The sequence below is a fragment of the Anas acuta genome, chromosome 2, assembly GCF_963932015.1.
Source record: "Anas acuta chromosome 2, bAnaAcu1.1, whole genome shotgun sequence".
NCBI classification, from domain to species: domain Eukaryota; kingdom Metazoa; phylum Chordata; class Aves; order Anseriformes; family Anatidae; genus Anas; species Anas acuta.
In genome coordinates, this window is record NC_088980.1 from 93876442 (window position 1) to 94801466 (window position 925025).

Sequence of the window (925025 nt, forward strand, 5' to 3'; positions counted from 1 at the left end):
TTCTCTACCTACATTAGTTCTCCTTGAATCTAAAATTTGAATGTTATTTTCATCCTGTTTAAGTCAGTAGGTAGTATAGAAATGTTTTACTCACATTTAGAGGAAATCTGACCAAACTAAGCAGTCCATGCAAGTTGTTTTTTTTCTTTCTTTCTTTTTTCTTTTTCTTTTTTTTTTTTTTTTTTTTCTTATTTTTTTTTTCCCCTGAAGAGATTATGGTTTAGAAGTATACCCTAGATTCATATTGCATACTTAGGCATCCAATAGTGTGTGAGGGGCAGGGAGAGAAAACAGGATGAGAAAACTCATGCATCAAGATAAAGACAGGGAGATTGCTTACCAATTACTGTTGCAGGCAACACAGACTCGACTTGGGGAAAATTCATTAACTGCTCCATTGTGGGCTTTTCCCACGGGCTGCAGTGCTTCAGGAAAAAACCTCTGCTGCAGCATGGGCTCTGCACAGGCTGCAGCTCTGCCAGACAGCTCGCATGGCTTGGCATGGGGAGATCTGCCCTGGCATCCTGGAGCACCTCCTCTTCTTTGTCTTCCCCCTGACCTCAGCATTCCCTCAGCTGTTTCTTACTCCTGTTATTCCCCTCCTTTCTGTCCCCCTGACTATGCAGCACTTTGCCCTTCCTTAAATGTGCTTTCCTGAGGCACCACCATCTTGTCTGCAGGGCCCAGCTATCGCCTGCAGTGGGGTTGCTGGGGCCATCAGGGCAGCCCCTCACTACCAGTGCTCAGGCATCCACATCCAGTACAGCCAAAAAGTTATGAACCAGAGAGTAATTTCAAGGCCAGAAGGAACTAGTAGAAGGCTTAGCCTAACACAAAGTTTTACATTTTACTCAGATAGGCCCTGCACTGTCTAAAAGCTTACATTCATCTGCAAGGTATTTTCCAAATGGTAGCCATTTGGTGTTTGAAGACTATAAGTGAGAATACACTGCTCATCAGCTTAGTTTGTTTCACCATTTCAAAAGTGTGCCTTAATTTTCATGTGAACTTGCCTGCCTTCAGTTGTGTTTCTTGTTTTCATTAATGAGGAGACAGTATGCAGCACTCCCATACTAGCCTTGGCAGCTCCATATAGACACTGTTTTGGTGCCCTGAAGTTCTTACAACATTCGCTCCACAACATCTCAATAATATTGACATATATCTCAATAAATCTCTGACAGAATAACACTGGTCACTGTTTTCTCATCTGTCGCCAATTTTACTAATTTTTCACTAGATTTATCAGGTAGAATAAAGCGTTCTAGGTGCAGGTCTGTCACCTGCATGTTTCTGCCATACAATTCCGTACCAAGGACTTGTCTGATGAACACTCAGAAGTCGGAAATCAAAGGAAAAATCAAAATTCAGCTGTAGGATATTGACACCTATATAGGTGGTTTCAGGCACAGCACTGAAAATATAAGTGCTGCACCAAGCACAGCAGAGGAATAGCTCACATACACAGAGGAATGACTTGCTTACACAGAGCAATACATTGGGAAGTGTGATGGCAGACCGGTGCAAATGCAAATGGACAAGCTATAAGGGCCGAACATTAAGAAAGCAGATGTTATACTTTAAAGATGAAGAATGTTAGGTCACCACAGAAAGCAAGGCAGGCATCTGATGTAAAGCACGCTTGAACAAATTAAATTGGGGCTTTCAGAAGTATTTGCTGACAGGGTAGAATTGGTCCAATGTCCAGTACTTCAGAAATTTCAGCTTACATTTTTTATTTTTGTGTCATCACATCCATTCTTTTCTTTTGCTTATGAATGACTATGCTTGTTGATTCCTCAATGCGGTATCTGTTTTTTTTTTTTCTACTTTCACTAAAGTATTATTTTGTTGGTTCTCAGGTCTCAGGAGACACTTCTCAGGAGTGGTGTCTCCCACTCCTGTTTAGCAGTACTGTGTATGCCCTCCTGAACTCAACCAGGGAAAAAGGAAAGGAAATAGCTTCATATTAGAGGAGGATGCACTTAGTTGAAGGATTCCTTCTAACTAATAATACAGAAGGCAATAATCAGGATGATTTACTAGCAATTTTTAATTTTCTTTACATTGCGAGTCCATAGTGGTACATCAAAGTACTCTAAAATCAGAAGTGAATGTCATTGCTGAGAAACTGAGGCACAGAAGGCTTAAGTGACTCACACCAACTTACACAGCAGAATAATTATGAAACCAGTTCAGGAATGGTTTTCTAGTGCATTTAGATCAGAACCTGGCTAGCAGGTTCACACATTGCTGTACAACCATTGTGTTGCATAGAGTTGTGTAGATTAGAGATGAAGATTCCTGTTTTTTAGGAATTTAGACCTCAAGTTCTATCTAAAATGTTAGATATACAGCTGTATGTTTCTGGTGTAGTTCATATAGTAGTTAGCTGTGATGCTGAGAACTTTATTATATTACTAAATCACAATATCTCAATTATGTTTTGTTATTATACTGAAATATTATAGTATTCTTCAGTCCCAAGTGACAAGAAGAGACACAAAAAAAATGCTCCACTGTACACAGCATAAAAATTAATTGGCCTCCAGATATAGAACTGTATCTGGAGAAAAGTGGAATTGTACTATAGATAATTAGGTCAGACTTGAGGGGCTCCTAAACCTGCTTTTGACCCTTAATATTTTTAACTCATGGACGCAGTTACAGTCAAACTGTTATACTCCAGAGGGACCATAGATTTAAAGGTCTTTGCTCATCATACCGTTTGGGATTTTCTCTCTGATAATAAACAAGAGAGACCAAAATCTATAGGACTGAGGAGTTAAATTTTGTATATAAGCATTGCAACTGATCCTAATAAGATTGTTTCACAGCTCAGAAGAGATGCTAATATTAATACATTTTAATGCATTAATCGTAATAGTATATGCAATGCCTTGGAACTTTGACAAACACTAACACATTTGTATTTCCAGATTTAATTAACTTGTGGAATAAATATATTTATCAAATCCTAAACACCTCATTTCACCCCTCTGCTCAACCCACTCACCAATGCAAGCTCATTCAAAGAAATCTAACAAGTAGAATTCAGTAAACAGCAGCTGCTGTTCTGTCTGCCTTTTTTAATGAGAAAGTATAATAAGACTTTAATTGCATTCCATGACTATCTAAAATCTAACACACAGCCAACCTACTTCCATGAGCAATGAGTATGTCTGTATTAGTGTTTTGTTCAGCTGAGGAATATACCTCTGAAGCAAAAAATCCACCTAAGTTGCTGTGTTTTTGTTTATACTATGTAGCGTCTTGGAAAGTCTACTTGGATTAAATTAAACTGAAAGATGCTTCCCGAGAGCACACCTAAATGCCCATCAGGTGAAATCAGGCATTCAGACCACAAGACTACACTAGAACTAGCCAAAAGTAAACCTCTCAAAGTACGTATAGTATGGACGTTGGATCATTTAGCCCTACCAGACTAATCCTATTAGGCTAGACTAATTTAATGGCCAATATAGACATAGCCTGTGAAGGTGTGCCTATAGATCCAGATTCTTATGACAGTTCATATTGTCATGCCTATGCTTTAAACTGCATCGATTTTTAAGGCTACAGTTGTAGATTGTAGAGTACAACAACAGGACAGTCCAGGCAGATAGAGCCCAGTAAGGCGTAGATCTGTACATAAGTAACATACTTCCCAGATGGGATGTAAGCCCAGATTGGTTTTATTTTATTTATTTTATATTGTACTTTAAATCCAGTTTCTGAAGCTATGTCCACAAGCTGCCCGTTGTTCAAACAGAATGTGCTGTGTCACTCGGATGCAAGGTATGCAGTCTGTCCCTCTGTAAAGACTGGGCAAGACAAATCTCCTTCACTGAGTAAGGAGGGGAACGCGAAGAGCCCTGGTCTCCCACATCAGATAAAAGCACAATGCTGAATAGCTGAGCAATCACAGTCTGAACTGGCTTGAATTAATTAACCCTGCTGCCGCTCTGAATGCAGCTGTTTACCTAACGTGCATTTGGTATTGTAGTGAATAAAGCTCAAAGCTTTGAGCTCCAGGGATAAATCATGTAAATCCTATTTTTCACACACACACATAAACACATACAAGCACACCCATTTCATTTGTAAAGCTTTCTCAGACCATACTCACTTTCCTGTCCACAAGTCCAGTACCAAAGCTGCTAGTTCAGTTTCCATCCCTCTAAATCTAGTGGATGGTGAACTAGAGGAATTGTGTCCCTCTTTGATGCCTGTTTTTCATTGTTTCCAAATTTGTCATGTGAATGCAGCATCTCCTAACTCTTCCACATTCATAACACCTCTTTTCAAATACTTTTAGCCAAGATTACTTTTTTTTTTTTTTTTAAGACACTGAAGTGAGTCTGGATCTAAACAACCAGAGATGCCCCTGCTTTTTGAAACTCCTTAAGAGCTTAATAGCTCTTCTACTGTTTTTTTGGAGCTGTTGATGGGAGAAGTGTGGAGCATGTTACCCCTTAAATGACAGAGAAAAATTCCTGAACCTCCTGAAGGATGTAGCCACGTTGCCAAGAAAAACACCAGAGAAGAAAAGAGTCTACCAAGTGTTACACTAAATAGGCAAAAGAATCTTTTTTTTTTTTTCCTGTGGAGTGAGCAGTCCTGACAACTTAATTTTCAGAAGATATTTGTGGTATGTGAACTAATGCAAAATATGCACCATTCCCTGGTTTAGTGTGTTAGCAAGAACTACCCAAATAGCTGGGTTTTGCATGGGTCCTGCATACCCAGAGTTTCTGTGGCTGGAAGACTTCAAAATCTCTAAACTGATAAAAATAGAATTGGTGGGTTAGTCTTTGTCAAATATATTATTCAAAGAGTAATGCTGTTGTTCATCAGTACCATTATTCAACAAATAGCTTTTAGCAGCATTTGACCAATTCCATAGTTGGCTGAATATTATTCACTGAATAAGTAAATTCATGTATAATGTCAATATTTGTTGAATAATTTGCCTGAGGATTTTTTTTCAAGAATTTGGCAAGCTCCATTTTATACCAATAGAATCTAAGACATCACCTAATTAAAAATAATTAGATGTCTGTTTACAAAAATTGGCCTTTTTTATTGGTAAATTGTACGCGCTTTATGGCATTTTATTATCTCTCCATTCCCAGATAAAGTTTAGATAACCCAGACAGGAAAGAAGACTCAGACATTTCCAAGAGTTTTCAACTCATATTTTCACTGTTTACACAAGCCAAGACACACAGAGTATACATTAAAAGATGCTGTGTATATATCTATATCTGTGTAAGATTTCTTTCAAACTGTGTGACTTACATTTCAGGCACATTTCTGTATTATTGGCATAATACAGAAAATATTAAGAAAATTATTTTTAATGGGTTATTAGCAGTAAACCCATTTTTACATAACAGTTTTTTTGTTTGTTTGTTTTGTTTTGTTTGTTTGTTATAAATATGTTTTGTACAGTATGTACACAAACGTGCAAGTATAAATGTGTACTCTTGTTCATACTCATTGAAAGATGACATTTAGATTTCTATCTAGTTAATTTCCATTGAAATTATTATGATAATTGCAATCTCCATATTCCACAGCCAATAGATAGGTATTAATAAATGGAGTAGTGATGCATTAATATTATTCAGAAACTTGTCCCTCTTTTTCGTCACCAGTATTTGAGTATGAAACCAGTTTTTAATCATGTGGTTCTTTCATCTCTGTCAGCGGTGATCAAAACATCAGCCTGGCTCTCTATCACCTAACAAAGAAATTATGCAAAGCACGAGGCTAGTATTTCATTAAAATCTGGTTAGTCTTAGGGGAAAACTAGATACACACAGGTGAGATCCATTAAATTAATAGATAAAATGATTCACCCCTTAAAGAATGGTGAGAAGGCAGCAGAGGGAAGCTGTTCACAAGATTAGCCTGTTGGAAGGATTTTCAGTACATGGGATTATCTGTAATGAGATTAACCACTGGGAGATCAAATTCTGAATGGATGCTTCAGGGAGACAAAATACCCACTAAAACAAAAGAGAAGTGGGAGGTAAAAGGTACAGGATTTAAGGTACGGGTCCTAAAAGTCCTGTTGGTTGGGCAGCAATAACAGGAGGAAGACTGGTTGGCTAACCAGCCAAGACAAGTGGAGAGAGATTAAAGAAACACATCAGTAAGGGTCTAAAGACAGTGTGAGGAAAAGGGTTTCTAGAGGATGGAGCAAAGTGGAAATGTGGTGGAAGGAGATCATCAGTGTGCTGCTGAGAATTCCTATGCAAACAGAAAAAAAAATGATGCTGCAAACAATCACAATATGCATTGCATTTCATGTACCATTATGGAGATCAGCTCACATAGGATTTTAATTACAGGCCTAGAATAGCCCATGCATTAAAAACTATGAGACATTGTACAAAGAACAGTAATGTTCATTCTTAAAACCAGGCAGAAAGTTTGTAAAGAGGTACATTTGGCAAAGTGTTAGTGCTTCTAGTCAGTAAACAAATTTCTGAAGTTCTTTTCAGTGGTGCAATATTTAGATAAAACAAGAGATTTTGGGGGAGGGAGTTATCGGCATATCATAAAAACATATGGAAATGTCTCAACACTAAATCTAAACTAAGGTCAATATGAATGTCTAAATTTTCCAGAAGTTTCAGTCCAATCCAGCATCTTGCCATTTCCAATTAACATCAGGTGCCACTTCTGGGTAAGGTTAAATTGTTGAGGCATAGCCTAGAGAAGAGGTAGACATTGTACCTCTGCCCAGAAATGCAGCTCTGGCTTTGCCACTCAAATCTAGGCATTATGCATATATTTTCCTGTTCTTGACAAAGAACTTCCTGCCAAAGACTCCTCACCTGGCAATTGCACCACACAATGAGAAGCAATAGAATGGGCTCTAAACCATATGTAACTTAAAGGGATTAAAAAAAACACACCATACACACAGAGAAGTGTCTGATAAGAGACTCCAAATAGAAAGGTAACTATTTTTCCTTGAAAAGTTTGTTTCAATGAATATTTTAGGGGAATGACATTTAGTTTAACATGATTTTGATAAATCTCTATCTGTATGTGTGTGTGTTGTATGCACATACTTATTTTCTTTGACTTCAGACATACAATTCAGTATTGTAGGTTTAAATTTTAAATGATACCTACTTAATGCAGTTCCATGCAAATAGGCTCTGTAAATCAATTCATAAAATTTTTGTCATGTACAAGTGAAATACATTTTAAATTGAAACAGTCTACAGAATCCATGTTTATCATGTTTCTGTATTCTTAGCAAGACTGTTTACTCAAGGAAATATTATTCCTACAGTTGTATTAGAGTGAACACAAATTCCACAGGTTTTAAGTAATTAAGATACTCAGGATTTGAAGATTGAAATGTTGTTTCCTCACACAACACTTCTGTAGCCGTATGCATGCTCTACTAAGCATCTCACTACAGAATTCCTCACAAACACTCTACACCCAGTCTCTTTCATTACTGAGCCTTCAAGAATCCTTGACGTTTTTGTTCAAAAACTGACTGGATCAGGTAACGGTAGTTTTGTTTTCCAAATCAAAAGTGAAGTCAGATATTTGAGAGCAATTGTATATCATTAGAGGGAGACAATTTACATTTTTCCTGACTTACCTTTTAACACACTCTGAAAAATACATAATTAGTATTCAGGCACTGGATGTGAATCCATCATCCCCATTTCTCTGTCCTCAGAGAACTTAAGAATTTCAGTCTCATCTGACATTCAATATCTAACTTTTAATAGCTAGGAAAAATTCAAGAATTATTCAAACACAAAGATAATCTTAGGGTTATATACCTCGATACTGTACTTTCTTTAAAGTTGGGAAAAATAAATATTTACAGTAACTAGCAAACTGCTATAAAATATAATTGAGAATTTTTGTTGTTTTCTGTGTGATCAAATGATAGCTAACCTCTAGTACACTTTGGTGCATTATGCAGTATATGAATTTAGTAATTAGCTAGAATTACTAGAATTACTGCTGTGTTGCAGTGGAGAGAGAAAATGATTTAATGGGTAAAGTCTCATGAATCAACTCTGTGATTTGTATTTCATGCATCTAGTTCACTGTGCTGTTAGATCAGTGCATTTTTTTTTATTTTTAATTTTTGAGGTTACCTTAAGGTTCCTTTATGCTGCTTAAGGATTCTTTAAGCTCAGTGCTGAAAGCATCTTTAGTCAACTCTGACACTGTTCTCCGAACGTTTGATTGATCAATTCAGTCTTTCTCTTATTCACAGAATAGAAGAAATAGAAGAAAAGCCTTAAAAATAACACATTGCTTGCTTTACAGAGATGAGAAATTAAAGGAATAGGGGACATAGAGTAATTGTATGCACTTTCTATCCTTATAGAAGCTGTGACATTGTGCAGATAGGGACAAGTAACTCATGCCCTGACTCATGCCCAACCCTGCGAGCATGTATGGGTAAATTTATAACATGCCTACTGGTAAAGACTGAATAGGGAATTTAAGCCCGGCTCATAGAGTTACTGCTTCCTGCCCCGTCAGAAAACACGTCCATATGTGCAGGTGAGAGCAAGTATAAAAGGGCAAGGATGAAACAAGAACAGCAGGAACATCATGAACATTCTGGTCAAACTGGAAAGTGTCTCCACTATTAGACAGATGCTGAATAAGTTTTTTTCAGACCACAGCTTTGTACCAAGGTATCCAAGCTTTTTTTTTTAATTTATTTATTTTATCTTTTTCCCCTCTGATATTTGCTTAAGTACAGGAAACACAAGATCAGGGCAGGTGTTTTGCAAAACTAGCCAGAGAATCCGCATATCACTTCTGAACAGCACTATTATTACTCTTTGTCTTTAAAAGAGGTGAATTATATCTTTTGGTTAATGGATCAATGACTGAATAAATAGTCACTAACAGTGGCTTATTTTACCACTAACTAGTATCATTAATGCTCTCTCCTTTCTAAAAGGCAGTCTTAACCTACTGCCATCCCTCACTGGAAAGTCATTCCTGACTAAGCTCCCAGTGATTCTGTGTGTCAGGTCAGCTCCGCAAAGCAGCGTAAGGAAGGCAGGTTGAATAACCGAAAAGCTGCCTGGCTGTAACATTTCATAGCCCTGTTCATTAACTTAGTACTGCACACATCTGCAGTACATATCTTCCTACACATCTTAGTACATACCTGCAATCTGCTTCATTATTTCCTTTTCAAATTGACGTGACTGGAATCCATCTCAAGTCCAAACAGAATACAATGTTGCTTTCAACAGCAAGATGCTAGGTTGTCTTATTTTTTTACAGATTCTGCTTAAGAAAATCTTTACTATAACAGGATTTGAAAAAAAAAAAATTATTTACAGGGATATATAGTTAATTTAATACTTAATAGCCATCACAAAGAACCATATTACCACATAACATAACTTATTAGCTTATATGGTATACTTCTGATGAACAGAGAATGAATTACAATGAAAGGTTAAGCTGAAGTAAAAAGTAGCTATACATCTTCTATTATTTGTGCTTCTTTTTTAATATCTATTTTTCATTTTGGAGTTTCTCATTCCCTTAGGTGCAACATGAACTTAAAACCAACCTAGATTCTTCACAGGACTTTTAGAGTATATGATGGATCAATAATTTGTTGGTTTGTTTATGAAATATGCCAACTTACTGGGACAGAGTCATTTTTAAGAGGAAAGAAAGATCAATATATATGTGCATAGATTTATGGGTGTTTTTGTTACAATCAAAATAAGTCTTTCTGTTTAAAGAACCCTAAAAAGGCAAGCTCAGCGTGCTTCTTTTTCTTTTTTTTTTATTTTTTCTTCTTTTTTCATTGTTGCACTGATTTGAGCAGGCCACTTTAATTCCAAATGCTAAGAAATGCTACGTGTGAACCTTTATTCTGTTAAAGTCTTTTTGGAGCTTAAGAAGAGTTCTAAAACCTCAAGCAACAAAGATTTCTTAAAACTTTATGATCACTATGACTTGTCCACTTCTTTAGAGATGTCAAATGTTTACCTAAAATTATGAACCTTGTCCAGTATTGCACTTTTTCTTCCACCAAATCATATGGATAGAAGGTTTTTAGGAGAAAAAACAGTACTAGGTTTACTAGACAAGAGGAATGGAGGTGCTTAGACCCTTTAATAACCTCTAGTCCCCAGCCACATCCCACACACAGGACCACAGCTTTTTCACAGCTCTTGCACCAGCAGTGCAGGTGTGATGGGCAGACAGACTGAGCTTCGTAAGAAGATTAAGGTTTCTTACCCTGCAGCTACAGGATACAGTACCCAGTCCATACAGTACAGTCTCCATAGGAGTGGGGAACTTCCCTGTCTACATCAGCCTTGTGTTAGCTTTCAGTACTCTCAGTGCCATGCTAACCTTTAAATTTTAAATATTAAATTCACCTGTCCCCTTCCCTTTCTGCTGCCAAATCTGAAGACATTGAAGTCCCTTAGGGTTTCAGTGATGTTCTCTAAGTTTCTGTTGCCAGCCATGAGCAGAGCTACCCACCTCCTGATGGCACACAGCACCCTGCAGACATTCTGCACACTTCAGCTAAAATTTCAAGCTAGGTGCATCTCTGCCTATCTCACCCCTATGGTTCACTTTTGTTATTATCTTATTCCCAGAATCCATGCAAAACATAACAGTTAGAGACTGATAATGCTGTATACACAATATCTAACTTCTACTAGTAGATACAGAGTTTCCCTGGCATAGAGGTAAGAAGTCAATCTTCTTCCTGGGCAGGCCAGGTGTTTGACTCCACCTCTCATGGGACTATTCTGCAGAATAATCCTAGGAAGAGGGATTGTATCTCCTTCATAAAGCTGCTAAGCAAACCTTTTATGTATGTAGTCAAGGGACTAGAACCCGTTTCTCCTAGGTAGACTACTGTTAAGATGATCCTACAAGTGATGTGAGTTTTGGTATCTGTCTGTCATGAACATATCCAAAATCCTTGAAAGGCACCCTGGCCACTTAGCAGCTGTGATCTTACGTTTACAAATAGGTGAGATGCATGCCCATTATGAATGAGGCACATTTAACCTTTTTGTATGTTGCTTCTAGAGGGGATGGATTTAAAAAAAAAAAAAAAAAAAAAAGTAAAGCTCAATGCAAATCCCACTGCAGTCAGTTTTTCACAGAATCCTAGTCACTGTTCTCTCACCAAACACAACAGATTTGAGATTCAGACCTATCATGTGATTGTGCCTTCTCTTTCATTGCTGCTGTTATGGTTGCATATTCAAGTTACTGAAAAAAAAAAATAGAACAAACTGGCCATTGCCCCTCTTAGCAAATCTGTTCTGCTCATGAGCTCATGACAGTAAAGGTCTGTCCTTCATAACTGTAATCACAGACACAAAAATTTCTTCTTTCACATTACACATGCAAAGCTTGGAGATGAATTATTACATGCGTATTATATATTATTACATACATATATAAAAATATAAACACGATATACATTAGAAAAAATATTTTATTTAATGAATAGATAACTACTAAGTGATACCTTTTTTGTTGAAAATGTCATTAAAGAATTGAATTCAAAACAGATTTTTAGGAAAAAAGTATAAATTGTATATTTTCAGTCCTTCATGGAGGTTATTTTTTTGCATACTTTGTCCCTAATTACAGGGTAATTACACAAATTTTGCTTAGAGAACAAGACACCACAAAATTGGTTTTTACTGCTGGAGGAACCAAGCTAGTTTATTGATCTTCCAATTCGCTGTGTGATTTCAGATATCTCCCTTAAAATACACTTAGAACACTTGGGGGTTGTGTGTAGGAAGAGGATAACAATGCAAACCCCCTACTAAACACAGATAATTCAACACTGCCAAATTCTGCTCTCCTACCCACTGAACACATTGGCTTAAACATTTTCTTTCTCACTTTTCTTCTCCCTGCTATACTAGCCAGAGGTATCATTAAATTAACAAAAAGGAAAAAAAAAATCAGAAAAAAGCAAGATCATTGTGAAGAAATTCAAATGAGCTCCATACAATAACATAAAATAAAATAAAATAAAATAAAATAAAATAAAATAAAATAAAATAAAATAAAATAAAATAAAAATAGCTAATAATAATACAAATAAAATTTTAAAGATACTTTTAAAAAGTAATAAAGATATTTTAAAGATATATTATATTATATTATATTATATTGTAAAATGAAGAAAAAAGACAGTTATTTCTTTTTTTTTTAATTATTATTTTATTTTTTCTTTTTTTCCCTTCACTGTACTTGTCCAAATCCAAATGTAATTCCTTCCTGGGCTTCTTCTACCACTGCTGATTATATTTCCTAGTTTTAAAATGAATTCATTGCAACTTAAGTAGATTACATATCACAGATAAATATCCTGGATGTGAGTGACTACACAAGTGGTGGCCCACTTCAATGAATAAATTATAAATATTTAATTTGCTCTATCAAAACATACTACATTATGTTAAATGTTACTAATTAATATTTCTTTTGTGAATTATGTCTCAGCTGTTGTAACTACACGTAGTAACTAAGTAAAATATGAGGCTGTACAGCAGACCTTTTACAAGACTTGAAATAATACTCTCTTAATAGTTAATAATTAATATTCCATTCTCTTATGCTTTACAGTTTAATTTACAAGTTTACTCAGAGTTAAAAAGCTCTATATCACCCCAGAAAGTATACATCCAAGAAGCTGTGCTAAATTTTGTGCTTATTTATCCCCTAAGTCTTTAGATTAATCCTGTTTGTTGAATTTGAGCTGATTAAGAAGGTACACAGTCAAAGATAAGTATGTTAGACCTCAATAATGCACAGTTAATTGATGAGTCTACTTAAAACTACTAAGCTGTTCACATTCACTGTATTCAAGGTATTATTTTCACAGTTATTTTACACACTACTCTCCAATAATCAAATGCAGGTATTGCACTATTCACCTTTTTCCTTGGTCTCCGTCATTTAGACAGAATACTTCAAAAATTTCATCTGTCCTCAAACAGCAATACTCTGCTTTTCCAGTTTTTTCTCCAACATGAACAAATAATTCCTAGTGATAATAATATGAATAATCTAATCTAATAAAACATTATAATGAGACACTGGTTTAGGAATTTTGCTACAACATAAAATGCCCAAAGTAACAAATAACTTTATTTGAACTTTCAAAATGAAAATTAGAAACTCCTTTGTAAAGAGGCTCATTTATAGATTTCATCAGGTTTTGCTGACCTGAGTAGGAGGTTTTGCTCAACTGAGTAGGAAACTGTTGTTTTTGCTATTTTTCAATTTGCTGGAAAAAGATGTTCCATGACTGAGCAGTTGTTGACTGCTGAATGCTAGAGTTCCTGAAACAATGTCTAGTTTTGTTAAAACCCTTGGAGATCAGATTACACCTTACCTTCAAAGTCTCAAAGGAATGAAATTCATTACGATTGTGATCCCATTCTTTGTGCATGTTGACAATGTCTTGAGAAAAAAAAAAAAAAAAAAAAAAAAAAAAACATAGTGATTGAAAAGACCACACAAAACAATTTCAAAATGCTTTAGGCACAAACTACGTGAGTGACAACTACAAATTTAAGTGCTGTAATTCTTTGATTAATATAAAGAAAGTGATTTAGATTATTTTGATAACAGCCTTTAGGGAAAAAATGACACTTAAAGGAATATAAAGATTTGAGGTTTGAATTACTTGCCTAAGATGTGTTTTCATAAATAACCTGTCACCTATATTTTGGAGGGAGAACAAAAAAAAAGCTGAGTTATTGGCTTTTTACAAAGTAAACTACCTACTGTATACTCCACAAGTGACACATATATTTTCTTATCCATATCCACAACTTTGAGAACTTGAAACCTATTACAGAGCCAAAGCATGGACATGGTAAGAAAGCAAATTCACAATTTACTTTTAGTTCACTAGAAAGAGCAAAACAGTGCTCTCTTCAAAATATGCTTCCAGAGACTTCTCTTTATAAACAGCAGTTTTGAAGACTGGCCACAAAATTTAATACTGTGTAATAACTTGGGGCCTTGTATCCTTACATGAAATAAAATTACCTGTTGTAAGTGTATTTGTAGCCAGATTATGCTCAAAGGTTCTACTTGTTTGTTATAAGGGAAAACAATGTCACTTAGTTGGTTAATAAAGAATTAGTCTAACTTTGTGTAGTGGGTTTACGTGGCAAGGTTTTGGTAGCAGGGGGCCATAGGGCTGGTTTCTGTGAGAAGGATGTAGAAGCTGCCCCATGTTTGGTAAGGGCCCCACTGCTGACCAGAGCCAAGCCAATAAGCAATGTTGTTTTGCGCCTCTGTGAGAGCATATTTAAGACAGGGAAAAAAAAACACTGCGCCACACAGCAGCTGGGAGAGTGAGAGGAGTGAGGAACAGCCTTGCAGGTGCCAAGGTCAGCAAAGAAGGAGGGGGAGAGGTGCTCCAGGCGCCGGAGCAGAAGTCCCCTGCGGCCTGTGGTGAGGACCATGGTGAAGCAGGATGTCCCCCTGCAGCCCATGGAGTACCAGGGTGGGGCAGGGTTCCACGCTGCAGCCTGTGGAGGAGACCATGGTGGAGCAGGTGGCCCTGCACCGACGGAGGCTGCCGCCTGTGGAAGACCCCTGCCGGAGCAGATTCCGGGCCGGACCTGTAGCCTGTGGAGAGGAGACCACGCAGGAGCAGGTGATCTGGCAGGAGCTGCTGCCTGTGGGGGAGCCAGGTTGGAGCAGTTTTCTCCTGAGGGATGGACCCCGTGGTATGGACCCATATCTGGAGCAGTTCTGGAAGAGCTGCTGCCTGTGGGAAGCCCACGCCGGAGCAGTTCAAGGACTGCATCCCGTGGGTGGGACCCCACAGCACAGGGGACGAGAGTGACCAAGAAGGAGTGGCAGAAGCGCTGTAGACCCCCATTCCCCTGTTCCCCTGTGCCACTTGGGGGGAGGAGGTGGAAGCAGGTGGAAGAGGGTGGATGGCGGGGGAAGGTGCTTTTGGTTTCTTTCCTTTATTTCTCACTTCTCTAGCTTGTTAGTAATAAGCAATAAATCTTACTATCTCCCTATGCCAAGTCTGTTTTGCCCATTACAATAATTACTGCGTGATCTTCTTGTCCTTATCTCAACCTTTGAGCCCTTTTCATCGTATTTTCTCCCCGTTCCTCTTTGAGGAGGGGGAGTAAGAGAGCAGCTGTGGTGGAGCTCGGCTGCCCACTCGAACGGAACCACCACACTTTGAAACATCCTGCTTTACCATCATTAATTTTTTCATAGAGACACCTGGTACTTATCAGTGCTTTTAAACAACACCCTGGCACATCCCAGGATATTTTCAGAAAGGAGAAGCCTGGAAACTCTGTAGATCTTCAACAATATCCAGCATGCCTTTCCCTTCTGTTCCTAAATTTCTGCAGGAAATTGGTATCTCCCGGCAGAAGAATTCTGCCACTTACCATAAAATATCTACTGCCTGATTTTGTGTAAAAAGCTAAAATTGAAAGATTCCAAAGAAGAGTATTACATCTCTTCTGTATCACTTGCTTCCTCTTCTGACAATCCAAAAGATCCCTGCTTAGACAAAGTTTCAGCTCTCAGCCCAATCAGTGCTGAGACCAAATACTTCACGCCGTGAGAGGAAGCAAGAGACAGCATTTGTTGTGGTTGTCATTCTCTCACTTCTGTAGATACTTTCACATCTCTTTTATCATTCAGCCTGTTATTCAAGAAAATAATTTGACCTTACCCAAACAAGAGATTTTTTAATACTCAGAATACACAAAATTCTTTATGGAGGACTGACTGTCAAATGCAGAATACTTGTATGTAATATGATTTTTAAAGAAAGGTAAAATTTTAACTACTTTTGTGAGCTTTCTTGGTGCAAATAAGTATAAATTAAGGAATCTTCAGACAGGCTTGACAAAGAGTAGTCAAAAGTGGCATCTATTTTGCACCTCAGAATCTTTGCTAATAGGAACTGTAGAGATAGAAATGTATAGCCTGACTCACTGCTGAGGGGCAAACTAGAAAAAGCTCACCTGGACCATGGAAACTGCAGGCCCTTTTCAGTAACTGTGAAAGATTATGGGGTCAAGCAGCAAGAGGAAGAAAAGTAGATTTACCTTTGTCAAGGCATTAAAAAAAAAATCTCTTCCTCCTCAGAAGAAGAAAAGGCACACATAGCAAGAGCATTCAGATAGAGCCCACATATAAAAAACACAAGACAAAAATTCAGTTAAGTCCCTAGTCAAGGTAACATACTACTTATAAGCTCAGATCATCATTACTATTCCTGATGAAACTTTAGGTGAAAGTATGACATACACCCTTATTCACATGGATTTTTCATACTTGGGATTGTCATATTTGAGATATTCTATAGGTTCACTGGCTATATCAGGTTAGAAGGGACCTCAAAAGGTCTCTAGTTCGACCTTCTGCTCAAAGCAGGGTCGGCTATAAGATCAGACCAGGTTGGTCAGGGCTTTTATCCTGTCTTGTCTTCAAAACGTCCAAGGACAGAGACTGCACAACCTGTCTGGGAAACCTGTTCCACTGCCTGACTGTGCTCATGCTGAAAAGTTTATTCTTTTCACCCAGTCAGACATTCTTTCAGCTTATGCCCACTGACACTTGCATCACCAAAGAGCCTGGTTCCATTTTCGTGATGGCCTCCACACAGATACTGTAAGGCTGCTGTAAGGTGCTCCTGAAGCCTTCTCGTCTCCAGACAGAAAAAGCCCCATCACTGAAGCATGTCTTCATAGGGCAAGTGCTCCTGCCCTCAGTCATCTTGGTGGTCCCCTGCTGAACTTACTCCAGTTTATCAAAGTCTTTCTTGTTTTGGGGACCCAAAGTTGGATATATTACTCTAGATGCAGTCTATAAGTGCTGAATTCATAGATGGGAATAATCATTTTCCTCTACCTACTGGCTATGTTCCTGTTAATATAACCCAGGACTTTCTTTGCTGCCAAGGCACACTGTTGGTTTATGCCTAGCTTGTTGGATGGATACCTGAGCATCCACCAGGATGTCCAAGACTTTCACAGAGCTGTTACCCTGCCACTCTGTCCCAAGCCTGTATAGTTGCACAGGGTTCTCACTTCCCAGGCGGAAGACTTCTGAATTCCACAAGATTCCACCCCATCCCTGGAGGTGTTCGAGGCCAGGCTGGATGGGGCCTTGGCCAACCTGATCTTGTGGGTGGCACCCCTGCCTATGGCAAGGGCTTAGAACTATGACTGTTTAAGGTCCCTTCCAACCCAAGCCATTCTGTGATTCTGTTCCTGTTGATCCATTCCTTCAGCCTGCCCGTGTGTTTCTGAATGGCAGTCCTGTCCTCAATCACAGTTGGTCACCATCACCCAGTTTGGTGCCACCTGAAAGCTGAAGCAAGCATTCCATTGCCTTATCCAAGTCATTGGCAAGCATGTTTAAAAGGACACCTGTGGTCAGGTAGCTACTGTTCTCTGAGACTCATCATCCCTGACCTCCATATAGTTTCAAAGAAGTCAAAGAATCACAGAATGGTTGAGGTTGGAAGGGGCCTCTGGAGGCCATCTGGTCCAACCCCCTGCTTAAACAAGGCCACCTAGAGCAGGCTGCCCAGGACCATGTCCAGGTGGCTTCTCCAAGGAGAAGTCTCCACAGCCTCTATGGGCAGCCTGTGCCAGTGCTCAGTCACCTGCACAGTAAAATCTTCACAAACCCATCCACACCTATAAAGGCTTTTAAAAACTGTGTAGATCAATGATTAAGGAAAGGTTTCACCCTCACAAGCTTTGAAAGTCAATGCTTTTTTTTTTTTTTTTTTTTTTTTTAATTAAAATGCAACCTAACAGGAAACCAATCCAGAGGACAGAGAGTAGTAGTGGCACAGCATAATGATTTGGAACTAGAACACATGGTTGCTGCTGCGTTTAAACATGTCAGAGCCAGAAGCAATTTATCTGACAGTATAAATGATAAGGAAGTACAGCAGTGTTACCCTGAAGTGATCAAGCATGCACCAAACTCCAGTGTCACTCATATTTCACACAGCTCCATCCAGGAGTGACCACTCAGTAAGAGGTCTTACTGTACACCTATTCTATAAACAATTGACATCACTGAATAGGAAGCAGGCATTAAAAATGTTACTGTCAATGCTTCACCAGAACCTGTAATGAAATAAAAATGCCATTGGCCAAATTGTTCCATTGAGTTCAGTGGAATTTGGATCTGATCATACTGTTTAAATATCACAAATACAGGGAGAATACCAAGTACTCTTCTCAAGGAAATTACTGTTTCAATCAGACAGAACACAGCACACTAAGAAAAAGATGGGATGCATATGTAATATGCATTATATATCCGAATATATATATATATATATACACACACATATATATGTCATTGTATTTACCTGGTCAGTGATTCATAGGTTTTGTTCCCTTTTGCTTGACTTGAGCACTCACACTTGCTTCAAATGCAACTCTGGAAGATCTGTGCTATAACTTGGAGACAGCTCATGCCTCATCTTTTCCAGGCTTCCTTAAATACTTACAAGATGATAAGATTTAAATTATTGCCCAAAGAGATTTTACTGACCCAATGACAGAGTAATATGGGTCATCACAGAATAATTTAGGTATGAAATCTCCGTGGGAGGCTGTCCAGTCAAACATATGGCTTAAGGCACACTTAACATCAAAGCTAAATTAGATTGCTTAGAGCCTCGTGCAATCACATTTTCAAGTTCTCTGAGGACGGGTATTTCACCACCTGTCTGGGAAACTGTTCTAGTACATTAATGTAGTAACAATAGTAGAAAAATAATGCAAGCAATGGGAGGTGTCTGACAGCCACTGGGACATCGAGTATTTCCTCTCCATCCAGCAGCAAGGTATGTAGGACCCCACATCCATGGGTCTGCTTAGACAGAGGGCTCCCAAGAAGTGGGGGACATACAAGAACACAAGGGCTCTTACAAGAGTACAGGGCCCTGCAACCACAAGCAGCTCCTAGTCACACCAGAACCTAAGAGGACGCTGTAGATGTGGCCTACCATACCCAGTCTGAAGCAACAGAGAAGTGTTAGTGATATCAAAGGACCAACCTAGTAAATTAGAAACTGGCTTACGTTAAAATTGCAGAAAACAAGAACAGGGTGGAGGAGAGCTGAAAGCTGTGGTCACCCGCACGTTTGCTGTGACTGTCCTGCGTAATACCGCACAATGTTGGAAAAATGGGTGAAATCACATTATTAGCTTGCCAGCAACATAAGAGAGCGTGTTGCTCTCAATAAGAGTACATTTAAATATGGTTCTGAACACAGGTTTAATGCCATTTATCAGGCTCTGATTTTCTGTTTTGGAGAAGAGTGATGATAGCTGATAGTAGCTGACTGTCTCTTAATAATGAAGCACTTCTTACTTTGTAAGCAACTCTATGACACTGATGCCTGCTTAGCTTTTTCCGTGTTCTTCCTTTTTCTGCTCTTCCTTCACTCCATAACCAACTTCCTTTCGCTTCTTTTTGAATGATTCATGTCTTTCTAAAATGCATTGCAAACCTGACAAGATGGGTGCTTCTATGACCAGCTCACTGTAGCTATGTCCTACGTTGTTTGCAATACGTCTAGTTAGATTGTCAACTCTGTGCAGGGCCTAGCAAAATAAGGATCAATACTTGGCTGACCCTTAACCGCGGCAATAAAACACATGATTAATTACAATGTCAGGACTTTAGTATTTTATTTAGTTGTTTATTTAATGTTCTAAGAGCACTAACAGAAACAAATTCATTGATGAAATCTGAAAAGTATAGAGGTTCCCATTACTCTGTTCTCTCCGTTCCACATGCTGTTTAAATCCACATTTACAAAGAGAAATAAACAGACATTCTGCCTCAAACTTTGCTGACTTTTTTTCACTGTATGAAAGATAAGCCACTGCTACTATACAGAGAGCTATAGTTTATTCAGCCTCCAATATCTGATATCCTTTACTTCCCAAAGTTACCTTTAGATCATTAAAGAATTTTATCAGCTAGAGTTAGACCTTTTGCACTCTGATACCCATCAAGAAGAGAAGGGAGCTTCCAGTGTCTGCACACTGATAAGAAAGTCCTGCAGAAAAAAATAAACAACCATCTTCTGTCTTATTTAACACTGTTTATTCCTTTTTTTTTTTTTAAACTATAGTCTTTCTCAGAGAGTGATTAACTAAGATAATCTCTTTTTAGGCAAAATAAGATCGTTATGCTGTTCCAACATCTTCCCCTCCTGTATTTATCTGGTTATATTTTATTGTGCTTCTCATAAGTATTTGTAGGCATGAGTACCTTTGTTACATCTTAATCAGGGCACATTTAATGTAAGAACTACCCATAATTTCAAAATAAAGAAAAATCTTTCATATATTTATATTTAAACAATTATATTTTTTTCTGTCTGAAAAGGTGGGGAGTGGACTGCAGGGGACTGATACCAGTTCCTATGAGGTAAAAGGATACAAAACCTGATAATTCTCTTTACTTCTATGAGCAGAGGGAACTCAAGTGAGCAGCTTTTGATTGAGGATGGACCTATGGATATCTTGGGTCTGAAATTGGGCACAGTCACTGCCACAGCAGGCAACTGCTATCACCAGACACAAATATACAATTTCTTGTGCAAGTGCTCCTATTAAAATCAGAAGTGTATGCAATGGCCACTATATTCAAGATTGAATATATGTGGTAAAAGCAGTTCCTTGAGAGTAACTGTGTTAGCTCCTTGTAATAATAATGCCAGAAAGGTTTTTGCATAGGGAAGGGAAAGAAGTAGCATTGACATATGCTTTTTACCCTCCATTGTTAAATGCACTTTCACTTATCTTCTTTATACCTTGATTTTCTTATGAGGAATTCATAAAAAGTCCAACAGTTCATAAATTGATGGAGAGCACTGTTTCGCATGAAAATTACCATGGCAAAGGGGTAATGTGGGCAGGGACTTAAGAAACGCATATATTTTATATGCACAGGGTGAGTGTGCATGGGGTGGAGGATGTAGAGGCAGGAGTCAGATCACCCCAATCATCATCTGCGGGAGATGCTTGTTTTTAGTGGCTGGCTTTACAGCAACTGAGATCTTCTGAAGTCAGCCTTTACTAATCAACTCACACCAAGCTCTGCAAATGCTTGGCACTACACTGTTTTGCTGTCCTTCCCTCTGCTTGGACAGGCTGACCTTGATGCAGTGAAAGAAGATGATGTTGACAAAAGAAAAACTATTCAGAGAACACTCACATTTGTACTCACCCTAATAGATTTATGCTCAATATTCTGGCTCACAGCTGAGGTGGCTGATTTTGACAGCACATCAAATTCAGAAAGGTCTCAGGCACTGAAAAGCCAGCACCTTCTTCCAGCAGGTTGTACTGATAATCTTGCAGTACATTTAGTATAAGGAAATCGGGACCTAAGCAGCATGGTGGTTTGGACAACTAACAAGTAGAAGACTGCTAAAGCTAAGGAACCAGAAGTTGAGTGTCTGAGAAAGGAAAGAAATTTTATCCAAACTGTTTAATTTTTTTTTTTCCTGTAAGAATTGTCACCTATAGCAATATCAGCTTAACTCAATGATTTTAAACTTTCAATTGTCAAACAAGTATAAGAATACTTATACCAAATGAGGGTGAATAATATCTCACATTTTTTATTTGACTATGTATTAAGCAGTAAAAAGAATCCTTTAAATACAACAAATATTTAGAAGATTTGTCAGCAAGAAACAAGGAGAAAATGAGCTAGTTTTTAAGTGTTGTGCAGAAAATTCGAAGGCATAACCTCTTTATAGTCAGTCTTACATAACCAATTATTTGGTGTAATGCTCCTGCAATAAGTTTAAGCAGATTCTTTTTTAAAACATGAAGCAGTCAGGCCAGTCACTCTAGCTTGTCTGCTATTGTGGCCTAGAGGCAGGTACTTGCATTACCCTCCAGCTGTGTCTTTCCTAAGATTCTGGGCACACTCTGGTCTCCAGAAAGTTTGCTTGAAGGCAGGGCCCAAGTCCAGCACACTCAGCAATCACTGTCTTATGCTACCAATATTTTATTTTTTAAGCATAAGGTAGAAGATTCCAGACAACAGTTCCAGCAGTTGGTCCAGAGATGGTAAAGTATGACCACTGTACCCCTAACACAAATTCCTGGTATCTACAGGATAGATGATACAGGATGGTGAGTCAATCTATGCTGCACTTCTGTAAGGGCCAACTCTGCCCAGTCCTGCCAAGCGGAAAAGGCAAGTATAAAATGATATTGGCTAGACAGCAGGTATCATTGCCTGGAAAGGTTTCCCTTTCTTATATTGTCAACATAAGCCTTAAATTCAGTGATAAATAAAGTGTGAAGGAGAGTCCTGGATATCAAGCCTGAGGAAAGGCAAGTTATAATGATTCCGTATTAGCCATTAAAAACCTCATTCAAGACACAAGATCCAGGATTTTGCAGCAGTGCACAGTGTTTCAGGCTTCATAAAGACACATACTCAAGGTTTTAATTAGCACTGTGACAGTTCCGAAACTGCTGTCAATCAATCTTTGGGAAAAAAAATTAAAAACCACACTTGTCAAGTTTGCATGCCCAGCGAGAGTTAAATTGAAATTAAAGTGAATTTTAAAAGATGGGAAATAATTAGGGCACCAAGAAAAAGAAGCCAGAGAAAAAGGAAACTGCAAGAGAAATATGTTACTAATTATGGTTTTTACTTTTTCTAATTAATCCTCACTCCAGTCCCAGCACACCTTTAATAAAATTAATGAATGATTATACAGGGAGTGTTCTACTGTTCAATATTTGGTTATGCAGATTGGCCACACCAAGTGCATACATAAAAGCTTGCCCACATGACCAAGAATGTGCCCATCGGAAATGCAGCAGAACGGTCTGCACTGTACAAATGGGATTCCCAAACTCCTATGTATGGTTTATTAGCATATTCACGCAGCTCAGTTTCAAGTGCAAAGGCAAAGTTGTGTATTCCCTAAAGCCTGCTCAAGAAGATTACAGAGGATGTTCGCATAGAACAAAAACGTATCAGCATCAAACACTTCCATTCTCCCATGCAAAAGCTGAAGTCTGTGAGGACTGGAAACATTAGCTCATGAAAGAGAATTGTGGGGGAAAAAAAAAAAAAGGACCTAAAACAAGTATGAGGCAGGCAAATGAAACAGATGAAACAGTAAGGTAACGGAGAGTGCACAAAGAAAAAGCAACAAGGGAGGGAACCAGAGGAAAACCTGACATTGTGTTCTACAGCCAGGTGAAGGGAATGCACCAGAAGCCCTCATGGGAGAAGACAGGCAGGAATTTATTTCACTAAAGCCAAAATGGTCAAGCATTGTCATATCTCCTGAGGCTGCCACATTCAGAGATATACATACCTGGGAAGCAGGGAATGTGCACACATACACGTAGAAACACGGACAAAACATACAAAATGTCCTGTATAAACATAGACAAGACATCCTTTATCTGCAAGGCTAGTACACAAATGCAGTGTCTTTTATACGTTTTCAAGCAACCAGCTGTTAAGGGTACATACCTGAAATGTCCCTATTGCTTTAAGGCAAAGATACTGATGTTATTGTCTGTGCAGAGCTTTATAAACAGAATGAAATTACGTATCAGTGAATAGTGTTATCTGTAACTGCTGCAGCTGCCCTAAAACATGGTTAATAATGTACATCTGACTCACTCTAAGCAAAAGTGGCATCCTTCTTGCAATGCTATGTGAACACGTACCTGAAGATTGGATGGCAAGTACAAGAGAAGCAAAATGCCACTCCCAGTCAGCTAGTGAAGGGGTTCAGTTCCCACCCATTAGACTACTTCAGAAGCCCTAGCTTTATCATTTATGTGAGCCTGTTCAAAAGTGATGGTGCATAACCCAAATGTCCTAAAAAAAAAAGTCAGACACAGTCTTCTTTGCACCCTTCATACTTAAAATCCTGTTGAGTACATGAAAATAAATCCAGGATGTCTCCATGGCTCACTATGTATCTTAATAATTCTGCAGCTTACCCATAAGATGAGTGGACAAGCCAAATTGCCTCCCACATCTTCTTTCATTCTTTTTTCTAAGCCATTTTTTTTTTATCCTTACTTTCTCTCTTATTTCCCATGGTAGAGATGCTACATCTTCAAGGGAGATCCTCAACCAAACAGCCTCCTGCAATGCTTCCAGTAAAACTGTATTTTATCTCACCTTTTAAACAATAAGGGTATTGTTGCTTTTAACATGCACCTAAGATATAAATAGCCAGTCTGAACTCCTTCTTCTTGAGAACCATTTTGAAACAAGGTCACTGCATTAAAATTGTATTTTACAAAAATGATAATTTATTTCCCCAAAAGGAGAATGTTATTGTAATATTTCTTGGCAGGGTGGTTCCACCTCCTTCAGAATGACTGCTGTTAAACATTTTTTGCAAGGGTATAATTAGATACATCACAACGTTATAGTCAGTTTCACAAACAGGTAATGTTAGAGCTACTAATATACCAACAGCTTTCCATGACCCCTATCTGCCTTTATGCGTGTACAGTTCTGCTGCTGACAAATATGCACTTTACCTGAAAATATACCGTAAACTGAAATTATATTAACTGCTTAACTTAGCCCTGTGTGTTAAGGCTGGATTTGCTGCAACTTGCAATATACAAACTGTTAAAAACATGTTTTGAAAATGTAACCTTTAGTGTCTACCATTTTAAGAGATATGTCACTCAAAGCAAGTCCAGACAAATATTGTGACACTTGAGTTCTTCATTAGAACAAATACTGATCCACACAGTTTTTCTTTTGTGTGTAGAGAGTAAAGCATCAGATAGCTTCAGAAAGTCAATTAAAGGGAGAGACGGTGCATCTTAATCACAGGGCTTTTCCTATCTATTTTTTCCAGTAGTTACTTAAAACCGCTAACTTGAAATCACAGTCACACGCTGTCTTCAGAAGTTCACTCAATCAAAGGGCCAAGCTCTGAGTAATCAAAGATCTTAAATCACTGGAGCTCCCAACATCAGCCACAGGAGGATTAAAAATCCAGTAGCCAGAACTCAATTCTTCGATCTAGCGAGCACCAGCGCATTATGAGAAGTCCCTAAAGCCCTAGATCACAGCCCAGCCTTTGCCTACTGTGGAGCTAAGTGGAAACCGTCTTTAATTCCTTAGGAGATCCTATCTTGCCAGATGAAAATAGATATTGGCCTCTGTGTGTAGGATGATTAGAAGAATGGAAGAGGATTAAACAAGATGCAAGGGGAAAGGCTCAGAGTGGCTCATTTACATGGTATTACCGCTGACAGATAGGTGTTAACAGAACAGAGCAACCTAAAGGCAAAACTGTATCTGAATTAAAGCTGTATTTATTTACCGAACTTATAAAGGGATTAAGTCCTGTTTATTTTACCACATCCAGCACTGTTTTATCTATTAAGCACTTTGATGCTTACTCAATCATTCTGTGTCACGCATTGCACAGCTGTTTGGGGATGTGTTTATCTTCATTTAAAACAGAAGCTTTTAAATGTTTCAGACATAAAATATAGATGCTAATGGCAAGTTAAACATGCACGGCTGTCTGCTTGTCTCCCAAAATAGAGACATTTTTAAAACAGACAATGGGAAAAGTAAAAAGCACATTCATAAGTACTTTGTAGATTGCTGACAGGAAGAACCAAGTACAGGACAGCATGTGTCACACACACGTGTGAACACAAAGGCAGTGTCACTAACATAGAGTCATTGCATTTCTATTCATTTCTAGTTATTTGGAAAGCTTTCATTAGGCGGGGAAATAATTTAGCAAAAATTCCAGCCAACCCAACTGACCAGTCTTTATGGCAATTCATAAGATTTCTCAAAAGGCAGCTTGATGTTTCATAAAGGAGCTCCCTTTTAGCTCTGGCTGGAGCCCTGCAACAGCTGCTCCCAAGTAACCCAGTTCTCGGGGAACAACAGAAACTTTTCCGCCTCTGCCAGCAACACCACAAAACCAGCCATTTGTAAGGTCCAGTGATGCTTGACTTCTCCTATACCCTTTACCCACCTCATTCACCATCCCAAGCTTGCATATGACCTCTGACAGTCTTCCCATTTCCCTCCTTCATCCAACCTTTGAAGTGCCTTCAAAGGTTGTGTTGAACCAACCCAGCCCCTCCTTATTATCCCCTGGGAACTGAAGAGCTACCTGTGTCACTCAACTTACCCTTCCCTGCCTGCACCCCAGCAGATGTTTTTTTGGTTTTTTTTTTTTTCCCTCTCTCCTTCTCTTCTTGCTCACTGCAGTAATATCCCCTCACAAAGGCAATGTTTGTGTCACAGCCCAAACTTAACCAACATGTTTTGCATGAAGTGCAGTAAGAATGGTGAGAAGAGAGTTGGGAGGGGATGAAGACCAAGGCATAGAAAATCTTTCAGTCTCATTTTTCTGTCCCATACAGAACTACCAGTGTTCTGTGCTATTACAGGTTTGCCTGCTTGTACTCCCTGCAAGAATATATTTACAAAGTCATTAGGAATCACTTGAATGCAGTCCCAGTCTTATTAATCCTGTCAGAGACACTGAGACTTTTGTCTTCTGATGCTCCACTTTCTGGTTTCAGCTAGGGCAGAACTGAAGTGGTAAGAGGCTGTGGGAATAGGCTTTTGTATGATTTGTTCTCTGCAGAGAAAAAAACAGCAGGTAGAAGAAAATGGAAAATAACTGCTGTCCTAAATAGTACAGAAAATAGTAACATGTTTCTACAGTCTGAGCACTCAGCTCCCTACAAACCCACAGCTAATATTACTTGTCGTTGTACCCTAGACACATTATGAGAGGCCCACTCCAGATGAAATAGAGGCAAAACTAGCTGCTTGGTAGGAACAGCTTTCATGTACTCCTTGGAAAGGCTGTGCTTTTTCTGTTAATAAAGTATTTCACTCCTTTTTTGCAGACTTATTACTCATAAGAAGCTAGCCATGCTGGCAAGTAGAAGTTTGTGCAAACACAGATGAAGCCAACTCCTATGTTCCAGAAATATTATCATCAAATGGGCAAGAAAACATGCACACATACTCCCTGACACAAACAAACAACAAATATGCACAGAAGACATAAGTAATAAATTTATTCCTGCCTTCAAAAAGCAGCTGGGAACGTTCATGTCACATTGGGCAAGTTGCCTCTTCTTTATATAAGGGTCTAGCAGCACACCTGTAGCCAGGTTCATATCTCCATGGTATGAATTAGGTCCTTCTTCCAGTCACCTGAACTCTCTTGACTTCCTTCTCTACCATCCCAAACACTTTCTGCAATAATGTTCTCGACCTCGCCTGCAACTGACGCATGACCTACTTACACTTGATTTTGAAAGATAGTGTGACCCCATCGTTGTTGAAGATTTTTTCTCAGTAGTGCAGTTCCTTGTATCCTCCTACAAGATCAGACTCCACCATTAATACTTTAGATGTGAATACTGGCCCTGTTACGTCAGGTACACTATTATGCACAAAGGAAACAAGATTGAAGTAAACAAGATTTCCAGGCATTAAATAATAATAAAAGAACCCAGAGACTTTAACTAGCCTTTTTATAGAGCTTCAATGCCTCTTAAAATAAATAGGTCAGTGTTGATAGAAAGACTGGGCTCTGATTTATCTTTCTATATTTTCAGAACACTTTCCGGCATGCAAGCAGAATACGAAGAAAAACCACAGGCCTAACTGTTCATGCTTCTCTAGCCTTAGTATTGATATTAATGCCAACAAAATTAGTAATTTGACAATTAGTTTTCCACTTACCTGAAAAGACATGAAAGGCAGAGAGAAAGTAGTTTAACTAGATTATAATGTGGCTGTGACAAGTCAGGTTCCTGTCATGTTATAGCCTTCCAACTTTAACATTTTCATGTCTGCTTGGCAGGTTATTAAAATAAATGAGGGTGTGTTGGACTGCTGTTGCACTTTTCTCTAATGGGAGTTCAGGAATTTGCAAGCCGCTACCGTAAATTGACCGATCGTGAAGTCTGAAAGAAGTTGGCTAAAGTGGACAATTAGGAGCATTTCTCCACAGCTGAGTGAAATATTCCTTGTTATTTTAATAATTCAGGCACAGGCTAATTTTCGGAGGCTGAGTTTGTCAAGATAATGTGCCTTGTGCTTGTCTGCTTGTCATTTTTAACTCAATCCCGCATGTTACAGGTGCAGTCTAGCTTACAAAACAGGCAAATCACTCACAGTGGTATTTGCATATGGAATATAGATATATTGTACTAAAGAAAAACAGTCCAAGAAGTCAACAGATAGCTGTGATTGGAATGCACATGACGGTAAAAACTTTTGATGCTACATAGCTGTTGTATCCCTCTTTATGCTGGTATAATTAAAGGCATTATTTGGCAGTATGAATACACAAATGTGTATAATGTGAACCATCATGCAGATTTCTTCAGTAAAGAGAGATGGTACGGCCACGGGATTCCCATGTGGCATGCAGATGTCCTGGGCAGACTCAGTTACTTTTTTCAACTTAAAACATCTTGATGTCAAACAGTGTGGAACATGCAGGACTCAACTGAGAGGGTGAAGTCTTCTTTATAAAAGATGAAGTGGGTTCTGCAGGCATTATTAAACCCAGCTTCTGAATGCAAAGACTGCACTATTGAGACGGGGTTTTGAAACCTTCCATTCTCTTTTCTTCTCTATGTCACTTACCAGTTGCTGCCTCTCTGAGAGGCAGTGGGAATGGCCTTCTCACCATGCATTTCTCTCTCATTTTCTCAGACTGGATTTCTAGCCTAACCCGAGCACATACAGAGGTGAAAGAGAAACTCTTTAACCTTCTGCAAGCTTCCCCAGAAGATTTAAGACTTAGGGATGAGCCAGAAAAATTATTTCCAAGACAAGACAATTGCAAAGTTGCAGCAGATGAAGCATTTCTAGGACACAGCATCTTGAAGGTCAGCTCAGACCTCTAAATTACTGTAATCTTCACACAGCAGCACCCTCGGGGAAGGCATTATGTACCTTCCCTGACATGCCTTGCTTAGCTCCATAACCCCAGCACACATTATGACAACCATCAGGGATGGACATACAGGGAAGAAACACTGTACTAATGAGATTGTAGTTAGGTGTTTACACAGAGGGCAAAGGTTCTAAATTATTGGTGAAAGCTGGACAATAGCTAACTCCTACTTTTCTCCACCATGATACATCCATATAGATACACACATACAAATGTATGTATGTATGTATATATGTATCTGCTTTTATATGTATGTATATGTCTGAATATATATTTGTTTATATAAACATATTCTTAAGGTGTAGGCAGACTCAATTCATTACTGGCATTTTATCAGCTCATATAGGTAAACAAATTTCTCCCTTGAGGCTGTGCAAAAGAGCTCTTTGCTAGAAGATAAAGCCACACACCATGTTGAACTCCCCTGTCAGAAGGGTCATGATGCCACCTGATCTCTAGTGTTGCCATCACCCCTGCATATTCAAGTAGCAATGGAGCAACGCCACCATCTCCCAGCATGAAACAAAACTGAAGGCAATTTTATTAAGTGGGTTGAGAGATGGTGGATACGGATCCCCAACGGCAACAAAAAAGAGCCCATTAAAATCTGCAGGACCATGAAAGGTCTCGTGGAGAGAGAGTGTACTTATGCTTAACATTGATGTGGCTTGAATGCTTAAAAGAATGCACTGTGAGAGCTCCTGTTCTCAGGCCATTCCTAGAGATATTCTAAAACACCGAGAACAACCTGAATCCCGATATTTGCATGCAAGCCAGGCTATCCATAAGTGAACATGAGCATTTATCATATATTATTCATTTCCAATTCCATTTTGAAAGTTTCAGTCATTCAGTCAGGAGGCAAACTCAGTCCTAGGCAGCCGAGGTGGTCACTCACTCAGCATGAAGAATGAACAGCACAGAGTGAACAGCTGAAGCAGCAAACAGTTCAACAAATCACTCGCAAAGACTATTCTTATAAAATTGCCAGTTTAAGAAAGCACATCTGTAAACAATCAACTTGCACTCACAACAATTTGCAAACAGAATTCATGGAATGAATTACATGTTAGAAATTAGTCTGAATGGCTCTGGTCTTCATACTTGAGAAACAAACGTCTTTATGGCAGAGCTAAGACACTGCCAAATAATGAAATAGTGGAGAGGAGAATTTGTGGCATATGCACTCTTCCCCTTTCCAATAATTTAACTTAGAAGCTTCAGAAAGGCTGTCATCGTTGCTGGATCTGGACTTGAGGGAGAAAAAGCTCAACATATGATCCAAAGACCATTCTTGAGGAACGTGCTATCTCTGCAAGGGAAACAATGAGCAGTTAAGGTAGCCGGGCCAAACGCTCTGGTCAAGTAGGGCACGAAGTACTCTAAGATCAACACTGGGTCAGATCAACACAAATGTCTGACCTCCAGCTTGAGAGGTGCCTTCAACAAGGAATAAACCAAAGCCAAAAAATCCACAATATAATGGACAATGAGATGGCAAGAAAAATGTCTACTATCTCATACCTACAAGTACCATCCTATGCTATATCTAGTTTTAAAAATTTAAACATTTCCCAGGAAAGGCAACAAAATGCACAGAAAACAAACAAACAAACAAACAAACAAACAAAAAATGTAAGCTGGACACTTCACTCTTCCCGCAAAGGAACAATATCTCAACATGTTACTGATGCCTATTTACTCATTTTTCCCCTAATCTGTAGCAGATTTCAGCAGGAAGCTACCCTCTGTTTTCTCCCCAACCCTTTGGCTCTCTCAGAAATGGGAAGAAGGCAATGGCTTTCCTGTTTATGTGTCTAACTTATACTGATGTAAATATGATACACTGTGTTGCTTTATATAATGCAGGACCAAGTAGCATGACATCACTTCTGATAGCACTGACTGCATGCCGTTTCAGGACCAAGTAAATATATAGGCAATTACCTCTGAGAATGATTGAAAGATCTTGTCTGCTTGTGGCTCAAAAGCCACACAAAACCTATAAAAAAATACAATCTTAAAGGCAGGCACTCAGATCCAACATGTGTCAACAATACAAATTAAACATGCTGCATATGGAATTTAAAATGTCAAGAACATTACACCTGACGTTTTAAAGTTGTAACAACAGAAAATGTGATTCACGTGTGGTCCTCAGAATACATTTTAGTGGCCAAGAGAAGTGCTATCATCAGCAAAGACTTGACACCAAAACTTAACCATAAATAACCCTGCAGTATTTAGAGGTTAAAGAACAGATCACGTTCACAAATGTTAGTATTTGCTTAATTGTTTATGTGCCTACCACTGAGCAAATCTGTGCTCACACCTTGTCTCTTCAGCACTTAACATTTAAAGATGTGCAGCCATTACTTTACAGAATGAAAGCACACTGGTGTGTGTGAGTGCAGATAGTCCTGGTATGGACACGCAGATGTAATATTTCAATGTAGATGCAGTAAAGGGCTTTTTATAAAATTAAAATTAACTTAAAATTAACTTAATCTTAAAAATACTTTAAAATATCTGCATGTAGAACTGATTTTGAGGCAGTATAGGTAAACTCTTATGCACTATACTCTCAGCCTGTTTAATATCTGCAGTTCTCTTTTGCATTAGCATATAATTATTAATGTCTACATTTTATCACAAAGATGTAGATGCAGAATCCTCAATTTTCCCGTAGAACAACAGAGCAACTACATTTCTATTGTCATGTTCCCTCTTTTTTTTTTTTTTTTTAACAGCACAATTACTGAATAATTCTATTGTATGAGTCATTTATGCAGCTTCACCTGAGATGTAATAAAAAGAGACTGAAACTGGCTGAAAGCCTCTCCTGAATGGAAGAGGATAAAACACTTCTTTTTAACAGAAAAACTGTAGTTCCTTCACAGATTCACTTATGACTGTACACAGAGACATACATAAGTCCAACCACACTTAATTCTGTGCTGTTACACGTAATGAAGTCTGAAGTATTTCAGAGAGAATAAGCATCTGACATTTGCAGACAGCTTTTAATATAAACTGCATAGTATGACTTACCTTGTATGTTTGTAACGCGAATGTTAAGCATAATTAACAGATGGATTAAAGTAGCTATGTTCTTTCTAAACCCCCATTTAACTCCAACTTGCCAAGATACAAATATGGACAAAAAAAAAAAAAAAGCATGACAAAAGTTTAATGACTTTTCTAAGACATTAGCTATTATTAAAATAATAATATCAGACAATATCAGTGTATAATCATCAAATATATATGGTACTTGAAGCAGCTTCATGAAAAAAGGTAACAGCCCTCAGTGTTTGGGATTTTATCTACTTCAGTCCATTCACTGTAAAAATGGTTGTCTAGCACCTAATATGAAAGTGTAGAAATATGCTGAAATATGCTTTCATACATTTCACACACGCCCTCAAGGAGACTGCAGCTTGGTTCAAAGTTGTCAATCCACTGTCTGAACATGGCAAACATGTTTGGTTGTGTCATGATGTATATGTATCATGATATATGTAGATGACAGCATGCAGTTGCATTGCTGTACAATTATCTAACTACACAAGATATACATAAAACTGCATATAAACATTAAGAAGAACCCTCTTACAAATAACTCTTCTCTTACTGTCTTCTCCCCTTCAGGAAGCTCTTACAGAGAAACCTGCCCTTTACAGGAAAATTACGGTGATTAGTTCCAATAACTTGGACAGCTAAATAAATATTTACAGTTTGAGACCATACAGTAAAAACTCATTTGCATGGACCTAGGTGACCTCATATGGATTATCAATTTTTGCAATTAGTGTGTAAATAAATAAACAGGATTAAAAAAGTCAAGGATACTGAATCACACAGTGTACTTTGTTCATTTATTTTGACAAGCAAGGCTTTGTTTTAATTGTGAATAATAATGCTACCATCATCTTTTAGTTAAAGTATTATGGTATATTTGATAAAAAGGACATACTATGAAAATATATCTGCAAGGTTACAACTCTCTGCAAGGGAGATAAGTTGAAAAGCAAATATGATCCAACCATGTCTATATTTTCAAAGGAGTATTAACTTTTTTTTCTTTCATTTTAACACAAAAATTCATTATATGTTTTAGTTTCAATAAACCACAAAATGTGTTTCCAGTTCTCAGTTGCTGAGGCATTATTATTATTATTATTATTATTATTTTAATTTCATGCTTCCACATACGTTTTCCTTACTTTACTCTTTTTCTGGTGTTTTCAAGGGTACCAGATTAGTTGTGTAATCTCAGGCAAAGCAGATTCTCCATACCTTGGCTTAGCCACCTACAAAAACTATGTAAAATGCTGATTCTGCAGAATTAGTATGATTAATCAATGTTCATAGAAGCACATAGCTTCAGAATGATAGCAGGATGTATGTAGGAAGTCTCAACACTTACTCAGTTTCCTAAGTTTGAAGCCTCAACAGAGTAGTAAAAAACAGGTTAATTCCACTTTAAATGTTAAAACTATTAATGAGTCATGGTTTTCACATTTTAGAGACAGAACGTGCCATTATTTCTCTAAATTAGAGCTGCCATTTTGCTAATGCACCCCAGAATACACTGGAAGTGTATTAAGGTATAAATGCCATGCTCCTGAGACAGAAGGACTGCCAGAGATTTTCAGCAAGTTCTATTTTATGGTTCTCCGGTGTGTAAAAATGTTAATGCTTAAGAACAGGACTTTCCATATGTCATCAAACTGTCTTTAATGTCTCCCTGCTCTGAGCTGTATTCCCTATGACCAATTCTGCTATCAGACTGCTAGAGCAGCAGCCACTTAAATAACTGTTGAAGATTAATTATTGTCATTATTTCACAGGAGTTCCCAGCACGTATAAAATGGTAGATAAACTTTATGGCAAGACAGGGACTGTGCTGCCTTCCACACCCTCACCTTCCTCCTCCCTCCCCACCAAATCCACATGATGTGGAAAAATATTCAGAACTGTTCCTAGTTCATCACCTGTGAAAGTCAATGGACAATAGATCGGGCTGTAGTCTTGCTACTAGAGGTCATGCTTATAAGGGCTGGAGCACTGTACTGCTGCTTAGATATGATAGCAATTGTAGTGCAAATGCTTACTAAGTAAAACAGCATGTTTTACTCATCATTAGCATTGTTTTTATCTGTTAAAATATCTCTTTAAATAGATTTGTTGGTTAATAACATTTTATATTAATGTCTTGTGTTGATCATTAAAGAACAGATTGGAAACTGAAGTAGCTGTGCCTAATTAAGTAACTATTACTACTCCAGTAATGGGACATGCGAAGCATTTTATCTGCTTTCTTAGCAGATTGTTAATTTAAATGGCTGGCACAGTGATAAACCAGTTAGAGTTAATCAGCTGAACAAAACTGTGCAAAGACGATGTAAGGATCATTTTAATGCTAACTTGGAAGGATACTGCTGCTGTAAAATATAATAATTAATAATTAATAGAGTTGATGAGAAACTAATTTCTGAAAAACTGGACATAATTCTAAAGTTACTCATGGGTAAAAGTCCCTGAATTTCTTCAGCATAATGGCCCGAAAAAGTCTCACGTTCTAATGAGAAAAACAGACTTCTAGCAAGGGAAGCCAGTATTTCTCTGCCTCTATACCCACACTGAAAGCAACTGCAAGGGCCATGTACAAGGCTGCAGCCCTGAAGGACTATGTTTTCAACAGTAAAAAACACAAAAATGTACTTTGTGTGCTTTCAAAATCTCAATTAAAGTCTTCTTACCAGGTACCCAAGGTTTCAGTTGCCTATGGACCCTTAGTAAGAAACTGTGCTTTCAAATTATCAATGCTTAATTAGGTTGTTTGGTGGTGGTTTTTTTTGGTGGTCGTGGCAGTGTTCATTTTTGTTGTTGTTTACTTTGTGTGTACAGGATTTCAACTAATTTACTCAAATATTAAGAGAAATGTTGGGGTAGGATTTTCTGGGTGTGTGGGGTCAGGGTTGTTCCATAGCAATACAAAGTGAATACAGCTTAAAGGATGAGGACCTTGGCCCCACTGTTTTATTAATATTGACTTATTTGGGGTGTCATACCAGTTCCATGATTTGAAAAACTATGGACTTTCTACTGTTCAGATAAGGAAGGGCAGTGGAACGAAGACTCTTTTGTCTCAATAGTAACATTTGATTTTGTGAACTGAGGAGATGTCACTGAGCATTCAGGGGGTCGGATGCTCACTGTGATACACTCTTTGGGAACCTGTGCATATATGCCCAACACAAGTTATCAACCCAATGATCCTGCAGCTATTAGAGATGTCTCCAAATAGCACTTCTACACCAGAATGTAGAGGAATCAAATGGAAAAATATCTATTTCAACAAGCAACCCACTTCAGGCTGCACAACTCTTCTTGAGGCCTATTCACCTTGTGACCACTGTAGCTATGTCTTGTCCACAAATGTTGAACCTCAGTCAATGGAAAAATAATAACAAGAAATTCGGTCCCAAATTCTTGCCTCAAATTTGTCCAGTTTTAGACAGTAAATCTCACAAAGTTAGTGTATTGTAATCTGATTACTCAGACCTGTAGAGCACAAAGGATTACAACTGTAAACATGGTTTCCAGGTTAACAGATGAGGAACTCCAAGGGGAAAAAACATTACACAAACACTGAAATCAGTAGGACTAAACAGGAGTAATAGTCTGCTGAATTTTAATCGAGTTTAATAATGGTCTGGATTTTAGGAATAAATAAAATCGCCATGTCTGAACCACTTTCCCTTGAACTCCACGGAGATGTGCTGGAGTTACTCTGCAGGGCATCCCACTTCAAATCATCAACATACTTGGGACAGACAGTTAAAATTACCATAGGATTAAATCTATAATGCTAGAGTTAATTTATACAAAACAGACCGTGACTCACATATTAGCAGTTTTTATGTTCCGTAGATCTATACTGCAGAAGAGGATGAAAATATCTTTAATGAAATTATGACAATGACAAATATTCCATCTTTCCAGAATCTATAGGCAACAATGAAATAGAAGATTCTTTAGTATTGTATGTTTCATAAATTTCTGCTTAAAGAAATGCAGAAAGGAAGAAAGGCAGCTTATGTTTTTGCATAAATCTGCAAAGTGGAAGAAGCAGCACCTATGTTAAGGAACAGACAAATTAAATATATTTTTATATAGGTTTTTAAAGGATGACATATCAAAGACATTTGCATTGGGTCACTCAACCTGATAGAATGAGGACTGCAACATTTAAAATGCCTTCTCCAGAGTCTTTTCAAGGTCAGAAAAATGTTTAAAATAAACTAGGAAATGAGGAAAAATAGAGGAGCAGGTAAGCTAAATGTACTTATCTGCCTTGTCAGCCTTCTTTGAGCTAGCAAGCAGATCAGCCATGAACCAGCACATCCTCAGAATGCCACAGAGATGCAGATGTCTTTGAAATGTCTTCTTCTTAAACATCTGTCTGGGCAAACACATCAGGAGGGTTTCTTGTCTCACCAGCCCTTTGCCGGTCTGACATTGATGTAAAAATTGCCATTTCCATGAAAATGCCAGCCCTTATTCAGAAATGTATCCAACGTCCCTGTGAGCACAGAGAGCTCCATATTCATTATATACATATTGCTTGTGTCATGTAACTGGACTACTTTTTGGCTTTAAGTTGATATGCCTTTTTTTTTTTTTTACAGTATGTATGCTGACATACAGTAAATGTATGACTGTATTATTCCTCTTTCTCAGCTGGAAACCACACTTCATTTGGAATATTTTTTTTAAGATTATCAGCAAGAAAGCCAAATGCTGGGTGAATCATTATTAAACACAGTAGGCATGACTTTTCCTATGAGTCCTATGGCAGCTTTATTTTCATTCAGGGATCACTAAAATATCTTCATGTAACATTTCATAAGATTTTTTTTAAATCATTGTCCTTGACCTCTTAACAAAATAATAATCCTTTTATTCTTCTAATCTGCATAATTTCACAGCACTACTGATCCACAAAGTTCCATCCCCAACAGGGTAAGTCAGCTGCTGCAGAACAGAGATGCCAGACAGAGATCAGTGAGAGACTGCACGTTCCCCTGACCCTCCAGCTTACTGTACAGGGATACAGACATGGAGAATCAGATGGATCCAAACATGGCAAGGGATGAAAAGAACAATGAGAAGGGATTCTATAGATACACTGGCCAGAAAAGAAAGGACAAGGAGAGTGTACTCCCTCTGATAGACAAGGAGGAAGAATTGGTAATGACAGACATGGAGAAGGCTGAGGCACTCAACTACTTCGTTGCCTTGGTCTTCACTGGCAGTCAGGCTTCCCATGTGTCTTGTGCTCCTGAACCTCTAGGTAGGGGCTGGAGGAGCAAAGTCCCACCCATTGAAAGTGAAAAGCAGATTTGAGACCACCTGATAAATCTAAACAGGTACAAGTCTGTGGGGCCTGATGACATGCATCCCAGGGTCCTGAGGGTCCCGAGGCTGATGAAGTTGCTAAGTTTCTCTCCGTCATAGCAGAAAACTCCTGGCAGTCAGGTGAAGGCCCTGGTGACTGGAAAAAGGTAAATATCACTCCCTTTTTTAAAAGGGATAGAAAGGAGGACCCAGGGAACTACAGACTGGTTAGCCTCACCTCTGTGCCTGGCAAGATCATGGAACAGATCCTCCTGGAAGCAATGTCAAGGTATGTGCAAAACAAGGAAGTGATCTGAGACAGGCATCATGGCTTCACCAAGAGTAAATCGTGCATGACCAATCGGGTGGCTTTCTATGATTTAGTGACTGCATCAATAGACCAGGGAAGATGGGCCAATGCCATCTACCTGAACCTCTGTAAGGCCTTCGACACACGTGGGACTGAGTGAACCCTTAGCAAATTTGCAGATGACACTAGGCTTAGTGGTGCAGTCAATACAACAGAAGGCAAGGATTTCATCCAAAGGATCCTGCACAAACTGCAGAAGATGGTACATATGAACCCCATGAGGTTCAACAAGTCTAAGTGCAAGGTGCTGCACCTGGGTGGGGGCAATCCCAGACATGAGTACAGACTGGAAGAACTCATTAAGAGCAGCCCTGCAGAGGACTTGGGGGTTCTGACGGATGAAAAGCTTGACATGAGCCAGCTGAAGTGCCAAAAACTGACATGCCAGAGAAGATTCTTACTGAATAATGCCTGACACTGCATGGGATAGGTCACTCTAAATAAAATGAAGTGTTTACTTCACAAAATAAAGTGAATAATTTTAATCTGTAAATTTAAAACTCCTTTGGTCCTGCATTAATGTTTCTTTTCCACTTATTCCACAAGCTACAGAAGGAACACAAGAATCTGATGTTTTGACCCCACCGGTCTTATTCAACCCATACAAAAATGTAGCTATTCTTGATGTTGAAATATTTTCTGGCACCACTGCCTTCTCGCTGTCAAGCACCAAATGTTGCCCCATGAAGTACCTGACAGCACAAAATGCTGCTCATCCAGACATGAAAACCATACATGAAGGCAGCCTTCAAACAAGTGCTGAGCACTCCAAATCTTCTTTCAGATCCAGCTGCTATAAACATCTGTCTATAAGTACCAAGCTAAAGTTTATTTGTGCTTTGTCAGCAAGCAGACTTTGTTCCAGACTTCCTCAATGCCTGTATTATTAGTCCATGCATGCTGAATTATTAGAGGATAAGCAGGAAGCAAAGCTGCTCTGGTTGCTTACAGCAGGGAAGATAGGGAGAAGCTGAAGAAAATCAGAACATTCAACAGCTGTACATATAGATGGTTTCTACTCTAAAAAAGTCAAAACAAAAGGATGAGGAAATATTAATTCCCCTCTCCAGGAATCTCCTCTTCAATTATCCTAATGGAAGCATGGTCTACCTCTTCATAATAACATCACTCATTCCCAGAACTTAAATAAAATTAATTCTTAATAAATATCAAACCTGCAAACAGAAAAACATGAGAAGTATAAATGACATGTATTCAAGTCTATACAGACTGGCAGAAGTCTTTCTGCAATCAAGCCTTATTCAAGAAATTTAGCAACATTCAGCACTTCCACAGAGAGAGCATCTCAACTGGAGAGCAGCCGCACAGAAAGGCACCTGGGGATTCTGGTCGATATCAAGTTGAACACTAGCCAGCAGTGTGCCCTGGCAGCCCAAAGGGCCAGGTTTAGTCCTGGGGTGCATCAGGCACAGCACCACAGCTGGTCATGGGAAGGGATTGTCCTGCTCTGCTCTGTGCTGGTGAGGCCTCACCTGATGGAGTTCAAGAAGTGTTTGGACAAGGCTCTCAGACACATGGTCTGATTTTAGAGTGGTCCTGTGTGAAGCCAGGAGTTGGACTCAGTGATCCTTGTGTGTCCCTTCCAACTCAGGATATTCTGTGATCCTTCCTTGCTGCCTCAGCTTCAGTATGGCCAATGTCCCTCCTCTACCACAGGAACTGGTCTAGCATCAGTACCTTACACATGCCACCTCACAGGCAAGACACCTGCTTCCCTAGTGAATAATTTGTACCCTACAACATTTAGAAAACTATCAGGGTGATCTTTAAACTATTCATTTTTGATAACTTGGAAAGATTGATGGAGTAGGAAAAGGGAAACAGACTACCTAAAAGCAAGGAAAATAAAGGAAATTAGAGAAAATGCTAAGGAGAACAATGGTGACAGGTTTAGGCAACATGGTCTGTGATGACAAGTAGAAGGAACTGTGTTTGCTCAGCCTTGGCAAAAACGCTGAGGAGAATCTCCAAAAATAGTTTAAGATTTGTAGGAAAACATGAGATGATCAATATTCTCTCATATTCAGTGTGAGGGACACAAAAAATAACCAGCTTCAATGATAGCAGAAGACACTTTAGGAGAGCTCTCAGGCAAACCTTTAAGAACTGTTTCAGTCTGGATGAGGTTGCCTGGGGGGCTACAGAATGTCTCAAACATTTTGAAGAAAATATTACACAGTGAGGGATGGACCAGGCGTATTTATCTTATCGCGATGAACAGAAAAGAACTAGCTGGCCTTTTGAAGTCATTCCCAAGCCCACACTGCTATGAAAATTACCTGCTTTGTAAAGAACTTAAGGAATGCTCTCAGAACCCTGAGTATAGACTGCAAGGTGGGGCAAAGGTTTTCCTCAGCACAGAGGCCAGGCTCCATGGTGCTTGGCTCAGGTTTCAAGAAGGTCCAAGGCAAACAACAGGGAGCAGCAAGGGCTGGTTGCTCCATGAAGGAAGGGGAGCAGGGAACTGAAATACAACTGTCAATCAAAAGGGGAACAAACCCCAACAAGACCTCTCACAGCCCTTTCGTACACTTCTTTCACAGCAGTTGGTCTCAAGACCAGGCAGACGCTCCATTGGCTAGAGGGAAGGGGGTACACTCAGAGACCTGACAAAAACTTAAGAAATGACATAGAAACCAGTGCTGTATTCATTTACCTTTCCTTATTAGGTACCTCCTAATATTTTTGTGTTGTTTATATGTATTATCTCCAAATTTCTACTCTGGTGTCACTTAACATTTTAGTTGCCTCTTCAGGGGTGCAAATATAGTTCAAAGGTAAAACAACTGATCCACCTCAATAATACAAAATCCTGGCACACATATGGATAATACTAATATACCGAAAACTTGTCCGCTTGGAATGAATACACCAAATGGGTAAAAAATTATAGCAAAGGAGTATGAATGTTTGGATTGCTGACAGTAATTGGAATGATTTAAAATTTTAACAATATTTTAGTCAGGTTTTATTAAATAGCTCAATTTCAAATATACTCTGTAATTGCAGTATCTTTATAAAAATGGAGAGATGAGGATTGCAGGTATTCTTACTGACATAATGAATAGAAGTGGTTGAGATTATGCTGTCTGTTGAGTAAAAATCATAATGTAAATATGATAAAAAAATTACTGATAGTAGAAATGTACTATCTTTTTCCTGTTTTTTTAAAGAAAAAAAAAAAAACTTCATTTATTTCAAGGCTACCCATTACAGGAGCAGCACACCTAGCTTCTATCCAAAGATCAGCTATAACCCTTTATAGCAGATTTTCACCTGACCTTCTAATCTAAAGCTTGTGCTTGCTACTTTACAGTCAGCTTTTCTGCAAGCCAACTTGTCAAACACATGGGTCACATTTTCCAAATGCCAGTGATAATCTAAAGTACGATCACCCAGGATGCCTTATCTTTGGGAAAGCAAGAGGTGGGGTCATTCTCTTCTGTTAAGAAAACAGAAATAAGTGTTCGACATGACAAGCCTCAGATCTCTGAGACTTGGCTTGCCATGCAAAGTTTCACTTATCAGAACCCACAACTCCCCATCAGCTTGGATTCCACACACTCTTTTTGAAGAAGAAATCTACTTGCCAGTTTGAACTGCCTCTGGGCTTCCCAAGGAACCTCCTCTAGAAGAAGGAGCTCTTCTCTAGTTCTGTCATGTTCCTGCAGCAAAATACTTTGCCAAAGTCTCAACAGAAGGGTCTTTGCCAGGCTGATGGTAGGACTGGTGAGAAAAACAAATAGCAACCACAGTACCAAGTGTTGTTTTAGCTATGAAGGAAGCTCCAATGCTGCAGAAACCAAGGGCCAAAGATCCATAACAGGTTCGTATTTTCAAGATGGCATAATCCTTTTCACCTTTATATGTGTGAAAAGTTCTCCACAGTGTTTAGTTCACATGCTGGAAATTTAATGTATTAATCTGTTAGATAATACTGTGATTTTTAGAGCTTACCTAGGCATGAGATTGACAAGATGCTGCTTCTGTGTTTATATTCTTTCTGTCCAACACTCATCTTTACCTAAACTAGCACATACTTGAGGAATTATCCTGCCTATAATAACTGCTATCAAATCTTTCAATGCATAAATGTATATATGAAACTGATTCCTTTTAATATACTACCACAGAATATATAATTTAATGAATTAATTCGGGTTAATTGATGCTTAAAGTGTCAGAACTTGGTAAATTACACTGACTTGGGATATTGTAAGAATGTGTCAAAAATTTAACCTAGAGTTTGGTGATAGATTATGAGGCATTGTGTTTATCATTCACTTTAAGATTTCTCCCCCTTCTTGTTTACCAGAGCTCTGAATGATGTTGGATACTTTGGCATATTTCTATTACAAGGCCCTTGCATTATTAACCACATCTCAAGAGCAATAAGTGACAAAAAAAAAAAAAAAAGGCTTAGAGTTGTCTTTCAGCTCTTGGATTTTCTTATTACAGGTTTGTGGGGCATCAACATTTGGAAATCAAAAAAGTAAATTGAACAAATGTCCTGCTAAAGATGTCCTGCTAAAGGACAAATAGAGAACTTTCCTTTTGGATATGAAATGTGATCGCATTTGATATTATATTTTAAGTAATTCTTATCCTTTTCTTAATCACATGCTTTTCTAAACAAAAACCTCAAACTTCCTAATTTTTCATGTTGAAATCATTCCTAGTACATCCTGGACTCCAATCCTTCCCTTCTTCTTCACTGGAGACCCTTATTTTCTTTAAAACTTACTGATTTTTTTCCTCTGGTTCTTTTCACTTTAAAAAGACATGCAAGATACTTTTGTTTCATGAAAGTTACAAGCAGGTAAGAATTTAACAATTAGCAGCATGTTTTTCTTACTAGTAGTGCCAGTTATATGCTGTTTAAGCCTATTATCTAATTGCATGCTAGTGCTGGCTTCAGAGATGGCATGACATTAAGTCAGACTTGCGCTGCATTCCCCAGCAGTGGAATATTCAATTATTTGTTCTGACTCATGTAATTCCCTGTATTCCAAGCTTGTTAATGTCATTACAGGGCTGAAATAAAGTGATTACTCTAAATGAGTATTTATCCAATAGGCAATGCAATTCCTGCCCCCTCCAGCTGACAACAGATGATTGCAAGTGTTCTTCTCCACTCCCTCCCCTGCACCTCCCCCTCCCCTGTCAAGGAGGAAACCATAACATGGTGGTGCTCTGTGAAATACTGTCAGATGGCGTAAAATATATATAATAAAATAAAAGGAAGCGCAACCTTCCCCGGTAGAGTTAAAGCTAATGACCACTGCTTCCACTCCCAGTCAGTGATGACAGGTTGAACTAACTGATAATGGCATGCCTGCTGTTGAGCTGGCCACTTATGTTATTTCTCCTGACATGGTTCTGGGGAAGGCCTAATTTTTTTGACATTTGACCATGCAAATTTGAGTCCTGATACATTATTCTGCATTTACATCCTCCCAGTGTTGCTGTTTAAAATGTGCTACAAGCTCCTTGAGCTCAGCTAATAAAGGCCACAGAATGAAAGAAAGTTAAATATGAATGTAAGAGGAGACCTAAATGAAGGGCTAGCTTGTACATCTCACAGATGACCTTCTGGAAATGAGCAAGTGGAAAATCCTTTTTAAAGCAAATGGTAAGAAGTGTAACATTGATTTCCTTTTCTTCAATTTTTTTAAAGATTCTAAAATATTCACAAAAAGGAAAACATTAAGTTTTACACAGACATCTCTTCAGTCAGCAATTCAGCCGAGTGTATTTTAAGCCCAGGTTCCATTAATGACTCTTAGTAATACACCTTTCCCAAAGAGCCAGAAATTCAGAGTGCTTCATTAAATATAAGGAAAAAATATGGCTTGCTCTCTTTCTTTCTCTCTCTCTCTTTTTTTTTTACTTGCTCTTAAATTTTTCACATTGTTGAAGTCCAAATGTATTACCTGTGAGCAAACTCAACTTTTTTCCATCTCTTAAAATTAATTTGTATGAATTTACTTCTTATGAATGGCACTAGTTTGACAGCTCTGAGAAAAGCACATCTCTGTTTAGCTACAGAGCAGATGTAGGCTGGACCGTGGTTTTAAGGCTTTTACATCAAATCTGAATGGTGCACACACAGGGAGAGGTCAGCCTTCCACTGGCCTTCTACATGGTCTGGAGTCACAAAAACTATGATAAAAGTTTAATTCCCAGGTGTTTCTCTGTTGTCTTCTCTCTTACTGACTATGTTTATTGCAGTGAACCTCTCAGTGCATAAGCCAATATCCACTGAACACAATAGAAATATTTCTGGCTTACGTGCTCTGCTTCACTCTCACATAAAACCTCCAATAATGAGCTGGCTGCAAGAGGATTACGCTGCATGCAGCCTCCAGTGTCTGGCGTGCAGTTAGCACCCAGAAGGTATCACGCTTCTCCTAGTCGCTCACCCTGCAAAATAATACATTTTATAAAGAGCATAAATGAGCACCACTAAGCACAAAGAAAGCAGCAATCTGCCATGAACAAGAAAACTTTGATCGCTGTGCAATCTGGACCTCCAAGTAAACCATCCACTCTAGAGCTACTGTATCCTTTTCTTTAACAATACTTTCCTTGCAATTTACTGTGATTTCATCTGCCAACAACCAAAAACTCTGAAATGCAAAATGAAAGACACAGTCTGTGTGATATTGGTGTGTTTTACCTAAAAAACTTGAAGGTGTTGATGATGCACTGTATCTCATTATTACTATGTCATATTGTTTATCACCTTGGGATATTATGCTATGGACAAAGCAAAATAACATCGAAAGTCTGATTACTACTTTTATTATTATTGTTTCTATTATCTTCTGGCATCAAGACCCGATGTTCAAATTTCTTTTTTGATGCATACGTTAAATGTGTAACAAGTCTAGCACAGACTGACCAACAGTGGGGAAAAGATAAATGATCTTATCATTGCTCGCTAGCCCTGTAAATACGAAGTTACTTCCTGCAGTTTTCAAGTGTTTCTTTTGCAAGTACAACACTGGTGTCACCTTCATTAGTCATCTCGTGGTTACACCGAGGACAAGGAACACAAATGATTTCCTCACTCACTCTGAATAGATGGTCTCTCCCGAAGACTCAGTCAATTTGCAGACATATCTGGTTGTTGACCCTTGATCTCTCTCCTCCCCTTCTCTCCTGATCAACAGGGAATAGCTCTATGAGAAGAAGCCGTTTGTTCTGTCCTTTCCCCAAGACTAAAGAAGAGCCACTCAACATCTTCTTCCCACCTCTGTGGCTTATGCAGGCAACTGGGTATCATCCTTCCCTGCCTTGCAGAGGAGCAAGTGCCGAGTAGGCAGTTACCTCAAAACATATTGAACAGAGGAATACAGCAGTCCGAACAACAGTCTGCATATTCTCATTTTACCAGAGTATTCCTACATCTCCTATGATACTTGCTGTTCATAAAATATTACCTCAAGATACCTGGAATAACCCAGTTTCTCCTTTCCTTCATTTTTTAAGAAATCTAATTAAAAGTAAGTAAAGCCATAGTGCTGCACTGAACAGATTTTGCTTATCATTTAACAGAAACAAACTGGAGTATGCTTTCACTGTGCTAGATAGAGTTGTGAGTGAAAATCAAAGGAGAATGGAGACTATAGCAGTCTTTCTTTTACTAAAGTAAATGCTAATGACACTTGAACAGCCAATTTAATCAAAAATCAATTAGATTGCTATCAGAAAGCCTCCACCTGAGCAAATACCAGGATCTCTAGTTGGTCAGAAAGTGGTTGTAACAGCACCAGCACCTTAAAAAATCCTGTATATTTTTCTTTTGTATAACTGTCTAAAATATGTACACAACCTGCTAAAGCACGAATCATCTTGAAAATCCCCCCATCCGAAGCGCTGTTTCATCCCTTTGCAGCTGAGGCTGCAGGAGAAGCCATGTGAAACAGCTGGCTATGCAATATCCCCCTACCAATTACCGCAGTTAAACTATAGAGGATGCAATCTAAGGCACATACTCCAAATCAAATAGCATTGTCCTCTGAAACACTTTAATTCCTCCCGGACTGATACCTGAGATCCAATTTGAACATCTATATTGGATAGCCATGTTGCAATTTTTAAAATGACACTGTAGGCAAAAGAATTCCCAAATTTGCTTTCTTTTGAAAATTCAACAGACACCTGCAACATTTGCTTCACTAAAAGGAAATCACATTTTGGAACTGTATTTTCCTGGGAGAAAAAGTCATGAACACCCTGGTATTCATCACCAGTCTGTTTTAGTAATCCGGTAACACAATAACCATGAATCCAGCAATACCAGAAAATAAAATAAAAAATAAAATATATGAGGCAGTGACCAGCTTTTCAGAAAACTGTGATGCAGGGAGATTTTAAACACTGCAGTGTGTTTGTCTGTGAGGAAGGGAAAAAAAAAAAAAAAAAAAAAAAAAGATCCAAAAGCACAGTGGCATAGGTGGAAACTCAAAAGGGAAAAAGGATACAGGCTAAATCTATAAGCACCTTGAAGACCACGATTTCTCCCTTTTTATTACTGGAAAAAAATCCACTGACTGCAAATGTTTCTCTGCAGTTATTTAGTTCAAAAGGTTGATGTCCAGCAATGTACCCTCAAGGGTTTCTAGACTTCTCCAAATTGTCTCCATTTCACTTCCAACGTTTCTCACCTAAGTACTCCCAGGGGAAAAGAAGAATTATAATAAATGTTATGAGATGACCACAGGATGCAATCCTATTAACCCCTTAGTAAAGAGTAAAAACATATGAGTTGCTATTCTGGTTGAAATATGTAAGGTCCCTACTCAACATCCGTTTTTTACAGATCTCCTGTACCAACAAAGCAAGAGCTAGAACTTGCACACACACTACAGATCTGCAGAGACAGTCGTGGTGGACAGCAGGCTGACCACAAGCCAGCACTGTGCCCTTGTGGCCAAGAAGGCCGACGGTATCCTAGGCTGCATTCGGAAGAGTGCTGCCAGCAGGTCAAGGGAGGTGATCCTCCCCCTCTACTCAGCCCTGGTGAGGCCACACCTGGAGTATTGTGTCCAGTTCTGGGCTCCCCGGTACAAGAGGGATATGGAACTACTGGAGTGAGTCCAGAGGAGGGCTACTAAGATGATTAGAGGACTAGAGCACCTGTCGTATGAGGACAGGCTGAGAGAGCTGGGCCTGTTTAGCCTGGAAAAGAGGAGACTGAAGGGAGACCTCATCAATGTATATAAATATCTGAGGGGAGGGTGTCGAATCTCTTTTCAGGGCACAAACTGAAGCACAAGAGGTTCTGGCTGAATATGAGAGGGCAATTCTTTACCGTGAGGGTGACAGAGCACTGGAACAGGCTGGCCAGAGAGGTTGTGGAGTCTCCTTCTCTGGAGATACTCAAACCTGCCTGGATGTCATCCTGCGCAGTGTGCTCTAGGTCATCCTGCTCTGCAGGGGGGTTGGTGAGATGATCTTCAGAGGTCCCTGCCAACCTTGGCCATTCTGGGATTCTGTGATACAGTCCTAATCTAATTTGTGTATCACGTCACAGCACTGCGCAAATTGCAAGTTTTTGAATCATCTGAATCATGTGGATTCAATTTACCCTGTATCTACAGCAAAGTAAATATTAACATTTCTCTAAACAAAAAACAAATTTTGTAGCAATACTGAGTAACAACTACTTCCTACATGATTTATCACCTTCTTTTTTCACGTGAAAGTGACTTTATAATGAATAAAACTAACATTATTATTATTAAAGTATTAAGTGTATGTATCTATACCACTGCCCTCTGCAGAATAGAATTATAACTCTTGAAATACTCTTTTTCAAGCCAGGGTGTTTTAAAAATATGTGCAATAGACTTAGAAGCTTTCAGCTGCTATGTATGTACTCACAGAATCACAGAATGGTTTGGGTTGGAAGGGATGTTGAGACCATGCAGTCCCAACCCCCTGCCATGGGCAGGGACACCTCCCACCAGACCAGGTTGCCCGAAGCCCCATCCAGACTGGCCTTGAACACCTCCAAGGATGGGGCATCCACAGCTTCTCTTCTAAGAAGATATTTCTTCCTTCTATCTAAGCTAACCCTGCCCTTTTCCAGTTTAAAACCATTACCCTTTTCCTGTCGAGGCAAGCATACGTTTGATCCTTTCCCAAGTTAGGACCATGTTTTATGAAATCACATTACACCTAGGCAGATTTTCACATTGCAATGGAAAAGTATTTAGGGAGCAGCTGTATCTTCAAAAACCTGAATTACTGACCACTTATTACAACATCAGTAAAACTTCCAAACTGTGACCACTAATGATAAGTAGAATTTAAGGGCTATTACAAGGATTTAAAATAAACTCATAAAACTCACAGATAAGTAAGCAGTAAAGCTTAGCTCCCTACTTAACCTGGTTATCAACAGCAAAATCAGAATAACAAGTTCAGTTAATACCTAAGAAGAGAAATCTGCTCTATGCAGAAGAAGCAAGTAGATCCCTCCCAAAGACCTCTATTTCTCAAAATCCCATCTCTTTACAAGATTAATGCAGGATTAATATCAGGGCAGCTGTATTTTTGTCACTTTAGCTAACCACAAATATTCTGCTTCTACATGACATTACCTTAATGCTAGCTAAGTATAACTTGCCATGCTCTGGGGTTATTTGCTGTTGCAATTTTAGCTTGCGTTCATACTTTGTCCCAAGTATTAAAAAAAAAAAATATAACAACCTGTCTTAAATAACTTTTGCCAGTGCCTTGCTCTCCGTCTTGATCTTGTCTGTCCCTACTTGCAATTTCCACTACCTTTGCAGTTTCTGTTATTAATATATATAACCTCGATTAAGCAATAGAGTTAGGCCACGGGCTTTCTGCCCTATTAGGCCTTATGCTTTGTTAGACCGGTCTTTATGCTCAGTTTATAGAAGTGACCTGGATTTTTCCATCTTTCAGGGAATCTGTAAAGTAGCAGTTAGTTAATTTGGAGAGAAGAAACAGCAACATTTAATGCCGATATCTTAAACACGAGACATAAAAGATTGTTTCAAGCCCCATCTGAACCAGCAGAGAATAAAGTAACACAGAGAAGAAGGGCAGAAAAGAGAAAATGACCTGAAAGAGTGAGACTGCATGCCCGACAGGGAGGCTATAATGACCCAAACTGGAAAGGATGTGACAATACAAAAAAATATATATATTAATAAATGGTCAGAGGCTCCTGTTCAAAGTCCACTGACTGATGCTTCTAAAAGTGAAAATCAAAAGAGAAAGACCACAGGCTGTGAGTGTCTTGAAACACAGCCCTGTGCTGCAGAGCTATTGTGAAGGGAAATACTGTCCTGGGCTCTACATCAAAACCTCTGCTCAGTTCTCCCTACCCTCCTCCTCGGAAACCCAAGAAGGGCAGCCTTGGCAAGTCCAACAGTTGCTACCTGGATGAATTTTTATTTGCTACTGTTGCTTTCTCACTGCCAGCATGAAGCACAGACATACTACACATACAGTAGTATGGATTGAAAGGAATATGAAAGGAGGAAGGGAGGCAGACTTGAGTCAGAAGTGGAGGAGAAGGAGAAGGTTGAGCAGTGAAGAATGTGCTCCAAATGACTTCAGATAAACCAACAGTAGCCACAGTAAAGCATCACCAAGACTTCAGACAATCCTGAAGTACCTCTGCTGTAAAATGGCATCCTGATACAGTGGCAATGAAGAATATTGAACAAACCTAAAAGGTTAGTGATGTTGTTTCTATACAGGACTTAAGCTACTGGAGTCCCTAAGAGATTAAGCACAGCAGCCAGCAATATAATGCAGATTGTGCCACAGCCAAAGAATATTTCAGTGTTGTCAAGAAGCAAACGGGTCAAACACAGTCTGATCTCAGTTCAATGGATATCAGTGGCCATTTCTATCTTTCCTGAAAAGTGACTGTCCATCACTTCCTGTGTACTGATCTGTTAACCTCCCATGTAGCTGCCATTTATTTGCCTGAGTTTCCACAAAATGATCTCTTGTTCTACTTGAAACACTTCCCATAGGAAAAATGGTCATGGAGGTGTAAACAGGAACAGCTGCCACCGCAGGCAACAAACCAAAGTGACTTCCTATAAAGAAAAATAGAGGTGGGCTATCTATGAAAGAAAATGCAAAATTGTCATCCTCTTTCCCTCTGTTTCATGGAACTGCTTAAATATATGGTGGCTAAATCTCCTTTGCTTTGCCAAGCTCATAAAGTCTACAGAAATGTTATCTCACTCTTGACCCCACAGTTGAAAATGTGCAGCAAGCACAATGTGTGCAGTTTAGTCATAAAGAAACTGGCACAAATTAGTTGGTCCTTCTACAGAAACCAGTGCTATGCAGAGAGTGTCCTGAAAAAATAAATAAATAAAATTGTAGTTTTATTACCACGGTATAGCCCTCTGTCTAGGCCAATTTCCTCTTTGCAGAGCTAATTAGAGCAGAGCACATTAATCCAGACACTCTGCCTAGTTTGCCAGCTGCTCCACAGAGATGCAGAACATAGTTGTGTCCTCTCAGCCAGCCACAAGACAAACGCATGCATGTCTGTTGTGGAAAATTCATTGTTAATACTCATTCCATAGTTGGCAAGCTCTCATTTGTTTCCACTCTCATGGAGTGACTTCAAAAGATGATGAAAAGGTCCTTGCAAAACTAAGAATCTGGCTGCACATTTCAATACGACAAACACAAAGGTGGATGTATTAACAAGACCTTTTCATGGAGACAAAAGCAGAACAAGCACCAGGGAAGGGAAGCTGGCATCCAGTATACCCAGCAGATAGCAGTGACGCTAGGTGAGTGAGATCAGATACTCTGTCAGGGCATTCACATGAACTAGTAAAACAAATGTTACAGAATGCTAAATTCTAGCTTGTGAGTCCCAGCCTCTTTCTAGTACTACTGCAGTGTGAAAATGCACCATCGTGCTTAGGGAGAAAAAAAAAATCAAACTTCTGTTTCATAAAATAGCTTTGACAGAATTTGCTCAGAAATGTCCTCTGTAGTTGGTTACTCTTTTGGAAAACTATTGTATTTTTATATAGCAAAAGAAGTAGAACTCACTTTGGTTTCCATGTAACTCTCAACTCTCATTTGAGAGTTTTCGTTCTCTTAACATCAATATTGTTTCGTATTGTTTCAGAAGTCAAACTCTGACCATTTAATGATTTTGCTATAGTGGTCATATTTTAGAATTTACATTTAGAAGTGTGGAAAATTGGTTATACTAGGCAATAAAATTGTACAACAAAGTAAAATGTTAGGATATTTAATTGTACACTGAAATTTCACTTTGCTACATTTTAAAATCTTTGGATAGCATATGAAATTTGAAAGCATATTTTTATTAGTAATACTTCTCTCTTTGCAGATTTGCAGTGCTAGTTTTCTTATAGTTTTGTGAGGATTAGGCTGAAACAAGCTAAACTTTTTTTTTTTTTTTTTTTTTTCAGAAGAAGAAGAACTGAAATCTGGTCTGTATCCTCATTTTCAGCAATCTGGAGCTGCTATCAGAGCTTTGATCATATGAAGTCCTACAGATGGAAAAGTTCTACTTGAAAATTCCCCACATGTTTGGGGATGTCAATAAAGTTCTTTTAAAGTGTCAGGAGAGATTGCTCTGTTTGTAGTTTTGCTAATACTAATTACAGTGGTATCGTCTCCAGTCAGAAGAAGGTATAAAGAAAGAACTAAATGAACCCTTCTTTTTCCCCTAGACACTGCAGATGGTAAACTACACACCAGCACCTAGGCACATAAATGGATGTAGTCATGCACATGCATGCCACTCTGTTTCTTTGGGAGGAATACATTAAAGTATCTGCACTTCGGGATAATGAAGGAAACATGTAAATATAGCATTCTATTCTTTCAAGAAATGCTTTCAAAATGCACATACTCCACTCCCACTAAATTATGATAGAAGATGGGTCATAATAGCTGATGTAATAGGCAAGAAGGGAGAATGGAGCACAATTCCCTAAACTCGATAAAATAAGCAATTACTCTTGTTATCTGAATGGCTCTGTCAGTGGAGAAGTTGTCTGTGTCATAACAGAATCTAACAAAGCCTGTTGCCTTTAAGCATCAAAGGCTTTGGCCTTATTATCTTCCTAAGATGTGCATGTATAATAAGTTTTCCCAACAAATGGCGAAGAAGCGTCTCTGGCAAAATATAAAATGGTGATAAACTATGTCCAAATGATTAATTCACAGAAATTCTCCATCATACCGCAGCGACATGTGCCCGTCTCTTCTGTTATGCCCTTGGAGATTTTCATACTAAACGTATGTGCATATTTTTCATGGCCACTGATATTTGAATTGCAGCCTGCTCCCATGCAGAACATAAAACACTTCAAACTGCATAATGCTGACTAAATTATAAGTTCTCCAGTGGCCCGAGGTAGCAAGGGCCATAATAATGAGTGTGCTTAATTGGTTTGTGTAGATTTTTCCCCTTTAATTTTAATGCCCTGACTTGCTGCTGCCTTTTCTAAAGCTAGGAATTGTCTCATACAATCATAACAACAGAAACTGCATTATGCTTTGAAAAAATGTAGGATGCAAAGCAGAAGCTTCAGTCATCAAGCACGGTGATAGCCAATTCAGCCCTGTCGGTCACATGGAATAGGAAATGCTTTGGTGACTTTGTTCATATTTGTAATCATATTTGGGCTGTTTCATGTGTAAAGACAATTCAGATCACGTTTACTGAATACACCAAAAGGCTGTAATCCTTCCAACCACATTCATATTGCACATTCATACTGCACATGCAAAAAAAGAAAAAAAAAATGAAAGGAAAAATAAACAGCTGAAATTTCATTTGATTTAATGATAATGAAACCAGGTAAATGAAGCCTGCTAAAATACTGAGAACCTTACTCATGGCATTACAATAGGTCAAAGTGGACATCTGTAATGAACACTCAGTGATTTTGCAATGTTTTCAATGTTCTGGTATTGGTTATTTTTCTTGGTTTTACTCAAAAGACAAATGGACGAAAATGCTTACACTGCAGCAATATTCACTTCCATGGTAATTGGAAAAATATACACAAACTGTGCTAATATCCACGGATGTTTATAGTCAGGCAGATAAAAAGCGCCTGGGCACATTTTAACTGTTTCCATCAACTTCCACCACCTCTAAATGGAGACCACTTTTGGCCAGCACATTGAGAAGCACGGAGCTATTGACTTCACAGATCAGTGCAGAGGAAGACAGGCTCTTTGCAGAATCCTTTTCATGTGCCCCTCTTTTGTCCCACTGTGTTTTGGGAAGCTCATTTCTACATTCCCTGATCTACACGATTGAGACAGATGTTTAAAATCACTTCTCACAGGATTCAAACCAACCCCCATCTGCACCTAACCACTTCATCTGGCCTACAGCCTGAGGCCCTCTTTACAGAAGACTGTCAACTGATATAGCCCAAGTGCTCCTGTACTAATATGGCGGCTACACGAATCTTCAGGCACCAATTTGCAGGCCTCTTCTTCATTGTGAGAACAGACTGAAACTCTTTTCGTAAGCTTCTCTATATCTTGTAAGAGATAGCGTTGAAAGCCTTACTGAAGTCAAGGTAGACAATAGCCACTGCACTTCCCTCACCTCCCAGAGAAGTTATTTCATTGTAGAAAGTTATCAGGTTGGTCAAGCATGACTTCCCCTTGGTGAAACCATGCTGACTACACTTACGTACCTACCTGTCCTGCATGTTCCTGAAAATGGTTTCCAGAATTAGCTGTTCCATGTCCTTTTCAAGTATTGAGGTGAAGCTGACAGGTCTGTAATTCCATGCGTCCTCCTTCTTGCCTTTCTCAAAGACAAGAGTGACATTTGCTTTCCTTCAGTTCTGAGGCATTTCTCCCAGTTGTCGTGATATTTCAAAAATTATTGAGAGTGGCCTCACAGTGACATCAGCCAGCAATCTCAGCACTCATAGGTGCATCCCACCAGAGTCCATGGCCTTGGGTAGGTCCAGTTGAATTTAACCATTCTCTAACAAGATTCTCTTCCAGCAAGGATCTCTTCTTTCCTGCAGACATTCCCCCTTGTCTCTGGGCCCTCAGATTTCTGAAGGCAGGTCTTGCTTGTAAAGGCTGAGGAAAAGACAGCATTCAGTACGTCAGCCTTTTCCCTGTCCTGTGTCACCAGGGCCCCTGATCCAGTCAGCAGCAGGCACAGATTTTCCCCAGCCTTCCTTTTGCTACTTAAGTACTTCCAGAAGCCCTTTGTGTTGTCTTTGACATCCCTTGATAGATTCAAGTCCAGGTGGACTTTGGCTTTCCTAACAGCATCTTTGGCTGTTCAGAGAGTGTCTCTCTTCTTTATGTTTGAGTTTTACCAGAAGCATCTTGTTCATCCCTGCAACCCTCTTGGAATTTTTGCCTGACTTCCTGCTAGGTACAGTAGGCTGCCCTTGAGCTTGAAGAAGGTGATCCTTGAATATCAACCAGCTTTCCTGGGCCCATTTTCCCTCCAGGCCTTATTCCATGGTTCTCTGCCACCAGATCCCTGAAGAGACAAAGGCTGCTTTCCTGAAGCCCTGAACTATGACCTTGCTTTTTGCCTTGCTCTTTCCTCTCAGGATCCTGAATTCTACCATCTCATGGTCACTGTAGCCAAGGTTACTGTAGCATTCAACCCTCACAACTCCAACCAGGCCCTCCTTGTTTGTAATCATGAGGTCCAGCAGAGCACCCCTCCTCACTGGCTCCTCTATCATTTGGGTCAGGAAGTTGTCCTAAATCTTCTCCATGATCCTCCTGGATCGCTTATGCCCAATTATATTGTTCCTCCAGCAGACACTGGGGTGGCTGAAGTTCCCAAGGAGGACTGGGGCTTGCAAATGTTAGGCTACTTATATTTGGAAAAGGCCTCATCTACTTCTTCTTCCTTGTCAGGCACATTACAGCAGACACCTACTAAATGTCACCCATATTGGTCTGTTCTTTAATCCGCACCCATAAACTCTCAGTTGGCTCATCATCCAGCTCCAGGCAGAACTCCAAATACTTCAACTTTTCTCTCACCTAAGGGGTAACTCTACCACCTTGTCCTCCCTGCCTGTACTTCCTAAAGAGTTTGTATCCTATCTCAGCACTGCAGTGACATACACCATCCCACCACATCTCTGCAATCCCAATATCAGAGCCCTTCAACTGCACACAGACCTCTAATTCCTCATGGTTATTCCCCATTACTGTATGGACACTTTCAGAAAGGCACCCCAAGATGCTAATTGCTAATTTCCCTGTAAATGTCTGTGTTTTTTTTTTTTTGTTTATTTTTTTTTTCTGCATTGGTGCCTTGTAGGCACTTCCTTTTGTTATACTCAAAAGTATAAAGGTGACACTGAGGTGACACTGCCTAAGGCCCTGGCCCTGTTTTGTTGATTTTGTTTACTATCATTCTTACTATGGTTAATAATACATAAGCTCCTAAAAGCCCTGTAAACAGGAACGTGTTTGGTCCTGAGAAGTTTCTTTGGTCATGAGTACATTTGGCTACCCCTGACTGCATGTTTTGGTACCTTTAATGGTCTGAATGACTGAATTTCCACTCTTCAGAGACATCACTAGATGATCTATTTGGCATGGGCACCTTTTGCTTTGTATAACCTGTTCAATACATTACCTTTACTGACAAAATTAAATAGGTACTGTATTTTAACACATTAAAAGTCAAACAGACGTGTTGGTTCATCAATTCAAATTCTTGCTACAGATATTCTTAAAATGAAAAAAAAAAAAAAAAAAAAAAAACACTAAAATTATTCTATTCACATGTATGAAAACCCTTGAAAAAAAAAAAAAAAAAAAAAAGCAGACCATTTAGCTTCAAGCTTTCTCTTTGACTCTCTCTCTCTAGTGTAACTTGTCCTCTATTTTAAAGTGTTGAAACAGTCACTGTATAATATATCAGAATTCTCCTGCTCTGAAGTGCTCGAGGGTACTGAAGGCCTGCAATCATCTGCAGCACAGCAATCTTCTGGAAGTCAAAGGTGCTTCATTCAGTCCAAGTGGACAGCTAACCTTCAAAGTGGCTTTCTGAGGGAAGTGCCAATTTTGATTTGTATCCCTATTCAGAGAGCAGTGAGCTGAGAACTCATCTGTGGCTTCGGGCAGATTCTAATTTAAAACTAAAAATTATAATACTACAAATAAAAGAGAATAGACAAGTCCACTGATGGTATGGCATGCAGCCATCCCACATAACACTTCTCTGAGGCAGGCATTCCAGCTCTTAAAGCTGAATAAAGCGTTCTCTTTATCATACTGAACTTCACTTATCCCTAGAGGTTTTTCAGACAAGATTTAGAAACAAAGGTGGATTTTATAAAATCTCATTTAAAAAACAGTATGCAAAATAGCCAGATTTCATTATATTTTAATGAGCAGGTAAGCTTTGTTTAGACCTAGCTTTAGAAGTGGAATATTTATACCACCTTCTAAAGTAAAACAATACATCATGTATCTCTTGGGCATTCACGTGTGAATCTTGTCAAGATCTGTTGCAGAGTTTTCAAGTGTCATTTTTAGGATGAAAGATTCTAACAGAAGTACCTCACAAACAAACTTTCATGAGCTGATTGATGTCTGAGGTATCTTGCTGTGAGTAAGACACTGTAGTTTGTTCAAATTAGCTTACAAGATTTCTTATTTCAGCTCATTAAAAGCACAAATGCTGGATGCTAATGACTTATAGAAGTAAGGGGATACACAGAAATTACCTTGGAACACACCCCATGTTCCCTAGCCCTCTTAGGATTTAATATGTGATGAAAGGCTCAATTTTGAAAAGGCTAAATTACCAATAAAAACGGCTTCTCCCCAGTACTTCAAAAGGACATTTATGACATGCCTCTAAAGTTCTACTTGCAGTTTATGCTTTAATTAACTTCTGAGTGAAATACATACATGTTTTTCAATCCCACTCAAATACCCAAGTTTTGAGCACCTATCTCCACTTGCTCCTCTAGTAAACTGAGTCTAACCTCTTCTAAATCCAAACCTAGTGCTCAAAATTATGCTAAAAACAATCATAAAATATATATATATATATATATATATATATATATATATTTTTTTTTTTTTCCAAGCAAAATGCTGCACAAAATGATTACTCAAAAAACTTATCTGGCCCTGTTATAATAAGGCTTATAAGGCCCTGTTTGTGTGGCTGAGACTCATTGTTAAAGGATTTCCTTTCCCCATAAGAAAGAAATTTGGCTTTTCTACCAAAAGCAGCCCTAATGAAACACTTATCAAGAGCAGCAAATGACCTGATAACTTGGTAATGTGGCCACCCGTCACATAGGCAGTTGTCCTGACTGATGTGTTTCTGACTGATTTCTTACAGGCCACAGAAAAAGCATTAGTTTGTAGTAACTTTCAAATATAACTGATATGGGCTGAGTAGATCCAATGGCCCAGAGGCAGTAGTTGGTTTATACTGCAAAATTGTAGTCTCTCTATCTTAGAGCAACATCTCCCTGTAAGCTGAAATAAACTGTGGACATATGTACCCTTTCTTTAAATTACTCCTGGTCTGATGTCATTCATAGTATGATTTTAAGATTGCATAAATTAATATATATATTAATTAATATAATTAATATATATATATATAAATATTAATATATATATATATAGGGCTGTTAACCAAGTACTAGGCAGAAATATAAGCATAACCTAATTCTACTCATGACTTGAAGTAAATGTAAGCATTGTAAGAGTTGCTCTCTTGCTTCTGTATACCTACCACCCAAGTACCTGTGGCCTGGGTCTGTGAGGAGTTACTCAGTCAAAAGGAACCCACAAAAAGCCAGGTACTTAACACCTTATACATACCCAACTAGCTGGGCATCTCATTCTACTTGGATTTAGAGAACGCTTCCCACACATTAAAATTACCTAACAGCCCTCCAATTTTTATCTAAAAGATAGTTAAATTATTTCTCAACCTTTTGCCACCAGCTGAACAAATGTAGTAGCTATGATTCCTGTGGTTCAAGAGATATCATTGTCACTATCAGATTTTCCTATTAGCATAATTGAACAATTTCCAAAGCAGTTTGGCCCACCCTAAAGAGATGTTGGTGAGAGATAAAAAAGAATAATAACTAATTACCAAGGTAGTCTATTGTCAGAATTATATACAGCATTTGCTCTTTCTGTTGTTTAATTCAGTTTGGTGACTGCACCCTTCTGATGATGAAGACAAGTCAAAGAGCTTTAGTGATGAAAATGAGCACCTTCAATCCCCTTAATTTATAAAGTATTTAAATCTTTGTACTTCTGCAAGGGCTGTCACTTGTGTTATTTGTCCTTCTCTTTTTAATGGATAGTTGTAGTTCCCCTACGTTGATCTGAAATCTGACACATTCTTTTCTAATTAAGGACATCTAATGGGAAAGTTACACTTTCCCATGATGCCTGCTGCAATAAATCCTTCTAATTATTAATGTATCCAGGCAAGTGACATCTCATTATTTTGGGTGACTTCACAAAACCATTTGACAGGAAATAATGATGACTCAACCCCGAGCCTAAATTTGGAAGAATTTAAGCAGATCAGAGATTTTCACAACCATAAAAATTTTTGATTCATATGGCTTAAACTAATATATACCTAGCCTTAAGGGGGTCTGATGAGTTAAACTTCATCCCAGCAGCTGACTGCAAAACGGAACAATGTTGATGTGTTTTGAGGGCTGTGTGGGAATGGTGCTGTTTTACTTCCTTTGGGCTTTCTGTTTTATAATTTTACAGCAATTACATACTGCAATGACTGGAGTAGGGAATGCACAAGGTAGTACGCACAATTTGGTTCACCACTCATGCACCAGTGTGGGTGTTTCTTTCCTGCGTGTAAACAAGAAGTAAGCTTTGATTCCCATCAGTTTTATAATCTCTCAGTTGATCTATCTTCCCAAGGCCCTGCCAGTGTATGAGCCGACACACCGCAGTGGTATTATATGGAAAGACACAGACCAAAACACTGGGGTGCAGCATGAACATGAAGCACTAACGCGAGTTCATGCCCCCCAGTGCAGGTGGGGGGCCTCCTGCACTGCTCCCCGGGCTCCCCCAGCTCCGTGTCGGCAGCCCAGCTCCCCTCTCCCTTCATCTGAGAGCCGGGCAGAGCCCCGGCCCCGCCGGACAGCGCTGTGGGCCTCTCTCCCCCTCGCTGCGGCCCTTCTGAGGCGGCCACAGCCGCCTCCTCGGCTCCGCCATCGCCGGGTCGGCAGCTCCCCCTGGCGGCCGGCTGCCGCCATCGATAGGCGTCGGCCGGCGGCGAGGCCGGGCCCCGGGCCCCCGGGTTGAGGGAGGGGGTAATCTGGCTTCATCTTTGATCATTGCTATCTCGCAGCGAGGCTTTTGCGGAGGGAATGTTAATTTCTCTCGCCGTCAATAGCCATGAATAATTCAAGCGGCTGTCGCGGAGGCTGAGGTGCCCGCGATAAGGGGTATGGAAAGAGGCTCGAACTTTTTTTGCAGCGCGTGGAGCTGCTGGAGAGCTGCAGGGTGGGATTTTTCCTCACAAATAAACCACCAGGTTCTTCTTGTGGGGAGCTGGCAGAAGGGGAAAGGCAGTGGGGGGCACACTGCATAGCAGACAACTTCAATTACAGGTCTGTGGTATCTAGGCACCACAGGAGGTCTGCCGGCTCTAGTCCATAGTCATGGGACTCATAGTCAGCCACATGGTCAGTCCAGTCCATCCTGGGCTTTACCCAGTCGAGTCTTGAAATCCTGCAAGAGTTGAGACTGCACAGCCCCTTTGGATAGCTGCTGCACTGCCTTGACTGGTTTTCATGGTGAAAAAGCAACACCTGACATGCAGTCTGGTTTCAACCTGTGCCACTTGTCCCTCGTCCTCCTGCCGTGGATCAGGTTGGTCAGATAAACCCATGCTGACTGTTCCCAGACACCTTCTCCCAGCTTTCATCGTGAATCTTGGGAAGGAGCAGGATCCAAAGCACGGGGCATAGCAGCGTGCCTCTCTGGTCACCAACACACTTGCAAATGTTGTTTCAGAATTTCTACTTCCTCATTTCAACACCTCAAAAAGAATGAGCAGGTCAAAAAGTCATTTATCACTAACGACAATGTTAATTATTTCTGGAGCTTTCTCTTGTCACTGTTGGTCTCTGTCTTACCAGCTAAGGAAGTAATATTACCAAAAAAAATCCAAACTGATATCACACAATGTGTCTTGTCAAGACAGGAGCAAAACTCAGGATGTACTCCCTCCTGGTCACATATTCATTCCCAAATTCATCACACGACAACTATTGTCAAGAACATACTCTTCTATTCAGACCTGGTGAGACAAACAATCTCTTCTTCCATCCAGTGACCTCCATATGAGGCTTCGTTGCATTTTAAATAAACATATCTAATTTACAAACAAAAAAGCAACACAATGGTCAAGTGAATTATTCAGATTGCAACATGCACTTGGATCTGATAATAAGCACTTAACGGGGAACAGAAGCTCACCGGGGAATGTTAAAAAACCTAGGGTGACAGACTGAATAAAGCAGGTACATTAAATGAAAACAGCAGAGCTGGTAAAATGCTTTCTGTTGGAAATTATAAGTACAAAATCTTATTGGGATTGTTTTTATGGGAAATTTCTAAAGTTGTGTGTGTGTGTGTATGTTTGATTAAATATATATATATATAGTTGCAGAGCTTTCATTCATGTTTTAAAATTTTCTATACACTTTTTCATTTTAAAATGCAAAAAGTATGGGAGAGTTTCTTTTTCCCCTGTTTTTGTTTTCCTTCCTGAATCATCCTTGCTCCAACGAAGGAATCACTGGTGTGTATTTGTCACAAGTCTTCTTATAGGCATGAAACAGAGGGTTCAGGTTGTTTTTTTTATGTGTGTACCTGTGTGGAATACAGTTGAAGGAATCCAGCATAACATGGGAAACCATACACAGCGAGTAAAAAAGGCATTGGGATTTCTATCCCAACATCAGCTCTGGCTTTTGCATTTGTTTTTCTTTGGCTTTTTCTGCCTGTGAGGTAAAAGAAGCAAGTTGGAGCAGAAAAACAGAAATGCTTTTGTAAAATGGTGGTGCAACCCTTCCTATATTATACATTGTCTCCAGGAGTGAAAGAAGGTGTTAGCCACACTATGTTTATGTACAATTTTTCCAAATTAAAATATACACCCATAGATCATGGCCAATATATGACAAGAATTTTGCAAATCGCAACATAACAAACAGGCTAAATCAGTTTCTTGGTTTTGTTGCAATATTCAGCAGAGTTTTTTGTTTGGTTTTGGTTTGGTTTTGGTGTTTTTTGTTAGTTTTCTTTTGTTCCTTTCATATGAATTTTCCACATGCATTGCTCTTTATGGTAGCTGACAGAAAAGAAAGGCAATGTAAAACAAGCCAACTATTAACATTTGTAATACTTGTTTTATCAAGCTGCTGCTTATCAGATCAGAGAGTGGCAGGGCCTTCCAAGATGCTAAACAATGGCAGAGTGAATGCCAACAGGAAGATGAGCTCCAATAAATTAAATTATGTCTAAAGGAACACAACTTCTTCAGCTACTTGACTCAGAACATACCTACAGTCTCCTTGTTTACACATTGTGCTTACACAGAAGTGATGCAATCCAAAATAGTGACTTTCTAAATTATCTCAGCCCAGATTGTCACTCTTCTATGCACATAAATCCAGAGTGGCCTGAAGTTGATGGAGTTCCACCAGTAAAAATTAAGCCTATGCCTGGCTCTTGACTTCATCACTTATTTACTGGAAAGTACAACAGAACGTTTCGTTTTCGTTAGAACTTCTCAGCAAGCATTTTGGCAAAAGTATAAAATGATTATACAGTTTAAACAGCACTATCACAAAACACATTACATCCAGCAGCTGTCACAGGGGCACTGCCTAATCTGAAGTCCTCATTGTCTTCTAACTGTGAACAACAAGTTAGTAAGAATGCTAGAAGTCAATATCCTTGGTTGATTATCAAGGTTAAAGTCTCAGGATACTTCAGAAGGTGCATCTCTCCTGAGGGGGGGGAAATAAGGAAGAGCTTGTCTGCAAGTAGTTATTGCTGTGTGGAAAACAGCACCTGGAGAAATTGGCTTGCTTGAGAATTGGACGCAAGTCCACTGGCTGGCTGGCTGAATCATACTACTCGTCAGTCTGTTATCTGGATGAAACCTAGGAAAACACCTCTGGCTAAACGAACAAGAGACATTCAATTGTTTCAGGCTTTGCTATCTGTTTCTAAATCTAATAACTTGCTTCCTAACTCTGCATTAATTTGAGTTATTATTTTTCTTTATTGTACTCCTCAATGTGGTGAGTGTCAGGAGTAATAAAGGAAGTAATAGGGTATTGTGCTCCTCAGTATGTACTACATTTTTTCTCAAGTCAAGACCACAGAATATCCTTATGTGGTATTCCATGAGATGTATGATATAAAGGTGTCCATGGGACTTGGTGGGATGCACTCGCAAGTCCCAAGGGAGCTGGCTGGTGTCATTGCAAGACAACTCTCAATGATCTTTGAAAGGTCATAGAAATTGTGTGAGGTTCCTGAGGACTGGAAAAAGCCATCCCTATCTTCAAGAAAGTCAAGGAAAAGGATCCAGCCTCACCTTGATTATGGGGAACATGATAGAGAAAATAATCCTGGTAATCATTTTGAATCATTTTAAAACAAGGAGGTGCTCAGGAGTAGTCAGCAAGGATTTAAAAAGAGGAAGTCATGTCTGACCAACCTGACAACTTTCTATGGTAAAACATTTGGCTCAGTGGATGAGAAACATATTGGGTCTTATTTTCCTCAACTTTAGTAAGACTTTCATCACTACCTCCCACAACACCTTCAAAGACAAATTGATGAAGTATGGGCTGCATAAGTAGACAGTGAGGAGAAGTGAAAACAGTACAAATGACCGGGTTCAGAGGGTTGTGATCAGCTGCACTAAGTCCAGCTGGAGAACAGTCAAGAGTGATGTACCCAGAGGTCAGTATTCAGTTCAACATTGTTTAGTCTTTTCATTCATAACCCAGATGATGCCATTTGGAGAGACCTCAACAGGCTGGAGAACTGGGCAGAGAAATCCCATCAAGTTCAACACAGGGGAATGCAAAGTCATTGGAGGAATAACCCCGTGCACCTGTACAAGCTGCGTGCAGATGAATGGAAAACAGCTTTGCTGAAAAGGCCTTGGGGGTCATGGACACCAAGTTAAAATGAGCCAGCAATGTGCCCTTGTGGCAAAGAAGGTCAATACTGTCCTGGGCTGAGTTAGGAAGAGTGCCACCTGCAGGAGTGAGGTGATTATTCCCCACAGTTAGCACCATTGAGAGCACATCTGGAGTGGTATAGGCAGACAACAAGGACACGGACATCATGAAGCAATCAGTGTAGGGTTACTGAGATGATGAATGGATTGGAGCATCATAGGAAGGTTGAGGGAGATGTGACTGTTTAGCCTGGAGAAAAGAAGGATGAGGAGGGATCTTATCAATGTGTAAAAATAGTTAATGGGCGGGAGTAAAGATAACACAGACAGATTCCTCTCAGTGATGCTTAGTGACAGGACAAGAGGAAATGGGCACAAATTGAAGCACAAGAAATTAAGTGTAAGAAAAAAAAAAAAAAAAAAGAAAAAAGAAAAACTTTTGATTGGGATTGTGGCCAAACACACTGGAACATGTTTCCCAGAGAAGTTTTGGAGTCTCAATCTATTAAAACCTGACTGCATATGACCCCAGACAACCAGCTAGAGTGGGGCGGGTGGGGGGTGGCCAAGATGATCTCCAAAGGTCCCTTCCAGCCTCAGCAATTCTGTGAAATAAACCTGCGGCATTCGTAAGGACTACAGCTTGTGTGTGTGCGTGACACGCACACTAAGTTAGCAATTAAAATGCATGGTAGGAGATCAGCGATACAAAGTATGGAGAACATGTGTAGACTGGGGCTGTATTTTGTCATCTGTGGCTCGGACTGCTGGAAGGTCTGCAGCATGGACCTCTGCACGCAGCACTGACTTACCAGAGAATGATGCTGTCTGTTCCACTGTGAGCAAAGGAACAAGAGCAAGTCTGTGATAAAGAATGAGTGCTTTGGAGTCCTGAGATGATGAAGAAAGTGAGCCCCAGTCTGAATATGAAGTCTGACTATTCAAAAAAGGAGAGGCAGATCCTGGATCCCAATCAAAATACTACCTGTGTTTCTCTCTCGGCTGTTTTTCAGTCTGTTGCCCTTTTAATCCATCTTCCCCTTCTGCGGACAAGCTGGCAGCAGAGTTACTTGGAAAAAAACATATATGAAGAATTTACTTATGGAATTCATACATGAAGCTGTTGAAAAAAGCTGAAAGTAGGCCTGTGGTGATCAAATCCATTGCACTTTGGTATTGCATTACTGCAAAAGTGATTTTGTTTTGCAACTCAGCAAAATGGAAATCTCTGCTCCAGCTAATTGGAGGCCACCGATTCTGTGGCATTACAAATAGCTCAGGCTTACTAAAAACAAGAACTTGGAGCCATATATCAAGTATATGCATTAACACAGAGTTCTTTTAGACACTTAAGAAAGTGTCTTGAATGGGTCTGCTTTCCTACATTCACCTTTACCTGTTTAATCACCTTCAAGAACTGTGCCCCAGTTCACTCTGCTGACACGATACGGCACTCTCAAGACCAGACAAACCTCTTTGGAGTGTTGTACGCACGCTTTAAGGAGGACACTGCATTAACAGTTTATTTCAATAATACAAACTTCTGAAGGACTGGAAATTAAGTATTCCAAATGAGCTTTAAATAAAGCACAAGTTGTTTCAGATTTAATGGACAAAGCCTGTTCCCACTAAATGTACTGCCAGGAGGGCTTTGAAATAAAATAAGATAAAATCTAGAAGTGGCAAGTTTGGGGCTATTAGTGTCAGAGTCAGACAAGCCAAGCAATTCTAAACTCAAATGATTTTAGTATTAAAGATATCTGTTTGTGAGAACTTTTATGTTCCCCCTTCACTCTGGAAACCAAAGTTGTTCCCTTGAGAAGCTACCTGGCTTCTGAAGCATTTGCTGAAGCATGAACAATACTACAGATGACTGCTAAAATCATTTCCAAATAATGAAATACCTCTATTTAAAATTTGATCTTGATTAATGCTCGAAGCATAGAATAAAGAAAATGGAATTGCAAGAAGGCTATAAGAGCTTCCTGTAAAATAGCACTGCTCCTCTGTCAAGTAAGACATCCTAGGGTTATTAACTACAGGTTAATCAACTTCATAATTCTGGGCTAATCAGAGCAAGAACTTTTACCTCTAATGTTTAATTCTACAAATCTCAGAAGGTGTTATTATTCATTATCAGGTAAGCAGTCCAAACTTTGCTAGCAAAGATTTTCATTTAAACTAAAAAGGAGGACACCGAGAGAGCAAACAGCAAATGGGAAACAGCTTTTCACTTTGGACACTTCAGGACGGGTTAGTGAAATGACAGTCTTAGGCTCTGAATGGTCTCAGTCCGAGTGAGTGCCTGCAGTCAACAAACAGATTTTAATTAACCTTCATTTTGCATCATGTCTGGCACCCTGTACGCGTGCTTTGGATACCCTAGGGCATGCAAGTGCCTGCAGATGTCTGGACAACTGATTCAAGCTCCTGAGCTGGGCTGGTCAGATACTGGTGTCTGAGGTCCCAGTGGCTGTACTGACTAGACCTCTGCTGACTGCAATGGAGTTTATACAGCTACAAGTCACAGAAACAAAACTGTAGGTGTTGGTCTCAAACATAACTCCTTGTTCCTCCACTTACAATTGCATCTGACTCAGGCAGAAGGAAACAGACCGCCTTGTAAGAAATAAGTGCAGCACCAGATATGGAAAGTCCCCAAACTCTAAAAGCACACATTTTTGTTCCTGTATTAATAAAGCTAACTCTTTAGATACTGAGACTTCTGGATGGGATAGCATAAGAAAGGTTTTCTACCTGGTGGGTAGACATAAAGAACCTATACTTGTGCTCCAATCCCCTTTGATAGGCTTGTGTTTTTAAATCTTTATTGCTCATTTGAGTGTTTTTCCCCACATTCCCAAATTTATGCTGTTTATATCCTCAGTTCCAGGGAAACTAGATCCTAACTCTTCCCCATTTGTGCCTTATAGGGGCACACCTGGTGAATTCTGAATTATTTTCTGCACAGAGAGGATTCAGCTAGAGAAATAAACCTTGCCATATAGCCTTGAGATTACTGCAGCCTTCTGGGCAGTGGTATATTTTAACTCAATCCCCCTTAGAATGCAGAAAAAACATATCTTCCAACCTTTAAACTGCCATTCAGTATCCTTTGGAAAAGGGACCTCAACGAGCCACATTTTAAAAGAAAGAAGGAACTCCCCCACCTCAGTTTACTGCAGGTGAATATTTCTCCTTTTAAAGAATAGGGCCTGCAAGCTCTGAACGTGAATTGCTGAAGCCCTCTCACCTTCAGATTTCCTGTTAGCTGGCTTAAGGTAACTCTCCGCACAGTGTAGTTATTTCAAACACAGCTGTTTGAAATACTGACACTACTGTTCACATTGGAAATGGCATTGTTAATTTGCATTGGAAATTAATATTGTTAACATGACTGTTAACATTGGAAGTGGCAATAAAATGACCACCAAGGACCTCAGGGCAATAACAGCCCTAGATGGCTGTAACCAGCTGCTAACCATCTTTTTTTGCCTTGCCCCTCTGTAACCTCTTCTCCTCCTCAGAGTTGGGCTACCTGTGTTCAAGGTCAGCCCCAATGTAGCACAGCTGTGTAATTAGTCCTTAGGCATTTGGATTGAAGCAGCAGTAAAACATTTTGCAAAGAACCTCTTAGCAAGCCACAAAATCAATACTGAAGCTGGCACTTAGCAGGATGGGTAGCTCTTGTTGCACATGCAACCAAAAGGAAGCATTCTTGTTGCAGAATGTATCTATTCCTTACCTGTTTTCAAAGGCAGATTACCTTTTTGCACAATTATGGCTGACATACTTCACCAATGCAGTCCTCTTCTTATTCCTTATACCTTTATTCCTTACTATATTTTCCTTCAATAAAGTCTCCACAAATTTACAACATCGTACCTTTCACCCTACATTCCTCTAAACTCCTAACCGTAATAGACAGTTCCTACTTAAGAAAAATGCTTCCCTTCCTAGCTAATTCGATGGTTACTTTACACGCGTATTTTTAAAAAGGTTTAATTTCTGAAAGTTATTGTGACATTTTTAATGGGTTTATTTAACCCGAAGAAACAAAAAAGCCAAACCAACAGTTTTCAGTGGCTGCTACCTCGTACAGCTCAGCTGCTCTACTGGCTGCTGTTGGCACCTTGGAGCCTTTCCTCAGGTGGCTGAGTCAATCTCAGACTCAGCTGCCAAACCTGAGGCAAGCTGACAGATAGCAAGGGCATCACTCCTTTCACTGCCACTGCTGCCTCTATTTGTCACTATACCCACTTCTATCCCTATTTTTGCTGAACTCCGCCAAAACCAGTACAGTGAGAAGGAGAAAGGCGGAATTTTTAGATGCGTAGAGAATTATTTGAAATCACTCCCCTGCATTGGAGTTCCAAGATCTGGATTCTGCCTGCATTAAGTACCCCCTGACTCACAATGACTTTAAACAGTGGTCAAGTAATGGACTTGTGAGATTTCAAACAGACAAAAATAGTATCAGAGGTTTCTGGTTACTTATACTTTAATTGCTCAATTAAAAAAAAAAAAAAATATATATATATATATATATATATAAAGCAAAAATTACTGTACTAATCCTTTCAAACATAAAAGTTAAAAAAAACAACAACAACAACAACAAACAAACATATTTTGAAGATCTGCTAGTGTTACTATTCAGAAAACCCAGACAACATCAGTTAAATGGTTTTATTCTCAAAACAACGGATCAACAATATAAAATACTTTAATACTATTTATGTTTAAATATCAGTGACAGATTATGCAGTTCCTTAAATAAAGTGCTATTTTTACAAATAGGTATTTTGTGTTTACTTTTACTGCTGTTCTAACTTCTTAATATTGAGTAGATAAAGTGTATTTTAGTTACTGAAGAACGCAGCATTGCTTTTCCTTTAGACTCCTCCTCATGAAGCCATTGTATTTTCAACTTGGACTCTTTTGGCTATATTCAGCCAACAGAGGCATATTCAGCTATGTATTTCTCCATGTAGAAGCTCTCATTCATGGTGATTTTCATTCCTTCTTCCGTGCTCCCGTTCTTCTTGACTGTGCCCACATAGGCTTCCTATGGGTTCTTCAGCTATAGGCACTAAAAAGTAGGATGAAAACATGAATCTTATATGGCCATTCGTTCTTCCTGCTTTTCTTTGTTCTTCTCAAATCCAAACCAATGAAGCCTTGAACAATTCAACTTGTAAGCTGAACTGCAGAAGCAATCTTTTTATTACTTCCTTTGATGCTTTGTGGCATTGGAATTATAAACGATATTACTTCAGAAAGTTCTGTATAGGTGCAGTTAGGACTAACGTTTCAAATTTTCATTTCTATACTGGGATTGAATCAGCAAGATCCCAGACTTCACCGTAAGAACAAAATCCTTTTTTTTTTCCAGTAGCTACCTCTTAGTAGCAACAGCTTCTTGTGGTTTTATAGAGCAGCCAGGTGCTGTAAAAGAAAAAAAATAAGAATAAAATCTGATTACCTACAGCCAGCAAGACTCACAGCTTTACTCAAAGAAGACAGACTAATTCCACAATTACCACAAACAGGTTCATATTTCTTTATCTTGTTATATCAGACTCCAAAAACTTGACCCTGTAATTCACTTTACTCATCCTAAGCCCTTTCCTGTACGGAGAACATATGAAAAATCAAAACCAGGGTGAAAAGGTCATCTGCTGCCATTAACCTTTCCAGTATCTCTCTTTTCTCCGTGTGTACCTTTCCATTTGCAAGTCTATACTGGTTTTGCTCTTATGTCTTACTCTGCAATCTCTCTACTTCTCTCCTCTGGATAATTTCTATTTGATATTTATGACTCTGAATTCAGAAGTGGAAAGCAAATACATAAATCACTCCCCACTCTCTTCTACTTTTTTGTCACATCTTTGTAAATACCTATATATTTATCTGCAGATATGTATGTGTAAGTATGTATCAATATGCAACATAAAATATTAGGTAAAGTGAAACTGCAAGATCAGAATTACTGCAAAAAAATAACATTAATCACAGATTGAATGGCACCATATTCCTTTTTCATCATAGGCATAGTTTTTCTTCATCTAACCGGCATCTGCAGAACATTCAACTTATTCTTCCAGTACCTACATCCTCCCTTTGTTCAGTGCCACTACCCAACGTCAGGGTATTCCCTTTAATTCCTGCCTGCTATGAGAACAGCATTACATTTTTTTTTCCCCCTTGGAAACTACCAAAGTATCAAAAACTCCATGATGTTCACACTTGCAATTAGTTCATATCAGCAGAATTTCTTGAAGGTTACCAATTACTTTCCCCTAAAAAAGACACAAAGGCAACATTCTCTGTGCAAGTTCTGTTTTGCCTGTTCAGAATAGGGAGAACTGCAGTGCTCCAAATCCTTACAGCTTACGGGTCCAGTAGCCACTGCATTACTTACAGGTAGAGCAGTCATTTGTCTTATGCAGTTCAGGCAATGATTTAAATAAGGAGCTCTCACAGCCTGGACATGCAGCCTAACCTCGTATCATTGGCAGCAGCTAAGTCTCAATATCCTTCTGACAGAAAACAAATATATGTCAATGCCTATTGTTTTCTGCAAAGGAGAATCATCTCACTGCCAGCCCCAGGGGTGACACAGAACCTGACATACAAAGTAATCTCTCTTCCCACAGTGAACCTTACTATAATTGAAGTAGCTCAGCTGCCAAAACCCAACATACAGTTGACAACTTTTCTACTAGTTCTTGTGGCGACTATCATAGAGTTCAGAAGCAATGACCTCAGAAGGAGCTGCTCAACCAGAAGGTAGCTGAGGATACAACCAACTAGTAATTGAGTTTGAACTGCCAAAAAATATTAAGAAACTGCAGAATCTTCTCTAAACAAACCTGTTGTGTGAAATTAGTTACATGATCAAGCCTTTACTTCTGATGGTATTGCTTTTACTACTTCTGCTTATTGTTTGTTTTTTTTTTTTTTTTATTCTTCTAATGCTTTCTTAGAAGTGTAAATGTAAATAATTACTGCTCTTCTCTTTTCCATCCCAGAAATGTTCACATAGACATTTTTATTTTTCTGCTGCCTGACGTCTTGAAGCAGGTCTGATGAGCTCCTAACCCAGTGGCAGCAGTAGAGGTGCTGAGTCCAGGCTTTGGGAAGGGGGTGTTTTCTGGGGAACTGCAGCTAACTGGAAAAATGAAGCTGCTGATGTGGGAAGGGTGGGGAAGTTGTACAGAGTCATGAGTTTGGTGATGGTAGTCAGTCTGCAGACTTCCCAGAATTATAAGCTACATCCCTAGAAAGTGAGAAATTAAGTTTCTTTTCTCCTGCTTTTTCATTTCTGAGCCTTATGGGTACGTTCAAATCTCATTTCATTACCTTCTTTACATCCCTAAAGGCTGGAAACTTCATAAAGGCAAAGCTATACTTGCAGCCAATTCATTTTAGGTACTGAGCTTTTAAAATTACTCAACATATTGAGGAAATCACAGTAATAAGTATGAAACAGTGACACTGACACAGTTGGAAGAGCAGGATATTATTATCCTATGAGCTACATCTGGCTTTCTGAAAGGGAGAATCATCAGGTGGCTTTCTTGCTAATGGTGTTCATACACAAAATGCCCAGAAAGGCTCCTAGAAAGACTTCTTAAGAAACCGGTGGTTATGGACCATGCAAAAAGCATAAAAATTTCACATATTTTTCAAACACATCAGATAAGGCAGCCTGTTACAGATGCCATGATGCCATCCAATGATTAGAGTGTAATAAAAGCTAGGAAATTACGTTCACATCAGAAAAGGTAAATGTATACACAATGGAAAAGCTTGGGAAGGTTTCCATTTCAGAACCCTTCTTTATGTGGGACTCACTCCAAGGTATCTTAACCTGAAGTATTGGTTAAACAAAAGCACAAAGCAAGTATCAAATCTCTTAAGCCAAAGGTTCTAGAGGGACTCAGTGGTTAAGCAGCTGAACTGCTGAGTTCCAAATGCAGGTTCTTGTTTAAATTGCCAGGTAAATGAGAATTGATGCTCATCTTTCTAAGGGTTCCAGTGGATCCAGGGAAACCTCGACCACAGACATGACAGTAGTTAGAGGCAGATTAGTATGAACTATGACAAAGAATTGAAATAGTGAACATTTGAAATTTTGTGGAAAAGAATTGCCTCATCAACCTAATGGAATTCTTTGAAGGTACCAACAACCTCATAGACAAAAGAGATCCACTTGATGCATGGATTTTTATTTCACAAGGCCAAAGGTTGGTTCTTAAGACAATGAAGAAGCCACAGAGTAAAAACATATCTTGCATGGATAACTAACAGGTTAGAAAGTGCTGAGGAATTTTTGAAACAGCAAGGAGGCCATGACATGCTGCACCTGAGCAAGCCAAGCTACCAGGATGACTACAAGGAGTTGACATAACAATGTTCCCTTATCACCCAATCGAAGATTTAAAAATATTGTTGCCAGCAGCTGGCTTCCAGGACAAGATCTATGTGACTGCTAATCACAAGGGGGTTGTTTTCTTGCAGGTGTTTTGTCAGAGTGCTTTCAACCAATAATCTTGTGTAAGACACTATCCACCCCTGCTAGATTTGCTATAAAAGTCAGGCTATTCGGGTAATAAAGAGGGAGCATGATCTGACTGTATTGGTGTATGTCATGACTTCGGCTGTTCTTCCTGCAACAAGAAAGCAGAGGACAGAAGGTGGGAGTAAATAGTAATTTTCCATGGTGGAAAGATTCACCAGTAGCATTTCACAGAGATCTGCACGAGGACTCAGGATATTCGACATATGACTTGGAAAAAGGCAGGTAGACTCAAGCGACAAATTTTCTTAAGTTATCCATGTAAATAAAAACAAAGGCAAAAACAAAACTGGAAAAAGGACTTCATGAGACATCATTGACCAGACAATGTGGCAGACAAAACTTGATAAAAATGAACTAGCATGAAGCAAGGCATATTATATAAAATGATAATCTCTGAGCTCACACTCAGTAGATGATCTGGGTTGTAACAAACAGTTCCAATAAGGACCAATTCAGTCTTCTATTGTAGCCAAAAAAGGCCAAGTACTAGAAAAAAACAGGAAAGGGCAAGAGAACTGAAAGCCGAGAAGACAGCTGAAAAACAATGACTGTATCATGTGTAAATTAATGGCATGCCTACATCTTGAATGTTTTATGGTATCTTCAAGTCTGAAAGGATATAGTAGGAAATGAAATGAGGATAGAACAACTATAGCAAAGGGAATGCTTAAGCAGCCTATGAAAGTCTTCAATCTGAAAAAAAAAAAGAAATATATGACTGAAGAATAATGTCAGATATCTGAAAAACCATCAGTGGCATGGAGGCAGTGAAGAGGAAACAAGTTGTCTACTGTATCTTCTGATCTGGTAGGATGAACAAAAGACACGGCAAGTTCAAAACAAATGAAAGCAAGCAGCTCTCAACACAAATGTCAAATAAGACCAGATGAAATAGCCAAACACAGCTGTATGAATCTTGGATCTGATTCAGTACAGCTGCTCATATGTTCTAAAATATTACACATTTCTGGAAATCACTTCAAGTTCCAGAAATTGCATAAGGGTCCCGTTGCTACTTTTTACAATAAAAAGCAGCTTACCTGGTGCAGAAACTTCATTAATCTATATGCACTTTTCCTCTTCCTCCTTTGTTAGTGCTCCTGTTGCTGTCTCTCAGCCAAATCTACTTCATGAAGCTCTCACACACAAAAACCCACAAGATAGATCTCTGATGAGCCTCCTTGCAGCATCTTGTCAATTGGTCTGCAGGAGCAAGTGTTGCCTCAATTCATACAAAAGGATGTTCTAACCAGCTCTGGACCACCATTACTTTTTTTTAGCTGTCTTCAAGGCACCAACAAGTTGCTTGGAGACACTTTACATCTGTATGTTTCTTCAGCTCTTGAGTAATTCCAGTTCACTGCAGCATGTTACCAAACCCCAAATATCAGCTTCTGCTCACCCAGCAGTACCTACAGAAGAGGCTCTTCAAGTCTGGGATGTTATCAAGAAACATCCAGAAGTTCCCACACAAGGATGACTGCTCTGAGAATGGGAAGTAAGCTGCACTATGCATACAGTGACACCTGACAGTGGCGTTCAGCCAAGCAGACTACAGAGAAAAAGTAGCCTAACTACCCCAGCAATGCCCAGTTTTCACCAAGACAGCAGTGAGACCTACGGTTTGCACCTGCTTTCACAGATCTAGTGACATTCAGCTGATTGAGACTGGAACGACTGGGACTGACACTCATTATTTAGGCATACCAAAGCATACAATTGCTCAAATGTTATTTACCATAACCACTAAACGAGTGGAGCAATTGTGTGCATGGATGCAAACCTCAAAATAAGCAGCTGAAGGAAAGTAAGAAGTACCTAAGAAGGTAAATTTCTCAAGGCCATTCAATGGTTTTCTTGTTCCTCCCCAAACACAGATCCAGAAATGCTGGTAGGAATGATCTTCAGTAACAGATGTAGATCTATCTGCCTTTGACTCAGGTGGTTGCTAGGGCAGGTTTAAGGCTTTTATATCTAGGTGTGACTGTAGTAAATGTATTCACTCATTGCGGGTCAGGAACACCTTTCTATACATTTTGATAATAGATCTACATTTTGATTATGGATGCTGCATTTTAAAATGCAGTTTATTCTCCAACAGTGGCTAGCAATTAACATCGATGGTTGGAATAGATGTATTACTGTATTGTATTACTATATGTATTTCTATATTATACTATAGATATATTACTATAGGTAATCATATGAAAATATTACATATAAAAATAAATATATACACACACAAATACATAATTAAGATAGCCATTTAAGCCAGTATACTAAATTGCAAACCTCAATCATATTGAATCTACTTGATTATACCAAGGAAAACTGTCTTATATGAACAGTATGCAAAAACAAACTATGTATCATACAGAAACTCACCTCCCACTGCTGCCCTTCATCATATGCTATAGTTTGCTACACTTATATCCATTTTCTGTGTTCAGTAGTAATAAATGCAGAACAAATATCTTGTTCTCCTTTCAGATAATGCTGATGTGTGCATAAAATCTTTCAGATACTTCTTTACCTTGAAATCTTCTCTACAGTCTCAGCAAAGGAGATGGACATGCATCAATCATTAACCCAGATAGTGGTTCCCTAGCTCATTTGTCACATTCTGTCCTCTAGCAATTATTAATTAGAAGCGCTCATATATTGTTCAATTAATGCCAGGTGCTACTTACTTTGGGAATGACCAGGAGGTCGTGTGTTACTAACACTACTCTCAAAGGAAGAGTGGAAGTTGTGTATAGTTTCTTGTAAAATCTGTCTCTCTCGTCCCTGTGAAAATAAAATAAATTAAAATGAAGTATTTCTGTTTTACAAATTATTTTATCATGAGTTCATAAAAAGATATGAAAATATGCGTTTCTATGCCCAGAGAGTCACAGTGCACTACGAGGAAGAACAACAAATCCTTACCTCCCAGATATGTAGAAAGCCTTGTAGTCATCTTCCTGAAACTGCCAGACAGCAGTAGAAGCATTTTCAGGATATTCTCTATGCCTATAAAGCATGGAACATCACCCACCTCCTCAAGTTTTTTTTTTTTTGTTTTGTTTTTCAGTCTTATCACCTGCTGCTTTTAATTTTAACTTGGTGGAATTATCTTTATGTTTTGTTTATTTGAGTTTCCAGTATCATGGAGAGAAAATGAACCTTGAAACTTAAAAAGCAGCTGAGCAGTGTCAGCAGGTGTAATTGAAGAGATGCTCCAGTCCATAATCTCTCTCTGATGCAAATATTCCTTACTCTACACTATTCCTCAAATTAGTAACTGTGAATATAAAATTAAATGGCTTCAAAAATATAAGGAATCAGATAAGTGCTACTTATATAGTCACAAAAAAAAATCAAAAAGGAGACCTTTTTCATTATATTCTTTTTAGTGACACTGAAATCAACATTCACTAACTGTAACAGGACCGATGTTCGTGTTAGAGTTAGCTTCTCATATGATTGTCAATACTCTGCAAAAGAACTGTACAATTACTGAACTAGGAAAGAGTTAGTAAAAGAACAGGGAGTACCACAAAGTAATGTGCTTTCAACTAACCAAATACATTAAATGTTTTGTTTGGAAAACATTTGTTTAGCTTTTCTATCTAACATCTGCAACTGAATTTTCAAATATATGTTGAATTAACAACACAAACAAACCTTGAATTAGTTTACTAAGCACAGTACTTCAAAACGAACCTTTCCTGCATTCAGTTCAGAAATAGCTGCCAGAATTTGCTGCCTTGATCCATCAGTTTTAATACCCAGCTCTTTCAGATCGCCATCAGTAAGAGTAAGGAAAGCTTCCATATCCACCTGCATATGAAGAAGCAAAAAATAGTATTTATCTAAGCACCGATTCGTTATTGAAGGACAGTTTTGTTTTTTTTAGTAAGTTGTATAAACTCACTGGAAACACTGTGGAACAAAAATGTTTAATGAATTACCAGCACCAAATGGTACCCACTTTTCCACTGTGCTCTTAGGTTTTAAATCAGCTGTTAATAATTCAGCTAATTACGATAATACAATAACAGATTTTAAACATTCCTAGATTATATTGTTTTTAGAAAAGCACAGTCAATACAAAATATAGTCTCCAAAAAAAAAAATCCTCTCCTTACTGTAGCTGTTAGTTGGATAAGTCAACAGTTTTTCTCTCTACTTTTTAAAAGCATTTTTCAATTTTCAGAGTCTTATGTGTACTTTTCCAGTGTCTCCTGAGGAAAACTTAGGGTTTGTTCATATATGAGTTTATGCTATATCGAAACATCCATAAAGTTGTGATAAAAACAAACATCTGAAACTTCATATTGATACAAACTTCACACACAGAAGTGTTTCTACAAAATGATTTCTTCCCTAACACTCAGGGGAAGGATAATAAGCCCAGTGCATTGTGAAGCAGCTAAAGAATTTGTTATACGGTGCTGAATCCTGAACTCCACAGCAGTGGCAATCTATTACATGTCTATTCACTGCCCTCTGCCTTCAAACAACCAAACATACAGGTATTACTCATATCTGATAATGCCTTAAACACTGTAATGAATTATTTTTACTTATTTTCAGTAATGTGTCTTCTAATTCCATCCTTCAGGCAAGTCACTGTCATGGGTCTCATCTACAGTGATGCTTAGCTTTCCCAAAAATCTCCTGCTTATTCACAGCAGATAAGAGAAAGCAGCCATCTCAGTGACTCGCACCCTGCTGCTCTCCATCTGCAAGGAAGGTTCCCGCTGTGATTCCAGGAATGATACAGTGTGCCCTATAAAGTCTTTATGCCCATTGGATACAGACAGAAAGAGAGAAATCAGGATGTAAAAAAAAAAAAAAAAAAAAAAAAAAGGAGAAAAAATTGAAGCATCGATCTATAACAAAATTGTAAATTCGCTGTAAAGAACACTGATACTTGCAGTTTCCTGGAGAACTCCAGAAATACCACTTGATCCATGTTTCAAGGTCCTTCAGCCAAAAATTGTTGTACAACTTCAAAGTTGATAATTTGGATCACAATTCTAATGCAATGCGTATTGCACCATACTTTCCTAAAACGGTTTTTTTTTTTTTTTTAATTACCTCTTGTTCCTCAAAAATAGGTTGATATTTCTCAAGTGACAATTTTTTAAGGATGCCAGTCAGCTCATCTGCAAAAACAAAACAAGGGTCAGAAAAGATCAATTTTAGTGATCTCTGAAGAGATCACTAACTAACTGCTAAGGGCATATTATTAAATGATATATTTCACACAATGACACATGACAGCAAAAGTCCGATCACATTTACTCTGGATCAGAAGTAAAAATATTGTTGTGTTCTCACCTACTTCAATACACTGTAATTCTATCTAATTGTACCTTGCTAGGATAAAATTCTTTTTTTGCATCCTTTTTTCTTCTTCCTCATAAAAAGGATCTTAAATAAATGTACACATGAAACTTACGCATTTTCATGTCTAAAATGTAGGTGCTTGGCCCCAGATGGCTGACCCAGATCACACAGTCTATACAGAAAACTCCTCAAGCAGGCACTGAACTGAATTTCTGTATCATGATCCAGGAAGGCAAGATGTAATGCAAGCAACTACCCAGTCACTCATTCAAAACCCTGATATAACAAGGGTATATCCGAACCTCTCCGCCTCAAGTACCTGGCATCCAGTATTAAACACAGATAGCTTTAGTCCAGCTAAGATGAAGCTTGGGCAGAATTTAAGTTCCATAAGGTTACTTTCCCAGGATAACAGCACTGGATATTGGGTTTCCTTTCAAAGAGCACGGAAATTAGAAGTTGGAGAACCTGATAGCAATTCTTAACACACATTTAAGATGTCATTAGACAGTCAAAAGACAACTGCAGTTTTAGAACAACCTGCCATTAACTCTCTTAATTACACAGTACCTCTCTCACTTCAGGATCCTGTTTATTTTTATCACTTTGCTGTCACAATTGACTAACATTTTCCCCCTCACTCCTGACAGTATCACCAGTGATCAACTGAATGAGAGAATCAAAGTCAAAACGAAGAACGTGAATGAAAACATTACAGCACAAAACGATATTAAATATACTCTATATAAACTCACATTTATTGTAAAGATAATCACCATTCCACTCCCAATTTTGCTTTTGTTTATTTCACTTCTTTGACTTTTGACTGTCCTATTTCTTTCACCCCCAGTAGAAACATGAAAGAGAATTTCACTCTCTAAGCTTCACAAAAGACATCAGGTATCTTGAGATGAACACATTTTTCTGTTCAGCATTCTGGAAGCCTCCTTGTTCACACAGAAAAGCTCACAGAAAACTGAAGTGATAACTCCAGCTGAGTCTTATTTTTGCTAGAGTTTGGCTTTTTACCTCAAGGCCAATTTGTTTGGTATGCTTAACATGATTTGTAAGGGTCGACATGGTTTCAGGCTAAAAGCTTTAGCACCCTAACTGAGGTTAGTCCATGGGAAAAGATAGCCAGCTGTAAAAATGCAGTGAGAGAACTTCACACAGCTTGATGAAAAATACCATCTTAAAGAAACAAAATAAAAGTTAGATTAGAAGCCCTCGGATATATTATCAACTTTTTTTCTTCTTAGCTTGGCTACCCTTCTCACTTTTCAGCACACTGGTGTGCTTAAATTTTAGGCTGGAAGAAAATTCCAGGATCTTTAAAACCTAGAGACTTGCTGTCATAAATAATATCACAGAGTGGCCAGTCGCTTTCTTCTATTCTGGGAGCAACTGGAAGAAGCCTTCTAGTGAAACAACAATGGTGACCATCCACCACAACTTCTGGGCTGAGGCTGAAACCCTAATGGAGGGGCCACAACCTCCCCAGGCAGAAGCTTACACCCAAACAGACCTCAAGAGGAGCAGAAGAGCTGCCCTCAATTGCAGGGACCATTTAGTAGGTAAGGAACTGTCTTGAAGGTCGCACACAGAGAGTGGTGGCCAACTCTATGTCCAAATGGAGGCCGGTGACGAGTGGTGTCCCTCAGAGGGTCTGTCCTGGAACTGGTATTGTTTAATATCTTTATGAACAACAGATAGTGGGATCGAGTGCACCCTCAGCAGGTTTGCAGATGACACCAAGCTGTGTGATGCAGTCGATACAACAGAAGGCAGGGATGCCATCCAAAGGGACTTGCACAAACTTCAGAAGTCAGTCCACATGAACCTAATGAGGTTCAACAAGTCTATGCAAGGTGCTGCACCTGGGTTGGGGCAATCCCAGATGTAAGCACAGACTTGGAGAACTCACTGAGAGAAGCCCTCCAGAGAAGGACTTGGGGGTTCTGGAGGATGAAAAGCTCAACATGAGCCAGCTGTGAGTGCTTGCAGCCAAGAAGGCCAACTCTCGTAACCAGGGGATTGGAAATAGCTAATCTTTAAGGTCCCTTCCAACCCAAACAACTCTACAATTCTTGATAAACAAACTGTAATTCTAATACTTTTCACAAACTTAGACAACGTTTTCAACTGTAGGCCTTTCAGGATTTCTTTTTCTCTTTCCCTCTTCCTGTATTATACACTAAGTTTGAACAACCCCAGAATCCTCTCATTTATTTATTTATTTTTTTTATATATCCTGCACTGCATAATGTTTCACTTCCGCTTTTTCACAAAATCTTTGCTTTACTTAACCTATACCCATACTTACTCTCCCTACCTACGTCTTTATAAAGGTTCTGGGAGCTTTGCCACATTACTCCTTTTTAGCAACTATTAGTACTATTCTATAGGAGTAGGGTAAGATTACCTTTCTCCAAGTTTTCACAGCCTCCTTTTACTCTCACATGGTTTCTTCTTTCATGATTCTCTACATCACTGGTTCTCAGAATAGGGAAAAGCTGTTGATGGTCCACCAACTGATTGCCTAAAAAGAAACCATGCGCACTTCTGAACCACGCTGCCTACTGGTCCTTCACAGTGATAACCAGAGAAAATGAATTAGAAAATTAATTTAAATTTTCTTGAAATAAAAAGAAATTTAACATTGCATAACTTACTCTACTGATAACTGCTGGGCTTCTGACTTGTTGCTCCTAAATAAACTCACAGTAAGAAAAGCCCTTGAATTAAAGGACCACTCAAGTATGAAAGTCACAAGCACAGTGAACCCCAAACTACTTAGGCTCCTGACAACCTATACTTCTGCTACAGAGGAAACTCACTGTATCGCGGCACTAGCGGTGTAGTCATAAAGCCCTGCTTCTCAAGGGGAGAGTGTAACAGCTGATAGGTTGGAGAATTCCCCTTCCAATTCCCAAGAACCAGTTCTCTTCCCTTTATATATTTCTAAACTGACAACTCTTATGTTATCAAGCCATCATTATAAAATGGCACTAAAATGTGAAAGGATTTTCTCCAGCAGCCAGTACAATATGTTACAGCTAAGCCATGATAAGAGGACAGAAAATGGGTCAAATACCACCTCCTTTTAGTGTCAACTACAAGGAAGTACAGTGCCAGTACAAAGTTAAAATAAATGAAAATAAAAATCAATCCTGACACTTGCAAAAACAAGCAAAACCCACCAGAAATAGGAAAAGTGCCTCTTGCAGAAACTAGATAAAAGGTGCCCACATTTCTTATTTAAAAGATTCTGAGTCATGTTATTTTTCTCGCTTTTTTGAAATGTTTACAGGAGGAAAAAAAAAATGAAGTAATTGATATCCTGTTTCCAATATGGTAAGAGGGCTTTTTAAAATAAATGTAATTTAGATCTAAAATTTCAAATTAAAAGGCAGCAATCTCACTGGAAAAGTAGTGACTTAAAATGAAAGGTCAAAATAAGGCTACGTTTTGCAATTCAAAAAAAAAAAAAATAAAAAGCAATACAGCTTTTAAAAGCAGATACGTGTACCTATGAATTGTTATGAAACAAAATTGTATTTCTGTAACGATGTGCTTCACCGAATTCATTAAAAATATATTTTCACTTCAAATTTGGAGAACGTACATTTTCTACCCTTAGTAGAGTGGAAAATCAGGATTTAAGCCCTCTTAGTAGAGGGAGAGGGGAGAGAAAGGATGTGCTGTAAGAGTGGCCTACCTACATGCTCTATGCTAGCTTTGAGATGGTAAATATCTCCCTCTAAATGGAAGAGATCACAGCTTTTGGAAGATAAATAGACACAGCTACTGATGGAATGTCAATCCCAAATCAGAAAACACTGAAGTATTTTTTCCTAGAAAGAAAACAACTCTCACTCTCATGCTGATAAACAATAATCCAGTACAATTACAGCTTTAAACACTATGTGCTCTTGATAAATGTAATTACAGAGACCTACTCACCATCTTCTGTAATAGTACCACTGCTGGAACCGTTGCTCTTGGCCTGTCTGTGAGAAGAAGAGAGAGACGACTCCACGTTGTGAACCTTAGGAGACGGGGAGGGCGATGGGGAAGGCGTGAGAGTTGGTGATGTGCTTTTAGATGTAGATGAAGTCCCAGATGGAGGTCTTTTGTTCATCTCCAGTTTTTGCTATAGGTAATGATATAATCATTTCATGAATAAAAAAGTAGAAAAAAGGTGTTTACCTATATATGATGCTTCAATATTATTTATGAAGCTTCAATATTATTTATGATTCATATTATTTCTGCAGAGCACGTATTCACAACTAGAAGTATCTGCTTGATCTATATTGAAATAACTGGAGTAACATTGACGTATCCTAAGTCAGTCCCTAGAAGAGCTAGTCCCTCAAACTCATGAAGGCAAACACATGCATTAAGGCTGCAATTTAGGAATAAGAAAATTATTTTTCATAAAACAATTCCATATATAAGCATTACAACTACTCTGTATAAAAGCTGAAGTTATTTTGACTCAGGTCAACAGAACAGAGGTCTTTTTCGTTGAGAAATTTAATCAAACTCTCAATTAAAGCTTCTCAAAGTATATCAGATGATATTTTAAAGTAACACTTCATGTTAGATTAACAGAAATAAGTAGCAAGCATAAACCAAGTTTTAGGTGCACTTAAACACCTTGCTTCACTAGAATGAAAGTTTCCAATCAATATTTAAACTTGATATTACCCAACATCAGTTAAATGACTCCAAATTTATTAATATTTTACAGATACTTAATTAAATGTGGAGGCATGGAAATGGGAAAATTAGTGAATTATAAATGAGTTTAAAAAAAACACACACCAAACATATGTAGGTACATCAGTCTTTTCAAAGAATAGTTAATGTAACTCACATCCTAAATTCCTAGATCTACCTACCACTTCAAACATTTTGATGTTTGCACTATATGACCTAAAGAGAAGTCTATGTGATTTTCTCCTCGATTCTTGAATTCAGAGTTTAACTTAAAATACTTTTGTCAGTCAGGATGCTATAAGATAGACATAAGAAAAACACTGAGGTAGGTAACAAGGAAAGAAGGAGAGAGAGACTGTGATTCCTGGCTCTCTAAGTTTTGCTACTGTGCTGTGGCATAAAGGGAGCATTTCTAGTTAATCAAGGAGATGCAGATTAAAAAGATAAAACTAATTTAAGTTTGTAGCATTCTTCCATTACTCTGTCCTACACCACAATGCACTATGTCCTCAGTCCCTGCATTTGACTAGAAGCACAATACAGATTTGAGAGGTTTCTGCAGAACACTGAGCTCATTTTTATGTTTTGTCCCTTGATACATTCCCAAATTTCTCTGTAATCTATTATTTTACATTTGTGTTTTAAAATGTTCTTCCTTCTTTGGTGCATTGTCTGCGTTTATGTAAATTAAATCACTCTGTAAATTGTTACTCAGCCTTTTGCTTCTCTTGTTTAAGGCTTGTACAAACTATACCCTCATGAACAGCTTTTGCAAATGGAGCAGTGTAACATCACAGCACTTTTTAGATCAGTTATTTCCAAGTTTAGACAGCATGATCTTAACGGGAGGGCTCAAGCATTTCCACAATGGATATGGGTGCTAAATTTCCAGCACTTAAGCTGTTTATTATAACCAAAAAGTAGCTTGCTTAAGCTCTTGCAGCCAGTGTGGATCCCTGTGCAATTGCATACTGCCAACAGAGAACTCTTGTTCGTGTATCATGTCTGAGATTATTTTCTGGACATCTATACTGAGATCCACATTCACTACTTTTTTTTTTTTTTTTAAATCAATGGGTAGACTGAACTTCATCTAGACATCTCAGCAAAAAGCACTGAAAGAATTGTTGCCTTTCCAACACACAGGCATCAATTTTATTTTAAAAAAAATTTCAATAGTATGATGAACTGCCTTCCCAGAAGATGATTTATAGGGCATCACTGCTCTCTACTTCTCTATCCCCTATTATCTAATGTCTTCTACTGTGAGTGGGAATAGTAATTAAACTTTTTACTGGCAGCATTGCTGTAATAACAGGTCCTAAGATCTGCAGCTCAAAAGTTACAGGAACAGGTATTATCTCTTAATAGGCTAGCTAATATAATCAGGGGAAAAAAAAATGTAGTAACGTTTTTTGGGCATACCAACTTTCTGAAATTATTTCCAAGCTAAAATGAGCTGAGAGCAACTGCTGGGAGTTTAATTAGAAATATATTGGTCAGACCACCTCTGAAAGGAAAAGCACATGGTACCTGTTCAGTAGAGGAGACTTTAGGGAGCGAAAAGGATAATGAAGTAGCTTTGTCTACAGGAAGGAAAGAGACAGATCATTTATAACCTGGGGAGCAGTTATGTGGGTAGAAGGGAGAAAAGATTATGAGTCCATAGCTTCTGGGGTCCAGCAGAGTTGTAGCTCCCAATCTCATCTTTGAAAAGTGACTTGTAGTCTCTTTAGAATCAGGGCTGACAAATCAGAGACAAAGTGACTGTTCATGAAAACCATTCTGATGCCAGCAGTTGCACACTTTTCTTTTTCTGACCATTGTTTGCCAGAAATTTCACTTATTAAATCACTAAACTATTTTGTAACTTCATTTATCATTGAATTTAACTTATTAAATATATATTTTGTTTATTGTTGCCATATAAGACATCACAGAATGAGATAGCAAAGGTAGTAATTTTGTATTATGGCCATTTTTGTTTCTTGAGGCACAACTCTAAGAAAAATGTCACAAACAAATGCAAAGAACACAAAACAAAATAAAGGGTTGTTTAGAGATTCCATAACCAAAAAAAAAAAAAGAGAAATTTTGCTCTTGGTCATGTATACTACCATTTGCAGAATACCAGAATTTAGTACTAAAACCCTGAGTCGTGCTTTCTTCCTCTTGCTCTCTGAAATTTAAACTTGCCCCATGTTAATCAACAGACAGATTTCATGATAGTGAAATCCACATCTCCTGTAACGATGCTACTCTCTAATTTGTCTCTGTGAAGAGTAAAGATTTTTGATCTTTACCCTTTAAAGTTTTGCACTATACAGCTGTTAGCTTCAAAGTACACACACAAAAAAAAATAAACGGGCAGGTCATGAGGGCAAAGCCATTTCAGGAAATTCACAGGAAATTCAGCACAGATAACGTAGCCTGCATTCGTGAGCAAAACCTGGCTTTGGTTATGAGAACTGAATGCTCATACTGTTTGAAAATAACACCTCATGGATGAATACATGCATACTTTTGGGGTGGACAGATCCCAGTACACACAATCTCACGTTCTTCACTCAGGTTGTGCCTTTGGAGGGAAACTAGCTATACCATTTCAGAGGAAAGCTCAGGATTAAATAACATGTAAAAATGCTGGACTCAGTCAGGGCCATAGGAAGAAGTCATAAGAAACATAGTACACATTTACCCTAAGTATTACATTTATTGCTTTTAAAAGAGCGTGAAAATAATAATAAACCAAAATCATATTTTATTATGTCTGACCTTTCGAGAATTTGTAATGAGAAGGAAGGTTTGTAGAGCTGAAAAGTTTCCACTACTGTAGCAGCTTATTCATTCATTTTAGGCTGTGCAATGTCATGCAGTTGTATTTATGAATCACCAATGACTGAGGAATGGCCTATTAAAATAAATCAATTTAGAAGTAGAAAAAATTGCATTCATCTGTACCTTTACTACATGTCCATTGCCAACAGTTTGAGCACACTGCAAATCAGACTGGGTGGATGAAGGAGTTGGCTGGACTGGACTATTCTGTTGGCTGGGCTTCTGTTCAGGTAAGCCTGCTGCTTTTCTTCTCTGGGCTGCGATTTGAGACAAAACATTATCTGCACTGCCACCTAAGGAAAAAAGAATCCAAACACAGCGTCAAGGAGACCATCATCTTTAAAAGTCTGTTAATCCTCAATTTGCCTTTCTTCACCACTCATTTCCTCTTCAAAACAGACTGCACTAAATAAGAGAACATAAATACATGTAAGAACAGCAAGGCTCAGATCTGTTCAGCAACTGTCAGCAAATGAGACAAGATTCAACCAGGAGCCAGTCTTGCCTATACAAGCATGTACATAGTTGACTTTCATACTCTTGGATATATTTCATGAATTGCCTCACCGTATCTCTTTACAGAGACAATACAATGGCAGATACAATGTTTACCCCTTGTTTTTTAATTAAAAAATATTTTTAATTTAAACAAAAAAGCAAGCAACACACGTAAGCTCCATGAAATACACACAGCAATGAACACGTATATGCCTAATTCACCACTGGTGGACTCAGTAAAATCAACAAGGTTTCTCTGAGACAGGGGTTAATGTGTGAGATGTGAGGTTTTTGTTCCCTTACATATCCCTTACATACAAGGTTTTGTTCCCTTTGTATCCAAACTTCAGTCCTGTTCCAACAGTTCATAGAAGTTTTGATTATGCAGCAGTACAAGCCCTCAAAAGAGGTTTAATTTCTTCTACAATCATGAGAAATACCTTTTTTTTTTTTGCGTGAACCACACTCAAGTGACTTTTGTATTAAAAACAAGGGAAGCACCGTACCTGATCTGTTATGCAGTTCTCCTCCGTGCCTGTTAATTCCTGCAATGTTGTTGGATCCACCAGAAGAATGGGGAGAATGGTTGAAGTTGTTGGAATTTGAAGGAGATGCAGGTCTTCTTGCAAATGCTGGTAATTTGACTGGCCTTGTACCTTTGCTAACAGACATCTGAAAAATAAAAATAATTTTTATCTTTCTTACTTGAGCAAAACAACAAAAAAAAATTCAATGACTATTTACTGTAAGTTCAGAAACTTTCTCTGTAAAATAATCTTATCTTACATTTACAAATAAATTTATAAAAACATATATAATGTATTGAATATATGTAGTTATATAAATGCATGTAACATTGAATATATATCATGTCATTCATTGAAGATATAAAAAAGAAGATTAATTCTCCTTAACCTTTGGCCAACATAAAATGTGCGTACGTGCAATGCACCTGAGAAACAGTATAGGAAATATTATGAACAGTGGCAAAAAAAATCACGTGTAAAGCTTCTTTCATGCAGAATCCTTTTTTTGGTTTGTTCCTCCTATTTTACAGAACAGATTTACTACATTTCTCTCCTTTCTCCTACACATTCCCCTACATTCCCTACAGAGGGATCCATGGCTAGTTCTCCTCTACTTGCCCTGCTCCTCACGTGCTCCTCATGGGACCCAACTATCCACTTACAATCATCTTCCTACAATCATTTACTACAGCTATCCTTTCCAGATGATGAACCAAACTTTACCTTCCTGGGATCTATCAATTGCCTTCTCCACACGTCTACTAAAATGTCTTTATTGTCCCATTTCTATAACTGACAAGAAATACAATTCTGGACTAGTAATATAAACTCTTCTTCAACCTTCAATTTAAGAGTCGTAATTAAGGAAGCAAGACCTCTTTTTTCCTACTAACTATGAAAGCAAAGGTTGTCAAAGTTGTTTTGCTTCCTGAAAACAAGGTATTTTCCTTTTGTTTTGTGTTTTCACTACAAAAAAAGGAAAAAAAAAAAAAGTAAAATCAGGATCAGGCAAGCTCCTTCTATAAAAATTAGACTTTATTCAGACTTTTCCCCCTTTTACACTATTTGTACTGAGTCTGTACGTCTTCAAGCCAATGTGATCACCATTGCTACTGTTTTGTCATATACTAACCCTTTCAGCATATTATGCCATTGTATTTTCATATACAATATAGCTCACCAGTGTTTTTTCTCTTCCCTTCAGGTCCTAAAAATTGAGAATTTTCTATTCTTTTCTTCTCCCCCATGCTGTCTTCAAAAGCAGAGCAGTTTCTGCCACACTAGAATGACTGCACCTACCTTGGCAACTAAAATGTATAGGTGGAACCAGTTGTCACTTCAGCAGTTTGCAACAAATTCATTATGGCTAGACATTATTCTGGTTTACAGCAAACAAGTAGTTTTATTTTATAGAGACCTTTCATCCTATTTATGTTCCCTCCACAGAGACATATATTCTTCTTAGACAGGAGATCTTAAAAGGACAAGCCATTACTAGTGACAATGGGTTCAAAATAATGTCTAAACACAAAACCAGCATGACTCACCAGCCAGCATGCCCTGGACGTTATAATACATGGTATTTTTTCACATATTTCGTTTACTTACTACATCAGAGTTCCCACTGCTGTTAAAATCGTGCTTGATCACTCTCTGTGGCCAGGCAGTTCTCATCTGTTCAGCTTTGCCATCTTTGTTGATTCGTGTTCGGTCAGAATTCCAAAGCTCAAAACTCGAGGGTGGTAAGAAAGGGGGTATCACTGCTTTCAGTTTATCGCTGGGCAGCCTGGTAAATGGAGCACTACTTCTCAACTGAGAGAGGAAAAGAAAGAAAAGAAAAAAGAAAAGAAACTCTTCTTAGAAAGCTAATTGGGAGCTAATGATGTAGTTTCAAAATCAAATAAAAAGATGGAGACAGATGCATTTAAAAAAAAAATAAATGGAAATGAAATATAAAAGTAGTATTTGTGAAGATGTACAATACATAATAGCAGACACATCCAGTGTTCATACTGGCACCAGTGAACAAGCTCGTTCATTTGATGCAACGAACACAGTTCATTAAGTGACAGAAGCTGTTCCTTTCTTGTCATTTTAGCAGGAATGTTAACAAGTAGTTTCCAACGAAATAACAAACAGGATGCTTGGTAAGGTTGTCTACTCTGAATTCCTAGATAAGACACCTAGAAATAGTGAACAAATATTTGTTCCTGCTCTATGTGTATTCTCCAGAAAAAAGAAGAGAACAACAAAAATGACACTGGGTCCCTGGAGTTCTGTCAGTCAGTCATATCAATATTTGCTCAATCTTTGTAAAAGAACACATAAAAAAATCAACAGCCAAACTTACTGACATCTCCAGGGAGTAAATTGTGGGGGAACTTAACGCTCCAGTGTAACAAAAGTAGAAAGAGAATAACATAAGCACACATCCCAAACTAAGTATTTCATGGTTTCCTCCATGATTTCTCACTTTCACATTGCACTGTGCTCGATGTTTCCCTCATAGCATACTTCATTAGCTGTTCAATCTACTTTACTAATTCATTACTGTTCGTACAAAGGTATAGACTGCTCTTTAAAAAAAGTTCTTGAAAACTTTATGTGAAAAAAGTATCTAGCAAGGATCTCCCAAGAGCTGCCATACTGTACTATTTGAGGTACTTACTAGTCTACAGAACTACAGATGTACCACAGCTTGTCAGTTCCTGTTTAGTGACTACCAACAACTTATAGTTCTCTTTTTAATGGTTACTTGGACAGCAGGTTAAAAAACAAAAACTAACAAGAAACATGTAGCTGTATGATCTTATGAATTGGACTGAAGATCCCAAGAGCACTGCAACATACCATGGTTGTCAACAGTTCATCATTCTTCCCTCCTTTTGCAGTGTTTACACCTGAAAAAAACATAAATGAAATGTTATTGTCTACATGCCCCTGCTTCTTATTCTCAATGACAGCTTTTGTTTTCAAACATTCAACAGCTGTATCCCCTATGAGCACACACAAGCAAATTTTCCACTGAGACTTTCAGTTACCTAAATTAAAGTTAAGCTGATAATCTTATTTCACATCACAAACTGGAGGGGGTTTGCACAGAGAGCATAATTTCACCAGATGTGCTTTGCAACTTGTTTTTTTCTGATCTTTTGTCTCAGGTTTATTTTTTAACACAAACTGGTTGTCACTATAAAAATAAGTTCATCAAGAATACTAATGATTTTGATTGAGCTGTTTCTCCTGTCAAATTTAATGGTGCTTGCTACAGAACAGTAACACTGCTACATTAGCATTTTCCTGCTGAAATGATGTTGCAGGTGTTCAGTACAGATACATGATGTGATTTTTCAGCTCTATTAAATTAAGCAAACACTAAATCAATAAATTAGAATTGATATCATCTTGACTATCCCCATGAGAGTTCACTTCCCATCAGACAACTCTGGGTTTACCACTACCTTTGTTATTTGTGACCCAAGCTGTAGGAGCATCAGGGGTTCCGGAGGTGTCTGTATCACTCTGTGGTGCTTTTATGGTGGAATTTAATGAAGATTCAGGCCCATCAGGAAAAGGCCCAAACTGATTGGAAGAAAACCCATGGCGCAACGTCTGAGTCAGCTTCAGCTTGCGGAATCGATTGGACATCCTGCTCCACCAAGACTAGATTGAGAAGGAAAAAGTAAAATCAGTTCCAACTAAAAAAGGAAAAGAAAAGTACAATTAAGTAATATTTACTGCAGTGATGAAGGAATTTTACAGGGAAACTACAAAAGCAATGTTAAAACGGTTTGCAATCATCAACAGAATCCTTCCCCATGGATTGCATAGGTAAGATTCACCTTTCTCCTTATGTTTCATTTGGCAAAAAGCTTACAATATTTTTCTACTGTATCTAGAAAGTCAAGTTAGATAATAGCATTAGGACAATATGAGTGGGATTTTTTTTTTTTTTGCAGCTACATGGCAATTACTTAATCTTACAATAAGATTCCAACTTGTCCAACACTCTCTGACATCAATGAACTGGCATACATGTTTTCTTCTTTTTAGAGGCATTCACAAAAGTTTATCAGACCCACGCGAAAGCCTCTCCTTAAGATTTTAAAAACTGGTGGCAAACTAAAAGAGTTCTAATAGCATTCCTATCAGAATCAAGATTCGCAATACATATTGTGCTGCTGTACAGATAAAATTAAACCCTTTCAGACTGGAGAGACTATAGACTGACAGGCAAGAAAGACCAGCTGTGAAAACAACACAAGCCTAAGGACTACTGCACCTGCAGCTTCCACCCATATAGGTATTGTATATGCAGCGATTGTCTGAGCTTTGCTTAAGAATTTATGCAAACAGATTATAAATTTCTGTATTTTTGCAGGCAGATGATATAAGATGCTTCGAGTATTCAGGATGATTACATTTTTTCCTGTTACGTTTCTCCAGACTATACAAGACTTCTAAGTCAATATTAAGAAAACCCATGCAGGCAGTCCATTAAACATCATGTGGCTTGGAGGTTAATAAGTCAAGATTCTAAATATGTCCTGACTATTTCTTAGTAAAGCTACTTTGGTTTCTGGAACACTTTAAAAAAAATAAAAATAAAAATAAAAAGATATTTTAAAATGATGATATTTCATCAAGGCTGCTTTATAAGATACCCAACCCAGACCTATACTTTCCTTGTTTACTCTTTATTCTTAGCCATTCCTTCCCACCATATATATTCCCCTCTCTCCCTGACATTTAACATTTCTGAACTGCTTTCTGATTTATCTCTTCCTAACTGTCACAGAGCAGAACTAAGTAATATAAATTGCAAACTTACTCTCCATAATTCAATCCTTCCAGCAGATGATCATTAAAAAGATTTTAAATCTGCTCAGAGCATTACTAATGGACAGAGTCCTCAGACCTCTCTATCTCTTTGGAGTCATAACTAATAAAGATATACACTACTTTCATCAACAAAGAGCTGGTGGAAAAAGAGAGACAAATAGTTCCGAGAAAGCAGTAAAAACCACATAGTTCAGCATTTATTCACCTTCCAAAAGGAACTGAAAGGACAAAAATCCATCTAGTATTAATATGGAGAACAGTGATCTTACAAAAGAACTTGATTGTACAATGTCATTTGCTTGTTACGGGAACAAGCTAGCTTCACTGGGCAAAAAGATCAATTCTCAGTTCCCCTCATCTTTGCTACTCTTTATAGGCTTCTGATCTGCTAACATAGGCTCTTACCACGAAGTACCTAACATGGAGTAGGTGCAGCCACTACACTACCATACAAAGTCCTCTACTACTCTCTGGCACAGAAGGAAAGCTGGTAGAGAAGCTCATCTTATCTTCTTGTGATCAGAGTAGGGTCGTCTGAGCTGTGGAGCATCCAGCGTGTTGCTGCAGGAAGTTGCAGCCTATCCATACACCTTGCACATGAGAGACAGATAGAAGCTAGAACAAAGGGCTTTAAGCTAGACTGAAAAAGACAAATAAAAATGCATCCATGGTTAAAACAGCATCTGTCAAAAGGTTATGATCTAGCAACGATGGGAGAATGCAATAGTATCAGAAAACAGAAAAGAGGCGTTGCCACTTGAGAAATCTCTTATCTACTTTTAACAATATTAGAAAAGAAAGAATTGGGGAAGCACTGGAAATCTGTGTCTTAAAACAACTTTATAAGCAACTTTATCCTAAAAAAGAAACTGAATGTGATAATTTACACTGCTCTGCTGCTGACATTGAGGGCACTGTTTGCTGAAAAAGCACAGGCAACAAGGAAAGAGGAAATAAGATCTTTGCATACACTAAGGATGCAACTTTGTTTCCAAGTCCAGAAAATGGTGGGAAACAAAGTACTTCTTAGTTCCTAAGTGAACCTCTAAGTAAAAGGGGTAAAGGATGAGAAAACAGTCATCGACCACACAGAATCACAGAACGGTTTGGGTTGGAAGGGACCTTAAAGACCACCCAGTTCCAAGCCCCCTGCAATATGCAGGGATATCTCCCACCAGACCAGGCTGCCCAAAGCCCCATCCAGCCTGGCCTTGAACACTTCCATGGATGGGGCACCCACAGCTTCTTTGGGCAACCTGATCCAGTGCCTCCATCACCCTCTGAGTAGAGAATTTATTCCTAATATCTAAGCTAAACCTACCCTCTTTTAGTTCAAAGCCATTACTCCTTGTCCTATCCCTACACTCCCTGACACAGAGTCCCTCCCCAGCTTTCCTGTAGGCCCCCGTTAGGTACTGGAAGGCCGCTGTAAGGTCTCCCTGGAGCCTTGTGTTCTCCAGGCTGGACAACCCCAACTCCCTCAACCTGTCTTTGTAGGAGAGGTGCTCCAGCTCTACGATCATACTTGTGGCCATCATCTGGACTTGTTCTAATACTTCCACGTTTGTCTTGTGCTGGGGACCCAGAGTTGAATACAATAATCAAAGTTGGGGTCTCACGAGAGCAGAGTAAAGGGGGAGAGTCACCTCTCTCGACCTATTGGCCACACTTCTTTTGATGCGGCCCAGAATTTGTTTGGCTTTCTGGGTTTTAAGTGCACACATTGCTGGCTCATGTTGAACTTCTTGTCAACCAACACCCCAGGTCCTTCTCCTCAGGGCTGCTCTCAATCCATTCTCCACCCAGCCTATATTTCTGCTTGGGATTGCTCCTACCCAGGTACAGGACCTTGAGCTCAGCCTTGTTGAACCTCATGAGGTTTGCACAGCTCCACCTCACAAGCCTGTCCAGGTCCTTCTGGATGTCATCCCTTCCCTCCAGTGTGTTGACCACACCACACAGCTTGATGCCATCAGAAGACTTGCTGAGGGTGCACTCAATCCCACTGTCCACATCACTGACAAAGATGTTAAATAGTGCTGGTCCCACCTGGAACACCAGTCATCACTGATCTCCACCTAGACATTGAACTGTTGACCTTGACTTTTGGAGTGCGAGCATCCAGCCAATTCCTTACCCACTCAGTGGTCCATCTGTCAAATCCATGTCAAATGTCTTGAACAAGTTCAGGTAGATGTCATCAGTTGCTCTTCCCCTATCTACCAATGCTGTGATCCCACTGTAGGAAGCCAGCAGATTTGTCAGGCACAATCTGCCCTTAGTGATGTGCCTGGTTAACAAACTATTGAAATGAGCTTGCACAGATTAAAACAAAAAGAACTGATTACCTGGAGTAATTACAGACAACACAAACTCCGAACCAATATTATCTTCAAGGTAAGTGAAGAGGATGGAAGAAATTACAGAAGCAAAAGGCAAATACATTACCACACTTACCCCAAAGAAGAAAATCTGAAGATCTACTGACTAATCAGCTTAATTTAAAGTCACAGAATCAAAAAATCACTTAGGTTGGAGAAGACCTCCAAGATCATCAAGTCCAACCTAGCAAGGTTACTTTGCCGGATAACTGAGTCTATCACTAAACCATGTCCCTAAGCACATCACCTACATGTATTTTAAAGACTTCCAGGGATGGTGACTCAAGCACTTCCCTGGGCAGCCTGTTCCAATGCTTCACAACCCTTTCAGAGAAGAGATTTTTCCTAATATCCAACCTAAAGCTCCCCTGGAATAACCTGAGGCCATTTCTTCTTGTCCCATTATTTGTTGCTTGGGAGAAGAGACTGACCCCCACCTCTCTACAACCTCCTTTAAGAGATAGAGAGAGATAAGGTCTCCCGTGAGCCTCCTTATCTCCAGGCTAAATAACCCCACTTCTCTCAACCATTCCTCATAAGATTTGTTCTCTAACTTGAAAGGACATCACTGAAAAAACTTTGTATGTACTCACAGCTCATAAAAGACAGCTGGCATAGGTTTGTCGGGAATAAATCACACCAAATCAATCTCTCTGACAGACTAACTGGTGAAGTGGCAGAAAGGAGAAGAAGCTGGAACATAGCTTAACATTAATAAAGCTTTTATCAATATTCCATGTACCATTCTCTGAACAAATGACAAAATATGCTTCTAGTAAAATTAGGAGAGGAAAAGCATGATAACCAAAAGACACATTAACAGACAAATTACCAGCAATTTACTCCAAGATGAGTAGAGCATATTCAGCGGTGTGAAACGTGAGCTTGGAAATAGTCGTTAACAACATCAATGATGAAACAGAATTAATTTTGTACAGTCTGTGTAAGACATCTATCTGGACGGTTTTGTGAGCACCTTAGATACTCCAAATTACACTGATGAATTGACTTCAGGAGGTCATTACACTGATGAATTGACTTCAATTCACTGATGAATTGAATTTAGTGGGGGGGGGGGGGGGGGGGGGGCAAGGTCATATGTAAGCAGAAGAAATCAAGTGTATAAATACAGAAAAGGGAATAATAAGAAAAACAGCTGTACTGAAGAAAAAAGAAAATCAGAGTTCTAACATAGCACCAACTAAGCATATGTCCCCTAAGAATAGGTCAACAGTGTCTTACTACTGCAAGAAAATGGCAAATTTCACTGACCACCCCATGAGATACATGACTGTGAAAGTAGCTTTTGTACCCTGCCAAGTAATATTGAGACCTTAGTTAGAATCTCATTACTTGTTTTGGACACCTCACCTTAAGACTAATACAGACAAATTAGAAATAGTAAGAAGTTTAGAAAAAAGTCTGCAAACAAGGAAATGTGAATACATTTTATTATTATTATAGAAAATAAAAGATTTAAGAGAATTTCCATCTTTTCTATGTATGTATATAGTTCCTATAAAGGTGAAGGTGGACACTGATAACTGAAAAACAATTGACTTAACACGCAGCAAGAGAGATTTAGCTTATACCAAGGGAAAAAAAAATCTGACTGTAGGAACAGACAAGCAGTGGAACCAGCTGCAATATTAGACTATGGACCTTTTTCATCACAGTGAGAGAAGAGAGAACAGAAACTTTGTCAAGGATGTTCTTGGCATATTCATTCTGTCTCCTTACATAAAGACAGGTGGCTCATCAAGTTCCCTCTCATTCCTCCATTGCTGCGATTCCACGTTTTGCCATCTGCACTGACCTAGACAGAAAATTTATGTACTGTCTGAGTCACTATAAATAGCTCACCGAAACCTTCTGGGCAATTTGTTTTACAGTCTTGGCTCAGCACAGAGGAGTTGTCCACATGGAAGCACCACTTCTACAAAGCCAAGGACAAATCCCTCACTTGTGCATTCTCCTCACGCACTGGTCTAAAACAAGATGTGTTTGATGACCCCAGTCACTCTGAAAATATCATTTTTACTCTGTTTATTCTCAGTATGGAGAATAAGATATGTAACATACTCCTGATCAGACAGAATAGTTAATAAAGCACTAAGCCATTTTGGAAGAGAGGGTTGTATTTGCTTTATAGATCTGCACATATGCACACATACACAGAATTATATAGAATACTTCTGTTGAAAAAGTGCTTAAGACTTAACTTGCAAATGCTGTAATGTTTTGATGTTTTTCAACCAAATATTCCAACATTATATATGTCAAAATATTCAATGTCAGTACTCATATTTAAATCTTTATCAACAAATACTACAAAATTGTTTTTTTCTAATTTTACCTCAAAATCTTATATGACCCCAGGTCATATATGACCCCAGCCTTGGACCCCTATCAGTGCAAGAGTTGCAATCTGACTTGCAGTTGATCTGCTTTCTATAATGCCAAAGACTGTTCTGAAACCCCCAAACTAGGTAAGTGCATTCCTAAATAGGCCCACCTAAACCGATACTGAAGTTGTATCATATTGAATAATAATATGAATTTTTATTTTATTTTATTTTTTAACAATTTATCATTGTTAAAATTGCAAAATCAATTTGAGCTAAAGTAGAATTATAAGTGGTCTTTAAAATTTGTGTCAGAAATAGCCTGGAAATTAGCATGTGTGTTTCCAAGATTCCGATTTTAGCATAACATTTATGCTAACAATGTGAGATTACAGAATCAAGGAAATTCTGAGGTATAAGATCATCACTGAATTTTCACCTAAACAAATAAAATCAGCAACAACAACAAAATAAGCTAATACCTTTTTCCTTCTTTTTTTGAACACAGACAATGTAAGTCACAATGTCCTTGTTCAAATGGCACACACTCCTACTGTCTCCTACTGGATTACTGCCAATTTCTAGACAAGCATACAGTGTTCCAGTGACTCTCCAGAGGACACGTAAGTCTGAATTGCACCCTCTTCCATTTTTCATATTAAAACCCCTGCTAATTTTTCATATTAAAACCTTCTTAATTTTCAGTGCCAACCTCCATTCATGGTTGAAATGAAGTCCACCCTCTCTCGTAGAAGTCTACCACCTCATGATGAATCTAAACCCTCCCCTTTTATTCTTCTTACAGTATTATGATGAAGCCTTTCAAGTCTGGGCTGTCCCGCACATAGTCACAGTATTTTCAAGTACACTACCTGGACTTCAGTTTACTACCTACATCATGCTTTTCTTCTTCTAGTGTTCACTAAATACCACAGAAGAAAAATATAAAGAACTACAACTGGAAATTCTACATAGAGCAAATATATAAACAGGCAACTTCTTACTTTGTTAGGAGATCCCAAACACATCCACTCCAATTTCAAAGTAAAAAGATCTGCTATGAGTAAAGGAAAAGTCTACTAAAAGTGGAGTACATTTGGATGATTTAAAATTAAGATCATAATGGAAATTCATTTCCAAACTCATGAATATAATACATTCTACTATTTAATTATGGCCTCTATTTCTAGGCACTGAAATGTGCTTTGATGCTGACTCTTCTTTAGAAGTCTTCCCTTTGCCTTGTTACTTGAAGAGAAAGAAAGCTGAATATCATAACACCAGGAAACAACCAGGAATTCAGAAGGGGAAAAATCCCCACAACTAGTTACATATTAGATCCAAAGTACTTCTTAGCAATGACCTTCTCTGCTTCATTCAGTAAGAGCGACTGAATACGTTTACCTTTAAACCTCCTTTGTCATCTGGCAGTATTGGGACATTTAAGGATTGCCTACTTCTGGAACAAGGCAAAGATGATCTGTTGTTGAGTTTATTCTTGTCTTTGTCTACTTGCATGCATGCTGATGCGAGTAACCGTACAAGTTCTGTGTCTAAAAGAAAACAAATTAAGATACTTTTTAGTCTGTTTTGTTTTGCCAAATCATGACTGATATGCTGAAACACCTCTCAAACAAAGCAGGTGAATACACAAAACTTTGTTGCTTGGCCTTTGTTTCCCATCCCTTCTCCCCACACAGTGGGCTGCAGTCTTACCAATGACTCTCTAAACACATGTATCAGTATAAATAATCGTGCCATTCAATCATGTTTGACCAAACAAACTGCCTGCTCACACAGTTTGTAGAAGTTAAGAACAGTACTGGGATGCTCCCTTTTCTCACCTGACACGGAAGATAGCAGAGAAAAAGGAATATTCGTTCTTCAAGTGTAGGTTGCAGAAAAGAAGCTTGAAATTAAATCCCAAAAGAGAAAGGAGATGTTCAGCCTGGACAATGAAGGGACTGAAAAGACAGGGTAAGAAAAAATATAGAGTAAAAAAAAATAAGGAAGAAAAAAAAAAAAAAGGAAGAGGAAGAAAAAAAGAATAAGATGAGGACAGGAAAGCAAGAAATATTCTGTGAAACTGTATTATATACAGGATTTTTATACAGGAAAAGAAGGGCAGACAGAACCAACCTATATTCCCCTTGCTGAACAAGATGAACTATTCTGTCCTACAAGCAGCTAGTTACAAGAAAAACACATTCACCATTATTTATTTTCTAAAATTTTATACTATTAGTTACCGACTTTTGACAAAGCAAAGCTACGTGCTAGAGATCAAAAACAACACTGAGTAAATGAACATGAACATTCTTTCCATTAGCACTACTGTTTTTCAGCTTCAGAGAAAGCAATCTAGCTACCAGGCAAGTTTAATAATAACGTCCCAAATTAGGTAGGCTAAACAAACTACAACAAAATCTAAATGTGTTTCATCAAAGTCTCCTCAAAGCACACTGGCTTTTTCTAAAGCACTCCCATGACTACTAACATGAATGCCGAAGTGTGATTTAATCTCAGCCTTTACAGACCTAGTGGGAGCTCCAGCCAGTTCACTAGCCTTGTGCTGATTGCACTTTCTTCGTCCTGTCCCTTAACTGCTGCCAAGTGGAAACTTCAAGTTCCAGTTCCTAGCTCAGCACTAATGACAGTATCTAAGCCACCATAAGTAAGTGCTATTGAACTGGCTCTGATGACACAAACAATATTTTAGAACACCTTCAAAAACAAAGAGGACCGCAGAAAATCCATTAAATTAACCCATAGATGTATATATACATCTAAACAACTGATTAAAAAAAAAAAAAAAACATTTTCAGGCAGTATCCATTCTTGGTCTAGTCTAGCATAGACTGCAGTCAATACCTTGAAGCAAATTTAATGCAATTTCTACGTCAAAAGAGATGTGTATCTGGTTATGTTGCAATTACAAACATTTCCTCAGTGCTCTCTGAAATAACATACCTGGATCATTCAGGAGCATTATCAGGTCAAAAGCTGTGTATCCATTTTTCGCACGAAGATTGACGTCAGCTCCTTGATTTAACAAATACTTTACAACTTCTTTGTTTCTTTAAGGGAGACAAAAAATGCTTATGTTAAAGAGAGAGAGTACCTCAGTACTCCATTTCCATCCTTTTGTATCATTGCTCCTTAATTAACAATCATAGTTTTACCTCTGCAATAGTTAACTAAATCTAAAATGTGTCCACAATTTATTCAAGAGCTCCCATGATTCCTTTGTCAGTCACTGTTTACTCACTATAAATCACAATAATTGGCATGCAAATAGCCTAAAAAGAACATAATTTGAATAGTCAGATTCTTCATCTGACCCTTTGGAAATGATCACAGTATCTGTTGCCAGTTTCCCTTTGAAAGGCCATTACTGCCTAGGGCAAAAAGCAAGTGGGAATTCAAAGGTCACTCCAGAAGTCATCATACAACATCGCTAATACTTAAACATAGCTTCATATTCAGAAGAGATAAAAAAAATCCTTTTAATAAAACCCCAACTGACTGAAGATAATTTATGAACTCCAAACAGTAAATCACTTAATTAGAGACACAAATTTCCTTGAGGTATCTAAAATGCAAAAGCAAATCAGCAGTAAACGATAATACAAACACCTCCTAATAAAAGCTCATAAAAGCAAATTGCATAAAAGGAACTCATCATCCCATTCCCATTAACCCCACTCCTTTCTCATTTACCTGAATAAATCAGCAGGACTAGCCTTGCAAATTAAAAACAATACAAAATAAGCAATGACAACAAAGCTGTGGAAAATATTTTTAATATAAAATTCCTCTTACACTGAGACTAACCCTGTACAAAAACAAACTCTGACACATGTAAGCCATACTGAAGAACAATGTGCTTAAGTAGCAATAGTTGACTGCCAGCTCTAACTCTGAAGCTGACAAAAAGATCTCAAACAGATCTCAGAAGTAATGCTCTGAAGCAATCTTCAATCTGAATATACTCCAGATAAAGTCAACCTAAAATGAAGAATGAATGTTCTCTCTCTTCTAACAAAAACTCAGCTTTATCCCCACTGTATTTCCTCTGAACAAGTCCCATTACTTCCTCTTATCCTTAAAAATGTGTCCCAACCTTCTTTCCAGTCCTGTACCTTCAGGGCACACAGAGTGACTCAATCCTCTATTGCCCCTGGCTCACAAAGACCTCGCTTGCTCCTCCCTTCTAACCAGAGGCTGCCCCCACTACTGCTGCTCCTAAGAAGGGGTAAGCTGAGATTCTTTTGAGTATAAGGATTTCCAGTCCTTGTTATCACAGACAAGAGCAGCGTCTGAATACAGACAGGAGTGTCATGTATTTTGATATTGCCAACTTTATGACAGAGATTACATGTGAAATTCAATTTATAAAATAGCTTTTGACTACAAAAAAAAAAGTCATTTCTCCAGTGGACACACTCCGTAAAAGTTAAATGAAAACTTCTGAAGAGGGGAATTCTAAGAATGGTTTTAAGACTGGCAAACATGGCACACAGAAAGGTGATTACACTGAATTTCATAACTCTGCATAGGCTTACAGCCCTGATCTGGGGTGATGCTGTCTTACAAAAGGACTAAAAGACATCAAAGACTGGAAGTCAAAATCTGCACCAAAGCTCCTAGTGCCTGCCTGGCGCATGAAGATTCCAGCGCTTACAGAACAAGACTCGTGTTTCCATATATGCCACTCATTTTTAAAATCCAAACTTGTTTGGGTCTGTTCTGAAAAGCTGAGGGCATACTATGTGTTTTAGAAGATTAAGGCCAAAAGCCTCTACAATTCTTGTAAGAGCTGTTTCCAGAGTCAATATCAGAAAGATCTTTTCTATCTGGATGTAAGAAGAATGAAACCTCTTTTCTGTTAGACTCAATGAGCATACAACTTACCCATGGTATGTGGCCTGCATTAGTGCTGTCCAGCCATGAACATTATCCTGTTTGTCAATCTCAGCATTTTTCTCAACAAGGAGCTGGACAAGGGGCAGCTGCCCAGTTACAGACGCAATCATTAACGGAGATGCACCATCAACAGTGGTAATATTGACCTGGCTTAGGTCTTCATCAACTATTTCTTTAACCAGCTGAAAGTTGCCTGCAAAACAGGGATATAAAAAAAAATCTACATCAGGAACACAGAACTGCTTAGCCACTGAATTAATATGTACTTTGATTTGCTGACAGTGGTCTATGTTAAGTGGAATTAAAACAGAAGAAATAAGCTATGTACCATTTCAATGTATAGTTGAAATGTATAATGTATGTTTTATAGTTCCTTAAAACATTTTGCATATTAGACAATAAAGCAGTGTCAATAACAACAGACTTATAGGTCTGTCAGTACTACAGAACTGCAATTCTACAGCTTCAAACATTAAAGATAAGCATTTGTACTGATCTCTGTTTCTTCATTTCATCAACACATTTTCACTGGCTACAGGAAGCTGTGATATAAGCTGGAGGCACTGTTTTCCCTCATAGTTTTACATACCTGCACACTTATAGCACAATTCTATTACGAGAATACTTCTCTCAAATAACGACTAAGCCATAAAGGCTGTATAAACTGCAGTGTATCTCATGTGAAGACATGGGCAGGGAACTTTTCCATAAAATTGTCTGAAAATGAGGTACAAGGAAAAGCAACAATGCTGGGACACCGCTGAGATGACTGCTTTGTCATTCATCAGGACTAAAGATCCCTATTGCATTTTCTTGGACAGAAATCACAGAAAAGTCACAATTCTAGAACCAAGGAAGGTGGGCACAAAGGCACTCTGAAGGTGACAGAGGTCATTCTTGCCCCAAGAAGGTAGAAAAACGCCCTAGGTTATATCGACCCATAACTCCTCCTACAAAGGTTGTTCACTGTTACTGAAAACCACGACTGATACAATCCACAGCCTCCCAGGGAATTAGTCTATACCGGTGTTCAAACTTCTTATATTCAGAATGTTTTTCATTGTTGTTGTTGTTTTGTTTTTTAAATTCTACTTCTGATATTTAATTTCCAATGCAAAACCTCCCTACTCCTTCCTCAAGAGTAAGGCATCATTCCTGTCATCTTTTTTAAAAAGTAAACCTAACATTCAAGTTTCCAGATGAAAGAGGCTGGCAGTCACCGAGTTCTTGTCTAGACTACAAAAAAGCAGTGCAAAATATGCCACCAAACACATTTTAGCTAGGTTGCGTTTCTTTTTTCTTTTCCTAAATCTTACTAAAGGTAGGAACAAGCACTTTTTAAAAAAGTCTTGAGGTAGTCAAGGTCCATCAGGGTAATCCTAAGCAGAGGGCTTAAATTTGCCCAGCTCCCTTACTTTTTTGATGTCACATGGCAGACAAAAGCACGGAAGAAGGAAAAACGATGAGTATGTACCACTGCAGGAACAGCGGCAAAAAGAAGCAGACTGTCAACTGCCGTGCAAATGCAAAAATTCTCATGCTTAAAAAGAAAAATAAATAATAATAATAAAAAAACTTCAAATTGTAAACTGCTTTATGGCATGGACTACCTTCAACCCACTCACTGGTGTCAGCGTTTTCCTTGGAAAGACAGAATTCCAGATAAACACTGCAGGCACTTGAATAAATGCACTGAAACTAGCATCCACCCCCACTCATCATCTAATTTCTTGGAAGGGGAAAGAAAAGCACAGACCTCATTTTCCATGTCCCAATTTAGTAAAAGACACCAAGTGGCTTTTTAAACACAGAACTGCATCACAAACTGTGTTAAACAGAAACCCTGGAACATACAGAGACTCCAGAATTGACTTTGAACTCTGCCCTGGATACTTCTTAACCTAGCAAAGTCTTCTTAAACAATGCTGCCATCCACAGTTGTGTATTCTAGAGGGAAAAAAAAAAAGCAGCACACTGACCAATATTCATCTGACTCCCCAAAACTCCTTCCTATCCAGCTTTCATGTTTTTAAATCTCAAACTAAAAGTCACACAGGTATGAGAAGGATGGCTGAACTTCCTAAAACGTAGCTGACATGAGGCTTTCCAGAATAAGTTTTGTCAGCTTATGTGTGAAGAATTGACATGTATGGCTGAACTCCCACTACTGCTACCTATCATCTCTTTCTTCCTCACAATTATGTCTGCCTATTTCCAGTTCTGTTAGCCCCAAAAGCCATAAAGTTTCTGAGATGGTGACTTACAATGCTTAGTTAAAAAGCAACTGTTTAACTGCAGTACCAAACCCTGGATTAGATCTCGATGCTAGGGCCAGACTTGACCATATGAAAATACAACTCTGAATTTTCAATAGGAACGAATGCAGTAAGAATAAAACTTAGAAGATAACTGTTGATTTAAAGGTGTGTTGCTGAAATCCATTTGGACAGATGTTGAGAAACAGTGGCATTTTCCTTCACAAAATCATCCACGTACAAAAAAAAAAGACACAAAAATCCATCAAAAGGGTACTAACTCAGAGTTCTCCTTCAGGTTGCAGCTCCCCACTGAAAGCAAGAAGATAAATCTCATCAGAGCATTCATGATTATGTTACAGGTAGGAGCAGGTACATGGACAAAAAAGCTAGAATGAGAGGTAGTCGTGCTGAACCCTGGTGTTCGCTTATTCTACATACACACATCACAGTCCAGAGGGGTACAGCCACCTTTCCATGGATCAAATTTTCTTTGCCAGAGACACTGAAAGCACAGCTTTGTTACACAGCACAGTATTACTACAGCCACAAGGCTGTATTACCAGCAGCTCCTCGCTGCCTGGGATGTCTTGGCCCCAAGTAAGGGAAGGCTGACTGGGGAAAGACCCTCATGAGACTCTCATAGGTCTCATGGGACACCTCTCATGAGTTCATAGGATGTAAGATTTAACCTCACATGAGAATGACTTCTTTCCTTATTTGAAATGATATTAAATAGATCCATCAAGTCCTTTGCTTTGACTGTTTTCTTTTTTTTTTTTTTCTGTCCATGTAGCTAGGACCGCTGATGGTGGGCTATAGGTGCTATCGTACAGTTCAGAACATACTTACATGGCAAAACACCAACTATGAAAGCAGGAATCAGATAAAGTTCAAAGACTGAACCTCTCTAAGCTGTCAAAGAGATCGCCAACGGGGTAGAGTTTCTGATCTCTGACATTATCAGCAACCTCAGCAGAAAGCGAATAGTCTTGTTTCCCAAGCCAGTGCCATCAGATGGCAATACTCAGGCCAAACCCATAATTTCAGCACCTTTTCCTATGCTAGAAGATCCAGGAAAATAGGTAACCAGAAAGCAGTTAGCCATTCAGCAGGAGTGCAACCCGTCACTGCTTGGATCAAATTTACATCAACAGGATGGCACTGGCCACAAAACAGATTTATCAATTGTGTGCTCTTGAAAAGTCGCTCCTACTCATGAAAGAACGTGCAGGATTTGAGACAATTGTCCTTTTCCTGAAGCAACTTTAAACAGCAATGAAAATGTTCATACGGAGTAGAGACCAGTGTATTTTTGCCAGTTTTATTTTCATACTTCAAGATTACCAGGAAGGAAAAAAAAATCACGTTAAAGGTAGCATGGTCTTGGAAACTACTAAACCACACCATTGTGGCATGGAGGGCACGACAAGGAGCTCATAAAGACTTTTCCATATCGGAATGTAAAAAAAAATAAATACAGAAATAAATGTATCTTTAAAATGAAAAAGAAAGAAAAAAGTAGTTGCATGTTAAAACAGAACACAACTCAGTTTCCCATGTTAGCAAACAAGCGTACTCTGTAGTTGCAAGAACCAGACATGATGGAAAAATCCTGTCAGTACTTACCCAGTTTCAAAGCATGGAAGATGTCAGGTTGACTCTTTTCTGTATCTGAAAAACATAAATATTTCTGTTAAGAGTTATTTAAAAGGCAAAAAAAAAAAAGTCTAGTAAAATTTTATAGAAAAATATACAATATATAGAAAAATATATACATAAATATACTATAAAAGATGTTTGCACAGGCATTTATTAAGAATGAAGACAGCACAGAAGTTTATTCCCTTTGGGAACAACGACTCACCTGTATGGCTCTCTGTGCAGAGATAAGGCTACACACTGTAACATACCAGTACTGCCTCTGCCTTTCAACTTCCATTCTGTATCAGGAAATTTTATTTGGAAACATCTGCGTCCTGCCTGGAAGACTTAAATATCAATGAAAGAACCACACACAGTTCTGTGGTCTGGTGTAATTCTCCGTACAACAGCAAACACTCAAATAACACAGGACTATTTGGGAAAGGGATTCAAAAGGAGTTTTGTAAGATGCTCCCTTTTTACTTCCTCTTGAATACTGACAAGCTAATTTTTAAAGGTCACAAAAATAATAGTGATGATTCAAAGACACATTTTTTTTTGTGCATTAATAGAGATCCTTCATCTCCCAGATGGTCATCATCTTAAATAGAACTGTAATTATTACAACTGTAAGACTTTGAGTGAAGGATTTTTCATTCTACGTGCCTTCCCAGTGCTTTGAAACGGTTGGCACTATGTACAATGAGGAAAAAATAGTGACATATTTTGCACCTTCCACTCAAGCCAGAAAAATATACCCTCCTCTGTCTTCCAAAGCATTACTGCCACTACAGAGCCAATGGGGTGAGCAGATTTGTAGGAAAACAAGTGACATTGAGAGGTCTCATGGGTCTGATTCTGTCATTTTTTGGTAAAACAGAAAAGGTTCATGTTCATGGCTTGACTTCAAAGGAAGTCATTTAGAAATGCTGAACAAAAAACAGTTGCTGAAAAGCCCCCCAAAACATGAAAAACTCCTATTTTAAGACTAGGAACTAGAGCTGTGGGTCCTATGTTTTCTCCTAATTAAGATACTGCTCTTATATAAGGAACTACGTATGAACTCACTGTTGGAAAACAGATCTCAAAAGACTAATTGAGGAAAGGACGGGACTCTGCACTTGGCATGTGCAAAGCCTGGAGGAGACACTGCCTCAGGGAGCAGGAGACCACGAGGACGTGCCAGAAGACACAGGCAACACCCAGGCTGTCAGGGGCAGTTCTGATTTTGTTCCTGAAAACAGCCCATAGTACAGAGATGCTTTCATTTAGGATGCGACTCACCTTATCTATATAGGGTCACGGTTAATGGTCAGAAGACAATTTCCTCTTCTGCCACCTTCCACAGGAGAGAAAGGATCTGATTTTGTTTGTTTGTTTTCCCCAGGATATACTAATTCCAGTGCTAGAGGAGGCTAAAGCCATGGCCAAATAGTGATGCAGAAATTTATGCGGAATCTCAACATTTTTAACCTCCTCTCCATCCCAGTTAGTTACTACCTTACTGCTGATGGAAACTCGCCCTCAGCAGAGGTGGCAGGAACACTCACCTGCTTTAATGCAGGTCTGCTCCTCTAGTTTAAACAGACTTCTTCAGTACTTTACGTTGGACGATTATAGAAGACTTTCCAGCAGCATCAGGCCAACTCTGCATGCACAGAACTTACATGCAAATGCACAGGCAAGATATAAAGCACTGCACTAGCAAATCCCCCTAATGTCTGATTCTGCCTACTGTAAGCAACTGAGGTTTCTGTTAGAGGCTGATCATGAGCGAATGTCTTCAGTCAGACAGTTCTGCCTGGTAGCTTGGCTGCATGAAAGCCTTTGCTCCAACTTAACCTATGAGTCAATATTTGGGTGAGTTCAAACTTTCTCTAGGGCAGAAGGAAATGTCAGATTTCTGTTCTGAGTCTTAGAGTACAAGGGAAGCTTGACCTGCAGGAATAACACCCAATTTAAATAAAAATTAACAAGCTTTAAATAGGAGACTGGGATTGTGGGTATGGCTACGCTACAGTGTAACAGAAAAGTAATTAGCTATGATTTGCATAAGCCTCTTTGGGTATCACACGCGGCAGAGAGCTTAGAGCGGACTAACATACCCTGCAGGCTTTTTGCCACCATGGCTGAATGGGTGGTAGCACCTGGGAAAGCTTCGTTTTAGGGCCAGTCCTACCCTTACAGTTCATAGTGAAAACTCTTGAGCTGGAAAACCAGATGCCTGCCTCACTGCTTTTCCAAAGCCTCTAGTTAAATCTCACCCAGCATCAGTCTGCATCATGAAGCACAAAAACCTCGAAGAGTCCCCACTCAGCCACATACAGAATAAGGCCTCTGTCTCTGAAATGACTTCCTGATGTTCAGATGTCCAACACAATGTCCAGACCAAACTGCCTGAGTTCATGAACAGATTTAATACATTTCTGTAGTAAAGAAACAAATTTCTGGAGAAGAAAAAGGAAACAAAACCACAACAAAACTAGCATAAGCCAATCATAACATTATTCTATAGAACCTGACAGCAAGAAAAGCTAAGTTAATTTGGAAGGAAATTAGAGAGATATAACAATAAGTACAATTACCAAAAAAATCATTAGTATTTGAAATGAACAGGTGACGACAGATAGGCTTTAACCTTTATCTTCAATAAAAATGAAAATCCTACAAGCGTGCATACAGAAAGCTGTCAATGGAATACAAATTTTCTTCGTAATTCAAAAATAAAATAACTAGTAACAACACACAACATACTACTCTGTCCTTCTGGTTGATTATGTGGCACTGGACATATCATTTGAGGCTTGATAAAATTGTAGTCAAAGTTCACTCCCATCTTCCGAAACCTTTGGATCATCAGCACAAGGTACTATATCTCTACAAAAATCTGGATTTCTTACATCCTTAAAACTCTCCTGGCTAAAGCTACACAACCACACATTTATTAACTGCACAGTCATAGACTGTTTATCTCTTCCCTTATCTCATTCAATGCACATAATGCATGCATGACAGTGCAGAATTAAAACCACCATATAAGCAGCATTTCTGAAATTCATTTTACTTGAGATTTGCATCAAAATGGTGTACTTCTGATCTAATTTTGTACGTAAATTAGCATAGTGAGTGTGCACGCTTGTGCATATGTGAACATGCACATCGATGCTTGAGTGGAAAAGGCTGCTTATAAATTTTATGAAGTTCTGAAATTAAGTATTCCCCTCTCCTTCAAGGATCAGAAAAGTAGAGCACATGATAACTTATTATTCATCCACATTAATACTTCATTTTCTTATACTACACAGTCTACTATCAAAGGGCTCTGAGAAGGTTTCACACCCTCTGAGAGCTTAAGGCCAGAAGAAACCATCAGATTAACCTAATCTGGTTTTCTGCATATCACAGACGTTGTACATGGCACATAGCAAAGACAATCTGATGATAAGTTTTAGAAAATCATTCAACCTTGATTGCAACTGTCAGGGTTTCTACACCTCTTCTAAGTCATTCCAGGTCTAAACTTCACTGCAACGCATGCTGTCTTATTTCCCATTCAAATTCTTCTGACTTTGAACTTGCAGTTTTTTCCTTTGGCTGCTGTACAAAAAGACCCTCAAGTACTGGATGTCCTGTCCTTAATGTGGAAGCTTTATTAATCACTTCTCTTAACCACCTCATGAAACTAGGCAGATGGAACATTTTTAGTCTCTCACTACAAGGTAGGTTTTCAAGATTGTCTCTTTCAAAAGTTTTCTCCAAGTCTGTGATATCCTTTCTTTAATATCCTATTCTCTTCACTAGTGTCTCTTCTTCAGGCCCCTACCAAGTAGGCCTTTTTTAATTTTCTTCCTAAATGAGTGCCTATATCATGTGTTTTAAAGGTTAAAAAACCCAACACATTGAAAACATTAAAACATTTTTAAACATTTTAAACATTTTTTACTGCAGAACAGGAATTCTGATGTGTTAACTTAGAGGACATCTGCTGAAGCTGAGCATTCCTGCCTTATAACCAAGATAGGTATACCTGCTCCAACATTTTCAGCCTAGTTACAAATCTTAAAGAATGTGGTGTATATACAACGTAACACCTTCCGCTTCCAAATACACAATCAAAACTCCAAGAAGTCAATACAAAAAACTAATGCTCCATACCTGCCTGGGGTCTAATCGTTGTGAGAGATTCCAGGTAGTCCTTCATGTCTTTATGTTTGCAGCCAACAGAGATTTCAAAAGGTGTTTTATGTAGTACATTCAGGTGATCGGGATTGGCACCCTTCTCCATGAGCTGCTGTGCCAAGCTCACCTTTCCACTAACAGCTGCCAGCATTAAAGGACTCCAGCCCATAGTCTTCACAGTGTAATTGCAATCAGCTCCCCAGTCTAGTAACAGATGTACCACTGCCTCATGTCCATGTTGAGCAGCTGCCATTAGTGGAGTGATATCAGGGAGGTCGTCTCTGCTGTTGTTAAGCACATTTGTGCTAAAATGGTCGTAATTGTCTACAAAAGCTCCAGATTCCAGCAACAATTTCACCATGCTGACGTGGCCGCCTCTTGAGGCCATCGTGAGGACGTTGGCTCCCAACTTATTCTGTGCGTTGAGATCGGCACCATTTTCCAGCAAGATGTGAGCCACGCTTAGATGCCCAAACCTTGACAGGAAGAAAGAAGAAAGGGAAAAAAGAGAATTAACACCTTGGATGGCAGAGGCTTCTGACACTCTGAAAACAGTCATACTCCAAACACAGAAAAATTGTTACCAGTTCAGCGTTATTGACTAATAGAAAAGACTGAGATACTTACTATATGAGATGATGCCCACGTCACTGAACATGACCACGGTCACCTTACTAGAGGACTGTACCTTCCTAAATTGTTTCACATGCACCAGTGACCATATCCATATAAAAGGCATTTGCACCACCTCTTGCTTTGCAGTTGGGAAAAAAAAATCAACTTCCAAAACAGAAGCTGGCTTAATGAAGACAGGCAACTGTGATGTGCTCATGAAGCTCAAAAAAATATAGTGATTGGCCACTGCTGTCAAAAAGGAAGCTGAACTTATCTCAGCACCAGGGGGACCAGATGAGCTCTCCACATGCAGAATGCCTCAGGGAACCTGAACTCTGACACTGGTTTCACCAGCAGCACTGCTCTGACACAAGTTGACTAAGAGGCTCTGGTAATTTGTCGGTAAGCAAAAGACAATCATGCAAGCCACGTGTGGTGGTTTTACTCGGCTGGGCACCACCACAACAGCTCTCTCACTCCCCCTCCTGCGGGGGCTCTCCATGGGCCGCAGCCTCCTCCAGGCCACATCCACCTGCTCCACCGGGGGCTCCTCCACCCACGGGGGGGCTGCAGCGTGGAGATCTGCTCCATGGGGGACCCATGGGCTGCAGGGGGACAGCCTGCTCCACCGGGGGCCTCTCCCTGCACAGCCCGCAGGGGAACTGCTGCTGCCTCCTGCTGCACTCACCTGGGGGGCTGCAGGGCTGCTTCTCACTCCTCTCTCCCTGCTGCTGTGGTGTGGCAGTTTTTCCCCCTTTCTTAAATCTGCCTTCCCAGAGGCCCAACCAGTGTTTCTCACTGTCTTGGCTCTGGTCAGCAACAGGTCCCTTTTGGAGCTGGCTCTGATCTGACATGGGGCAGCTGCTGGGCTCTGCTCACAGAGGCCACCATTGCAGCCCCCCACTACCATACCTCATACCTACACCATACCTCCAACCAGCTTGTTCACAGTGAGAAAACAGAAACCCTTTACCCCTCCTCAGTTGAGGAGCAATCCCACACTTCAATAAACACTACATTTACAAGATGCGTACTTTTGCACCGCTTGTTGTAGCTGTCATAAGTTACTATATGCTTGTGCAGTATTTAACACAACCAAGCTTTGCTCCTGAAAGCTGCTTTTGCACTCTGAAACAGAACAAACGGTACTTGAGGAAATCCCCAAGAACACTACTAACCACTAACAGAGACACGAGACACAAACTCCCTAGCTTCTTTCCAGCAAACATGAAGTTACAGAAGAAAGTTTCCAGGGACTGTCAAGTTGTGAGGAGTCTGCCCTCGTAGCCTTCACTGTGCCACTTCAGTAGATCCTGCAATCTCTGCAGATGTGATTACTCTTATACATATACGCTATCTCACCAATTTCAACAGGACTAAACACAGCCAGAAAATTCAACACGTACGTAGTTTGAAACCTATGCTTGCACAGTCATACTTTCTTTTCAGTTATCCATTAAAAAAATAAAAAAAAGTTCTCCCACTTTAAGCTTTCTCTCCAGGCTTCAATATTTATCATACCTTGCAAATAGTAGCAAGTCATTTCTTTAAAACAATTAGAAGACCATGGTGATTTAGTTTATTGCTTTTAGAGAACGAGAGTAAGGTTTTCATTAAGGAAAACAAATCTAAGAATGTTTTTAGGGCTTTTTTTTTTTTTTTAACCTTTGTAAAATAACAGAACTGCTGAACCTTGTCTTCCTTGTTCTTACTGGAAAACCAGCTGTGTGACTCATTCTTTGGGAACTTACTGTGGGCTTTAATTGAAAAGAGAATGTTGACTTTCAAACAGACTTTTTTTTCTTCCAAGTATTTTAATGTGTTATGAAAGAAAAAGAAAAAATCTCCTCTCAATTAAGCACTGATTTAATCAAAGTAGAGCACTGCCCCCCAACCTTGCAAAGCGTGTAAACCCAGCGGGTATTTGTATACATCGAGATAAGCACAAACCCCAGCGTTAGCAATACTGGAACCATCCGCAGCTCTGCGGTGAGTGACACGAGAGTGGCACGATACTGAAAACAACCCAGCTCTGCCACTAATACACAAAATAATGACTCTGCACATCCTCCAGCGAGCCCTTTGGGAAAGCAAGGAAGAGGCGAGCAAAACGAATTGTTGATACTTCGTTCAATCCGTTTTAAACCGGAGGTGATTTTCCAATAGGTCGGGCTAAGAGAAGAAGGGCAGAGACCGGGCAGGGGTTTTGCACGGATCTTCCTATACAGAAGGGAGGATGAGCATGCAGCGTTTTGGGGTTCGGGTGAGCCCTCGGCGCTTTGGGGCACCCCTGGCAGTACCAAGGGGTGCCCAGCTCCAATACCTGGATGCCTGGGGTGGATGCCTGTACACACCAGCCCCCGACAGCCCCTCCTGCCCCCCGGGGAGGGCAGCAGGTGGGTGCCCGGCCCCTCGGGTGGGGGTGAAGCGTGCGCCCCTACCTGGCCGCCTGCATCAGCGGGCTCCAGCCGTAGTGGTTCCTGCTCTGCACCGAGGCCCCCTTCCGCAGCAGGAACCGCACCAGCTGCTCGTGGCCGCCCGCCGCGGCGAACTGCAGCCCGGTGTTGCCGGCCTCGTCGGTGCAATCCACGGGGACGGCGGCGGCGGCGGCTGCCGAGACCGGGACCGGGACCGCGACCGGCACCGGGGTGGCGACGACCCCTGCAGCCGCCGCCGCCTCCCCGCGGGGCTCCGCCGGCTCCTCGCTGCCGCAGGCGGAGGCGGCCGCCGGCTCGGCGCTGCCGCCGGGCAGCCCCAGCAGGCGCCGGGCGGTCTCGCAGTCGCCCTGCTCGCAGGCACGGAGGAAGAGCTGCACCTGGGGGGGGACCCCGCACTCCCCCATCGGCGGTGGCAGCGGAGGCGACGGCACCGAGCCCCGGCCGGCCCGGCCGCCCCCGGCCCTCGGCGGCCGTTGTGAAGGCGGCGGGGAGGAGGGGAGGAGGCCGGCGGGAGGAGGGCCTGCGCCGGCCCCTCACGGCGGCGGCGCTGCCGCCGGCCCCCGCGCCATCTTCGCGCTGCTGCCACACAAAGAGGCGGCCCCGGCCATCGCGGCTGCCCGCAGGGCGCTGGGGATGGCAGCGGCGCTTTCCTGCCTCCTCCTGCCCTCCCTCACAGGCTCCTTCGATACAGTTGGGCGATACAGAGCCCAGTCGTTGCCCGACAAATCTCTCCTTGCACCCCAGTAGCGCCCAGCAGCTGGTCTCTGAGCATAAAACTACGATTTTTGTTTCTAAGTCTCACTACCTTCAGCCTCCTAGGTGGCCTGCCACCCTTTCCAGCTTACATTGATTTACAACAGCTAAACTGAGAAAAAAAACAAAGCTCTTCCACCAGGTTGGTCTCTATTAAAGCTCATCACTCCAAGGGCAGAACACAGCACTTGTTATAATGGTGGAGGTTTGGGGAAGAGAGAATTAGGAGATGCGACGGGGCCAGGTGTCACTAAAATGAAGCCATCCACTGGTTTTAGTCAGGGGCACCCATACTTTCCATGTCACATGGCTTTCGTCCTCTGATCCACTGGTAAATCCAGATCACAGGACCATCACAGCAAAGGGCCTAACAAGCTGCACTTCAAGAAAGACTCCAGCAAAAAAGTACTGACTGTGTAAGGCCACTTATATCCATCCATTGAGAGAGTACTGCTCACAGCAGGGAAAAAATGACTTACACCTTTGCAAATTTATCCTCACAAAAACAATAGGACAAATTCCTGGACAGGGTAAATAGTGATGCTTTCTCCATTATAGAAATCACACGTTAAATACTGTAAAGCATGTAAACATTTAACATGGGTATTTTTGTTAAAAACAAACCCATAAACACAAAGATGTTTATGCTGCCCATCAGCAGAAGCAAGATACGTGGCTAGGCAAACTGCTGGTCTAGCCAATAAAACCACTCTCAACACTACAGAAGTGTGAGGAACTCACCGTGGCAAATAAAACTGGATGGTATAATTAATTTCATGCAAGATTTCAGAGCTTGAAAGAATGGAATGACAAGAGTGATTAATGCAATACATTATTCAGGATTCAAGAAAACTGGGTCATACTTACCATATCAAAGTGCATGCTTGGATACAGTCAAATTAGTGACAGGATCTCTCCAGTTTACTTTTTGAGATAAGCTGCTGAATGTGTTGATCATACAAGTTTATGTTATGTAGCTGATGATCAGGCTATCAAATTCTACTAATGGTTTGAAACTCCAGACAAACATATCACAAATATAATTAGAAACCTAGCAGCAAAAGATGCACCTCTTCTTTGAAGAAACTCATAAGCAACAGGAGATGTTTGTTGGGGTTTACAAAATGAAAGAGGAAATTCTTTATGCTAAATTCTGCTGTTGTTATCTGATGATCATTGCTATCTTCAGTCATTTCTTCTAGGCATTTATAGAGGTGTGATCACACAGTGATTTCTGTCGCTGATAGGAATCAGGTAATAATCAGATCTCTTCTGAAATGAATAAAGTGCTATCAAATATTCTTACGGTGATGCATTACCAAGTGCTCTGGGAAACGCACAATTTAGTTTCTTCAGCAATGAAAGAATGGCCTAAATCTTTTGAGCTGGTCATTGGAGTAGGAGAATGGAGAAGGCTTAGGATAGAAGAGAATATTGGAGAAAACAAAACCAAGGCTCTCAAGTACACATTGTGCATTGTTGGTTTGGAAGGCATCTGCGTCTGGTTTGTCCAGTCACTGAAAAACACATTGCTTTTCACATGGAATTCCTTCATGCCACCAATGTGCTCATTTGGATAAGTGCGTGTTGGATTGCAATGAGGACAAAAAGATGAGAAAAGTGCAAGGAAAAGAGCAGGCACACCAAGGAAGCAGAACAGATGAGTCAAGAACAGGCATGAGAGGCCAACACTTGTGAACCTTTTCCAACAGAAGTCCCCATTGTGAGTGATATCTAAACACCAGCAGGGAGATAAATGAGCCAATATAAGCTTTATTAAAGCTACTTAAAATACAATCTAACATAAAGGAAATAAACTTAGAGCCATTGTTCTGCAAGAGATGGAGCTCCTCATTTGCAAAACAAAACCCAGGAAGCCATTAGGGCATGTAATGCACCAGTGGAGCTAGTAAAATAACTATAATATGGCAAGCGTGCAGTGATGTAGAACTACAAATTGCCCAGATAACATGACAGAAAATGTGGTTGCTTTTACAGTAGTACTAGCGTATAATACAAATGGGCATGTCCTCACACCACGATACCTGAGCAAATTTCTACCTCATGTAACATTCAGGGTCACGCAATATGGAAGACTGCAGAATTAAAAAATTAAAAAAGACTGCATCATAAAAAATATCTCAGAAAGGACAAATGCAAATAGTCAATAAATCTGTTAAAAAAAAAAAAAAAAATCCAGATACTGCAGATAGCTGACTCAGTCATAATCTTCATTATGAGTCTGGGGATGATGGCACCTCAAATCCCCAAATATAATGGCTTTATTTTTATGGCAATTCAAGGAATAAAAGGCTTATTTTCTTCTGAAAGATCTTACTGATGTGAATCACAAGAAATTCATACTTCTGAGAAAAAGAAAACTGAAAGTTTTAGCATCTGTCTGGTGTGAAGATACTCATCTCTTACGAAAAAAGGTTGACCTATATTAGAAATGTCATCAGAGAAAAGAAGATACTTCTCCAGTATCATGAGACTCATATACGTTAACTTTGGTCCTTTCAGACACAGAAGCAGAAACAACCTTGAAAAAATGACTAAAAACAATGGTGTGGGATGGACGGTACAGTATGGGATGACTACGGCTAATTCCACCACTCAGTTTCTCCTTGAGTCCTTGGATCAGAATTTTAATCATGGCATATATATAACAGGTCTCCACTTTGTCTTCTATAACCAGCTACTGTAACTTTGTAATTACTTCACTTACACGTTTCTGAATATGCCACATTTTTCATCAAACTTTCAACAATTGTTTGGAATCCAGTTTTTCAATTTACTGTGCCCCACAAGAATTTATGAAAAATCCACTCATACAAATTTCAAAGAAAAATTCAAATGCAAAAGACCTCAAACAGTCCCTTCGATAGCATGTCCTGTCATACCATATTCTGTGCGCAGAACTGCAGTTTTGTTCCAGTAGTTTTTGATACTCAAGCTTACAAGCCAAGACTTCCTTTATGTATAGGATCTTTTCTAGCATCTACAATCAACACTTTCTATTTAAAAAAAGAAATTTATATATGAACAACGCATACCCATAGCAAACAATATACTGAATGATGCCTTTGGCATGCACATCCTTATTATCTGTAAGCTATCCTGGCTTGCACATGGTCGTTTGAACAAGGTATTTTAGATATGTTTGTGTGTATGTGTATGTATACATATATATGTCTACGTATATACATGTATGTACCTATGTACATACTGTGTTCTGCAAACCAGTACAGGTGAGGTCTTGTACAAGCAGCATCCACCAAATCAGTCTGTTTTTATTGGCTTGTCAGTATCAGAATTACACAGCATTCATTCTTCAGTCTGGTACGAGACGCCTGAAATAGCTGATGGTTTCTATCTCACTCATCAAGTCTGTGTTTTTAACTTCTTAGGCCTCCATTCCCGCTGTTCTTCCTCCTGTTTAAATTCCTGATATGATCTGCCTCTGCCTGCTCATTACACAGTCAGGCTCTTTCCTGACATAGAGGCTACCCTGTAAAATTGGGGTTCCCGCTGCAGCACAAAGGATCTCAGCACCCAGCCCAAATTTGCACAGACCTGAAGCTGGGAAAGTAGCCCTCATCCTATCCCATGTTTTGCCTGCACTATGAAATGCATGAAATAATGACACTTTCAAGACATAAATATTAATAAAAATATCCTTGGCACTAGTCAAAAAAATGGAATGAAATAACATCTAAGAAAAGACAGGCACACTTGTGCTGGCAAAGGAGAGAATAAGCTGCCAAGGTGGGAGTTGGGGGGAGCAGTTTCTTTGCAGGGCAATGCTGTGTTGTGCCCAGTTAAAGTGGCTGTGAACAATGACACATCACCGGCCCACAGCTCTTGCCAATGTATGTTTGATAACTCAACTTAATCTTCTTCTCCCTGAACAAATTTCCTATCTGTCTGCAATGTATCTGTACACCACACTACTCTTATAATTCCCCCCCCCCTTTTTTTTTTTGAGAACACCTCAACATTGGTTGTTACTAAAACTAGGAGTATTATTCTGAAGCATGATACATGGTACTTTCTTTTCCCCAGAAAGTATGAATTTAGGGAGCTATTTGAACTTTGAGTTTATTCAAAATGTAGTCTCTGTCTGCTCATACATCTCCAAACCCCACTCCCACTCTGTAATTTTGCTTTACTTTGACTAAAAGTACAGATCTAACAAATAAAAAAAAAAAAATCTTGTAAAAAGAAAACTTTGGATGAGGAAAGTTTTAAAGCATTGGCAAAACTTAATACCACTATTTTTTTCTGTACTGCATATCATCACTATAAAGGAAGAAGAATAACCACTAGTAGTAATGCACATGTAAAATAATTCAAATAATTCATCTTATCATAGTACTTTAAATTTTCATTGTCTGTAGACAAATTCCTTCAACAAGCTCATGTATTTTATATAAACCAAATATTGTCTGCTATTTAAATGAATATTCCAGTGAGCAATAGATACACTCTTACTTTCAGCTATTATATTTATTATAAATTCTTATGGACAACTACATGCCGTAGTTTTCTCTGACTACTTTTTGAAAGATTTAATCAATATTTTGTTTCTCCCTGTTTTGTGAAAAAATACTATTACACTTTTTAAAAATAAACTTTTCAAATGTATTATTCCACTGACCTTCTGTTTTGACAATTGAGGGTATATTAGATCTTCCTGATAAGCAATTATAGATTTTATATTACTTGTATGGTTACTCTACTTACTTATAACTGAAAACCCTGTAACTGAAAGTTACTGAAAGTAACTGAATTTACATCTCACTATTCTTACAAATCTTGAAAAAAAAAATCTCAAAACCAATTGTTTTGTTATTAAATCTGAAAAAGTCAATAGAATTTCTGAAAAGTAACTTTTCCATTAAAATGCTGTTACAAGCTTTGTGGATAGTAGGAAACTCATTTACCTTATTAATGCTCTGTTTTTTTTTTGTTTTGTTTTGTTTTGTTTTTTTTGTTTGTTTGTTTGTTTTTTTCTGGGGCTTATTTTTACACTCGGAGCAGAGGTTTTCCCTAAGTCTTTACACCTTGGGTATTTTAGCTCAGAAATTTCAGTCTCCCCATTTTAATTAAACTGTACAAACTCTAAAAAAGGCTACGAAAAAGTGTCTTTGACTTCACTTTTTTTTTTTTTTTGTATCTCATCCAGATTTATTTCTGAATGCAACTGATTTATTTTCAATCATTTTTTTTGCACTAGCACTGTCATTGTACTTTCTCTTGCTGAGTTTCCTCAGATTTATGTGCTTGGACATCATCCCTCAGGGAACTGCTTTTTATTAGCATTACTTCCAAACCTCACTGCAATGATGATCATGGAAAACCTTCCCAGCTACTTGGCTTAATGGTGTTATTACTACTGAGAGCCGACCACAAGGCAGGGCACACTTCTGATAGTGTCCTACCTGCTGTCACCTTTTCTACTGCTGTGAAAGGTAGGTTAACAGTTAGGTTAACACTAGGATTAGGTTAATGGTTGGACTTGATGATTTTAGAGGTCTTTTCCAACCTAAATGATTCTATGACTCCACGAAAGAAAGCTGATGCTCTCCTCCTACCTTTGTTTCAAGTCCTTCTTCCTATTCTGGTTATCTTCTTCAACAATCTTGTCTGACTGCATCCTGCTTACAGGATGCCTCTTGCAGTATTTTCACATCTTCGGTTTCCCATTTTTTCACCCCAAACTTGTTTTAGTGATGTAATCATATTCTTGTGCACCCTCTGTATTGTTCTAAAATGCAAAATTAACCCCTGCAGCAGAATACTCCTGTTTTCTTTCCCGCTGTCCTTAGTAAAATCTCAGCCCTGAATTTTGCTCTTTACGTGTTCTGAATTTCCCCCAATAATTCCTTTTGGGAAGAACGCTTCCTTCGATTCATTCCAATAAAGCCTTGTTTGGTTCCTCACGCGTAATATGTGTTACCATCTTCTAAGTAATTTACAGTCTCCTACAAAGGGAGAAACCAAGACTATTTGTTCCAAACAACCAAACCTATGCCCACAGCATGCACCAGAAATGTCACCTGCATCTTTAGAGTTTGCCCCTCCGCCATCCAGAAACTATGGAACCCTTGCTATAAACTCAATACCAAGGATGCCAGTTGGGCTTCCTTTATTCAGGAAGGCTGACAAGCAACAAGGCACTGCAATCAATCACGGGACATGCAGTTACTAGTGCCACCCAACTTTCTAGCTAGACACAGCTTCCTTTACATACAACGTACATTCTGATGTCCAGCATGTTGGTATTTAAAAGTTGGCTGCAAAGCATCTTTACATACACATACATTGTTACTATTAAGCTTAAGTATTATTGCAACATGTAAATATAATTTGAAACTAGATTTTATGTATATATAGTTGTCTATAATAGACAACTGTATTGCTGGATAAGAAATTATTAAATTATATCTATACGCACACACACTCATCTTCAAATCCACCTAAACTCCTTGATTTATTTATTATTTTTTTCCAGCATCAGGGTGACTTGTCATTATTCAGCAACCTTCTGTCCAGAGCAAGGCCTCCAGAGTAGTTGGCTGCCTCTGCATTTGTTGTTCCATGTACTATTTGTTAGCCTCAAAAATCAGAAATAGCTCATAACCGCATGCTATGACCCTGTCTGGTAGTGACCAGGCTTTTCCCTTTGCTTAGTGTCAGCAGTGTTTTCGTTCACTCCTCAGCAGTGCTGGTGAGGACACCTAACACTGCTGCATCCCTCTGGGCATGGCCAGAGTCCTCGGCTGGGTTGAGCTTGATAGGCCTCCAAAAGCAGAGGACAAACACCTCTTTGTGAAAGGCACAGTGCAAATAACACCTCAAAAACAGAGTTTCATCTGCCTGCTGCTCTTGAGAGATAAACTGCATCAAATAAACTGTACGCCTTATTTGTTTTCAACAGCAAAACCACAAATTTTCATGTGATCGCATGGCCTCAGGAGCTTAAGTTTAAACAAAGAGGGCTACATGCCATTAAGGGGTAAAATGAAAAAGCCGAATGGATGTTGAGTATTAAATAAATGTAAAGTTCGGATTAAGTGCCGTGGTTGCTTTTTTCCATAGGTCTGTCACCTCACGGGATGGGCTGCCCGCTATCTGGATAGCGAGTTCGGGACTTCACTTGTCTTCCGGATTTCTATCTATGAGGTCACGTTGGAAGACTTTGTTTTTCAACACAGAGCACCGCTTTCTCCAGTGAAAAGAAGAGCTTGTCGTTAACTCCCACAGCTTCTTGGCCCATTTTCCGTTCATTTTTGTCAAATCACGTGCTGCTCTGGAGGCAGCGGAGCTGACGAAGCCTGGTTTCCAACAGGCTTCTTTCCCTCCACCCCAAAGCTCTCCCTAGTCCCTCTAGGCACGAAATGTCACCCTCTAGTCACCCTCCTGGAAGCCTTGGGGCCAACCTGGTGATCCCCATGAGGTAAAGCTGCTCGCTGTGCCCATGGTAGCCCTGTGCCAGTCTAACTTTCCCTCAGCGGGGGCACCTACACGTGTCCACCACACAGCTTTGGGGTGACCACACACCTCAGCAAGGTTCACCCTACACCCGTGGCGCCTCGACCAAGCAGCACGGGGCCTATCCCCACCGCTCCCTCCCTACCCCTCACAGCCCCTGGAGCCAGCGGGGGCTCCGGGTGCGGGTCTCGGTGCCGGGCCGGGCTGGGCTGATCCGAGCCGTGCCCCGCGGGCTGTGCCGGCGGCGGGGCGGGCAGGAGGGAGGAGCCGCGGCAGAGGAGCCGGGCGGGTTTCCTGGCGAAGCCGAGAGGGGAGGGGGGGGGAAACAGGCGCCGGCTGCGCTGCGTGGCCGGTGCAGGTTGGCGAGAAGTTATTGCCGAGCTCCCCCGGGGCGAGGCGTGCCCGTGTCCGCCTCCGTGTCCGGGAGAGGCGGCTCCTCCCGCCGCAAGCCCGCTCGGCATGGCCGGCCGCCTCGGCCGCGGCGTGTGCCGGGGCAAGCGGGGCCGGGGGTCCCGCGGCGGGGGCGCGCTGCTGGCGCTGGGGCTGCTGGCCGCCCTGGGCTTCCTCGCCTGGCGCCGTGCTCCCCCCCAGCCCCGCCGCGGCGACCCCTCGCCCCCGCCGCCGCCCGCCGACGAAGCCTCGCTGCGGAAGCCCGTGTACGCCAAGCCCCGGCCGGAGCCGGGGGCGCTGGGCGAGCTGGGCCGGGCGGTGCGGCTGGAGCTGAGCCCGGCCGAGAAGAAGCGGCAGGAGGAGAGCATCCGGCGGCACCAGATCAACATCTACCTGAGCGACCGCATCTCGCTGCACCGCCGCCTGCCCGAGCGCTGGCACCCGCTGTGAGTACCCGGGGGGGCAGCGGCGGAGCCTCTCCGCCGCCCCTCGCACCTCGTGGCTCTTCCCTCCCCGCTAAACTGCTGTAAAACCGCAGCTTTCACTCGTGGGCTTGAAGCCGTCGATGCTTTTCCTTCTGCTCGGCGTAAAAAGGCGCCCGGTGCAGGTGCGTGTGTGACTCGGAGAAGCCAAGTCCCCCCGCTAGCCCCAGCAGCCCGGTGCCAGCCCCGGAGCTCAGTGCTTCTCCTGCTGCTGTCCCCTGGGCAGGTCACCGCAGCCAGCACGCTTTTTCCCAACCCCTCCCAGCCCTGCAAACATCGTACTTCCCAGAATTATGCCTTGCACAGCACTCCAGGCGCTGATGCCGTGCAGGATGGAGCTGGCTGTTTGATCACCAAGCAGGCTCAGATGCAGACTTAGCAGGATTCATGTGCTGCTGTGTCCTGTAGAAATGCCCCGAGATGCATAATGCTCTTCTGAACCGGTACTTTCCATGTTCCTCAATGGTCAGTTGTTGGGACAATTCACCAGAGATAATGGTATCAGCGCTTTAAAAATAAGAGTTAGATACTATTCAATGGTCCTAGTTGGCAGACAACGCTTTGGTGTGGTCGTGAAGCTGGTGCTGCACAGCAAGTTGGGCTATGTGGTCGGTTCTGGCCCGATGCAAATACTCTGCTCAGTGATTTAGAAGTCCTCTGTTCTTTGGTTTGGTGGTGCACCATCAGTGGGCACTCAGCTGGGGAGAAGAATGGTCTTAAACTATACATTGACCAGTTGTATGTGCCTTCAGCCGAAGAAGGCAAAGCCATGGTTGCTACCAGCCCCTCCAAGTCCTTTCCCCTTGGCTTCTTCCAGTTTATTTCATTGCAGCAGGCTTGTGTGGTTGCAAGGAGCTGTGGAAGGAGCAGGGCTTTGCCTCCACCGTACCTTCTCTTCATGTCAGCGTGTGCTGGCTGGTAGCTCACCCGATTCTAGCTACAAGTGCTCAGTCTAAGACACGAATCTTATGGTAGCTCTTAAAAAATCACAGTGCGAATGCAAGGCATTTTTATCATAAACGTAAGCCTGGTGGTAGGCTTGTTTTTCTTAGTTAGGTTTTTACCCTCCCTTTAGAAGCAGTCTTATGATTATAAGCTGGAAAGGACCACTTTAGTTGCCTTCCTACAGGAAAAATTTAAATCATTGTAACAAATTGCTTTGGACTCCTGCCATTTCTCTCAGACAGGATGTTGGAGGAAATGGAAGATCACAGTTGTTGAGCAGGGGACATTGTAAATAAAGGGGGGAGATTCCTGAAGTAAAAGCAGTGTAAGTAGACAGATAAATCGTGCTACAATAACGCATCCTTTTTGGTTTTAATACTTCAATGTTGAAATGACAAAATCTATCCAAACTAAAGGATTGCAAAGCATCAGTGACGTAATCTTGGAGATAATTGTCATCTGAAGATAGGGCTGTATTGCACTGCTTTAGTATCTGCTGGTACAGGGAAGTTCTTCATGCCTTTCTGCACAGTTAAATAAATTATGGCAGAAATGTCACAGAACGTGTATCCAACTCACACAGCAAATGTAAAAAAAAAAAATTCCCCAAAGACAATTTTGCAATAATGTTTCCCCTTTCTTAAGAGGGAAGACTGTGTAAGAGATCTAAGTCAAAAAAAAAAAAAAAAAAAAAGGTACTAAAAAAGGTATCAACAAGCCTGTACCAACCAAAAAATCATTATACTTCAGTGTACCATTAGAGGCTATATGGATATGTCAAGTCTAGGAAATATCTGGTTTACTTTTTTATTTTCAGGTTGGTAATGCTTGACCAGCCAGTTCAGTTCAGCATTTCATGATCTTTAATGCACATTGGGGCGTTGGAAGAGGCTGATGGCAGGAAATACGAAGTAATGGTAGACTTCATCTGTTCCTAAAAATGATGCAAAAGGTACATTTTTAGATGTGATCAATGACACTATTCTGGTACATAATGACGGGAAAGTGACAGATACACCACTTTTTTAGTGGTGCTCTGGAGGACAGGAAGAGAGCTGTGTACTGGTAGAGCTTGGACCTCTTCCAAGCTTGTTGTTTAGAAACTGCGGTAAGGAATAGAATTAGTTGCACGTAGATAGGTGTGGCCTACTGAGAAGGAGTTGGCCTGGCTTTTGTCAGGCATGACATGTCTCAAACCTATTGGAGTTCTTCGAAAAACAATAGAATTATGTGGATAAGAAGGCACAGTGTGTTGGCATTTTCTGAGCCTTTTGATGAGTTCCTTAAACAGGTGTGAAATAAGGTGGAAATTCCTTGATTATACATAACTGGATAAAAGCTGGGAAGCAGTCGCTTACTTTTTTTTTTGTAGTGAAGGAAGGTTGCTGGTAAAGTTCACAGAAATCTTGCAGGATCCAGTGCTGTTCAGCTTATGGGAAGGCTCCTGTAATGAAATGACTAATGTGCAGCCTTTCAGCCTGGAAGACAAGCTACTGAGGGGTGCCTCTTGCTGAGCCACTGAAGTGCTAGGTTGGTGCATGAAGTGGGTGAAACAAATTGAGCCACCTCCTTGCTCCAAGAATCTGTTTGCTGTAAAGTATAAGGAAGTCCAGGAAGAGAAGGATGACAGTCTGAGTTTAGCCCCCAAAATAATGTAGTGTTTTACTACAAATTCTGTACAGATGTTATGCACTGTATTACAAAGTTTGATCAACATTATATATTTTTCCTACTAATATTCTTGGAGATGTAAATGTGCAGAAGATCTTTGTTCCTTGTTGTTCTCACTGACCACCGTAACGTGTTATTCTGAGAACTGGTCGTGTTTCTCTAGATTTACAGATCTAGAGTATTTGACAACTTCTATAGTTTCCTTTAGACGGTTGCTGCTTCCTTTAACTGTCTTAACTTGAAGTCAGCCTCTGATAATACTATGTTTCCTCACACAGAAACTTTTTGGTCTTATTGGTGGCTAGAACTCTGTGCATATATGTATTATATACATAAAAAATCAAACCATAAAAATACTCTGTATAAAATATGGATAAGAATGAATGTTTTACCAGGAAATTTCCAAATGATACAGTTTGTGAAAGGCTGGGAGTGAGATATGTCACAGGATCACAAAGTAAGTGAGGTTGGATTAAATCTCGGGGGTTTCTGGTCCAGCATACTCAAAGCAGGGCAACTTCAGTGTAATTGCTGCAGGCTTTCCTTGACTGATCAAATTCAGAAAGTCTTGAAGGATGGGTACCCAGCAGCCTCTCCAGGTACCTCTTTCAGGGCCACTGTGAATTTTTTTCCCAATCGTCACATCATCTAGAAGTACCAGATTTTCTTCCCAAAATCTGTCCTTCGTTTCTTCCATTTATACACGTGTGAGCAAAAACAAGCAAGCGTACTGTCAACCACTGACTTTCTGAGGGCCCTGCTGGGGTTGATGCCCTGCAAGTGCTGCATGAGAGGCTCAGGTACGTGCATTTTGGGTGTTGGTGCTGCTCAGCATCCCCTCCCCAGCAGCACAGCCCCATCCTCTCCTGACGAGCTGGTCATAAGGTCTGCGGGACTGCACAGCCCCGGAGTCTCTTGGACAGTCTTGTACCATGTGTGAGAAAGACATCTCCAGTCTTTCTGCTTGGGGTCTTTTCAGCTAAGGACTGTGCCCAAGTGTTTTTCCTGATTTTAGGGGTTCTACCTCTTTTTTGGGGGTGTGTGTGGAGGGAAGGTATATTCTTCACAATAGGTGTGCGTTGCCCATTTATTCAGGGATGGTTTCCGTAACATCACACCAGCCTCCTTTTGTCTCTCTCTAGTTATAGGAGGAGCAAGGCAGGGAGAGGTGCTTTCGTGCTGACTCAGTATTTTTCACATACTCGGCATTTCATGCTGTCTTTTTCATGGTGAAAGCCTGAATCAGCCCTTTGGGCCTCATTTCACTCATGCTGGCAAGCAAACGGAGTTGCAAGTCTTTTCTGTTTTCTCTTACCTGGCAAGTGATGTCGGGTCACCACAGAACCCCCCCTCCAAACACTGAATCTGGTCTGCTTAATCATTAACAGCTGTAGAAAGTCTTAGAGGTTCGTTTTTTAATTCTAGATAATTTTCTGTGGTTTGGAGAGAGGGCTTGTTTAAATATATGTAGATATGTCTTTAAATGTATATGTGCTTAAATACACACAGAGCTTAGTTCCTCTATCGCCATCATTATTTATGCCTGCAGTATTATTTCTTTTGGGGGGTGTTGTCCTTGAGTTCAGAGCAGCAGACTTCTGCTAAGATTTTCCTGACTTTCAAAACTGCTTTTTCCACCTATTCCCGGATTTGAGTGCGAGTCACTTACCACTCCTCTTGGTCCTGTGTTGTGTTTTGTTTGCTGGATTAGAAATACCAAACTACGTAGTCTGCTCATCTGGCATTATCTCACTAGCAAATTCCCTGAGCAACCTTCGAGACTGGTTTTGCTCCACACTAAGAATGACAGCACCTCATTTCGATGGGCGGGTGGCTCCTGCCGGGAGTTTCACCTGCTGCCGTGCTGCAGGAAATGGCGCTGCAGCCGGGGGTTTCCTCTCCAGCACCATGGCTTCACCGTGAGCTCCTCATTTCTTTTTCAGATAGCAGGTAAAAAACAGTAGCGACTTCTGCCAAGGAGTCCACTTTCATCACAAGTGCTGTGCTTATCTGCAGAAGTTTGAACTTGACTGTGGGTTTATTGGCTATGCCCGTGCTTTACAGCTGAGCAGAGTCCAAACCAGACCACACTTCCCTCCTCAAGAGCAAACGTTTTGCGTAAAACACTTGCAGTTGTATACACTTTCAGTATCTTCACAACACTGTGGTTTAGGTTTTTAGTTCGCTTGTTTTTGTTTTTCTGAGCTTTTCTGGAAGGGATGATTGGTTATGAGCAACTACATTAATCATGATACCTTGTAGTCATTACTTTATTAGTTTGCAGGGTTGTTCACTTGTGTAAATAGGCTTTAGACCCACAAAAGGGAGTGTAACCGGGCATCCTCATTCCTTCCTCCTGCAGTTAAGTAGAGGAGTAATACATCTGCAGCATTATTTTCTTTTTTTAAATAAGCAGGCTTGCACTTTGTAGCAGTACAAATACAACAGTGCTTCCACATGCGCTTTGGTACTTTGGGATATCTTACTATTTTTGAGATGCTGCTTTCTAGCTTCCATAAAAAATGTGTTGCTTGTCTTTGTCACTATACTCCTGTTCAATGTTCACCCTCCAGCATCTTCAAGTAGAGCTCACAGTGTTGTTTTGTGGTCACTTTTCTTTATGTTTTTTTGAAGAGATCCTCAGCTTCCCCTGACCTCTAGATGACTGTTTGGTTTCAGTTGGTTTCATTTTAATGTGACATAGTTCCCAGATCAGTGACAGTAAAGCACAAAGTGCTTTTTTTTTTTTTTTTTTTTCCCCGAACAGTGCTTTCACTATACACAGGTGTCTCTAAGGACCAGGTGCATCTGCACCCTGCCATTACTGATGGTTGCAATAACTTTCAGTTACCTTATTACTTTACAAATTTTTTTTCTTGTCCTGAGTCAAATTACTCACTTGAAAGTAAATTTTTGAATGTAGGTGTAGGAAAGCATATAGCTTGGTACAAAATGTTAAGTGCCCCACTGATTTGAAAGAAGACTGCAAATGTGGGTAGCCATTTGAGCAAATGGCAACACTGCTTTAAATCTGCAAAATAACTTAAAAACAAACAAACATTGTTTCCCAATGGACATGTGCAGAAATGCTTTCCAGAAGCTGGGCTAGGTAGGAACACCTATAGTCTTTTTATAACATTACAGAATTAGGAGGATCTATAGATTTAAAAAAAAAAAAAAGTGAATATTAGGATATGGATTTATAGATTTATTTTTTTTTCTTAATACATTTTAAATCTGCTTTAAAGAGGTTTGTATTTTTCTTCAAAATTCTTCACTAATATTTACTTCTATATCAGAAGACTTTCTAGCTTTCTTCCTTGCATCTTATGGTGTTTTTATAGCAGCCCTTTATGACCTGAAGTCCCAAATCGGTGTTTGGAAGTCTTACCTTTTCAAGACCTTATTGCCACCAGTGAAATAAGACTTTAAAATAATTTGGAAAACTGCTCCATAATCTAGCTAGCCTCACTTTTCAAAGACTTGATCACATTACAGTCTCGTAGACAGTTCTGCCTTGGGGAGGGAGTCTTTCTATCATGATTTATTCCCCCAGATGCATGTTTAATAGCATGGATCCGGACTGTGGCTTCCTGCTGAGGCAGAGGGGAGTGAGTGGCAAAAGGTACAGCCGGTATCTCTCCAACTTGCCCTGCTGACGCCTTGGCCCTGATAACTTGGCCATCCTGGCAGTTAATCAGAAGCTTGCCACTAATCTGATTTGCTAAGCAGAGCAAGGCACACCTTCTGTAAACTTCAACGCCTTTTTCTGCAATATCTGAGCACCATGCAGCATGGAGGTGTGCAAAATCAGGCGCAGTCTTTGCATTCCTTGCTCAGATAAGGCGTTAAGGCTTTTAATTTTTAAGCAGAATTGATGCTTATTTCAAGGTACTCTCAGCTGAGAAAATATATAAGAATGAAAAGTTGGGTGGTGTTTGGAGGAGATAACTTTATTTATCATATCCTTTAACTGCATTGAGAATGTTGCACTTATATACCTTGGTTTGGGTTTTGATGCAATAGGGCTGTGTGGCTTTTGACTCAAACACTGGGCGTTGTGCATAGATTGTTTTCTCACAGTGAGGAGTGAGGAAGGCCTTTTCAAACACAAATTCATCCTGGAGCAGGTGGTACAGCTTTGGTAACTGCAGGTTGGCTCAGAAAGCAAGGCTGAAAACTGTGTCATGCTTCTGAGCTTGGGATGCACACAGCTGGCCAAAGGGAAGGCTGAGGGAAGGCACATCTTTGGGAGAGTGGGACAAGGAGGTGTTTTCTCTTGGCAGTCCCTCACATTGGTACCTCTGTGGTTTACAGGGTGGAGAAGGTGAAATTGGATTCAGATGGGTTCAAATTAGGAAGAGAAAAGGCACTTGTGTGTTAAACTGGTGTGCCACTGCCTGCCCTCACAAGCCTGGTCCCTGACCTACTGGGTCAAACCCAGCCCAAAGAAATGTCTAGCTCTGCTGGCTGGGTGACACTGTGACGATGCATATGTGGCATGTCACGTACCACGGTTTCATAAATCATGTTAAATCAGATATGGCAATGGCACGTATGGCACGTACTCTTTTGAACTTCATGAGAATCTTGAGCTTGCATATGGTTTTGGATGTTTATATTGAAAATTAAAAAAAAATAATCGCAGCAGTCTTGAACAGTTGTATTGTGGTAGGTTCCAGCTATTCTTAGCAATCTATTGATTTTCACTACAGACTTTTTTCATTAAAATGTTAAAGGCTGTTACTTCTAAAAGAGAAGTATATCTTTACAAAATACTAAATTATTTGTGAGCAGATTGTGTCCTTAACAGATCTCTGAAAACTCAGTTTCATATTTTTTGTTCTTAAAATACAAGTAGCTGGGCAGGTAGAACATAAAATTCGGGTATTAAAAATGTATTTTCTCCTGCCACGCTGCTGTTAGAGCTGTGGTGGAAGTCTTGCAGAGAAGTATGTCAGCAGCCATTCTTTATGAACTCATGGCAGTGTGCCCAGTCTACACACGTCCATGCTCTCTCTCCCGGCGTATAGATACACATCTCTGAGTGAAACAGCTCTTTAAAATGAAATAAATTGAGTGATTACGCTAATTGACACAAAAACTCCCCAAAACAGCCCATTTAATTTTGTTTAGGCATCTCCTGACTGATGTCTCCTTAGTTTCTAATAGATAACCTAATTGCAATGCTTGCTAACAACGTTTTGTAGTATAGTGGGTTCCAGAGTTAAATTATTACGCTTGTCAGCCTGGCAGCCTCAGTTAGAATGGAATTTGCAAAGGCAGTGTAAAGAAATAAAATGAAAACCCCACAAGACTGCTGTATGATGATGCGTTTTCATTTGATGAAGGTAAATGTTTGAGTAGATGCTGTATTGAAGGATCAAGAAAAGATGGTAGACAGTGAATGTGTTTTTAAGTTTGTGCTCACTGAAGGGAAGGCACGTACCAGGGTTATTCTCTCTCTCTGCTGCCTGTCTAGGAATTTAAAGATTCGTGGCTGAACACAAGAATTAAAGTTGAATTAGAATATAAGTTGGTAAACAAAAGCTTTGCTTTGTATAGTGCTTATCTGTGCAAATACAAACAAATAAAAACAAATCCCCGTCATAGAATTAGGCAACAAGTGGTGGAATTTGTTGGAATTCAGATTGCAGAGCTGCTGTGTTTATTTTCTGTGCTTAGAAATGTCACGTTTACAAGCAACTCATTTCCTTATGCCCACATGGTGCTTCTTTGAACTGCTTGGTAGTTATGATATTGAGGTTCAAGGTGGTGTATCAGTCAGTAGTAGGGGCCATGGGTAGCTTCCTCTCACATAACTTCAGCCACGGAAAGCAAAACATCTACTCTACCATTAAACCTCTGTTGCCAAAGGAGTGGTGGGGGCCTACGGAGGCTTGTTTGTCCATCCTGGATAAGTATTCCAGGAGTGTGAGGGATATCACCGTCTGGCTTTGTCTTTATGGACACACAGAGCCCAGACAACCAGCTCAAGGATGGCTCCTGACTTTTAGATGGCTGCCGTGAGGTGCAGGTAATGCTGTCTGACTGTAGGCCCTTGGCCTAGGCGAGGACAATGTTGGGTATCTGGGGGTGGCACTGAATTGTGCCTTAGGAGCGGAAAGCAACTTGACATATAGGCAGTATAAATACACATTCTCTATCTGCACAAACATATTTTTGGACTACTGTCACCGGTTTATATCCTCCCTGTCATTTTAATGACATACTGTAACTGATACGCGTTTGTTGTTCTCCGTAACCCAAAGTAGGAGTGAAGTGATTCTCCTAGAAAGTAGGGGCTTGGATACTTGAGTGACACATGGGGAATAGAAATGCATCTGGAAGTTTGCAAGGGTGGATGCAGAAGATGCGATGTGAAGATGGTTGTTGTAAGTAGACTCTGGGAAATAGAGACCACTAGCCTTGAAGTCAGGTTTCATATCTGTAGTGTTTTTTTCAAAGCTTGTTTTTCTTTAAGTGTTGATGTTTAGTGTCAATATGTATCCTCCTTAATTGTTAAGCAATGACACTTCTAAACATTGGTATTTCAGAAAAACATTCTTTTTCATGATTTTCTTGCATCGTTATTTTTCAAGGGTTTAAGTGCTTTAGGTTTGTGATCTCTACAATGGCATTATGTTATAAGACTGAGCAAAACTCTTTGAAATTTCCTTCAATATAGAAAGATAAAGGAAAATATGCTGCATTTTAGTGACAGTATTTGAGACAGGCAGCAGTTTAGCAGTAATTTAGGAATGGATATGTGTCTTGGAAATAACTTCTGAGGTAAACACGTAAACTTGCACAGAAGCTAAATGACTTTTATTTATTTATTTATTTTTTTATTAATAGTTTTCAAATTGTTAGTTGATACATGCATGCTAATTGTTCCCCCCGCTCCCCCCCTCTCCCCCCCCCCCCAAATAAATGCAATTCACTAAGAAACTGAGCTTTTGGTAGTGCTCTGGGTGTTTTGGTACGTTGGGAGACTGAGCTTTTCCTACTAGGTGGGAGCTGGCTGCAGGGGACAGCCAGCTCCCACCTAGTAGGAAAAGAGCAGCCCAAGGGAGCCAGCTCTCCTCCTTGCCATACCGATAATAGGTTACTGTGCTTGACAAGTTGATTTTTTTTTTTTTTCCTTCCCATTTCAGCCTCTTCCTTGACTTCATAAACCTAAGAAACATGGGCTCTGGTCTGTCCTGTAAGAGGCTTTTCTCTACAACCTTGGTAATGCTCGATGGAGGAGGCAGAAACACACGATGAATCAGGAGCAGTCTGGGGACTGCCATATTCTCTGCCAAATTATGTTTCCTGTCTCCAGCATGTAATTTTCAGGCAAATCCATTGAAGTCTTTAATCTATAATTAGGTTTATAAGCTTCTTTAAACCTTTTGGATTTCCTTTCCCTTTTTAAATAAGGGAATGCAACTTTATTATTCCATGAATCTTCTTGAGACATTTTCCAGAGAAAGCTTTCCTGGAGGTTTTCTCCTATTTATTTTCTCTTTCCTTAAGTTTTCTAAAATGGGTAGGTAACGATCCTGTTTCCATCAAGAAATGAACTGAAATTACCTGTTAGAAGTGATTGTGATATATAACAAGATTTTTTCCTGGCAGTAATGAACATAATTGCTTTTCAATAGGCTAAAGTAAATATGTATTTCTAAAATTGGATTCATATGGTTGGTTTTCTGTGGTGTTCTTAGAGAAAAAAGTTAATTAAAATGTTACTCCTTTTTCATGTGTTAATACATGAACATTTGGCAAAGTAAATTATTTCTGTCACCAGCCACTGGTGTGAGGTAGATCTTTGTATGCAGTGTCTTAGCAAAGATTACAGCCTGGAGGGATGAGTACTTTTGTACTTCACTGTGGAAGTGTGTGTGTGTGTGTGTGTCTACGTGTGAGTGGATACGTGTATACATATCATATAAAATGAATGGTGTTACATAGCATTCCTGTCATGTTTGAGAAGCACATGTCTCTCTTCCTACTCTGCCCAAGTATCATTTCTCCTCATTGCTTCCTCATTTTCAGGTATTTATTACAGAAGTACTCTACATACTTTTATTTTCTTTTCCACTTCTAAAAATTTTAATTTTAGAAGCGTTTTCTTAGATACAAACTTTGTTTCATTTGTTATACCACAGATATTACCAAATATTGCCTAGTCTTTAAACAAAACTGTAAGAAGTCTCTTTATTGCTAGCACAGCAGCACTGCATAGCAGTAAATGTAGTCTCAGTGTGCTTTAGGTAAGCAGTTTCCATGTCGTTGTCTGTGTGTTTTGAGGGGGGACCGCTGTATGTTGCTGCCATATTTGCTTCTGTTTCCTTTTTTTTTTTTTTCTGGTTCTGCTTTGGTTTACCCATTCAGCCCTAAGTTGTGTGGGTTTTAGAGGATTTCTGGTCTTGGTGGAGAGGTATCTTGCGTGCTGCAGTACCTTCTGGTCCTAAGCAATTTAAAGAACCTGAAGCGTATCCCTGTGCTTCCAACAAACCCTGGTGTCTTCCAGGCAGTGAGCAGGAAGCACAGAAAGCCTCTCAAATCTCAAAACCATTTATTTTGGTGGGGAGCAAACTTGCCAATACAGAGAGTGCTTGAAGAAATGGGGAAGAGCAGTGATAAGTACTGACATTATTTTAAAATTCTTTCAGACGAGGGAAATCTTTAATTTATACGTTTGGCTCATCTGGAAGTTTCTTGGCATCCTTATGTTCGTTTAGAGAAGTTCATATATATTTTTATAGGAAATACATTCTGGAGCTTAATTCAAAGGTTTGCAAACCTGCTGGCTCTCCATAGAGCCAAAACCATGCATTTTTAAAATTATGTGTTTTTGTGGATTTCACTATTATATCTTGGCAGCTCTGTGGTCTTCCCGAATTATGCTGTAGTGTACATACTTCTTAGTTCTGTTACTGCTTTTTTTTTCTCTTTATATATTGCTGTTTCTTCACAGTTATATTTTTACTGTCTAGCACTTGTTTTATTTTCCAAAATACAAGCGTACAGTAATTTATATTTTTTTTACCCCACTTCATTTTTTTTATTTCTCCTTTTTTTTTTTCTTTCTGTAATCTGTGAGGTGTATTTTAACCATTGCTTGCTCCTATACTTGTAGTAATTTTGTGCAAAGGCAGCTACTGTACATACACCAGGCCTCCTATTATTTTTCTGTTTAGATTTTTCTGGCACTGAAGAATTTTAATCATAATATTACTGTAGAAATAGGACTTCTGGAAGACCAGCTTTCTAAAAGTGTTTGCATGACTACTCCATATACACACGGTTCTTTTAAGATCCTTTAGATAGTCCTTTTTACAGTTGGTAAGTAGCATATGGACTCTTAATTTGAGAATATTTTTCTGAAAATTAACAAATCCTTTTGCACTTTGACTAAATGTAGTCCCCTTGCTTACAGATGCAAAGAGAAGAAGTACGACTACTATAGCCTGCCGAAAACATCAGTTGTGATAGCTTTCTATAATGAGGCTTGGTCAACACTTCTGCGAACTGTTCATAGTGTTCTTGAGACATCTCCAGATATACTGTTAGAAGAAGTTATCCTTGTGGATGATTACAGTGACAAAGGTAGGAAGAATAATTCTAAATAATGTTGGATTTTTGTTTGTTTGTTTGTTTGTTTTTTTGTTTTGTTTTGTCAGCCAGTCCATGGGAGGAAAATATCTGCTCTTTGGTAACACACCATGAAACTGTACAACATGGGAATCTAACTGGAAAACATTTTGTCTCTTGCATGGCAGTGAAAATCTCAAGTTCTGGATGAAATTTAGTTTTGAGTGGGGCAGCATGTTTGCTTTGCTATAGTGTGAGTGCGTGCATATATGTGTAACTGCAGTCTGGTCAGTGTGGTTAACCTTTGATAATTTGAGCATGTTTTGTGTGCTCCGAGGTTGTGATGGTGTCATTTATAGTAATAAGTAAAGAGATTGTCTGTTCGTATGTGAATTATAGGACACAAGACAATGCTGACATTTTCTATCACACGTGAATTGTGTTAAGAACAAAACTGCTACATGATAAAACCTTCACATTTGAGATACACGTAACAATTTGGAATTGAATAGCAGAGGCAAATATGAAGCATTCTGTTTCCTAAAAGTAACTGATTTTTGTCCATCTTTACCCTTTCCTTACATAGACAGGATAGCAGAATCAGAGCTCTAGCTCCAAGCATCATCAAAGTACTACTGTGAGTTATATGCTCCTGGAAAAAAAGGTATTCTGTAGCATGTCATAAATGAATAAATAAAGATTCTTTTCTTTCTGTTGTTACAGAGCATTTAAAGGAGCGTTTGGAAAACTACGTAGCTGGTTTACGCAAGGTGCGTCTGATCCGTGCAAACAAGAGAGAAGGGCTGGTTCGAGCCCGACTGCTGGGGGCTTCTATAGCCAAAGGGGACATCCTGACCTTCCTGGACTGCCACTGTGAGTGCCATGAGGGCTGGCTGGAACCACTTCTGGAAAGGTAGAGTTATGCTCTGTCCCGACTTTGTCCTGAGGCAGAAAGAAAAGAGTCAGTTTGGCACATTCCTGCGCTCTGCAGGGGAAAAATCACTCTTCATAGACCTTTTCCAAAGGTTACCACAGTCTGGTCCCCGAGGCAATGCAAGTATTTTTCTTCTGGCAGAGGAATAGAAAATAGAAGTCTGAAAGATGAGGAGGTAGACTATTTATTTATTTATTTTTCTTGAGAGCCAGGCTGCTCTTTTTCTTCAGAGAAGTGAAAACTTTTCAGGAGGAGAAGCCACCCCCAGCTGTGAAAACTACCTTAGGTAATGTGGTTATCAACCTGGGTGAGTAAGATGATCATCTCAAAAGATATGGACCCTGAGACATCCTCTTTTTCAGGACAGTATACCTCATTTGACATCATTAGAAGAGTACCTGAATCAGACCTCCTAGATACTGCATATAGAAAAACATCTCAATTTAAAACACCTTGAAAATAAATAAATCCTTTCTGCAAGATCAGTGGCTTGATTTGCATTCTGTAAAGGTCCTGTATCAGGTATTGCAGATGTCAGAGACGGGCTGTGCAAACTGGAGATAGATCTAAGAGGAACAAACGCCCCATTGTACCTTTGAGATTGTTTCTGGAGTAACTATTTTCTTCTTAGAAGTGTCTTTTTTTTCTAAATTTCATGCCAGGTATATTCCAGATAATTGTGGGTTAACTATAAACAGCGCAGATAATGTGAAGACAGAAAAAGGATTAAAAATAAAAGATTTAGTGTGAAGAAAGAGAGGGCAGACTTCACTTTTCTTAGCAAGCCACTAGATGGCAGTCTTGAGAAAGAGTTCAGGTAATTCCAATGTGTAAAAAATTGCCTTCTGTAAAAAGTTATCTCTGTATGTGTCTTGGAATTGGTGCCCTTTTTGCTCTAGATGCAGATATCCATCTCTAGGGGATTGTTTGTATGGCATTGGATCAAATGTGTGGAAGCAATGTGACAGTGTTAGCATTTTGCAGTGCAGCCACTGCTGTATTCGTAAACTGCTTGTGCATTGTACCAGCTGGTTAAATCTTAATTTACAGAAAAAGTGATGTTTTTTCACTGACCTGATAACTGCAGTCATGTGCCAAATATTTATTTTTTTTAAACTCCTCTTCAAGAGCAAAGGTTTTTTTCCATTGGATTGGGATTTTTTTCTCTCTGTGTTTGTAACCTTCTCATTGCTTTGTGCATAACCTTTATGCAAGTGAGGCGGGAGACAGCAATATTGTATAAGCCTTTTTGTGCACTCTGCCAAATAGAACTTCAGTGTAGGATTTTAGAGAAGAAAACAGCTGTGTTGTGTTTCCCCAGTGGCAACAAGAAGGGACCGTTTCATGTTTAAGGCAGTCTTTCTCTGCTCTGACAATACTTTTTTGGAGCCACTTCTGTTCTTTGCTGTATTTAACCACCACAAGGTGCTCTAATTCCAGAGAGTTGAGTGTAACAGAGCCAAAGCCCCTTGTTCAGCCTGTGGGTTTTAAGCCTCATAATCCCATGAGGAACTAACTCCCCTTGAAGGATAGATACATCAGATCTTGTATGGCCAGAGAGCATGTTCTTTTTTTTTTTTTCTTCTTCTCCCAAAGAAGAAAAACAGAACAACATGCAAATCAGAAGATGCAGGGCTAAACAAGTCCCGAAGTCAAACAAGCTACTTTTTCATTGAACTAACCAGAGATGTCTAAGACTAGCATGGAAAAGACTGCTATAGAGTGATTTAGGAGAAAAGCCTTAGCTTCGACTTGCATGCTTCAAGTTGATCTCTTGTAGTATTAGGACAGGCCTTTCAAGAAATTAAGGCAAAGGGTCCCACTGTCTTTTGTGAGGGCAAATACTTTTGGAAAGGAATCCAGAAAACCTTGCATGGCATTGAGACATGGGAGGAAGTTTATCTCCTTGCAGAAGTAGTCTTGCAAGGGATGTCCTCAGCTCTGATGTGTTCTTAGTACTGATAAGGATCTTAACTATCTTTGGATCACACTTGCTGATAGTGATGTTATCTGCAGGACTATCTTGTTTGTCCTTTTAACTTCCTGTGGTGGTATGGTTTCTTGAGGCCTCCTCTATAACCTAATTCCCACATGGAAACATCACATGTGGTTTGTTGTTTTAAGCTCATGGCATCTTTTTGAATTACTGTAGTAGTGTTTAGTGTAACCGTTAGAAGATGATCACATTTATAAGAACAACTGTGACTTTGAGGGTCATAGACCCTAGACACCTTATTTGTCCCTGGAGAATGATTATGGCCATGCTGAAAGATGACACAGTTTTGCCTCTGAGAAAACCCAGGAATCTCACTTAGATGCTCGTCTCTCTTAATATTTCAGAAGCAGCTACCTGTACAAAACAAAATAGATGTTTTTGTTGAGAATATGATGCTAGATATGACAGCTGAGCCAGATGCAGAACCTGTTATCTCAAGCCAGCTGGCATATCTCTCACTTCCACTGTCCAGGAAGAATGCTGCTTGCCAGATGCCTGCAGCTGAGTCCATCCTGGTGCATCCTCTTGATGCATCCTCAACAAAAAATTGGTGATTATTCTTGTAGCTGCTTTTCGCTTGTATTGCAGCATTAGTTGAAACAGGGCAAAATTTTGTGTTTGGTATTCACCATTGTTTTCTTTTCTTGACGGCTCTGTTTTTGAGAGAAGCTTCTAATAGAAGTCACCTTTCTCTTATTTTAAAAACATCTTAGGATTGCGGAAGAAGAATCGGCTGTCGTCTGCCCTGTTATTGATGTTATTGACTGGAATACATTTGAGTACTTGGGAAATGCTGGTGAGCCACAGATTGGTGGATTTGACTGGAGGCTGGTCTTCACTTGGCATACTATCCCTGAAAAAGAACAGAAACGAAGGAAGTCCAAGATCGATGTGATCAGGTTAATTTTTATGCATCCCGTTCTTAAATTGTGAATGTTGTAAGTGCTTTTGACTTCAGTTGAAAATGTCAGGTGCTGACAAAATATGTAATAAATGAGTGCTTACCACTTATAGTTACATTACATATTTTGTTTGGTTCCCTATTTTCTGGAATAGCTCCAGAAAAAGCACCATGCTGCTGGAAAAAATATTGCTTTAAAAACTGAAATTGCTGTGTAATCTTTTGGGTGGAATCCTTATTGCACAAATAGTCACTTCTTCAGACAAACTGCCACAGACACTTATCAGCGCAAGGAAATGTTGTAACTTTGTAATTAATTATGCAGGATGTCCTCTATGCAAAACAAAGAGATCCATTTGTAAAAAATGTATCATGGTCAACAGTGAAAAAGTGGAAAAAAAAAATATGAAGCAACAAGAGGGCAGAAATCATTCAGAAGACCATCTGTGCTGTAGCAATAGTGGTGGCTCCTTGGTCTGTTCTCAAAGGTGAACCCGTTTGCAAGTGCCTCGTTTGAGTTGAAATGGTGTAGTCTACCCACCACAGTTTCTGAGGGACTGACTCGTAGGAGTTCATGTCAGTGTCTTCATAGTGGCTTTTAATTCTGTTTGCAAGAGTTGCAATCTGTAGGTGTTACTGTACATACCTACTGTATTTTAGGAGAGGTAGGGTAAGTTTGCAAAGGATGCATCTGGAAGATGGGCACTATAAACAAAATCCTGAGAGCATGCTGCACTCCGCTTGGAAGTTGCTGTGTTTCAGCAGTGCATTGTGAGAAATGAAGCAGCTGTTCAGCACTTTTAACGTCACGATTTTGTTAGTCCTTGCTTTTATTTATAATCTGTCATCTTATAGCCTACAACAAATACAGAATGATTCATTCTTCCCCGTCTTTTCTAGGTCGCTTATCATGATAATAATACCCAGTACTTCACAAATATCAATGAATTTATCCTCAGATGAGAGGAAAAAAAGTTTGATTTTTTTTTTTTAATGGGAAAAGTGAGGCAGTAAATTAGCCCTTCTCAGCATATATTAGTTCACATACTCCAAAAAAAGTTTCAAAATAGAGTCAAAACTTTTAAAGCTGCTAGCTTAAATATGATGCTTTTCTTCTCCACAAGAAGGATTTGTTTTTGGAATGCCAAGGGGAAAATGATGAGGGATAAAGCTTCAAGGTAGTCTGAGGACCGAGCTCTGCAAGTGGTACGGTTATCTGGAGAAAGCAGCAGTGCTGAGAGGCTGATATCACTGACAGTTATGTTTGGAGAGACTAGATTTGGAGTGAGACAGAAGAGCTTGAATGTTTATGGAGATTTTTTTTCCCTTCCATCTCACCTCATCTCTTTCCATTCTTTGAAACAACATATGACAGTATAAAATTGTTGCTTCAAAAAGATGGCTGGTAAAATTAGTTTTGACATATTAAGAATAACTGATTGTTACACCTAGCATTCATTAATTTGTATATCAATAGCAATTTAGTAAAATTCATAAGTGTCAGCTGAATTTATTTCCAACCTGCATTATTTGGTTGGCACTTTAAAGAGGGTCATTTGCTTAGATTGTAAACAATTAGGAGCAAGATTGAACATGGTTAATTTTATATACACAAGCACACCCTACCCTACTGAAAGAACATCCCTTAACTGTGCTGTGGCTCAGGGCCTTGTACCCTTTTAGCGTTCCCTGTCAGTGTGGTTTCAATCTTGGCCCCTGATTTTTTGTCAAACATAGTAAACAAACAAAAAAATACAGGTGGGCAGGTCTTCTTGGAAAGGAAAAATCTCTCCAGAGGCTATATTTAATTCGTCTCTGTTGATGTCTGAGAGCTTTCCCACTTGATATTAATGGGATCAGGAATGTTGTTGTTAATTGTTAAAGCACAGATCTGTGTTTGCTTACCACTTCAGGAAAATACAGGCATATATTGCACTTAGAATTTCAGAACTGACTAAAATAGTTCTGCTTGTGTTCTGTTTTTTGAAGGTAAGAGGCTAGTCATTTATGGGCAGTTTCAAAGATGCTGTAAATGCAAAGATTTATCTTAACAATTTTTATCTTCTGTCATTTCATTGTTATTTTTATTTTAATACATTCTGGAGCTCATTTATGATATGGCTTTATTAGTAAAAAGTTAACTTCAAATGGCCTAACGGTATAGTACCTAACTGATTAATGGCTGACTGTCACTTTGTGTTCAGAAGACTGAGAAAATGGGAAGTAAAAATGTATTTATAATCCATTGCATTGGTTCTTTAATTCATATATATTTTTGCTTTTAATTCAATCCAGAGTTACTGTTCTCTTTTGTAGGTCTCCAACCATGGCAGGAGGACTGTTTTCTGTGAGCAAGAAGTATTTTGATTATCTTGGTTCATACGACACAGGAATGGAAGTTTGGGGAGGAGAAAACCTTGAGTTCTCATTTAGGGTAGGTGGTTCAATTGAATGTTGTGTTTTTCATAAGCATAAAAATACGTTTCTTGTTTCTTCACATCCTTTTATTCAAAGAGATGTTCTGAATGTCAGCATAAAATATAAGCAGCTGTATGATATTAGAATATGAAGTTTACATTCTGTGGCTTGAAGCAGATAGTTGGAAAGACACATTTGTAATTGACTCTGGAGTGCTCTGTTGATAGAGAGAACAGACAGCAGCTGATGGATGTTATCAGCAGGACAGGATGAGCTAGCCTGTGTTTCTTAAAGGGTTTATTCTGTTTCATGTCAGGAAAAGTTTATGTAAAGGTTACAAAAGGCAAGGGGAAAATCTCCAGGAACTGTAGAGAGGTGCCCCACCAGAGGGTGGACCTGGGCTCAGTCAGGAAGCAGACAGACAGATAGCTGTGCTGGAATGGAAAGGACTTAAGGGCAGAGGAAGGGAGAGATCTGAGCCAGACCAGGCTGGAGGAGTAAAGCGGTTGCGTCCTCCTCAGATTTGCTGTTATGTGTTACTGCTGCTGATTCCCACTGAGCACTGCCTGCTCCTGGTTTGTCCCACGTCACTCTTAGTTTGTGGAAGTAATACAGTGGTGCTTTAAAACGTTCCCCACAGTTTTATTTTTGACTTGCAGGGAGTTCACAATTTGCCATCCACACCTTCCCTTTTTGTTTTTTTCTGTTCCTCATTAGATATATTTCATGGTCATATTTGCATTTTGGTCAGTCGCTGGATTTCAGGGGGTGAGGATTGGTGGTTTGGTTTTGTTTTTACTAGGCGAGAGCAGCTTTCAGGGATAAGTAGTATTTTTATGGTAAAAAGCACTCTCACGAGGAAGGAAGCATCAGCAGAATACCTTGCTTTAGATGTCTGCCTGTTAATGGAAGAAGCATGCAGTCTTTGTGGCTGCTGTGCCTGTCTCCTGTACTGCAGAAATCCGAGCAAAGAGGGCACAAAAATTAGGGAAGAAAAGGGCTAAGGAGGACAATAAGCACTGACCCAGAAATGACATGGTTTCTTTCTGCAGGAGGAATTCTCAGTAGGGATCACTGTTTGATCTGAAGTCCTGACTGCCTCCTATTTCACATAGAGATAAGTTTCTCCAGCACTGAAGTCCAACATCACAGCTCACTCATCTCAGCAAATTCAGGGGGCCTCAGCCTGAGGCTCAGAGCAGCTTTCCCACCTCTCTGAGGTCTGGGAGCTTCTGAAGTAGGCATCTCCCAGCTGGCTCCAGTTCTCATGCAACCTGCATTGATGTGTGCATTACAGTAGTCTCTTCTTTCCACAGGAAGGCACTTCTGTTTGGGATAATCGCTCGGTCACGGGGTCGGGAGCTACAAAATAGCTCTTGATGAAATGGTTTTTGTGCCTCCTTTTGCAAGGCTCAGGGAGCCGCAAGCAGCAATGGGTTGGGTTCATACTTGTGGCCTCAAAGAATTGGTGGTGCTTGTCACTGAGAAGAAGCAGCCTTAGTTAGGGTAAGACAATTCATATGGTGTAGGAGGGGGCTCCATCACTCACAACCCAAGGCAGGTTAAGCTGGAAAGCAGCCTGCTTGTGGGTGCCAACCCCAGCTCTCTTTGGTGAGTGAAAATTTTTTTTCTTGCCTAGGAGGGATGAGGAAGGGGTGATGGTGATGAGGTAGTCATGCATTTCTGGGGAGAGATGCTTGCTCTCCTAGGGCAATGTATACGCCTGGTGGTGCATCTCTTCCTTGCTTAGCTATCACAGCATTGCAGTAGACAACTAAGGAGAGACTGGAGACTGTCAGCAGCCAGCTGCTTCGGAGAGAAAGACACTGTCTTCTGCAAACATGTAGCATCACAGTAGCAATCACATGAGGTGTGCGCATCTCTTGAGCAAGACCGACTCTTGCAGGCACTTGTTTGTGTCTGCTAATGCATGCACAACCAGACCAAGCACCAGTGAGGAGGAGAGGATGCTGGTGTTGAAAACAGTATGGTATACACTGCCTCTCAGCAGGAAGTTGCACCTCTCCCAAAGCAATGAGCTTGGAAGCAACAACCACAGTTGGCAGAACTGGGCGTTACAGGATCTGCTTCACGGTGGTGAAATGTCTGTTGGGATCCTGACCGTCACAGATTTGGTGACCCCAAAATGGTTTTCTTCTGACCAGAAGGAATCAGGGGTAGCACTGCCCCAGATGACAGTGCTTTTCTTCTCTGAGGTGGATTGTGGGGCTATGGGGCTTGCAGCCCAACACCAGCTCCTTGTAGAAAGCCTGGACGATGGCCCTGTGCCTGTAGTTCTTCACTCTCTGCTTTTCACACCTCAATTTTTAGGAAACTGAGGCTTGCAGACAGGACAAGGACAGGCCCAGCCCCTACCCTATATTAAAGGGAGTGCCCTGGTCTGTCTGCTGCCTTCAGTCCAAGCTATTGCCATTGATCTCTGCTGGGCTCTTGCAGGGGTCTCTTTTTATGTTGCTACTTCCCTGAAACATGGGTTTGACCCCATGTGATGCAAAAGTGTGACTGAGCCATGGCTTTGCCTCATTGACCCATGGAAAGGTTTTCTTCTCAAGGGCTGGTCCAACTCCCTGCAGGCTGCAGATGGACTGAGCGGCTGTCAAACTGGGGACAGACAGTTTGGCAGGGTGGACCGTGCCATGGCAGCTGCTCCAAGGGCCAGCAAATACGCCTGGGCACATTGATTACACCAGTGCAGATTGCCAGCAAGACCTAGGCATTTGGAGCCAAACCGCAGGCGACATGTTTCCTCTGTTTGATTTCAAGCCCCCCTGTGCATGCCTCCTGCAGTGAGGCTTTTTGTGGAAGGGAGCAGAGCACTAGGAAAATGTTCTTTGTGTGCTCTTCTTGCTGCTCACAGTGCTGAAGAAGGTCAAGAGGGATAAATCAGTGCTAATCCTCATCTGTGTGGTTTCTGGACTTAACAGACCTGAAAATGAGGAACAGGGATACTGAAACTCACTGTAAACTAATTCATTCTTCTTCTCATCTCTGAAGACACTACCCCCCTCCTAGGGACAAGAAGGGACTTGTTCTCAAGCCTTCTCTTTCTCTCACTTCGTTTATTCTAAGCTGAAGAAGTTCACCGTGGTTTTGAGAGGTGCAATAAGGACAAAGCTTTGCCTGAAAGCTTCTGACTAAGGGAGACTGAGGCTGTGTGCTGAATGCAGAATCGAGTCAATGCGCCTTGATTTGGGGTAGCATTAAGCTATTTGGCTAGATAAAACTTCACTTCATGGGCATAATGGACACTGAAGCTCCTCTTCCGAAGGGATGCAAAGCAATGCCCTCTCATCTCCTTTGCCAATTGAGCTGGTTGCAGATTATTTATTTATTTTTTACACTGCAGTGCCACTAGCATGGAAATTTTCTTCTGAGGAAGGCTGGTATGTCTGTGATCTGTCCTTTCACCCACTATCACAGCACAAAGGAAAAATGCGTGTATTCAAAAAGGCAAAATTACTTACTGCTAAATCCATTTTTTTTTATATATATAATTTCCTTGTCTGTTGGTCCTTCTGCAACTCCAATTGAATGGTCTCTTCTCTAATCTTTTTGTATTGTTTCACAGTGTGGAAATTTCTTCTGCAATAGCAGTAGCTTGCGTGGGCTAGGGGACAGGCTGCATCCCCCTGTCTTTGTTCAGGATGTACCATCTTTTTCTTTTTTTTTTTTTTTTTCTCTTTCTTTCTTTCTGGAGAGTCCTAAAATGCTACCACGGAGAATGTAGCTCATAGGGCAAACTACTTTCTTGACACCAATTTGGTTTTCTTATTTAGCATTTGTTGACCCAGCAATTGGGTCACTTCTCCAAAGAGCCTGGCAGGGACAGGGCTCCCAAGGTGAGAGCTGTACTGTTATTGTTATTCTTTCCTGATGCAAGCATTCATCCCTGTAAAGAAAAGAAAAGATGTTTATAGCCTGTGTACATCAAGATGAAAGTGAAAGTAAAACCAATGTCACCTTGTTTTCTTCTTGTGGTGCGGAAAAAAAAGGTATGCTTTTATAATCAGACCTGCTAGCTAGACAGACCTAGCAGAGAAACATATTTGCATGCACATGAGCAGGCAAACTATAAATGAAATCTAATGTGCCTCTCTATATTACAGGACGTGGAAATAGTTTCAGGGGAGAAGCTTCCACAGAGTCACTTATTTAGCTCTTAGTGATCAAATTTGGTGTCTCTGTTGAATTCCTTGATTTACTTTCAGCTCTCCATTTGTACCTGATTCTAAATAGAAGTCAAAATGTGCTTTCTTTTAAAGTAAATAAATAAATATTTTGAAGAATCAGCTGAAATATATCTCATTTTTATTCTGTAATAGCAAGACAAGAACTTTTAAACCCTTTTAATGAAGGAAGAAGAATTTAATGAGCACCGCTTAGCAACCTACAGTTATTTTCTGAGGGAAATCCAGAATTTTAATTACTGAAAATTCAGATGTTGTGGAATTCTCACTTTAGCAGCAATTTAATAAATAGTTGGGCTGCTTTACTCCGTTTAAATCAGACTTTATTATGGAAGAGTAGAAGAAAGTGTATTTTTTGTTTTTAAAACTCCACACTTTTGCTTCAGTAGGCTTTCTGGTCCATTGCTCACATGCTCTTGTTGAAAACAGACTGATCAAAACACAAATCATCAATGAAAAACACTTATATGGAAATTGATAGACTTTAATAAATTTAATGGACCTTAATATTTGCTGACAAAATTTTTGTCTGATAAATTTCAGTTTTAAAAACTATAATCTTAGATATAAAAATTATAATGTAAGATAGCTATGGTTTTGAAACAAAATCTCAATAAGGAAGGTCCTAAAGTGAAAGTGGTTGACTGGTTTTCTAGTGGCTTTTGAAACAGCAGTAACTTTTATTTGAAAAAAATGCAAGTTGTTTAAGAAATCAGTATGGAACCATAGGTTTGCTGTGTAACTCCTTTAATCATTTTTCTGTTCAAAAGAAAACCACACTGGTTCCCCATATGGGAAAAAGAACAGAGAAACCTCCTATGAAAGCCAAGAAATCAGTTTAAATCCAGTCAGTGAAGATTGCACAGTGCTCTGCACGGTTGTGCAATGAATTACCTATACTTTTACGAAAACCTTTAAGTTGTTTTAAAAGTAAACATATGTATTAGAGGGCTTAAATTTTGTCAGTAATCACAGTGTTGTGCCATGCATAGAAGTGTTTGTCAGTCTAACATCATTATCCAAAACCAAACCAGCGGAACTGAGACAACTGTCATTGATGTCTAAATTATGATATTTGACAGAAATCACAAGTAACTTACAAAAAATAAATTAGCCTTCTGAAGGCAACATCCATCTTCAGTGTGCTGGAGGCCTTCATCTGTAGTGACTTCTGGATCCCTAAAAATTCTGAGGGAGCTGGGGGAAGGCCTACCACCGATCTGTTGTCATTGTTAAGAACAGAGGTTTCATTGTCTGCCTCATAGTTTTCCCACCTGCTGTGTTTATTTCCATAACAGGTAATTAAATATGTATGCATCATACAAAAGGGTTGTCAGGCAGCAAACCTCTGTACCCCTTAAGCAACTCTTAGCCCAATTTCCTTCTCCTCCATTTACTTGGGAAACATGAGTTGCCACCTACACATGGTTGAATAAGCGAGGAGAATTAGCTCACTGGAGTGCTGGCTTGCAAAAAGCTTCTAAAGAAAGTCTGTGGGAGCCATTGGTGATAGCCTCAAGGTTGTCCAAGTGCAGCAACGTGTCTTCCCTTTCCTCCCACCTGACTAAATCTCAGGAACCATGTATCAGGCACCCTTTAGAAACTAGGAGCTTGCCACGTTGTGCTGATGCGCAGCGTTACGTGGCAGGCACCTGGCTGTGCTTTCCTTTCATTAGCTCAAGCTGGAGATCCAAAATGATAGTAGGGATGTGGCCATGGGGTTGGACTGCGAAGGTCTGTTAGAAACATTGGCCTCAGTTTTCAAGGACAAGGAGTATAATTAGGGAAATTTGTACGGAGTGCTGAGACTAGTGTCCCTGCTTGGCGCTTGGCTTCTACCTGCTCTGGTGTATGTCTCCTGGCCTGGTGAGCCAGAGCCCTGAGTTCTGCCAGTTCCCCATTAAGCCGCATGGACTTTCCTCAACCACAAGTAGAAATACTCATTTACTTAGACAGGGAAGGGCTTATTTCCTCAGATACTGGTTGGCCCACCATGGGTCAGTTACAGGATTTTTTTGTTGACTTCTTGTGTGTTGGGTCTCGGGTTCCTGTTCCAGTTTTCTTACTCAAAAGGTTAGTCACATTTTATGACTAGGCACCCACACCTCTATTCTGATATGGCGAATATACAAATGGGAGCACAAGTAATTGTATTCCACCATGACAAGCTTACAAGTTTTGACAAGTCAGCTTGCCAGTAGAATACAGGCAAAGAAAGGTTAAGATTCTGGTAGCTGTCATCAGTTTCTGAGGAGGCTATTTGTCTGATTAATTTGGACTAGAAATATGGCACTTTTGTTAATAATGCCTGTATAACTTGAATAGTAGACTGCATTTAGGCCTGTAGAAATATTGCAGACCCTTTCCTACTGTGCCTTTAGAGAAAATAAAACTAAGAAAAGGATAAAACCAGCAGTGTTACTCCCAGTGATCTGCTCTGAGTTCATGAGCAAGCAACTTAATCCACATTATTCACTAGATGAGACACAAAATAATTGCATACGTTGCTTATAATACTCTGTGATGTTCTTGAGGAAAGCATTGTCCATGCAAAGGTGTGTTGTCCCTCTATCCTTGTGCTTACAAAGACTCAAAATTAATGGTGCACAATGTATATTCTTCGTTCAGATATGGCAGTGTGGAGGAAGTCTTGAGATCCACCCATGCTCGCACGTAGGCCACGTTTTCCCCAGACAAGCTCCCTACTCACGGTCTAAGGCTTTGGCAAACAGCGTACGTGCAGCTGAAGTGTGGATGGATGAATATAAAGAGCTTTATTACCATCGAAACCCACACGCTCGCCTGGTGAGTTAAAGTCCATTGTTCTTGGAATTGGAGTTGAATTTTTTTTCAATGAAATAACTGATAATTTAACTAATGTTTAATGTGAAGGGCTTTTTAATATTTATTATTCTGAAACATTTCCCCAAACAGTGAATAAATGTATATAAAGTAAATCTTTAATTTCTTGGGAAAATTAGAAATTTGGTAAGTTGGGAAGGTGGCTAAACTTGTGACAATAATAGATGAATGAATAAATAAATGAAAGAATAAAGTTAAGCAGTTGATGCAAGAAAGGAGGAACTGTTTATCTTGAAATGTATGCTTCTGTGAAACAGGTGAGCTGGTGATCCAAGATTCTATTGATTTAAAAATATATATATATACATAAAATTGCAGAACAGAAACACAATGCAAGTCAACACAGTTCAATAGGCGGTAGATCTTTAAGAGAACAGCTTGGTAATAATATTTAGTAAGATCACCGGTCTTGCGTTAATGGTGAAACTTTGTGTTGATGTAAAACAAAATGGATTTTCCCAAGTTTAATTTACTGTTGCACAACATTCAATTTAAATAAACAAACAAACAAAAATAAAATAAAATCAATGTTGAAAACATTAAGTTGATGAAAATCAATTCTGGGAACTCTGATGAAAATAATTTTATTGGAATGTTTGTAATGTCTGTTCTGTTAGGTGTTTGTTTTTTTTTAAAGTTAATATTTTTATTTTCAGTGAAGAAGCAAATATGTTAATTGGTTAGCAAGATATTTCAGAAGATGAATAGTGTAAAATTTGAGTAGGTCAGAACAGTAAAGGAGTGTGCAAATTGGTAGCTCACTTATAAGAAGGGGCTTGTAGGCTGGAAGGCAGAAACAAGCTGTGCAGCACATGCTGCTGGACACCCACCTCTGATGACACCTGACCAGAACTGAGAGACGAGACAGCGGGTTTCTGATATGTGAGTGTCCCATATCCCAGCAGAAATGCCTGTGACACGAATATTCTTCAAATCACCATGTTTTTAAAAGAAGTGCTGGAGGAGACTGGGGGAAACTTTCTTTAGCTTCCACCTCATGTTCCTTCAGATTAAACTGGGCAATTAGGTTATTATAGTCCATGTATTAGTAATAATTGTTTCAACTTAACATCATAAACTGCATTTAGGTTTTATCCTTGGAGTCTGACATTGAGAGAAGTATGGTTTTTGTGTATCCAGAGACTTTGGAAGTTCACAGGCAACACTAGCCTGATTCTGCGTGTCATATGCAAAGAGGAAACAGCAATACATACTGGCAGTTTTTCTTGTTAAGTTCTGGGTGGCTGATGCCTGTCGTGACAGAACTTTAAAGGTTATTTGCGTGCTAGTAACATAAGCTTCGCATATTGGCTTGCTTGTAACATGGTGGCTGTAAGCTGAGACTCTTGCATTTTTTTTTCATGTATCAAAGCTGCCACCAATGCGTTGTGGTTTCCACAATATTCTGTGCACCATAGGCTTCAACAGCTGAATTCAGAACCTTTTACTTCATCTAGCGCAAGCATGCAGTTCCAAAGTATAATGGAAAAAATGATTGATGCTAAGGCCGTGGAATCTGGTTCTGTAAAGTTTTGCTTTAAGATTAATGTTCAGACCTTGGAACTAATATGTCATGCTGTTTGTTTATTCAAGCAGGCATCCATGCCTCTGTTTTACATCTGCTTTGTGTTTTCAGTGATATTTCCACAGTTTTGAGAAAAGCAAATATATTTTTGGTGTGATAAAAGAGTGTGTCAAGTGACCTGCAAGAGTCTGGAGACTGCAAACAGTAAATCATGCCTGAGTGTCTGAAGTCCCTAGTCAATATAAAGATAGATGTGGAAGATAGGCTTGAAAAGATGTGAACTGTGCTCCCATCTGTAGACAGGAGAAAGTCTACATTGAAGGTTTTTCTCTGAAGATTTAAGATTTTACACGCCCCCACCCAAAAAATACCCACGTGAATTTTGAAGGAATCCCTGGCAGATTTTACAAATCTCATCAGTTAAGTGGAAAAACATTTTTATCGGTAATTTACAAATGGATGATGGAATAATTTAAAATTCTCAAGATTCATTCACTGCTTTTGAGATTTTCAATTATCCAGCTAAAAGAAGTGTATTTTTCACTACACTTTCTCAGTTTCAGCAATCTGTATTCAGGGACTTCCTCACTTGCGGATATTCTGGAGTTTTCTCAGACTGACTGTCTTCTAGAATGTTTTAAAATTCTGTGTGCACCATTCCGGTTCCTTTTTTGTCAACATTTTACAAATGGAAGGATAATGAAATCAAGTGTAGCACCCAAACATGGGGATTTTTCCTGGTTAAAAGTCCTACTTATCACTTTAGCATACGGTTCCTAATAATGTATACAGATAATTTAAAAGGGAGCATCTGTTCTGTTTTTTTTTAATTATTATTTTTTTCTTTCAGGAACCATATGGAGACGTGACAGAGAGGAGACTCCTCCGAGAGAAGCTGAAATGTAAGGACTTCAAATGGTTCTTGGAGAACGTGTACCCAGAGCTTCATGTACCTGAGGACAGACCAGGCTTCTTCGGCATGGTATGTGGTGGCTGGGAACGGGCTTCCTCGCAATTCCCTGAGCTCTCCTGCTAATTCACTACAAAGGTATTTTTATGCCAGAAACAGTTCAGAAATTTGATAGAGTTTAGTTAGAATTGGTAGGCTTCAAAATGTGGTTTCTATCAGAATCTTTACATGAGGGGATACTATTTATAAAGGAGTTCTGTGAAAGAGTGGGAGAACTGGTAACATTGCCATGAACTACACCTTCAAAATGACATCTTGAGAGTGTTAAAGCAAGCAAAGGATGACGTTTTAATTTCTTGAAATGTTGCATAACACACACAAAAAAAAAAAAGAGTACTGAAGTATTTTGTTCAAGTTATCAATTTGAAAATAGACAGTGTGCCTTGACACATATATTTGTATGTTTTATCTGATTAAAATTGATGATTGATCATACAGAACTCGCTATATCAAAACCAGTGTGTTAATTTTTAATCTGGAGGTCACTTTTGACCAGCATTGGTTCGTAAGCAATTTTTGTTGGCTCAATATGAGAATTCTCTTATTTTTTAAGAGACAACAACTTTCTATGCTATTTTCAACTTACAAATAAATACAAATTATAGCATCATGTATATTATGTTACTGTAATCTCATTTGGAAGGGATAAAGACAGATAATGAAGCAAATACTGTTTCCTCTGAAAAATCAGCATATACCTGCTACATGTCATATCAGGAAGATGAGGCTGCACCTTTCTGCCTGGCAAAGATGTATAACATACCTCCCTGATTACACATGCCACATTGACTTTTAGGTACTTTTGTCGTATCTCAGTCACTCTGCAAATCTAGCTAAGCTGCATTCCAACACTGCTTCATCACATGCAGACAATATCACAGCGGCCCTGGCTTGCTGTTGTCTGCACTCCAGTTACTCAGTTTCTGCTGGGTCGTCTTTGGAGGAGGGAAAGAGACTGATCATTGTGTGCGTACGAAACAGATAGGAACCACATCTCCCTGCAGTCTTCTTTAATAGCTTTGTTACCTGTTGAATGAAAAAGATTCAAACAGGGAAACAGCACAGTTTCCCCCAGGGAGCTACATTTCCCTCTGGGTGAGCATCAGTCAGCAGCAATGTAGCAAAATCCATGAGGAGCCTCTAAAAGTGAAGCCACCCTGTTCCACTTGTCTCTGAGCTTGCACTAGAATTGGAAAAGCTATGTGATCACTGGTACGAAGGGTAGTATCCACTATTATCTAGCACCTCCCCTCTGCCTCCATCCTTCACCTGCCAAAAGAAAGCCTAGACTCATGGTGGTGATAGTGTTTCTCCCTTCTTGGGAAGGGAAGGGATTTGTGCAGTTCTTTCCATGATTAAATGTGTGTGTCATCCTCAAGAAAGGTGTCTAGGACAATACCTCGAAAAAATAATTCTTGTTCGGAGCTCCTGAAGGTATCAACAGGGTAATTTAGGTGTGCTCTATATATTTCTCTAAAAACAATTCGTAAATGCTGTCATCTAATTGTGAGCATAATGAGAATACACCGTTTTCTGGCAGGAAGAGTTTAAAATGTGATTAAAGTACAGTTATACTCTAAAAAAGTGACAGTACAAAAATGACACCTACTGATTCAACTGATTTGTAGATACTGAGTCCCATCTGCTAACTTCAATGAATCATTGATCGTGTTCTTTACTCCTGTGTTAGCTGTGTAGTGTTTTTTTGGTTCACAAAAATACGGTGTTAAAAGTTTTGGCTTTGTTAACATCTCTGCTTAGCGTGAGGTTATCTAATTGTTCAAAGAAATTGCCAAGGGAAACGGGGATTTCTCTCTTCCTTGAAAATCTTTACACTGAAATTGAAAATCCTTCTAAGATTACCCATAGGTCAGCCACAAAATAATGAAAGAAATGCAGGAATTGTTAAGTGGAACTCAGTGTCCTGCACTGGCAGCTAGACATTTGTGCTAACGTTTTTCTCTTGATACCTCGATAAATTTTTAAATTCTCTACCACGATTGGTTGTCTGATAATGTCTGCTGCCTACAACTTTATTCAAACATACAGATTTTTTTGAATATTTTTGCTTGAGTCATGATTACCTTCTTACAAACTACCTGAGGCCTAGAAATAGGGAAGGGTATCTCACTAATAAAATTACTGTGCTGCATACCAAAACCATTTAGCAACAGTAAACCTGGAATGTCACAATGCTGCTAGGTACTCTGAACAGAATCATACTTTGAGAAGGGGTACTATGAATATTACCTGTGTTCTTGTTTGTGATTTTTTTTTTTTTAATTTAAGTCAGATTTTCCTTTAAAGTTCCAGTGCTGGAACAGTGAAGTTCAAAACTTAAATTTTCCCCTTTTATATTATCTCAAACATTTGGAAAAAGTTTAAATTGCTGTACGAGATACCAACATTAGATAGAAAATACCATAAGGACAAATTCCATAAAAATATCTTAACAAAACTCCATTTGATCAAAACCTTTTCTCACATAGCATCTGTGCAGGAGCACCTTGTAAGTTCCTATTCACCATTTTCACTGAAGAGTAAGGAAAATTTGGAGAAGTCAATCTGGCTTCCCGTCTGAACTTCCACCACTGTTTAGCACAGTGGTAGGGTGAAACAAAGCACGCTAGAAACTTTGAGAGCTCTTGCTGAGAGTGCAGGGAGTTTCTTCCTGGGACACCTCAGCTGCCAGGTTATGGCCATAGTCATGGTCCATCTCCTTCCTTGGCTCAAGCCACCTGCCTTTTTAAAATATTTTTTAAGCCTTGGATAGATATACACATCCTTGGGCTCTGGAGTGCATGTGCAGCTCTGGAGCTCTGCATGGGCCAGAAATTAAACCTTTTGACTTTGATTCTGTTGGTGGTGGTTTGCTTTTGCAGGAGTGAAGTTGGTAGGCACCTAATGGGCTGAAATACCAAGACGTCAGTGTTTCTGGAAAGGCTCTCCTGTTTCTCTCTTTCTTTAGATTGGTTTGGCTATCCTTGAGTACGCAGCCATCAGCAAAGTCTGTGCTGTGCTTGTGCTTCAGTTGGTGTGGAGTCTTTAAAAGACTTGAACCCCACCTGTGCTCTTTGATGATTGTCCATCTAGGTAGCCCAGGCTAGGTCTGCTCACAAACACTAGCTTGCAGTGGCTGGTGCAGGCACCTCTAGGAAGGGCTCTGAGCCACCTTGGGTTTAATATCAGCACTGTGACACTGCTGCACTGTGCAGTTACGTGAAAATAGGGGGACTGGGCAGTGCTGTGACCTTTTGCTGTTAGTGGTGAGTGGAAGTGCACAGCTACAAAGCACGGAAATATTCAGGCTGACTGTGAAGCAACTAAGCCGATAGATATCTATTATAACTATCTAGTCCATGACTCTTCACCACCTATCCTTAAAGACATCCATGATCAACTGAGTCAACCGAGGGATCAAAAACTTGTTTTTTCATATCGATAGTTTACTTCAACATTCTCCCCAAGAGCATCTGATATTCAATGAATTTCCAAATGCTTAGTCATAATTCTCTTTTAATTCAGATCAGATATAACCTTTAAAAAAAATAGATCAGGAGGAAAGACAATGCCAGCCTTTAAAAGCAGGAAGAATTTTGTTCTGCTGAGAAATTAAAGAAATCATGTTATTAATAACATGGTATATGGACAGGCTTCCAGAAGAAGGGATCTGAGCTATGTAGCTCAAGATGTATAAGCAAAAAAATCTATTGCATGTCCAGTGTTGCAAGTTCTCAGAGGTATCAGAACAGCCTCCTGTGGGTTATACCTCTAAAACATCGTTACAATAAAATTTGTAGAATTTGCCACTTGAGATTGAATTGGTACCTAAGATATTACCACTGACTAGATCCTGAGATTCGATACCCATCATAGGCAAGTATGTGGGATTTTGTATGGTCCAGGGGCTTTTCCACCACTTTGTTGGCTGTGCAGTCTCTTAAAACTTGAGACAGACTTTTTAAAGGAAGCGGGAGAAATTCAAGTGTTTGATACTAATCTCAAGTGAACACAATACAGCTTGAGATGTGCTTGTATATTCTTGAGCTTCCTAGAGAGATCTCCACTTGCTGAGGTGAGCAGCTGAATTGCAGCAACAGTGTCATATCATCAATTCATTCAGACAATTTTAGTTATCAATGTCGTACACGCAGTTCAGGAGTTAACAGAAATCTGAGGATATTACTTTTTTTTTTTTTCTTTCCAAAAAGGTGATATGAAAATAGCATGCACTCAATAAAATCGTTCCCTGTGACTGCTGGAATTACCTTAGAGGTAAAAGTTTACGCTTGGTCAGTACCATGAAGTTGTTGGCTTGCTACAATTTCATGTCGTATTGTGTCACGGGATATTATCTGCCCATGCCAATAATGCATCAATACCAGTGCCACAGTGGAGGAATAAAGAGGATTCTCTTCTATTCCGTGGATGAAAAGGAAGGTTGGCTGTGCTCCACTGTCTGTGTTTATCAAATAGCATCCTGAAGTTTTAATGTAAAAAATCTGTTGTTGATTCAGTGCTTACAATCATATGAAATTGATTTTATCTTTTAAAATAATAATTAAAAAAAAGGCAAAGAATTATTTACAGATATTGCTATAGTTATATGCAAGTGTTCAGAAATTAGGAGAAAACAGACTAACTACATTTCTACAAGTAGTGAAAGGTAAAAGTCTGAGCTGATTATGTCAGTAGTTGCTGTTTATTATCTATCCCAGCCTCCAAACAGGACAGTAGCTAATTGGCATTGTAAAGTAGACATGCAGTGTTTCACCACTAGACAAAGGTGGGGAAAAGGCACAGCCAGTAATACAGCACGGGCAGAACTTTTTAAAACTGAACTCTGTGTTTTAATGGCAAGGTGATCAACATTTTTCTTGCTTCTGTTTCTCTAATGCAGCATTCAGCAAAAGAATTGAGGTAAGTCATGGAGAAAATTTTGTTCTTATTGCATGACTTGTTTACAGTGGATATTGAAACAAAGATAGCTTCAGCGATGAATGGATGATTACTATTTTGATAGAACTACTGTATGTAAAAAGAACTTAAACTGTCTATTCTCATTTAACAAGAGAAACACTATTTTAACAAATTCTCCTAGACTTTTTTCAGCCTAGGAACAGACTGCTAATTTTTCAGCATAAACGATGTTGAGATCAGATTTTCAAATATGATTACTTTCAAATCGTTGTCATCTCAGATCAGGTCATTTATCTATTTATCAGGTCATCTGCTATCCTCACACGTAAGGTCTAAAACATCTATTTGGTTTCCTGATAAAGTGTGGGTATGAAAGAACATCTACCAATCTGAGAAAACAAGCTAAAATAACCAGGTAGAAATGTGGACAGTGTATGTTTAGGAATATGTCTGCATATATCACAAGTATATATGCCTCAAAGAAGAAAATGAGAGAGCAAATGAGAGTAACATCATATGAGTACAGAATGAGTTTTAAACCATCTGAAGTGGAGCTTAAGCTAGTAGTCTTTTATACAGCTTTTTTTTTGTTTTTGTTTTGTTAGTTGGGCATCGTGTAACGTGCATGGGAGAGCATTCTTGTGCCCAAGCTGTGGCGGTGCATGGCATTTTAAAATAAGTTATTTAAATTAAAAGCCACAAAAAGCACATGCTAGAGCAAATGCCAGGGAATGACAGTGAAGGGCACACACTTGGAGTGATAGCAAAGGCTTCAGGTTGTCTGGAAAGGCACCAAGGACAAGTCCTTTGCTACGATCATCTTCCTCCTGGAGTCAGTAGACTGTCAAGCAAAGTCATACATTGCTAAAAATACTAACGAGAGACCCTCTGATCTTTCTTTCCTGTTTTTGGTTTTCTTTTATTTGGTAAATGTAGTTCTTGCCTAGTGTTACGAAGGTAAATAAAGTGCCTCCTTTTGACAGCTCAGAATTGAGGTGCAATAGTATATCGTATTCCCATCAAACCAAGCAGCGTTGCCCGTAGAAAGAATGGTGGAGGATTTATTTCACTTCTGGTGTACTCGGATGCTAAAAATAAGAACAAATTTTTATAATATGCAAAATTTGGACGTTCGATAAAACAACAAGTTTGATGAAAAATTGCACCAAGTGCATAGTGATATGTTCAGAAATGAATTAAAAGGCAAAGCCTGCAGTCTTACATTTATACATTAGCCGAATTTATACATTTACACGTTAGTAGGTTTGCCAAAAGAGGTGGAAGACTGGGGGAAGGACGTGCAGGGGAAAAGGAGGTAAAGATTGCTCAGTGCAGGAGAACTGGCTGTCCCTGCTCTATCCTCCTGCTACTTTCTCTCTCTCTCCTATAACACGGCAGCTTCGTGGGCAGTCGTGGAAATCCTTCCCATAGGCCTCCTTCTTCAGGGAGCGGGAGGAAGACGAAGAGCCTCTAGCTCATCTTCATAGGACCAAGCCACCATGGAGGGCCAATGCACCATGTTTTTTTCTCCCTGCCCCCAGTATGTTCGTTCCTCCCGGCTTGGGCTCACAGCCAAAGCACACTGAGTGCTGGGAGCTGGCTGCTTGTCAGCAGGAGTGGGTACAAAGCAGTAGAAGGAAGACATCAGGTAGTAATAAAAATCGATGCTGGGGAAGTAAAATATATGTAGAACACAAGCATTACATTTTCTTACGTCTGTGGTTTGTTCTGCGGTGTGCTTGGGTCTTCTGGGGTTTAGTTGGTTGGATTTAGTCTTTCGTAATTCCTTTGTGTCTTGCTTTTTCTCTGAAGTAAGAATGGAGGATATAATTATGGCTACCAGTGAAGAGAAGTGAAATTGCACCCTGCTGAAGTAACTTCTGAAATTTGCTCTGCTTGTTCTTTTTGTCTGTGATATAATTACACCCAGTAATGGGGGCATTCAGGTTGAACGTGTGTTTACAAAACTTTTGTTCTTTGTTTTTAATTTGGTTAATTAGCTAATACTAGGATTCTGTAATTGTTATGGCATCGTTCCACTTAATTTCAGTTACCTTTGGCTTCTGAATACTTAAATGCAAACCCTTGTTAATTAGCCTGATTTTTTTTTTTTAATGACGTAGCTTAATATTTTAAAATTTATGTAAAATGTATGTACTTATTTTGTCAGAGATCAACATTAGTAGTAAGGACCATCTAATATCATATCTAGTCTCTTCCAAAAGATAAACCTTACCTGTTTTCATGGTTTCTGGTCTTAAAATCTGACTGTCTGTTCAACCTCAAGAGGGTACTGGTGTACTTCCTAGAACAAATCAGTTTTACATCTCTTATTTGAAAAGCTGAGAAAAGTAGTCATCTTTTCATAAGCAAATTGAAGAAGTAGATCCTGGGTGATGGAAATTCAAGATGCAGCAGACTCTTCGTTCTGTATGTGTTGCAGGCTTGCTGGATTTCAACATAATTTGAAAGCAGGGAGTTGGGTTTCAACATAGCTTGATGGTAGGTGATTCCTGCCCACTTCATTTGACACGGTGTCATTCCTAAGGGAAGCCATCGTGGCTAGCTGGCTCAGTGCCCAAAGTCAAGACAGTCCCAACAGTTCTATTTTGCCTTAGTCAGAGAGAGGTGTTGCTACCGGATCCATTTGAACCAGCTCTGGGATATAAACCTTACAGTCTAGCAGTATGGGTGTGAAGTGACTGCAGTGTATTTTCCTTATCTTAACATATTCTTTTGTTTTGATTAGCTGAAGAATAAAGGAATGGTCAACTTCTGTTTTGATTACAACCCTTCAAATGAACATGAAGTAGCTGGACACAGGGTCATACTGTATCCATGTCATGGGATGGGACAAAATCAGGTAAGTTTCATTTTTTTTAATGTTCATTTTGGCTAATACTATGGTTTTAATGTGAAAAGTATGGTAAAAAGCATTGCAATAGGGACAAGAGAATATATTGCCACAGCGAGATGATCTTAGATCTAATTTTGATTCTCCCACTGGATGCTTTTAATTTCAATGTATCCTGAGGTCAGATATTCATAGTTCTAAAGATGTATCTCTCCAGACCAGGGAATTCATGAATACCTTAGTCATGCCTTTCTACAGAGCTCATTAGCAGGGGGTTAATAGCACAACAGTGCAGTTATCAGGCTTACAAGCCAGTGTTCATCTCCATCTGGTCTTGGACAGACTGGCACATCTGTGATGTTTTGCCTGTCCATGTCACCAAAGCCCTTAATAACATTGCAAACCTCATCTAATTCTGCCTGTGTCTGTCACTGGCCTTTTCTTCTTAATACTTGTCTAACAGCACAAGAAGTTTGGAACAGCATCTTCTCCTCTATTCTCATCTGCAGAAACATCCTCCTGGGCTAGGACAATACAATCCTTGAGAATATGGATCCGTTCTAATGCTTTTTTGCTTTCTTGCTTTTTAAGTAATGAAGCTGAAAATGCTTGATAGTATCTTCCTCCATGCACATGGAAACTCTGTGCAAGTGGTTAGATATGATAGCCATCAAGCCCTTCACATAATGCCACGATAAAAGTGCCATGGGGCACCAAATGCCAATCTACAATGGCTGTTTTACATGGCTTTGAGTAGCCACCTTCTAAAATTAGCATTTGGTGTTTGGCATGTGGTGTATAACATACTTGTTTTTTGGCTTCAGACTAAGATTAGACTATCTGGCGTGTTCCTAGTGGGGAGGGGTGGAGACATACGTACTTCAAACAAGACCCTACATAACTGTGTGATGGTTTCAGTGGCTTAACTGTGTTTTTATGAAATTAATCCAAACATTTGTTTCGGAAAGGAAAAACAGGTTTGGAAAAGGACCAGAGATCTGTGGAAATAAGCAGTTTATCAGCTGGTTTTCTGAGCTCAGTTTTAAAAAATGAAAAAGCTTGAGGACTGAACACAAGTCTGTATTGAGGAGGAAGCTTTTAATATAAATTGCTTTATAAGTTAGGAAATAAAAACAACAGTCTGAGCGCTCTGTTTCTAATCGTAACAGAAGTAGATTTGTTTCTGCCAACAAGTTTATTGCCTTAAGTGGTAGAAGTATTGCTTGGTATTATTTATTAGTTTGTGTACTTTATGTCTTAACTTGCTTAAAGTTTCTGTCCTGGATGTAAAGATGAAGAGAAAGGGAGGAAGTGAATTGTGCAATATAAAAGCCAAAGTGTATCAATACTGACAGATGTATGTCAAGTATGTTAAGCAACACCAACCCATTTCACTCTCTCGGCTCAGCTTCCTGCCCAAGCTGAGCATGTCTCCCTACACCTATACAGAAGATGAATTAATAACAAGATAAGATAGTTAAGTCAGTTCCTTATCACAAAGTTGATTACATTCATAGACTGAGAAGTGTCTCATTTATGGGATTACCTGCTCACACACAAAGCATTAGCAGATTTGTTTTTTCTTGTATTATGGGGTAAAAGGTGAAGGCAAAAAAGTGCAATCTATAAGAAGAGTTCTTATGAGGTGACATTTTTGTAGTTATACTTCGCTTATCAAGCACTAAAAAATCTACTGAGTCCACTGTGAAGATACCAAATCACTGGATTTTGATGCTCTCATGCCTCTCTGCTCACAGTGCGATGTGTGCAAGTACCTGTGCTGTGATACAGCAAGCACCAGACTGACAGCAGCATTGCTCTCTGTGCAATTACTGCTCCCTCTGCTGGCATCCAGGGAGTAGGAAGGAGGAGGAATGTAGAAGATACCTGGCTGCAATATAAACCAACAAAAGCAAAAATGAGATGACAGAAGAGAATTTCAAAGCCTGTTGAAGGAAGACTATACATAGAAAACGGGCAAAACAATATTAGTGAAATTGGGAAAAAGGTGTGGAAGGGCTGATGGAAGCCAGGTTAAGGTGGGGCATGGTAACAAAGGGCAGAAGAAATATGGGACAGAGGTAGGACAGAAGGTATGACGCAGGGTATGTGTGACAGGGAGAGAAGCAATTAGGAGCTCTGCACAGTTAAAGTGAAAGAAGCAGGATAACTGGAGATTGATTTGGTGGAAGAGGGTAGGGGGACTTGACTTGGAATCAGAGATAGCAGTTGGCAAATGGGGCCATGAGTAGGGTTGAAAGTAGTAGTGCTGTGACAAAAAGTGGGCAGCAGGAAGAACTGTGAGTTTGGGAAAAGAAAGGAAGCTAAACTAAGATGAGATGTGGCAACAGGTGAGATGGGAAATGGGAGTCAGGATTCCTGAAGTTGCACCTCCTTTTTCTGGCTTACAGAATGCTTCTCTCCTTCTCTTTCACCATGGCCTATAGACAGTTATTCTTAATAATGACAGGCTGTTCTCAGTCTTGTGAGTTCCTTAGCTCAGCTCAAATCTCCCACATGTACATCCACCACTTTAAGCTGATGGAACCGATGGTGATAAGGGCATCTCTAGTTTTATCAATGCTGAGGAAAGCAGCATGCTTCACCACAGAGTTTTGCAGGTATTTTCTAACAACAGGTAGCCTGTAACTTCTGTATTATCTTTGGAGGGGGATTTTCCATGCTGATCCTGAGCTCTTCCGCTTGCTCTCCTCCAGACTGCTCATGGCACTCCACTCTGTAGGGCTTTAGCAGCAAACCCTCACAAGCAAGTTACAACTCTGTCCCCTATGTCATGTGTCTCAGCTCCCATTTCTTGACATAGTGCTTTACCACTTTCCTTTCTACACTAGGTGGATCACAATCTTTCTCTAACTTCCTCGCTCTGTCTCTCCCCTCAAATATTCCTTCTACCAGTTAGTTCCCCACACCATGTCACGTTTTACACCTTGTCACATCTTTCCTTTTCCCACTTAGCTCCCATTTTTTTCTCCTCTGTTTTTTTCTTTCTCATCCCTTCCTTCACTTGCCATGTTTGTTCCACCATTCACCACTTTCTTCCCCAGACAGTGATCATCACAGCTGAGCATTCACACTATCTTGTGGTGTGCAGGGAGTGAACTTTATTTTCCAGCGTACAGCTGAGGAAAGCTATTCTCCAAAAACATTGTGGTAGAATTTAACGTGAGTGTTAACTTGGCCAGCCATATGTATCTTACACTCCAGCGCGCCCATCCTCTGGCATGATACGCTAGTGGCAGCTGGCTGTTTATGTAGGGGACAACTGCAAAAGCTGATTTCACTGAAAGCAGTTCTCCACTTAAGGTGACCTCTGAATATCTGTGTGCACTGTGGCGAGAGGAGAGAGCTCTGTGCTCTTGATTATTTATGAAGTCCAGTTCTTACTCTCATTTTATCTCTCAGTAAGTAAAACCACTCTCAGAAAACTGTCTGAGATCCTTGGTAATTTGTTGCTGTTTTGCCTTGAATCCAACTGAACAATGCCATGGCCTAAGGGATAGGGTTTCCTTTTGAATTGCTTTTTTTATAAGCAGTAAGAAAACTGGTGGTGGTTTAAAATTTGTATATTCTTTACAGCAAGAAGGTGAAGATATGATTGAGGTGATAGAAACTAAGTGCATATAGAAGAGAGGCAGAAAAAATACAATACTTTGGCTACTGAGAGCTTGCACCCCAGGCTATTGTGTGGTGAAAGTGTCTGCCCAGGTAGAGAAGAGTAAGGAGCTTTGAAATTCAAGACCAGAAAAGTCCATTGCATGGACTTTGCATACCTTCTTGGTATGGCTACAAAGCTGGACAGAGGGACGAACGTGTGCTGGCAGAAAGCCTTCCTGATGTGGTAAGAGGACTGGTAACTACTGAGCAGTGTCTGACAATACCCCTTGGCTAGTCCCATCTGAGGCAAACAGGGAGAGACAAACAAAGAGCTTAGTAAAGCCCCTGGGTTTCCGTGAAAGGGGGATCAGACATGGTAGGATCACTGCTGGTTCTTTCACCCCGACAGTACCTGTCAAAGTGCAAACATCTACCAGTGTACAGAAAAGCAGCAGGTAGCCAGAGGGCTGAGAGCTTGGTTTCAGAGTGCGATGTGGTAGCCACCATCCCTTGTACCAACATGCCCAGATGAAGCTGAGGCACATCCTGCAGATTTCCCAGTAGTGGCAGGCACATGGTAGAAGGCCTCATCAAGTAAGGCCTAAGGACAGGGTGTAACACTTTTAAACTAAAAAAGGGTAGGTTTAGGTTAGATACGAGTAAGAAATTCTTCACTATGAGGATGGTGAGGCACTGGAACAGGTTGCCCGGAAAGGTGGTGGATGCCCCAAAGTATCCAAGGCCAGGTTGGATGGGACTTTAAGCAGCCCGGCCTAGTGGGTGGCATCCTTGCCTGTGGTGGGGACGGTGGAACTGAATGTTTTTTTACGGTCCTTTCCAGCCCAAACCATTCTAAACCAGCTCTCTGAAGGAAAGAGATGCAGTAAGGCCACTAGTTACTGGGCCACAGATTAATTTGAAAATGTTGCTTTTCCCTTCATAGAACGTGCAGACCAAGGAAAGAGAATTAAAAAAGTCCTCTTCCTTTTGAGGAGGAAGAGATTTACCTGATGTGTTACTGGAGCTTGAAAAAGCCTGAAGCCAGAAGAATTTATTCCGTTTGAAGCAGTATAGGTAGGGTAAAGAACTGTATAATCATTAGGCAGGGAAACACATGTACTTGGTTGTTAATAATATAACCCCAATCCTTAATGTTACCCAGCAATTAACCATTTTATTAGCTTTTTTCTTCCAAAATCTGATGCAAGACCTTGAGATGTTACTCAGGAAAGATAGAATAGTAAGAATTGCTCTGCCCTAGTAGCTGCACCATCTACTCCTGGTATATCTGGTATGATCAGCAGCTTGCAGGCTTTCACTAATGTTCAATGCCATTTGCTCATTGTGGTGCCTGAAGAAGCAGGATCTTCATGTGCTAATCAGATACCAAGCTTGTGTAATAGTCCTTAAAGGATAGAGAGCAACCATGCTTGTTGGGGTAGAAAATAAAACATCAGGTCGATGTTATCACATTTGACTTCTGCGTTATGCCAGAAACGTGTCATCATTATCAAATGTTATAAAACAGTTTAGGTCATAGGAGTAGGTCCGAGCAATATTTTTCAAGGGGAAGTCAAAATCTCCTGGATGCAGTGCCAGGTGGTAGATTTCAAGCTTGAAGTTCCTTTTCAAAACACTTTTATTTGTGGCTTGCTATATACGAATGATGGTGAAAATGTTAGTGCAGGGGGATCTCTTCCATTACTACCCCCAAAACAGCCATGAAGCTCTGCAAGCAGTGGGCAGCATTTGCTTGTGTACAGCTGCAACTGCCATCTCAGGAGAGAAGTTCCTCCATAGGAGATTTCTTTAAATGGGTACCACCAGTTTAGTCTAAATCGGAGCTCTGGCACCTGGAACTGGATGTTTGCAGACTTGGTAATCATGTAATCATATTTACATGAAAAGTGTCTTTCCAGTTTCTCTTTCAAGGCTAGTTATCTTCTGGTTATTAAGGATGGTTCGGTGGTAAGTTCAAGTATATATGTTTCTAAATTGTTATAGCCCCCTTCACACCACTCTTTTTACAATCTCTTTCTCCAGGGGATAAGCAAAACAAAAGAGGATCCCTTCTCCCCCTCATCCTTTTATTGCTTTCCACTAATGTAGCTATACTATTGGAAACAAGCAATTTTCTGATGTGCATAAACCTCTTGTCTGCCCTACTGAGTATAATCTAAATCAGTTCTAAACACACATCCGTGCACTATAGTCATCTGAATTATTTACAAGCATGCTAAATACAAACAACTCTCATACTCTGCTATCCCCTTTAATGAAGTCCAAAATTTGGCAACTGTCCATGATAAATACAAAAATTTTAAGGAAGGTTTCAACCATAATTGCTGCAGAAGCCTGTGTTTTAGGGCACGTTCAGAACATCTCTGTAGAATATTGTACAATAAGCAAAGGCCATAAATTGTCTTTATTAAAGTTCTTCTCATGTTTAAAGGCATCTGTAGCTGATTTGCTCTGAATATCTTAAAATGTCATATAATAAAATGCTTATCACCATGCATCCTGAGTTCTTTGTAACCAGAAATGAACCTTGACCAAACTGCACTTGAACTGTCCAGTGAGCAGCTTCTTAATTAAAAGTAACATTATTTTTGTGACAGCTGAATTAAGAAGGTATAATGTCAGGGTATAAACTGGTTCCTGTCCTGCTTTTAAAGGTGGGTGAGAATGTGAAAGTAAAATATTACAATCAAAGTTTGCAAGTTATTAGTTAAAGTTGAAGTGTCTGTTTTCCAGTGCATTTATTCAGCATTTCATGTGTTTTAAGTGGTACCAGAGTAAATCAGTGCTGTGGTGAGATTGATTTTCTATAAAATAGTAAACAAAGAACAACAGTGAAGGCTCCTTGAATATTTTTGGCAGAATTTCTCTCCACAACAGCAACTTTAATATGTGAACTTAATTATAGTACCTTAATATGTTTTCCATATAAACACTTGCTTATATGAAATTACTGTTGTCCCCTGTTTCTTCTCTTGCATTTGTAGTTTTTTGAGTACACATCCCGTAATGAAATACGCTACAACACGCGACAGCCAGAAGCCTGTGCAGCAGTTGACACAGGGACTGACTATTTGACAATGAACTTGTGTAAAGAAAATACTTCTGACATTCCTGAAAACCAGAAGTTTGTTTTCAGAGAGGTAAGTGTGCCCATTTGGTTTTAGGTTTGTTTTCTGGGAGGAGGGAGTGGAAGAAAAATTGTTGATTTTGGGGGGGAGGGGATGGGATAAAAATGGTTGTTTGTTTTGTTGGTTTATTTGTTTTCTTTCTATTTTACTGCCTACAAATTATGCAGGCCACAAATACTCCTGTGTCTGGAGTGGGATTGTATTTAGATAGAATATTGTTCCTAGAGATTTATGACTGTCTTGGCTTTTAATATCTAAACTTAGAACAGGGTAGCAGCAGAATGCAGATAAAGAATATCTCAGTCATAAAAGAGCAGAAAGACGAGGAAAGAAAGCACCCTTTAACCCCAGAGGAATCAAGAAAGTTGAGACATCTCTTTGTCCTGTGCTTTCAGTACTTCCCAGTGCTTTCAGTGGACTTCTCGGTTCTTCCTCACATCCTGCTCGTACTGTCTTACCCTGAGAACCGAAGTGCTTCCGTACCCCTTCCCTAGCCAGTCTTGTGGATGGCCTAGTTTTGCTCTCCTTTCATTGACATCTCTTACTTTCCAGTATTTTCACCACCCCTTCTGCAAACAATCTGTCTTGACCCTCCTCGTGAGCACGAGAAGTCCCCTCTGTGCTTCTCAGAGCGATGTGATGCAAGTTGCATAACTTGATGACCCATCAAAAGCTACCTTCTGTCTGTACCATGAACACATCTTACTGGCTGTGGGGACTCAGCAAATCTATACTTCTCTTCTTCCACCTTAATGCCAGTTCCCAAAGAGGAGAAATACTGCAAAGTACGGAGTATATTAATAAACATAACGTGATATTAGAAAACCTCATGTTTAGTAGGTTTTAATCTCTGAATAGTTCCTGAATGCCTCAGAGAAAATAAATTGCATGAAAAATGGTGGCCTTGGACAGCTTCTGGGGCGTTATTATTTGGCTAAGGGAAAAGGTCACATAATATATCAAAATGGTATATTTACATAATGTATCTACATAACGCATCTAAATTCTACAGGCTTCACAGCTGACAAGTTCATGCCCAGATAATACCCCCGGTGATGGGTGGCAGAGTAAATTCTAAAGAAAAATGTGAAAACTACTGTCTGTCCACTGAATCTAGTCTATGCTGAAGCTCACAGTGATACTACTGAGTAAAACAAAATATTTAAAAGGCAGGCTTGAGAAATGATGTTTCATTTTTAATGTTGACTTCATAAAGTTTTTCAAGGTCATATGTGTTAATCCCTGAGATGACATATTTTGAATGAACTTAGTCATGTCAGGGAATGACTAAGAAAACACAATCTTGGAATACATCTGTTTCCACTGCATTCCTAGCCATTAACTTATAAAATAATTCCTTAAGTTTCAGATGCTAAATCCTCTTTCTTTCTCATGACCGCTTTCTTCTTCTGTGTGATTTGAATCTGCTGCTCTGCACTGATTCCTCTTCTTCTGGTACATTTGATCAGAATCACTGTTTCCCATGTTTCAAGGCAAGTAGAGGGACAGGTATCAGTACTGCATTTCTCTTGCTCTGTGTAGAGAAGTGTCAGGCACTAGCAAAGTTGTCCTTACAAAAGTAACAGAGACGGAGCATCATCAAAGATTTGAACAGCCTTCCCAGCTGCCTGGCCAGAATTAAGTTCTTCCTGGCACCAAGTCAAAAGCAAGTGAGGCAGATATAGATTAGTCCACTCAAAAATTTGAGTTAATCACAGATGGAAACAGGAAAGTCATTCAGCAGCTAAGCCTGTGAGCAAACCCGTGAGCAAGCACGCACCACTGGCTGTCAGAGGCTGTGGTGCAAGGTGCCGTTTGTGCAACATTCCTGATGCCTGAACAGCAGACTTTCAGAGGAGTCAGGCTTACACTCCTAAGCAGGCTGTTGGCATTTTTCTTTCAAAGCTGTCAGAGGCTTTGGGAATAGGTGTGGAGATGTCACCTGGGCCAAGAAAGGCCCTGGGAGCACGGCTGTTCTCCAAAGTTGGGTACGCCGCCTTCTTGCGACTCTCTTAGTTGACAGTGCACCCAGATTGGAGCAAGCTATAGGAACTGGAGATAAAAATGTTTTTGGAGAGCGCCATAATAGGAAGGCCTGAGGGCTCAAATAATGTTCTTTGGGGAACCTGACTGTTGGGGCCAATCAGACCTTACACCTAATGAGGCAGATGTGCTCCCCTCAAGCAAAGCAAGCTGACTGCACAGAGATTAGCGGGCAAGAGGTACGCTTAGAAATTTTTGCCTTTTCTACCAGAAATATATCCTCTAAAGAAAGGGCAGTTTTCTTTATGCCAAAAATATATCCAGCGTATACAATTAACTGACATTCAAATTTTACTTGCAAAGTATGCAGTAAGTTGGTGAATTTAGGTAATGCATGTATTTGGCTTTGGTTTTCTCTGCCTATATTCTGATGCAGTAACAAAAGGGAATGAAAGGGAGCTGAGCGAGCTTATCCTTTACAGACTTAAATGTCAAGACACAAATTAAGTTTAGAAGTGGGGCCTTTTGGTAAAGTTTTAGAGATTCTCAAGTTAGGCGTTTTGGATTCACTGCATAGCTCATGAGAAGGTATTGAGTGATATTTATTATGAGTGCTTTCTGTTACTTTTAAAATACAGTGGTGTGTTTGTAATTTTTAAGACCCAAAAAGCAAAAATTATTTCTCTCTTTTGCAGGATGGTACTTTGTTTCATGTACAAACCCAGAAGTGCTTACAAGCAGAGTCGAACTCTTACAATGGTAATCCAGCACCAGTATTACGACCGTGTACCGATTCAGAATACCAAAAATGGTTCTTCAAAGAAAGAAGTTGATCCAGATGTCATCTAGTATATAGCTGAATATGAAAATGTTCTCTTCCTAGTCAGCAGATAGTCAGCCTTTTGAAAATTACATAAGTGATATATTTTTGTATGAAAAGAAGTGTAATTAGTTTACAAGCATTGAATTTTGTTTTCTGGAGCATTAAAAGGCACTAAGCATCGAGAGCTACGTGAAGTAAGTACTGTGGCTGTATCATGCCACAGAATCTGCTCCTCTTCGGTTCCCTGTATTTGGCAGCTACATAACTGTTTTTGAAGTGTCTTAGATCCTTTTTCACAAGTGACAATATATTTTTTAATCTACTGTGTGAAAGGCAGTCAAAATAATTGCACTAATGTTATCTGCCAGTAACTAAAATGTTTATTTTTCTACTAAAGCATTCTGCAGTTGTGCCTTTTAACAGATGCTGGTTAATAATTCTCCTTGTCTTTTTAATACCAAGAGGGTAAATGTAGGCCAGATTCTGACCCTGAGTGTCTATAACAGACCCCTCACTGAAGACTGTGGGTTTGCACATGAAGGCTGAGAAGGTCTGCATGTTTTTGCACAAATAACAATCGAGAAGCATACAGATTGCACATGCTTGACAATACTATACGTTAAATGTTGAGACAATTTCAATTCCTCATGGCACTTGATTAGATTCTGATCATGCTTAAGTCTGATTTTGGAGGAAAATGGGGATTTTCTCATCTTTATTAATTAAGGCAACAACATTTAAAGGTGATGCTCTGTTTAGATATAAATGGATCTAGCTGTGCAGCTAGACTGCACAACTTACTTTAACATTATGTGGATTTTCAACCTGTAAGATCAGACCTAGCAATAATTCTTTTGACGTAAGAGGTTTGTTTCAAATTTAAAATTACAGAAAAAAAAAATCTAAGAAATTAATATTTTAATTAATTTGTAATTGTGTAAATGGCTTTTTAAAATGAATGGGTAAATAAAAAAAAATGCTTGACAAGTAATTGATAGGATATGCAGCTGCTATTAATTCAAAAAAAAGAGGTCTTTAGATATAACTTGCATTTTGTCTGGGAACTCCTTTTCTGATAACTTGTTTATGGTAACGCATACAGTCCTATTGAAAACACAGGGTTTAATTTGCACCAGTACAAGATGTTTTCAGCTGTGGTGTTGTAGGGTCTGCTTTACCCATTCAGACAAGGAGTAAGTATATCTATATATTTGGTCATTGACCATTATCATTAAAATGTTGATTAAAAGAGTTTCAGCTCATGAGGAAGGTGTCCTTATGTCAGCTGGAGGTATATTTTATGTATAGAAGCATGAAGATTACAACCTTTTTTCCCCCAGAAGTCTTGGCATCTGTTCTGGTTAGTTTTAGATTTCTTCCATTATTTGTCTTTGTTCTTGTTTTCTACATGAAATGTACAGACCTTTCTTTGAATTTTCATAAACTCATGTCATTTTGGCATATCTATTTATATGATTAGGGTGTGGGGGGAGGGTTTCTGCCTGTAGAGGATGCCTATGGAGGTTCTTCCAAGATCTGTCTAAAACCCTGTAGATGGAATGTTTTTTGAAGACCTTCAAAGATCTGTCTCTGTGGGTTGGACTGATGAAACTGATGTTAGAACTAATAAAATATTTTGTGACTCGATAGAGTGGCAACTGTCTTTATAACTCTTTTTTTTTTTTCATATGGTCAGTGGTTTTCTTTTAACCCTCTCTCTGATCTCTTAGGCTCTGATCCCTGCAGCACTTGGTAGAAGACAGCTTTATTTTATGCTCTCTCAAGTTCCCATTACTGAACTCATTAGTGCTTTTGTTCACCTGCTAGCAGCAACTGTGTTCAGTTTGTGGAGCCACAAATCAAAGCTGGGTGTCTGCATGAGAGAGCTGTTAGAACTCCTCCAACACAGCAAGGTTTTTCTGTTCATTTCTGTTTTGCCTTCGTGACTGTTGATTGCATTACATTAATAAGTTAATGAAAGCCCAGCAATTACACTTGTAGACAAAACTCTCATTGACCTTCAAGGTCAATGAGGTTTTCTTAGTTTTGAGACTTCCAGATTTTATCAGCAGGTGTTCATATGCAAATGAAATCTAGTAATTGGAAATTGTTTTCTGTACATCTTGCTACTCTGCATTTTTTTGGAGGGAAGTACTGATGTTCTGGGCTTCTAGTTGTATGCAACTGAGCTGTTTTCTCCTGCACCAGCAAACCTGCTAGCCTGGGTTAAATATTTGCTAGAAAAACATGCTTATGTTTAGTTCAGAAGCAGATACTGAACGTAGTAACATCACCAGCTTGCTCCATGTATGTTGTTGGCCCTTTAGTCCACCTACTGCTTTTCTCCTTGATACTTTCCTTCTTGTCAACTCAAAGGAATTGTATTAATGTCTGGCTTCAGGTTTGGAGGATGAAGGAATCGATCGAGTGTCTGATTCACAATGCTCGTTTTCAAACTTCCTCCTGCAGGAGGTTGGGGCCATCTGCTGAGGAACACACTGTAGACTTGGGGTTTCTCAGTAAAGAAGGCACTGGATGCCTCAGAGAACCAGAAAAATTGGAGGACTTAGTCACAAATTCGCACTCCATCTGGTTCTGGCCTCCTAAGGCTCTTTTTGAAAAAGAGAGATGAGGAGTTTCCACTTTGTCTAAAACATCAGGCAGTAGCTCCCCCATTTCTTAGTACTCATCTTTTATGTTTAAAGACATGCTTTTTTTTGTCTTTGCCACTAATGTTGTGAAGCACCCATTAAAGCAAAACATACAATTCAAGCTTATTGATAAACTTATATTAAAATAATGGGATACTGGCACTGCAAGCAAGGAAAGCTCAAGTGTTTTTCTTTCATTTTGTACTATCAAGTTGTTAAAAAAAAAATAAATAAATAATACAAAATAAAGATGAGCTAGTCAAGTTACGCCAAGAATGTATCATCCCAGCAGGCGGTTTCTGTATACAATTTGAAGATTGATACATAGAAATCTGTCTTCCAAATGGATTTTAATTCCTTCTTCATTGTCTAGCAGTAAATACAACCTCTCTGATGTCTACTGCCATTTTTTTGATATAAGGGATCAGCTTGATGTGTTCTCCCAGGTTTCTTCCCTTCTCTTTTTTTTCTGGTGTTCCCTGGACATCCCTAGAGATGGGTCATATTTGGTACAGCGGAGGCACAAAAGATTAAACCAGAAGTATTTCAGAAAACTGAACTGTGCAAAATACTATCCCAATATTCTGTTCTAGATGCACCTTGTGAGAGGAATATAAATATGCAAAGATTTTTTTTTAACTCTTAAAACAAAATACCTGGTGATACTAAATGCACTCTGCTACCCAATTCTTTATTATACGTTTTTGAACTCTTCAGGTAAGTATTTTTGCTGGTGTTTTGTTTGTTTGTTTTGAATTATGTATGTTTTTCTTTTATTCTTCCATAGTTCTTTCATTTAAGCATTGTGGGTCTTTGACATGGCCAAGACCTTACTGGATTTTTTCCTTCAAGAAAAGACAGGACATAAACCTTCTTTCTAAGAAATAAAATAAACCACTAAAACCTCTGTATGCACAGTATTGGCTGAACCTTTATGATGGAGGATTGTTGCAGCTTGCACAATCACTCTGGAACAGCAGTTGTCATTGTATGCACATAGGTCAACATGGATTGGAAGCAGTATTTCTTGCTAGCTCTGCTGAAACAAAGATTTAAGCTGTGTTCAATTTTTTGCTATATTTATAGGAAGTGATAAGATCTATTTGACGGAGAAATTCCTGTTGGTAACACTGATGGAATCGTGCTCCTGTTTCTTACGTCTGGAAACACCGGCAGATACACAGCGATACTGCTGGTAATTCAAAATCTGATGTTGTAATTTCATTTGGCTGTCTTGGCAGATTAATTTGAAGTTGAGCTTTGTTCTGATACCTTGACAGAATGACAGCAATCAAGATGTCTAGAGAGACGGTAGGGTTAGGATCTCTCAGCTGTCTGTGTACAGTTAAAACTGTAGGATTTTTTGGCAGTGTGTGAGAACACTATAGAAGCTCACGAGGAAGGCAAACTCATGACTGTGCTAGCAAGTTAGCAGATGTAGGTGGAGAAGTCCTTGGGAGGGAGAAGAGATCGACAGCAGAGCTCCCGTGGTTCTGCCAGGTTGCTAGTGCTTGGCTCCAACCACTGGAGTTTGAATTAGAGCATTGCAGTGTTCTTCCACTTCCCATTTACATAGGAAAACAATTGTGTATGTCCATGTGGTACTAAAATTGCTATGCCTAGATCGACAGTTTTCAGGCTATTTTTTTCGATCCATTACTCACTGACATTTATATAAAGAGGCAAAGCCTGGTTACACCAATCCTCGTCAGCGCTGGCAGGACTGACGTGGCTGTAGATGACAGACTTTTAAAGGCTTCCAGGATTTCCAAGGGGGCTGGAGACTAAACCAGGTCAGGACCTTCTCTGTGTTTTTTTCCTAACTCCACAAGCAAGAGGAAAGAAGATGCAAGACACGGGGAGTGAGTCAGTGGTCTGATGGGTGGTGTGACACGTTGCGTGCAGTGTTGGGCCGTCTCCTGGCATGGGAGAGGACTTGCAGCAGAGACAGTTTCTTGGTGGCAAGGGAAAAGCAGCCTTCTGGATTTCTTGGACTTACACATCCTCTGAAGGGATTTAACTTGCAGCTGAAAGGAAAGTGATCGAGGGAGTAATAGCAGTGCAGATATTTGGGCCTGAAATGCGTGAATTAGGTGCTGTGTGATGAGCAGATTTAGGGAATACATAAAGAACAAAAACTGTTAACTCTGTATACTCTGTGAGAAGGCTTGATAATAACTAGAAAAAAAGTGGAAATTATCTTTATCATGAAAGTATTTGAAAGAACTGTTGTTTACTGGCATGTAGTTGAAGGGTTCACATGACCAAAATGCTGTAGTGACTGGGTAACATGCCAAAGAAGAAAATTACATTTGTTTTTTAGGCAAAGAGAGATGGGTTTACAGTTCTTACAACCTGATATTTTAGCCAAAAAGGAATAAGCAGATACAGAGGGTGTCTGGTATAGACCACCAAATAAAAATAGAAAGCATTTTTGCATTGCATATAAACAACTTGTGCTGCTTTAGAGGATTCCATCCTAGGGGATGCACTTCACTGATTTTATTGTAGCAAAACATTCTGGGGATGTCTAGGGGAAAAAAATAGATAGCTGGGCAGGAGGATGTGTCTGACATAATTTTTAAAAATAGGTATGGTGCAATTCTCCTTTAGGCCTTTTAGTTAAAATGAGGTACTACCTGCTTGTCTGTTATGTATAAGCACAGGATAGTATGAAAGGACAAAATTCTGAGTGCTGATAGCAGGAAAGAAGAGGATTTACTAAAAGATAATTCTATATATCTAGCATATTTAAACTTATATGTGTATTATATGAAAAATGTTGATGGGATTGCAAATGCAGTCTCTGAAAGTGTCAAAAATGAAGTTCTTTGTTAAGCTAAACATAGCTTCAGTGCATCTACATTACAGTATTGTCTGTAATTACATGATCATAAACTATTTCTTGCATTGTTTCCTTTAAAAAAAAAAAAATACAAAAAATGTCTTTTCAATTCCTCGCTGAGTATACAGGCAGGATTTGAAGAGGCTTATTTTGCTTAATCCTCATTGTTCAATGTATGACTTTATTTACTTCCCTATATTAAGTCCCCTGCCTGAAAAATAAAGGTTATTTTCTCAGCTTTTTCAACATGAAACTTGAATGTTGCAGTGTCTTAGTGCTTCCTAAACATTTATTACTCTATCTTCACACCATGAAGTACGAGCTTCCCTGTTTTACTGTCAGAGAAGACAACAACAAACACATCAATGTCAGAAGTACCACCTTATTTGATGCTCTAACTTGATGCTTCTCTTTGGTTGATATAAATGACACCCAGCAATACCCAGACTTCTGCAGTTCAGGTGCAGGAGCTGGGACTCGTTTGACTGAAGGTGGTGGTGTACAAAACAGAAATGTGCATGCAGGTGAAGGTCACCCCAGGGTGGGGTAGGATCTCCTGACGAGTATCCAGAAAAGGGGAAGGCATCATCAGAGAGTGCCCCCAAAAGGGCTGCCTTGAGTTTCCCAGCAAACAAGGGTAAATTTTGGCTTCCTAGGCCTGCTTTTGGAGCTGGTTTTGTGCTCCACGGTAAGCAATAACTCACTGCATGGCAGCACTTCCCAGGTGTGTTTCTTTGACCTGCATCCGCAGCATCTGGCTTCCCTGTGGCCGCATGGGCACCACCAGTGGCTGGGCTCAGGCTTCCATGCTCTGCGCTGTTTGTGGCCTGTGGCTGGAGAGAAGCTAGGAGATGCATCCGATTCCCAAAATAACAAAGGGTTGCTGCTGTATCAATAACCAAGACAGACGTCGAGCAGCTGCTGCTAATATCCGAGGTATTAATTCTGTCGCACCATATAGCTTGGACTCGAGCTTTCTTACAAAAAGGCTGAGTTCCCTATAACTAGGAGATTGATTTTGAAATAAAACTCAGAAAGCTGATAGCGTTCCAGAGACAGTGCGAGCGCGCGTGTTAACAGAGTGCCAATATTGCAGAATGATAACCAAAGTGATCCAAGTAGCTGTAGCCCTTGTGGCCAAGAACTGGAGAAAATCACAGAATGATGTGGGATACAAGCAGTGAGGAATGGTTTTACGTGAAATGGGTTTTGATGAACAAACTCGGGACCTACAGTGGATACGGCTGAGAATGGCAAAATGTTGTTTAGCATATGAAATTCTGATTAAAAATAAAATTATGCAAAATCAATATGGCCTCTGCTCCTGTTGGGATCCTAGGAAGAGCTGTTGGTGTTGTGATAACCAGTTTTCTGGAAGGAGGCAGCTTACTGTAAGTTTGCAGGTGACAAATTGGGGGCAGGCCACATGCACAAATAACGAGTGCACATTTGGCTTTATCGCAAGGCCGGGTCAGCCACAGGGGAGCAAAAGAGTAGCTCATGCTTTTTGGCAGAAGTGATTCAAAACTGGGCTGTGGATTTCTCCACAGGGAGGCAGCCCCTGCGGACAGCTTGGCTCTCCTGCCTCTGGGGGCTGCTTCCCACAGGACTGAGGCTGCTACGGGTGGCCCAGGGCAGGCAGCTGTTCCTACATGGAGCAGAAAAGGCAGAGGTGCCTTGGAAATGCCTCCAAGGGCAATTCCTGAGGTGAAATTCAGTACAAAAGTGAGGTGCAGTTATTAAGCTTAGGTTATGGGTGTGAGGGACGATCAGTGATGCTATGTCTGCTTAATTTGATACAGGCACGACGAGAGCAGGTGCTTGGAACCTGGAATAAGGTTATTAACCAATCTGATGTGCGTGTTAATGACTGAAATAATGTATCAGGAGAGGTGGCAGACCTTTTAGTGCCGATGTCCTCTAGTCACTGTCATTGGGCAGCATCCTGAGGGAAAGGCCGCAAGGCTGGGCGTGTTATGGGGTTACAAGCACAGGCTTTAGGCCCACAGTCTTCTCAGCAGGCTGCAAACCAGAGCAGGGCCGGTGAGGGCTCTGGCAGGACACAGGCAGGGGTGGGCAGCGTGGGGGTGCCCCGCAGGCCTTGGTGACTTCATGGAGGGGCTCGTTGGGTGCAGGGGGCTCCTGACCCCCAGGCAGGGATGTGGCAGCCCTGTGTCCCCTCAGGAACCTCCTGTTTCTTCTGTGCATTGCTGGCAGCCGCAAGCTGCAGGTGCAGGAAAAACAGACACGGACAGAGCCAGGCTCTGGGAAACGGTGAATTCTGCGGGGAGAAGAAAAACAGTAATATAAAAATATAACAATAATAAAAAAAAATAAAAATCCGGGATTTTTTTTTTTTTTCAAAACGCCCAACTCCCCAGCGTGCTGCAGAGTTGCCATGGCCCAGGCTCTGTGTGTGTGTGTGTGTGTGTGCCAGCGGAGGTGCCAAGCCGGAGTGGGAGCGCGTTTGCGTGCCGGGGGGGCTGCGGCGGGGGGGAAACCGGGGCGGCCCCGGGGTCTGCGCCTTCACCCCGCACCCCCACGGGTGGGCAGCGGCCGCCGAGCCCCCTCCCCGCTCCCACTCGCGACCGAGGCCAGGTCCCCCCCCCGGGGCCGCTGTGCTCTGCCCCCGCACCCCGTTTTTCCCGGGTTTGGGGCGGGGGGGTCCGGCCCCGCATCCCGTCCCTCTGCCCCCCGGGAATGCGGCACTAAACCCCCCCCCCCGCCCCGGCTCGGCACCGCTCCCCTCCCTCCTCCTCCTCTGGCGTTTTGGAGGGGGGGGGCTTTTTCCCCTTCGGTGTTTTCTGCCGGAGCATCCTCATCCTATTTTTTTTTTTCTCCTTGGGGAGGAGGGAGGTGTGCAGTGAGGGCCCCCCTCCCCTGCGCCTGAGAGGTGCCGTTCCTCCTCCCGGAGCGGAGAAGAAGGCTTTTTTTTTGGAGGGGGGGGGGAGGATGAGGAAGAGCAGCCGGGAGGCAGAGGCAGGTCCCGCTCCCCTGCTGCTGCCGCCGGGGAGAGGAGGAAGAGGGCGGTGGGGAGTGCGTGTGTGCGTGTGTTTGGGGGGGTTATTTATTTATTTCTCGCTCCTGGTGGTTGCAGCTGGCAGACCTGGGAAGGAGTAGGCGCCATTGCCAGAAGGATTATTGCCAGGGGAGGGGGGGGGGGGTGGGGGGGTGAAGAGAGGAGACCCCGAGGCTCCCGGGGAAGCAGAGAGGCGTTTCTTTTCCTCCCGCCTCGGCTCCTGCCGCCGGGGGATGCGCCCGGGCTGAGAGGGGCTCGGCTCCCTCCCGACGCTCAGCCCTCCTCCTCATCCTCCTCCTCCTCCTTCTCCTCCTCCTCCTCCTCCCCCCCATCCAGCAGCATGCATCCCTCTCCGCGGAGACCGGCCGCTGCCACCTCCAACCCTGCCATGCTCCTGCTGCTCCTGTGCCTGGGCTGGGCTCCGCCGGGCTGGGGCTGGCCGCGGGGCAGCTCCCGGGGGGCTGCCGGGCTGCCCCCCAACGCCACCACGCCGATCTCCATCATGGGCTTGATGCCCCTCAGCCAGTCCGAGGAGGACCAGAAGAGCAAGATCGGCCGGGGGGTGCTGCCCGCCGTGCAGCTGGCCATGGATCAGATCCGCAACGAGTCCCTGCTCAACCCCTATTTCTTGGACCTGCGCCTCTACGACACGGAGGTAGGGACCGACGCCCAGGGCCGGGGCGCTGCGGGCGCAAGGGCAGCGCGGACACGGGGGGGCCGGGGCTGGGGGGAGAGGGATGCCCGGCCGGCCGGCGGGCCCTATCCTGAGAGGCTCCCCTGACACCCCCCCGAGGTGCCCGGACACCCGCCTGCCAGCCCCCCAGCAACAGATGCACGCCGGCCGCTTCCCTTGCCGGGTTTATTTTTTTAGGGGGGAAAACCGGGATGGAGTCGTTCCTGCAGCCCGGGCTGGAGGCAGGGCTCCTAAGGTGGGGGGGGATCCCCAATGCTCCGGGAGCCCCCCGGGGCCGGGTGGAGGAGCTCGGAGGAAAGAGTTAAATCTGCGGTGCCTCTGCCCGGCCCCGGAGCGCTGCCCCCGGCCCGGCCCGGCCCGGCTGGGCTAAACCCCGAGCTTTCTCTCCCCCCTTTCCCCGAGGATGCTCGGCGAAGTTGGGTCCCGGAGGCAGCCCCCCCCCAGGAGCCAGCCGCGATGGGTTCGGGTCACAACTTCGGGAGCCGTGCGCTGGCTGAGAGAGGCTCGGGCCCCTCCTGAAGATGGCACTCGCCTCGCGTGGATCGCCGCAGCTCCCTTTCCAGCACAACCCCCGGCAGAGCGAGGGGATGCTGAAAAAAAAAAAGAAAGAAAAAAACCCTAAACCCTCCCGGGTGACATTTAAGGCAGCCCCCGTCTCTTCTCCTCTCCGGCTCTGGGAAGCCGAGGGGAGCGCGGCTCTGTCGGGATGCGCTGCGCCGTGGCAGGGTCCCCGTCCCCCAAAACCTCAGGCAAATCGCTCGTTTTGGGGTGGCAGCGCTTGGTTTGTCGGGGTACAGCTTCAGGTACCTTGGGGCAGAGAGAGGCGCGGAGGGCAGCATCGCTGGAGATGTCGTTCAGGAGGAAGCGTGGTGCCACCGTGTTTCGTTGTGCCCAACGGGAATACAGGCAGGATCAGCCCCGAGGAGTCGTTTGTGTCCTTAAAAAATGAATCCCGGGGAACTCTGCAATCATAATGAAAAGAATTATGGGGGATTTTCTGAATGACATTACCTGTTTCATAAAGTGAGGCACTGGCTGGGGAAAAAAAAAAATCACAGTTCTCCTAATCCTGTTTTCATTACATTATTCTATTTAGCTCCATCCCTTGGATGGAATTGTTACAGAAATAACACATGCAGGGGAAGCAGATTCTTCCTCGGCAACATCTTCCCTCTTCATCCAGAAACGCTGTAATCAATAAGGTGCCGCGCTTTATTGCAGTCCAAACATTTTGAAGTTGTTAATACAGATTTGGGGTTCTGAAGAAGGTACTTGACACTAAAATATTCAGAAAAAGAAAGCATGCCCTATTTGTTCTGGAATGAGTATCAGTTTCTTAAAAAACTGCATTTTTTTTACTGTTTTGTACTCTAGGGACATAAAGAATCAGGATCATGTTGCCAGCTCGCTGGGTAGCCTTGAATGCTTTTAAAGCAATTAATAAATGGATGGTTATGGAATGCTAAGTCGGGTGAACATATATATTTGGAGAGCAGTTGGATCATTATTGCATGCTTAACAGTGACAAGTAAATAACTTAGCGTTCCTAAGGAGCGCTAGATTGACTGCACCAAAACGGAGCAGGCTAATGGCTGGAATAGCCATTAAATATGTAGTGGCAGTGCAAACTTTTTCACTCCGTTCAGACATTATCTTATTTCTTCTGGGCACTTACGGGAAGCAGAAGGGTAGAGCGCTCCTTGCACCCACTTGGTGCTCAGCCTCTTTCCTGAGGTTGCCAATAAATAGATCCGCCTGACGGGCCTGGATCCTTGTCCTTACATAATCACAGACCGGGGAGACGTTCTCCCTTTCAGGACTTTGCAGATGCTCGTGACATTGTCAGCTCTTGAAAAGAGAGTGTGATACCTTGAGCACCCGGGGTTTTTGAACGGCTGGAGAAAATAATTGTAATATGTCTGTAGTGCTTCGGAAATGTATGGCAGTGATTCAGAAACTCCCTCACAGAGTTCCAAAATCACCCACTGCTACGAACTGATGTTTGTGTGGCAGATTTGCATAATACTTTAATAAAAAGGGCATGAAAAATAATTGTAGAAATACTACGGAAATGAATGAATTGGATACTTTTTATTATCATTTATGTAGTTTTCTGGCAAAGTTGAAGTGAACGTTGTTTGCTTGATATCTCTGACTTGTGCAATGGAGCATAAGAATGCCCTTGCTTTCTGACCAACCATCTGAAGAATTGCAGTGGGCTTTCTAAGTTGGGCTGTTGTTTTCTCAGTACATGAACTCTCTGCCCTTTGAGCACACAAGCAGCAGCCTTGGTGTTTATCAACACGTTTAAGCTGAATTAAGCATATAGTTCCTTACAGTCCTTTATCTACCTCTCAACCAGTTGTGATTCTATGAATTGTACCTTTGACACAAAATCTAACCACGGGTCACAGAAAGTACATGCAAATGCAGAGGCTGCTGGCTTGAGTGCTGTTGTTGATCGTTAAATGTGTTTGGTGTGTGACCCTGATCCAGGTCAGTGAACCCCCTTTCGCTAGCCCATGGGCACATCTTTATTTGTTTGGACCTTCCTGCCTAGGTTCGGTGAATAAAATACAGCTCGGGTATAGGTGTTTGCAAAGGCCAGTCTATGTTAGTGACTTAAGGTAGTCCCGGAGTTCATTTCAATGAGATCAGGAGCAAACTCGAGATGAGACTCTTGGACATAGTGCCATAATTAGGTTATTTTAGAAACAAGAGTGATCATCTGTAAGGAGTCTTATCCAAAGCCCATTGAAAGTAAAGGCAATAATTCACTGATCCCAATGGCCTTTGGACCAGGTCCTAGAAATAAAGGGCACTTGGTAGTTTATGATGTTGGATCAATAACTGTGATATTTCTTCTTTTTTCCTGTCCCTGTGATTGTAACATCAGTTTGCTGAAAATGCAAATAAATCCATTGTAGAGCAGTGAAATAAGCTCTATACATGCTTGATGCAGTTCTCAACTTCATGTAAATCAGGAAAGATGATAATTACTTAAGCATCCTGGCACACATCTGTTGGAGGAAAAAAAGCACAATAACCCTAAAATAAGGAGCTAAGCAGTCTAATAGAGAACGTTATGAATTTCAACAGTATTTAATTTGCATCAGGCAAAAACTGACCATGCAGAAAGTAGAGGAAGAGGCATAGTGGAAGAAGACAAGGGCTTTAATGGAAGTTGGATATCTGCCCTTCCGCATCTGGACATCTTCCCTTGAATATGGAATATATTTCCTGACTTCTTTTAGGATTGATGCTGCAAATGTGTCACAGAGAGGCTGAATTTGTTTTGAATCTAAAGCTGTGAATGCAGGTTAGGAGTCTGTCATTTGTTTGGGAAGATCAAAGGGAGTCTTGACTAGCTGAAAAAAAAAATCTTCCAGAACTAAGTGGGGTATATTATCACAAAGAGAGAAGAAAACTCATGTTATGGTGGTGAGATTATTTCATTTTCTCTAATAACTGCAAATAACTTGTAGTAATCCTGATGTAATCTCATCTTTATATAATAATAACATACTCTAATACCTTTAAAGAGCAAGCTGGCATAGAAGGGTGGGCTCGGAAACATACACAGGACTCCACAAAATCTTATAAGGGAAATGTGTACTTCTTGACATTTAATACATATTTGCCTTCTTCTATTCTGTAATTAAATAGAAAGTGCCCTGCCTAATTTACCTGACAAGAAGTTACAATCTAGGTATGCTATAAATATGCTCTTTATTTTCCTCAATTTACTTAGAAAATCTCAGTGTTCTTCAGCAACCCCCCCCTTTAGGTTTAAGAAAGTTGTATGTCTATACACCGGTCTGGGTTACTCCTACCAGCTAATCTACATTAAAAAAGGCCTTTGGCATTCAAATAAAGGCATTTTTTTGCAGAAAGTCCAGTCATGACTGGTGATGGCAAGGTCTACTCATGTCTTGTTTCTGCAAACTAGAATCAGTAACATATGAAGGACAGTGAACATATTCTAGAAACAGCAGAGATGGTTTGTGTCAGTGGTGCAAAATAAGGGATCCTCCCAGGAGCATGGAAGAGAGGGAGCTGGTTCAGGGGTTGGTCCTCAGAGGCTGGTCAGGGGTTGTCCTCAGAGCAGGACAAGCATCTCCTGGCTGCCATCTGGCCAGCTCTGCCCCAAGAGAATGGAGCACGAACAGGTCCCCTGAGAGAAATGGGCATGGTGTGCTGGCTAGGCTCTCCGTCTCAGGGGGCACAGGTTGGAGACAGCCGCTGGATTTGTGCAGGGAAGCATGGTACATCAGAGCCAAGCCAGGATACTTGTTCCTGGATCATCAGATGAGCTTCTGCCTGGTTGAAGTAGAGGGGTAATTTCTTACCTTTAAATATCACCAAGTACTTAATGCTTTCTGATATATGCAAAGAGTTTAGACATTAAGCTGACGACACACTTGTGTTGTCAAAGGCATTTGTATATTATAAAATGAATGTATATTATAAAACAGACAGCACCCCCTCTGACTTCCATGCAATATGGCTCCACTTGAGGCATATAACCTCTTTTTGCCTTTGAGTTTTATAAACTTGGAGGGAATCATCTAAAAGTTAAGCGTTTATGTTAATTCTATGCTGGCTTTTCCACTGATGCTAAGATGTGGGTGGGGAGAGGAGAGAAATCATGTATTCACGGCACCCACTCCTCTGGGTGTGGATCTCAGACCTGCAGAATGTATATCCTCTAAATATCTCTGCAAAGAGATTAAAGCCAATGTATCATTTTTTCTGGCATATGTCTTGCAATTTCATCTATAACTTATCCTATGCACACTGCAAAACACACTGTTATGGGATCTTTTGCTTCAAATGCCAAACACACTCTGTCAGCATGGAAAAGTTATTTTTTAGTAAATCCAGGAAGGAGTTTCCTTTTACATTTGCAGAAAGAGGGGGAAGACCCTATCCTCTGAAATGGTTACCAGCTGAAGCAAATTACTCAGGTTTGTGGAAAAGATGGGGTGTAACATCTTGGCGATAACTGTGAAGAAAATATTTGTGGTAGGAAAAGGGAGAGGAAGGAGCTAGAAGACAGACATTTAATGGCATTCACATCAAAAGTTGTAGTGTAATATGTTTTAATTGAACACATGCAACTATTTGAGAAGACAACAAATAGCATCACATGTCAAGGCATCTCCAATCAGGCATCAGATCAGCAGCTCACATTATTGATGTAAGCACAGCGATGTATGCTTTTGTGTCCTGAGCCTTGTTCTTTGCTTTGAATTTAATTGCTTTATGGAAATTTTCATGGCATATAGCAGAACAGCAATACATTTGAGGAAACTGCAGAAGCTGGGAACCAAACAATTCTTTCATGACACTCAAGCGGAGGCCATTGCCACCACAGAGAGGAAGATTTTTTCTTAGGAAGGTTTGAGCCATTACATACAGAATTCTGGCTCAGGTGACAAATGGTGGAAGAGAGGAAAACAACTGTGATCCAGTGTGGCTCAGCTAACTTTTGGGAGCAGCTGGGGCAAGCGGAGAAGTACACTGAGGTCGGTCAGCACTGATGTGACTAAGTCCTGCGGAGATGTGTGTTGGTATCTGGCAGCCCCATACATTACCAGAGCTCCATTTCAAGCAGAGAAAGGTGCAGTACAGATACATCACTTTTTTTTTTTTTTTTTTTTTTAATTTGTTTTTGTGCTAGAGATCATGGAACTAAGCCTGAAGCCTTTGAGGAGCCAGTCACATTGTTGTCTGATTTGTGGGTCTACCCGAGCTAGAAATGATATTTTTAGTTCTTTCCTTGTCCCCCGGTTCTGGCATTTATATACCGGTAGCCTGACTCCTGAAGCAAGCTGGTTCAGCCACAATATCACTCTGACTTAAACAAAGTGCCCCTAAGAATAGCTGAAATATATCTCCAGTCACACGGTGTTTCCCCTTGCCATGCTGCTTATGCTTGAGGGATGACAGAGCCTTTTCTGCTAGCCAGGGGTGCCTCTTTTTGTGGAGGATTTTGCTATGGGTAACATCTGCTGGATTTGGGGGCTGTTTTATCCTGCCTGCTGCATGGAAACGGCAAACACCAAATTCTGTTCTTTCAGATTTATTTTTTTTTCTCCTGTTGGAATAACCGTGTAATCTCATCGCCAAGTCAGTGATTGATGTCCAATTTCCATGTCGTTAGCTTTTCATTATCATAAGACTTCAGCTCTGACAATTTTATCCATAGCATTTTCCAAATAAGTATTCCCGAGTGTGAAAATGAAAGCTAACAGATTAAAGGTAAATATCCATCTGAAAATAAGTCACAAAGATCTTAGAATATAAGGGCTAATTTAGCAGGGCTGTCCAAATTGTTTTACTGAGACTCCTGAGACATGAAGGCCCAGATAATGGACTAATTGCTTGAAAGTGAGCAAAGTGAGGGATAGGATTAGAAAACTTAGGTTTCCTGCTATGGCCATGGTACTTCTCTTAAATAATTAACGTGTTCTAAGATCAGAGGACCATTAGGATTAGCCAGCAATTACGATATAGGCCATATATTTCACCTGGGGATCTCTGCCTGTTCCACTATAAGCTAGCATGAGCAAGCCCTCCCATCATGTCTTCAGGTTTCCCCAAATCCTCCCCACAAAACTCTTCTCTGTGATTTGCATGAAATCCCCTTAAAGGTGTGTTGCTATTTCCAGCTTACACTCTGCTGATCATCTGCCTTTCTGCGGATGTAAAGGCCATTTTGCCACTATTGCCACTGGAGGAGCTGATGATGTTATCTAGGTTATTTTCAGAAACTTTTTTTTTCCTTTCTTTTGATTAAAGAATCACTAGCACATGTCTTTAAAAGAAGATATTTGTTCGATCTGTTTCCTTCAAGCAGCTATGCATTTTGATTTTGATACCCCTTATCTAAGACTGGCCTCAATCTCTGCTGCAGCTTCAATGACCTCCAGAATTACACAAAGATACAGACACACAATAGGTGTCCAAGTAACCATTTTACATCCAAAACCTCCAGGGAAAAGTAGTAAGAGGCCCCTTTTGGGTTGTTAATTAACTTCCTTTCCACTGTTTACTGCTCCTGCTTTCCCGGGTAATTTAATGTTTTTCTAGCAAAGAACACATATCTTTCTTTACAATTGTTATTCAATATAAAGTGACAGCTTTTGAGAGATTAACACTTAGTATGGTAAATAATATAGCCCGTAATGTTTTTCAAGCATTGTGATTTTCAGACATTCATTCCTGTGTATCTTAACAGCATCATATAGAAATACTTCAATATACATGTATAGTATAAAAACATTAAGCTCTGGGCTCTTTCATATCTCTTGTAAGTTCTATAAAAGCACCTTGAATTTTGCTTTCCCCTCACCTCTGTGAATTTGGAGAGCTCAGAGTATCAATAATTTACTGGAGGTTGACTGAGGGAGAGCCCGCTTCTTCTTTTTTTCTCTTCCACTTTCTCCCTTTCTAAAAATTGTAGGCAGGACTGAATTCCATGATGTTGGTGACAATCTAGTCTGGAGGGATGTACTGGTGGCAGGAAGACTTTATGTGATATAGTAAAATAAATTAAATAGTAATAGCTACCGCTACATAAAGAAAGCAATATAAAGACATTTTACATTCCAGATCTTTAAACTTAGACAGGCTTCCCTCCTCTCATAATTTCTTCTTGTAGAGAATGCTGATGGTATCAGCTCCAGATCACTTTTTTTTTTTTCTTTTTTTTTTTCTTTTTAAGTTTCAAGTTAGGTCCCTGAACTGAACTGAAGATTTGCTTTCCAAAAGCACAGAGTGATTTTCAGTTCCTGTCAACATCAGTGGGATGCTCAGCACTTTAACACGCCAGCCCACCTATGAAAATGCAATGTGCTTCTATGAGAAAGAGAGCTAGAATTGCCACATTTAATTAAGAACAAAGGCATTCATAGTTCCTGGCTTTAAACTTTCAGATTGCCTGGTGAAATAAAATGCTAGTTTTGTTCAGCCTTTGGGATACAGCTCCTTTCAGGATTGATGTCAATATTATTGGAGTTAAATATCCTTCAGGATTAGATTATTTCATCTCAAAGATTGTAGAGAAAATGTACAATGCAAGGTACAGGTATTTTTAAAAATCAGACATTTTTTAAAAAACAGCCATTTTGGTAAGTAACACATACCCACCAGATTTTTGCTGCCTATGGAACTGGCTCACTTGACCTTGGCAAAGGTTATCTCATTTAAAGGGGACAGTTAACTGAAGGGTAGAGAAAAGGTTTTCCTTGACCAGTGAGTTCAAAACTTTGGTATTACTAGAAATCATTTTTCCATTCTATATTATTATACAGCAAGGTACAGATTAAGGCCCCCCTGAGCATTAAACTAGATAGACGGAGCTGCCTCGTTTTTTTTTTCAGCCTTTTGTGTACTCCTGTGGCTTTCTTCTGAAGCTTTTACAGTTTGTCATCTTCATTCTCAAAGTGCTACCACTAGAATTTGATGGATTACTTGAAGAATAATCTCACTGATGCGGTATATACTAGTAATATTATCTCTTTTCTTCAAGCCTGCTGTTGAGCACGAAGGAAATGAATCTGATCTGTGTGCCGCAATGCTGGGGAAGGGGAAAAGGAGCTGAGCTGAGATTTTCAGGCTACACGGGAGAAGCAAGACACTATGGTTTGCGGCACAAACAATTTTCATTTGCCTCCTTCAGAGGAAATCTGGCTAGCTACAAGCCAATTTGGTCAGTCCTGGTTGGGTAGCAGAAAGCAGATACCCTGATCATTCGAGTAACGCTGTGGGAGGTAAATAGCTCTAGCTAAACAGCCGGCTACTTGAAAAGCTGAGACACGCTAGAGCAGATAATGGTGCCTCGATATTGGAGCTGCTCTTGGCACAGGTGGAGGCTTGGTCTTGATGTGAGAACAGGAATTGCCATCCAAAATAAATCATAATGGATTCCAATGCATTACTGAGGTTTCTCGGGATATGTGAATGCTCCGTACTCTAATTACACTGAGCGATTAAGCAGCAAGATGGGAGACACAGGGGACAAGAGGGGTGAATGATAACCTACTTTGAAAAAACTAACATTTGAGACTGGGATTAGAATATCCTATAAATGTTAATGGGTGTTACTCAGGAGGGATGAAGTTTTGTGTGGGAGGAATGAGGTGACATATAGCTTGAATATATAGCCAGCTTTAAATGCAGTTAACGTAGTGTACAGTCAACCTTTTACAGGAACCAATAATTCTTACACTGATTTATGGTTCAGAAATACTGATCAGGAGATCGAGAACTCAGTTTAAAATGCTATAAAGACAGAGGATAATGTGGTAAAAAAGGCAACACATAAAAGATTTCCCCTTTTGCCTTTGAAATACATTGGCTATAGGCAAGGCATTTATGCTATTTTTTTTATTATTATTTTTTTAAGTTCTCAGGGACTGTGCTCCTACAAGGGGGCATGGTTTCCTCCTACAGTTTCCCTCTCTGAAAATTACTCAGCTTGTCTGTGCAGATGTCACAATGGAGATGCCAACAGTGAGTCATCTAGTCACCAGTTGTGTCCTAAGGCTTTAAGCTAGCTCTTGAAAAAAGTGGTCCTTACTGTGCTGAAGAACAAGTATCTACCTTTGGTAAAGTCCCCCAGAATAGCAGGGAAGGCAAGGTGTAAAATGAAATGGCCTTAATTTTCTGACACTGAAATCAAATTTTAAAATGATTAGCATTTCAAATAATTGTGAAAAATCAGCTTCAAATTTGAGAACTGCATGCAAGATGCATTTAATTGATTTAGCAGATCAGCATTTCACAATTGCTATGTTTCATAGCATATTCTGAGGGTGTTAAAGATAGTTTCTTAATTAAATTTTCTCAAAGGTATGACAAGGACATTAAAATGTGCTTTTATAGGTATTAAACCTTGGGAGATGTTATTCTGAGACTGAAAATGATATCTGTATGATCAATCATATATATGGCAAATATGGTTAGTTATTTCATCAAAATGAAAACATATGGACATGTTTCATCAAATATCATGGGATTAATTAGCAATAAGAATACTGTATAAGAAAACTGTATAAGAAATATTCATCTGGTTAGAGAGCTAAGTGCTTCTCTCAGGAAGCAAATTATAAGGAAGCAAGTAACATGAGGCTGCACTTGTCCATTATCTTGTTGGTTCCTTCGCCAGTTATGGGTTAAATGCAGCATTGCTAAGGAGGCCCAAATGTAGCACAAGGAGAAAAAAACAAAACAAAACAAAACAAAAAAACACTCATCTAGATTGAAGCCACTTACATACATATAAAGCGAGGTGATGCTCCCTAAAATGCATGCTCTTAAAATTTATGTCCATCCATATGTTGCTGAAAATGGCTTCATAGCCTCTGATACACCATTTCTCTCTCATGAATTTAAATCCATCAGCAGGGGCGACAGGGGTTGAACAAGGTGTGCCAGCAGATTCACATTTTGAACACAGAAGAGGATATTCAAACCACATTTTTTTGTTGCCTAAATATGAGCCAAAGCCGAGACCTCATGCAGCCCCATGTTCCCTGCTGAGTTGGTGAAAAGCTTTTAGGCATAGGAGGAGAGCAGTTCAGAGCACCTTAACTGTTGAGGTTTGGCAGCCTAAGTGTCCTGCTTTCCTCCCTTCCTCTCCCCTGGTGTAGTCAATATTGAAATAATGCTGGTAAGGGAGGCTGGTCCAAAGACTATTCACCAACAAAATCCTATTTAAGCCTCTAAGAAAGGTATTAAATGGGATTTAAGCAACATCTTGGCCTACATTGGCCCTCTGCTCAGGGAAGAATTTCATCCTGAGTTTAAAAAAATGCTTAAAAGATATATTTTCAATAATCATGTTATGGATTCATAAGAATAAGGAATAGAAAATACCAATCAAGCCATGGCATTAAATTATTGCTATGTAGGACTGCACTTCCAGAGTGTGCCTCCTACTTAGTCTTGTGCCCAGCTAATATGCTAAATTTCTGTCTAGGGGATTCCCCTAATGAATTCTGACCCTGCTGCATTTCATTTGGACATTGCCTTGCACAGGAAGAACAGCAGTATTTCCTTCCCCACACGAAGGGCTCAGTACAGCCTCGTGGCTATAGGCAGTGGTGATGAAGACGAGCGAGGGATGTACATCGGGTATTGCCATGTCACCTTGTGTTTGTGCCTGAGAATTCATGGAGAGCAATAATAATAATTGGCTGGGCTCCTTTCTTGCCCACCCAGTTGCACGAGTGAGCTGGCAGAAGAGACACTGCGGACAGTTAGCAATAAATTGAGCGTATCTCCTGCTTGGGGCTAGTCCCTGGGCCCAAGGCAGACATTTATTGCCTCTTTATTCAATATTATTTTGCTCTTTTTGCTTTTATTTATCTGTGTATTTCCCTGCCCTTATGTCAAACAGTTTATAGATTGTAATTATAAATTAGAATGCTTATAATTAGACTTCACTGGGAGTTTTTCTCTTGAAGCTTTTTGGTTGTATGTCAGTTTCAAAAGAATTTATTGACCTGAAAATGTTTTGAAACACTGTGTTTTGAAAATTTAAAATAAAAAAACCTTACTTTCTGCATCAAGCTAGTACTTTGTTTTGAAATGTCAACTATTCATGAAATAAATTGCCAGGCTCTGAACATATTATTTCAAATTTGATTTGTATCAAATCAAACTTCTGCCTATGAGCCCTTCCATTTGTTTTTCTTTCAGATTATTGAGTCATGAAAACCTTTGAGGTTTTGGGTTTCCATCCCAGCTTGGCACAGGGCATTTCTTTTGAAATCTTGCATTTCCACAAGATGGCAAAACAATTTGCTATTCAGCTGTGTGTATAATGAGACTGCCCAGAAAATCGGAGCTTTTTTCTCCTTGGATAAACAAGCATCTCTCAGGCCAGATGTTCCTCCCCTCCCCATCTGTGGGCTTGGTGCTTGCATTCCCCCCCTTGCCTGTGCCAGCATCCCAGTAAGTGTGGGGTCTTTCTGGGCATGGGTGGGATGGGGAGATGTGGCTGCTGTGTGCGACTGCTGGATCTCCCGTGTTGTGGTGGTCATGTATCTGTTCCCTTCTCTCCTGGTGAGTTTAGGTTATCCTGCAGCAAAGATTTTCTCTGGCAGCACTGCTCTCTTTTCATTCCTGCGTACACAGCACACGCTTCATTCCATGGCCTGCATTATTACCCGGAAAGCTGCAAATAGAGTGATGAAAGTACTTAGCCAGCTAAGACGGCATGTGAAATGCCTGTCCAAAGCTAGGTGAATGTGCATGGGAGAGACAGACCTGAATTCTGTGCACGCTCAAAACTTTCACTGATCTTAATGAAAAAAGGGTGTTTTTGAGAAAAGCAGAACCAGGCACGGGATATATCGCTTTGAGCTAACGCAGCTTTTGCACTTGGGGGTATATGAAGTATCATCAATACGCAGCACTCTGTATTCTCTCTTCGGTCTGTATGAAGCTGATTGAAAATTTGATATGTGCAAGATGAAACAAGCGGAAGCAATCTTCCTGCCCAGCTGTGTACAGAATGCTGAAAATAGGACTTCAGTGCACAACCATACTGATCAGTCCCTCGAATACCCATTTTCAAAGGAATCATACTAGTTTGTTTATTGATTTGTCACCTATGGATGAGTATTTCTGCTACAGAAATGTTTAAAATGACACGTGTTTAAAATTAGAGTTGGCAGAGCAATTTGCCTAGAGATTATTCTTGTGAAGTATTGATTCACAGCACTGCTGTGAGCAGGATTACTGTCCAAATTGGAAAAGCCAGCCGTAGAGAGGTCTTTATCCTTTAATAACAATTAGCTCCTTTCTTAGAGGGCCACAGCTGACTGAAGCACAGGAAAGCTGCAAAATGTCAGGCGACCAGAGAGTCTGAGGCCTGCCGGCTCCTCAGGGATGCGGACTGCAGGGGAAGGACGAAAAAAAAGAAGAAAACACCAAAAAAGATGGTTCTCTGGAACTGGAAATTAGACATTCTGGTGCTGTTGGTGTTACTGGTGGTCAGGCGCTCTGAAGGACTGAATCGCACTCGCCTCTCCCTTCTTGGGCTCTCACCCACCAGCTGCCTGATTGACCGCAGAAACCTGACGGCAGGCATCCTGCCCGCTGTCCGCCTGGCCCTGCAGCACTTACACAGGCATTCCTGGATGCTGAGGAACTACGAGCTCCAGGTTACCTTCCACGATACGCAGGTAAAAGGGTGCAGGTGTGTAGCTGGCTCCTATCCTGGTCAATCCTCCTCTGCTGAAACACAGTACGTGATGGCCTGGAAAAGTCTGGGCAGATAGATAGATGCCTGGCCATGATAGGGAGCTTGCAGTTCAGCCCTAGGAACTGCTAGGAGCAGGAGTGGAGAGTGTACAGATGGGGTGGGATGGAAAATATGTGGCTCTCCAGGGGTTAGAGGTAGCCAGGAAGTGTTCCCCAAACCCACGGCCTGCTGAGTTCTGCTCTTCTGCACTGCCTGCGGTGTCTTGTTCCTCCTGTCCTCCCTGATGATGGCTCTGTAGGCCACCTTCTTCTCTTCCCACTGCTGTGGTAGGAGGGGAGAGAGCTGCCCTGGTCACAGCCCTGCTTTCTGCTTTGGCAAAACGCTAAGGACGTGCAAGATATAGGGTTTCTGTGGAGGTAGGTATAAATGGTGCTGAGTTGATATCTGTTGAGATACTCTCACATCTGAGAAAAGCTGTCTTTTTTTTTTTTTTAACCTTTTCTTTAGTACCTTTTCTTCTATCTTCTGTACAGAAATTAAATATGGAAAATAAATTCGTAAGGTCTGCCTATTCAGCTGGCCAAAACACCTCTCACAAAACTAAGAGGAAGGACTCCCATAGCAGTGTGGTATGGGACTGCCAGCCTGATCCTGAGAGCACTGACCTGAGCTTCTGTCTCCACGTCCGAGGTGTGTTGTGGAACAGATGTCCTCAGATGCACACACATGCTTTATACATGTATATATGTGTATGTTCTCCATATACAGTAGCAAATTGCTTGATATTTTGAAGTTACAAAGCAGCGCATCAAAAATATTTGCTTATCTATAATCCTTTAAACATGAACTGCGCTGTTATGATTAAGTTATTAAAATTAGACGTTATTACACCAATAACAATTGCACCACGTTATATAATGGGAAGAAGGCACTATATGTCTTCTTGTGAGGCTCTAGAAAATTATCCAAGGGAGAAATTCTAATGTAATTTTAATTGTGCATTTCGTTCATAAGCACTTTGTGTAATTTTTGAAGTGCTTCAACATACAACAAACGTGATCCCATATGCTATAAAGTCACTTGAAGATAGCTTCCATGTTCAGTAATATAACACAAATGTATCAACTGTATATACTCATAATGATTTTTTTTTCTGTTTTGTAAATTATATTTAATACAACTCACTGTTTTATTTATCTGTTTATAAGACCTTATGGGAAATGTAATTATAGATATGCAGTCCTGAAAAATATGTACATCTTAGTTTTTCTCGTGTAAAACTACAAAGATGCACAGTAACAATTCAGCTTAAGTAACTGGAAAGTGTGGATATGAGTGTAGGTGGACAGCAATTAAAATCTACTGGTATTTACTTGTATACAGTACTTTTAATTCTGTTTCACTGGGACTGGGGAGATGTAGGGGGATGTTTGTTTGTTTATTGTATTTTCTTAGTTTCTAATTCTAGGAGTAACTCCAAAATATTTTTCACCACATAAGCCTTCAATAAATTTGCATTGCAAAGCTTCAGCTCTGTTGCACTAGCCTCTACAATTCAAACTGAAATATCCAAGGAACTTGTAATTATATTTTTGAATCAACCCCTGAAAAAAAAGAAAAAAAAGAAAAAAGAGAAAAAGGCATATCATGATGGCTTGTAAGAGTTTAACAAAAATTTGGGGCATGAAGATTTCTGATATTTCTTACTGGTTCTGAGAGTGTATAGTTTTAAGTACTGATTACAGACAAGCTGCAGAGGTCCTTGGATTTAATCATCTCTCAGGGGCAGTATGGCTGTGAGAGAGCTGATTCTGTTTATTAATGTTGTGAACCCAGATCTGCCATAAGTGACCTTATACAACCTTCCAATTAACTTTCTTTTAAGTAGAAAAAAGAGGTGTTTGTATCTTTGGATGTGGGATCCTTCAGGACTGTGACAGATAATTGACTTTTTGGCATAGTTAACTAGGGAGAGAGAAAAAAAAAAAGCATCTAGAAATATTTGTGTCAATTTTTTTGAAAAGTAAAAAAAAAATAAAGTCATCTAACACATAACGTTGCCTAGGGCTTGAAGAGCATTGTAGCTTCTTTCATGAGTACAGGGGAGTGGAGCTCCTCTCTGTCCTGTGGCTTTGAATCCACACTTTCTGCTTCCCACGAGAGAGCACTGCCCTACTGCACAGTAGGGTGTTTTGAGGAGAGTTCTCAGTCTTTTGTTTTGCTACTGTTTTATTTCAGCTAATTAGGCCTTCAGTCCGGCATGTGAATGGTAACTATGAGATGAAAGAAGGACTCTTGCAAGAACTATCTGAATTCTTTGTATCAAGTGAAGCTATTTTAACAGGGGTCTTTCAGAAAACTTTCTTCAGCAGAGCACTTATAGCTTGGTGGTTTAGGCACTAAGCTGAGAACTGAATGCTTTCTTTGACTGATTTCTTTTAGCTCCTATAATTTAACATGCACTTCCAATTACAGTATTGCCAGTTCCTTGGAAGTGGAAATGCCTTGGACACTCATGATGAAGCACTCCATGTGTAAAATAATAATAATCAAAAATGCTTAAGCACTCACTGGGATGTGTTTCCCACCTCTAACTGAAGCAAGGCTGAACTTGGGTTCTGCAGAGAGGCCAGATCCTCGTGCTGTTGGACAGGAGGTGTGGGAAGGCAGAAAAGCTGCATCTGCACATTTGTGAATCCAACCACGGAGCAGCTTTTTAGTGTTGTAAGGGAAACTGTTCCCTTGAGATTTTTAACTGTAGGGGTGGGCGGCCAGGTGTAATTGAGCTGTCTGTGTATCACTTTATTTCTGTCTTTCACTGTGTGACTGACAGCTGGAGGTTCTCCATCTTTATCTTCAGGGTGACCGGGTTGGCAAATTCTTACAGGCTTAGGCAAATCTAAAAATAGTTTTAATGGTGGAAAAAGAACAATGATTCAGTCCTTCAAAATTATTCTTCTGTTCTTACTCAGATTTCTGAGAGCTAGTAGCCAGTAGAAGAACTGTGATGTCAGTGCTTTGACCAGCACTAAAGTTGATGGGAAGCATTCACGTTCTGTGACAGGGACATGGCTTAAGCATATAACCAGACTTAACTCTACCACTGTTTTTTTTTTTTGTTTGTTTTTGTTTTTGTTAGTTAGTTAGTTTGTTTCTTTGCTTTTTGGCACTTGACTAAGTCTATCCAATACATATCTTCCCTGACAAAGTTGATACATGTTCTGGTCTGACTTAAAGGTTGGTTGTCTTTCCTATGGTAATAAACTGGTTCCTTTGTAATGGAATGACACAATAACATGATAGCTGTGTGTCAGCTTCTTTAAGGCATAGCATTTATGCTTATTAAAAAGAAAATAAAAAGATACAACAACAATAGAACAGTCACAGAAAGTGACATTGAAAAGCAAATTATTTCTACATTGAAAATAGCAATATGTGCTTGCTTTCTTATCCTACCTAAATAAGAAAACAACTTCTACTTCAGACTTAAGATGCAGCAAACAAAACCATGTCACTTAGCTTCTTGGATTGCAGGTAGGAATCCCGGAGGTATTAAAGAGAGGTGTGCATGTGGCACTTAGGGATATGGGTTAGTGACAGGACTCAGTAGGTCAGGTTGAAGGTAGGACCTGATGATGTTGAAGGTCTTTTCCAACCTAGACAATTCTATGATTGTACATGTACAGGCATTTCTGTTTGAAAACAACTAAAAATAGATATCTCACTATGGCTTTAACCTACAATTATCACACATTAGTTATTGTTTCATAAACAAGAAAAAATAGTTATTGTTTTTCATGTGTGCAGCTCATAGCATATGATCTGTAACTCCATCTTGTACACATGCATATCCTCTGTGATTCTCTATGAAACCATCTTCCAGGAGAAACATAGTGAAAAAAAAGTGTTTTACTATTCATAAAATCTGTGTTTGGTGATACATTCAGGTAGGTGGGTTGTTATTGCCTTGCTCTGTCACAAGATTTGAAAAGAAATTTTGAAAACTTTTGTAAATTGGTGTCCTGTGAAACTTACTAAAAGATGGCATGTTTGGTAAGTCAGTTCGTGATATTTAACATTCATACGAGAAAGGTATTGTGTTTTACGTCTTAGAGAATACAGTTTCTCAATACCTTATCACAGGCATGAAAAATATGAACCATAAAGTACTTGTCAAATGCTAATTTTAGCTTTCCTAAACTGTTGTATCACTATCTCTATTATTAAAATCATCTAAATGAAAACAAGAAGAAAGGGTGTTCTGTTACTTTTTTTTTTTTTTTTTTTTTTTTTTTTTTTTTTTTTTTTTTTTTTTCTCCCAAAAAAAGACTTAATTATGATTCTTGGCAGTAGCTCTTTGTTTTGTAAATCATATATTTAAGACAAAGTATAAGTATACAAGTCTGGCTAAATTCCTTGTAAGCTACTCTTGTGAACTACCATGGAAGGTATCCAGTTTCAGTTTCATTCTAATATTTTATTTTTCAATGCAGCCAAGGTTTAGAGATGTACAAAGGATACACAAAAGTTGCCTTACACTAGCCCTTTCTAAATGCTATTCTAACTAGTTCTCATACAAAAAAAGGAGACGGAGCTTTTGCTGTTTTTACCCTAAACTACTCAGTCTGTTACTCTCATCTCTGTGATTCCTTAGTGTCACCTTTCGTTTATTTCAGGCATTTGAAGTGGATCTTTATGATGCACCTGAATATATCAGTGGTGTATATGCAGGCATCTGGTGTGACAAAAATGATTTGGGCTTTGCATTTGTTGTATTCCCCTTCCTTTTTCCTAGCCATAAGGAATTTGAGTGGAGAAGCCAGTTAGCGGATTCAATGAGGGCTGACAGCCCTGAAGAGAGGTTTGGCATTATGAATCTGGCGGTGTTTCTGGGCGTGAGGGAGTAGACGGGCTCTGCTAGGGCTGTGGTTCATCTGATCTGGCTTTAGAGGTTTGTGCTGTGGGTATCTCCCTTCAGCTAGTGAGGCGGAGTTCCCTATGTCGTCAAGGAGTTGGCACTTCTATGTGGAAAAATTCATCTGACCTATTTTAGGTGGCTATTTTAAGATAAAAAGAATTGTGTCCTAGAGAAAGCTTATCTCTCTCTGCGAAGTATAAAGGGAGGCTCAGATGGCTAGTATAGATGTAGATGTCTTCTATGTAGAGATTTGTGTTGCGTCAGCTACAGCCTACCCTAGCAGTCTGTGGGAATTTTAATGTAAAAGGCTGTAGTAACAATGTGTTTCCATCACCTCCAGGTTTCAGTGGGATTTCAGCAGACGGTCCTGAGAACTCAGTTCCCACCACCCCCACTTCATCTTTATCGGTTTCAAAAATTCCTTCTTTGGTCTCTCATGTCTAGCCAGAAAGCCTGCAAACCAGGCCAGCGAGGCCATACATTGTGCTGGGAATCCAGGAGTGGAGCATGGGGAGCTCCTCCATGGGCACTCAGGCCACCACTCACCTAAGCTGCTCTCTGGCTTTGTGTTTAACTCTTGTACAAAGAGAAAATTGTTCATGCAGAGCGCAATTTCATTCAAAATCACATGAATTGTGAATTCATATTGCTGTCACCAAGCCTTAGTTTCAAAAGCCAAAAGGAAGGATAGCTCAGATAGTTTTGACATAATTTTTGAAATTACATGAGCTTATATTTTGCTTTCAAGATGAATTTCAATTGAGATGGTAGGGAGTTTTAAAATATATTAAACATTAAAGTCAAAGCTAAAAGTCAAAATAAAAACATCTAGCCATGTGGAGATTAAAATTTCTGTCAGCACAAAATGTACTTTCCTTTTTCCAGAATTCTCTTTCATAGAAAAAATAAATATTTGAGATTTTCTGTTTGTACTAACATGAACTCCCCCTCTCCCCCCTCAAAATTCTTCACAAAATCACTTGCTCCTGTTCTGCACCTCTCCACTCATGTCTCCTTATAGATGACTTGCTGGTGCAGTATTCTTCACAGATGTATATTTTATAATCTTTCTTGTAAAGTTTCACAAAATGCCTCTTCTCAGATTCTAAAATGAAAATGAAGATCTGGCAGAATAAAGAGATTCTGGGAAGATTACTGCATATACTACACTTCCATTCAGGGAAATTTTAGCGGATCTTTTTATTCTGGTGTGTTCTGTCTGAATGAATCCAAGTCTCTGGTGAATACTATTGCTCTTGGAGCAATTTACATGATTTTGATTTGTGACTTGTGCAGAATTGTCAGCTTCTACAAGAAATATGACCAGTGATGTCTTCATTCTGCTGTCATTTGCAGGCATAGCCTGCAATTTTCTTAGCTTTCACTGTAAAGCAGTGAGAAAACCATGCAGAGACATGTTTTACTTTAGAAGGCAAGGCACTTTAAAACAAAAATTCATTAAATTCTGGATCTATTGCAGTTAGGTGAAATTATGGCAGCCTCACAAACTCCTCTGAGAATGGTGGACTACTAGTTGACTAATAAAGTATCCAAAGAAGTAAATCAGGTTTTCTTTCAAAATAGGTTGGGGTGGCCAAACTGCTTGATTCAAAGTGAAAAAATAAAGAGTTTTACATAATAATTAAAGTTTATTTTATCTTTCTTTGGCATAGACAATCTTCTAAAATAGAAGTGTCTTGCACTGTCAGATGCTATCTATTTCTGATACCAGCTGATACCGTCTTCTTAGAAGCATTTCCTTGTTTAACGTAGAGCAGCAGTAAATATTTTAAATATATAGAAGGGCTTTGGAATAAAAAAGGAATGAAACACTGTTCTCTGAGGTTGTTCATACCCAGTTCTGATTATTTTCCAAACCTTATATGTGCATCTTAGCAAAGTCCTGAGTCCTGCTGCACCCATTCCACAGCTCTTATCCTTGACTCCTGCTGCAGGGATCTTCTTCCTTGTTGTTAGCATATACATTATCTTGGTTCACATCATTACTGCTCCAGAGCTCCTTTCTGCTGCCCGTGACCTCTGACTCTGAGCACCCTGTGATTTCTCATCTGCCCACAGGCAGCAGGAGAGGCAGGGATCCAACAGAGAAGAGTCATCAACAGGAGGCTGATAAAATGTCGTGAAGAAGACGTAGGTGTTTCACAGGATTTTCTTTTTAAGAGAAGTATCAGGAAAAAGTACCTCCCTAACAGCTTATGAGCAATTTCCCAGCACAGGACTCCTATAGGAGCACGTTACTTGCTACCATCTAAAAGACAATGGATGAAAAGACTCAAATGTTGTTAATAGAGTGCTGTATGTGAAGAAGTGAGATTTGAAGATATAGTGAGGGATGTTAATTCTGGAGGCATTTAGCAACAGGAGGAATAGCAGAGAAATGTATTCTTATTCACATTTTAATCTGGAATGGGCTTGTTGTTGCTGAGTGGATCCAGTATTTCTGCTGTATTTCATAGATTGGAGGCTAGAATGGCAAAATTTCTGAATTTTTCTCCCTCAGAACTGTAGTATCTCTTTTTGAAAGATATGCAATTTTTATTCAGATCTTCCAAGGGTGAGGAATTTACTGCATCTCCTGCAAAGTTGTACCAGTGGGTCCTTTCACATGTTATTTCTGGTTAAACTTTCCTTCTGCTGCTTTTCAGTTGTAATATATAATGGCATATCTGATAGATTTGAGATCATACTGTCATCTCTGCACAGCTGATTGTGGATTATGTTCATCTCACCCCTTTCTATCGGTTGTGATAAACAGATGAAGCACGTTTGTTTTCCTGCTGCAAGGCAGAATCTCCAGGAGTTATATCATTCACTGAATGAGCTTTCTGGAGAGAGAGAGCAGAAGAGTGTCACCATTCTCTCTTCGCCTGCTTGACTCCTACTTCACCCTCATACAGTAGAAGCATGGTTCCCATGGCAATTGCCTCTCTTATTCCTGCTGATGTGCTGAGGTCCAAAGAACAGTGGGGATACAAATCTGATATACGAAGAGAGCCCTATTTATTTCTAAATTGTATGTGAAGGTAAAAGTGTCTCTAGAAACTTTCATATGTCCTTGAGTTATCAGCATACAGAGAGTACTTACTCTTCCTTCTTGGAATAATGCTGAGAGTCAGGTGGTGTTCATGAAGTATAAGGAGTTTAAACTGTAATTGTTTCACTTTGGACTTCTTGATAGACAGAACCACAGTATGACCTTTTCTGCTCGAGAGAAATTAGAAAACCATCTCCCTGATGGTGAAAAAAAAATAATTAGCATGAGAAACTGAGGATATTTTAACATTTTAAAATGTTTCACATATCAGTGAAAGACTGCTAATCTTTATTTGCTGAATACTGCATATATAAATTTACAGTCCTTTCAGTGGAAATTATATGATGGATGTGTTGTATACTTTGGCTTTAAACTTACCTGCATATGTAAATGTGTGTTCCTATGTAGTACTATAGGAAAATGTGTGGGACTGTGGTTGGTTTTGGGTCCAAAAGGCTAGTTTCTTGTTTTGGGTTTCATTTCTCCTGTAATTCATTCTTACTTTTATCTAAATACTGTTAGTTTGGACTTCTAAGGTTCCTAAAAAAAAAAAAAAAAGACCCTTCTTAAGGCCAGATCCACAGCCAGGATCCATATGTATGTGTAGGACCCAACAAAGCTGAATTGAACTATGTGATGATAGATACTAAGGTGACATACTGTCTGATTCATCACACCTATTTTTAGAAATGTATGTCTAAGCTAGTCGACGTTTACAGTCAAGGTGGATATACATTTATATGCCTTCAGGATGAAATGAATCCTGTCCTAGAAGATGCTGTTTTCTTCCACTGTCTGTAGAACTAACATAGAATATTTACCTTAAATGTTTAAGTTTGATCAAATTGATGTATCTGGTCATATAGATGGGGATTTCTTGTTTGTGTTGTTCAGATACATGAAGATAATTAGCTTGTTGGCCAGTTGCTTTGCAAAACTGTGTATTCATAATTTTCTTTCTTGTTCCTATTCATGAACTAATCCTTAACCCAGGGAATACCTTCAGGTCTACTTCGGGTACCTGGGTACCACCTATGTTTTTACATAACAAACCAGTTATTTTATGTCTGAGAATTAAACCCATTAATGGAAGTATATCTCTGCACCCTAAGGACTGTTACCTCCCAGCATCTGCTTATGTTACCTGATACTTTTTTCTTTGCCTTCTCTGTGTACTTCATGTCTAATTTTTTGCTTCTAGTCCTTCTTTTAGCACTGTGTTCAGATTTGTTTTTGTTATTGAATATCTTCATTTTGCAGGATGCTTTGATAATTAATGATTTTGCAGCATCCAAAATTTAATCTCTTTTGTTATTTTCTAAACATATTTCTAAATTAAGTTCCTTGCTGTTATTGTTGTTATTACTGTTATTTTCTTGTCTTCGTTAGTATTCTCACTAGCACCCAGTTTAATAACATCTGCAAATTTCCAGCAAATTAACCAGTTGTTTATTCCTTCCATATAAAAATTAAAATGTTAAGCAGGACCGTTCTGACACTGATCCTTTGACAGCCTAATTATAATCACCTTTGCCAAACTTAGCAATTAGTTGTTTATCATCACTGTGGTACTTCAGCTACAGTTCAGACCATCCTGTCACACATATGTAATCATATGTAATTAATTTGGTGAGATAGTATAAAATGATATGCTAAATTTCAAATATTCTAAGCGAGTTCAAGTTTAGTTTTCAATTAAAATTCATTTTCACTGGGCAGATGCATCAGGAAAGAAAATACATTAAAATCAAAGTGCAATGCATAACAAATGAAATGGAAAATAGTGGATACAGTATTATAAACAGATATTCAATAAATCAGTGATACATATCTATACATGAGCTGTGCTTTACTCCATCATACATATGAATACAGAAGTAATAGAAGTTGTTCAGAAATGAATGACAAGACTGCTTAAGTTGGAAGAGAAACAGACACAACTGGGAATGTTTAATTTCAAACAGTATTTGTCTGCCTATCTTGTAAATTCTTAAGCACTGTTTGCAGCCACTTGATCAAATCCCCATGCTGCCCAATTTGAAAGAGGAGGTCAATACCAAGTATCACACATTCCAGGAGATTTACTCAGCTGAGTGTCCCTAAAATAAAACAAAACAAAATAAATCAACACAACAACAAGCAGAAGCCCAACTCCCCCCAACTTTTTTTTTTCTTTTTTCTTTTTTTTTTTTTTTCACTGTTGTCTTTTAATAGGGTTAATTAGATATTCATTGGCCCAGACATCACAAGTAGGACGCTATGGTTGTGATTTCTGGCTACACTGGACTATCCACGTGGTCTCTTAGTATTGCCTATCTTATTTGACTATTAGTTGATTCACTTCGTGTATTGTCTATTGCATAACGCATAGCACTTCCTTTCATCAGTTTGAGCTGATATATAAAATTGCTGCTTCCATTGTTGTCCCCAATCAGCCATTCCTTCTTTTGACTTGGGATTGCCCCAAAGGGGCTTTTTTTCAGGCATACAGAAACATGGGAGAACTCTAGGTCCTCTAAGTGAAGTTAACTGTCTTGGAGACTTTCCATAGCACTCAAGAAAGAAAAAGAAACAAGTAGGAGAGCTCTCTGAAGTGAGTGCTGGAAAGAGCAAGGAAGGTGGTGTGATGAATTATCAGTCAGGAAGCCACTCTAATGCTTCTATTTAAAAATAGAAATCTCTTGTGTGGTTGCAGGGTAGAACTTGAAATTGAAAAGGTAATAGGATGCATTCAGAAATCAAAAGGCAAATAAAATAGGCAATAAAAATTTATCATGATTAGATTCCGTTTCATGATATTTTGGAGCCTGACTCATGATTTTTGAATATCGGGGATGGACAATACTAGAAAAATATGAAAGAGCTTTTTAATGTGTAGCAGAAAATAAGGAGCATATTACCTGCCAGCCCTTTTGCAGTGGCACTTCCTGCCTTTTTTCCCTGTGCAAAGTAGACATTTTCTTTACAGTATTATTTTTCTCTGTACTATTCTCTGTATTATTCCATTTGTAGAAATTTGAAGAAATATATCCTGCTAACAAATTCAGACTTATCTTAATGAATATAGTTTATCTATCTGAACCTTTCTTTTCGGTTTCTTCTTTGTAATGATAAGAGATTGAGAACATATTTCTTATGAGCCTTTTGCGTTTGCCTATGGTAACGGCGTGCAATTCAAATATAGGTGCAATAGTAATAAAGCAGAAATATAAGTTGAAATAGCATGTGTGATACAGTAAGTAATTCATAAATAAACAAAATGAACTTGATTAGATAAGAGTCTTCAGAATTTCTGAAAACAGAAATGTAGTGTAATGATATTTTACATTTAAGCTTTGCTATATTGAATGGATTTTATGTATCACTATGTAAGTAAAGACAGATCCTTAAATAGACAAACAAATTCTAAATACTCTTTTTCAGTTCTAAAAGCTGTCATTTAAAACTTATCCTCTAACCAAATATATACCTCCTAAAGACTGAGAAGACTGTGCATTTGCCACTGGTGTCCTTCAGAGGTCCAGCAACAGTAGAGATGATTTTATTTAATGTCTAAATTATTGACCTGGAGGATGGGCTGGAGTGCACCTTTAGCAAGTTTATAGCTGACACCAGGCTGTAGGAGCGGTTGATGACTGGGGGTAGGGATTTGTACAAAGAGAACTCAACAAGATTATGTTAACAGGAACCAATTTAGGGCTATCGAGTAAGAGACATTGAAAAACTGGTATGAGTCCTGCAGAGGGTTACCAAGACAGTTAAAATGTTTGGAGGACATGATATGCAAAATTTAGTTCAAAATTTATTTTGAAATACTGTTTGTAATGGAAGGTGAAATAATGATATTTGGTGAATCACTAGTAGGAAGGAAAAGTGGAACTACGGTATCGAGCTGTCATCTCTCTTCATCTCATGGAGTACTTATATTGCTCTTATATATGCTGGAAGAAAAACAAAGCAGAGCACAAGCAGTCCTGAAAGTTTCTGAAGGGCATTGATAAATTCCTAACAACAGAAATGATCAAGGAGGTCATGAATTGATGACGTATGGGCTACATAAATGGACAGTACCGTAGACTGAAAGCTGTCTAAACCCAGGCATCAATACTGGGGCCGGTATCACTTAATCCCTTCATTAATGATCTGGATGGTGGGGCAGAGTGTGCCCTTAGCAAGGTTGCAGATGATACAAAAATGGAGAAGTGGCAGATACATCAGATGGGTGTGCTAGTATTCAGAGGAGCATTGACATAGTGGAGAAATGGGCAGACAGGAACCTTATGAAGTTCAGCAAAAGAAAATGCAAAGTCCTGCCCCTGAGGAGCAGTAACGCCAGGCAGCAGTACACACTTCCTCTGAGCAGCTAGAAAGTAGCTTTTTCATAAAAGGCTCTGGGGGTCCTGGTGGACAAAAAGCTGACTATGAGCCAGCAATATGCCGCTCTGGTAAAGAATGTTAACAGCCTCCTGGGCTGCATTGTGAAGAGCATTGCCAGCAGGTCAAGGGAAATGATCCTTCACCTTTATGTAGCATTGGTGAGGCTACTTCTGGAGTGTCAGTTCTGGGCACCCTTGTAAAAGACAGACGTGGACCTATGGAGTGAGTCCAACCAGGTGTCACGAAGATGCTCAATGGTCTGGAACATCTCTCATGAGGAGAGGCTGAGGAAGCCGGCTTGGCCTGGAGAAGAGAAGGGTCAAGGGAAAGTCTTAGTAACACTAAGTAGTGCAGCTTAAAAAAATATCCTAAACAAACAGCAAAACAAGAGAGAAAAGTGCATAGTGAAACAAATGCAAGGAGGGACATTACACTCTCATAATCCATATATATCTTAAATTCGGTGGTAATAATAGAAATGTAAATGGATTGATGCTAATTAATGTTTGAGCAAACCTGCATTTTGTCATTAGTGCTTTGCAAAAGCACAGTGAAGTAAATGAGTAAATTGTTTGCTACTCCTGCACTCTGCATTTCAACAGTCATTTGGCAGATAAACAAATTCTCTTAATAATGAACAGGCGAATGAAAAGATCTCCCCAATAAAGCAAACAGCCTGAGAAAAGAGTTCTGTGTTTCAGGATGCTGTTAATTCCTCATCCTGGAAGAGAAGTAAATTTTTTTGTAACTCTGATAAGTCACTGAACATTTTAAGATAACTGGAACCACTCAGCAGCTGAGTTCATTTGTTATATTGAAACTGACTCAAATGTCAATCTATATGTAAGATTAACAGTGGTAGAATCATAGTCACTCATCATGAGGCTCAAAATGTTATTAGGGATTTTAGGGTAGAATTTTTAAGATACTTCAGGAAAACAAATGTAGAAAGATCTTTCATTATTTGAAAACAAGATGTTTTGCATATAGAAAAAAAAAAAAGAAAAAAAAAAAAAAAGAGCTTTTCTGGTTCTTATGAAAGTGTCCCCTGTTTGACAGCCATGATTATTTCAAATCTGAAAGAAAGGCATTTCAATATAAAGGGAGAGCAGTATTACAAACTTACTGTTGTTGGCAGCAATAGCAGCAGCAGCAGCAGTAGTAGTAGTTGTAGTGATATATTCTCACACAACACGTGCTCTTGGAGAGCAGAAGCTGTCAAATTCCCCATCATCCTGAATCATCAGATGATTTCTGATCGGTTCCTCTGTATCAGGGAGCCCACAACACTGTCACTTGGCTGTTTGCAAGCAATGCCTTGGGTGAATACTCTCATGGGTTTTCTCAGAGGACACCGGGTCTACAGAGTTTTATGGCACTCTGACATGGTGCTGACAGTGTAGCTATCTGGTATAATCTGAGGTGTGACCTGATGCTTCTTGTGTGGGGCACTGCAAGGTGAGAATTTACGAAGGGGTGCATGCAAGCCTGATAGGAGACTGTATGGACAGTGCTCTGAGAATGAAACAGGGGTGTATCAATGAGACACAAGACAAACATAAAAATTCTTTGAAAGAGATTCTTCCAGTGTGGTCAGGGCTTGAAAAACTATCCTGTTCAGTGAATGCTGTATTCGGTTTACATGAAAGTTCTGGTAGCAGGGGGACTGTAATTGTTGGATTGTTGGCCTCTGTGAGCAGAGACCAGCTGTCCAATTCAGGTCAGAGACAGCTCCAGCCGGCTCCAAAAGGGACCCCCTGCTGGCCAGAGCCGAGCCAATAAATGATGTTTGTGCCTCTGGGAGAGCAGATTTAAGGAAGGGAAACAACCTGCTGCACCACAGCAGCTGGGAGAAGGAGTGAGAAGCAGCCCTGCAGCCCTCAGTTCAGTGTAGCACGAAGGCAGGAGGCAGTCCAGGCAGGCAGCAGCAGTTCCCCTGCAGCTGGTGGAGAGGCCCCTGGTGGAGCAGGCTGTCCCCCTGCAGCCCATGGGTCCCCCATGGAGCAGATCTCCACGCTGCAGCCCCCCCGTGGGTGGAGGAGCCCCCGGTGGAGCAGGTGGATGTGGCCTGGAGGAGGCTGCGGCCCATGGAGAGCCCCTGCAGGAGCAGGGGGTCTCTGGGGGGCTGCCGCCCAGCCGTGGGAGACCCGTGCTGGAGCAGTTTGCTCCTGGGGGATGGACCCTGTGCTATGGAGCCGTGTGGGAGCAGTGCTTCAAGAGCTGTTGCCAAGGGACAGCTCCCGCAGGTTCAGTTTGGGAAGGACAGCATCCCATGGGAGGGACCCCATGTGGAGCAGGGGCAGAGAGTGACCTCGAAGGAGTGGAGATGAAGCATCAGGGACTGACCACAGCCCCCATTTCCCATTCCCCTGTGCTCCTTGGGGAGTACACAGAAGAGGGTGGATGAGGAGAAGGTGTTTTTAGTTTGCTTTTAATTCTCACTGTTCTAGTCAGCTAGTGATAGGCAATAAATTACATTAATCTCCCTATGCTGAGTCTCTTTTGCCCATGACGATAATTGGTGAGCAATGTCCCTGTCCTTATCTCAACCCTTGAGCCCTTATCACCGTATTTTCTCTCCTCTTCCCTTTGTGGAGGGAGTGAGAGAGTGGTTGTGGTGGGGTTTGGTTGCCCAGCAGGGTAAAACCACCACAAATGCCTTTCTAAAACAAAGAATTGGTGGGAAGAGCACCTCCTTGGTTTGTTTATTGAAATCTCTGTAAGTAATAGGTCTGATTAAACAGAATGAATATTTCTAATGCAGTATAAATTGATGACCCTAAAATTGGGGACCATTTCAGTCAGATGACTTCCTGTGGCATTCTGTAGCTTTAAGCTGTTTTTTGCGGTAGGACTTCCATAGCTATTGAAGAGAACTGAGTAGTTTTAGGTAATACATTTGAAAGCCTTCTGAAAGTCAGAAGCCAGCAAACGCGGGGCTATAACCTGTGAACATTTTTACTGGACATGATCTGTAGATTTCTGTTATTTTTTTCCCCTGATGTTAGCTGGTGGAGGAGATTAAAATTTAATGGGATCTTGATGAACTGAAGAAACAGTCTGGAAAAAAAAACACAGATACAATTCAATATTGACATGTGCAAATTCCAGCCTTAGCAATAGACAAATAAGATATTAAATACTTCCCTTACTTGTCTTTAGATTTTTGAGGCATGTTACTGAATTTGGAAGTTTTCCTCAGTTTTAAATAAAGAGTTTGTCCATTACCAACAAGGGGACATATCTTTTGACAAAAAACATGATTAGTGATGGTTTGGTGCTATATTTCTATACCAAGAGAATTCCTAAATCTTTATTGATATATTTATTTATTATACTATGTATGTATATAGTCAGGATCTCTTAACTTAAATACATCAAAATCTTATGAGAAGTCATCACAAGAACAAGGACACATAACAAAATTCACTTATGATCTAAAGTCTGCTTGAGAAACGGTCATTTGAAGTAGGATTTACTATTTTTTTTTTCCTTTGCTTATCTCTTTTGCTACTCATTTCTGCAGCTTTTTCTCAGTTCTTCTATGTTGGGCATATCCTTCACTGAAAATCTGCATTTCTTCCTGTCTTACCAAGCATGAATTCACATATTAACATCTGACAAATTCTACCAGATGCCATTGCAGTTGTTTCTTAGGTTTGGTGCTGGAGATGTTGTCTCCACCTCAGAGACTCAGGAGGTTTGTGATGACTGTGGTGGTCTGTCCTGCTGCTTCTGTGCTCTCCACGAGTGGCACATACTGAGTGGCACTACCAATGGAAGGGAAATGCCAGGGTTATAAATGTATTTGCTGCATCATGTAGAACAAACAACCACCATAACCTCTCCTTTTTGTTGTAGAACAGCTTGGAAGAAGATTATAAACTATAGAACAAATATTTCAACTTGTGGAACGTAAATTACCGAATATGCTGGTTTTTATTGTGCCAGTGGCAGTATAACATGGAAATGTCCCAATCAGTTTGTGCCTTTCTCAATCACCAACAAAGAATCTGTATTAGGGAGATCGTCTCTTACTTTTTTAGAGGGAGATCACCTTGTCTTCAGCCCTCTGATTTCCCTTTGCCCAGCATTCCTTTCACCTCTTGCAGCTATCCCCTGTGTTCTCCTTCTGTTCATGACTTGACATTCTTACTTTTCACTGTATCTTTTTAATTGTTCTGTCAGCTAGCTCTTGCTTTCCTTCTTTACATTTTTTCCTTCACACACACACTGCCATTTCTACTTGCTTTCATAATTAGCCAAATGATTATCTATAAGGTTTTATATACTGTGCATAAAAATAGTATCAGGAAATTAGCTTGCTGCTTAAACAGCCCCATTGCCCTGCAACAGCCCACTGAATCCGTTACGCCAGATATTACTGGAAGCATTGATTGCTGCACTATTCCTAAATGAAATACAAATTTATGTGCTTTATCTTTGCACGACAATGGCAGTCTTAAATTATACTTTTGAGCATACTTTATTTTACTGTAGTTTATTCTGGGCAAATGGCTTTCACACATAAATCATTCGGTTGTTCCTCCAGCCAGCCTAGCTGGGAGGCATAAACTGGTTATTGTAAGGTGAAATTGTAAATATTAGAAGACATGGTGTCACTGAAATTAGAGGTGGAAAAAAACTGTTTTGCTGCACTGTTAGTGATCTTCTAGTTGAGGATAATCTAACAATACATTTCTGTGCTCGGCACTCAGGAATATTCAGGTCCTTACTGTTAATCATCTGATAGAAGTTGCGTGTACTATTCCACGTGGAACAGACTGCAAAATGTTACCTTTTTGCTGCTGATAGAGGATCCAGGATTAACATTTGGCGTAAAAATGCCAAAGGAAGTGGCTGATCTTTCAGTCAAAGGACACAGATAATTTTTGGCAGCAGGAGGCTGATTCTGGATGATATACCAGAGACTTAAAAATTACCAGTCAAACAAATAAACAAATAAATAAAACAGATGTCATTAAGAAATTATCTTCAGGCTCTTGACTTAGATTTCATGAAAAATCAGGTGGAGAAAAAAAGAAAATTTATTGCAAAGGTTTACTTATGACTTGGTGCAAAGAGGAAATGTGAGGAGCATTTGTATGTTATACCAGCAGAAGGTAGAGTTAACACACAGAGTTAATCCTAGGAGTTACTGCACACATTTTACACAGCATCAGTTCTGCAGGGATTCAAGCAAACAAATGTGGCATCACTGCTTTTGTGGTAAGTTGAAGTAGCTTAATTGTTTAGAAAGCTGTGTAATCTTTGAAGGGTACTGTAATAAAACATGTAGTCTGGCCTCTGTGCTGATCTGACAAAAGGAAAAATAAAAATAGCAGAGAATGGATACATTGATGTATGCAGCATGTTGTCAGAAAAGACATAAAAAATATATGCAATCCTAGACTTTTAACCTCCATTTCAGTCGTCTTGGCAGATTTGGAAGGTAGACAATATAATCGCTGATTATAATTTTTTCAATCTCCCTGGTTTGTGTATATTTAATAGCTCACTATTAGCAAAAGGTTATCAAATCCAATGTACTTTTTTTTTTCTTTTTTTTTTTCTTTTCTTGCCTTTGGAGTCATACAATGGGGATGGAAGAGGGGGTAAAGCAAGTGCATTGGTCTTTTCTGCAATCTGAAAGCATGTTGCCTATTGTCCCTTTGTACCCTGCCAGTCAAAAATATTCCCTCACAAGACAGAATCTGGTCTCCATGGTTTATTAAGCAGAAAGATCCATCAAACCATTTTTCTTTATTTATTGGGAAGGACAATAAGTATTTTTGAGTTAAGTCTGTACTCTAAATCTATATGCTGATTCTGATATGCTTAGAATAGGTGTTTTCCATGCAATACATTAGCACAAAGCAGGCAACATAGCTTGTCAATCACACTGATATGCATGTTAATCACTACTTTCCTAGATTCCTTGTCATCCACAAGAAATGCCTTGATGGCATTGGGACCAGCGGCATCAACACCAGTACAACATCCACCTCAACATGCTGTCAAAAACCCTTCTCATCTTCCTGCAGCTCTTGCTCCAAACACTCCTTCCCCTTCCCCCCCCACAACAAGATCCTGATGTGAGATCACAGGACAAGACCAGGCATCTGCGCATCAGGTCAAGAGGAGATATAGGAGAGGCATCAGGTATGAACCATCCTCCTGCAATAAATCCCCCCCTTTTTATAACGAAACTGACGTTTTAACGTGCCACATTCATCATAAACGGATTAGCTGCCGTGACCGAACAGACTCAGAGATTATCTGAACTCTGCCTGAGAGCTGGCTGGCTCCACCAGGAAGGCGAATCCAGGTTGTGCCCCTCGTGCTTCACTGCTCCCAGCGGAAGCCAAATGCAGCAGCTTCTGTCACGGTACCAAGGGGTGCTCCTGTCCCGCCAGCACCAAGGTGAACGGAGACTGCTACCAGATGCTGATGTATCACAGTGGGGCACAAGGTGTGGCTGCTGACTGCTCTACCTCACTTTAAATGCCCTTGCAATCATCCACTCCACAGGCTTCTTTCACTTCTGTGGACTGCTACGCTTCCTCGCCTTCTTTCTTTCTTCCTTTCTCCTGAAAAAGCTTTCAAATCCATCTTTAGGCTGGTGAAAGAGCATCGTTTCTGGCCTCTGATAAAGATAATAATCTAGGAGGCGTCACTTGAATATTTTTCCTTGTTTAATCAGATACAGTAATGCAACAGCATTGACTCAGTGAAGCATAATTTAGTAATAACTTACATTCTGTAGTGGTTTTGATCCAGCTGTCTGAAAACACTTTAAAACATTAATACATTAAATTTAACATTGTCTCTCTTGTGAAGTAGGTAGGCATTATAGCCTTAATTTTACAGATGAGAAAACACAGGCACGGAGAATTTAAATGCTTTGCCCAAGGTCAAATGAGAGATTCCTGCTAGAACTGAGAAACTGGGAAGAGAAATTGCCAGTGTGATGTCAGCACCATTAAAGCTGCAGCAATCCACCCAGCTGTTAGCATTTTAGGGAACAAAATCTATGCATCGGTGAAATCTACATACATTAACAAATGTATTTATTTATCTTCATAGATGTAAGAAGACACCAGGATAAAAGACTTCATAATCTACAACACATTTTTAAATTGAGAGTGCATCCAAGTGAGGGGTAAAGGAAAGATGACATTTGGACCAGCTAATTAGTCACAACTTTCTTTTCCAGTGTTGTATCCTAGTCATCTATACTTTTTTTTGTTTGTTTGTTTGGTTTGGTTTCTTCATATAGTTGTTTCTGAGAAATAAATGCACTAAATAAATAAATGAATAAGCCTTGCAGCAGCTGACACAGTTAACACTAGTCTGGACTGCTGTCTCTGGAGATAAACACAGTTCTTGGGCATTCATTCATTGTTTAATAATAATAATAATAATAATAATAATAATAATAATAATAATAATAATAATAATAATAATAATAATAATAATAATACAAAAAAAAAAAACAAACAACGGGGGTGGGGGACACAAACAATAGAGAAGCAAAAGGTTGAGGCAAAAGATTGATTACAGATGGTCACCCTAACTTTGGTGGTTTCCCATAAGAAAGATGAAGGTTTGGAGTGCTGTTAGGGGCTGCTGTGCAAGAACAGGGGTCTCTGAGATTCCTGGGTAGGTCTGAAAATGTTAGCCAGAATAGGGGATGTGTAAAATCAGTTTTTCTTCAGTACTTTCCAGGATATGTTTCTGATTAAGTATAGTAGTCAAGGAAGGGCATTGTCATGACCATTATGATTTTGAGAGAGTTTACAGAAAGGTTCCAACGTTGTATTTAGAAGTAGAGTAGATGGGTCTGTGTAGAGATATTATTTATTCCTAGGTTTCTGAAGCAGGTTGAGAACAACAGTGTCAGATGGTGTCAGACTTGGCTGCCTGAATGGCCAAGTCACAGCACAGGCAGATTGTCACAACAGCAGACAGGACATGGACAGAAAAATGAGGATGCCAGCCTCAGGATAATAGGGAATAAATCATCCTGGTCTTTATGTTGCCTGTTTCTAATCTTACAGTACTGCCCAGCTGTGCCTCTTGCAGTGTGTTGGGATGGTACCTTTCTGACTGTGTCCACTTGGCAGATACAAGAAAGGGTTTCAAACCACCTTTGTAAGCCTAAGCACTGCACCTCAGAAGAGTAGGCAACATCTCTATGCAAAGCAGGTCTTAAATAAGGTTTATTTAACAGTAATGAGGACCGAAAACAAAAAATCTTAGATTTATGTGTAAGAAAGTAACAGTGAAAAACGGCTTATATGGTCTACAGAGCTGAAGTCAGTTTTCCATTTCTGTAGTGCTATATCTCCCATTTCATAGGATAGAGCATGCACGTGTCATCCAACTTCTGTTTTCCCTGGGGCCAAACAAGTAATGTTCTCCTAAGCAGATTTTTTTTTGTGGCTCTGGAAAATCACTTTCTTCTCTTCAGCTGTTCCATCTTGTTACATGGCTGCATATATCCTAGAAGCACTTGCAAATCTCTGATTTTTCCTCCCCTCCTTTTCCTGTAATCAGTTGCTGTCAGCCACTTCCATAAGTGTATATTGGCTTGTTGTCAATTTGCCCAGCTTAATCTATGTAAATACATATAAATGCTTTTATCTCTACTCTCTTTCCCTTCCCACTTAATTTATTCTGAGATTCTCTGCATCTGCCCTGATTTGTGTGGCATGCAGCTCTGTTCCCAAGTTCTGAATAGATATATGCATGTATCCTGTACATCTTTGCTGCTACCTGATATCTACACACTCTATATGTCTTTCATGCAGTGCCTCTTGGGCTCATTCATCCCTTTAAGGAGGTGTTAGATCTTTTTAGGAACCATGGGTAAAACCCTTTGTGATATGGAAAGTCCTACTAGACTGATTTTTCCTTGTTTTCTGTGGAGAACAGGAACAAAACATCATATTCAGATAGAAATATGATCTGACTGCGTATTTGATAATCACAATTCTTGCTTCCCAGCTGCAAGTAGTGAACTCCCAGCTCCTCAACCTAAAAGGCAAAGGCTCTGTTTCCATCCAAAAAAGTCCAATCTGTGGGCTAGCAGAGGTGGGGGAAGTGGAGAGGAGTGATGGTCCCAAGTTAGGACCTAGAGTACATTTCCAGTTATTGTTTACTCTTGCATATTTTTCATGCCTGCACCTCTGTTCCCATTTGTTAGTCTATTTTATGAGGCTCCTCAAATGTCATTTGTACATCATACATCTCACTTCTTAATCGTGTGCAAATTTTGGCACCCCAGGCCTGGAAGTTCAAGTATTGAAAGCTGTCCCATTTTATCCTTGGAAGCCATTTATTTCTGAGAAAGAGAGAAATAATCTGTTTTCACTTGCACGTTTTTTCATAGTCTCCTTATGGAAAGCAGACTTTGGATGACTTTATCACAGTGGGAACAGATGTATGGATAATATAAACACATGTCAGGTCAGGGTCTCCTCCCCTGAACTTCTCAGCCCCAAATTCCTAGCAGAATAGGAGATATGGGAGACCTTCCTTATCTATCTGTGTAGCTCATTAGTAATTTGTTAGAAACAAACCTAATTCAAGGGGTTGTTTTGTGTCATTACTCCTCCTTACAGTACTTAGAGTCTTGGACTGAGGGTAGCATGTCCTCATTCTGTTTAGAGGAATGGGCAATGAGAAACATTGCTTTGTTAGAACACAACAAAACAAAAAAAAAATGCTGAAACCAGAAAGAAATCCTCTATGCCTTGCCTCTTGCCTCATTAAAAGATATGAGGCAAAAAATACACTGTGGCAGTTAAGCGTTTCCCAGCAGAGACAAGTGAAGCCCTGACGAAGGTGCTTTGGAAGGCATTTGTACAGCAGGATGTGAGCACTGGGCACAAGAGAATGAGTTTTCATTCCCTTTCCTAGCTGGAAAACTGGAGTGTTGCTGCTGACAGTAGTGTTTGGAAATGCATTTAGACTGCAGGGTGTTGTCACTCTTACTGAGGTATGAGACTGCCACTAAAAACGGCTTTGAGTTTCTTCTGCCTCATGGGGAATGTAGTAGATAGAGGTTTCCTGCTCAAAGATATGGCTACATTGACTTAGTTTTTATGCAAGTGTGTATGAACAAATTAATCACCGTGTAAATGCTGTTTCCCATGAACATAGGGTAAACTAATAAGAGCTAGGAAAAGCTGGAATTGTGGAAATATAAGTATGAAGGAAAGAGGAATTATATATGTTAAATGCCAAGGAAGAGAAACAAGATACTCTATGCATCTGTGGAGAGAAGAAGAGAAATTGATTCCTGCTAAAGGCTTATATTTTATGTAGACTGATGGATGGTGTGAGTGTGGTGCATATGTTATGCTGGTAGATAATGGAGGAAGTAGGGCCCAAGACCAAAGTTGGTTTTTGTTCTTTTTTCCTTTTTTTTTTTTTTTTTTTTTCCTGTGAAACAGCTACAAAAATTATATTTTTTATAAACTGACCTGCATAGATTGGCCTAAACCACATGGATTTTTATATACAGGTCTGTACAACATAAGACACTTTTCTTCCTCAGGGACTTGACATGACCTTTTAGAGTCCTACAACTCCAAAGAAATGGCTTTTATCACAGAAAGTGTTATGCAAATGAAAAATACTGAGGGTTGCCAGATAGCTGCTCAGAAGGTCCCAGTGTTACTTCACCATGAGAGTAAAGTAATGGGCAGAGAGGAGATATAGCAGCCAGAGGTTTACTCTGTAGCATTTGCTACATTGCTCTCATTGCCAGGTTTCCTCCCTCCCATAATTTATAGAACACTCATTGGTGTATTGTCCTCTCACAAATATATTGATACTGTCGGAGAATATAATAATAGTATGGTTTATACCATGTATAGTATACTATACTACTCATTCTAAAATAAAATAATAGTAATATAAAATAATAGTGTCAGAGATGGCTTCAGACCTTCAGGCCTCTTTAAGGAACTGGTTTAGAGCATTTTGTTGTGCTTGGTGCTGATGGCTCAGAAAGATGGCTCAGAGGTGGTTATGATTCTGTCTTTGACCTGACTTAGGTTTCCTTTTGTGAACTTTTGTGATGTTGTATTTTGAAGGAGGTATTGTCTCTCAAATACTGCAATTTTAAAGACAGACACAAAAATGGAGTTAGACAAAATAGGAGTTATTTGCTTCTGAGGGGAAGCTCCTCCTTTCCCACTCGCTTGGAGGTGAGTTGATGTTAGAAGAGAATAGGAAGGACATGGATAATCAATTGTTTCAGATACATCAGAAAGGACCTATTGCACAGACCAAAAACAGAAGGAAACTGACAGTGCAGTGGCAGCCAAAGCATTTTCATTATTGTGACCCCTCTCTTAAAAAAAATAAATAAAAATCCATCTTTCCAGGAACAGCGTATGCCTGCTCCTACCCTTGGGGTGGTAGGGTTCTCCTTTGCAGTTGCACAGCTTCTTTCAGGTCTTTTTTGGAAACAGAACCTGTCTCTTTTGGCATCAGAAGTAAAAGCTCACTGAGTTGCTAGAAGAGCAATTACATCAGCAGGTTGCAGTGCTAGGCTCCTGCACCAATTCATCTGCCAGCAATAGAAGACTGGTCCATTATCTTTCTATTTTAGGAATGCCCAGGATTTCTTTTTCAAGAATCTTGGTTTTGATTTTCATCTGAGAATATTTTCTGAGTGATTGTATGATTTTAAAATTCAAGTGTTTTCAGTCAAGCTCTTTGCCAAAGGGAATCTTTTCCCCAGTTGCTCTCTGCCGTTTTGGGAGCAATTTCAGTGCAAGCGGTGTGTACCGTGGGCAGAAGTTGTCTTTTCCACACACAGGCTGCTGTTTAGTAGCTGTTCACTGGCTGCTGGCTGGATCTCAGAGATCTAAGTCCAAACACACAGACAATGTGGAGCTGGTTTTCAGCATTTTTCTCATCCTGCTATTTTGGTTTAATACAACCCTAATTTTCATGAATGTATAAGAAAGACAAATTCTTTTATGAAGTGGAAGTTATAATTATTACTTGAATCAAAGGTTTTGGTAGAAGATGGAAAAGTGGTTTTGGCAGACATTGTAACATAATGAAACCTTGCAGATTCATTATGTCCTATGCTTTGTTCTCAAGGCATACATTATTTAACAACAATAACAATACTTGCACTGATTTTTTTTTTTTTTCAAATTGACACTTTAATAATAATTTGATTATATATTACCAGATTCAGGCATAGCTTTGTATTTGCACAGTCTGTCAAAGACCATATACCTTTTTCTATGGATGGATGATTTAAAATACACAGCTTAGTGTGTTCAGGCAATAAGAAATGCAAACTGACATGTAATGTTGGTCAAATAAGAAAAAAACTATCACAAAATTAAACAATAATAATTTCATGTTCAATATGAAATGTGCTGATCTAAAACATTCTCCTCCTCTTGCTGAAACACTGATGATCCAGGATAGGAAACCATGTAAGAAGAATCTTTGTATGAAGGAATTTGTTCCACATAACCACATTTTACTTTTCCCCTGACAAGTTCTTTGAAGATGAATATTTTAATGGGTGTTGAAAATCTATTGAAGATCTGGAAGATAATCAGCATTAACCAACTTGCTTCCTCTGTACTTTTGTAGGATTGTCAAATACAATCTTAATTTTCCACAGGCATTGTATGTTTATTAGAGATGACATTTTCCCATTTTTCTCCAACCAGATGGTTCATATGTACAAAGAAATCTGAGTTAAAAAACAAAGGCTGCATGTAATTCCTTAATACTCCTCAACTGCAATATTTCTGAATTTTCTTAAAGTGAAGACTTGAAATAGACTCTTCCAGTTGCTACCTGTATGGCAAAACTTTTTAATTAAAGCATTTACAACACAAACTGCCTACATAATTCTTGCGTAACTATTCTTTTTTTATGTAAACTTCATCTGTGTGTGTATGTGTAGGTGTATACATATACATGATTACAAAATTCCCACGTTTGACAATATTTATTTTTTTTTTCCCCAAAGACCACATTTACTAACCATAGAATGGGTTAAGTTTATATTATAGCCCATTTCTGTCTTTTATTAGTAAGACCAGATGTAATGTATATTACGCCTGATCATTTTATCCTGGACATGTGCTTTACAAATTTAATTTAATACAAATAGGCTTTTTTGAGCTATACTACGTAAAGTCTTATGCATGCACAGGAGGAATTAGTGAGATTAGCGTCTGTGAGCACTGTGCAGGAGATTCAACATACAGCAATAATTTGGGTCACAATACCTTATAAGGTCACTGGTAGTAAGATTTTTAGCATAACTGTAAGCTGATGCATCATTCCAGCAAGCAAAACTTTTTGGACTTTTGACCCAGTAAGTATTGCCTGAAGATCACAAATGTTTGGTTAACAGCTCCTTCTGGAAAAATTCATTCATCTGTCTAGGAAGAGTTTGCCAAATGCGCACATAGCCAGATTAGCCTCTTACATGGATGGATAAATGTAAACAAGGGACTAATGCTAACCTGTAGGTCATGCATTGGAGCTAAGAGGTTCAAATGAAAGACCTTTTTTTCCATCTTTTCTAATCTCATATTGTACTTATACCAGGTGCATCCTGAGGAACATTAGGAGTATTGGTAGCTTTTTTCTTTGGATAAAAACTTTTCTTCAAGTGAATAACAGCAAAATCGATCATTTTTTTTTGGTGAAACTGAGTAGTGCATAAGCACTCTGTAGAATCAAGAACTCGCTCTTTCAGTTTTCATACATTCATTTGAAATGCTTTATTTGCTTTGAAAGGATTAATCTTAATAGCTTTAAAAATGAAAGCCTAAAACTAGCAGGAATTGTTGGCTTAGGACCTACAACAGGGAATTAGTTGCTTCCCACTCACCACTAATGAGTAGATTTTTTTAAACACTGTTTATTTATGAGCAATGTTGAATACAAATCCTTTTTTAAACAAGTTATTTTAGGGAACTTGCTCTACTTGACTTAAAAAAATATTCAAGAAACATATTAATGTATTTACCCAAATAGTGGCATAACTTAATCTCATATTAAAATTGCAGCACACTTAAAGAAAAAAAATATAGATTATTAATAACTATGGACTGCTGAAAAGCTACCTCCAAAAATTCTTTTCTTAGCATAATGTACTTTTGGGGCAACCTAAGATATATCACACATAATAGCATGCACTGCCATTCTGTATTATGTACTACATAAACAAGCCAGAAAATTCGTTTTTAAGGTGGTCAGCAAAATGATTTGCTGATACTGAATACCACGTGGTTTAAGAAGAACAGGGGAAAAAACTTAGTTCTTTGAGATAGTGTGTCACTCAGTAAGTTTCCTCTAATTTACCAGTGTTATTCCTGTCTCATGATGGCAAAAATAGACCTGTGAACAGACCAGAATAATAGAAGGGTGAATCAGATCCCCTATTTTAATATATGAGGACACAGATAAATTTTTTTGTTTGTTTTCTTGGCTTTTGGTAATTGACCAGTAACACTTTCTGTAAGATTGTCTTCCAGATTTCTAATTTGAAACAAAACAAAACAAAACAAAACACAAAACCACCAAACTATCAATCAAGCTTAAAATATTATTTCCCTTCTTCTGTGACCTTAGGTTTTGTTTTAAAAATTTATTTTTCATCACTGTTTCAAAATGAAATTTTCTTTTCCTGTAATTTTCTCAACTTATCTACTTCATGCTTTTTTTCTCTTCGTGTTTTTCTGCTTATACTTTCAATCATAATGTTCCTTTCCACCCTTCACATTCTTGTGCCGTACCATTGGCATGTGCTTTTTCTGATGTGCAGTGATTTTTAAATAAGGGCTTGCCTGTATCTTCTTTCTTTACATACCTAACAATCCTGAAAAACAAATTACTTTTCACTGAGAAGCAGAACTGTGCAGCCGTGGCCATCTGCTATTGCTTAGCAGGGGGGCGATTTTAGTCCTGCAATAGCATACCAGAAAGGTCAACTAGTTATAGTTGTTCACATTACTCCTTTGACAGGTTGACCTATAATTGTCTTCTCCTGCTGTAACAAATTAAAACTCAGTTACAGTGGGTAATGATTTGCTCCATTATCTGTAAGATGGAGGTGGGATAATTTACTGCATTCCCATTCTGTACTAGAATTGCCCAACAGATTAATTTGGGGAAAAAAATGCAGCATGATAAAATGTAGCATTAAGTGGATTGTACTCTGGCTCCTGCATCACCCTAGTGGATATCTGATTTTGTATTTCTGAAGTGATACATACAGTAAAAAAGTGTTCACATTGCAGTTTTTTGCTAAGATATGTATACATAGCATGCTACCAGGAAGTATTGAAAGGTGTTGGTTCCTGAGAAGAAAGAGAATGTCAAGATTGTCATTGAAATAATTTATTTGAAAAACAGATATATTAAAATATATAGCAAAGGAGCTATTTGCATGCATTTTGCAATTATGTGAGTATCTGCAAATGTAGCACTGTTTTTTTTTTTTTCTTGTTTGTCCCTTGGCCATTTCCAGCTGAACCACTGTGCATCAGACTCCATTATTATGTTTGGCAGCTGCAGTGCAACATAGTTTTAGAACTTTGTGATTTCATCAGTGTAGCACAGCAAGCATTTTGCTGGCCAAATTAAGAAAAAAGAAAAAAAGGAAAAAAAGCCAAAAAACTTGAATTGAGATATTTTCTGTATCCATGGTAATGATGCTCTGTAAGGCAAGAAGCCTCCATTACATTGTCATTAACAACAGCTCACAACAACCTACCCAGATCTAAGTTGCCTGATACAGACAGGATCAGCTCCCTCTCCTAGCACCATTATTTGCACAGTTTGACCCTTATTCCTTCTGCAACAGCCAGCTACCTCAAGATTTCTTTTCTGAATCTCAAATGTCATGGTATTGGAAAGAAAAACAAACAAACAAGAACAGAAAAACAAAACAACAACAACAACAACAACAAAAACACAAATAAAACAAAACAAAAAAGAAATGCACAAAAGGTTAAAAAAATGCCATCAAGTGTAGGTTTGGTTTCCTTCAGATCTTTTGATGAAGTGATGACTTTTCTGGATCTTGCAAGATGAGCAGATCCTTCCCTTCTCCTTCTCAAAAGAAGAAGATTTCGTGCATTTTACCAAGGTTCCTTTGGATGTACTGTGATATGAAAATCCCTTCCCTGGATAGCCCAGACTTTCAAGTAATTAATGTAAAGGCTCGGAGATCTGGACAAGGAAAAGTAGATTCAAGAATTGTGGAGGGTAGTTGGTAGATGTTAACCAGAAAGGGTTCTAAAATATGCTTTCTTCGACCTTTAGTACTGCTGGAAAGAAGCTTTCCATATGCTGTTTTGTTTCTGGGTAGCACAGGTGTTATACATGTGAAAATGACAGACCTCTTCCCTGTGTCTCTAGGGACAGTGCACATGCTTCTCATTTTTTCTAGTTTACTTTATCAGTAGAAAATTTATATTGTTTGTTTTTAAGCTAGTGGGTTTATTTTGTTTTAGAAAATCCGAATAGCATATAGATGGAAAAGCCACTTTGTGAGTTGAATGGAATGTCTCTCCTGTCTTCTTTGCATGCACACCTTTAAGAAGAAGAATGAAAGTTAAAGCAGTTGAGGGTAGACAACACAAATGAGAACTGGCTTCAAGTATGTGAGTGAGCCCACTTATGTAAATCTCTGAATCAGTCTCCAGAGAAAGTACTACCATTGAAAGCCATGAATATGTTTTAATTCTTTTTGAATAAGGATCAATGTGAGGAGGTGTGTTCAGAACAGTTTTATTCCATTTTAATTTAAAACAGTTATTAAAGTTGGATAGTGCTCATATCTCAAAGTACGTCTTTACAGTACGTCTTTAGGGTTGGTCAGAGATACGGTACATTTATATTTCAGGTGTAACTACCATTCAAGCTCTATAGCACCTTTTATGGATTTAAATATTATTCTTTCCTGTCCCTCCTTACTTGTGCCATTACATGAAGATTTCAAACAAAAGCTGAACCGACTACAGCAGAAATGTTAGACAGAAGTGTACAAAAAATACTAAAATTCTTTAAAGCAAAAATATGTTAGGAAACATTTTTATCAGTATTCTTAATGGGTTTGTAACATATGTGGATATCTGCCAATAGGTACTTGTAGTACATGTAACTTTTAGCTGGGAGTCTGCTTTCAAATATGCTACTATGGGCTCTGTCCAGCTTTGTGCATACCTCATCAGAATCACTGAAACACTGGTTTGAAGGCACGTCTGGAGGTCATCTAGTCTAACTTCTTGCTCTAAGCAGTTGCCCTTGCCAACATTACAGTAGGACAACCATGGCTCTGGTTAGTGAAGCCTCAAAAGCTTCCAGAATGGGGGCTCAACAGCCTCCCCAGGCCACCTGCCTCAGTACTGCTCCAGTGAAAACATTATTCCTAATACCCAGAGAGATCTCCCAGGCTGAAATATGTAGCCATTGCCCATCGCTGCATCATCATATGCAACACAAGAGGTATTCAGGACTGTTACTTTTTCAAGTACTCTTAGGTAGCTGCTGTGTTGTGACACAGCTTCCTCAGCCTCTCCCTGTTGGACTGACAGCCCTGGTACCTAGACTTTTTTGGGAGAGTATTCCAGACACTGTCAAATAGAAGGGAATAATATCATCCCTCTTCCAGCCTAATCACATATATTTACATTACAGTCTAACTAAAGCATCCTCGTGTTTGAGAAATGCTTGACAAATACTGTAAGATATTTTTTAAAATGTCTGTTCTTACAAGTTCCACAAAAATGGAACTTCATCTGAAGTTCACAGTTGACGAAGTAACAGAAGGAATGTACAGAAGGAAGGCAATTGCAGCCTAGCTTCATCTTTTCTTTCATGTTTGTGGATTTAGATGAGTATCAGCAGCACACGTCACATTCACTGCTGGTGACGGGGATGACAGCAGAGGAGAGATCTGTGCCATCTCTGTGTGCACAGATTGCCTTTCAAGCAAGGAGACAAAGCTGGTCTCCACAAAGGTGTTGAGGTCAATATGTAAGATTTGCTTCATTGCTACTTTTAAAATCCCTTTTTAGTTGTTTAATTTAATGATAGTGTTGTTAAAAAATGAGTTTTTAAAGCAGAGGTGACTAATTACTCAAAAAAAAAAAAAAAAAAAAGTAACTGTAGAACCCATCCTAATTCCATACAGTACATATTATTTTTAAGGATATTAAGAAAGTAGTAGATGCCTCCTACTGCAAACTCCTTCTGTAAGTCATGTAAGCTTCTATGTATAAATTGTATTCCAGCAGAATTTCACTCTCTTCTGTAACTACTTCTAACCTCTTGACTTTCTCTGTAGCCCTTTTTCCAGTTTGACACTTAAAACAGCTCTCATTTTAATAAAATAAAATAAAATGGATACTTATTTATTGTTCTGCTTGCTTTTTCTTTTAACTCAACTTTGAAGGACATTTGCTTCCTTTAGAACTGCATTCTCTGTGAGCAACCAGATCAGAACTGGGGTTTAAATGAAGTACTACTTGGCATAGAGAGGCAGTGACAAATTTTTTTGTAGTCACAAAATAGTTTAAGACCTGGTGACCAAAACACCTGAAGTTCTTTATGCTGTGATAACAAATAAGGACTCAAAAAGAGTACTGTTTCACAGGATGTGTCTTGAGGAACCAAAAAGATATCCCTAGGCCAGAAATCCTGTCTTGGTACAAAATCTATGATAACAGTGGCATGAGGTGCAAGAGAAAAACATCATGAGCAATTAGTATATATATATATATATATACAAAAAAAGGTTAAACCAGATTGACAGGTGCAGAAAGACTTATAAGTGCCCTGTTGGGGCAGACTTAAAGGAAGTATTTGATAGAATGCATTTTGGTACATAAATCTTTTTCTGTAACCTGGCACATGGAAATATGAAGATTTTTGTAGGGAGGATAAAAAGCTTCTGTTGATGGGGAAGAGACAAGACTTGAATTAACCGTATATGGAATTATTTGGGAGTTACAAACTGTAAGGGCAACAAAGTAGAAAAACAATATGTTAAACAGTGAATAAGGTAACATGAATATCAGCGATAACAGAAGCTAGCCATAATTATAAAGAAATAACTATACAAAAACATTAGTTTTTACAAAGAAAATGGCTCTCCCTTCCCCTCCAATTCACACAGAAAACTATTTTCTGAAAGTCAAAAATGGATTTTTTCTTAACTGAAATTTTGTTTTTCTGACTGGAGTCTTTCATTGCATAGCCAATCTCACATCCTGCAAAATTCAACGTGACATAAAATTTACAGATGGAAGAAGTAACCGAGCAGGCAAGCAGAATCAAGAGCTGGTTTAAGAAGAGATGTCAGAACACAGATCCATATTGAGTAGAATGAGCTGTAGGAGGAGGAAAAGATGAGGAGGTAAGCAAATGCAGAAGGAGAAGAGGAGCAATAAGTTAAGGCTGAATTTCTGAATTTTGTGGAGGGGTCTGCAAAGAAAGAAAGAAAACTATCTCAGTTTTACTGAGAGACTGGAAAAAAAAAGTGAGAAGGGGATGGAATAAAATGTGGCTGGGAAGCATCACCAATGTTATATTTCATATAGAATTTTTTGTTGTTGTTGTTGTTTATTTCAGGTTTTTATTTTTGTTTTATTATTTCTTCTTTCATTTCTTTAATTGGGACAATTTGTTTGGGCAAGGCCTCTGTGGGGACAAAAGACTGCTCTTGCTGGGCAAGCTGGACAGAAGTCTGTCCAGCAGGAGGGGCGCAGGGCAACAAGCTGTGGGGAAGAGCAGGGACCAGTGCACCAGTGACTGGAAAAAAAAAAAAAAATCCTAGAGACAGAGGGGACCGGGCACACTTTGCTGCAACTAATTCACTGAGCTGGCTAAGACCAAGCTGTGAAGCATGGACCTGCCTACATCTCCCATAAAAAAAAAAAAAAAGTTGAGAAAGACAACTTATGGGTCTGTCCTGATGATTTCCAATGGTTTAGGGCATCTGTTCCATGCTATTTCTTTCTAGAACAATCAACACATTGTATTAACACCTTCAGTGCTAGTTATGAAAATAAAATCATCGTAATATGTACTCAGGAAATTGTGCCTATAATTACTTTGTCTGTTGTATAAAGTAAACTAGATTTTTGAATGCTTGATATGAATTCTGCCTGGGATGTAACAGTGCCCATTGCTTTCAGAATAATCTTTCCATTCTCTGGCTCCAAAATAAAAACTTAATTCAACCCAGTTAGATGAATTTTAGTACACTAGCCAAAAAAATTGTATAAAAAAAATAGCTTCAGATTCAAAGTATTAATGGTTTTGATGCAATAGCTACTACTGATATTCAAAACTTTTTTTTTTCCAGATTTTTTTTTTTTTTTTAATTCTGCTTTCTCAATTTGTTCATTGAAAAATCTCTATTTAACAAAAAGCCTTCTGCTTTTTGGTTGACTGTCTTTTAGCTGCTAAAAGTGCTGATTTCCATCTACAGCTGCTGGTGGAAACAAGTGACAAAAAAGAAGACTGAAACCAGTCTTCAAATAATTTTTTCAGATTTTTTTTTTCCATTCATTGAAAGAAACAGAATCTTCATAGGAAGACTGAGATGGGAAATCCTTTTAAATTAATAGTCACAATACCAGTTTCACGACTCTTTTCAAGATAAGGCACAATACCAACGCTTTTTCCACCTCCTCAAACGTTCCCATAGAATTTGTAATGCAGTAAGTGAATGTAACACAGCTTTTCAATTAAGAGACTACTCACATCTTGTAGCAAACACTGCCAATACAGCACTACGCTTGCAGGCTGCGTGTTAGCTGCAGTCTGTGTTTGCTGCATGCTCTGAAGTGCTGGCACCTCAACTATGCAGATGTGGTAGTCTGGTAAAGTACACAGCCTCAAAACTCCTACCCCCAGAAACCAAAATACAAGAGGACCTCGAGGACAATACACCCTAGCCTCATCCTACCACAAGATGACTTGGGCTGGACAGTAATGGATGAATCTTACAGAGTCATTTACTGCTCTTTCAATGTTTCTTCAAAGAAAATTATTTTCATACCCATGTGCACTCACCCTGAGTTTGGCCAGCTAAAATTTCTTCATTTACAAGACTGAAAGGGAAGGGAGGACAACATTATGCCTAAAAATCTAAGTGCGCTCTAATAAGATCTTACAGGTTTGTGGGAACTCCTAGTATATTGTTTGCTTCCAGCTGGAAATGTACCAAAGCGAATCTTAAGCTACATTTTCCTTGCAAAATACTCTGGTCGCTGCCTAACAGAGGTTACTGATCTGTGGGGGTCTTTGGGCTGATCCAGTGGTCAGTTCATATCAAGCTGCTGGACAGATAGACAAGGGAACCTAGTCTAGCAATGCTAGACTAACACTAACGTGTTCACTCCTCCCCCCTCCCCACCCCCACCAAAAATCAAAGCAGATGTTTATTTATAAATATTTATCTTCTAAGGTATCGTGATGTTTATCTTTTAGGAGTGCAAAAGAGTACTACACTGCCTGTTGTTTTCCTCCTTATCATTTCTGCATCTTGTTGAAAGTGCATGAACATATGCAGCATGCAAATTAGAGTTTGCAAATCAATAAATAATAGTATTTGCACTACTGCAAATTTTGCAGATGCAAAATTTGATGTCAAGTTATGACCATTTAAAATAGTTTTATCAGCATGTCTCTTTACCTTGAGAAAAATAACTAATTTCTGGAAGGAATAACTGTCAAGCAAGCCATTCAACTATTTTAAAAAACATGCTTGCTTTTAATGTTTTAGGTGCCTTTTGATTCTTAGTGGCTTATTTGCTCTATGCAATGTGGCCAATTTGTGCAAATGCAACATGAAAACTACTTGCTTCCTGGTAACCCTATCATTCAAAACGCTGGCCACTGCATGACCTTTTTGTAACTGCTTGTACAACGTCTGGATTAAACATTGATTTCCAAGTAGAAGCAAACATGAAGCATATGTTACATGGGAAATGAATTCAGCTTACATGAGCTTCTTACTTCTTGGGCTGCAGCTGTGAAACACAGAAGAAAAATTGCATAAATAAAAATCCGGACATCAATTTCAGAATTAAGAAATAAAAATCTGCCAGAACATGTGGATAGAGAAGAATGAATTGGGTAATAATAGCTTGATATCAGTAATAGATACATATCCAAGCCTATGCCTTTACAATGACAAACGTCTGCAGTATATAGAAATATGTATGTCCTCATGCTGTAATGTAGGTGACCCTTTATAAAAACCAAAATCACCTGGATATATTAGGCAAAAGCTTGAAGCAATTCTCTTTAAATTAATATTAGGAGATCAATCCTGCAGAAATATTACAACAAGTGGCTTTGGAAGAAGAAACAAAACCAAGTTTATAGCTTGGGGGAAAGTGGAAGTCTTAAGAACAATCATCAAATGGAATCAACAACTCTTATAGAAACACAGGTAAATTCATAGCTATTGACTGACTGATTTTTAACTCCATATGAAATTATTCCTAACTGAAAATTGTTAACAAGCTAGCAATCATAAACATAAGGGATTCAGTGTTAGATGCTTCCATTTAGGATGCTTTCTATTAACAGTTTGCAAAGAAAAAAATTTTTTTTAATCTTCTGGATGCCTTTCAGCTGATCCACCAAGCTATGAAGGACATTTGCATTTTTTCCTATTGCCATAGCAGTGCCAGTGACATTCGTTTAGCTCTATAAGGCCTCAAGGGTGTTAGATACAAACACAGACGACACTAGAATGTTTGGCTGAGGAAATTCTTGATTGTAACCTGATAGCATAATGAACAACAGAGCGCGTCAAGTGTTATTACAGTTAATGGGCCTCAGTTTTCTTGTCAGGAACTTGAATGTATCTAATCCTCTTTGCAGCAAGCACAGCTTCCACAATGACAAGGCAGAAAAAAAAAAAAAAAATTGTCAGGACTGCCAAAACCCTGGGTTTTGGTGTTTGTTCTTTTTTTTTTTTTCTTCTTCTTTTTTTTTTTTTTTTCCCTCCAGATGGAGAGAGATAGGTAAGTGGGAGCATATCAGAATAACAAAGCCTGTAGAAAGAATCAGTACACTAGAGAAAAACACCACCAGAAGGCAAAGGCAGCATTCCAGTACAGCTCATGTCACAGCATACACAGACTATCTTGTTTACAGCAAATGAACTTTTGAAGCCAGTAATAGCTGAAAATGTGACTGTAAGCTCCAAGCCAGTGCTAGCAAATCAAGTATTACTGCACAGAGATGGACAGTCTCCTGGAACTTTTGATATTCTGGATGACCAAGAACGCAACAAGCATCTAAAAGAAGAGGTCAGACATGAAGGGCAAAAGAGAAAATATATGTAAGCCTGTGTTTTTCACAACAGAGAAGTGACAGATTCAGATCTACAGGTGACTAGTTCAGCAGCTACCTAACAATATGGGTGACTAAGGAAATGCAAGAAAAGCATTCCAGACAACTTGCCAAAAAAGAAAAAGTAAAGGACTCCATAAGCAAATTAGTGCTCAATAAACAAATTGTAAATTTTTTGTTTATAACTGAAGAAAATTTATTGTAGAAGCATTGTGAAGGATAATATGTCATTTATTAAAACAATTATATAAATAATAAATACAAATGACAGTGGTCTTCCAGCACAAAATAATGCTTTTCTGTTCATCGGTCTGAATGTTTTATGCAACTTATTAATAGAATTGTTATACCTAAATATGAATAAAAAGGGAATTAATAGTGATTAGCAATAGAAGAGGTAAAGAGTACACATCATCATTTAGTTTTATAAACTTTAATCAGCTACTTTAGTTGAACAGAATTCCTCTAAAAATGTTACTTTCAGCATATTGCCAGTAGTAAGTCAGATTTTACTATTGTAATTCCTTGTTGTGGGTAGCTAGAGGCACTGGCCAGTACTTAATGACAGAGACAAGAGATTTATAGTGGAGACATAAATACTCTGAGTAGCAGCAAGATTATATATGCTGGAAGTGCAAGTCATGTACCTCTACAACCATAATTCTGAAAGAATAAATAAGCTGTGGTCCTTAGGGTGCAGTTTGAATTATTCCTACAGCTTGGTTATGAGGAAAGCTTACATACTGGAAGACTTGAGCTTTGGTAAAAGTGAGGCCAGAAAAATCAAAGCATGAGAAAGCATCTTGAAGGCAAACGTGAAAAGAAGAACATCATCTAGAATAAGATAATGGGTGAATTGTAAAGTGGTCTAAAACCTCTGAATACTTTAAACCCAACGAATATCCCATTTTTCTCCTTGTAGGGAGAGAATCAGTACAGGACTTTCCCTTGTGAAGAGCTAAGTGGGAATGAGTAGCTTGTCACTGTTACATCTTGAACACAAGCTCTTGTGGCTCTTGCGTTCTTAAAGATCACAACTTTAAGGCTGTCTAGGAGTAATTTTTGAACTGAAGCAAAGTCACTTTCCTGTGACAGCCCCTACTTGGTGTGGTGGATCCTAGCTGCTGTAGGCAAGGAGCCATCAGGGCTCTACAGACTCCTGCTAACCCAGGCCTGCTCCAGCTCAGGCCTGTACTGCTCTGTAGTGAGATAGGAAGTTGCTCACATGTGGGAAATACGGCTTACTTCCACGGTCTGAGTGAACTCTTTGTACCCTACTTTTTCCTGCTCACAGAGAACCAGCCAAAGTCCCTGGAGCATTCACAGCCACACAGCAGTGGCAGGGCTGGCTGCTCCAGGCACTTCTCCACAGCCAGGGCTGCTTCAGAGGAAAACCTTCAGAGGAAAGCCTTCCCACTCACCAAGCCCTATGTTAACTGAATTCAACCTGAGCTTCTAAATAGTTTACAATTTTCCTTAAAAAATAAAATATATTCCACAAAACAAATGGCTATTTTGCCTAGCTTTAGTCACAGCTAAGCAGCTGTGAAAAATCATTTCTGCTAATACAGCACCAGTCGCAGCAGAGAAATACAGCTTTTCACAGGTGGCTCTCATTTTCTGGGTTGATGACTTGAGACCTAAGTGTTTGATTTTTCAGAAGCACTGAGTACTTACAGCTGCAGCTGAAGTTAATAGTAGCTGGGCTTTGAGGATGGGAGGAGCACCATGTAGCAAGTATCTTGAAAAAGCGCTTTTCAGCATTTTCAGGATGAGTACCCAGCATTAATAGTAAGTTGTTTTGTTTTTTAAAACCTCAATTTCTTCAGGACATGTTTTAATATTAAGCATTGTGCTATTTGTTATTGTTACAGGTATGTTGTGAAAATGATGTTTTAGAATGCCATAAAACATCCAGGTGCTGTAATAGTGAACTTAGAGAAATTGTGGAGGAAATCAATTGCTTTTAATATGAACTCACACTGAGCTCACAAAAAGAGAATTTGGGGCAGTAATATGCAGCAGAGCTGAATCCAGTAGGATAGATTTTAAAAAAAATAAAAATACTTCTGTTTTCAGTGTCCTCTGTCATGTTCTCATAACAGTGTGAAATAATTTAAGTGTATATATATACTGAAAAAGCAAGGTCAGGTATAGTCTCTTCATTCTGCCTAACTCCTTCCATGTGAATTAGTAAAACCTTATCTGATGTAAATGGAACCAAAAAGATCTTAGAGGAATGGAGTCCTTTCTCTCAGTGCAAGGAGAGATCCTATGTTCTTGTAGTCTCTAAATATACCGTTGTAAGCAGTTACCCTCTGGCAAGGGACCTGCTGTAGTGCCAGGTGGGTCCTGCAGTCAAAGCCTTAGTTTTGAATTTTGGTAGTAGCTTATAAGTAAGAGTAAGCAAATAAAGTAGCTAAAATCCCTAGCTTTTGTGGTGACTGATGTTTTTGCTTTCCTAGCAGGAGGATGTAGGGACAGGAATGCATTAAAGGTTCAAAAATATTAATGTGGCAGTCTAATCAGCTCATCTCCTGAGACAGGAGAAACCAACTGTGTGCTGAAGTGCTGGGTTTCTCTTATTTGCTAAAATGTTAGAGGGAAAAGGTGACCTGGCAAAGCATAAGGAATCCTTTAAGTTCTGTACTTTCTTCTGCATGGCTGTGACTGATGTAAGAAGTACTGTAGCTAAGTCTGGCTTGTATCTACATATCTAGTTGCAGTTGGCCTGTTTCTGATTATGCTCAGGATTTTATTGCGGTTTTGTATTAGAATTAGTTTATGACTTGAAAGGTGAATTTTGATGGATTTGCTTGTGCTCATTTAAGATTTCCCTTGGCTGTTAGAAATTACCATCTTCATTACAGTCAGAAGAATGAGGCAAGTATCTGTGGTTCATCCCCTCCACTTTTTTAACCCACATTAAGCATCAAATCTTGTTCTCTCAGCTCTTTACTAAGGTTCAGCTAGGGCAGAGCAAGTATGGTGCTCACCCAAGCATCAGGCTCAAATAACTACTAAAGCTCTCTTCCACCTTCTTGCCTATTTCTGCTGGCAGTTCCTGGTCAGCAGGAAGTTGTATTCTTCAGCGGATTTCTGCAGAGGCCACTGTAAGCCCTGGATAACTGTTCTGAGTGTTCCTTCCATGAAGTTTTTCAAAGACAGGATTTTGTTTCCCTGAATTTTAGCTTTGAAATGATTCCAAGCATTGCCCCATGCAGCAGGATAACAATACCTGAAAACTGGGACAGCATGGTCACAAGATTGCATGCTTTCAGTGAGGCACAAGTGTAGGAAACTTTCCAACTCCTAGTAATAATACTACCTCAGATGGGAGAACAAAATTTTGCTGTTTTGTTATTATTTTGTTAAGCTACGGTCTCTGAAGTGAGTCTCTATCAATTCATCTGGTATAACCCAGTTCAAATTAACATTGAGGTTTATCTACCCTGATTCTGATCAGAAGTTACATAGCTGCTTGGTAGCCATAATGGATGTGGTTATGAAGCTATAGACAATGATTAACAAAAATATTGTCATGTACTGCATTGCTTAGAAGTGTGCGTAATATTATGTCAGCATGTGGTGTTCTTCCGTGCTAGCTTTTTTAACATAGAGTCCTCATTGCACCTCTTGCTTTTGAATGTTTTTATTTCTGCCTGCTCTTATTTCTGCTGCTTCTGCTTTCTGTTGATGTGCCTCCCTGAGGGGCTTTCACACTGGCCAAATTTGTCAAGTTTTGCAGGTCAGTAACTGGTAAATTGAGACGTGAAGTTCTTGCTGGTTTCCACTCCTGGCCCATGCTGAAAGCACTTTCTGGGGTCCTACAGTGTTCTATCAGTGTTTCTATACTTCTGCCTCTCAGTGCTGTTGGCAGACAGCTGGGATTCAGTGAAAAAGGAAGCTTTTTAATCACATCTTTGCAGATCTTAAATGTTTTCCTTCACCTTTTTGTTACTGTTGGCTTCATAAGCTTATTTGCTCTGGGCTATGAACTGCGGATGGTGAAACACATGAAGCACAATGCTGCAGCCTGCTCCTTTGGTGAAAATTAGTTCTGCTATTCACAGTCTCTTATCCCAATTTGTAGTAACTTTTTGAAAGTTGCTTATCCTTTGCCGTTAAACTGGCTGTAGCACGGCAAAAGTGTGAGATGTCCAAGTTATGCTGGTGAAGTAAACTCTGCAAATCCTTGACAGGCAAATTGGAGAGAAGAGATGTGGAAAGGACTTGAAGGGGCTGTGTTTTCCATATAACTGTCCAAATATAAATGGATTGATTGCAACTGTCAGTTCTCACAAGTGTTTGTCTAACCTCTTCTTAAGAACCTCTTGTGATAGAGAGGTTCTAAATCCTCTTGTAGTTGTATATCCTAGCTTTTAGCATTAGACATGGGGAACATTTCTATCTTAAATCTGTGATGTAAGCCAATACTTTACTACCAGCAGAAGTGGAGAAAATGGTACACCCTACCCCTTTAATTTACCACTTACAAACTTGAAAACTGATGAATGATTACCAGTTTTCACTTTCCAGAATGAATTGTCACAACCCCTTTAACCTCTTCTTTACAGACTTCTGCATGGCTCACCCAACAGCCAACTGTGTAGAATCTTCGTATTTCTTTAGTTTTAGCATTCAGGCTGGGTATGCCAATAAAGATCTTACCAGTGCTCCACAGAGCAAAAGGACTGCCTCAGTTGTCCTATGGACAATACTCTTTCTTATATATTTTGTGGTGTTTGCTTTTTCTTAATTTGGTGTGGTACAGTAGATCATCGGCTAGAAAGAGGTCAGCACCAGTCCCTGTTTTCCTTTGCATAGTCCTACATCTATGGAAGTGAAAACGTAAAGTTTCTATTTGCACTTAATTAAAATGGAGGTTCACGCCTGTAATGGGAGCCTCTAGAAGGTTAGACAAATGAAACTGCATGGTACAGAGGCCTTTTTTTTTCCCTACTTAAAAACAAATGGGGGGGGACGGGGGGGGTGGAAGTGCTGCTCTCCAATCAGTTGGATGTTGGTTGTGTTAGACTTGTATATTATCTCTAACCTATTAAAGATGAAGTATCAGATCAACTTGGAATATACGTAACTGGAGTCTATAATTTGGGTAAGAACTTGTGAAGCCATCTGACAACAGAGCCTTCCCAGTGAAACAAGTGGCACTCAGACCAATATCTGTAGTAAGCACACATTTTTGTTATATTTATGGTAACGAAGCAGGGATTAGACCATTCACTTCTTCCTGGCTTTTCCTGTCCTTCATACGAAGAAGACATTTTCTGTTCATCTGCTATTTAAAATGTTGCATGTGTGTTAGCTACAGGCTTACTGCTGCCCAGAAGTGATCTTTGTCTTCATGCTCCTAGAGACTAAGTCTCCTGTGGCTCTATCTAGTTTTGAAACTTGCTAACAAAGCCCTGCCTCGAAGTCCTTGCATGCTGTCAGGTTTCACAGCTGTCAGCCTATGCTGTTAGCAACAAGTATCTTTAGTTCAGACTAACAATACATGGAATGCCTCAGAAAACAGTTTGATAACCTATTGTTCAAAATAATTCATTTTTTACTTTTAATAGATCTCTTATAGAAAGTGCCACACTACATGTATGGAGACAATCTAAAATAACATTTCAGTTTTATCACAATTTTGGATCATTTTTGTCTAGAAGATGAACTAAAACAAGATATTAGCTATTAGCTCCCATTTACTGAATAACATCCTTAATCCCTTTAAGCCACCACATGAGCAAAGGAAGACAGAAAAGTAAGATTTTGTCTATGGCTGTCTTTAATGGTATTACTGGTGATGATTACTGATACACTAGGTGAGGTTCTTAGGTTGCTCATAGAACAATCTATGGGAACCCCTAGTGTTTCCAGGTAACTAGTTACTTCTTATGCAGAGAAACAATTGTGCTGCAAAGATAAGCATAAGTGTAGAGCACAACTTCTTGCTCTTAGCAAATGAATTGCTTTATAAATTGCTTTTTTCTGTAAAGATCTCCCTCCTTCCAGACTTCCACCCCTTCTAGGAAAAAAGAAAATACCTTCTTCATTGTTCCAATATAAACAGTTAAAAGAAAAATTGTATTTTTTTTTATTAACTACGTCCTTGACTTATGTAGCAAGTAAGAGGTTTTCTGACACCTGGAGACAGAGAAAGGGTGTTTGAAATAAAATATATGAAGCACTTAGCTGGGAATGGGGGCAGCCTGGCCACTGTTCTGAACTTTCCTATGTAAAACCTCAAGTAGAAAACTATGAGTCTCTAAAGTTTTTAGACACTCTCTATAGAAGTTATCTGTGTATCTCATACCCTTAAGGAGAGAGTCTCATCTTGATTTAAGGTGGGGAAGTAGATGTGCTGGCAAATTGAGTAATTTGAGTAAAATAATCCAGTTAATCAGGAGCTGAGCTAGGATTTAAAATCTCGGGTTCTCAAGAATGACAATTTAGGTCTTAAATCATGTTGTGATGCAACGACGTACTTAGAAAACAAACTAGCACTGATTCTGAAACAATACCAGCTAATAAATGTGATGGAAAAATGTTTGCATAGCTGCATAGTGTATTGCCCAGAATGAACTATATGTGGAAAGCTGCAAAGAGGAAAAAAAAAGTTTGGGGCATCTTGCAGATGGTAATTTATATTAGGCTAAATTAAGCCTATGCAGTTTGCTCATGGTTAGAATGGAACTGTATACTTCTCTAAAAGGTCCATAACAAAGCACGATTTACTCTCACTTCTAGTGGTGACTTCCTTGTTTGAGAGACAAGTTACTGCCTATTCCAGCCCTCTAGTCTTGGCATGCCTTGCTGCCTAACAATTGGATTAAACTGACAAGTAGAACTCTGCTCCCTCCCCGCTGCAGCTGTGCGCTAGACTTCTCACCTCTCACCCTGCTCCTCTGTCCCAGCTGGATGTAGGATGTGGGTGAAATCTTGCTCCTAGGTTGCATGTGTTCAGGGCATGGTCCAGGAAAGAGTTCAGTATCACCCCATAAATTCACGGAGTGTCAGCTAGAGCAGCTGACTGCGTCCTACAAACATAGGAGATCTTTCTTCCTTCCAAGAAAGTGGAGTAGCCTTTGAAATGAAATATGGTGAACATCAGGAATGATACATATCTGTCTACTCTAAAATTCTTTCCTTATACCTAGCAAGTGCAATCATTGATGCTTATAGATAGAAATATGATATCAATGAAAATGTAGACAGGAAATATAAAATGCTGAACAGTCTTTTTTTTCTGCCATGCTAATCCCCTGACCAGCCTTGTAATTTAACATTTGCTTCATAATTGGATTAAGCAGAGTAAAGAAAAATTTTGCTTAATGGAAGTAAGTGGAAGCAATGAAGTGAGACATTTAAAAATAGCTTGGACAAAGTGCTTTAAAGTACACTGTGGAGAACAATGGGGGGGGGGGAAGGCAAAACAAACTAACATAGCCTTGCCTTATTCTTGTTCAGGTACATATGAAGCAGGGCTTCTTGTATGTCTCTAGGATTGCTGTATTTGTGTAACATCCTAAACTGAGAACATATACTGACTGGAGATTAAGCAGATAATCTCATGAGGTCCTTTACAACTGTAATTCTAAAATAGATTAGGTATTTTTCAAGGATGTTAGTTCTGTGTATTATTTTTAAATACATCTATTTAAACATTTCTATTGATATAAATGTTAATATTAATTTCACTTTATTAAAAATTCAATATTCTCTAATGAACAGGAATTTAAGAATTTTGGGGAGTTTAAGCATTTTTTTTGTTGTTGTTACTTGACATAAATTGAAAACAATGGTGATTTACCATCGGTATCTCTTGGTTATTCTCCTGTGAGAGGTACAGAACAAGCATCATTTTGGCATGTGTGGTTTTCACTGTCATCCAGTGACTGCAGGTGACAAAGGCTCTCTGCCATTCAGTACCATGCTTGGACCTGTGCTAGAGCCCCAGCAGTTACAGTAAGGTGGTGTTGTTGTTGTCTTGTTCCCCCCCCTCCCCTTTAGGAGGTCATTGAGAAGGAGGGTTGTATAGAGGAAGCTCACAAATTGTAATCTTAGTTGAGTCACTTGAGCCTCAGTTGAGAAATAGGTTTATGTATATTAATTCAAACATGTCTCTTTTTTGTTTGTTTGTTATTTGATCTCCAGCAATGGGCTGATTTGGCCATAACAGTAGCATTATAATTTCTCTTACACTTGTGTGTGTGTATATATACAGATAAAAACCTTTTGCTTCTAAACAACTTGCATTTCTATTAGACATGTGGGATCCAGTTATTGAAATGCACATGCTACTCTATACTGAGGTTTTGGAGAAATGTTACAACTTTTCAACAAATCAGGATGCTGTTCTTTGTCTTATGGTTTCTTTAATCTAAATACTTCTAAGATTCAGTATTGAGTGTGCTTCCTTACTTGTGCGTTTTTGTTGTGTTTTTTTTAAAGTGTCTTTTTTTTTTTTTTTGATCTCATGTACATGATCTAGCTGGCAAGTAAGAGTCAGTGCATTGTAAGGCACTGGAGCAGGCTGCCCAGAGAAGCTGTGGATGCCCCATCCCTGGAGGTGTTCAAGGCCAGGCTGAATGGGGCTTTGAGCAACCTGGTCTGTGGCAGGTGTCCCTGTCCATGGCAGGGGGTTGGAACTGGGTGGTTTTTAAGGTCTGTTCTGACCCAAACAATTCCGTGATTGACTTCTTTTTCACATGGTTGGTGCACATGTTATTTAGAGATTTAAGTCTCTTAAAATAAGTTAAGCAACTTTTAAAGCCTATATTCTCTAATTTCAGAAGATAATTAGACATTAAAATCACTTTGACATTTCTGAAAATATTACTTTAGTCCTCTTTCATCTCGTAATTTAAAAGGATAGGCAAGCCTTTAATCCTTTAAAGTCACAAGCCTGTATTATCACAGGAAAAAATGGCACTGTATTTCCACATGCATAGAGCTATCTGTGTGTCCTAGAAGACTTCTGAAGAAATGCTTGTAAACTCAATTGAAGTAAAGATACTCCTGAGGATCAGGATGTCTACAGAGGCATGGGCAGCTCTGGGAGTGCTGTTTTAGGGATTTACAGTGTAATTAAAATGCAATTTATTTACCAGACTGATGCAACTGTTTGAATGGATGCTGCTCTTGGGTAAAGTAGCAGATAAACAAAGCTGATATACACTCTCTTCTATTCATCCCAAAGAGTTTATAAGGATCATAGACTGTCCCAAGTAGGAAGGGACCCACAAGGATAATCAAGACCAACTTCTGGCTCCACACAGGACCACCCAAAAACCAAGCCATGTCTCTGAGAGCATTTTCCATATGCTTCTTGAACTCCAGCAGACTTAGTGCTCTGACTACTGCCCTGGGGAGCCTTTCCCAGTGCCTGAACACCCTTTGGGTGCAGAACCTTTCCCTAACACCCAGCCTGACCCTCCCCCTGTCCCAGCTGTGTGCTGTTCCCTGGGTATTAGCTTCCCTCAAGTCCATGGATTTGGGACTTAGTCTAAAACACCACAGTAAATGCACTGAAAAAGATGGCAAAAACAGTTTAGCATAAATGAGTGGTCTTAGCTATCAAAATAAAGTGAGAGCAAACATAGCTGTGTATGTATAAGGTGGGGAAAAAAAAATAATCAAATATAACTTGATGTATTTCTGTCAGAGCTGTGTAGCCTGTGTACTTAGGCAACAAAGTAGTTTTAATATTGCATAAATATTAAACTATTACTGAACTATTCTTTCTCATCCTTGCCCTTGGACTGCCCAGAATTCGCTGTGATGTTGATGGATGTCCAAAAACGTAGTTACACAATGAAATAGTGATCTGTTAAAGGAAAGTACTCTTCTGTTGACTGCATTGGCAACAGCTATTTTCTAGCACCCTGCTGCCTTACAGTGTATCATATCTTGCTTTCTATAAACATTTCTTTATCTGGACTTGCTTGCATTTAATGACCTCAACTTTTACAGTTGTCTAGCATACCTATCCTTTCTTCAAGGTATTTCATCAAATATTCCTTCCTCCTTGTGGTTGTATGTTGTCTCCTTTCTCTGGTCTCTGTGCCAGTCCCATCCTGCTCTGCTCCTTGCCATTGTCCTAAAATGTGGCATCTGTCCTCCCATGCACCACTTCTCCACAATGCTCTCTCCAGTTATAGTTTTGATTTATGATAAAAACAAATTTGGGGAGAAAACATTTAGCTGCATTAGTTTAGTCTCTATCCAGAAGAATTATGTGAAACATAACGTTCCTGCTCTCTGCAGTGCTAGAGAATTTCACAGAGGAGTGAGAAATCTTTGTACTTCAAGCTACAGGTAGAATTTGAAATCACAGATGGAATCCCACTGTGATTGATTTGATTTCAAATTTTCATATAATTTCTGCTGCAGCAAGGGAGTCATAAGCCTGTGTGTTTTCTGCTACATTCCCATACGGTGCACAAGGGAGAGCAGAAAAGCTCCACATTATTTCATACCCACACAGAGCAGTGAGCCAAACAAACAGATGAAGTGAATATAGCTCAGCATAATGCAAAAGAATGGACAACAGCTTATATGTCTGTACATATAGGCATCTTAATTAAAATTAATCAATGCCTGATCACGTGGATCTTATAGAAGAATTGAGAAAGCAGATTGGGATTTCCCCAGAATGTATATGGTGTGAGGGATGCTTCAGGGGTTGTATATAGAGCTGTCCTAGAGCAGACCCAAGTGAGGAGCTGTTGGCCTCAAATTACATGTTCTTTTCTGTCTGGAACTTCATCCAGTGGTCATTCATCCATCCCCATAAATTCTGGTAGAACTAGGCTGTATTTCTTATGAAATCAACTATATAAGATATTGGAAAAATGCCATCCCTAAGTGATTTGGGTAAGTACTTCTTAATTTTGCTTTAAGACTTTTTTTTTCCTCTTTTTACTTCTGTGTGATATGTAGACATTTATGTTTCATTAAATATGTTCTCTGGCTGGTAGATTGGGTTTCTACAAATATTTATTTCCCACAGACTTAAACTGTGACAAAATGAATCTTGATTTCACCTTTGATAAATGGGAAGAGGTCTTCAAACTTCTAAAACAAACACTTTTATAAGCTGCATTTGTTTACTTAGTTTGTAGGTTAGATTACTGAGGATGGGCATAATTACAGTTCACTGCTCACAGAAATAATGGTAAATGTTGGCGCTTCCAGCTGTTACAGATTTGAGGGAAGGGAGGAGAGGATGGATGTCTGAAGTGGGATAGATATCATCATGGGAGGGCTGATGTTCTTATGGATAGTTTCTCTTTGAAATGTGCAAGATTTAAACTTGGATGGGGGAGGAAAAATCTGTGCTCTTTGCTTCTGACTAGAGTCCTTAAACTGCAGTACTCTCAAATGAATCCTCTCTGGAGGAAAACTATATCCTCTTATGGAGACTCCTGCCTTCTTTCTGATCTCAGTGTGCTTAAGAAAAACACATTATTTTTTCAGGAGCCTACAGAGACTCAGGTCTCACACAGACCAAAATCTGCTAACGTCTTATCACTGTTTTTTCACAACTACCTGTCTTGAGTGTTGCATTCTTCTGAGGCTGCTAAAGAAGCACAAAACACCTATTGCCCTGTATTTACCACTTTTTCTGTATGTGAATAGAAATTCCACTGTGATATGAGACCTCTGATTTTTGATGGTGACCATTTATTTAAACAGGAAAAAAAAAAAAGGAACTAGCAAATTTTGGCAGAAGTTTTTCAAACCATACTCCCCACCCACCATTGTTTTTCTACAGCTTGCATTGTCTTTTCTTGAAGATGGATAGTTCTGTCTGTCTCACTGATTTGGAAGTGTAATAAATTTCAAGTTTAGTAATCAATTCTGTTTTGAAGTTGGGATCTGAAATCAACTAAGAGGAACTTAATTATGTTCTTAATTCAGGATGTTGAGCTACCACAGCTAATTGTACTTATGCTGTGTGTACAATATCAGCGTGAATAAACAGCTTTCTCTACATAAACTAATGTGTCCTTGTCTTGAGACACGTTCTAAGCAAAGGTAACCACTGTGGTATTTATCATTACAAGTCTTTCAGCCTGCTAGTGGTGTAAATTTATAGTAAAAATCATGGTGGGTGCACTCCTGAAATTATTTGTTACTGTGTTGTGGATGACTCTTATGATTGAATTATTGAATCTGTTCCCTTGATCATCTTAATAGACATTCATAAAATAGCTTGGTGTGAGGACCTCAAATACATAGAAAGAGATGACTATCTTGTTCTCTAGTCTGATTTGTGGCATGAGATATATGAAAAATAACTACAGAATCAATGTTTTCAGCTCATTTTTCCAGAATTTAGGGGGGAAGAAAAAGCTCTGTCACTAGTATATTTTCATGGCTGTTGCCTAGCTAGTTCTTCAGGAACATCCTGTTTGGCACTGGAGACACTCAGGATGTACAGCAGCCACTTGTCCACTGTGTTAGGTTTGCCCCTCTATTAAAAGGGGCAGAACTAACACTTCCTAACATAGGCTATTAAACCTAACTCAAATTCTAAATTAAGCTTTATGAGTATGAATTAGAGAGCAGATAACTAATGGAAAAACTAGTAATTCACTAGGATCAAGGGATCACAAATATATGTATGTTTAAATGGCAATAGGTTTATTGCAAACAGGATTTTCAAACATTCAAATACTGAAATAAGTAGGTAAATATACTAAAGCACTTGGTTAAAAGGATAAAATTGACATCTTGAAACATTTAAAGAAAAATCTAGGTTCATGGATACTCTTCAGGAGACACTTAGAGATAATACCTTTGAAAGACTTTTTAGTTGATAAAATAGAAGGAAAGAAGTAATAAAGCATGTTTATTTAAAAAGTGTATTGTAAGAAATTTGGTAGGTGAAGTTAAGGAGGTAATGAAAGATGTTCTTCATATCTACAGAAAATGGTATAGAGTACAATAACTAATTTAAGAGAGGTTTTATAAAATTTGTAGATAAGTAAATGATGATTTAGGACTCCAATCTCTTAAAAATAAAGTAGTCCATCCAAATATAGATATATATATATAAAAAGGCAGACATTATTTTTGAGGAAAAGCAGGTTGTGCTTTTTGTGGTAGTCAAAGCTGCCACTGATGATAAGAAAATGAAATTATTACTGGTGAAACTTACACAAGACTTGTCTCATTTGAAAGCCAGTTATAGAGCACAAAATCAGTTGTATGATCCTGGGTTCATTTTGAATATTGTTTGACCTTATGTTTTCTTACTTATAAAGATCAAGGAGCAAAGGGTCTTGGCTGCTTATATGTAATGGAGAGATTTATAAAGAAACTTATGTAAGATATTTGGAGAAAAGTACAAAAATTGGGTAGAGAGATAATGAAAGTAGCAACTCAATGGATTTGGGCATCAATTAATGGATGAACAAGTGTGATTTGTAAGCATTTGAGAATATCATGGTGATAGGAAAAAAAAAAAGTGGCATTTAGGAAAATAAACTTAACATGAGGGGGGGAAAAAGTAGTTTATTAAAGAGATTCCTAAAGAAGTAACCTGACTACAGCCTGTGACAGGATCATGCTGGAGACTGTTGTGTGAGATAGAAATGTGGCTGTAAGCAGGCAGGTAAGAAACTCCTGCTATCCAGAGCACCACCTGACCTTCCTTGGGCTGTCTTTAATTTGCAGCAGGCCTCAGCTTATTGAGAATCTATTAATGTTAATGAAATATAACAATAATTGAAATAATATTCTTTCATTAGGAATCAGAACAATTTATTGGCTACAGACAGCATAAGCACATAGCAGACATGTAACATCAAACAGTACATTTCCACCCACTGAGAGATAAAAACGGAGTTACAAGTGATTCCTGAAATTAAGAAGCATCCTCTGAGTTGTCTGTCTTCATAATTGAAGTACTATTGTGAAGAAATTGGCTCTTTACAATGATGTAATTTTTTGAATACACGGAAAGGGTATGTTCATGCAACAATGTCAAAACTGTGGCTTAATGATTAGGAAAGCAGAAACATCCTTAAGTTCTGCTTCTGGTTTAAAACAAAACAAACAAACAAAAAAACAACCTGCAAGAAGAGCAACCCTATGCTCAACTTCCAGCAAGCATGTATAGGACATCCAGTCAGTCTCATCTGGAAAATCTGCAGAAATTTAATCTGATAATTAATAGATCTTTCTGGTTGTATTCTGTCAGCTTGGCCTATGGGGCATGTATGTGGGGGGATTATTTGCTAGCCAGAGAGAAATGGCACAGCTTCAAGGAAGCTCACTGAATTTCCAACCCATGTATTGGGAAAGGAACTGTTTATGAATATAAGATCACCTGAATGAGCGTGGGTATGGCATTAATATTGACAAATAACCAAAAACAAGACCTTTCATGGTGGCTGCTAATTCTTAATTCAGAAATAAAAATAGAACTGAAATTCTTATTCTGGTGAATTTTCAAGGTTGGGTCTAGGAAATCCATGCTGTATTAGTAAGAACAGAACAGACACATTGCAATCTAGTTAATATCAAGGTCCAGAGTTTCCTCATTATATATGGAGAATTTTTTCTTTGAAATAACTGTTAAAAGTATTTGATTGAGGATGGGGTGTGTTTAAGTAAGATCTGTCCCTGATGTATAAAATATGTTTGGGACAGAAAGTCACATCTGTGACCAGCAAAGGGCTTGCCCTGTATCCCACCAGCAGCTGCAGGAGTGCAACAGCAGGGTCCCAGCCTGGGAGCTGCATGTGGTGTTCTGGTGGCTGTGTGTTGGCCTGGGAGCCTGCACCAGTGGTGTGAGGGACAGAAATGGAAAAATCATGCAGATGGCTCTTGTCTATGACAGTGAAAACATCTTAAGTTTGGCCACTGTTCCCATGGTGACCATGCCAGCATATAGTATCCCTGGGTAACAGGCAGGAGGAGGAGAATGCTTGGAGTCATGAAATACATAAACCAGCATATTCTTGTCAGCAAAACAATTTCTCAAACAGCAAGTGGATAAGTGTATTTTGAAGAATGGCATCTGTGCTTGCACTTGCTCAGTCTGACGATGGCAGTGGCTCTATTGATGGTATTGTCAGCTATTCAGACAGCCGTATGGAAGAAGTGACCACTTCACATTGGGTGAACTTATTCAGAGCCTTGTGATACCTGAATTAAAGGCCAATCTGCATGCTGCATCTGTTCTGGTTTTGGGTGTAGTCCATGTGTATTCTGAAACTGGGTGACCCTGAACCACCTGCATTTCAGTAGCCCTTCTGTTTGTCTAAAATGAAGTAGGCTCAGAATATATCCACCCCTTTCTCATGCTGATAAAATATCCTGTAATAATGGAGCTTTGCCCACAGGTTCCGCCAGCACAGATCAAAATGTGGGGTTTTCACCCTGGGACCTGAAATGGGCTGTACTTATATCTCCATGTGTCCTGAATCCCCTAATTCCTGACCAGAATTGCATTTGTTTGTCCCTCTGTTCTTGTAGTCAGATGGAGTGGTGGGGGCTTGGCCATCAGGTTCTGTATAACCATACCTTATTCCATTAAATTTTCAATTTGTTCTTTTGACTTCAGCTCTGCCTCTGCCCACACCTTCCCCTTGTAGGTGCCAGCTCAAGTGGCCCAGCGCGGGGGCACAAGGCACCCCTATTTAGCTGAAAGCCCAAAGGAATACTTCATGAATATGTGAAAGGCTTTTTTTTAAACATAAATTTTATATTATATATATATGTAAATATGCAGTGCATGTTTATCATCTGCATCAGCAAGACGTGCTGTGTGAAAGAGATTTTTGTACAGGTTTTTTTGCCTCAAAGGAACTCTTGGGAAATGTTCCATTTGTGCTTTCTACAGACATAAGGCATATCAAGGTGGATGTGAGAACCTTAGTCCAGCATTTCAAATTAGAATAATATAGGCCCTGTTGATTCTGTTGACAGGGTCTGAAACATTTTGACCTTGTACTATGCTGAAAATGTTGTTTATGGGCAAAGAGGAAGCATGTGACTATTTACATAAGTATAAACCTAAGCATTTATAGTTAGTGTAACTGGAATCATAAGAGTTTATTTATTATTAGCTGCAGAAAAAGAGAATAACAATCCTGATAAAATTGTTACATGCATGTCTTAGTTTCTGCCCCTTTTTCAGTTTAAGGCTTGCCTGTCTACACTGCTCCTCTGGATCCGGAGGTTGGTAGTTCCCCAGTGATGTTGTCCATGTGGGGCAGGGTCTTATGGTGGGTTGTCAGCATCTGTACCTCTTTGCTAGGAGGAATGTGATGTTCATATTGATGGATTCGTCTTCCTTGCTGTAGAATCCACTTAAGGTGATTTTTTTTGTTTGTTTGCTAGTATACACTTCCACCTTCTTTGTTGGTCTGCAATTCCAGATTACATTCAAATTTTCTGTATGTGATAATTTCTTCATGAGTTAGATGTTTTTTTTTTTTTCTGTTACCCTCTTACTCTAGTTTTGTCCAGCTTCAGGCCTGCTCTTGTGGTTAGTTGTTGGTTTTTGGTTCAACTGCTCTTTTTTTCTTTTTGATTGATCATTAAAGATCTGTCTGTGGTCAAAGGGTGCTATGCTACACGGTTGCACGTACTATGCCAAATTCCATGGTCTTTGCTCAACTACAGAACTGGAAGAAGTCTGTCTGCAACACCCTTACCCATAAAGGCCACCCATAAAAAGGGTGAATTTGGAACTTTTGGCTATCACTACAAGGTTTCTGACATTGAAAAGATGTTAAAGTACCTTACTAATCAGTAGGGTAGGAAGAAAAGATGTGCACAGAAACTCTTTTCAGAAATAAGAGAAGAAACTGCTACAAAGCATTGCTCTTGGGTCCACATCTGGACACAATGTGATATTTCCAAATGGATGAGGCTGTTTTCATGCAAGATCCCAACACCTAATGCTATGTAATTGCAAACGAAAGCACTGATGCACCTTTGGGTGACTCATCCCTACCCCCCAAAATGTTGCAGTTGTTTTCCTGCCTGTCGGTGCATATCTGGTTGGCTTGCAGGTGTATACAAGTTGAGAGCATGGGGGTATTCCTTGACATAAGTACCACCTAGCAGTGAGGAAAGCAAGGTCTCTGAACTGTTAGTGAGAGCTGTGTAAATGGTATTTCTATACACCAGTAAAAACTTAAATGCTTGCCAAGAAAAATAAAGGATGTTACTGAAGATACTTTCTCTCTGTGAGACAGGATAAATTCATAGACTTGACCTGAAGAGTTTTTTTTTTTTTTTTTTTTAAAAAAAAAAAAGCTTGTTAGAGAACATTCCAAGAGGGTCTCAGCTATAGATTCTATAAGGATCTGGTGCTTTTGAGACTTTCGTTACAGCTTTCTTGACTTGCTTCTGTATCACAACCCATGGAAATTCACTTAGCAATTCTTATGTTAAATGAATATATTCTGAATTGCATAGAACTAATCTTATTTGAAAGATATCCAATCTTGATTTTTAATGGTCTGGAGGCTTTTGTAAAATTTCAGTTTTTTTTTTTTTTTATGGCATAGTTCTTAGCTCTCCCACTTAAAAAAAAAAAATCTTCTAGACTGTGTTCATCCTGGTTAGAACATACCTTTTCTTCAAAGTTATAAAGCCCTCAACTCTCAGTATTATTACACTTACTAAGGCATGCCTTCTTTGTGTTTTCTTTGTGTGGATTAACTAGGTAGAATTGTTTTATGTTTTGTGGTCTCTATGTTAAGATTTCAGTGTTTTAGACTTCTTTTTTTCTGAATTCTTGTCTTCAGGATTAAACACTGTCTTATATATTATCTCACTGCTTATTCTGATTCTTTCTTGTTTCAACTTGCACCTGCTGCCTCTTATCCTCTCACTATGTACCACTATGCGCAGCCTGGCTCTGCATTGTTGACCTCCTCATAGATACGGGAAGGCTGCTAATATGTGTCCTTGAAGTCCTCTCTTCCCTAGTCTGAAGCAGATCCAGTTCTCTCAGCTTTTCCTCATGTGGCAAGTGCTCCAGTTCTCTGACTGTCCCCATGATCCTTCCATGGACTCGTTCCAGTTAATCAATAGTTTTCTCATATTAATGTGCCAAAAATCAGATGCAGCATGGAGTCTAACAAGCACTGAAACAAGGAAGATAATCACTTCCTTCCTCCTGATGCCTTCACTCCTGTCGTTACAGCTGGTAATACTGTGGGCTTCTGCTAGCAGGGCACGTTGCTGCCTCATGTCTAATGGATGATGTGGTCAGCCAGGAGCTCCAGGTTCTTTTCTATAGAGCCACTCCACCACCATTCTGTCCCTAGCCTTTTTGTTGCATGAGGTTCTTCCTTCCCAGGTGTAGGACTTGGCATTTGTCCTTCCTGAATCTCACGAAGTTCCCATCAACTCATCCCTCTCTCTCTCCATCCAATCTCTCTGGATGGTAGCCATGCCCACAACTTCATTGATTGACCCTGGTTTGGTGCATATACAAAGCTGATGAGCAAGCTTTGCATTGATAAAGATCAAAGGGACAAGTCCCAGGATAGATCTCTGCAGTACTCCACTTGTTGCTTGACTCCAGGTAGAGTAAAACTAATTAACCATGAGCACAGTTATCCAAGCAGTTCTCTGTTCAGCTGGTTATCCAATCATCCACATCATGTCCTATCTTGGAAACAAGATTATTGTGTGAGACAATGTCAAAAACTTTGCTGAAGTTGAGGTAAATGACATCTGTTGCTCTCCTTTCATCCACAAATCTGGTCTTATCACAGAGGACAATCAGGTTGTCTAACAGGATTTACTTTCAGTAAACCCCTGCTGTTTCCAATGATGTTTTTCTTCTTCCTGTGCCAGAAGTGTGTTCAAAGAAGGCTTGCTTCATGACTTTCCCTAGGATCAAAGGAAAACTGATTGCCTTGTAATTTTTTTCTGTGCAGTTTCTCTTGGTTTTCTTTGAAGATGGGTGCATAAAGCCTGGGAACCCTTCTTGGTGAAGCCTGAGGCAAAGAAATCTCAGGTATTCTCAGACATGCCTCAGGTATGTCTGTTGTCATCAACTTATCTATCTCATTTAGCAAGAGGGCACACATTTTCCCTGTTCAGCTTTTTATTGCTAGCATAACAGTAGAAACATTTCTTTCTGTCCTTAGCATCTCTTTCTATGTCTCAAATCCACTTGAGCTTAAGATTTTCTGACACTATCCTGCATGCTGGGGCAATGTTTTTGAATTCCTCTGTTGGTTGTTGTATGGAGCTCCAATGCCTGTTTGCAATGGACCTCCATCATGAATTCCTGTCTTAGCCAAGCTGGTCGCTGATACATCTGCTAATATGCCTGAATATTGGGATGAATCATTGTGCCTGAAGGATGCTGTCCTTAAAGATCTGCCAGCTGTCCTGAGCTCTTTTTGCTTTTCAAACCTGCCTACCATGAGATTCCACCTGCAAGTTTCCTGATCAAGCCAAAATCTGCTTGCATGAAGTCTGGAGCCTGTACTTTGCCTCTTCATTTCCCCACAGGATGCTGAACTCTGTGTCAGGGTCATTACAGCTAGCACTACTGCTGATTATCCTGTTGCCAGGCAGTTCTTTCCTGGTTAGTGAATAGCAAATCCATCCGTGCAGCTTCCAGCCCTTGTATGGTCACCACTGTAGAGTTCACAAGGAAAAAAATCATAGAAGCTATGCTCTGGAGTAAATATACTGGCTGGTATCTGTAAACAGTAGATCTCAGGCACAGCTGAGAGTTTCTTTTTATTTTGTATACTTTTATTGGGATGCTGGGAAGTTTAATTCATCACTGAATGGTTCCAGTTACTTGTTGATGAATCTCAGTTGATATTCATGTTTTCTAGGAGATCTGGATTTTGGAGCAAGTGTAGGAGGAAGAAGGGGGAAGGAAATACTTTGACCTCATATCCAGCTTTCTTTACAAATACAGTAAATTTGCATGCCATTTCTAAAGTCCAAGTGGATTTGGATCTGGCCAGTAATGCCAAGGGCAATAAGAAGAGTTTCTATGAGTGAGTTTGTGACAAAAGGAAGACAGAGAAAATGTGGGCTCTCTGCTGAATGAAATGGGAGACCTGGTTACCTGGAATGGTGAAAAGGCCAAAGTACTGAGTGCCTTCTTTCTTTCAGTCTTTACCAGAAAGACTAGCCTTCAGGAATCCCAGAGACCAGGGTGAAAGGCTGGAGCAAGGAAGATGTACCCTTGGTGAAAGGGGTTTGGATCAGGGAATACTTTAGTAAACTAAGCATTCATAAGTCCTTGGGTCCTTTTGGAATGTACCCATAAGTGCTGAAGGAGCTGGCTGATATTATTGTGAGGTTACTCAATAACCCCTGGTCAATCAGGCACTTCTCACAGTTGCCTTGAAGATAGGAGTAACAGAAACTTTCCCCCAAGTACCAAAATGCATCAGCCTCACCTGAAATCCTGAGAAGATGATTGTTCAGCTAGTTCTGGACAGAAGAACAAAATCATCATGAATAGTCAGCGTGGATTCATCAAGGGGAAGTCCTGCCTGGCCAACCACCTAAAATACTCCTTATAACGAAATGATCAGCCTGATGGATGAAAGGGAGGTAGTGGATATTTTCTTCTTGTACTTCAGTAAGGCCTTTGTTCTCCCCCATAAGATCTTCATAGAGAATCTTTTGAAGTATGGGCCAGACAAGCAGTGAGATGGATTGAAAGCTGGCTGATTGGCTGGATCTGAAGGGTAGCAGTCAGTGGTGCAACGTCTAGTTGGAGGGCAGTAACGAGTACCTCAGGGGTCAGAACTGGGTTCAGTCCTGTTTAACATCTTCATTAATGATCTGAATGATGGGGTAGGGTGTACCCTCAGTAGATTCAGATGACATGAAACCGCAGGGAGTGGATGACTCACCAGAGGGCCATGCTGCTGTCCAAAGAAACGTTGACAGGCTGGAGAACAGGGCTGACAAGAATCTCATGAAGTTCAACACAGAGAATTGCAAGATCCTGCATCTGTAGAGAAACAACGCCATGCCCCAGTATATGCTGGGGGCCACCCAGATGGAAAGCTGCTCTGCAAGAAAAGTTCTGGGGTCCTGGTGGATACAGAGTTGACAATGAGTCAACAATGTGCCCTTGCCCCAAAGAAGGCTAATGATGTTCTTGGCTGCATCAGGCAAAGTAATGTCAGCAGGTCAAGGGAGGTGATTCTAGTCTATTCATCATTGGTGAGGCTGCACCTGAGTACTGTGTCTAGTTCCATGATGTCCAGCACAAGAGACACATGAACATACTAGAAAGAGTCCAACGTACCAATGAACCAAAGCAATTAAAGAACTGGAACATCGCTTTTATGAGCAAAGGCTGGAGCCTGGCACAGTTTCCTCATGGAGAAAAGGAGGCTCAGCGGGATTCTATCAGTTTGTTTAAATACCTTAAGAGAGGGTGCAGTGAAGATGGAGTCAGCGTCTTCTCGGTATTTTTCAGTGCTAGAAGCAGAGGCAATGGGCACAAATTGAAATACAAGAGGTTGCATCTGAATGCCAGGCAGCACTTCTGTACTGTTCAGGTGCCAGGCTGCCAGTGCATGGCACTGGCATAGAGGCTGTGCGGTCTCCTCCTTGGAGATCTCCAAAGGCTGCCTGAACGTGGTCCTTTGCAATCTGCTATATGTGGCCCTGCTTGAGCAGATTACCTCCACAGATCCTTTCCATCCATGTGGTGCGTAGCTGATAGTCTAGTGCTTTTGTTTGTTTTGTTTTGTTTGTTTTTGATAGGACTTTGGCTTCATAGATTCTTACCTTGCACTAATTCATGGAAACTTCTTTACCTCTCACCATGATTATTTTCCTCTTTATATTTATTTCTGTTTTAAGAAATTCCATAGAACCAGTTAAGTGAGAAAGGTGAAATCAACTTCTCTCTTGCAAGACAGTGTCTGCTCAGAAATGAAAATCTCTGATTCTGTTTTATTTTATAAAACCAGATAGGACAGTGTGAGATTTTGATGCTAATAAGTTAGTTGTAGTGCAAATAATGGAAAAAGCTCATTGAGTCCTCAAAGATACCTTACGTTTCATTGGACTACTCCCCCACCTTCTTGCTGTTCAGTAACCAAAAATATAATTGTGTAGAAAAAGAGTAATTATAGTGTAGTTCTTACTAAATGTGCAGAATCCAATTAGAAATGAGTTATTCTGTGAAAAGATTACTTAAAAAAGCCTGGTGTCCTAGAGATTTGGGTCCCTCTGCCTGATCTCTGCACACAGTGATAAATATAATTTCAAGCTTTCTTTATCACTGTGATTTTTCTCCCTTTTGAGCCCTTATAGCACTGCCAGCTACCTCATATTCCTTAACACCTTGGAAAGAGGCAGATATGTCTAATGTGGGGCTCACATGTGGCTAGTCAGCACCTGTGTGCCGACTATTCAGTGGATAACTGAGCTCATGATAACATCTCACCTGACAAAATCAAAAGCTCTAATATGGATATTCCTGGTATTTGGTCATTAGCTTTCATCAAACATAAAGGAAGCTTCTTAAAGGACTTCAGAAAGGTGGAGGGTTGTGAAAGGGAATGATGGATTGGGAGAAGGTGAATTTCTATGGGTAGGCTGAAAACAACTGGTACAGTTAGTATAAGTCACTCAAGAAATAAGGAAAGAACAAGATGTGTGTCTTTTTTCAGCTTTAGAATTGTCTGAGCTCCAGAAGTAAGCTTTTCTTCACTGTGGCTTATTGCCATAGGTAAGTCAAACCCTCCCCACACGTAATTCCTTTGGTAGAATCTGTGCTAACACCTCTGCTAGGGACTGCTCCTTAGGGCAGGGTTCTGACCTTGCTGATTCTGAGATCACATTGATTACTTTTTAATTCCAGTTCTTTCAATTTCCAATTGTCAGCACAAAATGCAATTTTGTGAACAGAATTTTGTGAACAGCAACGGAAGCAATGTGGAGAAACAACACTAAAATGAAAATCAATTGTATTGAAGTAGCGGTACATTTTAAGTTATTATTTCAGTAAAGCAAGAGGAAGTGTCACAACTAACAGCTCAGGGTTCTTCCTGAGAAGGAAAACCACTTAAAGCTGTTGATAGGGCAGAACTACTGTGTGGATCCCAAAGTGTTAACAGAAGTGGTATAGATGCAGTTCTAAAAATACACATTTATTAAGAATGTCAGTGGAACTGCATGAGTTTTCACCAGGGCTGACTTCCTTTCATATTTATAAATTTTGCCTGCCTGCGTGGCCTCTAAAGCAATTTGAAATTCTGTATTTGCATATTTATTTCTTAACCTTAACATAGCAGTAGAATATATAACTGTCTCCATTTTATTATGTATCTCATGCTGGAATTTAAATTAAAGAAAACAAGAATAAAAGAACCAATTCATTAAACCATAAGCTATGACAACTGCAGGGATTTTTTTTAATGAATTTTCCAGTGAGAGGAACTGTTTCTGTGACTTTAACTGCAGCTATATTCTGATATGATCATGAAATATTTTTTTTTTTTTTGTATGCATAAGGAGCTGATACCAGGTGTGGATCAGGTAAAACAGAATGTGAGTTTGCAAGAATTACAGTGTCGATACTTCACTAACAAATGCTTCTATGAAGCTGCTTTGTGATAGAGAACTCGCATATATTATTCCCTAGGACAAAGGTTTAGGGAAAGACTCCCTGTTTTTGCAAATCCTTCTGAAATCATTCATAAATATTAGCTCACTTAGTAGGAGTAATGTTTACTACATAACCATGGCATGTCTGTTCAGCCAACCAGTCCTCTGTGATTATAACTGCTTTTATAAATGAGATGTTTCTAGAAGTAGACTGTTACCTGAAGACAAGATAAGAAAAATACTCCCTCCCTCAAGGCAATTACACAGAGTCCATAAGAACGCATCTCATGGAAACATTTATATGGCAGCTCTAATAAGTGTAAAATAAAATACATGCTTATACTATACCTATGTAATTCATCTATATGATCTTCGAATGGAAAACATACACTTAAATTTCTCAATTAGTAATCCTGACACTTGTTACTGAAGGGAGAGCTGAGACTATTGAGTGGTTTTCTCGTTTACTGTACAGTGTCCTTATTCTGTTTGGGAAGAAAGAATTGTGTTTAACTCTGTCTTTGACTCACACAAGTCACTTAAATACACAGGTTGCTTTTCCAGGTAATAGACACAGTATTCCAATATGTGATGCTGTAAAATTAAATAGTTTAAATTTAAGCTTTTATATAGCAGTTTAGTACTGTAAATATATAAAATTAAATTCTAGTGTTATCTTCTCTGTCTCAAAGTCTTCCATTTCATGCCCTCTCATGTCAGGCATTTTAGATAGATTAATCTGTCCTTGACTTTAGGTTTCAGCTTGATATGACTCAGGATTTTTGTCGCCATGTTGGAAAGCTCTTCACATACTGGGCTAGGTCTGATCTGACTGATAAATGTATATACTCTGAAAGATATTTCAGGATGTTCAAAATCTGAATGGCTGTTTAAAAGGAGAGGTGCTTTCCCATCTTTGGGGTTACAAAGTGACCTAAACATTCAGTTCAAAGGTGGGATATTCAGAATGATCTAAATATAATATGGAAATAAAAATTAACAGAATTTTACATTCCTATTGAATTACATCATTGTTGTGCTGGAAAAGAAACAAGACAACATTCTACACCTTTTACCACCTGTGATAAATAAGTCAAGCTCATATAGACTTCCCCTAAGATAAGCTATCCATTCCCATTATTATTTTAGAAGCCTTTCTCTGCATCTGTTGTACTAGGAAGTGAGTACTAGTACTAGTACTGTGAGCTCCAAACTTCATTTTATATTTCTCTTTTCTTGTTTGTACACATGCTGCAGGTATATGGGCAAGCTCTATTAAATGTTAGTGTTTTATTTTTTTAGCCCTTAAAGCTGTAATATGCTAGAGAGGGTGTAGACCACTGCAATAAGTGAAATAAGGCTGTTAATTTTTTTTAAGGAAACTTTTCCATGTACTTTATATTATGTGGTGTGGTAGAAAATCAGCAAGAAATATATGACCACACAACCTAATTTCTGTATGTAGAATAGATAAAGAACTGTACTTCAGCTCAGGAAAAGAATTAATGTAATTTGCAAAACCAGAACTGACTTCCCTGCCTTCTGCCTACACAAGCTATGCTAACCGAAGGGCAAGAAAAATGGATTTCTAAGTTTTCTAAAATGAAATTTAGTTACCTTCACAACTCAAGCTTAGCCCCAAAAGGGTGTGAAGACTACCTCAGATGTGCACAGTAACTGTACAAACACATACATAGCACAGGTAACACTGAAAAAAATTATTAACAGCTCCTATTTCACTCAGACTCTTAATTCATGTTTTGAAATTGCCCCAAGCTAACTAATCACAGCACAGTGACATATAACCTGACACATACTTCCACTGATGCATTTGGGGAGGGTGGCTGACTTGGGCACAGTGGAGAAGGAAGATCAGGCAACAAATCCTGGAAGATGAAATATATGAGTCCGTGAGATAGTAGCACAAAAAGAAAGTTCATCTCTACTATCCTCTAGTAAGTGTATGCTTCTGACATGTATAGCACCAGGGTAAGCAGGATGAAGCTTTTGCTCTTCTCTTTTGCCTAGTACAAAAAAGACTAGTACTAGACCAGTACTCCAGCATGCTGGTCTGAATGTTGAAGTACTAGCAGGAGCCTCATCAGTGTCTACTGCAAGATGATAAAAGAGGAAAAAATCAAACCCAATGCAACCCCAACTCACTTTCATCTTCTCTCACTGTGTGCCTTTATGCCTAAGAAAACCCTAAGCTGGAGAAACGTGGCTAAATGTATCTTGACAAAGAATTATTGAAAGTACTCAGTATTTCTTTATGCAAAGTGGGCCTGTTAACTATATTGTAACCCCATGGAAGAAAATCTAACTGGTATGTAAAACTTCTCTCACACCTTTAGAAACCACTTCCAAAACAAACAAGCAATGTCTACCTCTCTGCTGTATGCGCGTGACATACAGCAACTTGGGTAGTCTTAAGCTTCAATGTACAAAAGGAGACCCTGAAGTCACCTACAATGAAGTGCTGTGTGCGTGCTGGTGCCTAAATAGAGATAATATCCCATGTCTTTGCTATTGCGTTTCTCTGTCAATTCTGCAGACTAAGAAAATTGCTGTTCACCCACATATGTAATATATGCAGCCATGTTATATAGTCCAATTATTAGCTTTAGGCTAGATCATAATGTAGTTATCATGTCTGCTGTAGTCAGAAGTGTGTTTTCATCCCATTAAGCCTAGTCTGACCACATTTATATAGTTAGCCTGGGTGCAAGCTAAGCTCTGGGGCAAAAAGCATGAACTACTGAGCCACTATGCACAATTTCAGCACAAAGGCAAGGCTGTGCAAGACAGACTGTTATTGTCCAAGCTAAACGGATTAAAACTAGTTTGCTCATATGCAGTGCAGCACTTTGCTGCAGGGCATGTGTTTGCCTTCAAAGCAGGAGAATCCTGACCATCAGTCCCAAAAGAGTTATTTGCCAATCTGCCCCCTTGGCCGACTTCCTTCTTCAAAATAATAGGAGTATAAAATTTCTCTCTTAAGATCTTTCCTATGCAATTTTGGCTTTGTTGCACTCATCTAAGAGGTAGAGGGGAGAATGAAATACCATCAAGATGTACAAGATGAAAGGTAGTATATGCCAATTGGAACAATTATTTACAAAATTCAAAGTTCTAAGTTCAGTTTTAAACTCTGTGGTATTATGTTACTAATAAGGATAAATGTAGATCTGTCAGTGCAGCTATAACCAGCAGGATGTCTAGTTTTAATATCTAGTCAGGTGTACAGTTCACTGGATGAAGAACTGGCTTGATGGCTGGATTCAGTCACAGTGAATGGAATCCAGTCTGGTTGGCAGCCAGTTATCAGTGGCATTCCCCAGGGCTCAGTATTGGGTCCAGTTTTGTCTAATATTTTTATCAATGATCTGGATGAGGGGATGGAGTACACCCTCAGTAAATTTGCAGATGGTACCAAGTTAGATGGGACTGTTGATCTGCTTATGAGTCAGAAGGCTTTGCAGAAGGATGCGGCTAGGACTTGGCCCACCAATTTAGCCTATTGCTTGACATTCAACAAAGTTTTGTTGTTCCAGGTCCTACACTTGGATTGTGGGTACTTGCAGAGATATGAGCTTGGGAAGAGTAGCTAGAAAGTGGATTAGAAATAGCGTGGCCAGCAGGACTAGGAAAGTGATTGTCCCTTTGTACTTGGCACTGGTGATGCTGCATCTCAAATCATGTGTTCAGTATTGGCGCCTCATAATGCGAAGGATATAGAGTTGCTTGAGCATGTGTAGAGAAGACCAAAAAAAATAGTTGATGAGACCAGAAAACAAGGCTTATGAGGAGTGACTGATGGATGACTGGCTAACCGGAGAAAAGGAGTCTGAGGGGAGAGACCTCATTGCTCACTACAACTACTGGAAAGGAGGTTGCAGCAAGGTCTCTTTTCTTAGGTGACAGAATGTGGGGAGGTCTCGGGTTGTGCCAAGGGAAGTTTAGATTGTATATGTGGAAATATACATGGAGAAGGTGGTCAAGTGTTGGAACAGGGAAGCGGTGGAGTCCCCATTTGTGGAGGTATATAAGAGCCCTGTAAACGTAGCACTGAGATGTGTTTTAGTAATGGGATTCAGTAGGACAGGTTGATGTGATGACCATGAAGGTCTTTCCTGACCTAAATGATAATTGTATGAAAGCTTAATATTAATGTGTCCTGTATCTGATATTTAATGTGTTTAACAGTCTTGATGTCTACCTCATAAAGTACGTGTACTGGTACTGTATATCTTGCTAACATGTCTTCAAAAAACTAGAATTCCCATTACTCAGAACATAAACTTGATAGATAGAGGAACTAGGAAACTAGAACAAGAGGCAGATGGAGGAAGAAAGAAAGATACTAAGTGTGTTTTGTGTGGAACCAGAGACACGCAGATTGCAGATGCTGACTGTAGGAACTGGGAAAGGAATGTGATTTAGAAATGTTAAACCTGCATTCCTAAAAATTACTGCTAGCTTCAGTTTCTGATATTTTGGTGTATATTCACAGATTGTGATGTATTTTTTTTTCATAACATATAGGCCCCCAGTTTACTGAAGGTCAAGATCCTCTCATATAGCTCTATCTGGAGATGAAGACGTAACAAAAATGTCAAATTCCTTCTGAAGATTTGTGATTAAGATTTGAAGTCTCACTACAAATTCCTCATTTTTACCATGTGCAAATCCTTAGATTGATTACTCATTTCAGTTATTTTTGAGATTGCAAAGGCTTTTTCTGCTGTGAATGTGTAGTCTTACATATTAACTCTGTGAGTGACTGGTCTGAGTCTTTTTCACATCAGTAGTGTTTCCAGTTGTTATAAATGACATTCGTAAGGAATACTGCATCAGATTTCTAACTTACTGCAGGAACAAAATGACTCTTAATAGTGTGCCAGCATGAGGAAGAAGGTTGTAATTAAGAGACCAAAAAGAGAACCAATAGGTGTTAATTATCTTGTCCTTTTGTACGTTTGTCAGTTTTTAACTGGCCGCTAGTTTTAATGTAGAAAAGAACTCTATCCTTTTTCCATTTTGTTGCGTAAAGCCAATTCATTGGCATGGCTGTGGTCTTTTGTTATAGCATAACCTCAGAATTGTTTTCTATGAGGAAACCAAAGACTGTTTTTTCTTTTTTTTTTTTTTTTAAATTAAGATGTTTTAATCCAAATGAGTAATGAAGTGATCCTAATCTTATTAGGACGATGTTGAAAAAAATAAATTGCATCTTGACTGTAATAAAGCTGTTTAATTGTGTTATCTTGTATAATAATACAGTACAAGATGAAAATGCAAGGTGAAAATTAATGAAATTTTTGTTAAATAAAACTCTAATCTTTACTGTTATAAGTGAAAAAGTGTATGGTGTTTTTGCTTTTGTTTTTTTTTTGGTAACAAACGACAACAGTGGGAGAACTTTGCATCTCTTTCTGAAGACACTGTGATTCAGCTTTAAGAAACTTATTCTGGTAACTAGATATAGCCCTCAGACTACTGTTTCATTACCTAGATTCTGTGTCTATTCTTATTTTTCAGGGAGGAATGTTAATCTGAAGTTATGTGAGAGACTTATGCTTTTAGATGACCAATATCAGAAGTGTATGCTCAACTTTTTTAGCATGTAAACTGCATAGCAAAACCAAAAGCAAGCTTCTACCTCAACACTTCCAAACCAAAACTGAATCATCCTTTAGTCCATACATAAAACAAAATTTGATAATTTGGTGAGGAGAAGTTTTGCGCATTTTTAAATGAAAAAAGGGATGTTGGTATGCATTACTAAGGCCAAGATAACTTCTGTGGGGTAATTAGAACAGGGATGAGTGTATAGGAATGGAGCAGTGTGAACTGAGGATGTCAGTGGGACAATAAACACAGAGGATACAAAAGAAAAGATGTAAAGAAAAGGCAGAGAAACAAAAATAAGAAGTGGTAGGCACTGACCTGACAAAGAGTCCCTCCCCAGCTTTTCTGTAGGCCTCTAGGCTTAAGCATAGACATATGCATTGCTCTGAATTCAAGGAGACGAGAGACAATTACAAGAAACTTCAAAATAGAGCATGAACAAAAGAGATTTTTGTTCATTTCTTACCTAGCTTTTCTAACCATTGCAGTGGTCTATTTCCACCTGTCTTTGAGGAACTGAGGTTCACGTTGCTGTTTAAAAATAGAAATAACTTGTTCAGGTAAATGTAGATAATGGCAACATAGTTATGACTCACATAAAGATATCAATTTCAGTGACAAAGTATCTTTTCCTTTTATTAGAAAGAGGGTTATCTCTTGTGTGTGAAGAGATTAGAGCTTTCATTCAGGGATGTCTTTATGTGGCTTCAGGTCATACTGAATGGGCACCCGGAGGTGTGCCCATCTATTCAGTGTTTAGGTAAGTTCAAAGCACTGTTGTGATGAGAAACAGTGGAGATCATCAATCCCTTTCACTGAAATCTAGTTGAGATTATAATTTGCCTTCTGCGTCTGATATCATTAAGCTACTTTAGCTGTGTTGCACATGCTTGACAGCTACAGAGCCAAGTGTCTCAGCCATACGTCGAAGAGCCACATGGCGATTCTGAAGCACCATGAGGGTAGAAGGGGGAGTGGCTGGTTGGAGAGGTCAGCACAAATAGGAAAAGGAGCTAGGAGGACTTTGGTAGATGACAAACATTATCTTGTCCTCTATTTGATTTAGCAAGCCCAAAATACAACTCTGACAAATGTGTTTGGGATAGCCCCTTGGGACAGATAATTGTGGAGCTGAGCAAAAAAGTCCTGTTTCCCAGCACAGTTCAGAAAACAGAATCTGGGAAGGACTTTGTGCTGTTAACAGTGAGGAGTGCACACAGTCTTAAACACTGCATTGTTTCTGTCCTTGATTTTAAGGATTAAGGAATTGGCATGAAGGCCTGCTCAAAATATTAATGTATAATTAATGTATGGCATTTTAATCAGTACATTTTGCAAAACGCTGACCAGCAACTTCAGCATATTGTAATACTGCATCTTCATTTTGTACAACATCTACCATAAGCTAAATGACTTAATGAATTATATTTATAGGATGGTGACAAATATTGTGATTTTTTTTTTAATTATATATATATTTTGACAGCAGTAAAGGGTCACATTTTACTTTAGGAAATTTCTCACATCAATAGAGTGCAAATAGCTATGCTCTTTAAAATTTGACACACAAATATGGCTAAAAAGGCCAAATATTCATGGTGGATTAGAAGGAACAGTTCTTTACTTCCTCATTTAATTAGCAGCAGCCAGTGTGGCATGCAATCCTGTGTTAGGAGAGAGTTATATTTCTGCTATTGCACAGTTATCTTGCCTTGTAAAGAGAAAGTCTCTATCTGCTGCTGTAGCAAGGTATGTACTATAGAGTCATGAAAGCAGTCAATTGCATTTTTGAAACACAAAAATTTAAAAAGTTTTTAATGGGTACTATATACTGAAGTTTTAATGTAAAGTATCCCGTATTCTCATTATTTTCACCTGAAGTTATAAATGCAATGGACTTTTTTAACACTTAAATTCTAAAGAGAAATTATCGGTCAAGAAAAATCTACTTATTTCCTGAGGTACTCAAGAAGTAGGTATTTTTCTTACTATATCGAGAGAAGTGATATATATATATATATATATATATATATATAAAATATATATAATGTAGCCCCACTATTGAAATGTATTTCATGAGCAGGTATGATCTAGCTATAGAATAGGCTGAGAAATATTGACATAAAAGAAAATGACAGTGCAGTAGCACTGCCAGTTATGAAGCATGGTCTTTCACTGAATTAAGGGTGTTTAGGCTGGCTAAACGGTAGACCAAGCTATTAATGTTAGCTTACTTTGCTGGGATATCAGGGAATTGATAGCAGTTGAAGATCAGTCCCTACAGACCTAATTCCAGCAAATTCTTTTTGTACTGATGTTTTGCTTATATGCTTTGTGTAAGCAACAGCACCTGTGTTTTGGAACATATGTCACCCATGGGCTTTGTATGAAATAGTGCTGTGGTTTTGATTTGCAGCTTTTCTTCAACTGAAGGAAACTAAGCAGCAAGAAAAGATGAAAAAAAAAAAAAAAAAAGGGAACCACAAAAAGGATGCCCCTATTTTAAATGTCTGATCCAAACAGATGAAATAATCTAATATTCTGCTAAAGCACAAACAGGCCTTTTCTGTGATGGCCCCATGGGTGCTATGCAATAGCAGATGAGAAGCCAAGTGATTAGTTGATTCTCTATGGGAGGAAAATTGACTTACACAGTGACAGAAGTGAGAGACAGAGTGCTCTTGAAGAAATTATTCATTAAGATGTCATCCGTATTTTGTATTAGGCTAAAAAAAGCATAAAAACAAATGTAATTTGTTGTTGGGAAAGAATCAGGACGAAACATGCTTTCACTATAGTTTGAGTAAGTTCAAAATTGTAAACTTGGAGCTATTCACAGAATTGGTGATAATTTTTCTGTTACTGAGATTTGTTAAATGTGATCTGATATACGTGGAAATCATTGTAGTGAAATCACTGGAGATGCTTAAATGTTGTACAGAAGGAAAAGTAATTAGGGTGCGTAAGAATTTTTAAATGTCAAGATATATGAGTAAATGTAACCTCATCATTTGTAGAGTTTGCAATTATTTATGTGTATTTATATATTCAGATAATATTGTATATCATGGCCATTGATAGTATGTAACTGCCAGGAAGCCAAGCAAGCTGAAATATTGCCAGTCTTACGCTGCACTTAGGAATGGATCTACTTGTAAACAAATATTAGTATTTTCATCACATGATGTTGGAATGCACAGAAAGGTGTAGATCAAATGTTTACGATACTAAAAACATTTTACTTATAGGTGTTTTAGATGTTTTTCTCCCCAAAATAAAGCATGTCCATAAGCAATTGAAACAGTAAGGGGAACAAGTATGGACACAGTCTCTATCAACTGTTGTCTATTCCCTCTTCCAAATAAGTTAACCTTTACAATATAAACCAGCTACATATAATCATAAGATGTATCTAAGTATTTGCTGAGAAAGGAGTTTTGAACTTTGAATGGCCCAACTTATTTTAGTGCTATTCAGGTGGCAGTGCTGGTAAACACCCTTTAAATGTTCTCCTTGCTCAATGACTGTGGAAATTTCCAGATACTTTACTTGCCATGGCAGTGAAAGGTTTTTTGTGCAGCATCACAGAATCACAAGAATGTTTGGGGTTGTACAGAATTAATTTTTTGACCTATGCTACAAGCTGAACCCAGAGAGTACAATTACTCTAGAGGCTAAATCTCCTGGGTTTTACAAACACAGTGTTTGAATAAGCACAGTTATTTTACTAAGACTGTTAAAGCCATATAAATGTTTAATTTCATTAGTCAGCACTGCAGTTTCTTATACAGCTCAATATGCATGCACCAATGTGAGAATCTCAGTGGTTGGTCTAACTCTATTTCAGCCTGGTTGCAGGATGTTTTGCACCTTTTTTTTAATGCTGCAGCTTCTTGTTACTAGCAAAACACTGTAGATCTGTCTAAGTTTCAGACTCCATAGCAGGTTTTCAAGGTGATGACTGTCTTTTTTTCTTTGTCTCATGCCACCATGAGACATATTTGCCTTCTAAGGCAAAATATCATAGGACTGTATACTGGCTAGATCTTAAGTTTAGAAACAGAATTTTCCCCTAGATCATTACCCACTGCTTATTTAGGTATAGCAAGGCTTCCATAAAATATGGGAACAGGTTCCCTCCATGATTAAAATAGCTCATTTGTAAACAATAACATAAGTACTTTTTTTTTTTTTTTCTTTTTTCTTCAATGAACCTGACACTTTACAGGATTTCAGTGTTGTACGGTGCTTGTACAAACTTTAGACATTAATCCCAAATCCCAAATTCAAGGAGAGGAAGAATTCATGGTATATTGGTTTAATTCTTTTTTTTTTTTTTTTTTTTTTTTGTGAAAAAAATGTGACACATTCTGATATGTGAATCAGAATGGAAACTGCACTGCTAGTCTTAGTAGATCAATAATCTGTAGGTATAACATATTAAAAGAATATTTTAATATGGCCAGGAATATTGTGTGTGTGTGTGTATGGCTTTTTAATAATTACAGCAATGTGGTCTAATAATGTGAAACTCCTTTCTGAGTAGGTGGCTTAGCTTTCTAACTTATAACTTACTTTCTTTGCTGGCTGAACAAAGCAAATGTGATAAATTCTGTAAGGAGATTTCAGCAGCTCCTGATGCACTCCAGCTGAACAATTTTTGTCAGAAAAACAAAACCAACACACACACAAAAAAAGAGTGCCCTGGTGTCTAAGGGCTGCTCCTCTGCCAAATGAAAACATCCATTTATAGAACATGGAGCTATTAGGGCTCTTTCCAAATTGAAAAATACAACTGGAAGAAAAAAAATTATCAGAAAGCTTCAGGCGTTGTTGTTGTTTTTCCAGTGATATGCAGCAAAAAGACTTCAAAGATGGGGGAGTGTAGCATGGTATACATGTAGCTATTTGCTACAGAATGGTGGTGTAAGCGAACAGAGCTTCATGTGTTTTCAAGCCCTGTTAGAAATGGTTGGATCCCTACAGAAGTCAAGGTCTGATATCTACTGGTGGGTTTAATTATTTTGCCCAGTTTTACAACTAAATGGCATTAAACATTATCTACCAGGCACAGAGATACTTCCTAAGTGTATCAGCAGTGTTTAACACCTTCATTTGCTTAAATACTCTAACATCTTTTCATGATATATGACATTGTTTTCAGGGGTAGCTATGGTTGTATTGACACAACAATCATAACCACTGGGGCCTAATTTTAACTCTGGCACATGGAGGTGCACTTGTCAGCAATTACAGTGGGCTTGCATCTGCTTTTTCAGATTTGAAGTTATCACATTACTCTTGTTCCCTCTAACATTCATCTTGTTTCATTCCTTCTGTGTCGTAATGAAACAGATTGCTTTCTCTAAATCATTAATTCAAGATGAAACTCAACTGAACTCCAAAGTCTTAGGAAATTTGGGCAGATGAATAAATGTATGAAAGCTCCAAAGACAGAATTGCTTGTCTGCCAAGTTACTTCGTTGAGATTAAAAGATGCTGTCATTTAATTGAAATAAATTATTGCTTAAAACTCACCAACCAAAGACTCAATAAAATGACTTCTAGGATTAGCAATCTTTTGAAGATGACAATACACCCCAGAATAAAATCCATATTTATTTTATATGTCAAATTAAATGAGACTATTGAAGAGTTTTTGCACTTTGCTCATCCTTTTTTTTTTTTTTTTTTTCCCCATGGCCTACTTTTGAATTTACTTAAATTAATGTAGTTAGAACTCAGTCCTCTGAAGATAGGGAAATTATTGTAGCAAATAGCTGCTGCAAGGAAGAAGATCAGGCAAGTATGTGCTATATTAAAAGAATTCTTTATGAAACTGTCTTTACAGTGAACTACTGAAAACCATAACTTAAAAAGAAGTCCACAAGGCCAAATTTTTAGAAATGCTGCCAGAAAGAGAAATCCCCGTTGCTGTTGTCCATGATAATGGCTACCACTGATTGCATATTTGATCTGTATGCAATCATGGGTCTGTCTGAAGCTATGTATTTTAATCCTATTTAAGTAAAGCTAAATGGAAGTGGAGTCAAATGTCTTACTTCACAGTGATACCTACAAGTGATATGATGTTAGCTGGATGCCTAGTAAAGCCAGAGGACTGTTTTGAAATGGAATTTTTATTTTTGAACTGATTGCAGTCGTAAGCTGAAGGAATATATTGAAAGGCTGTGCATGTATGTAAGCACTCAAAGCAAAAAAGTGGCAGAGAAAGAATGGAAAATCAGCAAGTGAACAAGAGAAGAGGTGTGAGCGTGGCCTGAGTAGATGCAAAGACATGCCCTTTGTTATAAAACTCACTGGGGAGGCAGCTTTGTAATTATCATCAGGAGCACACTCATGGTGCGGCCAGCCCATGCTACCAGCTTGATGCTGCAGAAAGGGAAAATTCTCGTGCTTTCACCTTTTCCCTCCCTATGGTGCTTCCTTATCTTGAACCTCCCCTCTGTTCTCCTTTCCCTGATTTCAGCTGATTTACCCCACGGATCGGTACAGGCAAAAATCACCTCTTTACTTTCCTGCTGTTTTGTAGTTCCAGCCTACTCACCATGTCAGATGTATGAGAGGATGGCAGGAGCAGAAGGCCAGGCCCTCTTGCTCTTGTCAGCAGCAAGCTGTTAGTTCAGCTGCGGTCATTTTGATAATCCGTGCCCTCAGCTGTATCAAGGGCATGGGTGGAAGAAGTGCACGCAGATTCTTGTAACACCTTGGCTCTTAGGCTTGTTCTGGTTGCTGTAAATTCTTATTTTTCAATAAGTGCCAAGACTTTTAAATAACAGCTCAAAAAAAAAAAAAAGCATCAAAGCATCTACCTTCCTATGGGATGAATTTCACCCTAAAAAAAGCATATTTCTCCTCACTGGTAAGGATGAGAGTTAGACTGCCCTCATAGGAAATTTTAGTGACCTGCAAACTGCTTTTACTTTGCCCTTTTGAGGACAGGCTCACTGTGGCTTTATAAGAGGTCTTGTGGTTGCGAGGGGAATGTAACTAGACACAAGACACTGAAGTGACAGAAGGAGACAGACACAGCAGAGCAGGAACTCTACCTGCCACTTCCCAGGTGTTCATGAACTTCATGCACTGTTCAAAAGCAGTGAAAGCAGCAGTATGACTTTTCTCACGGTAATGCTACCGGGTTCTTGCCTAGTCTGCTCAGGGTGTTGCAGCCCCAGCCCATTCATTGTGCACCTCCAATACGTATGGAGATGGCAGGGTGATAGCTCTGAATGTGAAATTCCATTTTTTTGAGTCCATCAGGTTCCTTGGATTGCTCAATCAGTCCTCACAGTATTTTTCTTAAAGATGGCTAAATGGGGGGTGATATGGGGCAGTAGTTCACCTCACTCATTACTCTGCTCATCACTTAGACTTCAGATATCAGTTTGTGTGTAATTTCCTCTTGTGTTCTCCCTTTATAATGACCAGGAAAGATTTTAGCATAGGCTTTGAATAAAATCAGTAGATTTACTGGGTTGGATGCATCTAATCTTTCCAGTGCTTGTTGACTGTTCATAAAACATCGTTGTACAATAGGCTTAAATGGATTTTTGTTACCTTGAACAATTCAGAGTGCAGGCTTCTGGTGATAGACAGCATCATGTTTAGAAAAGAGAAAATTTAACAGTAAAAATCTGTGTCTTCTGAATGAAAAGAATAACTGGTAGCAGAAGTAAACTATTTCCTTATGGGTGTGAACAGGAATTAACTTTTTCAGTGATTAACCATTACCATTAACTAAAAATGCTAGGAATTGTAGAACTCTGTCTTCTATTCTAGGCCACGAAGAACATTTGTTCTAATATTTGCTGATGGCATTGTTGGGTCTAAAAAGGAATCAAGATCCTATACATAACTTATGGGACTTTAATACACTGTATTAGCAACCAAAGGTTGGATTTTACCTAGCTTGAACACTATTGTTTTGCTTTAAAGTTTTCCACAGGTTATTTTTCCTGATGGAATCCATCAGGGCTGCTGAATAACCTTTACTAATCTTGCTTGCTTTTTACCAGCAACCTTCTGTCTGAGAGTAGCTGAGGAGGCAGAGCTGGAGCAGACATTGCAGACCAACAAGAATGTGGGAAGGATTAAAGATTAAAGTGGAATTAGGTCATCTCTTCTATGGTGCTTTGGCTATGCCAAAAAACATTGCTTCTAAAGTCTGGTCCTGCATTACAGGAAAAACCAATTCACAATGGAGGAAGAAATAAAAAGCATGGCCTAATGGCAAACTACAGGTCAATAAGAGACTCAAGGATCCAACACTATCTCCTCCCCTCTTGCAAAGAAATTCATACAATGCACTTTAACAGGTGCAGTTGTAATGTAGGGCTTACTGAATTCTTGTGCTGCCCAGCTGCAGACTGGCTGCACTCCTTCTTGGTTTATACTTTAATTAGTTAATTTAAAAACTTAAGATCTACAAAAATTTAACTTGCCATGCCTACATGAGGTGGATGATAAGAAGCTGGTTATTCTTGACATACCGTAAAATGCCAGTTATCCTCTCTCTCTCTGGTCTTATACTTTGCTGAACACTATTGGGGGTTGGGAAGTATTGTACAGAAGCTGCTTGTATGGCTGCTGCTTGCTGCTGTTCTCTGCTGAGGCAATGGTCTGATAGCTGTAGAGATGTAGTTGCTTTGTATTAGTATGCTGATGCAATGGTTTGTGTCCCTCTCTTTTTTTATTGCTAGTGGGCTAGGAAAAGATGAGGAAGAAGCAAGGGGAGGCATGTAGTGTGAGATACTTCTCCTGATGCTCCTAAATTATCTCCCACGGATAATCTAAAAGTCAAATCAGAACAGGTATGTTACATTGAAGAGAGTATGTTAAGGTCATGAATATTTGGCACTGACATCTTGTTCAAGTTTATTGGAAAATAGAAAAAAGGATAAGATTGTGTTGATAGTATTATATAAAGCATAATGATAACATGTGCTGTTTTCCATCTCCTTATACTAAGAAAATTTCAAATGCAAATTTCCTTAAAAATACATTTTCTACACTGATACTGCAATGTGTTGGATCATTTCCTTCCTATTTGAATGCCAACATTTGAGAATGCTAGATCTGAAAATGCCTTGCATAAAATACACTGAATAAAAAGAGTATTCAATAGTGGGGTAACATACATGGTGTTCTCTCAAGTGAAAATGATACTGAATGCTCAGTAAAAAAAATTTGGATGTCTGGTAGAAATCCAAGTTAGAACTGTGGTAAGGCTATCTTATAAAAGTGTGTAGTTGATTCTCAGAAGTCCAGCACAGAAATGGTTTCTCAAAGGATATTTGGTGTATTTACATCTGCTGCAGAAATATGCCCAGCCTGTTGTACTTTAAGAATCTTATTTGGGCTAAGTGTATTTCTCATATTTAAATGAGTAGAAATTTTAATATAATTTACATCTTAACATATCCTTTTTTTCCTCTTTCTTCTACATGTCCCTTACCCTTCCACCTCCCATCTCATTTATGTGGACATCTCAGGTTGTGAAGACAGATGCCAGTAGTCAGTGGGACTGTAGGACAAAAGTACTGATGTAGTGGGAGAAACGTTGGGTTAGACATGGGTCAGAGCTCAGGATCAAGTATTAGTGGACCTGTGAGATATGACTAAGGCAGATACTTATTTCTCTAACTCTCTAGAAGAAAGGATTATGTTTACTTACAGAACACAAAAATAAATGTAATCTTGGCCCTGGGGTAAGAGAATGCAGAAGGCATGAATGGGGACAGATTTTCAACAGAGTGTGAAAAAGAAGGATTGGAGTTAAAATAATTAGGATGTCTCAGGACAGAAGTGGTGCAAGGGCTATGGAATACTCAGGGAAGAGATGGGAACTCTACGTAATGGTACATCCATGTGCACAGAACTGCCATCTGCTATTTCCCTGCCTCTTTTGATCAGGTGGTAGGAGCACAAAATAATTATTCATGTGATTACTTAAAGGATGTCATTCAAATGAGAGCTGCTTTAAAGGACAAGGGAGTCACAATCAGTATAAATACTGATACTGATTTATAAAATCAGTATAAATACTGATTGTGTATTTTAGTGCAGGTATTTTAGTGCAGACTTGCTAGGTTCCATTCCTGTCTGCCAGGACTGTTTCAGGTCCTTTTACTTTTTCTATCTTCACCATCTCCCTGTTCCCACCCCTTTTTCTACCCAAATTACATCTTCCCAGTTCTGTTTTCCCGCCTCCTAGATCTTCATTTCCACATTTTCACCTGAAAGACAAGATCTTGATGCCAAAACGTATGAATTGCACATAAGTATTGTTCTCTAGTAGCTGCAGGTTTCTGTATGTCATATGACCTATAGCAACTCTACTGTGCATGTATGGTTGAGGAATGACTTGACTGGAAGCAGGGATTTGGTTCCTAGAGAGCAGCATATGCTGGCAACTTCTGTAGCTGCTCCCAGTTCAAGGGTTGGTCCTGAGAAAAATGATGAATGGATATTAAGAATGTATAATCTCAAGCAGATCCCACTTTTCTGCTCTGTTTACCAAGATAAGCAGATGCCTTCTTTCTAGGAATGTAGCCTAGACAATCTGGTGCTTTCTAGGGTATGTTGTAATTACATTGTTATAAATACTTTAAAAGATTATAGTATTTCAATATTTCATTTAAATGATTACAAGGAAAATGACTGTCATTATTTTCTACTGAGCTGTTGCAAACTGACTTGTAAGGAATTATCCTGGGACCTCAGCAAGAGGTGGCACATTCCATGTTTTGGACTAATTATTGTCATATCGTATTTTTCCTTACCTCTTTGGAGCTGCTGAGTAAGTATGAGATGTGCATAAAAATGAAGAAATATGGCCATCACTTGCTCAACTAAAAATATTGAAAATAGAGAAAAAGTTTTTAACTAGACAAATTGAAATTCTTCTAGTTACTGTTCCACTGCAATTTTTCTGATGTTAGTACAAAGAAAACAACAGATGATACCAATTGTCCAACTATCCATAACAATTTGTAAACAATGCTCTTTATGCTAGCAGAGAGAAAATCATGATAGAAATGCAATTTAAAAAATCAAAACAAAAAGTAAGATTTCAAACAAAATCTCATGAGAGCCAGAGATCATACTGTTGTTATGTGAAAGTTAACAATGCCATTTGAAAGAAGCATTTCATATGTATTTTTATTGTTGTCTTAAATAAATGCTAACCAAAGTTGTCTTCAGGTTTCCCATTTGAGATTGAGTCTTCCTGGTGGCAAAAAGGTGTGATAAAACTCTTTAGCATAGAACTTTTGCAGTTGTGAGCTGCATGGCTTCATCACAAAAATAATAGGGTGAAAATTCTATTGTTTCAGAGCACATGGGTGCTGCTCAAAATTGTGCAGATCTTGTTGCGTTCATGCTGAAGTTACTGCTGGGTTAGCTAGAACTAGTGCGGCGTTGGATCCTGCAGTGACTGGACATGGTGTTGCGAGGCTGATTTTTGCTTTGTTTTCTTTGCTTTAGCTCTTGTGACTACTTGCTACTTAAATATAAAATAATTTTGATTGAATGTGACCTCTGGGGGTCTTCCGGTCCAACATCCTGGTCAAAGTAGGCCAGTCCTGAAGATATACTAGGTCTCTCAGGACCTTGACCTGTTGAAAATCTCCATGGATCTGTGTTCCCCAGGCTTTCTGGATAACCTGTTCCAATGCTTGATCACTCAGTGTGCTCTTTTTCTTCTTCAATCTGACCAGAATTTGTATTGCTGCTGCAGCACTGTGGCCTGTTGTTCTTCCATTGGTCACTTAAAAGAAGAGTCTGGCTCCATCCACATTCCCCCTCCCGGGCTTTAGGGACTGGAAGACAGCCCCTAGAGGCCATGTTAGTTCTCTATGCCTGAGGCAGCAGGAAGCCCAGCTCCCTCCGCTGTTCCTCATCTGCCCTGTGACCTTGTCAGTGGCACTTCTTTTTTTCTCTACTGTTTAGCAGTATTATTTTATACCTGAAGGTTCAAGAATGAGCACACAACTTGAAACGCAGCTTTATCAACAATGACTAGAAGGTAAATGACTTCCCTCAAAACACTGTCTATGCTTTTACTAGCGGAGTCCAATCTGTAGTTACCATTCACTGTGGCATAGGCACGCTGCTGACTCACTCTAAACTTCCTGTTCACCACTTTCCTTCCCACTTTCTTTTTCTTCAAGTATGCTACTTACCCAGTTGGTTCTCACCCTGTACCGTTGTCTGGGGCTATTTTATCCTGCATGCAAATCTTTGGATTTGCCTTGATATTCAGGAGGATCCTGTCAACAATGAACACCTTTAGCTTGTCAAGGCAAGCTGAATGGCAGCTCAGCTCTCCTGTATATCAACATAACAATTTGACTTGGCTGAGCTTAGGTAAATGAGTTATAAGCAGAGCACTTCAGTTTGCTGTTCCAACAGCTTCCCTGAAGGAGAGAGCTGTGTCTTTCAGAGATCTGGCAGCCTTCAGTTTTGGCCTCTGTCCTTTTTTACTTGGCTCCGCATTTTATAGGGTTGCCTTGATGTTTCTTTTATTTCATTCAGTTTTTGCCTTTTTGAATATACTGAGTTCTTGAATCGTTCCTATCACTTACTGAATTCCAAGCTCATATTCTGGTCTTTGCTGGCTTCTGAGGGTATTAATCAATTACATCAAAATAGAATTTTGTTTGTATATCACAATTTTTTTATTATTTTTTTCCCCTCAGGGATCAGTGGCATCAAGGAATTACTGCATTTAGATTCAAATCTAAAAAAGAGTTAATCTGACAAGCATCCACTGGCAGGGGTTGGACTCGGCATAAGAGGAGGGTTAGCTGACTTTGACCTTTGTGTTTAGAGCATTAGCTGATATTTTGAGTGTGATGTTTGTGTCTCTTCTGAGCTTGAGGTAATTCAGGCTTGCCTCTCAGAAGTTTTTTAACCTCCAAACCCAAGGTATGCTTTTCTGCTGAAGATGTCTTGATTTTTTTATTATTTTTTTTTTTAGTTAGAAGAAACTTTCCTCTTTCTAGACATGCAAAAAAAAAAAAAAAAATCTTCTTCTCAGGTCCTTGATCCCTGATTTTATATTTTATATTAAAAGGAAACAAAATCATCCCACCTAAAATTACCATTTTTCATTAGGCAGAAGAAATATCTTTTTGAAAACATTACTCAATCAAAAATATTTTCTTAAAGTTTGAAGTCCCAGAGTGAGTAGTATTACGAAGTGCTTACAGAAATTCTTTGAAGTCTTAAAATGGGACTTATTTGCAGATGGCAGACAATTAAATTATTTATAACAGAATAAAGCTCTGCCAATATCACTTCTGTTTTATTATTTCTAAATAGAAATCAGTGCCAACTGCATTCTTTTGCACAGTCCAGCTCAAGCTGTGTATTACTTTTAACACAGATACCTTATAAAATGTGATTTCTTGAAAATAGGATTGTCTCTATACTGAACTTGAATTTCAAATCAAAGAAATATACTTTGGTCTTTGGTAAGATTGTCTTACATTGTTTTTGTATGCTTTTGTTAAATCATAGTATCTGATTTGTTGGATGCTAAAAATTTGTAATCGAGGACTTAGCAAACATTTACTGAAGATGGGAAAATACAGGAAATAATGTTGCTAAGTGTTTTTTGAAATGACAAAGGAGACTGTTAAATGACATTTCAAGATGTGAAAAAAATCGAAGTGATAAAGACATGTGATAGATATAATGCACAAACAATTTTAAAACAAAAAACAAAAACCACCAACTCTTAAGACCAACAAGACTCCTAAGAGTCTTTTTTAAATAGTCAGGAGATGGTCAAAAGAAGAATTAGTACTTTGTTAGCTGTAAGCTCACCTCTCTGTATCACAATATATGGAAAACAGAAGTACTAAAAACTAAATTATTGGTATTCTGTGAACCAAAATATAAGTACTAAGAAGCCTTTTGTAAGTTTATTGAACATTAAAATACAAACTTTTGAAATAATTTGTCAGAGGAGTAGAGTAAATACTATAAATAACTCTTGAAGTCTCATTTTTCTGGTGTGATCTCATTATTTATAAATTTTGTTCTTATTTATTTCTAATGTTTATGATGGGAGACACGTTATGCATAATTAATGAATTAAAGTACATTCACAGAAGTGATTACAACACCATGAAGAAAGCACTGGACAAATCTTTCTATTTTTCCTTGCCTCAATAGAGTTTTGTTATCACAGTGAATTTAAAGCATGAGAAGTTCTGAAATCTGGAGGTGTAGTTGTTTTGTCATATATACTTCTAACTGATATCTGTTGAAAAAATTCTGGTAAGCTGAGCTTAAAAGAGTGAATAAGCTTGTGTGGTTAGGGGTGACATATGACACTTCTTCCCCCCCCCCTCAAACTCAGGCACATGTTTGCATGCTAACACACCATATGCCACCCAAATCCATGTTAATATTGTGCATTTTATGATTAATACATATCTTTGCCTGTCTCTTTTCTTGCTCAGTGTGGGTGTGAGTCTCCAATCTTCTAACTCATATAGTAGTTGAAAGTAAATTTTGAGCACACTGGAAACCTGTACTTGCTCTGTCTCCCTTTGGTTTGCATTTAGCAGTATAAGTAGGAAGCAGTGGGAGAATCAGTCCCTGTTTGTTTTACTGGCTTTGTTGTTGCCACAGAATACAATCTCCACTGTGAATGAGGAAGGGGCTGTTTCATGTTCTCCTAAACCAGCACCTGTGATGTTACTAGTAATAGGACTAGAGGGAATGGCCTCCAGTTGCACCAGGGGAGGTTTAGGTTGGAAATGAAGAGACGTTTCTTTTCAGAAAGAGCAGTCAGGCATTGGAACGGGTTGCCCAGGGAGGTGGTGGTGTCACCATCCCTGGGGGTGTTCAAGGAAAAGTTGGACCTGGTGTTTAGGGACACAGTTTAGTGGGTGACATTGGTAGTAGGGTGATGGTTGGACAAGATGATCTTGGAGGTCTTTTCCAGCCTTAATGATTCTTTGGTTCTATGATTCTATTTATCATCACTTTCTTCATTAACTCAGAGAGTTGTGCTTCCAGCACCATTTGCTGGAGGTATCAGTGGAGTGGGCTTTTTGGTTCACTTGTGGGGGTTTCTTTTTAAAAATTGAGTATGTAGAAATTTTCTAGCAAACCATCATGTTCTTGAAGCTGAGGTATGAGGTGTTGGAAAAAGCATCTCCTTTTGATTGCTGTGTTTTCTTTCACCTTAAAAGCATAGCAGTCAAAGTAGTGCTGCAGGAAGATCTGTGGCAACCAGCAACGCTGTTTTACTACTACCCCTGCCCCTGCATGCGTGCACCAACACACACGTGTGTTCATACCTGCGATTTGTTAAAATAGAAAGGATGATACAAACTCTTCTTATCTGCCTGTCTGTGAGGTCAGCTGACATATTTGAACAACTATCGATATCAGCTACAGCTAGTCAAACTCACTTTGCCCAAAGTGAAAAACCACTTACATAAACTTACACGGTTCTAGACAAGTAGCATGGAGTTTCATGTAATGAACAGAAAACCTGTTTAAGTCTCTTTTATTACATGTACTCTTTGTAACAGGAGATGTAATGACATTAACCTCTTATCTGCCTTGTAGTGTTTGGAGTATCATATTTAAGCAAGGCACTTGAAAGCACTTAAGTTATTCAGAGCACTGGTTCATTTTAAAATAGGTTACCTTGGGCATGGTCATTGTCAATTTGATATATCGCTGTCAGTTTGTTGCCTAAAAAAATACCAAGAAAAAATTGACTCATTCACACCTTTTCTACATTTTCTCTTCCTTTTAAGATGCCATAGTAAGAAATAAAATTGATCTAGAGATTTACAAAGTACCTTTTATTTTTTATTTTTTTAATCTTGACAATGTGGTGTCAGTTGCACTTGACAAAATGATTAAAATCATCCTATTAGCATTTGATACCGTTTCAACCTGTTAGGATTCTGGGTGACAGTCAGTATGTACTTGGCAAAGAGATGTCAAGAATCTGCTCAGTTCCCTGTGCAATCTTAAAGCAATTTAGCTCTGTTGGAGTACATAGTGTAACAGAAAGCAGGCTGTCCTCAAGTAGCTTATTATTTGGATATTTTTATTTTATTTTTTTTAATCTCTCAGAAAGTTAGGACTGAGAGAGTCTTGCAAAATCATGGAGATTTGATAGATGGCTAAACTGATCTGTTCGTCTATGCAGGTACTGAGCTGGTTGACAATTTTCCACTATAACAATTTAGTAAAGTTTGGCAATTTAAAGCTTTGCAGAGTTTAGCTGAGCCACTTTTCGTAGAGTTTAGACTAGTTAAAAAAGTCAACTAGCATAGCCACAAATGCTAATCATGCATTTGCCTCAAGTGTAACAGTGTCTAACAGAGCATTGTGTGCCAAAATAATAACAGCAATCAGTGAGGTGCCAAATGTAACCACAGTCTGAAGGTAATTGGATGAATGACAGGATTTGGTCATTTGGAACTACTTTGTGATGGGTGTCAATGAAATTTTCCATTGAGCTGGGTTTTAAAATAAAAAAGTAGGATCTACTAAATCAGTATTCAGACCAGAGGGAGTCTGGGATTTTATTATAAAGAACAGCACACATAGAGACAAAACAGTCTCTTTTGGTGTTTACAGCTCTTAGAGTTCATTCTGTGTGGCAAGCAGGCCATGAGAACAAATCAGTTTGTTGTGGATGTGTCACAATCATATAACATTTAACTAGCTAACCAAACCAGTTAACTAGTGAAGAGAGTTAGGCTGACCTTACAAAGCTGAGCTGGCCAAGCTAGCAGGTCTTAGCTTCTAGTATGGGTTGTTTACACTTTCCGGACTTGCACTAAAAGTATTTGGTTGATTTGGGGACGAATGCAGGTTTGATCTATGTACTCTGTGGGTATTTCACCTGTGTACAACCCAGCTATGTTTCACTTCTGGTCCATGTGTACTATTTTTAATAGAGCATAAGGTGGGAACCCCCAGCAGTTGATACATCAAGGTGAGTAATGCTGTGCTCTTTGCAAGCTTAATTAAGATTCTCCTTAGGTACTCCAAAGGGGAAAAGTATCGGTAATTCTACTTGCAGAAATCACATATCATGCTGTAAAATGTGAGTGTTAGGGATTTATTTGGCAGTCTGCAAGCTTGTTTTGATCTTGCAGAGGAACAGCTCTTTGTTAACCAGGTTGCACAGAGGCATTACTTGCTTGCGTAGCTTTAAAGCCAGAGAAATTTGGTCTCCGTTTGTGAATGCAACAGGATCTCAAGTAAGACAGGTCCACCGTTCTGTGTTTTTGAGGGAGTTCCTAATTTCTACTAACTAGTATCCTGGAGTGTAAAACCAAACTAGGTCAAGGTGAGCCTTTAAGTAGGGAAATCTTAAAAACATTGCACAAGTTATGAAATAAAAGGCTAATGACACACCTGGAATAACCCTGTCCATAAAGTTGGAATTCTATATATCTCCCTGCGCTTCTAGGGTTGCTTGTTTGTTGCAGCCAAGTCTGTGACATCTCAGGTTTGTGTTAATCTGCTGGTTCCCTTTGGAAAGTCTCTATTTCTGTCTACTTTCCTGCCCCATTCTGCACTCTGGAAGTACGTGTGTGCTGGGGGGGGGGGGGGGGGGGAATGGATAATACACCAATATAGCACAATGGTGGTATTCATCACAGTAGTTTTGAACCAAGAGCACGTTTAGTCTCTCTGATACTAGAGATCCATTTGGTGCAGGTTGTCCCTGCATGACCATGGGTCTGGATACCGTTTCTAACCCATTATTTAAAAAGTCTATGACTTCTATAAAATGGGGAGTTATTGTAGTCTGGTGCTATATTACCATTTAATCCAAATTAAGGCATATCATGAATTTCATTTGACTTTTATGGGCTAAATGAAGTGATACCTTATCCAAATGATCACACATTATTCCTCCTTAAATAAATTAGCTTAGTAGAGTTTTATTCACTGTAGACAAAGTTCAGCTATTTTACATCAGTAAATGATTTTAATTAAAAAAACATAGACGTGATGAAGAATATCATACCAGATTTTCTTGACCTCTGGGTCAAGAATTACATTTTTGCCATTCTTAATTCATTAAGCTGCTTTTAAACTCTTACTTTGTCAGTTATATTGTTTTTCTGCCTTATGTCTGTGTTTTCAAAATTCTTACTGGAGGAAAAACAAACAAACAAACAATATGGCATCAGAAAAAGCCATGCTGGGAGTTATCTAAGTTGTTCCAAGTAGCACTCTTCATAAACAAGGTTTCCTTCTAAAGAAAAAGTTTGATATTATTTTTCAAAAATACCTGATGCTTTCTGGACTTTTATTAGAATTCAAATATAGAATGTCACAGATACTTTTATGGTATTTGAAAAGATCTTCTCACATTTTCTAGGTAACCAACTTTCTGAAGCTGTAAGAACAATTCTGAAGGCCCTTATAGTCATCTGTATCTCTTTTATTCCATCTTTGCACACTCAGAATAAAGTTTTATTTTATTTTCATGTCATAAAATTATCAAGAGGGAGGAGGTTTTTGTATTTTTGTATTTTTTTTGATGAAATTGGAGCCTCTTTCAGGAGAGAGTAGGTTGTGGGATAGGAAAAATACATATAACAAACTTCCCTCACAACTGTTTCTTGCTGATTGCTGAGAGCCAAGAGATTTTTCAAAATATCATTGCACTTCAGCTGCAGTTTTGCTTATAGCATATTACTGGAGAGTAGGATGTCAGACGTACTGTGATGTATGTTGCTGTTACTTCCAGTGTTTTGCATTAGTACATTTCCATTTTCTTGCATCTACAAGAGCTTCCTGATTGTTATTTATAAATTTGGACTTCCTCCTTCTATATTCTTTTCTATTCTGTTTCTTTTTACTTGATGCAAAGAGCATAGCTGCAATTAAAAGGAGTTTTGCCATTTTCAGTACACATCAATTTTCAGTATACTAAAGAGATGCATATCAACAGTTCAGAGAATGATGACCTCTGCATTAAGTAATTTTTCCTCCAAAATAACCTAACCAAAAAAATTCTCCTATTGCAACTGAGTAGGTAGTATTAATACTTTTTTAAAAAGTGCATATAAAGAATAAGAAAAAGAATAAGGACGTATCCAAATGCACAATGTATAGTGTGTGTGAAGTCATCAAGACATGATTTAATCCCTAGTAAATATCTTACTGAGTTTAGTGACATTCAGGTAGTACTTAAAATGTTCACAGAATTATGCAGAAAGGAACATTACTTTCTTGACAGTAGGCATGAAGAAAGAAAAATGTTGGTAAAATTAAACTTTAAGGCATTTTCAGAAAATTGATTTTACTAAACATAGAAGTACTTCTGTATTGTTTACATTATTATTGTTTTTGTTTTTATTTATGTTTATTGTTCATGCTGAACTGTATCTTTTACAGTGTTCATACACTAGCTGTGGAAAAAAAACTCCATATATTTAAATTTGATCACACACCTTTTTACTTCTGTGACCTTTTTTCTTATATTCTACAATGACACCAGTAATGGAATGAAGGAAATCTAACCAAAATATTCCAACAGATTGTGACTAGATCTGGAATGATCTATGAAAATATAGGTTATTTCTATAAGTGTAAATATAAGTGACAATGAATTAGGGGGAAAGGAAAAGAAACGAGAAGAAATCAAAGCAATATGAGTACCAAATTGAACAATTGATATTAGTGACTGTGTTGAGCTTGCCAAAATTATCTCCCTTAGCACTTCATTTTGTACTCGATCTACAACTGGCAAATGCCTTGTAAATCTACTAAAGCATAAGTCTTTGTCTCAAAAATATGAGGCAACAAAACAGTAAGTAGCTTGCATCAATAAATTTAAGTGATAATGATCTTAGGGTTCAAGTGTTTGAAACAATTAGCACCTTCTGAGGTTACTTAAATGCCAACACACAACTGATTTCCTAGGGGAATTTTAAAAAGCCTCATGCTGCAAACAAAGAACTGAGACATTTTTGTCTTGATGAATAATTAAAATTAATTCTCTGTTTTGTTAGAAATCATTGTAATATTGAACTTTGGTAAAAATTAGAAAAGCTGGAGAAAATTGAGCCACAATATTCTCAACAATTTATTTGTTTTTTAAACATCACTCTATATCTTCTTTTTTTCCAACACTTCCTCCGGACTTACATGCTTTGCCATAATTCCATTAATTTCCATAAAACATAGGAATAGCAGTATAGATTACACAAGAAGGAAGAAGAAGCAAAAATGAGCAAGATATTTGTCTCCCAGTTAATACCGAACTATACCAAAATATCTGATAAATGCTTGAGCACTGGGATGTGAGAGGAAAGAAGTCAATACTAAGAATTAGGTTTGCTTTTTATGTATTCATGCTATATATATGGGAAAACAGATGTCTACATGCTGCTAAACATCTGTAAAACTGTGTTTTGTAAAATTATTGGATTGATTCAGAAGTGAATGAGTTAAATAGAATGAACTGTACGTTATGTGTGATCAAATAAAGTGTGAATTTTATAAAAACCCTTCTGTCCCAGGAATATTTGAATCATCACCAATTTGATTCTTGTTAGATGATGGGCCCAGCTGCAGAATAATCCAGGAGAACTCAATAAGTTATACTGAGGGATCTGACTAATTGCGCATATTGCACAATAGGATCTCTCTAAGGCTTTGGCCCAAGTGCTAGCTTGCCATTAGCAATTCAGAATGAGATGTTAATGAGAGATTCAGAATGAGAAGTCCTGGCCAGTGTTACCTGAATTACAATTTTTGTTATGGCACAGACTTAGAACAACTGCATTTGATCAGTGTTACAGCCAGAGAAAAGAATACAGTGGGCCTTGTGTAAAATTATACATGGAGAGGAGAAGCAGAATGAAGGCTGAAACTGAATTCCTTGGGTTCAGTGAACCATTTGTGTTTACTAAGGCTGCTTGAGCAGCTGAAGAAGGAACTGTCATTGGCTGTTTCTACTTACTGTTGTTGTTTATGACATTGCCTTAAGAGCATGAAGTGGTCCTACAACATGAACAAGGTAGTGAGGGAGTGACAGATATACTGCAATCTGTTGACTGTTTCTGTCTGCCCAGCATTTTTCACCTGTTCTTAAATAAGTTCTTACAACTAACATCACTCATTGGCTCAGCTTTGGCTGGCTGTGGATTCCTTTTGGAGCTGGCTGTACCTGGCTTTGTGCAACCTGGAGCAGCTCCTGGTCTCTTCTCACAGAGGGCACCCCTGGAGCCCCCTGCTACTAAAACTGTCATATAAGCCCAATACAGAGTCACTTTATTGAAAGGACATGATCTTCATATCATGCAAAATGTTTCTTGAACATCTTCTGAACTGCTGTCTGTGCAACAGTTACAGATCAAGGAGAAGCTTCAACTTTCTTTGAGGAGAGACTTCAACTTCCAAGCTGAACAAATTTTGTGTGAAAAGAGGGAGACAAATTGATCTCTGCTCTTATTGCGTGCTTAACCATGGTGGAAACTTAGGCAGAGTCAGCTTTGGTTACACAGGATTTATCTACTTTTTACATCTCAACTCCATTTTATATAGGAGTACTTAAATTGGGTTAATCCAGTGTAAATGTTATATACTAGAGCAACTACTAAAGAGAGATAAAATATAAGCCATATTAAAAATAATAAAAATTAAAAAAAAAAAAGATAAACAGGTAAAAAGAGAGAAAATGCATCTACTCCTTGTATAAAGACAGACGGGAAGTTTTTGTTTGTCTTGCTGGATGGACTCAGCTCTCAAATAGTAGTGAACTAAGAAAAAGAAAATAATATTGAGCAAGAAACCAAACCCTCACAAGTTGTTTAGGTCCCTAGAAAGGTCCCTAGAAAAAAATGGCAACAGAAGAGTTGTCACCATTGCTGTGAAATCAGTAATTTATGAAGAAACAGGCAGTACCAGAGATGGAATACAAGAGGTTAAATGGGATGCTAAACACCAGTAGCGTAGTGGTGACACTCTGAAAACTAGTCCCTGTATAGCAGGCAGGATCAGATAAAGAAGTTGCTAGGTAAAGTCGCAAAGTGTGGCTAACAAAAAGGTGTCAAGCTGAGAAGGTTAATTCAGTGGGAAATATTTCATTGAATTAATTAAGTCCTCCTCTGCTGTAACCACTTCTTCTATACCAAAATGAAATCTAACTGCTAGTAGTTAAAAGATGATAGAGAAATCATATATAGAAGAGCCTGCAATTTGGGATGAATTGGCTACAGTTTTGAGGTAGAGAAGTCTGGTGTAGTTGGGGGGTGGTATTTTTGTTTCAAATACAGAAACAAATGGCTATTAGACCACTGAATGGCAATCAGACCAAGAAGTGGTATTGGTATTCTCCATTGTACTGGATAAGACGATCAGCAGAGAATGTAAGGACAGGGCAAGCATTTAATTGTATGTTCCTAGAATAATATACTAGCCACCAATGATTTGTCATTCAAGAGTTTTCTAAGAAAATCATTGACTCTATAATAGTTTTTTTGTTTGTTTGTTTTTTGAACTCATCCAATTTCTTTTCATGTATTTGTGGACTTAAAATATTCATAACACCTGATGGCAAGATGTTCCACTCCTACTTATTGTGGCATGAAGAAATTTAGAACAAATAAAAGGAAGCTGTTTTTCCTTTGGTGGTTAATTACATAGTCACGGGATGTTGTTGATATCAAAGTGTTGGTTTCAAGAGCCATTGAACAAATTTATGGAAGGAAAATCCAGCTAGAGTGATTAAATGCAAAAACAGAACTTCTGACTCTGAAAGTTTGTAAGTTGCAAATACATGAAAACCAAGAGGATACCTTAGGAGAAGTATGCCCTGCCCATAAATCCAGGTACAGAATGTTAATCTGATTGATCTTTGTTATAGCTCAGATCAGCTTCCATATGTTCTTCACTGAATTTTCAGTATTGCTTAATGACCTTAAAATTGAAAGAAAACCAAATGAAACTCATTTTGTTGTTCTCATTCCTTAGCTCCTTCCACACTGATAGTCTAATGTAGAGTTAGTTTCTGAGCAAGATTTTGTAAAGTGTAGGAAAACTTCTTTGTACCTCTGTTCTCTCTGTTCAAGGAGGTCTTATCAGGTATTTATGAGCATTTCCTTCTCTCTCTGATGATATTAGCACAGAGTGCTGCTGAAAGCTCTCATGTCACTTTAAAAAGTTTGATATATCCATATGCAGATGACAGCTGTGGGTTATTCCTTCTCACCATAAGGGATATCTATCCTTCAGTATCTCAACAGATACCAAAACAGTTCCTTGGGTTTCATTTTGCTCAGACAACTAGAGTTGTGCCAGAATGTAGCTAACTGAGAAACAGCTGGGCATAGTTATCCAATAGCTAGAAATCTAAATATAATCATGCATCTGAACAGTGCATCAATTCACAACAGTTCTCATTGTTACTTGTAAAACTGCAGATTTAACTAGATCCATCAAATTACAGGTACCAGCTCTCTTGCTAGTCCTGTAATTACTCAGGCCTGTCAATGCCATAGGAGTCAGAAAACTTCATGTACCAATTCCACGGAAATTCTCATTCTCTGCATTGAGGATTAACTCTGTGTCACTCATGTGGCCCTGAGGGTTTGAGAGTACACCCAGGCATTCACTAGCCACCATACAGCCCTCCTGACAGCCAGCAGCCCTCAGAGGTTGGTTCAGCTTCTTCTGATTTCAGTGTTGTGCTCTTCATACAGCCCTGTGCAGCAGAGAGGAAGGATGACCTGCTACTGTTAGGATAAACTAGAAGGTCTCACTCATGTTTTCAGCTGCTGTGCTGTCCTCTCCAGAGAGGTTTGTTATCCCTGTGCATCCGTTACCCTTCAGGCAGTACTTTCTCCCTGTTTGTTCTGATTCCTTTCTTGATAGATGATGATTGTCTTTATTTGTCAGCCTTTCTTTCAAAGAGGATTCAGAAAGGTCAGCACTTCAATCCCTAAACTCATTCCACTCCTTTCCTATGCAGCAGTTCATCTGGCTATTTTTCATAATTAAAATAAGTAGTCCTGCTTTCTTCAAAATGGACTTTGTAAGGCATCATCTGTGATATTAATAAGTCTTTGTCTCAATGAGAAGTTGAGACAACTCACACATCTCTGCTTGGTGATTTCCTGGTGTGACTTGTACATGCAATCTCTACCAAGCCATTGTGTTAAGTGATGCATTTAATGTAATTATCCATTAAAAGTTTTGTTTGCTATTTGTACATGGATTATTACTGGCTCCTGACTGAGGCTAAGCACAATAATTGATATGTTTGGGATGAGTAGCTCTCAGCCCCTTCCTCCAAAGAAAATTGTATCATGTACTAAATCGCATGTATTTGAAGTTATAGTTATGGTACTAGATTTCTCTGACAAAATGCATTGCAGCCATCCTCAGTATCTCAACATGCAGTCAAGATCAACCACACGGCATATCTGTCTCCTTTTATATATGAGTCAAAAGTGAGCTGGCTGCAGTTCAGCTCAGCAAAATAGAGATGTTAATGACAGTTTAAGTGAAAGAGCAAAACTATCTAGCAAAAGCCACGTTGGCTCCTTTGAGTAGTATTTTTAATTGTTTAAGTGTTTGACTTTTTATGAGGGATTCTTTCCCCTTCATTGCTGTTAGTCATGCTCCAGTTAATAACCAAGTCAGTTTCTTGTCATCTACATGTGACTTACCCTGTAGCCTCCTCTTTTTTTTTTTTTTTTTTTTTTTTTTTTTCCCTAAGGATTTAAGTTCTTATGCAAGCTTTTGTTGTATTGTAATTAGATTGCTATGTAGCATTGCTCATGGATCTAGTTACCATCACTTGGTGAGAACAACTCAAGAACTCATTTGGTTATAGGCTGGGCACTTCTGTGGTGCCTGATCTTTTTGTCTTTCAACAACCTTGCCCACATTTAGGGATATATTAGGGTTTGGCAATAGATGACGGTGAGCAGCAATAGGGTCTTCTGGGATCTCTGAAAAAGTGATGTTATAAAAGGGCTTTAGGAACTTACTAAGATGAATTTCCCATACTAAAGGCAGGAAGAAACCTTTTCTAACTGCTTGTCTCTCTGTCTCAGTAGAGCTATTATCTTTATCTGAATGGTTATTTTTTAATGCTTGTGACGGACTGTTCTGTTGCTTGCAGGAAAGAATGTTATATACAGTATATGTTGTGAAAAGTGACGTTAAACAAATGTGAAAGTCTGCTTTCTTCCATCTCTATTGTTTTTCCTTTTGTTTGTGTCCAGCTTTTTGTCCATCCTCAGTTTTAAATCCTTTTTCTTCATTTCTGGGAAACATTTTGGACCATTTTTACAGTTTTGCTCAGGGAGCAGACTGACTCTTCTAATTAATTGTGGTGGCTTAAAAGGCTACATGGTAGGCTTGTAACTGAATCTCATTCAATAAAACCCCACACGTACTTTGGACTGATCAGTAATATATCTCTGCAGTGCAAACCTTTATACTTTAGGAAAGACAAATAAAGCTTTCAGCATGTCTTCCAAGGAGAAATGATGAGTGGCTGGAAGAGTATTGTTTTCATGAAAGTGTCTTTATAAACATGCAGAGACCAAATAAATAAGAAAGAGGAACCCTGTTTATAATAGCAATCTGAACTTCCCAGCAAATTTACACACTGTGGTCCTTGTAACTGCATATAGTGACTTTACTACAGTGAGAAAAAATTTTGTAGGCAAATAGTAGTTAAAGGATGCATAAAAGTTTTGTAATGCAAAAGTAAATTTTAGTATGAAGTATACTTCAGATAACAGATTGTACATCTTTATCATTTAAAATACAGAATTTTATTTCTCCATAACTTCTTATGTGTATACCCACTTCATGGGCTACAGCTTCCAACTGTTATTTTACTATCAACATCCTTCTTATTTCATATATGTATTCTTTTTAAACTTTTATTCAGTGAAACACTGAAAACATATGACATAGTGCAAAAATATGAATTATATTCTCTGATTTTAAGTTGGTAATAAAATCAAGTCAATAATCTCTTTTGCTGCAGGTTGAAATGGTGGGGTGAATGAGGGCAAAGATTTGGCTAAATGTCAGTTAAGTACAGTTCCTACGTATTGTATTTAAATTTCTAGAGTCCTTGGTTGCTTATAGAAGTAAAGAATCACAGAATCACAGAATTGTCTAGGTTGGAAGAGACCTCAAGATCATCGAGTCCAACCTCTGACCTAACACTAACAAGTCCTCCACTAAACCATATCGCTAAGTTCAACATCTAAACGTCTTTTAAAGACCTTCAGGGATGGTGACTCGACCACTTCCCTGGGCAGCCCATTCCAATGCCTCACAACCCTCTCAGTAAAGAATTTCTTCCTAATATCCAACCTAAAACACCCCTGGCACAACTTTAGCCCATTCCCTCTCGTCCTGTCACCAGGCATGTGGGAGAATAGACCAACCCCCACCTTGCTACAGCCTCCTTTAATGTACTTATAAAGAGCAATAAGGTTGCCCCTGAGCCTCCTTTTCTCCAGGCTGAACAAACCCAGCTCCCTCAGCTGCTCCTCGTAGGACTTGTTCTCCAGATCCCTCAGTAGTAGAATATTTAGCTGCACTGGGAATAAAAAAATGATATTTAAGTAAGGGGTGGAGGTGTATGGATGGAGGACTCTGCCTGATCACAGTCTTGATTCCTACACATTATGAGCTTGCCAATGATCCATCAAACTGACAAGGGAGCCTCTGCCATACTGATTTTTTTTTCTTTTAATAAGAAAGAAAAAGTTGTTCTATATTATGCAATTTTAAACTCTGCAGCAATAATCTGTATCCTTCTGAAGAAGTAAGAGGAATAATTCTATTCTGGCAAGTAGCATGCAAATAGAATACTTTTTCTTTTAGCATATTAATTCAGTAAGAAGATTAATATAAGCTTGCAAACTTCTTAGGCAAAATCTTTATTCTTTCAACAGAACGCAAAACAATTACTACTTGGATGCTGATAGTAAGTGAACTGTTTTATTGAATAGTTACAATGAAACATAGGAGGTTGGTGTACAAAAAATAGTTCATGTAAAGATTATGAGGAAGAATTTGTAGAGGAGGGAAAAAAGGGCAGAGGATATTGTTTCAAAATGGGAGATAAAGAAGTGTCTGCTACTAGAGAAGTGCTACCTACCATTAGAGTCCATTGTTAGGCTGACTTCCACTACAGTTTGGAATCAAATTCTGAACTTCAAGTACGTGTTTTATCAACACTGCTGCAAGCTCAGGAATTAAGATGGGACTAGATAAATTATTGATCAATACTACTCCAGTCAATGACTGATATTCAAATATTTTGCAATACTGACTCTTTATTTCTATTGTCAGTTCTGGTCACAATTTATGGTATGGTTATTTAAAATTGAAAAAAAATAAACGATGTAGTTATTAATGCAATTGAATAATTGCCAAACTAATTATCAGAAAATCCCAGAACAAGTCATGTTGAATGGATCCTCAGAAAGTCATTTAGTCCAGTCTTCTTCTCAAAGCAGGGCAAGGTATTAGAGCAGACAAATTAATTCCTAGTATATTCTAGGAATACTCTTAGAATATTCTTTTGATATTTTTTGAAGGCTTTGTGTTCTCCTTCTAAATGACAGACTCTTTAGTATATATGTGTATACACACATACGCGCGTGTATATATATATATATATATATACATATATATATGTATTTTGGACAGAGTGCTGAGCATGGATTTTAAGAACAAGTTTCTTAGAAGTCTTGTTAGAGATGGAACTTGCTTTACAAAGAGACACAATGGGTAATGTCAAACTTTCCTTCAACTATGAAAGTTCTGCTGACATCTAGTGTTACATTCCAAATTTTGCCTTGGGAAATGGTAGCTCTGAATGCAGAATAATTTTTCATTATTTATTTATTTATTTTTATTCTTTGTCAAAAGATAATATCAAAATTCGGATGTCCCAGCTCTGCTTTGGAAGGAAGACAAAAGGGGTTTTTCATGATGTGAGGAGGGGGTTTCCTGTTCTTTTACTGCAGCGTGTCCAAGGCAGAGTGCACAAGTTATTCGTATCTGGGCCATAAGATATTATATGTTGTTCAATTTATACTGTACAACCCCTCAAATTTATCCCTACCCAGTTGTTTATTTCTTAGTTCATTAAGTTATTTGTGATGGTGAATATTTTCTCTCTCTCTCATTTTTTTTTCTTTTCCCCAGTGTGACAATGCAAAAGGACTCAAAGCCTTCTATGATGCAATAAAATATGGACCTAATCATCTGATGGTTTTTGGTGGCGTATGTGCAACAGTTACTTCTATCATTGCTGAATCTCTAAAGGGATGGAATTTGGTTCAGGTAAGACATGAAATGAATTATATTCAAATGCTGAATATTTTGTACATCTGTCTTTTTTAATTTAGAACCTTAGTGTTTGATGCTTTGTAAGCTTAACATTTTGTGTAATTAGTATACCGCCATTCTGAAGGTCAGTGCAGTTACATGTAAATAAAGACAGCCACTTTTATATAGTACTAGATTCCAAAGCATGGCATTGTGCTCAAAATATGTGAGTGTGGGACAACAGTTGTTCATCTCAGCAGATTAATTAATTAAAATTAATTTGATGTATCTCAAAAAGCAACCTAAAAGTTCAGTCATGCTAGGTGAGCAAATCTCAGCTCTAAACAAGGTAGAGGAACTTGTCAGTCCTTAAACTATGGTACACTGGGGTCTTTACTCAGTCTCTACTCAATCATAATGCAATAATTCCTATTGACTTTAAAAGTGTTAGGAGTACATAAATTGTAAGTAGTAACTGTGCAAGAGTTTCAGTATTTGACTCACAGAGCACATTTATTCCCAGCTGTTCTTTCTGACTTTCTCAAAGGTCAAGTTTGTGGAAAGGTTTCTTCTGCTGAGGAATCAGAATTTATTAATATTAATCTTTAAAATGCAGATGATAGCAGTATGATTTTCTTCATTTCTTCAGTCATCTGCCCAGTAATGATCTGGAGGTTGATAGCTGTTCAGGCAATGCAGGCAGCAAGTTTTGTTTTTCAGCTGTGGAAAAACCTCGGCGTCCTACCCAATATTTGTATTGCCCAAAGATATAATTTTTATCTTGCTTTATTAATATATATATATATTGTGTAGCAGAGTGATAAAATAATAATATATAGCAATCACTTGAGGTTTCACTTACAAACAGATCCCTCTTTTCCACCTGGAATACTCACTGAGCAGAGTGCAGAATGAACAAATGAAGCATAATTAAGTTTGTGAAGAAGATGATGATCAGAGTACAAATGGGAAATTCTTAGGAGGATAATTAAAGTAGCTTGTTAACTGTGTTTGCAATGCTTGTCATATCAGACTTTTTTTTTTTTTTTTTTTTTTACGCTTCAGGATTATTTTTTTCTGATGTGAAAAACATCAGTTCTACTATGGAAACAAAATAATAGAATATCTCTGGGGAGAGCTGGGAGAGAAAGGGAAAGCTTGAAACTATCATTTACCACTCTGTAAAAAATGGCCTAGTACATGGGCTATAATGAAATGTGTGGCTGGAGCCCTGTTATTTTGGAATTTGTCACATGGAACTTCCAGATGATGTAGCTTGTTTTAAGGAATGGGATTTCATTGTGCCAAATCCTTTTAATTTATGCTCAAGTTCTGCCTGCTAGAGCCTGAAAATCTTTTTTTTTTTTTTTTTTAAATGCAATTGCTCAGTCAATAAGTAAAGGCAATTAGAAAGCTTCTAGTTGCTTTTAAATGGCTGACTTTGTCAATATATGTGTTAACTTATATAATGATATGAAGCATTGCTACCAGACAGCATCTGTTTTTCTGTATTTAAAAACTACAACTGTGACAAAATCCTAAATGTTATTAATGATACCAGTATATCAAGGGATTCTCTGTTGCTTGGGTTCAGTGTCCTGCAGGCACTAGATCAATCCTCACATGGCATAATTCCACTTTGTGGCAGGTTTTTGTATATTGATTGAACGATGAAAGAACACAAGTGATAGTGTGGCTGGGGAGTGTGGTGAAGCTTAGTGGATGGTACAACAAGAATGGAAACAGTTTGTGGAAGTGTCGTGTCATACAGAAACAGCAATATTTGTATCTGCAAATCAGCGTGTATGCATATATATATCAGCATATATCTGCAAAATATGATGTATAAGATAGTGGGAAAACGAAGTATAAATCCTTCCACTCCTCAGAATCCTCTGTCTTGAACATCTTTGATTAAATATGTAACTTGAATAGATGGAATAGACAGAAATCTGTAATTCTTGGTAGTGGAGAGATAATATTCAGCCTGAAAAAATACAGGACTGTCCTCCCTCCCTTAAAGCTTGAAAATTCACCTCAGAGAATCAGAGCAACCTCCCATAAATAGTTATGTAAATTTGTGATCATGCTAAAGTCATTCTGTGTTGCAATCTAGAAGAAGGAAAACAGTGTATGTAGACAAAACCTAAGGTGACATCGTACTGCTGAGTAGAGGATTTGCATTTGGATGTCTGACTCCATTGTTTTTCTCTGGTGCAGGCAGTCGTGAACACAGAGCTCTTAACCCTAGCAGGAACATTTGATTTGATCTGATTTACGCAGGTGTCCTGTGACTGTGCAAAGTGATGACTGTCTTCCCTGCAAGAGAAATGCAGAATACTGGGAGTACTGGGGAGAATAGGGAAGAAAAGAAGGACAACAGAACATTTACCTTAGCAAATCAGATACAAGGCCGAATGCCTGGAAAACTTTTCTAGAAGCCTTTTAGCCCTGAATTCCAAGTTTCTGTCTAACTGTTTTTCTTCCACTTGGGAGACTTTTTTTCTCTCTCTTTTTTTTTTTTTTTTTTTTCATTTCTGCCTCTTCCCTATTATCTCCAGTAAAAAGTCTCCAAAAACAAGAAATCAAATAAAAGGCAAAAAGTACAAATGTGCTGGAAATTATTACATTGCCTTTGTTACTCAAACAATGCTACATGTATAATAGTGATGAGAGGGAGGAAAGGGAGATAATTTTCTGCAAGAGAGCTGTGGTCTGTACACTCCTTACTGTGTTCTGTTGATAAAGACAGTGTCTTTACTTCACTGTGTGAAGTACAGTGACTTTTGCTTCACTGATAAATTGAGTTTACCGGTGCCCCGCAACAGTGTGAAATAAGGGAGACTATCCGAGCTTAACAGTCTTACTCTGAAGGTGCCTTGTTCTGTCTTATTTTCATACTGTGTCTAAACAGAAGGTACTTTTCTTCTCCCATCTTGACAAATTTTGATTTACTTATAATCAGCAACAGAATGGGAGATTTTGTTCTCAACCGGCTGTCTTCAGCTGCTGGCTGATTCAATTATCTCTTACTGTAAAAAAAAGTAATGATTTTTTAATGGTGTTCTTTGAATCTGTGGAAAAAGCAAGTTGTTTTAGACAGCAAATACTTATTTCATCCTTAATGACTTTCACTGAGATATGCTAGGTGTCACAACCTGTTTCTGAACACACATTCTTAGAAGCAGAGGCACATACACCCATTCCTTAGCTTCTCAAACCTGGAAAATTGAGAGCTTCCCTGTGAGCCATTCCTGTGTGCCAGCAGTCATTACTTTGCTGAGTGACAGCCTGAACACAGGCTGGGGACTGCTGCTACGGCTTTGATCTCCCATCTGTGGTGTGCAATCAGTTTGAATCTTTGGCATTTTGCTTATAAAGTGCTAATACTATTCTCTGTATCTGGCAATGGGTCATAAAGGTTTGAAGGTGTAACATGGGGCATTTTCTTTGCTGTCAGGGAAATACTTCAGTATGAAATTCTTCAGCATTCATCTTATCTCCATTCCCTTTCAATGAGTATTTGAGGCCATTAAGCAGTGTAAAGAAGAATCACTGGCAATATCTGCACTACACTGAAAATGACTAGTTATGTATTTTATTTTATACACCAATACGTTCCTGATAGTATCCAGGTTGTCCAAAATGGAGGAGATTGTTCATAATTCAGTCTTCCTCTTCTGTTTCAGGCTATCCATCAACTGTTTATCTTTCCATGTGAATTTCTTATACTGTCAAAACTGTCTGGTTTGTTTAGACTGTTGTTTCACCTATTTTCCATTGTCATCTGTCACTTTTTGTTTCCCAATTGCCATGTTAACATAAGAATTTAAATGGGATGAGGATTTTGACCAAACTGGCCACCTCTCTCAATTTGTTGAACTACTTCTCCACTTTGGAGATTTTTCTTTTTCCTTTATTGTGATGTTTACATTCTCTTACAGTCTGCTTCATTTATCTTTTCTGTCAACTCTGGAAATAAGCCTCTTCCAGAATCAGTATAAATATTACCACTTCCTTGAAATATCCTCCCTCCACATATTTAATGTAATCTAGTCATAACTGCTGGCTTCTAGACAGGTAACTGCTACAGGTCCAGTGATTAGATCATAATGACATTCACAACACAGAAACCTTGTTTAGGATTCAGAGTCTCATGTTGGAACGTTTTCTGAGAAAACTGTAGGTACTCTAATCATGATGTATTGCTCGCTTCGTGGGCTGGACTTCTGGCAAAAAAAAGAAGTCTCCTGTATTAACATGGGGCAGCTTCATCATAGAAAGGGAAACTCCTTTAGTTCTCTAGCTTGATGTCATGGAGTATTAAAGAGCCTACCCTGAGATTTGTTATATTATCACAGAAGTCCATAGGCATTCAAGATCCAATACCTGAATTGCCAGAAAGACTGCTGATGAAATTAATGGAAATCACTGATGCTCTTAGCCTTTGGTTTCCTTCTGAAACAAGACTGATGTGATTTCATTGCCAGTTCCTCCTGATAATTTCTGACCACTGTCCAACCAAAACCATATTTTAACAAAGAACTTCCCAAAGATTATGAGCCTCTACACATTTCTGCATAAAGGAACTGCTGGGGAGAGGGATCCAAATGAAGGAAAGGCTGTGACATGAGCATGGAGGTAACTGGGAGCCTGCCATTACATTTGTTGCTTCTTGTCCAGCTGCTGATTATGAGAATGTGACTGATTGCACTGAGAATTTTAAAAGCAGTGGAAAAAAGCAGAGAAAATGTGGACAAGTGGTAAAGCACAGAAGATTATGAAGCAGGATTTAAGGTGTTTTTGTGTGTAGAATTGTAGGACACACTATATGAAAACAGACTTTATTTGTTGGCTCTGTTACTCATTAAAGTACATGTTAATACAGCCTATAGCTAGTGTTTTTTAACACCTCCATAACACAAATCATCTCAGAGGTTTCTATACTGCCCACTGAATCATATTTCTTCTTGTTAATGTCAGGATTTTCTAAATCCTTGTGCTTGTTACTTGGAGCTCTGGCATGGGCACATAAACATTTTGAAAAAAAAAAAATAAATCACGTTCCTTGTCACGTTTGTTTCAGCACAGTGAGTTTGTGCTACTTTTGCCTTCACTGCACAATTTCCATGTATCATTAGTCTGAGCAATGAAAAGGGCATTTAAACTAGTCTTTGGCTAAGAAGATTAGCTACTTCTATCTATGAGATGCAGGCGGTCCCATTTGAACAGACCAGTCTCCCATTGGAATATGACCCGGCACACCACAAAACTAGAGTCTTTGGCTTCTCAGCCCTCAATTCACTATTATCACCGTTTTTTTGTTTTCTTTGCTTTCCTATTTTATCTCCTGGGATTGGAGGGATTTTGTAGACTTTCTTTGCTGGTGTTGTAATTTTAACAGGCAAAGTGTGCTAGGGAAAACACTTCTTGAGGACTTATGTAAGGTGCAAACCGGATGACATTCTGGTCCTGCTTTCGGGAGTTAGTTGTGCACATAAGGAAGTTTTGCTTTCTTCATCATAGAAATGCCTGGGAGCTCCTGAACAGGAAGAAAACACAGCAGGACTGACCTTCAGGTAGAATTTCATGTGAAGATTCTCCTCATTTGAGAGAGGCTCTGTTGAATTTGGAGGGAGAGAGACCTTTTAGTTCTACAAATCCTCCCCTTGATACAAGTTGCCAGCAGGAGCTTTGCTGTTATTGACGCAGCCCTCCTGAAGCTGCGTGGTTGCTGCTGGGGAAGAAAATGCATGGGGAGTTAGATCAGCAGTATCATGCCTCCTAATTAGACTGTGTCTCTGTGGGTAGCACAGATGTGTACATGTGCAAGGTAGGATGGATTATGGCTTGGGAAGTTAGTTGTATATTCATCCTCAAACTTAGAGAAATGAATGTTGCTATACACCTGTGGGGACAAGCCCAGAGAAGAAGAATTAACTTAGTAGTGAAAGTTCTTTTTTTCCAATGTTGATTCCTGGTGCATTATTTCGGTTGTACCTCAGCGGAAACATTAGTCACTGTTAATCACAGAAGTTTGTTTCATGAAGTTTAAATTGAAAATTTCAGAAAATTTCCAGACTGAGGTATGGTAAAAAGTGCACATCTTCTATAGCAGATGCCCTGCAAGATGTAGCAGGACCTTCCCTCCACTTCTTTCTGTCTTCTGTTTAAATGTATGAGACTGATTTACAGTGAGATGACTTGGCTTAATCTGGCTTTCTCTCAGTTTGAAATTGGCTTCTGTCCAGTATTCACTTAATTTAAATATGATTAGCTGTTCTTTTTCATCTCGTTTGTCTTGTATTTCTACTGTTGGAGAGAACAGTAAATGACAGTGTACACTGTTTTTGCATTTGATCTAAAGTCAGCAAGTTCAGTTTGTTACATAAAATGTGAATGAAAGTATTTAAATTAAGTTCTAGAGTTAGGTCAAAGCTACCAAACTGATATTATCTGTTAATATCAGTTTGTTAATTATCTGTTAACTGATAATATCAGTTTGGTAGCTTTGACCTAACTCTAGAACTTAATTTAAATACTTTCATTCACATAATATAATATCAGTTTGGTAATAATAGCAAAGCTATCATACTGAACCTGTATCTTTATTCTAACTCTGATCTGCATGTTCTGAAGCAAAAAATATCTTTTTTATTAGTTTTGTTCTTATTGTCTGTTTTTCCATATTCATTCATACGCTTTTGTTCAGTGTTGAATCAATAATGCAGATTAAATAGGTGATGGTCTAAAAAGTAAACAAAAATTTAAAAACCTGTTATGAAGCATACTGTTGAATAAATACCTCTTCCTGTTTTTTTTTGTTGTTGTTTATTTGTTTGTTTTTAATTCTTATTTCACTGAAATCCTGTTAGAAGATAGAAATACAGGATTTAAATTTTGAGCTAGTCACATATTACCTTTTCATTCGGTATAGAAAATTTGCCTATTTTCCTATTTCTGGGTCTGGATGAAAAAGGTGTCAGCAAAATACATTTGCTGAGAATTTTGTTTCTGGAAAAACAAAAACAATTTTGTTTTTATGTGAAGGTGTTTATTGATTTATTCACATTCAGCTTATATGGTGAAGCCTGAATCATGTGTAAGTTCTAAATAATGTAAAATGTGTATGATCCATTCTACACAGATCTCATATTAATATTTTATTTGTTTTATTTATTTGTCCTCTGTTAAATTTTTAATTTAAATGGGACTAAACTGAAAAAATTAGAAAAAAAATTGTCTGTCTTAAATACTGCTTTAACAAAAATTTCAGGACAACTCTACTGTTATTCACATGTTCCACAGCAAATGCTTAAAAAAAAACTGTGGTACAATAAAGTTGAGAAAATTTTGGAAATTCAGAAATGAGAGGTGATACTACTTGCCTTTTTTCCAAGATTCCCCGCTTAAGGGCAGTAGATTCTGAAATCACTGACAAACAGTTACTAGACATCAGCTGGAATGTCTAACCCTTTGACAACCTGTGCTTAGAATTGCCGCAGTAGCAAAATACTTGTTATGTGTTTCTCCACAGATCTGGAAATGCTTCATCTGCATTGCAGGTTGGCCACAAAATCACTCCTGCCAGCTGCTAGCAGCAGAGGAATATTTACCTCTCCCAGTTCAAACACTTTCAGAGTTCTTTTCTATTATGTTCTTTATAATAGAGCTAATTAGAAAATTTCTGAAAAATCAGAGGAAGCAGCACAAGACCAAAGCAGGCTGGTCTGGAAGTGCCTGGGTCTCTGGCTCAGGGCTCCTGTCATGGGAGAGCCTCTCTGGTCCCAGGATGCCCATTGATGGTACTGGAAAAGCAGGGGTATCGTTTTGCTTTGAAGTATCCCTGCATTTGGGAAAACACATTTAATTCTGAATACATCAGATACTCCCTCTCCTGCAGATATTCTTTCCTTCAGCCTACATCGTCTCTCGAAGAAAAAGAAAGGGGGGGGGGGGGGGGGACACAAAAAAACACACAGAAAAGCCATAACATATGAACATTGATGTTTTTTCCAAACATAAAATCTTGTTTTATTCCTAGCTCAATTAATTGGTAAAGTGTTTACAGCACCCAATTTTGTATATTATCAGAGTAAACAATGTCTGTTTGGATTTTTTTACCTGTTTAACTTTTATCAGATTCATGTGTCTTATCTTTGTGCTTATCTTTGTTTTTGTTTTATTTCTTTCTATTTGGTAGTTTCTGTAAAAGACATTGGAGTCTTGTGTGGTTTTCACAGCCCCTCAGCTAGTGTGGACCTTCCAAATAGAATCTTGCTCAGTTACCAAAATGTTTCAGTATTGCCCCTTGCAGTCATTGCTGCAAGAGGTATTCTATCACGTCCCCCTAGGGTGGTTTATTACTGCTTGCTGCTGCTTTTTCTGGAGGTGCTTCTGAGGAGATGCTTGGCTTTGATTGTATCTCTTCCTTCTCTCCTGCTCCCTGCCCTGATATGATAGACAGACCTAAGGTTTTCTTTGTTGGAAAATCAGCTTGTGTTTTGGCATCTTTGCTATGCTAGATGAGGCAGACTGTGATATATGGTGATTTATTTTCCAGGTCTGAGATATTTTTTTTCACTGTGCTTTTTCTAGTACTTTATATCTGTCTAGTACCTGTTTTCTGTATGGCTCAAGACACTTGGATGGTAGTGCTACTAAATTTCCATCTAACCCATAGATGGTCAGTGTGTCTCCTCTTGACTATTTGTGGGAAAGGACACATGATTTGTGGGGATATACCTGTGTGACACTAAAATCCCATTAACGATAATCTTGGATTCTGTTCTCAGTTCTGTCAACCCTGTTGCATCGATGCTTTAATCATATAGCTTTTTTTTTTTTTTTTTTTTTTTTTACATTGTGACCAATAGATGTGGCTTAAAGTTTCCCATAGTTGAGTGGGAGCAACATTATAGTTTCTCAGCAATTGCACTATTACATTTTGAGATCACCTTTGCATTTTTCTCTGTATCTGACTTTACACAAATCTTTTTTTTGTCTCTTATTTGAAAGCTAGCTTAGGGAAATCAGATGCTAACTGGTTGGCCATCTGCATATGATTCTTCTGCTTTGTAGTTTATAATGATCGAAAACTACCTTTCTTCCTAAAAATACAATAATTTTGTCACTTTTTAGTTGTGTTTTGGCCATCAATGTTAATTTACTCAAAATCTTAAGATTATACTATTGTATTTCTGTAATTATTGCAACATTTAAAATCCAAAAATCTAGTTTCCATCTTTGTTAACCACTGATCCCCCAAATATAGCCCATACCTGGAATTTCTGTAAAGCCAGAGTTGGTAATTTTGGTACGAGGTGTGCTGGAGTAACTGCTTTATTTTGTTTCTGAAAGGTAGCTTGGGTATGTTCTATAAGACTAGCTTGTTGACTTCTGTCTTAGTAGCTACCTTGGAAAACCTTGGGACTGCTTTCTGTCCAGTTCCTTTCACCAACTAACTCAAGGCAAAACTGGTATGAAAAAATGTATTGCTTCATACTGTTACTCCCACAATCTAATTTTGAAATTGAAATAAAATATTTCTGGCCTTTAAAAACAGAAAAAGCTTAATTATGTTCCATTGAAGAAGTAATAAATTGTTCATGTTTATGGAAAAGTAAGATCTGAAGTACAAATCCTCTTATAATAGAGGCTGTTCAAAGGGCTTGATTCTCTAGTGCACTGTAGCACTCTTGGTATATGATTCATCTGCGTTATGACCAGTATGGTATTTGTCTTAATTCTTGGTATCCTCAGTGCTCCATACCTCTAGAGTGATTCCTGGGGTACCATTCTAGAGCAGTACTTCTTGCTGCACGCTTTCCCCTGGTATCAGCTAAGTTTTAACCCATCTTGAGAAAAAAAAAAAAAAGGGATAAACAAGGCATACTTGTGTTTTATTTGAAGTTAAAATGATTTGGAAACACATTTATTTCCTTTAGCCTTAGTTATCACAGATATCAAAACCAGAATTTCAGTCAGGGAAAATAGTTATGATCATTGCAGCTTAAAAGCCCTAAAGCTGTGTTGGAAAAGCACTAACACATGCATACAAAATTGCTGCTGAAATAATCCATAGTTGGAGTAAGAAGGTTTGGTCCTAACATTACACTGAGAACAGGAATACATTACACAACTCTTCAGCTCAGACTTGTTCTGAGACATTTTCTTTGTCTTCTTATCACATTCGAGACTCGTAACTGTAGAAAGCTTAAGTAACTGAGTCTAAACTTTTCCTTGAAGAATAATTCCAGAATAGTACCTTTCTTAACTGTCTTTGAGAAGCTCTTCCTGGCTCTCTGTGTTATAATTTCTAACTGGAGTTACAAATCCAGATTTCATTTGATTTCTTCTCTTGCCTTGGTTTTGTTCATTTTTATGAAATGAATAGCCTGAGATTTCTGAGCTCTGTGTTAAATTATGTCACATTCCGTTCTTAATTCTCAAAGAAAAAGGAAAACATTTCCCCACTGGAGCTCTGTCCTCATCTTTCTGTGTTTTGCTGAAGTCCATTAGACTATATGTTATCCGATGTACAGCATATCACAGGCTGATTAATAAGCTACAGAAGGATTGACAGCATAACCACCAAGAGCTTTGTTTGCTTTATGATACTACACTAAGCTATGAAAGTTCTCTGGCTACTTATAATTAAGCTACTGTGAAGGTGCAATATGTATCAGGAGGTGGATTCATTATGTCAGTTTTCTTTCCAAAAGTATAAAGATTAGTGGCACAGCTTCTGAAAGATTCATTCAAATCCTTCAATATTCAGATGCTGAAACAAGAAAATATATGGCTGGGGGAGTGAAAGATCTCCAACCAGGCAGTCTAAATTATTGCATGAAGTACTTTAGAGCTGTATTCATTATTAAACATTGCCATGTTGACACAAAGAAAGATTTAATTCGTTCTTTAAAACAGAGCAAGAAAGTTCTTTGTCATAACCATTTGGAAAATAAGAGCTTGTAAAAGATCTATGACAGTCTCAATTTGAAACAGTATACAATTAGAAATCAAAAGCTGTATGCTGCATTTTGCATTTGTAAACAAACTCCCAAACTAGATCCACTATTCTGTTTAAGAATTCTGTATTTGCAAGGAAAAAGTCAGTTCTGGGAAAGTGGGGTAGACTTGCATCATTCATAATGTTTTTGTTTCATTTTTCCTTATCGTTGTTGTTGTTTTTTATAAAGACATAATCATGCTAAAGAGATTATTTTCCTAATGTCTATTGTTTAATTTAAAAGATCAATCCAAAGACTTGTTTAAGTAAGCAGATTTTTATTGATTATTTTTTGAAGACTCTAAATCCTACTGAGAAAAGCAGAGTGATTGAGCAAGCAATAGCGATCAGTATTATGTTTAGGTCTTGTTAACAAAATGAAAAGCAAATACTAAAGAAAGATGTGAAGACTAAGGTTGGTGCTGATTGTTACAGGCTTATATATATTTACATATATAGACAGACATATTTAGAATTATTGAAAACTGTCTTCACTCCTTCTGATGGCTCAGTTTACTGCTGATGGGGCAGTGTTACATTTCAGGTAAATGTGGTTGCATTTTCTTGCATTGTATCAGAATTAATTTTCAGTCAGGAGTGTGGCTGACATGCCTAGGTGGGTACTATGTATGCAGCTTTGTTTGACTTTTTTTTTCCTTTGACTTCCTACTCTCCAACTGTTTTGGCCCTTCATCTACAATATTCTGCTTGCTTATGAGAAGTTAAAAGATTAAAAAAAAATCTGATTTGCAAATCAGAAAGAGGATAGATCAGGGAAACCAATAGCTTACTGTTGTATAAGGAGCCTGTATGTTATTTGTGTATACTGATAATGGTGATAAGAAATTTCCTGTGATCAGACCACTCTAGAAGAAATGTGTCTTCAGGCAAATTTGATTTTTCATCAGTGACCTTCATGAAATCTTTTCTGATACCTGTGTCTTAGCTAATGAAATTTAGTAATGTGGCAGTTGCCAAAACTGATATTGCTTCAAAATAACATTAACATTGATAATGAGTTCTTTGAGTAGATAATGTAAAAAATCTTGTGACCAATGCAATTGTGTCCTTACTTTTGGAAGTCTTCCTGACAATGTGATAAAATCCTCTCTTTATGTTGTTTTTAGCTTGGTAATAAAAGAGAAAACGCAGATTTTATTTATTCATTCATTTATTTATTTACTTATTTATTTATTTTTTAGAGGAAATGGCAGAGAAGTGCAGCTATGAGGCCCTAAGTTTCACTTCCTGACACATCCACCTTTATTGATCAAGACCTCAAGCTACAATTTTGGAACTATAATTATCATAGTCACCTTATGCATAGATTGCACTCAAGGTTGCATGAGGCATATATGCAATTATAAAATAAGGTCTCCCCTTGTAAAAAATGTCCTTGCACTACTTTGACATGTCTCCTATTCTCCTATTAATTTGTCTAACGGTTAGACCACAATAAGAGATTTATGAATTTGCTATTTACATTGTCTTAAAAGGTGTTTTATTTTTATTTTTATTATTTTTATTTATTTTTATTTTTATTTAAACCATTAAAACAAGACAGACAAATCCTGTATTAATCTTTAAAACAATAAATAATTCTGTGGTTTGTTCTTTCTTTTCAGCTCATTCTTAACTTTTTAGTTTTTCATTGCCACAAGCAGTGCTAGGAAGACTTAAAGGAAACAAGTTGCCAATTAGTCATGGCTTGCAGTCTGTTCCTTTGAATAGTAAGCATTTTATTTTTATGTCTAAAAGTTCATGTTCGTTCCTGCAGATGAACCAACAGGGCATAATTTCCTAGTTAGTTCAATGGCTCAACTGGTGATGTGAACTGGGAAAATGAAACTTTAAATGCTGTTGCCCAACATTCCACTGCTTTGCAGATGGTCTTGTAATTGTCTTGCAAAGACAGCTTGCACCTCCAACCCCAAATGAATTCACACAGTATAGGACATCCTTAGCATAGCTGTAAAGGGGAGAGGGCACTGTGCAGTAAATTTGATGATTCATGTCTACTGAGAATATGTGGATTGTATTACTTCGGAATTCTTAGCTGTATGTCCAAGAGACTGTATAAATCCTGCCTGAATTTGTTGCCCAATTTATTGCTTTTTTCATTTGCAGCCCAGAAAGCCAACCATGTCATGGGCTGCATCAAAAAAAGTGTGGCCAGCAGGGCAAGGAAGGTGATTCTCTTCCTCTACTCTGCTTTTGTGGGACCCAACCTGGAGTGCTGCGTTCAGCTCAGGGGTCCCCAGCACAAGAAGGACATGGGGAAACCTAAAGGAGGCCTACAGGAAAGCTAGGGAGGTACACTTTGTCAGGGAGTGTAGGGATAGGACAAGGAGAAACGGTTTTAAACTAAAAGAGAGTAAATTTAGATTAGATATTAAGAAGAAATTCTTTACTCTGAGGTTAGCAAGGCAATGACCAGCCAAAGAAGCTGTGGATGCCCCATCCCTGGAGGTGTTGAAGGCCAGGCTGGATGGAACGTTGGCCAATCTGATCTAGTGGGTGTCATTCCTGCCCATGGCAGAGTCCTTGAAATTAGATGATTTTTAAGGTCCCTTCCAATCCAAACCATTCTATGATTCTACATATGGAAAAATAAGCATAGCCATATATCCATGCTCCAGGTTTACCTGAAAAGAGTGAAATACAGCGAAGTGTAGACATTCTCAGAGCATGCTTTGGTCCCTGAGAGCATAGAGTTATAATGTCTGTTGCCTAAACCCTGAGGAGGGTGGGATTTCAAATGCACTCCTCAGTTTGTAATGGCTCATTGCTCCAGCTCTAACCACCTCCAGCCCCAGTATGCCAGATGTGTTTGAGTCCCATCCTAAGGCCCTTAACTCTCCCTGTGTGCTGTACAGTGAGCTTAAGTGCCTAACTTTGTTTTCCATAACTCTGAAAAAAACATTGATGTTCTCAGAGTATGAGTATTTGCCAGGTATTTCTGAAACCATGTCTTTCTTTCATCATACTGCAACTGCTTGTTCTGCTTAATCACCATACATAAAATTGCAGTTCTAATTTTACCATCACAATCGGCTGCTGTGGAAGTGGCTGTAATGAACAAAATGAAAAGTTATTAGCCAAATCCTTTTTCCTGCTCTGCAATCTAATAGTCATCTGGAGAAATCTCTTCAAAGTTGTTATAACAGCTTTATGGGCTCAGTACAGAGTAAGTCGTATGCTTCTACTGAGGATTTAAGCTAGTATTATACATGGAAGACCAAAACACTGATTGAAAAAAAATCCCCTTCATGGAATTTTAGCCTGCTTTTAGGAATGCATAAATGCACAAGTCAGCTCCCTTTTTGTCTTAGTTGGCTCCAGGTGCTGGACATTTATGGATCCTGCTTTTGTGTATGCTATCTAGACCAGCTCTATCAGCATACAGCCTGCTATTACTTAATAATAGAAATAGGCCTTAATAAAATGCACTGTATTTCTGTAAGATCTTTCCAGCAGATGAAGTGGCCAGTGGTATTTATGACTATTGCAATAATGCAGTCAGAGCACTTGCCCAGAAACTTGAAGTTTTACATAGTTTCTTCTGTAAGAGCATCAAAATCATATTTGGGTGCCATAACAAGTAGGCTATGGGATCACTGTCCCTCACATGCTGTTCTTCTGGCCACACAAAACTTTTAGAAGCCTTATTTTGCAGTGGGACATAGATGTGCCCTGTTTACATATAGTATATGTTTTTGTTTGTTTGTTTGTTTGTTTGTTTTTTAATGTGTTTTACACCACTGTCATTTCCAGTTCATTGTATAAAGAAGCTAAGTGCATGCAAGAGTCCGGAGTCCTCTTCTGGGACCTGGCTTCCACAAGTTGCTCTTGCAGTATTTAACTTTTAAATACTAGGATACTCAATGTGGTCTAGAACTGAGTGTGTATTCCCCATGCTCCTTCAAGTTACCTTGTACAGTATAAACACATAGTAAGGATAAAACCACAAAATACCTGGTTTATTGATTATAGCTTAGGGCTCATTTTAAAAAAGATTCTAGGTAATATATAAAGGAATAAAATGTGTTTTGTTCTCCCAAAGATATAATTTAAAGAGCATGTGATTGATCTTGATGATGTGACATTTGGTATGTCTGAACTTATATCCATGTAGAAGATGAAGACTGTGGATTCTTTGTAATCAATTCAGCACAGGGCAGTCAAATTATCTGTTTGTAAGGAACAAGTGACTGGAGAATGTTTTATATATATATATATATATATATATATATATATATATATAAAACAACAATAACAACAAAAAACACTTCAGTTTATTCATAAACTAGTGAATAAGTTTCCAAAAATATTCAAAGGAGAAGAGCATTATAAAATTTAGGTATTGATTACGTTTAATTTTCAGAACTTCAGAGCAAGTATTTTTGAGAATTAATACAGTGATTCTTCACCACCTTAACACAGCAATCACAATGTTCATTATTTTACCAAAAGGTAAAGATAAGAGAGTTGTGGCATCATATTTAGAAGTATTCTACATGTACCAAAATCCTGGTACAAAATATGTACCAAAAATCTTCTAGTTTTATGGTTCCATAAACAACCTAGGAATATAAACTCTAATATTTTAGAACCCAGACATTAATAAAAAAGAATTTTACTATTTTCTAAGCTTTCTTTAGGTAAATTTAGAGACTAAGTATACCCATATTTTGAAGATACTTACCTCTCGGTGCTAATTCCTTGACACTATGACACTTTGATTATGTATAAACAAACACTTATGAACCTCCAGATTTTTATTTATTTATTTTTCCATGGCGGTATCCCTATATTTTCTTTGATCATAAAACATAAAATTCAGCACTGTAAAAGTATGACACAACATGCAGATCAGAGCTAAGAATATTGAAGTATTTATAAAAGTATGTATAATTAGATGAAATCAAGCAAAATTAAAAACTGATGTTTGGCAGTATTTCTAATCCTGTGATTTGTTTTTGTTAGTTTTTATAGCTTTCTCTTGGATGAGGATATAGATTCTTGATACTGCATAAAAGTTTAAAAGTATTCTTAAGTATTCTTCCTTCAGGAACAAATATCTTACAATTCTGGTTGGAAGTTACAAACTGTAAATTCTGATATGTCCATCTGACCCTAAGTTTATCTGTTGGTTTTTTTTTTGTTGTTGTTTTTTTTTGTTTGTTTGTTTTTTGTTTTTTGTTTTAGAAATATACTTTGAATATCTGGAGCCATAAAAAATGGGAACTATATTCACAATGCATGAATGAGATCCTGTTTTAAATGTGTTGCCTGGTTTTAGCATAAACTAATATCCTAAACATGGCACTTTAAAGAGGGAACAAAGGAAATTCTGAGTAGATAAGAAGAAGAATTTTCTTTATCATGGGAGCAGTGAAACATTGGATCACATTGCCCAAAGGCTTTATGGAGTCTGGCAGCATTAGGCATACTACCACCAGCACACTGAGGAAGGTGATCCTTCCCCTCTTCTCAACCCCAGTGAGAACGCATGCAGACTGGTGTCTCCAGCTCTGACCTCACTGGTACAAGAGATACACAGATGTATTGGTGTGGCCAGTAAGATGATGAAGGGATCAGGACATCTGTATAGTGAGGAGACAATGAGAAAACTTGGAATGTTTACGCTGGAGAAGAGAAGGCTCAAGGGGATTGAATCAATGAGTATGAATGCAGGAAGTAAGTAAAGAAGGCAGAGCCAGGCTCTTCTAAGTGGTGCCAGGGACAGGACTAGAGGCAATGGGCACAAACTGAAATGCACTGTAAAGGTGACAAAACCAAGAAAGACTGTGTAAACTCCATCCTGGGAAAAATTCACAAATGTTACTGGACAGGGCCCTGAGCAACCTCCTTGAATTGCCCCAGCTTTGAGCAGGGATGTTAAGCTTGACAGTCTCCAGAACTGCCTTCCTACCTCAGCTGTTCTGTCATTCTCCAAATGTAGCCATACAGTTATAATCTTTTATAACTGTGTAGCCACAGTTATAATCTTTTTTTTTTTAATTTAATTTTTTTTTTTTTCTGTAGAAAGTTGAAGTAATAGCAGCAAAATTATACTGATTGGCTGAAATCACTAGATTCCCTTATCAACCAAAAATGATGAGCAGACTTTATTTTAATCCTGTTTAATTCAGTATGCATTTATTGTTACTTTTTTTTCCCTTTTTTTTTCTTTTTTCCCCAAATCCTTCTTCAGGCTTTAAAAGCAATAACAATGAAGCAGAGAGCTATAACCTCCGAGTTGAACTGAGCATGTACAAATAAATATTTCTGAAAAACAAAGAATTTAATAATACAAATAACATTGGTTTGACCCACCATTAAGGAGGAGGCTGGACTGTATGATCTCCTGAGCTTCGTGTTGTTCTGTGATCCTGTGATTCTGAAATTGCTGAGCTGTGGCAGTTCTTGTTACATTTAAAACACTAAAGATGGTTTTATCTTTCACACATTAGAATTCTGAAAGTGTTGGCATTATTGGCGACTGGAACATTTAATTCTGTGTTCAAGTATTTCTAAATGACAGCAGAGTTTGTAAGGTGATCCATTTGCTTGCTTTTCACTAACAAATAACTGATTCATTTTATCACAGTTCTACAGGTTATATATATTTATATTTCTGCAGAGGAGGTAGTGATTTTTGTAATGATCATATTCAGGAGATGGGAGTAATCTCTGAACTAGGCATAAAGCGAGCCCTTATACAGAGGTTTTCTGTATTTTATTTTTTTTGTAACAGACGAATTTTTTTTTTTTTTTTTTGTAATAGATTATATATTACTTTTGCATTGAGCTGCCATTCAGATTCATGAAACCTCTCATCTAACACCATTTTAAAGATAAGTCCTAAAGTAGTTCCAGCAGAGAAATCCTGCAATAGCAATGGCTTTCAAGAAACCAAAGTATCAGTTGTAAAGTCACTTTTAGTACTTTCCTTGAACTGTGGAAATGACAGTGCTTTACTTATCAAGTATTCAAACTAATGACTTACACTACAAAGAAGTGTGAAATTAGAATAGGCATTTAGGATTGCTTATTTTACAACCTGCTTTTGAGGCATATGGAAAGTAGCTGTTTGCCTCAGTTGTATGTGATCATTTCTGGATCCAAATGTGGTGTGGCCTCATGTGGCTGGATGTAGAAGTTATAACTTCTTGCTGAGTATATGGACAAGAGGTCTGAAGAGTTGTCAAAGTAAATAGATTTCAGAGAACTACCTGTGGCAGGTAGATATTAATATTAAAAGGTGTGCAACATGTGATGTGTGCTTATATAGGCTTAAAATTATTCTCAAAAAAGGAAAAATTGCTTTCCTGAGACTGTGAACAGTGATGAAAACATACTGCTTCCCAGCTGATAATAAGCACTTTACCAAAAACTGCAGTAATAGCATTTATGTTCAGGTAAATGGAACTTACTCTTGCCATAATGACATCTGGTGGTTACTAAAGTGTTAAAGCTCTTCTACTAATTAGACCTCTTTGTTCATTTCCAAATAACCCTAACAATCAAAAAATTCAACAGGCAGTAACATTTAAAAGATCTTTTAAAAAATCTTATCAGTCCCAAAAGTCAAAGAAGAGAACAGGCAGAAATGTACATAAATAATGTAATGCAATGATGTCTGCCTTCTATGTGGAGCAGACTGACAAGAATGTATGGCTTGCTCTTTACTACAATAAAGAGAAACTCAGAAAGGCAGATTGACTATGATGGTGAGAAGATCACTGCACTTAAAGTGTGAAAGAATATAAAGAAGAGAGACAGTCCACCTATTTAATGCAAAATCACTGTGTTTTGCACAGTCGGTCAAGCCCTTTTTCCCTTGGTTGTACTTGAGTTTTAAATGAAAAGAACTATAATTGCTCATCTATAATCATAAATTCAACCTTATATATTACTGAATCCTGTTGGAAAGATTGGTATGACTAGAGCACTAAATTCAACCATCACAGCCTTCTTAAGAAAGGCAAAATTCAAGAGGGAGCACTCTAAAAAATAGCATTTATATTTTTCTTTTCTTTCTTTCTTTCTTTCTTTCTTTCTTTCTTTCTTTCTTTCTTGTCAGTGACCTCTTGAAAGAAAATGAATATTTAAGGGATTACTGTCAGGTTAGAGAGAGATGAAGCAAGTAATCAGTATAAAGTTATTTCCTGATGCTTGCAGAAGACCATCAAATCACGCTAGAAACAAGATGATGAACTCAAGTTGTAGTTGTGATATATACACAGGAAAATGAAGATGTACAGTGGAGGACAATGTGGAGGACAATGGAGGACTTCCATCTGGATAAAATATGTTGAGGTCCTGCCTCAAGAACAAGAACATTCAATACAAGAACATTCTTAACCTCTAACTTTTAGAAATTTCAACTTAAACAGCAACAACAACAAAAAAGAACTATTGAACATACTGGTGCTTAAATTTTCATAATTTGTAGTCAGGAATTATTTAATAATATTATTGCATAACCAGAAATCTACAGGCTGCCCTGATTAAAACCAAACCAAACCAAAAATCTTTTTCTGTCTGCCATTTACTGAAAACAGAGAAAAGGAGAATGTGATAACAGCTGTTAGAAAGCAGAAGTTAGGATGATTTGGAGCCTAGCGAAGCCCTGAGCAATCTCATATGATTGAAGTTACTCTCAGCAGGGATTTGGCCTAAGCAACTTCTGGAGGTTCCTTCCCACCTAAATTATTCTGCCATTCTAGGATGATAAGAGAAGGGAGTAGGGTAGCAATAAGACACATTTAAGTTTATCAGGACCAAAGGAAATCTAGTAGTGATACTAGTTTATTGTTAGGAAGAAATAGTATTGTCAGTAATGTATAAACAGTAGGTGTTGATTTAATATTTATGTACTTTCTGTGTCTGTTTTGGGGGAACAGGTGACAAAAACAAATGCTGAATGCTTTTCTGCAGTAATGCTTTACTGCATCTTGGTATCTATCAAACTCTGAGGCTGATAGATGGTTAGGTATTTTAGAACAAGCTGTTATAAATAATTTTGTATATAAGTTTTCTGAGAAATTGGTCAAGCCTTGTGACAGTTTGATATTAATTTTAGTGTCTTGGACCACTGGAATCATTAAAGGAACAGAAAGGAAGGTAACACTGCTCCAGTATCTTAAAACTCTACAAAGGATAGTCCAAGTTGTTATAAGCTGAAGTGGGACCTACAGAATAAAACAAATAATGCAGGTATTGACTAATGATGAATTGACAGAGGAAAGAGAAAACTAACTCATATGCATCAATGAAAATTATGTCCTGCCAAAGTGGTCTTGCTTTGATGAAATTATAATCTCTGTTGAAAAAAAATATATATATTTTGTCAATAATTTGAGTTAGTTTCTAGTAATCTCTCCTAAGGCACTTATCTTGCAAAAGTTAGTGAATCACAAATAACAAAAACATGTCGCTAACACAGAGTGATCCTGATTAGCAAGAGAACAACATGTCTTAATAGATATCATACTCTCCTCTTCTGGATCATACTCTTCTGGAAAGCATTGTCTCCAGAAGGTCTGTAATCTTGGTAGATAATTAGCCTGTCACCATAGTATAATGCTGCACTCAACAAAACAGGATTCCCTTACGGGTAGAGAAATAAATAGGGGAATTTTAGAAGAAGTTATGTGTCTTATTCTGTTGCCAATAATTTCAGAAGATAGTCATAAATTCCAAAGTTTTCAGAGAAGATCCATGCAAATGGCTAAAATGCAGTAAAACAATCTCTGTATATGGAAAGATTCCAAGAGTTATGCCCAGCCCCTCAGGCAGATGATGGTGACATTTTGTCACTTCAACTATATAAAATCTTTTGACAACAGCTTCAGACTGCAAAGAAAAATAATAAGACTGAATAATTCAAAGTAGAAGCTAGACAAAATAAGTCTAGAAAGAGGTTACATGTTTTAAGATATTTAATAATTAGAACAAATTATTGAAGCTTGCTTTGAATCCTACCTTACTAGTAAGCCAAGAGTAAGTGTTTTTTTTTAAGCTATGCCTTAGGTCAAAGAAGATGCAATTTGGGGCAGTTATTTGGCTTATGAGGTCACTCTAGATACTCAAAATTATTTGGTTCAGCCTTATCTTCAGGTCAGCTGAACACATGTTTTTTACAGAGAAATTAAGTATTATCATATGGAATGTGTGGAAAATTACCTTTTAAAATATATCAGAAAACCTTATCTAGATAACAGAGAAAGCTACTTATTGTCTTAAATTGAGGGAAAAAAGTATTAGAAGGAAATTATTCATCTGGAAATTACATGAAGCAAAATATTAGTGGGTACTAACAGTACACTGGAAAAAGTAATTGCAAACAAAAAAAAAAGAAAAAAGGAACAAGCATGATTAACTAAGTTATTTGCTCAGATCTTTTAGTAATTTGGTGATTTTTTTGGACAAAAATCCATAATGAAAACATTGAAACACCCTCTCCTTATTTTGAGGACAGACTAGAGACACATAAATTTATTTCAGTAAAGAGAAAAGAGTTAGCCTTTTGAGGTAAGAGAATATATTAATTTTCAACAAATTCACATGAATTTGTTTTCTGGGGGGAAAACAGGGAGAAAATAGTGTTCCAAATCACAGTAGTTGACAAAGAGAAGAAGGAATTATATACATTTCTTTATTATTTTACTCTTAAATTAAAGCAGAGATAATCTTATTAAATGTTTGAACATCAGTTTCTCAAATCACATAAAAGAAGAATTAGAATCTGCTTCCATTATTGTAACTTTCTATCCTTTGTATGTCTATGTCCTGGTTTCAGTTAGGACAGAGTTAATTTTCTCCCTAATAGCTGGTAGAATGCTATGTTTTGGGTCATGTAACTGTAGATGAAGCTGGTGCATCAGAAGAACTAATGGCAAAATGTGTTTAGATTCAGCAACTGAACTATAATGCTGTATTCCATGTGCAGGAAGAAATGAAGAACACTGTAGACTACTCTTCTCCAGAGTCGCCTAAGTGTTTATCATTAAAGGCTTATCTGAAACGCCTGCAGAATCTGGTCTTAGATTAGGACACTTAACTTGCTTTGAAATTCTGTTGATGACAGCACGTGAAGAAAGCTGGTGCACTTGCTCCTTCTGCAAAAGGCAGAGCCCCCCAAATTTTCCCCAAGAAGGACAGGAAAAAGCAGCCGATGAGGTTGCCAATCAGAACATTTATTTGGGCAACGTTTGACAAAGACATGGGGTGGGGTGGTGCAGAGGTGTGCCGAGCTCTCTTTGTTCATAGCAGCGGCCTGTTGATGTGTTTGTAGGACCATAGACGAGTAGAGACGGGGTCCTTGTGTGCTTCCTGCTCCTCTGGTGGCTGCGGTTGTAGAAAGCTGCACCAGCCTTCTAAAAACGTGGCCACGGAGGGATTAGGCAGAGGAAGGAAAGGCCAGTGGCAGACCCTGGTGTGCTCAGGGGGTTTCTGCTGGGCAGAGAAAGGAAAATGATCAAGAAGAGTAGCCCCAGACTGTTGCCAGAGTCAGCCCCTGCATCCCTGCGTGAGGCTCTCCCAGCCTCACTCCAAGGGGGTCCATCTCCCGTCCCCCTGACGGCCAGGAGATGCCCATCAGAGCCCAACGATCTCGTCTTCAGGCATGCTGTGAGACGGTGGTGGGGAATGGGTTGAGGATAGCTTATCTGTTTTGTACAGCTGTGGCAGTTCTTCCTTCCAGCTGAGTTCTCAAGGGGTGAGTGGACAGGAATGTGATGTGGACTGCTCCCATCGCTGTGTGTGTCTAGGTGAAAGAAAAGAAGCAGCAAACAGAGCAGCATCCCTGTTCCCATGGGCAGCCCCTACCTCTCTGCCCAAGAGTCTCTCGCATCTCACCACGTCCATCTGTGTCCTGTAGTCCTGACGGAGTGGTCACTGCAGTCCTGGCCCAAGTGTGTCACCTGGCTGTTCACTGTATAACCATGGGGGGTGTGGGTTGGGGTCATCTTACCTGTCCTGTAGTGCGTTGGCAGTTCTTCCTTCCAGCTGAGTGGTCGAGGGCAAGGAGGCCAGGAGTGTGCTGTAGTCTCGTCCCATTGCTGTGTGTTTCTGGCTGAAAGAGAAGAAGCAGCAAACAGAGCAGCATCCCTGTTACCATGGGCAATCCCTGCCTCTCTGCCCAAGAGTCTCTAGTGTCTCACCGAGGCTGTCCATGTCCTGTAGTCCTGATGGTGTGGTCACTGCCATCCTGGCCCAAGTGTGTCACCTGGCTGCTCGCTGTAAAACCATGGGGGGTGTGGGTTGGGGCGATCTTACCTGTCCTGTAGTTGCGTTGGCAGCTCTTCCTTCCAGCTGAGTGATTGAGGGCAGTGAGACCAGGAGTGTGCCTTGGTGTGGTCCCATTGCTGTGAGTTTCCATCTGAAAGAGAAGACGCACCAAACAGAGCAGCATCCCCCTTTGACCATGGGCAGCCCTTACCTCTCTGCCCAAGAGTCTCTCGCATCTCACCACGTCCATCTGTGTCCTGGTGTCCTGAGGTCACTGCTGTCCTGGCTCGAGTGTGTCAACTTCATGCTTGCTGTGAAACTTTGGTGGGTGTGGGTTGGGGCGATCTTACCTGTCCTGTAGTGCGTTGGCAGCTCTTCCTTCCAGCTGAGTGGTCGAGGGCAAGGAGGCCAGGAGCGTGCTGTACTCTCGTCCTATTGCTGTGTGTTTCTGGCTGAAAGAGAAGCAGCAGCAAACAGAGCAGCATCCCTGTTACCATGGGCACCCCCTGCCTCTATGCTTAAGTGTCTCTAGTGTCTCACCGAGGCTGTCCGTGTCCTGTAGTCCTGATGGAGCGGTCACATCCGTCCTGGCGCGAATGTGTCACCTGGCTCTTCCTGTGAAACCATGGGGGGTGTGGGTTGGGGCGATCTTACCTGTTCTGGAGAGCATTGGAAGTTCTTCCTTCCAGCTGAGTTCTGAAGGGGCGAGTAGACAGGAATGTGATGTGGTCTTGTCCAATCGCTGTGTGTCAGGCCTTAATAAGAGAAAGAACAAACAGAGCAGCATCCCCCTGTGATCACGGGCTATCCCTGCCTCTATGCCCGAGGGTCTCAAGGTCTCACCACGTCCATCTGTCTCCCATCATCCTGATGGAGAGGTCACTCCTGTCCTGGCCTGAATGTGTCACCTTCCTGCTTGCAGTTAGAACCTGTTGGGTGTGGTTTGGGGCGATCTTACCTGTCCTGTAGTGCGTTGGCAGCTCTTCCTTCCAGCTGAGTGGTTGAGGGCAAGGAGGCCAGGAGTGTGCTGTAGTCTCGTCCCATTGCTGTGTGTTTCGAGCTGAAAGAAAAGAAGCAGCAAACAGAGCAGCATCCCTGTTACCATGGGCAATCCCTGCCTCTCTGCCCAAGACTCCCTAGTGACTCACCGAGGCTGTCCATGTCCTGTAGTCCTGATGAAGTGGTCACTGCCATCCTGGCTGGAATGTGTCACCTGGCTCTTCCTGTGAAACCATGAGGGGTGTGGGTTGGGATCATCTTACCTGTCCTGTAGGTTGTGCACAATTATCCGGCACAGTGGTGGAAAGGAGCGGCCGCGAGTGTGTGGTGGTTTAGTTTGGTCCGTGTCCCTTAGGGCGCTGAGAGCTGTTTGAGGTGAGGGTCTGAGGAGAGAGGAGAGTGGAGCTGAGTTCGTCTGGTTCAGTTTGCGTGCAGAGCAGAGGCTGGAGCCGCAGGAGCAGGCAGCCGAGCAGCCTCCCCGTCAGCACGGGCAGCCATGGCAGGGCTGCCCAACCGCCCAACTGCCGCTGGGGCCAGCGTTCTGGGGCCAAGGCCGTCCCTGCCCCTTTGTGACATGGGGCACCTGCTGCCTGCTGTGACATGAGCAGGGTAGTTCCGGGGTTGGGGGGGCAGCAGGGGCTGCGGAGCCCAGGCCTGGTCTGGGAGGTGGAAAAGTTGCCCTGGTGTTAGGGCAGGGCTGTGGGGCCGTGCCAGCAGGCTGTGGGAGCGTGCTGGGGTCCGTCTGGGGCTGTGCTGCCTGCCCTGCAGGGCTCGGAGAGCTCCCCGCCGAGGGGGAGAGGCCAGGAGCGTGCCCCAGTTGGGTCCCATCACTGCCTGTGTGTGTGGCTGGGAGGGGAGAGGCTGCCCCCCATCTCTGAGCAGGGTGACACGTCTGTTCTGCCCACCATGGAAGCATGAAGGAAGAACTAAGTGAAAAATAAACATTGAAAAGCCCAAAGCCACGGGTTGTGATTCTGGGGAGGGGAGTCAAGCAGCATTAGCAGCAATTGCAAGAGCAGCTAGCTGCTCAGCAAAGGTGGGAAGTGTTCATTGAAATGAACTTTGTTTCAGCTAAAGGGTAAAGTTAAGGAAAAGCTAAGAAATCCCCAAACTCTACTCAAAATGAAAGCAGCTGAAGTGGTGTCAATTGTATACGTCATTTGCAGGGACACTTCCCTTAACAGAAAAGATCCTCCTGAAGGAAAGTCTGAAGGACATTGTTAAGATCAGTCTTGGTGTGACCAAAATCAGTGCAATTTGGGGTGAGAATTCTGCCTGATGTCATGCAGTGGGGCTCTGCTGAAGCCAGTGTAGTTGCTCATGCAGTGGGGCCCCAACCCCAGCGAAAGACATCAGTGACCTTTGTTGGTCGCTTATAGGGACAAAGTGGCACTTGGTTTTGTTTGACCATATGTAAATGCACTTTGTTTGACCACAAGTAAATGCAGTACGGGCAGGAAAAAGAAGCCAGTGAGGTTGTGAATCAGAACATTTATTTGGGCAACGTTTGACAAAGACATGGGATGGGGTGGTGCAGAGGCGTGCCGAGCTCTCTTTGTTCATAGCAGCGGCCTGTTGGTGTGTTTGTAGGACCATAGGCAAGTAGAGACGGGGTCCTTGTGTGCTTCCTGCTCCTCTGGTGGCTGCGGTTGTAGAAAGCTGCAGCAGCCTTCAGGTCAGTGGCCACGGAGGGATTAGGCAGAGGAAGGAAAGGCCAGTGGAAGACCTTGGTGTGCAGAGAAAGGAAAATGATCAAGAAGAGTAGCCCCAGACTGTTGCCAGAGTCAGCCCCTGCATCCCTGCATGAGGCTCTCCCAGCCTCACTCCAAGGGGGTCCATCTCCCGTCCCCCTGACGGCCAGGAGATGCCCATAGGAGCCCAACCATCTCGTCTTCAGGCATGCTGTGAGACGGTGGCGGGGAATGGGTTGAGGATAGCTTATCTGTTTTGTACAGCTTTGGCAGTTCTTCCTTCCAGCTGAGTTCTCAAGGGGTGAGTGGACAGGAATGTGATGTGGACTGCTCCCATCGCTGTGTGTGTCTAGGTGAAAGAAAAGAAGCACCAAACAGAGCAGCATCACTGTTACCTTGGGCAGCCTACATCTTTTCTCAAGAGTCTCTAGTGTCTCACCGAGGCTGTCCGTGTCCCGTTGTCCCGATGGTGCGGTCACTGCCATCCTGGCTGGAATGTGTCACCTGGCTGCTCGCTGTAAAACCATGGGGGGTGTGGGTTGGGGCGATCTTACCTGTCCTGTAGTTGCGTTGGCAGCTCTTCCTTCCAGCTGAGTGATTGTGGGCAGCGAGGCCAGGAGTGTGCCTTGGTGTGGTCCCATTGCTGTGAGTTTCTATCTGGAAGAGAAGAAGCACCGAAAGGAGCAGCATCCCCATGTGACCATGGGCAGCCCTTACCTCTCTTTCCGAGTCTCTTGCATCTCACCACGTCCATCTGTGTCCTGGTGTCCTGAGGTCACTGCAGTCCTGGCCCGAGTGTTTCACCTGGCTGTTCGCTGTATAACCATGGGGGGTGTGGGTTGGGGTCATCTTACCTGTCCTGTAGTGCGTTGGCAGTTCTTCCTTCCAGCTGAGTGGTTGAGGGCAAGGAGGCCAGGAGCATGCTGTAGTCTCGTCCTATTGCTGTGTGTTTCTGGCTGAAAGAGAAGAAGCAGCAAACAGAGCAGCATCCCTGTTACCATGGGCACCTCCTGCCTCTCTGCCCAAGAGCCTCTAGTGTCTCACCGAGACTGTCCGTGTCCTGTAGTCCTGATGGAGCGGTCACTGCCATCCTGGCTCGAATGTGTCCCGTGGCTCTTCCTGTGAAACCATGGGGGGTGTGGGTTGGGGCGATCTTGCCTGTTCTGGAGAGCATTGGAAGTTCGTCCTTCCAGCTGAGTTCTGAAGGGGCGAGTAGACAGGAGTGTGATGTGGTCTTGTCCAATCGCTGTGTGTCAGGCTTTAATAAGAGAAAGAACAAACAGAGCAGCATCCCCCTGTGACCACGGGCTAACCATGCCTCTATGCCCGAGGGTCTCAAGGTCTCACCACGTCCATCTGTCTCCCATCATCCTGATGGAGAGGTCACTCCTGTCCTGGCCTGAATGTGTCACCTTCCTGCTTGCAGTTAGAACCTGTTGGGTGAGGGTTGGGGCGATCTTACCTGTCCTGTAGTGCGTTGGCAGCTCTTCCTTCCAGCTGAGTTCTCCAGGGGCGAGTGGACAGGAGTGCGATGTGGTCTGGTCCCATGGCTGTGTGTGTCTAGGTGAAAGAAAAGAAGCACCAAACAGAGCAGCACCCCTGTTACCATGGGCAGCCTACATCTTTGCCCAAGAGTATCTAGCGTCTCACCACATCCATACGTGTCCTGTTGTCCTGATGGAGTGGTCGCTGCCGTCCTGGCCTGAGTGTGTCACCTTCCTGATTGCTCTGAAACCTTGGTGGGTGTGGGTTGGGGCGATCTTACCTGTCCTGTAGTGCGTTGGCAGTTCTTCCTTCCAGCTGAGTGGTCGAGGGCTAGGAGGCCAGGAGCATGCTGTAGTCTCGTCCCATTGCTGTGTGATTGTGGCTGAAAGAAAAGAAGCAGCAAACAGAGCAGCATTCCTGTTACCATGGGCAATCCCTGCCTCTCTGCCCAAGAGTCTCTAGTGTCTCACCGAGGCTGTCCGTGTCCCGTTGTCCCGATGAAGTGGTCACTGCCATCCTGGCTCGAATGTGTCACCTGGCTCTTCCTGTTAAACCATGAGGGGTGTGGGTTGGGGTCATCTTACCTGTCCTGTAGGTTGTGCACAATTATCCGGCACAGTGGTGGAAAGGAGCGGCCGGGAGTGTGCGGTGGTTTAGTTTGGTCCGTGTCCCTTAGGGCGCTGAGAGCTGTTTGAGGTGAGGCCTGAGGAGAGAGGAGAGTGGAGCTGAGTTCGTCTGGTTCAGTTTGCGTGCAGAGCAGAGGCTGGAGCCGCAGGAGCAGGCAGCCGAGCAGCCTCCCCGTCAGCACGGGCAGCCATGGCAGGGCTGCCCAACCGCCCAACTGCCGCTGGGGCCAGCGTTCTGGGGCCAAGGCCTTCCCTGCCCCTTTGTGACATGGAGCACCCCCTGCCTGCTGTGACATGGGCAGGGTAGCTCCGGGGTTGGGGGGGCAGCAGGGGATGCGGTGCCCAGGCCCTGTCTGGGAGGTGGCAAAGTTGCCCTGGTGTTAGGGCAGGGCTGTGGGGCCGTGCCAGCAGGCTGTGGGAGCGTGCTGGGGTCCGTCTGGGGCTGTGCTGCCTGCCCTGCAGGGCTCGGAGAGCTCCCCGCCGAGGGGGAGAGGCCAGGAGCGTGCCCCAGTTGGGTCCCGTCACTGCCTGAGTGTGTGGCTGGGAGGGGAGAGGCTGCCCCCCATCTCTGAGCAGGGTGACACGTCTGTTCTGCCCCCATGGAAGCATGCAGGACAAACTAAGTGAAAAATAAACATTGACAAGCCCAAAGCCACGGGTTGTGATTCTGGGGAGGGGAGTCAAGCAGCATTAGCAGCAATTGCAAGAGCAGCTGCTCAGCAAAGGTGGGAAGTGTTCATTGAAATGAACTTTGTTTCAGCTAAAGGGTAAAGTTAAGGAAAAGCTAAGAAATCCCCAAACTCTACTCAAAATGAAAGCAGCTGAAGTGGTGTCAATTGTATACGTCATTTGCAGGGACACTTCCCTTAACAGAAAAGATCCTCCTGAAGGAAAGTCTGAAGGACATTGTTAAGATCAGTCTTGATGTGACCAAAATCAGTGCAATTTGGGGTGAGAATTCTGCCTGATGTCATGCAGTGGGGCTCTGCTGAAGCCAGTGTAGTTGCTCATGCAGTGGGGCCCCAACCCCAGCGAAAGACATCAGTGACCTTTGTTGGTCGCTTATAGGGACAAAGTGGCACTTGGTTTTGTTTGACCATATGTAAATGCACTTTGTTTGACCACAAGTAAATGCAGTACGGGCAGGAAAAAGCAGCCAGTGAGGTTGTGAATCAGAACATTTATTTGGGCAACGTTTGACAAAGACATGGGGTGGGGTGGTGCAGGGGCGTGCCAAGCTCTCTTTGTTCATAGCAGCGGCCTGTTGGTGTGTTTGTAGGACCATAGGCAAGTAGAGACGGGGTCCTTGTGTGCTTCCTGCTCCTCTGGTGGCTGCGGTTGTACAAAGCAGCACCAGCCTTCAGGTCAGTGGCCACGGAGGGATTAGGCAGAGGAAGGAAAGGCCAGTGGCAGACCTTGGTGTGCTCAGGGGTTTCTGCTGGGCAGAGAAAGGAAAATGAGCAAGAAGAGTAGCCCCAGACTGTTGCCAGAGTCAGCCCCTGCATCCCTGCGTGAGGCTCTCCCAGCCTCACTCCAAGGCCGTCCATCTCCCGTGCCCCTGACGGCCAGGAGATGCCCATAAGAGCCCAACCATCTCGTCTTCAGGCATGCTGTGAGACGGTGGCGGGGAATGGGTTGAGGATAGCTTATCTGCTTTGTACTGCTTTGGCAGTTCTTCCTTCCAGCTGAGTTCTCAAGGAGTGAGTGGACAGGAATGTGATGTGGACTGCTCCCATCGATGTGTGTGTCTAGGTGAAAGAAAAGAAGCAGCAAACAGAGCAGCATCCCTGTTACCATGGGCAATCCCTGCCTCTCTGCCCAAGACTCCCTAGCGTCTCACCGAGGCTGTCCATGTCCTGTAGTCCTGATGAAGTGGTCACTGCCATCCTGGCCCAAGTGTGTCACCTTGCTGCTCGCTGTAAAACCATGGGGGGTGTGGGTTGGGGCGATCTTACCTGTCCTGTAGTGCGTTGGCAGCTCTTCCTTCCAGCTGAGTGATTGTGGGCAGCGAGGCCAGGAGTGTGCCTTGGTGTGGTCCCATTGCTGTGAGTTTCTATCTGAAAGAGAAGAAGCACCGAAAGGAGCAGCATCCCCATGTGACCATGGGCAGCCCTTACCTCTCTTTCCGAGTCTCTTGCATCTCACCACGTCCATCTGTGTCCTGGTGTCCTGAGGTCACTGCAGTCCTGGCCCGAGTGTTTCACCTGGCTGTTCTCTGTATAACCATGGGGGGTGTGGGTTGGGGTCATCTTACCTGTCCTGTAGTGCGTTGGCAGTTCTTCCTTCCAGCTGAGTGGTTGAGGGCAAGGAGGCCAGGAGCATGCTGTAGTCTCGTCCTATTGCTGTGTGTTTCTGGCTGAAAGAGAAGAAGCAGCAAACAGAGCAGCATCCCTGTTACCATGGGCACCTCCTGCCTCTCTGCCCAAGAGCCTCTACTGTCTCACCGAGGCTGTCCGTGTCCTGTAGTCCTGATGGAGCGGTCACTGCCATCCTGGCTCGAATGTGTCCCGTGGCTCTTCCTGTGAAACCATGGGGGGTGTGGGTTGGGGCGATCTTGCCTGTTCTGGAGAGCATTGGAAGTTCTTCCTTCCAGCTGAGTTCTGAAGGGGCGAGTAGACAGGAGTGTGATGTGGTCTTGTCCAATCGCTGTGTGTCAGGCTTTAATAAGAGAAAGAACAAACAGAGCAGCATCCCCCTGTGACCACGGGCTAACCATGCCTCTATGCCCGAGGGTCTCAAGGTCTCACCACGTCCATCTGTCTCCCATCATCCTGATGGAGAGGTCACTCCTGTCCTGGCCTGAATGTGTCACCTTCCTGCTTGCAGTTAGAACCTGTTGGGTGAGGGTTGGGGCGATCTTACCTTTCCTGTAGAGCATTGGCAGCTCTTCCTTCCAGCTGAGTTCTCCAGGGGCGAGTGGACAGGAGTGCGATGTGGTCTGGTCCCATGGCTGTGTGTGTCTAGGTGAAAGAAAAGAAGCACCAAACAGAGCAGCATCACTGTTACCTTGGGCAGCCTACATCTTTGCCCAAGAGTCTCTAGCGTCTCACCACATCCATGTGTGTCCTGTTGTCCTGATGGAGTGGTCGCTGCCGTCCTGGCCTGAGTGTGTCACCTTCCTGATTGCTGTGAAACCTTGGTGGGTGTGGGTTGGGGCGATCTTACCTGTCCTGTAGTGCGTTGGCAGTTCTTCCTTCCAGCTGAGTGGTCGAGGGCTAGGAGGCCAGGAGCATGCTGTAGTCTCGTCCCATTGCTGTGTGTTTCTAGCTGAAAGAAAAGAAGCAGCAAACAGAGCAGCATCCCTGTTACCATGGGCAATCCCTGCCTCTCTGCCCAAGAGTCTCTAGTGTCTCACCGAGGCTGTCCGTGTCCCGTTGTCCCGATGAAATGGTCACTGCCATCCTGGCTGGAATGTGTCACCCGGCTCTTCCTGTGAAACCATGAGGGGTGTGGGTTGGGGTCATCTTACCTGTCCTGTAGGTTGTGCACAATTATCCGGCACAGTGGTGGAAAGGTGCGGCCGGGAGTGTGTGGTGGTTTAGTTTGGTCCGTGTCCCTTAGGGCGCTGAGAGCTGTTTGAGGTGAGGGCCTGAGGAGAGAGGAGAGTGGAGCTGAGTTCGTCTGGTTCAGTTTGCGTGCAGAGCGGAGGCTGGAGCCGCAGGAGCAGGCAGCCGAGCAGCCTCCCCGTCAGCACGGGCAGCCATGGCAGGGCTGCCCAACCGCCCAACTGCCGCTGGGGCCAGCGTTCTGGGGCCAAGGCCTTCCCTGCCCCTTTGTGACATGGGGCACCCCCTGGCTGCTGTGACATGGGCAGGGTAGTTCCAGGGTTGGGGGGGCAGCAGGGGATGCGGAGCCCAGGCCCGGTCTGGGAGGTGGCAAAGTTGCCCTGGTGTTAGGGCAGGGCTGTGGGGCCATGCCAGCAGGCTGTGGGAGCGTGCTGGGGTCCGTCTGGGGCTGTGCTGCCTGCCCTGCAGGGCTCGGAGAGCTCCCCGCCGAGGGGGAGAGGCCAGGAGCGTGCCCCAGTTGGGTCCCGTCACTGCCTGTGTGTGTGGCTGGGAGGGGAGAGGCTGCCCCCCATCTCTGAGCAGGGTGACACGTCTGTTCTGCCCCCATGGAAGCACGAAGGAAAAACTAAGTGAAAAATAAACATTGAAAAGCCCAAAGCCACGGGTTGTGATTCTGGGGAGGGGAGTCAAGCAGCATTAGCAGCAATTGCAAGAGCAGCTGCTCAGCAAAGGTGGGAAGTGTTCATTGAAATGAACTTTGTTTCAGCTAAAGGGTAAAGTTAAGGAAAAGCTAAGAAATCCCCAAACTCTACTCAAAATGAAAGCAGCTGAAGTGGTGTCAATTGTATACGTCATTTGCAGGGACACTTCCCTTAACAGAAAAGATCCTCCTGAAGGAAAGTCTGAAGGACATTGTTAAGATCAGTCTTGGTGTGACCAAAATCAGTGCAATTTGGGGTGAGAATTCTGCCTGACGTCATGCAGTGGGGCTCTGCTGAAGCCAGTGTAGTTGCTCATGCAGTGGGGCCCCAACCCCAGCGAAAGACATCAGTGACCTTTGTTGGTCGCTTATAGGGACAAAGTGGCACTTGGTTTTGTTTGACCATATGTAAATGCACTTTGTTTGACCACAAGTAAATGCAGTAAGGGCAGGAAAAAGCAGCCAGTGAGGTTGTGAATCAGAACATTTATTTGGGCAACGTTTGACAAAGACATGGGGTGGGGTGGTGCAGGGGCGTGCCAAGCTCTCTTTGTTCATAGCAGCGGCCTGTTGGTGTGTTTGTAGGACCATAGGCAAGTAGAGACGGGGTCCTTGTGTGCTTCCTGCTCCTCTGGTGGCTGCGGTTGTACAAAGCAGCACCAGCCTTCAGGTCAGTGGCCACGGAGGGATTAGGCAGAGGAAGGAAAGGCCAGTGGAAGACCTTGGTGTGCTCAGGGGTTTCTGCTGGGCAGAGAAAGGAAAATGAGCAAGAAGAGTAGCCCCAGACTGTTGCCAGAGTCAGCCCCTGCATCCCTGCGTGAGGCTCTCCCAGCCTCACTCCAAGGCCGTCCATCTCCCGTGCCCCTGACGGCCAGGAGATGCTCATAGGAGCCCAACCATTTCGTCTTCAGGCATGCTGTGAGACGGTGGCGGGGAATGGGTTGAGGATAGCTTATCTGCTTTGTACTGCTTTGGCAGTTCTTCCTTCCAGCTGAGTTCTCAAGGAGTGAGTGGACAGGAATGTGATGTGGACTGCTCCCATCGATGTGTGTGTCTAGGTGAAAGAAAAGAAGCACCAAAGAGAGCAGCATCCCTGTTCCCATGGGCAGCCCCTACCTCTCTTCCCGAGTCTCTCACATCTCACCACGTCCATCTGTGTCCTGTTGTCCAGAGGTCACTGTCGTCCTGGCCTGAGTGTTTCACCTGGCTGTTCGCTGTATAACCATGGGGGGTGTGGGTTGGGGCGATCTTACCTGTCCTGTAGTTGCGTTGGCAGCTCTTCCTTCCAGCTGAGTGGTTGAGGGCAAGGAGGCCAGGAGTGTGCTGTAATCTCGTCCCATTGCTGTGTGTTTCTGGCTGAAAGAGAAGAAGCAGCAAACAGAGCAGCATCCCTGTTACCATGGGCAATCCCTGCCTCTCTGCCCAGGACTCCCTAGTGTCTCACCGAGGCTGTCCATGTCCTGTAGTCCTGATGAAGTGGTCACTGCCATCCTGGCCCAAGTGTGTCACCTGGCTGCTCGCTGTAAAACCATGGGGGGTGTGGGTTGGGGCGATCTTACCTGTCCTGTAGTGCGTTGGCAGTTCTTCCTTCCAGCTGAGTGATTGTGGGCAGTGAGGCCACGAGTGTGCCTTGGTGTGGTCCCGTTGCTTTGAGTTTCTATCTGGAAGAGAAGAAGCACCGAAAGGAGCAGCACCCTCCTTTGACCATGGGCAGCCCTTACCTCTCTGCCCAAGAGTCTCTCGCATCTCACCACATCCATCTGTGTCCTGGTGTCCTGAGGTCACTGCTGTCCTGGCTCGAGTGTGTCACCTTCCTGCTTGCTGTGAAACCTTGGTGGGTGTGGGTTGGGGCGATCTTACCTGTCCTGTAGTGCGTTGGCAGTTCTTCCTTCCAGCTGAGTGGTTGAGGGCAAGGAGGCCAGGAGTGTGCTGTAGTCTCGTCCTATTGCTGTGAGTTTCTGGCTGAAAGAGAAGAAGCAGCAAACAGAGCAGCATCCCTGTTACCATGGGGACCCCCTGCCTCTCTGCCCAAGAGTCTCTAGTGTCTCACCGAGTCTGTCCATGTCCTGTAGTCCTGATGGAGCGGTCACATCCATCCTGGCTGGAATATGTCACCTGGCTCTTCCTGTGAAACCATGGGGGGTGTGGGTTGGGGTGATCTTACCTGTCCTGTAGTTGCGTTGGCAGCTCTTCCTTCCAGCTGAGTGATTGTGGGCAGTGAGGCCAGGAGTGTGCCTTACTGTGGTCCCATTGCTGTGAGTTTCTATCTGAAAGAGAAGACGCACCAAAGGGAGCAGCATCCCCCTGTGACCATGGGCAGCCCTTACCTCTCTGCCCGAGAGTCTCTCGCATCTCACCACGTCCATCTGTGTCCTGGTGTCCTGAGGTCACTGCTGTCCTGGCCCAAGTGTGTCAACTTCATGCTTGCTGTGAAACCTTGGTGGGTGTGGGTTGGGGTGATCTTACCTGTCCTGTAGTGCGTTGGCAGTTCTTCCTTCCAGCTGAGATCTGAAGGGGCGAGTAGACAGGAGTGTGATGTGGTCTTGTCCAATCGCTGTGTGTCAGGCTTTAATAAGAGAAAGAACAAACAGAGCAGCATCCCCCTGTGACCACCGGCTAACCATGCCTCTATGCCTGAGGGTCTCAAGGTCTCACCACGTCCATCTGTCTCCCATCATCCTGATGGAGAGGTCACTCCTGTCCTGGCCTGAATGTGTCACCTTCCTGCTTGCAGTTAGAACCTGTTGGGTGAGGGTTGGGGCGATCTTACCTTTCCTGTAGAGCATTGGCAGCTCTTCCTTCCAGCTGAGTTCTCCAGGGGCGAGTGGACAGGAGTGCGATGTGGTCTGGTCCCATCTCTGTGTGTGTCTAGGTGAAAGAAAAGAAGCACCAAACAGAGCAGCATCACTGTTACCTTGGGCAGCCTACATCTTTTCTCAAGAGTCTCTAGTGTCTCACCGAGGCTGTCCGTGTCCTGTTGTCCCGATGGTGCGGTCACTGCCATCCTGGCTGGAATGTGTCACCTGGCTCTTCCTGTGAAACCATGAGGGGTGTGGGTTGGGGTCATCTTACCTGTCCTGTAGGTTGTGCACAATTATCCGGCACAGTGGTGGAAAGGTGCGGCCGGGAGTGTGTGGTGGTTTAGTTTGGTCCGTGTCCCTTAGGGCGCTGAGAGCTGTTTGAGGTGAGGGCCTGAGGAGAGAGGAGAGTGGAGCTGAGTTCGTCTGGTTCAGTTTGCGTGCAGAGCGGAGGCTGGAGCCGCAGGAGCAGGCAGCCGAGCAGCCTCCCCGTCAGCACGGGCAGCCATGGCAGGGCTGCCCAACCGCCCAACTGCCGCTGGGGCCAGCGTTCTGGGGCCAAGGCCGTCCCTGCCCCTTTGTGACATGGGGCACCCCCTGCCTGCTGTGACATGGGCAGGGTAGTTCCGGGGTTGGGGGGGCAGCAGGGGATGCGGAGCCCAGGCCCGGTCTGGGAGGTGGCAAAGTTGCCCTGGTGCTAGGGCAGGGCTGTGGGGCCATGCCAGCAGGCTGTGGGAGCGTGCTGGGGTCCGTCTGGGGCTGTGCTGCCTGCCCTGCAGGGCTCGGAGAGCTCCCCGCCGAGGGGGAGAGGCCAGGAGCGTGCCCCAGTTGGGTCCCGTCACTGCCTGTGTGTGTGGCTGGGAGGGGAGAGGCTGCCCCCCATCTCTGAGCAGGGTGACACGTCTGTTCTGCCCGCCATGGAAGCACGAAGGACAAACTAAGTGAAAAATAAACATTGAAAAGCCCAAAGCCACGGGTTGTGATTCTGGGGAGGGGAGTCAAGCAGCATTAGCAGCAATTGCAAGAGCAGCTAGCTGCTCAGCAAAGGTGGGAAGTGTTCATTGAAATGAACTTTGTTTCAGCTAAAGGGTAAAGTTAAGGAAAAGCTAAGAAATCCCCAAACTATAGTCAAAATGAAAGCAGCTGAAGTGGTGTCAATTGTATACGTCATTTGCAGGGACACTTCCCTTAACAGAAAAGATCCTCCTGAAGGAAAGTCTGAAGGACATTGTTAAGATCAGTCTTGGTGTGACCAAAATCAGTGCAATTTGGGGTGAGAATTCTGCCTGATGTCATGCAGTGGGGCTCTGCTGAAGCCAGTGTAGTTGCTCATGCAGTGGGGCCCCAACCCCAGCGAAAGACATCAGTGACCTTTGTTGGTCGCTTATAGGGACAAAGTGGCACTTGGTTTTGTTTGACCATATGTAAATGCACTTTGTTTGACCACAAGTAAATGCAGTAAGGGCAGGAAAAAGCAGCCAGTGAGGTTGTGAATCAGAACATTTATTTGGGCAACGTTTGACAAAGACATGGGGTGGGGTGGTGCAGGGGCGTGCCAAGCTCTCTTTGTTCATAGCAGCGGCCTGTTGGTGTGTTTGTAGGACCATAGGCAAGTAGAGACGGGGTCCTTGTGTGCTTCCTGCTCCTCTGGTGGCTGCGGTTGTACAAAGCAGCACCAGCCTTCAGGTCAGTGGCCACAGAGGAATTAGGCAGAGGAAGGAAAGGCCAGTGGAAGACCTTGGTGTGCTCAGGGGTTTCTGCTGGGCAGAGAAAGGAAAATGAGCAAGAAGAGTAGCCCCAGACTGTTGCCAGAGTCAGCCCCTGCATCCCTGCGTGAGGCTCTTCCAGCCTCACTCCAAGGCCGTCCATCTCCCGTGCCCCTGACGGCCAGGAGATGCCCATAAGAGCCCAACCATCTCATCTTCAGGCATGCTGTGAGACGGTGGCGGGGAATGGGTTGAGGATAGCTTATCTGTTTTGTACAGCTTTGGCAGTTCTTCCTTCCAGCTGAGTTCTCAAGGGGTGAGTGGACAGGAATGTGATGTGGACTGCTCCCATCGATGTGTGTGTCTAGGTGAAAGAAAAGAAGCAGCAAACAGAGCAGCATCCCTGTTCCCATGGGCAGCCCCTACCTCTCTTCCCGAGTCTCTAGCATCTCACCACATCCATCTGTGTCCTGTAGTCCTGATGGTGTGGTCACTGCAGTCCTGGCCTGAGTGTGTCACCTGGCTGCTCGCTGTAAAACCATGGGGGGTGTGGGTTGGGGCGATCTTACCTGTCCTGTAGTGCGTTGGCAGCTCTTTCTTCCAGCTGAGTGATCAAAGGCAAGGAGGCCAGGAGTGTGCTGTAGTCTCGTCCCATTGCTGTGTGATTGTGGCTGAAAGAGAAGGAGCACTGAAAGGAGCAGCATCCCTGTGTGACCACAGGCAGCCCCTGCCTCTCTGCCCAAGACTCCCTAGTGTCTCACCGAGGCTGTCCATGTCCTGTAGTCCTGATGGTGTGGTCACTGCCATCCTGGCCTGAGTGTGTCACCTGGCTGTTGATGTAAAACCATGGGGGGTGTGGGTTCGGGCGATCTTACCTGTCCTGTAGTTGCGTTGGCAGCTCTTCCTTCCAGCTGAGTGATTGAGGGCAGTGAGGCCAGGAGTGTGCCTTGCTGTGGTCCCATTGCTGTGAGTTTCGATCTGAAAGAGAAGACGCACCAAAGGGAGCAGCATCCCCCTGTGACCATGGGCAGCCCTTACCTCTCTGCCCGAGTCTCTCACATCTCACCACGTCCATCTGTGTCCTGGTGTCCTGAGGTCACTGCTGTCCTGGCCCAAGTGTGTCAACTTCGTGCTCGCTGTGAAAGCTTGGTGGGTGTTGGTTGGGGCGATCTTACCTGTCCTGTAGTGCGTTGGCAGCTCTTCCTTCCAGCTGAGTGGTTGAGGGCAAGGAGGCCAGGAGCATGCTGTAGTCTCGTCCTATTGCTGTGAGTTTCTGGCTGAAAGAGAAGAAGCAGCAAACAGAGCAGCATCCCTGTTACCATGGGGACCCCCTGCCTCTCTGCCCAAGAGTCTCTAGTGTCTCACCGAGGCTGTCCGTGTCCCGTTGTCCCGATGGTGCGGTCACTGCCATCCTGGCTGGAATGTGTCACCTGGCTCTTCCTGTGAAACCATGAGGGGTGTGGGTTGGGGTCATCTTACCTGTCCTGTAGGTTGTGCACAATTATCCGGCACAGTGGTGGAAAGGAGCGGCCGGGAGTGTGCGGTGGTTTAGTTCGGTCCGTGTCCCTTAGGGCGCTGAGAGCTGTTTGAGGTGAGAGTCTGAGGAGAGAGGAGAGTGGAGCTGAGTTCGTCTGGTTCAGTTTGCGTGCAGAGCAGAGGCTGGAGCCGCAGGAGCAGGCAGCCGAGCAGCCTCCCCGTCAGCACGGGCAGCCATGGCAGGGCTGCCCAACCGCCCAACTGCCGCTGGGGCCAGCGTTCTGGGGCCAAGGCCGTCCCTGCCCCTTTGTGACATGGGGCACCCCCTGGCTGCTGTGACATGGGCAGGGTAGTTCCGGGGTTGGGGGGGCAGCAGGGGATGCGGAGCCCAGGCCCTGTCTGGGAGGTGGAAAAGTTGCCCTGGTGTTAGGGCAGGGCTGTGGGGCCGTGCCAGCAGGCTGTGGGAGCGTGCTGGGGTCCGTCTGGGGCTGTGCTGCCTGCCCTGCAGGGCTCGGAGAGCTCCCCGCCGAGGGGGAGAGGCCAGGAGCGTGCCCCAGTTGGGTCCCGTCACTGCCTGTGTGTGTGGCTGGGAGGGGAGAGGCTGCCCCCCATCTCTGAGCAGGGTGACACGTCTGTTCTGCCCGCCATGGAAGCACGAAGGACGAACTAAGTGAAAAGTAGTCATTAGAAAAATAAATAAATTAAAAAAAAATAAAGTAAAAATATATAAATAACTACATGGCAATTCTGATCTGGAGCACCATTTTGAAATAAAATATTGTCCTGACTTACCATGCTTTGGTTCTTAATGTGGAGAGGTTTTGGAGTGTATGACATAGATGTCTCACAGAAAAATTTGAGAGGTATGTGTGCTCCAGGAATACAACTAATTTTTCCTCCACCAGAAATTGGTGCTCATCCACAGATATAGAGCTTATGTATATGATGTTGTGGACACTGGGTCCTAAGTACCAATGCTCTTGCTTGGCAGATTGTCTCTTCTTTCTCTGTACCACTCACTGATGTTCACATACCCTGTCAGAACTGCAGTTGTGCAGTTCTGTCCCAGGATCTACCGATCCAGGAGCATCAAACTACTGAGAAGGAAAGATGATGTCTTCTGCTGACATCTGTGCCTGGTAAATTTTGCTTTTGAACAGTTGTTGGCGTTCTCTAGTTTTTGTTTCTTCATCCGTGGAAGCCCAAAGAGTCATCTTGCAGTCAGAGACCCTAATATTCACAGTGCTGGAACATGAGATAATATGGGTGGAATTAGCATAGAGCTTGTTCCAGCTGAGGCCTCTTACATTCTTACTCTGGACCTTACAAGGTTTTACTGAAACTACTGTTTTGTGGAGGTTGAAAATAATTTATTTGCACAGTTCAAGATCTTCAGTCCAGAAGAAGCAACTATGACATTTAGTTTGACATCCAACTAATACACAGGTCTTTTATTATTGTTATTATTTTTTTTTAATCTAGTATGCATCTTTGTACAGCCTAGTAATTTATGGGTATGCTAGATCATATCTTTATAAAAGACATCCAATTTTGATTTAAAATGTTCTTCAGAGAATCCAGCATACCCTTAAGTGAGGTGTTCTATTGATTCATTGCACTCACTCTTAAAATATTTTCCGTCAGACTTTGCCTAGCCTCAGTCACCAGTCATTCATCTTTGTGCCTTTGTCTGTCATGGTTACCACTGAAAAATTACCACTGAAAATTCTTCTAATACAGAGGTACTTACAAACAGAGACTTTTCTTTCCAGTTCAGTAAAATCTACATATATTTTCAAAATACTTTGAAAATAAAAATAAACCAGAATTTAAAAGAACAGTTTTCAACACTTTCCAATTTTTGGGGAATAGAAAGGAAAGGAGAGGTACCTTTTTCATTCTCTATATATAGTATAGTTATACTGAGCTTGCAGGAAAGGGGGGGGGGGGGAGGGGGGAACTTTTTTTTTTTTTTTTCACCAGACCATGGCCAAATGAAGAAGGCCTGCTATGGCGTTCTTTTTGTTACCTCTCAGATAACATCATTTTTAAACATGTGCAACAAGGGTATTTTTTTTTTTTTAACAGTTGTGTCTCAGAAAGTTGTTCTTATTGCAGCTGCGACTAGATAAAAGGCACAAGCACACAGAAATGATAGCATTAGAAAAGCAAGTACCTAACGGGAATTGTAGAAAAGGTGGAGCCGGGCTGTTCAGCCTGAGGTATTGCAACATGAGAAATTCCAATTAAATATAAACATATATATATATGAGTTTAATATCAGACTGATCAGACATTGGAACAGGTTCCCAGAGAGGTTTTAGAATCCCCAATGATGTTCAAATTTGACTGTACATGGCCCTGAGCTACCTACAATAGAAGGCTCTGCTTAGAGAAGGGAGCTGAACTTAGATGATCTGCTGAGGTTCCTTCCACCCTGAATTTTTCTTTAATTTTGTGAATACTGCAAGTGAGGTTACATGAGTGATTCAGCCTTTCTTTTACGGAGGGCTCCCTGCTCAGCCTGGTTGAGCAGTTGCCTTGGAGTTTGTTAGAAGTTCCTGTCTTTTAGATTCAGAGAACGCCACTGCAAACAAATGGCCTGAACAGCTAATCTTCATTTCCCTAGGCCAGTAGGCACAAACGAGACATCAGCTCCACATTTAAGTGTGTCACATGTGAACGAGTGCACTATTGAGCTAAATTGGTAGCTGTGTTGACATGAAACAAACAAACAAACAAAGGATTATAAATGGGTCTAGGATTTGAACTACTTGTGCTGTATTGCTGGTTACTAAATCTCAATTTCATAACATATCATTTGCCAGACACATTTTGGTAAATGGTGACATCTAAAATTTATCTCAGTGTTTTTTTCTTTGTTTGTTGGTAATAAGTAATTTTATTGGCTTGGTGTTTGCATTTATTGAAAATTATACAAAAAGACACTAAAGATCAGGAAATAGAACTCATTTCTATTCACTTGCCATTTGTCTCCCATTTCTCTAGCCATTACAAAATATTGCCTCTCTCAGATAAGCCAGTGTTCAAGCAATGCAAATTAATAGTTAAAAGAAAAATGAATCTCTTATTCTAGCACAGTGTATTGTGTCACAAAATTTAAACAAGTATTATTCTATTACCTAATTCATTCCTTTTAATCAAACAAAGGATATGCCTGTCTTTGTGATTTTTTCCATAAATAAACCATGAAGTCTGGAAATTTTTAAATCGGGGAAGCCGGGCTGTCAGTAAAGTCACATGTACAGCTTTCAAATTCAAGAACATCTCTAATATTATCGTCTTTGATATACATCTGATAAAAATAAACTTGTTACATAAGGTCTTGATTCAGCAAAGAAATTAACTACATGCTTAACTTTTAGGCATGTAAGTGATCCCAGTACTATTCAATAAGTGCATGCAGATTTTAATTCAAAATTATTGAATACAGAGAATCGTTGTTAGGAACATAACTGCGTTTCAGTTCTACTGAATATGTTTGGTGGATTGTTTGTTTGGTTTGATTGTTTCTTTTAGCATGGTCATACATTTCAGTTGCTATTGACCTATAGTGAACTTATTTCCAGCAAAATTTTCAACTCGTTAGGTAACAGCAGTGGTCAGATAAGCAATATATTTGATCAAATATGGTTACTGAAAACACCACACAATTCAACTGTTCTAATTCCATGACCTCTTTCTCCTCTTCCTTTGTACTCTCTATGTTCAATTGTGAATGGTTTCAGTTAATTATCACTAAACTCCCATCTCTTTTCTCTTCCTCTATTTCTCCTATATTCTTCTCAAAATTCCTGTTACTAAAACTAAGTTAGTATTTTCATTTATCATCTTTGTCCCTTTTATATTATTATTATTTATACCATTAACGTATTTCTTTTACACAGTGCTTGATTGTTTCTATGTGAGAACAAAACACTATTTTTGTTTCTTTTATTTTGAAAGCACTGTTTCAGATAATTTTTTTTTTTGGTAGTAGTAGTAGTTCAAAATAAAGAATATCTCAAAAATTGCAATGCTTATCATTTTCAAATCTGTTTTCTATATGATAATAGGGACCAGTTATAGAGACCAGTTCCCTCTTCTTTTGGTTTGAATCTACTTGGAATATCACAAAAATAGAAGATGGAGAATGCATGCTGATTTTACACAGTTCTGCATGTGTGTATTAGGGAGTGTGTGTGCTCCCTTTTGTTTTTACATGAAATGATGATCCAGCTCTTAGACTATGAAATATTTTGTTTTGAATGATAATGTTTTCTCATAAATAAATTGATCACAGTGCAGATATGGTTTGACTTTCTTTTAAGCAGATCATGAATTGAAGTTTTTCATACAAATTGTTTGAAATGTACCTGAATTCATTTGTGTTTTGCAGCACAATGGCATCAAATTCTCTGACAGCAATGTCTGTATTTTGCAGCCATTAAATTCCATGGAAATATCAATTTATTTTATTGCTGAGGAATACGCTTCTTTTTCTTCACTTCTGCCCCTTCCAAAGACACAAACTATGACTCATAGCTGAAAATAATCAACAAATTTTATGTTGGATTAATATTTTCAACAATTACTTTTATGAGCTTTCTACGCAGTATGGCCACATATCTTAGGCTTTGACTAGTATCATCACAGAACCTCAGTATGAACCTGCTTTTTCCAGTGTGCTGGAGAAGAGAGTAAGCCTGAAGCCTATTACAGCATTTTTTCTCCATAATTTCAACAAGTCTGTACTACTGATAATGTTGCTTCAGGTCTACGGTGCAAAGTGCACTGTAAGAATCTCTGTGGAACTGATAGTCTAGGTTGTGTAGCTGAAGTTACTGGTCCTTGTTCCCATCTCTTCCAGTTCTCCCTGCAAATCTAGCACTAGTGTTTGATCCCATCTTTTGAACCATTCATTGTAATCTAATGAGAAGCACTCAATGGATAAATCTTCGGAGTAAGACTCAGCTGCGAACAGGAATGGCTGATTGCTTTCTTTACATGGATCAGGAAGATAAAACCTTATCTTTTAGTTTATGCAGCTTTTTGGTATGTTTAAGTTTGAACTGAGAAGGTTTCTCACCAGTCTCTTTGTAAAAGTAACTAGACTTGCAAGGGACTGGATCCTGACTCAAGAGGTTCTGCCCAGCCTATGTTCTGGCCAAACAGTGGAATTAGTAAGTCAATCTAATAGAAATGGAGAGAGTCAAGAAGAGAAAAGACACCATTCAGAGCTGTTGTTTCAGCAAATACATGCAGAATATCCACATCAATTTACACTACAAATTTAGTCTCTTCATTGTTATTTAGCTTCCTTATTGCCTGTTGGTTTTAGTGTGTGATTATGAAAAGGAGAGGAATTAGGTACCTGCTGAACTATGGTCCAACATTCTGGGATGTAATTTTTAATGAAAGAAGGAGTTCTGGTGTATCGTTCCATGAAGAAGATGAATTGTGAAAGGAAATGCTTGTGATTTTTTTTTTTTTAAAGAAAAAGTACATTTTTCATACTGAAGACCATGTTAATAATACATTCTTGACAAATTTATGCTTTTGATCTTCTTCATAATCTTCATTTTTATCTTTTCAAATCTTTTCAAGCCTTTCTGTAGCTCTTGATGTCACTGCCTTTTCCATTCAGATTATGGTAGTTTTGCAAGTGTGATCTCCCTAGAAATTCACCAAACATATGGGGTCTAGAAGTTCTTCTTTAACATGAGATGAAGGATATTTTCCTGACACAAAATATAGTTGTGTAGAAAGTTTACTACTTCAAAGTAAATTTTATAAAACCAATTTTAACTTTATATATAGTTTTTATATCAAGTGTAAAGACTTGTTAAGATTCAGAATTGTGAATTGAGTGGTGTTGGTAGATGAACTGAACACATGATTCTGTGTTTTTAATAAAGTAAATGCAAGAAAATAAAGTAAATGCAAGAAAATTATATGATTTATTTTTCCAGCACAACTGGAATTACTGGATTGTTTGTTCTTATGTTTCAGAAACTGTAGGAAGAATGTTTTGAGGACTGGAATATTATATTCATTAGAAGGCCTTAACATTTAAATTTATGAAAATGGTGCTGTAAATATCTGGGAAGGTTTTGGACAAAGGTTTTCAAATAAATATTTAGAGAACTTTATTTGTACACAGGGAGTTGATTGATAATCTTACTGACCTTTCTGACTTAGCAGACTAAATATGATGAAATTCAATGTTCAACTAGAAAAATTCAAATGTGTGTGTGGGGAAACATCATCTTTGTTTGTGAATGGTAACTGCAGTCTCCTAAGTGTTGTGGGAGCTGTGCTCTTACTGGAAGTCTTCCACGTGGTATGTTCCAGGTAAACCACAAGTTGTTGGAAGTTGTTGCAGGAAGTGTTAAACAAGTTTATCTTGCCTACCTTAAATGAGGAGCTGGGCATGGGGACTTTCAGTGGTCCTCACACCATACACATCCTCCTTGTTAAGCGTGTAGGGAATGTTTGCCACCATGAAGCTGACAGATAGAGGTGAAAGTCTGAAATAAGAAAGGCATTTTTCTGTATGCTTGTCTGTTCCCAATTCTTTTCTTTCACAACTCTTGTGACTGGAAAGAGGTTGCATTGCTGCTTGGGATCTCTGTCGACATACCTAAGGGCTTTTAAAACTCAAGTTACAATAATTATTCTCTGCGTTACTTTCTAATGGTTATAATCAAGAAGAAAGCTATCTGAACTGTTAAGTAACATAAAGAGGGAAACAGTGAATTATTCACTCTATAGGAGGAAGATTTAAAAATCTCTCATTTTTTCTGTCAGTTTTCAACATCTACTGTTAAAACAACTGTAGTAACTATGACAGGATGGTTAGTCAGGTATTATGGCTGTTTTTACAGTGAAGACAAGCTTTGTTAGGAAGCAAAAAGTCTAAAAGGGGAGAAGTAATTCACTAGGGAAGCACTAGAAAAGATAATGGATATACTTTCAAAGGCTTTCAAGTGCTTTTTTGTAAGTTGTGTTTTGATATATACCTTTACTGCAAATAAAATCAACTCTGAAAAGTAATGTTAGCTTCCTACTGACTGCTTGGGTACTCGAGCAGATCAATGATATAGATTACTTTTATATTTTATTTTCTTTATTTTCTTTTTCTTTTTTTTTTTATTTTCTTTAGTGATATATTTAATATAACCAGAAAAATAGTTTTAATACTGACAGAAAATCTACTGAAAGTGATATAATTTCTTTCCACTAAGTTTCTAACTAATATTTACTCAATTAAATGAAGTTAGAGTGTTTTCCCCCATGCAGAATCCAGTGCCCTTGTAAATAATAAATATATGCTTAAAAACAAACACAAATTACTAAATTTATTTTGACACTGTAGATAGATCTAAATCTATTTTGTAGAATCAGTTTCTGATAAACAAGCTTTGTCAGCTTCTTGCATGTTTAAAGTAAACAACTTTATCTTTCTTAAGTTGATTTTTTTTTTCACATTACATTTTTCTTTTTTTTTGAGAGAGAAGGGCAGCATTTGTTTAAATAAGGTATTTGTTTGTGGTTTTTTTGCTTCATTGATTTTTTTTGCAGACTAGGATAAGGGAGGCATGTGGATTATTAATATGTGTCTGTTGTTCTGACTGGAGAAGCAATTTACATGTTATGACATTTGAATCTGCTCTGAGAAAGTGACAAGGAAGACTGCATGTGGTATTTTTTTTTTTTTCCACTTTGCCGCTTTAATATTGGCTTACGGGAATCTGTTCTATTTTCAGTTATTTTACCAGAAATATTCTCACTGTTTGTAATTAGGGATTTAGCTGGGTGACTCTTGAAATTTAAGGGACAAGTTAGGGTGAGGGTATATTTATTGATGTGTATGGGTAAGAATTTTTGAATAGTTTCCATTTTTCTGGCTCCAGAAGGAAAAATCTGATACATTCACTATGGTTCTTACTGTAAGAACAGTTCTCAGGAAAATTAGGTCTCTCTACATGCCCAGTTTAATGTATGCTCCTTTTTGGGAGAGAGAAAGAGAAAAAGTGTTAATAAAGTTATTTCAATTTGTTTGTATTGATTGACATTACTATAAAGGTGTTTTATAATCAGTTAGTTTTGATGGCTTTTGTCTAACCCTAAAAATTTAGAAAGATTTTAACCATTTTCCATGTATGAAAATGCTAATATCAATCACGAGTTTTCTCTGTTTCTAATGGTAATCCATTTTTTACCTTAATAATGTACATTTGTCATTTTTATTCAGCTGTCCTTTCTGGGGATAGGTTATGTCACTATAATTCAAATGCACAATTTGTTTGCAGTGACATAGTTTAGTACTTGCAGTGGAAGGTTTCCGCTTCTGATATCAAAGGTACCAAAAGATATTCCTTTGACAATCACCACTTCATTCTGTACAAACAAGATGAGCCCTGCGTTTGCTTGTCACTCATTTTAATAATCAACAAAACTTTGAAGTAAAGAATATTTTTAACCGAATGTGAAGTGAAGGAAGTTTCATTTGTCCTTGTTTCTCTATAATACTTAGTTAGGGTTTGCTTGCTGAAACACCTTTAATTTCAGAGTCATAAAAAAAATAATCTTTTTATGTGTCTATCATTCAGTACCTCAGTGTGTTAGAACTGAACATTGTCTGCAACTCCACAGCTTTCCTCAAGGATAATTTCAAACATCTGAAAGATGCCTGCTACTCCGTTACCTTAAAATACTTTCTCAGTTTCTTCTTATTGCTTAATGAACTCTTGCCTGTGTTATTAGGCAGTGGTGATTGTTCTCTGACTAGTGCTGTCAGCCCTGCTAAAAATGAATTCACTAGCAAACATTATAAAATCCTATTATTGTTGTACATATTACATGGTCCGGTATGCAAGATTTTTCAACAGATGCTACAAATCCACCCCTCCCCTTTTAATGCTACTACTACTAATAATAGTGATAATAATGTAATAATACTAATAATACATAAATTGTAATAAGTTTTCTACTTTTTCCTGTATGCTATCCATCATCTCATCATGGATTATTGAATATTCTTTATTATGCACTTATTATAACTTTTCCGTGAAGGCCAAGTGTGTATTATGTCTTCTCTGCTCTTTCAGGTTCCAGGCAAGAAGGTATTTTTTTTTCAGAAAGAACATGGCACTTGATTTGATGCCCAGAGCACTGAAGACATAGTAATAACTTGTTTTACATTTAACTAAAATTAAAATGCCCTTCTGCATTAGACCTTAAGACTGAACACATCTCATGAGGAGGCCAACTTCTACTTTTGCAGGCAGACCCTGAACTGTCCACCTCCTCTTCCCTTCTTAAGTGTATGAAATAAATAATATCTAAGTGTACTACTGGTATATATAGGAAACCTCTTTGTGAGTCCAAATGTTGCAAAGAGCTGGAAAAACAGTCGATTTTAGAACCATTTTTTGGGGGCTTTTTATTTTCTTCCTGGTATTCCTAGAATTTTCTTTCCAGTTCATCCTGTTTCTCATTTACTTTTTATTTGTGTTTCATTGTTTTTGAGAACTCCCAGCTGATCCTCCTTTGCTTAAGCTCCACTTCTTCTCCAACTCCTTTCCAAAAATGTATCGTTGAACAGTTAGTGCCAGAACTTAAAATGAATGAACAACCCAATTAGTTTAACTGAGAGTAGAAGAATTCATGTCTCAGACTTCTATTCTCTGCCAGCTGAGGAAGGCAGAAGAACATCAAACAGCTCCCAGGTTCTGCCATGCATAGCAGTGCAACATATAATTGGGTCCATAATGTCCATGCTGGTGATGATGTCTCTCTTTTCTGCCTTTAGAGGGTAAGGACATTTGCTGTTTGCTCAGATAAAATTAAAGAGAAGAAATGAGAGAATTTCACACATTCAACCTATTAGATTTGGGATGTGAACAGATATCTGTAACTACCTAAGTTATGCTGGGAGCTAAACAAAGTAGCTAGCCCTGCTGATCTGGTTTGTTGGTGTTCACTACTCCATACCTACATACATCCATTCCTACAGTTATCTTCCCCATGGGTCAAGAAGTTGCATCCTTGCTCCTACATTGCCCTCTCTCTCCCCAGCATTGGAGAGAGAACAGAGTCACAGTGCTGGTATGTTTGTAGACAGCTATCATGGACATCTTCCAAGTGGGAACTGCAGGGAATACTTTGATCAAAACACAGTGGAAGTTTTTGTGCAACAGCTTGTAGAGAAAGATGTGAAGTGCACAAAAGGGTATGAAGATAAAACTGATTTTCTCTCAATGGAATATTTGCTCCTCTCAGTCAACAGATCAGAGTTCTTAGAAAGGTAAAAAAAAAAAAATAAAAAATCATTAAAATGACTGTTCTGTGGTTCACTCAGTGTGACTGATACAGTAAGAAGGTGATTTTTCTGGTAAGGATATATTCTATTCTTCCTTCTGGCCTTCCTGATCAAGCTTCATATAGTTCTGAATTGTTTGCAGCTGTACTGCTTATGCTTTATGTGTTTTTAGCTGGTTTTATTTTGTTTTGTTTTTAAAGCTCTAAGACAAAGTTATTACTGGTGAAGTACACATATATGTATGTATATGTATGCACATATGTACAGATATGCCTCTCCTCCTCAGAAAAAAATGCTGACAGGACCAGGATCTAAGCAGTGTGTGTTTCAGACATCAGTCACACTGCCACAGATCAGAGGTCAATATCACCACCTTTATCAGACAGCATGTTGATAACCTGATTTCAGTTCCCCACCTTCCCCCACCCAGTGATGGTTAATTTTCCCCACCCAGGATGGCTAATTTTCAGCGCTAGCCAGGACAAGGGCATAAACTAGTCTTCCAGAGGTTTCTAGCTGAATATGATGTGGTCTTTACATCGCTCCTCATCCTCAGTATAGAGATAAGGTCTTGAACTTCTGAGACGAATTTCTAAATTCGACTCTATTCTCTATATTCTCTTCTAATCTCTCCCTCAGTGAAGGAGATAGCACAAATGGTTTGTTTGCAAGATGTACTGCCAACAGCAGGACCCCAAAACAGCAAATTCAGTTTATTGTGTGTGTTTTACTTGGATGTTCTTTCTTTGCCCAGCAAGACAGAAGTTCAGAGATGGTGAAGATATACAGCTTCAGCATGGACTGGTGTTTTGGAGAGTTGCCAGACACTTTATTTGATGTCTGATGTTGCCTCTCATTTGCTCAGGCCGGTTTGTAACTAATCTCCTTTAGGTTTAATTCTGTTTTGGGTCAAGAAGCTAGTTAGGTGTTGACATAAATGCATCCTCTCTCGCTTTAATCTGCATAAATTTCAGAATAAGTGGTTTTGAAAAATTGTTTCCATTGGAATTCTTCAGAGATGCTATATATATAAAACAAACAAAAAGAATGGTGTGCGAATCATTTAAAATTTATTTTCCCACACCTTAATTTCATTTTCAAAAAGTGTCATTGAGGGATGTCTGGAACAGTAATTTCTTACTAGCATACTATTTCATACTTAGGAGTACTTCTGAAAAAATCCCTTTATAAAGTCTGAATAGACTTTTGTGCTAGAATTCCTGTGAAGTGATTTCCACTGGTTAGTTTGTTATGCCTTCAATAAAATTCAAATTATGAATATTTGTCAGACATAAAGTGAGAAAATAGTTTCACTGTGCTTTAGTCACTGCTTAACAAAACATGCCACTGGTTAATGAGCTGGACAGAAGCCTTCCAACCAGGTTACATTTGTTGAACTTGAAACATTTTGGTAAAGCTTCATACTTGGGACAATATTTAATTCTTCAAAGTAATAGCTGTTGCCAGTCCTTCCACAGTTTAAAGTGGAATGGGGTTATTAACAAAGGGACACTGCTAGTTATTAATCTTCCTTATTTCTGGATATAGCCAGTGCAGAAAGAGAGAACAAGAGACTGCCCTCTAGAGAACAAGATCAGCCCCTGAATTAGGCATTGCCTTCAAGAAGAGTCTCTCCATCGACCACAGAAGGCTAGAGAAACTAAAATAGCATGTACAGCTAGCCTGGATTTCTAACTCATTAGGATTGCTTAATTATATCAATATGTTGGAGATTTTTCTGTGATGTAAATTCACCTTCCATCTGCACGACCTTTTCAAGACTTATTTTTTAGCTTTTCAGCTTCTAGTCAAAATATCTGCTCCATGAGTGTCGCAATTAATATGGGAATGTCACTGAAAACAGTTTCAGATTTTGTATTTGAGGAAAATGTGGAGATTGTTTGCATGGGAGGCAATAAAACACTACATAACCTCTTATTGCATGTTGTTCATTTTAAAATGGGTTTGCAAGGAGCTGGGCATTCTCTATAGCTTGTACATCCAGTTGGTAATATTTATTTTAAAACAGCACTTGAAAGTTCCAGTCAAATGAAAGCTGTTTCATATACAGGCAGAACACCTACTTTGTAGACCCATATTGATAAAGATCAGGCATCACATGCACCCCAAACCTGAATTTTCTACAGTATTCTATGTATGATGTATTCTCAATAGAGCTAGATAGATTTCACACACTTGTTTTCACACAGAATCACAGAATCACAGAATTTCTAGGTTGGAAGAGACCTCAAGATTGAGTCCAACTTTCATTTGTTTTGAAATATATATCTGTATTACAAGTCTTAGTTCTGGATTAAACATGGTATTTTCTGTTCTGTTAATTTCATTGGAATGGTATGTCTTTTAAATTCAAGCTACACAGTTTTATTCTTTGTAACATAAAATCATACCAAAAGTTTCCTGTTGCTGAACTGAGTGAGCTATGATATCTGCTGCTCTGTTTATTTACCATATCAGAGACTACTCTTTAAAAACATACTAATTTCATAATTTTGCATTGAAGAAACCAAGATGTTGGTTCTATATTTTGAGCATGAGGGTGTTTTTTTTTGGTTTGTTTGTTTTTGTTTGAATCTTTGGTTTTAGTCTGTACTTGTGAAAAGGTTGGGATTTCTAGTAGAAAGTGTGATTTTGCAGAATTGCCACTCATTTTGTTTAGGTTGGTATGTTTTGTTTTCTTACATTTGTAGCCTGTTTTATTCCCTTGCATGCTGCATTCTACCTATGGACCTCCTGCCAAGGAGGTCCATTTCCAAAAGTAACTGCTGTGTTCAGGTTCAATTCTGTCATAAATAAATTTCATTTCCAGGTAATCCACATTCATGTGATTTAGCTGCATTACTTAGTTGCTTACCATAACTCAGGGGCTCTATGGTGTAGCTGATTTCACATTAATAAAAGTGGGTTGTTTTCTGACTAGGTACTTCCAAATATCATTGAATGAGTCACTTAGAAATTTCAAACTGGCCATCAGTTTCTGGAGAGCATACAAGAGAAACTTATAATACTGGAACAAGCAGTTATGTCGAAATTAAATGATTTATGAAACTGGAGGAACGTTACAAGAGTTTTTGCTTGAGTTTGTTGTTGATATTGTTATTATTAATTATTATTATTATTTTTAGAAAAACTGACAAAATCATTTCAGGGAGACCGAAATGGATGAACTAAAATTAGTAGTTTCAATATTTTATAAAGAAAAGAAACTTCACTGTCATTTTGAAACTATTTCTGTTTTCATTCTTCTGTTGTATAGCAAATGAAAAGTGGAAATTAAAATAAGACTTTTCAGCTAACTCAAAATAAGACTTTGTACAGAATTACACATTTTCTTACTTTGCAGTGATCCAGAACAAGCTTATCTTTTTCAATCCTTCCTCTGTGTTCCATTACTCCATATAGTTATTGTGTTCTTTCAGCTGACTGTTCCCACTGGTATTAAGTGGAGACCTGTCATGTTTCTTGGGAGGGGGTAAGAGGATGCTACCTCAGACACCCTGGAAAAGAATTGGAAGGTTGGAAATTAGTACCTTTTTGGTTGAAAGATGCAAGTGGAATTATTCTATTTTGAAGGGCTCTATTTCTGTCTACATGTAATTAGCACACAACACAAATGAATATGGATAAAAAACGTGGACTCTATGTCTAGGTGCTAATTACAATGCAGTCAGACTGACAAGGAATATCGCTTTGGTCACCCACTGGGCACTTCATCTTAATGACTCCAATGACCAAAACTGATTCTATTTTAAAACCTGCAGCTCATGAAAGTGAAGTAATTTTATCTTCAAGCTGTTGATTCAGTAAGGCATCTTGAGTAATAGGTGATTCTCTTTGGCTAGTTCTTTTATACTGGGAGATAACTCACAACTGGGAACTGTCATGGTAAGATAGAACTATTAGTCCCTCTGTACTTTATGAATCTACAGACAGGTCTTGTTAGATTCAAGTAATTTGTAACACTCACTGAATCTGAAGGTTGTTGCCCAGTATTAGCTGCAGGACTTTAATTAGAAAATTTTGATATTTTATTTGGGTATATTTAAAAGCATTTGCATGTTTCTCCATCTTACAATTACTTTTCTAAAGGATCTACAGAGTACTGTGTTGCATGTTTTCAGGTACTTTTTTTGTTTCCTTACAAAACAACTCTCTTAAGTCTGACCACTCTTTTCACGTCATCCCATTTTGACCTCTAAAATCTTGATGTGGATCGTATTACTTAGAAAATCTAATTTTATTGCTGAATTTCTTAGTGGTGATATAAAGGAATCTTTTTGTCTTGCTTTAACTTGTCCCTAAAGAAAATATAGACATGCATTAGTGTTTTATATTATCTGTTTTTAGGGTCTGTTCAATGTCTCCAGTTCCTGAAGTTATCCATTATGCATTGTGCTGCTTTATTTTCTCAGGAATTTGTTGATATTCCCCAGTTCTTCAATAATTTTCAGACATTTGCCTTTCTATTTCTTTGGGCATGGCATTTACTTTATCCTAGTATCATTGATACTACAATTTGACCTGCTTTTGCTCGGTTGGCTATGCCGACCTTTTTCCACTTGCAGATCTTTCTGCAACTGATTTTGTTGGATTTGAGTGTATTTTTAGTTCCAAATTATTTTGCTATATCCAGATCATTTCAACTTATTTTTTGACAGAGTACCTCAGTGGAACATAATTGAGCCAGATGTGATAAAAATAATTTCAGTCAGTACATACTGCCATACATGATACTTGCATCAGCAGTTTAATTTTGACATTTACCGTTCCAAGTAATTAATTTTACAATCTCTTTTATAATATAATTTGTAATCCTAACGTCCACTATTGAAATAAATACAAACAGAACAAAAATTGCCCCCTCAAAATCTGAGACCTACTTTAAGTTAAGTGATCCAGGTTACAGAATCTAAAGACAGATTTTAGAAATCCACCATGTAAAACTTAAATATAAAATAAAATAAAATAAAATTTTGAAAGGGGCTACTAAATAGTAACCTTCTGTATGGTCACTTTTATTGAAGTACATGGCAGGGAGCTGTTTCACTGTCAGATCTACAGGAAAGGAGTATAGTACATGTATATCTTTTGGGCTTAATTTTTCAGTGATTTAATTTTATAGTGAATAGGGATGGGGAGGTGGGGGAAGTTTAGGCTATACATTTGGTGAGATGGAAGTTATTCCTTTCATGTCAGAGGTATCCTTTTTATGTCTTATAGGACAGGATATAGCAAACAGAAGAAAATATATTGTGAAATACAAGAAAAATATGCCAGGCATTTGTGTTATCTGTAGGTAATGAATAAAAAATATTGACAGCACTTCCATTTTCTATTTCATCTGTTTTTGAGGGTTCATTTATAAGAAGCTTTCTGTCCCATTTGGCTGACAAATACTAACATCTGAATCTTGATGCAATCGGCATCTTCTCTTACTAAATCATTCATGAATGTTGCACTACTTTTAGTCTCTTTATTCTGTCAATGACTTTGTGATATAAATAGAAATAGAGCTTTTTGATTTCAGCAATTTGATGCATTCATAGTTGATGCAGATCATTAGCTCTTTTAAATGCATAACTCATGGACCCTAATTTTACAGTCTTTGGGCTTTAAACCTTTTGGTAGTGTTTGCACTCGTATCTTAAAGGAGTAACTTCACAATTAAATTTTTATACTGAATGGAATCAGTCATCCTACTATTGTAGATACGTACCTACAGAACAACAATATTAAAATTAGTCTCCTAGAAGAAAGAAGAAATATTATTAGCCAAAACCATACCCAATAGAATACTTGTTTTATTCAACTTAGAGGAAAAATAAGATAATGCATGATAGCATTAAGCACTGTAGGGAACAAGAACTGGCCCAAGAACCATAGGGAAAACAAAAACTGTCTCCACCTCATTATATGACCTTCAATTAAAAGAAAATGAATTTGTGATTCTAACTAGTGATAAGCACTTAATGCTTCAAGATGTGTGCTGTGTAAGAGCTACTGACCTAAAAGTTGAGAAAAATGTCAACCAGAAGAAAAATTGTTGCTGCAAGTAAATCTGTTGGTGTGCACAAATGTTTCTGCAGAACATTAACAAAGGCGGAACAACAACGACAACAAAAACAGAGTATAGTAATACATGAAGCTTTATTCAAGAAGTAGAAGAAAAACATGGCTAAAAAGAAAAAAATAGCTAAAAAGAAAAGACTTTGCTCCAGGAGCAAGGAATCTGTGATCTTTACTCACTTGAATCATGCTGAGCAGCTGAAGAAAAAAAAAAATCTCATTTATATAATTTATATATTTATATATATACAATTATTTTTGTTAAGAGAGATTTTGACTTTTCTGCATTACAGGAGCTTTAGGTATAAAGTAAGCCGCACCACTGAGGTATTAGTAAGTTAATGTATTTATATATTAGTGCATTAGTGAATCCATGCATGAATTGCTTGTCTTAAAAAATAAAATAAAATTGCTTTAGGATGTTTCAGTGGGGATTGCCTTAATGTTGATGAATAAAAATAAACAGAGTTCACAGACAGCAAGAGATAGATAGCTTCCAAATTACTTAAGAGTGTGTAAAGTTTAGTTTGATGTCAATTAGCTTTTAGATATCAACATTATTTTGTCTTACTTACTCCATTGTTAAGCCACTTACATGATTGTGTGGAAAACTGAACATGTTGAGTTGCTTTTTTAAATCTATATTTAGTGCCAAATGAATTTAAAATGAAAGTCAAGAAATGGAAATGCTTATATAGCAAGAAAAACAGAATTTAGATTAGGTTGCAGGTTTTTGCTCTTGAAGAACAGGCAGCTGCAGTGATTTTTCTTTTTATAGAATTGAAAGAGAAGAGATGAACAAACTCCAATGGAAAACCTCAATTTGAATGGTACGAGAGTGTCTTTCATAGAAGAGGAAGCAAATTGTTTTGTGAAGTGTGCTTTGTTTACTCCATTTTTGTTTGATGAGAAGTTGCCCTTCATTTAAAATTCTGTAAAACATTAATGCAACAACTTATCTCCTAGAGAAAGGCTGAAATAAGTGACAGTAGTCACATATGATCTGATATAGTTATGGCTCCAACAGTTTTTTTGATTAGCTTGCTACACATGAACCGGGAGTGAGATTGGTAGGCCCCTGGTATAAAGTTCTTCTGAAATGAGCATAGGTAAATACAACGTTGCATCTGAAAGTTAAGAGCGCTGCTGTCTTCTGGATACTTCTCTCTTTAGTTTTCTTTGCTCTTTGTTGAAGAACTGTTTCACGATTACAATACTATTATTTTTATTATTTATTTATTTATTTATATATTATGGATGGTTATGCTATATAAAGATATATTGAAAAAAACATAAAACCATAGAATCATTCATGTTGGAAAAGACCTCTAAGATCATCTAGTCTAACCTTTAACCTAGCACTGACAAATTCACCACTAAACCATGCTTACATGGTAAGCATAAACTCTACATCTACATGTTTCTTGAAGACCTCCAGGGACTCAACCGCTTCCCTGGGTGGCTTCTTCTAATGCTGCACAATTCTTTCAGTACAGAAATTTCTCCTAATATCCAATCTAAACCTATCCTTCCCCTTGTCTAAATCACTTGCTGCTTGGGAGAAGAGCCCCATCCACACCTCACTACAACCTCCTTCAAGGTAATTTAAAAATACTTAGAAAACCTGAAAAATTACCTGGGGGGGGGAAAAAAAAAAAAAAAGAAGTAGTGCAGTAGGACTCCCACTAATGCCAACTTGGCATCTTGCCAAGTTTCTACTTCAGCTATTTGATACTGGATTGTATTGTATGATTTATCATTTTATTTATTTATTTATTTATTTTCACGGGAGTATAAAAGCATGTGACAAGAAGAATAAGAAACAAGGCTTTGTTTGGCATTATTTATTTATTTATTTATTTATGTTTAATAAAATTTGCACATTTGAAGGATTGGGACTCTAAATATATACTGAAAGGATTAACCTTAATTGCTCTGCTGAATCTGGAGAACTATTTTCCTTTTCTCACTTTACCTTTCATCCTCCCCCCACTTAATTTCTTTCTCTCCCATCTTCTCTGGTGGAATTTATGTTTTCCTAGCCCCTTTGCAAACTCATTTGTGTCCCTCTTTGTTTTCTTTAGTTTCACACTGTAGGAATCATTCCACTATTTTAATTATTCTTGGCACCCTTTGTGCTTAGAGTTTAAGAGCACAGCTTTATATGCACTTAAATAGAGTTGTGGATTTTGTATGGCTTTACTACATGAATATTGCATCCTGTGTACAAATACTATCAATCTGCAGGTATACTGCAATTGTTCATAGAACCATGGAACTGTTTAAGTTGAAAAAGACCTCTAAGATCATCAAATCCAACTGTTAACCTAGTACATGCTCATCTAGTTAACCTAGTACATGCTTCCAATTGCTCATCTGCCTGTGAAACAACAACAACAACAACATGTTTTGGCACAATTTAATGTCTTGTATGGACAGAAAAAAAATATGAAGGGATTATCATTTTCACAATTTCTAGAGAGATCTGAAAACAATGACGTGGACATGAAAGCATTTTTAGTGGATATTTAATTTATTTGATAGCAAATAAGCTAGCAAAAAATAAAAGGTATAGAAATTTTCTGCAGTTAAAAGGCATTTACTAGCACAGATGTTCTTTATTGCAATCTGAATTCTGAAAGTGGCAGCTGAAAACTATGTGTAGCTTTGAATGGAAGTGTTAATAACAACTGAGACAGTAGAATGTAATTATTGCATGTTATTATACTATCACCTGTGCAGTTGTGAGGTGTAGACTGAATATTTTGCCACGTTCAATCAGAAGATAAAAGTAGCACTTTTCACTAACAGGAACCAAGCCCGTTAAATGAGAATTTAAATCACTGCAACTGAAGTAGCAACTATAAAGTCCTCCCGCATTCTGGCCAACAAGACATGTTTCATGATTATCAAAGCTTAGTTTTTCCAGATGTAAGTCACCAAAGCTGGTAGTTTGGGTGATGTCTTCATTTTCATCTTCGTTTTGATTCATTTGGCCTGTCAGATTTGTATGATTCTGTTGTGCTCCCTGAGAAGTGGTTGTCACAGGAAATGTGTTGTCCTGGAGAATGGAGCAGAAGAAGACTTCCCACCATGTTTCTAACAATGTCCCTATGCACTCTTCTTGGTGCTTACCATACTGTTCAGCCTGTTTTCCAGTCTCTGGCCAGTTCTCCAGTTAGCCTGGAGAAAACGCCCCTACCTTCTTAGTCTAACATACTTTTCCTTGCGAATGGTCCCTGTGGGGCTGCAGCGCCTTCCTTATTAGAGCCAAGTGATAGGGCAGTGACATGGTGAGTTGACCTCTGTTCTAGGAAGGAAATCAGTTACAATGATTGATCTTCCTTTCATGGTAAGAGTTTATTTTTCATGATCTTAAGACAGGCTGAGCTTGTAAAGGCATCCACTTGCCCTATGAATGTTATTGCTGTGATCAAGCAGCTACTGGAGTTCACAGGAGATTACGAGATTCGCAAACTCAGAAATGAGAATTTAAAAATTGCTCGAAACTCCAAAATTTTAGTCACGTGTCAGATGACATTTCCTGTATTCACTATGTTTGACTACACAAGATTTATGATAAAATAAAGGCTTAATTGGGGTGAATTAATCTAAAACACCACCTAGAAGGTCTCTGTAAGCAAAAAAAAAAAAAAAAAAATCGATGTTTTTCTGTTATCATTTAGACTTACCTCCTGTATACATGTAAAATAAGGTGCTCAATCCAGTAATCCTCATAACAAATTTATAGCTTTAGATTTAAGAATGCAGGTACTTCCTACCTACTGATATATAAACTGAGACCAATTAAAAATTTAGTCTCTTATTTGTTATGAACTTACAAGTTTCTGACATGTTGCTGATATGTTAGCATTAGCATTTGACAACTCTAGTCACTTTTATGATAGTCACAGACCCATTGAGGCTGGAAGATACCTCCAGAGATTGCCTGGTGCAATACACCTGCTCAAAACAAGGTGATCTTGGAGCAGGTTAAAACAAGGTGATCTTGGAGCAGGTTAAAACAAGGTGATCTTGGAGCAGGTTGTCCAGGACCATGTCCGGTCAGTTTCTGAAGATCCCCAAGGAGGGAAACTCCACAGCCTCTCTGGCAACCTGTGCCAGTGCTCTGTCACCTGCACAGTATGGAAATGCTCCTTGGTGTTCAGACAGAACCTCTTCTATTTCAGTTTGTGGCCATTGCTTCTATTACTGTGCACCACTGAGAAAGAGCCTGTCTTCATCCCTTTGCATTGAGGTGTTTACACACATTGATAAGATCCCTCAGAGTCTCCTCCAGAATGAATAGTTCCAGCTTTCAAAGTCTATCCTCATAGGAGAGATGCCCCAGTCCCTTAATTGTCTTTGCTGCCACTTTGCTGGCTGGTCTAATTCCACATAGTCCATATCTTGTAACCCAGTTTCTTCACGAATGTTCTTTTCACTATTTTCTTTGACATTTAAATGGTATATTCTAATGAGTCCTCTTTCAGATCACGGTTTCTTTATTACAAACACAATAGTAGAATCTGTACTAGTTGTACTTTGATGCTGACTGATGCATGAAGTTGGACTCTTTTCTCTGATTCTGCAATTGCACATCAAGTAAAATGGAAAAGTACTGGTTTTAAAATTGTGGTACGTCAGTTATACTTCATGTCAACCAACCAGACTTGAAACTCAAATGTGTCTTTTATTTGTCATAAACAAAGAAATTTGACATCTCCATCCAATTAATGTCAGCAAAAAGAAAACAACACAGTCCTATAAAAAACTAGGCAATGGTACTTTAATCTGTCAGAGAATACCAGCTTCCTTCACCTAAAGAATTGCTGTCTGCATTCCTCCCACACTTTAAACTGTGACCTACAAAACAGCACCCATAGCCCCCAACCAGCAGCACCAAAAACTCCCCACTTCTTGTTTGAAGTATTGCTGCTTTTTTGTATTACACAGTTGGGTATTACTTTCATTTCTAAGGCTTTATTTTGTCCTTAACAATCAATAAAGCATATTGGTTTAAAATATAATTAAAATCTATCACTTCGTAGAATTAAAAAGTAATAATTTTCTTTATTTGAAGTGACTACAATTTCACATGTTTCAGAGAATACTAAAAGTAAACCCTAAAAATGTCATGCAAACCCCAAAATTTCACATCATAATGTGTCACTATTTGGTATGAAAAAAAAAAGCACAATAAAAATAAGCTTCACATATAGCCTGTCTTTGAAATTCTTGCGTTGTCTGGTAACCATTTCATATTGGCAATTTTCAGGCAGCAAACTACCTTTAATTTCTTGATTTTTTTCTTACTTTTTCCCTTTTTTATTTATTTTATATAGAATTCTAGATGAAAAATATAAAGTCAATACTGACAAGAAAATCATATTTAAGAAATTTATGTCTTATTCTCATGTGGAATATTGAATAAAATATAGCATATTGAATAGAGAAATGTTATTATTTGAGGGTTAGTTTTGGAACACAGAGTAATAATGAAGATTTATTATTTTTATGTCATGTGCCATATCTCAATTTAGAAATTAAATATCTTAATTTTGACCTTCAGGACAGGTGTAACAGGTGTACTTTTGAAGTACAGCTCCCTGTGAATTTCTTCTTATCAGTATGGAAAAATTTGAAAACTCTTCTCTTTAAACACTCGTTTGTTATTGTCAATTTCTTACTTCCTTATTTCAATTAGTAAAGTTAGGCTGTTGTTTTAATAATATGTCTGGCATTTGCCTTTTTTTTTTTTTTAATTTTCTCTATTTATTACTGTCATACCTTGGTGACAGTGTCCTATAGAGTGATTTATTCTGATCAGCTGCCGACAGGATGATGCTGTGAACAGTGAAGTTAAGTAAGTAAAGTAAAGTAGAAATAGGTTTCAGACACCATATTAGCTCAAGAAACGGTTGCAAAGTAATCTCTTCTGGTTCCACAAACTCATGACTAATACTGTAACTGCTGCAAGACCTACAGTCATCCACTCCAACATCTTCAGTCTGTTTCTTCCAGAAAACCCCAAGCTTGGAGTTGGAAATCTACCCAAAAGAAAAGTGAATCTTCAACAAAATTATCTTCTCAGAAACAGACATAATTTTTCGAGCATCCCTACAACATGTGTGCTATGTCTGGAACAGCTGTCACATGGAAAGGTCTTAAACACCTTGACACTTGATATCTCAAACCCCTAAATAATGAAGGAGAAAAAAAAAAAAAAAAGTGTTACATTAAGTTCCCCAGTAGACTTGATGACAGTTTTATGACTGCTGTTTTTGTCCCTTGAGATACAAGAGACAGTCCGCCTAGAAGACAGTTACTCTGTGTTGCATAAAGCTCCCTGCTGGCGTTCCTCTGGAGACCTGCCCGCCCTCTTTGCCTCCAGCCCTATCCTCTGCACACCAGCCGTGTCCTGGCAGCTCATCTTTCTAGTCAACAGGACTTCCCTATCCACTGATTCAAATGCAGTGCAGTCTCTTCTGTCTTTCTTTTTGTTCTGCAAGCTTGACTGTCCTTTTGTTCCTTCCTTTTCTTTATTCAGGACAAGGACAAGGTACAAAACCTAGCTTGGCTTCTTCCCCCTGCATCTTTCTTAATTCCTTCACCTTTTTAAAGATATTCTCTGGTCTCTCCATCTTGGACATAAAAAATAAAAATACAGTCCAGACATCCTAGGAATGCTGTGACTAAGGTAATTCTGGAGCAGGCAATGGCAAAGCAACCCTATGACTATGAATGTTAGCATGCAGCTTTCCCCACAGATTATTTCCTACTGATAGGCAGGCTATATTAGCTCTGTGTCACTCTGGGATGGTTTGGTGTGTTCTGGACCTGAGCTAGAAGTGCTGCCTGGCACTACACTCTGTATGTTTAAAAAAAACAACTAACCATGTTCATGGTTAGTTCTGGCCTCTTAGGCATGTTACCCACACTTAGCCTAATTACCCTATGTCTCCTGTTGTTGTACACCTGAGTGTGGCTATTTTCTACACAAACATGCACAGGCCTTTCTGAAGCAAATCTAAATCTTGCATATATAAATCTATGAAACACATAAATTTATGTTAACAACGATCCTGTGACATGCATTAGAAATCTGCCTTGCTTTGGTCTATTTATTTATCTATTTATTTTAATCCAGTCTCTTTTTTTTTTTTTTTTCCATTATCACTTCAGTGTTAATGTTTTGTCTGGCATTCAAGCAATTTCATACTGGTTTCTTCCTTAAAATTTAAATATACTCATGTTTCAATGTTGCTGAAACAATACTACAGTGCAAAAACTAAAATAAAGCTTTTATATTTTTTGCTGTCTGTTTAGTGATATCTCTTAATTGCTCTAACAGTGGAGCAGGATTTTCACAGAAACTAGATTTTTAATATAAGCCTAAAAGTAGTCTCTTTAGAAAGATTTGGAAACCTTCGTAATATCAGCTTTAGGGGATTTCGTGTATCTGAAATGCAACAGATAAGCAAGATGCTTATGCGCCTTTTTAGTACTTATATCTTTATATCTGATGATCCTATTATGCCATATATATATAGTCATAAATATAGTACTGCAAAACAAATAATGGGCAAATATGAGTTCTTCCAGTTGCATAAAGATAGCTAATGCAATATTTTGCCTTTCCTCTTATTTTGGTAGAAATTATCTCTACACAGACCAGAAACAGTGAATATCACTAGTGAATATAATTGTTCCCCTCCCTCCCCTCAACTTCCAGATTCTTATAAAAAAGAATTTGCCTAGCTTCTCGGAAGAGTTACCTCTTATAAATAACATTTTAATTGAAGTAAGGGAAAAGCAAGTCATGATTGTGTCTTAGCTAGTCTTGCTTTGAAACTCAGGTGCTCTTCTGTGTTATCACATGCCATTTACCTTGAAGAAGGTACAAGACATGATTTAATGAAGATATGTTCCTTGAAACTCACAATTTCATGAGGTCATTTTTAGAATATTTTTTTTTGATTTTTTTTTTTTTGGAAAGCCTTTGTCATTGCATTCAGTGGTAACCACACTAAGTCCTTGTGGTCTCCAGAATTCACCAGAACTGTTCTTTTCAGCACATGCACAGTATTTTTCCCCTGAAAAAGCCTGTAAAATAGCTTAAAGTCAGGATCAGTATGGCAGATATCAGTTTAAAGTTCATCCTTAGTAATCTTGTCCAAACTTATTTGCCAGGGAAGTTTCTTGATTTTGTTCTTAGCACAGTATACTTTTATGATTTGCAGTTCTTCAGAAAAAGAGAATGTGAAGTAAGAAATTGTGTGCTGAATGAAGTATTGCAATTCTTTAAGTTCGTTTAGAAAACAACTCATCTGAAACTGAAAATAATATGATTTCTGAAGCTGAAGAGTTCATCTGGTGTGCTGCTTGGTGTCATTATGACCAAGCATGCCATGTCTCTGTATTTGTTCCCGTGACCTTAGGTATGAGTACAGTAGTGTGAAGTACAACATAATATTTGCTTAATCAATATGCCTATTAAGAGATGACTCATCTGTGGCCTTATAAGTACCTACAAAGAAAGATGTTAAGTAAGGCCCTTTACAGTATCATGTACTCAGTGTCTAAAAGGTAAAATTAGCAAATTAAGAATCATATACAAAAGCTTAACAGAAACCATAATTAGGCACTGGAGCAGAGTGATGATTTAAACTCAGTGTCACTTGGAATATTTAATCAGGAATTCTCCAGTTCACTAGGAATTGGGTGAAGTTAGATGCTATACAGATGATCCAACAAGTTCATACAATCCTTTTACTTAAAAATTCTAGTAGTCTACAAAAAAGCTTACAAAACTTACATGAATGACATGACTTACAAAAGTGTAGTCATAAAAGAGAAAGAACCAATTATGCAGAAACAGAAGATAGTCTACTACTTAGTCCTCTTTTGCTCCAGGTTCTTATTTTATTTGGAAGTCTTCATAACTGAAAAATTGATAAATACATTAGGAGGTGGAGAAAAGGTGTTAAAAAGAATTGAAAGTGAACAAGATACAATTTAGTGAATCTCTAAGAGTGTTCAAACACTAATATGAACTAACTATACTTCTTGATGCAACAGAAAAAAAAGGTTAAACACAGTTTGAGTTTAATTAACAAAAATAATGTTTTTCTTGAAGGTGTATGAGCACTAATTGAAACACTTACTTGAAAAGTTGTTTGTTTGTTTGTTTGTTTGTTTAACAGTAGATATGAAGGTATTTATTTCAACATTCTTAAAATGTCTAACTGATAGGAAACTTATAGAATCACAGAATGCTTGAGGTTGGAAGAGACCTCTGGAGGTCATCTGGTCCAACCCCACTGCTCAAGCACAGAAACCACGTTCAGGTGTTTTTTGAAGATCTGTAAAGACAGAGACTCCACAGCATCTCTGGACAGTCTGTGCCAGTGCTCAGCCACCTGCACACTACAGAAGTGCTGCCTGGTGTTCAGACAGTGTGCCAGTTTGTGCCCATTGCCTCTGTTCCTGGCACTAGGTACCAATGAAAAGAGCTCTTTAGGAGAGGCACTCTAATCCCTTCATCTTCTTTGTGGCCTTTCTTTGGACTGTGTCCAGTAGCTCCACATCTCTATTGTACTGGAGAGACCAGAAGTGGACACAGTGCTCCACATGTGGCCTCACCAGTGCTGAGTAGAGGGGTAGGATCACCATCTTTGACCTGTTGGCAATTTGTTTCCTAATGCAGATGAGGATACCACTAGTCTTTGCTGCAAGGTCACATTGAGAAATCATTTTCTGTTCATCACTAATAAACAGGGAACTGCACAGCTGGTTTGAAATTAGTTACTTATTCATAAAAAATCCGTTCTTTTTTACTGAGACAGAAGTATAGATACCTCTGTGCTGGAAAGAGGATGAAAAGGCTACAAGTTGTACCACTATGTTTAGTTTATAGGAAGCATTTATGATGATATAATAGTAAAATAGTTTGAGTGCGTATCCAGTTGACAATATCTGCTGAAATATACTATCAGCACAGAATGAAATTTAGGTAAGTGAATATGTTCAATATTTATTTTGTAACTGTACAGTTTTGGTTGCATTAAAATAAATATTCTGAATTAAACACTAAGACTGGTTTAGAAGCAGTGATTTCTGAAGTCTGTATTGTGGTAAGTTTGGGCATTTAAAAAATAGCACTTGTACAACAACAATGTATAGCAATGCCCTCATCGTTTCTCTGTTGACATATCCAAATCTGTTGCAGCGAGCAAAACCTGATTGTGGCCTTGGAAAATGAGGAGGGGGTATTGTAAAGAAACAGCTTGGGTGGGGGAAGGAAAAGGGGAAAATAAAGTCTTTCAAACCAGCTCTTTACCACAAGTGACAAACAGGTTGTCATTAGATGACAAGCATAAGGACCTCTTTCAATGTCTATTTATTAGCTTCCAGACATTTTTCAGTCTATCAGTTACTGCTACAAATTGAAAGCATGATTAATCCTACTGCTCAGTGAAAACCTTATGCCCACAAGAGAAATCAGTGATTTCAAGAAAAATTTTTACGGGTACAAAACACTGTTCCTGTGATGCAAATTGCAAAAGGGGGCTCTGATTGAGAGCTATACTATAAGGATGAGAAATAACCTTTGCTTATGATTAAAAATTGGTTAAAATCATTGCATAATGAATTGGTATTCAAAAGGCTTCTGGAAAAGCAGAAAATGTAAATATCGTGGTAAGAAAATCTTAAATAAAAACAAAAAATCAGAAGAGGAGGAGAATCGATCCTTGTATCCCCAAAAGCTCTTTTGTTGTTGATTGTTTCAACAACTTTAAATTTCTCAGCTCTTAATGATATTTTAATATATAGTTTGAAGATACTGAAGAAACATGTATACTAGAATGTACATAAGGAGGGATGAAGTTTGCACCAGAAGCCTGCCTAATGCCACTGTTAGTTACTTACTGACACGGGTTCTCGATTTCCATGTAGTCTGGGCACCCAAAAGCTTAGCTTGTCTGCTCCTCTCTTTTGCTTAGAAAGAGAAGAGCTGGTTCATAATTTTCCCCTTGCTAGACATAGTGATACAGAGGGCATCCACAGTAGTACATCAATTCATGTGTGCAAGCAACTATAATCTGACTGGTTCTGCATGTTAATAAAATGCATTGCAGCCCTGAGCATTAACCTTTACAGGTATATATAAATCCTACATTAAAGGGATATAAGGAGAATGTTAAAGAAAAAAATAATATATAACACTCCTATTAAACAATGAAAATAGTTTGAATATTAGAATGTACATAAGAAATTGATATATTTTAAAAAGGTTGACTGGCGTGCATTCTCACAGAAAATGGGGAAGACAATACCCACAACCATAGTTTTGCTCAGGTAAAGATGTTAAGACGGCAATGACTATCACACCAACACTACCACTTTGGTTGGAGGCCTGTGGTCTGCTTGTGTTGCGTGGGAGGAGAGCCTGTTCTCTAGATGTCATATCCAGAAGTTCCTGCCTTGGATGGGGAAGATGAGACCAGATCACATGTATGGATTTTTTCTTCTTTTGTCAAGTTGACAATATATAGGTATGAGGATGCAGTCCTTTGGGGGCTCACATCTTAATGGTTTACTATTATTCTTCTGCATTCTTTCCATGGAAGCAGAAGTGAGAAGAAAAAGTTGCTCTGTTAGTTGTGACTCCAGCCAAGGACCCTCAGTCTTTCTGAAATTATCTTGAAACTCATCGCAATTAAAAGGCTGAAAGACTCCCAAAGACAGATACTCTGCCTAAATCCAAATATTGAGTATTTAAATTTTGCAGTCTCATGTGAAGTTGCTTGTCTGCAATGATTGATTGTTTGTAATGTAGTATTGATAGATATCCATTAGTACTTTAAACCTGTAGACATAAGTGAATATTTAATTATTTTACTATCAAATCAAGTTTACAAGAACACATTTTGTCCATTTATTTCTCTAAGTCATTGGTAATGCCCTTGCTGACATTGTTACAGATGCACAATATGACTGGTGACTTACAGGAATGCAAGCACACTTATTTATTTATTTATTTACTTACTTATTTACTTATTTATTTATTTTCCTTGTAGTCTTTTTCAGGGATGGATCCATCAGTGCACTGAGTTTCAGCCATGATGCAGCACAAACTGCAAGGCATGATTTGATGCTCAGTGCTTGGTGTTGATGCACCTTAATGAACATGGATAGGTGTTTACAATGTGTTTGTAAAACATCTTCTGTCTGTGTTACATATTTATATGTATATATTTATTTTTCTTTAGCAGTCGATAATGACAAAAAAGATGAGGATCTGTTTATGATAAATATCAAAAGCAGTATGTGCCCCCTATGTATCAAACTTCCAAGCTAAAGACAAGCCTTTAGCATGGCTTTGGCTGTTATTTTTTGGCAGAAAATTTTCCCAGATCACAAGAGTCCTGAAAGTTAAATGTGCTGTGCCTGTTAGAGAGTTTTATGACAAAGAATATGAGGAAATGTGGCAAGTTGTGAATTAACATACATTTTGCTGATACTTCTGTGGTGGTTTTACCATGCTAGGCAGCTAAACACCACAACCACTCCCTCACTCCCCCTCCTTAGATGAGGAGGGGAAGAAGTAAAGTAAAGAACAACTCACAGGTTGACATAAGGATAATTTAATTAAAGGGAAAAATAATAATAATGATAATAATAATTATTATTAAGGAAAGATTATTATTAACTAAACAATTTAACTAAAGGGGAAAAAAAAAACGGAAAGGGGAAAAGGGAGGGGGAAAGAGAAAAAATAAAAGAGAAAAAACAAAAAATAAAAATAAAAATAAAAATAAAAGGCTATGTGTAAGTGCAGAGGAAAGAAATTACTCTCTACTTCCCACAAATAAGTGATGCTTGACCACATCCTTGAAGCAGGGCCTGAACACACATAGCCAGCGTTTGGAAGGAGGACTGACGTTTTCACAACGAGAGCCCACCCTTCCCCTCTTCTTCCTCTTTCCACATTTTATTGCTGTGTGACATCATATGGTATGGAATATCCCTTTGGTTGGTTTAGGTCAGCTGCCCTGGTGATGTTTCTCTTCTCACTTTTTTGCCCACCCCCTAGGAGGGTTAGAGAGAGTCCTGATGCTGTGCCACTGCTGCTCAGCAGAAGACACAACACTGGTGTGGTAACACTGCTGTTCTAGCTACAAGCGCAGAGCACTGCACTGTATGTGCTGCTGCAGGGAAAGTTAACATCCCATCCAGACCCAGTACAACTTCTTAAAAATATCAAGCACGAAAGTACACCGTAGGGATTAAGGAAAAAAATCACAGAAGGCTCTCCCCCTAAGAAAAATGGTGCTTAGGGTTTATGGACAATGCCTCAGCCTTAGTTGGCAGACAAAATTACTTTTGTCCAGTTGTTTTAGTGAGAGTTTATTTAAAAAGCAAACAAGAATGAGAAGGTGGATAGGAAAAATGATAAGGCCTACTCTGCTCCCACACAAACACTTAAAAAGCTCTGATTGTACTAGAATCAATTATTTACTTGTATATGTATTTATTCATTGTATATACAGTTATGCAAGTATCATCTTTGGTTTTCTTATTTTTTAATTAAAAATCTGGTTGCATTTGCTGTTGGCCTGACATGACATTACATCCTATGCAGTCCTGATGGCAGCTCAGTAGGCTACCACAGACACTGCAGTAGAGCAAATGCCAACTCATGCCTGCAGGCAGATGGGAAAGTAAAACATGTGTGTTAATTCCAAACCATTTAAAAGAATAACTGGTCTTGCACCATCAGATAAAAACATATCAAAGAAAATCTGTCTTTTTACACATTTAGATAAATATGTTCTGTAAGACCAATTACATTGGGTAATGTGTTTGAACAAATATGCAGCAATTAGGATATTTTGTTGAGTCTGTCTGCTGTAACTACCAAACATGTTAAAATCATGTTGGTAGTAATCTTCTTTATTCTTTTTGTTGCTTAAAAAGAAATTGAATTGTGAAAAACTGGAAGTTAACAAATATTTGACACTTTTATTTTTTTTAATCTGTTATATATGTTCAGTTAGAGAATAACTTCTTCCTCACTAGGTATTGTAAAACAGGAAAGATAGCATCTTTTCTTAGCATTGTTCTTCTTGTGTCATAGTTCATTTGGGATAGACTGACTTTTCCAGTACATGAAAAAATACACACACACATACAACAAACAAACAAAACCACAGAACCTGTTCTTCTTCTGACCAAAGAGAATGTACCTCTACTTTGCTGAGATGAGGAAGTGCCTAGTATATATCTGTAACTTCAGTCTTCTGTTCCCATTGTTTTGGGTACATTAAAAAAAAAAAAAAAAATCATATTTTCATGGTGGTGTTCATCTAAAACACGCTTCTTTTGTATATTTTCTGAGTATGAGTAAGCATTCATTTTTTTTTAGTAGTAATTTGACTTATCCAGCTATACAGAAGAAAATTTAGATGATTGAAAAATTGCTGAACGCTGGCAAAAGTTGAAAAAAGTTGTAGATAATTAAAAGCAGAGCTTGTCCAGAGATTGTAGGCCATGTATTCAGTGTAGTTTTCCACTGTTGGAGGAAATGTTATAATGGTTTTGATAGAAACAGACTAGGTTTAAAAATATTGATCCATATTCTGTCAAAATGATTATTCTTATAAATAGGAGTGATAAAAATATACATTTTAATGCATCTGTCATTTAAAATTTAAGATGTAATATTTGACATATTTGACTGGTTCTCTGCATATAATTTATATAACAAGAAAAATTGCAAAAAATACAGGTTAAACAACATATGAAAGCAGAAAAGTGGGAAATTGAGGGGTTTTCTTCATAGAACATCTGGTGTAGAGTGGAATCAGTTGAAATGATATTTAGGATGTTTATTTCTATTCATTTAACAGTTTCTTATTTTATTTTGTTTTGTTTTGTTTTGTTTTACTTTACTTTATTTTACTCTATTTTAATTTCTAAAGAGAACACTAAGTTTATTCCCAGATCAAAGACTAGGGTGATGGGAATCTGTATGGGACACTAAGTAGGATATACAGATTAAAAAAAAAAAAATCAGACTGGATCACCCTGAACTTTTAGGCATAAGCCTAAAAGACACAGCAGGTCTTTTCTGAAAACAAACAAACAAACAAAAACAAACAAACAAAAACACTTGTTTCTCATTTTATGTTTGTATAGGTGATTATTTCCGTCTGCAAATGTAATAGCTTGCTCATATTTCTATCAAATTCATTATTTATTTTCAAATTATTTCTTCAAATTATCAAGAACTGTTGTTGTTCTACTTTTGACCTTTAATTTGCTCACATCCCGTCTTTAAGTTATGCTGTGTGCTGATTTAGTATGCTGATTTAGTGTTTGAAGGCTATTCAGTAGCTAACGAAACATTCCCATACTCAGACAAACGTGGTGGTGGAGTAAAAAGACAAAACACAGTAGTGGCATAAAAAGAAATAGAAATCTCAGGAAGAATCACCATTTCCTGATATCTTGTAGCTGTGCTCAAAAGTAGCCCCTGAGTTTGCGTATTGATGAACAGCTTCTGGAAAGTTTTCTGTGTTTTGCTGGTTTCACTGGCAAAAAGGGCAATTCAGGAATTTGACACATTTAAACACAGGGACAAAAATGCCAACAAACAGCAAGAAACACCCTGAATTTTGAAGAACTGTGAAAGAATGTCCTTGAGGAGCCAAGAAACTAGTGAGTTCATGAGCTTTTTGGCTCTGTTTTTGTGTGTTCAGGTAGTTAGTACAACTTGAACCATCAAGGGCGGTCTGACTTTTGACCCTACCATTACTTTCCTAAAAGAAACAACATAATAAAGCCCAAAGAATTAGTTCAGCTCTCTGACCAGCAGGAGAAATACAAGGGGAAATATGAAACAGGTAAAGGATAATCAATCTCTGAGCATGACACTTGAAGGTTGTGTGCTCAGAGGTGAGCAATGAGAATGATTATCAGTCCAGAAAACTTGACCTGCAAAGGAAAAGACCAAAGGAATTGAAGTTATGGAGGAAGGGTGGGAGGGAAGAATGATAACAAGTTTAAAGCATGAAGGAGGTGACTGAAAGAAGGAAGAGGACAGAGCCAGTACCTTTCCTTCACTGTACTGTGAAAGATTCAGCTCAGATTTCAAAACAACTTTCTACTTTTAATAAGTGTTTGTTACCCTATTATTTAGGCAAATGGAGTACTCTCTCTGCCAAAACTGTTAAAGCCCTTTCCAACCCACCGTGGGATTGTCTGACTTGACTTCTGTTATGCCACCCTCTCATACCTGACTTCATTCCCTGGGTCATTTTTACACTTTTAAAGGCTTTTCCTCAGCTGCTTTTTCTTCTGGATATGTACCCACTTAATGATTATTTTTCTTCATCATGGAAAAATACTTTTTAAACTTCTAGCCTTATTTAACAGGAAGCTTGCAGCCACTGACTAATGTTTTTCAGAAAGTCATTTTTCTATTTCCTAACCATTTCTGTTTTCTGTGCTTCAAATTCCCATTCACAGCTGGAGACTACAAATAAATTTATATTTTCAGAACAGGGTCTTTACTCCATCTATACCTTTTTATAGCATCTATAAAAATACCTTGTATTCTCCTTATACTATCTTGGTTCTTGGGTTAACCTTTAATTCCTTCCTCCTGTGTGTCACTTAGTACATTCTCTTCCTCCAATAGGTGCAAATTGTCTGCTTCTCTCTAGACATATTTTTCGGGTTATGTTGTCTGGTGAAAGGCCAAACCTTGGTCTGCTCTCAGTATAGCTAGTCAACTGATCAACTCCCCCAGAGCAAGAGAAACCCATTTGTGATATGAAACAAGTTGTTATAAAAACTTTACGGGATTATTCAAATACAAGATAGTTTATCCATCTGTTGTCAGACGTAGGAATGCTTTGACCACCTAACACAAAGCTGTAGAAGCCAAATTTTCATGAAATCTCTGCCTACAGTTAGTTGGCGTGTCCTAGTGTAATTTAATACTCTGCCAGCATTGACACCTCTACTGGTACATGCAGCTGAACTTCTGTAATCTGAGTGGCGTAACACCCAATTCTTGCTTACACCTAATTTTTTCTTAAATCTCCTGACAGCAGTGACCAGAAGTCATGCTGTGAAAGTGTGCCATGTGGTCCGATCTCTCATGAAATGCAGTGGTTACCACAGTTTGCACTAAGGTGCAACAAGAGTCTGGAGAAGAGGAGGCTCAGGGGAGACGTTATTGCTCTCTACAACTACCTGAAAGGAAGGTGTGGGGAGCTGGGGGTCAGCCTCTTCTCACAGGTAACTAGTAATAGGACTAGAGGGAATGGCCTCAAGTTGTGCCAGCGAAGCCAACTCTCCTGATGACACTGCAAATGGGGAGAAGCAGTGAATGGGTTCTGAAGGTCTTCTACTTCATTGTGATTTCTAACTAGCACAGAAGAGCCTTGAGGACTGATAGAATCACTTTGAAATGATTAAACTTTGTGGTTGAATCTGCAAGAGCTATTGACAGGTCCAAGATCTGGGGGAGGTATGAAGAAAGCAGACTCTTCACTTGCCAGTCCTTCAGGGTTGAACCTGTTGGTTTGGTGATCGCACAAATAAGATAACCATTCACTGATGGGGGTGTTCTATTTTTAAGATGACTCTCTAAAATCTAGTTAAGTAATTTAAGAATATAAGGGCTAACTTGCAATGGAATTTCATTATTTAGGGAACAAAGAGGGAAAAACATTTTTTAAGGAGTTTTTTATTCAGACATAGACTTTAAGTTTGCAATTTGGTGACTACTCCAAAGCCATAAACCCACGTTTACACTAACTTGTTAATTAGGACCTTATTCTTAGTAAGTGATTAACAAACTCAGTTGAGTCATCACCCAACAGATAGTCAGTGGGTACATATCATTTGTACACAAACTCCCTCATTTTCAGCCCCTGCTTGTCAGCTGCCAATGGCTGTATGGACTGAACAGAGCTGTCAGGCCTCAAGATTCTACTGCAACACGTGTGATATTCAGTGTTTTAACACCTCAGTTCCTGACTTCTTGTTGTTATGCAAGAATCTTTATACTCCCTATTCCCTTTTCCCAAATGACTAGGCTTGAAATATGAACCTTTTAGAATGAATGGAGGGAAAACATGGAGGGAAAACTGATTTCTTTTTAAATTTACTTTACTTGTGGAAGTCAACAAGTGTGTGTGTTTTTGTTTGTTTTAAATACTTGATTTTGGTAGTACTGTAAAAAGTGCTGAGGGTTTGTTTTCTTAATGTGTTTGTCTCCATCAACAGGGGTAGACAAGATGTAATAGGCTAACTGCTAAAATGGATTGTTTTAGATAACACTTCTGTTAATGATAAATACCTGTTTCTTCAGTGTCTTACATTGAAGATTCATTCTGGATAAAATACTCAGAAGCATTTTGCTACAGCCATGTGGAGATCGTGCTCTGTTTTCAGTAGACAGCTTCCCTTTGTTTAAAAAGTTCTTCAAAACTGTTTGGAAATGCTTCAATGGCATTATGCTGCTTCAGTGCCATGTCCCATTAGTCTGTTCAGGAGAGGCATAGGTCTATGATGAAGTTCATTGGTCACTTCTGTTGTTGTAGCTGGGTGTTTCAGGACTTCTGATGTGCGACTCTTTTGCCACAGCCTGGTGTAGGTTACAGTGATTTTTCTCCTTTGTGAGTAATAAAAAAAGATATGTTGTCCCTTCTGAAGCTACCTGGCTCTTGAAGGAGTTGTGGTTTTGTTTTTGTTTCTTTTATTCTGCTCCCTCCTTCCCCCCCAAAAAAAAACAGGACCTAAAATAAAAATCACAGTGCATATTTCTTTTTAGAAGGATTGCTATCTGTAGGGTAAGTTATGTTGCTCCAGCCAAAGGGACCTCAGGTAACTACTGACAGCCTTTAAGTTATGTGAATTCACAGGACAGTAGTCCTCTGGTTCTTAAACAGTAATGTAACATAAAATTCTCAGAAGCATATTTTGCACAGCATTGGCAGGATACTTCTACTAACCTTAGAACCTTGCAAGCTATTCAGCCATTGTGTTTTTATATTGCGTAGGTCTAGGGTAGTTGTCATTATCTTACAACATAATACAAGCCTGCTCTTTTACTCTACTATTCCTATTCCCTTTCTGGTATGTCTGAATATCTGTATCATTGTACTACACAAGCACATTTTTCATACTTAAAAATAGAATCAATAACCATTTTCCTTTCATTTTACAACTGCAGTAGCAACTACATTTCCTGTCCAATAGGACTTATGAAACAATTAGGCAAATTTGGGACAGATCTTGCCATTGAATTCTAGACAGAATTCTCTTTATCCTCACCAGGCCATGTATGTGCAAAAGCTAAATAATTACACCCTGAGGCATGGCTTTATTAATGCCTGTGCAATAAACACTCTTCCAGTTTTACACATGGACCGTTTGATTTGGTTTCACAAAATTAAATCAATGGATCCTATAACTGGTCATTTGTAATTAATTAATATCAAAAATAATGCATCTTTGTTTCTGTTGTACCTTCTGTTTTCTTTACTGACTACTGCTGATGATTATACTGCTGCAGGAAATTATTAGCACTCAAATTAGAAGGACTTTGAAAATAAAATAAGTCAAAAAGATTAAAAAAAATCCAACAATAACAACAACAAAAAAGTAAAATCCCTGTCCTTCTTCTGAAGGATTTCACACCTTCTCAGAAAGACCCCCAAATCACCAGGGTGCTGGCTGTTTAAGACTTTGAGGGAAGTTATATATCCTCTTGTCAAAGCTGTTATTAAGGACTCATCACACTGTAAAAGAAAATAAATATTTTGGCTCACCAGCTACATATACTAGCAGCTGTACTGGGAAAGGGTTATGAGTTGCCTTGGAGTTCAGGCTGAGAACCTGCTGAAAAATAAAACAAACAAAAAACTACTACTTATTGTTTCCACTGACTGTGCAGTATGGAATAAAATACAGTCTTGAAGACTGGAATGGACGGCAGAGAGCCCAGAAGGTCTGAAGGCTGACTGCTGGAGGGACCAGAAAGCCAAAACCAGTGATGGGAGAGACCGTGAGGCCAGGAAGTTGGCTGAGAAACCCTTTGCATGTGTGTGCCTGTGCCTGAGGAGCCTGGACCCCTTTGTTTCTTACTGCAAGTTTTAAGTTTAATAGGTAGGGAATATTTTGTGGTTTGGGGTTACTGGAGCACATGCTGTCTAGACTCTTACTACAATTGCTGAAACTGGATTTAAAAACCAAGATCTAGTTTTATATTGCAGTAGGCAGATTATAATGACTACATGCTACCAGCTGATAGCTATTGCTTCTTAAGTCAGTAGTTTCATCGTTCATCACTTGGAGCTTCTGGGTTGATCTTATGAATAACCTCTGGAAAGAAGTATGAAAGAAAGTTTGGCCTCTCCTCCTCTACTAGTAGTAACAATATGCTGCTGTATCAACATATATCATCAGTAGATGACAAACTCCGCTCCCAAAGACAGCACTCCTGTTTGTAGCAACAGCACATCCTTCTTCCTGCAGAATGTCATTACTGATTCACATTCAGCCTTTGAACTATTGTATGCTCACATCTTTTCTGCCTATACAGGACTAACAAGTTCCCTTTTAACTTTTTTTTTTTTTTTTTTTTTTTTGAGGGTGGGAGAAGAGGAGAATTGAATTGTTCCTAAAGCTTACAGAGGTTTTACATTTTTTCTGACTAAATTTCATCCTATTTTTTTCAAGACAATTTCTCTCATTTACCATTGTTCAGGTTTGTTTCCTGCTAATAAAAACATGAAAAATTTTCTAAAGCTCTCCTGTTGACTTTGAAGACATGATAAAACTTGAGGTTAATCGAGGATTTGGCAGTTTTTTTCCTCCTCTTTAGCAGAATGATATTAAAACACACTTCTATGTTACAGGATTCAGAGGTTGAATTGCAATATAAATTTCATATTATGTTGATTTTAAGAACAATTTCATTTTAACATTTCCTTGACCATTTCTTCTTTGAGATCCAATGTGGAATTGTTCCATCTCGTTTATCAGGCATTGAGCATTTCCATTTTTTGTTTTCAGTTGAGATTTAAAATCATAATAAAAAAAGTCTGACATATTCATGAGTAATGGCACTGATGTCTGAATTAATTTTTTTTGACCGTCTCTCATCTGTGTTAAAGACTTTTTTCAGTATTCAGAAGCAGAGCCTCTGTCTGTTTTCCCAGCAGTGTAGCTTTCAATATTTTCACGTTGCTCAAAATCTGTGTGACTTTATTAGCACAGTGCTGAGCCTGAGCTAATATACCCTGCTGAGGGACTTAGCTGCTGCACAGAGTTCTGGCAGAGTATCTCCTGATATTATAAGAATTACTCGTTAAACTCTATACATGTTGTTGACATAGCAGCAGTGTTTTGAAGCAGTGACTAATGCTTCCACAGCTGTAGGTAGTATCAGGCATTTGGTTATTATTAGGGAAGTTGCCAGCATATTAGCAATGTTTGTATGCAGTTACTATAGCCAAAGGTACTATTTGTTGTTAGGCATCACCATTAGAAATGTTCTTAAAACATCTTAAATCTCCCCTTACTGTAGCCCCAGCTGACTGTGAAAGCTAAAAGCATTGGCAAAAAGCTCCTTAGAAATGATAAGCAACACCAGTATGCCAGTGTTTATTGCTAAGTGAAATAAATTGGTAGTAGCACCGCCAACTTGCTGAAGCTGCTTGCAACAGCTGTGAACCCCAAAGCAGGTGATTAATGTCAGCTCGAAGCATTGCCGGCTGCCTGACAGGCCGTGTACCACCCTTGAACTCTGAACCACGGGGCTTCTGATGGCTGCAAGCAGTGCTGACTTTCAAGCAATGTATGTAACAGCTACAAGCCCTGACACACACACTTCACAGCATTTTTGCTTTTGTCCATCTTCACTTGGCTCTAGTGAAATCTAATTGCCAAGATAAAACCTGAGGAATTTCAGAAAGTCTGTAGAATTATTTTTGCTGGTAATCCAGCTGATAGATTTAATTCCATGAAAATATTACATTTGTTTTTACAACTTAACAGCTGCCCTTGCAATTTCAAGATGGGGGCTAGATTCTCAATGTGATTTTACTCTCTATTCATTGCTAGGGGGTGGGGATACACTTTTACAGAGCCACTTATAAAATTCTTATCCTGGGAGCAGTTCCATGCTATTTCCTATCTCAGTATAATTGAAAGCAGCCTGAGGATTAGAGATTTAGTTTCCAACTAAGAGTTGCCAGAGTTGCAGCATTGTGCCAGCAGCTTCCACCCTCTGCTTGTTGTCTATATGGGGAACTGCAGTGAGTATTGGAAGAGCTGGTAATAAAACATAAACCTTCAAAAACATTAGTAGGCCAGTTGTCCTACAGTACTTAACATGTCATGTTAAGGCATTAAGTTTTAAGTCATACATATAATGATAACATTGTTAACGTTACCAATGAGATAAACAAAATTACCGATTAATCTATGATTATAATAGTATTTTCTCATGAACATCTACTTCTTATTCATAGAAGTATTTCCGCTGTCTCTGCCACAATCACGTTTATCAGTCTTTGGACTGCCAAGCAACTGTGCAACCTCAAAAAGCAACTGAATTAGATAAATTCATGGAAGGGCGGGGGGAGAAAAAGAAAAAAAACAGCATGAGGGATAGTAAATACGAAGAGGTTAGAAAGATACAAGTAAATCATTGTGCCACAAATTTCTGGAGGATGCAAGTTTTCTTTGGGAATGTCTCTAACAAGGGCTAAGAGCAGGCACCTAGGAAAGAGCAGGTACATAGGTGAAGAAAACACCTGTGCAGATTTTTACTTTGATCTTGTACGGCCTCTTATAAGTTCTTAAATTTTCTTTGAATCAAAGTGTGTAACTCAGGCACAGTGGACCACAGCACAGGCATTTGTCTGGTCTGCTTTTGTGGAAGATCTGATGGAATAATATTGAAAGTTGTATGAGTTTTTCTCACTCACCTCGTCAGACTGCCATCTTTCTGGCTTCATGAAGGTGAGTGAAGTGATAAAAAATCCATGGTATGTGTTTTAGGTAAAACTTGAAGTTACTGTTTTGTCTGTAGTTATTAGACGGATGGTAGTTTCTGAGTTCAGAAGCAATGAGATAACTGCATTTGTGGGATTTGTGCATATGCATTCATGAAATCATGTATTGAAATTATGTGTCTCAAATAATGGTGTTTTTTCAATGGCAGCCATCTAAATAATGAGACATTAAGCTGGATGCCTGAGCCTGAAATACAGTATATGCAGTAACTGCATATACAGAAACAATACAAGGGATTGAAGTTGAATGCTGTCAGTTTAGATTTAGTGAAGATACTTTCTGTAAAACTGCATATGAATAGCAGAGCTAGGGGGCATCATTCTTATGGAGTAATGTATTTGCTCTATGATCAATTTGTTGGCAAAGGGTGAAATAGAGGGATACACCATACCTATTATCCTGCTTTAGAGCTTTGACTCTGAACTGTACCTTAGTGATTTTTAGAAGTCATCTTTATGACTGTTTTATTTTACTGGCTTTATTTTTCTGTTTTAATTTATTTTTTATTGAAAACATTCTGAGAAGATGACAAGTTCAGAATTTAAGTACACATGAAGGCAGTAAAAAGAAGATATTATTTAATATTTAGACTACAGAGATCGATACTGGGGCCAATACTACTTAACGTCTTCATTAATGGCCTGAATGATGGATGGGATGAAGCACACCCTCAGCAGATTTGCAGATGGTACAAAAATAGGACAGGTGCTTGATATACCAAGTGGCTTAACTGCTGTTCAGCGGGATGTGGAGAGGCTGGGGGTCTGGGTTCTCCTGAAGCTGAGCAAAGAGAAAAGCCAAATCCTGCCTTTGGGGAGGAAGAAACCTTGGGCACTCACCCATGCAGGCTGGGGAGTGTTTGGCTGGAAAGCAGCTTTGCAGAAAAGGCTTCAGGGCTCCTGGTGGACAGGAAATGGAAAATCAACCAGCAACATGCCCTTGATGCAAAGGTGGCCAGCAGCATCTGTGCTGCATTAGGAAGAGCTTCACCAGCCGGCTGAGGGTGATTCTTCTCTGCTTGACCTTGGCATGAGCACACCTGGAGTACTTTGTCGTGGTCTCAGCTTCCCATAACAGTGGCCCTTTGATAGATTTTGCCAGACACTAGAACACTGGGGGAGGTCTATCAAAGGGTCACTGTGCTGGGTAATGGATCAGAGCATCTGTCATAAGAGGAGAACCTGAGAGAGCTGAAAACATTGGCTAAATTAGAAGACTCAGAAGATCTCATGTGTATAAATATGTACATATGTCTTAAAATGTATAAAATCTTTAGGGATTTCATTCTATCTCCATTTTATAAGAATAAAGGCAATAATTGGCATTATAAGCAACATTTTTTTCCCATGATTCAGAAATAGGAATCCACTATAGGAAGCCACTTGCAGCAAGGGGCAGTGTTGCTGTAGGTGGCTGACCAACTCTGCTGTGTGAGGATACAGGGGTGGGCTGTCCTGTTACCTGCTTCTTACCCAGCCAGTGGGATGGGAGCTAGGGAGAGGGATTGTTCTGGTTTATCTCCAGCCTTTTGAGTTGCTTGGCTGCTTGTTCAAGCCTCAGCTTTCTATTCCACCTCTTCGGAGAACAGCTCCCAGTTCATGTCCCTTCTAAGCAGTTTAAGAGGAGGTGAGTTGAGGTTATAGGGCCAGGGATAGATGGATGGCTGTTTGGGGGACACAAGTGTGCATTTGTATTCTGGGTCTCAAGAAAGCTAACGTCCTGCCTGGCAGGAGAAAAGGGAGAGGTAGGAAGACATAAGGGTGAGGAGCACATGCATATCTATTCCCAACGTCACCCTCCAAAAATTGCAGTAGCCTCTCACTCTTTGACAGTTGTTACAAAACAGTCCTGTACCTTCCCAAAACAAGAACACAGAAATAGTGATACTCGTTTCGGAGTCATTCTCCTCTTTCCCCTCCTGACCAACTCTCCTCAAGTCCCAGCACTGGATTGAGTCCTGCAGGCTCACAACTTGAATAGATGATGGGTTCTGCTTGCAGTGAGACATACAGGCTGTCAATGCAAGAAAATTTTGTGTATTGACCATTATGTATAGCTTATGAGTTTGCAATAACATCAATAAGTAATGGTGTCCAAATTTCAGAATTACTACTTTGAGTGAATACAGAAAAAACACTTTTCATCGGCAATAGGGTCATTTTATTTTAACTTGATCACCAACTTGGAAGTAGACATCACTTTAACACAAAATTACTTGAAACAAGTATGATTTGAATGACATCCCGACCCATCAACATGTATTGCAGCAAAAGCGGGGAAGGAGAGTGTAATATTTCCAAATATTTTTCCTTTCTTTTTTTTTTTTTTTTTCTTTATCCACTAATCCCCAAAACATTTTCAGACTCTGTGTTTTTGAGGCTTTACTCTATTTTGCCTTTTGTTTGTGTCTCCTATTATCTCCAGGGAAACTTTATGCCTGTAATGCACTATTTTCTGCTAAGAACAGTGAAAAATCCTTGACCCAAGTGCCTCTCTTTCATCTTAAGTTGGCTGTCATAGGGGTTAATTGTGTCTGGCTCTCCAAATCAAAAATGGATTGGGTTTGGTTGTAGTATTTGTCCAGTATCCTCTTCCCTGCAATTACGCCACACTTTTGCTGCAAAGCAAAGCAGGTTATTGGAGAAAAGTGTGGGTTAAAATTGTAGTCCCTAGTCTTCAATTTAGTCCTTTAAAATATATTTCATGTCATATTTCAGCTGTGTTGCACTTGTATTTTGGTAAAGCAGAACCTGCAGAAAACTGACAGCGAGAGTGAGTACTCAACTATATAGCAGTTTACAAGAGCTGAACTATCATGCAACAGTTGTATGGTAATGGAAGTGGGACCCCATGCATGTGCCAAGGATCCCATGTGGCATAATTACAAGACAGGTGATTTCAGTGGAAGTTCAGCAGCAGACTTCAGCTGGGCTTGTGTGTACCACAGGTCTGCCTGTGGCCTTAGCCACATGAACTTAAGTACAGGAGCTTAAAAGGAGCAGATGCAAGTGTGTGTGGGCATTTATTTGTTTGGCTGTTGCTTGAGATTTAAAGTAAATGAGTTTGCTGGTCATAGAGGGGTATTATATGGAGGTGAGACCATGCTCAATGACACTGCAAAATCACTGGTTGAAATTGCAGGTCATATTCAACAAAGTAAACAATTGCATCACGAATAGTTTTGAGTTGTCTATGTAGAAGTGAAAGTATTATGCTGTTATGAAAGATGTGGCAAGGATAGTGTTAAGACTATTTTGAGACACCCAACCTGAATCTTCAACAATTTTAAGACTGAGATAATTTACAGTGAAAATTCAGTTACCTTAAACTTTAGCACTTATAATAAGAATTTTTCTGGACAGTGAAGATGTAAATCCACTTGAACATTTTGTAACATCTGCATTTATTTTTAATATGATTTTTGAAGAATTTAGGCATCATCAATTTTACTAACCATTTAGTTAAAGAGATCAATTACCTGAAAATCCTGAGGGTCTAGGAGGCCAAAGTGCCTTCTAGGTGCCTCACGGCTTAAATCACATGCTTAGATATCTATATAGATCTGATAATTTGTACAGGATTCATTTGACCAAGTGTAGTGTAGGCGGCTGCATCTGATATAGTCACTGTTGTCTCCCATCAGTGCCTACAGTGGTGAGAAGTAGATGCTTCTAGGGAGTGATTCATCTCACCTTAAAGTTTATCTGAGGCAAGTCAATACAAGTTATGATGCACCAATATAAATCACATCAAACTTGAAGCTTTACTCTGCTGTAAATGTGCTGGGAGGTAAAATTCCTTGTGTAGACTTAAGGAAAGTCTTAGAAAGCACATGCTAAGCAGTACTTACTGCTACCTCTGGTCCAGGTGAGCCAGGTTTTTCAGTGGCTGCAGACCTCTGAAGTTCCTTAATTGAACACAGGCATGTGTAACCATGCAGCTGGTTAGGTGCCTCTCTTTACATCAGCTCAAGTATTCGCAAAGCCCAGATTTCAGCATAATACAAACGAGGTCAAGATTCCTTCTGGAAACATAACTATTAGCATGTTCACTGCATCTATCCACTGTGTCTGTGTTTTGTTTTGCTCTGTTCACCTCTTTTTTTCCTACAGCGTGTCTTCTCATGTGCTCTGAATATTGCCTCCTTGGTTCTCTCTTGTCATTTGTCCATCTATCTCACAATCTCTTATCCTGTTCTTGTGCTGTTATTTATTTCCTGCCTGAATTTCCTCCCTGCTTCGTCTTATCTTCATAGCCCTGTTTTGGAATGGGTCAGGAGGCAGTATTCAAGCTGTCTGCCAACTGAGAACTCCTTATCTGTGCTCTAGGAGGTGCTTTACTGCTCAAACTAATCAGAATCTCTCTACAAGAAGAAAAACAGGACTCCAGGAAGCTGGAGAATGAATAAACTATTAGTACAGTAGAAACGAAATATGGAAATTCCAGTATCTTATAGATAATGGACTGGATAAAACTGATAACCAAATTAAGGAAAAGAAGGGGGGAAAAAAAGAGAGAGAAGAAAAATGCCATATTAATTTCTAGGTCTTTCTGTGAACTTGCTGCAAAGGTTTGCCCTCTCTTTTTTTACTAGGTAATGATCAAATACGCAAGAAGTCCCAAATCTCAAAGAGATGGTTTTCTTTAGTAGATAACTGTTGCTCTTCAGTTAACAGACTTAACTATACAAATTCAGAGGATTTCAGAATAATCTGTTTGTAGAAAAGGTAATGAATATAGTTAATCTGATTTCATTTTTCACCCAGATGCGCAATACATTATTACAGGCTGTTAGTGCATGCCTTGATTATATTCTTGATAAACTTGACAGCATTTGTACCTGAGGGACATACTTCAAAATTCATAGTGGATGTATGTTAGCATGTAGTAAAGTCTAATTCTTTAGAAACAAACAAACAACAACAACAAAACCATTCAGATCATCCATTTAATTTCTGAAATCTTTAGCTGAATATTCATGATTTATATTTTCTGATCTGGAATCATAACAGTAACCTTTGTCAAAGATGCTTTCCATTTGCTCTCTTGTTTTTACCATAAAGCGTTTGCCCCATCATGTTTGTCTCATGTACAGAAAGTAAAAACAGTAGATGCTCACACTTGGCAGGGATATGTACAGCAGTGGCATTTGTAAAAAGTCAAAGAGAACTCAGCAGTAGCCAAAATAACAGAAGTCAAAGTCCGTAAACTGTCAAGACCAAGTAGACAAAGCCACAATATATATAAAATAAATAGTTAAAAAAAAAAAAACTCAAGATAAAATGACAATTTAGTAAAAATGTATAAAAATTAAAAGCAATTTGGAAAACTACATCACAACAACAACAAAAAAAGTTGAGAAGAGGCAAGTGACTTTGAAAATTACAACTTAATCACCACACATCAGAAGTGAATAATAAATAATGAATTACATGAGATTGAATTAGGAAAGACGATATGTAAACCAGCCTTCCAAAACTAATAAGCACTACCAAACTCTAATGCTCATAGTGAGTTTTCATATGTGAGTGCCTTCTCTCAAATCAATATAACTCTTGAAATATTTAAAATTAAGTGATATCCTTAAGCACTTTCCTGACTCTATGCCAAAGATCAAACAAAAAGATATTCCTTATGAGTGAAAAAATTAAGGCTACATTGGGTTTAGTGTTACATATGATTGTGGAGTGATCCAGTTCAGTTTTTGTCTAACATGGATGGATGGATGGATCGAAGTTATGGCAAATACCGTAAAAAGAGCAGATCGATAAGGGCTATTTTCAGGAACAGATGGGTTTGTAATGAGCAATTTTATGAAGTGGCAAAAGCAGGTAAAAAGGTCTAGAGAAAACATTCAGTTGTTGGTCAGCAGAAATGAGGATGATGGCAAGATCTAAGGAAAAATGGTTGAGAGATCTAATTGAAGTGTACATGATCTTAAATGGTGTAGATAATGTTAATGCTCTGTACCCAGAATGCATTCTAAGACCAGGGGCAAGTACTGTACTTAAAATCAAATGCAGACATAAAGAAACACTTATTAAATTAATAGTAACCACTGCAAGGCATAGGTATTGAGAGAAACACATTCAGGCAACAATTAGCTGATGTCCTGGAGGCAGTGGTACAGGGAGGAAATGTATTTGCTTTGTTCCACTTTGCCAGTGACATTCAGAAGGGATTTTTGTTTTGTGACCATACTTAGACCAAGACAGTTTGCCAGTTCCCCTCCTCCCCCATTTTTTTTTTTTTTAGGAATAGAATATAATGCCTCATAAAAAATTTTATAGCCATTCTTACTTCAAGTTTAGAAACCACAGAATATACCTTTGAGTTGACAAATAGTTTTGTAATTTAGATTGTCTGAAAAGATCTGCATGAACTTTTCCTTTCTGCATACGTTATTAGAAAGTGTTGTATGTGTAGTTTTCTGTCTAAAACATCTTGATAAAATCTCTATTCACTGCAAATAAAGACAATTACCAAGTGTGTAATCTTAGTTATTAATTAGAATGGGATCAAACGTACATTTGACATTTTTATGCCAAATATAGTATAATCATAATTGTGATTGGCATTTCTGCTGAAGGTTTATTGTGACGATGTAAGCCAGGATGACCTTGCTTCTGGGCATGGAAGAAACGTTTTCCTTGGCAACAGTACTAATTTTTCTGGCAATGGTTGTTGGCAAATAAAGTTCCCTGATTTTTTACCAGTCTCTGTTTCAACACCTCCAGCAAACTCTTTGAGTTAACCCCTCTTCATCCGTAATTACAGAAGGTACAGTTCAAAGCAAACAATGTTGGATTTTTCTCTGAGCATTTCTAGTGGATTGTGACTGCACCATGCAGTGCTGAGACATCAGAAAAGCTACAGACCTGAAACAAAAGGCAAATTAGTCCAAACAGAGTGCAGAATTACTGTTAAGGTATTGCTTCCAGGACCTGATAAGGTATCTCTGAGCTGTGCTGCTCCACACAGAGTAAACAGCATATTTTTCTCTACATTGTACAGTGAGGATGTTGCCTGTTTTGGGCTTGAAAAATCTGGGATATTTTGCTTAGATTTGAAGCGAGAGAACGAAGGAATAAACAAACTGCTAATTCATGACTTAGGGCTATGCAAAAAGGATATTTTTAGGGATTTCAGTAAATCATGAATAAATATTGTGTTCTTCAGATTCACATTTCTTCAGATTCTTCAGATTTCTTCAGATTTCTTCAGATACCATATTTGCAGCAACAAAAATAAAAAAATAGAAAAAACAGAACTGGGAATGTGTTAAGGTGTCTGTCCCCCAGAAGAAATTAGGAGTTCTCATTTTAAATCTCACCAATGCTCCATCTCCCTGATTCTAACAGAATGCAGTGTTGATTTGTTTACATGAAAAGACATCCAGACATCCCCTACTGCACAATTAAGATATCTTTGAACTGGGGAAACTTTTCCCTACTTTTCATCATTTAGAGGAGAAAAATTATAAAACAAATATCTTATTTGAAGTCCAAATGTAGACAGAACAGATGTAGTTTTAACATGTGTTAGCTGGATGAAGTCTGCCGAACAAACAATACTAATAGAATGATAATAGTTTTGGGCAGCCATCCAGGAACAAGCTGTTGTGAATAGGTCTGGATCTTTTTTTTTTTTTTTTGTGCTTGCTTGTTCATTTGTTTTATTTTTATTTTCAATATATTTTTGCAGCATAGCCTGTTTTGTCAAAGGTGACATATTTTACAAAGTTGTTGCTTTGCACTAAATTTTGAGGATAATGTCTTGTAGTTAGGAGACAAGAAAGCCGAGTAGATAGAGTATGAGTGTAGGAGACTTTGCATGATTTGGGATAAATAACAATTCTGTGATTGAAGCAGAGCAGGGATTTGCAGCAGAATTCTGGTGTAATCCAGGCCAGTAGCCAAATGCTAAGCAACTGAGTGTGACAGACAAAAATACAACCCCCTCTCACAATGTAGTTCCATTTATGAAAATGCTTAAAAGATTTTGTTTCTTATTCTGTTTGGAAATTAAACAATTTTTGCAGCAATCTCTGTACATCTGACATTTGATTTCAATGCTCTGATCAACCTCCAGCAGTATACAAAACACCTGTGTTAGTTGTAAATGTGTCTACTATAGATCTGAAAATATTCTCTAGAGTAAAAGGAATCCATAATTGCCAGATTTATTCCCTTTTCTGAGATCTGCTTCAGACTGTGCTAGATTTTTTCAGGTGAATGGTCAGAAGAAATGTGCAATGGAAAATGTAAAAGTTGTTTATTTTCCATTAATAGTGCAAGAATCAAGTTAGGCTAATGCTGAATGTGGTAATCTGTTTGAGATGATTATTCTGCTTCATGTTCAGCTAGCAACTGAAACAGTGTTTAAATGACAGTCACTTTCAACTTGACTGGTTGCACTCTTAGCCATTGAATTGAAGGATCCTCTCCATAACTCCATGAGGTACTTCCTTGGCATGTCTCAGAAGTGCATTTATTAGCTTTATTAAGTAGCATTTATTGGAACTTAAAATGGATCCCATTACTTGGACTTGGATTTGATCTGTAACTTTATTCTTCTTTGAATAGCTCTACTATTTTCTGTTCATCTGAAATGTTGTTCAAGGAATTCCTTTTACTTAGTTCTTCTATGAAGTTCTTAAATTTAGGCACTGGCTGGTGTGAACAGTTGGGTGAAATTTTAATATTCCAATCTAAGAAGCAGGTGAAGTACTAATGTTAATGTCTAGACCATTTTTTTCCTTCTTTTCTGGAAGGGGAGGGGGCAGATCTGCTACAGTTTTCAGCTTTTGTTCAGTCTCTCCATTACTTGAAGACCACTAAAACATGCAAGCAAACAAACAAAACAAAAACGGAAAACCAAAAACTAACAAACAAAACACCTCACTTGAGGTTCAGTTGTATCACTAAACTTTAACATAATCTATAAACTTATGGGAGTAGCAAATCTTAACACCAAAAGACAAAACTTCGTCTGGTCTGATTTTCTGCATTCAGACATTATCAGTTCCTACCATGTCATTCCGGGTGTATGTCAGGCTACACAAGCTGGAAGTAAACATGACTGAATGGTTCTTTCCCATAAACCTATAAGTACGTGTATTTCAGCTGAACTACTTGTCATATGGATTATATATATATATATATATATATAAACCAGTTTCTATCCTCAAAAATATTGATTCGTTCAGTAGCCAGAATTGCTTCCTGAAATGTCTCCAGACCAGCAAGCAGCTGAATGTCAATTTTACTGTGATTGGATTAGTTCACTGGAATGTCACCAGCATGCAGGCGGGTGCCTTCCAACCTTGAGACCAGCTGGAGGTTCTTTTTCTGGAAACTCCCAGGTGCCAGGAGGCAGTCAGTGGAAGCAATTTCAGCCGCAGAATTAATGAAGGTAACAGCAGATGATACTGGGCAGGAGTGTTTGGCAAAACATCTGAATTTAAAAGGAACAGGAGTGCTAATCAGATGGGTAATATGTTTTAGATGATGAAAGGATGTTCATCCATAAGATCCATTCTTGTCCAGTGCGTTTAATACCACGTGTGCTTTTATGTTCCCATTTAGATGGGGCATCCTTCTCATTTACCAGCTAGTGATCCATCATAGAGGTTCTCTGAGGCTTCTAGTTTGCTTTTTCAAAGGTGATAATGAAAGCCTTTACAGAGTTAACAGAACTTTTTTTTTTAATGTTCATTAGTTGTATTCATTATAGCACTGAAGTTTGTCTCATGACAATCTCATAAAACCTTCCGGATATACTTGTAAGTACAATGGAGACTCGAGAGCTTCATTCTGGTAAAAACTTAAGACTGCTTAAAACAGATAAAATCGTAGCTGCTATAAAGCACCACTTCTTATTATAAATATTTTTTATTTTCCTTTTTTCTTCTGTCTGCTTATGTTAGTGCATCACCTGTGCTATTGGGGATCAGGATTTCAGTATAGCTGGTAGGGAAGATTGCCACTCTGATTCTTAGATTCAGTTAAGAACCAGCTCCTTTACTCTCTGTACATAGACACCCATCACCAGTGGCTGTGCAGGCAAATTGCTGAGAGACATTATCATTGTTTCTTCATCTTTATTACTGTGTATTGCTTTCATCAGCTTTGAAGATTTGTGCAATGCCTCAGTCAATGAAGTCACAGTACTTAGCTTCTGTTGGAATATTCTCCAAATACATCTGTGACTTTGCAGTGTTATTTCTACATATCTTTCTTCCAAATCATTCATCAAAATTGATTAGCTGGTGCATTTTGTGCATGTTGTGCATGGTATCATGTAATTTTTAAGATTATCTTTTGATTATATATCTCTGTTTTCTTATTCCAAATACTGTTGTTGTATTAAAACTTTATACATAACTTGACTAGTAATAAGATTGTTTGGTAGTAGCAAGACTGCACTTCTTAGCAAAGTGGCTTGTATAGTAGGCTTAATGTTAATCTCTAAATACTAAATTAACTTTTAACCTAGATCTTTATATTTTGTGTCTTTCAGTATTTATTGCAAAACATAACTAACTCATCAGTTACTGTTCAATAAAAATGCATAGTAATGGTTAGGCTTCAATCCATTCTCTGGTTCTGAATTAAGAGCATATTGTTTCATTCTTGATGTGACATCACTTAGTACTGTCTCAAGCGTTGCAGCAGGCAAATCTTTTAATTCTTCATTAACTTCCATTCAGGTCCTTCTAGCTCCTGGGACCATCAAGTCATCACAAGCCCACACTCAAGTATTATTATTGCTGGCACAGGTTTGTCAAAGCTTTAGAGTTCCTGACAAGGCACACAGTGGAGTTGTATATGATGTCACAATTAGGCATTGCTGCAAATTATTGCCTTCCTAAGTTTTGACCACATTACTTTCTTATGACAAGATGCTGCATGTGCAAGCCTATACCATTGCATTAATATTTTCTGTGGAGCTTTCTAACATTCTGCCTTCTTTTTGGAAATAATTATTTGTGTTTTCCACGTTCAGAGAGAATACTGCTTCTTAACTAAGCAAATATGACATGCAATCTTTAGTTATGATGATAATAAATGCTATCACTGACCAATTGAATCAACAGTACTTATCCTGTTTGGCAATGTTGATTTATCAGCATAATACAGGCAGTATCTGCCACTTAAGTGTTTATATATGTATGTGCATATATAAAACTCTCCATCAAGACTTGTTTTTCAGCAACAGGGGCAAATTTAAATTTCTAGGATCATTAATAAAACACTTACATAAACTACAGTGCAGAATCCTAGCAAAATTAAACTAATCTCTCTGGTGTTCAATAACCCAATTTTCTAAATGCAAGTATGAATCAGTTGTTTTAGCAGACGATGTTTTATTAAAGGGAGATTGCCCTATTACCTAGGGCATTTTTTTTTTCTAGTATACAGTACTCCATGCATTCAATTTGTAGTTATGTTTCAGATGTTTCAGAGCCTTCTTTGGAGAGGCAAGTGGTCAGAGTGACACCTTGTTCTGAGTTTGGGATTGTCAAAACCAGACTTTCCGGCAACCCTCGCCAGAAGGCAGGGGTCGCCCTCGAGCTGCTGGGGAATTTGTGATGGGAGGTGCTGCTGTTTAGCCACTCTGCTCTGCTGGCCCCTCTTTGCTTTAAGAGAGTGAAGTTTTGTGTTCTGCCTTTATGTACAAACAACAACTTTGCTAAGGGTTTTTGCTATTGATTTCCTTTAGGTAATACAGCCCTTGTAAATAAATGTGTCACTTAACGGATCTTTTGCGGACCCTTGGTCAGGGCGAGTGCTTACCCTAAAAGTGCAGAGCATGGGCTAGTTTTGTGCTCTTATTTTTCCCAGACATCTATACACTAGTACAGTCACAAATTTTTAGCATAAATGCTTCCCTGAGATTGTAAAACAGCCAAACATCAGAAAATAGCTTCCCTTCTCTGGCATTTTCCTTTCCCTCTAGAATTCTTGGGACTGCAGGGTTGCTTCAGTCTTAAAGTTTCCAATGTCCAGACTTCTATAAATAATATATACTCTCTGTATATAGCGTTGTTTTCTTTTCTAATTTTGTTTCAGCTCTTTAATATCTCTTCTGTCTTATATAACTCCTGGTATTTCCCATTGACTTCATTAGTGTTGCATCCCATTTTCTTAAATGAATGCTAGAGCTTATCCTCTTAACATTCCTGCTTGTATATTGACTTTCCTTAAGGGAATGCATTCTTCCCCAAAATAGGAACATGCTTGCTTTAACTTGATAGTGCTTTAGATTGATGTTCTTGACTTAATCCACCATGCTTCATTTCAGACTAATAAAGGGTTACAAAGCTAGCTTGTGCTCATCTAGTGCAGAATTGTTCCTTTCTACACTTAGTTTTAACTTTTTTTCTCCCTGTCTCACTGTATCTACTGTTGGCCAAAACTCTTCCACGAAACTGTATGGATTTTCAAATAAAATGTTTCTTGTTCCAGAAAGTACCATCTTTCTGGAGAAAATTTAATTTACCAAAACATATGCCTGACCCCAGCACCTTCTTAATAAAATACTTGATATAATTTTCAGTTTTTCAGCAAAGTCCCCCAGATCAAATTCTTTAACCTAGCCATCTGTCATAGTAGGCTGAAGCTTCTCTCATAATTTGGTACCACATTGTATCCTCTCCTATTGTCACATTATCAAATCCTGCTTTCACCTGCAGCAAGAAGCCAAAGAAATTCCCTTGAATTCTGTGGAATAATTATATTAATTTTATATATATATATATATATATATATATATATATTTTTTTTTTTTTCTGTGAAAGCAGAGTTTGTCTCATGGGGTTTTTCAATTTTGGATGATTTCCAATATTATTTATTTATTTATTTATTTATAATATAAGAAAAACCCTACATTTTGTGGCCTCAAAACTCATTATTATAAGATGCTCACACAGTGCTAATGGGTGCTTTCTGCATTACCTTTAAATGTTTTGTTCGTTTTCTATTTCACGCTGATTCCTGAACTCTTTTGCTTTGAACACATTCCAGAACTGTTATTCACTGCTTCCTTTCTATTAACGGAGTGAGATAAAGCTATTAGCCTGTCTTTCTGCTCTGTTTCTCCACTGTTAGTAATGAAGCACAACTGCTCAGCTCACTTTTGGGCCAGCTGTGTATTTATTTTTCAAACAGAAGAATCTGCATTGCCTCAGATCTGAGTGTAGGCAACTGTAATATGACAGGATCAATAAATCAAAGAGTTGCAATTACAACAGTATCATTAAATCACACTAAGTAAACCTGATTTTCAGGTATTCAGAGACCTGAAAATTGGATTTAAAGGAATTTGGTGAAAGTTTTGGCACTGACTTCAGTGAGATTGAGACTTCATCTGAAATACTGGTTTGCAGTCACCCCATATGTACCTCTCTAGTTAGCTGGTCTTTTGTTCCCCTGTCTTCTGTATGGTACATTACAGGGAGAATACCACAGAAAGCAAAGTATTGTATTAGTACGCCAACTTCAGATGACAGACTTGAAAGTCATTTTATGCTGGTTCCTTTCATACTTATTCCCAACAAGAATGATTTCTAGGGTATTAACATTTTTTGTTTTTTTTTTTTCTATGTTTGTTTTTTAACATTTACCGCCAAAATGCATTCTGAGGAAGTTCTGCTAACTATAGCCTGCTCATATAGTGAATCCACAAGCAGTACAACTCATTAAAAAGAGTCAGAAATAGTGCATTGCTGCTGTTAATAAAGTCTTTCATTTGAGAATTTACATAGACTAAAATGTGATATTAAGGCATAAAAACTTTTACTAAATTGTTTGTGTTTTTTTGTTTTGTTTTGTTTTTATGAAGAAATAAGCATTTATTTTTCAATATCTTGGTCTATTTGCTTCTCAGTTTGAACTATAGTTAATATCCTTAGTTGAATGGTAAATGTTATCATCTCTTCCATTTAAAAGTTTTAAACTGTTTCATCTCTGAAATCTCACACTGAGTCATAGGGTATATGCTTCCCTTCATTTCAAGTTCTCAAGCAATTGCTTGCAAAATTGTTTCAAACTGTAAGCAGATTTTGTAAAGAAAGGTTTCCCAGGGATGACCTGAAAAGTAGCTTCAGTTTTTCTAATAATATTCAAACTGATATATATTAAGTACTTACATGATAGTTTTTTTCTATATATCCACATATGCACCTCTTTGCATATTCACATACACTCATTTTTGATATATCACCTGGTATATATAGTGTGTCTTGCATTTGAAATTTGAAAAAAAAAAAAAAAGTTTTTTTTTCACCCTTTCACCCCTTCTTGAAGTTTGCCTTTTGGACAACATCTTATATAAAACAATCCCCTGTGAAATTGTACATCATAAACCCCACAGATATTTATTGCTGAATTGTAATCCTGCATATAAGTTTTTTGATTCATACTTTTCTTCTATGTAGAGGAGCAGCTACGTAACATCTGTAACATTTTTTTTTGTGTGTACTCTGAAAATACAGGAATGTGAAAAATAGTACCTTTGTGATTTGCAAAAAGTTATATGAGCAGTAGGATTGCTATTTACCCAGACTTTTGGGTAAATAACTAAAGGTTATAAAAAGAAATTCCAGTAACAGAAAACAGAATTAGATTTGTATGGCTTTCTGTCCATGAATGAAGAAGTAAAGAAACTGAAAAGGTTGCCTTTCAATAGGTTCAATTTTTTATCACTCATGAATAAACAAATTTTGCCTTAAAATACAGAGGATTTATGTTCAGTAAACAAGGCCTGTGCCATCACAATGCATATGGATGGACTGTGTTTTGGTCTTACTTATGTTATATCATACAGATTTAATTTTTGTCAGTGTTTCTATGTAAATACACTATTATCACATGCTTTTCCAGTAAGTCTGTTTTGTATCAATTTATTTATTAGCATGAGCTTTTCATTACAACTTTTTAAAACATATAGTGATTTTGTTTCTTCTTTTTCCTTTGTCCTTTTCAATGCAGACCATTAAGTTCTGGAGACTGCTGGGTTAAGTTCATTGCATGTTCCCAAACTCTCAGAGGGATGATTTTGTGAGAAGTTAAATATTTTCACTGACTGACTTTCTGTGAGAAAGGGAAAAAAATATGGACTGACATAACTGTTTCAGGTTATTTGTCCATCTCTAATAGATGTCTTATTAAAATGGCAAAGCGATGCAGAATGTGACCAACCATGGCATATGGGATGCGTGAAAGAAAGGCCTCTGAACGTATCCAATGTTCCAAGACTTATTTAAGCATGAAATTTTCCCATTTTAGATTTTAATAAAACCTGTCATGAAAAAGAAAATGAAAAGGTGAATTTCTTGTAATTTAAATGTCAGTAGTATTACACATAAACCTGGATTCACCTCACATAGTTTTACAAAGCTGAGAAATCTAAGTTTTGAATCTTCATCTTTCTTCAGTCAATGACAAGAGGTAATGTTTCACTTAATTGTTTCCTAAGGTAATTTGGACAATTAGGATCATAATTTAGGCATTTTATTTGAGTCACTAAAATGTCAAAGAATGATTCTGATTTTGCTTGCCTGTTTCACAGATCTTTCCCCTAAAGCCAGCTCACAGCTATAGAGATACTCCTCATTACTAAGGCTTTCTGTACTTTTGATCAGAAAATTTACAGTTCCATCTGTGAACCTTGCCTATGTTGCTTGTCACTACTGTGATTTCAGCCTTGTTTTTTACTTCTTTTCCTTAAAGATCAATCAAATTACATTCAATCCAAAACCACAATAATTTGAAAAGCAAGTCCTTTGCAGTAACCAGGCTGAAACAGACAGGCTGCTGAGAAGCATTCCTCTTCATGCTGGATTTCTAGTCAAAGTTTCAAAGTCAAATCAAAGTTTCAAAGTCAAATTTTCTCTCTTTTTTTTTTTTTTAGTCACAGTTTTCTTTTTTTTCCACTTTCATCATGCAGTGTCTACATGATGTTCAGCACTACAAGGCTAGACACAAAAGCTGGATGGTTCCACCTAGCAAACCTTCATTCTTTCTCACTTGAAATTAGCTCTTTGCAAACTCGTTGCTGATTACTAGATGTTATGAAGTGCTGAGTGAGCCAACCAGTATAGGTTTGAAAAATCAAGATCACAATATGACAGTACCTCATAGTGTACTTTCTTCATGAAATCTAACAACAGAGCAATTGCTACATTAAATATATTTTACATTAGACTTGCATGGCAGTCTTAAAAGTCTCCTCTAGATGCTGACCGTTGAAGAGAAAGCATCTCCTCTTTGTGAGTAGAGTGTGAACTTTAAAATTATGCACACTTTAATTGTTTGGATTTCAGGGTTTGTAATTAGGAAAATAAATTTTATTCAGGCTTAAGAGCTTTTAGCAATGCAATAAGCTCTTTGTCAGTGTAAAATCAGAGAATAGACTCCTCCCCTTCCAGTCAAAATGCAGATTTTACAAACACGAAGAAACAGCTCTGTTATTTCAAAGCAAATCTGCCTATTCTGAATTTCAAATGAAGGTTTCTAGCACAAATATACAAAAATCTTGACTGAAGAAAGTATAAGCTTAATACTGTGGTTGGATGTACTTACATAGGCTTGAATTCACCTTCACTTTTTGACTCTTTATTGAGTTTGAAAGATTTAATATAACTGTATTAGGGATCATATTTTTCTGCAGTCAAACCAATTTGCATTAAATTGGTACTTTAAAAAAACCCTCAATTGTTATGCATGACTGAAAAAAAAGCTTGAGAAACACAATTCTAGTAGCTTTAAAAATATTGGAGGAAATAACCATAAGTATCTTTGGAATTAGAGCATTTTAAGAAAATGAATATTCAAGTATTCCATACACTGCCTGAAAATTATTCACATACACACACACACACACACACACACACACACACCAAAAAAAAAAAGCTACCTTTAACTTGGACATTCAGTTCCCAAAGTAATTGGGAATTCAGTGAAGTGATGGTTTTGTTTGTTTGTTTGTTTTTGTGTGTGTGTGTTGACAGGTTTCCTCTTTTCTTTCAGTATGAACATTCTCCAACTACATTCCAATCCTGGTGTTTTCAGATACGTAGAATTAGCCACTGGGCCCCTTTTGATTACTCAGGTCACAGGGGGCTTCTTCACTGAAGGAAAATGGGAGCCAGGCAAACTTCTGTGCTGCAGTCTTGGCTGTCATAATTATTCCCTTTGTTTCTGGTACCTGGGGCTGTTTTATTACCTGATGATAGAAAGAGGTGCTACTAGAGGATTGTGTCTTATTGCACTGAGTAGAGCAAAATTTTTCTTCTGGCTGCTAGATGACTCATGGTGACTTTCATTTCTTTGTTGTCATTTCTGTTTTGTTTTGTTCTGTTTTTCAGCTTTCATTTGCAGCAACAACCCCAGAGTTGGCTGATAAGAAAAAATATCCTTATTTCTTCCGGACAGTGCCATCTGATAATGCAGTAAATCCAGCGATTTTGAAGTTACTCAAGTATTATCAGTGGAAGAGAGTAGGAACTTTGACCCAGGATGTACAAAGATTCTCTGAGGTAAGATTTGCATAATTTTCAGTGCACAAAGAGAGCTACTAATATCAGACTTCCAAGGAGCTGGTTCCTCCATTAATAGCAACTAAATAAAAAGAAACAGATGAACTGCTTCAGTCTTGTTTGGTTTTATCTTACTAGGCTGTATTTGCTGTACCAAATACACTTATTTCCCTTCTGGGGCTTATTTGACTAGCTATGGTTAAAAATTATTCATCCTTTCCCTTGACTTTTTTTTACACCAAGATCATTACACCCAAATGCAAAAAATAATATTTGTTTTGTAGTAAAGGATTCTGTATATGCTTTGACTTGCCTAAGTGTGTGATTTTGAAGGAGGTTTGTATCTTGACATTGGTTGAGTTAAAAGAGAGACTAAACCTAATTTCATCTTGTTTTTCCTCTCACGCTCTGATTTATTGGAAGTGTCAGTCTGAAATACTGAGGGACAAAATCTGCTAAATGTTTGGTTGAAGGAGTTGTAGGAGCTTACTGTGACGGAAATGACCGCAACCCCCAGAACTGTTAAGATCAAGTATTACGCACTCTCCAAATCCTCTGAGTTTCACCCTGAGCAACATTTTGCTCATAGAAATTGAAAGGAAGTATGGGACAATTGCCTTAAGCATGGCATTAACAACAGAACGGTTAAAAGAAAACATCCTATAAGTAATTCATTAGAGCAAGACAAGGGAACGAGTTGGCCAATTAACTGACAGGCAAAACTAATAGATGGATGCCAGTTTCATGGTTGTTTTTTTCTTCCTTATCATTCATTAAAAAAGGCTGGCTGTGATCTGAAGACTAATATAATTAAAACCAGTGAAGAGGGGTAAGAACAGGTTAGCATCTGCTTGGATGAGTCAGATATTTTCAAATTCTCTGTCACAAATGGAGTACTTAATAAATCTTAGAGATCTTTGAGAATTCAAAGATGACAAGTAAGAGTATTGCAGGGGGAGGGAGCGATCAGTGTGCCTGTCTTTCCAAAAAGCACACAAAGACCCAGGGAATTATAGAATTATAGACCACTCAGCCTAAAATAAATTCCTGGAAAGATACTTGAACAGATTATCTGTTTAGAATTACCCAGAAGAGAGAGAAAAAAAAGAAAAAAAAAAAAAGTGCTAAACAATGGCCAAAGTGGATTTGTCTAGAATAAATCATGTAAAGCAAACTAATTTCCTTCTATGACAAGATAACAGGTCTCAAGAAGATGGAGTAAATTATAAATGTGATGTTATATGGCTTATAAAAACATTAAAGCTATTCCTAAAGAAAACTAGGGAAACTTGATCATGAGGAAGATACTGTAAGAGCAAGCAGTCTCTGACAAATATTCTTGCCACCACAAGGTTAATTGACATCAGATCAGTTGACTGTTTTTAAAATGAATGCTGAAGAAAAGTTGTCAAATAGTATGTATGCTTTATCCTTCACTGGCTTGGAATTATGATTTCAAAGAGTAGTTATCAGTGGCTCACTGTCAAAAAAGAAGGATGGGATTCTGTCAAGTGGTTTGCTAGATAGAGAAAATGTTTATTAAATATGCACTTGATACCTACTTGGGAAGATCTCCAAACGCTTTTGCAGGGGGACAGAATTAGGTTTCAGAGTAATCTTAACAAGTGGAGAAAGGTATAAAATAAATATTATGTAAGTGAAAAAGTACAAAATACTGGACTACACTAATAAACTATTTTAATGAAGAATGGCTATCTAGACAGCAGATCTCTAGAGAAAGAGAGGGGAAGCACTATAAGAATTACCAACTGAGTAAAAGTCAAGAGTAAAAAGTAAACTGTAAAAAGTAGAGAAGTAGTAAACAGCTTCCATTTCAACAATCCCAATGTAATGCATTATTGAGATTTAAGACATGTAGAGTAAGCTTCAACACTACTTAGTGATAATTAGATGGAAGTTAGAACATCAGGTCTGATATCATCTTCAAAGGGAAACAGATCAGAGAGGTCTCTTTAAAAAAGTTAAGAAATCTAGAAACGTGTGTTCCAAGAAAACAAAAGTGGAAAACAGTGAAATAGTGTGGATAGGTTGTTGAACCTCCATTGTAGAGGGTTTGTTAAGATACAACTAGACAAACACAACATGGGTATTCCAGGTCTTCCGTTGGGGTACAGGAATGGACTTCATGTCTGTCCTGATCACTTAAGAAATGTTAAAACTGCTGCTTTCTAGGGTTTGCTAGAATGTTAACTTGAGTTCAAGGTCTTTCCATTCCTCTAGAAAGGTGACACCCTTCTGTGTCAGACTGCAAACTCAGTTTAGTGTCATTCATTAAAGTGTTCAGGTAATGAAAGATCCAGTTAACTTCCTTCAGGTCAAGTGACTTCATAGACCATATTGAGTCCTGAGGCTCCTGAAATAATTAGGGCTGCATCCTTTCTTTTTCAGCTCCATGCAGTTTTTCCATTCCCTCTGTATTCTTCTGTAGATAGTGAAAGCACAAGAAAAAAATGCAGGAAATAACTGACCAGGAGAAGTGAGGGATAGGATCCATGAGCAGCAGAGGGGGATAGCACCTGGTGGCAGGGCAGAGCCCAGCTCCACTACAATGGAACCGAGGAGGCCCAGAGGATGGGACCAGGTTCAGGCAAGGATGGGGCCAGGTTCAGTCAAGTCCATGGCAATGAGTCAGGTCTGAGGCACAGCTGGGAAACCTATTTGTAGGTCAGGGTCAGGTCTAGTGATTGCTGAGCAGATCTATGGCAGGGGTTGAAGGCATAGGACTAAGCCTAAGTGGGACCTCTGGGGTCGATGCAGGTGGAGACCGCTGGTGAAAGACCTTTAAGGGTGACTTCTGGGTGCTAGTACAAGTCTGTACATCCACTCTAGAACCACAGTCTTTCCTCTAAAGGAACATCAGCCAAAACTATCATTCTAAGTAATGCTTAAATTACTAATTTTCCTAATGTTTTATTGAAAATGAAAAAAATGTGAAGTAGTATCTTAAACATATCTTTGTTGTAAAATCCCAGTAACTTTGGGATGTGGTTCTTCTTTCTATGCTAAAAAGATATTGTATGCCGCTAGGCAGAAAGTAACTGAATGTTATTTATGTTTACTCTCATATAAAATAAAATAAGCAAAAATTAATGGGGTCCTTGAGGGAGCGGTGTAGTAACTCAGGTGGCTTTACTGTTAATGGCAGTTTGTTCTGCATGTAATCTCCTGCTCTCTCCCATTTTTTCCATCTCCCAGAAAGTCTGTATCTGTTTGAAATTTTGCATTTTCTAGAATAATTTATATAGAATAATCAGCATATGTCTGAATTTCCTCCAGTTGTTCCTCCAACCCCTATATGGGGATACAGATTGCTTTCTTGTTCATGTTACATGGGAAAGACTTTGTATCCTTTTAGTTTAGACAACAGGAAATCTAACTGCCTCTCATTCACAGCCATCTAATTTAATTTTTTTGTAGTTAATGACTCTTTTTTAGCTGGATCACTGTCTCCTGTCTTTGCAATTTGTACTGCAATCTTATATCCTGATGAAAAAAAAGTTTACTTAACTTGTCCACATTGTTAGCTGCCCTGAAAGTCATAAAACTGTTTGTTGGTTTACCATGTCTTGTAATGAGGCAGTTGTCTAAATTGCTTAGAGTATCAATCTTACTCTAATTTATCTCTGGAAGCCAAAATTACACAGGACTGTAATTTTCACCTGTTTCCCTTGGAACACTTCCTACAGACAGTATACTGTATCACCCATTCCCTCTTGGTAGAAAAACTCCTCTTTCTTGTAAGCAAATATTACATCTTCCTTTATCTCTAGGTATCGTAGATCAATCAGAATTAGGTAGAACAGAGAATTCTTGAAGCATATACATAGGCAATATCTGTGTATCTGACACTGGTAGTGTGACTTGAGTATCCTTTTCTTGACATTGCTCAGAACCTAAGGATCGTGATTTTTAATGTGACCTGAATTCTGTGGTTCCCAGCTCACTAGTAGTAATCTCTGTAAGTTCTTTACATCTATTTGTACAACCAGAAGGGTCTCTTCCATTGAATTAATGTTTCAGCTGTGTAAGTCTTCATGATATAGGGGTGATATACTAATTTCATCAGTTCCTGTTTTTTAACTAGGGCAAGTTCATACCCATTGTGCTTCTATGTCCTAGATTTTTTGGATTGCAGCCCTGTTCCCATCCTCTGGGAGAAGATTCTGTTTCAAAAGTTAATAATTCTATGGCAAAGGTTTATAAATGAGGTTATAAAATATTTTTTCAGGGTTTTCAGCTGTAAGTGTTTGCTATGGCACAGTATCATAGGATAATTCAGGTTCAAAGAGACCTCAGGAGGTTGCCTGGTCCAAGCTCTTGCTCAAATCAAAGCTAGTTTTAATGTTTATCACCCCTGAAGAACTATGGTTGTTGCAAACACAGTTCTCAGAAAAGTCCTGACTATGTCCAGTTTCCAGTTTGGAGGTGAGCTTTCAGCTGACTGAAGATTCTGTAGGAAGTGGTGCCTCTAATTCTGCTGCTATCTGGAACTACCTGTTTGGGATTGTATTTTGAATTAGACAAACCAAGCGATATTCCTGTGGTTTGTGTTTGCTCTGTTTTGTGGTTTGGTGTGAAGAGTCATGAGAATGAAGTCATATTTAGCTATCAAAAACTCACAAATGTTGGGAGAGTATTGTAGTATTGTACCACCAGTATTATAGAAAATATAAAGGCTTCAGAATACGACTGTGAAACAGAAAAGTGTGTAATGATGTATTGATTTTCAGGTAATTCTGTATTTGCTAATAAGTAATTCTAGTGTGCTTTACTGTTCCTATGCATTGACCATTTTGTTTATTCATGTTTAGGTTCATAGGATGTTTCAAACTGAAAGTTGTCGCTTAATTGCACTGATACGCTTAAAGGGACTCTGGCACAGAGAAGGACACTTATTCTAAGCTGTCTTTGTTACTTTTTGCTCCTCTGTCATGTTAAAATTAAGTGAAATTGCATTTTAGCTTTTATTTTGGTAGCATGTTCTTGATATTTCTAGATTCTTTTAAATATATATTTTCCTCCCACTGAGTATCATGTCTGGGATTGTTTTTAAAACAAGTTAAATTCTGATCATCTCAAGTGACTCTGTTTTTCTGTACTTCTTAATAGTCATCTCTTTGTGTGATTTCTCTGCTTCTTCCTGGAAATATTGAGAACTCCTAATGTAATTTTATCAGTGTAGGTGGCATTTCAAAAAGACAGAAAAAATGAGAAGTGTACGTAAGCTAATGAAATAGATTAACAATATGAAAAATAAAAGATTGCTTCATGATTCTATCACCACCTTCATTGAGTTTAATGACCGAAAAATACTAAAACCAAACTTCCCTTGTCAGTGGACAATGCTACTTTCTTTGGCTGACATGATTAACATTCTTAGGATTTCCTGTTGTTCTGCATTTCATACGGTGACATCTACTTCAAAAATTAGTGGTTTATCAGAGTCCATTTTACCTAAATTGAAATCATTTAGCATCTATAAATACAAATTCTCATCCCAGAATATGTAATACTGTGGGAAAGAAAACTGTCTAAAAGAAAACCTGCTAGTAAACAAGCTTTCTCAAAGTAGTATATGTCTATTCCTGTAGAGAAAACAGGACAGAGGTCTTGTTAATCTGGAAGTATATTTACTGCAGTAGTGCTCTCTCACAATGGAGTCTGCAAACTAAGATTTGAATTAGCAGTCAGCTCTGATAAAAATTGATCGGAGAAGTAGATACAAGGAGTTACATACAATGATAGTTACTGAGGGGCTGAGATGGATTAGGCAGGGAAAAGAAATGATATATCCGGGTACCTTTAAACTTGAGCCAGAAAAGAAACCTGAATACCAGTTTCTGGCATCTGTAGTTAAAAACTGTGCAGAGTTCAAGGTTTGATTGCATTGTCTGACTTGTTAGATTTGGCTTCTTTGGAAAGAGAAGAGCAGAGACATTCATCCAGTCTCTATCTCAGATACCAAGAGGTGTTAGGATAGCAAGGAAAATATTACTTTTTCTACAAGAATAAGCTTGGAAGCATTAAATTTACCCGATACCAGTGATGTTGAATCTGGAGTCTCCAAACAGTACCCATTGATTTAATTCTTGAAGGAGCCCTGTACTTTCACCTTTGAGGGCAGAAAATAAGAAAAGACAGACAGAATTCAAGAGATGTGAGACAGAAGGCAGTCAAATCAAAATATTGGAAATGGAATGGAGAGAAGAGAGTGAGAGCAGGCCAACTGAGACATTACAAACATTATTGTTCAACTGTAGAACTTTTTCAAACTATCTCTTCCTAATATATAATTTTTTTTTTTTTTTTCCAATCTGCCATGTCTTCCTTATATATTCTACCCATCTCTTAGTTTTCTGCTTCATTTCATTCTTTCCACAAAGTCTTGCAGATTTCTTTTACTGGTTCATATTTTCACTCCTAAGGAAAACTAAAAGATCTCAACCTGCTGTGTGTTTCCTTTCCTGGTTCCATCCAGGAATTTCTCCCATCTCCATGTGCTCAGCTGTCTTCAGGGAAGGATTAATTTTCTAAATGCAGATTGCTACAGTTGGGACAAAATAAACAACTTCTGCCCAGTATTCAGTACTATTTCTAAAGCCAACTGGAAATAAAATAAGTATTGACCTTCTTTAGAATACTATTATAAAGACTTTTAGGCAAAAGTTGCTATTTTCCTCATTGTTATTGGACAGTTATTGACATAGTCTATTCTTCCTGTGTTTGAAGGGTGCTTGACATGCTTTAAGTATTCTTCAAATATTTGTTGAAATATATATATTGTATCTAAGAGTTTTTTTGTTTGTTTGTTTGTTTGACTTTTCTATCACTGGTTTAAAATGAAAACAAAAGCAAATTTTCACCAAACTGGGATGTATACCTTGAAAACTGTGAACTATTGCTGTAAAAAAGCTAGTGAAACAAGATCTGTATTTAATCTGCCTTTATTCACTTTATTTGTTGACTTTTTGTTTGTTTGTTTGGTTGGTTGGTTTTGTTTTTCCTTTGCAAAATACTTCAGGTTCCTGATCCCAAAAGCCAAAATCTTTCCCCCAAATAGTGCCAGTGAGTATGATAAGTAGAAATATGGAGATTCTGTCCTCTGTGGTTTCTAAATTGTTCCGTTAGGCAGAGGTACAGGCACAAATGTTCCTGAGATATTCTTTTTTATCATTCTGTTCCAGATTCTTGCCTGATTGCTAGGGCAAAATCTCAGGAACAACTTATTTCAAGTTCTCTTGAACTTGTAAAGAAGAATGAGTTTCTCTGTTCTGTCTTTAATTAAGCTTTTCTATAATTCAATTTGATACATTAAGATCTTCACAGGCAGCCTATAAAACTGGCTTCTAATATCATATAAATGATACATATAAATCATCCATATAAATGAGAAAGTGCGTCTTTGCTTATTTGTTTCTAATTGGTAGGAGTTGTTGCAGGAATTTAAAATGATGAAAAAGTATAGAGAGACCAAGACATTCATTTCAGTAAGAAAGTTTGAAATGTGAAAGGAAGACATTTAGTAAAATACAAGTTGTCACTTGCTAGAATTTTCTAAACAGCATGCATATTTTTGGCCTTTTGTGCAAATGTCATCCATGCTAAGAAACTTCTTTCTTTTTTCATGGCACTAGCATTTTATCCAATGATTTTCACCTTTTCTTCTGTTTGCTATTACTTATTTTTGTTAACTTCCAAAAACCAGCAAAAAAACCCCAAGAGGTTAGAACATCACCTGACAAAGAATTGCAGCTATGCAATGATAAAAGAAAAAAAAAATCATCAAAGAAATGGTAAAGGAAAAAATCATTATAGTTGTGTTATATCTTGCATTGAAGATTCACAGTCAACTGTCAGCATAAGAGCCCACAGGATTCCCATGAACTGAACACGTCCTTATCAAACTTTGAGTGTCTTGAATAAAAATAAATCAAACTTAAGATTATTATTTTTTTTAGAGAACTGCTCGCCACTCCTTCACATTTAAACTTTATCTTGTGCATATGTGACAGGCTGGTATTTGCAATATCACATGAAGCAACAGAATGATCAATAATTTCACCTAAACTTGAACACCTCTAATAGTTCATGGCTGAGAAATTCCATATAGTTGTTTCCCAATGCATATGATATAAAAATCATCACTCTGTCTGAAACCAAGACTAATCTAGACTTAAACAAAATAAATCCATTTAGATTGGATTGAAAACATGTTCCAAGACAATGCTTGTTATGAATATTGAAATTGAATATTGCTTATACTGCTGCATTGTCCTAGTTCTTTTTTAGGTTTTGCTGTGCTTTGGTGTTTTCATTGGTGGTGATGGTGGTAGTTTTTGTTTGTTTGTTTGTTTGTTTGTTTGTTTCAAAATGAGAATACAAAGATGAAATATAATTTTAAACAGGAGTTTACCCAGCAATCATCATCTCTCCCTCCCTCCCCCTTCCATTCTCTTTGAAAGGTGATCTCCAAGCACCTGAGTCAAGAATGTAAAATCTGTTAAACTGCTTAACTGCTTGAAGTTAAGCATGTGTCAGTCTGGAGCCATTCCTTAAGTCAAAGTTACATTGTGACTTTAGAAATTTTGAACACTACTGAAGTGCTAGATTTGTTGTAGTTTTTCAGGGTTCTGGTAAACATTCAAAAACCATGAGATTATGGGAAAGTTACATAATTATGACATAGCAGTGAGAAATCTGAGACAGGACCTTATCCTAGGTTTGTCCCCATTTATAGAAAACAGTCTGTGCATGCTCAACGAAAAAGTACGGGCATTTGTAGGTGAGAAGTATCCTGCATTGTTAAATTGAATATCTTATCTCAATGAGAACATGTCTTTGAGAGACGTGACTTAGTAAATTTAATGGCATTCTTCATTCCCACTTTTTTTTCTTAAGGATTTTTATTTGACACAGTCATATTCTGAGCTATTTTGTTCCTAGTGACTTGCACTAAGCATGGCTTGCATGAAAATTAATTTTTAATCTCTTTCATAGCTTGGAAAAGGGTTCCAAATTGTGGCTGATAAAACCAACCTGTATGTAGCAGGCCTCATACGCTTGTTCCTCCTGGTCAGGTGGGCTATAGCAGACACCTACTAAATATCACCCATATTGGTCTGCTCTTCAATCCTCACCCATAAGCTCTTAGCTGGCTCACCATCCATTCCTAAGCAGAGCTCCATGTGCTCCAGCTGTTTTCACATAAAGGAGAACTCCACCTCCTCATCTTGCTGGTGCACCCTTCCTAAAAATCCTGTATCCCGCCATTAGAGCACTGCAGTCAGATTTCCATCCATTCCTTCCTCTCTTCTTTTGAGAGAGAGAAGCCACTTCCAGCAGCCTAGGATGTGGAGGCCAGTACCCACCATCCAAAGCCCCATTTGTGCTGAAGCCTCTGCTTTGCAGGATCGACTGCTTTAAAATCTGCTGGGGCACTGCTCTGCACTATCTTACCTGAGACTATTTATGCTGGTTTGAACACATAAACTATACCTTCTTCTTTGCACCTCCTCTGCACAAACTGCTGCATTTGTTGGTTGCACCCTCAGAACTCTGCTCTAGCCCTGTCTTATATAGTGCTCTCCCTGGCTAAAAGGGTGCTTGACAGGCCCTAATTAGGGCGAAGTTATAACAAAGGCTTCAGTCACCTTGGGCCAAGGCAGCTGATCAGACTCAATAAAAGTTACAAGAGCTTCCTCGTACATGCATCCTCATGGTTCTCTTTACTTCATCTTTACCTGGCAGTAACTAGTACCCTCGAGTTTCTCAGAGGGTTCTCAGGAGTTCCCTGGTAATGCTAAGCCTTGGCCCCTCAAGCTCCCAAAGCAAAGCCTACAGACTACTATATTTGAACAGGATGCAGGAATAGTAAAGCTTTGAAAGAATAAACAGGGAGACAGATGATAAATCACAATACAGTTTTATTGGCAGAAGATCATGTTGGAGGTGGTAAGATAATTTATTTATTTATTTTTATTTTTTAACTATTAGAGTGGATTTAAATGCTTAACTTAAATCTAAATTGGTTGGTACAGTGCCCTGTAGGAGTGGAGTGGAATGGAGATGTTAGAATAAGTGCAGGGAATTCTAAGGCAGGCAGGAACTCAGCTAGAGGCAAAACTGCTGCAAATAGTATAATAAGAACTCTTCTCAGGGTAAAGAATTGATAATGGCATATTTAAAGTAGGGGGGAGGAAGCAGGGGAATAGCCCTTCAACCAATTGTTTTCAGTGTATCAACTCATAACTTGGGGGAGAACAAAGTATGAACTTGTGAAATTTGTAGATGACACAGGGAATGAAGAAATAGCAATAACACGAAGAAACATCATCATAAAGGAAAATCTGTATGATTTTGTTAATCAGAGCCAGAAAAAGAAGTGTGGAACAAAACACATGGTGCCTATATTTTCCGTGACTTTCACAGATCTCAGCTATTGCAGGAACCTAGATATGGGTGATGCTTTCAAATTTTCTTCACTCTACAGCTCCTTTCTTTGGAACATTATAACTGTAGCTTTTAATGTTTTATTACAGGCTTAAGTTTTGCTTTAGTAAAGTTACATTAAGCTTACATTAAAGCCTGCATAGCATACTATACTGTAAAGCCTACATTATTTGAAGAGACCTCTCAGTGTTAAGTTCTTGTAGTTTTCATATACACGCATTCTTAACAAGAATCTCCTTTCCCTGCTTTCCTAGATCTAATCAAATTTATTTTTAACCTTGAACCTCTTCTGGGATTTTCAATTTCTGTAAGCAGAGTGACATTCCATGACATGTAGAGAAATTATTTCATATGAGCATGTATTTATTTTTGTTGGAAAATATCATTGTAATCACGCTATCATTATTCACTTCAAGATGTATAAGTTCTTTAGATACCATTTTTGCCAGATTTCTGTCTTGTTTGTGTTTTAGTTTAGTTTCTTAGTCCAGATCAGACCAGCTACTTGGAGATTGTATTAGTATTTCCTGGCTGAAATGGATGCATCAGTGCTTCTAGCACACATGTTTCTAAACTTCTGCCACAGTCAATACAGTTAAAGAGGACTTGAGACAACTCTTTCCGTAAATGTCAAAAGCTAAATTGTATACTTGTTGAAACTAATAGAGGAAAGCTGTAAATAGGAGTTAAATTCATTAGAAATGTTATTGCAGTGTCTCTTGGCTTAGTTTCCAGAGCTCTTTGTAATTGCTTTGACACTAGAGGATCCTTTAGGTAGACTCATAAAGCTAGATCTGTAAAAGCATTTAGGCTCCTTGCTCCTAGATCCAAGAACTGTGGAGTTTGATTGTTCTTCCTTACGAGACTGATAGAGTAGTGGATAAATCTTTTTTGGATTCCCAAAGTCAGATTCAGAAATGACAGAAATGAAGGCCAAAAGCAAAGGTATCCAAGAGACAATGCTGTGTTTCCTGTGTGTTTTTGAGCCTGCTCCTTTCGACAGAGGCTAAAACATTTCTCTGAGGCTATAAGATGTGCTTCCAAATATGCAAGATTCACATCCCTGAATCGTTTTCCGGACCATAAAGTTCTACAGTCCATAGGTAATGGAGGCCAGTTCTTTCTCCCAGAACACTGCTTCTGCAGATGATGGTATCTTCACCTTAGCTGCTCTTTCAAGAACTCACCAAGGAAGTGGAAATTCTGTTTTCTGTTCCCTTCTCCCTGAATCCCTCAAAAGGAAATCACTCACATCAGCCCACCACCAGGACTGAGCCCTAATCAGTAGAACAGCAGACATCTGCATTTTTTTCTGGCAGTGACTCCAAGTACTTTCACAACAGTAATAAATGGGACTGCAGCCCATTCCAGAAGGGTATGGTGTAGGTGGTGGAAAACAAGGAATGTGTCCAGAGACTCTTAAACAGATGTATAACAAGAAATGCTTGTATTTGCTCTGCGCTACTCTGAGGGAGGAAAGTGGGTGGTGAATTCCTGTACTTCATTCTGCAAATTACACATGTACTAGAGGGAGGAGGATTACAGAACAGAATTAGATAGCATTATAGAGAACATTTCACTTACAAAACTTTTTCAGGTTCAGCCTATATATGGACATCGAGCTGGCAGATTTTTGTGTGATATGAAATGAGCAGATGTTGGTCTTTCTCTAGTCGTTCTTTAGATATGCACAGTTAGTAGCATGGCATGTGCAGGAGTGTCTTTTCCGTGACTTTGTTTATAGCATACAGATAGAGTGGAGGTTTTTCTCATGCAGTTTGTGTTCCCAGTCTTAAATAGGTGTTGCCAAGAGAAACTGAAACAGCACCATGAGAGACAAGATGATGTACAGCATCAGTAGGTTCTAACAGCAGGGCATAGCTCCCTTAACAACTGTGTGTGATCAAGTACAACTCGCCAGAAAGAACAAACTGGTATCAAGGACTGGGGGAAGCTGTTGTACCATCTCAGATGCATATCTCTAAGATGCAGTCCCCATTCCCAATAAATACATAAATAAAGAGTATGTAGAAAAATACATTGCTCAAAGTATGTGTGTGGGAAGGGTGAGGCTATGGATTTGCAGTTATCAGGAGGGGTGCTTTGCATGATGGTTGCTGAAACCATGGCTTCCTATAGAAGCAAGGGTTCCTCTGTAAGACTAACCTCCTTCTCCACAGTTCCAAGGTTTTGTATTTAGTCCTGACAATCACACTAAAAATTCTTAAGAGTTCAGAGACCCCTAGGCTAGCACAGATCCAAATTGCCATGCTCATGCAGTGTGTTTCTTGCAAAGTTCCCAGCTCTGTTATTGTTCTTTGGCTATACTGAAAAATTGTACTCCTTGTAGTTCCAGAGACTGCAGGGCTGTCTACACCCCAATGAAATGGTATGCCCTGGAGATGAAGAGGAAGGGAATATATGAATTATCTTTTGATTATGATATGCTGCGGTATAGTATGTAGCCCTCAGCTCTTTTGCTTTCCAGTCGTTTTCCTCACTTTAGCTTTATTTGTTTAATTTCAGCTTGTGATGTTCTGATGTACTAGCAAGCTAATTTGCCTACAGCTTAGTAAAATGTCTTTTTTTTTTTTTTTTTTTTGCCTCTGTCAGGTCTAATGATTGCAAAAGTGTTTGCTCTTGAACTGGTGGAACAGACAAGTGCTCTGTGTTACCCTTGTCAGTCTTCTGCAATCAGTCCTAAGGCCTGCCCTCAAACCAGCTTTGTTTTGCTTGTCCAGTTTGCTGAAATGGAAAGCAATGGTATTTGCTCTGTAGGTTTTTGTGATTGATTCCATCACCCATGGTTTCATGATTGCTTTTGTTTATATGAATAGTAAGCACTTTGAGCCAAATGCTTGTCAAAGACCAAAAAACAACAACTTATCAATCAATACCCTTTCAGTTGGTAACTAGTTGTTTTCAACTTTTCTGTTCTCTTTGAAACTATTTTTTTTCTTTGTGCAGCCCTACAAATGCAGAATGAGAGAAATCCATGCAGCCTTGACTGCCTTGTTTAGTTTAAGCATTTTCTTTACATATTTTACAAATCTTGTGTGTTTTTTGTTTGTTTGTTTGTTTGTTTTTTTCCTTTCATAGAAAATACTTCGCATCAATTTATTAAATTTACTTCTGACTGAGCCTTTCTTTCCCAGGCAGAATTCCTGTATATTGTGGACATTGTATATTGTGTATATACATATACAATATGTATACTGTGGACATGTATATTGTGACCTTTACATTTTTAACTGCAAAACTAGGTAAAAATTGATTCTGGGTAAATTTGGTAAAATGAACTTTTTTCTATCCATTCTTCTTCAAGAACTGTGCCAGTATGGGTCTGTACCATGGGTGGCAGCTTCCCCCAGACCCCCTGCTCCTGCGGGGGCTCTCCATGGGCCGCAGCCTCCTCCAGGCCACATCCACCTGCTCCACCGGGGGCTCCTCCACCCACGGGGGGGCTGCAGCGTGGAGATATGCTCCATGGGGGACCCATGGGCTGCAGGGGGACAGCCTGCTCCACCGGGGGCCTCTCCCTGCACAGCCCGCAGGGGAACTGCTGCTCCAGAACCCATGGTCTTCACTAACCTCGGTGTCTAAAAAATTGTTCCTCTTTACATTTTCTTATTTCTCTCTTCTAGCTGCTTCTGCACAATTTCCCTTTCTTAAATCTGCTCTCCCAGAGGCCCAACCAGCATCTCTCACTGGTTCATCTCTGGCCAGCAGCAGGTCCCTTTTGGAGCTGGCTGGAGCTGGCTCTGATCTGACATGGGGCAGCTGCTGGGTGCTTCTCACAGAGGCCAGCTCTGCAGCAACTCTGTTACCTTGCCATGTAAACCTAATCGAGTTTAGGGACAATAATCATCAAATCAGACAGTTCTGACATAAATATGGAACATGGCTTGAATTTGAATATTGGCTCTATATATTTTCATAAGAATAAATGTTTTAAATACAAATAAATGAGTTTATTTATATATATTTATTTATTGTGTAGAAGTATCAGTTCTGCTAAATGACTGTTTACCAGTCTGTGATAATTCATAACAAAGTGATTTACATTTACTAGAAGTCCAAGTGACATTAAACAAAGCTCCCAGATCCTTTGATACAACATTAGGAATCTTATGTCATTTTAAAATCAAAATGTTGACTAGTACTGAATACACACACCTTTTCAGTATGAGAGACCTTGTCCTTATAACATTTAATGTAAGGATGAATGAAAGGCAAGGAAAAAAATATTTTCAGATGTACACAGTATGGATGTTTGCATTTCAGTCAGCAATGCAAGGAGAAACATTCTCAGCTGTAGTCAGTCCTCTCTGCAGACTTTTAAAGCTAAATGCAATTACTTGACAAATAAACAAATGCTAAACTCTATGGGACCTGAGATTGCAAGTGTGATTCTAAGAATATGTCTCCATTAAAAAGTAAAAGTTCTCACCTGTCTTCAGGATAGAAAGGACTTTCCAAAAGGAATTTATTTATTAGGGCTTAGATTCTGTTATCCTTCATGATTTTGAAGCAGTACTTTCTGACTAAAGTATTATGCCCTCTATTTTGCAGGAGCTCAGACTGAACAACAGATATATTTCCTTCCACCATTTAGATCTTGGAGTTCTCCAAAAAAGTGTGTTACATACCAGTCTATATTAATAGGATGTTGTGTGCGGCATAATGTAAACATATTTCACTGAGATTTTATTGCTGAATACATCATATAGTCTTGAATATCCCTTTGATTTGTTTGGGTCAGCTGTCTTGGCTATGTCCCCTGCCAATGTCTTGCTCATCCCCGGCCTACCGACTTTCAGGGACTGGGAGGAGGGAGAAAGCTCAGACACTGTGCAAGCACTGGTCAGCAACATCCAAAGCATTGGTGTGCTATCATCACAGTTTAAGTCACAAATGCAAAGCACAGCATGACACAGGCTGCTATGAAATAAGTTAACTTCATAGCTTCATCTCAGCCAGACCCAGTAAATTGCATTTCTGCTTTGTGCTTAGGTTCCTATCAGTGAAACAGATGTCATGAATATTTTTCATTTGTAGATCTTTAACATTTAAAAGGAACTTGATATTTTTGTTATCTAGAGGTGTTTATTCTCATTTTGGCAATGTAGATGCTGAGGTACAAATCAATGTAGGGTATCTTGTTTTTTTTGGATGACGGTCAGACATAATGTCAGTAAGAAATTCAGAATATGAAGACTTGGTTATCGCTCTGACATGAAATCATTGTTCCACAATCAAAACCAATATGACCAATATGCTTGCTTTTTTTTCCCCTGAAGAAAAATGCTGCGAGGTCTAACTCATACATGTATATTTTTGTTGTTTACCATCTGTCAAGAGCATCAGAAGGTGGCTAGTGATATACTTTAAAAAATGCATCTTACTTCATCTGTAGCTTCCAGTCACTGTATTTTATGTACTTTTGTCTGCTAGATTAAAGAGACCAGAGTTAGAAATTCTCCTTAAGTAGGTAGTTTATCATGTACAGACTGTATCATCATGATTCAGTTCTGTCTTAATCCATCTTGGAGCTCATTTAGTCTCTTATTGTAAAGTCTATTTCCAAATTGCAAATCCATCTTATGGTTTTCTTCTAAATTTTCACTTTTTCTTGGCATTACTTTTAGTGGAAAAACTGGATAAAATTGGCTATCTCCAGTTTTGGGAGAGGAGTGTATACGGACTCTAGGTGCTTTAAGCATATGTCTTTTTTTTATAAGTGCATGTCTTGAAGAGTAAGTCTTTTTGCAAGTGGCCACAAATTGCCTTCAATCCACATTGCAATCCAGATAGATGCTAGCAAGCTCTGAACTATGCCCAACTAGCTGTGAGTAGAGCTACGGATGCCACTGAGCAATTGTGTCCAAGTGGGGTTATATGTATATATATATTTAATCTTAAAAAATATAAGGAAGAAGTTAAGCTTTGCTAATATTTAATACATGGATTGACACTGACATCCTTACTCGGACCTTATGTCAGATGGTCACATACAGTTCACAAAGTGCAAGGGGAAGAGTGGGTACTCCACAATGTGGAGGGGTTGACAGTAGTATCCTCAGTTAATTCATATGCTTTCAACGTGTTGCAGTGTATTGTAGTTTATCGCAGTTTAATTCTTTGCTGCATCTCATCGTAGTTACATATGTTAAAGTTCCTGCTGGTTGTCTAAAAGAATAGGTAAAGCTCATGTGTAGTTGGCTGTAAAATACTTTGGAAATTCCTGCAGTAGTCCAGAAACTGCAGCACAGTGCTTTTTGTCTATCTTATAAATATATAAGGTTACTGCTGCCACTTTACTTTTATTCAATGACCTCTATTAATAAAACCAAGAAGATGAATTAACTATTTTTTTATTTTTTTTTTATTTTTTTATTGTTTTATTTTTCTGTCAGAGCTCTGGCATGAGCAGCTATGTTTATGCATCATGAATTTTACAGAGTTTAATAGGAAGGGCTCCACCTTTACACAATCCAAGCACCCATTCAATCCAGCATAGCTTCTGTAGGGATAGTTGCTCTGCTTTTGGATATTGCAGTTCTGCCAAAGATAAATAACCTTAATAAATAGCTCCATTCAGTTCTTGTAGGCTCATTTCACACCATGACATAGACACTGTATGAAGACACTTAGATGTCACTTTCCCTTGTAAAGCTGAAAATTAATCTATTAACCTCTATTATATAACAGTCTAGATAAAGGATAGGAAACTAGGAAAAGCACATATAAGATACTCTCACTTTTTTTCTTTTCTTCTTTAGGAGAAACTGAGGAGGAAAATAGCTGGTGATCTAGAGAATTGCTGAAGGAGTGTGTGTGTGTGTGGGGGGGGGGGTTGAATTCCTCTGCTTTTCTTTCCCCATTGCACCTTTTTAGATCCAGGTGTCAGTGGTAACTTTTCTGTTCCCCTTAATTTGGTGTGTTCATATAATGTGGAGGAGAATCTGATCCTATGTCAATGGATTGATATTCATGCAAATTACTGACAAATGGTCACTAATGAAAAAAATGGTGAAATGTCTTCTGTAGAGATATCACGAGGATTTCTGAAGAGCTGTCATACCATCTATACTTCTGGCATTTTGGAGTGCCACCAGTTTTATGGAAACAAGCTTATTCAGAAATTGTCCACTAAATCCTCTGAGCTCTGGAATTAATAAATAGATGAAACCTTACAAATTCTTCAGACTGCAGGTTGAAACATTGTAAATGTAAATGTCTGCACAGCTTTAACAGGAATCTTCTGTTTAGGGAAAAAAAAAAAATCATCAAAATAAAACAAATGCCTTTCTCCTAAGTCCCAGTCCAATATAGCTGCTTCTTGACAGGACTCTACTTGTATGGGCTACTGGGTTTCTCTTCCCTGTGCTTCTGATTCATTTGTAAAGGTCTCATTCATGTTTAAAGGAGGGATGTGCTTTCTGAGTTCAGTGTGGACTGTGGAGGAACCAGAATATGCACTGGAAAACTGAAGATGTTATACAGTTGGATAGATATTTGTCAGTGTTGTATATGGCCATTTTCAGACGTTCATAATGTCTGGGTCAGTTTGCATGCAGCTAACAGGAAAGATGGTTAAGTCATTATCTTATTAAGTAAGCTTATTTTAGACATTGTCAGGATAAATTTTTCTAAAACTTAAAATTTTCTTGGTATATGAGGAAAAGTGGTGATCCAGAAGAAGTAGTGGATGCTTTTGTTATAATTATTTGTTATAATTATTGTGCTGCTTAGGTGCAAGTGCAGGATGATTTCAAAAGAGTCAGTTTTTTTCCTAAATCCAATCTAGTATGCTTTGAAGTTTTTCTGAATCTTCAGTTGGGCTGGCAGTTAAGTTTAGAATAGAAACTACAGATATTAAAAAAATACTAAGTGGAAATTATCCTTCAGATGAACTAAACATGTAATAAATAGTCTGGAATTTATCTAAAACTCAAAATATATATTTTTAAGGGGATTGTTCAATTCTGGTGAAATTAAATGCATAACCTTTAATGATACCATTTGTATTTTCTCCTCCCTCTTTTCAGAGAGCTAAAACAAAGCATTGCATATGCCTATGAAGGTACAGAACATTTTTTTTTATGACAGATTGTTGTTAGTGCTTGTGGGGATACAGAAGGGTGAAGTCTGATTCCAGGTGATCTGTGAATTCCAAGCACAATCTGTAATGCTGAAATGGAAAGGACAGTGACAGTAGAAAGTATTAGCACACATGGTCAAGGAGATGACTGCCAGTTCATAACAGACAGACTTAATTTTCACCATGCAAAGTTGCCAACGAGTTGCCCAAAGACTACAAATGAAACTTCCTGCTTCTTTAGAGCATAAAACACATCAAGTAATTCTCAGGCAGCCTAGAAGATTTTGTCTTCTGGCTTCCCTACTGAATTAGGGATTTTATCTCAGATACTCCTGATAAACTACTTGTATTTTTGTATCATTTTCCCTTTAACTAATTCCTTGTTAAGCAAGGAAAGAAAACTTAAAGTCATGGATAAAAATGGCTTTACTTTCTTAAACCAGTTAGCTTGTATTAATGTGTCCGTGGAGGATTCTTCTGTAAGAAAAGAGACCATGAAGCCAATGAAATGAAAAGATGCCACCATGGTATTTTTAACTACATTGCTGTAAAAGAGACAAAACTTAGGACAATAACGCCTGTTCAGTATCCCATTCAAAGTAATACAAAATGATGTGCAGAATTTATTTGTAAAGGAGTTGATTATAAGATATGCCGAGAATTGCTGTGATTTAAAGAGCTTAAGGAAAAGTACTAGAAGGAAGAAATTGCAGAATGTAGAAGTCTGTCAGAGAAGAGAAAAAGCAAGCACAATTAATGAAAGCATTAAAGTGTTCAAAAAAGATGCATACAAGAGCCAGGGGAAAAATTCTTGTCTAGAAGGACTTTTCACAGGTAACTGGAGTCCAGCTTTAGCTGACAATTTAAATCTCTGTGGAGGAATTACGTGAACCAAACTGAGAAGCTCAAGTACAGTAAATTATCACCACCATATGGCATCCTTCTGAGGATTCTGAAGTAAATAAAGTGTGAAATAGCAGCCATACGCCATTGCAGGAAATGTTGTTGCAAGTTTTTCTTCGATATTCAAAAAACTGTTAATATAGCTTCAGTGGTCTCTTGAAAGTTGGAGGAGTAAGGGATAATCCCCAAACTATGAAACAACGTTTAATTATGTAGTAGTCCTATACAGAAAGATGAAAATGGTCTAGTAGAGCCACTACTTTGTCTTGCTTTACTTTACTTTAACTTGGATTGAAAAATTGATGTTGTTTAAAGTTAGCATAGTGTATATTAACTGGATTATTTTAAGTATTTTTTTTCTGATGCAGATTTATAGTGACTTTCTCTCATTCCTTTAAGCAGCCTTGAACTTCAATTCTGACATTACACATGAGAGATGGGGAGAACTTTGGGGGCTTCCCTGAAAAACACAATTTGACTTTGTCTCAAGTGCATGACACCTTTTGAAAATACATTTTAGTAGTAAAGAGTTGATATTATATGCCTGGATGTCTTTTATTAGTCTTGAATTTCTCAGCTTTATTTTTAATTTTATCCTTTTTCCTCAGGCAATGGGTGGCATTACCATGCTAATTAAATGTTAGATGTCATTAATTTTGCACATGTAATCCTAATCCACTTCATGTGCCTTTCTGACATTTCCTAGGACTGCCTTTCCTTCTTTGGGTTTGGAAACAGAACAGTAACATCAAGACATTTTTTCAGGAAGCATTCAGTGATAGGCATGCTGAGGTGAGGTTTCCTAGCAGGAATGATTCCTTGCAGAATGATCACAGCCACTGCTCACCTTATCTGGTGGCAGCAGTTGAAGGTGGGTGCATAGCCCCCATACAGCTCTTACATGGCTGCTGCTTCCTTCTGCTGGGATGGCTTTCACAGAAATCAGTGCTTCAGTCTTTTTAGGATTAATGTCTCATCCTCAAAGAGGTGAGCAATTCAACAAACTCTGGATTTTGATTCACAGATGAGATGGAGGAAAAATTGTGTTGAAGATACACTGCTAATTTATTTAAAACTTTTATTGATATTGTGTACGCTGATGACACAAAAAGAATGACAGCATGATATGAGTTGTGCTGGTTACTTTTACTTTATCTAGGTCATCTTGGTATCTGGATCTTTAGATCTTGTTTAGGGCAAATCTTATGTCGTAGCATGCTTTAAGCCTATATGAAGTGCACTGAGATTACTACAATTGTAATAATTACTACTATTGTAGTAATCCAGGACCTTTTTTTTTTTTTTTTCCCTCCCAGCCTGCTTGGTCTGGCATAAAATATCCCTCATATGACTATGCTGCCTCAAGAAATAGAAGAGTTTGGAGCTGTTGAAAGTGTTTGAAAATGTGTAGTCCTGTATGTTTCTATATTAGGAATAACTTTGGTTTGACTGTTAGCTTCCTGCATGTTCTTATACTACAAAATAGCAATGCATAATCTATTTCTTGATTAAAAAAAAAAAAAAAGGAATTTGCGCATTATTTTACAATGTGGATATTTTCCACCTGAACGTACCAGTGAGTCATTGACATGTGCTATAGCCCTTATGAAACTACAATTCAGGCTTGTGTTTCTGAAGGGGTTCTAAAAATGACCTTTTAATTGTTATCAATAGTACCTTGTACATCAATAGTATACCACAGGTGGCTTCCCACATTCTACTTGAATTATACCGCTACCACAGGATCTTCATCTTTGGCCAGTAGAGTCTTGACCTAGATATCAAAAGATTGTTAAGTTTCTATTTTCTCTGGAATTACGTATTTAGGCTGTAATGGTCCTTTGGTAGTCTTGAGGAATCATGCATGCTATTTCCACACAATGTCTAATGGATTAGTCTGAATTCTGAAAAGCAGGATGAAAATACACATTTGGGATTTGCTTTATTAGGAAAAAAAGTGACTCAAGTGAAATGTCTATGTACTGTCTATGATTTAGAAGCTAGTGAAACTATTCTTTAAGTAATGTATGTACTTTTACAGACTTACTCTTAAGCACTAACAGTACACTTTTAGAGGACAGACTCAACATTCATAGAGAATTAAAGTGCCTTACCCTATTTAATCTAAAAGTAGCATTCCTTGTAAAGGTGATGCAGGTGACAGGCATTTCTATTGACATGTACAAAATATAATGTATCTCTTCATGATAAATTAATTTCTCCCCTTTCTCAAATTTATTCTTAGTATTCTGTAGTTTAATATCAGCTGTTTGATAACTGTCAGAAGTTTGATAAGTATCATGACCTGGTTGGCAGCTCTAATTTCTTAACAAATCTGTGTCTTTAACCATCTTCAAGGAAGTATGGTAGTCTCAAGTGGCACTGTGTACTCCATCATGTGCATTGTTTGGTAGGGTCAATTTATCAAGAACCTACTTTTTTTTTTTTTTTAATGCAGTGTGTCTTCTTGATATTGTCACCATTGATGAAAATACTTCTTAGGGGATTTATTTTTCATACAATTAAAACTGGACTAACTGCATTACACAAAGGTTTTAATTGCTTACAGTAGAATTAAGCTTTTAATGCTGTGTCTTTTCAAAATTTTACACGAATGAATACGGCAGGAGTTTCTGTGGACATCCATGACACTATACTCAGGAGTCACAGGTCACTGCACTGAGTAATGAATTTCCCAAATAGAAAAAATACTAGTTGTATTTGTTTATTTGTACCTCTTTATAGTGTCAAATGACAATAAAATTGAACTTATCAAGTATTCTTACCAGAAATTTTACAGCACATTGCACAAAGTAATGTAAAATATATAGATCAGAATGTAGTAAAAGCAAAGTGCAGCTACAGATATAATCCAAATTATTTTTTGTTTTCTCTAGCAAGTACTATTTGGGATTTCAAATATAGTACTTACAGAAGTATTTTCTGTATATGAAACCATGATAGGGTGTCTGGGGAAGATCTTTTTCCCACATTCCCCAGGTTACATATCTATTCAGCTAGCTTGGAAGATATTATTTGTATTAATTAGAATATACAATAGTGTGAGGAGACCCAAAGGGCGGAATTTGGTCCCTGTTTTGAAGACTGTCACTACTGAAAATGTGTGTGGTTTTTTTTTTTTTTTACCTTCTGAATTGTGGACTTGAAAGTGAGTAGGAAAGAGATTGTCTTGTAGCATTGATAGTGTATCAGTTCCTTATGGTCTCATTACTCCTTGGTTTCTGCTGTATAGATGAATGAGTGCAAACTCTTGATTATAATAATTATTAGCCAGATTCACATTCCTTCTTTGGAAGATCTGAGCTGCAGTTGATTTGCATGGTCTCACAAATAGAGAGGATTCAAAAAGAGATTGTGCTTCAGAAATATTTGTGAAATTAGTTTGTTTCTCTGCATTATAAAAAGGAATAGGGTGAAGGTATCTGTCACAGATAGTGGATGGTGAAAAGTTTTGACAGAATGATTGTATCAGGAGTGCTTACAAGCCCCGAAAGGGCACATTTAGATCTGTAAATTAGTTGCTCCCTCAGAACAACTGTGTCAGTGTCCCAGTGACAAAAAAAAGTTAATCAGTATGTGATGCTTCTTCCTTTAAAGACTCCAGAAGGTTTATAAATTATTTTTGATAGTTAAACATTAATATGAAACTTCAATAAATACCAGTGCAAGAAATGCCCCTCTACTTTCGTGTCATATATCTTCAGTTTGATTTCTTCTAACTTTGATTCCAAATGGATTAAAGTTTTAGTCTTAAGTAATACCCACTACAAAAATTCAATCTTATGAAAAGAGAAAAAAAGGCACTATTTAACAGACAGGTGCAAGTGAGGAAAATTCTTTGTATGTAAATAATATGCAATGGAGGAAAAAATGAAACTATTTTTTGAACTTCCTGATTGCTTTTCTTTGCTCAGTACCATCACTCTAGTCAGCATCTAATTTAGTTCTTGAATGTAGCAGAATTTTTCTGGCTCAGAAGAGAGTGAAGCAAACTTTTCACTGTCTCCTAGCTGGAAGGAACATGGGGTGGGAGTACCATTAATATGGTAAAATTGTCATGATTATTTATATCAGCATTATCATTTGATTCAACATAGTCCTGTGAAGGTCTTACATCCCTGAAGTAGCATCTGTATTCCCCTTTTCACCTGGGAGAAAATTATAGATAGACTTATGAAGTTTAAACAGATCTTTTTTTTACAAAGTTATCTAAACAAACCTGTATGGAGCACTATATTGCCAAGTGCAAAGTGAGTTACTGAAATGTTTTATCATGGTAACTCAGCCAAGTCTGCCGCTCCACTCCTAAAAAGCCTAAAGCCCAAATAACCTGGCGTATTGTGATGAGGACAAATACTCCCATAGTTCAGACAGAATATAGAATTAAATCTTAGTGTGAGATTGTTGACCTTTCTACATTTCGGAAGACTGAGAAATGTGGTTTGCTATTTCGAAGGATTATTGAACTAGTAATAATTTCCTATTGTCTGTATTCTCACAGGTATGATTTCTATAATCCCCCTTTCATCAAAATGACATCCATTTTTTGTGTTAGGTAAACTTTTTTTTTTTTTTTTTTTTTTAATTTCCTGCTGAAGGTTCTACTCATAGTTTTCAGTTACTACAATGCTTATTCCTGGACACAGAGGTTTTCATAAATATTGACATAGTCCCCTGAGTTTGATGTAATTAAGACATGAGCAAATGTGGTGGTTTCAGACTGGTAGGTAGTTTTACTACCACATAGCTCTCTATTTCCCCCTCTTCAAAATAACGGGGGTGAAAATATGATGAGAAAAACTCATGGGTTGAGATAAGGGCAAGGGAATCACTCATCCATTACTATAATGGATGAAACAGACTCAGCATAAGGGAGATCAATATAATTTATTGCCTATTGGTAACAGACTAAAGCAGTAAGAAATCAAAAGCAAAGCACAAAACACCTATTCCTCTTCTACCCCCTTCCACCTCCTCCGGAGCAGCACAGAGGACCAGGGCACAGGGGCTGTGGCCAGTCCCTAACACTTCGTCTCCGCCACTCCTTCACAGTCACTCTGCCCCTGCTCCCTGTGGGGTCCCTCCCACGGGATGCCGTCCTTCCCCAGCTGATCCCACATGGGCTGCCCACAGGCAGCAGCTCCTCAAGCACTGCTCCCACACGGCTCCGTCCCACGGGCTCCATCCATCCATCCATCCCCCAGGAGCAAACTGCTCCAGCACGGGTCCCCCACGGCTGGGCAGCAGCTCCCCCCAGACCCCTTGCTCCTGCGGGGGCTCCTCTCCACGGGCTGCAGCTGCGGCCCGGGGCCTGCTCCTGCGGGGGCTCTCCGTGGGCCGCAGCCTCCTCCAGGCCACATCCACCTGCTCCACCGGGGGCTCCTCCACCCACGGGGGGGCTGCAGCGTGGAGATCTGCTCCATGGGGGACCCATGGGCTGCAGGGGGACAGCCTGCTCCACCGGGGGCCTCTCCCTGCACAGCCCGCAGGGGAACTGCTGCTGCCTGCTTGGTGCACCTCCTGCCCTCCTGCTGCACCCACCTGGGGGGCTGCAGGGCTGCTTCTCCTCTCTCCCTGTGAAGCAGCTTTTTTTGTTGTTATTTTTGTTCTCCTTTCTTCAATATGCTCTCACAGAGGAACAAGCGACATCGTTTCTTGGCTTGGCTCTGGCCAGCAGTGGAGCCCTTATCTAACGCGGGGCAGCTTCTAGATTCTTCTCACGGAAGCCACCCCTATGGCCCCCTTCTACCAAAACCTTGCCACGTAAACCCACCAGAGCAACTCTTTCGGTGAAGACGTTTTTCGTAAGAACCAACCGAAACCTCCCCTGGTGCAACTTAAGGTTTTTGGTTCTTGTCTTGTCACTTGGGGCTTGGGAGAAGAGAACGATCCCCACCTCTCTGGAGCCTCCTTTCAGCTTCCTGTAGAGCACAGGAAGGTCTCCCCTGAGCCTCCTTTTCTCCAGGCTGAACAAGCCCAGCTCCCTCAGCCGCTCCTCACCAGACTTGTTCTCGAAACCCTTCACAAGCTTCAGAGCCCTTCTCCGCACACGCTCCAGCACCTCGAGGTCTTCGCTGAACACAGTGCTCGAGGTGCGGCCTCACCAGAGCCGAGCACAGAGGGACAACCGCTTCCCTAGTCCTGAGGGCCACTCTATGTCTGATACAAGCCAGCTGTAGAGATATTTCTATGCATATAGATGCAGCACTAGTACATGTTCCTTGGAAAACTGGTCAAACTCTCTTCAAACCCTGTAAATTGATGGTTTCCTCTAACTGGCACTGATGCTTCAGCTGGATCCTCTAAATCCCATGTTACTGCTTCTGCTTCCTAAGCAGGTGACGGAAACTCCTAACCGGAGAGCAGAGGAGTTGTAGTTCTGTCTACAGGCAATATTTGGAAGTTTGGAAGATGCTTCCCTTGCTCAGCTGCCATCCCTACGTTAATCAATCAGCCGATCTTTTGCCTTCCAGCAAAAGTCTCGATGCAGTTCCTAAGGAAAGTTATTTCTGAAACTCCTCAGCCACCTCTGTGCACGCCAAACCTTTCCTGGCACTGTGCAAGGAGCGGCTGGCAGTGATAAATCAGGTTGCGGAATGAATGGCAACGTGTGGGGAGGGAATTTTCAGGTGGCTTCGCGCTGCTTCGCAGGTCCCTGAATTAGAGGTAATGAGGAAACAAGCGGGAGAAACAAAAACTTGAGCAAGGCTGAGATCAAGAATTGGCTACAGTGTTAAAGAGGACCTTTGGGCAGTGGGCAATTGCTGGCTGGCTCCAGGCGCGTGCCTGAGGGTCTCTGACCAACTGTGGGATAGATTCGGGCGCGTGGACAGCACGTGGGGCTACGGGGAGAGGACATGTAGGAGTGAAAAAGGGCAATAAACGCCTCCTGTTCCAGAGCCATCAGGAGTCTGTGTCTTGCATTCCTTCAGTAACACAAATATTTGGCTCCAGATCCAAAATGTCATGTATTTGGCAATTTTATTTATGGTAGCACTCCCCTCCCCTCCCGTCTTTTGCCTCCCCTCCCCTCCCCTCCCCTCCCCTCCCCTCCCCTCCCCTATGCTCCCTGTCCCTACACTGTGCTACACTCCCCTCCCCCATCCTACCCTACACTCCCCTTCGCTAAACAACCCTACATTACCATATGCTCCCCTCCCCTACGCTCTCCTACACTCCCCTCCCCTATCCTACCCTACACTCCCCTAAACTCCGCTCCCCTACACTACCCTATACTCTCCTATGCTCCCCGCCCCTATCCTACCCTACACTCCCCTAAACTCCGCTCCCCTACACTACCCTATACTCTCCTACGCTCCCCTCCCCTCTAACACGCTACACTACGCTATGCTATGCTACACTACCCTATCCTACCCTCCCCTAACCTCCCCTACACTATCTTCCCCTGCCCTCCCCTCCCTTCCCTGTCCCTACCCTCCCCTCCAATTCCCTCCCTTCCCCTCCCCTCCAGTCCCCTCCCTTCCTTTTATTCCCTCCCCTTCCCTCCCCTCTTGTCTTCTTCTCTCCTCTCTTCTTTCTTTTGGGTAACTTCAGATCGCTTCAGTCATTCTCATAGCTCCTGTCCCTGGCTGATTCACGGGAACCCATCAGCAGCAACCAGAAGCGCTCCAGCTGCTGTGTCACTGGGCGAGCAACAGTCTCCAACTGGGAATCGCTGACTTCCTTCTGTGGCTCGGACAGGTGCCTTGCAGTTCCACCGTGGCCTGGACGTGTCCTCTTGCTGTGTCCCCACCTACAGCGCAGTTCTGCTTAGAAGCAGCAGCAGGCTTTTGAAGATGTCCCACTCCTTCCATTTTCAGTGGTTTAGCTTGGCTAGCCGGGTGGTGTCTGTCAACAGAAGACAGCAAAGAGATTTGGGTTAGAAACAGCTAACTGAGTAGTTCCTTTGCACAAGGGCAAGGACTATTTACCCCTTCCTAATGGAGACTGCAGTGCCAGAGAGAACGACAGGTCCTTCAGAGAGCTTGGAAATATCCCTTGGGGATGCTGAGTCCAGAGGAAATCTGTCTAAAGTACACCATGGAATCGCTCTGAATTACTTCCTAGCAGAACAGAAGCACGTGGCCGATACGGCTTCAGCTGGTTGCAGTGTTCTTCTTCACCTAATACCTAAATTCAGATCAAAGGTCTCAATGCAGATGGAAAGATTGAGAACTATAGAAATCACTGATGTGCTTTGAGAACTTCTAAGAACTGAGAACTAAATAAATCCAATGGTGTAACATTAAGGATTGGTTAGAAAAGTAAACGTTAAAAACAAGTAAAGGAGAAGGACAAGTAAGCTTTCTTAAAGGATCTATTCTATTCAAAGGATCTTTAAATAAGTAAATAAGTAATGAAATATATACGCAGAGAGATGGATAGATAGACAGAAACCTAAGAAACTGCTGCGCAGGTTAGCTTCTTGCTCTCTTTTCTTAAAGTCCTAGTGAATACAGCATCTGTGTGCCTTACAAGCATTACCCTCAGTCCACTGCAGGTACACACGAGAGGACAGCCTGCAGGTTGCGGAGGCAAAGAAACTGCTCTGGCTGGATGTGAAGAGCCAAGACAGAAGTTGCTGTCAGGGGAAAGATACACAGAGGGGATGAAAACCACGGAGTGCGCTTCCGACCTTCACAACTGCTAAGCAAGTGGAGATGAGGGTGTGGAAGAAGCAAATCAGCTGCTGATCGAGAAGCAGCCTGAAGATTGCCCTTAAGCAGGGCCTTGCATTCTTTGTTTTTAGAGCATTGCTTGCCTTCAAGTGCACGATCAGGATTTTATTAACTTTGATTAACTTTGATTAACTTCTACCACTACAGAACTGCACCCGATTCCTTCACAATACTTACGGGTGGTAATTGGAAATATTGGTCTGCATTCTATATTTCCTTCTTCATCTCAATTCTCTTTTGGCCTGTGAAGCTTTTTGGATCAGAGGAGAAGATCCGCTGTGATACGGAGTTTTGGATACTGCAAAGGAAACGAAGAATCGTACTGACAACTCTTGTCAACCTCACCCGCAACCATCCCAGACAAGAATAGCGAAAGAACACCGCTTTCTCATGGGAAGCATAAATTTGAGCATAGGTGTCCTCTAGCTGAAGCGAGGTGAAGCAGGTTCCAAACAAGGTGAAGGAGCACACCCAGAAGCATGTCCATAAAGCTGTGTTTTCAAACAAACGGTTTAAAGACTTAGATTTTCTTACAAGTGAAGAATGAAACAAGAAAGAAACGAAAATTACCTGGACATCCAGTTTTCCTCTGGCTTGCTTTGCTTCTTTCCGAATCTGAGTCTGGAGTGACAGTCAGGGAGCAGCATTGTGCAGAAATGCCAAAGCCTCCCCAGCTTGTTGTACCTTCATCAACAAGGCCTCTGATACTGCCGCCTCCTCAGCAACATCAGCAATTTCCTAGGAAAGCTGGTGTCCACCAGGTCAAACAGGAATGGGAAACCCCTCTTGCCACAGCTTCACACTCACACCAGAGCTGGCAGGACAGGCCGATGGACGGAGAAGGGTCTGGAAGAGTGTTAGAAAACAGACTTGAAACAGATTTCCGTCAACCCAGGACAAATTCCTTGCTCATCCCTTCCAACTGAACTCGAAGTAGAAGGAGGTGATCCCAAGCTGCACTCCTGACATCTATGCTGCAAAGTCATCGAATGTGACATGGTACTGTACCAGCCTGTTAGGAACAGAAACAGGACTTTGAAGGTTATGCTGTCCACCAGCTTGAACAAACTCGCTCCTAGGCGCAGTTGTGTCCAAGCCATTCTGTTGCTAGGCGTGTTGTGCAAACAGACAGCTGAGTAGTGGGGAGAGGACGTGCTGCTGTCTGCAGTGTGACCTCAGCGCTTACCAAACAGTAGGGAATACACAGAGAAGGGCGTTAGGAAAACTTCAAGCCCCAGATACATTGTAGGTGGAAACCATGTTTCCCAAGATAACACTGGACACAACTCCATAATCAAAATGTGTTCATTTCTTGGTTCATCCAACTCCTAGGTTTTAGGTTTAAAACGTTTCTGTCTTGGCTTAAAGCACTCTTCCAACCTCTATTTCCAGTGAATCCTATGATTTCCTGCAATAGCTAATCCCACTTTTTCTTTTGACAATCTCACAGTCTCTTCTTTTTTACCTCTCCCCAAGAAACTTAGAACTGCTCTCTTCATACTTGACAACTAGATATGGAGCTGTATCAGCCAGAAGGAAGTTTTCTTCACACTTTCCGCTTCTTATGGTATCTGGACTCTTACCTTTACTTTTACTCGCCCTTCCTACATTAGCACAAAGAAAGCTGTTTTGGAGATCTGATGTCTTGTTTTCCAGAAGCTACCCTGAATCACCTTTACGAGAGCTGTCCCACTCTGCGAGCAAAAGTCTTGCAGTTTGGCCAGATATTTGCCTTCCAAGTCAATAACCAAATCTGTCAAGTTAAGAACATGAAATTAATGGAAAGGAAATCCTTTTATTTTATTTTATTTTATTTTATTTTATTTTATTTTATTTTATTTTATTTTATTTCATTTCATTTCATTTCATTTCATTTCATTTCATTTTATTTTATTTTAATTTTATTTTCCTAGACCAAGAAGGAATGAATTGTGGGGAACAAACAAAACTCATGTGAAAAATGAAATGACAAATGTTAAGGTCAGGCAGCTTGCCCACTGCAATTGCTACCCTGAAAGCAGATGGAGTGCATCTTCATACACCACAGCCTGAGACACTACTCGACAGGCCAGCCCATGTGATGCAGTCCATTGCTGTCCTGAATTTTAACATGACAGGGGTACTCTTAAGCCTCTTGTTTATGCTTTAGGACTTGCGGTCTATGGGAGGACCACAGCACACTCTTCTCTGTCTCCCCTTATTTGTTGATCGTCTGTAGGAAGAAGAGAACGTGCAGAGGCCCTCACCCGTACATTGGGTCTGTTCTCACTCTGTGCAGCTCCATCATTGAGCAAAGTACCAAACTTGATCCTTCTGTAAGGGCTTGACACAAACTACAGAACACTAAAATGAAACATTCACAACAAAACCACACTGTTTTCCCCAGCCAAGCATCAATGTCGCGTTAAAGGGGTGTAGCTGATTAACCGTCACGGGCCCGTTTGGATTCAGAGTACTGAACCAGTCGGACATTCACCAAAACTGGGGGTCCGTTCGGACATTCACCAAAAACGTAATAACCGCCTGGGGATCCACTCAGACATTCACCAAAAACATATTAACCACCTGGGGGTCCGTTCAGACATTCACCAACAATGCATTAACCGTCTGGGGGTCTGGTTAGATTCAGAACACTGAATTATCACGGATAATCACCCTCACCCAAGTCGCATTAATGAAAGCTATCACAATGCAATCAAGTATGGTTTATTACAGCAACAGATAATCAGGTTCTTTTGGATTGCCGGTGATAGTGACTGTCTGCAAAAGCAAGCTAATATGCATGAAATACACAGGCGTTATAGGTGTTATAGATGTGACAGGTGTTATAGGTGTTGCAGATGTTATAGGTGTTATAGGTGTTACAGATGTTATAGATGTTATAGATGGTATAGATGTTACAGGTGTTACAGGTGTTACAGGTGTTATAGGTGTTATAAGTGTTATGGGTGCACAGCCTAGAAATAAACGCGTTGAAAGGATCAAAGACTCTATATAGAGATTTATAAGCAAATATTCAGATCTCACCCAAAGGCGTCCCAATGGGGGGGGAAGAGAGGCTCAGCCCGTCGACTGATCCCAGGAGTCAGGAGGTCCTAAGGATGCTGTATGTCCTCGGGATGGTATCTCCCCTGACGATGGTATCTTCCCTAACATCCCCTCTCTCTTGGGCCAATTTATATTATTTTCTATCTTTTAGGTGGAGCTTGAGTGGCTCTAGTCAAGCATATCTTAGTTATGATTGGTGTAAAGTTTTCCCGTCTCCGTTTAAAGTAATAGGCTCCGAGAAATTCAGAGCGCATGCTCAGTGAGGGGTGGTCGCACCTTGGAGGCGGGTAGCTTTTGGGATGGAGGTGTGTTTTGGTATTATAATGATATTATAATGAGCAAAAAGTACACTAGGGTACAGCATTTGTCAAAACATGACAGGTCTTTGGCTTAGGGTGGCAAAAAGTGCTGCTTTGTGCACAAGAACAATCGAGGTCCCACCTGATCACAGAGCCTAGCCGTGGTGTCTCCACTCCACTCCACGCTCCGTGGTGTTCCTTAGAGCTAGCACACCAAGTTTCCCCAGCGCGATAGCATCTAAGGTTGGGAGCCTAGGGAACGCTCAGATAATGCAGTTATGCCCTACCCTGAAAGCCTCTTCAAAGCTGTACCTTTTCCTTAAAATGTGAATGTTAGTTCTATTTTCCTAGTTACTTCAGGCATTTACACCACAATCAAAACACTTACAGAAGGGAATGGGCCCTCTCTGTGCACCTCAAGGTGGGATCCACAAATCCTCACGTGCTTTCATCACATCCAGCACCCTTCTCTGTTCCTCCCAGCTAAACGTGCACAGAGGCAGCTGTTCTCAAAGTGCTGTGGTGCCATCATTCAGGTCTGTTTCTGAAGTCATCACCGCAGGCGCCTCCCAGTGACGGCACAACACTCTCTGTTGCTAACGCGTATGTCTCAGAAACAGCTAGAGAAGTACCACTATGCCCAAACTGACTTGAATTAGAGTAGTTCCAAGATTATTCCCTGCTCCCCTACATCTGTGGAAGGTGTGTGATCAATCTGTTCCTTGAGAAAGGATTACAGACAAAAAGAGCTTGATTCTGATACGGTGCCCGCACTTGGAGAGCAGTTCACCTTTTATTTCCATGTCAGAAAAAAGAAGGGGAAATCAACAGTTCTCTTCCTCCAAGCTGGGAATATGAAATAACCCCAATTCTCCAGGAAGCCTTAAGAAGGAAACTATGCATCTCCTTGTTAAACATCTTGTTTCTTCAGAAAACTTTTCCAGTCCTTTGCAACTGCGGTGGTCTGAATCGGGTGGGCAGCCGAGTTCCACCACGGCCGCTCTCTCACTCCCCCTCCTCAAGGGAAAGGGGGAGAAAATACGGTGCAAAGGGCTCAAGGGCTGAGATAAGGACGGGGAGATCGCTCAACAATTCTCGTGACGGGCAAAGCAGACTCAGCATAGGGAGATAGTAAGAGTTATTGCCTACTACCAACAAACTAGACACGTGAGAAACAAAGGAAAGAAAGCAAAAATGTCTTCTCCCCATCTGCCCTCTTCCAGCTCCTCCTCCTGAGCAGCGCAGGGAAACAGGGGACTGAGGGCTGCGCTCAGTCCCTGATGCTTTGTCCCGCTGCTCCCTCAGGGTCCCTCTCTGCCCCTGCTCCCCGTGGGGTCCCTCCCACGGGATGCCGTCCTTCCCCAGCTGATCCCACATGGCTGCCCACAGGCAGCAGCTCCTCAAGCACTGCTCCCACGGCTCCGTCCCACGGGGTCCATGGTTGGGCGGCAGCTCCCCCCAGACCCCCTGCTCCTGCGGGGGCTCCTCTCCACGGGCTGCAGCTGCGGCCCGGGGCCTGCTCCTGCGGGGGCTCTCCGTGGGCCGCAGCCTCCTCCAGGCCACATCCACCTGCTCCACCGGGGGCTCCTCCACCCACGGGGGGGCTGCAGCGTGGAGATCTGCTCCATGGGGGACCCATGGGCTGCAGGGGGACAGCCTGCTCCACCGGGGGCCTCTCCCTGCACAGCCCGCAGGGGAACTGCTGCTGCCTGCTTGGTGCACCTCCTGCCCTCCTGCTGCACCCACCTGGGGGGCTGCAGGGCTGCTTCTCACTCCTCTCTCCCAGCGTCTGTAGGAAAGCAGTTTTCTGCTTTCTTAAATCTCCCCTCCCAGAGGCTCAAATATTGCTTATTACCTTGGCTCTGGCCAGAGTTGGGTCCCTTTGGAGCCAGCTGAAACTGGCCCTTATCTAATGTGGGGCAGCTCTTCTCACAGAGGCCACCCTTTCAGACCCTTGCTGACCCAATACAGCAAGTAGTACAGCAACTGAGTGCAGGGTATTCGAGCCTAGGTTTTCTGGAAAAAAAAATAAATAAAGTCCCAGGTTGATAAAACTTCCAAGCTTTTCAGAAAATCTTTAATTCGTACAAGTCTCCTCTACAAGCCAAGTAGATGAACAACTTGTGTGTTTTCCCTCAGCAGTTGGTTAGTCATACTGAGAAAGGATGCAAGAAAGTAATCCTCTCCTTTGACCTTTTCCTAAAAAAAAAAAAAAAAATGTGAAGGTAAGGGATCTTTGAGGTTTCTAAGTTTCAGTGAATGTTAGTGGAACAATATTTTTAGACAGGGTTAGGTTTTGAGACCTGAGATTCAGCTGCAGTTCTGTCGTTTCTGAACCATCCATTTATAGTTAATGGAAAAAAAGAGGGAGGTGCTTCCAGGGTGCAATTAATCTTACATATTTTAGGTATCAATTTATGGATGAGATGAGTCATTCCTTAGAAATGCCCATTTATCTTAACTTCAGCAATTTCTGTGTTACACCTTTCTTAGTGTTGGAATAAACAATATTTCATCTATCACAGATGGAGAGACTGAATGCATAAATGTTATTCTTGCTTTCATTCTGCTTCATCAAGAAGGATTTTACATAAAAATAGCTTATTTTGTAATTATAATTCTTTATAATTATAATAATATCTTTTCTGACACTGATAACCTTTTCTTAATAATTATTATTCAAGTTGCTCTGTTTGAATTATCCACCCCTAATGAGTTCTGTTTAGAATTGTTTTAGTAAATGGGCTCTTTCTAAGTAGTCAGGAATGTGTGTACTTAAGAGCTACTAATAAATTCTATATATTGTCCACCTGTTGTGATGATGTAATTTGGTGTTGAGAGAGCCCCTAACTTTTAGTTCATTATTCACACATTTCCTGTGCCATGAGAAAGATACTATAGAAGTGTTTTTGAGGGTGATATAATAGTTTATGCTTCAAACAAAATACATGGTACTTTTTAAAACTATTATTTTTTTTATTTATTTCATACTTTACATCTTATTCTGTCCATATTTCCTAATCTTGATCAAATTCACCAATGTAAAGCAGATTTAGTATGCATTCTAAATATTTTAAAAAATTTTTAAAGTAGTTCTTGTTATCAAAGCACATCCCTAAAGCATGTGATTTTATTTTTTTTGTCAGAAAACATATTGTGTATTTTCCATTGTATGTTGTTAATTACTTGCCACAGATAATATTATAGAGTACCTTTATTTTTCTACCTCTGTATTACCTCCAAGATTTTAACACTCCTTCTTATGTGACTGCTTCCACCAACTTTCAGTAGTCCTATTACATTAATTTGCTTTAATAAACAAACATTTTTGATTTCTTGCTTAATTTCTTCTGGCATTGGTTTTCAATTTATTAAATAACCTATTCTTAGTATAGACACTACTTACTGTAGTGTCCATAGTACCTGTCATGAAACTTATTGTTATATAATGTTACATGCTTCAGACCCTTTGCTTCTATTTTACTATCTGTACCAATTTGGTCTGATAAACTTGTAGAAAAGTGTCCTATTTATCCAAATCACGTGGCCTTCAGTGTTCTAGAAAATATATCACATTCAAGGAACCAGAAGTATATTTTGTGTATATTTGCTTCTTCGAGTCTGTTCATCAGTGTTCCTAAATCTGCATGGAAACTGCTGTTGTAGCTGATCTACATCATCTTTGGGATCCTTTCTGGTTTTGCAATGCCTTACACATTTTTTTCCTAAAGGAATGCCTAAAGGAATGCCTTTTCCCTCATCCCTCTACTGCAGAGTTGTGCACTTTCTTAACAGCCAGTCTTTATTGAGGAGAGTTTGTTTGTTTGTTGAGGACTCTTCAAAGCCCTGCTTAACCTATTGTGTAGATCCTTATAAATTTGTAGAGTAAGCAGAACATATGCTTTTTATAAATCTCTTTTTGTGGATCTGTTTCTTTTTCCTTGTTAAATTTTAATGTCACTGTAGTATGCTGGCATTTGGTAGCAAGTGACCTCATGATGAGATAGATTGATTTTCTGTTTTTGTCACAGAGAAATCAACTTCTAACTGTATGCCAACTTTAAATAAATAAATAAATAAATAAATAAATAAATGTAATAGACATCCCTCTAAAACAACAACCCTAAATTCTGATTAATTCTTTTTACCCACAGCTATTAGGAATAGCATGAGAGTTCATGATTACTATTAGTTTCTATGACCAAAAAGCATAAGAAAAAGGTAAATCTACTTTTGCAGAATGTGGGGGAAAGTTAGAGCATTTTATCCTAACTTCATAAAAACTTATGCTTGAATAAGCATGAGCTATGAGGTAATCATGCATGTGTAAGCTTTATGTGAAACCACATTTACCAGAAAAAATGGAAGTCCAGCACATCTCTGTTTTTCTTTCTCCTTTACACACACACACACACACACACACAAAAAAGTATTTTAAATTTATTTATTTATTTATTTATTTATTAGGAAGTGTGATTCTATTCTTAATACCTGAGATTATATTTTACTGTTTCCTTTTGGTTCATCCATGCTTTTGTTTGGTGTTGTCTTTTTGTTCAAAATAAGGTCCTTCCTGCTCTTTTGCTTTTATAATCCCAAATGTTGTGTGTATCTACATAAGTACACCTCAGTTTTCTCCTATATTTAAGGCAAATGGCAACTATTAGCATTTCTAAATCTCTCTTCTCCAGATACATTATTTCTTGTAAGTAAATTTCACTTAGTGCTCCTAAACCTCTAAATGTGAGGAATGAAAATAGGGATAATTATGCTTGCTTGTAACTCATCGTATCTGGTGAGATGCTTCTATCTCTACTAACCCCAGAAACCATAATCTATCCATTGCAATTACTAACAATTTATGTTTGGTCTATGCAATGAGGAAATGTATTTTTTTATTTTAATTTATGTATTTATTTTATACTCATATATTTATATATCTATACTGAAACTCTGACAATACATTTTAAAGTACACAGTATAAATCTCGGCAGCAGGAAATCTTAGTAAAATATCTGACTGTAATCTCTCTGGTCTGACCAGTTCTTATTCATTAGGAGTCTCTTATGATCAACATCTGGTAGGATTAGACTGCCCTTAACAACAAGGATTTAGCTTGCAGTACTTACATGCAGCTTTAGTGAAGCAAAATGTCATTGGAAATATCTGTTAAAAGCAAAGTAGTATGATTAATCTAAAAATTATTAAATGTATTTTGTAACCAGCAGAGTTAGGATTAAATGAACAAACTATACCTTTAAATATATCATCTGAAACAGAGTTTGAAATATTAAGTAGTGGAGGCTACTAAATCCAAACCACCATCCCTAGATTGACAATTCATCAGGAACATCTCCTTTCTTTACTTTTTTCTGGGAAAAAGGAATAAAATAAAATGAAGTACTGAGATAAAATGAATACTAGCAATTTACTCTTGGTGAGAAGATGCTTATGTGAATAGTCCCACTGAGGTTAGTAATATCTGTTCACCTAAAATAAAACCAATACTCTTGTCACTTTTGTATCATTGTGAAGGAGGGGATCATCTGTACTTTGAGCAGATAGAATCATCTTATGGAGATCACACGGGAAGTCAACAACATGTCAACAATGGAAATTCAGTGTCAGGGACTTGAGAATACCCATAGCCCTCTCCACCAATAGCTCCCCAAAGCCTGCCCTCCACCCACAACCCCATTTCAGCTCGTCCCAGGGCCATCAGTCCCTGCCCAAGTGGGGCTGAAGTAGTGCTGGTCCCTATCTTCATCACAACTGTGCGTGGCATGGATGTAGTTGGTTTAGGCCCACGGACTTGACTCCCCAGCTTGTTCTCAGACCTGTCATGTCAGTGCCCTGCAGTCACCAAGTGTGCATGACACTAGTTCCTTTCACTGGATCTGATCCTTTCCGTGACTCATGGATTGACTTGTAGCATTCTTTACCTTGGACCTTATCACTATGAACCTGGCTGATGGTCTAGACTCATGGTTGAAACTGGTAATCTCCAGACCTGTCCTGATCCCCTCACTTGGGCAGTGAGGGATGGAGCCCTGTCAGGCAAGGGCCCTTGTCTAGTTAATGTGTAATTGCACTCACTTCCCTCTTCCTTAAGGACAGCCCATACAGTTTCCCAACATTCATTTCCTTTTGTTAAACACATATTTCCTGATAAAGACCACATGAATGTTGTAGACTTTCTAGACATCTAGACTTTCTTTTTTTTTTTTTTTTTTTTTTTTTTCAGCTCATTTAGTCATTGTGTCTATTCTCTCAGTTTGTTGAGATTAAAGAAACTCATTTATTTCTTTTCGATGTGAGTTCTTGGCTCCTCAAAATCCGTGTATTTCTTCCTTCACAGGTGCAGGGTCAGGGACTTTGTTGTTTGGCTCTCAAACATCACTGAATTTGATACAGCAGCTATGAGGTAGGCAAGTATTGCTACCACCCACATCACAGAAAGAGATACAGACAGAATTGGTAGCAAACTTTAGAATCTTATTTAGGTCATATGAGCTATATCACAGAGCAGCTCTGGTAGGATGAGGAATAAAAACCAATTCCCTTGTGTTCCATCCATTGCCTCAAGCACAAGGGCCATCCTTTTCTGACTGCAACTACATTCCTTACATATGACATAGAACCTTTTTTTTTTTTTTTTTTTTTAGCTTGTTGCTAGGTAAGCATATTTGTCCTCTAGTAATTTTTGAAGATGACTATATATAGATCTATTAAATATGAAGTAAGGTGAAATCCCAATTTCATCCAGCTTTCTATGAAGAGCTGTGTAAAGCGCTCTTTTTTTTTTTTGTGAGTGAAGGACTAGGGTCCGTCAAGAGCTTTACTGATTATCAAGTCTGATAATCCTGGTTTGGGGAAAATTAAATATTAGTTTCTTTAAAATGTATAAAATTGTAAACAGACATATAGGTACAAGCTTCACTAAATTATTAACAATGGACTAAATCACATGGAATTACAATACCTCTGTTTTTATATATTGATGCAAAATTTACTTAGGAACTTCAGATGGCTACCAAATTTTAATGAAGTTTTATTACAGCTTTGTACATCCATTTCCTCCAGTTGAAATTATCTCATACTACACAATAAGCAGAAGTGTATTTTTTGTTTGTCTGTTTGCTTGCTTGTTTTCAATTTTCTTCACTCAGAGTGTTGGTGGAATGGAACAATTACTGCTGAGCTCTCAAACTGAATGTACTGCTGGTGGTACACATTCCAGTACCTGTTTAAGCAAAATGTGCAGCATTTTCTATTCCGAATTTCACAAATTCAGTCCAAAATTGCAACATTTTCTACAAGAATTGGCTGCTGTAGAAACTGGAGGCCAGGTTTTCCAAATTCTAATGTCAGACCCAAATCCAAATCAGAAGAATCCAAAGTTAAATTGTTTCAAAGAAGTGAAGGACTTCTGTAAGAAGGCAGAGAAACACAAGTCTCAATACTGTGTCAACAGATATTTAGAATATTTAGAAAGAAAAGAACCTGAGCAGGGTGCCAAAATTATGCAAACAGAAAGCAAAGACTGAAAAACGCAGTGAAAACACCCTGAGACCAAGGCATAAGATAAGATTTGTTAGATGAGTTGTGTGACAAATTGGGGAAAAAAACTTACTTGATTTGATTGGAGAAAAAAAAAATGGTGATGCTGTAAATTCTGATAAAATTTCTAATATCTAGTTGTTATAATAGAAATAGAAACACCTTTCTTTTGGCAAAATCTCCACAACAGATGCATCTGCAAAACAGCCAAAATCTGATTGTGGCAGTGAAGAGAAGAAAGGTTTTCAACTTCTTTGGCACCAAATGTAATAAAATGTGACTTTGGGGAGATTAAGAAATAGTTCAATGGAAAGTCCAGGTTCTTTGAAAGCTTCAGAGTACTGGGCTTCTAGCAGGTGGGGTGGGATGAATAGAGATTTCTCAGTGGCTGAATTTAAATGTGTTGTTCAGAAAAAAAGATTCATTATGATTCCTAAGCCTATTTCTTAAGCGAAAGGAACACCTCAAATGTAAAGTTAATGAACAAGTTCTAAGCAAGGCAGTAGCTGGTCTGAATGGATAATTCTTCTAATCAGGTGCAGTCCAGTGAGGCCTATCTACAAATGCTAGTCTATTTTAATAGTTTTTAATGTCCATAATTTTCCCATGGTCTGATTTGACAAGAAGGTAGTTGGTGTGAATCAGCTGTTCTCCGCTCAGATCAACTGAGTTATGTTGATCTAGTCTTCCTGAGATTGCAAAAACAACTAAAAACTGTTCCAGGAAAAGAAAAACTGAAGAAAATATCAGAAAAGCAAGCCTGGGGAAAAAAAAAATCTTGTTTTATGGAAGAAGGTAGGACACTATGGGCTAGAAACATATGACAACTTGTATGACTTTGGAAAGTACAGTTCTGTTAGCTAAGAGAAAATTTGCTTTTTCTAAGCATCATATGATAGTTTTAGTGAACTTTAATACTAAGGAGAAGGATTTTGAACATTAGCTAAACTATGATCAAGAGAGGTCTATTTTCTTTTGATATTACCGATGGTCTATTTCAGAAAAGCAATTTTACATTGTATCAAGAAAGACCTGTATCATAAGGAGCAGCTAATGGGATTGCTGGAGCTAAAATATCAGTCCTCCATTTCACTAGTATACTTGGAGAAAACAACTATTTACTGTTTTGTTGGCTTTTTTTTTTTTTTTTTGGTCAGTGAATATACCTTCATAGAATGTCTATGAATGTCATAGAACTAACTGTAACATCACAAAAGAATGAAGAATATAACCCAAATCTTGGTGGGCGCATTCTGATTGTTACTTCTCTAAAACTGGTTAATTTTTAATAAAATAATTGTCCATGTGTCCACTTGTTTTATGCCTTGTAAAAAGCCTTATAATAAAGTAACAATATGGCTCGGTAATTTGAGAGTATGGCTAAAAGTGTTAGGGTGAAGCAGAGGCCTTAAAAGAAGTAATAAAGACAGTCAGTGTCATCATAATGACCTTTAGAAGTACTTCATTGGTCAACCAAGAAACATGCAGAACCAGCTTAAAGAGAAATTTGCAAAAAGGACTGTTCTGGTTTAAGCCCAGTAGATAGCTCAGCACCACACAACCTCTCACTCACTCTCTCTACATGGGATGAGGGAGAGAATCAGAAATGTAAAAGTGCAAGAAATCATGGGTTGAGATAAAGACAATTTACGAGTTAAAGCAAAAACTGTGCACGCAAGTCAAGCAAAACAAATAATTCACTACTTCCCATCATCAGGCAGGTGGTCAGCCACTTCCAGGAAAGCAGGGCTCAACACACGTAACGGTTTCTTTAGCAGACAAAAAAAATATCTCCGAACATCCTTCCCTTCCTCCTTCTTCACCCCAGCTTTTATAGCTGGGCATCTTGCCAAGTGGTGTGGAATATCCCTTTGGTCAGCCTGAGCCAGCTGTCTTTCTGTGTCCCCTCCTGGCTCCTGGTGATCCCCCAGCCTCCTCTCTGGCAGGACAGCACAAGAAGCTGAATGTCCTTGGATCTGCTCTGCCACAGCCAAAACCATCAGTGTGTTATCCACACTATTTTCATCAAAAAACCCAAACACAGCATCATACAAGCCTCTACAAAGAAAATTAACTCTATTCCAGCCAAAACCAAAGTGCAAAAATGTCCTTATTTTTTACCCCAAAACATGTCTTTATCTAACAGTTAAACAGCATACCAAAAATAGTTGCATAGTATTTTGTCAATAACATAAAAACATGAAATACACCCAACAGAACCACTTACATGTGTAGATCTGGGAGACACTCACAAACATACATTAAAGAAAGGCAGAAGGATTTTGAAGCGATGAGTTTGTCTGTAAAGCTGCCAGTTAAACTGAGATGTCTCACCTGTGACATTTCATGTCCCATTGCACCCTCTAGCTTTTACTGCATTCTTAGGCATGAGTGTGACAGGCTTTCAGCAGAGAGAATATATCAATACCTAGGTCTTTGGATGATTAAATTGTCTTCTCATTAAATAAACTTTACAGTTATCTAAATTTGAATGGAGGAGTTTCTACTGGTGAAGGACAGATAACACTTCCTGTTCTTTTCTTGCCCATGCCACTGTATAGCAAATATTTTCTAATTGTTTAGAATGGACTGTGACTGTCTTTCAAAGGACATTAAGGAAAAGGACAGTTAGGAGGGAGATTTAAAATCTGTAATTCTACTGACTCATGGAGAGGGTCATTGGAAAGTATCTGCATATGATTTACGTACTTCTAAATTTTCCAACACAATGTCACATACGCATTGTATTTCCTGTGTTTGTATGCAATGTCTGTTTTTATTTCTTTTACACTATGATTTGTTTCTCCTGTTTCTGATATTTTTACAAACAAAAAAGGTAATCAGTGAAATGAGTGTGATCATAATTTTATTAAATTAAAATCAGAGTGCCTCTCTCTTCTCTTCAATCTGTAACCATGTTATCTCCATCTAAAATTATTTTTGCTCATGTATTAGAAACAGTAACATGAAGCTCTGGTTTTGCAGTCATATGACTGGAGGAAAAACAGCAGTGATTAAGACAGAAAACCTTGAAGTGGTTGTATGGAAAACAGGAAACAAACAAACAACAAGAGCAAACACCCTAAAACTGTCCACCAGATTGTTTTGTATGTTATTTGGCATATTTGTGCTCTTAGGCAGCTCAACTAGCTTGCCACCATAAAATCAGATGAGAAAATCTGTCGATAACGTGGTTACTTGTGTCACCTTTTAGCAAACCATGCTGAAACACTTGATGCCCCATGAAAAGATGCATGCCATAGGAAAGTGGGAGGCACAGAGCAGTTCATTAAGCTTTATCAACCCTAAGTGACATAAGCTAAGCTCTGCTGATTCATGCTAGGGCCAGCTGATAGTGATTTCAAGTCAGTCCTTGGAATTCACAATCTTAGAGAATTTTCTGACAAGTTTTTCACCTTTACATGGTCTCAAATATTGCTTTGGTTATAAGAAAGCCTTTGGTCTTAGAAGCACTGGAAATTCACAAGAATTGTCCGGTCCCGTGTTTCAAAGTGGGAGTCCACTATGAAATTTTCATCACATGTAATAAAAACTCTTGATATGGTAGATCGGTTGATAGTAGATTATGGTAGTAAAAGAATTTGCCTTGATCAATTTTTAGATGAAATGGAAAAAAAATTGTGTGCATATTACCACCATTGAGACCATAGCTTTCATTGCAGGGATAAATATAGTCCATTTTCTTCTGCCTTACTAGTTTGCCTTTTTCTCAACTTCTGACAGGTGAGGAATGATCTGACTGGCGTCCTGTATGGTGAAGATATTGAAATTTCGGATACTGAGAGTTTCTCCAATGATCCTTGCACAAGTGTAAAGAAGCTTAAGGTATGTGACACTCTTTGTGGAATAAAGAGGTGGTGGTGACTGTGTTGTGATATTTGACTTTTTTGTCATCTGTAGAAGGCTAATAAAATTTGCCTAAGAGTGACTACAGCATAAGTGGCTACAGCATGTCACTGCATAATAAGGTTAACAAATGACATTTTGAGGGCCTAGTCCTGCCCTCAAATGTCAATGAATGTCATCATAGAATCAAAGAATGGTTTGGGTTGCAAGGGACCTTAAAGATCACTTAGTTCCAACCCCTCTGATATGGCCAGGGTCACCTGCCACCAGACCAGGTTGCTCAAAGCCCCATCCAACCTGGTCATTTCAAGAGATGGGACATCCACAGCTTCTCTGGGCAACTTGGCCTTGCCACCCCAAGAGTGAAGAATTTATTCCTTGTATCTAATCTAAACTTACCCTCTTTTAGTTTAAAGCCATTATTCTATTCTATTCCATTATTCTTATCCTATCACTATAATCCCTGATAGAAAGTCCCTCCCCAGTTTTCCTGTAGGCCCTCATATGCCCAAGCGTATCAAAGTTTTTATAGTTACTGATAAGGATGTAAAGCAAAGCAAGTTGTTGCTGGTTTAATATTCATGCCTAAAGCATCAGTCTTAGTCATATATGTGAAAAAACTCTTAAGTTTTGGACTCAGAGCCCTTTTAAGGTAGATTATCATGTACTGAAACACTGAGCATCTTTCCATTAGCTTCATAGCATTCTAGATTGAATTATTTGCTTATAGCGATTTGCATTATATCATATGAATAGTAGAGAAAAAAAAAGAGAAATTTGACAGAATAATTTAGCATCTCTCTCTTATAATGATTTTTTAGGTTCTTGGCATCTGGTAAAATTAAAACTATATTTTAGCAATACTATGATGTGCAACCAACGTTAAACTAGACATAGGAATTATGAATCTTAGATTGCATATGAACATGAAAAAATGATTGAGCAGCAAGAGGAAGCTTTTTTAAATGGTGCTGATGGCATCAAATACATAAAATACATAATCAAAATCCTGCAAATGCTTAAATATGTGTAAAACTGGAAAAAATAATAATAGACTGAACACTATTGAAATACTGAAATTTATACAAGGATGTCAACCTATATAAGTTTAGGACACTACAGAATCTACCTGGAAAAGGTCTGAAGCATGGCAAACTAACTGTGCGTTATTCCTACATACTACAGATGCAAACTTGAACGCTTAAAGTATAAGATCATGTTTATATAGAACCATATATGTGTGTCCAGTTTAAGCCAGTTTGTATTTCCCATCTGTGGTTGAAAAGACTCCAGTATGTGTTGTTGGTGAACTCCACATTTTTGGCCAGGTGTTTAACCCATGGTATCAGAAAGCTAAGAACTTTGAAGCCAGATTTTTAAACCAATATGTTAGAACAAGAACAGATGCATATAAGCAAGTGTGTTTAGGCAGGAGGTTAGAAAAAGCAGTGAGATTCCAGCCTTCCCATATGTCAACAACATATTGTTTGTTTTATAGGAAAGACCAGACGAGTCTATCAAACAATATTTTAAAGTTATCTCTTGATTTCCTCTGCAAAATGAATTACTAAAGCAATAAATAAGCATATATCTAGACAATCACTTATTCTTCATAGAAATATATGGTCACTTGTTAGGTACATAACTTAGCTATTCAATTCTGAAAACGTTCATTCTTGTCAAGGAGATGTAAACATAAGATTGGTAAACTGGTGTCTGTTTACTGTAATTTGTAAATAGACATAAAATACCTTTTATTTTAGGAAACACAATTTAAATTAATTAAATGTATTTCAGTACAATAAAGAATTGTGCAATGCAAAATAGAAATATCTATTATGAGATGCAGAAATATATGTTCTATATTTTCCCTGGCAATACCTTAAGTTTTACTACATATTGACACCAGCCTCTTTGAATCACAATTGGAAAGTAAATTTAGGCTTAAGGATGTCTTTAAAAGCCATTTTTAAATTGTAACTCAAAGAAAGGGATGTTGGAACATATGCATTAGTACATCAACTTAAATACGCTTGAAAATTCTAAGCATGCACAGGCAAACTGCATGAGTAATAATACTTCTGCTTTCAACTGCCTTGTATCTTGCATGTAGGGAAAAAAAAAAAAAAAGAAATATATGAATTCCAATTGAATGAAACAGTTTCCATCTGATGTCCCAAATACAATAGATGTCTTGGATGCTGACTGAACATGATCTCATTCTAACAGTCAAGTTAATTGAATTTTAAAATTTGGGGCCAAGGACAGGTTTGGATATGGCCTCAATCTAAGCGAGTGACATGCATGCTAACATAGATAATGTGGTGGTGGAGGTGGGAGCTGAAATCCTCCAGTTCACCTTCTCCACCAGTAATTCCATAGCTTAAGTTAGAGGCTCACCTGCAAATGGACATCCAGGCATTTTGGAGGCAAAACATGTGGATACCTGTATTGACAAAGCTACCCAGCTATGAGTAGATTTATTGATAACATCTTGACTGTCAGATACGTGGTAGAGAATATGACAGAGTATCTGAGCAGTTTGATTTAGATATTTCATAAAGAGCCTGCCAAGACATTGACTCTTCCTGGCAGATGAGATATTGCAGCAATCCTTCTCTGGAAAGCTGTGTAATACAACATTGTGGTGTTATTCATTAGAAATGAGACAGATTAAAATCTGATCACAGCTCTGTAGGCTAAAAAAAATAAAATAAATAATAGCTGCCTATTCCAGCATAATGTAGTGCTTAAAAACTGAAGAGGCTAAAGAGTGCCTCATATCCGGGATACCAGAAATGGCAGTGGAAGACAAGTTCTTCCTTTCTCCTTAGAGCATCTTAGATGTCTTGACCTTCACTCAGGGTTTATACTACCCAGCTGCCAATACAGTGTATTACCCAGTGCCAAATACACGTTATATTTAGAGAATATCCTTCCCCATAAGAAAGAAAGAAGGGAACAAGAGAATCATTCACTTTTAAGGCTGTGTGGTAGTCTTCATTTATAAAACATTTTTATGGAGAGTCCAACACAACTGTGGGTAAATGAAGTGTAGCTTTTCTTAGTTTTCTTGTCTGAACTGTAGTTCAAAGGGTAGGAACATATGTATTGCTTACTGAGGGGCAAAGATTAAATGCTGATATTGCTGCTTTAATCTCTGAGAAGCATAACTATGACAGCTCACCATCTGGCAAATGGTCTAAACTCTGGTCTTTTTTTTTTTTTTTTTTTTGTAAGTATAGTTTAGTGAGTTGCCTTCCCCATGGGATGTTTTTAATCTTCTCATAGATACCTGCCTAGTTCCGTGAATTAAAACTTGTTCTGTCAAATATGCTTCAGTTCTATAAAACCGATGTACAACTCTATGAAAAAGACCAAATACTTAGCACTTGCTAGGATCCAGTGGATGGCCTCTCTGAATCCTACAAGAGAGTTGTGCTGTGTTAATTTGCATCAATCCTATGAGAGTTGGTGTAGGAGAATAATGTATCTGTGCCAGGAAATCATACTGGTTGAATTACCAGTGTGACCTAAGGAGGGAAAAAAACTATGTGCCAGAAAGTGTCTGATGTCTCTTTTTGCATAAGACTATAACGTGGACATATGTCCTAGCACATGAGCACTGAAATGAACCCAGTTCTGATAAACTGCAGTGCAGATAAAATCTATGCATGAGATTTGAATTATGCCCAGACACATGAATTTGTAGCTTCAGTGTCTGTTTTACAGGACAGTCAGCAGTCCCAATTCTGGCTTCAAATTGAACTAGGCTTATTTACCACACTGAATGCAGTTCTTTAGGGACAAATCTGGGAAAAATGTGAACGGAAATGCAAAAAGCAGAGTTGGAGAGAAACAGGCTTGCTGAGGAGCATGTCATTGCATAGAGAAAGATGTTATGCATGGAAGATGAAGAGCTATTGTACAGACTTTCCTAAATGACTTCCTTCTACTTATGTTCTGGCACACAATTCTTAGTTAAATGGTTGCATACTAAATTATTCACTCTTTTTAAACTGTAATCCATAAAAAACCCTACACTGCATTTTATGGCATTGTATTGATATCTGCATGGTTTATAAACAGGAGGAATCTCTTGTCGTTTCCCTTCCAAGGCTAACAAACTAAAATTATAGATTATGAAGCTGGACAAAGAAAAAGATAGTAACCAGATGTTCACTGGCAGCTTGACCCTGCAATCCCATACTCTCCATTTAACCTAGCAACATCCTTGACTCATTCTGAGTCTTCACCCCAAAGTACCTTGCTTACCCAGAGCTACATTCTGCTTCTCTGATTTGTCTCCCTCTGAGCACCTTTGTCTAGATTGCTCTTCCATTTTCTTCTGAGAAAAGCTTACTTTCTGAGATTGAAGTTGTCCTAACTGTTCCAAGAACTATTTGTCAACAAGAGCAAGTGCCAGATTCTGCACCAAGCATGGAACAATCCTGGATGTATGTACAGACTGGGAAAGAGAGGCTGGAGAGCAACCCTGTGGAAAGTGACCTGGGCATTCTGGTCAATGGCAAGTTAAACATGAGTCAGCATTGTGCCCTGGTAGCCAAAAGGGCTAGTCGTGTCATGGGGTGCATCAGGTACAGCATTGCGAGCCAGTCGAGGGAAAGGGATTGTCTTGCTATGCTTTTCACTGGTGTGCAGTTTTGGGTAACACAGTGTAAGAAGTACCTAAGACTATTAGAGAGTGTCCAAAGGAGGGCTACAAAGATGGTGAAGGGTCTAGAGGACAGGATGTTTGAGGAGCAGCTGAGATCCCTTGTTTTGTTCAGCCCAGAGCAGAGCAGGCTGAGGGGAGGCCTCATGGTGGCCTGCAGCTCCCTCACAAGGGGAGCGGAGGGGCAGGCGCTGAGCTCTGCTCTCTGGGGACAGCGACAGGACCCGAGGGAACGGCATGGAGCTGGGACAGGGGAGGGTCAGGCTGGGTGTTAGGCCATTCTTCACCCAGGCACTGGGATAGGCTCCTCAGGGTCACAGCACTGAGCTTGCTGGAGTTCATGACATATTTCGATAGCACTTTCAAACATAGAATTTCTTTTTTGGATGGTCCTGTGTGGAGCCAGGAGTTGGGTTCAGTGATCCTTGTGGATCCCTTCCAACTCAGGATACCCTATGATTCTATGATTCTGTGTGTTTGGACGTGCAAGATTTGGGTCTGAGTGCTGTTGCCAAACTGGTTGCACAATGATGTTAGTATAAGACAATCCCAGTAGCCAGTAAGAATATTGAAATGGAGTAAGATATTTCTGGGGAAAAAAATAGGTTGGACTGTACACTTCTCATGGTGCATTACTATAAAAGCATATTTACTACAGGAAATGTGTTGTGGCTTATGTGATAATCAGTTTTAAGTAATGTCTTAAGGCATGGTACCATAGGCACGACTGTATGTCCACCAGAAGGCACTTCAGTTTAAAAGTTGTCTACAGCCAGTGAGCAGTGATGCTGCAAATGCATTCTTACCCTGTACATCTTGACTACAGCCTCTGTCACTCCTAGTCTATGAGACAGCACATATCCTGTGGTTTTTTTTGTTAGTTTGTTTGTTTGGTGGTGGTGGTGTTATTATTATTACTGGTTCTCATCTTGTTATAAAATGAAAAGGAATTTATTCAATTTTAAGTTTAATAATTCAGTGCTGTGTCACTTGTTTTTTTCAACAAACCTACTATTTTTCAAATATTAGATATGTGTTCTTATGTTCAGAGAGGTCAAGCAATTTGGAGTTCCAAGAGTGAGCAAAATGATTGCTAAAATGTGAAAACTAGAAAACATCGATGAGCTTTTTAGCCATTTAATTCCTAAATCTACTTTTTGTCTTTACAAAAAATGTAATACTACTGGTGACAGTGAGTATAATTTGTGTGATTTGTTTGTTTAGTTTCACATGACCTTGCTAGATTTGTTTAAAAATAATCTAATCTGCTTCAATAAGATTTATATTGCTTTATCAACCTGTGGCTAACTATAAAAATAAAGACAAGTAGGCTTATTGAAAATGCACAGGTTCAGAATGAGCAAAGCATATTATGTATTTTACCATTTTGACCATGCTAAGATAAATTTCATGCACTGAACTGCAGACGCATTATAGTATTTTTCTTCACTGTCCATAATGGTATTTTATACTGAACAGGAAATAAACATAGAAATTACCTAAACTGAAAATCTTTGATAAATTGATTTAATTAAAACTGGAATGTTTTTCACCACTGAAATTCATACTGAATCATCTGTTTCTTTTTTCCTTGGAGAGGGAAAGAGTTATTAGTAATTCTAATCCAGTATTTTATAAAAGAAATGAAAAATCATATTTGCTCAACCTATTACTGAGAACCCAGCTTTTGTGTGAAATAAAAGGTAATATTAAGTTTTAAAAAGCTGCTTTTGATTTTATGGAAGTTAGCCATAATTTTTCATGTGAAAGAATGCCAGACCAGTTCCTCAAGGAATACTTAACTCTATGTGCTTCAGAATTTAGGAATATTTTCTTAATATACTTCTAAATATGAAAGTGAAATGATTTCTTTTTAAGTAAGTCATAGATTCTAAACAGCAAAAAGTACATATTTTCAAAACATTTTCATGTTTAAATATACAAAATTAACAGTAAAGGAAAAAATCTTGTAAGACATCAAAAGAATATTTGGTAATTTATTGTTTTTGAGTAGTAATATTTCACAAGATAAACATTCCAGTTTTTTTCTCATAAGTGCAATTGCTTAAGCGTTTTTTCAAACCCTTTTGCATTGTTTCCAGATCTTGAACATGTAAAACATGGAATAGTTCTGAATGAATTTTGCTGTCTGCAGCTGTAATCTGTTCCAACTCTCCACATGATTTGAATGGCCAGCTGAAGTTGTTTCTGGAAAGGCTGTGACTGTATTTAACTTCCTTGCATCTTATTTAATCTACAGGGTAATGATGTTCGGATAATCCTTGGCCAGTTTGATGAGGAAATGGCTGTGAAAGTTTTCTGCTGTGTAAGTAAATATATGCAATTGCATATCAGAATAAAAATGTGGTACATTTGAATAAAAATATATTTAAGTATAAACAGTTACATATGTTTTGCTCCATTTCTGTTTCAATAAAATACTTTGCACTTGATTTTAGTCGAATTTAGTCACAGCCTTCATGGTTAGATTTTATTTCTGCTTTCCTGTTATGGAATTAAATGCCAGATTGAACTTCATGTCAGGTCATAGGAAACACTTGTTTATGTAGTTGTACATGTAGCCACAGATGCAGAGAACTGCCAGATTTACATCGTGTCAAAGAGCTGCATTCTGTTCTGCATATACGTATTTTTGCATGTTTTGCTCTGGAAGAATAAAAAAAATCAAACAGTTCCTCTAGAGGTTAACCAAACAACTCTATTTCTGCTACCCAAAATGCTATTAATTGCATAGCCACCATTCACTTCCCACTTACCATACATTTGACATATTCTTACTGAAAGAAAATATTACTTTGTAAAACTATAAAGGATTTGAATTAAAAGAAATGTAGTAAGACCAGCATATATAATTTCACTGAATATATCTTCACCATTTGTTTGTATGTATTTGAATGTGCTGCAAACAGTCTGATTGCCATTGAAAGAAGCAGGAGTAAAATGTAAGGGTTTTTTTTGTTTGTTTTGTTTTTTAATCTGATCAATAAATAAATGAACCCCAGATATAGGCAGATTTTAGTGGACTTAATTTTGTATTAATATTGAATTATTAGTCTAAATAACCAGATTAATTCAGTATGGCCAATAACACAAAGAGTATAGTGAAAAAGCAATAATGATGGTACTTAAGCTTCAGAGGGTGTCTTTCGATGTTCTCTTAGAGAGACAAAGTTGCCTATCCAAGCAAAGAAAGGAAAGGCAAATGTTCAAAATCTGAGTGCTACATGTGCCTCAGACATATGTTGGCTCTTATTCAGCATCTGTCATAGTTGCTGGCAAAATTTGGAAAGGAGCTATTGCAGAATATGTTTGGAAGGAGCAAAATCTGTTTGCATCCAAAAGGAAATGGAAAGCATTGTTTGGTTCTTCATTCTGCTCAGCTCTGATTGGTCTTTATATATAGATCTTTTTGTTCCAGCATTTAAATTGGATCGACAAAGATAATCTTCAATTTTTCCATTCCTGCAAGAAAGAAGGTTCTTTCCATGGCACACATCCTCCACAGATCTCTGGTGAATGGGCTTCATTTGTCTAGCTGAGGTGTCCTAATCACAGCTGTCTGCCAACACAGTACTTGGCAAGTTTTTGGCCTTACAAAGGTCACTGCCCTTAGTATGTTATTGCTTTCCTCTACAGTTCTGTTCCATGTTTGTGTATCCATGAGGACACTGAAGAAATCCTAGAAATCCTCATGGGCAAAGTGTCTTCTTGTCCATACTGGGGGTTGAAGAGTCTGAAGGACTTAAGGCAGGGACTGTCTCTTGAACACAAAAGCTTGGTGCAGCTTTCTACAGGAACAGTTTAGTACTAACACAGGAAGCATGCGTAATTCAAGTTTCAAGAGTGACGGCTTCTTCTAAAGTACATTAGTGTCAAAAATAATAAGGTGGATTTTTTTTTTTTTTCTGGAGCCTAGAGAAAACCAAGAGATTATGTATTTATGCTTTAATAAATGTATTAATATGAGAATTTCAGCAGGTGACTGAATGCAGGAGAGGGCAGTTCAAAGTAGGTCATTTATATATTAATACACTACAATGTGTCAGAAAGCTTGTTATTAGTCATAAAATATATTGTTGACTCATGCACTCCTACAGCTATGTGTCTAAGAGCACAATAACTTAGTTATGTCAAGTTTTTTAACCCCTTTCCTCAGGTGTAACTTCAGACAGGTTTTGTTTGTGATTCCCTGTTATATTTTTCAGAATATAACAGAGCTTTAGGTTTGTTAGAGAGAGGGGCTATTGTACCGGTGGAAAATATATATATATGCATTTCTGATGGTGGTTATAACAGGAATACTATTTGCTAATGATTTATGTAGGTGGCAAAGTCTTTAAAGTATGCCTCGGTTTTCTGGCTGGATTCAACAATCATACGCTGTGAGGTTTCCTCGGGACTTCCATTAGAGGTTATATGCTCATTTTCATTTTACCTGGATGTTCCTTGCACACACATGCATATACACATGCAGGAAGCATTGCACATAACGATAAACGGACTAAAAGGTAATCTAATTCAGTGGAAACTTTAAAAACATTACAGGACTAATTCAAGCCTAGGTGAACATTAGCAGATGTTTCCTATGATGGCTTCCAGTAGACTGGAAGCTGGCAAATGTTGTGCAAGTTTTCAAGAAGGGCAAGAAAGAAGACCCTAGCAATTACAGGCCTGTCAGTTTCACATCAGTACCTGGTAAAATTATGAAGATGATCCTTGAAGTTACTGAAGCGCACCTGGGGGACAATGCAGTCATTGGTCCCAGCCAACGTGGGTTCATGAAGGGTAGGTCCTGCCTAACAAATTTGATTCCCTTTTATGATAAGATCACCCATCCAGTCGATCAAGAGAAACCAGATGATGTGATCTTTTTGGACTTCAGCAAGGCTTTTGACACGGTTTCCCATAGGATCCTACTGGACAAAATGTCCAGCATACAACTAAACAAAAACATCATACAATGGGTGGTGAGCAGTTGGCTGACGGGTAGGGCTCAAAGGGTTGTGGTAAATGGGGCCACATCAGGCTGGCGGGTGGTCACTAGTGGGGTCCCTCAAGGCTCCATTTTAGGGCCAGTCCTCTTCAATGTTTTTATAAATGATTTGAATGTAGGACTAGAAGATGTTTTGAGAAAATTTGCCGACAACACCAAACTTGGAGGAGTTGTGGTCTATGATGAGGGTGGAAAGGCCTTGCAGAGACATCTGGACAGATTGGAGAGCTGGGCAATCACCAACCACATGAAGTTTAACCAAAGCAAGTGCCGGGTCCTGCACCTGAGACAGGGCAACCCTGGCTATACACACAGACTGAGCGACGGTACGCTGAGAGGGATGATGAGAACACAGACATACAGACTGGGCAACGAGACGCTGAGACGTCTTCGACGAGAGCAGCCCTGCAGAGAGGGATCTGAGGGTTGTGGTTGACAGCAAGTTGAATATGAGCCAGCAGTGTGCCCTGGCAGCCAGTAGGGCCACCCATATCCTGGGGTGCATTGAGCATGGCATTGCTAGTTGGTCGAGGGAAGTGATTGTCCCGCTCTACTCTGCGCTTGTGAGGCCTCACCTCGAGTCCTGTGCGCAGGTCTGGGCACCACAGTACAAAGAGGACGTTAAACTGTTGGAGTGTGCAGAGGAGGGCAACAAAAATGGTGAAGGGTCTAGAGGGGAAGACATATGAGGAGTGGCTGAGGTCACTGGGCCTGTTCAGCCTGGAGAAGAGGAGGCTGAGGAGAGACCTCACTGCAGTCTACAACTTCCTCACAAGGGGGGGTGGAGAGCCAGGCGCTGACCTATTCTCTGTAATTACCAGTGATAGGACCAGTGGGAACGGTGTCAAGCTGAGGCAGGGGAAGTTTAGGCTGGACATCAAGAAGAGGTTCTTCACCGAGAGGGTGGTTGCACACTGGAACAGGCTCCCCAGTGAAGCAGTCACTGCACCAAGCGTGTCTGAATTTAAGAAGCGATTGTGCTGTGCACTTAGTCACATGGTCTAAACTTTTAGGTAGACCAGTGCAGTGCCAGGAGTTGGACTTGATGATCCTTAAGGGTCCCTTCCAACTCAGCATATTCTATGATTGTATGGTTTAAATAATCTTGGCTATTCATTTAACATGAGTGTCGAAAGAAGTTAGCAATTGTAATTCAGTGGGAAATCCTAGCTTTCCATTGTTTTCACTTCAGTGGGATGAATGTGATATTTTTTAGTGGAATAAAAATAAGGGTATTTTGCTCAAAACTTAACAATTGAAGAATCAAAATGTTCAGCTATGTTGGACCATTGTCAAGTTTTGTTTTGTTTTGTTTTTCATTTGAAATTGGATTGACATGCAACTGCACTATATTCCCAATGAAAACTTCAAATTCTGCACAAAATTTGTCTAAAAAACTTAGTGAGAATTTTTCCACATATCATCTTTAAGCTATAGGGATAATGAAGTATAGCCACATGCACATCAAGTCAGCCTAGCTGACACAATTATCTGTCTGAAGACAGTTAAAAAAGGTGAATATAGGAGGAAAACAAGGCTTAATCAGGCCTGTTGATACAGAAGGATTGGATTCTACTCTCCTTGAGCTCATAGAATTTTACTGCTGAGTCTCTGCTTTGGAATTAAAGGCACCATTGATTTTTAATGAGAAACAGATGGAGGTTCATTGCAGTTCAGAAGTCTACAGGCATTTTGTAGAGGTGGGATGTTGGATGTGTACATGCTGACATGATGGAAACATGATGGAAAGACAACGGGGGTGAGGTTTTGCAGCCACTTTTGCACAATACACCAGTATTTGTTTCCTACACACAGAAAGCTTTCTTACAGAGGCTGAGGTGATTCATCTTTTTGATTTCCACTTGATCTCAGATCTGAGATGTTGAAAGCAAAACTGGCTTTCTTTAACTACTAAGAGGCATTGTTATTTCTCACAATGATTTTTTTTTTTTTTTTGGCTTGCTTATTACACATTTCCTACCAGTTTGTCTCTAATAGCATTCCATATATGTGTTGAAGATGAGCGTTTTAAATGAACACAGAATGTGCTATGCTCTGTTTTAGATATCATGAAATTTGAAATAAGGCAGCATCCATAAAATAGCTTGCAGATAAAATCCTAACGATATTCAGTGTAATGGTTCCATTAGCAAAGGCAAAAGCTCAACTAAGAGCAAAGCCTTTTTTTAGAAGGGTGTAGAAATGTTTCCTTACAGAATTAAGTGTGTTTTGTTGTTGCTGCTGTTTTCTTTTAAACTGGAGCAGACTTTCATTTGCATATGAATGCAGATTCGGCACCAGCAAAGATAACCTGTAGCTTTTTATGAATGTGTTGCTCCTGTTTTGAGTAATGCAAGCCCATTGTACAAAGCAATCAAAGAGAAGAATCAACATCTCTGCTGATACCCTGAGAACCACTTCATAGTTAAAACTAAAGTTCTCTGTCATGCACAAATAGTATAGTATATCTTCTTCAACCTTACATCCCTTACAGTCTGATTAATAAATTAATCATTTCATAACATGTAAGTAATTCTGTTAATTAGCTTATTCTAAAACTAATTAATAGCAAGGGTCTCTTTAAGAAGTGCATGGTGCCTGCTTGTCTTTTGTCCTGATTTCTTTATGCCCTTAATAGAATAAAACAATTTCTTCAAACTTGCTCTATAGTCATAATTAATCAAAATCTCCAGCATAATACACTTTAGAAATTAGATTTAATTTTGGCACATTATTAAAAGCTGTTTGTATCTAATTCCTATAAGGCTCAGTTAAGCTTACATTTTAAAAATCATTTAAATAGTCAGTTAACCTTTAAGTATGGCCATTTGTAAGTGCAAAAAAAAATGTTTCATTGATCATCTCATCTTTGGCTAATTTCTGGCAGCAGCTCTGTTTGTTAATGTGAGTTTTTGACAGAAGGGACAGGGTGTATAAAGCACAAAATAGATGTATAAAGCGCTGAGCCAGAGTTTCTACCTCACCAAGCATTTTACAGTTCCAAAATATATATATATATATATTTATATATATATATATTTTTTTTTTCTAAATAAGTATCTCTTTATGGATTCAAACAAGAATTATAAGGTTTTATAAAAAAATACAAAATTCAGTCTCACAAGGGCAGAAAATACTGAGGATATTTCTCTAGGTGCTTGGCAGTAACTTAGGGTTCTGTAGCCTACATAGGGCATACAGGAAGGTTGGGGAAGACGCTGTAACTACTTTACACTGTTCTGATTGTAGAATGCATTTGTAAGCCTTCTCTACCCTGCTCTTTTGTGCCAATAAATCTTTCTCATAGAATCTGAAACCTGTAAGAGGTGATCTGTGTGCAATCAAACAGCTCAAGAAAGATCCGTATGTTTCATGTCAAGGAAATGCATCTTTCAAGCATCAGAATCATCGCCATGCAGCAGAATCAACAGGGATGAAACTGTGGGGAAAACAACCAAAACAACTAAACCTACCAACCAACCAACCAACCAATATTTTGAAATACACTCGAAGTCTTCTTTAAGCCAAAGCACTCGTTGTGCTATCACTGGAAAAGTGACATGGTGCTCAGCTTTGAGGGAACTAATATTGTTCCTCCTCCTTTTGGCTTCCTCAGGTCACTCTTCCAGCTCTGTCATTCCACCAGATCTGAAAGGAATAGTTGCCAACACTTTTTTTTTTTTTTTTTTTTTTGGTTAGCAAAATCTAAATATTTAACCAGATTCTTGCAGGTATGGTAAAGTTTCACCACAGCCTTGTTGGGAATGATCCCTCATTTTCAAGGATGGAATTTCTGGTCATTTGGAAACTTTTAATTTTTACACAATATCCTAGGCCATTTCCAGATTATGTAGAAGACAGAGTCAAGTGCTCATGCAAACAGAATAATTCCAACAGCTCCAGTTTCAGGATACTTCATAGCTAATAATTCCCTGCAACATATGGTTTGATACTTCAATCTGTATAGAGCAGAGGAAGCTGTCAAAGCCTGCCCTTCTCTAGAAGTGCCATTCTTTGTTAATTTGTGTTCTCAGTGATTTGAAAACTGACAAATAAAAGACACTATATGACTGAAAGGTCTTGAATCACCTCATTGTGTAGAAGAAACTTGTTTGGACATCAGAAGGTATTGGTGGATGAAATTGCTATTTTCTTCAAAGGTGGACATGGGATGCAGTGTCACTGTATCAGTAGAAGGAGCAGAGATGGACAGGAAAACAAAAACAGATGTATTTCTGGAAGGATAGAATTAAAAAGAGAGACAAAGACAAGTAATTTAAGTGAATTGTATGATAACATGTGAGATGGCAGACACTGGGTTTCAGACCAGAAGCACTTTCGAGCAGCACCGTATACAAATGCATGAAATTTGATTTTGGCTGAACATCAGCTCTTGCAACCAGGGGCCAAACAAAACTGCTTTATGCATAATACATCTCTGAACTGAGTTTGCGCCATTGTAACAGATTTCAAGCCCAATTTTAATTTTACTATTAATATATTTAGGAGGCTCTCCTATGTTGTACTTTTTGCTATTCATCTTTATATATCTGATAGGCTTTGGGGAAGATCTTTGGGATACTTTTCAAAGCAGTTATGCTCTGAGTGAATAATATTTCCTCTTTGCATTCTCATAGTTCCTTTCTTCTACTGTTATAAAGATTCTGTAAAGAGTTAGAGGTTTTCCAGTTAAGAGCTTTAAAGTTGCACCACGTATTTATAAAAACTGTTTGTTGGTTTGGTTTTTTTTTAATCTAATATGTCTTGTATCTCCAGTATTGCTTATATTAAAACCAAAGAAGCATAAAGACTGCTGTTTGAAATCGAGTCTACCTGAAGTGTCAAAAGAAAACTATCTAGTTACAAGACAGCGAGAGAAACATCTGAAATATAATTCGCTAACTTTATCCTAGAACATTCTTCACAATAAAATATCTATTGTGAATAGATCAGCTTTTAGGTACACCAGCATATGTGCCTATTAAGAAAATACTTCTGTTTATTTTCTTCTGTGTATTTAAAAGGGATCATCATCATCTCAGTATCTTGAAATACAATAGGCTGTATTCAGTATTCAAACAATCTAGAATTTCACCTGAAGAATTATCATGCTGGAAAAAAAAATCACAGAGGTTTGCTTGCTTTATTGGTTGACCATTGATTAAAGCTCATCAGAAGAAAGTGTTTACTTAGTGTCCCTGTGGTCTCTATTTTATCACAGTCGTGCCATTCATATTTTCAATGTTGGGATTTGATGGTGTCTAGGATCTATGTTTTCTTGTTTAACCTCACCCTGTTTTATGTGCTTTTTAGTCTGATAATAATTTAGCTTAAATATGTTAGCATGGTGGTCCTACCACAATGTAAAAGCTATGTGAAGTAAAATTTCTTATGGAAACATGGTGCCTTCTGCCAGTGTTCCTCTTTATCCCTCCTGGTTTTAGAATCCAATAGTTTATTCCTTGCATTTTGAATAAATGTTCTACTGGAAGCAAAATAGATTTTATTGAATTTTCTTCTCATGACCTTAATTTTAAAGACAGGAATCTTCAAGAAAGAGGTATTCATTGTCAGCAAGTAATTATTCTAAACTGCTCTAAATACTTGTGTGTTCTTCAGTCAGGCCATTACTTCATTAATGATGAAAAACAAAATAAACAATATTCTTTATGTTTAATATGTGTATTAAAATATCTATTAACTTTTCTATTTTTCTTTCATTGTAGGCTTATGACGAAGAAATGTATGGCAGCAAATATCAGTGGATTATTCCAGGGTGGTATGAAAACCTTTGGTGGGAATCCTGGATTAATTCCTCACAGTGTCTCAGCAAAAATCTTCTTGCAGCCATGGAAGGTTATATTGGAGTGGATTTTGAGCCTCTCAGTTCAAAAATGATAAAGACCATATCAGGAAGGGTTAGTATTTTTCCTCCAGCTATTTTTTCATACAGTCAGTGGTCTCAAAACATCATGGCACAATAAAGCATGGAGGAAAAAGGTCAAGTTACAAGATGCTTCTGCAGAGTTGGTGTTCATGCTACACATGGCAAATGATGCACATGCTACATCGTGGCAAATTAGTATAACTGAGCACAGAAATAGAAAACTCTTATGTTTATCCCTAATCCTGCAAATGGCTGATCTTATTGGTGATATGTAACTCAGAACTGGGGGCTGGTGGTGGGGCTTGCTGTAAACATGTATGTGGCATTTCCATAAAGTACATAACATTTTATCATAGTACAAATGCATGCAAACTCTAGCCAATGAATAAACATGCCTGATTTTGCTGCTTTTCATCTTTTTTCATCTGTTGTCTTTCATGCCTTGCTGACTGAGCACGAAAGGGAACTTTACAAAAAGGCAACTCATCATAACAGAGCACACCATAAAGAGCATAGTAAACTTGTAAAATGTACACAAATTGCCACTTAAATAATTGCACATTAAGCAAATAGTTGCTTAAATGAAGATTAATTGATTTGCATTATCCTATAGAATGTAATCAGAGCAATAATTTGCAGGGATACAGACTTAATATGTTTTGGTATTATGGCTCACCAATATGCACCCCAGGCTGACAGCTTTGGTTGAACTAAAACTTTCTGTATGAAAGCAAAACAAACAAAGTTGTCCTTCATACAGAGAAGCCCAACAACTGCATTTCAGTCTTTTTGTCTCTATCCCCCTTCTGGCCCCACCACCAGTCTGTAACTCAAGCAGCATGTTTTTGGAATTTTTTGCTTCTTTCTTTGGTTGCCTTTTCTATATTAGTCATGCAAACATCTAATTTGGAGCACACAGTTCATGGTGTAGATTTGGACCCAAATCTGTAAAATGTTAAGTATTGAAGTAAGACTGATTTTTTTCTCCTCTGCAGACTCCACAGCAATATGAAAGGGAATACAATGCTAAACGAGGTGATGGGCAATCCAGCAAATTTCATGGTTATGCCTATGATGGAATATGGGTGATTGCCAAGACTCTGCAGCGGGCAATGAAGTATCTCAATGCCACCAACAAGCACCAAAAAATTGAAGATTTTAACTATACAAATCACAAACTTGGCAAAATTTTTTTGGATGCTATGAATGAAACCAACTTCTTTGGAGTAACGGTAAGTCAAAAAAAAAAACAAAAAAAAACACCTCTGTTTTTCCTTTATCTTCAGAGCTTCCTCAGTTCTACTTTATCTTCACAATTAATGCGGATGCCTTAAGAGTATTGTTCATTACCACCTTGTGGTGCTGAGAGATGATACTGTTCAATTACTCACTTATCAGATTTTTAAGCATGGATGTGATCTGAATTAACAACTCAGATTTGTATTAAGGAAACCACTAGTTTTGCAAGCTGCAGTAACATTTTTAAGTGACTGTTTATACAGCTGAGGAGTAGCTGGGGTGTGATCTGAAAACACCTATTTCTCCCATCTTTTATTTTCAGTAATAGGTTATAGTACATTAATGTCTCCGACTCCAGTGCTTTAAATCCTAAAAAATCCTCCAATATATTTCAGTAACCATTTACCTGTATTTAAAATTTGTATTCTTTCACAGTCAAGTACAAAGCATGTCTATGACTGAAAAGCTGGTCACATGTAGTAATAATCTCATTCTGTTTTCAATTGCACCATTGCAAATTCATAGTAGGGTTTGGTTTGTTTTTGGTTTGGTTTGGTTTGGTTTTGCACTACCTCTATTTTTTTTTTAGCAGAGTAAAAGAGGCAATAAGCAGTGTAGCCCTAAAACTTCTTAATTGCTTAAATGTATTTGAGACATCGGTCAGAAGTTAAAGGAACAAACATATTGAAGAGAGTCTGCAGAGCTCTTCAAACATATTGAAGAGAGTCTACATCACCAGGAGAGCTGAACGGACTTCATTTCAGGGAGAATGGTCTTCACACTTTCCAATAATGTAATATATGTAGTAAATAGTAAATGAGAGAAGCTCCTAGAACCCATTTTGTTATGCAACATACTTGTCCTGCTACATAGTTAGATAAGGAAATCGGAGTTTTGAAGAAAAGTGTAACTCAGTGGTGCATGCAAGGAATGCTTTTAGGAACGTCTCTGCAGCAAGAGCATGCAGATGCAGAGAATTAGCATCATTTCTGCTGCTGTGCAGTAGCTTGTCACGTTCTGTCCCTGAGTTAATGTAAATTGTCTTGGATATCAGTAAACCTCAAAACATGTTGAAGCAGCAGAACTAAGGTTGTCATACATGTCACAAATGGTTTCAAGGAGGAAATGTCAAAGTATAGTTATGAACAATGAAGCAGGCTCAACTTTTTGGTGTCCATATCAATTGCTAAAAAAAACTGCTATATGTCACTATTCGAATGAAACTAATTTAGGATTTGTAAATAATAAACAATCAGATGGCAAGGCAATACTAGAATCTAGTTGCCTGTACAATATATATATATGTATATATATATTTATTTTTTACACTGTGTTTAGCTGAAGGCTTCAGTAAAAAACTTGTTCAGTTCTGGGGTATCCTGTTGCATTATAGCAGGACTGAATCTTTGATAAATCTGTCAGTCAGTGGCAGCCGTAAACCAGACAATACAGGGACTCAAATGAGAGTCCTGAGTTACTCAAGGCACAGTATCTGTGAAACTGTATAGTGGCCATGTAGCTCTTTTACCTTTTTTTTTTTTTTTTTAACCCCCCCCCCAACCTTTTGGCCTGTTGTTTTTGTCTTGTCAGCACATTGTAGTAAATTGATAAATCTCATTAGCACTGCTTAATTACCATCTTATGACTAAACACCTACCCTTTGCCCAGCCTCTCTCCACCCCAAAGGGGAAAAAACAAACAAACAACAACAGCTGCAAAACACACACATGCACACAAACACACACAAAACACCTCTAAGATGTAGATGGGTCTTTTTTGTTACTTCTAGAGACACCAGCAAAAAATCAAATATGAAATGCCTCCTCTTGCAGAGGGAATGAATCAAAATTTTGCCAAAAATATTCGATCATGTTGATAAACTTTATTTCTTCAGGTATAATGTTTTCTAAAGCACTTACTGCAGGTTTATTCAGTGTGTTTAGTACTTGTCTGAGGAACTTAATAAAATGTTTATTTTAAAGATTGGTTCACCAAGTCATTGTAACAATGCACAGACTAAATATACATCAGTGATATATATATATATATATCGATAAACATAGATTATATTTGCTTGTTTGTTTGTTTTTGAGTACTTAGCAATATTAAATTTACTTTCTGTCTTCTAATCTATAAAGGATCATATTTCATGTTCTAAAAAATATATATTAATCAAAAAGTTAAGGAGATAATAAAAATCAACACCAGCTACATTTTCTTATGTTTTAATTAGATCAAACAATACTTAAGGTTTTTTAGAACATGTGAAGAAGAGTTTCATAGCAGACATTAAAGTTTTGCATTGCAATGTTCAGAAACTTGAAGGAACAGATTGAATCCTACCAGAAATATTTTTAGACTTTATATTACTCAGTCTAATAAATTGCTGTCATTTTTGACCTACTTTAAAACTTTCATGGGAACAGAATCTTTAGGTCTTGGAGTGCCAAAATGCATTTTTGTATTTTTACATAAAAATATTTTTGTGCAAGATTTTTACATTTTATTTTTAATAACATATCCTAAACAGGAAAAGGATATTCATTTGTTCTAGGGAATCATCTATGTCAAATATAAAATGAGTTTCTGAAAGAAGAAATAAGAGGAGGGTCTAAATATGATTAATCTTTTAACCCCTCATCCAGTGATGTAGTAAAATATGTTGTTAACATATTTTATATTTATATGTAACATTGTTACATAAGAGGAGAAGATAAGAAAGCTTTAGACAAGAATCTAAAAATGCAAAATCTTAATAAAAAGATTCATTTTTCATTATCCTTTCTGTGCACTGACACATCATAAAAAATAAATCCTTCCATCCAATATTAATTTTCTTTGAAATTATATATAGTAAAACACAATCAATATATTCATTGTTGAGTAGTAGGTTTTGTGTTGTTGTTATTGCTTGTTTTTTTATTTTTGATTTATTTTGATAAAAATTTTGAAAATTTTTGTTGGGAGTGAAGCATGTAAGTTCCTGATTATACAGAATGTCTTTTTTTTTTTTCTTTTTTTTTTTTCGTTTTCTTGGAGACGGGATTTAGTAAACAGTTTAGGTTACTGCCCAAAGACATGACAGAACTAATTGTCCTTTTGAGCATCAGAAGTTCTATACGTAGATATTACTTGTTCTGTTCTACTGTTAGAAATCTTGGTTGGAAAGAAAACTATAGGTATTCCTTAAACATCACTGAATATTCTGCTTATTCACTTTTTTTTTTCTTTTCACTCAGAAAAATGGTTCTTTTCTTATTTTTCAACTGAGATTTAACTTGTAGTTAAAGACAGTATCATACAATGTTCTATTGTATTTGGAATATAGACCAAGGAAACAAGTATTATTAGGTGTTTTATCAGGAAACAGTACTATAGTTATCTGCTACTATTTTTTTAAAAGCTAAGTTGGATACTATTGTAAAGGTACAAAAGAACTTTGTGGTGAGAAATGCAATACAAACAAACAAAACACCTGCAGAGGATGTTCCTAGAATTCTGTTAGTCTCTATATCCTAATTCTACATTCAGATCTTCTGAGGTCAGCCCTTTTCAAACTGCATAAGGTATTGTGGGGTTAGAGCAGTCCAACTGCAACTGCTATCTTCCAGGAATAGGAGTCCTTTTGATACAGGAGTAGGTTTAAATTTTTCTAATTCCTTACCTACCAGAACACTTACCTTGGAGAGTTATTAGAACAAAAACCTCTAAAAGGATTTTGGATATTTTTTCCCTGCTTTTCTTAGTCAAGATAAAGCCAGCTATATAACCTCAATGCAACCCTGTCACCTGCATGGTTTATAAACCACTGGATGTCTGTTAGCATGCTAAATATATCCCTATCCTCTTCTCAAATAATACACATTCTTCCTGATAACATAAGTGACAGAAAATGAAAGAAAGAAGTATTCACACAATTTATTTTGACCCATTGTAGATTTCTGAGGAACATCCTTTTACATGTATAACTAGTAGATCCACTAGAGGTTATTTAGAGCTGGACAATTTGCTGAGGTCTCTGTTGAAATGTTACTGGTTTGAATCAGTGCAGAAAGACAAAGTGCTAAGAAACAAAATTTGTATTTCTGATATCTATGTATTTATATACCAATCATACAGTGGTCAAGAGCATACTTCCAATAAAATGCCCAACAAACATGTGTTAATAAAATAAAATAAAAAGTATTTTCCATGGAGCTAGAATAATTCTAAAGCAACATCCTTTTTCTAAAGAATTAAAAAAAAAAAAAGAAGAAGAAGAAAAGTCTAGCAAGACTAACTTTATTTTGTGTAATATTTACATGCTATAGCTTGGAAGCCTGATAATTAGTGAAAAATTTTAGCTGTCTTTCACATGGGCTTTTGTGGATACTGGGTCATATTTAGTGGATACTGAATCAAAATCCATCTAGGAGATGGAAGGATTTATTTCAGTCCCTTTTTTTTTTTTTTTTTTTCCTTTTTAAAGGCTATGGAAGGTTACACCTTAGAACTACAGAAATGATATTTGTTTGGAAGAAATTATGGTTATTCTTGGAAAGATTAAATACCACTTTGTTTTCAGAATGGTAAATGTTTGTAGGGTAGCCAGGTGGTGAGTTATTCTTAAAAAATGCCTTTTAAAGATTTATTTTTTTTTTTTTTTTTACTTGTATAATCGCTTCACCTTTGGCATTTTTTCCCTGTAGCCGTTGTGGTAGGGTATTCTGCTGCTTGATTTTATTGCTGCTGTCTGTGATTATAAATCAGGCCTCAGAATTATTAATTTATTTCTCATCCATGTGGCCTTCTATTATTTGTGTGTAATGGAAAAAGAATTACAGTGGAGGAGAGAGAAAATTAAATACAGTGTTGTATTTCCTCTTACATCAGCCAGAGACTCTGTAGCACAGTAGGATAAAATTCCATCACAGTAGCTGCTGAACAATTGAAACCACTGCCATGAAATAGCTTTCATGTCTGTCCCTGGCATCCCGCATTCAGACAGATCCAGTCATGATTCAGAACTGGAAATGTTTATTGATATGAAGTTCATTTCATGTTTTGATGCTGATTATTTCTGAAGATTGATTTTAGCAGTCCGCCTCCGCTTTCCAGGCTTCAGCAGCTATTGTGTTGTCCAGACATCTCAGAAATATAGGAGGTATTAGCATCAGAATAGCAACAGCGAGTAAGTATTTATTTCATGGCATCCTGGAAAAAACAATGTTCCCTAGGCCTATGAAATTGAGAAATACCTGAGTCCATGGCAGAGAATCAGATGAAATCAATTAGGACTTCAGCCAAGTGAACTTATGCTTAATAGGGGAGTCTAACAAACATTTCTGTAGTGACATTGATCACTGTAATTAATTTTGCTTGAATGGTTCAGTATCAAGCCTCTATAATTATTTATACCTTTTATACCTAGAGTCTAAATTTTCCTTCCTTCCTTCCTTCCTTCCTTCCTTCCTTCCTTCCTTCCTTCCTTCCTTCCTTCCTTCCTTCCTTCCTTCCTTCCTTCCTTCCTTCCTTCCTTCCTTCCTTCCTTCCTTCCTTCCTTCCTTCCTTCCTTCCTTTCCTTCCTTTCCTTCCTTTCCTTCCTTACTTCTTTTCTCTCTCCCTCTGGAGGAGGAGCTAGCTCCTTGTTAACCTAGGATTCTGCTTTCAAAGTACATTTAATCTCATAAAAGGTGGGAGGAGAGGATCCAGTGTGCAATGTAATACCTAAGTCTATAAAAATAGCTCTCAGTTTTCATGTTTCTCATAGCTCTCTTTTTTGTGTTTCTTCAAATTTGACTTTGTCTTAATTTTCAGCACTTGAAAATTTGCATTTGGCCATTAGCCATAATGGGTGATTTGAGGGACTTCAATAAGATAGCAAAATGTAGTTTGGCAACTATAGGTGCATATATATCCATATACTTGCACATGCTCATAACCCTTCCCAACTATTGGCAGATCTCAGTTTTGTTCACACCTGACACCATGGGTTATGAGTGTGAACCACTCTGAACTTAATGCCTTGTGTTTCCTTTTGATTTTTCAGAACTTGCCTCCTGTGACAGGCTTTCTTGTGTAGCACAAGAAAGAAAAATACTTGGGGTCTGTCTGTGTGAAAGACCTCCTTTGTGGTTTTCCTGAACCTTGAATCTGAGCTTCCCTCAGTGCAGTGGAGATAAATGTGGTGAATCTCTTACTTCCTTACTCCCTCCTGACTTCCACTGCATTATCCAACTCAGATGAACAACTGAGAGTGCTATAAAAGGTTGAGGGAATAATTTACTCTCAATACAGTCAATTCATTTATAGGAGACTCCTCCAAAGAGTGAGCTGCTAAAGTAAGCCATCAGCAAGCTTGCATAGGGTCATAAATAATGCTGGCTCATTAGGAAAATTCAGTGTAAATGTTTTCATCTGCCAACAATGTAAAACTGCATGCAGAAGGAAATCCAAACTTCTAAAGTGAAAACTGAGATTAACTGTGACATTTCAAGATTAGCCCTCAAGCTAACCAGCAGTTGATGATTTAATAGGTATAGTAGATGGCAAATAAAAAAGCTTTACTCTGAAGTTGTAGAACACTTATTACTGCATCTGTCACTCTAATAGGTGGATATTTGATGAAAAGAAATGAACAACAGATGTTTACAGAAAAGCTAGTAAAACATTTTCAAAGATCTGGATCTTAGCTTTCTCTCTCTCCTATATTTAGTTCTGTCTTAATCTAGACAGTGTTTAACATAACACAAAATATGCCCTGAAACCTGTTTTGTTGCTACTATGGGTGTAACTAATGGAAACCCCTGCAAATAATAATAAAGAAACAAAGCTCTAGTGAAGGTAATTGTGTTTGTGCTTCTTCAGGCTTCTGAAAAAAATAAAGTACATTTCAGTACTTACAACACACTGTTTTTACTGAAGTGTGCTTTGATTTGTACCTGCCTGCTTACAATCCACCTTGATTACTCTCTCTCTCTTTTTTTTTTTAACTGTTTTTCTGTTCTATATTGTTTAAAGTTGAATGATGATAGATTGAAGAAAATATTAAATTTATGAAATTTGGAAGCTCTCTATATCAGCAGTTAAGCTGGGAGAAGGTGTCAGCACTTTTAAAACCAGTTCTCAAAATAATGTCTGCCAGTTGGTTTTATCTGAGATTGGTATAAAGGACTATTAAATATATATATATATATATATATATATTAATATATATATAATATTATATATATTATATAATATATATATAATATATAATATATAATATATATATAATATAATATATATATATATTATATTATAATATATATAATAATATATATATATATATATATATATATTGAAAGAGTGAAAAGATATACATCCTGCACAACCAACATAGGAAATACGAGTTCTGGTATTGCTTGCATAAGTAGGAGATTGTTTTTGCTGATAGTTAAATGACCTTTTGCATTCCATTTAGACTGAAGTACTAAATAAGTAAGGTGTTCTTTTGCCACGCCCTCCAGCATATGGTGGAAAACAAAGGAAAAGTGTTACACAGCTTCTGTGTCCTACACAGGTCTTTAGAAGAAATAGTAAATACTGTTCAGGTACCTTTTAAAAAGGGGTGACAGGATTGAAAATATAAAAAAATATTATTAATAATAATAAAAAAAACTTATGGAGAAATGACCCTCTTGCAGTAAGTGTATCAATGAAATATCATTTCTGAAAATTAATACAAAACCCTGCGTAGCTCTATCTACCTATACTGTGACTTCAAACCTTGCCAGTAACTTATGATCAAAGTCAGCTGACACATCAGTGTGCATTGCTGGAGCTGATCTCATATCAGCAAATGAATATACACCACATCTCTCTGTGGTCCATGTCCAAGAGAGCAGAAAATAGTTAATGGTTTGCAATATATGCTGTAAGAACTGTTTTGGCAAAGTCTCGTCTGCAATTATAATCTCAAATGGAAAATATGGTGCAATGATGACAATGATGGACAATGTTGACAATTTCTAACAACTAGAGGTTGTGAAATATAGCCATTTCTTTAAGTGAAACGGTTGCTGTAAGCTCCCAAGAATGCACTAGGACACTGCTGTTAAGGGAGGTGCAGAAGGAAAGTGAGGAGCGATGGAAAAGAGAAAGTCTCAGATGCCCTGGAACCTGATGCAGTTCTTGGTATTTGTGGTAGCACATAACGTGACAAGTAATGTAGTAGCCTAGCAAAAAAAGTGTTGAGTGCTATGATTACATAGCACAGGTAAAAATTATGTCAAGCCCTTTTCAAGTATTATTAACTGCAAAGGCAATACTGACCCTGATGAAGAAGCTGCAACCTCCTGGGATGGAGGGAGTGGGATCTGGATGGGGAGACCCTGAGAGAGAGTAGTTACAGATTATATCCACAGCTATGTCTCCCCACCGCCTCTCACACACACACCTTTTCTTTTTTTCTTTTTTCTTTTAAAAAGTCTGGAATAGGAGACTGTAGGAGAAGGTGTATTGGGGAGAATATAATGGGAAAGGAAGAAATTTCCTGGAAGGCTTTTATATAATCTGCATCACTGAGCAGTTCTAAGATTCCATTCTCTAGTGTACCTTGTTCTGCTTTGTTTAATAGCGCATAGAGTTTAACGAGCATCATCTCACCTGACTGTTCTTCTCTTGAAGCTGATTTTACTGTCCTTGTTGAGAGCAGATCATTAACAGAGTACATTCGTTCCAAGGAAATATGTCCAGATATAGACATATCTGTATGGGCTGTGTATTTACTAGATGGGCCATGTAAGTGTTTATTAGATGGAGCTTGATGGTCCTGAAGAGCCAACAAAGCTCTTTTATGGTTAGCTGCCAGATGGTGTATGAATCAAACAGGTCCAGGCTGGTGCAGGCACAGCTGAACTGTGTTTCCAGGTGAGATTTTTGCAGCTGATGCAATGACATCTAGGCAGAGATCTATGAATTAATGACCTTCCAGAGTAACAGTGGTATCCAGGAGTATAAGTATTCCTGCATTTAGTGTTGCTGAGAAGAAATAAAGATATATGGTGAATTTGCTACTGCTTCTATCTGCTGCAGCTTCATTTAAAATGACAAGCAATGACATCTTCCATGGATGTTCCCAAGCCCTCAGCTGCCCAGTGGTTTGTGGATGAAATTCACCAAACGTTGTGCATCCTTCAGTTGCAACTTATTCTCTCAATTACGCTCAATGGCTGAAGCAGCAAGATTAGTCATCCTGCATTGGCCTCAGTCTGCAATCTCTTTCCTTTACCTGCCTCTGGTTATCTTGTCCCCTCCTAGAAGAGATCACTGCATATGTACCTGAATTTGCTCAATTAAAAACCACTATGATGGTTAAAAACATTTGCTCAGTTAAAAACCACTATGATTGTAGAAAGAACCTATTTTAGAAGTGGTATAAAACTGAATTCCTGCATGCTTGAGGAGATTGCAATTCTTGTTGTATTTTTCACTGGAACAGATGCTAGCCCTGCTGCCTTGGGATTGTTCCAGCTCTGGTAATTCCATTCTATGTACCTAAAACTCTCCCTGAGATTTTAGGTGGATAAGGAAGTTATTATTTACTAGCTTTATACCAGGACTCTTTTGGGATAATGCTATAAAGATGCAAAATAGTATTTTAGTATTATTGCTCTCACTTCTTTTATTAGACATTATATTTTATTATTATTTCCCTGTAAAGGCAAAATACAGTAAGATTTTACCGATTTTATCCTGTTCTGTTACAGGCAGTGGCAAATCTCTTTTAACTTCACTGTGAGCAGGAGGAGGTCCTTACTTAGCAAACGGCTTTAATAGCTGACTTGTGAACATAACTCAAAATATTATTCTCAAATCCTTTTCACTTATAGAATTTGTTTTTAAAATGCTTCGGAAATGCTTTCTAGAATTAATGAATACATTTTAAGAGTGCTGATCTGTTGTAGTGCTGTAAGTTAGTAATGAATGATTAGACACAAGAGCTTGTTGAAGCACACTTGGAGAATGCCTCTAGATAGTGTGCTACGTGGAATTACATGACTCAGATGTCAAATAACTATGAGCAATGGAAATAATGTGGTGGAGTATAGCAATTTACAAAGTAACATCTACTGATGCCTATAAAAGGCTGCAACTTCTAGTGTGGATTTTGTAAATCATAAAAATGCTAAATATTTTAGTGATCATTTGCTCAGTTGCATTCATTATACATGTATATATTCTTTTCGCATAACACTGTAATTCTTAACTGTGTATCAGATATTTGGGTATCTGAAATAGTAATATGGAAAAGAGATAAAGGAGAAATCTCATACAGAGAGTATCATGAAGGTCAAAGCAGTAGGAAGACTATTCATATACCAGTTTGTGAAAATCTTCAGAATACATTTTTTACTGTTTGTAGGGCTGTTATCATACTAGTTTAAAATCTCAACATCAGTTTGGCTTTGTTATAAATATTGAGAGTGTAAAGAATGATTAAAACATGTAAATGAGAAATATATTTCTAAATATGTCCAAATCTTAAAGCGTCTTTCTTAAAGAAAAAAAATAACATATAAAATAGTTCTAACTTGCATTCTTTTTTATCCTTTACATCACTGCTTTAGATACTCTGAAAAAAAGAAATAAACAAAATTAATATTTATTATATTTTCTGTGTTATATGTATAATGATTGGTTGATTTAGATTAATTGGACTATTTCTCTCTGTTGCTGAATAATTGCATGGCAGTCTTTTTAATTTATATTTTGTTTTCATCTAGGTTGCTCTATCAATGGGCAATTTAAAAACTTTATAAAAAGTAATCTTTTTCTGGCTTCATTGAAAGTGATCCACACTGATGTGTGAAGAACTGGAATTTAGCCTGATAAGATTTTTTGTGAGCACCTAAGAGCAAAATTTTCCCTAGGGTAATTTTTTGCAAAGTGAAATTTTTACTTTCTGGCCAGCAAAAAAATTAAACATTTAAAATTGTGTTTTAATTCTGTGTTCATACTAAAGTACTTCTGAGATTTTAGCTTCACCAATTAACATACTCTCTGCTGTTGTTAATCTTTATGACAGCTCAAGGCAAAAATATTCCTTGAATATAGAATTTTGCTGAGTATTATGATTCTACGTGTAATATTAAAAATGGTGTTATTAGCTGACTTAGCCTGGAGATGCTCTGGTTGTCAGGTCTGATGTTCAATAGATTATATTTTCATACACCACTGCTCCTCTTTTCTGGCAGTCATGGTTTCTACAATGTACTAGTTTTCCTCCTTTGAGAGGTGCTCTAGTTGTAAATAGGATTCTTGGAGCCTGCAAGCATTTTATTTGAAATACAAGAAAATTAAGGTATTATAATGACATTTATTCTAGGTATCTACATAGTACATTTTCAAACACTTTTCCAGTATTTTTCATATTAGTTTTTAAGACTTCTCTATGTTACCTTCTTCTCTCCACCATCATCTTATGGCAGTTTGTTGTCTCAAGCCTTGCTGGTGATGAGGATGATTTCTGAATTATCTAGCACCTGCTGAAGTGATGTTAAGAGCATTCTATTTTAAGATTTCACAACGCGCAGAAGAACTTTGACTTCAGTAAAGTATATGGTATTGTTTATGTGTAATCAAGACTTTTTGACTGAATGACCCTTTACCCTGTACATAACCTGCACAGTTTTTGTGTTATTCCACTCATGTGGTGTCAGTGTAGTAACAGATCACATGGATGAAAACAACCCAGCTCCAACTAAAACAGCATAACTCAAACCCAGAGTGAATTTATGGTTAAACAATACTGTAAATTATGTAAATAAAGCTGGCCACAGTTGATGTTTCCTCTTCACTACAGAGAAGAGAACGGTCTGCTCACTGCAGGGTGCCATGTAAAACTCTGAGTGCCACCATAATACTGACAAACTGAAGAATTTTCCAGAGTAAATCAACGCAAATCAAGAGATTCTAGAGAACGATTTGAGGAAAGAGTTGGCCATATACTGCATTTCAAAATCAACAAAAAATGCAATGTTTTTCCATCTATGATAGATTGGCATATGTTTCATGTCAAATTTATTATCGGTAGATGTAAATCAGATGTATAAGAGCCAAACCTTTTCAGAGAATCACAGAATGGTTTAGATTGGAAGGGATCTTAAAGCCACCCAGTTCCACCCCCCTGTCATGGGCAGGGACATCGCCCACTAGAGGGGGTTGCCAAAGCCAGCCTTGGCCTTGAACACCTCCAGGAATGGGGCATACACGGCTTCTCTGGGCAACCTGTTCCAGTGTCTCACCATCCTCCGAGTGAAGATTTTCCTCCTAACCTCTAAACTAAATCTCCCCTCTTTTAGCTTAAAACCATTCCCCCTTATCCTATCAGTATCTGCACAAGCAACAAGTTGTTCTCCATCTTTTTAAAAGCCCCATTTAAGCACTGAAAAGCTGCAGAGGTCTTCCCTGAAGCCTTCTCTTCTTCAGGCTGTACATCCCCAGCTCTCTCAGCTTTTCGTAATAGGAGAGGTGCTCCAGCCCTCTGACCATCTTCATGTCCTTCTTCTGGACCCACTCTAACAGCCCCACATACTTTTTGTGCTGGAGCCTCTGACCTGGACGCAGTACTCCAAGTGGGGCCTCACAAGGGTAGAGCAGAGGGGAACAATCACCTCCTTTGACCTGCTGGCCACTCTGTTGATGCAGTCCAGGATGCCACCAGGATCCTTCTCCATGGAGAGCCTCTAGGAGGAAACAGCTTGGTGAGTCTTTGGTGGGGGCTCAGGAACTGAAGTTCAGCTCTCAGCTTCCCTCAAGTTTTCTTTGCCAAGATGAAGGACTGCAATGCTGGGTGCTAGGGCATTTGCATCTGGACATCAGATATTTTACAGCTTTCTCTGGCATGGCTTGAAAGACCAAGGCCTCACCTCACCCAGCTTCCTAGTCCTGTGTGGCAGTGCTAGTGCTCAAATTCCTTTCTGATGCAGTGCGGTGGTGCTGCTGCATCTGCCTGGTGACTGTGAGGCTACAGACTCAGCATGCTCCCACTGGTCCAAAGTAACCAGTTCAGTTAAAAGTTCCAGTTAAAAAGTTCCTCAGGAGTTACAAAGGAGTACGGTTACATTGATCAAAAGTGCATGTTCCAGCAGAATGTGAGTTCTGTGAGATGGAGGTAAACTTCTGTAGCCTGGAGGCTCTTATTCAGCTGAATTCAGGTGTTTTCTGCATACCAGAGTAGTATGTGAGCTTCTCCAAAAGAGGCTGCAATGATGTTTCCTAATTGGAAGTGTTAGACTTTCTTGACATTGAGTTTTGTAAGATCACAGGCACATCTCAGAAATTTTGATATTTGTGCTTTTATTATGAATGACCTTGAAACTTGATGTTTGAGACCTGAAATATCTTAGTAGTTAATTATTTCTTTTTTTTTTCTTTTTTTTTTTTTCTTATTTTTATGTGCAGCAATGAAAAAAAAAAAAAAGGCAATCTAATTATGACATCCTGACATCAAAAAGTTATCTCAGGTAACCTGGAGAATACATTGGTAAATTGCATCTAGGAGTAAACCAGTAAAGCTGTATGCACAGCTAAGTATGTACAGCTAAGGATTGTTTGCTGGTCCCTTCAGATGAGTGCAAAACCAACGAACTCAGTATTAAATGTAATGTACTGGTAATGTACTGACAGCTGTGAGCTACACATAGACCTCAGAAGCATCACACAGCTTCTGTGAGGACCTTGAGGTACTCACTGCAGTAGACCAAATTAAGCTTCTCCTCTGCTTAAGGTGTATTTCCCATAACACAGCTGTTAAGTCCCAAGGGACACATCCATTTCCCCACTTAGAGTTGACCCATAGCTGCGAGGGAGGCGATGCAACCTGGTCCAGAGTACTTGTAACATGAATCCGAGCTGCTCCTGGGCTACTGGAAAAACTGGAGCAGAGTGAGTAAAAGGCCCTGTAGATGTGGTTCAGAAAACAACTGGATAGGTAGATGTTGTGGGTCACGAATATTAAGCACACTTTCTTCTAAAACCTAGCTAGTAGCATCTGAGTCACTGGGCTCAAATTTCTGTAGCTGTTACTGCAAATAGAATGTACATGGAAGGAAGAAAGGAAGGAAAACATTATAACCACCTCTCCAATTATTTCTTTTCAGATCTGTTTTTTTTTTTTATATTTGGGCATTTGGGGCTTTAAAGTTCTGGGCGGTTTCAATTGCTATATTTGTATGGTGCATCAGTGAGTAAATGTCAGCTGTTAAAAATGTTCAGGCAAGTAAAGATGCAGCTAAGCACCTAGAATATTGATTTTCTTGGAAAACCTATCATCTAGTATGTATTTAAACATATGCATACTGTATTGGATTTCTAATTGAAATAAATACGTAGAGAGGAAAGGAGATAGGATACATTTTATGTATATCCTGATTATCAGATCATCTGCCCTATACATTCAGGGTATTTTAAATAAGCAGTATGATAAACTGATAAATAGGTCAAAAGCTTGCCCCATGATGAGTTCTAAAAACGGGTGATATTAGAAAGAATTCCATGTAAACATTAAAATAAATGTGGAACATCCTACCTGTTGCCTATTTTCAAATGTAAAACAACATTATTTCTCCATTGTAAATCAAGTGAACATGGAATATGTAGCCAAATGTTTTAAAAAAATGTAGTATATTCTTTCTCTACTTCTTAATATAGATACTTTAAAATCTTGGGGGCAGAATTGTTGAATTTCATATTTTACTTCTGTAAAATATTTTCCCCAAGGCTTTCAGACTGTTTATACTGCTCTTTCTCTTAGGCTGTGATTAAGTGAAGTGCCTAAGAGCACACTGAATATTAAGCATGTGTATTCCAAACGGGCTGGTAAAGGGCTGTATTGAATCAAGTCTTAAAAGAGTAAGTTCTTTGTTTTTCAAGATAGGCTGTGTCCAAGTAAAAGAAACATTTCCTATAGAGATTTAATGTTTAGTAACCTCTCTGTGTGGAACAGTGTTACAATATCATGAATGCTAACACTAAGAGAGAATAAACTTGTTATACAAAATGTATTATACAATTTTTAATGTGCATCTCAGTGAAATTAAAGGCATGTCAGATTTGGGCTTTTCAGTAAAGGCATGCCATAGCCCAAGGGGCTTGTCACGGCTGAAAATCTAGTTTGTGACATGCTTTTCATTTCTCTGAGCGACATGCGATGCAGTGTTACAGCCCAAACTACAATGTTAGCAGAGATATCGTGTGTTATGCTTTTGCATACTGCATATATTTTGTGAAAATATATGTTATGAAAGTACCATACAGAGGTAATAAAATTAAAGTAATAACTGGAGTGTTAGGTTAGCTTTATTCGTTGAGTTCTCCGAATGCTTTTTAAGATGTGTACATCATGGACTTTTCTCAGTAAAAATGCAACTGCATGTGATGCAATACCAATACAATTCAACAACATTATTTTCTCTTGCATCTTTCCAGCTAGGTCTAGCTACATCTGAGACTGCTTTCTCCAGCGTTCAATGATGCCTGGCACTACATAGGATATAGTAGCTAGGAAAGAGTCTGGTCCAATGCCCTGTGAGTCACCAGTGTAATCTCATTCAACAGTGGATTGCCCATAGAAAGGGGAACAAGTGAAAAAAAATCAGAAACACAGCAATTCCCTGATGTGTTAATGAGATTTTAGGATGGGTAAAAAGAGTGATTGCTATCTTTTTCTGCCAAACTACTTTTTCTAGAGTACTAAAATTCATCCAAACAAACAGACAAAAAAAGTCATTCATAATAATAAAATATTTAATGTCTGTTACGTTAACAAGGTTCTGTTATTGTTGTTTCAATTGTCTTTCAGTTCTAGTAATGACAAAAGTTCCTTGCAGTAAGTACAACCTTTTACATAGATACAAATTTAAGTTCATGCACCTTTAACCTTTGATAATTGGCAGCCAATATAAGACACAGTTTACATTCATAATTCAGAGTACACTATCTGTTTGACTTCAATGCTGATTTTAGTTAATCAAATGTGTATGGTTTGCTTTGCAGACAGTGGTACACATTCTTGAAGCCCTGTACCCATGTTTTCTTCTTTACCATCTCTTCTACTCCATGTTGACACTTTCTTTTATGCTTTTCTCTGTACTTGCAACAGAATCCTGCTGGTCACGACCAAAGATTGAAGTCTATATTAAAGACATATTTCTCTCTCCTAGCCTTCTTTGTGCTGTAGATCGAATCTGTTCCTCCTGCTATAGTTCTCCTTTGACTATCTTTGCAACATTTTTCTTTGCTGATTGTCTCCTTCAATTATTTGTGGCAAGATCTCTTTTTATTTGCTATTCAGCCATTCCATATAGATGGAAAGATCTTAATCCTCCCCAGGAAATTAATCACTATGACCTTAATTTGATTTAAATTTTTCTACCAATGCATATGTTAAGAAATGGCAGCGAGCAGACTGTTGATTTAAATGTGTGATCTGAGAGAGGAAATAGTACTTGACATGCATGAAGTTGGCAAAAGCTGCTTTTGTGCTGTGGCTTCCTGAATTTCCATTCATTAATTCATATTTTTCTGGAATGGCAGTGTTTGTGAGTGATCGGCGCTTTCTCAATGTAAGACATCCCAAAGGTTATTCCAAACAGATACAAGCAATTTCACATCCACTCTTCATCGTTTTATCTTGTTGCCTCTAGACCGTACATCAGTTCGTTTAAATCTACCATATTTTATTGTAAACACTGATTGCTTCTCCTGTCCAGATTCCTGAAGCCTGGATGTTTTGTTAGTTTGATTACAAAATCAACTGCAGGAGGGTAGAATTGATATAGGCAGGAAGAGCTGGCACCCTCCCTGCATCCCTTTGTGCAGTCTCCTGGCAGACAAGGTTACAAAGTCTGTGATGCCATTACTGATAGAGTTTGTTCAGTCAATCTCTAAGGTTGACAAAGGCAAAGCACGGTATTTTTGGCAAGGATATTTGCTAGGTAGTACATTTAAAATGTGCAGAAAGTAGCATGTGTTTGTACTCACTAACTGCAGATGTTTAACAATAAAAAATATTAACTATTTTTTCAAATATTGGATGTGACAAAATTCACCCCAAAATCACTTACAGTGCTATTTTTCTGCTCTACTTTTGTCTGACAAAACAAACAGTAAGGTATTCTTATTTGGCGTCTGTGTAAGTGGAAGAAAAAAAAAAAAAAAAAGAAGAAATAACTCTCCCCCCCCCCCCGGAAATAAAAAATAAAAACCTCCAAAACCCAAAATATATTATCAAGAGTTAACACAACACAATGAGTCTAGCACAGAGGCTTTTTCCTAATGCTTCTGTAGGAAAACTGTATATTGTATGCTACTTTGTGGAAGTTGTTGGCAAATACTGTTTATAAAGTCTCCCTACTTGACAAAAAAAAAAAAAAAAAAAAAAGGAAAAAAAAAAAAAACTGATCTGACCTGATTTCTCTTTTAAATAGTGATTAAGTATAAGTTTAAAGATGATTTAATTTTCAAACCATCAGTTTTTCATAGGGCATGTGTCCTCATATGGCCTACTAAAAAGGTGAAAATAAAAGTTAAAAAAAAAAAACAAAACTCAGAAACCAGATGGCACTGTTTTATTGAATGGAAGAGGTCACAGTTCTCTTTAGATTAGTGATCTAGGATATGAAACAAAAACAATCATTTATCTTAAAGAAAAGTGTCTTGTGTTTCTGTTTCAGGCTTGCTCTTCTTCTCCCCTCCATTTTGCCTTACTCGTTCTTTTTGACTCTTGTGATATCAGCAAACCCCCCATGCTGGACAGTAAACTGAGTATGAAAATAAGTGCTTCCTTGAGGGGTTGTTGCTCAGAGTTCAAGTAAAATAACCGAGGAGCTGGGTTATAATAACCCTTAGATTGGCAAATGTGAATCACAGTACTGGGTCCCTGTTTAGAGAGTGCCTGTGTCGAGCCTGCTTTGACTTAGGTACCATTTCCAGCCCTACCTGAGGGGATATGCTATATTAATTTACCTGTTGAATGCTGAGGTCATTTGGTTTCTGAGGCCAAGTGCATGAATAAGCCCCTAGTGCTGTGGAGCATGTCAGGAACGTAAGCAGCAGCCAACAAAACTTAAATTTTAATACATATTCTTATAAAAACTGTCTGCATGATCGTTCTCTTTAACGCATGTTTTTTTGTGCAGCGTGTCAGCATGAAAAACTTTTCTTGCATTTGTGGCACATTCAAATGAGCATCCAGATTTGGCAAAACTTGAAACGTCTTGCTGGATCTGATGCACATAGAAACAAAATCTATAATTGTATTATAACTATTATCTATTGGCAAGTGGCTTTAGCATTTCCTGTACAGTAAAATTTAAAATAAAGCTCCAATAGAAGGTTGTGCATTTGAAGCTGACTTGCTTTTCCTACCATAGAATGTGGATAAATTTGGAATTAAAGATGCCTCATCTCAAGCTATAAGTGGAGGTACTTTTTTAAGAAACTGTTTCTGATCAAAGGAAGATTTTAGTGAAAACTCTGGAATTCTAAAACCGCACACTAGTTGCTAGATTATTTTTTTATGTGCTGGACTGATAGACTATCTTAACACAGATTTTACAATAGTTTCATTAAATAGAAGCAATGAAAACGGGAAATACTTTGTGCACTATTTCCCCTATTCCTCTCCTGTATGTAATACTCAGTATCTTTGTAATGTGTGACATTAATTTTTGTATAAACTTTCATATCTTATACATTTTTAAAATGGAAAGATTTTATATCCACCTGACCATCATTTTCACCTGCTGTCGAATAAGTACGGTAACTGACTTCTGCTATAACTTTAGTAAAATGCATTTTGTTTGAACAAAGAGGTTACAACGGCCTGTGGCAGTCACATAAAAAAAAAAAAAAAAGGCTCATCTTTCTCACTGAGAGAAGATAATCAGAAAGCTTCTCTTGCTTAGGTGTGATCTACATTATTTCAACCATTATTTTCCATGAGAATACTTCCAGGAGTAAAATCTTGGCAGAGTGAGTAACGGTTTAGCTTCCTCTAGGAATGAATCTTACAGAGGTTCAGAGGCTCAGAAACTCATATTCTTTGCTAATAAGACCAAAGCATGTTCTGGGTAAAAATAGTCATTATCTGGATTCATTTTGAGAAGGAAAGGAAAAAAAAAAAAAAAGAGAGAGAGAGAGTGAGATTAATGTTAATGCTGTCCTAGAACAGAAATTTGTATCAAAAAACACTTCAGATATTTTCTTTTCTAATATAGTTCAAGTACAAATTAGAATGGCTGGAAACATGAAAGTTTTCTCCTTTAAGTAAGATTGTGATAATCTCTTGGGGTTTATATATAAAAAGTTTTGCAACGAGGAGCAACTCCACCAGATCCACCACTTGCTATGGGAGCACCACTGTACAGGGACCAAAATAAAGTTCTGTCTTCAAAATGTAACCCTGGCAAGAGTACGAACATTATGTCTTCATCTGTAGGACAGACTGTATCCACCCTGGAAGACAAATCAGAGAGCACTGGAAATTGTTCCTGGCTTCAAGCCACAGAAATTATTGTCAGGATTTAGTAAGTAAAATTCCTTCTCCTGAATAAATTGAGTCAAAAAAGTCACATCCTCATCAGCAAATGTCTCACCTCTTCTATTCCTGTATGGTCACTCTGCCACATTGCAGAGGGAAGATTTTGAAGGAAAAAAGGAAAAAGAGAAAGAAAAAGAAATAAAGCCCTTTCTGTCTCCAGGGGTTACCAATGCACATTATCTGATGGTTAATAATAGAAGAGAGAGAAATAAGATTGAAAAATAGTGCTGCTTAAATTCTTCTATCTAGTTGAACAGTAACATAGCCCGACAGTACCACCTGGTACCCAGATCTTAACTGAAGCTTCCTAATCATTTCCTATGAGTTCCTGTCAAGGGATAATTTTTTCTTCTTTTAGCAGGAGACACAGTAATATGGGCATCCAAGGAAGTTGACTTGGTCTAACAGTTTCAGAAAAACAATCTGATATAAGGAGTATCCTCTGTATACAGTTGTTCTAAGCCCTTAAATACAAGATAATTTATATGCTAATAAGATTTCCATTATTGCAATGATTCTTTCTTGTCCATTAATTATGTACACTTTGATTAGTCAGCATTAGTACTGTGCATAAAATAGCTTTACAAATATTTAATAGATGGGTTCATATTATGAGTGTTTTAAGGACGGTTTTGCTACAAATTAAGAGGCTCCTTTTCGAGCTTGGAATATGACGATAAAATATGATCTAATTTGAGAAGCAATTGTTTGGTTAGCTGTTTTGCAATTATTAATTCCTTTTATGAGTGATGGAAAGGAAGAGAGTAGGATCTCCTTTTAAGTGCTGTATCCTCGTTCTAGCTGGAATTCAACATTGTCAGATCACTGCAATATAGTGCAAAAACATCATAAATATTCATTTCATTGCCAGTGGCAAAGAAGGAAATACTTTTTTATTCTAATAACACTTTCACTTGAGACAGATGAAATAAAAGGCTTCTTGTTAGTTACTTTGGAAAACTTAATACACTCTAGGAATGCCTTATACTTGGTCAATTACCATGTATGATTGATGACAAGTATCAAAAAAATAAAAGTCACTGATTTTTAGGGGCAGCTTTGAATACTGGGTTTGCTGTCATTGTTCAGAGCACTGCAGTTTGTCAAAATATTAAAAAGAAATTTAGTTCCATTTTATTCAGTGTGAGTGTGTTGACCGAGATAAGGAAAAGGTCAAGATACAGGAGATAGCTGGAGAAAATAATGGAATCTGTCATTTGTCTTCCTTCAAGCTGTCTGGATGTTATTTCTGTCTTTCTCCATGTAGTCCTCTCTGGGAAGCCAGGAGCATCATGCGGGAGTGCTGTAATTAGAAAGTTGTCAGTGTGAACTTCGACTCATTGTACTTATTTAGAAATCATAGCGTTGGATGTTTTCTGGAAAGATCAAGAATGCTGCATCTTTAAATGAAGTTTTCTTTGTTTCCACAGAGTTTTATTCAAAGTAAAATGCTTTTCAGACCTTGAAGGTCTGATCAAAGGTTGGACTAGAAGATCTAAGAGATCCAACCTGATTTTATGATTCTATCTTTAAAGCAAGGCTGAAGAAAGAAGCCAAATCGCTAAGACAGCAGGTATATATACTGACATCGATCCAGAAGGATCTTGAGTATAATGCAACCTCCTCTTTCCTTGAGAAGAGGAAAATGGGCTTAGTAAGGGCAGTGCCACTGAACTTGCCTTCAAAGATCTTGCCCTAAATGATTCAGCTTAGCATCCTCAGCAGAAAAGAGCTTCAAGGACTTGCTTCAGTAGAGCTGAAGTGCTGCCAGCACTGGGCCCAGCAGGTTTGTATTGGCATCAGTCAATTTGTTTGGCTGATTTGATTGCTGGGACTCTTACAGTAATTCAGTCCAGCTTAGTGTGATTCAGGGGTGTAGGGCAGGGGCACTGCTGTTAGGATATTAATTTGGGGGGACAGAAAACCTATCCTTGTATGCAAGTAAGTACAGACCTTTCTGAATAAAAGTTAGGGAAATGGATGGGCAATTTTACAACTGTATATTTTATTCTCTAAGAAGTGCAATTATGAGTCAATCAAATATATTTGTGCTTTTGAGTGAAATTCTCTATGAATCAGCCTTCTGATTCACACAAATCAGATACACAAATACTTTTTTCAGATATTTAAATATATTTTGAAATATTTTCAAAAACATATAGATAATTGTTTTTACATTTTCTAAAGAAAACTTTCAACATTCTCTTTCAAATGAAACATTCAAAAATCTGAAAATAGGTTTTAAGCCCTTATTCCATGTGTGAAAATTTTAGGTTTCTTTTGTTTTCCATGTTTTTCTGTTTGTACTTCTTTTAAAATGTATTCATTTTCCATTTTTTTTATGCCACTAAGTAAAAGCAAAGGGCATAGCCAATATCAAACAGTCTCTTAATTATTAAATAACAGGAGTGTGTTATATGCCAAATTGCCAGAGGTCAGCTTTCATCACTTGATGAACAGGTGACAAGACACAGACTTGCACTGCACATCTTAATTAGTAATGCCCACATGCGGACATCATTTACACTACAGGTTAGTAGAACGCACCAAACCAAAGCCAGGACTTTAAGTACAGGTTGTCCGTTCTTTGGACTACGCCCAATACATTTGTCAGCTCTACCTCATGAACTGCTGACCTCTCTGACTGCATGGGAAATGGAGCAGAGGGAATCTGTCTGGGTTTAATGTAATTGTTTGATGTACTGCCACAAGAAAAAAATGACTAATAAAGGCAGCTGGAATATAACTTTTTTTTGTAGAGGTGGTCCCAAGCTGGACTGAAAGGGCTAGGAACTTTCCTAGCATAGTTTCCCCAAAATGCCAACATCAGCTCTCGAACTCATGTTACCAGTTATTTTACTTTATGTCCAGCAATAAAAGGAAGAGTCATTGGTGCAACTTGTTGATAACATGGAGTTGAAAGGCACTCTTAAGATAGAGGACAAATAAAATATCACATGGGCAGAACTGAAGGACCTTGAGGATTACGGTAAGAGAGACTGGAGAGATTCAGGAGTGAAAAATGCAAGGGTATGCACTAAGGCAACTGATAGCTTTAGACACACCAGAACCATTTAAACATAATGTAGTTGTCCAAGATTCAGGGAGCAGTAGTTTGGAGGGTTCTTCCCCAGGCTTTAACTTAACCTGTGATGGCTCAGAGAATACCTGGTATGCCAAGAGGAGAACTACGTATTCTCTATGTAAATATTGGCTGACAAACATAGGGGAAAGAGCTGTTTATTTCAAATTGTACTGTAAGACATTTTTTTTTTTTTTTAAAAAAAAGCATATGGAGGAAAACTTAAAATGACAAGGTTCATACACAGTCTCACACAGTCTCCTGGTGGAAAAGATGGAAGCCAGAATTTCACCACACGGAGTTTTGTAATTCCAAGGGCTTAGACGTGAAAACAGCCCCCTGCAAATGCATGGATGGGTAGTAACACTATTCTGGTAGAAATTTACTGATCCTCCTTCTGCCTGTGCTCCTCATGGAGCTAGAACTGAGAGCAATGCTTTAAAGATCTGTGCATATCAGTTTGTGTCCAGAAGCTGTTTTAATTATGTCAGAGCTGAGAAAGGAGATTCACTAGACCAAGCTTGACACCCTGGGAATCTGAGTGTACTTTCAGACTCAAACTGATCGTGTTTTCCTACGTAAATTTACCAGTTCACTTGCTTGGGTGTATCTGAACTAGTCTGCATGACACAGTGTAGATACCATCTTGTCTACAAGAACATTGGAGGGGAAAAAAAAAAAAGAGATGTCCAGCACTTAGCTATTCCATGTGATTAATTGGACTTTTCACAAGATCTTGAGTTAGAAAAAATGCAGAAAGTGGACTCAATTTACTGGAATTTTTCCTCATTTCTGAAAATCATCTAGTTTTACTTAAGGGTTGACAATGAAATATAATATGTTGCCCTGTTTTTATCCCCATAATCATGTCTATAGGAATCATGAAGGGTTTACAAATATATTTTATTAAAAAACCACACTTTTTCTTTTAAATGAGTGTGCATTCTATATATGTTTCAATTTTTTAGTGTAACATTGATTTAAGATTAATTTTAAGCAGAGGATGTATTTGAATCAAAAAAGTATTTCTTAAAAAATAAATAAATAAATAAAAATAAATCCATCACAGTAGAAAGATGTTTAAAAATCAGTAAGCCTTCACAGGAGTGTTCTGAAAATGTGGGAAGAGTGAACCCAAAGTAGTCCCATTACTCTAAGCATCACTTTATGGCATCTGAAGAGAGTTACGCCTTTGAGAGCTCTGATATATGCCAGCTGGAAAGCTCTTACACTACGTAGGATCTAATGACGTGTGATGCTGATCTCTCACAACTCAGAGGCTGAACTGAGCATCTTCCAGGGTCTCTGGATCTGACTGTTTTCTGAAGAACATGGAAAAAGATGTCTTTTCTCACTAAAACTGCTGCAGGGATATAAATTGAGAATCTTTAAAGTTTCAAAAATATTCCAATTATATCTCATTGATACTCTGCAGGCTGTTGGCACAGGTTAAAACACCCTGAAGGATTAAAATGTACAACAAAAAGGGCTTAATTTGATTTTATAAAAAAATATGTTGGCCAGAACTCATTTCTGCCACCGGCAAGTCTGTTCAAATCTCCCTGCCCAGTGCCACTAATACTGTTCTCTGCAGCTTTTGGTCAGAATTTGATGCTCATGAAAGCATCACCTGAAGGGATGTAGCACTAAGGAAGTAGAAGACGATGAAACATCTACTTCATTATCATCAAACATAGCTGTCTTCAAGAGCACTTGCTGATATGGAAAGCAATATAAACAAAATCTGAAATTTTAAAGAAAGGTGATTCTAAAGCCCTAAGATTAGAAATAGTTTTGTCTAGGCTCTTTAGCTTTATAGAAAAAGCCATCTTAATTGCCATAATAATTCTGACAGTTGTCAAGCAAAGCCAAAACTACATCTGGGTTAAAATAAACAGCTGTTAGAAACTTGCTGTAAGTTTAGATGAGGTATTATCTTTGTTCCATTATGAAATGGAAAATCAGCCTTTCAGTGACTGTCACTGTGAACTATATATTAGAAAGTTAATGACCTGGATAGTTCCTATGCTTTGAATTGCCTTAATTGATTTGCCATAGAAAGGTTTAAAATCCTTTAGTCACTAGAGACATTTCATGAATATTGAATAGAAATATTTGAGTTCCTGTTTGAGAGCTAGTGTTGGGTAAGGAGGGAAGCTCAGTGTTTGTGTTCTAGACATGGATGCACTAAAGCAACAGCCTTTTAGTTGTTTACAAATGACTTTCCCGATAGGTATCAGCTTCACATTTCTGCCTGCATGGGAATTTTCAGATGTAGAGTAGCCATGGAAGACTGAAAATGAGTCTCCTATCATAGTCTTTTCTATAGCCAGTAGTAAGAATCATCCAAGGCTAACGAGGCTAACAAGCTTGAAATGCTAATTTGTAAAACTGGCTGGTCTGCATGCCTTTTTTTTTTTTTTTTTTTTTTCTTTTTCTTACTCTTTAAGGCAATTTTGAATAAAAGTTTGGTCACTTAAAACAATAATAGTCAAAAGATCTCTGCAGTGAGACCACATGCACGTGAATAATACCAGCGTGCTCTGCTTTGGATGCAAAGACCTTGCTAATAGCATAGGCTGGCTTCTTAGTGGAAAAAGTGTAGTAAACAAAGCAATGTACTGTATTCAGCAGATGTGACAGAGACTGGGCAGGAAGAAGTATGCAGAGGGTAGGTAGTGGCTCCTACCGTCTTTTGGGTCATCATCGGAACAAATGAAATGCAGTCTGTGCTGTTCTCTCCACTGGGATTAATGGAGTTTGAAGAGAATGAAAGAAATTACTTCTGAACATCATCTGAAATTGCACTGTTGAACAGATAATACGGCTGCTTAGTACGGTGTCCTTAAAAGGCTTTATGCCATCTCTTCTGATTCATTCTTACAAAAACAGTTCAAAACACACACACACACACACATTCGTGGTGGAATATAATATACTGTTATGCTGTTTCTACAGACATACAGAGCAAGAAACTGAAATCATCAGGGACTCAACCTCAAAAGAACAATTCTCAACATCACCTCTGCAGTTCAAATTTACTTTTTTTAATGCACACTGAAAAGGGTTTGAATTTCTAGTCCCAGTGCTACAGACTATTTCTTCCTCCTCTTCTCTTACCACCCTGAAAGACAGGTTGTTTACATCCAATGTTTGTACACACATCTCAAAGACATTGCATCAAGAGTGAAGGCATTATTTGGCTTGTGCTTCACAGATCAGGAAACTGGCTAAATGTTAGTAGTCAGTTATACCAGCAGACATAGAAGTATTTGTTGCAAACAACTTCAGTGTATGTTAGTTTTTTTCCCACAGTATTCAGAAAAACTTAAAAAAAAACATTTGCCAGGTATTTATTTTAATTTATTTCTTGTCATGCTTTTAAACCTAGGACAACTAATTGAGATCATATTTTGCCTTCTGCTAATCATAAACCTACCTGAATGTGCAAGCACATTCTAGTATGAGTGACAAAGCATTAAGGTACTAGAGCTATTCTTTCTTCATCTGCACTGGCCAGCAAGTGCAACACTGTTTGATTATCTGCATGATTTTCTGGTTAATATACTTTTTTTTTTTTTTTTCCATATCTCCACCTGCTTAAGAATTTCTACTGTCTTGTCAGGAACAGCATTCCCTTAGACTTGCCAATGTGTGTAAAACAAAGAGCTCAGATGTTCACTACTTCAGCTTGCTGTGCTAAACAAAAAAGCTATGATTGTGCTGTCTCACTTCAGCATAGCTGTGTAAAATTGTATGTATACACCTAAATGCTAATCTAGTGGAACAGCTTAATCTGGGTTTATCTAATGACAATGTGCAGGCCACAGCACACTTATGCAAGGACAACTGATGACTGAGGACATCATCTTCTCTCCTGAGCTGAGAAGAAACTCCATCCAAAGAAATTCTGTCCATTCCTTGTCTGATTCCTGTACTTCCCTGGAAATGGAGCTGCATGTCTGTCCCAAATGTGGTAAAGTTCAGGTAGCAAAATATTAGGTAGAAATAGAGGCACCCTTGTACACAGCAAGAGCATCCTCTCAAACGATATCCTGTGTTTCAGTTATGGATAGCCTTCCTCAGGAAATGAATAAGAAAATTGAAAAAGGGGTATAAAGGCTGGAGTTAGGAAAAAAAAATCCCCTCTTCTATAAAGGAAAGGTTGAAGAGACTGGAACTCTTCATTTTAGAAAGAGCTTAGTGGAAGCATGATAAAATCATGGTAAGGCTTACAGTACTTTATATTTGCACTTATGTATGGAATGATAGACATACAAAGTTGTTACAATTGATTGTTTTATCCCTAAGGAAACCTTAAGGTTTCAAACCTTAAAATTGAGACTTAAGGTGCTGGTCCTCAGTTAACATTAACTGTGGAAGCTGGGCTCTCTGTCATTCCTGTCATTATTTGGAGAGATATTAGGGGATGTAAAGTGTAGTATTTGTTGAGGAATCTTGTTTTTGGGAAGGACATGTAATTCAAGATGGTTCATACTAAAGGAACGGTGTAATCTCTCTTACTGTGTTATGCCATTCTCTCATATTATCACAGATGAAAAATAAGTCTTACTGAATATATAGATGTGTATATATATGTATATAACTTAAGTTTCTAGAGAATGTCATTTATTCTATAGGCTTATAGGCTGTTAAGGGAGATGTATGCCAAAGCACAGAGCACAAATGGCCAGTGCTGCAGTTTACTTATACAAGCTGTTGTTAACAGAGATGTTCTCTTGTCAAATATATGGCACTAAGCCCATATTTAAAAATGAAAATTGCTGTATATTTTTTTCCAAAACAGTTTGGCTCTGGGGAAAAAAAAAAAAAAAAAAAAAAAAAAGAGAGAGAGAGAGAGAGAAAAAGTGAAATTTTTTACGTCTCTCTCCTATGTTGTTTATTTCCAAATATTTCCAAATGGCTTCTGATGCAAACCTGTACAACTGCTTATCCTGTACATCACTCATGTTGAAGAAGTTTCTGTAACCTATTTAAAAGGTCATGAATGTTTCCTGAACTCTGAGATAAAGCTGTTTTCCCATTTACTCTTCTGTCTACAAAGAGATCACAGAAGAAGCTACGTAAGAACATATGAAATATCCCATGAGGTCAGTAGAGCAGTCCACCTCCCAGACCCCTGTTTCTAAACAAAACAAACATTCAATCCATGCTCAATGCAAGTTTCATAAGTTTGCTACCTTCTGTGCAAAGAAACAAAATGAAAAATGCTACTGATTTTTCTGTTTTAGACCAATGTCCTAATAATTTTGACGAACATCTCCTGGTTATAATATTACAGGATTTGATGATCAACAGTTCTCCATTTTCTTTTTCCATCACCATCATAATTACCTGTTTGGTTTTTTTTTAATTTGTTATTAATTTATTTATTTTTAATTTATTTTCTGAGCACTGTACCTCTGTAGCAACATCTGTGCATTTCATCTATTCTGTCATTTAATCTTTTTTTCCTACCTTCTTTCTCCAAAACCCATGTATTCATGTTTGGGAAACTTACTCATTTGCAAATAATTTTTTCAACCATTATTCCTGTGGAGCAGGCAAATATTTAATACTGTAAAATAAGTTTTTTTTTTTTGTTGTTTTTTTTTTTTTTTTTTTTTATGCATGTTCTGTCATAGCTAGAACACAAGTATGTATTTAGTTGAGAATAATGGTAATGCTTCATTTAGAAAATGTTAGTCAAGACCAGATTCTTCACACCTGTTCTTTAAGCTGCTCTGCTTCTGCTGCTCTCCAGACACCAGTGTTCAGTTATCCAGTTCTCTTAGAAAATGTCATATGAGAGAAAACAGGAAGGGAAAAAAAATCCTGTTGGATCATAAAACATTTCAAATTTAAATGTTCCATTTTGAAAATTTTGACAGAAACACCTTTTCTGAAAATAGTCTTGAGGCTTGAAAAACTGCAGTAACTAGATCTGCTTTAATCACATGTTCTTAAAATGTTTTATTCACAGATATAAAATTCTCAGGATTCAGGAGCATTGTTGGTTTTACAAACCATTATAATTTTCCTCACCTCCTGAATTTGTTCACTTCTCCCTGTTCCTGTGAAGACTACCTCTTTTCCTTAAGGGGGTGACAATATTGTTGCTGCCTGTCTCATATCCTCTCTCCACCTATGCTCAAGGACCCCTTTGTCTCCAGTTAATTGAGTGACATAACTAGGTCAAAACCAGAAGAGTTCTGTGCAGGCTGCCCTCCACTGAAAGTTTGCTATTTGTTTCAGAAGAGAGATTAGACTTGCACTGATGAAAAGTTGTAGGGTTACTGTTGTCTTAAAGGTTATGTTTGGAGGGTGGAAGAGGTTGTGGTTCACAACGTGTAGCTCTTCGTCATCTAGTTGTTGTGGAGCCAAGATCCAGCTTGCTCTGTGCATGGCCAGGAAGGCATGGATATAGATAAAGAGTCCTGCATGAGTAAATCTATGTCAGCGTGTATGACATGTAGCAGGCTGTGCAGACTGCCTAACACCAAAAGGCTTCTGGGACTAACAAAGGGTGCTGTGCTTCTTGCTCCTAGCTGCTCCTTTGTGCTGGTTTGGGGTCTGTCACTGTAAAAGTAATTAAGAAGCAACATCTCAGGCTGCCCAGGGAGGTGGTGGAGTCACCATCCCTGGAAGTCTTCAAAAGACGTTTAGATGTAGAGCTCAGGGATGTGGTTTAGTGGGGACTGTTAGTGTTAGGTTAGAGGTTGGACTCGATGATCTTGAGGTCTCTTCCAACCTAGAAATTCTGTGATTCTGTGATTCTGTGATCTCCATACACACCAAACCAAACCAAAAATAGCTGAATACATCTTGCTGGTTTAACAGGCTTCAGTAGCCCACTTAGGGGCCTAATGAGTACTGAGCTGCCAGTAAGAAGGTGTAGGACTGTGCAGCTGGGAGCCACATGGCAGGCCCTTTGGGTGTTAGCAAGCTCTCAGGTTTGCTGTCTTCTGATGCTTCACCCTCCTTGTCTCCTTTGTTTACCGGACTGGACACTAAAGGATTAGAAGAACACCTTAATTTCAGCAGATATTATGAAGCTTAACGAGACAGCTTAATTACAGGTCTGCCAATACTTGATATTCTTTCACAGTAATACACTGTTATATAAATAGAAACTACAACTTCAGTGGCCTTAATGATCCCACTGTTTTTCAGGTATTTATGTAGCACTTTATTTAAATGGTTTACGTTATCTCACATATATAACTGAAGAATGCCCAAAGTGACTGAGTTAATTTATTTTTGGAAAAACTACTGACAGTCATTTTTGGAACTGGTGTGACTATGCAGGCTATGGGCATTGCAGGGAAACCCGCCAGGGATAAGCACTGCTATAGAGGGAGATGACCTGCCTGTAGGGCACGGTAGCCCAGATTGCTGGTCAGTGGAGTGGAACTGAGGAGGAACCCTTGAAAAGTATTGGCAAATTGGAAACTGCATGGACTAAAGCCAACTTTTTTTATAGGCATGGTGTGGAAAATCAAATAGATGCTATTTCTCTGATTAACATACTTCAGACACTTTGCAGAAATAAAGTAAATGAAGTAATAGTTGAAGTGTAGACCTGTCCCTGACTGACAGAGCAGTTAGAAATGTTCTGAACTTGCCTTTTATAGAGTGATGAAGAAGTGAATGACGTGAATGAAAAAATGTGTTGGCTGTATGAGAAATGAAAGAATTTTGATATTGGCATGAGCCTATGTCCAGAGCAGAATAATAAAACTGTCAGTGATAATTCAAAGAAAATTCTAATAAATACTAGTGCTCCATAGCTAGAAAAGAACTTAATATGTTCATAATAGAGCAAAGATAACTACTTAATATCAACCAAGAAAAAATTAAAATATATGAAACAGCTGCTTCCACGGTAGACAAATGACTAACAATGCTATAATGACAGGGAAAGTCCCATGTGTCTAAATTAAAACTAATGTTGGCAAATATTTTATGAGTATGAATGGATAATTGTTGTGAACTTCTTATTCTCACCACAAATAAAGGACTGATGACTTAAAATGACATAAATTCAAGAAAAGAAGATGAAGATTGTACATCCAGGGAGATTGTACTTTTCCAAGAAGAAACTGTCTTTTTAGTAATAAGATGAAATGCAGTTATGCTGTATAGCCAAGTGTCTGCAAGTAGGACAGAAAACAATGCTAGGCTTATAAAAATGGAGCACACAGAAGAAGGCAATGTGCAGAAGAAACAGAAGGGTCATGTTCTTGTACGTGGCAGTTGTGAGACTAACATGGAAATGTTTGGTCCAGTTCTGGTTTTCATCATTCGAATTGCACATTAAAAAACTGTGTCTTTTTAGGAAAAAAAAAAAAAAACAAAAAACAATTACAAGAAAAGCAGCTGGATTTGGAGATATCACTAAATCAAAACAAAACAAAAAAAAGCAAAACAAAAAAACAAAACAAAACAACAACAACAAAAAAAAAACACATGAGCTTCTACAGCTTTTAGCAATAATGAAATATATTTCAAGAACTCTGTGCCAGACTGAGCTTATTCAGCTTCTCTTCCACCTTCTGTTCACATCTCTGTGTATCAGACTCCAAGCCACACACGTACTATTTAATTCCCACCAACTTTTCAACGATAATTGCCAATGAAAACTGCTTGTCCATAATGGAGAGTTAGGCAGATCTGTTGTAGAATTAGTATTTACCGTAGCATCACCTTTGTAACTGGTGAAGAAAATTACTTTAAAAGAAAGAAAAAATAGTCTGTAGATTGTAAATTGAAGAAAATAAAATGGGTGCTATGATTTCTGTGTGATTTCTATTGTTATCTATTGTTATGATGTGTGTTTATTGAAGAAGAAAGCTCTTTCTGATTAACTACTTATTGTATAATAAACTATGTGGCTTGATCTAAGTGAATATAATTCACTTTTTAGTTGATTGAAATGTTTGTTAAGGGAAGAGACCATATTTTGCATCTCTTGAAGTAAAATAATTACATGACTGGGAAATATTGTTTGAATCCAAGAATCATGTTCTGAAGTCAGTATTAACATTACTTTTATTACTTTTCTTTTGAAAAGTACTTCTCATCTGTATAATCACTGTTCCCTTTGCTAATCAGTATCTAAGTATGACTATTGTCACCAAAACACAATGAGGATTTTGCCTGTTTTTATATCCACATGGATTTCATCAGATCTTGTCCTTACAGTGAGTCACACCATAACCTGCAGTCCTTGCACATGTGCTGGACACTATTTAAATAAAGAAAAATAATAATAATAATAATTTATGGATCTCAACTATAAAGAAAATAACTCTCTAGCTATATCTTATATTGATAACAAACAAATGACTTGATGTTGGCCATAGAAAACCATCAGATTTTAACTCACTTCTTATGCCATAAACCCATTGTTTCTATCCATAAACCCATTGTTTCTACAAAACAGATTTCTGAAAGACTGACTGGTTAATAGCCATAATAGCAATCTTAATAGCAATAATATCAGTTTCTAAAATAGAATATTAAAAAAATATTGTATTTTTTTTAGCCTTTTTAACCCAAATTTCATAGTCTTGTGTTTTTTGAAATAATGGCTGTAGTTTGTCAACAATACCTAAGACAATGTCAGGACTCATCAAACTGTATTTAGACATTTTTTATTCCTTTTAATAACCCATTTTACTTTTTAATGTTATTCAGTAAGCTTTTTTGAAGGTAAAATATTGTGATTGAATAATTTTGTAGATAACGAGGACATTTTCACGAGTTAATCTGTAATTCTTTCCTCATCATCATCCATATCTTTATTTTTCTACTGGTTAGATGATTCTAAGCAATAAATCTTAGCAAAGAGTTGTTAAAAACAAATACTTCTGTAACTCTCTATATAAATATAGATAATATTTTTCCTCATATATATTTTATCTATTTTTTTTTACATTTATTCAGAACATTCAGATCTCATCTATGTTCAATTGATAGTTTCATAACATGTCAATGAGTTTGTATATGTTTATCTCTAGTCAGCAGATGCATATGGTCTGTCCTATTGCATGATGAAAACGTACGGTGATATTACAAGAGGCAATGATAATATTGCAAACCAATTGCACTGGGAATCCAGAAAAATTCATGAGTTGGTATATTATACTGTCAATAATAGATGGCAGTCGTAGATGACTGTCATCATAGATGATATCAATGATTCTTGCTGTATGCTTATCTCCAGCACTCCAGTAAACTACACCTTGCAATACTATTATCTTGTAATGAAAGAATAAGAGGACACAGAGTTAAAGTAAAAGGCAAGAAATTCAAAAGCAAATCAAAAAGTAATTTATACACACTGAAAAATTTAACTAGAGGGTTCTTTGTCACAAGCCACAGAACTGAGAAACTCTCCAAACTAAGGGAGATCTAGATGAAAGTTCCTAAGGTGCACACGTAAATCTGCCTGCTAATTTTTTATGTTGCCTCCCTGAGCTCTGGTAGTAGCCACTGAATTAGATTTATTTCCAGCTGGACTTCAACAGGAGCAGTTCCTGTGCTCTTCTGTAGCTGTCGAGAGAATCTGTGTTATTACCAGTGTTCATTTCTCTTGCTCTCTTTTTTTTTTTTTGTCACAAATTGGGCTTTTTGGTTTCTAATCCTTATCACATGCTAGTTTACACTTGTTGAAATGTGTCTTCTTGTATTTACCAAAGGGGAGTGGTATTCTGTAGCTTTGCAGGAAACATGGGGTGAGTGTTTTGTAGACCCAAAAGCACTACACACCCTTGGTATGGTTCCAGCTGATTTCAGTGAGTCTCTTTCTGCTTTTGAAATTCCAATCGACAGCGTATTGGTACAATAGTATAATCCATTTATATAAGATCAGAGTTTATAGCAAGTGTAAAAGTTAAGTTTTTTTCTTGCATTGTTCTGTAAATTGAATATGACTGTGTCTTGCATCCTTTGTGACCAGAAAGGTTACCCATAATGGGACTTATACACAAAGAAATGTATGTAGCCGTACATGCTTTTTTAGTTTCTCTTATCCTAATATCTGCTAAAACAAAGATTAATGGAGATGGATGATAATAATTATCCAAACTGGGGGTAGAGTAAAACAGCGACCTATATTGACAACATTCAGCATTCCACTGTAAGTTCAAAATATTAAAAATACTACTTAGCATAAATGAATGAAAACCTGTTCTTTCACACTCCATCATAAAATAGCTGAAGTAAAGAGAAAATTAAGAAGATATATTCTTAATTTAACTCAGAAAGATGGGTTGAAAGATGGGAGTAATTTGCTAGGGATATGTGAGCAGATTCAGCCTCAGGGATAGGTGATGAGGTGACCTTAATTTGAAGTGTAACATGTAGCATAACAAAGGGTAGCACTGTCTTACAGGGATCACATTTGAAAACAACACTTGGAAATACATGCTGATATAGTACAAAAACACACCACAAAAGCTTCTGGTATCTATAATCATTGATATAGGTAGATTAAAGAGCCATTTGGAGAACCATACAATGAATGAAATATAGAACCATTTCTGGAATGACTCTTAATAACTTTCATATCCTAGATAAAAACAGTCATCTGGGATTCAGCAAGCTGTTGACTTTATTGTATTTCCATTTTCACTCTAGAACTGTGGGTGATGACACTGATCAACTTTCTAAGGCCATTTAAAGTATGTGGAAGAAATCTTTAAGCAGATGTTAACTGAGTTATTTCAGTCTTGGCTGAATCTACTATTTTCAGTGTTTAAACCTTACTTGGGTACTTTAATAGTAAATGGAAAATAACTGCAGTTCTAATGAAACTATATGATGAGAGATTTATAAAACTTTTAAAAGTTATTTATTTATTTTATTTAGGGTCAAGTTGTTTTCAGAAATGGAGAGAGGATGGGAACCATCAAGTTTACGCAGTTCCAAGGTAGGTTACAAACAATTTTATTTTCATTACATTATTTTACATTACATTTTCATTATTTTTATTTCATTACAATTATGTATGCAGTTTCAAACTTATGTATCGATTGTATTTGTTTCATGTTTTAAATATGTGCAGTTACTTTTAAAAGAAAGTGCTTGGAAGATGCAGCAAGGTACTTAGAAAAAAAATTTTACCTGTTTTATTACCTGTTTAAAGTACTGTGTTTTGTACACATAGTGGTCTGAGATATTTCCAAGTATTTTCCTTTCAGAAAATCCACATACACATAGAAACTATAGATCTATAGCAGCAGACAACAGCTGTCGGAAAGACTGATTCACTTAGTACCTAGTCCTTAGTACAGTCATTTCTGGAAATTGAATCTGAATAAGGTCTTGGAGAGGTGTTTTTTTGTTGTTGTTGTTTGTTTGTTTTTTCTCTTAAGCTCTTTCAAGTTAGCATTTGTGCTCTCTGAAGGCTTGCTTTTGATGTTCAGCAACTGGTTGCGAAAAGTTCTTTCTGGAGGCAGAGCCTCAGCATGTAAAGGACGCAAACTGCCAACCTCATCCCTTAGAGACAACAGTCTCCTGCAATGTGACTCACCAAGACTACTGCATCCCCTCAGCCCGAGCTCATTCTGAAGGAAATGGTCTCAGCAGCAGAGACCACAGATGGAGACCCTCCTTGCAGACACTAGGAATTGTCAAGGGTTGTTTGCAGCCAGGACAAGGTGCTTGCTTGATAAAGTTTTCTGCTGAAATGGTAATTCACAGAAGACACGTCATAGTTGTTTCTACAGCTCATAGAACATAATTATTGTTTTTATTCCTAGTCTGAGACTGAGATAAAGCTGGAAATAATTACATATTTGTGGTCTTGTGAGAGCAGTAGTGAGAAATGGAGATGGCAAATCCTTCTCAGGCAGTGCACAAGAAAGAGGCTCACTCTTTCTGTTTAGGAGATCACTTTAAACATAATCTTGCTGACCAATTTCAAAGGCTCATCCTTTGAGCAGAAATTGTCTGCTGTATGGGCATTATTATTAATGAACAGCAATGTACTTGAGGGGATTTGTTACTCATTCTAATTTACAAAAGCAATCTTAAGGATTGTTCTTGTCTTCACATCTACAACTGATGCTATTAACTGATGTTCCCTGAAGCATTTCTACCCACTAAAATTTTGCAGACGCCATCTCATGATAATATAATTTAGAAATCACTGCTCAACACTGATGATAAATATTTATTGCTTCCTCTGCTTCTCTCCTTCCTCCCATTTTTTCATAATAGTAATATTTACAGCAACATGAAAGAATCATGAGTAAATATTACAAGAGGATTTTACAAAAGGTGTTTATTCCTCAGAAGTCTGAAGGAGGTCCTGTGCATTCTGCCAGAGGCAGCTGCACCCTGCTAGAGCATCCAAGTGAGGAGGAAGTTTGGCACATTCCCTCCGTGTATTAATGATGTGATAGGAGATCATGGGGAGGTGAGACATGCATCTTCTGAACTAATCTAGAGGAGCAATTGAAGACCTGGATAGCTAATTTTAGACAGTCTTCTATTGCCAACCTTTGAAATCTGAGTTTCTTTATAATTTTTTACAGTTTTGCAACAGATGCTATTTAGCACCAATGGCTTTACGATCAGTTGAAGTTCTGTTGGGTCAATAAGAATAGAGGAGACAGCTGCCCATTTTATAATTCCTTGCCATTACATAATGGCTGTTTCAGAACTGCTTCAGGCCCATACCCAGGATTTTGATCATCAACCAAATGTTTCCCATCAACCAACAGCAAAAAAGCCTACTTGTTTTCATTGTAACCCATGCATCCTATGGAGAAATGCAGAAGAAGGGCTGGATTATCTCTCACACAAGCAATAGTCCATCAACACATCTGAATCCTGTTTTAAATTTTGTTGTCACTAATTTGGGAAATGAAAACAATGTAAAAAAATATGACAAATTGAAATAAGGAATGATATTCACAATAAGAAACAAACAATAGGGAAAAAAACAACACTTTTTTTTATTTTTAACTAGAAATGATATTCCAGCTATTAACAGATTTATTTATTTTTTTAATTTTCTTTTCCTCTTTCATTGTTACAGTTTTAATACATGGCTATTATACCTATGGCATAGTTGTAGAAAATAACCTGTAGAAATTGTAATTTTTAAAAAAGAATCTTTAAAACATTGGTAGGAAAGCTTTCCAAAACATTCACATTAATTTTTAATAAATCTTGGACTATTGGAGCAGATCCAAATAATGGAAAGAAGCTAATTAAATCCAGTACTTAAATTGGTAAATGGGCTTTTCCTTTGCAATTATAGCTGTTAGGTGCTATCGGGCTTGAGATAGATATATATCTAATTCATTAACATTTTTTTTATGAACTGTGATACAAATCATCATGATTTCTAGGAAAAGAAAAGACAACATCAAAGATGTCTTTTTTTTAATTATTATTTTTTTATGAGATTAGTGTTAACGGTGTATAACATATATTAAATGCATTAGTAGCTTATTATCCAAATGTAGCTGGGAATCATCAGTATCAGTGTTCTGCACTTCCATAGTCACTTCTTCATCTGCAATGGTTTATAGTTTTATTAATGGCTTGAATGAAAACACACAATTATCACCAATAAATCAATGCAGAAAAATAAAACAAGTAAGTAGGTAATCATATACGAGAAGTAGGATTTCTTGGCCAGAAACTCTATTCCTCATTTGCCAGAGCAGAAAAACAACTCAGTTTGTGGTGGACTCAGGAGCTTCAATTTCTGTTTCCTGCAGTATTGGACAGACTGTGCCTGACAACTCTAACAAGAGCTTAAAAGGCAGATTGGTACAAAACTGAGAAGGACAGGCAGTGAGCAAGACATTTTTCCCTGGTTCAAAGGGCAGTGCTCAAACTGAAATGATTTGATGTTTCCCTGGAAAAAGAAAGCCTCCATGTTGCAAACTGCTTGACAAACTGTTGAAAAGAGAAAGTTGTCCAGGTGTCCTTAACACAAAATCTTTGCTGGAAACCTTTGTGTTAATGAGATTATGTGCAAACATTTTGGCTTTGGAAAAGTAGACAATGACATCTGCCAGAGGCAAGGGAAAACAGCCATGAGGGTTCAGAGGGTAACTGAGGTACACTGTGATGAGATTTTGAATAGCTGCCTTAATTTTGGAGGTAGATGCAATTTTTCCCAAACTCAGGCTAGTCATTTCCCTTTTTTCAGCTTCTGTTAGTTTTGCAAGTGTTCAAACAGATGGTGCCAGGGATAGTTGTGACCAAACTACTTACTGCTGTATAGATTGTGAATATCACTCAGGAATGATTTAGTATTCAGCAGAGAACACAAAGCACATGTAACAGCATTTTGTTCTCCTACCTTACTGACAAATAAAGATCAGTCTGCCAGTCTAGATCAAATATCCATGTAATTTTTGAAAGTTGGCATCTTTCTGAATGAAGCAATTTTTCCACTGGTGCCATTAAAGGACTATTGTCGTTGTCAAACATGTAGTTGGAGTAGATGGGCCAAAATCTTTTGGCTAGTGGAAGCTGAAAGAGGATCCTGGCAACTGTAAGCTCATAGAGGATTTTGGCAACTGTTATATGCATATCAGGAAACAGGGAAGGAAGCTGCAAAACTGGGACTGAAGATTGCAGTGATACAGGAAGCTGTAAGGACAGATACATACCCATTCTTCAGAATGCTTCACTGTGGTAGATCACTGCTGATTCATCTGACTGGAGCCTAAAAAGCACCTTGCTTTCAGATATTTTCCTATTGACTTTGGTCCTGAGACTTTGGTGCTAGAATAGATTGGAAAGGAAAAGTAAAGCTGAATAAAAAAGTAAAAGAGTAAAAAAATACTAAAAAAGTAAAGCTGAATTGTAAACAGACAGCATTGAAATGTATATAAATCATGGTTCTTGTAGGCAGGAGGAAACATTTGGGGTACTTCATATTGAGAAAACTTGAAGACAGAGGGATGGTTACCTGCTGTGTGCTTTTGGGAAGAAAAGGTCAAAGAATTCAAGAGTTTCAACTCAAAAGCCAGGCAGTAGTCTAGGAAGTAGGCTATGTTTTTAAGACCATTGGTTTTCTTAGAAAAGCCATTACTGATTTTCTACAGTAAAAGCCATAGGTTATTCTTTATTCAACAGATACAAATAAACAAATGTCTATTTTGTAGTTAAGAATAAGGTACATGAGATTCCAGGATTGCTTTCATGGAATCTGTGTTCATCTACTCACTTCTGACTTGTCTGGTGTCCACAACCATTTCAATGAAGGAAACATGAGCAATTCTCCAGAATCACCTACAGATATAACACCTTGTTCTCCAGGGGTATCAACTCTATTCTGGAAAAGTTTTCTTCTATTATTTTAAATATAATTCAGCATAGTCAAACTACCTTGGGTTCCTGCTCTCACAGGAATTCATATAAATAATGACACTAACTGCCTTTCAATATTTTTTATATTTATGGTATACTGTCTAATATATATCCTGCAGAACCAGTTTGTGGATTTTCATTCTATGAATAATGTTGAAAGAATATAATCCAACAGACACAAAATATTCAGTTAAAATTCTGAAAAATCAAGTTTGAAATGTATCATGTCAAATATACACTGTCTGTGGTGGTAAATATCCAGAATCAGTGGGTTCAGATTTCTCTATCTCAGCAGCATATGTACAAAATGAGAATAAAATGCTTAACAATGGCTGTGTCACACTCCTTCCCTCCTCTCCCTCCCCCTCCCCCCCCTTCACCCTGAGATTAAGGATCACCTTTGAATAGTCAGATATGAATTTTGGGGAAAAGTAAATAAAGGAATACAGAATTTTGTTTGCTGATCAGAATGTGAATAGTGAAATGTAAAGACTCACTAGTTTCATGTAACAATAAGGACGTAAAACAATTTGAGTTTTGTTTATTCTGGGTAGTAAATACAGCTGGATCCTTGTGGAAAAGATAACTCTGTCCTTAAAGAATCATTTTGCATGCAAAAAGGGAATAAATTAGGGAAATGGGAAAATTTGCTTCTTACCGGAGTGCTTTACTTGCAATCAAAAAACTTAGTTTGGTGAACTAAATCTTAGGTGTACCTAATAAATGGAGTGTCAACTCCACTGTATCTGCATATCAGAAGCAGCGTAGTTAGATTGTGGCCATTCATGTCTTTCTGACTACTAATTTTTTATATTAGTGATCAGTACATCCTGTTGAAGACTAATAAACAGTTACAGAATGAGCAGTATCAATTTTCTAACAAACCACATGCAAATGCATAGATAGTAACTTTTTTTCAGCTCCAAGGCCATTAGTTGTGACAACGTGAAAACTTTTAATGGGTCCCCTCTAATTGCAATCCTTCTTAAAAAATAGTTTTCAACATACTGTCAAATGTTTCAATACCAGTTCATCCTGGTAGAACTGTGGTATACAAAGCCACGTTGGTGCTCTCTTGTCTTAAATATGGTCATTTAGCAGGATGATTCAAAATTTTAGGCCTTGTGCTTCAGTCACACTGCCTCTGTGCAATACCACTTCGCTCTTTTGCTGCCAGTGACACTTAAGCAATTTAGGAGAGTACTCTCCATGTGTAGCTACAGGGTGTTCACAAAACTGAGTCTCATTTTCAGGAAAAGAATAGCCTCCTAAAATGGAGAGATATAGCAAGGAGAGTCCTGAAAGGATGTGCCTTAAATCTGGAGTCACTGAATGTTGTCTTTACTGGTTAGGAAGATGAACTACAATGTGTAGTTATCAAATGTACAGTGATCCCTGGGACAGCCAGCAAGCTCCAGGGGAACTAGACAAGCATTCAAAACTTATTAGCAAATTGAAAAAATAATCATGAAAAAAAAAAAATCTGTTTATTTAGGTCAAATGCCTGGTGCTACATTGGGAATAATACGCTGGGTAAATAAAAAATGGGGAACGCTCACCAGGTCATAGTTATATGTAAGAGGAGGCAGGGGTTACAGTGGGCCACAGGCTGAATATGAATAAGCAAAACCACACAGAAGAAAAATAAAAATTTTGTACTGGGATGTATAAATAATAGTATACTTCTACTGTAGCCAGTGCCAAAAGTCTACAGCTAACTACTGTGTCTAGGGATGACTCAAGAAAAATATATAAAGATGACAGGATTAAAAACATACCTCATAAGAAAAAGCAAAATATCTAGGTTGCATAAAGAGGAGACATGATGGTCAAAACATATGACAGTTCTGCTAAAAACAGAAAAAAATGTCTTGTCCTACCCTCGTTGTCTGGCTGAGAAGCAAGGGATTTAAATAGTATCAGTGGATATTTAAGCCACATATTAGGAAAGACTTTCTAATGAAAAGGATATTTAAACTCCAAAGGGATCATAATATCGCTACCATTGAAACCTTTGAAGAACAAGTTGAACAGACCTCTAAAGTGTCATAGGTGTTTTCATTGTGCCTGTGACAAACAGATGACTTTTTATACATCTTGACTTCCCTGCTAGAAATACTGTATTTAATTTTGAGCTATTGCTCATCTGCAGTGTATGCTATGTGATTCTGACACACAATTTACAAATACCCATCTATTTACAAATACCTGTCTACTACTAATACCAGTTGTTGTATTTCTTTGAATAGTTTCTAGTAAAAGACAGGATAAACATGAAACTGTAGACTGTTTAGGTGATTTGTGTGGAGAAAACAGATTTGGTTCCTCTTCTAGCATCTGTATTATGTTTTGTTTTGTTTAGATCTACTGTATTATTTGAATGTAAATTTCTCAAGAAATCTTTGGGGCCAGGGCTGGAGAAGAGGTGAGGATCCCTCATCCAACTGAGAATAATAAATGTAATAGTTAATATAGTGCTAGGCCTTCTGTCCCTCTGTTTTCTGGTCCACCAGTCCTGAATTTTTTGCTGCAATATTTTTAGCAGGACAAAAAGTGAGAGTCAATGTACAGACAAATGGATAGCCCATAGACATGAATAGAAAGAGGTAAACATTTCAGTCCTCTCATGCAGAACATGAATTAAACATGGGATTTCCCAAGCATGATGACTCTTCTAACCATTTATTTAAATAGCTACTAGGAAAGGGAAGTGCTGTGTCTCCTCTTCTGCTGCAGCATTTAAAGAAGTGACTTTCAGTCAGTTCTTGAAAGATGTTTTCCCCCCAACATGCACATACTTAAAAAAAAAAAAAAAAAGACACTGATAATTAAGTAATCTATCATAAGAGACCATTTACTTTCTGAAAACCCTAAATAGAAAATGTAACTTTTCCCATGTCTGTACAATAAGGTGTGGAATTTGAAGTGTAGATATTTTGGTGGTTCAATTGCCTAATGCTGTAGTACTTGATTCTCTGTTTGGAGAATTAATTGTATGTCTGGTTCATGAAGCATTACAGTATTGGGTCAGATGACAAGCTCTGTCTAGGTCAGTATCCACTTGACAGTGCCCAGGAGAGAAGGTATGTCTGCTATGGGCATACGCACAAAAGCAGGTGTATATAGAATAATTGTTTCTCAGTTATAACCTCCCAGTTTCCAAAGGCCAGCATCTTCATAACTTTTTGAATTGGAGGCTGTCTTTGGACTATCTGGTTTAATGCTTCTTCATGGATTTATCTGCTACCAATTTGTCGTACCTTGCATGAATATGTTTATAAGTTTGGCCTTCAACACATCCAGTTGCAATGAGCTTCACAAAAATAATTATGCATGGAATGATTAAAGCTCTTCCATCTGTTTGTTTGTTTGTTTCAAACCATCCATCTCATGATTCATTGGGCATACCCTGTTCTTGTTGTGTGAGAAGTGGTGAATAATTGTGCATTATTCACTTTTTTTCTATACCATTCATGTTTTACAGATCTTTCTCATCAATAACTCTTGTTTAGAAAGGAAAGCTTTTGCCATTCACTTATTTTTTTTCCTTATACATGTATAAAAGCTGTTCTATAATTCTAATAATCCCATACCTCTTCTGATACTCATACCGTTTTTGTGATTGCATAACGAAAGCCACATATAACATTAAAATATCCATTACCATACATCAAACCACAGAATGACCTTTTTATTTTATTTTTAACTATTTTTTCAATATTCTGTCCTACCACATTCAACCTCTCCTTGCCTCTTTGGCTACCAGTGAGCACAGCAGTGATATTTTTAAAGACCCAGACACAGTAAGCCTAAGGTCTCATCCTGGGTGCTATTCACTTGTTGCTTATCAGTACCAACCACTTTGTACATATACCTGCCATTATTTTTCTCTTATATGTTGCTTTGTATCTTACTAGCACTGAACTTCATCTGTCATTTTGTTGTCAGCACTGCCCCACCTTTGTACCATTCCTCTGTTGGATGACAACATAAAAGATATTGTTTCTATCTGTTTTTTATCCATTCTATGATTTTTTGGATACATTTCCTGTTAATTTTCTCTTTTTCTTCACTAAATACTATCAGAAATATTTTTCCCCTGTTCTAGTTGTTCCTCTTGTAATCTGTTCTTTCGGAATAATTTACTTTTATTTATTTATTTATTTGTTTACTTATTTTAATTTTTATATGTAAACATGGAATATTATCTCAAGATTCAGGTATCCAAATCCTGCAGGAGAACTGTCAAACTGGAGAAAAGACAGATAAGAGCTACAGAAATTGTTTGGGGTCTTAGGGCAAAAAGACAGATTAAGGGGATTAAGCATGTGGAGTTGCCAGAGTCACCTTGTTTGAAAGAAATCATATTCCATGGATATAAATTCCAGGGCCAGAGAGGATATACAGGAAGGATATGCCAATACTGCAGCCACTAGTTGTCACAGCAGCTTATTTTGTTTTATTTGAGTTCGCTTTTAAACTAGGAAGCTTGGGTGCTGCTGTCAGTGCAGCAACATCAATATGGCTATGAACTGGAAATATACCAACGAGCAAAGCAAGCAACTTGGTAGCTAACCTTTCATTTGGGAATAGAGCTCTGGGAGACCACAGCTTTGCAGCCATCAGCATTTGTGTGAACAAGTTTTAGAGTAGCTGGGTACTTCTGTAACCCAAAGTTGTAGTAAGCAGCACAGAATAGTTGGAAAGAATTGGTTTAATTCTTTGCCCTCAGGCAAGAGAAGAAGGCCTGTGTGAGAAGCAGGAGAGACCTATTTATCTGTGTGTATGTGTGCCTGTACAAGGTTTTATGGAGCAGTTCATCCCCCGAGAGATGATTTGGACTGTGCAAGTAATTATTATTGTGACAAGTACGGGCATTATAGAAATAGCTGTAGTTTTCATAGGATTCCACATCAGTTCATCTGGTATACTCTGAGGTACAAACAGTTTCATAGGAACTGATGAGTCTCTGTCCCTGTTTTGTACAAAAGTGTCTCAGGCACTTTCTTAAATAACAGTGAAAAAGACTACATTTCAAAACCATCAGCAAAGAAAAAAAAAAGGCTGGAAAACAACAGAAAATAATTTTACAATAACTGATCTCTACAAAAGTTTGACATATCCAGTTCCAAAAAGTTACCAAAAATTATCAAACTGTAAAGAAACAGCAGATGAGAAAGACCTGAAAGAATTGTCAAATGTCTCTTGCAGAGCTCTCCTATTTGTACTGTAACTTAAACTTTTTTTTTTTTTTTTTTCAATCAGTATTCAGACTCCTAACCTCTCTCCTGTTGACATCTTGGAGAGATTCACTTTTTCTGAAAGCAGTTGTAATAAAATTTCTTCAGAGGATAAAAAGAGCCAGAAGATTTCTGAGAAATCCATCAGACTCTGGTATATAATGCGGGAAAATCCTTCATTTGATATAATTAATAGAGAATGTGGTCTGTTGCAATGACACCATCAATGACACCATACTTGTAGTTCAAATATTCCCCCAACAGATACTAACCCATGAGATAGAACAACTTTAATTATTAATGAATAGAAGAAAAGGAAAGGAAAGGAAAGGAAAGGAAAGGAAAGGAAAGGAAAGGAAAGGAAAGGAAAGGGAAGGGAAGGGAAGGGAAGGGAAGGGAAGGGAAGGGAAGGGAAGGGAAGGGAAGGGAAGGGAAGGGAAGGGAAGGGAAGGGAAGGGAAGGGAAGGGAAGGGAAGGGAAGGGAAGGGAAGGGAAGGGAAGGGAAGGGAAGGGAAGGGAAGGGAAGGGAAGGGAAGGGAAGGGAAGGGAAGGGAAGGGAAGGGAAGGGAGGGAAGGGAAGGGAAGGGAAGGGAAGGGAAGGGAAGGGAAGGGAAGGGAAGGGAAGGGAAGGGAAGGGAAGGGAAGGGAAGGGAAGGGAAGGGAAGGGAAGGGAAGGAAAGGAAGGGAAGGGAAAGGAAGGGAAAGGAAAGGAAGGGAAAGGAAAGGAAAGGAAAGGAAAGGAAAGGAAAGGAAAGGAAAGGAAAGGAAAGGAAAGGAAAGGAAAGGAAAGGAAAGGAAAGGAAAGGAAAGGAAAGGAAAGGAAAGGAAAGAAAGGAAAAGAAAAGAAAAGGAAAGAAAAGGAAAGAAAAGAAAAAAGGAAAGGAAAGAAAAGGAAAGAAAAAAGAAAAGAAAAGAAAAGAAAAGAAAAGAAAAGAAAAGAAAAGAAAAGAAAAGAAAAGAAAAGAAAAGAAAAGAAAAGAAAAGAAAAGAAAAGAAAAGAAAAGAAAAAAGGAAAGGAAAGGAAAGGAAAGGAAAGGAAAGGAAAGGAAAGGAAAGGAAAGGAAAGGAAAGGAAAGGAAAGGAAAGGAAAGGAAAGGAAAGGAAAGGAAAGGAAAGAAAAGAAAAGAAAAGAAAAGAAAAGAAAAGAAAAGAAAAGAAAAGAAAAGAAAAGAAAAAAGAAAAGGAAAGGAAAGGAAAGGAAAGGAAAGGAAAGGAAAGGAAAGGAAAGGAAAGGAAAGGAAAGGAAAGGAAAGGAAAGGAAAGGAAAGGAAAGGAAAGGAAAGGAAAGGAAAGAAAAAAGAAAAGAAAGAAAGAAAGAAAAGAAAAGAAAAGAAAAGAAAAGAAAAGAAAAGAAAAGAAAAGAAAAGAAAAGAAAGAAAGAAAAAGAAAATTTAAATTTATCTGGGTCACTAAAAGTGCATAGATTTATCATTTGACATTATAGCATCTGAACAAACAAAAGCAAAACATTATTTAATAATATATCACCCCAGCATGTAAAGATTTTGTGCAGTTGTAGAATAGACATACTGAGATAAGTTATAACATCTGACAGGTCTCTGACTTAATGGAATTTTATAACAAAGAATTTTTGACAAAAATTTATTTTAGAGAGCTAGTTCTGGGATTGTAGGCAATATTATCATAGTGCTAGGAGAAAACAAAGATCACTGTGAGAGTTAAACCTATTACAGATAAAGAAGATGAACAAGAAACACTTTAAAAAACAGTGAAGATGGGTTTGTTCTCTGTGTAGGTGATCAAAAACAGTTGTGAATCATACAGAAGTCATACAGACATTGATACCAAAACATTGACAGCACAGGAACACTATGAATCCAGACATCAGCTTTGTATAAAGGGTGTGAAAAGACTAAATTCCGTTTAAAATTTACTAGTCCCCCTTTCTGCAAACTAATCATTCTTCATTTTTGTTCTGTCAGGTACTAATGTGTGTATGTACTAATTCAGTTCCAAGTATAGTTGGTCATGCAGTCATTGTATCGGCCCCTTGTCCTCTAAGCTGAAATTTCTTGTTTCTGTAAAAACAATCTGTTTCCATACATCATCACTGCAGTCTAGTAGAGGAATTAAAGACTGATTCTGTAAATATGGTACTATAAAATGAGCATATGTAAACAACAGATTTAGGAGGGAGACAAACTTCTCTACCCTTTTGTTTCTAAATGTCCAACTTTAATAATACTCTGCAACAGGATAGGTGTCATTTTCTGAGTTGAATCACATTACTTAAAATGGTTATATTAAATTTGTTTTACTTCCCTGATCAGCATATCTTTATTCAGTGAATTTTGCTGACTTGTTTGAACAGAAATTTATCACACATACACCCTTTCAAAAGAAACTACGCGGGGATGCCAGTTCAGGAAATACTAGCTTTCAATTCCTTTATTCCCAGTGGCAGTATAGACCCTTTGTTGTCACTGTAAGCTCACAGAGTAAGCTCATTTTCCAAATTCCCCCTTGCAGACTCTGGGAGTCAAAAAAAGCATAGACATTTAGGATTTAGGAAAAACATCCTAAAAAAAAGCCTACCATGGACTCAAACTCCCCCTTGTCCCCAGAGAGGAAGAGGCTGAGTCATAGTTATCTTACTCTTGAGTTATTGATTCAGAAATTGAAACCAAAAGGAGAACATGAGTGTGGGTTGTTAAGAAAAATATTTTCTTACAATTCCAGCCATCTTGGTATTTTTTATCTTCAGCTGGAGTGCATGTATTTCCTTAAACGACTATGGCAGGCGATGGATGAGTTCTTCGTAAGTAAACTAATTCATTAGATATATCTAGCACATCAGCCTTTAAAAAACTGATTTCACCACAGAAAATTTAACAGTCAGTTTGTTAAACTACTGCCAGAATAAAAAATATATCAAATTAATGCCATGTACGTAACAAACAGGGTCAGGCGGGAATAGGGAACCGTGATTTAGAGCTAAATGCTACTTTATATGATCCCTGACTACTGACACAAAGCTGTTTGTTACCTCACTATCTCACCAGCGTAGTCCTCTCTGCTTTTTTTAATATCCATACAATGGACACGTTTCCTCCTTAAGCTGCTTTCTGCACATCGAATTCAGGCCATGTTTCTCCTTGGAAGACCATATGCAATCTTTGATGGTTAATCCCTTGTGTAGGAATGTATATGTATAGTAAACATTTTCCTTGTATTGTACCAGATACAGCACTTGTCTGGTCCCAGTAGGGATGCTCAGAATCCCCCCTTGACACGGAAGGTTCTGTCACAGCCTCCCTGTCCATGGCTGGAACATTTAGTGTTATGCATAAGGGCTAGTTTGAAGAAAAAGGAATAGAGAAACACCTTCCTGAAAGGGTCTCCCCTAAAATGATCGTGCACAGCTGCACAACATATTTTACACTGAGCAGGCAGGATAGCTTATCCCTATGGACAAGGAAACTTATATTCCTATCTATCATAAAATCATGGTGGACCCTTGCCTCATTTAAAAGTATGCCATAGTTCCCAAATTATTAATACAGATCCCCTGCTCTCATCTAAAAAGGTCAGGTAATTCGTAAGCCTTGTGAGGCAAATAGCTCCACATTCTGTACTGAACTGTGTTAAAATGGAAAGCTGACAGCATCAGGAGAAGCAGATTCCTGAGCTGTTTCCATTTGTGCTCCTTGACCCTCATATTGGAAAGAACAAGATGTCTTATGTACGAAAGGACCCATACCCTTGAGCAATTAATTTCACTTTTTTTTAGAAGCGTGCTTGAAGAATCCACCCAGAAAGTTGGGTGGATAGTGAGGATGTAACAATTACAACAGGTTCTTAAATACAAAGCATGTGCTTCTTGCATTTAGAAGAGAAAATAAGCAGAGGCTTCCTGCTCAGAGCAATAGGAGCTAAGCCTTCCTCTCACTCTGGTCCTTCAAAAGGTCAGTGCGGAAAATGTTATAACACAAAGTGATTTTAACCTGACTTTGCTAATGTGACATTTGGAGCATGGTTGTGGCAGTATGATGTGACAGCAGGCGAACGTTGTGCTGTATTAGTAAATGGCATGGGGCCTGATAAAAAGGAGGAAGTTGTTCACATATTTAGTCTATGCTTCCCCCTCAAAAGGGAAAGACTATGAAAGGCCCCCAAAGTATGAATCACAAAGGTCAGTAAATACATGAAGGGCGTTTTGAATTTAGAGAAGAGAACAAAATCTTTGAAAAATCATTCATGAATTTTCACACCTGGAAAATGTTAAGTTGGATTTAAGTTTGCAAATACATACGGAAGCTATAGATCACTAGAAGCTGTTTAACTTCTCATATCCCAGGTTTGATAAATTCAGCTGACATTCCAAGTGATAACCTGCAGCCAAATGCTAGATTGTTGCCTGTGTGCTACAGGTTCATTTTTCAGCACTGTGGGCCTGTTTTAATCACTGAAAACCTCCCAAGACTCTTGGAGCTTTAGGCCAGTTGATGATGTACTGTGATGGCTAAAATTACTGGTGCAGGTAACTCCAACTGTGGGCTGGCTCTGAAATCAGTAGTGTTTATAGAAGCATGTGGTCTGGGAAGGAATCTGAGATTGTATGTCACAAAAACATGTACATGTGCCCTATGGATATAGAGCATCCTGCTGATGCCCTGGATCAGCAGGTAAATATTATATCCCTCCTCTGGGCTCAAATGGGACTTATGATCCTGTTTTCCTATATTGATTCATATTTTAGTAATTTTTTTAACCAAACTTCAGGGGTGGTTTTTTAGCTGTCTCAGATCTAGCTACATTTAAGGAAGAGCCTGAATAAATGTAAGAAATATCCAAGATAATATTTGAAGGGGAAATCCAACTAAGACGTAAGACACATATTTCTAAATCAGTTGAGCATTTTGAAAATGCTACCTGAAGTGGATTCTCCCCAGATGGAGCAAATTATAACCCTAATTGTTTGTAAGATGAATTAACAGGAGAAAAGTGTCTCCCTCAGCTTTTTAACTGAAAACTTGAACATCTAAGCAGTTTTGCAAGTTGGTCTCCCCTTAAACATTTGCTGTGACTGACAAAGGAGATCTTCCTGCCAGAATATTTTGTTTTGTTTTGTTTTGTTTTGTTTTTCCATTTTACTGAATTAAAGAAGAAAAATTGTCTAGGTAGGAGCATTGCAAAGTTCCCCACCTCTGCCTAGTGGAATTTTGTGTTGAGACACTTTCTTAGTGTGAGATCCTAAAAGGAATAAAAGTTTATGTTAAATGATCTGCCAGGTTCAATTTATTTGTGGTTATTGGCCTCAGGCTCTCCCATTTAGCAAAATCTTGGCTGCTCCTGCATGGAGAGAGAAGTAGGAAGAAAAAAAAGTTTTTGCAGTTCAGCTAGTACCCCTGGCAGGAATTCATATCCCATAGGAGCACAGGCAGAGTTATTGGAAGGATAACTTCAGCCTTCACAATCTACATGCATAGTTCCTTGTGCTGGGCAGGAAACACTAGAAGAAATGTGTGCTGCACTTTTCCAGCAGATTCTGCCATCCATGCACTCTTGGCATGCATTAAAATTATGCTTGTTTTAGCCCCTGAATTTGCAGTGCTTTTCCTGAGCCCCAACTAACTGCAAATTACTGATGTAAAGAATGTTTAGAGAAAAGCTGTTTTCTAAGCTCTAGCAGTACTTGTTGCTTCTCACTTTCACCAGCTCACTAATGTGGAGACTAAAAGAACAGGTGTCAAAGTGGCTCAGCAGCATCCTTTATTGCTGTATAATTAATTTCATGACTGTCTGTAATTTACATTCATTCAAGCAGTATTCATTCCAGGTGCCATTTATATTCTCGTTATTTGGAATGAATATAGGGTGAAATATTATGAAATTCTTTATTTAAGAGTAGGTATATTCCATTTGCTTGCTTTCCTTTCATCTTCTTGGCTTTGCAACCAGTATTAAAAACAAGAAAAAAAAAAAAAAGAGAGAGCAAAAGAGAGAAAATTGACATTTGCATGTCGTAAACCAAGCACTTAGAAGTCAACAATTACAAGATTAAAGGTTAAATCTCAGGAATAATTTTCCCTTCTATTCTAAAAATTATAGAATGAATAATGTTGAAAGTATCTAGCAGTTTAAAAGTTACAAGTAGCTGAAGTAAGCTTATTCAGGATCCAGATAAAGAGACTGGAATACTCTATGCTGACAGACCCAATTTTGACTAGGTGAAAGATTAGGTCATGAGAGTGGCTTTTAGTCACTTTGTATTAAGGAAGTGAACTTCTGTTCCTGAACCACTTTGCTTAGAATGGAGACAGAAACACAGAGCTGAAATGTTTCATAATGTTACTCTAATTCATTCAAATGGTTTGCCACTTAGCATTTACAAATAGTTTCTTGATTAGTATGGAAACAGGAAGGCTGTACAGAATGGGAAGAGAGGAAACACAAACTACAGATTTCTCTGAGTTTTCTCTCAATCAATTCTTTCATATTTATCTTTGTTGGTATCCTCATTGAACTCTGTGGGACTGAAAAGAAAAACAAAACAAAAACTTGAAAAATAAGTTCAATTATTTCTATTAATTATCATTAGTTAATGCTAATTTAATGTAATATTAACTTTGCAATTGGTTAAATTTGTATTTAAAATAGTGATGTACATACACAGTTGTCACAGACCCAGCATTAACAGCATACAGCATGCCCTCTGTTGCCGTTATGCAAATTGCATTTTCCAGTCTCCGTAGAAGGCCAGTAGTAATCACAGTCCCTGAAATATTGGTAAACTCCTTTCTGCTTCGACCAGAATATTTTCCCATGTATTCCCTTTTCTCAGATGTTAAAAGTTTGCTGAGAATTGCCGTATCTGAGATTTGTGTATTGCTATTCAAGAAATTACCACTGATTACCTAAACAAAAAGATGTGGGTGCCCCTTAGAGGCTTAAAACATGAGGAAAGCTTCCTGCTCTGTACACACAGTAGGTTTCTTTTCCTATACTACAATTTAGCTGCCATTCTCAAGGATAGGATTTTTTTCTCTAGTCCATAATTATGAGTCTAGATAAAGATGTACGGGAATATTTAAATTAAATGTCAACAAAATCATTGGGTAACTCTACATGATAGTTAGGCAGTACAGCAACCTGCCAAGAAGGTTATTCCATCCACATTGCATTTTTTTTCAGAGCAAACTAACCTTTTATCTACTAAAAATGATGTCAGACAATTAATCCTGTTGGGGTGGCCAAGGACAAACAAGCTGAACAATAGATCTTTCCCCTTTTAATCTGGAATGATTCTGTAAATTGTGCTGTTGTGTAGAAATCAATAGCTGATCTGTTAGATGGATAAAACCCAATCAACAGATAAACTATAAATGGAACTGCATCACATAGAATTGGGTCAAATTGCATTGGAAGTGGGTCAAGCCTTTAGGAACCCTGCCCTATTGTTGATTTTAATGAGAGTGCAATGTTTTAAAACCAGCTTACTGGTTTTAATCAGCCATAGTTTATGGTATGATGAATTACTGCTGTATATATAAATACATTAATTAAGCAGTGTTTTATGAAGATGGTCTAGTTGTACTGTTGTCAACTCTGAGCCTGATCCGGCAAACTTCTGAGTAGATCCTGGAATACTAAATTGATTAGGCATTCATGACTTCTAGCACCTCATACAATCAACCCTGTAATCTGACAGACAATGTGAGAGACCTAATTTTGCATGACTTAAATATTCATCTGAGGCTATAGCTATTTTTAACTTTTAAGATATTGTTTTGCAACCTACTTTGATCTCATTGTATACAATCGAAACCTTGAACCATTTTTAATAATAAGTACCCAATGACAGAAAATATGCTCTTAAAGCATATGAAATACAAATCCTAATTTCCTTGAAGAAATGCAGATACACCAAGCATATGAAAGTCCGCTACAATGCCTGGTCACAGAGGTACAAATGAAAAAGATATGTATGTATAGAGTTTAGTGTTTACAGAAGGGCCTGCACAGTAAATCATATCTCATTTTGAATGTTTTGTTCATCCATTTGTTTTGACACATGCCCAAACTGTCTGTGCTTGCAAGGTGAAAATTATATTCTGAGTTTGGACAGTAAATTTGTTTTATTCAGTAACTGAATATTACGGAGTCCACTGAAAAAGATTTTAATTGTTTTACCTGTTATATTGGTTTTATAAAGTAGAACCTTAGGGCTGTTCCTCAGATGCTTGCTTGATCCTAAATTCCCAGTGTGCCCATATTTACACCAGTGTTTGTCTGCTAGATGTGCAACTCCCAACTCAACTACAACAGGGCACACTAAGACCTAGTACCTCAGGACAGACTAGGTGATTTCTCACATTCCTGAGTGGCTTCAGCTCCAAGAAGGTATCTGGTAAGGCGAGGCTTGGTTCAAGACATGTGTACCTAGCAGGCGGAGTACCCATACGGGTGGTGCGTAACTCAGATTTGGAGATTTGGTTCCATCTTCTACTTCATGTGGAGCAGAGATTGAAATCAAGATCTTTCTTTATTCTGAAGTTACTGAACTGTTTCTGATATATGAGGCAAATCTCTTTAAGTCTTTCATCCTGGAGCTTTTTTTTTTCCTATTTATAAATAGCTAAGTAATTAATTTACCACAAAGAAAGCACGAAATGACAGTCCAGGAGCTGGGGCATTCATCTGCAGTGTGTGAGAGATTAATTTTGATCCCTTATTGTTCTGGAGGAATTTAAACTCTTATTTGCTGTATGTCAGAGTGCTCTTGTGACTGAGCTAGGGGGCTGAATGGGGTTAGCAAGAATTCCTCTTACTTGTCACAGAAAAGTACTAGGTTAGCTCTAGGATATATTTTCACTGTTAATTGCCCATATTTGTGTCTGACCTTTGTGCCTAGGTTTTTTGATAAAACAAATCATTAAATTTCCTGGCCCAATAAAACTGGAAACAGAAGTGGAAATTAACACCAGCGACAGGACCCGTGGGAACGGGGTTAAGCTGAGGCAGGGGAAGTTTAGGCTTGACATCAGGAGGGGGTTCTTCACAGAGAGAGTGGTTGCACACTGGAACAGGCTCCCCAGGGAAGTGGTCACTGCACCGAGCCTGACTGAATTTAAGAAGAGATTGGACTGTGCACTTAGTCACATGGTCTGAACTTGGGTAGACCTGTGTGCTGTCAAGAGTTGGACTTGATGATCCTTAAGGGTCCCTTCCAACTCAGGATATTCTATGATTCTATGATTCTATGAATTCGCTAACTTGTATTTCAAGTTTTGGCCTTTAAATGCTCCATTACCAGGAAAAGATAACCAATAAGCTAGCTAGAATGGTAGGAAATTTTAAGAAATAGCCTAAGACCAAAAATTTATATGCAAAAGCAGTCATCTTTGACTAAACATAGTTTCTGTTGTTTGTGTGCTCAGATCTGTTAGTATGGGGTAACTGACAGTAATGTTTTATTATTAATATTTTTATTATTTTTTTAAGCACTTATTGTTTTCTTTTGTGTCCTTTTCAAAAATATATGTTCCAAACATTTGTTCTTTAAGTCTTTTCAAAGCTCTGCTACTATGCATGGTAAATCTCTGTGTAAGAAAGGAATAATTTATGAGATCTATGTTTATTTTCATTCATCTTTCTCTTGAAAGAAAAAAAGATGAAATCTCTCACTTCTGACACCCATAAAAGGTCAAATCCAAAATGTATCCTATAGAGAAAAAAACAGTCATCTTTTAGGGATGAAAGTCAACCCTTTTATTAAAAATAAGATTAAAGGTTCTCCACCTTTTCCAGAAACATTTAAAAACTTTTTGAAATGCATTTTGTCACAGCATGTGGGATTCATTTGTCCAAGATCAAATATTTACATCTGAGCAAGTTGCCTTGGTCCACCGTAAAGAGAGAGAGATACAGACACTTCCAGAATGAAATTTCTGGAATTTCATAATCACAGAACCTCCAGGCTGGAAGAGACCTCAAGATCATCGAGTCCAACCCCCGACCCAACACCAACAGTCCCCAATAATTTTCTACTATGAATTCTACTATTTATTCTACTTCAGTATGTGTCTACAGTACTCCACACAAATTATTCTCTAAAAGTGCTTGTTTTCCTCAATGTCTTGAAAAGGAGCTTGGACAATTTAGCTGAGAGATGGAAATCTGCAGTGTACTCATGTAAGATTAAAGAGTTGAATCCCATCAAGTCTTCTAACTAGGAAACAGTGTAGTAGCTATGAAAGGGAAGAATTAATTACAGTAAAATTAGTGAGGTATATCAAATACAGTTCAGTTTGCTGTTCTGTATGTTTGAAAACTATGGTGACTTCTCATATAATAAAGTTTAAATCACCAATTTCAGCCATGAATCGCTTTAACTCTCACAGAAATACTTTGCTACTGCTGAAGAATAAGTCAAATAAAATGAAATCTGTAAATATGAAAACCAAGTATCCTTGCTGAGAAAACCCAAGATATATTTTTTTTACTAAGGACAATTAAGATTAAGATTTAATTCATTTTAGAGCATTCTCATCTAATTTGCAATCAATACAATGTATTCTGTCAATCACAACTTTACAGTGAAAAATACTACACTGTCTATAAATATATAATTTTTAATCTTATGCAGTATAATTTTACTTTTCTAATACTTTTGTAAAAATTTACAAAATTTTACTAGATGTCATAATACTAATACCTGGGAAAGAGGCCTAAATATGTAAATTACTTTTTTTTTTTTTGCACTTTTTGTTTTTACTTGGAAATCAAATAAAGTTGCAAGATTAATTTTTATCAAGAAAAGAAAAAAAACACATTTATAGAGTAAGTTGATTTAATTAATTCATGATTTATTTTCACCCAAATCCAAACATTCTGAGAAAACTGTAACTTGATTTTGGAAATAGTCCTTTTAAACCTGGATTTAAACCTCTTTCTCTTATTTGTGATTGCTATACAAGTTATAATAACATCACTTTAGAAAAATATCATCTAAGCTGATATGCCCTTAGAAAAATTAGTTGTGTTAACTCTGTGTGATATGATCTTCAAGAGGTTTGTTTTCTTTCCCATGTAGAAAAAAATTAGTCATACACAGATTCCTCTAAGAAAATGTTTCAGGCAAGAAGCAGAGAAATTCAAGATTCTTCAAATGGATTTTTCACCAAATTATGTGTATAGTGCTTTCTTGATTATTAAATTACACTGTATTCTAGGTCAAGGTATAGAATAAATGATTATCATTTGTTTGAAGTGAATGGGAATTAGGTAATTAAGCATATTATTGAGTTTCAGATAGCAGGTAATTTTGTATTTAAACTCAATGAAAGGTTTGGGTGGGGTGAATAGAAGGAAGCTTCTATTAAGGAAAGAGAGGCTGGAAACCGGATATCTTCAAAACAGACTTACACCATTTCTCTAACTAAAATCAGTTGGCAGGCTTTCACAAAAACAGGGTAAAGTATTGAAGGTAGCATAGAACGTACAAGCTAGACCATAAAATGTATTTAGTTTGGTTTAGGGTTTTATTTGTTTGTTTGTTTTCAGTTGAATGCAGCTATCTTTCAGCATTATAGGCTTTACATCATTTTCTGTAAAAGCCTACTAAGGTCTGGAAATACCCATTAAAGAAAATGGAAATCTTGCATCTGAGAAAATTGTGCGCTGAGTAAAAATAAAAATAAATAAATACATAAAATAAAGTTTTTAATACATTATAAAAATGAGATAATCAATTTATATTTTCCATATATTTAATGTAAAATTAGACAACTCAATAGGACAGATTTATAGACAAATTCACAAACTGAGTTCTGGTTAGTTAATAGCTGTATTGGGGTGGGACCCAGACAAATAAGGCCTGCAATTCTTTAGACCTTTTATGAAAAACTCCAAAATGGTAGAGATATTCCCCAAACTTTTGATTAATTTTGAAGAACATAAACTCTCCCAAGATGAGAAGATTTAGAACTTGATGTAAAATATCTTCTACATTATATACCTTTTTAATGGATTATGGATCTAAATGGCAGTTTCCCAGGGCTTTGGTCTCTCCAGGGTTAGCTTGATTTAACTTTTGGTAACAAAGCTTATTGAGGCTGTGTCCTTGTCCTTCCACCATCCCTCTGCACTTCCCAGTGCCTTCTGGTCACTGGGCTCAACATTTCTCCCCTACCTGACTGGTGAGCTCTGTTCTGCAGCTGTACATTTGATATCTGCTCCCCTCATCTCCATCTCAGTCCTCTTGGTCTCATAAAATATTTTTCAATTTAAAAACAAAATCTGAAATTTTGGCACAAGTGAAGGTTCTTCCTTGGCTTTATTAGTGACAGTTGAGGTATATTGTCATATAAACAGGATAGGTTTGGTATAACTGCGGGAAGGGAGGGTGGTCAAAACAGTGGAGAGGTTCAATATTTTGAGGATAGGAGCATGAACCGAACTATGTTGTTAATGGCTAGTCCAGAAAAGTCTATAAAACATTCATGGACTCTCCATTGACCTTCCATACACACAGACAAAAAACATCAGAAATCCCCTGGTGTGCTATCCTTGAATAAAACAACAGCTACAAAATCTGCCAGAATGACTGGGGGTATGCTACACAGGGAAGAAATAGCCCATCTGGCCCCTGACCTGGTCTGCCTGATGCAGCAGGTTGACATCGTCTCTGTACCAGTTGCACAAGTAGAAATCACTTTCACCACGGTTGTATGAATTGCAACACTGGTATCCTTTACAGCTCAGGTATGAAAACATCTGTAGAAACAGTCTGGCTCCTGGATGAAGCCATTTAAATTATAGAATCTTTTCCATTTACATAACAAACCTGCATTTCTAGGAATGCATTGGCTGCTGCATGCCAGAAGCTGTTCAGCAGAGCAAGGCAAAGCAAGCTGAAGTTCAGTGTTGGCACTCTACATGGGAAACAGCGGTGCTGCCCAGCAGCAGTGCTCTCTAATACATGATGTGGTTGAATAGGAACCATCAACTCATCCTGCAGCCCAGGCAGGGCACAGAAGGTTGCCACACCAGTGCTGTTTTGCCTGATGTTTGCACATGCTGATGATGCAGTGAAAAGAAATGTGGTTTAGTTGAGTAAGAAAGTGATTTCAGTGTGGTGAGCTTCTGGCACAGGCATTCCATGTCTTTCCATGCTACGGGTGGTTTAAATCGTGGTGCCTTTGTTGTCCCTTCTCTTTCCTGGTCCTGTAGGGAAGTGAGGCAGTGCTAGATGCAGAGCAAGTAGCCCTGTGGAGGTGAGGAGGGTGTGAGTATTGAGGAAAGGACTACATCTGAAATGTGGGTGCCCTTGGTTTCCAAATATGCAAGTATGGGTCCAAGCTCAGTAGTCACAGAAGGACAGTGACTGCATCTCTGAGCTATCTTTCATATGTTTCTGGCTGTTTTCTTTATGTTACAGCACATTGTTCTTGTTTAAGTCAAAGTTACAGAAGCATGTGATTCATGCTAGATTTTTCTGTACCTATCCAAAACACAGAAAAACAAAACAAAACAGCAGTTTTACATCTTATAGAGAAATGCAGTTAATAAGAGCATATGACTTCTATTGCTCTCTCTCACTAATTTGTAAAGGCATTAACAAGCAATTGTTTACAAAAAGGCACAGAGAGAAAATCTGTATGTGAGTTTAATAAATTTTTGCACTGAACATCTTAAAATTTGAGGGTCAAAGATTTGTGGTCAAATAGGTAAAGTACTTCCATTACTAAATTCTGATATATATATAAAACAAGTGGCATAGATTATGGTTCCCCTCGGTTCAGTCTTTATTTTATTTTTTTTTCTTCATTCCTGAAACATTCTGCAATTTAATTTTCGGTTGAATATTGTAACTAGCAAGGAGTAGGTTGAAATTTCTACCTACCAAATTGAAAGATACACATGCACTGAGATATATTTTCACTTCAAATAAGATTTAAACCCCATTCTCATAGTTTAATGGTTTTTGGTTTGATTTCCGAGCTTGGCAAAACTACGTTTGCAGGACTTTGGTAGCTAGCTTATATTATGTCAACAGTTTCAGGGAGCTGTTGAAATACATTTTTCTTGGAACTATTTGCTGGTTCCAAAATTTGTCTTGCTGTCATACTCCAAACAAAACTCATCTCTCTTTACCCATCATACATGTACATCTACATCTTTAATATTATCTCAGAAAAAAAGGCAAAAGATAATGCGATAATACAGGGACACGTATATACCTCAGTTTTGAAATACTAGAAATTTTCAGGTTTTGCTTCTAGTTGTAATGAAAGACTGGTAATATTACTTCTGTATACCAGTTTTATGTGTTACTCGGTTTTGTGCATCTACAGGGTTGGTTTTTTTTACTATTTAATGTAGTCTTTTATGCCCATGTGATTGCAAAGTCTCTGCTGTTCTTCACTGTCATACTGCAATACAGTGATAAGTGAGAAAAATGCCTACTTCTGCTTTTCTAGTTTTAATCAGCTTTTCAAGGATTTTTCCCTTACATTATATGTCATTCCTACAGGCATAAATCCTGTCCTCTTGTAACAAGCTAATGTTCAAAATAAAATCATCATTGCTTTATGCTATCAATTTTCTGGGCAGAATAAATTCTTTCAAACTATGCATGTTTTGTCAAATTGTTTTTACTCAGTACCTATAATATCAACCCTGATTCTGGAAACTCTTCCATGAGTATACTTAATTTTATGAACAAAATTAAAGTTATGCTTATGTATAAATACCCATGTGATCTCTCTGTGCTTTGCCAAGCAACTTCATTCCAGAGCTGTCAGGTGCATTATGTAACTGCTCTATATTAATTATTTAATCCTTTATTATTTAGAGTAATTATAATTTAATATCTGTAGTTTTCCATGGGAAAATTTTCTCTTAATACAGACCTATTTTCTGTAGTTATTCAAACTCCAGAAGAAGTAAATGGAAAAAATAAGTCAGAATTTGAAATTAAACAGCATAGAAATGAAGCTTACCATTTTAGGAAAATGTTGAAGCAATCATTAAAGATAAAATCAGGGACTATCACTTCAAAACTCTTTATAACCTAATCACTCTTCTAAACCACTTCCTTCTGTTCTTAGTAAAATATATATATTGTTCCAAATTAGTACTGAGAGGAGATTACTGTTGGCTCATTTTCCTCCTTTCTGTTTTGTTTAGTGGATTAGTAATAAAAAGAAGTTTCTAGAAACAGAGGTTAAAACAAGTGGAGGTATATTGAAACAGAAGGAAAATGGAGTTACTTTCTCTGAAACTCTGACTTTTAACAATTTCCTGCTGGAGTGTGTTTCACACCTCTTGAATACAAAATCATCTTATACATTAAAAATATATATGTAGCCAAAACAACATAATTTCCTGAATGAGCTGTCTTTTGCAAATACTATCCTCTTTCCTCATGTAAGTTTTAGAACCATTAGAATTTAAAAAGAAAAATAAAAACAATAACAGTGATAAATTTGGAAATTCAAGACTAGAATGGATTGCTGAATTCCTAAGTTACTTCCTCCAGTTGCTAAGTTGTAACTGGAGGAAGCTGAACAGCCCTAACATGAAAAAAAGATGTATCTGAGTGAGTTAATTTTGATTTGGCTGTTGATAACATCTTACTTTTCAGAACTGTTTTAGCCTCATCTTGACATAAAAATCACACATGCTTACATCCAAAAATGGGTGTCAAATGAAAATTTATAAAGTGAGAAATATCACTGTAGGGAACTATTGCGCCGGGCTGTACACAGAACATTTCAAATGCAGTTTTTTCAAACCCACCATTTCTTTTATAGATCACCTGTCTCTTGTGCCTGGATCCAGTTCCTGGATCCATCTCTTAAAGCATATGAGAACTGAGTAGTATATGGTCATTTTTAATAGCTGCCAATATTTCACATGGAGATTTCATGTCTTCCAGTGTTTGGTGCATGAGGCTACACAACCTCATTACCTTAATTCTTCAGACCAGTATCCCAGGCTTGAGGTTCCTTACATGTGTCCTTATGTTCTCACAACTCTATACCTGGTGGATGCCTCAGACTTCTCAGTTAGTATCTTAGGGATCAAAAAGACAGGTATGAAACACAGAACTTGACGAGGATTTTCCCAGCAGCCACATCTGCTTGTAAAAGCATTCAAAGTAGCACTCCTGAACATACTTTTCTAACCCTATGATTCACACGATTCTTGGGTTTGATGGGTGTCCTGGGTTTGTGTAACATTTTCCTCACTTCCTAGGGAGCTACCCCTAAGTGTAGCAGTGTAGATGTAGCCTATCCCTTCAGGAGAGCATTGCTCCCTAAGGGAGGGGAAATACAATTTGTGACCCCATTTGGCTCTAAGCCTAGAGGCAAGCTTCTACATGGGGAGCTGTTTGTAATGGGAGAGCTAGAGGTTGAAAGGCTTGGTGTTTATGGAATTTGATGGGTCTTTTGCTGATGGCTTTCATTTAATCACTGGGAGCTGAAGGAGTACTCTTAAGGCATATCACTGTTTGCATGCCTTTATAGTTGTCCCTATATCTCAGCAAGGGGTCACTTGGAGATGCAAGTTATTATACAAGTGGGATCCTGGTTGCTTTAATATTTTATTTTATTTTATTTTATTTTATTTTATTTTATTTTATTTTATTTTATTTTATTTTATTTTATTTTATTTTATTTTATTTTATTTTATTTATTTATTTTCTGAAAAGCTTCCCCTGGTCTTTCCAAATAAGGTATCTGGAATAAACCAGCCTTGCTGCGTCAAACCAGCCTTGCTTTCTCATTCCAGGGTTAAAAACAGACAAACAGAATACTGGCACCTACCATATAAAGTACAAGACATAAAATAGCATAGATTTCACAGCTTTGTATAAATGTGTTCAACACTGCCTCAGCTATCTTATTTTGAATCTTTGGACATAAGTAGTGGGAATCCTGCCTTTCAGTTTGACCCTGAATGTCGAATAAGACGTTAAGAAAACTCTTTATGTGCTACAGCATTTTCACAGGCCACCTGGACTAAGGGTAAGTAGATATTCAAGGACACAGAGAGTTGCTGATATCCAACAGTCATAATATGCACACCAGCTGCTGCTCTCCTCCCATCTCAAGCACGATAACTGTGCAACTCCAACCTCTAAATAATGTGCTCTTTACTCTGAGAAGAAAAAAAAAAAAAAAGAAAAAAAAGAAAAAAAAAGTTTTAAGGATGCATTGCGTAGGAAAGAAGCCAGAGCACCTCGTGTTCTGACCTCTCAGCTGGAGTAGATCACACACAGCTTACTGTGAAGTTGCTCAGCATGTGCTGAGCCCTCCCCTCCCACGGGAGGGGGAGCACAACAGTGGCAGATGGTGAGGGAATGCCTTAATCATACAATCAGAGGTATGCATCCAAATGTGTGATGCGGGATAACAGAGCCTTTGTTTCCTCCCTGCTTTGTCTGAGATTACCAGAAAGGAGGCATGCTTTGTTAAGTGAAGGGAAAAGTGACCTTGTTACGAGGCACTCGGTCACTTCGTTGCATGTGTGGGAGAGCTGACGCTGCTCTGCCCTATCCTCTAGCTAAGCACACACCTCTTCCATGGTAGGGGACATTTCTGTTTGGGTCACGTTATGCTAGTGTGTTTGGTTATTCTCTAAATCAGGAAGGGACACCAGACCATCAAAAGGAGGACTTTTCTGTATGCTTGAGCAGCCATTGAAAACACAGTGGTAGAAATTTGGCTGTGTTGTTCATGACAGCTGAATCTGTGCAGGCTGGGGCTACTGTCACCAGTTGTGTTGTGCATCACTGGCCTGATGAGAAAAGCATCTCTGGGGAAAGAGACAGCCATCTAAGGCTTTCTAAGAAATGAGTACTTATTATTATTAATTCATCTTCTCAACCACAAGAAATAAGCAATACTTCATATAGAATTGATATTAAAATTTCAGTTTGACAAGAAATATGTTTAGGTAAGTGAGATGAAACCCTTCTTTCAGGCATCCATGACAAAATCTAATAAAATGCTAGAGTATTAAATGTACAGGAGAAGGAACAGGTCTCCCAGATCTCTCTGCTTTAACCAGAGTGAATATCTAGGCTGGAGTCAGGGACTTTGAGGTCCTTGGGGCTGCCTTTCCTGTCAGGCCATCCCCTGGTGGTGGCCAGTCACTTCCTCTGTCAGTTGTTATGGAAGGTTTAAATGCTGAGCCAGCAGATACAAATTATGTAAACCTGGATTAGGCTACTCTCTTGGATGGCTTGCATTTCTGAGTTATAGGCAAACTGTGATCTGTAGGACAGAAGAGACTGACAGCAGCTCTATTCCTTTTTTTTTTTTTTTTTTATTCCTAAAGACTTTTTCTTCCCTAGATAAACACTACTGCCTGGTGAATTTGACATGAATTCATGAGTGACTTTTGGTTTAGATAAAAAAGCTATAAAAATATTCTTTGGTCATTTGATAATGATTCAGATCTTGATTTTTCTACATTTTCCTTTTTCTACACTTTTCTGCTTCACATGTGCTGTGCATACTCAGACTCATTTTCCAGGGCACCAAAGGGAGCATAATTGTATTTATTCCCTATTGAGAGATCCAGAAACACTGCTGCTTCATCATCTTGGGTCTCTTTGGAAGTCTCATAGATTGTCAAAATGGATATGCTGCCTTGATTTGGTTTACTGTCTCTTATCTTTGAATTAGTGCTGTATCACATTATATCTTGAACTGTGCTTCACAATGTCTGATGCTTCAGCACTCAGAAATGGAGCTGAAGAGGCAACAAAACGTGGGCACAGCCTCTCTTGCTGGCACCTCCAGCCTCCCGCGCAGTCCTGGCTTCAGTGTCCCTCTCCTGGAGAGACTCTGACAGATGGAGCTGCTGCTGGGGCCTGGGCTGCTGCCAGCGGGGACTTCTCTTCAGATCAGTGGTATCCTCATCCAGACCTGTCACTGCCTGGATGGGCCTTCAAACCCTGGGACCTCCTGGGAGATGTGCTGGGAAGCCAGCCCCAGCTTGCATGTGCCAACAGTTCGATTGCATGGCACGCCCGCTGTAGAAAATGGACCAGTGTGTGTGAGTAAAGGTGCTTAAAGGCACACAACAATTAATAAAGTTGTGTTATAATTTCATACTCGAGAAAATTTAATTCTCATGGTGCTAGGACTGGCTGCCAGCAGTTTTACTAGAAACCTGTAGTTTTACATGTTTCCCACTGTAAATTCTGTGAGTCGGGAAAAGCATGCTGATGTTGGACTTTGCTAGGAAGAAGTTAATTCCAATTGTAAATTAAATAAATATATTGATAGGGACCGATTCTTATTTTAAAATCATGTTACCTTTAGTAAAAACCTTTAGTTTATTGTATGACTTCAAAGATCATTCATTTTGGTAAATAAACCCTCACAATGATAAAGTTATACAGACTATGAAAAGTTAATTAAATCATAAAAGAGAACGTACATAAAAGGAGAAAAATCCTTAACTAGATTGAGGGGTTGCAGTTATTACATACATGTTTCCTAAAATAGAATCGTACCATACCTATTCTTTGAATATAGGTTTGTTTCTTAACTTCCCTAATGGAGTTAAAGGTAACTTAAATTACTAACAGATGTTTCAGTTGTTATGATTCACAGTTAAGATTTATTGATAGAAGTATTAAAACCAAAATTGTGATTGCATATACAGCCTCATTTCAAACTATCAAGGACTTTATTTAACATCATAAGAAACATCAATTCCTTTTTAGAAGAGTCAGTGTAAACTCTGTATTTTGTTCTTCACACGTCATTCTACTTCATCAATAATCTGCCTTCACTACTGTATATTTGTTTATTTTCCTAGTGTCCTGAATGAAAGTTATGACTATAGTGTTACTAATTCAGGTTTTAAGAAGTAATTGTTTTAAACTCAGTCATTACTTATTATTATTATTATTATTATTATTATTATTATTATTATTATTTCATTATTTAGCTCCAATACATAATATTTAAATACCTAAGATAAATTTAAATACACATGAACTATAGTACTAAATTTCTGAGTAAAGACAGAAGTCAGTCTAACAAGAAAATTGGAAACATAAAATCTGGAAGGTAAAAATGTTTAAAAAGAATCAGTAAATTTAATTTTAATAAGCTTTTAAAAGTGCAGATGGTTGAACTATTTATGGAAAAATCTTCATGGGCTATAAAACTGGACTCAATTTTTGTTGAGTTCAGGGTACTTAATGTCATTTTATGAGCTTGCTTGCTTACATACTTACTGTTTCCTGTTGGCTAAATACCATTGCTAATGTAGTGAAGTAAGTCCAAGGTTAAGACTTAGCTTTTGTCATGACTCTAAGGCTGACATATACACTTTGGCCTTTGACCAGTTTAACCTTTTTTTGTCTGTTTTGCTTTATGGATGAATGCAAGGTAGGACTTCAGTAGTATCAATGAAGAGTAATTTGCACATACTATACATGCTATACTGTTTTTATAACTCAGGATTTCCTGTATGTTGTATGAACTGGTATCCAGGATTTCAGAACAAAAACAAACAATCAAAACAAAACAAAATCAGACAGGAATTTCAATTGTAGGAAATAGTTATGCAGCAGTAAATGATGAAGGCAATATTTTCTCTAGCAAAACCAATTTTTACCTCCAATTACAAATGCAAAACTGTGGTAATTTAAATCCTTGCAAAAGTAACATATATTTTCTTCCTTTATTCTTCCTTTTGAAATTACTTCTACTGGAGAACAATCTTCTATCTGACCTGACATTTTCCTTCATATTTGAACTGAGATTCTTAATCTCAGAACCTCTGTCTTCAAACAAAGAAATAGTTGCCTACAAGTAGATAGAAATTCAAGAAAAAGGCTTTGCTCATTCATTATTTATAAGCTTCCCTTGTGATTTTTTTTTAAACTAGAAACTTTCAATTTATTATTGCTGATAAGTGATATGGATATATGTGATAAGGATAACTAAAAAACTTCCTGATCTTGTTTGACAAGGATATATTATGAAAGTTAAGATTACATTAATTTGCTAATAGTTTCTACAGGATCCGCAACATGACATGTTTCTGTATTTCTTCTAAAGCAAATTAGCTTTCATAACGCTTGGTTTAACTCACTGATATAAAGGCATTTAAAGCAGCATGTCCAGGTTTTGCAATAGAAGGTTATTTTTTTAAAGAGTTTTCAAAATAACTAAAACAAAGGTAAGGCAGAATTGTGAGTACTTCTTGGTGTTTGTATAGTCGCATGATTTTTGATTCTTATCTAGAAAATTGATTTGAAAATGAAAATTATTCCAAATGTTAAGTGTACACAAGTATCAATCTCTCCCTAACTATCTTTAAGCATTCCAGATGTCTGTGATCCATGCTCAGTTTTGCCTGTTGGCTGCCGTTTGGGCATTTTCTAAAATTCTTCTGAGCAAGAATTGGAGAAGGGACTGCTAAACGAGACGATGTCAGGAGAAGGTTTTCATATGTGTACAGGAACCATTTCTTGAGTGGAGAAGCAGGAGGAATTATTTAAAAAATAATTGGAAAAACTTTTATAGGAGGAGACATAGAGGCATCACCTTATAAAGATCCCTTTATCAAGGGATAAAGAACAAACCAAGACCTAGAATTTTGTACTTTTTCAGATGTAAGTAGTATTTTTTCTGCCTTTTCTAAGTTGAGAAGCTTAAGTGGCCTTTAAAGGAGAACCCTCAATGACCCTTAGTTTATCTGGAGAAGTTTCCATAGTAACTTTATTAAATTTCCTTTAAAATATAATTTTTATTTTTTGGAGGTGAATATTCATCACTTGTACATGTCTGCCTTTGCAGTTTGTATGGGGTTCTAATTGTATTACATGCTGCAGTGACAGAAGACAGCACAAGCAATGTCAGCTGATGGTAGACTTTGAGGTCCTTAATCTTCTTTTACAAACATGCAGTTTGGGAACCACAGTAATGTTAGGGCTAGTTAATCCATCTTTCTTCTGGTGGGCTAAGCAAAGTTTTTACATTGGTATAATCAACTAGACATGTAGGAGTTTATTAATTCATTCACATAGCAATATACATATCCTTTTAACTCCTCCTTTATTTCAGAGTGCCCTTATTGTCATCGACATAAATTATACTGGTGATTATATTGATGCAAGCATTTCCATATTGACTTAACTGCATCACTACTAGTGTTATTTGCAGCTTATCAGTCAGACTGACATACTTGCAACATGCTTTAGATGTACATTATGACATGAAGTGGAAGGAACTGAAAGTAAACATAGTCCCATCTAGAAATTCTCAATGTAAGTGGATATCAGTTGTACCAGCAATCACGATACTCTTGTGCATTTTGATAAGTTTATTTTACTAAGTTGATGTCCATTGCAGAATTATATTTGCTTTTATTCAACAAGAACATGTAATTACCTGATATATAGTTGAATATCTGTTGTATTATCTTTATGTAATGTGGCTCAATTAATTAAGTAGTAGTGTGTTGATTTGTCCATGGTTGCCTAAAATGGGATATAAAATTCCATAATAAAACATGCCAAGGAAAACATCTTAATCCACCTGTAAGAGCAGTTCAGTTCTTTGTTGTCAGAAGACTTTCATGTTGGTAATAAAACTAATCTATTTTTGACTATTATTTAATAACAAGGATTAGGTACTAATAATTCTTTTAAGCATAATTTTCAGTGACATATTTCTGGGACAGTTTTCTTTGGGTTGGTTAGTTGTTGCTTTTCTGTTCTTCTGTGAAAGAACAGCTGCAGATTCAAATTCTAAAATCACACTACTACTGTTACAGTATCAACAAATATTATCTCACAAAACACAGATATTTTCCTTCATATTTTTCTTTCCATTTTAATCTGGGGCAGGGGATGGAGTGTTCAATACAATCTCTCTATTGTGACTATGGAAAGATCAAGGTAAAAATAATCAAAGTACTAAAGAAATAAGCCAACATCGTATTCTGACTATTGTTGTAAAAGCAAAAGTTGGTGTATTTATTTGAAGGAATTTCACTTCCTCCTGCCCAGTTGAACACAGAGATTTTGACAGATATGCACTGCATTAAACAATCAATATATTGACTTGAATAATTCAGAATTTATAAAGGGAACATGAGGGAGAGGCATATAGAAAAGGAGTGCTTGCAGATCCACCCTCGGCTATGTTGCCATGCAAGAGAGCAGAGAGCCATGCTGCTGCCTCCCTGCTTCCTTTAATTGCTATTTGGAGGTGACTCTTTTACTGGTCAGCACTTTTGCTTGAGGATGGGTAACTCAGCAGCTGTTGTCTTTTGAGATACAAAAGAGCACAAAGACTGTGTCTTCCCCCTCAACACTGATGTAACTTTATTATGATATTGAAACTATATCCTTCCCGCTAATATAATATGGTTTATTTCCCTCATAGACTACTTTTCACAAATGCAAGTACTTTAAGATATCAAATATCTTCATGGCATTTCTTAACTTTAGTAAAATCTGGCAGGGTCCCTGGGAATTGTCCTTTTCCATTTGTAAGGGACCAGGCACTGCCAATGTGCTTCACAGGTACTAAACATGTTGCATATTTTCCACCTTCTTGGGTTGCTAAATCTTGGAAGTCTCAGTCCACCATTGAAGTTCACTTCTCCAAATAAATATTCCACCAAGCCCCATTTGCACCAAAGGTGCAAATTGCATATAGATAAACATTCTGGGGTTTGTCTCTCTTCAATCTGTTTTTCTTTTTTTTGTGTGTTTTAAATCTACAGATTAAAATTCTCATGCTTCCAATAAAGAAGACAGTGAAATGGTTCAGTGTTTAATGATAATTTTAGCATTTAGCTGATGACTGTGCGGATATTATTGTTTGGGACTTTAGCTTTTGATCTGGGTATAGCAAATGCCTCATGCCAGGAAGCACCAACCTTTTATTTACTCCCTAAGAGTATGTAATGCAGATTGCAAAATAAGATTTATTTATTTAATTATGTTGTGGATGGGCCTGGTGAAACTGCTGCTGGAAACCAGTATATTACACTTTTATGTCAAATTTGTCTTAGGACCTCATAATAGATGATATTCATGTAAAAAGTGAATCAGTTTATAGAACTGCAAACTTTAACTTTTGATCTGGATATAGCAAATGCCTAGGTTTCTCTGCCAGATTTGCAGCACAGTGTACAATTTTGCATAAAGATTTTTAGCAATAAGTAGTGTAGTTTATGTAAGGAAAACTTTTGCCTGCTGTAAACTCTCAGATTGGTATTAATCAGCCTGCAGAATTTACTAAAATGGAGCTAGCTTCTCCATTCAGCAGAGTTGAACAGTGCACAATTGCTTTGAGTGAGAAAGGAGGAAAGGTTAATGTGGAGCTGTTGGGTAAAATACAGTCTTTTCAAATTGGGCATCTAGTTCAAGATCATCAGCTTCCCGAATCAGTGTCACAAATAGGGTCATGAGCTCAGAATTTGCATGCAAATTGGGTTGTGCATTCCCAGAAACGGAGGCCTGAAATGAATTTTTTTGGCTCTGCTGAGCCAGCTCATCAAAAGCACTATAGCCAATGTGTCTGTGTTGTTGTTGATTTTTTTTGTCTCTAATCGAAAGTTAAAAGTTTTACTATAAAAATTATAATTTAGTAAGTTCCCGCACTTCTAAGTAATACGAAGAAAAAAAAAAAAAAGCAGAAATTAATTGGTGCTAGATGTCATCAGGAGGCTGGGACTAATATGTGACAGAGTTCCAGCTACTGTGTCAAAGGCAGTAGCTGAACATACTAAGTTTCTGTACAAAAAGGTCGTATAGATGATGGTAATCCCAAAACTGCAGATGAGAGTACCAGTAAATATTTTAGCTCAAGTGCTTTATTTTTTAGCTAAAGTTAGCTATTTTTTAGCTAAAGTTAGCTTTAATTATATAGCACAGTGTGTTTTGCAGTCAGTGTGCTGATGGGTTGCTAATTCCCAGTCAGTGTAGGAGATTAGATTCCCAGCATATCTATTAAATAGCCAGTCTACTCCACACAGGCTGGAGCCTGCAACTATGACTCCCCTGGCAAATACTTCACTAAAGCAAGATGTCCTAGTTGTTTAAATGGGAGTGGAGCACATGATTTAGCCATGTCTGTTCTCCCAACAAAGTGTCTTACTGAGCCAGTAAGTAAGTATGAGCCAGTAAGTGTGTAATTTTTAAGCCGGAGATGTCTGTGCCCAGTAACAACAATTCCCTGATTATGTAAATGAGTTCTTAAAAATCTTTTGCATTTCTTTAAAAAATCAGAAATATTTCTTTCAGTTATGTTAGCTGTCTGGCATTCTGCTTTAATAATCCATGCACTTCAAGCATATTTTCTTTTCCTCTTGACACACTGTCAAAAAGAAGGGAAAATCAGTTAAATAATTGAGAACATGTGGACTGCCATAAACAATCACTCTTGTTTGTTTCTCTGCAGAAAGAAAGGAAGTGAAGGTGGGAGAGTATAATGCTGTAGCTGACACACTGGAAATAATCAACAACAGCATCAGGTTCCAAGGTAGGATGAGAAACTGGAAAGAGGTACAGGAATTACATGGGTAGCTGTATGCAGTTTGTAACACTGCATGCTGTTTTGAGACCTGTTAGGATTTTTAATATCAAAAATGTATGAAATTGTACAAAGAAAAATGTAATTGAGCTCCTCTTAAAAAGAAAATTAGAACTTTGACCAGAAATTTGTAACATTTAGATATTGTATAATTGTTTTTCATTCCAATAACTGGGATAAATTTATATTGACATGTGTACACAATGTTCTTTCTTATTTCAACAAGCTACAGATGTCTTCTATTTCATCTCCACCAACCAATAATATTCTAATTTCTTCTCCATTACCCACTTACCTGAAGGATGCTCATGTGCGGTGTTTGTGGATGAGAGGGAAATTATTGTTTTTCTTTGGGAGGTGTCTGTTAGGTAGTTGGAAAATGTGATTTCAAAATAGCAGGGCTAGATTTTTTTAAAATGTCATTTGAGAAACAAGTCTAGGGAGTGTTCATTCCAGCAGTGCTTCCAAGGTCCACAGGCGGGCCTGTGTGCATGGGCGTGACCAGAATTTCACTGCAGTGATCTAACCCATGACTGCTTGTCCATTTGCTGGAGCTTTCTACGTTTCCTTCTGGTTTCCTTTAATGGACTCAAAAGAGCATGGCTTCATGTACATCTCACATATATCTGAAGAATGAGGCTTTGAAAATCAAAAGTGCAGAATCTGTCCCAGTTGCCAAAGTTTGGGACCCAGTTGCTTATTTTTGATGGAAAACAGAACTGGTGATGCAGTTGAGTATTGATTCAATACTATTAATTTCCAGAAAATATATGCAGGATGAATCAAGTAGCAGGAGACAGTTATCATTCATATCTCCATACCTTTTTGGACAATAAAGGATGCAAAAAACTGTTCAGGCTTTTCGCAGGACCAGACTCCTACTTCTTGGCCTGGCTGCATTTGGCATTCCTTCCCCCATGGCCTGCCATATATCTATCTTAAGATGTCTGACAAAAGTGGCAGTGAACCCTCCCATTGTACTCACTGTGACTTTTTGTGGAGGTAGCCATGTATACATTGTGGAGGACACAACTGCTGCATCTGTCAAGCAGTATGAAAAACAGTAACATTAGGCATTTCAAATGAAGAGTAGTAAATATAATTCTGTTTAAACCATTGCATAAAATTACACACAGGAGAACAGTTATTCACAATATTAAAAGGAACAAAATTGAGTGGTAATTCAACAAAGAAGAAAATATATTCTATGGAATCGCTGGTTGTTGAACGCATCATCAATATACTCTGTATATTTTAGACGTGGCAGGTGAGGGTTTTTTGGTTTTGTTTTTTTTTTTAATATCAGTTCCTTTCATGCGGGCACATGCTTTATTGTATTTTTGGTTTGTTATTTGTTGCCTAATTTCTTGATGGGTTATGTAAATAAGTAACCTGTAAATGCATGCTCTGAGGTAGGAAGAGGAAAAAGGGAAAATCTGAGGTACTTTTTTCTAATTTCAGTTCAGCGAATGGTCCCTTGACCGATCATTTTAGTGTGATCACCAGGTGAAAGGAATTTTTTGTTTGGAAATGTTGAAAGTAAAGACCAAAGTATAAGGATCTTCCCTTGTCAGAATTGTTTCAGCATAACTGCTGTGGATAAATTTCTCCCTACATGTATCAGGACATTTTAGTAAGCAGGTAGAGTGTGTGAAGTAGGGAATGAAGAGCTTCATTTTAGCTGTCGGGAAGTAATTATTCTCATTAAACCAAGAAGCCTTTAATTAGCAGGAGCTGACCGTCAATCTGGTATATGGCTTTAAACTTGTTTGTTTGTTGTTTGTTTTTTTTTAAGTTCAGACATTCAAATCCATGCCTGCAGAGAACTGAAGAGTGGGTCTGTCCCTATACCTGGCTCTTCTTTCTCCCACACTGCTCCCTTCTGTAGGACTCTGAGGGCACTAGCAACCCTGTCCACCCCCAGGGCTCTCCCACCCTGCCCATGGTCCTGGCCCCCATGTCAACCCCTGGGGGCCATCAACCTCTGCCCCAGTGAGGCTGCAGAAGCAGCAATGAGGCTCCAGATCCCCACAGTGTCAGTTTTAGCTTTCTCTCAGTTAGTTAGAGGTGAGGTAGGCCATTTGTATTTGCCCTGATGATAATGAAAATATGCTGAGAAATGATGTCCTCTGTTTTCTACTCATGTTTCTGTCATCTGTTTCTGAAAAGCGTAACCTTGTGGTAAACTTCACAGCCATTTTGGTGTTATTTACATTTTAAAATGAAGATAGTACACTTTTTATGGGGTTCTGCATTTGGATTTTGTTATGATTTTTTTTTCATCTGCTCCAGAAATGCAAACCTTCTTGTCAATCAATGTGACCAAAATATATCTATCAAAGTCAATAATTTCATCAGCTACAGATGTGGTTTACAGTTGCTAACTCTAGGTATAGTAGTAAGGAGAGGCATATTTTCTTACACAAATTCTACATTTGGCTGTACTTTAGCCTTTTTTATTCTTCTTGTAATTCTAGGACTTGAACCTCCAAAGGACAAAACAATTATACAAGAGGAGCTACGCAAGATCTCTCTGCCTCTATACAGCATCCTTTCAGCCCTCACCATCTTAGGAATGATAATGGCCAGTGCTTTCCTCTTTTTTAATATCAAAAACAGAAATCAGAAGTAAGACATTCATGTCACTTCTATTTCAATTTGTTTTCTATTTAAATGACAACTTTGTAGAGTATATTATTAATATTTATGTAAAGAAAATATTTAAACTGTGGAAAGATTTTACAACTATTCAGATAGAATTAATGTATTATATATACAAAATGAAACAAACTGTTAGAATAAGTTCTTTTATACTGTTTGGAAAGTATTTTTATATATTTTTTTTTGATTTAACATTTGACTGTGTGTATGTGCTATTGACATTAGCCTTTGCTAATTAATCCATCAGTAAAATAGGAGACCTTTTTACTAAACATGCAAAAATCTAAAACAATGGTAGACTTTATAAAACAGTGTGTATGCTTATATATTTTATGGAGTTCTACAGAAGGTTTATCAGTTTGCCTGGTTACAAAAAAAACTCTTCTTGTTTGCTCTTTTGCTCAGTAATCTTTCTTCTTTAATGCTCTATCACCTTTTGTCCATAGACTAATAAAGATGTCCAGTCCCTACATGAACAACCTTATTATCCTTGGAGGGATGCTTTCTTATGCATCTATTTTTCTTTTTGGTCTTGATGGATCCTTTGTCTCCGAAAAGACATTTGAAACACTTTGCACAGTAAGTAATTCCATATATTCTAGTTTAAGAATGTCTTGCAGAAAGTTCTGCAAGATGTACAAACAGAAAGGTTCGCTAGTTGAATGTCTCATTCCTTTTAATAACTGATTCTCATAGTTCTTTCCTGGGGTATTTACTGGGACCAAATTCTGAAACGTGCATAAAGCTTTATTATCATTAGTGAAAACTTCAGGTGCATTAGGATTTTGCATCAGAGTGAAACTGTTGATGTATCTTCTTGTTTTGAAATTACGCATATGAAGATGTATTAAATGCAATGTTTGTGGAATTACACCTAGTAATATATTTGAAGCTACATTTTCTTTATAGGTTCCATATTATTTTATATTTCATGACTGCTGCTTGCCTAGACCTTTCTACTTAGTCTTTTTTACTGAATCTTGAAAGGCTTCCAATGCTATTTCCAAGCAGAAACTCACACAAGCCCAAATCCATATAGAATATATCCTAGTTAAATCAAAATAAGCAATTCTGAAATCAAATTGCATATTGGAAGTTAGCAAGAAAGTTTTTATTTACAGAGAAAAATTCAAAGTCTGAAAGTTGCATGCCTAAAGCTAGACATTTTAGTTAAATCACAATATTTCAGTGGAAATCCCCATACTGACTAAAACTGTTATAGAAATGAAATATCATGACTTATTCAGTGATATCATTTCAAAACACTGGAGTTATCATCAGTACATGTTAAGACACACTACAAGATATAATAGTACATGTGAATATGCATGATTTGCTGTGCAAAATCCTAGCTTCCTTAGGACACCTGTGTTTTAGACACCTATACCTTAACTTCCAAAGGAAGAAGAGGGACAGAATATTCAATTCTTTTAGAACTAGAACAAAAATTCTCTATATAGATAGTAGAAAGAGGTTCCTCAAAGACTTCAAAAGGAAAATCCTGTTCACCTCTCCCAAGCTAAGTATATAATTATGTGAATGCATAGGGACCAGCATTCATTATCCAGCAAATATTCTTTCTTTTTTTTTGTGTGTGAACCAGTTTCCAATGGACCAGAAGTGACATTAAGAAGCCAGTTATTGATATCAATCCCCATTCTTTTCTCACCATCCTTTGCAGAAAAAGCTTGTGGCAGAAAGTGCAAATTATACGTCCTGATGCAACCATGAGGGGCTTACATTCAAATCTCCTGACCTTATTGCCAGGCTGTAGGACACTGTATGACTGGGCTGCCTACAACCCTCCTCACACCAAGCTTGGCTTTCCTGGTTTTCAGTCCAGTATGGAAGCATTTCTGATTGTGATTTCCTGTACATGACTGCTGATTTATCTTACGAATCCCTGCTCTGTCAGTGGTTAGTGTTAGCAGCATAGATGCAAGAAAACCTCCAGAAGCAACCTATGAGGACTTTTTTTTTTCCAACCTTCAGCTCATTGAACAATTCTTTTAAAAATTCCCTCCTCCGATTATTATTTTTCCAGTGGAATAGCTGATAGCTTTCAATGAGCAATTCTCTTGTTTTCTTTTTTAAAAAAAATCATATTTCCATAGCCACCATCTACCCTGCCTAAGCACTTTCCCTGTATCTAGGAAACACTAAATTAATGTTGAGTTCATAAATATGGGAGACAAACCCACTTTTCTGTTCAGTAACTCTTCCGTCTCTCCTCTTTCCCCCAAAAAAACTCCCACTAAGTGCTGGGTACAGAGTGTACATTTGGCACCATGTAACGAACATCCATCTCTCCATATGGGCAGCAAGCTTATTGGTTTCATAAGGCCTACTTACAGATACCAGTTCTTATAGGATCAGGCTGGCACAAATCTCTCTTATCATTCGTTTCCCTGGTAATGCATGATTTGGATTGTCCATTCTAAAACATATTAGAAATTAGTTTAAAATTTCCATTTTATGAGAGATTGTTACTCTTTAAAAGAACCAGCTACAATAGAGAGTGATCATAAAAAGCCATTGATACCAAAAATATGTGGGTACAGCTGGAATAGCTACATTTTAGGCAAAGAGAACAAGAACTACATCAGTGGAGGCAGAGGGTTTTTTTTGTTTGTTTGTTTGTTTGGTAGGGAAGTTAAAATTTTGATTCAGCTTTTATAAGCACATGCAAAACTGAAAGGCTGTCATTAGTGCTATCCCCTCTCTAAGCCAAGTAATCACCATCTTTGTCTTCCATATTTAAAAAAAATGATTAGACCTCATGAAAGTAGCAGCGTATACATAATAGTAAGTTTTTTTAAATTAGATACAAGATATATATGGTAACTGTGATTATTCTATCTTAATTTTCTGATAACTTTCTGCTAAGACCCATGGAAGGTCCTTAAATACACCTGAATCTAACAACTAAATTCAGGAAGAATGGTTTCCAAATTTTAAGTATTATATCCCAAATCTATTGTGTGCGCTTCCTCTATAGCACAATGTTTATAGCATTGTTTGGAGGGTGAAGTGCTTGACTTTTCTACAACGTGCATCTACCTATGGCACATGTTTTATTCTGTAATATTCCAAGGACACTGAACCATGATAAAAAATTTGAAAGAATTTCTTTGATAAATTGTACCACCATTTTCAACTCTGCAAGGTACTGACTGTAGGAGGATGTGGTATATAAATCAATCTGTTGAAATACAGAACCAATCGTTAAATGTATTTGAGAGTAAGAAAAGCGCTTTAAACATATGGGCAAATAATTTGCTAAACAGGGGTATTTTATGTTTTTGAACTTCTGTATTGTTGACTGTGTGCTAGAGTAGGTAAATGGTTTCAAAGTAACTCATTTTTATCCTGGTATGCCCATTTTCTATGGAAAATAATCAAATACATTTAAATAGTAATTTATTACTTATGGTAGGGATTCCTAATACCAAACATAGCATTATTTAATTCCATATCTGAATTAGAGAGTAGGTGTCATATTGTAAAACACCAGCTGCAAGAAATTAAAACTATCTGGAGCAGTGAATTCTCAGAAAGTGGTCAATGCAGTATGGAACAGTTACATGTCTTGCAACTGTCAGTTGCAACTACATTGGTTGTACAGAAAAAGTAATACAGTAGTTCATTACATGCATATATATTCAAAACTAGAAACTGCTTCAGGTATAAGGGAGAGAGAGAGAATGCGGATGATCTGATCTGTCTTTGTTTTCAATCTCAGAATTACCATGGTACCGTAGAAAAAGAGAAGTTAGAAGTAAAGGTATGAAACAAGATGTGATGCCAACTGGAAAAATGCAAGCAAGTGGAAAAATAATTGAAAGCATTCATTATATGGAAGAGAGAGAGTCAAAATTAGCAATGCCAGTGACATATCCTATGAATAGAGTTTAAGCTGACATACTAAACAGGAATACTTAAAATAGAGGGAATATTAAATATGATCATAATGTTTAGACTTCTGTAATATATTCTGCTGGGGATTTCATGCTTTGCATTTAAGACTAGTGATGTCTCTGCAAGTTGGATCTGCTGTGGGATGAAAGGCTAATAAGAGGCAATGGGCACAAAATGGAACACAAAAGATTCCATGTAAACACCAGTTGGCTTTTCTGATAGGGAAGGAGCAAGTGATCTATTTGGAACAGGCCATTATAGGATTCGTACCATTCCAGTAGATATCTGTTCTGGAGACTGATTGTCTTTCAGTCTCCTTTGCACTCTGGAGTTCTGCAAAGGTGTTCCATCAAAGGTAAAAGGATGGAAATGTTCCAGATTACACTGTCACTAACATTAAGCATGCTTTGGTTTGTACTCATTAATTAGCATAATTTATGTGAATTGCCAAAACCAGGCAGATATCCTGTGATCCCTGGTGATCTCACTGAGTCTTGTCAGCGTTTTGTCTTAACAAAAGGCAAAGTAAACAGAGTGCATTAAGGTTTTTGTGTGCCTGCGGTATTCAACAGCAGTTTCATCTGTTGCAGGTTGTTCTCAGGCTTTCAGATTTCAGTCAGGTGCTCTCAGCTGTGATGCAGGCATTTGAAAAGAGATTCTGCATAGAAAGAAAGAGCCATGCAATGAGGTAGGGTGAGGTGGAGAGACAGAAAGAGAGAGAGAAGGAAGAAATGGAGATATCTGCTGGTAAAATACAGCTACCCACTGCAGTGTGAAACTGTCTGGACTTTGTGTTGTTCTCATTCGGACATTCTGAGAACAGGTGCATTCATGATAACAGTAGACGTTAGGGACCTTATCTTCTCAAAGATGTACTTAAAATTTGACTATTCACCTTTAAATGTACTTTAAAAATTACTATTCACCTTTAAATGTATCCAGATCTTCAGAAGCACTTAGGGTTTGTCTACTAATATTGTTAATTATGGTTATATTATTATGTTAATATACTTGAAATCTGACTCTGTATCATGTAGCAAAGTAAAAGGCAAGCTTTTATGCTTTTTCACTGATTTTTCATAGTCATATCTATGTCCCACTGAGAAAAAAGCTAGATGAGGTGGACCCCATGGTCCATATTGGTTCCACTTTTTCTTGGGAAATCCTGTGTCTGTGCAAGGTCAGGATTATAAGGTGGCATGAAAGTGGAGAGACATCCTAAAACATGCTCATCAAACACAGACTCAGATTACAGCAAGGAGCACGGAGGAAGTCAGCTGTGACGGGTTGTTTCCTAGGGAAGAGGGTAGACTGCAGCGTGAGGGGTATGCTGGGCAATTCCCTAAAACTCTGAAAGTCATAGAGTTGCCTGACAGCATCTCTGGAAGCAGGGGCTGGTCTTTAAAGATAAAGCAGGGAGAAGCAGCAGATGTACCAACCTTTTGTCTTTATTTCTGCTTTTTTTTCCCTCATCACTTTGAGGTTTCTCTGTTTACAAATTTTTGGAGGCAACTGATAAAATTGTTGGTCAGGGCCCCTCAAATTTATGGCTGTCTTGGTGTACTATGGGCAAGAGCCACTTGCACTTGACCCTGGGCTACTAACTGACACCTAGCTTTGCTATTTGTTAAGTAGTTGATGATGTACTCCCTATTGCCTTCCTTTATACTTTTCAGACATTGTCATAGGTTTTGGGTTCCCCCCATTTCCTCCCATCCCTCCCTTTGAACTGTATACTTGCCTAATTCTTTTATTAAAATTGAAATTGTTTAATCTTGCCTAGGAATTAAAAAAAAAAAAAGTGAAAAAAAAAAAAAGGAAAAACAACGGATAGACACTCAGCTCATTCTGAACTGCAAAGCAATTTGGACCCCGAATCTACTTCTTTGTCTTTGGAAACCATAGCTCTTGTTTGTATTTTTAGTCTGGCCTTTTTCATTTTGTGTGTATTCATTAGTTTATTTCCTTCTTAATTGTCTAGCTGTTAATTTTAATCTCCCTTTTCTGTATAATCAATTCCATAATTGTCCTAACCATCGTTCAGTCCGAGACTGATCTCACTCCTATTACATTCAAAGGCAATTTTGTTACTGAGTTTAACATGAGCCTGATCAGCTTCTATTTTAGTAAATGACATTTTCTTGGGGAAAAAAATGTAGAGGGAAAATTTACAAAGCTGAATAGGTCCCTGAAACAGAATCGTTCATATGCTGAAGCAAATACACCACAACCTTGCCAGCAATTTATTTAGGTAGCATTTTTAGAACATTTTGCCTCTCTTTCAGTAGGACAATAGCTAGGTTTTAAAGCCCCCTTATAGAATTGTGGGCAATTATAATATATTTTACACTACCCTTGGATTGACTCTCAAAAATGGTCTGAAATATATTAAGAAATCACTACAGGAGATTTCACAGCGTGTGAAGAGCCACTGTACCTAATTTATGTGAAAACAGCAGGATTCAATTCTCTAATGTTATTGCCACTTACTTTTTGTAAGAATTGTGCTGGTGCCACACAAATTCTAAAGAATAAGTTAAAAGACCTAAACATGTGTCATAAAATGTTTGAGATAAATGAGAAAAGTATAATTCAAATGGATGAACTCATTCTTTGGGCCTGCCTGCTCTCACACTGGGAATTTTGCCATTGCTAATAGACGCAGGATCAAGCCCCCAGGGAAAATGTGTTGAGATGGCACACTTTTGTTCATCATAATTATCCTTTATGTCCCCAGTCTGCAAAGAACAATAGAAGGTGCTTAATTTTAAGCCCATGAATAGTCCACAGAAATCAACAGAATTGCCTACTTAAAGATAATTGTGCTCTTCAGGGCTAAACCCACAGTATGGTTTATTCTCCTGTTTGTCACTTTTAAGTGCCTAAATCTAGTACCAAGATGCCACCAAGCAGCTCAGCACTAATGTTCAGCTACAGCCTGACTTACTTGGTGCTGCAACTTCCAGCCCTATGCACGTGTAAAACTGCTAATTACTGATATTGCCCAAATAAACCAGACTGAATTTCATAAACTAAATTGGAAGGTACTGGGAGTGTCTAGTCCTATGAAAGAAATGCTTTTTTCATAAAAATCCTTTTTATTTAAATGAAACCATTAAAATAATGGTCTTCAGGTAATATAAATGATGCTTTCAAGAATCTTAAATCTGAGTGATTCCTCTGCAGGAACAAAAGCTAAGCATTTTGCCATTTTGCTAACTGAAGTTGTTTAAAGAACCAAGCTGGTTCACTATTCAAATACTATTTTTTTTTTTTTAATGAAGTATCTGTGAAGGGGTGGTGTTTGTAGCTTTTTATGCAACACATATTGGAATTCTTCTTCCTGATGTTTATTTAAATTATTCATTCTGTTTCTCTACTATCTTCTTGGTTGTATGATATTGGCAAACTGGATTAATATAGCAAATTTGAAGCTGCAGCACAAAAAGATATGGTATATGCAGTTTAATGGGTTGCTATATTTCATTCAGTTTTAATATTTTTTTTCTTTCAACTTAATAGAGGAATAAAATACATCACTTTCTTAAGCAGTTGCACTTGAAATTCTTGTTATTGCTTTAATAAGCTCAACACCTTCATGGGCATTCTTCAGTTCACAACTGTGTGATTTTCTGAATATATGTGCAGTGGTGGTCAAATATGGGAAAATAATAGAACTTCTTTAATAGTGAAACTTTATACATTTAATCAATTCAATCCATTTTCCAAGGTAACAAGTTATGACATCAAATAAGTTTGTGTAGTTTTTACATGGATACATTGATTTTTGTGAAGATATGAAATAGTAGCATTCAAAACATAGGCTACTCAGTGAAAGCTCAAAGTTGAGAGGAAATACAATTCACATGGAAGTAACTTTATATTAGGGTGTTAAGGTATTAATGTTTATTACATTGTGGAAGAATACTTTCACTTAAAAAAATAAAAAATAAAAGGTCTTTACACTTTCCTCTTAGAATGGAAACACCTTAAGCTTAGAATGGAAACTTTTTGTTGCAAAGGAAAATTGAATAGAACTGCTATAGTTCATACTTTTACAAGATGCAGGCCACTTGTTCATAAATGCAGTGACTTTAATTAAACCTTACAAATTTTGTTTAAACATTAATATTTGACAGAGGTGGATTTTTTGTTGTTTTAAATAAACGTCGTGTTTTTTTCTTAGCACTGGAAAATGAACAAGAATGGTCTGTTTCCGTGTGGAGACACTGTCAGTGTTTGGTGGTGATCACATGGGTTGTCTATCAAATAAAAGATTTTTAGCTTTTCCAGCTATAACTAGGAGCTCCTATTAAGCAATTTATTAAAAGCACAAGTTATAATTCCTGCTTATTGAGGAGTTGCTGGGGAGAGCATGATCTTTCTCTCTCTTCTGTTCAAGTACATAATTAAAAAGTTCCAACATGACAGAGTTCATGATACAAATCAAATCTATAACATCACAGTGATGGCATTCAGTGTAGGCTCGAGTTGTACTATCCAATTATTGGTGTCAGTTTTCTTGTGTCCTTTCAGGTGAGTGGCAATTGGAAGTATAATACATTTCAGAATATATATATATATATATATATATAATGTGATTATTATATGCATTGAGTATTAGTTTCTTTAAAATTCAGAAAAACATTAGAGCAGATATATATATTTCAGGGGCTTTTGATGTTTTTCTAAATTTTTCATTTTTCTGTCTGTATTAATGAATTGTTGCAGACAAATTCAAGGTCATTTTCTTCAAAATTAAAAATTTATTTTCATCTGAAACTTATTGTCTCATTCTTAGCAATAGTGATCTCATTTTGATAAAATTTCCTGATATCTTTAAGTCAGAACATTTCTAATGTAGCCAATAGTTATAGTATTCTAATTTGCATAATCCAGATCAGGAATACATAAAACTTTTGAAGTGAATGTGATAAAAATAACATTTTTTTTTTTCTGAGTATCCAGTTAGAAACGTATTATGAGCATAATTGAATTTATTACTATCCCCAAGAGGCAATTACTCTTTCAGGAAGAACAAAAGAGATCTTATTAGAGACATGAAAATACCATGTATCTGTTTGCCAAATATATCACTAAACTGTACACAAAAGAGCTGAATACTTATTAATAGCAGCAAAAAGATTGAATGCTAAGTATGGTTATCACAGCTCAGTTGATGTGAAGTTAAAAAAAGACGTAACTGGCTAATAAGAACATGTTGATATGAAATGTGTTTTTTAAATCACTCAAAGTTGGTCTGACTGTGGCTTTACTGAAGTTATTAGCATAACGTATGATGACAGTTAATGAGTAAAGACTTGAAAAAATATTTAAGTTAAAAATAATATATTGCCAACCTAAATATCTGTTCTCCTATATTTTTGTTTATTTGTTTTGGATTTCTTTTATGGTACTGCAGTCAAGAATGTCATTAGGTGGCAAAACTCATGTGGCTTGGATTTAACTGGTATTGGTTTACTGATTTAGTAATGGCATGATTAACCAGCAGTCAGTGAGCTGTATGGTCAGAGTCAATATCAGCAATATAACAGACAAACCACAACATTAGATGCCTATAAATTTTTTTTATATATATACAAATATATCAACAGTCTTCTACTAGTATCCCAACATTTTCTAATAAACATGGCACTTTACCAGCTACTATGAAGAAAATTATCTATGCCAGCCACAACCAGGACACATACTCTCTGAGTAACGTGCAGACAGCTCACAGGACATATGGGTTCACAGCACACCATTTCTTCTGGGAGTGCAGGTTCCCACATGCAGATGCATCCTTTGGGAGATGTGTGCTCTCTATCTTTGCGTGCATATCTGCAATCTGCTAGTGCACATGGCAGTGAGGAAGAACACCCTGAGTTCACATCTGCATATCAGAGATGTGTGTCCCTGTGCAGTGCACTCCATGCATTCACTTCTGCTGGATGCAGGCATCTTCTGGCCCTGGGTCTCTCAGGACTGCTGCTTTGGTACTATCGTCTTTCTTCCCACTGTTATAAATGTGTATGACTCCTCCTTTGTTTCCAAACTTCATTGGCAATTCCTTCATTACTGCTTATTTCCACCAATGGTTGACATGCTCTTTTGTGTTATCAGTTTGGTGGTATATGCCTTCTCAGTTTTGGGTGTCCACACACATGTATACCTCTTTGCCAAAATCCAAGGCACTTGTTTTATGTGCACTTTCCTCTCCCTAATTCACTATTGCTGACCATATGTAATTAAGTGAATTAATTAATTAATTTATTTATTTTAAGGAACTGTAGTTATTTGATGACTCTTATTGCTCTATCAAAATTTTTGAGTGGGTCTTTTCTATCTTTTCCTTCTTGATATCCTATCACCAATGCTTACTAGAAATAAGAATTTCTATTCCACAGAAATTATAGGGGATGAAAGAAACAGTTTTTAATATGAGAATGAAAATGCTGATGATCTCTGGAAAGGCAAAAATAGATGATGTGTACTTAGAAGTTAAACATTTACATTATTCTTAATATTTATCTTAGATTCCAAGTTCTGGATCTTCCTGCAGCACATAGTTTGCCATCAACAAGCAGATCCTGAAGTTGCAAATTGAAAATCTCAAACTCTTCAGAACTCAGATGTAAAATTAATCTAGTTGCCAATTAAGATATACATATATTTATATAAATAAAAATATATATATTTATCACTGTCCTTTTTTCAACATATCAGATTTTTTTAAATCAAAAAAACAGCTCAAATGGCCAAGAATGCATGGTTAACATGGCCAGAACAAGGCTTGCTTTCCCCTTTTTTACATTTGCCTTCCCTCTCTTTAGCCATTGTCTCTCCCACAGTTTTTTCATTTGCATTGTACAGTACATTTTACTCTTACTTCTTGATTCACATTTGTGCAGTGCTCCATCATGACAGGTGCCCCAGGTGCAGTCTCCAGAGGAACGAGGAGATTATTCTCCTGGTGATTTTTCAGGCACCCTGATTCAGTTGTATGTTTCCAGCTTCTTTCTGTGCCTCTTGTGTGATCTTTCACCTGCTACGCTCTGTAGTCTCTGGTCCCTCTTTGGGAAGGAAAAGAGGTCTGTTCAGGGCAGAAAAACTTTTAAACAACCAGACCTCCAGGGCAATGAAAACAGAAACTTCCAAGGAACTAGAGTAGGCCTTGCAGAACTTGCTACAGCTCTGAAAGTGTTTTTCTTGTTGTTATTGTTTCGTTGTTGTTTGTTTGTTTGTTTTTTAATCTTCTGGATTTCCTTGGGAAACTCACTATAAGGAAAATATCTAGATAACTCTATCTCAAACCTGTAGCTACCTTAGGGTTCCATCAATTTATCATTCTATGTGAGCTCAACATCTCCTTTTTCTTAGACCCATAATGCATATATTGTCTTTGATTCAGGTCCTGCCCCTGAGGCTTGCCCACCTAGGCTTTGCTTTATCTTTCCTCTTTTACCTACAGAATAAATTTAAGGTCAGTTTTTCATATCTTTCTGGTATGCTAGGGATCTGCTTTCAGTGCTACATACCACACATAGTACAATTTCCTCTTATTTAGTCTGAATGACATTTTTACTTCTCTGTTCTGTTCTGTTCTGTTCAAAATGTTGCTGATAATATTAGCTCCCCGGGTAGTTTTTATAGTCTCTGTCTCTTGTTTTCCTCCCCTGGTTCATTCCTCTGCCTGCACAGAACACAATAAAAGTGGGGGAAAAAAAAGAAAAAAAAAGAAAAAAAAAAAGGACAACATTGTAACTGAGTTGTGCTGTTATATATGGAAGAGATTGTGAATTCAGCCTCTAGATTTGTTACACTTGGAAAGGGGATGGAGGAAGAAGAAAAGTAAGAAAACAATAAATGAGACAATTTTGAAATGTCAACATTTTTATTAAGTTTTCTGAGTATTTTTCAACTGTCAAGAAAAAATAGGCTCAAACGGTGATATCCACATTACCTACTGAAAATAAAATGTCTTTGTCTTTTTTTTATATATGTATTTTTTTAGGTTCGAACATGGATTCTTACAGTGGGATATACAACTGCATTTGGAGCAATGTTTGCAAAAACGTGGAGAGTTCACGCAATTTTCAAAAACGTAAAAATGAAGAAAAAGGTGAGGGGAAGTAAACTCTTTTTTTTTCATTGATCTGTTAATACTATTTTCTAACTGTTTTGCTGTGTTTCCTGGATTGCCATACTAGTGCTGACTCTGTTCATGTGTCACATCCAAATATCCTGAATAGTTTGGTAATGGGGCTTTCTTGATCTTCTTTTTAGTCTGAGAGTTGGAATCAAGCCACAGCCTTTCATTCCGTATAAAGAGGTGGACAGTGGAGGCAGCTCTAACCTTTTGAGTTGCATTCTGTCCTCATTCTTATTTACTATGTGGTTTCAACATCCAGAATTCTGTTTCTGCTAGATTCATAGCAGTTATGAAAAGCTTTTTGTATATGTCTCTTTAGGATATAGATATTACATATAAGTTTCTCGTGGGTTGGTAGGAGGAGGCAAGAGAAAGCGATGCTTATGTAGATTTCTATTTCTAATTTTGATTGAAATTGCATAAGCTTTCTCTCAGACTGATCAAAAATAAACCACAGGAGTTATCTCAGGCACTTTGGATACGTAGTGTTTTCTGTGAACAGCTATACTAGGCTTAGGTAAAGTACAATACTTCATGTCTATACTGTTCATTTTTTATTTTTCCCATGGAGTTTCTTTTTGCACGTAAAGCACTTTTGAACACATGGTTTCTTTTAGAAATGGGAAAACTGGTGAATAGAAATGATGTTAATGCATCAAAAAAAAAAAAAGAGAGAGAGAGAGAGAAAATATTACTGTAGAGTAAAATATAATGCCAAACACAGTTCCTATATGCAGCTGAATATATTTTCTCTAATAAGTGATAAAGATGCATTTATACCAAAACTAAATAATGTTCCAAAACTTACTCAGATTTCTCTGTTCCATGTGTGGTCATGGAAGAGCTGTATCTTGTTGTTGCCTATGATAATGTTTCTATAGCTGATACATGTTGGGAGTCACTGTCTCTATGGGATACACCTTTTTCCTAATAAGATTTTGGCCTGAGGTAAATCGAGGGAGAGTTATCTCGGTTTCTGAGAGGATTTATTATGCCTCAGGTTATTAAGGAAGTAAATGCCATGGCTGGGACTGAACCTAGTGCCCTGGCACATTATCACGCAACCACCAGGTCCTTCCCCCTACTATTATCTTAGAACAGGTCTATTTAAATATTTGTTAATTAAATACTAAATATATTTCAATGTATAAAATAAAGAAGGATAAATAACTGATATCTTAAAATTAATTAAAATTATAAGTAATGTCTGTACCAAAACCAGGATACCCTGGATGGATGAAAGCGGAGATTGCCCTTTGTGCACCTGTGCAAAGAGCCCATTATAATATACCAGTTTATGCTACCACAGTCCTATATATATAGGCCTATATATATATGTTTTACAATCTTAGACTTCCTGTATTAAAAACTTTTCACCCAAGCCATTTCATTCTCAAAAAATTAAATTTTATTTTGTAAAGATGCCTTTAGCTATATTGGTACAAATCCTTGTAAAACAGTGGTTACACAAAATACTGCCAGTTTAACATCAAAACATTTACTTAATAACCTTTATTATCTTGAAAATTTTATCATTTCTATAAAACATGCTTTTCCAGAAATGAATGAATAGTTATTTCAATGGACTGTCACTAAGTATTTGCTTTTTGTTTTTGTGCGTGTGTGTTCATTTGTTTTTGTTTTTGTTGTTGTTATTTTTTAAGAAAACTTTTCATTTTAGAGCTTCAAGTTGCTACTCAACATTAATACTCAATGTCTGTTAATTAAACATCCTCAAATTCTACATAGTACCTGTTCCTCAACGAGCCCATCAGCAATTGCAAACTGCAAATGTTTTTTTCAAAGCTGTAAGTTAAAAAGGGTTCATGGTCAGTCAAAAAGACACTACACAGTGTAAGGATGATAAATTTCCAGTCAGGGTGCTGAGCAATGAGTTATTCAAGCTCAAAGTAAAAAACTCACTCAAAGTAAAACAAGGTCTTAGAATGTGTTATTAAATATACTGAGGTTAAGTAAATAATGCACTTGGTTCTGTAAATTATGAAGAATGGCTGTTCCACAGAATAATCTTCGTTTGCATTTTTTTATATATTGTTCTAGAACACAGGCATGAAAAACAGCTTTCTTGAAAGAAAAATCAAAACAAATTAGCTATCCCCAATAAATGCTTACTGTTGATACAATTTCTGGTTTTGATTTTCCAGGATAGATAAAAGTGTATTTAAGAGCTGATTCAAACCCATGGCATTCTTTACTTATATATTACAACAAGGACATTTCCGTTTTCAGTAGACATAGTTTACAGACAAAGCATTTTGTATCTATTGAAGCACAGACAATACAAATTTTCACAAACAGTATCTAAACAGACAAAAAAAAAAAAAAAAAAAACACCAACACCAACAAAAAACACACAATGGTAGTTCTGTGTGGGGAAAAAACAAACACCACATTAATGCTTTTTGAACTAGCTGTGCCATGTCAGAGCAGGCTGGCATTTCAATACAAGGAGTACAAAGTTTCAAATTATTTAAACACTGTGGATCCTGTTCATTTGTGGTCAGTTCAGTTTCCACCTACAGGTATGTTAGTAAAATTCTACATTTACGTATACCACTTTTGCCTGTCATCCTTTTCATCAGGAAAATTTGCAAACTGATTTTTTTTTTTCTTTTTTTTAGCAGTGGGGAAGTATCTCACTGTTACACTTGAAAATATTAATTCAATTCATGGAAGTGGGTATTAAATAAGGCAAAGAAGAATATAGAAGACATTTCTTCTCAGAAAGAGTAGTCAGTCATTGGAACGGGTTGCCCAAGGAAGTGGTGGTGTCAGCGTCCCTGTGGGTGTTCAAGGAAACGTTGGACCTGATAAATAATAAATGTTAAATAATTCCACTGTTACACCATTTTACTACTATTTACCACTAGTGCAGTAGAAAAATAAACTAAATGATTTACAATGTCTTGAATTAGGTGAAGATATGTATTAACTTCTCTTTATTTATCTCTCAGAATTCTCTTTTATTTTCACCCATTTATAAATTTACTTGTATGTTATCAAAATAAAAAAAAAAAATCAGAGTACACTCCTTCTTCTACCAGGCTGCTAACTGAAAAATTTTTCAAGATTCCCAATGTACTGTTACCATCTTTAATCTTGCTAGGGCTCAAAGGAAGCAAATTAAAAATGTATTAATTTTAGCTTTTATTAATTTGATCTGAAACAGAGGGGTGCAAGGGAATCAATTTTTTGTTAAACGCAAATAACAAAAGCAGTAGGGGAAAATAAATTAGTTTTATTTTTAAACAGGTTAGTAGAGATAATAGAAAGTAGAATGGATTAAAAATAACCGTAACATTCATAAAGGAGATACAATTCTGTTTTCTGTAAATCCTTTTTTGTTGGTTTTGACAGCAGAATATCTACTGCTCATTGGGAGGTGGGGATTGCTTTTATGCTCACCAGCAGAGAAGGACTGGCTGTGGCTAAGAGGAGAGTGAGGGGATTATCAGTGGTGGGAGTACTCATGGTGTTCTGGTGAAGCCATCTGAGCAATCTGAAGAAGCCAGCCATTCTGGTGCAATTTAGAATGTTATGAAGTTATCTTTTTTTGATGGGAGTGGTTTTTGATGGTCCCTAGAATGGCAGGTCTTAGGGGTCTTTAAAGCAGTTCTGCATGGCACAGCTCCAGCATGCCAAATAAAGACCATTCACTTCTGGAAAATATCAGAACAGTAACGAATTCAAGTCAGTGTTTTTTAAAGGCTCCATACATTTTATATCTTCTGCACCTACAGAGACAAATATTTCCCATTTGTAGGTGATTACAATAAAGCATTATAATCTGGGCCACAATGTTGCTTGCTGCATTTTGTATTCAAAAGCATAATACTTCTCTGTTGATGTTGCTATAGTAAGCTTGTCTTCCCTATAACAGTACGTTGTAGCTTTGTCTATTTGTACTCAATCCTTTAAATATGACATCAAGGAAGGGATGTTTTGTGTTTAATTTCCACTCAAAATACTGTAAATGTGCCTAGTTGTTAATACCACTGTAGAATTCTGGTGACATATGTCTTTATGTTGACAATGTTGTTACAAGGTAAATGCAGAATATAATTGCATGAGGAGATGTATAACAGCATCTTTTCTTAAGACTTCTGCTGCTACAATTTAGCCAACATTATCCTGCTCTTTGATGATATCTTGTAAGTTTTTCTCTATTCTTGTATGTACTCTCTTCGTACATTTCTCGCAGGTGATAAAGGGTTAAAAGCATAACAAGTACTGACAACAAGATATGGGTACTCCCTTTGTGTTAGAAAGTTACAAACAGCCACAGGAGAGAAAAATGGCTTACAGGTCTGACTTGACTTACCTATGCCCGTCAGTCTGAAGCTAGGCTGTGGCAAACTTAAAATCTTACATTCAACCTACTAAGTCCTTAAAAGACTTCTGAAGAGGGTTGTGGTGTTTATGTATTGCAAAGATGGATAGGAGTTTGTACAGACTCTTCCGTTGATGCTAACTTGGAGAAGAGAGCCTGGCACTACGGGGGAACTGCAGGGCTGCGAGATATGGAGCAGGGAAAGGGTTGAGAATGAGAAATGAGAATGAGAAACTAAGGGCTTCAGAAAGAACCAGATCCTGTCCAGATAAAAAGAAAAAGAAAAGAAAAGAAAAATAAAGAAAAGATTGGGATTATTGATTGAGAAAATGAGTTGAGGAGCAAATGAAGGAAAACTGAATTTGGATAACAATTCCCTGAGAGTTAAAATACAATTGAGAGCCTGATTCAGGCAGCAAACTCTAGCTGAGGGACCAGATCTGGTTTGGAATTAGATTAGTATTGAAATTTAGAGGCAGGATGGCAGATCTGAATACTAGGGACATCTCAGAGACCAGAAGGGGGAAGCACCATAGGATTTAGAAATGAATAAGAGGGAAGAAAAAGTTGAAATTAGGACTGACTCCAGTGGGTGTACAGAGTTGTGGGCTGCTTCTCAGAGCATAAAGACTGAACAAGGTTTTAGAGTTTCACCTTTTTTTTTTTTTTCTCTTACTATGTATCCATAAAACCTACAGGCAAAATATGTGCCTTGTCTTCCTGCTACGCTGTTGTACAGCTTGTGATAGCTGCTAGTTACTCTTTTAGCTCAAGCTGATGAGGTGTGCAAAGTTCTAAAGGTTCATTTTGCTGATGCATGCAGTTCTACGTTTAATTGGATTCTCTTTCTCTTCAATTTCTTTAAAAAGAATGGACTCGTGAAAATGTCAGAAGGCTGATACTGTGGCTAAAAAGTCAATCATTGAAAACCTACAGCTTGCTAATACTGAGATCTCTACAGTGTACATTTGTTCCCCCATGTGCATTATAGGACACAAGCGCAGCCTTAATTTTCTGCAGGATGCCAGTGTTACTGGGCATACACAGCGAGTCTCCTCTGGGCATGCACATGTATAATGAAAGCGAGAGCTTTCTGCTGGAGTCTTTTTCACTTAAAACAGAAAAAATACATAATGAAAAAGAGTTCTGAGAAAGCTGGACTCATGTATACAACACTTAAGTGCTAACTTGGTGAAAAAAAAATTAATTTCTGGGTTTGCCAGAATGATTTGTTACGCTTCAGCATGGCTCTCTTAGAGTACAGTTTTCAGAGGAAGATCACACTTGTAGGATTCCGTTTTTCAGAGGTAAATTCATTATCTGAGTTGAGCAGAGTGGGGTTTCTCAAATTTTTAAGGTCATTGCTTTCCCACTCTTTTTAACCTACATTTAGCCATCCGTCTTCCCCAATTCATAGCCTGAATGGTCCATAAATGAAGAAGCATGGTAGAGTAGAAGGGGCAAGAAACCATTCACGTCCTTTGTGGAGAGCAGACCACATGGGTTGTTCTGAGCATCTCCTCCAGCCAGAGTGGGCAGCAGCTGGCTGTGTGCTGTCACCCCATGATACCAGCTACACTGAAACTGTCAGGAGCTGCAGCTGCACAGAGCATCCCTGCGGGAGAAAACAGAGAGAAGAGAGCAGCTGGGAGCCACATGCTTACAAGAGGATTTGCTGCTACCTTCTCCTCACAACTTGTCTCTGTTTATTACTATCCTCTTCTCTCACTTGAAAACCTTTGGAAAAAAGAAAAAAAAAAAAGTTTATAGGATAAGTGTAATCTCAAGTTATAAACTTTTCTATATATATATATATTTTTTTTTTTTTCAAGCCATCTATGGAGTTTATAATTTATTGAAACCTATAGCCTTTCTCACAAAGGCCCCAGATGGTTTTTAACAACACTCATTGTCTTAGTCACTTAAATATAGAGAAAGCAGAATTTCCGGATTACATTGTTTAGGTAAGAGCCTCACAGGCTACATCTTATTTAGTGCATTTGTAAACGTGACTCTTTCTTATTAGCGTGAGTGTAGACCATATTACCTAATCAGTTCTCTTTGTAACTACTACTATAAAATATTCCTCCAGGTCGATTTTCAGACTTTAAATATTTATATTTTTCTAAGGCATTTTTTTTCCAAAGTAGCTACAGCTTTTTGTGTGTATAACAAAAAGCTATGTGTTGGGTTTCCCTTAGGATAGATAGACATGTATTTCACTAAGTTTATATGAGAGATCATAAGTCTGAAAAGGAGATGTGTCAGGATTCAGTAAGTTGCTTTATGTAACCATACCAACAGTACAACAATCTATTACAGACCATCTGCTGGAAATGAAACAGCATATGGGTACCTAAAGAAAAGTTCAACGTTATTGGTCATTCTTTGAGAGTAAGAAAGGAGACAGCAGTTTGAAATCTGCTTATGTTTGTGTTTTTTTGTTTGTTTGTTTTTCCATTGTAAATACTTGCCACTGGACAAAATAATCCATGATACTTACAGGGCCATATAAATTATTTAAGTACTGCTTCCTGAGTTATTCATATACAGATATAGTGCTTTCTAAAGCGATACAAGTAGAAACTAAATTATTTTATTACTCCCCCCATAGCAATAACAATAAATTTTAAGTCCAAAGATTCCAAATCCTAGAACCCATATTTAGATGTAAAATAAACATCCCTATTTTTGTAAGAACTGATCAGCCAAAATGTCAGCCAGGGAACAATAGGAATCACATTTCTAAAATTTACATTCATATAAATCTGGACTGGGGAGCTAAATCTCAAGCTCCTGTCACAGAAAAAAAGTTGAGCTAATGAACTATACATCTAGAAGAAAAATCTGCTTTTGAAGTAATTTATGTATGTAAATTTCTGCATGGTACAATTTGATAAGGCTAAACCTCAGTAGCAATGAAAACAGTGAAAACTCTGTATGAAACATAAGTGCTCATAAATGGTGCTACAACTATAATTTCTATGTATTATGAGTCTAATGGATGACAGAGAAGTAAAGAACATGTCGCTATACAGTATGAGGCAATTTATTCCTGAATAGCTTGAAATTGGATTGTAAATGTAATCAAGTGCATTGATGTCCCTAGCTATTTGGTAACGATGTAGTATGCTTTCCCACAGAATTGTTCATTAAGGAAAATATTAAAGTCTAGATATTTTAATGTTATCTCAAACAAAATCAGAACATTTCTTCTAGACCATTCAAATCCTTTGTGTACTTTTTTCCTAAAGATTGGAATCCCTTTTAGCACTAATGAGGATTCACATCCCTGGTAGAAATTCCTCCATAGTAAGGGCCCATGCAATCTTCAGCTCAACAGATGCATTTGTCTCAAAGGTAAATTTAATCTGCTATATGGACAAGATGTGGAGCTTTCTCAAGAAAGTCTATTTAGCTCTACTTATGGCAGCATACAGAAGTAACCACAGTGATAATGTCCATTTCTAAGGCTCCTCTCTGAAAGATTATATAGCAAGAGTGGTTTGATTCTAATAGTGTAAAATTGGATTTCTTTAGCACTTTTTTTTTTTTTTAATACTAGTGTTTTTCATTTTTATCTTTCAAAGAGAGTTTTGTGAAAGTAGCTATATAATATCACTCTGTGTGCCCTCTATGATTAAATTAAAAATGTTATAATAATCATAATAATAATCATTATAATAATCATCTCATGGATTCTCCAGTGTATTGTGGCAATAACTGAGGTTCAAAGATTCAACTTTTTAAAGTTGGCATTGAATCCCTCTCCTTCTCTACCTTCTGTAAAATTTGTAAAATCTGCTCCCCATGCTTGTTCCTGCTATCTTTTGAATGATAGAAAAGCAGTAAGGTATCGTCTAACTGGATACTTTCACTTGTGGAGACAAAACATATATATTTTCAGTTCATTGACTGAGAAGGTAAAACTGCTCAAAGATGCTTTGAAATTATTCTGAGCACAACACAGCAAAGAGGAAATGTTCTAGAAATGTGTGCATTTAACAGGCTAGTGGCTGCAGGTAATGAATTCTGAATAACAAGCTTTTTGGTCATATCCAATTAACCATTACTATCAGTAGTACCAGGCACTCCATTACCCTGGAAAGCAGTAAAACTCATCAAGTTCTCAAACTGAAGGGGTCAAAGTATATCATCACAGAAAAAAAATTATATATATATATATATATATATTATATATATATATATATATACATATATATATATTATATATATAAACACATATATATATATAAACACACATATATATATATAAACACATATATGTTTTTAAAGTAGATATGCAAATTTTTCATTAAATTAATTGAAGTACTTCTAAGAGAGTAAAATTTCTTAAGCTCCACTTTTGCTACCAGTGACTTGTTGGTCAAAAAAGCTTGCTGGTATAAAGTATGTTCTTTAAAATGTTAGCTTTCACTCATTAAAACTATAATTGCAATGTGAAAAGTGTTCCCAATACTAATCATAGAACCTATAATAGGAAATATGTTAATAGCTGTTGAAAAAGTGTTGTGGAGTTATTAGGAACAAGTGCATGATGTGTTTTCAATAGTCCTCTTTTCCTCATTCCATTTCACAATAGAAATTAAGAATGTATTACAGAATAGTTCTTTAAAATATTAATGGCTATAATAACTGAAAGATAGATGGCCCTTTGCCCACATATGACAAAGCTCACCTACCATTAACACTCCATCATTATTTTTGTGGCACCATTCCATCTGTGCTGACCCACTGAATGAAGGGAGCCACCCTAAGGTGTTTGTTAATCATACTGGGAGAAATTAAAGGCTAATTTATGTGACAGAATATCCTAAAGGCAAAGGTCCACTTTTTTTTTTCCAGCCTTATAGGCTTTATCATATGTTTTTTCCCACAAACTCTGTTATTTTTTCTCCCTCTAGTTCAGAGGTAGGGCTCTTACTGGCATGATTTCTGCTCAGTCTGAATGTACCAGGGAGAGGAACATTGGGTTTCAGATTTGCAAGGACTTCATTAATTGCTATTCATTTCATTGAATAAGGTCTAGCAAGCTTCACAGGGGGATCTTTTAAATGGGTTTTTCCTCTATATTCCTTCCCAGGAGTTTGGGGAGGGGACAGCTAAAAAAAAAAAAAAAAAAGTTACTCAATTACATTGTGTTCATCCAACTAAGTTCCAGAAGACAAGGGACGGATCTGTCAACTAAACTAGAAAGGGTGGATAAAAAGCATAAAAGAAAGCAGAAATACCTTCTCAGCAGGCAAAAATCAATTTCTTTAAGGAAAAATAACAAAAAAAAATATGTTATAGCCTGTAAATAGATACAAAATTATTCCCATAGAAACTACATTTCTATGAATTCAAAAAATAAATAACTAATAAAAAACTCATAGATCTTCCTTTAAATTGAAAGATACTTTATTCTGATAAAAAGGAGGTGAAGTTCCTGGTAACAAAGTAACTCTAATAAAAAACAAACAAACAAACAAAAACAACAACAACAAAACACCCAGGAGGAAATGAAGTATTGAATCCATGTTGGAAAGCTTTTTGTGAAACTCAGAGGTTACAAACCTGATGTTGCATTCTGGAGAAGTCTTCTTCACATATGAGTCTTTGGTCTTGGTTTAGAACATATTTTGGCTTTAAGGTCCATGTCATATATGAAAAGACTACATTCACATACAAAGTTTATAATTAGTTAAGAAATAACAAAATAAAGCTTGCCTTAGCCTTAACCACAAAAAGCAAGTCTAATTATTTCTTGCTGTTGTTTGCCAAATTACCTGTTAATCCCATACACTGGTTGAGGATAGGGTCCTGCAAAGCACAATGGATGTGCTTTAGAAAACAAACAAGAGCAACAAAACAGCAACAAAAAAAATCACATAGGTTCTGTGAAAATAAATAAACAAACAAACAAACAAACAAACAAACAAACAGTTGGGCATTTGAAATTGCCGTGGCAGGTAGTACAGCCTGTGATAGTTTGAGAAAATCCCTGAGTTTAAAGAACAGAAACTTCATTCCAGAGCTTTAGACAGATTTCACATCTTCTGTGATCAGACCACTGAGTCCAGGGCAGATAAGGTCTTTGATCTTGAACTTGTCTTCATGGTCACTAAAACCAGCAGTTTTCAGAAAAGAAGAAAAGTTTCATTTGCTCATATAGTAATATTGCTGAAGAGAAAATGGCCTGGCAGTTTCTGTTCTGAGTGACTTTATTTTGAAGACAAATATCTTTATATCCAGATATATAGTCCAGACTGGTAGCAATGGCATTTATAACAGTGGGAAGATCTGCCAGGATGAGACAGATTCACCTATCCAATCACAGATGGTAGAAAATATTATTCACAGATGCTGCTGTATGAGAGCTTGGCTTCAGCAAGAAGTCAGGAGCACTCCTAAAAATGGATTTTATTAGCTACTATGCATTTCTCCCAAGATTGATTTTCTGTATGCTAGGAGGAGGGTGAAAAGGGGAAAAAAATCAGAATGTTCCTCTGAAAGAAGAATGATATATCTGATGGTAAGGAGCCTCAGTTGTTCATGACTTTCTTTTGTCAGTCAAGAGAAATTCTGTTGGATTCACAAGATCTGAGTTAAGACTCCTTCAGTACATCTGGTGTTTCCCAAGGAGCGAATGTACTGAACTTAAGGAGTGCTGGTGGGTGTGAGTAATGGCTAGCACTAAGGAAAGCTGGGCTTCCTGCAGGTTGAGTGGGGAGATCAGCAGGCCATTTGGAATTGCCGCTAGTGATATGCCAGTGGCAATGGCAGAGTAAATGTATGTGAGGATAAAATTGCTAATCATCTGCAGAAGTAAAGCTCTTAAAATGTCTGGGGGAAAAAGAAGCTCCAACATAGGTTAGCATTTATGTTTTCTCCCCAACAGTGTTCACATACAAAGATATTAAGATCTTTTTTTTCCCTTCCTGCAGTCTAAAATAATTTCACTGAGGTAGGTGTTAAGCATGAAAAGACTATATATATACATAAATATATATATAACATTGGGAAATCCTAACGTAATGTGAGAGAGAAATTGGGTTACCCCATTTCTCCCAGTGAAGGTAACATTGAATTCAGTGCTGTCAACACCGCTGAATCAAGTACCTGTTGATTTGGCCTCCAATTTAAAAAAAATAATTGAAACTCAATGTCTGATTCTGAAAATATACTGTTTTGGTGAGCTGCATTACTGCAACAGTTTTGCAAAGTACAAAGCTGGATCACATTGTGTGTGTGAGGTGGCTTCAGGAGGCCTGCTTTCAGCCTGTTTACCCTGCATGCAGCATTGGCAGCGCAGTGTTTTACAGAGCTCGTTACAGATCACTTGCTCAGGGTGTCTTATAGACTTGCTTTTCCTTGCCTTCATCCTGGCAGTTTGCTGTCTGGCAGAAGTAAAGGATGAATAACACCTGCTGCTTGGGACAGCTGCTGTTATGTACCTTTCCCCTTCTGTATAGAAAATGTCTATTCACAATGAAATGCAGGAAAAAAAATGCTCCAAGAGGTATCCAAGTAAAAGCTCTTTTGTTTGCTGTATAACTGCTTCTATTTTCTCTAACAAGGAAATATGATTAAAAAAAAAAAAAAAGAGAGAGAGAGAAAAAAAAAAAGGCTAAGAATTATCAGATATGCACTAGTCAGATCTGATCAGATGCAAATAAAAGATGAGCATGATCAAGAAAGGGTGCTTAGCAATATGAAGTGATAATGTCAGATATAGCAATGCCTTTTGACCACGCTTATGAGTGGTTTATCAGTATTGCTGATTTTAATAGTCTCCTTTTACTCTTTTGCTTCTGATATTGATGTACTGCTTTGATTAACATTGTTAGGTCTTGGTAAATCTGTATCTGATGCAACACTAGTTTCAATATCAAAATAGTCAATAAAAATTGGGAAGGCAGTGGGTTAGATGCCTCTTTTTTTACCTGTTCTTGATGTCCCAACAGAAATGTTAACTATTTTAATTGGAAATATAAGGTGTCGTTACTGATTTTGGTTTTGCTTATGTTGCTTTTTTATTATTATTATTATTATTTATTTGTGTGTGTGTGTGTGTGTGTTTGTTTTACAAGGGACTTCTCTGGGTCAGTAGAGCACAGGGAAACATTTCTGACAGATTCTTTCCATATAGCTTAAATTTCTCAAATGCATATCTTTAGCTGAAGTTAATGGTCTTCAAAAACTTATGGCAAAGGATGAGTAGAAAGGGACACATTTCAGAACACTCATTTCTCTGATCTGAAATTGTACCTGAGGTAGGTGGGCTGGATTCTCCTTTGAAGGTTTCTTTCTCTGCCCACTGCCTAATGACTGAGGCCAGACACCTAATGGTTAAACAGCCAACTTCAATAAAATAAATACCATCAATTGCAAAGAAAGACCAACCAATATATGCCAATAAAATAAATTAGCTAGCCATTTAAAAGCAATTTTAAAATCTGGTTCATTGGAAAGTTTGTTGTAGAACAAGAATTCCTATATGATTTTTTTTCAGATGTTTCAGAAACAGGTAATGAAAGTTCTTTAGAGTATATCTGTTCATTATAATGGAAAGATAGCAGTACCCGAAAGTAAGAAATACCTTAATTAAAATGTTAATTATTAAAGATTAATGTTTCTGATAAATGTGAAAATCTTCCATATACATATATACACACAAATATATTAGCATGTATATTTTCTGAACAGATCCTCGATGAGACCAAGATCCTAGGAAAAATATAAAATACTGCAAAATGGGTGAATTCTGCATGGATTCAGTATGAATCCATGTAGGTATGTATGTAGCTGCTACATTGGTTAACTTCTAGTTGGTGTAATGTTACCCTCTGGGTGCAATTTGAAAAGAGATTATGATTTTATAATCCTTTCATGTTGCTCACAAGAGTATGTAAGATTCAATGCACTTGGCTTGGTGAGTTAGCGAATGGTGAGACTGTGAGGGGTAATTCTTGAATTGTACAGCCCATTGGATCTCAGTGCAGGTGGAGGGAAAGGCTTTAGATGCAATGAATGACTCCTCCTGTGAAGGACAAATGCTTGCTTTCAGAGAAGTGGTTGTCTCTTAAAATCTATCCAGTGGAGGACAACGGGCTGCCTCTCTCTCTGTCTATAATATGAGTTCCTTTGCAAATCATAGCCTGAGAGTAACACTTACCCTGATTTCTGGGCAAGGACATAGGAAGGACCATCTACAGCACTCCTTTGAATCCAGCAAAGTATTGTGTCCCAGCAAAAGCACCAAAGGTCCAGAAATGACTGGGAAGGGACTGGGGACAGAGGGCACACTCGCAAAGGGACCCTGATGGAGAAGTGACTGAGGGAGGACTGGCTATTCCTGCTAATAAGCCTGCTGTGGTACTTTCTACTGGACAGCTTGTCTGATAAAAAACACTTCTTACTTTATTAGAAAGCTGTTTTCAGGATCACAGATTTGGACAGAAGTGTCCAAATCTCATCTAAATCCAAATTATATTAGGAAATGACTTCCTGTGGTTTTTTAACTTATGTCTCCGCTCTTACCAGGAGCAACACTTAGGTATATTTCACCTAAGTCCTGTTTAGAGACATTGGATAAGAGATGAACAATGAATGGCAATTTTTTACAGAGGGCAGTCTGAGTCATTAACAGCCTTTTTCCAGCTTTGATTGTAACTTTGTAAACAACTTAAAGGTTAGGCGTAGTGGTTTCCCGAATCAGACCAGATACAGAGAATCTTGATTTAATACCTGCTTTCCTTTTAGTTTAATGAGAAAATACATTGCAACAACCTCCTAGCCACCTCCCCACCAAGACACCTTTTCCTTGCAAAGTTCTCTTTACAACACAGTTCAACAGTAAGACAAAACAAAATGAAAGCTGAATCTTTTCCCTTCACCCTCCCTCTCTGATGAGGGCACTGATGAGATGGACATGCTGCTTCATTACCTGTGCAAACATATTGAAAAGTATAGTTTTCTGGTCCTTTCTGATGATGTTGGCTACATGGATTTAAATATCTGGTCTCACTAAATGAAAATAGTGCCTCAAGTCCTTTAAATCATTCTGATTGCTAGCCTTATTTTTACACTTAATTTACTCCAAATGTATCACAAAATAAACTAGCAGTTTAATAGAGTGGTGTACAGTACTGCAGAAACTTCTGTCAAAATCAGGAATGTATCTCTCTAAATAATATGAAAAAACAACTTTTTAAAATCTCTTGCATTATTTCAAATTGTATTTATTTTTATCCTTTCCTTAAGCTTGATAGGAGTTCAATGCAAATACAATTTTATTCTAGGCAGGAATAGCAGTCTAGCCTATATTAAGATTAGCTGACACTACTGGCTTTGTAAAGCATTTTCAAAATCTTAACAAGTTTATCAAATTGAACTGAAATAATCACATTTTTTTTAAGCCTCTCAGACTTAATATTTTTGAATATTTCATTCAGATTAAACCAACTCTTTCTAAGAAAGAAAATTACGGAAAAGTATGTGGATTTGTTCATGTTAAAACAATTTGGTAATACCTTTTGAATATTGTACAAGTGTTCATTAGGAACGGAAGCATAAGTTCATTTAAAGAAACAGAAACATAGGCACAAGAATCATTTAAGCCTGGTATTTTAAACACACAACTTTGCAAATTAAATAATGCGCTTATAGTGTATTTTATCTGATTTGCTATTTGTGTAAGAGTAGAAATAATATAGGGATTGTATACAGCTGTACAAGACTGTAACGCATAGTTTGGCTTGTTCCTATTAGCATTTTTTTTCTTATTTAATCTAAAATTCATGTAAAATTAAAAACATGCTTTAAGTAGAATCTGCATAAAAGCCTCTCACTATTGTAAAATAGAAAAAATACATCAAAATACATCATCCTTTTCTGTTCCCTAGATAAAACAGGAAAGAGTTATATACATAGAGAAAAACCCACACCTCCAAAACCAACTTATGTTTAAATATCTTGCAAACATGTTTTCCAGATCCAAGAAGGCTATGAGAAAGTGAACACAGTAAATCTTAGTGAAGACTAATTTCCTGCTCAACTCCTGGTGTTCTGAGATGTCACACTTTTCCACATTTGCATAAATAAATATAATAGTGGATCTCTAAAATATACTTTTTATTTATTTTTTTTTGTCTAAGAGTTAATATAACACCTGGACTTCAATATCAATATTTAGGAAAACTTTTATTTTGTCTTTAGAAGTCTGAATGTACTTTTGATACTTCTAACAACCATGAAACAAACTAAAATAATTGTGTCTTCTTGCTTTCATCTTTTGATATTTCTGAAACTTTTCTCCATTCATTGTTAAAATACTTTTTTATTAGCAAATTGTGTTTTTCTCCCTATATAGGAGTAAAGCTGTACAGGGATCTATCTATGGCTCATGGGATTTTCCCTTTTTTTCTCCCTTTTGTTTTTTTTTTTTATTTTTTGTCTCTCCAGATCATTAAAGACCAGAAGCTACTGGTGATAGTTGGAGGGATGCTACTGATTGATCTTTGCATCCTGATTTGCTGGCAGGTTGTGGATCCTTTGAGAAGGACAGTGGAAAAGTATAACATGGAGGTATGTCCTCACGCCCAACTAATACTCATGGTTGCATATCTACAGCTTTCTATAGAACCTGGCGATATACATTAGTTTATATGAAAACAGGTCATGTTGCATATTTGAGGGGAAGAAAGGTTCTATTTTTAAATGTACTTAGAAATGGAACAACTGCAACCAAAAGAAATCCTATCTGTAGTTGAAGGTGCCACATTTCTTTGCACTTCTGATTTTATATGAAAGTGTTGTAAGCACAGGAGACTTCTCTGCTAAGACTCTCTATTAGAGTCTGTTGCAATAAATAATAGATTATCAGAACCCATTAGCAGATTTCAGTAAGAGCTCATACAAGATAAGTGAAGGAGAGGTCACTGCTTAGATGGCATTCTTTGTGGAGATGCTCAGGATTTATATTTCCTACTGTTATATTTATTTTCAGTAATAGCATGTGCAAACACACATACTGATTGTTCCTATTTTAATGTCATTCCCAGAAAGGTCATGCTAGAGATTTTGTTAGGAAGGAGATAATAGCTTAATGCCACCTGTACACAATTTCCAGCATTCTGGTAAGTTTCTAGTAAAGGTTTAGAATGGAACAGAATGGAATAGAAGAGAACAGAAAAAAAAAAAAAAAAAGAATTTCTGGACATGGAGGGTTTCTCAGCAAGAAATATGGCAGTAACAATACAGAACCAGAAAAAAAATAAATAAAAATAAAATAAAATAAAATAAAAATGCATTCTATCGCTATGCAGATTGGCAGAGTTTGAGAGTTTATAACCTCCAACATGGAAACTGGTGACATCTGAATAGTGGATTATATGAGGATAATCTAGGAGTATTATTCTATTCTCCAATACTTGACAATCAGTGAGAAAGAAAATATATATTTTTTTCTCTTGTGATGTTAATATTTCAAAGAAGTATGATACTTTGTTCCATTGGTTTTCCTTTGTTCCTACTTCACAGTGCAGTTCTGGAATTTTATTAGGAGAAGATTTTACTTCTTATTGGAATATAATTTCTGAAATGGTGTCTCCTAAACTGCAAGGGAAACCTTTCAAGAAATCATTTTATAGTCTGAAAAGAGCTTTCACAATCATTCCCTGGAGTTTGAACTTGTTTTTGAAGACTCCTCAGTCATTCTGATTGTCAATAAATATGGAAAACGTAACTGAAATTTGTCTTGTGCAGACACTTCTGCCCTACATTTGCAGAGCTTGTTTCAAGCTCTGCCAATAACCCTGTTTACTTCATTACCTCCAACTACATTGCAATTGATGAAATTTCAATTGTCAGTGTTGTTAACTGTTTCACTGCCCATATAAAACCAAACATAATATTACAAGTAATCATAAAATCCAACTGAAATAATGGTAATTTCAGTGCTTTAGTGGGTTAGAACTCTTCTTTCCTCTGAACAGAGAGAAGACAAAACTAATGGACTTGATATCTGACCTTAGCAGAATCGCTAGATTGAAATTTTCGTAGACAGCAGCAGCAACTGTGAGGTTATCAAACCATAAATACAATGTGTTTGAAAAATAATGTTAATTGCAGTTTCAAAGACTACAGTTTACATCTGAATGTGGATTGTGTAGTGCTAAAAACATGGTGTATGTTTTCTCCATGTTTGGTGCTGTCTAGACCACAGGGCTGCACAATAGGAACCCCCGTGGGAACTGTGTAAGCCCATTCAAAATTTTAAAAACTCACATTCACTGAATGCATACATAAAAACATATAATATTTTGAATACACACATGGAATTCACCAAAACTTAGTGTTAGAGTTGTTTGCCATGTAAATTAGTCAGAATGTTTTCTTAGGATAATGGACTTGGGGATGTAAGAAAATAAAAGTATTATGAAGCAAATTATAATATTGTACATATGTTTTTATCTTATATAAGCAATTAGGTGAACTGCAATTTGCTCTCCTGAAGTTGGCCTTTTCAGATCCCAGAATCTCCTTAGTAAAAAAAAAAAAAAAATGTATTTGTTTAAAATGGATTCTACAATGGTGAATTCTTTAGTTGAGCATACCTCAACAGGTATTGGGTTTTGTGTTTGGAAAATACCTATCACAAAGTACACGCTATTCTAGTAGTATTCCTCTTTTCATTCTGGAATGAAAATATGTCACATATATCTCTTGTCCCACATGCTTCTAAGAAATAATTTTAATTGAACACGTCTCAGTTAAAGTAGATCCAAGTGATAGACACTGAACAAAATGTAGGCTCCAAAGATCTGAACACTATCACTTATTTTAGTTACTTTGTACTTTGAGTGAGGTTTTAACTGAATACTCATTGGCTCCCTATGTGAAAGTTCTGCATTTGGCCTATGAAAATTTGACTTTCAGGTGGTCTTCTATTAATTGTGTCTTCATAAACATGTCAGTCAAAATAACCAAAATGAGGAACCTAAAAATTGACAGTATCATTTGTTGTTTGGAATTACTCACAAAATGGTTAATTTGAATGGTCTTAAAGCTGAGGATGGGCAGTCTATATCTAAAAATATAAGGGAAATGAAAGGGCTTCTGTTGGAATGAAGACTCTATACCCTGATAGAGGCAAGAAAACAACTGGGATGTTTGATCTGTCATCTTTCAGATTGGTCTGTGCAGTCATGACCCTGAACATCAGTTTTCCCTGTGAAATGCACATCTACAAAAGCTGTAAGAGAGCAAGTTAACAGTTGCAATGACTTAATCCAGTCCCTCCAACCATTAGTAGGACAGTTATTCAGTATCTGATATATAGACAACAAAAATTGTTGTATAAAAACAAACAGGCTATGGATAAAGGCAGAGACAGGTTTAAAAGTTCTGTAGCTATATTCCGATCTCCTACAGAGGAACGGTAAGATTCCTCCATACTCTTTGTATAGAGTACTGTAGGCTTGATTATCACATCCTGCAAAAGCACTTTCTGACATAAAATGCTTCTCGTTTTCAAACAGCATTGAGAAAAACCCATAGTGCTACTTCTGTTCACCTGTTTTTCTTCACATGGAATCACACACACAGAATCATCTAGCTTGGAAGAGACCTCCAAGATCACCTAGTCCAACCTCTGACTTAACACTAACAAGTCCTCCATTAAACCATATCACTAAACTCTAAAGCTAAATGTCTTTTAAAGACCTCCAGGGATGGTGACTCAACCACTTCCCTGGGCAGCCCATTCCAATGCCTAACAACCCTTTCAGTAAAGAAGTTTTTCCTAATATACAACCTATACCTCCCCTGGCGCAACTTTAGCCCATTCCCCCTCATCCTGTCACCAGGCACGTGGGAGAATAGAGCAATCCCCACCTCATTACAGCCTCCTTTAAGGTACCTATAGAGAGTGATAAGGTCACCCCTGATCTCTTCTCCCCAGCTCCCTCAGCTGCTCCTCATAAGACTTCTTGTTGCATCCTCTGTAATACTTTTTCTTTTGCTGATGTTACAGACCACTGAAGAGATCAACAGCCATTTTTCTCATTAGTTTCTTCCTAGGCTGAATTTGGAATTGCTTCCAAAGATAAGATCTGTTTTTGACTGTTTATGTCAGACCAACTTACGCCAGTAATATGAACTAGAAGGCGTTCTTGCTTGTCTTACCTGCCATGTTCTTGGGCTTGAAAGCCATCAGGAATTCCATTTCTTCTATGTATGTTGCTGGCTGTGGAAGAGTTTTGCCCCACTGGTAGGGGTCTATTTCCTTCTTCAAAGCATCTTGGATATTTCCTGGTTTCTTAAGAAAGCAATGTCTATACGCAAGGGTGCTCTTTGTGTACCTTTTATTTCTATAGCCTAATAAATTTTGAAGCAACCAATTTCAGATAAATTTGACAGAGCTGGTATAACTCTTAAGGCCTTAGCATTGCTACAGATTTCATGAAAACAATCAGCTGTATGGAGGAGAGGTTCTTATAGCATCTCCACTAAGAGGAGGTTTTCAGTGAGAGTTTACTCCTCTTTCCAAAGGCAAACATCATAAATACAGAGGTTCTTCACAGTTAGACTTGGAGAATCTAGCCACAAGTTAAAAATACATAAGAAACCAGTTCACTCTCATTTCAGTTGCTCATGGATACACCTGCTGTGGAATGAAACCACAAGTCTGAAATCACAAAATCTTTTAGAGTCACTTCTCCCTGTGCAACAGCCGTGTCATAATCCAATTATATGCTTAATACAGTTCAGTAAGTCTTTGTGTAGACATGCAATCACACACACTTCTCTCTCATAATATAATGCTATAGTAATTCTACAGTTTACCTTGAGCTTTTGCAACTGGCCTGTCTTTTCTCAGCATAAATAGCTGTAACACTGGCACAAACTGAATGACTGTGGCCTTAGAAGGTAACCAGTAATAACTTTTAACAAACACAAACTTGTGTACTAGGGGAGATAGACGAGATTTTATAGTTCTCAAGGATAAAAAGATGTTAGTGTTAGACTCAAGAAAAGATGACAATATTTCTTGTAAAATTTTAAAATCTGTTTATCTGTTTATAGCAACATTTGCATTCCTTTATATCTTAGTACTAGTTATATAGTTATCATGAGATATTTCCTTTTATGCAACCATATGATAACATTGTCAATATTTAAAAATATAAAAATACTTATATTTTTTATATTTTCTGTATTTTTTATATTTAAAATATAAAAATATTTTAAAATATTTAAAAATTCATTCTGATATCCTCTGGAATGTTTCAAGTATTTAAGATTTCACACTGAATTGTCCTGTTTTGGTAATAAACAAGAAAAAAAAAAATTGCCCTTTTAGAAGATACAGATGAGAAAACCAGATCAATGAGACACATTCAGTATAGGCTTCTAGCATTGATATAGAGATAAAATGTGGGAACTAAGAATGCCCAACTGAGAATGTCTAACTCTACATAAGGACATTACTATAACAAAAATATCAATAAGCAGGACAGATTGAGTAGACCATGGCTGTGGCAGAGTAGTGCTGTCTGTTAAATAAAACTTGGAGTAAAACCAGTTTAACAGGTTAATCAATTAGTCAGTGAGATGGAATTCCTATACCTTTCAAATGTTTAACTATGTTATCAACCACATGCTACTAACCACAAAGTCAGAAGATCAGCTTTCATTGATATACTGAGGGAATCAAAAATATTGCAAGAGCAAAAATGCACATGTAAACTGGACAAGTGTCACATCAGAATGTGCTGCTCAGACTAACTTATTTAGGAGCAGTGACTGCTTCATACTTGAACAAATAGGAGTACCCATGAAGAGAGAATTAACCCTTGATTTCATTCTGAATAGCATACAGAATCTGTTGCGAAGTGTTGATATTTGAAGGGCTATTCTGTAGCTACAAATAAAGCCTGCTTAGCTTCAATAGCTTTGAAGAAGCAACAACAGCCAAAAAAAATCATTAGAGTGATACTCAACTTCAGAAAGGGGAACAACATAAAACTGATGAAGCCTCTTAAAGAGACACTAAAGAGGACACCCTAGAGAGTTAAATCTTTGCAGGTGGCCTAGACATTATTAAGAATATCATACTGGAGATACAGAGTAAATGCATGCCACACGTCAAGTAAGACTTGAAAAAGAAGAAACTCAGCATGACTAAACAGCAGGAAGACATCCTTCAAAAAAAACAAAGCTGTATCCAAATGAGGAAAATAGAAAGGATCATAAATTCTGGTAGGTTAAATGTAGAACACAATAAAGCAGGCTAAAACCAACCTGCAAAATGCACAAAAATGAATAATAAATCTTTCTCTACATATTGGGAACAGTAAGCTTGCCAGAGAATCTTTAGGGATAATATTTGATCAGAATATAATAGCATTACTTGCAGAAAACAGGCCATATAGAATGATTAAATGACTGTTTTGCTGCTTTTTTCAGCAAAAGTATTTGTTGAAGAGCTTGTGGAGATTCCTATGCTAGAACCCTTGTGATGAACTCACTGAAGAGGGACTGGAGTTTCTGGTAGGAATAGACAAACTATTCACAAATAAATCACTAGAACCAGATTATATTCTCCCAAGCTTTTTAAAGAAATTCAAGGAAGTAGTAGTGAAACTACTGGCAGCCATACATAATTATTAGCTCAGAACTGCTTTGATATCTGAAAGAAAAGTTGCAAATGTCTTGTCATGTTTTCAGGACAGAGTAGAAACCTCAAAGTTTTAAGCTAATGCCTGTAGCAGGCCAATTGATAAAAATTGTAATCAAGAGTAGAATTAGAGATAAATATGCTACACTGAGGAAGAGTTGACATGGCACTTGTGGAGGAACATATGATTCAAAACCTCAGTGAAGTACTTTGAAGAAGCCAGCAAGCATGTGAACAGAAAAGGACACAGCCTTCTAGGTCTCCAAAAAGACTTGACAATTTCTTTCATCAAAGGCTCTCATGGAGAGCCATTAACTAGCCATGGAAAAATAGAAACCCTCAAATGGATATAAAACTTTATCCATTCCAACAAGGAAACAGAACTAAGGAATTACTAACAGTCTTATTTTAGAAAGAAGTGATATAGCTGGTAGAGTTCTACAGGGATCTGGGCTGGGACTAGTGTTCTCCAGTGGAAGAGAAAGCAAATGATGAGTAAAGTATTCCAGATAGTAAAAATGTGGGCTGATTGTGAAGAATTTGGGGGGGGGGGGGGGGGGAGGGGGGAGAGCAGTGCAAAACTTTGGTTCTGAATATTAAATAGTAGAAAAAAAATATAAATAGTAAGCCTTTAGGTGATGTATATGAAGTAAAATAGTCCTGAGTTTGGATAAAAAATGTTACATTCTGAGTTCTTCAGTGCTATGTGGGACAAGGCACTGGTGTTATAAAATTCCATGAAAATATGCAGAGTAGCAATCAAAACATGTAGTGCTAGGACATGCTAAGGAGTATTTGTAAAAAGTCATAAAACACAGCAGAGAAAATATTTTCTGTGTGATCTTGTGTGCTGGTTCTGTCTGGGATGGAGTTAACATTCCTCATAGAAGTTCTGTGTTTTGGATTTGTGGCTAATAGTGTTGATAACACACCAGTATTCGGGGTAATACTGAGCAGTGCTTGTACAGCTTCAAAGTTTTCTTTTTACCACTCTGCATGCACAGTGAGTATAGGCTGGGGGCTGGACAAGAGATTGGGAAGGGACAGGCTGTACAGCTGACTCAAACTAGCCAAAGAGATGTTCCTCACCATACACTCAACAGTATGCCAAGCAACTCATGCTCAGCAGTAACACGTGCTCAGCAATGGAAGCTGGGGTAGAGGAAGTGCAGGGGTTGTATTCCAAAGAGTCATTGCTCAGAGACAAGCTGTGAATTGGTCTTGTGGGAGGAGATGAGAGATTGCCTTTGTATCACTGCTTGTTTGTTTGTTTTCCTTCTTTCTTTCATTTACTAAACTGCCCCTACCTTTATTCATGTGTTTTCTTGCTTTTGCTCTTCCTATTATCTCTCCTGTCCCACTAGGATTGGGAGTGGCTGCACCAGTGCTTAGCTGTTGGCTGGTGTCAATTCACCACGCCTAGTATTGTCTTTTTGAAGAACCTGTCCATGCCCTTAAACCAGAAGCATTGGTTTGTCAGGACTTAACTATCAGTCAGTTGCAGCAAGTGCTCTATGCGCTTTTGACATGAAGTAGCATGGCTGATGCTTCGTTAGAGAAGACACCAGCTCCCAAACATGTGCTTCTGAGAATTAAGCTCGTAAGGTAAAATAGCCTTTTCTGATTATATCTTCAGCAGCAAACCTAGAGATTATTATCTCATTTGCTATGCAAAGTCTTACTGATACAGTGGAAGATGAGATTTTAGATTTGTATTTAAAGTAGAGGAAACACACATACAGATTAAGTAAACTGTTCATTCTACATTTCTGACTAAGACTGAAGAAGCTTGACTTTAAACAACTAAAATTGCCAGCAGTTTTCTTTCAAATAACTAATCCAGAACAAAATCAGTGTTATCGTACTGACAATTCTGCAGGTGCACAAAGATGTTGTTGAGTATTTTCTTGGTAGAGGGATACAAGTGCAACTAGACTGGAGGAATAAATGTTGTGCCTGAGTGTCATAATGTCTTTTCTGTGAGATTTCTCCAATCATAGTACCTGAATAAATGAAAATTCCAAAAATATTATTTGGACTGTAGGTGAATTCAACTAAACATACGATTCTAGAAGTTATTCAAGGTAGTAATGCCAGGCTGCTTCTCAGTGAGTGTTGTGTGGACATAACTAAGATGTGGTGTAAAGGAAACTCAAAAAGGAGTTCATACACTAGGTGTGAAAGGAAAGAAAGGGTAAAAGCATGTTTAAGGAGAGCATAATGATGTATGCTAGCAGACCAGTTAACTAAGAGCAGAGGCCACGAAATATAAAAACTTTCTTTAGGACAGACTTCTGTCCTGTGGAATTAATTTACTTGTGTGCTTTTAAACAAAAAATAAGTGAAAATTAAGTGAAAATATATTGATATACAAAGCTGTATATCAAGTACCATTTTCACACAAAGTTGTACTTAAGTCCTAGATTAGTAACCTGAATGCTTTTCTAGTTTTTTGTTGTTTTGTTTTTTTTCATATCCTTTAATATTATTTTTAATTGTTTTTGCATTTCTTTATGATTTTTTTTTCCTTTAATAATTGTCTTCAGTCATGAGCACTGCTACTGAAAGAACTGGAAAATACTCTGCCCTGAAAGTATGTACAGAGGAGAGCATGTGTGTATGTCTGTATACACAAGAGGAAAACGTGGGAGTATTGGTAAAGATGTCTGGTTCTAATTCATGTACTCAAGTAGAATTGTGCAGATTCTTTACTGATTTGAGACAATCAGATCATGGACTTTTTCCACATATGTACATATGCATAAGCAGATGTGTTTAGGGGTGTTGTTTACATTGTGCTATTGGGCTATTCAGTCAGCTAACAGCTGGATCAGAGAGAACTTTGTCAAATGTACATTATGAAATGAAGTATATAATTGGCTGAAGTAGTTTCTGGGGGTGTTCAGCCTAATGCAGGTCAGAGCTCGTTAGTCAATTTGTTCTCTAAATATCATTAAGCCCATCTGTTTCCCCTACTATTTTTTAAATAAATTTAATTTCTTCCCTTCCAATTTGAAATATTACAGACGGTGAGAGCCAAATGTCTCCTAAATCTGTAGCCTGCTTTCAAACCCTACCATTCTAGCTCACAGCAGGCGGCCCACCAGCAGTAGCTGAAACTGAGAACTCTTACTTGCATCTGCTGGGGCCCACTGGTGGCTGGCAGACATGCCAGAGAGGACAAAAATGAATGGCCATGGAAGTCAGTTGTAAACCTTCCGCTGGCCCAGAGGATCTAGAGCAGGTCCAAAGAAAGAGTAAATATTAAAGAGCAGAAGCTGTTTTACTTGTCTTTCTGATTTGACATCAGTTTCCAAGGAAACGGAACAAAACGTGAGGACTGGGAGCCAGCAGCTGAGATTGACTCAGCTGGTGGCTAGTTCTACTTGTGTTTCCATGGAAACAGATATCAAATTGGCAAAAATAAAGAAATAGGGCAGGGTCAGTTCCAAAATGGCAGAATGAATGGCTGCAGCTTCAGCTACTTAATAAAATGAGGCTTGCTGGTGTTTATTCCTCTACAGTAAGCAATTGCAGTTTTAGTTCTGGCTCCATTATTCACTTCCCAGTAAATGTTACTTTCCAACCTTAGGGACATAGGATCCACTATCATGGACCAGATTTGTAATCCAACTGGTTCAGCGGTTTGTTTGCAGCAGTGGCTGGCACAAATGCTTTCAGAGGTGGATGCTAGAAATGCGTAGTGCACAAATGAGAGTTTATCTGTCCTGCTTAAATTTTTGCCCATGGTTCCTAATAAATAGGGGCTTCAAATGCAGGGTTGGGTTGTATATATCTTACAGCAATGCTGTACACACTCACTATTTGAATACTTTTTTTAATCCTGTAGATGTCTGTTGTGTGTTTTGTTTTTTTTTTTAACTCTTGCTAACTTTTTGCAATTCATTGTAATTGCTAATTATGTACTGTGTGAAAAACTTCCTTTTTCAGTTTTGAAAATGTTGCTTTTAAGTCCACTGAATATGCCTTATTTTTCTTCTAGAAAAAAAAAAAAATATATCATTCTCATATTTTTGCAGTAGCCGTCATTATTTCATGTGTGTTTACTACACATCCTTATTTTTCTCTTCTTTCTTTGGTAGACAGTTTTACTTTTATTAAGCATTTTTTCCTGTGACATAGAAAGTCTAAAGCATCCTTTTTAGCTATAATGACTAATATTGCATATTTCAGAAGATCTGTGTAATAATAATTTTCTCTATTATTCATTCTGTTCCTTATGTTTTGTATATTCTTTTTCACTGTCATACACTATTAAACAGAAGTTTGGGTTTTACTGTCAAAATGATTCCTGGATCATTTCCATGCATTAATTAAGACCCCTAGAAAATGCATAAGTTGTTCCATTGTTTTTAAGTGAAAATGGCTTTACAGTTACTGAAATTGAATTATATTTATCATCATATTTCCCACTCACCTTAACTACTTTCCTCATAAATCTTTACACTCAATTAACCTCAAGTTTTGTCTGCATATTTTCCTGCTTGTGCTGTTGAGTAATCTGATTTTAGTATAAAATTATGGTTCTTAGAATGTAAATATTACTCTGGAATGTGGAAGCATGACACTGGGTTCATTTGTATATAATTATTGTTGTGTTGTTGCTATGCAATCATACTTCTGGTACATCTCTGCTGCTTCAGGAACACCTTGCTCTAGCTCCTCTTGTTCTGAGAATTCAAATACCAAAGGTACCCAATAGGACCCGTCCTTTCCATTGTATTTGGCAGTCCAAACTATTGTTCCTCTCTTGGAATTTCAAGGTATAATGTTCAATCCTAAGAGAAAAGACTATCTGAGGACAGGAAATCAGATGGCAACTATCTAACCCTAGTATAGTCATTAAGTAAATATGGATTAAAGCAGTCGTTTACTGCTTTTGGTCGCGGCACTACTGAAATTGCTATGTATAGCATGAGACTATCAGTAAATGATTCCTAACCTATTCAGCATTAAGAGCATGGGACATATCACGTATCAATGATACCTGGCTGGTTCATGCAGAAGGCACTGTGATAGTTTTGTTCATTCACTGAGTATATGATAGTATGTGGTAGACCCAGTGGCATTTCTTCACTTTAAACATTGAATACATAGGATCCATTCATTCAGATTTATTCCTCTGAAATCTGAACCCAGATCCAAACATAATATCGCTTTTATGCTCCCTTAAGAAAGCTGCAAATTACTACAGATTTACTAAAGGACCACACTGATGCTTTTTGGTAGTCATCTCTAGACTACCAAATAGCAGCATCCCAGCCTTAGGATATTTCAGCATTCATTCAGCAATGCCACACTTGCAAGGGCTTAGAAGCTCATCTCCTCACATGCTTTCCTTGTTCCTTCAGAGATAAATCTCTCAGGAATCTCTGGACATAATTTTACTTGAACTGAATATTAAGTGTCAAGATTTAGAAACATTATAATCCAGACAGGAACATGTTTTGCTGTTTTGTCAGTTATTTGAGTTGTTCTTATTATCAGAAGCAAAACAGACAGGAAAACTCTTCCTTCCTTCCAACTCCAAAGCCTGATTAAGAGAAACTCCCAGAAAACAGAATTAAGGAACTGATTAATCTTCCTTTTGGCATTCCGTCCTGTACATTCAATGTTCAGCCCTTTCTAGCCCCATGGCATTTCTTTGTTTTTGTTCTCCTCTCCTCTCCTCTCCTCTCCTCTCCTCTCCTCTCCTCTCCTCTCCTCTCCTCTCCTCTCCTCTCCTCTCCTCTCCTCTCCTCTCCTCTCCTCTCCTCTCCTCTCCTCTCCTCTCCTCTCCTCTCCTCTCCTCTCCTCTCCTCTCCTCTCCTCTCCTCTCCTCTCCTCTCCTCTCCTCTCCTCTCCTCTCCTCTCCTCTCCTCTCCTCTCCTCTCCTCTCCTCTCCTCTCCTCTCCTCTCCTCTTTTTTTTTCTTTTTTCTTTTTTTTTTTCTGTAAACATGCACCACTGTATACAGAAGCACAGATTTTAGTGCTTATGTCAGGAAACATATGCTGACACAGATTAAATGAAGCATAGTGAATTATTCCAAGAATATGCTGAGAATGCAATAGAGACCAATAAAATCTACCAGACTTCTCTGAAGGCATCAAGGTCTATTCTAAAACAGCTATTGAGATAAATTGTCTAATGTAATTAATGCTTCGTTGTGGGATGAATATTCCTTTGTTCCTTCAAATGTTTAATAGGTTGACACTGAAAGACACACTGTGGGTATTCTGGTACTCTTTTAAAACCATACCTTTATTCACTGAGCAAGCTTATGGACACAGCACCCATGAACAGTACCCATGTACAATAATACTATGCCATATTGGTATCTAAACCTTGAAGACTTTGTCTTGTCCTGGCAAAGCAATGCAGTATTAGTTATTTATACCTCATAATGTGCAAAACACCAATAGAATGTCTATGAAAACACAGATATTTTGAAAACTATATGAAATAAATAAAACAGTAGCAGCACAGAATATCTACTGCAAGTGCCTTAGGCCTTCTCTGCATGGACTTCTCATACAGTATTAAGTCAAGGCCTTTGGCTGCCTATATCTTGTGTATGTAAAAAATGTTTACAGTTTCAGAAAGGACATTTTTTTCTTCTCTGAATAGCATACTCTAAAAAAATCAGATGTATTGTATGTATGTAAGTAAGTAAAAACTTTTTTTGCGGGGATCTGCCAAACACTAGAATGAGCTCTTCTACAAATGCTGCAGATTATTACAAATCTACTCATTCTTTCAAAAGCAAGGTTTGTTTCTGAATTAGTCTTCTCCAGCATAACTGTCTGACAAAATGTGTTTACAAATATGGTTTAGTATTTCAAAACATCCTGATGTAAATTCTCTCTCTGGAGAAAAGAGAAGAAACACACAATAGGTGTTACCATATTGTTATTGGGATCAATAAGCGTTAGCAATGCTACAGTGACATATATTAGAATATTTCAGTTGCAACGGATCTTCAAACATCATCAAATCCAAGCGCCTGACCACTTCAGCACTAACCAAAAGTTAAAGCACATTACTATGGGCATTATCCAAAAGCCTTTTGAACACTGGCAGGCATGGGTCATCAATCACCTTGCTAGGAAGCCTGTTCCAGTGCTTGACCACACTCATGGTAAAGAAAAAAGCTTTAAAACTGGGGACTTTTTGCTTTACAATGGCATGAATCACCCTAAAGTCTATTTTGAAAACTGCCTTTGTTCTTATGCCTCCAGAACTGCATCTGTGCCCTGAAAAGCGGATGAGTTTTTTAAATGCTCCTCCACCTTCCAGTAATGCTGTTGTGCAGGTGGCCCTGATTTAGGTTCTACCATGCTGGTATTGACGTGCTTGTGGACAGAATCAATTAAGAAGCAGTACTACCCCTTAGCATACATAGTACTTAATATATCACTTTATTCCAAATCTTCTGAATCTCTGTGGATTGTTTAATTTTTGTTACCTGAAAAGAACACACCTGATTTTTGGAATTTTGTCAATACTCTCCTTATTAGAAAATGCTGAGTCTTCATTCTTCTGTTATCTTCATTTCTTAACTCCAGCAATGTTGTTTTATTTTCAGATTCATTAAAGTAACTCAGCATTCTCCTTCAGCTACTTGCTTCTGAAACCCTGTATTAGCCATCCTAACTTGTTCTCATAACATTACTTCTCAAATATATACATATTTTGTATTAAATTCTGTATTATGCAGATATTATAAGGGATCTGTGGTTATCCCAAATAACATTTTGGATTTAAGATTCTTGGTGTGCTGGTGTCTTTAGTATTGCCTTTTTATTCAAGAGCTTCCATTCATTCTGAGATATTTTTATGCTTCCTCACGAAGTATCTGTAACCCAAGTTAGAATTTTAGACACTCGAGAATCTTTCTAAAGCAGCTGAGTTCCTTTATTATTATTATTATATCGTATTAGGGTTTATAAGGCTCATCCTCATCCTATGGAAGACCCTTCTCACATTTTAAAACCATTATGCCAGCCTTTGGCATAATTCCTCATTAACAAATAAAATATTGTGTAATTCTTAGCAGTTTGGGAGAATCTCTTCTGATGTTTGCTACAGAATTAGATACACCAGAAGGCACATATTTGTGGAAAAAAAAAGAAAAAGAAAAAGAAAAAAAAAAGCTTCTCCAAATATTTAGTTTCAATGTGTTGCATATAGATGTATATATATAATATATATATGTATGCGTGTGGGTGTTTTTATATATACATATATACAAATATGTTTAAAATCTTGGCCATTGATATTCCTGGTCAGGGATAGCAGAGATGGCTGAATGTCCAAGTAAATAATTCTTTTTATTTTTCTTGTTGACTTTTTCTAAAACTTGAAATATATGTGTTTTTCCAAAAGCTACAGAGTGAGAAGTCTCCCTTGTTTTCTGGCAATCTTGAACATGTGAGCTCCTAGCTCATGTGGATTTCAAGAATCTCTTATGGAATGGTATAGGACCCAAATGTAATTGAAACAAACTGTGGTTATGATTGTGATTATATTCCTAGATATCCCCCCTGTTATATATTTCTGTGTGCTGGTTACTTCTCTGTAGAAAAGATTTTTTGTCTAAGTGCTTTGATTAGTCCCTACTCATTTGGGGGAAGAGAAAATAAAAGTGGAACAGAACACCTACATCAAAAATTTATAGAGCTAATTATAGAAAGTAATTTACTATGGAATTTTCTATTTCTTCAGCACTTGTTATATAGGTTGAAGGCACATATCTTTAATGTTTTCATTGGGGTCTAATCTTACAATAATGCTGTGAGCAAAGTTTTAAAGCAAAGTAATATTTTTCATATTCTTAATTTGCATATACTAATATAGAAGAAAGAACAGCCGGTTAAAGCACTGTGGAGACATATTCAGGATAGAAATGTATATTTGATGGCAGATCATCAAACAGCATTACAAAGGAATTAGACTGGAGCAAGATGGAAATGATTGCTGGGGGTGTGATTGAAGAAGTGTGATACTTTGGGTATTTTTCCAATTTTATCAGTGTGTTTGCTTGTTTGTTTAAATTCATAAAAAAATAATTAATCCAAAATGATAGAATCATGTCAGCAATGATCATAATAGTTGTTTAAGTTGTTAAAATGATGAAAATCGACAAGCTACTTCCATAAGTCACTCACCTGTCTGAGACAGGTACTGGGCTAGAAAGACCTTTGTCAGCAAGTACAACTGTTATTACACTAATCAGCTATGTGGAGGGAGAATGTACCTGTCATTTTTTAATTCTCTTTGCTTTTAGCTTTGTTTCTATTCATTATAATGTTTTCATAGAATAGGGAGATGTGTTTTGACAAACTACAGATAGCACTCCTGAACACTGATGGAAGAATGTTTAGAAAGTAATTCTCAGCAACACGACTTGCATTTTTTTCCTAGTATTTGTAGTATTTCCTGATATTGTATTTTTATAGTAGTTGGTAGTTGTGCTACAGTGGGAAACCATATTCATCTAATATGTCTTAAAGAGGAAGAAGCCTCGACTGTTTACTCATTTTTGTTTAATTAAAAACAATTCAGAGTCGAGAATTTAAATATAAAATTATGGATGTATTGAGGCTAGAAGATTTGAAGATTTTCTAATTCAAGACCCCTGCTCAAAGCAGAATTACTTAGAATAGGTTGTTCAAGACCAGGTGCAGTTTTGTTTTGAATATTTTCAAAGATGAATTCTCCACAGTCTCTCTCGGTAGCATGTCTCAGTGCTTAATCACTCTCATGAAAAAAAAAAAAAGAAAAAAGCAGAAAAAAAAAGCTTTTTTTCTGACGTTTAAATGACATTTTCTATATTTCAGTTTGTGTCTTTTGTTTTTTTGTTTTTTTTTTTTGTTTTTTTTTTCAATGGGTATAATACACAAAAGTCTCATCTCATCTTCTTTATTTCCTCCCATTATGTATTTATTCACATGAATAACATTCTCCCAAGCTTTCTTATCTTAAGGCAAAATCCCTGCTCTCAACTTCTCATGTGTCCAAAAGCTTTTAGCATGCTATTGTCCTTGCTAAATGCAATTTTCCATGTATCGCTAGATGCAGTTTTACATGTATCTTTTGTATTAGGGAGGCCAGACTTGGACTTAGTACTCCAAACACGGCCTCACTAGGGCTGAATAGGGAAGAAGAGCCTCCTTCAATCTGCTGGCAACATTCTTCCTCATGCAAGGGTACATTGCTGGTTCATATTCCACTTGCTTTATGTCAGGACTCTCAGGGCCTTTCCTGCAAAGCTGCTTTCTAGCCAAACACCCAGCCTGTACACCTCTGGGTGCCTGAGTTTTCTTCTTTCCCAAGGGCAGGACTTCGCATTTCCCTTTGCTCAACAGGAGATTCCTGTTAGACCAGGCATTTGCATATGTACTCTTTATATCATCTTCCTTCCATTGTGTTTTTGTTTTTTGCTGTTGTTGTTGTTTTGTTTTGTTTTGTTTTGTTCTGTTCTGTTTTTCTAGCTCTTTCTTGCTTACCTCACCCTGCCTAGTCTTTTGCTGTTCAAGAATAAATCAGTGAGCTGATTTATTGCCTGTACTGGTTAAAGTTGTCAGATACCTATATTTCTGAAAACTGTCCAATGTTTATATTCAATGCACTTCATTGATTTACAGAAACAGAACCCTTGCTTCAGAAGACTTTCAAGGTTCAGGATTAATATGTAGAATTATTAGACAAAAAGTAAAATCTAGTTTCCACAAACTTTGTTCAGAAATTTTGAGTAATGATATTCTATTTAAATCTGGTCACCTCAGATCAGAAAAGAATTCATAAATGAATGGGCAAGCAATGTTGGATTAATCAGAAAAATAGAAAACCTCTTCTATTAAAGATGTCCAAAAAAATGTACATTTTACTTAAATTTGTGGAATGAATGCTAGGAGGTAATATGATTACTATCTCTACATTTCATGGGATAATAAAAACCAGGAAAGGGGAAGTAGTATTCAAACTGTTTGTCTGATGCAAAAATAGTTAAGAATTGATCCTGAGTAATTGGAAGCTGAAAGACACTAAATTATTTGAGGATCTGGAATTGTCTTCTTGTACGGGATAATAAGGGAACCCTGCACATTTGAAATTCAGAATTTAATAAGTATATGAAGAAGACTATATGATGTGGAGACTAGACCCATGTTTCTATGTTTATGAACAGACCACTAGGTTAGTATGAAGAACTTGTGAAAACTGTTTGCATTCCTACTATTTTCCAGTTAAGGCCTGGTGACCTTCATCTCAATTTTGTGATGTTTTGCAGCCACAAATGGCTAACACAAGAGAGAGAATACCACAGCTATCACTGCATCTCCTTTAAAATGGTTCATTTGCCTCAGGCTTTAGGATTTAGCTGTAATGAAGATGAAAGATTGATGGCTGACTGCTGACCTACTTTGAGGAAATGAAAGAGCAGGTGGCATGCTGCTGACTAGGAAAGCAAAAGGCTGTACAAAATACAGAGAAATAAAAGCATGGCAAAATAAAGTCTCTTTCAGATCACAGCTATTTTTCTGTAGCCCAGCAGAGACTAATACACATCTGGAAACCTCAAAACCTCTTTATATATGTGTGCAAATATATTTCAACTAATTAAAACAATTATTTTCATTTTATATAGGCAGGCTCTTTGAGTTACTGTAAGGGCTTTGAATCTATCAAACTGCCACAGCATGTTGTTGAAACTAATGGGAAAAGCTAGACAAGGCAAATTACAAAAATATATGGCTTAAAATATGACAGACTTGTGTCAATGCTTGCAACAAACTGTTCCCCAAGTTTTGTTTAACCTTTGATGAAAGAGGGGCATGTTCATCTAAACTTAGAATTATATGACTTCCAACTGTGTGACCGAAGTGTTTAATAGTGACAAACAGTCCTTCCGCAAGTAACTGCCACCTTTTAACTACTAGAGTACTCCAATTTGTATCAGAAACTTCATCCATGAATCATAAGAAAGGGCTGAAGGAAAACATTTTTATTATCTGCTTAGCAATTTTGTTTGAAGCAAACTAGTAAGTACATTGTTGAATGAATCCAATGTTGACCAACAAATATTGCTGCAACTTCTTGTGACTGTCAAATTTATAGAAAATGGCATCATTTTTAAGCTAATTGCTTTTGATACAAAGCAATTATCTTCCATGTTTTGGAGCAGGTAGTGAAGAAAAGAGACATATTGCCTACCTTGAGATCTAATGGGATATGGACTGAGCTTCAAGCCAAGAGACTGAGTTGTAAGTGAACATCCTCTGCTTAAATCTTGCATTTCTGCATTTCCAGCCATCCTCACTGTTAACTTCAGTGTCATGCTGACACCCTGAAGTGAAAGAAATTTTTACAATTTAAGGAGGCCTCTCTGTATTTGGCTTTGGAGGGCAACAGAACTCCAGTAAGTCATTTAAGACACCCAATTCTCATTTATCTTGAGAAGAGTCAAAGTTGTTTGTCTTTTCTAAATGTAGTCCAGCTCTGACTTTTCCTTCAATAAATTATTTTAAAGGTTTGAGAATTTAATAAAAGGAAAATCTGTAGATCTTTAGACTCTAGTTCTTTTCCAGGCAGAGCTTTTAATTTCAGTCTTTGGGTGCAAAATACCCATCTATTAGGCTGTCTGGTCTGTAACTATTTCTAGGATCTTTACTTTTTTTAAGCCTGAGAATAAAAACTGATCTTAGATCTGACACTCAGCCCATATTCTAAAATAGCTTAGTAACTCGTTAGTCATTTTTTTGCCATCTTCCTTTATTTTCCAGTTTTGAAAGGGGTGGCAGGAAGTTCCTTTGAAAGGAAGTGCCATTTTGGTGTTATTCAGATCCTGAGGGTGACTTAGAGGAATAAAGGAAAAAAACATATATGTGTGTATCAGTGAAAGTGACAAGTGTAAGTGCGTAAGTGCTGCTTTTTTTTTTTCTCATCTATTTCAATATCTACTTAGAAGACTTTTTTTCTTTTTTTTTTTTCTTTTTTTTGTGCGTGTGTGTGTGTGTGGAAGTTGCAGAGGACTTGCAGGAAATTTTACCTGTATATAGTAGGAGAAATTATGTATGTGTATCCTATAATGAACAAAATTAAATTTCATCTTATTTTTCCTCAAAATTAGTTTGTTTTCCAACTTGTCATATTACTAATTATGGATAAGGTTGCCTTAGGGTGTAGCAACTGTGCTAGTAAGCCTCCGTTTTCTCTGGCCTGGATGTACCTCACCAGGTACCTAGTTCATACAAAACAAACTTGTTTGGTTGAAGTCCTGCATCCCATGTCATACACTCTCCATCATATTTTTGAAAAATATTTAGTTCACTTAGAACACAGGCTTATTCAAGCTCTGCAGAAAAGCTCAAGAAAGAACATTAGCAAAAAAAAAAAATCATTATAAGGGTAGAGCTAAACCATAACACTCATTAAAAACTAGATATAAATCTTTTAAAATAATTTAATGTTAGGATGTCTCATGATCTTTAAAACTTTTCTGAATGATAAGGCTGCCTATATACATTATAGATATGAAAAAAATGGGAAGTTCTCCGTTGTTATTCAAGCAAAAACATGAGAAAAGGGAGGGAAAGTAAAAATGATCTAATAAGAAAAGATAAGAGGAGAGGAAGACTGTTCCTCTTTTGGATCAGAGCCTCAGGTGCCAGCAAAGAAAACAAGGCAAAAACACATGGCTACCAGGGAAAATGACTGTGCTGGACATACTTAAAATACAGCTATAAAATATACCAAGATAATTCTTTTATTCTTTTATACATAAATTGGAAAGTAGTAATGGAATGTTTTCTTTTTAAAAGGTTAATGAAGTTAAGCCATTAAAATTACAATTTCTGGAGTGTGTTTTGGAACTTAGGTTTTTTTAGCACAGTTAACAAGCATTAGTCAAAAAAAAAAAAAAAAAAAAAAAAAAAGACTCTTGCCTTAAAAGATCTATCTAGAAAACTGCAAGGTGAACTGATGTGAATATTTTCCTGGACTATATCAGGAATCCTCTTCACCTACATTCTAAATTTAGAATCCATGAAAATTTACTTCCATCAGTACTGAAAGATTTAAGATGTCTCTGTATCCTTAGATGTGATTTACATATGATGTTGTGACAGGTTAAGTAAAGGTATATTCTAAAGTGGACGTATTTTATGACATCTCTGTGTTGATTTTGACCTGATTTATAGCCATTTAATTCACATCAGAACTCTTGCCAGTGCTATCTTTCTAATTCTGCATTATTATTTTTTTTCAACAGTTTAACTGCAATATGTGTAACTGATATAAATTAATCCAGTGGTATTTTTTATGTAGGGAATTCAAAAATTTCAAAACTGGCAAGTTGTCTGTCACAAAAGCACATCCATTCTAGGTGAAATAATTTGAAGGACTAGAATCATGTCTCTTGTCCAGCTCTGTGTCTGCAAGTATTAGACATTTGAAGACTTGGATATGGGGCTATTATTGGTCTGTGTACAAAGGGACAGAAAATATGGCTTAAGAATATCAAGTGAAAATCTAATTTGCTTTGAGATTTTTTTCTTGTTGATATTGTCAACTGAATTCATCACAAACAATTTGTGGGATTTACGACAGGAGTGGTCTGTAAAAAAATGTTCAATAATGATTTAATTTTGCTTTTTCCCACATTTTTGGTCACTACTCCCTTTTTCTTTTTTTTCTATGTTTGCTTAAGTCTTTCAATGAACAGAACTGTAACTTTTTCTCTTTGATGTATGTCCCTTTTGATTAGGAGATCATCAATTATTTAGGTTGTTCCAAACCTTGCAGCCTAATACTTTGAACATAAGACTGTAAGTAGAGCGTTTTGAAGATCAGTGTTTAAAAATAGGTCATGTTTTTCCAGAGACCAGCCAATTCAGTGCTTGCAAATATGGAAAACCTCCTGATTAGCATTCAGTATTTTTTAACCTAATATGGACTTGTTTTGATAACGTTAGCCATATTATTTTCTATATTTAGAAAAGTCACCTAGCTTATGCATAACATTTAATGCCAGTTGTATTAACAGAATCTATTAAAATCCAAGAATGATGGTATTTAAGTGGTTTTGTTGAAGGAAACTAAGGTATTTTCCTAACTTCTTGTTAACATGCATTTCATATAGTTCATGAATCTTATGAAACTGTCAGTTCTGTTTTGCTATGTTAATTAATTGGTATGTGTTCTTTATTATTATTAATAGTAATAATAATATTTTGCATTTCTGAAGCACTTTTCATCTGCCAGCCTCGGTTCTCTTTGCAAACAGCTAATTAAACTTCAAAACACAGTAAGTGGTGTTATACCCACTTTTCTGCAGGGCACTACTGGAGGGCAAACCATCCTGCCTCTCAGTAGACGGTATGGGATGCTTGAGAGGATGACTAGGAACCCCCATGAATATGCATTGTGAATTAATATGCCATGAGGGAAGTTTTCTTACTTATTCCAACTAATTAGCTTATGGCCTGATAAATGAAAAAGACAGAAATTTCAAACTGTTCCCTGCAATTGCATGCTTAAAAGTTTTTATCATGTTTTGTCTTATGGCAGTGACTATTGTGACAACAGCAAAGCTTTTCACTGTGGCTTCATATGCCAGACGGAAGTTCAAACAAACTTAACTACTTCGAGATATTTTTGGATTAAAATGCATTTTCCATACTAACCTGTTTAAATGGTGACAGTTCTGTTCCTTCCAGCCTTGCTTCTTTACTGTTTTTGTTAGTTAGTTAGTTAGTTTGTTTGTTTGTTTTTGTTCTTCAAATGAGTGTTGTCCAAGTACTGTCCAAGAGCTTTCAGTTATTATTGGCCTGAAGATGTAGCTCCTGATACTCCACTAGTTTCAGTGGGTCTCCAAGCACTGTGATATTTAAGGTGTCTATTATATACAGGTATACTAGCAATTTTCACTCCACATAAACCCTAATGCAGAACTAGTTATCTCATCAAATTACACAGTTGATTTACCGTCCTCCTTTTTAAATAAAAAGGTGACTTTCCTAAGATTTTGACTCAGGGCTGCTTGGGATTTCCTCTCTGCTACTAATTTTACCTTGGTTGCTATGGAGCCAAAGACAGAGGAGCAGAAGAAATCAAGTAATGAAGCCTACAAGAAGTTTCTCAAGGGAATGACAAACTGAATAGGGTAAATTGATAATAAATAAAAACTATTGCTCACTTCTCTGAAGACTTGGGAAAATAACAAAAGCATGTATTTAAGTGCAAAACACTCTGGATTAATATTTTACATTGTTTCTGAATATCTGTAATCTCTCTCTATTATCTTAGATTTATTACTGTTATCATTTTTACACAATAACACAGCTTAATATTTTCTGAAATCAGTTGTGTGCACAGAGGATACAAATAAGACCTATGAAACTATCCACAACTTAGAATTTGCTTTAAGAGCATATTTAGGCTTAGATGGCTCTCCTATATGTCAGTGAACTTCACTGTCATTTTTTGCTTATGTTTTAACCATTAAGCATTTGTGGTTCAAAAGTACTTTTTTCCTGGAGACTAGGAAGAAGAACATTATAAAACTAAATAAAGTATGGTGGCCAGAGCAAACTGTGAAGTTTATTGTACATAATATTCAGTATTTGAAAAAAGATAAAATTGTGTACGACAACTACTGATAGAAATTCATTTTCTTAACACCCAGAGTACAGAATGGCATTTTGTGGTTTGTGTCTCATAAAGCAGCTCCTCAGAACATATGCTGTAGGGTTTGGGTTTCGGTCTTTTTTTCTTCCCAATTATACTGCTGATTTAAGCCCTGACTCTGCAAGCTATTCTGCACAGCCACCAGAATGTGCTCAGCGGCTGAACTGTGGCTTTTATGAACACACGGCTTCCTGCAGCATTCCTTTTACAGTAGATTGTGTTAAGAAATTTAAGATGACTCAGGGAAAGTGTTTTGTTTTGTTTTGTTTTAATTACTTGTATTGCTCTTCTGCAAAGAAAATAAATATTCATGTGAGATAGTCAAGGTGAGTGAGTACTGCTTTAGGGTTCCAAGGATAAAGTACAGCTAAGGAAAGCAAAGAGAATGCGATGTTGTAGTTAGTAACTACCAGGAGAACACCAATGAAAGGCTATTTACCAACAATTGTAATGTGTTACAAGGAAAAGCATAAGGAATTGTTCAAGAAGTCTGAATTATTTTCTCTTACTTACTTATTTTTTTCTAATTAATTTCTAATAATCAGAAAATGTCAGGAACTCAGGAACCACTAAGAACCACAGTCGCTGGAAATTACATAGATCATCAAATACAGATTATAGACTGTGAAAAACAAACAAACAAACAAACAAAAACAGTCTTCTGTTGATTCTTTATAGATCTATATGAAATTTGAGCCAATAGAGTTCACTTCATTCCACTAGTAAGAGTGGATTAGCACAAGACAAAGTCTACAAGGCCTTCAAGCTACCGAATAGTGGTAGCCCCTTACATGACCTATTTTTCAGTTTTGGCTGGTACAGCTGAACAGCTGCAGATGTTCTGATCGATCACCTTCCTTGTTAATTCTTCAGAATAAAGCTGCTCAGCATGCCAAGATCACCATTTATCAGGCTCTCCGTAGGCTACAGTATTTGCCACTGGGGTAATTCTGATGGAATAAGGGCTATGGCAACAAGTGATGTTACTTGCTGAAAGAAAGAACAGTGAGCAGTAGAAATGAATAGAAAGGGTTTTTAGGCAAACTACAAATCCATCTTTTTTTTTTTTCTTTCTTGTAATTGTAATGTAGCAGATGTGTATTACCAGGACTTCTTCCCAAAATCCAGCAATACTGAAAACACAAAAATACATTTTATACATACTTTTTTTTTTCTTTCTTTTTTTTAAAATTCTGTAAAGTATTTGACACATATTTATCTTTTGGCATGAAAAATTACATATTTTTCCTTTTGATTTGTCATTATGGCAATACCTGTGGGTATCCTGGCTGGGGTACTAAGATGATTGATACATAAGGATTTGCCAACATAAAGTAGCTACTACACATTACCTAGCTGTAAAATATACTGTGCGTTTGGATGACATGCCTTCTACTTCAAAATTTCTCTGATTGCAGATATATCTGCTGAATTATTTCCTTTAATGTAGGAAAAATACAATGGCATTCAATGCAGGAGCTCAGTCTGATCAAAGCCTTTTCCAGCAGTTGCAGGGCCATGCTTTGTAGCTTTCCCAATGCCAAAATAGATTGCTGTCATAAGAAAACACAGTTTGAAGTGACTTGTAGAAAACTAGTATTGTTTTGCATGTTGCAGATCTTAACTATCCACGGAGTGTTTTAAGAATTCTAGCTTGCTTGTGCTCTTTCCACACTCTTTCTTTGAGTCACCAGCCAACAATTAATGATGCACCCTGGCAACTTCCAGACAAGATGTGATGTTTGCCATCTCTTTTCCCTGCTTTCCTCATGCACACCTTTTCCCCAGGCTTATTGCACAGATAGAAAGAGGATTAGGAGGAAGGAGCAAAGAGGTGGGATCCATTTTCTGGATAGTGGAACAGGGGGAGAATCAGTCCTCCTGACTGTTATGAAGTTTGACTCTATCACTCTCACTGTAAACTACATCAGCTCCCCAGGTAGGCTCTCTGCAGTTGTGGCCTTTGGTGAGCCAACTGAATGAGTCTCCTCTCTTCTCCTAAGAAAAGCGTATTTGGCCCTCTGGCTGATCATCTGATTTGCTGGAAGGTGGAATCAGAGACTTTCTTGCCTGAGATCAGGATGCTTAGAATTTGTTTCTGCATTTGAGCAGAATATATATATATATAATATATATATGTTTATGTGTATACACAAATGTATATGGAGAGGTCGCTAACCTGAAAAAAAATTAGGATTTATGTATCTAAGGCCTGATGAGAAGTTTGTTTCCAAGCCCTTCTTCATTTTATAACAATTCTAGCATGCATTTGCATCTCAGCATAAATGTGCTCCTTTGATGTTGCAAATATTTGACGTTCGTTGTACGAGAAATGTCTTCTATTTCTTGCATCCCTCCCAAGTACAACTTGTCCTAAATGGACTTCTATTAAAAAACAAAACAAAAACAAAACAAACAAACAAACAAAAAACAACACCAGAGGAGCAGTGAGGTGTGTATTCACAACGTCTGCACATACAGTCTTTCCAACTGAGCCTATGTGAAACAGACATGAACCAAAAATAAGCTCTGAGCTCTTTTGTTGCTTATTTGGACTGGATTATTTTCCCCTGGACTTGTCAGCCCAACATTCCTATTTATCTTAAAACAACTAGATCTTGCAAATTTTATTCCATTTTCTGCACACAATTGCATATATAATAGGAAAATAAATTCAAGTTATAAACCTGAGTCAAATCCTGTTGAAATTAGTGAAAAAGTATTACTTAAATTAGTGGGTTTAGACTCATCCATATATGTATTGAAATGCTCTTCTTGCCTCCTCCCACTCATTCCTTGTTTTCCTCTTCTCTGTGTCTCTTTCAGAGACATTATTAAAATTATATATTTTGCATTTTATCTTTCATTCTTTCAGTTGCCTCTTTTCCCAATTACTCTCTTCCTCTTTATTGATTCACTTTTAACCTACTACATCTCTCATCTTACCTGTTGCCATTGAGAGTTTGCATTTACTCCTCCTTCAAGGACAAATGTTTGTCTTTCTCTTCTCTGTTGAGAACATATTTGTGTTTGATTAAGTAAGATACTTCCTCTTCTGTACCTTACCTCTGTATCTAAAGAGGATGCATGGATTTTGCCCAGCTGACTGTTCCATAGTCTGGTTCTACATGGAAAAAAAAATAAAATATTAAGGTCACTGCTACAAGCAGCATTTTTCAGCAGCCAACATCATACTGCTCTGGTTTTAGTTTTTGTTGTTGTTGTGTTGTTGTTGCTACAAGTTTGAAGTTGTCCACATTACTGGAAAAACAGCTGGAAAGTGCACCCCTATTTTTCTCTCTTAAACATCCAAATCCAGTGATCAGGTCTTTATCAACCTCTGAAACCATTTTTTTTTTCCCCTAGTTGTTTGCTTTTCATATGTATGTAGATATAGCTAACAATGAAGCATATAGATATGTCCCTACAGCTGGAAAAGCAGTGTTCTCTCATAAAAATACAGAATCTTAACATAAATAGAAATAAAAAGCTAGATAAAGGAATTCAGCTACATACAATTAACAAGAGGTGTTCTTAATCTCCATCATAAATTTTCATACATACAAACAATGCTTGTTTGGATGCAATTACAAGAAGTACCCTTTTGCCATAACTGCACTGTTAGAAGTTAAAAAGAGTTGTATTGTTTTTGGAGCAAACAATGTACTTGTTTTCCCAAACTGTTCTGCTCAGTACACTGGTTCATTCAGATTCAACCATTAGTATTAGCCTTCTGTAAGGTACTTTGTGTGAAAGCTTTTCCAGCTACTGACAGTCATCTGACCCAATCTTCACTTCCACTTAAACTTTTATACAAGCTTAACACTTTCCCTAGATCTTTGATTCATGTGTCAGCCTTCCAATATGTCTTCTGGTGCTGGGGAAAAAAAAAAAAAAAAGTACAAAATACTTGATCTCCTTCAAACTGAGACCCCCAAAATAAACAGCAGAAAGAAATGTTTCATATGACAGCCTGTCTCCTACAGAAAACAGAGCTGTGAAGTGCATAGACAGATGGCTGCTGCAGGCAAAGCATATTCTCAATGTGCTATAAATCAGATTTTTTTCATAAATATTCTTGTCATTTTTTTTGAATTGCTGTTATATAAAGATTATTATTAACAGTGAACAATGGGGTATCGATTTCATCCTCATTGCTGAATGAGAGAACATCATAATTCACTTGAGGCTCTTTATTGGCAAGCCTCTCCAGAGTGGCAGGGAAGACTGCTTTGTGTTCCAAGAAATATCCTGGTCCTGGAGGTGACACACAAATTATATATAAATTGAAGAGCCAACCATCTTTAACAGTTTTGGCTGTATCCTTTCCATTAACCTATACATACTTATTATTAGAGTTCAAATGGCTGACACTTAGGGAAAAATAATCATAAGCTTATTTATCCTTCCTTGAAATATGAAATTTCTGCTGCTCGCTGTTATCAGCTCATCCCAACAATGGTGAAATTGCTGAAACAATGATATTATTATGGCATTTATCTTTTTCCCTTTATTTAGGTTTCCTCCCTGATCCCTGCATATTTTCCATGCATCTACCAACCTGAAGCACTGACAGTATCAGATTACCACATTCGCTCTCTTCAGTATGAAATTTTGCACAACTGCACCTAATAATCAAATAAATGACTTGAGAAACACACAGATAATTTGGTTAAATAAAACGTATATTATGAAAAGCTGAACTACCTGGATAATGGCTCTGTAACTATGAATGCAAGAAAACTTACATTTCTATTTTCCCATAGAGAGTTTGCTTTTCTGTTTGGTCTCCCAAACTTAGGATACAAATCATTTTATCCTACACAGCATGCTCAGAAAATAGGACTCAGTGGGCTGATTTTGGTTCTTATTTTTCCTTTCTTAATAGTCTTTTTGGCACTCTAATATGTTTTGAAAGAACCATGTCTGCTTCTCCAGCTTGGGGGAGCTGTCAGACCTGACAGACTGCTGAGCCTGTTCCCGTTAGCCATGCAGGTCAGGTCATAGAGTGAAAGAAAAACACGTTTGGGAAAACTTGACACTGTAGCTTCATCCTGGCAAAGAGGAATCCTGAGCCAAGTCAATGTAAGAAGCCAGGAAGAAATGGGTCAGAGAAAGTAGCTTAAAGCAGAAGTGCTGGTGGCGAGCACAATTAATGACCAGAATTAGTCAGAGGCAAGGTCAGAAGTTGTCCATGTTATTTGGTAGCCTAAGGCAAAAAGTCTCTAGCCAAAGACAGTGACAATTGCTGACCTTGGAGGCTAACTGGTTAGGGAAGGTACCTGTCACCAATAGTTGCAGATGTCACTGGATTTGTTAGTAGTCCTCTCTTTCATTCTTCTAGTGTATTTGTTTAGTCTCTTCTGCCTGCAAATGTCTTGGTTGTATGAACCCATTAATTATCAAGCATCCACCTGATTTCTGTAGTCGAGTTGTGAGTAATGCTTGGATTTAGGTTTTTAAGTCATGACTTTTCAACTCAGCCCAAGCATTACAGAAACCAGAAAGATTTGCTACAATATTCAAGCTGTACAAATCACACTGTAATCTTTCACAAAGATAAAGGTCCTATCCTTAAACACTACCTTGCAACTTTACTGACCTTTTATAATGCAAGGGATTTTTTTGTACATAAGGAGTATGCAGCATTGTAAGTATGCCCTGAAGTAGAATCTGCCAATCATTCCCTCTGTCATTTTGCCCATAAAATGAATTCCTTCCCTTAGCTTTTTATTTTTATTGTGTTGTTAAGATTCTGGAATATTATGAGAAGGACATTGTCTTCCTGGGTGTTGGTGCACAACTGTTTTTCTGTTTGTACAAGAAGAAAAGCAGTCAGGAGCATGCAAGTAAGAATTAGGAAGAATAGAAACAATGAAATGCAGGAACGCTCGACTTTGATAACTAGCAAATGTGAATGAATGAGATCTATAACTCACAAATTCTTACATTTGTTAAAATTAATATATATTAGTTTATGGCAGGGTTCTTGATAAGCTTATAAACTCTCAGAAAGCAAAGAAATATTCTGTTCATCTGTGCAGCAATCTTCATGGTGACATATAATCCTGTATCAACTTCTAAAGTGCTATCATAACTAAAATAGTGGTGATTTTTATATGCTTTGCAGCCTTTGAGAGCAGTTTCTGATGACCTATACGTAGTCATGTAGTCAGTGCAGCTAATATGTCATCACTTCATGTGTAAGTTACTCCATAGTTTGTACCTCTGATATTAAAAAAAAAAATCTTTTTCTTTTGGGCATTTCCTTCACTTCTGTTCTTTCTCATTTTAACAGTTTCAGCTTCTCAAAGGACAAAAACATTTGGACTCATTCTCAGGACTTTCAGCAGTATTTATGCTTCACTTACAAATCCCTTTCTCTTTCTTTTCAGACAACTAAATTTCACCAGTTAGTCCTTTCATGCCTTAAATGCTGCATCTGCATGTACACAAGTGGAAGTTCACCACCAGTGTTGCACCTCAAGCCTTTTTCTACAACTGTCCCTTTAAGTATTCAGTATACTGTAGAATAAGGTGCACTGAAAATACATCAGTGTCAGATGCTCTTGTTTATTAAAGTACAGAAACTGTTCTTGGTTCATGTGCCCTAACCAAGATCAGGCAGGTCCCATCAGTCTACCTTTTCTCTGCTATCTCTTTCTTTCTCTTTGTAGCCCAATGTGTCCAGGATGGTTTTTGCTAAGAATGACAGCAATTTTTGTTGGTGGGACTAGAATTGTTCTGGTGGTTCAGATTCTTTTCTAAAACACAGGAGGTCAGATTTTGAAACCTGTCAGATAGAGGAAGGAACAGCTACAGCTCCCAGTGTCCTCAATAAGAGGTGTATTATACAAGTGGTGATTAGTACAGCTGCATTGTCTGGGCATCCCAGTCCAAAAAAGGTTGTAGTAAATTCTCCACGGATTTTGTATGAAGCCAGACAGATGGTAAACTCTACCAGGAAGAGCTCAAGTGTGTGACTTCCTAGCACAGCTAATCGTCTTCTGGGAGCCCAAAACTGAAGGAGGCTGAGGTTTAAGACACACCTCTCTTGTTAGCTTTTCCTAGGAGCAGTGTTTGTGGCTCACTGCTCAGTGTGCTGCTGCTTTGAACCTCATTCGGAAGAGCTCTGGAGAGAGTTTAGGCAGCTGTGTGTTGCACTTCAGAAGCAGAAGCCAACCACTTCAAAGTCAGGCACTGTGATGCCGGGTCTCACACTGTGCCTGCATCCTTTTGCATAACTCACCTTTACAATTTAAGTCTGAGACAGACAGAAACCAAACACTGAAAGACCATCCTTGAGTCATCTCTTTCATCTGTTGTGTATGACAGGAGTGCTCTTCACACTAAATATCTTCATTCTGTCCATTTCAGTGTGTAGCAGCTTAAGGCAGCCCCATCAAGTTATAGGTTCAGGATATGGTAGCAGACATCAGACTAACAGTTTTAGGGACAAAACAACAAATAACAAATATGAAAGGTAGAATAAAAAATGCACCACAATTATCTGGTTCAAAATGACAGTAAAGCCAGCAATTTGCTAATAAGGGACTAAACATTAGGCATCCAGGACACACTGGTTCACCATGTAAGTATGCTATTTATATTTATTTCTAAATTAAATACTGAAGTCCTGTCAATTTTATTATCATTTCTATTTTTATTATGCTGCTCTTATAAGCTGCTGTGTTTGTGGACAGGGAGAACTACATGATGATGATCTCTTCACGGCCCTTTTAGAAAGCTGTGTTGTCCCCATTACAACTAGATTAAGGGATGCAGACTTTTCTAGATTTCACTAAAAACTTTATCCACTTGCTTTCTCCACAGTTTCTCTTTTAATATTATGGGTTTCTGGCCTGCAGAATTTTTGCTGGTGTCAATATTATAGTTATCCTGAGGGTAGTTTTACCTTTTTATCTCCTTGTATTTCATGCCCCTGATCACCCTCTACAAGTACGTTAAGTCTGCTTTCTCTATCCTTTGGTGGGTATAACAACACTTCACAATCTTATATACATTATATATGTTATATCTGTAAATATTTTATGTGAAATGCATAAAATATAATTTTATATATTACATTTTCCTGTAATACTGTTAAGAAATACATTAGTAAAGTGATCCATTACAGTTTTCTGTTACAGACAATGCCACATGCCTCATGGTGGTGTAAAAGTTTTGTACACACACACACAGATCATGTTTTAGTATGCTCTTACAGAAAGATCATTTCTTTGCCACAGTGGTCTGTGGCTGATTTATGGTTATATCATGTCCTGTAATATGTCCCATGTCCATCATAGATGAACTTGCAAAGGGAATGCCTGAAAGTATTTAATTCCCAGATCTTATTGAAAACCAGTGACAGTTGTGTTCCTGATTCAGTCAGATCTTTCAAAATACCATGATTTTTTCATTTCAGAATCCTCTTTTAGTACATTTGTAGATTTTTTTTTCTTCCTTTAGCCCCCAAACTGTTTGTGAAATCGTAAATGTTATGGTTTCCATCTGCAGCAGCACTTTTCTAAAAAAATAAAAAATAAATTAATGTCATTTGAAAATGTAATATCTGAGTTCTGAATGAAGACACCACAATTATTTTCTGGGAAAGTTACTGAAGTTCTCTATTCTGTGCCTGGAATTCTACTGAGCACACAGTAACAAAAGTTAAAGCACACTGCTGAATCATTTCAGCTGTATTTCACCACAAGAAAGTAAATAAAGGTCATTTAAAAGGTGATTAAGTACCAATAGCCATTTTTTCTACAAATGAGAAGCCACAAAAATTAATGGTTTCAGGTACTACCTGAAGAAAAGGTCAAATGGACCAGTTTTTGTATCTGATCTACATATCACACAAAGACTGCCTACCTGTATAACACTTTTTTCTTCCAAATTCAGCAACTAATGCTTTCAAATGGAATGACAAGTATGAATTTTACTATAGAAAAGATTGTCAGTTTTAGTGTAAAATAGGTAAACGTAGGATATTTTGAATATTAACTGTTTCCAGTCATAACAAATGCAGCCATTTTTTGTTATACTTTGAACTATATTGTGTTTCAAAGATTAACACCTTCATTTTTAATTTCAATAGTTTTAAGATTTTAAATTCTCTTCAAAATGATTAAAATGGTGAAATGATTAGAAATTTTAAAATCTTAACATTATTTATATGCATTCTGTTCATATGGGAAATACACTTCATATCTGTGATTGTTATTAGTTGTCTAAACAAAAATAATTGCAATTATGATTCCAGGAATTTTAAGGATTAATATTATTGCATTATTTCCAATGCTGATTTGCATTTTTTTAAGAAGGCTGAAGTATATTAGACTGAAGCAGCAGAATGTGATCAAACTCAGACATTGAAATATGTAAGCTAGGAAAATGTTATCTGATTTAACATCTAAAGATGTTTCTGTACTAGAAGCAGATCTAATAAGACTTTAAAGGACACGAGACCAAATTCAGATAATGTTTATGTACTGAGGGTACGATGTCTTTGCAAGCAACGATCTATGACAATAACAGCAATTTCTTCAGATGGAAATTGGCAAAACAGTGGTAGCCTCATGGTGCAGTGAAGAGTGCTTCACACAGATCCTTCTGGGCTCACCACCTACCATCCAGTTAATCTGCTGCCTTCTGTATGGATCACATCCCTTCTCACCAACTAGCAATACTGTAGTTGTCAACAGTCTTCGGCAGGAGCAGGCTAATGTACGTGTAGGCAATGGTGACCTGCAACCAGCCACTCTGAGCTGCTCCATCATAATTTTTGAATAATAACATTAATAGATAAGGTAGTACATAAAATGAATTGTTTTACAATTAAGCAGATCCTTTCACTTAACACACCCAGCTTTCTTTGGTTTCATGTAGGTTATTGTAGAGATGACTGGATATACTTTTTAGCGTGTTTACAAAAAAACAGCAAAAATTTGAGACTCGCTACCAAAGTTATCAGCTGCTGTCATGGCAAAACATGTAACTAACAACCTAAGCTACATGATTTATAGATGTCTCACCTATTGAAACCTATTGTTTCAGCAATTTTTTTCTTAAATACTTAAAGGTTAATTGACGCCCAGACAGTGCTCTTCACAGAAATGTTTTATGAATACTATCTCTTGAGTTCTGACAAAACTAATGGAAAAAGGTGATTTATTATTTCCAGAAGGATGTATTTACAGGCAGAGAAGTTTAATGATTTGCTCCAGACCTTAAAAATTAATATCCAGTGCCCTAGTTCCTTAACATAGGGTGGGTTATTTTGCTGTGGAAGTCCAGTTGGATCCAGGAAATCCAGAAAGTACATGCTACAACTTTCACTGTTTTGTCAGATTTTGAGGGTATCCTGCCTGCTGTCCACTTAAAAATGTCTCTAACTGGCTAAGGAGGGTAAGGCTTTGGTATTTACCAAATACCAAATTTACTATATATCCAGAATCATCTGGGTACATCTGGGTTACCAACCTCCAAAAATGGAGGTCTAGAAGAAAACCGATGACATAGCCTTAGCTGCAACAGAATTCAAAGGCATTTCTATTACAGTACAAAGCAGGGGCATGTTTTTTTCCCTTGCAGCTTCGTGGAATGCCTGGACTGAGTCATTTCTTTGATGTGTAAATGTACCTTAAGAAGGATGTTAAATATTTCGAGTAATTGGTATGAACATGAAATCTCTCATTAGTGTCTACTAGATGGCTGCAAAGAGCAGATAAGAAAATGCATGTGCTAGTACAAGAAAATATTTCAAAATTCTTGAGGGAAGCTTTCTGTCTAGAAATGCTCCTCTTCTTGCTTTTCTAGTCTGTGTCTATGCAGCCCGTGTCTACTGTAAAAATTCTGGTTAAGTAGAAAATTAAAGCACTGTGTATGTTAATCTCCTTGCCACAGAGGTTTTTTGTTACAGTGACATGACATCCAGGGTCTAGGCTGCAGACCAAAATTTGTTTTTCCCACCTACTTGCAGGCTAGAATTTGAATGCTTGCTTATTTTAAACACCTTAATTTGTCACATGTTTGATTCTGAAATGTTTTTTCAATAACATCCACTGAAGTCCATTCTGAAACTGATTTGAGTGTCTAAAATGAAATGACAACAGTAATTAGTATTCCATTTCATGGTTAATTAAAATTGATTATATACTAAGAAAACACAAACTTTAAATCATAGGGCTAGTTAATTAGTCTTCTCAAAGCTGCTTTTTTGAGGTCTATAGCTTTCGAAAGTTTAGAATGTCTGTTAGAGTAGTATGGATGTAAAGAAATCATTGGGGCTGTTTCCGGTAAAGAAGTTTTACTTCACCAGACATACTTACAGCAGTTTCTGAGTGAGTCTGAATATAAGTAAGTTCATCATTCCTGAGGCTGAACAAGTTGTCATTGGGTAATAGGGAACAAGGGAAGGGAAGGGAAGGGAAGGGAAGGGAAGGGAAGGGAAGGGAAGGGAAGGGAAGGGAAGGGAAGGGAAGGGAAGGGAAGGGAAGGGAAGGGAAGGGAAGGGAAGGGAAGGGAAGGGAAGGGAAGGGAAGGGAAGGGAAGGGAAGGGAAGGTATTCCATAATAGGCTGATTTTATATCTTCATTGTAGTTACTTCCTGCACTGAGGAGAAAGGCAGTCAAGTTTATACAGCCAATAAAACCACATTGAATAATCTAGTTTAGTGGGGAAACCAGAGAGGAAGGCAAGAAACATGAGTTCTTCAGAGATTTGGATATTTTCCAGATATGTGATGGAGTAGCACAGAGGTGCTCTGAAAGTATAGGTGGGGTAGTATGAGGTCCTTTATAGTGCAGAACCCTAAGGTGATGAGAGCAACTCTTCCTATTATCCATGATTGTGACCAACATTATGCATTAACCAGGAACTCTTTTACATATATTACATATATTATATATGTATTACATATATAAACTGCATATATTTACATATATATTTAAAATATGCAGAATTCTCTGAAGATTACCTTCTTTCATATAGATTTAGTGCTGATGAAAAAGTACTTGGTAGTTTGGGTGAATGAAGCTTTATATCTACAGATTGGGGTTAAGACAAATATCTATCCCACTGTGTCTGCTGGCAAACTAATGCTACGAGGGAGAAGGAACAACTTCTGTAGGTAATTCAAATGATTTGAATGCCTGTTACCTACAGAATGCCTGTTTGAATGCCTGTTACCTACATTTGATGGCCAAGCTCTGTCAAAACCACTCAGAGAGAAAGGAGGAGAAAATATGACGAAAAGGGCTCAAGTGTTGAGATAATGACAGGGAGACTGCTCAAAAATTATCGTCATGGCAAAACAGACTCAGAGTAGGGAGATTAATAAAATTACTAACAAGCTAGAGTAATAAGAAACAACAACAAAAACTAAAAACACCTTCCCCCCATGCACCCTCTTCCACCTCCTCCCCCCAAGTGGCACAGGGGACCAGGGATTTGTCTTCCTCCATCCAGCAACAGGCAAGCAACGAAAACATTTTTGTTAGCCGTGAGTGCTAACTATCCATTTGTCTCAAGTTGTCCTAAGTACATAAAATAATTAAGTTTAACTCAGAACATTTCTTCTCTACCTCCTTTGAAATTTTTGCTTCCTTTTCAGACCTGATGAAGTGCTCATAAACCCATAGGTATATCTGCTTTTTTCAGTCAATCTAAAAAAACTATCACCTCCTCCTAGGAAATCAGGAAATCAGCCTTTTTTTTTTTTTTATTGAGCTAGAACACTAATATTGCATATCTTTTAGAAAATTTGTTCTGCAATGCAGTTGAGCAAGGGAAAATATCTGCAGTTGTTTCATTAAAAACTTGTGGTTTATGTTCAGCTCTGGCTAAAATATCCTTAAATAACCTCATGAGTAAAATACATGGTATGTTCTTACTTCTGAGCACTAAGAGGCCTTAACTGGTGCTAAGGAATATGAACGTTCAGAAATATTAGCATAAGTAAGTGGGAGAGCTGGGACTGCACAGCTCAGTGAATATTCCCCTGAGCTATAAATAGGTTTTGGAAAAGGTATCAAGTACAATTTTCAAATGTCCGAACACATAGAATTCATAATACTGTTGTCTTGCATTACCAACTGTTTTTGAGTTTTTCAGAGCCTTATCTAACTTTTGTGCTAGTTATTGCAATCTAGGTTGTGTTTTTTTTCAAATATATGTTGCGTTTGTGAAGGCAAATTCAGAAGTACCTATACACAATGGAAAGATAAAAGTTAGCTAGCTTTTTGATCCAGCAAACAGCAACAGTATGATTTACAGAGTGAAAATCAAAATTAGCACCATCCACATTAAGAAACAAAATCAAACATTTTTAATTTGGCAGTAATTAGCCATTAGACCAGCCTGCTGATGTGGCAAATTCCTCTCTCTCTTTGGAATCCTCAATTCAAAACTGGATAGCTTTCTCCAAAATGTACTCTAGGGCTGATGATTTTCATTGGCACTGGAGAAAAATCGTTCTGTGAATGTACTAATGGATAAAAGATCTTTCACGGATGCAGCAGGAGATATTATTTAACTCTAAATGTGTCTTTTGGACTGATAACCCATGATTCCATTCTTTGAACGTCAACATAGCATTCATCAACCCAATAAGAGAGTTTACTTATGAGAAGTGCCGATTTTTACACAGAATTTGCCTGGCATGTTCATTATCATGATGAGACAGTTGAGAATTTCTGTAAATAACGTTGAAGATGAATACATTTGTAGGCATGATTTCTAGAATAACAAGAATTTGACAGTTCTTAGTAAAGCTAAATGTTGTAGAATACTAATCTTAGTTAAGCAATTCTAAGTGTTTTACCGTGTTCTACCTCATTACAGTAATTGACCCAATACTATATTGCATGTTAGTTACTAAAATCATTTTGTATATTATCTCATAATGCCTCATATAGAATACTTTTCATATCTACTGATTTTGTGAACTGCTTCACTGCTAATAAGAGTTCACAATAATGAAGTTAATCTGATATGTCTCTCCGATCTTAGAATAAATTGGGAATGAAAGCTTCTACCTTTAAACCCTCACCACTGTAATTCATTACTGCTACGAGCTTGCACTGTGATTCAGTTATATTTCCCCTAAAGGACTCTTCATCCCAAATGACCAGTGTGAAAGAGCTGAAGTAGTACTCCAGAAATTGTGTGATATGTCTTAACTTGTGCTTCTTCACTTTCTGAACTATGTACTACTAATTTAGCTTAAAGGGATTGGCCTGGGGTTTGGGGTTGGGCAGTTTGGGTACTCATCAGGGATTAACACTGAGGGATACCATTATAACCATTTCCATGGAAAATTTCCATGTTCATTGGCCAAAACCATTCATTGTGGTGAGTCTTCAGTCTCAGAGAATTATTTACTAAGGGCAAAAGGTAAGGAATTTGAAATTAAAGTGCTTTGTAGCATTCAAAACACAAAAGACATCATGATCCAATTTTATATTACCATGAATTAATATATTTCTTCTAGTTAATGCAGAATATATCCCAATTATGCTGATAATTATTTTCTATTTTTCATTTATCCTGATAAAATCAGTAAATTTTTAACATTGTGAACTTCAGTCAATTTCATGTCTCTAGAAGAAGGATATATCTTGTCTCTAACTTTGGTTCAAAAAAAAAAAAAAAAAAGTAAAAATGTTGTGCACCTTCAGCATATGGGTAATCACACTGAAGTCAACAGGTGACTCATGCTTAAAAAGAAGCATATGGTTGAGGTGTTTTTTTTTCCAGATTTGGATCTCAAACCATACTGGAAGACTTTGAATATAACAAAACTGCTATCATTCCAATGTGTGGAAGAGCAGGACATTTGATGTGTTTCCACATTTTCTGCTTATGTGCCCTGAAGCTATACTTTGCAGGATTCCTTTCTATATATGTATATGAGTTTAGAGGAAAAGCTGATCCTATACAACCACAAACAAAGTAGTATTCACTACATAACTGTAAAGCTGGATGAATAGTTGCACTAATGCTTTACACAGGTTATCTAAAGCTGGATGAATAGTTGCACTAATGCTTTACACAGGTTATCTATTTGAATTATATGAAGACCAACAGAGTAATGCTAGGCTTTGGTATAGTTACCAAAGTTTTGTTGCTTAGATATTAAAGAAGACAGTGTCCTATCCTCTATTTCAGATGTGAAACTTTGTAAATGAAAACACTTTCAGTTCAGGTTTGAACACAGCACTGCGATTTTCTATGTTCACTTGAGTCACTAACTTTGAGGGAACTAAATTCAGAAGTATTACTGTTTGCTGCTTTCATACGTGTTCTATATATGTAATTGTAGCAGATGATTGAAATAATGTGTCAAGATAATCTATTTGGCATAATGCATTAATGAAATCAGATTTTTTTTTAGGTTTTATATTGGCCATTTTTTTGTGATACAAAGCAGAGATATCCCTGTGCACAGGGTCAAAATCCAGCTGTGCTCTCTCCCTCTTGGAATTTAGCAAATCAGTGGAGTTTCACTCTTTTTGGTATTTATATGAAGACAGGTCTGGTCCGCATCAACAGGAAGAATACTAGGAACTCATCTTTTCTGCTGAGTTTGCTGTTACTCACTCCTGTTGCCTACTATATATGCAGTCTTTCTCCTGTTGGAAAGGAGAGGATTTTTAGGAATCCTCAGAAGAGGATTCTTAGTTCTGGATCTGAGCAGACCAAAGTGCCTACCAGGCAGCCTTTGTTCACCAGCTGAAGCACCTGGGAGGATTCAGTCACAGCTAGTCTTTCTTACAGGATAGTTTCCCCTGAGGTAAAGCATTGAAATGCCCTTTGGAAACACCTTGGTTGGCTTCAGCTGAGCTCTAGCTGAAGCCAACCAGCAGGTCCCTGGGCAATTTGCTGCCACCAAATGTCCAAGTCCATTTTATCTACTGGGGCTCTCCAGTTCTCCGACAGAAGTGACAGAATGACATTTTGGCTGCCACAGTGTACCAGTGAAGTTATTCCTGTAAAAGAAAGTCAGCAGTGACTTTAAGTTAAGGTGTGAGCATTGAATTGCAGCAAGTATATCATCCATTCTGCCATGTCTGCTCCAGTGGCAATAACCTATGCCAGAGGTAAGCAGCTGGGATTGGTGACCTCTTAAATCATCTCTGCATGAATTCCCAGAGACAGCAGAGAAATTGTAAATCCCTCACTGACTGCACTGGGAATTTTGATGTCTAACTTAGATACTTTGATACTTAGGTACTTCCACTCACTCTGTCTTTGAAATAACTATAATAATAATAATAATAATAACAATAATAATAAAAATAACAATAATAATATAATAATAATGGACCACACCTATAGTGGCATTCTAAAGCAGATGTTTGGAATCAGCCCCTTGTGTCATGTACATTTTAGTGTTTTGTTTATTCAGTTCATAGGTTTTGCATGTATTTTGCTCAGCACGTCATGGCTCTGCAGTAACATCGTCTGTAGAAATCTTTAAATGAAATATATTAACTTATTCTCCCGTAGCTGCTATTTTATTTACAGTCAAAGATAATTCCTTTGCAGAATCCTTGCCAATTAGATCATGCCAGCAAGCCTGGTCTCTCAGGTCTCTTTTTATTCTGCTTAATTTATCATTTCAGCCCATTTGCCAGGTTTAGATGTGAGATTTATTGGCCTAAAATTGCCAAGATCAAGCCCTAGAGTTTTTAAAAATACAGGCATAACTGTGCTTGTGCTTAAATAGGGCTTCATTTTTATAACTACTTGGTAAGTACGTTTGTTTCCAAAACAGACTCTTTTCTCCCCCATACTACGTTATTTAAGGGATGCAGAGGAAATTAAGCACTGACAAGAACCAGTTAGTAGTTAAGGAAATCAGACACTTAAATCTCTCATACTCTTCTCAAATCTTACCTACACAGTGAAATTCCAGCAGGACAAAGGCTTCATATTATGGTATAAATTATTGTACTGAAAGTGACTATGACTTAAACTGATATTAGCCTTTTAAAAAAGTGTTTCCTGAAGAGTGGCTGATTGTAGAGCATGAATTCTAAGCTGAGCACCCAGAATCCCTGCAGGAATACACTGTTTTTATCTCTGTACTGTTCACCATGTCACCTCCTGACATTAGATTTTCACAGATGATGAAAGTGCTATCATACCTGGGAGTTCAGCTAGGGAGAAGTGTGTCATTCTCAATGAATCGTGTGTAGGTTTCAATTACTGCATCAACAGCTTATTTCATCCTGATGATCTGTTGAACTCAACAGAATCACAGAAAACACTTTGGAGTCCAATGGAAGTTTTATCATATATGAAAAATTTACTCTTAGAAATGAGTGCAAATCACATAATATCAGATGCGAAAATATCACATAAAAATAAAAATCATTTATAGTCAATCATACTATTCCATTATAACTCTAAGGGATCCATGACTAGCTATTTAAGTGCTGTCAATTTTGAAAAATGAATGTGGAAAAAATTGCATTTATATTGACTAACAAATCTCATTGCAAAAATTTATTGCAAAACTTGGCCTATCCAAGTTCATACAATAGCAGTTCAGAACTAAGGCTCCCTGCCAGTGCTTATTGAAGAATTCTAACACAGTCACGAACAAAGTTAAAACAAATAATTGAGGTTGAATTATAATTCAAGTAGTATATGTATGTTTCATTCATCTTGCACACCAACTGTGTACTGGCTATTTGAACACAGCAGATTTTAAGTGCACTCTCTCCCTAACCTCAGGCAAAGTGAGAGGGAGGGGATTGGCCTCAGTGGGAAGGCTCTGATAGCCATGGCACAAACTCATACAGTATAAAATAGTAATATTTTAAATAATTAAACCTAGCAAAATTAATTAAGGTCTAAGAAGAATCCAGCACTCGCTTGCATCCATTGTTTTCAGTGCAGTCATGTAGACATGTCTGATGAATTTAGCTGAAACTGATACATTGCTTTTGTAGGTCTAGTCTTGTCTCATTAACTAGCCTTCTAATATTTTAGCCTAGCTCATTCTGGGATGCTCTAGCCATTCTTTTTATTAGTGTTGCTTACATTTACAGCATCAATGTTAAATCATTATTTACTGAGGTAGATAAACTTCACCACACAGGAATGCAAAAGAATCTTTCAACATGGGTACTAAATATTTCACATGTGCAGACCATAATTGCTGTAAATTACAGTCTATAATGTTCCTACATAAGTATACATAAAAAAACATGAAAACATTTTTTTATATCCCTTAAACACGTAATAGAAACTTCATCTCTATCACAGTTAGCAATAAGGCAGAATTTCAGTGAACCTTAGAACTACTTATCTCAATCTATTCTGATTAAAGAATATGAAAGAGATAACTTACATTGGAGGGATACTTTTTTAATAACCAATTTCATGCTTATCCCTCTTTTTGCAGTTGCTTGTGGACCAATATACCTAGTAATGCAATTGTTATTTACTTGGATAAATATCAGTCATATATTTCTCTTGACCTGTTGGTCTATTTAAAGCAAACAGTAAATAGATATTTATTGTTTGTCAGCCCCTTTTTTCTGTCTCATTTCACTGCATATGTTCTCAAATCCAGTTTTCTAGGCAAGCTGACTGCATTCATTCCATTTGCCATTCTGCCATCTGGGAAGTAATTAACTTTTGACTTATGGAAAAAAAATCAAGAAGAATTACAATCATTTTATTTGTTTCCCAGTAACCCTGGAAGATAAGCAATAATATTGTTTCTTTTTAAGCCAGAGGCACACATGAAAATCCAAATCTGGAAGTTACTCACAGCTTACTTTACAGTAGCCATTTTAATGTTATTGTGGCTAAAAATTTACTCTCATTACTACAATGACTTCTATGATGCCATATTTCTGCACCTGTGTTGAGTGTGGCCCTGAAACTTAATACGAGGACTAGATTAAATAGCTTCACACCAACTAGCAACATCCTCTGCCAAACCACAGCACCCCTAGATGCAAGGTTTTTAGAACTGTTAAGTTTTCAGTGCTTTTTGTGCTTTGGGGTAGGAGAGAAAGATATTATCTTTTTTTTTTTTAGTAAGTTACGAACAGCAGATTTACATTACTGTCTGTTAAAACAAGATACTGCTGATCATCTTCACATGGTATTAGTTTTCAGTTAAACAAAAACAAAAAACACCTTATGGACTTGTTTCAGTGCTGATTACATTAGAAGATCACAAGCTACACTCTGTTGTGTAAGAGAGTAGAGAGTTGGCAAAACCTGGATGTACATGCTGTGCTTCTACCAACTCATAATGTGATGAACTAGCCTGAAGCATTCAAGTTCACGCTATGGAGAAACCATGTGTAGCTAGCTACTCATCCAGGTTGGTGCACTGATTACCTTTCTCTACTGCTGTTTTAGTCCAGTTGAGTTAACACAAGTTGAATTAACAGATGTGATAGAAGTGCTTGCTCCCTTCATCTGTTTGTTTTCCCACCTCTAGCCCCAGCTGTTACCTCTTCCAAAGCAGGGGTGGCTGAACCTCATGTGAAGTTTGCAATCTAGAAGATGGAAAAAATTGCAGTCACTTTCAGGCTGTTTTCTGCAGCAGTTTAGGAATTGTTTCATGTGTGATTCAACCATTCTTTGGCATGGGCATATAACAGCTTCAAACATCCTACGCTAATCCTCACTGTGAGTCAACAATATCAAAATCTCCATTTCAGCAACAATACTCTGTGGTAAGATTACAGTCTTTCCTTTAGAGCTGCTAATATTGCAGAAAATGTTTCCTGGGATGGTCATTTCATGGCCTTTTCCCTGCAGTATTTTCTGTGGAAGCATCTCTTGTCTCAGGATTCTTCCAAATAACTCTGTCTAATCCAACTACTGGTGATATTTCATTTATCTAGTGAGTGAGCTGAACAAACAATGTGAATGGCAACTGAAGAACCATAGTTTCAAACCAGTGGAGACAGTAATTTTACCTGAAATAGGATTATAGGATAGCAAACCATCCATAAAACAGCGCTCCTAAAGAACTAAAGGCCATCCTACCATCGTACTAGCCAAAAAAAAAAGAAAAAAAAAAAAGAGAGAGAGAGAGATGAACAAAGATAAAGGAGGACTAAGTCAGAGAACAGATGTACTAACCACGCTCAGGCTCCATCAGATGCAATTTGAAACTGCTACGTATGTCACAGGCTTGGAAAAAAGAGTGGTAGAGCCAGTCTCTGCCTATCCGCATATTGGAAAAAGAAAAATGTTCATCCCAATTACCCATCAAAGAACTTGTATTGCAGTTGCTTGTCTCTGCAGCCCTAACAGTGAGTCTCTAAAATCATGTAGGTAAATTGTTAAATGAAAAAGGGTTACATATACTATTTTTTAATAGAATCTCCATGCTATTTTTTTTTTCTTTGAGGGGCTGGGAAGGATTTTCAATAGGATGTAAGCTTTGCATAATTTTTAATTTGACTTCATAATTTAAATGGCTGGTGAACTATGTACTGCCCAAAACACTTCAAGGTTTTGTTTTTCTTTTAGCAGGCCAGAGATTTTGGTCATATTAATAAAATTTAGAAATGCAGACTTGTTTATATGCATTATGTGCACCTTACAGCTCCATCTTTTAGTTTTAACTGTGCATTCAGAATTATAACTGTCTCTATATAGACGGTGCTCTTGAGGGCTACAGATGGATGCCCTGAAACTACTGGAATCAAAAAGCTGGCATAGTATTAGCTGGCATAAGCTTTTGTCTCAGTTTTCCCACCTGTGTCATAAAAGTTATTTATTCATAGTCCTGCACAGCCGAAGCCAAAATAAGTTTTTCCAGAGATTTAGTTAATGTTGGCATAGTGCTTTCAGAAGGCAAAGTGCTCATTTCTGTAACATCTGGTATAAGATAGTCCAATCCCCCCAATTTGTGTAAATCCTTCTACAGTTTAAGTCCCTTGTAGTATTTTAATGCCTGAAGTATTTAGTACAATCAGCAAACTTTAGAAATGTACTCTCCGGTTCTCTCTTTATATGAACATATAATAGTAGAACTATATTAAGTCTGAACGCTATAATGTTTTGAACCTCTTGTCCTGCTGAATGGTGTGAAAATGGCAGAGTTTTGTGCTACTGGGTGTTCTAACCCAGTATAAAGCTAGACTCATTGCCACACTACTGATTTATCAGCCATACTTTGTACACCCAGGAATGGGATTTGCTTTTTCTGGTAGAGACTGCTGGGAATTACTGCAGAGAAGTTTCACACAAGAAAAAGCATCCATCCACCCTTGATGGATGACAAAATGAGCCGAAGCTTGTGGGTTTTGTGGTTTTGTTTGATAGATCATGCTAAATTTAATCATCTCAAATTGTATCTATCAGTGTTTTACTAACTTATCAACTAGATTCACAGACAGTTTCCCTGGCTGTGATTCTAAGATTGCCTTTTTCAGAGCAGCTCTGCTATCTTTAGAAACAGTTTCTGTTTTTAAGAATAACTTGCATAAACAGTAGGTTTAATTGCATTGGTTTATGCAAAGTGTTTTCTGGATATATGGTAGAGCTAGTTACATGCAGAAGTGCCCAGAAAAGAAGAAAGAAAATGTGCTTTCTACCTCTCAAATGTTAGGGGGTGTTTTCATCTTCAGTATTTTACTAGTTGTTATTAGGCAGCCTAGCATCGTTGAAATAAATCCACACTCCATGTAAAATCCTATTATTCTACCTACTGAAATATTTGTTACCAATCTTGAAGGTCTGAATGTCAGATATTAATATCAATCTCATTTATTCTGTCTTTCATCCAGTGAACTTTTTGAGCATTTCATTACTGAATACCAGAATATTGTGTCACAGTGGCATACTGCTATAAATTAAAACATTTATAATATATTTATACATTTATGTATTTATTTTTATTTCCTTTATGTTCAGCTGAAGTTTTCTGCTTCACTATTGCAGACAAGAGGCTTATGCTAAATTTTGGGCAGCAAAAAAGGCAATGCACAAAAATAGCCCAACGTCTAGACCATAAGAGGCAAAATTCTTTATGGTCAATAGCCATAAAACATGTGACACTTAAAAGAATCAAAGGGAGATTCAGGAACTTTTCACAGGGAAGAAGTAGTTTTAGTTCAGAAGAATCATACACCTTACTACAATATTCCTTTGGGTAATAATACTCTGGCATAATCTTGCCGTAAGAGGTGCATTGCACCTGTTTGCACATTATCCATTGGCTACAGTTTGGCCCTTTGCCAGTCTTGCCAGAGTTTTATATTTACTTCATAGATACAACCAATCCAGCTTGAGCCAGATGGCTTATCTATTTCAAGAAGGAACAAATTTAATACCTTCTGCATTTCTTCTAATTCTGCTATCTGAGGTTGTGGTAACCTTGGTGAGTTTCACCTTGACCTCTTGAGACCTCTCTTCTCAGTAGTAATCACTGACTGTGAAAGTCAAATTTTCTCCGGAGTCCAAATGTGATGATCTTCAAAGTTACAACATAAGATTCATTCCTTTTCTCATGGAGTAGCAAGGACCCATAGACCATAGCTCTTGATTCTGTCACCAGAGACTCCATGGACAACTGTCAGTGACTATTCAGCACACTGTTCACTCTGCTAAGAGAGTGAAGCCTGACTCTGTAAGCTGCAGAATAAATATCCTCTTCAGTACATTCTTTCACACTATTCCTTTCAGTCCTTGAATGAAATGCCATCTGGTCGTGATGACTTACTGTAATTGCATCTCTAATTGCTCTGTAACTTCCTCCTTAGAGAGTTCAATCTCTGTGAAAGACGTATTCTGATTTACCATTAAAATTGCCTTCAATATAGCAATTCAGTTCTCAGGACTCCCCTCTTTCTACGTCTCACTGTACCCAGACTGTGTAGAAGGATAATGCCAACTGTAGGGTAAGATTTATTTATTTATTTATTTATTTTTCTGGCTTACAAGAATCCTGCTTTGATTAGACAGAGAAGTTTTTCATGGAAAACACCTTACAGATCAGACAAGAAGAGAAAGAAAATGGATTAAGCATTGAAAATTTTAATATTTAGTATCACTTCTACTGCTCTAGACTCAGGATTGGTGTTTTTCACATTATTTTACTATGGAATGCTTTCCTGTATTTAATGTCTCTGTCCTTGTAACTCAGTGCTTTATTCTGACGTTGCTCAGTCACACTGACTCCCCCTACATTTTAAAGAAATCTTTTTGAAAATAATGGGAAAAAATATTTACAGATTTGTGCATGCATCTTTCTGGGTCTGTGATCATGGTGTAAGGTATCATGGTTCATACACAGAAGTTCTTGAAGGCATTATAGTTAATGACAGAAAAGTTCACAACTCTTTGTGGAAGGTAACCATTTATTCTTTGACAGATTTCAAGCCCATACTGTGGTTAATGGAACAGATAAAAGAAACCTATTTTGTTACAAACCAGTAATGGCTGTCCTAACCAAAGAGCATCCTGCAAACTAGGCAAAATACAAGATATCTTATGCATTCATAAGAAAAAAGCAACATGTTTAACCAGGTTAATAAGAACCCTACCTCTTGCTTCCCACATTTTGCAGTTGCCATTTCTCCTTCTCCAGCATCTGAAATGATTTGCAAATAGTTTTTGTATACCAATTCCTCTTAAAGAAATGCCATATCTCACTTTGATTTCTGAGCTACAGAACTTTCTGTTACTGAACATCCGAGAGAAAATAGGAGAATATAAGCAATCCAACTCTGTCAGTTCCCCATCAGTTCAGGTTGGTGGCATCAGCCTTGCTAATGCTCATTAGGATCTCAGGACTTCTCTGCTGCTCTTCAGTTCAGTTCAGTTCTTGGTTCCATAGGAGCAATGCTGGGATCCTGACTAGTTCCAGCAAGGTTTCAGTTCACTATCATCAATGTGGTCATTATAAATCCTTGTATTGCAGTGTGATTATGATAATTACCCCACATAGCTTCACTTGCAAGATTTCACCTGAGGCTACTTCAGAGCTGGCTGCCAGTCCGAAGCACCATATGGGCACTTATAGTATCACTTCTGTAGCACTGTCTTCACACAGGGATGCTGAACATACACAGTCTCAGTGTCGTATTTCCTTCCCTTCAAATGTATGGTCTTAACAGATGCCTCAACACATGCAAGCAGAAGGCATATGGACCCTCAGTAGTCCACTCTTCCTGGAAATGTATTGAAACTCAGACGATCTAATTTCCTTCTCCTAAAAAAAGATGCCACACTTCACATCCTGACAAGCTGCACTGTGCTTGTTAGATGGGTCATATTCACTGTGTAAGGGAGCAGTTTTCAGTCTTATACATTCAACATGAATAACTTGCGCAGCAAAGCAGTTACCAGGTGTAAACAACCACCCACCAGATTATTTTAAACAGTCAACAATCCCCATGCTGCTAGGTAGTGTGAAAGGTTAATCAAGATAGTAAAAGAAGGAGCATGAGCAGGGAGTGGAAAATGTATCATTTTGTGCCGTAAGAGGCCACAATGCAGGCCCTCTGTGAGGTGCCTTTTGGCATCCTTATAAAAAAAATAAAAAATAATAATAATAATAAAAAAAAAATTATTACATGAGTCCAAGCTTATTTACTTTAAAGTAATGACAGTTATTCCAATGTTTTGTCCAGGTGGACCCTATTATCTATTTTTCTTTCTGTATGCACCATCACCTCACTGTGCTTCTACATGTAGGTTGACTTAGAGTGATAGATGAAATAAAAGCTTATAATAATGTCTAATATGAGACATTTGAAATCCTTAGATGTACTTACCAGCCAGAGTTCTGTATGAGGAATGCATAGAGACAAATACTTCAGAAAATTGGTTATAGCAAATTCAGTGAACAGATGAATTGCTTTGTTGGAGAAGGGGTTATATAGAAATAATCTGGACTGTTTAATTTATTTTTTAAGTCCCCTTCCTCTTATAGAGTCAGTATGTGTACAAATCTGAATATTCTCTTTACAAATTTTGGTGTCTATCCTTTTAATCTACACCACTGTTGAGAGACTTTTATACTGTTGACATTCTTATAATCAGTATAACAGGTTAGTTATTATATTACTTAGCAAATCCTTCTCTGACAAGATAAATACATTTCTATGAATTGTCAGGCCCTTTTTTTTTTTTTTTTTTTTTTTTTCCCTGGGTTTAGATTTAAATACCTAGGAAAATCATTCTCACATCTAAAAGCATCGTGAACTGTATCAGAAATTAATATGTATTAATGGAAAAAAAAATTGTTGTTGTTCTTTGTTTGTTTGTTTCTTCAATACAGTGATTGTTCACTGTTTGAAAAGTACTAATTGTCCGTACAGGAAATTGAGACAATACTCATGTGATAGATGATAAATCAGAAAACACTATTTCTTGTTGTTTTGATAAGTGTCTTACTATTTATTCTCAGGGTTTTTTTGTTTTGTTTTGCTTTGTGGTGGTGTTTTTTTATTGTTATTGTTTTGTGTGTGTGGTTCTAGCATTTATCTGGATTTGTTCAGCCAATGTTGGAATGGAATATTTTACATTAAACTGCTTAACACTGTGACAGATTAAAACATATGAAGTTTATAAATAATTTATATTTAGTAAGGAGAAGAATACATAACTGCCAGAAATCTAGGAGTTATGGCCCCCCTCTTTTAAAGTAGAGAGACAAAATGTGTGATTTGTCTTCAGGCAAGAATAATTGAAATGTCATCCAAGATCTGTACACCTTGACCTCTTTCGCTAAGTAACATAGCAATTGTATGACAGGTGCACTTGAAATATTAAATTTTGATGGGACTGGGAAGTATAAGTAGAGCTAGATGTGTATGTCAGCAGAAATGAGAGACGTGGCTAATCTACCAGGATGGATATTCTACTCACTTCAGCTGGAGCACCCGATCAGACATTGTATCACTGAAGTGGTGATAGAGTTACAATCAGTTTCTCTGATAGGATGATGAATTCTGTCAGTTTTTTACAAGCAAATGACACAGACTTACTGGACTGGGATTTGAGGAGTAAAGTGGATTTAATCCAGAAGTAACTGACAGCATGAGAGATTGAAGGGGTCAAAGGGGGAAAAGCAGAAAGTGCTTTCTTAGAAAAGTAATTTTTTATTCAATATAACTAAACCAATCTAGATGAGCCTTCCAGAGAGTCAGACTAGATAAAATATTCAGAAAGGCTATTTTAATCTCGTCTCTGTCTATTCTGTATAAATCTGTTTTTAATCTGTGTTCCCTTACCCAATATAAATAATATAGGAGAAAGATTGTATAGCTGAGATGAAAATACAAGGCCATAATTCCTTAATGGTCTCAAATCCAACCTAAAAATTGAATGCTCAATTTCTGAGGCCACTTTCTAAAACTGTTGCTCATCCTCCTCTATCCTAGTGAGGAGAACTGGAAGAGAGGAGCTCCTCACTGTGTAGAGAAAAACATTATCCTGATTTTTGAAGGAAAAAGGGACCTTTTGGGATAAAGTAATAGGAAACTGAAGCTGAGATTCTGTCCCTCCACATCAGCAATCTCTGGGGACAGAAAGACTGCTTCTCTCTTCCAATGTCTGCATCAAACAGTACTAAACAAGCTAAGCAGCTCTGATTCTGAGTGTAAATATCTTGGGTTCTTGTGCATAAATATTAGCCCAACTGAATTCATAGATAGAAACTGAGTTATATTATGGCTGAGTAAGTTTTCTTTTTAAGACTTGAGGCTCTATGGGAGAAGTTTGGGCCTACCTAATTACATTACTGATTGCCTTCTTTAGTGCTCTGTTTTGCAGTTCTCAGCTGATCTGCAATATGAAGAAAAAAGGCCAGAAGGTCAACTAGAAGGTCAACAGACCAATTAAAAACCAAAATTAAATAAAAAAGTTCAAGCACCTTAACTGAGACTTGAGCAGAATTACATGATTAAATCCTACACTGCTGAAGACTCCTGTGCAGCTGTCATCTAAGCCAGTAGTACTTCATTTGTTGCTTTAAAATCCTTGAGAATGATAACACACATGATGAATTGCCTCTGCTCTTGACAGAATGGAGCAAACTTTTACCTTGTTTTACCATGGTACATGGAAGGAAAGTGTCACTTGTCTTATTAAACGTGAGCACCTTAGTCCAGACATCAGTAAATTTATCTGACTCTGGCAAATTTAGACTTCCAAAAAAGTCTTTGTGACAGCTTCCCCCTTCTTGTAAAACACAACCATTCATATAGCACAAAATGATGGTGAGTCTGTTTGCCCAAGAACTGGGACACCAGATTCGATTCCCTCCTCAGCATTTAAAGTCCCAATTCATAGATCAATGCCCTAATCACCAAGCATTGACTCTTCTTTGTATGAACATTTCTCTGTCTCCTGGAAAATTATGTCACTTTGCATTATTGGATTGGAGACACAAACTGTCTATGTAGGTGATTGATCACTGATCTCAAGGTTATTTTTTTGCATTTATTCAATGAATAAGGAGTCAGTTCCTTTCTCTCCCTGAGTAATGCTCTAAGATACCAATTTTTACGTGAAAGTGGAAGGCCGTTTCTTTCTTTGGTTTTGTTTTAAAAAGAAAAACTCAGAGGTATATTTCAGGAGTGGATTTCAGACTGGGGGCAAGGGTGGGGAGATGAAAAGAAAAAGAAGAATCTATATGATGTACCTGAGAGGGAATATTTAAAAATCCTACTGTCCTGTTGTCAAATTCTAGGCAGCTTTCCCCTCATGATAGTTTGGTTCCCATTTGAGGATGTCTATCAATACCCACATATCCGATCTGGGCACCAAACCTGTGAAGCCACATGTCCCATTGCAGCCCTGACATTTGGGATCATCATTTATTGGATCCAGCCTTGAGAGTGCATTGCTGTTAGGCAAATTAACTTTATGAAATGCAGTTTTTTTTGTTGTTGTTGTTGTTTTGATTTGTTTTGTTTTGTTTTTTAATTCCTTCTTATCTATCTAATAAATAGCAACCTTAGAAAAGAGAAAGAGTCTGGCCTAGAGAGTTAAATTTATCATGACATTAATCTGACTATGTTTTTACTCTGCTTAAAGTTTAATTTGATTCTTTCTCTCTAATAAATCTCATTTTAATTAAGACAGCCCAAAATGAATTATAGGGACTGTTACTGGATGCTCATTGTTGGGTATTTCAGAGATAAATGAAGCTGACTCCTGCCCTCAAGTGAAGCAGAAACAGCATGAGGGCATAAATATTGATAGGCATGAAACTACATATTGTAACATGAAATGGAACTATGAGGCTTCTACTAATAGGTCATGGTTACTAGACTTTGTATGGGCAGTGAAAAAGCATGTAATTTCTACAGGGGGTAAGTAGGACATGCTGTCAGCTCTATTTAGGATTTTTTTATTATTATTACTTTTTTCAATGGCCATCCATGTAAATACCACATGCCAGGTGTACATAGCGTTGCTGGAATGGTATGTACAGATTTGACAGTATTGCATTACAGCTAAGCCAATGAATTTCAACATTTATCTATAACAATCTGGGCATTCCAGTCAAGCACTTTTCCTCTTCTTAGGAGAAGACTATAAGTGATGCCAAACTATATGAACAGCACTCAGTTCTGCTTTCTAATTTGCATTGGCTTAAAACTGAGCAGTTCAGATATACTTGAAGGCAGAATTGAGTCCATAAAGGCCCCATTCCTGCAAAATGTGATGTGCATGTAAATAAATCATCCTACAAAGGTTCCCATTGACAGGATTAACTTTATAGCCAGATGTACAGTTCTGCAAAATCATTCCAGTCAAGCACTTTTCCTCTCCTTTGATGAGAGGAAAGTTTTTTGAACACAAGTTGCAAAGCTTTTCTCAGCTATTAAAAATGGTATTCAGTAGAAGCTCCCACATTTGAGTTTCAGAAATTAAAAACAAAACAAACAACAAAAAAACAGTATTTCTTCTTTGTTGAATATGTATGGATATGTTGTTCTTCAAGTTTACCAACAGATAGTTCCAGATATAAAACAAGATACTTCTGTGACAGTACATGCTTTCATACTCTAAAGCTATATTTTCACTTAAAAGTCTGTTGAACATAAAGGATTCTGAGTCCTTAAAAATGTGTTATATTCAATGATCTGTATAGATGAGAACAACAACAAAAAAAAGTCTATTCCAGTTTTGTGCAGCTGGTGTTGTATATTGTGGTATAATTAAAAACAGTTATTGAAACAGTGATAAGGTCGGAGTTAGTATCTCTATTAGGACAATTAACTTTTCCCCAGAGGGATAGACTCACAGGACTGGAGTTTCAGATGAAGAGTTCACAGACTGTATAAAGCAGTTGCACATAGTAGAATAATCAGTATAACTGTAAAAAGATAAAAGCAGCAGCAACTGATTGCATTATAGGTTGATGCCATCCAGTGGTTCAGCAGAGCATTGATGGACAGGTTCTGAGTAGTGTTTGGCACAATACACCATCCACAGATGAGGCTACAGATTTTTTCCTCATTGATATTATAATTCTAACTGAACTTTATTGGCTTTAGTTATTATCAGTGTACTTGTGTTCTAATGTACTGTCATGCAATACACTTCATCTATGCTTTGGCTTATATATAAACACAGGCATATATTGTCTTACATGTGTTGTGTGTCTGTTTGCATGTGCAGACAATGGAACTGCTATATAGTACACTTTCCACATGAAAGAACACACCTCAGAAAATTAATAAAAGAAAATACAGTTAATTTTTGCTGAGGTAAATCAGGTTAAAAATATGTGCTCCAGAAGTGGAATGATTGTTTCATTTCAGAGCTTCATGCATCATTAAACTTCCTATCTTATCAGATCCCTGTAAAGGGAAGATATACTAAACAAGCTGCATGCATTTGTGAATGCTGCTGTAAGTAACCTACCATACCATTAAAATCCTTCCCCAGATCCTAATATTTCAATTTATTTTTGTGGCTTCTATTTAGAAGATATGGAAATACCAAAGGACTTGATGTAACATGGACTTCAGATTGATGCATTGCATTGCCCAGCTGCAGAAAAAAATGCCTGTAAATGTTAAATTTAAAGTGATCAGTAAGCAGAAATGATACTCTGATTAGTTTTGAGTTAACAATTCAGTGTGAAATAATAACCCTAAAAATAAAAATAAAAATAAAAATAAAAATAAAAATAAAAATAAAAATAAAAATCTCAAGCCCTGGGAAGAAATCTACCTGCCAGATTTGTATGATGTACAATGGTAATATCAATCCTCCAAAATATTATTCTCTTTTAACAAGTTGAATTCTTCAGTTTTATGCTAACAGGATTCTTGTTTTTAAAAAAGAATGTAATCTTAATTGTAACAAAACACTCAAGAAAAGTACAAGTTGCATGGAAATCCATTGTTAATCATAAAATGAACAAAGAACCATGGTATAAGTAGCAATGGATTTAGGATTATGTCCTGAGTTTGTGTTAATTCACAATGAACCTCATACATGCAAGTCTGAAAAGAATAAAAGCCACCATTTGAGTTTCCATACCTGAAAAGTTCTTATGAGCTGTTAAGGGAGTGTCTGAGCCCTATGCTCCTAATTCAGGCACCTTACTTGCCTTAATTAGTTGCAAATTTTCCTTCACCGATGTTCAGTTTGAAGAGCAACAGTATAATCCTGAGGAGATAAGAGGCAGTTCTCCCTCCATTCAAAAACACTGACATTACTGTCACAACTTTATATTTGCCAAGCCCTCGCTTGTTCATCTAGAAGTAGTAGAACAGGAAATCAAATAATATTTTCTTCTACAAACATTTAACTAATGTTCAAAGAATAAGTTTCAGCTCTCTCTTTCAACAATTTTCATGGGTCAAGCCTCCTACTCTTCTTCCACACCCTCCAGCCCCAACTTTCTCCTTGCTGTGGGACAAAAAAAAAAAAATACTTAATTGTCGATGCTTTTCTGTCCCCTTTAGTGCCAAGCAGCAAGTAGTTAATTTAAGGTGAGCCTTCTCCCAGCTTGTGAAGTCCACAGTATTTCAAATACAGACCTAATTTTTTTGTATGTCTGTTAACAGGGAATCACCTTTTCTCATCTGGCAATTATTACTCTTTTTTTTCCACCTAATCTCAGCCACAGGCAGTTAAATTTTACTTTGATCAACTGTCTTGTTTTCATATCACTTGTCTGAGATCTGAAGCCAAAGAAACATGACCGAGGAAATGCTTGTGAGCTGTCATTAATATAGTATAACATGTTTGAATGCATTTTGATTAAATTTGGCACATTGTTATCTGTAAATTTAGATAGATAGTTTTCATGGATGTTGGGAAAGTTTGCACACACGGATTTGATACAATAGTTGTAGGTGCCCACATATGCCTGAGCTCTGACTGTATAAGCTGTAAAGCACAATTCTGTGTTCTGTTGTATATTTGCAAAAATATTTCCCCACTTTCTTGAACTTTGAGCTTTCCTTTTCCTCTGAAATACAAGAAGAATACTGGTTGTCACAGCATTCTAAAAGTTAGCAAATGTCATGGAAGAGAGTAAAACTAAAGATCTCTTGGGGCAAAAAGCTAGCAGCCTGTCACATCTTCTGTAGAGACTATAATTCTCTTATACCCTCAGAGACTGCAGCAAGGAATAATGATTTGGTCATGGAATTTGCTGCTGTTATTTAGATCCTTGTATGACTATTTAGGGTTTTATAGGTTTAAGTTCCCCCTTTAACTTCCACCCAGAAGCTCACTGGAGTCCAGTTCAGTGCTGAGTGTACTAGCATAATGGGTTTAACTCTTATCCATCCTTCCATTTAACCAGATTTTGGTATCTTGGACATCAAAGTCAGAGTCTTTCTGGAAAATGTGTTGAAGCAATCTTATTTTGGCAAATCCTGTAGTGGAAGGAAGCGTAGAAGAAGTAGCACAAGGGAGAGTGTCTTTGCGTTAAAGTGTGGGAGCAGGCTGAACAATTAAAAGAAAGCTTTACGTTGTAAGAAGTTATTTCTTTTTAAAATAAGTTGCTGATATAAATTGGAGTGACATTTTCTCTGATCTGGCTAACTATGTAGCACTTAAGTGCTAAGAACTTAGATATGGAACAGATATTGAATGATCATTCTACTAGTACAGAAGCTTCAAACATGATGCATATCATTTTCATGACATTCAATAAGGGCAAGTGCCAGGACCTGCATGTGGCCAAGAAAGCCAATGGCATTCTGGTCTGCATGTGAAGTAGTGCAGCCAGTAGGACTAGGGAAGTCATTGTGCCCTTGTATGCAACACCAGTGAGACCACACCTCAAATATTGTGTTTGTTTTGGGCCCCTCACTACATGAGTTGCTCATGCATGTGCAGAGAAGGTCAACGAAGCTTGTGAAGGGACAAGAAGAGATGACTGAGACAAAAACTGAGGAAATTGGGGTTGTTTAGTCTAGAGTAGGAGAGTGAGAGATGATACGTCATTGCTCACTACAACTACCTGAAAGGAGGTTGCAGTGAGGATGGTATTGGTCTGTTTACTCAGGTGACAAGCAATAGGACACAAAGAAATGTCCTCCAGTTGTACTAGGGGAGGTTTAGATTCTATATTGGAAATAAAAATTCTTCATAGAGAAGTTGGACAAGCACTAGAATGGGCTGCCCAGGGAACTGGTGGAGTCCCCATCCCTGAAGATAAGAGCTGTGTGGACATAGCTCTAAGGGATGTGATTTAGTGATGGGACTTGATACATCAGGTATCAAGTTGGGCTTGATGAAGGTTTTTTCCAACCTAAATAATTCTGTGGTTCAATGATGAAGTGGTAGCACCATGTACCACAGGAAACATCTTGCCTTCCTTAATCCATCTAGAGCAGTACAGGGAGTGATATAATAAAGGCACACCATTCTGAATAATGGTTAAGACCAGGCACTATACAACATAATACATTCAAAGCACCAAGACTTTTTATAGCAACCTTAAAGTATTTTGTTACTGAAGGTTTATTTGTTTTTTATTTTTGAGAATGACACTTGTAAACAATATTGCCTCAAGGCTGAAGCGCTATCTAGTTTATTATTTCTCAAAATCCTTTGCTGCACTGCATTGTACTATGAGCTAATTAAAACTGTTGTCTTTCAGAAGTTATAGATTCCTTGCTCTGCTTTTATTTAGTCAGGCTGAACATGAAAAGGAAAAAAAAAAAAGTAAGTTTTGAAGTAATAGTAGATCTGTAATTGAGATTGCTATAGCTAGATCCCACTGGATTTCTTGTTCAGTCATGTCAGGCCACAGTGTCCAAACAGTGAGAGGGTTTGAATTCCTAAACACTTGTTATGTGAAAAGAATTGGCATGTAAAGGCTAACACATATAATCAGAGTTTTTGTTTTGCTAATTGTTGTTAAATGTGTGCAGACAAGCCCATAGCAAACTACTTTTGTTTGGCTAATTCTGCTTAAGGATCATTAAGAAAGATCTTCCTGAGGAAGACTTTGGAGGAGGATAAGAAAAGGAATTTGTTGCCTTATTCAGAGGAAATCAGAAATGCCTCTCTACAGTCCTCAAGAGTTCTCTGTACTCCTACAGAGTAAAGACAGACAAGGCTTGGAGCACAATTGTAATAGCAAAAGTAACAAAAGACAAAACCATATCACAAGAGCAGGGTCAGGGAACACAAGTTCTTGTTAGAATATGCAAAATTTGTAATTTAGTTAAAAGAGTATATATTATTTACAATTATATTACAAATTGCTGACTTTCAACTTAGGCATTCAAGAATGCTTTGACTACAGTAGAAATCATCAACATTATCATTATTTTGTAAAATACTGCCAATCACAAAATACAAATTGTAGAACAGTCACCCTTGCCTTCAGTAGCAAAAAGTTACCGAAACAAATTGTTAAATAATCAGTTTGTAAGCACATAGATAATAAAATGAAGTCATACGAAACAACCAACATCAATTTGTCAAGAACAAATCAAATCAAATCTGTTTTCCTTTTTAACAAAATAACTGGCCTAGTGGATAAAAGGGAAGCTGTGGATGTGTTATAGTTGGACTTTAATAAGGCTTTTGGCATAGTATCAGATATATTCTCATGAGCAACTTAGGGAAATGTTCTGTATGAAATTGCCACCTGGTGGGTGCACTCACTTGTTGCAGTGTACTAAAAATTAGTTGTGGGTAGTTCACTGTCAGGTTGCAAAAATCTTTTATATAACGTGCTTTGAATATTTTTCCTCTGTTTAGGCCTAGTTTCATTAATAACCAGAAAACTCTCTTCAACAAGTTGTGATTTTTTATTTTTTTTCCCTACAGATAAGAAGGGAATGTTTTGGAGGACAGGATTTAAATTCAGAAGTCATGGTAGTTTGAAGAAGTGGTTTAAAATCAATAAAATAACATTCAATAAAGATGAAAGAAGTATTGCAATTACAAAGAAGAATAAAATGCTGAAACAGAAAATTCATAATAAGCATGATAATACTGTACAAAGAGGCAGGAGACTGTGGTGGATTACAAGCAAAACATGATTCTACATTTTAATACTCAAAAAAAAAAAAAAAGAGCAGAGGAATTGGAATGCTTGTATCTAAAGCATGGGAGATAGGAGGTATTTTATTTTACACATGACAATTTAACTAGAGCAGTGTGTCTTATGCTTCGATTTCAGGAAAAGCAAAACAAATTGCCTAGAGTCCAGGTGAAAGTAAGAGGTATAAAAATTTAGAAAATGGCTTGTAAGGAAGGTTTGAGAATTCACTAATTTGTTGTGCCTTCTTTGTTCTAAACTAAGCAAATGAGAAACATTGTCATAAAAAAGAACAGTGAAATATGAAAAGATTATTGTTAACGATGAGAAATCAGAATTTCCTCCTACCCACTGAGGATAGGACAAAGGTAGTTAGCTGAATCCCAAGAGAGAGTTGTTAAGTTAGATGATAGGAAAAAGTGTGGAGAAAGATTGCACTGGAACATACTAACTGTGCATTCTCATTGGAGACTTCTAAGGATGCATTAGATGAATATGCAATCAGCAGTGAGCTTGGTATACTTCATCCTGTCCCAGAGGTTTCTTTCAGTCTAGCTTTCTGTGATTTCTACTTAGTAATGAAAATGTTTGAAATTATAACTTAGATGGATTCTAGAAAATAGTTCTTGGATGGATTCAGGAAAAAGAATTTCTGCCAACAGGTTGGTGGTGGCAAAGACTGATGGGGAGACTTAAACTAAGAATGAGGTGTGGAAGGGATATGATGACCCACTGTCCATTGAGGAAGTGGTGGTCTTTGTTGGCAAGAAGGATATGGCAGACAAGACAGAGCCTGAGAATGACAAAATGAGGTGAAGGTGGCCCGCATCAAGTGTCTTGAGGGAAGCTCTCATACTTTCTGGAAAGTCAGCACTCTGGAGCACCTCTCTGAAATGCCTTTACACTAATGGATGCATGAGCATAGTGTGCAGCTGCAGGGCTACAGCCTGGTAGGGATCATGGAGATGTGGTGTGAAGGATCTCACAGGTTGAGTGCTGCATTGGATTGATACAGGCACTTTAAGAAGGACAGGCCAGGAAGGTGAATGGGTGCAAACTGAAATACAGGAAATTTCATTTAAACTTTAGAAGAATCTTTCTTGTGGTAGGGGTTGTCAAACATAGAAATATGTTGGTCGAACATCATTGTCAAACATAGAAACATTCCTGAAAGGAAATTGTGGAGAGCTGGTGGTCAGCCTTTTCTCACAGACAGCTAGCAATAGGACAAGAGAGAATGGCTTGAAGTTGTACCAGGGGAGGTTCAACTTGGAAATTAGAAGACATTTTTTCTCAGAAGGAGTGGTCAGGTATTGGAACAGGTTGCCCAGGGAAGTGGTGGCATCACCGTCCCTGGGGTGTTTAAGGAAAGGTTGGCTGCGGTACCTAGGGACATGGTTTAGTGGGTGACATTGGTGGTAGGGTTGTGGTTGGACCAGATGATCTTGGAGGTCTTTTCCAACCTTAATGATTCTATGATTCAATGTTGTCTGGAGAAACTGTGAAGTCTTCATCCTTGGAGATATTTGAAATGTACCTTGAAAAGTTCCTGAGCAGCCTGCTATAGTTGACTCCACTTTTAGAAAAGGATTTGGCCAATATGATCTCGAGGTCCCTTCCATCCTCTTCCATTCGATCATTCTAATTTTTCAAACCAAAATAAGACCATCATAGACTGGTGAAGATTGTTTTTGGCAGGGTATATTTTTGTATATTCTTCTAGAAGGGAAATTAAGGTATTTGGGATGTTTTTTGTTTCTTTTCTGCATTATTCTTTTATTCATTTTGGAAAGTTTCTTGCATGTGAAAAGACTACTTCATTTTGAAAATACCCTAGGCAGTATGTAGAAGGATTACCAACATTAGATATTGCTAATGTTCAGAGTAGCAACTTGAGACATTATTCAAAATTTTTGTGAAGGACACTACCTTTTAAGTGTTGTGTTTATATTGTGTCTCAGGCAATTTCCAATCTTTTGTAGGAAAGTGCAAAACACTTTACAAGTTTTAGGATAGAGCACAGAGATGATATGCTCACAAAGCTTAGACTCTATTTAGCTCAGTGATATTGCTAATCATGTGTCACTTACTTTTTTATGTCTCAGAAACAAGCAGACAACAACTTTTTAGTATCTCCTGAATGCTGGTGGGGCTCCACATAGCCTGACATTATTTTCCAAAAAGCATGTTCCTACTTTTTGATAGGGATCGGGTTTCCAACAATATACCCACTTAGAGTGAACTAACCCATGTCAGCATGATCATCCTAACACCGTATCTGGGGATAACAGCTAAGTGGATCCATCTGTGTCTAGTAGATATTTGTGGGAGAGAGTGAAGACGAGATGATCTGGGTGCAGACAGATTGTAGTTGCAGAAGTAATGAATTCATTTTTAAGGGAACAATTTTCAGGAAGCTTCATTTGCACAGTATGAGCATTAATAGAGAGCATGGGTAATTTTCATCCTTCCATCCAGCAAGGAAAGAAAACCAAAGGGAAATGGTGAATATAGTCTGAATGACAAGAAAAACTAACAATCACTCATAATTGTTCTGGGTGACAGCATAATTTTTTCAAGAGTGTATTCAGAGGTATCTGACAATGACTTTCAATAGCACTGAAAATATGAATGATTACCAGTCTGCCATTTATTATGACCACAACTGCTACACAATGTCAGACACTTGGAGGGGACAAATCTGTATTCTCAAATATAATTTGTTTTAAATCAATAATTAAGATACATATAAGGCACCCTCCCAAATTTATGTGTCTATCCATAAGCTATAAACAACAAAAAAAAAAATACTCACCTCTATTTAAGAGTAAGAATTAAGCAGCTTCATTAAGCAAGGCACTGCTGTGGCTGTCTATTGAAGCTGTGGGGAAAAAAATGTCTTGAAATAAAATAAGATATTTTAACATTTGCATTTGTTCTGCATTAGCATAAAAATTAAAATATCTAATTTTAATGACTTTCTGGAACAATCCTGTTTTCACATTCATGTTGATCATGGCTCAGACGGCCTGGTTCCTGGTTCTCAGGATGGTTCTGCATCAGTTATAGCATTAGCAGAATTTAGTGCTATTCTGAAGACAGATAATTAGCAACTGCCTAAAGGATTCATTTGCCAAACTAAGCAGAGTGCAGGAAAACTACAGCTAACATGCCTCCTTTGCTAGGAATAGTGGAATACCACAGTATTTGTGATGATAATGAACTGTCTTGCACCAAAAGAATCCCTAGCTGGCAAAATGTGTCTAGTTTTTAAATCCTTGCTACTGGCTGAATTGTGAAAAGTAAGTGAAGCAGATCTGATAATCTGGCCCACATGACTCTTTTACAAAGTAAACATTATCAATGAACACTTGATTTCCTGTATCCTCAAGGAAAATTGCTTTGGAAGAAAGGACTGCTCATGAGAGGCTTTCGATGGCCTCTTTTCAAATGCTTATCTTCCTGGATCAGCTGGCAAATCTTGCCTGTTAGGAGGGTTCTACTCAATGTTGCCTTCTTTGGGATACAAAGGGTAATTTGCACACATCTGTAACCCTATTTTTATCATGTTTAGTTCTGCTGTAAATATCAGATTTATTGACAGATATCAGTCTCTGATATTCCTCTGTTGTCTGGAGATGTGAAATTCTCCATCTCTCTCTCCTTTTATTGTTATTATTTGTTGTTGTTGTAAGAGCATCTCCCAGAGATATAATGAACGGAAGGGACTGGAAGGAGACATTTGATCAGTGCTCAAAACCCAGCGTTGTTCATTTTTTGTGGTAATTTGCTATAATGTTTGCTGCCTAATACTGCTTACATTACAAAACAGTGCTTCCTACAGGATTATCCTTTCCCACTATTAAAATATTGCATTCTTTGTGTTTGACCTGATTGTAAAAAGAATCAGGCTGCTGCTGGAATTTTTTTTTATGTGAATAAAACAGGGGCTGTGTTGCAGACCCTCCAGAGTCTCTACAGAAATAAATAAATATGCAGTCACTGTCAAGGACAGAAGACAAGTGCAGTCATGAAAAAGATGCCATTTCAGCAAATTCAAGGTATCTGTGTAATCTTTGCTTCACAGCACAATTATTATGCAAATTATAAGCTTTCATTGTTAAAAATAAATAAATCTGTCTTTAACTACACAAAAATTCTGTCTATCTCACTGTACTATTATGTGTCTCTGCCCTATAGAATTAGCCTTGCAGAGAAATGCCTCAAGGCAAAAAAAAGACAAGTCTGAACTTGACCCACATCCAGAGCTTTTTGTGAAAAGCAGTCCCATGGGCTGTTGAGTTGGTAACCATTAGAATTGCAGAAAGTTTTTTCTTATCCTGTTTTTCCTCATGGCAATGCAAAGCTACAAGAAAAAAGAATGCAAAAGCTAGGTTAGTGTATCCATATTAAAAATTAAAAGCACAAAACCCAAACAAAGCACAAAATGAGGAAATAATACTCTGTATTCAGAAATGATGATATGTAATATATAAATTGGCAGGTATGTATCTGTAAGTCCAACTGGATATTTGTCATAGAAAATAAGAAAAATCAGCTTACTGCTTTGCAGTTTTCATGATACTATCATGAGCTTCATGCTTGTCAGGGTTTTCTTGGCTTTCTTATTGCCACTCTTGATTTCCGTCCCCCCCCCCCCTTTTTTTTTTTTCAAACTAGTTTATTTGTCTTACTAATTTCAACATGCTACATCTCATGATTAACATATCAGTCATGGTTATACTTCTTTGAAATTAGAAGTGAACTAATTCCTGACATTACACAGTCTGTTCCTTATTTCATATTTTAAAAAATGTAGGACTGCTCTATTGTTCATTGTCACCTTAGGACTTATGTAACATTCTGTCTCAAAATAAATAAATAAATAAATAAATAAAATAAGCATTTATTTAAGCACCTGTGAAGTCAATACCATATATATTATACAAATACATAAGTTTAAAGTAGAGATGAACTAAGGTCATAAATGAAGTTTTTAAGTACTACATTTTCTTTGGCCCATGTACTCCAAGGCAGTATGGGGAGAGAATTCTTCTATTTCTTTAAAATCCTGTCAACTGTAACTCCATGGAGTGGGCCTGGGTGTATGTGTGGAAACACACTTGCTGCTGGCAGAAAGCATTCCTGGGTCGCCCATGCTACCACCATCTGTGACATATGTGCTATTTGGCAAAGGGATTTCTCTGTATTTCCTGGGAGGCAGGCCCCATCCCCTCATTGTTGCCATGGCCACATTCTCTCTCAGAGCATCCTTGAGTGGAGAAGAGTGCTATCATGTTGCTTCCCCAGGAGATTGTCTGTGCACTTTCCACTTCCTTGTGTGCAATATCAGCGTGCCAGGATCATGGTTCTTGGAGAGGCACCTGGTACAACACAGCAAGTTAATGAGTCTTTAGCAGCAAAACCCAGCAAACCACAGCCTGGTCTTCAGCTGCAGCCAGACTGTACTCCTCATTTAAACATCGAATTTGGGAACCTTCTTACTTACTTAATTAAATAAATAAAACAAAGAGATGTATTTGTAAATATATACTCCAAATATACATAGCTATTATATAGTACCTTATACCTAGAGGGTGGATTACTTTTGATTCTGGTTTCCCTGGATTATGAAATTTTGGTTCCATTTTTGAGATAAAACAGTAGCACCTGTAAGATGGTTCCTGTATTATCTTCTCACATACTTAGCACTTCAGTTTATTTCAGAGCAATCCCACAATATCAGTAAACATTCCTATTTTTGTAAAGTTTTGTATTTTTTCTCTGTCAGCTTGTTTTGGTGATAAAATTTTACACCATGAACAGTTGCTCTGTAAAGATTGAAATGAGAAAAATGTGATAACCTCACAAAGAGGCAATACCAGGCTGTGAAGTGTTCTTTCTCTGTCCAGGTGCCAGCATTATGAAGAATCAATACAAAAAGAAAAATTAAGATGAGAAAGAAAACAAGGTTAAAGGTGTTTTTACTGCTGTTGCTCTCAGATGAAGTTTGTTTCCCAATGATAAAATCTTGTTAAAGAGGCAGAGATGAAGTAATGCTCTGAGGCAGGAAAACACAAAGCGCTCAGAGTTTAAGATTTTGTCTTCCTCCAAAATGGTGAAAGAAACCGCGATTATTTAAAGTTGGTGATATGTGAGGCATTCTGCTCCATGCTTCGATTAAAGCAGGATTTGGGCCTACATAATGATAATTTTCTCTGCTGCACTCTTTTCAGACTCTAACCCAGCAATAACATCTTGGTTTAGCGTGATGATTTCGATAATCATTGTTATCTCGGGTGCGGAGAGGTGGGGAAGAAAACAACATCTTACAAATGCCTGCCACCACAATCAAGTGACAATGTATTCTGTGATTAAGGACTGGGAGCTTCATTTCAGAGCAATCATGGAAATAGGTTAAGTAGTCATGGGGAGAGGGAGAAAAGATTTTAAGAGAAATACAAGTTTCAGCCAGTAAACAAACACAGCTTAAAGGTTAGATCCCATGATCCTTTAATTGGAATATTGGTCGTGCACAAAGCATTAGCTGTAGTATTTCTTATGATAGGTAAGTATACAGAAAACTCAAACTTGTATCCAATTCCCAGATACTGAGGGAAACCGTTGGGTAAACATGGGGTTACAGTTCTTCCAGATCCAGAACAATAATTCAAAAATAACAGCCTCAAAATAAACAGAAGAATTGAGCGTGAAGCTTTCACACTCTCTCCTAGGCTGAGCATCTGTTCAGCAGCTGAGGTGGATATTTAGATTCAAAAGAAAATCTGAATAATTTTGGATATGCACAAGCCACTTTCTCTTCTGAAAAGGGATTTTTACAATCTGCTATGTTCCAGCATGGAGAGCCATCTGGTGGGTGTCAACAGCAGTGCTTTGCTATGTTCATACACAGAATCCTGAAGACTGCATTTGCAATGTCCTTTTTGTTATTATTCTTAGGAGTTCTGTTTGCAAAATTTTCATTGCCTCCTAATTTTTTACTCAGTTTTTGCTTTGTTTTGTTTTTGTGTTTAGTTTTCTAGGCATGCAATTGCAGTTATTCTTCGCTAAACAGTATTCACTGACGAGGCCTATTGTTATGACAGAGATGGACAAAGTTTTAGTAAGAAAAGGGAATCACTCTGACGTGCAATTTCACTTGCTCTGAAATATCTTACAGATGTAGCCACAATTTACCAAAACGATCAATGCAAAGAATGATCAGCCAGATGTATATATGAGCTATAGAAGGGGAATTGGTGTCTCTCTGACTGCTGCCTCATAAGTTAGGGCTCTGGTAGACTGGAAGGGACTTAACTCAGTTCTGTTAAAACCCACCCTCTGCAACATTAAAAGGTGGATGTAGGCTGAAGAGGAGGTACTGATAGTCAGATTATAAAACATCCTAAACAAAGCCTTCTTCACTCTTCCCTGTTGAGGTGGTTTTGTTATATACCAAATACTGAAAGTTACTAAAAAAGAAAGTAAAGTCTGAACCTGACTTTCCTGCCTTGTGGCTGGGACATTGGCTGGGTAAGCAGCTCATGCCTGAGAGCTCATATGTGTTAGTATCTGTTCTTAGTATGCAATGATACAGTGAAAGAGTATCTATAGGTGCAGTGCAAAGCACATTGCCCATTAGGGTAGTAAGGTAAGACGCTTTCTGGGTAGGTAGGAACTGCAAATTCAGATCCACTCAAGCAAAGAGGACAGCTGAACCTGGGGCTCCAGAGGTGTTAATTCCCTGAATGGCCGAATGGACCCATCCTTTCTTCTTGGCTTGGGGAATTCAGACTTTCTTTAGAACCGATTTTTAACAAGTTTCTGAAATTATGCTTATTTTCTAAGGGCAAATAAAATGTTTTATTTAACATAAGCTAACTTTTATTAGTCATGGCAGGAGAAAAAGTGGGAAAAATCTATTTGATCCAGATCAGATTTGGATATTTGATGCAAATTTTGTTTGGATCAGCTAAGGCTAAAAAAAATAAAATAAAAATCTTACAGCTTTAATTCCAAGTGATGGCTAATTTATTAAGTATTCATATTCCTACTGATATTTCAAAAAGTATTCAGAAAGTTCTCCACATATACTTTGCTTTAGAGTTTAAAGAGACAAAGTTGGAAATTCAGGCAGTGAGCTATGCAGTCTTGAAAACAAGCAGAAGCTTCTATGAGAATTCTGAGCACGCTTTAGCCTAAGAAATATCTGGGAAGCTTTATCTCTTTGTAAGGAGCAATGATAAATATAGCTATTCTGTTTTCTTTTTGTTGTTGTTGTTGTCTTGAATTATCACCTGGATACAACTAATGAACTGAACAGTGCAGAACCGTTATGAGAGGATTGAGTGTCCTAGTTATTGTAGCTGTTTTCGTGGAAGTGAGGTTGGAAAACCTCTTATTCTGATCATTCTGCAGGACATCCCATCTTTCTTGCAGTTCCAGGGAGACTACGTCCTATACACTACATCCTCTCCCATGTCACCCCCTTCTTTACAGTACAATTGCATTAAACTCAGTCCGGAATTACATAACATACCCACTGCTTTTCTGAAGAGTCAGATGACTGCATATCCTCAGATCAATGGTATTGCACACATCCAGCTGGCCTAAAATTACTTGTCATTCACCATATTCACCAAAACACGTTTTACCAGCATAAAATAGATCATTTTGCATGTTGGAAATCACCTTTTAAAATCTTGATCTCAGATAAAGTATAAACCATAGTAGATGCGTCAGAATAAACTTTAACTAGTTTGCACTTTTCACCTGGTTTGTTGCATGTGACAGCCTTCTGTAGCAGCTCTGTCTTACAGAATCAGCTACTTGCTGTGAGCATGCACGTAATTTGCTGATTTTACAAACATACACATCCATCTGTCAAAACAATAACTCGTATTAAATGGAGATTGTAAAATTAACATTCTTTTTAGAGCTAGGTCACATGTAATCTTAAGCCTGCTGAAGCAAAAAAAAATAGGACAAAGCCAGTTTGTGGTCCTAAAATTCCTGCTGTTAATAAGTATGTCTAGAGTGTGCATGATTACAGTGTCAGTTGGCACACCTTCTACATCACTGGAGATTCAAAAAAATATTGCAGTTTTATTTGGAGTACCTTTTTTTTTTTTTTCTGACTTACAGTGAATTGTACTAGTACAGGAAACAAAGCAAAACACTATCAACTAGCTTGTTACTGCAGCAAGATTGGCAGAGGGCCAGCAACATGGTTGGTGGCTGAAGCACTTGCCCTGAGAGAGGCAGAGGGAACAGGGCTTGTTCAACCTCAAGAGGAAACTTCAGGATGACTTGGTATATCACCTTTCAATGCCTACAAAGAGTGGTATGTAGTGGGAGGATGAGAAACAATGGGCTCAAATAGAAATGAGTGGTTCAGACTACATAGTAAGATAAAGTTTTTCATGATAACAACAGTCCTGCACTGAAACAGGTTTCCCAGTTAGGTTAACCAGTCTCTATCTTAAGACCAGATTGTGTGAACAGCCTCACCTCATTTCATATCTGACCCCATTTTGAACAATGGGTTAAACCTCCTGAGGTTCTTTTCAACCAGAATTTTCCTGTGAACCCACGATGTGTGGTTTAAAGGAAAGCTGTCTAACAGCTATACATCAAAATATTCAGAAATACACTTAAACCTAATATTGACACAATAAGAGCTACATGAGAAAATCTTTAAGATTTAATCCATCTCAAGAGTATTCCGACAATGTCATGCTAAACTGGATTTGTTCTGATAAAGGAGCTTTACCAACTAACATTCCCTAAAGCAGCGGGAAAAGTTTATTTCCTTTCTTTGTCATAAGTATGGAAATATCTACAGAAAGGTAGACACAGGGAGGGAAGTGTTATAATCCCAGAAAGATCTGACATGAGGAAATGTGAAGCATCTCATCCTTGTGGAATGCAAACTATGCTCAGTGTATTGTTTCTGATTCCACCATTCTGTTTAAAGTCTTTAGTAATAAACTTGCTAAGTCTTTTTAAGGTTCATAGTGTGTTTTTGTAAGATTTCCATACTTTTTTTATGGAGTTATTTAGATGTTATTTAGATGTAAGATTCTTGTTACGAGTAGCTGTTTGTGCTCAGACTGAAAGTGTTCTCCAAGGCAATTTGCTGTGGCTGTCAGAGCTTTCACTTCTTCCACAGACAGCAAGGTAAAATCCTACATGAGACATATTTACAGATTTCATTTACGTATTTAAAATACAAGTTATTTGTGATGACTGCAAAACAAGCTCTAAAATTCCCATTTCTATGTCCTTTAACTACTCAGTACAGAGAATTTCATTTTAACGAAGTGCTCCCTGAAGGTTTCCTCTTGTTCTTGGTATTATTCTTGTGAATAAACAGAGATGTGCTTTAAGGTATTAAATCTGTGCTTCTGTCAAGGATAAATTTGGTTCTGGATTTATCATGTCATTAATTTAACATCTATGAGCAAAAATGATCAAACTCCATGCTGAAATATTCAATGAAATATAACACTAGCATAGATTCTAGCAAATTGTCAAGTGAAGGGTTTCTACAAAGGTAGAGGTTCTCTTCAGGCATATAAGAAACAGTTAGCTGACAACAATTATTTTGAAAATGTAGGGAAAAACCACATAGTGAGTCATTACATCCAGTTGTGAAAAACAGAAACTAAATATATCCTACATGCTCTAATAGGCATACATGAAGAGGTAGAAACTTTCAAACACTTTTGTAGGACAAACCTCCCACTTTCAAATATGAAGCCTAGAGAGAAATGCAATTCTAATAAAATGTCTTGTACTCAAAGAGGATACCTCTGGAGTTTCACTTTTCAAGTACAGCAGAAGGCAAAATGGCATGCCTTTGAATACATTTTAGGTGTCTTAAAAGAGTATGAGATTACCTTTCCTTTCAGGCATCACAAAAATGAAGTGCTCCTATCCTTTATATTTTCTCTAAAGCACTTTGTGCATACGTACATTATACTTAAATACTCTCATTTCAAGAATGCCTGAAAAAAAATGTGAATAGCAGCAAAATTTGTATACAGACTCGAGCAATTACATACATTTTGAAAGATTTTCTTACAATATCTGTCTCTAACCACATGTCAAAAAGTAGTAAGTATATCACAACTAGAATAGAACTTATATGTATTATAAAAAGCAGTGATCCAGTTAACCATTACCCTGGTACCAAAGATGCATTATGGAATTATTGAATTGCATTTTATTAATGAAAGTCAGGGGATGCTGCTTTTATTTTGCTACTTTAGTTCAAAGAGCAGCTAACAGTTCAGAAGAGGCTGCCTTCATTCACATACTGGTTAAAAATAAATAGAAAAAAAAATACTGATTTGATCTAATAATAAACTGTCTCAAAATCAGTATGAGGATCATAGTTATTCAGCAAGTTTATATATAAGTAGTTCTGACTATTCAGGCAAAAAATACACAGCTGACCACTGGTTAATCATTCCAGTTAAATATAGGAGAATTGTGAGAAAATATAAAAGGACTGAGAAAAGGGCAGAAAAAAGAAGCATAGTTTAAGTGGTTTCATTTTGAATAGCAATTTTATAACCGATAGCAATAGTGGATGTTTGTGGCATGCAGTGATAAAAGTAGAAAATATAAGAAGGCAGCAACCCACAGAGAGATGAAAGAGAAATTTAAAATAGTAGGACAACAAAAATCATTAAAGAGTTTAGTTCAAATGTTTTCTAAAAGCTCAGAAAAAAAACATAAGAGGTAATATGACAGCAGTATATAAAATAATTAATGGCCAGAAAGGCCAACCAGTGTGAGTGTTTACTCTTTTTTTATGTGACATAAGCAAACTGACAGCAGAAGCCTTAATTTTAGCAACACATTTTCAAAAGATAAAAGGGCGTACTTTGCAGACTATGCATAATTAACCTGTTGAACTCACTTCTGTAAGAAATACTGAAGAAAAAAAGTGCAGTAGTAATAAATAATAGAGTCTAACCTTTATACAAGTAATAAAGATTTTCCCACTTCTTCTGAGAGAAACAAAATTTTCACCTACTTGAAGGAAGGATTTTATTTTTTTATTTTTCTTGGAAATAGGGTTGGTCAGCAAGCTCTCATACACATTGCTAAGTGCCTCTGGAAGCAAGATTCCAGCTAACTGGGCTATTGGCTTTGTCTACAGTGACAGTTCCTTTGTCCTTGCTGTGGTACAGTGGTGATATATTAATTACTCAAAAAAAAAAAAAAGTAAAAAAAAAAAGCAAAAACAGTAACAGAAATCATGTCTTTGAGTGCAGATTCACACCTGTCATTGTGAAAGCTGAGCACTACTTCAAAATAGCACATAGCAATACAGAAGACCTAACTTTCTGTTCTGTTCTACTTAAAGTCCACTTAAATGAAATGAAATGCTCTTTACTAGCAACAATAAATCAATCCTTTTCATAAATGAAGCAACTCATCTACCACAGCAGAAGTTTATGCTACTTGTATGTTGTCATGACACTTTGGGTAGGTCATACCTTTTTTCTTCCAGATCTCAGAAGCACTTTAGATATCAATGTGTAAGGTTGAAAATTTATTTCCTAACAGGTTTGTCTTTGATATTAATTCAATAATTCAATAATTGCCATTTATACAATGAAAGTGTTTTTGGAGCAAGTTACAGATGGGATTTTATGTTTCTTAGCACAAAGAGCAATCAAAGCTATTAATACTAAGACTGGCATAATGATCTGAAATTTTGGACAATCCATTTAATCTTTCACTTTCTCAGTTCAGCACCCCCTAAATGCAACAATTACTCTTTATTTAATATATGTTGGAGGTACTCTATTTGGCTTGTGAGTGAGAAAGTTTCAATAAAAGATATATTTTACATATAGATAGATAGATGATATCCTAAAAAATATTTCTGCATTCTCTGGGGGCAGGGGAGGTGTTAAAAGGTATTATTTTCATTAGTTTATAACAAGATGAACACTAAAATGTCTTGTGATAATTCTTTTCATACTTATAAAACTCCTATCAAAAGTGCAGGATTTTGTCCTTTTAATTTATTTTTATTTATTTATTTTGTCAGTCAACTGAATGATGACACAGATAATAGAGCAGTTCCTGATACTATGAAATGCAGCTTGCCTCTGATCAAGTATTGTCCATGCTTGGGAAGGATTAGAATATTTAGCATTTCAAGTCAGGATTAGCTGTAGAAGCTGTCTTCATCCTCAGGAAACAAAGACAGCGACTGTTGGTTGAAAGAAAGATGTCAAAAAGTCAGCATAGATAATACATATAAATCTTCCTTTTACCATCTTTTCAGAAACTGACTAGCCTATGAATGTATGACAGCACTACTCCTATTTAGATTAAATTATTTGCTTACAGTGCACAAGCAGGCACTGGAGATTACTTTATTTAAAAAGAATGAAGAGATCTGTTGACTGTAGTTCACAGCGTTGATGACTGTGCTGCCTCTTTATTTTATTTCCTTCTTGGTTATTTCAGTCACATGAGGATTGAATTCTACCATGCTTTGAACTTGTTTTTCTCCTTCCTAAAGCCAGCGAAACAGCTGGCAGGATTGATTTCTATGCCACATGTAATGAAAATGCTAGAACAAAAGTAGAAGAGGAGTGGAGCAGTTAATGGCCAGCCGTTCTGTATTCCAGTACACCATCTCAACATTTCTCACCTTCCTTCCTGATCAGCATTCCCCAACATTGACTAGCCTTCTTTCTTCCTCCCATTTCAGTGTTCAACCACACAAAGGAATAGGTCCATTTTTAAGTGCACATACAGATTAATAGAATTTACATCTCCAAAACAGGTGTTGAAGTTCTTTATTTCTCCGTCTCTTCTCTTCCAGTTGACAACTACGCATCGAGTTGTAGGTTGCAGAAGGAGGTGGCAGTTTCTGTCATGCACTCTTTTACCACTTTAGGTAAAAAAGTTTTAAACACTGCTGTGCTCCAACAGTTTAGGGCAATCAGGAGGAAGATGTTGGTTCATGTTTAATGAGGTGGAAGAGAGTTTGGAACCCATCTCTGCTACATCTTGATAGATGAATTAAGATGGGAGGAGGGAAGAAGAAAAGGACTCCTCCCCTTCCTATCCATAAGGCATGTTTTACAGAGGGACAGGCACTGACTTCTTAAGCAGCATTACCAGGTCAGGCCTAACAAGTGAGCCAACTGGGATCCATTTTATGATAAAGCTGATCATAAGACAGATTACAAATAAATGAGTGTCCTGAGATGCCGTGCATGCAAGTAGCTGCAGAAGTAGTGGTGTGTACTGGAGATTTTTGCAGGAGGAAACTGATGTGTCATAGGGATCTGATGTCTAGAAACATATACCAGTGATACCAAAATGATGGACATGCATCCCTGAAACCCAGCACTCCTGTCCCCTTTGTAATTGCAGCCTAGAGCATCTTTGTGACAGTTTTCTCCGCCTTAATTGTTCCGTTTTGTTGTCTTTGGTCCTGTTGAGAATAGTCTCATAAAATGTCCTCTATCTAGCACATTTAAAAGAATTGCCTGCTATTTATTCCCATGTCTATATACCCATTTCCTCTTCATTTTCTAATGGCTGTGTTTGAGATGGGTTTGAATTTTCATGATAGATATAAATAGGATTTGCTTTGTATTCTTATCTATTCTCCTCCAAGGAAATTGCCTTTAATTATTATTTAAGGTTCAACTCTAGTTACTGCTAAAACGAACTTCTGCTTCTAGCTTTAGGACTGAGAACTGAGCTGCAAATAAACATGAACTGAAATAATTAAAACAATTACTACCTTTGGTTATTTTACCGTTAATCTGTGCAGCCTGTATAGTTTCAGAATAATAATGTCCAAATTCTTTTTAGCTAAAGTCATTTTTTAGCTGGGATTCATGCCTTCTCAGTACTAAAATCTAGCTCTTGCTTGAGGCAGTCATTTTAATTTGTAAAGAAATTTCTTCCTTAAACTTTGTCCCCATATGACATTTGACCAGTTTACGGGTGGATGGCTGAAATAGTGCATTACTAACAGTTTATTAGCTTCAGTTAACATTTATCCCCTTCATTATTATACATTCAGTTGTCTTTTTATGATTTGAAGTCCATCATTATACCCTGCCAAGCCGTGTTTCAGATGGGTTGAATGCACACATAGTTCAGGGAGTTGTGAAGTTAAACAGTCTTAGCTTGTTTGGCCTGGGGAGCCCTGGGTGCTTGTAAGCAATTATTATGAGTTTTCTGTAGTCTTACTATTACAATCTTCTCTCAGACATCTATTTACCTTTCCCACACACAAGTAAAGAACTGCTTGTTGCTCAGCCTCCCACAGTGCACAGGCGATGCTGCCTCTCTAGCACTCAGGTTTTCTCAGCATTGTTGCAACCTGGCTATTCAGTTCTCACCTCCACAAACAGAGAGTAAGAAAATCATAAACAGGGAATGCTCCCACCAGTACCAGGGAGGCAAATTCCAAGGATGCAAGGAACTAAATTAACCTGCTACTTAGGAACACGTAGCTACTTTGGAACAAGCTCCTTTGGACAGAAGATGGAGAGTGGCCAGGGTACCAGGAGAAGAGACCATGGCAGCAGAGGCATTGGCTGTGAGTTAGCAGCGTTTGTTGCATGGCAGTTCTGTTCATGGAAAGGCAGCCATAACCAAAGCACTGCAAGAACACAAAACAATCTGAATTTTTAACTGCTTAGATGCCTCATAGGCACCTAAGTGCCAATTAACATTCTCACAAACTCCGGTATAGTTTCCACTTCTCCTTGCAGAACTTCTGAAATCCTAGTTGTTACATTTTCCAGATGCCCAATTGCCATTTCTAGTGGTGAACAGCATAAGCTATGGGCTCCTCCACCTCTGTCAGGGTTCACAACCTAAGCAGCACTCCTTCATCTTATCTTCTGTTTTCACTCTGGGATCGTATTGTCTGAAGTAGATGACTTAAAACAGAGATCACAACAGTCTCCTTTCTATAGTATTCTGTGGGAATATAAAATACACAGTTATAATTTTTTCTTCTGCCTTATATCTCATTTCTTGCAAGAATACCCTGGCCTTTCTGCTTGTATGAACAGGAGCTGAAAATACCACATCATGGCATTCTCTTTAACCAAGTGATGAGTTTTTATGCATCCTTACCTGGCAGTGTTCTCCTTCACTGCACTGTTCATAGACAAAATAAGCATCAGATCTTTAGGTTCTAACATACTAGGTCCTTGCTGTGAACATCACCCATAGTCCCTCCTCCCAAGGACATTGGAATTTATGACAGATTGAGCATGGAAAGCAAAATAAATGGCTTTGATTTTGAATCTGTTATTGAAATTTCTCTCCATAAATTGAGCATACTTTCAATGCTACAGGTACATACTCACTGAAGGTCCCACAAGAGTTTAATTGTAATTATAGAATTTATTTTTGAAGACTTATTTTTTAATTGGAAATTAAGTTTTTGTTGCCTGACTGAAAGCTGCTCTCATTTATTTAAGTGTGTAGTAGCTCCACTCAAGCCACCGGAGCTGTATCAGGGCTGCTGAGAACAGTATCATCTTGAAAACAGTATAAACTTATTAGAATAACTATTTGATCTTATAAACGAATTCAGCAAGCTAAAATCACCCTTCATCTAAAGCACATAATTACATTAGGGTTAAGTTAATTGATTTATTTGATGGTTATATCCTGGAGCCTGCCAGGATCCTGGGAGTACCTCTCTACTGCCTTGCTTGCTTCTTGGGATGAAAGTGATGGGACTGAAAGAAATGTGCAAGTTGCAAATGCAAATGTGCTGCCACCCACTTCTCTGTTATTTATTGCTGTTTACATAGCAGCTCAGGTTTGTGTGACATATCAGGCAAGTAAAGCGTCAGGTTGCTGCCTGACAGGATAGGAAGCCTGATTGTTCACCACCTGGCTTAGGCAATACGGCTTCCACAAAATGAAGGTAATATGTGCATAAGCTGATATTAAATTTGAATTTTTCATTCACCTACGCTCCCTTAAATTTGTGGTTTATGCTGTCTGTCCATAGAGGTATACCAGTATAAAAGGTGCATGCTGTACCAGCTGTGCTCCTGGAACAGGAAGCAGACAACAGGAGTTTGCTGTTGTGACTGCATAGGGCAGGAATGATAGCTTGCAATTGTGGTATCATTTTCAGGAGTGACATTTAGAAAGGCAAAATGCAGATGAGAAAGGAGTTAAAATCTGCAAGGAAGATCATCTTTCCCATACCTCTCCTATTATGTTTTATTTGTGTGTATGCTTCCTTTTTACCCATTCTGCAGTTTTTAATCCTACTTGAATCTCTTGGTTTTTAAAAGTTTTTCAAGGACTCCCAGCTTTCTGGTGTAACAGAATGCTTGGTCATCAATTCATAACTACTAGGTGTAAAATGCATCAACTTTAGTTCCTTTAATTTTGTTTTAGCCTTCAGAGTACAGACAGTCTTATGTCTGTTTTACCTATCTTCATGTCACTATGAACACTGGCTGGATATCAGGCTTCTTCATGTAACTGTATTCATCCTTTAGGCTTTCCCAACAGTAAAGCATCTTTGTAAAAGAGAGAGAAAAAGAGGGAGGGAGACACATATTTTATCTATAAAAAACAAAAAATAAAAATAAATAAATAAATAAAAACATTGTAACAGTAAAAATATTGAAGAACAGCTGGGACTTGGACCTTATTAAACCCCTGCATCTATCAATCAAAACCACTGATTCTAAGCAATCAGGCTCCATTAGCTCCATTTGGTGCAGAACTTGTTTAAACAGAGTGAGATGAAATAAATCATAAAAGTCAATCTGTTTGTTAAAACTCTTACTTCTGGTAGATGATATGGTAATTTTCATTGAAAATTGAATTATAGAAAGTTATATGAATGTGGCTAAACACAACCTGGGAAATTGTTCTGACTAGAATATATTCTGTATCTTGGGAGAAAAGTAAAACATCATGAAATCTAGCAGTTGCTATGGAAATGCTTAAATTAAATGTAAAGCATGCATAAATTTTCAATATACCCGGCACTTGGGGAATTGGGGACATATGTTAGGGGAAAAGCCATATACACGAACACTAAGCAGAAGACAAGACATGGCATTTTTTTGTGCAAACCTGTATATGGAACGTTCCACTGGCATATCTAAAATTCATTTTGAATGCAGACTAAAGCCCACACTTGAAGACCAAAGTATTTTTATATAAACTTCAGGACAAGCCAGAGACTTGGGCACGAGCTACTTGTAACACCAACTATTCTATCTTCCCTCGAAGAAGATAGAGAGAGGAAGCATGGAGCAGAGGGGAGAAAATGACCTCCAGAGGTACCCTTCAACCTCATCTATTCCATGATTCTCTGATGATGAGCAATCTGTAGATGGGCATCTCCTGAATTCCTGATGGGAATGTCATGTTGCCCTTCCTACAGTCTTTTGACTGAGCTATGGGTGTCCTTCAGAAGACATAGATATAAAGTTGTACTTTGCATGTTACTCCAAAAATTGCCAGTTACATCACAAGACATTCTTTTGGATGTAATAATAAATTTTGTGGGCCTGTAGTTTTACTGGGTGCTAGTAAAGGATAGTATTAGGATTCTGTTGTTGTTGTTGGCTGTGTAACATCTGTGCATTTGAAGGAGAAGATGTCACACTGTGGCTTCTCTACTGATCATCTTCAATAAGTCCTGGACTTGTTGCACATGTACAGATGTACCTTTACATACTACAGTATCATAAGTGAGTGGTTGTATGCAACGCCTCTGAGGAACTACAAAGAATTACTGGGGTTTTCTATTACAGGACAGAGGTACATGTACATAGGAGCTTGTGTCATAAATCAGGCTTACCATATAAGATCCTATGCTATCATTATTTAACATAAATTTAAATTCACATCTAGAGTGATGATGTAGTTAAAAAAAAATCTTCCAGGTTTCTGTGTGTGGTGGTGCTACCATGGCAAATGTCTAACCAGTCTTAAGACTGTGATTTACAGAAACATTTTGATTCTCTACCTGCTTGAAAGACAGCTTTTGTTGGGTGGTTAGATTTTCTGTCTTGATCTTGTTGTTAAATTATATTTAGGCATTGTAATGCAAATTATAAGAGGAATTTTGAATTTTCAGCTTGAAGCTTGTGAAATGTTAATTTCCTAAAAAGAAAAAAAAAAAAAAAAAAGCCATGTTAGAAATGTCAAATGATGCCAAAGCCACACATACACACATGCACATTTAATAATGCAAGCTATTTGGTTTAATATAGTTCCTGACTTAAGGAAGTGGCTTCCCTCCCGAGGGAACTTTGTGTTTGTCTGCATCAGAGTTTTAATTTGGGAATGCTCTTCTGGAATGGTTCTCAAAGGTGAAGACAAGAGGTTGTCTCACTTTCAGTGAAACTAAGCTGGAAGATATGTTTCAAAACTGCACCCAATCTGCTCCATCCACTAATGGTTGTTCAGCCCACAGGAATTCATTTCAATATCTATACCCAAACCAGGATGTGATATAGGTGTTAATTCAAAGCAGTTGCACTTGTAGGAATGTTATCAAGCTTGATGACATGAAAGATCAGAGGTGTAACCCTGACTCCCCTAAAGTGAAGAATAATATTCCCATCCGCTTTGGTGAAGGCCTATTATACCCTGAGTAGGTACTCTCCCTGCCTTGGCAGCTGGATGACAGGAATGAACTACAGCAATCGATTTTTAGATACTGCCACTGGCTCCAAAGTTATAATGTACTCTGAATTGTACTTATCTGTGGACCTAGAAAAAGACACCTCTTTTCACCCTATAGTAAAGACCATTAACCCTGCTGGACAGTCACATTAATGCATAGCTTTAATAACATCACAGCCTGTTTGTTTGTAGTTGTTCATACGCACAAAAGGAATTTATCTGCTAACACAGCCTGCACCTGCCTGTCCTTTAAAGCCATTTTTAAACACTACGTTGCACAGATGTGTATCCTTATCATCTGTTGATAAGTGACATGCTGATGGTATATATAGAAAAGTGTATTGTCATGCCCTTCATCTGTGTGTTTTTTATTTCTACTTGTATTGTTTTAGTTAGATAATTTTGGAATCCTAAGGTTTGAAGATGGCCATTCACAAGTGTAAATAATCCCACATCCTGTTCCAGGAGATGCCAGTGAAGACACTGCTATGTCTATAAAGAAAAGTGTTTGATCAGAGAATTTCGGGTATATATTTATATTCATAATCCACCATGTAAAATATTCTGGCAAGAAATCCAGAAGCAACAAATGGTTCCTGGTGGATTTGATTTCTGTCAATAATCTACATGCTACACCTTCATGAACCCATGGCATAGGCAAATGATTTTAACCATAGAACTAAACATTGCTGGATTATTTTGAGACTGTTTTGGCAAACATAGACCCTATTAAAGAGAGAATCAGAAATCACATTTGTGAAAATGTGTTGGGAATAAAAATTAAACTATAGCATCTGCATTATGAGAATACTTTTTTTCTTTTAATTAAAAGAAAAAAATATATATATATTTGCACAGTCAATATGGATGAGAGTGTATTGGAGGCATCTCTTATTGCTTATCACAAGAGGCCGTGGTCTTCAGGTTTGATTTGATTCACATGCAAACAATTCCTGTCTGAATGTTTAGATTCACAGATATGTGACTCAATCCAAATTGCATACTGTGACTATTATATTTGTACTATAGATGAAAGCAGTGCATGTTTACACTACATTGTAAATGAAAACCTTTGATTTAGTCATAATTAGAAGATAGAATAATCAAAATGCCACAGAGTTTATTATTTTTAGGAAAAAAAAAAAAAAAAGAATTATTTAAAGAACAATAAGAAGTTACTATGCTTCCATAAACATTTAAGTGCACCAGGCCAGATTGTGACAGTTTGTTCATACAGCACTAAGGTACTATTTAACATGCAAATCAGGTAATGCAGACTATCTGCCTTTGAAACACTAGATTTAGATATCCATACTAATTTTTGGTTATACTTTATTCCACATGTTGCCCTAATTACTACAGTGAGAATTATTTGTGGAATAGGGTCCTATTTAACCGAGGAAGATTATCATATAGGCTATATGTAAGGAATGTGTTCATGTAACTTTTAACTCTAATCAGTCCAGGTGAAAACATGAAAACATAATATTCCAGAAATTTAAAATAAGAATTCATGAAAAAAAAAAAAAAAAGTGGAATTGTATGCAAACTAACCATGCCAGTTGCCAGTTATTCACTCTATGCAATATGTAATTCTTGGAGTTTTAACATGTTAGCTAAATCAAAATCTACTCTTTCTTTTTTTTACATTTTTTTCGTCCCACTGATATCCCAGCCCTGCTCAGTGGAAGATAAACAAGTCTATGCATAGCTGTCACTCTTCCCTGGATAGGAACACTGGATAGGTTTTTTTTTCAAGCTGTTGGATTTATTTATTTATTTTCAGCTGATGGTGTTTTTGTTAAGTCAACATCAAGACAATGTATCTATATTTTGCCTAGATAGGAGTTCCTGTTTCTAAAAGAGTAATATGGTTTCTTATTCTTGTAGAGGTGAATTTTGTAGCCATCAATCATCTTCTAAGAATGTATGGTGGTGTTTTTTTTTTGTTGTTGTTGTTTTTTCATTTCAAACCAGTAATTGCTATTGTTTAATGTGTTGTATTGAATGCCTGATGTGTTCATAAAATAATGTCAAGGTGATTATGGGAACATCAGGGCTTGTTGCCATGGAAGTACACATTTACCTACACAAACACATCTCAGAAAGAAAAATCACTTTTAAAAACATTCTTCAAAAAATAAAATGGATTTGTTAATACAGTTAGAATGAAATCCTGTTCTGTCAGATAGAAAAATAGTGATTGAGTGACAGAAAGAATTAGTCTATATTTGTTGATTATAGATTTGAACTGGGGGACCATGTATAGGATTGTTGCAGAGTCAGTTCATACCCCTCTAGTTGCTTCAGACAGTGGCAGGAGATGCTGTTTAGAAAGAGCACGTGGCATGTGAACCTGGCCCCTTTCTCATTTATCCCCTCCTCCCTTTCTGCTTAGTTATGACAGGCAAGAGGGAATATTCTCACCACCATTCTCGTTCTCCACTATCTTACTGAATGAAAATACTCCGATGTTTCAGTCTTCTTGAGGTTTCAGATTTTTTAGAAATTGAAAAATGTAATTAGATCCTGATGCTCTGTGAGATCTCAGCATTTCTCCCAAGGTTTATTTCCATCTTTGATGGCTCCTATTATATCTTCTGAACAATTTACTGAGTGTTTGCTTCACTGTACAGAGGATCAACTGATCAAGAATTGTCATCACTGACACTTCAAGCCTCAGATGAGCCATGAATGCAAGCTCTAGCTTCAGTTTCTCTTTGGTAATGAAAGCTTCTTCTAGCAGAAGAGCTAACATGTCTCACTTTGCCAAGTATCATCGTCTGGCTCTTGCTGGGGCTGCTCCATATATCCCCAGTATAAGCTTAGTCCGGGGAAGACCATCTAAAAGCCCTGTAGTGGACCATTCTGCATTTTCCTTAGCTTCTTGATGCTCAGTAAAACTGAGATTTCCCAAGGCTATGCAGGTCCTGTTTAATATTACCAGGCTAGTCGGGCTGGTCCTGCTCCAAGGAAGCCCTCTAGCACTGCAGTCCAGTACAAAGTACCAGAAGGTTGCAACTCCTGCCTTTCCTAAACTCTTGTTACCTTAGGGGCGATACGGTGACAGCATAATAACGGCTCAAGTAGCTCAAATAGAAGAGGTTTTGTCCTGAAATGTGTGACAGGCTACTGGCAGTAGGTGGAAACTGCAAAGGAGGTGAATGCTACTCAGATAAACCTAGCTGACACCAGCTGTCACCCTTCAGAAATCTGTTGCTTTTTCTGAACGGAAGCATTTCTGCCCTAGTGCTGATATTGCCTATCTGTCTGTGCTTATCTAGTCCTTTGCCTGTCTTTCAATGAGCGGTAAGACACTGTATGGAAGAACAAAGACACTGATCCACTCACTGTTTCTTTTCAATGCCTTGATCTCGAAAATGGAAACTTAGGTGCAAATGTAAACTGTCAGTGGCTGTGCTGTGCAAAATTTTTTGAGTGCTTTGATGTCAGCTCTAGAAGGGTTCCAGAAGAATTATACTTTTTCATCTGCTAAAATGTAATAGGCATTCCTAAAACATTAATGGGAGAAATTACAAAATTTCTAAATACAGCTCATTAAAAAAGTATGGACAGAGGATGGTGGGAGCACTTTATCTCAGAAATAACCATCTCAATGAGTTCTTCAAGGCTTGTCAAGACTGCAGGCTTTGCCGCCAATACTGGATCCTGAAACAGTTTTTTTTAAACTGACTTTTGGCACATCTGTAGTAGGAAGATGCTTTTAAGTAAGATAATGTGTATCTACCAAGACAACTTAGAGTTCGCATGACAAGAGACAGAATGTATAGCTATAGATACACACTGTACATTTAGCTATAGAAAAAAAATGTCTAAAAACACATCAGAGAACTGAAAATGAGCCATTTTGTCTTGACTGGATCTTTTAATACAAGGAGTCAATGAAGCATAATCTTATGAATAAGCAGATGAACTACTTTTGTCAAGAAGATATAGGAATTGCACTACATAATGGTAGAATAAGTTCTGAGTTATCCGCTTGTACTAGATATGTACAAAAACTGAGGAAAATCAACCACATGATATAGAGTCTAACAACGTAAAAAACAATTCTATGGAAATATAAAATTGATTTTATGGTTTCTGGGTTTTGTTCCAAACTGTTTTGCTTCCTCACCAACTGAAATTCTTCTGTCGTATACCAGAGCAAAGGACCTGCAACATTTACAGTATTTGGTAGCCTTGTGTTATATTAAATCTGTTTTGACAGCTGCTGAAAGAAGATAAATTATTTAAGAAAAATGTTGCATAAATGTTTTACTGAACTTAGAGAAAGGAAAAATTCCCAGGACTATCTGCTTTGCTCTGGATAACGTCAACAGAAGTGGCAACACTGAAATAGCTATTCGTAGAAGAAAGACGTAATGGAAAAATCAAAAACCTCCATAACTGCTATTCTTTTTATGTTTTGGGAGCATGTAACTTTCAAGGTAGTTTAGTGTAACTATTATTGGTTCTTACACATGCCAACTACTCCTATCAAATCAGGAGAAATACTGGGCAAATATGATTTGAGGATTGTCTATTATCTTTCCTATATCTTTTAAATTACCTTAACTTCTCTCTATTTGTTTACTAACTTTACATAGGTGAAAAGATAAATTTTATGGCATTTTTGGTTTCATATATATAGTTTTGTCTAAGTTGCCAAAAGTTATTTCCTGGTATGAAGCTGTTGTAAGTAGAGCTAATGTGATGTCTGAATGCTTAAGCATTCAGAAATTGAATTGAAGTTGAAATTGGAAGATAAAGGCACCAGGGCAAGCACAACCAGCATAGTGTGCTCAGTCCCACTCTTCAGAATTAAGGAGGCAGATTAGAGGTAGTCCAAAGAAGATACATAAGACATATTAAGGAATGGTAGAATATGTCTGTAGTGAGGAAAAAATAAAAATAAAAATTAGGACTTCAATATTTGGCTTATCACTTATTACCACTTCAATTTAGTAGGCAAAATATAGTAAGAACGCGGAGAACCTGACACTAAATTCATTTTATAAATGAGGGGCAAAATTATAGCCAATTTTTTTGCAGTCAAAACAATTGACATTAGGACAACTTAGAAAGGGTTATATAGGTTTGCCACCACTAAACGTTCATGTTTTTGTTTCATTGGTTGGTTGGTTTTGTTTTTAGAGGTGTTTTACTTCAAACAGAAGTTAATGCAGTGGAAATCTACATCCAGAGTTTTGTTGAAGATGAGACAGTTATCAAAATGATCTCATTTAACTGCAATGCTGATATGAGCATGGAATTCTGTAAGACTCCTTTCAGATTCCCTTTTTAAGGGAGGAAAAGCATTGTTAAAGTAAGATTCCAAGTTATTTTACCTTGCTCTGGGCTATGTCATTCACAGCAGAAACAGGTCTCCCATAAAAATCAAGGTACACTTTGTGTGCTTGTGTACTATAAAACAAAGGCCTCCACTTGATACAACAGTTTCTGAATTATTACTTAGTACAGTCATGAGAATTGCAGCAAAATCCTCCAGTAGTGGGTTGATGGGGTATCATCTAACCATTTTGGAGAGTATAAAAGAATAGGTGAAGAAATTAAAATTTCTTTCCTGGTGAGAAATAATCCCTTGTATTTGCCACAGCCCAGAAACTAAATATTTATCAGTGCTTGCATAGAGGGATAGTGGTGTCAACTGATATTTGCTTCTGAAAATGTCATACAATTTTATGCTTATCTCTTCTCCCACACCTTATATGTATGTTTTAAATGCTCGTAAGAAAGGGATTTTCACTTCCTGCATGAGACAACATCCATTTGTTGTCATTGGCACTGTAATGCAAATAACCATGGTAATAAATATTAGCAAAATATGTAAATCAAAGAAATAAAGCACTAAAAAGAAAATGTAATATGATTATAGAGGCACTATTGTTGTCCTTCTTGTCCTAAATAGCTGGTCACATTCAAGAACCTCAGAATTGTTCTTGCTGGGAGGAACACCCTGCTGATAGATTCTTAGCTTCTGGGTGCTTATCCAGCTCATTTACAGGAAAAGTGCTAAGTCCTGTTTCTCTAAGTGCCACAATAAAGCAGTAAGCCACATCCCCACATACAACTGAAAACCTTCCTGCTAGCAAATCCTCAACAAAAAAAAAAGAGACTGTGCCTTGGTTGTTTTTAGGACCACCCTAACAGTTTGGCTGTCCTCTGCATATTTGTTTTCCTGTTCTCCTTTCTGCATTTTCCATACTTTCACATTAACGCTGTCTGTTTCCATTACTGTAAGCAAGGAGGTAATGAATGACTCCAGCCACCACAAAGGGTGGCTGGCACAGTATCAGCAGAGCAGGAAATCTAGTTAGGAAAGGAAAATTCTTAAAAGAACATGCAAATTCAGCTTGCCACCCACAGTGCTGGGCAGCTTCACAGAAAGGGAGGGAATATTATGCTTCCTTAGTTTGTGAAGCTGATACCACAAAGTGCATATCTCTGGAGGAGTCTATGCAGCTCAGGAGGGTCTAGGTAGTAGCAAAGGTCTTCATTCCTCTAAACTACTTCTTTTCCAAACCTTGGCCTTTTGCCCTCCCTTCAAAGAAAAACACATGTTCTACTGCTGACAATGCTTTATGAAATCTTTGTAACACATCCCACTGTACATACTCCAACACATTTCATTATCCAGTCCCTAGATATATAATTGGGGCAACATTCTCTGAGGAAATAATACGATGTAAAATTTATATTGAGTAGATCACTGAGTGCAGAGTAGGAAGTCTTAGTCATAGTTCTTTAAAACATTTCATAATACAAGAGAATTTTGTCTTTTCCCTTTCATTGTCAATCTGTATTTGTTTGCAGGTATTGCAGTGGGTTATTGGTGGTGTTGGTGGTGGTGGTTCTTTACTTGGTCCACTTTATTATTTGTATTTTACCTTAATACTTATGAAATTGCTTTTTGAGAGCCCAGAGTTTCCCGGATGTTTCTTGGCATTTTTATTAATATCATCCCCTAATCCAAGCAGTTTTCTTTATAAAAAATGAAGTACCACAACACTAAAATAAAAATCATTAGGTAAAGTGATGTTATAAAAAAGTGCTGCTGGGAGATTTTTCTTTACAAGTAAATGCACAGGCACATTCACAATACAAGAGCTTTTAAATAGCTTTTCTGGTATGTTATTAACTTTCAATCACACTAACATACAGAATATCTGATTGCTGTTTTAAGGAATTATTTGTACAAGAGGCAGATGGGGAACTAGAAAGTAGATTTGTTTTAAAGATAGTACAGTGTTGCTATCATTGCAACTGTAATGCCAAACCTTATTGTTTTGTGGTAGTAGTAATTACAGTGGTTATCCCTAACATGCTTTTTATTATTTTCTGTCTGTCTCCCTTTCTATCTTCATTCCCATCTACTTGTAAAGTTAGACCTGAGTTCTGTATTTGTGGCAAGTTGAGTGGTATAAAAAAACTACATTAATATCCTTCAAACCACAGAATGTGTTAGGACTTTTTTCCTTGGCTTTTATGGTACATCTTTTTCAAGTTTTAGAAAACTGAAAGATGTTTTCTTTAACTTAAAGAAGTAAGACACAATAAGCTGGGTTCTTCTCAGCTTTCCTAGGCAATTTGCTTAACCTTCATATCACTCCCTGTCTTCTGCTACAGAAATAAGGTAACATCTCCCTTTCTGATAGTGCTCTGAGCAGTACTTCATTGTTCTGGTACAAAGTGAGTAAATTCACAGATTGGCAGCTAGAGTAGTTGTAACTGTTTTATACTTTTTAAAAATTACTTTTCACCTCAGAAGCAGCATTCCTAAATTTTTGATCCTTATGAGAAGGTTTTCTATTCAGATGGTGACTGATAATGCATGCTATCTTTTTGAAGCTGTATTTATAGTCATCAGCTGTAAACATTTTTAGACAAACATAAAGAACTACCTAATTGTAAGCTTAAAAAATTTAAACCCTATGAAAAAGTAAAATAAATATAAATTCAAGTCTAAAAGCAGTTTACCCTTGGGATCTGCATGAGTGAGCATCAAGTATGCACAGCGGACGCAGTGTCAATTGTGGTTGTTCAGAACCTTGTCCTCACCATCTCCTGAGGTCAGATTCTTTATGTTTCACATTTCTCACACATGAGTCATGGAGTCTCTAGGCATAAGGACAGTTATTTAGTCTAGAGAGTGATTTTATGGATAGAAAAATGTATTCCTATACTGGAAAACAGTCTTACTACATCAAAGAGTTGTTTGCTTGTCTTCTAGACCTGCTTGCTGTTCACAAACAGTGAAGGACTGGTGGGAGATGTTGTGGCAGGGAGCTGTCTTGGGCAGAGTGACCACGACATGGCAGAGTTCTCTATTCTTGGTGAAGTCAGAAGGGTTGTCAGTAAAACTGCTATATTGGACTTCCAGAGGGCAGACTTTGAACAATTGTTCAGGAGACTGGTAGGGAGGGTCCCTTGGGAGTCAGTCCTGAAGGGCAAAGGGGTCCAGAAAGGCTGGACACTCCTCAAGAAGGAAGTCTTAAAGGCTCAGGAGCAGGCTGTCCCCACATGCCATAAGATAAGCCAGCATGGAAGAAGACCAGCATGGCTGAACGGGGAACTTTTGCTGTGTATTCGAGAGCATAAGAGAGTTTATGACCAGTGGAAGAAGGGGCAAGCAACTCGGGGAGATTACAAGGAAGTTTCCAGGATATGAAGAGAAAAAATCAGGAAGGCCAAAGCCCAGCACAAGCTCAACCTGGCCACTATGGTAAAGGATAACAAAAAATGTTTTTATAAATATATTAATGGAAAGAGGAGGGACAAAGAGAATCTCCATTCTTTACTGAATGCCGGGTGGAATATGACTACAGAAGATAAAAAAAGAGCTGAGGTTATCAACACCTTCTTTGCATCTGTCTTCACTAGCCAGACTTCTTATCCTCAGGGTACTCATCCTGCCAATCTAGAAGTCTGGGACGAGGAGCAGAAGCACCCCACCCTGGAGAGACTTGCTGCTCCATCTGGACTCACAAGTCCACGGGGCCAAATGGGATCCACCCAAGGGTCCTGGAGGAGCTGGAGGTGGTGATTGCCAAGCTGCTTTCCATCATCTATCACTGGTCATGGTCATCCAGAGAGGTCCCAGATGACTGGAGACTTGCTAATGTGACAGCCATCTATAAGAAAGGTCATAAGGACAAGCCAGGGAACTACAGGCTTGTCAACCTGACTTCGGTGCAAGGAAAGGTGATGGAACAGGTCATCTTAAGTGCAATTATGCAATTTATGCAGGACCACCAGGGGATCAGGCCCAGTCAGCATGGCTTCATGAAAGGCAAGTCCTGCCTTACCAACTTCATCTCCTTCTATGACTGGGTGACCCACCTGCTGGATGAGGAAAAGCCTGTTGACATAGTCTACCTAGACTTCAGACATGGTCTCCCACAGTATTGTCCTGGAGAACATGGCAGCCCGTGGCTTGGACAGGTACACTCTTTTCTGGGTTAAAAACTGGCTGGATGGCCGGACCCAGAGAGTGGTGGTGAACAGAGTGAAATCCAACTGGTGACCGGTCACCAGTGGTGTTCCCCAGGGGTTGGTGTTGGGGCCAAATTTTTATCAATGACTTGCATGAGGGAATTGAGTACACACTATGTAGGTTTGCAGACAACCCCATGTTGGAGGGAAGTGTTGATGTGTCGGAGAGTAGTAAGGCCCTGCAGAGAGACCTGGACAGGTTGGATAGACGGGCAGAGGCCAATGGGATGAGGTTTAACATGGCTAATTGCTGGATCCTGCACTTTGGCCACAACAACCCCATGAAGTGCTACAGGCTTGGGGAAGAGTGGCTCAAAAGCTGTGTAGAGGAAAAGAATCTCGGGTGTGCTGATTGATACTCACCTGAACATGAGTGCCCAGGTGGCCAAGAAGGCCAACAGCATCCTGGCTTGTATCAGGAATAGTGTAGTCAGCAGGACCAGGGAGGTGATTGTCCTCCTGTACTCTGCTCTGGTGAAGCTGCAACCCAAGTACCATGTTCAGCTTTAGGCCCCTCACTACAAGGACATTGGCCTTGGAACATGTCCAGAGAAGGGCTACGGAGCTGGTGAAGGGCCTGGAACACAAGTCCTATCAGGATCAGCCGAGGAAACTGGGGTTGTTTAGTCTGGAGAAGAGGAGGCTTAGGGGAGACCTTGTTGCTCTCTACAACTACCTGAAATGAGGTTGTGGAGAGCTGGGGATTGGCCTCTTCTCATAGATAACCAGTGATAGGACTAGAGGGAATGGTTGTGCCAGAGGAGGTTTAGGTTAGAAATTAGGAGACATTTATTCTCAGAAATAGCAGTCAGGCATTGGAACAGGTTGCCCAGGGAAGTGGTGGCGTCACCGTCCCTGGTGGTGTTCTAGGCAAGGTCAGACCTGGCACTTAGGGACGTGTTGTAGTGGGTGACATTGGTAGTGATGGTTGGACCAGGTGATCTTGAAGGTTTCTTCCAACCTTAATGATTCTACGATTCTGTGATGATTCAAAATAGTAGTGTGTAAACAATTACAGATGGCTAATTTCTTAAATTAGGACTGGGTTGCTGCATCTGAGTAATTTTCTGTTATTACAAATAGCACTGTGTGGTAGGTACCATCCTATTCTTTATTATTATTATTTATATTGCAAAACAGCCATTTTGGTATGTGGTAATTTCCATGTGCACCTACCTGCTTACACCAGAAAGCAGGGGTGCAAAGCATACATGGGGATTAGGGCTGAAGACACATCTTGCTTCTGTTCTTTTTGATAAAGAATAGAATGAAATTACCTCAAAAGCACTGTTAAAAATAAACCTAGGGCACAGGATGGGAGGTGGAGGGCAGTCCCTATGACCAAGGGCCAGCCTTTCTCTCTGGCAAGCCAAAAGGCCAGGGGGAGCCAGCCCCAGAAAAGGGGCCCTCAGCCCTCCTGACCTTTCTCTTTCTTCCACAGGGGGGCATCTTCTAGGCAGCTCCCAACACAGCTGCCTGGGCCACTTGAGGGCCACTCACGCTGGCCATCACGGAGGCTTACTGAGGTCACACTGGCCACCATTGCCCCACCTTTGCTCCGGGACTCCTCTGGAGAAGAGGAGGCTCAGGGGAGACCTTATTGCTCTCTACAACTACCTGAAAGGAGGGTGTTGGGAGCTGGGAGTCGGCCTCTTCTCACAGATAATAAGTGACAGGACTAGAGGGAATAGCCTCAAGTTGCTCCAGGGGAGATTTAGGTTGGAAATTAGGAGACATTTATTCTCAGAAAGAGTAGTTAGGCATTGGCATGAGTTGCCCAGGGAAGTGGTGGAGTCACCGTCCCTGGGGTTGTTCAAGGAAAGGTTGGACGTGGTGCTTATGGACACGGTTTAGTGGGTAATAGTGGTGATAGGATGATGTTTGGACCAGATGATCTTGAAGGTCTCTTCCAACCTTGGTGATTCCATGATTCTGTGATTTTCTATTTTAGTATCAAATTGTCCCAAGACTCTAAAATAAATAAAAATACATGAAGAAAAAGTCTTTAAATCAGTGTTTTGGATCAGTAGACAGTTACAGAAATGACTGACATTCTCAATTAATCTTGAGGAGAAATTAAATTGGTCACTGGACTGCAAGAATCCAGTAACAGATTTTTAGTCAGCTGAGCTACTAGGTAACATATAAAGTGTTTAACAGCGTATCTGAATACAGTCTTAGCTATGGACAAAGAAAAGTACGCTTTTATGTTAGGCTGATTACCAAATTTTTAGTTGGAAGAGTCTAGGTGAGCTACCCTAGCATAGTATTGAATTTGCTATTTTGCATTCATGGAAGCTATGACTTCACCAAGTAAAAAAATATAGAAAACAAAGAAGATCAATTTCCTGGCAAATCTCCTTTTCACATCCAAGTTGTTTTGGCCTAAAAATATCCTCAAATCATTAAGTAATTGAAAAGTAGACAGTCTCTGTTTCTTCTTTTTCTCTTTTCATCAGTAATTGAGAGCCTGGGTAAAATATATTGCATATAAAACCTGCTTAAATTATTTTCTGAAACACCTTTCCATATGGATATGCAATTTAGCACAGAGGAGGGTCTGCTATAATGTGCAAGTAAATGTTATTTTTTTACAACATTTATAATGAAAACTAACTATAATTATGCTTGCAAAAATGTGAATTTAAAAAAGAAGTAAGGGCAATCTTCTAATTTAGCAAAGTCTGGATTTTTAGATAAGGAATCACATTTGGTCTCCATATAAGTGCCAAATTTAAAATGCCAGGGATGTCTAATTCATGATGCAGAACAATATACAGATAGCATACAGTCATTATATATCCCACAGACTGTGGGATGGCATATGAAGACCATTTTAACGGTGTGCCAAAAGAGTATGAACCCATATTTTCCTACATGATGGGAACTGCACAGTTCATTTTAAACCTAGTAAACAGAAGCTGGAACTATTTACCTTATGTTTCATATCCATCTTTAGAAAGGCTTCTAATTTTCTTACTGATAAAACTACAGCTGTAGAAAAGACAAAATATACTGGAAATCTAAAATGCATTTTATTAGAAAGCTTGGTGAGATCCTCCACCCCATGAGTTGTGGTATGCAGCAGCACCAGAACTCTGTAAGTAAGGATTATCTGCTATCCTTGCAACATGATCTGGAGATATGTCCCTGAGAAGGTCAAGACCTTTTGGGTACTGTGTGGTGGCACAGTGTGAAAAGAAACCTTTTAACTATATGAAATGCCTCGAGGAGCACAGAACCTTTCTCCTTTTAAGTCTTATGAGACTCCTTTAAGTCCTATAGAGAAAAACTGGCATTAAAGATTCAAAATCTGTCAATAATATATTTGTCGTCATATATATTTCTTCCCATTTTGCAGGTTCTTTTCCAAATGGATTTTGGCTAGTACAATAGCCCCTACAGTGAAAAATAAATAGTAGTTCTAGATGAAAAAGGGAGACGTGGACAGTCTTTATATAGATCAACTAACATCATGCCTACGTGGTACAGGTGCCTCAGGGTGGTTTGCCTTATCTTTCCACACCTCAGCCCGAGACAAGGAGAGCAGGCCACCACACCACTAATGTTTTTGCCACTGAATCTGCACTTTCACTTGATTCTCATTGTGACTGTTTTGTTGTTGTTGTTGTTGTTTGTTTGTTTGTTTTTGATGTGATATGGGAATATGCAAGGCACTCAGCAGTTTCTCTCATTGCCCGTGCCCTAGTCTCTCTTGCAAATTTTCCTGCTGTTTCCAGATGGTTTTAATCTTTACTTCTCCATCTGGCAGTAACCATTTAAGTCCTTTCTCACCTACCATGGAGAAGATCTGCCAGATCACCAACAGACTGAAGAGCAAAGAAAATAAAAAGGCAAACAAATTACAGAGGTGACAAATAACAATTTGAACATGCATGGAAAGCATGTATAATCATTGTGTAGGTTTATCTGTTTACTGGCTTGAGTTGCTCTGTAGACCTAGCAGATCTGATGTAAAACAAGCATTTACTGGAGATGATACACAACTCCTGTATGAAGTGAATGGATTAAACTGTTTATGTTCAACTGCTCAAAACACTCCAGAAATTGATGTCAATGTCAGAAACCTTATTAGGTTTCAGAGGAGGTAGGAAAGCTTCAGCCTAATCACAAGACAGGAGGTCTTCAGGCTTTTGAGAATGACATCTGAAGGGCATTTAGATTGTTTTCTATAAAAGGAAAGGGCAAATTTCCAGTACATATATAATCACTGGTAGCATTTATGTTGTCATCCTCTCTAAAGCAGTAAAAAAGTGCACAAATGGTGGATGATTAGAGAGGTCACTGAAGTGCTCCATTCAGCTGTAATTGTGGAGTTTTTAAAAATTCTTTTGACATCAGAAAATATCATGTTTTTTTAACTCAGCTTTTCGCTATGATTAGTTAATTCATGCAAAATCAGTGAAGAAACAGAATGGCAAATTAAAAGCAGTAAACCAGGAATGTCATTTTGCACTAGTGATAAGTAATCAGCAAAATAAGTTCAGTGTAAAATTACTGCTACCTTCCAACACTTAACTCCAAATGCACAAATGCTCAACAAAATTTTGTTTAATATGCTACCACCTTGCAGATCTGGAAAGAAATGCTGTCCCATGTACAAAACTGCTGATGCTGCAGAGTATTCTCCCTTTTCCTGCTCCCCTTGGAACACTTAACAAGACTTTCTTATCTCGCATGGAAGACGTGGATACACTGCATTATTTAATTAACATATTTTTTAAATTATCATGGCCTTATAAAATCTGGCTATCTTCCTATTAGGGAAATGATGCGAATCCGTTCTCTCTAATAGGATTTCAAAACAAGTTATGTTTTCCAGTTCATCATTTTTCTGCCTGAGTTTTTCAGTTTTGAGTAATGAATGGACATATGCTTTACAATTTTGAAGCAAATTTGCATTAGAGAATAACTACATAGTGGAAATAAAAGAGTTATCTGCAACTGACCAAACAGGAGTTCAGCATTTCAGAAATACCTTTCAAAATAAGAAATAATTCCAATTACTTTTACTTGGTTAAGTGGTGGAATGTGTCAGTCAAAGCATGAGGGGCGGGTTTCAATCCAGGGACAAGGGAAACAAAGCACATGGCATAATCCATTGCACCAAGTGGAAGCTTACATTGTTTGTAAACCTCTTCATTTCATAAAAGTATGAAACTGGAAATATATGATAGAAAGGACATAGGACTGGGGAACTGAGGGGACAGTCCTGTGGCAACTCCCCAGTGTGAAGAAAAAGTCATTCTGATGACCACAATTTACCTTAAATTTTATGTAATTTCCATAATTCCAGACCATGAGGAATGGCATATGGTAATATAAAGATTAAAAACAACAACAGCAAAACTAAAACTTTATATTAATCTCAGACATAATTCACAATTTCAGAAAAAAATGTGTCTGTAATACAGGTCTGTTCACATGTAAATTACATATTTAGAGCTATATTTGATCAACTTATCATGCAGACTTCATTCCATACTAGTCAAAAATGATGTTGAACATAGGAAGTTTTAACAGAAATTTTAGGATTGGACTTTTATCATTGATCAAGGAGAACTGGGTAGCTGTACTGATCCCCAGAACAGCATTTGCAGCATCTGAAATGTTGTACTGCCACTTCATGTTGTCACTCATTTGAGTTCTGTGGTCAATGATTATTTGCTTTCCATCAGCAGCTGTTAGGGTGGAGTCATAAGCTCTCAGGGACAGTAAATATTGCCTTCCTGATTTCTATTTTATTTTAGGAGATATTTTTTACAAAGTTCTTTATTCTTCTCTTAAGGGTTTCTACAGAAGTCCAGGATAAGAATAGGTTTTAAATGTTATTATGTTGCCTACTGCAGGATTTGTAAGGAAATTTATGAATCCTGTGACTGTGCAGTGCACAGCACAAGGCTGTTTGTTCTTTTGTTCTTTTACCACTATATCTATATCATCTATATCTTTATTTGTTACATTATACTTTTTTTTTTTTTTTTTTTTTTTTTTTTTTTTTTTACTCTATATAAGGTCAGGAGCAATGCCTCACATCCAAAAAGTTTGATGGAGGAAACAAATGAGCATTAATGTTGTTACCACTAAAGTCTGTAGCAGAATTCACACTAGCATTCAAAGCAGCAAGTATAAGCTCTAGCAAATTACTCAGACCTCTCTAAAGTCCTTCACCTACAATTCTGTGTTTCAGTTGGTGGAAATATGATTTTTTCCTTAACTTATGTAATAATTATTATTCTCCTGCATGAGACATTTTACACATGTTTTTTGTCACAAAGGGAAATTGCGAAGCCTACAGGGACAACCAGGAACAGAAAGTTATGTTTGGGTTGATGTCACTTTAGCTGAAGATCAGATCCAATGTTTCAAAGCAGAAAGCAAAAACAGCTTTCAGGATTTCAGAGTATTCTGTAAAGCAACACTGAATAATAGCACACACAGCTCTGAATTGCCAAAAGGAACATTCTCTGGTACCTAACAAAAACAGCATCTCTTAGAATCACATATAAGAAGCACCTTGTGTTCTTAAATGATGTACACCATTAAAAAGCAGTTTCACTATAACTGTTGTTTTTTTTTTAATATTATTATTATTATTTGTTGGGGGGGTATTATTATTTTTTTATTTTTGATGTAAAAATGGAGGGGTTCTTGCAGGTTTCTCTGAGCATTAATTATGACTTTTCCCTCATTCAAACAGTCGTGGTAGTCTGCAATTCCTTTTGATTCTGTGCTTTTATACGCTGTGCTTTCCAAAATGCTACAAAACTTCCAGCCATATTAAATTTTGCACAGGTTTGCTCCAGTGTTTTGATGATTTATACTCTCTTCTAAGCTACTGCTGCAGTTTCCATAGTAAATGGTCTTTGATTTAGCTCATGGTTATCATTGAGAAAACATCTGAAACACAGCAGTGTTTCATACATTGTTTATCAGCCATTTGCCAGTAACACAAGAACCACAGGTGAAAGGAAGGATGACTTCAAGTACATTTATTTTCATGGCTGTGCATTCAAGCTGTTTGCCTTGTAAAAAAAAATAGATGTCCTGAAGCTGATAAATGTGACTGACACTGTTAAAGAGAGTAATTTCAGACCTTTTCTTTCTGTTTTGCAGTAGAGGTGACCTCATCTAGCAGTAACTATCATGCAGTTGTTTCCTCTGATCTTTGCTTTTTACTACATTCCTTTGCAGGTTCTTAGAACTGCAGCCATCACAGGTTTCTTTTAAGTTGTTAATGGCATACCCTACACATCCTCAATCTACTGTATCCTACACATCAGTCTACTGAGAATAGATTTAACTACCTTTGAATCTGTGAATACAGATGAAAACAATTTAAATATTTCAACCTTTATTTTTATAGCCTGATCCTGCGGGCAGAGACATCTCCATCCGACCGATCCTGGAGCACTGCGAGAATACTCACATGACAATTTGGCTTGGGATTGTCTATGCATATAAAGGGCTGCTGATGGTAAGCATAGCTTGTTCTGCATAATGCTGCTTTCAAGCTGCTATTTGCTGATAGGCATGAATGGAATGATATTTTCTTTCCTGATGGCTGAGAGTGAGTTAAAACTTTCTTGAATACATCTTTTGTAATTGGACCTACTCTAATGTTTATTAAGTGGTAATATGTGGATATAAGAATATATAAAACTAATAGAACACTAATAGCATTAAAGCTGAATAGTATAAATACATCACAAACCAAGAAATTAAATAGTGAAAAGATGGGTCTAAGAATGAGACGACTTTGCAAACTCAGCAGCCTGATCATCTGAATTCCTTTACGTTTTCCAAAAGGGTGGGACTATCTTATTCAAAATGTTTGCCTCTGAGTTGGAAATGTCCTTCAGGAATAGTCACGGGATATGTGAGAAGAATTTGAAGTCAGAGTCAAAATAACACTTTTTTCACCGAGGTCCATCTCCACAAAAAATGTTTTGTTGATAAAATGAAATTCAGGAACCAACAATCTCAAACCTTGATAGTTTAAAAAAAAATATGTAAAAGTGACCATTCATGATTAAAATCTCCTGAGAACCTAAGCCTGGAGGCTTTTAAAATATCTAATTTTTGACAGCACTGACCAGCTGAACACCTACCTTGAGCTAAGCCCCATCTGGATCCTAAAACTAGATAAACATTTGCTTACACTGCCTGAAGGGTTCAATCTGTTCTGTGCATTTGTAGCATGCCTGCTCACTGGGACACCCATGAAAGACTGGGTCAGCTGCTGCCACTCAGCACTGCTGGTGCTGCTGCCTTTGGGAAGCCAGGGAGAGCGAGATGCTAGTGCCTGGAGAACACATCTCCCTGCTTTACAGCAAATGGCTGCTCTACCAGGCTGCAGGGTCCTGCTTGTTTTCACACAGCTTTTTGCAGGCTGGAAGATCTTTAAATACGCAGCACAAAGTTCACGGGAAGGGACAAGAGCTTTTTGTATTTATTCCAAACACTCAGTTGCTTTGTGGTCAGGCTGGTCTGCTGAAGGGTGTCTTCAGGCAGAGAAGGAAGTTGCACTGAGCTCCTCCACTTCCTGGGCTCTGATCCTGGAGCTGCTCACCAGAAGAAAGCCTTCCTACCTTCCCATTTAAAAATGAAATACAAAAATATGACTAGCTGTAGACACCTATTTTTAGGAGGGTGTCCAAGCAGGCTGTGCAACCAAGAATTATAGGACATATGTGATCACCCCACAGGGATTAGGATTTAGGAGAGATTCCACATCTCAGCATTTCTTACTGGGTAGTTGAATGTGGCTGTGGATTCATGGCAACCTCAGCATGTAGCAAGGCATCAAGAGACTTTTGTTTCAAGGGCAAGGCTGCTATAAGTTAGGAGCAGTGACTCTGACCAGGACTGAGGCCACAGTTTGACAGTAAGATAGCTAACTAAGATGTCAGCTTTAGTACCCGATTGCTGTCAAGTTATTTAACCTTATTGTCTCTTTTCTAGCATATTCCTTGACTACTATTCAGATGTATTTGTCAGTAAATTCCTACTCCTCACTTAGAGTATTTTTCCCTCTAAATACTTAATTTTGCAAGAGTTTTTTAGGTAATGCGTTAAAAGGAATAACTGGTTTTCCATACTTTTATTGCTTTTCAACATCTTTATACAGAAATTTCAAACAGTTCATTTCACATTTTCTGAGGTAGAAGTTGTCAGTGTTCCCTATACAATGGCTAAAGACATTTTTCCCCTGCTGTTCTGTTCAAAAAGCAACACGTAAATAAGTTTGTTTCATATAGGGCAGTGTAAATGAACAAATGAAATCAAAATCCATTAAATAAAACACTGAAGGGTTACTTTTTTTTTTTTGTAAGAATAACTGTAGTAATATTATCAATGAAAAATTCTGCCATTTGTTAGTAGAGACGGGAAAAATAATGTTAAATTAAAAAAAAAAAAAAACATTTAAAAACATGTAATTTTCTTTGAAATGTTTCTTTTGTGTTCAGGTTGTTCTGGACAATAGTTAAACTTCATTGGTTCTACTGGATCATTGCCCCAGATTGGTTTGTTATCATGTCATTGTACTGTATTCTACAAGATAAGTGACTCAGATTGTTTAAGTTTGCAAATGCCATTTGGTATTAGTCATTATAATTATTTCAGGCACACAGTGTTTCATAACCACCAGTGAAATATATACTTTTATTACTCCAATGCCATTTATCACATAAATCTCTATATATGAAAAAGAAAGGAACTGTAATGAATTGATCAAATAATTGCTATGGTGTCCTACTCTTCTGTAATGTATACAACTGTGTGATATCAGGAGAACAGGATAGATGCTTTTAATCTCATCACCAAACATGTTTCAGACTTTTTTACACCAGATATAGCTTGCTTTTGGAATAATAAAACAAAACAAAACAAAACAAAAATCAAAACAAACAGAACCTCTCACATTACTGTATCATTTTATAATGCTTTATCTAGTGTGAAACTCAGCAGTTTGTAATAATAAGATATTTAGTTATTTATTTATGTTTTCACATGCTTTATACTAAGAGCTAGTATTGACAACTACAGCACAGTGCAATATTTAAGGTAAAATGACTTATTGATTTCCTTGGGCCAAAATTATCTATGGTGAATTCTTGTTGTCTCAAATTGAGAAAACAGAAATTAAGTTCACCTAGAAAAGTATTTTTCTGCTATGGTTTGAGTGTATAGACAAATACTGCTCATTCTTGTGACCTAAATGCACTAATGCAGTGAATAAATCATTCAGGATAGGGCAGAGCAGAGAAGGGCAAGATAGGGCAGGGAAGGCAAGGGCAAGGTAAGGCAAGGGAAGCCATTAGTTGCCAGGAAGCACAAGTTTCTTTTGTATGAAAGTAAGGAAACATTAGAAAAAAAGATTGATAGTTCTTCAATTTCCTTTGAAGTCATGCTTGCTAACTGCATGAAAGCCTCTCAATTTTTGGCTTCAAATTCTTCAGGACTGGTGACCAGAGTATAATAGAAAGATGACAACCCTGAATCTTGCCTTTGTCATTTGCATTAGTCTTCTTAGTGGCCAACCCCCATCATATGTACTGGATGCAGTTTTGTGACATCTCATGTTCAGCTCCTAAAAGACTACGTGCAGGCTCAAGGCCCCTCTGTGATTACATGACAATCACCAGTTGCAGCATGTCGAATTTTAATATCTGATGGTGTAGACATGGTTGAAAACTACCTTTATTTTGCATATTCCAAAGGATGATAGAAATCACATTATCTTGATCTTGCCAGTGCTGCATTACTAGCATCTTTCTGGGCAGTGTGAATTTATTTTCCAATCTCAGAAAGAACAATACCAGATTAAGGATGGATTGGACTCCTCTAGGGTACTTTGCATATTAATCATACACACTGGATTTGTCTACAGTTTGATTCCCTTCTTTCTGCTAATGCATTTAATTATCATTAGATTTAAGGTGTTCATATGTTGGAAGTTTAATTTTTTGCTGATGTAATATCACATATTACTGAGAAACACAATCTCAAGGTCAAAGTATATTTTCAACTTGGCCATTGCTGTGCATATCAAATCCTACTTTTGCCATATAAACATTATCATATTTTTTTCAGAGCTGTAACTATTATTACTGACCACTTCTGATACACAGTTTTTAATGTATGGTCCTTAGCTTACCTTGCTAAGGACAAAAATATCATGGTGAAGAAATGAAAAACTGATGGATATACATGATCGGACTTGGTAGAGGTCACTAAGAGGGCTGATAAGAACAAGAAGTCAAATTCCTTCTCGTGATTCACATTCCAGTGTTCTGTTTTGGTCACTATGGTTGATACGTTGCACAGCATGACTCTTTAATTGATTTAAGATGCTAAAAATACTATTAATTCAACTAAAATATATCTTTTTGATAAATGTTCAATCTTAATTTCAAGTTTGAAAGAATCCCTGAGGATCTCTAATCAATAGGCAGAATTTTGTCTAGCTCTGGCTAGACAAATCTTGGTGGGTTCTGCTTATCTATTATCTCTCTTTCGATAAAATAACCTGATATGTTTATTGCTAGACAAACTACCCTGAGTGTGACTTTTCTAAAAATCTTACTGTGTTATGAAAATGACATCTATTAATTGTTTACCTGTCTCCACCTTTGCTTCCTCTGTATCATTCTCAGCAACTCTGTTATAGTCTATTTCAAGTCAGAAGTAAATGTGGGATAGCATTAGGTTAGGAGGTTTTGTAAACCTATTCATTTTCATTGCCTTCTCATTCTAGATGTCTATCGCTTAGATTTCAACCACTTTAAATTTGTTATATTGAATTTTTTACATATTATTTTAAAATCACCATACTATATTTACACAAACACTACTGATAATTCTGAGCAAGCTGCATAAATCTGACTATCTTTGTTAAGTCTTACAATCTCACTGAAAAACTAATAGCATGTTGAATTATATGGCTTTTTTTTTTTCATTTATTGCCTGAGTTCAGGTATCAGCCATTTCATTAATTTTTTTAAGATACAAATTACAGCAATGGCTCTGTAATTGCTGATGTTCCATTTTCTCTTTTCTCATACGACCCCTTTATATCTTAAGTGGAGCTTTGCCAGAATTCCAATAAATATCAACAATTAAGTCCGGCAGTCCAGAGAGTTTCTAAATCAATTCCTAAAGCTACTGTGTGCAAACTACCAGGTATCTCTGCTGACAACAACTAGTCTTGACAGTGTGTTCAAGAGCTCTCTAACTGTCGGAATATACTGAGTTTCACTGTTTTGGTAAGACATGGATGCATTGTTCCATCTCTTTATAAATATAGGACAAAAATATTGATTAAGAATATCTTATCATGCATCATTACTATTGAATTTGTCAACTTCCAAGGAATGAATCAGTCTTAGGAATCCTTTTTTTCTCACACTTGTTAAAGAAATGTTAATTAATACTCTTAATGCTGTTAGCCATTCATTTTCTATTATGAATTTAACTCTGTATACACTTTGTAGTGTATAAAAATACACTATTTCAGTTTTAGAACCTTAATTCATAATTGCTAGGATGAATTTCCTCTTTTTAAGTTTTGATAAATTCTGTCTATTCTGCCAATTTTATTGCTTGTTTGTTTCAAATTCCACAACAACCAAAACAATTTTTAAGCTGAGGAAAGCTTTTATACATTTATGAAGTTCAGGGAAGACAGTTTAAAGCACATACCCAAGCATCTTTCTGTTACTGTTTGTAAACATTTCCCCCACTTCCCCTGTTGCCTCTCTTTCTCAGATACCTTTCCTTCACTTTGATAGTTAATAGAGCAATCTACTCGTATTATTTTTCTAATGTTTCCACACATTTGGGAGTAGATTTGCAAGAAGGCATTAAGTATTATGTTTTAGAGTTTAGGCTGCAGTGTCCAGTTGCACAGTCAGCGCCTTGTGCTCCTGCACTGGGCTGATGGAGCATCTCACTGTCACTTCAGGTGCTTTAAACCCTCATCGTACATCTAGCCCATGAACACTGCAGCTGTGATCTGCACTGCTAATTTTTTCTGTTTTTACTCTTTTTTTTTTTTTTTCCTGTATTCACTCAGTATAGATTGGATATAAAGACACGTTTATGTATTTATTTTCTCATTGAGGAAAATCAAGCAGTGGAGCAGGTTACACAGAGAGGTTGATCAGTTGCCACCCTTTAATATTTTCATCACCAGACCGGATAATGTCATGGTCAGCCTGGTCTGGTCTCCTAGCTGAGCCTGCCTTTTGAGCAGAAAGTTGCACTTGATGATTTAAAGCCATGTTGGATGGGACTTTAGGCAACCTCGTCTGGTGGATGACATCTCTGCCCGTGGCAGGGGTTGGAACTGAATGATCTTTAAGATCCCTTCCAACCCAAACTATTCTGTGATTCTGTGATTCTATTTCCTGAAGTCCCTCCCAATTTTATGGTCTTATGTGAATATATAAATTATGAATATATATAAAAATGTATGAATAATTTGTATATTCTTAATTAATCTCCTCATCAAATGAATATATGTTGTGTAGAAAACGAATATATAAATGGTCTCAAAACTATGTGAAAATTCCTAATTATATCTCAAAACATCTGTAATTCTTTACACATTTGCTCACATTCTTTATTAATTCCCTTCCTGATCAAAAAGAGTACTCAGGAGAAGGGACTGGTTCCTCAGTTAAACCACATGGTTCCAACTCACTTATGGCACGTTTAACATCAACCCATCTGTCCCACCTTATAAGCATTAGAGAGGAAGGTAGTTAAGTTTAATGGTGGAGGAGGGTAGTTTATAGTGGTACGAGAGATTTTAATATATCTTTAATTAAACATTGACAGTATTTTAGTGTCCTAAACATAAATTACCATATGGTTTTGTGGGATAATTTTTCCCTACTGTGACCATAAGGAAATTTCAAATATGTTTTTGAAATACTGCAGATATTGCATATCCCCTTATGTGTCTCTTTGCATCACTTTTATAGAACAGAAATAGATTTAAATTGTAACACACCCTTGTTTTTATCAGAGATGTTTGATCATTTTAAAGTGTGATTATGGTGATCTTTTGCCAGAGACCATATAGAGCTATTCCAAATGGATATTTGGTAATAACTGTTACTATGATATGTTTCATGACTAATCAGAGTTTACATGGAGGAAAATCAAATATCACCAGAACAGAAAGAAGGCAGAAGATGCTATTAACCTGTTTATTTGAAAGGTTGGAGTATAAAGTGGACATTTTTATCTGGATGCATGTTAGTGTCCACAGCTTTGTACAACTGCTGTTCCACCGTGATCTGTGCAGGACCCTACTAAGCCACCTGCAGCTTGAAGGACTTTACCATGACCTTTAAGAAAAAAGCTCTCCAGCTGAATATCTGAATATCTCCTTTTGCAATTCAAAAAATGTTTAGTTGTTGTCTTAATGCTCAGTAGAAATATTAAGCTTCCCTTTAGTATTTTCTATGTCGAGCAGTTCTATGAAAATTAATTAAACATTTGTAAAAAAAAAAAAAAAAAAAAAAAAAAAAGAAAGAAAAAAATAAATGCTGACTCCTGCCTGATCAGGGGAGTGAGTGGTGTTTTAATGTCAGATTGTACTGTGTAGGTAGGAGACCTGTAAGGGTATAGTTTGTCGTTCAGTTTGCTAACCTGACATCGTGTGCTGACGCATAGGAAAAAAAATAGATCACTCATTCATAAATTTTCCTGAAAACTACTCTGTATTCTTCACTGTTTGATTCTCCAGTAAAAAAAAATAAAATGCTTTTTTTTCAGTTTCAAAAATTCTCATTGAAAAAATGAGCAGCCATTTCACTGAAATGCTTATGTCTGTGATACAAATTTAATGAATGAACATGAATCTGGAAACCCACAACTCCAACTTTACGATTACTTCAGACTGAGAGATATTTGCAGGCCAGAGTCCAGAACTGCCTTTATTTCAAGGGGCAGCGGGAGGGGAAATCTCCCAGCACCCTAGCTGGATATAAAAATAGCTGTAAGATCTTTGAAGTAAAAGCTTGCTTTTATGTGGCACAGCAGGGCTATGATCTGCAACTGAGCTCAGTAAGTGCTACTACGATACAGTAATTAGCTGCAAAGCTGCAGACTAATCCAATATATAATCTTTCCAAAACCATAACCTCTAGTTATTGGCAAACATGACTGTGATTTTCTCTGATTTTCTCTATTATTTCTCTGCTTTTATCTGATATCCTTGCTATAATTTTCCTTCTTTGTCTTTATTAATATGTTTCATATCCCTTGTTCAGAGTATAAGCAAACATGACTTTGAAATGAAACATATAGGCAAACTAACCAGTTTGGTAAGCACATGGCAATAAGGAAGACAGGAAGAGAAGTAATCTCCTGCCTGTCATCTGCCAGTCTATGTAGTCCAATAACAAATTAGACTTTTGATTGTATTAATGTATGCTGTGGATCAGTAAGTAATCATCAATGTGCTTAGCAGTAATTCTCTTGAACAAGATTTAACATGAACTGTCTAGTCAAGTTCTTAAAACAGTGCTAAATGTTTTCCCATACTTCATCTACAAACACTTTTACTCTATTCCCTGCTATCACAATTTAGTTGGTAAAAGATTATTAAAAATTAAAGTTTGCCCGTTAAAATCTATGAACGCAACTAGCATATTCTCCATAGTCCTGTTATTCCTCTAAGACTTCAGTATGTGAAGTGACCGAAATTCCATCATTATTTATGGTGGTATAATTCCATTTTCTTCAGACACTGTTTTCCCCAAATTTATACAACAGTCCTCTCACTGCCTTTTTAGGTACACTGACAACATAGCCTAAAAACCACTGTGTGGACTGCTGCAAAGGTAATGATCTCAATCAATGTGGTGCCAAATTGAAGCTGCGTACCCACAAACAAACCAATCTTTCCTGTACAGCCCATACCTTCAGTAAAAGCTCAGAACAACATTTTATGACACTTCCTACATCAACAAGATGTGTATTCAGTAGACCAAAATGGGAAAAGGCATTTTTTATAAGTTAATGACTCTAATGGTGTAGTAAGCCTTCCTAGCTGCATTCTCAATGTGTCTTTGGTTGAGATCCCTGAAGGGACTTGATTTAGACCATCAGGCTTGATAGTAGATTGTTGTGCTGCCTAACCTTTAGATAACTGATTTCTATAGGAGAAATCATTGCCCTGAGTTGTTCAAACTCCTTCTGTGATGCACAGGATCCATTAGGAGCCTCAGGAGGGGATTTTTAACTGTCAGCCAGGAGCTGCCTAAGCTAGCTGGTATAAAACAGTGGGGACAGATGTGTCCTGTCCCTCTGTGAATCTTGCACATTAGCACTACTAACAGCTGCCTCCCTCCATCCCGGTGTGTTTATGCACGCCTTCTCTAAAGACTGTTTAATCAAAAATCTCAGCAGAGATTAGAGCTAGCATCCCACGCAAGTGCCCAAGTAATTAAGACAGCCAGTCGCTCATTACATAAAATCTGACAGCTCTGGAAAAAAAAAAAAAAAAAAAAAAAAAAAAAAAAGTTTGAGAGCTCCTTCTGAAAAAAAAAACCTCTAATCAGGGGTTAGGGAGCATATTTCAGCCAAAATTAAGAACTGTGCCATGGTGTCCAAGCAATGCACTGATCATCCCCAACATGGTTGTCTTGGGTGAAGAAGGCTGATGCTGCATTCTGTGTGGAGGCCAAGCTGGCAGATGTTCTCTGAGAAGCCTTACCAGCCTGAGCCCTTGAGGAGCAACAGGAGAAGAAACAGCTGCTTTGCTAATCCCAGCAGGCTTTAAATATCAAATAGTCCCTAAACTCCTTGGCAATCTCAAGACTTAGGTGCCCCCGAGCATAATGAGGGGGTTGATTTACATAGCTGGGGAAGATTAATGTTTAAAGTTTAGATACCAGGAGCAGAGACCAGATGAACTGGACTGCTGAGAGGCTGTGTTTTTAACTGGAGCTCATGCATTTCATATTCAAAACTATATCGGAGAACTATAGAAATCTGGACCTTTCGCTGACAATGTGCATCCCATTCCTTAATGAAGCCATTTTAGGGAGTTTCAGGCTTTTTGAAGTCAAGCAAGTGAATCTTTCTGCAGATTGGTTAAGCCTCAGGAAGAGAGAACATGAGAAAGGCAAATGGAGGGAAAATGAAGTGTCATGTTCTCTTTGGAAGGCTCTGTCTCAGAGGAGGAATCTCATCAGCTTTGTGGAGCCCTTCAAACTCCTAACAGGCAAACAAGGAGCATCTTTGTGATCACCACTGTCCTGGCAGCAGGCTGTGGAAAAATCTGTTTTTATTCATGTTTGAGTCTCAAGGATGAGCTGTGACTTTTAGAAAAGCACAGTTCTGTTCCTGAGGCAAATATTTTACCCAAAATGCCAATAAAAATTAAAAACAATGCTCTCAAATATATAGTGCATCATTCAGAGGAAACCCACTTGCTGCAAGAGCCTCTCTCTTTCTTTAGTTATCAAGTAAATAAATATCTTCCTTTCAGCTGGAAGATACTTAACCATTTTCCATGCTGTTTTTAATTATAAATGAGTCTGGGTCAAACCTTAACACCCACGACACTGTTCAAATGATCTTTTTCCATTATAATTGATATTTTAGATAGCTTTCTAACTGCCTTAGCTATAAATTCATGCCCATTATTTGTAATAAGTGCTGGCCTCATTTAAGTATGTTGGCTGTGTTCCCAGAATAATGCTTTTGGAAAAGAGTCTGTTCGTACTGGAAGAAGTGGGGGGAGAGCAAGGGATGACCCACAACCCTAAAAATCTCATTAATGATTGTAGCAGAAAACAGAAATTCTGCCAAGTATACACTGGCCCATAAACGTGGTCACTATGGTTAGAGGCGTCTGGGTTAGAACTAAAATAGTTACTCAGGGTCTCATCCCTTTTCAAACATATTATAGACACACACAGACCGGTGTCCTTCCTACCCCTCAAAAAGCTCAGCCCCAGCCAAGCCTGTTTGTCAATTCAGGCACCGGTGAAGCATCAATCTGCAACACAGCTGAGCTGCATAGCAGCAAGAGTGCAGGGAATGCAGAATAGTCAGCTGCTGATTTGGTGGAGTTTCTGGAAGGGATACATTTGTAGCCTGAGAAAAAGGCATTGCCAGTTGGTCCCCAGTGCAACCAGATCAATACAGTTGACAATTTGCTTCTGTAAAACAAAAGCCTGTAGAGAAGTCTGTAGGTTTTCTGCTCCATTTGTGCACAGAGCCAGACTCAAAATTCGGAGAAATAATGCTTGCATCCTTCGTTATTGGAAGCATCACATTGCTTACCTGATGGGATCTAGAAAATCCATTAGGTGCTGCACTGCTGCTCAAGGCTACCCAGCTCAATCCACAGCTTCCCCACCTAAGTCCTTACAAAAGGACTCTGAGACACCTCTATCCTCCAGGTAGCCACCTATATTTACCTTGACCCCTCAAGAGCAGGTTTGGACTTTGGTCCTACAAGAGGAGATGGGTAAAACAAAAGAGGTAGGCCTATGGCAAGGAGCCAAGGACTTGGAGAATACCATATCCTGCAGGAACATGAAGAGACGGAAAGTTGGGAATGGTGCCAAAGAAGGTTTCAGTAAGGATTTCAAAGGCAACTGCTGCTGCTGTTGCTGCTAGAGGGTCACCTCTGCCTACAAGTGTTGACTCAGGTTGTGGCAGTGACAGAAGCAGTGGTCATTGGATGAGTAAGAGGCTCGCCTGCCCTATAAAGGCAGCACTTCCAGCCTACCACACTCCATAGACTGAGACTAGATGCATAATCTGCCAGAGTATTTCAGCCAGGTCTTCTCAGGAACATGTGGCATGGTAACATCGTAACATGTGCTGTAGGCAAGAGAGTTAAGTAAAGTATCAGTAAACCTTAGCAATGGGAGGACAAGGGTAGCAGTTCAGCAGTCAGTCCAGGATTGAAGAGCCTGGGTAAGGAGGTAGGTGGCTGCAGCCTGCTACTTTCTGTGGGAGTGCAAAGCAAATGAGTCACAAACAGTTGGGTTTGTTACTGTTGTTAGCTGAGTTTAGGAAAAAAAAAAAAAAAAAAGCAAAAAAAAAAAGCAAATTATAAAGGAAACATGCAATTATTAATGTCTGGTCATTACCAGAGTTGAAACATAAGGGTAAAACTGAGTTTGCAAAGCAAACATAAATCTGTCAATTCCTAACTCTTTTGTGCTTGCCTTTGCAGCCAGACAACATTCTTCTAGTCCTGGTTATTTGCCTTTGAAATTTTAAAAGTTTTTTTTTTTTTTTTTTTTTTTTTTCCCACAGGTAAAAAGCAGATGTTAAGTTTTTACTAGGCAACTGTAATTAACCCCCAAGAGGCATCATCACAGATCTCTACTTTTCTGGATTACCACATGGGTTGCAGTTGTTTAAAATAAAAGATTATCCCTATGAAATATCAGTGGATAAATGTGGTGATCTGGAAGGAACGGTAGCAAGATCAGTGGGAGTGCATCTTTTTTACTTTTTCCTTCCTGTCTATCTATGCAGTATTTTCAGAAAAAGCTAAATAATACAAACACCATGTCTTGGGTCTTGATGATGGTTCCTCTCTCTGTCTTTCCCTTCAGACACCATCTGCTCTTTACTGTTCTTCCCAGGGCACCATACACATTTGCTGGGCTTTGCCTAGACTGTAGGCTGGACTAACTATTTACAATGCCTTGACTTCATTTATGATTTTCCTATGTTGCCAGAATTTCCCTGAGAAACACAACAGAAAGAAAATAATATTTTGCAGTCATTCATGTTGTAGAAAAATCCAATTAACTTTCAAGGGATGAAGAAGATTTCCTTATACCAAAGACTTTACTGTGCTGATTTTCAAAGGCGTATTGCAAATAAAAATGGGGCTAGAACTTAAAAATATGCCAAAGAAACAAGCAATTAAAAATTTGCCACTAGAATGCTTTATGCCAGAAATCATCAGACAACTTCAATTGAAAGGCTATTACCAACTCCCACTACAATAAAAAACATTATAATTGCAGTCTGAGCAACTACGGTGACACTTTATACATTGGCTATTCTTCTGTTGTGGGACACATCTTGGCACTGCTGCTTATTAATGTAGGTGATAATCATACAATGAATAACTGGATTGATAAGAGTATATTGAGAACAGTTGGTAACAATAACTAAAAGAATAGTACATCTTAGATCTTTACCGGAATCCTTGAAAACAAACTAGTTATTTTTTTATCTTCAAAAATAACTAAAAGTGTAAAATGAAAACATCCATAACATTTAGAGAAATTTGCTCCCATCACTACTACTACTACCACTACTTCCAGGTTTAATATTTTTCTTGTGAAAGCAGGAATCTATCCTGCTGAGCAAAAAAAAAAATAAATAAAACAGTAATTAGGTATCATATAAAAAGTAGGTGTATATCTCTGTACTGTAATATTGCTTATATTTATCAAGTTAGAACATATACCAGTTTATTTTTTATTTTATTTATTTTTTATTATATTTTTTTCCTGGATATTAGCTAATTCTTCTTTTAATCACCATCTTTTTTTTCTTCTACTATTTCAGTTATTCGGTTGTTTCTTAGCCTGGGAGACACGAAATGTCAGCATTCCTGCTTTGAACGATAGCAAATACATTGGAATGAGTGTATACAACGTGGGCATAATGTGCATTATTGGTGCTGCTGTTTCATTCCTTACTCGGGACCAACCCAACGTGCAGTTCTGTATTGTTGCTTTAGTAATAATATTCTGCAGTACCATTACCCTCTGCCTTGTGTTTGTACCTAAGGTAGGTGAATTTGTTTAGCATGGATCTGGATATTTTTTTTCTTCTGTTTTATAATTGTGATTTAATATGTAAAAGTTCATTACCTTTTCAAACACATGGGACATGTGTGAATTCTAAGCCAAGCCTGTCTATAGTGTATTCTGAGATGAAGAACAAAGCTTTGTGAGATTTTAGAGAAAGTAGAAAATAAAATATTACAGGAATGTGAAGACATGCATTTGAAATGCCTACACCTTTCCTGAATGTGTGACTGGGAAAACAAAGGTTGCTCTCTGTTATTTCAGTGGAATAGAAACTTTTTGGAGAAGTTGCTTTGTGGAGAATCAGGAGTGAGAGGTCCAGTTGTCTAATCTGCCACATGTTTCTTATGAGCCCTAAGCAAGTTAATCAGAATATTTTCTTCAATTTTTACAAAACAGTAAGACCTTTGGAGTTTACTGGCATGTTGTAAGGTTAACTATGTTGAAACCTCTAAGGGTATACAAATCTGGTAGTAAAATAGGATCTATCAGCACTTCAGAAAAAAAAAACAACTGTACATACACTGCAGATGCTAACACTAAAGATATTTTTAATAATTGATACATTAAAGGACTAAGTGTGGCATGGACTGTAAGGCATATGCTCTCATCTCTTTTTGCTCCTTTTGGCTCTGAGGATATGTGTATTTTGTGTTGTTTAAAGAACTAAGATACCCACAGGGGGCTTGAACTTGGTCATTTTACTTCAGAATTAAGCTTTAAACACAAGTATGACAGAGAAATTAAGAGAAAGCTGATTTCTGCATAAGATTGCCTTAGCTAAAACAAAAGTTCTGGAGAATGCATGTCACATTTTGTGGTAAAATATATAATTGTGGTCATTTTAAATGACTTACATAAACCTAGCATATCACCCCAAATCAGATGCACATGCAGTTTGATGTCAGGAACATTTGCAAGGCAAGATTCAAGGTGCAGGTCCATTTACCTTTAGAATCTCAGTTTTTAAGCTTTTCAGCTGAGTAGTGATAAAATATTTCTGAATGAATTGAGCAAATTATAGTGAACACGTGTTGGTGTTAACTGGCATTCCTAGTGATGGTTCTAGGAGGGGGAATTTATCTCTGTGTGTTCCCTCTGAGAGAAATAAGAGGCACAGACAAGCAACAGAAGCCGACTTCCAATATGCAACAAAAAAGTGCAATTCATTCTCCAGGACTGTTTTTACAACCCGGATGTTTTTATAAGTTCTGCAATTCACTTCTTAAAAATTAAAAAGCTGCACAGACATAAATAGTCACTTTCTTATTCTGGATCCTAAGGAAAAATCACAACTTATTTCTAAATTAAGGAAAATTCACAAACACAGCAAAGAAGAGTACTTCAAAATACTGCAAGATTTAAATGTGTGAGCTGTATGAAAATGCATACTAAAGCTCTGCTGCCAAAAATACCTCCACAGAATTTCAGAAGTCTCTTCAAAGAGAAAATATTATTAATGCTGTGACATGCTCTTCTGACCCTTTGCTTTCATGCTCCTTTGCCCATCCTTCTATTCTGCTGCTGCGGGCTCTGAAATGACTTTTCTGTTTCCTCTTTTAACCCCTTCATCTGCTCCTCTTTTAACCCACAACTACCCTGCCCTCATTTTTCCGCTCAGTTCTCTCTACTCAAAATGCAAATGTGAACCCTAGTCTCCTAGCATAAAGTACTTTATACCATTCCATGTATTGTCAGGTTTCCAAATGCTTAGCTATTTTGCATTATAAATGGTCATTGGGTGAGATATATAAAAAAAAAGGTCAAACCAGGAGCTGGAATGAAGTACTTCCCATATCTATATGAGTATTTCCACAGCTGGACAATTTTTCTTCTCACACATATATATTTTTCCCTACATTTCTTCTTGCTGTGCTTTGCCACAATTGCAGCAGGACATCTGGCAAGCACTCTCTCCTGCAACCTTCTGCAGCTTAGATTTCATGGTTGCCTGCCTGGACCCCACGGAATATTAGATCCAGGAACAACCAGGTTGTACATCTAGGTAAGACTTCAGTGTGAGACAGGCATCAAATCTGTCCCCTAATTGTAATCAATTGTAATTATAATTAATAGTTGTAATCAATTGGTACAGTTTGGGTGACATAGGAAGATTGTTGATTAAATTCTAAAGCTCATCAGGAACAGGAGAAGATGCTGAAGACTTGGAAGCTTGCACTTTTTTATTTATTTAACCATGGTCACACAGATGCAAGCAATAAACTATGCTTTTGGGCCATGTGCATACTTCTGTTTCTCTCCAATATAAAGTAAAACACATTTTTTTTAACTAATCTTTAGCTGTCTCTAGGTCCTACAGTGATAGAATTCATTTTTTTTCCCCACAATCTCTTTATGGATCTGAACAGGCAACTATTCAATTATGTAGGCAAACTAGAGAAAGAAACATGACATTTTTCCATTACTGCCTGTCAGTTCTATTAGTCCTATTTACGTATACTGTGGCAATTACTGTACGGCTCCACTTAAACTCTTCTCTTCCACCTCTTCCTCTGCCATTTTGTAAAGAACCAGGTGCCTCAGAAAAACGTGAGGAAAATCTCACAGTAGAATTAGATCAGGGACAAATTGTTCATTCTTCTCTCTATTTAAAGGTGTCCCCAAATACAAATGTTGATATCCATTATATTGCACCCTACTTACAATAACCATGGATGTTCTCGTTATCAAATCAAAAAAAACAACAAACAAACAATCATTTTTTAAAATATTTTTGGGTACAAGAATGTCTTGTAGAAACAATCTGTAAAATTCAAGCATATATTATGTATATTTTTTCCTATTGGAAATTAACTATTATGCCTAATTATCTTTTTAATGGAGAATAGGTCTGTAGTATTTTTCAACATAAACATAACTTCTTTAAAAGAAGCAATCCTAAAATGTATTTTCTCTTCATGAAGTAATTTTCCCACGTTTATCCATATCTATCAAACTTCCTCGTCCTCATATTTTTTCTGCTTCCTCCTTTTTGAAACAGAACATTGCATTCACTTGTAGTCACCCACTGAGTGCATACCATCCTCTACTGCAATGGCATAACATGTTAATGCACATCCAGTTTCCAGTAGAGCAGCAAGGCAAAATCAGTTCCAGGGACCAGGGAATAAAACACTATTTTTGTGTATTGATAGCATTTTTTGTCTGTTTGGTATTGACTCTTTGTAGATAAGATATCAAGCTTTGACTCTTTGTAGAAATTGGAACCACATAGATGCAAGGCAAAAGAAAAAAAAAAAAGTTCCACTGATTTTCTGCTCAAAAGAACAAATGCTCATCTAACTTCATCCCTTGTACACTGTGAAACAATATCACCATATCACCCACGGGCTTTTCCATCAAATCCACACTATGTGAATGAATTCATTACAGCATACATCCTTGTGGCAAAATATCCCTTCTTTAGCTATGAACTCCAAAATAAAGTTGAGTCAACTGATGGAAAGTTATACTTCCATCTTATGTTCAGTTTGAACTTAGACCACATCAAATTGCAGAGCTTTTATCTTGTAACACTTTTGCCTAATAATTTAAGAAGCCTTGTAATTACTGTTCTTCACCTTTAACTTCAATTTAATGGAGTTTTTGGCCTGGGAGTTAGATACACCAGTCATTATAACCAGCCTAATTAGAATCATAGAACTGGGGGAAGGGAGAGACTGGGGGCTCTAGGGAAATTCAGGCAGAGCAAGTTGCTCAAGGCCTTGAGCAGTTGGGTCTTGAATAACTCCAAAGATGGATACTTCCCAACCTCTCAGAGCACCTATTCCGTTGTTTGACCACCCTCACAGTAAAGTTTCTTCTGATGTTTAAGTGAAATAACCTGTTTTTCAGTTAGTGTTTTCTGTCCTTTCATTTACTCTTTGTTATCGTGTGTTACACACATTAATAAAATCTCCCCTGAGCCTTGCTATGTTAAGGCTAAACAATCTTCTGCTTGTATCGTAGAGGCTCCAATCCCTTCAGCACCTTTGTGACCCTTCACTGGGCTTTATTCACCATGCCCGTACCCCTCTTGTACTGGGGAGCCCAGATTTGGACACTCTGCTACAGGTGTGTACAGAGGAACGATGACCTCCATTGGCCCAGGGTACTGCTGGCCACCTTTGCCACAAGAGCGCATTGATGGCTCATGTTCCACTTGGTGTCCACCATAATCCTCAGAGCCTTCTTCACAAAGCTGCTTTCCAGCTGGTGTGCTGCCAGGCTGCAGGAGTGGGAGTGGGGTTTCTTCCTCTCCAAGTTTAGGACTTAGCATTTTCCTGTGCCCAGCTTCAGGAGATCCCTGTCAGCCCTGTTCTCCAGCCTCTTGACGTACCACTGAATAACAGTGCAACCATTTGCAGTATCAGCTCTTCCTTTGCTCCTGATCATCTGCAAAGTTTATTAGGGTGTGCTCTGTCCCATCTTCTAGGTCATTAATAACATGCTAAGTGGTAGGCATCCTAGTATGAACCCGTGGGGTACAACAATAGTGACTGGCTTTCACGATCCTTTGAGCCTGGAAGGTTAAGTTTTCAATCTACCTCACAGTCCACCTGCCTAGTCCCTACTTCAACAGTTTGTCTGTGAGGATGTTATGGGAGATGACTTGGAAACTCCTGCACACATCAAGAAAAATCTCTCTCCCGTCATCTACCAGCCCTGTCATCTCACAGAGTACCTGAGCCTTCTCCATGCCCTATATCACCTAAAGAAATACAATTTATTGTCTTCAAACACAGTTCACCATCCCAATCTGCAGATTTGTCTGTAAATCTATGTCAGGGAAGAAGAGCTTTGGTGCCTGGTCAGTCATGTCTCTCTCTATCAGAAGGTAGGTCTTTACCTCGTGCCACCACAGCTGCAGAACAGCCGTGCTTAGAGAAGATCAAGTTGAACCAATTACAAAATACAGCTACACCACAAAATCTGATGGCACTGTGCTTGCAAAATAACTCCTCCCTTCCATCTTTTTGGACAACTCAACAGCTTTGGATTTATGATACCAGAGCTATGTTCTCAGGACAGGGAGCTCCTTCAGCTGCGTCTGTATACAAATATATATGTATGACGCTTGACAAGTAATTGCAAATTCTGTGCTCTCCAGAGTACTCCAAGAATCTCTCTCCCCCTTGCCAAACAGCTAGTAACTTTCTCTCCTCATGTCAAGGCGATATTTTCACATTGTCACTGGGTGTTAAATCTTAAACATATTTAATTTAAACAAATATAAGTAAGTTTAACCTTTTTTTTTATTATTATTTTATTTATTTTTTTAAGTGGCTTATTCAGTACATTTGAACAGATTTGTTTTATTTTGGGTCCCTAAAACCTAATTAAGTTTCTGTTATCTCCAGAGTGCAACCTCCCAAGGGTTCTTTCTGTTAATACTCCTACTTCATGCCTTTCTCTGCTTGAGTGTTACTTGTAACAGTAGAAAAGAAGAAATTTCATGTGACATTGTGTTTGGGGAGTGAAGGGCTTGGTGGGTTGCTTTTTTTTTCCTTGAAGAAATAATATATCTTTTGAAAGTATAAAGATGTTGATGAAAGAGAAATACATGTTTGATGAAATATTAAAATATATATTTAATGTAATTAAAATCCAGTTTAATATATTTTAAATGAGTTTTTCCTAATTTTTGGAACAGTTCCCTTTGCAAGATCATTTTGATCCAAACTATTCTATAAAGTTATTCAAAAATTGCCTTAAGTACTATATATGGCAAGCAGAGCTCCCTTTCCAGAATTTTGTACTTGAAAGTCAGAAAGGAACAGTTGGTTTACCTTTGAATATTTGGGGATACAAAAGAAAGAGCTGTAAAAATAAAACTATCTACAGGATTTCTTAAGGCTTTTAAACCTTTCAGCTCATCACACTGAGAACAAATCCAGATGCAGCCACACAGAACAGAAGATTTCAGTTCACTCAAAATCAAAAGAAAGAAGACTCAAAAACATCAACATCAGTCACCAGCGTCAATCAGGCCAGCACATCTCGGCTAGAAGGATTGCAGTCAGAGAACCATCGCTTGAGAATGAAAATTACAGAGGTATTGTTTATTTTATCCATACTGCCTAAGCAATTTATTTTCAGTTTTGTATGCAATTCTGTAGTCTGCTTAAATGTTGACTACTTTTTAGAGGAAAAAATTGGCGTTGGCCCTTAGCAAAATATTGAAATAATAGAAAACAGATGATTTATATGAATAGCTAATTAATACAGTGAATACTTAGCAGATGTGATGAATTTAGATTGTGCCTTAGCAAATTAAAGTGAAACTTCCTCTATTGCTTTGTATCAGGCAAATCACCCTGCTGCTTCATATGGCCATGCTGAATACCATGCAGCAATAGCTGTAGAAGGGCAACTTTTCCATGCAAGCGTAACAGAGACCTGCAACCCCAAGGGCAGTTAAGAGATGTCTTTGTTTCTGTTTGTGGTTGAGTTCAGAGACTGCAGTTGCTGTTATTTCTTGACCTCTCTGAGAATTCACTCAAAAATTTGCTAGACAGGTCTTCCATCTGCCTATGAAACAGCATTACATATTTCATAAAGTAGAAAGGACCTTTATGATTGTGTAAGCTGACCTTTTACGGAACAAAGGCCATGAAGTTTTTTCAGTCTGTACTGAGGAGGACTAAGCACATAAAATACATGAATCCTATCCGAGCTATAACATAGGTATTTTCCATTATGTCCATCCTTGCTCAGGAGACTTCAAACAATGGCAAATCAACTCTGAAGACTGCCCATTTTGTGAGACAAAATATTCATAATCTTATGAAAATTGCTATTTCCTTGCCTATATTGTGAACTATTCTTATGCCCTGAAGAAAAGGTTTTTTATTTAAACCATTACTTCTTTGTCTAGATCTTAACTAATGACAATTGCCTACGTAACAGAAAGGTGTTTACTCAGACAACCGATGACTTCAAAAGCAAAAGTTATCCCTGCCTTTTTAAAGAAATGTAGTCTCTTCAGCTTGACCAGGTGCCTTTCATATGACAGCCTTGCAATTTTTGGTAAAGGCTCTGCTGGCTATTCAATATTTTCATTTCTGAAGTATTTTTCCTATGAAGCCTCCTAACTCACAACATCTCAGTCTGTGCCTTGCAAGGCTCATGATAATGACACAGGTAAGGCTGGTCTGGGCAGTTTTGCTGTGTTAGTGCACACAGGGCCCTGATATGCTTTTTAGACTTTGCTTCAACAAATTAAACTAAATACCCAGACCCTGTGGGTTCAAAAAGGTAGTTTCAGCATCACGGGCACTTGGAGCATATTGGTCTGCATAAATAATAATTAGTTGAAAGGTTTTCAGACTGGGCATTCTTATGCCCATTTCTTTCTTATTCAGCAGTGCATCTGGAATTACTTAAACCCTCAACTACTGAAGCTTATTCTTCTATATGCTATATCACAGTTGAATGCAATTTGCTGCCTGTAGCATGATTTTTAGTGGCATTGTAGTAGTGCCATAAGAACACTGTATTTGGTGCTGTGTGGCCATTGCATGACCACATGCCTCCTGGTCTTCTTATAGAAAGCTATGCAGTTACTGCAGATACCTGAAGCAATGATCCTTGAACTTTTAGCAATTCATACCCTTTCTGTTTTGCAGCTGGACAAAGACCTAGAAGAGGTCACAATGCAGCTTCAGGACACTCCCGAGAAAACAACATACATTAAGCAGAACCACTATCAGGATCTTAATGACATTCTCAGTATACGGAACTTCACAGACAGCAAAGGTGAGAGTTAGTGAAATCTATAAGCAGTATAACCCACCAAGGTTTTGAACACCAGAATACAAGTCCTATCGGTCTAGTTCCAGAGCACTCGGATCTTGGTAAGATAGAGCTTTACATGTGTTGGTTGCATTATAGAAAGCATGCCAAGTCACACAATAAGCTTATACAGGACCCACTAAGTAGTTATTTCTCTGTACATCTCTTCTTTTACTGTAAGCCTTGTGTGTGTAATAGACATGGTAAAGTAGGAAACTTTTAAAAAGAAATTTATGTTCAGAAGCCAAGTTTTCTGTACTGTATGGAGGGAGAGAAGTCACAGAATGCTTCAGTTGTGAGAGTTAATTGTGCCTGCCTTCAACAGTAGGAAGCCCAGTTTAATATGTGCTCATCTGAATAGGATACTTAAATCCTACTTTTGGACACTGCTATCAAGCACATAGAACAGAAACATGTAAATATTTCAGTGCTGATTTGGACTGTAAATGTAGAATTGAAGGCACTTACATATGAAAATTCTTCCCTAGGAATGGATAAAATAGGATTTCATGACTACTGTAATATTCCTAAGTCATTCCTACCATGTTTCTTGCACAGCTCTCCAAAGAAATATATACAAAAGAATTTCACTTTGGGGAAACAATAAAATCTAGTGCATAGTGCAGTAAAGTGGAAGCCAGGACACCCAGCTTACATTTCTGTCTTTAGGATAGATCTACTTTGTGAATTTTGGCCAGTGACTTCATACGGCTGAATATTATTACCTTAAGTAAAAAACAAAAGAAAACTAATTGCCATGTATTGGGAAGTTGTAGAGTTGCATGTCTGTTGCAATGCTAAGCTCAGGTTTCCTATTGCTGTGTGTGGCAAAGTAAAAAATGTAATTGTTGATGAATTATTTTAAATAATAGCAATGGTTCATATATGCTTTTGAAGCATATTGTAATTATTGTAATTTTGGTTGGATAAGGTTACTTTCTCATGGGGTTCTTTGTTTTAGCCTGCGTAAACACTTGGTTGTGTAACTTTTGGCAAAAAAAAGAGAGGAAGAGCTCCATAGCGTTCCCAGTGTCCTTTTTAAAATTAAAAAACATAAGGGGGGAAAGGAGGAAAAGGAAAACGTAAATAGCTGCTGGAGGCGTGTGATTATTGGGCTGAGATCAGCAACAAGAACTAACATCAGTGAGTGGGATGAGGCAGTTTTACCAAGTGTTTGAAAGGAACACATAGAATGTTCCACTCATGTCAGATGCTCCAGGAAAAATGATAAATCATGAATAATATTTCAAGCAGAAAAAGATACATTACATTGTGCCAAATGGCCATCTGAGTTTGGCTATGAGAAACAAAAATGATTCTCAAGAGATACGTTGGGTATAAATTTAGGACTGGATGCTTCCCACAGCAGGTTGCACTCCATTAGCAGTAGGATGCTGGCAAAGAAATCAAGGAGAAAATACAACCTTTCTTCACTTACTTGTAGCTATATCTACAGAAGACATCGATGCTTTACTGCTGCTTTAAACACCAGCATCCAAGATTCTCTGCATTCCCAAGTTTAGCCCAGTACGGTGCCTTAACTTCTACATTTCTGCTGCTGGGTACATATTTGAAACCATCTTTATGCACTGAGCCTTAATGTACTGAGAAGCTTTGAATTATGTACTATTTAAACATACAGGATAAATATTCTTCTGCATACTGCTGATGCTGGACACAGTTTTCTGAATAGACCAATCACCTAAAGCTCAAGGAAGAGAATAGAAGTGAAGGTGTTTTTTTCCTGGCCATATTTATATTAAATAGGTTAGAGCATTGACCTGGGAGTGAGGAGGACCCGGATCTCGATTTCCAGCAGGTATTCAAAGTTTGTTCCCACACTTGAAGACAAAGGCCCCAAATATGGGTATGACAGAGTATCCTGATCCTGTCTCAAGTGACATCAGGTATTCATACCTCCAGGCTTTGAGACACCACGTTAAACCACCCTCGACAGCCTTTTTTTGTCCTTCCATTTCTGTCTTCTGCTCCTTGTTTTCTCTCTTTCCCTCCCCTTAGCTTGATATCTGAATCTCATCTGTATTTCTCTCACTGCATCACATTCCAATAGTCAACCTATGTACTTAATTTAAATTTGCCATTCCAATAAAAATAATAAGGCTTTGGAGAATTCATGCTGCTGAGTCACTGCTGCTTCTGTGCAGATACAAACAGACATCACTTAAATGGTACTTAAAAAAATTCTGGCCCTTATAGCTACAGAAAAGCTAACTCTGACTGACATAGCTATGCTTTCTGTAGCTATGTATTTCATATTGTTTTCTGTAAATTAAAGTACAGAACCTTGAAATTATGCATCCCTGATGGTACTTCAGCCAAGCTTCAGAAGATGTAAATATTTTATCAGCGTGACCTAGAAGTGGCCGTGTGTATCATCTCCACCCTGCAACTGGGAAAGCCAGTCCAATGTTGCTTTTCAGTTAACGACAAGGCTTTTGTCTAGCTTGGGCCTTGTAAAAAATGTGAGCTGAGAGAGAGGGAGTAATACAGTGAAGAGAAATGCTAAAATAAACAGCTGACTTGGAGCTAAAAATCATAGCTGATCATTTGCCACTGCTCTTGTGGACATGGCTGAGTCCTGTGTCAATATTCTTTGCAAAACATCATGCTGTTCTGCAAGAGTTCACATAGATGATGTAACGCACGTGATGTACTGTGTCCCTGTTGCTATTGCTTGCACAACTCCAGAGCTCTGCACTTCAGAGGACAGATAATAACATGGGATTTATGCAATGCATCTCAAACAAGGCCTAATGAAACTTTAATGTCATAGCACACTTCAGTAGATTTATGATCTGTAAAAATTGTTCAGAGTCAAAACTCCCAGACTATAGCTGAGTGCCAAAAGATGTTATCTGATGCTTCCCATCCCTCCCCACCCCTGCCATTTACTTCAAACATGGATTTAGGAGCCAAACATTAAATTTAGGTGTCTAAAACCTATTTAGACGGAAAAGGCAGACACAGCTGAGCACTCCTATAACTGCCTGATCTTGGGCAAAGCCATAGCTTTGGGAGTTCATGGTTAGTTATTAACAGGAACAGTTCTAGCACAGTCCACTCTTTGCTGGCATGGTGACTCCTTCTTTATAGCACATTTTAATTCAGTAGGTCTCATTTAAGGAGAGATATTATCCAAGATACTCATCTCTTGTTCACAAACATGTACTGTCCCTGAGACATCTACAGCAATTGGCCGTGCAATAAAAGCAACAAGGAAAAAGTGGTTTGTAGTTTATGGTTTAATTTATATATATGTAAAGACAGTTTTTTTCAGCACTGCTAGCTAGCTTTGTGTGGTCAGGCAATTCCCCATGTGCTCCATGGACTGTGGCTCTGGGACCTCAGACGACGGCTTCCCCAGTTGGATATAAAATGTACATATAAGGCATCCCCTCAGCTTTACTTAATACCTTCCTCAGATCATTTTGAATCATGGTGTCTGCTAGCTACCTCAGCTCTCACAACATGAGCTTCTCTCCCAGCTTGTTCTTTGCTATATCTGATCACCTTGCCTGAGCAACAGAGCTGCATCGCAGCCTAGGTGTAAAGCAGGGACATGGCTGTAGGTGAGTCCTTGTTTTAGCTTGGCCACTTCTTGTGGTGACACTCAGCAAAGAGCCTAGCTCGAGGCTTGGAGCTGAGGGTGAGTTTTCCAGGCTGATGTTTGGAAAAAGGAGACTTCTACTTATAGCTGCGGTGCTACATTAAGAGCGAGGTTGTGCCGCACAGTTCCAGCAAAGAAATAGCCCAGCATGGGCACCAGCCAGAGCTTCCCAAAAGGGCCCACTGCACCCCTGCCACCAGTGAGTCAGAAGAAGGGAAGACCTTGTGAAGGCAGAATTTATTTCTACCACGCAAGTTACTGCGGAGATAAAAGTTACTGAGGCTTTTGCTACACATCCCTAGAAGCTGCCATAAACTAGAACACTCTTGGTATTACTTGGATTTATACCTGGAGCCACTTCAGAGGCAGAGCAAGCTGGGCTGTGTCACCTGGGGTTGTCCCTGCAGGAGCTGCAGCACAGGGTATCAGCCACCACCGTAATTCCAGAGGAGCCCACACATGCAATAACAGAAAGCTCCATCATGCAGTTTTAAGATTAACTTTTCCACAACATTTATAGCAGGCATTGTCAATAAAATAATGGAAGAAACTGCTATAAAAAGTTTTCTTTTTAGCTTTTATTACCCCTTTTCATCAGGTCCTGAACTTTTCTCCCTTTCTATTCTTCAAGAGACAAGCTGTTCTCTGACAGCTATAGGGAAATGAAAAGAGCATGTGTATCAGGACTGAACTTGGTTCTGCAAGAAAAATGCATCAGTAATACACTGTGGGTTTTATTTATTTATTTATTTATTTGGATCGGTTAATTTTGTTATGCTTAGAATCCTACAGTCTTATTCTATTTGACTTCTATTTGACATTTTTCAATGAAATTATTTCTACGTGAATGATTGATAGATAGTGAGAGTTTCACCTAAAGCCAAGCTGAGAAAAAAACATACAGTAATATCTTCATTTATTGCTACCTTTGCCTGTACATTTCAGAGTAGCGTATTAGAAAAAAAATAATGAACGACAGCAACAGAATCAATAGTCCCCACTTAGGAGCAATCCCTTTTTCCTAGTCACATTAGCAAGTTCTCTCTCTGCAGGCACCCCAGCTTGCTCGGAAAGTCTTTTCTGTTTTGAGCCAGAAAACAGTCTTTACTCATTGCTGTAAATGGACTGGGAGCATTCATTTGCATGTCAGATATGCCCACATTCTGTCAGTTGTCACCCCATTCCAATGTTTCCTGGTGTTAGTTTTTCCCTATGTAAAAGCAGCACAAAGAAAAAAAACGAAAAAGAAAAAAAAAAAAAAAACAACAGGTTTCAAAGGCATGTTGCAAGTAAATGCAAAGCAAAACAGAGTTCATCTGCAACAGAGGGGAAATCATTACTTCTATGAAGTTGGTTTTATTCAAGCATTAAGCTTGAGATTAAAACCACAGATTCAAAGGAAAGGTTTTCAAAAAGAGGTGCGCAAGGCTTTAAGGAATGTTGGTTTAAAGAAAAGATATTGTTCATTATATCCTGATAAAGAGAGAGAGATACTAGTTTCTGTGAAGCCTAGCAAACATATTCCAATCTTGAAACTGGAGCTTGTTTCTATTTCTACAGAGAGACCAATCTGCTAGAGATTCAGTTCTTGCTTTTGCTTGCATGAAAATCAATCTGTAGTAAAGGGACTTTCTTCTGATTCACAGTAGTATAAATCAAAAAAAAAAAAGAAAGTCTTCTCCAAAAGTAACTATGAGAAGTCATGACTTAGACTTCCTGGTACTGTGAGGAGAACTTTTTCACGTATAACCAGCAGATGATGGGATCATTTTAATTTGCTTTTTGGCTTTATTTTCTTTGCACCCTGCTCACATACAAAGCCAAAAATGACTAGTCTTGTTTCACAGTCCCAACAACAGAAGCGTGGAAAATAGCAGTAGATTTTTAAGATCTACCCTTGCCTTTAAAGTTTTCAGAGCTCTTCAGTAAATTGACTAGAGTATCTCTGCCAGTTCTTGTAAGTCATTATTAAACCACATTTACTTCTTCGTGGAGCATAAAATATGTTTTCTAACAATGAGGAGACACCAGTGGAATTGAAAAATGCAGGGTGAACAGCAGTCCTGACACCAAGTTGTAAGCAAGTGGAGGAATATTGCCACTAAAGCGTAATGATAAAGGTACTCAATAAAACCACAGTGTGTAAGTGCCAACAAAACAAACTTCTAGGTAAAGAGATGCAGTTTCTAGCATCCTGGAAAAAAAAAATGCAGCAGTTGAAGTCATGCTGTACTTCCTGCCTGCAGCTGAACAATGTTTGCTAAAATGCATGAATTGTTTTAGCCTACCCAGGTAATTTTGAGGGAGACAGGATGTGAAGTGATTACAGATATGGGAGGTCTGAGGAGGGAGTCACCTCTGGCAGAGAGAAAAGCAAGCAGCTGGCAGCAGTGACCTCCTCACTGAGCCTCTTCACAGCAGCAATGGGATGTCCTCCTGCAGCTTAGAGCTCTGTAATTGGAAGTCATTTCTCTGCTGCAGGTGGGCAAAGGTCCTGAGCTAACCCCTCCCGGCTCTCACTGACAACCGGGTAGCTGCTTTTGTTTTCTAATGAACCAATCAGAGAGTGCTGTGCGAGGCACTTGAGATATATTTGTCTTTTTTTCTCTGTGGTTTTCTGAATGGAAAGTGCTCAGGCATCACTTATTCAGACTTTTGAGTTCCTGTTTGAGGTCTAAGAAGGTGAAAATTACTTAGAAACTGCTTCTGGCTAATGTAAATTCAATTTTGAAGGCAGTCAGATCATCCCAGTGCAACTTATTCAGTAGCATCTGCAGTGGCAGACAGTACTCTGAGAATGAAGGACATTTTTCAAGTGGCATACTTAATGGACAGAGGAAGAAAAGATAGTGAAATACTAAAGGCAGTCCTAAACCAGAGAAATCAGGAAAGCCAAAAGTTTACCGTTACCTTTAATTCATTTTCTTTCAGCTGTTCATCTATACAAAATCAATTTCCTTCATCCTTAAGTTGTTTAAGTGCATATGGTGATAGTGTTTCTTCTTTAAGCTCCAGCTCTTGAAAGTGTATGACTAAGTGAGAATCTTGATCTTAATTATTTACGTGGAAAGGGGAAGGGAAGGGAAGGGAAGGGAAGGGAAGGGAAGGGAAGGGAAGGGAAGGGAAGGGAAGGGAAGGGAAGGGAAGGGAAGGGAAGGGAAGGGAAGGGAAGGGAAGGGAAGGGAAGGGAAGGGGATTCTAGTTTCCATAGCTGCAGAATAAAACTAAAAACTCCTTTCCCCAAAATTTTAAAGCCTTAGGCAACAAATAAGAATTACCCAACTGTTTTCTATTTTTTGAGAGAGAGAGAGATACAACGGGAAAAAATGTCTCGATGTCGTGGCAGTCCTATGTGGCTTCTGTCTGCACTTTTTTAACCTGGGATATTAAAACTTGTGTTCAGTCACCTTGTATACAGAAATACATGCAGTGTATTAAGAGAGAGTCATCTGCAAGAGTGGTGGAAGAGGGTCTATTAAGAATAACACCCAGAGTGATATATGGGCAGTTGGTGTTAAGGAATGAGTAGGCACAGAATATATGATTTCTGCTCTACTTTAAACTAGATCCCCCACCTTTTTGACAGGGACCACCTCCTTCCTCTCCTCCCTCCCCCCAGCACAACTAAAAGCACAAGAAATCCCTTCAGGGCGTACAGCACGGATTATTCTCTGAAATCATGCACTCCCAAAGTCTGGCAGTTGCATATTCCAGTCATTTGGTGTAGAATTATATCTTCAGTGGTTTTGCAAATTGCTTATCTTTGCCAAAGGATTTGGGGCCCTAGAGCAGTTAAATAATAGGCCTTTTCTACCCCTAATTACAAGGATGAAATGAATTTTAACTTTGGTCTGTGTCATAAAGTCAGCATTTTTCATTGTCAGCTTAGATCAGCTCAGCATTGACATTGTTTTTAATCATGGAAATAAAAAGAGGGTTTTTTTTCTATGTGTCTGTTTATAGACATCACAAGGCTCTTATGCAAATGTCAAGCTCGATATACATAGAAATGTGATATATGGAAAATAAAAACTGAACTCTTGTGACAGCAAGTGCCACACCAGCAAACTTCAGGCTGCCCTGAGATGATGGGTTTCACTGCTCCTTATCTTAGCCACTGTCAGATTTGACTCCTTGCTGTCCTTGCTTCACATCTAAGCCATCACTGAATCCTGTCATGTCCCCTTCCTTTAAAGCACCTTTCTCTTCCTGCAGCTGAATCCCTTATCTCTCTTTTACTGACATTGTGTTGCCTCAATAGAAGCATCTTCGTGTGTTCTGGTTGTGTCCTTTCTCACCCAGCCCCTTATCTTCCATGCAACTTCAGTGAATAACCTTTCTTTCTCTTCTAGGCTGTAGCAATTATTTCCAACTTGCTTGTTAGACTTGCACAGAGGAAAGTGAATCTTACAAATTAGGGCTAGGTATGGCCACAATGCCTATATGTAGACATAGATATAGGAGCACTTTACCATGTTCATTGATAGCATGGATATTCCCAGCATGCTGGGACCTGAATGTTCTCTGGGGCTTCTAGCTGTTAGTGGTAGAGAAAAGCAGCCTAAGCCTTCAATACATGCTGGATTTTTCAGGCTATTTTCATTTCTCTCAGATATTCTCCTGCTTTTCTCACTCCTGCCCATTTTTGCATTCAAATCCTGCAAGATCCTTTTCCAGCTTCTACCTTTGAGTCCTCCTCCATGTTGCCTTAGCGCCTGCAGCAGTCACTGTTTCTGCGTGCGTAGCAAACAACTGCCTGTGATGGATTTGGAGCTGCTCTGTAATTATTTATGAAAACTCTGCACTGTCCTCATTACTCAGATGTTTTCCATGTGACTTTGCTTGGCTTAACACAGCAGGAAACTTTGGAAAAGCAGGCAGGAACAGAAAGGATCTCCAGTTAAGACAGCCTTCTTTAAATGGCTACATTCTGCTTTTTGCAGAGGGACTGATGCACGCCACAGACCTCAGCACAGCTAGCCCCTGACTCCTGCATCTCCTGTGGGAATTAAGTGATGCTACCTGCAGAGAAAATATGTTATCATTACACAGAAGAGAGAACTGCAGGAGAAAGCTTTATGAAATCATTAGCTGCCCTTTCTGTAGACAACCTGTGGGCCAGTGCATCTGATATGAATGGTATTTCTGTGCTAAATCATAGCAGATAGATGGTTGAATGATAGCACTTAACTGCTTATGTGAGATAAAGAGTACCAAGGTTTCATAAATCAATGAGACCATATTTTTTTTTTTCTGGAAAAATATTTAAACAAGTTGTTTGTCATTTTTATTGTTGTTTTTTGTTTTTCATGTAGAAAAGTAACGTTTGAGTGCAAGACAATACGATGATGCAGTTACTATATTTTTAACGCTGTGTAAGACTAGGGAAAAGAGTGTGACAGGGCACATAAAGGCATGAAAGAAGATATTTGAGAGAGGGAGGGAGAAAACAAAAAAGACATTTTTTTTTTCTCTTTTCTGTTTCTTCCTGGTAGTTCCCACGAAGGACCACGTCACCAAAAGTGTATGAGTACCAAAGACTCTTGGGGAAATCTGAGCTGGTATTGCAATATGGGCAGAAAGAGTTTATTTTGTGGCACTGTGTATACCTGTATAAACTTTTATAATGAAAGAATTTTAGAAAGATCACTTGATAACAGTAAAATAAAATTGACTGTGTTTTTCATCTAGATGGCGAGAAAGCAATTTTGAAAAATCATCTTGATCAAAATCCACCAGCACAGTGGGGCACATCAGATCCTTCCAGAACAAGCAAAGATCCTATAGAAGACATCAACTCTCCAGAACAGTAAGTAGTACACCATTACATACTGGTAGAGAAAGACACACTCTGCTCTCTTGTGTATGCCTGTGCTTGTGTGCACACACTTTCTACTGTTTAAAACATAAGGGCCAGCTGGAACATCAGCGAGAGATGTGAATGGCAATTCCTGAAGTACCTATAATGCCTCCCTGCCCATAACTCAGCATCATCACCAAATTTAGAGGATATTAGCCCCACTGGATCCTAAAGTGCCCCAAAACAAACTAACATGTTTTTTTTTTCTCTTGTCAGAAATACCCATAGTGTGATGTCTAAAGTTTCTATAAAGAGTTATAGGACAAGTTGTGCTCAGCCACCAACATAAAGGAGAGATGAGGATGTGCATGGGAATACACACACATTATGACCATTATCAACAGCCCAGGTCCTTCTACACACAAGCCAGAAGGGTTCGTGGTGTGCATAGTCATTTTACTCCATTTTGGTCTTAAGCTAGAGAAATAAAAGCAGTTTTAGGGCTCAATGTTACCATAGCAGCTGGAGCTGAGTGGGACATAGAAAAGCATTTCCTTAGAAACAAAACTGCGTCCTCAAGGAGAGGATCACAGAATCAAAGAATTCTGTGGTTGATGGCACAAAACACTGGTTAGGTTCATGGAGAAGATAGGAACTTACGGTATCAGCCTTGCTTTCCAGGAACCCATATAATAAATTCACATAATACCCTCTAACAGCTCAGCAGGGCTTGCTGTGGTCCAAAGCTAAGAGAAGCATCATGCTTATTTGTCCCTAGAATAAGTCATTTCCCTAAGGTAGCCTAATTACATTGGCACCACTTTATGAGCATCTGAACTAATAGCTGTCAGACTCCTGTTTGGTACTTGGGCAACTTAAAAGCTTATTAAACAGAATAAATTAAATAAATTACCAGACTCAGTCACATGTTACATCAGTGACAGCAAACCTGATTTCAGATAGCAGTTACTGCCTTGTATTACGTGGTGCAGGAAAATACAAGGAGCTCTGTCTCTGGCCTCACTGGAAAAAAAAAACAAACAACAAAACAACAACACAACACAAACCTGCACAGGAGCTAACCTTAATGCACATGCATACACACAGAAAGCCCTTATTAGTTGAAATCTCTTGATTTACAAAAACAGGGCCCTCACTGAGCAAGCTCTTGTGACTTGATGAGGTCAGCAGAGTGCTTTAATGCATAGCTATTAGATGTGCATCTTTTTCCAGCACCATTTGTGAGACATAATGTAGTGTGAATAGATAAATGCGCTCATCTACATGTGGTCCTCTTGACGTAAGAGAGATACTAAGAAAAATGCAGATCATAGAACCATAAAATATCCAAGTTAGAAGGGAGCAACAAGGATCCTCAAGTCCTTCTCTTGACACAGATTATAAAAAAAAATAAATAAAAAATTTGGGCTATCAGTGACAGATGAGAAGACTGAGATTTCCTAAAGGTCTTAAGAGTCAGGTCAGCACAAATCTAAACAGCTGCTGACATTTCTGGAAAGCAGTTAATACAGTCCTGCTAAACCAGAACAGCATCATTCAGCCCTTGCACAACTGTGCTTGTGCCAGGTCCATGGGTCAGTGTCTACCCTGAGGGTGCAGTTTGGCTACCAGAGCTGCACAGCCCAGGCCCAATGAATCCTCCAGAGAGAAGAAGCATAGCAGTCTTCAGGACTAGGGTTTTATGATTCTCTCTCTTCAACAAGAGATTATCTCTTGCCAAACTTTGTGCTTTGCAAGCATATTCTTAGTCATTCGTGCTCATCAGCATAAAGGTTCTTGTAGAGTGAAGAAAACATTTGATTTGGGATTTTTTTTTCTTTCTTTCTTATCTCTAGTGCTACATTTGAATAATGTGACTGTGATTCCTTACCATACAGCTATGTGCATAGTGCAGGCACAGGCATACTTTTCAGGCCAGAGGTTGTTTCATACTTGCTTGCAAGATGTAGTTTATATCATCTCATTTTTTGAGCTAAAGCTCTGCTTTTATCAGCATTTAAAAGACAGTCAAATAGCCTGTTGGGGCAAGTTTTGTCAATTTTAGTAACTGAAAATTCTTATCCAAAAAGTCAGTTATGACTGGATTATTGCAGTACAGCCATATGCCTTGGCATGAAATACCTCCTTTATGAAGTTTCTCTACTGATGGTGCTTCATATTTGCCTATCCTACTCGAGGCTGTTGTTAAAATAAGGTGCATTGAGAATGGTTAGTTTACTTGCTAGTACAATATCTTGCTTTACTGTAGCCTTTTAGAACTTCCCTAGCTTCCCAGCAGCTGCTAAAAATCAACATTAATGGGCTGAGGAATCGATTGAAATGATCTCTGAGCACTTAGGCGCAGTTTACACACTCCCACAGATCTTAAGAGGTTTGACTGCAGCCGCAGTTGTTTCACTCCCCACACTTACCAAATGGATCTCATCAGTGTTTTTGTATAGCAGAAGCAAAATATTTTTCAAATGCCTCTGCCCTCTTTGCAGCATCATGCACACAGTTCCCATCTGCATCGCATTGTGCTTGTATGTGCAATGGCACTGGAAGTCAAGCTTTTACTTGAATCTATTTATTCCTAATAAATGACATTTCTGTAGAGCTGAGGATATACGCCCCGATGAGTGACTGCTCTGTGTGTGACACCACCTTTCCTTTCAGCCTCCAGGAGGAGCAGTTTTTGAAAGCCACTAATACCATTCCCACCCCCATCTACTTGACCATACGCTCTGACATATCTATATCGTATGGCCAACTTGAAACAAAACGCCTGCCACCAGCCTGAAAAGCACTGACGAAACGTGGCAGGGTGGAGGAGGGGGGGAAGCACTGATATTGAGAAAAGGGGAAAAAAAAAAAAAAAAAAGGAGAAAAAAACAACAACATGAAGAGTGAAGCAAGGTTAAAGATCTACTTTCACTTGAGGAGAAAATGGCACTTTTGTTTGGATTCTGTTACTTTTTTTGGATTGTTTTATTTTGTTTTTCCTCCCTACGAGTTTTGCCTAAGCTCTTAATTGTGTTCTAGTCTCCAGGCTATCTTCCTCTCCCTCAATTCCAGGAACCAAGTTTTCAAGTGAAAGTAAAGTTTAAGTACAGTTAAAGCAAAATTTGCCACCCACTGCAGCCACCATGTGCATAGCCAAATAAACATGCTTTGTCCATGGTATGGCTAACACTTAAATGGGTAAAAAAAACAACACCATTCACTTGATTATGCAACTGGATTCTCTTGAAATAGCTTCCAAAGCCCTCTTTAATGAGAAGTCTGTAACAGTTGAACAAAGTAAGCATTTCCACCGGTGGGAAAATAAGCACAGGCAGTTCTGTGTCTGACCCTGCAAAGAGAGGCAGAATTACAATCTGCAGTGTCAGGCTAATAAGGATGCAGTGCATGGAGGCAGCGAACCGTGCCACCTCTGCACTCCTTGGGAACCAGGAACGAGTTCATTGATACCACCAAAAAGAGTCGGAAACGGTGGCAAAATAACAACGAGCGGATTTGCTTTTATCCCAAAGGCGCATGGCCAGCAATAAGATCATAAATACTGTGGATTAATATTGCTCTAAACTTTTAGAGAGGGTTTGTAGGGGAAAAAGAATGAGGAAGAGTTTCCTGGCTAGGCAGGCTGCAACCATTTTCCACCCCATCCCTGTATATAACAAGCCTTAGTGCTGTAGTGAAGAAGCTAAAGAGAAATATCATTTCATTTCTTTCCGTTTTAATTTGCTAGCTATACTGTTTGGTCCCTGAGCAGTGCAATGGATGCATTTGTAGCTGTCTCCACTTGCTAACACAAAGCAAAAAGAAATGAAATGTTTGAATCAGAAAGGCAGTCAAAAGGGAAACTTCCAAACGTATGCTTTTATAAGGGTCTGTCTATACAGTGAACATGGCAGGGAAATATAAATTGAAAACTCCGTTGAACTGATCCAATGCCACGTATGGATATTTTTCTCCTGTAATTAAAGACCTGGCCTTCATTTCAGCTCTGTCACTTTAACATCTGCCCTCTCTTAAAGAAAATCTCTCCTTGTTTCAAGAGCAAATGTGCCCAAATGCAGGCACGATCCTAGTATGATACCATCCTAATCACCAAAAACATCTCGTGCACTAACAAACCTCAACTGGATTTGGATTTTGTGGAAGGCGCTAGTATATCCAGAGCATGCGGGGAGCAAAGCACTGTCTCGTGGCACTGTTCTCTCCATGGAAAGGGGTTAGGTGGGCTAACTGTGATCATGGCTTAGCATCCCTTTTAAAACAATCAAAACAAAACCCTTGCTTTTATGATGATGTCAATCTTCTATGGAAATTGGATGGAGGATGCTGGGTTCCTAAACACTGAATTTTGGTGTGGGTGGGAGGACAGACTGCTTTTTGAGTGCCGGCTCCATGGTCCCACAGTGCTGAGTGTGGGAACCTGAGAGCAGTCAGCACCTTAAAAGCACAGACCTAAACTGCAAAGATGAACTACTTGGAAATGTCAGCAGTTTGAACTCCCTCCCTCCATGCACCTGTATGCGCCTTAGCTGGAGTTGCAAAAATGCCATCTTTAATTCCAAGATCCTTGTGCTAAGTGACGCATGGCTTAAAAATGAGTCGGCAACCTCATGAATGTCCATGCAGTTAGCCACTGCTCTGCATGCATTAGATCACTTTGCAAGGAGTGGAGGATTGCTATGTGTCCACATGCCCTCCTTGCAAATGTAAGGCTTTACATTTTTCTAGTATCAGCAGCCTAACAATTAATCTGAAAGTGCCCAGGAATTTCCAAAGGTTGTGAGATGCTGAGAATGCACCATTAGATTCTTTTGTCATGTCTAGCCTGTCAGAAGAATTCCCCAAAGGGACATAACACTGAGGTGGCAGAGCTCAACAGCAGCAAGCGTGATGCTCTTGGCATTAACTCTCTCCATCGCAGCAGCAGGCACTGGAAATCTCCTCACAGCAACCTGCAGACATACCAAGCATGTAATATATGACATTTTCCTCTTGGCTAATGCTTCTCTCTCTCTGTCTCCCTCCCAGCATACAGCGTCGGCTGTCTTTGCAGCTGCCCATCCTTCATCACGCCTACTTGCCGTCCATAGGAGGAGTCGACGCTAGCTGTGCCAGTCCCTGCGTAAGCCCCAGCGCCAGCCCCCGGCACAGACACGTGCCACCGTCCTTTCGAGTGATGGTTTCTGGGCTGTAGGAAAGGGAGATCAGTGCTTCCTGAACTGCTTTTAAGTACTCGATGACTGGACTAAACATCTGACATAGAACTCAGCTACAAACACATAACATTGGCTCTGACCACAGAGGAACTACTGCTGAGGCCACCGCCACAGGAGTGCCAGGGTAGCTCATGTGGGAAGGCAAAGGAGAAGGACGCAAGGAGCTTGATCTGTAGCCTTATTCATGGAGTTTTTATTTCTTCACATAGAAGTCACTGGAAACATTTCTTCCCAAATTTCTACGAGCAACAAGGAGGCTGGGAAATACGGATCTTGCAAAAAAGACACTAAGAAAAAAAAAAAAAAACAAAACTCAAATGTCACTGAGCTTTACGTGGCTGCTGAGAACATGCAATCCTATACTGTATCCATGTACGGAAAAATACAGCGGTTGAGCTATAACATATTTATTGAAATAGATACACTCATTTTTACAAGAGTTGTGTTAAATTGCCGGAAACATTCTGCACTGGTTAGTCTTGCTTGTTTTCATTTCAGGGATGATGTTCAGTAGGAAAGACGGATTGTGAGAAATGGTTCCTCGGGTGTCATTGAGACTCCGCAGCGCTGCGAGCAGGGCCACCTCTATCTAGCGACAGTACGCGAAGTCCAAGCAGAAGCTGAAGCTGCAGCTCCGTGTCGCTACCGGCTGGAGAGCTGTTGGTTGGGGTTGGAGCACTTTACCCTTCTCCAGGGATGGTGGTAGTGAGCCCTGACCACCTGCAGCTTTGTTTTAGCAAAGTTTCGGCATCTATTTCGGAGTAAACACCACCAGGCGTAACGCACTACGCTGTCTGGAAAAAAGTCCTAGGGCCGATAACTCAAGAAGCTGGGGACAGCTGGGTAGTAAAGTCTTAATGTCACAGGGCGGATTGTTTTTCATAGTTTGTTTGAATTTTGTCACACATAATTACAATAAAATTAATTTAGCGGACTCGGGGGGGGAGGGCTTAGGGCACAGCACTTTGCGGCTGCAGGCTTTGCCTGTGGAGCACATAGATGTTAATATACACTATGTTTGCTTTGTACCTGCGTGTGTGACAGTTGTAGCGGACAATAGCAGGACAGATCAATTTACCAACAGAATATTTTATTTTAATCCTAAAAGGACTGTGAAACAACAACAACAACAATGGGTTTTACACTTTAGCTCCCTCCCCTGAGCAGAAGTAATTAGGAGGAATGATAGTGGCACACCATCTGGACCAGCTCTGGAGCCAAACCCTCCGGCACAGGTGAGATACACATGCAGCTTCTTTTTCCAAGGGACTGGAAATGTGGCATCTCCCTGCCAAGGCTGTTTACTGGGAGAAGGGCAAAAAAAAATACATGAAGCACCCACTGGGCTCTCAGTCTTCTTTGACCAATGCCTGTGCACCTCAGCCCAGACCTGGGAACGACGCTTCTACAAAGGTTTACAAATTAGTAATGACTGAAGCACAGCTGAAGAGGTTCATTAGCTGAGGAACTTAACTGCAGCTTTGACAAGCTAGCATAAATCTCCATTAAAAAATAAAACACACCTCATAGTGGCCAAAACCAACATGAATATATATCTGAATCTTACAATCAGGAGCATCACAAAATATTTCACTTGGCACATACAGTAAGAGAGGTTATGGAAATATCTGTAGCTTTTAGAACAAAAACATGTAAGTATAAACACAGATAAAATAGAACTCATTACTCTGTTTAAGCACTAAACACTGACGTTGTCACTCAATGTGTGTTGACAGTATTCTCTTGCTTTATTAATATCATCAGGGCCTGGTTTATTTTAAAAGGAATGTTAATTTTTAAAAAGAGAAAAATTACAATATTGTATATAATGTATACACAAAGATCTCTGTAGAAATATTATTCCAATTTAGCAGGAAAAAAAAAATCAGAAGTATCGGACCATTGGAGGTGAGTGTGTGTGTGTGTCTGTAACTTCGTGAATACTGACTGTGTGATGTTTATTAGGTTTAAACCATGCAGTACATTCTTTGTCTCAATGATACTGTAGTTTCTCCCATAACATTATTTTTTTTTTTTTTACTTTACTGCGGATAACAAGACCAACCAAGTGAATATAGCTATTTAATGTTTCTGTTCTTTTATACTGCAGCAAAAATGTACTGTAAATTTATGAAGAGGCTGTGCCCCAATGGCATTTTCCAATGATGTTAGTGCACAAATGCTTTAAACTAGACTGGAACTGCCAGAATAAAATGTAAATGAAGAATTTCTTGTATAACCTTATACTGCATGAGATCAATTTTTAATAAATTGTTGCAAATCTGTTTTTATGAATAAAATATAGAAAACCTAGCTTTTTGGGTTCAGTGTCCTCTTCCCTCACAACAAAACCATTCTTTATGTGTAATACACATCTATACATAAGTCTTCCTTGGAGAAGAAGAAATCCTATTATAACACCACAGTGTAATGAAAAGTCAAAATACAAATTCAAGTTGTTGAAGGGTTCACATATAAAGAAAAAAGACAAATGAGTTTCTGCCCTGTAATACAATTGTTGTAGTGTTTCTAAGTGAAACTCAGACCTTTTTTAAATGGGAAAATAACATACATCAAACGTATTCTAAATATTTACATCCAAACCTAACTAAATGCATACACTATTCCCTCCTGCACCATAGCAACTGTGAGTTCAGGAGAACGAGGAAGATTTGAACATTTCACATAAGTTACTGAAGGTAAGGCAATCTTCTAGCCATATACACAGACCTCTGCTTCAGAGAATGAAATCTATGAGAATGATCACGAATTGTTTCATGAAGGAAAACATTAAACCTATCCTTACAGTTTTGCACAGGTTTTATCTTCTAAACAAGTCTCTTTTGCTTGGCAGCACATGAGGAGGGTGGGAATATATTGAGTGAGATGGAGGAAAGAGCACTTTTTGTAGCTTGTTTTTCAACACGAAAAACCTCAAGCCAGCATAAAATGACATAAAATCCATGAGAGCCATGGCAAATGTGTTTCCTGTAGATGTCTGATGCAACTTAAGAGGTGCACAGAACACATGCTAAGGAGAAAATATGAGTGAGGAGCCAGCAGCATGGATCGTGGATCTCAATACAGAGTACCAGATGGCAGGAGACACTCACGCAGATACATCAAAGCTCATTCAAGAAAGAAAGAAAAAAAAAGTCCAGAACAACTCTATTGTGAAACCTATATTCAGCCAGAAATTGTGGGAGGCTGTGAGTGGCTTAGAGTTGCTCAAGAATAATAGGAAACAAGAGCAAAACAACCCATTGCTCTGGAGGTCAAGGAAAGTAAGAGGAAGATGTCAGGGGAGTAAGTTTACTCAAACAGCTGAGTTTCTACAGTCACAGCAACTACACTTTCCATAAAATCATAAAAGTGCCATTGAATCCATGGAAGATGAGCAATTTTGCAGAGCCTATTTCAAATAATTAACAACATTAAGGATGGTAAGGGGAGAGCAAGAAATGCACTTTTTCAGTTTTCTCTTTCTTTTGAAATGTATACCTTTCCTTGAAGTTTTGTAATCAAACCTTCTCTGTTCTTTTCAGACATGCTTGTTCATCACAAATCCTGATACAGCGTGCCTGTTCTCCCCGAGACTGGATTAGTGCTTCTGGCTCTTTCTGCTCAGCCTTGCCTAGCTCCTGGAAGGCAGCCCAGGAGGACCTGTCCCTCCCTTCCACAGCACCCTGCTGCTATCGGCAGGGTTCTGCAATGCGCTCACATCACAGCCCAAAGGATGAGCCAGTCTGCCCCTTGGTGGGCTGACTCTTGCCGCCACTGGCTTGTTTAATCGGGATTTGCTTCTCACTGCCCGAGGAGACTGACAGGTTTATTACAGTGCTTTAAACATCGTGATTTTTATTTGAGTTCAGTTCTCATATTTACTGACTGCCTTTTCCATCTGTCGAGATGGTGAATGGCACTTATGTCCATTACTTTAATATACATGAATATTATTCTCAAGTGCTCTTCCAAGAGCAGTCTGCCTCTTGAGCCCATCAGGATCCTGCTGGTGCATAGCTATACTTAGCACTGGTCTACACTCACTAAGGGATGTTGCAGGTCTGGGACTGCCTTTCAAGCAGCCCTATCTGTTACCTGGCAAGGGCAACCTGGGGTGCCAGTACCGCTACATCAGTGCTGCCATGGATCTCCCTTATCTTCAGATATTTTAAGCCACCACCTTTGCAAACTGCAACTTGTTTAGACCCCGTCTCCTGGTGATGAGGTGCTGAAATGGGTTAAATAAAGGGAAAGAGTGATGGGTAGGCAAGTGGAGAAAGAAGAGAAGGTCATCTCCAGTCCCTGAGCAGGTCTTTCACCACCCCCAAGAAGTTGGCCACCACTGACGCCATCAGAGCCACACATAGCATAAGCATTTAAACAAATTACTGGGTTGTAGAGGCTAAATGCAGTCGAGTTAGAATGGATGTGAGGACAGAAGCATGAGGTGGGAGTGCAAGCTGTAGGTACCAGGCAGCTAGCAGCCTCTGGCCTGGCTCACTAGAAAAAAAAAAAAACGTAGCATAAAGAGGCTCTGAGGACCTTGAGCTTCAGAAGAAAGGACAGACACCTTCATGAGCTGGCAAACCCAGAACACTAGTACAGAGGATTTCTTTATCTCTATGCAGCAGCAGCAGCCCTGTACCCACCTGCAAAGGGTGCAATTTAAGCCAAGAAAAGGAGCGAATAAATTCACAACCTACAGCTCTAACCACTTCAGAGACCACATCACCCACCCACCGACTGTTGCAGTCAGCAACGTGGGAGGCCTACTTCAACACGGGAGCTGCCACTGTCAGCAAACCACCCCACAGGTTTGAAGTAACCCACTCTGGCAAGTCATTTTGACTGGGAAATAGTGTGTGCATTGCAGCAGAGTGCTGGTGGGACACTGTGCAAGTGCAAGCAGCCCAGCATTAATGGCCTGGAAAACACTGTGAGACCCTGCTTGACACATCCCTGCTACCTATAATTTTAGGCTTTTTGTCAAAAACAAAAATGCAAAACCCATCCTAAGGGCACACACACACTAGCCATCCCCAGCTCAGTAACTCCTCTGCTTGGCTCTGGCCCACTCTGACACACAGTGCAAAAACACAGGCCTGCACAACTCAACATCCTCTGTTTGTCCAGAACTACAGAAGAAGGAACATTAATCAGAAATGAAAGATTGTGAAAAAGAGCTGGCGGGAAATACCTACATGGCTTTGTACTCCTAAAGTGCTCTGCTGAACTGCTCCTACCCCAAGTGGCTCGTACTCTGTCTATTTGTGGGCACACCAGTACTTCCAAATACCAGAGCACCATCCCAGTGGACAGAGGGATGGATATTTCTGTCCTAAATGAGGGAGGGATCTCACACCCTCACCAAATAAGATAGCTGATGTAACAGCTAGTTCATATTATTAAGTAGTCTATCAACTGGTGATACAAGACAACGCAGTCCTTGTAATAAGAGTGTTCCTCTCCTGTGTGTGGACATCTCTCTTCAGGAAACCTTGTGTTCCTACTGCTTTGGACACAGCTGTATGACAGCATCAGCAAGGCTCTTGCTACCCCAGAGTACAATTCTGTTTGTCCAGCCTGTGAAACCCTTCAGTTTATCCCTAGTAAAGCTGTGTCCAACAGCTGATGCCCCTGCAGCAAATAGAAACAGACATAAAAAAAAAGGCAAGGATTAAAGTTAACTCTTGGCTAGTTCAGGAGGCAAAGCAGAGTGGGGCAGCAATGCTAGGACCACCAGCCCATCATGCTCTGAGGGGCACCTGAAGATGCAGGTGCCACTAAAAGACCTGCTGCAGAAGAGCAAATTGCTGATTATAGATCAGTTTCTCTTCAATAAAGGTAAAAAGAAGTCTTACTAGATTATCCTAAAGGCCTTCACATTTCCAAAGACATTGTCTCTCCCTGTGATGAGAGGAGGGAGGGCAGCAGAGCACCAAGGAAAAGACCAGAGCAAGAGGGACAAGGAGAGCAACTTCACACCAGAGTTGTGGGTGATGAGATGAAGATAAAATTGGGGTCACCCAGAGAGCAAAGCATGGAGACACTCACCGAAAAGCCAAACAAAGGCTTCCTGTAACATCCCTGCATACCAGAGTCACATGCTTGGCAATGGTATAGAGGCAGGGACTGGGCCATTTTGGTGAAACAGCTTGAGGAAGAAAACTCATTGAGCAGGAAGGAGGGCAGAAATGAACATGGGGGGAAAAAGGGGGGAAAAACCAACCAACCAACCAAACAAACAAACAAAAAGCATACAAGAAGATGGCTTGACAGTCATAAAGATGCAAATGAACAAGGTGCTCAGCTGCAGTCACTTCAGAGGAAGGAATATCAATGTCAGCACCAGACACAGGCACCACTAGCAGAAGATAATCACTGTCATCCCACAAAGCTAGCTGTACACAGGAAGCTGCTAAAATTGTCAGAACCAAAGCCAATGCCATCACTAACTGCCTTGGTGTTCCTAGTAACTAAAATGGGAATGACCTTCCTCCAAATTTTGACCTCATCTTCGAGTAGGCTCAAAATTTGAAATTCAATGCAATAGTTGAATAGCCTAGGCTATTTCCAGGCTTTTGGTATTACTGGGAGGCTGCAGGGGCGTGAAGTTTGCAAATTACCAATCCTTATGAAAATTTGACAGAAATGGGTTTCTGCAGACACAGAAACATTTTTTTTTAACTGGACTGTCAGGATGTGGGGAGAGAAAATATTTCATTATTCTCCCTACGTATAGATATTTTGCTGGTTTCAGAGGTCTTCACAGAATTTCCTTTTGAGATTATATGTGCTCCAACTTCAAGCTGAAAACGTACATCTGAAATGCTGCCATATGAGGAATAGTAACAAAATATGTGCCCTCGTTCCATAATATATGCTCTCATTCTCTGAGGACTCTTCAGACTTTTCCATCCCCACCAGCTAATATTCTATACTTACTGCTTTGTTTTAGTTTAGAAGCTCAAGAATTCCTTCACCTAAGAACTAAGTGACATTTGGACTTAAATAAGCTATTTATGATGAGAACAAAAACCAGCAAAGTGGAAAAAATGCATGAGTTGTTCAAGCATAATCCATGTGTACAAATAAGAATAGTACTTGCTACAAAACTCCCACAGGTATTTTACCAAGACAAATGAAAATAATTAAAAAAAAATAACCACCTCAGACTGTTGTATCACAGGCTTGATTGACTGCGCAGCTGTGGAGCAAAGCCAGTGCTGTGTTACCATGAGAGGCTGGTTCAGGCCCTGCTCCATCCACCAGGCCCCTCGCTTGCTGCACATTACTGCTGCCTGCATCTCTGCAACAGCTGCCTGATGAGCTCTCGATGGCAAACTGTGGAATGTAATACTGCCGTTTGATGTAAAATTAGCTTGAAATTGTAACAAGGGTGGAAAGACATATAAAGGTATTCAGTTAATTGCATTGTGGCAAAGCATTACAGTATTAGGAATGGCAAACTGATGAATAAGGACCTGGGGGTGTTAATTGATGCTCACCTGAACATGAGCTGGCAGTGTGCCCAAGTGGCCAAGAAGGCCAACAGCATCCTGGCTTGTATCAGGAATAGTGTAGCCAGCAGGACCAGGGAGGTGATCGTCCCCCTGTGCTCTGTTCTGGTGAGGCCACACCTCAAGTGCTGTGTTTGGCTTTGGGCCCCTCACTACAAGAAGGACATCGAGGCCCTGGAGCATGTCCACAGAAGGGCTATGAAGCTGGTGAAGGGCCTGGAGCACAAATCCTGTGAGGAGCGGCTGAGGGAACTGGGGCTGTTTAGTCTGGAGAAGAGGAGGCTCAGGGAAGACCTTACTGCTCTCTACAACTACCTGAAAGGAAGGTGTGGAGAGCTGGGGGTCAGCCTCTTCCCACAGATAACTAGTGATAGGACTAGAGGGAATGGCCTAAAGTTGTGCTAGAGGAGTTTTAGGTTAGAAATTAGGAGACATTTCTTCTCAGAAAGAACAGTCAGGCATTGGAACAGGTTGCCCAGGGAGGTGGTACAGTCACTGTCCCTGGGAGTGTTTAAGAAAGGTTGGACGTGGTGCTTAGGGACATGATTTAGTGGGTGATATTAGTAGTAGGGGGACAGTTGGACTAGATGACCTTTGAGGTCTTTTCCAATCTGGGTGATTCTATGATAATATGAAGGCAAATACTCTGGTTTAAAGATAGATTATTCGTTGGGTCACTGGATGGGAGCAGTGGCAGCAATGCTCATGGGTTCCTCCCAGCACAAAATTCCTCAATGCATTATTCTAGGTTATCCCGGGGTGGCGAGACTCACTGCCTCCTTTCTGCTTCCAGTCTTGAATAAATTCTCCTGTCTGGGTCATTTTAAATATTCCAAGGAGGTGAAACTTCTCCTTCATCTTCCTGAACCTGCCTAGGTTACTGCACACTGTGTGTTTGGAGGCAGACACAGCTGCCTGGACACTGGAATCCAGACAGACCCTCTCCAAACAGCATAACCTTGCAATGAAATGTGCAGAAAAGCTGCAGTTTTTTTTTTCTTTTTTCTTTATTTTTTTTTCTTTATTTTTTTTTTTATTTTTTTTTTTCCAGCTGTTTTACCAGCTTGACTCCATGCCCCACTTCCATTGTTCTTTGGGTATCTGTTACCAATGCTTGAACATCAGATATGCTCAAATCCTTCTGAAAAGGCTGTCATACCTTACTTGAGATATCATCAGGAGCAAACACTCCCTCCAGGAGACCCAAATGTGACAAAAATAGCTTCAAGCATTAAAAAGTATCTATTTTAATACTGCCTCCTCTAAATAAGGTCTCTATTTTTTCACAGCCTACGTCAGCAATCAGCAACCACTCATTGTCTTCTAAAAAGAAAAAAGTGCACACTCAGCTCTGTTTCAAACCTAGCAGGCATACTTGCATCATTTTTTCATGCCCCTTATTTGCTGCTTTTTTTTTCTTTTATGGTCTTGTTGCTGATTTATTGTTTGTTTGTTTTCAAGCAAGACAGAAACAAAATGAACTTTCCCATATGGAGAACACCAACCACAGAGTGCTCACGTCTGTGCAGTGCAAATGCTCGAGTACAAACTGCTTCTCCTCATCCAGCATGCAGAGTGCGTATCCGGGGCTGCGCGGGTAGGAGCTTAGAGCTGCAGTCAGATAAAAGATAATAAAATGAGCTTGGGCCTCATTAACTTACCCTGCTGATGTGAATATTAACATAGATTAAAATCCATGCTCAAAAAAGAAAACTCAGTCCCAGCCCTTGTCATAGGCAAGCTTCAAGCAGTAATGAGTTCCTGGAATTAATTTGGTACATAATATTCTGAAGCTACAGTAAGACAGTCTACATAAAGAAGGTCTTCTCCACATGGTTCTGAAAGTTTTGTAGCCAGATGCAACTTCAGGAATTAAATCCATGGTTATGTACTTTGTCTCTGCTTTGATGAATATTCTGCTGTTCTGGTTGCATATACAGAAAATGCCCAGGAAGACACATCTCCTTTACTGGGACCTAGTTCAGCTTGGCATGCGTAAAAACATTTATAAACACATCAGAATTTAGACAACCTTGCTCAGATTATTTCAATAGGGTATATTCAAAATGAGTAAAAAATGATTCTCATTAATTTTTCTCTCTTTCAGAATATGGCTTTCCTTTCATTCAGTTCTTATAATCTATGCTTTATAGACATTATATTTACTTCATTATATTAACATTATATTACTAGCACTACACTAGTGAAGCTAATAAAGCATCTTCATCTTATTCTTTCCTTTTCTATTCCTGTAGGGGAACAGTGTTTACAGTATACTGTTTTGCAATTACATAACTTAAAATTAAGGTGGGGTGAGGAAATGACTTGTTTTTTGTGTTTCTTTTTACAATACAAATTGATGTTTATAGTGGAAGTTCACATGTATGTTTAGCATCATAACAAAGAGAGGGTGATTTATGGAGATAATGAATTCCTCCAAAAGTCCATCCTAGTTTGGAACTGGCCTTTTGGAAAGCATCACTTTCTCCATAGGGTGGGTAGTTCATCACAAGAAGCGGTCATCAGTGATCCTCATCCCAAAGCTTTAGGTCATCTTTTAGCTTTACTAATCCCAGTCACCAGCTTATTATTTCAAAAGCACTTTCATCCAACTCCACCATCTCACTTGAATTCTGGCACAAAATTTCTCTGCTACACAAGATGAGATTGCTCTCTTCTTTCCTGGTATAGCTGGCAAGGTGAGATGTTACAGCTGTGGTAACTTTCAGAGTCCCCTTCCTGAATGGAAACTCTTGGCCACAGGGATCTTATTCATTGTGGACATTCCCCTACTCTTTGGAATTTACTTGCAGATTTCTCCACTGAAAAGGATGTTATAAGCTACGCAGTGTAAGCAATGGTGGTCTAAGACAAGATATCTGGTCCTGCACCTACAACAGAGAAACTTTCTGTCTGCTTTTATGTCCCAAAAAGGTCACATTATCCTATGAGTTGAGTAGGGTAGCCTGTCACATGCCTTTCAGGGATGTATTTGTGCAAGTGGAAAAGATTTATTTGGATCTTTGTGGTACATCATGCAACACACTGTTTTGTGAACTGTAGTTTACTTTATATTTAACACATGCTTAGCGTGCAGTGGATCCCTCCTTGCCAATAACAGTTCTGTACATCAGATGCCTTGGCTGTGGCACAGCTCCAGACTCCATCGCTGTGTGTAGAACTGCTCTTCCCTGAAGACAGACCTTTCTGCATAAAAACATCCCACACTCTGCTAACTTGCTTTTGCACCTGTCAGGCAGTCATTTGGCTACCCATAAATTACAATATTCTTTCTTGCCCTACCTTGTTCCCACCTATTTTTTCTTCAGTCCTGTTTTTGAGAGTATGTAGCTTCAAACCCTAAGAATTCTCCTAGGCTTTTCTCTGACTATTCTTTTTCATCTCTTTTTATTTCTTTAGTGGCCAAAACTTCCTCACAACTGCCAAGAGCATCTGGCCACCTAATGGTTTGTCAGACTAATGCCTGAGCCCTTCTTTGCCAGGTGAAATGGCATGAATCCCAAGAACAAAAACTGTTGAAGATGCAAACCAGTAAATACAGTGTTGCTATTGCTAAGTGATGTGCATTAACTGCATGATGACTGTGCTATAGGGACTCAAGAAAAGTCATCATAACATCATGAAGAAGGAGACAGACACTGGAAAATCAGTGCATGACAGTTTTAACTGTATAGGAATTAACAATAATTAAGTAACTTGGACATATGTGTCATGGTAATTGCATTATTCATATGCCTTTCTTGTATTTTGATTCTGCTAATATACTAATTGCACTAATGATAAATTCTTGTTTAAAAACTGTTCATTTAAGCCCACAAAACTTGCATGGGGTCTGATGCAACAAAGAAACATTGACATTTCATTTATCTCATGTCAACCAATCCCATGAGAAACGTGTATCTGCTGCTTTTCTCCATCCCCCAGCATCAACACCAGAGATCAGTACAGCATGGACTTCACCAACAGTGGGAGATTCGAAGTATTCTCTGGTCAAACAAGTCTACATCCTTTGTTTCATAAACTGAGTGATTCAATGCTTGCTGAAATCTTCATTATAAAATGCTGAAAATAGAAGTATTTTCCTGTTTCTGCCTCAACAGTCACCATAATTCCTAATATATCTTCTACTTTGTATCACCTAAGTTTTACGTTAATGAAACAAGTTTTTCTTTATAAGGGACAGCACAGACTGTTGTCTTCTGATCATTTTGTAATCAACACTTTAAACATAGTCAAGTATCTAGAAATCAAATAAATGAGAAGTAAAGAATAAATGAAGAAGGGAGAAAAATGTTTTCCCCTTTCTCCTTGGGAGAAAGCATTTTTATACTCAATTTTTAGATCCACCTGAACAACTCCCCAAAACCAGTAAAAATAAAACAAAACTAAAAAATAAGGTGGTTACAGTGAGTTTTTCCATGATTTTTTCACCTCTGCTCCTCAGTTTTTATGTTGGCACAACCAGTCATTGGGCAGAAAATATTAGTTGCAGAGGGAGAAGATTGTTCAATATTGAACTATGGTTATTTCATATGCTTTCCCAGATGGAAAACCATAAAGCTGGGGCAGGGGTATATTACAAAACAAAACAGAGTCTGGAGAAGGGGGAAAACATATGTATGGCTGTAAATATTAAACACAGTTTTAGAAAATCAGTTTGTCTTCCAGATAATGATTAAGGAATACAGAATAAGATTTCACTCTTTTCCAGCCAAAGCTCTGCATCAGAAGTTGCTGTCTGCATGTAGTGACAAGTTGCATAGGTTCAAGCACAACAGTTTTGTACTGAAGAATTAAACCTTCTTGCTGCAAAATTGGGAACATATTTGCAGGGTTAATACGACCCTATATGAATGAGCAGATAACAAATATTGCATAAATATTATGTTGATTTATTTTTAAGGAAGTTTTGAAAGGGTGTTCTGGGCTCTTTTTTTTTATTTTTTTTTTTTATAACAATTTTTTGCTATTTTGGTAGAGCTGAAATGTGGGGTGGATGATGCCAGCAAGTATTTATGATTTTCTCTGTTATTACTACACAGCATGTTAAGATTTATAGCTAACTTTGTCAATAGCTTTCATTGCCCTGCCTTTATACGTTTTCTTTCTTCTGTCTTTTATTTTGTTGTTTTGTTGGTGATGGTGGGGTTTTTCATTTGTTTGTTTTTTTAATCATTAAGTTCAAATTGACATCCTTGGGCCAATTAATTTTTAATTTAAGAGTGTAAAACAAAAATAGCTTCATGAGTCAAGAATTAAATGAATGAGAAATGAGCATATGCCAAAAGCCAAGCCCTTTTAGCTGTTCTTTGAATGTACTGCGATTTATAACAGTGAGGTTATGTGGTAAAGTTTAGAGTACAAAGCTTACTAAATAATGAATACAGTATTTCCGTATAATTTTTCTGGCAATAACCCCGAGCAATTTTAATTAGCTTCACCTCCCCTTGACTGCAAGGACAGCTGTGGATGTTCAGACTTCCTACAAAAGTAAAGTTCTACAAGTTGCATTATCTTGCTTTCTTGCTTGCTTGTTGCTTGCTACCTAAACTCAGGTTTCCATCTGATTTACCAGAAGCAGGGAAATAAATTCCAATAACCCAGCAAAGGAAACAGAGCACCCTGACATCACTGCTGTCCAGGTACCACAAGAGAGCAACCAGCTCAGTGAGGTCCATCTCCAGCCATGCAAATCTGACAGGCAGCCCCCAAAATTAATCACCCTGACCTGGCTATTTCCAGGCACATCACTGGAGGATGCTCAGCCCACTGTCCTGATGCGAAACCCTTTGAGATGAGGTTCTGCAGGAGAGGCTCTCCAGATTGCCTTGCAGCCTGAGGGGGGTGACTGCTTTAAGGGGTGTGTGACTCAGCCTGGGGTGCAAGGGAGGAGCATTTGGGGATTGTGCAAGATTCACTACAGGATCTTTAGATGGAGGACCAGGCAGGGACAGTGAGGGATCAAGGTGTATTGGGAGGAATAAGCATGGGGGGGGATGGAAATGGAAAGGAGGTAAAAGTGACCGATGGTGTGTAAACAGGTGGCTGCTCAGGACACATCTCTGTCCATGCCCTGTGCCTGATTGCTGCAGACTGTCCTGTCTTCTCATTCAGCTCCGCTTCTAGCTATTGTCCTGGGTGAAGGGCTCTCACATCTGTGTGCATGAAGGTCCAAGTGCCAGAAACAGGGGTGGGGGACCATCACTCACAGAGCCCGTGTGTCTGTTATGCCAGCAACTGAAGAGACCACTATGTGTATGTGTGTGTGTGTGTGTGGACAGGCCACGTGTCTCAGGCCAGCTCCCTGTGGGGTCTGTATTGTATATGTACGTACATTTTCCACTAATGTACTTTCATCCTTATCACACAGAACAGGGAACTGTTTCCTGAACGAAAGGTTAACAGCGCATCTCACTGCTACTGGAAGGCCAGAGTCCCCAGAGAGATCAACTGCTAGTCCAGCAGGTAGCATATTCTGCTGCTTGCATGCCCAGGTGGAAGCAGCAAGACTTATGTTTGTGGTTACTCTCTGCTCCCTGAAGCTGGGTGTTCACCTAGGTCATTGGCCTCAGCTGCTGTCCCCAGAAGGCACCACTCAAGCAATTAGCCATGGTTCAGTACTTTGTCCTTAACCACTTAGCTGCTACCACATGGAGAACTCACACAAATTTTGTTCTTTTCCTTTTCCTCATTATCTCAGCTTTGAGGCACTCCCGGTTTTCAGCATCAGTAAAAATTTGGGGAGATGGCATTAATCACAGGAAACCTCAGGACCAGAGACCAGGTGATTAGATGATGACTATGGCTAGATCTGCCCAAAGAGTTTTAAATCTGTCCTTCCTTGAAGCACAAGACCTTTCTAGTCTCAGAAACTGCCAAATACAACAAATTTCTCTGGTGAGCATGGATAATCCAGCAAAGCAACTGGTCCCAATGTACTGGATGGATAGTCTGTTCATTGCCTGTCTCAATTTTCACTTACTTTAAGGGACGGAAAAGCAGGTATTGTTGTTGTTGTTTTTAATAAAATCTAATGTCTTGTCTGTATTATTGCCCGAGGCATGTTATAAGAAACATTAATCTGACCTCCTAGTTCTCATTATCTTTCGTTGGCTGATAGCAATTTGTCTGTTTTTTTCTTTTCCAGTCACTAAGGGAATAAGAAAAGTTGACCTACGCTGTTTCAGTGTAACAATTTGCTACAAAAAGTTGATTTTCTTAGACAGCAAATGCTTGTAGTATTGCCAAATGGGAGAAGAAAATTGACATTGGTTTTCTGTTGTTCTTACAAGAGTACTGTATATTTATTTATAGGTCTATAACGTATCCTCACCTCTGTAACAGTCTGTCAGACAGCTGGACGACTTCTAAATTACACGAAAATACCAATTTTAGGTTCTGTCACTACAGATATATAGAGAGGCCAAATCGACAGAACACAGCAGAAGTCTACACCACAGGAGAAGCTAGATGGGAGGGCTCTGCATGGTGACAAACCCTTCCAAACAGGCTGACTGCACAGAGGAAGCTAAATGAATTACTAAAGTAGATTTTCCTTACACATCCATTCATGATATGTGCACCCAGATGTTTTCTCCAGCTGTATTTTAAAGCATCTTGTACTACAATGTACATAACAGCATATACATCTAATTCATTCAACAGCTCTTGGTGAAGAGCGTACTGATTCCAGCTAATTTGTTAGGGACGATGAGGAACAGCCAGTGAAACTAATGAAAGGGGAACACCAAAAAGGAGATGGACACAGAGGGCAATTAGTGCCTCATACTCTGTTTTTCAGAGCATTTTTCCCCAACCTAACCCACCTTCAAATCAAGAAGCGTTGACTATCAGGAGATGCTCGTGTGATGACTTCACAGCCAACGCTTTCTTCGTTTAACTGCAACACTGCTGGAGCATGTTTGCACTAGGCTGTTTTAGTTGTGCTAGGCATCCTCAAACCAAGAAGCTCCATAAGCAGAAGGAAAGGCAACCAGACCGTGAAGTTCCTAACACTGTTATTTGAAGGTGCCTCCACACAGTAAATTGCTTGAGCTTTCTTGAGCTTTTAGAAAGGCAGTTTTCTGCAGGTAGCAGGCTAGCTTTTGCAAACCAACAGGGCTTTCCTTTATTTTGGCTTCTTCGGCAAACCTGTGGCCAAAAAAAAAAAAAAAAAAAAAGTACTACTCCCCCATCTCCCAGTAAAAATTTAGACAGAATTAGCAACAAAGGATGGGACATATACCTAGAGAGACTTATTCAGCACAAGACAAAAGAAAGACAAAAGATAATAGGTATGAGAAAAGCAGTTGAAGGGGTTGACTGCTTGAAAAGTATTTAAGGGATTTGAGTTTTCAAAACACTTGACCCTAAGAGTAGTCTGTAATCAAACATGCAAAACGGATATCTAAAAATCAACAATCATTACTGAAAACATAAGGCAAGAGGTCTCCCTCTCAAGAAAGAGACAAGGTACTCTCTCTTGACAGTTATCTAGTTTAAGGAATACATTCTCTTTATACTAAGTTGTTGGCATCCTAGCTAGCTCTTATATTCTCAGTTTAGGCTTCCTAACAAGACATCAGATGTCAAACTAGGAAATTAAAGAAAGTTTCTAGTTAAATGGTTAACTGACAAACTCATCTGCTGTTTAACCTACAGATAAGATAGGTGTTTAATAAATCATCCAAACCTCCGGCCTTAGGAGAAAATGTATTTTGCCCCGGGAAAATATGAAACAAGGAAGTATCAATACATACACCAACATCAACCATCATCACCCATTCACAAACCCCACTAAATTTTACTCCTGATCTATCCAACTCTTCACACCTTGGAAATTTTCCAGCAAAACCTTCTGATGCACAGGTACAATCCCTGGAAGGTGAGCATAAAAGTTATTTCTAAAGTTGAGGCCTCTTCTGTTGAAAATACTGTGCATCTCAGCCTGCTTTGGCTAAGCTGTGAGATGTCTGCCTTAATGCTTCAGGCAACTGCAGTTGTCGCCAAATGACTCAAGAGAAGGTTGGCCTTTAAGGTATTTGAGAACTTTAACTGCCTTCTGGAGTACTTCAATTTGTGACAAGAAATGAACTCGGGGTCATTTTGTAATGCAGAACATGGGGTTAGTCACAATTTCACTGACGGGCACATTCACACAAGAAAAACAGTGCGCTTGAAGAGTCAACTAATAACTTTTAGAAAGACTAAATCTCTTGTATTGGGTACTGATTGGCAGAAATAGGTCTGGTTCAATTCTAAGAGGTCACTAAAAGCTTCCACTCAGAAATCTGGAAGTTTAATTGTATTTTCTGGGGGTTAAAGAACAAGCTGAATGCAGAAGTGGAGTTATATAAATGGGCTTTAAATAATCAGAAAGGGAAAACAGGGGAGACAACATGCCAATATGGAAAAAGTGAATCAAGCCTACCAAGTACGATATACACATCTAAGAGGACAGCAGTGAGACCCTTGACTATGTCCTCTTTCAACCTGTCTCCTGGTTTTATCACTCTGATGCCTAAGCGTGAAGAAATCCACATAAGGCACAAATCAATCTGTTGTCCCAGAGGAAATACTGCCTTTCCCACCTAGGTAAGGTGGGAAATATTGCCTTTCCCACCTAGCCTTATCAGAGCTGATGCTCCAGGCTGCTAATCTTGATGGCTGACCCATCTGTCCATCACTAGCTAGGCCTACTTTGGCCCTATGTACTTTCGTTATTAAGTGCTTGTGCTACAAATCTTTCACCCCTGCTAGCTGTGCTGCTCTGTCTTGCTGGGCTGCCACTGACAGAGATCCCAGCTGTTTCCTTCGATGGATGGTTCAGTGCTTACTGACAGCCACAGAGACTCTGAATGCAAGCACCCTTCTGCAGCCCGTTCCAGGCAGGCAGGTTGCTCTCATTGATTAAAACAGCCCTGGAACCCAATCTCTCCCTTCAGTCATCATTAAACCACAGACATGGTGAAGCAAAGAACTCCATGGGCCTTGCTGCAGTGAAACTTGATCACACCTACAGTGTACTTGCTGCCTGTACTTTCTGTGTACTGCTCCCTAAAAAAGGACTTTGACAGACACAGAAAAATTAGGGTCCTACCCTTGCCATTGGTCTCTTCTTCCCATTGCTCCTCCACAACAAAATAATTGTCCCATCTTTCTCTTCACAGAACAGCTGGGGTCAGGAAGAGTCTCTGGACATCATCTGATCCAACCAACGTCCTGCATCAGTCAGGGTCACCTAGAGCAGGTTGCCCAGGACCAAGTTCAGATGGCTTCAAATATCTCTAAAGGCTGAGACTCCAAAATGGGAAACCGGTTCCTATCTGGGAAATCTCTTCTTGTGTTTGACCACTTTCACCAAAAAGATTTTACTGATGTAGAAACGGAATTTTCTGTATTTCAGTTTGTGCTCACTGCCTCTCATCCTTCCCCTGGGAGCCACCATCCTCCCCCAGGAGCTCACTTTGAATTAAGCCTCTGCTCTGCCAAGGGCACTTGCTCGAGTAGCTGCAGGGGACCATGTCCAGCAGTGTGTCACCTGCACATGGCCCTCAGCAGAATCTCTTGGGTGCCTCTTAGCCCTGCTCTTACCTCCCACCTTCATTTTTAGCTTCTCTTAATGATGAAGAAAAAAAAAAAGCCAGAGCTCAGCTGCCTCCCTGCATCTGGTTTTCCCTGCCCCAGATTCCTTTCCTGCTCTTTTGCTTGGATTATTCCTGTTTTGTGCCTGCACCCACTCTTCCTCTCCACTCTCTACCACTCACACCTTTCCTTTACTAGCTGTACCCTCACATCAGCCCTGCCACCAATTCCTGGTCCTGGTGATCCAATAATATTATTTTGTATGCTTTCCCTAGTCTCTTCGGCAGTTACTCAAGATAAGGTAACAGAATGGGTGGCTTTTCTATGATTTGCTAATCCAAGATGAACTCTGCTGTCAGGATCCTTTCCCCTGAAATGTCCACCCTTCTCCAGATGGTGGGAACGGGGAGCAGACACTCAGCTCTCTCACACACCCACTCCCTGCCTACTGGAGATGTATCTTTCATGCCCACGCTCAGGAGGAAGAAATAGAAGTGTGGCAATTTCAGCATGCTCATTTTTGTTGTAAATTTATGCAACCTGCTTGCTCTCGGCTTCCCCCATCCCTGAAGGCTCAGCCAGCCAAGCGAGAGAGTTTTCAGCTGCCCTGCAAGCTGCAGAGGTGGCCAGAGGCCAGATCCTGCATCACTCCAGCACTGAACAGCTGGGGCAGACTGGGCTACGGGCTGGTAGTACCACAGCAATACCAAACAGTGAAACCTCACTGGGATTTAAAAGACCTGCGTCTTCCTCTGTAGTGAAGAAGAGGCCTTGCTTGGATCTGATTCCTATCCTGGAGGAGCACACAAACTGAATTTCAAGTCATTTTTGTCCCCGCAGCAAAGGAGGGTGTATTCTTCCTGGTATCTGCTTCAGAGGATTGGATCTCGCGTGCCCTTACACACTTGCATCTTAAGGTTGTTGCTTTATTTTTTCCACCTCCCTCATGTCACGTAACTTAAATTTCTTCTCTTCCTTAGAGGGCTGTTATGGTTTCGAAAAAGCTTCACTCCAGCCTTGGATGGGAGAAGAAGGCTCCCTGCCTCAGCCTGACGCTTGCAGGAAAGCCCATGCAGGCTTTTTAAATATGTATCATCCTGCTGCCTGTTATCAGGGAGGACTGCTATGGATTTCCATTGATTCATTATACGAAAAATATATAATCAAATATACTGCCAACCAAACTAGCTGTGAAAATGAAACGTTACAAGTGACCCAAATAAAATGTAGCTGGTGCGTCTCTCACTTGCTCACAGCAAAGGCACAGCCATTGCCAGCTCCAAGCCCCGACTACAAATTAAAAAAAAAAAAAAAAAAAAAAAAAAAAAAGTGGTGTAGAATGATTCTGATAAAGGATGCTAACCTGCATTTCTACAATCTTTCAGGAAAACACTTGTTTCAGCCTAAATGGACATAGGTTTGCTGCCTTCGTGATGAACCTGATGCAATTTCACACATTATTGAAGGCTTTTACTGTGGCATAGCTGATCGGAGGAGAAGCAGGCTCACAGGTGACTCTGTAGCTGTCTAGCTGGTCTGTAAAAACATCTTGCTTCCTCACTTTCTCATTTTTAATACTACGCAGAACTGTTACTAGTAGTGCAGCAAAACAGAATAAGGAAGAATATTAAATTAGTTTATGTAGTGTAAGCAGCAAGGTGGCGATGAGACCCCAGAGGAGGCTGCTGATCGATTTTGTTGTCACAAAGCAAGACAATTTCACTGCCAAGAAGCACTGCTGAGCAGGGAGAAATTGCTAATAGCACAGCAGCTCCACGTCGCATCCAGGCTTCTGCTTAGCCATGTGCTAGGGCAATAGGATGTGCAGCGAAGCGGAGAGATGCTGCCGTCATCCCCAGGATCAGCCAACAGTAAAACACAGCATTGTTTAATCCTCCAAATGGAAACACTTTTGTACTTTCCTACAACATCAATTGCTTCCTAACCTCAATTTTGAGCTTCTTTCCTCAGTTAGTTAAAATTGTTTCTAGAGACGCTCATTCATCTGCTGTGTCTGAAGGACAACTTAAACATTTACACAGCAGCAGCAACTTTTAAGACAAAAGCAGGATGCTCTCCTAGCAGCAAACTTCCCTTGTCACTTAATTTTGTGGTTATATTGATTTTTTAAAACAGCTCAGGCCATCGTTTGTGTGAAGGATTCCTTGGAAAGGCATTCTATATTGGTTTTCAAATTATTTACTAATGCACTCAGATACTGATGCCTGTTATCTTTGCTGTCTGTCCCCATGTATTAGAAAGTGACTGTAAGCAACTATCCTAATTCATCAATTAACCTAAAGCATCAAGGTGTGTTGGTTCTGTCAGTCCTTAAGACATACTCAAAATCACTGAACTGCCCAAATTCATTGCCGTGATTCTTTGCAAAATCCCATTTCAAAGTATCCATCAGGTTTCTCAGAGGCTCGAGTGACTTTCCAGTCAACACTTTGGCACGGAAATCCAATAGCAGGAATACCCTGCACACGTGCTGTATTCCCAGTAAACACCAAGCTGTGTAACTGCTCTCTGGCAGCTCTGCCTTGTGCACGAAAAAAAAAAAAAAAAAAGTATTTTGTCTATCACAGAATCACCTATTTTGGAAGAGACCTCCAAGATTACCTATTCCAACCTCTGACATAACACTAACAAGTCCTCCACTAAACCATATCACTTAGATCTACACAACCTGCAGCAGCCCCCCCCAGGACAGCAACATCCCCACAGCCACCCTGCAGCCAGGTAACCTGGCTCTTTGTAAAAATGCAGGATATTTACAGCTTCATTTCAGCAGCAGGTGCAACTCATTAACCCGCTGCCGCTTGCCATCTCCTGGGGAGCAGAGGAAACCCGGCTCTGCTGGAGAGAGAGGCCCTGTGGGGAAAATACACTGAGAAGCGGCGCCTGGGGGAGAGGCTGAAGCCAGGAGATAGGCTTTTCAGCAGTTACATCTGCTCTCTAACCTCTGGGGTCTGCCTCTCCCACAGCCAGGGATCCTCAGATCTGCCAGCCTGACTTCAGCTCACTACTGGCCTCATCCTCAGGTTTCCTTCTTTTAGCAGGCAGGCAGGCATTTTGCCTTATGCCAATAATGAAATGTGAACTAGTGGTGCCAGGCATCCCAGCAGTGAAATTCCCAACCACCTTGGCCATGACTTCACTTATGCACCTTCTGCATCACAGCTTTTGAAGCTTTTTGACTCAGGGAGGATCTCATCAATGTCTATATATAAATACCCAGCTAGATGCTGCAAAGAAGACAGAGCTAAGATCTTCTCAGTGGTGGCCAGTGCCAGGACCAGAAGCAATGGGCACAAACTGAGGTGTAGTCTGAGGAGGTGTAGTCTGAACATCAGGAAACACTTTTTCACTGTATTGGTGACAGAGCATGGGTACAGGCTGCCTAGAGAGGCTGTGGGGCCTCCTGGAGATCTCCAAAAGCCACCTGGATGTGGCCCTGGAGGCCTGCTCTGGGTGTCCCTGATGGAGCAGGTGACCAGATGGAGAGTGACTTTTTACTCAGGGAGTAAAGAAGTAAAGAAGTAATGTTTTTAAACTGGAAGATAGTAGATTTAGATTAGATATAAGGAAGATACTCTACTCTGAGGGTGGTGAGGCACTGGCACAGGTTGCCCAGAGAAGCTGTGGATGCTCCATCCCTGGAGGTGCTCAAGGCCAGGCTGGATGGGGCCTTGGGCAACCTGGTTTGGTGGGAGGTGTCCCTGCCCATGGTATGGGGTTGGAACTGGGGTGGGAACTTGGAAGTCCCTTCCAGCCCAAACCCTACTATGATACGATTCTATGACCTCCAAAGGTCTCTTGCACTGTCAGCCAAGCTGTGATTCTGAGATTCTGTGTTTTACACATTTCCCCACCAGTTTGATTCTGCATTTCAATATCTGACACAGTGCACATGCATTTGGCACGTGCACCTGGCTGCTTCTGGAGATAACCATGCTTCAAGCAACCTTGTCAGCAAATGATGTCCTGTCTATAGCAAGCTGTTCTGCCAGGTGAACTACACTCCCTTTGTTTTCATTAATCTGCTGCCATTAGCATTAATCAGCCTATGACAGGAACATGATGCTGTTGCATATGTTTTTATGATCACCCTTAGACTGTAGTTACTAATAAAAACAAACCAGGCTGGAAAAAAAATAAAAAATAATAATAAAAAATTATTCACACAGCTGGGAGTTGAATGGAGACTAGTTGCTTAACCTGCAAGAAACCAATTTTATGATTTCAGGTGCTTTTTCAGGTCTAATTGCTGTGGTCTGCTTTATATTTTAATTAATGTTACTTGATTTGTTCAGGCAGTTTAACTTGCTTGTTCATCGCTCTGTGGGTAGGAGGTGTGCTTTGTAATTAAAAGCAAGTCTGCTTGTAAGATCAACAGCAAGGAAGTCATAGTTTTTAAATAAAGCACTTTGTAGTCACTTAGAAAATAAATGTGTAAAGCATTTAGGAACTGTGATCAATTAGTCTCCCCACTGAAGCAGAAACTGGATGGAGGAGCAGGGGTATTGTCAGAGGGAAACTGAGGAACAGACTTTTAGTGCCACGCTACAAATTTTGGATGGAAAAGAAGCCCAATAAAGCAAAGGTGCAATCAGTATTCAGCTCAGCCCACAGTAGGTCTGCAAACGTGCCCCACTCCATCCTCCTCACTCACTAATTGCCTTGCCAGCCTCAGTGGCTCTCAGTCGCTGGGTCACCCAAGTCCCTCGTTAGCAAGGTGATTGCCAGTGACAGCAAAAGGCTCCGAATTGCCTCTTTTAATTATGGTTTCATTGCCAGGCAATTCACAGGCAGTCCATAGTGAGAAGGGCTTCTTTCTGTTTGCTTGGCAGTCCAAAAACCCACACTGGAGAATGAGGGATAGCTGCCACACAGTAGGAAGCACACGCCTAGAGCTCCTGGTCATTTGAGGGCCCCCCAAGCACCAGCAGAAGCTCTTTCCTCCCAGGTGCTTGTCACAGATGTGCTTCATTCCTCAGCCTCTTCCCTGTCACCCTTAACAGATATTTTGGGTTCCTCCGGTAAAGCTGTCTGAAAAATATTTGCTGTGCAAAGATCAATGAGAAGCAACAATTAAAACCGAGCGAGGGAGTAGCTGCAGTGGAAGGGAGGAACGCTGGAAGATATTCAGGGAGAGAAATGTAACGATGATGGGCATGTCACTCTGCAGCACTGGAGCTCTTTCTGACGTGTGATTTCACACAGCCATAACTAGTGGAAATTTTTCAGGAGACCTTTGCAAAACGAAGGAAGTTTCAGAAATACTCCAAACTTCCTTAGGCACAGCCAAATCAGCCTTGAGTAGGGAGATGAGGAGGGGGGAGTGTTAAAAAATAAATAAAGGAACAGAGGCCAGTACCCCTCCCTTTGCTTCCTAGCTTTTCCCTTCCCACTTGCCAGACCCCAGAGGCACTGGGCTGGCTGTTATTGCAAGCAGGCGATTTTCTCCAGCCTGATGCAAGCGAACTGCAGCACCCCGAGTGCCTGGTGCAGTGGGCAGGGCTGACAGGGATTCAATTTGTCTTCCTCACACAGGCACTTTGCTGCAGCCACTACCGAGGCCCCTGGTAGAAGGGCTGGGAGGGAGAAAGAGAGAGGTTTCATTAGCTGGCCAGTGCCTAATGCTCCTCCTGAAATATCCAGGGACAGAATAAATGTATTCCTACATCCATCTCTTCTCTTTCATTTCCTGAAAGGCGATCCTAGCGGTTTTTATCTGTGAGGATCACCCTCTATCTCCTAATCCATTTAAGATATTTAAGGTTGTGTCTTCCTGGCACAAATAAGCATAGGACATTGACAGCTTCAAGGCACTAAAGAGGACGAGGCGATGGGACAGTTGCATGGCAGAGATGCTGATCTCATTCACAAAAAACGGAGAGGGCCAGAGATGTCTCTTCTCAAAAAAACATTCAAAAACATAAAGCCAACAAATATCAGTAACGTGATGCCAAGGAGGCTCTCAGAATGGCTTTTAAATAATTGAACAAGGAGTTTAGGTGCTGCTGAATGGTGGTGCTCTGGCTTTCAGGTCAAGTTTTCTGAAGTTTACTATGGACTCAAAAGACTGAATGCACTCTAGCTTGAAAACAGAGATGAGTGAGCATTCAGCTGCACTGGGATCAAAGTTTGTTAATATTTTAATGTTTCTAACATGATGCAGAGTGCATGAAACGTCTAAGCCTTGGGGACCATCCTGCTTAATTTATGTACTGAGTCACTACCCAAACCCAAGACTGTAGCTCTCTCTTCCTGGTGGCAGATCAAATTCTGGCTATTCTCAACAATCTAATATTGATCACTGAAATGACCTCTCCTTCCCTTTCTACATTTTTTGAACAAAGAAAATAGAAAATGAATCTGGTTCAGGACAATAATAGGCAATCACGAAGAGATGTTGGAGCTGACTGTCATTAGCTAAACCACTTTTCAGTCTAATATAGATATAAATTAGATCAGCATTTGGCAAACAAAACAGCCATGCTGGTGTTGGAATAATTGCACGCATTGTCAGAAATGCCAGCAAAGGCCCTCCCAATGCTCTGGGTACTGTAAGTCAACCCTTCTCTATTTAAAGTCTGTGGAGCAAATGTGGTCTGGTAAAAAGCAGCACTGCGAGGCACAAATGGTTGAGAGCAATCACAAAATAAAAAATGGGATTAGCAGCATACTCGTGAAGACCTTGACCACTTAAAAACTGCAGCAGGCTGGTTGCCCAACAGCAGGGCGTGCAGGTGGATTAGAGTGGGGGGAGACCAGCCAGGGCTCTCCTTTGCCCATAGCAATCCCACATAAAAGCCAGGTTCTCCAGCTCTGCAGGCAGAGATGTGAGGACAAGACTCTTTCCAGTGAGAGGATGATGTAGCACAAAAAGAAAAAAAAAAAAAAAAAAAAAGTCAGCTCTAGCCTAAAGGCCTTAGCTCTGCAATGAGCAGAATAAAAAGTCTGAATCCAGATAGCTTTGGATGCTGAAAGCTCCTGTGCTGTCCATGATGTATTTTCTCTCTCCAGCTGTCCCTGATGCCTCTTTAAATTCCAGTTTGCTCAGAGCACAATGCCAAGGTGGGACCCCAGACAACTCATTTTTAGACACTGGAACAGGAAAACACTTCCTGAGCCTTTTGCAAGTCAGAAATGTCTGAGGAGGTGACCCTCCTCCAAGAAAGCCCATACAGACCCCACTGCATTGCAATAGTTCCCACTTTTACCCTCTAGGGCCCTAGGGGAAGGTCTGTGCAGTGGGCACTTGGATTTGATTCTGGTTTCTGGGCTCCCAAGACAGTAAGCTGCCTCATCCTGCTCCATGGTTAGGGTGGGACCTTGCCAGTTTTTGAAGTGACCTGAATGCAAACAAGGACTTTGAGTTTGGATTGGTCACTAATCCCACAACCATTTCATTTGTACAAGCCATCAAATACATTCAGCTAACTTAGGTGAACTTTCAGCTTCAAAAGGATAAGAAAAAGGGGAAGCAGATTGATGTTTTCCTGTATCTGATAAGGCAACAGACCTCAATATATCAGGCAGTCTTACAGACTGACAAATAAGGAAGCAAAAATTGTGCAGTTCCCTGTGTACCATTATGACTTGCTTTCATCCCATTATAAAACACCACTTACGGTTCGAAAAGACCAAAGAAACCGGTGATTTTGCTACAGCTTTGCTCATCCTTTCACAACGTTATTCCCCAGACGGTTTCACGAAGAGCAATACATTATTCTGTTTGTGTTGTGAAAGACTATCACCTTTCAGAGATGTCACAACGTGACATCGGTTCGGTGTTTGAGGAAGACTTAGAGCAGCTAGAGAGGCCAGGAGCTTTAGGCAACAGCGTGACGCTGCTCAGGGACCAGCTGATCCTGTCACAACCTGGAGAGTGCCACTGCCTGATGCTTTGAAAGAAGCACCGGTCATTGATCTGGGCCTGTAGTGGGTCTCTCAAAACACCCCGGTACTGACTATCCTCCTGGAAGTTAGAAGAGCACAGCCAAAACCCTGCAAGCATCTGGCATCAATGTGCCTCCACATGTCATGAATGCCTGCTAGCAAAGCTTCATATGGCCATTATCCTATGAAAAGTTGATTTGCATATCTGTGCCACTTGGGAAGTGAATATTGTTTATATTGGCCAACAGCTGATGACAAAAAAAAAAAAAAAAAAGAAGAGAGAGAGAGAGAACGTCTAGCTGCGACATGGTGTGTTTTCAGGAGCCGAGGTGATTTGGTTGTCTGCAGACTCGCTGCCACAAGACACGTCTAACTGCTTCTAGATCCAATGACGGGGATGGTGTCACAGTCCAAGACATAACTCTGGCTGGTTTCAAGTGCCACCCTGATAGCAAAAGATTGCCTAAAATAAGTGTTGCCACTGGTCAGAAAGGTGAGCGCACACCTGCAGTACAGGATGGGGAGATGTCTGCAAGGAAAAGACCTCACAGAAGAATGACCCCAAGCCCACGTCAAGAAGACAGGCTCACCTCCCTGCTGGAGCAGCCTCATCTCTGCAGCCCCTAAAAGAAAAGCAAACACATTATCCTCCAGAGCACCTCAGGCAGGGCTTTATATAAGCACGAAAATCTTTACCTGTGCAAGGGCAGCCTCGTGCAGGATGCGACAGGATTTTACAAGGGGGGAGCTTCCCTCCTCCCAGTGACTCAGAGAGCGCATATGGCACTGCTGGAACAGAACAGGGACACGAGAGCTTCTGCAAAAACATATGTTCACCTTTCTCCCACACCTACACAGAAACGCAAGGTGCCTGTCACAGGAACAGCAGAGTGTGCGGGCTGCTCCCAGGCAGGGCTGGTGCTGTGCAGCCACCTCCAGTCCGTCTCCAAACTCCATGATATCTTCATCTGATGTGATTCTGCCACACATGTTTGGGCTGAAATCCAGCACTTCTGCCTGGTTTGGGCTGGTTCTTCACCTCTGCCTGGGACACCAGTTCTTACCCTTAGCCAAAAATTTGACCGTGTTTTCCCAGCATTTGCTTCCTCTTAGAAGAAAATCAAAACCACGCATTCATTTGCTTCCCTGAAACACATGGAGACAAGTAGGTATTGCCTTTTTACATTAATTCCCTGAACAGTTATTAGACCAGGTTTTGATGTCTTATAGATGGCCAGTCCACCCCAACACTGCAACAGCACAACTTTCCAAGACCAGCAGTCCTGCAGCCCTTCCTTATACTTTCAGAGGACCTCTTTCAGCCACATTATAGTGAGTGAGCTGTAGAGGGGCAAGGAAATGTTTCACACTTCATTTGCCTTTTAAAAGATCTTCCTGGTTAACAGAGTGATGCCACAGGGAAAAAATAGTCACTGCATTGCTCACAAACTCAGCAGGGTACAATAATTTCTTTCTATATTATGCAAAAGGACAAACTGAGCAGCTACAGCACTTTCCTCTGGACTTCAAAATCAGTGATTTGTTTTGTTTTTAAATCTGTAAAATCCTATGGAGACGTTTCCTCTCCACTACTTTCATTGGCAAGGTCAACTGGAAAAGGCTTCAGGTGTCCTCCACGCCTGCTGGGAGGCCTTGCAGGCAGCCAGAAACCATTTCATTTCTCCTCGTGTGGCTGGCAAGGCTTTCACCCACCCACCCACCCACAGAAGTCACTCGCCAGCCTCCTGTTTCTGGTGGGCCAACAAAGGAAATCCCCACCTCTGTGACTGATTCCCTGACCAAGTTGCAAAGGCACAGGAGGCACAACACCAGACGTGTAGACCTCCCAGCCATGCACTGCCAGTACCTCCATCCAAGGTTACCCTGTTATTTTAGTGCTAGGTTTATCCTTTGACACCAAGGGCTAATTATTCCACACCACACGATCATTCAGAGGCTCCTGACAAGTTCCTGCTGCAGTCCAGGATGATATTAGAAAAATCAATGTATGACTTAGAGGAGGAAAGAAAAAAGCAGTCCAAAGGCAAGAAGCAGCTGCACTCTGTCCCACAGATACCCAAAAGACAGAATTACATTCACATCGTGCACCCTAACTCCTTCAAATAAAGTTTTGATTTGTTTCAAAACATAATAACAAACACATTTGCCAGTACTTTAAATAAGCAGTTTGGTTTACTAGGCCCTTCCAGACAAATATTTATAAACTCAAAGGTTCAAAAAGAATAGTAAATGCTTTTTTATTGGTAGAAATATTGGAGTGCGGGGGAAGAGGCAGTAAGGCTGATGAAAGGAGGAGTACAGACACCATAAGAGAGATTCTTAACTACAGTAGGTCTTTTCAGTCTGGAAGAGAAATCCATGGGTTGGGAGGATCTATAAAACCAGGGATGACATGGAGGCAGTGGAAAACAATTAATGCTTTGTCTTTTCTAATACAAGAACAAAAAGGCATTGAATGTCCAAAACAACCAAGAGCTGTTTCTTCATATGGTACAGGCTTAACCTGGGGAATTCTTCTCTGTGGAAAAACCCATGAGAGGAAGAAGAAATCCATCAGCAGCTAATAAGCACACAGATGCTTCCTATGGTTTAAGACAGGTCTGAACCATAAAACTCTGGAGTTTGGGAGAGCTTTGCCACGTGATCCAATTTGGTCACTGCTCATTTACAAATCACAGCTGCCTTCGGGAGGAGCCTAAGCCCTCTCTGGGATATCAGCATGGTTAGACAATGTTTCAAAAAAAAAAAAAAAAAAAAAAAAAAAAAAAAAAAAAAAAAAAAACAGAGATACTGTGATGTGATGAGGCAGCAAAAGAGAGGCAGGAAAGCCCCTTTTTGCATTTCAACAAAGAAAAATGTAGTTCTTTATATCCTCTTCAAATGGAGATGTTGGGGTGAGAGAGAATGCCTATAACTGATGATAAGACATTGTGATTAGGAGGTGCACATCGTTTTCTGAAGCTGTATGGATGGTTTCCCATCTACAGGATGAAAACAGGAAAAAAAAATGTTTTCAAATCAGCATTTCATGATGAGAAATGATTATCACTGAAACACTGCATTTAAACAATGCAGAGCAGACCAAATACCTGTCTCTGAATATATTTGTAATTTATTCTGATTTTTCATGTGTACATGGCAGGTTCTGGAGCTGTATATTTATCCTTTTTCTTATATTGCCCCCTGGTGGCCCTAAGCATACTGAAGTAATAAATCACCAATTTTTCAGTGAAATGGCCATACATAAGCATTTTAAATAGCATCCATTTATTTTCCTCTGAGACAGACGACAAGTGTATTTTTAATATTGAAATTGTGAGGGGCTGTTTGGTTTCACTACCAGCATGCCATCTCCTGTCTTAGCGCAGTCAGCCCCCGACTGTCTCAATAAATGGCTGCACTGGCCACCCCAGATTATAGGGTAATGGTTAATGAGGCTTGCAGCTCTGCTACGGGACCTGGACCCCTCCTGGGCTGGGGCAGTGAGATCCACAAGGATTGTCAGGTCCAACTCCTGGACTTGGTACATGGCACAGGGACACTTAGATAGTATGGAGGGAGGGAGGGAGGGGGGTCTTTTGTCTCCAGAAGCAGCATTGCCACATTGAAGAGAGCATTAAAGTATTATAGACTTGGACTTCATGGGACTGGCCTCTTGGGGGTGGAAATAGAGCAACAGGCACCAGAGAGGTCTCTTGTAACAGATCGTGTGTAGGCTGTGTCCAGTTTTTGGGCTCACTATACAGGAAAGATGTTGTTAAGCTGAAGCATGTTCAATGGCAGGCCACCAAGGTGGTGAGAGATCTGGAGAAGTCACCCTGTGAAGAGGGACAGGGCTGGTTCAATAGGGGAAGAGAGGGCTTTGGGAGCACCTGACAGCAGCCTCCTGATACACAGGAGGAGGCCATGAAGAAGATGCAGGGAGCCCAGATCTTCATTGTAGGAAGATGAGCCAAGTAAGCTGAAACAAGAAAGGTTCAGAGCCAATGTAAGAAGAAACTACTTCTCCACAAGGACTGTCAGCAATGAAGCAGATTGTCCAGAGAGGCTGTACAATATCTATCCTTTGAGATTTTCAAGACCATACCGTGTAAACCCCTGAGCAGCCTGGTCTGATCTCATAGCTGATCCTGCTTGGAGCAGAAGTTTGCACTAGAGACATCCTGAGCTCCTTTCCAAATCGTAGTTCACACAGCAACAGCATAACAGAATTATACAGACTGCATTTTATTTCAGTTATTAATAAAAACTTTGTGCTAACAATTTTCATTACTAGTAACTTATGGAAATGCATTTTTCAGCAGTTAATGGAAATTGCAGAACGGCACATCCCAGATGTAACACCTCTTTTGAGCCATGAAAATAATTCCTATATGATAAAACATAGCCAAATTCTTTTTGATGGGTACAAAAAGTTGAAGCTGTCCTTTTCCTAGTTGCAGCCAACCTGAAAACAGCTTTTACACCTTTTTATTGGCTTTACACAATTACCAGACTACATTTCACTTCCTGGTTTACTGTGTAGCTCGATCTGTAGAGGCAGCTCACCAGGCTGAATCAATACTCACCAGGTGGAAAGGGGCTCCTGCCTCGAACAAACCCAGTGGGCTTGGTGAACTGGGACTGTTCCTGAAGGCACAGCAACATCTCAGATACAGGCAGCGCGTGTGCACACCGAAGAAGCAGAAGTTTGAGCAATGGATCCATGGTAGGTTCACACCACCAGCAGGAACATCGCACCTTCAGGGCCTGTGTAGGTGAGACACTCACCCTGAAGACCCACACGGATCAAGCCACAGGAGTCTCAGGCTCTTCCCTGCGGAAGGGACCATCTCTGCTCAACCTCTTCTGCAGAGAGAGGGAGAAATTTGTGCCACAGTTCAGTGCCCTCTGTGGACAGCAGTGAAGTTTAGTAGCATCTGGCAGTGAATTGATACGTGACAGGCCCATATAGGTCTGCCTGCCATGTCAGAGCAAAGGGTTTGACTGGTAGAAAGCTCCTAAGCTCCAAAAAGAGCGTCTGCAGAGTACTGATATTCTCTCAAAGATGTACATCTTTATATGAAAACTCCTCGGATAGAGCCTCTCCACGATTATGAAATGAAAAGGCAAACATAACAATTGTTTTATCTTGAGAAGTGCTAGGAGAGCTTCCCTTGGAGAGACTGCAGTCAATTCACTTTTGTTGAGGGGAAGAATTCCCCCCAGTGGCAGGCAGACAGCTTATGCTTTAGGAAGAGAGGAAGGTACGCTGATCACACATACACGGCGTCCAATTTGCTGTCAGGGAAAAAGAAGGTAACGAGGCTGGACAGCCTGTGTAAATACCAAAAGCCAAAAACCCAGCCGAGGAGGAATCGTACACAGAGGCTTAGGAGACAGAAGGCAAAATACCAAGAGAATGCTATACTTGATATGTACACGCTCCCTTAGGATCTTGTATTAAAAAGCAGAGGATTACCTTACAAGAACAATACGAAGAGAGATGAGGATGTAGAGAAAAGAAAGATGGATTGTATGGGGATTTAGAGCCTGCAAGAAAGGAGAAGGGACTGAGAAGGCAAAACACCTTAAAATAAGTGTTGGCGAATAAGAGAGGAGAGGTTTAGGAAGAAACACAAGCTCAGGAATCCTTGTTTGCACAAGCAATTGATTCAAGAGGAAAGAGCTCCTCTGCAGAGAAAATTGATTGCTGAATCCCTTGTTATTTCAGTTTGGATCAGCTGGAGTCCATATAATGGTGACACTATTGTAATGTGGCAATTGCCTCAGGTATAACACCTTCCCTCCTCTCATCTGTACAGCATGAAAGTTGGCTGAATCGCACATGCACCAATTACATGGAGCAGATTTCTTAGAGGACTTCAAGTCCAGGGCATGCCTAGTTGGTATACAGCTACCCTGGGGTACTGGGACGAGCCTTGCCATTGTGCTAAGGCATTGTGTTTTGTCATACGATCTACTCTAAATTTCTTCTATGAAGATTGAGAGACCATTTTTAGTTTCACCTCTGCACTACAGCACTGATGAATTGCTGCAGAAAATAAAATGGTGGTGCTAGCGAAGTTTGAAAACACCTCTCAACACAAACTGTTCAAACGCAGTCACCAGAATTCATCACACAGGGTGAGAGAGAGCACCATCTGTGCTCGCGTGTGAATATCAGGGACCTGCAAAGGGAGTCTATGGGCCACTATAGGAAGAAAGCTGTCTCCAAGGGTTTGGTCTGATGTTCTCCTGGAGGTAGTGCTGTAGGGTGCAAAGTTCCAGTCCAAGTGGGATATTTGCAGCCTAGGTCTTGAGTTCTGCAGCCATGGGGTGGTGCAGGTACTTGGGGGTGTTGCTAGGATGTCCTTGCTCTGCTTTTCTCCCCAGGGCCAAATTCACCACGAATGACAAGCAGCAGGGAGGCAGTTGAGGTGACTGTGGCACAGGATTGATCCTATGATCTGTGAATGGGATGGAGTTGTGAAATATGTAAAAAGGTAGAAGCAGAGTAAGTGAAAGGTGGGGGTTGGCGCAGGCATCAAGACAGGTGAAGAGGAGCAGCTGAAGGAAGGTCCTGCAATACATCCAAAGATGCAGCAGTACACAGGGTAAAAGTGGGAATGGTCAGAGGCTCAAGGGATGGGAAAGCAATTGGGTAAACACCTTCCCCAGCCACCTCAAAACTACTGCTCAGAGCTGCTGTGGATCCCAGTAAATTGCTGCTGATAAAACAGTAGTAAGTGATGCTCAACAGCTCTCACCTCCAACAGCTTCCTCATGCACTGAAGGAAACTTCTGATTTTTGTACTGTCAGAGATTTTGTCTCATCCTTTGTACAGCTCCAGATGCTCCTCGAAACAGAGCAAGCAATATTTTTTGCTGCCCATCTCGGTTATTTTAAAGTTCTCTTATTTGCAACAGTCACTTCTTCCTTAAAGTGAGATTCGAGTCTAAATGAGGACACAGCTGTTTCCTCCTCTTCCCTCATCTCCGCAATAGCTGCAATCGGCAGCGAGCCTCCGAGCATCCTCATCTCTTCCCGTTAAATATTTGGGAAAACAGAGATTACTCACAGTTGCCAAAGTGATATTTTCAATAGCTGAGAGCTCAATAAGTGACTTCCTTGAAATTGTCACCAGTTTCTAGTTGCTTCTGAAGTTCCAGCCCACAAGACAGATGACAACAGAAGAATAGATGCTTTTTCTTTTTCTTTTTTTCTTTTTTTTTTAAGGTTAATTTAATGTGTTTTTAATGTTTAATGTGTTAATTCTGTTCTTCCCACTTCATAACTGAAAAATGGGCACAGTCAGTATCTCACCATGGTTAGAGAGCCTGCCATGTGGAGCCCAGGTCAAATGTCAGCACCTCCTCTCATCTTTCCATTTCGCACAAGCTCATTTTCTCCGTGTCTTAGTGCAGCATCCTCCCCGCTAGTCAGGGTTACCACATCTTTTCACGGGATGCCTTTGTTTTGGACTGATAAGACTTCAGATGGCTTTGGATATTCTCCGTAACCACTTGGTGTTGTTTATATATATAAGATCATAAACAAGACCCCCACTTTTTCTTGCTTTGTTTTTCACAGATAACTCTGCCTTAAGACAAGACAATCCTAGTTCTTTAAGTCTAACTACGTAAAACAGCTTGTTCATAGCCCTGGCCTTGCAGTCTCCTCAGAACAAGCAGGAAGCCAGTAAAGTACTTTTGACAGCATTTGTCCAAATTATTAATGGGTTGGCTTTAGTTCAAGTACATCAAAAGGTATTAGAATATTCTTTATAAATTTTAGCTCATGCCATCAGTTTTTACAACTCTATTCTCAATGGCACTGTATAGTGAGCATATTGTATAATGTACCTAAGGGCTGTTACACGGTCACTAAAACAAAGAAAAGGCCTTCAAGAAACTACAAACGGCTTTCTCCTTTTGTCATTCTTGTAGAGTAGCTCTTTAATTTATAAGTTTAAAGACTTCATACATCATTGCTCTGTGATAAACACAGGATTATTTTCCACCTATGTGAAGACAGCAGGATCAAGATTTCCCACTGCAAAACATGCCACTTCGCTTTCTGTGTTTTCCAGGTATTCCTTTAACCTTGGAGAAGTTAATGGCATCATCTTAGTTACATTTCCTTGTGGCTTTGAAATCAGGTATGAGGTAACGCAGCACTATAACTACGCAACTCACATTTGAGTGGGGATAAGGAGCACTAGAGTATGTAGCATTTGAAAGCAGAGATGCCACAGAGATTCAGAGTATGATTAAAGACTTTTGAAATAGATTTATGGCTTTAGTTGATGCAGGAAGATGCAACAACCCATACTTCAAAATAAATAATTAAAAAAAAAAAATACATATTTGGAAACTTACCCACCAACTTCAATGCAGAAAGCAATTTGCTTCCCAAAATTGAGATTTTGGGCTAAAAGCTGATACTGCTGTTGAGGTATTTCTCAACAGCACACATATGAACAAACCAGTAAGCTAGTTTGCTTTGGTTTCTTGGTCCAATGCAAGCCGTACCACAGGGAAAGGGAAAGGAAAGGAAGCATTAATTACAAAGGGCCAAATATGAGGCAAGTGTTGACATTTTATCAGAGGTGGATTTACATTTTTGTAGACGGGTTTAAGACTACCCTGGCCTTTTAAGAGTACACCAATCTTTTTTCATGGTTTACACATGTGCGTATATCCTTATGAGTTGTTTTAATCCACTGGATCAATTCAACCCCAGTCTGTCTTAAACATGTAAAGTTTAAAGGTAAAAATACAACAATTTTATAGGCTCGAGACAGAAGAGAACAAATTCAGTGTCTAGACAAGAACTGGCACCTTAAGGTCATGCTGGAAGCAAAAATCCACACATAAAGCTGTCCTAAGTAACTAATCACAAGGAAACTAATGAAAACTCACAATTAGCTGAGAGCTCAAATCTGAAGGAAACAAGGCCTCATCTGCCGTAGTGTTTATGGAAACATTTAATTAAATGTGTACTATTATTTAATGGCAAGCTACACATCAGTCAGCCCACAATACTTCAGAAAGTTAGCGTTTCAGCACTGCAGAGGCACTAAGCAGCTTAGCTTTCTAAACCTGCACAGACCCAGTTCTGCACATTTCAGACGCGAGGGTTGGTTAAAAAAAAAAAAGACAATAAATTATAAGTAGTGCTGTGGAAAGCCTCAGTTTATAAGGGATGTCACATTAGCTTTGTATGCTGCTAGACCACTGGGATTTAAAATAAGCATACTGCCCTTGTCCAGTCTGATAACAGAAATGAAAACAGGAACTCAGAAGTTGTAACCAGAGTTAGAAAATTCATATGGAGGATTAGGCTGCTATAGATGGCTGCATTTTGTCATGTACCATTTGCCTCTGGCTTTTCATCACTGCAAGAGTGTCACTAAGCCTTATTTAAGTGCAGGCAAGAACAAGCAATGCAAAGATGGGGTGCACCATAAATTCCGGACAACAAGTTTTTACCTCTGACCACTGCACACAATCACATTGTTAAGGGAAAACAAATGAAATAACAGAGGCCCTGTTGTGAAAAGTTGGAGCCTCCTAAGATTAGAATTGGCAGAGCCTATATGATAGTCTTGAGGATAAATTGGAAGAAAGAAGATTAGATTTATTTTTATTATTTATTTTATGACATCAAACTGTCTGCTACAGATACAAGCAACTTGCAAAAGTATAGAGGCTAACTCCATCTTACAAAAGAACACCTGAGAGCAACAAGAGCTTTCATTTAAGGAAAGCCATGAAAAATAAACGAGTTTTAAGAAAGAAGGATGTGTAGGAATAGAAAGAGGCATGGTACCTCACAACAGAGAACAGCAGTGACCAGGGCAACAGTGAAAAAAATGCAGAAATAAAAATGGATACATATACCAGTTAGATCTTGGTAGGTAAACAAGACTATGATCAGGCGAGTCAGGCAAATATGACTAAAGCCATAACTTTTTTTTTTTAAAGTGTATGCAATTATTCATGACTGTATGCACTATTTTAATGTATGAAAACACGTCTCTCAGCAAGAATACACACAGGAGAAAACACATAAATGGAAAAATATAGCAAATAAAAGTGACAGCCACTCAAATGTACAAAAACAACAGTAGATTCTTCAAAAATAATTGAGTTTTTGCAACAAGAAGGCACTTTATTCGAGCAGTATTTACAAAATCAATAAAACAAGAAAAATGAAATAGAGAGTGAATACAGTCAGTGTCTGGAAAATGCTTGCTGTTCTTTTTTTTTTTTTTTTTAAATAAAGAAACCAAGCAAACCAGAAGTTCTTTAGGGACTTGTAATAAAGTGTACTACTTTGTTGTTTAAAGAACCCTACTCTTCATTATGCAGCCCAATATTATCCCAAAATGATCTCTAAAATTACACTGACTTCTCCTTTGTATCCCGCTTATGTTGATCCAAATAATTTTCTGATATGAGTTGAGATAATGAAATCAGTATCTGACCGAGGTGCTGATTTACATGCTGGTTTAAGATGACCATAATTGATTTACTGAGAAGATAAAGGCATACGTAAAGCGATAATGTAAACAAAGAAAGCTGTACTTTTAAAAAAATATATCGTGCAAGTCTTCTGACAACCTCTAACAACTGAAAATAAAAAGTATCTGTTACAAACTGTGGAGATCTGACACATCTAATGTTGGAAAAATGAGGTATACTCTGATACAAAGAGTATCAAAAATCCACATGTGTAATAGAATGGTTTAGAATAGAATGTAATAGCCGGTGCTTGTTTAACAACATTGGTATAGGTAAAAAGTTTGTTTAACAAGAATACAAAATACAAGTGAGGGACAATATTATGGTTCACTTTTCCCTGAAGGCAAGAGAAGCCTCATGGCAAGACATAACTAGTATTGAAAATTATTATCTAGTATTATCATCAAATTCAAGTATCAAGTTTCAGATACTGAATTACAATTGTGACATAAAGTTCATTTTTGGCAACATTATGAAGCCTCATGAATAGTAAGTTGTATTTTGCTTTTGTCAGGATACAGTCTATGTTTAAGAATTCTTGGACAAGATACGTTATTAAAATATTTAAAGTACGCATGTGAAGGAAGCACTGGGTACCACAAATAAAATGAATATTGCAAAGCATCTTTATTAAGGTGTAGGGCTTTAATGCGCCTAAGATATTTTAAAGAATTGCTTTTTTTTTGTTAAATGCTGAAAAATAGAATTGAAAGTAAAAAGATAAAACATAACACCCCCCTTTAAAACATAAATTATAATTATTCTGAAAAGAGTTTGGCCCACACTGTATTCCTTAGCTAAAGATGCAATACAGTAAAACACAATTCCAATTATTTCTGCACTACCGGTTTGGGTAGCAACTGGTTCTAGAACAAAAATCATTTCAACCCCAAAGTTTAACTAATTTCTAATTAGACTTTGGAATCAGAGACAGACATGCTGAGGGCAAAGGCAGCCTTTTTGAAGTACTCACCATCTATCATCATTCTATGCTAATTACAGTACAATTAGACTTCAGTTAAGCCGCTCAGCCTCTCAACAGAAATCTCAAAAGCCAGGAAGAGTCAGTAGAAGAGCCAGGAAGAGTTAGAAGACGACAATATAAGGGAACAGTTGCCACCTTTCAGCTCCTGCCTACTAATATTTGTAAGCTTTTCCAGCTCAAATTGTAGAGGAAGCAAATAAAGGTGGCTCTTCCATCCCAGCAGTCTGCATGGGAAAGGTTCACAGTTACACAGAGGAGACAGAAGAAGATTTAAGCTGCCTGTGGGTTAGGCGTTAAGTCCCACTTAATGGGAAAAACAAACAAGCAGACCACTCCAAGCATAAGGACAACCTACTCCTTCTAAAGCAGGAGTAGGCTGGTCTAAGAGTTGGACCAGCACTGTAATAAACAGTGAAAAGAAGGCCATTGAAGAAAGCTGCAGAATTCTTGTCTCTGGTTAACTACAGATGCTGGAACACACAGTTCCAGCACTGGCAGGCTAACCAACAGTTGTATTTAACAGGAATAAGGTGTTCAGAACAATTCAGTACTCCACTTATAACCCCAAGCACAGCAGAACCCAAATACCAGCAGCTTCCCATCAACCCCAGAGTCACAGTGAACAGAGCCATCTCATTACTGTTCTTCTGTGCCCCAGCCTACCTCCTCTCTCTGAGTTCCAGGATACTCACCAACCAAACTATATAAAATACTTCACATTTCCTGAAACTACAAAATTAGAAAAATATTTGGCATTTTAAACAACTGTGAAAAATGCTTTAATAAGTTATATTTCAGATGTTTCACTTTCCACGGCAGAAAACAGAATTCAAAAATCAATATGGTTAAACAAAGTTGAAATAAAATGTTGTGAACCCATTTTGCACAGGGAGGCCTGCTGTTTTTTCTAAAGAGCAAATCTGTTGACGTTGAATATTTTAACACAGTGATCAGCTCCACAACTTGCAAGCTGCAACCATTCACTGTTTTTCTGATCATTATGTCCAGCTCTGCCCTCATGATGTCTCCAACACAAACGTTTCACAGCAAGAGCGTGACTTTGGCTGCAACAAAAAGAAATCCATACATAACTGCAAAATGTCAAGCACAGTTGGGTATGTGACTGTAAACATCAACATTTATATAATTAGTACTCTTAACACTACCAACTGAGAAAAAACTGACTTGTGACAACCAGCGGGTATTAAATTCTTAAAATAAGTAGGGCCTTGAATACCAGTGACATTTTATCCTCTCACTCATCAATAATTTAAACAGCTATTGATTTCAAGTTTTACCACATTAAGCTGCAGGTCTAGTATCTCATTTATTGAGTTATGACAGATTTCTGGCTTTTTGTCCGCAACTTCCTGTCACTTGGTGTCTCTTTTGAATTCACTTCAAGTACACACAGGCCAAAGTCACCATCAACTTTCATTTCTGGTACTATCAATGCCAGCTGCTAAAAAGAATCTAGGAAAATGCTCCAAATGAAATATTCAAAGTCTCCACAGAGAGTTTCTCTAGCTGTCACCATAGCAGCACCACATATAGCTTAACATTCCTTTGGTTTCTGCTAGAAACTGCTCAAGAAAACTTTCTGTCATCCACTCCAAAATGCTTTACTGATGTACATCGACAGTGAATCTTTCTTCCCACTTCAGTGTTTTCTATCATCTTATTTTATGGTTAACAACATTTTCTTTTTTTTAAAAAATGGAGCTTTAAGCCAATGAAGGGGTAATATTTCTCAGACCATTTACACAGCATGAAGTATTTTGGAGTTTAACCTCCCTCCTTGTATGTTTTTTTTTTTTTTTTTTTTTCTCCTGGGTTTTGATAAAAACATCTGTAGGCTCAGAGATCAGCCTTTTCCTAGAAGGACAACAATATCTGATATAAAAAAATAAAGCAGTTTCATATCAATTTATGAAGAGAAGAGGAGAACTCCAGCACTATCTGTCTCAATAGGAACACTTCCTTGCTGCTAAATTACTTCAAAAGACATACCTGTTATCCATCTCAACGCACTTAGTCCAATCAGCTAGTGCTGGTTCTTGCCCACTCTGCTTCCACGTGTACAAGATAATCTTCCCATTCTCTAAGCCTACTGCAACAATATACCTATCAAGAGAACAAACATTATTTCTAAGAGATTACAGTAGGCAGTTCAGCAAAGCTAGCTCTAAAGCAAGCTAGAAAGACCTAGCACTCAAAGATGGTGTGTTGCACCTTGCCCTTCAATTCAATACACAGTTTTTCATGAAAAAAAATTAAATCAGAGCTTCTGCATAAAAATGAAGAAAGCAGAAATCTGCAAAATATTATTCTGCTTAGAATAAAAAAGTACAACACTCATAATGAGGTTATTGCAGCATCAGACCAGTCAATGCTGTAAGAAGAATGAATGTTTCAGATGCATTAGCCCTTCCTCCTTGCCCTCCCCTCCCTTTCTTGTTATGCTGTTTGGAGAAATTACTGGTACCTGAAAGATGCCAGGAAAGCAGGAAGAAAAGTTAATGCAGTCAAAGAATGGTCAAAATATTTGATAGCTAAATTTTAGGAGCTGTTTAGCCACAGAAAATTGACTAAAGGGATTAAAACATGAATACTAATTTCAAGTTAAGTGTAAAATGGTATTATAGAAAACAGCAATACCTTCCATCAGGAGTTAGCACGTGGCTGATACTAACAGCTGTAACAGAATCCATGGCATCCAGTACGGTTGAACAAGGCTTGATTGAATCTGGTATATTCCCTTCAGCAGGCATAGATAAATCACACTGGCCCCATATAATGACCTGTTAGAAAGAGAATCATCTAGAAAGTTTCACTTTATTCTTTTTGTAAATGCATTCACAAAAGAATTACGGAATTATGTAGTTAAAATGCTCTCAGAGCACAGAACAATGACCAGTAAAACAGTCATAATTTCTATCCATGAAAATCCAACTTTTAGAAAGTCTGCTTGATTTTATTAAATATACTAATAACACACACAGATTCTACTACAAAAAAAAAAGAAATACTTAAGTAGAGACCCATAAGAGTTATGTGACATATGCTTATTGTACTGTGTGAAGTTAAAATAGGAGGAAGTCCAACTGACAGACCGTTGTCTTGTACATACATATTCAAGCACTTTATTTAGCATATGAAAGTTTCCATGATCTCTGTGATAACACACACTACAAGCTTTTTGTGTTTATAAACTATGGGCCCATGAGAACATAGTATTTGCTAACCTAAAATATATTTTTAAATAATTCTGGGCTTTTAACATTCCTTTTTATATTAATTACCTTTTTGTCTCGACTGCCAGTAACAAAATACTTGCTATCTGGTGTCCAATCACAGGACCAAATGATTCGACTGTGAACAGCTGTATTTTTGTCTGTGTATGCACAGCAACTGAAAACTGGGCCTGGAATAAAGCACAGAGAGGAAAAACCCTTGCTTCAACTGCTTTGTTTATTGAAAGTAACTGTCACCCTCACTTACTTAGTACAGTGAGGACTGCAGGAATAGTTGGACATTATTCCACTCATCTTTAAAGCAATTGGGAGTACATTAATCACACAACCATAATAATTACTGGTTTAAGACCATAACAGTCAGCCCTTACAGCACAAGAAGTGGGAACAGTATCTTTATCTGTTTCAAAAGAAATGAATTCCAAGCATAAGACATCGAGGTTCTTTGGAAGATTTTAATAAGAACACTGATTTCAAAAGCCTTAGTATTGAGTAATTTTTACCATGTGTACACATATACCCCCTTCCCAATCTCATTATAGTTACTATATAGTTACTATAGTTACTATTTAGTTACTATATAGTTACTATAGTTACTATTACCAGTAAAGTCCCAAGAACTCATATCATAATGATCCAATCCTAAAGATTAATCTGTTCCCAAAGAGACAGGTTGCCATTTCACTATACATACAATCGGGCAATATATCTGATTAGCAGATCACTAAATAGGAAAGCTTTTCCTAAGTAGAAAAGACTGTCATTTTGGAACATAGATGTTGACTAACCACTTGTTGGGATGACAATTGAAGCAGTTTTGCTTTATACCTATAACAATATTCCTTGTAGACAGAAAATTTATCGATGAACAGATGAAGAGGGTTTCCTCTACTTGCTTCTTATACGAATTTGTACTCCTTAACCCAAAACATTATGTAACTACTGTGAACAATATGCCAGGCTTTAGAATAGAAGCCTGAATAGAACAAATCTCAAGCCAGAACACAACCAGACACAGTCTGATGGGGCCAAAACTCATTGCCAAGTCTCTACAAAAACTCTACAGAGCTCAGTAACCTTAGTGGCGCATAAAGACTACTGGGCTCTTGTAAGTCAACAGGGCAATGATAATCGTTTAAGCACAAGCATCTGTTCAAGGAATCCATTTAAGTGTTCAATGGCAACCTCCTCATGATTTCACAAGGCTGAAAGTCCTAATGACAAAGTAAATGGAATCTTTACTGTCTGCTCTATTTTATAGACAGAACCAGCCCTAGTCAAATTAATCAATTGTGTAGGATTATCAGAAACCCACACCAAAGACAGAAATTTATCCCGTCAAGAGTCTCAAAGTGTCATGCCCTGTAAAAAGGGAAAAGGCAGCGTTATGCCGGACACCAGTATAATTATGAACCTTCCAGCCTAGCCTGCACAGAACACCAAAGCAAAGGTTTTGTATGGTAGAATACCAGTGTGAAATTCAGACATTACACTCTGGCACGTATATGTGATTTCAGTAAATCAGAAGTGCACAATCACAAGCAGAAGGCAGGAGGACAAACAGCAGACTTCATTATGTCCATCAATTAAATGTCATTTACTGCCTGATTATATCCTTTTCTACATTTTCTAGCTTTTCTATACAACATTAATTGCTGTTCCTAAAGCCACAGGAACTTATACCACTATTAATTCTTAAAAGTTGTAAGGAAAATGTCCAGTTATTTATTTATTTAATTAATAAGTCTCTTTCAAATATTTAAGCCCAAAATGTTGAACAAATCTTAGTTTTCAAATATATCCATTTCACACATCTTACCTGACTCTGATGAGTCCTGTTTCCTCCACAGTGACCAATTCCTGTCTCTAGAAACTGCTAATAAAAATTGGTCATTAGGAGAAAATGCCAGCTGAGTAACAGTCAGATTGTGAAATGACAAACTCTGTAGTTTCTTCCAAGAAGTAGTGCTCCACAAAATAATTGCTGCATGTTCTTTTTTGGAAGCCTTTAAAAAAAACGTCAGTGAGAATTAAAGAGAGCAAATATAAAAATCACACGTCTCAACATACTAAGATATTAAGGGGCTTACTTTAAGGCTTACCATGGAGTTGGAGTGTTTCCTCTGCAAAATTTTGGTTCACTATTTTCTATCAGAGTTGACAACGTATCAATGAAAAATGTTTTATACCTGTATTTGTTAGAATTCAGCTAATATCTTCAAATGAACTACATATCATTTATGAATAATACAGTTTCTGTATTCATTCTCACCTTTGCAAGGAAAGTTACTTACACAAAATCTTTCATATTCAGAGCAGATTCAGCTCAAACTGAATTTTGACACCTGCTCTGTCAGCCCAAGAAATATGACAGCACTTTTCACTAGATGGTGCTAGAATCTTTTCTTACCTTACATGCTGAGGCAATTAAAGTGTTTGAATTATTGCAAGCAACACAAAAAATTTCATATCCATGTCCGTATCTGAAATAAATGTGAAAAGATATTTAACACATCACGGTCCTGTTCATAATATGCATCAATGCTTTTACGTTGATTTCAATCCCTTTGCAGAAAAGAAAGGTATAAACCAGGAGCATCCCGCCACTTTCTGTACTGCATCCGAAATAATTCCTAATAATGCTCTGCATTCAATTTAAACATCTGCATAAATTCTTTCATGCTTAGGAACTGTCTACAGAACAATCTCTCCAGCCCATTCCACAGTCCTAAAGCAACAGCAATGCAAACACTACTGCAATGATTAACAAAGCAGACAGAGACAGCATTTAATGCATTCTTATTTTCTTATAAAGCGATTTTAACGTTATTGATAAAAATCAGAAGCCACATATTTGAAGATCATAAAGTAAATACACCGCAAAGACTCAGCTAAAGGATGCCTGCTCTGTGAAATACTGAAAGATTTCTGAATTAGAGGACAAGAACCATATCAGAAGAAAGATGTAAAAAAAAAAAAAAAAAAAAAAAGCAGCTTCACAAAGATTTTTACACAAATTGTCTTGGAACGTCACATATTTGGATTGGGGGTTAACTAATAAACAGAAAAACAACACAGGCTAACAAATTGCCATTAGTCACAAAACAGGCTGGAAGCAGAATAAAATTGGGAACATCTAGAAACAGTAGAAAAATATCAGCTAAATACCGGTTCGTACATAGAGGCTTTGCTTTCTAGCACCTAGGGAAGCATTTCCTTTTCTGTTCTGAGCAAAGGTATAACAATTCTAGGATGAGATCTAGACCATGCAACTCGCTTACACAAATACGTAAGGAATAATACAGAAATCCCTGTGAACAAAAGGTAAATGACCTTTGTATGTGGTCAGTCTCAAAGGGAGTCTCCTCCCTCTTTTCTAGCTTTTCCAACATCATTTTTGAACAAAGATGACTTCAGGACACTGTTTTCAGTGTCATCAAGTACAGAGGCACCAGAACCTGGTTATTTCTCGCCATGGCCTTATACTCAGATTGTTTATTACTTCTGCACAGGCAGCAATCAAGTAGGCTAGACTTCCTCTGCCTGAAGAATATGACAGGTAACAAAGCTGATCTGCAAAAAACACAAGGGTTGGATGGGAAACCAAGGTTTTGTTGGTTTTTCTATTACCAAAAATAGCTAGGAGGATTCTTCACACTTGCTGACCTCTGTGAGGCAGGGTATCAAGAGAGTTGCAATTTGCCACTGGTTCAAGCAGGCCTACACAAGTGTATGGAGGAGAAGACAAGTGAGTGTTGTTGAAACAAGACAAAAATGCGTATTCAGCTTGAGAAGCTCCTGGACTGAAAACAGCTAAGCTGGGAGAACACCCCAGAGAACAACTTTTATTTGGATGCCTGCTTACATGTAGCTGTCCTCTCCTTCTTTGGAAGACAGCACTAAGTGGTGCTCCTGCACCCCTGCAAACAGCATCTCCTACTGCCACTGTCTTTACTGGAGATAACACTGATCTATAGAGGCTCTTGGTCTGACCTATGATAGTCCTGCTCACGTGACTTTGCAAAAAGATGTTATCTTAGGTCTTATTTTCTTTTAAGGAGAAAGATTAGATGTTAATGCCTCTATTTAACAAGAGCAAAGTGGTGTGCAGAAGCTCAAAACGTTACTGTTAAATGCCCTGCAATACTACATTACATGAGATAAAAGCAAAGCAACTGCAGACTCGTTTCACCAGTTATTCCACGGCTTATTTTTCCTTCACTGAATTTCAATGAAAGTATACTTTTCATGGAAGAAATGTTTTGTTTTGTTTTTTCTGTTGAAGAAACCAGACTTTCACTGGTTTTCAATACACAGCAGTCTCCAGAAATCTGTCTTAAAGGCAAGCATTACGATAAAACTCCTACTGGTGGCAGGGTGAGAAGAAGCACATAACTTCATCATTATAAGACACAATCAGATTTGCAAATTAACATTCCAATTAAGTACAGCCACCCGTCCCTCTCCCCCCAGACAGCCTGGGCACGGTTACTCTTCATAAAAAGGCAGTGCATGCCCAAACTTCAGACACTAATGTGGGAGTCTGCCTGTGGGATACATCCAGCAGCTACTCTTCTGGATTCAGTTCAACAGATACAGACAGTAATTTGTCTTTTAAACAGATGGCTGTTTTGGCTGCAAGTAAAATCCCATGAACATCAATCCCACGTAACGACGTCTTTGCAACGCTGCTGACCGAGGAAGTCATTCTGAGAACTGTCCACCTCTGTAGAGCTAAATCTGAACAGCGTTGTCTCCTTACCCTTGAGGGCAGAACCCTGCAAACCGGGGGAAGAGATGAAAAGGAAGAGAGGAGAGGAAGGAGCCTCCCACTGCTATGATGGTTGGACATCATCAGCCACAGCTTCACTCCCCCAAACGAATCCCCAAAGCTTAAAGCAACGCTGTGAACAAGTGACGGTTTGTGCCATTTAGTTTCACGCGATCTCTGGAAGGCTGAAGGCGATACAACCCCCGCCCCCAAGCACATACATAAATAACAAACTGAACTATAACACGCATCAGAGATCACCGAAGTGTGACTTCATTAAAGACGAAGATTGCAAGTACAGAAGCCCCACAGTACAGCCCCTTCCTCCACCCCCACGTATTCAAATCTGATCTCTGCCTTACGTAACACAGCACAGCAAAGATTCCGAGTGGAGAGAGGAGCAACTGCATGAATGAATAATGAAGTGACACTTCCAGCCACAAGAGATTTTGCCCTAGCAGTGTGTAATTCACAACATTTTTTATGCACAGGTAAGTTGACTGGACATTCAAAGTTTCCAGATGAATGATTACTGTAATTTTCTACTGTTGCAAAGGATCTCTCAAGACTTCCCAATGTATTATACGAGATGTACACACTGCATATAAACACTCTATGGTAATTTTCCAAGCAGATAAAGATTAGCATACTCTCACAGGATTTATCATATTTTTATTTTAAAGTTATCAGATTATGTAAAAAATTCATCAAGTTCTTCATACTAAAACCCACTCAACCAGTTATCAACACCAAACACTAATCCTTCAAAATCTGGTGTTGAGTTATAGCTGGGAATACACAAATGTCAATAACAAACAAGCTATTTTTAGCAAGTCAGTTCCTCATGCTGTTTTTCTGCTGCTATGGCAACCTGAAATCTGCATTATGTGATTTCATGTTACTTCTTTCAAGATTATCCTGAGGAAAAAAAAATTGAAAGTCTACAGACACTCCACATCTTGTTTCCCTTGCACAAAGGAACTGCTATCATTAGCAGTTTCTCTAAAAACAGAGGAAAAACTGCTTAGATCAGTCACCTGAAGACAATCATAAAATATAGGATATCTTACTGAATGGAGAATAGAAGAGTTGATAGCCAGTATTCCTGTAACAGAATATCAAGGATTAACACCGTATTAGATGTTGAGAACTGTCAAAGGCAAATGAAGAAAAATTTTTGCCTTGTCCCCTTTTCACTACTTACGTAAGTGGCCACATTAGCGGCCACAGCATGAACAGGAGAGGCATTTAACAGAACAATTGGTAATTATTGTACAGATACAGTCTAATTTTGGCCAGATTCCCTGGCAGTAGAAGTGTTTAAAAGTATTCAAAGAAGATTAAATGCCCAGTTGAAGGTAAAGCTGACCTCCTACAAAACCTTCTGCTTGGTCAAATGAAAGCAATTTGCAGAGACTGTCATTCCCCCCCCTTTTTTTAAAAAAATAATTTTCCTTCCAAATAAAGTAATGAAACTGGTAATGCATAAAGGTAAATGTAGTTATCAGCAAAGGCTCAACATTTTTGTTTCTGCCCATGACCAGTGTTTCAGGAGATTCACATAAGTAAACCTGTAAGAGCTTCAAATGCTTCGTGCTTTTGTGCTGTAGAATCAAGATCAGAAATAAGAATCCTTCCCAATACATATAAATATTCAGTTTCCTATTCACATCTCTGCTTCCAGAGCAGCATTGCTAACTAAACTCACTTAAAACAGTCTTGAAAAAGCTACAGTTAAAAAGCCTTTTTGCATTTCCCCTCCAAGTGCCTCTCAACTCCCTAGCACTGTCACTTAGAATCATAGAATCATAGAATATCCTGAGTTGGAAGGGACCCTTAAGGATCATCAAGTCCAACTCTTGACACCGCACAGGTCTACCTAAGTTCAGACCATGTGACTAAGTGCACAGTCCAATCTCTTCTTAAATTCAGTCAGGCTCGGTGCAGTGACCACTTCCCTGGGGAGCCTGTTCCAGTGTGCAACCACTCTCTCTGTGAAGAACCCCCTCCTGATGTCCAGCCTAAACTTCCCCTGCCTCAGCTTAACCCCGTTCCCGCGGGTCCTGTCGCTGGTGTTAATGGAGAAAAGGTCTCCTGCCTCTCGACACCCCCTTACGAGGAAGTTGTAGACTGCGATGAGGTCTCCCCTCAGCCTCCTTGCAACCGTGCTGAGAGGTTCAAAGAACTGATATGAGCAACAGCCAGACAAGAAAAAAAAATTGATTAAGCTTGTAAAGGGTAGAGGCAGCAACACATAGCTAAAACCAACTCTTCAGGTTGAGGCCTACAAGTATGAAAACTTTGAAGACTGCAATTCGTGTTACTGAGATCCTGAATGAACAACCAGGTTACAAATCTTTGTTTGCAAATTGTTATAAAATCGCTACTTTAGGTGAATCTCAGAAAAGAGGAAACAAAACAGAAGATGAATTTTAAAACCATGCCACCTCAGAACAGTTATTGGCTTGACCTATTACCTTTGCAATCCATAACCTACCCTGACAGCATTCAATACCCAAACTGTGTCTGTAAACGTCTTACTCAACATTCACCACTTTGCTCCACCACTAGCCACAGCCTGTTTCAGCTGCTGCTTCTTATATTCTTCTGCTATTGCATCTTATAACTCTGTTAGCCTCTAGGGGAAAGCTCCTTATTTGATACTTCAACCTTTAGCAGTGGCACTACATCCATACCAGAAAGACAGACTTGATCTGCAGTCTGCCACGAAGCAGAAAATTCTTTATACTGTGAGACTTTCAGTGTGGCCAAGGTTTAAGCAGATGCACCGAGCAGACAGACATAAACCAAGGTTACACCACACAAAGAGCCTATCATATTCCAGAGCACAGATAAGACCACAGAAATGTGCAATAGGTCCCTATAGCAGACTAGAGAGGTTACTATTATCTTGGCACAAGGAGGGAAAAACAGGGACCTGTGCCTTACACAGACCTCCAAAAGACAAAAACCTAAAGGGACAACAACTCTGACTATTACAAATTCAAAAGAAGAATAGCTTTGTGCTAAAACATGAAAAAATTCACGTGTACAATTAGTGAAACAGTTTTGAGACACACAAGGCCCAACTGCCATTTTATCCAGTTTCCTAACTTTTGGATTCATGTATTTATTTAACAAGGTATACACTGCATGAAGTCAAATCAGGTAGTAAGTCAGGCAGAGTTGTAAGATCAGACTAGATCAAATCAATGTTACAATAGTTTTCTAGAAAAAAAAAAAAGTAAAATAAAGAAAAAAGAAAACTTACAACTTCTGAATTTCAGGCCACAAGGTGTTCTGCAGCAAGTGATCCTCTGGGGGAGGTTCTAAAAGACATTAGTAAGACATTCAAAATCTGGTACTAGATAATCTAAAATCAGCTAAATAATGCTTCAAAGCTAACATCCAATGAATCTCATTCTCTATTTCATAAAATCTAAATTCATCTCATACCTGTAAGGATCAGAGGTTGAAAATAAATCTCAGGATACTGATTAGAAATGGTATTAAAAGTTTCTTCATCTTCAGCTGGTTGAGCAGGCATATCTCCTATTCAAAACAAGGACTTTATTAGCTGTAGAGAACACACTTGACACAGTGGAAAATATGAGCACATATTATTCAACTGAAAACCCTCTATTATTTCTAAAATCAAAGTTTCTAAAATTTGAAATTAGGTTTCTCTACTTGCAGAGCTACAATAATACAAATATTTGAATCTAGTTATTTTAATGAACATGAGACTGAGAAGGCAAAATATATATATTAAAATAACAGCCTTTGGAGCAATTTGAGTATGGGACTGACCTCCCCATTGGCACAGTCTCTTTTAGAGATTTCTGGAGAGATTTTGGTATATCTGAAAGAATCAGCCACTTGGAGCTGAAACTGTGCTTCCCAAAAAGTTAAAACTTTTTTCCTTTTGCACTGGAAAATTTTAAGCAAAAATCTCAGACACAAATGAAGGATTTCCAGGTTTCATGTAGACGCTTACGTGAAAAGCCATACTTGTAAAAGTCTATCTACAGCGTGCAAACTTCAGCAAAACTGCCAAGAGCTTAGCCTTTAGCTTTAGGCAAAAGTACTAAAAGTAACTGAAATTACTCAGTTATGTTAAAATTCAGCTCTATCCTTCACTTTGAAGGTATTATTTAAGAAAAAGATACAAAGACGGGGAATAGTGCCTTTTTGCCAAAAGCACATTTTAAATACAGTATTTAAAAAAAAATAAAGAATAGAAATCTCAGCAGAAGAGAGATCATCCTATCATCCTGCCTTCCCCACTTTAAAAAAAATACATCAGCATTTATCTAATTTGAGATCATCATTCACCATTAAGATTTTTCTGCAGGGTAAGCAGGAACAGAGTTATAAGGCACTTTAACCTAAGCCGTCAATGCTGACAGCATTTGCTGGACAATAACAGACAATAGAGGAGAATTTGACAGTTTTTCTATTTATAGTGCCACTGCTGGATGTGCCACATGAAATCAGTTGAAATTAGTTATCGTATGCGTGAAGATGCTCTAGAAGATGGAACTTTTATTTCCCTCTGTCAGGGGAAAGATTGAAAGAGGTGAAAGAGCAAAAATAGGTTTTGCCAAATTACGTTTTATGAATTTCTTCACGTACAACAAAGCAACTTCTCATCTAGGGGAGAGGGAGAAGCATGGAGAAAACAGAACAGCAGGTTGGGGATTCCAGACACTTCCAAGTCCATCTCAGGAAGGCAATCAGCCCCAGTGCCTGGGCATGAAACCCATCCAGATCAACTGACAAGGAGAAAGCAGCTCCTGGGAGCACTGAGTGGGGTTACTTCCTCTAGGGTGTGGGTCCTAGAAGGCAGGGAATGAGCATTTGGGGTTTGCACAAGACTTATTATGGGATGTTTAGGGGAGGAACGAAAAGCAGATAAATGGACGATTCAAGGAAGGATTCTCATTTGTGTTATTTTCGTTAAGCACTAGATTTCGGTACTGCCAGACAAATCAGCACATGGCACAACTTTACTTCTAGCTTCTAAACTTGCAGTCAAGTCCACAATGATAGACCTAACAAAAAGACAAACACTAAAATAATTATTTAAAAAACTTTACACATGAAGCACCATCACCATTATTTCTCATTAACCATACCTTCAAAAACAGCTTTGTTGGATAAACCCAAAGCTGGCACAGTTGCACCTTCTGGAAGTTCAGATGACTGCTGAATGAAAAAAAAAAAAAGAGAGAGAGGTTTCACAGATTGTCATGTAGGATCAGGTTTTAAAAGGCACAGGTCAATGAATCCCTGTGATAACAACAGAGACTTTTCTAGAGAGAAGGGGAGATACTTTGAAACACTCCCAACTCATCCAGAGCACACCCCAGACAAAATGAAGAATGCTACTCTGCAAAGAAGAAAAAAAGCTTTCTCTAAGGCATCAGCACAGGTGTTTTGCCATCAAGCATGCATCTTCATTCCTACTTAAAGGTTTTCTACCACAGTTTAATTTATCCTAGAACGCACATAAGCGCTCAACTGAGAGCACTGCAGTTTTAAATGCAGTAAGATTGGGCACAGTCTGCTCTGAGGTGAAATAAGAAGGAAGCATTTTGGAAACATGGACAGAGAATGAGTGTCTCTGCCCATAACTTCAAACACAATCCAGCACATAACAGGTATGGCTAGAACATGTGCCCATTTAGAAGAGCCAAGAGGAAAGACAAATAATTAGAAAATATTTCCATAAAGATGTGGTAGAAAAGCTCAAAATCAGAAAGGGTAAATAAGATTGAGGCCCTTTGTGTAGAGATAGAAAAGGGTTTGATCTAACAGCTATAAACCCTCTTTGTTCAAGGGTCTGGAAAGTTCAAAGACTGTTTTACATAACTGGATTTATAATTTAAGTGCCAGATTAAGAAAAACAATGTTACTTATTTAAATGTTCATAATTTGATGAGACAACGTGTGATACAAACATACCAACCTGAGGCTTCTAAAACAGAAGTGCTTCTTCATTACAACCCAAGGTATAATACAAGTTCATGGATTTAAGCTGAATAAAATCCTATTCGTCTTCTTTTGAATATAAACTTGTTTTTTTTTTTGTTTTAAGTGAATTTTTTGGGGGAATGCACATGAGCTAAATTAAGAAAAAGCTTACGCACTAGCGAAAAAAAGCATTCACATAAAAATATTTCAACAAAGCTATTTAAGAGTATCTATATCATTAGAGCTCGTAAAGCCTTCCTCTTTAAACAAAGTCCATGTGAAGCACTTTGGGATATCATGGGTCAAAAAATAGCAGTCAGAGGAAGAGCTGATAAGGAAAGCCTACATGAAAGTAAAATAATGACACCTGCCAGCATTATAATAGAACAATGTTATTTGCACGTCATTAACACAAATGCTTACAAAGACTTGCAGAATTAAAGCAATAAATAGCTACTTATGTAACTTCTTGCTACCAAAAAATGAAGAGATTTCTTTCCCAGATATTTCAATTGTTAAATGAAATGGGAGGGCTAATCCACCAACAAGCAGCTACCCAGAAAACATTTGCTTTTGAGACAGAATTGCAAAAAGCATGCAAGGCACTGTACAGGGGTACCTACCCTGAATGAGGGCTGCTCTACAAAACCCAGAGAAAAACAAAATTAGACCTTAAAGTGAATGGGTAGCAAAAAAAAGAAGGCAATGCTGCAGACTTATCTTTCCACAGAGTAGGAAAGCGTATTTATCTAAAAACAGCTATAGGCCTAAGAACTGAAATCTAAAGGACTTGCAAGAAAATTTCCACAGCCAAGAGGAAATAAAGCATGAACAAATACGTATTTATAAATATTTATATATAGCAGCTAACAACAACACTGAAAGCTTTGTGCTTTTTTTAATCAGCTGCTTGGAAATAAAAAACAACACATAACCACACAATAATAATTACATCTAGACAAGTCTACTACGCCCTTAAATTAAGGAGAAGTACATCTTCAGGCCTTATTATTTGTTTTCAAGTCATGTGTTTGTTTGTTTTTGTTTTTTTTTTTTTTTTGTTTTTTTTTTGTTTTGTTTTTTTAAACCAATAGTCTACAATCTTCAGACATTGCTTGGTCTTGCTTTGTTTCAAATACATCCTGTTTTATAAGACAGCACCATAAAAAATACATTTGAAATAACATACATGGAAGCCAACAGAAGGGAAAAGAGAAACAAAGCTAAGTTTCAGAACCATTAAAAGCATTTTTATGGAATTTAGTGCAATTTTATGTTTTCTAGAGCACTGATTTTTATCTACATGGAAGAGGGGTGCCTTAAGTTTGTATTGCTGTGGAACACTTACCTGGGAGTACAGCTTTTCCACTGGAATACTAGTGATGTTACTGAAGTTTTCTATAAAATTCTTGGGAGCACGAAAAACTCGAAGCACTTTTTCATCTGCTCCTGATACGAACTGAAACCGGCCAATCATTGCCAGACAGCGCATGTCATACCCATGTACTTGAGGCCTTGCAACTTCATGCCAGGTTACCTAAATAAATAAAAATGCAGTTGAAGTGTAATTCTTAACCAGAGAAGCAGCAAGATTTTGAGTTGCAAAAAGTACTAATACTTCTCTTTACATTGATAAAGCCAGCAAATAAAGTTAATACAACCTTCTACTGATGTATGCACACATACAGTCAAATCTCATTCTTCCATTAAACAATTCTTATAATTAGTAAATGGTGTCCCTGCATTTGCAATGGCTCCAAGGCATTTGCTTACCTTTCTTACTAAAAGCCAAGAAAGAATATTAGATTTTTAGAAAAAAAATATGTAAATGGTTTATTCTACACATGAAAAAAATGATTCTTTGTGAAAAGATTTTTAGGAAGTATTATTTGCTGCTACTTACATGCATTATTTCAGTTGGAACAATACAGTGTGCATTTTTGAGTTAATTCTAGTCCTGCTAGTTGTTATTTAATTTGAATTACTCTATATTACTTCAGAGTTAAAGTGTTTGAAAAACTGCAGTAAATACAGAACTTACATTATACTAGATATGCAAACATGAGGAAAGGCATTATGTTTACTGCAAACTGCCTAAAGCACACTAAAAATTCATTTTAGTTTCATTTTTAAAACTTCCCATGCCATATGAATAGAGTATTTGAGAAAACCTACAAAATCTCACTTTTCACTAGAGCATGATTTGATTAAAAAATAACGGTACAATAACCCTTCTTCCCTTTTACTACATCTATCTTCACATACTTTAGAACACAGCACACAATAGGAACGAAACAGGAAAAAAAAAGAAAAAAACATCAAAACCCAGGGAGGGTTGCCTAAGTTGTACAATAAACTTCATCCAGAAAAACCCTGGTACAAGTTTGCATGACAAATTGAAGCTAGCTGTTATCCCTTATTTCTGGTATGTGAACCAAGTACAGTATCAGATCTAGAATTTTAAGAAGGGATAATAATTCTCATTTAACTCTTGGCCCTCTTAAAAAAAAAAAAACACACAATCCTGAATACTGAGCTTTAATACTAACTTCTCACAGATATCTGAACCATTCATCTTAAGACAAACATCAGGTATTGCAATTTTTCAAATGCTAAACCCTGTATGGTAAAGAAAGGCAGGCATTTTAACAGCTTATGTTATCTCCATTCCCCTTCAGATGACCCATTTCTAGCTCAGCCCTTCACCTCGCTTCACCTCCAGGATACTATCATTTTTTCCCAGACCCTATGACACTAAGTATTGGCACTACCTGGCTTTTCACATGGTCTATCAAGCCAGAAGGTTGCTCTTTGTCAGAACAGGAAGGGGAAGTACAATAATTCAGTCCACTTAGGTATGAAGACTACCACCACTCTGCTACATTAGTTGATTAATTTAAAAAAAAAAAAAAAAATCAGGGACAGCAGGAACAGCTGCACAAGTAAATCATATAAACCTCAGTTCTTCCCGATAAAAAATTAAACAGTACACATAATGAAAAGTGGTACTTAGTAGGTCACAGAGGATGTGCTATCAGTAACTCTTTTGAATGCTGCCAACTTACATAATGTGCTAGTCCTGGACTTGGCTTCCGTATGTCAAATCCAACAAACTATCTTTTCCACAAAGGTGTCGCACCCTCCAGCTTGGAGATTAGGGGAAGAAGCAGGGAAGGAAATTGAAGATGCCCTTCCTACGAACACAATGCAAAGCTTAGAACTTGAGCTGGGATTGCTACCACTTATGTGTGGCCTGGAAGTAAATCAAGGAACTGGTGCCAAATTCACTCTTCCCTGAAACATAAGACACCCTGTGCTGGCCTACACTACAGAAGCTTTGCAAAGGGAGTTTTAATAGCTACTCTTTACCTTCCCCAGCTAATAGCATAGCGATTTCAATCACTCTAGTTTCTGGCAGTTGCCTAAATAGAACATTAGTACAATCTTGCCAGAAAAAGATTGTACTTGTAGAATACTACCAAAATGCATGACCAACTAGAAACAGGAGCTTCTGCATTCCCAGACAGGGTTTCCCTACATCAAACTTTAGACTTCTTCTCTAATACAAAGTTATTCAGGAATAGCAGTTACAGAAAAGATGCATACATAGGTGCCAAATGCAGTTCAGTGGCAGATAATCATTCTGATAAAACAGTCACATTCATAAACAAAATGCTGTAAAAAAAAAAAAAAAAAAAAAAAAAAACAGTGAGAGGTTTGCTTAGATTAAGCATGTGGGTAGGAAAAAAAAAAAGTATCTTTGTGATTCCCTGCCACAGTGCTAAGTCAAATGTTAAATGAGGGCAATAAACGGTTATTAGAATCAGACAGGTATTCCTTCTCTTGCCTTATTGCAGAAGTTGGTTTTCCAAAGCTTACAAGAACACTAACTGAAGGTAAACCAGAGGTAAACTCAGGATTAAACAGCAGTCAAATCACATGAAACTAAAACTTACCACTAGTATTTTTAAAGTGAAAACACATACTGAATGACAAAACCAAACACCTACACAAGCAGTTTTGAAGAGATCATGGCTTGGGGAAATTTGAGGTAAGAGTTATACTTATTCCAAACTCAGGACAGGCAAGACCTCTTTAACAATGCCACAAAGTCTTTGAAGACCATACCTCTGTCTCATGTTTTCTTTTCCACGGAGCAAATAGTCTAGTAGTTTGATCCAATCCAACGCTGATGATGAATTCTCCTTCTGGATCCCACTTCACATCCTCTACACTGTTAAAATGTCCTGAAATGACAACATCTGGAGTCCATTCTTTCTATAAAAATTAACCAAACAAGCAAAAAGTTTTCAGTTGACTGATTAGCATATTTTAACCAAAGTAAGTAACAAAGACCTTATTGGGAAATAAACAAACAGGACGTATGAAAACAGCAAATACTTCTAATAGAACTCGGAGTGCCTACAAGGACACAAATGTCGATTCATTGCTCCAATTTAGAATAAATTAGTGTTATTGGTTTAGATGCTATTTCTGAGCAAAGCAAAGCTACAGATGTACTCAGTTTACTCCACCAACTTTGTGGTTGCTGCAAGAAGGCAAATTTAGAGTTTGAGTAATTCCAACCTCCCTTCTGTGCAGGAGCGAGGCTCCTGCAGAATGCTATATTCAGAAGGTGGACATCTCTATTGTTAATTTTAAGCTGCACTGTTACATTTGATATTTTCTGTTAATAATACAGCTCAACTAAAGCAACAAACAATGTTTTTAAGCACTAATAATAACAAATAAATAACATACCTTATTAACCGAAGACTGTTTCCAAAGGTGAAATGCTCCATGAAAAGCATGAGCAATGATCATTGAACCATCTGGACTAAACTGGCAGTCAAAAAATCCAAGGGTATTGCCCCCCACTTCACCTACCCGCACCTGAATTAATTAACAGAAGTGAGATATCCATGAAAATTGCCTTCAGTTCATATAAACTCATCCTAATCTCTTGAGATGCAAATTTAGTTATAGGCAAGAGTTTACATTATACAATATTCTTCAAATGTACTTTGTGTAACTGCAAAGTTGAGTACCAAAATATCATGGGAATTAAAGCTGCGTGCCACTGCTGCACGCAGTTTCCCTTCCTAAACATCTCGGGAGGGGGATCTTGCTCAGTCTGAGGTCTAATCAATGCAAATGGAATCTAAAAAGAAAGTAACTACTCACAGGCTTTACAGCACAACTGCTTTTTAGAAGCTTGCAAATTTAGGCAGACAAGAAATAGATTCTCTGTATGTTCACTCTACTATGAACTAACTCATACTTCAAGTAGAAAGGCACAAGGATTTTTCAATGGAACAGGGGAAGAATTACATCCACTACTCTAATCTTCTTCTTTCCCTCGAGAGAGTATTAAAACTTTCTTTGTGATCGGAAGTCATAACCAATGGTTGGCATAACCCTACACAAACAAATTCAGCTGAAATACTGCTATATGTTTTCAGTTAATCTTCTTTTCCAAAGACACCTACCAAAGCATTAAATAAATCTTGTAAAAAAGTTGTACTACTTGTTTATTTAAAATGATCCACATTAGAACAGCATTCAAAATAATACAGTGAAACATGAGCATCCAGCTCAAACGGAAGAAAAACCTCATGTCACAACCCATGAACAAGTTACTGTGAATAAAACAAGGCTTGTGAATTCTTTGTCAGCTGCTCTGGCGAAAGTGCTTCAATGCATGTTCCCACAAGGATTAACTATAAATATTTCAGGGTGGTTTCTTCCTCTTCTGTCTGAGTACACAGTGTGTGTTACTACATAGCACCTGACTTGCTATTCTGTGAATGACAGTTGAGCAGAAACTGTTGTCAGAATCTCTCCAGTATTGTAATAAGAAAGCAATAAAAATTATGCTGCATCAAATCATTTTTGATAAACATAGTTTTACTTGCAACAGTGTCAGAATGAGTATTCTGCAAGAAAGAAGTTTTTCTCTCCCAAGAAGAAAAAACCCTTTCTCTCCCAGCATTTTATAGAGTTTGTTTTTCTTCCGGTATACATACAACGCTGAAAAGCCACTTTTAATACAGTATATATTGTGAGGAAGACTGGCACTTGCCTGTTCTAGCCAAACTCCAGATTCCTTATCAGGTTCCCAGAGGATCACAGTTTTGTCCATTGATGCAGACAGTATCCTCATTGGTTGTTGTATGCTGCCACCTACAGTACAAGAAAAATGATTACCCTACAACATGAGAATGCTTTCTAAAAGAACTTGCTCATACTGAAATGCAAACACGCTAAGAAATTAGATGAGCAGTGGGGACGTGCAATGCAGCACTTAAATGCCACGCTTAATAGGCCTTGCTTACCTACTAGGCCTTCATTAGTAGGTATTGTATTTTTTAAGCCATTATCTCCCAAATGAAGTGTAAAATACATACATGAGAACAACCATATTCTACTGTTATTCACTCCAAACAGATGTTGCAAAAAATGTCATTCGGAAGAAAAGCTAGAGCTTCACAGCGAGACCACATAGAAGTCGTCGGATCTTTTCTTCACATAAAGTTCTTACCAGGAGATTTCCAGTTTAAAACAACAAAATTTCTATGCCAATATTCACTGTTTTTTCAAATTCAGGGTTAGATTCGCTAATGGATTTCAGCTAACTATAGCACCTTGCAATAAATACAGCAGTAAGGACAGCTCACAGAAGTCAATGAGACTCCCTAGGGAGCTAGGTGTTTCACCATGCGTTGGGGAAACACCTAGGATAACTGTTGAGGAGCCCTTCAGAACAGAGACGTTGGTGGGCATCTCCTGAGGCAATATCTATTGTCAGCACCAGATCTCTTAGCTGCTGCACTGAGAAGTCGTAAGCAATGCCCTGGATCTGTCTCTCCACTCAGCCTGCCTCTATTGAACAAGAAAATCTATTTTGGGGAATGCAAGGTTGGGTAGGACCACAGAACACAAGAAGCTGTATGAACATAGAAGCATGGTGTAAGATGGTGTAAGGAAAGCTACATTGTCTAACAAGACAAAAGTTTCTGGATGCAATGCAAGATTTGCATGCCTATATTTTGCCTAAACCTTGATTTAGAGGCAAAATGTTGCATTGTCTTGTACTGGTGTACCCCCATTTCCTCCCACCAAAAAAAAAAAAAGGTGGTGTGAGAACAGACTAAGCCAGCATTTCTAGAGCAAGTGCCATGTCTTTCACTACAGCTATTTTACCATCCTAATTGCACTCTACTGTTCAAGTGCTGTATACATACTGTCAAAGCTGTGCTTTGTACTGGTTAAATCACCTGCCACCAGCAACTAAGACACCTCAAAAAAAACAACAACAAAAAGGCAGCTTTGCCAATAACAATACACAGGGGCCTTTTGATGATGCAAGCATATCAAGTCAAGAATCTCAATCCCTTACATACCAGGCAGACATGCACCAGCAAATCAGTACTGCAAACAAGGCTGTCAGAATTTAAGGATTTAAGAAGAAAAATAAAGACTAGATCAAGATATAAAATTAAAGTAACTAAATAACAATTTTTCAACAAGAGTCAGTGTTAATGCCTTAAAGCTACATGCTAGCTAGAGAAAAGTGATACTCAAGGAATTCCTGGCACGCTAAATTAATGCATGGAAGACTGGAGATTAATCTTCTGAATGATGCTATTTGTTCCTTTGTAGTCCAAGAAAAAGAAAGGAGCGCTCTTGAGTTAATACTGACCTTCCAAAAAACCATACATTTCAAATACATATATCACGAGAAAATATTACAGCTATTAATTCATAGCTATAAATTGAATTATTTTTAATCCTGTAATAAATCAATTACAATGAAGCAAGTAGAATACAGCATCTTGCAACAGACTCAGCCTTTGCAGCATGAACAGCAGATGTGCTACTGGCACGTTCAGCCAAAATATCCATTTACCTATAAAACATTATTTGCAGAATTTAAACATTTTCTTAGTCCACAGTGACAAGTGAACATGCAAATGAAATGAAAAAACACATGATTTTAGTCATGCGTATGACGTTTAATATAACTGCTATGGTGTTTAGTGTTGGTTTACCTTTGGTAAAGGAAGGTTGCCAGTGGACTGCATACACCCAGTTTTCATGACCAGCCAATACAGACTCCAAAGTAACTGCGTATGTTGTACCAGTATCTACCAGAAATCAGAGAAAATCACATTTCTTTCTAAAAGTCAAGAAAAAAACAGACCATTTCTGATATCTTCAGTGATAAAAGCAACTACTTTCATCATCCATCTGTATTTCAGCCTATTGACATTGAACAGGTCCTTGAAAACGTACTTTGCTGCAAGCCCTGCATACCATGTTGACACTAACACGTCGCCTATTGCCTCAAAGTGGTATCACAGAACTCCTATGGAGCTCTCAGAGAATTTTGAAGTGAACTCTGACATCATCTCTGCCCATATTCTTAGACATATTTACATCTCCAAACGACTGTAAAAATAATGATCCATTAGAATTTGGAGAAAGTATCATAAGCACTTGTTACACGCATCATACAAACCTCATTATATTACCTAAGTTGTCTAGTAATTTACCCCACTATGTCAAAATTGCAAGCCCCTGACATTAGAGTGCTCAAATAGTACATTAAAAAACCACAAAGTAAGTCTGCACATACTTATCTGTTGTCTCCAATCCTTTCCAGAGGTTTAAGTAACAGTGTTCCTCTTAATGCGTTGAATTTAAAAGGAAGTAAGAAGTATGTTATTAAACTGGAGGAGAGCTGCCTAGCAGCATACCTCCCACAGACAAATATATCTCCTGGCTACGTACTGCATTTGGAATATGTGTAACAGCACAGGTTGATATTAAGCTCCCTCATTGCTTTACCATTTTTGTAACACATTGTTAACTCTATACAGCCACTGCTTTAAAACAGTAACTCTACTTTTTCTAACAAATAATGCAGTCGAACTGGTCTCTGATACTTTTAACACGAGAAAGAAAACAAATTAGATGGTAAACAGCTTGATAGCCCCCTGAAACCACTAACAGATACACAAGAAGATGTATATGAGAATTTTACAGCTGGTACCTACCTTTAACAGTAAAAACATTCTCTTTCAGTCTTATAGAATAATCTTCAGTTTCTGAAGATTCCTTCGATTTCATACACACTTTCCAAATTCTTATCAAACAATCCTGAGCACAGCTTGCTAAGAATAGGTCTTCATCTATTTGGTTAAAAACATGACAATAATTAAAGGGTCGTATTTTCATTGCAACCAATGCCATGACTAAACTACTATCTTTCCAAACTTTCACTATAGCATTTTCCTCACTTTCCTCCCCGTTTTACACTTATCATAAATACTGCTATTTTATTTCAACATCAACTTATTCTACCATTTCAAACTCTACGCTTGTTTAGAATATACTGACTATAGACATTTCTCTGCCTATTAGATAGGGAAATGTCTCATGGTAATACTATACATGAGCTTCCCTGTTACTTATGGCCTTCGCTCTCCCAATTCCAACATCCACAATGAATAACCTACTACTGATAAGAACTTCTTTAATCCATTTCTTTCTTCAGGACTGTAACATCCTCTAAGGCTCTATTTTATTTTTGCCGTTGCAATAAATATTTGATGAGTTAATGTCTGAATAGGTTCTCTTTTTAATCTCCTATTCTTACAAAAAAAAAAACACACGGGGGGAAGAAGAAAATAGTTTCACTCTATTTTTGACCCTTTTGAAGAAGCAGCAAACTATTCCTCATTCAGATATAGACACTGCCATACTGAGGAACTTTAGCAACTTGTCTATTTGTTTGCATTAGGCATCAGTTATGTAAACATGCTTGAAGCAAGCAAAATAAAATGAGGAATGCAAACATAAGTGTGTTCTGTATCAAACTTACTGTAGTAGTAATTTTGAGAACTGAAACATGGTTGCAGTATAGGTTCAACAATAATTCCTGTTTTTAACAAGTCACAAAGTTCCACCTTGATTTTTAATATTTGTGCACCATCTCAAAAAAATAAATAAATGCACAACCACAAGAGCTCAGAAGCTACAGTGCATCAAAAACACCTGCTGGAATGGTAAAATATTAGTACTATTATTAAACCAGTATTCCACTTTTTTTCTTTCATACTGACCACACACTGCCCATTCAATGCCTCTTATCCAATCTTCATGGCCAGGGAGGATTAACGTTTTCTGAAACTGAATAAAATTTCCTGTTAGGTCATAAAAATGTATTTGATTACCATGCACATACAGTCAATTAGCTTTGGATTTTGAGTTCTTTCATATTTACAGCTTTTATTATTTGAAATTGGAAAAATAACCTGTTACAAAAGATTGTAATGCAATGATAAGTTATAAATAGGCCTTTCTGATTTTGTCACCATTGTGTAAACATGTTACATTATGGCACTTCCATATATAAGCAGGAAAGCATAAGAATTTAAGGAGTTGAATCTATTTTATTTTAGCTTTTTAAGTTAATCATGCTGACAGTGGTACACAAAAAATAACACAATCCAAACATAACACGGTAAATAATTTGTATTAGACAAAGTAGATGCAACTATAGATGATGTGAAGAATGAATACAGGTAAAAATCAAGCAAGTAATCTAGATGTGCCTTCATTTATTTCCATAATTAATTTCTGATACAATGCTGTTAAGAATTACTACTTATGGGGCTGGAAATATTCTGTATGTTTCTTAAGTTTATTACTAAGTTTCAAAGTGTGTTATACATCAAGAACTGTATGTGCAGATGGAAACCTCTGTATGAACACAGGAACACAAACAGTCCAGTTTCTCTTTTGAGAAATTCCATTACTAGTAGGTTTTCATTTGTAACATTTGTAATACTACCGTTTTACAGACTGGAGTGGTCTGTAACTGCTACTGGGCTGATAAGTACCTCATGAAGTTCAACAAGGAGAAGTGCTAAGTCCTGCACCCAGGGGGGAACAACTCCAGGTACCAGCACATGCTGAAAGGACCTGGGGCCCTGGTGGATGCCAAATTGAACGAGGTTTAGCAGTTTGCCCTTGCTGCTAAGAAGGCCTTCTGGGCTGTATTAGGCAAAAAGTATAGCCAGCAGGTTGAAGGAAGTGATCCATCTCTTCTACTCAGTGCTGGTAAGGCCACATGTAGAGTACTGTGACCAGTTCTGGGCTCCTCAGTACAACAGAGACACGGAGCTACTGGAAAGAGTCCAGCGGTCACAAAGATGACAAAGGGACTGGAGCACCCCTCCTGTGAGGAAAGGCTGGGAAAGCTGTTCAGCCAAAGAGGAGACTTGGGGTAATCTCATCAATATATACAAGTATCTGAAAGGAAGTTGCAAAGAGGATGAAGGCAAACTCTTTTCAGTGGTGTCCAGAAAGAGGACAATAGGTAGCAGAAGTCCAAGTCTTACTGCTTTTCTCTGGCTGGCACTAATGTGAGCTCCCTCCTCCATACAGCTGACAATCATCATGGAATTAGAAAACGCCCAAATTATCTTGCCTCTCTTATTTCACCTTTCAACTAGACAGAATAATTTCAGGGAAAACATACTCAAACATACACAGCAAAAACCTTAAATAAGCCAAGCTCAACATACAGATGTTGTTTTAAAGCTCTATTTTGACAGTCTGGTTTGCTCTGCTTCCCCTTCACAGGGCCATAATATCTCTAGCAGGAAGATGGAATGGTTTTTGAAGATTTTTCCCTGAGTGCTTTTATAAATCAATACCCTCTTTCAAGAACTCAGAAAAGTAAAGAGAGAAACATTTTTTTCTCTCTACTAAATGCTTTAAGGGATCTTCAAATAAATTATCTGTAAGGATGTGAAGTTTGCCCTCTGAATTTCAAAACCATTTTTATGAATAAGTATATTTCAACTGTAAGATTCATGAGATTACTCAAAAGGCAGCCTGAATCAGCTAGTGAAAGAAACCTGAAAATACCTCATCCTTCCTCTAAGTATAACAATGCTGCCTGAATTTCAGTAGTATTTCTCACAAACTCACATTGTGCCTTTGCATTCCTACAATCTTTGATCATGAACTAAAGAAGAGATTTCCAAGAGTTAATGGGACAGAGCTATGGAACCTTACCAGAGAGGGAAGAAGGCAAAAGTTCAGGTTCTAGTCACTCTCCTACATCATGTTTTCTTGAAAAGTGGCAGGACAACGTCAATTTCTTCAAATACCTCTAAAAGTAGAGCTACAGAAGCCACAAAAGGTGTCAACAGACCTGAGAGAACCTGACCTACTAGGAGAACCAGTCAAACTGAAAGTTTGGCCTGAACCATAGAAGTAAACAAGTTCCAGATTTAAAATCTGGAAAATCAGCTGCACGTTGGCAGAGATAGAAGTCTTCCTTCAGCATCACTGCACACTAAGAATCATGAGAGGCATTCTGCCACTGCTAGCTCTTAGAGAATATCATTAAAATGATTTAACTCATGAGCTTCACAGGAAAAAATAAAGCTAAGAAACCAACCCTCTGTTCCTGCTTAGTGGTCAAGATATCAGTGACACAGGAGATAATAGGACAAAGTATTATTATTTTTTAATCAACCAAAAAGTCTTATTATGTACATGACAGCCTGATCAAGCAAGATAATCCATATGATTATTTTCATTTGTCTCAACAAGCAAAAAGAAACACATACTTCTCAAAATCTAAGGGGACTGTACCTCAGAAAACTCAGAAAAATAATTGGTTCCTATACATGTTAGTTCACTAAGGGTTTTTGGTTGGTGAGCTCATTTGTGCATTGTTGAGGGGAAGGGTGGGATCCCTGTTCATTTGTTTTTTAAAAGGGACTGGTAAGGAGAAAGAAGAGGCATTGACTTCTGTTTTGGAAGACGGATCATGCAACAGCTCCTTTAGAATCTGACAAAATGGAACAGCCTGCCCAGGGAGGTGGTGGAGTCACCATCCCTGGAAGTCTTCAAAAGACGTTTAGATGTAGAGCTTAGGGATATGGTTTAGTGGGGACTGTTAGTGTTAGGTTAGAGGTTGGACTCGATGATCTTGAGGTCTCTTCCAACCTAGAAATTCTGTGATTCTGTGAAAATTTCTGAAAGGCTGCAAGAGAGGACAGAATTTCTTTGTAGAGCACCAAAGGAACATTTAACTCTATGAAAAACTAAGGATTGCCAGCCTGCAAATAATAGATGAAAAATGTGTATGCCTATAGAAGATCAGATACTATTTCAAGTATTTGTTTGGACATTCAGAAGCATTCAGCACAAAGGGCATAGTTAACAAAAATACAGTTTAATACATACAAATCATACCACTTTTTCTTTAAGAATCTATAGAGTGAAAATAACATCATCTCCATATGAAACATTCAGTGCACAGATACTCAGTAAAGAAGCAGTCATAGTTATTTATGTCAGTGGGGATAAAGACACAGGGTATCTTCAAGTAAGGAAGAAATAAGGAAAAATAACACTTTTACAAACAGAATCCAGCTTCAGCATTCTGTACAAGCATTTCACCATTATCAAGAAAATGAACGAACTATTTGAACAGTGGTAGTTTTGTGTGATGGTTATCTAGAGACAGATCGTAGCTATAGAATAACTTCAAAAAAAAAAATCAGCAGCACATATGAAAAGAAAAGAAGCAAAACTGTGTAACGTTCTGAGCAAGACACGAAAGCTATGATTACCTGACTGCTCTGCTGTATAAACAAATGTATTTTGCAGTCATCACCACCACAAGCCAGTATTGGTACTGAAATGGAAAAAAAAAGTCCATTACTGAAGTTACAAAATCTGATGTTCTAGGATATGAAAAACTACATAGATAAAAAAACAAATACAATAATATAAACTTATAGGAAGGCATGATATCACTTCTTAAAAATTGTTTTCTCAGACACACACCTTATATTTTTTAAAATAAACTAGTATTTCAGGAACACAAAACTCAGAAGATATTTTGGCACGTAAGTAAACACAGCTTCCTGTTCACACAAAGGCTATGGAGACCTTGCCTTACATAGGGTTGAAAATATTGGACTAGAGGTAATGTACTGTTCAGAAAGAAGACCTGGTTTCAGGTCCACAGAAATTCAGCAACAGTGAGTTTTCTTTTCACATAACGCAATACGTGTTCTTGGAGCCTGCATTGTGCTTTCCTGAGGCATATATTTTATAGGCCATTACAGTAATTACATACTTACTGAATAAAAGTTTGAGTAAGAAAACCAAGAAAATTGTGATCTAGTCGCTGCATCAGACAAATGCAAATGTTCTCATTCAGAAAGTTCTATCAAGAAGTATACAACTGGCAAAAATGGACTATTATACATTTTTCACAGAAATGCTCTACAGTAACAGAATTTGCATCAATTGAAATGAAATCCTCCAAAAGAAAAAGAAAAAAATAGTTGGAAACTGAGGCCCAACCGTAGTGGAGACAAGATGATTTGCAATGCTTTTTCAAGTTTGCTCTCTTTTCACCTGTTGCAATTCAATTCTGAAGAGACAAATGGTTCTCAACGTTTTTAAAAAATATATTTCAGCAACTATCAGTTAAAATACTAGGCATTATGAACTTCAGTGTCTTCTGAAAGCTAAAGCATCCATTACATATGAATCAATTTTCAATGTGAGCTTTAAATTTCTTTGATTGGTGGAATCAGAGTTTCCTGTAAATGCTTCTATATCAGGAGCGTAGCCTATGACCTTCAGAAAATTAATTTTGTTTAATTCCTGACTTCAGAGCTGCAGGTTACCCTCAACGTGAAAGCTTCTCTAAGTCTTATTACAGGTGTCAGCATAGATTTCATAAAGATTTCAGAGCAACTCCAAAAGTTATCATACATCATTTTTCCTGAAGCTAATTCATCTTCTGAATTGCCATTATATATTAATGTTTGACTAAATGATCAGCAATTAGATTTTTAATATGTTTTAAGCTATCATTTAATTTTATACATAATAATACACAACAACCCTCTGAAGCAGTTCGATTGCATGGACTTTTTGGGGGAGGAGGTAAAGAACAGAATATGATTATGCTCTATTAAAAGCTTCTTTTCTGGGGAAATATTTCTAAATATATATTTACAGTTCAAAATTTGAACTGTTTCTGGACAATCTTAGCAACGCAAATCATTTGTACTGAAACTGGCAATCAAAAGAAATACAGTGGCTTATTTGTTTTAATGTTTTGTTAATTTTCCTTATAGAAAATAAGAATTTCTGATTTGAAACTAGTGCCATCTCTTCAGAAAAGTAAAGTACTCTTTTTCAGGTTATGAGCATTGTGTTATTTGGGTAACTAATTTCAGTCAGGATGGGAAAGAGGCCATAATAAAGGACTGCCCTGCTTTGAACACAACTTTAGGCAAAACTGGGCTTTGGGGGCTCTGGTAGATTTTCCACAGTAAAGCAAAATGTTTGTTATTCCACCATTTCAAGAAGATTCAGTATAGTAAGTGAAGAAATAATCTGTTACTTCACAGTATGAATTTTATCCTCATTAAACTGGTACCACAGCCACTTCACTTCTAAGGGAAACTCACACTGGAGTTAATATGATTTAACCTAAGCCTTTTAACATCATCTCAGCAACCACCTACTAGTGTATTTACTGGAAAATAAGAGAGAAAGGTTTGAAGTTTTTCACCAGTGTAGACACTGTTTTGATATCAGACGTGCTCTGGAAGCAGATATAAGTATTTCCAAATGGGGCAACACATCTTGATACAGCTTTCATATCTCCCAGAATTATCTCAAGTCAAAGACCAAAATAAGCTTCAGCAACTGCCTTGGAGGCATCCAATCTAAAAACACATCAGTGTGGAACACATGCAGCAAGTAGTTGGCACTCCAGAAACTGTAAGAAGCTTCAATATGTTTCCTCTTCGGAGCCTATCACTCCTCCATCCAAATGAGGGGCTATAATGATACTTAAACACAAACCTAACTGAGCATAAGCATTAGGCTTGTATTGTGCTAGAGAATACACCTAGTTTTGAAAAAGACTGCTAGAGATTTCCAACAGAAGAATGTGTGTGTGGTAGGACATAAAAGCAGTTTCACTATGGGAGGAAAAAACAAAACAAAGAAAAAAACAAGAGATTCAATTCTGAACATTTACATTAGCAGAAAACTTTATAAACCATACTGAACAGTCCGGCTAAATTTGTTCAGCATCTTTTTTTTTCCCCATGTTTAAGACTGGACACATGCTTAACACTGCTCATTAACATGCAATTTCTGATGTAGCCCTGCAGAATCTTTTTCTGTATCTTGCCCTTCAATCTAAACTACAAAAAACATAAGGTGCAGCACCACAAGGAGTAAGTGAAACCATCAGTACCAGTTTATCTCATTCACTTCTATGTGTTACCCCATTTTTGTGCTGTCTTAGTTCAACTAAAGAACTCTGAGCAGCATTTTCAAAATGCTGCGATCAGCCAATAGTTTTTAAATTCCTAAGAAAAGTTCAGATGACATCTTTAAATACAAGCACCAGCTTAGGCTAATTCCCTAAAAAAAAAAAACAAAATATATGACACAAGGGTCTGGAGTTGGTTAAATTAAAATTCTGTTACCCAGTTGGGAGATTTCTTAGATTTTATTTTTCCTGCACTGATATTCAAGATATGCAGCTGTACTTACCATTGCTGCCAGGCAAGAAGGATAAGGAGACATCCATAACAAATCCATTTCCAAATTGCAGAATGTCAATGCATTTAGCTGAAAGTGAGAACAGACAGTGTTGATCTCATTTATCATATTACTGTTACATTGTCATCTTCTACATTATGTAGTTAGAATTCCCCATTCAATTTTATTTTAAGGAGCTGCAAAACTTCTACATTTTGTCAGAATCCATTGATTTTTAGAGAGAAAATAACCCTCAATAATAGTGTTATCTTTTAAGGGGTCATGGCAATCCATCCGTGGTTAGCTGAGTTAGAAGATAAGTTACTATTCTCCACTGAATATTAAAGTTGTACAGTTTCACTCTGGTGAAGCAATGAATATTGCAAATTGCATCCTGTGGCAAGAGCATTCGTTATGCAGAAAGCTAAAGCTGGACTCACTACAAGAGTGGACAGAGATAGGAGCAAAAACCAGACCTCCTCCTAACACCGTTGAGACCCTAGAAGTAATTAAACTGGTGACACATCAAGATCAGAGTAACAAGCAAGATGTCTGAACAGCCTTCCCAAAATTAAAACAAAAAAATGGAAAGGACAGGACTTCAGACTCTTCTCTGGGAGCATGAGAAATGCCTTCTAGAACACGGGGATGAAGATTGGCAACTCCCATTTATTAATCTCACTTAGGCAGGGCAATGGGAAACCCTCAAGAACACCGGATAACAAAAAGCATGAGATGATGTCATAACAACTCAACTACCAACTAGGAAGTAACCCTTTAAATCTAGACTATCTGTCCTGATTATTTCTTATGTATTTCAAAGAACAATTCTCTGATGTGTCCGTACAAGGGCCTAGCTCAACAGAAGGTCAAGATCTATTATCTCACACTTTATTGGACTCAAGTTAATAATAACAAATAGGTGAGTAGTTTAACCTCGCCTTTCTCATGCCAGCATTAATCATTCTACTACGTAATTTTACTTCATACAAGCAGACACTGAGCTAGTTTCTTCCCAGTTACAAGGACAAACAGTGGTTCAGAGCACCAAATTCTGAACTCATGTTAAAAAGAAACTGGTAAGTTCAGCCAACATACCACTGACAAGAAATAAAGAAAAAATATTCTGAGGAAAATCTAACCCAACGCTATTAAATATAACGTTTTTATTAAGCCAGTATGTTGTTGCTGCATTCAAAAACAAATTACCTTCTGAACCATGCCGAGACCAGATTCTCACAGTAGAGTCAGACGCTGCAGAAGCTATTAACAGATCTAAATCAGGTTCATCTGACTGGTAGACAGCATCCACTGCACAAACAGCTTCAGTATGACCTTCAAGAGTAACGCTTTTCACAAGCTGAACACATCAGAAAGTTAAGCTGAACACATCAGAAGGTTTTACAAAGTCATACAAACTAACAAAATTAAAACTTCTCCCACATAAGTTACTGGAGTTTAAAGACATTTTAAGGAAAAGGGAAAAAAAAAACAACACTTTGTACTGAAAATAAGTTGTATGTTTGTGATAGTGGAGCTTCTGCCAACCTAGGCTTAGGTTATAACACATTCCAGTAAGCATAGAGAAGGGGTACAGCAGTAATAAGCGTTAACTTGACAAGACTGAATCAAAGCTGAACAGAATTAACTGTTCCTGTGCACACTATGCAAATTCCTTGAAGAAAGCTGGAAATGGTACTGAGGTTAGGAAGAGTAGATTTCATTCTTTTCTCTCCTTCTCTTGCTCCTAACCCTAAGGAGCATTTCATAAAAGTTTAGAGAACCTTAGTGAAGGACACAGAGCAGAGAACACCAATGGAATAAATAGCAGCTACAGCAGCTCTGTTTAGTATGTTTTGATTTGCAAGAACACTTCTTTAGTCCTTAAACTAAAATTTAGACTTAAGTTTCTCAGTGAACAAATAAAGGTGATTCACTTTGTAGTATGTTCATCATAAATAGAAACAACAAAACGAGAAGCTTTTAATCCTCTGACTAAAAGAAATCTAACATTTATCCGTATTTTGTCATAAATGCATTAGACATCTCTTTCCAAAAAAAAATCTTGTAAGCTGCACTAGTAATTTTAATTGGTCCAATGCAGAACTTTGCCTGTTAAGTATATATGCTAGTATAGAAATGTCATTAAGATGTGCACATTTGTTCACATTGTTTTTCAAAGGTTGACAATGAGGCTGTGTACCGTGTTAGTGGAAAAGGTCAATAAAGAAATCCGTATATAATTTTAAGTAAGTATGTGAAGACTTAAAACAGAACAGGAATTATTTGTTTCAAAGAACATTCCTTCATCAAACTAGCCTGATTATGGTATGTGCACTTTTCCCTAGCACATTTCTGCTCTTGCGCATTTGAAGACTCACCGTCTAGTTTGAGATAGCCTATAAAACAGATTACCTACATAGCCATTCACAAGCTAATGCTTAATAAGCAATGTTTTTAAAACTAGATAATTATATAAAGCATCCTTTTTTTCTAAATTTCAGTTTATTCTGAAGACTCTTATGCCATGCGGCACCTTTTCCCTTTTACTTATTTTTACAGTATGAGTAGTAAGCTAGGTAAGTCGCTTGTCTCAATTTTTCTGACAAAACTCAACTGTTGCACATGTATTTTTTAAACACCTCCTCCAACTCATATACCATACTTGTAGACTGCTTATATACAAACGCTATACTGGCATATTGACCAGAAATCACTAGAAATCGATATAAAGAAACTAAGAAGTATACAGAAAATATATACTAAAAATAAGCTTCATAGTATCAAGACTTCAAGGCCATTTAAAGAAAAGTGTTACATGAGATCAGAAAGTTGAAGACTCAACACAGGATCTTTTAGACATGTTAGACAAACCAGATGATGACTAGTTAGCTAATTTCTTAATGAAGTCTGATTTTAAAAGATATACTACACAAGAACAAAAGACGTTTTAGATTAAAACGTGGCATGACAACAGTCTGAAGAAAATACACATTGGATTCAGCAGTTATGGAACAATGAAGGCACAAATAGGAAATACAGACAAAATAAATACTTGTACTTCACAGATCATTTTTGATAAGAAACAAGAGGAAAAGTTTTTAAGGGATGCTATTTCTATTTACCTGATCATTCCACACTCCTTTTCCACTCCATTCCCACAGAATGAGCTGTTTATCTGACCCACCCGAAACCAACTCCGTTTCAGTTGCTAGAAAAATATATTCGTGTTAGTTTTGTCAACTCTTTGTAACAGAAGCCAACCCCACACACCAGTGACAGTGGTTACAACCTGCACAGCGTCACACCCATGAACTGGAACCGAAGTTTCCATTAAAACAAAGCGTGACCGATACGAGTGGCATCATATAAGACAGCTCAAGAGCAGAGGTATGATTTTCAGGCAAGGGGAAGCTCAAAGCAGCCTCTCCCGGAGACCCCGAGCCACTCACCTCCATCTCGCCGGCGGACCCATCGCACGCAGTTCACCCTCCCGGTGTGCCCACGGAGGGCGGCGACCGCCCGCCTCGCCTGCGGGGGGGAAGAAAGCACCGAGCTTCAGCCCACCGTGCTTCCCACACCGCCCAACCCCACCCTGCCCGGCCCCGGCCGCTCACCGCCGGCTGGTAGAGGACAACATCTCGGCAGCTGCCGAAGGCGAGCAGCCCCCGGCGCCCCCAGGAGACGGCCCCGCCGCCCGCCCGGTTGGCGCAGCAGGCGACATGGCAGAGGGAGACGGGCGCCGCCATCTTGCCCCGCCGACCACGTGCGCGGCCGCACGCAGTTCCCATAGCAACGACCCCGCGCCGCCAGGGGGCCGCCATGTTGTGGTGGCGCCCTCCGCTCTGCCTTCCCCCCCCCCCCCACCCTCAGCCGGCCACCTCTTGAAAATAAAAGCTATTTAAAAGCTATTGCTGGTTCTCGTAGTCCTTATTACGCTTTTCATTAAATGTCCGCGGGTTACTGCGAAGTTGTGAAAGTTTAAAACTTTTCTGTGTTTGTGTGTTCATTCGTTTATCTTAAATAACTACCTGGGTACCCGCTGGGTAGTTACATAATGGCCCGGCCAGGAGATGTTGGTACCATAAAAGTTGGTCAAAGAAACTCTCCAAGACTCAAATTGGAGTATTATAAAGAAAACATTATTTAACCGCAGTGCCAGACGCACAGGAGATCGCTCCACCTAGTGTACATACAGAGTTGCTCAACTGCAAAGGTTATACGCTTATACGTGATCAAAACATACATACTCATTAGATTTCCAAGGAATAATTGACATATTCATGTTATTTCCCATAGCTCATTAAAATATGCAAATGTCCCTGGGGCGTGTACATTTCTTTCTACTGATGGTCTTTGGGGATCTTCTGGTGGTCAACAACAGTCCTTCACACTGTGTTTGCTGGTTGGATCCAGTTCTTGCGCATGCTCAAGCCATCTCGTTCTTTTTTGTCTTATTGTTTCAATTTAGGCATGCATACTGAGCTTAGCTGGTTACACATCCAAGGACATATGCACAGCATGAGTTTCTCACCTAATCTTCTGACACATCCTCCAGGCCTGGGTCCTCTTGCTCTCACTTTGAGATACAAGTCTGTATTTTCTTACAGATGAAGCTGTAATACAAAGTTTCTAAACTTCCTTCTATCTAACTAAACATAGAAAAGGTTAGGCCTGTCTGCTCATAAAGCATTTCAGATTTTGCTCTATCAAAAAGGGGGGCAAACCATTTGGTTCGGTATCACTGTGGCTGCCTACACACCATCAGATTTCCAAAACGGGTACATAAATACATACAAAGGATTGACAAGTATTGAAAGTTTTCATTCTGTAAAGTCATATCTTATGCCAACAGAAATAAATTACATCAATTGAAGAAGAATTGGGTGCAAGGGGAGCAGAGGTTGGAGTCTACCAGACTACCAGATCCACGAGTGGTATAAAAAGTGCCAGCAGTGGGCCAGATTAACTGGATATCTTGTGCATATAAATTAATGCCATGTGTGCTAGGAAAGACCTAAATTGAATATCTGAAATCATATTCCTGTGGTTATTATCATTTATTTTTTTTTTTTAGTTGGCAAACTGCTTAATCGCTTACCATCTCTTTTTCTGATTTCCCTTCTCAGAACTATTTCAGATGTTTTGGTAAAGTATCCTTTTCCTGGTATTTCACATTTTGGACACTGAAAATTATGGGCCACAAATACAATCAAGGGGCTGGAGCACCTCTCCTATGAAGACAGGCTGAGGGAGTTGGGGTTGTTCATCCTGGAGAAGAGAAGTCTACAGGGAGACCTTATAGCAGCCTTCTAGTACCTACAGAAAAGCTGACAAGGGACTCTTTGCTAAGGCCTGTAAGGATAGGACAAGGAGGACTGTCTTTAAAATAAAGGAGGGTAGTTTTAGATGAGATATTAGGAATAAATTCTTCACTCAGAGCATGGTGAGGCACTAGAACAGGTTGCCCAGAGAAGCTGTAGATGCCCCATCCCTGGAGGTGCTCAAGGCCAGGTTGGATGAGGATTTAAGCAACTTGGTCTTGTGAGAGCTGTCCCTGCCCATGGCAGTGGGGTTCTTTAAGGTCCCTTCCAATCCAAACCATTCTGTGATTCTGTGATTTCCTGCTTCTAAAGAATTCCAGGCTTGTTTGTCCTTGCAGATGTACATTAACACATTACTGATTGAACCCATCACCTGTGAAGCATCCCTCCAAGAAAAAAATAGCAAATTAAGTCACTGGGTACAGGCCATGTTTAATATTGCAGTTTATTATGATGTCCTGAAATAACTGCCATAGAAATCGCAGGAAGTTGCAACTAAGCAACAGCAGACATACAACGGGGTGATCTGAATATGTCTGAGTATACCTACTTTTCAAGAAAAACAGATGAGATCATAGCAAATTAGAGAATTCAATCCGTTACATTTTTATTTCTTGATTTATTTATGTTTATTGCCCTCCCTGCCCAAGAATTTGAAACCAAATGAAGAGACATCCAAAGTATGTATATACATACAAATATATACTGCCTTAGTATTCTAGTTTTCATTGTACAGTAACTGACTTAGAGAAATGGGATCATTGGAGAAGAGTATAAACGAACTACACTGTGACAGAAAGTGAGAAATATGAAGTGAGGGATATGAAATACAGATGTGACTGCCTAAAGGTGTTCTTTCCCTCTGTTCCCAAAGAGTACCTGTGACATCCTGAAATAAGTGAAGCTGCTCTGAACTGGAAAAGCTGGAAAGCCCATGGCAGAGGGAGAAAGCTCTCTGTGACTGTGCAGAGAACAGGGATGGGTGGGACGAGAAGCAGCAGAAGGCAAAGAAGCAGACATGCAGGGGAGGCAGCCTCTGCTTTGCACATTGAATACTTTGGACCCTAAACCACCCCTGCGTGGCTTTTTTATCCCCGTGTGCCTGCATGTTCATGAATACTGGATGTCAGCTGCTCTGGAACCTGTTGCAGCTGGGCACAGCTTTTGCCAGTGAGTGCAAGAGGAAGGAGTCTGTGCCTGATCACATACGGGATACAGTTGGAAATGTTAGCTGCTAAGAGAATAAATGGCTCCTTGAACAAAAACACATGGATCCAGTCATCAAAGTGCATCAAAGTGCTGTAGTTGACAAGTGCTGTCCAGAGGATGGCTGTGCAGCAGCATCTCTTCTCAGCATGCCCTGCCAAGGCCAGAGAGGGCTCCAGTAGGAGGAGGTCTGGTGCTGCCAAAGAGTTGTGTTTGTTGTTGTGCGAATGAGGCTGGATCTGAGTGCAGTAGTGGGCATAAACATAATGTTTTTCAAGACAGATTTGGGCTGGGGACTCCTCTGTGACATATGTACTTTACTCTATGGAATAATATAATAGAAATTTAGAACAGATAACTACAGCAGAGCCATTACACTTTTTGGGAACATATGCATTGGAAGAAAGTACTGATGGTGGTCAGTACAAGGGGGGAAGAGGACATATTATGGGCTGGTCACCAGCTGCCAGTCTTCATTCATATATAGTGACCCTACTGAATCCAATTTAGTTCTTGTTCTTTTCCTTCCCATAAAATAACTTCTTCATTTTTCAGAAATACATATAAAAATATTCTTTCTTTTTTTCCCTCTTTCATTTAAGTTTTCTGACACAGGAAAAATTTGATTCACCAAATACCATAAAAGGTTGTGATGATGCCTAAGCAGACGTTAGAAGTCACTCTATAGCCTTCATTACAATTTTTACATGTCCCAGTTTGGTTCTGCCAATGGGGTTACAGTGACAAATCACAAGGGAGTTACTACTTATACCAAAAAAAAAAAAAAAAAAAGCTTAAAACAAGTTCACCAGTTACACTGGAGTAACTTATTTTTAGCAAAATATTGGTAAACTAAGGTCTACAAGTCAGATTTTGCAAGTAGAGGTGGCTTAGTGATCTTCATATATACCCTACCCAACACAGATATACCTGCAAACTTTTATACAGAGATCAAGAAAATACAGTTAATCAAAAAACGAAAAATAGTGTTGAATAGGAACATTTTCTGTCTAAACAATGATATGAAAATGTAATAATGTTGCAAGTATGTTTTCACTTCCTGCAAATTAATTCCAGCCTATTAAACAGCATATTTAGCCTCATCTTTATTTTCTTGCCTTATGAGGAAAATAGTGTTGGGTATATATTACATGCATTGTTAATTGAACGTGTGTTGAGAAGAAATCTGATCTTCAATAGATTAAATCAAAGTTCTGTGCTTTTATCACGTGGAGTTTTGTTGGTGCAAAGGCTTATGTATTAACAGATCATTCTGCATGATACTGTGAAAAGCAGCAATCATATGTTAGGCTGAAAGCTTAATTATATCCAGTCTACTTCTATACAAAAAAAAAATGTTCAAATGTTGTTAAAGCAGCAAAGTCAAGTACTTTAAAGTTGGCAGCCTAGTTGTTCCTGTAGTTGTTGAACTTAACCTATCTCTGTTTGTCTCCATTGTATACATGCCTTATGAAGTAATCATTAATGAAGTTACCTCGTACTCAAATTACCGCCTGCTATTTTTACTGTAGTTTGCTTGCCTCCAATAGCAACCTGGATGAATAGTGCCTGGCGAATGAGGCAGCTATTCAATATTTCAATTTCTCCTCATTAATTATATTGTGGCTTTAGGCCTAATTTGCTATACATCATTTGTAGACAATAAAAAATTATCCTTTCCCTCATAGACTTTTTATATTATTATTTGTGTGATTTCTGCTACTGCAGAGCCTGAATGTCTCAGAAAAACTGTGTGAACTATATTTTTCTTTATAATATCACTGCTAGGCAAAGGGGTATTATTATATTCCTTTTCTGAGCTACAATTTCTTCCTAGGACTAAAATTACTAACAAGAGCCCAATAGTTACTCAGTGATGAGTGCCCAATGTGGAAGACACAGAATGGTTTTCACAGAAAGGTTAGGGGGATTAACCACCCCAACCCAGCACTCCTCAGCTTTGGCTGTGATTGCAAGTGTTCAAAACTTGGAAAACAGATCCCACAGCTGGCACACTGTTGATGGCTTCTGCAGGGCCAGGATTTTACCTGAGGGATCAAAGCTGGAAGGGCTGCCAAAATAAATGAGAAACAGCAGTGACCAAAAACATAAAGATGAGTTTAAATTATTTGGCATCTTCACATAGGGTACCTATGCAACAGCAAATAACAAGAGGGAATAGCTTTTTGTTGTGCCAGGGGAGGCTTAGGTTGGAAATTAGGAGACATTTCTTCTTGGAAAAAGTAGTCAGGCACTGAGATGGGTTGCCCAGGAAGGTGGTGGAGTCAATGTCCCTGGGGGTGTTCAAGGAAAGGTGGGACATGGTGCTTAGGGACATGGTGTAGTGGGTGACATTGGTTGTAGGGGGACGGTTGGACCAGATGATCTTGGAGGTCTTTTCCAACCTTAATGATTCTATGATAACAACTCCACTGCCATAGATGTCTCAGCCTTTCCCTTTTTTCCAACTACGTGATGTGCTTCTGAAAGAATTTCAGTACATAAGGAATGCTAATTCTTGGGTTTACTAACCGAATTCTTAATGGCATTTCTTTCCCTTGAACATACAGCTACCAGACTCACTGCCAGCAGAGATGATCAAGGACAAATGTAATTCGTAACATTGCTGTCTGGGTCCATTAAAATTCAGTGTCAGATTTCATTTTCCTAAGACTGATTTTTAACTACCATTGGTTGATTCTGGAGTTGTTGGTCCTACATTCAATAAACGTTAAGAATGCTGCTGTATCTTGAGCATAATATAAGGCCTATGGCATCCTTTTCAAATTCATGTCTCAAGACAAAAAATATTTTTTTTAAAAAAAGCAGATACTATTGGTTGAATAGAGTTCATTTAAAATGCTTAGAATAAGTTTTTAGACCCAATTTCTCCTTTAATTCATCTTATTGAAGACTGAAAGTTTAATGATGCTGGTGAAAAATGTTGAACTGAACAAATGTTAACTATAGCTATTTCCATTTTTTTCAGAATGTATTTTAAATATTCTATGAATGCCTCACATTCCCATTGCTTAAATGTATTTCTGATTTTCTGAAGAAAAAGGAAACTAATTATTTAGAAATATCATGAAAATTAGCTCTGCTAACAATGAATGTAATTGCTTGCAGAAAGAAATTCCACAGAAAATATCTCAGATTATTTTTTTATTTTTTAAAAGGAAGATGTGATGCAAACATGACCTAGAAAATTACTTGGGAAAGAAAAAAAAAGAAAGAAAAAAAGAAAGAAAAACAGAAAAAAGGATGAAACAGCTTGTCACACAATCAAACTGATTATACATTATGTTTTTGAAGCAGAAGCTCTAAAAGAAGATGTGATAATAAGCATGCATTCCAGAGGGCATGCAAAAAAAAAAAAAAAAAAAAGGCAATCTTTAGTAGCTAAAATCCTATTTTACACTCAAATTCTGTATTATCAGCAGTTTTTGTATGACATAGATAGGATATTGTTCCATGCTATAAAAGAACACCTTGCAAATATATATATAATATTTTCCTGACATATCTCTTCATGCTCATAAAAAAAAAAAAAAAAGAGTTAATATGGGGTGTTTTATTTTCACATACATGTATGCAACCACATTTACTCTATGCGTATTTATGATGGGTTTGATCAAGTCAGACCATTGTGCTGGTCCAGAGGAATGAGCCTGATCCAGAGCCTTCAATGGTCAAAGAGATGCCCATTATTTGACCAAGCTGTAAATCGGGCACCCACTTACTGACACTAGATGCTGGCAGCCTAATGTGTCTGTATGATAATTTCAAATTTCCTTGTTACTTGTTGCTGTTTTACAGTAACTTAGGAAGTACAGGTATGGAAAGTAGTACACTTCTAGCCTGCAAGTCTACATCTTTCACAGATTTTAGTTAGGGGAAAATGCAAATAGCCCAATAGAGTTGTATTAGAAATGCACAATTGCTTGTGCTAAGTGCAGAAAACAAGCATCTGATGGACCCCAGAGCTACAGGGGAAAGAAGAAAGTAAGAGCATGAATTGCAGGTGCCTGGTCTTGTTTCCTCCCTGTCGTCACACAGCATCTAGCTAGGCTACATCCCCCCCTCCTAGCTGGCAGTACCATCCGTGCTATTATCCAAAAGACGGGCTACAGCAGTTCCTGGCACAGCCTGCCTGCAGCCAAGTGGTCTGGACTTGGCAACATCTGTAACGCAATCTGTTGGCACAAAGAGGCTGTGGGCTTCACTCAGAGACACTGTGTTACTGAACAGCGACATAATGACTCCTTTTTTTATACACCCATAAACTGCGACTACACTTCATTCAACGCTAGGCAGCTCAGTGCCAGGAGGAAATCGAGAAACTGGGTATAAATGGTGGCTATGAAGTGGTTCCTGGGTTCAGGAATTATGTTTTGAAGCTGAGCTGGGAAGTGCTTTCCATTTAATATGGCCCAGCTTAAATAAGCAGCTCAAAAGCAGACTTCATGCCACACTAGCTTGTAGAAAACATTAACAAGGAAAGCATTATTTCTTACAAAAACCTAAGACCATATAATAATTGTTGTTGAGAAATAAACTTAGAAATTAAAAATCTTGACTGAACATGAGGAAAAAAATCCCAACTGTAAATCAGTCTAACTATTTCAGATATAGGAAACTTCAGTGTACTGAATAGAAGTTTTTGATATACATTCAGATTTAAGGTAGTAAGTTCTGTTTTGCACCCAAAGCTGGAATTTAACCTCCCTCTTATGCTTGAAAGGTCAAAACAAACAAACAAACAAAGAAAAACAAACAAACAAACAAACAAAAAAAAAAAAAAAAAAAAAAACATAGTCTTTGAACACTGATTAAATATTTTAATAGTTAATAATACACCAATCAAATTTCATATCTATGTTCTTCCTTTCTTTATATAGAACTACTTTGTTTATGAAAATACAGATAATTTTCACATGTGAAAATGTACAGGTAGAATAACTTTCAGTAACAAACAGCCAGACAGTCCACCACAAATATCAGACACAATTATTGAACAAAGATATATTTCATTATTGTTTTCCACCTCCTGAATGCAGACAGCCACAAACTAGGCATCTCATTCTGTTTCCACCAAGAGATGAAACCTGCCTGATTTGTCTAAGTTACTGTTGAAGATATGAAGAGAACTGTTAAGACCATGGTCTAAATCACCAAAATAAGTTAGGAACCTCATTTCTATAAAATTGCCTAAATGCTTCTGAGGATCCATGTCTGCCTTGTTTAGCTTAATCTGCAAGTGACATAGTTATTTTGAATTACCAGATGAAACAGGAAAAAAAAAAAAAAGTGAGTTTGCATCAGGAAAACACCATGAAATGGAGAAACTGTGAAGGAACATTTTATAGAAACAGTGAAAGAAGTAGCAGGTTAATCATTTAGACAATTGCCTACAACATAATTCAGGCTGGCATTTCCAGATATGAGAGCTTTAACTCTCATATGCTAATGCATTTTGAAGCAAATTGTTTTGATTCATATTTCTTTAAATTTCCACTCTCAGTTATAAAGAAATAGAATAGCAAAGCAGGATTGTCTAGAAAATGAGGGCAAAAGCAATCTCTGCACTAGCAAACCTTACCGGGCATTCAGCAAGTAGCTTTTTATTAAAGAACCAAGCAGAAGCAGCATATGCCAAACACAGCCTGCAGCACACACTGAAATTCACTCATGAGAAGCAATGTGAGGTAAACTTTTACACAGTCAGCAGTAATAATACTTAAGGAGTAGGTATTTACCTTTCATGCTGCCACATAACCAAACTTAGGCAAGGCTAGATTGAATTTTTACCTTATTTTGAGTACATGAAAAATTGTCATTTCACAGAGTAATACTGGCAAATTGGATTGCAACATTCTTCATAGTTCCTTCCTCGGTTCCTCCATCCAAGAAGTCCATCTCCCCTGCAAACAACAACAGCAAAACTTTTATTTTGCTTCATACTTCCCTCTCTGGATGTGGAAACCTGCATCCACCACCTCTGCTCCAGCTTCTTACTTGCACCAGTTTCGGATTCATCTCAATGTGGTAGTCAATTCAGCTCACTAGTCCAGAAGAGCATTATTAACCCATTTCTTTGGCCAGGTTGGCTTTGGAGAAAGAGGAGATGCCACAACAGTGCCAGCCCCTTCCCCCATTCAGCTGCAGGCCTATACTTCCCTTCCTTTTGCTGTTGATAGACCTGTAGGAGTCCTTCTTATTGCCCTTCACATCCCTCTTCAGATTCAACTGCAGGTGATCTTTGACTTTCCTAACCTTACCTCTGCATACTTGGACAGTGTGCCTGTATTTTTCTGTGGTCACCTGCCATCCCGTTGTGCTTCCTGCTGTGCTGGTTTCCCATAATAGATACGAGAGCTTTCCCTGTAATGCTGTCCTTAGACAGTTCCTTATTTATAAACGTGCTTGGGCTGAACCCTCTTCAGCCCCTTTTGATCACATCACCCCACAAACCTTTATTTGCCAACTGAGTCCTCTACTTTTTCACTTGATTGTTATCCTCACTCTCTCTCATCATCCCTAATTTAAAGCTCTTCCTAGCAGTTTGACCAGGGTTCCAGGGTCATAGAAACAAAAACCCTGCCAACACCAGCTGTAAAAACAATTATTGACCCACAGGACCTTCCCAATTTTCTTCAAGCTCTTTTTTTGGACTTCAGCAAGGCTTTTGACACAGTTTCCCATAGGATCCTACTGGACAAAATGTCCACCATACAGCTAAATAAAAACATCATACGATAGGTGAGCAATTGGCTAACGGGCAGGGCCCAAAGGGTTATGGTGAATGGCGCTGCGTCAGGCTGGCGGGCGGTCACTAGTGGGGTCCCTCAAGGCTCCATTTTAGGGCCGGTACTTTTCAATATTTTTATAAACGATCTGGATGTAGGAATAGAAGGTATTTTGAGCAAGTTTGCTGATGACACCAAACTTGGAGGAGTTGTGGACTCTGTTGAGGGTGGAAAGGCCTTGCAGAGGGATCTGGATAGGTTGGAGAGCTGGGCGATCGCCAACCGCATGAAGTTCAATAAGAGCAAGTGCCGGGTCCTGCACCTGGGACGGGGAAACCCTGGCTGCACGTACAGACTGGGCGATGAGACGCTGGAGAGCAGCCTAGAAGAGAGGGATCTGGGGGTCGTGGTAGACAGCAAGTTGAATATGAGCCAGCAGTGTGCCCTGGCAGCCAGGAGGGCCAACCGTGTCCTGGGGTGCATCAAGCACGGCATCGCTAGTAGGTCGAGGGAGGTGATTGTCCCGCTCTACTCTGCGCTGGTGCGGCCTCACCTCGAGTACTGTGTGCAGTTCTGGGCACCACAGTATAAAAAGGACATGAAACTGTTGGAGAGTGTCCAGAGGAGGGCTACGAAGATGGTGAAAGGCCTGGAGGGGAAGACGTACGAGGAACGGCTGAGGGCACTGGGCCTGCTCAGCCTGGAGAAGAGGAGGCTGAGGGGAGACCTCATCGCAGTCTACATCTTCCTCGTAAGGGGGTGTCGAGAGGCAGGAGACCTTTTCTCCATTAACATCAGCGACAGGACCCGCGGGAACGGGGTTAAGCTGAGGCAGGGGAAGTTTAGGCTTGACATCAGGAGGGGGTTCTTCACAGAGAGAGTGGTTGCACACTGGAACAGGCTCCCCAGGGAAGTGGTCACTGCACCGAGCCTGACTGAATTTAAGAAGAGATTGGACTGTGCACTTAGTCACATGGTCTGAACTTGGGTAGACCTGTGCGGTGTCAAGAGTTGGACTTGATGATCCTTAAGGGTCCCTTCCAACTCAGGATATTCTATTCTATGATTCTATGATTCTCCCTCACTGGGAGGATCAAAGAGAAGACCACTTGACCCCAAGTCCTGGACTATCACCCTCAGAGCCCTGTAGTCATGATTGATGTGCTCCAGGGCTCCCCTGGAAGTATTGCTGGTGCCTGTGGAGAAGCACAGCAGGGGATAAGAGTCTAAGGGGCAAGTTTCAGCAGTCTGTCAAAGTGCTGGGTCCACCAACTTGGACAAGAGGTCAGGTCAGCAAACAGGTGCCTCCATCACCCACAGCAAGGAGTCTCCCACTGCTAACACTCATCACTATCTTGTGTGGCTCAGGCCAAGACAGCACAGATGCTTCAACAGATACAGCTCCTCATCAGCTATGATGGCAATGAAACTGCTCTGCAGCTGCAGATCTTCAGATGGAGAAGGCGTCTCCCTCATGGTGCCAGAAATTGCCAACTTCTAGCCTTCACCACCATGGGAGTCTCCACTTGCTGATCTGATAGATAGACTCAGTCTTCCCCTCCTTTGGTATAGACAGAGTTGACTTGAAGCTGCAGGATCTCGGAGAACATCCAGTCTATCTTTTTCTCATCACCTCTGATACTGAACACCTGCTGATCTCCTGCAGTCCCTTGACTTGGTAACATGAGCACACATCTTCAGTAGGCTAGAAGACCATCTTCTGTTGCCCCAGCCTCCTCAACAGGCCTGCACCTTTCCCTGCAGCCCAAGACATGGACAGCTGCCTCCTCCTAGAGCTCTGTCTGGGTCAAGGCCTCTGACATTACTGGGAAATTGCTCCAGTGTCTGCTGGGAACTTTGTTCTGTGCATCACCACCATTGCTGAGGAGATGGATGCTGTTCCGAACAGAATCGCTGACCCCTTCTTCAGGTAAACTGTGCGAATGCAGGGGTAGATTCTTGGATACTGACAGGGAGAGAGCTGAACGTTGAGGAAGCAGTGCTCCATGTCATGGTTAAGCTGTGCTGGCACAGGTCTGTGCAGTGCTGCAGGTCCAAGCTCCATGACCACAGGACCACCTCAGCCAGCTGCTCCTAGCTGAGGAGCCTGCAGGCAGCTCCCATGCAGCACTGGCAGTGATGCCACCTGTGTGGCATTGACTATATCTGACAGCATAGAAAGTAGTTCTCATGCGCACATCCTTTCTGTCTGACATTAGAAATGATGAACAGAGCTTTTGTGTTGTAAGAACAACATGTAACAGTTCAAATGACCAAAAAGGAGGATTTCTCCATGGATGGGATCGGAACAGCTTGCAGCGGGTAAATCCATCCAGGCTCCATCTGCTGCTGCATGAATAAGAGGTTCTCCCCAGAAGATTTACTCACAGTCTTTATGTTTCTCTTTACTCTATTTTTCTAAAACAGCTTTTTTATTAATCCATTTATTGTTGGGCCTTTCTCACTGACATCCAGGAAGAGCCTTGCTCCATCGCTCTTCATCTATCTCCTCTATCCTGGCGCAGAACAGCCTGCTCTGCATTTTCCTCATCGCAAATAATAGATTCTTCAACTCTGCATTCTCAGCCCTCCACATTTACAAATCCTTAGCTCAGGACCCATACCACAGCCCAGAGCGCTAGTGCAGACTGGAAAGCTGCTCATGGCCCAGCACAGAATCGACCTACCAACCATGGGCTGAAAGAGCCCATGACTCACTTCAAGGAGTATTCATTGCATTTACATTTCTCAGATTGTCCTATTTTCCCAAAATCCTGTGAATTAGTAGTATTTATACCAGAGGGGGGAAAAAAAAAAAAAAAAAAAGTTGGCAGATCTGAGCTAACAGGTTGCCTAGGTTCTTTATACAGAAACCAGCTGTACTGAGCTGGGGAGCTGTGTATTATTCCCAGACTAGGAGTAGTACGTGTGCTTGATAAATGATGTCAAGTCACCCTAAAGCATATATAAAGCAAGAAACAAAAGAGAGCTGCTGAGATAACTTTTATCCGCCCTCTTTTCTGCTTCTTGTTTTGCACTTTGTGAGAATGGCTTTACATTCTTCTGCTTCCAAAGGCTTTTTGCTTAATTTTTTGTCTGTCATTAGTACCTGACTTGTACTGGAAGCATTCAGAACCCCAGGAAGCCAAGACATTTTAGTTCAGCTGTTTCCGCGAGACTTGCAACAGATGGTAAAACCTTATTCTTAATGAGGATTTTATTTATTTATTTATTTAACCGCAGCTCTTCAGCAAAGGAATGCTCTGTAGGACTGAGGGGAACCCAAGGTCACTGAGGTATGGCAGCATATTGGTAAAAAGGAAAAGCATAGACCCTCGGGTAGTCTGTAAGAGTCTGCACGCACTGTGGGCTTAATAGACTGTCTTGTCACCTGTAGCACAATTCTGCCTTGTGAACACCAGGGCATAATACCAAGGAGAGCAATAAAGGATAAAACTTTAGCCTCAAGGGAAAGTGAAAAAGAAACAGGCACATTCTTACTGGAGCCAAAAAAAGCATTTTGTGTTATTTACTTGGACTTTATTACAGCCTGCATCCAACTGCATCAAAGATTAGTCATCTTTATCGAGCTTTTAGTAAAAGGAATGACTAATATAATTATATATTAAAAAAAAAAAAAAATATTTATAATATGGTATAAAAACAACTGAAATACTAGCAGGTAATTTATAAAACCAAAGAGCCAGATTCTCATCATGTTTGAATGACATTATCTGTCATCATTCTGTCATGCTTAGGTATATCTGTCAACATTTATACCAATGGAATGGTTATCACAAGTCTTCCTGATAAAATGCATCCCCAAGTTTTTTATCCCCAAGTTTTCCTGATAAAAGGCATCAGTGTGGATAAAAAATTATGGTGTGAGGTGGTGATTAGCATAGATAAGAGTCATTGTGATCTCTGTTTTGTAACTTCGTCAGTTCCTATATCAAACGCTGTATCTAAACAGCTGATTCCCTTTTAAATACGTAACTTCTGATACGAAGCAGATTTTCTCATGCCATAGGAGAGATGTTGATGTTCTAGAAAATGCCAAAGAAATGTTTTAAACATTTTTTTTTCTGAGATCTGTGAAGAGAATATGTTTTCGTTCTTGCTGTTTCCATCACATATGGGAAAATGTTATTTTCCCTTATTCAATCAATTCATGACTCAGAGAATTCCTAAAATAAACCTAATCTCTCTCTAGACACGCAAGGCATATAAGAGCTGATACAAATTGTTATACTTCCATTGGAGCAAATCTTTGATTGCACACATCTTCTGGGGGCTTGCCTCTAGACCATGAAAAGAAAATGGCATTGTATTCTTAGTTTTAGTAAGTGTTCAGTATTCCTGGTAAACTATGACATCATCCAGTTTTGATATCTTGCCAGATTATATTATAAAAATATCTAATGAGTTCTGGGAGTATGATCTACCTTTTTCAGTGCTGCAGTTTAAAAACAATTGGCATATTGGCATATATTTTAGGTGGGGGTTCATGAAGTAGGAAAAATGGATCAGAGGCCTCGTGGGCTGTATTTTTCCTTTCTATTATTGGCTGATTTTTTATTTTTATTTCTATGTGTGTGCTTTTTCTTTTTTTTTTTTTTTAATCATATTTTTCAAGACATAAAAACAGGATCTGCCTTACCTATTTTGTGACAAATAATTGCATCCAAATCTTTCCCAATACTAAAAATATCTCATCCTCATGTATCTGTGTAAAATACTTGTTTGTTTGTTTGTTTGTTTTTTCCTGCTTTCTGCATCCACATTATTCTAGAGACTGCTATTTCCTTTTGTCCAGAACATTCTTCTTTATTTCAAGAGGGATTATCAGATGCAATTTGACAGTATGTTGGAAGAAGCTTTAGTAAATAAAAGATGACTAACAGGGCTTTTACCATTATTTCATATCACTGTTATTTTCCAAGTGATAATATTATGGAAGTTATTTGTACAAACAGCCTATTGGTTTGTTCAAATAAGCAGAGTAGGGTTAACATTTGTCTTTTTGTCCATATTTTCTTATATAGTAGTTTCCTTTCTTTCTAGCTATTTTATGTCCTACCTTGATTCTTATAAGCACTTTTTCATGTGAATATTTTATTTTTCAATACATGAATATCCTTTGCTTTTAGCTTGTATATACTTTGGCATTTCAAAACTTTATAAATTACTTCTGTGTCTGAGGGGATTAAGTATGTTAATGTGCATTTTGCTTTACTGACAATTTGCTTCATTCTGAGCATGACTGAATTCTAAAGAACATCTAGTGGCAAACCAAATCATATGCACCGTTACAAAATATATTAGCCTACATAATCGAGTAATATGGCAATCATTTAGTCATAAAATGAGAATCACATCTTAACTCAACAGTCCTCTTGGATCTTCGAGTCTGAGTTAATCTGTTTTAGGATTTACATTTTGTGCATTGCTCGGTTGGTTTATGTTTCTCTTGACAAGAAGGTCTCTGTCTGAGGATAAACTGTCTTTTTGAGGTATAGGACAGGCAGGTTAAAGACATTTGAAGTTTTTGCATCTTTGGAGGGTGAAGCTGGGCTCCAAATCCAAGTCAACCACCATAAAACAGTGGTGACCTCCCTTGTAAAGGTGCTAACTCCTAGCCTGTGTGGACATAAAATGTTTCTACTCAGATATTAGAATCCTATGCTCTTCAGGACAATTTCTTCATCATGTTGTCCCACAAAAATCCCCATGTCTTGTTCTCTTTGCTCTCTATTACATGTGGCATGTCTTCTCTGCTCATCCATTCTCTCACTGGATTGTCTTCCCTCAATTTTTGACCCCAAACTTCTCTTCTTCTTAAAATCTTTCAGCAAAACTCTCTGTATCCTTATATATAATTTTAAATTCCATGCAGAATTTTAAAAGTCAAGCCAGCAAGTAAAACATAACCAAGACCATAGTGAAACATAAACATGACTTCATAGTCTGTCCTTCCATAATCTCATTTTTTTCCCATGGTGTAATATTTACCTTCCCCTCACCTATCCTATGTAGAGATTTACATTGTTCTCTTTCTATAAAGAGATTTCCCATTTTGACTTCTTTACAGCAATTATTTATTCCAGGCTATCAACCTCTTTTGTTTAAGTATATACTTGATTAAGCCCTTGCCTCTATCAATCCATGACAAATGTTTCCGTTTTAAACTAAAAGAGGGCAGATTTAGATTAGATACAAGGAAGAAATTCTTTCCTATGAGGATGCTGAGGCACTGGAAGAGGTTGCGCAGAGAAGCTGTAGATGCCCCATCCCTGCTGTATATCTTGCATATCCCAATTTCCTTTCTGTAGGACTGGGATCACAGTGGAAGATAATACATTTCTGCATCCTGCCTCCCCCACTTCTACAATGCTGTCCTGATGTGTAGTCAGGGATATGCACACTAACTCATGAGACTGAAAATGACCATAAATGCAGCTTAAGATGGCAGGCTTTGCACCAAATTTTGGAGCAAACATTTCTTCCTTGTCAGCTCTGCATGTGAGAACTGTTGCCTGTAGCTGCAGAGTGGGTTGGTACATTTTGTTATTTCTTAAATTGCTGCAGAAAGTTTTGCCTGATTTTTTTGATCAATCCCCTAAGCCCCAAAAGCTAATATAATAATCAGGCCAAGCCACAGGATTCTTAAATGAGGAAGCTTCTTATCTGTCAGAAATGTTGTTATTTTTTGTACTGTTTTCTTGTTCAGTAACCTCATAATAAGATCCAGAGTTTCAGAACTGGCATCTTTTATCATGAATTATTGTGCTATTCCTACATCTAGTAAGCAAGATGTAAGTAACAGAGTTCCTTTGAGGCAAGATGTAGTTATGTTTTCCATTAAAGCACAACATCATACATTTATTTTCATTCCTATTTCACTGACAGTTGTTGGAGGTGAAGAATATATAATGTATTTTTGGTCTGGTTTGCATTCAGTAGTCCAGGTATTTGAGTTCTACTCACAGAATGGTACTGCAGGTCCCCTATGTCTCAGAGTCTAGATAGCTTTTCATACGTACCATAAAATTACACCAGCATGTCTAACTCTCAAAAGTAGCTCCATCCTTTCAACATCCCTTGTTTTCAAGTAGTGATTGATTTCTGTCATTATATGTCATTTAAGTAATAACTGTGCCACCAATGTTCTCCTCTATTTCTAAGCACTGAGATGTTTGATCTGTTTGAGCAAAAAGGCAAGTGAAAGACACAGTTCTGACCTGTACAACCTGGACTCCTACTGCTCTGACAGAAAAGTATTTTGGTCCCATTCCAGGGTCCAGCAAATATGTTTACATTTAACATTTATATCTCTAATAAAAAGCATTGTCAAATGATACAAATCATAGTGGTGTCACCTAAGAAGTGCAGGTTTTATATGTGTAGCTTGGTTTAAAATACACTTGGTTTGTTTAGCTGAGCATCATTTATATAGGCCTGGAAGGAGGCAATAAAGATATCTAAATGTGTTATACTCTGAGCCCTACATCTGGGGATGTGACCACTGTTTAAGCTACACTATACTGTGTGTGTATGGCACCAGCTGCATAGTCTTCAGCATGGCAGTATACTGAGGTTGTAACTTTGCTAATGACAAAACTTAACTGCATTTAGTCTCCAAAGTAGAAGCTAAATCCTTTCACTTGTTTAAAAGTTGGGGTTTCAGGAGTCACAGAGCCAGTCCTCAGTGTTGTCAGAAACATAAAATGCAGATCACCCAACTCTGTGACACATCCTAGAAACTTTCAAGAGCTTCTGTACAGTCTACACAGGCTGTCTTTGGCCTCCCACTGACAGGCTGGTCAAAACCGTATGTGGGTAATTTTGTTAAAACTTGGCATGTGGATATCCTTATTTCTTCCCATTAAGATGAGCTTCTGCCTAGTGGTTGCTTTTTGCTGTGCTACAAAGGCACACATTTTCTGCTAATGAATATGATAGCCTTGCAGTTCTTTGCCCTAGTCCTTGATTTTCTTCCTTAGTCTTCAGCAAGGATTTTCAAATCTTTTGAAAAAATTTTAATGAGAAAGGCTTTTTGCATGGCTTATCCTCCCTCCCACTCACAGAGGTTGTCACCATTTTCTCCTGTTATTTGAGGCATCAATATTTCTAAAAAGACATTACTTATGTGGAAACAGTATTACCTGGAAAATCTTATCTTCTCATCCTGCTGTTTCACAGGTTATCATGTGGAATCAAACTAAAATGATTAATCCTATGTCCAGCTTGCAGTCAGTAAGCCAAATATAAGAATCTGAGGTGACTACTTTGAAATCCAGCAGCAGAAATAGGAAGGGTTGGATGACTCAGATTAAAAAGGCTGTGTGTGTATCAGGAAACATTTTCTTGGTCAGTCTGTTGTATTAGGTTTACGAGGCAAGGTTTAGGTAGCAGGGGGCTGCAGGGGTGGCCTCTATGAGCAGAGCCCAGAAGTTGCCCTCTGTCAGATCAGAGCCAGCTCCAGCAGGCTCCAAAAGGGACCTGCTGCTGACCAGAGCTGAGCCAGGGAGAAATGCCGGGTGGGCCTTTGGGAGAGCAGATTGAAGGAAGGGGAAAACAAACAAACAAACAAACAATAAATAAATAAATAAATAAATAAATGTTGCACAGCAGCAGTTGGGAAAGAGGAGTGAGAAGCAGCCCTGCAGCCCCCCAGGTGAGTGAAGCAGGAGGGCAGGAGGTGCTCCAGGCAGGCAGCAGCAGTTCCCCTGCGGGCTGTGCAGGGAGAGGCCCCCGGTGGAGCAGGCTGTCCCCCTGCAGCCCATGGGTCCCCCATGGAGCAGATCTCCACGCTGCAGCCCCCCCGTGGGTGGAGGAGCCCCCGGTGGAGCAGGTGGATGTGGCCTGGAGGAGGCTGCAGCCCACGGAGAGCCCCCGCAGGAGCAGGCCCTGGGCCGCAGCTGCAGCCCCCCCGTGGAGAGGAGCCCCCGCAGGAGCAGGGGGTCTGGGGGGAGCTGCCGCCCAACCATGGACCCCGTGGGACGGAGCCGTGTGGGAGCAGTGCTTGAGGAGCTGCTGCCTGTGGGCAGCTCATGTGGGATCAGCTGGGGAAGGACGGCATCCCGTGGGAGGGACCCCACGGGGAGCAGGGGCAGGGAGGGACCCTGAGGGAGCAGCGGGACAAAGCATCAGGGACTGAGCGCAGCCCTCAGTCCCCTGTTTCCCTGCGCTGCTCAGGAGGAGGAGCTGGAAGAGGGCAGATGGGGAGAAGACGTTTTGGGTTTCTTTCCTTTGTTTCTCACGTGTCTAGTTTGTTGGTAGTAGGCAATAACTCTTACTATCTCCCTATGCTGAGTCTGCTTTCCCCTTTACAATAATTGTTGAGCGATCTCCCCGTCCTTATCTCAGCCCTTGAGCCCCTTGCATGGTATTTTCTCCCCCTTTCCCTTGAGGAGGGGGAGTGAGAGAGCGGTCGTGGTGGAACTCGGCTGCCCACCCGATTCAGACCAGCGCAGTTGCAAAGGACTGGAAAAGTTTTCCGAAGAAACAAGATGTTTAACAAGGAAGTGCATAGTTTCCTTATTAAGGCTTCCTGGATAATTGTTTTTTTTTCCTATTCCCAAATCAGAGGAAGGGAATTGTTGATTTCACCTTCTTTTTTCTTACATGGAAATCAAAGGTGAACTGCTCTACAAGTACGGGCAACGTATCAGAATCAAGCTCTTTTGGTCTGTAGTCCTTTCTCAAGGAACAGATTGATCACACACCTTCCACAGATGTAGGGGAGCAGGGAATAATTTTGGAACTACCCTAATTCAAGTCAGTTTGGGCATAGTGGTACTTCTCTAGCTGTTTCTGAGACATACACGTTAGCAACAGAGAGTGTTGTGCCGTCACTGGGAGGCGCCTGCGGTGATGACTTCAGAAACAGACCTGAATGATGTCACCACAGCACTTTGGGAACAGCTGCCTCTGTGCACGTTTAGCCGGGAGGGACAGAGAAGGGTGCTGGATGTGTTGAAACCACGTGAGGATTTGTGGATCCCACCTTGAGGTGCACAGAGAGGGCCCATGCCCTTCTGTAAGTGTTTTGATGCTTGGCTGGGGAAAACAGGGTGGTTTTGTTGTGAATGCTTCATTTTAGTATTCTGTAGTTTGTGTCAAGCCCTTAGAGAAGGATCAAGTTTGGTACTTTGCTCAATGATGGAGCTGCACAGAGTGAGAACAGACCCAATGTACGGCTGAGGGCCTCTGCACGTTCTCTTCTTCCTACAGACGATCAACAAATAAGGGGAGACAGAGAAGAGTGTGCTGTGGTCCTCCCATAGACCGCAAGTCCTAAAGCATAAACAAGAGGCTTAAGAGTACCCCTGTCATGTTAAAATTCAGGACAGCAATGGACTGCACCACATGGGCTGGCCTGCCGAGTAGTGTCTCAGGCTGTGGTGTATGAAGAGGCACTCCATCTGCTTTCAGGGTAGCAATTGCAGTGGGCAAGCTGCCTGACCTTAACATTGTTCATTCCATTTTTCACCTGAGTTTTGCTGGTTTCCCACGATTCACTCGTGGTCTAGAAAAAAAGAAGAAAAAAAAAAAGAAATTAAAAAAAAAAAGGGAATTGGGATCAAAATAAGAAGATTTCCTTTCCATTAATTCCATGTTCTTAACTTGACAGATTTGATTATTGACTTAGAAGGCAAATATCTGGCCAGACTGCAAGACTTGTGCTCGCAGCGTGGGACAGCTCTCGTAAGGGTGATTCAGGGTAGCTTCTGGAAAACAAGACGTCAGATCTCCAAAACAGCTTTCTTTGTGCTAATGTAGGAAGGGCGAGTAAGAGTAAAGGTAAGAGTCCAGGTACCGTAAGAAGCGGAAAGTGTGAAGGAAACTTCCTTCTGGCTGATACAGCTCCATATCTAGTTGTCAAGTATGAAGAGAGCAGTTCTAAGTTTCTTGGGGAGAGGTAAAAAAGAAGAGACTGTGAGATTGTCAAAAGAAAAAGCAGGATTAGCTATTGCAGGAAATCATAGGATTCACTGGAAATAGAGGTTGGAAGAGTGCTTTAAGCCAAGACAGAAACGTTTTAAACCTAAAACCTAGGAGTTGGATGAACCAAGAAATGAACACATTTTGATTATGGAGTTGTGTCCAGTGTTATCTTGGGAAACATGGTTTCCACCTACAATGTATCTGGGGCTTGAAGTTTTCCTAACGCCCTTCTCTGTGTATTCCCTACTGTTTGGTAAGCGCTGAGGTCACACTGCAGACAGCAGCACGACCTCTCCCCACTACTCAGCTGTCTGTTTGCACAACATGCCTAGCAACAGAATGGCTTGGACACAACTGCGCCTAGGAGCGAGTTCGTTCAAGCTGGTGGACAGCATAACCTTCAAAGTCCTGTTTCTGTTCCTAACAGGCTGGTACAGTACCATGTCACATTCGATGACTTTGCAGCATAGATGTCAGGAGTGCAGCTTGGGATCACCTCCTTCTACTTCGAGTTCAGTTGGAAGGGATGAGCAAGGAATTTGTCCTGGGTGGACGGAAATCTGTTTCAAGTCTGTTTTCTAACACTCTTACAGAGCCTTCTCTGTGCATCGGCCTGTCCTGCCAGCTCTGGTGTGAGTGTGAAGCTGTGGCAAGAGGGGTTTCCCATTCCTGTTTGAGCTGGTGGACACCAGCTTTCCTAGGAAATTGCTGATGTTGCTGAGGAGGCGGCAGTATCAAAGGCCTTGTTGATGAAGGTACAACAAGCTGGGGAGGCTTTGGCATTTCTGCACAATGCTGCTCCCTGACTGTCACTCCAGACTCAGGTTTGGAAAGAAGCAAAGCAAGCTAGAGGAAAACTGGATGTCCAGGTAATTTTTGTTTCTTTCTTGTTTCATTCTTCACTTGTAAGAAAATCTAAGTCTTTAAACCGTTTGTTTGAAAACACAGCTTTGTGGAAATGCTTCTGGGTGTGCTCCTTCCCCTTGTTTGGAACCTGCTTCACCTCGCTTCAGCTAGAGGACACCTATGCTCAAATTTATGCTTCCCATGAGAAAGCGGTGTTCTTTCGCTATTCTTGTCTGTGATGGTTGCAGGTGAGGTTGACAAGAGTTGTCAGTACGATTCTTCGTTTCCTTTGCAGCATCCAAAACTCCGTATCACAGCGGATCTTCTCCTCTGATCCGAAAAGCTTCACAGGCCAAAAGAGAATTGAGATGAAGAAGGAAATAGAGAATGCAGACCAATATTTCCAATTACCACCCGTAAGTATTGTGAAGGAATCGGGTGCAGTTCTGTAGTGGTAGAAGTTAATAAAAGTTAATCAAAGTTAATAAAATCGTGATCGTGCACTTGAAGGCAAGCAATGCTAGAAAAACAAAGAAGGCAAGGCCCTGCTTAAGGGCAATCTTCAGGCTGCTTCTCGATCAGCAGCTGATTTGCTTCTTCCACACCCTCATCTCCACTTGCTTAGAAGTTGTGAAGGTCGGAAGCGCACTCCGTGGCTTTCATCCCCTCTGTGTATCTTTTCCCTGACAGCAACTTCTGTCGTGGCTCTTCACATCCAGCCAGAGCAGTTTCTTTGCCTCCGCAACCTGCATGCTGTCCTCTCGTGTGTACCTGTGCTGGACTGAGGGTAATGCTTGTAACGCACACAGATGCTGTATTCACTAGCACTTTGAGAAAAGAGAGCAAGAAGCTAACCTGCGCAGCAGTTTCTTAGGTTTCTGGATATCTATCTATCTATCTCTCTGCGCATATATTTCATTACTTATTTACTTATTTAAAGATCCTTTACATATAGTAGATCCTTTAAGAAAGCTTACTTGTCCTTCTCCTTTACTTGTTTTTAACGTTTACTTTTCTAACCAATCCTTAATGTTACAACATTGGATTTATTTAGTTCTCAGTCCTCAGAAGTTCTCAAAGCACATCAGTGATTTCTCTAGTTCTCAATCTTTCCATCTGCATTGAGACCTCTTATCTCAATTTAGGTATTAGGTGAAGAAGAACACTGCAACCAGCTGAAGCCGTATCAGCATAGATGCTTCTGTGCTAGGAAGTAATTCAGAGTGCTTCCATGGTGTACTTTAGACAGATTTCCTCTGGTCCTCTGGACTCAGCATCCCCAAGGGATATTTCCAAGCTCTCGGAAGGACCCGTCATTATCTCTGACACTGCATTAGGAAGGGGTAAATATTCCTTGCCCTTGTGCAAAGGAACTACTCAGTTAGCTGTTTCTAACCCAAATCTCTTTGCTGTCTTCTGTTGACAGACACCACCCGGCTAGCCAAGCTAAACCACTGAAAATGGAAGGAGTGGGACATCTTCAAAAGCCTGCTGCTGCTTCTAAGCAGAACTGCGCTGTAGGTGGGGACACAGCAAGAGGATACGTCCAGGCCACGCTGGAACTGCAAGGCACCTGTCTAAGCCACAGAAGGAAGTCAGCGCTTCCCAGTTGGAGACTGTTGCTCGCCTAGGGACACAGCAGCTGGAGCGCTTCTGGTTGCTGCTGATGGGTTCCCGTGAATCAGCCAGGGATAGGAGCTATGAGAACGACTGAAGCAATCTGAAGATACCTGAAAGAAAGAAAAGAGGAGGGAAGAAGACAAGAGGGGAGGGAAGGGGAGGCAATAAAAGGAAGGGAGGGGAGGGGAGGGTAGGATAGGGTAGTGTAGCATAGCATAGCGTAGGGTAGCGTAGCGTAGTGTAGTGTGGTAGAGGGGAGGGGAGCGTAGGAGAGTATAGGGTAGTGTAGGGGAGCGGAGTTTAGGGGAGTGTAGGGTAGGATAGCGGAGGGGAGCGTCAGGGAGCATAGGGGAGGGGAGCATAGGGTAATGTAGGGTAGTGTAGCGAAGGGGAGTGTAGGGTAGGATAGGGGAGGGGAGTGTAGCAGAGTGTAGGGACAGGGAGCATAGGGGAGGGGAGGGCAGGGGAGGGGAGGGCAGGAGAGGGTAGGATAGTGTAGGGGAGGTTAGGGGAGGGTAGGATAGGGTAGTGTAGCATAGCATAGCGTAGGGTAGCATAGCGTAGCGTAGCATAGTGTAGCGTGGTAGAGGGGAGGGGAGCGTAGGAGAGTATAGGGTAGTGTAGGGGAGCGGAGTTTAGGGGAGTGTAGGGTAGGATAGCGGAGGGGAGTGTAGGGGTGTGTAGGGTAGTATAGGGGAGGGGAGTGTAGCAGAGTGTAGGGACAGGGAGCATAGGGGAGGGGAGCGTAGGGGAGGGGAGCGTAGGGAAGCATAGGGGAGGGAAGCATAGGGGAGGGGAGGGGAGGAGAGGGGAGGGGAGGGGAGGGGAGGGGAGGGGAGGGGAGGGGAGGGGAGGGGAGGGGAGGGGAGGGGAGGGGAGGAGAGGGGAGGGCAGGGCAGGGGAGGGCAGGGCAGGGGAGGGCCAGGGAGGGGAGGGCAGGGGAAGATAGTGTAGGGGAGGTTAGGGGAGGGTAGGATAGGGTAGTGTAGCATAGCATAGCGTAGTGTAGTGTGTTAGAAGGGAGGGGAGCGTAGGAGAGTATAGGGTAGTGTAGGGGAGCGAAGTTTAGGGGAGTGGAGGGTAGGATAAGGGAGGGGAGCATAGGAGAGTATAGGGTAGTGTAGGGGAGCGGAGTTTAGGGGAGTGGAGGGTAGGATATGGGAGGGGAGCGTAGGAGAGCGTAGGGGCGGGGAGCATAGGGTAATGTAGGGTAGTGTAGCGAAGGGGAGTGTAGAGTAGGATAGGGAAGGGGAGTGTAGCAGAGTGCAGGGACAGGGAGCATAGGGGAGGAGAGGGGAGTGGAGGGGAGGGGAAGCAAAAGAGGGGAGGGGAGGGGAGGGGAGGGGAGGGGAGGGGAGGGGAGGGGAGGGGAGGGGAGGGGAGGGGAGGGGAGGGGAGGCAAAAGAGGGGAGGGGAGGGGAGGGGAGGGGAGGGGAGGGGAGGGGAGGGGAGGGGAGGGGAGGCAAAAGAGGGGAGGGGAGGGGAGGGGAGTGCTACCATAAATAAAGTTGCCACATACATGACATTTTGGATCTGGAGCCAAATATTTGTGTTGCTGAAGGGATGCAAGACACAGACTCCTGATGGCTCTTGAACAGGAGGCGTTTGTTGCCCTTTTTCACTCCTCCATGTCCTCTCCCCGTAGCCCCACGTGCTGTCCATGCGCCCGAATCTATCCCACAGTTGGTCAGAGACCCTCAGGCACGCGCCTGGAGCCAGCCAGCAATTGCCCACTGCCCAAAGGTCCTCTTTAACACTGTAGCCAATTCTGGATCTCAGCCTTGCTCAAGTTTTTGTTTCTCCCGCTTGTTTCGTCATTACCTCTAATTCAGGGACCTGCAAAACAGCGCGAAGCCACCTGAAAATTCCCTCCCCACACGTTGCCATTCATTCCACAACCTGATTTATCGCTGCCAGCCGCGCCTTGCACAGTGCCATGAAAGGTTTGGCCTGCACAGAGCTGGCTGAGGATTTTCAGATATAACTTGCCTTAAGAACTGCATCGAGACTTTTGCTGGAAGGCAAAAGATCGGGTGATTGATTAACGTAGGGATGGCAGCTGAGCAAGGGAAGCATCTTCCAGACTTCCAAATATTGCCTGTAGACAGAACTACAACTCCTCTGCTCTCCGGTGAGGAGTTTCCGTCACCTGCTTAGGAAGCAGAAGCAGTAACATGGGATTTAGAGGATCCAGCTGAAGCATCAGTGCCAGTTAGAGGAAACCAGTTAGAGGGTTTGAAGAGAGTTTGACCGGTTTTCCAAGGAACATGTACTAGTGCTGCATCTATATGCATAGAAATATCTCTACAGCTGGCTTGTATCAGACATAGAGTGGCCCTCAGGACTAGGGAAGCGGTTGTCCCTCTGTGCTCGGCTCTGGTGAGGCCGCACCTCGAGCACTGTGTTCAGCGAAGACCTCGAGGTGCTGGAGCGTGTGCGGAGAAGGGCTCTGAAGCTTGTGAAGGGTTTCGAGAACAAGTCTGGTGAGGAGCGGCTGAGGGAGCTGGGCTTGTTCAGCCTGGAGAAAAGGAGGCTCAGGGGAGACCTTCCTGTGCTCTACAGGAAGCTGAAAGGAGGCTCCAGAGAGGTGGGGATCGTTCTCTTCTCCCAGGCCCCAAGTGACAAGACAAGAACAAAACCCCTTAGGTTGTACCAGGGGAGGTTTTGGTTGGTTATTGCAAAAAATGTCTTCACCGAAAGAGTTGCTCTGGTGGGTTTACGTGGCAAGGTTTTGGTAGCAGGGGGCCATAGGGGTGGCTTCCGTGAGAAGAATCTAGAAGCTGCCCCACGTTAGAGAAGGGCTCCCCTGCTGGCCAGAGCCAAGCCAAGAAACGATGTCGCTTGTTCCTCTGTGAGAGCGTAATTAAGAAAGGAGAACAAAAATAACAACAAAAAAAGCTGCTTCCCAGGGAGAAAGAGAGGAGAAGCAGCCCTGCAGCCCCCCAGGTGAGTGCAGCAGGAGGGCAGGAGGTGCTCCAGGCAGGCAGCAGCAGTTCCCCTGCGGGCTGTGCAGGGAGAGGCCCCCGGTGGAGCAGGCTGTCCCCCTGCAGCCCATGGGTCCCCCACGGAGCAGATCTCCACGCTGCAGCCCCCCCGTGGGTGGAGGAGCCCCCGGTGGAGCAGGTGGATGTGGCCTGGAGGAGGCTGCGGCCCATGGAGAGCCCCCGCAGGAGCAGGCCCCGGGCCGCAGCTGCAGCCCGTGGAGAGGAGCCCCCGCAGGAGCAGGGGGTCTGGGGGGAGCTGCCGCCCAACCATGGACCCTGTGGGACGGAGCCGTGTGGGAGCAGTGCTTGAGGAGCTGCTGCCTGTGGGCAGCCCGTGTGGGATCAGCTGGAGAAGGACGGCATCCCGTGGGAGGGACCCCACGGGGAGCAGGGGCAGGGAGGGACCGAGGAGGAGCAGCGGAGTCGAGTGTCAGGAACTGACCACAGCCCCCATTCCCCTGTTCCCCTGCAGTGCTCAGGGCGAGTAGGTGGATGAGGGTGGATGGGAGGAAGGTGCTTTTAGTTAGCTTTTAGTTTCTCATTGCTCCATCTTAGTAATATGTTATAAATTACATTAATCTCCCTATGCTGAGTCTGGGACAATAATTGTTGAGTGATATTCCTGTCCTCATCTCAACCCTTGAGCCCTTTCCATCGTATTTTCCTTCTGTTCCCTTTGAGGCAGGGGAGTGAGAGAGCAGTTGTGGTGGAGCTCAGCTGCCCAGCTGGGTAAAACCACAACATCTGTAAAAGATTAAACATTATTTTTTTCCAGGAAAACAAAAACAAAACAGAGTAACAACAACAAAAGCTTGCCAGTGGCTTGAAATGTTGAAAACAAGGTTGGATGCAATAGCCTATAGAGGAAAAATGTTGTGGCAAGGCAGGTAATAAACAAAACAGCTTGAGAGTCCTTTCTGATCTCTAACATCTATGGAAGTGCAATTAGGTGTGGGCACAGTTACAAAGCAAGTGGCATGCATTGTTTTTTCCTCAGTCAGATTTGTTCTGTCCTAATTTGGCTGTAATTAATACTAACACAAATAGGTGTTGGATTTTTTTTGGTTTGTGGTGTTGGTTTGCTTTATTTCAGTATAAAGCCAATGATATGTACTAGATTGAGGTTTTAAATCATGTCAATGATTCATCTGGACAATTTCATTTAGTGTTAGGGAGAATACCACTTTGTATTTATGGGTGCAGGTGGAGCAAATTGTACCTTTGGGTATAACATTGATACTCCTTCTTCATTGCACATGTGAAATTTAGAAAAGGGCATTAACGGCTGAAACAAATGCTCCCTCGTGAAGAATAATATTAAACAAATCGAGATTTAAGTCCTAACCTTCCTACCCATAATTCCTGTCAGGAGCCTTTGAAGTCTGATACCATAAAGGCTGTGAAGCTTTGAAACTGAAAACAGAATTTCACAGGTATTAGCATGATAATTAGGAGTCTGTTTTACACATAATTTTAATTTGAAAGTAAGTAATCAGAGTTTAGGTGACACTTTGCTTAATTATGTTGAGTGTTTGACATGAAAGTAAATTAATGGCAAATTGATTTACACCATCTGCTACTATAAACACGGGGAAAAACAGAACTTCAAACACTGTATCTTTATCCATTTTTAGTATTATTACCTGAAATAAATCTCCCATTATTTCTGTTAGATTTGTCTGGTTTCCCCTTTGTAAGAAACAGCACAATGCCCTTGCCAAGTCCTTCTCTGATGAAGAACAGAGTGGCCAAATCAGCTCTGTGGAGACACAGGAGTGTGTGGTTGTAGTTGAGCCTGTAGTGTGTAACTCACTCACTGCCCACGACGTGTGAGATGAACTGAGTTTTCAAGGTGTTAAGCTTTGCAGCCTTTGCAGAACATTTTGGGTGAAACTGTATAAAAAAGGGAGAGTGCCACTCCAAACACTCAATCCTCTACAACATGGAGAGAACTGGAGACAAAGAGCACACGTATTCAAGTTTATCACTAGTCCTTCTTCTTAAGTGAAGTCTTACACATCCCAGCCTGAGGTTGGTGTCAAGTATTAGCAACCCCCCAGTTTCACAGACAGTTTCATTTTTTTAAATCTAACAGTGAAAATTACTTGACAGTTTAAACACAGGAACTACTATCACTCTAATATTTTCCTTATGAGAAATATGTAATTGGAAATTGCTTCCTCTCCTGAAGAGCACAGCTTTCTATACAAAACATACAATTCGTATCCAACAAGAAAGAATACAGTAAGAATGAGTTATGGCAGTAAAACAGTGAGGCTATTTTAGAGTGCTAATATTTATTTGCTTTCGTGATAGAATTTGAAAAAGCTATACCAAGTCTGGAGGATTTCAAAGGCAAACACCATTTCCCACCTAGAACTATTGCCCATCGTTATGCGTTCTGTCACACAGTGGGTACACCTAATTTAAAACCTAGGACTCTATTGCATGTAGCAAGCAAACACATGCTATTCCTGGGATTTGATAAAAGTTAAGACAGACTGTGTTCACTTTGCTGGGGTGTGACAATTTAAAAATATTCACGTTTCTGTGTCCATAATGAAGAGACATGTGATACAGGTGGGTTGGGTATGGTACTAGTTCATGGTAGTTAAGGGTTAAATGGAACAGCCATGTTATATTCTTGAGATTAATGTACTTTGGGGATAATTTTTAAAATAATGTGAATGCTCTAACACTGTAGGTCTCTTTTCTCATTTTACTAATCAATGTGCAGGACTACTGTGCTTGTGCTGTCTTCTTTATATGGCCTTTGGCCAATGGTTTTCAGATCACTTTAGAGAACAGATTATGTAAAAAGATTATTTTAGAGAAGCTGCAGAAGAGAGAGTCCCTGCAAGATGAAAAAGCCCGAATATACATGAGCATGTATACCCTCAGCAGAAATATACTAATGCCTTTGATTTATGCTGCAGTGACAATTTAAGCTACATGGATGGTAGGTTTGTGTAGGTTTGCGAACAAAAAAATAGCAACTTACAAATGATTCTGCACTGGCTGACACTTTTCCAAACAAATTAATTTAGTTCTATTAACTCCAGTGGCAAAATTCATGTGATCTCTTTATGAGAAATATCCCTTACACCCTATTTCATTTTCAGATAGCTAAGAATGGTTATTAAATTGAGACCAGTTTATCAATTATCACATTCACAGAATAGCAATTTTAAGTCCATTTTCCCTTGAAAGTCTCTCAGATTAGGTAGGCGGAAAGATTGAATGAGGAAACGAGAAATAATTTCCCTTTCTCTCTCTCTCATATTTTTTTCCACATTTAAATAAATGGATAATGGTTTTTCTTAGATGCAAAAACTAATACTATTCATGAGCTAATTTCCCCTATCGTGAACATCCCACGTTTGATTTTACAGCAAGCCAAAAAAACAGGTTTATAATCTATGATTAATTCTTCTCTTAGCATTATCTTGTAGTCCCTCACAGATTTTCTTGCTGCCCACTGACACCACATTATATTAAGTGACACATCACTGTAGTTCTCATGTACAGTCTCAAATAGCATGACAGGAAGGAAGTCTAGTTCCATATGGCTTGGTCAAAACTTCAGGCAAAAAGGTCTGGCCTTCTGAAACAGTCCCCAGGTTTCTGTTTGCCATCAAGCATCAGAAGAAGAAACTCAGAAGGCAAACCAGGAGGGTTCCCGTTGCTGTATTTTTTCATGAATTTATGTGTTACAAAATTCAGACAATTTTTAATTACCTTTTCAACAGACCATCTCGTTTTTCCCATACTAGTGGGGGCTTGCTCTATGGAACTCCAGGGCCAGGGAACCCAGATATGGTTTTATGACAATTAAAATTTTAACTGGACTGGTATGTGAGAAAAAATGAATAATGTCATTATAGCCATAACACAAAGGCAGAAAAATGCTTTTAACAGAATGAATAGATTTTCTATGCTTGATTTTCATGATGAGATTGGAATGTTTCCACACCAAAATGGGATCTGTGCATGTACAGTAGAACTACACAGCCTGTGTGGTATTCCACTGTGGGGTTTCCCTCTCCCAGACACATAGCGTTTGATAAAAAACCGAAGGGATGAGATGTAGAGATTTAGATTTTTACAAAACCTGTTTGTTATGAAATTCTATGGAGACAGTGTTTGCAAATGGTGCTAGCAGTAGGCAGAAATTATTAGCACATTCTGCTTATCTACTCTGCATCTTTGGCATAAAAATAGTTTATATTTTTTACTTCATTAAATATATAGTTTGTATTATTATTATTTATTTTTTTAAAAAAGGTAAAGAATGTGAGAAGATGCCACCAGACTCTTTAACAAAGCGGCTTTAACCACAATAGCATCCCAGTTTTTGTGACTGGCTGCTCTATCCTCTATAACCTACATAGAAACAGTCAAGGAAAAAAAAAAAAAAAACAAAAAAAAAAACTTACTCTCTCATGTCTGTCTGTACTTGGAATTTAGATGCTCATTCTTGCTGGAAACTTACCTTGTCCTTAACAAGAGAAATAACAAAAAGATACACCTGCATGCAGGGTAAGCCTGCAAAATCTTGTCAAGTCAGTGGGCCATACTAGGATACACAAATTTATTTCCTTGGATCTTATGAATAAAAGATTAGTCTATTATACCTGAATTAAACCTGTATTTCTAAAAGGTCTATGGGTCTTGACATTCAGGATGGCCTTCAAAGGCAAATTTGTCATTTTTACTTAGTGATTCACATGTCTAATTATAATGCTACAACATTCAATTGCAAGTCCTTGAGGGAATAGAGGCTCCCAAACACAAAAATATATCGCTGAAGTGACTTTTAATGCATAACAACTGCAATGGTCCACACTCCGAGGCCAGAGTGTTCTAGGAGTTGTACTTATATAAATACAACATTGGAAGTGGATCTGTTTCTATTAAAGACATAGTCCTGTGAGCAGTTGTTAGTCTGACCAATATTTTTGCCTGAATTTACACTGGGAGCCATCTGATCTCCCCACTGAGATGCAGTTGTCAAAGACACACTGGCAGCAGGCTAGGTTCCCCCAGCATCTAATAAGGTGGGAGCACTGATGGCCATGTCTATATTAGCAAGGAACTGCAGACAAATAGTGCTGGGTCCGTAGAGAGAAAAAGGACATCACAGTCTCTACTATTGATGTTTCAGGGAGCTTTGAGCATGGCTTGTCTATTCCCACAGACTACATGTCCATATGAGACTGAAGTACATTAAAGACCTTTCTGGAGAGCATCTCCCAGCTGAGTTGCATCTGAGAAGAACCCCATTTGTACAACTGAGACCACGCCATGACATGAAATTGCACACAGCAAGAGTGGGCAAGTGGGAAATTTGCTTCAAAAGTGCACTCAGAATGCTCCCCATATATAGAGCCTCTCTCCTTTCTCACCCAATTTCTTCAAACCTATAGGAAACACACCTCTCTGAAACATTTGTCTTTTTGCTTTTTCAAATTTGGTTGAACTCAGACATATAATTTGACCTTGGCTTTGATTTGTGTTCAGAAGTTACTATAGGGAAAATGAAATAGACATGAAGCAATATCACATATTCTAAGTACATTAACAAGGGGCACTTTAGAGTTATGTGGGCTTCCTTGTCAAGCATAAGAACAGAAAAATTAACTCTTATGGCCAGGATGTCAACTTGTTTCAATGTTGACTGACTTGAGAGTATACGTGGTGTTTTACCCAAGTCAAAGACTTGAACCATCGTGTTTACAAAGTGCAAACTCATTTAACTGAATTGATCTGAGAAGGATTCCTGATTAAAAAGACTTTACTGGGGATAGCTGTTCATTATGCATACCCACAGCTTCCCAGAGAAACTCATTCTCAGCACCCTGCTGTGGCAGAGATTAGTCATTATGCAGTAAAGCTGCACTGCTGGGACCGCATTTGCATTATTAAATGAATTAGAGTATTACTTAGTAAAAAGCAGCCACATAGCTGTGATAACCACCCCAGAACCTAGGCTGATGCGGCTGGCAAACATTACAGGTACCTCACAGTTTGGAAAGAAGTGCATCCTCAGCTCTCATGGTTCGTCGGACTTGCACCAGAGTCTATAAAACACAGTATAAGGGAGGTCTCAAAAGGAATTTAACATTAATATCCAAGGACCTGCTACCAAAATCAAAGCTGTGGTGGATGTTGTTTATAAAACATTACAAGAGTGAGATTTCAGTGTTTTTTTGTTTTTGTTTTTTTTTTTTCCCCACTACATGAACTCTGCAGCAGTGCTGAAACAAGTCTGCACCAGAGCTTCTCCCCATGCACTGCCTCACCACTATGCTCTGGCCACATCAACATGCAGGCAGGTCCTCCTCAGCCAGCACTACCAACATGGGATGTGTCAGCAGGGAAAACTTGCAAACAAACTGTCTTTGCACAGTCACTGCATCTCTTGGAAGTTCTCTCTTTTTCTCAGCACAAGTTTGAAGCACGTTTGTGGAAAGTATCTTTTTCAGTTTGAGCTAAAAGACGCTTGAAGGACTTATACTGTACATATCATGTTTGTTTTGGGAGGCTATGTAAATGAGCTGAGGTGTTTTGCCTGCTTAAATTTCCTCTTGGCCACTCTAGGCCACTGAAGCTTTTCCAGTCCTTTAGAAGATAAATTTGAACACAACTGTGGTAAGGTAATGACTTTGAGCTGATGTGAATTAGGAGCTTTCATGAGTTCAGTGCAGTTAAAAAACAAAACAAAACAAAACAAAACAAAACAAAACAAAACAAAAAACCCACATCCCCTCACTCTTCACAGCTACTGACCACGGATTTGTAGCCTCCGTGCTTGCATGACTTGCTCATTCCAGCCACACAACACGCAGAATGTGGCTCGTGGCCACCTATAGAAATGCTGGCTGCGTCTCTTGCCTCTGCTCTGAATCATATCCCCAAGGGCATTTCAAGAGCTAAGCCAGAGCAAGCTACAGTCCAGGGCTGCTGGTGTGGCTGGGCAGTCAATTAGGGCACGTGCTTTCACTCAGGTAAAGGTTTAGCAGTTCAGGAGTCATGTGCTGTAATTCAGGCAGCCCAAAATGCCATGTGAGGAAAACCAGGAAGGGAAACTCAGCTGCAAGCACGTCCTGGATGTGCAAAGGGGTGAGAAATGGCTGGTGGCCAAATGTAACACACTGGTGGGTTTGAGGGTACAAATACTGAGTTCAGTATTATCTTACAATAAATAAATAAATAAGTCAAAATCATGCACTCCAGAAGTGCATAGTTCCTGTTTGAAATGCAGACGACTTTTTTACCCCCCATGGTATCCATTATTGCAAGCTGGGAGCAAATGGGTGACATAAACTTGGTTCATATCGTCAAGGTTACCACCAGAACAGAAATCCCATAGACCCAAGTTCAATAAGGTGTAGATCCGAACTATTACCAAACTCCAAAAAGCAATTAAATCAGTGGGAAGTTAAAAGTTTAATAAAATAACAGGAGCTCAGATGTTTTGTAAGTCTGGGTTTAAATGTCTTAACTATGGACACTTTGGTCTCTTGTCAATCAAGTGCAAAACACCAAGGGTCCAGGCTGATCAAATAGGCAGTGCTGATCCTGCAGCTCAAGGCTGCTGAAAGGAGCAGTACTTCTTCTTCTCTTCCTCCTCTTTTTTTTGTCACTGATGCCCTCCATGATGATGTGGTTTTGAAAACAACTACACTTTCTTACTTGAAACAAAGGACTAATGGCTTAATATTTAACCTGTAGCTGTTGTCAGCTATTTAACCTTGTCCAGAAGTGAAGAGGTAATTCCCCCTTGCTAATGAAACTGTAAAAGAAAACTTAAAACAACCTGTGCCAGTTTTCTGGTGGAAAGTCACAGTTCAGTAAAGCTGCACAGCTAACAAGTGTCGACCTTTTGTTCCCAGCCATCCAAGTACATTAAAATCTTACCAAAATGCAATTATGCAGTCTTAGGCACAAAATGTAGGGAAATGAATAGGTATACTTAAACAAAACAAGGAGAGAAAAAAAAAAAAAAAAAGGCTGTAGGGAAGATCAGACAGACACAGTCAGAGCAGGGTGAGTGTTGCTTTCATGGCAGGCCGGAGAAAGAACTGTTCTAATTTTACCATAGTGGTTCTTGGCTGGTTGTAACGTTTTTGTTATCAGAGCAGATTTCTTTATTTGGACAAAGAGTGACTAAGAAGGGGTGATTTATTCACGTTAACAGACAGTCACTACTAATGACTCATTAACATATGATCAGAGAGGGTTGGTAACCCTCCAGGCCTGTGAACAGGGCAGCGCAGATTAGTGGAACAGACAAACCAGGACGAGTCTGCCTTCAAAAATTTGTTTCAGGAAAGTAAGCCCGATAAGGAGGCTGTTACTTATTAAGCACCTAGACGGACTAGTGGATATGCCTGTTCAAAGAATGGTCAGATAGAGATTTCTCAAACTCCTTGAAGTCATATTAAATTTGAGACTTACACAGTCCTCGGCTCTTAATAGCCTGGAGGTGCTAGACACATACATCCAAAGGGAACAAATGAGGTTTTGAGAGATGCAGCCCTGTACCACAAAACCTGTCTGTGGCACTGAAGGCTGAAACTTGCTTTTTAGCCGCTGCTCTGCTACAGCCTCATGATAGGTTTTAACACAATCGGGCTTATCTGGGAAGAAATCCCACTTCTTGCATCTCTTGATCCAGGAGCTCTCCTGATTTTCACTAAATGCCATTTTTGTGAGACCTTTCGTCTCTCTTTAGAGAAGAAGAAAAAAAAAAAAAAAAGCAGTACAGATCTCTGCAGAGAAAATGCTATTGCCTTCTGACTCAGTCACCAAAAAAAAATTTAAAAAAATTGTTTTGATGTAGAATTGTTCCTGCATGTACATCATCAGGCAGAGTTTGAAATTTTGGTGCAGAATTTGTTCATTTGGCACAGCTTGCTGTCTTGTGCATAATTTTGTTTTGAAATGCTCGATTTCATCATCTCTCTGTTGCTGGACTGGATTAAGTCCAAATGAGCTCTTATCCTCCTTTCCTGTAACCAGGCTGGTCTTACATCCCCCATAACCAGAGCAGTGACTCCTTATTTTGAAAGAGGTGAAGCTAGCTTCCATTTCCCAGCCCTTATTAGTGATCATCTCCAGACTCCTTTGAAAAGCCTCTAGCAGCCAGAGGTAAGATCACACTGAAAGTTCAATCTCCTCCTTATCACTAATTCTGGGAAGGGATTGCAGTGGGAAACCGTGGCCTGGCTGGAGGTCCAAGTTCTCATTGCAGGCTATGCAATCTCTCCAAGAAGAGAGATCCAGAAGCCAAAAATATCTGATGCATGTATCCAGCTGTCCCTTTGTTTTACCACAGATGACCTCAACACCAGTGGGGGGAAAAGGATGCTGCACTGTTTTCTGCTAAATACCCGTGTCCCATCACATTCCCTCCCCAATTATAAAATTTGCTCTGCCTGGGAACCTGGAATGAGTAGTGGCTAGAGCATATTTAATGTGGTCCTGAAGCACATGTTTGGTTTAATTTAATCCAAAATGAAGTTCCTTTCAGGAACATTAAGAAGACCTAGTTCACGCACTCCAGATATGTCTGTGATGCAAACCAAAGTGCAGTAAGTGGACACAATCAGGAGAATCACCTCAAAAGCATAATTCTGATCTGGATTATAGCATTAATAGCAACACATTTTGAGTAACACTGCACCTGTCTGGCCTTAGCAAAGCAGAAGTAGGTTTAAAGGACAATGTCAAAACAAGGGCAAACTGATGCACTCAAGTCTGTAAAGGCTGATGAGACCTCCAAGTGTCATCACTCCCTCCCGGCAGAAGAACTTTTTCACCATGGGTACACTCTATCCTTAATTTTAAGGTACATCTCTTTTCTGTTTTTGTTTTTGTTTTGTTTTTTCACTTGCTTGTCAGAAGGCCATGGAAAAAAAAATGAAACACTCTGTCAAATGCTACTGAGATAAGCTTTGCCAAAAAAATACCAGCCAATCTAATTGCTGACTAAACCTTGTTTCAGGCTGGAGTTTAGCCTGAGGGAATGAAATCTTGTAAAAATATCTGAAGACAAAGCCTAGGAAAAAAATAACCTTTTCTTTTTTTCTTTTTTTTTTTTTTTCTTTTTTTTTTTCTTTTTTTCCTGTGGCTATCCTGAACTGCAGACTTGAAATATAAGGTGATGGTTGTGGTGGTGTATTGATCTGAGCCATTGCCAATTAAAGACAGATGCTCTCCCACACTTTTATTTCTGCATCTGTAACCCAGCAAGGAAAATGGCATGCAAGAAAGAAATCTTTCAAAGGCTTCATGCAGGCTACATGAAAGGAATATACTTATGTTATTTGAAGTCTAATATGTTTTATTGCAAATGTGCAGTGAGTACTGTGGGGAAGGCAGAAACAAACCATCCCCTCTGGTTTCTATAATTTAAGTTGTGACTTTACCAAAGCTTCATGGAAGTTTCATAACAGGTTCAACATCCTATAAATAAAGGAGAACTTCAGTCACTGAGGGGTTTGCTTTGGCACTGATATATTCTCCTGCACACACTGCACAAAGAAGAGCTATGGTCTTTTGAGGGAACTGGAAAGAGATCTGGGTTCCCTCTGAGCCCTCAACAGAGGCCACATGTGAGATCCAGAGACAGCAGAGATAAAGCACATCTTCCAAAAACCCTGAAATGGAAATTGCTCCTCTTTTCCAAAGACTAGGAGTAGCTGAGAGGTGTATGATGAATGTTCACTCCTACAGAGACTTCTGAGTGATTGAACAAAATCCTGAACCCTGGATTTCATAAGTTTGTTTGTAAACTTCACATGGAAAGGATTTCAGCTGCTGCTGAAATGTAAGGAGATACATTAGGTGTCATCCAGAAGAGCTTTACTCTCAGTATCTAAAGCTAAAACCACTCTCTATAAAGAGTATGCTATACTACCTGTTTAAAATCTCATATACAACAATATGTGACACCTGCCTATTTAATGGGCAGATACACAGGCACTAAAGAGATGAGTTAGGGTTGGCTGTATCACTCATATATTTCTGTTTTGATAAACTATGTACCGGTATACATGAGAGCCATGACTTTAAAGATGATTGAAACTTCTCATTAGCAAATAAAAGACACCTTTTTGCTGTAGAATTATTCTACATGGATCAAAAAAAAACAAGAGTTTTCACATTTTTCTTGCTGGATTGTCAGACATCAGATAGCAAGTTAAAATAAAAAATCATAAAATCTGTCCCAGCATTTCTCCTGATAAACGGCTTACTTTGTTGGTAAGAAAGAGCAATAGCAGAAGTGACTGCTACAGAAGCAATCAAAGTATGCCAACCAAAGAAGGCAATATTGTGACAGTAGAGTATTTAATCTGAAGTGGGTGACTTTTACCTATAACTTGGAGGGTGTGAGATGTGTGAAAGCTTTAAATCATTCAAAGATTTATTCGCTCCTGTTATAAAAGGAGAAAAAAATAAAGACTTTGATGAAAAGGACATGCTTTTCTCAGTGGCCTTTGATACTTTAGATAATTGGAACGAATGTGGTTATTATAGTCATGTTTAATATAGGTTCACAAGGGGAATATTCTGGTATCTGTGTGAATAAATTGAAGCATTCTTGTTCTCATCTGCCTGCTCAGATCATATGCTGTGTAATACAACAAAGAATGTTACTGATAACTCTTGATTTGAAAGATAGATAAAAATCTCTCAGAGACCAAAAAGTTCAGGAATTTCAGGATATGTATCACCTTGCCAGCAGAATACATGAATATTTGGAGTCTTATTCACCAAAAATGTTTGTCTGTGTGCCATGCCATTAAAAGGAATCTGAAAGCTTTTCCAACTTCTACCTGTTTTCCAGTTTCTATAACTTTCTTCTGTACGTTAGGTGAGGATTTCTCAAATGCAGTCATTGAATTGTTTAAAGATGATGAAGGTATGGATGATGGCAAACTGCCATTGGTAACTGAACATGACTTTTATTTCTTTTACAGCATGTTAATTTTATATATATATATATATTTATCGTGTAGCCCTTGATGAGCTTCATTTTATATGCCTAGGTTTCTGAAGTGACGTGTTCTCTGCAGATGGTGTTATGGCAAAGAACTGATGACAAATTCTTTTGTCATAGTGGTAACTCTTATCTGAAAACACATCAGAACAAAGCACAAGGTGTTAGAAGGGATTAATTCAATAACATACCTCAGCTCTCAGAGACCTGACTTCACATGTCGGTATCAGTAAACAAATTTCCAGCCACTTCCTGTGGAAAAAATATCAATTTTCAGCATGTCATAAGTATGATTGAAGGGCTGAAGAGTGACAGAAGGCCGGCATTGCTTTGTTTTACAATATGTATAAAAATAACACATATTGAAAGATTCAGTAGAGGATTATAAGTGTGGGGGAACTGTGAACATACACCTAAAGTTTACAGAGTTCCTACTTAAAACATTTTCTGACATTTTTTGCATAGTTATCCTCCTTCATCCCTTCCAGAGCTGATCACAGCATTCCAGTTGCTCTTACAAAGACCAGTCTTCTTTAATCTTGCCTGACAATTCTACCAACATGGGAGGAGAGAGAGAGGTTACACATAGAAAAGACATATGGCTGCAATACTTGGAGATCAGAGTGATCTGAAAACTTCTGTCCTGGCATGGTGGTCACCTTAATCAAGTGATACTTGGGAGGTAGCTTTCCATTAGTATCTCATCGAATTGTCTACGTTTTCAGATGTAGGATGGGAGATGGCTGCACTTCATTTCTCATGGGGCAGTCACAGAATCACAGGATCTCAGCATGGCTGAGGCAGGCAGGGCCCTCTGGAGACTGCCTGGTCCCACCCCTGCTCCAGCAAGGACACCCAGAGCAGGCTGCCCAGGGCTAAGTCCAGGTGGCTTTTGGAGATCTCCAAGGAGGAGACCCCACATCCTGTCTGGGCAGCCTGTGCCAGCAGTGCTCTGTCTGTCACTTGCACAGCACAGAAGGGCTCCCTGATGTTTGGACGTCACCTCCCATGTCCCAGTTTGTGCCCACTGCCTCTTGTCCTTGCACTGGGCACCACTGAAACGAGCCTGGCTCAGTCCTCCCTTCCTTTGCACCCTCCCAAATCTTCTGCAGTAATATCAACTACCAGGGGTCTTCCAAAAGTGCAATTACTATTTCTTGCACTCATTTTCCAAAGCAAAGTCACTGTTCTCTTTCAACCCAGTGGAACTGCTCACCAGGCAGCTCATCTCAAAAGAGCAGGCAATCTTCTTGTCGCTCACGAGTGCTCACCCCATGCCCCAGACCCAGAAGTGACGTGTTGTCATGATAAATAGTTCATAAATATCACAAAATAATAAAAGATGCGTATCAAAGAAAAAAAGGCATGAGACAGCTGTAAAAAAATAATTATGCAGCTGTTGGTCTCAATTTCCAGCTCTCTACCATTTCCCCCTGCTTCACAACAGCTGCTGCATAGACCTTGTGGCAGATTTCCAACATCTTCAAGAGAAGCTGTTTTACCCTATGAGAAAATGGCAATTTCATTTTTAATTCCAGTTTCAGAAGAGAACAGCAACAGCTTCTGGGGGATTTAACCCACAACCTCCTAAACCCTGAGAAGTCTCTAAAATCACCTGGAATTTGCCATTGAGAGTGCAATGCTTGATGTTCAGTACAACTGCTGCTGTATAACTCAGATCAACGAAGACAAGAGTCTGTGATAGTAAAATTAGAAATATTCAACCTTTGAGAGGTCTGGCTGAGAAGTTTATCCTAACTAAAATCTCTTTCAACCAAAAGTTAGCAGTCCATGACTGTTACCACTCACCACGTCTGAGCTAACACGGGGTGTGCTACTGCCATGAGTGGCACCAAGCCATCTCCCCACACTGCCACATAGCCACTGCTCAGTGCCTTCCCAGAGCTGTGGCACTTAGCAAGCCACTGCAGCAGTCCTCCCCTCCCAGGGATGGGTACCTGACCTTGTTAACGTTGGGATGGGTGGTTTTCCTCACCACTTTCTTTTTTTTTTTTCCAAAACAGCGTATAAGTTGGGTCTCTACCTTCACTGGGCAGTGATGGGAAGCAGAGGGAGAGATGCTGTCCACATATGCTCTCACCATGTTCACAAAGCTTGTGTCTGACGTGTCCTCAGTTGTGCTTGCATTATTATGCACTTGAAGTACAAGAAAAATAAATGCAGCTAAAAGTGCTCGGCTGTGACATAAACATTACACTTTTCAGATTCTGATGGATAGCATGCCTTCAGACAACTTGAAGTTAGGTCAGAGTCTGGACTCCAGGATCCAAGAGCTACATCTTTTCCTGCTCTCTTATACTTCACTGAAATGACCTCAGTCCGACCACACAGCAAGTAAGTTACCTCCTACCAAACATTTTCTTTTATGCAAGCAACAGGAGCTGTTAGAAGCCGTTAATGGTAGAGTAGCAGGATGGCCCCACAGGCATAAGCAGGCTGTCACTGCTGCTGAGTATTCACATCAAGAGGTTGCTGCCTCTAGCTGCTCCACTCTGTCTGCAGAGCTGCTCTGTTACTGGCCTGGTTTAGTCACCGTAGCTGTTCACTTTGTTCTCCCCTAATGAGTTATGCAAGATGAAAAACAAAACAAAACAAAAAAACCACACCACCTTCATCCAGGTTCAGGAGCCATGACAACAAAAGTTGAATAGGTAGGATTTAGGGGCAATTATCTTTAGCAGGCTGGGAAATATCTAAATACCATTCAGCAGCAACTAAAGCAGAGTAGAGGACTACTGAAACTGCCTTAGCTGAGCACCACCTGCAGAAATCCTAACTTCACATATCTCAGCTGTATCAGTATGAAAGAAGAGCAGCCTCTGCATGTCTCTTGGGTGATGAGTGATTTCACACTTACTATTCCTGGTGCTTTGAATAGTTATGCCATCCATTCAACTAATCAGCTGTATCAGTCATCAAGGCAAGAGACAATGATAAATAGTAATGCTCCGACCTAGAGATCCTTCTTAAACATTGTCAGTGTCCTGTCAGAAGCCAGTTATATGAAGATGATTTATTTCTGTAGAACAAGAAAGATGACAATATGACACAACAGGAAATTAGCAGAAAGGCCTTTAAGGAAAAAATCTGGGATTCTAAAGAACAGCACTTAAACAGACTGGAACAGTACTGTTAAAACAGACACTCAAATGCTCCTTTAAAATTGCCACTTATTATCTGAAATGTCATTTATCTTTAACTTAGGTTTATGATTAATTATTAAATGGTACAAAGAAGTATGTTGGAATCACATCAAAATGCATTAAACAATCTTAAAAATCATCACTGATGAGAGAAGCCTTGCACCAGAATGGTATTTACATGATTTACGTGATTTACCCTACTGTACGGATTTTCAAAAAAGGGACAAGAATACTAAGGAATGACAGTTTGAGACTTGATATGAAGAAAAAAAAAAAAAAAAAAAAGGAAAAATTATCTGGATGCATAAATTAGTGGGTGCTCGGAAAGTACTCATGCGTCTCCTCTCCTCAGTGTCCCAGTGCCTTATCCCCAAAGAGCCCAGAGACCTGTGTTTGTTTCCTTTCTCTGTCAGAGCAATGTTAAGTATCTTATCTTTCGGTAGTTTATTTACTCTTTAATCCCTGAAGTATAAATAGTTCAAGATGTTTGTGTTTTAATGTAAATGAGGATACAGCACTGGCTAAGGTATTCAGCAAAGTAAAATGTCAGGACCCTTTACAAAAGCCTTAGTCCTCTGACTAGGCAAAGTTAATTTCAGAAATGTCAAAAATAAGTATGTACTCTACAGTAATCATTCCCTGGAAATCTGAAGTATCTGGTAGCATAACCAGAATCACATGTAAGGTCACATTATTTCCTATTACATCTTCACATGCTGTGTTGTCCCTTTTTCTGAAGAAATCCCATTTAAATCCATAAAAACAATTACATGGTGTGAGTCAAGGGGAACGAGAGCATGGGGAATGCATGGAATTTGTTCAGTGGGCTTGTGCAGAAGAACCTGCCAGTAGCAAATTATGTTGACACAAAACACCAATAAACTTAATGTAGTGAAGTGACAAAGTCCAAAATACCTGGGAAAAATGCTGCTGGACACTAGATTAAAAAAAAATAATAATAAAAATAAATAAAAATGGCAAGAATAATCAATGCAAAGTCAAACCAGTCAACCAATAACAACACCCCCAACAGGAAAACAAAGGCAGCCTGTCTCCTTCCACCACACTGTGCCAGTTCCTAATGACAGTTTGTTTGGACCTCTCACATTTCCAGAACAACGTATTCCGTGAATCAAATTTGAGTTCATGAGCTCATTAGGTGAAATTCAAACAAGGACAAATCCGCTTTTAATGGATAGCCTAACTTGTTACATTTCTAATTCACTATTTCATTATCACACTAATCCACAAATTCACATTCCTGTGCTTGGGGGCAAGACATTCCCCAGGCAAGAGTGCTGATCCATCCTCCTCCTCCTCCCTCGTGGTGCTGGTATCCCCCGTGTCACACTGGGGAATGTGACAGCCTCAGCAGTCCTGCTGCTCTTGGATCAGCTCCAGCGTCTTTTCGGGTGAGCTGACATACCTTGCAGATTGGGCTTGGGGTATGTAGTGCTGCCGTAAGTCAGTGGAGCTGGGAGAAACTGCCCGTGGGACTGCTGCAAAAATTCAGGAGATGATGGCAGCAGGTGTTAATGGCTTATACTGGGTCTGGCTGCAGGGTGGCCCTTATCTCTTCCTACCCCTTGTGTTGGTCTCTGGTGATGGCACTGCTCCCAGCATATACCAGGTTTTAGCATGAGCTGTGTTTTAGGCCAAAACCTGAGCAAGAGTTGAGTGAACAGCCACACCTACCCACAGATATGTCTCAAAAACCTCACTGCTCATTCAGTGACCCTGAGGTTTTAATATTTCTGAAGAACACTAAAAGAAAGGTGTTTATATTCACATCTGAATATTTTTTCCCTCAACCCATTTCAGTGCCTCTCCTCTCCTCTCCTCTCCTCTCCTCTCCTCTCCTCTCCTCTCCTCTCCTCTCCTCTCCTCTCCTCTCCTCTCCTCTCCTCTCCTCTCCTCTCCTCTCCTCTCCTCTCCTCTCCTCTCCTCTCCTCTCCTCTCCTCTCCTCTCCTCTCCTCTCCTCTCCTCTCCTCTCCTCTCCTCTCCTCTCCTCTCCTCTCCTCTCCTCTCCTCTCCTCTCCTCTCCTCTCCTCTCCTCTCCTCTCCTCTCCTCTCCTCTCCTCTCCTCTCCTCTCCTCTCCAAGAAAATGAAGCAATCTGTAGGGCTAAATTATGAAGGAATATGCTCTAAAATGTGAAAATTATTTTGATGGGATTCTTTTGTTTGTAGCAATGACAGAAATTCTTTGCTGATGCACTGTTCCTAAATACTCTGGGACCCCCTGGGATCTGCTGTACATGGAGTACTGCTAGCTTCTTCCGACAAACAAGGCACGCTGACTGTCACTGTCTTGGATATGAAATTGATATTTCTATATATAAAATACAGGCTTTGGAATCCAGCAAACAGCCAAGCCTGGGAAGGCAAAACTGGAATCCTGACTCCCTGTGTCCTAGCCCACTGCTTTACACCATGACCTGTTGTTTTATCTCGGCCCAAGTTCTCATGTCACCCCGATCTCCACGGTACTGACAGAGTACTGGTATGACAGCCCAGCTGCTCATGACCCAGAACTTTCACAGATCTGAAATAAATCCTCTGAATCAGCACTAGCATTTGAGTAATTTGTAAACCTATTACGCTTGTGCCCCTGTGACCTGTAGAGCTGAAGTCTAAATGGGAGGTTGTTCTTAGTTAACTGTTCATGTAAAAGGTATTTAAGAGGTCCGCTGCATATTTTAGTTTCTAGTATATTATAAATGAGAATTTGTAGTTCCTGGGAATTCCACTCTTGAAAAATGGATGATTTCATCTTGAATACCCCAAAGCCAAAATACTGATTTATTCATTTTCAATTAGACATTTTTGGTTTAGTAATGTAAAAACACATAAATCTGTCTTGCTTGAAATTAACTTGTCCCTTGGCCTTACTTTGGTACCTGAGGTGTGAGTGGTATTCATGTTCTTCTCAACGGCCTGAGCTCCCCACTCGGATTGCCTTTGCAGTTGCCCATGGCTCCTGCAGTGCATTATATCAGCTTAATGAGAAGGGAGACTGCCTAACTGAGACTAATTTGAACTAAGAAATGAAAACATTTCAAGACAAGAAGTCTCAATTCAAGTCAACCACACGTTAAGCCTCCTAATGAAATAAGCGATTTTTTTGCCTGGATAATTTTTATTAATAAAATAAATCAAGTGAATTTTTGGACTAGCCTGACCTACATTGAGAAAGAAATGTTTTTCTAGACATATTTTACTATTGGATTTTAACTAGGAAGCAATTTGGTCTGTGAATAAGTAAAATCTGATAATTTTCCTTTAATCTCTACATTCTCTTTCAAAAAGATATTCAAAAGAATGATAATTTGTACTGCCATGATGGCTACCCAATAATTTGAAAGTTATATTTGGAGAAGAAATCTTCTGTCAAATGTTACTGATTTAGAACAACTCTGACACAGTTCATGTTCATATCCACTGCCTATTAATTTTTCTGTTTCCATTTTTCTGTCATGTATATTACCCAGTGCAGCTGCCAAGTACAGCTTATATTGTGCACAGTTTTTCCTTTGATTTTTCCTTTTATGTTCATGATGAAATTACAAAGCAATTTATTATGAAAATAGGCAGTACAAGAAAAACTTACAAGACATTTTTATGGAGCATGTCAAAAATTTGACAGTTTAACCTGGGAAGAAGTAACTATGAAGTCATTGCCATACCCGTGGTATATTTTAGTGATCATCCAACAGGATATATAAGCTGGAAGGAAAAGGTTTTTTAAAAAATGTAGGAGATTTTCCCCTTCTAAGGAAACAACAGAAATAAGATTCTGAGATTTGGAGAGTGTCACTGATATCAACTCCCTGCAAAGATAACAGCAATGGACTATTGCTTGTGGAGAATAGGCAGGCTTAGTGTCACTGATAAGCACCGGCCTTGAGCAAAGGGGAGCTGAGCAGTGTGCTCCTCCTTATCTCTTAAATAAACTTTGTGGGTGGGGATCTGCAAGCTTGGTATGAGAGGCTGCCAAAGGAGAAAGTCTTGTGGTGCAGGGATGGCCCTGTTTCGGCAGCAGAACAGAATCTTGAAAGCCACCATGCTCAGAGTGAAACCTTTTGCTGCATTATGTGTAAAATTAATATTAAATGCATATTAAATGAGTATTAGATTAATAAAATAAGTATTAAAGTTAACATCCCTGGATGTGGTAAAGAACTTAATGAAGTACATGCTAACCGTATATGACTGTAGTACTTGACTCTTCACCCACCCAAATCATGCAAGTCTTTTGTGGGGTGGCCAGGGGAGGATAAATAAGGTTAGGATATAAAAGAGTATTAGAAGTGAGTGTTAAAAGTTAGTGTTAGGGGAAAAAAGAAAAAAAAAAAAAAAGAAAAAAAAAAGAAAAAAAAAAAAAGGAGGAAAAAAGAAGGTGGAGGGGGAGAAAGAAGAGGTTGGAAACCTAGAAGAGGCAGTTGATGGGCTGTGCTCCTCCACCGTGGCAGGGACACCTTGGTAAGCTCTGTGCCTTCACCCTTTGGTGAGACAGCAGTTTTCTAGCACTATTATCATATATTAATGCTATTGCTGTAAGTGTATTTATCAGTGGCAATTCCAAATCTGTTATATCTGTCATCCCATTAAATACTTTCAACTTCATCAACTTCATGAAGTTGTCTCAGTGAAAGCCCTTAGCAGGACTCTGAAACATGCAAATGTTTGACTCTGATAAGTTCTCTTTAACATCACATTGATAAAGGAATTATATATAAGGATAAATATGTATCAGGATAAATAATGTTTCTTAACTTTTGGATTACAGTTGTGCTATGTGATAGCTTTAGCACTTCATAAGTAAAGCACACCATCAGCATTGAGTGGACAAATGATAATGGTTTGACAGAACAAGGGGTAACACTTTTAAATGAAAAGAGGGTAGGTTTCGATTAAATATAAGGAAGAAATTATTCACTCAGAAGGTGATGAGGCACTGGCACAGGTTTGCCAGAGAAGCTGTGGATGCCCCATCCCTGGAGGTCTTCAAGTCCAGGTTGGATGGGTCCTTGGGCAACCTGGTCTGGTGGGAGGTGTCCCTGCCCATGGCAGAAGGGGTGGAAACAAATGATCTTTAAGGCCTCTTCTAATCCAAACCATTCTGTGAATTAATTCATTTTTTCATTGTCTCTTCTGATACTTCATGATGTATCAAAGTCTTTCAGCTAAAAGTCTCTAACCTGAAATTGACAGCTGCGAGGCAGCACAATACAGGAAAAAACACAGCCTCATGAAAATAAGTCATGGGCCAGCTAGAGATTCATGTATTTAAAGCAATACGTCTGAATCTCCAGCCGTAATCCTCAACCAGCTTTTGCAGAACAGAAAGTACTAGCTCTCTCGCTTCACAGTAAAATATCCTGCTTAATGAAGTGGTACATCTTGTAACAACCTCAGCCTCCGAGTGGACTGGGAACTCAGTTACAACTGCGTTGTTGCAGCAGTCTAGCTCTGAGGTACAGAGGCAATGACTGTATATTTGCTGGAGGGGAGCACCATACGTAATAGATCTGTCCCCAGTCTGACTCACTACATAAACCAGCAGATTGGAGGGAGGAAGAGATATCTCAGGAGGACTCACGAAGGAGTAGGGTAGGAGTGAATTCCTTCCTCTAGGAAAATGAAGTGGAAAGGCAGTGGAGTGAATTCTTTCCTCTAGGAAAGTGAAGGACAGCTACATGCTGCTTGAAACTAGCTTTGGACAGGGAGTGCCATTCCAGAGAACCATGGGATCTGGCTCTAAATGCAGTACTTTTTCCAGTCCTTCAAGTATGAGGAGAACAAGAAGAGAGGGATAAACTTTGCAGAGGTTGAGATCCAATTTACGGAATTAGAAACTGGATGAAGAGATCTGTTACAGACCTGGATCGTGCTCTGTTAGGTGACTAGAGAGAAGTGAAGGGGGCATTAAGGTGCCCCAACCACAATGGAGAGGGAATTTTCCAAATAACATTGTCAAGATCCAGAAGATTTTTTTTTTTTTTTTACTGGACTTGCATATATAAGTAGCACATTTTCTTTACTTTTAAAAAATAAAATATTTTTTTAAATCTTTTTTTTTTCTCTATATATTACTTCCTCCAACAAATTCAGTTGCCTGAATTTGAAATAGAAACAAGTCTCTCTCTTGTCACATACAGAGAACCTATCCCTTCTCAATCACAGCTTCTTTCCACTCGTAAAGCATGTTTGCCTGCCAAGTTTACTTCCTGCACTTTTTTTCCCCAAAAGCATTTAGCTCACACTTCACAGATACAGAATTCTTTAGGATCTCAAGAAGGCTCTGCCATTTAGCCAGTTGTGAGCTTTCTTAAGATGGTAAAAGGAGCAGTAAAACTACTAGTAAAATTACCATGATATATGTTCCTCTCCCTTAGTGTTAATGACGATAGCATCTTCTTTGTTTGTGATCTCTTTTATCCCACATGCTATTTCAGGTGACAGATACAACTACTGTCCTAGCTCTTCTGCTGTGTGTATTTCTAACCAAAAGAACGTTACATCTTTTCCCAAGTCTTTAGTAGTTCTCCTTGCAGTCCATCAGCCCATCAGAGTTCACCCTTTATTTAATCCATTCCATGAATGGACAAGAGGAATAAAACAGTAAACTAGAACTAATGGTCAGGTTTGGGAGGGCTAGTATAAAGCCTTGTCTATTCATTCAGAGTCATCAACCATACTTGATGCATTTAAGTGGTAAGTACACCTTTTCTGGCAACCTTAACAGTATTTTTGAGATAAGATGAACAATAGAAGTTTTCACTGTGTTGAAGTTGCTGAAAATGTGCCAAGAGGTAACAGTAAACTCACTAAAGAACTGGTTGAATTAGTAACATTTTAATTTATTTTAAGAAGCTAAAACATAATCCAGAATGTCAACATTTGCACAAATATTTGAAATCCTTTTGTGAGCCCTTTTGAATGCCTGCACAGAAGGGTATGGACTACCTGCTGTTCTGTATGAGACAGCAAAGAGATGTCAGTGGACGGATCCATCCTCTTTCTGAAGTGGGCAAAGAAAGTAGAGAGCCGTGGTCTCACAGGTCAGTGGGTTGGGCTGCATCCAGAGCTGGAGAGAAGGAAGCAGGCTGTGCCAGGAAAAAGGGTGGTGCAGACTGTTTCCCCTCTGGAACAAGGAGGACGTGTGACACTGTGAGTCAGAGTTCCTAGGGCGGTGTAGCTACAATTCCCCTTTTTGTAGGTTGAATTGCTTGGTGAAAAGCCAGTGCTCTGGCTATTTTTCTTTCTTTATTTATTTTTGTTTATTTGGTTGGTTGGTTGGTTGGTTTGGTGGTTGGTTGGTTGGTTGGTTGGTTTTTTTCAAACCATTGAATGATTTTGCTAAAAGTATCTGTTCTTGGTTTAGTGCAGTAGACTTTCTTCATTATATTATGCAAGGATTAGAGTGGTCCCCTATGAGATTCAACAACACAACTGTCTGAAGGGTGTTTTTCCATTAACACTGTGCTACAACATGCAGTTAGATTAGTCAACATTCATATTTGCTTCACAACTAGAAAACCCTGCCAGTCTCTGTGCTTTCAATGGCATTATCTGTCTCTGTTGTGATCCTTGTATTCTTTAATGATGAAACTTCATTACATGTTTTGGGACTGATAACCTCCCCATTTTTATGGCTGGTATAGTTTCCCACTGCATTAATGATAATAACAGTCAGCATGGAAGTAAGCCTGAAGCATCTTTGGACCGTACTATCAACATGCCTATTAAGGAGCCATCTACTATACATATATTTTCTTTGGCATATTTTGTCTCTACAGTCAGAACGGTATTTTTGTTATAAATGATATCTAACTGCCTCTTATGTTGCTCTTAGGTTGCCAGTTTCTCTTAAGTGGTGTGTTAGAATATCATGAGAGATTTGCATTCAGTAGAGGAGCATACTGCAGACCAGCTTAGAAATCCTCTCTGACAATAATAGAGTAGAAGAAAATGGATGGTCTGCAAGAGAAATGTACAGCCAAACTGATGCTGGGTATAGTGAATGGTGAGATGATGACATCAGTTAAAAATATAACCTAGCAATGACTCAGCTTCTACTTGGGCTGCTTTCTGACTATCCAGAATGTTATCTATTCAAAAACCATGAGCTATCGCATATATTTATATCAGCAAAATCACAGAGAAAATTTAATTGTTAGAGCAGTGGCCTGAAGAACCCAGGCTTCTGTTTCTGCCTTGGCTACAGATTTGTTGTGGAAGTCTTAGCAAATTGAATTCTTTATGTTCCTGTAATCTGGTCTGTAAACCAGAGACAGAAATAAATATCTAGTTATTTTGTAAAACAAAAGTCTTGTTTTTAAGGAGTTAAAGGAAAAGCAAGTATTTTGAAATTAGTCTTAAATCACTAGTTCTTTTTTGCTGTAGTTACTAGCAACTTTCTCCTTGTAAGAAACGCCAAAAATAATTTAAAGTTCACTCTCTCCTGGAAGTCTTATGCTTTTGAGAAGGAGTGGAAAGGCACCAGGCACATAAAGGCGCTCACTGTAGAACTGCAAATGAGTCTGCACAGTGTTTTATCCTTCACCAGTCCTCTTTGTCTCCTTCTCTTCTGAGCTCTGACTGTATTCTTGGAACATCTTGTACATGAATTTATAAGACTGTTTTATTTCCACATTTTAACTCTGCAGATCACCTTGCAGCCTGAGAAATTCATTTGGAAGGAATGGCAGACTGTGTTATTTTGGTTTTAAAAAAAATCTGGCTAAAACTGAAAGTTATACGTTTTTCTCACATGCGAATTAAAAAAGGCATTACTTTGGCAGAATCAGGACATGAAAGGTAACTGAAAAGTTGAACTGTGTAAAGACTGAAATGCTATCAAGTGGTGTTTGACTTTTACCTACTTAAGGTATACAAAAGCCATTTCAATTTTCTTACAGTAAGTAAACAAACATCTTTTGCAACTTGGCCACAATAATAAGTAGACATAAAAACCATAAACCTGTTCTTAAACAGTTAGAATTAACATCAGCTGGAAGTGTGTAGAACTTGGGAAATGCTTTTATTAAAAACAGACCTGGAAGTTGAAAGCCATGCCTGGAAGAGAGTGAGCACTGGTATCAGTTTGACTCAATGGGTGTGCAGTAGCCCTTTTCAGGTAAGTTTCTTCCAGTTCCCTAACTTCAGCAAGCTTTCGGTGATTTCAGACTGCATTATCGAATAACTGGATCCATACAGCTCTATTGTAAATAATAAAGCCATTATCAAATTGATGGCATTAAAATTATAACAAAATAGAGTCTGCAGATCTGAATTATTCAAAGTCACTTGAGATGAAGTTTTCGCATATAGAAAATAATTGCAGAGAAGAAACACAGGTTATGAGCTTTCAAAAATATTTGTGGGGAGAAATTAATAGGAAAGGCAAGCTTAGGAGTCGTGGGTTTAGACTTCATGACGTAAAGACATGCTTCTTTAAGAAAATCTCTCCAATCCCTTGCCAGAAACCATAGTAGGATTTGCTAATTTTTATCATAGAACACCAAATCTATTGAAAAGAGCATTGTATGGATAATATATTTTTTCCCCATAGATATTTAAATTTAAGTTAATTTAATACATCAGTTTTTACATTATATTCTATATCTATTCATTTGAATAGTATCATCTGTGATGTTTGCATAAAATGAATTTCAGTCAGACAATTAAATATTTGTTGAAAGCAACCCGGAATTTACTTTGGAAAATATTCACTGTAGAACTGTGATAAAAGCTCTACATTCAACCAAGGAAAAGAGATGAGCAGGGAATCTATAAGCAATGAAGTCAGGTTAATTTGGAGCTTCCAAATAGTAGAGGACAATGAATTCAAGGAAGCCTTGTTTAACATTTTCCAGTAAAGGCTACACTGGAAAGAAAAAAAAAAAAAAAAAAAAGATAGAAGTGATATTCGTTGTATCCAGCTTTTATCAGTTATTTGATACCTTGTCAGCAAACAAAGCTAACGTTCTTCATAGTCTTTCCTAAATTATCACAGGTTTCTTTACTGTGTTACTGGTACATAAGTAGATGCAGCTGCACAAAGGCTCTTCTCATTTTATGTAACTGGCTAGTTCAGGTTTTCCTTACCACAACTGTTACATAGTTCCTGAGTCTTTGGATGCAGAGGCATTTTCAGGAAACACCAGCTTTGGACCTTAGTACTAGATACTGAAACTTAACCCAGTATCTCTTTACTACGCTGGACTAAGGCATTGCATAGATATAAACATTAAGGTCCATATTCATGTACTATACGGGGACACAGCTTGTCATAGGATTCCTGTTGGAATCAAACGTAGTGATTCACAGCCCCCTCCAAGCATTTAGCTCCTAGGCCAGATGTGGCGGTAGCTGAAGTTTCCTTTCAATGTGTTATACTGGAGCAATAATCTCCATATATATACTCAATCTATAACTTAAAAAAAAAAAAAAAAAAAAGTTAGATAAATCTTTCTAAAAAGAAAGATTTGTGTGTTAAAAACCTGCTCAGGATGCCTGTCTTGTATGTTCTCTTTGCTTTAGTGCTGTGGAACAGAGGAGACTTGACTATCTCTCTTTGCTCATATTTTATATATGTCTATAAATGCACTGAACATTTCCATCTTTCTTCTTCCATTCCTTCTTTCTGAATGGAAGAACATAACCTAAACTGCATGACTTAGCACAAAGAAAGGCAACTATTAACAATAAGACCTTGATCTCAGATAAAAATTTGAAGGGAATGGGCTAAATTTAGCTTTTCTATCCTTGATCATAGTTCCCTGTATTGTCTTCTACCGAGGTTGTACTTAATGCAGTCTTACCTTCTCAGCTAAAAGCTCTGCTAAGTTTCCCTTCAATTGCCAGTTTCAAAAACTTGTTTATCATCCCTTGGAAGACGAAAAAACTATGCACAGCAGCATGTCTCAACCAGAAATCATTAAAGCACTTACTCATCTGAATCATGCATTTCCTTTCTTTCTTGGAATAGTATAGAGTTATGTGTGACCTATTGTGTCCTAGGATGCTCTCTAAGACGGATCTACAGAAAGCAAAAGCCAGATAATTTAATTCCAGCTTTTAACATCAATTCTCCCAGCAGCCTCACATAAATAATCCAGAGAAAGGAACAATAGCTTTGGTTGGATGATCTAACAGTGCATTCTTAGGAACAAGGGAAAAACTCTTAACAAAACAGAACAGAACAGAACAAAACAAAACAAAACAAAACAAAACCTTTCCCGGAAAACCTGCAACCAATTCTTCTGAAGCAAAACTGCCAAGACAGGACAAGAAGTTGTCTCCTTATTGGAAACAAATCTATTTCCCCTCTATGAGGGTATATATGCTACTGATGTTTGACTTGAAGAGTGTGCCTCTGCAAAGCAGCTCCATCAGTGGTACTCATCGTGTGAAGGTGAAGTCCATCGCTGGGGTACTGGGAGCTCAACCCTACCCAGGGTGAGCAGCTGCAGCACACAGCCAGCAGGTAGCAAGGCAAGGATCCCTAACCTCCCCTGTCCCATGACCCCAGTGTGCATCCACCTCATTAGAAGGAAAATAAATGTAGAAAGCTGAGGAAATAGGAATGAAATGTCTCTCCTTATCAACTGTAGCAGCACAGGACAAAAGTAAAGTCAGAACAACTCCACATATTGTAAGGTATGGAAGGTTCCCTGCACCTAATTCCTTGTAACAATTCCTTCACACTAAGCTGCCAAAAAAAACCAAGGGTCTCAATAGTGCTAAACAGATAATACCTTGATAAACATGAAAAGTTATCAGACGGTAGGAAGCCAGAATACAGCCAAGTCTTTGCAGGAGAGTTTGAGATTACAAGAAGATGAGCGATAGGACACAGGGATTAACAAAAGTGCCTTTTGTTGGTCTTTGCCTGTTCCCAGAGCACTGAGGAGGTGAGAGATGACTTCCAAGTCTTTGGCTCTTGCCAAAGACTTTCATTCAGTGGAATCCTAATGGAGTAAGTGTAAGGTACTGAAAGAGTTAATTGGTTTTTACTCTTTTTTTTACTAGAGGGCTGCAGCCAAGTATAACAGAACCAGCTCTGGGGTTTGCTCTATTAAAAATGAGGAGTATGAAAAACTGGTGATTCTAATTATTTGAACATGTTGCTCTGTAAAAACTGGAAAATAATCTCCTGAGGGATAACAGTCTCAAGATGTAAATGAGGAGAATGTTAACTGGGAAGAAGAAGTGATGGGAGATATATAATAATAATATAATACAAACTGCATGGCTATAATACAATTTCATCATGCACATTAAGTCCATTGTAATCTGCCCAGATACACAAAATCCCTGGCAGAAGAACAGCGCTCATGCCTTTTTTAAGGTACTCGTGGAATGCTGAACTTTTTCTGAAACTCATATTTCAAATATGACTTACCTGGGGGAAAGTTTTAAGAGAAGGAATCAAAATGTTATATGATTTAGAAGTCAAGAGTATACATTCAATTTTCACTAAGAAGGTGTTTAAAGGAGAAGAGGTATCTTAAAGTATCATCAGACTTTGAAAAGAATATTAGGAATGAAAAAAATGAGCATTTAGGCTTAAATCCTTATGTGGAATATAGCACCAGTTATTTAGGATGAAACATTGCTCAACATATTATGAGCTGTTCCACATCACATGTTTTAATTCCAATTCTATTTTCATGTGAAAAGAGCATAAATCATAAGCATACCAGTAAAATGTCAATACTGACATTTTATTATTGTCTATTATTATTATTATTATTATTATCCAAATTGTTATCGAATCTCTTTTTTTTTTTTCTAGGGTTAGGTAAGATTTGTAAGGGAACAAAGCCATGTTTTGTACCAGGATGGAGTCAAAACCTGTCTCAGACTTCTTAAAAAAAAGGCCACCACCCTGAAACATCCACAGCTGAGCACTCACATGGGAAGAGAGAATTTGGTTTCAAGAGTATGATCTGAAACTGGATGAGCAGGGATTTTAATCTGGTTCTGTAGGCTACGTATGTGACCTGGACATAAGGCTACACTGGTTAATGCGGGTTTCTTTCACTTTCCTTCTTGTTTCTGCTTTGCCCATTTCTTTAGAAAATACAAATCCTAACCCGTTCTCTTTTAACGTCAAGGACAAGCTCTGCTAGAGCTAATAGAAACATTATCTTGTTTGCTGTATTCCCTCAATCCTCACTTTTGAGAAGGCCAGAGAAGCAGATAAAACACAGCTGTTGCACAGTTCCTGCTGAAAGGGCTGAGATTCCCTGCCTAAATGCAGATCAGTATTTGAGCATGTCAGATGCCAACTCCATCACCGTGTAACCATCAGTATGGATTGCCCTTTAACATTTTACATTTACAAAAATGTGCCATTTTAAGAAGAATGATATTTTTCTAATTATGCTGCTCTACTATGAGAAATTATATTATAAGGTATTATTATATTATAAGGTATTATAAGAAATTAAAATGGATACAGACTTAGGCTAAAACACTGAATGAGGTCCCGAAGCCATTTGTGGGCTAAACAGCAGTTGACGAGAAGCCTGAAGCTCTGAAAGCACAAACTGTTTCCTATTGCTTGGTTTCTGTTGTCTTCAGAGAAGCAGGACTTTTATCATTCCTCATTAATAAACAGGATCAAAGAAACATATGACTATAAAATTATTTTCTTCTTAACCAAAACACTGCTAGATTTCACATCCTGATTATTTACTGGAAGAGACTAAGTGTGAAGCAGGAAGGCTTGGGCTCTGAAGCGACTTCCCTCTGTGTTTTGCAAACTTGCTCTTTTCAGAGGAACTTCTACAGCGTCCTGAGCACATCTGAACATGCAGTTCTTGTCTGGCAATGCACCAACCCACATCAGTAGGCATGTTGCCGAGCAGGGGCTACTGCTAGTGAGTACAACACAAAAACAATCTGTCAACATGCTCCTTACACTTAAACACCTTGTTTAGCTTTGAAAACTTTTGCCTTTTAGGGCCTGTCTATATTACAGTGGTTCTTACAGCACTGGCAATTCAGTGCGAATGTCAAGCTCTGTGAAATACTTTTAGTACTAAATTTGCCATTATTTACATGATCTTTTCCAGAACTTTTTGTATTTGGTATAAACTCAGCGAACGCACTTATTACAAAAATCCCTGTGTTCCCTTGGCAATAGCTTGCTGCTTCCCTTTCCATTTCAGCTGCACTTACAATTTTCTGCTCCAATTCTGATACTCCAGCATGTACTCTCCTGCTGCCAGAAAGAGAATTGAATCCTACCAGCTGCCTGTAAGGGGCTAGGCTAATGATTTCTCCAAATAGTAAAGTAGTCTAATTTAGGAACAAAGCACCATCTTCAAGCATTTTAAAAGTAGTTTGTTAGCAATGCATATTAATCATGTATTTGTTGGTTTGTTAACTGAGACACTATAGCCTGTGTTCTAAAAATACCATATATTGAAAGAAAGTATTTTTTTAGTACCCTGATAATAGGGAAGTTTAAACAATACAGTCACAAGTCTAGAAGCTGCTTTTTTTTTTTTTTCTTTTTTTTTTTTTTTTTTAAAACAGATCCAGGTTAATTTAAGAATGTCACATGGGTAAAATTCCTTAACAAGTATCAACAGTTCAGAGGTCTGGGAGGTATGAAAGACACAGTGTCCTTGAATATCCCTTGTTTCTTTCCTCTAAGAAGGGAAAAAAAAAAAAAGTAGGAAAATAGAGTGAATGGGATAACTGATATACAAAGAAACACATTCATAGATGTTGCAAAAGCTTACGAAGAAGAGTAGGCTAAGAAGAATTCCTGTGCCTTAGCAGCTGTGTAATTTTTCCTACGTATTCATTAGCATCACAAAAATGTGGACCAATGGGATTTGGATAGCCAGCTCATGCATGTTGCAATTACACTCCCTCTCATAATATTCCCATACTTTCCCTGCATATCCCCATGCAAACTAACAGAGTACCTGTATTTTTGAATCACTAACGTTTGCAAACAGTACGTTTAAAAATAATATGCAGATAATTCCAGCTTCTCAAGGAATGTGGTATTTATTGCATGACTAAGCTGGTAAATGCAAATTTGAAAAGAAAATAGCTTCTAATCTAAGTATTCATTTGCTGATGAATTAAAATGACCAACTTATTCAGCACAATTCAAAATGAAAAAGCTGACATATCATTTATTGTAAAGGCCACTGCTGTAATAGGAACGTCATTGTTTCCCTTTCTGCTGCTCTCACACATTCTTTTTCATCTTGATTATTTGTCACCCTGTTAGGGACTTCTTATGGTAATGAAACCCCTTTGTCAGTGATGTAACCCGAATCTTTTGCTGTGTTTTTCCTTCCTCCAGAAGTTACAGTCCTGCTTATAAGCAGCGTGGAGGTTTCTTGTGAATCACCCAATTCCTGATTGTTCTAAGCACACACATGGTCCTGGCTGTTGCTAGGTGGCAAATGCTCTTAGAGATTTTGCAGGCTAGAGATTTCTTCAAACCTTTAATCCTCCATATATATTTTATAGCCTACAGGAATGGTTAAAAAAAAAAAACGCTCAGTACTAGGATGATAAAAGATTTGAAAGAAAGAAAACATTTTGCATCAAAGATTAATCTAATCCCTAACTACAGGCCTGTTTAAGACTTTCCAAAGGGATGATCATCCTGCATTGTGAGGCTGCTCATACCTTTTCCTAAAACTAGTGTCTTAGCTATTGTTTAGAAAGGGATCGTAGAAGTAACAAGCCACAGCCACAGTCCTGTGAAAAATAAAAATGTATGAAAGAAGAATGTCATAGACTGCAAAGAAAACAAGCCCAAATTATTGCTTATCATTCAGGAACAGACCATCCAAGAACTGATTTTACCTGATATGTTACAGCAGCATTGAGAGTTTTGAAGAGTACATTAAATCACTGCTAAATAGTGTTAGTTTCAAAAAGGTCCCATGCTCCACCATTCCTAGGATATGATTTTATAAAAATGCACTGTATTTTCTACTCAAGTTTCAAGATGAAACTGTATTTTTCAGATGAAAAGCCCAAATTCACAGGTGACACTAAACAGAAGAGGCGTTTCACCTCTAGAAGCTGTCACACCACTCTCAGTAAATGCTAGACTCATGTCCATACATCACTAATATTTTTAAAGGACAATGCAGGGAAACTAAAAATAAAGGAAAAAAAAAAAAAAAAGGGTACCAGACTTGACTACAGAACAGTCTGAACTTCTGCAATATTTCCTACCTGTGGAAAAGATGGAAGTCCCTGATTGTCACACAGAGGAGACTTTTGAAGGTAATTCCTGCAGCTGGAGAATGATGAAAACCAGCACAGAGTTAGGTCCTCCTACACAGCCCTCTCACACTCTGGCCCTTGTTCTTACATCATTTGCTGTGCTCTCCTTCAGCTTGCCATATTCTCATTTATTCCTACTCATCACATTTGTCCTGCATACTAAGCTCTCAAAAAATAGTCTTGCTTAATGTATGTGGAGGTTTCAGGAGACTTAGTTGTTAGCCTTCAACTAAATTCTAAAAAATGTCTCCAGAAAAAGAGTTTTCAGAAAACTATTTTTCATCTAAATCTAGGCAAACTGTTCATTAAGAGATGACAAAAGACATTTCACTGACTGTTCATCCTGTTTACATCCATCTCACTAAATTTTACCTTCCTGAGTCAGCCTGGATCTTCTTCACAAAACAAGGGTAAGAATCATTCAGTTTTGGCAAATACATTTTTCCCCCTAACCTCACTTTAAAAAACAAAAACAAACTATGCCATTTCTTCTGAAAATTAAATGAACAAACCATGTTGGAGACAAACACCTGTCAGATAACCACACCCAAGGTTTGAATTTTAGCATATTCATAAAAAAATAAAAGCATGGGATTTACAGGGGAAAGTCTTGGGCATCTCCAGCAGTCTCCATTAGTGTCGATCTTTCCTTGCCAATAATGTCTCATACTAACTTTAAACAAAAAACATGTTACAGGATTGAAAATTGTTCCTTTGCTTTTTCTTACCTCAGACACAATTCTACTATGACTTTAAGTACTTTGAGGAAGAAACTTCAGTGAGAAGGTGGGATATATTCTTCAGGCCCTGACTTTATTTTTCCTTAATTTTGGTCAGTTAACTGAAACTTTTGCACTTCTCAGTCAGCATGTGACAGGTAATTTACCCTGTAAACCTATCCCCCAAAATGAGCTACTGTTTGCAGAAGTCTTTAGATGGTGTTAGGAGTTATGAAACATGTTAAGTCCTTAAACTCCTCTGAAAACTAACAGGGGTAACTGTATTTTTGGATGCTCTGTGAAAGAGGCAGTCAATCCATGATGGGTTATCAATATCTGACCATTCAAGCAAGGTTCCTCATTTTGTTTTTGATAGCCATGGCAAACAGAAGTGTTTTGGAGGGGTGCTACATTTGGTAGCATGGCCAAATAGCTGCTGCTTGCTGAAGATTTTGGCAGCTATAACCTTGTAAAGTCAGAGAATGGTCTGAAGCCATCCTCTGGCTGTATAGGCACAGTGGCATAAACATTTATTCTGAATAAACATTCAGAATAAAAATTGACACTAGCTGTAGCCCTTGGAATATTTCTATGCATTATTTTTATGTCCTCTTCTTCTTAATAGTCCCTGTAATAACTGTTACAGTCATGTAGCAGAACTAGTAATTCACAAAATGACAAATGTATAGTAAATATATAGTCACATAAAATACTCTCCATTTAAAAAAAAAAAATGTTATTTTTTTGTGATGTGAAGTATTTTACTACATAGTAAGAAGTAAACATAAGAGTTGGTGTTTTTTGGCTTTATAAAGAAAAGCAAGGTACTTTGGAGTTAATAACCATTAATAATCAGGATTAGACATTTCAAGCAATGCTTGTCTCCCATCTTTTGACATTTCTCAAAAGTCTAAAAGTTTTAGTCATCTTTAAAATGACTGATTTCATGAGTTCGCTCTCAAGCATCCACACTGAAACAGAAAAGAAATATGACTTTGTCAAGTGATAGAGGCAACTGGAGGTAATCATGGGAAAAGTTTAATTTTAGAGTCGATTTCTAAATTTCATCTGGAAAGATGATTGAAGTGATTTCCCCTCCCACACTGCTCTTGCTTTATTCTCACCTGGAGGAAAGAGAAAAGGAGCTGAAGGTGAGCAATCTGACACAGCCCACACAGCTCTGCTTTCCAGACTGCAGCTGTGAGATAAGGAAGCAATGGTGGCACTACTTCCTCTCACCCCTGGATATTTGGGATGTTCTCCATGGGAGGATAAAGAACAATTACTTGCTTTTGGAATTCACCCTCAAAGTGTTACTAATTTAGATAATTTATACATCTTATCTGATTACTTATAAGTATGCATGGAAAAATGCTCATTATCAAAACCTACTGAAAAGTCCTTTGATCCCATCAGCTGGTCTTTACCAGTATTTCCTTGTTTTCCCTGCAGTTTGTGTTTCCTAGACCAACTGCTCTCTGTGGCCAGAAACTTTTCGGCTCCTCTTCATAAAACACAAGTTCAAACCTGTCTTGACTGGTTCAATGGCATCTGTATTACTGCCCCTGCCTTGACAGCACACATGCCACAAGTATAACAATCTGTTTCCTAAGGGTTAGACACAGGGTTTCTCCCACTGGAAAAGGTTTCTACCCTGGCCACTGACTTTAAGCTAGTCAAAATGACCACGTTAGCAAAAACACTTTCAGTGTTTTTTTCTCATTTTCCTATAAAGAGACCAGGGAATACATGTTTTAGCTGGAAGGTAAAAGAAGGTGCTAATTACCAAAGTGAGGCTGACTGACAGCCTCTGTAGACAAACCATGGTTCAGACAGAACAAGAGAAGCCCACTCATTAGTATATTTCATATAATTCCCACCAAAGCTAAGGCACCAGCGTTCATGTTCAGAAGCCTAGCTATGAATAAAAACTCAAAACAGCCTTCCTTCTCGGGAGTATTGTCACTGTCAAGGTGTGGGGGATATAATATCAGAGAAAAGACAGTGTTTTGGCTCAACACTGTGCTGGATATTAATCTTTCCTCTTAAAAATCTTGCTTCAGATAGGAAAAGAAAAAAAAAAAAGTAAAAAAAAAAAAAAAGTGAAGAGCTAGACTAGAGAAAGCTATTTTACCTGTTGTGTGGGAACCCAAGCTTGTGGGAGATCATGGATAGAGGAGCAGAAGGTGTCACATCCCTGAGTGAAGTCTGGAAACAGAATGAGGAGGAACAGATTGCCATGATCATAATGCTATGAAGGTATGAATCACTTCCTTCCCTTTGATCACTGACAAAGTTTTGAAGTTAGAAGTATAGTCTAGTAGGTGTTACTTTTGTCCTCTATCCTTATACTTCAAATGCCTTTCATTTGAAAAGCAGAGCTAAATGGTAATAGCTGTCTAGAAACTGGCCAATAATACTCCTCCTGCATTACAGGAGTGAGGGGCATTCTTCTGGGGATGAGGGACTGCTCCTTTCCTGAATTCATCACATGAAAATGTTCATATGCAAAGCATTCCCGTGCTGTGCTTTGCAAATTCAGAGTGCTCCCTCAGAAGTATGTGTTGGCATGCCAAAGGTGTGGTTGTAATCTATCACACTGGCTTATTCAAACTGTCTCAACATAATTAAAAAAACACAATTAGGCTCCGGGCTATCATTTTTGAAGATCTCCTCGAGAAGTCTTCAAACATGTTAGTCTGCAGCATGCTAGAGCTTTTCAAATGTGTTAAATTAAACCATCACAGCACGCACTCTGCTTGCCCAACACAGGACCCAGAAGCAGAGCGTGTGGTTTCCATGTTTGAACTGGAAGTACCTGAAGAGAAGTGGGAGAATGAGATATTCTTGTCGCTAGCACGGCCCACTGATACTGCTTCTCCAGTGAAAACAAATTGGAAGCAGGAATAGAGAGCGGCAGATTGGGAACAGGACTTCTGTCTGCTGAAAGTCATTGTAATGTTTCTATCATTCATCCAATGTGCAGAAAATTACTTTTGAACTGCTACCATTTTTTTCATACCCAGCTTGTTTTCCTTTTCAATGTAAAGTCAAAATCTGTAAAATTCACTGTTAACCTCTGCTAATAACTTGACTTTGAATAAAAAAAATATTTATCAGACCCTTGATGTCTGATCTCTCTACAGTATTGAAGAAGACAGACGGCAGTCTTTGAAATTAAGTGACACGAACTTAGCTGACCACACCAAATTATGCATCCAAGTGTGCGTGTGCTTCTGGTTCATTTCTAATATGAATCACAGATTCATATCTGTAGATGTCAATGTGATTTATGTTATGATAATATTTAGAAAACAGTCAATGAATGGGAATTAACAATTCTGAAGGACGAAATAGAAGGTCGTAGGGAGGGAGGAGGACAAAGGAAGGTACTTCTCCCTTGTGTTACTGACACTTTGTGTGGTGTATGCCTTTACTCATATGATCCATTAGTCTCCTGTACTGGTCAGTGTGCAGGCTTGGGGAGGCTGCAGCCACAGCTGTCCCAAGCACTCTAGCAAAACATATCAGAAAATAACAATCGTTTCCCAAGGCTTAGAATCTAGGTATTGAGAAAGACGTAAAGGGAAATCAAATGACCTGGAAAAGAAGAAAATGGCTTGTAAGAAAATGCATAAAAATTAGGAGAAAAAAAAAAAAATCTCGAGTGTGCTTTAAACCACTTTGATCAAACACGACTAGCATTTATTTCAAGCCTATGCCATCATTTAGATGTTTTTGTACCATGGTAGATTTACGTCTTCATCTCTCTCATGTAGCACTCGATGTTATATAAGATGTCATTTTAGAAAATATGAGATGGTGCTGGAAACCAATTTCCTGAAGAGCTAGGAATAGGGTCATATCTTTATCTCGGGTTATACTTGCAGTCCTGGCAATTTTCTTTTTTCAATAAATATAGATAACTCCGTGGGACAACAAACGCTGGCCTTCATCTTATATCCAGGTTTCGAAACCGGGAGAAGGATGTTTCGTGCAGGACAGGTCAGAAATCTTTCCGAAGACACGAAATGATACAAGGTAAGAAAGCCAGATACGTGTCTTTGGGGTTGCACTGCCTGAACTCCGAGCAGCCCGACAGCGGTCCTGGGCTCTGACTGGGGGGCTGTGGTGTGGTGGTAGGGCAGTAGGGTGGTTTGCTCGCCTCGACGCTGGGCAGTGCGTGTGGGCATGCATGTGGTGCTGAGCTCGGTTCCCTCATTTGTGGGTGGGAGCTGCTTTGCACCTCAGTGGCCCACAGCGCCAGGAGCTCGGTCCCGATACCACAGGTTGGTGTGGACAAGCCTTGGTGGGACCAAACAGAGCCGAAATGGATGGGGAGAGCTTCACGGGTATGATGCGCTCTGGTGCTGGGGAGCGAGTTCAGCCCATTCCAAAACCAGAACACGAAACAAATACACGGAGAACAACTTTTATTCCTCTTCGAGTACTTTTGATTTATTCAACCACAGACGATGTGACTCGGCACCGAGGCCGGGCCCAACCCGAGTCCCACAGCAGGCCGGCTCCCGTTCCCCGGGAGGTCCCCACGGCGGGGCGGGGACCCCCGGGACAAGCCCCTTGATCCGTGTGGGGGCGATGCGGGCACAGGGGCGGCGTGAGGGGCCGGGGACGGAGCCATGAGGAGCGGCGCTGCCGCTTTAAATCCCGTCCCGAGGGGCGGGCAGGGGGGGAGCTGAGGGCTGAGCCCGCGCAAGGCAGCGGGGGGCGGGGCGGCAGCGGAGTTGGAGGGGCGAAGAGGAGGAGGAGGAGGAGGAGGAGGAAGGCGGTGGTCGTCGTCGTCGTCTGGTCGTGCTGCCCGCCATGGCCACGTCCCCGTGCAGCAGCAGCGGCGTCTCCTCGTCGTCCTCGTCGGGGCTGGGGGCGGACGCGGGGCTGGAGATCCGCACGCGCTCGGTGGAGCAGACGCTGGTGCCGCTGGTGTCGCAGGTAGAGCCCCCCGCTCGCTGCGGGCTGCCCGTGTGTCCGAGGGGATGCTTCTGCCACCCGAGAAAGGGGGAGAAATAAAATTAAATTAAAATGGAAACTCGGGGGCGCCGAAGTTACCCCGCAAGGTCGCGGGGCCGTTGCGTAACGGCCGCCGGGGGGCGGTTGGAGCCCCGGGATGGGGCTGTGGGGTGCGGGGGGCTCGCCTCCCTCCCAGGGAAATAAGTGGATTTTAAAAGTTAAATTATATCTAAAAGCAGCCCCAGGGGCCTCGCAGAGGGTCCCACGCTGCCCTGAGCGAGGTTGAAAAGGGAAAAGTTTGGCTTTTCTGCTGGGTGGTTGTGTGGAAGCCGCTCCGGGGTCTGTTTGTTTGTTTGTTCTCCTTGCTCTCTGCTTGCAAAGCTGGAGTTTGAGGTGCCCGGTACAACCGCTCTGCCTCGAAAAACAATGAGTGAAATTAACATGCAGTGTTTACTTTGTAGCGTTTGTGAAAGCTGATGGTAAAAAGTGAGTCGAAACCTGTCTATGCAATCTGCACAGAACCCTTAACGGATGCGTAGCAGCGACCCAAAAAGCGCCGGTCCTGTGATGCCGAGTTGTCTTCCTGCTGTCCTGGCTGGCTGGAAGCAAACTGGCATAAGCCTTGTTCGTAAGTTATGAACAGAGGCTTGTGATGGGCTTTTGGGGTTCTGCACTTGCCATGGTAATTCGCCTTCCTCCAAAGAAATCCCAGTCAGTTCAGAGAACCCCATCTCAGGGATTCAGTCCCTTGTTCCAAGGGAAAGTGAAATTAATGATAGAGCTCAGTCAGCTTTCTACCCCTGAAACAATGGAGAGAGGTAAAATAAGGTGACCCCTTTCAGGAAGCTTAGGAGCAAACAAAAACCTTTCCAACTGCAAAGGCTGGATGGGCTTAATTGCTTATGTGAAATTCTTACTGTTAACAGACTTCTGCATCCTTATTTTCCAGCAATACAACTTGAGAAAGGCTGTCTTGTTCCTCTGTGGATTCCCTGCACGTGGAATATGCCATGTATGATTTTGTTAATGACCGCAAAACCCATGACTGCATTTTCCAGAAGTGAATCTTTCACTTCCACTACGTGCCGTCTAAAGTGTCTGAGCGTTTCTGAATGCTCGGAGCTTACTCTTTTCCTGCTAAAGTGCTCCAAACTTCAAACAAGCTTGTTCCCTTGAAGTGCGAGTGCTGAGCTCTGTTTGCTGATGGTGTCAGCAGCAGTTCACTAAACTTGCCGGATAGAATGCCCTACTTACTGACTGTACAGGTTTACCTGCTCCTCCTTCACTGTTTCATGGAGATTTCTAAGTAGAGATATGGAGATTTTTTAAAGTAGGGATCTCACTAGGTTGCTTTCTTTGAATATTTTTGCAGAAATGATGTTTGTAGGTTACTTGATCTCTTAAAATGTGTTTCTTATGTTCTTCATGAGCTGTGTATCCACAGTAACTGCAGGACTTCTTTTGCGTGTGCTTGTACGAAGTACAGTTGCAAAGGGAACTTTTGTTCTTGCTGTGAAGTTAACTTCATAGTTGACCATTTGGTAAAAAGCTGGGAAGTGCCATGTGACACTTGTTTACCACTGAAAAAAAAAGTAGTCAGAATGTTGCTACTGCTTTTCACTACTGCTTTTGAGCAAAGAAGAAATTACAGGCTGTTCTAAGAAACTGGCTTTCAACCTCCCTTGTTTAGCTAAATCTTTTCCTTTTTTTTTTTTTTTTTTTTAAGCAAACTGAAAAAAGCTGCATTGATTGTTTTTAATTCATGCAATACTGCAAATGTATGTTCATTCACTTGTTTCTACTTTGCAATTAAAGAAAAAATTGCACTTTCTAGCTTGCTTTACTTATAGACTATTTGGTATCAGAGTATATTTACTACCAGCAGCGGTAAGAGATTCTTGTTTCCTGGTAGGGGAAACTGCCCTTAGAATCACTACATCACTACTGGATATGTTTATTAGTAAGTTTTTTTTTTTTTTTAATTTAGTATTTACATTGTTGAACCAGATCTTCATTTTATGTAGATCTATTCATAGCTTCATGCTTCCCTTTTTTTTGATTGTGCCACAACTGACAAAAGAAAACTGCAGACTTAAGCCACGGTATTAAGCATATTTGCTAACACTTCTTTTTAGCTATCCACTTAGCTGTAGTGTGGAGAGAATTATTCTACAGTATTGTGCAAACTATTTGGCATGCAGCTCAGAAAATACGGTTTTATGGGTTTAAAAAAACAAAAACAAAAACTCTTACTCTGGGTAGGTGCCTTTAATTCTGTGTTTCACATGAACACTACCATTTACATCTCCTTCGCTCTTCACTGCTGCTACCATTTCCAGTTTAATTATGTTAATTTTTTTTTTTTTTATGGAAAGTTTTTGGCAACACAAGTCAGGAAGGGTGTTTAACATGGTCTGCGCTGACTCACTTAATAACAAGTCATTTAAACAGTTGAGGAAAGGCAAAGACGAGGGAAAAAGCACTTTCCAGGATGTGGCTCCACCAGTGACTTCCTCAGCTGCCATTATGTACCTGCTCGCTTGTCTAGCGGTTATCAGGTATCTTCACAGCTGGAGAGGAGCCTGTCTGGGTGGATCTGTTCCAGGGAGGCATTCTGATAAAAGGCAGAATATCTTTCTGTAAGCCTTCATGGTAAGGCACTTGAAAAAGTTCAGAGATGAAACTTTGAGCTCTGCCTGCATTCCTGAAAGAAGAAAGTCACTTTTCAGAGTCGAAGGTAACTTATCTGCCTGTGTGTAGGTCTCTGGGATCACAGCTAGCTACACAATATTCAGAAAGCCCATTTGTTACAGGCACTTTGGAAAATGTTCGTGTGCCCCCATGTTACTGAACATGTTTTTCCAACTTCATAGTTACGGAAATTACCACTAGAGGTTTTGGAATTTGTTTGACCAATACATTCAATGCCTAAATAACTTAAGAAACAAACAAACAAAACATCAACAACAACAACAAGTCCATGTTGCTGACTTCTGTTCCCGTCAGTCTTGGATTCTGAATAAATTAGTGGTATGTGCCTTGAGAATGAGAAAAACAAGCCTGTTCTTTATTATGGCATTGCTTCTCTGAAGCAAGCTAAAATAGTTCCCCTTTCAGTAAATATTATATAATGTACATAGTGTTCTGCCAGAGTCCTGTTTTTTCCAGAAGTATCTGGAGTTATGTGTTAGAGCCCCAGGAAGAACCAACAACTGATGCTTTCCCATGTACGTGAAAAGCTCACTGATGTAGTTTTCAGATTGAAGGCATGACTTTGAAATGACCACACTGAATCAAGCTATAGGTCAGCATAGAATCAGTGATCTTTTCTTTATCTTGTTGTCCCTGTCAGATATATAGGGGAGTTTGAGAACAGGGCAAGCAAATGTGATTATGTCTTTGGATGTTCTCCCAGTTAGTAAGGACTTCTCAAACTGTACGTAGCTTCTGTGTTTTTTAGGATCATCAGTAGATTTCTCTTTTGTGGTCTTGCCCAGTATTTTCTTGGGCCCACGTAAACCTCTAGTATTTACAGCAACCTGAGGATAGGAGTTCAGAACTGTCAAGTACCTGTTGTATGATGAACCACTTTTCTTCTCCTTTTGGATCTTGTTCCTACCACCTATATTTATTTGCTCTCTGCTTCCTCATTGGAAGAGACATTGCCCGCTTGATCTTTATCAATTTTCTTCAGTGGTATAAAGTTTTCCTAAATTTCTGTCATCCGACTTTCAATTACGTTTTTAAAGGTTAGTCTAAAGTTACTTGGAGATATTCCTTGTGTAAACTGTTCCTTACATTTGTTTAATACTTAATCATACTTCTTTGGCTTTTTTTTTTTTTTTTAAGTTTCTGATATATCTTTTGTTTTCCATGGTCAAGGCGGAGAGCAGGAAGTAGAACTCAGACGGTATTACCATGTGGATGAAGTCGATAAACTGAAGCATAGTGGTCTCTGTTTCTTTCCTAATAATTCGTAAGAACAGCTGCTGAGTGTATATCTGATGTCAGCAGAATCCTTATCATCCTAATACCCTTGCAAATAAATCAATGAACTATATACTGAAAAGGTAATGTGATAGAGTAGGTCAAACTTGGTTGGAGTGTTTTAAAAAAAAAAAAAAAAAAAAACAACAGCTGGCAGTCTGTTACCAGTGGCATCCAACATGGACTGTTATAGGGCCCATTTGACATTTTTGTTTTGTTCTTAAGCTTTAATGTTTTTACTAATGATCTGGAAGTTGGGATGATGGGCCAGCTTGTTCAGCAAGGATGTGAACTGTGAATTGTTTTATTACCAGCTTATCTCCCCTCCCTGTGATAACACAGAATAAGCCCTGTCCCGGCACAGGTTTCTGTGAAACTCCATCGGTGATGTCCCTCTATTACAATAAGCAATCATTTACTTTCTGCCTTCCTACTCCATCTTCCTTCTTCTCATTCTGTCTCTTAATTAGTTAAATATTCATGCAGAGGATCTTTTGTTCAGAGACTCTCTTGGTTTTCTTTGAAACCTTTGTATGAACTTGTTCATACCAAACGATTCCTAGTTCTCTTTCAGCAGAGTCTGTCCTTATGCATAAAATCCCTGATCTCTACAGAGAGCTCTGGTTGTTTTGCGAGGCAGGATTTCCCTTAACAAACACCATGAGTTTTTCCTAGCACATCATATTTATTCAGGTGTCCACTACTTCTGTTCTTCCTCATTTTCTGTGTCAATGTGTCAGGCAACATCCATACCTCAACTATCCATCTAGTTGTAAGTGGCATGACAAAGTTGGTATCATCTGCGGCATCTTTGAGTTCCTTGAATTAGTGAATGAAATGCAATGTTGGCAAGTTGTACCAGTTCATTGTATCTAATATTTTCATGGCCTCTTCTACCATCACTTTGATTCCACAGAGGTTCTCTGAGCAGATCACGAAGATGCCTTCTGGTGTAAGGATTTCTTCACTTTCTGTCGTAGCTGAGCACAAGTATGAGTAGCTGCTCCACTCTGTCCTTATCTTCTGTCAAAGGGTGGGGCAAAGCTGTGTTGAGGAAGTAACCAAGTTTATCAGGCTTATCTGCCTGAAGAGATGGATGGCAAGAGCTGGTAAGTTACTTTTAGTGGAACATGAGTTACTTTTAGTCTCAAATTCATGCAACTAAACAAACACAGTCTTCAACAGACTTCTAACAGAGCTATGTTAAACTGTAGATGTTGAGTTCAGTATGCCACTGTTCCATGACACTGGTCTTTGAATGCTATCTGTGGACTAACATTGTGTTTGAGAAAGCAGTTTTGTGGTCTCATTGGCTTAAAAGTCCTCAAGTGCTTGGAAACTGCTAGGTTGTTCTTGTTATACCCAGTAGCAGCAAAACTCGGAGCAGCAGCTCACCTTCAGGTAGATCCACAATGCTTGTGGATATGGATGTTAGTATGTATCTTTAATGAGGGACATTTTTTTTCTGGATTTATTTAAGGAGTTTCATGACAGTTCTGCAAATGTATGCATGTATGGCGCCAACACTGGCCAAAGCATCTGTGAAAGATTGTTGCATCATGTAGGTGAAAAGATACATATAATATCTTCCTACAAGTGTTTGTTTCTTCTAAATTTGACAGCTGTGAAACTGGTCATCTTGGAGATAATTCAGTCATGGATTTGCTTTAATGGGCTTTCACTGACAACTTTAAAACAGAGTTATATCTTAAGAGCACTCAGACTTTCAACTTGCTATTGCTAGCTTTTTATTCTTAGAAGCCTGCAAAAACTGGAAAAGTTTTTCTTGCTTTTCATCTGCATCATGCGTTAGTCTTGTGTATGTCCTGTAACTGTACCATTGAACTACAGGCTCATTTACAGACCTATGTCTGAGCTTTTTGCAAACCAAATAATTATCTCTTCTTCATTTAGAGACAGTTGAAGCATCTTTCATACATTCATGTCTTATACGTTCTCTGGACAACAGTCTTAAACTTAAGAATGTGTACTCATTCCTGAACTTCAGTATTCAGTCCAAGCTCTTACCCATTTCAACGTATTTGCATTTCCCATGTAGCAGATGCACTAAGATTTGTTCCAGCAAGTCCTGTGCCTGTCTTGTTTCACCAGGCATTTTTGGTACCTCTAGGCCACCTGCAGTGTTCTAAAGGTTTTTTATGTTGCTGGCTGATCTTGTTCCAAGATGGTGCCAAGGCTTGGGATTTGTTCCTCACGGCACTCTTTGGAAATTTCCTTTTGGAAAAAAAGTAGGGTAATCCATATTTGTCTTAAACCCACTGCTTTCTTCAACATATTTGAGGAAAGAAAACAGAGTGCTCCTCTTCTTAAATGCTTCTTGTGTATTACATGTAGTCTTTCTCCTTCAGTACTTTAAAATTTCCACTAACTTGCTAGCTTTGCGCAGCTGCTCCATTTTTCCAGGATTTTCTTCTGTGTAAATTAATTTGGTAGGGATTGTACTTAACAGTAGTGCCAAGTCTAATGAAATTATGAATTGCTGTGTAGAGGCTTGCGTTGTAACTTGTACCGAGTGAAGAAAACCTCCTGTCTTAGCGCTGCAGAGAAACTGTGCTGTGGAAGAAGTCGTACGTGTTAACTCTGCTGCTGAGTCTGGAAGCATGTGGTATGCTGCTTGTTTACAGGGTTGTACCTCATTAGTTTCAATTAGTGACTAACTCATTGACTCTTCTCTTCCCTTTGGCTCCACAGGTGTTGTGGATTAAGTTTGTGTGTATTCTGTGTTACAACTCTTCTACTTTATGCAAACAACAAAGCTTGCAGCAGTTCTGCTGTTACTCAGTCTACATGAGGTACCCTATGCCCCTTAAGGATCCTACTTCTTTGTCTGGGATTTCTGTAGGAAAGTTAAACATATGAGTTTGTCATCTGACTTTAGATCCTGTGATTCCTTCAGTCACAGTCCACACGCAATTGCGTCTCTGGGCTGATGTAGTTGCAGGTTTCTCTTTACAGAGGCTAGTTTTGACAGCTGTTTAGTGATTGAAGCTAGGTTGTTAGGAAACTGTGAACGGGACATAGCTGGTCAGTTACGGTTGTGGTTGTTAAGCTATGCTGGGGAGCACAGGAATACATTATATTTTTGTTTACCTGTCCAGAATGTCCTTTTTTTATTATGCTAATTGCTGGTGATAACTAGTATCGCTAATTATAATCTACTTTACAGGAAAATTTACATTTGAACACTTACATTTTTTTCCATGGCTGTACTGTTGTTGTTGTTGTGATTTTCGTTCCATTCCGTGAACCCTTGAATGGTGAAACTGGCTTTGAGTTAAACTTGATACCTCTGGTATGACCTTCAGTACCTTAAGCTCTGGTACAACTGAGAAAGAGTAGCACTTCAAGCAGCTGAAGTAAGGTTCTTCATACTGACATAGCTGAAAATCAACTGCTCTTTTTCAGTGGAAGCTTCTCTCTTACACTTTTGAGATCAGATTAATGGCTTTCCTATAGATTAAACAATTTTTTTTTTTTGGAATTCTCCAGCAGAATGAATTTTAAATCAAAACTGACTCACAATGATCCTGCACAAAAAGAATGAGAGCAGCTTTCTTGCTATTCAGCATTGTTAACAGATGGTTTTAGACAGATTAGGTACGGAAATCCCCAAAGGATGAATTATGAATTAATGATTGCAAACAACTCTGATTATAGTTTAATAAAATTGCTGTATGGTAACATGAGCCTATTTCTTTTAGCATGGATTATTTTCTGTTTATGAATTAATTGGCAAAACATAACCCTTACTAGCCTGAGCCTTAAACAATCATTTCTACTCACTGAGTTGTACTGGATTCCATCAATAGCCTTGCTTAAAGCTAGTGGGGTAACTGAGTAGTAATGCAGAGTCTGGACCCAACTGTAACTGTTAATTTGCTCTAAACAGTGAATGGGATGATTTCTTTGTTTTTCTACATAAAATGAATAATCAAACACTATTTCTGAGCAAATACTACAGTTCTTTCAGAGGTATACAGAAAAATAAAGTATTACACAGTTGCCTTTGTTCTAGAAGAAGACTTTTGTATTGACTTTTGGTATTAAGAATCACTTATAAACACATAAAACACTTTAAACATATAAATTCTTATTTGAAGATATGTAATAATGAAGTTAAAAATGAGTTCTAGAAAAATAATGTCGTAAGTGTGGGGGGTTTTATTCAAAGCACAGGTGTCAAAATTGTTTAGAAAGGAAATATTGTCCAAAATTACACATAATTAAACATAGAAGTTAACCGGTGTATAGAATGTCTCCTTTTATTCTCAAAGTTTGTTATTGAGTTTTGGAGTTGCATTTAAATTTTCTTAAATTTCACAACTGAATGAATTTTTGTTGCCCTTCACATAATGGTTCCTGAATTATATGCAAGTTCTGTTTTGTTGTTGGTATTATATTTTTTTTTATGCTCCTCTAAGTGGATAATAGTTGCATATGCAAAGCATTTTCCAGTGTACACTGTACTTCTCTGTTAATCCCTAGGCAAGTATGTGCTTTTCAAGAAGAAATGCCAGGTGTTTCTCTGAATTGAAGTGGTATGCCAAAAGCTGCTAAAGAAGCTTTCTCTAAGAAAGGCCCGAAGAACCATCCTGTCTGCAGCCCGCAGTGAATGGCTGGTATTCATACCAGTGAAGCTGCCTATGGGGCTAACAACTTTTTCCACATCTACAAGAGCCAGTCCCAACTTGAAATGAAAGAGGTCTCACTTCAGGCAGTATCAATGTTGTTCCTGCTACATCCAACATTACAGTACCTGAATTTTTAGTTCCACAACAGTGACTTTTTCTAAATGAGAAGTTCCAAGTTGTCTTGGGCATTGTTTGCACAAGCAATAGAAGTTTAAGTACGCTGACAAAGGCAAGTTAAAGTTTGACAGGAAAGCCACAATAATTAAATAATTATTTGACATTCAGTCTCTGGTTTTAGGTTTACCTGATAGTATTAGTAAATTGATTTCTTTTTGAGGCTTGCATCTCTCTGGTGCTGAAAGCATGTCTGCATCTGTTTTGACCACATCTGAAAGTACGCTTTAAACAACGAGCTTCCATCTGAGTTGGTTTTGTTTTCTTAGACTTGCTCGTGCCCAGGATTTCTAGGTGCAAAATGGAGGAAAAAAAAAGAAGTAATAGTTTTGTTTATGGAATCTACTCATTTAGGTTAGAAGGTATTGAACAACAGGAGGGGAGGAAAATGCACTTTTGCTGGCTTGCACACCCCTAAGACCAGTTGTTTGTTAGTTCAAGTTCACTTTTCTAATGAGGCAGTTGTGCACTTCAGCAAAACTTCAAGATGGTGCTTGTTAGAAGGCCAGTTTACAAAGGAAAGGGCATTAAAGTCTGTTTTATCCTTGGATGTGTTTCAGGATAGGTAAACTCATTCTGTGATCAATGTACTTGATGCACATATAATCTGAAGAGGTTAAATTGGATTTTCAATTTTTTTTGCTAACTTGTAAGTGTCAAGTTGCTCAAAAGTGCAAATTTCAGTGTGTAAACTTCTATGCATCTTTTCAAAAACAGAAGGAAACTGGAACTTGGATTGTTTGAAAATGAAGATCTTTGCCACTGTCACTCATTTCTATAGAAATTCTGAAAACACTTTTTGTCGGGGGAAGACAAGTCCTCTGACTTGTAAGGCATGTAAGAGTGAAAAAGTTAGCTTTGTTTGATCAGTGGTCAAGCATTGCTGAACATTCTTCAGGGATTCTTTGCTGCTGCTGTTCTGGGGGGAGGGAGGTGGTTGGGGAACAGCAGGAGTGCACATCAGTTTTGCTTTACTTTTCTGCCTCGTATCTGTGGATCACTGGTGTTCCCTGATCTTTAAAGGAGTCTGCAAAGTGAATGTTAAAAAAGCAAGTGTATTTCTCCTTTATAACTGTCATTTTAGTAGTACTATTAATGTATTATAAATTCCACATAATGTCTTATAGTAGTGCGAGTTGTGTTTATTCTTTCTCTAGAGCTCCTGTAACTTCCAAAAAAAAAAAAGTTCACAATAACTTAATCACACTGCAAAAAAACAAACAAACAAACAAAAAAATTTGAGTTTTCATTACTCTGGCAGGGGGAGGGAAAATCCAAATACCCCTTACCCCCTTCCAAAAAAAAAAATCCAGGCTGGAGGAAATAAATTAGTGTCATAAAAGTCAATTTCAATTGAACAAGGTCATCTGTGCCTTCACTTTTTGGATAATCATTTTGTTGGCGTTTGTTTTAGATCTTGAAGTTTATAGGACCCTTGGATTTCTAGAAATGCGTTCGGCACAAAGAAAGGGCATTCACTGCTATAGTATGGCCATGCTATGAATTCAGTCCTTTCTTTTGTTCTCTAAACAATTCCAAGAATGTGTAACAAGTGAATAGTAATGATGCTAATAATCTGAGGTGTGTATTCAAATGAGAAGTTGTGTACTCTTGCCTTTCTTGGCAAACTTTACAAAGAGAGGTCTGAAGGAGGTTTTGAAGCCCAGATCTGAAAGAGCTGAAGAGGGCTGTTCCGACCCCTTCCAAATGATGTTTTCTGTGTGTTGAAGCTGTTATGCATGAGTTGTACACAAACATTTTTAATTAAAAGTATGATTTGCAGTTAACCAAAACTCTGGATATGAGTGTAATTAGCTAGTACCTCATTTACCTCTTGTTCTCTTTTTTTTTTCTTTTTCTTCCTTCTAGGCACCCTTGCTTAGCCCTCGTTGGAGGTAATCAGTTAGGTAGATCAATAATCTGAGTTGGGAGGGCTCTTTTGTTGCTTGTCAGTTTTTGCTTGTCACTGCCTGCTCTTTGTTTTTCCTTCTTCCTCTCCAGAGGTAGCTTATCAGCTTGTTAGGCACTAGGTGTGAAAGACTGCCAGAGGCTGCTCCAAGCATTTCCCTGTAGATAAGTGAACCAGCTTAGGTTGTTAAAGTGGTTTAATTCATTAGCTTCCCTGAAGGCTTTTGTGAAAGGCGTGTACCAAAGCAGTGAGAAGATGCTTTTGGAAAGCCTTCAGGTAAAGATGCAACTGCAACAATCTCAGTACTACAAGTTTAACAGAACTCAGCAGTCTTGGACATGAAGCATATTTTTACTGCCCTTTGCATACTGCCTGCAGGCAGTATGAGGAAAATACATAAATATGGGTAGTGGGATCGTACCACTTCTTGGAAGCTGTTTTCTTACAGAAGCTGTGACTTGAGGTCCTGAATCATGTGTTGAGCTCCGTGCAACTGCTGCAAGGCGATGTTGGTTGCCCCTTAGTAATGTGTGGAAGAAACTTCTGTTTCAAGTGTTCATAAAGCAGAGGCAGTGGTCTCAAATACTGTTTTCAGGATAAATAGAATATGGGTGTATACAGTTAATTAGTGCACTAGAAGTTAATGCAGTTGCATTTCATAGGATCACAGAATATTCCGAGTCAGAAGGGACCCACGCAAGGATCACTGATTCCAGATCCTAGGTCCACACAGAATCACCCAAAAACTAAACCCTATGTCTGAGAGCGCTGTCCAAATGTTTCTTGAACTCACAGCAGCTTGGTGCTGTGACCACAGTCCTGGGGAGCCTGTCCCAGTGCACAATCACCCTCTGGGTGCAGACCCTTTCCCTAACCCCCAGCCTGACCCTCCCCTGTCCCAGCTCCATGCTGTTCCCTCGGGTCCTGTCGCTGTCCCCAGAGAGCAGAGCTCAGCGCCTGCCCCTCCGCTCCCCTCGTGAGGGAGCCGCAGGCCGCCAGGAGGCCTCCCCTCAGCCTGCATTGCTCTGTCCTGAGCAAACCAAAGGACCTCAGCTGCTCCTCATACGTCTTGCACTCTAGACCCTTCACCATCTTTGTAACCCCTTCTTTGGATGCTTTCTAATTGCATACAGAATTTTATCTTGGTTAATCTTTTCCAGCCTCTGAAAACTTTCAAAAATGAATTCCTACAAAGAAAAATTGAGTAGGAAGATAAGGCATTCCAATTCTTAAATAAATAATAAAAAAAATCTGCACATTAGCTAGACTTCTTATATATATATATATATATATATATATACACACACACGTGCTTAAAATGGTTAGTAAGGCTTTCAGTAATGCCTGGACATGCATTTAATTTTAACACTTTTGATTTTTTAGGGTGAATAAGCAGGTAGTCCTTGTCAACTTCTCAAGTTCCCTAAGGCTTGTCCATTGTGACAGAAGCCTCCCTGGCAGTTTTGCGGGTAGCCCGGATGGGCTGTATGTCAAATGCCAGCTGCTGCTTTGGTGCACTCTCAAGTGAGGTTGCATTCTGTAGCAGATGTGGGTGTTAGAGCGATGTGTGTGGCTGACCCATTTTGCTATTGCAAAAATTTTTGCAGTAAAAAATTCTTGACCCATTGTTGCTATTACACTTCTGTCAAAAAGAGATTTCTAACCTACGTGAACTTAATGGAAGATACAGATGTGAAAATACACAGAATGTAAGAGGAACTGTTACTCTAAGGATGCTATGAGGCATTAGCTAATCCCCACTGCATAGAGAAAACACCTTAAATATTTGCTCTAGCAGGAAAACTGATTAGTGTGAGGCAATAACAAACATTACTCACGCGAGTCTAAATCATCCTACATATGCTGTGTGTAAGGAGGTGTGTAGGGTACCTTCCAACTTGATTTCCCGATTTAACTTCTGTTTGTGGGAGTGGCTGTGAAATAGCTACATTTCCGCTGGTGTTATATATAGTAGTCTATAAATACTTCCTGAAACCCAATCTCTTAAGTATCACTTTATTCTGTCATGCAAGACTTAATTACACTGATAATAAATAGACATCAGAATATTTTTAGCTAAGCATGCTGTCATGATGCTTCCTGTGCATGAAGCATAGAACAACTTAAATATCACTATCTGAAGGCTCTCCAAAAGCTTTGAAAACAGCTGCTTGAAAAGTGCCACCGTTGAACTTGTTTCCTTAAATATCAAGTACATCTTGATCTATTGTGACTGTATGTTAGTTTCAATAAAGTTGTGGGAAGACAGTTTTCCGGGGGCTGCTCATAACAAGTGACTGAAGATTGTAACTGACAACACAATCCTTCAGCTGATCATCTAAGTCTCATCCAAGCATGCCATGGATAAATTATGAGTCCTTATTCAACAGAATATAAGTATTATCAGAAGGACTGCTTCCTTTCTAGCACCTGACTGGTAAATTCTTAGGTAAACAGCATTGTAGTGTATTGCTCTTGTTCAAAGAGGCTTGCAGGTAATCTCTTCAGTTCTTAACTCCTGCCCAACCACCACAAGTGTTAGTGACTGGGTGATGTGTGATCAGTATGCAGCAAGTTAAATATCTGGGAGGTCTTAAGCTTAAAGCAGAGCTTAGATAATGTTCTTGGAGTCATAGGGGATTTTATTTAAAAATAAAAAAAAAAAAAAAAAAAAAAAAAGAAAGAAACACAGCAGTAATGGTTCTGGTCTGATTGCCACTGGATGGGCTGTGAGTCACATCCCTATAGAGGGAAAAAGTAATTTTTTATAATCTAAAACATCTATAAACACTAGAGTCATAGAATCATAGAATATCCCGAGTTGGAAGGGACCCATAAGGATCATTGAGTCCAACTCCTGGCACCACATGGGTCTACCCAAAAATTCAGACCATACATGTATGACTGAGAAAACAGTCCAAAGACTTTTAAACTCCAACAGGCTTGGTGCCATGACTATGCCCCTGGGGAGCCTGTGCCAGTGCGCGACAACCCTCTTGGTGAAGAAGCTTTTCCTGATGTCCAGCCTGAACTACCCCTGCCTCAGCTTGACACCATTCCCATGGGATTCTAGAACCAAAGAGCCTTTATTCCCTTAGCTGATCTATATTTCATGCATTTCTCTACCTTGTTCTTTTATTAGGAATTACCTACTCCTATTTCAGGAGCTGCTTTCTACTTTATATATATATATATATATATATATATATATTTTTTTTAAATCAAAAGCATCCTACACAAAATTTACTGTATCAGCACAGGCTGCATGTGCCACATAAATGTTATAATGTCGATCACACTTGAATAGGTGTGAAGCTGTTTATGTCTTGGTATGTTTCAAACTTCTTGACCAACTTCTGTTGGTCAATTAGCTTCCTTCTTTTCTAATGTTGAGATAGTTCCTCTAGTGGCCCTAATGTAGCTAGTCCCAAAGAAATTATATTACCCAGTTGGGACTTCATTATTCCAGGAAATATTTGCAAAGCATCATCTGCCATGTGTAACCATAGGTGTCCAACCTAAACTTAATCTGCATTTAGAAACTCCTTCAGTGGGTGTTACAGACTAGATGACATTGGCGGTGGCACCTGCCAAAACAGTTGCTGCTTCTTGCTTCACCTTACGTGGTGGGGAATAGGAGGTGTCTCTTTCTGAAATCGTGCAATCCTGAAGACCCCTATAAAGAGAGTGCTAAAGTGGTAGAATCATGAAGTTCACCCATATCTCAGATGAAAGTGTTTCTAAAAATGTTTTGTAGCACTTCATGAAAGCAACTTAACGTAACTGACGTCTTAGCGATTTTTGTCATTTGTGTACCTTTACAGTAACATATGGGATTAAAATGCCCTCGATGATTTGTAACAGACCGTGGGATTCCTTTCATTCTGCAGTGTTAGTTCTGTATGCATTTTTTCAGGGTTACGCTGAGCATGTTTAAACTTCTGCTATTATAAAATAATGTGGGAGGCAAACTCACAGCCAGGACGTGCATCCAACTTATATTCTATTTGTTATTCTATATACTTTTGATAAGTCAGTAACTCAACAGGTTTGTATTAGTCCTTTGTTTGCATAACATTGGGTTCCTGTTTGCTTTAATATCAGTTGAGGAAAGAAAGTTGTGCCCCTCTGTTAGATTGGTTTTCTGCAGCATTTGGGCTGATGCTCTTACTACATTTACTATCCATGGCTAGTCAGGAGTTAGCCAGCTGGGCTTCTTAGGTTAGCTTCAGGTATTTGGTATTTGGGGTACCCAAAGCATCCACAATGCTAGAATATGGAGAGCTGCACATTGCAGGTGTTTTTAACATCTGTTTGACATGCATCTAAATTTCTACAGAAGTGATGGTAATTGGGAGCGGTATCCATTTGGGAAATACCATTCCATCTCTAGAATGAACTTGGAAGTGTTGATGTATATGCTTGGCTTACTCTTTAATAGGACTGTTTTCATCCTAAACTGGTCTTTATGCTAGAGAGACATCAAGGGCTTTTGGGCTTTGGGAATGGAGGTTGGTGAACTGTGGTGTGGGTCTCTTATAGGGACAAATTTGTTGTATGAATTGTAGAAAGTGGCATTCCTTTAGAGCTCCTGGCTTGGGAACAAGATGGAGAAAGGAGAACACAAAAGTCTTGGGCATTGATCAAATTACAAAGCAGAACAGTTCTTATGCTGCTTCCTGCTCTTTCCTTGGATGTGATGTGAGCATTACGGATACAGCTTCTAGGAGAATGTATGAATGAATCGTGATTCATATTTTTCTGAGGAACAGACATCTGTGATCAAGCTGATACAGCCGAGGTGTTTAAGCACTTTATTCATGTAATTCTGTGATTCTCTTAGTAGACTTCTTTAAGCTTCTAAGGATGTGGCTAGTACTGCAGTGCATTTTAATCTGCACTGCTACTGAAAGAAGCACCTCTAGTCTGTACGTTTTCTCTTTTGCTGCCAAATACTGTTTATGGGCAACAGATTATGAATAAAACTAAACTAATAAACATCACCTTCTCCACAGCTCAATTTTAACCCACATCAAATAAATTCATTGCAAAAATGGGGGGAAGGGAGGGGAAGAGATGAGGCAAGGATAAGCAGGACTAACTTTTTTGGCAACAATAATGGCTTTTATTCTGGTTTAGGAGCTTAGGATTTTTGGATAGGCCAGAATAGGATGCTTCAGATGGTTTCTAAAAGGTAAATGGTCTTTCTTTTTGTGTAAAGACTGTGTTACTGCTTGTTCTTTCTTAAAGCCTGCCTTATTGAATTGGATAAAACATCTTTTAGAAAGGCTTATTTCGGTTAAAGGAGCCAAAGATCCTAAATCCTAGTAGATGAGTGTGTTTAGTCACCTGGCAGCACAAATACTTTATAGGATTTCCAATACTGGTAAACCCCAAACAGTGTTGATATGCCTACAGCTGGACTCCTCGGCTTCTAGTCTGTCCTTAATGTGAAAGCCTGTTGAGACCTAGGGCAGTTTATTTTAATATTGTGGGTAGGAGGGAAAAAAAATCAATTCGTTTCAGATCAGAGATAAGCTGAGATCACAGCAGATGAGCAAACTTATGTTCCTTTTTTTTTTTTTCTTCTCTAAGAAGTTAAATGATAACTCATGACCCCACACTTATTTTATTAGTATGCTAAGTTGTATGTTACTGAGTTCAGTAACAGCTCAAAACTTGTCTATAATGTCAAAAACTCATTTTGTGTACAGTTCTAAATGTTAACTCTTACTGTTCACAGATAACTACTCTTATTAATCATAAAGATAAACCAAAGCGTTCAGACAAGACTCTGCAAGCAATTCAGCGAGTGGGCCAAGCAGTTAACCTGGCAGTTGGAAGATTTGTTACAGTGGGTGAAGCTATAGCCAACGAAAACCATGAATTGAAAGAAGAAATGAGTGTTGCTTGCATCGAGGCAAGGAGAGCAGGTATGTAGTTACTCATGAAATTTGTAACCTTTTGTGCATGTGCCAGTTTTTAGTGTCAGGAATAATGTAAGAACTTTTATGTGTTATTTAATTGTTTAAACCTCTCGGGTTCATTCAAGGCCTGATCTGTCACTCATTTTTGTTGCTTGCTTAAAATGCTGTCATTTTATGAGCCACTGTGTCATTTTATTTATCCAGTGGATGGGGTTGTGTGTTGGCTTTGATCTTTTGCCTCAAGGAATTACCTGACTGCTGTTTATAATAAGATGTTACTAGAGACAAAGAGCAAAATGTTGAGAAAATAAGCTTAGAGTTGCTCTCAAGCTAAAACAGTGGAGTATATAAAGTAATTTGAGATCACTTCATTTTAAATCTGAATGTGTGAATGAAGGTCAGTGTCAACCCATATTTCATCAAGAGTCAATAAGATGACTCACATCAGTTATCCTATGACTTCCCTCAGTAAAATGAAAATCATACCATGCTTGTCTTTTTGCTGGACTCAGTTTTTGTTGCAGACTTGCTGGGTGTGTATGTAAAATTGATTGAGTTGACTTTGTCACCCTTCTCCCTTCAGAAGGCCCTCTCTAGGCAAACAGTAGGTTGCATCCTCTGATCCTGTAAGAGAATGTCAATGTCACGTTAGAAACTGCCTTCCCAGATATGTCCCTTGAATGATGTTTTAGTGACTATTCATAAGTGAATATTCTTACAACTGCAGTGCAGCTCTAAAAAAGATCAGATCTTGAATAATGCTCCTTTTGTTGTTTGTGGTATTTGGGTGTGGGGTTTGTTTGTTTTCTTTCAAATACTTTCAGATAATGGGAAGTTCTGCTTGAAGTTTTTCCTTTTAAGCAGGCAGAAGTACCTCCTGGCATGACAGATTGTCTCCCTGAAGCCACAGGAAGCATTAAGTCTGTCTTAAGTTTCCAGATGTGATGGCAAATAAATGACCCTTCCTTCAACACTAATGCCTTGTCTGCAGGAAGGAGCCATTCTCCACTCTAAGACAAGGATTACTGTAATTGATCTGTTAGTGGACTTGTGGGTGTTTGTGTGATTTATTTTTGTTTATTTATTAGTTTGTTTGTTACCTTCTCAGTAACTGCAGAAGCCTTGAGGAACTTGCCTACTGGTGTCCTAACTGGTGTATTTGTTGTTAAATCCTGTGCTGGCCTCAAACTTTGGGGATGCATGTTTAGTACACTCCACTCAGCGTGTGCAGTTAATACCAGTTTTGTGCTTAAAAGAAAAAAAAAAAAGTTTACAGATTAGGCATGGTAATGTAAGAAATCCTCTGAAAACTCCTCATCAATGAGTAGCAACAAAGCACACTGGTGATGAAGGACTGTTTTTGTTACTTGAAAAACTCTTCTAGATAAACTTCAGACTGAAGATTCATGGCTGTTCCACTAAGCTTGGCTGCAAACAGAAATGTCCTAATTTGAAAACATTCTGTTTGTTATGTAAAGCATGCCTTTTCTCTCCAGAGATCCAAGTAAAATGCTGACAAGCCAAAAGCTCCCATTGATAATCTCAGCTACTAAAAGACCAGTGTAGTGTGAATCTCTGCTTCTTGACTTGGCAGTGGTTTTGTGGCCAAGTGCTTCTCCCCCTGCTCTCCATCAGTGTATCCAGGAGGAGCTCAGAATCTAAAAATAGTCTGGCTGCCCTATTTTATCTCACCAAATGGTTATACTTCCTCTGTGTTCTAAGTTTTATTTCCTCAATATAGAAGAGGGAGGATATAGGTTGTTTACTTTTCTGTCAAGCCTTAGATTTACCTTGGCATGGGTCAGTTATTCTCTCAGACCTATGTAGATGTATTTCACATCTAACTGAAGACTTGCATGGAAAATTCAGTATATCATATGTGTTTGATGCCATTTTTTGTTTTGTTATTTTTTTTGTGTTCGTATTATCTCTGTGGACGGCTAAGTGTTGGACAAGGCAAGAGAGCCATTTGTGCAGAGACATTTTTAAGGATAGCTGTCCTCTGAATTCAGTCTCAGAACACAGTTGCCCAAGTGCCATTCTGAACAGCTCTGGTGTTCCCAAGCAAGCCAATAAAATCTCCTGGTGAATTATATCCAAGAACGTTGACTTGTATAAAAGAATCAGCATGGAAATATTGTCTGTCACTGAGAGATGTCAGCTAATGTGACTAGTTTGAAAAGCCCAAACTGCCAGCTTATTGTTCTGCTTTTGTGTCAACCACTCTTCAACACTGGAGATGTCACCATTAAATATTGGATTTTCGCATTACAGTATGCATGACAAGCATAAACTATATGGAGTGGAGTTCCCACAACAAATTCAGCCAACCATGCATCAGCTCTTCTCACGGGAAGCTGTCATTTGCCTCAGTTATTGAGTTCTGTGGGGAAGGTGTGAAATTCTTTTGTTTTATTTCTGCGAGGGTAAAATGAAAGGAAAAGTGGGAGAAGAAGCCTTTAGGGGATTCTCACTGTAAGTCATAACTGCTTCTTGTTGACTGAGATCATACTGGTCTCCAAGTTTCCTATGTTTCTAGTTGCACATGCATGCACATAAAGGAAGCAAAAAATTAAGAAATTGACCTGAATGAGCTTCCCATCACTTAAGAAAATGTTCTATGTTGTAAAATTATATGTACATTAATGAAGTGGTAAGGCATAGCAACAGAATGAAGTTTGTGATGTCACATGTGAAGTAATAGCTTAGCCCTGCACTTCTGAACATTTTTACTGTAATAGAAACAAAATTCATGTAATGCAGATTCGTGTGCAGCTAAAGCACACATTTTTCATGTCTGTGTGCTGGATTTTGAAACGTTGACGTCCCATATTCATATGGCATGGGCAGCAGAAAGTCCTCAGTGATTAGAACAGGATGTTGTGGAGCTGTTTATACTTTCTTTTAAGCCAATAAATTAAATGAGGCTTCAAAAATTAAAGGGAAGCTTTGTTAGCCATAGAAAATAGATCCCAAGCCTAAAAGATTTAGAACGTTCAGAGTCTGAATTGCTGAGAAAAGTAGTGAGTCTTCAGATCAATTGCACACCCTGCAGAGGCTTTGAAGGACGACAGATGTAGTATCTGACTCTTGTGAAGGGTATAATCAGTGATCCAAAGTGTTTCAGACTTGTTATGACTATTTCCTTGCAATAAACCTTGTAATTTGATTGACTCGGAAAAGAATCATCAAACACTGCAAAGGGTCATGTAGCAGATTTTGCCTAACATTTTTCTTGCACTGTGTCAGTGTTTACAGTGACAGTAGAGTAGTGGAATGTAACTCAAAGAATCACATTTTTAGATGCCCATCTGTGATTTTTTTTTTCCCAAACTAAGGAAAGACTAGTTAATTTAAAAGAAAAAACACATGTCAAGAATGAGTTAGTGTCATAACATTTTCAGTATTCTCTGCCAGTTGACTACATAGCCCTAAAGGAAGAAATGGAGTAAAATGGGAGCGACAGCTCTCTCCTACTTTTGTCTTGTCTTTTAGTACAGAGAAGGAACAAACTAAAAAGTCTGACAAGCAGCAATTTAAAGTGGATACATAGAATCGCAAAATAACTTAGGTTGGTACGGATGTGTATCTTCAAGAATAGAGACACTGCAGTTTCACTTGTACACCTCTTACAGTGTTTGAGCACTCTTAAATTTGTTAAAGCCTTTTATTCCTTGTCCATTGTTCCTTGTCCTATCACCAGACACTTATGAAAAATTATGCGTAAATAGTATAAATCATGGAGTTGTGTTTTGAAGGACTGTCAGGCCTTCCTTGTTCCATGGATTTTATATGTGTCATTTCCAGATTAATAATGCACCCTCAGGTTCTTCATATGAGAGCCCTGGCTTTATCAGATTTTTGGAGTTATTATCTTGTATGCTTAGGTGAATTATCTCAGTTGTGGTTTTGGAAATGTATCCTAGGGGACTCAATCAAATGTCCTAGACACGATCTTCAAGGATGATCTGCAGGTTAGCTGTGGTTTGGTCATTTTGTCTTGGGTGCTAATAAAAAGTATGCCTTATTTCAGAGCTTGCTTGTGTTTGGTCTCTCAGCAGTCCTTCTGCAGTTGTGGAATAAGGAAACTGCTCTGTGCCTTTCCTGTATTGAACTATTTTCTAGGACTATCTATTATTTAACAGGACAGGGTCCTGTGATTTTTCTCAGACACAAGATTCATTGACTGCACTGGACCGTGAACTTCCTAACCACATTAAAAATAAAAGTTGTCAAATAACCCTATTTAACTGTTACTGTATTAAATGCTAGTTGACTAAAATATGTTCATGGACCAAAAATCAGTGCTTCATTGTTGTTTTTCTCTTGTGTTTCTGACAATGCAGTTTGATGGTCTTTTATATAAAAAGTGCAGTAGCCTCACTGTTGTGCTTTAGTCCTATAAATTAGGATGTTATTTTTCAGAATCTCTTTATACCTATTGCCAGAAAACTTCCATGGGAATATGAAATCCATAAATTATGGGAATACTAGCTGGAATTTGGAAGATGGAGGGGAATTTGTATTTCTTTACTTGCTGCATCCTACTCCTTCAGTGTGATGGTGCTGCAAGAGTTGATATTGATTTGATTTTTGCTATTAAAATTGGAGAAATACCTTCCACTTAAATATCAATAGACTCCTGCAAGAAAATTAGTGTTGCTTACAGATGGATGTAAGAGGCAGTACTGAATCATCTAAATTTAAATTTGGAGAGGGTGCCACCAACAGTCAGCCAAAGGAAGTGAAATGAATTAAAGAGTAGTTGTGGATTGCTCTGAAATACCTCAAAAGTAGAAGTTATATACCCCAGCGTCTTTTTTCTTAGTATGAAATGGTAACTGTTTATATTTTTCCTTATAGGTGAAACAATTGCACAACTTACGGATGTAGCAAGCTTGGATCATCCGGAATCTGATAGCCACATAACAATCTTTACAGACAAAACAGGAGTGGTAAAAGCTGCGAGGCTGTTGCTTTCTTCAGTCACAAAAGTGCTGGTGTTAGCAGACAGAATTGTTATTAAGCAAATAATAACTTCCAGAAACAAGGTATTTGGAGCTTCTTTTTTGTTTTATTTACCTGATACCCGCAGCATGCAAAAGAGTGGTGCTACATGAAGTGGTATTTTCGTTGTATTTCTAGGGCAAGTACAAAATAAAGAGGTAAAAATGAATGTCTTACATTATGTCCACCTACCAAATATCTGAAATGGAATGACTATAAAGTCAAGAGGAATAAAATGTTCAGTGACTTGTTACATTTTATATGATCCATATTGCACTATTGACTTAGCATGCTGGAGAAGAAATGTGTAAGTTTTTTGTGAGGTGGGAAGAGTGGCTGTAGTAAAAAGGCCAATAAAAGCCACTAAAAGACAGGATCTTTCTACTGTCAGGAACAAGACAAGGAGACCATTCAGCATGTATCTAAGGCAAAAAGCTGTGAGGAATGCTGATGAAAGTATGTGCTAGTGCAGTGAGCCTTACAGATTAAAAGGTTTTTGTGCAGTTTAGCTTATGGCTTGAAACTTAGTTGATTTAAATAGTGCATGAAGACCATTTAACTTCAAGTGTAATCTATTTCAAGTACTGCACTGACTTGACTGCAGAATATCTCCCCCCTCAAAATGTACTAAGATAAAAATAGAAAAAAAAAAGAGGCCTTCTGAAGCTCTCATTTTTCAAACTTATTTTTTTCTTTCTCCCATTAATTTTCAACTCGTAATCCAGAGCCTCTCTTTCTTCTTTTGACTCCTCATGCTTCATATCTCTCTTATTTTCTCCCAGTTTGCTTTCCAGACAGGCTGTTCTTTATTAAGCAGCTTTTAGATTCAAGGCACTTAACTGAGTCCCAAGATTTAGAAACCATGTTGTATGTATTACCTGCTTCAATCTGGCTCAGGGGCTTAACAACACTGATTTGCTGTCTTAGTGCTCTTTTCTTCTCCCAGTGGTTGGGGAAGGTGGCATTAGTTTCATCACATTTATTTCAAAAAAATGGTCTACTCTTGCAGCAGAAACCAGAGTGGTGCATTTGACAACTTCTGCTGCCTTTCTTGAGCTTTTCTTCTTTGTTTGCAGCCATTCAGACAATTAATGTCTGAGTGTTATGGTGTTATGAGCACAATAACCATAGGTACAGAAATGGATTTTAATTTGGAAAGTATTACAATATATAAAATGAAGTCTTATATTCCAAAGTGTGTCTTACTGTGATTGCTGTAGTCTTTGTGGTCTTTTGCATTTCACTGCATTCTCCTTTCTACACATATTACACGTGTTTGAGAATGTCTGCTTCTGTTTATGGAACCTGTATAGCAATTCATGTATCTAGGACCAAGTCAAGCAAATGATAGTGTCTTATACAGGCACGCTCTGCGAGAGTACGCTGAAAAGTGTGTCAGGTAGTGGTATGATGGATGGCAAAGCAGTTCTTCCTTTAAGAAATACTGTGATAGAGGGATGATGTAGGCAGGGACTTGAGCAGTGCATACAAATACTCAGGGACAGTGTAGTATAGAGGCACAGAGGATAGAAAGGCAGAAGTGAGATCATCATTTATATCAAGTGTAAAAGATGCTGACTTTATGGATCGTGTTACTTTTCCAGAACATCTCACCTGTATTTTCATTTTAGAGACCTAATGCCCAATGTTAAACTTTTAGTGTCACTTTTCTTGCAGCCTCTTTACAAATAGTTTCATTTTCATTGTCATGATCATCTTCCACATATGAATCAAGAGTAGTGACTCAACCAAGGGTGAAAGATAGAAAAAGGCCATAGTGATAGGTTATTCAACTTCATAGACTGATGAAGTGATTGAGATCTCCTGGATTTGTGATCTACTGCAGAAAAGTAATCTCTGTTTGATGATCCTAATGATTCTGTTCCTGCCTCTGTATCCTCAGCACCCCTGTATTTTTAGATTTTGTACGTTTCCTAAGTCCATGCCCACATCTTTCTTACCTTTCAAAATTTGTTTCATTCTCCGTCATACTTAGTAGGTTTACATCTTGCTCCACTTACTGTCATCTGGTTAGGAGCACCAGAACAATGAATAGGGAAGTGACAGATAGCGGGGGTGTTGCTATCCTGTGCAGATTGAACCAAAATATGGATGTGCCCCGAAGTGATGTCAGCCTAAAACTGCAGTCTGAAAAGTGACATTCATAGTGCAGCAGTAGCTGTGTAACACTAAGTTCTAAATTAGGTATTAATAGAAACTTAGTCTTTTCTATATATATTTTAACCTTGAATTTTAAAAATGTACATTTTAATTAGTGTCTGTGTGTTTCATGTTGAAAGATTAAAATTTAAAAAAAAATGGAGACACCACAGATACTTTGCATTTTAGAAGCTTTATGAATAAACTTTACATGATTTAGGGTCGGTTATACTGTTTCTGTAAGTAGTTCCTTAGAATGTCAGGTATGCTGGAATATCTAGAATCACTAGCTGTAATAGAAATGTGTGTGCTCTCACTGAAATTTTAACTTGATGAGATTTGTCATGACAGAAACACTTGCTCTAGGGTAACTGCAACAGAGGTTTCTTGCAATCAAGACTATTCTCATAAAGTACTCTATTTGCTTAAACCAAAAATGATTAAGCATAGTTACTATTTTTTTTTTCCATTCTTGGAAAAGAAAGTTGGATCTTAACTTGTATGTTTTCTCCTTTTCCCCACATTATTTTCTACATCCTCACTTTAACATTTAACATGACAATAACATTTTTGCTAAATATGGAAACTGAACCCTGTAATAATGTTTCTCTTGATATTGGGAAGATTGAAGAAAACGTTTTTGAGGGTTCAAAATAAGCGACTCATTTGACTGAAGTGTGATTGTTAATTTAGGCTTTGATTTCCAGCTTTTGGGTTATTAATACTTCAATTGTAACAAAATATGTACATTTTAAATAGCACAATTTAGAAATAAATAATAAAATTCCTAATTTAGTACTAGTGGGTTTTTTTGTTTAGTATCTTGATAATCCACAGTATTTTTCCCTTGTCTTTCAGGTTCTTGCAACAATGGAACAGCTAGAAAAAGTCAGTAGCTTTCAAGAATTTGTACAAATATTCAGCCAGTTTGGAAATGAAATGGTTGAGTTTGCCCATTTAACTGGAGACCGGCAAAATGTAAGTATTAATAAAAATGTATGAGGAATGTTATGAATATCACTTTTCACCTGCTTCACTAGGAGATTCGTGTTCTTCTGTGATTATTAACTATGAAAAAGCAAAACAATGCTGATGTTCTGTCTCTGAAACCCAAATTTTTCTCCTTGCCCCACCCAAAGTACCTCCTTTGGTTTTAAAGCTTAGCCTGGGGTGTTTGCTGTGTCTATCTTCCAGAAGCCTAGATGCATGTCATCTGAGATGCGCTTTAGCTTCATTTGTTGTCCTTGGCTCTAGCATTTCTGGCTTGTTACTGTGGTAAAGAATCTGTCTGCTGTTACTTGACAGAAACAATTGATGTTTGCACATAGTAAGAGGCTTTGAAAACGGAAGAACTGAAATCTTTACATCATATTAAAGCACCTGCTTTTATTTTTTAGTGTTGTTTTTTTTTTAATGCTGTTGAATATGCTTGATATGCTCACTTTACAGTGTGTAGGCTGCTGTGTGGTGCTGTTAGTTTTACTGGTAGGAAACATCCCTCAAGGTATTTTTATTTAATATAATTATAGTTAGTATGCCAGAAATTCTTGAGTCTGGTCAGATTTATCAGCATGTAATGCAAGAATTTCTGAAATTAGCTTTAAAGAACAAACAAAAAAGTTTTGTTGTTGTTGATTTAGAGCAAATCTAGGATTAATTCCATTCTGTAGACTGTTCCCTTTTCAGCTAGTAACAACTTTGTCCATTCTACATTATGCATTTTGAGACGATTAATAGGAGTCTTAATGCAAAACAAAACACACGTCATTATTTTTGTAGAAACAGAATTATAGACAGCAAATGAATGCACTTAGGTTAGGAATTAAGTTTTCTAAACTTAATGTGTGTGATGAGGAGCTTAGACTTCCTAGTAGCAAGGAGATCTAAAAAGTTGCTAGTTCTAAGAAAAAATGTAATCAGCTTATAAGAAGTATTATACAACACATGGGTAGCTGGCATAGGAAAGAACTAGGCATGGTTTCATTGAAAGTCACGTTACGATGCCCATTTATTAACACTCAAAAAACAGTTGGCTGTCTTTGCTGCTGGAAAGATCCTAAGCTTCACAAGTTCTTCCTCTTGTTAGGCCCTCTTACATGTTGAGGAACTAAATTTTTGTCCTCTTTATCTCCCTCCCATCCTCAAACCAGTTTGGACTCTAAATTCTTCCCTTTTCTGAACTTTTCTGGAGGTATATTTTAGTTTTGCTGCTATATCCCTCTCCCAGAAGAGTTCTTGGAAAGTTCCTTTACACAGTACTTTCTATACAGCAATTGTTTTTTAAGCCTGTTAAATTTTTAAACATTTTTATTAATTGGTTTATGGTAAATATAATACTTAAGCAGATAAAAGATACATTTTCTATTTCATTCTCTCATTATAACAAAAATCTGGTGTTTTCTGTCTCTGTCTTTGCCTCTCTTCCATTTCAGACAATATTTTTAGTCTTTTTTTTATTGCTTCCTTTCCTGTTTTATAAATAATGCTCTATGATAAAGATAAAGAAATTAGTGACAGTTTATGTAGTATTCTCTATCTCTGTAATCTTCTTTGAAATCTGAACTGAAAAGAGCCAAGAATAAATGCATAAATTAAAATCCGTCTAAAAGGCAAGTTCTAGATCATAAGCTAGGCTCAAAATAGCTGTTGTCAGAAGTCATAAGGACGCTTCTTCACAACACGTCCATCTTCAAGAGGGTTTCTTTTTTCCAGTCTCATAAGCAGTAAACAAAATATGCAATATACAAATAATTTTTCTTTTGGTGTTTAGGATTTGAAGGATGAGAAGAAAAAGGCTAGAATGGCAGCCTCTAGGGCTGTTCTTGAGAAGTGCACTATGATGCTCCTAACTGCTTCAAAGGTGAGTAAGTATTCACAGTCTTACACAGCTTAGATAAATCACTGAGTATAGCATCTGGCAGGAGAGCTGAATGTTCTTTCTCAGGTATACTTTAAACTTCATACTCAAAAGTATAAGAGTAAAAAACACGTAGAAGAATATCTTCTGAATAATTCTATGAATTCTGCTTAACACAATAGCATTTTAACAGAAAGAATTTGTTGTATTCTAACACATTCTTTAGACTTGCTTTAGCAGAAATCATTAACTTTGCTTTTTTAAAAAGACTTGTCTTAGGCATCCAGACTGTGAATCTGCTCGTATAAACAAAGATGGTGTTTTTCATCGGATGAGAATAGCTTTGGAACAGGTAATAGAAATCGTAACTGACTCTAGACCAAATGGAGAAAACGAAATGGCACCCATCAGTATATATTCTGGCATCAAAGAATTCAAGGTAAGAATAGAAAAAGTATTGTTTTATACTGCTTAAAAATTAAGCCAGAACTAGAATCTTGATTTTTTTATTTTATTTTCTTCAGTTAAAAATGGCGGAGTTACATCTTTTTAGCAACATAACTTAAATAAATGTCTCAAAATGTAAGAGAACCTGACAAAAGGTGATGATAAGTTCACTGATGTGGCCAAAATATACCTTTTTGATATTTGCCATTTCCTCCTGGGTTAAAATACATTCAGAATCCAAATTTTTGTTGTTGTTGTTGTTTGTTTGTTTGTTTTGAGGTGATGCTTTTAATGGTGATTAAACCTAAGTATCAGGATATCAGAACTTCATTAAAATTGTTGTTGTTGAAGAATCTTTTCTCCATAATTGGTAATACTTTGAAAACTATGCCCACGGATACTCATCCAAATATTTAGAAGAGCATACTGTCATTCAAAGGAAATATTATGAATTGAAGTTGTATCTTGTAGCTCTGTGTATTTTTTCTGATAAAGGCTCATCTACATTTCATATTCAGTTAAGAAGAGTTAACAAACAACTGTGTCTTATTTCTTCAGGGTCTATAAAGCACTTTGATTATTTTTTCCCCTCCCCTCTTCAGAATTTGGTTGGAATTTTTGAGAAGTACCCTCAAAGTATTCAATATACTATATGTAAATATTTAGAAAAATACTCAAAACTGATGATATGCATGTGGAAAATCTTCTAAAGATTAAACAAACAGAACACACAACTAGTTTTTAAAACCTACTGAACTGAAAAACATCATATTGACTGCAGGACAACAATGCTGTTAGATCTGATGAGTGTTTGGGAATTTTGTTTAAAAACAAACAAACAAACAAACAAAATACCCACCCTAAACTGGAGGTCTGATACAACACAGTTGTTGGATTATATTGAAAATATGTGAATACTAAAAAGCACCGAGGAGAAAAATAAAATGTAAATTGATGCATCTGCTTTCCATCACAACAGTATAACCACATAAATTCTCTTTTTTTTTTTTTTTTTTTTTTTTTTTTTCAGAATAAGGTGGAAGGTCTTCGTGAGAATCTTTATTTTCTCTCAAAAGAGAACCTTTCAACAATGCTGGAGGTTATCCTGGAACATACGGAGGACTTCACGGATTCTGCCTATACCAGTCATGAGCACAGAGAACACATTCTGGAGCTGTCTAAGCAGGCTAAAATGGAACTAGAGCAGCTGGTTTCAGTATGGATGCAAGCTGTAAGAGCTTTTTAGCAAAGTAAATCTTTTCACCTCTACTTTTGAAAGAACTTTTTAATGCTATGCTTCCTCTGGTTTAGGAAGAGATTATTGATTGCATCCTTCAGAGTAAGTTAGCTAATCAAGGAAGTCAGGGTTTGTTCTATGTTTCTGCAAGTTCAATACTGTCTTCCCTCTGTCCCAGTGATATTGCTTTACTGATTCATTAACACCTAAATTAGGCTACCCTGATGATAGCCTAATTTTCATGAAGCTGTAAGTGGAAACAAGAAGGCTAATGGAAATGTCAATTCAGTCTTAAACAACTAGGTCTTTTGATGAGGTTCTTCAGAGACTTCAATTGTCTTAATCCCATGACAGTGACCACCATTTATATTTCTGTTCTTCAACAGAATATTGGAAATATTTAAACTACTGAAAAGTGAAATATTCTAAAACTTGACTTTTTTATCTTTTTTTTTTTTTTTTTCCCTGTGGAGAGAAGGGGTGACAAGAGAAAAGATGCCATGACTACACAGTATTTTTGTTCATTCTTTTCAAAAAGGTTCAGTGATGGTAATTTTGCTTTTTATAAAAGAAGCACATTAGGCTTCTCTCTGTTGTTTGTCATACGTTGTTCCTTGAAGACAGTAGAATGTACATGCAAAAGGGTGAGGAAAAACAGAGACGGAAAATGCAGTTTCTGTTCCTGGTACTGACTTCCTTTCCATCTCTTTCCTAAGGAAGTGTATAACACAAAATCTTAATAGTCTGAAATATGGCAGATGTGTTCTAGCATAGGATACATTTAATACTGAATGTATTACTTCTGAGAAGGCATTTTTCTTCCTTTTCTCCTCTTTGAATCAGATGTAGCCATCAGCTGTTCTTAATGCAGTAGTGCTGTTTGAAGAGCATATAAATCTTATTGATAATACCGAGTGTTGTTATTAAAAAGAAGACACATCTAGAATGCTTATTGCATAGATTACAATAAGAAACTAAGACTGTTTAACTTGGGTAGTTCTAAGCTGTATTACTGGTGGAAACTCATCACCTCTAGATGATTTATATGCTACATTTCAGGTGATAGAAATGAGAGCCTAGTACAAAACTATGCATATATATGATCCGTGAAAATATTTGAGTGTGCACGTGTGCTTATGCGTTAAATATTTACATTAATAAATAATCTGGCCCAGCTATGAATGAGGACTCTGCAGTTAAAACAGTATCAGCTCACTGAACCGGCTTTTCATTTTTTAGCTCAGCAGCTTTGTCAGAGGGGGAATATTTTCTGAGGGGCTTAATGGAATTCACATGGAATTGTTGATAATCAAAATACTTTCATGCCTTGGGATACGTGCACTGGGGGATATGTAGAGCTCTTAGAGTGCCCAATTATCTCCATTTTCACTCATCGTACTTCCTTTCAGCAGGCAGAGTAACTGTGAGTCTTCACCGAAGAGAGGATTTTAAAACAGAAGTGTCTTGTAATGTAGATCAATTTTAAATTATAGACTGGCATCACTGGCCTGCTTGTTTGTATTCTTCTGTGTGAATGCAAACTAGCTGGGACACACCAGAGAATCTAATGCTATTGATTGAAAGTTAAGTGTTTCTGAAATCCTTGCTGTATATGTTTGAGCTTGTAAAATTGGAAGGTAGTGTCCTGGTTTAGGTGTTCCCATAAGCTTATTTGAACTGGAAAATTCTTTCAGATGTGTTTATTGGAACAAAAAAAAAAAGTTGCACATGAAAGAAACTAAACTAAATTAATACATAAAAGAATAAAAAAGGACACTGTAGTGAATATAAAATATTATGATCCTTGTGTTAACAAATGATTTTGTGATGTTACTTTTGTTTAAGTAATTTCTGTAAAAGTGCGTTATATTTGAGGGGCAGGTAGCTTTGAGACTTGGAACAGATAAGAATACCTGAGGAAATGATGATAATAGTTTGGAGGATTTTTTTTTTCCTTTAAAATAATTGAGACATTTTGTGTCTGTGTTTATGTAAATTACTCTCTGAGAGGCTAGTGCTTTTGCAGCTGTGGCCTTGTTGAAGATCCCCACCTTGGATAATTGTTTCCAATATCTTATGGATGTGGATGCAAACTCACTGCTACTTTTCCCATTGTATGTGTTTTGACATTTGTTTTGTTCACAGATGGGTATTTTTTTGCAGAAGTTGGAGCTCTGTCTTGAAGCTAACTCAACAAAATGTAGCTACCATAGTTTTTTAAATTAGACAATGATCTAAAGTCTTACAAGGATGCTGCCTTTTTTTAATTCAATATATATTTAATATAACTTTTTAGGTCACACTTTATTTGCGAAAGGTGTTTGTTGATATTAAATACGAAAAAAAATGTTACTTTTCTGTATAAACATACTAAAGTAGGTTTTGGTAAGCTTTAAATTTTAATGAAATGCTTTGCTGAAAAGAGGTCAGTGAGATTCAGAAATAAAATTTCTGTTGAACCAAAACAGTCAATTAGCTTTCATCACTATTAATTTTAGATTTGATTCAGCGATAAATACCTCTATAAAGGAATTCTTCAAGTAAAATCTACACAGGATATGCAAATGAAAACATTACATCTAGAACTGTCTTCTAAAGAGACTTGAAGTAATGTGTGAAGGTGGTATTTACTGTGCGGGTTTTTTTGTGTGTATGCACGTAATTTATTGTCTGCTTTCTTTTTTGGCTTGTAGCAAAACCAGAAGACCAAGGATCTTATGGAAGACTTGGAAGTAGCCATTTTAAAAACATGCCAGTGCATGAATGAACTTAAAAGAGAGGTAAGTCCAGTTTAAACAAACAAAAACTGAAGAAAGCCTTGCATTTTTTACTTTTCAGATACGAAGTTGTAAAATAGGATCCTGGATCTGAAAACACTAGTATCTATTTATAGATAAGAATAGCCAAATCAGAATTACATAAGCGAGCTAATATGTAATCACCTTCTGTTTTATTGCTTATAACTGATTAGAAATCTGTTGGTTGGCTGGCTCTGACAAGAATCAAATAAAAAGGTGTTTGGTAGTAAGTACCATGTATGTAATTGTTACTTTGAATGTAACGGCTAAATTTTGCTTGTATATGCCTGCAAAGTACATATATATAGTATACGCTTAAATGAATAACTTATATTAGTTGTATATGACCTCCTCTATTGACTTCTAAAGCAGAAGTATGTTATGACTATGCATTATACTGAGGTATTTTTCTGGATAGTTGGCAGCTGCGTATGTGCTCGTTGTAATCATTCTTTTCCTAAATGCAAGCGTGCCAAATGACACCAATCTTTACATACAATATAAGATAGCTGCCTCATTTGGCATGTGGGATGGATTGCACTTATTGATCAGGGTCCCACCTTACCCTCCCTCCCTTTCTCTTTATGGATTGCATTGGTGCCTTGTCGGTTCCACAGATTTGAGCCAAATAAAGAATTACCGGCTGTTGGCAGCTTCTGAAATATTTGAAAAGCATTCAAATATCTTTTTAAAGTCCTTCCTACTATTATTCCATTAAACAGATGGCAAAATGAACATTAAGGATAACAAGGGTTTCTATACAAGCCTACAGAGCAGCACAATGATGTTGGATGTTAGAGAGATGTTAGAGAGACTCAGTGAACTTGCTCGGACTGTGTTCCAAGCTGCTTTAAATGGAAATACTTGGCTAACAAACCACTTTCAGCTGGTTTTGTTACCTCTCACATACTAACTATGGCTGCTTAAAAATCATGCTGTGTATTTTTTAATAGAGGCAAAATGAGAAATTTGAACCTGTGGATTATAATAATTCCTGCAGCTGTCCTGAAGATTTGAACTGTGTTTCAAATCTATTTCAGGTACTGTTAAGCTCCTTGCACTTCTGCTGCTAGGCAGTGTGTTGGACCCCCAGGAAATGGAGTATACATAATCTGTGCTCTTTGACTAATCATTTTTTGCTTTGGTCATTGTTATGTAGTAAATCAGCAGCAGAGCCTTTCTAGAGTGACATTCCCCTGTAAGACTGTCCTTTCTGGGTGACATTGTTCCTGTGTACTGAATGAGAAGGAAGGATTCCCAGTCAAAATAGTATGAAACTATGTAATTAAAGAGATCATAAAGCTAAAGCAGCTGGCATATAGTATGTAGAAGAAATTACAAATATTGTGGATTTTTTTAGCTCCATAAATGTAGTTCTTACCGTACTGTCCTGCCCACAGACTTCTATTTGTGAAAACACCATGCAACAAATAGTACATACTCATTACACTTATGTTAAAGAACTTTTTCAGATGCCAATAAAAGAAAATTACCTCTGTAAACTAGCTAACGGAGGTGGCATAAAATATAAAATAGTGGGTTACCTATGCCCTGTGATTTAGTCCCACATTATGCAAGTGAAAGTGTATGAAGCTATTCTAGAAATTGTGGAACAATCTGAGTGGGTTTGAATTTTTAAACTAACAACCCTTAGTTTTGTATGCCTTGATTTTGTGACCTGTAAAGTACAAAAGCTTTCTTAGTGAGAGCTTTTTAAAATGTGCAAGATTAATGCTAATCAGTAGCAAAAAATTTAGAGTATTATGTTATTTATCTTGTTCCCTATGCAGTGATTGGATTTGTATCTGATCCCAGAGTAGCCAGAGTGTTTGGTTGAGGACTGTCCTGCCAGTCTTTGACTTCTGGTGCCATCAGTCAGTAAAGAGGCTCTCTATTGCTGAAATTAAATACTGTGACACTAATTTAAATGTTCTAATAGCCTGGGTTGCTGAGAACACAATACAACTTTGTTATAATAGCATTTCCCCACCTCTTGTCACTTTATGAAAGAAACTAGAGGTACATTCCTTCCCTAAGATCATTTTCCTGCTTAATGCTCTGAAGCAGCATTAATATAAGTACATTTCTTTTTTAGATCAAGATGAAAAGAATCTCTAATGAAAAGGTAATCACAGTGTAGTCTATATATAAATGAGAATTGCCAGCTCCTACTTCAGCATTATAAGTTGCAGATATCCTTTCTTCAGAGCTCACTTCATATGAGAGATTAGCAGTTTGTGCTAATTTTTAATGGCATGCAAGCAACACCATATAAACAGTTCATAATACATTGTCATAGCATTATTTCTTCCTGCTAAAAAGCAGTAGAAGGTTTTAAGGAAACAATCCGGGTTTCTTGCATTAAATTAAAAAAAAAAAAAAAAGGAAAGGAGAGAATCAAACATAACCTCTTAATTTTGGACTGCATAGGAAGTACTCAGGGGAGACCTGTCACACTCTACAATTACCTTAAAGGAGGCTATAGCGAGGTGGCGATTGGTCTCTTCTCTGCAGCACCAAGTGGTAAGACAAGAAGAAATGGCCTTAAGTCATGCCAGAGAAGGTTTAGGTTATATATTAGGAGAAATTCCTTCACTGAAAGGGTTGTAAAGTATTGGAATGGACTGCCCAGGGAAGAAGCTGAGTCACCATTCCTGGAGATCTTCAAAAAACTTGTAGACATAGAGTTTAGGGATATGGTTTAATGACAGTGCTATGTTAAGGGTTGGACTAGATGATCTTAGAGGTCTTTTCCAACCTAAATGATTCTATGATGCTGCATAGTACTATGTAGGGGAAGGGAGGAAAACAGGTAGACTCCAAGGAGAAAAAATACATATTCTAGAAAACATCCTATTCTTTCCACAGCCAAGGCTCACTGGCATCACATTATCAAGGTCTTTGAATTCATAAGAACTTGAAAAATAACCTTCTTGAACAGCCAAGTGTGTTGTATATTCAATGCAATCCAGTAAAGTGAATATTACAAGACTCAACAATCACAATAAAGCTCTGCTATTTCTAAAACAGGATGCTGTGTTTGTTTTACTCATGTTTTTAAAATGGGGCTGGTTACAGGGCATAGGTAAAGCCAGTATGACTAGTCCCTAGAACTAGCAGCAGGTGTTGCTGATAGCTCTTGTCAAGCAGAGTCCTTAACAACACAATTTGAGCAGATCCATGAGTCTGAAAGTGTCCGGATTTAAGGATGCATTTCAAAGGGGAGCTTTTCCTTACTTGTTGGGAATGGAGGGTGAGAATTTTTGAGGCTGCTCAAAGACCCATCCCTAGCCTCAAGCTCCTTGCAGAAAAGGAGGTTTTTACTTTTCTAAAGCTGTGTCACAAGCCAATTGATTATTTTCAAGCTTTTCTTTGCATCTCTGGCAATTCGTTGATGGAAATTTAATTTCTAATGCATTATAGATTCAGATGCTGTAGCTTTGTTCTGTTAATGTGTGTTCTTCATGAGAAGTAGATTGGTCACTGTGCCATGCTTATGCTGAACTTGGTGCCCTGTGAATTCAGGCACCTGTTTTTTTTCCAGCTGTAACATCATCAGAAAGCAGCTGTGTTATAATCTCATGTCCTGACTCTGCCCAGCTGCTCTTTTGTTTCTCTTCATGTTTGGTTGGGTTATTTTTGAGAGTAGTGGATTATATATCTTTGTACTTTGAATAATAACTGAAGAATTAAAGCCCCAGGCTGTCTATGAGGTTTCATAGCAGTAAATTTTTTGCTTCTTGAAAAAATCACTTGATTTTTAAGTTGATTCAGTTTGATACTGGGTGCATTTATTTCCTTCCAAGGTTTATCTCTCCTTTTTTTAATACTATTCAAGGTCCACGGTGCAGCAACATCTCTGGCAGCAGATCTTCTAAAATACCATACAGATCATATGGTTCTCAAAGCATTAAAAATCACAGGAGTCGAAGGAAATCTAGAAGCTGTAGCGGAATATACTTGCAAGCTATCAGAGCAGAAAGAACAACTTGTCGAGGTGAGTTCATGGTTGCTTTGATTTTATAAGGCACATAGCAAATGTATGCCTGGATTTGTCTTAATCTATTTTTTTTAGGAAGGCTATGGTCTGTTTTCTTTTTTTTGTTGTTTATTATTATTATTTTCCTAGCATACTGTTGAATTTTGTGGTGTTCTTGGTATGGTCTGAGCCAGGTGTATAATTGTGGCATATGGCTGTTGTAAATGGGGTGTACATTGTACAGTCTTACCAATTCTCCTGGGTCTGCACTTAAATTCATTGTTTGACTTGGTGTTACCTGTATGCATGTTTTGGGGCTAAAGTATTCATGAAAAAGTAGGCTTCTAGATCCAAGTAGAGATTATAGCCTTTTCTTCAAACGGTGGGTATCCAGCAACAGCTGAACCCAAAGACTTATTTTAAGAATGCTGAGAACCTAAGGTTAAGTTTCTCAGTCCAATGAATTTCACTGTTTGGAAGATTTTTATTTTTATTTTTTGGTCAGTTAGAGGATCACAGAAAGTCTTTTATTCTTTGTGAACAACAATGTTTACATACTGCAGGTATTACTGCATCCAAAGTTTTTTATTTCATTACTCTTACATGTGAACAGGAGAGTAAGACCTATTTTTTTGTCGTTGTTCCTGTCAAAGGTCAGGAAGATTGCCTTTCTGCCTACCATATTTGTGATGTGTGGTGTTAAGTAGATGTAGTGAGTTGCATGAAGAAGCAACTGGTTTGAGAGCAAGGCTTGCTAAGATAGTGTTGGAGCACTGGAGTAGATGGACTGAGGAAGTCTTGAGCTCCTTGTGCCAGGAATATTTAGGACTGTTTCTGGAATTCTAGCATTTATGCAATTTTAGTCTGTTGAATTTGTCAGAATACAGACTGTGGTATCTATTTAAATTGAACTTCCCAATTCCCTTATCTTTCTCCATAGTAAGCCAGAAAACCTTTTGAATAATTCCAACTATTTAAAAATAAAATAAGAGTGTGCATACATGGTTTTGCTTCACTTCTACAAATTCTGTAATATACTATTGTCTTAAGGTTGAGCAGAAGTAACTGCACCAGCAGGAGATACAAAAAGATACGTATCATTTTGATCTGGTATGTGGTGACACTGGTAGCTATACCCGTGTGATATCTAGTACTCAATTTCTAAAAAATTCTGATTTAATATGGGGCTTGAGAATTCATCCCAGTATTGTGACTATGCAGAAGCAATGTGCTTGAACTTCAGGGACTAACAAATCAACTCTGGATGTTTATAATTTCAGTTTTAATGTCCCTTTTTTCTGTGACTAATTAATGTTCCGCTTTTAGGGAGACACTGATTTTTTTCCAGGCATTATTGTGAGGTAAAAGAGGATTTGTAGCTAGGCCGTAAATGGTTTCTGGTAATGGACAAGGTGTAGTTTAGTGTGTGTTATCTCTGTCTTATAAATTCTGCTTCCAATCTGAAACCTTCAGTATTTATCTTCAGCCCGAAGTTCACTTTTAATCTTACTACAAAAACACGGGTGCCTACCTTTTGCTTACTGCGGAAGTAAACAATATTTCTTCCCTATGTGAATATGACATTGTTTTGCTCAAAGATAATTCAGTCCTCTGGATGATGAAAGCCTAAGTTTTCCACATGGCTGATGATTGCTGAATAGGCCTGTTCTGATGTCATTTATGCTAAAAAATTTCTCCAGGTTCTGTAGATGTCTGATCACTTTCAGATTTATTAGGTCATAGGTATATTTATGTGTGAAATTGTTGTTGTTGGAATGATTTTTTTTTTAATAATTTTCTTTCTCCTGGTGATTCTTCTACACCTTTCAAGCCAGGAATTTTTTTCTTTATTGTAAATGCTCCCTGAGAAACACCAAGTTGTGCAGTCCCCAGTAAGTTTCTGACAGGACTGTCAGTAATTTTGTGTATGTGTGTGTGCCTTTTCTCATTACTAATGAAACCATATTTTTACCACTCTTTTCTCTTTAATATATATATATTTAGATGTGTCGCTTGTTGAGGCATGTTTCTGGAACAGAGCCCCTTGAGATTACGTGCATACATGCAGAAGATACCTTTCAGGTCACTGGTCCACAGGTATGCTTAGCTTTTATCTAGCCACTTCAACTGGACATAAATAAAACTTGCATGAGTTCTTTGGAGACCTCACATTGAACTGTTCAAAGCAGCTCTGAGAGAGTTACAGTTCAGTGTTGGGTGTTGGCTAAAATAATGCACAAGGAAGATAATCAAACCTGCAAGTGTCAGATGAATATACTATAAACATAAAATAGTAGTGGTTTAAATTTTGTGGTTTGCCTGTGGAGGCATTTGTGAATTCATGTGCAACACTATTTACCAGGATGTCTTCCAATAGCAAATATTTTGTTCTCTGTCCAGATAATTTCTGCTGTAGAAACATTGGCATTGCATCCATCTAGCAAGATTGCAAAAGAAAATCTGGAAGTGTTCTGTGAGGCCTGGGAGTCTCAGCTGAGTGACATGTCTATGCTGTTGAGAGAAATCAATGACGTGTTTGAAGGAAGAAGAGGTAAGAATGCTATGTACAAATAGAAAAATTAAGTTTCTAAAACAAATGTAGTCTAAGAATTTTAGCTGTGATTTAAGAAATATTGCTTTCTTAAGACAAGAGCACAATACACTGTCCCATATCCCATACAGCAATGTGAAATCCGGGTGGTAATATGCAAATATCTTCTTCACTTTGTAAAGATATTGAATTAGGGTATGTTTTTCAAGGAAAAACATAGCTGGAAATTTAAAGGCCTCATTTGTGTAAAATTAAGAATGTTTAACTTCCTGCATGGTGATTACTTTCAGCAAAATTGAATGGAACTTTTCAAAGTACTCAGAAGTATTCGACACCGCTCTTTGCCAGTGGTGCCCAAATATTAGTGATTTAAGGCTTTCATCCTACCTTTTGATTTGAATAAGACATGATAATTCATGACAATCAAGATATAACTTGATTGTGTGGCATGTTTAATCATTTCCTATATTCTGGATAATATATATACAAATATATTCTGTACTGTCAGCTTGCATTCTTGCATTGTATTTACTTCATAATGTAGTGAATGTAGTTGTTTGATTTTTGAACTGCTGTCCTTTCTCCTGGATGGAATCTCTGATGGATCTGCACAATCTTGGGATATTTTCTTTGGTTGGTAAGTTTATTGGTATTTGTACAACATGTAGACGAGAATGCTGGAATTTTACCAGACAGATCTGTGTTTACTTTTAGCATAGGCTATCTTGAAAAAAAAAGTTTTATTTTTCGTTTTTATTCAACATGTTTGTTTTTTTTCAAATTATGTGTTTATTGTAGCCTGATGTTATACTTCTTGCGGCTGTGTGTTTGTTTCAGTCTTTAAAGTATAATTGCGTACAGATAGAATGTAATATATAATAATACTGAATGTCTTGTATTTCTAAGAATATTGCTCAGGTTAAAAAGTTCAGATTTAGGGACAGATACAGGGACTTCAACTTTTTGTACCTAAGATACAGAAAAAAGTAACTCTTTATTCAGGTTAGATGACACTTTATCAATGATACAGTCCCTCATCTTGCTGTTAACATGAGACTATTTTTTCATTATTAGAGTTTATTTTGGGAGTTTAATTTTCCTTACTTGATTGAGTTTTCATGCAAGTACTTCTTTTCTGCCAATTTTGTTGTGAGGGCAGTAAACAAGCAACCACAGGACAGCGATAGCTTAAATTGTTGCTGCTGGTTGTTAGATGAATGTGTGCCTCTGCCTGAAGATTTGTAAAAGGAAAACATACAGTGAAATTCTGAGTGGGTTTACAATAAGTGTGGGTAGCACACATTATTAGGAATGTGAGAAATATGTGATTGTTATCTTACTTGTTCTTTCACCTTAGTCTGGAATGCTATATAAAGATGTGTAGCAATCTATTAGATCAGAGATCCTATTTGTGGGCCTTTTAACTTTCAGTGTCTTTTTTTCTTTTGTTTTGAGAGCCAAGGATGTATTAACTTTCTCTAAACAGCATTACATTTTATGTAATACAATTAGAAACACAGTATTACTCTAATATTGATGTATTGCAATAAATTTGAAATTTGAAAAGCTGATTTTCAGTTGATTTTATTTTTTTCATATTCTTGCAATGGTCTAGCAGAGTTAAGTGATAACTTTTCTGTATCTGTATGTGTCTATTTGTATAAATATTAATGTAATTAAAGATATTAGGACAAGAACCATGCAGCCACAGCAAAACATACACTTGGCTCTCAAAACAAATAGTTCTTGAAGTGTTACGGCATATTCCCAGCATCTCCTTTAGTTAATAACTTTCTCTTCTCTTGTGGATGTTGTCAGCAGATAACAGGCATTTTCCTTAAATGGATGTTTTCCAATTTCGTTAAAGCATCATTTCACAAAGCTTCCCTAACATTGTTGCTTGAAGGAAACAGAAGAGGATGGGTAGGTGTTGCTGAACATGGAGAAGTGTATAGGGTTAGGTGGACCTGAGTGCAGTGAAGACTGTTTTTTTCTGGTTGGCATAGGCAGATGAGTCTGTGTCAGTTAGTGTTTCTTGTTTCCCCAGTGTTTCCTTCAGCATAAAGTGTTCTGATACTACCTTTGGTAAGATAACGAGCATATCTTTGCATTTCCTTAGGTGCATTGGGTCTTGTATTGCCAAAAAGATATTTAAAAAATCTTGTCTCCGTTTAGCTTGTTGCATGGCCCAGCCTAGTAAGGGATTTCTCTCAGTGAATCTGGATGGTTTCATATGAACTGTCAGTTATCTCTTTGGAATTAATTTTGGTCTCCTATATCCACTGGTTTTCTACAAAATTTTCCCCTGTGTTGTGCACAATTTTATTTTTATTTTTTTTTTTTCTGTTGTTGGACTTCAGGGTGACTCTTGAAAGAAAAAAAATCCCACCCAAATTACTCTCACCTCTTTGCTTTCAAAAAATACCCTAAAGCTGAAATTAGTAGGGTAACATTTTTTTCTTCTAGAAAACACTGCAGATAACCCAATTAACAAATTAGACTAAAATATTTGTTTGCTAAGAGATTATAAAAGTTTTGTGAACGCCATTCTTGCTCCAAACACAATGGAGTTTCACAATATTTTATAAGATTTTACTTACTCTTCTTGTAACTCATGCTACTTGTCTTAACGTTGAGGTTGGTAAAAAGTACCTTTATTTTACACTACAATGTAACAAGTGCTTTATTCCTAGTAGAATTGTGATTGTGTGTTATCAAAAGATAGAATTACAGTAAGAAGGTGTATAAATATATTTTTTCTCCTCCGTTTAAAAACTTGTATTTTTGTACCACTAATGTAAATGTTTGGCTTTGTAAGAGAGTACAGAATACAGCATAAGAGGCAAGAAACTGAATGGTGACTAAATGTGCTGGACACATCTAATAAAATAAGCATTTTTATGATTACGGGAGATTCTCATTGTTCAAACATTTTGTTTTTTAGTAAGCAATTGCATAATTCCTTATCCTGTGTTTCTTTCATACCTGCAAACTAGGTATTTCTGATAACAAGGTTCAAAATTCAGATGGATTGAGAGCAAAGTTTAGGTTGGAAATGAAGCCATGTTTTTTTTCAGTTGATGTGGAATCACACCAAAAATGCCTAAATAGAAGTGGGCATGTTTTGAAGGGTGGGGAGGGGGGAGCACTGCACTTTCAAGTACATTTTGAAAACCTCTCTGTGCTGTGTGGGGATGTCAAGTAAGGTAGAGCTGGACCTCCTTTGCTAATCCTAAAACTTCATATAATCCAACGGTGAGGAGACCTGTTCTGCATAGTGTTAGCCTTACCTAGTCTGAGCTAAGGGCAGCCTGAGTGATGGGCACCTCTACAGGGAGGATCACAAAAAATGAGTGATTTGGCTCATGCAGTGGAGGTGACTTTTCTCTTCACTGACTATGCAGAAAGCTGGCAATACCTAGATCAGACTAGAGGTTCTTCAATCAATCCAATCTATTGGGTGTCAGCCAGTGTTCCAGACAGTTTTTCCCCCTTTTAAATTTTGGTTTCAACGTGTTGAAAAAGAACATGAACAATCCCCTGATTGTTTCCTTGTAACCTTGTAACCTGGCTGTAAGTATGAGAATGATTTATGAGATAACTTCCTTCTCTGCCCTCCTTTTGTTTTACTCACTTGATTTGAGAGGAGTTAAATGACCAATAGGATTTGGGAAGGCCATAGTTGATGAACAGGGGATACAGATCCTAATTTTATAATTTAGAAATTAGAGTTCTAAGAATAGACAGGTGAAGTAGGGACATAGCTATGCTATTCAAAGGTAAGACATGAAGTTAAAATTTCAAAAACTTGGAAGGAGAAACATGGATAGAACTACTAAAACCAGAAGAACAATAGAAAGTGGAAGATTGCAAGGTAAAGAGATTGAAATAAAATGAATTAAAAAAATAAAAAATTACAGAAAGCCCGTTAGGAAAAACAAAAGCAGACTGGAATAAGTGAAAGGAAGATCATAATACAGCAGAAAGCCATTTAGTATTTTAGCCTAGATCTGACTTCCAAAATATGAAAATTAAATACCTGAAAAAAACACTTAATTCTGTTTATGAAATCAAATATAAATTCTGTGCTTATACTGTTGTAGATGTATTTTTTGATGAAGGAAGATTATCTCTGGCTTGAGTAGATCTGTGCTTCTAAAAGGAATGATATCTATGGGTCCACTCAGGGTAGGGGTGGGTTTTAATTAACATTCCAAGAAATAGGCAGATCCTTCCTCTTTCTGAATATGGTAAGTAATTCAGCCTTCCAAAGCCAAATAATGGGAATTGGTAGACAAGCACAAGCATTTTTTTAAAGTATTATTATATCTGTTTACCACTTCTTCCAGTTCAGCTGACATAATGCTGAACACTCACCTCTTTTGCATTTATGTCGTCTCAGCATGTATTTCTTTTCCATCCAAGCTTTCTGGGCTTTTGAACTCTTTCATTTTGACAGTGTGCGTGTTTTTACATAGCGTTAAGGAGATTTTTTTATGCTATAGCATTTAGCTTTTGTTCTTGGTACTTCTTATGTGATTTCTTGCATCCTGTTTAGCTGATGTGTTGACACAGGGGATGTGGTAAAGTGGTTCACATAATTTTTGTCAGTCTTTATTCAGAAATCTGGTGTGCTTGTATGTATGTGTAGGCAACTAATATCTAAATAACTGCATTCTTAGACAAATAGGCAACTTATGCCCTGATAGCTCACCCTATTGTAAAACTGAGAGGTGATCATGGAAGAGTTCAATTTCCCATACTTTTCAAGTGGGTTGTGGGATACTTGTCAATTTGCTGCAATTTATTTTTTAAAAGTCCGTTGCCTAAACGTGGAGCTCATGATCTTTCTATGGTGTCAGGAGATAAAGAGCATCCTTTCAAAAAAATCATAAATGCATAACAGGGTTGTCCTCAGAGCATTCTAACTGGAATTTCTTTAGGAGTTGATACAAGAGGCTGAAATAACATTTTATTCCTGTTTTACTGTTGCTCATTGTTTGTCCAGTGCATTATCTCCAGGCAAACATGTTACCGATATCCATTATCTCAGTCCTTTGTTTCTTCAGGACGCATGTATTTTTCACTAACTCTGAGGATTTTATTTATTTACTCGTTTTTATTTAGCAGACTTTCCTCTCCTGAATCTGTTGTAATAAATGTGAGTCTTTATTGATATTTACATTGTCTGGCAACTGGAGCTCTAATAGTAGGCTATTAGCCCTGGCTTTGTTTCCACCTGCCAATAAATTCTTCTTGACCACTTTCAGTTAATACCTGAAAAGTTTTTTTTTTGTTTTTTTTTCCCCAATTTATTTTCCTTGGACTTGGAATAACTGAGAATCCTAGGGATATAAGAAATAATTCAGTAAGTGTGTAAAATGATACATAATACTTTTCTTCATAAAATACAGAGCGCATGGGATACATATAGTACACTACAACATAGGGGTTTTATTATTGTTACTTAAAAAAAAAAAAATCAGCAAAAACTCCACAGCTTTCTTATATCTCTCTCACTATTGACTTTGCCTACTTCAAATTTTATACCATCCAAGGCCAAGAAAAGCCTTACATGTAACTACCACAGTATGTTCTGTATTTGGCAACAACACGAGTGCATGTAGTGGATAGCTACTAGTCACCAGAGAGAGTTTCTGACTTGGGAATGCACGCTGGGGACTAGAAATCTTAAGGAGTAAAGCTGTTCAGATACTTACGTGCCAGTTACTGAGAGCTACAATCTAAACAGAAGTTCTTAGCTTGTCTCTTTCTGAAAACACAAGATAGAGTACTATTCCTCTTCAGTATTCAAATTACAGGTAAGTAATCCACTTTTATATGTAGTACTGCAACTTGAGGAAGGACAAAGTAAGGCATGTGGTCTGATTATTAAGATCTGCATATAAATTTTGGTGTAAATGTGTGTTCTTCCTAGGAGAGAAGCGTGTCTACCTGTCACTGCCGAGACCAGGGGTAAGTTGCTCTTGGGACTGTTTTATATGTGTTATACATTCTGTTAACTAATTGCCTTCTTTCTGTATTGCATTTAATGAGGATATAGCAATGTCTTAGTAACACAGAATCATGTAGGTTGGACAAGACCTTCAAGATCACCTAGTCCAACCTCTGACCTAACACTAACAAGTCCTCCACTAAACCATATCACTAAGCTCTAACATGCATCTTGACTGGATGACTGTCAGTAAAATACCAAACTTTGTACATTTACTAACTGAATAATAAACATATTACATGACTAGTTACCCTGGTTTTGAGTATGTTTTAATAACTAAAGTTGTAGGTGACCTTTAATTCCTATTTTTTAATGTGACATTTTGTGCCACATACTTGACTCTTATGCTGTGTAATAATAAATGCCTGGTCACTATTAAAATAGTAAGAATACACTCAATGTACTGCAAAATAAGTCTTGGTACTCCGACTTTTTTTGGTGTTGATTTCTGAGTTGGCCTATTTTGAGGAATTGGACATGATTAGGCATATCATAGGCTCTTCGAGTAATGGGTTCTCATTTCCCTATTTGATCTTAACGATTTATAATGCAGTAAAAAAGGCAACACCAAATGTCCAGGTTTAGCTGTGAGGTAATTAATACTGTTAGCTGACTAACTGATATTAATTACATTATTTCTGAGAGCATTTCTATGTTAGGAAACCACCTAAACCTTGTAATAAGACATTTAACTTGCTTGTTACATACAAATTTTTCCACTGGGATGAGGAAGGGGAAGAACGATCTCAGAAGGTGTACAGTAAGTTCTGGGTTGTTTCTTTCTCTCCTTGCTTTCTCTCCTTAACCTGTAATGTTGAGGAATTTAAGTGTGAAATAGTCCCCATGTCTTCTGTTGTGCAAATCTTTGACTTGAAACACAGTATTATACTTCTGACCCTTAATGAAAAAGGGATAAGAGAAAAGGTCATCCATTTTAAATCCAACCTGCAGATTTAAATAGAATATAATTGTAGGCTGGGTGAGCATGGGTGATGTTGTGGAGTTAGATTTATGCAACTGTAATGTAGCAACGATTAAGGATTTGTTATATACTTTTAGAGCAGATAAAGCTATACTATGTGATTTTTATTAGCACTTGATCACTGTCTACGTATTAGTCAATTAATAATGATCTAAAGAAATTTGCTACAATAGGAACAGTGGCGTAGTTAAAGATTTGTGAATGGCAAGATTCCCTCGAGGCTTACTTGCAGGGTCCTGAGGGGGAGCAGTGTTTCTAAATCCAGTTGTGTGCTTTCAAAATAACCTCCCTAGAGTGAATTACTCGCCCTTCTCCCTTGTCGGCATTTGTCTGCGGATGAGTTTGTTCCTTGAGGAGTCAGCCCTGAGGCACACTTCTCCTCAGGGTACCCTGAGAAGCATCCCAGCGCTGGGGGAAACTGAGGGTGCAGCCTGTTATTTTGTTCCTTTAATTGCAACAGAGCTGCTTGTTGGTATGAATGGCATCCTAGGTGTCCTAGGTGAGGACAGAGCAGTGACAATTCATATGTGTGCTTAATGCACAGCTATGTTTTCCTCTGTAGCATTAGATGTCAAATCACATTTTAAAAGTTGAGTGGTAACTGCTCATGTGATTTTATTTTATTTTATTTTTTTTTACCAATTTTTCTATTCAAATAGTGTGAGTCTGGAGAAAACTACAAAGTTGACAAACATTTTGAGGTTTCTTTAATTTAATTTAATTTAATTTTATTTGTGGATAGAGAAATACGTGCTGGTTTTCTTGAATACCTTTCACTCAGCAGCTTAAATTTTTGCCATATCTTGTAGCCCAAAGTTTGTACGTAAATAGGAATCTAGTGTGGCTTTGTATTTGTTTCTTCTTTTAAGACTCTGCTGTTCAAGAAATATTAGTTTTAAGGCAATATACACAGTGTAGTCAAACTTAAATGACAAGGAGCATCAATTCATACTTTTTTTTTCTTTCTAAATCTTTTGCTGTGAGATCAGCTTGTCCTATCTTTAATACCTAGGCAGAATTACAGTGTGAAGTCTGGGTAGACATTGATAAGATTCAAAATGTTTAAAAACTTGGGGATGGGAAAGAGAAATGACATGACAGCTAAACTCAGAGCAGCAAATTGCAGTAGGAAGTTAACAGTAGTGTTTTATTTTTGCTCAGATTCCTCACGTCAGAGATGGAGACCACACCTGGAGCTTATTTATGATGCTATTCATAATGAGTAGTGCTCCTGCTCTTCACCCTCCGGCAGGGATTCCTTAGCTTAATTTGCCTGAGTATTCCCACTAATTAATAGCAGCTCTTTTTAGTTCCTCAGGCAAGGTTCTCAATCCTGCACTCTTTGTCATCCAACCTCCTCTAGTGGCTGACATTTACCTCTCCAAGCTACAATGGCAACTTTGTTCTTTTCATTTCCCTGCACTCCAGTGCAGTTTCTTGGTGTGGACTCTAGCTCCCTTATTTTTTAGTTTCTGCTCTCTTTGCACAGTGACAGATATTATTAGCACATGAAGTTAAAGCCTGAAACTACTGCTCTTCTACATGCAAGTTAATTTGCAACAAATCATATATTACTGTGTACATCTGTACAGTGTGCAAGTTTGCAAGCTCTGTCTTATCAAGTATTCCACTCACATCAGTACCACTAATTATTGTTTAATTTGAGCCAATATTTGGCTTGCAGTTAAACATATTTTAAATAGTTTGTGGCTTAAATAGGAGAAGGGAAGAAAAAAAAGTTCAGAATTTCAATATTTGTATCCATCTACTTCAGCAAACTGACACAGAATGACAGAATGATCAGCCACGTTGTCACGCCAGCATTTACATGGATTGTACCCTAGATCAGCTTGGAAGTTGGTTCAGCTGGTACCAAGTCATTGTCACAGTGGTGTCATATTTGTAGGGAAAATCAGCATAGTTGTATTTGATTATGACTATTTAGCAGTACCTATTACTCAGGATTTTGAGGATAAGGGGAAAAGACGGTACAGTGCAAGGAAGTAGAGAAGAGACATGAGTCTGAGAACTGTGGTCTCAGACATTTCAAGGTCTTCTCCTTGAAATGTTACCGTGTCTGCAGGCACAGACCCTGTCTGCACTTGCCATTTCAGAAAAACAGTCAAATTGGAACAGATTCCCAGCTTCTGTTGAGAAGGTTGTCCGAACTGCTGGAATTTTCCTGCACAGTCTGAGTATACACAGCCATCTCTTTTTGATTTGTTTGTAAAAAATATTACCAATTCTTTTTATTTAAAAATATTATTTTTTTGTTTGAAACAGAAGCATAATGCAAATCTGAAAGCACTAAAGCCAGTCAAACTAGATACTGAGGTAAGACACCATCATTTTTAAAAAATATTAAAAAAAATAAATCATCGTGTCTAAAGAATGTATTTTCATGTGTTATGAATATTATCATCCTTTATAGGAACAAGCAAAAATTGCAAAACTTGGATTAGAACTGCACCTGCTCACATCTGAAGTGGACTCTGAGACAGAGAAATGGGAGGATCAGGAGAATGAGATTGTACAACATGGGCAAGGCATGTCAAGTATGGCTTATTCCATGTATTTATTTACCAGGTAATTATGCTGCATGCAGTACGTTTCAATGGGCAGAAAAGAATTAGAAGCATTTATAAGAAATAAGACAAACTTATTTTCAGAGTATAAGTATCAGGGGACAGTTGGAAAGCAGCTTTAATTTCTGTCCTTACTGATCTTTGCTGTACTGAAGGGAATTTTTAAAATTGCCTGCACAATGTCAGCCTCTTTGAATAATTTAGGATTTTTTGATGAAAAATTAGAGGTTAATCTCACCTAGTAGTCCAATAATATTCAGTATGCCAGAGACCCAGATTTCTGTCCTTGCTCAGCTGATGAGGACTGAACAACTTCTGTCTAATTTCCCAACAGTGCCCTAGTCACTGAAGTATTTACATAATACTGTGAAACGAGGCTCCTGTAATAAGTTCTGTGAAGCATCTTCCAAAAGAGTGGAATTTTACAGTTCAGTGGTGTTAATGCTTCCATAAGTGGAAGACCTAAGACTTTCTGGGATAGAGTGCTTTAATAGATAGGTGAAACATTTTAAGCAGTAACAGATTTTTTTTTTTCTTTGCAAAAGCTCCTTGGTTGTTACCTAGCTTTATGGCTTAATTGCCTGTGGTCCGCTATTCATTCTGCGCCCTCGTGTGTTCGTTTTTAAGCATCATGCTGTCACCATTCAAATACGATTTAGTCCCTGTTCTTAGCTAGGAGACACTGAGTATTAGTACTTCGCTATCTTTACTGGTAGATTTTCTACTTTCAGTAGTTAAACATATTCTGTGTTTGATAAGATTTTAGCATGCCCTTTTTCATTCTTGTAATTTTCAGGTCCTTCTGTGTTTTGCAGAAATACTTCACTCTAGAAAAGAGCAGAGGTTTAGTTACTGGCACAGGGGGAGGGGAGCACACCACCTCTTTTCTAGCCGATAAATGAAATAAGACTCCTTTCTAGAGTCTACACTTAAAAGAGTGTATCAGTGTACCCTTCTTTTCAAATAGAATGGGAGGAAAGTGTTAGAATGCTAGCTACTGAAAACATATTGCTATTGCAGCATGCAGGTTTGTATTAATGAAAGAGCTCTGAAATGAAAGAGCTTTTTAAATACCTATGCAGAGGTGCTTTGTTCGTTTATGGTGCCAAGTATTTATTTATTTATTTATAATAGTTACATGGAGCATGCATGTTAAGAGAGTAGGCATTAAGAGATGTATCAAGAGGACGAGTACAAACCATCCAACAAAGATTTAGGGATCACATCTGCCTTGTGGTATTACAAATGTGTTCCCATCTCCCCCACACCTGGTGTGTTTGTGTGAGAGACAGAGAATATAAATTGTACAGGCAGCCAGCAAAATATTCTGTAGTCTATACATGGCATGTATTCTGTTTTCATTGTTTCCACAGAGGAGAAGGACTTCTGAAAACCACTCAAGATTTATTTCATCAAGCAGAGGTAATACATTTATAATGAACTGGGAGTTAGGGATTCTGAATGAAGAACAAAATGCAACTTTAACTCTTTGATTGTTTATACATGAGTACGGAGTATCAGAAATTGACTGGCAACTGTACAACTTATGCTGTATGCAACAGCATAACTCTGGTACTTTCTGAAAGCTAACATTCCAGTGTTCTGGTGGGACCTTATTTAAGACATGACTTAATTGAGATTCCAGTTAGGACTGGGAAATAGTGGCCTTCAGTGCAATAGTATTCTTTAGTATTCTTCATTGTGTCACTTAGTTTAGTCCCTGATAGTGCTAACAGATACTCATCCTAATCTGAGCAGCAGTATTGGGAAAGGAAGAAGATGCAAAAATATGAATGATACAAACAAAAAGACAAGGGACCAAATGAGGGAGTGTAGTGTGATGTTTCCAAGGTATGGATGTTTAACAGGAGACCAGTTTCCTGTGTTAGGACAGTAAGCAAACATGGCAGGGTATCATCTAAATACAAAATTTTTGTGAGCTGCTCCAATTCAAAAAATGTTTTCCATATGTAAAGGGAAAAACTTTTGAAACTTTACATATGTGGGAGAATGGCAATGTGTTAGTGTAGGTTTTTACTTCAGAAATCACTTCAAACTTGTTATTATAAATGTATGTATCTCACACAACTATTTCCTGTTACCCTTTTAGAGTACACTATTTATTAAAACAAAAGGGAAAAAGACCGGTGGTTCATTTGCTTCACTTTTTTTCTTTTAATGTGTTTTTTTTAACACTTTCAGATTTTTGCAACAGAAGGCATGAAGCTTGCTTCAGCTTTTCAAGCCTTTTCTGATCAGGTGACGTATGACAACTGAAAAGCCCTTCAGATTATGATTTTAGTGATAGAACTTAAAGGCTGGTTGTTTTGTCTTCTCCATTAACTTAATATTGGAGTCTAACAGAGTGGTTTTGTCTTCTTAAAACATACTTCAGATACACAATGACGACAAACCTTTGCTTCTGCTGGAAGCTGAAAAACTGATCCCTATGTGCAAGCAGCTCCAAATAACAGCAAAAGCTTCTGTTCAGGGTAAAAGTGCCATATTTACAAAGGTAAAGTAAAAATTATATACATTTCTGAGAACTTAACTTGTTTTGAAATACAGTATCTTAGTAATTTATGCTCCTGATAAAACATGAAACAGTTAATGATAACTGAGTTTCTTCAACTGACAGGTCCATAAAAATTAACAAGTACAAAATTTTACATTGCAGAAGCATTTTTCTGCAATGCAATATATCCTTGTTGCTGTTCCTTATGTAGAAGAGGAATTTACTTCAACTTGAAGTATTTTGCACTTAGCATGGTTTGAGAAGCTGATGTGCAAAGTAAAGAGGAAGAACAGTAAGAGCTGTTCCTCTTGATGAAAATATTTTGTTTACTGTCTCACTGGTCACTGTAACCGAAGCCATTTACTGCAGTATCCTGTGTTAGGAAAGGATGTTTTTCAGAACAAGGGCAACTGCTTTATGGACTTTTTTTTTCCCCCACTAGCAGAGGAGGGCTTCAGTGAAGTTTATCCTGACCTCACACTGAGAGTTTGAAAGGAGGCAAAATACGATACGTTGGCACCCAGTATATGTGGAAGCCTGCAGATGGATAGTTTGAACAGTACTCCCAGGCTTATGTGACTATTTTCTTAAGGGAGCATGGATATCCAAATTTTGTCTAACTGGCCCAGATTTATCATTAATATTAATGTTTTATGGAATGGTTTCCTTACCAGTAACTTACCAACTTGTAGAGTATAAGAATCAATATAATAAATAAAACAGTTTTTTCTTTGTTATTGTTAAAAATAGTGAAACTACCATTTGGGTTTTGGATCTCACTTAATAAAAGATATGGATTTCACTTTGGATTTCATTTAGTAAAGAGTTTACAAAAAAAAAAATAAAAAAGGAAAGTTGTCCACAGACTTCCACTACATTGCTTTTTACTGCTGAGAACACTTTTCAAGGAACTTGTCCACATCTCTCTCAACTTTTACCCACTACGTAAATAGAGGTTCTGGAATTTTATCATGGTGAAACCGAGAATTCTCAGCTGAATAATATGAGTTGGTATTTATCTTACTGTAAGCCACATAACTTTATTTATATGAATTATAGTTAAGTGTAGCTCACTAAGAAGTGCACAAAGCATTAACAAAGGCAATTTGTATTACCACCACTAATAATTATTGTTATTCTCGTGTTATGGATGCTTTACATAAACATAAATTCCAAACCCCAAAGACTCTACTCATGAAGAAAGAGCCTATTCTAGACTGCCCATTTTTTTCTGCTATTACTCTTTTTTTTTTTAATATGTAAACTTACACATAGCTGCCATAAAAGTTTCTGCATTGCTACCATAAGTAAATCTACAAATCTGAGTAGTGATTAGAGGTCAGGCTTGTTAAGGAGCAGCTTAAGGAGCAGCAGTGGGATCTGTTTTTCTGTGCAGCTGGGTGTTTGTTTCCAATTAGCCATGCAGGAGATGTTTCAATTTCGTGGGAGGGACAGCTGAGTTCTGAAAGGGGCTGGACCATCCAAGCTAACCAAAAACGAAGTCAGCACCTGAGATCTACTGGTTGGTTTGTTTTACACTCACTAGCTAAACTAATCAGGAACTCCAGTCTCTTTATAGCTCCGTAGTGCTGAAAGGCTATCAAATCAATGTTTCTGAACAGCCCAAACTTGTGAGCTGTGCTGAGCATTATACATAAAGCTTAAATTCAAATGGTTCAAGATTTAGTTAACCTTTAGTATAACTCATATCATGGTCAAGGTAAGGCTTACATGTCACACTGCTTTCTAAATCTTGCTGACAGGATGTTGACCAAAATAAATAAATAAAATTGTGAAATACATACATTACTCTCTAATACGGTATTATTTTTAGTTCTTTCTCCTGAGCTGTGTGTCATTCTCTTGTTTCCCAGCCCAAGTCTCCCTTTAACAGAAGGGATGCTGTTGCTTTATGAGCAGTAGAAAAATCCAAAATGGCTAGGCAAAACTTTCTGATCAGAAGAGATATTTACGAAGGACAAATGTTATCCCTTCAAGCTCAAAATAGATTATCATCTTATGTACTAAATAGTTGCCTGAAAAAAGTAATCAGTGGTCTTATTCTACTGTACTTGCCTTGTTTAGGTTGATGCATGCATTCAGAAAACAAGGAACGTGATGACTCTGTTATGTCAACTTCTTCCACTTTGCAGCAAATTAATGAGAAAGGTACTTGATTCATCTGCAGTATTTTAGTTTTTTCTTGTTTGCTTTTTGTTCGTTCATGTTTTTAAAAATAAATCTTCTTTTTATACAGAATAAAGCAGGAAACGGCTATCTTAAACCTGCTCCACCATGGAGAGAAGACAGAATAAGAACCGGCACAAATGCACATGCTCCAGAAAGGAGAGCTGAGACATTTGGCATCAAATCTTTGGAAAATCATGTAACAAACATGACGTTTTTAGAGAGCAAGTAATTATAGCACTTAGAAATGCAGGAACTGTATCAGAGAATAACACTTGCTGAAGTTTCAATTTTGCTTTCATTTGTGGAAAGTCAAACCAGGTTAATCTGAATTAAAACCCTTGACCTTTGTCACATCTAATAGATGTCCCTAACAATTACAGCACCAACTAGTGTAATCGTTATATATTTTTATAATGTGAATGAATTTCCTACGCTCGCTATCAATACTGGTTTTGTAGTTAATGCTTCTGAATGTCTTAATGGATGTTCCAACCCAAAGATGCTGCTAATAGACAGTTCACGTAAAGAACCTTGTGCTCAATATTCTATCCATGTATGTAACACTACTGCTGAAGTCTGTAAGCTCATCTCTGGCCTGCTTCAGTCTATGAATTTGTAAAGCCCAATCAGGAATATAGTCTGAAAGGCTGTGGCCTAAAGCACTGAAATGTTACCTTAGTTTTGAGTTGTACCTGCAATGAAGTATAGCCCTAGGAAAAAACACTCCTGCAATAGCTCAACAACGAATCTTAATTTTGTTGGCATGATTCATTTTTCCCAAAGTATACTTCTAACTCATTAGTACCCCTGTCTCAGTACCTTCTTCTTTTACTATCTTTATTTGTAGATAGCTGTTGTTGCTTCCTTTTTGATTAAAACTTACTGAGCAGAATTTGAATCGCATGTGGAACCACTGAAGTATTATGTAGACTTTATAGCATATAAAATTGAAGTAAATAGATACTGATTATAACAAACTTCTGTAGAAAGGGCATTATTTGACTTTAGAATGCTAGGAACACAACCTGGTATGAAATACTTCTTTTCAAGTTTATCTGTTCTTTGTATACAGGCTCCTGTTACATTTTATTTTCAGTTCACCTTTGTCAAACTTCATGCCGTATTAGCTTATCTAAATTACATGACAACTAAATTACGTGATTCTTCTGTATTATGCTTGCACTAAGCAGAAGTAAAGAAGCCTGTGGAACACAAATATTCTCCAAAATATCAATCTGTGGTTATTTAAAACCTTGTTGTAGTACTAGAATTGAGGGGAAAAAAAAGAAAGAAAATTTTCATATACAAAACGGACTGTTTTATTCTTGTGTGAAACCAGTGTTTTAAGTTCCATGTTTAAAAACAGACACACAGGCCTTTTAATCCTATGAAAGTTACAGTGTCCAAGAAACTTATTAAATATCAAATACAGATGATGCCTGTGTAATTAACTTCATGCAGAATTATTATGACGTTTCAACAAAACCTCCTCATATTCCTCCTGCGTCAGAAGTCCCTGAGTTATACTCTTGCTCTCTTCAAATTTGGGTAGAACCACTGCAATGTATCCCTCAGTTGATGGCTAAAAAGCAAGAGTGAAGTTAGTAGTAAAATAAAGGTTAGAAAATAAGAAGTAAGAAAGTTTCTTACCTTTTCTTGCAAAATAGTTGGATTGCTAAGAATGTTTTCATTCACTTCTATCAGTCGTCCTCGTATACAACTGTAAAAGTAGTTAGAGTCAGTAAATGTGCATGGTATGTCAGGCTGGGGGGCAGAGGAAAACATCCTTACCTATAAATGGTGTACTCTTCTCCATCTGTTGAGGATATCCTGCACAGTGGGGCAAGTTCTGTTAAAAACTGAGCTCCCTGCATTTGAAAAGAAAAAAATAATGTATATATTTATATATATATACACACTTAATTACACAGGCCTTCTAAGATACCATCAGCAACATAACAAGTTTGTAACTTGCTCAGAACAAAGCAAGGAAGTGGGATAGTTACAGCTCATTGCAAGTTATGTATTTATGCTTTCCTACTGAAGAGATGATAACTGCGTGCACAAATAGAAGCTTGTAAAAGCTTACAAGTTTACTTATAACTGATTCTTGTGGAATAACAGATTTGTAGTTTAAAGAAATTAGAATAAGCAAAAAGAGGAGGAAAATATAGCTCAGTTAACTTTAGCATAAGCAGTTTTAACTACACATTTGAAAAACCACCAGGAAAAACTGAACTAGGCCATCTGCTGTCTAGGTCTATTTGACAAAAACAGTAGTTTCCAAATGGCTTGGCATTTTGGTGAAAACAGTTCGTGTTTTTTTTTTTTTTTTTTAATCTATTAAGGGATGTTTAAGTAAGTCCCTCTATATACCACAACAAAATGACTTAAGAGACTATTAACATTGGTTTGAGCAACACTGGAAACCACCAAAACTGTATGCTGTATCATCACTGTAACACCCTGGTCAGGATGCTCTCTCTCTCTCATCATAATTATTTAACTAGGGAGGGGCTTAGCAAGTTACCTTTGTGTTTTATTTAAATTTCAATTCTAGAAAAGACAGAAAGTTTCAGGCAGTTTGAGAGACTAAAATGAAAGCTAACCAAATCAAAAAGACCTACCCTTTTTGACTTCCCAGAGACCTTATTCTGAAGTCTGCTACAGTTGGGGCTGATTTGGTAATTAATACTTTTAATTGTTTTTCCATTTTGAAGAAGAGGGTGGGCTTCTGCCAAGGTGATGACACAGATTCTGCAAGAAGAGTTATAATTATTATGCTGCAGTTGTGAAAAGCCATGCCCTTATGTACTCAAAGCAAGCTCCAAAACTTTCTCTGCCAGTACTGGTAGGATTGAAAACCAAGACTGGGACTTCACTTGAGCTTCTAGTCTGAAATACTAGCAAGACTTCCGCTGCTGGATACTTGATCTTCCACGGTATATAGTAGAAGTTTAGTTCTTGCTGTAGTTTAGTAGGGAAGTTCAGGTGATAGTTCAGCTTACTGCAGTTGGGTCACTGAGCAGGCACCCAGTGGACCCAACAACAGCATGGGGGTTGCGCAAGGTAACGTACAAAGCTATTTACCTGAGCTAATGATGAAGAACTTACAGTAATTATTGCCTGTGTATAAGACAGAGATTTAGTTTCCTACTCAGAAAAATGTCAGCTACTGGAGCTCATTGAACAAGCTTTCTTCAGGGCATCTTACCTGAAGTGAGCTGTACCAAACAATGAGAATTGAACTCTGACCTAAAGCAACCCACAGAGAAGATGCTTCATTTTGAGACACTAGGCTGTCATCAAAAACCAGAAAACTTGGTAATTACACAGAACCAGAGCTTTTATGCAGCGTTGCACCCTATGCCAACACACTTGATTCACTTCTATGGGGACTGTTGAAGTAGTCACTTCAAGAAGCTGAAGTAAAGCTCAGTTTGCTTTTGAAGGATGATGATGTAGCAGAAGGCAACACTTCTGGGAATAGCCAAAGGTGAAGCTGGGGGCTGTCAGTGGTCCACCTGTGAGCTGGGCTTTAGCTAAACCTGCTGCTCACCTCACGTCGTGTATTTTTCTAAAGGCTGAGAATTTCTTGTCACAAAACTGGGGCGCTTAAGACAAACCCAGCTGCAGAGCTGAGCCCTAACTCCCCCCCTATTTTAGACCCGCACTTAATGCACGAAGCCCACAGCTGCAGCGCCGGAGCTCCGCAGGGTCTGGGCGAGCAGCTCCCACAAGGGGGAGCCGGATCCCGGCGAACAGGGGCACGGCGGGCCCGGGAAGCTCCGCAGCAGCGCAGAGGAACCAGAAACGCCGCTTCCTCTCGACCCTGGCCGCTTCCTGCGAAGAGGAGGAGGAGGATGTGCGAGCTGGCACCTCGCCATTAGCGCTGAGACCTCGCAGTGCAATTCAGGAAGGGCTTTTGCGATGCTAAGAGGCACCAAACCGAGCCCATAAGGGCCAAGAGGATGTTTTACCCAGCACCCACACCCGGAAAGCCGGGCTCCCACAGCCCGGAGCCCGCGGCCACTCGCCTGTTGGAGTGCTGCAGCACGCAGAAGTCCTCGCACGGCCGCCCCTTCACGTCTGCAAGAGGCCACAAAGAGGGGTGAGGCGGCGGGCCCGCTGCCCCGGCCCCCTCCCTGCAGCTCTCCCTGCGTTGCTCCCCGCGCACCTGGCTTGTACCAGCGGGTGAAGTACCGCGCCGCCCCGCCGCCGCCGCCCGCCCGCCCCGCCGCCATCTCGCCGCCCGCCGGGCGCAGGCGTGGGGCGGCCCCGCCCCGGTGCCACAGAGCCCGCAGCGGGAGGAGGGGGCGAGGCCCCGGCACAGAGCAGCTGGGGGAGCCCCAGCCCTGCAGGTGCTCAAGGCCAGGCTGGATGGGGCTTTGGGCAGCCTGGGCTGGTGGGAGGTGTCCCTGCCCACGGCAGGGGGTGGAACTACACGATCTTGAAGGTCCCTTCCAACCCACGCCGTTCGGTGTGAAAAAACTGAGAAAACAGCATTTCGTTCAGTGGTTTATTCTTTTTTTAGCACACAGCGATACAATAGAGTGTGTAATGACCATCATATGCACTCAAACCCTACTTTAAGTAAAAATACACTTTTAAGTAAAAATACACTTCATGGCAATAGCTTTTCAGCCGCCCCCCTGTGGCAAGCAGAGCGAGCCAGCTTTTCACAGGAGTTTTAACTACACATGACCCTACCTTCAGGCAGCAGGAGAGCCACTCCCGCATTTTAGCCTTGAATTAGTTTTAAATAAATCCAATCCTTGTGTCCCTGCAAGACCTGCAACATGGCTCTGAGCCCCCCCATGGCACTGGACAAGCACTGCCATGGGCTGATTTTAACTCTCCCTGCACACAGCAACTTCACATGACAGCTTTTATATACAAACCCAGGCCAAAAACATGAGAATAATAAATACATTACAAAGAAAATCACTCTGAATCCATCCTTATTTGCTGATTCTGTATACACCAGCCTAGCACAGGTGCTCTGGCTGCACACAAAATTAAGGTCCGTACCACGGTAGCACACAAGGGGACAGACAGAAAGGTGCTACCATTGATCAGGTGCTGTAGAAACATACACGTGTAACAACAAAATGCTCTTAAGAGGCTCAGCCCCATTCATTTTCCAAACTGTGAAATTTCAGTGCAAGTATATTTAAGATGTAGAAGATCTGCTTCCACTAGAGGCTGATGACAGAAATCTAAGCCACTTTTTATTATCTCGCTGGCACAAACCTGCAGCAAGTTTCAGCCCTTGGTTTGCTCAGCATCACACCAAAGACAAAACTATCGGAGCAGTGATCCAGTCCAAAATGCCCGCGGCCAGCTTACCTGGCTCTTCTTCCCCCGCGGTCCACGGGGGAGTTTACTTTTCACGTTGCTACATCAGCAGCATATTCGATATGCAGGTATTTTAATGTCAATTTATTACACTGTAAGCCAGACAAGAGCTCCCTGGAAGCAGCTCCAAAGGGGACACGTCCAGCTGCAATAAAGACCAGAAAGACTTCCAGAGGAAAAAAAGCTGCCATGCTCTGAGACCTCTGTGTCCCATGACTGGGACTGTAGACAGAAGGGCACTAGAGGAGCAAACACTAGTCAAGGTATGAAAAGCTTCAGTTTAGGCATGAGGAGGTGCATAGGAGTGTTGTTTTAGACTCATGCATTTGTTTTTCTGAAGAAAGCAGCAATATGCACATGCCAGAAACTGAGCAGCTCTCCATGAGCCAGAGCTGATGGCATTGATGCACTAGGGGTAGTGAAGGAAAGAAGATCAGCAGCTGGCCTTTAGGGTTCAGCTACAACGAAGCCTTGAATTTAGACTGTTACTCCTAATTCAATCCTAGAAACACTGGAATAGGACTACTATAAAAGACAGAGGTAGCACAGAGCAGCAGACCAAGGAGATGCTACAAAGACATAGCAGATGGCTATTGTACCGTGGCATGACTCCTCTGCACCACGAGCTGCAGCATTCCTTCTGGCAGACTGCTTCTGCTGTTTCTTTAGAGGCGTGCTTCTGAGGAAAGTACAAAGGCCTAACCAGAACACAAAAGTGTAGAACAGAAAACAGTGGAAAAGTAAAACAAAATGCAGAGCACTTGACGAAAGGAAAGAATGTACCTGTATTTTGTTAGCATTCTTGTCAGAGATGCAATGGAGAGCTCTAAAAGACAAGTCTATTCTCTCCAAACAACTGCTGACCAAACTAAAAAAAATACAAAAAAACAGGTTCATACACATGAAGATTTGGGGGAATTGGTAAGACCCCCACCACACCTGAGCACTCCCCTCAAGATGCCTCAGCTTGAGACAAAGCTGAAGAAAGGCTGCCTTTCTCTGCCTCCTGACTCAAAAGGAAACAAGACAAACCCTGTCTCAAAATCCTTTAGCCAAGTCCTGCATATAGGAGGATGCAAGGGGTGAGTTTCCTTTGAGGCTGAGGTCCCCCGATGCAGGTCAGGCAGTCTAAAGAACGACAGGGAGCTCTGCTGGCTCCTGCTCCACTCACACTGCTTCCCAAGAGAAAAGGTTACAAGAGAGCTGCCAGCAGACATCTCCCAGCCTTAAGACATCATCTCTTGCAGGACAGAAGTGAGCTTTATTTGCTCCTTTTTTCTTGCTCACAGTTTAGATGCCATAGATGTTTTACTGGAGCACCTTTTTTTTTCCCCCTTCCATAATTTTCTACTATTGTGGAGAGATTGATATCATTTGACCTTTAAAGAAAGCACAGAAATGAAGTTCAAGACACTGCTTATTCTATATTAAGAAGAATTGGTAACAATTCACCAGAGAGAACTCAGAAAAAAATCTATTCTTATGTAAATTCTTAATATGAGCTCTGACACTGGCATTAAAACCTTAACAGATTTATGCTGATTATTTCAGCTTGCTCAGAGAACACTGATAAAACAGTATTTAATCACTGCTGAAAGAAGTTTAAATGAATTTGTCGTGTTAACCAGAGTAAAGACTTAAGGAGGAAGAAAAGCTAATAGTCTACTGCCTGCAGAAACTCCTGTGGGCCCTGTTTCTCAACTAGTTAAAACAAGAATCTTTCAATTCCTCCCAAACATCTACTTCTGATGTGATAAAATGAAAGCCAATGCTACTCTGTGACAGACCAACATATGCCGGGCTGTTTGGACTTGTCAGACACTGTATTATCAAATAGGTCCTCTTTGTTCAAGATTTCTATTCAGCTGATGATTTGAAGGAGTGGTCAAGTTGAATCAGAAAAAAAGTTCTAATGTTCTTCTTATTCTTACATAAAAGTTGAGACACAAGACAATTTAATGTTCTCATTTCCTGCAAATTCAGGATGGTGGTTGTTGGGTGTGTCTTGTTCTTTTTTGGGACAGTTGTCTTTTTCATCTTTCCTTCCTGGTTACTTTCAGGGCGGTTAAAATATTAAGACCATAGGATAGTACGCTGAAACTACATACTTATATCTACACTGGTTATTATTCTTAATATGCTGTTTCCCTACACATGCTATCAAAGAATTTTTGCTTTTTAGATCTTTCAAATGTAGTTATTGCAAAGAATGTAACTGTTGAGCAAGCACAGGTTTATTGTGCGTTATCATAGAGAACGAGAGCTGAGTGGGAGAGCTGACTAGTTCATTTCCCAAAATAAATCAAGACTTAGGAAAGCTGTCATAATAAATGACTGTTTGTCCCAGCCTGTAACGTTACTCCCCTTGATATCAAACACTGTAATACAACTTTGCTGCTCCAGGCAGCGTAAATGTGATAAAGCACTGCTTTAAGTCTTTTTAATGGAATTCAAGTGTATTATAGACACAGCTATGCTTTTACGACATAATAGCTGTACTGTTCTTCCTGATTTGAGTAATCAGGGAAGAGTAACACACATCAGAAGGGATGAAGCAGGTAAAACATACTTGTTGCAAACAACTGCAACAGGATTTCTCATGAAATTGCTTGGAGTAGAAAGCAGCTGCAATGGGAAACACAGAATCCAAAAGCACAACCACTGCAAAAAGGATGGAGTGGGCTCATCTGCCACACCGTGTAAACCAGATGGACGCAGAAGAGACTAGTTTCTACCACTATAAGCACACGCTGCCCACTGCCAGCCTTTGTTTTACACTGCTCATGGTGCTTTCTACTCACGGGTTTTGATTGTGCTAAAATAAGAACCACTGACATTTGTTTTATTAGTACAAAGAAATAAATGTGGTAAAAAATACCAAAGTAAAAAAAAAACCACCAACATTACACATAATTACTTACAGTAAATAAACTCACAAAAAAAAAGACTAGATCCCTACCACCACCACAGGTGATAATGCGTTCATAGATTTGGCACTTCCACGATGACTTCCTAAGTATGCCTCCCCATAGTACCGTATGCAGAACTAAATTCGGAGTGAAAACCAGTTGCATTTCTACAGGAGGGAAAAAGGTTTGCGTGGGGGAGGAAAGTGACGCCATACATACACCAATAAAAATACCTAGCTTCTATCATGCGTACCCCTCCGTTACGGAATAGAAAAACAGCTACCTGTTGTTTTTCAACGTAACGCCAAGCTCTGTTCCCAGCAGCAAAGGTTACAGGTTTATGCTGAATACAATTTTATGCTCAAACACAGAGATAAGCAACATGATCCCAAAACCCAGCAGAATCCCAGCATTCTGTAAGAGGAAGTATCCCCAGCGGCTACATCCATGGTCACTAGCATCGTTGTGAAGCATTTCGGGTACCTAAACAAACAAGAAAGGGTTAAACGCCTTCAAAATACACTGCATTCACACTACTCCTTGAGTTAGGTGTCACTCAAGGTGAATAACATTATCAGGCTACTTTCACATAAGCTAGAGACAGAGTCTGTAATGGTATAATTACTGTTTGCATGATAATTATGCTGATGTCTTAATTATACTCCGAGTAAATGGCTGGCTTATTTACCAATTGATCTAATCAAGCCACACCAAGAATTTCATTATAAGACGATGGTTAAACTTCCACGAACACCCACTAAGTACTTTGTCATACCTCTGAGGTACAGTGTGGATTTTAACACAATTCGGGCTTCACCACAAGAAGCACTAACAATTTCCTGCAAAAACTGAAGCACATTTGGTGGTGCAGAGAGCCCCTAAAACTGCAAGTTGCTACAGTAGCCACTGTTAGAGCACGTATTTTACTCTGCTTCTGCCTCTGTTTTTAAATCAGTCCCTTAACAGCAGAAATAATCTCTGCACCAACAGTAACCTAAAAGTAATCTTGCACCTGGACATTTAACTGAACACTCCTCCATGCTTTTGGGTACCAAAACATAACAAGGGAGAAAAGGTGGAAGAATTTATGATCAAAATGCAATTGGCATTAATTTTTGAACTACGTTGCGTAAAACATAGCCACTTACCATATCCACAAGAGCCACATACATGAACAAGCCAGCAGTAAGTGCAAATATCCACATGGAAACGTTGTCGGCATAATGACCGATAAGGATCCCGGTTGCCATTCCAAGATAGGCCAACATTGCTGACAGCGCGTTGTAAAGCACGGCTTGCTTGACAGTCATACCAGCCTTCAGAAGCACGGCAAAATCTCCTACAGCAGGAAGAAACAAAGCAGGTGTTTACAGCCTCAGGTAACTCCTTCAGTATTCACGATCTCTGTTCTTTCTTAAAGATTACTAGGCAATTTTTACAGTTATCTGCCTTATGGTTTTCTTCACAAAATTAGAAAATGGTGGGACAAAAAAATTAAAAAGCATACATGAACAACACTGCTGTGGTAAGTTCACAGCCTTAAAGTTTCCTGATTTTTGGACGAAGCAGCTTCCAGTGTAGCTCATATTTAAACCAACACATTGTAGTCCTTGACATGTATGAACACCCCAAGTCAGTTTCTAAAACTAAGTATTCCCACCTAACTGCATAGAACAATGGTACCAAGATGAATTCATTTATTGACCTGTAACTTTTCTTTGTACTTTAAGTCTAACTTGCTTAAATTTAGAAGGTCACCATTAATTTCTATAAGCAATCATAATGTCTTAATTTTATTTGAAAGAATGGTAGACTACCAATTTTTTTTTTCCATTACTCAGAGTAGAAATCTGTTTTAAGATCAGTATAATGTATTTAAACAAAGAGTAAGGTAGTAGAAGCTTATTATTTGGAAATGAAATTGATTCCTACAGGAAAACATAACTTCTCTCCAGTTTAAATAAAAGCAGTCTTCAAAGTCGAGTTGAGAAATTTGTTACAACAGCTTATCCCACAAGAGGATACAATTAAGATGAACTGGTATAATCTTATCAGTGTTGCTTAGCACTAACAACAGAACAATCCAATTTCTTCCCTAGTTAACTTTAGTCCATTTTGTCTTAGTGTTCCTATGCCATTTCATGTTCTCTGTTAAAGAAGATATTTGCATCAAGTTTTCTGTATTGGTTAAAAAAAGCATGATTTAAACTTCAGATTTTTCTTGCTTGAAGGCAAACAGGACACTTGAATCCAAAGTGTCAGACTTGTAACATGAATTTATCTTGTCTACTTGTACTAATGACATTTAGTACATGTAGTTAATACAAGTTCCACCACTTCCACCGAATTTATATTGAGATGAACAAGGCTCAATTCCCCTCATGTTGTAAAACCAGGTACATTCTCCAGAGAAAGTAATTTATTTCTGTACAACATGACTGTACAGACAGCCAAGTACATCTAATTGTTTAATAAATGCTTTCATATATACACACGCTGCTTTACAAGCTCTGTTAAATGAAATTGAATAGTGCACTTTCTAGCAGATTAAACCTTAAAAAAGTGTAAGCAAACTGTCTTCTTCATCCTGTATACCAGATGTGACCATGGCTGCGAAGAAAGACATACCAGTTACATGCTCAAAACGCTTCAACAACTGGAAAGAAAATCATTCTGAGTTTGATTAAACAGCCAAGTCCTGTTCTCAGGAGCTTCACTGCAAAAGGGCACGATACCGAACTTACAACACATGCATTCCTTTAAAAAATTACCGTCATGAATTTAAATCACTCGAGCTTCAAAGAGAGAGTATTTCCAGGAAAGATTTCTAAATAGTGCCAAGCTTAATTTAGAGCTACTGCAATTCTTTGTGAGACTTAACAGGAAAAGTAGCACATGCTATGCACAAAGGAGTCTGACTAATTGTGACCTTCACTTCAACAGCACAAACACAAGAAAATTAGGCAGAGATGTGACTAAACAAATTCTGACATGCTTTCTCCTGAATCTAGGTTACGAAGAATAAGAACTAGAGATGAACCACACGGAACAAGTCACAAGTAACTGCAAAAGACAACGAGTTTTAAAATTAGTAGCAGAGGTGTTTGGGGTTTTAAAAGGAAAATTGGTTCATAAACAAAATGTTCTTTTAAATATGTGAAGGCTATTATTGCATAGACAGTCTGATATGGCTGCAGCTTTCTAATCAAGAGATTTTACTGTGCTACATAATAAAATAACTTTTAATTCTCCAGAGTGCACTTATAAGTACCTAGGTAGCTGCAGCATAGCAAATTATTTGGGTCTTACCTAGTTCATGAGGTAATTCATGGCAAAATACAGCCACAGAAGTGCTTAAACCACTTGATAACCCTTCAGTAAAGGCTGCTCCTATGAAAAGGAAAAAATAAAAGGCATTACTTCACATTCAGTCATCAAGAGCTGAAGCATTGGTGCATATGCTCGTATTAGATCAGGACATATGATTAATCTCACTCAAATTTTGTTATGCTTCCTCAGGCATTTAATGTGTCACTGAACAGTTTTTGTTTAAGATTCAGGCATGTCAATCCAAAGCAAGATAAAATCCTCTAATCCTCTAGAGCAAACCAAGTTTCACCATCCAATTTCTGAACTAAGCCCAATACTGTTCAACAACACAACTCACAAAAAAAAAAAAAGGCAACATACACAGATACTATTAGAAAGGACACTGGTTTTCAAAAGGTATGAAGGGAAGATTTCATCTCAACTGCTTCTCCGAGTCAGGCATGAAAAAGAGAGGCAAGTTCAATGACACATGAGGCCATGCATCCATGTGCAGGCATCTCTGGACCTGGTTTAATGAGGAGGAGATGGAGAAGGTCTTCAGAAGAGATTCTACAGAGGCAAGAGCCCAAGCCTCCCCAGGGTGAAGAGGAAGGTAGGACCAAAGGAGCACGGGACCAGGAAGCCAACGTGAACTCCCAGGTAAATAAAATTTGAAAGCAGCCTTGCAACAGGAGGAACTCTCCCACCTCCATGTGCAGCAGCTGATCTGAAGAACGTGGTTGTGATCTTGGCAGCAGTTAGAAGGGAAACGAGTTCTGCCCAGCCCAGAATATTCACCCAACACTTCATATGATCTGGTTAGGGCCAGCATCATAAAGAGAATGAATTTTAGTGTTAGGCAACTCCCTCACATGCAAGGCAGATGACAGAGGCAGGCCTGCTGATGAGAGCTATTGCACAGGGAAGTCCACTGCACCTCAGTGATGGCGTGGAGACACCACCGAAGCACATCTGCCCTGCCACAAACAGGTACAGACTGCAATCACTATCCCTCTTCTTTTAGTTTTTTGCCTGAAAGGGTTTACATGAAAGGGTTTTCTTGGCTGTACAGAGCTCCAGTACAAAACTGAGTATCAGTGCAATTCTTCGTGCATATTGACAGTGCCTTGATCAAGATCAGAGTAACACCAAGAACATGAGGACTTAATGGAAAATAGAACAAAATGGTCAGTTTGCACTCCAGTGAGCACGTGGTAACTGAGCTGAGGATAGAGAAGAAAGCTGGGAAGGGAAGCAGTAAAATTAGGACTATCTGCCAGCAGGTACAGGTACCAGCACCATTCCAGAAAGAAAGGGACAGCCCAAGGCAAAACAGCAACAATGTAGAGATTATTTAGAAAAAAACAGAAGTACTCAGATGCATGGGATGAGATTCACCCAAAGGTGCTGACAAAGTCACAGCTATCAAAGTCCCCAGGGCTTGGGAAAAGACTCACATAGCACTCCTCACACTGGGGAGGCTGTTCCCAGGATAAGAGAACCCACTTAGGGGTGCAGAAGGTTTGAGCAGATGACCTCTAGGAAACATCCATTTTTACGGTTCTAGTTACCAAGTGCAATTCAGGGAGGTACAGTGTGCAAGACTAAAGGTATTTTGATTTAAGACCTCAACAGGAGTATTTCACACTGCACTCCAGAACACTTTGTCATAGCAGTCCACACAGCAATTAATATGTAAGCGAGGAGTTAATGCTACTTGACTAGCAAGAGCAGTTATTAGTGAACACCATCAATCTTTCCTAGGCAGTCTGTTTTCTTCCAAACATCGCTTTAGAGTTTTTGAGTCAGATTTCTGAGAGAAAACAGCTGCAGTTATCTCCTAAGACAGGAGAACTCAACAGCATTAAATTGGGCTTCAGTTCCTGAAGAGACTAGATAAGGAAAGGAAGGCAGAAGGTAATTACCTTCTCCCATGCCCGCATCCTCAATAATCTACCAGTTCTTCTAAATTATTGCCTTTATACAATGTTTTTTCAGTCTTAGAGCTTATTAGAATAAAAGGGAAAACACAAGAATCCAGCTAAATCACAGAAAGTAAGTCTGATTTTGGGACCATGAAGGCAAGCCAAACAAAATCTGACAGTGTCACAAAGTTCCTAGGCGGCTGATATGGCTGAATACCATCCAGATTCACTAAAGCAGGACCTTAAATGTGAACAGGAATGTCTGTTTTTATTTTTGACTGCTAAAAATAGCTCTTAAAATGTTAATACTCAAACTGAAGACAACATTAACATACACAATTTATAGCATGCTCTCTCAAGAAGTTGATTTGATAGTGCTATGATATTCTAAAATATGCTTAAGACATCACTTCTCCCCCCCAAGAAATAAAAGATATAGGTAAGATTAGTATGGAAACAGTTTTCTGCATTTTAGTTATTTAGTTGAAGCTACAGGAAGCTCAGATCACAGATCTTTTTATACAGGTTAGTCAGATGCAACCATTGCACTCTGTAACAGAAATATAAGCACTTAAATCTAATTCCTACATACTTACCACAACAGCTTTGAGGGAGTTTATCTGATGGAGGTTATCAATAGCAATCTCAAGAAATAGACAAACTGAAGTGAAGGGTTATTCTGGCTACCCCTATCTTCACAGAAACATTCACGCCTTCATTTAAATATGTATAAATATAATACAAGTAGTATTGGCATTTCCACAGCACCAGTGTTTTCCATAACATTTTCAAGCATACCTAGAACTGACGGAAAGCCACGTTTCCATTAGTCTGAACAAGCCACACAGCAGGACTTCTAAAAGCTATTACTCTCACTTGCTCAATAAGCTTTTATTAACCTCTCATATTTTTCCTTTCATAACTATCAAATCACAGCTCCTTCCCAAATCTCCCTAATGCTAACAGATAATTGATTCTGCATGTAATTTGTATGCAAATCCTCCTTCTACCACATTTTCAGTACTGATCTGCTAGGAAATTTACATTCCACGCTTCTACTTTCATAAAAAAGAGATTAAATCAGAAGGTCTCTTTTCACATTATTCTTTGAATTGACTGAACCTGAACAACTGCAAAGACTGCTGTGAGAAAATAGTTACTATAGAGCTTCCTCCGCAAACAAGAATGAACTTGTTTGTACAAGAAAATTTACAGACTGTTACTGCTGAACTGCCCCCAGTATGCTACACAAGCTGGAAATGAAGCCAATAGCGATAAAACCAGAGATTAGTCTTAATTACTGAAGTCAAGATCATGAAAGACTAACAGAAAAACTAAGGATCACTGATTTAACTTCATTTTACAACTTACTTTCACCATCTAGCTGTCCTTCTAGAAAGGTGACCCCCAGCTCTGACATCAAATCCTAAAGTCCAAAACGCAAACCTTCAATCTGTTCCTTTTTGTTCCTACTTTTAGCCTAAAAGTAGGAATTAGAGCAAAATTTACACACTTCCTAAAGAAATGCATCCGTGAGCACAAAGATTCTGCTTTACTTGTCACTGCCTGCAGGTTGTTAAACTGGAGACCTTATCATTCATTTAGAGACGCTGTAAGATAGAAGTTTAGCAGTGTGGGTTTTTGAACAACTAATTGGTTATATTCCTAACAAAAAGGATAAACGACAGCAAAACCTTGCTATAATCACAAATGACAAAGCTGTGGTGTTCACACCAATACTTACCAATTGCTAGGCCATCACTGAAGTTGTGCAGTCCATCTCCCATGATCACCATCCAGGCCAGAGTTGCTATTCCAGCATCCTTCAGCTCCTCCCGCGAGTAGCGCTGGCTGTGACTGTGTGGATGATGGTTCTGGTGATGATGATGATGCAGGATGTGGTGGTAATCGTGGTGGTGGTGGCTGAGATGATCCGTCTGTCCCAGAGTATCGTGTAAGTGAGAATGACATTTGTTTCTACAGCCCCTGGACACATATTCATTGTCAACCTCCTCTTGATGAGAATGAGCTATCATGACTTCTTCTTCTTCTTGCACGGCTGGCTGCTGAGAAATGAAGGGCGATGGATCTTGTGAGTCTGTCCCTAGATAGCCCTCAGACCCTGTTACAAAAACCCAGAGTATAATATTATATATTTTTAGAGTCACTCAGGAAGCAAAGAAACAACAAATAAGCTGAATAAACAATACAGTAAAGAAACTAAAGAAACAACTAGCGAGTCTGAAAGTTGAGGTTGATAACCCAGCTCCTTGGACCAAATCCCGCCACAAGCTATTTTTCTTCAATCATATTTCTGTGAAAATTCCTGTTACTCCAAAACAATAAAAACATTTTATTTTGTCCCCTAACACTAAAGCAGCCCCATACAATATGGCTACAAATGCTTTCTTAAAAAAAAAAAATCAAAAAAAAAGAAAGCTTTTCATCTAAAACTCATTACAATGTAAGTACAAGAGCATAAGGCTCTGCATCTCAATTCCACAGCACAAAGGCTGTTAGTTCAACCGCTTCTGAAGGGAAAAGCCTGACACGCACATGCCATTTATTCATCTTAGGGCTACAGAGTAGGAATGCAAAAGAGCAAGACTACATTACAGATAATTTTGGCAAACTTCCTGTGTTTCATTTGAAAGTAATTGATTATACACAAGTTCTTAAACTTGAACACCTGAAAAATATACTCAAAAATAATCACACACTGAAGTGTCCTCACAGAAACATTAAGAGCATAATAACGTTAGTGATTGTAAGTGATAGACCCCCAACTTCTTAAGTTCTTTCCCTTCTGTTAAATGAACAAACGTGTTTTTGTTTTTTTTCCCCTGCATGGCTGGCAACTACTTTCTGAAAAAATTGGAAGCCTCTCTTAGCTACAAGAGCTAACAAGTATCTAGTTAGGTGTGGCATTGCTCACAACACAGTACTGAGGACACCTGAGTATTTGCAGTCCAAATGCTTCTACACTTTGGATTTTAGATTGACCTTAAAAATAAATAAATACTCAAGTCTGGATTTAAGATACACATGGTCTATTATTTAGATTTATGTAATGGCATCTAACAGATGCAAGAAGATACAAAAAGCACAGAAGCCATTAGGTATGGCTACATATGCAAAAGGCATAGCCAGAAGAGCTTCTCAAAATTACTTCTACTGGTCAATCCAGAATTAACACATTTATTTCTAAACTGAATCCACCACTTCCAATCAATCCTTTTTAAAAGGGAAGTAGTAAACGAAGCTACTACTCTACAGATCAGCGCACATTCAGGTTTGTTTCAGAGAGAATTTAAGTAGGCAGTGATCCAACCTACAGTAAGAATCAAACCTATGAGCTGCCATCAATCAGTTGGTTGTATTTTTGTTTAACTGTGCTGCTGTGCTTTTGCACAACAACAACTGTTCAATAATATTACTGAGACTTACGATCATCTGTATCTAACTTTTCTTCATTCGCTGAAAACTTCTTACTTTCTCCATCATCTTCATTTTTTTTCTTATTCCAAAAGAAAATACTGTAGTTATGAATATTTTACTTATTTTTCAGGATATACATGAGCAACATAATATTCACAACATTTATGCAGCCTGCACAGAAAGAGGACAACATGGAAGCCATATGAAGAATGCAGAAGAGGAACATTAGAAACCCCTAAGTACAATAAAGAGACAGAAGTTCCTCAGGCTCCAAAAGGGGGGGGGGGGGGGAAATGAACTTGCATAAATACCATGTACTTCTGTGAAAAGGACTACAAAAAGGGGGTCATTTGGTAAGTAAAACGCAGCAAATGCTGACCAAGAGCTACTCCACTAGTTCTTTTCCAGTGTAACGTCAGTGTGATGCTTTTTCCTAATGTATTGAAAGAAAGTCAAATAAAATCATCGCTCATTAGTGCCAGCATCACAAAAATTTATGATCAGTGACTCAGTATCTGGAAAGGCACAATTAGCCTAACAGAAAATCCATTCTCAGTGGCTAAGAGATAAGGACACAGAAAATACTTGCTTTGCTTGGAACTCAAGTCACCTCTTGATGAATCCACTTAATAATAGATTGGGAAAGTGATCTTGTCACTCAGTTAATTTAGCTTACTCCAGCATCAACCACACCAACACAACCTGCTGTTACCCAATTCAAAGAGCACACAGCACCAAGTCTGCTGAACCAATGTTTACAACTCACCTAAATCAATTATTTACACCTTCCACAGAAAACACAGCATCATAACACGAAGGCTGTATTGCTCTCCTCTTCGCGGGGACAGAAGGGAAAGAAGAGGAACTTCGGAGCTGGTATTTTCAAACTGAATACTATCTAACAAGGTCACCTTCTGCAGCATAATCAGATGCTTACTCGTCTAAGGAGTGACTGCCATCCTCACCCGTTTTGGGGAAGTGCCCCCTCAGCAGTACTGCAATAACTACAAGAGGTCATCTTACTTCATCCAGTACAAGATTTAAAACAACAAAAAAAAAATCAGTTGCATAATCTCCTTGAGAGGTCAGAAAGAAGTCACTAATAAGCAATGACCTTAAATATCTTCAACTAAAGGCTGTAATCAAGTGTTTGCCTATTAAAAAAAAAAAAAATCACCGCATTAACCCTGTGCTACCTGTCTGGCTAACGAAACAGCTCTGAGGTTTTCCTGAAGATGACCACAAAAAAGAGTTACCGCCTCGTTTGTGAGTGTAGATGTTGCTAATATAAATTAAAGCACTAACCAAGTCAGCAATTGCTAGCAAATCCTATCAGCAGAATATACATGATACTTATGTTTTCATAGAAATGTGTTCAAAAATCCTCATGCAATACAATACAACCTCAAAACAGTAGTTATACCTTTTTCTTCTTGTCTTTGAACTGCTTTATTAAAGTGATCAAATGCTCTACTAGAAACATGAAATACAAGCCGCCAAGTGCTGTAAGGCCCTTCCACGTAGAATCCAGGTAAGCACTCTCCTCTGTACTTTGAAAAACAAGATGCTTGAACAGAGGATCTTTGTTTTGTTCAAGGGGAGGCTTTTCGTGGTGATGGTGGTGGTTTCCATGAGACTAAGGGGAGAAGCAAACAGGCAAAGTTGTTATATTCACAAGAATTGATAACAAGAGTAACATACAAAGCTTTCTTCACAATCTTTTCCTCAAAAAATCTGGAGTCCAGGCTTAGCGCTTGTAATAGCATAAATGCTCTGGATACAAACTCAAACAATTACAAGGACAAATTGTTGATAGAAAAACACTGAGGACTGGTATGCATTCCCTCGCTGAAGTCAATTGTGTACTGCTGAATACAAGACACACAACTGCCCCTACAAATACCCTTGATGCTAGCAAGGAAACCACATTTGAAGTAGTAATCAAAGCCAGGTGGGAAAGTAATTGTTGTTCTAAGACAGCTACCTGACATCAAACACTTTTTTCTACAAAGCACTTAACAGCAATTTTCCTCTTTCAAGCAAATCTGGCATTCTTAAAAAAACTTTTGGGTATAATCCACAGATGCACACAAGTTCACACACATTTAGATTTGCAATGACCTCACATGACGAGTTCAACATTAACTTGGAAGGAAAAGGAAAAACTCTAAGGACAAGGCACTGAAAACAGCATAGGATCTGTGGTTTAGTGCATCTTACCTGAATGCTGGATCCATAAATATTTTTAAGAGTTTCAAGAAATGCAGAAATTTTTCAATCATATTCCAATTTCTTTGTCTAGATAATGTAACAGTGGTATTTCATTTTAAAGCCTATCTAGTAATGTTTTCCTAGGACTTAGAAATGCTTGATTCTGACAAAAACATTACAGTGGATAAGCAATCAACACAAGTGACTGGTAATAGAAAATAGATTTTCTATTCCACATTTGTTGTGGTTTTGGCTGGGATAGTTAATCTTCTTCCCAGTATGGTGCTGTTTTTCAGCCTTAGGATGAGACATGGCACTGCAGTAAGAGACTAAAAAAATATTTACCCAAAGTTCCTGGTGCAAGGAACTCTGAGTGATCTGGCAGCACACATGACTGAAAACAGGAAATAGATTGAGGGAACACGGTGTGAAGTTCTTACACAGTAGAGACTGAGAGGAGTAGTACAAACAACTCCAGATAGGTGCTTATTAGTAGAAGCAAAATTATCTCTATCAAATAATCTACCCTACAAGGTTGAGAAATTATCCACCATGTAGGTATTAATATATCTCAAAACTACCACTAATAGTTACTGGCAGCTGTCAGTGTTTCTGTTTTGGGATAATTAACAGAATGATAATTAATACTTACATGCGGAAGGAGATGTAAGAAAGCATCTCCACTTAAAGTCCCCACAGCCAATGCCACAAGGAAACTTAGAAGAAATTTGAAAAACACACGATTCATCAGAGGTACCAATATAACACCCAATAAGGAAAGGAAACTGATGACAGAGATGGATATGAAGCCACCAATCCAAGCTGGTAAACAAAAAAAAAAAAAGAGAGAAAAAGCAATTAGAATAAACAACTGCTGTGTGAGATCTTGTTTACTTAACATTCCTGTTGTCAAATACTCCTGATCATCCGGTTAATTAGATGCTAACAAATGGTAGGCCACAAACATTTCTCTCTACACATGGTAAGGAGAAGTGCCAGAAGAAAATCATAGGCTTCTTTCAACTCTGAAATATGTTTCTGAAACGTATAACGAACATAAACGAGTTTCCAGTAGGCTTTTACTCCATATTAAAAAAGGGAACCTACCTATTTGCAACGAGTAACCTTTTGGAGGAGTTTCAGTTTTTTCACTACTTGCATGGACTATGCAGCACTTGCCATCGATCTGATTAATAAGAGCTGGACAAAGATAGCTAAATTCCGTAGCAGTCAACAGAGCCTGAGTGCCTATGCCGTGGGACTGCATCAGCTTGGATGCACTGGAGCACTGTGGAAAGACAAATTTGTTAAAGGTGAAGCAGAGCCAAAATACTTGAAATGATGGCACATCTCATTTTTATTGAAATTAATATATTGACGCTGCGTGAAAACCGGTGTAACAACAGTAATTAAAAACTGGGAACGAGCCAATTCTGTAAGAACCATACCTTTATCCCCTCTTTGGGCCCAGAGGCTGGCTGGGTAGCACTGATAGATGATGCACAATCAGTACACGGTCTCAGCAAAAAGGTGGGTGCCAGATGCTTTGTTTTGAGGTTAGAAAAAAGCCTAACACTTTTGAGTCTGCTACAGAGGCCATGCAAGGAAGTAGCAACAAGGTTAAAGACCTTGTTGTATGGGTCTGTACTATGGGAAGTCTCAGACAGAACATGTTCTGCCCCACACATCCTCTACTACATGACCTACAGTCACATGGGGTTCAGTAGCCTCCCTGACTTCCCCCACAGCACTCCTGGTCTGGTTGTGCAGAAAGCAGAGTAACTCGTAACCAGCACCCACAAATCACACGCTGCACATACCCACTCGGAATTATCTAGGACAACTGCATCCATTAAGACTCCAGAGAGACACTTAGTTTTAAAAACCTTTCATGGAGAAAGATACGATTGTGTAACAGAACTGTCTACAGCAAAATTATAGGCTTTATCAGCACTCATTTTTACTATCTTAAAGTAATAGATATTATTTTGCAGCAATATTTTTTTTTATTATGATTTTATAGTTGGTCCTTAGACGCAATCTTAAAAAAAAAAAAAGTGAAGATAAGTGGAAAAAAAAAGAGAATGTGTGTACCTGTTAATTCCCTACAATTCCACCCTGCCTACCATGGGATTATCTTATGCCTGTGAGGCAGCTCTCATAAGAATAACACAATTTTAGTTGTATTTTTTTTCATCTTTCACCACGCTACTTGGAAAACAATACAGATTCTGACTTTATGGCAGAAAAAACAAGCTGAACCAAGAAGAAGTCAGTTAGATTTAACAGAGTTTACTATTCCATTCACTCCATTGTGCTAAGAATTTAATGTTGATTTACATGTATCTAAAATGAGAAACAAATAGGTAATATGGTCAGTCTAAAATTCCATCAGCCCTCACTTATTTTTAACTTGGGGGAGTATATTACTCATTTCCTGCGCACAAGTAGAAAAAGACAAGCTCTAAAAACAAGCTGAACAACCACCATATACTTGTGTGACTGTTTGGCTGCACTTACAAAGCAAGAAATTCATTTTGGGGAAAAAAAAAAAAAGAAAAAGAAGAAAGAAGTACCATTCATTTCAAAGTACCTCGAACTTCTGATCTTTCCTTGTTGTTTTTACACGAAGAAAGTGGAGTTTTACTGTGGAGCATCAGTAACTTTTTACATACTTACCTAAGAATGAGTTCTGTGTTCTTCATTTTTAGCATATATTTAAAAACATGTCAGTATATAAAAAGAAGTGTATTGTTAATATAAATAAATATTTTTTTTCTTTAAAGGCAATATAAACAAGATAGCATAGATATTTTCCAGGGCGTATGACCATAACATTCCTCCAAAGCAAAGGGTTAAGATTTAAGGAAAGCTGCTTGCATGCATTTTGCTACGAACACTGTTAAACTACAAAGCTTGGACCAAGCTAAGCGTAAAGCAACCAGCAAATAAAGCCATAACAATACTGCCAGGGGACCTGGATTCCCAGAACACAAAAGAGTCAGTCTCACCTCTTGGGTATTTTGGTTTTTAAGTTTAGAATACAGGTAACTTCCTCTTTCTGATTCCTTCGGAGAAGCAAGAGATTCATTTGCTTTGCTGTTAGCAAGCCAACTGGTATTGCTGCCATCTGTGATGTTAATGGCGTTAGAGCTAGTCAGACCTAACCGAGCAACCGACTTGCCTTCTCCAGGATCCAGACTCTGCAGCTCAGGGTTGCCATCTGTGGGGGTAGTGTTGATAGACGCCACTATTTCATTAACAGCGTTCTTGCTGCGTACCAAGTTCTGCTGATGTTCTGCATTCTCTGCTTTATGAGGTTCTTTCGAGTGACTGTTCCGGGAGTCTTTGCCAGCATCGGATTCGTGGTTTGGACAAACAGTCTTCTCCGAGTTTTTACTCGGTGAAACATGGTTATGATGAAGATGATGATCATGGTCGTGATCATGGTCTACTTTAACCCTTTTCATCTTATCTATGCCTATGTTCTGGAGCAGTTTTCTAAATCCTTCAATCGTCAGAGAGTTGTTTTCCCCATAGCGACGAAAAAGTTCTTGAAGGTGAAGTTTCTGTATTAGTCCTGCCAAGTCAACGTTAACGCTGGCTGCCTTTTCCGGAAAAGTCCTCTCCAATGTCTGCACAACTGTGCCCGTCTCCACTCCATGATGGTAACTTTCACACAACAGTATGGAAAACAACACAAGGAATGTGACCGATACTGTAACCTCCATTCCAATTTCCTATTAGGAGTTAAAGACTCTGGGAAAAAAAAAGAGAAAAAAAAAGTTTTACTATTTTATACAGCATCAACAGCGATCGTGTCTTCCTCTGCAATGTATCTCCGCAATTAGCTGAAATGCCCTGCTCAAGCTATCTACACAGTATGAGAAAAGCCAATTAGATTTCTTACACACACAGCATTTTTCCCAGATGTGCAGCCTCAGGCAACGCAGGATGAAGCTGCATACCACAGCACAGTCACCGGCCTGAAGCTCTCGCCCAGGCGTGGCCTTACCGTTGCTTCCCTCGGCCTGACTCAGTTTCCTAACGCACGACATAACGACGATAAGCATCCTCGCAGCTGCGCCACTTGAGCTCTACGTTAGGCTCCTCTCGTGCTTGAAATAAGCCTTATAATTAATTTCAGTCTTCGGGCACGTATTACCAAGGAATACCTGCTATAAATTCAGCCCCAAAACCCCAAATAAAGGGGGTAGCACAGACCCAGCCACGCCACGCCACGCCTCGGCCCCCACCCCCCCCCAGTAGCGCCTACCCGGCAGCCCGGCCACCACCGGAGGAAGCTGAGGAGAAGCAGGCTGCTGCGGCCGCCGTGAGGGCCGTTAAAACCGTTGGAGCCGTTACGGCCGTTGGGCCGCCGCCGAGCCCGGCCGCCCGTCTCCCCTCAGCGCACGCACGCGCTCCAAGCGCTCCCCCCCCACCCCTCCGCTCCCCCCTCCCCTTCCGGGGCGCAGCAGCCAATGGGGACGCGCGGCGGGGCGGAGGGAGCCGCGCGAGAAAAGTCGCGGCGCCTCCGCGGCGGGGCCCCGGGGCGGGATTTGGCGCGGGGGCTGGGGGCCGGCGGCACGGGGCGGTGGGCGGGGGCTGAGGGAAGGCGGGGAGGGGCGAGGTGGGCTAGGAAAGGCTCAGAGCTTGCTGAAAACTAAATAAATATACATGTTTTTTTAAAACTTTGTGGTGTTTCGCATCCTTTCACAGACCCCAGCCCAGGCTCCGTTGTATATTCCCTGTTCCTCCCTTCACGGCTCCCAGCATTTGCCTGCTGCTGCCATGCCGCCTCATGGTGCTGCCATCCCACGCTGCTCACGCGCCCTCGCTGGCTCTGGAATTCGGCCTCTCCCCTGTGACCCGTGCCAAGGTCTTAGGCTTGTTGGAGCATGAAGGCGCCACAGGATCCTGCCCCAGAATATGGCTTTCCCCATGGCTACTCGTTAGCTGCCAGCGCCTCGAACCTGACATCTGCGCTGTGCTCGGCCCTTGGTCTCCTCCTGTTGCCTGCTGCTACAGGCAGAGCCACCTTGCTTGCCAGGAGATCACAGAATCACAGAATTTCTAGGTTGGAAGAGACCTCCAAGATCACCAAGTCCAACCTCTGACCTAACACTAACAGTCCCCACTAAACCATATCCCTAAGCTCTACATCTAAACGTCTTTTCAAGACCTCCAGGGATGGTGACTCCACCACTTCACTGGGCAGCCCATTCCAATGCCTAACAACCCTTCCAGTAAAGAAGTTTTTCCGAATATCTAACCTAAACCTCCCCTGGCACAACTTTAGCCTTCTCCCCCTTGACCTATCACTGGGTATGTGGGAGAATAGTCCAACGCCCACCTCAGTACAGCCTCCTTTAAGGTACCTCTAGAGAAATAATGTGGAGGTCATAGAGCTTCTTCGTACACAACACTGCCAAGTCTCCAGCTGAATTAAACCTGTTTGTTCAGGGGGTCAGATGACTGGAGGACAGGACAGAGACAGGGGTTTTTGAACAGTTCAGGAAACAGAGAGCAATAGATAGCCATTTATGGATTTATTCCACGTACTAGCTTTTGAAGCATTGAGGAAATGCTGTGTCCCTCAACCTTATTCATTTCTTTTCCCCTAGAGGATGAGCATGAGGATGTAAAATGCAGGAGGGTTATGCATTTTTTTTCTTAAATGCTAATTCATTTTGCATGAATACTGTTGACCAGGTGCCTTTATTATGTTTCAGTAACACAACATTTATGCCTAAGCTGCTAATGTTAAGCTTTTGATTGTTATATATATACGTATATTTAATTTTAGTACTTCCTAATACAGATGCCAAATGGCAGAGACTGTTTTTCTAGCCCCTTGAATGTATCTGCTGTCTCCTGCTGTTTCCTTGTGTCAAATCTGCCCTCTCCTCTCACATCCCGTCAAGGTCATTTACAGATTTAAGTGTCAGAGCTTAGGTTACAGAGAACTGATCTTCAGTGCTAAAATGCTATCTTTTTCTTTTTTATTATTCCTTTCATTTGAGTAGTGAATACACATTGGCTAGGCCATAAATAAATAAATAAATAAGCTAGTAAATACAATCCTTTTAAAAAAACTTATTTGCAGTAAAACTTGAGGGCAGACCTGTTTTACCATACCTGAACTAATCTCAGTAAGTTTGCCTCATGATAAAATTAAAGCGCTGCAGTTGTCTTTGCTCTTTCTGCTACCCAGTGCCTTGCTCTGAATACCTGCCCAGCCATGAGCTCTGGACCACACATACATGTAGCTCTGTAAATCAGTGCTGTGACCACATAAAACAGGGGTCCTGGTGTCCCTAGCGGATAGTTCAATGACTATACAAAGTATGGGCAAACAGGCAGCGTTATGTAGAGAGCAGAGAGCAAGGCAGGAGGCGGCTCGGCTGCTGTCTGGATCCATCTTGTAGCTGCACCTTAACCATAGCCTTCATAGCCTAGCTCCAGGCCTCTTTCAAGGACAGCGTAATGGCACTTGCAGGGCCCATCCTCACTGCGATTTTTGTTTGTTGCTCTGTTCAGAAAGGCTTTCAGGAGGTGATGGCCTTTTCAGCTTGGAAAAGAGGCGAATGAGGAGGGATCTGATGGACGTGTACAGTAATTGCTGGGGAGCACGTGAAAGGAGCAACGATTTACTCTCGAAAGCACTAGGGCCACTAACTGACAGTGCAGCAGGCTTAAAGCAACCTTACCTTCCATGAATAATTATGTCCTTTATAATTAAGCTGTAGTAGTCAGAGACCTAAAATGTTGTTCTGGACAAAGTCGGGACAGTCATTAACTGCCTATAATTGTGATAGCATATGGTGGTTTTATACAACAGGCCTTGAGTTACACAAACTACACTGGCCATATTAGACCTTGGGACTTGTCAGGCCTCACCTGGTCTTTAGTCTCTTAACTTAGGTTTAACTTCAGGCAGTTGGGAGTTTGAGAAGTCAATATGAGCAAAAATGTTAATCGACTCAGAGACAGTGTAACAAACTAATTAGTTGTAGCGAGAGGCACTAACAGTGTGTGTTAAGTGGGGGCAGGAATGTGTGAGATGGATCCAAGGCAGTGCTAATGAGTGCTCCATGGACCTGTAGTAAATCAGGGGACCTAAGTCCTCAGCCCCCCAGGGTTGCACTGCACTGCCCCCCTCCCCCCCCCCCCCCCCCCCCCGAGTTTTGTTCCTAGCCAGTCTAGCAAATATTGCAACTGGTTTCCCAGCCAGTCTGAATTTAGAGTGGATAGATTTATGAAATAATATCACCTGCTGCACTGTTGACACTAATGTCACCCAAAATCTCTTGATTGCTCTGCCAAGTGTACGTCAGGGCAAATGCTTTAAAACTTGGCAGTTTTAAATTTGCCATGAGGTAAACTTACTGAAATTAGTTCAGATATGGTGAAACAGATCTGATCTCAAGTTTTACTGCAAATAAGATTTTTAAAAGGATTGTTTTTACTTTTTTTTTTTATTATTTTTTTCCTAGCTGATGTATTTTTAATAAAATAATAAATAAAAAGATGGCATTTTAGCATTGAAGACCAGTTCCATGTGAGCTGGCTGGAAGCCACATCTCTTTCTTTCTTGCCATTTCTAGCTATTGCAAGGCTTCATCAGAAATGTGTTTTACGAGCCCAGTTTTACACACGTAATGGAGGTGATGATAAGTAAGTGGGCAGGGAAGTGCTTCTGTGAATGATGCTGTTTCTCTAAGAAAATATCTTACAGCTTCCTTGCCTCTTAATCTTTCAACGAGAACAGCTATGCAAATAGAAATATTAAATGTATAAAAGAAATGAAAACTCTGAAAGTTACAAAACATATTATTTTAAACTACAGACCTGTTAAGTCCCAAAGGTACATTTTAATGTAGCGTTATCCTTAGTTTTATTCATGTGGGATCTGTGTTGTTTTTCGAAACACTTAGAATTATATCTGGAAAAAAAATGGTATTACTAGTTATGGCTGCCATATGGCTGCAAATGTTCAGCAACCTGCAAGTTGAGTTTTGGTGGTTTTTATTAACATATGTGCACAGCAATAATAAAACATAAATAAGCATACGTCCTTCAGTAGAGACAGAAACAAGCAGCACGCAAGTGGTTTCCGTATGTAAGAATTGCAAGGACCTTCTGCTGTGCTCCTGTCTCTCTGTAATGGCTCGTTCTCATTCCAACAAATTCTTTTCCTTTTTCCTCTCATAAAAAGTGAGATTTTAACAAAAGAAACAATTATTTGGAAGTTGCACAGCAAGAGCATTAAATCATTTTGTGTTGTGCGTAGATGTACAAAAGCCTGGGGAAGAACTAACTGCCAGGGTAGGGCTTTGACTTCTACCATTTTCTTGCAAATCTCTGGTTACAGTCACTGCATTTCATTTTAGACCTGTTTACAAATCACTTTAAAAAGGTAAGCCTTGAAATGATTAAAATATTAAAGAATGTAAATAAAATGTTAAAGTTATGCTATTTTTTCCCACAGAACATCTTTTACCTTTAGCTTGATCCATTAGCTATTGAAGTCATGGGAAAAGTTCGTAGTGATTTGAGCATGTGATCACCAGGTATTTATAAACCAAGAAGTTCACAGTTTGGGTTTGGAGCAATTCTTGTTTTCAGTAGTTTTGCTTCTGTGTTCTTCAATGCTTACGATGTGTCTAGAATCCAGATGAAAACTCCTGGATTTCACAGCAGAAAAGCCCAAATTTTTGTGTGAGTCAGTCACAGGAAAATGATTTGCTGTACTAAAGTAACACCAACAGGCAGAGAGAGAGAAAAAAAAATCTAAATTGTTAAATTTTACTTGATAATATGACACTAACCAAAAAGTACTGTAGTGTAAGGTATATGTGACGAGTTACGTGATTAGAGACTCATCTCCGTGAACAGAGAGAAGCAGTAACAGGTGGTGAAACTCTAGTCACCTAGTCAGGGAAAACACCCTGACCTAGACCTGGGTCTATAAAAGGAGATTATCCTTGTCCAGGTATGAAACTCAGCAGATGAGTTAGTGGGGCTTTGGGTCACCCTGTCAGGGATATTGGAATCATTATGGAATGCAGGGGAAAAGGAGCTTGGGATTATGCAAGGCTTATTATGAAATGTTTAGAGGAAGGATGAGAAAAGTTGGGGAAAATGAAGATCAAGGTGATTTAAGGAGGAACAAATGTGAAAAGGTGGGGAAAAAGGAACAAAAGGAGCCAGTTGCAAGGCTGTTGTTCAATGCACTTTTCACGCCCTGTATGTGATCACTGCAGCCTGTCCTGTCTTCTTACTAAACTTCATTTCTAATTATTTTCTTGGGTAAGGGTCTCTCTGTTCTTTGTGCATGGGCATCTAAGTCTCAGTGGCTGAAGAGGGGACCATGAGTCACAGGGGCCCATGCTTCTGTGATGCCAACAGCTGAAATGACAGGGCGGTGTGGAGGTTTACAGGTCAGCAACTGGAAACAGGGACAAGGGCTGTAGGTGCCCTTGTGTCTGAAGTGGTAGCAACTGGAGAGACTGAAGTGCATGAATACTGTGTTGATGTGAACGACATGAATACTGTGTTGATGTAGCAACTGGAGATACCAGAGCACGCTGAGTGTTGGCTGTAGGAGGAACCAGGAGGTCCAAGGCATCTAGAATAACCCATGGGATCGGGGCTCTAAGAGAACCTGTCTGCATGTGTTTGTACATGAGGCAACTAGAAGACATGGGGATTCAGGACTAGAGAAACCACCTAAGGCCCATTACCAGAGAGATTCACAGGGTGTGTGCACACATGCTTAAGGGGTCTGAGAACCAGCAGCTGGTGTGGGGCTGTGGCCCTGGGGGCTTACACATCCAGGTGCCAGCAACCAGATGGGCCAGAGGACCCAGAGTCCGGCTTACTGGATAGACTGAGTGCGTGGGAGCAGCAGCTGGAAGGATCTGTGTTGTATAGATGTGTATGTTCCTGCTAACAGGCTTTCATCCTAATCAGCCAGACAGGATGCGGCTGTTGGTGCTGTTTGTGATTGTGAGTGCTGTGTTTTCTGTCTGGGTTGGTCTGCATGGCCAGCGACGTGTGCTGTGCACCTACTGACAATATACGCTCAGCCTTGCTACTCGCTGGACCCAGGAAAGTGGCAGCCTCACCTTTACTGGCCAACAAGATTCAGTAAACCCTAGTAATTATTGTTGTTTGGGCATTCTGGTGGTAGCAGATCTAGAAAGAGAGGCTGTTTTTTTCAAGAAGGAAAAGAGTATAAGCACCAGAAAAATATATCAGAAAAGAATATGGAGGAAATGAATAAGGAAAAAAATAAAGACTTCAGAAAGATCTATCCAGAAATGTAGAATATTCTCTTTTATATATATGTTGTATATGTAAAGACTTGATATATAGCATACAACGATGTGCAATAATTTTATAAATTATTGTAAATGCTATTGACTGGAAGATGCTGAAGCAAGAGAATAAGAGCATTTATAGAGAATAAGAGCATTTATTCATGCATGTCATGCTTTTAAGTAGCATAAGTTATTATATATCTTCACAGGGGAATCTACAACATAATTACAAGGTATTCCAGGATGGAGAGTCTATTCCTTTGTGCCTTAGGACTATACTAGTTAAAGTGTCTGAGTATAGTTTATCATCTGGAGCCTAAAGCTTTTATTTACTTCTGAAAGCTGCCAAAGAAATTCTGCATCACAGAACATGTACATTTTATATGTGCCTAAAAGACATGGAGGCAGCAATTCTTTCATCAAGTAATGAGAAAAAAAAAAAAAAAAGTTTTTTTTTCTACGCTTTACTCACTTGATTGTGTAAACAGAAACCTGAATCTCAAATAGCCTGGCCCAGTTGGCATGGATGGGGGCTGCAAATCTTGCTGGGATAGTGTTGGGCTTTATGACACCCATTGCCTTCACTTCTTTACCTGAGCTAATAACACGAGATTCACCCACGATGAGAAAATTCACAGTGAAGAATGAAGTTTGTGACAGGAGCATATTCTTTCCAGTTTTAGATGCAGGGTCCTGTGAAAGGGATGTTGCACCAGGGTGACTTCTGTTGTGGTTCTTCCATTTGTGCTGAAGATAGTATTGGATTTATGGCTGCCCACCTTTCCCTTTGACAAATTCTGCATTTTAAAATGTTGTCGTTAATGAATAATGTAAGCTTAAATTTTAATGAATTAAGCTCTTATGACTAATACTCAAAGCAAACTTGTTCTGACATGAGGGCTGGATCACAGAAGCAAATGTTTACAGTGTATTCTGTGCATTAAAACAGTTGCCACGTTTCTCTCTGGAGCTTTCTGGAATGAAACAGCAGTGCACATGTAAGGTAGGTGTGGAGGCGTGCCCCAACTACCTGTTTGTGTTCTGCAGGATAGACAGTGTCCTAACTGTGTTATATTAATTGTCCTAACTAGATGAACTCTAAAGCTGTATATACCACTTCTAACACTACAGATAAACTACGCTACTGCAAATACAACATAGAACTACTTGGCATATGCAAGGTTTCTAGATGTCTATCAGCCCAGCGCTAATGTTCAGGAACTCCTGTAACATTACTAGTAGGAAAAAAGCATATGTGGGTAGGGGACCTGTTGTTGGCCTCAAGACTTGCCTGTTTTGATAAATTGGCGCTCAGAAGTCTTCACTCTTGTTAAACTATTGCTGTGTTCAGGTACACTTGTTTCAAATATGTGATAACCTCATACAGCCTATGACAGATGCCACAATAATGTTTAGGATTATTGTCATTGTGGTTTCTTCTGCCTGGTATGTATTAAATTTGGATGGTATAATATCTCTTGTGAAATGGAACACTAGTAGATAACTTGAAAATTTGGCACTGCAATTTTTTTCCTATCAAACTAATTTCCTTTAAACCTGTATGTTCTAGAGGCAGCATCAATCAGATCTTGTCAGCAGCACAATGAGGTACCTACTGTATATTGTCAGTGGAATACCAATTAGCCTTTAATTTTACCGCATGCCCAATCAAAAGAGCTATTGCTTTCACATGATGGCAGAAGGTCATTAAAACAAATGATCTCGCTGCCAGACAATGACAACAAAACCACAGCTCACTAGGTAGCATATCTGCTATTGGACACTGACAGCACACTAAGTGCTGGGCTGCACCGATTTTTTTTTCCATTCTGACTTGTTTCAGGTGATCTGAAGGCCTGAGAGCTATAGCTAAAACTTGCTCTTCTAACTTAACCTTTTAAGGTGCAATATTATTTGCCTCAGGCACATGAGTACACAGGTACTTTTAATGTCATAACTGTCAAATTCTGTAGTTCTTTCTTTGCTTTCAGCTGTCGCTTGCGGTTTTAGTTCTTAACAGTCCCGTCCAGAAGAAACAGCAATCTGTCCTTTAGTAAACTGAATGATTGTTCTCTAACCCCGTGAAAATGAGTGCTGGTGAATTGCTTAACATGTTGTCATTTTCCTGGGCTTAGTCATCTGGATTCTCTTCAGTCTTTCACTTCTCATTCTGATGTCAATCACAAGTTCAATGCTTTCCTCTGTTCTGGACACCAGAAAATTTTCTGATTCTAACTGTAGAAATGTAGAAATTCTCTTATTCCTCACCTTATTCAGTTTTGAACTTTCTGCTTGTATGACAATAATCTGGCTTCCTTTCTTTACTCAGAGAGCAAACTACTTTGCAAAATTCCAGAGTAACCCAATTGCTACAGTAAAACTGGAAGTTGCCATTCACAAATTGAGGCCAATCGGCACAAAGTTACTAAGAACACATTAATGCTTTTGCATCCAAAAAATGCTAAACTCTCCATACGGATAACAAATGCTATTTACCCAACCATTTATGCTGTCAAGATGTCTGTACAGAAGTAAAAGAGAGAAACAGAACTGGAAGTAGAGCGCATGGGTAAAAAAGAACAAAAGAACACAGCAAAAGAACTCTCCTATTATGTATGTATTTCGGGTCAAATGTATTTTTTTTTCCTGTGTGGCATTGCTCCACTGAGAACTGTTGCAGTTGCTGCACTGATAGTGGTCAGAATAAATAAGTAAATAAATGAAATGCGTAATAGTCAAGTTTAGGCACCCAGTTTGTGTTTTGTTGTTGCTTATATATATATATATTTCAGACTATGATTTCCGATTGCTTGTTAGAAAATAAAACTTGCATTTATGCTAAATGGTCCCATGACAGGTTCTCAGCATATCTGTAAGTCAGGTTACACAAGAGTATCCAGAAAATGAGCATTACATAGAATTGTAGAATCAATAAGGTTGGAAAAAGCATCCAAGATCATCTGGTCCAACTACCCAAAGGTCATTGACCCGATTGCCACATCTCTTCCCCACCCTCCAAAACTTAGAAGAGTTTATTTTCCTCAGAGGGTCACCGGAATATTTTTAACAGGGAAGAAAAAATGATGTAGAGGTTACACCAGTCAGTTGTAGTCTCTGAGCCTCTTGCTGATAAGCAGCTCCTTTTGTAAGCGGTGCCCTGAGAAAAGGTGGCACCTCCAGTCCCCCAGGTTCAGAGATCTACAGGTGCATAGAACCATTGCCTATACCGCCTGCTCCGACCAACCCCAGGAAAGTGTCCTGGCTTGAGGACAATGTGCTAACACAGTGTAGCAAAGCTCTAGCAAGTCTGGCTTTCCACCGGCATATATCCTTAAAGTTCTACTTGAAGCCATTGACCCAGTGCCCAAGGATTAACTTTGACTCATTATTGCAAGCTGGTGAAAGGACAGAACAAAAAGTGAAACCTGAAGTGAGAGAAGTCCTGTGAAAACTGAAGTGAGAGAAGTCCTGTCCTCCAGGGATAGTGTTTTAACTAAAAATATAGCTGTGGGAAAAGGATAAAGGTATTTTTTCATCATCTCGTGTCTCACACCACTAACTCAAATTTTGTGGATTCAGAAAAGCCTTCAGGTATTCTCTGTGCTCTGTCTCCTGAGCAGTTTCAGATTAGATCATAAAGAGGAGAGTGGAGAGATGTAAGAATTTTCATGAAATGTATTTGGTAGAGGGGACTTAATAAATACCCGTTGTGTATTCATGACTCCATATTTAATTTTGCTTTCTAAAGGTTATTTTAAAGCCCTAAAGTACAGTTTATTTAATCATGTCTTTGAAAGAGAATTTCAGTGTTTGTGTCTTTAAAATACATTTCTAGCTCTTGCAGTTGCAGTGGAAAAAAAATGAGGGAAAAAAAAAAGAAAATTTGATCCACATGCACCTTACTATTTCAGAAATGAGCAAAGAAAAGAGAAGGCCAAGGATCACTAATTCATTAATTGTAAGTATTAAAAAACAACAAGCCAAATGCTGAAAGCAGGTCTGTATGGCTGAAAGTCTATAGTCTTTTAAGAAGAAAATAATAATAAAAGTTATCTTCTGATGTCAGAGATACAACCATCTCTGTTTTCCATTTCTTTTACAACTGTGGTCCCAGAAACTCAAAATAGACTTTTTCAAATAACTCAAAAAGCTGAACACTGGGTATTTCTGGACTGTATTTCACACTTTGTCATGTATTTCTGGGCTCGTGATAAAACCTCCACAATTGCTAGTGCTATAGTCCTAAGCCAGAGGAGGATCCTATAGAAAGAAACAAAGGGCAGAAGAATATAATACTGCATTTAAGGTAATGGTTGCTGTATGATTTCCTGCAAATGCTTCTCTTGTAACTTTGTCCCATGACCTGCATATGCTGATCTTTTCTAACCACTTTCTGCTCCTTAAGACAGGCATTTCTTCACCTGAGTTTTTTAATGCAGTTAACATGCCTGAACACAACAAAAATGCTCCTTGCGTATGCAACTGCCATTTTTTCTCTTTGGGAGGAGAAAAGGGAAGAACAGGCTTTACATACTTAAAAATACTCAAAATATTCCACTGTACATGCAACTGCCCTCTGTCCTTTGGGCAGGAGAGAAGAGAGGTACCAAAAGGCATGTTAGAACCACTTAATTATTTGCAGGTTGCTTTTTGAGGAGCTGAAACTAATGGAACTTAAGCAGTGGAATAAGTAAGCACATGTACATGAGTATAAGCATACATAAATACATACATAAATTTACATACATATAAAATGTGTTCCTGAAAGGCTTAGAATAATTTGTTGAAGATGTAAAGGTATGACTTAAGTTGACTGTACCCTCTTGATTACAGGTCATATCTTACTGCCAGCTGCAAGAGAGGGGTTAACCACAAAGTACATGTTACTGGAAATCTGTTGCAGCACCAAAATAGTGGAAGCCCCAGTGTTTGATTTTGTGCTTTCTAGCAACTGAAATTCATCTTGTGCCTTAGCCAAGAATCAAATTGAGTGGTAGGGAAGGGTGATTGTAACAATTTCACAAAACTAGCCAACAGCTTGTTGCTTGTGAAGTAGCACTAATGCTATATTGGCAAAGTAGCCATAGAGATGAATCAGACCATTAACTCAGAACACACATAAAAGAATTAGGTGGATAAACTGATATTAACCTGGCTACTGAAGTCTGACAGCATCCCTGGGCACTACACAGCTTTGTCCAGCAGGTTTTTGACCAAGCCTTTTGTAAATAGGTGCACTATTTTTTTTTTTTTTTTTTTCCTTTTCTTCTCCATGGTAGCTACTCAGTTAACTCAGTTCTTTGGTTGCCTACCTGCATACCAGCAGCTGTGGACATCAGTCTTTTTTGTACTTACTAAAGTGAAGTGACATACAACGGTGTTACAAGTGGAAGAGGCAGAAGACTATTGCCAATGGAATAAGGAAAACCAAATTTAGAATACAGTGCTATTCAGGTTATACCTTAGCTTCCCAAATTTTACTGTAAACATTGCAAATCATGAAGTAACTCACCCTTTAACATACTACATTTCACCTTTTTTTCTCTGATGATAGCTTTGTGGTTGGATGCATGTGCTACAGCTGAATCCACATAGGATATTGTTCATTTGAAGCTGAGGCACAATTCAGGGACAGATTCTCCATAATTATTGCACTACATGTATATGTACTGTTCATTCTAATTACGGGCAGCTGAGAATGCAGCTGCGAAGTGGCCATATCATTCAGTATATACTGTTAGCATTCATTACTGGCAAGGTCTTTTTATTTTTAGAATACAGTATTTTAAGCTCTCTGTATTCCTTTTGTCTATCCACACAATGTTTTCAGCATTATTTTCAAAAACTAAATTTTAGAGTTTCTGGACACAATATTTTTATATTTAGGGGCTCTGGTGAAAAAAAAATAATAATTTTGAATTAAATGAATGCTTATGAGAACATGTAAACAAACATTTTAACAAGGCAAAAGCTTATCGTTATGAACTGAGAAGCAGAGAGTTTATCAAGTCTACCAACTTCCTTGAAGATAGATAAAAAGTAATCAAAGGCAAAAACAGAAGAGCAGCTTTAAAAAGTTGCTTTGTTTGAAAACTTCAAAACTGGTAAAAGGATAATGAATTCTTCAGACCTGAAGATATGCTTGCAAATAAGAAAAAGAGATACATATTGCCTACCAAAGAGAAGGAAAAAAACCTGCTGTGAAACCTTAATATTTTGGATACTGTTTTCTTGCAGAAACCTTAGTATCTTTCCATTGTTAATGTCTAAAATTTAGCTTTCTTTAAATCTTCCAAAAGATCTGTGGTGTCCTTAAAGAATTCTGTAATAGTTATTTTAACTGAAAGTTTCTTCTCTACTATCATAGAAAAACAAACAAACAAACAAAAACCAGCAAACAATTCTTTCTCCTAAAGACGTAATTTCCTTTGGTACTCAGGCAAATATATAATTTTGGACATTACCATCTAGAAGGTCTGATGTTTATAACACTTCAGACTGCGTTCTCTAAAAAGGGGGTGTTTGCTACCAAGACAGTTTTGCTGTCATACAGTATGTGTTGATGCAAATCTGTGATTCTCAATTCTTTTGTCATTTTCTCTCCATATATTTTTATGTAGATTGCAGCTTTGGTGTCTCATGGCATTATTTACTGTTTAATTTGAAACCTATCCTTTGTTGTTGTTGTTTGTTAGTTTTTTTGTTTTGGCTGTGAGAAATATTTCCTGTGGAAAATTTTGCTAAAATTAAATGTTCTGGTAAACTGATGTGAATGGGAGCTTTATGTCAGAAAAAAAAAATGTTTGTTTTTTGTTTTCCTTTTTTGGGGTGGGGGGTGGGGGGGAAGTGGATCAGAGGCTTGTAAATCTTTGGTAGCTTTTCAAATTAAATGTAAGCATCATATTTCCAATCTTCAAGATAGATAACTTTTTAGAACCATATATTCAACATTTGCAAGAATACGTCTTGAAAAGTGTTTGTCTGACATAATTACTTCATTACTCTATAGGCATTCTGATAGAAGGAATTGCAGCCTCTAACCCAGTTTTACTGCTTTCTGAAATAAAGAAAATGGTTATATCTCCAGGTTCTTCATGACTAGCTACATATTTTGGAAGGTTGGCAGAAGACAGTCTTTGGGTTAGATAGGTGCCTTTACTGCCATTATGAAGAAAATCTACGTCACTGACAGAATTGTAAACTGTCAGGAATCATAATTTTCTCCATATACTGTATGTTGTTCAGTGCTTCTTCACAAAGGATATGCACAGGCTGGAAAGGGTGGATATGCAAGTCACCCATGACTTGTATACTAAGAAAGCATTCTTAAAGATTCTTCTTTGTTTAGCCCATTAAAACAAGGCTTGTCATACGTAAACAAGACTTTATAAAGGAAAAAAAAATGTAGGGAAGGCTCTTTGTACCTGTGAATATAACAACTGTGTGGTGTGGTTGACACACTGGAGGGAAGGGATGCCATCTAGAGGGACCTGGACAAGTTTGATAGGTGGGCACCTGTGAACCTTGTGAGGTTCAAGAAGGCCAAGTGCAAGGTCTGTGAATCTGGGCAGGGGCAATCCCAAGCACAAATACACAGCGGCCTTCCAGTACTTAAGGGGGGCCTACAGGAAAGCTGACGAGGGTCTTGTTGTCAGGGAGGTAGTGATAGGACAAAGAATAATGGCTTTAAAGTAAATAGGGCAAATTCAGATGAGATGTTAGGGGGAATTTCTTCACTCTGAGAGTGGTGAAACACTGTCACAGGCTGCCCAGAGAAGCTGTGGATGCCCCATCCCTGGAGGTGCTCAAGGCCAAGCTCGATGGGGCTTTGGGCAACCTGGTCTGCTGGGAGGTGTCCGTGACCATGGCAGGGGGGTTGGAACTAGATGGTCTTTAAGGTCCTTTCCAACCTGAGCCGTTCTCTGATTCTCTGATTCTGTAATACCTAATTGTAGAACTCCATTGGAACAAATAACAATTTAATCTCCTGTCTTAAACCTCCGGTCAAAAACCTCTTCAAATTTCCCAATGTATGTTACATTAATATCAATACTTCTAACAGAAAGATGATACTGATAGGAAAGTTTCTGACAGGAAAAGTTCTGGAAAAAAAAAAAAAAAAAAAAAAAAAAGATTAAAGAGATAGCAGACTGTTATAAATCAATCTGACATTTAGACAAATCCAAGCTATGCTAGTCAGTCCATGCATCACAATGAGTAATTTCTGTCTGATAGCATGACAAGATTTTGGTCAATAAAATCACAATAACAATAACTTGAATACAGAGTGGATTTCCTGAATGTCAGGGTTTGATTTTCATAATTGTCATGAAGGTGTCAAGAAGCTGTAGAGCTGCTATATATCGTATCCATATAATGGAGAGGATCACTGAGCAATAACTGAAATTCACTGGCATGAAGTAGGCAGGGGAGTTCTGTAAATGTGACTGATGTGAATACATCAGCCCAGACTTGCAACAAGAGATGAGATGACTTGTAGGCAGACCCCACTGCCTGATTTTGGCATGCCCATAGGCAACTGTCATGAGGAAGGCATGGAATTCTTCAGGAAAACACTTTCGTACCTAACAAATCCTCTGGACATTCGTTGTGGTGTTTTACCTCACAACGCATGTTCTGCTTTACATATATTTTATGTTAAATCAGTGATTCATGGAACACTTGGGAAGAAAGCATTAGTAGCAGTGATAGGACAGCAATCAAATATCTAGCTGCTAGTTACCAATCCAACACCTGTGAAATAATATAACACAGAAATAAACACAATAAATGCAGTAAATGTAGTTCTGTGAGATAAGAGTATTAAAAACATGATTAAGATCATTCGAAATGTAAGCTAAATTTGTGTAGTGTTTTGAGTCCCAGAAGTAGCAAGTACACTAAAGAACTGCAAATGATTACAAGAAGTTATCTGAAATATGAACAGATAAAAAATCTTTTGTTTCAGATTATATTGTTTATGATATGTACTGCATATTTAGAATACCATTCATATCTAAATAAACACACTATTTTCAAACCAAAGCAATTTTAAATTAGTCTAAAGCCGTACTTAAGTAGATTCATCATTGAGGAAGACATGAAAATTCTTGGAAACTAATACAAATGAGCTAAAAACAGTTTTCTGTTGACTATTATAAAAATTCTAAACTTGTGATGAAAAAATCGCTCATTGAGAAATCCTTTCTTTGATTAATTCGTTATTTATAGTGGCACATCTGAAAAGACATAGCTTGTGATGTTTCTTCATCTGGGTTGTTTTGTCTTTGTACTGTTGCTTTATTGTCTGATATGTTTAACACGTTTTTCTTCCCTGGAGTGTCCTATCTGAGGTTACCAAATCAGTTTCAATTTTATTTAATTGAATATTATAATTCTCATTTGTAAGTATGTGCTCTGGCAGAATTAATAAGGAACAAAGGGCCAGTTACATTTAGAAACAGAAAGATTCAGAGAGGTGCACTAAGTCATTTTTCACTGTGGACACAATTTGTAGATTTCAATGTAAGTGATGCATATAACACATTGAAGTGCATCTGAAAGTCCAGATAAACCTTTTCCTACCTCTTTAGGGTTTGAGTTTCAAAAATTTTTATGAGCTTAGGTGAAACAATACATCTCTTTGCCATTTCGTAATTGTTTGGGAGATAGTAGTAGGTCTTCAGATATCCTATTCTGTGACATGTTCATGCTTCTCCAGAAACTCAGTGCTAACTGTTTTTTTTGTATAGAAGAGCAACTTTCATTGCTAGTAATTCTTAATTTTTATTACCTTTCTCACGGTTATACAACAGATGCTGTTAAAAGCTATATTAAAATACAAAAATCAGAATTTCCTTGGACATTTTTTAAAAGCTTGTTCTTTACTCACTTCATCTTCTTGAATAATTTTATATGATGTTATAAAGATTAGTTTACTTTTAGCAATTTTACTTAAATAATCATCAATTTATCTTTACCACTCATTTACCACCATTTATCAGCACAGATTTTGCAGTAGGTTTGATAGAGATAACAGCCAGAAAAATATAAATCCATAACTGACTTCATGTTATTTTCCCTGACACTTTTCATGTATGGGTTTTACAGGCCGTATGTATTCGTATTTTAAAAAAACACTCTTGAAGTACAGAAATTAATTCACATAGAAGAATGAGGAAGTGGCATTATCCTTATGCATCTACAGAGATCGTTCTACCTACTTCAGTCAAGGTTTAATTAAAATGTTAAAACTTCTCCTTTCTGCCCAGAAGAAAACACACATTTTCATAGATTTTGTTATTTGGAAATGTCTCTTGATATTCATTGTTCACTATAATGTGCTTAACTTTATCTCATTCACTACATTCAAAATCCAGTTGACATTTTCCCAGTATTTTTGTTGCCTCAGGATCCAGAACTTGAAGTACTCGGGACCTTTCATCTTTTATTTTTGCCTTTATTGTAAAACTTAAGCCAGGATTTGATTGACTGTCTCTGTTTAGCTTTGACTGAAGCTAGAAAAATAAGAGACCAAGGGAGCCCTCAGAGCACTGAAGTCTGAACTTCCTAGATGACAGAAAAAGATGTGTTATTTCTCTCTGAAACATAAGAACTAGTTGCTTCAGTGAACTGTTTTCAAAAGCTAGTTTCTGAAACATATCTCAAGGAGAAATAGAAATTATTCTCTCTTTCGACATTCTCAAAAGGTTAAACTGGAAAGGAAACTGCACATGTATTTGAGGTTCTGGTAAATAAAGGGGACAGGCAAGGAATGAAATAGGAACATTGCTTTTAGTCAATACAAGATAAAAGTTTGGTAGTGCTTTTCAGTACGAAAATGCTAAGTGTTTAGAAATGTGCTGCTTTCCTTAAACCTGGATTGGGAAGGTGAAAAGATAGGCACTGAAGCAGATTACATAGTCATATTGCCTTTGTAAAGTGACAGTAGAGACAGGATATAATCATACCTTAACTGTACACAAAACACTCTTAAGACAAAAGTTAGAGTAATTCCTTTCAGTATTAAACGGGCAAAATCAGTAAGTCCCACATCTGAGGAGGTGGCCCAGATTTTATAACCTACATTCTTTATAGTCCTCAATGCTCATGGGTGTTTACATACCTGCCTCTCGTTTAACACCATCATCTCCTTGGTTATTTAGGAAATAAAGCCTCTAAATAAAAAAAATGAAGCTCCTGTGAACCTGGTTCTGTACTTCGTTCAATATCCAAATATCTAGAAAATCAATATTGTCTGCCTTCGCTTTATCTCATTTCAATAAGGCAAGGGGATTATGAATCCCTGTTGAGGAATGGAGATGATCTGGTGAAGGTTTTTTTCAAAGATTAAAGAGAAGAAGTGATATCTTCAAATAACCTTAATAGCAAAAGAGAATGTAGCTTGGGAACACAGATAACTGCAGAAATAAGAGTTTACAAGCAGTGTGGGGAAAGCAAGTGATAAATAGGCTATTGTAATAGAAATACCAAGAAGTATTCAGAAAAGCCAAGTAAAAGCTGGTGTTAATTTAGTAATTCTTTCATGCAGCTCAGTAATGTGCATAAGTCAGTTTCCACTTTTCTCACTTGAATCCATCATTGCCACTGACACTTTGTCCAAGCATATATTTATTTTATCTTTTTTTTTTTTTTTTTTTTGGCTGGATTTTGCTCAACAAGATAATTATAGAATCCTGAAATATTACCTGAGTATGTGTCACTCACAAATGAACAGAAACTTCATTATGTTTTTCTGCTGGTATTTAATTAAAATCAAGTCCACTTGATTGTTTTCATTGCTGTTTTTGTTTTTGCTTTTTTTAGCCCATCATAGTTTTTTTCCATGTTTTACCCTTTGAATCTCAGATGATATATGTCTGATATTTAAAATGAGGACAATAATCTTAAACTGCATTCATGTTCCTAGAATTTCTTTTGTTCTGGTCTTTGCCCTGACCAGATAAAATGTCTGCATATTTACTATGATTGTAGTGTCATCTGTAAGTATTAGTGTACCCAACTGACATTTTAGTTAGCTCCTTATTTTGTCTTTCCATCACAACTATACATAAATCATCAGCATTAAGTTTAGAGTCAAGATTTTAATTTTATGCTACTATAATTTAGAATAAATTGATTCATCTGGTAAACTACCTCATTCATATACACATTGTATAGTTTTTAAAGCAATCAAATTGCAGATCAGTTACTCTAGGTTTCAATTGTATTGGATTCACTGAAGCTTTAACTATTCACCCTAATTATTTAGAGACCCCTTGTGGATAGTTATGGCCTTGATTACGTACAGACACAGGCAGAATAATAAGTATAAAAAAATCTTTTACAATATGTAAGATAAAACAAGGAAATATATATAAATCAAATTATACAAAAATTGGAAATGGATCAACTCTGTATGCATACAAAATTAATTCTTTGCCTTTTTCCTTCACTGTAGCTTTGAATACACCTAGTAAAGTTTTTTCCACTATTTATTGATGGGAATTACTATAATACCTTAGCTTATAAATTCCATCTATGTAGCATTTTTCATCTTATTGCTCATAGGATAGTCATGTAGGTGTTAAATTAGAAACATTCTAAGCTGAAAAAGTTGAATTAGCTTAAGAAATTTATCAGTAAAATGCACATCTCCAAACTGTGAGTTGTTCAAAGCCATTTTAGCCAGCAGTCTGCCTAGATGTCTGTGGCAGCATTTCCAAAGCAGTCATAGGTAACAGGAAAAATTGTAAACTGCCTTGAGGGGTCTCCCCAGTGGTCTCAAAAAAATTACAGAGAGAAAGGTAAAATCTCCTGAGGGTCTACCCTAGGCATCCAGAAGCTAGCATTATTCAGAATGACTCTCAGAAAACACAACATGCAGACTACTCTGAATGAGCTGTCTGTTCAACAGTACTTGACATCCTGACATTACCACAATCTGTTTGTGTGTCACACTTATATATTCACAAGGGGTCAGTTAGTCTGAGTACTCTGTTGAAAAATACCCAGGATGGGTTTCTCCACCCAGTAAATGTGGGGAAGGTTGACATCATTAAGAACTTTTTAAGAACTTCAATTTTATACGGAGACTGAAACTCTACAAGGATATAGAAAGTCATAGTTGTCCACAAGTCTCTTTGCTGGCCTCCTCCTTCTCTTATGGAGGATACTTTCCACCTAACCCATAGTGATTCAGTTTTACTGAGGAGCTCAGTAGGCATGGCATCATCAGAGTTTACTCAGATCTCTTGCTTCACCTTCCAGCATTATTTTTCGGAGAAGCTCCTCAGAAGTGGAATCAGGAATTTAGAGGGAATCCTGACTCAGTGGAAAAAGATCTGTCCTTATTTCTGAACCTCTCTCAGAGCCTACTGTTCCATCAAATACAATTTCATATTTGTTGCAATTGTTGTGTTCAAATGTGTCTAGAGAAATTGAAGGAAATCTTGTTTATCTGGATAACTGCCTCTGTAAAAATACTTTTCCCTTTGCATGCACAAATAATGGAGCTCTTTCAACTTCTTCCATGGGAAGTGCTTTTCAGTACCTCTTGTATGAACCACTCATTTGCATTGATATCCTCAATAAAATGCATCAGGATATTCTAGTTCCAGTAGTCAAGGTGAGAGTGTGTTCAGGTCAACCTGTTTCCTCTTGAGATTAGCCGATCTCAGCTAGGGAGTCTGACGTAGGCTTACTTCACAGTGGTTGTCCAAGAAAATTTAAATATTATCTCTCCACTTCTCTGCTTCTACAACTCGACCTTTGTGTTTGAACTTGGCAATTCTAATACACATAATACTACATTAAAAACAGCCAGTTGCACATGGTGCACTTAAAAGAAACATGGCATTTGCAACTCTGATCAGTCTGTTGCCAGTCTTTTGCCTCTGGTGGTTATTCTAAGATTTCTACTCTGCGGGGATATAATGGATTTTCATATGACCTGCTTGTGGCCTGTTATAGATGTCTAGGTTTCCTCTACTGGTTAGGACAAAATGAATTTTGGGATCTGTTTTTCTTTATCTGTTTTTGAAATTTAGATGGACCTATCAGAATATGAAGATCTGGGGAGAGGACTTTTTCTCCCTCTCTTCTTTTCCTTTTTTTCTCTTTTCTGTAAAGTTGAATTGCTAACCCATAGGCTAATTATAACTATGGCCTGTGTATAACCAAATAAATTTATCTTCTGGAACTGGATGATAGCCTGAACCAGCAGTTTTGAAATGTGGATTGCATCATTCATGTCTACAGAGTTGCCAGCACCAAAATCCACTTCTCTAAAGCCTGTTCTTTAAGAGAAGGCTGTGCAGACGGCTAGCTCAACCTAAACACCAAGGAGAAAAGAAGTCTCTTGTTGCAAACAAGGGGAAAAGAGTCAACTTTTTCTCTTGAGAAGTGTAGGAATGACAATGGGAATGGGAATGGGAATGCTTTCACACCTTTCTTTTTGGGCAGGAAAGAGGTGTCCCCTGTCAATGTCAAAATCTTTCCTGTGAATGTCACACTAATTATTTTCAGTTTGATCATCTTCATCAATGCAGCAGTTTTTCTAACATGTTTAGCCAAAATCGCATTGAAATTCCTTACATGTCTTTTCTTTTTAATGGCTCTAAGATCTAGTAGAACATGTTTAATTTACAAGTATTACATTTTTTAGAATAGTTAAACTTTGAGCTCAGTTCTCATAATAATATATGAGGAATTTAAGCAGATAATCTATTAATACTAATGGGATTAATTCCCCAAGAGCAAGAGAAAAAAAACTTCAAAAGCCTTCAGAAAATACCTTCTGCCTTTATAATGTAATTAACTTGCAGTTAAAGTTGCATTATACATTGTTAATTAAAGGGAAAAAACATCACTAACATCTCCAATTAATTTATTAATAATATTAATCAATTAATTCATTAATATTAATTTGAAGAAAATACCTATGCATCAATTTTCTTTAACTAAACATTTCAGGCAAGATTATCCCAGGTCAGAGAGAAGGGCTGAGGCAGAATGCCCTTCACCTGCTGTGATCAGTATAGGAACCAGCAAGATACACTCATGGAGAATGCTTTAAGGGCAAAGATGAGATGCATTTCTGTCTGTTATTTAGAAAGAGTGATGTCCTACATTATTTTCTCAGCAGTCTATTTGATTCAAACTTCCTTTGAGTTTATGAGGGTTATTAAATTTTCTAAAGACTGGAGTGTAAACTCTTTGAAGCAGGCATGCTTCTTTGTGTTTGCAGCATATCTGCTATAACGTAGATTCAACAAGAATACAAACAAACTTTGAAACCTGCCCCAGACAAGTAGGTTCAAGTTGAGGGACATGTATAAACAGAGAACCCTAAAAAAGCTCTTTTGGGGGGCTCTCTTTTTTTCTGTCCTGTATCCACTTACAAGAATCAACCCAGTCACAGCACCTGTAGCACTGGCTTTGCAAGGATACAAATCAGAAGTAGTTTGTTTGTTTGTTTGTTTGTTTTTACTTAGAGGCTGTACTGCCATTAAGTATGGAAGACATCTTCAGTGCAGAATCCATAGGCCCTAGTGGACTATTTATGGAACAGTTATTGCCCTCTTTCTGGATCTTGTACAGCTTTGATCTTGGCTTTATGACATGCCATAGTGGCAGAGGAGTACAGCCATTTCTGTGAATGTTTCATGGAAATGTACAGGACTTTGAGAAGGAAGTAAGAAAGTAAGGAAGATTTTATTGACATTGCATGGAATTGCTAAGGACAAAAAAAAAAAAAAGGTTCAGGACCTTTCTCTTTTCTGAGTCAGATTTTTTTTTTTTTCTCTCCAACTATCTTTCCTTGTCAGGTAGACATCTGAATGGGCAAACCCCACTGGTACTGAGGAGACAGAAGAAAGAAAAATATAGACTAATGTGGTCAGGTGTTTGTGTGGAAATCAGAGTGAAATTTCCCAGAAAACCTGACATAAATTATCATCTCTGCAGAAATGACGCAGTTTGGCATGTTGGATTGCTTTCTAAGGCTTGCAGGGCACAGGTGAGCCCTTGAGCTAATGGCTGGGGACCACATGCTCTCCCAAAGCCTTACACTTAAAATCATTGAAGTCGTTAATCTAATGTGCTTTTTTTCCTACATTTTACATTATTTGTGCTTACCACATTTCTTTCAATTTTCAGAGACTTTTAACACTTATATCAAGTTGACTACAAAGGATGATCTTTTAATACTTAGATATAGATTTATTTTTTTTAGCATAGATTTTTCACACCTGATGCCTGGAGCAGGGAATGATGTTGTTTAGTGAAATGAGATTTATTATTATTATTATTTTTATTATTACAAATGTTACCATTCTTCTATTGAGATTTGATTATCTGCCCCTGTTTTGCTTTACTTGGTTTCAACTTCATGAATATTCTTTCTATGCTTTTTGTTTTTATACATTTAGTCTAGTACTTCTAACAATTTCATATAATCTTCTATGCTAGAAAGTGCTTCTTATAACCAAAACTACAAAAAATAACTTTATCAATCACTTCTAGGACATTCTGTGCCCTGTGCCTTCCACCTAAATGTGTGCAGTTTATTGCTTGCTTTGTGCTCTTGATGCTACTCCTCTCTAAGCTACAAGTTGCATGGAGCCCATTGTATAAGACAGAGACTCTGAGCTTAAAAAACAAAACAAAAACAAACAGAAACCATCTCTGAAAATAATATCCTTCCAATTTCATATGTCTTAGATACCATATTATGGTCAAACTGTTTCATTTGTAGTAGAGTTCAGAGTCATAGCTTAAGAAGAATGTTTACCACGACCCGTAAGGAAAGGTCAAGAGGTCTCATGACAAAGGCCATTGAACACTTCAAAGGATTAGAGGTGTTTTATTTAGGGGACTATTTTTACTAGCTCAAAGCGAGGGAAGCAGCAGAGGGTTTGATAAGATAGCAGAAGAATCTCATCCTTCCGGAACACAGAAATCGCCAGTCAAGCTCAAAGTATGAGTCTAGATAATGCTTGAGATATGTATGGCATTGAAAATGAGCTCTACTTTTTTGTAGTTTATCTTTTAAGAACAATGGTTATTTCAAAGTCATGTTTAAGATCTTTGGTGTGTCATGTGCTAAATCTAATGCTGTCTCATAATTAAATAACACATCACCTTGAGGGCTTGTATTTTGGATGAGATTTTAGGGGAGCTGCTTGGGAATTGGCAGGTTCTAATTTAAGGATCTAAGCAAATGCTAGAAGGCTTTTGGTTACAGAATTTACAATTAAAGCACAAGCCTAGGCACCCAAAGCCAGGAAAGAACATGAGAGCAGTGAACTCAACCTGAACTCAACTTAGTCTTCAGGTTTTGGATACCCTCACAGAGCTCTGAGAACAGCAAAAAGGGATGCATCTCCAAACTTGTGGCAATAAATCTCACATGCTTTATCTTACAGCAGACTTGGTTTTGACAGGAGGTTCATTGTTAAATAACAAAACAAAACAAAACAAAAACTAAAAACATTATACCTTTTGTTATGTGGTACCATTTTGCCTGCATTTCTCAGTGACTGTTTAGGGTTGAACTCCTGATATTTTAGTCCATTGCAGACTATCTAGTAGTACTATAATTTAGCTTTAGATCAGCTAATAGGCACAAAAAAACTACTTTTGGATGATGAAGACTGATCAGAATAATTCATTATTTTAAATAACTAGTAGTTAATAAGGGAAATGCAGGGATAATTTTGTAGGGAGTGGCTTCTTTATAAGATCTTTATAGAAAATACACCATGCCATGATTTAATACTTCGCAGCAGGATTATATTAATAGTTATACAATCTGATGTCTGCCAGTCAAGATAGGCAGATTTAGGAAGATGATAGCTACTGTTCAAATGTGCAATGATCATGAAGAACAGATGCTGCCCACATGTGGCTGAACCATGCAAATGAATGAAATATTGAATTAATTGACCAGTCAACATACCCCCTCGGTGGACAAAGGCTCACAGGAGATGGGCCCAGATGATGTGTTCATGAAACTCAGGGAAGAATGTAGCAAGTGGCCACAGATGTTGTAAAGAAAATTACACTTCTCTGAATGCAAGGGGGAACAGAGGTTGGCCTTTGTTTTAGAGACACAGTTGTATCAGTTGGGTGGATCATCTGCATGTGTAAATGGCCATCCCTGAGATGATCAAAAAGGAGCAAATCTCTTCCTGAGCCAGCCAGACCAGCACAGGGGTAATGTCTGCGTGCTAACGTCTGCCCAAGAAAGAGGATCAAAAGCGAGCAGCCAACCAAGTAAGCTGTGAAGAGAGCAAGAGGCTTGAGCTGGCTGCTGGCCACGTATTTCCTTCCCAACATCATGACAGCAGAACACACAGAGATTGGCAATGGTCAAGCCATCTGAAATGTGGTTTAACTGAGTATTGCAATCTACAGCTTGTCTTGTGATTTCAGCATCTTGCTGTCTCACTCTTTTAAATCAAAAGCATTAAACTCTTCTTGTGTAGAATATCTAAAGGAACTTGGTCAGAGACTATTGGACTCTGACACCAAGAGATCTGGAAATTGTTCAAATGAGGTGATTTCATGCATTATTTATAAATGCATTGTATCGTCCTGATAGCAGATGCTGTTCAATAATAATACATTTCTGAGGTATGCATTTCTTTTTCATTGCAATGTGGATCACTTTGTTCTAAAACACCACATATTTCAGGACATGAAAAAGCAATAATGGGTAATATAAACTCATCAAATACACTGGATTCAGCCATAAGCTCAATGTTTGTAATTCCATACCTTAAAAAGTAAAGCTTTTTGCTGAAATACTTGGGAAAGAAGCAAAGCATTATTAGACTATTCCTGTTTAGCAATAGTCAAAATGATTATTCTTTTATAGATGAAGTGCATGACCAAATGAAATACAAACTAAATGACACATTTCATATTATTGTCCAGTTGCAACCTAAAATAATGTGTCTAAAAGTTTCAAGTATTTATCTGGGCTAAGAAAGGTATTAAATGAAAGTAGAAAATGTGTTTTGTTTTGTTTTTAGTGTCCTGCATCTTAGCTATACCAGAGATTTGTCCAGGTATTGGAAATATCTATATAAAATTGTATTTAAAACACATTATAATCTCTCTTTTTCTCTTTTTCCCTGTGAGTATACCACTGAATATTTTTGATGTTCTTACATATTTTTCATTATTTACTGTAGAGTACCTTAACATTAACAGGTTTTCTTTAAAATCTTTTTTTTTTCTAAATTCTATTTAATATAATATGACTACAAGTGAATTTTCTGTAAAGACTATATTAAATTTGTTCTTGTCTTGTATCAGTGACTGCTGAACAAAGTACAATAAATTTAAGCATAAATTCACAAATCACCATCACTTTATTTGAAAATGTTGATGTGTTAATCACATTTATTCACCAAATCACTGACAATTTAGCATAAGGTTGGGCATTCAGTACATAAATATCCATAAAAAGGATATTTTCTATCAGCTTTCTGGAACTGATATCACAAAAATTTGGAAGTTAAAATGGCAGAAATGCAACCATAGTTTCACAAACACTGCTTGAAAAGCAATCACAACAGTAGTTATTACTAGGAGGTCATATTATACACAGTTGTAATTTGTTTGAAAAAGTAGGACGTTGAAAAATTTAAGTCATAGTAATATTAAAAAAAACTCCTAGCACATATCATTAATAAGGTGTTTGGACAGTTGCTACAAAAATAACACTTTTAGCCAGCCATTTGGAATATTCAGTGCCCTAATGTCCTTCTTTCTTTTATTTCAAAGAAATCTCAGACTAATCTTTGTTCCCTTTTTTGTTCTGTAGAAAACTTCTTTAGCTACACCTGGAATGCTGCCCATATAAATAGCACAGACATTTATGTATAACATGTATATATATGCCCATGTAGAAAAAAACAACAGTTAAATAATCCACAATGTGCAAGTGAACAAGCCCATTATAGTTCTGAAAACAAGTATCTTTTCAGATAAGAATATGGTATTTTTTTATCCTCTACTGAAGAAAAAAAAAAAAAAAAAAAAGAAAAAAAAAGAAACAGAAAAACAGAAATTTTCACTATCTTTGTACATTAGCATTTTTGTTTTCTCTAGTTATGAGCCTAATAAACCTGTCAGCTTAAGACAGACTGACTCATGGACATGGTTAAGCAGAAAGTTTTCCCAACACCCCTGGAAACTTGACCAGGGATCATTTGTAGCTGGTCTTTATCCTCTCTGTCTCCACAGAAGAAATATGCTGCAGAACATGGTGTTTCCTTCTCTGGGTGAAGTGGTTTGATTTCTTTCCATGAGCCAATGGAAGCCAAGTCTCCTTGATTTCCCTTCTGGAGTAATTTATGGCTTCCTCAGGGCAACAGTCCAGTGCTATAGTTTAAATTTTTCTTCCCTTTTCCTGACAGATTAAAGATTGGCATTGCTAAAAATGTATACATTATGCCAATCTTCATATTAAATATTGCTTAGCCATTAATATCGTTAAACACAATTATCCCTGCATAAGATAATATACTGCCCTTTAGCACCTGTCAAAGGGCTGCTGTTGTAATGGGTAAGCATTTGACTTAAATACATGGCTCACAATTACTGAGAAAAAAATAGTTGCATGTTCATTATATTCTTTGAAGATATCCACATTCTCTGTTTCTAAGCAGGAAAAAATGGTGTTGCTGAAGAACAGCTGATTTTACCCCGTCTGTTCTGACAGATTATCTGAAGTGAGGAATGGCAGATGCAGGGAGGGTACAACGAAAGTGCCAGCTAATTCCTGAGTATTCACTGAAGAGAGTTTTGCATTTCAAGTAGTTGAGCAAAAATTGAATAATCTCAGCTTCTTGTAGCACAGAAAAGGAAATTTATGTATCTAATTGTACCCTCCAAACACAGCTCTGTAAAAAATACTGTGAACTGAAAAAAAACCAACAACTTGAATTAAGTCATTTTACAGAAATGAGCCTTCTATTCTGTAATATTTTATGCAATATAATAGCTACAATGGAATATGAGGAATTTAGTTTTTATTCACAGACTTGCTGAAATAATAGGTGGACCCTGAAAGATGACTAAACAAATGTAGCTTGAAAATATATGAATTATATAGCTGTTATTTCTATTCTTTGAAAACACACATTTAAAAATACATCAAAATGTATCAGAATGAAGCAAGTAAGTAAAGTAAAGTAAAGCAAAGTTCAAGGAAAGTGGGGCATAATACTTTTAGGGCAGAAGAAAACTGAGGTATAGTAACTGCCCCTCACTGTATACTGGGTCAGAGATAAGTTCCTAAAGAAGAAGATATATGTTCTATTAGAAAATGTCCAGGGGAGTTCACTAAGAGATTAACGAGGGTGATGTTTTAATAAACTTTTTAAAGACAATATTAACAGTGGTAACTTCTAGAAATACAGTTTGATTTATTGGGAGCAGCCTCAGTATCTGAGTACAGTCAAGTATAGTCAGTGTCTGAGCTTTTGAGTTGTGAGCAGCACCTCAGCTGTGCCTGAGATGAAGGAAAGCTGGGACACAACATGTTCCATTCCTCACACCCTGTTTAACAGAAAAGCAAAAAGGACAGTTCCTGCTTTTGACTTGTTCTGGCATTGTTCACAGGGTTAGGAGATGGTTGTGTTGGGTATGTTGTTTCCTACCTCACATTTTCTGTTATCAGAAGTTGGAACATAGATGCATTTGAGATTCTGGAAGGATTTAATGCATCATTGAGTAACTATGAATTGTATATTCATGAAGTTTTGAAACAGATGATTTCCTTTTGCAAATTAATTTCTTGTCACTTCCATGTTTCACAACCAAGCAGTCTTCCTCCACTGCTTCTGGAGCTTTTGGCAATGATTACAGGAAACAGTGGTTGTATTTTAGTCTTCTCTCTCCTTTGTCCATCTGCTTCTCTCCCATCACTCACATGCCCAGCATCCAGTCTTCTACATCTGCCCATTTTAGCCCTCTTTTCTTCAAGGATATCACACACACTGAGGAGCTGAACAGAGAGTGATGGAAAAGTTCAGTGCAGGAATGGACTCTTCATGGAGTCTTCTGCAGCTTGTTTTCAAAGAACAGAAGTGGAGAAGATGTTAAAGGTTTAAGCCAAAGATGAACTCATCTTAAACCTTACATGTATTCTGTCTTCTTTCCTACACACTTTCTCTTGCATCACTTTGCACAGACACTTCCCTCTAAGAGCAACAGCAGAGGCAACAGGAAAAGTCAATTGCATTTTTTCTCTCTTCCACTGAGAGCAGAAGCATGGGAAAGACAGAATTTGAGGTATTCCCAGTTGAAGTAGTGGAAGGGAAGCAGCTCCTTTAGTGGAGCTGGTGAGCAAACTAAGCATCAGGATATTAGGGGTCATAGCATACCTGCTTTTTCAACAGTAATCTGTGTTCTCCCTTACTATGGCAGTAACATATAGCAGTGCTCTGCCATAACCATGTGCTACATATGTAATGTCAAGCCTGATAATGGTTAAGCAGATCAAAAGCCCTTTGGCATTACAGGATAAACAGTGGGCATGACTCTACCTACAAAAATGTATGTAAAGCATGATTTGCTTTATTGCTGCAGCATAACTGCAGCCTGAATCCTTGGTTCATATTTGATTATTTTTCTTGACAAGTTTGACAGTAGTGATGAAAATCAAAAGGCTATATGTGGGAGAGGTGAGAATCTGTATATAATAAGAGTTGTTTTGTTTTGTTTTGTTTTGTTTTTTAAAAAAAGGAAAATCATGCAAGGTCTATATATTGAATATTGTAAAGTAAGCAGACTTGGTAAACACTAAGAAAATAACAAAACAGAATGCAAAATGTGAAAGTAGAGTATTTAAAATTGATAAATGATATATTGCAGCCAACACAAACACTGTTACTGATAAATGTCATTGAGTCAGAAAGTCCAGCAGGTTTTGAATTGGAATTACATTTTTGTTATTATGAAATAGAAATATTACAGAAATGAGGAAAAGCAGGATGAATCACATTCAATGTTTGCCATATATGTCATTTGGTTGGGAGGAAGGTGTAGAACAGTATCCATTACTAATACACCACGTCTACAATACTTCATGAATAATACTACAACATCACAAGAAAGTAACATCCTTACTGTCTGCTGTAACACAGCAATACCCAAGGTCTAATCCAAAGTTCACTGAAAATCAATAAAAAGATTTTCAGTGACTTCAGGATGCTTTGGATGCTTCAGTTAGTGCAGACGCAAGGGAATGCTTATGCTACTCTTGCCCCCAATAGCTTGTCTAATTAATGCTTGGTTGCAAGGACCTCTCAGAAGTGGTTGCAGCAGCCCCATGATTGTTGCCGACGGAAGGAAGACCCAGCACATCAATATGAGTGAACAGTGAACTTCAACTTTAATGGATAGCTCAGTCGCCTTTTATCTAGTTTGAACATAATCAACTCATACATATTGCAGAAACTAAGCTCAGGATTGGTTAACACTTCCCGGGCTTTTCAGTCTGGTCCTCCTTCTTTTGGCTACCTGTCCCACCTTAGGGACTTTCCCCGATGGCCCAAGGGCATCGTGTCCTTGAGCCTGATTGGCCCTCAGCCAGCTGCATACAGTGCCAAGGCTCATGTGAGTTGAGTACGGTGCTTCACCAGCCCATTGTCTCCCAACTGCTCAACATTCACATGTCCTGCCTCACTTAACAATTCCTCCACAATTCCCCCGTTTTTATTTTGCAGCAACTATAATCAATATAACTATAAGTAGAAAACGAAGTTCCTCTTTGACGAAGAAAAAAAAACATCCACCCATGTTCCCAAAAACAGATTTAAACCAACCTTCAAACCAACTATCTTGTACTATATTTTTTTTTTTTTTTTTTTTTTTTTGCGTATGATCCCTTAACCATTTCAAACATAATCAACTCATCAACGAAAGGATCAGACGCAGAAGCGAGGAATAGGCAAAATGAACTTTGTCCGGTTTGATTTGATATTGGTTTGAGGATCGATTTTGACTTTTCTTCAATGGCTGGTTTAACACATCGACTAGGAACCCAGGTTGGCCCTGTAGGGGAAGAGATACACACATAACCTCGCCCCATATAAATCACATCAGCAGGCCCCAGCCATTGTCCCGTTTTCGTATCTCGGTACAGTACTCTCATAATACATTTATTATCATTTTCAGACTTAATGTAATGACGTGTCGCGGGTGGTTCCTCATCATCTCCATGCTATGAACCCCTAAACCCTGCTTAGCAGCGTCATTGTAATCACAGGTGTTATTTGTATTTTTGTACCGGTATGGCCTTTTCCAGGTTCCTGTAGCAGGAATCATCTGATATCCACGGCTACGTTCACATTTGTAGCCACCTTTCAGGTTGATACATATTTGACTACAGATACCAGGGTTTTGACATTTATCAAAATCTCCACAGTTTCTCTTGTCTACAAACTCAAACACAGCTGGACAGTCACATTCATTTATGTTGCATTCCTTCAGGGGCTCATCACCCCAGTCCTTGCAGTCTCTCTGCTGGTTACACACTTTATTGATATCTATGCATTCTCCACTTCTGCACTTGAATTTGCCAGGTCCAGAGCACTGAATAACATCGTTACAGTTTGCTTCATCAGTGCCATCCAGACAGTCTCTCACACCACTGCACTGCCTACTCCTATGAACACAGTTCCCATCTTCACATCTGAACTGGTCTGGCCTGCAAGTCTGAGAAGGGCAGTTAATTTCATCACTTCCATCCTTGCAATCAGGATCTCTGTCATAGTCTTTTTCACCTGAGCCGCACTGCACCTCACTCACATAACACTTCACCAGAGGTGCAGGCTGGCAGCCACACTGCTCCAAAGATACATCCGAGTGGTCGGAGCAGTCACCTTGACCATTGCAGACAAAGCTTTTGGAAATACATTGCCCACTACTGCATGTAAATTCTGCTGCACTACAAGTCACAATGCCGCAATTCTCTTCATGTTCTGCACTGTCACAGTCCTTTTCACCATCACATTTCCAGGACACTGGTGCCCGCCGCCCCGCACCTGTGTCACTTATACTACTGCTATTACCCGTGCCGTCAGTGTCAGTGGCATCCTCCTGGTACCGTTTCTGTCTTTGCCACCCCTTACTCTCCCCCTTTTCTTTTTGCCACTGACCATTCACCACAAATGGATGAGACACATGATTACTAGTTAGGAAAGAGCGTGTAACATCTGCTATACAGCTGCAGGCGATCTGCTGGTTTTGGTAATACTCTAGCTGCCTCTCTGCCAGGTCCATGCGCTGCAGCAGGTTCTCAATGAAGTGCTGGAGCCTGGCTTTTCCCTGCAATTCTTTTTCTGTCTCCTCCTCGAACTTGCTGAGGCGCTGCTTTAAGGCCGCGATCATCTCCACTGCCATGTCCACCTGCCTGCTGAGCACCCGCTCCCTCCGCTGCACCTCCTGCTGCTTCTGCGAGAGCTGCACAAAGGCCTCCCGCACCTCCAGCAGCTCCGCCGTCTTCTGGGCCAGCTCCCCGGTCAGCCTGTCGAGCCGCTTCTCCTTCGTCTTGTCCACGGCCTCCACCATCCTCGGCGGGGCGGGCTTGGGAAACTTCGGGCACAGGGACCGGGACCAGCCCTGTGGCCGCCCGCGGCCGCGCTGCCCCGGCCGGTGCTGGCGCCGGGGCCGGGGCTGGGAGCGGAGCGGCCACGGGAGGCGTTTGCGACTCTTGCCGCTGTTCCGGCCGTTTCCCGGCATGTTGCGTCGACATGCCGCTTCCTTGTGATTGTTCGACTGACAATTTGAGCACCATACTGCCCCAGCTTTGCAGTGTCGTCTCACGTGTCCAAAAGCACCACAACGATAACATCGGCAGCGGTGTGGTAATTGGTTACTAGGGGGTGGTACTGGACCACCGGCGGTTTGCAAAGGAGCAAGAGCTGCAAGGACCTGACTCTGTGTAGACTGAACATGCTCTTTCACAGCCTGTGCCTGTTCTCGCATGCTGTCACCTAATTGCTTTACTGCCTCTACTAACATAGCCTGTTGGCCTACTGGTACCTGAGCCATTCTTTCCAACCCTTCCTCAATTGTCCATGTCCCCGGTAACGTAGCTAATATACTACGAGTTGAAGGGTTGCAGTTTTGAATTGCACACTGCCTTAGAATAGTGCCCTTTAGATAATCAGGTACCCCAGCCGCTTCTATTGCGTTTGCTACTCGATCAATAAACAACCCAAATGGTTCCTCCCTTCCTTGCTTGATGCCCATATAGGATGGTATCCCCCCTGGCTCTCTAATTTGGTCCAAGGCTCTTCGAGCCAATCTCATTGATTCTTTAGCTTTGTCTGGACCCAGCAACGCTTGTGTCTCTAATCTATAATATGGTCCGAGTCCCATCAATTCCTCCAACGTGACACCATACAACGGATCTCCAGGTGCCCTTATCACAGCTACTGCCTCTTGACAAACACTTTGCCAATGCGCATTAAAAAGAAGCTGTTGATGTTGTGTTAGGATCAGCTTCATTATACCACGTATGTCCCCGGGGAGCAATATATTAGTTCCCCAAATATAATCTAACATTTGCCGAGTAGGTTCCCCCTTTAAACCAGAATCATTTACTGTAGATCGTAATTGAGTTAATAGTTTCCAGTCTAAATTTGTCATATTAACGGTCACATTCCCCTGTGTATCTGGTGGCGAGTATACTACCGGAAAAGCTTGTGTTAACTGTGCTGCCGTTTCATAATTCCCTTCACGCAGTGCCTCATTTGCTATTTGCCTCCATCGCTCCTTTCCAAGGCCAATAGGGCCTGGGTCGAAAGGCACGTTCAGGTCAACAGGGGGCGTAACAGCAAAGGCCTTCGATGGCTGCAGACCTTCTCTTCCCTGCGCCCCTGTTGTGAAGGGATTTATATTTGATAGAAATGAGTTAGCACTGGTCTTTTCACTTGCTCCTTTCTCACTTTCTATTGGAGCAGTTGGAGCTGTTGGTAGTGAGAGCTCCTCCTCTGCTACAGAGGACATTGTCACAGGCACCCCCAAAATTCCCGAGGCCCCCTGTGTAATAGTAAAAGTTCTAACGGAAGGTGGCAACGGGCAATCTGTGCCTTCCATATTTATTTGCTGTGGATTAACATTATTAACCCTTCTTGGTGGTCCTGACCACTCTGTTGCAGCAGCAGCAACTCTTTGTTCATCTTTATGTGTGGCTAATGCATTAGCCACTATTCTCCATGGCCTCATCAAATCTCCCAGTAAACTTAACATTGTTCCTAACATCATCAAACAATTTATTTCCAAATTTACGCCACTCTGTTTGTTCAAAAACTGTATCAGGACTTGTAAAACAACCCTTAGCTAGCCCATATACTAATAACCCTGGCAAATCTTTTTCTACAATCTGTATCTAAAATGCTCCGCTTTTCTAAAAAGCATTTGAGCAAATAATACGCCGCTTATCTTTTCATACCTTTATATACGTCGATTGCAGCCTTTGCAAAGACCTCGGCGGCGCTTTTCCGGCGGGACCCTAAATAGGCTCATCCCGGGTGCGGGGACTCCCTTTCACCTTCCGAGCTGCAGATCTCGGCGACGCGCGACCGGCGGGATCCACTCCCGGGTGCGGGGGACTCCACGTCCTTTTCACCTTCCCGGCGCGGGTGCAGGGATTCTTGTCCTTTTCACCTCCTGGGCTGCGTTGCAGGACCGGCTTCTCCTTTATTCCGTCCAACCGTGGCCCTGGATCACTGCCAGCAGTGTCCAAATCCCGTTCAGACTTGTCCCTGTTCGGGCGCCAATTTGTTGCCGACGGAAGGAAGACCCAGCACATCAATATGAGTGAACAGTGAACTTCAACTTTAATGGATAGCTCAGTCGCCTTTTATCTAGTTTGAACATAATCAACTCATACATATTGCAGAAACTAAGCTCAGGATTGGTTAACACTTCCCGGGCTTTTCAGTCTGGTCCTCCTTCTTTTGGCTACCTGTCCCACCTTAGGGACTTTCCCCGATGGCCCAAGGGCATCGTGTCCTTGAGCCTGATTGGCCCTCAGCCAGCTGCATACAGTGCCAAGGCTCATGTGAGTTGAGTACGGTGCTTCACCAGCCCATTGTCTCCCAACTGCTCAACATTCACATGTCCTGCCTCACTTAACAATTCCTCCACACATGATAACCAAAATGCCAACTGCTGTGGAAACATCAGTTTGGGTTTACCCAGACCTGGATGCAACCCTGTGTTACTTACTACCGAGAGAGAAAAAAGCAGTTAGATCTCAGTTACTACTGAAGGACCTATGAACCAAATGATTCTCACAATCTATGAGGACATTCAGATGAGTTCCTCTTCAGTGTCCTCACGTATCTTCATAAGGACATACTTAAGCCTGAGATGTAGCCAGCATTTGAGTCCCAACTTCACTGCTATCCAGATCTTAGAAAATACACTTGGGCCCAAGCTCAGGTATTGGGCAATATGCAGAGTGTGATGGAAAAGTTCAAATTCCTACATGATTTCTTGCTGCTGACATTTTCGGAGTATGAATGGACTGCAGATGAAGAGGGTCATGTGTGTTCAACCCAGGTTCCTTGCTGTATAACGTGATAGCTTGAGACAAAAGAAACTAAACTACCAAAAGAAACATGAAAATACCCCCATTTCATTGTAGTCTGATCCAAGTTCTTTCACAGCAATAGAAAATCATTCAAAAAATTATGTGAAAAGACATAAATATATGCTAATAATCAAGATTTGGAAGGACTTTACTCTCAGTAATCACTACAGCCACATCTACACTAGTTAACAAATACCAGAGTAGAAGCTTGAGCACTGGCCTGAGATTATCTGTACTGTTTCTCATGTGCTGCTTGCATATTTTTGGTCTTTGCCAACCAGCTCTCCCCCAGGTAATGCCTGGACACTGAGGGACAGAAGTACAAGGGGACATTCCTCCTAAGTTGGTGCAGACAAAGCCACTTTATTTTGGGGGCTGGAGAGGAGAGGGAAGAGTCATCTGGAGACAAAGCATGCTGTGTCATTTGAGCCAAAGATAATCTTTGGCCCCAATTTAAAACATGCAGCCTGCAAGAATTCGAGACTTATCAAGAAAAAATCTCTAAGAACATGTTAGCTTGTGCTAAGAGATAGCTGGAATACCGAAAAGTTTCTTCAAGAAATGAGCTTTATGCTGCAGTTGTCAATGTAACACAGACCGTGTAATGATTAATAGTGTCATTAGAGAAAAAAACATTGTGTTTTCTTGCTTGCCTACGTTAGATTTATTCTACTGCTACACTGTGCACTTAAGTTTCAGAGAAATTAGAGTTGTGTGAAACTACTGGCAAATGAGAGCTCAGCAACGCTCTCAGAATTTTCTCACCACTGTACAAAGCACCATCCCGTTGCCTCCAGAAAAGATTATTACATTTATTGTCATATTAACTGAAATGAAGTGCAAGACAAGGCACTTTTAAATCTTCATATACAATATCCTTGGGGAGGAAATATACCAAGGTCTGGCCTTACTTTTAAAGACAAAAGGAAGCTCAAAGAAGGGCTACAAGTCATAAAGTCATAGAAATAAATGTGCTGTTTAATTGACTTCTTCTTAGAAATTAGTTTTTTTTTTTTTTTTTCATATCCTAAATGAGACATTTGGTGTTGGATCTCAGACTGAAGTCTACATTACTACAGAAGACCATGGATTTGCATGTAAGTTAAGGTAAGAACAAACAAACAAACAAAACTGCAGCAAAATAAATAAAACAGTATTCTTTTTCATTACTAAAGAAAAGGATCTGATATTTCCTATTTGCCATTACCATATCCATAAATCTGAAATATTGGTGTTATTTTTCATACAACTGCAGTTAAGGAGGCTGAAAGGAACATCGCCTGCAGAAGAGGCAGTCCATTCTGGAACACACCTGAGGCCAGAACTCAATGTCTAACATAAGGATGTGTCCTAATATCACATCCACATATCACGTGTCCTCAGTTTAAGACTTAAGCATCCACCCAGTGCACTAGCTGATGTTCATTAGGTAATTCAGTCCCAGACAAAAAAAAAACACTTCATTCCCAGATATAAAAATCTGCAAGATCCTCACTTCCACATATGGTATTTTCTTTCCTTCAGGAGATATGGGTATGTGAGACCAGGATGCTCAAAAACCTGCACTCTTACAGAGAGTCACTTCCTCCAGCTAATACAAAACATGGCATTCTCCTAAATATCACCAACCTTAGCATTTAATAACCTAACTCTGGACTGTAGAATTTTATCCATTGGTCTGAAACATACATTTAAACCTTTTTAAAGTGCCTAAGCCCTTTCTATGTACACACACACACACACACACAATCCCACATGCAAAGGTGTAGAACACCCTTTTACTTCAAAGTGCTATAAAAGGAAGATGCTGTTCATCCTCTTTTATTCAAAACCTCAGAGAACACCACAAATTTTATAGTATGCAGAAGAGAGCTGGAAGGCCAGAGTCACGTTCCCTGCTCTAGCTGACAGCATGTAAGTCATTTCTCCACAAAGAGAACAATCTCTTAGGCCCGGTAGACATCTACGTATAGACTGTTCTATGCAATATGCATAAAACATAGTCTATGCAAAATAGACTGCTCTATGCAAAGTTAAAGAGCAAGAAGGACAGATATATGGGAGCAAGAAAGTCCCATCCCAGAGCAATTCACAGCAGAGCGGCACAACTACACTGCATCAGATAGCAATTCCAGCTATCATGACAGATCCGCCTTGCTCCATTTTTGTCTGGAGTTGTGGGATCTGTTTTTTGAAAGCAATGTGTGTGGAGATTACTAGACTAATTTTGAGTTACTATTATGTCCAGCTGTCTAGTCCCCTACGTAGGTGTTTGACAACACCATCTGCTCTGATCCCAACTCTGAGGCTCTCATATCTCTTTCCAATCCCTCTGGCTATTGGAAGCCCCTCAGCTGTCCAACCTCCATAACCTATTTTCCAACTGTATGCAACCACTTCAACATTTCCAATCCTCAAGTACACTTTATTTCTCTCTACTGAATACCCCTGCCTTCTTAGCCTCCTCTTCCATTTTCCACATCCTCTGTCTTACCCTACCAACCCTAAACTCCTATTTCTTTATCCCTTCCACCTTCTTTCCATGTACCACCAACCCTGTCTTCTTCACCTCTCAAGCCTTCTGCCCCACTGACTCATGCAGAAGTGCTGGAGGCAGGATGGATGCAATTGCTACACAAGCTACAGCACTTAGGAAGGGAGATTACAAACTCAGAAATGACTTACTGAAGGACAAGAAATTATCAGGCAACAATAAGAAACTATCAAGCAACAACTGCTCAGTGACAATGACACATGTTCACACTATTACCTCACAGAAAACAGGAGGTGGTTTATCTCTTAGTGAAGTGTATCACATTTACTGTGGGGTGGGATTGTATCCCTGGGCAGTTACCATGATAAGATTTCTTTATGTGTGCACACAGCTTGCTTTGATGTCAAACCAAATTATCACGCATCACATGAGTGGTAAAATCAGGTACCACACTTGATCTTAGCACCCCACTTCCTCTCTTTTGACAATTACCAAGGATGGGGTTGAAAGGAGAAACTAGAGCAATTCACAGAAATGAAAACAATTTTCTGGTCCAACAGCCAGAAGAATGATGTGGATTACCACTAAGGAGTGACATGGAAAAGAAATAGCTTAACAGCGTGTGAAACAGTTTGCAGGATCGATCCAAATTACCAGTGTAGCTGTACACTAAATGTAACTCTGGTACTAATTACCATCTGAGCCTTGAGAAACTAGATTTTTGACATATGCAGCTGAAATGGCAGTCAGTAACAACTTACGCACCTATGTGATAAAATTTCCTGCATTTAAATTCTGAATTTCATAACTAAAAAGAAAAAAGAACAAAAAAAAATGTTTATGAAAGTTCTCTTAAGAGTGAAATCCATTAGAGAACAATTCTTGCTAGCATTATATTCTGGCACCAACTATTGATGCTGATCACTTTTATTTCAACAATAGAAATTGGATATTTTTCATATTCTTCATTAGTTCTTGCCTGCTTAACAGGATTTCATTTAGGAAGTATGTGAAATGGCCCCTGTCACTGTTGAGCAACTGGCTACAAACAAAATTTAGCCTCAGATATCAATAATCGTTTCATACCTTTTGTTGTTTTTGGACTGCATTCTTGTTTAGTAAGATGGACGGCATCTTAGTCTGTAAGCAGTAGCTGCACAATAATGTACTGCTTGAATGTGGCTATGACTACTTTATTATCTTCCTGAATATGGAATACTTTTGCAGTGTTACGTCTCAGTTCACAGAAAGTACTATATATATCCATACTTTCAGAATAAATGGCTTGTTTTAGACAAGAGATTGTTTGTACAATGTCTTATGTGTCAGTCCGCAGAAAAATTCATAACTGTTTACCTGCACTGAAAGCAGAGATGATTGACATTCCATATATAGTGAAAAAGGCATACCAATCTGAGTAGAATTATACGCAAATATCAATTTCTGAAAGATGAGGATGGAAATAGCTATAGAAAATCTTACCTTATTTGACCTAAAGCCCTCAGAAGCCTATATAACTTTCTTAAAATATATGCATGAACTGACTGCAGATTTATTATAATTTTGAAAGTCACATAAGACACAAAATCCAGATGGTTTTGCTTTCTTTGATCTAAAGTGGTAAAACTGATGATGACTCATGCATAAGCACTGTAATTTTTCACACTCAGCATTGAAGATTCATAAGTATCCAACCAACATAAAAGTTGGATTTCCAGCATAGCTGCAACACTGTCAAGTACGGAGTAAGCAAACAAATGCAAACACATTTTGTGCACGTGGTAAACAAAATCAGAGTCTGAGTCTTAGGAGGCGTTGGAACCAGGGCAGCAACTGAAGGCTGCGTGCTGCTTACTTGGGGAACCGTGAGATGTGGAAAAGCCACATGTAGTTCACAAAGAGAAGACAATCAGTGGCTTCCCTGGGGTCCTACTGATCAGTTGAGAAATAGGGGTGGGCTGGGTGTGCAGCTGGATGTTGGAGGTGCTTGGTGCTTGACAGCTTGCTTCCTCATGCTGTTGAGCATTTACCGAGCAACCCCTGCTCCAGCTCAGCCAGCTGCCAGTCACATCCATGCAGTCCTGGCATAGGAATTGCTCTTGAATTTTTCACAAAGTCACAAACAGCTTGTCAACCACAATTGAGCGCGTGTCATAGATGAATGGAAATAGCCTGCCTAAAGTTCATTTTGTCTGGTGAGTGACTGATCCCACCAAAAGCTTTGGCAAGCTTTTCTTCCCCTAGGTTTTCTAAGATTTTTTAAAATGTTTATTTAGCCTTTGTTAATACTGTCATCAATAGCAAACACTAAACCATTTGATTGAGCCTCAGTTGGTAAACTACAAAATATTATTTATTTCACAATGAAATACATCAGGTGCTCTGCAGCTATCAAATCTTGGATTATAGAGTGCCTGTATTTCCAGTCAATGCTCAAGGCACCAAGTTGAATGCTCAAGGCAACATCCAACTTCAACTCATTGAAGTCATGCTCCTTGTACTTTTCCCTTACTCCAGTGCAAGCTAGGGCCACAGTCCATCAGGATATACCTGCTCCAGCATGGGCTCTCCATGGGCTCCAGTTCCTTGGGGAAATAACGACCTGCACTGTCAATGGGGTCCTCCATGAGCTGCAGTCTGTGTATCTGCTCCACCATGGTATCCTACAGCAGCTACAGAGGAACCTCTGCCCTGGTGCCTGCAGCACATTTTCCCCTTGTTCTTCTCTCAGGTTGGTGTCTTGTAGGGCTGTTTCTCACCCTTTTTCATGGCTGCCAGGCAGCATTTTCCTTTTTTTTTTTTTTTCCCCCACTGTGACATTGCGATCTTGGTTGTGTGGCCCAGCCATGCCCAGTGGTGGGGCCACAGGAGCTGGTTGGAGCCAGGTGGGGCCCGCATGGGGCAGCCTTGACCTCACCTCCTAGAGCAGCCCCACAGCACCTGGGCACCTGCACCCACACACTGGAATTTCAAATGTTTTGGTCACGCTCTATTTTTACTCAGCAATTATAGTTCAGGTATCCAACTATTCATAAGCAAACTTCAAAGTTATCTGAAGCTGATAAGCAAAATTCAAGATAAGTTATCTTTAAATAGGTATTAAATAACATATGCAACACCTATATACAATTCTAGTTCAATTTAGAACTGCAGAGAAAAGTCACACCTCAAAAGCTTTGAGTGAAGCCGGTAGAAGATAAATGTTTACATTTATGTAATAGTTTTACACATGTTCGAAAAAAAGTCAATATGTGGGGAAAAAGATGGATTGCTCCATACATCAGCAGGGCTTTGTCATCCTATAGGTGTTTTGTCAAAACTGAGAATAGATTTTTTTTGTGTCTGTGTGGTACTGTACTACCTGAAAAATTAGGCAGAGAAAAACCTGGCTCAAATATGATACTGCCACCATGAAGGGAGAGCTGCTACACTATAATGGCTATTGAAGGCAGTGTTCTTCAGAAACCCTGAAAAGGCAAAACACCCCAAAAGTGGTAAAAACAAGCCATCAATTTTTGCCTGAAATGGTTTTCCATCATTTTTCAAGTGCTGAAATGAAAGACTGTGGTTCTCTGTCTCCCTCCTTTTGAAAAGTGTCACAATAAAGTAAATAAAGGATAGATGCTAGCATCTGAGCCTAACAAGGGCAACTGAAAAAGTTAAAATGCAGAGAGAGGAACAATTAAGGACAGGAACCAGTAATCCAAGAAGGCATTATGCAGGTAAATGGAAAAATATATTTTTATATTGTGTGTGTGGCTGTTTTGCTGTCATCAAGACCCTGTACAAGCAAATCTTTTGAGAACCTATCTACTAATGTTTCTGTAATCTACTTGTAAATAAAACACATAGGCTTTTTCATAATTAGAAGCAAAACTAATTCACTTTCTGTCAGGATTGAGTCTGCGTGACTTCTTTTAGGCCAGAGCTCAAGCTCAGAGATGTTGGAATAGTTGTTTCAAATTCATAGAAAGATTTGGCTACCGCTGCCAACTACTGGACACTTCCATCAACTGGGCTTTGATTTTAACAGAAACACGGTGATCAGGCCTAATAGAACATCTTTTTAGATGATAAATCAATAAGATTGTGCTACTCAATTCTAAATTATAAGATGGTTGATAAGGGTGTGTGGCTTAACAGTGCTTTGTAAACTCGCAGCAGTTTTCTGTCCCTTTCCTATTATTTCCTCAAAAATGAAGCAAAGCTCAGCAGCAATGCCATTTGCTTCCTGTGGGTTCATGCACTGTGTTACTAATAAATGCTCAATAAATAAAGCAAACGTTCAGACTGGTATCCTCGGTGATGTAACATTGCCTTGTAAGCACCAGTAGCTCTTCTCTTCAGTTCTTTTCCTCCACAGCTCCTGGGCTCTTTGGTTCAACTAGGGAATAGCAGCAACACTCTGCTGCCATAGTTCTTTACCCAGCACTGCATTTTCATCATCTTCCTCTTGGAAGAACAGCTCCCCGTGGAGGAAAGCACAGCAAAGCTCCCTGGAGAGAAAGAATGCCTTTCAGACACAGAAAACACAGCCGTTTGCTCTTTTGAGTGCATCTATGTTATTGCTTCAGTTTGAATTGGGAGTGCAGTCCCGGAGTGCTTTTCCCAGTCATCCTTAATGACCATTCACATTACAGAGGGGTCCCTGAACACTGGAATTTGATTCCTTTTGAAGCTGCATAAGGATAGGGTTTTTTTGGCATTTTAAGGGTTTTTGCTAGTGTTTCAGATTGGACAAAACACATACATGGAAAATGCCAGGGCCTGGATGTTAGTAACTTGCCCTTTTCTGATTTTTATAAAGTCCAAAAAAAGGAACCTGGCTTTTTGTTTCAAGGCACCAGACTGTAAATCATGGAGAAACAACAGTTCTTTAAAAAACTGCTGCAAGACATTTTATAATGGAAAATTCTGGTTATCTTAAATACAGGTCTCACCACTTCTTCCCTTACCATGCAGAGTTTAAAAATAATACAACAGAGCTTGCTGATTCACTTCAAAAGAAATGCTGCTGTGCTGAAAGCATAATTGGAACATTACTACCCAGAATAAATTAATATACCAGAGTTAGGAACAATTGAAAGGTGGTGGGAAGATGCTGTAATAGAAGTTGCAATTCTCTTCTAGTTAGAACAGTCTTTGTCACAACTTTTATTTTAAATAGATGATAAATGAAACAGACTCTAAGCACTGGATTTTTCAGAAGAGTTCAGCAAGCCATCAACGTTTAGACATCAAAGTAGCTGGACAGGTTTTCCACTGAGCCCAGATCTGGAAACTTCAGGGCACCAGGCTCTTTGGAGCATGAAGGTCCACTGGGTTTCTGAGCTTTTGGAAGCGTTAATAAAATATTGCCAAACATAGTTCTAGCCTGAGGACTTAACTAAACTCCCAGATGTCATTCTCCTCTACATTTTCTTGTGCCTACTCTTCTATGATCAGCTTTTCTGAAGCAGTCTGTGTATTAGTATGCACAATGTATAGAGTGGTTTCCTATGCAGGCAGTAGTTAGTACCCAGAGCTGTCAAAGGCAGATCTGCCACTGCCTTTCTTAAAACCCTCTCTGGTTTGGATCTAGCTACGACATTGATGGGGGTAGCATGGTATCTCTAAATGCATCAGTTTATTTTCTAGATGATACTAGCCTTTTGCAGCTTACAAGTTAACAAATTTTTAAATACATCTTAGAGTCTACAAATAACAAGCATCTATTTTTATATCTTCATATTACCCTTCACTTAATTTCATATTAAATTTCCTTTGTCTAATTACATTTTTGTAATATAAGAAAGATTATCTATTCCCTAACAATGCTCTCTCTGTATCTCATTAGTCAGGTAGCTCAAATTGTTAATAAGACATTAGAAATAGCAACACTGTGCTATTGTAGTGCTCTATTTTATTTCTCTCCCCTAATGGAAAAATGCCTTTTCAACATTAGTAATTTATGTACATTTGTCTAGTCATAAAAATAAGAACTTTTGGAACCAAAATTAAAAATTAATTTATTAATAATTTATCTCAGTTCTAATCCTTTCTTGTGAAGATATCTTGCACATCATTCCTTCCAGACAGCACAAATCAGTGAAAGCCTTTTCCTATTTCTCTCACAGTAATCTTTAGAACAATGGAAGCAAATCAGCTGCGTTGTTTTCTTCTCAGGTGTCCAAGTGCATATGATAGAATTAGATAAGACTGTTGGTTATGTATCGCAGGTATCTGTAAGCTGCTTTTCAACTCAGCTTCTAAATACTTAAGGGAAAAAGAGATTTTTTCAAGTAGGTAGTTATATCATCTTTTTGAGAAACATAATGCTAAGTCCACATTACTGTTTGTCAGGGTCAGATTCTGAAACTCGGAAAAATGTAGAAAAATAAAATAATGTAGAAAAGACCTGCCAGCAAGATAGCAATATTTTACAAGAGTGCTTATCACCAACAGGAATCAGTCAGCAAATAACCAAAATATACAGTAATGCATGCTCACGTGCACTTGCACTGTTCATCATCACTATGACTACAAAGTTCCTCACAGTTCAGTGTCTTTCATTTCAATCTTAAACTGAAATAAATCAGGGACGTGACAAATCCATTTATCTCCTGATTTGTCAGAACCGGCGGCTCCGGCAAGCGCCAGCTGCAGTGCTTCTTGCTGTGCCAGCCTTGCTGTGGCCAGCATCTCAGCAAAGCGGGGAGGTCTGTCAAGCCACCCATCAAGGAACTTTCAAACTCTGCCTGACTCCAAAAATGAAGGCCTGTGTGGCAGATGAAGTTTCCTCTTCCTTCCTAGCCCACCATCTGCCTTGCAGAGGGGGTTTTAAGAAAGGCAGTGGAGGATCCAGCTTTGACACCTCTGAGTACTGCAGGTTCCCAGAAGGCAAATAGAAGTTGGGTTTTCATCCCACCTGGTGGTGCACAGTGAGAGGAAAGGAATACTGAATCCACCTCTGAGACACATGCATTGATTTGTTCTTTTTGGTTCTCTGGGTAGCAAGCCTATTCTCTTCACATTTGCAAGCGTTTGGAGCAGCACGGCCTCAACATATGGGTCTTATCCTGGAAGAGGATGTGCAGACTGGGATGAAAAAAAGGGAGGACATCCTGGTGGGGTGGGAGCCTCATGTATGAGGAGGCTATAAACGAGTGCATATGCACACTGGAGGTCAAATTAAAAGCACCTTGTTTCTTAGCATAAGAACAACTAAAGCATTTTCTCCTTGGTTACAGTGACCATACGTGGCTCTGAGCTCATCCCAGACGCAGCTATGCCGGAGGAACAGCATAAAGAGACTTGGACAGCCCTTCCACTACTTATTCCCAGGAACTGACTCTTGCTAAAAAAGACTGTGTGTATAGGAGGATGAAGGCACTTCTGTGCAAACTTTCAAGCATTAGCTTCCTTGCCCACAGCCGGTGCAAGCCAGATGCATATCTGGGGTACTGGAACCAATACATCTATCTGAAAAACATATTTTCCTGCACACTAAAATTTATTTCAAAGTAATGTATGTAAGTAATACAGATGTTGCACATTTAAAACACCACAAGAGAGATAAAAATAGAATTTAAAAAGTGTGATATAACCTCCAGCTCAATTTAAAGCATAATGCTGAATAAACAAAAACATTTCTCATCCCAATAATAGAGCCTTGAAAGTGGATTACATCTTATCATCATTACTGCAGATTCATACAAGTGTTCTTTTAAAAATTAGTTATCTCAATGATACCAGTCACTAATCAATGAGAGATTAAAAATGCTCCATAAAATTTAACCTAACTAAAGCAATGATTTTCTCGCTTTCCCTCAGTCTTCACATGAAAGTTCATTTTGTGCAGAATTGAAATTCATAACGCAGTCCAGAAGCAGTTCTCTTTCCTTCAGTAGCAATCCCATTGTCAGTCTCCACATGACATTCAAAATCACGTTGTGCTATTCCAGAAAGAATATAAATATCCAGAGCTGTGTCAACAATAAGTCCACTACATATTATGCTACTAGCTAGGCATAGAAAGCGCTTTGGTAGAATATGTTGTTTTAGCACAATCTGCAGTTTTTGAGACTCTGATGCAAATCCATTTCTCCCTTTGTAAAAGCAAGGAGCATAGCAAGTTCAGGGTCTTGTGAAGAAATACCCATTTCATCCTCACAAGCATCAATAGCATCCATGACCTGATGAAGAACAAAGGGATTAATGATACTCTGAAAATTAACTATGACTTATGTTGGTATCCACAAAATCGGGTCTCTCAGGGACAGGAGAAATAATACAATTAAAATAACATTTAATTGCATCTCTTAGGACTGCACAGTAATCATATAGTATCTGCATTTCCCACTATGTGAGATGTAGTGCATCTCACTTAACAGTTTTAGTCAGTGCTTTTATATTGATTGATATGTATCAGCCAATTTAGCCTGTTCTCCACTTAAAAGCAATTAGTGCCACTTCCCAACACAAAACCCATATTCCAGGGCAGGGAGAAGTACTTTGAACCTTGCAACTTTAGAAGCATTTGTGATACAGGGGAAAGTTCCAAATGGGAAAATTGCCTGTAATTGATACTGTCCTCCAAAACTCACTGAATCTGCATCCTACTGCTGCCTGTATTATCTACAAAGGAACCCTGACTATTAAATATAGAGGGTGCTACTTCAAAAGCATATGCAAACGTTGCAGGTTTAATGTGTTTCCATCAGCCATATGCCTCTGAAAAGGAGGATGTGGGCCCCCCCACTCCAGGCAAGTGTTTGAGATATTGTGAAATGTTAGGAGGCAACGGGGGCCCCCAAGACTCAAAGCCTGTTCCCACACAGGGTGGCAGAGCAGGCAGAAGGAGGAGGAAAGCCCTGCAGCCTGCTAGTGGCCAGGGAAGCCTGGTTTGTAGAGCCCCACCACCAAAACCCGGCCCCACTGCCTGGGGAGTATCCTGCAAAAGGAACTCAATCTTTAAGCAGAATATACTTTTAATCTGTCAGAAGCAGGTGATCTTTGAGGAAATTTGGGCAATATATCTTTCTAGTGGAAAAGAAGTAAAATTTCTCGAGGGGGAACTGGGGCAGGAGGCATGGTTGCATGCAATCAAATCATGTGATTGCAGCAAGTCAAGAGATCGGTGCTACCTGCAAAAAGCTATATTCATCTCCTATCTTGCCAAGCAGAAATTTCACCATTGATATTAAGGGACTACTTATTAAATCACTTTGTCAAAAAGATTGAAGCTGAATTCAGACCTTTATTACCATCGCATAATCAAATGGTAGGAAATACTTGGTTCAGCTAGCTTTTATTATTATTATTAATTTATTTTTTTTTTTTTTTAACAGGCAAGCCATTGTTAAATCTTCCTAATTCACTACAACACCTCCATTAGGCATCTGCCAAAAGCACCGTATTTCCAGGTGTGCCCTCACCAAGGTGCACCAGCTGCCTCTCATCAGATGGCACGATGTTTCCCCCCACGGGCCTTGTTTTTATCTTGAAAACTGCCAGCAGACAGACAGAAATGCATGGAGCAGGAGAAACAATGCTCTGACCAGTTTAAGTCCCTAATAGTCTCATATTTCTGGATACAAATGTAATCATATTAGACAAGTTCCTATGGAAATTTATTCATTTGCCTTTATTATCCACCAAAGGAGATTTCACGAGGTTCTGGAAATCCAATAAACCTCCATTTATAAGTCATGGCTTGCAAATACTTAGTGATGTGCTCCACTGGAAAAAGCATATTACTATGTTAATGGACACACACTGGGCTTCCACGAGATTTGGAAGTTCTTTCTGAGTTTTTGTGGAGAAACAAGATAAGAGTATGTTATCATTTAAGAATGTCATTATTCCAGACCCTAATCTCTCATTAACCTGAGAATGCATTAAGTTAGAGTTGGCAACTTGCCTAATTCTTATTTTATATGCTGCAATCACTGGGCATGTTAAAAAAATACACAACTTTTCTGTTTCTCGTTGTCCTTGGCAGTTATTTTTTTTTTCTAAGTGTATAGTTTCATATTAACATAAAGATAATGTAATTGCTTTTTGTGCTTATAAGCATTACATATAATGTGGAGCAAGAACAATGTAATCTGTCTCTTTTGTGTAAAACATCATTAAAATAGCTAGGAAAATGAAGGTTGGACAGTTTGGTGATAATACAAGCATAAGAAATATAGCCATTGATATGAACACATCTGGCTATGCTTGAGAAGGCTAGCTAGCTGGATAATGATAGAAATCAACTTGCAGCACCACGGAAATAGTTAATAAACTTTGAAAAGTTATGCAAAACTAGAGTGCAAGAAGAGCAGAAGGCCGGAGAAAATTAGGCTGGGAAATGTAATGCAATATAGCAATAAAGAAAAGCTTATGCAATTCTGAATTACGCACTGTCACAGCACAGGGAGGAAATATTCCCTTTCTGTATGTCTTTAGTGAGCTGACAAGCAGTGTGCTGCATTCACTTGTGTGCTTCTGTAACAAAAATTAAAACAAAATAAAATTGAAATTACAGAGCCCCTTGACAAAAATGTTTGAGAATATTTTACTATATAATGTACTACTAAAACCAGTCAGTGGGGACAATTAAATGCGGCATAAAGCATGTCATTCTTTAATCTGCTTTTATGTTTTGATTAAGAATTGCAGATAGCAATGTGAAGGGTATTCTCAAAGCAAGGGGCATAATTGGCAAGATCCCTAGTAGTCATTAACTGAAGATTATACT

The 925025-nt window shown here is 38.7% G+C and overlaps 7 protein-coding genes and 2 long non-coding RNA genes across 22 annotated transcripts; 4 read left to right on the forward strand and 5 right to left on the reverse strand.

Annotated features, from left to right (window-relative positions):
- Positions 1-67783: 67783 nt before the first annotated feature.
- Positions 67784-111868, reverse strand: ANKS6 (ankyrin repeat and sterile alpha motif domain containing 6). 3 transcript variants are annotated; one of them, XM_068671233.1, is made up of 17 exons: positions 111249-111861; positions 108169-108668; positions 103999-104043; positions 100103-100307; positions 98159-98265; positions 96593-96741; positions 89082-89283; positions 88471-88520; positions 87229-87432; positions 85600-85765; positions 84719-84888; positions 80996-81185; positions 79455-79571; positions 76781-76848; positions 75401-75517; positions 74386-74482; positions 67784-68556 (listed from the first exon to the last, which is right to left on the reverse strand). In XM_068671233.1, exons 1-17 carry the CDS (start codon positions 111647-111649, stop codon positions 68507-68509), a joined length of 2838 nt encoding a protein of 945 aa, XP_068527334.1. In that variant the 5' UTR covers positions 111650-111861; the 3' UTR covers positions 67784-68506. The 3 variants fall into 3 exon arrangements, with proteins under 3 accessions (XP_068527334.1, XP_068527335.1, XP_068527333.1); XM_068671232.1 differs by lacking the exon at positions 67784-68556 and adding an exon at positions 68573-73055 and having other exon boundaries at positions 111249-111865; XM_068671234.1 differs by lacking the exons at positions 67784-68556; positions 79455-79571 and adding an exon at positions 68572-73055 and having other exon boundaries at positions 111249-111868.
- Positions 111869-119787: 7919 nt separating this feature from the next.
- GALNT12 (polypeptide N-acetylgalactosaminyltransferase 12) lies at positions 119788-167373 on the forward strand. Its single transcript, XM_068671235.1, has 10 exons — positions 119788-120331; positions 132414-132583; positions 133292-133481; positions 136212-136397; positions 138716-138833; positions 145654-145830; positions 148263-148394; positions 156052-156165; positions 162777-162932; positions 165599-167373. The coding sequence occupies exons 1-10, from the start codon at positions 119955-119957 to the stop codon at positions 165734-165736; spliced, it is 1758 nt and encodes a 585-aa protein (XP_068527336.1). The 5' UTR covers positions 119788-119954; the 3' UTR covers positions 165737-167373.
- A 6781-nt stretch (positions 167374-174154) lies between these two features.
- On the forward strand, positions 174155-667059 carry GABBR2 (gamma-aminobutyric acid type B receptor subunit 2). 8 transcript variants are annotated; one of them, XM_068671240.1, is made up of 20 exons: positions 225546-225687; positions 246554-246612; positions 281346-281483; positions 376598-376768; positions 419596-419697; positions 426654-426719; positions 435134-435325; positions 436290-436526; positions 471054-471114; positions 506185-506265; positions 508794-508944; positions 509424-509556; positions 520910-521017; positions 536865-536987; positions 630839-630949; positions 644047-644271; positions 650164-650346; positions 651920-652049; positions 661405-661522; positions 666560-667059. In XM_068671240.1, exons 3-20 carry the CDS (start codon positions 281409-281411, stop codon positions 666723-666725), a joined length of 2433 nt encoding a protein of 810 aa, XP_068527341.1. In that variant the 5' UTR covers positions 225546-225687; positions 246554-246612; positions 281346-281408; the 3' UTR covers positions 666726-667059. The 8 variants fall into 8 exon arrangements, with proteins under 8 accessions (XP_068527338.1, XP_068527341.1, XP_068527342.1 ...); XM_068671238.1 differs by lacking the exons at positions 225546-225687; positions 246554-246612 and adding exons at positions 279700-279977; positions 280085-280116; XM_068671239.1 differs by lacking the exons at positions 225546-225687; positions 246554-246612 and adding exons at positions 279700-279954; positions 280085-280116.
- A 35875-nt stretch (positions 667060-702934) lies between these two features.
- ELP2 (elongator acetyltransferase complex subunit 2) lies at positions 702935-738752 on the reverse strand. The gene is made up of 22 exons (XM_068671245.1): positions 738531-738752; positions 738366-738444; positions 738039-738124; positions 736123-736273; positions 734926-735003; positions 731961-732025; positions 728427-728493; positions 727359-727493; positions 726351-726446; positions 724382-724482; positions 723061-723192; positions 722428-722577; positions 719648-719836; positions 717462-717531; positions 715780-715875; positions 715595-715652; positions 709963-710035; positions 709372-709558; positions 707601-707722; positions 706957-707099; positions 706309-706422; positions 702935-705362 (listed from the first exon to the last, which is right to left on the reverse strand). The coding sequence occupies exons 1-22, from the start codon at positions 738735-738737 to the stop codon at positions 705206-705208; spliced, it is 2556 nt and encodes an 851-aa protein (XP_068527346.1). The 5' UTR covers positions 738738-738752; the 3' UTR covers positions 702935-705205.
- Positions 738753-776612: 37860 nt separating this feature from the next.
- On the reverse strand, positions 776613-799169 carry LOC137851775 (uncharacterized). Of its 2 annotated transcripts, none has more exons than XR_011093456.1 (3): positions 798900-799169; positions 779478-779639; positions 776613-776732 (listed from the first exon to the last, which is right to left on the reverse strand). It is a non-coding gene; the product is annotated as an uncharacterized lncRNA (long non-coding RNA). The 2 variants fall into 2 exon arrangements; XR_011093457.1 differs by lacking the exon at positions 798900-799169 and adding an exon at positions 788824-788982.
- A 2306-nt stretch (positions 799170-801475) lies between these two features.
- On the forward strand, positions 801476-854922 carry CTNNAL1 (catenin alpha like 1). The gene is made up of 19 exons (XM_068671247.1): positions 801476-801715; positions 818199-818388; positions 823246-823433; positions 826408-826527; positions 828320-828409; positions 828675-828845; positions 829884-830084; positions 832784-832870; positions 836727-836885; positions 838872-838964; positions 839268-839418; positions 845357-845394; positions 848700-848750; positions 848848-849002; positions 850375-850423; positions 851204-851260; positions 851397-851516; positions 853602-853685; positions 853774-854922. Exons 1-19 carry the CDS (start codon positions 801590-801592, stop codon positions 853933-853935), a joined length of 2292 nt encoding a protein of 763 aa, XP_068527348.1. The 5' UTR covers positions 801476-801589; the 3' UTR covers positions 853936-854922.
- On the forward strand, positions 808964-811658 carry LOC137850818 (uncharacterized). Its single transcript, XR_011092826.1, has 2 exons — positions 808964-809097; positions 810227-811658. It is a non-coding gene; the product is annotated as an uncharacterized lncRNA (long non-coding RNA).
- Positions 854923-855001: 79 nt separating the features above from the next.
- Positions 855002-858105, reverse strand: ABITRAM (actin binding transcription modulator). Its single transcript, XM_068671252.1, has 6 exons — positions 857884-858105; positions 857744-857795; positions 856334-856463; positions 855498-855574; positions 855357-855426; positions 855002-855288 (listed from the first exon to the last, which is right to left on the reverse strand). The coding sequence occupies exons 1-6, from the start codon at positions 857948-857950 to the stop codon at positions 855160-855162; spliced, it is 525 nt and encodes a 174-aa protein (XP_068527353.1). The 5' UTR covers positions 857951-858105; the 3' UTR covers positions 855002-855159.
- A 106-nt stretch (positions 858106-858211) lies between these two features.
- SLC39A6 (solute carrier family 39 member 6) lies at positions 858212-877310 on the reverse strand. Of its 4 annotated transcripts, XM_068671248.1 has the most exons (10): positions 877133-877309; positions 875868-876615; positions 873964-874144; positions 873509-873678; positions 872069-872281; positions 870655-870724; positions 868952-869329; positions 865283-865363; positions 863122-863312; positions 858212-862456 (listed from the first exon to the last, which is right to left on the reverse strand). In XM_068671248.1, the coding sequence occupies exons 2-10, from the start codon at positions 876585-876587 to the stop codon at positions 862304-862306; spliced, it is 2157 nt and encodes a 718-aa protein (XP_068527349.1). In that variant the 5' UTR covers positions 876588-876615; positions 877133-877309; the 3' UTR covers positions 858212-862303. The 4 variants fall into 4 exon arrangements, with proteins under 4 accessions (XP_068527349.1, XP_068527350.1, XP_068527352.1 ...); XM_068671249.1 differs by lacking the exon at positions 870655-870724 and having other exon boundaries at positions 868952-869273; XM_068671251.1 differs by lacking the exon at positions 877133-877309 and having other exon boundaries at positions 876041-876231.
- Positions 877311-925025: the final 47715 nt, after the last annotated feature.

What these genes read in the sequence shown, in the direction of transcription:
- ANKS6 (XM_068671232.1), bottom strand. Translation starts at nt 111,649, where the DNA reads ATGGGGGAGTGCGGGGTCCCCCCCCAGGTGCAGCTCTTCCTCCGTGCC. An exon ending in CCGCTGATGCAGGCGGCCAG is followed by an intron (nt 108,669 to 111,248) that starts GTAGGGGCGCAC and finishes CTTCCTGTCAAG; the next exon opens with GTTTGGGCATCTAAGCGTGG. An exon ending in ACCTCCTGGTCATTCCCAAA is followed by an intron (nt 73,056 to 74,385) that starts GTAAGTAGCACC and finishes AACATGCTGCAG; the next exon opens with TGAACTGGAATTACTCAAGA.
- GALNT12 (XM_068671235.1), top strand. Translation starts at nt 119,955, where the DNA reads ATGGCCGGCCGCCTCGGCCGCGGCGTGTGCCGGGGCAAGCGGGGCCGG. An exon ending in ACCTTGAGTTCTCATTTAGG is followed by an intron (nt 138,834 to 145,653) that starts GTAGGTGGTTCA and finishes TTCTTCGTTCAG; the next exon opens with ATATGGCAGTGTGGAGGAAG. An exon ending in GACCAGGCTTCTTCGGCATG is followed by an intron (nt 148,395 to 156,051) that starts GTATGTGGTGGC and finishes TGTTTTGATTAG; the next exon opens with CTGAAGAATAAAGGAATGGT.
- GABBR2 (XM_068671237.1), top strand. Translation starts at nt 174,582, where the DNA reads ATGCATCCCTCTCCGCGGAGACCGGCCGCTGCCACCTCCAACCCTGCC. An exon ending in ATGTACAAAGATTCTCTGAG is followed by an intron (nt 376,769 to 419,595) that starts GTAAGATTTGCA and finishes AACTTCTGACAG; the next exon opens with GTGAGGAATGATCTGACTGG. An exon ending in CAAGTGTAAAGAAGCTTAAG is followed by an intron (nt 419,698 to 426,653) that starts GTATGTGACACT and finishes TTTAATCTACAG; the next exon opens with GGTAATGATGTTCGGATAAT.
- ELP2 (XM_068671245.1), bottom strand. Translation starts at nt 738,737, where the DNA reads ATGGCGGCCCCCTGGCGGCGCGGGGTCGTTGCTATGGGAACTGCGTGC. An exon ending in GCAACCTTCCTTTACCAAAG is followed by an intron (nt 724,483 to 726,350) that starts GTAAACCAACAC and finishes CTTGTACTGTAG; the next exon opens with GTGGCAGCATACAACAACCA. An exon ending in CTGGCAGTCGAGACAAAAAG is followed by an intron (nt 707,100 to 707,600) that starts GTAATTAATATA and finishes TCTTTCTAACAG; the next exon opens with GTCATTATATGGGGCCAGTG.
- CTNNAL1 (XM_068671247.1), top strand. Translation starts at nt 801,590, where the DNA reads ATGGCCACGTCCCCGTGCAGCAGCAGCGGCGTCTCCTCGTCGTCCTCG. An exon ending in TGCTCCTAACTGCTTCAAAG is followed by an intron (nt 828,410 to 828,674) that starts GTGAGTAAGTAT and finishes TTTTTTAAAAAG; the next exon opens with ACTTGTCTTAGGCATCCAGA. An exon ending in ATTTATTTCATCAAGCAGAG is followed by an intron (nt 850,424 to 851,203) that starts GTAATACATTTA and finishes TAACACTTTCAG; the next exon opens with ATTTTTGCAACAGAAGGCAT.
- ABITRAM (XM_068671252.1), bottom strand. Translation starts at nt 857,950, where the DNA reads ATGGCGGCGGGGCGGGCGGGCGGCGGCGGCGGGGCGGCGCGGTACTTC. An exon ending in CACCCGCTGGTACAAGCCAG is followed by an intron (nt 857,796 to 857,883) that starts GTGCGCGGGGAG and finishes GGCCTCTTGCAG; the next exon opens with ACGTGAAGGGGCGGCCGTGC. An exon ending in CAACTATTTTGCAAGAAAAG is followed by an intron (nt 855,289 to 855,356) that starts GTAAGAAACTTT and finishes CTTGCTTTTTAG; the next exon opens with CCATCAACTGAGGGATACAT.
- SLC39A6 (XM_068671248.1), bottom strand. Translation starts at nt 876,587, where the DNA reads ATGGAGGTTACAGTATCGGTCACATTCCTTGTGTTGTTTTCCATACTG. An exon ending in TCTTACATCTCCTTCCGCAT is followed by an intron (nt 872,282 to 873,508) that starts GTAAGTATTAAT and finishes TTCTCCCCTTAG; the next exon opens with TCTCATGGAAACCACCACCA. An exon ending in TCAAAGACAAGAAGAAAAAG is followed by an intron (nt 870,725 to 872,068) that starts GTATAACTACTG and finishes TTTTGGAATAAG; the next exon opens with AAAAAAAATGAAGATGATGG.